This window comes from Bufo bufo, chromosome 7 (assembly GCF_905171765.1).
Source record: "Bufo bufo chromosome 7, aBufBuf1.1, whole genome shotgun sequence".
NCBI lineage: Eukaryota > Metazoa > Chordata > Amphibia > Anura > Bufonidae > Bufo > Bufo bufo.
The window spans coordinates 179,549,535-180,676,155 of NC_053395.1; the positions used below are offsets into that span (position 1 = coordinate 179,549,535).

The 1,126,621-nt window shown below is 43.9% G+C and overlaps 5 protein-coding genes across 6 annotated transcripts in view; 2 read left to right on the forward strand and 3 right to left on the reverse strand.

Annotated features, from left to right (window-relative positions):
* Positions 1-42,494: 42,494 nt before the first annotated feature.
* On the reverse strand, positions 42,495-77,408 carry LOC121008645 (RNA-binding protein 45-like). The gene is given in 11 exon segments (XM_040441317.1): positions 42,495-42,674; positions 42,677-42,704; positions 43,835-44,001; positions 52,448-52,493; positions 56,402-56,531; positions 60,889-61,052; positions 61,128-61,140; positions 65,528-65,638; positions 67,382-67,508; positions 68,511-68,633; positions 77,060-77,408. Coding segments are annotated over 11 exon segments (1,353 nt in total). The 5' UTR covers positions 77,339-77,408; the 3' UTR covers positions 42,495-42,509.
* A 34,850-nt stretch (positions 77,409-112,258) lies between these two features.
* On the reverse strand, positions 112,259-147,295 carry RBM45 (RNA binding motif protein 45). The gene is made up of 10 exons (XM_040441316.1): positions 146,943-147,295; positions 144,673-144,795; positions 143,020-143,146; positions 140,249-140,383; positions 138,140-138,319; positions 135,994-136,123; positions 132,052-132,148; positions 128,456-128,622; positions 119,799-120,006; positions 112,259-112,483 (listed from the first exon to the last, which is right to left on the reverse strand). The coding sequence occupies exons 1-9, from the start codon at positions 147,219-147,221 to the stop codon at positions 119,814-119,816; spliced, it is 1,431 nt and encodes a 476-aa protein (XP_040297250.1). The 5' UTR covers positions 147,222-147,295; the 3' UTR covers positions 112,259-112,483; positions 119,799-119,813.
* Positions 147,296-153,543: 6,248 nt separating this feature from the next.
* Positions 153,544-161,618, forward strand: LOC121008588 (cytochrome c, somatic B). The gene is made up of 3 exons (XM_040441222.1): positions 153,544-153,671; positions 159,986-160,162; positions 160,975-161,618. Exons 2-3 carry the CDS (start codon positions 159,994-159,996, stop codon positions 161,121-161,123), a joined length of 318 nt encoding a protein of 105 aa, XP_040297156.1. The 5' UTR covers positions 153,544-153,671; positions 159,986-159,993; the 3' UTR covers positions 161,124-161,618.
* An 85,336-nt stretch (positions 161,619-246,954) lies between these two features.
* On the forward strand, positions 246,955-924,742 carry PDE11A (phosphodiesterase 11A). The gene is made up of 20 exons (XM_040440759.1): positions 246,955-248,026; positions 422,110-422,268; positions 623,242-623,331; positions 624,850-624,990; positions 628,637-628,701; positions 656,243-656,375; positions 670,411-670,486; positions 680,930-680,997; positions 684,850-684,942; positions 702,739-702,789; positions 774,894-775,040; positions 775,162-775,269; positions 810,802-810,911; positions 816,914-817,004; positions 840,898-840,998; positions 876,141-876,218; positions 879,209-879,272; positions 881,215-881,289; positions 886,900-886,983; positions 923,010-924,742. The coding sequence occupies exons 1-20, from the start codon at positions 247,250-247,252 to the stop codon at positions 923,202-923,204; spliced, it is 2,706 nt and encodes a 901-aa protein (XP_040296693.1). The 5' UTR covers positions 246,955-247,249; the 3' UTR covers positions 923,205-924,742.
* Positions 924,743-1,053,802: 129,060 nt separating this feature from the next.
* AGPS (alkylglycerone phosphate synthase) overlaps positions 1,053,803-1,126,621 on the reverse strand; it is a 244,162-nt gene continuing 171,343 nt past the window's right edge. For both annotated transcript variants that reach the window (XM_040440072.1, XM_040440071.1), the window contains exons 12-20: positions 1,119,746-1,119,797; positions 1,116,258-1,116,334; positions 1,109,912-1,110,024; positions 1,098,159-1,098,228; positions 1,093,213-1,093,274; positions 1,090,566-1,090,655; positions 1,081,572-1,081,671; positions 1,080,684-1,080,741; positions 1,053,803-1,055,450 (exon numbers count right to left, since the gene is read on the reverse strand). In XM_040440072.1, the coding sequence (XP_040296006.1) occupies positions 1,055,329-1,055,450; positions 1,080,684-1,080,741; positions 1,081,572-1,081,671; positions 1,090,566-1,090,655; positions 1,093,213-1,093,274; positions 1,098,159-1,098,228; positions 1,109,912-1,110,024; positions 1,116,258-1,116,334; positions 1,119,746-1,119,797 (744 nt within the window). In that variant the 3' untranslated portion in view covers positions 1,053,803-1,055,328. The remainder of the gene's footprint in view (positions 1,055,451-1,080,683; positions 1,080,742-1,081,571; positions 1,081,672-1,090,565; positions 1,090,656-1,093,212; positions 1,093,275-1,098,158; positions 1,098,229-1,109,911; positions 1,110,025-1,116,257; positions 1,116,335-1,119,745; positions 1,119,798-1,126,621) is intronic.

Sequence of the window (1,126,621 nt, forward strand, 5' to 3'; positions counted from 1 at the left end):
CACAGTCATGTACCGTTACCTTCTAGATTATCTGGATTTTTTGTCCTCTTGGCCTTCCTTGAAGAATAAAAAATAGTCACAATGAGGGGAGAATGACATTCCTCCATAATTATGCCCCCTTAGTGCCACCACACAGTAGAATCCCTGCTTAGTGCCCCCACATAATAGAATGCCCCTTAGTGTCACCAGAGAAAAATCCTGCTTAGTGTCCTCACACAGTAGAATCCCCCCTTACAGCCACCAGAGTAGAATCCTCCTTAGTGCACCCAAAAATTAGAATCACCCTTAGTGCCCGCACACAGAAGAATCCCCCCTAATGCCTCCACACAACAGTACCACCAGAGAACCCCCCACAGAGTAGAATACCCCCTTACTGTCCACACAGCACAATGTCCCCTTAGTGCCTCCTTAGAATAGTGTTGCCCCTTTAACAGAATAAAAAATGAATACTCACCTAGTCCCGTTTCCGCAATAAATGGACCAAATCATCCTCGGGTTTGTGCTCCCTCCTGCTCAGCTCAGCAGGCACGATGATGTGATTGCATCAAGCCTGCCTGCTGAGGATAGCACAGGCCGGGAAATGGTGGAGGATTGACGTTACGCTTCCTGCTTCACATTGTATTCAACTCTATCTGCGTCCTCATGACACGGATACAGTTGAAATCAGGACATGCTACCCCCTCCTGGCACTGCAGGACAGCCGCTGAAATCCAGGACTGACTTGCTGGATCCGATGCGGTTGGGAGGTATGTCACAGGGCAACAAGATCGCTGATTTAATTAATAGCTAGAAATGAGCAGAAATAGTATATAATAAAAAAAAAAGACGTGTGCTTGATGCCCCCTTTATTTTTTAGAAATACGGTGTGTTTTGTGGTCATTGGAAAGTAGGGGGCTAAATACATGGTTATAGGACCTCCTGTCAGCAGGCACCTGCTATCCATACTGGGAACACACTGGGATTGGGTCATCTCTTCATATTAACATGGTGCCACCTGGTGACAGAAATATAGAAAGCAACTTACACAGTAAAGAGATTGTAGCGGGGGCAGAGCTTTTGGGGCCCTCTACCTGTAAATGACTTCATATAACACTGCATGATTGCCAGAATATATAGTATATACTAATGTTGAGCGTGAATATTCAAATCGCGAATTTTAATTGCAAATATCGCCACTTCGAGAATTCGCTAATATTTAGAATATAGTGCTATATATTTGTATTCGCGAATATTGTTGATCGCGAATATTCTAATCGTGAATTTCTCGCAAATATTGGCATTTAGCAACATCCCTAGCAACCAATAGGAAAATGTCCTACCCCTTAGTGTTGATCGCGAATATTCTAATCGCAAATTTTTAGCGCAAATATTCATTGCCGATTCTCGCTATCAAGAAAATAATGACTGGAGATCATGAATTCTCGAATTTGCAAATTTATGGCGAATATTCGGCCAAAAATTTGCAAAATATTACGAATTCGAATATTGACTATGCCGCTCATCACTAGTATATACATTGTCCTATATATTTATATGTATAGTGATATGGTTATATAGAATAGTAGGGTTATAAAACATATGTCCATCAAGTTCAACCAAGGAAAGACATGGTGGCCAAACTGGATGAACATTCAGAACAAGAACGCTACACATTGATGTACGCATTAATGTTATTCTGTTCTAAGAAAACATCTAGCCCTTTTCCAAGCTGTGATCCGTTCCTGCTGTGACCACGTCCTCAGGTAGACTATTCCACAGATTCACCGTTCTTATGGTGAAGAAGCCTTGTTGCCTCTGGACACTGAACCTTTTTTTCTCCAGGTGGACGGAGTGCACCCTTGAGGATATTTTACATGGAACAGCAGTTAATATTTTTGTATGGGCCTTTTAAATAGTTCTGTAGCTATAGTTTTTCCTTTCACAATGTCGTGTTGGGTGGACTGTGGTCCTCCAGGGTATAGGCACCCAGCTATAAATGCTGCTTTGCAGCCACCATTGGGTCAATTAGCGGCATAAATGCCTTCTAGCCAAGTGTTTCCTTGAATGAGATTATTGCCTCCAGAAACCTTTTCTCTGGATTCTAGGAAGGAAGGAACCCATTCATATTCATAATGTTCTTAGAAGGAGAGACCTCAGCTTGTAATGGGGGAGCTCGGAGAATGTCTAGAGTGTAACAATTCATGGATAATTATATGAAGCAACCGGATTCCCTTTTCCACAATAGATGTTTTCAGAAGGCATTGCAATACTTGTCTTGCAGGACAAGGCTCTACTTACATTGGATGCATGAGCCGGGAAATGCACCTAAAATATGTGTCAAACATGTCCATAAAGATCTACTGACCCAACGAATGCCAACATAGCTCCCATTTGTAAGATGGGTGGAAGATGGGTTTAGCTTAGGGGATCCCTTATCATGTACACCTCCACAACCTACACTCACCTAAAGAATTATTAGGAACACCTGTTCTATTTCTCATTAATGCAATTATCTAGTCAACCAATCACATGGCAGTTGCTTCAATGCATTTAGGGGTGTGGTCCTGGTCAAGACAATCTCCTGAACTCCAAACTGAATGTCAGAATGGGAAAGAAAGGTGATTTAAGCAATTTTGAGCGTGGCATGGTTGTTGGTGCCAGACGGGCCGGTCTGAGTATTTCACAATCTGCTCAGTTACTGGGATTTTCACGCACATCCATTTCTAGGGTTTACAAAGAATGGTGTGAAAAGGGAAAAACATCCAGTATGCGGCAGTCCTGTGGGCAAAAATGCCTTGTGGATGCTAGAGGTCAGAGGAGAATGGGCCGACTGATTCAAGCTGATAGAAGAGCAACGTTGACTGAAATAACCACTCGTTACAACCGAGGTATGCAGCAAAGCATTTGTGAAGCCACAACACGCACAACCTTGAGGCGGATGGGCTACAACAGCAGAAGACCCCACCGGGTACCACTCATCTCCACTACAAATAGGAAAAAGAGGCTACAATTTGCACGAGCTCACCAAAATTGGACTGTTGAAGACTGGAAAAATGTTGCCTGGTCTGATGAGTCTCGATTTCTGTTGAGACATTCAAATGGTAGAGTCCGAATTTGGCGTAAACAGAATGAGAACATGTATCCATCCTCTGATGGCTACTTCCAGCAGGATAATGCACCATGTCACAAAGCTTGAATCATTTCAAATTAGTTTCTTGAACATGTAAATGAGTTCACTGTACTAAAATGGCCCCCACAGTCACCAGATCTCAACCCAATAGAGCATCTTTGGGATGTGGTGGAACGGGAGCTTCGTGCCCTGGATGTGCATCCCTCAAATCTCCATCAACTGCAAGATGCTATCCTATCAATATGGGCCAACATTTCTAAAGAATGCTATCAGCACCTTGTTGAATCAATGCCACGTAGAATTAAGGCAGTTTTGAAGGCAAAAGGGGGTCCAACACCGTATTAGTATGGTGTTCCTAATAATTCTTTAGGTGAGTGTACATAATATCATCCCTATGGCTGCTGCATAGGAAGTATTTTCTTATACTGCTCACAGGGCTGTGAGGTAGTGGCCATGACTGGCAAGTCCCCTGCTGATCACATAGATTTTTCAGATTCATCGTTTTAGGTCAGAGCGTCCGAGGGGCAGGTTTCCTTCGTTCATGCCACAAGTAAAATCTTGATCTTCTAACACTTTGATCTACATTGTTGGTCACTGGTAAATATCCACCATTTCAATGCTGCATAATGAGCAGATCGCGTTAATACTTAGCATGATCTTTGACAAGTGAGGTCTGAACACGTCAAAAATACTAGGACCTGCCATTGAATATAATAAAAGAATCCACAGCAATCCAAACATATAATGCAATTAGTTCCCAATTGTATTGATTCAGTTCTATATTCAGGTAAGTATAAGATACAAATAATACGTAGTAGTCACTAAATTACAAAATCAGATATTTAGACCCCATCAGGACCTTCCTCGTGATCCAGGCAGCAGCATCCTTCTCACCATTTATGCCACAGACTGACCATTTAGGGAAGGTCCTGATGGGACAGAAACATCCAGGCCTGTGATTTATTGGCTACTATGTATTATTTGTATACACAACTGTATGAATAAAAGTATGAACTAATTGCACTAGACGTCTGGAGTGTCGTCGATTCCTTTGCTATAATAGTTACCATGATGACATTTGACAGATTGTGCCCATTAATAAAGACAAATTGGAAATGACCAAAATAATAATCTGTGGTATACAGAATTGTAATTAGAGGATGTATCACTGTCATGGGAACCAATAAAGCCTCTGAGATCATTTATCTTGTGTTAACGGAACCTAAAATATCTCTATTAGTATGTGAAATTGTAAGAATTTCCCAGTGTAGCCATTGCCATGTCCGTCGTTTAGCAAAGTTCTACAGAACCCGACCCTAGATCAGGGATCAGAAACCTTTGTCACTCCAGCTGCTGTGAAACTACAACTCCCAGCATGTGTAACACCCCAGAGTTGGGTTACTAAACGCTTTTACCCCGCTACTATCTGCTAAGAGCATTAACACGGTCATCTGATGTGATTTCGCTCATGTCATTCACAACTGTGCAGATAAAACCATTTTAAATGTGATATTTTCCTTGTAATGTTTCAGGTCTACCAGCAGGTGGCGGCATCGTTAGTAGGAATAGTTTTAATGTTATGGCCATTCAGAATGGAACGTTTCAGTTCTGTTCTGCCCCCCTGCTTAAGCGAAGTGGAGTTTCCCACATCCTGCAGCAAGGGAGGAAAAAACAGTTAGATCCAGTGTGTTCCAGCTCTCCCTGCATGGGGAAGGCTGCGTGTGTAGGAGCTCCGAGTTCTAGGGATCCAAGCCAGTCTCTTGTCTCGGCTGAGACAAAAGATCATCATTCCCAGTCTGAGCCCTTCAGCCTCAGCTGGTGGAAAGCAAGCAGCCACCTCCAGAACTCCAGGAAGAAACATACCCTGTGAGCACAACTGTGAGTACCGTCCAGAGACCACGAAAAGCCAAATTCCTCCTCAGTTAGTCAGTCCCCAATACAGCAGAAGATAGTAATCCCTGCCACATTGCAGAGCCACAAGCAGACGACTTATCCTGCAGAGAGCTCCAGGCACATGATAGAAGTGAAGAAAGATCCCTGCCACATATTGCCAATACCTGCTGGGACCCAAGACTATTTCTGTATCTCACTTGGATGTAAGCTGCATATAGTAAAGACAAGTTTGAACTTTATTCCAAGTCTGGATCTCAATTATTGCTGCAAATCCCTCAATTACTCCTACTAGCAGCACACAGATTTTATTGCAAGTGAGCCAGAATCCAGGAGTCCAGCCGTACCAAGGTAGGAGACACCGTTGACACTATTGCCACTATCACACAGAGACATTACACCACTCTGGCATTCCTAACCTGGTACATGAGTTGCATCACCTTAAAGGGCCCTGTGTTAGTACCCTGCGCACGCTGCAATTGGCGTCACAAACAAAAACCATAGACTATTAGGCCTCATGCACACAACCGTTTTTTTTTAAGGTCCGCAAAAACGGGGTCCGTAGGTCCGTGATCCGTGACCGTTTTTTCGTCCGTGGGTCTTCCTTGATTTTTGGAGGATCCACGGACATGAAAAAAAAGTTGTTTTGGTGTCCGCCTGGCCGTGCGGAGCCAAACGGATCTGTCCTGAATTACAATGCAAGTCAATGGGGACGGATCCGCTTGACGTTGACACAATATGGTGCAATTGCAAACGGATCCGTCCCCCATTGACTTTCAATGTAAAGTCAGGAGTCCCTTTTATACCATCGGATCAGAGTTTTCTCCAATCCGATGGTATATTTTAAATTGAAGCATCCCCATCACCATGGGAACGCCTCTATGTTAGAATATACCATTGGATTTGAGTTAGATCGTGAAACTCAGATCCGCCAGTATATTCTAACACAGAGGCGTTCCCATGGTGATGGGGACGCTTCAGGTTAGAATATACTAAAAGAACTGTGTACATGACTGCCCCCTGCCGCCTGGCAGGTGCTGCCAGGCAGCAGGGGGCAGACCCCCCCCTGTATTTAACTCATTGGTGGCCAGTGCGGCCCCCCCTCCCTCCCCTGTATTTAACTCATTGGTGGCCAGTGCGGCCGGCCCCCCCTCCCTCCCTTGTATTTAACACATTGGTGGCCAGTGCGGCCGGCCCCCCCTCCCTCCCTTGTATTTAACACATTAATGGCCAGTGCGGCCGGCCCCCCCTCCCTCCCTTGTATTTAACACATTGGTGGCCAGTGCGGCCGGCCCCCCCTCCCTCCCTTGTATTTAACACATTAATGGCCAGTGCGGCCGGCCCCCCCTCCCTCCCTTGTATTTAACACTTTGGTGGCCAGTGCGGCCGCCCCCCCTCCCTCCCTCCCTCCCTTGTATTTAACACATTGGTGGCCAGAGCGGCTGCCCCCCCCTCCCTCCCTCCCTTGTATTTAACACATTGGTGGCCAGTGCGGCCGGCCCCCCCTGCCCTTCCCTAATTAAAATGACCGACCCCCCATCATTGGTGGCAGCGGAGAGTTACGCTTGGAGTCCCAGTTTAATCGCTGGGGCTCTGATCGGTAACCATGGCAACCAGGACGCTACTGCAGTCCTGGTTGCCATGGTTACTTAGCAATTTTAGAAGCATTATACTTACCTTCGCTGTCTGTGACCGGCCGGGCGCTCCTCCTACTGGTAAGTGAAAGGTCTGTGCGGCGCATTGCTTATAGCACAGACCTGTCACTTACTAGTAGGAGGAGCGCCCGGCCGGTCACAGACATCGCAGCTCACAGGTAAGTATAATGCTTCTAAAAATTGCTAAGTAACCACGGCAACCAGGACTGCAGTAGCGTCCTAGTTGCCATGGTTACCGATCGGAGCCCCAGCGATTAAACTGGGACTCCGATCGGAACTCTCCGCTGCCACCAGTGATAGGGGGGAGATTTTAATTAGGAGGGGGAGGGAGGGGGGGCCCACTGGCCACCAATGAATGGACAGTAATACAGGGGAGGGAGGGGGGCCCACTGGCCACCAATGAATCTACAGTACTACAGGGGAGGGAGGGGGGGCCCACTGGCCACCAATGAATCTACAGTACTACAGGGGAGGGAGGGGGGCCCACTGGCCACCAATGAATTTAAAACTGGGGAGGGGGGGTGTGCCCCCTCCTGCTTGGCAGCACATGATCTCTTACAGGGGGCTATGATACGCACAATTAACCCCTCAGGTGCAGAACCTGAGGGGTTAATTGTGCGGATCACAGCCCCCTGTAAGAGATCGGGTGCTGCCAGGCAGCAGGGGGCAGTCATGTACACAGTTCAAAGTATATTCTAACTAGAAGCGTCCCCATCACTATGTCCTGGGTTATCCTGACTACAGCCTACCATTTTGCCTCTATACTGATGCAAGTAAGAAAGGTTTGGGAGCTGTACTATCTCAGACACAAGCTGGAACTGAGAGTCATCGCCTATGCCAGCAGATCTTTACTAAAGCCAGAGCGGAATGACCATAACTACAGCTCGTTCAAACTGGAGTTCTTAGCCTTGGTCTGGGCTGTAACTGAGAAATTCAAGTTCTACCTAGCTGCTACACCTTTCACGGTCTACACCAACAATAATCCGCTAGCTCACTTGAACACTGCACGTCTGGGAGCTCTAGAACAAAGATGGGCCTCTAGACTGGCGAACTTCAACTTTACCATTAAGTACCGAACGGGGAAATCTAATGACAATGCCGACGCTTTATCTAGGCTACCTGCCCAGAAAGAACCAATTTCTACTGATGATCAGTGGGAAGATGGGGAGATACCAATATTCTACTCCCGATTTGCCCGACAGGAGGCCCTACACACTAGGCGCCCGACCTCTAAAGTCACTTGTGTTCCACAGACCTGTGACCCCTCACCTCCAGTTGAGAAAGAGCTCTGGATTAAACTCCAATCAGAGAGCAGAGCCATTGGAGAACTGTTGGATTATTTTTACAGCGGGCGCATACCGGAGAGAATCCGACGGCGGAGAGCTGGCTCAGAGCTAGTTTGCCTCTGGCGACAACGGAAACTACTCTTGTTACAAAGAGACTTACTCCTCAGGAGAACACTTGATCCAGTCACCTGTGAGTGCCTCCACCGGATAGTGGTGCCTCGAAGAGATGCCAAAATGGTGATGGACATGTACCATAACCGGTCTGGTCACTTTGAAATCCAAAAAACGGAAGCCACCATCAGACGACATTTCTACTGGATTGGCATGAGAAGTGACATTGAAACCTGGTGTCGACAGTGTCCCACCTGTGCGGTAGCAAAAGGGGAAAGACATGATCAGCGAGCCCCCCTTCATCCAATAGTGAGTAAAGGTCCTCTTGAAATCGTGGCAATCGACCACGTGAAACTGGAGCCCAGCAGATCCGGATATGTCTATGCTATGACAATCATAGACCGCTATACCAAATTCGTTGTGGCTGTACCTGTAAAGGACTTAACTGCAAAAACTACAGCTGCTGCCATGTGGAAGAGCTTCATTCTGTCGTATGAGTGTCCTGACAAAATACTCACTGATCAGGGATCTGCATTCGAGTCTCAGTTATTCTATGAACTTTGTGCCCTGTACAACTACAAAAAACGGAAAACTACTGCCTACCACCCTCAGGGAAACGGACTGTGCGAAAAAACGATCAACATGCTCAAAGCTGTGCCGCATCACCAGAGGGCCGAATGGCCGTTACTCCTCCCTGAACTAGTGTACCTGTACAACAATACAACTCATTGCTCCCCTGGGTACACTCCATACTACCTCATGTTCGGAAGACATGGCCGTCTACCCGCAGATCTTGCCCTTGACGTCCCTGTACCGGACGTTGAACCACTCCTTCCCCAATCTGAGTGGGTCAAAGAGCATCAGAAGCGCCTGGAGGACACCAAAGAAATAGTGGACTCTAAAATAGAGAAGGCTCAACAAAAACAAAAACAGGACTTTGATATGCATGCACATGCTGAGCCCTTACAGCCTGGAGACCAGGTCTGGCTAAAAAAAACAATCACCCTGTAAGCAAACTGGATAGTCGCTGGGAGCGTGAGCCATATACAATAGTGGCCATCCCCTCATCAGTGTCACGGCGAACGTGCACTCAGACTAACAGATAAACCACCAACCAGGCTCTAGGCGAGAGGCAGGGGAAGGGTTACCTCCTAGCTAATCCCTGACCTCTCTCCCTGCGCTGCTCAGCCCACATGCAGACCTTGGTGGTAGGTATGATGTGTCCCCGTGCCTGGGCTGAAACACCCTAAATTCCCTGAGATGGTGAAGAGGGGAAATAGGAGCAGCCTGCTCGCACAGAACCTGGATGGGAGAGATGACACAAAACAACCAAACTTGAAACCACACTTATCTTTCTGAGCTGGAACAGACAACCTTCCTTCCTAACTTCCAAGACCAAAGTGATTCCTATAATCCGCTCAGAGCACTGGGATGGAGTGCTATTTAAACTAATGACCCCGCCCAGTGCACCTGATGAGAGGCGGATCCAGCACGGCTCCAAAACAAAACACTAAACTCGTGCTGCTATTCTGGCAGACCTCCGCACATAGTCAGAGCGGGCATGACAGTACCCCCCCCCCTCCTTCTACGGGTGACCTCCGGACACCCCGGACCAACCTTATCCGGATGGGACCTATGAAAAGCCCTCACCAGTCGGCTGGCGTTGACATCCAGCGCCGGAACCCACATCCTCTCCTCAGGGCCGTATCCCCTCCAGTGCACCAGGTACTGAAGGGAACCCCGAAGAATTATAAAGTCGAGAATCCTGGAGATCTTGAACTCCAAGTTTCCCTCGACTAGAACAGGAGGAGGAGGCAATGGCGATGGTTCCACCGGTTTCACGTATTTTTTTAGTAAAGACCTGTGGAACACATCATGGATCCTCCAAGTCTGCGGAAGATTTAGCCAAAACGCTACAGGATTGATCACCGCAGAAATTTTATACGGACCAATAAATCTTGGACCCAGTTTCCAAGATGGCACTCTCAATTTGATATTTTTCGTGGACAACCACACCAGATCACCCACACACAGATGCGGACCAGTCACACGTCTCCTGTCAGCCATTCGTTTATACCTCTCACCCATCTTCTCCAAATTCCCTTGAATCCTCCGCCAGATGGAGGATAAGGCAGAAGAGAATCTCTCCTCTTCTGGCATCCCAGAGGAACCAGTCCCAGAAAAGGTACCAAACTGAGGATGGAAACCGTATGCGCCAAAAAATGGCGACTTACCCGTGGACTCCTGCCTACGGTTATTTAATGCAAATTCTGCTAAGGACAAGAATGAGGACCAGTCCTCCTGATTCTCAGCCACAAAGCACCTAAAGTAGGTCTCCAGGTTTTGATTAGTATGCTCCGTCTGACCATTCGACTGCGGATGAAAAGCCGAAGAGAATGAAAGTTGAATGCCAAGCCGAGAGCAGAACGCCCTCCAAAACCTGGAGACAAACTGCGTGCCCCTATCAGAGACCATATCCGAAGGAATACCATGCAATCTCACAATATTATCCACAAAAATCTGCGCAAGAGTCTTAGCGTTAGTCAGACTAGTTAGTGATATAAAGTGAGCCATTTTACTGAAACGGTCAACTTCCACCAAAATCACTGTTCTCCCGGAGGAACTCGGCAGATCCGTAATAAAGTCCATAGACAAATGCGTCCAAGGACGAGACGGAATAGACAATGGAAGAAGTGAACCAGCCGGTCAAATATGAGCAACCTTTGACCGAGCGCAGGTTTCACAAGCTGTCACGTAATTCTCAATGCTCTTACGTAACCCTGGCCACCAGAACCTCCGGGACACTAGATCACAGGTGGACTTACCACCAGGATGTCCAGCAAGGACAGTATCGTGATGTTCCTTGAACACCTTGTATCGCAGGTCCTCAGGAACAAACAACCTCCCTGGGCTCCCAACACCTCCATCTCCAATTCAGGGTACAAAGCGGAGACCACCACCAGTGACACCATTCCTCAAAGGCCAACTTGATAGCCAACAACTCTCTATCTCCAACATCATAATTCCTCTCGGCGACCGAGAGCTTCTTGGAGAAAAAGGCACACAGGACCCACTTGCCAGGGGATGAATCCTGTGACAGCACCGCTCCAACCCCCACCTCTGATGCATCAACCTCCACTACAAATGGCTGACACACATCCGGCTGCACCAGAATGGGAGCAGACGGAAAACGCTCCTTAATAGCCGAAAAGGCCTGCAATGCCTCATCCGACCAGACAGAGACGTCGGCGCCCTTCTTGGTCATATCAGTGAGAGGTTTTACTATGGTAGAATAGTTTGAAATAAATTTTCTATAATAATTCGTAAACCCCAAGAACCGCATCAAGGCTTTCTGATTCTCTGGTCGGTCCCATTCCAGAACCACCCAAACCTTCTCGGGGTCCATACGAAAACCAGAATCAGAAAGCAGGTATCCCAAGAACGGAAGCTCCTGCACCGCAAACAAACATTTCTCCAATTTGGCATATAATTTATTCTCCCGAAGGATCGTCAAAACCTGTCTCACATGATCCTGATGGGTCTTCAGATCAGGAGAATAAATTAAAATGTCATCCAGGTAAACTACTACGAACCTCCTCCCCAAATGATGAAAAATGTCATTGACGAATCGCTGAAATACTGCTGGCGCGTTCGTCAACCCAAAAGGCATAACCAGGTTCTCAAAATGACCCTCGTGTGTATTGAAGGCCATTTTCCACTCATCCCCCTCCTTGATTCTGATCAGATTGTAGGCCCCTCTCAAATCCAACTTGGAGAACACCTTGGCTCCAACAATCTGATCAAAAAGATCAGAGATCAAAGGCAGGGGATATGGATCCCGGACTGTAATACGGTTCAATTCCCGGAAATCCAAACACGGTCTCAGTGATCCATCCTTTATCTTCACAAAGAACAAACCTACTGCCACTGGAGACTTAGATGGTCTAATAGGACCCTTTGGAAAACTCTCGGTGATATACTTTCGCATGACCTCTCTTTCGGGTTGAGAAAGGTTGTAAAGCCGAGACTTTGGCAACTTAGCCCCTGGGATGAGATTAACTGGACAATCATAGTCACGATGAGGGGGCAATTCCTGAGCCCCACCCTCCGCAAAATCTGAAAGATACTGAGGTAAATCCGTAATGGACACACCAGAGATAGATGTGCCAAAACAATTATCCGAACAAAACTCACTCCAACCAATGATTTGTCTCGCTTGCCAGTCTATAATTGGGTTATGTGAACAATGTGAGTAAGGCTCCTTTGAGAAAGAGGGGAAGAATCAATTGCAAAAACACGAATCTTGTTCTCTAAAGTGCAAGTACTTAGTCCTAGATTTTGAAGGAAAAGAAAGTCAATTAGGTTTACCCCAGCACCACAATCAATGAATACCTCAACAAAAACATTTCTTGACTCTAGCGCCACCATAGCTGTAAGGAGAAAACGGGAACTGCAGGGAGCTTGCATACCTGCCTGTTCCACCACACCATTCATGCTACCAAGTGTCAGGGAAGGTTTTTTTTTCTTTTTCTCTTCCACCTGCGGTTTAACATAAGGACAAGCAAAAATAAAATGACCACTCTTTCCACAATAGTAACATAGTTTGTGCAATTTCCTAAAGTCTCTACTATCAGAATGGCAAGAAACCTGACCCAATTGCATGGGTTCCTCCGCTACCCCCGAGTTACCTGTAACATCACCTGGGGAGGCAGTAGAAACGAAACCACTCACAGAAGGGATACCTTGCGCAGGGGGGGGCCCTACACCTCTCTCTGATACGTCTATCTAGCTGTACAGCTAAAGACATGGCGTTCTCCAAAGAGTCTGGGTATTCCTGAAAAGCAAGGGCATCCTTCAATCTTTCAGATAACCCTTGACAAAACTGACTACGTAAAGCGGGATCATTCCACTCTGATTCAGTAGCCCATCTCTTAAACTCAACACAGTAAGCCTCTGCAGTATGTTCCCCCTGAAACAAATTACGTAATCTCGACTCTGCTATCGAGACACGATCTGGGTCATCGTAGATTAATCCCAGAGCCTTAAAAAATTCCTCCACCGATCGGAGGGCCCGAGAACCAGGTGGCAGAGAAAAGGCCCAGGATTGCGTGTCCCCTTTAAGCAGAGAAATAATTATACCTATCCTCTGACTCTCATCACCTGACGACGATGGACGCAGCCGAAAGTACAATTTGCAGGACTCTCTAAAACGGATAAAGTCATCCGTACCCCCTGAAAATCGATCAGGAAGAGCCACTTTAGGCTCCACACAAATTTGACCTCCTCCTGATGCCAGAGCATTCTGACACTGTGCGTCCGAACCACGGAGCTCCGCAACCTCTAGGGATAGCCCCTGCATGCGGTCAACTAATGCTTTAATTGACGCCATCACAAAACCGCTGAGCAATGACAGTCAAAGTTATGGCCGGATTATAATGTCACGGCTGACGTGCACTCAGACTAACAGATAAACCACCAACCAGGCTCTAGGCGAGAGGCAGGGGAAGGGTCACCTCCTAGCTAATCCCTGACCTCTCTCCCTGCGCTGCTCAGCCCACATGCAGACCTTGGTGGTAGGTATGATGTGTCCCCGTGCCTGGGCTGAAACACCCTAAATTCCCTGAGATGGTGAAGAGGGGAAAAAGGAGCAGCCTGCTCGCACAGAACCTGGATGGGAGAGATGACACAAAACAACCAAACTTGAAACCACACTTATCTTTCTGAGCTGGAACAGACAACCTTCCTTCCTAGCTTCCAAGACCAAAGTGATTCCTATAATCCGCTCAGAGCACTGGGATGGAGTGCTATTTAAACTAATGACCCCACCCAGTGCACCTGATGAGAGGCGGATCCAGCACGGCTCCAAAACAAAACACTAAACTCGTGCTGCTATTCTGGCAGACCTCCGCACATAGTCCGAGCGGGGCATGACAATCAGAGGTCTACGAAATCCAAAGAGAGGATAAAGGTACTCAGCGAGTCCATCGTAACAGACTTAAGAAATGTCTACAGGAACCTGTTCAAGAGCAACCAAGAGAAGAGGATACATCACCTGAGCTGCCATTGTCTCCAGAAAGTGAGACTCCAACAGAGTTGCCTTCCATGCTTGACCCCCTTCAGTGGTTCTTTCAGCCTCTAATCCGAGTCCTGATGCCAGTTGCAGAGACCACTGCGCCTATGGAACCAAGTTCGTCGGCTGATCCTCCTTCACAAGGCCCAGACTCTATTTCAGCCCTCGGCGACTCTGGATTATCCTTGCGAAGATCCCAACGGACCAACAAGGGTGTGCCACCTGTCCGTTATCGGGAATTCTCAAAGTAAATATTTAGCTACAGAGACTACAGGAGCGAAGCCATAGACACATTTTGACTGGTAAGAAACATTGCCTACTATTTATTGTTGACATTTTGGCCTTTTTCATCTCACCTTTTTGTGCCTGGACTTAATGGACTCCATCTATCAGTCAAACCATACTTCATGTTGGATTACAAATTATTTTAGATTTTTGTGTTTTTTCCTACTTGATACAAGTTATGCAACGTTACAAGATTGAACCCAAAGAAAGGACTCAAACGTGTACCTGAGCTCTTTGTGACTTATACTGTTTAAATATTGCACTAATTTTGCTTACATGTTTACAGGTTGAGCAACGTTCAAGTACTTGTGCCCATTGTATGGACTCTTTTACAGATGCTGCAATGTGAATTTATGCACTGTTTGTGAAACTGCACTAACTTTTGCCTTTAGCCAGAGCAGTAGCACCTTACTTTTGTGTGTCTAGCTTAACAGCTCATGTTCTCTCCTCTCTTTATACGGACTGCCTTTATATGGACGCTTAATACTAATGGCCTACACCTGGAGTCATATATCCCGGGTACCCAGGGTAGGACCAAGTGGTAAGTCCTGGCAGGTCTAGTAACTACAAGGGTAACCCCGCTGCTTCGGGAATGGTTAGAAGTCATAGACCCCTCCTTCCCGCTTGTTTTATATGTTCAGGATTGCTCCCATCCTGGTGTGTCTTCCAGGAGTTCCATGGGATTACTAAGTCCTCCTCCTGTGACTGCCAGAAGCGCATGGAGATGCTAAATACCTCCCCTTCTGAGCCTTTGCCTAAGGTATGGGCCCTCAAGCCTTAGAGCCACAATTTAGCTACCCATAGTAGCCATAGTGATCGTGCTATAAGCCATATTTTTCAGACTTTGGTGCAGGAAAGGGAATACAGGATAACGCCACCCTTCCATATGCCAGTATTTTATTACACCATGGTGGGATTATGGAGTAAGGACACCCCCATGCTTTATTTGGTGTTTACAGAGCTCAGAACACTTCAAAGTGTTCTCACTTGATCACGGCATCTAAAGCATTTAATTACCGCGATCTGCATTTTTGCCGGTAACGGTAATTGGACGCAGGTCTCTGCTGTATGAAACAGCAGAGATCTGCCGGCCATGACGCCCGCTGCACGTGCAAGTGGGCGTCATGTTTACACATCGCACCAGCGCCGTACATGTACGGCGCTGGTAGCCTAAGGGTTAAAAAAAAGTGTGTAAAAATAATAAAAGACCATATCCTCACAGGACAGGGGATAACTATGTATAAGTTCAGTCGGGGCCCTACATCCCTCTAGGGTCCCTGAAATGAACAGAGCTTTGGAGGTTGAGTATGCACACTGCCGCTCTATTTATCTTCGGGGTGGGGGGGGGGGGGTACTGTTCCTCCTTATGGCGAGCACCTAGTAGGCATAAGGAGTCTTATAGGCCAGGCAATGTTTCTCTGGGAAAAAGATATGCAAATTAGCTCTTTTTCCAAAAAGAACTGAAAGTTGAGCCTCTGCTGCCACCAGATGTAAGGCAGCTATCCTAAAAGTCAATGGTCAACCTTTTAAACAGGCCTTGAGACATGACTTGGATAATACTTAAACCAGTACCTCATCTGCAGACAGCTGTTTCAGGGTGATTGCCCCTCATCCGTGCAGAGGAGAGAGTACTGGCTTAACTGGGTGAGAAATCTGTGTCAGGATTTGGGGGGGTACTATTTTCTTTTAAGGAGAGAACCGAATAGGCGCAAGGAGTCATATAGGCTGGGTAATGCTCCTCTGGGAAGAATATATATGCAAATTTGCTCTCTTTCCAAACAGAACAGAAAGCTGAGCCTCTAATGCCACCGGATTTAAGGTAACGATCCTATAAGTCACCAACCTTTCAAACAGGCCTTGAGACATAACAGCTAATAGTTCTAGCAGTTCAATGGAAGTAAATGGAGCAGCAGTGCAGATATAACCGGAATACTCCTTTAATTCTCACCTCCAGTCTGTATTGACAGGCCGCATCACTGACAGTCATATACTGTACAGGCCATGACCACTGTGGCCAATCACTGGTCTCAGCAGTCTCATATCGTACACCACTGAGACTATTAACGGGCTGCAGCAGTCATGCGGTGTATACAGTCATCACATGCCATATACACCTACGCCACTGCTGCCTGTAAAAGCAAACAGGTGCAGACCGGAACAGGATAGTGGCGAGTACAGTATATGTTCTTTTATTATTTTAATACATTTAGCAACTTTGGGGGGCAATTAGGTTTTAATACGTCAGCCAAGCATGTAATTGAGAGCAGGACCTCATTCGGGAGGAAAGAGCAGCTAGAGAGAATGTCACTCTCCCTGGAAGACCCAGCATCTCTACGGATTGCAGGGAGGGATGGCTTTTTCATGAAGATCACAAGATCCTCAGCATTCACCTGTAAGTTACTCTCAGGGTCCTATCTAATAAAAAAGGGAACATATAAAGTGGACAACTCCTTTTTATAAAACCTGCATATGAATTATTCTAGATATACTAGAAACCAACACTTAGTGGTGGGCTCTTGGGTTTCTTTACTAAAGTATGTATAGTGTCTGCATGTTCTTCATAGGTTCAAGTTTCTTCCAAGACTGATCCCATGATGTATGTGCAAGTCTGCACGTTCTTCATAGGTTCATGTTTCTTCTTAGGAACCAAGTAAGACTGATGATATATGTTCAAATCAATGTAGAGCAAAAATCTAGATTAAACCCTCTGTTACATTTTTTTTCCCATCTGTCAGTATTGAAAATGATACAAACCTGAGGTTCATCATGACCCATTGACCATGGACAACACTACAAGAACCGTGTTATTACCAGGGCAGCCCACTTATATCCTATCATTCAGCAGTGTTCTCATAGGATGATACTTCAGGCCATCGCTGTCTACATTTTAAGCTCCTTGGCTTACAAGTGATGTGACAAGATCTCTCCTTAGCTACATAACAGGGATATTTGTCATTTAAGGTACGATGACATTACTTACAAGCTACGAAACATGTCAGATTCCAGAGATTGAACTGTCTGATATCTGTACGATGGCAACGAGGCATGACCGGTAGAAGGCGTACGGACGTAGATGTAAATTCACTACCAATTTTATGAGACACGCTTCATTTATAATCTTGAATGAACTGTAGACAATCACATAGGGTATGATAACAGACAAATATGTATGAATAGCATTAAGGCCCAAAATGGGATAAGAACAGTACTCATCTTCAAGTCACCAGCCATATTAGGCAGTCATACTGGTTCAGAAATGTCTCTTCAATGTGTCTTCAGAGACAACCCTTCAAAATGTGGCAGGTACAGCAATCACCACGGGTCCCCACTCCAAACAGCGGATTTTGCAGAGGAAAGCCTCAGTCATTTCCCCTTGTACTATTACATGGTGGCTATGCAGAAGAATGCCCATCCATGTAATCTAAGAATTGCTTGGGTGTACCAAAACAGGAGCCACTTTGAGGACCTGTTCACATGAGACTGATATACAGTAGATTTTCTGCAGCATACTGAAAAAAAAAAAGGACCAAACTGTGTTTTTAAGCAGATGGCCCACTTACAAACCTCTGCCTATGCACCTCCATGGGCAAGTTCAAGTTTGTAATCTAGAATCAAAGCAGTCTAATTGGATATTGCACCCCTTTATCTACTCCCTGCTGCAGAAACTAATAGAATATAAGGAAAATAGAGCTAAAGTAACCGGTTATCTTAGGTAGGTAAATGCAAGCTACCTGTGTTTGTAGGGGAAACTTGCTAGTTCATAAATTAAGACCTGTGATTCCAGCAGCCTCTGCACTGCCTTCCTCAGGATGCAGTTTTTGAAGTCAGAATTTGATGCAGATTCTGTGCCAAAAAGGCATTACCTGTACATGTCTTTTGTTGTAGCAGTCGCAGACGTAAACCATGGCCTTCTAATGAAAACAAAAGGCAGATTCCGCAATGCTGCCGGCTCCTTTTTTGTACAGAATTTACTCTAAATTTCCTTTGTCAAAAGATGGCATGTTAACATACCCCAAAATTAGGAGTTGATCATAAAAGGAGAGAAAGAATAAACGGGCTTACGGGCAACTATAGGCCAGTAAGCCTGACATCAATAGTGGGGAAATTAATGGAAACCATACTTAAGGAGAGGATTGTGGAACATCTAAAATCCCATGGATTGAAAGATGAAAAACAGCATGGGTTTACTTCAGGGAGATCATGTCAAACTAATCTTATTGATTTTTTTGATTGGGTGACTAAAATAATAGATGGAGAAGGTGCAGTAGACATCGCTTATCTAGACTTTAGTAAGGCATTTGATACTGTCCCACATAGAAGGCTTATCAATAAATTGCAGTCTTTGGGCTTGGACTCCCATATTGTTGAATGGATTAGGCAGTGGCTGAGGGACAGGCAACAGAGGGTTGTAGTCAATGGAGTATATTCAGACCAAGGTCTTGTTACCAGTGGGGTACCTCAGGGATCTGTTCTGGGACCCATATTGTTTAATATCTTTATCAGCGAAATTGCAGAAGGCCTCGATGGTAAGGTGAGTCTTTTTGCTGATGACATAAAGATTTGTAACAGGGTTGATGTTCCTGGAGGGATACACCAAATGGAAAAGGATTTAGGAAAACTAGAGGATTGGTCAAAAATCTGGCAACTAAAATTTAATGTTGATAAGTGCAAGATAATGCACCTGGGGCGTAAAAACCCAAGAGCAGAATATAAAGTCAGTTATACAGTCCTAACCTCAGTATCTGAGGAAAGGGATTTAGGGATCATTATTTCAGAAGACTTAAAGGTAGGCAGACAATGTCACAGAGCAGCAGGAAATGCTAGCAGAATGCTTGGGTGTATAGGGAGAGGCATTACCAGTAGAAGGAGGAAGGTGCTCATGCCGCTCTACAGAGCACTAGTGAGACCTCATTTGGAGTATTGTGCTCAGTACTGGAGACCATATCTCCAGAAGGATATTGATACTTTGGAGAGAGTTCAGAGAAGAGCTACTAAACTAGTACATGGATTGCAGGATAAAACTTACCAGGAAAGATTAAAGGACCTTAACATGTATAGCTTGGAAGAAAGACGAGACAGAGGGGATATGATAGAAACTTTTAAATACATAAAGGGAATCAACAAGGTAAAAGAGGAGAGAATATTTAAAAGAAGAAAAACTGCTACAAGAGGACATAGTTTTAAATTAGAGGGGCAAAGGTTTAAAAGTAAAATAAGGAAGTATTACTTTACTGAGAGAGTAGTGGATGCATGGAATAGCCTACCTGCAGAAGTGGTAGCTGCAAATACAGTGAAGGAGTTTAAGCATGCATGGGATAGGCATAAGGCCATCCTTCATATAAGATAGGGCCAGGGGCTATCCATAGTATTCAGTATATTGGGCAGACTAGATGGGCCAAATGGTTCTTATCTGCCGACACATTCTATGTTTCTGACATGTTTTTTTGAATCCACTCCTGGTTCTGGATTCACAAACTGTCAAATAGTCCTCTCTTTAGGGTGATGCAGCAGTTCTTCCACCTTTTTTTAACCCCCCACCAGGACCTGGGAAGTACACTTACTGCTGCTTGATTACAGGTATGTGGGTCCCTGCATGTAAACCTCCTGCACAGATGGGGTCACATCTGCTGATACAGCCAATGACAGGCTCGGCAGTGTCGTGTCCCCATGTAGCTTGTGACCCAGCAGTGACATGCCGCTTAGGGACAAGTCACTGCTGAGGCCAGTCATTAGCTGCAGGTGCGCATATGATCTTGTCCAGGCAGGAAGATTACGCACGGGAACCAGAAGTGCGGCGAAAGCAGCCTGGAACTCTCATAGCTATAACAGAGATGCAGGGACCAAGTATATAAGTATGCACGTGTGTGTGTGTATATATGTGTATATATATATGTATATATATATATATATATCAAAGTGATTAATTTTCATTTGTCTTTGTTACATTTCGGTCTTTTTTGTGTTATGGTTCAAAGGCTGCTAATGAAGAAGTTACCCAGATCCAAAACGCATCTCATCCCTCAGTGGGTTTGTGATAAGGGGTAATTGAACTCTAGCTAATCCGTAAAATTGCTTCGTCTTACAGTTACAAACCAGAAATAAAAAGATTAAATATATCCATTATTTTTACATTGTTCATTAAATTTGAGTAAGATGTGAATGAGAGAAACAGAGAGATGTATGGGCAACTCTGCTCTCTCCATCTAAAATATAAAATAATTCATTAAAAGTCTATTATTTTGTTACCAAAATGTCGTTTTCAGACCCAGAAAAATGTGTTTGTCAGTTTATCAGCAGTTTTTTTTTTTCATGCTTTATTGAAAGTCTCCTTTTCTCGCTCAGATCATCGGGGGACACAGGACCGTGGGTATAGCTTGCTGCTGCCACTAGGAGGCGACACTAGGCTGAAAACTGTTAGCTCCTCCCCTGCAGGCTATACCCCCTCCAGCCTGGAGAGAGCATTTCAGTTTTTAGCTTAGTGTCGTAGGAGGCAGACCTCCCTGCTTAGCAGGGTGGCTCTTTTGGAAATTTTATTTTAATTTTTTATTTTATTAGGTTCATGGGGCACAGATTCGCATGGCGTCTCTGTCTCCCTAGGAGGCTAGCCGGTGTCGGTTATCCCACCGCCTTGCCCCCCCAAGAAGACAAGTGGACCAGGGCAGCCTCGCTCCCCTGCTTCCCACCAGCAATAGGGCCACCTACTCACCAGCCCTATCCTGCCCGGACCCCTGATGCCTTCTGCCAGCGGTCGTTGGGTGGCCCTGCTGGGACAACATCTAAGGGCGAAGTCCACAGAAGACAGGTATTACTCCCCTCTCTCCCTCCCTTAGCTCCTCACCCTTGTCTGCTGGGTAGCGATCTCCCTCCTGCGTCCTCAGATCCTCAGCGGCGGCGGTACGGCACTGCGGGGGTTAATGTCGGCAGCATCGCGGCTCTGCTACTACAAGGAGAGCGGTCAGATCTCTCCCTCTTCAGCGCTCTTCCTCCCCACTCCACTTCTTAAGTCTCCAGGCATCTCCTGAGGCAACATGTCTGGAGCTATATTAACCCCTTCCCGTCTCATGGCGGCTCCTAGCATGCTAGCGGGGGGCGTGGCTTTCTTCCCGGCCATTTCCTCACACGACTCGCGCGCGGGGCTATTTTCACGACCCGCGCGGGGGCGGAGCCTATTTTCCCACCACGGCACTCTGGAAGACCTCTCCAGCGCTCCCTTGCCACAAGGACACAGGACCTGGGACTTCTAATGGTAGGAGATCGCTTCCCCCTCCAGCATAGAGAAGCCACACAATGTCAGACCCAGCCAAGACCCCTCCCCAGGCACCCTGCAGGACCACTTATTATGCCTGCACTTCATGTTCTGTTAAATTATCTCGTGGCCAGTCACTCTCACTATGCTCTGCATGTCAGGCGGCCCCACAGAGCCATCCATCCATCCATCCATGTTGTCACAACCCACAGGAGTTCAAGACCCCTCTGGCTATGGAGAACCTGTCTGGGCAAGGTCCCTGTCCCGGGCAGTAGAAGACCTCTCCAAAGTCTCCCATTCCACCCTTTCATTACTGGGTCGTTTGGTAGAGAGATCACCCACAGTGCAGCCCTCACCTTCGCAAGGCGCACAAACTAGGAGCAGGCTTACTAGCAAGCGTCCCAGATCAGGTCGTCATTCCTCTTCTGATGCCTCTGCATCCCCTCCCCCTCCCGGTTCCCAGACGTCCTCCATTTTAGGTGACGCACTATCAGATGGTGAGATTGCGGATTCAGATACGGAGATGGACCGGGAGCAGTCTTTCCAGATTGAGTCTATGGTAGATAGTCTGATTTCAGCTATCCGGGACACTTTCCAAGTTCAGGAGGAACTCCCCTCCACCAGCCACCTAGTGTCGTTTTTGCATACAAAGCAGACCCCTAAGTCCTTCCCTGTACACGACGACTTTTCCGTCGTTATCGCAAAGGCTTGGGACCAGCCAGGTTTGCGCTTCATTGTCCCAAAGCGATTAGACTTGCTCTACCCTTTTGCAACTGATTGTGTGGAAAAATGGGCCTCACCTCCGAAGGTAGACCCACCGGTCGCTCGCCTCGCAAAGAACACAACTATTCCGGTGGCTGATGCTCCTCTCTGCAGGACCCAGTAGATCGGCGCATTGACTCGCTATCGAAGTCGCTCTTTGCAGCCAGTGGTTCAGCCTTACGCCCAATCTTCGCATCGGCATGGGTAGCCAAGGCGGTTTCGGAGTGGGCCCTCTGTTTGAACCAAGACCTTGCGACCAATCTTCCTCTGGCAGAACTCCAGTCCTTGGCGGTACAAATCTCGCAGGCAGGAAAGTACCTCTGCGAAGCGGCTCTGGATGCGGGGACGATGGTCGCCCGTTCCTCGGCTCTCGCGGTATCTATCCGCCGAGAACTGTGGCTTAAAGTCTGGTCGGCGGAATCATCCTCCAAACGTTCTCTTTCAAGACTTCCCTTTGCCGGGTATCGACTCTTTGGTACCCAGCTAGATGATATTATTTCAGAAGCAACAGGGGGAAAAAGCACCCATTTACTAGGGTCACATCTTCCAGTTATCAGTCCTTTCGTAGGTTTGCGGGCACTCATCCGGCGGCCCCACCTGCATCTAGGCCACTCAATCAGGACCAGCAAAAAGGCCCATCCTTCAAACCCCAGCCAGCATGGCGTCCGCGAGCGCAACAGCCTCGTTCCGCTCCCGGGAAACAGCCCTGAGCATGAAGGTGCGGCCCCACCCTTACAGGTGGGGGGGGGTGTCGTCTCCTTTTTCAGGAAATGTGGCAAACTCATACATCGGACGCTTGGGCACGAGAGGTAGTGACATCAGGATACAAGATAGAATTCAAATCTATCCCACCCAACCGTTTTTTCCTCTCCCAGCCGCCCAAAGATCCAGGTCGGGCAGCTGCTTTCTTCCAAGCAGTCCAGTCCCTTCTCATACGGGGCGTGATAATTCCGGTCCCCTTACACGAAAGATTAACGGTTTTCTATTCAAAACTTTTCGTAGTACCCAAAAAGAAAGGCGATGTTCGCCCAGTGCTGGACCTCAAGATAGTGAATTGCTTCCTCCACATTCAACGGTTCAAGATGGAGTCACTCCGCTCGTGATTGCCTCTTTGGTACAGGGGAAACTCATGGCATTGATAGACATCCAAGACGCCTACTTACACGTTCCCATCGCACCCGCTCATCAACGTTTTCTTCGTTTTGCCATTCATTCATGTCACTACCAGTTCGTCGCCCTCCCATTCGGCCTAGTGACAGCTCCGAGAGTGTTCACAAAGGTACTTGCCCCCCTCCTGGGTCTCCTGCGCTCCAGGGGCATCACTCTCCTCCCGTAATTAGACGATATCTTGATCAAAGCATCTACGGTCTCCCAATGCGAGGAGAGTCTTCAGATCACTTTGAGCACCCTGTCACGCTTCGGGTGGATAGTCAATCGGCGGAAATCCTGCTTATCTCCCACCACACAAATCAGGTTTCTGGGCATGATACTAGACTCAGGTGCAGCCGTGGTATGCCTGCCATTGGACAAGAGCTTGGACATTCAGAGATCTATACGCATATTACTCCAACGCCGCAATACGTCTATCCGCAATTGCATGCGGTGCTGGGCATGATGGTGGCCTCCTTCGAGGCCATTCCCTTTGCTCAATTTCACACGAGGTGTTTTCAATGAGCCATTTTGTCCTCTTGGGACAAATCCCCAGATTCTCTGGATCGCTGGATCCGGCTGTCCCTCCAAACACGTACAGCCCTCGGTTGGTGGACAGAGTCTGCGCATCTGTTGGCGGGTAAATCCTTCCTTCCAGTGATATGGACGATCATTACAACAGACGCCAGCCTTCGCGGTTGGGGCGGAGTTCTCGCCACACGGACGGTCCAGGGTGTTTGGTCTCTATCGGAGTCCAAACTTCCCATCAACATACTAAAACTCTGGGCCATTTATCTCTCCCTTGTCCATTGGACTCCACTTCTGCAGGGTCGTCCGATCAGGGTGCAGTCGGACAATGCCACAGCTGTGGCCTACATCAACCACCAAGGAGGGACTCGCAGCCTTCCGGTGATGCAGGAGTCTGCGAAGATTTTGCAGTGGGCGGAGTCCCATGTTCCGATGATTTCGGCAGTCTTCATCCCGGGAGTGGACAACTGGACGGCAGACTTTATCAGCCGGACAACAGTGGACCCGGGGGAGTGGTCCCTCCATCCGGAGGTGTTCGAGGCCATCTGTCTCAGGTGGGGACCTCCGGAAGTGGACTTGATGGCGTCCAGGTTCAATCACAAGCTCCTGTGCTTCCTCTCTCGCGCAAGAGATCCAACAGCACACGGCGTGGACGCTCTCGTGGCGCCTTGGGACAGCTTTGCGTTTCTTTACGTGTTCCCACCGTTACCACTTCTACCTCAGATCCTACGCAGAATCATGAAGGAAGGCATCAAGACGATCCTGATCGCCCCAGACTGGCCTCAACGAGCTTGGTACTCAGAACTCATTCTTCTGCTAGGAGATGCTCCGTGGCCTCTGCCAATCAGAACCGATCTACTCTCCCAGGGCCCAGTCTTCCATCAGAGTTTAGATACGCTACGTTTAACGGTGTGGCTGTTGAAACCTTTCTGTTGAAACGCAGAGGTTTTTCTGATGCGGTCATTCGAACCATGATTAGGGCCAGGAAACCTTCCTCTTCTAGGATTTACTACCGGACCTGGAAATCCTTCTTGCGTTTCTGCGAGGAACGAGCTCTTTCTCCCAGGTTTTCCCTTCCGACGGTTCTAGCGTTCCTTCAGTCAGGATTGGACCTGGGCATGGCTCTCAGTTCCCTCAAAGGGCAGGTCTCGGCCCTGTCCATTTCTTTCCAACGTACTCTAGCCGTCCTAGGTCCGGTCCAGACTTTCTTGCAAGGAGTAGCTCACACCGTTCCCCCATATCGGCCCCCATTACATTCTTGGGACCTGAACCTGGTTCTCGGTGCACTCCAGACAGCGCCGTTCGAACCTCTGAGTGAAGTTGCCGTCCGTCTACTTTCCTGGAAAGTGGCCTTTTTAGTGGCCATTACCTCTATTCGACGGGTTTCGGAACTGGCAGCTCTCTCCTACAAGGAACCCTTTTTGGTGTTGCACCAAGATAAGGTGGTTCTTCATCCAGTGCCATCTTTTTTACCAAAGGTTGTTTCTGCCTTTCACCTGAATGAGGACATTGTTTTGCCCTCAGGCTTCTCATCCTCGGGAGGTCTCCCTCCATCGTTTGGATGTAGTACGGGACTTGAAGATCTATCTGTTGGTGGTGGCCCCCTTTAGACGCACTGACGCTCTGTTCGTTATCTCGGAAGGCCCTCATAAAGGTTTGGCGGCTTCAAAGGTGACTATTGCTCGGTGCATTCGCTCGGCCATTGCCGAGGCCTATCGTTCCAGGGACAAGGTTCCTCCACCCGGGATCCCGGCTCACTCTACCAAAGCGGTCGGGGCTTCTTGGGCACACCTCCACCACGCTTCTGCATCTCAGTTGTGTAAAACAGCAACTTGGTCCTCTCTACACACCTTTGCTAAATTTTACCAGGTGCATTCATTGGCCTCGGCGGATGCTTCTCTTGGCCGCAGTTCAGTGACTTCCATAGAGAGTTGGTTTGGGAGAATTTTGTTTCCCTCCCTGGGGACTGCTTTAGGACGTCTCATGGTCCTGTGTCCCCCAATGATATGAGCGAGAAAATGAGATTTTTGTGAACTCACCTGTAAAATCTCTTTCTCGCTTGATTCATTGGGGGACACAGCACCCACCCACATATTGTTGTGAGGCAAGTGGGGTTCCTGTTTTGTCTGTTGGGACCATGTGTTTGGTTCGGTCTCCTGACAGTGTACAGTTTTCTGTTGATTTTTACTTTAATTTGGTCTTTCCTACTGCTGGAGCACAAACTGAAATGCTCTCTCCAGGCTTTTCAAGATGGGTGGTGACCATGGCGGCCATTTTGAACCCAACTTTTTTCAATAGGAAGAGGGTCATGTGATACATCAAACTTATTGGGAATTTCACACAAAAAACAATGGTGTGCTTGGTTTTAACGTAACTTTATTCTTTCATGAGTTATTTACAAGTTTCTCTTTGTTTACAGCCATTGACATGTCGCCGAGGTTAACACGTGAGGAGCGGATAGAAATTGTGTTAATGTCTGGTGAATGCAGTAACCGGGTCATTGCAGATTTCAATGCAAGACACCCTACGAGACCACCCATCTCCCATGCTACAGTTAGCAAACTGGTTCAGTGTTGGATTTGCCAAAATGTGGACGCATGAAATCTGTCTCTAATGAAGAAACATCAGTGGCTGTCCTAGCTTCATTCAGCAAGAGCACACAGCGTAGCACTCGCCACATGTCACTGGAGAGTGGCATTAGTCGAACATTCCTTCGGCGGATATTAGCTACTCACAAATGGCACCCTTACAAACTCCAGCTACTGCAGCATCTCAATGAGGATGACACAGATCGCTGCACTGAGTTTGCAGAATGGGCAAAACAAAAAATTTGGAACAGGACCCTCAGTTTACGCAGAAGATTTTGTTCAGTGATGAGGCAAACTTTTATGTGAATGATGAAGTTAACAAACAAAACCACCGCTATTGGTCTGACACTAATCCACATTGGATAGATCCCTCCAAGACTGTTGGAAGAAAAAAAATTGATGATATGGGGTACAAAGATAGTGGGGCCATTCTTCATCAATGGAAACCTTAAGGCCACTGGATATGCGAAATTGCTACATGATGTGTTTCCCTCTTTATGCACTGAAGCTGGCACGTTCGCTGAGTTTTTCCAGAAAGATAGTGAACCACCATATTATGGGTGTCAGGTCCAAGCATTCCTATATAAACAGTTTCCTGGAAAGTGGATTGGTCATCGTGGGCCAGTTGAATGGCCCCCAAGGTCTCCCGATTTGACCCCCTTAGACTTTTATCTTTGGGGTCATCTGAAGGCAATTGTCTATGCTGTGAAAATACGATATGTGCAGCACCTGAAACTACGGATACTGGAAGCCTGTGCTAGCATTTCTCCTGCGGTGTTGCTATCAGTGTGTGAAGAGTGGGAGAAGAGGGTTGCATTGACAATCCAACACAATGGGCAGCACATTGAACACATTTTATAAGTGGTCAGAAACGTGTAAATAACTCATGAAAGAATAAAGTTACGTTAAAACCAAGCACACCATTGTTTTTCGTGTGAAATTCCCAATAAGTTTGATGTGTCACATGACCCTCTTCCTATTGAAAAAACAAAAGTTGGATTCAAAATGGCCACCATGGTCACCACCCATCTTGAAAAGTTTCCCCCCCTCACATATACTAATGTGCCACAAACAGGAAGTTAATATCACCAACCATTCCCATTTTATTAAGGTGTATCCATATAAATGGCCCACCCTGTAGTGTCGCCTCCTAGTGGCAGCAGCAAGCTATACCCACGGTCCTGTGTCCCCCAATGAATCAAGCGAGAAATAGATTTTACAGGCGAGTTCACAAAAATCTCATTTTCTCATCAGGAATAACTTACTGGTAGTCAATAAGGATGGTTGTGCAGCACCAAATGCTCTAAACTTTGTTTTGTACCGTAATTCCCATTATGTGAGTCCTCAAGATCTATAAATCACTACCAGACATGTAGATGTGGTAGTGTAATAATAGATGGAGGAGGTGCAGTAGACATCGCTTATCTAGACTTTAGTAAGGCTTTTGATACTGTCCCACATAGAAGGCTTATCAATAAAGTGCAGTCATTGGGCTTGGACTCCCATATTGTTGAATGGATTAGGCAGTGGCTGAGGGACAGGCAACAGAGGGTTGTAGTCAATGGAGTATATTCAGACCAAGGTCTTGTTACCAGTGGGGTACCTCAGGGATCTGTTCTGGGACCCATATTGTTTAATATCTTTATCAGCGAAATTGCAGAAGGCCTCGATGGTAAGGTGTGTCTTTTTGCTGATGACACAAAGATTTGTAACAGGGTTGATATTCTTGGAGGGATACACCAAATGGAAAAGGACTTAGGAAAACTAGAGGAATGGTCAAAAATCTGGCAACTAAAATTTAATGTTGATAAGTGCAAGATAATGCACCTGGGACGTAAAAACCCAAGAGCAGAATATAAAATCAGTGATACAGTCCTAACCTCAGTATCTGAGGAAAGGGATTTAGGGATCATTATTTCAGAAGACTTAAAGGTAGGCAGACAATGTCACAGAGCAGCAGGAAATGCTAGCAGAATGCTTGGGTGTATAGGGAGAGGCATTACCAGTAGAAAGAGGGAGGTGCTCATGCTGCTCTACAGAGCACTAGTGAGACCTCATTTGGAGTATTGTGCTCAGTACTGGAGACCATATCTCCAGAAGGATATTGATACTTTGGAGAGAGTTCAGAGTAGAGCTACTAAACTAGTACATGGATTGCAGGATAAAACTTACCAGGAAAGATTAAAGGACCTTAACATGTATAGCTTGGAAGAAAGACGAGACAGAGGGGATATGATAGAAACTTTTAAATACATAAAGGGAATCAACAAGGTCAAAGAGGAAAGAATATTTAAAAGAACAAAACTGCTACAAGAGGACATAGTTTTAAATTAGAGGGGCAAAGGTTTAAAAGTAATATCAGGAAGTATTACTTTACTGAGAGAGTAGTGGATGCATGGAATAGCCTTCCTGCAGAAGTGGTAGCTGCAAATACAGTGGAGGAGTTTAAGCATGCATGGGATAGGCATAAGGCCATCCTTCATATAAGATAAAGCCAGGGGCTATTCATAGTACTCAGTATATTGGGCAGACTAGATGGGCCAAATGGTTCTTATCTGCCGACACATTCTATATTTCTATGTGGATTACATGTGTTTTTTCCACAATTTTTGCCGTATAATACCAGAAAATTTGACAAATCTCATGTAGACTTTCCTTTTTATTAGGTGCTGATAAAAAAAAAAAAAGCACCAGAAACACGATAAATAGTGCAGATTTATGTGCTTTTTGCGGTTTGTGTGTGAATTTCATGCATATTTTCTGTACAGGGTAGCTGCACACAGTGCAGATCTATAAGAGTGGATTTACTGATGTCTTTTCTGCATTTTTAGGTCCATGATTTTTTTTAAAATCTGTCTATCGGTAATTTCAGATGAGTGTGTCCACTGCGGAAAGCTCTCCATAACATAAGGCTGTCAGCATAATTCAGTAGATGCAAGGTCGGCCAGAGACACATCATTATAAATCATAATGCCATGCGGGCCCATGAAAGGTGCAATGTCCATAAAGAGAAATCATGCTCCCACACGGAGCCGTACTGAGAACGCTTGTCTCAAATTATTATTATAGGTTTTTATTCCTTAGTCGTTGTTGTCTTTGTGCCATACACATCCAATTTTTTTTGCTCCAGTTGAGAAAAAAAAAATGTGAATGTGTGTTGCCCTATTATGGTGTTTTTTACGGCTTTTTTTTGTAGAGCTCTACAGAGGAAGTGACATCAGATGGCGGTACATCCTTTATCAAAATGCATGTCTTGCAAAGTAAAAAAAAAAAATAAAAAAATTCAACCCCTTTAGATCTGGATGGGGGAAGGTTTTAATTTTTTTTAAAAAGCCATAAAAATATTATGAGTAAAAACAGGGATGAAAGAAAATCAGATAAAGCCCAAGTTACAATCTCAACACAATCTACAATATACCGGTACATATTTATTTTTTTAACTTAAGAGGAATTTCCCAATTGATTCTGTCCCGTCTTAGTCTTCTAGAACCAGAGTATACCACTTGAATTATCAATCCGGTTTATGAAATGAGAACACACACACGGTAATAAAAATACAAAACACTTTTCTTTTTTTTATTCGTTTCATATAGCATGTATGCACACACAAGAAAGGAAAAAAAAGCAGCTGCCTTCGCACTGTAGTTTGTGTTAAAGGAATTAAAATTCATCTTAAAGAGGACCTTTCACTAGATTAAAAAATCTAAACTAAGTACACAGACATGTAGAGCGGCGCACTTACTGTTATACATGTTCTTCTGGTATAGGCTCCGGTATCTTCATAGTTAGGCTCCACCCAGGGGAACCTGCCGGCCTCTCCTTCTCCCATGCTGTAGCGCTGGCCAATCGCAGCGCTCAGCTCATAGCCTGAGAGGTTTTTTTTTGCGATTGGCCAGCGCTACAGCCTGGGAGAAGGAGACGCCGGCAGGTTCCACTGGGTGGAGCCTAACTATGAAGATACCAGAGGCTATACCGGGCGAACGGAGCAGCGCCCAGGAATAATAGTAAGTGCAGGGGGGTCCCTGGGCGCCGCTCTCCATGTCTGTATACTTAGTTTAGATTTTTTAATCTAGTGAAAGGTCCTCTTTAAAACGTACAATATTAGATTTTCGGTCCGTGAACAAAATGCACAAATGCTTCCTAAACCAGTACATAAAAGCTGTCTCCTGTCACGTTTCAGTCAGTCAGGTGAGGGTCATGCCATAATTTAGTCTCTGTTCTGTAGAAAGAGCACAATACAATTATGAAAACAGTTATCTGCATAAAAGTCATTCAAAATCATCAACCAAGGACTACATACAATGACCGTCTGCAGGGGCACGAGCTGCCAGATAGAGGAGAATAGACGTTCTGCAAAGAGGAATTATTTTTTTCAAAATAACATGAAATCTGGGCATTAAAGAGAACCTGTCACCACTCCTGACATGCCTATTATAATAGCTTGTATTAATGAATTACTAGCAGTCTGCAGTAAGGGTACAGAGGGGAGGTAACCAGTCTGGGGGGTGTACCTCCACAGACTCTTTATCCAATCAGTGCTGCCATGTTCAGACTGTGCAGGGACACACCCCCAACTGGTTACCTCCCCTCTGTACCCTTACTGCAGACTGCTAGCAATTCATTCATAACTTCTAGTAGAAATAAGAAAGGAATGGCACTACATAGAGCCATAAGAATAGATGCTCCAGAGTTGTAATTACATGGGGAATGCATGAAGCTATTAAAACATACGTCAGGAGTGGTGACAGGTCCTCTTTAAAATGTACTCTTATTAGGTCGATCCTCTATTATCCCTCTTGGAATTGTATGAATTGATAACTGGGTGTAAGGCTAGGTCTACACAACGACATTCGTCGCGTGACATTTTGTTGCACCAATGTAGCGCGACAATTTTTGGAATGTCAGTCTATGGTGTCGCACTGCAACATGCTGCGACGCGACAGTCGCAGAAAATCCATTCGAGATGGATTTTTCTGCGACTGTCGCGTCGCAGTAGGTCGCATGTTGCAGTGCGACACTATAGACTGACATTCTAAAAATTGTCGCGCGACAAATGTTGCTGTGTAGTTGTGCCCTATCTGTCGTGCAACAAATGTCGTCGTGTAGACCTAGACTTACTGCTCTCCTCGTAACTAATCAGGGATGACTGTGTAAAGACCATGTAGGGACACGTTCTACTGACAAGGCAATAGTAATGCCTAGTCATCAATATGTTTATACATTTCTTGGAGGAATAAAAGGAGGATCATCATCATGAAAAATAGATGCTCCTGAACTGGGATTACAAGTATTTACATAGACCTGTCCTTTGTAGCAGAGTGCTAGTAGATGAATACATTGCGCCCGTGATCCTAGCCCGGTTACACCCCACAGCGCATGAGTGAGAATGAATCTCTCAGTAGTGCTGTGCTGAACGATTCATTCTCCCGCATGTGCTATAGTTTGTAACCAGGCGAAGTACGGTACGTGATCCTGGAAAAGCCAGGAGCATATAACTGGACTGGGAGCATAGCCACGGCACTGGTAAGAAGCTTTTAATAAGTACAAATGTAATTAAGGCTACTTTCACACCAGCATTTCGGTGTCACAAGCGGCCCCAAACGGATCGGTTTAGCCCCAATGCTTTCTGAATGGATGCGGATCTGTTCAGAATGCATCAGTTTGGCTCCATTCCGCCTCCATTCCGCTCTGGAGGCGGACACCAAAACGCTGCTTGCAGCGTTCGGGTGTCCGCCTGGCCGTGCGAAGCCAAACGGATCCGTCCTGACTTACAATGTAAGTCAATGGGGACGGATCCGTTTGACGTTGACACAGTATGGTGCAATTGCAAACTGATCCGTCCCCCATTGACTTTCAATGTAAAGTCAGGACGGATCCGTCTGACTAACAATTAGAATAGACTTTTTTTTTTTTTTACATAGAATGCAGACTGATCCGTTCTGAACGGATACCATCGTTTGCATTTATAGGTGCGGATCCGTCTGTGCAGATACCAGACGGATCCGCACCTAACGCAGGTGTGAAAGTAGCCCAAGGAGGTGGGATATGAAATAAACAAAAACCACATACTAAATAACCCCTTTATGTCTCTGAGCTGACCTTAGGACTGTGTCCATGTGAACATAGTTCTCTGAATTCCTTATATTCTATTTCTATGTGCATTCAACTTTTCATATTAACCCATTAGGAGCTGCTATCTAAGTATGTATTTTGCTGCAGTTTCTGTTTTTCAAAAAACTAAATTTGCTACCTCCTACCCATCAGTTCTTACAGAGCGGTCGCATCGATGACTTTAAAATGTGATTATGAGCCTCTTCCTAGCAATGATTGGTGCAGGGTCTGATTACTGGCGGCTTCTATTCAGACTTTCTCTGCTGTCACCTGGAAAAGGTTACCCTGCACCAAGCAGTCACACCTTCAGCGCACAGAGCAGTATGTCAGGAGAACGATGGAGTAGATGTGGGTGGAAAATGGGCTCATCACTCCACAGCTAAGAGGGGTTTTCTACGGAAACAGTCTCATAAAAGTCTGCGAAAAAGGCAGTCGGCTTTTAAGTAACAGGTATCTCCCGAATTCCCACAGAAATGAATGGAGCGGCCGCACGTATACCCGACTTGCCTTCCGTTCATTTTAGGGGGTACAGGGTGGTACCCCCACCAATTTAATAGTTTTCCCCCAACCTGGAATGCCCCTTTAAGTCTTGAATCTAACTCTTTAAAAAGGACCCAATGACTAGAGTTAAGACTTCTAATTCACAACCTGTTATCCAGGATGGTAACGGTACAATAATCCTCTTTGTATTCTGTCTGGTTGGGCAGAGGACTGAAAAATCATTCAAATGCCTGTAAAAGGAGGCAGTACTTCTTCTCCAGAACGGTCACGTTGGTTGGTCCCCTCCTGATGCGATTGACATCTCACAGGCCCGGCATGTAATCACCTCCGGCGTATGCACAGACGAAGCTAAGCCCAGTACAACTGACCTCACTGTGCATGCGCCAGACTCCATAGGAGGTGGCTTTTGATGACTTACCTGGAGGCTACTACTACTACTACGCCCGTTACCATCCTGGTAAGGAGGATGGTGGATGGTGGAGGACCCGTGTTTGTGCTGCACTCCTATTAGTGCAAAGACTATCAGAGAAACTGAGGTTAAACTGCAATTTTACCCAAAAAGCTAATCTCCTGCCATTCTTGATAATATCTGGGGGAACAGCCAGAAGGCTGCGCTATTTATGTACACAATGTGAGAAGTACATATCTCACGTATACTACTCTACAGGGGGGTGCAGAGTTTTACCCTTTAATAATTAGGAAAAAACATGAACGCAATAACCAATGCTGTGCGGTGATAACGCAGAGATCGCTCCTCGCACTCTGTCTGGCGAAGAAAAGCCAGATAATGATATCAAGTTTATGGACTGTAGTAGATAGGCACCATATGCAACCATTCCCTACATAATCATAATCCATACAATATGAGAATACAAATCTATGAGTTATGGGTTATACTTAACGCAATGTTTTACAGCTCTGGTAACAGAAATACCAGGTTCACATCACGTTTTTTGTCTTACGTTTAACATACATAAAAATGGCCTCTGTCAGCAGTTTTGTACCAGTGAAACTATCTGACCTGTTCCATGTGCACTTGGCAGCTGAAGGCGTCTGTGTTGGTCCCATGTTCATATGTGCCCACACTGCTGAGAAAAACGAGATTTTTTGTATAACTTACCAGTAAAATCTCTTTCTCGCTCTTTCCTTGGGGGACACAGAAGACCTTGGGTATAGCTCATCTCCATAGGAGGCGTGACACTAAGTGAAGACTGTTAAGCCCCTCCTCCACAGCTATACCCTCAGCCTGGAGAGAGAGACTGCCAGTTGCGTGTCCAAGTAGTGAGAAAAGGCAAAGTCCAACAAGGAACCCAACAAGCCAACATACCCAACGGGTAACAAAAACTCGGAAACCGTGTAGAGAAAAAACAATGAATGGGTGGGTGCTGTGTCCCCCAAGGAAAGAGCGAGAAAGAGATTTTACTGGTAAGTTATACAAAAATCTCGTTTTCTCGCCCAGGTTTCCTTGGGGGACACAGAAAGACCTTGGACGTTTCAAAAGCAGTCCAAAAGGGGAGGGACCACAGCTCCAAGGCGAAGCACCCGAAGGCATCAAGGAACCGCCGCCTGCAGACCCAGGCGGCCAAGGCAGCATCTTCCAAAGCCAGAGTAGAGTATGCACCCTGTAGAACTCGGAAAGGCGTGCAAGGAAGACCTGTGGCCGCCTTGCCCAAATGCATGGCCGAAGCCAATGCCTCCGGTCCCAGGAGGCACCGACCGCTGTGGTGAAATGACGGTGACACCAAAGGCAGAATCCTGCCCTCGGTGCGGTAACCTCAGCAATAGCCAATCTGATAAAGCGGAGGACAACCACCTGGAGTCCGTCAACCCTAAGCGCGGACCTCCAGGAAACCCAAGAGACCGAACGTCGACAAGAGTCGGAGATCTCCAAGTAAAAACGGCAAGGCCCAAACAACGTCCAAATCGGTGAAGTGTTGAAGCGAAAGGGAAACACCACCTTCAGAAGGAAGGAAGAAACGGGATGTAGAACAGCCCTGTCCTGGGAAAAGACAGAAGGCTCGGAACAAAAAAGGGGCCATTCAGGCACCCGTCAGAGACACGACTGATACGGAAACACAACCGTACAGGACAGACGGGGTAGAGAGAACTTCTGTAACGGTTCCAAGGACAAGATTGGAGCGCCGAGAGCTCAGTATGTAGTTCCCAGGGCGGTACCGAAGAACAGTACAGAGGAACCAAAGAGCCACTCCGAGTAAGAAGGTCTTGACAGGCCCAGAGGGCCAGGGAACGTTGGAAGAGGAAGAACAGCGCCGACACTTGACACCTCAAGTAAAGGAGTCCCAGTCCCAGGTCCAGGCCGGACTGGAAAAAAGACAGAACCATGGGGAGAGAAAGTCAGAGTGGGGAATGCACAGCTTCCCACAGAACCCCAGACAAAAAAAACCTAAGTCTTACGACAGATCCTGGACGAAACACAGCCAGGAGCGGACAGTAGCGAACCCGCTGGAGTTGCCTGGCAAGCGGGCGAAAACCCAATGTGATTAGGCGCAGACCAGTAAAACGGGCAGAAGGGTCGACAAAACTGGTCCCGTCGGCCCCCGAGCACGTTGTCCCGTAACCACCCGAGTGGGGGAGCAGAAGGACAGACTGAAAGGAACCAAAGGGTCCGCCCAGCATCCGCCAGATGCCAGGACAAGACAGGCTAAAGTCCATGCTGATGTAGCCACGTTCTACAGTCCCGGTGTGGGAGATCAAAGGACAATCTGGACCGAAAGGTAGTCCCCCCAAATTACCTAGAAGGTAAGTCTACAGCAGGACCATTGTCTTAGAATGGACCACGCAATCTGCACTCAGCGGGAGGACAGAACGCGGTAGACTCGGTAAATAGGCACAGCTAATACAGCCAGTGTGAACAAGGGAGACAGTACGAGGCCAAAAGGAACACCGGAACCATCCACATGAACAACCATGCTCTCCCCAGAGGGGAGGACAGTGAAGGAACAGCCTCTGAAGTCTGGCGGGGCAGAAGCCACATCGGAGTGATCTGTACCGAGCGGGAGCCAAACAGAGCCGGCGAGATAAGGTAGTCGAGACAGAGGCTGGCATAACACCCTCCAACCGAAAGGAGGAGTGGGCAACAGGGAAGCCATAGGACAGCTCAAAAGCAGAACCCTGCTACACTGTGAGATGCCCGGTTCACCGCCTCGCAGAAGGCGAATACCCTGAAGAACCCAAGGTGGAGGTCCTCCGGACCTGGGTAATCGAGCACCCAAGAGAATTTGGGTGACCTTCCCGAGAAGAGTGGCCCGCACCTGGTAGCAGATCAGACTGAAGCATAGAGGCGCCAAGAGGAAGGACTCATACCACACTGCATCCGAAGAGGAGGAAATTGCAGCAGGCAAGGGAACCGCAGTCCTGCCAGAGCCAACGAAGAATTCGAGGGGCTTTGCAGACAACAGCACTCTCGACCATGTGACCACTAGCGCAGGGAAGCAATGCCGCGGAAGGACGAATGGGCACGCATCTAGGAACCACGAACACTCCCTGGGATGAAGGGCCAACTAAATGAATGAGTACCACCCAGCTCGGTGCAGCAGAGAGAAAGTAGAGCCCGTCCGGGTCAGGTGGACAGAATGAACTCCTTAGAGACGAGTGCAAGGCTTGCGGCAAGCATCGTATCCCAAGAAAACAAAAGTATGCCGCAGGAAGCAGGTGAGGCATACGTACGAGCAGCCCCGTAAGCAGTGAGAAGGCCAACCCACCTACAGGAGGAGAAGGCATACACGGCCCAAACAACGCACAAGAACGTCCGCTCACTGCAAAAAGGTTACTTCAGCGAAAAAGGGGCTCGCCACAGAGTGCCACAGTATGTAGAGAATTGCAAAGTGCAACCTGAAAGGGAGTTATGCACAAGCCTAGTATAGCATGCGATGGAACGCAAGCAGTCCGCCCCAAAAGGGGGAACTTGTACCTGGCAAACTGCAGTCGGCAAGAGTGCAAAGGCCGGTCCCAAAAGGGAGTGATGCCTAAGGCTGTACCTACTTCAGAGAAGCAGGACATACCCTATAATCCAGCATGAACGCAGGAGGTCCACCTAGTAAAAGGGGAACATGCACAGGGTTATCCTAGCATTAAGTGAGTGTGCAATAATACACCCAACACTGAACTTAGCGAGAGTGCAACTACTCTGCCAATGAAGGGGGACATGTACAAGTTCAGCACAGCCATACAAGGACAGCCGTGAATCTCATGAGCGTGCCAAATTCTGCCCATGGAATGAGGGGTGGTCACGCACAAGGCCAGCCCCGTATCCAATGGAAGTGCAAGCATTCCACCCATGTTAGAAGGCCATGCTCATGGCCAGCAACGTATCCGGTGAGAGTGTAGCATGCCGCCCAGAAAAAAGGGGGGGTAATGCACATGGCCAGCATCTCATCCAGGGAGAGTGCGAGCCCCCAGCCATGTATGGGAGTCATACACATGGCCAGCAACGTACTGGCGAGAGACAAACACAGTCAGTGAGAATGTGTGTATGTCGCCTGAGGAAGGAAGGCATGCCCATGGCTGGCAGCGAATCCAGCGAGAGTGCGTACACCGCCCACGGAAGAGGGGTCATGCATATGGCCGACAGCGGATCCAGCGAGAGTGCGAGCCCCCAGCCATGTATGGGAGTCATACACATGGCCAGCAACGTACCTGCAAGAAAACAACCACAGACAGAGGGATGTATGTATGCTGTCTGAGGGAAGGAGGCATACCCAAGGCCGGCAGCGAATCCAATGAGAGTGCAGCATACCGCCTATGGAAGGGGGTCATGCCTATGGCCAGCAGCGAAACCAGTGAGAGTGCAGCATAGTAACATAGTACATAAGCACATCAGTGAGAGTGCAGCATTCCGCCTATGGAAGGGGGTCGTGCACATAGCCAGTACCGTATCCGGTGAGAGTGCAGTATTCCGCCTAAAAAGGGGGGTCATGCACATGATCGGCAACAGATCCAGTGAGAGTGCTGCGTTCCGCCCATGGAAGGGGGTCACGCACATGGCCGGCAGCAAATCCAGAGAGAGTGCAGCGTTCCGCCTATGGAAGGGGGTCATGCACATGGCCAGCACCGTATCCGGTGAAGGTGCAGTATTCCGCCTAAAAGGGGGTCATGCACATGGCCAGCCGGCAGCCAGGGACACATGGCAGGCACCATAACTGGAGAGATGATGAATGCTGCCTACGGAAGGGCCGCATACACTTGGCCAGCGCCGTATCCTGGAAGAGGGCAAGAAAACCGCCTAAAAGGGGAAATGCCCTAGCAGCGACCCAGGCTGGGAGCGCAACACCATGCCGCCTGTGGGAAGAGGGCATGCAGACATGCAGCACTACTGAGATGAGGCTGCAGCGTCCTGCGCAGCCCACAAGAAATCTGTTATTATTCATTATTATTAATATATATATATATATATATATATATATATATATATTTTTTTTTTTTAAAAACACAGCCTCTCTGAGGCTAAAGGGGGCCACCATATAGGGGCACAGATTGTCAAGAAAAAGGGGGGCCAACCATACAGGCCCATTGGGAGCCGGCCTGTACCCAAAGGGTTAACAGGGATCCGGCCTGGAGGGCGGCGCTGCGATCCCCTGGGGGCGGAGGAACCTCCCGGCGGGAAGAATTCGCGCCTGGAGAAGTTCCCGCCCCCTCCACCAGAGGCTGGAATTTTGCGGCCTAGTAGGCCGTGAAGCCGGGGCCTAAATTTTTTGCGGCACCCGGCTGACCGGGGCCGCACAGGAAATGTTAAGCCCCTCCTACCGGAGTGGACTGCTTGTACATACCGGCCGCGGGAGCCCACCCCGCGGACCGGAGAGTCAGGGGCCCGGGTGGAGCGCCGGAATGCGGCCCAGTAGGCCCGAAGCCTGGGCCAAAATTTGCGGCTCCCGGCCGACCGGAATTCGCCGGCCGGAATCGTTGGAGCATCGTGCTCAAGCCAAATGCCGGCCGCAGGAGTCCACCCCGCAGGCCAGAGCAGTCGGGGGCCGGGAAGGAGCGCCGGAGGTGCGGCCCAGCAGGCCGGGAAGGAGTTGCAAAATTTACGCCACTGCCGTCAGGAACGGGCCCCCGGCCCAGAGCAGCACATCGGTAAGGGGATGGGGGGACCCTGAGACCGGGTGCCTGTGCGGATGCGAGTGCAGCGTTCCCAGGAGAGACGCCGATAGGTGAAGGGAGGCGATGTGGCTGAACCTATTCGCAGCATTCTGCAGCTAGTGTGGGAGCTGCAATGTACTATGAAGGCCAGGAAGGGAGGGAGCATGGAGTATTGTCGCCCTGCGGCAGCCCAGGGGCCAGCCTAGGTCCAGCAGTGACAGAAGGGTCCAGAGGCCCAGTATGGGGGTCAGGCACGCAGGAGACCAGGGTGGGGGGGGTGGGGGACGTAGGGCTGGAGAAGCCACTCTCTCACCATAGTCTCTTCACCCTCGGTCCATTCCAGCAGGGTCGCCCCTTCAGCTACTGGCACCGTAGTGGCAGGACGCTGGAAGAGGACTTGGCGTGCGGCGACCCTTTGCGCTGGCGGGATGTAGGGGAGCTGGGCTGCCCTGATCCACCTTGCCTTCTGTGGGGGAGGCAGCAGTGCGGGTGACCGGCACTGGCGCAGCTCAACCCCGGGAGAAATAGAGAGGTCTAGTGCGACTCTGTTATCCCTGATGATCTGGAACAAAAAGAAAATAAAGTAAAAATCAAAATTTAAACAAGGAGAAAACAGGCCTGCAGAGCAGGGAGTGTCTTGCCTCCTTGGACACTAAGCAAAAACTGGCAGTCTCTCTCTCCAGGCTGAGGGTATAGCTGTGGAGGAGGGGCTTAACAGTCTTCACTTAGTGTCACGCCTCCTATGGAGATGAGCTATACCCAAGGTCTTCTGTGTCCCCCAAGGAAACTGGGCGAGAAAATAATGTTTTAATTCCTAAGAGGCTCTGCTCTCTCTGCACTTTGACAGGTCCAAGCGAGATGACGTTTCCACTGCCTGGCCCTGCCAAAGTACAGAGGGCGCAGCAGTTGCAGAGAGAGCAGAGCCTCTAGGTGTAATGACAACGCCCCCTTTGCTCCTAGAGGTTCATTTGCATATATTAAAACATCATTATCCTCAGCAATGCGGGCACATATGTACATGGGACCAACACAGATTCCTTCAGCTGCCAAGCGCACAGTAACAGGTCAGTCATAGGTACAGATCTGCTGACAGATGCCCTTTATAAACGGATGCCACTGTGGCATCCATCACCATAGAGCTCCACACGTTAGCATACACTTTTTTTTTTTTGCAGGGACTCTGCAGGATGAGAAGCATAGTGCACTGCGCTTTTGAATCCTTTTTTCCCCTCCCAATGTATACGTTAGACGTAGGGCATAAACATGATGTGAACCCAGCCCCAGTCATGTACTGGCGCTGATCACTACGGGCTTGCTTATGGTTAAACTACAGAGCGAGTAAAGCGACCCTGGTCCAGCATCTCTTATTGCATCTAATATCAAAAGTGGCTTTCCTTCCTCACTTTTTAGGTGCAAGTCAGGTATCCACTGTGATCTACACAGCAGTGTGTCCGTGGGTCACAAATAATTGGCACGCAGCTAAAACGGGGTCCCAAATGTAGGGTTGCATTAAGTATTGAACTTTTGATATCTAATCAACACTTTTACGGGATTTTGCTTTTACTGGATACTAGGCTACTGCGCAGCTTAGCGTCTCTTCTCATTGCCGCGCTCGGCTCATCAGCAGCACAGTGGAGTCCCTCCCTCTCCCCTGTGACAGCCGCCACTGCCACCAATTAAAACATTATGGGGAGGGTGCTCTGAAGCTGCCACTGCGCCACCAATGAAAAATAATTAACCCCTAAATGCAAGTGTATTATCAGGCTGCTGCTGCAGTTGCAGGCTGTATCATACAGCCAAGCACCTGCCCGCAATGACGGGGAACGGCAATCGAGATGAACCCAGTTATTTAAACCCCTCAGCAACATATATTTGCAATTAGGGGTTAATTATTTTCCACCCCTTTAGTACTTTGGCAGCTTCTGATCGGAGCCTCAGCAATAAAAAAAAAAAAAAAAAAAAGAAAGAAGAAAAGGTATACTCACCACCCTGAACACCCACCGTTCCTGCACCACTGCTCTCATCCTCCTGACAACACACTTTGTTTTCCTGACTAAAGCAGTGACATGCTCGTATACCACGGACGACTACTGCAGCCAATAACTGGCCTCTGCAGCCATACACCGCTGAAGCCAGCGATTGGCTCCAGCAGTCACATGCGGTATATGGACATGTCATTACTGCAACCAAGAACATATCATGGCTGCAGGAGGTGCAGAGGATCTAATACCCTTTCTGCCTTTTAAAAAAATATTTTAACTCTGACAATTTCTTTAAAGAAGCATGACATTTTTTTTATTCTCTCAACTGTTAAAAAGGTACATGATGTAAACTGTAGTGAAGGTAATCTTCTTACCAGTGACTGCATTTGTGAGTTATAACCTCCCTTCTAATCCTCAGCTGTGTCATGTGACCAACTCTGACTTTCCAAATAACACAGCATCTTCTGTGTGGACAGGAAGTCAGTTTCTCTATGTGTTCCTATGGAAGCCTCAATGTCAGTCTCATAGGAATGAATAGATAAACTGACTTCTGCTTCTGTGTTTTTCACATGACACAGTCGAGGATCAGAAGGAAGGTTATAACTCACAACTAGTGTCACTGGTAAGAAGATTACATCATGTACCTTTCTAATGGGCCAAGGAATACAGATTGTTGTGGGAGTGCTTCTTTAATGTAAAAAAAACTAAAAAGGGACAACTAATAAAAGATCAGCCCACCGAGCCACAATGAAACCTCTTTCAGAAGACCACCGCCTTATCAAGACTGGATTCCCTGTGACAGATTTTTAGTTCCATCATATATTATACATATTGATCATTTTCTCTTTGAAAAGACCACTCCCCGCCAGTAGTTCATGTTGCCCCATTCAAGTGAATGGGATGAGCAGTAATTACACTGCACTGCCGCCATCAGGGAGATATCGAAGAGGACCACTGCAGCGCCGCAAACCCCTTTAACAGCTGATGGAGGATAGGTCATAAATATTATGCCACTGCACAACCCCTTTAACTTTTCAGACTTGATAACAATGACTCTTGACTGGGAATTGGTTACTACGGAGAAAAGATACGGCTCCAGAACTGGCAATCTGAATTGGCACTTACCTGAAATGTCTAAATTCAGTATGTTCTTTGTCTCTTGTTGGACTCCTCCTTTGGAGAATCTGCTTGCATCACTTTCAGCTTCACGCTGTTCACCATCTTTCCATGTAGAACAGATATGGCATCGTTTGCACTGTACACTTCAGAATATCTAGCATACCCAACGTTTTTTCCCCGGAACAAGGTAAAACTTCTATGAGATTCCCAAAGCGACTGTAAGAGAGCGACAGGATTATTATTTCCATCATCAAATCTAGAGCAATAAAAGCACATACCATTATTATGCACGCTAGGAGTACAAACCAGAGCTGGCCTGAAACGCGTCACTTGTACGTCTTACTAGTACATTGAAGGGGTTTTCAGACTTAAGGTGCATTCATTTCAATGGGGCCGCAAAAGATGCCGACAGCACACTGTGTGCGGACCACATCCGTAGTTCCATCCCGTGGCACCGCAAAAAACAGATTGAACATGTCCTATTCTTCTCCGCAGCCACGGACAAGAATAGGCATTTCTATCACAGGGCCGGCCATGTGCAGACCGCAAAACACTTGCAGAGGTGTCAATGGACCCTTATACTGATGACCTGTCCTCAGGATAGGTCATCAGTATCTGATCGTTGTGTGCCCGACACCCGGGACACCCCGTCTATCAGCTGTTTAAGGAGACCCTAGGCCTGTGACGTCACGTTCATCGGTCATATGGCCGGGGCACGGCTCAGTCCCTCTCAAGTAAATGGGACTGAGCTGCGATACAAAGCACAGTTGCTATTTTATATGCGGCACTGTGAAGAGGAGTTGGCGCCACGGTCTTCTCAGACTGGTGGACCCCCGCCGATCAGATATGGATGACCCAGAGGATAGGTTATCGTATAAAAACGTTAGAAAACCCCTTTAAACAAAGCCTGCATCAGATGCTGGATTTTCACACAAGGAGAACTCCCACAACCAGCATTTAGAAGGCTCTTTATGGATGACAAACCGACCTAATTGTTCCCAAAGGCTTGCAACTGTAACCTACAGTCAGATAATACAGCTACAACCAGATTCTGCATCAACCTATAAACCAAAATACACAATAGTGTAGTATCTGCGTTTTATAACCATGATGTAGACCCAATCTTATCAGGCTACATAAGAAAAACGTGGAACGACATCTGTACGTAGAGGCCACTGTAAACCTTTCTCTCTATTTGCTGCCAGTTACTGCCCCAATGACCATCGCTGGAGTCCTACTACCTGAACTAGAATTCAGACCAGATGCAGAAGATGTCTGCAGAGAAGCAGCAGAGCACTAGTACCGGAGAGTCAGTAAAAGGCACCACTGTGGGCGGAGAGCCATACCAGAACACATCTTCCATCACATCCAAGCTTAACGGGTGAGGGTTGAACACAATGAACAGTCTCTCCCTGCAGTGGGCATCGGCGGGAGCCTTCTTTTTGTATCTGGGAAGGGAAGCATCTGTCTGAAGCTGAGAGGCAACAGGGGAGGCATAGGCTCGATCGTAGGCCTGCAGACAAAACAGAATCACTGTGAAAACCCTAGTGAATACTTCATCCATATCAAACAGAAAGGGGAAAAAAATAAATAAAAATAAACTGAAAAGAAGTTTCAAGCAATTTAACCCTACGGTTTTCTGCAATAGCGCTGCAGCATGCATGGAAACAGCTGAGGCACAAGCGTTTGTACATGTATGAGCAAGCAGGGGAATCTGTTTTATGTCTGGCCAAAATACCGGATTGCAAACAGAGCTGATGGATCCGACACCAATTTTAATTTTAACTGATCCAGTGCAAAATGGTAATTCTGCCAAAGGTTTTTTGGAGGTTTGTTTTTGCAACATTCATTCAATGCCGATAAAGACACGGCGACCTTATTCTGGGGGTCAGTACAATTACAGCGATACCAAATTTATATAGTTTTTATTTTGTGTGAACTGTAGTTTTTATTGGTACAAATTTTTGGGGTACATATGACTTTTTCATCACATTTATTCCATTTTTTGGGAGATAAGGTGACAAACAAATGGCGAATTGTGAATTTATTTATTCTTCCATTACGACATTCACTGTTTTGTCACTTTTTAAGCCCCCCTAGACAGGGTGGATTTGATTTAAATCACTAGTCAGTAAGGCTTGATTTAAATCATAGTTTTCTACATAAAGACTAATTCTTGCTGGTATAACTTATAATATGCAAGTAGGTGAAGATTTTTAGAATAACTTTTCATATTAGTTTGATTAGGTTGATTCTGCATTCATAGGTTTGTAGAAGTAAGGATTAAGGTCTTTTTCTCAACTCTGTTTTTTGCTGTGAAGAAGAGGCATGTGATCTCTGCTGAGTCAAATTCAGTTTTAAGAACTGCAAAAGTAAACCAAGCATCTGTGATAATATCTTGTAAGCAGAGAAACTGCCCAATAATCTCACAAAAACCTCTGGAAGAGCATGACATTGTGAACAGTGATGGCCAGTTCGCATTGTTCGCCCGCGAACACATGCGGGCTGCCATCTTTTTTCACAAGTCCGGCGATGCACAGGTAAGCCCTTACTTGTGCCTGTGCATGAGCCGGTCTGAAATCAAATGCGGTCACCGGGAGCAGGCAGTTCCGAGAACAGCCGCCGGGGGCCTTCGCGGGCAAAAAATGCGAACTGGCCATTACTGATTGTGAATGGATTAATGGGATTTATTTACTAAAAAAATTAAACATATACAGTAGGGCTGCACGATATGGGAATTTTGTGCGATTGCGATTAGGGCCCTAAAAATTGCGATAACGATATGCGATATTTTAAGGGAATTGTGGTAGAGGTCTATTTGCTTGGATTTTCCCATATGAGCCGCTGACGTGGGTGGGTATGACATAGTTATGGGGGATCTGTGGATGACGCTCTGTTATGGGGTGGATCTGTGGAGGACGCTCTGTTATGGGGTGGATCTGTGGAGGACGCGCTGTTATGGGGTGGATCTGTGGAGGACGCGCTGTTATAGGGTGGATCTGTGGAGGACGCGCTGTTATAGGGTGGATCTGTGGAGGACGCGCTGTTATGGGTGGATCTGTGGAGGACGCGCTGTTATGGGGTGGATCTGTGGAGGACGCGCTGTTATGGGGTGGATCTGTGGAGGACGCGCTGTTATGGGGTGGATCTGTGGAGGACGCGCTGTTATGGGGTGGATCTGTGGAGGACGCGCTGTTATGGGGTGGATCTGTGGAGGACGCGCTGTTATGGGGTGGATCTGTGGAGGACGCGCTGTTATGGGGTGGATCTGTGGAGGACGCGCTGTTATGGGGTGGATCTGTGGAGGACGCGCTGTTATGGGGTGGATCTGTGGAGGACGCGCTGTTATGGGGTGGATCTGTGGAGGACGCGCTGTTATGGGGTGGATCTGTGGAGGACGCGCTGTTATGGGGTGGATCTGTGGAGGACGCGCTGTTATGGGGTGGATCTGTGGAGGACGCCCTGTTATGGGGTGGATCTGTGGAGGACGCCCTGTTATGGGGTGGATCTGTGGAGGACGCGCTGTTATGGGGTGGATTTGTGGAGGACGCTGTTATGGGGTGGATCTGTGGAGGACGCTGTTATGGGGTGGATCTGTGGAGGACGCTGTTATGGGGTGGATCTGTGGAAGGCGCTGTTATGGGGTGGATCTGTGGAGGACGCTGTTATAGGGGATGTGTGCTATGACACATAGGGCCATGAGGGGGGCCAGCATAAGACATGTAGCATATCATGCTGGTCCCCCTCATGGCCCTATGTGCCCTAAACTGCGCACATAACTGGATTTGTGTGTAAAGTATTTTAAACCCAAGAGGCCGAACGTCGACAAGAGTCGGAGATCTCCAAGTAAAAACGGCAAGGCCCAAACAACGTCCACATCGGTGAAGTGTTGAAGCGAAAGGCAAACACCACCTTCAGAAGGAAGGAAGGAAGGAAGGAAGAAACGGGATGTAGAACAGCCCTGTCCTGGGAAAAGACAGAAGGCTCGGAACAAAAAGGGGTATTCAGGCACCCATCAGAGATACGACTGATACGGAAACACAACCGTACAGGACAGAAGGGGTAGAGAGAACTTCTGTAACGGCTCCAAGGACAAGATTGGAGCGCCGAGAGCTCAGTATGTAGTCCCCAGGGCGGTACCGAAGGACAGTACAGAGGAAGAACAGCGCCGACACTTGACACCTCAAGTAAAGGAGTCCCAGTCTCAGGTCCAGGCCGGACTGGAAAAAAAAAAAAACAGAACCATGGGGAGAGAAATTCAGAGTGGGGAATGCACAGCTTCCCACAGAACCCCAGACAAAAAAACCTAAGTCTTACGACAGGTCCTGGACGAAACACAGCCAGGAGCGGATAGTAGCGAACCCGCTGGAGTCGCCTGGCAAGCGGGCGAAAACCCAATGTGATCAGGCGCAGACCAGTAACACGGGCAGAAGGGTCAACAAAAACTGGTCCCGTCGGCCCTCGAGCAACGTTGCCCCGTATCCACCCGAGTGGGGGAGCAGAAGGACAGACGGAAAGGAACCAAAGGATCCGCCAGATGCCAGGACAAGACAGGCTAAAGTCCATGCTGATGTAGCCACGTTGTACAGTCCCGGTGTGGGAGATCAAAGGACAATCTGGATCGAAAGGTAGTCCCCCCAAGTTACCTAGAAGGTAAGTCTACAGCAGGACCATTGTCTTAGAATGGACCACGCAATCTGCACTCAGCGGGAGGACAGAACGCGGTAGACTCGGTAAATAGGCACACAGCTAATACAGCCAGTGTGAACAAGGGAGACAGTACGAGGCCAAAAGGAACACCGGAACCATCCACATGAACAACCATGCTCTCCCCAAAGGGGAGGACAGTGAAAGAACAGCCTCTGAAGTCTGGCGGGGCAGAAGCCACATCGGAGTGATCTGTACCGAGCGGAGGCCAAACAGAGCCGGCGAGATAAGGTAGTCGAGACAGAGGCCGGCATAACACCCTCCAACCGAAAGGAGGAGGAGTGGGCAACAGGGAAGCCATAGGACAGCTCAAAAGCAGAACCCCGCTACACTGTGAGACGCCCGGTTCACCGCATCGCAGAAGGCGAATACCCTGAAGAACCCAAGGCGGAGGTCCTCCGGACCTTGGTAATCGAGCACCCAAGAGAAGTTGGGTGACCTTCCCGAGAAGAGCTGCCCGAACCTGGTAGCAGATCAGACTGAAGGGTAGAGGCGCCAAGAGGAAGGACTCATACCACACTGCATCCGAAAAGGAGGAAATTGCAGCAGGCAAGGGAACCGCAGTCCTGACAGAGCCAACAAAGAATTTGAGGGGCGCTGCAGACAACAGCACTCTCGACCATGTGACCACTAGCGCAGGGAAGCAATGCCGCGGAAGGACGAATGGGCACGCATCTAGGATCCATGAACACTCCCTGGTATGAAAGGCCAACTAAATTAATGAGTACCACCCAGCTCAGTGCAGCAGAGAGCAATAGAGCCTGTCCGGGTCAGGTGGACAGAATGAACTCCTTAGAGACGAGTGCAAGGCTTGCGGCAAGCATTGAATCCCAAGAAAACAAAAGTATGCCGCAGGAAGCAGGTGAGGCATACGTACAAGCAGCCCCGTAAGCAGTGAGAAGGCCAACCCACCTACAGGAGGAGAAGGCATACACGGCCCAAACAACGCACAAGAACGTCCGCTCACTGCAAAAAGGTTACTCAGCGAAAAAGGGGCTCGCCACAGAGTGCCACAGCATGTACGGAATTGCAAAGTGCAACCTGAAAGGGAGTTATGCACAAGCCTAGTATAGCATGCGATGGAACGCAATCAGTCCGCCCCGAAAGGGGGGAAATTGTACCTGGCAAACTGCAGTCGGCAAGAGTGCAAAGGCCCGTCCCAAAAGGGAGTGATGCCTAAGGCCGTACCTACTTCAGAGAAGCAGGACATACCCTATAATCCAGCAGGAACGCAGGAGGGCCACCTAGTGAAAGGGGAACATGCACAGGGTTATCCTAGCATTAAGTGAGTGTGCAATAATACACCCAACACTGCACTCAGCGAGAGTGCAACTACTCTGCCAATGAAGGGGGACATGTACAAGTCCAGCACAGCCATACAAGGACAGCCGTGAATCTCATGAGCGTGACAAATTCTGCCCATGGAATGAGGGGTGGTCACGCACAAGGCCAGCACCGTATCCAATGGAAGTGCAAGCGTTCCACCCATGTTAGAGGGCCATTCTCATGGCCAGCAATGTATCCGGTGAGAGTGTAGCATGCCGCCCAGAAAAAGGGGGGGTAATGCACATGGCCAGCATCTCATCCAGGGAGAGTGCGAGCACCCCGCCATGTATGGGAGTCATACACATGGCCAGCAACGTACCGGCGAGAGACAAACACAGTCAGTGAGAATGTGTGTATGTCACCTGAGGAAGGAAGGCATGCCCCTGGTTGGCAGCGAATCCAGTGAGAGTGCGTACACCGCCCACGGAAGAGGGGTCATGCATATGGCCGACAGCGGATCCAGCGAGAGTGCAAGCACCCTGCCATGTATGGGGTACATGCACATGGCCAGCAACGTACCTGCGAGAAAACAACCACAGACAGAGGGATGTATGTATGCTGCCTGAGGGAAGGAGGCATATCCAAGGCCGGCAGCGAAACCAGTGAGAGTGCAGCATAGTAACATAGTACATAACATAGTACATAAGTACATCATAGCACATCAGTGAGAGTGCAGCATTCCGCCTAAGGAAGGGGGTCGTGCACATAGCCAGTACCGTATCCGGTGAGAGTGCAGTATTCCGCCTAAAAAGGGGGTCACGCACATGATCGGCAACAGATCCAGTAAGAGTGCAGCGTTCCGCCTAGAGAAGGGGGTCACGCACATGGCCGGTAGCGAATCCAGTGAGTGCTGCGTTCCGCCCATGGAAGGGGGTCACGCACATGGTCGGCAGCAAATCCAGAGAGAGTGCAGCGTTCCGCCTATGGAAGGGGGTCGTGCACATGGCCAGCACCGTATCCGGTGAAGGTGCAGTATTCCGCCTAAGAAGGGGGTCATGCACATGGCCAGCCGGCAGCCAGGGAGAGTGCAGTATCCCGCCTAGGAGGGGGGGGGGGGGGGGGTGCACATGCAGGCACCATAACTGGAGAGATGATGAATGCTGCCTATGGAAGGGTTAACAGGGATCCGGCCTGGAGGGCGGCGCTGCAATCCCCTGGGGGCGGAGGAACCCCCAGGAGGGAAGAATTCGCGCCGGGAGAAGTTCCCGCCCCCTCCACCAGAGGCCGGAATTTTGCGGCCTAGTAGGCCGCGAAGCCGGGGACTAAATTTGCGGCGCCCGGCCCTTATGTACCGCCGGGACCCGAGGCGGAATGCGCTTCAAACCGGCCGCGGGTGCCCACCCCACGGGCCGGTCGGAATTGCGGCCCAGCAGGCCGCGAAGCCTTGGACAAAATTTGCGAAGCCCCGCCGACCGGTACCGACGGGGCCTGCTGGGGCCTAGTCAAGCCCAATGCCGGCCGCGGGAGCCCACCCCGCCGGAAGAGTCAGGGGCCCGGAATGGCGGCTCGCCGGCCGCGGGAGCCCACCCCGCCGGAAGAGTCAGGGGCCCGGAATGGCGGCTCGCCGGCCGCGGGAGCCCACCCCGGCGGCCGGAAGAATCAGGGGCGCGGAATGGCGGCTTGCCGGCCGCGGGAGCCCACCCCGCCGGCCGGAAGAGTCAGGGCCCGGAATGGCGGCCTAGCAGGCCGCGGAGCCTGGGCTAAAATTTTTGCGGCGCCCGGCCGCGTCGGAATATTAATGCTGGCCGGAGGCGAGGCCTTACTCCACAGCCTCAGGCCTTGAGCAACCCTCCGGTAAGGAGATGGGGGGACCCAAAGACCGGGTGCCCGTGCGGATAGAGGAGCAGCTTCTGCAGCTAGCTGCATGTCCTATGGGGGGCCAAGAAAGGAAAGGGTGGGGAGGGCAGGAGCAGATTGTCGCTCCTGCGGCACCCCATGGGGGCCAAGCCTAGGGTCCAGCAGGGAAGGGTCCAGAGGCCCAGTATGGGGGTCAGGGCACGCAGAGAGACCAGGGATTGGGGGGACGTAGGCTGGAGAAGCTCTCTCTTACCAACAGCCCGTCTTCACCCTCGGATCCATTCCAGCAGGGTCGGCCTTTCAGGCTACTGGCACCCGTAGTGGCAGGACCGCAGGGAAGAGGGACTTTGGCGTGCGGGCGACCCCTTGCGCTGGCGGGATGTAGGGGAGCTAGGCTGCCTTCTGTGCGGGAGGAAGCAGTGCGGGTGACCGGCACTGCGCAGCTCAACCCCGGGAGAACAGAGAGGTCTAGTGCGTCTCTGTTGTCCCTGATGATCTGGAACAAAAAGAAACGAAAAAAAGTAAAAATCTAAAATTTAAACAAGAGAAAACAGCCCTGCAGAGCAGGGAGTGTCTTGCCTCCTTGGACACTAAGCAAAAAAACTGGCAGCCTCTCTCTCCAGGCTGAGGGTATAGCTGTGGAGGAGGGGCTTAACAGTCTTCACTTAGTGTCACGCCTCCTATGGAGATGAGCTATACCCAAGGTCTTCTGTGTCCTCCAAGGAAACTGGGCTAGAAAGATTGTTTCACACACTAGTAAAATACTTTACACACAAAGCCAGTTATGTGCGCGGGGCCCCTTCATATATAATCGCTGCATTTTCGGGTCGGCCAAATCGCCATATCGCATTTGCGATTATCGCGATTCGATTAATTTTTGCGATATATTGTGCAGCCCCTAGTATACAGCCTTATTCTACATGAATAAAAAACTAATCTTTATTTCATGATGGAATAACCTTTGGATGGTAATATATTTTCCTCAAAAAGCATTTTTATATAAAAAAAAAAAAAATCTGATTTAAATCTAAAAAAAAAAAAAAATCAGATTTTTTTTTTTTTTTAATCATTGATTTTTATCCACCCTGCCCTAGACCACATGACCATGTGATCTTCTGATCGCAATCTCCCATAAACGGCAAGGACTGTAAGTAGCTAGAAACCTACATCAGACAAGAACGGGACAACATCCCTCTCCCAAAACCCCAGCAATAGATCCTCACTTCCCAGATGGTCACAGACTGTTACAAGGGTTTTCCAAGTTTTTTCTTTACTAATGACCTATCCTCTGGATAGGTCATCAGTATCGGATATTGATGACCTTTCAAAAAATAAAAATAAAAACAATAATCAAATCTCTGAAAACCTCTTTAAAAAAGAGGGAACGCTGCACAATGGCAGACATGGCCCTGTCCCAACTTTTGAGATGCGTTGCTGCCATCAAGTTCTAAACGAATACAGTTTTTTTTAAATGTCACTTTCAATATTTGTGTATATTGTGAATAAAATATGGGTTTGAAATTTGCAAATCATTGTATTCTGTATTGATTCACATTTGTTTTACATTTTACAGTGTCCCTTTTTAGAAATAGTTTATACAGAAGGAAATTACACTAGAACCTCAGCTCCGGTGAATTCTCATGCAGTCGTGCTTCATTATGTAGTCATAATTGCACCACAGCAATGCTATGTACTGTAGTCATGATAGTGCCACCATGATAGCGTCATAGTGGCACTATCACGACTACACTACACAGCATAGTGGCACTATCACGACTACACTACACAGCATAGTGGCACTATCACGACTACACTACACAGCATAGTGGCACTATCACGACTACACTACACAGCATAGTGGCACTATCACGACTACACAGTATCATAGTGGCACTATCAGGACTACACTACATAATTTCGTAGTGGCATTATGCACTGTAGTCAAGATAGTGCCACTAATATGCTATATAATGTAGTCATTAAGGGATATAACAAATGTAATTTTAGTGAAAGCTTAATGTACAGGTTACAAGAATATCTGAGGTGTAAGAAGTTAGCCAGCGTGACAGAATTGGCAGCTACAAGGTCACGTTCAATGATGTAAAATAGATATGGCTTTATATACTTACAGAACCTGATGGTGGGTATTGTTGTGCAACCTGGGGACTGTAAAGTCTGTAAAATAAAATGAGAAAGGAGGAGAAAAGTTAAACTGCGATTCTTTAATTTATAAAACCAGATAAAATTCTGGCTGCCTGCAGCTGTCAGTAGGCGCACCTGCCGATTAGCCGTTTGAAGGGAAGGAGCGCACAGTTTGCACATGCTTTCTCTCTTCCTGCTCGCTGCTGTTTTGCCACAGACATAGCAGCAGCAACAGGAAGGAGACGGGAGACAGCACGTGCACACTACGTGTGCCTTCCCTTCATACAGCCGATCGGCAGGGGTGCCGTGTGTTGGACCCCCGCTGATCTGATATTGATGACCTATCCTGAGGATAGGTCATCAATATTAATACCCCGGAGAATCCATTTAATAGGTCTGATCTGTGTGTGTCTGACACCCAGAAATACAGCCGATCAGCTGTTTGAGAAAGCCCTGGCGCCACTGTGAGCATCACGGCTTCTTGCGGCTTCCATAGGCCAGTGACGTCACATTCATCAGTCACATGGCCTAGGCACAGCTCAGTCCAATTCAAGTAAACGGGCCATATCAAGCAAAGCCACTGTACAATGTACGGCGCCGTGCTTTGTTAGCTGCAAGAAGGCCACAGCACCCACAGGAGCGCTGATGCCTTTTCAAACAGCTAAATCGGTGAGGGTCTTTGTTGTCGGATCCCCACCAATCGGATACTGATGAGCTATCCTGAGGATAGGTCATCAGTTAAAAAGTCTTGGAAAACCCCTTTAAAAATCAGGAGTGGTAACTGGTTGGGATATATCAGTCAGACATGCAGCACATTTATTTATTAGCATCAAACTGTCCCCAGTGGGGCTCACAATCTAAGGTCGTATCAGTACGTCTTTGGAGTGTGGGAGGAAACCAAACACTGGGAGAACATACAAACTCCATGCAGATGTTGTCCTTGGTTGGCCTACATCAGGCATGCTCAACCTGCGGCCCTCCAGCTGTTGTAAAACTACAACTCCCACAATGCCCTGCTGTAGGCTGTTCAGGCAGGCTGGGAGTTGTAGTTTTGCAACAGCTGGAGGGCCGCAGGTTGAGCATGCCTGGCCTACATGATCTGAAACCCAACAGAAGTGCCCCAGATTCATGTGGGACTGATGACTGGGAAAACTGTCATTTTTTCCCAGGCATATATGAATAAAACCCCTTTAAAGGGAGTCTGTCACCTCCATATGGCCATATACAGTGCTTACATTGTCCTATAGCAGACCTATACATGAATGTAATGGTACCTTTGTCTTTTTCTTTACACTTGTAGAAGTTGGAAAATGAACTTTGATTCATATGCAAATGAGCAATCACAAGTGCCCAGGGGCGACATTCACTGTGTTGGTGCCCAGGCTGCTCTGCCTTTGTTCATTGTTTCCGCCCCCAGCCTGTGCATATGCCTGCCCTCCTATTCCCTTGCGTCATCCTAAGGTCCGATCGAGATCCCGCGCCTGCACACTGCCTCGCCGGGCCGGGGCATGCACACTACGATGCCCATTGTGGGCATGGCATCGCTTAACTACTGCGCGTGCGCCAGCGCAGTAATTAAAGTGTTGCCGTGCCAACAATCGCAGTGTGCATGCCCCAGCCCGGCAAGGCAGTGCGCAGAATCTCGACCGGACCAAAGGATGACGCAAGGGAATAGGAGAGCGGGCATAGGCTGGGGGCGGAAACAATGAACAAAGGCAGAGCAGCCTGGGCTCCAACACCGTGAACGCCGTCCCTGGGCACTTGTGATTGCTCATTTGCATATCAATCAAAGTTCATTTTCCAACTTCTGCAAGTGTAAAGAAAAAGACAAAGGTACCATTACATTCATGTATAGGTCTGCTATAGGACAATGTAAGCACTGTATATGGCCATATGGAGGTGACAGGCTCCCTTTAAAATGTAGGCTATGGAAAATATCACCCAGTATAAAGCAGAGAAAAGAGTCAAACAGGAACAGTACTCTGGCAGATTTATGTCAAAATCAGCAGCTAAGTGAAGGACATATGAACATGAGACCAACACAGACGCCTTCAGCTGCCAAGTGCACATGTAACGGTCGGCCAGTTTTATGCGGTCAAATCTGCCGACAGAGGTCCTTCAATTTTGCATTTAGGGAGAAAACGATGAATTGAGAAAAAAAAAAAAACTCAGTGCATGCATGTTAGCAGATTTTAAAAGTGACAATGTGCGCCAATATTTTTAAAGTATAACTGTCGTATTTTTTATTTTTTTGGGAGTATTGGATTGTGGTGATTAATATCTCCTTGGTGGCCCTATTTCAACTTTTCCCTGTGTACTCAATTACCCCTTAATTCCACAGTTTTGTTCCCTGTACTGCCTACTTTTACCTGTGCTTAAAATCAGGTTGCTAGGCATGGTCTGTCTATGTGTTGAAGGAGACGCAGAAGCAGGCTGCCTGCAAGGTCAGATTACAGACAGCCAGGGACTGTAAGTAAATGATTAAAGCCAGGTCCTCCCCAGCAGCTGATAACAGTGCCTGGGCTGTATGCACTTCTCCCTGTCCCTGCGCTTGGCAGACGCTCCCTCACTCAGCAGAGCTGGAGAAGGCAGAGTTGGATCAGCGCAGACCAGGGAAGGGAGATCTGCCGTCTGCTCAGTGTATAAATGAAAGCAACATGTGGTAAGAGGACCCCTTTGTGCTGCAGGAGATTAACCCTTTAGGGGGGGGGGGAGGGCTCTGGTTACTGACACTTTTGGGGGGCTATTGTTACTGGCTAGTGAGGGCAGGCGGGATTAGCCTCAGGGTGAGGGCAGTGGCGGCCATCTTAACTGAATAGTGAGATTGCAGTTTTATGCAGATTGGTTGCTAAGGGCTGAATCTTATTAAATATGGGGTAAGTCCGTCTAATAGTAACTGATTCTGGAATATCATGTTATTAGTAACTACATATATGAAAATTGAAATTAGGGTCTAAATGTGACAGTTATCCTTTAAAGGGTTTCTATCACTTCGTATGACATAATTAGCTGTCAGACACTAGCGATCTGCTAGTGTCTGCTCTGGCCAACCATCCTACTATAATCACTTGTGGGGCAGCGGTTTTGCTAAAAAACTAACTTTTATAAATATGCTAATGAGCCTCTAGGTGCTATGTGGGCGTCATTAGCACCTAGAGGCTCCGTCTACCTTCATACACAGCCGCCGCCCAGCGCGTTCCTCCAGCCCGCCCATGTCCTCCTCCGTGTGACGCAGCGGACGAGTTCTCGCGCATGCGCCCGTGCGCGGCTGTATTCGGCGCATTTGAGATCTCAGCTCGGAGCGGTCAGACATTCAATGCGCATGCGCCGAATACAGCCGCGCATGCGCATTGAATGTCTGACCGCTCCGAGCTGAGATCTCAAATGCGCCGAATACAGCCGCGCACGGCGCATGCGCGAGAACTCGTCCGCTGCGTCACACGGAGGAGGACATGGGCGGGCTGGAGGAACGCGCTGGGCGGCGGCTGTGTATGAAGGTAGACGGAGCCTCTAGGTGCTAATGACGCCCACATAGCACCTAGAGGCTCATTAGCATATTTATAAAAGTTAGTTTTTTAGCAAAACCGCTGCCCCACAAGTGATTATAGTAGGATGGTTGGCCAGAGCAGACACTAGCAGATCGCTAGTGTCTGACAGCTAATTATGTCATACGAAGTGATAGAAACCCTTTAAGCAAAGTAAGCCGACCAATAGGTGTGTAAAGTTTGACAAAAAAAAAGTGTCAGACACATCCAGAAAGCATGAACCAAAATGTACTACATAGGGTGAGCCACTGGGATAAATGTGGCGGATCTTTGGAATAAATAATAGACAGGATTAGTATGTTTGCCTCAGTGGGTGTAATATGGACCTTGCAATTGGTCACTGTCCCAACATGGCATAAAAAAAAAAAAAAAGTGCCAGTTCATTAATATACTCACTCTGTGCCATCGTCTCCATCATTAGGTAAGAGACGGCCAAGCCGATTTCCCGGAGGATATTCAAACCCATGGTGCTTGTATTTGCCATAAATTGAAGAGGAGATATTCGGATACTGCACCACAGCATGAGCTAAAAGAAAAAGACCAATGAATCAACAGAAAAAGTGCACTTCTAGTGCGGCTAGGATACTAGCATATCCCTTCAATGCAGTAACACTTATTTAAAAAGGGGTTGTCCAGAGTTATTTTTTTTGTTCTATGTTCCTAACTAGGCAAATGTAACAGCTTTCAATTAACTCACGTTCTCTCCAGTGGCTGGTTCTCAAATTTGACTGAGGGTCACATGACCTGCGATGTCAGCTTCTCTCCCTGCTCTGATAAAGTTCGTTTACAAGCCTGTAAACAAGAGGTCACTGTGCTGGCCACGCCCCCCTTCACTGCGGGCTGTCTGCTCTCTCCTAGGATTCTTAACCCCTTCAGCTGCACAGACTGGGTAGCTGCAGGAAGTGACAATTCTGGGCACAGGAGCTGACAGACTAGAGAGAGCATTGCACAAGAAGGTGGGGGGGGAAGATCCTTTGTGTATTAGCAGTGTCATTATACAGCTGGGACTTGTAGTCCTACACATACAACATGCTGCCAATTCTCCCAGCAGGCAGACATGTCACTCAGGGCAGCTCTTGTAGCCACTCCCTTAGCAGAGCAGGGGGAAGGGCAGAGATAGTTTTTATTGCATGTAACCAAAAGGCCAGAAAAGGAACCAGGGAAATATATAATTTTTTTTTTGCATAAAACTTGATTAGGCCTCTTTCACACTTGCGTTGTCCGGATCCGGCGTGTACTCCACTTGCCGGAATTACACACCGGATCCGGAAAAACGCAAGTGTACTGAAAGCATTTGAAGACGGAACCGTCTTCCAAATGCGTTCAGTGTTACTATGGCACCCAGGACGCTATTAAAGTCCTGGTTGCCATAGTAGGAGCGGGGAGCGGGGGAGCAGTATACTTACAGTCCGTGCGGCTCCCGGGGTGCTCCAGAATGACGTCAGAGCGCCCCATGCGCATGGATGACGTGATCCATGTGATCACATGATCCATGTGCTTGGGGCGCCCTGACGTCACTCTGGAGCGCCCGGGGAGCCGCACGGACGGTAAGTATACTGCTCCCCCGCTCCCCGCTACACTTTACCATGGCAACCAGGACTTTAGCGTCCCGGCAGCCATGGTAACCACTCTGAAAAAGCTAAATGTCGGCTCCGGCAATGCGCCGAAACGACGTTTAGCTTAAGGCCGGATCCGGATCAATGCCTTCAATGGGCATTAATTCCGGATCCGGCCTTGGCGGCAAGTGTTCCGGATTTTTGGCCGGAGCAAAAAGCGCAGCATGCTGCGGTATTTTTCTCCGGCCAAAAAACGTTCCGTTCCGGAACTGAAAACATCCTGATGCATCCTGAACGGATTTCTCTCCATTCAGAATGCATTAGGATAATCCTGATCAGGATTCTTCCGGCATAGAGCCCCGACGACGGAACTCTATGCCGGAAGACAAAGAACGCAAGTGTGGAAAGAGCCCTTAGCTTAGTTATATATTGCTTGCCCATCAGATTTTCAGTGCTATAGTTATATATTTTTTCTAACTCGGACAACCCCTTTAAGCAATTATTTTAGTGCACACTTTCATTGACATACCTCAGGACGTTTGTATTTCCGCACACTGAAAGCTTTGATTGAACTGCTCCGAGGCTGTGACACCCCACACTGCCACATGTGATGCTTACATGTGGTATATTGAGATGGATTATCAATGGCATGAGGACATTATCAGCCGGAAACAACTCTGCTGCAGTGTACTTACCCCGTGGCAATGGCACATATCTGCATGTGGTCCCTAGTGATCAGCTAGCGTTCATTCCCTGGTGGTTAGTGGCACAGAATGCATCTGGTCCCTGGTGGTAAATGGAACATTAAGCATCTGGTGCTGGAGATTAGTGGTACAGTCAGCGTCTGGTACCTGATGGTTAGTGCACAATCAATTACTGGTCGCTGGTGGTAAACTGAACAGTCAGCATCCAGTCCTCGGTGGTCAGCAGTACTGTCAATGCCCGCTACACCCAGAGTAGTAAAAATCAATATCTAGTTCGAGGTGGTCATTTGCTCAAAAAAGTCCTTGTACTGGGTGAGGAGCGATAGTCGTTAAATGTTCCCTGTTGGTGAGTGGTACAGAGAGCGTACCAGCGCCTTCTGGATTGTAGAACATTCATCATCCATCCCATGCTGTTCACACATGCAGTATATGGTGCCAGCATCCTATCTCTGATGGTCAGTGGTATAGTCATTGCAGGGTATCAGGTGGCCACTGGAATACATCTGGTCCTGGTAGTCAGCAGTATAGTCTGTAGCAGTTATCATCCAGAACCTGGTTCTTCACTTGTACCGTCCTTCACAATAAGTGAAGTAGTCAGTATCCGGTTCCCGGTCACGGCACAGTCATAGTCTGATCTTGCTTGGTCAATGGTATACAGGGAGTGCAGAATTATTAGGCAAGTTGTATTTTTGAGGATTAATTTTATTATTGAACAACAACCATGTTCTCAATGAACCCAAAAAACTCATTAATATCAAAGCTGAATATTTTTGGAAGTAGTTTTTAGTTTGTTTTTAGTTTTAGCTATTTTAGGGGGATATCCGTGTGTGCAGGTGACTATTACTGTGCATAATTATTAGGCAACTTAACAAAAAACAAATATATACCCATTTCAATTATTTATTTTTACCAGTGAAACCAATATAACATCTCAACATTCACAAATATACATTTCTGACATTCAAAAACAAAACAAAAACAAATCAGTGACCAATATAGCCACCTTTCTTTGCAAGGACACTCAAAAGCCTGCCATCCATGGATTCTGTCAGTGTTTTGATCTGTTCACCATCAACATTGCGTGCAGCAGCAACCACAGCCTCCCAGACACTGTTCAGAGAGGTGTACTGTTTTCCCTCCTTGTAAATCTCACATTTGATGATGGACCACAGGTTCTCAATGGGGTCAGATCAGGTAAAACAAGGAGGCCATGTCATTAGATTTTCTTCTTTTATACCCTTTCTTGCCAGCCACGCTGTGGAGTACTTGGACGCGTGTGATGGAGCATTGTCCTGCATGAAAATCATGTTTTTCTTGAAGGATGCAGACTTCTTCCTGTACCACTGCTTGAAGAAGGTGTCTTCCAGAAACTGGCAGTAGTTGAGCTTGACTCCATCCTCAACCCGAAAAGGCCCCACAAGCTCATCTTTGATGATACCAGCCCAAACCAGTACTCCACCTCCACCTTGCTGGCGTCTGAGTCGGACTGGAGCTCTCTGCCCTTTACCAATCCAGCCACGGGCCCATCCATCTGGCCCATCAAGACTCACTCTCATTTCATCAGTCCATAAAAACCTTAGAAAAATCAGTCTTGAGATATTTCTTGGCCCAGTCTTGACGTTTCAGCTTGTGTGTCTTGTTCAGTGGTGGTCGTCTTTCAGCCTTTCTTACCTTGGCCATGTCTCTGAGTATTGCACACCTTGTGCTTTTGGGCACTCCAGTGATGTTGCAGCTCTGAAATATGGCCAAACTGGTGGCAAGTGGCATCTTGGCAGCTGCACGCTTGACTTTTCTCAGTTCATAGGCAGTTATTTTGCGCCTTGGTTTTTCCACACGCTTCTTGCGACCCTGTTGACTATTTTGAATGAAACGCTTGATTGTTCGATGATCACGCTTCAGAAGCTTTGCAATTTTAAGAGTGCTGCATCCCTCTGCAAGAATATCTCACTATTTTTGACTTTTCTGAGCCTGTCAAGTCCTTTCTTTTGACCCATTTTGCCAAAGGAAAGGAAGTTGCCTAATAATTATGCACACCTAATATAGGGTGTTGATGTCATTAGACCACACCCCTTCTCATTACAGAGATGCACATCACCTAATATGCTTAATTGGTAGTAGGCTTTCGAGCCTATACAGCCTTGAGTAAGACAACATGCGTAAAGAGGATGATGTGGTCAAAATACTCATTTGCCTAATAATTCTGCACTCCCTGTAGTCAGCGTCTGACACTGAATGGTCAGTTGTACAGTCGGCATACGACTCCCGGAAGTCAATGGCACAGTCTACTTCTCTTTATCTGATGGTCCAGTTTCCGGTGGCAATCCCTTGTGCTCCAGTGGAGTATGTTTTAGGATCCCAATCCAATGAAAGGGGGTGGTTTGGATAATTCAAAATCTTGCAGTCTACTGAGAAATGTACCCTTCCAAAAAAATGATCCTACCCACTATCAGTTTCAGAGAGACGTCCAGTGGAGGGCCACTTGGCCCTGTCACTTGTTGTGTCAGCGGCACATAAACCCTGTGACCTAAAGTGCTACTACTACAGCCACATGAAAGTTGTATAGTTTCAACAGGTAGCATTTAAATGTAACATAAAGCCCAAAAAAAAAAAAAAAAGGCCTTACCAAATGTTGTATACATATCCCGCTGGACCTCACAAAACTCGAGTCCTGGAATAAGATCGAATAAACTGTACAGCTGATCCTGCACCAAGGGCACCCGCGACACAACGTTCAGTCGTTTGGACACACCTTCCTGGTTTCTTGCATCTGAAACCTTGTCATAGGCGGTAGGGATCGACCGATATAGATTTTTTAGGGCCGATACCGATAATTTGTGAACTTTCAGGCCGATAGCCGATAATTTATACCGATATTCTGGGAATTTTCATTTTTAAAAAAAAATTTAATTCCTACACAAATCTGCTGAAAATTAATGTTTATTGTTAACGTGTATTTTATTTTTTTTGTAAATCTTTCTTTTTCATTTATACTTAATATTTTGGTGTTTTGCTTTTTTACTTTTACCAACTTTTAGCCCCCTTAGGGACTAGAACCCTTGTCCTATTCACCCTGATAGATCTCAGGGTGAATAGGAGCTCACACTGTCCCTGCTGCTCTGTGCTTTGTGCACACAGCAGCATGGAGCTGACTATGGCAGCCAGGGCTTCAATAGCGTCCTGGCTGCCATGGTAACCGATCGGAGCACCAGGATTACACAGCTGGGGCTCCGATCGGAGGAGCAGGGGAGAGGGGATCCTGTGGCCACTGCCACCAATGATTAATACTGGGGCGGGCTTGGGTGGGGGGGCACGCACTGCGCCACCAATGTTTTTAATACTGGGATGGGGGTGGGGGGTGCACTGCGCCACCAATGAAGATAACTCTCATTAATTCATATACAGGAGGCAGGAGCTGGCTGCAGAATCACATAGCCGGCTCCCGACCTCTGAGCGGTAGCTGCGATCCGCGGCACCTGAGGGGTTAACTACCGCAGATCGCAGCTATTGCTCATAGAGGTCGGGAGCCAGCTATGTGATTCTGCAGCCAGCTCCCGCCTCCTGTATATGAATGAATGAGAGATTTCTCTTCATTGGTGGCGCAGTGGCCACAGCCCCGCCCCTCCTCTTGTCCTCCTTCCTCTCACTGCGGCAGCGGCACAGGGGGGAGGGAGACACTGCTGCCTTCTCCCCTGTGCTGCTGAGGGAACATGGAGAGCGCGGTCAGCAGCGCGATCTGTGTTCCCAATATGTTATCGGAATATCGGCAAAATAGATACAGATACCGATAACGTTCAAAATCCGGAATATCGGCCGATAATATCGGTAAAACCGATAATCGGTCGATCCCTAATAGACGGAGTAGTCATATTGTTCTTGAAAAGGAGAAGAAAAAAAAGAAGTCAGTATTTTTTTTTTATGCATCATGAAGATTTCACGCATTTGCTCATTTGACTAAAAACTAGCTGCAGCATCAAAGCACAAGCCGCGTGGAGATAACGGATGTCTGGCTGTAGTAAGTACTCCCTCATACACAGAAATGTATGATCGGGGCTCAACTGTATGCATTTAGCTGAATTCAAATTAAGAAAGATTTTAAAAAAATGGGTATTGTAACGTTTAGTCAGTGTGGAGGGCACTCATTACCTAGGATTGGATGGTTGTTTGTCAGTGTAAATAGTAGATTGATTTTATTTCATACTATTTACACTGACAACCAACCATCCAATCCTAGGTAATGAGTGCCCTCCACACTGACTAAACGTTACAATACCCATTTCATTTTGCGGCATTGCGCATGGAGTGAGCACCACCATTGTTTTCCAGGCAGGTGTAGCCACTTTCTCCTACACATCCAAAGATTTAAAAATGCAAAAGTCAATGGTGATAGCTGTTAAAGGGGCTGTCACTTCAGCAGATGGCATTTATTATGTAGAGAGTTAATAAAAGGTACTTCCTAATGTATTATTATCCATATTGCTTCCTTTACTGGCTGGTTTAATGTTTCCATCACATTATACACTGCTTGTTTCCATGGTTACGACCACCCTGTAATCCATCAGCATGGCCGTGCTTACACACTATTTAAAAAAAAAAAAAAAAAAACACACCAGCCTATATGAGCTCTCACGTTCCCAGTCACCGGTGAAGCCAGCAACTTTTTCCTATAGTATGCAAGCTCGAGCACCGCTGATGGATTGCAGGGCGGTCGTAACCATGGAAACAAACAGTGTATACCATATTTTTCACCCCATAAGAAGCACTTTTCCCCCCTTTAAATGGGGGGGGGGGGGAATGCTAGTGCGTCTTATGGGGTGAATACAGGGCAAAGACATTAAAATTGTGCGGCGTATTGATTATTCTCAGTACATCGCAGGCTGCGCGGCATAGGAACAGCAGCCTGCGATGTACCAGACATACCTGAAGAGAGAAGGAGAGCCTGGCCCCTGCAGCTCATGCTCGCTGATGCGGACCGGCCGCGGCGTGCGCTGGGGGATAGGGTGTATGGTAGCTGGTGTCCGGTGAGAGACCGGCCGGCCCTGTCTGGGGCTGGTTGATAGGGGACCGGCCAGCAGTGGGAACGTTGGTGGGAACGCATGAGCAGGCAGATTAGGGGCTGAGCTGCCTGCTCCTGTGTACGGAGGTATGGGGGCTGATGAGAGGCTGCTGGGGGGCTGATCTGAGGTCTGAATGGGGGTCTCATTTATATTGGGGCTCTTATCTGAGGTCTGATTGGGGGTCATACACTTTGGGGACTGAGCTGAGATTTTATTGGGGTCTTATTAACATTGGGGGGGGGGGGGTCTGATTGGGGCTGTCAGCTGAGGTCTGATTGCTGGTATGACCTTAGGTATAAATGAAAAATATTTTTTTCTTAATGTCCTCCTCTAAAACCTAGGTGCGTCTTATAGGGCGAAAAATACGGTAATTTGACGGAAAAAAATGTATCCAGCCAACAAAGAAAGCAATATGGACACAATACATTAGTAAGTGCCTTGTATTAACTTTCTCAATATGATTAATGCCACTTGAAGTGACACAACCCCTACTATTTAACCCCTTAAGGACTCAGCCCTATTTCACCTTAAAGGGCTTCTGTCACCCCAGTAAACTTTTTTTTTTTTTGGCTTCTTATAATCCCTATACTGTAATATATAAATACATAATGTTATTAGTCATTTTGGTTCAGTAGATAATGAATAAAACGTACTTTTATAATATGCAAATTAGCTGTCTACCAGCAAGTAGGACGGCTACTTGCTGGAAGCAGCCGCATCCTCCTATCATAAACACGCCCCCTCCGCATGTTGATTGACAGGACCAGCGAACACGATAGTCCTCTGGCTGGCCCTGTCTGCATTCAAAATCTGGTGCCTGCGCCGTACCTGTCTTCAGTTGGCGCAGGCGCACTGAGAGGAGGACGCTCGCTCGGCCGCTCCTTCCTCAAAGCGCCTGCGCCGGGTGTAGATGTGACGTTAAACAGCCAAACCAAACTCCATATTTATGGCCCTGATTCTTGTAGTTTACAGAAACACCCCATATGTGGTCGTAAACAGCTGTACGGGCACACGGCAGCTGTACGGGCACACGGCAGAAGGAAAGGAATGCCATACGGTTTTTGGAAGGCAGGTTTTGCTGGACTGTTATTTTGACACCATGTCCCATTTGAAGCCCCCCCTGATGCACCCCTAGAGTATAAACTCCAAAAAAGCGGCCCCATTTTAGAAACTACAGGATAGGGTGGCAGAATGTTGGTACTAGTTTAGGGTACATATGATTTTTGGTTGCTCTATATTACACTTTTTGTGAGGCAAGATAACAAGAAATAGCTGGTTTTATTTTTTGTTATTTACAACATTCATCTGACAGGTTAGATCATGTGATATTTTTATAGACCAGGTTGTCACGGATGCGGCGATACCTAATATGTATACTTGTTTTTGATTTATGCAAGTTTTATACCATAACAGCTTTTTTCAAACAAAAAAAAATTATGTTTTGGGGTCACCATATATATTTTATATCTTTTTTTCCCCCTATGTTTTACCTTTTTTTTTTTTTTTACTTTATTTGTGGAAAATGACGTTTTTGTTTATTTTTACTTGAAACGCAATTTTTTTTTGTGGAAAATTTTATTTTTTTTTCACTTTTTTTTTGTCCCACTTTGGGACTTGAACTTTGGGGGGTATATTCCTTTACAATGCATTCCAATACTTATGTATTTGCTGTATGAGTAATACTGTGTGTATTACTCATACAGCTTCCGGGGCCTGTGAGATCCAGGGGACTGGATCTCACAGGCACTTCACCGGAAGGCAGCGCGATGCCTTCCTTAGACATCGCGCTGCCTTCCATGCCATCGGGTCCCCCCCACAGCCGCATGGGGACCCGATGGCACCGCCGCCGCAACCGCAGGTGTTGTGATTTCAGCGGGCATCCTGTTCTGATTAATCCCCCGCGGCAATCGCGGTTTTAAACCCATGATGTACCGGTACGTCATGCGTCCCTAAGGGGTTGGGGGCTATGGAGACCTTTGGGGACATGTTTTACTGGAATTCATATATTTTTGGCTAAAAATCATTTCTGTTTTTATTAAAATATTCTAACCTTTCCATATGCTATATACTAGCCTTCCACTTTCACTCTGGCTCGATCACACAGTTGCATGCAGAATGATCGTGCCAGCCCATGAATATCAGATCTTGTACTGAACACTTGTGACCGCATGTGAGAGCAGCAATAACCATTATACTAACCAGTCTGACTGTAGGGGTACATGGGAACCGCAGGCTCTTTCTGCCGAGAGGAGCCATGGTAATCCTGAGATTCTGATGTTGATCCTTTGTTTCTGGGTTCGGCCAGGATTGCTTTGTAGCCTAAAAAGCAAATGAATATTTTAGTGTAAATGTGTATTGTGCAACCATATGTGGCCAAGTCCTCATTTCACACGACCACATGTATTTCGTGGTCTCCAAACGGATGATATCTGTGTTGCATCGTCCTGCACTGATGAATGGCAGGAAAAGTCTAAGGCCCCTTTCACACGGGCGAGAATTCCGTGCGGGTGCAATACACGAGGTGAACGCATTGCACCTGCACTGAATCTGGACAATCATTCACTTCAATGGGGCTGTGCAGATGAGCGGTGATTTTCACGCATCACTTGAAAATTGCAGCATGTTCTATCTTCATTCAGCAGGACCTGCACTGACGTCACGTGGTGAGCGCGATTACGTCAAAGGTTCTTCTGCAGATCCTGAAAGAAGAAGCAAGAAGACGATGCCGGCTGCGCGAACAAGTGGATGAGGAGAGTTAATTTTTTAGCCCCTCAATCCACATTTTAGTAAGCATTCTGTATTCAGAATGCTATTATTTTCCCTTATAACGATGTTATAAGGGAAAATAATAAAATCCATAGAACACCTAACCCAAACCAGAACTTCAGTGAAGAAGTCCGGGTCTGGGTACCACATTCAGTTTTTTCTCACGCGCGTGCAAAACGCATTGCACTCGCGCGGAAAAAAACTAACATCGGAACGCAATCGCAGTCAAAACTGACTGCAATTGCGTGCCTACTCGCGTGGTTTTCCCGCAATGGACACGCGACGCATCCGGAGTAAATCTGGAACGCCCGTGTGAAAGAGGCCTAAGGCTCCGTTCACACGTCCGCAAAATGTGTCCGCATCCTTTCCGCAATTTTGCGGAAAGGGTGCGGACCCATTCATTCTCTACGGGATCCGCACTTCCGCATCCGTGCTTCCGTTTCCGCAAAAAAAATAGAACATGTCCTATTCTTGTCCGCAATTGCGGACAAGAACAGGCATATTCTATTATGTCGGCAATGTGCGGTCCGCAAAATGCGGAACGCACATTGCCGCTTTCCGTGTTTTGCGGATCCGTGACTCCGTGTATCCGCAAAACACATTGCGGACGTGTGAATGGAGCCTAAGGCATATTGGTGCACCATAGACTTTTTTTTTACAGGGTGCGGGTGCCCACAGAGAGGACTCTGAATGCCACCTCTGGCACCCGTGCCATAGTTTTGCCACCACTGAGCTAAAGGATAGAACATGTGCTATTCTTGACTGCAATACGTGGACCCCAGACTCATTGAAGTAAAGGAGTACTTTTTTTGCAGATCAGCGATTTACAGACTGCAAAATGCATACGGTCGAGTGCATGACACCTTAGCCTAACTTAACACCAGGGCGGTGTGAAATGGTCCCACTAACCGAATAGACTGGCACCTGACCCGATCACCTCTCAGGTGATCAGGAATCCAGATCTGATTGTGTTATCTGCTGCCTCTCTTAAACAGCACATGGAGAGAAGACCGGGACCTCCGTTCTTGTTACTGGGTTGGTTTCAATGTTTGAACCCCCACCAATTTAAGTTACCCCCATCTAGATAACCTTGTATCACATCTGAAAGTCTGCATGTAGGTTTTATTCGCACATGACAAGTGGCTGTTCTCTAGCACTCAAATGTATTTGTGCCATTCCGCCTCCTATTGACCTTTCTGCTCATGTCTGATGCCGTCATATGAATCATTAACAATCAATAATTCAGCATCTTAATTATCTGCAGAAACCAGAATACAACCACAAACCCGCACTTACTTCTATCACAATTTTCAATTGCCAAGGCAGCATGAGAAGGCTTCTGGAAGCGTACGTAGGCCAAGCCTTTACTTTCCCCCGTGGACTTATTCTTAATAATTGTACAGTGTTCTACATTTCCATATTCCTGGTGAGAGAAGGAAGAACAGCCGAGTCAGACACCACGTAACAAAACACTACTGTCCAAGCGAATGTGTGGCTAAAAAAATATCATACGTGCTCATGCACACGGCTGTGCTCCTCCCGGGATACGCGCGTCATTTGTTGGCCGCATATCTGACCCAAACTCTCAGCATTGTAGTAACATATGATGCAGCGAGTTCCTATCTGACAGTACAATAGACCCATGGTCAGATAGGAACTCGCTGCATCATATGTTACTATTTCGGCAATAGGAGGGTTTTGTTTCCTGCACATCGAGGATGGCGATGTTCGTGGACCTCCTCGCCGCTCCAGCTAGCCATTGTTGTCTGGTGGTTCTAGTGCAGGGGTGGGCAACCTGTGACTACAACTCCTAGCTCACATACTTGTTCTGCTGTTCTCAAAACTCTCATAGAAATAAATGGAGCATGCTGGGATTTGTAGTGTCACAACATCTGGAGTGAAGCAGGTAGCCCACCCCTGTTCTAGTGCGTTTAGTCCAGTTTCACACCAGGGGTGTATGATGCAGTGAGTTTGGGCCTGCATATATACCTTAATAGGGTCATAAATTCATCTTCTAGAAGTCAGATCCTGCTTGTTGGCTGCCTGAAGAGCACAAAGGTGCGACTATTTCTCGCTGCAGATTTGGCTGGCTTATAGCACTATGGCATCTTGATTTTTGCACATATAGTACAAACAGAGCTTGGTGCCTCCGTTATAGCAATCTCCCACCTTGCTGAGCATTGAGGGCCTCCAAATCTTCTCGCCCGGCACAGACTGCTTTATAAATTGTGCCAGCAATGGGAACATAATTCAGGTGCAATTTATGGTAACCTGTCATCACAGTCCATCAGAAATCTGTTAACAGAATGCAGGCTACACTAAATGATGCCTGTACCCTGCGGACGGCTCCTTACACATCACATACAGGAATCCCCTTTACATTCTGGTCAAGCGTTTGTCAGATACAGCATCAATATTCTTGTACCTTAAACTTGCTCTTTATGTCTTCTTCCGTGTAAGATTTTGGGATCATGACAAAAATCCTTGTTAATAATCCATCCTCCACTTCTCTGTGACTTGTGGATCCTCGGGACTTAGCGATAAATACCTAAAATATATATATATATATATTTTTTTTTTTAACTGTGCAGAACTTCTTATATAAGGGTGCATTCAGACAACCGTATGTTTTGCGGACCGCACTTGGCCGGCCCTAAAATATACTGCTCAAAAAAATAAAAGGAACACAAAAATAACACATCCTAGATCAGAATTAATTTAATATTCTTCTGAAATACTTTGTTCTTTACATAGTTGAATGTGCTGACAACAAAATCACACAAAAATTAATAAATGGAAATCAAATTTTTCAACCCATGGAGGTCTGGATTTGGGGTCACACTCAAAATTAAAGTGGAAAAACACACTACAGGCTGATCCAACTTTGATGTAATGTCCTTAAAACAAGTCAAAATTAGGCTCAGTAGTGTGTGTGGCCTCCACGTGCCTGTATGACCTCCCTACAACGCCTGTGCATGCTCCTGATGAGGTGGCGGACGGTCTCCTGAGGGATCTCCTCCCAGACCTGGACTAAAGCATCTGCCAACTCCTGGACAGTCTGTGGTGCAACGTGACATTGGTGGATAGAGCGAGACATGATGTCCCAGATGTGCTCAATTGGATTCAGGTCTGGGGAACGGGCGGGCCAGTCCATAGCATCAATGCCTTCGTCTTGCAGGAACTGCTGACACACTCCAGCCACATGAGGTCTAGCATTGTCTTGCATTAGGAGGAACCCAGGGCCAACCGCACCAGCATATGGTCTCACAAGGGGTCTGAGGATCTCATCTTGGTACCTAATGGCAGTCAGGCTACCTCTGGCGAGCAAAGAAATGCCACCCACACCATTACTGACCCAATGCCAAACCGGTCATGCTGGAGGATGTTGCAGGCAGCAGAACGTTCTCCACGGCGTCTCCAGACTCTGTCACGTCTGTCACATGTGCTCAGTGTGAACCTGCTTTCATCTGTGAAGAGCACAGGGCGCCAGTGGCGAATTTGCCAATCTTGGTGTTCTCTCCGTCCTGCACGGTGTTGGGCTGTAAGCACAACCCCCACCTGTGGACGTCGGGCCCTCATATCACCCTCATGGAGTCTGTTTCTGACCGTTTGAGCAGACACATGCACATTTGTGGCCTGCTGGAGGTCATTTTGCAGGGCTATGGCAGTGCTCCTCCTGTTCCTCCTTGCACAAAGGCGGGGGTAGTTCTCCTGCTGGGTTGTTGCCCTCCTACGGCCTCCTCCACGTCTCCTGATGTACTGGCCTGTCTCCTGGTAGCGCCTCCATGCTCTGGACACTAAGCTGACAGACAGAGCAAACCTTCTTGCCACAGCTCGCATTGATGTGCCATCCTGGATAAGCTGCACTACCTGAGCCACTTGTGTGGGTTGTAGACTCCGTCTCATGCTACCACTAGAGTGAAAGCACCGCCAGCATTCAAAAGTGACCAAAACATCAGCCAGGAAGCATAGGAACGGAGAAGTGGCCTGTGGTCACCACCTGCAGAACCACTCCTTTATTGGGGGTGTCTTGCTAATTGCCTATAATTTCCACCTGTTGTCTATCCCATTTGCACAACAGCATGTGAAATTGATTGTCACTCAGTGCTGCTTCCTAAGTGGACAGTTTGATTTCACAGAAGTGTGATTGACTTGGAGTTACATTGTGTTGTTTAAGTGTTCCCTTTATTATTTTGAGCAGTGTAGAACTACCTATTCTTTCATGTCCACGATTGGATAGGTCATCAGTATCTGATGGGTGGGGGTCTGACACCCGGGACTCCCACCAATCAGCCACTTGAGAAGGCACAAGTGCTCCTGTGAGCGCCGCGGCCTTCTCTCAGCTCGCCAAGCACAGCGCCGTACATTGTATTGTGGCTGTGCCTGGTATCACAGCTCAGCCCCATTCACTTCTATAGGGCTGAGCTGCTCTAGGCCATGTGATCGATGAACGTGTCGTCACTGGCCTAGGAAAAGCAGAGAGAAGGCCGCGGCACTACTGGCAACACTGGTGCCTTCAAAAACAACTGATCGGTGGGGATCCCGGGTGTTGGATCCCAACTGATCAGATACTGATGACCTACCCAGGATAAGTCATCAGTTAGAAAGTCTTAGTAAAGCCCTTTAAGCCATAATCTTAACAGTTTGATTAGAAGTGAGCTATAATGAGTGTTTATGAGCCGTCAGGAGATCAGGCTTCACATGAGCCATCAGAGAACAGTATAAACATCTTGCTCATAAAGAATCTCAACGAGGTACAGAGAAAGGGGCTAAATATTTTAATAAAGACATTAATAAAGGGGTTGTCAACTCCTTGCCAAGTGATGGCCTATCCACAGTTAGACCATCACTATCTGATCAGTGGAGTACGGCACCCTGCCGATCGACTGCAGTAACTCTTGTGTCGGAAGCACGTAGCTCCGTCCTCTGTGCTGCGGATGGAGCCGATTACCGCAGTGCTGCTCCCAGTCACTTCAATGAGAGCAGTGCTGCAGTAACCAACTCTGCTCACTTAACGACAGACAAGCGCTACAGGGTGTCGGACCCCCACTGATCAGATAGTGATGGCCTAACCAGAGGATAGGCCATCACTTTTAATGGAGTGGACAACCCCATGTGACACATGTAGCCAATCACTAGCCTCAGTTGCGTACAGCGCAGGCTCACTGATGCGAGCGATTTACTGCAACAGACAAGTAGGCACATGGGCGCATCATTACTGCAAAACAGTAAGCAAAGAAGGGTAGTGCTGGAATGGCGGGGGCTTTAGCAGGTAAGCGTATGTGTTCTTCATTTTATGCCTGTCTGACCGCGGCCCCACTGACCCAAACTGATCCAATCAGTCCCTATCAGATCACGTCTAATGTTTATGGTGTGAGTAGAGTACAATAGACCCACAATCAGATGTGAACGGATTATCATAAATTCAGGGGCGGAACGGGAACTTAGTGGCCCTGGAAAAAATTAAAGTGGCCCCATGTTGTAGGCGGGTCCAAACTGACAGAAGGCATGGCTAGCAGAAGTAGGCGGAGCCAGAAATACCACAGTGAAGCACAAAATACTGCCCCTGCAGAACCAAATACACAGTGCAGCATAAAATACTGCCATAACACCACAATGAGGACAGCAATACAGTTGAGTTCAGGAGGGCACCTACTTAAAGGGAACCTGTTATCAACTTTATGCTGACCTCAGCAGCATAAAATAGTGACAGAAATGCTGATGTCAGCGGTGTGTCACTCATGAGCTGAAAGTAAGTGGTTGTCGAGAACCAGCATCACAATCATTGCAGACTGGGCCTGGAAAAGAGTCAGATCTACCTGAGAAGAGTCATGGTTATTGATAATCTCCTGCTCTCTCCCATCTGCTGATGATTGGCAGTTCTCTACTAGAGAAAAAGGGAGAAAACTAGGTAGAAGACTGTCAGTCATCAGCAGGGAGAGCAGGACTTTATGAATAACCAGGACTCTTCTCAGGTGGCCGTGACTCTTTTCCAGGCCCAGTCTGCAATGATTGTGATGTTGGTTCTCGGCAACCACTTATTTTTCACTTATAAATGACAGATTGCTGAAATCAACTCACCTGTCTCTACTTTATTCTGCCGTTAGTACGGGCAGCATAAAGGTGATGACAGGTTCCCTTTAATTAACCTTAAAGGGGTTGTCCAAGCTTTTTACTATTGATGTCCTATTCTCAGGATAGGTCATCAGTAACAGATCGGTGGGGGTCCGACACCCAGCACTGTGGCAGATCAGCTGTTTGAGGAGACGGCACGCGCAGTCTCCCTTCTCTTTTCATGAACAACTGATCGGAGGGGATTGGACCCCCTCCCTGATATTGATGACGTATCGTGAGAATAGGTCATCAATAGAAAAAGCCCGGACAACCGCCTTTAATTAAATGGTTTGTCTCATTTCAGCAAGTGGCATTTATCATGTAGAGAAAGTTAATACAAGGCATTTACTAATGTATTGTGATTGTCCATATTGTCTCCTTTGCTAGCTTCATTATTTTTCCCCCATCACATTATACACTGCTCGTTTCCATGGTTACAGACCACCCTACAATCCATCAGTGGTGGTCATGCTTGCACACTATAGGAAAAAGTGTCAGCCTCTCTGGTGGCTGGGACCGTGGGAGCCCACATAAGCTACAGCTTTGTCCTATATTGTGCAAGCACGGCCACCACTGATGGATTGCAGGGTGGTCTGTAACCATGGAAACAAGCAGTGTATAATGTGATGGAAAAATGCACCAAGCCAGCAAATGAAGCAATATGGACAATCACAATACATTAGTAAGTATCTTGTATTAAAGGGGTTCTGCACTTTGTTTAACCGCCTCAGCCCCCATAGCTTAAACCCCCTTAATGACCAGACCACTTTTTACACTTCTGCACTACACTACTTTCACCGTTTATTGCTCGGTCATGCAACTTACCACCCAAATGAATTTTACCTCCTTTTCTTCTCACTAATAGAGCTTTCATTTGGTGGTATTTCATTGCTGCTGACATTTTTACTTTTTTTTGTTATTAATCGAAATTGACTGAAATTTTCGCAAAAAAAAATGACATTTTTCACTTTCAGTTAAAATTTTTTTTAAAAACGACATCTATATATAAATTTTTCTCTAAATTTATTGTTCTACATGTCTTTGATTAAAAAAAATGGTTTGGGTAACACTTATAGCGCTTACAAACTATGGTACAAAAAATAGAATTTCTGCTTTTTGAAGCAGCTCTGACTTTCTGAGCACCTGTCATGTTTCCTGAGGTTCCACAATGCCCAGACAGTACAAACACCCCACAAATGACCCCATTTCAGAAAGTAGACACCCTAAGGTATTCGCTGATGGGCATAGTGAGTTCATAGAACTTTTTATTTTTTGTCACAAGTTAGCGGAAAATGATGATTTTTTTCCTTACAAAGTCTCATATTCCACTAACTTGTGACAAAAAATAAAAACTTCCATGAACTCACTATGCCCATCACGAAATACCTTGGGATGTCTTCTTTCCAAAATGGGGTCACTTGTGGGGTAGTTATACTGCCCTGGCAATTTAGGGGCCCTAATGCGTGAGAAGTAGTTTGAAATCAAAATGTGTAAAAAATGCCCTGTGAAATCCTAAAGGTGCTCTTTAGAATGTGGGCCCCTTTGCCCACCTAGGCTGCAAAAAAGTGTCACACATGTGGTATCACCGTACTCAGGAGAAGTTGGGCAATGTGTTTTGGGGTGTCATTTTACATATACCCATGCTGGGTGAGATAAATATCTAGGTCAAATGCCAACTTTGTATAAAAAAAAAAAATGGGAAAAGTTGTCTTTGGCCGAGATATTTCTCTCACCCAGCATGGGTATATGTAAAAATACACCCCAAAACACATTGCTTAATTTCTCCTGAGTACGGCGATACCACATGTGTGACACTTTTTTGCAGCTTAGGTGGGCAAAGGGGCCCAAATTCCAAAGAGCACTTTAAGGATTTCACAGGGCATTTTTTACACATTTTGATTTCAAACTACTTCTCATGCATTAGGGCCCCTAAAATGCCAGGGCAGTATAACTACCCCACAAGTTACCCCATTTTGGAAAGAAGACACCCCAAGGTATTTTGTGATGGGCATAGTGAGTTCATTGAAGTTTTTATTTTTTGTCACAAGTTAGTGGAATATGAGACTTTGTAAGAAAAAAAAAATCATCATTTTCCGCTAACTTGCGACAAAAAATAAAAAATGTTAGGAACTCGCCATGGCCCCTCACGGAATACCTTGGGGTGTCTTCTTTCCAAAATGGGGTCACTTGTGGGGTAGTTATACTGCCCTGGCATTTTAGGGGCCCTAATGCATGAGAAGTAGTTTGAAATCAAAATGTGTAAAAAATGCCCTGTGAAATCCTAAAGGTGCTCTTTGGAATGTGGGCCCCTTTGCCCACCTAGGCTGCAAAAAAAGTGTCACACATGTGGTATTACCGTACTCAGGAGAAGTTGGGGAATGTGTTTTGGGATGTCTTTTTACATATACCCATGCTGGGTGAGAGAAATCTCTCTCTAAAAGACAACTTTTCCCATTTTTTTTTTTATACAAAGTTGGCATTTGACCGAGATATTTATCTCACCCAGCATGGGTATATGTAAAAAGACACCCCAAAACACATTGCCCAACTTCTCCTGAGTACGGCGATACCAGATGTGTGACACTTTTTTGCAGCCTAGATGCGCAAAGGGGCTCAAATTCCGTTTAGGAGGGCATTTTTAGACATTTGGATCCCAGACTTCTTCTCACGCTTTAGGGCCCCTAAAATGCCAGGGCAGTATAAATACCCCACATGTGACCCCATTTTGGAAAGAACGCACCCCAAGGTATTCAATGAGGGGCATGGCGAGTTCATAGAAGATTTTTTATTTTTGGCACAAGTTAGCGGAAATTGATTTTTTTTTTTGTTTTTTCTCACAGTCTCCCTTTCCGCTAACTTGGGACAAAAAGTTCAATCTTTCATGGACTCAATATGCCCCTTAGCGAATACCTTGGGGTGTCTTCTTTCCGAAATGGGGTCACATGTGGGGTATTTATACTGCCCTGGCATTTTAGGGGCCCTAAAGCGTGAGAAGTCTGGAATATAAATGTCTAAAAAAATTTACGCATTTGGATTCCGTGAGGGGTATGGTGAGTTCACGTGAGATTTTATTTTTTGTCACAAGTTAGTGGAATATGAGACTTTGTAAGAAAAAACAAAAAAATCAATTTCCACTAACTTGTGCCAAAAAAATGTCTGAATGGAGCCTTACAGGGGGGTGATCAATGACAGGGGGGTGATCAGGGAGTCTATATGGGGTGATTACCACCCTGTCATTGATCACCCCCCTGTAAGGCTCCATTCAGACGTTTGTATGTGTTTTGCGGATCCGATCCATGAATCCGCAAAACTCATACGGACATCTGAATGGAGCCTTACAGGGGGGTGATCAATGATAGGAGGGTGATCAGGGAGTCTATATGGGGTGATCAGGGGTTAATAAGCGACAGGAGGGGGGGGGTGTAGTGTAGTGCTTGGTGCTACTTATTACTGAGCTACCTGTGTCCTCTGGTGGTCGATCCAAGCAAAAGGGACCACCAGAGGACCAGGTAGCAGGTATATTTGACGCTGTTATCAAAACAGCGTCTAATATACCCGTTAGGGGTTGAAAAATAAAAATCGCGTTCACAGGAAATCTCGCGTCTCGCGAGATGACGCGTATATGCGTCCAGGAGGAATGAATCGACCGCCGCCAGGACGCATCCCTGCGTTAGGCGGTCGGGAAGCAGTTAAACTGATTATCTATCCTCTGGGATAGACACCCGGGACCCCCGCCGATCAGCTGTTTGAGAAGGCAGCGGCCTTCTCACTGTTTACCGCTGGCCAAGTGACATCACGACTTGTATCAACTGGCCAAGGGAACGTAGCTTAGCCCCGCCCAGTGATACAAGTCGTGACGTCACTCGGCCAGCAGTAAACAGTGAGAAGGCCGCGGTGCTGCTGGAGCACTGCTGCCTTCTCAAACAGCTGATCGGCGGGGGTCCCAGGTGTCGGACCCCCGCCGATCAGAAGCTGATGATTTATCCAGAGTATAGATCATCAGTTTAAACAGAGTGCAGAACCCCTCCAATTTTCTCTCCACGATAAATGCCACTTGCTGAGGTGAGATAACCTAATGCTATTTACCTGCGTGGTGGCAGTGAGGAGGGCTCAGCCGGCCCCTCTGGATATCGGGCCACCTGGAAATTTCCCTGTAAGGCCTCCTGCACACGACCGTATGGTTTTGCGGTTTGTAAAAAACGGATCCACAAAAAATACGGATGACATCAGTGTGCATTCCGTATTTTGCGGAATGGAACAACTGGCCCCTAATAGAACAGTACTTTCCTTGTCCATAATGCGGACAATAATAGGACATGTTCTATGTTTGAACGGAACTATAAAAACGGAAGGCATACGGAGCACCTTCCGTTTTTTTTTGGGCGGATCCATTGAAATGAATGGGTCCATATATGGAACGCAAAAAAACAGCGGGAAAGGAGGCCTGAGGTCTATGGCCAGTCAGTTCCTATCAGATTGCAGGGCTAATGCTTATGATGAGGACAGTACAATAATGAACAGTTATGGACAGGAGAGCCACGGTCGGTGCAGCTGACACACGGACTGCGTTTCCTGGTCTGAACGCGGTCATGTGACTCAGTCCTTAGGAAACACCCGCGTTTTCTCACAACTCCCATAAAATGCACTGTAGAGATAAGTGTCTGCCTTCATTAAAGCAACTAAACCAATCAGAAAACTGGTTACATTTTGAAAACCTGTGCAAATAATTAAGCTGGAATCTGATTGGTTGGTGAAAGCAACTGCACGACAGCCTAAGGAGTTGTGGGCCAATCACACTGCAGCATAGAAAAGAAAGCAGCGATCTGATTGGCCGACACGATTCCCCACAACGTCTCGCACCTTGATAGGCTTGGTGTTGTCGCTGAGGCAGCGGCCGTGCATCTCCTCCATAGCCCGGCACGCCTGAGAAGATTTCGCGTACTTCACGAAGGCGATGCCTTGCGACTCCTTTGTGTGCCGGTCCTTCACCACCCAGATGTCCTGGATGTCTCCGAACCCCGAGAATTTCTCCCGGATCATATCCTCCGTCAGCGACTTGCTGACCACCAGGAACACTCGGCTGTTAGGGGGATCGTCCAGATTCCCGGCCGATGGGCGAAATCCACTGCTGTCCTCCATCTTTACCGTTACTGCGAGGTGCGAGCAGTCGACCGCAAACAGTGCACTCACTGCACTGACCAGCCGTTCGCTCGCTGTACGCAAAGCAGTAATCCCCGCCTCTTCCGGTGACGTCATCCTAGAGCCGTCTTTGCTGGAACAGCGACCCCTAGTCATTGGCAGGGGCACTGCAGGCTGCAGCATTCCTTGTACTATATGCTGAGTGTCCTCCATTGTGCTGCTGTGCATTGTCGTAAAGCTGCCAGCGGACATAAGAGGGAGATTTATCAAAACTGGTGTAAAGTAGAACTGTCTTAGTTGACCAATCAGATTCCACCTTTCATTTATCACAGCTCCTTTATAAAATGAAAGGTGGAATCTGATTGGTTGCTATGGACGACTAAGCCGGTTCTACTTTACACCAGTTTGGATAAATCTCCCCCACAGAATAGAGGGCACAGACTCCGACAGATTGGTGGGAAGAGTGCAGCACCATTCATTCCTTCTAAACGACATATACCACGTCAGATCATGACAATCCCCATGAAGGTGGAGCTCACATCACGTTTTGTGCCTCAGTTTGATGTATACGTTAGAAAAAAAAGGACACAAAAACGCAGCGCACCACGTTCTTGTATCCTGCAGAGTCCGGGGAAAAAAAGTATATGTTTTTTTTTTTTTTACAATGGTAACAAAAAGAATACATTTTTTTTAAATGTAACTCTATGGTGAACGGATGCCACTGTATGGCCTCTATCTAAGGAATCCGTTTAACGTATACGTTTTTTGTATACCTTAAAAGGAAAATGTGATGTGAACCCAATAGGGTCCATCAGGTGGATCCAGCACTCTGTTATTTCTGTTTTTCTGCTGCTATACAGAACAGAAAAACAGAAAACCTGACGGATGTGTGAACAGAGCCTAACAGAGCGCGACATTTTGTTACAGTTTACATGATTGCTCAGTCCCTGCAGCCTCCGGCTCTCCACTGGCTCAGGCCCGCCCAGCTCCCGCCCACCACTGACAGCGGCGGAGAGTGTGAGAGAGGAGACGCTGATTCTGTGGCCCCAAACCCCGCCCCCAGGCCGACTTCATTGCTGTCTGCGGCCCCAGACCCGGGACCCCCCGCCTCCGGCTCCACTGACAGGCCCGCCCAGCAGGCAGGGCGGCTGCTGGAGGAGCGGGCGGCAGTTTAGTGTCGTGGGTGTCGGCACGAGCAGGAGTCAGGAGGCAGAGCGGCACCAGGCAGGAAAAGGAAAAAGGTAATTTTTCATTTATTTTATTTTTAAATTAAAAAAGATTGAATTGGCCATTCAGGGGAACAGGAACAGGGAAGGAAGAGGCCAGGCCAGGCTGCGTTGCCCATGTGTGGACTGGCTGTCACGACCGTCACTGGCAATTTTACTTGCATCCCTGTTCTCTAAAGGGGCGGTTTTAGGGGGTGGTCCTAGGGGTGGGTAGGGGCGTGGCCAGGGGAGGGGGGGTGAGTTCCACCACCTTTTGGCCTCATGCACACGACCGTTGTGTGCATCCGTGGCCGTTTTCCGTTTTTTTTCGCGGACCCATTGACTTTCAATGGGTCCGTGGAAAAGTCGGAAAATGCACCGTTTTGCAGCCGCATCCGTGATCCGTGTTTCCTGTCCGTCAAAAAAATAGGACCTGTCCTATTTTTTGGACGGACAACGGTTCACGGACCCATTCAAGTCAATGGGTCCGTGAAAGAACACGGATGCACACAAGATTGGCATCCGCGTCCTTGATCCGTGGCCGTAGGTTACTTTCATACAGACGGATCCGAAGATCCGTCTGTATGAAAGCTTTTTCAGAGCTGAGTTTTCACTTCGTGAAAACTCAAATCCGACAGTATATTCTAACACAGAGGCGTTCCCATAGTGATGGGGACGCTTCTAGTTAGAATATACTGAGAAATGTGTACATGACTGCCCCCTGCTGCCTGGCAGCACCCGATCTCTTACAGGGGGCTGTGATCCGCACAATTAACCCCTCAGGTGCTGCACCTGAGGGGTTAATTGTGCATATCATAGCCCCCTATAAGAGATCAGGGGCTGCCAGGCAGCAGGGGGCAGACCCCCCTCCCTCCCCAGTTTTAATTTCATTGGTGGCCAGTGCGGTGTCAGATCCTATGGTATATTAACTCCTGACTTTACATTGAAAGTCAATGGGGGACGGATCCGTTTGCAATTGCACCATATTGTGTTAACGTCAAACGGATCCGTCCACATTGACTTGCATTGTAAGTCTGGATGGATCCGTTTGGCTCCACACGGCCAGGCGGACACCAAAACCACTTTTTTTTCATGTCCGTGGATCCTCCAAAAATCAAGGAAGACCCACGGACGAAAAAACGGTCACGGACCAACGGAACCCCGTTTTGCGGACCGTGAAAAAATACTGTCGTGTGCATGAGGCCTTAGTATGTGAAATTGTAAGAATTTCCCAGTGTAGCCGTTACCATGTCCGTCATGTAGCAAAGTTCTACAGAACCCGACCCTAGATCAGGGATCAGAAACCTTTGTCACTCCAGCTGCTGTGAAACTACAACTCCCAGCATGCACACTTACTTGGCTGTTCTTCTAACTCCCATAGAAGTGAAGGATTCTGGGAGTTGTAGTTTCTAAAAAGCTGGAGTGCCGGAGGCTGCTGTTCCCTGCCCTAGATGATCTTTTCCCATAAACATTGGGCAGTCGTGCTTAAACCATCGTCCATATGACATCTCCATCTGTTCCAGTGATGCAGGAACCATTTTAATAGTCGGACTAACTGGGAATGGAAAGTAATGTGTTTTATATGGAACTGTAAAGGCCCCTGTACACAGTGTATTGTCGGGCAAAGCTGATGCTTTTGATGGGACCAGCTAACAATCTAATGTGTATGGGGAGCTCGCATCTCTCTCCCAACAGATGATATCAGGGGCCAGAAGGATCCTCAGAATAGGTCATCGGTATCTGATCAGTGGGTGTCTGACACTCGGGACCTCTGTTGATCAGCTGTTTGAAGAGGCCATGGTGCTCCTATGAGGGCTGTGGCCACCTCACAGCTTACCAAGCATAACACCGTCCATTGGATAGCAGCTGTGCTTGGTACTGAATGGGGCTGAGCTGCGCCTAAGCCAAAGTGCCATCCACGCTGTGCCCCCCCCCCCCCCCACTAAAATGCCCCCCCAAGTGAGCCGCCGCAGTCGGGCACAGGGAGATGAGCGCTTCCATTGCGCTCATCTCCATAGTCATCTGCCTGTGCTGCAGCGGGGCAGGGGAGGGAGAGGCTTTACCCTTTCCCTTCCTCTGATAGGCTGCAGGCACTAAGCCGGCAGCCTATCAGAGGCCGGCGCAGGCGGCACGATGATGTCATCGTGCAGCCTGAGCCATACAGCGCGGGACACAGGCCAGAAGAGGCCTGCATCGCTGACATGCAGGTAAGTATAAGTGTTTTTTTTTTACAATAGTTTTACAGGCACATTAAGGGGGCTCTTGTTACCGGCACATTGGGGGGGCTTATTACTGGCACATTGGGGGGGCTTATTACTGGCACATAATGAGGGGGCTTATTACTGGCACATAATGAGGGGGCTTATTACTGGCACATGATGGGGGGCTTATTACTGGCACATGATGGGGGGCTTATTACTGGCACATGATGGGGGGCTTATTACTGGCACATGATGGGGGGCTTATTACTGGCACATGATGGGGGGCCATATTACTGGCACATGATGGGGGGGCTTATAACTGGCACATGATGGGGGGGCTTATAACTGGCACATGATGGGGGGGCTTATTACTGGCACATGATGGGGGGGCTTATTACTGGCACATGATAGGGGGGCTTATTACTGGCACATGATGGGGGGGCTTATTACTGGAACATTGGAGGGGCTCTTATTACTGGCACGTGATGGGGGGCTGGGCTCTTATTACTGGCACGTGATGGGGGGCTCTTGTTACTGGTACGTGATGGGGGGCACTTATTACTGGCATGTGATGGGGGGCACTTATTACTGGCACGTGATGGGAGGCACTTATTACTGGCACATTATTGGTGGGCACTATAGGGGCATCTACTGAGGCCACAAAGAAGGGGTATTTTATATGGGGGGCTCTGTACAGTAGCATTTTATACAGGGACACATTATGGTGGGTACTATGGGGAAGGGGGGAGAGGAGTACTATGGAATCATCTACGGGGGGCACTAAGAAGGGGTATTTTATACTGGCACATGATGGAGGGGCTTATTACTGGCACATGATGGGGGGGTTTATTACTGGCACATGATGGGGGGCTTATTACTGGCACATGATGGGGGGCTTATTACTGGCACATGATGGGGGGCTTATTACTGGCACATGATGGGGGCTTATTACTGGCACATGATGGGGGGCTTATTACTGGAACATTGGAGGGGCTCTTATTACTGGCACGTGATGGGGGCTGGGCTCTTATTACTGGCACATTGGGGGGCTCTTGTTACTGGCACGTGATGGGGGCTCTTGTTACTGGCACGTGATGGGGAGGCACTTATTACTGGCACGTGATGGGGCACTTATTACTGGCATGTTATTGGGGGCACTTATTACTGGCACGTTATTGGGGGCACTCATTACTGGCACGTTATTGAGGGCCCTTATTACTGGCACATTATTGGTGGGCACTATAGGGGCATCTACTGAGGCCACAAAGAAGGGGTATTTTATATGGGGGGCTCTGTACAGTAGCATTTTATACTGGGACTCATTATGGTGGGTACTATGGGGAAGGGGGGAGAGGAGTACTATGGAGTCATCTACGGGGGGCACTAAGAAGGGGTATTTTATACTTGCAAATTATGGGGGACACTGAGGGCATCTACTGGGGCACAATATATGGGGCATTTTATACTGGTGCATTATGGGGGCACTAGGAGGAAGGGGGGAGAGGAGCACTATGGGGGCATTTACTGGGGGCACTATATAGGGGTATTTTATACTGGCACATTATGGGGGACATTAGCTCAACTGGGGGCATTACAAGGGGGTATTTTTTGGACTGTCACATTATAAAGATAATTATTTCTACTGGGGGGGGGGGGGGCATTATGGTGGGCTTTATTACTCCCCCATGGTATGACCCCCTAGTAGCAGCACCAGCCTCTCCCTGCTCTGCTATTCCTCTGCCCCTTCTCCGAATCCTTATTATGAAATCTTTCTCATTAGGATAAAACACAACATCAGCTCCGCCGAGCCCCCGGCCAAAGTGTTGAAGTGGCGTCCGAGATCCCCAAGGGCCAAGCCAAGTAATTGTAAGTTTTCATGTGAAATATGTTTATGTTATACACATATAGCATACACTGTGCCCCACAATATATAGTTTACCTCTACACTGTGTCGTCTGTTCTATAAGCACCATTGTTCTGTGGCGGCGGACAGAAAATAATCTGGAAGTGCCCCTCCCGAGACCAGGCTCTGGATCCACCACTGGTCTGGACCGCTCACAGGAGTGTACATTTCTTCTAAACTGTAATCCGTATCCTCTGACCTGCAGAAATCAGCACTCGCTCGGTAACAACTAACAGGCAGTGCCTGTAGGCTGTAGCCTGGCCCTGTTACCGTAGCTAGCCGAGGGGTGTAAGGTGAAGGTACTAGTAGAGATGAGCGGCCGCTGAATCCTGATTTAAAGTTAAAGTTACTGCAGGATATGGATTACAGTTTAGAAATGTCAAATGTACACTCCTGTGAGAGGTGGGGAGGGAGATCTGTGGATGACACTGTCATGGGGTGGATCTGTGGATGACACATATAGCATAAGATGCTATATACGGTATGTGTCATCCACAGATCCCCCCCATAGCAGTGTCATCCACAGATCCCGCTACCTATAAAAGTGTCATCCACAGGCAACTAGGACATGTTGAAATCCGAGTGATTTTATTATTTTTTTTAAACCACAGACAGCAGGACTTTTCTTCCCTGTTGCGGTTTTAGGTATTGGGTAAAGTATCGCAGCATTTCTAAGCGTACTTGTGTAAATGTATCGTTGTTATAGCTGCCCCCCCTACTTTTGTCCTGGCCCCCAGTGTGCCCCCCCCTGCAAAATTTGAAAGCTAGAGACGGCACTGGTGCCATCACAGGGCTAGGAAGAAGCAGCAGGTCTCACCACAATGCTGAAGCCTCTTCAAACAACTGATCTGCGGTTATAACCTCTCTTCTGACCCTCAGCTGTGTCATGTAATTAACACTCTGACTCTCCAAATAACACAGCATCTTATGTGTGGACAGGAAGCCAGTTTCTCTATGTATTCCTATGGGAGACTCTATGTCAGTCTCCTAGGATTGAATAGAAAAGTAACTGATTTCCAACATGCACAGGACAGGAAGTCTGAGTGCTGGTCACATGACACAGCTGAGAATCAGAAGGGAGGTTATAACTCACAAATACAGCCACTGGTAAGAGGATTACCTTCACTACAGTTTACATCATGTACCTTTCTAACAGGTCAGGGAATAAAAATGTTTTGTAGGAGTGCTACTTTAAAGGGCTTTTCACACTAACAACATTTATCAACGAGTCACAGGATAAGTGATGAAGGTAAGATCACTTTTGGCACCACTAATGGGACCCCTATTAGTCCCTCATTCCTCCTCAGGACTGCGCTGATAGTAAGAAAATATTTTTGACCATTATGCAGCAGGAAACTTATGGCTGTGTTTGTAAAATTAGCATAGTAACTCTGCATGTGTTGACTTTGATAGAGATTTCATCCACTTGCTTGTCATTCATGCAGGCATAAAAATCATCGTTGTCAGCAGCACACCGCACAATGATGGAACTGTACATGCCTGAACTCTCACACTACAGATCGCTCAGTCACACACCCTGCCGGAGATTGCTCCATGTAAATGAAGCTGAAATACAGCTTGCTATATCACCGACCTGCTCGTGTAAAATGATCCATCACAGAGAAAACACATGAAATCCTTCATTTACTCATGACCACAATTTTTTAGCAAATCAAAGGCAAGAAATATATTTATTTAACTAAGAAATGCATAATATAGATGGGGGCTGTCTGGGTTCAAAAACCTTATTAAAATACTATTAAGACATTCTGATTTAACCACCTCCGGACCGCCTAACGCAGGATTGCGTTCCGGAGGTGGCAGCGCTGCGCAGAGTCACGCATATACGCGTCATCTCGCGAGACGCGAGATTTCGCTCCAAGCCGGCCCGCGCATGCGCATCGCGGGCCGGCAAAATTCAAAGAACAAGTTCGTCACCAGCCTGCCAGCAACGATCATTGGCTGGCAGGCTGGCGATTTTCAAAAAATCCAATCCAAAGTCATATAACAGATCATATTAGTAAATATGATCTGTTATATGGCTTGTCTGCTCCTGTGCTGGTCCTTTTCGTCGGTTGGATCCAGCACAGGAGCAGACTGAACTGTGAGTACACCAAACACTACACCTTAGCCCCAGATCACCCACCTGCACCCCAATTAACCCTTTGATCACCCCTTTGATCGCCCCTGTCAATCACTAGTGAAAGGAAAAAAAGTGATCAGTGTAAACTGTCACTTTTTTTTTTTCACTGGTATTGGCTGTTAGGTTTTAGGGATAGTTTAGGCCCCTTGGTTAGGTAGTTAGCGTCAGTTAGCGCCCACCCCACCGCACCGCAGTCACTTTTATTCGCTGTTTAGCGTATCGCTAATCAGCATTTGTACTTTTATAGTATCTGTAAGTGATCAAAACTGATCACGGTCAGATCTATAATAGTATTAGTGTCACCTTAGCTCGCCCTCCACCCAAAACGCAGTGTTTGCCCGATCAGGCCTGATCGGTCGCCCACACGTGCGTTCACCCACGCCCGCCCCACCGCAGTGACAAAAAATTATTATTTTTTGATCACTGCACATTCATTTTACACGCACTGCGGCGATAAAAAAATCAGTTTTGATATTTTTTATCAACCGCAGCAGCCTCCGGTACTTCGCTAGCCTCCCCTTTGTAAGACAGGTTTGCTTTTTTTCTTGGGTAGTCTCAGGGAATACCCCTAAATTTAGTAGTCCAAAATGTCAAACAGGGGGTATTCTTCTGAAGAGGCCTACAGGATTCTGACCCAGTCGGATGAGGAGTGGGAACCCTCATCTGACGAATCTAGCGGGTCAGAATATGAACCTGTGGAAAGCAGTGGCTCTCTGACCCAAAGTTCGGACGAGGAGGTGGAGGTCCCTGGCAGCACCAGGCGTACCCGGCCCCATGTCGCTAGACCACAGGTTACGCAGGATCCGCTTCAAGAGCAGCAGAGTGGGGCTGTCGCTGCCGGATCACGTGGTGAGGCATACACCAGCAGCGCAGCCCTTCCTGGACCTAGTACCAGCACTGCCGTACAACCTGGTGAAGTAGCGAGCACCAGAAGGGCAGTTGAAGCTGGTACGGTGGCACGTGCAATAGTTACCCCGTCGCAGCCACCGCAAAGACGGGCCCGTAGAGCCCCTAGAGTCCCTGAGGTGCTGGCAAATCCTGATTGGCAGTCACCAACTTCAGCCGCACCAGTAGTTCCCCCTTTCACCGCCCAGTCTGGAGTTCGGGTTGAGACGGCTCAAATCGGTTCGGCCCTGGGATTTTTTGAGCTGTTCTTGACTGCGGAGCTCTTGGACTTAGTCGTGGCAGAGACCAACCAGTATGCCACACAATTTATAACCGCTAACCCGGGAAGCTATTATGCCCAGCCTTTCCGGTGGAAACCAGTCCAAGTTTCCGAGCTTAAAATTTTTTTGGGCCTTCTCCTCAACATGGGCCTGACAAAAAAGCATGAATTGCGGTCATATTGGTCAACGCACCCAATTCATCACATGCCCATGTTCTCTGCTGCTATGTCCAGGACACGATTTGAGACCATCCTACGTTTTCTGCATTTTAGCGACAATACCACCTCCCGTCCCAGAGGCCACCCTGCTTTTGACCGGCTCCACAAAATTCGGCCCCTCATAGACCATTTCAACCTGAAATTTGCAGATTTGTATACCCCTGAGCAAAACATCTGCGTAGACGAGTCCCTAATACATTTTACCGGGCGCCTTGGCTTCAAACAATACATCCCAAGCAAGCGTGCCCGGTATGGGGTCAAATTGTATAAGCTCTGTGAAAGGGCCACAGGCTATACCCACAAATTTCGGATCTATGAGGGAAAAGATCAGACCCTGGAGCCGGTCGGTTGCCCTGACTACCTGGGGAGCAGTGGGAAGACAGTCTGGGACTTGGTGTCACCCTTATTCGGCAAGGGGTACCATCTTTATGTGGACAATTTCTACACAAGTGTGGCCCTCTTTAGGCATTTGTTTCTAGAACGGATTTGCGCCTGTGGCACCATGCGAACTAGTCGCGTGGGCTTCCCCCAACGGCTTGTAACCACCCGTCTTGCAAGGGGGCAGAGGGCTGCCTTGTGTAACGAAGAACTGCTCGCGGTGAAATGGAGAGACAAGCGTGACGTTTACATGCTCTCCTCCATTCACGCAGACACGACAATCCAAATTGAGCGAGCAACCCGTGTCATTGAAAAGCCCCTCTGTGTCCACGACTATAATGCGCTCATGGGAGGGGTGGACTTCAATGACCAGATGTTGTCTCCGTATTTAGTTTCCCGCAGAACCAGACGCTGGTATAAGAAGGTGTCTGTATATTTAATTCAATTGGCGCTCTACAATAGTTTTGTTCTCTACAGTAAGGCTGGGAGAACAGGATCCTTCCTCAAATTCCAGGAAGAGATCATCGAGAACCTCCTTTACCCAGGAGGTTCCGTGGCCCCATCCACCAGTGTAGTTAGCCGTCTACACGAGCGACATTTCCCCAGTGTCGTTCCTGGTACCTCAACCCAACCGTCACCCCGAAAAAGATGTCGTGTCTGTAGCAGGAGTGGAATAAGGCGTGACACCCGCTATTTCTGTCCTGACTGTGCTGACCACCCTGCCCTATGCTATGGAGAGTGTTTCCGGAAGTACCACACACAGGTACACTTAGCATAGGGATCACATCTCACCAGGACAGGCACACAGGGCTATTAGGGCCCATTCACTCACAGCTGCTGCAAACCTCTCCTTTCACCTGGGATAAAGTGCATAATGTACTTCGCCACATCTTTGGGCGATTTGCGCTTTGCACATTGTCCCATGGGGAAGGAGAGGTTTGTTCTATAAAAGGTAAAAAAAACTAAACAAAAAAAAAAATACCGGTAAGTAAAAAAGTTAAATGTTCAGTTAAAAAAGTTTAAAAAAAGTTTCTATGTTCTGTTCAACAGTTAATAAAGTTATTGCTTTGCGGCCTGGTTTTTTCTTTTTTGTTTTGTTTTTTTTTACCTTTCAGGTGGACCAACCGATCGACCAGCTGCAGCACTGATGTGCATTCGGACAGAAGCATTGCGCTGCTGTCAGATTACACGCAAGTCGGTGTATGCGGCGCTGCAAGACGAGATTTCTCCTCTGCAGTAAAAGATACGTTTGCCGAGGCATATGAGCTGAGGAGGTGGCGGTGTTCATATACTTTGGCAAACACTTTGTATATATAAAAAAAAAAATCCCGGCAATGATTTATTCATCCACATCGATTGATGTGAATGGAGAAATCTGGTTTGCCAGGGCATACGAGCTGAAGTGGGTATGGATGTTGGGCGGAGCTCCTATGTCCTGGCAGACGCCTTTCCCCTCCTTTTTCTTTTTTTGGCAGAGATTTTTTCATCCACATTGATCGATGCGAATGAAGAAATCTGTGCCGTTCATTTTTTTCTTTCAGCCCAGAGGCTGAACGGAAAAAAAAAATCTCATTACCCGTATGCTCAATATAAGGAGAATAGCAGAAACTCCTAATGCTGGGCACACATGTAATGATTGCGGAGACCCTCAAATGCCAGGGCAGTACAAACACCCCACAAATAACACCATTTTGGAAAGAAGACACCCCAAGGTATTCGCTGAGGGGCATATTGAGTCCATGAAAGATTGAAATTTTTGTCCCAAGTTAGCGGAAAGGGAGACTTTGTGAGAACAAAATCAAAAAAATCAATTTCCGCTAACTTGTGCCAAATTTTTTTTTTTTCAATGAACTCGCCATGCCCCTCATTGAATACCTTGGGGTGTCTTCTTTCCAAAATGGGGTCACATGTGGGGTATTTATACTGCCCTGGCATTTTAGGGGCCCCAAAGCGTGAGAAGAAGTCTGGTATCCAAATGTCTAAAAATGCCCTCCTAAAAGGAATTTGGGCACCTTTGCCCACCTAGGCTGCAAAAAAGTGTCACACATGTGGTATCTCCGTATTCAGCAGAAGTTGGGGAATATGTTTTGGGGTGTCATTTTACATATACCCATGCTGGGTGAGATAAATATCTTGGTCAAATGCCAACTTTGTATAAAAAAAATGGGAAAAGTTGTCTTTTGCCAAGATATTTCTCTCACCCAGCATGGGTATATGTAAAAAGACACCCCAAAACACATTCCCCACCTTCTCCTGAGTACGGAGATACCAGATGTGTGACACTTTTTTGCAGCCTAGGTGGGCAAAGGGGCCCACATTCCAAAGAGCACCTTTCGGATTTCACAGGTCATTTACCTACTTACCAGACATTAGGGCCCCTGGAAAATGCCAGAGCAGTATAACTACCCCACAAGTGACCCCATTTTGGAAAGAAGACACCCCAAGGTATTCCGTGAGGGGCATGGCAAGTTCCTAGAATTTTTTATTTTTTGTCACAAGTTAGTGGAAAATGATGATTTTTTTTTTTTATTTTTTTTTCATACAAAGTCTCATATTCCACTAACTTGTGACAAAAAATAAAAATTTCCATGAACTCACTATGCCCATCAGCGAATACCTTGGGGTGTCTTCTTTCCAAAATGGGGTCACTTGTGGGGTAGTTATACTGCCCTGGCATTCTAGGGGCCCAAATGTGTGGTAAGGAGTTTGAAATCAAATTCTGAAAAAAATGACCTGTCAAATCCGAAAGGTGCTCTTTGGAATATGGGCCCCTTTGCCCACCTAGGCTGCAAAAAAGTGTCACACATCTGGTATCTCCGTACTCAGGAGAAGGTGGGGAATGTGTTTTGGGGTGTCATTTTACATATACCCATGCTGGGTGAGAGAAATATCTTGGCAAAAGACAACTTTTCCCATTTTTTTATACAAAGTTGGCATTTGACCAAGATATTTATCTCACCCAGCATGGGTATATGTAAAAAGACACCCCAAAACACATTCCTCAACTTCTCCTGAGTACGGGGATACCAGATGTGTGACACTTTTTTGCAGCCTAGGTGGGCAAAGGGGCCCACATTCCAAAGAGCACCTTTTGGATTTCATAGGTCATTTTTTACTGAATTTGATTTCAAACTCCTTACCACACATTTGGGCCCCTAGAATGCCAGGGCAGTATAACTACCCCACAAGTGACCCCATTTTGGAAAGAAGAGACCCCAAGGTATTCGCTGATGGGCATAGTGAGTTCATGGAAGTTTTTATTTTTTGTCACAAGTTAGTGGAATATGAGACTTTGTATGGAAAAAAAAAAAAAAAAAAAATCATAATTTTTCACTAACTTGTGACAAAAAATAAAAAATTCTAGGAACTCGCCATGCCCCTCACGGAATACCTTGGGGTGTCTTCTTTCCAAAATGGGGTCACTTGTGGGGTAGTTATACTGCCCTGTCATTCTAGGGGCCCAAATGTGTGGTAAGGAGTTTGAAATCAAATTCTGAAAAAAATGACCTGTCAAATCCGAAAGGTGCTCTTTGGAATATGGGCCCCTTTGCCCACCTAGGCTGCAAAAAAGTGTCACACATCTGGTATCTCCGTACTCAGGAGAAGGTGGGGAATGTGTTTTGTGGTGTCATTTTATATATACCCATGCTGGGTGAGATAAATATCTTGGTGAAATGCCAACTTTGTATAAAAAAATGGGAAAAGTTGTCTTTTGCCAAGATATTTCTCTCACCCAGCATGGGTATATATAAAATGACACCCCAAAACACATTCCCCACCTTCTCCTGAGTACGGATATACCAGATGTGTGACACTTTTTTGCAGCCTAGGTGGGCAAAGGGGCCCATATTCCAAAGAGCACCTTTCGGATTTGACAGGTCATTTTTTTCAGAATTTGATTTCAAACTCCTTACCACACATTTGGGCCCCTAGAATGCCAGGGCAGTATAACTACCCCACAAGTGACCCCATTTTGGAAAGAAGAGACCCCAAGGTATTTCGTTATGGGCATAGTGAGTTCATAGAAGTTTTTATTTTTTGTCACAAGTTAGTGGAATATGAGACTTTGTAAGAAAAAAAAAAAAAAAAAAAAAATCATCATTTTCCGCTAACTTGTGACAAAAAATAAAAAGTTCTATGAACTCACTATGCCCATCAGCGAATACCTTAGGGTGTGTACTTTCCGAAATGGGGTCATTTGTGGGGTGTTTGTACTGTCTGGGCATTGCAGAACCTCAGGAAACATGACAGGTGCTCAGAAAGTCAGAGCTGCTTCAAAAAGCGGAAATTCACATTTTTGTACCATAGTTTGTAAACGCTATAACTTTTACCCAAACCATTTTTTTTTTACCCAAACATTTTTTTTTTATCAAAGACATGTAGAACTATAAATTTAGAGCAAAATTTCTATATGGATCTCGTTTTTTTTGCAAAATTTTACAACTGAAAGTGAAAAATGTCATTTTTTTGCAAAAAAATCGTTAAATTTCGATTAATAACAAAAAAAGTAAAAATGTCAGCAGCAATGAAATACCACCAAATGAAAGCTCTATTAGTGAGAAGAAAAGGAGGTAAAATTCATTTGGGTGGTAAGTTGCATGACCGAGCAATAAACGGTGAAAGTAGTGTAGGTCAGAAGTGTAAAAAGTGGCCTGGTCTTTCAGGGTGTTTAAGCACTGGGGGCTGAGGTGGTTAAAGGGGTTGTCAGATTTAACCCTTTGGCTACCGGAGGTTTTTTCGTTTTAATTTTTCTTCCCTATTTTCCGTGAGCCATAACTTTTTTATTTATTTTTGCAGTCACATAGTTGTATGAGGGCTTATTTTTTGCGGGACAAGTTTTAATTTCTAAAGCCACCATTAATTATGGCATAAAATGTTGTGGGAAGCGGTAAAGAAATTCCAAATGGGGTGGAATTGAAAAAAAAAAACAAAACAATCCCTCCACCATTTTACGGGTTTTGTTCCCACGGCGTTTTGTTTACGGCTCTTCATTCTATGGGTCAGTACGATTACCACGATACCCCATATCTATAGGTTCTTTATGTCTTAATAGTGTAAAAATAAATGTAAACTTTGAGAAATTTTATCATTATATTTTGACCCCCATAACTTTTTTATACTTATGTCTACTGAACTGTTTAGGGGCTCATTTTTATATTTTATTAGCTTATTACATTTTATTTTTTAAAATTTTGGTTTATCAGGAATTTATTATTAACTTATTTTGCTCACTTTTGCTCATTTCTTATCCTGGCCTGCCAAAATAAGAATTGCAGTTTTAATTCTGTTAGCCTACTCAGTAAGGCTACCTGTATTCAGCGCAACTACCTATGCCCGGATTGGACACACGGGGCATAGGTAGGAAGCGCTTCCGGGTTTTTGTGCATTTAGGTGCCGTGATCTCACTTGATCCCGGCATCTAAAGCATTTAATTACCGCGATCTGCATTATTGCCGGTCACGGTAATTGGACGCAGGTCTCTGCTGTTTGAAACAGCAGAGATCTGCCGGCCATGATGCCCGCTGCACGTGCGAGCGGGCGTCATGTTTAACCGCCTCCGGACCGCCTAACGCAGGATCGCGTTCCGCAGGCGGCTCACTCAGGCACAGTCACGCATCTATGCGTCATCTCGCGAGACGCAAGATTACGCTCGCAGCCGGCCTGCGCATGCGCATCACGGGCCGGCAAAAGTTAGAGGACAAGTTCGTCATCAGCCTGCCTGTCAATGATCGTCGCTGGCAGGCTGATGATTTTCAAAAACGAATCAGAAGCCATTTTAGGGCTCTTTCACACCTGCGTTCTTTTCTTCCGGCATAGAGTTCCGTCGTCGGGGCTCTATGCCGTAAGAATCCTGATCAGTTTTATCCTAATGCATTCTGAATGGAGTGAAATCCGTTCAGGATGCATCAGGATGTCTTCAGTTCCGGAACAGAACGTTTTTTGGCTGGAGAAAATACCGCAGCATGCTGCGCTTTTTGCTCCGGCCAAAAATCCGGAAGACTTGCCGCAAGGCCGGATCCGGAATTAATGCCCATTGAAAGGCATTGATACGGATCCGGCCTTAAGCTAAACGTCGTTTCGGCGCATTGCCGGAGCCGACATTTAGCATTTTCTGAATGGTTACCATGGCTGCCGGGACGCTAAAGTCCTGGCAGCCATGGTAAAGTGTAGCGGGGAGCGGGGGAGCAGCATACTTACCATCCGTGCGGCTCCCCGGGCGCTCCAGAGTGACGTCAGGGCGCCCCAAGCGCATGGATCACGTGATCGCATTGGACACGTCATCCATTCGCATGGGGCGCTCTGACGTCATTCTGGAGCGCCCCGGGAGCCGCACGGACTGTAAGTATACTGCTCCCCTGCTCCCCACTACTACTATGGCAGCCAGGACTTTAATAGCGTCCTGGCTGCCATAGTAACACTGAAAGCATTTTGAAGACGTTCCGTCTTCAAATGCTTTCAGTACACTTGCGTTTTTCCGGCTCCGGAGTGTAATTCCGGCATGTGGAGTACACGCCGGATCCGGACAACGCAAGTGTGAAAGAGCCCTAACACATTATATTTATAAAAATAATGTGTTAAATGGCTTCTCTGCTCCTCTGCTGGTCCTTTTCGTCGGTTGGTCCCAGCAGAGGAGCAGACATCACTGTAAGTACACAAGACACAACACTTAGCCCCAGATCACCCCCATCACCACAATTAACCCCTTGATCACCGCTGTCAATCACCGAGTGAAAGGGAAAAAAGTGATCAGTGTAAACTGTCACTTTTTTTCCCCACTAGTATTGACGGTTAGGTTTAGGATAGTTTAGGCCCCTTGGTTAGGTAGTTAGCGATCGTTTAGCGCCCACCGCAGTCACTGATTCGCTGATTAGCGTATCGCTAATCAGCATTTGTACTTTTATAGTATCTGTAAGTGATCAGAACTGATCACAGTCAGATCTATAATTGTATTAGTGTCACCTTAGCTCGCCCTCCACCCAAAACGCAGTGTTTGCCCGATCAGGCCTGATCGGTCGCCCACACGTGTGTTCACCCACGCCCGCCCCGCCGCAGTGACAAAAATTATTATTTTTTTGATTACTGCACAATCACTTTACAAGCGCTGCTGCGATAAAAAAAAAATCAGTTTTGATATTTTTTATCAATCGCAGCGGCTTCCGGTACTTCGCTAGCCTCCCCTTTGTAAGACAGGCTTGCTTTTTTTCTTGGGTAGTCTCAGGGAATACCCCCTAAATTTAGTTGACCAAATGTCAAACAGGGGGTATTCTTCTGAAGAGGCCTACAGGATTCTGACCCAGTCGGATGAGGAATGGGAACCCTCATCTGACGAATCCAGCTGGTCAGAATATGAACCTGTAGAAAGCAGTGGCAGTCTGACCCAAAGTTTGGACGAGGAGGTTGAGGTCCCTGATACCACCAGGCGCACCTGGCCCTGTGTTGCTAGACCACAGGTTGCGCAGGATCCGCTTCAAGGGCAGCAGAGTGGGGCTGGCGCTGTCGGATTACGTGGTGAGGCATACACCAGCAGCGCAGCCCATCCTGGACCTAGTACCAGCACTGCCGTACAACATGGTGAAGTGGCGAGCACCAGAAGGGCAGTTGAAGCTGGTACGGTGGCACGTGCAGTAGTTCCCCCGTCGCAGCCACCGCACAGACAGGCCCGTAGAGCCCCTAGAGTCCCTGAGGTGCTGGCAAACCCTGATTGGCAGCCCCCAACTTCAGCCGCACCAGTAGTTCCCCCTTTCACCCCCCAGTCTGGAGTTCGGGTTGAGACAGCTCAGATCGGTTCGGCACTGGGATTTTTTGAGCTGTTCTTGACTGCGGAGCTCTTGGACTTAGTCATGGCAAAAACAAATCGGTAGGCCACTCAATTTATAGCAGCCAACCCGGGAAGCTATTATGCCCAGTCTTTCCGGTGGAAACCCGAAAGTTTCCGAATTAAAAAAAATTCTGGGCCTTCTCCTCAACATGGGCCTAACCAAAAAGCATGAATTGCGGTCATATTGGTCCACAAACCCAATTCATCACATGCCCATGTTCTCTGCTGCCATGTCCAAGGCACGATTTGAGGCCATCCTGCGTTTCCTGCACTATAGCGACAACAACACCTCTCGTCCCAGATGCCACCCAGCTTTTGACCGGCTCCACAAAATTCGGCCCCTCATAGACCACCTTAACACCAAATTTGCAGATTTGTATACCCCTGAGCAAAACATCTGCGTAGACGAGTCCCTTATACATTTTACCAGACGCCTTGGCTTCAAACAATACATCCCAAGCAAGCGCGCCCGGTATGGGGTCAAATTGTATAAGCTCTGTGAAAGGGCCACAGGCTATACCCACAAATTTCGGATCTATGAGGGTAAAGATCAGACCCTGGAGCCGGTCGGTTGCCCTGACTACCTGGGGAGCAGTGGGAAGACAGTCTGGGACTTGGTGTCACCCTTATTTGGCAAGGGGTACCATCTTTATGTGGACAATTTTTACACAAGTGTGCCCCTCTTCAGGCATTTGTTCCTAGAACAGATTGGCTGCTGTGGCACCGCGCGACCTAGTCGCCGGGGCTTCCCCCAACAGCTCGTTACCACCCGTCTTGCAAGGGGGGAGAGGGCTGCCTTGTGTAACGAAGAACTGCTCGTGGTGAAATGGAGAGACAAGCGTGACGTTTACATGCTCTCCTCCATTCACGCAGACACGACAATACAAATAGAACGGGCAACCCGTGTCATTGAAAAGCCCCTCTCAGTCCACGACTATAATTTGCTCATGGGAGGGGTGGACTTCAATGACCAGATGTTGGCTCCCTATTTAGTTTCCCGACGCACCAGACGCTGGTATAAGAAGGTGTCTGTATATTTGATTCAATTGGCGATGTACAATAGTTTTGTTCTCTACAGTAAGGCTGGGAGAACAGGATCCTTCCTCAAATTTCAGGAAGAGATCATCGAGAACCTCCTGTATCCAGGAGGTTCCGTGGCCCCATCCACCAGTGTAGTTAGCCGTCTACACGAGCGACATTTCCTCAGTGTCGTTTCTGGTACCTCAACCCAAGCGCCACCCCGAAAAAGATGTCGTCTCTGTAGCAGGAGTGGAATAAGGCGTGACACCCGCTATTTCTGTTCTGACTGCCCTGACCACCCTGCCCTATGCTTAGGGGAGTGTTTCCGGAAGTACCACACACAGGTACACTTAGCATAGGGATTGCGTGACACAGGACAGGCATACAGGGGTCTTAGGGCCCTTTCACACAGAGCTGCTGCAAACTTCTCCTTTCACCTGGGACAAAGTGCATAATGTACTTTGCCACATCTCTGTGCGATTTGCGCTTTGCACATTGTCCCATGGGGAAGGAGAGGTTTGTCCTATAAAAAAGGTAAAAAAAACAAAACAAAAAATCACCGGTAAGTAAAAAAGTTAATGTTCTGTTCAAAAAGTTTATAAAAGTTAATGTTCCGTTCAAATGTTATTATAAAGTTAATGTTAATAAATTTATTGCGTTGCGGCCTGTTTTTTTTTTTACCTTCTAGGTGGACTAACCGATGAACCAGCTGCAGCACTGATGTGCATTCTGACAGAAGCATTGCGCTGCTGTCAGATTACACAAAAGTCGGTGTATGTGGCGCTGCAAGACGAGATTTCTCCTCTGGAGTAAAAGATACGTTTGCCGAGGCTTATGAGCTGAGGGGGCGGCGGTGTTTATATGCTTTGGCAAACACTTTGTATATATATATATATATATATATATATATATATAAAAAATAAAAAATCCCGGCAATGATTTATTCATCCACATCGATTGATGTGAATGGAGAAATCGGGTTTGCCAGGGCATATGAGCTAAGTGGGTTTGGATGTTGGGCGGAGCTCCTATGTCCTGGCAGACGCCTTTCCCCTCCTTTTTTTTTTGGGCAGAGATTTTTTCATCCACATTGATCGATGCGAATGAAGAAATCTGTGCCGTTCATTTTTTCTTTCAGCCCAGAGGCTGAACGGAAAAAAAATCTCATTACCCGTATGCTCAATATAAGGAGAATAGCAGAAACTCCTAATGCTGGCCATACATGTAATGATTGTGGAGACCCTCAAATGCCAGGGCAGTACAAACACCCCACAAATGACCCCATTTTGGAAAGAAGACACCCCAAGGTATTCGCTGAGGGGCATATTGAGTCCATGAAAGATTGGAATTTTTGTCCCAAGTTAGCGGAAAGGGAGACTTTGTGAGAAAAAAAAAATAATAATCAATTTCCGCTAACTTGTGCCAAAAAAAACAAACTTCTATGAACTCGCCATGCCCCTCATTGAATACCTTGGGGTGTCTTCTTTCCAAAATGGGGTCACATGTGGGGTATTTATACTGCCCTGGCATTTTAGGGGCCCTAAAGCATGAGAAGAAGTCTGGGATCCAAATGTCTAAAAATGCCCTCCTAAAAGGAATTTGGGCCCCTTTGCGCATCTAGGCTGCAAAAAGTTGTCACACATGTTGTATCGCTGTACTCAGGAGAAGTTGGGCAATGTGTTTTTGGGTGTCTTTTTACATATACCCTTGCTGGGTGAGAGAAGTATCTCTCTAAAATGACAACTTTGTATAACAAAATGGGAAAAGTTTACTTTTAGAGAGATATTTCTCTCACCCAGCATGGGTATATGTAAAAATACACCCCAAAACACATTGCCCTACTTCTCCTGAGTATGGCGATACCACATGTGTGACTTTTTTGCAGCCTAGGTGGGCAAAGGGGCCCAAATTCCAAAGAGCACCTTTAGGATTTCACAGGGCATTTTTTACACATTTTGATTTCAAACTACTTCTCACGCATTAGGGCCCCTAAAATGCCAGGGCAGTATAACTACCCCACAAGTGACCCCATTTTGGAAAGAAGACACCCCAAGGTATTACGTAATGGGCATAGTGAGTTCATGGAAGTTTTTTTTTTTTGTTACAAGTTAGTGGAATATGAGACTTTGTAAAAAAAAAAAAAAAAAAATTCATCATTTTCCGCTAACTTGTGCCAAAAAAAAAAAAATTCTAGGAACTCGCCATGCCCCTCACGGAATACCTTGGGGTGTCTTCTTTCCAAAATGGGGTCACTTGTGGGGTAGTTATACTGCCCTGGCATTTTAGGGGCCCTAAGACGTGAGAAGTAGTTTGAAATCAAAATGTGTAAAAAATGCCCTGTGAAATCCTTAAGGTGCTCTTTGGAATTTGGGCCCCTTTGCTCACCTAGGCTGCAAAAAAGTGTCACACATGTGGTATCGCTGTACTCAGGAGAAGTTGGGCAATGTGTTTTGGGGTGTCTTTTTACATATACCCATGCTGGGTGAGAGAAATATCTCTCTAAAAGACAACTTTTCCCATTTTTTTTATACAAAGTTGACATTTGACAGAGATATTTATCTCACCCAGCATGGGCATGTGTAAAAAGACACCCCAAAACACATTGCCCAACTTCTCCTAAGTACGGCGATACCACATGTGTGACACTTTTTTGCAGCCAAGGTGGGCAAAGGGGCCCAAATTCCAAAGAGCACCTTAAGGATTTCACAGGGCATTTTTTACACATTTTGATTTCAAACTACTTTTCACGCATTAGGGCCCCTAAAATGCCAGGGCAGTATAACTACCCCACAAGTGACCCCATTTTGGAAAGAAGACACCCCAAGGTATTACGTGATGGGCATAGTGAGTTCATGGAATTTTTAATTTTTTGTCACAAGTTAGTGGAATATGAGACTTTGTAAGAAAAAAATAAAAATAAATCATCATTTTCCGCTAACTTGTGACAAAAAATAAAAAGTTCTATGAACTCACTATGCCCACCAGCGAATACCTTAGGGTGTCTACTTTCCGAAATGGGGTCATTTGTGGGGTGTTTGTACTGTCTGGCTATTGTAGAACCTCAGGAAACATGACAGGTGCTCAGAAAGTCAGAGCTGCTTCAAAATGCAGAAATTCACATTTTTGTACCATAGTTTGTAAACGCTATAACTTTTACCCAAACCATTTTTATTTTACCCAAACATTTTTTTTTTTATCAAAGACATGTAGAACAATAAATTTAGAGAAAAATTTATATAGAAATGTATTTAAAAAAAAAAAAAATTTACAACTGAAAGTGAAAAATGTCATTTTTTTGCAAAAATTTCAGTAAATTTCGATTAATAACAAAAAAAGTAAAAATGTCAGCAGCAATGAAATACGACCAAATGAAAGCTCTAATAGTGAGAAGAAAAGGAGGTAAAATTCATTTGGGTGGTAAGTTGTATGACCGAGCAATAAACCGTGAAAGTAGTGTAGTGCAGAATTGTAAAAAGTGGTCTGGTCATTAAGGGGGTTTAAGCTAGGGGAGCTGAGGCGGTTAAACATCGCACCAGCGCCGTACATGTACGGCGCTGGTAGCCTAAGGGTTAAAAAAAATAAAAAAAAGTGTGTAAAAATAATAAAAGATCATATCCTCACAGGACAGGGGATAACTATGTATCAGTTCAGTCGGGGCCCTACATCCCTCTAGGGTCCATGAAATGAACAGAGCATTGGAGGTTGAGTATGCACATTTATCTCCACGGTGGGGTACTGTTCCTCCTTATGGCGAGCACCTAGTAGGCATAAGGAGTCTTATAGGCCAGGCAATGTTCCTCTGGGAAAAAGATACGCAAATTAGCTCTATTTCAAAAAAGAACAGAAAGTTGAGCCTCTGCTGCCACCAGATGTAAGGCAGCTATCCTAAAAGTCAATGGTCAACCTTTTAAACAGGCCTTGAGACATGACTTGGATAACAGCTAATAGTTCTAGCAGTTCAATGGAGGTAAATGGAGCAGCAGTGCAGATATAACCGGAATACTCCTTTAATTCTCACCTCCAGTCTGTATTGACAGGCCGCATCACTGACATATGTACAGGCCATGACCACTGTGGCCAATCACTGGTCTCAGCAGTCTCATATCGTACACCACTGAGACTATTAACGGGCTGCAGCAGTCATGCGGTGTATACAGTCATCACATGCCATCTACATCTACGCCACTGCTGCCTGTAAACGCAAACAGGTGCAGACCGGAACAGGATAGTGGCGAGTACAGTATATGTTCTTTTATTATTTTAATACATTTAGCAACTTTGGGGGGCAATTAGGTTTTAATACGTCAGCCAAGCATGTAATTGAGAGCAGGACCTCATTCGGGAGGAAAGAGCACCTAGAGAGAATGTCACTCTCCCTGGAAGACCCAGCATCTCTACGGATTGCAGGGAGGGGTGGCTTTTTCATGAAGATCACAAGATCCTCAGCATTCACCTGTAAGTTACTCTCAGGGTCCTATCTAATAAAAAAGGGAACATATAAAGTGGACAACTCCTTTTTATAAAACCTGCATATTAATTATTCTAGATATACTAGAAACCAACACTTAGTGGTGGGCTCTTGGGTTTCTTTACCAAAGTATGGATAGTGTCTGCATGTTCTTCATAGGTTCAAGTTTCTTCCAAGACTGATCCCATGATATATGTGCAAGTCTGCACGTTCTTCATAGGTTCATGTTTCTTCTTAGGAACCAAGTAAGACTGATGATATATGTTCAAATCAATGTAGAGCAAAAATCTAGATAAACCCTCTGTTCCATTTTTTTTCCATCTGTCAGTATTGAAAATGATACAAACCTGAGGTTCATCATGACCCATTGACCATGGACAACACTACAAGAACCGTGTTATTACCAGGGCAGCCCACTTATATCCTATCATTCAGCAGTGTTCTCATAGGATGATACTTCAGGCCATCGCTGTCTACATTTTAAGCTCTGTGGCTTACAAGTGATGTGACAAGATCTCTCCTTAGCTACACAACAGGGATATTTGTCATTTAAGGTACGATGACATTACTTACAAGCTACGAAACATGTCAGATTCCAGAGATTGAACTGTCTGATATCTGTACGATGGCAACGAGGCATGACCGGTAGAAGGCGTACGGACGTAGATGTAAATTCACTACCAATTTTATGAGACACTCTTCATTTATAATCTTGAATGAACTGTAGACAATCACATAGGGTATGATAACAGACAAATATGTATGAATAGCATTAAGGCCCAAAATGGGATAAGAACAGTACCCATCTTCAAGTCACCAGCCATATTAGGCAGTCATACTGGTTCAGAAATGTCTCTTCAATGTGTCTTCAGAGACAACCCTTCAAAATGTGGCACGTACAGCAATCACCACGGGTCCCCACTCCAAACAGCGGATTTTGCAGAGGAAAGCCTCAGTCATTTCCCCTTGTACTATTACATGGTGGCTATGCAGAAGAATGCCCATCCATGTAATCTAAGAATTGCTTGGGTGTACCAAAACAGGAGCCACTTTGAGGACATGTTCACATGAGACTGATATACAGTAGATTTTCTGCAGCATACTGAAAAAAAAAAAAACTTACCAAATAGTGTGTTTTTAACCCCTTAAGGACCCATGACGTACCGGTACGTCATGGGTTTAAAACGCGATCACGGCGAGGGTTAATCGGAACAGCGGGCATCCTGTCACAACGCCGGGGGGCATCCTGTCACAACGCCGGGGGACCCCCCCCCCCCATATCGGCGATTGCAGCAAACCGCAGGTCAATTCAGACCTGTGGTTTGCTGCGTTTCCGGTCCATTCGGGTCTCCGGTGACCCGATGAACCGGAAAAGGACTGTGATCGGTGCCACCAATCACAGTCCGAGCATTTGGGAGAGGCGGTGCTGGCCGTGGTGCTGATGGCTGCTGTCCAGGGTGCTGATTGGTGCTGGAGAGAGGCGGGAGATTCAAATTCCCGGTGCTCCTCTCTCCCCTCCTCTTCCTGTTTCAGCAGTTGCACCGTCCAGCACCGTCCTCACCAGGCTCCTGCGATCCCCCCGTCGGCACCCATCACCCTCCAGGTAGGTTAGGGTCAGTGAGGGAGAGGCACCATTAGGCAGGGATAGAAGGGGAAAAAAAAAACACTTTATCTAAATGTATTGTTTTCTAGCTTTGAGACCCTAGACCACTCCCTGCCACTTGCCCCCCCGCCCCGCTTAGTGTCTCCAAAGCCTGAGAGCCATACATATTGGGCATCGCCGCGTCCGTTAAAATCTTATCTATAAAAATAACATTTAACCCAACCCCCCTGGATGAACAGTGTAAAAAAAAAAAAAAGTGCAAAAAAAAGCCATTTTGGCACCCAACATCACAGAAAGTGCAATAGCGAGCGATCAATTAGTGGCAATAAAACCGCCATCTCATCCCACAAAAAATGAGCCCCTACATTATATAGTCGCCCAACAAAAGAAAAAAAACTGTAGCTCCCACGCTATGGAGATACTAAAATAATTTTTTTGGGTTCCTAAAATGATAATATAGTGTAAAATCTAAATAAATTTTAAAATGTAGACATATTAGGTATCGACGAGTCCGTAAGAATCTGCCCTATAAAAATAACATTTGACCAAACCCCTCGGATGAACAGCGTTAAAAATATAAAATAAAAACGGTGCCAAAACACCTATTTTTTTTGCAAAATTTCCATTTGAATCCTTTTTTTCCGGTAATAAAGCAAGGGTTAACAGCCAAACAAAACTAAATATTTATTGCCCCGATTCTGTAGTTTGCAGAAACACCCCATATGTGGTCGTAAATGGCTATATAGCCACACGGCAGGGCATAGAACGAAGGGAACGCCATATGGTTTCTGGAAGGCAGATTTTGATGGACTGGCTTATTTACACCATGTCCCATTAGAAGCCCCCCTGATGTAGCCTAGACTAGAAACTCCAAAAAAGTGACCCCCATCTAAGAAACTACACCCCTCAAGGTATTCAAAAGTTACTTTACAAACTTTATTAACCCTTTAGGTGTTCCACAAAACTAAATAGCAAATGTAGAAACAATTGTAGAATTAAAATTTTTTGTTACCTTGCCTCAAAAAAGTGTAATATAGAGCAACCAAAAATCATATTTACCCTAAAATAGTCCCAAAACAACAACCACCTTATCCCGTAGTTTCCTAGATGGGGTCACTTTTATGGAGTTTCTACTCTAGGGGTGCATCAGGGGGCTTGAAAGGGTACATGGTGTAAATAATCCAGTCCAGCAAAATCTGCCTTCCAAAAACCATATGGCGTTCCCCTTCTTCTATGTCCTGCCGTTTAGCCAAATAGTAGTTTACGACCACATATGGGGTGTTTCTGCAAACTACAGAAACAGGGCAATCCATATTGAGTTTTGTTAACCCATTTTTTCCAGTAATAAAGTAAGGGTTAAAATGGAAAATTTTCCAAAAAATAGAAATTCCAAAATTGTTTCTCCATCTGCCATTAACTCTTGTGGAACACCTAAAGGGTTAACAAAGTTTGTAAACCCAGTTTTGAATACCTTAAGGGGTGTACTTTCTTAGATGGAGTCGCTTTTTTGGAATTTCTATTCTAGGGGTGCAAGGGGACATGGTATAAACAAAACCAGTCCTGCAAAATCTGCCTTCCAAAACCCATATGGCGTTCCCCTCTTTCTATGTCCTCCTGTTTGGCCAAACAGTAGTTTAGGACTACATATGGGGTGTTTTTGCAAACTACAGAATCAGGGCAACCCATATTGAGTTTTGTTTGGCAGTTAATCCTTGCTTTGTTCCTGGAAAAAATGAATTATATTAGAAAATTTGCCCAAAAAAAAAAATCAAAATTCTTACATTTTATGTCCATTTGCCATGAAGTCTTGTGGAAGACCTAAAGGGTAAACAAAGTTTGTAAAATCAGATTTGAATACCTTGAGGGGTGTAGTTTCTAAAATGGGGTCATTTTTGGATGGTTTCTATTATGTAAGCCTCACAAAGTGACTTCAGACCTGAATTGGTCCATAAAAAGTGGGATTTGGAAATTTCTGAAAAATTTCAAAATTTGCTTCTGAACTTCTAAGCCTTGTAACATCCCCAAAAAATAAAATATCATTCCCAAAATGATACAAACATGAAGTAGACATATGGGGAATGTAAAGTCATCACAATTTTTGGAGGTATTACTATGTATTACAGAAGTAGAGAAACTGAAACTTTGAAATTCGCAAACTTTTGGTAAATTTGGTATTTTTTTTATGCAAAAAAATTAACTTTTTTGACCCAATTTTAGCAGTGTCATGAAGTACAATATGTGACGAAAAAAACATTCTCAGAACAGCCTGGGTAAGTAAAAGCGTTTTAAAGTTATCAGCACTTAAAGTGACACTGGTCAGATTTGCAAAAAATGGTCCTTAAGGTGAAATAGGGCTGAGTCCTTAAAGGGCTTCTGTCAGCCCACTAAACCGTTTTTTTTTTTTTTGTTTGTTTAATAATAACCCCTACACTGCGATCTCTGCATACATAAGTAAAATAATAATTTTCGTTCGGTAGAATTTGATAAAACGCTATTTTTATAATATGTAAATTACCTTGCTACCAGCAAGTAGGGCGGCTACTTGCTGGTAGCAGCCGCATCCTCCGATCCTAATGACGCCCCCTCCGCATTGTGATTGACAGGGCCAGGGAACGGAATCGTTCTCTGCTGGCCCTGCCTGTTTTTATTCAATATCTGGCGCCTGCGCCGCGGCCGTACCTATCTTCAATCTGCGCAGGCGCACTGAGAGGCGGCCACTCACTCGGCCGCTCCATCCTCAATGCGCCTGCGCCGATGACGTCACATCTACACCCGGCGCAGGCACATTGAGGAGCGAGCGGCCGAGTGAGTGGCCGCCTCTCAGTGCCCCTGCGCAGATTGAAGACAGGTACGGCCGAGGCGCAGGCGCCAGATATTGAATGAAAACAGGCAGGGCCAGCAGAGAACGATTCCGTTCCCTGGCCCTGTCAATCACAATGCGGAGGGGGCGTCATTAGGATCGGAGGATGCGGCTGCTACCAGCAAGTAGCCGCCCTACTTGCTGGTAGCAAGGTAATTTACATATTATAAAAATAGCGTTTTATCAAATTCTACTGAACGAAAATTATTATTTTACTTATGTATGCAGAGCTCGCAGTGTAGGGATTATTATTAAACAAAAAAAAACAAAGAAAGGTTTAGTGGGGTGACAGAAGCCCTTTAAGGGGTTAAGCAGATGGCCCACTTACAAACCTCTGCATATGCACCTCCATGGGCAAGTTTGTAATCTAGAATCAAAGCAGTCTAATTGGATTTTGCACCCCTTTATCTACTCCCTGCTTCGGAAACTAATAGAATATAAAAGGAAAATAGAGCTAAAGTAACCGGTTATCTTAGGTAGGTAAATGCAAGCTACCTGTGTTTGTAAGGGAAACTTGCTAGTTCGTATATTAAGACCTGTGATTCCAGGAGCCTCTGCACTGCCTTCCTCAGGATACAGACTTTGTAGTCAGAATTTGATGCAGATTCTGTGCCAAAAAGGCATTACCTTTACATGTCCTTTCTTGTAGCAGCCGCAGACGTAAACCATGGCCTCCTAATTAAAACGAGAGGCAGATTCCGCAATGCTGACGGCTCCTTTTTGGCACAGAATTTACTCTAAATTTCCTTTGTCAAAAGATGGCATGTTAACATACCCCAAAATCAGGAGTTGATCATAAAAGGAGAAAGGACATGTTTTTTTAAATCCAATTCTGGTTCTGGATTCACAAACTGTCAAATAGTCCTCTCTTTAGAGTGACGCAGCAGTTCTTCCTCCTTTTTTTTAACCCCCCCCACCTGGACCTGTGAAGTACACTTACTGCTGCTTGATTACAGGTATGTGGGTCCCTGCATGTAAACCTCCTGCACAGATGGGGTCACATGTGCTGATACAGCCAATGACAGGCTTGGCCGGGTCGTGTCCCCATGTAGCTTGTGACACAGCAGTGACATGCCGCTTAGGGACAAGTCACTGCTGAGGCCAGTCATTGGCTGCAGGTGCGCATATGATCGTGTCCAGGCAGGGAGATTACGCACGGGAACCAGAAGTGCGGTGAAAGCAGCCTGGAACTCTCAGAGCTATAACAGAGATGCAGGGACCAAGTATATAAGTGTGTGTGTGTGTGTGTGTGTGTGTGTGTGTGTGTGTGTGTGTGTGTGTGTGTATATGTATATATATATATATATATATATACACATATATACTGCTCAAAAAAATAAAGGGAACACAAAAATAACACATCCTAGATCTGAATTAATTAAATATTCTTCTGAAATACTTTGTTCTTTACATAGTTGAATGTGCTAAACAACAAAATCACACAAAAATAAATAAATGGAAATCAAATTTTTTAACCCATGGAGGTCTGGATTTGGAGTCACACTCAAAATTAAAGTGGAAAAACACACTACAGGCTGATCCAACTTTGATGTAATGTCCTTAAAACAAGTCAAAATGAGGCTCAGTAGTGTGTGTGGCCTCCACGTGCCTGTATGACCTCCCTACAACGCCTGTGCATGCTCCTGATGAGGTGGCGGACGGTATCCTGAGGGATCTCCTCCCAGACCTGGACTAAAGCATCTGCCAACTCCTGGACAGTCTGTGGTGCAACGTGACGTTGGTGGATAGAGCGAGACATGATGTCCCAGATGTGCTCAATTGGCTTCAGGTCTGGGGAACGGGCGGGCCAGTCCATAGCATCAATGCCTTTGTCTTGCAGGAACTGCCGACACACTCCAGCCACATGAGGTCTAGCATTGTCTTGCATTAGGAGGAACCCAGGGCCAACCGCACCAGCATATGGTCTCACAAGGGGTCTGAGGATCTCATCTCGGTACCTAATGGCAGTCAGGCTACCTCTGGCAAGCACATGGTGGGCTGTGCGGCCCTCCAAAGAAATGCCACCCCACACCATTACTGACCCAATGCCAAACCGGTCATGCTGGAGGATGTTGCAGGCAGCAGAACGTTCTCCACGGCGTCTCCAGACTCTGTCACATGTGCTCAGTGTGAATCTGCTTTCATCTGTGAAGAGCACAGGGCGCCAGTGGCAAATTTGCCAATCTTGGTGTTCTCAGGCAAATGCCAAACGTCCTGCACGGTGTTGGGCTGTAAACACAACCCCTACCTGTGGACGTCGGGCCCTCATATCACCCTCATGGAGTCTGTTTCTGACTGTTTGAGCAGACACATGCACATTTGTGGCCTGCTGGAGGTCATTTTGCAGGGCTCTGGCAGTGCTCCTCCTGTTCCTCCTTGCACAAAGGCGGAGGTAGCGGTCCTGCTGCTGGGTTGTTGCCCTCCTACGGCCTCCTCCACGTCTCCTGATGTACTGGCCTTTCTCCTGGTAGCGCCTCCATGCTCTGGACACTACGCTGACAGACACGGCAAACCTTCTTGCCACAGCTCGCATTGATGTGCCATCCTGGATAAGCTGCACTACCTGAGCCACTTGTGTGGGTTGTAGACTCCGTCTCATGCTACCACTAGAGTGAAAGCACCGCCAGCATTCAAAAGTGACCAAAACATCAGCCAGGAAGCATAGGAACTGAGAAGTGGTCTGTGGTGACCACCTGCAGAACCACTCCTTTATTGGGGGTGTCTTGCTAATTGCCAATAATTTCCACCTGTTGTCTATCCCATTTGCACAACAGCATGTGAAATTGATTGTCACTCAGTGTTGCTTCCTAAGTGGACAGTTTGATTTCACAGAAGTGTGATTGACTTGGAGTTACATTGTGTTGTTTAAGTGTTCCCTTTATTTTTTTTGAGCAGTGTGTGTGTGTATATATATATATATATATATATACATATATATACACACACATACATATCCCCAAGTGATTAATTTTCATTTGTCTTTTCTACATTTCGGTCTTTATTGTGTTATGGTTCAAAGGCTGCTAATGAAGAAGTTACCCAGATCCAAAACGCATCTCATCCCTCAGTGGGTTTGTGATAAGGGGTAATTGAACTCTAGCTAATCCGTAACATTGCTTCGTCTTACAGTTGCAAACCAGAAATAAAAAGATTAAATATATCCATTATTTTTACATTGTTCATTAAATTTGAGTAAGATGTGAATGAGAGAAACAGAGAGATGTATGGGCAACTCTGCTCTCTCCATCTAAAATATAAAAGAATTCATTACAAATCAAAATGATTTTGTTACCAAAATGTAGTTTTCAGACCCAGAAAATGTGTTTCTTGTCAGTTTATCAGCAGTTTTTCTTCTTTTCCATGCTTGATTGAAAGTCTCCTTTTCTCATCAGGAATAACTTACTGGTAGTCAATAAGGATGGTTGTGCAGCACCAAATGCTCCAAACTTTTTTTGTTTTGTACCGTAATTCCCATTATGCGAGTCCTCAAGATCCATAAATCACTACCAGACATGTAGATGTGGATTACATGTGTTTTTCCACAATTTTTGCAGTATAATACCAGAAAATTAGACAAATCTCATGTAGACTTTCCTTTTTATTAGGTGTGGCAATTGATATGAATTTCATGCATATTTTCTGTACATAAATCTGCACTGTCTGCAGCTACCTTAAGAGTGGATTCACTGATGTCTTTTCTGCATTTTGATATACACTAACCTAAAGAATTATTAGGAACACCTGTTCTATTTCTCATTAATGCAATTATCTAGTCAACCAATCACATGGCAGTTGTTTCAATGCATTTAGGGGGGTGGTCCTGGTCAAGACAATCTCCTGAACTCCAAACTGAATGTCAGAATGGGAAAGAAAGGTGATTTAAGCAATTTTGAGCATGGTTGTTGGTGCCAGACGGGCCAGTCTGAGTATTTCACAATCTGCTCAGTTAGTGGGATTTTCACGCACATCCATTTCTAGGGTTTACAAAGAATGGTGTGAAAAGGGAAAAACATCCAGTATGCGGCAGTCCTGTGAGCGAAAATGCCTTGTGGATGCTAGAGGTCAGAGGAGAATGGGCCGACTGATTCAAGCTGATAGAAGAGCAACGTTGACTGAAATAACCACTCGTTACAACCGAGGTATGCAGCAAAGCATTTGTGAAGCCACAACACGCACAACCTTGAGGCGGATGGGCTACAACAGCAGAAGACCCCACCGGGTACCACTCATCTCCACTACAAATAGGAAAAAGAGGCTACAATTTGCACGAGCTCACCAAAATTGGACTGTTGAAGACTGGAAAAATGTTGCCTGGTCTGATGAGTCTCGATTTCTGTTGAGACATTCAAATGGTAGAGTCCGAATTTGGCGTAAACAGAATGAGAACATGTATCCATCCTCTGATGGCTACTTCCAGCAGGATAATGCACCATGTCACAAAGCTCGAATCATTTCAAATTGGTTTCTTGAACATGACAATGAGTTCACTGTAGTAAAATGGCCCCCACAGTCACTAGATCTCAACCCAATATAGCATCTTTGGGATGTGGTGGAACGGGAGCTTCGTGCCCTGGATGTGCATCCCTCAAATCTCCATCAACTGCAAGATGCTATCCTATCAATATGGGCCAAAGAATGCCATCAGCACCTTGTTGAATCAATGCCACGTAGAATTAAGGCAGTTCTGAAGGCAAAAGGGGGTCCAACACCGTATTAGTATGGTGTTCCTAATAATTCTTTAGGTGAGTGTATATGATTTTTTTTTAAAAATCTATCGGTAATTTCAGATGAGTGTGTCCACTGCAGAAAGCTCTCCATAACATAATGCTGTTAGCATAATTCAGTAGATGCAAGGCCGGCCAGAGACACATCATTATAAATCATAATGCCATGCAGGCCCGTGAAAGGTGCAATGTCCATAAAGAGAAATCATGCTCCCACACGGAGCCGTACTGAGAACGCTCGTCTCAAATTACTATTGTAGGTTTTTATTCCTTAGTCGTTGGTGTCTTTGTGCCATACACATCCAATTTTTTTGCTCCAGTTGAGAAAAGAAAATGTGAATGTGTGTTGCCCTATTATGGTGTTTTTTACGGCTTTTCTTTGTAGAGCTCTACAGAGGAAGTGACATCAGATGGGGGTACATCCTTTTTCAAAATGCATGTTTTGCAAAGTAAAAAAAATAAATATATATATATATAATTCAACCCCTTTAGATCTGGATGGGGGAAGGTTTTAATTTTTTTTTAGCTCAGGACCGCCGTCCTGGCGGCGGCCCTGTTATTCCTCCTGGACGCGCCAAAACCAGCCACTGGAGAGAGCCTGAGTTAATTGGAAAGCTGTTACATTTGCCTAGTAAGGAACATAGAACAAAAAAATAACTGACAACCCCTTCAACCGCCTCCGGACCACCTAACGCAGGATTGCGTTCCGGAGGCGGTCGATTCATTCCTCCTGGACGCGCCGGCGCGTCATCTCGCGAGAGGCGAGATTTCCTGTGAACGCGCGCACACAGGCACCGAAGGTAAACGAGTGGATCTGCAGCCTGCCAGCGGCGATCGTTCGCTGGCAGGCTGTAGATGTGATTTTTTTTTTTTAACCCCTGAAGGGTACATTAGACGCTGTTTTGATAACAGCGTCTAATATACCTGCTACCTGGTCCTCTGGTGGTCCCTTTTGCTTGGATCGACCACCAGAGGACACAGGCAGCTCTGTAAAGTAGCACCAAACACCACTACACTCCCCCCCCCCCCCCCCGTCACTTATTAACCCCTGATCACCCCATAGACTCCCTGATCACCCCCTGTCAGGCTCCATTCAGACGTCCGTATGTGTTTTGCGGATCCACGGATCCGCAAAACACATACGGACATCTGAATGGAGCCTTACAGGGGGGTGATCAATGACAGGGGGGTGATCACCCCATATAGACTCCCTTATCACCCCCCTGTCATTGATCACCCCCCTGTAAGGCTCCATTCAGACGTCCGTATGTGTTTTGCGGATCCGCAAAACACGGACACCGCGGATCTGCAAAACACGGACACCGGCAATGTGCATTCCGCATTTTGCCAGAACTATATAGAATATGCCTTTTCTTGTCTGCAATTGCGGACAAGAAAAGGACATGTTCTATAGGCTCTACAAAAAACGCACTGTTCGCCCGTTCAGGCCTGATCTTGTGCGCACACTTGCGTTCAGTCCGCCCCACCGCAGTGACAGAAATTTTTTTTTCTGATCACTGCAAAAACACTGTAAAATCGCTGCGGAGCTATAAAAAGATCACTTTTGAGGGGCATGGCGAGTTCATAGAAGATTTTTTTTTTTGTCCCAAGTTAGTGGAATGTCAGACTTTGTAAGAAAAAACAGCAGAAATTGATAGATTTTTTTTTAGTTTTTTCTTACAATCAATTTCTGCTGTTTTTTCTTACAAAGTCTCACATTCCACTAACTTGGGACAAAAAAATAAAATCTCACATGAACTCACCATACCGCTCACGGAATCCAAATGCATAAAATTCTTTAGACATTTATATTCCAGACTTCTTCTCACGCTTTAGGGCCCCTAAAATGCCAGGGCAGTATAAATACCCCACATGTGACCCCATTTCAGAAAGAAGACACCCCAAGGTATTCGCTGAGGGGCATATTGAGTACATGAAAGATTTAACTTTTTGTCACAAGTTAGCGAAAAGGGAGACTGAGAAAAAAAAAAAAAAAAAAAAAAAAAAAAAAAAATCAATTTCCGCAAACTTGTGCAAAAAATAAATAAAAAAAACTTCTATGAACTCGCCATTCCCCTCACGGAATACCTTGGGGTGTCTTCTTTCCAAAATGGGGTCACATGTGGGGTATTTATACTGCCCTGGCATTTTAGGGGCCCTAAAACGTGAGAAGTCTGGAATCCAAATGTCTAAAAATGCCCTCCTAAAAGGAATTTGGGCCCCTTTGCCCACCTAGGCGGCAAAAAAGTGTCACATGTGGTATTGCCGTACTCAGGAGAAGTTGGGCAATGTGTTTTGGGGTGTCATTTTACATATACCCATGCTGGGTGAGAGAAATCTCTCTCTCAAATGACAACTTTGTATAAAAAAAAAAAAAAAAAAAAAAAAAGGGAAAAGTTGACTTTTAGAGAGATACACCCAGCATGGGTATATGTAAAAATACACCCCAAAACACATTGCCCTACATTCTTCTGAGTACGGCGATACCACATGTGTGACACTTTTTTGCAGCTTAGGTGCCCAAATTCTAAAGAGCACCTTTAGGATTTCACAGGGCATTTTTACTTCTCACGCTTTAGGTCCCCTAAAATGCCAGGGCAGTATAACTACCCCACAAGTGACCCCATTTTGGAAAGAAGACACCCCAAGGTATTTCGTGATGGGCATAGTGAGTTCATGGAAGTTTTTATTTTTTGTCACAAGTTAGTGGAATATGAGACTTTGTAAGAAAAAAAAAAAAAAAAAAAAAAAAAAAATATAATCATTTTCCGCTAACTTGTGACAAAAAATAAAAAAAACTTCTATGAACTCACTATGCCCATCAGCGAATACCTTAGGGTGTCTACTTTCCGAAATGGGGTCATTTGTGGGGTGTTCCTACTGTCTGGGCATTGTAGAACCTCAGGAAACATGACAGGTGCTCAGAAAGTCAGAGCTGCTTCAAAATGCGTAAATTCACATTTTTGTACCATTAAAAAGCCATAAAAATATCATGAGTAAAAACAGATGAAAGAAAATCAGATAAAGCCCAAGTTACAATCTCAACACAATCTACAATATACCGGTACATATTTATTTTTTAACTTAAGAGGAATTTCCCAATTGATTCTGTCCCGTCTTAGTCTTCTAGAATTATTAATCCGGTTTATGAAATGAGTACACACACGGTAAATAAAAATACAAAACACTTTTCTTTTCTTTTTTTTTTTATTCGTTGCATATAGCATGTATGCACACACAAGAAAGGGAAAAAAAGCAGCTGCCTTCGCACTGTAGTTTGTGTTAAAGGAATTAAAATTCATCTTAAAAACGTACAATATTAGATTTTCGGACCGTGAACAAAATGCACAAATGCTTCCTAAACCAGTACATAAAAGCTGTCTCCTGTCACGTTTCAGTCAGTCAGGTGAGGGTCATGTCATAATTTAGTCTCTGTTCTGTAGAAAGAGCACAATACAATTATGAAAACAGTTATCTGCATAAAAGTCATTCAAAATCATCAACCAAGGACTACATACAATGACCGTCTGCAGGGGCACGAGCTGCCAGATAGAGGAGAATAGACGTTCTGCAAAGAGGATTTATTTTACCAAATAACATGAAATCTGGGCATTAAAGAGAACCTGTCACCACTCCTGACATGCCTATTATAATAGCTTGAATTAATGAATTACTAGCAGTCTGCAGTAAGGGTACAGAGGGGAGGTAACCAGTCTGGGGGGTGTACCTCCACAGACTCTGTATCCAATCAGTGCTGCCATGTTCAGACTGTGCAGGGACACCCCCCCAACTGGTTACCTCCCCTCTGTACCCTTACTGCAGACTGCTGGCAATTCATTCATAACTTCTAGTAGAAATAAGAAAGGAATGGCACAACACAGAGCCATGGGAATAGATGCTCCAGAATTGTAATTACATGGGGAATGCATGAAGCTATAAAAACAGGCCTGTCAGGAGTGGTGAAAAGTACTCTTTAAAATGTACTCTTATTATGCCGATCCTCTATTATCCCTCTTGGAATTGTATGAATTGATAACTGGGTGTTACTGCTCTCCTCGTAACTAATCAGGGATGACTGTGTAAAGACCATGTAGGTACACGTTCTACTGACAAGACAACAGTAATGCATAGTCATCAATATGTTTATACATTTCTTGGAGGAATAAAGGAGGATCATCATCATGAAAAATAGATGCTCCTGAACTGGGATTACAAGTATTTACATAGACCTGTCCTTTGTAGCAGAGTGCTAGTAGATGAATACATTGTGCATGTGATCCTAGCCCGGTTACACCCCACAGCGCATGAGTGAGAATGAATCTCTCAGTAGTGCTGTGCTGAACGATTCATTCCCCCGCATGTGCTATAGTTTGTAACCAGGTGAGGTATGGTACATGATCCCGGAAAAGCCAGGAGCATATAACTGGACTGGGAGCATAGCCACGGCACTGGTAAGAAGCTTTTAATAAGTACAAATGTAATTAAGGCTACTTTCACACCAGCGTTTCGGTGTCCGCCTGTGAGATCCGTTTCAAGGCTCTCACAAGCGGCCCCAAACAGATCAGTTTAGCCCCAATGCATTCTAAATGGATGCGGATCCGTTCAGAATGCATCAGTTTGCCTCCGTTCAGCCTCCATTCCGCTCTGGAGGCGGACACCAAAATGCTGCTTGCAGCGTTTGTGTCCGCCTGGCCGTGCGAAGCCAAACGGATCCGTCCCGACTTACAATGCAAGTCAATGTGGACGGATCCGTTTGACGTTGACACAATATGGTGCAATTGCAAACGGATCCGTCCCCCATTGACTTTCAATGTAAAGTCAGGACGGATCCGTCTGACTAACAATTAGAATACTACTTTTTTTTTTTTTACGTAGAATGCAGACGGATCCGTTCTGAACGGATACCATCGTTTGCATTTATAGGTGCGGATCAGTCTGTGCAGATACCAGACGGATCCGCACCTAACGCAGGTGTGAAAGTAGCCCAAGGAGGTGGGATATGAAATAAACAAAAACCACATACTAAATAACCCCTTTATGTCTCTGAGCTGACCTTAGGACTGTGTCCATGTGAACATAGTTCTCTGAATTCCTTATATTCTATTTCTATGTGCATTCAACTTTTCATATTAACCCATTAGGAGCTGCTATCTAAGTATGTATTTTGCTGCAGTTTCTGTTTTTCAAAAAACTAAATTTGCTACCTCCTACCCATCAGTTCTTACAGAGCGGTCGCATCGATGACTTTAAAATGTGATTATGAGCCTCTTCCTAGCAATGATTGGCGCAGGGTCTGATTACTGGCGGCTTCTATTCGGACTTTCCCTGCTGTCACCTGGAAAAGGTTACCCTGCACCAAGCAGTCACACCTTCAGCGCACAGAGCAGTATGTCAGGAGAACGATGGAGTAGATGTGGGTGGAAAATGGGCTCATCACTCCACAGCTAAGAGGGGTTTTCTACGGAAACAGTCTCATAAAAAGTCTGCGAAAAAGGCAGTCGGGCATTTTAAGTAACAGGTATCTCCCGAATTCCCACAGAAATGAATGGAGCGGCCGCACGTATACCCGACTTGCTGCTCCGTTCATTTCAGGGGGTACAGGGTGGTACCCCCACCAATTTAATAGTTTTCCCCTAACCTGGAATGCCCCTTTAAGTCTTGAATCTACCTTTTTAAAAAGGACCCAATCACTAGAGTTAAGACTTCTAAATCACGACCTGTTATCCAGGATGGTAACGGTACAATAATCCTCTTTGTATTCTGTCTGGTTGGGCAGAGGACTGAAAAATCATTCAAATGCCTGTAAAAAAAGAGGCAGAACGTCTCCAGAACGGTCACGTTGGTTGGTCCCCTCCTGACGTGATTGACATCTCACAGGCCTGGCATGTAATCACCTCCGGCGTATGCACAGACAAAGCTAAGCCCAGTACAACTGACCTCACTGTGCATGCGCCAGACTCCATGAGAGGTGGCTTTTGAGGACTTACCTGGAGGCCAGGAGGTAACTAGCCAGTGCGACTATTTAGGAATGTGGCTTCGAACCTGTGACTCCTAACAAGTCATTTCAATACATTGGTCATGTTATGCCGAGTCTGTCAGAATATAGAAGGGCATCACTACGCCCGTTACCATCCTGGTAAGGAGGATGGTGGAGGACCCGTGTTTGTGCAGCACTCCTATTAGTGCAAAGAATATCAGAGAAACTGAGGTTAAACTGCAATTTTACCCAAAAAGCTAAATCTCCTGCCATTCTTGATAATATCTGGGGGAACAGCCAGAAGGCTGCGCTACTTATGTACACAATGTGAGAAGTACATATCTCACGTATACTACTCTACAGGGGGGTGCAGAGATTTACCCTTTAATAATAAAGAAAAAACATGAACGCAATAACCAATGCTGTGCGGTGATAACGCAGAGATCGCTCCTCGCACTCTGTCTGGCGAAGAAAAGCCAGATAATGATATCAAGTTTATGGACTGTAGTAGATCGGCACCATATGCAACCATTCCCTACATAATCATAATCCATACAATATGAGAATACAAATCTATGAGTTATGGGTTATACTTAACGCAATGTTTTACAGCTCTGGTAACAAATACCAGGTTCACATCACGTTTTTTGTCTTACGTTTAACATACATAAAAATGGCCTCTGTCAGCAGTTTTGTACCAGTGAAACTATCTGACCTGTTCCATGTGCACTTGGCAGCTGAAGGCGTCTGTGTTGGTCCCATGTTCATATGTGTCCACATTACTGAGAAAAATAATGTTTTAATTCCTAAGACCTAGAGGCTCTGCTCTCTCTGCACTTTGACAGGTCCAAGCGAGATGACGTTTCCACTGCCTGGCCCTGCCAAAGTACAGAGGGTGCAGCAGTTGCAGAGAGAGCAGAGCCTCTAGGTGTAACGGCAAAGCCCCCTTTGCTCCTAGAGGTTCATTTGCATATATTAAAACATCATTATCCTCAGTAATGCGGGCACATATGTACATGGGACCAACACAGATGCCTTCAGCTGCCAAGCGCACAGTAACAGGTCAGTCATAGGTACAGATCTGCTGACAGATGCCCTTTATAAACGGATGCCACTGTGTCATCCATCACCATAGAGCTCCACACGTTAGCATACACTTTTTTTTTTTTTGCAGGGACTCTGCAGGGTGGAGAAGCATAGTGCACTGCACTTTTGAATCCTTTTTCCCTCCCAATGTATATGTTAGACGTAGGGCATAAACACTTTATATGATTGTATCAGTAATCGCCATATACCCGCAGTCTGATTAGGATTTTTAAATGTTCTTAAATTTTCTGTGTGGCCAGAAATGGTTATAACTCTAAGTATTAAAAGGGGTTATCCGAGTTAATGGAAAAAAACAAAAAAAAAAAACACACACTCAAAACCCATCAGGATATACATATAATTTGGTTAAGATAGATTTCATCAAGTTAAAACCCATATGTCCACCTTTTCATGGTTCTGTCATTGCTTTGTTTACATGCTGAAGTACAAGGTGAGGGGGCGTGTAACAACAAAGCCTGAGCTCTGCCTCATGAATATTTCTGGGCGTGAACAATCTGACCTTCCCCTCACCCTGCTCTGCACTTTGCATAAAAAAAAAAAAAACCACCATCATCTCCTAGCTCACACTGGCAGAAGATCTTCCTGCACATTGCAGTTGGAGCTGCCTGCCGGATACGCCGATCAGTGTGACAACTGACAGCATTTGTAGATGGATCCGGGTGCGGCCCCGTCTACAAATGCATTGCAAGAACGGATCAGTCTATCCGCTTGTCATGCGGATGGACGGATCCCTCTGGCAGTCTTTTTCACACTTTTTATTGTCTGCGCATGGGCAGACCGGAAGGACGGATCCATCCTTCAGTTGTTTTGCAATGCCAGATCCGGCAGGCAGTTCCGTCGTCAGAACTGCTCGCCGGATCACTATGCTGCAAGTGTGAAAGTAGACTTAGTCCTGCGCCGGAGCTCCGCACCCGTCCCCATTATAGTCAATGGGGACGGAACGGCAGTCCAGCGGCACGGCCAAATAGCGGCAGGGGGCGGATCCGACAGGGTGAACAGCCTGTCTGATACGTCCTGCCACTAGTGTGAAAATACACTTGCGCTAGTGTGAAATGTACCATTAGCAGTATCTGTATCTAAGCAATATCTATATTATTCAAATATATATTCAATATAGATATTGCTTAGATAAATATATGTATTGGTGGCAGATATGGATTATGTATAGCTGAATCCAAAAACATGATTGACATTTATTTATTTTTTCCCAGGGGGTGTTCAATGTGTAATGTCTACTAGTGGGGGAGGGGGGGGGGGGGGGGGGAGGGCTGTAAGAACAGGGAACAGGGCTGTAAGAACGATCCATGTGTACAAACTGGCACCTCTAGCCCAGTGAGTGCAGGAGCGATAACATACCCTGCTGCTGGAGAAGGTCGTCTCGGCTCTGGTATGTACCACGCATGAGCGATCGCATACCATCGCCGAGGCAGTGTGAGGAGAGCTGGAGAGGGGCGGGCACCAGAGGCTCTGACGTCCCGTTTACAGAGCCTGGCCACTCCCTCAAGCGGGGAGAAGCCTGTAAACGAGACGTCAGCACCAGAGCCGGCTTGCTGACGTCAGGGGTCACATGACCCAGAATTAAACTGGCCAAACGGGGAAAGATAGCTTATAGAAGTGATTTAAAGAAACTTTCAGTGAACTAGAATAAGAGTAATTAGAATAAATTTATTTAAGTCGGATAACCCCTTTAATAAAATTGAGTATTATTTGAACTACAACTGACTATGGAGTTATAATTTGTTATTTTGAATTTGATCTATGTATCTTAATATTGGTTTCGCTAAAGGTGATACTGGATTGCTTACGCAGTGAGTATAGGGAAACCGTGTTGGTTTTTCATGATGTGAACCCAGCCCCAGTCATGTACTGGCGCTGATCGCTACGGGCTTGCTTATGGTTAAACTACAGAGCGAGTAAAGCGACCCTGGTCCAGCATCTCTTATTGCATCTAATATCAAAAGTGGCTTTCCTTCCTCACTTTTTAGGTGCAAGTCAGTATCCACTGTGATCTACACAGCAGTGTGTCCGAGGGTCACAATAATTGGCACGCAGCTAAAACGGGGTCCCAAATGTAGGGTTGCATTAAGTATTGAACTTTTGATATCTAATCAACACTTTTTCCCCTGGATCGTTACGAAAGCGGGATTTGCTTTTACTGGATACTAGGCTACTGCGCAGCTTAGCGTCTCTTCTCATTGCCGCGCTCGGCTCATCAGCAGCACAGTGGAGTCCCTCCCTCTCCCCTGTGACAGCCGCCACTGCCACCAATTAAAAACATTATGGGGAGGGTGCTCTGAAGCTGCCACTGCGCCACCAATGAAAATAATTAACCCCTAAATGCAAATGTATCAGGCTGCTGCAGCAGTTGCAGGCTGTATCATACAGCCAAGCACCTGCCCGCAATGACGGGGAATGGCAATCGAGATGAACCCAGTTATTTAACCCCTCAGCAACATATATTTGCAATTAGGGGTTAATTATTTTCCACCCCTTTAGTACTTTGGCAGCTTCTGATTGGAGCCTCAGCAATTAAAAAAAAAAAAAAAGAAAAGAAAAAAGAAAGAAGAAAAGGTATACTCACCACCCTGAACCACTGCTCTCATCCTCCTCCCAACACACTTTGTTTTCCTGACTAAAGCAGTGACATGCTCGTATACCACGCGCGACTACTGCAGCCAATCACTGGCCTCTGCAGCCATACAGCGCTGAAGCCAGCGATTGGCTCCAGCTGTCACATGCGGTTATATGGACATGTCATTACTGCAACCAAGAACATGTCATGGCCGCAGGAGGTGCAGAGGATCTAATACCCTTTCTGCCTTTAAACTTTGTCAATTTCTTCAAAGAAGCATGAAAAAAAATGTATTCTCTCAACTGTTAAAAAGGTACATGATGTAAACTGTAGTGAAGGTAATCTTACCAGTGACTGCATTTGTGAGTTATAACCTCCCTTCTAATCCTCAGCTGTGTCATGTGACCAACTCTGACTTTCCAAATAACACAGCATCTTCTGTGTGGACAGGAAGTCAGTTTCTCTATGTGTTCCTATGGAAGCCTCAATGTCAGTCTCATAGGAATGAATAGATAAACTGACTTCTGCTTCTGTGTTTTTCACAAGACACACAGCCGAGGATCAGAAGGAAGGTTATAACTCACAACTAGTGTCACTGGTAAGAAGATTACATCATGTACCTTTCTAATGGGCCAAGGAATACAGATTGTTGTGGGAGTGCTTCTTTAATGTAAAAAAAACTAAAAAGGGACAACTAATAAAAGATCAGCACACCGAGCCACAATGAAACCTCTTTCAGTCCTTATAAAAAGACTGGATTCCCTGTGACAGATTTTTAGTTCCATCATATATTATACATATTGATCATTTTCTCTTTGAAAAGACCACTCCCCGCCAGTAGTTCATGTTGCCCCATTCAAGTGAATGGGATGAGCAGTAATTACACTGCACTGCCGCCATCAGGGAGATATCGAAGAGGACACACTGCCAGCGCCGCAACCCCTTTAACAGCTGATTGGAGGATAGGTCATAAATATTATGCCACTGCACAACCCCTTTAACTTTTCAGACTTGATAACAATGACTCTTGACTGGGAATTGGTTACTACGGAGAAAAGATACGACTCCAGAACTGGCAATCTGAATTGGCACTTACCTGAAATGTCTAAATTCAGTATGTTCTTTGTCTCTTGTTGGACTCATCCTTTGGAGAATCTGCTTGCATCACTTTCAGCTTCACGCTGTTCACCATCTTTCCATGTAGAACAGATATGGCATCGTTTGCACTGTACACTTCAGAATATCTAGCATACCCAACGTTTTTCCCCGGAACAATGTAAACTTCTATGAGATTCCCAAAGCGACTGTAAGAGAGCGACAGGATTATTATTTCCATCATCAAATCTAGAGCAATAAAAGCACATACCATTATTATGCACGCTAGGAGTACAAACCAGAGCTGGCCTGAAACGCGTCACTTGTACGTCTTACTAGTACATTGAAGGGGTTTTCAGACTTTTAAGGTGCATTCATTTCAATGGGGCCACAAAAGATGCCGACAGCACACTGTGTGCGGACCATATCCGTAGTTCCATCCCGTGGCACCGCAAAAAAAGATTGAAGATGTCCTATTGTCCGCAGCCACGGACAAGAATAGGCATTTCTATCACAGGGCCGGCCATGTGCAGTCCGCAAAACACTTGCAGAGGTGTCAATGAACCCTTATACTGATGACCTGTCCTCAGGATAGGTCATCAGTATCTGATCGTTGTGGGCCCGACACCCGGGACACCCAGTCTATCAGCTGTTTAAGGAGACCCTAGGCCTGTGACGTCACGTTCATCGGTCATATGGCCGGGGCACGGCTCAGTCCCTCTCAAGTAAAATGGGACTGAGCTGCGATACAAAGCACAGTTGCTATTTTATATGCGGCACTGTGAAGAGGAGTTGGCGCCACGGTCTTCTCAGATTGGTGGACCCCCGCCGATCAGATATGGATGACCCAGAGGATAGGTTATCGTATAAAAACGTTAGAAAACGAGATTTTTGTATAACTTACCAGTAAAATCTCTTTCTCGCTCTTTCCTTGGGGGACACAGAAGACCTTGGGTATAGCTCATCTCCCTAGGAGGCGTGACACTAAGTGAAGACTGTTAAGCCCCTCCTCCACAGCTATACCCTCAGCCTGGAGAGAGAGACTGCCAGTTGCGTGTCCAAGTAGTGAGAAAAGGCAAAGTCCAAAAAATTGGAACCAACAAGCCAACTACCCTAAGGGGAAAACAAACTCGGAAACAGTCAGAGAAGAACAAAGAATGGGTGGGTGCTGTGTCCCCCAAGGAAAGAGCGAGAAAGAGATTTTACTGGTAAGTTATACAAAAATCTCGTTTTCTCGCCCAATTTCCTTGGGGGACACAGAAGACCTTGGGACGTTCAAAAGCAGTCCAAAGGGGGAGGGACCACAGCACCAAGGCGAAGCACCCGAAGGCATCAAAAAAACCCGCCGCCTGCAGACCAGGCGGCCCAAGGCAGCATACGCCGAAGCCCGCGTATGCACCCTGTAGAACTCGGTAAGGTGTGCAAGGAAGACCAGTGATCGCCTTGCACAAATGGATGGCCGAAGCCTAAAGCCTCCGGCCCAGGAAAAAACAGACGGCCCTGGCCAAATGAATGGTGACACCAAAAGCAGGACCCTGCCCTTGGTGCGGCAACCACAACAAGAGCCACTCTGAGAAAGCGGAAGAAAGCCACCCTGGAGGCCGTCAACCCTTTGCTCGGACCTCCTGGAAACATAAGAGACCGAACTCGACAAGAGTCGGAGATCTCCAAGTAAAAACTGCAAGGCCCAAACAACGTCCAAATCGGTGAAGTGTCCGTTCCCGGGGGGGGGGGGAAGGGGAGGACGACTGCCTCAATGAAATGAAGGACAAATACCACCTTCAGAAGGAAGGAAGAGACGGAATGGAGAACAATCCTGTCCTGGGGGAAGACAGAAGGCTCGGAACAAGAAGGGCCGCCACTCAGGCACCCGTCAGAGACACGATGGCTACAGAAAACCCAACCGTACAGGACAGAAGGAGTAGAGAGAACTTCTGTAACGGCTCCAAGGAAAAATTGGAGCGCCAAGAGCCCAGTATGTAGTTCCCAGGACGGTACCGGAGGGCAGTACAAAGGAACCCAAGAGCCGCTCCATGGAAGAAGTTCCTGACAGGCCCAGAGGGACGGGGAACGCTGAAAGAGGAAGGACAGGAATGACACTTGATACTTCAAGCAACAGAGTCCCAGCCCCAGGTCCAGGCCGGACTGGAGAAAGACAGAACCATGGAGAAAGGCAGAGTGGGGGAACGCCCAGCTTCCCACAGAACCCCAGGTAAAGCCCTAAGTCCTACCACAGATCCTGGACGAAAACTCGGCTAGAAGCGAACACTAGCGAGCCCACTAGAGTCGCCTGGGCAAGCGGGTGAAAACCCAATGATCAGGCGCGGACCAGTAACACGGGTAGAACAGTCGGTAGAACTGGTCCCGTCGGCCCCCGAGCAAGGTTGTCCCGTATCCCCCCAGAGTGGGGAAGCAGAAGGACAAACGGACAGGAACCGAAGGGTCTGCCCAGCAACCGCCAGGACAAGACAGGCTAAAGCCGAAGCCAATGTAGCCACCACAGGAAGACAGACTACAGTTCCGGTGTGGGAGATCAAAAGACAATCCTGACCAAATGGTAGTCCTCCCAAGTTACCGAGAAGGTGAATCCAAAGCCGAAACATTGCCTAGAATGGAAAAAACGCAATCTGCACCCAGCGGGAGGACAGAAAGCGGTAGACCCGGTAACTAGGCACACAGCTAGTACAGCCAGTGTGGACAAGGGAGACTGAAAAGGAACACCATAACCATCCAAATGAACAAACATGCTCTCCCCAGAGGGAAGGGCAGTGAAGGAACAGCCTCTGAAGCGTGGCCGGAACAGACGCCACATCGGAATGATCTGTACCGAGTGGGAGTCAAACAGAGCCGGCGAGAAAAGGCAGGCGAGACAGAGGCCGGTATAACACCCTCCAACAAAAAAAAGGGGGGGGTGGGCAACAGAGAGGCCATAGGACAGCTCAAAAGCAGAACACCGCTACACAGAGACGCCCGGTTCACCGCCACGCAGAAGGCGAATACCCTGAAGAACCCAAGGTGGAGGTCCCCCGGACCTGTATAAGCGAGCACCCAAGAGAAGTTGGGTGACCTCCCCAAGAAGAGCGCCCGAACCTGGTAGCAGATCAGACTGAAGCACCGAGGGCGCCAATCCGGAAAGAATCATACCACACTGCACCAGAATGATCTCCTTAGAGAATAGTGCAAGGCTTGCGGCAATCATCGTATCCCAAGAGAAAAAGAATGTCGCAGGAGGAAGGAGGCTACGTACGAGTAGCCCCGTAAGCAGTGAGAAGGCCAACCCACCTACAGGACGAGAAGGCATACACGGCCCAAACAACGCACAAGAACGTCCGCTCACTGCAAAAATATAACACCGCGAAGAGGGCCAGCCACAGAGTGCCACAGTATCTACGGGAGTGCAAACTGAAAGGAGTTATGCACAAGACTAATATGGAATGCGATGGAACGCAAACTGACCGCCCCGAAAGGGAGGAAATGTACCTGGCAAACTGCAGTGGGCAAGAATGCAAAGGCCTGCCCCAAAAAGGGGGAGATGCCCAAGGCCGGACCTACGTCAGAGAAGTAGGGCATACCATACTTCGCCCAGAAAGGCGCCATGCACATGGCCACACAGTATCCAGCGGAAACGCAGGAGGTCCACCTAGGGAAAAGGGGGACATGCATAGGGCTATCCTAGCATTAAGTGAGTGTGCGACAATTCACCCAACACCGAAATTTCGTGAGAGTGTAACTACTCCGCCAATGAAGGGGAACATGTGCAAGTCCAGTACAGCACATACAAGGACAGCCTTGAATCTTGTGAGCGTGCAAAATTCCACCCATGGAATTAGGGGTGGTCACGCCAAGGCCAGCACCGTATCCAAGGGGAGCGCAAGCGTTCCGCCCATGTTAGAGGCCATGCTCAAGGCCAGCAACGTATCTGGTGAGCGTAGTATGCCGCCCAGAAAAGGAAGGGGGGGGGGGAATCATGCACAAGGCCAGCATCGCATTCAGGGAGAATGCGAGCAGTCGGTGAGAATGTGTGTATGCCACCAGAAGGAGGCATGCCCATGGCCGGCAGCGAATCCAGTGAGAGTGCGTACACCGCCCACGGAAGGGGGGTCATGATGTGGCCGACGGTGGATCCAGAGAGAGTGCATGTATAGGGGTCATGCACATGGCCAACAATGTACAGGCGAGAGAACAACCACCGACCGAGGGAGTGTATGTATGCCGCCACCCGGGAAGGAGGCATGCCCAAGGCCGGTAGTGAATCCAATGAGAGTACATCATATCGCCTATGGAAGGTGGTCATGCACATGGCTGGCAGTGAATCCAGTGAGAGTGCCGAATGCCGTCCACAGAAGGGAGTCATGCCTATGGCAGGCAGCGAATCCAGAGAGAGTGCAGCGTTCCGCCTAAGGAAGGGGGTCGTGCACATGGCCAGCACCGTATCCGGTGAAAATGCAGTATTCCGCCTAAAAAAGGGGGGTCACGCACATGATCGGCAACGAATCCAGTGAGAGTGTAGCGTTCCGCCTATGGAAGGGGGGCACGCACATGGCCGGCAGCTAATCCAGTGAGAGTGCAGAGTTCCGCCTAAGGAAGGGGGTCGTGCACATGGCCAGCACCGTATCCGGTGAAAGTGCAGTATTCCGCCTAAAAAAGGGGGTCATGCACATGATCGGCAACGAATCCAGTGAGAGTGTAGCGTTCCGCCTATGGAAGGGGGGCACGCACATGGCCAGCAGCGAATCCAGTAAGAGTGCCGTGTTCCACCTATGTAAGGGGGTCGTGCACATGGCCAGCATTGTATCCGGAGAAACTGCAGTAGGCCGCCAAAGAAAGGGGGATCATGCACAAGGCCAACCCGCAGTTAGGGAGAGTGCAGTATCCCGCCCAGGAGGGGGGTCCTGCACATAGCAGGCACCATAACTGGAGAGGGTGACGAATGTTGCCTACAGAAAAAAGCATGCACCTTGACCAGCGCCGTAGCGCGGAGAGGGCAAAAAAAACCCCAGAAGGGGAAAAAAGAACCTGGCAGCGCCGCAGCCGGGGAGCGCGACACCATGCCGCCTATGGAAGGGGGGCATGTATACAGGCAGCACTCTGAGATGAGGCTGCAGCGTCCTGCGCAGCCCACAAGTCATATATATAATAAATATTTTTTTTTTTTTTTTTTTTTTTTTTTTTAAACACACAGCCTCACTGAGGCAGATGCCACCTACAGGGCACAGATCCACCCATACAGGCCTATCCTCTGTGGGCGGGGGAACCTCCAGGCGGGAAAAATTCGCGCCTGGAGAAGTTCCAGCCCCCTCCAACAGAGGCCTGAATTTTTGCGGCCTAGTAGGCCGTGAAGCTGGGGCCTAAATTTTTAGCGGCGCCCGGCGAACCGGGGCCGCACAGTATTTAAAGTAGCGTCCGGGCCTACGGAGCGGCACATACCGGCCGCGGGTGCCCACCCCGCGGGCCGGAAGAGCCGGGGCCTAAATTTTTAGCGGCGCCCGGCTGACCGGGGCCGCAAGTACCTAAAGTACCAGCCGGGCCTACGGAGCGGCACATACCGGCCGCGGGTGCCCACCCCGCGAGCCGGGGACCCGGATAGAGCGGGATCGTCTTGAAGTGGAACACAAGACTTCGGCGCCCGGCCGACCGGAAGGTTCCGACGGTCAGCCGGGGCTGTTGAAGCGCTCCTTTGCAGGCCGCGGTGCCCACCCAGGTGTCCGGAAGTCAGGACCCTGCACCCGGCAGCCATTTTACCCCTGGAGCGGGCCCTTGGCCTAGAACAGCGCTCCATATGATTTCACCCCTGCCGGCAGCTACAACCACCTTTCCCCTGGACCGGTGAGAGCAGGGAGGGTCAGTGGCAGCAAGGCGCGGGCCCTCTGGCCCTGAAGTAGTGGCCGGTAAGAGGGAGGGGGACCCTGAGACCGGGTCTGTGAGGGTGGGACGCCTGCATGACCCCTCCGTCAGGGGCAGCTAGGTGCGGACCTCCGCAGCTCCCTAGGCATTCCTCTTGTAGGAACAAGGGTGCCAATGTCCTGGAGGCCAGGAGAGAGGGAGCAGATGTCGACCTGCGGCAGCCCAGGGCCAGCCTAGGTCTAGCAGGGACAGAAGGGTCCATAGGCCCAGGTAAGGGTCAGGCACGCAGGAGACCGAGGGGGGAGGGGGGGGACGTAGGGCTGGAGAAGCCAATCTCTCACCATAGCCGTCTTCACCCTCGGTCCGTTCCAGCAGGGTCGCCCCTTCAGCTACTGGCACCGTAGTGGCAGGACGCCGGGGGAGGGACTTGGCGTGCGGGCGACCCTTGCGCTGGCGGGATGCAGGGGAGCTGGGCTGCCCTGGTCCACCTTGCCTTCTGTGGGGGAGGCAGCAGTGCGGGTGACCGGCACTGGCGCAGCTCAACCCCGGGAGAACAGAGAGGTCTAGTGCGTCTCTGTTATCCCTGATGATCTGGAACAAAAAGAAAATAAAAAAGTAAAAATCTAAAATTGAAACAAGGAGAAAGCAGCCCTGCAGAGCAGGGAGTGTCTTGCCTCCTTGGACACTAAGCAAAAACTGGCAGTCTCTCTCTCCAGGCTGAGGGTATAGCTGTGGAGGAGGGGCTTAACAGTCTTCACTTAGTGTCACGCCTCCTAGGGAGATGAGCTATACCCAAGGTCTTCTGTGTCCCCCAAGGAAATTGGGCGAGAAAACCCCTTTAAACAAAGCCTGCATCAGATGCTGGATTTTCACACAAGGAGAACTCCCACAACCAGCATTTAGAAGGCTCTTTATGGATGACAAACCGACCTAATTGTTCCCAAAGGCTTGCAACTGTAACCTACAGTCAGATAATACAGCTACAACCAGATTCTGCATCAACCTATAAACTAGGGCTGCACGATATGGGAATTTTGTGCGATTGCAATTAGGGCCCTAAAAATTGCGATAACGATGTGCGATGCAATATTTTAAAGGGAATTGTGCTAGAGGTCTATTTGCTTGGATTTTCCCATATGAGCCGCCGACACGGCTGGGGAGGACGCCGTGCTGTGGGGGATCTGTGGAGGGCGCCGTGCTGTGGGGGATCTGTGGAGGGCGCCGTGCTGTGGGGGATCTGTGGAGGGCGCCGTGCTGTGGGGGATCTGTGGAGGGCGCCGTGCTGTGGGGGATCTGTGGAGGGCGCCGTGCTGTGGGGGATCTGTGGAGGGCGCCGTGCTGTGGGGGATCTGTGGAGGGCGCCGTGCTGTGGGGGATCTGTGGAGGGCGCCGTGCTGTGGGGGATCTGTGGAGGGCGCCGTGCTGTGGGGGATCTGTGGAGGGCGCCGTGCTGTGGGGGATCTGTGGAGGGCGCCGTGCTGTGGGGGATCTGTGGAGGGCGCCGTGCTGTGGGGGATCTGTGGAGGGCGCCGTGCTGTGGGGGATCTGTGGAGGGCGCCGTGCTGTGGGGGATCTGTGGAGGGCGCCGTGCTGTGGGGGATCTGTGGAGGGCGCCGTGCTGTGGGGGATCTGTGGATGGCGCCGTGCTGTGGGGGATCTGTGGATGGCGCTGTGCTGTGGGGGATCTGTGGATGGCGCCGTGCTGTGGGGGATCTGTGGATGGCGCCGTGCTGTGGGGGATCTGTGGATGGCACTGTTATGGGGTGGATCTGTGGATGGCACTGTTATGGGGTGGATCTGTGGATGGCACTGTTATGGGGTGGATCTGTGGATGGCGCTGTTATGGGGTGGATCTGTGGAGGGCGCTGTTATGGGGTGGATCTGTGGAGGGCGCTGTTATGGGTTGGATCTGTGGAGGGCGCTGTTATGGGTTGGATCTGTGGAGGACACTGTTATAGGGGATGTGTGCTATGACACATAGGGCCATGAGGGGGGCCAGCATAAGACATGTAGCATATTATGCTGGTCCCCCTCATGGCCCTATGTGTCCTAAACTGCGCACATAACTGGATTTGTGTGTAAAGTATTTTACTAGTGTGTAAAACAAGCTCTCTCCTATTGATAACAGGTCCAGCTTCTGTACTCACTGTCACTATGAATGCACTGCAGCGAGCGGCAGCGAGGTGGCCGGCCGGCGCGTGACTGATGTCACTTAGTAACACTCCTCCCACTTCAGGAAGCAGAAGCGTTACTAAGTGACGTCAGTCAAGCGCCGGCCGCTCCGCTCGCTGCCGTTAGCTGCAGTGCATTGCATTCATCGTGAAAGTGAGTACAGAGGCTGGACCTGTTATCAAAAGGAGAGAGATTGTTTCACACACTAGTAAAATACTTTACACACAAGCCAGTTATGTGCGCGGGGCCCCTTCATATATAATCGCGGCATTTTCAGGTCAGCCAAATCGCCATATCGCATTTGCAGATTATCGCGATTCGATTATTTTTTCGATTTATCGTGCAGCCCTACTATAAACCAATACACAATAGTGTAGTATCTGCGTTTTATAACCGTGATGTAGACCCAATCTTAAAATCTTATCAGGCTACATAAGAAAAACGTGGAACGACATCTGTACGTAGAGGCCACTGTAAACCTTTCTCTCTATTTGCTGCCAGTTACTGCCCCAATGACCATCGCTGGAGTCCTACTACCTGAACTAGAATTCAGACCAGATGCAGAAGATGTCTGCAGAGAAGCAGCAGAACACTAGTACCGGAGAGTCAGTAAAAGGCACCACTGTGGGCGGAGAGCCATACCAGAACACATCTTCCATCACATCCAAGCTTAACGGGTGAGGGTTGAACACAATGAACAGTCTCTCCTTGCAGTGGGCATCAGCGGGAGCCTTCTTTTTGTATGTGGGAAGGGTAGCATCTGTCTGAAGCTGAGAGGCAACAGGGGAGGCATAGGCTCGATCGTAGGCCTGCAGACAAAACAGAATCACTGTGAAAACCCTAGTGAATACTTCATATCAAAACAAAGGAAAAAATAAATAAATAAATAATAATTAAAAGAAGCTTCAAGCAATTTAACCCTACGGTTTTCTGCAATAGCGCTGCAGCATGCATGGAAACAGCTGAGGCACAAGCGTTTGTACATGTATGAGCAAGCAGGGGAATCTGTAGACGAGGAAGCAATAAAGAGAGTGATACTTCTATGGTGCAGAAGGAACTAAGGCTAGCTTCACATCCGTGTTTGCTTTCCTGGTACTTTGATCCAAGTCAAAATAAGTATTGCTTCTGTTTTTAAGCCAATACATTTTCTATTGGCCCCAAATGACTTCAGGAGGCATCAGGAGCTATTTACAATTGCAGTATGCAGCAGTTTTATGTCTGGCCAAAATACCGGATTGCAAACAGAGCTGATGGATCCGACACCAATTTTAATTTTAACTGATCCAGTGCAAAATGGTATTTCTGCCAAAGGTTTTTTGGGGTTTGTTTTTGCAACATTCATTCAATGCCGATAAAGACACGGCGACCTTATTCTGGGGGTCAGTACAATTACAGCGATACCGAATTTACATAGTTTTTATTTTGTGTCAACTGTAGTTTTTATTGGTACAATTTTTGGGGTACATATGACTTTTTCATCACATTTATTCCATTTTTTGGGAGATAAGGTGACAAACAAATGGCGAATTGTGAATTTATTTATTCTTCCATTACGACATTCACTGTTTTTTCACTTTTTGAGCCCCCCTAGACAGGGTGGATTTGATTTAAATCACTAGTCAGTAAGGCTTGATTTAAATCATAGTTTTCTACATAAAGACTAATTCTTGCTGGATAACTTATAATATGCAAGTAGATGAAGATTTTTAGAATAACAACTTTTCATATTAAATAAATATGTAAGTCGGATGCACAGGGTGGTAGACACACCAAAAAAGGGTGCTCTCAGTCCTACAGCGGGACCGCGTGCAGCAAACTAATAACTAACAGGTGACCCAAAACATCTATCGGGGGTTCTACCTGATTACAGCGGAAAACAGCAAAGTTCCGATAGACAGCTGAGGCTCCTTCCACACGTGAGGAACCTCCAAAAACCGGTAAGACTGTTCCTAAACTTGTTTACCATCTTTCTAAGGGATCCCTCTCTGACTGAAAGCGGGACGCCGCTGAGTCACCTACGGTGTAAGACACCATTCACTATAAACTGCACTTTTGTCCTGTCAGGGTCCGTTTTTGATATATTGAACTGACACCTGCCTTACCTGGAACTTCATGATTTTTCCAGGACAGTGAATCTCTACTTTTTAGTCCACATATCTTAGGAGAATATATCATATTGCATTTTTACCTTCAATTTGCGGTTCTTACTTTTATCAAGACCAACACTTATATCTAAATTTTATTGGTCTATGTTATATTATATTTCACTTATATACATTGTTGCTTTTATACGAGGTCGTCTTCTATGTATTAATTCCATCTATTTACGTATTTCCATTTTGTATCTGAAGTGCAGCTTTTAGTCACAGATGCTATTCCATTACGATAGTGATTAAATGCGCACGTCAACTACAAACATACAGAATTTTATATGAAGTGTTGCCACATAATTTTACTGTCGCAAGTTTATATTGTAGAATATTTACTCTACTACATTTATTGTCCTTTTATCTAATAAACATTAGCAACTAAGTATCCTTAGGTGTGCCCAGTCATTTTCTTCATATTCAATAACTTTTCATATTAGTTTGATTCTGCATTCATAGGTTTGTAGAAGTTAGGATTAAGGTCTTTTTCTCAACTCTGTTTTTTGCTGTGAAGAAGAGGCATGTGATCTCTGCTGAGTCAAATTCAGTTTTAAGAACTGCAAAAGTAAACCAAGCATCTGTGATAATATCTTGTAGGCAGAGAAACTGCCCAATAATCTTACAAAAACCTCTGGAAGAGCATGACATTGTGAACAGTGATGGCCAGTTCGCATTGTTCGCCCGCGAACATATGCGGGCTGCCATCTTTTTTCACAAGTCCGGCGATGCACAGGTAAGCCCTTACTTGTGCCTGTGCATGAGCCGGTCTGAAATCAAATGCGGTCACCGGGAGCAGGCAGTTCCGAGAACAGCCGCCGGGGGCCTTCGCGGGCAAACAATGCGAACTGGCCATTACTGATTGTGAATGGATTAATGGGATTTATTTACTAAAAAAATTAAACATTTACAGCCTTATTCTACATGAAAAAACTAATCTTTATTTCATGATGGAATAACCTTTGGATGGTAATATATTTTCCTCAAAAAGCATTTTTATATTTAAAAAAAAATCCGATTTAAACCCCAAAAATCCGATTTTGGCCCCTAGACCACATGATCTTCTGATCGCATCTCCCATAAACTGCAAGGACTGTTAAGCAGCTAGAAACCTACATCAGACAATGGGACAACATTCCTCTCCCAAAACCCCAGCAATAGATCCTCACTTCCCAGATGGAAAACCCTTGTAACAGTCCGTGACCAAGTTTTTTCTTTACTAATGACCTATCCTCTGGATAGGTCATCAGTAGCTGATATTGATGACCTTTCCCAAAAAAATAAAAATCTCTGAAAACCTCTTTAAAAGAGGGAACGCTGCACAATGGCAGACATGGCCCTGTCCCAACTTTTGAGATGCGTTGCTGCCATCAAGTTCTAAACAAATATTTTTTTTTTTTTAAATGTCACTTTCAATATTTGTGTTGGGTGACCTATTGTGAATAAAATATGGGTTTGAAATTTGCAAATCATTGTATTCTGTATTGATTCACATTTGTTTTACATTTTACAATGTCCCTTTTTAGAAATAGTTTATACAGAAGGAAATTACACAGGAACCTCAGCTCCGGTGAATTCTCATGCAGTCGTGCTTCATAATGTAGTCATAATTGCACCACAGCAATGCTATGTACTGTAGTCATGATAGTGCCACCATGATAGAGTCATAGTGGCACTATCACGACTACACTACATAGCATAGTGGCACTATCACGACTACACTACATAATGGCACTATCACGACTACACTACATAGCATAGTGGCACTATCACGACTACACTACATAGCATAGTGGCACTATCACGACTACACAGTATCATAGTGGCACTATCACGACTACACAGTATCATAGTGGCACTATCACGACTACACTACATAATTTCGTAGTGGCATTATGCACTGTAGTCAAGATAGTGCCACTAATATGCTATATAATGTAGTCATTAAGGGATATAACAAATGTAATTTTAGTGAAAGCTTAATGTACAGGTTACAAGAATATCTGAGGTGTAAGAAGTTAGCCAGCGTGACAGAATTGGCAGCTACAAGGTCACGTTCAATGATGTAAAATAGATATGGCTTTATATACTTACAGAACCTGATGGTGGGTATTGTTGTGCAACCTGGGGACCCCAAACCATCGAGTTCACCTGTGCAGCCACCATGTTGGAGGCCATTTTTTTAAGAAGTCTGTAAAATAAAATGAGAAAGGAGGAGAAAAGTTAAACTGCGATTCTTTAATTTATAAAACCAGATAATATTCTGGCTGCCTGCAGCTGTCAGTAGGCGCACCTGCCGATCAGCCGTTTGAAGGGAAGGCGCGCACAGTTTGCACATGCTTTCTCTCTTCCTGCTCGCTGCTGTTTTGCCACAGACATAGCAGCAGCAAACAGGAAGAGAGACGGGAGACAGCACGTGCACACTACGTGCGCCTTCCCTTCATACAGCCGATCGGCAGGGGTGCCGTGTGTGTTAGACCCCCGCTGATCTGATATTGATGACCTATCCTGAGGATAGGTCATCAATATTAATACTAGGGGTGCACCGAAATGAAAATTCTGGTCCGAAACCGAAAATTCAGGATGCCCTTGACCGAAAACCGAAACCGCCTTTTTGCCCAAATACTTTTAAAATACTTTTTTTTTTAATGATTTTATTAATAATTCTTTTTCATGAATTTAATAAATCATATTATATAACATGGTGCTTCCTCATACACAAGTGATTGTACAAAACAACAGTGCAAGAAACAGTTGTAAAACCAACCTCAAACTGTAAACAGACGTAGCCTCAGGTCAAGAACAAATTTTTGCTGGGCTACACAATTTTTTTTTAAATGTAAATAAAATAACTACACACAACTTGGACTGCTTTCTATTTAAGTAAAAGTGGCAGGTTTCTTTTCAAGAACAAAAGTTGCTCAGCTTTCTCGCATGTTATGGGGGGGGATCTGTGGATGACGGACACTGTTATGGGGGGGATCTGTGGATGACGGACACTGTTATGGGGGGGGGGGATCTGTGGATGACGGACACTGTTATGGGGGGGGGATCTGTGGATGACGGACACTGTTATGGGGGGGGGATCTGTGGATGACGGACACTGTTATGGGGGGGGGGATCTGTGGATGACGGACACTGTTATGGGGGGGATCTGTGGATGACGGACACTGTTATGGGGGGGATCTGTGGATGACGGACACTGTTATGGGGGGGATCTGTGGATGACGGACACTGTTATGGGGGGGATCTGTGGATGACGGACACTGTTATGGGGGGGATCTGTGGATGACGGACACTGTTACGGGGAGGGGGGGGATCTGTGGATAACGGACACTGTTACGGGGAGGGGGGGATCTGTGGATGACGGACACTGTTACGGGGAGGGGGGGATCTGTGGATGACGGACACTGTTACGGGGGGGGGATCTGTGGATGACGGACACTGTTACGGGGGGGGGGGGGGGGATCTGTGGCTGGCACTGTTACAGGAGGGGATCTGCGGATGGCACTGTTATATATGTGCCATCCACAGACCCCCCAGCCCATAACAGTGCCATCCACAGAACCCCCCCAGCCCATTAACAGTGACATCCACAGACCCCCCCCAGCCCATTAACAGTGACATCCACAGACCCCCCCAGCCCATAACTGTGCCATCCACAGATCGCCCCCGCTCCCCCCCGCCAGTATACAAATATAAGATGTTATATTCATTTATTGGTTATTAAACATGCCCCCTCAGTCCTATTACTACCTTACATCCTAATCGCTTCTGTAGAATTCAGGCAGCCCAAGCCGGGCGGCCGGCGCGTCTCTCACTGACGTCACTTGCCTGCACCGCCGGCTTCATTCAGGCACATGACAAGAGTTACACTGCCGCCCGCCTGGCCTGCCTGAATTCTACAGATGCGATTAGGATGTAAGGTAGTAATAGGACTGAGGGGGCATGTTTAATAACCAATAAATGAATATGACATCTTATATTAGTATACCGGCGGGGCGGGGCTATCATATTTTCTGCCGATATGTACCAATATCGGCCGAAATGGATTAGGCCCATTTTCGGCCGCCGGAATTTCGGTGCACCCCTAATTAATACCCCGGAGAATCCATTTAATAGGTCTGATCTGTGTGTGTCTGACACAGAAATACAGCCGATCAGCTGTTTGAGAAAGCCCTGGCGCTACTGTGAGCATCACGGCTTCTTGCAGCTTCCATAGGCCAGTGACGTCACATTCAGTCACATGGCCTATGCACAGCTCAGTCCAATTCAAGTAAACGGGCCATACCAAGCAAAGCCACTGTGCAATGTACGGCGCCGTGCTTTGTTAGCTGCAAGAAGGCCACAGCACCCACAGGAGCGCTGATGCCTTTTTAAACAGCTAAATCGGTGAGGGTCTTGGGTGTCGGACCCCCACCAATCGGATACTGATGAGCTATCCTGAGGATAGGTCATCAGTTAAAAAGTCTTGGAAAACCCCTTTAAAAATCAGGAGTGGTAACTGGTTGGGATATATCAGTCGGACATACAGCACATTTATTTATTAGCATCAAACTGTCCCCAGTGGGGCTCACAATCTAAGGTCATATCAGTATGTCTTTGGAGTGTGGGAGGAAACCAAACACTGGGAGAACATACAAACTCCATGCAGATGTTGTCCTTGGTTGGCCTACATCAGGCATGCTCAACCTGCGGCCCTCCAGCTGTTGTAAAACTACAACTTCCACAATGCCCTGCTGTAGGCTGTTCAGGCAGGCTGGGAGTTGTAGTTTTGCAACAGCTGGAGGGCCGCAGGTTGAGCATGCCTGGCCTACATGATCTGAAACCCAACAGAAGTGCCCCAGATTCATGTGGGACTGATTACTGTCACCTCCATATGGCCATATACAGTGCTTACATTGTCCTATAGCAGACCTATACATGAATGTAATGGTACCTTTGTCTTTTTCTTTACACTTGTAGAAGTTGGAAAATGAACTGATTCATATGCAAATGAGCACTCGCAAGTGCCCAGGGGCGACATTCACTGTGTTGGTGCCCAGGCTGCTCTGCCTTTGTTCATTGTTTCCCCGCCCCAGCCTATGCATATGCCTGCTCTCCTATTCCCTTGCGTCATCCTAAGGTCCGATCGAGATCCCACGCCTGCACACTGCCTCGCCAGGCCGTGCACACTGTGATGCCCATTGTGGGCATGGCATCGCTTAACTACTGCGCGTGCGCCAGCACAGTAGTTAAAGTGTTGCCGTGCCAACAACGTGCATCGCAGTGTGCATACCCCGGCAAGGCAGTGCGCAGAATCTCGACCGGACTAAAGGATGACGCAAGGAAATAGGAGAGCGGGCATAGGCTGGGGCGGGGAAACAATGAACAAAGGCAGAGCAGCCTGGGCTCCAACACCGTGAACGCCGCCCCTGGGCACTTGTGATTGCTCATTTGCATATGAATTAAAGTTCATTTTCCAACTTCTACAAGTGTAAAGAAAAAGACAAAAGGTACCATTACATTCATGTATAGGTCTGCTATAGGACAATGTAAGCACTGTATATGGCCATATGGAGGTGACAGGCTCCCTTTAAAATGTAGGCTATGGAAAATATCACCCAGTATAAAGCAGAGAAAAGAGTCAAACAGGAACAGTACTCTGGCAGATTTATGTCAAAATCAGCAGCTAAGTGAAGGACATATGAACATGAGACCAACACAGACGCCTTCAGCTGCCAAGCGCACATGTAACGGTCGGCCAGTTTCATACGGTCAAATCTGCCGACAGAGGTCCTTTAATTTTGCATTTAGGGAGAAAAACTATGAATTGAGAAAAAAAAACTCAGTGCATGCATGTTTGACAAAAAAAGTGTCAGACACATCCAGAAAAGATGCACCAAAATGTATTACATAGGGTGAGCCTATGGAATAAATAATAGACAGGATTAGTATGTGTGCCTCAGTGGGTGTAATATGGACCTTGCAAATGGGCACTGTCCCAACATGGCATTAAAAAAATAAATAAAAGTGCCAGTTCATTAATATACTCACTCTGTGCCATCACCGCCATCATTTAGGTAAGAGACGCCAAGCCGATTTCCCGGAGGATATTCAAACCCATGGAGCTTGAATTTGGCATAAATTGCAGATGAGATATTCTGATACTGCACCACAGCATGAGCTAAAAGAAAAAGACCAATGAATCAACAGAAAAAGTGCACTTCTAGTGCGGCTAGGATACTAGCATATCCCTTCAATGCAGTAACACTTATTTAAAAAGGGGTTGTCAGTTATTTTTTTTGTTCTATGTTCCCAACTAGGCAAATGTAACAGCTTTCCAATTAACTCACGTTCTCTCCAGTGGCTGGTTTCTCAAATTTGACTGAGGGTCACATGACCTGCGATGTCAGCTTCTCTCCCTGCTCTGATAAAGTTCGTTTACAAGCCTGTAAACAAGAGGTCACTGTGCTGGCCACGCCCCCCTTCACTGCCGTTCTGTCTGCTCTCTCCTAGGATTCTTAACCCCTTCAGCTGCACAGACTGGGTAGCTGCAGGAAGTGACAATTCTGGGCACAGGAGCTGACAGACTAGAGAGAGCATTGCACAAGAAGGTAGGGGGAAGATCCTGTGTGTATTAGCAGTGTCATTATACAGCTGGGACTTGTAGTCCTACACATACAACATGCTGCCGATTCTCCTAGCAGGCAGACATGTCACTCAGGGCAGCTCTTGTAGCCACTCCCTTAGCAGAGCAGGGGGAAGGGCAGAGATAGTTTTTATTGCATGTAACCAAAGAGCCAGAAAAGAACCAGGGAAATATATAAAAAAAAAAATTGCATAAAACTTGCTTAGCTTAGTTATATATTGCTGCCCATCAGATTTTCAGTGCTATATATTTTTTTTTCATAACTCTGACAACCCCTTTAAGCAATATTTTAGTGCACACTTTCATTGACATACCTCAGGACGTTTGTATTTCCGCACACTGAAGCTTTGATTGAACTGCTCTGAGGCTGTGACACCCCACACTGCCACGTGTGATGCTTACATGTGGTATATTGAGATGGATTATCAATGGCATGAAGACATTATCAGCCGGAAACAACTCTGCTGCAGCGTACTTACCCCGTGGCAATGGCACATATCTGCATGTGGTCCCTAGTGATCAGCTAGCGTTCATTCCCTGGTGGTTAGTGGCACAGAATGCATCTGGTCCCTGGTGGTAAATGGAACATTAAGCATCTGGTGCCTGGAGATTAGTGGTACAGTCAGCGTCTGGTACCTGATGGTTAGTGGCACAATTACTGGTCGCTGGTGGTAAACTGAACAGTCAGCATCCAGTCCTCGGTGGTCAGCAGTACTGTCAATGCCCGCTACACCCAGAGTAGTAAAAATCAATATCTAGTTCGAGGTGGTCATTTGCTCAAAAAGTCCTTGGTACTGGGTGAGGAGCGATAGTCGTTAAATGTTCCCTGTTGGTGAGTGGTACAGAGAGCGTACCAGCGCCTTCTGGATTGTAGAACATTCATCATCCATCCCATGCTGTTCACACATGCAGTATATGGTGCCAGCATCCTATCTCTGATGGTCAGTGGTATAGTCATTGCAGGGTATCAGGTGGCCACTGGAATACATCTGGTCCTGGTAGTCAGCAGTATAGTCTGTAGCAGTTATCATCCAGAACCTGGTTCTTCACTTGTACCGTCCTTCACAATAAGTGTAGTAGTCAGTATCCGGTTCCCGGTCACGGCACAGTCATCGTCTGATCTTGCTTGGTCAATGGTATAGTCAGCGTCTGACACTGAATGGTCAGTGGTACAGTCGGCAAACGACTCCTGGAAGTCAATGGCACAGTCGACTTCTCTTTATCTGATGGTCCAGTTCTGGTCGATATCCCTTGTGCTCCAGTGGAGTATGTTTTATGATCCCAATCCAATGGAAGGAGTGGTTTGGATCATTCAAAATCTTGCAGTCTACTGAGAAATGTACCCTTCTTAAAAAATGATCCTACCCACTATCAGTTTCAGAGAGACGTCCAGCGCAGGGCCACTTGGCCCTGTCACTTGTTGTGGCAGCGGCACATAAACCCTGTGACCTAAAGTGCTACTACTACAGCCACATGAAAGTTGTATAGTTTCAACAGGTAGCATTTAAATGTAACATAAACCCAAAAAAAAAAAAAAAAAAAAGGCCTTACCAAATGTTGTATACATATCCCGCTGGACCTCACAAAACTCGAGTCCTGGAATAAGATCGAATAAACTGTACAGCTGATCCTGCACCAAGGGCACCCGCGACACAACGGTCAGTCGTTTGGACACACCTTCCTGGTTTCTTGCATCTGAAACCTTGTCATATGCGGAGTAGTCATATTGTTCTTGAAAAGGAGAAAAAAAAAAAAAAAAAAGTCTATTATTTTTTTTTTATGCTTTATGAAGATTTCACGCATTTGCTCATTTGACTGAAAACTAGCTGCAGCATCAAAGCACAAGCCGCGTGGAGATAACGGATGTCCGGCTGTAGTAAGTACTCCCTCATACACAGAAATGTATGATCGGGGCTCAACTGTATGCATTTAGCTGAATTCAAATTAAGAAAGATTTAAAAATGGGTATTGTAACGTTTAGTCAGTGTGGAGGGCACTCATTACCTAGGATTGGATGGTTGTTTGTCAGTGTAAATAGTAGATTGATTTTATTTCATACTATTTACACTGACAGCCAACCATCCAATCCTAGGTAATGAGTGCCCTCCACACTGACTAAACGTTACAATACCCATTTCATTTTGCGGCATGTCGCATGGAGTGAGCACCGCACCATTGTTTTCCAGGCAGGTGTAGCCACTTTCTCCTACACATCCAAAGATTTAAGAATGCAAAAGTGCATGGTGATAGCTGTTAAAGGGGCTGTCATTTCAGCAGATGGCATTTATTATGTAGAGAGTTAATAAAGGTACTTCCTAATGTATTATTATCCATATTGCTTCCTTTACTGGCTGGTTTAATGTTTCCATCACATTATACACTGCTTGTTACCATGGTTACGACCACCCTGTAATCCATCAGCATGGCCGTGCTTGCACACTATTTAAAAACAAAAAAAAAAAACACACCAGCCTATATGAGCTCTCACGTTCCCAGTCACCGGTGAAGCCGGCACTTTTTCCTATAGTATGCAAGCTCGAGCACCGCTGATGGATTGCAGGGCGGTCGTAACCATGGAAATAAACAGTGTATACCATATTTTTCACCCCATAAGAAGCCCTTTTCCCCCCTTTAAATGGGGGGGGGGGGGGAATGCTAGTGCGTCTTATGGGGTGAATACAGGGCAAAGACATTAAAATTGTGCGGCGTATTGATTATTCTCAGTACATCGCAGGCTGCGCGGCATAGGAACAGCAGCCTGCGATGTACCAGACATACCTGAAGAGAGAAGGAGAGCCTGGCCCCTGCAGCTCATGCTCGCTGATGCGGACCGGCCGTGGCATGCGCTGGGGGATAGGGTGTATGGTAGCTGGTGTCCGGTGATAGAGACCGGCCGGCCCTGTCTGGGGCTGGTTGATAGGGACCGGCCAGCAGTGGGAACGTTGGTGGGAACGCATGAGCAGGCAGATTAGGGGCTGAGCTGCCTGCTCCTGTGTACGGAGGTATGGGGGCTGATGAGAGGCTGCTGGGGGGCTGATCTGAGGTCTGAATGGGGGTCTCATTTATATTGGGGCTCTTATCTGAGGTCTGATTGGGGGGTCATACACTTTGGGGCCTGAGCTGAGATTTTATTGGGGTCTTATTAACATTGGGGGGTCTGATTGGGGCTGTCAGCTGAGGTCTGATTGCTGGTATGACCTTAGGTATAACGAAAAATATTTTTTTCTTAATGTCCTCCTCTAAAACCTAGGTGCGTCTTATAGGGCGAAAAATACGGTAATTTGATGAAAAAATTTTAGCCAGCCAACAAAGAAAGCAATATGGACACAATACATTAGTAAGTGCCTTGTATTAAATGTCTCTATATGATAAATGCCACTTGCTGAAGTGACACAACCCCTTTAAGTACTATTTGAAGGGCTATGGAGACCTTTGGGGATATGTTTTACTGGAATTCATATATTGTTGCTAAAAATCATTTCTGTAATGTGTTTTTATTAAAATATTCTAACCTTTCCATATGCTATATACTAGCCTTCCACTTTCACTCTGGTTTGATCACACAGTTGCATGCAGGATGATCGTGCCATCCCATGAATATCAGATCTTGTACTGAACTTGTGACCCACATGTGTGAGCAGCAATAACCATTATACTAACCAGTCTGACTGTAGGGGTACATGGGAACCGCAGGCTCGTGCAGTAGTGCTTCTTGCTGCCGAGAGGAGCCATGGTAATCCTGAGGTTCTGATGTTGATCCTTTGTTTCTGGGTTCGGCCAGGATTGCTTTGTAGCCTAAAAAGCAAATGAATATTTTAGTGTAAATGTGTATTGTGCAACCATATGTGGCCAAGTCCTCATTCACAGGACCACATGTATTTCGTGGTTTCCAAAACGGATGATATCTGTGTTGCATCGTCCTGCGCTGATGAATGGCAGGAAAAGTCTAAGGCCCCTTTCACACGGGCGAGAATTCCGTGCGGGTGCAATACGCAAGGTGAACGCATTGCACCTGCACTGAATCTGGACCTATTCACTTCAATGGGGCTGTGCAGATGAGCGGTGATTTTCACGCATCACTTGTGCGTTGCGTGAAAATTGCAGCATGCTCTATCTTCATTCAGCCGGATCTGCGCTGACGTCACCACGTGGTGAGCGTGATTACATCAAAGGTCCTTTTGCAGGTCCTGAAAGAAGAAGCAAGAAGACGATGCCGGCTGCGCGAACAAGTGGATGAGGTGAGGTGAGTACATTTTTTTACCCCTCAATCCCCATTTTAGTAAGCATTCTGTATTAAGGCTACTTTCACACTAGCGTTGGAGCGGATCCGTCTGATGTTTCATCAGACGGATCCGCTCCGATAATGCAGACGTTTGCATCCGTTCAGAACGGATCCGTCTGCATTATAACTTAGAAAATTTTCTAAGTCAGAAAGTAGCCTGAGCGGATCCATTCAGACTTTACATTGAAAGTCAATGGGGAACGGATCCGCTTGAAGATTGAGCCATATGGTGTCATCTTCAAGCGGATCCGTCCCCATTGACTTCCATTATAAGTCTGGACGGATCCGCTCGCCTCCGCACGGCCAGGCGGACACCCGAACGCTGCAAGCAGCGATCAGGTGTCCGCTCACTGAGCGGAGCGGAGGCTGAGCGCTGGCAGGCGGATGCATTCTCGGTGGATCCGCGTCCACTGAGAATGCATTAGGGCCAGACGGATGCGTTCGGGGCCGCTCGTGAGCCCCTTCAAACGGAGCGCACGAGCGGACACCCGAACGCTCGTGTGAAAGTAGCCTAAGAATGCTATTATTTTCCCTTATAACCATGTTATAAGGAAAAACTAATAAAATGAATAGAACACCTAACCCAAAGCAAAACTTCAGTGAAGAAGTCCGGGTCTGGGTACCACATTCAGTTTTTTTCTCAAGAGCGTGCAAAACGCATTGCACTCGCGCGGAAAAAAACTCAACATCGGAACGCAATCGCAGTCAAAACTGACTGCAATTGCGTGCCTACTCACGCGGTTTTCCCACAATGCACACGTGACGCATACGGATCAAATCCAGAACGCCCGTGTAAAAGAGGCCTAAGGCATATTGGTGCACCATAGCCTTTTTCCAGGGTGCGCCTGCCCACAGAGAGGACTCTGAATGCCACCTCCGGCACCCGTGCCATAGCTTCGCCACCACTGAGCTAAAGGATAGAACATGTGCTATTCTTCACCGCAATATGTGGACCACAGACTCATTGAAGTAAAGGAGTACGCACAAAAAATAAAAAAAATTTTTGGGCAGATCAGCGATTTACAGACCGCAAAATGCATACGGTCATGTACATGAAGCCTTAGCCTAAATTAACACCAGGCGGTGTGAAATGGTCCCACTAACCGAATAGACTGGCACCTGACCCGATCACCTCTCAGGTGATCAGGAATCCAGATCTGATTGTATTAGTCTCAATGTTTGAACCCCCACCAATTAAAAGGGAGTCTGTCATAAGCATTTCACGTTTGTAACCCTTTCCATAGCTTTCAAGCATGCTTACAGTTAATAAAAACGTTACCTTTAGCATCAATCCTGGACTTCTAAAACCGTCAAAAAACATCTTTGTAGCATATGCAAATGAGGGCTCGCAAGTGCCCAGGGGCGGCGTTACGCTCGTAGGTGCCCTAGCTCAGCCTTTTCTTTGCTTCCCTCCCGCCCATCCTTTCCCTCTGACCGCCTATCTACTAACTTGTTGTTTCGCCGAGATCCCGCGCACTCAGTCCGTACGGCATCACAGTAACTATTGCGCAGGCGCCAGCTAACGACGCGAAAACAACAAAGGAGGCGGTCCATCGGCGCATGCGCATTAATTACTGTGATGCCGTACAAGGAATGGGCATCGCAGTGCGCATGCGCCGGCCGATGGACTGAGTGCGCAGGCACGGGATCTCGGCGAAACAACAAGTTAGTAGATAGGCGGTCAGAGGGAAAGGATGGGCGGGGGGGAGCGACGATAAGGCTGAGCTAGCTGGGCACCTACGAGCGTAACGCCGCCCCTGGGCACTTGCGAGCCCTCATTTGCATATGCTACAAAGATGTTTTTTGACGGTTTTATAAGTCCAGGATTGATGCTAATGGTAATGTTTTTATTAACTGTAATTATGCTTGAAAGCTATGGGAAGGGTTATAAACGCAAAATGCTGATGACAGACTCCCTTTAAGTTACCCCCATCTAGATAACCTTGTATCACGTCTGAAAGTCTGCATGTAGGTTTTATTCGCACATGATAAGTGGCTGTTCTCTAGCACTCAAATGTATTTGTGCCATTCCGCCCCCTATTGATCTTTCTGCTCATGTCTGATGCCGTCATATGAATCATTAACAATCAATAATTCAGCATCTTAATTATCTGCAGAAACCAGAATACAACCACAAACCCGCACTTACTTCTATCACAATTTTCAATTGCCAAGGCAGCATGAGAAGGCTTCTGGAAGCGTACGTAGGCCAAGCCTTTACTTTCCCCCGTGGTCTTATTCTTAATAATTGAACAGTATTCTACATTTCCATATTCCTGGTGAGAGAAGGAAGAACAGCTGAGTCAGACACCACGTAACAAAACACTACTGTCCAAGCGAATGTGTGGCTAAAAAAAAAAATCATATGGGCTCATGCACACGGCTGTGCTCCTCCCGGGATACGCGCGTCATTTGTTGGCCGCATATCTGACCCAAACTCTCAGCATTGTAGTAACACATGATGTAGCGAGTTCCTATCGGTCAGTACAATAGACCCATGGTCAGATAGGAACTCGCTGCATCATATGTTACTATTAGGGCTGTTTCACACGAGCGAGTCCATTGCGGTAATCACGCTCCATGTGTGAGTGTGATCCTCCGCTCTGGACTTGCAGGAGCGCACAGCATTATCATGATTTATAATGCTGTGTGTCTCTGCTTGACCTTATTTCTACAGAATCATAGTGACAGCTTTAGGTCACTATGATTCTGTAGAAAAAAGGCCATGCAGAGACACACAGCATTATAAATCATGATAATGCTGTGCGCTCCTGCAAGTCCAGAGCGGAGGATCACACTCACACATGGAGCGTGATTCCCGCAATGGACTCGCTCGTGTGAAACAGCCCTTATGGTTTTCACACAAAGTCTGGAAAATGTCAGGAATATCAGGTCCGGAGGTTTACCAGAGTCGACCTTTCACATATGTAGATGTTACATGTCAGGCACGTTCTGATTACAAAAGAAATGTTCTGGCTGCCTAGACAAGTTGGGGGTGACCGATGCAGGAGGCTCGGCATGACGCAAAACATACATTGCGGCAATAGGAGTGTTTTGTTTCCTGCACATCGAGGATGGCGATGTTCGTGGACCTCCTCGCCGCTCCAGCTAGCCATTGTTGTCTGGTGGTTCTAGTGCAGGGGTGGGCAACCTGTGACTACAACTCCTAGCTCACATACTTGTTCTGCTGTTCTCAAAACTCTCATAGAAATAAATGGAGCATGCTGGGATTTGTAGTGTCACAACATCTGGAGTGCCGCAGGTAGCCCACCCCTGTTCTAGTGCGTTTAGTCCAGTTTCACACCAGGGGCGTATGATGCAGTAAGTTTGGGCCTGCATATATGAAAAGGGGGTTATGGTCTCAGACCCTAATAGGGTCATAAATTCATCTTCTAGACGTCACAATATAAAGTCAGATCCCGCTTGTTGGCTGCCTGAAGAGCACAAAGGTGCGACTATTTCGCGCTGCAGATTTGGCTGGCTTATAGCACTATGGCATCTTAGTACAAACAGAGCTTGGTGCCTCCGTTATAGCAATCTCCCACCTTGCTGAGCATTGAGGGGCCTCCAAATCTTCTCGCCCGGCACAGACTGCTTTATAAATTGTGCCAGCAATGGGAACATAATTCAGGTGCAATTTATGGTAACCTGTCATCACAGTCCGTCAGAAATCTGTTAACAGAATGCAGGCTACACTAAATGACGCCTGTACCCTGCGGACGGCTCCTTATACATCACATACAGGAATCCCCTTTACATTCTGGTCAAGCGTTTGTCAGATACAGCATCAATATTCTTGTACCTTAAACTTGCTCTTTATGTCTTCTTCCGTGTAAGATTTTGGGATCATGACAAAAATTCTTGTTAATTCTTCATCCTCCACTTCTCTGTGACTTGTGGATCCTCGAGACTGAGCGATAAATACCTAAAATATATGTTTGTTTTTTTTAAAAAGGTGCAGAAATTCTTATATAAAGGGTGCATTTAGACAACCGTATGTGTTTTGCGGACCACACATGGCCGGCTCTAAAATAGAACTACCTATTATTTCTTGTCCACGATTGGATAGGTCATCAGTATCTGATGGGTGGGGGTCCGACACCCGAGACTCCCACCAATCAGCCACTTGAGAAGGCACAAGTGCTCCGGTGAGCGCCGCGGCCTTCTCTCAGCGCCGTACATTGTATTGTGGCTGTGCCTGGTATAACAGCTCAGCCCCATTCACTTCTATAGGGCTGAGCTGCTCTAGGCCACGTGATCGATGAACTGGCCTAGGAAAAGCAGAGAGAAGGCCGCGGCACTACTGGCAACGCTGGTGCCTTAAAAAACAGCTGATCGGTGGGGATCCCGGGTGTTGGATCCCAACTGATCAGATACTGATGACCTACCCAGGATAAGTCATCAGTTAGAAAGTCTTACTAAAGCCCTTTAAGCCATAATCTTAACAGTTTGATTAGAAGTGAGCTATAATGAGTGTTTATGAGCCGTCAGGAGATCAGGCTTCACATGAGCCATCAGAGAACAGTATAAACATCTTGCTAATAAAGAATCTCAACGATGTACAGAGAAAGGGGCTAAATATTTTAATAAAGACATATTTGAAAAAGAAACTGGTTTCCCTCAAAATGAATAAAGTACACTAATAAAAAAAATTGCCCCACCCAAAGGTGTCCATAGCCTTTAAAGGGGTTGCCAACTCCTTTCCAAGTGATAGCATCACGATCCGATCACCCTGCATCTCTGCCGATCGACTGCAGTAACTCTTGTGTCGGAAGCACGTAGCTCCGTCCTCTGTGCTGCGGATGGAGCCGATTACCGCAGTGCTGCTCCCAGTCACTTCAATGAGAGCAGTGCTGCAGTAACCAACTCTGCTCACTTAACGACAGACAAGCGCTACAGGGTGTCGGACCCCCACTGATCAGATAGTGATGGCCTAACCAGAGGATAGGCCATCACTTTTAATGGAGTGGACAACCCCATGTGACACATGTAGCCAATCACTAGCCTCAGTTGCGTACAGCGCAGGCTCACTGATGCGAGCGATTTACTGCAACAGACAAGTAGGCACATGGGCGCATCATTACTGCAGCACAGTAAGCAAAGAAGGGTAGTGCTGGAATGGCGGGGGCTTTAGCAGGTAAGCGTAGGTGTTCTTCATTTTATGCCACTGACCCAAACTGATCCAATCAGTCCCTATCAGATCACGTCTAATGCGGATGGTGCGAGTAGAGTACAATAGACCCACAATCAGATGTGAACGGATTATCATAAATTCAGGGGTGGAATGGGAACTTAAAGTGGCCCTGGAAAAAATTTAAGTGGCCCCATGTTGTAGGCGGGTCCAAACTGACAGAAGGCATGGATAGCAGAAGTAGGCGGAGCCAGAAATACCGCAGTGAAGCACAAAATACTGCATGCAGGACTTTTGTCTCCGCTCCAAAATCATCTTCTGAGCGGAAACCTAACGGACCCCATTATAGTCTATGGGGGTCTATGAGGTCCGTAGGCTCCGTTCGGCTCAGTTATGTGCCAAATCCGTCCTTTCCGTTTTCCTGCTCCTATAACGGAGCAGGAGAATGGAAAGGCTGAACGCTGATGTGAACAAGGCCTAAGCGGGAAAGGAGGCCTGAGGTCTATGGCCAGTCCGCCCCCTCATAAATTACTATGACCCAGTCAGTTCCTATCAGATTGCAGGGCTAATGCTTATGATGAGGACAGTACAATAATGAACAGTTATGGACAGGAGAGCCACGGTCGGTGCAGCCGACACACGGACTGCGTTTCCTGGTCTGAACGCGGTCATGTGACTCAGTCCTTAGGAAACACCCGCGTTTTCTCACAACTCCCACAAAATGCACTGTAGAGATAAGTGTCTGCCTTCATTAAAGCAACTAAACCAATCAGAAAACTGGTTACATTATGAAAACCTGTGCAAATAATTAAGCTGGAATCTGATTGGTTGTTGAAAGCAACTGCACTACAGCCTAAGGCGTTGTCGGCCAATCACACTGCAGCATAGAAAAGAAAGCAGCGATCTGATTGGCCGACACGATTCCCCACAACGTCTCGCACCTTGATAGGCTTGGTGTTGTCGCTGAGGCAGCGGCCGTGCATCTCCTCCATAGCCCGGCACGCCTGAGAAGATTTCGCGTACTTAACGAAGGCGATGCCTTTCGACTCCTTTGTGTGCCGGTCCTTCACCACCCAGATGTCCTGGATGTCTCCGAACCCCGAGAATTTCTCCCGGATCATATCCTCCGTCAGCGACTTGCTGACCACCAGGAACACTCGGCTGTTAGGGGGATCGTCCAGATTCCCGGCCGATGGGCGAAATCCACTGCTGTCCTCCATCTTTACCGTTACTGCGAGCAGTCGACCGCAAACAGAGCACTGACCAGCCGTTAGCTATACGCAAAGCAGTAATCCCCGCCTCTTCCGGTGACGTCATCCTAGAGCCTGCTTTGCTGGAACAGCGACCCCTAGTCATTGGCAGGGGCACTGCAGGCTGCAGCATTGCTTGTACTATATGCTGAGTGTCCTCCATTGTGCTGCTGTGCATTGTCGTAAAGCTGCCAGCGGACATAAGAGGGAGATTTATCCAAACTGGTGTAAAGTAGAACGGTCTTAGTTGCCCATAGCAACCAATCAGATTCCACCTTTCATTTATCACAGCTCCTTTATAAAATGAAAGGTAGAATCTGATTGGTTGCTATGGGCGACTAATAGGGTTGCCACCCGTACGGGAATGACCCGGACAGTCCAAGTTTGCAATCCTGTGCCCGGGTACAAGCCTTTCTCAGACCCGGGCACAAGATCAGCTGTGAATGATGGCGATGAGCGCTTCCATTGTGGAAGCTCTCATCTCCATAGTCATCTGTATCACCGTCCTCAGGACAGCAATGTAGACGGCTGTGCTGCGGCAGGGGAGGGAGAGGCGTCTCCCTCCCCTGTTCCTCTGATAGGCTGCAGGCACAAGGCCCGCAGCCTATCAGAGGCCGGTGCAGGCGGCGCGATGACGTCATCACGCCGCCTGAGCCGTACAGCACGGTACACAGGCCGGGAAGAGGCCTGCATCGCATCGTTGGAGGTAAGTAAAAGTTTTTTACTTAAAGTTTTTTTTTTTTTTTTAGAGAAGAGAGGCACCTGAAATTGGCACATATGGGGGAAGGGGAGGAAAGAGGCACCTTAGGCTACTTTCACACTAGCGTTCGGGTGTCCGCTCGTGCGCACCGTTTGAAGGGGCTCACGAGCGGCCCCGAACGCATCCGTCTGGCCCCAATGCATTCTCAGTGGAGGCGGATCCACTGAGAATGCATCCGCCTGCCAGCGTTCAGCCTCCGCTCCGCTCAGTGAGCGGACACCTGAACGCTGCTTGCAGCGTTCGGGTGTCCGCCTGGCCGTGCGGAGGCGAGCGGATCCGTCCAGACTTACAATGTAAGTCAATGGGGACGGATCCGCTTCAAGATGACACTATATGGCTCAATCTTCAAGCGGATCCGTTCCCCATTGACTTTCAATGGAAAGTCTGAACGGATCCGCTCAGACAACTTTCACACTTAGAAAATTTTCTAAGTTTTAATGCAGACGCATCCGTTCTGAACGGATGCGAACGTCTGCATTATCGGAGCGGATCCGTCTGATGAAAATTCAGACGGATCCGCTCCGAACGCTAGTGTGAAAGTAGCCTTATACTGGCACATATGGGGAAGGGGGGGGGGAGGCACCTTATACTGGCACATATTGGGGGGGGATGAGGCACTTGAAACTCACATATGGGGGGAAGGGGGGGAAAGTGGCACCTTATACTGGCACATATTGGGAGGGAGAAATGAGGCACTTGATACTGGCACATATAAGGGAAGGGAGGAAGAGGCACCTTATACTGGCACATATTGGGGGGAGAAAAGAGGCACTTCTTACTGGCACATTATTTGGGGGCTTCTACTGAGGCCACAAAGAAGGGGTATTTTATATGGGGGGGCTCTGTGTGGTACTAGTATTATCAGGAGGTTTATCTGTTTCTGCAGTATAGTATTTGGGAGAACAGCGGCACAGTATTGGGGGTAGTAGGATGATTTGTCCAGAAGATGGGAGGATGATGGAAAAGTAGTAAACTAAGATTTTTTTTTTTTGTTGTTGTTGTCAAACTGCAGAGACGAAAAATGGCTGAAAAATGGTGGTCTGGTCTGAAGGAGAAGATGAGGAAAGAGAACATCTACATCAAAGGAGACGTCACTGGATGTAAGAGGCAGGGCCGTCTTTCCGAATGGGCACGCTGGGCAGTTGCCCGGGGGCCCCACTTGCCTGGGGGCCCGCCTGCCCAGTGAACCCACCAGTTGAATACTAATGAGCGCTTCCATTATGGAAGCGCTCATTAGAACCGAGAGACCAGGAAGTGGTGAACGCTCTGTACTCACCACTTCCTGGTCCTCGGCTGTCGGCTGTGCAGGGCTGCGCACAGCGTGAGGGCGCTCTGTGACCTCACGCTGTGCGCGCCAGTTCAGAGCACAGAGTCGACTGAGGAGAGGCAGGCGGCGTCCAGGAGCAGGAAAGGTAAGTGATTTTTTATTTTATAAGAAAATGTGGCTGCTGGGGGCATAAGGGGGCTAATGGAGAGGCATATGGGGGCTAATGGAGAGGCATATGGGGGGCTAATGGAGAGGCATATAATGGGGGGCTAATGGAGAGAGGCATATGGGGGGCTAATGGAGAGAGGCATATGGGGGGCTAATGGAGAGGCATATGGGGGCTAATGGAGAGGCATATGGGGGCTAATGAGGCATATGGGGGCTAATGGAGAGGCATATGGGGGCTAATGGAGAGGCATATGGGGGCTAATGGAGAGGCATATGGGGGCTAATGAGGCATATGGGGGCTAATGGAGAGGCATATGGGGGCTAATGAGGCATATGGGGGCTAATGGAGAGGCATATGGGGGCTAATGGAGAGGCATATGGGGGCTAATGAGGCATATGGGGGCTAATGGAGAGGCATATGGGGGCTAATGGAGAGGCATATGGGGGCTAATGGAGAGGCATATGGGGGCTAATGAGGCATATGGGGGCTAATGGAGAGGCATATGGGGGCTAATGGAGAGGCATATGGGGGCTAATGAGGCATATGGGGGCTAATGGAGAGGCATATGGGGGCTAATGGAGAGGCATATGGGGGCTAATGGAGAGGCATATGGGGGCTAATGGAGAGGCATATGGGGGCTAATGGAGAGGCATATGGGGGCTAATGGAGAGGCATATGGGGGCTAATGGAGAGGCATATGGGGGCTAATGGAGAGGCATATAATGGGGGGCTAATGGAGAGAGGCATATGGGGGGCTAATGGAGAGAGGCATATGGGGGGCTAATGGAGAGGCATATGGGGGCTAATGGAGAGGCATATGGGGGCTAATGGAGAGGCATATGGGGGCTAATGAGGCATATGGGGGCTAATGAGGCATATGGGGGCTAATGGAGAGGCATATGGGGGCTAATGGAGAGGCATATGGGGGCTAATGAGGCATATGGGGGCTAATGAGGCATATGGGGGCTAATGAGGCATATGGGGGCTAATGGAGAGGCATATGGGGGCTAATGAGGCATATGGGGGCTAATGGAGAGGCATATGGGGGCTAATGGAGAGGCATATGGGGGCTAATGGAGAGGCATATGGGGGCTAATGGAGAGGCATATGGGGGCTAATGGAGAGGCATATGGGGGCTAATGGAGAGGCATATGGGGGCTAATGGAGAGGCATATGGGGGCTAATGGAGAGGCATATGGGGGCTAATGGAGAGGCATATGGGGGCTAATGGAGAGGCATATGGGGGCTAATGGAGAGGCATATAATGGGGGGCTAATGGAGAGAGGCATATGGGGGGCTAATGGAGAGAGGCATATGGGGGGCTAATGGAGAGGCATATGGGGGCTAATGGAGAGGCATATGGGGGCTAATGGAGAGGCATATGGGGGCTAATGAGGCATATGGGGGCTAATGAGGCATATGGGGGCTAATGGAGAGGCATATGGGGGCTAATGGAGAGGCATATGGGGGCTAATGAGGCATATGGGGGCTAATGAGGCATATGGGGGCTAATGAGGCATATGGGGGCTAATGGAGAGGCATATGGGGGCTAATGAGGCATATGGGGGCTAATGGAGAGGCATATGGGGGCTAATGGAGAGGCATATGGGGGCTAATGGAGAGGCATATGGGGGCTAATGGAGAGGCATATGGGGGCTAATGGAGAGGCATATGGGGGCTAATGGAGAGGCATATGGGGGCTAATGATGAGAGGCATATGGGGGCTAATGATGAGAGGCATATGGGGGCTAATGATGAGAGGCAGCATATGGGGGCTAATGATGAGAGGCATATGGGGGCTAATGATGAGAGGCATATGGGGGCTAATGATGAGAGGCAGCATATGGGGGCTAATGATGAGAGGCAGCATATGGGGGCTAATGATGAGAGGCAGCATATGGGGGCTAATGATGAGAGGCAGCATATGGGGGCTAATGAGAGGCATAATAACACTGTCATCCACAGATGCCCCCATAACAGTGTGTCTTCCACAGATCCACCATAACAGTGCGCCTGCGCACTGACGAGAGACAGAAAGAAGGGGAAAGAATCCGCGGAAGCAAGCAGAGGACGGCACAGCAGACGATTGAACAGCTTCTTTTGTAAGTAAATAGTTTTATTATAAATGTATCCCTGCATACCGCAATTCTCTCATATTTTGTAATCTTATTTATATATACTTATTTTGTTTTTGCCCCCCCATTTTTGACTGTGGTATCTTTGTGCCCCCCCTATATATTATTCCTATATTAAACACTGATTTTGTTGAAAGTACCAATAAATATCGCCTTATTGATAATTTGCATTTTTATTCTAGTGCGTGATTGTGTAGACAGGGCCCCAGTGCACTGTATTGCCCGGGGGCCTATAATGCTCTTAAGATGGCACTGGTAAGAGGTATGGGGCGCTGTATTTCTGTAGTGACGGGATCAGGGGCGTAACGATCGTGGTGCGACAGCGACCAGGGGTGGAGGCGGGACATGGGCGTGGCTGGAGGCGGGACATCAGGTGGATCCAGCACTCTGTTATTTTTGTTTTTCTGCTGCTATGAACGGAGCCTAAGGCCTCTTTCAATACGGGCGTCATGGATTTGGGCCGGATAGGATGCGGGTGCGTCGCTGGAAAAACATTTTAATGCGCTTGAGAAAAATCGGCATGTTTGGTACCTGAACCCGGACTTCTTCACAGAAGTGCGGGTTTGGGTTAGGTGCTGGGTAGATTTTTTTTATTATTTTCCCTTATAACATGGTTATAAGGGAAAATAATAGCATTCTTAATACAGAATGCATAGTAAAATTATTTTTAGCCCTATTTTACTATGCATTCTGTATTAAGAATGCTATTATTTTCCCTTATACCCATGTTATAAGGGAAAATAATAATGATCGGGTCCCTATCCCGATCGTCACCTAGCAACCATGCGTGAAAATCGCACCGCATCCGCACTTGCTTGCGATTGCCTCCCACATCTATATCTTGCATTCTTATCTATTTTCTGCGACACATTGGTGAGTCGCGTGGGAACAGCAGCACACCACACCACTGTTTCCTATAGGTGCAGCCACTAACCCTTCTATATGATTATATAGGTGTCTGTGTCTTTTCTGTACAATGCGCCAAAAGCCTGAAAAAATACTTTTATTCAACTGGGTGCACTATGTAAACGATAGTCTTGAAGTGTGTCCCGCCCCTTAGTATTTGATTAATAGGAAGTCCAATTCCTTCACTGCTGGGCGCTAGAGCGTAGTATCGCGCATGTGCAGGCTCTCATGTGCGAGTGCCTTATCATTGAGCCTACCTCACAGCGGAGTGGAACAGTGCACAGGCGCTGGCACTGCAGGGACACAGCGCATGCGCAAGACTACGTTTGAGCATCCAGTGGTGAAGGAATTGGAATTCCTATCAAACGGAAAGGGTCGGGGCACACTTGACTTCAGACGAGAAAGCCGCTGCCCCCTTGACTTCAAGACACTTGTTTACATAGCGTGGCCAGTGGAATAAAAGTATTTTTTCAGACTTTTGGCGCATTGTACAGAAAATGCACAGACACCTTTACAAACACGCTACAGGCTGCAATAAGGTTCTGCTGGCGGTTTACTATGCATTTTCTAGGCGACAGGTTCCCTTTAACCTACAAGAGACATATGGAGCGTTGGAGCAGCAAGTGAGAGAAGTAGAATATTAACCCCCTGTGACAGGAGCTGCACAGGTTATATGTCGCCCCTCCTTACTCCATTGCAAGCTATATGACCAGATGCAGGCGTCATTTCCTGCACTACATGGCTCTGTGTGAACTATGCCTGACACGCAGGAAGAATTGAATGAATAAACCGGGTAACATTCCGCTGTTCTCCAGCTCTTGTGTCGGACGCGCTCACTGCCGTCTCCCAGAACACCTGCAGCACACTGACTCCAGTACGCCCCATCACAGAGTCTCATCTCAGGCGTCTTTTCTATGCACGGCAACGTTCAAAAAACGGCTCCGCCCACTAGGTTAATCTAGCCAATCACTGCGTCAGCAACGGAGTAGAGCCTCATGTCATTGGACAGTCGCCTCGTTCCAGGGTGGGGCGCACAACGAAACAGCCGCAGTGACGTCACCGGGGCGTGAGCTGATTGGCTAAGAACTGCTAGGATTCTGTGACAAGTCTTTCGGGTCACGCGTGACGTCACGTGGTCGTCGTGGGAGCCGCAGCAGCAGTAGTCACCCGCGGGCGCTGCCAGGTAGCTATAAAGTCGGGTGAGACGTGGTAGAGGGGAGTTCATAGAGAGTGAAGCATGAATGGTGGTGAGAGGAGGAGACGCATTCTATAGCAGGGAAGTATGGAGGCTGCTCCTCTGCATGGACTCATACGCTGTACTTATAGTTCGGATTTTCTTTTGCAGAAATGTTTTTAAAAAAAAATCCTAAATCCCCTTTATGTTGGCTATAAAATGTCCGCCCCCTGTCTGTGCAAAGCATAGTAACCCATACAGGTAGGGCTGCCACCTTTTCCAACCTAAAATACTGGCCAAGTTAAGCCACACCCCAAAGGGGGTGTTGTTGTGGGGCGTGGCCTAACACAGGGTGTTAAAGGGAGTCTGTCACCTACATAGCTGATTCTATAGCTCTGTGGAAGGCAGATCCATAATGCTGATGGTACCCGGGTTTATTTTTTCAGAGCCTCCAAAGTGCCAAAAACTAAGTTTTTAGGTAATGCAAATTACCTATTGCAAGTGCCCAGGGGGCGTAGAGCGCGCTGCAAGTGCCCAGGGGGCGTAGAGCGCGCTGCAAGTGCCCAGGGGGCGTAGAGCGCGCTGCAAGTGCCCAGGGGGCGTAGAGCGCGCTGCAAGTGCCCAGGGGGCGTAGAGCGCGCTGCAAGTGCCCAGGGGGCGGAGAGCGTGCTCGGAGCTCTGGCACAGCACGGCAGTGCGCGGCGAAAGGCCGCCGGACTAAAAGTACTGCATGTCCGACTTTTTAGTCCTGCGGCCTCTAACCGATTAGTTTTATTTAACTCCTACAGAACCCTGTGATTTTCTGTTTTAATTTTTCACTCCCTGTTTTCCTGGAGCCATCCCTTTTTTTTATTTTTCTGTTCACATAGGTTTTTTTTTTTGGGGGGGGGGGGGGGCGGGACAAGTTGTACTTTGTAATGGCACCATTTAATATTGCATACAGCAGGGATCAGCAACCTCCGACACTCCAGCTGCTCTGAAACCACAACTCCCAGCATGCTCCATTCACTTCTATGGGAGGTACAAGAACAGCCAAACAAGTGTGCATGCTGGGAGTTGTAGTTTCACAGCAACTGGAGTGCCGAAGGTTGCTGACCCCTGCCCTACAATGTAGTGCAGCGTTCCCTATGCTGTAAAACTGTCCTGTTGCCTTCATTCTCCAGGTCGGTACAGCGATACCACGTTTGTATAGTTTTTCTCGTGTTTTAATACTACAGAAAATTATATATTTTTTTCCATCGGCATATTCTGACCACATTACTTTTTTTATAGTTATGTCTATGGAGCTGTTTGGGGCAAATTTTTTCCAGGGCGATCTATATTTTTTTAAAATACTATTTTGAAATGTGTATGACTTTTTGATCACTTTTTATTCAATTTTTTTTGGGGTGAAGTGACAAAAAAATGGCTAATCAGTCATTTAGATTTTTTTTTTTCCCTCCGTTATGGCGTATAAATATTTTTAGATTTTAATAGCACAGGCATTTTGGTACGAGGGAATGCCTATGATGTTTATATTTTATTGTTTAATTTTATTTATGGAGAAAGGGGATGATTTGAATTTCTGTATTTTTTTTTTTTTCAAGTCACCCTAGATCAGTGATAGGCAAACTGCGGCTCTCCAGCTGTTGCAGAACTACAACTCCCAGCATGCAAAGACTGCCTACAGCAGGGCATGGTGGGAGTTGTAGTTTTGCAACAGCTGGAGAGCCGCAGTTTGCCTATCACTGCCCTAGATGACTAGAATGAGCACTCATTAGATTGCTTCTACAATAAGCTTTCTTTTGGAGCCCGGCCACCTGCAGGGCTGTGTATGAACTACGGCTCTAAAGACCCTGCTTTCCTCAGAGAGACCATTGCTTTCAGAGCGAACCAACAGCTTCCCCAATCACTGCGCAGGGGCCATGTTCAAGCCCCAGGTTTTCCACTCTGAAGAATTAAATGTCTGCGATCGGCGTTATCACTGAACTGACGTATTAGTTCCGGGTGTCTGCTGTTCAAAACAGCAGTAACCTGCGAGTGAGTGCCATTTTTAAAGACGGGACTTCCACCGTACAGGTATGTTGGAGGTCCAGAAAAGGTTAATGGCGTTGCGCTAATAATTGTGTACATCCACGGGAGCAATCGGAGTCTCGTTGTCGGCTTTCTGCTGCAGATTGTCTTATAAAATATGGATCTTGTTCAAAGACTACAGCTATCAGGGCAGGCTGGGAGTTGTAGTTTTGCAACAGCTGGAGGGCCGCAGGTTGGACATCCCTGAATGCCACTGTTATTCCACTCCTTTATTATTCCTTCTAGAAGTTATAAATTAATTGCTAGCAGTTTGCATTAAAGATGTTACTTGTGGGGGGGTCGCTGCACATTCTAACACTATATAATCATTGCGGTCAGTGTCAGACCGCGCAGAGACGCCCCAACTGCTAATAATTCACTTATAACTTCTAGCAGGAATAATAGAGGAATGGCACACAGAGCCACAAGAATAGATGTTCCAGAATTGTTATTACACGGGGAATGCAAGTAGTTACTAAAACAGGTCAGGAGCGGTGACGGGTCCTCTTTAATTAAAGCACATGTGTCTAGCACAAGGCCCGTGGCCCGCCGGTGAGGCCCGTAATATGTGTCAGTAGTTAGTGCCGCTCACTGCAATGGCAGAGCCCATACTTTTCTCCCACAGCCACATTCTAACGCTTGCGTTAGGACTTTCTGTGCGGGGCTCAAAGCGTGCGCCGCCTACCCCATATTGCCGCGCTGCTGGGTCCTCTTCCGGCTGAAAAAAGGAGAAGGAGGCAGCACCATCTTAGAACTGACTAAAGTTGGTATGCTGCTTCTTCTTGTGTACAGTGATAGCATGCTGGTATAACCCGGGCATCTCCTGTATATAATCATATATGTACAGCTGGTATAAGTTATACATCTTCTTGTATATAGTGATATGGAGCATGCTGGTATAACCCGGGCATCTCCTGTATATAATTATATATGCATATCAACAAAAAGAGAATCGGTACAAAATATTACCCAATAAAGTTAACTTTATTGGGTAATATTTTGTACCGATTCTCTTTTTGTTGATATGCATATTAAGGAGGTACACCCCTGCTAACACAAGGCTGTTTTGATCCAGTTGAAGAATATAATTATTTATGTACAGCTGGTATAAGTTATACATCTTCTTGTATACACTGCGTGCAGAATTATTAGGCAAATGAGTATTTTGACCACATCATCCTCTTTATGCATGTTGTCTTACTCCAAGCTGTATAGGCTCGAAAGCCTACTACCAATTAAGAATATTAGGTGATGTGCATCTCTGTAATGAGAAGGGGTGTGGTCTAATGACATCAACACCCTATATTAGGTGTGCATAATTATTAGGCAACTTCCTTTCCTTTGGCAAAATGGGTCAAAAGAAGGACTTGACAGGCTCAGAAAAGTCAAAAATAGTGAGATATCTTGCAGAGGGATGCAGCACTCTTAAAATTGCAAAGCTTCTGAAGCGTGATCATCGAACAATCAAGCGTTTCATTCAAAATAGTCAACAGGGTCGCAAGAAGCGTGTGGAAAAACCAAGGCGCAAAATAACTGCCCATGAACTGAGAAAAGTCAAGCGTGCAGCTGCCAAGATGCCACTTGCCACCAGTTTGGCCATATTTCAGAGCTGCAACATCACTGGAGTGCCCAAAAGCACAAGGTGTGCAATACTCAGAGACATGGCCAAGGTAAGAAAGGCTGAAAGACGACCACCACTGAACAAGACACACAAGCTGAAACGTCAAGACTGGGCCAAGAAATATCTCAAGACTGATTTTTCTAAGGTTTTATGGACTGATGAAATGAGAGTGAGTCTTGATGGGCCAGATGGATGGGCCCGTGGCTGGATTGGTAAAGGGCAGAGAGCTCCAGTCCGACTCAGACGCCAGCAAGGTGGAGGTGGAGTACTGGTTTGGGCTGTTATCATCAAAGATGAGCTTGTGGGGCCTTTTCGGGTTGAGGATGGAGTCAAGCTCAACTCCCAGTCCTACTGCCAGTTTCTGGAAGACACCTTCTTCAAGCAGTGGTACAGGAAGAAGTCTGCATCCTTCAAGAAAAACATGATTTTCATGCAGGACAATGCTCCATCACACGCGTCCAAGTACTCCACAGCGTGGCTGGCAAGAAAGGGTATAAAAGAAGAAAATCTAATGACATGGCCTCCTTGTTCACCTGATCTGAACCCCATTGAGAACCTGTGGTCCATCATCAAATGTGAGATTTACAAGGAGGGAAAACAGTACACCTCTCTGAACAGTGTCTGGGAGGCTGTGGTTGCTGCTGCACGCAATGTTGATGGTGAACAGATCAAAACACTGACAGAATCCATGGATGGCAGGCTTTTGAGTGTCCATGCAAAGAAAGGTGGCTATATTGGTCACTGATTTGTTTTTGTTTTTGAATGTCAGAAATGTATATTTGTGAATGTTGAGATGTTATATTGGTTTCACTGGTAAAAATAAATAATTGAAATGGGTATATATTTGTTTTTTGTTAAGTTGCCTAATAATTATGCACAGTAATAGTCACCTGCACACACAGATATCCCCCTAAAATAGCTAAAACTAAAAACAAACTAAAAACTACTTCCAAAAATATTCAGCTTTGATATTAATGAGTTTTTTGGGTTCTTTGAGAACATGGTTGTTGTTCAATAATAAAATTAATCCTCAAAAATACAACTTGCCTAATAATTCTGCACTCCCTGTATAGGGATATGGAGCATGCTGGTATAACCTGGGCATCTCCTGTATATAATTGTATAAGTTATACATCTTGTATATACAGTACAGGTGAAACTTGAAAAATGTGAATATCGCGCAAAGTTCATTTATTTCAGTAATGTAACTTAAAAGGTGAAACTAACATACAAGATAGACTCATTACATGCAAAGCGAGATATTTCAAGCCTTTTTTTGTTATAACTTGGATGATTATGGCTTACAGCTTATGAAACCCCAAAGTCACAATTTTGAGGCACCCTTTGCTCAGGGGGTATGGATTAATTGGCTGACTAGAGTGTGACACCTTGAGCCTAGAATATTGAACCTTTTCACAAAATTCTAATTTTAAGTTGCATTACTGAAATAAATTAACTTTTGGCTGATATTCTAATTTTTCGAGTTTCACCTGTAGGGATATGGACCATGCTGGTATAACTTGGGCATCTCCTGTATATAATTATATATGTACAGCTGGTATAAGTTATGAGTCTTCTTGTCAGGAAAAATGAGTTTGACACCCCTGCACGGGGCACACACGGTCATGTGAATGAGCCCTTATTCTGACACATGGCATACAGCTGTAAAGTTATGGCCACTTTTTCCAACCCAGTTGTGCATGTGAGCCAAAAAGTAGTGCAAGGGTTATTGAAACCTGCAGTAAATGGAGTGGTAAGTCATTTCTGCAAAAAAATGTTTTAATCCCAGAAAACGCTGTTAGGGCATGACTGCACAAAGCGGATGACATGTTAAGAAATCTCATCCACAGATTTGCAATGCAAAGGGTGAAATATGCAGCGACTCCGCAGTGGAAACTCCACCCTGTGTGAACGTGCCCCTAGGCCTGACCTGCCTGTGCTTCCGATGCTGCCCCGTTCCCGACCGCCTCAGCACTCGCAGCAGCTTGAATGGTATCTCACCGGTGTAGCATAGAATTCAAGCCGTTGAGGTCTGTGATTGGCCGCAGTTGTCACCTAAGCCTCTTCCTGGTTCTGCGGGGACTGGAAGCAGCTGGGGTCGGAGTGGCGGTAGGACCGCAGACAGTTCAGGGAACAGGGGAGAACCTCAGGAATTTTCAGCTCCAAGGCTGGAAACCTCCTTTAATTAGAGGCTGATCCACAAGATAGTGGATATCTATTACATCAGGTCCGGTGGGGGTCTTTCTGCTGGGAACACCACCGGTTGCAAGAGCACAGGGTACTGGGAGCCCAAAATCAATGGAGCGGCCGGTCAAGCATTCTTTATGGCACAGTTGGTGACAGGCTAGTACAGCACCCGGCTACTTCCTACAGAGTGAGGAATCGAGCGGCACTGCGCATACCCCACCAGTCGCTCCATTCATTTGGGGGGGAGGTGCTGTTCTCGTGGTAGGTGGGGTCCCAACAGCCGGACTTTCACCAGTTTACTTATATTCTGTGTATAGGGGATAACTTGATGTGTCTCGATTGCCCCTTTAATGTCCCATACATGCTGCATGTTGGTGATCCCTTTAATCTATATATAACCTACAGTGTATGTCTGTTATTTCTGATTATGCTGACCTTGTTAATTTTTTTTGTCCATTGACAGAATTCAATATGGGAGACGTAGAGAAAGGAAGGAAGATTTTTGTTATGAAGTGTGCGCAGTGCCACACCATAAATAAGGATGGGAAACACAAGACGGGACCAAACTTATGGGGACTGTTTGGTCGTAAAACTGGCCAGGCTCCAGGGTTCTCTTACACGGAAGCAAACAAAAGCAAAGGTGAGATACAAATGGAAGTACCTATTCACTGTCTTGTAATTGCAGGAGATTTTAGATCAAAGGGAAATTAAAGGGCGACTGTACTTTCACACAATTTCACTTTATAGAAAATGGTGTCGCTAGAAAATTTCTAAATCACTTAAAAAATATGCTGCATCCACCTGGGAAAAAAGCTGTAAAGCTATGGCCGCTAGGGGTCAGAGTAACCGAAAAAAGCGGTTCCTGTGCTTCAGTTGCCTGGGTCCCTTCTATAGGCGATATTTACATAGTCCCCAACACCCGTGTCCCTCCGGATTCCTGCACGGTCACCACTGCATCTCCCCGTCAAACGGATCAAAATATCCGGCCACGGGGGGAGCAGCCGATAGCAGGCCGCGATGGTAACCAGCCTCCCTAGTGTCACCTGCGGTGCTAGGGAGGCTGACGTCGTGTCCTGCTAGTGGTTGCTTCCCCTGTTGCCAGATGTTTTGATCCGCGTGACGGTTAGATCTAGTGGTGGCCGTGCAGGGTTCTGGAGGGACGCGGGTGCCGGGGACTGGGTAAGTATTGTCTGTAGGAGGGACCCGGGCATTGTGGGGGGTATTTGTACTATTGGATAAGCCCTTTAAGGGTCAGTGAGTTTTCATAAAACCTTTTGATATGAAATGGTGGGGGTCTGCGCGCTGAGATCCCCACGGATCCTTAGAACGAGTATCGCTCTCGCTGCAGAGGACGGAATCGGTACAGGCTCCTAGACTCTGTCCTGCAGCAAGGAGAGTGAGCACGATATGCAAGCCGCCTATCTATTCTTCTGTTCTTCTGTGTTCTCGCAGGCATTGTTTGGGGAGAAGAAACTCTTCTTGAATATCTGGCAAACCCAAAGAAGTTTATTCCAGGAACCAAGATGATTTTTGTTGGTATCAAAAGCAAAACCGATCGCTTAGATCTTATTGCATATTTAAAGAAAGCGACGTCGGAGTGATGAGCTTGGAGCAGTACACACTCATGGATCCTGTCATTGTGAACGTTCACTACTTGTCTGGAGAATGATAACGAGGAGCAGAATCATAGCTGGGTCTTGGGCTCACACAGCGAGGTGGTGCCACGTTGGTCTCAAGTCTTTTCTTTTAGAGATGGAAGGAGACCACATTGTGTGCATCTAGGATCAATGCTGTGTGACTTCAGGAATGTGTCATTGATAACCTATTTATGGAACTGTGATTTTATGTCAGATTTATATGGTAGTACGACTACAAAGCAAATCTGTTTTTATTGTGTGCTTTATTCATTCGCCGTTCCTTATGCAGCAGCAGAGATTCACTATTTAGACCCTGCCCAGTATTTAGTCCCTGTCCTGAAGATAGGCCATCACTAGCTGATTGGTAGGCGTCTGACACCCTGCACCTTTGGCAATGGCTCAAGTGCTGGAAGTAGTCAGCCCCGTCTGCTTAGTAGTGGACTGAGCTCGTCACTGCAGCGCTTCCAGCATTGGAGCTATGGCCAAACAGTTGATCTTCTGGGTGATGACCCCTGCTGACCAGCTAGCCATGGCCTATCCTGAGGATAGGCCATCATTTAATAAAAGGTTGACGCCCCCTTTAAAAGGGGTTGTTTGTCCATTGCTTATCATATTCATTGGTTAGAACAATGTTTGTCATTTACACGCTATTAAAGGGGTTTTCCGAGATATTTTTTACCAATGATCTATCCTCTGGATCCCAGCCGATCAGCTGTTTGAGAAGGCGCTGGTGCCGCTGCCTTCTCGCAGCTTTTCCTAGGCTGTGTGATGTCACGTTCAATCAGTCTCATGGCCTAGGCGCAGCTAAACTCATTGAAGTGAATGGGGCTGTGCAGCCATACGAAGCACAGCCGCTATCAAATGGGCGACGCTGTGCTTGGTGAGCCGAGAGAAGGCAGCAGTGCTGCTGCAAGCGCCAGTGTCTTCTCCGACAGCTGATCGGTGGGGGTCTTGGGTATCGGACCCCCACCGATCAGATCCTGATGACCTAGCCAGATGATGGCACCATCTGCTGTTAAAAATGTATAGCATTGTGCATGTCCGCTTAAGGAGTCGAACGCTGCTGGACGCATACTTATTCCTGTAGCCAGGTCTCTGATGATACTCGGTTCACCACAGAGCAGCTAGTAGAAGTAGTATCTGTCCTGGTTAGCAGGCAGGGACCAGTAGCGGTATAGGTGAATAGACTTTCTGCAAGGGGAATAAGATAGGACTGTATTGTCAGCTGCCAGAGGGGAAGGGGACTGATTCTGGCCGGAGCTCACCCCCAGCAGGGCAGATAAGAGAGATCACCAAGGGAGACACATGGAAGCAAAAAGACAAATATGTTACTAGCAGTTTTAATATTTGCAGCACAGATTTTAAAGTAGCCATTAACAGTCTTTCAGGACTATTGGTATGATTTATGAATCGTACATTTATTTAAATGATTTATGGGACAAGAATGGTTTTGCACTACATCTTATTTGAAAATAGTACATTTCTCTTTACATATTTTTGTAGTAAAAATAACCAGATCTTATATACTGACCAGTAGGGATTTCTAAAAATGACCTACAAACACAGGTTTTTGTTTTTTTGTAGTGGTGTTTTTAGACAGTTTCCTAGCATTTTGTTGATCCCTTGGTGTGGGTATGCGGTTTTCTCATACATTTCTCTATAGGGAAAAAAATATCTTTAAAAAAAAAAAAGTGTGAATAAACAACCCCACCCCAAAAAAAACGATAAAACATGAATTTTCTAGCTTTCAAGAAAAAATATAGTGTGGCATCACCTTAAAGGGGTTATGCAGTTTGATTACTAGTTACAATTGATACTAGTCGTCACTGGGCCTGCGGTAAACAGCGAGAAGGCCGCAGCGCTATTGCCAGCTCCGCTGTCTTCTCAAACAGCTGATTGGCAGGGGTCCCGGGTGTCGGACCCCCGCCGATCAGATGCTGATGATCTATCCAGAGGATAGATCATCAGTTTAAAAAAACTGCAGAACCCCTTTAAGGTGGCGTTCACATCACTGTTATTTTTTTCCTTTCTTTTGATCTGTCAGATTTCTTTTGAGCCATTTCTGTCAGAGATCTGTTATTTCAGATGGAAAAAAAAAAATCCTGCATTCAGGATCTGTTTTTATTTTATTTTTATTTATATACAGGATCTGTTCTTTTTCTTTTTTTTTCTGTTGTTCTAACAGATCAGAAGAAGAGAAACATTGCTGTGTTTTGAACTCCCCCAACTAGTTTAAAGGGGTTGTTTGGTTTCAGAGCTGAACCCAGACATAGCCCCTTCTTCCCCCAGGCAGTGCCTCTGAGTTGAGCATTGGAGCATTTCAAGCTCTGATGCTCTCCCTTGCCCTGCGCTGAATCGTGCAGGGAAAGGGCTTTTTTCTTTAGCAGATCGGGTGACGTACCAGGTCTCACCATGGGAATCCTATGCGGAGGCTCCCACCTAGCAGTGTTCCTGGTGACGTCACCGGCACTAATGGATGGGCTTTAGCGCTGCCCTAGCCTGTAAAAATATAAACAAAACAGCCCTTGTACTGCACAATGCAGGGCAAATGAGAGCATCAGAGCATGAAATGCTCCACTCAGAGGGGCTCCCTGGGTGAAGAAGGGGATATGTCTGGGTTCAGCTCTGTGTCCCATCCTGCTATGGATGTGGACCCATTGACTTGAATCCGCAAGAGACATGTCCTAACTTTTGCAGTACGGAGGCATATATTGGAAGCCCATGGAAACACTACGAAGCATTTCTGTGGGCTTTCAGGTTCGTGCCTCTGCACTGCAAAAGGTAAGACATGCCCTATCTTTTGCTGTATCTTGTGGATCGAGGACCCATTCAAGTCAATGGGTCTGCATCTGCAGCACGGAGTGCACACGGCCAGTACCCTCGCTTGCAGACCGCTATTTGGAGTCAATAAGGCAGAGCTGCAGTACCCCACACAACCTGTGGACAGGTGTGCTGTTTTCGGAAGAAAGCAGCCATGTTTTTCCAAACCTGGACGACTCCTTTAAAAAGTTAAAACCTCAAAATTGTGCCATTAAAAAAATGCAACTCTTCTTGCAAAAATAAATAAATACAACAATGTCAACAACAAAAACAATAAAAAGTGATCGCTTTCTGAATGCAACAATAAAAACATTAAAAAAAATTCCTGCATCCTTAACCACTTAAGGACCACAGGTTTATACCCCCCTAGTGACCAGGCCCTTTTTTACAAATCGGCACTTCACAAATTTAGCGGTTTATTGCTCGGTCATGCAACTTACCACCCAAATGAATTTTACCTCCTTTTCTTCTCACTAATAGAGCTTTCATTTAGTGGTATTTCATTGCTGCTGACATTTTTCCTTTTTTTGTTATTAATCGAAATTTAACGATTTTTTTTTTTATTTTTTTTTGCAAAAAAATGACATTTTTCACTTTCAGTTGTAAAATTTTGCAAAAAAAAACGACATCCATATATAAATTTTTCTCAAAATTTATTGTTCTACATGTCTTTTGATAAAAAAAAATGTTTGGGTAAAAAAAAATGGTTTGGGTAAAAGTTATAGCGTTTATAAACTATGGTACAAAAATGTGGATTTCCGCTTTTTGAAGCAGCTCTGACTTTCTGAGCACCTGTCATGTTTCCTGAGGTTCTACAATGGCCAGACAGTACAAACACCCCACAAATGACCCCATTTCGGAAAGTAGACACCCTAAGGTATTCGCTGATGGGCATAGTGAGTTCATAGAACTTTTTATTTTTTGTCAAAAGTTAGCGGAAAATGATGATTTATTTTTTTTTTCTTACAAAGTCTCATATTCCACTAACTTGTGACAAAAAATAAAAACTTCCATGAACTCACTATGCCCATCACGAAATACCTTGGGGTGTCTTCTTTCCAAAATGGGGTCACTTATGGGGTAGTTATAGGGGCCCAAATGCGTGCAAAGTAGTTTGAAATCAAAATCTGTAAAAAATGGCCGGTGAAATCCGAAAGGTGCTCTTTGGAATGTGGGCCCCTTTGCCCACCTTGGCTGCAAAAAAATGTCACACATCTGGTATCTCCGTACTCAGGAGAAGTTGGGCAATGTTTTTTGGGGTGTCATTTTACATATACCCATGCTGGGTGAGAGAAATATCTTGGCAAAGACAACTTTTCCCATTTTTTTTATACAAAGTTTGCATTTGACCAAGATATTTATCTCACCCAGCATGGGTATATGTAAAAAGACACCCCAAAACACATTCCTCAACTTCTCCTGAGTACGGAGATACCAGATGTGTGACACTTTTTTGCAGCCTAGGTGGGCAAAGGGGCCCAAATTCCTTTTAGGAGGGCATTTTTAGACATTTGGATACCAGCATTCTTCTTACGCTTTGGGGCCCCTAAAATGCCAGGGCAGTATAAATACCCCACATGTGACCCCATTTTGGAAAGAAGACACCCCAAGGTATTCAATGAGGGGCATGGCGAGTTCATAGAATTTTTTATTTTTTTGCCACAAGTTAGCGGAAATGGATTTTTATTTTTTTTAGTTTTTTTCTCACAAAGTCTCTCTTTCCGCTAACTTGGGACAAAAATTCCAATCTTTCATGGACTCAATATGCCCCTCAGCGAATACCTTGGGGTGTCTACTTTCCGAAATGGGGTCACATGTGGGGTATTTATACTGCCCTGGCATTTTAGGGGCCCTAAAGCGTGAGAAGAAGTCTGGAATATAAATGTCTTAAAATTTTTACACATTTGGATTCCGTGAGGGGTATGGTGAGATTTTATTTTTTGACACAAGTTAGTGGAATATGAGACTTTGTAAGAAAAAAAAATTTCCGCTAACTTGGGCCAAAAAAATGTCTGAATGGAGCCTTACAGGGGGGTGATCAATGACAGGGGGGTGATCAGGGAGTCTATATGGGGTGATCACCCCCCTGTCATTGATCACCCCCCTGTAAGGCTCCATTCAGACGTCCGTATGTGTTTTGCGGATCCGATCCATGTATCAGTGGATCCGTAAAAATCATACGGACGTCTGAATGGAGCCTTACAAGGGGGTGATCAATGACAGGGGGGTGATCAGGGAGTCTATATGGATTGATCAGGGGTGAATAAGGGGTTAATAAGTGACAGGGGGGGGGGGTGTAGTGTAGTGGTGTTTGGTGCTACATATTACTGAGCTACCTGTGTCCTCTGGTGGTCGATCCAAACAAAAGGGACCACCAGAGGACAGACGCTGTTATCAAAACAGCGTCTAATATACCTGTTAGGGGTTAAAAAAATTGCATCTCCAGCCTGCCAGCGAACGATCGCCGCTGGCAGGCTGGAGATCCAGTCGCTTACCTTCTGATCCTGTGAACGCGCGCGTTCACAGGAAATCTCTGCTCACGCGAGATGATGCCAATCGGCGTTAGCGTAGCCTGTGAGCGCCGCAGCAATGACGCCTTTCGGCGTTAGTGTTGCGGGAAGTGGTTTTAAAGGGGTTGTCTCACTTCAGCAAATAGCATTTATCATGTAGAGAAAGTTAATACAAGGCACTTACTAATGTATTGTGATTGTCCATATTCCTTTACTGCTTCACTTCACATTATACCCTGCTCGTTTCCTTGGTTACAACCACCCTGCAATCCAGCAGCGGCGGCCTATGTGTACTCCTGCGGTCTGGGCCACCAGAGAAGCCGGCACTTTTGTCAATAGTGTGCAAGCACGACCACCACTGATGGATTGCAGGGTGGTCGTAACCATGGAAACAAGCAGTGTATAACGTGATGGAAATATGAATCCAGCCAGCAAAGGAGGCAATATGGACAATACATACATTAGTAAGTGCCTTGTATTAACTTTCTCTACATGATAAATGCCATTTGCTGAAGTGACACAACCTCTTTAAGGCCAAAATAAGCCATGCCCTTAAGGGGTTATGTAATAAATAAACCTGCCCCCTCCGTCACTACTATAAGAAAGTGCTGAATTATTGAATGGTAATTAAGAAGAGCGGGCTGGTAATGGGGCAGGTGGGTGCAGTTCACTTGAAATGCAATAAACAGGCAATGTTAGATTTGTCATTGGTCTCATTATTAGGGGTAGCGTCTGAAATATTTATTATTATCCTGGACCTAGTAATATAAATGTCACAGGGACTAATGGTATTGTAAAAACCCCCACCAGCCTCTGTAGGTTGTGCAAAATAACTACAACATTTTAACTTGGAAACCGCTGCATTATTATTTGCTGAACTGTGTCCTTTATTGCAAAACCTAAATGTATAGTATTGATCAGCGAGACCAAACGCCTAGAATATCGATTGTCCGAGTAAATGTTTAAAGGGATATTCCCACCTGTCCACACTATATGCCTGATAGGTAAAAGGCCCACTTCTGGACCTGCACCTCTCTCCTTAAGGTCTCTTTCACACGGACGTGGCGGGAAAAGGTGCGGGTGCGTTGTGGGAACATGCGCGATTTTAAAACATTGTAATGCGTTTTGCACTCGCGTGAGAAAAAACGGCATGTTTGGTACCCAAACCCGAACTTCACAGAAGTTCGGGATTGGGTTAGGTGTTGTGTAGATTGTATTATTTTCCCTTATAACATGGTTATAAGGGAAAATAATAGCATTCTGAATACAGAATGCATAGAACAATAGCGCTGGAGGGGTTAAAAAAAAGAAATAAAAAATAATTAAACTCACCTTAATCCACTTGATCGCGCAGCCCGGCTTCTCTTCTGTCTTCTTTTTTGCTGTGTGCAGGAAAAGGACCTGTGGTGACGTCACTCCGGTCATCACATGATCCATCACCATGGTAAAAGATCATGTGATGACCCGATCGTCTCCTAGCAACCATGCGTGAAAATCGCACAGCAACCGCACTTGCTTGCGGATGCTTGCGATTTTCACGCAACCCCATTCATTTCTATGGGGGCCTGCGTTACTTGAAAAACGCACAAAGAGGAGCATGCTGCGATTTTCACGCAACGCACAAGTGATGCGTGAAAATCACCGCTCATGTGAACAGCCCCATAGAAATGAATGGGTCCGGATTCAGTGCGGGTGCAATGCGTTCAACTCACGCATCGCATCCGCGCGGAATACTCGCCCGTGTGAAAGGGGCCTAAGGCTTATTGCACACATTTGCGGATCTGCAATACACGGGCACCGTTCCGTGTGCATTCCGCATCATGGATGCGGACCCATTCACTTCAATGGGTCCGCAAATCCGGAGATGCGGAACGGAACCCTACAGAAGCACTACGGAGTGCTTCCGTGGGGTTCCGTTCCGCAAAAAGATAGGACATGTTCTATCTTTTTGCGGAACGGCCGGATCGCGGAACCATTAAAGTGAATGGGTCCACGATTCGCTGCGGCGGCCCCACGGTGGGTGTTCGTGCATTGCGGCCCGCAGCACAGCCACGGGGCGCGCGCGTTCGTGTGCAAAAGGCCTAATGGGGTTGTCTGACGTCAGCAAATGGCATTATGATGAAAGTTAATATAAAGCATTTACTAATGTATTGTGATTGTCCATATTGCCTCCTTTGCTGGCTGGATTCATTACTCACTGCTCGTATCCAGGGGTTACGAGCATACCCTGCAATCTAGCAGTGGTGGCCATGCTTGGAGACTAAAAAGATTCATTGAGTGGCTTAACCACCTCAGCCCCCAGTGCTTAAACACCCTGAAAGACCAGGCCACTTTTTACACTTCTGACCTACACTACTTTCACAGTTTATTGCTCGGTCATGCAACTTACCACCCAAATGAATTTTACCTCCTTTTCTTCTCACTAATAGAGCTTTCATTTGGTGGTATTTCATTGCTGCTGACATTTTTACTTTTTTTGTTATTAATCGAAATTTAACGATTTTTTTGCAAAAAAATGACATTTTTCACTTTCAGTTGTAAAATTTTGCAAAAAAAACGACATCCATATATAAATTTTGCTCTAAATTTATTGTTCTACATGTCTTTGATAAAAAAAAAATGTTTGGGTAAAAAAAAAAATGGTTTGGGTAAAAGTTATAGCGTTTACAAACTATGGTACAAAAATGTGAATTTCCGCTTTTTGAAGCAGCTCTGACTTTCTGAGCACCTGTCGTGTTTCCTGAGGTTCTACAATGCCCAGACAGTACAAACACCCCACAAATGACCCCATTTTGGAAAGTACACACCCTAAGGTATTCGCTGATGGGCATAGTGAGTTCATAGAACTTTTTATTTTTTGTCACAAGTTAGCGGAAAATGATGATTTTTTTTTTTTTTTTTTTTTTTCTTACAAAGTCTTATATTCCACTAACTTGTGACAAAAAATAAAAAGTTCTATGAACTCACTATGCCCATCAGCGAATACCTTGGGGTCTCTTCTTTCCAAAATGGGGTCACTTGTGGGGTAGTTATACTGCCCTGGCATTCTAGGGGCCCAAATGTGTGGTAAGGAGTTTGAAATCAAATTCTGTAAAAAATGACCTGTGAAATCCGAAAGGTGCTCTTTGGAATGTGGGCCCCTTTGCCCACCTAGGCTGCAAAAAAGTGTCACACATCTGGTATCTCCGTACTCAGGAGAAGGTGGGGAATGTGTTTTGGGGTGTCATTTTACATATACCCATGCTGGGTGAGAGAAATATCTTGGCAAAGACAACTTTTCCCATTTTTTTTATACAAAGTTTGCATTTGACCAAGATATTTATCTCACCCAGCATGGGTATATGTAAAAAGACACCCCAAAACACATTCCTCAACTTCTCCTGAGTACGGAGATACCAGATGTGTGACACTTTTTTGCAGCCTAGGTGGGCAAAGGGGCCCAAATTCCTTTTAGGAGGGTATTTTTAGACATTTGGATACCAGCATTCTTCTTACGCTTTGGGGCCCCTAAAATGCCAGGGCAGTATAAATACCCCACATGTGACCCCATTTTGGAAAGAAGACACCCCAAGGTATTCAATGAGGGGCATGGCGAGTTCATTGAAAAAAAAAAATTTTTGGCACAAGTTAGCGGAAATTGATTTTTTTTGATTTTGTTCTCACAAAGTCTCCCTTTCCGCTAACTTGGGACAAAAATTTCAATCTTTCATGGACTCAATATGCCCCTCAGCGAATACCTTGGGGTGTCTTCTTTCCAAAATGGTGTTATTTGTGGGGTGTTTGTACTGCCCTGGCATTTGAGGGTCTCCGCAATCATTACATGTATGCCCAGCATTAGGAGTTTCTGCTATTCTCCTTATATTGAGCATACGGGTAATGAGATTTTTTTTTTCCGTTCAGCCTCTGGGCTGAAAGAAAAAAATGAACGGCACAGATTTCTTCATTCGCATCGATCAATGTGGATGAAAAAATCTCTGCCAAAAAAAGAAAAAGGAGGGGAAAGGCGTCTGCCAGGACATAGGAGCTCCGCCCAACATCCATACCCACTTCAGCTCGTATGCCCTGGCAAACCAGATTTCTCCATTCACATCAATCGATGTAGATGAATAAATCATTGCCGGGATTTTTTTTTTTATATATACAAAGTGTTTGCCAAAGTATATGAACACCGCCACCTCCTCAGCTCATATGCCTCGGCAAACATATCTTTTACTGCAGAGGAGAAATCTCGTCTTGCAGCGCCGCATACACCGACTTGCGTGTAATCTGACAGCAGCGCAATGCTTCTGTCCGAATGCACATCAGTGCTGCAGCTGGTCGATCGGATGGTCCACCTGGAAGGTAAAAAAAACAAAACAAAAAAGAAAAAACCAGGCCGCAAAGCAATAACTTTATTAACTTTAGAACAGAACATATTAACTTTTTTTAACTTTTTTACTTACCGGTAATTTTTTATTTTTATTTTTTTTACCTTTATAGAACAAACCTCTCCTTCCCCATGGGACAATGTGCAAAGCGCAAATCGCCCAAAGATGTGGCGAAGTACGTTATGCACTTTATCCCAGGTGAAAGGAGAGGTTTGCAGCAGCTGTGAGAGAAAGGGCCCTAATAGCCCTGTGTGCCTGTCCTGGTGAGATGTGATCCCTATGCTAGGTGTACCTGTGTGTGGTACTTCCGGAAACACTCTCCTAAGCATAGGGCAGGGTGGTCCGGACAGTCAGGACAGAAATAGCGGGTGTCACGCCTTATTCCACTCCTGCTACAGACACGACATTTTTTTCGGGGTGGCGGTTGGGTTGAGGTACCAGCAACGACACTGGGGAAATGTCGCTCGTGTAGACGGCTAACTACACTGGTGGATGGGGCCTCCTGGGTAAAGGAGGTTCTCGATGATCTCTTCCTGGAATTTGAGGAAGGATCGTGTTCTCCCAGCCTTACTGTAGAGAACAAAACTATTGTAGAGCGCCAATTGAATTAAATATACAGACACCTTCTTATACCAGCGTCTGGTTCTGCGGGAAACTAAATAGGGAGCCAACATCTGGTCATTGAAGTCCACCCCTCCCATGAGCGCATTATAGTCGTGGACTGAGAGGGGCTTTTCAATGACACGGGTTGCCCTTTGAATTTGTATTGTCGTGTCTGCGTGAATGGAGGAGAGCATGTAAACGTCACGCTTGTCTCTCCATTTCACCGCGAGCAGTTCTTCGTTACACAAGGCAGCCCTCTCCCCCCTTGCAAGACGGGTGGTTACAAGCCGTTAGGGGAAGCCCACGCGACTAGTTCGCGCGGTGCCACAGGCGCAAATCCGTTCTAGAAACAAATGCCTAAAGAGGGCCACACTTGTGTAAAAATTGTCCACATAAAGATGGTACCCCTTGCCGAATAAGGGTGACACCAAGTCCCAGACTGTCTTCCCACTGCTCCCCAGGTAGTCAGGGCAACCGACCGGCTCCAGGGTCTGATCTTTTCCCTCATAGATCCGAAATTTGTGGGTATAGCCTGTGGCCCTTTCACAGAGCTTATACAATTTGACCCCATACCGGGCACGCTTGCTTGGGATGTATTGTTTGAAGCCAAGGCGCCCGGTAAAATGTATTAGGGACTCGTCTACGCAGATGTTTTGCTCAGGGGTATACAAATCTGCAAATTTCTGGTTGAAATGGTCTATGAGGGGCCGAATTTTGTGGAGCCGGTCAAAAGCTGGGTGGCCTCTGGGACGAGAGGTGCTGTTGTCGCTAAAGTGCAGGAAACGCAGGATGGCCTCAAATCGTGTCCTGGACATAGCAGCAGAGAACATGGGCATGTGATGAATTGGGTGCGTTGACCAATATGACCGCAATTCATGCTTTTTTGTCAGGCCCATGTTGAGGAGAAGGCCCAGAAAAATTTTAAGTTCGGAAACTTGGACTGGTTTCCACCGGAAAGGCTGGGCATAAAAGCTTCCCGGGTTTGCGGTTATAAATTGTGTGGCATATTGGTTGGTCTCTGCCACGACTAAGTCCAAGAGCTCCGCAGTCAAGAACAGCTCAAAAAATCCCAGGGCCGTACTGATCTGAGCCGTCTCAACCCGAACTCCAGACTGGGCGGTGAAAGGGGGAACTACTGGTGCGGCTGAAGTTGGTGACTGCCAATCAGGGTTTGCCAGCACCTCAGGGATTCTAGGGGCTCTACGGGCCTGTCTGTGCGGTGGCTGCGACGGGGTAACTAGTGCACGTGCCACCGTACCAGCTTCAACTGCCCTTCTGGTGCTCGCTACTTCACCATGTTGTACGGCAGTGCTGGTACTAGGTCCAGGAAGGGCTGCGCTGCTGGTGTATGCCTCACCACGTGATCCGGCAGCGCCAGCCCCACTCTGCTGCTCTTGAAGCGGATCCTGCATAACCTGTGGTCTAGCGACACGGGGCCGGGTACGCCTGGTGCTGCCAGGGACCTCAACCTCCTCGTCCGAACTTTGGGTCAGAGAGCCACTGCTTTCTACAGGTTCATATTCTGACCCGCTAGATTCGTCAGATGAGGGTTCCCACTCCTCATCCGACTGGGTCAGAATCCTGTAGGCCTCTTCAGAAGAATACCCCCTGTTTGACATTTGGACTACTAAATTTAGGGGTATTCCCTGAGACTACCCAAGAAAAAAAGCAAGCCTGTCTTACAAAGGGGAGGCTAGCGAAGTACCGGAGGCCGCTGTGGTTGATAAAAAAATATCAAAACTGATTTTTTTTTATCGCCGCAGAGCGTGTAAAGTGAATGTGCAGTGATCAAAAAATAATAATTTTTTGTCACTGCGGTGGGGCGGGCGTGGGTGAACGCACGTGTGGGCGACCGATCAGGCCTGATCGGGCAAACACTGCGTTTTGGGTGGAGGGCGAACTAAAGTGACACTAATACTATTATAGATCTGACCGTGATCAGTTTTGATCACTTATAGATACTATAAAAGTACAAATGCTGATTAGCGATACGCTAAACAGCGAATAAAAGTGACTGCGGTGCGGTGGGGTGGGCGCTAACTGACGCTAACTACCTAACCAAGGGGCCTAAACTATCCCTAAAACCTAACAGCCAATACTAGTGAAAAAAAAAAGTGTCAGTTTACACTGATCACTTTTTGTCTTTCACTAAGTGATTGACAGGGGGCGATCAATGCTATGCTGGACCGTCTGTTGGCTGATGTATTCTGGAGGGCTTTGTTGTACCCTCTCCAGCACTGGATCGGCCAGGTGTCTCCTGATAATGCCCTTGAGCTGGTCGACCTGGTGGAGCGCTATGAGGATACCAGGACTTTATAGGGGGGTTCTTTTGGGAGGGGGGCAGTCAAACCCCAGAAATCTCCACCCCAGACCCGACGACTGGTGCCAGCAAAATCCGCCCGGGATATACCCCCTACAGTCCTAGTTCCTATAGTCTGCTGGTGGTGGCAGGAGCCTGGCCACATAAGGGCTGACTATCCCCATCGGGGCGAACCCATGGCTACCGCCACTCCTTGTATGCCAGGAAGCTGTGTGCAACAGGTACCCCAGAGACTATAGACAATAGCCACCTGTGCCAGGTGGAAGTGGGAGACACTCTGGCAGTAGCTCAGCTGGACTCAGAGAGTCTGGTGTTCCTGGTAAAAGCTTCCCTGGTGCAGCTGGCCGAAAAGTCGGGGTTGTGTGCATCCATAGAGACCTAAAGGACTATCCCACTGCCCTCGTGTCCAGCAGGTGGACCCATGAGGTGGCTGTCGCCACCAATTTACATTATGAACTTATAATTGGGAGAGACATCCCGGCACTGTGACCTGATACGAAAGTTACCGATACCCTTGAGAGTGGTGTAACCCCAATAGAGTGGCCTTGCACAGGGGGGAGCCCAGGACCCTGGTAATCTAAGACCAAAGCGCCAGCGGTAGGGGTGGCTGCCACTTCGGGGGAAGAGGGGGAGACAACCCCGCTGCGTGTAATGGTGGGAGATGTGGAGGATTTGCCGGCGGGTCCTGAGTTGGCAGACCTCAACTTCTCTGGGGAAAATTTTGATACAGGACCGGGACCCAACACTATCTCAGGCCTGGGAAAATGTTGTAATAGTTGATGGTGAACCTCAACAACCAGGGGCCAAGTCGATGTTTCCCCGTTTTGTGGTTCATCAGAAGATGCTGTATCGGGTAAACCAACTACAGGGTGAGCATGTTGAACAGCTGGTGGTGCCCAAGGTTTATCACAAGCTCCTGTTCGAGCTAGCCCACCAACAAGTTCTTGGGGGACACCTGGGATGGCAGAAAATGCAGGACTGGATACTACAGCGGTTTTACTGGCCCAGTGTGTTCAGAGAGGTGGAAAAATATTGTAAGTCTGGCCCAGCCTGCCAGATAACTAGCATCCAGCCACATTTCTGTAGTCCCCTGGTACCTCTCCCGATTATCGAGGTTCCGTTCAAGTTAATCGCTATGGATCTTATAGGCCCAGTACCGGAGTCCGCTAGAGGGCACCAACACATCTTGGTCGTCCTAGACTTTGCCACGCGGTGCCCCTGCGACATACATCGGCCAAACTCATAGCTAAGGAGTTAATGGAGATGTTTTCCAGAGTGACCGACCAAGGGACCCCTTTTATGTCAAAGGTCATAAGGGAACTCTGTAAATTACTGCACATAAAAGAGCTACGGACGTCCGTTTATCATCCGCAAATGGACGGCCTGGTAGAAAGGTTTAATCAAACATTAAAAACCATGTTAAAAAGAGTGGTGTCTGAGGATGGGAGGGATTAGGACCTTCTTCTGTCCTATCTCATGTTAGCAGTGCGAGAGGTGCCCCAGGCTTCTACTAGGTTCTCTCCCTTTGAACTGCTATATTGTCGACATCCTCGTGTCACGGCGGGGAGTGGGGGAAACCCCCCACCGTGTGGTATCAAAGGGATAACGGGTATCTACTAGGCCAGGGAGCAGGTCACCTTCTAATGCGTCCCTAATTCTGACCCTGACTCCTAACCGTATGAGCCAACCCAGATGGTAGGAGGGCTCATACTCCGGAACCTCGGGGCCCTACTAACCCTCAGGAAATCCCTGGACTAGGAGCAGGGTAAGACGACCTGTTCCTCCCCAACACTGACGAACAGGAGTCTCCACCGGCCAAACTGCAAGGAGGGGAACACATACAGCTATAAGGAGATGGCAGGTAAGTGAAACCAGTAACACACCTGCCACAGACACACTGACTGGAACCCGTGCACAAGTGCTGGTGTCCACACCAACATTAAAAGGACACAGCACACACCACAACCACACAGGAACCCAGGACACCCATAGATGTAATAAAAGTCAGACACCATAAAAACATCTACTATCTTCTATGACCACAAGGGTGGCTCTCACTGGACAGATGGCATATGAAGACCAGGAGGATAACTCCAGCATACAACATGGCTGGAGTACCCCTCAGCTTCAGGCATCCAGCAGAGGCTAAATAGCCCAAGCAGCCACACCCACACACACATAAACCCAGTGTTAAAACACTAGGAAGGGAGTTAACCCTTCCAACACCAGACAAGGGGAGGAAGCCACCTAAAGGGGAAGAGCACACACAAGCATGGAAAGCTACACGTTGCCACAGGCAACAACATGCGTGGCAACCATGTCACAGCAATCACTCAAAAGGCAGAGACACTGCCACCGCATGCACACACAACAACACGTTGCCACGGGCAACTGTAAGTGTAGCAACAGTGTCACAGCGCACACCATAGGTTCCTGGCTAGGTGGCAGGGACCCTATGAAGTACTTGAAAAAGTTGGTGAGGTAAACTACAAGGTACACCAGCCAGGGCGGCGAAATCCGGAGCAGGTGTACCATGTGAATTTACTCAAACCTTGGAAAGATAGGGAGACCAGTACAGACAACAGCCCTCGGCCGGGTTTTCTAGGGGAAGAGGTTCCAGCCCCACGGTCTGATACAAGGGAAGCAGTTGCCACAGTCAAGATTGCTGACAGCCTTTTGTCTAAACACACTAAGGAGGCCAGGGAGGGCCATCGGGAGATGTTGCGGCATGGCGTGAACAGACGGGCGTGCAGCGGTCCTCCCCCCTCCCACAACGCCGACCCTGGCTCCTGCTCCTGCTATCGCTGCGGCATGGGCGCCGATTCCGACGCGCTGATGAACTTCCTGACCCGATGAGCCCGACCCCAGGTTGAGAGGCTGACCTTCCTGAGCGATGTGCCCGCCGGGTCTGCCATCTGTCCCGCTGTTGTGAAGCACTGCTGCCCTCTACGCGCTCCGCTGCCCTCTCCACTGAGTTGACTCCGGAGGCTGTATGGCCGGGGTCCTAACTGTCTCAGGCTGCCCTTCTGTGCCTGCTCCGGGCTGCTGAAGAGTGGAGGTCACATGTGGTGTCCGAAGATCCGAAGTAGCGGCGCGGCGTGAGTAAATGCCCCCCTGTGTATGCTGCATTGTGGTCTTTGGGAGTTCCGTTCGCCGGGCACTGTTTGTTGGGAGCGGGTGTCTGCGAGCCGTCTCCCGGGTTCTATCTGTCCTGCTGCCGGGTGGCCCTGAAGAGAAGGGGGTTGACCCCTTCACTATATGCTCCACTAGACGCCGCTTCACACGCCAGCAAGCCAGCTGTCTTTCTGATTTATTTGTGGGGTGGCCGCGACAGTTGCCAAGCTCAAAATAGTTTTTCTCGCTGGGCCCTATATCAGCCTTATACCCGTCATATATACCAGGCATATGTCAGCCACATCAGTGTACATCACCACAGCCCCTGGTTTGCCGCTGGACATCGCACGGCTTTGTGGAAAAAACTGCTATATATATACCTGCCATATATACCAGCCTTATATCAGCCATATCAGTGTACATCACCACAGCCCCTGTTTCGCCGCTGGACACTGCACCGTTTCGTGGTAAAAACCGCCCCAACTCCCCGCTGATCCCCTGAACCCACAAGCCCCAGAACTGGGACAATTCCATTCAGGAGTTTTCTGAGACTCAGGTGACTGGGGGGTACATTGGTAAGGTCCCTGATTCACTTAACCTCTTTGGGTGCTACAAGATATACACGGTTGTTTGTATAAGGAACATTAAGATCTGCGCATCACCTACTCTGAAACTACCGTGTAAGAGGCCGAAAAGGGAAGGGAACAAAGGGGGAAAGGGGGGGGGGGGGAAGGAAGGGGAAGAAAAAAAAAAAAAAAAAAAAAAAATTAAATGGCTCCAAAACCATCAAACAGAAAATCCATCGGTATCTCTCCACCCAAAGGGGGCGCTGTAAGGACGCAGCTTGATAAATACCTAAAATCCCCACCGCCATTACCTAAGACAAGGGGTAACCAGAAACAAACATCACAGATGGGGGATTATGAAGAGAATGAAAACCTTCCAAATAAGGTGGGAGATAACCGGGCAGCAGATGTAGATAACCAGATGAGTAATATTGATCATAAATTAGCAGGTATATTGGAAGCAGTTAAAACAACCAACCAATCATTAAGTACCCTGACGACAACGGTGGCAGCAGTGCAGACCGACATCGCGGTAATCCGGGACGATCTAAATAAAATGAGGCAGCGCGTTAAAGAGTACGAAACCCTGAATATAGAGCTGCAAAAAGAATCCAGACAGATTAAAAAAAGGATGGCAATAGTAGAGAATGATAATAAGGCACTGAAGGAAAAAATGGCCGATTTGGAGGACAGATCACGGAGAGACAATCTCAAATTAGTGGGTTTCCCAGAAGGAGCAGAAAAAGATGACCCTATAGGTTTCATACAAAAATGGCTGTTGGATAATATAATAACCTCAGGAGCAGCTCCAGGACCTACAGTGGAGAGAGCGCACCGTATCCCAACAAGAAAACCCCTACCAGGGCTAGCGCCAAGGCCCCTGTTTAATTAAAATGACCTCCTCAAGGGATCGGGATAATATCCTTAGGTGGAAGAGAGAAGCGCAAACTGTGAAATTTTACGATGCTAACATAGAGATATACCCGGACTTTTCGAAAGCTACGCAAGATAGAAGAAGAGAATATAAGGATGTTAAAAAGAGACTGATACAAGCCCAACTAAAATACTCCATGATGTATCCTGCGAAACTACAGGTCATCTACAAAGAAACCATTCAATTCTTCTCCAACCCATGTGATGCAGCAGATTGGATGGACTCTCAGGGCATTAAATAATCCGCTCATGGTCGCGGTGGGGGAGAGCCGGGGGGGTCGATGGTGGTGGGGGGGGATAGTCTATAGTTAGAGACCTATGAGCCGCAGTTTGCGTCTCGCAGGTCAGAATGGGATTGGGGTTTGGGGGGTTGGGGGAGGGGGCTTCTTTCCGCGGGGGACTGTCGTGGTGTTGAGGGTATGTCGCTGGTGGTTCCCCTGTCCCTCCGCTCAGTGCTGCCTTATTCTTTAAAATGTCTAGTATATTGCCATAAAAACATCCGCGGTTTTGCGGATAAAATTAAGAGGTGCGCAGTGTTTGATTTAGTTTCTAGACATTTACCAGCAATAGTGGTCCTGTTAGAAACACATCTTACAGATGAAAAAGTGGCAGCACTGGGCGGAAGGAGATGGGCCTCCCACGAATACCATTCCTGTCACTCTATATACTCCAGGGGAATCAGTGTGTATATTCATAGACAGGTAGATTATGACCCAATAGAACAGCTAATCGATCAAGAGGGCAGGTACATCTTTTTGCACTGTTATTGGCAGGGGCAAAGGAGAATTATAGCGTTTGTATACATCCCGCCCCCTTTTACAACTACTGTATTATGTAAATTGATGGATTATATTGCAGCACGAGAGGAGTGCCCGGTGCTGGTGATGGGCGATTTCAACTCGGTCATGGACATTAAAAAAGATAGGATTTCCACCATAACCAATTATGAATTAAATCTAGGACCAAGTACAGTGCTATCTAGAATCTGCACAGAGATGGCACTGGTTGATATATGGCGATCTCTCTACGGAAATAAGCAAGTATTTTCCTGTTTCAGTAACACATATAGGTACATGTCTCGGGCTGATCTGGCTCTCGCCAGCCCCGGGCTCATAAATAGGGTAAAAAAAATGAATTATGAATGTCATGGCATTTCGGACCATAGCCCGGTTTTGGTAATACTGGACAGTCCTAAGAAACCAAACCAAAATAGAATGTTTAAACTTAACCCCCACTGGATGACATTGATAGGGAATCTAGATAAGATTAATGAAGAAATAAAACTCTTTTGGAGGGATAATGTCAATTCAACACATATCCATATGGTTTGGGACTCGCTTAAGGCATACCTTCGGGGTATATATTCATACGAAATCAGGAAACAGAAAAACCTTTTTGCCCAAACTGAAAAAGAAATAGAAGGGAGGCTCAACCAGATAATGAATGAGATTATCCACGCAAATACCCCAGAAAAACAATTTCAACTTAAAAAAGCACAAGATGAATATAAACTATATCTACACAAAAAAGCACAGAACAAAATGTTTTTTTCAGGGTTGAGGAGTTTTAGCGAGTCCGGCAAGCCAAGCAGATTATTATCTATGATAGTAAAAAATCAAAGGGGAGGCTCCAATATCATTGGAATTAGGACAGAGGCAGGAAACACCCTAAGAGACCCGGATGACATCCTAAGGGAATTTACTAGGTACTTTACGACACTATATCAAGCCGGGTCTAAAAATCAGGGAGGAAAAATAGATCAATATCTGGATAACATTGATATCCCTGAATTCGACCAACAAGACATTGACTGGTTAAATAGACCTATACAACTGACTGAGCTACAGACTACGTTGCAATCTATCAAAGGCAACACATCCCCAGGGGTGGACGGTTTCCCATTTGAAGTATACCGGAAACATGAGGGAACTATTCTTCCCCAAATGTTGGAGGTACTAAATAAATCTTGGGCAATGGGTTCCCTACCCCCCTCATGGATGGAAGCCACCATCACATTGATCCCCAAAAAGGGGAAGGATCCGCTGTTAGCTGCCTCCTACCGCCCCATCTCTCTGTTGAATACAGACTATAAAATTCTTGCCAAACTGTTAGCCAACAGATTAAAAACTGTCATACATAAAGTCGTCCATGTAGACCAAACCGGGTTCATTCCCAAAAGAAACATACAGGATAATATAAGGCGGGCCTTCCTGAACATCCAGACGGGGGACGGGGGGGACTGCTCCATCCTGTCTTTGGATGCCGCTAAGGCCTTCGACAGGGTGGAGTGGCCCTTCCTTTGGAGAGTACTATCGCGGGTGAAGATGGGCGAATACTTCTCCAGATAGGTTTGCATTCTGTACCAAAACCCGGTATCTAGGGTCCGAATTAATGGTGAGTACTCTGCCCCTTTTCCCCTGAACCGAGGAACACGCCAGGGCTGCCCCCTCTCCCCCTTGCTCTTCTCTCTGTTCCTGGAGCCAATTACATGCAAAATTAGAACAGATGTGGAAATATCCGGCTTCGGGTGTGAGGGAGAAGCTGACAAAATTTGTTTATACAGTATGCGGACGACATGCTGCTCTTTTTGGGGAGGGGGTATATAGACTTGCCCAGGGTTATGGAAAGTCTGGATGAGTTTGGATCCCTATCTGGATATGATAAAAACTGGGAAAAATCCAAATTCCTTCCATTGAGACGCCCGGTTCTACGGGGCCACAATTTTCGGGTTAGTATACTGACCCCAGCAGACTCTCTATTGTACCTGGGTATCCAGATAGGGACCAAACTGGAACATTATTTGAAACTGAATATACTCCCAATAATAGATAAAGTCAGGGAAAAAATTAGAACATGGTTAAAACTCCCTCTGTCACAAATCAACCGAATAGCGCTTATTAAAATGACATTATTACCAATGTTACTATATGTTTTCAACGCTAGTCCAATTACGATAGAAGACAAGTTCTTCAACAAGTTAGAGATCCTCTTTAACGAACTGATATGGGGCCGCAAACGAGTAAGAATTAAGATTCAGTATCTGTATAAAGAAGAGGGTGGAATGTCCATCCCCTTTTTAAAAGGATATTACCTAGCTGCCCAACTGAGATGGTGTGTGAGGAATCGGAGGAATAAATGCATCTGCCTACTTTTCGGGGAGTATTGTAGACCATGGTCGGATCTTTTTCATATCCTTGAAACCGGTATTTTTAAGAAGAAAACAATAATAAACACGTTTTGTAGAATGCTTGGGTATATTTGGCAACAAATTAGAGACATGGCGGGCGTATCTGAAGCAGTTCAGTACACCCCATTGTGGGGGAACGCACACTTACCACAAGTTATGCAACTAGGCCACGCTGAATATTGGGAAAAATATGGGATATATTTAATTGCACAAGTTTTTCAGCAAGGACTGATTAGACCCTTAAATGAAATATTACCAGATATTACATTAGGATTTATGGATAAATTTCGATATGAACAATTACGTCACGCTATACATCACACGGAGAATAAGAATTATTTGAAGACAGTAAGGAACACTTTTTTAGATTTCTGTCAAGATATGACATTTAATACTTCCATATCACATATGTACGCTAAGTTAAAATATGAACACGCAAAAACGATCACATTTAGGGGTGAGGCCAAATGGGAAAGAGATTTACATAAAGGGGAATCGATTAGGTGGAATACTGTGTATAGAAATATTAAAAGATCGACCGTGTCACCCGCACATGCATGGATTCTTTTGAAAATCATACACCGCCTCTATTACACACCAGTATTACTGCATACCATTTATAAAGATAGGAAACAGAACTGCTATAAATGTAACAAAGACAGAGGAGATTATAAACATCTGTTGTGGGAATGTCCAGGGATAAATGAGTATTGGATAAAAATATTTCGGAAACTGCAGGACCACTCCCCTATGATGTACCAGGCATGCATTGATTATGCCATCCTGGGTACACTCCCAGAGACGGTCGAAAATAAAACTGAGCAGATACTGTGGTTTCGGGGCATCGCACTAGCCAAAATAATAATTGTGAAACATTGGGGCACCATGAAACACCCCAGTTTTCAGGAGTGGTTGGAGTGGATGAACAGGGTTAGGCAGTATGAATACATTCTAGCCCAAACAGCGGTGAAAAGGGCAGTCTGGCTGCGGATCTGGGGTAACTGGAAATAACGACAGCCGATGTAGATACGGCGGCTCTGGAAACAACGATAAAGATGTAGACACGGCAGCCCCGCGGAAAGAAAGAAAGAAAAAGGGGGGGGGGTAGAGGGAGGGATAGGGGGGGTGTATAAACAAAATGGAAACTCAGCATAGGATTAGATGAATGCACTAATGTATTCCTACTATATTGCTTTGTTATAATGAAATAGAAAGATTGTTATACACTACTTTTTTGGAAAATAAAAATATATTAAAAAAAAAAAAAAAAAAGGAGGCCAGGGAGTTCGTCATCCGGAACACGGACGTGTTCTCGGACCTCCCTGGACACACTTCTATCATCCAACATGACATTGTCACTGAGCCTCAGGCCAGAGTCCGGTTGAAACCATACCGAGTCTCGGCGACAAGCCATCTCGGAAGAAGTGCAGCTAATGCTACAACTAGATGTAATTGAGGAGTCCAAAAGCGAATGGGCCAGTCCAATAGTCTTGATTCCCAAGCCAGACGGGACGTTATGGTTCTGTAACGATTTCCTCAAACTAAATTAGATTTCCAAATTTGATGCGTATCCCATGCCTCGGGTGGATGAGCTTATTGAGAGGATAGGCCAAGCTCAGTATTTTTATGTTTTGGACCTTACCAAAGGGTACTGGCAGGTACCCTTAACGGAGGCTGCCAAAGAGAAAACTGCCTTCATCACACCAGATGGGCTGTATCAGTATAAGGTGTTACCCTTTGGTCTGCCCGGCGCCCCCGCCACCTTTCAATGGCTCATGGACATTGTGCTGCGTCCACACCGTCGGTACGCTTCGGCTTACCTGGACGATGTTGTCATCCACAGTACCCAAGGTACAGGCTGTAGTGGACTCCCTTCGAAAAGGCTGGACTAACAGCTAACCCAAAAAAATGTGCAATAGGGTTAGAGGAGACGAAATACCTGGGGTATGTTATTGGGTGCGGAGTCATCAAACCCCAAGTAAACAAAATAGAGGCGATACGGAATTGGCCCCGACCTGTCACTACTAGGCAAGTAAAGTCGTTCCTGGGAATGGTGGGATAATATATGAGGGGACGCAAGGCTCTTGAAGGGACGCAAGTCAGTGATGGTTCACTGGGATGATCAGGCGGAAAAGGCTTTCTCCACTTTGAAGTCGGCCCTGTGCGGGTCCCCGGTTTTGGCAACGCCTGACTTCAAAAGGGAGTTTATAGTACAGACCGATGACGCCGAAGTAGGCCTTGGTGCTGTACTGTCTCAGGAAGTCAACGGGGAGGAGCATCCCATTGTCTTCCTAAGCCATAAGCTTACCCCAGCCGAGACCAGGTACAGTATAGTGGACAGAGAGTGCCTGGCTATCAAGTGGGCACTAGAATCTCTCTGCTACTATTTGTTGGGGAGAAAGTTCTGCCTGGTTTCTGACCACTCCCCTCTCAAATGGATGAGCCAGGCCAAGGACAGAAATGCTTGATAAAGGCTACTGCGTAGCCGAAATGTCGTACTCTTTGTGTGTGCACTCTTGGTTCCCATTAAACAGTCACACCGGACATGCTGCTGTGAAGCTTATTTATTATCTACTACTATTCTTGGGACTGCTTTAGATCTGTGGTTCTACCGCGGCTGGTGCATTCCGGATGGGTCAAGAGGTCTGTTTGTGCTGCTCTGCAACTCTCTTTTATCGCAGAAATGCCCGGGTGGTCACCCGGTGGTTTCTCTCTTTACAGAACTTTAAGTTTTCGGTGGAACACAGGGCAGGCCGGTTACAGGGAAACGCGGATGCCCTGTCCCGGGTATACTGTCTAGTGTGTGTTTACCCCCTCAGGGTTGAACAAAGGGGGGAGGTATGTAGGAAGGTACAAGGGGTCATCATTGATGGTAGGTATGTGTCACCGAGGTTCATGGCCTCTGTGAAGTAAGATCCAGTATTTTCATGTGTCAGCGGCAGCTAATGCTGATTGACACTTTTGCTATTTAGTATGGCTGTAAATAGCTGATCCTGGACGGCTCTTATTGGGAGTAGTCAAAGTGCTGGGTGGGTTACTACTCCCCACGTTCCAGGCCGGGTTTTGACAGCACCTGGCTATCCTTAAAAAGGCAGCTGGGCACAGCAGCAGAGGACGCCCTGGGTTTTGTGATCTGAGCCCTGTGCTGGACTGAAAAGCTGAGACCCGTGTGTTGGGAGAGCAGGCTACCTAAAGCCTGCATTTAGACTGCTGGAGGCAGAACTGCAGAAAATGTGAAGTTTGTTATGCATAAACTTTCTACTTGGTGTGAACAAACACCAACCCTGCAAAGAGTGTTTTTTGTTTGACCTTATGTGTGAATAAACACAGACATTTGCGTTTCCATGAGGTGAGTGGGAACATTTCTCTAAGTGGTGAAGACGGCCGCACGAAGGCCATCTACTGTCTGGAACTGTTGTCCATTTTTGTAAACTTCCCTTGCCATCCATCCCCAAAGGTTCTCAATTGGATTTAGATCAGGGGAACACGCAGGATGGGCCAAAAGAGTGATGTTATTCTCCTGGAAGAAGTCCCTTGTCCTGCGGGCATTGTGTACTGTAGCGTTGTCCTGTTGAGAAACCCAGACGTTACCACACAGACGAGGGCCCTCAGTCATGAGGAATGCTCTCTGCAACATCTATAGCCAGCGGCCGTTTGACGCCCCTGCACTTCCTGAAGCTCCATTGTTCCACTGAAGGATAAAGCACCCCAGACCATTATGGCGCCCGCTCCACTGTGGCGCGTAGAAAACAGGTGGGATCTGCCTGTCATGCCAGTAATGTTGGAAACCATCAGGACCATCAAGGTTAAATTTTTTCTCATTAGAGAATAAAACTTTTTTCCACCTTTGAATGTCCCATGTTTGGTGCTCTCTTGCAAAGTCCAAACGAGCAGTTCTGTGGTGTTCAAGGAGACAAGTTCTTTGAAGACGTTTTTTGTTTTTGAAGCCCTTCAGTCTCAGATGCTGTCTGATGATTATAGGGCTGCAGTCAGCACCAGTAAGGGCCTAAATTTGGGTCGAGGATTGTCTAGTGTCTTGACGGACAGCCAATTTGATCCTCCTGCTCAGTGCTGATGAAATTTTTTTGGGTCTTCCACTTGACTTTTTTGTTTCATAACCCTCGGGATCATTTAAGAAATTCCAAATGACTGTCTTACTGCGTCCCACCTCAGCTGCGATGGCGCGCTGTGAGAGTTTTTTGCCTTTGCCATCACAACGTGTGACTACCTGACAGAAAATGACAATGAATCCACATCTTTGCACAGATTTGGCCTTTTAAAGGCATGTGGTCCTAAAATTTGGATCAGCTGAAAAACAGCCTGCTTCAGTTTAATCGTTATTTTCAATTAATTGAATGCTCAAAAAATGTTTTGTCTCACTCCCATTTCTTCTTGTTGCATGTTGAAGCTCTACTTGGAACCTTGTTAAGATCCAACAATGTAAAATATGATTTTTTGCCATTTTTCAAGTGGTCTTAAACTTTTGATCAGGACTATATATATATATATATATATATATATACATACAGCCAGGTCCATAAATATTGGGACATAGACACAATTCTAACATTTTTGCTCTATACACCACCACAATGGATTTGAAATGAAACGAACAAGATGTGCTTTAACTGCAGACAGTCAGCTTTAATTTGAGGGTATTTACATCCAAATCAGGTGAACGGTGTAGGAATTACAACAGTTTGCATATGTGCCTCCCACTTTTTAAGGGACAAAAAGTAATGGGACAATTGCCTTCTCAGCTGTTCCATGGCCAGGTGTGTGTTTATTCCCTCATTATCCCAATTACAATGAGCAGATAAAAAGTCCAAAGTTTATTTCAAGTGTGCTATTTGCATTTGGAATCTGTTGCTGTCAACTGTCAAGATGAGATCCAAAGAGCTGTCACTATCAGTGAAGCAAGCCATCATTAGGCTGAAAAAACAAAACAAACTCATCAGAGAGATAGCAAAAACATTAGGCATGGCCAAAACAACTGTTTGGAACATTCTTAAAAAGATGGGACTCAACGGTGAGCTCAGCAACACCAAAAGACCCGGAAGACCATGGTAAACAACTGTGGTGGGTGACCGAAGAATTCTTTCCCTGGTGAAGAAAACACCCTTTATAACAGTTGGCCAGATCAAAAACACTCTCCAGGAGGTAGGTGTATGTGTGACAAAGTCAACAATCAAGAGAAGACTTCACCAGAGTAAATACAGAGGGTTCACCACAAGATGTAAACCATTGGTGAGCCTCAAAAACAGGAAGGCCAGATTAGAGTTTGCCAAACAACATCTAAAAAAGCCTTCACAGTTCTGGAACAATATCCTATGGACAAATGAGACCAAGATCAACTTGTACCAGAGTGATGGGAAGATAAGAGTATGGAGAAGGAAAGGAACTGCTCATGATCCTAAGCATACCACCTCATCAGTGAAGCATGGTGGTGGTAGTGTCATGGCGTAGGCATGTATGGCTGCCAATGGAACTGGTTCTCTTGTATTTATTGATGATGTGACTGCTGACAAAAGCAACAGGAGGAATTCTGAAGTGTTTCGGGCAATATTATCTGCTCATATTCAGCCAAATGCTTCAGAACTCATTGGACGGCGCTTCACAGTGCAAATGGACAATGACCCAAAGCATAATGCAAAAGCAACCAAAGAGTTTTTTTAAGGGAAAGAAGTGGAATGTTATGCAATGGCCAAGTCAATCACCTGACCTGAATCTGATTGAGCATGCATTTCACTTGCTGAAGACAAAACTGAAAGGAAAATGCCCCAAGAACAAGCAGGAACTAAAGACAGTTGCAGTAGAGGCCTGGCAGAGCATCACCAGGGATGAAACCCAGCATCTGGTGATGTCTATGCGTTCCAGACTTCAGGCTGTAATTGACTGCAAAGGATTTGCAACCAAGTATTAAAAAGTGAAAGTTTGATTTATGACTATTATTCTGTCCCATTACTTTTGGTCCCTTAACAAGTGGAAGGCAAATATGCAAACTGTTGTAATTCCTACACCGTTCACCTGATTTGGATGTGAATACCCTCAAATTAAAGCTGACAGTGTGCAGTTAAAGCCCATCTTGTTCGTTTCATTTCAAATCCATTGTGGTGGTGTACAGAGCCAAAAATCTTAGAATTGTGTCTATGTCCCAATATTTATGGACCTGACTGTATATATATATATATATATATATATATATATATATATTTAATTCTATGCTGTGCCATAACCACAGATTTTACTTGGATTCTACTGTTCTATTGCCACTTAAGGGTCCATTCACACGTCTGCAAAATGGGTCCTGACTAGAGTTGAGCGAACACCTGGATGTTCGGGTTCGAGAAGTTCGGCCGAACTTCCCGGAAATGTTCGGGTTCGGGATCCGAACCCGACCCGAACTTCGTCCCGAACCCGAACCCCATTGAAGTCAATTGGGACCCGAACTTTTCGGCACTAAAAAGGCTGTAAAACAGCCCAGGAAAGAGCTAGAGGGCTGCAAAAGGCAGCAACATGTAGGTAAATCCCCTGCAAACAAATGTGGATAGGGAAATGAATAAAAATAAAATAAATTAAAATTAACCAATATCAATTGGAGAGAGGTCCCATAGCAGAGAATCTGGCTTCACGTCAGCAGAGAATCAGTCTCTTCATGCCATAGCAGAGAATCTGGCTTCACGTCACCCACCACTGTAACAGTCCATTGTCATATATTTAGACCCAGGCAGAGGAGAGAGGTCCTGTAACAGAGAATCTGGCTTCATGTCAGCAGAGAATCAGTCTGCATGTCCTAGCAGAGAATCATGCTTTACGTCACCCAACACTGGAACAGTCCATTGTCAGATATTTAGGCCCAGGCACCCAGGCAGAGGAGAGAGGTCCCGTAACAGAGAATCTGGCTTCATGTCAGCAGAGAATCAGTCTGCATGTCCTAGCAGAGAATCATGCTTTACGTCACCCAACACTAGAACAGTCCATTGTCAGATATTTAGGCCCAGGCACCCAGGCAGAGGAGAGAGGTCCCGTAACAGAGAATCTGGCTTCATGTCAGCAGAGAATCAGTCTGCATGTCATAGCAGAGAATCATGCTTTACGTCACCCAACACTGGAACAGTCCATTGTCAGATATTTAGGCCCAGGCACCCAGGCAGAGGAGAGAGGTCACGTAACAGAGAATCTGGCTTCATGTCAGCAGAGAATCAGTCTGCATGTCCTAGCAGAGAATCAGGCTTTACGTCACCCAACACTGGAACAGTCCATTGTCAGATATTTAGGCCCAGGCACCCAGGCAGAGGAGAGAGGTCCCGTAACAGAGAATCTGGCTTCATGTCAGCAGAGAATCAGTCTGCATGTCCTAGCAGAGAATCATGCTTTACGTCACCCAACACTGGAACAGTCCATTGTCAGATATTTAGGCCCAGGCACCCAGGCAGAGGAGAGAGGTCTCGTAACAGAGAATCTGGCTTCATGTCAGCAGAGAATCAGTCTGCATGTCCTAGCAGAGAATCATGCTTTACGTCACCCAACACTGGAACAGTCCATTGTCAGATATTTAGGCCCAGGCACCCAGGCAGAGGAGAGAGGTCCCGTAACAGAGAATCTGGCTTCATGTCAGCAGAGAATCAGTCTGCATGTCCTAGCAGAGAATCAGGCTTTACGTCACCCAACACTGGAACAGTCCATTGTCAGATATTTAGGCCCCGGCACCCAGGCAGAGGAGAGAGGTCCCGTAACAGAGAATCTGGCTTCATGTCAGCAGAGAATCAGTCTGCATGTCCTAGCAGAGAATCAGGCTTTACGTCACCCAACACTGGAACAGTCCATTGTCAGATATTTAGGCCCAGGCACCCAGGCAGAGGAGAGAGGTCCCGTAACAGAGAATCTGGCTTCATGTCAGCAGAGAATCAGTCTGCATGTCATAGCAGAGAATCAGGCTTTACGTCACCCAACACTGGAACAGTCCATTGTCAGATATTTAGGCCCAGGCACCCAGGCAGAGGAGAGAGGTCCCATAATAGAGATTCAGGCTTCATGTCAGCAGAGAATCAGTCTTCATGTCATAGCAGAGAATCAGGCTTCATGTCACCCACCACTGGAACAGGCCACTGTCAGATATTTTTAGGCCCCGGCACCCAGACAGAGGAGAGGTTCATTCAACTTTGGGTTGCCCCGCAATATAATGGTAAAATGAAAATAAAAATAGGATTGAATAAGGAAGTGCCCTGGAGTACAATAATATATTGTTAAGGGGAGGTAGTTAATGTCTAATCTGCACAAGGGATGGACAGGTCCTGTGGGATCCATGCCTGGTTCATTTTTATGAACGTCAGCTTGTCCACATTGGCTGTAGACAGGCCGCTGCGTTTGTCTGTAATGACGCCCCCTGCCGTGCTGAATACACGTTCAGACAAAACGCTGGCCGCCGGGCAGGCCAGCACCTCCAAGGCATAAAAGGCTAGCTCTGGCCACGTGGACAATTTGGAGACCCAGAAGTTGAATGGGGCCGAACCATCAGTCAGTACGTGGAGGGGTGTGCACAGGTACTGTTCCACCATGTTATTGAAATATTGCCTCCTGCTAACACGTTCCGTATCAGGTGGTGGTGCAGTTAGCTGTGGCGTGGTGACAAAACTTTTCCACATCTCTGCCATGCTAACCCTGCCCTCAGAGGAGCTGGCCGTGACACAGCTGCGTTGGCGACATCTTGCTCCTCCTCTGCCTTCGCCTTGGGCTTCCACTTGTTCCCCTGTGACATTTGGGAATGCTCTCAGTAGCGCGTCTACCAACGTGCGCTTGTACTCGCGCATCTTACTATCACGCTCCAGTGCATGAAGTAAGGTGGGCACATTGTCTTTGTACCGTGGATACAGCAGGGTGGCAACCCAGTAGTCCGCACACGTTAAAATGTGGGCAACTCTGCTGTCGTTGCGCAGGCACTGCAGCATGTAGTCGCTCATGTGTGCCAGGCAGGGCCGGGCCGACACAGAGGCTGGGGAGGCTCCAGCCTCTGGGCGCTCCAGCCTCAGGGCGCAGCAGGGGCCGGAGACCGGTCACTGACCGCCGGAGTCAAACACTTTAAGTCCCCCAGGCGGCAGGCCAGACAGTGGCGAGCCGGCGGCAGGCGAGCGCTTGCTGCCGCTTGAGTTGTGATGTGACAGCAGTGCGCCGCGCGAGTGCCGACTCGCCGAGTGCGGTACTTAAAAGACAGACATCATGCAAGCATCACAGCCAGTGATTCAAAGGACCCAGGAGGAACCCGGCGGCGGCAGCGGCAGGAGAACGGTGGGCGGGCCCAGAGCGTGAGCGTCACGCTGATGTCACACTGCGCCAGGCCACTGACTGAATTCTTCTCCCGACTCCTGCGCCTGCTGCCTTCTCCAAGTTCTCCCGCCTCAGCAGCCTGCCCACTGTGCCCAGCTGTCCTGGTGTGGACTGTAGTCTCAGAGTAGACTCAGTCCGTTGTACAGTACTCCACCACTTGTCTTGCCTCCAGACCCAGTAATAAAGTGCCCTGCCTCTGTATAACTTGTAAGTAGTAGGCGGCGCCAAAATCTCAGGGAGGGAGACAGTTTGAAAAATAAAAATGTGATTTTTACAGTGCCTGCTGGGAGGGGGGGGGGGGGGAATGGATGGATGGATGGATGCATATGAGGCATAAAAGCAAAGCTCTGCAGATGTGACTGTATTGGGTCAGTCAATCACTAAATGAACCCTGTTATGGGGAGAAACTGTGGATGACACTATTTGTCATACACAGACGGTCTGTGTATGACAAATAGTGTCATCCACAGTTTCTCCCCATAACAGGGTTCATTTAGTGATTGACTGACCCAATACAGTCACATCTGCAGAGCTTTGCTTTTATAGTAGTAGAATACAGTCACATTGCACGGGCGACGGGCCCTGCTGTCATTATGAAAGCAAATGCGACCCCACACCTCTTTTATTGGTGGTCAGTAAATGGGTCTGTGACAGACCCATTTACTGACCACCAATAAAAGAGGTGTGGGGTCGCATTTGCTTTCATAATAAAAGCAGGGCCCGTGCAATGTGACTGTATTCTACTACACCCCCCCGCTCACTGGATATAATCTTATTAACTATATAACCGGGCCCCGCTAGCGCTGTCATCATAAAAGCAGATACAGCACCACAGCCTCACCCCTTGTATTTGGGGGTCATTCCTACACGGACCCTGTTATGGGGGGGATTCCCCCAATAACAGTGTCATCCTCAGATCCCCCCAATAGCAGTGTCATCCACCACAGATCCCCCCATAACAGTGTCAACCACTACAGATCCCCCCATAGCAGTGTCCTCCACCACAGATCCCCCATAGCAGTGTCCTCCACCACAGATCCCCCATAGCAGTGTCATCCACCACAGATCCCCCATAGCAGTGTCATCCACCACAGATCCCCCATAGCAGTGTCATCCACCACAGATCCCCCATAGCAGTGTCATCCACCACAGATCCCCCATAGCAGTGTCATCCACCACAGATCCCCCATAGCAGTGTCATCCACCACAGATCCCCCATAGCAGTGTCATCCACACATCCTCCATAACAGTGTCATCGAAAGATCCCCCCATAATGGTGCCATCCACAGATCCCACATAACAGTGTTGTCATCCACAGACCTGCCCGATCTGGAGATCGCTCAGGGAGTCCCATCCTGTGGATGGGGGATACATTTTAAATAACAGGATAACCCCTTTAAAGTCATACAAGTCTGCATTTATTTTCATTTCCCTCCTCTGTGCCCCAATATAGTACAGCCCCCATATAGTACAGATTCCTTTTCTCTGTGTTGCCATGTTTAGTGGGCTTTATTACTGTGTGGGGCACTACGCATTGGGAGTTTGTACAGAGGTGGGGATGGTGCTGGAATCATGGAATGAGAAGCCTAAACTATTAGTTTTGCAGATTCTGCAGAGACGAGTGGTGGCCAGAAAAAGACTGATTCCAATCAAAGAAGACGTCGCCTTTGATTCACCCTTGAGTCGCCCTGTGAGTCAATATTTATGTACTTTTAATCACTTATGGTTTGCAGAATCTGTGTAGTGCTAGTATTTTCCACTATATTGTCATATTGGTTTTAATTTAGTTACAGTGTGGTGTTAGTATCCAGTCACTATGCGGGGGTCATTCCTGTTAGATTCTATATTTATATGGATCTAAAGAGGTTGTGCATTTGTTTACAGCTATAGTTAATTGGTACATAATCATTAAACTGCGCATACTTATGTGTGATTACAACACTAAGTATTTAGTAAAGACTCCACAAGTTGATGGGGGCAGGGGGAGGCGCACTTGGGAAGCTCAGCCTCTGTTGGTGGTGGACCTTGTCCCAGCCCTGGTGCCAGGCTGCCCAGAGGTAAGGACAAGCTGTCCTCTGTGGGAGGCGTATCGTCATCGTCCTGCGTTTCCCCCCAGCCACGCACCAGTGATGGGCCCGAGCTGCGTTGGGTGCCAGCCCGCTGTGAACCTGCTTCATCCTCATCCTCCTCCACCTCCTCCTCATCCTCGTCCTCCTCGTCCTCCAGTAGTGGGCCCTGTCTGGCCACATTTGTACCTGGCCTCTGCTGTTGCAAAAAACCTCCCTCTGAGTCACTTCGAAGAGACTGGCCTGAAAGTGCTAAAAATGACCCCTCTTCCTCCTCCTCCTCCTCCTCCAGGGCCACCTCCTCTTCCATCATCGCCCTAAGTGTTTTCTCAAGGAGACATAGAAGTGGTATTGTAACGCTGATACTGGCGTCATCGCCACTGGCCATGTTGGTGGAGTACTCGAAACAGCGCAACAGGGCACACAGGTCTCGCATGGAGGCCCAGTCATTGGTGGTGAAGTGGTGCTGTTCCGCAGTGCGACTGACCCGTGCGTGCTGCAGCTAAAACTCCACTATGGCCTGCTGCTGCTCGCACAGTCTGTCCAGCATGTGCAAGGTGGAGTTCCACCTGGTGGACACGTCGCATATGAGGCGGTGAGTGGGAAGGCCGAAGTTACGCTGTAGCGCAGACAGGCGAGCAGCAGCAGGATGTGAACGCCGGAAGCGCGAACAGACGGCCCGCACTTTATGCAGCAGCTCTGACATGTCGGGGTAGTTGTGAATGAACTTCTGCACCACCAAATTCAGCACATGCGCCAGGCAAGGGATGTGCGTCAAACCGGCTAGTCCCAGAGCTGCAACGAGATTTCGCCCATTATCGCACACCACCAGGCCGGGCTTGAGGCTCACCGGCAGCAACCACTCGTCGGTCTGTTGTTCTATACCCCCCCACAACTCCTGTGCGGTGTGGGGCCTGTCCCCCAAACATATGAGTTTCAGAACGGCCTGCTGACGTTTACCCCGGGCTGTGCTGAAGTTGGTGGTGAAGGTGTGTGGCTGACTGGATGAGCAGGTGGAAGAAGAGGAGGAGGAAGCTGAGTAGGAGGAGGAGGAGACAGGAGGCAAAGAATGTTGCCCTGCGATCCTTGGCGGCGGAAGGACGTGCGCCAAACAGCTCTCCGCCTGGGGCCCAGCCGCCACTACATTTACCCAGTGTGCAGTTAGGGAGATATAGCGTCCCTGGCCGTGCTTACTGGTCCACGTATCTGTGGTTAGGTGGACCTTGCCACAGATGGCGTTGCGCAGTGCACACTTGATTTTATCGGATACTTGATTGTGCAGGGAAGGCACGGCTCTCTTGGAGAAGTAGTGGCGGCTGGGAACAACATACTGTGGGACAGCAAGCGACATGAGCTGTTTGAAGCTGTCTGTGTCCACCAGCCTAAATGACAGCATTTCATAGGCCAGTAGTTTAGAAATGCTGGCATTCAGGGCCAGGGATCGAGGGTGGCTAGGTGGGAATTTACGCTTTCTCTCAAATGTTTGTGAGATGGAGAGCTGAACGCTGCCGTGTGACATGGTTGAGATGCTTGGTGACGCAGGTGGTGGTGTTGGTGGTACATCCCATGTTTGCTGGGCGGCAGGTGCCAACGTTCCTCCAGAGGCGGAGGAAGAGGCCGAGGCGGCGGCAGCAGCAGAAGAGGCCGAGGCGGCAGCAGCAGAAGAGGTAGCAGGGGGAGTCTGAGTGACTTCCTTGTTTTTAAGGTGTTTACTCCACTGCAGTTCATGCTTTGCATGCAGGTGCCTGGTCATGCAGGTTGTGCTAAGGTTCAGAACGTTAATGCCTCGCTTCAGGCTCTGATGGCACAGCGTGCAAACCACTCGGGTCTTGTCGTCAGCACATTGTTTGAAGAAGTGCCATGCCAGGGAACTCCTTGAAGCTGCCTTTGGGGTGCTCGGTCCCAGATGGCGGCGGTTAGTAGCAGGCGGAGTCTCTTGGCGGCGGGTGTTCTGCTTTTGCCCACTGCTCCCTCTTTGTCTTTTGCTACGCTGTTGGCTCGGTCTCACCACTGCCTCTTCCTCCGAACTGTGAAAGTCAGTGGCACGACCTTCATTCCATGTGGGGTCTAGGACCTCATCGTCCCCTGCATCGTCTTCCACCCAGTCTTGATCCCTGACCTCCTGTTCAGTCTGCACACTGCAGAAAGACGCAGCAGTTGGCACCTGTGTTTCGTCATCATCAGAGACGTGCTGAGGTGGTATTCCCATGTCCTCATCATCAGGAAACATAAGTGGTTGTGCGTTAGTGCATTCTATCTCTTCCACCCCTGGGGAAGGGCTAGGTGGATTCCCTTGGGAAACCCTGCCAGCAGAGTCTTCAAACAGCATAAGAGACTGCTGCATAACTTGAGGCTCAGACAGTTTCCCTGATATGCATGGGGGTGATGTGACAGACTGATGGGCTTGGTTTTCATGCGCCATCTGTGCGCTTTCTGCAGAAGACTGGGTGGGAGATAATGTGAACGTGCTGGATGCACTGTCGGCCACCCAATTGACTAATGCCTGTACCTGCTCAGGGCTTACCATCCTTAGAACGGCATTGGGCCCCACCAAATATCCCTGTAAATTCTGGCGGCTACTGGGACCTGAGGTAGTTGGTACACTAGGACGTGTGGCTGTGGCAGAACGGCCACTTCCTCTCTCAGCACCAGAGGGTCCACTAACACCACCACGACCATGTCCGCGTCCGCGTCCCTTACTAGATGTTTTCCTCATTGTTACCATTCACCACAATAAGAAAAATATTATTCGGGCCAATGTATTGAATTCAAAATCAGGCCTTTTTTTACAGACACCTAACACTAAGTCTATCTGGCTATCTATTTAGGTACCGTATTACACTAATACACGCACACCAGTAATGACAGATTTAGCTGAATACAAATTTGAGGCCTATTATTTAGGCGCTGGGTGACAGGTATACGTTTACGGACAGAATTAGACTTGGATCTGCACTGTAGCGTGTGTGTGAAGTTCTTGAGAATGACCCTATCAGCACCTTGAATCTAATCTACCCTTTTAGGGATAGATTTAAAGTAGGCCTGATACAGCAGAAACCACTAATTTTGAGAATTGCAAAATTGGGAATTGTTTTTCAACCCAGAACAAAAACTGTGCTTTGACGGACACTAAAAATGACTTGACCAGCTAAAACAGTACAGATTTGGATGAATATAAATGTCAGGCCTATTTTTTAGGCGCTGGGTGACAGGCTCAACTTGCCCCTGATGTAGTATATGGCCAAAAAATAACCACACTATTGATGGTTAAATGCACTTGGGTGACACAGGCTCAACTTGCCCCTGATGTAGTATATGGCCAAAAAATAACCACACTATTGATGGTTAAATGCACTTGATGAAAGCTTGACCCTGATGTAGGATATAGCAAAAAATAACCACACTATTGATGGTTAAATGTACTTGGTGGCAGCTTGTGCTGGCGCACCACAAACCACAAAATTGCCGCCGATCACCCCAGAAAAAAGTGACTGAAAAACACTCTGGGCAGCCTAAAAACACTGAGCAATTGATTAGCAGCAGTTCAATGATCCACAGCTGCAGATCGATCACAGAATGAAGTCTTTTGGAGGAGTTAATCTGCCTAATCTCGCCCTAACGTCGCAGCTGCAACCTCTCCCTACACTTGTATCAGCAGAGTGACGTGCAGCGCTACGTGACCCAAGCTTATATAGAGGCTGGGTCACATGCTGCACTGGCCAATCACAGCCATGCCAATAGTAGGCATGGCTGTGATGGCCTCTTGGGGCAAGTAGTATGATGCTTGTTGATTGGCTGCTTTGCAGCCTTTCAAAAAGCGCCAAGAAAGCGCCGAACACCGAACTCGAACCCAGACTTTTATGAAATTGTTCGGGTTTGGGTCCGTGTCACGGACACCCCAAAATTCGGTACAAACCCGAACTACCATCCCTAGTCCTGACCTTGCGGAACGGATCCGGACCTATTCATTTTGCAATGGGGCCGCACTTCCGCAAAATGCGGACCGCACATGGCCGGTGTCCGTGTTTTGCGGATCCACAATTTGAGGACTGCGGATGTGTGAATGGACCCTAAATCTGTATAAAACGAAGTTCTCTACATCACTATTCAATGACCGTGCAGACAGCCTGTGATGGGAAGTCAGAGTTTCTAAATGTGTTACTTGGCTTCCCTGGATTGTGTCACGATTCAACTATAATGTCAGTCCTCGCAATTCACAGATTTTCAGAACAATATGTTCCAGTGTGGATGGCGGGTGGGCATGTGTCATGGCACAATTTAAATTCTGCAAACACATGGCACATGCAAAGTACACAAAACATTGCTTCTATAACCTCACTCCTTGTCCTCTATCAGCAAACCATGTAAAAAAGCTGCAATATTCAGCAGCAATTGTTAGGACCCTTTCACAATGGCGAGATTTCTGCGTGGGTGTGATGCGTGAGGTGAACACATTGCACCCGCACTGAATCCGGACCCATTTATTTCTATGGGGCTGTGCACATGAGCAGTGATTTTCACGCATCACTTGTGCGTTGCGTGAAAATCGCAGCATGGGGTTGCATGAAAATCGCAAGCAAGTGCGGATGCGGTGCGATTTTCATGCACGGTTGCTAGGTGACGATCGGGATGGGGACCCGATCATTATTATTTTCCCTTATAACATGGTTATAAGGGAAAATAATAGCATTCTGAATACAGAATGCATAGTAAAATAGGGCTGGAGGGGTTAAAAAATATATATATATAATTTAACTCATCTTAATCCACTTGTTTGCGCAGCCGACATCTCTTCTGTCTTCATCGGTGAGGAAAAAGACCTTTGATGACGTCACTACGCTCATCACATGATCCATCACCATGGTGATGGATCATGTGAATGACCATGTAATGAGCGTAGTGACGTCATCAAAGGTCCTTTTCCTCACAGATAAAGACAGAAGAGATGCCGGCTGCGCAAACAAGTGGATTAAGGTGAGTTAAATTATATATATTTTTTTAACCCCTTCAGCCCTATTGTACTAAGCATTCTGTATTCGGAATGCTATTATTTTCCCTTATAACCATGTTATAAGGGGAAATAATACAATCTACACAACACCTAACCCAAACCTGAACTTCTGTGAAGAAGTTCGGGTCTGGGTACCACAGTCAGTTTTTTTATCATGCGCGTGCAAAACACATTGCACCCGCGCGATAAAAACTGAACAACAGAACGCAATCGCAGTTAAAACTGACTGCAATTGCGTACATACTCGTGCGGGTTTGGCGCTATGCACCGGGACGCATCCGGACCTAATCCGGACACGCTCGTGTGAAAGTGGCCTTACTGTGAAATGGGCATGGCAGAGGGGCAAAATAAAAGTCTAGAAATAATTCGGATGGTACACATGCTGCTCTATCCCCCTCGTCCACACCGGGCACATTTGTAGCAGGGTTCAAACGTTAGTTGTGTGCTTTTAATCTAGTTTTTGTTGCATTTACTTCTTTATTTTTATGTTTAAAAAAACAAGTAGAAGCACCAATAAAGAAGTAGAACAGGATGCCCCCCCCCCCCCCATTAACCAAAAATTATACTAGCGCTATACCAAACAATAGGGGGAGGTGGGGAATACAGTATGTAGGGTCCTTTTTTCGTGGAAGATAGAACTTTATAATAGAAGACCTTCAAGACAACTAGTATGTGAGCAAGTAAGGGTACTTTCACACTAGCGTTTTTCTTTTCCGGCATAGAGTTCCGTCATAGGGGCTCAATACAGGAAAAGAACTGATCAGTTTTATCCCCATGCATTCTGAATGGAGAGAAATCCGTTCAGGATGTCTTCAGTTCAGTCACTGAACGGCATGGTGCGGTATTATCTCCGTCCAAAATTCCGGTTCAGTTCCTGGAATGCCGGCATTAATTTACATTGAAATGAGGAGGTGGTGATGGTGAGTACAATAAAGGAATTCAAGAAGGGCCTGGATGTATTTCTGGAGTGTAATAATATTACAGGCTATAGCTACTAGAGAGGGGTCGTTGATCCAGGGGGTTATTCTGATTGCCTGATTGGAGTCGGGAAGGAATTTTTTATTCCCCTAAAGTGAGGAAAATTGGCTTCTACCTCACAGGGTTTTTTTGCCTTCCTCTGGATCAACTTGCAGGATAACAGGCCGAACTGGATGGACAAATGTCTTTTTTCGGCCTTATGTACTATGTTACTATGTATTACTGCTGGATCCGGCATTAGCAGACCGGTAAAAATGTGAAAAAAATATCTAACGGATCCATTTGTAAGGTGGATCCGCATTCGGATCCGTCTACAAATGCTGTCAGTTTGCATGCAGATTGCCTGATCCGGCAGGCAGTTCCGGCGACGGATCACTCTGCCGCAAGTGTGAAAGTAGCCTAACAAAGAGAATGTGGGAGGCATATACCTGTATTCCAAAGGGAAGCATACGAGAGAAGAAGAGAAAAATATACTGTAGATAGAACTCTACTGTCCGCTGCAGTATGAACCCAGATGGGAACATTATATGCATTCTGGTTGGGACCCTACACTACTATAAAAATAGCTTAATGGGGTTATCCCATGACTAATGTAAAAAATTAAAATCAGCTATCATATAATACACGGCAATCTCTTTCTAACAAAGCTTAGAACCAGCCCTGCACTCCACATGGATCCAGAGATCTCCCCTTTCATTGCTCTGCTAGATTTATATCAAGGGGAGTGTCCTTTCTGCTGCAGCTCTCTCCCTCTCACAGCTCAGGAGGCAGTTGAAGAATGAAAATGAGCATGCGCAGCCATCTCAGTGAGCCAGACAGGGAAATAAGGAAAAACAAAACAAACAGCAGGTGGCGCTATACAGATACATTTTATGGAATAGCTCAGTGGCTATGCTAAATTTGTAATTATATGCAACTACAATTGTATTCAGATTTAGGTTCTGGTTTAAAAACTGTAGAATATTTTTTTGTGGGACAACCCCTTTATTAGTCATTTTCCTGACACTTAAGACTAATGGAAGATTTATTTACGGCAATAATGTGTGACTCTTGTCCGGAGAGAGAGGTTGATGCCCAAATTACTTGTTGATGAAAAGGGGAAGTAATTAGTGTGAGCCCTGGAACTGCACAAAAAGGGGGTTCTTTGGTTGCACAATGAAATGTATTTTTGTCTGAACGGAGTACCCCAAACACTGCATATTTTTGCCTCACATATCTGTTTGTCTAGTCAGCAATTTCCTTCCACTCTTCTCAGCATCTTGGGTTAGGCTAATTTTACATCTGTGTTAAAGCTATCCAGCAGAAGAGTAGCCTGCCTGAGTTCACTGCATCCGGTTTAGCCGGATACTGCCGTTAACCCCAGGAACCCATTGACTATAATGGTATCCAGTCGGTTTGTGGCATAAGTGCAGGGATTCGGCTGGACAAAAAATATTGCAAGCATCGGTTTTGTCCTGGCGCTAATGCCAGAAACAGAACGGATTCCCACCGAGTCATATTATAGTCATAGGTCCTAACGGGCTATGCTGGATAAGATGAATTCCAGCAGGCTGTTCCTCTGGATAGTTTTAACGCGCAGTAGCCTTCCTATTTACATCATGGCAGGATGTTTCTCAGGGCTAGCTCCACCTGCCACACTATTCCCTTTGCAGTAATCACGCCCCTTACACCTCCCTTCTCCATTTTAGCTAGACGGAGCAAGCAAAGGTGAAGAAAACGGAAGTAAGCCAGGGTGCAGTTATGCTAAGAACAGGAAAGAGCTGACCTGAAGAACAGGTATATGGGGCAACAATGTGCAGTGTTGGGAGTAGTCTGGGCAAATAAAAATGGGACCGTGAACCCCTTTAAATGTGTCAATTGCAAAAGGGATGGAAATAAATTAATGGTAAATTTGTAAATCCCAGGGGGTAAGGTGAAATGTGAGTTTATAGGGTGGGCAGCACGGTGGCTCAGTGGTTAGCTGGGGTCCTGGGTTTGGATTCAACCAAGGAGAACATCTGCGTGGAGTTTGTATGTTCTCCCCATGTTTGCATGGGGGTTCTCTGGTTTCCTACTACACTCCAAAGACATACTGATAGGGAACTTAACCCTTTCATGACCAAGGGTCATTGATGCCCCAGTGTCCAGGTCAAATTTTATAAATCTGACATGCGTCACTTTATATGGTAATAGCTTTGGAACACTTTTATTTATCCAAGCCATTCTGAGATTGTTTTCTCGTGACACATTGTACTTCATGATAGTCCTAAATTTGAGTCAATATATTTTACCTTTATTTATGAAAAAATCCCAAATTTACCAAAAAGTTTGAAAAATTCGCACTTTTCAAAATTTCAATTTCTCTGCTTTTAAAACAGAAAGTGATTCCTCATAAAACATTTATTACTTAACATTTCCCATATGTCTACTTTATGTTGGCATCATTTTGGAAATGTAATTTTATTTTTTTAGGACGTTAGAAGGCTTAGAAGTTTAGAAGCATATCTTAAACTTTTTACGAAAATTTTTAAAACCCACTTTGTAAGGACCAGTTCAGATCTGAAGTCACTTTGTGGGGCTTACATAGTGGATACCCCCATAAACGACCCCATTGTAGAAACTACACCCCTCAAGTTACTCAAAACTGATTTTACAAACTTTGTTAACCCTTTAGGTGTTCCACAAGAATTAAAGGAAAATGGAGAATACATTTCTAAATTTTACTTTTTTGGCAGATTTTCCATTTTATTACATTTTTTTCTTTAACACATTGAGGGTTAACAGCCAAACAAAACTCAATATTTATTACCCTGATTCTGCGGTTTACAGAAACACCCCACATGTGGTTGTAAACTGATGTAAGGGCGCATGGCAGGGCGCAGAAGAAAAGGAGCGCCGTATGGTTTTTGGAAGGCAGATTTTGCTGGACTGGTTTTTAGATGCCATGTCCCATTTAAAGCCCCCCTGATGCACCCCTACAGTAGAAACTCCCAAAAAGTGACCCTATTTTGGAAAGTGGGGGATAAGGTGCCAGATTTATTGGTACTATTTTTGGGGGCATATGCCTTTTTGATCGCTTGGTGTTGCACTTTTTGTGATGCAGGGTGAAAAAAATTGCTTTTTGGCACTGTTTTTATATAAAAAAAATTACGGTGTTCACCTGAGGGGTTTGTGCTGTTCCTTTCATATTGAATTTCTGCACTGTATTATTTCTTGTTTTACCTATGTTGTTTAAGTCTATTGTTCTCTGCTGCCATCTGCTGGCCGGAATTTGTATGCTGCACGCCTCGTTCGTTGTCTATAAAGTTTTATCTCTGGGCGTGGTTTCGCAGCCTTGGGCCTGGTCACTTCCTGTAGCCTTTTTCAGTGCTGCATTCTTTGTGACTGGAGACACACACCTTGGCTTGTGAAGGCATCAGTTTTGACCAGCAGTTGCCTCAGCAGTTAGCCTCAGAAAAGACATCCACATGACAGCATCTACTGTATTCCATCACCGTATGTCACTGCTCTGGATCAAATAAACCCACGTTTGATTGCATCCTCATGTCTACGTCTGGATCCATCTAACCTGAGCATCTGCCGGTCCGGTCTGCTCCACCGCTTGGATACGAAGTTAGGACAGTCACAAAGTCATTATCAGTTACACCTTCATTCACCTTCATGTGGGGACAGAACAGTCAAAAACTGCCTTAAAGCCTTATACCTCAGTCAATATCCGTCTGAATGTCCAATGCCGGCTACAGGTTCCCTCAGAGCCCAGTGCCACACTCAGGAACCTCCCCTGCAACAGGCCCACTCCCAGCAAATCTGCCCGGCAACAGTGCACGTCCCATAAGCCTAAGGGGAAGCACGGCGTGTCCGCAGTAGATATACTCTCGCCTGGAAGTCCTCCACTACTCGCCAAGCCACTTTCTACATCCTATATTAACCCTTGCTCGCATGATATAAGAACTGTTCACGCACGCGGGGCCTCCCTTAAACCAAAACCCCGCAATTCACTAAAAGGACTTTGGGAAACTCATCGGGGTGCCTCATCTGAGCCGCACTGCAATTTTCAGCCCCCAATTCAAAAGTTTGATTTCTTAAAGAGACAGCGCACCTTAAATCAAAATGTCCGAAAAGGACCTTGTACAGTTCCCCAGCGATGAAACAAAGCAAATGCAACCTGATACTGATCATTATGAAGAGCTGGAGGTAGAAACCACACTTCCAGCAGACCAAGTCACGCGACCAAGGCGCTCTCTCAAACCAACTATAAAGATCACAGAAAACTATCACACCAGGAAAGATGAGCTATGTGACGACCTGGAAGATCTATGGGAGCGAGTTTCCTCCCTCATATCAGGACTCAAGTCCTCCTCAGGCGATGCCACCAGCTTACAAGTTACCGTCGTGCGGCTGAACGCAGCCCATGAAAGATACAAGAGACTGTCCACAAGGTATATAACCTTTCTAAAAGACTCTAATATTGAAGAAGCCCCGTCAGAATTGTGCAAGGCAGAATCAATAGACAGACAAAGAGACGCCATGATGCTGGATGCTAAAGATAAAGTGGAACTCCATATCTCTCATTTGCAAGAAACTAGATCACACAGATTGCATTCATCCAAACATTCCTCGCGGTCCTACAGATCATCATGCTCTAGAAGCTCCGCCCTGAGCGACAGATTACTAGAGGCCCGCATAAATGCAGAGCAATCCAAAGTGAGGCGTTCCTTCACCGAAAAAGAAGTCCTTGCGAGGGCAGAGGCACAGACGGTGGCCAAGAGGGCTGAAGCGGAGGTAGAAGCCAAGAGGACAGAAGCAGAGGCGGCGGCCAAGAGGGCTGAAGCGGAGGCAGAAGCCAAGAGGGCTGAAGCAGAAGCCAAGAGGGCAGAAGCGGAGGCGGCGGCCAAGAGGGCTGAAGCAGAGGCAGAAGCCAAGAGGGCTGAAGCGGAGGCAGAAGCCAAGGCTGAAGCAGAGGCGGCGGCCAAGAGGGCTGAAGCGGAGGCAGAAGCCAAGAGGGCTGAAGCGGAGGCAGAAGCCAAGAGGGCAGAAGCAGAGGCAGAAGCCAAGAGGGCAGAAGCAGAGGCTCGAATAAAGATCCTTGAATCAGAGAGGGAAGAGGAAATCGCATTAGCAAAAGTAAGACTACTTGAGCAAGCATTGAGCCAAGGCCTTGATTCAGTCTGCTTACCACCAGAGGAGATAGACGATCCAGCTGATCGCACCAGCGACTATGTACTGAAACAGTTACCTGCACCACCCCCAGTGTGCAGTACTGTCCAAGCCAACAACACCGAAACCTCCAAGTCAGCTCTACCCGCAGTGCCAGTGACACCCACAGCACCCGAGCAATCCAATAACAGTCGCCCAGACGCGCTCTCTCAAGGGCAGTTATTACAGCAAGATGGCTACCAGGTGTTTCCTGGCCTACGTCCACAGCTCAAGCAGCAGTCATCAGAATCGACAGAGGCTAGACCACAGCTCAACCCTGCAGCAACATCATTCTACCCGGAAGCATCTCACCCTTTCACGCCACGCAGCCTATACGCCCCAGGGGCATCACAAGTTGTCATGGCAACAAGCAGTGAGAAATCAGATATGTCTGAGTTTGCCAGGTTTATGGTGAGCAGAGAGCTAATTAACACCAGTCTCTCAAAATTTGATGACCATGCGGAGAGCTACAGAGCCTGGAAGGCAACCTTCAAAGCCGCCATCGCCAACCTCAACCTAACCGCAGAGCAGGAGCTCGACCTCTTGATCAACTGGCTGGGCCCAGGCTCCACAAATCGCATCAAGAGCCTTAGAACTGTCTATGTGGGACAAGCAGAAGCAGGTCTCGCTGCAGCCTGGCAGAGACTCGAACGCACCTTTGGCAGTGCAGAAGCAATAGAGAAGGCATTATTCAGGAGACTGCAGAACGTCCCCAAGATCAGTCTCAAGGATGTCCACAAGCTTCAGGATCTAAGTGATTTGCTCATGGAACTGGAGCTTGCCAAAAGAGACCCTCGTCTGTCCGGGCTGTGCTACCTAGATACAGCCCATGGGGTGAACCCAATTGTCGTGAAGTTACCATACAGTCTGCAAGAGAAGTGGGCGGCATCAGTCTCAAGGTACAAAAGAGTGCATGACGTCACTTTTCCCCCATTTATTCATTTCTGTAGGTTCATCGATGAACAGTCCCAGATGAGGAATGACCCCAGCCTCGACTTCCTGGAGTTCAATACTACAGCTTCAGTGACACCATCATCAAGGTATGAAAGTATTGTGCATAAACACAGAGACTTTAAGAGCAGCGTGAATGTTAGAAAGACTAACCTACCATCATCTGCAGTACCCACTGGTAGACAGTACACTACCTCATCAGGAGACAAGGCCTTCAATCGTGAATGTCCCATTCATAAAAAACCACACTCACTGAACAAATGCAGAGGATTTAGATCCAAAACCATACAGGAGCGCAAGAAAGTCCTCACCGAGCTTGGGGTATGTTTCAGGTGCTGCGCCTCATTGGAGCACATGGCTAAGGACTGTAAATCCATTATCAAGTGTGAGGAGTGTCATAGTGATAGACATGCCTCAGCTATGCACCCAACTACACTCACAAGGGACTCACCTGCTGCTGTCACCACCAGTCCTGCTCAAAGTCATGGCGGGGAGCCCCAGAACCACGCTAACACAGCCACTGCTGTTTCCTGCTCATGCTCGGACGTATGTGGGGAGGGCCAGAGTGAGAAATGTTGTGCCCGCATATGCCTAATCAAGGTCTACCCGGAGGGGCTACCAGAAAAGGCAGTAAAAATGTATGCCATCATTGACGACCAAAGCAACCGCTCCCTAGCAGGACCTAAATTCTTTGAAGCCTTTGGTATAAAGGGACCGTCAGAACCCTACATCTTAAACACCTGCTCGGGCCGCATAGAGACTAGCGGCAGGAGGGCACAAGGATTCATCGCTTGTTCCGTCAGTGGAAATACGGAAATACCTCTACCGACTCTGATCGAATGCGATCAAATACCCAACCATAGGGATGAGATTCCTACCCCGGAAGCTGCATTTCACCATCCACACCTAAGACACCTATCCAACGTTATCCCACCTATGGACAACAACGCTGAGATTCTACTCCTGCTTGGCAGAGACAATCTAAGGGTACACAAGGTGCGTCAACAGTGTAATGGTCCCGACTATGCACCATATGCCCAGAGACTGGACTTGGGATGGGTAGTCATAGGAAATGTATGCTTGGATCAACCAAAAATCCGCTCAATTAAAACGTACGTGCGTGGAGATGGACGCACAACTTGCATTAAGCCTTGCCCTCATCACTATGAGGTGAAAGAGAAGCCTCCAGACCTCATACAACCACCTGACGACATTCCTCCCTTTGCTGACAACTTGGGAAGATTAGTCTTTCACACAAGCAAGGACGATGATAAAGTAGCTTTGTCAGTAGAGGACAGAGAATTTATCAAGATAATGGACAATGAGTTCCTTAAAGACGAAACCAATCACTGGGTTTCTCCATTACCCTTCCGAGCTACCAGGGTAAGACTCCCGAACAATAGGGAACAAGCTCTGTCTAGATTCAACTCTCTTCAGCGTACAATGAACAGTAAGCCTGAGATGAGAGAACACATCATTGCCTTTATCAACAAAATATTCCGCAACAACCATGCAGAACCAGCTCCATCCTTAGGGAAGAACGACGAGTGCTGGTACTTGCCTTCATTTGGAGTGTATCACCCACGGAAACCTAATCAAATTAGGGTTGTTTTCGACTCAAGTGCCAAACATCAAGGTGTATCGCTTAATGATGTCCTTCTCACAGGTCCTAATCTGACGAATAACCTAGTTGGAGTGCTGATGAGGTTCAGAAAAGAGCTTGTTGCCATCACCGCCGACATTGAACAGATGTTCCACTGTTTCGTAGTCAGAGAGGACCACCGGAATTTCCTCAGGTTTCTGTGGTACAAGAATAATGACACCAACGCAGAGATGGCAGAATATCGTATGAGGGTACACGTATTTGGAAACAGCCCTTCACCTGCCGTGGCAACTTACGGCCTTCGGCGAACTGCATTAGAGGGAGAATCCGAGTACGGTAAAGACGCCAGAGACTTTGTAGAAAAGGACTTCTATGTAGACGATGGACTCAAATCACTACCGACTGAAGAAGCGGCTATCGATCTGCTCAAAAGGACTCAAAGTATGTTGTACCAAGCTAAACTTAGACTACACAAAATTGCTTCAAACAGCCTGGCCGTTATGAGGGCCTTCGAATCAGGCGATCATGCACCAGGATTCAAGGACATTAACTTGGGACTGGACAGTCCACCTTTGCAGAGGAGCTTGGGCCTCAGATGGGATCTCTCGGCTGACTCTTTCGGTTTTCAGATAAGTTGTGCAGACAAGCCATTCACAAAACGAGGCGTCCTATCAGTAGTAAACAGCCTATTTGATCCTCTGGGATTTGTAGCGCCCATCACCATACAAGGTAAATCTCTACTGAGACAGTTTTCTGAAACAGTCAAGGATTGGGATACCCCACTTCCCTCCGAGAAAGAGCAAAAATGGGAAGCCTGGAAGCGATCCTTGTGTGCCTTGGATGAGATCCATATCCCGAGATGCTATATTAAAACCTCACTTTCCTCTAGCATAAAGAAAGAACTCCACGTGTTCTCGGACGCCTCCACGGAGGCCATCGCAGCGGTTGCCTATCTGAAAGTCACAGAACCCAACAACCAAAATCACGTTGGATTCGTCTTTGGTCCAGAGTTTCTGCTTGGAGAGGCGGACGAATGTGTACAGGACGTTTTCAGCATCCAGGATCCGGATAATTATCCAGAAATCCGCGCTGAAGTTAGTGCATTAGTCACTGGAACAAAGAAAACCGCCAGCTTCGGTTGTCAGCGCTTTGAACGTTTCTCCAGTTAGATGAGACCCATCGAGAACGTCCCTGATGGGTGAACAGGACTGTATCTAGCTTCGCAGATCTTCTCCATTCCAAGTTGGAAAACAGGACTATCTATGTTTGCATTCTAACATGTTTTTCTTTTACAGGTTGTTTATATTTTATGGACATTTGTCATAGTGAAATCCCCTAAGTGAATTTCAGACGGGGAGTGTGCTGTTCCTTTCATATTGAATTTCTGCACTGTATTATTTCTTGTTTTACCTATGTTGTTTAAGTCTATTGTTCTCTGCTGCCATCTGCTGGCCGGAATTTGTATGCTGCACGCCTCGTTCGTTGTCTATAAAGTTTTATCTCTGGGCGTGGTTTCGCAGCCTTGGGCCTGGTCACTTCCTGTAGCCTTTTTTAGTGCTGCATTCTTTGTGGCTGGAGACACACACCTTGGCTTGTGAAGGCATCAGTTTTTGACCAGCAGTAGCCTCAGAAAAGACATCCACATGACAGCATCTACTGTATTCCATCACTGTATGTCACTGCTCTGGATCAAATAAACCCACGTTTGATTGCATCCTCATGTCTACGTCTGGATCCATCTAACCTGAGCATCTGCCAGTCCGGTCTGCTCCACTGCTTGGATACGAAGGTAGGACAGTCACAAAGTCATTATCAGTTACACCTTCATTCACCTTCATGTGGGGACAGAACAGGGTTAGGTCATGTGATATTTTTATCGAGCATGTTGTTACGGACACGCCAATACCTAATATGTACACTTTTTTTTTTTATTTCACTTTAGCACAATAATGGCATATTTTAAATAAAAAAATGATGTTTTAGTGAGCTATACTTTTTTATTTTTTGAGCGATTTTCTTATGTAGGGTCTCATTTTTTGTGGGATGAGGTGACGGTTTTATTGGTACCATTTTGTGGGACCTACGCTATTTTGATCGCTCGATGTTGCACTTTTTGTGGTGTAAAGTGACAAAAATGGCTTTTTGACACAGTTTTTATTTTTTATTTTCTATGGTGTTTATCGTACGGGGTCGATCATGTGATATATTTATAAAGACTGTCGTTACGGATGCGGTGATACCTAATATGTGTATTTTTTTTTTCTTTTTCATTTTTTATAGGAAAAGGCAATTAATTTTTTTAAATTACATTTTTATTTATTTATTTTTACTTTTATTATTTTCATTTTTTCTTATCAAGTCCCACTTGGATCTTGAAGATCCAGTGGGGCTGATGGCTGTACTATATTTTGCAATGCTTTTGCATTGCAAAGTACAATACTATCAAATGTCCTGTAGATGGCAACACCGAGCGCTTTTGCAAAGCGTCCAGTTGCCATGGCAACCATCGGGCGCTGCCATCACAGCGCGGCAGCCCCGATGGTTGAGAGAGGGAGCCCCCTCCCTCTATTAACCCCATGGATGCCGCCACCGCGGCATCTAAGGGGTTACAGCAGAGTGTCAGCATACAGCTGACACTCGCTGCTGATGTCGGCGGCTCAGGAATGGAGCCCCCGACATCAAATAAAGCAGGGGGACCGCATCGGGGGCAGAATGTACAGATAGGGGGCAGCGCTGTAAAGGGGGGGCATGACCAGCAGAAGGGGGCACATTTGGGGGTTGATGCATGCATGGAGGGACCGCATCAGGGATACAATACATGGATGGGGGGGCGGGGATCGCATCGGAGGCAGGGCTCACAGGAGGGGTGGGGGGGTTTGGAGGTGCACAGATCGGAGGGCAAAGATCGGGGGGCTTCATTACACATTACCTGATTTCAGGCTCTGAAATGCAGAGTGCAGATCAGAGCCTGAAACCGGCATTTTAACACTGCTGCGATCCGATTGGTTAGTCTGCACAGACTAACCAATCGGATCGATTGCCGGCAAGGGACCACTCTGATTGGTCCCTTGCCGGCATTACTAGACTGTATGCTGTCCCTGACAGCAGCAGGACAGGGGAAGAAGCTTTAATTCAAGCGCTTTGCAGCGCTTGGATTAAAGAACTGCCTGACGTCTATACACGTGCTAGCTACACGGGGTATGTGCAGCTATCACGTATATAGACGGATTGCGGTCAGGAAGGGGTTAAATAGGTTTTAGAGCCAGAGATTTCTGCTAATTAGATGGTTTGTAAAAGTTTTGGGATTCAAGGTCCACATACATTACTGTAACTAGGTGTCCTGTATTAGTGGCCACTCAACCAACATTTTAAAGTAGTTACTAGGTAACTAGAACAACCACTGCTACAAGATCTAATTATCAATGTAAATTAATTTAACTGTGTATACCATTAAAAACGTTTCTGGGACTTGAATATTCATGACCTATTGTTACGGATGGTGGATGTGGACCCACTAACTGGTTTGGCTTTGGGCAATTCCTAATGGCGTTATCCTGGCAGCCCTCGTGATTTTCACCCTTTAACCCCTATACAGGGATCTGGCCTTCGCTGCTGGGGACCCACCAGGCTGCTACTTCTTGGAATAGTCCCAGTGTGGTTGGCTGCTGACCCATGGGGGTTAGAGATATTGGTGTGAAGCACTTGTAGTCAGGAAACAGGGAAAACAGAGTTCATGTGAATCTGTGAAACTAATTCAAGGTCAGGGCAGGCAGAGAAGGGCCAGTACACAGGGGTGCACCACCAATGAGGCCAGATGAGGCAATTGCCTCAGGCAGCACCATGTAGGGGCAAAAGGGGGGCAGTGAAAGGGCCATGAACGCTTTCATTGTGGTAAAGGGGTTAGGTTAAGAAATTGACATTTGGGGGGATGCCATTTCAGTTTTCGCCTCAGGCAGCAGAAAGGCTAGGTGCACCCCTGCCTTTTCAGTACACAGGCAGTGGTCGGGTCAGGCAGCGGAGAGTCAGATTTGGTAGAAAATTGTAGTACCCCAGAGTGGGCACTACTATTCCAACATCCTGCTACTGTCTCTCTTTTTTTTTTTTTTTTTTTTGAAAAAGACATACAATTAGTACATAGACCAGTTCAAAACAGATCAATGTATATAGTATAACAATCATAAATATCCTTATAACCCCCCCCCCCCCCCCCCCCATTGGCTGTCGTTCCCCTCAATTCATTCAAATACAACAGACAATACATACATTAAAGATATCTACGTGGCCCTGCGTGCCACTCTCCGCCTCCTTTCAATATCCTCATAGATTTTAATTTGTTGAAGGTAAAGATCCCACTCCCTAGAAGAGGGCTGAGAGACAGAGCCCCAGTACTTCACCAATATAGCCTTCGCCACCATCAAACCTCTCATCCAAATCCGTCTAATCTGGGGGGGGACTTCCATTTCTGAGCCATAGTGACCAAAGATCACTATCAAGATCCCCGGGTTGTAGTTCATTGAGGATTCCTTTTGTAAAGCAAAGAAAACCTCATCCCAATATTTTCTTATCTTACTGCAACTCCAAAGCAAATGGACATAGTCCGCATTAACATATCCACATTTAGGGCAGCAACAGTCCTGGCCCCTATTTTGGGGGAATTTCCCTTGGATTTTGGGCGTGTAATACAACCTATGGAGGATCTTAAATTGAATTAGTCTATGTGCACTGGAGACTGTCGCCTTCCTCACGCTCCTATAGATAGTAGACCACTGCAAAGGAGGGCAATTCAACTCTTGCTCCCATTTGCTTGGGCTTTTAAAAGGCGTTACAGTTGCCAGTGCTATTCGGAGTTTAGTATATAGTCTAGATATTTTCACCTTCTCATCCTTCTGGGCGTCACAATAATCAAAAAAAATATTCTCTCGTGGAAAAATACGGCCCCTATTCCTAGAGGCTTCAAATACATGTTTCAAACGTGCATACATAAATATATCTAGTAGTGAATGTTGATTAAAACCGAATTCCAAAAGTGATTTAAACCGTCCTAAATAAAAAAGGTGAGACACCGTATAGATGCCCTTTCGTAACCAATAACCAAAATCTGTAATTTTGAGAAACTCCTCCAGCCCCCCGTTCCCCCACAGAGGGGTGAAGCCAAACGGACCGGAGACTTTAAGGATCTCCTTCAGCCTGTTCCATACCCTCTGTAGTGAGCAAGGGATCAGCAAGGACCTCCTCATTCCCATAATCCCAGTTTCCAAACATGCAAAAACATTCTCTATTGACCTGTCAGTGACTTTATTCAGGTATCGTGAAAGTAAACTCTCTTTCCAATAACAACAACGCTGGATCTGTGCACAAAAAAAATAACCTTGAAAAAAAGGTAGTGACAGCCCACCATCTACCTCCGACAACCATAGATATCTCTGCTTTATACGCACCCTCTTTCTGCCCCAGATTAGGTCATTAATCAAAATCTCCAATCTGTGGAAAAAGATATCATCAATCCAAATGGGGCAGGCACACACCGGGAATAAGACTATAGGAAGAATAATCATCTTAATCAATGCAATTCGATCTGTCTGTGCCAATGTCAGTTTCCGCCAAGCGCCAACTTTGGTCCTAACTTTATTCAACACTGGGGCCAGATTGAGCTCATAGAACCTATTTATAGGGACCCCGATCTTAACCCCCAAATAATCCAAAGAATCACTAGGGGTCAAGACACGGACTCGACTCCCCACATCTACAGCCTTCCGGTTCAGCGGGAGGAGCGATGACTTTGTCCAGTTGATCATATAACCTGATAGTTTACCATAATTCTCTATTACCTCTATGACATATGGAAGGATTTTCCATCCCTGATCCAGGAACAGAATCACATCGTCTGCATATAGACTTATTTTATCGCTCACTCCCGCCACCCCAAAGCCTTCTATACGCTTCTCCAAACGGATCCGACAAGCCAACGGTTCAATAAAAAGAGCGAAAAGGAGGGGAGACAGAGGACAACCCTGTCTCATCCCTCTCCACATCTCAACGGGAGATGAACTCACACCGTTGATATTAATACAAGCGACTGGCTGTTCATATAGCATTTGGGTCATTTCCAAAAATGAATTCCCAAGGCCAAAACAAGACATCGTAGCCCAAAGAAAAGGCCACTCCATCCTGTCAAACGCCTTTGCGGCATCTAATGACAGGATGGAGTGGTCCACACTGCTCCCAACAGACAGATTCAGATAGACCCTATATATGCTCGTCTGTATTTGGCGGCCCGGGATAAAGCCCGTCTGGTCAGGATGAACCAGACCGGCTATAACCCGCTTCAAGCGATTAGCCAAGATTTTTGCAAAGATCTTGTAGTCCGTATTTAAAAGCGATATGGGTCTATATGACCCCACATCGCATGGGTCCTTCTCCTTTTTCAAGACCAGAACAATCACCGCCTCTCTAAATGATGGTGGTAAAGAGCCAAGTGCACAGGATTCATTAAGGACTTGGAGTAAAATTGGCAGAAGAGATTTAGCATGATACCTATAGGTTTCAAACGGCAATCCATCTGGGCCGGGAGATGAACTATACTTTAAGAACGGGAGAGTCGATTGAAGTTCCTCCAAGAGGATGGGGGAGTCCAGCATCCCTCTCTCCTGGATAGATAGCTGAGGGAGCGCCAATTGTTGAAGGTATTGATCCATGTCGATATGTCTAAACGTAGACTCAGATTTATAGAGGGTAGTGTAGTATTTCACAAATTCCTCCCTAATCTCCTCTGCGGATCTCACCCCAATTCCCTGAGAATTTCTAATTTCTTTTATAATGGTAACCTCTCTCTGGTTGGCCACCAAACGAGCCAAGAACCTTCCGGTTTTACCAGATTCGCAGAAACGGTTCTGGCCCTGAAAAAGGAGCTCATGTTGTGCTTTTTTATATAAAAGTGTCTTAAGCTGAGAATTGACCTCCTTTAATTGGCTAATAAGTTGCTCCTCATGACGGTTAATCAGTGCGGCTCGCAAACTCCTTATTGAATCCGTCAAGTGTTTTTCCCTACGTCGCATTTCTGTTCTAAATCTATGGATTTTATTAAAATACAAACCCCTAATATGGGCCTTCAACGCGTCCCACACATAATGGATATGTGTTGAGCCTACGTTGAAGCCCCAGAATTCCTGGATATCCTGATCTACACGGGATTGCTCCCCTATCACCTCGAACCAATGCGAGTTCAGTTTAAAGGTTCTACCTGAAGTAGGAGCCTCCACAAACGAAATCAAGACTGGAGAGTGGTCCGAGATTCCATGAGGCTCGTACCTCATTCTCAGGATGCGACCGCATAGATCCCGGCTAGAAAATGCCAGGTCAATACGGGACATAGACCCGTATGACTGGCTGAAACATGAGAAAGTTTTTTTATTGCCATAGAGGTGTCGCCAGATATCGACCAGCGCCAGCTCCTGGCACACAGCAGTCAAGGGGGACCCACTGCGACCGCGCCCAGAGAATGAAGAAAACCGGTCCAACTCAGGGTCCAGTACCGCATTGAAGTCACCTGCCACCAATGAGGCACATTGATTTTTAGTAGATATATATTGAGCTAAATGTGATAGAACCGTTGATTTAAATGGGGGGGGGGGGGGGGGGGGGATATATATAAAAGCCAATATCACCTCCTGCCCTTTCCAAAGCCCATGAAGAAATATATATCCCCCCTCTTTATCGATGGAGCTATCTAGCGGTTGGAACTCTATCCCTCGATGAATGTATACACTGACACCTCTTGCATAAGAAGAGTAACAAGTGTGGTACTCCAAAGAGGCCCATTTCCTTTTCAGTGTATACATCCTATCTGCTGTCGCGTGGGTCTCAAGTGGTGCCACAATTGCCGGCAAATGACGGGTCACAAGGTCAAATACCACCGTCCTCTTTACTCTGTCTCCCAACCCTCTCACATTCCAGCATAAAATGTTACCAAGCATATCGTATGAGTAAAGGCATCCACAATCTCAGCGGAGAAGCAAGCATAACCACGTAACGGAGAACGGCAGCCAATCCCTCCCTAAATCCCCCTGCATGATTGACAGAGCATTTTACAATACCCATCAACCTCTCACCTTCCACCAAACCTCCCCCCCGCCACCTCCCCTCTCCCCCCCCCCACCTCCTCTTCATAGTATTTCATAAACCCCTAGAGTCCAACCATTGTGCCACCTCCTCATGTGTAGGAAAGAAGCGAACAATATCATTGTCTATCACTCTTAATTTTGCGGGGTATAACATTGAATACTTAATCTTAGCTGAAATCAATCTTTTCTTAACATCATAGAAGGACCTCCTTTTACTTTGCGTCTCTTGAGAGAAATCAGGGAATATTGATATCTGGTTATTGTTGAAGTATGTTTCTAGTACTTCTCTTTTGCGTCTAAGGACCCAATCCCGATCCTTTGAGCAGACGAATTTAGCTAATATTGCCCTAGGAGGGGCACCTGGAGGCGGTTTTTTAAAGGGGATCCTATGGGCCCTTTCCACACAGAACGTAGATGCATCGTAATCTGGCCCCAAGTTTTCTACCAACCACTTCTGAATAAATTTTGGCGAGTTATCCTGCTCAGCCCCTTCTGGGAACCCTACTAATCGCAGATTATACCTACGCGATCTATCCTCCAATTCTACCACTTTCCTTCTTAACCAGGTACGATCTTCGTCTACTTCTTTTAATTTGTTCTTTAATGCACCGTTTTCTACACTAACAGAGTTAACTGCAGTTTCCAGCTCCTTCACCTTTAGTCTCAGCTTCGTCATTTCATCTCTTATTATAGTGACGTCCCCCTGTACTACTGCAAGGGAGGAAGCCAGCTCTGCAACCGAGGTGCTGGTAGCATTTACAACTCCCAGTATATCCTGCAATTTTTTATTAATGCTCTCAAAGCCTTCACTATGGGAGGAGCTAGTCTTTAATAACCCCTGTTCTAACCGATCCGCATTATCCAATCCTGTCTCAGCCTGAGGAGCAGATCTCTGTACCCCTCCTCTAGTTTTAGGGGGTGGTGATTTCAAGAATTTATCAAGTCGAGCCTGCGGACTCCCCCCTAATCCACCTTTTGGGGAGGACAGTCCACCCGATTTACGGTATTTGGGCGGCATTTTTTATTTATTTATTTATTTATTTATTTATTTTTTTCCTTTCCCCTTTTTTTTTTTTTTTTTTTTTTTAGTTCAATATATTACGTCTATGAACACAATTCCCACATAAATATATACAGGGTATCACCCATTTATATTAGCCGGAACGCATAGGGACGAGGGGCAAGTACCGGTTAGATAGGCACATCAAAGAAAAAGAATAATTACTGAACTAGTATAAATACAAAAAATCCAGTATGTGTGCGATCCAACTGGTTACCCCCCCCCCCCCCCCCAAATAATGGGCTAAATAAAGTTGCCTGTAATTATATAATGGCCAATATATGAAGGCGAAGTAAGCCGCTAACAAACCAAAGTAAAGTTGCCGGCAGTTATATAACAGTTATATAGCAGACACAGATGTAACAGATGTAATACAGATGTCAATAAAGCAAACTCAGTCAATATCAAATAAAAAAAAACGATTATTGAGGGAAGGTTTTTAAGGGGTATATCCCATAAAGAATATGCTGCAGACACCAAACTTTAGCTTTTCAGCTTACACAAATGCGATATCTAATTGCCCCTAAAAGCTGAGTTTTTCAGGGAGGCCAGTCCATCCAGGTGGAAGCAGACAGTCTCCAAAAGGCTGAGAGTTGATAAAGATCTTCACGGAACTTTACTGATCGTCTGTGCCTTGCACAGTGAGAGGGACGGTTCCCCTGATATCACAGCCCCAGTCCCCAACAGCCACACAGCTAGCCGCCCCAGGGCCCGCAGCCGGCCCCCACAGACCGCCGGAGTCCCCAACAGGGACAGAGGAGTTGTTACAACGGGCTGAGAGCACCACGCCACCACCATCCGCCAACAGCCCAGGGGTCGACGCACTCCTCAGCACACGGTATGGGGGGACGGGACATCCAATTCATCCACAGGGCGTCTGGCACTGATCCCCACCTCACCCGCAAGGGCCACAGCCCAATCCACCTAATGGCTACCTGCACAAACAGCCAAGACCCCCCAAGCAGCAGGGCAACATGAAACACGCCACCGCAAGTCACAGCAAGGAACGGAGATCAGGCATCAAATATCGGGTTGGAGCGGGCGGTATACAGCGGGTGGGCGGTGGCGGCAATGAGTAATGTCCACATACAACAAGGAGCACGGTAGAGCATGAGCCACAGTCCTATGTATCAGGGTCTTACCACCGCCAACACGCGGCACTTCAGATGGAACATCGTGCCGCAAATCACAGCAGGCAGGCAGGATCAGGCAATCAGCTTGGTCTGGCGAGTCAGAGCGTGCAGCAAACGTCTAGAGCAGGCACCTGGAGCTCCCATCTGGGCTCGACTGGCCTAGCCTGGGGACGGCATTCCTTCAGGCCCACATCGGGGGGGTAAGCTAGGTAAGAGAGGCGAGGCGGAGAGAGGAGAGAGAGCGGAGACGGCAGCCGGAGGAGGAGCACGGCACGCCTACATCATGCCGTCATGTGCACTCTATGGTGCTACTGTCTCTAATGGCTAACCAATAATGTCATCTAAGTATTTATTCCAGGTCCTCTTATACTGTTTCTAATATTGCTATGTAATGGGTATTTATTATATTACATGCACTTTGCCTGGTTGTCCAGCAGGTGGCAGTTTATTTGGCAGAGAGAAATCTTCAGATAAAATGGAACTTACCATTCAATTCTCCCCCTTTTGGGCAGAAGTAGGCTAGTTCTGCTTCCTACCAAGGAAAGGGTTGCATGAAGCTACAGTATATTGAGTCAATAGTGAAGTTGAAGAAGAGAAGAGACAGGGTGCAGTGAGGGGAACGCCCATCGCCTGCAGAAGGAGTCTCCCAAGGGAAGCAGCTCATAGAGCACCATGACTCCTTGCAGTTTAGAGACTGAATATTACAAGGGGGTCAACGGCCAAAGGCACCTCACTCAAAGGTCCCAGAACTGTCTGAAGGTCCAGCTACCAGACCGAAGCCAGGGTTTAGCACAGCAAAGAAAGAGAAAGCAAGGTGTCCAAGTTTGCCTGCCAATTTGTCCCAAAACCTGCTGGAACCAAGAGAAAGGTCAAGTGTTGTCTGGATTCAAGTTTATTCAAATAAAGCTGTTGAACTTTATAAAGTCTGGACTCGGATTATTCTCCACCACCTCCTACTCTCCCCTTTATTGCTACGTAGCCTAACCCTGGGAGCGACGGTATCCAGGTAGTAGCACTGTGACCCTCCAAGCTAATAAGGCTGCATCACCACTCGGCATTCCTAAAAACCTGGGACACAATTGGCCCTGGGGGGCGGCACGTTGCACAAGCAAGCGGGCAGACAGAAAAGAATAGTTTGGTGCGTTTGGTGCGGATCAGTCATGGATCTGCACAGGCAGATCCGTTCAGATAATACAACCGTCTGCATCCATTCAGAATGGATCAGTTTGTATTATCTTTAACATAGCCAAGACGGATCCGTCTTGAACACCATTGAAAGTCAACGGAGGACGGATACGTTTTCTATTGTGCCAGATTGTGTCATAGAAAACGGAACCGTCCCCATTGACTTACATTGTGTGTCAAAACGGATCCGTTTGGATCAGTTTCGTTAGACGGACACCAAAACGCTGCAAGCAGCTTTTTGGTGTCCGCCTCCAAATCGGAACGGAGGCAAACTGATGCATTCTGAGTGGATCCTTTTCCATTCAGAATGCATTAGGACAAAACTGATCCGTTTTGGACCGCTTGTGAGAGCCCTGAACGGATCTCACAAACGGAAAGCCAAAATGCCAGTGTGAAAGTAGCCTTAGCTGGGAAACTAGCTAAAACAACCTAAAGGTCAGGCATTCTCCCACTGGGGAAGGTGCCTTAAATACCTTAAAGGGAACCTGTCATCACCTTTATGCTGCCCATACTAACAGCAGCATAAAGTAGAGACAGGTGAGTTGATTTCAGCGATCTGTCATTTATAAGTTAAAAGTAAGTGGTTGCCGAGAATTAACATCACAATCATTGTAGACTGGGCCTGGAAAAGAGTCACGGCTGTCCTGGTTATTCATAAAGTCCTGCCCTCCCTGCTGATGACTGACAGTCTTCTACCTAGTTTTCTCCCTTTCTCTCTAGGAGAGAACTGCCAATCATCAGCAGATGGTGAGAGAGCAGGAGATTATGAATAACCAGGACTCTTCTCAGGTAGATTTAACTCTTTTCAGGGCCTGAGCTGCAATGATTATGATGCTGGTTCACAGCAACCACTTACTTTTAGCTCATGAGTGACACACTGCTGAAATCAGCATTTTTTTCACTATTTTATGCTGCCCTCATCAAGGTCAGCATAAAGTTGATAACGGGTTCCCTTTAAGACAGCCAGCCATAGGCTGGGGAAGAATTAGGATGTGCAAGAGATGACTGTTTAAGAGGCGGTATATCCACACACCCTATGTGCAGGGAGATAAGACTAGTCAGCGAAGTGCAGGCTTCGGCCTGAAGAAGGAGAAGGAGGCCACCAAGGCCAGGCCGCTGTGGGTGAGGACAAGGAGGGGCAGCAGGGTTAGTAAGGCCGTGCCCCTTCAAGCATCTGATCTGCAGGGTTGCTGGGAGTCAGACCCCACCGATGTGATATTGATGTGTTTCTTTTACAGTGAAATGACAATAAAAGGACTCTTGTCTTGGTGACCTATCCTAAGGACTGGTCATCAATTTTTAAGCCACAGAAAACCCCTTTAAACATAGAGGGTCTTTTTGGTAGCAGTCTGGGATATCTACATTATATTTAATAGTCATGTTTCATTCATGTCTACTCAGGAAGGAATTCATATATTGATGTGTTTCCTTTTTCACCTTAAGTGCAATAAATTTGCCAGTGGGTGGCAAGATGGTGACAATGACTACGACGATATAACATCTGCATCCACAAAAACAAGGAAGCAGCAAAAGAACAGCTTGCGCTACCAACCTGCCAAGAAGCCTTTCTGGAGTAAACAATAACTGCCCACTCTTATAAGCGCAGAATACTAAGTAAAGATAACCTACAGATATCTTTCCTTTAAAGTGCGGATATTTTTCTTTAGTAGACATCATAAAGAAAATCCCAGATGCCATTGGCAATCACGTGACATTTGCTTCTCTATTAGATCTAAAGACATCTCGGAAATTGTGATAACTGACACGCCGATCTATCCATATCACCTTACTTTGAGGACCTATGCTAAGGGCTGGTCTATAAAACAAGTCAACTTTTGGAATATAAAATAGTTGACATCACACATCACATACTGTAAGGGGAAATAATATTTGTATCTTATAGATTATTTAGTTTTTAGTTTCTTTTTAGTAACTTTTAGTTTTCTTAATATGTATAGAAATGTCTATTTGTATAGAATGTATAGAAATCTGTGCTGTTCCATTCTCAAGTTGTTCTTATTTTCTTTCATTTTAAAGCTTTTCTGTCTGGTTCATCTTAAACCGAGTCTGCCAGCAGTTTTGACCCCTGAAAACCGCTGATAGGACTATGTAGGCGACATAGAGAGAAAGGCAAACATACCTGGTGCCATGGTCATGCAGGTTGCATGACAGAGAAACCAAAGGTTTAAAGAGGACCTGTCCCCTCTTCTGACATGTCTGTTTTAATATCTTCATGCATTCCCCTTTTAATATAAATTCTGGAGCATCTATTCTTATGTTGTACAATTCGTTTATTATCCATTCCTGCTAGAATTTATGAAGAAATTGCTAGCAGTTTGCAATAAAGATCCATATGGGTGCTACCAGCTGGGGGTATGTCCCTACACTGACACTGGCAGCACTGATTGGATACTGTCACACTGTACAGGGACACACTCCCAACTTGTAACACCCATTTGGACCTTCAAACTACTAGCAATTCATTCATTTCTAGCAATAAGTATAAAGGAATGGCACAACATTGAGTCATAAAAGAATAGATGCTCCACAATTGTTACTACATGGGGAATGCAAGTAGTTATTAAAACAGGCTTGATAGGAGAGGTTAGAGGTCCTCTTTATACCTTTTTTTTCCCTCCCAGTGCCATGATCACATCCAGGGCCGGCGTCATAACCCGGCTAACCCGGGCAAGTGCCATGGCCCAATGCTCCTGAGGGGGCCCACTGAGCTGCTGTGAGCACTTCCATCAATACAGATGGAAGCTCTCATTGCTGTAATTTCACTTACGCAATACCCCTTTGGTGGGCCATCTGAGTCACATGAGGCCGGCTGCTGCAGAGCCTCAGACACGCCCCCTCTACACAAGATGTGTTGCCTGAGGAGAGAGACCGGCAGGGCTGGAGCAGAAGTGTGAACACAGGTTGTCAGTGAGTCTGCACTGTGAAGGGCTGGAGCAGAAGTGTGAACACAGGTTGTCAGTGAGTCTGCACTGTGAAGGGCTGGAGCAGAAGTGTGAACACAGGTTGTCAGTGAGTCTGCACTGTGACTGTCTCTTCTCTGTGGGACAGGAGGGGGGGGGGACTCTTCGATCTGCTGCTGGATGCTGCTTCATTCTATTTAGTTGTTTTACTGTTTCATTAAGCAGTTTGCCTCCATGACACCTGTCCCCCCCATATCCTGTCCTATCTCATCCTCATGGAGCCCCTGCTGTCTCCTTTCCTCCCTCATGTATCCAGAGCTCCTGTTCCACCCTCCTATCTCCTATTGCTGCCCTGCACAGACCTCCTGCCACTACTTGTTGTCTGAATCCCCCTCAGAGCCCCTTCACCATACAGTTCCATTTAAAAAAAACATATACGTTAACGTATGCATATTTTACTGGACTCTGCAGGATACAAAAACGTGGAGTGCTGCACATTTGTATACAGTATGTCAAACTGATAGGAAAAACGTGATGTGAACCCACTGGGGGGGCGTACTAAAATTTGCTGTCGGGCCCTGTCAGTTCTATTTACATCACTGCACATCTCCTTCTCTCCTCCAGGCCCGGCCCAGGGTTGACATCATGACGTGTTTCTCACTGCTGCAGCGGGCCTGAGGAGAGAAGGAGCGCAGGGAGGTCATTATTCTGAATGAAGGGCCACTGTAGGGTCATTATACTGTGAGGGCCCTTTACACAGTATAATTACCCCCAGTGTCCCCCATTTAGTATAATGATCCCCAATGACCCTCCATTTAGTATAATGACCCCCAGTGCCCCCTCCATACAGTATTCCCCCAGTGTGGGGGCTACTAGGGGTCATTCTAATGGGGGGCGACTGGGGGTTATTATTCTGAATGGAGGGCCACTGTGGGGTCATTATACTGTGTGTGGGGCCACTGGGGGACATTATACAGTGTGGGGGGGGGCATTGGGGGTCATTATACTGTGTGAAGGGCCACTAGTGGTCATTATACTGTAAAGGGTCCACTGGGGGTCATTATACCGTGTGGGAGCCACAGGGGGACATGTAAATGTAAAAAAATGCCTCAAGGGCGCCCACTGGGATTTATCACCCAAGGGCCCACATGAAGCCAGAGTCGGCCCTGATCACATCCTCCAGGGGTCACAAACAGCTTCTCCCCTCTGCTCTGAGTGACAGCTGTAGCATCCAGTCATAACACTGCTGGAGCTGTCACTCAGAGCAGGTGAAGGGGTTGGAAAATTTTCAGTACAGAGAGCGCAGGGCAATGAACATGAAGAGACCACCTCCTGGGGACTTACAGTCATGGCTTCAGAGGAATAAAACTTCAATGTCACGGCTTGGTGTTGTTTGTTATGCATGAGTGTGCACTTCCCCTTTAAGGCTGTTTCCCTTCCCATTTCTGGTGTGTATGGGGTTAAGGTGTGTGCAAGTCAGATGGAGCTGGGTGTGGCCTCTTGGCTCTTATTGTTCTGAGTTGTGAGCCTGAGGTCAGATTGTCTTCAGTGTCTTGAGGAGCTGGTGCTATTCTATCTGCCCAGTCCTTGAGGGCCACCTTATGGGACATCACTGTCACCTGATGTCTTCTGATGTCACCCTTTTGTGTCTGTTGCTGTTACCCTACCTCACTTGTATGTTTGGTGTGGGTTTATGTTTGGGGTTTGTTGTTATGTCTGGTTTGGTCTTTCATTTCTGGTGTTTCAGGTCAGCATGGATGCCAGACATATCCTTTGTATGTCCTTACCTCCGGAAGGGGGTCCCTGGAGTTCCCCGGAGGGGGAACTACAAGCTCATTGGCCTGGTGCCGCCATGGTTCATGCCTCATTGTGGTCCAGGTTGTTTTTACTGGATTCTGTGTTTGGTGTTTGTGCTGGGTCCTGCCTGGTGTGTGTGTTTGGGCCTATGCGCATATCCAGGATCCAGTTTTAACGGCGTGGACGGCTTGAGTTCCTGTTGCAGCTGTGTCAGGTAGGTGTCCATGTTAGTCCTGTTGGCAGTGGTGTTTTCTGCCTCTGGACACTTTCCTGACGTGTCGTCCACTGCTGGCTGCTTTCTTCCCATTTGTTGCTAGGCCTGTTGGAGAGTCCGGTTCCTCCGTGTCTTGGAGGAATCGGTTGTCTCCACCTTCTGACACGATATTGCAGGGACCATTAGGGTCAGTAGGGCCCAGGTTCGAGAGTATGAGCCCCCTAGGGATAAGATTTAGGGATGCTTAGTTGGTTACCAGCTTTCTTTTCCTTGTTTCCAGGCTTAGCTGCTACCCTATAATCCCCACATTGTACGGTGGGGGGTTTCCCCCACTCCCCACCGTGACATTCAATTTATCTGTCGTACAGCCTACATGACCATTGCACCAGATATGCTTACACTGCTCTCCCTGCCTCCTATATAGTGCTGTCAGCAATTTTGAGGGGTCAAACCTGCTGACAGACTCCTTTTAAATGCTCGACAATCTATCTCTTATTAAAACCTAGAAAATTCATTGTTATGTACATTTATTAAAAAAAAAGGATATAACCGCACACTGATAGCACTAAATACAAAAGATATATATATATATATATATATATATATATATATATATACCCCAATACCCCATTTTGATATGATAAATTAATCTGTGGTTATTAGCAAATATATTATGATCAAAACACATCTGTGCCCGGCGACCACGGCAAGGTGATCTCAGTCCAGGTCATTAGTCAATAGGGTCTCCTCCTGTCCATTGTGTGTGTGTGTGTGGGGGGCTGCCAAAAAGCTGTAACAGTGGCTGCTGTGCGACGCTGTTCCCCTGCTTACCGCCCCGGTCGCCATTTTCAGCGGTGATCTGTGGCCGGTGCTTCCCATTCACTGCTGCAGTCTTGGGCTCTGTTTGTGTAGCTACTATTGTTCTGGGATCCACTCCACAGCTTCCTCTCAGCCCTGGCCACAGCATGCTTGCTGTTTGTTTCTTGCAGCACTTCCCTAAGGGCCGGCGTGCATCACTTCCTGGGCTTTATGGGTTAGATCATGTGACCTCGCTGACCAATCCTAGCCCTCCTGCACATATATAAGTGTCTCAGCCCCCTTCCCAGATGCCTCAGTGTCATGGTCCTTGTGTCCTGTTAAGTTCCTGATAACCACTTGTGTTCCTGTGTTCCTGACTTGTATTGTGTTCCTGGATTCTGCTACCCATCTGATCCCTGCCTGCTTTTCTTCACTCTCCTGTTTCCGACCCGGATTGCCTGACCTGGACCTGTGCCGCCTGCCCTGACCTTTTGCCTGTCTGACTACGCCTCTGCCTCATCCTTCGGTTCTGCACAGTTGTTCCTGGTAACGATCCCTCCTGCTGACATTGCTTGTACTTCTGATACCTTTCTCAGGTATCTCCTGGTCCACCTGGACCAGCTGCCTCGTGTGCCTATCCTCCCCAAGAGGTAGCGACCTGGTGTTCCCCTCAGGAAAGTCTATCCCCACTATCAGGGGTACTGTGAAGAATCGAGGGGTTCACGTAGACAACGCCGTTAGAGGAGGTAGGATACGTGGCACAGTGGGTTCACACCCGCTGGTTGGTGACAAATTTTTTTTTTTAATGTTTTGTAAATGCTGTTAAGCACAGCTCAGGCAAGATGGCCGCCCCCATAATAATGTTCAGCAAATAAAATAAAAAAAGCTACAATCAGAAAATAAAAACAGATTAGAAAAAAAGGAGATGTGTTACTATCTGGTTTTAACTAGCAGATACAATTTTTGGTGACACATTTCCTTTAAATGTACACAGAGGTAACAAGTAGCAACACAGTATATGTGCAGGTTCTGCTCTCCTGAATGTAGATGCCCACTGGCATAGAGACAGGTATCAAATAAATTAGATTCCCTCCTGGACTGAGGTCACCTTTCTGTGGTGGGTGGGCACAAATGTGCTTTGATCAACATATATTTGCTATATTTATCATATCAAAATAGGGTTTTAGTTTATAAGTAATTTATGTGTTTAGTTCTAGAGAGTGCTGTCATAGTCTGTTTTTTCTATAGTGGTGGCCGTACACATCCACTTGTTTATTTTTCATATTGTGCATAATGTTTTTTTATCCTTTTTATGTGTTTTTTGTCTGTTTGCACTTAAAATATCATGTGACTCTTTGTATACGAAGATATGAAATGTGAAACAAAATAGTCTCTTACAACATGACCACACATACTACTGCAATACAGTACCCACATAACAGTGCATAGGCTTCTGACTTCTCCCTCCTATTTTATCACTCTGGATCTGCCTGGGGAGCCGCCGCTTTCGTTATATCCATCGAAAGATATAGTCCGCTTGCATCAGGATACGTTCTGCTACTTTTTGATATAGAAAGCCCTGGAACACATGTAAAAAGTCTGCATAAAGCCAGTGATTTGAGTGTACTCAGAAAAATTTGTCAGCTATCCAGGGCACCATACATAGTCACAACCCTTCTGCTGTTTACGTCAGTCTTTGCCTCTTCGGAATATAATACTCCATGTGAGAGAACGGTATGGAAAAAATAGACTGAAGGATTTATGCAGTTATTATGGTAAGTAGTGAAAAATCAAACAAGCATTTCATATTGGTGACGCAAAAGGAGCGCTTCCTGCTCATTTATCTGGTTGTGACAGGTTAATTAAAACCTCTCTAATTGGTTCTATAATTCCTACAATTTCCTCAGCTCCACTTGTTGGTAGGGACAGCAGCTGTTTCATTATGTTCCTTTCGGTATACATCTGCAAGAGGAGTTTATGTGTGAAAATGTCGCTTCCTGCTTCCTAAGTGTCTCACAAAATGCATCTGATAACTCTGCAATTGTAATGCTGCACATAACATACCCAAACAGCAAGTAAAGTCTTACACAGCGAGCGAAGATTAATTTTACGGTAATATCCATGTGGCGCCTGGAGCCGACTTATTTTGCAGATTGTTTTTCTCTGAACTGAATAGGTCAATTTTATGTAAAGGAGTTGTCACAACATTACCACCCCTCATGTGAAGGGGGCTATCCCATGAAAAGTGTTACGATGTGATGAAATTGAATTTCAAATGACATACAGTCCTGATCAAAAGTTTAAGACCACTTGAAAAATGGCAAAAAATCATATTTAGCATGGCTGGATCTTAACAAGGATCCAAGTAGAGCTTCAACATGCAACAAGAAGAAATGGGAGTGAGACAAAACGATGTTTGAGCATTCAATTTAATGAAAACAACGAATAAACTGAAACAGGCTGTTTTTCAGCTGATCAAAAGTTTAGGACCACACCTCCAAAAAAAAACGAAACCCCCCCAAAACAGAAATCCATCTTCCAAACATGAACTCAGTAATGAGTAGCTCCGCCGTTATGGTTTATCACTTCCAAAATTCGTTTCGGCATGCTTGATGCAAGCGTTTCCATGAGGTGAGTGGGAACATTTCTCCAAGTGGTGAAGACGGCCGCACAAAGGCCATCTACTGTCTGGAACTGTTGTCCATTTTTGTAAACTTCCCTTGCCATCCATCCACAAAGGTTCTCAATTGGATTTAGATCAGGGGAACACGCAGGATGGGCCAAAAGAGTGATGTTATTCTCCTGGAAGAAGTCCCTTGTCCCCGCAGGGACTGTAGCGTTGTCCTGTTGAAAAACCCAGTCGTTACCACACAGACGAGGGCCCTCAGTCATGAGGAATGCTCTCTACAACATCTGGACATAGCCAGCGACCGTTTGACACCCCTGCACTTCATGAAGCTCCATTGTTCCACTGAAGGAAAAAGCACCCCAGACCATTATGGCGCCCCCTCCACTGTGGCGCGTAGAAAACATCTCAGGTGGGATCTGCTTGTCATGCCAGTAACGTTGGAAACCATCAGGACCATCAAGGTTAAAAAAAATTCTCATCAGAGAATAAAACTTTCTTCCACCTTTGAATGTCCCATGTTTGGTGCTCTCTTGCAAAGTCCAAACGAGCAGTTCTGTGGCGTTCAAGGAGATGAGGTCTTTGAAGACGTTTTTTGTTTTTGAAGCCCTTTAGTCTCAGATGCCGTCTGATGGTTATGGGGCTGCAGTCAGCACCAGTAAGGGCCTTAATTTGGGTCGAGGATCGTCCAGTGTCTTGACGGACAGCCAATTGGATCCTCCAGCTCAGTGCTGATGAAATTTTTTTGGGTCTTCCACTTGACTTTTTTGTTCCATAACCCTCAGGATCATTTAAGAAATTCCAAATGACTGTCTTACTGCGTCCCACCTCAGCAGCGATGGCGCGCTGTGAGAGACCCTGCTTATGCAGTTCAACATCCCGACCACGTTTAAAAAGGGAGAGTTTTTTTGGCTTTGCCATCACAACGTGTGACTACCTGACAGAAAATGACAATAAATCCACATCTTTGCACAGATTTGGCCTTTTAAAGGCATGTGGTCCTAAAATTTGGATCAGCTGAAAAACAGCCTGTTTCAGTTTAATCGTTATTTTCAATTAATTGAATGCTCAAAAAATGTTTTGTCTCACTCTCATTTCTTCTTGTTGCATGTTGAAGCTCTACTTGGAACCTTGTTAAGCTCCAACAATGTAAAATATGATTTTTTGCCATTTTTCAAGTGGTCTTAAACTTTTGATCAGGGCTGTATTATTGTACTTTGAAAATCATGGGAAAAAAGATACAAAACCTGAACCTGTAAAAGGAAGATGACTTACCTGCTTCTTGGCACTGGCTCCCGCTCCTTCTCCTCATGGTCTGTGTTGCTCCGCTGTGCTCCCTCGCTGTAAACATCCGGTTTGACATCGCCACAGCCAATCACTTGTCATCGGATCTCCTTACTTTGTGACAAATAGTCACATAACACAAGGGGATTCGGTCTCTGCCACGGCCAGCAAGTAATCTTCCCTTTACAGGTCTTGCCAAGAGGGGGGCGATTTGAGGTAACCCTCAAGACAGGTTCCCTTTAATTCATTTTGATTAGTGTGATATTCGATTACATTGTATCTGCTTACATAGTTACTATTATCTTGTCATTATTACAGTTTTTCAACTCATGACATAGAGCAGACAACAAATCTAAAGGCCATATTTATAGTCCCTTGAGACTATGACTATTTGGCCAGTGGCTGTACTTGATTTCGCTAATTTTCCTTGAACTTCCTTCCCACTAGGCTAGGGAGTCTCCATACCTCCTCACTGTGTGAAGGAAGGGAATCTGCTCTAAGTTCTTTAATATTCTGCTTGTGGTTGTCCCTTTTTTTTTCAGCCTGGAAGAAATTGGAGAGTGAGTTACATCCATATGGCATATAACTGGTGATTTGTATGGAATTAGAGCGTATTCTGTTTATATGATATATTATAGTAATTATGCATCACTTTTATATTTGATTTTTCAGAGCTAATCTCCTTGATATGTATTTTTCCAAAGACTGGCAGATAGACAGCCCTGGCTTCCTGAATGAGCTCTGCAATTCAATATGAGGAATGTTCTGTTGTTGTGGAATGAAATGCTGATACAGATCTTGTTGCCAATCGGTCTATTGGAACTAGAGGGTTGTTAGATTAAAACATTTGTTCCAATTAAAATGCCTTTCTCATCATGAAACCTTTGCCAGGACATGTCATGACAAACATGCTCAGAGCTGTCGTTGCAGTTTGTTTTGCTCTAACCCCAGCGGTACGGCCAAGATCTAAGAATTCTGTCTGTGGATCCTGCTGCCAACGCAGCCGTGTGCTTTACATGCCCTGGGCTCTCCTTTGAACCGCTTGGCATGTACTCTGGACAATTCTCACTAATGTAAGCTGCCTGACTGGTAGCATTTTGCAAGGAACAGGGGAAATTTAAAGGAAGAAAAATCTTAGTCAACAAATATGGGCTCACGGGAGCCACCACACCGCAACAAAACCATAAAGTGTGTTTGGAGTATGAAGTAGGACACTATGGGTATAGGGGGGCTTACAAATTATCCATGGCAGTGTACACCCCCTGCGTTCAGTTGTATTTAGCTAAACCAAATGTAGTAATTTAGCAAAATTTACTAAGTAGATGACAGCTCGTCCCTATAGGGGAAGATGCACGGAAATTCTGAGCTATGATCATAGCTATGATTAAAGGGTTTGTCTGGTAATTGATATCGATGACCTATCCCCTGGATAGGTCATCAATATCAGATTGGCAGGTGTATAACACTCAGGGTCCCCACCTATCAGCTGTTAGAAGTGTCTGGCGCTCCATGGCCTCTTCCTAGGCCATGTGACTTCACCGTACATTGGTCACATGGCCTGGTAGCAACCAGGCCACGTGACTAATATACGGTGATGTCACATTGCCTGTTTGCAGCTTAGCCCCATTGAAGTGAAGTACAGTGTGAGCACAGCTGTATCCTGTAACTGCTGATTGTCGTGACTCAGACCCCCATCGATGTGATAGTGATGACCTATCGTGAGGATAGGTCATCTATATATTCATCTGGATAACCCCTTTAAGACTCAGGAGTGAGTCAAAACGCGTCAGCATGGTACAATATTTATCCACTGTGTCCTGTATTGGTTTTTATACATTTCCTTAATAAAACATGGATTTTTATCAAGATGTTGGATCATCTTTTCCTGATTTACTAAAACTACCCTCAGATGGGTATGGCGTTCTGTGCAAGGAATCCAGTAGCAAGAGCTGAGTCCATGCAACGTAATGAGTCAGACACAGATCACGGAAGGTAGCGACCCAAAGAAGCTTACATGTGCACACTACGGAGAGTCAGATGGAGATAAGACAAGTAGAGGGACCTTGGCCCCCCAGGTATATATAGCGGACAGTTTCCCATTGTGTGACATATTTCATATTATTATATGCTAATTAGCCATTTTTGCTTTTTGATGGTTTCGAAGTTGAATACCACAAACAGTAACCATTGCAGGGCCTGTAGACAATGTCATCCTTTTTTCTCCGACCATCACACTGATTAACCATAATATAAAAACGAATAACAGGTTAACTGAATAATATGGGCTATCTTGTGACAACTTCAGTTGTCAAGGAGTGCTATATATCAGTCAGTACTTGAAGAGGATGAAAAATTGTACAAGGATCTCAGTCAAATTTTGATGGGTAGACGACTGGATCGGAGCAACTTCAAAGTGGAAAATCTGGATGGGTGTTCCAAGTATGCAGTGATTAGTAGTATCTACTAAAAGTTCTCCAAAAAAGAGCAGCCCATGAACCGACAACAGTGCCATGGATGTCTAAGGCTCTTTGGTATCTGTGAGGGAGAAAGGTTTGCCCATTTGGTCCAGTCCCATGGAAGATCTACTGTAGCATAAAGTGCAGAAAAAAAAAATTGCTCAGTATGAAAGAAAGGTGTCAGAACACACAAGGCATCAGAGCTTGCTGACCCCTGTATACCACTGAAGATGCCTACAATGGGCACATCCGCATCAGAACTGGACCATGAAGTGATGGAAGAAGGTGGCTTGGACTAACGAATCATGTGGACCTTTGGGTGGATCCTGGGGAAGAGATGGCACCAGGATGCACCATGGGAAGAAAGTAAGCCGGCAGAGGTAGCATGATGCTCTGAACAATATTCTGCTGGGAAACCTTGGGTCCTGACATTCATCTTCAGAGCTCATTTGGAGTCCATGCCTCAAAGGATCAGAGCTGTTTTGGCAGCATGAGGAGAGGTGGTTTTGATGTCATGACTGATCGTGGTACGTGGCATATAAATCTGATTTTTAGGCAGAGTTACACCTCATTGCCCTTTATTGATTCTATGGGTTCAATTCTATGCGTTCTTCACAGTGTAATATTGCTTCAGCTTTACTGCCTATCCTAACCAAGCTGGTCCCATCATACAGCAGGCATTAATATTGCTTGCCCTTCGCTTCAGTAATTCTTTATAGTCAAATGAGATGATGAATGGTGATGCATGCAACTAGCTCTCCGTTTAAAGCCGAAGAAAATCACTATCTCCAAAATTCACGCAGAATTCACATGTTTTGCTGTCAGGGATCACAGGAAATGTGACTCTACAGATAAATAGATCTCAATTAATGTAAGTCGCCAACTGAGTGCTTTAGAAATATTCCTAATCATTTAGAGTAATATATTACTCTTTACCAGCCCAAGGTATAATTTTAATGTATACCTGATAAATACTACAGTATATGTACTGTATAGAGGTATACATTTTCTCAAAAGGGAATTGGGGAATTAAATATTGATGACCTGATTTCTGGATAGGTCATCAACATCATCGGTGGAGACTAGCTCCCCCCCACCTCCCATCAGCTGTGTAAAGGGGCCCCAGCACTCAAAGGACTGCTGTGGCCTCTTTATACCATGCCAAAAACAGTGCCGTACATTGCATAGTGGCTGGGCTTGGTATTGCGGCTAAGTTTTAGTTACTTAATGGGAGTCTTTCACCTAATCTGAGCGTTTTAGACCACTCAGATCAGGTTATAGACTTTGACCCTCATTACAATCGTACCTATCTCTTCTGTGTCCCTCGTCCAGATCATGAAAATAACACTTTTTAAACTTATGCAAATGAGCTTCTGAAGGTGCCTAGGGGCGGCGTTACTGGGCGATGTGCCCATAAAAACACACCTCTAGCCGGCGGACGTCACGAGCGGCACCAGAGGACGGCGGGCTGGGAAAAGCTTTTCATATTGTGCATGCGCCGGCCAACTAAAGACAGCCGGCCGGCGCATGCGCAATATAAAAAGCTGTTTTTCTGGGCACATCGCCCAGTAGCGCCGCCCCTAGGCACCTTCAGAAGCTCATTTGCATAAGTTTTAAAAGTGTTATTTTCATGATCCGGACGAGGGACACAGAAGAGATAGGTTCGATTGTAATGAGGGTCAAAGAGTCTATAACCTGATCTGAGAGGTCTAAAACGCTCAGATTAGGTGAAAGACTCCCTTTAAATGGGACTGAGTTGCACAAAGGTCATATAATAGATAGACGTGACGTCAGAGCCTTAGGATGAGGCTGCAAGATTGAGCACTTCAGCCTCTTCCAACAGTTGATCAGTAGGGTTGCCAGGAGTCTGACCCACTTTCATCAGATGTTGATGATCTATCGTAAAGAAAGGCCGACGCTTTTTCCTACAATGGGCAAGCACGGGCCACCGCTGCTGGATTGCAGGGTGGTTGTAACCATGGAAACGAGCAGTGTATAATGTGATGGAAAAATGAATCCAGCCAGCAAAGGAGGCAATATGGACAATCACAATACATTAGTAAGTGGCTTGTATTAACTTTCTCTACATGATAAATGCTGTTTGCTGCAGTGAGACGACCCCTTTAACTAAGTCTGGGTTCACATCACCATTTTATCTTCCATTCTTCTGATCCATCAGAAAAAAATCAGACCCTGTATTTTAAGCATCCGTCTAAGATCCGTTTTTTAAGACAATAAAAAAGCCCTGCATACAGAATCCGTTTTTTTTTTTTATAGGATCCGCTTTTTTTTTTCCGTTCTTCTGACGGATCAGAAGAATGGAAAATGAAACGGTGATGTGAACACAACATTAGACAAATGGCGGTTCTAACCCCCCCCCCCCTCAATATTTGTGCTGCACACCCTAAAGGGACATATAACAAGGTCACACAGCATATGTTAAACTGTTAAAAGAAGAATCATCCCCATTAACGTGGTCTACACTTTGGCGCTGTATCTTCCACAGGATTATTATGCAGTGTATGTGCAGCAGATGAATGTTTATTCATTGATATTCATGGGATATGCTCTGAAAGAAGGGCTATTCTTATTTCCCTCTGGTAATTAATTCTCCAAGTTATTTTTGACTTCACGAAGTTGGCGCCTCTGCAGATGATTGCATTCCACCACTTTTGTGTCGTATGTCCAATTACTATTCTAATTATCGTTTTGCTCGCAGCGACTTTAGTACATTTATGAATTAAACCATTCGGCGAATACAAATGTTTACATCTGAATGTGGCAACACATAAAAAATTCAAGGTTTGCTGGGACACATATTTTTCCTAAAACACAATGAGAGCAACGGTAATTCTTGAAGACAGAATGAACTAATATGGTCCCAAGATATGCCATTTGTGTCAGACGTTATGGCCCACAGTCTGTGGTTGTTTTGTGGTTATCATTACTACAAGCGGCAGCTCTTGTAATGGAGGGAGGGACCGCTCTTTATCGGTTCACACTTTTCATGTCTTGTCTTTACGTTTGAGTAAATGTATTAATTATGGTTGCGATACAAAATCTATTACACATTTAACCCCTAGAGGACCCTGCTTTTTTTCGTTTTTTTTGCATTTTCATTTTTCACTTCTTCGCTTCCCAGAGCCATAACTTTTTTTATTTTTGCATTCCCATAGCCATATGAGGACTTGTTTTTGTGGGACAAGTTGTACTTCCTAATGGCACCATTTAATATTGCATATGATGTAGTGGGAGCTGGAAAACATTCTAGTTTTGTGGTTTTTTTTGGCGCTCCCCATGCAGTAAAATTGACCTGTTACCTTCATTCTCCAGGTCAGTATGATTACGACCCTTGTATAGTTTTTTTTATTTATTGCTAAAAAAAACAAAAAAAAACGTGAGGGATCATTTTTTGCGAGGCAATGTGCACTTTTCGAGTGTGTGAGTTTTTGATGACTTTTTATAGAATTTTTGTGGGGAGGTGAAAAAAAAGCCAAAGTGGCCATATTGAATTTTTTTCTGTTACGCCATTCACCTTATGGGGTACTGGTATATTTTAATAGTACAGGTGTTTTCGGATTAGGCGAAGCCTATGATTTTTTTTAAAAAATATTTCAATTTATTTTAATTTAGATTTTGGGGAAGGTTGGGTAATTTGAACTTTTATATTTTTTTATTTTCTTTAAAACTTTTTTTAGGTGACTATAACCAGCAATCATTAGATTGCCAATTGTACTCTGTGATGGGTATATATCTATCACAGAACACACCATTCATTGTATTCCAATACAGTGCTGCCACCTGCAGGCCTGTATTGGAATATACTAGTGATAGATATCGGAGCCTCAAGCAGGCTCCGGGCTATCGCTGTAATGTAACAGCTTCCCTGATCTCAGCCGGGAGAAGCTGTTACGGGTGTGGAAGTATGAGGCTCTTGCATCTTCACTGCTCAGGCGCCGTGGTCACATTTGACCACAGCATCTGGGGGATAAATGTCTGCGATCGGACCTATGGCAGAGGGAAGGTCTGGCCAGTCTTATTTATCATTTTCTACCCCAGTTTTTAGCGTACAAAATGGCTTAAGTCTACGCCATCAAGGGAGCATGTGCCTCTACATAACTTAGGGGCATCCACCGCCAGCCCAGGGGTATTAAGACCGGCGTATAATCTGCCAGCCTTAATAAATGACCCCAACAGTGTTGTGGTATTAATATCCAATGGCCAGCTGCCATAGAAATAATACCATACTTTAATACATAATAAAAAACATAAAATCACATTATCCGCAAATGTAGTCAATGTGGTTTTATGTTTTTTAGGCCTCATGCACACGACCGTTGTTTTATTCCGTGCCCGTTGCTCCGTTTTTCGTGATTTTCTGCGGACCCATTGACTTTCAATGGGTCGGTTGAAAACTCGGCTAATGCACCGTTTGTCATCCGCGTCCGTGATCCCCGGTTCCAGTCCGTCAAAAAAATATAACCTGTCCTATTTTTTTCACGGAAAACGGTTCGCGGACCCATTCAAGTCAATGGGACCGTGAAAAAACGCGGAGGCACACAAGATTGTCATCCGCGTCTGCGCGTCTGTTTTTTTCCTATCATTTGCATGGCAAACTTGACTTAGACTTTTTTTTACTTTCCTTTATGTCTGGTGATCCTCCAAAAATAAAGGAAGACACACAGAAACAAAAACGGAAACGGATCACGGAACAACGGAACCCCATTTTGCAGAACGGAACACAACAACGGTCGTGTGCATGAGGCCTTATTATGTATTAAAGTATGGTATTATTTTTATAGCAACTGGCCATTGGATATTTCTATTTCTATTTAGCAGCTAAGTGGTATAGGGGGCCAAGCTCTACTTTGGTGAGCGCTTGGATATATTGGGTATAGTGTTGTGGTATTGTTTAATCATTGCACAGCGCTATTGTCTTGAGGTATAATTAACATATTATTCTATTTAAAGATAAATGTGGGCTTCATACCTAAAAACACACGGTACACCAGGCTACTTTACATAAACCCACCTTATTCTTGCATTCTTGTTTTTCCACATTCCTTGTCAGTACAGAAAGCTAATAAAATTATGGCAGCACAACATTTCACATACAAACAATAGAACTGAGAAATGGGGATCATTCTAAATTAAAGTGGTGTTATACCCAAGGCCGGCGTCAGCACCCGGCATACTCGGGCAAGTGCCAGGTCCCACAGCTTCTGCGGGGGCCCACAGCACAGCTGCCAGAGGCCATAAGCAATGAGTGCTTTCATCAATACAGATAAAAGCGCTCATTGCTGGAGCGCAGGGAGCTGTAGTCCTGTCACTCACCGCTCAGATCCCAGCGCTCCTCCCCTCCTTCAGGCCGGCGGCGCACAGAATGGTGAGGCAGGAAGACTTCTCCCCGCTCCACCATTCAGCCTGCAGACACAGATCGTGCTGCCGGTCTGTGTGGGTGGAGCCTGCACTCCGGTAATCCGAATACGCTCCACCCACACAGTGCTGCAGAGCGATCTGTGCCTGCAGGGAAGAGAGGTATGTGAGCTTCAGCAACGGGACAAGGTGAGTAGTTACTGTGTTTTTTTTGTTTTTAATACAGTGGGGGCACAAAGGACTTTATTAATATGGAGGGGGCACAGAGGACTTTATTAATATGGAGGGGGCACAGAGGTCTTTATTACTATGGAGGGGCACAGAGGACTTTTTTTGCTATGGAGGGGGCACAGAGGGCTTTATCACTATGGAGGGGGCACAGAGGTCTTTATTACTATGGAGGGGGCACAGAGGGCATTACTAATGTGAAGGGGGCACAATGGGCATTTCTACTATGGAGGGGGCAAAGAGCCAGAGGGCATTATTACTGTGAAGGGGGCACAGTGGGCATTATTACTGTGAAGGGGCACAGTGGGCATTATTACTGTGAAGGGGGCACAATAGGGATTTCTACTATAAAGGGGGCACAATGGGGGTTATTACTATGAAGGGGACACAATGGGGGTTATTAATATGAAGGGGCACAATGGGGATTATTACTGTGAAGGAGGCACAATGGGGGTTATTACTGTGAAGGGGGCACAATGGGGATTATTACTGTGAAAGGGGCACAGATAGGGCATTACAACTGTGAAAGGGGCACAGATAGGGCATTACAACTGTGAAAGGGGCACAGAGAGGGCATAACTACTGTGAAGATTGTACAATGAGGGGAATACTACTATGAGGGAGGGGGTACAATTTTTGCAGAGAAAGGACACGCCCCGGGTTCCAAACATCGTAGGCACGACACTGAAGCAGGGAACTATTTGCTCCCCGCTCCACCATTGAGCTGCCAGCGCTCCACAGCAGCAGCAGCAGCATGATGTCCTCACACAGTCGTCCTGCTGATCTGTGTAGGAGGAGGAGCGGGGCAGGCTGGGAATCAGCCTCTGCTCCTCCTACACAGCAGCAAGATGTGTCACAGTATCCTGCTGCTGCTGATGGGAGCGCAGATCATGGGAGGAGCCAGGTGATTGAGGTAAGGGGTATTTGTTTGTTTTTTCACTTCCTGTAAAGGGGACACATCTGAGCATAACCACTGTGAAGGGGGCACTGGGCACATATCTTGGCATATCCACCGTAAGAGGGCACATATCTTGGCATATCTACTGTGAATGGGGGCACACATCTTGGCATAGCAACTGTGAGGGGGTACATAATTTGGAATACCTATTGTGAAGGGGGCACATATCTTGGCATATCTAATGTGAGGGGGTACATATCTTGGCATATCAACTGTGAGGGGGCACATATTTTGGGATATTTACTGTGAGTGGGCACATATCTTGGCATATCTCCTGTGAGGGGGGCACATATCTTGGCATATCTACTATGAAGGGGGCATATTTTGGCATATCTACTGTGAGGGGGCACATATCTGTGAGTAGACCTGAGGGACTGAAACACTGGGTAGAAAATAAAAGTAGGCATATATTTTTTCATCATTGAGTTAACTGAAATCGTGATTTTAGGTTTAATATTAATGTGCTATTAATATGCCTCAGTGGTACATTAGATGATTCCCTTGGGATACCAATAACTTCCACTAAACGTCTCCAAGGATTAGAGTTTGTGAGGGGCTGTATACTATTCTTGGTCATCCAACTGAAAAGAACATTGGAATATGAGATACCGTATGTTAGTGAGTTGCCTTCAGCCAATCAGGATTGCAGGGAGTATGCTCAGCGATGCTGATTGGCAGCTGGCAGCCTGGACTCTCTTTTTCTTTCCAATGCTCCTCCCATAAGTCACTTTCAGCTGGATGTCAGGCAACACACACAATGGCTCTGGGAACTGTTTAACAGGAACTCTTGGCATTTACTGGTTTAACTCATTAGCTCTTCAGATAGAATATTCATTTCTCCTGTCAACAATAGAATGTAGATTGTAATCTGATGTTTTTATCAATTTCTGGTAACAAACAAGAGGGCAACACAGTGACTTATTGTGTTAACCTTTTGTTATAATGTGGAAAAGCATACACCACTGAAATGAACCGATGGAGCTATAGCAGTTCTGTATTACTGCTTGAGAGCAAAGGCAACAAATTACTACTGGAGCCCTTGGGAAGAAGATTGCTTGTTGGATTCCTATGGTTAGAATGCAAAATTACTAGAGCCCCAAACACTATACACCACCAATCAGTTACCAGGGACAATTAATTTTCTGCAAAATTCCAACAGGATGATATCAAGCCTCTTTAGAGGAAAGAAGGTCAGAAGGAAGGAAGGAGTGGAGGAAAGGGAGGATGGAAAGAAAGAAGGAAAGAAAGGGCCAATGGAAGGAAGCAGTAGAAGAAAGGAAAAAAAGAAGGAATGAAACAAGGGAGGGAAAGAGTGGAGTGAAGGAAGGAGAAGATGGAAGGAAAAAAACTAATGAATGAGTGGAGGGAAGAAAGGAAGGAGTAGATGGAAGCAAAAAGAAAGGAAGAAAGAGGGAGGGAAAAACAGATGGGAAGGAGGAAGGAAAGAAGAAAGGAAGGAAAGAAAGTATAAGAAAAAGAAAGAAGAAAAAGAAAGAAAGAAAGAACAAAAAAAAAGAAAGAAAAATAAAAAAAAAAGAAGGAAATGAAGGAGAGACCGATGGACGTACCTGTCTGGGCTCCAGCGGTGCTATCCTCAGCCTCGGTATGGATACGGGAGAGACTCGCTGCGGAGCCACGCTCCCTGGTGACATGACAGCATCCTTGGCAACAATGCTCTGTTTCTCCCTGCAGATTGAGATAAGCAGTGGGCCGATTGCTCAGCTGCTCTATTACTGTGTGCTAGAGTCTCTGACTAATGGACTTATCAGGTTCTGAATCAGGGACTCTGTGCTTTATTTAAACCCCTTCCTGGCCATACACCAGTGCCATTGATAGTCTCTGACTCACTAAATGTTTTCCTGTTTCCTTGTTCCTGTGCTTATTGGGTGGCTCGTTCCTCTGACCCCAGCTTGTCTTCTGACCACTCTCTGTCTCTCGTTTGGTATTGCATTGTCCATCTGGTTCTAACCCCAGCTTATCTTCTGACTACTCTTTGTCTCTCATTTGGTACTACACAGTTTGTCTGGTTCTTCTGACCCATTTACGTACGACTCTGGTATTGTGATTGTCTGTCTTTGTTGTTTGTCCGTCTGTATTTAAATAGCGTAGAGACCATCGACCAGTTGCAGTCTAGCTATCTAGGGCTTGCACTGCAAGTAGGTAGGGAAAGCGGGCTGAGTTCTAGCCTTAAGGCTCACTGTCCTTGTCTGTCCCTACCTACAGTCGTAACAAATGGACAGCAGGGAGGAGTGGCAGGAAGGAAGGATAGAATGAAAGGAATGAGTGGATGGAAGTAAGGAAGGAGTAGATTGTAGGAAAAAAAGAAGAGAAGGAGTATAGGGAAGGATTGAAAGAAGGATTACATATCAATGCTATGATGTATTTATTATGTCAAACGCACAGTCCCTGTAATTATTTAATTTTTTATTATTATCTTATTAAAATAAACTGTTATGATGATACTCTCTGTATATGTTCATTCATAGTGACAGGACACATGTATGCCCAGGATTGTGTGTCATTGAGTCACAATTCTGGCAACCTGTAAAAGTCTTTATTGGCACTTTGTCTACTTCATATCATCTGTTAATCTAATTCTTCAGAGCAGAGGCAGATAACTATCCTGAGGACCCTGCTTTGTGACAGTGTAACAGATCAAATGATGGAATGCATACAACTCCTGAAATCTCCAATTAGGAATGGAAATAGATTGCCCCCCAGTCATGCAACATGTAGTGAGTTCTGTTCTGCTTAATGATAATGACATCAGGCAGAGGATAATTAGACTGGAAAATGGGTCAGGCACGTCTTGTATTATGCTCGCGTATCTAAATCAGTACATAGAGAAAATCATTTTTCTAATATTCTGTTGGGTTCTGTAAGGACAGTGTATGCCAATAAAAATAGCCCTTTAAATATACAAATAAGCAATTATCGTACTAACAATACAAACCATACGTTTCTCCAGAAATGATTGCTCCGTTGAAGAATGCTACAGTTTTAGCCCACATTCACTAAGGACATTTCTATGATGCAATATTGTACATAAATTACCAGCCAGAGTTTACATGGCAAACAATGTGGCATATTCATTTCTTTTCTTACTGTATTTTAATGAACTTTGTGCTTTTGAAGTCTTGCTGTGTTTGCTTTTTTCAATCCCCAATCAGACTTTCCCGTGATGTCAGCAGGGGTTCTGTGGATTTATTATTTTATTTTTTATTTTCTGTCATAGACATAGAATGTATTTAGTGAACTTTCTGAAATGTGATATCAGGAGCATTTATCACACCTTTAACTTTCTGTGCTCTATTGTGTCTCATTTGACGGCCCAAGACTACGAGTTGGGTCTAAGGGTAAATTCACACATTTCAGGCAGACATTTCTGCAATGTGAAAAATCAGTTGCACTTATCTGAATCAGATTGTTTCTGCTGCATGCCTATGGATTTCTGCAAGACCTACTCAGATGACTAGGACAGTGGCGGTTACATATGTAACAAAACTGCCTCTTATGAACCTAACAATATTTATTTATCCGTAAAAGTGTAACATGTAACAACACCATCATTGTTTGAGGCTGTCTTTAACTTGCTAACCCACTTAACAGCCCCATATCCTCCTGTTATTTGTACCTATGACACTGGTCCCATATTCATATGTGTCCGCATTGCTGAGAAAAATAAAGTTTTGATATATGAAAATGAGCCTCTAGGAGCAACGTGTCACGACCCATGGTCTTGGGCGTGACTCTGGATCCGCATGCAGTTGCCTGCGGTTTGGTTTTGTTGTCAACCACATGGTGAGGGCTGCTGGTATGTTGCCTCACGTGTGGTTGCCGCTGGCAACATGATTGGTACTTGGCAGTATAGCAGCCTGAGCTGTTGCTAGGCAGCTTACTGTCAAGTGCATGCGGTTACACCTGGTTGGGTGTGTGTGTATGTATGCACTTGGGAGCCGCATGCAGTTGCCCGCGGTCTGGGTGTTTTGTCAACCGCAGCTGGGGGCACTTAGTTGTATGCCTCAAGTGCGGTTGCCACGGACAACAGATATGCATGCGGTTGTCTTGGGCGACGTGTAGTTTTGTCTATGCACTTTGTCTGTTTGTTGTGCACAAGGTTATGTTTGTATGCACTGTGACACCTCCCTTCACTTGTGGTTGTCCGCGGCAACGTCTGGTGTTGTGTGCATGTGGTGGCAGTGTCTCGGCCTGCTGGCTGCTCCTCAGGACATGGTTGCCACGCATGCCGTTGCCGGCGGTAACAGGTGAGTGTGTTGGTGTGCGTTTCCCTTTAAGTGGCTGTCTTCCCTTCCCTGGTGTGAGAAGGGTTAATTCCCTTCTGTGTGTGAACACTGGGTGTGTCTGAGTATGGGTGTGGCTACTTTGGGCTATAAAGTCTTTCTGGAGACGAGAAGCTGAGGGGTACTCCAGCCTTGTTTGTAAGCTGGAGGCACCCTCCTGGTTTCTTATACCATCTGCCAGTGAGGGCCACCCTTGTGGTCATAAACCTATGTTAGACATTATTGTTCTCTTTATATTATATGTCTAGTGGTGTCTCTATAGTTTTGCAGCGTATGGTTCCTGGGTTCCTGTCTGATGTGTGGTGTGTGCTGTGTCCGTCTATGTTGTTGTGGACTGCAGCACTTGTGCACGGGTTCCAGGCTGTGTGTCTGTGGCAGGTAGGTGTGATACTAGTTTCAACTACCTGCCATTGCCATATGTCTGTATATGTTTCCCTTCTCCTTTATAGCTTGGCCAGTGAGACTCCTGTTGCTCCGTGTCTAGGAGGAACAGGTCGTCTTACCCTGCTCCTAGTCCAGGGCCACCCTGAGGGCTAGTAGGAATTACAGGTTCCAGTGTATGAGCCCTCCCACCATCAGGGTCCGCTCATATGGCTAGGAGACAGGTTTAGAATTAGGGATGTGATAGGAGGTGACCGGCTCCCTGATTCCTGTCCTGGCCTAACAGCTATACTTCAGAGAGACATCGCACGGCTGAGGGTTTCCCCCATCCTCAGCCGTGACACAATGGGGGCGTTGTAGTTAATCCTAGAGGCTCTGATCTCTCTGCAACAGCTGCGTCCTCTGCACTTAGATTAACAGGGCTGTTTGTGATCACATTTACACTGCCTGGCCCTGCCAATGAAAGTGCAGAGTGAGCAGCAGTTGCAGAGAGAGCAGAGCCTCTAGGAGTAATTACAACGCCCCCATTGCTTCAAGAGGCTCATTTGCATATATTAAAGCATAATTTTTCTCAGCAATGTGGCCACATTCGTACATAGGACCAACACAGATGTCTTCAGCTGCCAAGCGCACATGGAACCAGTGGTGGACCTAGCCTTTCTGCTGAGGCGAAAACTGAAACGGCACCCCCCCGCACGCCAATTTCTTAACCTAACCCCATTACCACAATGAAAGTGCTCATTGCTCATGGCGCTTCTGCTGTCCCCCTCTTGCCCCTTCCTGGTGCTGCCTGAGGCGATCGCCTCACCTGGCCTCATTGGTGGTGCGCCCCTGCATGGAACAGGTCAGCCAGTTTCATAGGTACAAAACTGCTGACAGATGGGCAGAAGGGCATTAACACATCAGAGTTGATCAGAATAAACAATTTCAACCAAAATGATTGTTTGCCGGGTTAAAAAAGAGTCACATTAGTCGACAAAAATCAATCAACACTTGCTCAACTCTCACCTATTGCTGTCTAATGTGTATGCCCACCTTTCGGGAATCAAAATGTTAGATACCCTTTGTGTAAATAAGGTAGACTGACCCTTTAGGCTATGGCCATATGGACAGGTTTCTGCATGCAGTTTTGGTAGCCAATATCAGGAGTGGCTCATAAAAGGAAATTAAGTATACAGGACAGATATTATTTATCCACTCTTTTTAATTCACTGGTTTTGGCTTCCAGAACTGCATCGGGAAACCTAACTGTGTGGTTGTTCCCTTCAAATAATGTTCAAACTGTCTTCGTCAGGACATCTCATATGTTGCTTTAAAAAAGAATGAAGGGGCAGTCTTGTCACAGATGTTCTTTGTCCGTGCTGGTTGAATGAAAAGAAAAAACAAAAAATCCATGTCAGAGCAATAAATTATTAACACAAACATGGTGGCCCACATTTATTAATCCTGTAGATGGTGTAAGCTTAGGCTCAGTTCACATCAGCGTCCAGCCTTTCCGTTCTTCTCCGTTCTTTTTGAAGCAGAGACAAAAGTAGTGCATGCAGGAGTAGTAGTGCATGCATTATAGTCTATAGGGTCTGTAGGCTCCATTCGGCTCAGTTATGTGCCGAATCCGTCCTTTCCATTCTTCTGCTCCTATAATGGAGCAGAAGAACGGAAAGGCTGAACACTGATGTGAACTCAGCCTTAGACCAGCTGTCTAGACCTTCCTCAGATTTATCACAGGGGTTCAGGCTGGATGATAAATCTGGTGCAGGGATAGACACTTTTCACTGACTCTATACCACCTATTGTTTGGCTTACTTTGAGACAGAATTTTACACCAGAATTATGGTACAATATTTTTCCACAAAATGACGCATCTTAGACCGCTCTCCTTCCCACCGCTACCAGCTACGTCTGCCCTAATTTTGAACATGTTGGAAAAAATATAGAAACTCTAGGTTCTAACGAATTGCTCCTAAATTGCACCAATTTGCTCCACTTTTTAGACAGATTTTGTGAGCAGAGACATGAGTAAATCGGCACCGGTGGATATTAAATATTACATTTTGTGGGTTGCTATGTAACAGGATGTTGCAGAACTGCTACCAGAAAGAAAAACAGGGTCTATTCAAATGTTCATGATTTTAGTGGATAATGCACCAAAATCCACATACAGTTGCAAGAAAAAGTATGTGAACCCTTGGGAATGATATGGATTTCTGCACAAATTGGTCATAAAATGTGATCTGATCTTCATCTAGGTCACAACAATAGACAATCACAGTCTGCTTAAACTAATAACACACAAAGAATTAAATGTTACCATGTTTTTATTGAACATACCATGTAAACATTCACAGTGCAGGTGGAAAAAGTATGTGAACCCTTGGATTTAATAACTGGTTGAACCTCCTTTGGCAGCAATAACTTCAACCAAACGTTTCCTGTAGTTGCAGATCAGACGTGCACAACGGTCAGGAGTAATTCTTGACCATTCCTCTTTACAGAACTCTTTCAGTTCAGCAATATTCTTGGGATGTCTGGTGTGAATCGCTTTCTTGAGGTCATGCCACAGCATCTCAATCGGGTTGAGGTCAGGACTCTGACTGGGCCACTCCAGAAGGCGTATTTTCTTCTGTTTAAGCCATTCTGTTGTTGATTTACTTCTATGCTTTGGGTCGTTGTCCTGTTGCAACACCCATCTTCTGTTGAACTTCAGCTGGTGGACAGATGGCCTTAAGTTCTCCTGCAAAATGTCTTGATAAACTTGGGAATTCATTTTTCCTTCGATGATAGCAATCTGTCCAGGCCCTGACACAGCAAAGCAGCCCCAAACCATGATGCCCCCACCACCATACTTCACAGTTGGGATGAGGTTTTGATGTTGGTGTGCTGTGCCTCTTTTTCTCCACACATAGTGTTGTGTGTTTCTTCAAACAACTCAACTTTGGTTTCATCTGTCCACAGAATATTTTGCCAGTATTGCTGTGGAACATCCAGGTGCTCTTGTGCAAACTGTAAACGTGCAGCAATGTGTTTTTTGGACAGCAGTGGCTTCCTCTGTGGTATCCTCCCATGAAATCCATTCTTGTTTAGTGTTTGACGTATCATAGATTCGCTAACAGGGATGTTAGCATATGCCAGAGACTTTTGTAAGTCTTTAGCTGACACTCTAGGATTCTTCTTCACCTCATTGAGCAGTCTGCGCTGTGCTCTTGCAGTCATCTTTACAGGATGGCCACTCCTAGGGAGATTAGCAGCAGTGCTGAACTTTCTCCATTTATAGACAATTTGTCTTACCGTGGACTGATGAACAGCAAGGCTTTTAGAGATACTTTTATAACCCTTTCCAGCTTTATGCAAGTCAACAATTCTTAAATCGTAGGTCTTCTGAGAGCTCTTTTGTGTGAAGCATCATTCACATCAGACAATGCTTCTTGTGAAAAGCAAACCCAGAACTGGTGTGTGTTTTTATAGGGCAGCTGTAACCAACACCTCCAATCTCATCTCATTGATTGGACTCCAGTTGGCTGACACCTCACTCCAATTAGCTCTTGGAAATGTCATTAGTCTAGGGGTTCACATACTTTTTCCACCTGCACTGTGAATGTTTACATGGTGTGTTCAATAAAAACATTTAATTATTTGTGTGTTATTAGTTTAAGGAGACTGTGATTGTCTATTGTTGTGACTTAGATGAAGATCAGATCACATTTCATGACCAATTTGTGCAGAAATCCATATAATTCCAAAGGGTTCACATACTTATTCTTGCAACTGTAAAACTTGCAAATATTCCCTACATGTGAATGGGGTTTCTCCTACAGAAAATTTCCCCTGCATGAATTTTTGTTTGCACGGTGTGGGGCAAAAACATGAGATCACTTAGCTACTTATTCCTGTTTACCTTACGTGGAAAAGCCATGGATTAGCCACACGCAGATTAGCCCCACTGAGGGGAGCTGCTCCTGGTACAGATCAGTGGCACCACACTGCACATCTGCTCCAAAAATCTGAGTGTGAGCCTTGAATTTCTGCCACGGGTCCTCTGGTAAATACATGTGGGATCTACAATATGCTAATCCAACCTGTGAGAACCCACTAGCCAGACCCTACAAGCCATCTCCTTCCTCTAGCCCAGTGGTCTGCAGCTGGTAGCTCTCCGAGTTCCATTCTCCTCTGACAACTGCAGGAGTCCTAATTTCCCCAAAATTAGAAAAGCTGCAGGTTGCAGACCATTGCTCTGCAGAGTTGCCAACCGTTTAGAAATTTCTGAACAGTCCTTAAAAACAGGCGACTTTTTTCCTGTGTCCATGAAAAAAAAATAGATGTGTCCGTGATTTTTTGGAGGCTGGTGGCACTAGATTATTTAGGTAGTAATTATCATCATTTTATAGCTCACAGTAAGGGTCCATTCAGACGTCCGTAAGTGTTTTGTGGTCCTCAAAACACATATACCGTCCGTGTGCGTTCCGCATTTTGTGGACTGCTCATTTCCGGCCCTATGATAGAAATGCCTATTCTTGTCCGACAAGAATGGGTCATGCTCTATCTTTTTTGAGGGGCCGCGGAAAGGAACTACGGATGCTGTCCGCATCTTTTGAGGCCCCATTGAAATGAATGGGTCCACATGGAACGGATGCGGACCCAAAACTACGGATGTGTGAATGTACCCTAAACGCTGGTAATGAGGTGTTTACTACTGAGCTATAGACATTGATTACTTAGAATCTTTATCATTCATTATGGTTTTCCAATTTGTCCGTACAAAATGTTGGCTGTCCGTGATTTTGGAATAAGTTGTCCATAAAAAAGAAACAATTCTGCCTGGCAACTGTGTTGTTCTGGTCCATCTGGTACATTGCTTACCAACCTACCCAGCATTCTTTTGGTACCTGTAAAAGACTCTTTGACCCACCAATTCCTTTCAGAACCATCATTTGACCTGTCAAGTCTTCATTCAGCAGACATCTGGGGTATTATGGTTTTTAGCATTTCGTAATTTAGTGTATCACACAGTCAATAGCATTAAATCCTCAATATCCTATGCATGAAGTCAAACTGTCCATAAATATATATTTTTTTAATGTCATCCCTGTCATTAGTATAAGACTTTTGCTCCGAAAAAAACTTCTAAACTCAACATACAAATCCTACATATAACAGTCATACTACAATAAAGATAGAAGAATGAAGATACAGGAGTCTGTAGTTCATACAAGCCTCCACTAGGTGGGGCTCTTAGGTTCCGGGCTGCCTATATGGCTCATGTTCTCCTGGTACTCGCACTGCATCAGCAGAAGGAGGCAGCAGCACAAGGGTTAAGGTTAACCCTTTGCTGCAGACACGCTCCACCCGGAGCTATTTGCATCACAGGGAGGTTCTATGACTGCTGGGTGACACCTACAGAAACAATCTGCTGCTCCAGTACATCTTTTGCAAAGCACAAGGAGAACACGTCTGGATTCCTTGGATTATGGATTGCTCTTGCACAATGCTTTATTATAGCAAATGCATTAAACAGGAGGATGCATGAGGAGGTCCTATGGAAATATTAGTTATATAAGATTGCAATCGTTGTGTAAGGGAATCCCCCAAGAAGACAGTGTGCAAGGAACTGGCTGAAAAGTAGCAGGTGCCTCAGGACCACAGACCTTCCACACAACATGCTTTTGCAAACTTGAATCCTACCTTATTGAGATTCCATTTGGCAAAGCCAAAGGAGGTGACATTGCAGAGATGTCAGAGCCAGAGCTGGACTTCTCCAAAGTGGAAAGTTTCTTGGACAGCCATCCAGATCTTTTTGAGGATTATCTCATTAGGAAAGGGAAGCACTCCTCGGTGGAGAAGTGGCTGAAGAGGAACCAGATGTCTAAAATCTCTTCTAACTCTAGTACTGAGGATAAGAGTAAGGAGTGTTGGGGTAACAGAGGAGATGGGTTGCAGAGGAGAGCATCTCAGAAGGAGCTGAGAAAAAGTTTTGCACGTTCTAAGGCCATTAATGTCAATAGGACCTATGATGAGCATGTCAACTCCAGAGCCCAAGAACCCTTGACCAGCATGAGGAGAAGAGCCTTGCTCAGGAAGGCCAGCTCCTTACCCCCCACCACTGCTCATATCCTCAGTGCTCTGCTGGAGTCCAGGGTCAACATCCCCCAATATCCATCCACTGCCATTGACTATAAGTACTACCTGAAGGAGCACAATGAGAGGGAGTTCTTCCTGGAATTAGTGAAGGACATATCTAATGAGCTTAACCTCGCCAGTCTTTGCTACAAGATCTTGATCTTTGTGTGCATCATGGTGGACGCTGACAGAAGTTCGCTCTTCTTGGTTGAAGGTTCAGCCAGCAAAAAGAGTTTGGTGTCCAAATTCTTTGATGTGCATGCAGGTACCACTCTATTGCCTTCCTGCAGAACAGACAACTCCAACGAGGTGCAGGTGCCCTGGGGAAAAGGTATCATAGGCTATGTGGCAGAACATGGAGAAACAGTCAATATCCCAGATGCTTACCAGGTAGGTGACTGGTGGGGTGTGGGGTTGAGTGGACATCATTTTCTGGAGTGGCTGCCTAGGAATCTCATTAAATGAGCTGTTCCATCTCTGTTGTATTAATTGACTGTCAAACCCTCTGAGTCCTCACCCAAGACTCCGGTGACATTTGATGACTCCAGCTTCTGCTGAAGCCCTTGGGGATTATAGCTGTCAATCACTCAATAGCATTTCATGGAAAATCTGTAGTATACAGCACTGCTCTCAGGCATATTCCTTCTTTGACAACTCCTGACAACTTTGGATCCCAACTATTGTATTCATGTGACAGTTGACCCTTAGGTGTTGATCTTCATCTTTTGTCTGTCCTGCTGTTTATCTCCATGGATACTGAAATCATAGTGTCTGTATATGTCTGACATAGTCTTAGTGTATATGGACTGCCAGTTACCGGCACCTGATCGCCATAATGCACTGGGAAATCTCAGACTGGCTGACAAAATTCCACAGAAGTGATGACAAAAAATCCTCTCATTATTTGACAGAGATCTGGCCCTCACATTGCCATATTTCCACAATACCTGAAGATGTTCTTATTATTAGTTTGCATTATAATTGTGCTATTATTTAGTTATTATATCAGTTTTGTATTATGCATGTGAACATCAAAGCATTGTGCACATTTCCATTACTTGTATTACACAATGTTAAAAAGGACCCGCCACCTCTCCTGACATGTCTGTGTTAGTGACTACTTGCATCCCCCATGAAACATCAATTCTGGAGCATCTCTTCTTATAACTGCATGTTGTGCGGTCCCTCTATTACTCCCTCTAGAAATTCATGAATAAATTGCCTTCTGGGTGCCTACATATCCCCCTGTCAAAGGGCTGAGTCCTTGCACAATCCTGCCACTGCTTGGACAGCGTCAGACTGTGCAGCAACACTCCCCCCCCCCCCCCCCCCAACTGGTAGCGCTCAGTTGTCAATTCACAAATTTCTACTTGGAATAATAGAGAAATATAATAAGAAAAGATGCTCCAGAATTGTCATTTCACATAGAGTACAATTATTTACTAAAACGGACATGTCAGGAGATGTGAAAGGTCCTCTTCGAAGAGCACTTAAAGGGGTTGTCTGGTCTGAGACAATGGGGGTATATTACTAGGATCTGCCCCCATTGTCTGATAGGTGTAGGCACCTATCTCCTAAACGGAGCCCCGAAAGTGGTGGAGGGCGCAATGCTCGTGCGCAGCCGCCCTCCATTCATTTCTATGAGGCCACCGAAAATAGCCAAGCCAGCGGGCCCATAGAAGTGAATGGGAGCGGTGGCAGGTCATGTGCGGTTTGCTCCCATTCACTTCTATGGGGAGAGCACTTGGTCGTGGACGGACTGGAGTCCTACAGCCACTACTTTGTGGGGCTCCATTCCAGATATAGGTGCGGGTCCCAGCAGATCAGACACTGGGGGCATATCATAGCGATATGCCCCCATTGTCTCAGATGAGACAACCCCTTTAAATAGTCGGAATGGTCATCAGTAAATAAATCCCCATATCTGTTTTAGGAACGTTGAATGAAAACCAGGCTGCCATTATCATTGCCAGGTTGGTTGTAATTCAGCTTTCCTAGAGACCTGAAGGGCAATTTTTATAGCTGTGCAAACATACGGTACATCCCTGCTGCTATATTGCTGCATAACAAGGCAGATCTGCCAATCAAGAGCCTGGGAAAGCAGTAGAACCCCTGTAGAAGCTATACTGGCTGCCATACTGGTATCCCCCAGCCATCCCATAAACAGATAGAAATGATCTATTCATCGCAGTATAGAAATTTTTAGAAAGGAGGAAGATTTTTATATTGACTGGCGATTTTTACTCCTTACTCCTTTAAGTCAGATTTTATCACTTTGTGGATGCTGCTGTTGGCTAAGCACGCTGAGCTGATAAGATGTCTCATCACCAATTCACTGACCCGTTGTGCTGCCTCGCGACTTCCAGTACATAGTGTAGAGGTTGCAGTGTAGCCACAAAGTATTTGCACCGTCTGCAGGCGATTTATAGAAGCATGCAATGCAGGTGACGCTTCTGCTGCAAATGTCCCGGCAAGTACGGAAAAGTGCAATTAAATCACTGGTGAAAAATTTCTTACATTTTGCTTTTTTCCTTCAATTTTTGCAACATAGAATTTACAATATTAGGCACGGAATGGATGCCGCCCGTGTGCGTTACGTAATTTGCAGAAAGGAACGGTTTGCCCATTGTAGAAATGCCTATTCTTGCCTGCAAAATGGACAAGAATAGGACATGTTCTATTTTTTTTTTGCGGGGCCATGGAACCGAGTGCTGTCCGCATCTTTTGCGGCCCCATTGAAATTGAAGGGGTCCGCATCCGAGCCGCATATTTTGTGTTGTCTGCATGAGGCCTTGGGGAGCATTCGCGCGACCGTATGTCGGCAAATCTCGGATCCACAAAATACGGATGCATCCCGTACTTCTCGCTGGCCCCATTGTCGAAATGACCATTCTTGTCTGCAGAATGGACAAAAATAGGACATGTTCTATAATTTGCAGCCCAGTCGCATGGATGCGGACAGGACATGGATGACATCTGAGTGCTGTCTGCATTTTTGAGGCCCCATAGATAGGAACAGATCCACGTGCAATCCACAAAAAAAATGCAGGTTGGGCAGACCAAAAATAGCGTTGTGTGAATGCACCATTAGTCAAAGCTGCCGGCATGGATCCTGTAAGGCAGCACACGGTGTCCATACCATTTTGTAATATGAACCAGAAGGCGCTCAGGGGCGTCTCTGTATGAAACTAGTACGATATTTCACGCAATGAGACCTGTCACATAAAAAAGATCGAAGGGACATGAAGGTACGATATGGTCCTCTAACATGCTATATCCGCTGTTAAAGGAAATATTAATTAATCTTTGGGATTAATATTAATAATTAATATTAATCAATAAGCGTAATCATCTATTGCTGACTTCTACCTGTTACTCTACCTTTTCCTGAACTGCGTGCGCTGGATTGCGACGGCTACAAAAGATTATAAGCTGTATTTGAATAATAAAGTATTTATTAAACCAATAACACGTCTACAGTCATGTATGCATTTATATTAATGGTTATATAAAAATATATATATACGATGAAAAGAGGGCAGCACTTCGGTCTTGTAATGAAAATAAGGTGGAATTTATTACACCCAAAAGCTTTTGGGTGTAATAAATTCCACCTTATTTTCATCACAAGACCGGAGTGCTGCCCTCTTTTCATCGTTTCTAGTTTACTGTTCCTGGTCCAGGAATTATTGTGGGACTAGCACCTGGCATACCTATAGAGTGCTGCTGTTTGTTTTTCTTTTCCTTATATATATATATATATATATATATATATAGACGCACACGGTAATACACTAACAGCACTATAATAAACCTAATTACACTAACACTATACAATCCCAACTATAATTCCATCCCGAAATCTAGCTAGACATACACTCACACATACACATAACCGCAGCCCCCTCCCATCTGGCTATAAACTTTCCTTACGGGATAAAAGGGGTTAATTATAATAAATACAGGGGTTAACAGGGCAATACAGGGGTAGCCGTGGGATACTGGGGTATGGGGATATGGAGGGTTAAACATCAGGGGTAAATGCAGGGGCCCAGTATTGAAGGGGGTTAATGGGCGTTGGTGGAATATGGCAAGGTAGGGGTAAATGATAATACAGGGGTGATATTGCAGGGAGTAGGGATATATATATATTGTAGGGGTTAATGCAGGGATAATATTGCAAGGAGTAGGGATATACAATGAAGGGGTTAATGCAGGGGTGATATTGCAGGGAGCAGGGATATATATTGTAGGAGTTAATGCAGGGGTAATATTGCAGGGAGTAGGGATATATATTGTAGGAGTACAAGGCAGGGTGATGCAGGGGTTAATATATATATATATATATATATATATATATACATACACAGTGGATATAAAAAGTCGACACACCCCTATTAAATTGTCAGGTTTCTGTGCTGTAAAAAAAATGAGACAAAGATAAATCATTTCAGAACTTTTTCCATCTTTAATGTGACCTATAAACTGTACCACTCAATTGTAAAATAAACTGAAATCTTTTAGGTGGAGGGAAGAAAACAAAAAAATAAATAAAATAATGTGGTTGCATAAGTGTGCACACCCTCTTATAACTGGGGATGTAGCTGTGTTCAGAATTAAGCAATCACATTCAAAATCATGTTAAATAGGAGTCAGCATACACCTGCCATCATATAAAGTGCCTCTGATTAACCCCAAATAAAGTTCAGCTGCTTTAGTTGGTCTTTCCTGAAATTTTCTTAGTCGCATCCCACAGCAAAAGCCCTGGTCCACAGAGAGCTTCCAAAGCATCAGAGGGATCTCATTGTTAAAAGGTATCAGTCAGGAGAAGGGTACAAAAGAATTTCCAAGGCATTAGATATACCATGGAACACAGTGAAGACAGTCATCATCAAGTGGAGAAAATAAGGCACAACAGTGACATTACCAAGAACTGGACGTCCCTCCAAAATTGATGAAAAGACGAGAAGAAAACTGGTCTGGGAGGCGACCAAGAGGCCTACAGCAACATTAAAGGAGCTGCAGGAATATCTGGCAAGTACTGGCTGAGTGGTACATGTGACAACAATCTCCCGTATTCTTCATATATCTGGCTATGGGGGTAGAGGGGCAAGATGAAAGCCTTTTCTTACAAAGAGAAACATCCACGGCAGGCTACATTTTGCAAAAACACATCTGAAGGCTCCCAAAAGCATGTGGGAAAAGGTGTTATGGTCTGATGAAACCAAGGTTGAACTTTTTGGCCATAATTCCAAAAGATGTTTGGCGCAAAAACAACACTGCACATCTCCAAAAGAACACCATACCCACAGTGAAGCATGGTGGTGGCAGCATCATGCCAAGGGGCTGTTTTTCTTCAGCTGGAACTGGGGCCTTAGTTAAGCTAGAGGGAATTTTGAACAGTTCCAAATACCAGTCAATATTGGCACAAAACCTTCAGGCTTCTACTAGAAAGCTGAACATGAAGAGGAACTTCATCTTTCAGTATGACAATGACCCAAAGCATACATCCAAATCAACCAAGGAATGGCTTCACCAGAAGAAGATTAAAGTTTTGGAATGGCCCAGCCAGAGCCCAGACCTGAATCAGATTGAAAATCTGTGGGGAGATCTGAAGAGGGCTGTGCACAGGAGATGCCCTCGCAATCTGACAGATGTGGAGTGTTTTTGCAAAGAAGAGTGGGCAAGTCAAAATGTGCCATGCTGATAGACTCCTACCCAAAAAGACTGAGTGCTGTAATAAAATCAAAAGGTGCTTCAACAAAGTATTAGTTTAAGGGTGTGCACACTTAGGCAACCATATTATTATTATTTTTTTTTTTCTTCCCTCTACCTAAAAGATTTCAGTTTGTTTTCAATTGAGTTGTACAGTTTATAGGTCACATTAAAGGTGGAAAAAGTTCTGAAATGATTTATCTTTGTCTCATTTTTATACATCACAGAAACATGACATTTTACCAGGGGTATATATATTGGTGGCAGTGGGAAAGGGTTAATAATAATGGGAGCAATACAGGGGTACTGGGGTTAATGATACTCAGCCAATGTTCATAGTCTCTGTTTCTGAAGGGGCTGCCTGGCTCAACTCATGTCCACTCTTCCATGTGTGAAGTCCTTCCTCTGTTTGTGGTGATGAGCCCAAGAGAGTGCACCTTTGTCCTGGCTTGGGCTAATATAAGCCCATAGCAGCCCACCTCCCCCTCCTCAACCTAAGGTGCAGGGATATGACATCATCTTGTGCGTGTGACGGAATGCATGCACTCAGACTGTAACAGATAACTGCCAATTGGCCCCCTGATGCTCACTCAGAATCTGTACAGACAAAAGTAGAACAGAATTCCTGTCCAATGTGTAAATGAGAGCACCCCCCAGATACACCATGGCAACACACACACCCATGTCATAAACAATCCCTAAACAGAAGGTGGGGGGAGAGGATAATAACTAGGCTGGTATATATATATATATATATATATATATATATATATATATTGTGGGGTTTCGCTTTGGTAGACAGAATTAGCGGACGCAGTATAGAGGCAACAACAAGTTCTTTGGATCAAACAGTTCAGTGTTTTATTCACACTTTAGGCAAGTGACAAAACAAGCAGTCATAAACATGCAAAAAGTCACCTTGTGGTGTTGGTGGTAATTCAAACCATGCAGCAATTCTGCCTCAAAGAGTCCTTGAGCATAGCAGCACCAACCTGTTTTCATGCCAAACCGGTAGCAAGCCTTTATCCAGACACAAGGCTCCCAGATCCCAACACAGAGACCTGGCTTCTGAGCCCAGCTGCCTATTTAAAGACAGCCAGGTGCTGCCAAAACCTGGACCGGCACTTAAAATCCGGTCCGGTATTTGACCTCACCTGGCTGTAAATCAGTCCAGCAGCACATGCTGGGAGGAAAATACCTGTTTTCCCAGACCAAACCTCTCACTGTGTCACAATATATATAAATATATATATATATATATATATATATATATACCCAATATATGTACTTCTCTCTACAATTTCCCTGTTGTCGAGAGCACGACAATAAAGTTTGAGGGATGTGTTATGCTGGGAAATATTTGCCTACTCAACCCTGCTTGTGACTGTTGTCAGTTCAGGATGAAATGAAGTCTAATTCTTACACTTAGATATCTAGACATCACCCATCACGACTGACACCTCTGACCTGCCCTTCAACGTAACCAAACATCTCCATCTACAGAATATACCGTCTTCTTCTCTCTGGATCTTGCTCTGGAACTTTCTTGGCTCCAGAATGAAGCTCTTTTATTTCTGCTGTCAGTGCTGATCTTCAGGCATCAGCCACTCCCAATGTCGTCTTTTCAGACTCTGGGATGGCTTCACCCTATCAGTCTCTAGGTCGATCCACGTAGCACCTCTTCCTTTCTGAGATACTGTCAACCGTTGAATGGCCTCCTTTCAGCAAGGGCACGAATTTCATCCGACACTTCTCCTTTTATCTTAATTAAAGAATCTATCGTTGAGGGAGTTCTCCCATAGACAAATACGTAGGTCTTTACAAGGCAGGTCAGAATTTCTTGAGTAAGTAGTGATGTCGCAATACCTAAGTTGGCTGCGGGAAGGGACACCGTCTAACTGTAACCGGCATCCAATCCATCCCTTACCATCTTCACTACTGCTAGGGTTGAATTGGCAAATACCTTAGGAAAGTTGGGGGACCTACCCCTAGGGGATCTACTCTTTTCCCCATTCACACAAAATACAGGTACATCCTATCCACACGCATACAACAAATTAATCCCCTCAACGCTAATTAAATTTAGTGTGTGTACCCATAGAGACTCATGCAACAAGGCATATCTCTACACCTCCAAAGACACAGGTAGGTCACAGACCCACTTGTCAATGTGAAACGACTATAGGATGCAAATGTGTGTACACCCATATTGTAACTCACCGCGGTATGTTGGGTGAGTTTCCCTGAATATAGGCTTTCACACATTTGCACCTAGTGTGTCTATGTGTACACAACCGACAAACATACAAATAAAAAGTAACACTTTCGGGGTCACAGGACAACATCAGAGTCAAGTCCTTGACCACTGACTCCATCAGTATATGACTTTCTGACTGGCCTTGTTGTAGTAACTTGGCCAGTCCTTTTGTCCGTTTGTTGATGAAAGTTCAATAACAGTCCAAGTTATGACCACCCGGGTACTAAGGACGATCACTGTGTGGATGGGCAGGTTGAAGAGCAAAGTCCCTTTGAGATGGTATCCAAAGCAGCCAGGACACAGCGGAGTCTTTTTCCACGGTATCTCGGAGACTCGGCTTCTCTCTGATTCTCTTTTTCACTGCTCTCAGGTGTATCTGGTCGGATATCTACTGTCTTAGCTGGGTGTAGTTGTGGTTCTTCTCTTCTGCTCCATTGTATCTATACCTAGTATGAAAGACAGTACCATACGCTCCTGGGGGAGTTCTCCCCTCTCGGTGCAATTAATTGCATGCCATCACCAGCACCAATACCCTTGCCCCAAGTGTAGAGAAAGGTATTGGGGTGACCATCATCTAATAGGACCCCTTGTTAACCCAACACTGGTGTCTAAACACCCAACCATCAGAGGATCACATCCTCTGTTTCCACATTCATCTGTACCAACAAGTAAAGATGGGCATTCTAATAGTTTAGGATATCCGAGGGGAGCTGTGAATGAAGTACCATCTTGTTCTTGATGGCACTGTATCCTTCTCTTACTCATGTGTACTCAGGCTGATTCCCCCCTGTTAACCTGTCTTGTGGAGGCCAGTAGAATCCATGGCATAGGTCATGCCTTGACTCTTCAGGACTCCAAAACACAAAAATACAGGCCACATTCTGCTGTCAATCACTCTGCATCCAATCTCAATTAGAGCTTTGTTACCTGTCCGGACCAGAAAGTAAGTGCACAGTGCAACATCACACTGAACCTTGTGCCAATGTTGCCTGTCCGCAACCCACTATTGTCCACAGTATAACACAGTCCTACCGAAAACCTTTAACAAAACTGCGCTAACCTGTCCAGATCTGATGGATTGGCTGCACAACATAATATTACACTGCACCTTGTACCAATGTTCTCTGTCTGCAAACCAACACCTTCCTCAGTCCACAGTATAACACAGTTCTACCCAAAGGAGACACAAGAATAAATCAAAAACAGCTGCGCCTGGACTCACAGAGGGGAATACAAACTATAAAAATCAGCAGGCGAAACACATTCGTAAACAAGGACTACCGCCAGCAACATAAAAAACATACAAACAGATAACAAAAACACATGACATGGACATACACGGGGAACAAATGGTGTAACAAATAGTACAGGGGTGTCAAATATTTCCTAGCCTAGATTGGCCGTTCTGACCCCACAGCGCCTGGTGAGGCGTATGCTACTGAGAGGTAACCCCTTTATGGCCAAGCTGACTAGACCCCACTGCACGATTTGTTACTTGGATCCTATTACTGGAATGGCAATTCCTTGCAATGTGTCCTTTGTTCCCACACCTGAAGCACATGACTTGGCTTCCTGTCCTGCGTGTTTTGTGTTTTCCTGATTCGCAGGGTTTCGCTATATGACCTAAGCCAGCACATGCAAAACATCTGATGTTTGCCCTGCATGGCTTAGGTCTGTCTACACTGCAGTCGTGCTCCCTTCTCCTGAACTGTTCCATCCTCAGAGATGCACTTTCCACAATATTTCTTTTTCCCAAAGTCATGGAACATTTTTTTGTTATCTAGACAGGCTCAAATTTTGGGAGATTCGACCTATCACAGATAGATCTCCCCCCTTTTTGCCCTGGATAGGGAAACATTTTTGGAGATTCTGGCCCTGACTTTAAGAAAAAAGAAAGGGCCGGCACCATTTTGGAAAATTTGTTGATGACGTGTTGCATGCCAGTCATCAGCTGGGACCTAGCAGCAACCTCGTCATTTAATTTGGCTACCATCACGTCAGTGGAGGCAGCCTTTCCTTGAAGGCCTTGATCTCAGCATACGACTGAGTCAACTGAGCCTCAATTTCCTCCTTTTGCCTCTGCAGTTCTACTAACTGTGACTCTATTCTAGCCACCTGCGTGTCTCGGTTAACCGTAGCTTGTACATTCTCTGCCAGTTGTGCCCATAATGCCGAATCGTGGGTCCATACAAGGCATATCCATAATACAGCAATGTGCATGAGACCTTGTTGGCGCTCAGAGACAGGCTAATGTTTCTAATCTCAGTTTTATGTGTGTGAATCGTGAACCTTCTACATAGATTTCATATTGTGTGATGTGCTCAATAAAATCATCAATTATTGAAAAACTTTGCAGCAGTGAAAAAAAAAGACTATATTGTAAGAGAACATTCCTACTTCTTCACTTCGGATATATTCACACCTGGCTGTCCCATTAATCTGAACGGAGCTTGCAGAAATCTATGCGTAGAGGCTAATAGGACAGAATTGATGTGGGAGTATGTAACTACTATGTTACTACGTATTTGCCGACTCTTGCGGGAATGTCCAGGAGGCACACGGAAAAAGGAAGGGACCTCTCAGACTCCCAGAAGAGCTACTAGATCTCCTTGGCATGGCATGATTTCTTCTGGAAAGCAGCCCTCCATATACTGGAACTATATTTGATGCCAAGATTCAGAGACATTTAGACACAGCCCTGGCCCCCAAATTACCTTGAGGGGGAAAAGTGCTGCCCAAAAAGCGGTGGGGAGGGTGCCACTTAAAGAGTCACTGTACTTTCACACCGTTTCACTTAATTTAATTCAGAATGATGTAAGTAGCAAATTTCTTAATCACTTCATTTAAAAAATATGCCTGCGTCCACCTAAAAAAAGCTGTAAATTCATGACCACTAGGGGTTTCGCTTCCACCTAATTTGTAGTTCACCGCCTGTTGTCAGGCAAGATCCGTCCCTGATAACAGAGACTCAGAAGACGGCTGAGAGGAAGTGGGGGCGTGTCAGAGCTAGCTGGGCTCTTGAGCCTGATAAAAGAACTGCTTCTACACAGCTTTTGAAGATTATCTGAATTTCCTGTGTGTCTGTAAGTGTGATTTATCCCTCCTTATCTGTTCTGTGAGCTCCGGAGCTGAAAACAATAATAATATGGGAATAATATGGCTGAAAGAGACATTAGGAAAGCCCAAAAAAGACCCATTCCTTCACAGTTATGATTGTACAAAGAAGCACAGCCGTTATGCAAACTTTTTTTGAACACTCAGGTATGCTTTAAAGAACAGGAATCTATCAAAATCTCATCAATACAATACAATACATGTTTGTGGAAGTGTATCATTGCATGAACAAGGAGATTTCTGAGGACCTCAGAAGAAGAGTTGTTGATGCTCATTAAACTGGAAAAGTTTGCAAAACAATCTATAATCCACAGACGGATTGTTTATACAATTGAAGAAAATTCATCATTACCCTCCTCAGGAGTGTTCGAGCAACAAAGGTCACGCCAAGAGTAAGGCTACTTTCACACTAGCGTTTTGGCTTTCCGTTTGTGAGATCCGTTCAGGGATCTCAAAAGAGGTCCAAAACGAATCAGTTTTGCCCTATGGCATTCTGAATGGAAAAGGATCCGCTCAGAATGCATCAGTTTGCCTCTGTTCAGTCCCCATTCTGCTCTGGAGGTGGACACCAAAACGCTGCCTGCAGGGCTTTGCTGTCCACTTGACGAAGCGGAGCCAAACGCATCCCTCCTGGCACACAATGTAAGTCAATGGGGATGTCACAATAGAAAACGGATCCGTCCACCATTGACTTTTAATAGTGTTCAAGACGGATCCGTCATGGCTATAGAAGACATGATACAACTAGATCGGTTCATGACGGATGCATGCGGTTGTATTATTGTAACGGAAGCGTTTTTGCAGATCCATGACGGCCTGTTTTACTGGATTTGGGCCAGAACGGCTTGTCATCATTGATGGAACAATGAATTCTGAATTATACCAGGAAAGTCTAAACACAGCTGCATGCTGCCTGTTACAGCTGGCGAAAAAAAACTGGCACAACACCCAGCAGGCATCGCTCGCAGGCGCTATTCTAATGAATAGGACCCATGTAAGATAATCGTTAGGTATTGTACAGTTGCCTCTGTAAATGTATTGCCCTGTGTGCATATGTGTCACCCCCACACCCAATATCAGGTGGGAGAAGCACTTTAATACTCCACTGTGTGACAGATATATAAAACCCACATTTCCAAGTGCATAAATTCACTACACAACTATAGCGTCGCCATGTGTGATATTTGAGGCAAATGTGGTTAATTTTACTATTCCCAAATTGTTTTGCTCCTTATATCTTCCATTTGACATATTAAGGATTCCCTCTAGATTGAGCTACCAGGCGTTCTTGGCTTTTGTACAAATCCACCTACTACTTTTGGCAGAATGAGACGTTTTATTTCATATTGTACAGCTCCCCCGTACATGAATAAACAGGATGATTTTTAGCAAAGTAAAAGCAATGTCACCCAAAACAGTTCTTGCCCTATGACTCCATCTGAACCCAGATGCAATGTTGGCGATAAGAGTTACAGTGGTTTATAACGCTTAATAATAACCAGTTGTCAAAATGATTGTTCATCACAATAAGATTTTCAATATATTTTTCATTAATCGGACTCGGGTGAGAATGCCTTACCAGTGGTATAGCCAAGTGTCCTCACACATCAGTATTGTAAATGGCACATGGTAGGAGGGGGGCGCTGTTACAGGTTTTGTATTGGCCAAAGTCTCATAGTTATTGAGACTGTTACTAGTGAAGATATTGCTTGGGCAGTTCACCGGCTACTGTCAGCACTGTAATATATCTGTATTACAATATTTTTCATTTTATAGGATGCACTTTTCCCCCTAAAAGTGTGTGGGGGAAAATGTCAGTGCATCTTATAAAGTGAATACGAGTGAGTGCTTACATCATGGAAGTGTTCTGTCATGGTTCACCTTGCTGGCGCTGTCCTGGCATGGCAGCAGCATCCGGTTGCCAGGAGAACCTAATCTATGATGCAGCCTTCTTAAGCATCAGAGCCTAGGGTCAATCAAGGAGCACGTTGGGGCTGCAGAGCCGGCGCCTGTGTGTGCAGGTGCTGATGAATTTCTTGTCTTGTCCCCAGGCTACCACTGCTGTTTCCTTGTGATATTGCTGAAGACTCCCCTGGCTTATGAATTTCTGGACTGGTTTTGTGACTACATTTTGGCATCTGGTGATTTGGTATTGTATTGACCTCCTGGTTCTTGACTTTTTGGCATGTTGGTTTTCTAGTTTGCTTCTGGCATTTTTGGTACTTCCTCGTCCATATAGTTTTTGACTCTTTTTCCATACTTCTACTCTCTGCCTGTTTGTCTGTTTGTTGTTTCCTGTAGCATAGGGACTGCTGTCCAGTTGTGAGGTCACTGCCTAGGGTGACCATGCAAGTAGGTAGCGATAAGTGGCTATGGAAAGTTTAAGGTTGCACTATCCCTGGTTGTGTGTGATGGGTGTCGCCTTATCCTAACACACTCACTAGTATGTTGGAGGCACGGGGAGCAGTGAGAGAAGTTCTGCTAGCCCTGGCTGTAATCACCGCTCCCTGGTCTTCTCCGGGCCCGTGCTGTACTGTCCTGACTGCATACAGCGCCAGGGCGTAGTACACACACTGTCACCTGACTGTGTGGCCCCGGAGAAGACCAGGGAGCGGTAAGTTCAGAAAGAGTGGCTGGATGTGCAGGGTGAGATCTGATATGGGGGTCTGATATGGGGGTCTGATCCTAGGTCTGATATGGGGGTCTGATATTGGGGTCTGCTCTGAGGTCTGATATGGGGATCTAATCTGAGGATCTTATATGGGGGTCTGATTTGAGGATCTGATATGGGGATCTGATCTGAGGTCTGATACGGAGGTCTGATCTGAGGTCTGATATTGGGGTCTGGTGAAATTTTTTTTTTTTTTTTTATGATTTCCCCCCTCTAAAGCCTAAATGCGTCTTATATTCCAGTGCTTCTTTTTAAACAAAAAATATGGTATATTATGATTTGTGTTATAGCAAACTGTAGTCTGGATAGCAGAAATTATAATTTTTTACATATACTTTTTTTCTGTGGTAAAGAGCCAGCAAATATCACTCAATGACAGTCATATGCTCAACGTGCTGTAGGTCAATGTCCTTCTCTCCTTATAGAAGTCATTGAAGCCCAAAGGCGATAATAGATCCAAAATACTCTGCACATGTTCCACTTGTATGATGTCTGTATTACAGATTATTTTTACTAGAAAAAAAGCATTAGAAGGATATATGTGTGCCCCTTTCAGGTCTCTTCCGAAACAGCACCACTATTGACCAGGTGCCATGTCAGACGTTTCCACACAGCCACATGCAAATGAATTGTGCCGTAATACAAAATTCTTGCTTTAAACTTTATACCCCTTAAAGAAGCCTTATTTAAATTTTCTTACTTCCTCTTCCCAAGGAAGAGGAAGTAAGGAGATTACAATCCTGTATTTCTAGATCTAGTTGATACTTTATTTCAGGTCATTGTGAAATTGCATAATTTATTCATAATTACATTTTTTATTTCTGATCTTTTGCATTCAGAAAAGTCTGTAGTCAGATGCTCGGAAACGCTCATGAACTTTGGTTAAAACAAACTAATCCGGGATTATTGTCATTGAGCTGGGAACAGAAAATTTCTGTGGGTCATGGATTAGTTAAAGGTGAAATAGTAAAAGCTTCTTAATTTCTCTAGAATTGTCTCATTCAATGTTTTTCAAGCAGTCGCAGAAGAGAATCCTGTAAATTTTTGAGGATTTCTTTTATCTCTACCTTGTTTGCAGAATTTAGAAAAAGGAGGTAGAATTCCAGCTGATTATTTCTGTTAGCCACAGATTTGTTATGTGTTTGCCTTAGCACATCCCTCAACATTGTAAATGCAGCACCAAAAGGAAAAGCTGTGGAATTATAGAAATATTTAAGGCTACTTTCACACTAGCGTTCGGAGCGGATCCGTCTGATGTTTCATCAGACGGATCCGCTCCTATAATGCAAACGCTTGCATCCGTTCAGAACGGATCCGTTTGCATAACAGTTTATTTCAGATCGTATTTTTCACTTCGGAAAACTCAGATCCGACAGTATATTCTAAACACAGAAGCGTTCCCATGGTGATGGGGACGCTTCAAGTTAGAATATACTGAGAACTGTGTACATGACTGCCCCCTGCTGCCTGGCAGGTGCTTCCAGGCAGCAGGGGGCAGACCCCCCCCCCCTCCTGTATTTAACTTATTGGTGGCCAGTGCGGCCCCCCCCTCCCTCCCCAGTATTAATTGTAAGCAGTGCGGCCCCCCTCCCTCTATATTCATCGGTGGCCAGTGCGGATATTAAATATGAGCAGTGCGGTCTCCCCCTCCCTCCCTCCCTCCCTCCCCAGTATTAAATATGAGCAGTGCGGTCTCCCCCTCCCTCCCTCCCCAGTATTAAATATGAGCAGTGCGGCCTCCCCCTCCCTCTATTCATTGGTGGCCAGTGCGGATTCAAAGTATTGTGATCAGTGCGGCCTCTCCTCTCGACCCCCCCTTCCCCCCCCCCCCCCCCCATCATTGGTGGCAGCGGAGAGTACCGATCGGAGACCCAGTTTAAATCGCTGGGGCTCCGATCGGTTACCATGGCAGCCAAGACGCTATTGCAGTCTTGGCTGCCATGGTTACTTAGCAACAAATAGCAGCATTATACTTACCTGAAGAGCTGCGATCTATGTGACCGGCCGGGAGCTCCTCCTACTGGTAAAGTGACAGGTCTGTGCGGCGCATTGCCTATAGACCTGTCACTTACCAGTAGGAGGAGCTCCCGGCCGGTCACATAGATCGCAGCTCTTCAGGTAAGTATAATGCTGCTATTTGTTGCTAAGTAACCATGGCAGCCAAGACTGCAATAGCGTCTTGGCTGCCATGGTAACCGATCGGAGCCCCAGCGATTTAAACTGGGACTCCGATCGGTACTCTACGCTGCCACCAATGATGGGGGGGGGGGGGGGCGAGGGGAGAGGCCGCACTGATCACAATACTTTGAATCCGCACTGGCCACCAATGAATAGAGGGAGGGGGAGACCGCACTGCTCATATTTAATACTGGGGAGGGAGGGAGGGGGAGACCACACTGCTCATATTTAATACTGGGGAGGGAGGGAGGGGGAGACCGCACTGCTCATATTTAATACTAGGGAGGGAGGGGGAGACCGCACTGCTCATATTTAATATCCGCACTGGCCACCGATGAATATAGAGGGAGGGGGGCCGCACTGCTTACAATTAATACTGGGGAGGGAGGGGGGGCCCCACTGGCCACCAATAAGTTAAATACAGGAGGGGGGGGGGGGTCTGCCCCCTGCTGCCTGGCAGCACCTGCCAGGCAGCAGGGGGCAGTCATGTACACAGTTCTCATTATATTCTAACTTGAAGCGTCCCCATCACCATGGGAACGCCTCTGTGTTAGAATATACTGTCGGATTTGAGTTTCACGATGTAACTCAAATCCGATGGTATATTCTAACATAGAGGCGTTCCCATGGTGATGGGGACGCTTCAAGTTAAAATATACCATCGGATTGGAGAAAACTCCGATCTGATGGTATAATCCTGACTTTACATTGAAAGTCAATGGGGGACGGATCCGTTTGAAATTGCACCATATTGTGTCAATGTCAAACGGATCCGTCCCCATTGACTTGCATTGTAAGTCTGGACGGATCCGTTTGGCTCCGCACGGCCAGGCGGACACGAAAACGCTGCAAGCTGCGTTCGGGTGTCCGCCTGCTGAGCGGAGCGGAGGCCAAACGGTGCCAAACTGATGCATTCTGAGCGGATCCGCATCCACTCAGAATGCATTGGGGCAGTACGGATCCGTTCGGGGCCGCTTGTGAGAGCCTTCAAACGGAACTCACAAGCGGAGCCCCGAACGCTAGTGTGAAAGTAGCCTAAAACATCCCCATTTTTTCAGTATCGAGTATAAGCATCATGTGCAGAAATCCACTTACGCGCCTTGGCATGCTATTAATGAGGTTATTAAATGGGTTCTCCAGGAATTAAAAAAATGAAAATACTTAAATATTATTTTATAATAAATATATTCACAAATATTATTTTATAATAAATATATTCACAAATACCTTTCATTAGTTATAATGTCTTTTTTTTGTCTATGGAGCAATCATTAGGAGAAATAAAATGGCCGCTGTCCTATCAGTACACACAAAACCTGTCCTAATCACACAGGAGGACAAGTTTCTTCACCACAATGAGCCTAAGAGCTGCCTCATCCTCCACTCTGCTCTGCTTGTCAGGAATCATTATACTGAATAAAGGTGAATCTCTGTGGGAATGGAGTAGATGATGAGACATGTGAGAAGGGTGAGGGGTGGCTAATGAGCAGCAGCACTTGTTTACAGTCTCCATTACCACATCCTTTCCTGTCCGTCCTCTCTGTACTTCATGTCTCCTCATGAACTAAATTCCCCAGAGATTCAGCTAAAGTTCTTATCATCTGTATTCAGGATCATAATCCCTGACAAGCAGAGCAGAGAGGAGGATGAGGCAGCTCTTTACCTCAGTGTTGTAAAGTAACTTGTCCTCATGTGTGATCAGAACAGGTTTTGTGTGAACTAATGGGACAGCGGCCATTTTGTTTCCCCTGATGATTGCTCCCCAGACAAAATGAGCCATTATAAATAATGAAAGGTATTTGAGAATATATTTCTAATAAAGAAATATTTAAGTATTTTTATTTTCTTAATTTCCAGCAAATCATCAAGATCAGTTGCTGGCAGTTCCCTTTGCAATTGCGGACCAATGGTGAAATGAAGACTAGAGTGGTCCGGCTCCGGTACATTCTATCACCCCACATCATAATCCCAGTAGTAGGACTGTTGTGATGTTCCCTTGTGAAGGCCTCTTCATGGCGTTGCCCACTTGACCAATCTCCGGCTATGATTGCATCCAAGACAAAAGCAGGACTCCTTGCCAAAGAAGATAGACCTTCACTCCAGCCTTCATTGCCATTTTGCTGTGCCCCATGATAGCGTTTGAGAGCAGTGGCATGTGGTCAATGGAATATTTGTAGCTATACATCTGGCCCATAGCCCAGTGTTGTGCAAACACCTTCCAATGGTTTGTGCAGACACTGCTTACTTCCCTAGGCTTGGGAAGTGAGGTCCAATTTCACTTGCAGTACAGAATGGATAATTCTTATAATCAGATAGTCCCTCAATTCAAGGATTCTGTCCCTCTCAGTTTGTGACAAATGGCAATAACTGGAACATCGATGAACAAGAGGCATTGCACAATCATCCCGCACGACTTGATCCAATTTTTGTGGTTTGATGTGGATAAAAACTTTGCTTGCAATCTTGCTTATATGTCCCTCCCACATGCCACAGATTGGAGCTAGGTGCTTGAAAATGTAATCATTAGCAGATCTTCATGATACTTGCTACTTCCTCCATTTGCATAACCTTACAGTTTGTCCTTTTTGGTGCTGTAATTTTAGTGTTAAGAAGTATATTATGATAATGTGCAGCAGTGTGTATTCTCTTTGCTTTATTACCCCCTTTAATGCTATTGCATGTCGAAGACCTTAAAATGCTGTAATTGCATTGATCTTTGGAAAATTAGCCATTAAAGGGGTTTTCTGGCCCATTTATATTGATGGACAATCCTCAGGGTAGGCCATCAGTATCTGGTGGGGGTCCATTATCGCTGATTAGCTGCTCCACAGTAGCTCTGGTGCCGGAAGTCAGTGCCAAAACTACAGCTCCATCTATTATGTGTATAGGACTGAAATGGTAACTGCAGCGCTGCCCCCACTAAAGTGAATTGGAGCGGTACTGCAGTTAACAGCTCCGTCCACTGCACAATAGAAGGAGCTGTGTAGTGGCTTCTGGTGTGTGAGGTGTCGGATCCCCATTGATCATATATTGATGGCATATCAAGAGATAAAAGGATAGTAATAAATGGATCGTAAAGCCCCTTTAATCCATCAATGACATCTTCTGTACATTGTGGGGATTCGCTCTGGTAGACGGGGTATGCGGACGCAGTACAGAGGCAAATTACCAGTTCTTAAATCAAACTTCCGTGTTTATTCACACATAAAGCAAAAACAAAACGTCACTTTGCAGTCTTGGTGTTAGTTCACACACAATGGAGAGTCCACATAGCAAAAATCACCTTGTTGGCAGTTCTGCCTCCAGCAGTCCATGGCAGGCTTTTAGGGGGCCCGTTTCCCTTACAGACAGGTCTCAGCCCTCCAGCACGGCACAAGCCTCAGAATCCAGCACACACACCTCCTGAGCTCCACTGTCAGACTGAGGTAATCCTCCTCACCTGGCAGTGCTGGCTGGTTTTTAGACCTGGCAAAACCCAGCCTGGAACATGGGGAGTGGTCACCCACCCAGCACTTTGACTACTCCCAGTAAGAGCCACCCCGGATCAGCTATACAGCCATACTAAGTATTAAGGTGTCAAACAGCAACTGCTGCTGACACATGAAAACCGGTTCTTACTCCACTTAGGCCAGAAACCTCGGTGACACATACCTATTATCCACAATGATTCCTTGTACCTTCTTACAACATGTATGGCAGATGTTGTCTCTTTAAAGATGGAACCCGCTCTGCCAATTTAACCCCTCAGATGCCATGGTCAAATGTGACCACGGCATCTGAGCACTGAAAACCTGCGGGAAACGTTCATTCCCTGTGGCAGGGCTCCAAAGAAAAATAGGGGGTAATTTACTATTATGAAATATGGCTAAATTCAGCGTATTTCAGGAGCAGATGGTGGCGCAAGGGTTACTTGTGCCACTATTTGCGAATTTGCCAGCGCTCACGCTAGGTCCAAAATTGTGGGCGTGGGCAGGAAAGGGGACGGGCTGGCAGGCCCGTCTCATTTACCATTTTCTACGCCTGTTTTAGGCATAGAAAATGGTCTAAATGTGAGACAGCAAGGAAGCTGTGTGTCACGGACGTTCCTGTGCCGGGTACCAGGAGATCAGAGAGACTGACAACTCGTGGGTTAAATTGACAAGTTCACTGTGAATCTTGTTTTGTCTGTGTTTTGGTGAATGCCACACCTCTTGCTTCAGTTGTTACTTGTTGGTAATTTACTTTTCCTATAAGTAGCCACTTCTCACTCTTGGAGGTGCGGTTTATAGATTTTCTTCCTGCCTTCTAACTAGCTGGTCGGTTGTACTCTGTGGTGCTTCTGGAGTTGCCAGTTTTCTACTTTCAGATAAGTCTTGTCTTTTCTTATTGTTTTGTGTTTGTTATATTCCCTGTTGTTTGTATATGGGCCTGAGACAGAGACTTCCATTCGTCCATTTGGAGAGGAATGGGTTGTCTCTGGTCCTAACCTTATTCCAGGGCCTTATAGGGATATAAGGGCCTAGGTATACAGCATATGAATATTCCTACCTTCAAGGTCTATTCATATGGATAGGTAGTTAGGGCCTGGATAAGAGTTGTTTAGGAGGAGACCTGTTCCTGTTCCAGTTACTGTTTTCCTTCCTTCCTGTGTTCAGTGTGGAGTTTTCCCCCACACTGATCGTGACATTATAAACCGCCAAATAACCGTCATTTTGTTGTCTGTATCAGCTCAGCCATGGTTGTTATCGCTGCACTGACCGGACAGCTACAGGGGCTGTCTCTGGAGATGGATGACCTCCGCACTCCCATCTCACAGATGCAGAGACCACTGTTGGCTGATCCTAGTAGTGGTTACCTGACCTGTCCTAAACCTAAAGTTGCTCTCCCGAATAGATTATCGGGGGCGGGGGGGAGTGATAATTTTATTCAGTTCAGGGAAGCATGCAAATGGTACTTTAAGCTGCGTCCACACTCATCTGGGGACGAGAGCCAGAGAGTGGGTGTGATTATTTCATTGCTTACAGGGGACGCCCAGTCTTGGGCTTTTTCTCTTCCGACCGGATCACAGTCTCTCCGATCAGTGGATGCATTTTTCTGAGCTTTAGGTCTCATCTATGATGACCCGGATTAAACCTCCCTGGCCGAGACTGATTTACGTGGCCTGCGTCAGGGAAAGCGTTCGGTGTAGATCTATTGTTCCAAATTTAGGAGGTGGGTACGGATACTGAGTGGAACGATATAGCTCTCCGTATCCAGTTTTGTCAGGGATTATTTGAGAGGCTGAAGGACGCTTTGGCCTTTCATTAGAATCCTGAGTCTTTGGAAGCCGCTATGTCTTTGGCTGTACGTATTGATAGACGCCTGAGAGAGAGATCTAAGGGCCCACTCTCTCAGGACGTTCTATTACATATCGTACCGTATTCCTTTGACTCTTTGGGTGAAGAGACTCCTGAGCTTATACCTGGGGATGAACCCATGCAATTAGGGGGAACGACTCCAGGATCTGCTTGCAAAAGTAGGAGTCGCAAGCATGGAGTATGTTTTTTCTGCGGCCAAAGGGGACATTTTGTCAATATATGTCCAAGCATTCAGCGGCAAAAAGAGAAACAAAAAGGGGTGTCTAAATCCCATCTGACTATTGGAGGTGTGAGTGGGGAGTCAGAGAATGTGCATTTGTCCTTTGCTGGTAGTACCCGATTTCTCATTACTGCCGAGGTGGCGCTAGAGTCAAAAACTGTGGCAATTAAAGTATTTATCGACATCGGGGCCAGGGTGAACCTGATTGATGCTCAGTTTGTCCGCATGCACGGGTTATCACCAAGTACATAAAAAAAAGACATTCCTGTATTTGCTATTGATTCTGCCCCTCTTACTCAGAGGTGCTTGTCGCAAGTTTTGCATGATATCAGATTAAGAGTGGGTGACTTTCATCAGGAAGTTATCTCATGTTTTGTCTTAGAAGGTCTCCCTGCACCTATGGTTCTGGGATTACCGTGGTTTGCCATGCATAATCCAACTATCGATTGGCAAGCAGATTCTGGATTGGGGGGACTATTGCATTGCTAATTGTCTCAATACATCCTTTTCTGTGGTTACTACTTAGGGCACTTTCACACTAGCGTTTCTCTTTTCCGGCTCCGAGTTCCGTCCTAGGGGCTCAAATCCGGAAAAGAACTGATCAGTTTTATCCTAATGCATTCTGAATGGAGAGTAATCCGTTCAGGATGCTTTAGGATGTCTTCAGTTCAGTCTTTTTGACTGATCAGGCTTTTCAGAAAAACATAGCATGTTGTATTTTTACCTCCGGCCAAAAATCCTGAACACTTTGACTGAACGCCGGATCCGGTCTTTTTCCCATTGACTTGCATTAACGCCGGATCCGGCGCTGTGTGTTCAGTCAAACCGGATCCGGCTTTTGCATGTTAAACCCGAAAAATGTGAAAAAAAAGTTAAAGTCCATAAATGGCGGATCCGTTTTTTCCAATGCATTTTTTCATTGTGAGCAAAATCCTGATCAGGATTCAAATGTAATCCGTTTTCACATGTTTTTCCGGATCCGGCGGGCAGTTCCGGTGTCGGAATTGAACGCCGGATTAAAACAACGGTAGTGTGAAAGTAGCCTAAGGCTGTACCTTCTTTTATATTTGAGTTTCCCGATGTGTTTTCTGAGAGTGGATGTCAGAATTTACCTTCCCATCGGAATTATGATTGCTCTGTCAATCTTATTCCCGGGGCTAAATTGCCTAAATCTAGGTTGTATAATCTTTCTGAATCTGAAAGGCAGGCCATGAGAGACTATATTACCGAGAGTTTGAAGAAAGGGCACATAAGACCTTCCAAGTCTCCAGTGGCTGCAGGGTTCTTTTTTGTAAAAAAAAAAAAATGGAGGTCTTCGGCCCTGTTTGGATTTTCATGAACTCAATCAGATTACTATCCGTGATCCTTACCATCTTCCATTGATTCCCGATTTGTTTAACCAGATTATTGGTGCCAAGGTGTTCTCCAAGTTGGATTTAAGGGGGGCATATAATCTGGTTAGGATTAAGGAAGGGGATGAATGGAAGACGGCTTTTAATACTCCTGAGGGGTACTTTGAGAACCTGGTCATGCCTTTTGGATTGCCCCGGCAGTCTTCCAACATTTTGTGAATGACATCTTTCATCACCTGGTGGGGAGGTTTGTGATCATGTATTTGGATGACATTCTTATTTATTCTCCTGACACGGAAACACATCAGAATCATGTGAGACAGGAGTTACAGATTCTAAGGGGTAATAAATTGTTTGCAAAATTAAAGAAATGTGTTTTTGTGGTACATGAGGTGCAGTTCTTGGGCTACCTGCTGTCATCTTTGGGTTTTCGAATGGATCCTGAGAAAGTCCGTGCTGTATTGGACTGGGATCGACCCGAAAATCTTAAGGCTCTTATGCGTTTTTTAGGATTCACCAACTATTACCGAAAATGTATTAAGAATTTTTCGACAATAGTAAAACCCTTAACGGACATGACTAAGAAAGGGACAGATGTCTCTGTATGGTCTGATTCGGCGTTGCAAGCCTTTTCTGCAATTAAGGAATGCTTCTCTTCTGCTCCCATATTGATGCAGCCAGATGTGTCACAACTGTTTATTGTGGAAGTGGACGCATCTGAGGTGGGGGTGGGAGCAGTTTTGTCACAGGGCCCATCACCTGGTAAATGGCGACCATGTGCATTTTTTCTCAAAAAAACTATCCCCCGCTGAGAAAAATTATGATGTGGGTAACAGAGAGTTGCTGGTCATTAAATTGGCTTTTGAGGAATGGCGTCATTGGTTGGAAGGGGCCATTCATCCGATCACGGTATTCACTGATCACAAAAATCTGGCTTATCTGGAGTCGGCGAAACGACTGAACCCAAGACAAGCCAGATGGGCCCTGTTTTTCACCAGATTCAATTTCACTGTCACCTATGGTCCTGGGATTAAGAATGTCAAGACGGACGCCTTGTCACGTAGTTTCCTTGGAGGTGGTGATTTTTAAAACCCAAGTCCCATACTGCCTAAAGGGATGGTGATATCCGCCCTTCACCCTGACCTTGAGGTGAAGGTGTTAGAGGCTCAGGGAGACGTACTGGACTCGTGTCCCTCTGGGAAACTTTTTGTGCCACCAGAATTGCGTCAAGGTGTTGGAGGAACATCATTGTACGGTTCTTACAGGACAGCCTGGAAGTAGGTCCACTGCCAACCTCATCTCTCGTAGATTCTGGTGGCCGGGGTGGAGTAAGTGTGTAAAGGACTATGTGTCAGCCTGTACTACTTGTGCACATGCCAAGGTGACACATACTCGAACTTCTGGATCTTTACTTCCATTACCCATTCCGTCCAGATCATGGTCTCATGTATCCATGGACTTTATCACTGATCTACCTAATTCTTCAGGAAAGACAGTTATTCTGGTGGTAGTTGATCTTTTTAGTAAAATGGTTCATTTTATTGCATTACCAGGCCTACCTAATGCTAAAACCCTTGCACAGGTATTTGTTGACAACATTGTGAAACTTCATGGCATTCCCTAAGAAGTGGTTTCAGATCATGGGACTCAGTTTGTTTCCAGATTCTGTCCTTTTCTTCGGCTTTTCATCCTCAGTCGAATGGACAGATGGAGCGCACTAATCAGAGTCTGGAGACTTACTTGAGATGTTTTGTATCTGAGAACCAGGAGGAGTGGTCTTCCTTTTTTCCTTTGGCAGAGTTTGAACTACAAATTGGCGTGGGTATGAAAAGCAGGAAGTGCTCAACCCCATATGCAGTGGCGCACTTGTGGTTTGCTGCTAATGGCAATCCCCAACAAAAATGCATACAATGGAGGATGCCCGCTGCGGACCACAGGTACCACAATAGACATCCTACACAGGATAGCAAATGTGTGGATGTGATAAACAATAAAACAAAATAACAATAACTGTTACAAAGACAGGTGCACTCTGTGGTCTTACTAAACTCTCATACTGATGTAAAATTGAGAGATTAGCCCGAGCACCACGCCAAGGTTTCTCAAGTAGCTCGGGACCTAACGCTAAACCTACCTGTGCCATATGGGCATTACTAGGAGCCAGTGGGCAAATTACAGGAGCGCAAGGTCCGACTCACAGCAAACTCCCAGTTACCTCCAGCATGCAGCCATGCTTACAATGGGAGGAGGGAGAGAGCTCTGAACCCCACCCAAGACTGGCAGAGATAGCCCAGGCCTCACATGTGCACCAGAATGTTGCCTGTAGATGGAAATAAAGGCACATTCAGACTAGGAGTTTTTATACCTCCAAACAATTCTATATATAAACTGCAAATTGGCATGGTAATGAAAAGCAGAGTTTGCCATAAACAATCGTAGTCAGGAGTCCACTGGTGAGTCAACGTTTTTTGGGGCCTATGGATTTCACCCACAGTTTGGCACATTTTCTGGTTCTAATAATTCTTATATCCCTGAGGAAGAACGTTTTTTGTCATCATTGTCATCGATATGGCGAAAAATTCAAAATAACTTGAAAAATAAACGTTTGGCTGACAGGAAACTTATGAATGGTCTGGACCTAAGTTTGGGTGATTCCATGTGGCGGTCCACAAGAAACATTAAGTTGAAGGTACCTTCCTGGAAGTTGGGTCCAAGGTTTATCGGCCCATATAAGATCACGGCCATTATTAATCCTGTAGTTTTTTGTCTTGAGCTTCCTCAGGCCCTGAAAATTCATAATGTGTTCCATAGGTCTTTGTTGAAAAAATATGTGGAACATTTACAGCCATCATCCTTGCCACCCGCTCTGGTCATGGTAAACGGTAATTTGGAATTCGAGATTGCGAAAATAGTTGACTCTCGAGTTCTCCGTAGATCCCTTCAATAGCTTGTCCACTGGAAAGGTTATGGAACGGAGTAGAGGATGTGGGAGCCGGAATCCGACGTTAATGGCAATTGTTTAGTGAATGCCTTTCATAGATCTCACCCACATAAGGTCAGTCCTGGGTGCCCGGAGGTCACCCGTAGATGGTGTGTGCTGTGACACTGTTGCTACACTTGCGGTTGCCCGCTATAGAGATGGCAGGTAAGTGTGTTACTGGTCTCGCTTACCTGCCATCTCTATAGCTGTATGTGTTCCCCTCTCCTTGCAGCCTGGCCTCAGATAGAGACTGCGGTTCCTCCATGACTGGGATGAACAGGTCGTCTCTTCCCTGCTCCTAAGTGAGGGATTACCAGGGCGACTTAGGGTTTCTAGGAATCCTGAGTATGAGTCGTCCTACCATCGGGGTCCGCTCATACAGTGAGGAGTCAGGGAGAGGATTAGGGACGCGGTAGGAGGTGACTTGCTCCCTTATTACTCCTTTTGGCCAGGCTGATCCCCCTTTACGCTCTGACACCGCACGGTGGGGGTTTTCCCCCACTCCCCGTCGTGACGGGGTTACTGTCAAGGACGTTCCCGTGGCAGGTACCAGGAGATCGGAGAGATTGGCAACTTGTGGGTTAAATTGACCAGTTCACTGTGGATCTTATTGTGTCTGTATTTTGGCGAATGCCACACCCCTTGCTTCAGGTGTTGCTTGTTGGTAATTTACTTTTCCCTTAAGTAGCTGCTTCTCACTCTTGGAGGTGCGGTTTATAGATTTTCTTCCTGCCTTCTAACTAGCTGGTCGGTTGTACTCTGTGGTGCTTCTGGAGTTGCCAGTTTTCTACTTTCAGATAAGTCTTGTCTTTTCTTATTGTTTTGTGTTTGTTATATTCCCTGTTGTTTGTATCTGGGCCTGAGACAGAGACTTCCATTCGTCCATCTGGGGAGGAATGGGTTGTCTCTGGTCCTAACCTTATTCCAGGGCCTTATAGGGATATAAGGGCCTAAGTATACAGCCTATAAATATTCCTACCTTCAAGTTCTATTCATATTGATAGGTAGTTAGGGCCTGGATTAGAGTTGTTTAGGAGGTGACCTGTTCCTTTCCTAGTTTCCAGGCCCAGTTACTGTTCCCCTTCCCTCCTGTGTTTAGTGTGGAGTTTTTCCCCCACACTGATTGTGACACTGTCTTACATTTAGAACTGGCACTAGATGCGCCGAAGTTATGGAGAAGCCTATGCCTGTTTATAACTTCGGCGGATCCTCCGTCACCTATGTGCCTTTATTAAGACCGGCGTCTAAAATGCCCGTCTTAATGAATGTGCCCCATAGTGAATTTCTCATACACTTCAATGCTAATTCATTGGAGTCTATGAGAGAAGCAATCTAATGATCGCATGTCCTGGCTACCTAGGGGAACTTTAAAAAAGTGTAAAAAAAAACAAGTTTCTAAAAATATAAAATACCGTAAATAAAAAATATATTTAAAAAAATCCAATCACCCCCCTTTCACCATATTAAAAATAAATAAACAAAAAATAAATATCATGGACATCACTGTGTCTCCGCTGTGTACTATTAAAATATAAAAATACTTATCCTATGTGGTGAATGGCGTAACGAAAAAAAAAGAATCAAAATGGTCGATTTGCCATTGTTTTTGTTGCTCCACCTCCCCCAAAAATTTAACAAAAAGTGATCAAAAAGTCATACACACACCCTAACACACAAAAAAAAAATTTGCCCTTACACAGCTACACAGCTCTGTAGACTTGAAAATAAAAAGTTCCGAATATGGAGATGAAAAAACTATACAAATGGGTTATGGCTGTAATTGGAAGGGCTTGGAGACTTTCCAAATGCACTGTATATATATCACTGTCCACTGGCGTAACTATAGGGGTCGCAGGCCCCTAAGCCAGGGGGCCCAGAGGGCCCCCCTTGCCAGTGGTACTGTACTTTTCCCTTTATAAGATGCAGTGCATAATATAAAGGGAATACTAGCGAGTGCTTCCATAATGGAAGCGCTCACTATTCTGCAGAGGAAGGGAGAGAGAAGCGCTGTGCGCGCTGTCCAGTACTTACCCCTTCTCCTGCTCACTCTTCTCAGGGACTGCTCTGCTGTGTCCTGGCTGCCTGCAGAATCAGGACTTACAGAGCGCACTCTGACCTGACGCTGCAGCCAGGAAAAGGAGAGTGGCGGCAGTAGAGGTAAGTTACTTTGTTATTTTACAGTCTGATATGGAGGTCTAATAAGGGGTCTGGAGAGGTCTAATGGGGGTCTGGAGTGGTATATGGGGGTCTGGAAGTCTGACTGGGGGTCAGGAGGTCTGACTGGGGGGTCTGGTGAGGTCTGATTGGGGGTCTGGAGAGGTCTGACTTGGGGTCTGGAGGTCTAATGGGGGTCTGATTGGGGGTCTGGAGGTCTAATGAGGGTCTGATTGGGGGCCTGGAGGTCTAATGGGGACCTGATTGGGGGTCTGGATGTCTGGTTGAGGGCCTGGAGGTCTAATGGGGGTCATATATGGGGGTCTGGAGGTCTAATGGGGGTCAGATATGGGGGTATGGAAGGCTAGTGGGAGTCTGGAGGTCTAATGGGGGTCTAGAGGTCTGATATGGGGGTCTGGAGGTCTAATAGGGGTCTGCAGGTCTAATAGGGGTCTGGAGATCTAATGGGGGTCTTATATGGGGGTCTGTAGGTCTAATAGGGGGTCTTATCTGAGGTCTGATATTGGGTCGGGGTCTTACATGGAGGTTTAATGGGGGTCTGTTCTGAGGTCTAAAACTGGGGTCTTATATGGGGTCTGACATAGTGGTCTAATGTTTTCCAAGTATGTCTTTAAAGGGGTTGTCCGTTTTTTTTTTTGTATGAGCGCTGCCTTCTCTGCTCTGTTTATCTGATCATCACTGCAAATGCTACGGCGAGCAGGTGAACAGAACAGAGAAAGCAGCTCTCATATGAGCGCTGCCCTCTCTTCAAATAGCTGATCGTCGGGGGTGCCGGAGGATCCCGGCTGATCTGATATTGATGACCTATTCTGAGGATAGGTCATCAGTAGTAAAAAGAGGACAACCCCTTTAACAGTAGGAATGGAGGGAAGGGGGGGGGGCATTTCAATATTTGCCTTGGGCAGCAGAAAAGCTAGGTGCACCAGCGCTGAGTGAAGGGGGGGGGGGGGGGGGGGTGCAGCACGCCAGACCTGCAGGGTATAGCGAAGTGAGGTCACGGTTAGGGGCAATCGAGGGTTGCTCACTGTATCGGAGAACCCTGGGCAGGCATGCGGCAGTGAAGGAGAGGTAGACACAGTTCCTCTGGGGCACACTCGGTATGTAGGGACCAGGCCTGATGGTGGATGAGGTGCCCTGGATGTTACAGGTATTTTGTGTGCCTGGGGCAAGGTCCCTTTTGGATTCGTGACGCCAGTGCCTGTAACGGTGGCACACCGATTTATAGTTGGAATAAGTGAGGTACACAGGTGGTATAGTGAACCAAACGTTGCTTTACTTAAACAGTCCAACTTTGTACATCAAGATAGTAATACAGTCCTTTAGATCACAAGCTTCACAAGCAGCCTTGTTTCACAAGATGGCCGGTATTGATCATGCAAGATACTCAGAGGATAAATCCACAACACACTCAGAATCAGGTTGTACCTTTCCTCAGAAATAGTGTACACTGTTCTTTTAGAACTCCTGTCTGGTTTCAATCCCAAGGCCCGGATGCCTAAATGGTGGCTTAAATCCTTGGTAAAATATATATCTTCCTCCCGTATAAATCCTTGCTTTGCTTTATAGTTCCTCTGCCTATTAATGTACTTATCTTGGCTGGAAATATCCTTACTTGACTCGTGAATGACTGCAAGTTTCTCCCAGGAGGTCCTGTCCTTCTACTGGGGTGTCTTCTGAGCTAACTAAGGCTCCCTTGATCTTCAGGCAGGCTAGGGTTCCTCACTAGCCTCCTGGTCATAGCTAGCAGCCAGGGCTATCAAGCTGCATGTCAGGAGGAGGCCCTCAGCATATCTCTGGCTGGTGCCTTCTCACTTCTGTCTCCACAGACTCCTGACTCTGAACTAACTCCTCCCTGTCTGGGTCTGAACATTTATACTAGGGGCTCCCTATCTCCCTCTAGTGTCTGGGATGTCTAACTACACCCAACTAGGCCTGCTAAGCATTTACACAGGGGAAACATTGCATATAAAAACACATTAGAAAATACATTGAATGCATAGTTAAATATAACATTTCTGTCCCTTGTGAGTAGAAGTAACACGCACACCAATTGACCCTTGTGTAGTGCCCACGCCTATCTAGTGGGACACTACAGGGGGGGCAAGCTGAACTCTTGCACCAGGAGCCATGAGCCTTTAGCTACGCCCCTGTCACTGTCACTTTGACATCACTACTGCTTTCTTGGCGTTAAAGGACTTGAAAGGGGTTGGATTTAGTCCTAGGAGACCCTAAAGTGTCATACATGACTTTTTATGGAAACTGGGGCACTTTTGATTTGGGTCAAATTTATTTCAGAACAAACTGAATATACCAAATCAAACCCAAATGGAATTTTGGAAAATTCACTCATTTCTAACCACAGATATGGCACTTGTTTTCTATAGGATGGGACACAGGGTGATGACTGCAATAGCTTTAGCCTAATTTAGAGCAGCACTCCACAACAGATATAAAGGAGTTTCATCCGGATTTTAAGAAGTGCCTGAGGAATATTTTGTCTTCTGCCCCTGAAATGGAATTAAAAATGATTATTTCACATGTCAGGGACATAATCCCCTCTCATTGTCTTTTGTCTCTTTCCTTTGGGTAACTGAGGACACAGTGAAATAATAACATGTCCATAAACCTTTATAGTCTGGTGAACTGCACTCTCTTGTGTAATTATTAGTGAATCTTTCATATTAAAACAACTATTCACATGTATTAAGTTATGGAAATTACATAGGATCATGCAGTGCGCTAGAAAAATGTGCTCTTATTACTGCTGCCTAGAGTATGATTTTTCTAAATAATAATTTGCAAGAAATTTATATTGACCTCGGGTCACATGGCAGTATTGCTTGTTAATTACTTGGTACTATTAAAATACAGAGATGAAGTCAACATCTTTATCAAAATGCTGTACCCTGTGAGGTTTATTGGTCTTCTTCTAAGAAACAAAGGGTTTGTCCTAGTTAGACAAGATCATCTCTGAAGACAACTGCCCTAGTTCCAGATCATGAAACCCCTAGCAATCAGGGGAAGTAGTGGCTGGCCAGACATTTTCCCCTGAAGTGGCCTACGGTAGCATTACAAATGAATGTAAATGACCAAGTTGTGTCCACCAGAGAAGGATCTGCTGTTTCTTAGCTCTTTCTCAGGCTGCCAAAATAGGACCTGAGCAGGGCCCTCTATACGACTTCCATATACCTCAAAAAGCCATAAGGATAGGGTTTTCTATATTGGACCAAGATAAAAATTTATATCTTTATCAGAATTTTGTGCACAGTAATGTTTATTGTTCTACTTCCAAAAAATGTAAAAGGTTTGTCTCAATTAGACAACATCATCTCTGAAGACAACTGCCCTAGCTTCAGATCATGAAACCCCTAGCAATCAGAAGTAGTGGCTGGCCAGACATTTTCCCCTGAAGTGGCCTATGATAGCATTACAAATAAATGTAAATGACCAAGTTATGACCACCAGAGAAGGATCTGTTGTTTCTTAGCTCTTTCTCAGGCTGCTCAAAATAGGACCTGAGCAGAGCCCTCTATACTTCCATAAGCCTCAAAAGGCCATACGGATAGGGGTTTCCATATTGAACCAACATAAAAATCAACATCTTTATCAGAATTTTGTGGAGAGTGAGGTTTATTGTTCTACTTCCAAAAATGTAAAAGGTTTGTCTCAATTAGACATCATCTCTGAAGACAACTTCCCTAGGTCTGGATCTTGAAACTCCGAGCAATCAGGAAGTGTAGTGGCCAGCCACACATTTCCCCCTTCAGTGGCAGATAGTAATATTACAAATGCATGGACGAAGATGTGTCCACTAGAAGAGGATCTGCTCTTTCATAGCTCTTTCTTGGGCTACTTAATAGGGAATCGGAACAAGGTCCTCTATATCTTCCATATCCCTCAAAGGGTCATAAGGACTGGAGTTCCAATGTTGAAAAAACACCTTTAATTCATATTTACACGTACAAATGAATTAAAAATTAAAATGGAAAAAAAGGTGTCGTGCTTTATTCAAGCACCATAAAATACAGAAACAGCTTTGTAGAAATCTGGTAAGAGTAGATCACTGGAAGGTATAATGTGTTAAAAGCATTCAGCAGCTTCTAGAGTATGTTGTACAAGACATAAGTCAAAGTAATGAGCCTTCCTGACCAAGTCGACTTGGCTGAGCTGCTAGACTCCTCTCTGCTTATCTGTTATTGGAGCACTGACTGTACACTTAAAGGGGTTATCCAATGACCCGCCAATGCCCAGGCCCCTGGTATACTTACCCCGCTCCCCAACACCTGCGTCACTCCAGATCCCTGCATGGCCGCTGCTGCATCTACCCGTAGCGCGGATCAATACATCCGGCGATGGGGGAAGCAGCCAATAGCAGGCCGCGAAGGGGACGAGCCTTCCTAGCGTCACCCGCTAGGGAGGTTCATCCCCATCGCTTTGATCGGCGAGACGTGGTTAAGCAGTGGTGGTCGTGCAGGGATCCGGAGCAACGCAGGTTCTGGGGAGCAGGTAAGTATAATGTTTACCAGGGGCCCAGGCATTGGGGGTGTCATTAGGGTCATTATAGGGGTTGGATAACGACTTTAAAATTGTTGGCTGGTCAATATAAAATTGGCAGGTTTGACCAACAACTTTGCTCTTCAGACTTCTACAAGCAAATAGTTATGTAAAACTGCATCACATATAATAAATGATAATCTGAATCACGGACCTGGTCAGATCTCAACCTCATAGTAAAATATTGGACTGTATAATTTATGGGGATGAGCGAAAGGTTACCCCCCAAAAATACAGCTTATTGTAAATGGGCTATTAAAGGGGTTGTCTCAACTCAGCAAGTGGAAAAACAAATCCAGCCAGCAAAGGAAGCAATATGGACAATCACAATACATTAGTTAGTGCCTCGTATTAACTTTATCTACATGATAAATGCCACTTGCTGAGGTGAGACAACCCCTTTTATCACTATAGTAATGACTTGAATTAGCTGTGTTACTTTTGAAAAGAAATACAAGGAACTTTTTTTTTATTTCTGCAATTTTGCTTCTTGTCCCATATAATTTCTCATGTATCATTACTGTGTAGGCTGAAGAGTGCAACTACCATTCCCACTTTGCAAGTGAACAAGACTTTTCCAATAATGGATAAGTGTTTTTTCCTGTAAACAATACAATACAATATTTTTGGAGGGATTGAATCTTAAGAATTCTAAGTGGTTTTCTTCCACTTCAGTAGCATAAATGCACCATGTTATGGATGAAGATTGGCTTGTATTGTGTACGACAGGCAGGATAAAAGGTATGAGTGACTTGATAAGCATAGCGCTTCACAGTCAACAGCCCTGCAAGACAAAAGCATTTTGTGATTGATTGCCATTTGAGAAGATTGTTGTATGCTTGTTTTGATTAAAGCATTAGGGTTGTTGACTCGCCTGCCGTTTTCATCTGCTACCTGCGAGCTGTACATTGCCTGCATAGTATTTTAACAAGAGAAGACCCAACAAGTTTAAAACAAACAGACTTAACGAGGCTGTGAACGATGTGCGCAGACAGGCGACAGATGTTCTTTTCAGATCATTGTTAAGAGCGCATAATACAGCACTTTAAAAATTAATAGGTAGGCATGGGATGATTTTGTCACTGTTGCTAATAATGATGCAGGTGTGGGATTTGTCATTTACGGATCTGTTTGATCATGAGTAAAATGGGAAAATGGCAATGAAGGTGTGCAAGAACATACTTAAAGAGTACCTCCAATTATAAAACAAGTTTCAATGAATTCATAGTGTATGTAAATATAAAAAAACTTTGCAATATATCTTACTAGCAGAAGGACCCGGCTTCGCACGGGTATACTTCATCTATTTCATTTAATGTTTGTGTGTGTCGTTAAAAGATATCGACAGTATCCTCTATAAAAGTTACATCTACAGTACCCAGCCCCTTTAACAGTGACCTCCACAGCGGTCTGCCCCCTTAACAGTAACATCCACAGTGGCCTCCCCATTAACAGTGACCTCCACAGCGGGCGTCCCTTTATTAGTGACCTCCACAGTACCCTGTCTCGTTAACAGTGATTTCCACAAAAACCCACCCCCTTAACGGTGACCTCCTCAGAGCTCCGTTCCCCTTAAATGTAACCTCCACAACACCCCGCCCCCCTTAACAGTGACCTCTACAGCACCCCGCTTCTTAACACTGACCGCCAGAGCGGACCATCCCCTTAACTGTGACCTCCACCGTTCCCTGCACAGAGACCTCCACAGCGCCTGCCCCCTTAACAGTGACCTCCACAGCATCCTACCCCCTTAACAGTGACCTCCACAGCAGCCTGCCTCTTTAACAGAGACCTCCACAGCAGCCGCCCCTTTATTAGTGACCTCCACAGTACCCCATCTCCTTAACAGTGATTTAAACAACACCCCATCCCCTTAACAGTGGCCTCTACAGCAATCTGCCCCATAACACTGACCTCCATAGCGGACTGTCCCCTTAACTGTGACCTCCACAGCAGCCTGCCCCTAGGGTGGCCAGAGGTCCGGTTTTAGCGCGGACAGTCTGTCTTTTAGATTCCCTGCCCTCCGTCCGGCGCAAGGCCTGGACTGACACAGGGATGTCCTTTTGAACAGCTCACTCTCAGACAGCAGCACTGTGCTGTCTGAGTGTGAGCTGCAGGGAGAAAGTCACCCTTCCTCCCACCCCTGCAGCTGACAGAAGTTGATTTTTACCTTAATTTCTTCAATTCCCGTCGGCTGCAGAGTGGGAGGGGGCGTGGCTTAGTGGGACCGTGGGCAGGGTTTTTAAGTCTGTCTTTTGAGGGTGGCCTGATTGACCACCCTACCTGCCCCTTACCTGTGACTTCCACAGCACTCCACTTCCTTAACAGTGTCATCCACAGCACCCTGCCCCTTTAAAGCTGACCTACAGCAGTGAAAAAAAATGGCTCGGTTCTTATGGAAATCTGGTTTAAAACTGTGTGTATGTGGAGACTAAGGGCCTGTGAGCTTCTATTTGCTGATAAGAGTCATGTGACCAGGCTTCTATTGGCTAATGCATTTTTTGGGAATATCTCAGGAACGGTACGTGCTAGAGAGCTGAGACCCTGTCTAAAACCTTCCCGGACATCTGATGTACTTATGTGCCAAATTTCGTGATTGTAAATGCGATGGTGCGGATTCCTTTAGTGGCCATACGTACTCACACACACACATACATACACTCAGCTTTATATATTAGATTAAAGAAAAAGACTTCTATCTGCAATTCTCTGGCTGCTTTGCTCTTTCCTGCTTTTAAAAGGCATCTGTCAGCAGTTTTGTACCTATGACACTGGATGACCTGTTACATGTGCACTTGGCAGCTGAAGACATCTGTGTTGGTCCCATGTTCATATGTGTCCGCATTGCTTAGAAAAATGATGTTTTAATATTTTCAAATCAGCCTCTAGGAGCAGCGGGGGCGTTGCCATTACACCTAGAGGATTTGCTCTCTTTGCGACTGCACTTTGATTGACAGGGTCAGTCAGTAAAAATGTCATCACGCTAGGTCGTGTCAAGTGGTGGAGAAAGTGCAGCAGTTGCAGAGAGAGCAGAGCCTCTCGGTGTTACAACTCCTAGAGGCTCATTTGCATATTAAAATAATTTTTCTCAGCAATGCAGACACATATGAACATGGGACCAACACAGATGCCTTCAGCTGCCAAGTGCACATGTAACTGGTCAGCCAGTTTTAAAGGTACAAATCTGCTGATAGATGCCCTTTAATATTGAGAGAGGAGGGGGGCTGCTGATTAAGACACACAAATGTAGTTCCTTAGCTCTGCTACACTTTTGACTCTACTATATGTTGTAAGATAGACCTCTACCACTGTTCAGAGTGAGGTAATAACGTACTAGCTGCCAGCAGCCTCCTCACCCCTCTTTATAGACTTTTGTGTGTGGATACAGAGAGGGATACTATTAGAGATAAGAGGCTGAGTGAAGGGAAAAAGAAAGAAATCAGCCTGAGAAGCCCAGGGAGAAGCATAGTTCTTTAATAAGATATATTACAAAAGTTGTTATATTCACCCGTACTATTCATTTCTGAAAATTTTGCTTAGAATTGGATGTACAATTTAAAGCAAAATAATACCTAAATTAGGTATATCTCTGGCTGGGAATAAAAAAATCTTTGTTGTACACTCCCTTTTTTATCACTACATTTCATGTCAGTATTAGAGCGGTACTTGGTAATTTGTATATAATGTTAGTTAGTGCAGCTGTATCTGTTATTTTCTATAGTTAGTAGGGTCAATTCATTTATTTACTGTTAACCACCTTTATCAACAAAAAGTCAAAAGGAGACTGATGTCTAAATGAAGCCCATTATTTTCATTGGTGACCTTTTTGAACTTTTTCTTTCATGGTGGATGTTCAACGTACATTTGGAGGTATTAGATTTTATTTTTTACAGTGGTACTATTTGGGAACACCCATTGATATTTAGACTGGCTGCCAACACCATGTCTTAAGCAGTGTACAGGCTGCTGAGTGATCACTCTAATTGCACCGTCTCAGGTTGACAAACTTTAGTTTCACAAACAGCATTTCAATACTTTTTGGTGGTGTTTTTGTGGCTTTTTTTTGCCTTATAATGCTGTGGCCAGAGGTTAGTTTAAAGAAGTTCTTCATTTTGGACAATATACTTATAAAAAAAAGTGTCCCCTGCTAAGAGCCTCAGCATTCAGCTTAAATCTTCAGGGAAATCAATTTTCCTGCAGCACCACCCCAGGAAAAATTAAGCATTACACAGTTCCTATTCATATCTGTGTCATGCAGGACAGCACTGGTCCTCCAGTGTGAGAGGCAGAGCAGCTGCTTTTCAATTTTGACAAAATATGAGGGTTTTGAACAGAGGACCCCTCAGAATTCCCTAATAGGGTATATGAAAATAGATTTTATAAGCTAGACAAACCCATTAAAGTCCAAAGTGAAATATGAAAAGATCTGCAGCATGTAAACAAGTTTTGTAGCATTTTTTTTGTGTTAAAAAAATAATAATTCCTATAAAAACTTGAGAGAAAATAAAAAACACAACAAATAGATAGAAGAGACCCTTAGCCCCACAGAAAGAGAGAACAGGTCCCTTCTAGTTGGCAACCACAAGCAAAATAGCTGCAAGAAAAGAAACCAGTGAACTTCCAAATTTGTTGTATTATAATAAATTATATTACATTCATTGATTGGTGCAAAATATGACTTACTACGTACGAGGTCAGAGAGTGCGTGTAGTAGGCTTTACGAGGGCACATGGAGTCACCTGTAGCTTTTTTTATGGTAGAATTTTTGTATGATCCCTAAACAAGGGCTTTAACCATGTTGTCTGCAATGCTTCAAATATTAAGATTTAGACTAGGGGCAAAATAATGAGAAGACATGACTCATGTTGGTATTTGTACTCTTCCAAACAGCAAAACTGTGCTCTTATTAGCAAAAACCTGGGTGTCACCCTTCCACCCTAAAAGTACAAATGATCCAATAGGATTGTGAAGTCGTTTAACAAAGAGTGATATATATATATATATATATATATCCTGATAGTATGCATCATTCTGGATGCAATTAGGATACTCTAGGCGGGAAAACCATGGAAAATGGCTTTCTTTCATACATGACATCCCCTCTGTAGCCATCTAGCTTTTATACCAAATATTGCAACCTAGGAATATCTAAGATGCCATATAGGAAGCCCTTTTATTCACCTCTGTACAAATCAAGGATTGTACTGTGCTGTAATATGGCCATCTATTCACACAGTCAGTGTTTGGTCAGTGATTTCCATCGGTGATTGTGCGCCAAAACCAGGTGTGGGTCAAACACACCGAACAGGTACAATTTTTCAATTTTGTGTAGGCTCCACTTCTGGTTTTGGCTGACAATCACTGGTGGAAACCACTGACCAAACACTTACTGTATGTGTGAATAAGGTCTTAGTTTGTGATATATTTGAATAATTTCATATGAGTATGGTAACATATATTTATAAACCGGAATATATCGTAATACTTATTTTTCTATCATGTAATCGTCCAGTGTCCTAGGAATTTGAATATCCTCTCTTTAAGGTAATATTTTCGATAGCGGATTACTTGTTAAGCATCTTTCATAACTCCAGATTATTCATAATGAGACTAAACATGCTCTTTGCCTCGGTTCTCAAGTTTTTCATTGCTTTGAGACGCACAATGCCTATTTTTAATATCATTCCTTCTCTTTGTACTGAGCCTTGATTAACATTCCCTGGAATAGATTGAAATGGCAGAATAAGGCCAAGAAAACAAGCAAAAAGAGGGTTACTTATATTTAGATTTTTTTTTTACTTCTAAAACTGGTGTTGTAGAACATTGTGTTACCGTACATGATAAATCTTACCTTTACTTTCTTACTATCAATCGAGTTATTGTTGGGGCGGCATTGATCGACCTTCAGAATGTCTTTTTTTATTTTGTAAGAGTATATTTATACTCTTGTAGTAAATGAATTCAGAAACCACCATTAGAGGGAGTCTATCAGCAGTTTTGAGCCCTTAGAACTGCTGACAAGACTCTATAGGTGACAGGGTGAGTGGTAGGCAGCTCCTTCCTTAAACACAGGGTCTAGTTGTCTCCTGATTGGACACTAGAGCTGTAACTCAGAGTAGAGGAAGGGCCAGAAAGCATTTAGTTTAGAGCCCGGGGCATTGAGCATGAAGGGACTGCCTCTTGGGCACTTGAAGGGAATGTAGTTGCAACTTCCAGGGGGTTGAAAACATTGGTTTCTCAGTCATGCAGTCTGCCTGACCATCTCTCTAGGTATATCTGCACCGACCACCCCATCACCTATAGGCCTCATGCACACGACCGTTGTTTTATTCCGTGTCCGTTGTTCCGTTTTTTGTGATTTTCTGCGGACCCATTGACTTTCAATGGGTCCGTTGAAAACTCGGCTAATGCACCGTTTGTCATCCGCGTCCGTGATCCGTGGTTCCAGTCCGTCAAAAAAAAATAACCTGTCCTATTTTTTCACGGAAAACGGTTCACGGACCCATTCAAGTCAATGGGACCGTGAAAAAACGCGGAGGCAAACAAGATTGTCATCCGCGTCCGCGTCTTTTTTCCTATCATTCGCATGGCAAACTTGACTTAGACTTTTTTTTACTTTCCTTCATGTCTGGTGATCCTCCAAAAATAAAGGAAGCCACACGGAAACAAAAACGGAAACGGATCACGGAACAACGGAACCCCATTTTGCGGAACGGAACACAACAACGGTCGTGTGCATGAAACCATAGAGTGCTGTCAGCAGTTTGAGAATTCAAAACTGATGACAGACTCCTTTCCTTCAAATTTAAAGAATGTCATTCAAAAAGAAATTGTTAACTCTAAAAATATTTAATCTTACAGCCTCCCTAATAATATTAAACCCTTTGTTGATTGTGTTTCAAGTTAAAAAGTTCACCACCTATGTTAGGCTACTTTCACATCTGCCTTTTCCTTTCCGGTTTTGAGATCTGGCAGAGGATCTCAAAACTGGACACAAAACCACTGCGAGCAGTTCATGTTGAAGCATTTACTACATTTGTTCCCTTCCTTGTTGTGATCCCTCTTGGCCAGTTCGCCGTTTGAGAACAGTGTCATAGCTATAAGGGTACAGAGGGTCCAGACTAGCCTCTTTAACATAAAGGTAATGTACAAGGTGTGGCTTGTCCCCAAGTACTCTGTGTAAATGGAGTGGTAGTGCCTATCTGTGACCATGACTCCATACACTGTTTATGGGACTGATGGATATAGATGAACACTGTATTTGGCTGGGCTGTCCCATAGATGCTCAGTACCGCTCCATTCATACATGTGATTCCAGGACCCTCAACCCCTACATTTACATACATGCATGCATATATCCTAAACAGTGTGAACTTATTCTATGTGATGGTTTGATGATTCATGGTACTAATTTTGCAGCAGGGTTTGGGATTTTCAAGCTACACCTCTAACCCTACATAATAATGGGTTTCTTCTTTCCATTTAGTGGTCAGCATATAAACCAATATAAGAGCCAATACCATGAATAACAATGCCCTGTGCCGCGTCTATATACAACAAACCTACAAGAAATGCACAGGCCAAATGAATACACTGTAAAAATTTTACGTTATTCATGAAATCCATAAAAGTATATGAAAAAACTGATGGAACTTTTACTACATAGATGCGGTGATACCAAAACATTCCCAAGTAAACCACAGATAAAATGTACCTCAAGAGCTCTTTTAGTAACTAATAAATGGCAGACAATAATCATTAGCCAGAGAAATAATATAAAATCAATAGCAGTGCTAAATAGGGAAGACATAAATATGCTGACTATATAATAATGTACAAATACCGACCAAGGTAGAGTAATGGCCATCCCAACGTACTTTTAACTCTCCAAGCTTCTTCTGGGGGGTAGCATCACTGCTTTATGCGCTAAATTTTATACCAAGATCAACTGATCATATTCAAAATACCAGATGAATAAAATCAATTATTTATATACCATTCTTGGTCCGTATGCTTGTGGTGGGTTCTGCAATGACAGACTCCTAAATTTCTGGAGTTAAAGGTCCAAACAGCTTTTATTTTCCATCCAACACAAAACAGTGGCTTGAAAGTTCATTAGTCACTCTTTACGCATCCATATGTGTGAGACATACAAAAATAAATCACATTGCCCATATGGGCGCTAACTATACATTAGGTTACATCATCTATGTACTTCAAATCCAAACACTGGGGGAGATCAGCGTTTGCACAGTCTACACAGGTAATACAATTTTCAGGCTTTTATCCCTACATTAAAGAGTCTAGCAGCTACACCTGGGTTCATCTGAGGCTAGGGAAAAGGGCTGTACTGGAAGGGAGGGAATGGCAGGTCCCTCTACCAACACCTAACCACCATTCCATAAAAATCCAGGTCCTTTAAACAAAAATGCCTCAGGAAACTAGCTCTATGAATATATTTCTGCATAACTTAAGGTGGTCATACACATTAGTCTAAAGTTCATCAAAACTGATGATTTCAACCAAAAACAATGCTTGAAATTGAACAACGAACAATTTTTACCAACCAATAAAAGACTGCCACTGTCTGAAAAGAAGTTGCCTGTCTTTAATATTTTCATCCGATAGTCAATTGAAAGTTATTTTGTTCAAAGAGAGATCATTAGTGGTTGAAAGATCTTTCTTTGAAGCAACGTTCCCAGGAAGATATTTAGTCCATTTCCCAGTGTCATTGAACACATATGGCCAGCTTGAACAAATGTAAGCTAATATAGACTGATATGTGTATGGCTGTGTCTGAGAAATGAATGTTCACCAGATGTTCATTTGTTCAATCATCAACCAATTTCTATCTAATGTGTATGGCCAACCTTAAGGCCCCCATACACATTCAATAGCAGCTATCTCTCCTAACTCCTTCCTGTTTTCCCCATACACATACATGTTCTGCTCGGCCAAATGTGTATTCTACGGGAGTTCTACGCTTTAGACAGTCCCTGCTTGTTAGAAAAGTCCTTTGACAATAGAATGTTCATATAGTATCTCCCTGCTGTGACCTTCAGTAGTCATCTGTAATCTGTGGGAAAATCTGACCATAAGCGTTCCATTTCTTTGCAGTACCACCACAGGGGAAATTAAACATCACATGATGTCCATTCATTTCAGTGAGCTGCATGTATAATTGAGAACAAGACAGGTCCTCCTGAGATACTGTTTGAAACCTTTCTTCACTCAGATGAAGAGATGAGTATCCTGAACAGAAGACCCCCTCTGTCAACTCAAATTTACCTCACAGATTATATGAAAATGGTTATCCTAAACTGGCCAACCCCTTTAACATACTTTGTAATACCTGTACTTTGAAGCACAGTCTTAGTATATTTTGTCATTTGCATCTATTTCTGTAGGACAAGAATCAAACTCATGTTGAACGTAAAGACATTTTTAGACAGTTGAACAAAGGAATTTGCAAAGGCAATGTCCACTATAAAATGTTATAGTTTAAATGGCAGCCATTTGGATTGATGGAGGTCTCAGTAGTGGTCAGAGCAGACCAGACCACTACTGAGACCTTTTTGTTCATCGCTTCTATAAGGTGCCAAGTTCCCCACCCCTATATCCCTATCAATATAACCTTCTGAGATGAAGAGAAAAAGGAGGTTTTCCCAAGAGAAATATTCTACAGTTTTCAAACCAGCACCTGGATCTGAATATCTTTGCAATTGAATGTAATAAAAAAATATATTATAGCTCCTGGGTTATTCAATAAAATCTGTTCAGTGCCACCTGCTGTTTGCTCTTTCTAATTTCTTTGTGCTGCTCATTAAGATGGAAGCGCATGCTCAGTTCCACCCTTTAACTGCTACCAGCTGCAGCAGAAAGGACATGTTCTCTGAGAAAGGACATGCCCCCTAAGCTGACAACTTGAAATAAATCTAGCAGAGCAATTGTAGCAATGAATGAAGAGATCTCTGGATCCATGTAAGGTACAGGGCTGGTTTTAGCTTTATTAGAAAGAGGTTTTCGTGTACTTTATGATGCTTGATTTTACATTATTCGTGGGATACCCCTTTTAATGATTATTCTTTTACGTATGTTTAATGTTCTCTTTTATGCTATGGGCTACGTCTATCCTATTTTCTCAACATACTGCAAGAGTAAACACCCTTGCAGTGTTTGTTAAAGGGTTTCCAACTCTTCTCTGCATTGTAGTAAAACAATTAGCTTTGGGCTAAATATGTAGATCTTCAAATAGACTCGACACACTTAATACTTGTTCTTATGAACATACTTGAATTCTAATGTTCTACAGGTTTCCCGTGATTCCATCTTAAAACAAGACCAAACTGAAGATGATGACTTGGGGGGCTAGAAAAACTTTAATGGTAAGATTGGGTGCCCCTTTAGTGTTTTGGACCTGCACCAAGTTTTGGCTGATAAAAATTACTGATCAAATGCTGACCATGTAAAGGTGGGCTTAAATGGATTTTCTTACAATTAAAAATGTATCACCAATTCCCATTATAAGTGACAAATGTTAGATCATAGAGACCCCACTACTAGGACCCCTGCTTATCATTAGTGTGAGAGTCCCAAATCCTATGTTCCTCCTCACCAGTTTTTATGTAGGGAGCAGTAGTCAAGCATATGTATTTCTGCACCATAATACTTTCTTGTATGTGAATTACCAAAACAGCTGAGCTATTTTACAAACTCCTCCTCACCAGTGATGCAGGTAAGGAGGAGTGGGTCTCTGTATAGTGATCCTCTATTCACTGTAGAGCTGCCAATAGGAAAAAAATTCTGCCTTGTTTGTCAGAAGACAAAGTAATAGGCAAAGAACTGGACTTGACCATGGCACTATCTCAAAGGACAATAGTGGAGGAAATGACCAATATTCATTTTTTTGTTGTATCTGTTACTCTCTTCAGAACCAGACCAGTCCTATCGTCAGACAGTATTACATAGATGTTGTAATATTGCATGAGGAAGGGAGTGGTGCAGTTCCGAAACGCATAACAGATACAGCAGTAAAGTAGATATTGGTTACTTCCACCTTTGTTTGTCTTTTGAGGTAGCGCCGTGGTAAAACCCTATTCTTTGCTTATTACTCTTCATTTCATTGCTGGTTTGGTGTTCTGCACATCAGTAGGGACAGTGTGCTTTAACTGGTGGACGCAGTGTTGCGCGCTATTGGTTGTTGTGCCCTAGGCAGGGCCGTCTTTTCGAATGGGCACGCTGGGCAGTTGCCCGGGGGCCCCACTTGCCTGGGGGCCCGCCTGCCCAGTGAACCCACCAGCCAACTTCCCAACCGTCCATTAGCAGCGTTGCCGGCAGGGCCGTCTTTACCAAGGGGCAAAAGGGGCAGCTGCCCTGGGCCCAGTTGCTCCTGGGGGGGCCCAAGGCAGCTGCCTCTTGAGCCCTGCTAGCTACTGCCCCGGGTGTCAGGCTGTCGGCTACACAGGCATCATGATCGTACTGTGTTAATGATCTTAATTCTAGGACCTTAATGAGTTTTGATCTAGGACCTTAATGACATCATTACCATGTGACCAGTAACCTAGCAATTACTGGTCACATGGCTATGAGGTCATCACAGGTCCTATCAGGAGTGTTGCAGAAGTTAACTGTGGAGCTTTTCTGTGTAAAGATTACATCAGAAAAAGGTGACATGGGGTTGTTATTTTAATATACTGTAAACTACTGTATAGTGGGGTGCTGTGTACTGTGTGGGGGGCTGTATACTGTGTGGGGGCCTGTATACTGTGTGGTGGGCTGTATATTGTGTGGTGGGCTATATATTGTGTAATGGGCTGTATATTGTGTGGTGGGCTGTATACTGTGTGTGGGGGGGGGGGGGGGGGGTGGCCTGTATACTGTGTGGTGGGCTGTATAGTGTGGGGGGCCTGAATAGTGTGGGGGGCCTGTATAGTGTGGGGGGGGGGGCTGTATAGTGGGGGGAGTGCTATACTGCTGTACTGTATAGTGTGGGGGGCTGTATACTGTGGGTGCGGTATAGTGTAGAGTGCTGTACTGTATAGTGTGGGGGGCTGTATCGTGTATAGTTTGGGGTGCTGTATACAGTGAGGTGCTGTATAGTGTGGGGGTCTATACTGCTCTACTATATACTGTGGGGTACTGTATAGTGTGGGGTGCTAAACTGCATACTGTGTGGTGCTGTATACTATAGGGTGCTATACTGCATACTGTGTGGTGCTGTATACTATAGGGTGCTATACTGCATACTGTGTGGTGCTGTATACTATAGGGTGCTATACTGCATACTGTGTGGTGCTGTATACTATAGGGTGCTATACTGCATACTGTGTGGTGCTGTATACTATAGGGTGCTATACTGCATACTGTGTGGTGCTGTATACTATAAGGTGCTATACTGCATACTGTGTGGTGCTGTATACTATAGGGTGCTATACTGCATACTGTGTGGTGCTGTATACTATAGGGTGCTATACTGCATACTGTGTGGTGCTGTATACTATAGGGTGCTATACTGCATACTGTGTGGTGCTGTATACTATAAGGTGCTATACTGCATACTGTGTGGTGCTGTATACTATAGGGTGCTATACTGCATACTGTGTGGTGCTGTATACTATAGGGTGCTATACTGCATACTGTGTGGTGCTGTATACTATAGGGTGCTATACTGCATACTGTGTGGTGCTGTATACTATAGGGTGCTATACTGCATACTGTGTGGTGCTGTATACTATAGGGTGCTATACTGCATACTGTGTGGTGCTGTATACTATAGGGTGCTATACTGCATACTGTGTGGTGCTGTATACTATAGGGTGCTATACTGCATACTGTGTGGTGCTGTATACTATAGGGTGCTATACTGCATACTGTGTGGTGCTGTATACTATAAGGTGCTATACTGCATACTGTGTGGTGCTGTATACTATAGGGTGCTATACTGCATACTGTGTGGTGCTGTATACTATAGGGTGCTATACTGCATACTGTGTGGTGCTGTATACTATAGGGTGCTATACTGCATACTTGGGGGTTTACATCCACTTTAATCATACAACTAAAAAAACGAAATAAATATAGATATATATATAAATGTACACACACTCTGGTGCTGGTGGGTAATGCTGGTGTGGGTACTGCTGGTGCTGGTGGGTATTAATGTTGGAGTGGCGTGTGTACTGCCTGGGTACTCTACATTGTGACATCACAAAAAAAAAAAATGTTTGGGTTTACATCCACTTTAAGTTATTAGTGCCCCTCAAGTTTTGACTGTAATATCTTATGTGTCCCCCTTATATAGCAATCTTAGAGTTGCCACTCGTTCGAGGAAGTGTAAAAAAGGTGAGGAAAAATAAAGTTTATTACGTGTTGGTGAAAATAACCTTTAGTGCAGAAATGAAACGTAATGTTTTGAGTGGAGCACAGAAGAGGAAAAAGGCTGCAGAGGAGAAAGAGAAAATGTGCAAACTTCCAAAACTAACATCTTGGCTCAATCCAGGTGCAACGTCAGCCAGTAGTTCTGCTCCTCCAGATGTAGCATCCACATCTACATGCACTCCAATTCCAGCAGAAATACCAATGGTATCATTACCTGATCCTACTGCTGGGGAAAATCCACAAGAGGAAATGCCCAATAAATATCGCCTTATTGATAATTTGCATTTTTATTCTAGTGCGTGATTGTGTAGACAGGGCCCCAGTGCACTGTATTGCCCGGGGGCCTATAATGCTCTTAAGATGGCACTGGCCCTAGGCATAACTACTACAGGTGAATAGCACTTTCCTTAATATGTACTTACTTTCCTTATGGTCCTGCCTATGACGCTCTTCTTCTGAGAATACTCCTTCTACAGGATTAAAAAAAAAGGACCTTATTATCAACTGCCAGAGGTGGAAGGAAACCGATTTTGTCCAAAACTATCCCCCAGTAGCACAAAATATCAGCACAAAAAAGCAGAGCACATTAATGCAAAAAAATGAAAAAGATACTATAAAACAGCTTTTAACCCTCTAAAACTTTATGATATATACAGTATGTACATCATATGTGTGCGGGGGATGAATAACATGTGTTCATGAGGTGAGGTTGCTTCATGCATGGCAAGTGCTAGCTGTGTTATACAATTCATACTCACCTGCAATGGTTGGGATCTCAGATAACTCTGATCCTGACCCATTAACTTCTCAGCGTCTGCAACATCCGAGCAGTTAGACAAACTAGGGAGCTCCATCTTTCTCCTGATATCCCCCGTGATGCAGTTCTGAGATGATGTGTCATGGAAGCCGGGGCCTAGAAAATGCCCCCAGGTTTGCCATCTTAGGGTAATGGTAAAAGCATGATGCATTGTAATACTAAAGGTATCACGGTTTCTAGCCCCCTAGAGGGACTAAAAAAGTAAAAAACTGATATAAAAAACCCACTAATTTTGAAAGTTAAAGAAAATACTTTTCCCAGGTCTGCCTTTTGCACATGGCTATTTTTTTTTTTTTTCCATAATAACCTGCAAATCAGATTTATTGCTATATATTATTGAAGCACTCTTTGTGGTCAAGTCCCCTACTGGGATTAATTAAAAAAATTAACAAAATGTTCAAAGCGTAAAAAAAACTAAAAAAAAAATACTTCCCTTACAAACTTCTGTGTTATGTGAAAAAAGGATACATAATTGATAGTGCTGCAAACTGAAAATATCCATAACATAAAACAAATGTGCTTTTTATCTTGCATTGTAAACACTGTAAAAGAAGAAAAGAAAAAGCAAAATAGATTTTTTTATCATTCTTTCTCAAGAAAAAAGAATAAAATTAAAGCAATAAGTCCTATGTACCCCAAATGATACCAATAAAAAGTGCAGAAATCATCCTACAAAAAACAAGCCGACAAACAGCTCCATTGATAGAAAAATAAAATGCTCAGAAGCAACAACACAAAAATAAATGATCTTTTTTCTAAAAACAAAAGTTTTTATTGTGCAGAAGTTGTAAAAAAAAGATATGCATTTGGTATCTGCATAATAGTATCCATTTACATAGCAAAGTTAACGTTAGTTATACTGCACAGTGAACGCTGTAGAGGAAAACCTTAAAAACAAATTGTGGAATTGCTGTTTTCATCCATTCTCCTGCATGCCATTAAAAAATATAACTTGTCCTGGGAAAACAAGCCCTCATATTGTAGATTGTAAGCTCTCGCGGGCAGGACCCTCCCTCCTTCTGTACCAGTTTGTAACTCAACTTGGTCATGCTTATTGCAGTTATTTTGCATTATGTATGTACACCCCTTTTTATATTTAATAATAAATAATACTAATACTAATAATACAGCTACGTCAACTCAAAAAAAATCAACAATTATGGCTCTTGCAATGCAGTAATGAACCAGAAAATTGTGTCCTGGGTACAAAATAGTTTTATCCCCAAGGGGTTAAAGGGTTATCTCATCTTCGATATTGATGGCATATCACTAGGATATGCCATCACTATCAAATAGGTGCGGATCCCGCAGAAATGAACAGAGAGCCTCTGTTCACCGCTATGGTAGTTCTGAAAATAGCCGAGTGCTGGCTTGGCTATTTCCAGCAGTCCCATAGTGGTGAATGGAGCAGTGTCTGCTCTTTTGCGGTGCTTTCTTCATTCACTGCTTTGAGACTTCCGAAAACAGCTGAGTGCGCTCGCTTGGCTATTTTCAAGACTACTATAGTCATGAATGGAGAGCATGTGACACATGTATGGTGTGCTGTCCTTCACACCTATCTGACATTGATGGCATATCCCAGTGATATGTCCTCAATGTTTCAGATGAACCAACCCTATTTAAGCTTTAGCATCAGTCCAAACAACCATCCAGAGCAATGTGAGTGTATCTGTTGCAGAATGACATCAAACATCTTTAAAATATTCTCATGAACAGTAGTTTTATTAATTTTTCTAACTGTTTCGCGACTGGAACGTAACTCACTGCACGTTAACAAGAACTAATTCTGTTCCTTGTTATATTAGATGTGACTTTCTGAGGACGTGAAGGGATGTGTTGAAAAAAAAATAAATGTAATCAATCTACTCTATATAGCCGTGATAAAATTATTACACAGTTTTTATGAGGTTATGCACCATTCGATGCTGTAATAATTGAATTGTGGATGGAAGTATGTGCCTCAAAAAATTATAGGCAATAAACAATTTAAACAACAATAGACCTGATTTATAGGTATAATTAAGTGTCTGCTTTGCATAAAACTACATTTATTGAGTTTTTGCAGTGATTGAATCCATCCAACATAGCTTAGCCATATAGATGTAATAATGTTTCCGTGATTAAGTAATTTCCAGAGCTGTAAAGAAATCTGAAGATAGTATTTCATTTTTAACATAATGTTATTGTGGAACGCGCTAGCTTGAAGATTAACACAGTTGATTTAGACCACTGCTGTTATTAAATCAGATGGGTCCCTGGGCAGATAATGTTGGCTCTGCGCATATATTAAGCATATGATCAGAAAGGTTATTTTCTGTGTTGCCAGTTAAGAAGAGAGAAACATTTTACTATTTGATATTCTTCTAATGTCAGTGCATCTCAATGACAGTTTATTTACTGAAGGTCACAAAAATCAGAGGACGATCTGTCTTTTGAAGGGTTGGTTTCTGAACACCAATCAATTAAACAAGCTTAGTGTGGACATCTTGAGATTTTTTTTAATAAAAACTCTAAAGAAGACAGCCCAACTCTTTCATGATCAAAAACTCTTAAAGAACATGTTATGATAAGAGAGCCCCTCTCCATTATTAGGGCTTATGGTGTAAGCTCGAGATCCCCTCTGTCAGCAAGAATAGAGATGTAAGAGACAGAGATGAGGAACCATTCGGAACCACCACTAGCATACTCTTTATCTGCTACCTATCTTCCTTTCCCACTCTGGTTAGTAGACCTAAGGTTACTCCTAGCCGTTCACCAGAGTCTGCTGCAAGGCAGGTTGGATTTGGCAGCTAGGGACCCGGGTTATTCTGCAGAGTCAGGTGGCATAAAGAGATGCAATCTCAAAGGTATCAGACCTATCAAATGTAAAGCAGTAGCAGGAGAGAAGTACAAGCAAGAGTCTAAGCCAGGAAAGTCAGTGGGAGCAAAATCAGTACACAAGGGGTTAATCCAGAGACAAGTCAAAGTCAGTTCACCAGGAGGTCTAAGCAGAGTTAAAAGTAGCATAATGACAAATTACAGAAACAGGAGCCAGGACACATGAATCACAGGCGAAAACAGGCCTGACTCGAATTCCTTTACCCAGCTCTTGGATTAGATGCTGAGCCATGGACCTGATTGGGCTGGCATCCAGACTGTCATGCCCTGCTCAGGCTATGTGCGGAGGTCTGCCAGGTTAGCAGCACGTGTGTAGCCTTTTGTTTTTGTTTTGGAGTTGAGCTATATCCGCCTCCCTTCAGGTGCACTGGGTGGGGTCGATGGTTTGAGTTTAAATTACGCCCACTCCCAGTGTCCTGTGCGGGTTATAGCTTCTGTCTGGCTCAGAGGAAGGAAGGAAGGATTTGCTGTTCCTGCTCAGTAAAAGATAAGTTGGTTTTGTTTATCTTGTGGTTGTCTGTCTAGGCTGTTAGAGAGACGCCTGCCCCCTCCAGGTCTGAGGGAGCAGGCTGCCTCTTTCCCCCTTTTCACCATCTTAGGGATTTTAGGGAATCTTCAGCCTAGGCATGAGGACACGTTTATTCCCACCTTCAGGGTCTGAGCGTGGGCATAGAAGTCTAGGGAGAGCTGGTAGGGATTTGTCAGGAGGTGACCTTATCCCCAGCTTGTTGCCTAGACACTTGTTTGTTTATTTTCTGTGTATCTTGTATCCTGTCTGCCGTGACATTATAACCCGCCAATACTTAAACTGCCATTTCTCAGCTGTTTTGAGATGGAGCCAATTGATGCGCTAGTTGATCGCATGCAGGGATTATCCCTAGAGGTTGCGGATCTGCGTAATTCGGTTACACGGTGTCAGAATGCTCTGGCATCAGGTGCAATAGGAGGAAGTCAAATTTATGGGGAGCCTAAAGTCGCTCTCCCTGATAGATTTGCAGGGGGTGTGGATGACTTTATCCGCTTTAAAGAGTCATGCAAGTTGTATTTTCAGCTGCGTCCATCTTCGTCTGATGATGAGAGTCAGAGGGTAGGGATAATCATTTCCCTGCTTAAAGGGGACGTGCAATCCTGGGCCTTTTATCTGCCTTCCGGTTCTCTGGCCCTCCGGTCGGTGGAAGAATTTTTTGAAGCCTTGGAATTAATTTATGATGATCCAGATCGTGTCGATGGCGGAATCTAAATTGCGTAATTTATTAGAAGGTGAACATACTGCAGAGGCTTACTGCGTTGAGTTTAGGAGATGGGCTACCGAGTCAGAGTGGAATGACCCCGCGTTACGTAGTCAGTTTTGTCAGGGGTTATCTGAGAGATTGAAAGATTCCCTTGCTTTTCACAAGTACCTGGATATATTGGAGAATGCTATGTCTTTGGCAGTTCGGTTAGATAGACGTATTAGAGAGAGGTGTAAGGTTCCCTCCGCGCAAGGGATCCCTTCTGTGAGTGGTTTCGTCTCACCTACTCCCCAGGGTGATATGACATGTAACTCTGGGGTAGGGGAGGAACCCATGCAGCTGGGTCAGGTATCTTTCCGTTCTGGTAGTAGGAACTTTAGGAGGTTGCATAAACGATGTTATTACTGTGGAAAAAGTGGTCATTTTATTTTTGCATGTTGATGAGAAAGAATCACAAAGAGGTTTACTTAAAGAAAAAAAAGGAAAAAAACATCCCTGACTCTTAGTAGTGTGAATGGGGTGGTGGAGCAAGCAGGCATGCAAGCTCCCTGTAATACTCGTTTTCTCCTTCCAGCTATGGTGGCACTAGACTCAAGATTTTTTTGTTGTTGAAGTATTCATTGACTGTGGTACTGGGGTAAACCTTATTGATTTTCTTTTTCTTCAAAATCTGGGTCTAAGTACTTGCACTTTAGAAAGAGAGATTCCGGTTTTCGCAATTGATTCTTCCCCTCTTTCTCAAAGGAGTCTCACTCATATTGCTCATGGTAGTCTGTTAAGGGTGGGTGATTCACATGTTGAGATCATGTCTTGTTTTGTCATGAAGGACTTGCCCGCTCCTATAGTCTTAGGGTTACCGTGGTTGACAAAACATAACCCAATTATAGATTGTCAAGCAAGACAGATCATTGATTGGAGTGAATTTTGTTCGCACAATTGTCTTGGCACATCTATCTCTGGTGTGTCTACTACGGCTTTACCTCAGTATCTCTCAGATTTTGCGGATGTCTTTTCGGAGGGTGGGGCTCAGGAATTGCCCCCTCATCGTGACTATGATTGTCCAGTTAATCTCATCCCAGGGGCTAAGTTGCCAAAGTCTCGGCTTTACAATCTTTCTCAACCTGAAAGAGAGGTCTTGCGGAAGTATATTGCCGAGAGTTTGGCAAAAGGTCCTATTAGGCCATCTAAGTCTCCGGTGGCAGTGGGCTTATTCTTTGTAAAGAAAAAGGATGGATCGCTGAGACCTTGTTTGGATTTCCGGGAATTGAACCGTATTACGGTCCGTGATCCGTATCCCCTTCCTTTGATCTCCGATCTTTTTGATCAGATTGTTGGAGCCAAGGTGTTCTCCAAGTTGGATTTAAGAGGGGCCTACAATCTGATCAGAATCAAGGAAGGGGATGAGTGGAAAACGGCCTTCAACACGCACGAGGGTCATTTCTAGAATCTGGTTATGCCTTTTGGGTTAACTAACGCGCCAGCAGTATTTCAGCAATTCGTCAATGACATTTTCCATCATTTTGTGGGGAGGTTCGTGGTAGTTTACTTGGATGACATTCTAATTTACTCTCCTGATCTGAAGACCCATCAGGATCACGTGAGACAGGTTTTGACGATCCTTCGGGAGAATAAATTATATGCCAAATTGGAGAAATGTGTGTTTTCTGTGCAGGAGCTTCCGTTTCTGGGATATCTGCTTTCTGACTCTGGTCTTCGTATGGACCCTGAAAAGGTCCGGGCGGTTCTGGAATGGGACCGACCGGAGAATCAGAAAGCTTTGATGCGGTTTTTGGGGTTTACTAATTATTATAGAAAATTTATCTTGAACTATTCTACCATTGTAAAACCTCTGACCGATATGACTAAGAAGGGCGCTGACGTCTCTGTCTGGTCGGATGAGGCATTGCAGGCCTTTTCGACTATTAAAGAATGTTTTGCGTCTGCTCCCATTCTGGTGCAGCCCGATGTGTCTCAGCCATTCGTGGTGGAGGTTGATGCATCAGAAGTGGGGGTTGGAGCAGTGCTGTCGCAGGGTTCATCTCCTGGCAAATGGGTTCCGTGTGCTTTTTTTCCCAAGAAGCTCTCGTTCACCGACAGGAATTATGATGTAGGAGATAGGGAATTGCTGGCCATCAAATTGGCCTTTGAGGAATGGCGTCACTGGCTGGAGGGGGCGTCTCATCCCGTTACAGTATATACGGATCATAAGAATTTGGCTTACCTGCAATCTGCCAAGCATCTGAATCCTAGACAGGCCAGATGGTCATTGTTCTTTACCAGGTTCAATTTTGTGGTTACTTTTCACCCGGGGGTTAAAAACGTCAAGGCAGATGCGTTGTCTCGCAGTTTTCCTGGGGGATGTGATTCAGAGGATCCTGCTCCGATTTTGGCTGATGGGGTGGTGGTCTCCGCTCTGTACCCCAAATTGGAGATGGAGGTGTTGGGAGCCCAGGATGGAGCTCCTGGTTCTTGTCCCCCAGGGAGGTTGTTTGTTCCTGATGGACTGCGATACAAGGTATTCAAGGAACATCACGATACTGTCCTTGCTGGACATCCTGGTGGTAAGTCTACCTTTGATCTTGTGTCCCGGAGGTTCTGGTGGCCCGGGTTACGTAAGAGTCTTGAGGATTACGTAGCAGCTTGTGAAACCTGTGCACGGTCAAAGGTTGCTCATACTCGACCTGCTGGTTCACTTCTTCCTTTGTCTATTCCGTCTCGTCCTTGGACGCACTTGTCTATGGACTTTATTACAGATCTGCCGAGTTCCTCTGGGAAAACAGTAATTTTAGTGGTTGTTGACCGTTTTAGTAAAATGGCTCACTTTGTATCGTTAGCCAGTCTGCCCAATGCCAAGACTCTTGCTCAGATTTTTGTTGATAATATTGTGAAATTGCATGGCATTCCCTCGGATGTGGTTTCTGATAGGGGCACGCAGTTTGTCTCCAAGTTTTGGAGGGCGTTCTGCTCTCGCCTTGGCATTCAACTTTCGTTCTCTTCGGCTTTTCATCCGCAGTCGAAATGGGCAGACAGAGCGTACTAATCAAAACCTGGAGACCTACTTTAGGTGCTTTGTGGGTGAGAATCAGGAGGACTGGTCCTCATTCTTGTCCCTAGCAGAGTTTGCTTTGAATAACCGTGGGCAGGAGTCCACGGGTAAGTCGCCATTTTTTGGCGCATACGGTTTTCATCCTCAGTTTGGTACCTTTTCTGGGACTAGTTCCTCTGGGATGCCAGAGGAGGAGAGATTTTCTTCTGCCTTGTCTTCTATCTGGCGGAGGATCCAAGTGAATTTGGAGAAGATGGGTGAGAGGTATAAGCGAATGGCTGACAAGAGACGTATGACTGGTCTGGACCTGTGTGTGGCTGATCTGGTGCAGTTATCTACTAAAAATATTAAACTGAGAGTACCATCTTGGAAACTGGGTCCAAGATTTATTGGACCTTACAAAATATCTGTGGTGGTCAATCCAGTAGCGTTTCGTCTGGATCTTCCGCAGACTTGGAGGATCCATGATGTGTTCCACAAGTCTTTACTGAAGAGATATGTGAAACCGGTGGAACCATCGCCATTGCCTCCTCCCCCTGTTGTGGTTGATGGAAATTTAGAGTTTAAGATCTCCAGGGTTCTCGACTCAAGAGTTCTTCGGGGTTCCCTTCAGTACCTGGTACACTGGAGGGCATACGGCCCTGAGGAGAGGATGTGGGTTCCGGCTGTGGATGTTAGTGCCAGCCGACTGGTGAGGGCTTTTCACAGATCCCACCCGGATAAAGTTGGGCCGGGGGTGTCCGGAGGTCATCCGTAGAAGATGGGGGGGGGGGGGGGGTACTGTCATGCCCTGCTCAGGCTATGTGCGGAGGTCTGCCAGGTTAGCAGCACGTGTGTAGCCTTTTGTTTTTGTTTTGGAGTTGAGCTATATCTGCCTCCCTTCAGGTTTACTGGGTGGGGTCGTTGGTTTGAGTTTAAATTACGCCCACTCCCAGTGTCCTGTGCGGGTTATAGCTTCTGTCTGGCTCAGAGGAAGGAAGGAAGTATTTGCTGTTCCTGCTCAGTAAAAGATAAGTTGGTTTTGTTTATCTTGTGGTTGTCTGTCTTGGCTGTTAGAGAGACGCCTGCCCCCTCCAGGTCTGAGGGAGCAGGCTGCCTCTTTCCCCCCTTTCACCATCTTAGGGATTTTATGGAATCTTCAGCCTAGGCACGAGGACGCGTTTATTCCCACCTTCAGGGTCTGAACGTGGGCATAGAAGTCTAGGGAGAGCTGGTAGGGATTTGCCAGGAGGTGACCTTATCCCCAGCTTCTTGCCTAGACACTTGTTTGTTTATTTTCTGTGTATCTTGTATCCTGTCCGCCGTGACACAGACTCACTGATAGGCAGACCAGCCAGATCTTATCTGGTCAGCATAGAAACCCCCCTAGAACAGCTGTTGACTGGAGTGTGGCTGGGTAAGTTCCTGACAAGATAGCTGACAACAAAGAACAATTATAATCACCGCAATGGCTTCCAAAAAAAGTTCAAAGGGATTGTCCAGTGGGATAAAATTTATAGTAAACTATTCAGAATGGTATAAAAAATAAAAGAATCAATACTCTCACCGACCCCCTTTCACTGCCATTTGGACACTTACCAAGTCCTCACTCTTCTCATCGCCCCTGGTTTCTTAGCCCTGTTGCCACCCTAGCTGCCCTGCCTTGATTAAGGGTTTTTGCAGGATGTTACAGGAGTAGATTCCAGAATGGGGTCATCCTTGTCCAGGTGGTTTCTCTGTGCAAGTCAGGTCAGCTAGGGTGACAACAGAGCTAACATCAGACGTGGCACCCACCCCTTGCTATCATCAATCCATGTGCCCCTATGTACACACTGATTGTTATACTTTTTTTTTCTGTTTTTGTACATTAGACACCTTTGTGTATTTGTGTAATTTTTGAAAATTGAAGGTTAAGATTTAATGCTGGTTTTAATTACGTGGCTATGATTGATTGAGTACTTTTACTTTGGTATGGGATAGTTGTGACAGCCCCTTCAAGTCTTATGCTGGATTTACATGGCCCGACCTGGCAGGCAATTATCAGGAAGGATCCATTCCTTCCCCATCACTGCCTGCTTGTCAGTGGAGGTGAAGAGCTGCATTTACATGCAAAAATCATCTCCTTTCTATGGCTACTGCCATTGCTCGTCCTCATACAGATTTATTCTTTCCAGAGCAGCAGCATGCTGTTTACACAGCACTATCTGCTGCCCAGAAATGACTTCATGTGCTGCATGAAAGATCATTTTACTCAATGAACAAGCATTTTGCTCGTTCATCGGGTGATCAGTGACACATTTACACAAGCCTGTTATCGGAAACGAGCATTCCTCATCAGCCCGACGTTTGAGCTCCCAAGCACCAGATGTGCCTGAATCTCTTTATTGCAAGACATCATACCAAATTCAATAAGGGTTATTGTGAAATTGTGAAGTTCTTCCTTAAAACTCTGTCTTCCAAGGATTTTTTTTTTAAACAGCTGGTTGAATACGTTAACTGGAATAATTTTCGCCACTTGAACAAAGACAATACAAGGATGATTCAGAACATTGCAGATTGCTGAGAGTATTGATATGGTTCATTCTAATGTGGAGATTCATGTTCTGCTTCGTTACTTGATTCTTTTTTGCAGAATATTTGTGACATTGAGATATGAGTTTGCCATCTTGTTTTTCCATTCTCTCATAACTGTCCTTGAACTGTCATCCCATATTGATTATCCATTAGACGGCCATAAATATTGGCCATGGTGGGTGTAGAAATCACTGGCTACGTATTAACAACAATATGCTGTTACAGGAAGCATCAGAATTAATTAGCCCATATATTGATGCCAATTTCTTGACCTTGCAGTGATGAATTGAATTTAGACTGCTCAATGAACAAAAAATTCACCTTTTCCTAGGTCAGGTTTTATTTCTGAACTCCCCAAAAAACAGCAAAACTGGATTCCAACAATATAGATCTTGAGGAGGATGGAAGGTTCTTGTGTTCTGTGGCAGGACACCTATTACTTTCATGAGGTGCTAAATGTCCCCTCTGTAGTAGCCAGTAGTGGGCTTTAAAGAAAATGTGGTGTCCAGTACAGCCTTAAGAAACGTAATTTTTATTTCATATTTAAAGGGGTTTTCCAAGACTTATATACTGATGACCTATCTTCTGGATAGGTCACCGGTATCTGATCAGTGGTGGTCCACCAATCAGCTGTTTGAGAAGGCATCGGTGTTCGCAATAGTCACCTTCTCACAGCTTTCCCTAGGCCAAGTGACGTCACATTCATCACATGTCCAAGGCACAGCTCAGGCTGAAAGAAGTGAATGGGGCTGAGCTACAATACCAAACATCCGCTATACAATGTACGGCGCTGTGTTTGGTGAGCTGAGAGAAGGCCCTGGCACTAATGCCTTCTCAGACAGCTGATGGGCGGGGGGTCCCGGGTGTTGGACCCCTACTAGTGTTGGGTGAGCATGCCCGGCCGAACACCAGTTCAGCTCAAGCATCGCTATTATCGGCCGAATATTGTGTGTGCTTGAGTGCGATGCTCGAGTCAGTGTATTTAAATCTAATATAGCCTCTATTTCTGAAAAGTTTCTGGTGGGATTCAAACTCACAACCTTCTACATTACAGCCAAGAATTTTACCACTACACTATACAGCTGCATGGCCAGTTACAAAAAATAAATAAAAAATTAGACTTCTGCTGTATAGGAATACTTACTAGTAGTTACCTGAAGCCTCCAGCCTATTAGAAGAGGATTTTGGACAAGCTTGAGATGGTGCAACATGTCCTCGGAGATACTAATCTAGCTATATTGACTCCTCTGCCTAGTTGCTCTACCTCCTTGATGCCAAAAAGGTAATTTATGATAAAATGCTTTATTTTACAAAATTCTGCACCTAACCTTAGATACATGGACCTCTTTAAAAAGCAATATGGCACATAGGGTAGGGACAGTGCAGTCCTGAACTCCAACCCCACCAGGGTCCGTACTTACTTGCACGGTCTGCCCTAAATGGTGGCCCACAACTTGGCAACGATCCCTGACTTGACTAAGTTCAGGGGCTTAAACCTAGTGGGGTAAAAGAGTAGTCAAACAGAAAGAGGTCTAAACCAGACAGGCAAAACTAGCACTGGATCAGAACCCAGACGCTAAGTAAAAATCAGACCTGAGTCCAAACCAGAGAGATACGTCAGAACCAACACAAGATACAAACACAGAGTCAAATATCAGATAGGCTCAGTGCTAGGAGATAATGTCAGAGGAATAATCGGCAGTCAGTAGCAAGGTCAGAGAGGCGAAGAAGACCAATCGCAGGCACCTGTTGTCAGAAGCTGGCAGTGTAAATCTCTCACTGACAGGAAGTATGTGACGCCGGCACTGAGCCTGATAGGCTGACCAGCCCGATTGTAAGCTGGGCTGGTTGCCTTGCCACAGCAAAGGAACGAGCCCGGCTGTTCTGCAACAGAGAGGCTGGGCTCACCACCGGAACACTAGAGTTGACACAACAGAGCTAATGTAACATCCACTGGTTGCAGTTTAGTAGCAAAAAAATTTACTGACAGGTTCCCTTTAAAGCTCACGGACTCCTGAATCTGTCTCATTTGAGCTATTCAGCTATTACAGTAGTTCAGGGTATTTTGTAGTGACAGATGCCCTTTATGAAGTAGCTGACACACAGGTTGACAAGGGTTTCACAATTTTTGGAAATCTATGTATATGTTATAACAAAAACCCATATATGAGTTTTTAATTTAAAATATTCAGAGCAACAATGGTTGTCTGCTGAGGCATTATTGCTTTAACTAGTCCCAAACTGGAAATTGATCAATTTCTACTTTTGACTAAAAAGCAGCATCAAAAATAAACTGCACCAAAACTGCAAAGTGCAAACTGCTACAAGTAAATGCAAACTGCGGCAAGTAAATGTCACTTTAAGAAAAAATAAATTCAGCTGCAAAATTACATTATCTCTTTTGTTCCAGCTTTGATTTCCGGGGATACTGTGTACAAGAGTTTTGAATTATGTTGCGCTGCTTTATTACTGTTTGCTCTTGGATCTCTGAGCTAGATAAAAACTTTGAAGATAATAAATGTCTTCATTTCAAGCTCTAATTGTGCTATGAAGGATAAGTTCTATAGCTCCTGGCGTGTTCTGTATACTGATTGTTCTGTTCATAATATATATATATATATATATATATATATATATATATATCTGGAGGTAGAGGGACTACAGTGATTCAGTCAACTACTACAATGTAATATTTCACCCCCCCATACACTTTTATAAAGCTTATGAAATATTGTTAGATAACATATGTGTGGGTTCATGTGCTGTGACCTCCACCAGTTACACAAAGGGACCCATGACATTCTAAGGAAACGTTATAATTTTATCGTTGCTCTCTGCCCTCTGAATAGCTCATACATACAGACATTTCTGAGCTGAAGGTTGACACTAAACATAAACTTATAAAGCCTCAAAGATTCTATCTTGTAAAACCTCAGGAACACATCAAATAGATTAAAGTACTTGACTGGATAACTGATATGTTAATCCGGTATATATACAGTGGGATGCGAAAGTTTGGGCAACCTTGTTGATCGTCATGATTTTCCTGTATAAATCGTTGGTTGTTACGATAAAAAATGTCAGTTAAATATATTATATAGGAGACACACACAGTGATATTTGAGAAGTGAAATGAAGTTTATTGGACTTACAGAAAGTGTGCTATAATTGTTTAAACAAAATTAGGCAGGTGCATAAATTTGGGCACCACAAAAAAGAAATGAAATCAATATTTAGTAGATGCTCCTTTTGCAGAAATTACAGCCTCTAACCGCTTCCTGTAGGTTCCAATGAGAGTCTGGATTCTGGTTGAAGGTATTTTGGACCATTCCTCTTTACAAAACATCTTTAGTTCATTCAGGTTTGATGGATTCCGAGCATGGACAGCATTCTTTAACTCACACCACAGATTTTCAATTATATTCAGGTCTGGGGACTGAGATGGCCATTCCAGAACGTTGTACTTGTTCCTCTGCATAAATGCCTTAGTGGATTTTGAGCAGTGTTTAGGGTCGTTGTCTTGTTGAAAGATCCAGCCCCGGCGCAGCTTCAGCTTTGTCACTGATTCCTGGACATTGGTCTCCAGAATCTGCTGATACTGAGTTGAATCCATGCGTCCCTCAGCTTTGACAAGATTCCCAGTCCCTGCACTGGCCACACAGCCCCAAAGCATGATGGAACCACCACCATATTTTACTGTAGGTAGCAGGTGTTTTTCTTGGAATGCTGTGTACTTTTTCCTCCATGCATAACGCCCCTTGTTATGGCCAAATAACTCAATTTTAGTTTCATCAGTCCACAGCACCTTATTCCAAAATGAAGCTGGCTTGTCCAAATGTGCTTTAGCCCACCTCAAGCGGCACTTTTTGTGCTGTGGGCGGAGAAAAGGCTTCCTCTGCATCACTCTCGCATACAGCATCTCCTTGTGTAAAGTGCGCCGAATGGTTGAACGATGCACAGTGACTCCATCTGCAGCAAGATGATGTTATAGGTCTTTGGTGCTGGTCTGTGGGTTGACTCTGACTGTTCTCACCATTCGTCGTTTCTGTCTATCCGAGATTTTTCTTGGTCTGCCACTTCGAGCCTTAACTTGAACTGAGCCTGTGGTCTTCCATTTCCTAAATATGTTCCTAACTGTGGAAACAGACAGCTGAAATCTCTGAGACAGCTTTCTGTATCCTTCCCCTAAACCATGATGGTGAACAATCTTTGTCTTTAGGTCATTTGAGAGTTGTTTTGAGACCCCCACATTGCTACTCTTCAGAGAAAATTAAAAGAGGAGGGAAACTTACAATTGACCCCCTTAAATACTCTTTCTCATAATTGGATTCACCTGTGTATGTAGGTCAGGGGTCACTGAGCTTACCAAGCCAATTTGAGTTCCAATAATTAGTACTAAAGGTTTTGGAATCAATAAAATGACAACAGTGCCCAAATTTATGCACCTGCCTAATTTTGTTTAAACAATTATAGCACACTTTCTGTAAATCCAATAAACTTCATTTCACTTCTCAAATATCACTGTGTGTGTCTCCTATATGATATATTTAACTGACATTTTTTATCATAACAACCAACGATTTATACAGGAAAATCATGACGATTAACAAGGTTGCCAAACTTTCGCATCCCACTGTATGTATATATATATATATATATATATATATACACAAATAAAATAAAGCATATTTCTCATCTTCTGAAATGTTATTCAGTCATGTTAAAAGGACACTTCTGTGGAGGTCCTGGCTTCTGCACTCGGCCAATCTGATATGTTTTGTTATGTTATAGAAGATGAAATTGTAGGAAATAACCCAGTAGTTAAGGTGCCAGTATAAACTTCAGTATTGTGACCACAGTTGGGGAGTTTTCCTAGTAATTTAATTTTAATTATCCCATAAGTTAGTTATTTGCCTCCTAAAATATGGTTGGATTGTAACTCTGGACATTCCTTATTGAATTTTGAAGACTGGTTTCTTAAATAGGTTTCATGCCCTGCTCAAGCTATGTGCGGAGGTCTGCTAGATTAGCAGCACGTGTCTAGTCTTTTGTTTTGTTTTGGAGTCAAACTAGATCCGCCTTCCTTCAGGTGCACTGGGTGGGGTCGTTGGTTTCAGTTTGAATCACACCCACTCCCAGTGTTCCTTGCGGGTTATAGTTTCTGTCAGGCTCTGTGGAAGTAAGGAAGGAAGGATTGGCTTTTCCTGCTCAGAAAAGATAAGTGTTTTTTCTGTTCTCTTGTGGTTTGCTTTCTAGGCTGTTAGAGAGACGCCTGCCCCTCCAGGTTCTGCCTCTATTCCCCTTTCACCATCTCAGGGATTCCCTTTCACCATCTCAGGGATTCTAGGGTATTTTCAGCCCAGGCATGAGGACACATTATTCCCACCTTAAGGGTCTGAATGTGGGCATAGCAGTATAGGGAGAGCTGGTAGGGATTTATCAGGAGGTGACCTTGATCCCTAGCTTCTCGCCTAGAAACTTGTTTGTTTGTTTTTCTATGTATTTGATATCCTGTCCACCGTGACATTAGGTTGTCCATGTGTTTAATACTGATGACCTATTCTCAGGATAGGTCATCGGTATCTGATCGGTGGGGGGTCTCGCTTTCGGCATCCCCACCAATCAGCTATTTGTAGAGACCGCAGCACTTCCTGAGTACCGCAGCCTCTTCCTGGGCCATTGATATCACTATCATCAGTTGAATTGGTCCTGAGATGCAATACCAAGCACAGCTGCTATACAATATATGGTGCTGTGCTTGGTAAGCTGCAAGGAGGCTACAGCCCTCACTGGAATGACGCAGCTTCGGTGGAGGTTCCAGGAGTCGGACCTCACCGATCAAACACTAATGACCTATCGTGAGGATAGATCATCAGTATTAAAGTCCTGGAGAAGCCCTTTAATGGTAAACTATTAAATGCATGGTCAGACACTGATTATTATGTGAGGATCATGTGGCCTCCAGAAATAGGAGACAAAATTGCACAGTACTTTCTTAATGCTTCTGCCACATTGTTCTAGAGATTGTGGTGATCATGGTAAGATAGAAAAATACAACTGGCTGATAGCTGACCTGATAGCTTAAAATCTGAGACAATTATAATGTTAAATTATTTTAAAATTCAACCGGTTGAGATGCCGTATGCTGCATGCTCAGATTACAAATTTATAAAAACCAGAAGCCAACAATCTCTGTCTACTCCCTTTGTGACTGCAGGGCTTCCGTACCCAATTCTGGAAATGACATTTTCCTTGTGCTACATATCTGCTATGAGCAAAAAGAACAGAATGGGAGACAATCCAAGGCTGAATCACCAGTTTCAGAGCCTAGAGAAATCTGTTGATACAATCTGTTCAGGTATTAGTTCTTGCAAACTCCGATGTAGTATGTAAATACAAAGTAGTATTGGGAAATGTTAATAGCATTCAAAGAAAAACATACTTTTATTTCCCCATGAGTTTTTCAGATTGACGTGACTTTCAACTCTTTCAGGACTGGTAAACGTAGCATGAACTATGACAGTACAGGCGACAGCAGTGGAAAGCTCCCTGCGGAGAAGAATTGCTTGCTCTTATACACAGCAACAGTGGGCAACTCTTATCCTCCAATTATGTAGTCAGGCTGTTAGTTTTCGCGTGGCAAGTATTTTAGAAGCAATTAGTTTGAAAAATAATTAAGTTCTGTATGCATGGAATTGTTGTTTTGTGAGCCGCTTCCAAACATTTGTGTTCTGCGGAATATTCCGGTAACAATGGAATTTGTTTTGACTTTCTTTTCACTAATGATGGAATTTTTGGAGGTCAGAGACAGAAAACCAATTAATTAAGATCTCATTCAAGACACTTTTTAAGGGTCTACTTTATGCAATGTTAATGTCAATAGGAAAATTTTAAATTTTCAATGAATGTAGGAGAATTTGTATATCAGTATTACATCAGTTTTGTCAATTCTCCTGATACCATGTTTAGTTCACTTTGAAAACAGTGTAGCAAAAATTATTTTTGTCTGCTCTTTCAACTACGTGCTTGGCTTCCATGATAGCTGACTTTGACAGAGTCTTTAGCTGAAGCCATAGACATAACAGTGAAACATTCCATGAATGATCTAAGTATATCTAAGGCTCAATTCAGAGGTGTAACGAGAAATGACTGGACCCCACAGGAAAAAATTTTATAGGATCCTTCCACCCCAGCAACTTCTTTGCAAGCCCCTCTTCTCATGCAACCCTCATTCCTGTGGCTAGTCAAGATGGTTCTCTCAGATGAGCTGCTCAGTCCATTTCCTACAGTGTCTCTGTTCAAGGGGCCCTGAAAAAAAATCTTTTAGTCCTTCTTTTGAGTTCGGCCCCCAAAACAGGCACTTCTCCTGCTTTCTCTATAGCTTCGTCCCTGGCGCAATTCACTCTACGTTTTCCAATGAGGAACCAAAAACAATAAGTTATCTGGACATAAACTGTACACCTGTACAGTAGCCAAAGCCTTCTGTGGGCCAGATTTATGCCAGAAGTGTATTTTTTTGGCATGTGTTGTCCCAGTTTGCATTTGGTTACTTTGAGTCTATTGAAAAACGTGAGAAACATGCAAAGTAAGACATTTATATGCTTAAAACTCTTTCAAGGGTATACCTAGACTAAGGGCATTCCACCATGATTCATTCCCCCATGCAGGAGCAAGAAGGCTAGATTCTTGTTAACTCCCCTTATCATTTTATCTTGGAAAGAAATGCAACATGACTCTCAATTAATTTTTTCCTTGTTTGTTAAGTAAAAATGTCTAAAAACAGGATATGGTATTAAAAAAAAAATACTCAATACTCATTTGTTAAATCGACTGCCCCTCCAGTGGTCCCCACTAGTCTGGCATCGATCATGTCATGTGCATAATTTTTTTGACTGCTGCAGCTAATTACTGGCCTCAGAGTGGATGCTTGCATGCACATCAGAAGGCCTTTGGGGCCGGTGGTTGGCTGCAGTGGTCATGAAGTCTCAACTTCATCACTTCTGGAGTGGTGGTACTAGAGCTGTGGGGGATTTAACAGCTAATGGGTAATTTTTATTTTATTTTAGACCATTTCCTGCTCTTGTTCAACTTTTTGTTAAAATACCAGAAAACGCCATTAAGGGGGCAGTGCCTGTTGAAAAAAATAAGCCCTGTGTAGGATCACATCACTCATTAAAAAGCACAATCATGCTAACTCAAGCCGGGTCAACCTTACCCATATGCAAAACCTTCGCAATTGTCTTCTTTGTAGCTAATATGTCTTATAACCTAATAACCCTTACGCTAAAATAGAAATGTTATAGTTCTTGTGGGACTACCGGGCAATAATTTAGCTTTTTCTTCCATTTGTATTAAGTGATCAGAAAATGATGTTTTTGTTGAAATTGGATATGATAAAAAGTTGCAGAACACAAACCTAGACAACAGGAACAACTAATTCCTGCTGATGACACCATTGCATATGGTGAAAAGTACAGAAGAAAGCCTGGAAACAGAACAAATTATTCCACCTAAGTTGTATGACATTCTAGCACGTCCCTTTTATTCTGGGATTTCTCTTTTCCCTTCTCCCCTGCTATCTGTGACTCATACACTACAGAGACTGGCAGGCAGCCAGTTGTCTCTGAAACTACAGAAGCATTCATGAAGCAGAGGATATAGGTACCCCTTGCAGCTGTAGAATTATTTCTAGCTGTAATTGTTGGATCCCGAGTAGAAACATTGATGGAAATCTCCTATGATCCATTGTCATCCTGACTAAATACATAGGAGATGCAATATTTTGCATAATATAGTTTACTTTTAAGTCATTTATGGTGTAGCTGGTAACCATAAGGTAAAAGTGCCAAAGACCCCAAAGTCGATACGTTGAAGGGGTTAGGCCTGTTTCACACTGCCATTAGAGCATTCTGGCAGGCTCTTCCGACATAAAATGCCAGGGATTTTATATTGATGGCCATCAGTGTCAGATTGGTGGGGTACTACTCCCAGCATCCTCGCTGATCAGCTGTTAGAATGTCACTTAGGCCTCTTCCTAGGCCATCAACGTTACCATACATCAGTCGCAGAAGTCAACACAGGCAGGTCGTTTTTCAATGCAGTTTACTCTAGGTTCTGTAACAGAAAAAAAAATATGACAATCAGCACTTTTGGGGATACACAAAACATTTTTCTGGAATGTTGAATCATGTCTGCGGAAGAGGGAATCACCTCCCTGTAGCAGGCAGATTTACTAAACATTCTCTTCCACTTTTCACCCTGAGTGAGTGAGCGGTCAACAAGGCAAGGTGAGTCCTGGTGTTTGGTAGATGCCTCCAAAGTCATGTTCTGTACTGGACAATCTGTATCCCTAAATGTTTATCCTGCATTAGCTCCAACATCAAAATTTTGGCTTATCAGAATCATTAATGACTGATACCACTATACAGTAATTACTAAATAACACCACCATACAGTGATTACTAAATAATACCACCATACAGTGATTACTAAATAATACCACCATACAGTGATTACTAAATAATACCACCATACAGTGATTACTAAATAATACCACCATACAGTGATTACTAAATAACACCACCATACAGTGATTACTAAATAACACCACCATACAGTGATTACTAAATAATACCACCATACAGTGATTACTAAATAATACCACCATACAGTAATTACTAAATAACACCACCATACAGTGATTACTAAATAACACCACCATACAGTGATTACTAAATAACACCACCATACAGTGATTACTAAATAACACCACCATACAGTGATTACTAAATAATACCACCATACAGTGATTACTAAATAATACCACCATACAGTGATTACTAAATAATACTACCATACAGTAATTACTAAATAAGACAACCATACGGTGATTACTAAATAATACCACCAAACAGTAATTACTAAATAATAACACCATGCAGTAATTAGTAAATAATACTACCATACAGTGATAACTAAATAATACAACCATACAGTGATTACTAAATAATACTACCATACAGTGATTACTAAATAATACAACCATACAGTGATTACTAAATAATACCACCATACAGTGATTACTAAATAATACCACCATACAGTGATTACTAAATAATAACACCATGCAGTAATTAGTAAATAATACTACCATACAGTGATAGCTAAATAAGACAACCATACAGTGATTACTAAATTATACCACCATGCAGTAATTACTAAATAATACTACCATACATTAATTACTAAATAAGACAACCATACAGTGATTACTAAATAATACCACCATGCAGTAATTAGTAAATAATACCACCATACAGTGATTACTAAATAATACTACCATACAGTGATTACTAAATAATACAACAATACAGTGATTACTAAATAATACCACCATACAGTGATTACTAAATAATACCATCATGCAGTAATTAGTAAATAATACTACCATACAGTGATAACTAAATAAGACAACCATACAGTAATTACTAAATAACACCACCATACAGTGATTACTAAATAACACCACCATACAGTGATTACTAAATAATACCACCATACAGTGATTACTAAATAATACCACCATACAGTAATTACTAAATAACACCACCATACAGTGATTACTAAATAACACCACCATACAGTGATTACTAAATAATACCACCATACAGTGATTACTAAATAATACCACCATACAGTGATTACTAAATAATACCACCATACAGTGATTACTAAATATTACCACCATACAGTGATTACTAAATAATACCACCATACAGTAATTACTAAATAACACCACCATACAGTGATTACTAAATAACACCACCATACAGTGATTACTAAATAATACCACCATACAGTGATTACTAAATAATACCACCATACAGTGATTACTAAATAATACCACCATACAGTGATTACTAAATAATACTACCATACAGTAATTACTAAATAAGACAACCATACGGTGATTACTAAATAATACCACCAAACAGTAATTACTAAATAATAACACCATGCAGTAATTAGTAAATAATACTACCATACAGTGATAACTAAATAATACAACCATACAGTGATTACTAAATAATACTACCATACAGTGATTACTAAATAATACAACCATACAGTGATTACTAAATAATACCACCATACAGTGATTACTAAATAATAACACCATGCAGTAATTAGTAAATAATACTACCATACAGTGATAACTAAATAAGACAACCATACAGTGATTACTAAATTATACCACCATGCAGTAATTACTAAATAATACTACCATACATTAATTACTAAATAAGACAACCATACAGTGATTACTAAATAATACCACCATGCAGTAATTAGTAAATAATACCACCATACAGTGATTACTAAATAATACTACCATACAGTGATTACTAAATAATACAACAATACAGTGATTACTAAATAATACCACCATACAGTGATTACTAAATAATACCATCATGCAGTAATTAGTAAATAATACTACCATACAGTGATAACTAAATAAGACAACCATACAGTGATTACTAAATAATACTAACATGCAGTAATTACTAAATAATACTACCATACAGTAATTACTAAATAAGACAACCATACAGTGATTACTAAATAATACCACCATGCAGTAATTAGTAAATAATACCACCATACAGTGATTACTAAATAATACTACCATACAGTGATTACTAAATAATACAACCATACAGTGATTACTAAATAATACCACCATACAGTGATTACTAAATAATACCATCATGCAGTAATTAGTAAATAATACTACCATACAGTGATAACTAAATAAGAAAACCATACAGTGATTACTAAATAATACCACCATGCAGTAATTACTAAATAATACCACAATACAGTGATTACTAACTAAGACAACCATACAGTGACCATAGAATAATGCCACTCCCATAGACTGACTACTTAATAATATCACGACTAAACCTCTAAGTTTCCACCCACCCATTCTTGCCCATAGTAGAAGGTATCTGCTGGCTACCATTGTTAGAAGGCGCAGTATTAGGAAAGAACCCACTTGCCCAGTCTAACTGTAAAGCTCCTCTCTGTGTGTCTTGTTCTGGGCAGTATGAGATTTGATTTAGCAGCAGGAGAGGAGGTGCACTGAATGGAGCCTGCCATGTAGACTAGGTAGGAGGACATTGAGTTTATCCCCTGAATACACTCAGACGCATCAGGTCTTTCAGTCCTCGGCTGGTAGTATCAGGTGGGAAAACATTCAGAAAATATTATACAGCTATTCTGACTTTCCAAGTAAGTACAGCAGCCTCATCAGGTCTAAGAGATCTATTCAATATAATCTATGCAGTTTGTACTGTAAAATCTGGTGACAGCTCCTCTTTAAAGAAGACCTGTCGCCTCCCCTGACATTTCTGTTTTAGTAACTGCTACTACCTTGTAGTAACAATTCTGGAGCATACTTTCTTATGACTCTGTGTTGTACTATTCCTTATTATTCCTTCTAGAAGTTATGAATGAGATGCCTGCAATTTGCAACGAAGGTCCAGATGGGTGTTACCAATTGGGGGTATGTCCCTGCACAGTCTGACACTGGAGCACCGATTGGATAGTGTCAGACTGTGCAGGGAAACACCCTCTACAGGTAACACCCATCTGGACCTTCACTGCAAACTGCTTTTAATTCATTTAAATATTCTAGCAGGAATATTTAAGGAATGACACATCACAAAGTCATAAGAATCGATGCTCAAGAATTATTTCTACATGGGGGATGCAAGTAGTTGCTAGAACAGACAGGTCAGGAGAGGAGACAGGTCCTCTTTAATCCCCTATGCAGATATTGTTATGTAATTATAGTTATTCATCTTTAGATATAGACATTATGTCGGACACCAGTGCATATAATAAATAATATTGTATTTCACACTCAGGGCACAATATTATATGTTTGTAGGCAGAGTATAGACTGCCACCGATGCAGTTAGTGCTTCATACTATGTAGTTATTGTCTGTGCAGAGGTAACTATCTGTATATGTCCCTGTATGGTGCTGTAGTCATATTGCTAGGAAGCCTGGCTCAGTGGGTTATTGTATTGCTTATGCTTCCACATAAAAGCAGAGTAATGCCAGCTAGAAGGCTTGGTGAAGTCAGCACTGGCTACTAAGTAACAGTTTAAATAATAGTCAGTAGCTGACTGATTAAAATATTACATGTCAGGATGGGTTACGGCGGAGTGTGAATGTAATTGCCCTGCTGCATTAGACAGGCGCTGCTGATGTGGAAGGATGACTCTCTCGCTGCTTGTTTTCAACTTGAGAAGCATTGCATCGGAGCGCGGTTCTGTGCTCTGGCGCAGGATGAGGACCACACTGGCAGTTGTCTACTAATTACTGTTTTATTAAGGCAGATCCTTACCTACATACTTCTAATGGTTGTAATACACATAGGAGGTGCAGCAATGCCTGGGGCGCACTTCCACTGTGTTTCTATTGGTGCCCTAGGTAATAAAGGTGATCCCTACTGATAGAGGGAATTTTACTTATTGGAAAATGGAGATTTATATCTATCTCCATATTCCATCCCTTTCTGTTCCTAGGCTGTTGTCTTCGTTTCCTATATAACTCGCTTATTCTGTGTATTATATACACCCCCTCCAATCCTTTACACACCCCAGGAGTAACCTACAACCCTCTGTCACGAGGGTGTCAAGAGCCACGTCTGACTCTGTTATACCCGGGGTCAGGAAGTCGCAGCGGGTGGCTGCGCGTTCTATGTATAAAGATAGTGCTGGTTTTTAATTGTAGCTTTCTGGGTTTGCCTTGCAACCCTTTTTGGCTCACTCAGGGATCCGTAGCTTCTTCTCCTCAGCTGTTTCTTGTCCAGCACTCCTAACCTCCTTATATTCCCCTCTCTCACTTCTCTGGTTGCCAGATATAGAGCTTCCTGCCTGGACTTCTATACTGACCCACTGGAGTGGTTGTTGTTCCAGAACGTTACCCTCCGGATCCCTGTTGGGCCTTTGTTGTCTGCTGTTGTCGCCCACCTGGGATTATATGTTGTGTCTGTATTGTCTGTCCTCTCCTTGGTGTTTTTCTTTAGTGTCAGTGGTGCGGACTAGTGATCCCACCGCCCCGTTCACTACATAGGGCTCATCTTAGGGAAAGCCAGGGTTTAGGCACGTGATCGGCGTACGGGTGAGGAACCCGTCTAGGGACGTCAGGGCAGTCAGGTGCCAGCCGCAAGGTGAGTCAGGGGTCACCACCTTTCCCTCTCCCTTGGACAGGGCCTTCCCATTTCCCTCAATTTGCGTGATGCCGGTCATTACACCCTCGCAGATACTTATATAGAAAAATTGCTTATTGATAACATAGAGGTGACAAAGCAATGAACATTACATGAAGATACAGGTACAAGACATTACATAGAGGACACCGACACACTGCTGCCTCCGTTCCTGCCCTCCCTGGATTCTAAGCAAATGTGGCTATGTGTATGTACAGTATATAAAGTATGTCCAGAGTCCACCAATATACCGTCTACTCTACTGGATCTACTCTTCTACCCAACTCACATCCAGTACCTGACCATTAGTACATGTACATATACTCATGCATATCTATATGTACACATATAAAGTCTACTGGGATATTATACTTATATACATACACACAAAGCACACATCTAATAGAACTTAGCCTGCTCCTGAAGTGCTGTTCATCTGGGGATTGCAGGAAGAGATAGAACCTCCCCAAGTTTCACATGGCCTATAGATTCCTGTTTCTCATCCCCCACCATCGACTCCACCCAATGACCACCCAAATATCTTCCCAATCTGTTGGCCAAGAGAATCTTGTCCAACTACTTTACCCCCACTTACAATGTGCCGTTCCTGCCTTTGATATGCTATCAAAGGTACACAATCACCAAATGGATTCTGGCCATACTCATACTCAATGGGTGAATACCACTGGATAGCAATATACACTATATCCAATTATTAGGCATATTTGTGTGGTCATCAGGCTGAGGTTCTGGCTGAGAGACATATTTTCCTGTAACACCTACCATACAATTATCAAATGTTTTTTGCACATCTATTCTGTAATGATTCCAGTAAAGGTTATATGATACATTTTCCATAGCAATGTGCTTTGCCCTTCTTCCCTATTTCGCCCTCATATTTGGTGACATGATTTGTATGGTTGTGATAAACCAAGGAAGGGAATGGAGACGAGCAAGGGGAATCTTCCAAGTTATTTTCTCCCTATTGATCCGTGGTCTTCTTGCCGGAGGTTTTCTTTTATGTCTTTTGATGTGAATTAAGCAAAACAAATGGAAGTAATAAAAAAAAAAAAAGCTAAAGAAAGTAAATTTCAAACACAGCAATAGCCGGTCAAGTTCTAAATGACAGGATGATGATGGCATTGGATTATTTTTGCAAATTGCTGTCGTTTTTACTATTTCTTTAAAGGATACATTTGAAACAAGAGATAAATTACGAGTCACACACAAAAGCCATTTCTACAACAGGCAGATGACGAGTTACAGGCACCCGATCTTTATCAATTATTGCCTTCCTCTCTATTATCTTTTGATTTTTACAGACCCATTAAAATGTCTTGTCCGTGAAGCATTACTTAGACCAGATACTATGAGGACATTGGGACATTTGCCTTGGAGCAAAACAGCTTTTTAAAGTGGCAATAAAGTTTTCTTTGTTTGCAATTTATTGTACATTATGTTATTATTGCTAGCCAAGTATTAACTAAAGACAGCAGCTCTGTCCACCTTTCTCTGTTTGTCTTTTTGACATTTTGTAGTAAGTGCCTAAAGGGGTTTTTCAGTTTGCATCAACATCCTTTATAATAATCATTCATGAAGGTAGCTGTAATTTTGTAATATATTTATTTTACCTTTATTGCTCCTATCTCCTGTTCTGGGCATGTCCATTCAGCTCTTTCTTACTTCCTGTGATGTCATGTCCATGGGCGTGTCAGTGATAGTGGAGTGTCTGTGTAACTATAATAAAAATCATAATCTTTATGGATATAGTTGCAACATAATCCACAGCGTTTTACAATCGGAGGGTTCATGTACAAACAAAATCATACATTTCATAGCAATAAACAAGTTAACAACTAAAGAAGGAATATTAATAGTGGATATTACAGATAAACGGCACGTAATAAATTAATTAGAAAATATCAGAAAGGAAATTAAATGTGCTTCTAAAATTACCTTTATTTCTATTTGGGGGTAACAGGGCAAAATAGTAACATAATCATAATAACCAATGGGGTTGTTACTGTCTGTGTCATCTAAATATGCTCATAGGGTTTATTTTACCCAAATAATTTTCTACACATCAGATATGTACACTAGTGTAGAGTTTTAACAGGGTTTTTGTCAGGCTTTAGGCATGGGGACAGGGTGCCTCCACCATCAGGGGGCTTCCCTGGGCAGAGATTACTTTTAGGGCCAAAATAGGGATAGATTTCATCTCTACCCTTAGCCTCAGCCTTGCCACCCCAGACACACCTATCAATACCTGTATCAGCCCTGTTAGGATATTTGCATTTATTTTGGTTTGTTAGGCGAGAGCCTTTTTGTCACAATGTTTTGGTTATTATGAGGCTATTTTGCCCTGTTACCCCCAAATCGAAATAAAAGTAATTTTAGAAACATGTTTCATTTCCTTTCTGATATTTTCAAGATAACAACTAATACAAGAGTAATGAGGGCCCTACTCGCAAGAGCTCACAATGTATGAGGAGATGGGGTGACTCAACAGGTAAAAAGTACTTGTTTTGTACAATATACCAGCCATTTTAACAAATTAGCGGAGTAGATATAAGGCTGCATGAGCCAGTTGCCAACCGATATCCGTAGTGCTCCTGTCACAGCTGTGTCATGGTCTGGTGGTTGTGGACCGTGACACTTTAGCCGTGCATGCTTGTTGCCGGTGACTACATGTAGTTTATAGCATGTTTACACACTTCCCCTTTAAGGTTGTCCCTTCCCATTCCGGTGGTTATGGGGTTAATTTGTGAGCAAGGTGGAGCTGGGTGTGGGCTCTTATTGTGCTTGGAGCCTGAGTTTTTGTGGGACTTTAGCTTCTTGTGGAGCTGGAGTTATGCTGCCATCCTGGACCTTACCATCTGTCCAGTTTGAGGGCCACCTTGTTGGACATAGATTGACATTCCTTATGTATCCTCCATTTTCCCTACCTTATCTGTGTTTAAGTTTGGTGTGGGTTTATGTTCAGGGTTTGGTGTACGTCTTGTTGTAGTTTCATGTCTGGTCTTTTGGTGTTGTTTGTTTAACATGTATGCAAGGCGTTTCCCTGTGTGTTGTGCCTCTGGTGAAGGGGCTCCTGGGTTCCTCGGAGGTGGAACTACATTGATCACCTGCCTGCGGAAGTGGGCTCCAGGGTTTCCCGGAGGGGGAACCACTAGTCAGTAGCAGTTGTTGTGGCAGGTAAGTGCTGTTGTTCCAGTGTGTGTTGTTTGCGCTGGGTGCTTTATTCTACATTCTGCTCCTTTCTTGTTGCTAGGCCTGCTGGAGACTCCAGTTCATCCGTGTCTTGGATGAACAGGTAGTCTTCTAGCCCTGACATTATAACCAGGGATCTCTAGGGTTAGTAGGGCCTACCATTAGGGTTTGCTCATACAGGGAGTGCAGAATTATTAGGCAAGTTGTATTTTTGAGGATTAATTTTATTATTGAACAACAACCATGTTCTCAATGAACCCAAAAAACTCATTAATATCAAAGCTGAATATTTTTGGAAGTAGTTTTTAGTTTGTTTTTAGTTTTAGCTATTTTAGGGGGATATCTGTGTGTGCAGGTGACTATTACTGTGCATAATTATTAGGCAACTTAATAAAAAACAAATATATTCCCATTTCAATTATTTATTTTTACCAGTGAAACCAATATAACATCTCAACATTCACAAATATACATTTCTGACATTCAAAAACAAAACAAAAACAAATCAGTGACCAATATAGCCACCTTTCTTTGCAAGGACTCTCAAAAGCCATGGATTCTGTCAGTGTTTTGATCTGTTCACCATCAACATTGCGTGCAGCAGCAACCACAGCCTCCCAGACACTGTTCAGAGAGGTGTACTGTTTTCCCTCCTTGTAAATCTCACATTTGATGATGGACCACAGGTTCTCAATGGGGTTCAGATCAGGTGAACAAGGAGGCCATGTCATTAGATTTTCTTCTTTTATACCCTTTTTTGCCAGCCACGCTATGGAGTACTTGGACGCGTGTGATGGAGCATTGTCCTGCATGAAAATCATGTTTTTCTTGAAGGATGCAGACTTCTTCCTGTACCACTGCTTGAAGAAGGTGTCTTCCAGAAACTGGCAGTAGGACTGGGAGTTGAGCTTGACTCCATCCTCAACCCGAAAAGGCCCCACAAGCTCATCTTTGATGATACCAGCCCAAACCAGTACTCCACCTCCACCTTGCTGGCGTCTGAGTCGGACTGGAGCTCTCTGCCCTTTACCAATCCAGCCACGGGCCCATCCATCTGGCCCATCAAGACTCACTCTCATTTCATCAGTCCATAAAACCTTAGAAAAATCAGTCTTGAGATATTTCTTGGCCCAGTCTGGACGTTTCAGCTTGTGTGTCTTGTTCAGTGGTTGTCGTCTTTCAGCCTTTCTTACCTTGGCCATGTCTCTGAGTATTGCACACCTTGTGCTTTTGGGCACTCCAGTGATGTTGCAGCTCTGAAATATGGCCAAACTGGTGGCAAGTGGCATCTTGGCAGCTGCACGCTTGACTTTTCTCAGTTCATGGGCAGTTATTTTGCGCCTTGGTTTTTCCACACGCTTCTTGCGACCCTGTTGACTATTTTGAATGAAACGCTTGATTGTTCGATGATCACGCTTCAGAAGCTTTGCAATTTTAAGAGTGCTGCATCCCTCTGCAAGATATCTCACTATTTTTGACTTTTCTGAGCCTGTCAAGTCCATCTTTTGACCCATTTTGCCAAAGGAAAGGAAGTTGCCTAATAATTATGCACACCTAATATCGGGTGTTGATGTCATTAGACCACACCCCTTCTCATTACAGAGATGCACATCACTTAATATGCTTAATTGGTAGTAGGCTTTCGAGCCTATACAGCTTGGAGTAAGACAACATGCATAAAGAGGATGATGTGGTCAAAATACTCATTTGCCTAATAATTCTGCACGCAGTGTACAGTTAGGTCAGGGCTAGGATTTAGGGATGTGTTAGAAGGCGACCTGCTCCCTTTAATCCTGTTTCCAGGCCTAGTGGCATATCTCGCCAACCTACATTGTACCCATGGAGTCCCCCCCCCCCACTTCCCACCGTGACAGCTTCTGAGTGTATAGGATGTGGTGGATAGTGTTTGATGATGGATCAGGTTCAGAAGAATGGTGTTGAAGGGTAGTGATTGGGGAAGAGTTAAAGGTGTTGTGTCACTTCAGCAAGTGGCATTTATCATGTAGAGAAAGTAATACACACCACCTACTAATGTATTGTGATTGTCCATATTGCTTCCTTTGCTGACTTGAGTCATTTTTCCATCACATTATACACTGCTCGCTTCCATGGTTATGACCACCCTGCAATCCATAAGCGGTGGCCACGCTTGCACACAATAGAAAAAATGCCAGCCTTTCTGGTGGCCGGGACCATGGGAGTTCACATAGGCTGGTGCTTTTTCCTGTAGTGTGTGTCATGGTCTTACCTGCTTGCTGCTCTCCTTCGTTTGACATGTGCTGGCGGCCATCTTGGTTTCTGGGTTTCTTGTAGCCTTCCACCCTGCGGCTCCTCCTTCCCCTGGGAGGAGCTGGATGCCTAGCTCATATATATAGGAGGTCTGTGGCTTCAGTTCCTTGCTTGGTCCTCCTGTGTTCACATGCTTCTAGACTGCTGCTGCTTCTGGTTCCTGATCCTGGTTTCGTCCGACTACCCTGCTGGTTCCTGATCCTGGCTTCGTCTGACTACCCTGCTGGTTCCTGATCCTGGCTTCGTCTGACTACCCTGCTGGTTCCTGATCCTGGCTTCGTCTGACTACCCTTCTGGTTCCTGACCCCTGGCTTCGCAAAGACTCTGCTTCGGTTTCGCCATCCGTTTGGACTTTTGCTTTACAGCTTTATTTTCAATAAAGCCTTCTTATTTTCACTTATCCCTTGTTGTACGTCTGGTTCATGGTTCCGTGACAGTGTGCTAGCACGGCCACCGTTGCTGGAACGCGGGGTGATCGTAACCATGGAAACAAGCAGTGTATAATGTAATGCAAAAATGAATCCAGCCAGCAATGGAAGCAACATGGACAATCACAATACATTAGTAAGTGGCTTGTATTAACTTTCTCTACATGATAAATGCTGTTTGCTGAAGTGACACAATCCCTTTAAGGCTGTATTACACCAAGAGACAATCGTACAATTTTTTTTTTATTATCAAGCGATAATTGTTATGCAGGATAGTTTCCAGCGATCGAACAATCATTTGATTCTCTCTGATCGTGATTATCGGTGATCGCACCCATAGCTGTACTTCTAATAAATCGCCTGCTGCTTGTTAACGATTGCACGGTAGGTGCAGTTTCAACTTATGGGTGTACCATAGGTGGGTTCCTGTAAATTAAATTTATTATCACAAGTTCCACCATTGACTACAGTAACTGCAATGCTAATCAGTGTTGTTCCATTATAGACATCTTAAAGCAATCCAAAGTAGACAAATAACAATGCCTTAATGTTGCAGTGTACAAGTCTAAAATGGTGGCCTTTTGTGTGTTGTATATGTAGGTGGTTATGTTGGTGGTACAGTAAGAAGAACAATAGGAGCTTAAACACATCTATTTGATGACACATACACTTTTCACACCTCCCAAGCCCACCATTATGAGCAATTATCCGACTGTGTTATATACTTAGAAAGTAAACAGCGATTTTGTTCCGGTCACATCTAACGACAATGGCAATGTGTAATATTACTAAATTTGATTGCTAACAACTCACAAACAATTCAATCGTCTATGGTCATCGCTACAAAATCTTGTGGTGTAATACAGGCTTTAGATTATTGGATGTGATAAAATTTGTTTTTAGGGAGACCCTAGAACTGTGGATGTTGTGAATTAACCTAACTGCGTGGGATAGGGCATTCCAGAGAACTGGTGCAGCTTGGGTGAAGTCATGAAAAAAGGAGTGTGAGGTTTAGAATGAATGGAGAGCAAGGGTAGGATGGTAGACAGAAATGAGGGAGGAGATGTAGAGGGGTGCAGCACTGTGAAGAGCTTTATGAGTGAGAACAAGCAGTTTAAATTGAATCCTATACGAATCCCAGGGGTGATGTCCCTGGATGAAGTGTATAGTTGAGTGTTGTCCACATGAGATGGTAGTGAAAACCAAATCTACTGATGTAGAGAATAAGGAGGAGAGGACCTAGGACTCAGTCCTGGATGACCCCAATAGTCAGAGGAAAAGGAAGGGAAGTAGGGTCAGAATGAATGACACACTGAATGAGCAGCCAGAGAGATCCAGGAGAGAGCAGTGTCTTTAAGGCCAATAGATTGAAGCATAGTGAGTATGAGATGTGGTCTACAGTTTCAAGTGCTGCAGAGAGTTCCAGAAGAATGACCAGAGAGTAGTTACCATTGTGTCTAGCTGTCGGGAGGTCATTTGCCATTTTGGTGAGGGCAGTTTCAGTAGAGTATTCAAACCATTGGCCGGCTCTCAAATACTCTGTATAGAATGTAATAACACTTTAAAAACAATTTAAAAACTATTCATATCATCTGAAAATGCTCAAAATTTTTCACAGTCTCAGTCCCTCTTATGTTTCCAAATGTGGAGCTCACACTAATTGGAACTGAGTCCAATTCATAAAGTGAGTGTATATATAGTAGTATAGTAATGCCACTTCAACTTATTCCGTGTTTGTCTCCTGTAGATCGCTAGGGCTTGCAGTCTCCACTCGAGCTGGTGCTGGCACGTTTGTTAGCTCATGCATGGTAAAGATCCCGGGACGCCAATCTCCACTACTTCATTACTTCACGGAATAGGTATTCAAAGATGTATATTTTCAATACCGCAATTTATTTATTGTATACCAGACGTGTTTCGGAACTCTAATAGTTCCTTCCTCAGTGGTAAAAGTGATATAAAATGAGGGACATATTGCTCCTTATATGGAGCCCATGTAAGAATAAAAACTTGGACAGGACTGTGAGTTTTCCTTTTCTTTCTATTCTTACATTGCGATATTGTTCATTTTCACCTTTCTTAGTTGTATATTCAAATACTCGCTGCCCTAACATTGAACATGATACGGCACTCTAATACTGCATACGTCGATGTCCTGCATCCTCCCACTGGTCCTCTAAGACCATCATTTATCACACTGCTGCTATTTTCTAAAAAAAATAATTATTTGATATTTTAATAGATATTCATTCTTTTATTCAATTTTTCTTTTTATTCCTATGTCTGTATACACTATTTGATTAGTGGTGTTATGTTTCGCTACGTATGCAGTATTAGAGTACCGTATCATGTTGAATGTTAGGGAGTAGAGTATTTGAATTTGCAACTAAGCGCCCTTGCACACGACCGTATGCCCTCCGAGACATACGGTCCGTGAGCGGGCCATATGTCCTGGAGTTGCATTGATTGTGCGCACGGGAGCTCACAGCATCATAGATTAGAATGATGCTGTGCACGTTGGGCCGCCCGCGGGGCTGTTGTCCTGTATTCATATGATCTTATGAGTGCAGGACAATAGCACTGGGGGCGGCCCGATGTGCACAGCATCATTGTAATCTTTGATGCTGTGTGCTCCTGTGCACACGATCAATGCCACTCCGGGACATATAGTCCGCTCGCGGCTCAGTGAAAATGAACAATATCGCAAAGTGCAAATAGAAAGAAAGAGAAAACTCAGTCCAGTCCAAGTTTTTGTTGTTACGTGGGCTCCATATAAGGAGCAATATGTCCCTCATTGTATATAACTTTTACCACTGAGGAAGGAACTATTACAGTTCTGAAACGCGTCTGGTATACAAGACGTAAATTGTGGTATTGGAAATATACATCTTTGAATACCTATTCCGTGAAGTAATGAAGTAGTGGAGATTGGTGTCCCGGGATCTTTACCACGCATGCGCTAACCAACGTGCCGGCACAAGCGAGAGCGGAGACTGCAAGCCCTAGCGATCTGCAGGAGACAGAGGGGAGCGAAGCAGGAGAAAACATAAAGTAAACTAGACACGCATCTACCTACCCAGCAGTGGCCACACGATAGAAGGGACCAACCGGGTATTGTTAAGCAGTGTGGAAGCGCAACAAACTTTATGCCGCTAGTTAAAAAGCCTTTCTCCCACCATTACAATTAATTATAATACGGTAACTTCAGGAAATTAGGCACGGAATAAGTTGAAGTGGCATTACTTATATTGTATATTAACTGAACATAAGAGGAATGAACTATATATACCGCACTTTATGAATTGGACTCAATTTCAATTAGTGGGGGCTCCACAATTGGAAACATAAGAGGGACTGAGACTGTAAAAAGTTTTGAGATCATAATTGAATTATGTGTGTGATTATAAGCATTTTCAGATGATATGAATTGTTTTTAAATTGTTTTTAAATTGTTATTAAATTCTATTCGGAGTACTTAAGAGCAGGTCAATGGTTTGAATATTTTTTAATTATAGCTAGTTGGTTATAGCAGGCCATGCACTATTCTGGTGGGCTCCCTACATCTGTTACGTATATTCTAGCAGTTTCAGTGGAGTGTAGAGTTCTGAAACCAGATAGTAGTGGATCAAGGAGAGAGTTAACAGAGAGGTAGTAGATGAGCCGAGACTAGACCAAGCACTTCAGGAGGTTGAGGGTGAAGAGGAGAATAGAGGCAGGTCTGTAGTTTGCTGTGCAGGATGGGTCAAGACAAAGTTTCTTTAGTAATGGGGCTGTGACTGAATGTTTGAAAAAGAAAGGGAAGATACCAGAAGATAGAGAGGTTAAATATTTTAGTTAGGTGAGTATTGACACCCGGAGAGAGAGAAATTGGAGGAGGTGTGAGTGAATAGGTTCAGTAGTGTATGTGGTGGGATGAGAAGAAGAGAGGAACCTGAAGACTTCTTCTGTGGCTGGGTCAAATATGGAAAGTGAACCAGATGAGATGCAGGGGGAAGGGGATTTATGATGTTTTCAGGCTGGGAACGAATTTCATGCCGAATGTTATCAATTTTCTCTTAAAAATAGGTGATCAAATATTCAGCACAGGGGTCTGTAATAGGCACCTGTAATTTTGGACTGAGGAGGGAGTGAAAAGTGCCAAAAAGTGCTCACTGCTCAGCATAAATTGGTAATGGAGTAAATCTTCTTGAGTATTAGCTATAAGCTAGCTGGGCATTGTTAGGTGTGTTGGGGCTGTAGCAGAAAAAGGAGAAGTGCATTATGGGTTTGGTTGGATACAGCAACAGGACAGGAAGTTCAAACGAAGAGTCAGGAGAAGCCAAATTGAGGGAAAAAAGCAGAAGGAAGATGTACATGAGGTAAACAACCACATGAGCTATAAAAAAAGCTGTTATCTTGGAAAACTCTTTAACCCCTTCTACCCCAGGCCATTTTTTGCAAATCTGGCATGTGTCACGTTATGTGGTAATAACTTTGGAATGCTTTTACTTATCCAAGCCATTCAGAGATTGTTTTCTCATGATGCGTACTTCAGGTTAGAGATAAATCAAAAAATTAAAAATTTACAGAAAATTTGGAAAAAATCACAATGAAATTTGAAATTATTTTCTTTTAATACAGATTAATAGTTATTAATCAACATTCCCCATATGTGTACTTTATGTTAGCATCATTTTGTATACAGTATTTATTTATTTTTTGGATGTTAAATGACTTTGAAATATAGATACAATTTAAGATTTTCCAGAAATTCTCTAAACCCAAATCAGTTTTGCGGGGGAAGGGGGGGGGGTTTGCATAATAGAAACTACATCCCTCAAGTTATTCAAAACTGATTAGACAAACTTTGTTAACCTTTTTGATGTTCCACAAGAATTAAGTAAAAATGGAGATGAAATTTCAAAATTCAGGTGCATTGTAAAGACCGCCTTATGCACCCCTAGAGTGGAAAACCCCAAAAAGTGATCCCATCCTTAAGTGATTCCCTTAAAGAATCTTTCCAGGTGTAGTGAGCACTTTTACCCCAAAGGTGTTTAATAGAATTAGGAAGCACTTGGCTGTGAAAATAAAAAAAAAATGCATTTTTTTAAAGAAAAAGTTGCTTTTAGCCCAAATTTTTCATTTTCACAAGGGGTAACAGGAGAAAATGCATTTTCCCCTGAATACGGCAACATCCCATATGTCACAAACTGATGTATGTGCACATGGCAGGGGTCAGAAGGGAAGGAGCACCAAAAATGAAATTTGTTTTTAATTGGCTTTAATCATTAGTGATTATGTGATTGTGAATACTGATAAAAATCATGTAATTGTGTACTTTGGTCCTTTTTGTTCAGCTTGTCATTTACACATAGGTACTACCCTCATAATTTGATAACTTGTATCTTGCAGTGCTTGCTTACATTGTTTTTTTAATTGTTACATCTATATCTCTGTTATAGGAACAGAATAACGAAAATAAGTGAGTTCCAGTTCCGTCATATGATGGATACAGTGCCCCACAGACTCCTATTGACTATATTGGGGTTTGTTGGGTTTCCATTATAGTGTCAGGTATTCTGCCACACAAAATAGTACATGCTACATGCTGTACTATTTAATCATAATTTTTTATGGATTATCTGAAACAAAGGCATTTACCTAGTCCCAGTGCCCAGGGTGCCATCCTCGCTACTTACAGTCTCCTGAAGTGTGACATCCCACATACGTCGCTGTAGCAATTCACTGGCCTCAGCGGTGACGTGTCCCCAAGCAGCATGTGAACACTGAGACCAGTGGATGACTGTTGTGGCACATGTGACGATTGACAGGACATCACATTTCCGGTCCATGTGGGGCCAGAAGCAGTGGGATCTGAACCTTGGGTGCTGGAAGGGCCAGTGACTGGGTAATTGCTTTTTTTAATTTATTTTTTTTATAAATTCTTTATTTAGGATTTTTCATTTTTCAATTAACAAAATCATGACAATCCATGAAGCAAATATTGAACATAGTTCACTGAATGAAGCAAAAATATAACAGATGACAATTGGCTAGGTAAATAAGCACAGTGCCCAATGGGGGCACCCCACAATCATATGTGGAGCAATTTGAAGAAACTGGATCACAGACAGACGTCTTAAGGAAAAGAAAGGAAAAGGATGAAAATAATAAAAAGAGAGGGAAGAGGGAGGGGGGGGAGGGAAAGGAGGGAAAGGGTAGTTAACAGCAACCTTCGCTCTCACGCGTTAGATAAGAGTGTTCTACATTCTGTGGAGTCGTGGAATTCCATCCAATGACTCCATGTTTTAGTGAACCCCTTCTCAGTGTGTCTCAATGCCGAGGTAAGATCTTCCATTCTCATGGACTCCTGGACTTTGTTGATCCACATGGTTACAGAGGGAACAGATGGTTGCCTCCATAGACATGGGATGCAAGCTCTTGCTGCATTTACCAAATGCCTTACCACAGATCTTTTATAGGTAGAGAGAGGAATCTCGCACTGATGGAGCAGGAAGAAAGCAGGCGTCTTAGGGAGGGTATATGAGGTGAATTTAGATGTAATCAACCACACCGAATCCCAGAAACCCGTAAGATGAGGACAGCTCCAGAATGTGTGTAGGATAGTGCCTCTCGCGGAGCCACATCGCCAACATAAAGGCGAGATTGTCGGGAAAATGGAGTTAAGTCTAATAGGGACCCTATACCAACAGGACATGAGTTTTGAATCCAGCTTCTTGGACATTGCTGGCAATAGACGTTTTGTGAATGCATGTATACAATCTTAATCTTTGTTCCGGGGAAAGCGTGATATCTAGATCAGCTTCCCACTGAGTGATATAGTTGGGAGGAGGTTGGTCGGGTGGAGTGAGTAGCAAGTTGTACATTCGAGAAAGTGTACGTCTTGTCACACCAGATTGGTCACAAAGAGACTCAAATTCTGTCTTGTCACGGACATATGTCGCTGCCGGTGCTTTTTTTTCTTTAGGCAGAGCATATTTGGGCACATATCTACAATTTCGGTGGGGGTTAGACAAGCTGTTTAATTAACCCCTTCCTGACGCAACATTTTTCCCCTTTTATTTCTTTTAGTTTTTTGCTCCCAGACTTCTTGAGCCATACCTTTTTTATTTTTCCATTCACATAGGCATATGAGAGCTTGTTTTTTGCAAGACAATTTTTACTTTCTAATACCATTATTGATTGCATGTGATGTAGTGGTTAGCTGGAAAAAAAATCCACATGGAATTGGAAAAAATGCAATTCCCCACTGTTTTATGGGTTTGGTTATTATGGCGTTCCCTATGCCGTGGTTCATGTGACACATTATCTTAATTCTGTGGGTCGGTGCAATTACGGAGATATCCCATTTAGGATACTTTCACATCTGTGTTTTTCTTTCAGGTTTTGGGATCCAGCACATGAAAGAAAACGCTTCAGTTTTGTCCCTATTCATTGTTAATGGGGACAAAACTAAACAAACCATAACGGAGTGCACCAGAATGCATTCTGTTCCAGTTTGTTGCATTTTGCTGTGGTTTTGAGATCCCCTGCTAGATCTCAAAACCATACAGCAAAAATGCATATGTGAAAGTAGCCTTATATCGTTTTTTTTGTGTTTTAATACCTTAAAAAAATAAAAATCTTCTGACTTCAATAACCTTTTTATATTTACATCTACAAAGCTGTGTGAAGGCTCCTTTTTTGCAGGGTGATCTGTATTTTTCATTAATACCATTTTGGGGTGTGTATAACTTTTTGATCACTTTTTATAAAAAATTTTGAGGACTTGAAACAACCCAAAAATGCTAACTAATTCAGATTGATTTTTTTCTGTTATTACATTCACCTTACAGGATAAATACTTTCATATTTTAATAGTTTGGGCATTTTGGGTTGTGAAGATACTAATGATGTTTATTATTTCTATTTTGAAAGTGATTTTTATATACATATTTCTTTTAGATTTTTAAAAACTTCTTTTTTACATTTATTATTTTTTACACTTATTAGTCTAAGCCTTATACTTGTATCGGTGACCAAACTTCACAAAAAACAATTCACATAGGGAAAGTAACCGACATTAAAACTTATCATTTAATATATGCATTAATAAAAGTATGATCCCAAAGTTTAAAAGTATCAATGTAGTACAAAAAGTATAGCCTTCCTCCACAACATGTAGCCTGCACCTACATTACTCAGGGACGCCTTTTTACCAGTGGGGTCACCCATAAGGAATACACCATTAGACATTTTATAAATTGCAAAACCAAAGGGGTTGTATATAAGGCCACCTGCGATTCTGGTCTTGAATACATTGGGAAGACCACTAGGGAACTGCAGAGGAGAGTTGGTGAACACCTAAGTGATCTTAGACATAGAAAAGACATCCCTTTGGCTAAACATATTGAAATGACGCATGGTGGAGATTTCTCTAAACTCAAATTAATGGGCATCGAGGTAGTGCAGCCACTCAAGAGAGGGGGAGACTGGGATAGAAAAATAGTTCAACTTGAAACTTGGTGGATTTTTGAATTAAAAACGGTTCATCCTAGGGGACTGAATGAGCAACTGTTATTCGGTTGTTTCCTCTAATGCATCCCCCCCCCCTTTTAGTCCCTTTCATCTAGGATATATACTGGAGTTTTCCCCGTGTCGGGACATCCTTGTTACAGCTGATATACCTTGATGAAGCTGGGCAATCACTGTCCTGTCTGGAGTAGGGAAGATAGGGACTGTGAGTGAGAGGGGTTTGAGGAAGGAGATTTAGGGTCATAGACCCAGTACCTTATCTATCCAACATTTATTTACTACTCCAACATACTCTGGTGCTCTCTAGTTGTTTTTCAGTGACATATCGTACATCGTGATATTTTTGTCACAGTCAGCATTCTCCCATGTATACCTGGCTGACTGTAGGTTACATGTTGTGGAGGAACGTTATACTTTTTGTACTACATTGATACTTTCAAACTTTGGGCTCATACTTTTATTAATGCATATGTTAAATGTTAAGTTTTAATATCAGTTACTTTCCCTATGTGAATTGTTTTTTATTTTATGTTCCCCTAGGGGAACAGCTCCCGCGATTTCGCCACACAGGAGCTGTTCAGAATCCGGGAGCACAACACTCCTGGTATTTGACAGCTCAGATGCTGTAGACACAATTAACCAATTGCAGTTGAGGGGTTAAAAGTCCATGATCAGCATTATCACCGACCATGGACTCTGCCAGTGGTTGTCTGTGTGTGTCTTGGGTAAAACAGCAGGCGCCAAGCTGCTATGGCGTCCGCTCAGCTCCTGAGTGGGAGCCATCTTTAAAGTCCCGGCTTCTGCCATACATGCACGGCAGATGTTGTCAAGGGGTGAAAGCTTCAAAAATAAAATAGAGCTTCTCCTGCGGAAGCTTTGTTTAACTTTTTATAGAATTTTACAGATAACCCCTATATAAATGAAAATGGTTCCATGGAAGGACTGTTGCTTGTGCATTGGGTGAATACATTTATCATTTTTGCCTGAAACCTTGGAGTGCTGTATATATAATATATGCACTGTGTGTTTCCAATATCGCATAAATCATCTCTTCTATAGAGTTCTGCAATAGATATTTGTCTGGTAAGGGCATCAATTATATTGAATGCATGGCTCACATATGTCTGTAACATTAAAAATTAACCATTTGGTCACTGTTACTTTTAGCTTCTCTTTCATTCCAATAGTTTACCATGTTCAATTCAATAATAGCAGAAATGAAGAGCTCGGAGAGACTTGTTTAGTTGCTGAAGGTGATATGTAAATTATTTATGATCCAGTTTCCCTGCTGTTGTGTAGCTGAACTTTCCATTAGTGCATGAACTGTAACAAGTACCTGACAAGGCTAACTGATAATTGTTTGAGTGTAATATTCATTAGTTTTCTGCGATCACCACCCCGCGGCTGCGAATCCCTGGGGTCAAGAAGTCCGCTGCACAGCCATTTCTTGGATAAATATAGGGGAATCAATGACTCTGGGTTTGTTTTACATTGTAAATTCTAAAATGTGTAGATCTGGAAACAGGTCCTGTAACTCTAAGCCTGGCCTTACACGAGATAACAGATGCTTGTTTGCCAGCTACTGTCTTTCCCATGGGATTATAAATCATATGAATGTACCATAAGATTACTTACACATCTCCAACTCTATAAATAATAATAAAACACGTGGACACAAATGTTTTTGGTGGAATAAATTAGGCCACGGCCGGCTTTATTAAAGATTAACTTAATCCAAAATTTAACTGTATCAATATATACCAATAACTTCATAAACAAATAATTAGACCAGCCATAAGCTCGGCCTAAACTTCAGACTTAACTCGTCCGCTCACTAATTCAGTGAGCGACTTTACACCCACCGGACCATGCCGGCTAACCAGGCGGCATGGGCCCCACCCCACCCATAACTATCTTAATTATAGCTTGCATGTCCAAATTGAAAATGTCCAAACCGATCTCTGACAAATGAATCTTGTCCGAAAAATAAAGGCCGGGCAAACCACATTCAAGGTCCACGTGTCGAAAAGAAAACCCCCAGATTAATGGCATAAAACGAGCCATAATTCTATTCAAACGTATCCTAATCTTAGCCAAATATTTAAAATTGGAACAGGATAACCAAAGTAAACGTGGAATCATCTCCGAAAAAACTAAACGGGCATCAGGGAACAATCGCTTAGCCCTTACCAGATTACGTTTCATACAAAAGGCCAACTCAATGGTACCAAATTTGCCCACATCATTGGCCCCCGCATGAAAAATTATTACATCAGGATCAGGGTATAAATCACACATTTCCAACAGTACATCCATCAAACCTTCCCAACGAAGACCCCTGACTCCATTCCAGTATATTCGAACCGTATATGTGGACCAAGATAGGTTATCACCGTACGATCTTTTTACAGCTCTGCGATGGGCCCAATATACGAAAGAATGGCAGACAATCCATACGGTGAGACCTGTGAAAACTATAATATAAAAATCATCAGATCACAGAAACATCAGGACGAACATACATTTTAAAACGATTAGACGACCATCTTCCAATCCGTTTAATCACTGACACACTCAAACCCGACCGAGCCGCCGCAGTGGCGGCTCCAATCCGGAAAGAATGCAACGTAATCCGGACACCATCTAAACCCAATTCCTTTAAACATTTTTTTAGCACGGACCTAAATTGATATTGCGGTAAAGGAGAAGCGTTTGCATGCACAAAGAAAGCATTACCACCGCTTGGTCTGCGAAGCCAATACTGAGAAATCATACTCACCGGACAAATACCACCCGACCCAACTCTGTTCACACAGATCCAGGTACCCTTACCTGACTGATCCATCTTTGACGTCGGAAGAAAGAACAAAACATAATTAACATGAACATGGACATGTTTCAAGGCCAAACCCAAACCTGCCTCACTATTTCTTGGAAACAACTCACTAATTCTAAAAGCACCAAAAAACATACAACAAAACGCGGTGGAAAATAGCAACTCTTCAAAACTATCAAAACAAACTAAAGAAGTAGCGTGACATAATGATCCTAACAGCGTGGGAGAAATAGGACATCTATTGTCAGGAGAACAATTACCACGTTTGTAACCTTTTAACATCTGCTTAATCAAGAAATAATCTAACAAAGAAGGAGAACCTAAAACCCGAAGAAAAAAGGAAACACCTGACAAAACCCTTAAAACGGTAGAGTAAGCCAGACCCTGCCTAAACAATGCCACACAAAATGCTAAAGCAGCAACCTCGCCACCACCATGAGAAGACCAACCTCTATCAGCTGTAAAACTGCACCACCTAAACCACGAACGGCTATAATCCGACCAGGTCGCCGGAGCCACAGAAGACTGTAAATAAGACATACCTAGGACCAAATCAGATTCCACAGGTACGCAGGGCACGATTCCCCTTTCAGATCGGTCCCTTCTGCCAACTGTCGGAATGTCTGAAACTGAAAACGGGAAAGCGAATCAGCAATTGAATTATCTATTCCAGGGATATGGCGAGCTTTCAACCAAATATTTAATCTTAAACAGAGAAGAACCAGATGACGTAACAATTTAACTACTAACGGACATTTTGATGATAAACAATTAACTGCAAATAAAACACCCTTATTGTCAGTATGCAGAATAATTCTCTTATTGGAAAAACAACTCCCCCATAAAACTAGCGAAACCACAACAGGAAACAGCTCTAACAAAACAATATTCTTAGTCCCCCCATTCAAAATCCAAACGGGATGCCATTCTGCTGCACACCAATGTCCGTTCCAATATGCACCAAAACCGCAAGAACCAGCAGCATCCGTAAACAAATCCATAGAAGAAGCTAAAACAAAATCTTCCTGCCAATACGACCTGCCATTATATAGCTGAAAGAATTCCAACCAAATCATAAAATCTTCTTTAACCTCCCTAGATAAACTAACATGAAAACCCGGGTTCCTCACCCCAGAAATCTTTGCAGACAATTGCCGACAAAACACCCGGCCCATCGGCATAATCCTACTGGCAAAAGCTAACATACCCAAAACCGACTGAATCTCCTTCACCTTAGCTGTACGCTTACTTAGCAATGAAGATAATGCCATACAGATTTTTGACACTTTTTGTGACGGAAGACAAAATTCGCCTTTCACAGAATCTATGACAATCCCCAAATATTCCAAACAATTAGTAGGGTGGTACACTGTCTTATCCTCGGCTAACGGAACACCAGACTCAGAACAAACTGCAAAAAAGGATTCCAAACTTTCTAAGCATGCTGAAGACTCCGCTGGACCAATGAACAGGAAATCGTCCAAATAGTGCGTCACTGCACCCCGCATACACCTGACTGCTACTACCCATTCAATAAACGAGGAAAAAACTTCAAAATAGAAACAAGACAAAGAACAACCCATTGGAATACATTTATCAAAATAAAATAAACCCTGAAAATGAAAACCAAGTGAGTTAAAACAAGAAGGATGTACAGGTAACAGGCGAAAGGCGGACTGAATGTCTGCCTTTCCCATCAAAGCACCTTTACCAAAACCACGTATCAGGTCTATTGCTGAATCCAATGTGGCATACTTGACCGAACACAATGCTTTATCAATCTCATCATTTAAGGATGCACCATAAGGAAATGATAAATGATGAATCAATCGAAAAGCATTGGGTTCTTTCTTTGGAACAACTCCTAATGGAGAAAGACGAAAATTGGCAAAAGGCGGAGAGGAAAAAGGACCAGCGATCCTGCCTAACTCCAGTTCCTTTGCCAATTTATCCCTCACAACCACAGGAAATTGGTCAACTGAAGACAAATTATTCACCCATTCACAACCAATGCCAGAAAACGATGGCAACTGAAAACCCAAAGCAAAACCGTCAAGTAGCAGCTCCGCCATCTTGCAATTTGGGTAACGTTGTAACCAAGGACGCATGGTCACCAGATTTACTGGCGTCCATGCTCTTTGCAATAAACTCTTTTGTGGATGACATAGTAGGCATGTTAGCTCTTTTATAACAGCGAACCATCGGGTGACTGCGCCCACAAAAGGCACATTCATGGCGATATTTACATGATGCCGGCCACCTACAATGCGCTTCATTGAAAGCAAAGCAGGTGCCCTTTTTTAACAATTGAGACTGCGGTACTGCAGAGGCTGACTGCTGTTTTGGGGCAGAATAAGATGAACGCTGCGGCAACAATAAATTAAGCCACAGCCCAACATCCTTTGTGCCCCACCGCATACTAGGATATACGGACAGCCTCTGTCTGAAATTTTCGTCATACACAAACCAACCTATCCCTCCAAAATTCTTATACGCCTCTAAAACATTATCTAAATGTTGAAAAAGGCCTGAACATTTTGCAGGAAATTTCTCACCCATCACGCTGCAAAAAATACAGTATGCCTGCAACCAATTATTAAAGGTACGAGGGATCGGGCGTCTCCTATCTTCTTCAGACTTATCCTCCCTTCTATCTAATTTAGCGACAAAATCTTTTGAAGCAGGTAACAACGACAATATATCCACAAATTCATTTCTCTATATCTTCTCTTTGACCGACATGGAGAGATGAAAGCCCAAAGGCGAAATATCACATGGCAACATTTCTTTATAACATGACTCTGACACTCCTCCACGTTTAGCCACCGCTGGAAGAGGGAGAGAGTCATCACTATCATAATCCCCTCCCGTCCCCCGACCGCTAAAACGCCAAGCATCAGAAAAATCGCCTGCCGTACCAGCCGGTTCAGGAGCAGGGGGGGGAAGAGGAGCAAAACTCTGTAAAGAAGAAAGTACAGAAGACAAGGACGCAATAACGGTGCCCAGTTCCCTGGGGAACTCACCACCCGCTGGAGCAGCACTCCGGACACCAGAAGAAGATGCGGATGCCTCTTGTCTCTGCTGCGTCACGCTTTCTAAGCACACACCGTCCTGCTGCTCAACGCCGGAGCGGAGCGGCAGAGACTGGTGCTGCACAGGCTGTGGCTCAAATCTGCGTCGTCTACGTCCATGTTGCCGCAAAGTATTTACAGGGGGCTCAAGCGGTGCTCTTCTCACAGCAGGACCTTCCTGGGAACCAAAATGCTGCAGGGCAGAAGCGGAACCAAAAAGCTGCTCCAAGTTTCCTGGGGACGCAGATTCAGAACGGACCTCAGCCTGTGATGTCATCCCCAAGCGGCCACTTCCGGTTTCTTCCACAGCAGCACTTCTCCTCTCTGATCTTCTCCGCTCCGGAACAGACATACAGGGTGAAGGAGAGAAACGGGTGCGCTGCCTCTTCTCTCTTCTTGAAGAGCGCAGCGCAGGCACCACAGGGAGATTTTCAGATAGGTCAGCCGCAGACACCGCCGGGACCGGGACATCGCCAGGATCGCACACCACTGCCGGAACAGCCGCAGATGAAGACCAGTCAGCTAAGCAGGATTCCAGCCAGGACGCCGTCTCTCCATCTCCCGCACGCCTCCGCAGCTCAGCAACGAAATCCTCCATCACCAGGTACGCAGACAGGCAGCACCTCCTCCAGACGCTGATGAGATGACAGCCTAACACTGCCAGCTACCGCTACTATATAGCCCTAACCAAGGGGGGCCCTGAAACTGTCCCACTAATGAACTAACTGTTGCTGGGCATCCCAGGCTACCCTGCCCAGCAACACTACCCCATAGGTCACTTAATGACCCAATAATTTACCTCTGCCCCAAACCCCCCAGCAACTAACTATACTTAGCTCACCTAGACACACTTTTAGGCGGGAAAATTTCCCGCCACAACTATACACAAGCTAATGGGATGATTATAATCCCATGCGGATCCCTCTATATAATTTCGGGATCCATACAATCCCTCCGTATATTTGCACACTCAAATGTGCATGCATGCTCAGTACTCCAGACCTGGGGGTATCTGCAGTGCTTGGTTTGTAATGCAATGTTATGTTATGTTTTGCCATGCTATGTTATATTTTCACCAGCTGATGAGGTAATGTTAGCATAGGGGTGGGGCTAGAACTACTTCCTGTCGTGGGGGAGTTTTAGCTAGGACAGTGACGAGTAAGGAAGCATGTCCAATTATTCCTGTTTCTAGGGCCATAGGGAACAGAGAACTAGCTCTGTGAGACCACTGTTCCAGAGATACTGAATGATCCAAAAACTATACATATCTATATATAGAGACCCTGCGGCAGGTGAAGGTTTACAGCTCAGACACCCATCACCTAGATTACTTCCAGGTCAGACCAACTCATAAAGACCTGCATTACACATTGGACACCTACAGTCACAAGTGCCAGCTTACAGCTGTTAGCCAGAAGTTCAGAGGAGAGACATCAGCAAGATAGCACACTATCTAGATACCATTATTTGCTACTTTGCCAGCCACCATACTTTATCATCTGGGGAGAAATATTGCACTGTGTACAACTACTGCTGCATGTACTACAACTCCTATTTTACACTAAGTAAAGAGAGACTTTTATTCTTCTACTTCTGGCCTGATTCCTTATACCACCTTTTCACTGCACTGATCCCCAGGGAGCAATGCCCCGAGGAAGTATACCGTGACACATCATCTCATCACGGTCACTACCACTCCCATCCTCTGCACTGCCTCCTCAGGGGCTTGCTGCACATGTGGGAAAAAAAATTCTGGGCCCACCAGAGGAAATGAGTATATAGGACCTGTGTACATTATGCACATGCAGAACATCTGTTTCAGAGGTGGCCAATGAATGCTAAGGACCCCTGTGCAAGAAAAATAATGGAGTAGATTTGCATTGATTGCACACATTTAACCCCTCAAATTCCATGGTCAAATGTGACCACGGCACCTGGGAGATTGCGCTCTCCCAGCCGTGCAGTGGCTCCCCCTAGCGGGTATCTGGGAGCTGGATGGTGTGTGCAGCAGCCTCAATCCTCCTGAATGATGCGAGGCTGCTGCATCTAAGTTCCTATGAAGACCCTAATGAGTGCTTGTTCAAGTTTCCTAGGGGAATATCATGGGCATTGCCACGTGCAAAAATTCCTGTTCTGTTAAAAACTATTTAAAATATTAAATATTTATGCCATACAGCGAATGGTTTAATGGGAAAAAAACAGACATCAAAATTGCAGATTCGCCCTTTTTTTGTCACTTTCCTACCACCAAAAAAAATTGAGTAAATAGTGATCAAAAAGTAGTACACACTCCAAAACTGTATCATAAAAACTACAGATTGTCCTGCAAAGAGTATGCCGTCTCACAGCTTCGTAGACATAAAAATAAAAAAGTTATGGGGTCTAAACATGGCCAAAGTTTTTTTTTTTGTATTAAACTAATTGTTATCACTGTAATTGCACTGACCCAGATAATGAAAGTAACAGCTCAGTTTTAACGCATAGGAAACGCTGTAAATACAAAACCCATAAAACTGTAGCGGAATTGTTTTCTTTTTTTTTATAATTCCACCCCATTTGAAATTTGCTTCCCGCTTTGCACTACATTGGCATTGGTGCCATTAGAAAGTACAACTTGTCCTGCAAAAAACAAGCCCTCATACGTCAATGTGAATGGTAAATGAAAAAAGGTTATTGCTCTGGGAAGGCTGGGAGTAAAAAAACTAATAAACTGAAAATGGCCTGGTCCTGAAGGGGTTAAAAATACATGTTATACAAAGTAACAGTGTGTTTTTTTTTAACAGAAACTGTTCTAGAAAGAAACTTTACAATAAACATCATCCGACAATCGCAACAGAAATTTAATAAGTGTAGTAAAAAGGAGACATCAGACCTTAGAAGATCAATGAACTCTCTTTCAAATATGTCCACACTACACCTTTGACTAATTACTGTAATATGTCTCATTTTATTGCCATCTGGACTTTTCAGAGACTGACCAATTCATCTATATTTACTTAAAGGGGATGTCTCACTTCAGCAAATAGCATTTATTATGTAGAGGAAGTTAACACAAACCACCCTACAATCCATAAGTGGTGGTCGTGCTTGCACACTATAGGAAAACGCGCTGGCCTATTTGGTGGCCGAGACTGTGGGAGCGCACATAGGCTGGTGCTTTTTTCCTATAGTTTGCAAGCACGGCCACCGCTGATGGACTGCAGGGTGGTTGTAACCATGGAAACGAGCAGTGTATAATGTGGTGAAAAAATTAATCAAGCCAGCAAAGGAAGCAATATGGATAATAACAATACATTTGTAAGTGCCTTGTATTTTCTCTACATAATAAATGCTATTTGCTGAAGTGAGACAACCCCTTTAACTGGCTACCATTTACACCACTTTCCTACATTAAATTGTCTACTTTAGCTAAATTCACCCCTTGGTGGTCCTCTATATTGTAGTTAAGCAGCTGTGTATTTCCCAAAAACTAAATTGGGTAAAATATTATGGGTTCTGCAACACAATACTAAGGGGCAATGTAAGATGCTTGCACTTATGATTCAAGATGGCACATGTGCAGCAATAGATCTGGAATTTAAGACACTTTTTGGTTCCTTAGGCAACCTCAGGACTGGCATACATTCACATTTCACATCAGTATTTTGCACCCAAAAATGGAACACATATTAAACAAATTTAGCACTTTTTACAAACCTTCTTAGAAACTCCCTTTTTTCTAGATACTTTTTAAAAATTGTTGAGGTAGGAGTGAAATGATATAAGACATACATTTTGCACATAACATGCACGTCACTTTTTGGATAACAATTTGTGGAAGACTTCTGGTTCACGGTCAGTATTTGATCAGTATTCTGCATCAGTATTTGCAAGCCAAAACCAAGAATGGAACTTACGGAGAAAAAGTGGAGAGGTGTTTACCTCTTCTGTACCTCTTCCTGGTTTTGGCTTATAAATACTGATGTAAAATAATGACGTGGGAAAGTGGTCTTGATCTCCTCCAGTGGATTTCTAAGAGCTGTATTTCCCTGAAGTTGGCCCTATATGATGCTGTATCGGTGCGTGACTACCAGTGATAGTAGGTGCCTGCTTATTTTGAATGAAACCGTGAACTACTAAAAAAAGAATAGTAAAGAAAAAAAAAATCATTAACTTTATTTTGAACCTGTTAAAATAATTTTTCCAAAGTGGAGGTAACAGTGGTGTAAGGATTGTGTTGCATATCCTATTGTGTAAACTGGGTCTCCTGATCTTTATTCGCCAGGTGAGGCACCCATTGGATGCATCGAAACAGTGATTGAGTGGCACGAGTGAATGGGTCAGCATCTGCAAACGCCGGCCACATGGCAATTTTCAGTCCGCAGCATGGGTACGGCAGGCACACGGTCATGTGCATGAGTCCTAAAAGTGGCAGCAACTTCTCCTGGCAGATCAGGGCTCACGGGGTCCCCATACTCCTATTAGGTGAGGTCTAAGAGGATGGTGCAGTTGATGTGCAATGCCAGTGGTGCCCTATGGGAATCACTTAGCAGGTCCTGTTATATAGTTCAGTTCAATAGTGGATTTAAAACTTACACAATCTGCAAGCATCTGCGCTGTTCCGCATCTAAGCAAAACCAGGCATTCTGTATAGAGCAGCACCTTTCAAAAATATATTGTCCTGCAGTATCATCTTGTCAGTGTAAAGGTAGATACTTGCAGAGATCAGGTTCTTGTAAGGTAAAGGGAGCTTTCCTCCAGTAATTACCTCTGATACGCAGGCAAATGTTTTTTCTATACACAAGGGTGATTCCTATCTGTGTGTTTTACAGCACATATCAGTTATCTCTGACGTACAAGAGCAGTTTTGCCAGCTGCTAAACTGGGCAAGACAGTGTTTTAGGCTGATTTGTTACTCTTTCCGATTTTTTTTATTTTTATTTTTTTTGCAGCGTCTTAACTTCTTTTTTTATTATAGTGCACTTGTCTTACTTACAGTAAACTGCTTTTACATTCTTTTCGAGTCAGGTTTTTTTTTTCCGCTTAGTTTGCACCAGAAGATTGATTACACGGTGGTAATTAGCAATGCATGATGAAATAATATGTTTTAAAGTCTAAGGCTCAATTCACACCTGAGCGTTCTGAAAGGAGCGCTCTGTATGCGCGATTGTACGGACGTTTACAAGCGCGCATACAGAGACAAGTGTGCACACAGTGTCGCGCGTTCCCGAAAGTCTATGTACGGGAACGCGCGACAAGCGCCCAAAAAAACGCTCCTGTACTTGTGTGAGCGTCGGGCGTTTTACAGCGCGATCGTACGCGCTGTAAAACGCCCAGGTGAGAACCATTCCCATAGGGAAGCATTGGTTTCTCCTTGTTGAGCGTTTTACAGCGCGTAGGAACGCGCTGTAAAACGCTCAGGTGTGAATTGAGCCTCAGGCCTCTTTCACATGAGCGTGTCCAGATAAGGTCCGGGTGCGTTGTGGCAAACCCGCGCGAGTAGGTACGCAATTGCAGTCAGTTTTGACTGCGATTGCGTTCCGTTGTTCAGTTTTTATCGCGCGGGTGCAATGCGTTTTGCACGCGCGTGATAAAAAACTGAAAGTGGTACCCAGACCCGAACTTCTTCACAGAAGTTCAGGTTTGGGTTCAAGGTTGTGTAGATTGTATTATTTTCCCTTATAACATGGTTATAAGGGAAAATAATAGCATTCTGAATACAGAATGCTAAGTAAAATAGGGCTGGAGGGGTTAAAAAAAACCATGGTGATGGATCATGTGATGGACCATGTGATGAACGCAGTGACATCATCAAAGGTCCTATTCCTCACAGATGAAGACAGAAGAGATGCCGGCTGCGCGAACAAGCGGATTAAGGTGAGTTAAATTATTTTAAAAACATTTTTAACCCCTCCATCCTTATTTTACTTAGCATTCTGTATTCAGAATGCTATTATTTTCCCTTATAACCATGTTATAAGGAAAAATAATAATGATCGGGTCCCCATCCCGATTGTCTCCTAGAACCGTGCGTGAAAATCGCACCACATCCGCACTTGCTTGTGGATGCTTGCGATTTTCACGCCGCCCCATTCACTTCTATGGGGCCTGCGTTGCGTGAAAAACGCACAAAATAGAGCATGCTGCGATTTTCACGCAACGCACAAGTGATGCGTGAAAATCACTGCTCATGTAAACAGCCCCATAGAAATGAATGGGTCCGGATTCATTGCGGATGCAATGCATTCAACTCACGCATCTCATCCGCGCGGAATACTCGCCTGTGTGAAAGGGGCCTAAAAGGCCCTTTATACAGTCCGAGGAACGGGCAGATAATCGCTAACAAGCGTTCAATAGGATCTCTCGTTAGTGATTATCTGGCGGTGTAAAGGTGCCGCCGATTACCCGATGAACCGGTAAAAAGCTTGTTGATCGGGTAATTGCATCTTTCATGCGGTCACCTAAATCATAGTTTGCAAACAATGATCTTGTAAGGGGACGAGCAATGGCATTAGTGATCACACCTCCCCATACTGTGGAGCAGATCGCTGCATGTTAATGCACTAACAAGCAGGTGATTGCTGGGAAGGAAAGCGTCTTTCCCAACAATTGCCTGCTAAATTGTCCATTGTAAAGGGACCTCTATGCTAAAGGGGCAGCCCACATCCCATATGCCCAGTGAGGTTAAATGGATGCCATAATTTCCCATTTGTAGACCTCTTAGCCAGAGGGCTATGTGTCATCATGCACTATATGGTCACATGTTAATATATGGACCCTTTCTTCTCACTTGAGAATTTTGAATACCGTATTTTTCGCCCCATAAGACGCACTTCCCCCCCCCAAAAGTAGGATGATGTATCAGCTGGAGGGGGAGGGAAGAGGGGCCGGTGTCATGTAAATGCGGTGGGGCCGGTGCGGTCACTGTACTCCGGCCCCACCGCTCACTCACTTTCTTTAATACCTAAACCTTTTATAATAATAGCATTCATTGAAGTTCCGATCCCCAGCCCCATCTGTACTACTTACTAAATGTCCTGTAGCAGGCAGAGCAGGGCGGGCGGCCGGCCGTAACTCACTGACGTGCCACGTGCCTGCGCCGCCTACTTCATTCATAAAGTAGGCGGCGCAAGCATGTGACGTCAGTGAGTTAAAGCCGGCCGCCCGCCCTGCTCTGCCTGCTACAGGACATTTAGTAAGTAGTACAGATGGGCCTGGGATCGGAACTTCAATGAAAGCTATTATTATAAAATGTTTAGGCAATAAAGCAGTGAGTGAGCGGTGGGGCCGGAGTACAGTGACCGCACCGGCCCCGCCGCATTTGCATGACACCGGCCCCTCCCACAGGTTTAGCTCCGGTATATTAGGGCATCTGTGGATGCCACTATTATGGGGTGGGGGATATCTGAATGGCACTGTTATGAGGGGGAGATCTGTGGATGGCACTGTTATGGGGGGGGGGGTGATCTGTGGATGCCACTATTATGGGGTGGGGGATATCTGGATGGCACTGTTATGAGGGGGAGATCTGTGGATCGCACTGTTATGGGGGGGGGGGGGGTGATCTGTGAATGCCACTATTATGGGGTGGGGGATATGTGGATGGCACTGTTATGTGGTGGGGGATCTGTGGGTAACACATATATAGCAGTGCCATCCACAGATCAACCCCCCATAACAGTGCCATCCACAGATCCCCCTCCATAACAGTGCCATCCACAGATCATCCCCCCGTAACAGTGCCATCCACAGATCACCCCCCATAACAGTGCCATCCACAGATCACCCCCCATATCAGTGCCATCCACAGATCACCCCCCCATAACAGTGCCATCCACAGATCACCCCCCATAACAGTGCCATCCAAAGATCCCCCCCATAACAGAGCCCCCCTCAGATCCCCCCCATAACAGTGCCATCCACAGATCCCCCATAACAGTGCCATCCACAGATCCCCCCATAACAGTGCCATCCACAGATCCCCCCATAACAGTGCCACCCACAAATCCCCCGATAACAGTGCCATCCACAGATCCCCCATAACAGTGCCATCCACAGATCCCCCCATAACAGTGCCATCCACAGATCCCCCATAACAGTGCCACCCACAAATCCCCCCATAACAGTGCCATCCACAGATCCCCCATAGTATTGTCATGCACAGACCACCATTAGTTCAAAACCCACCAAAAGCACACCTTTTGGTTTAAATTATTTTTTTCTTATTTTCCTCCTCAAAAACCTAGGTGCGTTTTATGCGCCGGTGCGTCTTATAGGGCGAAAAATACAGTATATATTTTTTGTGTCGACTTGGATAAACAGATTTTGCTGTCTGAAGCACGAGTTACCAGTATTTAATGCTGGAGATTGTTTGTACAAGTTATTCTAATTAAAAAAGTCAGTCAGATGACTAGCGAAGCATCTTCAATAGAGTTGAGCGAACACCTGGATGTTCGGGTTCGAGAAGTTCGGCCGAACTTCCCGGAAATGTTCGGGTTCGGGATCCGAACCCGAACCGAACTTCGTCCTGAACCCGAACCCCATTGAAGTCAATGGGGACCCGAACTTTTGGGCACTAAAAAGGCTGTAAAACAGCCCAGGAAAGAGCTAGAGGGCTGCAAAAGGCAGCAACATGTAGGTAAATCCCCTGCAAACAAATGTGGATAGGGAAATGAATTAAAATAAAAATAAAAAAAATAAAAATGACCCAATATCAATTGGACAGAGGTCCCATAGCAGAGAATCTGGCTTCACGTCAGCAGAGAATCAGTCTCTTCATGCCATAGCAAAGAATCTGGCTTCATGTCAGCAGAGAATCAGTCTCTTCATGCCATAGCAGAGAATCTGGCTTCATGTCACCCACCACTGGAACAGGCCATTTAGGCCCAGGCACCCAGGCAGAGGAGAGAGGTCCCGTAACAGAGAATCTGGCCTTATGTCAGCACAGAATCTGTCTTCATGTCATAGCAGAGAATCAGGCTTCACGTCACCCACCACTGGAACAGGCCACTGTCACACATTTAGGCCCAGGCACCCAGGCAGAGGAGAGAGGTCCCGTAACAGAGAATCTGGCCTTATGTCAGCGCAGAATTTGTCTTCATGTCATAGCAGAGAATCAGGCTTCACGTCACCCACCACTGGAACAGGCCACTGTCACACATTTAGGCCCAGGCACCCAGGCAGAGGAGAGAGGTCCCGTAACAGAGAATCTGGCCTTATGTCAGCACAGAATCTGTCTTCATGTCATAGCAGAGAATCAGGCTTCACGTCACCCACCACTGGAACAGGCCACTGTCACATATTTAGGCCCAGGCACCCAGGCAGAGGAGAGAGGTCCCGTAACAGAGAATCTGGCCTTATGTCAGCACAGAATCTGTCTTCATGTCATCGCAGAGAATCAGGGTTCACGTCACCCACCACTGGAACAGGCCACTGTCACATATTTAGGCCCAGGCACCCAGGCAGAGGAGAGAGGTCGCGTAACAGAGAATCTGGCTTCATGTCAGCACAGAATAAGTCTTCATGTCATAGCAGAGAATCAGGCTTCACGTCACCCACCACTGGAACAGGCCACTGTCACACATTTAGGCCCCATCACCCAGACAGAGGAGAGGTTCATTCAACTTTGGGTTGCCCCGCAATATAATGGTAAAATGAAATTAAAAATAGTATTGAATGAGGAAGTACCCTGGAGTAGAATAATATATTGTTAAGGGAAGGTAGTTAATATCTAATCTGCACAAGGGATGGACAGGTCCTGTGGGATCCATGCCTGGTTCATTTTTATGAACGTCAGCTTGTCCACATTGGCTGTAGACAGGCGGCTGCGTTTGTCTGTAATGACGCCCCCTGCCGTGCTGAATACACGTTCAGACAAAACGCTGGCCGTCGGGCAGGCCAGCACCTCCAAGGCATAAAAGGCTAGCTCTGGCCACGTGGACAATTTGGAGACCCAGAAGTTGAATGGGGCTGAACCATCAGTCAGTACGTGGAGGGGTGTGCACAGGTACTGTTCCACCATGTTAGTGAAATGTTGCCTCCTGCTAACACGTTCCGTATCAGGTGGTGGTGCAGTTAGCTGTGGCGTGTTGACAAAACTTTTCCACATCTCTGCCATGCTAACCCTGCCCTCAGAGGAGCTGGCCGTGACACAGCTGCGTTGGCGACCTCTTGCTCCTCCTCTGCCTTCGCCTTGGGCTTCCACTGGTTCCCCTGTGACATTTGGGAATGCTCTCAGTAGCGCGTCTACCAACGTGCGCTTGTACTCGCGCATCTTCCTATCACGCTCCAGTGTAGGAAGTAAGGTGGGCACATTGTCTTTGTACCGGGGATCCAGCAGGGTGGCAACCCAGTAGTCCGCACACGTTAAAATGTGGGCAACTCTGCTGTCGTTGCGCAGGCACTGCAGCATGTAGTCGCTCATGTGTGCCAGGCTGCCCAGAGGTAAGGACAAGCTGTCCTCTGTGGGAGGCGTATCGTCATCGTCCTGTGTTTCCCCCCAGCCACGCACCAGTGATGGGCCCGAGCTGCTTTGGGTGCCACCCCGCTGTGAACATGCTTCATCCTCATCCTCCTCCACCTCCTCCTCATCCTCGTCCTCCTCGTCCTCCAGTAGTGGGCCCTGTCTGGCCACATTTGTACCTGGCCTCTGGTGTTGCAAAAAACCTCCCTCTGAGTCACTTCGAAGAGACTGGCCTGAAAGTGCTAAAAATGACCCCTCTTCCTCCTCTTCCTCCTGGGCCACCTCCTCTTCCATCATCGCCCTAAGTGTTTTCTCAAGGAGACATAGAAGTGGTATTGTAATGCTGATAACGGCGTCATCGCCACTGGCCATGTTGGTGGAGTACTCGAAACAACGCAACAGGGCACACAGGTCTCGCATGGAGGCCCAGTCATTAGTGGTGAAGTGTGTCTGATCCACAGTGCGACTGACCCGTGCGTGCTGCAGCTGAAACTCCACTATGGCCTGCTGCTGCTCGCACAGTCTGTCCAGCATATGCAAGGTGGAGTTCCACCTGGTGGGTACGTCGCATATGAGGCGGTGAGCGGGAAGGCCGAAGTTACGCTGTAGCGCAGACAGGCGAGCAGCGGCAGGGTGTGAACGCCGGAAGCGCGAACAGACGGCCCGCACTTTATGCAGCAGCTCTGACATGTCGGGGTAGTTGCGAATGAACTTCTGCACCACCAAATTCAGCACATGCGCCAGGCAAGGGATGTGCGTCAAACCGGCTAGTCCCAGAGCTGCAACGAGATTTCGCCCATTATCGCACACCACCAGGCCGGGCTTGAGGCTCACCGGCAGCAACCACTCGTCGGTCTGTTGTTCTATACGATCCCAAAACTCCTGTGCGGTGTGGGGCCTGTCCCCCAAACATATGAGTTTCAGAATGGCCTGCTGACGTTTACCCCGGGCTGTGCTGAAGTTGGTGGTGAAGGTGTGTGGTTGACTGGATGAGCAGGTGGAAGAAGAGGAGGAGGAAGCTGAGTAGGAGGAGGAGGAGACAGGAGGCAAAGAATGTTGCCCTGCGATCCTTGGCGGCGGAAGGACGTGCGCCAAACAGCTCTCCGCCTGGGGCCCAGCCGCCACTACATTTACCCAGTGTGCAGTTAGGGAGAAATAGCGTCCCTGGCCGTGCTTACTGGTCCACGTATCTGTGGTTAGGTGGACCTTGCCACAGATGGCGTTGCGCAGTGCACACTTGATTTTATCGGACACTTGTTTGTGCAGGGAAGGCACGGCTCTCTTGGAGAAGTAGTGGCGGCTGGGAACAACATACTGTGGGACAGCAAGTGACATGAGCTGTTTGAAGCTGTGTGTGTCCACCAGCCTAAATGACAGCATTTCATAGGCCAGTAGTTTAGAAATGCTGGCATTCAGGGCCAGGGATCGAGGGTGGCTAGGTGGGAATTTACGCTTTCTCTCAAATGTTTGTGAGATGGAGAGCTGAACGCTGCCGTGTGACATGGTTGAGATGCTTGGTGACGCAGGTGGTGGTGTTGGTGGTACATCCCATGTTTGCTGGGCGGCAGGTGCCAACGTTCCTCCAGAGGCAGAGGAAGAGGCCGAGGCAGCGGCAGCAGCAGCAGAAGAGGCCGAGGCGGCGGCAGCAGCAGAAGAGGCCGAGGCGGCAGCAGCAGAAAAGGTAGCAGGGGGAGCCTGAGTGACTTCCTTGTTTTTAAGGTGTTTACTCCACTGCAGTTCATGCTTTGCATGCAGGTGCCTGGTCATGCAGGTTGTGCTAAGGTTCAGAACGTTAATGCCTCGCTTCAGGCTCTGATGGCACAGCGTGCAAACCACTCGGGTCTTGTCGTCAGCACATTGTTTGAAGAAGTGCCATGCCAGGGAACTCCTTGAAGCTGCCTTTGGGGTGCTCGGTCCCAGATGGCGGCGGTCAGTAGCAGGCGGAGTCTCTTGGCGGCGGGTGTTCTGATTTTGCCCACTGCTCCCTCTTTTCCTACGCTGTTGGCTCGGTCTCACCACTGCCTCTTCCTCCGAACTGTGAAAGTCAGTGGCACGACCTTCATTCCATGTGGGGTCTAGGACCTCATCGTCCCCTGCATCGTCTTCCACCCAGTCTTGATCCCTGACCTCCTGTTCAGTCTGCACACTGCAGAAAGACGCAGCAGTTGGCACCTGTGTTTCGTCATCATCAGAGACGTGCTGAGGTGGTATTCCCATGTCCTCATCATCAGGAAAAATAAGTGGTTGTGCGTTAGTGCATTCTATCTCTTCCACCTCTGGGGAAGGGCTAGGTGGATGCCCTTGGGAAACCCTGGCAGCAGAGTCTTCAAACAGCATAAGAGACTGCTGCATAACTTGAGGCTCAGACAGTTTCCCTGATATGCATGGGGGTGATGTGACAGACCGATGGGCTTGGTTTTCATGCGCCATCTGTGCGCTTTCTGCAGAAGACTGGGTGGGAGATAATGTGAACGTGCTGGATCCACTCTCGGCCACCCAATTGACTAATGCCTGTACCTGCTCAGGCCTTACCATCCTTAAAACGGCATTGGGCCCCACGAAATATCGCTGTAAATTCTGCTGGCTACTGGGACCTGAGGTAGTTGGTTCACTAGGACGTGTGACTGTGGCAGAACGGCCACGTCCTCTCCCAGCACCAGAGGGTCCACTAACACCACCACGACCATGTCCACGTCCGCGTCCTCGTCCCTTATTAGATGTTTTCCTCATTGTTCCCGTTCACCACAATTTTGAGAATGGCAAATTTGGGAATAGTTTTTCAACCCAGAACAAAAAGTGTGCTTTTACGGTCACTACAAATAACTTGACCAGCTAAAACTGTACAGATTTGGTTGAATAGAAATGTCAGGCCTGTTTTTTCTTTGCGCTGTGTGACAGGTATAGGTTTAATCACAGAATCAGACTTCTATCTGCACGGTAGCGTGTGTCTTAGGTTTTTCTGAATGACACTATCAGCACCTTCAATGTAAGATATCCTTTTTGGGATAGATTTCAAGTTGGCCTCATATACCAGAAACTAGTTATTTTGAGAATGGCAAATTTGGGAATAGTTTTTTAACCCAGAACAAAAAGTGTGCTTTTACGGTCACTACAAATAACTTGACCAGCTAAAACAGTACAGATTTGGTTGAATAGAAATGTCAGGCCTGTTTTTTTTTTTGCTCTATGTGACAGGTATAGGTTTAATCACAGAATTAGACTTCTATCTGCACGGTAGCGTGTGTCTTAGGTTTTTCTGAATGACACTATCAGCACCTTCAATGTAAGATATCCTTTTTGGGATAGATTTCAAGTAGGCCTCATATACCAGAAACTAGTTATTTTGAGAATGGCAAATTTGGGAATAGTTTTTCAACCCAGAACAAAAAGTCTGCTTTTACGGTCACTACAAATAACTTGACCAGCTAAAACAGTACAGATTTGGTTGAATAGAAATGTCAGGCCTGTTTTTTTTTGCGCTGTGTGACAGGTATAGGTTTAATCACAGAATCAGACTTCTATCTGCACGGTAGCGTGTGTCTTAGGTTTTTCTGAATGACACTATCAGCACCTTCAATGTAAGATATCCTTTTTGGGATAGATTTCAAGTAGGCCTCATATACCAGAAACTAGTTATTTTGAGAATGGCAAATTTGGGAATAGTTTTTCAACCCAGAACAAAAAGTCTGCTTTTACGGTCACTACAAATAACTTGACCAGCTAAAACTGTACAGATTTGGTTGAATAGAAATGTCAGGCCTGTTTTTTCTTTGCGCTGTGTGACAGGTATAGGTTTAATCACAGAATCAGACTTCTATCTGCACGGTAGCGTGTGTCTTAGGTTTTTCTGAATGACACTATCAGCACCTTCAATGTAAGATATCCTTTTTGGGATAGATTTCAAGTTGGCCTCATATACCAGAAACTAGTTATTTTGAGAATGGCAAATTTGGGAATAGTTTTTTAACCCAGAACAAAAAGTGTGCTTTTACGGTCACTACAAATAACTTGACCAGCTAAAACAGTACAGATTTGGTTGAATAGAAATGTCAGGCCTGTTTTTTTTTTGCTCTATGTGACAGGTATAGGTTTAATCACAGAATAAGACTTCTATCTGCACGGTAGCGTGTGTCTTAGGTTTTTCTGAATGACACTATCAGCACCTTCAATGTAAGATATCCTTTTTGGGATAGATTTCAAGTAGGCCTCATATACCAGAAACTAGTTATTTTGAGAATGGCAAATTTGGGAATAGTTTTTCAACCCAGAACAAAAAGTCTGCTTTTACGGTCACTACAAATAACTTGACCAGCTAAAACAGTACAGATTTGGTTGAATAGAAATGTCAGGCCTGTTTTTTTTTTTGCGCTATGTGACAGGTATAGGTTTAATCACAGAATTAGACTTCTATCTGCACGGTAGCGTGTGTCTTAGGTTTTTCTGAATGACACTATCAGCACCTTCAATGTAAGATATCCTTTTTGGGATAGATTTCAAGTAGGCCTCATATACCAGAAACTAGTTATTTTGAGAATGGCAAATTTGGGAATAGTTTTTCAACCCAGAACAAAAAGTCTGCTTTTACGGTGACTACAAAAACCTTGACCAGCTAAAACAGTACAGATTTGGTTGAATAGAAATGTCAGGCCTGGTTTTTTTTTGCGCTGTGTGACAGGTATAGGTTTAATCACAGAATCAGACTTCTATCTGCACGTTAGCGTGTGTGTTAGGTTTTTCTGAATGACACTATCAGCACCTTCAATGTAAGATATCCTTTTTGGGATAGATTTCAAGTAGGCCTCATATACCACAAACTAGTTATTTTGAGAATGGCAAATTTGGGAATAGTTTTTCAACCCAGAACAAAAAGTGTGCTTTTACGGTCACTACAAATAACTTGACCAGCTAAAACAGTACAGATTTGGTTGAATAGAAATGTCAGGCCTGTTTTTTTTTTGCGCTATGTGACAGGTATAGGTTTAATCACAGAATCAGACTTCTATCTGCACGGTAGCGTGTGTCTTAGGTTTTTCTGAATGACACTATCAGCACCTTCAATGTAAGATATCATTTTTGGGATAGATTTCAAGTAGGCCTCATATACCATAAACTAGTTATTTTGAGAATGGCAAATTTGGGAATAGTTTTTCAACCCAGAACAAAAAGTCTGCTTTTACGGTCACTACAAATAACTTGACCAGCTAAAACAGTACAGATTTGGTTGAATAGAAATGTCAGGCCTGTTTTTTTTTTGCGCTGTGTGACAGGTATAGGTTTAATCACAGAATCAGACTTCTATCTGCACGGTAGCGTGTGTCTTAGGTTTTTCTGAATGACACTATCAGCACCTTCAATGTAAGATATCCTTTTTGGGATAGTTTTCAAGTAGGCCTCATATACCAGAAACTAGTTATTTTGAGAATGGCAAATTTGGGAATAGTTTTTCAACATAGAACAAAAAGTCTGTTTTTACGGTCACTACAAATAACTTGACCAGCTAAAACAGTACAGATTTGGTTGAATAGAAATGTCAGGTCTATTTTTTAGGCGCTGGGTGACAGGCTCAGCCTGCACCAGATGTAGTATATGGCCAAAAAATAACCAGACTGTTGATTGCTAAATGCACTTCGGTGACACAGGCTCAGCCTGCAGCTGATGTAGTATATGGCCAAAAAATAACCAGACTGTTGATGGTTAAATGCACTTCGGTGACACAGGCTCAGCCTGCAGCTGATGTAGGATATAGCACAAAATAACCACACTATTGATGGTTAAATACACTTGGTGGCAGCTTGTGCTGGCGCACCACAAGCCACAAAATGGCCGCCGATCACCCCAGAAAAAAGTGATCTAAAAACGCTCTGGGCAGCCTCAAAAAAGTGAGCAAGTTGATATTAGCACTTCAATGATCCACAGCTGCAGATCGATCACAGAATGAAGTCTTTTGGAGGAGTTAATCTGCCTAATCTCGCCCTAACGTCGCAGCTGCAACCTCTCCCTATGCTTGAATCAGCAGAGTGACGTGCAGCGCTACGTGACCCAAGCTTATATAGAGGCTGGGTCACATGCTGCACTGGCCAATCACAGCCATGCCAATAGTAGGCAAGGCTGTGATGGCCTCTTGGGGCAAGTAGTATGACGCTTGTTGATTGGCTGCTTTGCAGCCTTTCAAAAAGCGCCAAGAAAGCGCCGAACACCGAACTCGAACCCGGACTTTTACAAAAATGTTCGGGTTCGGGTCCATGTCACGGACACCCCAAAATTCGGTACGAACCCGAACTATACAGTTCGGGTTCGCTCATCCCTAATCTTCAAGTAAAAATACAACAAAAGCGGTTGCTTTAACTTATTACTGCTGGTATACCATGTGCTGGTTCAGTGAGAACCTTCATAGGCATACAATTTTTGTTCTACACCATTATTGCCTGTTTGTCTTTTGCAGATTACTGATCTAGATGTGTATTTGTGCCATTTGGAGATTTCACTGAGTATAATCATAATGTATGACTATTATTGTAGTTGTGCTGTGTATTTTCCCAACTACCATTTTTGGTCAAAGTGGACAAATTTGTTTGTTTGTTCTTGTTCTTTGTATTTTGTCATGGCTGTGCATTGTGTCATTGAAGTCTTAATAAGTAGCATATAAACAAGATATTTCTAATGTTAACAGAATCACAGATATTGAATATGTTCTGATAAAATTCTGCACTTATGGCAGAGAATTTTACATTTTTTTCCCAGCTTTGTACAGGATCATTCAGAAGACTATAAGCTGCTGTTTATGGTAGCCTGTATTAGTGTCATAAATGGCATTATTAGGGTAAACATAGGGAATTGGAAATATAAAAAATAGTCATTTATGCTTTGAGAACTCCCGTTTATGAAATAATATTGTATTTAGTAGAACTTTTTGTTCAATTCCTCAATATAAAGCCTCATTTACACGTCAGTGTTTCACAGACGTGTGCTGTACGTGATCTCCACGGACAGCACACGTCCCCATTCATTTTAATGTGTGTATTCACACATCAGTATTTTAGCGCAGTCCGTGTTTTTAGCACGGATGCATGCTCTATTTTGTCCATGTTCATGGATCCATCACGCCCATTATAGTCTATGGGTCCGTGAAAACCACGGATGCAATCCGTGTTGCATCCGTGTTTCACAGATCATTAATAATTATTTTTCATCTGTTCAGTGTCAGTGAAACACGGATGCGACACGGACAGTAAAAAGCGGACACACGGACCCATCACAGATCCTTCACGAACAGCTTCATGGATGCATCACTGCCCTGGACGTGCGATTGAGGCTTAAAAGACAATAGCGCTTTATCATTAGGAATTATCTTGAATCATTAAAGTGGTTTTCTAGGATCCAGATATCAATGACCCATCCCATTCACGTCAATGGGAGCTGAGGTGCATTAACCCAACATAGACACTACACTTTGAATGATGTGCTTCTTGCTCCATTGAAAGTGCTAGTTCCAGTTCTGCAGAGAACAGCTGATCGGTAAGGATGTGGGGTGTTGGACGCTCACCGATCGAATATTAAGGACCTATCCTGCGGTTCAGCCATTATTCTGTCTCCAGATTTAACCCTATTAAGCTAGCTGACATTAGCGATGTGCTAATGTCAGCTAAACCTAACTAGCCTATTCCTACTTTTATCTATGCCCCCGTTATGCCAGAAATCAAACTTTTATAATATGCTAATTAGCCTCTAGGTGCAGGGGGGGGGCGTTGTTCCTGCTCCTAGAGGCTCCGTTCTCCCTAATTAACAGAGCCAGGCAGCACTCGCATCCGTCTGGGAGCGTCTTTCCCTCACCGGGCCTGCGCCGAATGCTGAACGGCGCGAGATTTCACCAGGGCACGGGGCTGGCAGACAGATGCGAGCGCTGCCTGGCCATGTCAATCAGGACTTGGAGGGAGGCGACAAAGGTGGAAGAACGGAGCCTCTAGGAGCAGGAACAATGCCCCCCCTGCTCCTAGAGGCTAATTAGCATATTATTAAAGTTTGATTTCTGGCATAACGGGGGCATAGATAAAAGTAGGAATAGGCTAGTTAGGTTTAGCTGACATTAGCACATCGCTAATGTCAGCTAGCTTAATAGGGTCAAATCTGTTGACAGAAACCCTTTAATATCAGTAATAAACCAATCAAGGACAACAAGTCTCATCATATCTTCATCACAGGGACTCCAATAATAAACTTATAATAAACTATATCACCCTGTCCGTATATATCTATTACCATATTATCACAAAAAACTACAATTATTGCAAATATACGAGGATGAGTCAGAATTTATCTGCACTCGGGCTGTAGAATTTATTTTAATCGAAAAGACAAATACATAATTTTTTGACCTAATCTCCCCAGTCACTGCTGTGAGAATTGAAAATGGTACATCAGTTCATTTGTGTCTGCTGTGTGAGAAAAAATGGCTGCCGCACTTGTGATTTGCAAAAAAGAAGACCAGTGTGCAGTAATTCGTCTTTTGTGGTCTGAGGGTGTACTTGGTGTCGATTTTTATCGAAGACTTTGGGGGTCATTTATTAAATAGAGATACGCATAATTTGGAATATTTCTAGTGAAGATTGTGGCGCAAAGGTCCTTTGCACCGCAATCTGCAACTTCTCCACGCTCACACAAGGTCTTAAAAAGGTGGCATGGTGTGGGCAGGGAAGGGGATGGGCTGGTAGGTCTTTCTCATTCATTTTTTTGCACGCCTGGTTTAGGCATAGAAGATGGTTTAAATGTAAGACAGCTAGGAAGCTGAGGTGGATCCGCCGAAGTTATGAAGAGGCCGGCGTCTCTTCATACCTCTGTCAGATCCACCACTGGCGCAGGGCCTTATTAAGATCAGCATAAGGCTGACCGCATATATTTTCTCCTTCAGATGCCGTGGTCAAATGTGACCACGGCATCAGAACAGTCCAGAAGCGGACGCCGCACGCTTCCGTTCCGGTAACAGCGTTCCCCGGCAGAGATCGGGGAGCCTGTTACATTGCTCTAATGCACCGAAGCCTCAAGTAGGCTTCAGAGTCTATTAGAAGAATATACCAATACAGGCCATTAGGTGGCAGCACTGTATTGTTATATAAAAAAATGAAGTGTTCAATGATGACTATATAGCCATCAATGAACACAATGGGCAACCTAATGATTGCCAGTTATTGTCACCCAGGGTAAGAAAAAAAGTAAGAAAAAAAAAGTAAAAAAATGTTTTTACAAGTATAAAAAAAATAAACGTTCAAATCACCCCCCTTTCCTTAAAATAAAAATACTTAACCAATAAAAAAAATAAACATCATGGGCATCGCCGCATGCAAAAATGCCCATACAATTAAAATAAAACAATATTATTGGCACACTGAAAATTACGTAATGGGAAAAAAATAAAAACAGCCAATTCGCCAATTTTTTTCACTTCAACTCCCCAATATTTTTTTTTATAAAAAGTGATCAAAAAGTCGCACACACATCAAATTGGTATCACTGAAATTACAGATCGTCCCGCAAAAATTTAGCCCTCACGCAGCCACGTATACATAACTACAAAAAAGTTATAGGGGTCAGAATATGGTTAAAAAAAAAATTCTCAAGGGTTTAAAAAAAAAATTCAGTATTAAAACGCAAGAAAATTATATAAGTGTCGTATCGTAGTAACTGTATTGACCTGGAGAATGAAGATAACAGGTAAATTTTACTGCATAGTGAACATTGTAAAGACAAACAAAAAAACATTGTTCAGAATTGCGTTTTTTACCAATTCTATCCCATTTAAAATTTTTCCCCGATTCCCACTACATTGTATGGAACCGTAAATGGCGCCATTAGAAAGTACAACTTGTCCCGCAAAAAATAAGCCCTCATAAGGCTATGTGAATGGAAAAATAAAAAAGTGAGGACTAAACTCAAAAATGGAAAATCGCAGGGTCTTCTAAGGGTTAAAACACCCACTAAAAATAACCCCAGCCAATAAGACAGTGTGGTGTAAACCCAGCAAAGTAACAATCAAAGCATGACAATATAAAGTAAATATACCGTAAGTTTCCAATATAGTAAATACAATATTAAATCATATTAGGACACCTCTACCCAGGGTAGATCACATGCGAATTAAAATCAACATACGTTTCGCACAATGCTTCTTCAAGGGGTGCTGGAAAGGTGTGCCTGGCAGATATCTATAAGCATATCATAGCTGCTGGTAATTACCTAAATAGTGTTGTGTATTCTAACAGGCACATGTTATAGAACAAGGACATCTTCTGACAACGCCCCCAGCGATGGAAATGGACACGGCGTATGCATGCCACAGTTCCCCTCCCATCTTGCCCTAGCAGCGGGGGAAGAGCCCCAATCCCAAAAATGCACACAGCACAACCAGCGCAGATATTTTGGAAATGGGATAGAAATAAGATATATTGCACAAATCCGTGACCACCCTTCCAATATTATTAAACCTTGTTAAATGTAATACGTAATATGTTACACGATCAGTATATGCCTAGATATCAATAAAGTCATCATTCTAGACAAATAACTAGTGTTGAGTAAATTGAAGCATCCGAAGTGGAATTTGATCCAAAGTTTAGGAAAAATTTGATTTGCCACAAATTTCCTTGCGCTTCATGGTAACAATGCGATATGACCCATAATGCCGTACAGGTAGCCAGTCTGCAGATGGCAGCCCTATAAAAGCCTTATTCCGCACGGTCTTAGGAAGAGACGCGACAAGCGCTTATGTACTAGAGACAGTGTTGCAGAAAATAGTTTAAAAAATAATATTGGATAGGGAGAGTGCAGGGACAGTGCAGGGAGATTGTAGGGAGATTTCTTTGAGACTGTAGGGATAGCATAGGAGACAGCAGGGAAGCTGCAGGATGAGTGTAATTGCTGTATCTTGTTGAACCGCTGCCACATGCTTACTTAATCTTTTATTTTACATATACACTCACCTAAAGAATTATTAGAAACATACTAATACGGTGTTGGACCCCCTTTTGCCTTCAGAACTGCCTTAATTCTACGTGGCATTGATTCAACAAGGTGCTGATAGCATTCTTTAGAAATGTTGGCGCATATTGATAGGATAGCATCTTGCAGTTGATGGAGATTTGAGGGATGCACATCCAGGGCACAAAGCTCCCGTTCCACCACATCCCGAAGATGCTCTATTGGGTTGAGATCTGGTGACTGTGGGGGCCATTTTAGTACAGTGAACTCATTGTCATGTTCAAGAAACCAATTTGAAATGATTCGAGCTTTGTGACATGGTGCATTATCCTGCTGGAAGTAGCCATCAGAGGATGGATACATGTTCTCATTCTGTTTACGCCAAATTCGGACTCTACCATTTGAATGTCTCAACAGAAATCGAGACTCATCACACCAGGCAACATTTTTCCAGTCTTCAACAGTCCAATTTTGGTGAGCTCGTGCAAATTGTAGCCTCTTTTTCCTATTTGTAGTGGAGATGAGTGGTACCCGGTGGGGTCTCCTGAAGTTGTAGCCCATCCGCCTCAAGGTTGTGCGTGTTGTGGCTTTACAAATGCTTTGCTGCATACCTCGGTTGTAACGAGTGGTTATTTCAGTCAACGTTGCTCTTCTATCAGCTTGAATCAGTCGGCCCATTCTCCTCTGACCTCTAGCATCCACAAGGCATTTTCGCCCACAGGACTGCCGCATACTGGATGTTTTTTCCTTTTCACACCATTCTTTGTAAACCCTAGAAATGGTTGTGCGTGAAAATCTCAGTAACTGAGCAGATTGTGAAATACTCAGACCGGCCCGTCTGGCACCAACAACCATACCACGCTCAAAATTGCTTAAATCACCTTTCTTTCCCATTCTGACATTCAGTTTGGAGTTCAGGAGATTGTCTTGACCAGGACCACACCGCTAAATGCATTGAAGCAACTGCCATGTGATTGGTTGACTAGATAATTGCATTAATGAGAAATAGAACAGGTGTTCCTAATAATTCTTTAGGTGAGTGTAGACTTAATGTGCATCAGACTCAGTAATAAAGGGTGGTCTAATGTATTGCCACGTTTATTTTGTTCAACTACTGCCACATTCTGATTTAATCTTATGCATCTTTAGCATTATTGATAGAGTTACTGTACACTATGGCCAACAGACAGCTGCTTGGCCCTCCAATGGAACGAGCAGTCTTAAAAATGTTGCTGTAGCTGGCACAAGTCGCAGCAGAAGAAGTGGGGTTGATAGCAGCAGCTGTACCAACAGACCAGAGCAGCCACTGTCATCCAGCGGTCGTGTTTTGACCAAGAACCTGGCTGTATTGGAATGGTTGACTCATTCTTCAATATCATCTCAAGTGACAACAAATACACACAGCCAGGGATCGGTGAGTTCCTCTGACACCACAATTAGTTGGCATGGCCCAGGAACTGCCTCTGTGACCTCACCTGTCCTGAACCTGTCTCTTGCTGTTGCTGCCCCTTCTGCTAGTCAATAATGATACCTGACGGCTCTGCTCAGTTTTTCAGCAAGGATGAGCTTTGTGAGCACAGTCAGCAGTTACAGGCCAGTACAGATTTGGAGGAGAGGTCTGCTGCTGACTCTTCTAGGTGTTCAATTACCGATGATGACAGTAGAGTGGGAGCACATGTTGTGAGAGGTCAGGCATGACAGGTGAGGGTGACACAAGTGACGACCAAACAGATGTAGATGATGATGTAGCCGATCGCACGTGAGAGCCAGGTGAAGAGGGGGTATCATCTTGATCAGGGGGCGAGAGGGTCAGTGTGCCTGTGAGACAGTAAGGTGGAAGCGTGCATGTGAGACAGCAGGGTGGAAGCAGTGGGAGATTTGCAGACAAACACAGGAGTGGTACACCGTCGGCTACTCTGGAGACTACCTGTGAGGAACACACTAGCAGTGCACAGGTTAATATAAGCAGCGGCAGGGAGGGATCATGCAGTGGTGGAGGGAAAATGCAATACTCGCCAGAGTGGGAATTTTTTTTCACCAAGTCACTGAGGGACATTAGCGTAGCGGTATGCAGGATGTGTGGAAAGAAGGTGAGGTGTGGCCAGGGTGCTAATGTTGGTTGATCCTGATGCTCCTCCTACTCCTCGTCAATTGTTTCAACAGCAATCGATCACAACAGTATGCGTGCGCTCATCCAACGGCGTAGTGGCTGAATGTGCACCTGGCCACTATTGTCCCTGTTACTGCCATTGCTGTTGGTCCGCATCCCCACTCTGTTATGGGGCCACTATTCTCCCTATTTTTCCGTGTTGAAATTTTTCCATTCATAAAAAAAAAGGGTCCTATATTTTAAGCATCCGTGAGGTCTCTTTCACACGGGCATGGTCATAGGACCATTAGGCCACTATTGTCATTGTTACTACCACTGCTCCTGCCTCCCTTCCCACTTTGTCATGGGGCCACTACTTGAATCTTTGGGCACTTCACGGTTAATTCCACAACGATAAATTAGACCTCACGCTAACAGTGACCTGTAATACTGACGCACAGTAAATCTACAGCTAACAGAAGGGATTAAAAAGCATGTGTTTGGACTGCCACAACATGCATTAAAAGAACCTTTTTTTCTCCACTTCTTTATTGATGCTGCCTCTGTTTCTTTATTTTGTTCCACTAAGGCGTCATTTGGACACAGCTTCTGCAGGGGCGCGCACAGGTTTTCTCTACTGAAGTGTGCTGTATGCTTTTTTTTTTTGTTTATCAAAAGGGATTAGCTATGAATCTTGGTGCCCTGCACAGTGATGTACACGGCGATAAATTACACCTGTAATACTGACGGCACAGTATCTACAGTACAGAATGCATTAACTATGAATGTGGGTGCACTAGAACGTAATGCACACGGCGATACACTCTCCCTTCATACTGAGATTGGATCACCAAGTGGGATGAATATGATTAGGCAGAATGGTCTGGGTATACCTGATTTATCGTGATTCGTGATAAATTAATTTGTAACAAATCTAATTTCTTGTTGAATTTTGCTGAATTGGCCGAATTAAATTTTTCTAAACTTCCCTCATCTCTACAAGTAACAATAGATTAAAGATAAATCACATCAAAATATGTCACAAGGGACAGTTCATAAATATGTGCGTGTAAATTCAAATAAATATAAATTCTTAAATCAATCTATATGTGTATATATGGTGAATAAAAAAAATCTGATAAATATCCAAATAAATGTGAGGCATGGGGTCTGATCTGTGGCTTGGGGGGTCTGATCTGTGGCATGGGGAGTCTGATCTGTCATAGAATAATCGTAGCAAAAACACTGGAGAGCGCCACTCCTAGACACAGATCCGGGGGTGATGGGGAATTAGAATAATTAATCCATAAGCTAAATGGACAGATGGCGGTGTATCAATTTATGATATAACAAATTGTTATGATCCAAAGATATATAAGTATTGTGAATAGAATGTGAATTTAAATATAAAGAAGAACAATAAGTCTCCACTACAATACTACAGGTGATCCCGGCCCGGGGGGAATATCTTTACCACAGGTGTTTTGAGCTTATCCTAGTGGTTTTCCCCCCCAATGAAGTGAGTGGAGACTTATTGTTCTTCTATATTTTATATTCAAATTCACATTCTATTCTATTCACAATACAACATCTTTGATTCATAACAATTTGTTATATCATAAATTGATACACCGCCATCTGTCAATTTAGCTTATGGATTAATTATTCTAATTCCCCATCACCCCCGGATCTGTGTCTAGGAGTGGTGCTCTCCAGTGTTTTTTGCTACGATTGTTCTATGACTGTCCAAAACGTGTTCCCTACACATGTAACCACTGAGCAGCCTACCCAGGTACGTTCCAATTTATTCCCATCCCCCCTCCCCCTCCCTTACCCTCCACTCCTAACCACACCCTTATTATATCTTTTATATACTTTTTTTTTTTTGTTGTTTTTAGGCTCCCAAGGGCCTCACAACATGCAATCCTCAGATTGCTAGTCCTCTTTGGCATTGGGAATAAAGCCACAGATAAACAGAAAATGTATTATATTCCAAAGCAGTGCTGCTACCTGCAGGCCTGCATTGGAATATACCTGTGAAAGGCCTGGTAGTCTCCAGCAGGCTTAGGCCTTTCCCCTGATCACTGTGTGGGGAAGCCGTTCCAGGCCTGGAGGAGTAGCGCTTCCGGGTTTTGCATTCTCAGATGCTTTGGTCACATTTGACCACGACATCTAATGGGTTAGTGTCACGCCCGTGTGCATGGTCGTGACTCCTTGGGAGCCGCATGCAGTTGCCCGTGGTCTGGGTGTTTTGTCAACCGCAGCTGGGGGCTGTTAGTAGTTTGCCTCAAGTGCGGTTGCCGCGGACAACAGGTGTTTGTTAGCAGTGTAGCAGCCTGAGCTGGTTGCTAGGCGTCTCACTGTTGATGCGTGCGGTTGCCTCTGGCTATGTGTGTGTGTATGTATGCACTTTCTATGTCTGGTGTGCACGAGGTTTAAGTATGTGTGCACTGTGATACTTCCCTTCACTTGTGGCTGTCCGTGGCAACGTGTGGTGTTGTGTACATGTGGTGGCAGTGTCCCGGCCTTCTGGCTGTTACCCAGGACATGGTTGCCACGCATGTCGTTGCCTGCGGTAACAGCTGCAGTGTGATAGTTGATTGTACACTTCTCCTTTAAGTGGCTTTTTCCCTTGCCTGGTGTAGGAAGAGTTAACTCCCTTGTTAGTGTGTGAACACTGGGTGTGTCTGTGTGTGGGTGTGGCCACTTGGGGCTATTTAGCTCCTGCTGGATGTCATCCTCTGAGGGGTACTTCAGCCATGGTTAGCGGATGTCATCCTCCTGGTTTATACCATCTGCCAGTGAGGGCCACCCTTGTGGTCATAAGTTTATGTTACATGATGTTATTTTATGTTTATGTGGTGTTTGTTATTATTGCACCTATGGATCTGGGTTCCGGTGTGTTTATGTGTGTGTGCTGTGTCCTTTTATGTTTGGTGTGGACATCAGCAGTTGAGCACGGGATCCAGTCAGTGTGTCTGTGGCAGGTAGGGGTGGAAGTCTTTCACTCTCCTGCCATATCCATAGGCTGTTGATGTTTCTCTTCCTTTGCAGCTTGGCCTGTTTAGACTCCTGTCCGTCCGTATCCAGGAGGAACAGGTTGTCTTACCCAGCTCCTAGCTCAGGGATCTGTCCAGGGAAGCGAGGTTCCTGAGTATGAGCCCTCCTACCATCAGGGTCGGCTCATACAGCTAGGAGTCAGGGTCAGATTAGGGATGCGCTAGGAGGTGACCTGCTCCCTAATTCTGTTGTCCTGGTCAAGCAGCTACCACTTACGTTTAACATCACACGGATTAGAGTTACCCCCACTCTAGTTCGTGACAGTTAGATATTTGCAATCAGCATTATCACTGATCGCAGACATTAGCCCTGTGTGTCTGCTGTATGAAACAGCAGAAACCCAGCGGAACTTGCTAATGGGCACCATTTTTAAAGAGCAGACTTCCACCGTACATGTGCGGTGGAGATCTGGAAAAGAGTTAAAGGGGTTGTCCCAAGATCAACACTTCTCACTTATCTACAGGATAAGTGATGTACTGATTGCTGGGGGTACAAACCCTGGGACCGTCACCAATCACGAAACAGAGACATAGTTGTAGAAATTTAGGAAAAAACATACTGTAGGTATAACTTTACTGCTGAGCCCTTTCATTTTTGGCTTCCATATGGCATGGCTGGCTTAGTATACATTTCTAGGATTCTATTTTAGACAGAAAACTGAGGGAGGGATCTTTCACAGCCAGTTGACTTACAGTCAGACACTGTTTTGCAAGAAGAAGGAGTCATGGGCATCAGGGCTCAAGAAGGGCTTCAGAGATACCACAGTTTATCAATTTGGTTTATAAATTTTTCTTAAAGTATTTTTTTTTACAGAAGGAATTCTTTGTCTATTTTTGAAAGTTGGAGTTCATTTAAGTGACTATGTAGGCTACAGAAGTAATAGCAGATGGTTCTTGTACAGACTCTACCCCGTGATCATATTGGAATTGCAATGGCATTGATAGAATTGTAACTCATTCATAATGAGTAAATGTAACAAGCATTGTGTTTATAAGATCAATGCTTTTGATTTACCATGTGTCCAGATTAATCCACTGCGCTTCTAAAACACTTGACGCAGGAAGAACTGTAATGATTACACTGCTTTTAGAAATGCCTCTTTGGTTATTGATCTGAATTGAACCCTAGTTAGATGCCGCTAGAAAGGGACTGCATTATTAAATATCATTTATCTTGTTTATCAGCTCTATTAGGGAAATGGCCAGATACTAGAAATGCAGCTTCTTGTCTATGCCGAGACCTCCTAACAAGCAAAGTAGCAGCAAACTTAGATCTTAAGAAACTAACTGGAATATGGTTTAAGAAATGACGTGTGGTAACAGCTTCGGATATTCTTATAATGTGTTCTTTCATAAACTTCATAGTTATTATTATTTTTATATAGCACAAATCTATTCTACAGAGCTTTGGCATAAAGAAAATAAAAGAAACAAAAATGTGATAAACTAAAACATGAGAGCCCCGAACACATGAAAATAAAAATGAAATGAGACGCAAGTTGACCATAAACACTTTTATATTAAACTGGTACACAGGCAATTGACCTAACCTCTGCATCTGCAGTTCTCTGTACATTTAAGGAGTGTTATTGCTTATGTTAATGGGTGGTGTTAAGGGGCAGACTGACCACAACGGCAAGATTCCCAGTGGGCTGATGCCCAGTGAGCTGCCCAAGCCCCCTGCACGGCTGCCGTCCATATATAGAATGCTCTGATGCACCTGGCTTTAATTAACTTTGTCAGTTACCTATGTATCCGGCCGGTGACTGCAGGTGCCCTGCTGTTTTCAACCGTATCATCGTCCTCAGGATGGCAACAAAGTTGAATACTGCAGGAGGGCACTTGAGCCCCTGGCCTGCCATTCCCTCCTTATAGGTTTTGGGCCACTAGTCCTGAACCCTATCTGGCAGTACAACAGTGCCCGCAGTTGCAAACTGATGACATCATCATGACTGCCTGCGCTAGGTGTCAGGCAATGTGATTAACTCATTGCGACCACCTATGCTGGGACACATGCACTGCGATGACATCATTGCAGCCTCCTACGCTGGTATGCAGGCTTCTCAGACAGCAGGACAGAAGGCGACTGCAGCCTGCATCACTGAAGACAGAATGAAATAGGAAGGTGAGTATTAGTGTTTCTCAAATCCTCAGCCCCCTCCTACAGAGACAACCGGAAGAGGCTTAAGAGCTGGAGGAAGGCAGTACGTGGCAGCTGGCACTGGCCACCACAGAGGGGCAGCTTCTGAGTAGGTATTTTGTGCTGCTTGGGCAGTATATTGTGCTGCACTTTGGTATTTGGTTCTGCTGGTGGGGTATATTGTGCTGCACTGTGATAGAACCAAATATCACGGCGCACCACAATTTACTGTCCCAGCAGAACCAAATACCACGATGCAGCACAAAATACTGCCCCTTAATGGGGCATGGGGAGAGGGGGGGGGGCGGATAAGACTTATTCCATTTAATTCTTAGGGTGCTCAGGCATTAGCTACAAAAAGTGCAAGTTCGGTTTACTGTGGATGTAGTGCATACTTGTGACTATGGTTGAGCTAGCTTGTGGTTATAATAATAGGAGAGGAGTCTATAGCATTTTAGGCAATCAATAAGTGCCCTATGTGGTGAAGTGCACGGTAGAGGTGTGGTGGGGGGTGTAGATCTCAGTCCACTACAGGTTCCCCTGACCCCAGGTGAGGCCAGCTGTAAATAATCACTGAGGGATAAATCAATCCTCAGTGTGTGAGAGGAGCGGAATTGAAAAGAAAGCCTGCTCTGTGTGGTCTCAGCCAGAGTTTTGGGGGGGCCAGCGACGCCTGAAGAAAGGAGGTGTCGCAGGTCAGAGTCGGGAGGACTGTTGGACCTTATTCCCCCAAGGTATTGCGTAGTCACCATCAGGAGAACTGGTGGACCGAGACCCCAATGGGTTGCATTGGTCACAGCTAGGATGGCAGGGTGAAGCCAAATACCACAGTGTGAACACTGACCTAGAGAGGAGTTAGGGAAAACCTCTGTATAGTGAGCGTCTCGCCAGGCAAGGATTTATGGTTTTGTGTTGATGTAACACATTGTAATGTGAAGCTGCGACTTCATTGTGCCAAGTGATGCCAAACTTGGAAGTGTGATGATCTGTGTGACAGATAAAGCACTGTTTTAGCTTGAAAACCCCTCTGGTTGTTGAGAAGACGGTCATTGCCGACCCCTGAGAGAGAGCGATCCCTTACACCTATTAGACTGCACAATGTTCGGGCTGGAAGAGTGCCGATCAACAATAAAAGCATATTTTTTGGCATAACCTATCCCATCCCCTAATCTAACTCTTCTCAATTCACTGCCCCTTCAACATCATTTTTCTGAACCTGATCCATCATCAGACATCCACACCCCATGCACTCAAATCCACTACAAATATCTGCTGGTGACTGGCTCGTGCAGTTTTACAGTTAATCTCCTATTTTAAAGAGGACCTTTCACCAGAGGAAAGCCTCTAAACTAACTATACAGAGGTGTAGAGCGGCGCCCAGGGATCCCCCTGCACTTACTGTTATCCCCGGGCGCCGCTCCGTTCGCCCGGTATAGCCTCCGGTATGTAAGTAGTTAGGCTCCACCCACTTGATCCTGCCGGCGTCTTCTTCTCCTATGCTGTAGCGCTGGCCAATCGCAGCGCTCAGCTCATAGCCTGGCTATGAGCTGACCGCTGCAATTGGCCAGTGCTACAGCATAGGAGAAGAAGACGCTGGCAGGATCAAGTGGGTGGAGCCTAACTACTTACATACCGGAGGCTATACCGGGCGAACGGAGCGGCGCCCGGGGATAACAGTAAGTGCAGGGGGATCCCTGGGCGCCGCTCTACACCTCTGTATAGTTAGTTTAGAGGCTTTCCTCTGGTGAAAGGTCCTCTTTAGGTTGGCTGGACCATTGTATAAAATAAGCACTTTTTACCTTTTGTGTCACCCCTACGTCCTCATAGATTGTAAGCTCTTGCGAGCAGGGCCCTCATTCCTCTAGTTTTAATTGTTGCATGTAATATGATTCTGTTTGTACATGAACCCCCTGATTGTAAAGCGCAGAATATGTTGGCGCTATATAAATAACAATTATTATTATAAGTACAGTTTCATAAATGAGTTTTATCAAGCTCCATATTTTAGCATTTACCAGTTGGACTTTTGCAGCAGCCTCCTGTGACATGTCGTGCCTCCTTTTTTTTTTTCAAAGTCTATTGCAAATCTAGCAAGAAAAGAGAAACTGTGCCTTGTAATGAACTACATTTGTCAGTCCGATGCTGTTAACAATCACGAGGCAACGAGTGTTTTTTTTTTTTTTTACAAGGAAAGCTCAGGTCAGGGAGACCAAGTGCAACTTGTCAGAATCTGGTGTGAAATATAACATTATTCAGTGCTCTCAAGTAGACATTCAGCTATTACTGTCTCATTTCTATGTAACTGATTATAACTTTGTAAAATTGTAAAATTATACAGAGTATATATATATATATATATATATATAGTTATAGGCAGGTGTGGAAAATTTTTTGAAAAGTAAAAATGTCTTAAAAAAAAAAAAAAATTTAAAACATACATACAGCCAATGTCAAATTTTTCCCAAACCTGTCTAAAAATGTTGCACAGTACTGTGTTTATATATACAGTACAGACCAAAAGTTTGGACACACCTTCTCACTCAAAGAGTTTTCTTTATTTTCATGACTATGAAAATTGTAGATTCACACTGAAGGCATCAAAACTATGAATTAACACATGTGGAATTATATACATAACAAACAAGTGTGAAACAACTGAAAATATGTCATATTCTAGGTTCTTCAAAGTAGCCACCTTTTGCTTTGATTACTGCTTTGCACACTCTTGGCATTCTCTTGAGGAGCTTCAAGAGGTAGTCCCCTGAAATGGTTTTCACTTCACAGGTGTGCCCTGTCAGGTTTAATAAGTGGGATTTCTTGCCTTATAAATGGGGTTGGGACCATCAGTTGCGTTGAGGAGAAGTCAGGTGGATACACAGCTGATAGTCCTACTGAATAGACTGTTAGAATTTGTATTATGGCAAGAAAAAAGCAGCTAAGTAAAGAAAAACGAGTGGCCATCATTACTTTAAGAAATGATGGTCAGTCAGTCAGCCGAAAAATTGGGAAAACTTTGAAAGTAAGGGCTATTTGACCATGAAGGAGAGTGATGGGGTGCTGCGCCAGATGACCTGGCCTCCACAGTCACCGGACCTGAACCCAATCGAGATGGTTTGGGGTGAGCTGGACTGCAGAGTGAAGGCAAAAGGGCCAACAAGTGCTAAGCATCTCTGGGAACTCCTTCAAGACTGTTGGAAGACCATTTCAGGGGACTACCTCTTGAAGCTCATCAAGAAAATGCCAAGAGTGGGCAAAGCAGTAATCAAAGCAAAAGGTGGCTACTTTGAAGAACCTAGAATATGACATATTTTCAGTTGTTTCACACTTGTTTGTTATGTATATAATTCCACATGTGTTAATTCATAGTTTTGATGCCTTCATAGTCATGAAAATAAAGAAAACTCTTTGAATGAGAAGGTGTGTCCAAACTTTTGGTCTGTACTGTATATATACTGTATATACACTCACCTAAAGAATCATTAGGAACACCTGTTCTATTTCTCATTAATGCAATTATCTAGTCAACCAATCACATGGCAGTTGCTTCAATGCATTTAGGGGTGTGGTCCTGGTCAAGACAATCTCCTGAACTCCAAACTGAATGTCAGAATGGGAAAGAAAGGTGATTTAAGCAATTTTGAGCGTGGCATGGTTGTTGGTGCCAGACGGGCCGGTCTGAGTATTTCACAATCTGCTCAGTTACTGGGATTTTCACGCACAACCATTTCTAGGGTTTACAAAGAATGGTGTGAAAAGTAAAAAACATCCAGTATGCGGCAGTCCTGTGGGCAAAAATGCCTTGTGGATGCTAGAGGTCAGAGGAGAATGGGCCGACTGATTCAAGCTGATAGAAGAGCAACGTTGACTGAAATAACCACTCGTTACAACCGAGGTATGCAGCAAAGCATTTGCAACACGCACAACCTTGAGGCGGATGGGCTACAACAGCAGAAGACCCCACCGGGTACCACTCATCTCCACTACAAATAGGAAAAAGAGGCTACAATTTGCACGAGCTCACCAAAATTGGACTGTTGAAGACTGGAAAAATGTTGCCTGGTCTGATGAGTCTCGATTTCTGTTGAGACATTCAACTGGTAGAGTCCGAATTTGGCATAAACAGAATGAGAACATGTACCCATCCTCTGATGGCTACTTCCAGCAGGATAATGCACCATGTCACAAAGCTCGAATCATTCCAAATTGGTTTCTTGAACATGACAATGAGTTCACTGTACTAAAATGGCCCCCACAGTCACCAGATCTCAACCCAATAGAGCATCTTTGGGATGTGGTGGAACGGGAGCTTCGTGCCCTGGATGTGCATCCCTCAAATCTCCATCAACTGCAAGATGCTATCCTATCAATATGGGCCAACATTTCTAAAGAATGCTATCAGCACCTTGTTGAATCAATGCCACGTATAATTAAGGCAGTTCTGAAGGCAAAAGGGGGTCCAACACCGTATTAGTATGGTGTTCCTAATAATTCTTTAGGTGAGTGTATACAGGGAGTGCAGAATTATTAGGCAAATGAGTATTTTGACCACATCATCCTCTTTATGCATGTTGTCTTATTCCAAGCTGTATAGGCTCGAAAGCCTACTACCAATTAAGCATATTAGGTGATGTGCATCTCTGTAATGAGAAGGGGTGTGGTCTAATGACATCAACACCCTATATTAGGTGTGCATAATTATTAGGCAACTTCCTTTCCTTTGGCAAAATGGGTCAAAAGAAGGACTTGACAGGCTCAGAAAAGTCAAAAATAGTGAGATATCTTGCAGAGGGATGCAGCACTCTTAAAATTGCAAAGCTTCTGAAGCATGATCATCGAACAATCAAGCGTTTCATTCAAAATAGTCAACAGGGTCGCAAGAAGCGTGTGGAAAAACCAAGGCGCAAAATAACTGCCCATGAACTGAGAAAAGTTAGAGCCTACAATAACCCAAAAACCGAACCTCACTCACCAACTTACTGCAACTTGTACAAAAAAAGAGCAAGGATTTAACAAGGTAAAAAAATATCATTTTATTTATTATAAATCACATGAACATTACAGGTGAGACTCAAAAGGGACAGAACATGGAGACTGGGCCACAAAAGGGCTCTGCAATGTGGAGAATCACAATGGGGGATAATGTGACCATATACAGCAGGTAACAGACAATAAACAGAAGCTGTGAACATTGGAGTAGTTGCGGGTGCAATTGCTGTCCCCTAGTGTTGAACAACTACCTAGCTCTTATTCACAGCGTCCAAGCAATGGATGCTGTAGGGTATAATTGGACGGTGCAATACTACTCATAAAGATGGCATATAACAATAACTGTAAGTCACTAGTCCCACCCTAATACAGATACAATGTTACCTACATAGACACATACATATAAAAGAAAACACTTATATGCCCTTAATAAAATTCACGTCTTACAAAAAGGACTTGAAGCTATTATACTCGTTTAACCCACTTGGAACCACTGTATCTAACACAGTAATCCACTTCGTTTCCTTCTGTAGTAACGCTTTCTTAGTGTCACCACCTCGCACCCCCAGCCTCACTCTGTCAATCCCTCTTACCCTCAGGACACTCGGATCACTATTGTGGCACTTAAGAAAATGCTGTGGAACAGATTGTAATTCATCCACGTCCTGGTCTTTACATTGTGAGGCTGTGCGGATTTTGCTGGCATGTTCCAATATCCGAGTTTTCAAGGCTCTTGTTGTCATGCCGATATAAATCAATCGGCACGGACAAGTTAGCCAGTATACGACTCTCTCAGTGGTGCAGGTTATATAATGAACGATCTTAAACTCCGCGTCCCCGGAGGCGTCATAGAAAGTGGTGGAACGTTCCATGTATGTACATGCAGCACATTTCCCACAAGCTCTCGAACCCCATGGGGGACCTTTGCCCCCAAAGATACCCTTGGGAATATCAGCTACATAATGACTCCTTGTCAACATGTCCTTCAGGGTTCTGGACTGAGAAAAGTCAAGCGTGCAGCTGCCAAGATGCCACTTGCCACCAGTTTGGCCATATTTCAGAGCTGCAACATCACTGGAGTGCCCAAAAGCACAAGGTGTGCAATACTCAGAGACATGGCCAAGGTAAGAAAGGCTGAAAGACGACCACCACTGAACAAGACACACAAGCTGAAACGTCAAGACTGGGCCAAGAAATATCTCAAGACTGATTTTTCTAAGGTTTTATGGACTGATGAAATGAGAGTGAGTCTTGATGGGCCAGATGGATGGGCCCGTGGCTGGATTGGTAAAGGGCAGAGAGCTCCAGTCCGACTCAGACGCCAGCAAGGTGGAGGTGGAGTACTGGTTTGGGCTGGTATCATCAAAGATGAGCTTGTGGGGCCTTTTCGGGTTGAGGATGGAGTCAAGCTCAACTCCCAGTCCTACTGCCAGTTTCTGGAAGACACCTTCTTCAAGCAGTGGTACAGGAAGAAGTCTGCATCCTTCAAGAAAAACATGATTTTCATGCAGGACAATGCTCCATCACACGCGTCCAAGTACTCCACAGCGTGGCTGGCAAGAAAGGGTATAAAAGAAGAAAATCTAATGACATGGCCTCCTTGTTCACCTGATCTGAACCCCATTGAGAACCTGTGGTCCATCATCAAATGTGAGATTTACAAGGAGGGAAAACAGTACACCTCTCTGAACAGTGTCTGGGAGGCTGTGGTTGCTGCTGCACGCAATGTTGATGGTGAACAGATCAAAACACTGACAGAATCCATGGATGGCAGGCTTTTGAGTGTCCTTGCAAAGAAAGGTGGCTATATTGGTCACTGATTTGTTTTTGTTTTGTTTTTGAATGTCAGAAATGTATATTTGTGAATGTTGAGATGTTATATTGGTTTCACTGGTAAAAATAAATAATTGAAATGGGTATATATTTGTTTTTTGTTAAGTTGCCTAATAATTATGCACAGTAATAGTCACCTGCACACACAGATATCCCCCTAAAATAGCTAAAACTAAAAACAAACTAAAAACTACTACAAAAATATTCAGCTTTGATATTAATGAGTTTTTTGGGTTCATTGAGAACATGGTTGTTGTTCAATAATAAAATTAATCCTCAAAAATACAACTTGCCTAATAATTCTGCACTCACTGTATATATATATATATATATATATATATATATATATATAGTAAGAAGGTACCTGGAGTCATCGTGGATGGAAAGTATGTGTCACCGAGGTTCCTGGCCTCGGTGAAGTAAGAGCCGGTATTTTATGTGTCAGCAGCAGCTATTGCTAATTGACACTGTGATATTTAACATGGCTGTCATAGCTGATCTGGGACGGCTCTTACTGGGTGTAGTCAAAGTGCTGGGTGGGTGACTACTCCCCATGTTCCAGGCTGGGTTTTGCCAGGCATAAAAACCATCCAGCACTGCCAGGTGTGGTGGATTTACCTCCCTCTGACCGTGGAGCTCAGGAGTCTGTGTGCTGTGAACTGAGGGCTGTGCTGGGATTTGATGTTTGAGCCAGGCTGGAGGACTCAGGCCCCTCTAAAGGTGAACAGGCCGCCTATGGATTTGATGAGGCTAGACTGCTAAGGCTACTTTCACACTCGCGTTTGGTGTGGATCCGTCATGCATCTGCACAGACAGATCCGCACCGATAATACAACCGCATGCATCCAATCAGAACGGATCTGTTTGTATTATCTTTAACATTGCCAAAACTGATCCATCTTGAACACCATTGAAAGTCAATGGGGTGCAGATCCGTTTTCTATTGTGCCATATTGTGTCAGTGAAAATGGATCCATCCCCATTGACTTACGCTGTGTGTCAGGACGGATCTGTTTGCCTCCGCATCGTCAGGCGGACATCGTCCGACTCCAGAGCGGAATGGAGGCAAAACGGAGGCAAACTGATGCATTCTGAGCGGATCCTTATCCATTCAGAATGCATTAGGGCAAAACTGATCCGTTTTGGACCGCTTGTGAGAGCCCTTAAACGGATCTCACAAACGGAAACCAAAATACCAGTGTGAAAGTAGCCATGGTGTGAATTAACACCCAGGAGAAAAGGTGACTTTTATTGCTTATGGACTTTCCTTGTGTGTGAACAAACACCAAGCCACCTGCGTTTTGTGATACACCTTATCTGCATTTTGTTATACACTAATGTGTGAATAAACAGCGCTGTTTGATTCAAGAACTGTGTACTCTGCCTCTATACTGCATCCGCTAGTCCTAACTACCAGAGCGAATCCCCACAATATATATTTTGACAACACAACATATAATGCAACAGCTCTCTGCGAACCAAATAAAGTACAAAAACATATTATAATGCTTATGCTATGCTAATAAATTATGTACAATGCTTGGCAAATACATTTTGTACAAAATTATTTGAGCCCGTCTGCCGCACGTCAAGGTGATCTCTGTAAGACGGGAACCTAACACTAAGTTCTACCTGTTAAGTGCCATGACAGTGACCATGAAATTCAGGGGCTGTAGGTTCCACATGCATGCTGGGTCCCCTTTGATTTTTATCATTTTTGGTGCCAAAATGGCCTCCATTGAATACAGGGGATGCAAGTACCAACATGAAGCCCCTGACACCAGGAGAGGTATGGCGTGGGTAGTTGACTCGGCATGCATGTTAGTACTTGCATCCCCTGTATTCAATGGAGGCCATTTTGGCATCAAAAATTATAAAAATCAAAGGGGACCCAGCATGCATGTGAAACTTACACCCCCTGAATTTCATGGTCACTGTCATGGCACTTAACAGGTAGAACTTAGTGTTAGGTTCCCGTCTTACAGAGATCACCTTGACGTGCGGCAGACGGGCTCAAATAATTTTGTACAAAATGTATTGGCCAAGCATCTCTACTTTATTAGCATAGCATAAGCATTATAATATGTTTTTGTACTTTATTTGGTTCGCAGAAAGCTGTTGCATTATATGTTGTGTTGTTTTATGTTTCCAGTCATAGCAGCTTGCACCTGCGCATTTGGATGGCATGTGCTGACCAACCCCTTTTGTGTTTCCAATATATATTTTGGCAGCACCTGTCTGTCCTTAAATAGGCAGCTGGGCTCAGAACCAGGTCTCTGTGTTAGGATCTGGGAGCCTTGTGTCTGGATGAAGGTTTGCTACCTGTTTGGCGTGAAAACAGGTTGGTGCTGCTATCAGCAAGGACATTTTGAGGCAGAATTGCCGCATGGTGTGAATTACCACCAACACCGCAAGGGGACTTTTTGTTTGAATATGACTGCTTGTTTTGTCACTTGCCTAAAGTTTGAATAAAACACTGAACTGTTTGATCCAAAGAACTTGTTGTTGCCTCTATACTGCGTCCGCTAATCCTGTCTACCAGAGCGAGTCCCCACAATATCCAAAGAAATAGATTGAGGCGGCACTGCAGAATGGTGAAAAATAGGTGAATCGCTTTATTCACCCAACTCGCAACGTTTCAATGTTTTTCCTTTATATATATATTGTGGGGATTTGCTCTGGTAGGCAGGGAAAGCAGAGCAGTATAGAGGCAACAAGTTTGTAAAGCAAACATTCAGTGTTTATTCACACATAAGGCAAAAACAAAATGACACTTTGTAGTCTTGGTGTCATTTCACACAATGTAAAGTCCACAGAACAAAAAAATCACCTTCTTGGCAGTTTTATCTCCAGCGGTCCACAGCAGGCTTTAGGGGGCCTGTTTCCCAGTGTGCGGTTCTCAGCCCTCCAGCACGGCACAAAGCCTCAGATCCCAAACACAGAGACTCAGCTGCTGAGCCCAGCTGCCTATTTAAAGGACAGCCAGGTGCTGCCAAAACCCGTACCGGCAATTAAACTCCGGTCCGGTATTTGACCTCACCTTGCGGAAAACCAGCCCAACCGCACATGTTGGGAGGAAAATACCTGCCTTCCCAGACAAAACTCATCGCTGTGTCACTATATATATATATATATATATATATATATACACTGCTCAAAAAAATAAAGGGAACACTTAAACAACACAATGTAACTCCAAGTCAATCACACTTCTGTGAAATCAAACTGTCCAATTAGGAAGCAACACTGAGTGACAATCAATTTCACATGCTGTTGTGCAAATGGGATAGACAACAGGTGGAAATTATAGGCAATTAGCAAGACACCCCCAATAAAGGAGTGGTTCTGCAGGTGGTGACCACAGATCACTTCTCAGTTCCTATGCTTCCTGGCTGATGTTTTGGTCACTTTTGAATGCTGGCGGTGCTTTCACTCTAGTGGTAGCATGAGACGGAGTCTACAACCCACACAAGTGGCTCAGGTAGTGCAGCTTATCCAGGATGGCACATCAATGCGAGCTGTGGCAGGAAGGTTTGCTGTGTCTGTCAGCGCAGTGTCCAGAGCATGGAGGCGCTACCAGGAGACAGGCCAGTACATCAGGAGAAGTGGAGGAGGCCATAGGAGGGCAACAACCCAGCAGCAGGACCGCCAGGAGTTGGCAGATGCTTTAGTCCAGGTCTGGGAAGAGATCCCTCAGGAGACCGTCCGCCACCTCATCAGGAGCATGCACAGGCGTTGTAGGGAGGTCATACAGGCACGTGGAGGCCACACACACTACTGAGCCTCATTTTGACTTGTTTTAAGGACATTACATCAAAGTTGGATCAGCCTGTAGTGTGTTTTTCCACTTTAATTTTGAGGGTGACTCCAAATCCAGACCTCCATGGGTTGAAAAATTTGATTTCCATTTTTTCATTTTTGTGTGATTTTGTTGTCAGCACATTCAACTATGTAAAGAACAAAGTATTTCAGAAGAATATTTAATTAATTCAGATCTAGGATGTGTTATTTTTGTGTTCCCTTTATTTTTTTTTAGCAGTGTATATATATACTGTATATATATATGTTATAGGCAAATGGCTATTTGCCGCATTTGTGTGAGGGGAGGCGGGGCTATACTGCTTATAAGCTGCAGCCTCCTCCTCACCTTACCGGCGGCTCGTTTCTGCCCCACCCTCCCAAGTCCCCTTTTATTCTAACTACTCAATGGGGTGGGCCCCTTTAGCCTACCCTCCGTACAGCAGTCTCGGCATACCCCTACTGCTTAACATAGTAGGTAGGTAGGTAGGCATACTCATCCTGAGCCGACCCGAATACAAATATATATATATTTTTTTTTTTTTGAGGAATTGTATTTGAGGCTATTTTTTACTTTGCGCACCTGCACCAAATTTCTGAAGATGGCACTTGGTTTTATTAAATTTCAAGCAAATGTGATGTTGTTTCACCACTGAATTATACATAAAAGTGTTCTAATCTGTAATTCCAACCAACTTTTCACTCTGTCTTTGAAAGTAGCTAAGCTCAAAAGTTGCAAAATGTCACCAAAAGTCACGATAAATTGCACAAAATGCTGCACGTGTATGCAACAAAACTGGCATATCAGATTTGATAAATGTCCCCCATTAGATTTACCGTTTTAGATTTACCAATGTTATCTGGAATCCTGCTAAGTAGATGCAATCAGTAGTCACTGAAAGCGAGAAAGATGCCCACCAAGATAACTTAGGCAACAGGGTGGTTTTGCTAGCGTCATTAGGGATAGATGGTTTAAAAGTAGGTAAGCCGGTGATGGGATACATGACACTAGAGGAGACTTTCTAAGGTCAGGGCTCTAAAAGAAAGCACTCCATGTGGTTATGCTGGATTCTTCAATATTGGCTCAACTGAGATTTAAGAATGTGCCTCCTAATGTGGGATTCAGGCATTTTAATTGTCCATTAGGTTGGTTCTTCAAGGTGAAGGATTAGATACTAGTTATATTTGTAAGTATAAGAATGCTTAAATAAAGGTTGCCCTTACACCTTGGATAACTGTTGGTCAAATGCTTGTTCTACCAATAGTTTTTCCTTTCAACCTCCTGTCCAATGGCAGGAAGGGACTAAGCCACTGCCAGATACCTCTTTTGCCAGCTTTCCCCCCATGATACATCAGAAATGTTGAAATACAACTGCAATATCTTTCTTAACCCAAACAACTGGCATTAGGAGAGAGACAGGACACCCCATACACATTAGTAGTCTCAGGCGACATTCATCTTATGTGTATGAGCATGTCAGCGAAGGTGATCCTCATAGCACCCAGTGGAAACCTGCGCGAACACAGGGAGAACATACAACTCCATGCAGATGTTGTCCTTGGTTAGATTTGAACCTAGGACACCAGCGCTGCAAGGCACCAATGCTAACCACTGAGCCATCGTGTGCCCATCATAGTTGATGAAGAAAATGTTCTCAGTTAGGGTTGAGCGAACCCGAACTGTAAAGTTCGGGTTCGTACCGAACTTTAAGATTTTTGGACCCCGGACCCAAACCCGAACATTTTCGTAAAAGTTTGGGTTCGGGTTCGGTGTTCGGCGCTTTCTTGGCGCTTTTTGAAAGGCTGCACAGCAGCCAATCAACAAGCGTCATACTACTTGCCCCAAGATGCCATCACAGCCATGCCTACTAATGGCATGGCTGTGATTGGCCAGAGCAGCATGTGACTCAGGCTCTATATAAGCTTGGGTCAGTAAGCGCTGCACGTCACTCTGCTGTTACAAGTGTAGGGAGAGGATGCTGCTGGACTTGTGATTTCAGGGAGAGCATAGGAGAGAATCTAACTCAGCGATCTACAGACAAATAGTTGTGTGGGTACAGGGCACTATCGTTTTACCCTGCCCTGAGCTCATTGACCAAACATACAAACTTTTAGAATTCTGTTAGTTAGGTCGGTGGCGGCGGCCATTTTATGCATGCTCAGTGCACCAGCACTGCATCTGAGCTTTTGGGACACTGCAAATCACCATTTTTTGGGGGCAAACTACAACATCTGGATTAGTCAGTGTGCAATTTAAGGTAGAAATAGACCCATAATTTTCTGGGGTTTGAAAAACACACTTTTTTTCTCCAAAAAACAGTATTTGCCAGATCTGCAAGTGTTAAATTCAAGTTAAATATATACAGCATTCATATTCTGTTAGCAAAAAAAGACTTTTTGGGCAATCTACAACATCTGTATTAGTCTGCAAGTGTTAAATTCAAGTTTAATATATACAGCATTCATATTCTGTTAGCAAAAAAAAAGACTTTTTGGGCAATCTACAACATCTGTATTAGTCAGTGTGCAATTTAAGCTAGAAATACACCCATCATTTTCTGGGGTTTGAAAAACACACTTTCCTCTCTCAAAAAAACAGTATTTGCAGATCTGCAAGTGTTAAATTCAAGTTAAATATATACAGCATTCATATTCTGTTAGCAAAAAAAGACTTTTTTGGCAATCTACATCTGTATTAGTCAGTGTGCAATTTAAGCTAGAAATACACCTATCGTTTTCTGGGGTTTGAAAAACACATTTTTTTTCAAAACAGTATTTGCTAGATCTGCAAGTGTTAAATTCAAGTTTAATATATACAGCATTCATATTCTGTTAGCAAAAAAAAGACTGTTTGGGCAATCTACAACATCTGTATTAGTCAGTGTGCAATTTAAGCTAGAAATACACCCATCATTTTCTGGGGTTTGAAAAACACACATTTTTTTTCTCAAAAAACAGTATTTGCCAGATCTGCAAGTGTTAAATTCAAGTTTAATATATACAACATTCATATTCTGTTAGCAAAAAAAGACTTTTTGGGCAATCTACAACATCTGTATTAGTCAGTGTGCAATTTAAGCTAGAAATACACCCATCATTTTCTGGGGTTTGAAAAAACACACTTTTCTTTTTCAAAAAACATAGGCGTGGTGATCACCATGAAGTCATGCACACCTGACCAGTCAATCTGTCCTGGAGGCTGCTTTTAAAGTCAGTATAAAACTGAGTCTGCTTATATAGCACTACCAGTAGCCATTTGGCTCCAGGAGAAGTATATAGTGGGCTCAGCATGCATGTTGGTACTTGCATCCCTGGATCCGATGAAAGCTGTAATGGCACCGGACGGGGTTAAAAGCAGAGTGTGCTTGGCGTGCATGCTGTACCTGCGCTCCCTGGACTTTGTGTGGCTATCATGGCCCATAAACAGGTAGGAACTAGTGTTAGGGACCACTCCATAGAGGCGACCTTGACGTGGTGAGTGGCTTATTACGCTTTGGCCAAAATGTACACCAATGCCTCATCCAGCATAGAGGCAGGGCAGAATGCTGGTTGCAGAGTGCTATTACATTTGTATTTTGCGTTTGTATATGTATTTCGCCATAGTGATGTGCACCTGCATACAGGGTTGTGCTGACTCAATCACCCACATTTTTTCTTAACAGTATTTGCCAGATCTGCAAGTGTTAAATTCAAGTTAAATATATACAGCATTCATATTCTGTTAGCAAAAAAATACTTTTTAGGCAATCTACAACATCTGTATTAGTCAGTGTGCAATGTAAGCTAGAAATACACCCATCATTTTCTGGGGTTTGAAAAACACACTTATTTGACAAAAAACACTATTTTCAGGCCTTGCAGCATCAGCACGTGTGAAATTACAGGCTTATATACTGCTGTCAAATTCAGTTGTTAAACAAACAGTCGTTTGGGCTCCAAAAATTTAGTTGGCAGCCTTTGATGCAGATGTCATTGTGAGATACACCCTAAATACATTTGGGTTACATTCAGAGATTTTAAATACCGCCATTTGGTGCACATATATTGAATTCAGGCCTACAGAGGTTCAGGCCCTGTGAGACACCACCTCTACATACAGGGGTTTGAATTAGGCATTTGAAATACAGCCATTTGAAATACAGCCATTTTGTGTAAAGATATATTTACTTCAGGCCTACAGAGGTTCAGGCCCTCTGAGATACTCCCTCTACATACAGAGGCTTGAATCAGGCATTTGAAATATAGCCATTTGAAATACAGCCTTTTTGTGCAAAGATATATTTACTTCAGGCCTTTACTGATTCAGGGCGTGTGTGATCCCCCCTATACATACAGGGGTTTGAATCAGGCATTTGAAATACAGAAATTTTAAATACCGCCTTTTTGTGCAAAGATATATTTACTTCAGGCCTACACTGATTCAGGGCGTTTGTGATCCCCACTATACATACAGGGGTTTGAATTAGGCATTTGAAATACAGTCATTTGAAATACAGCCATTTTGTGGAAAGATATATTTAATTCAGGCCTACAGAGGTTCAGGCCCTCTGAGAAACTCCCTCTACATACAGGGGTTTGAATCAGGCATTTGAAATACAACCATTTGATGCAAATAAATCTTGAATTCAGTCCTATACTGATTCAGGGCGTGTGTGATCCGTCCTATACATACAGGGGTTTGATTTAGCCATTTGAAATACAGCCATTTTGTGCAAAGAAATCTTTAATTGAGGCCTAGTCTGGTTCAGGCCGTGTGAGATACATCCTTTACATACTGTCATTCTTTTTTACTATTAATTAAACACCCATTTAGGGAAAGATCCTAAATTAAAAAAATATGAGGAGAGCGTCAAATAAGGGACGTGGCCCATCCCTTCCCTTCACAACCAAGTAGGGGACAAAATCAGGTGTGCACTGCGCAACGCCATCTGTGGCAAGGTGCACCTGACTACAAAGACGTGGACCAGTAAGCACGGTCAGGGCCGTTATATCTCAATAACAGCACACTGGGTAAATGCAGTGGCGGCTGGGCCTGAGGCGGATAGCAGTTTGGCGCATGTCCTTCCACCACCGAGGATTGCAGGGCGCTTCAGTTTGCCTCCTGTTGCTTCCTCCTCCTACTCCGCTTCCTCATCCTCTACCACCTCCTCATCCGGTCAGCGTAACACCTTCACCACCAACTTCAGCACAGCCAGGGGTAAACGACAGCAGGCAGTTTTAAAACGTATCTGTTTGGGGGACAAACCCCACACCGCGCAGGAGCTGTGGACGGGCCTTGAACAACAGACCGATGAGTGGTTTGTGCCAGTCAGCCCCAAGCCCAGCCTGGTGGTGTGCGATAATGGGCGAAATCTCGTAGCAGCTCTGGGACTAGCCGGTTTGACGCACATCCCTTGCCTGGCGCATGTGCTGAATTTGGTGGTGCAGAGATTCCTTAAAATTTACCCCGACATGTCAGAGCTGCTGCATAAAGTGCGGGCCGTCTGTGCGCACTTTCGGCGTTCTCACCCTGCTGCTGCTCGCCTGGCAGCGCTGCAGCGTAACTTCGGCCTTCCCGCTCACCGCCTCATATGCGACGTGCCCACAATGTGGAACTCCACCTTGCACATGCTGGCCAGACTGTGCGAGCAGAAGCAGGCGATAGTGGAGTTTCAGCTGCAGCACGCACGGGTGAGTCGCTCGGCGGAACAGAACCACTTCACCACCAATGACTGGGCCTCCATGCGAGACCTGTGTTCCTTGTTGCACTGTTTCGAGTACTCCACCAACATGGCCAGTGCCGATAACGCCGTTCTCAGCATTACTATCCCACTTCTATGCCTCCTTGAAAAAACGCTCATGGCGATGATGGAAGAGGATGTGGCACAGGAGGAGGAGGAGGAAGAGGGATCATTTCGTAGGGTTTCCGGCCAGTCATTCCCAAGTGGCTCCGAGGGTGGGTTCCTGCACCCACAAACCCAAGGTACACAATTGTCCTGCCAGGGCACAGTTCTGGAGGATGAGGAGGTGGAGGATGAGGAGGAGGAGATGGAGGAGGAGGAACCATGTTCACAGCAGAGTGGCACCCAGACCAGCTCATGGCCATCACTGGTGCATGGATGGGAGGATACAGGGGACATAGACGATACACCTCCCACAGAGGACAGCTTTTCGTTGCCTCTGGGCAGCCTTGCACACATGAGCGATTACATGCTGCAGTGTCTCCGCAACGAGCGCAGAGTTGCCCACATTCTAACTTGTGCTGATTACTGGGTGGCCACGCTGCTGGATCCCCGTTACAAGGAAAACGTACCGTCCTTAATTCCGTCACTGGAGCGTGATCGTAGGATGCGCGAGTACAAGCGCACGCTGGTAGACGCGCTGCTGGTGGCATTCCCACCTGACAGCTGGGGCACAGTGGAAGCACAAGGCGAAGGCAGAGGACGAGGAAGAGGTTGCCAACGCAGCTGGGCCACCGCCAGCACCTCAGAAGGCAGGGTTAGCATGGCCGACATGTGGAAAAGCTTTGTCAGCACGCCACAACAACCGGCCCCAACTGCTGATATGGAACGTCTTAGCAGGAGGCAGCATTTCACCAACATGGTGGAGCAGTATCTTCAACTTCTGGGTCTCCAAATTGGGCACATGGCCTGAGCTTGCCCTTTACGCCTTGGAGGTGCTGGCCTGCCCTGCAGCCAGTGTACTCTCTGAACGTGTGTTTAGCACGGCAGGAGGCGTTATTACAGACAAGCGCAGCCGCCTGTCCACAGCCAAAGTGGACAAGCTCACGTTCATTAAAATGAACCAGGCTTGGATCCCACAAGAATTGTCTGTACCTTGTGCAGAATAGACATTTATACCACCATCAAACATACATTCTTGTACTCAAGTCAAGTGCAATGATTCTTTGTTTTCGTTGTTTTTTATTTGTCACAATATTTTGGGGCTACCTACCACAATAAAAAAAAAAAAAAAAACATTGTTGGCTACCTCCTCCTCCTCCTCCATTGCTGCCTCCACCTACAACACCACATTCACCGCCTCCTCAACCTCCGACTCCATATCCACCTCCTTCTCTGAGTTGCAGGTTAATAATTTGTAATTTTTAGTTATTTTATTTTAAGTTGTCTCCCTATCCACATTTGTTTGCAGAGCAGTTGCCATGCTCTTAAGCACATTTTACTGCTTTTGACATCCCTCTAGCCTTTTCAAGGACTATTTTATAGCCATTTTAATGCAAAAAAGTGCCAATTTTAGTGCCCTAAATTAAAAAAATTCTTATTTTCAATTGTCGGGTGACATTTTACAATTTTTGGCGTATAAAAACCCCTGCTGAGCCTGGGTGACAGGGGCCTAAATCTCTCAAAATCCTCTGTTCTATTGCTGGGTGACATGAACCACCTTTTGCCGTGAATGAACCCCTGCTGTGCCTGGGTGACAGGGGCCTAAATCTCTCAAAATCCTCTGTTGTATTGCTGGGTGACAAGATCCCCCTTTTTCTGTGAATGAACCCCTGCTCTGCATTGCTGACAGGGAACTAAATTTACTGAAAACATCTGTTACTGATCAGAAGATGCGCGACTACAAGCGCACGCTGATGATAGCATTCCCACCTGACAGCGGGGGCACAGTGGAAGCACAAGGCGAAGGCAGAGGAGGAGGAAGAGGTCGCCAACGCAGCTGGGGCACCACCAGCACCTGAGAAGGCAGGGTTAGCATGGCCAAAATGTGCAAAAGCTTTGTCAGCCTTGGAGGTGCTGACCTGCCCTGCAGCCAGTGTATAGTGTGAACGTGTGTTTAGCATGGCAGAGAGCATTATCACAGGCCGCAGCCAATGTGGACAAGCTTACGTTTATTAAAATGAACCAGGCATGGATCCCACAGGACTTGTCCGTACCTTGTGCAGAATAGACATTTATACCAGCCTCAACCATCCATTCTTGTACTCAAGTGCACTTATTCATAGTTTTATTTTGTTATATGTCCCAATATTTTGGGGGATACCCCAATTTAAAAATAAAAAATACCACAAATCAGTGTTAGCTACCTATTCCTCCTTTACCGCTGCTTCCACCTATACCGCCACGTCAACCTACACCGCCACATCCACCCATCCACCGCCTCCTCAACCTCCTACTCCTAGATCCAGATTGTTATTTTAAATTTTTCAGTATTTTATGTTATTTTAAGTCATTTCCTTATCCACATTTGTTTGCAGAACAGTTGTCATGCTCTTAAGCACATTTTGATGCCTTTTGCAGCCCTCTAGCCCTTTCCAGGACTATTTTAGAGCCATTTTAGTGCCCAAAAGTTCGGGCCCCCATTGACTTCAATGGGGTTTGGGTTCGGGGTCAAGTTTGGGCCCCGAACCCAAACTTTTTTTTCAAGTTCGGCCGAACTCGTCGAACCCGAACATCCAGGTGTCCGCTCAACTCTATTCTCAGTCAGTAGTATGGAAAAAATGTAAAAAAAAATATTATTTCAGTTTATGCATAAACCATAACTCTCAAATACCCAACTGGGCAATCTCCAGAAGGAGGCATAGCAGAAATAATTTGTTGGGTGTTTGGGTACATGCTTGGGCACACTATAGGAAAAAGTGCTGAACTCTTTGGTGGCCAGGGACAGGGGGATCGCGATTAGGCACGAATTCACAGCAGCTCCCGTCCCTGCCACCTAGTATCCGTGCTGCAGCGGTGGCTGTAAGCCCTAGAAACAAGCAGTGTATAATGCGATAGAAAAATGAATCAAGGCTGCAAAGGAAGCCATATAGATAATAACAATATATTAGTAAGTGCCTTGTATTAACTTTTTCTGCATGACAACTCCTTTGAGGACTAGACGAGACAACCGAGTGCTTGACCGGTTGCAGCTGGCAGTCATTTTCTGCAGTGGGTGTTCACTTTTATGCAGAGAATCAATCTTGGATTGTGCCTTTTACGCAGGGTAGTAATCACCCAAATAATCTTTTGTTCCCAAACCAATCATTGCCCCTTGTAAACATGTCCAGGGATCGAATAACAAATGATAATTCACCTGTTTGACGCTGATCGCATTTTTTATGACGACATGTAAATCATTGTTTGTCAGTAGCACATCCCCTCATGTATACATGGTTGAGTTTGCGACAATAATGGAATCTGTTTAGGAGTAGGGGATCGTACAAATCATCATTAGAATGAAAAAAATCACATTATTTGCAACTTATAAAGGAAAGCTCTGAACGGCTAGCTATATCGTGGATTGGCACTCATTATGGTCAATTTACATAAAACTGTCAAAGGACCCATAAAAAGCGGACACCTGCGAAGTAGCGCTAGTTACATTGTTTTCTGGTTGCTTTCACTGCCCGTAACCAGGAATAATTGCTAAATGACTGTGCTAAACATTTCAGTGATTTAAGATTATACTGTAGTTGTAAGGGTGATATATTGGGGTATATTCTTATTTTTTAGAACATTGCATTTGTGGAAACTGGCAGATGCCAGTAATATTTCTAGGGCATGAATCCGGTGTGCACAGTTTTGGCTCCTACAGCTAAACATTGTATTACGTCAAAGAGGTAGCATAAAAAAGAGATTACAAGGCCGGTCTGATATCAGATTTGGGATTAACTAGATGCAACTGGGAAATTGAAAATTGTATGCAGCTCTTCAGAATACAAAAGCGTATGCAACTAAAAATAATTTCACTCATACCTTTCTTTTTAACTTGGTGCTTACTTCATACAGCTCCACTTTGTATTGAGCCATAATAGGGCTTCCATAATGGTCCACGAGGCCTCTACTGTACTTCCATTCAGGGGCGGGCTGGGATGGGGGGCAGGGAGGCAATTGTCCCCCAGGCCGCCCTAAAGCACGGTAAAAACGTCCGTTGTCTGAGTCTGAGCACCGGAGGACCAGGAAGCGGTGAAGGCTTTGTACTCACCGCTTCCTGGTCCTCGGCTGTCAGCTGTGCAGGCGCTCTGTGACATCACGCTGTGCGCAGCCTAGCACAGCCAACAGCAGATGCAGATCTCTTTGGAGGAGAGGAGCAGCAGGCCGGCAGCGTCCAGGAGCAGGAAAAGTTAATTTGTTTTAATTTTTTAAATTTTTAAGCTGATGGACACTGGGGGCTGGTGAGGGCACTGGGGGCTGATGAGAGGCAGTAGGGGGCAGATGAGAGGCACTGGGGGCAGATGAAAGGCACTGGGAGCAGATGAGAGGCACTGGGGGCTGATGGAGTGGCTGCTGTGGGCAGATGAGAGGCACTGGGAGCTGATGGAGTGGCTGCTGTGGGCAGATGAGAGGCACTGGGGCAGATGAGAGGCACTGGGGGCAGATGGAAAGGTTTCTGGGGGCTGAAGAGAGGCACTGGGGGCTGATGGAGAGGCTGCTGGGGGCTGAGAAGCTACTGGGGGCTGATGGAGAGGCTGCTGGGGGCTGATGAGAGGCATTGGGGGCAGATGGAGAGGCTGCTGGGGGCTGAGAAGCTGCTGGAGGCTGATGTAGAGGCTGCTGGGGGCTGATGAGAGGCACTGGGGGCAGATGAGAGGCACTGGGGGCTGATGAGAGGCATTGGGGGCTGATGGAGAGGCTGCTGGGGGATGATGAGAGGCATGGGGCTCTTATCTGAGGTCTGATTGGGGGTCATTCATATTGGGGTCTGATCTGAGGTCTTATTGGGGTCTTATTAACATTGGGGATCTTATTGAGGCTGTTAGCTGAGGTCTGATTAACATTGGGGGTCTGATTGGTTGTCTGACCCGAGGTATAATGAAAATATTTTTTTCTTATTGTCCCCCTCTAAAACCTAGGTGCGTCTTATGGGCGAAAAATACGGTACTTGCTTGCTCCTCCTCCCGATCTCCCCTGCCCCTTGTGTACGCCGCGCGCCGTGACATCACACGGAGGCACTGCAACGCTAGGGTGAGCCCAGGTCTCCTTCCTGAACTGCAGAGTGGTGCCTACTTCCAGCCCTGAGCCCAGCTGCCCAGAGCACTGATCCTGAGCCGCTGGAGTCTTCAGAACTATAAGTATTTACAGTAATTCACTGTAAGCTATATTATATATATTACTTGTTTTATGTGAGTAAGGGTGCTGGGTGGTTGGAGAAGGGGAGGGATGGAGAAGGGGGAGGGAGGGGTGGATGGAGGGGTTAGTAGTACAGTCGTGGCCAAAAGTTTTGAGAATGACACAAATATTAGTTTTCACAAAGTTTGCTGCTAAACTGCTTTTAGATCTTTGTTTCAGTTGTTTCTGTGATGTAGTGAAATATAATTACACGCACTTTATACGTTTCAAAGGCTTTTATCGACAATTACATGACTTTCATGCAAAGAGTCAGTATTTGCAGTGTTGGCCCTTCTTTTTCAGGACCTCTGCAATTCGACTGGCATGCTCTCAATCAACTTCTGGGCGAATTCCTGACTGATAGCAACCCATTCTTTCATAATCACTTCTTGGAGTTTGTCAGAATTAGTGGGTTTTTGTTTGTCCACCCGCCTCTTGAGGATTGACCACAAGTTCTCAATGGGATAAAGATCTGGGGAGTTTCCAGGCCATGGACCCAAAATGTCAACGTTTTGGTCCCCGAGCCACTTAGTTATCACTTTTGCCTTATGGCACGGTTCTCCATCGTGCTGGAAAATGCATTGTTCTTCACCAAACTGTTGTTGGATTGTTGGAAGAAGTTGCTGTTGGAGGGTGTTTTGGTACCATTCTTTATTCATGGCTGTGTTTTTGGGCAAAATTGTGAGTGAGCCCACTCCCTTGGATGAGAAGCAACCCCACACATGAATGGTCTCAGGATGCTTTACTGTTGGCATGACACAGGACTGATGGTAGCGCTCACCTTTTCTTCTCTGGACAAGCCTTTTTCCAGATGCCCCAAACAATCGGAAAGAGGCTTCATCTGAGAATATGACTTTGCCCCAGTCCTCAGCAGTCCATTCACCATATTTTCTGCAGAAGATCAATCTGTCCCTGATGGTTTTTTTGGAGAGAAGTGGCTTCTTTGCTGCCCTTCTTGACACCAGGCCATCTTCCAAAAGTCTTCGCCTCACTGTGCGTGCAGCTCACACCTGCCTGTTGCCATTCCTGAGCAAGCTCTGCACTGGTGGCACTCTGATCCCGCAGCTGAATCCTCTTTAGGAGACGATCCTGGCGCTTGCTGGACTTTCTTGGACGCCCTGAAGTCTTCTTAACAAGAATTGAACCTCTTTCCTTGAAGTTCTTGATGATCCTATAAATTGTTGATTGAGGTGCAATCTTAGTAGCCACAATATCCTTGCCTATGAAGCCATTTTTATGCAACGCAATGATGGCTGCACGTGTTTCTTTGCAGGTCACCATGGTAAACAATGGAAGAACAATGATTTCAAGCATCACCCTCCTTTTAACAGGTCAAGTCTGCCATTTTAACCCAATCAGCCTGACATAATGATCCCCAGCCTTGTGCTCCTCAACATTCTCACCTGAGTTAACAAGACGATTACTGAAATGATCTCAGCAGGTCCTTTAATGACAGCAATGAAATGCAGTGGAAAGGTTTTTTTGGGATTAAGTTAATTTTCATGGCAAAGAAGGACTATGCAATTCATCTGATCACTCTTCATAACATTCTGGAGTATATGCAAATTGCTATTATAAAAACTTAAGCAGCAACTTTTCCAATTTCCAATATTTATGTAATTCTCAAAACTTTTGGCCACGACTGTACATTTGTATATTTGTCTTGCTTTATAACATCAATATCCGTTATAAAACAAGGGAAAGGTGGGCGTGGATGGTGAGCTGATTCAGTGGTGCAGTGGGCCACTTGAGTGGATTTGCCCCCCAGGACTAAGGCTGCCAGCCCTCCCCTGCTTCCATTCACATCGGATATCACACAACGTCATATGGAAGCTTTTCTTTTGGATTCCATGAAGTACATGTTCCGCAACCCAGGAGGAGCAGAGTGGAGGATGGGAGTAATAGTGGCTCTGGCTGCAATAATTATTCACAGTGGCAATCCTCAAACTGATGCTCCCTAGGGCCAGAGCAGTGGTAGGAGGGAACATCCTTTCTTCCCTCGGGGCACACCCTGATGTTGGGGCTCCTGGCTGATGGCAGCTCGGGTGCCCTTGGTGTTATGAGTGGCATATGGGTGCAAAGCAGATGTAGGTGCTGTGGCCAGCGAATATTACTGAAGTCAGTAAGCAGGCTGATTGTAGAAAAAAAAAAAAAGTCTCTCTTTACAAAAGTGCAAAATGGGAGTTGTAGTACATCCAACAGTATTAAAACACAGTTCCAACAATTCATAGTGCAAATCTCCCCAGATAGCAATGTATGGATTTGAGCAAGGATGGGAATTATAGTATTCTTTCCTCTCTATTTCTTCAAAGTCTCTTTCTATGGCTCGCAATATTACTCTTGCAATGGTGACTGTAATTTCCAACTGATGGATACAGGGCTTAAGATATGCTGGCCAGACCAAGTCCAAGTATCAAGGGTATCTCCTCAATGTCCCTCCAACAGCAGGAACATCTATGGGCTTTGATCTGCAAATACTTCACTGTCTGACTCCAATGCTCAGCCATTCAGTCACCATTGTGGCTCTTTGCTTTATCTCTCTTTCATTCCTAGGTACTGTAGAAATGGTGAGGTATTTCACTCAGTAGATACTCCTCACGAAGAGGATTTTCTGGATCTTTGGTCCAGTCCTGTAAGAACTGGAGCTTGTGTGGCAGCTTCCTCTCTCTGCTAACTCTAGAACCACAATCAATAGCCTGAGCTAGGGGCGGATCCAGGATCCACACCTTAACTTTGTGCAGAGGATGTATCAGAGTTGGTTAACTCTGTCACTTCCATACATAACCATACTGGGAATACACATAGCATAAAATGACATCACATTAAACAGCCTTGATGTCAGTGAGGGCTGTTATAATATGGAAACTAAAAAATCAAATTGGCTCATGGAGCGGTCAAAGTGGCTGTACAGTAATGGTATACAGTGACTCTTTAATATGGTGCATGCTGAAATGTTACATGGTTCACAAGTATTCCTACAGCAAAAAAATAATCTCTGTGTACTGTAGGATGTGGGGCAAGGGACCTTAAATGTATTACTCTGCTATGTTGTAAATTGCATAATTACTGCAAAATCTCACTTTGGTCAGTAGATGGCAGCAAAGGATAAGATGATAAAAGTCTACATTGGAGCTGCCTATCAGAGGAATACTAATAACCTATTTAGTTTGCAAAGTTAGTAAATAGCTAATTTATGTGCTGTTTTGGACCCTTACAAGTGTGATAGCAAACTGAATATGCAGGTTTGACACTGCACTTAGCAAATTACTTATTGCATCACACTCTCCCTGTGTAAGAGGAGGACGTTCCTCTAGAAGCAGGAAGTGAGCAAACAGAGGCTGTGCTTGGTGCGGCTGGAAACCACAAGGGACCATCTCTGCTGAATCTGGAAGGGAATGGACCAGCTCACGGTGGAGACTGGCGACAGCACAAAGGGGAGGTTTGCAGCGACGATCTCAGGAATGTTGTTTCTGTAGGATCCAGTTCTGGAGTGGACCAGGAAATAAGAAAAAGCACCAAGAACCTGCTCAAGGAACTGTAAGGGCGGCTTTGCCGCGTCACATTGCACCACACTGTTGAAGTGGTATTTGGACATACAATAACTCTCCAAGTACAGTTACATTGCAGTGTACGGGCTGCAAGCTAATGCATAGCCCTAAGGGACTCATACGCTGACACCTTCCTATCTCACTGGCTGCTCATAGGGTGCTATATACTGTGAGCTGGAGTAAGGATTAAAGTTACAAGAGACAGACATCATTTCCCTGTGGATTACAAATAGTATTGCACAATACTTAGGGTGCACCCCAACGAGGAACTCGTCCAGGAACATACAAGTGCAGCTAGGCTGCTTAATGGACTTTGGGGAAAACATCACATTTACTGGTTTATTGTTAGATAGTGTTACATTTACTGTTGGTTTATTCTCTGTGTACCAATATTCTCAGCTTCTTGTTCACTACATTGTTCAGTAAACTCAACTGCTGGGAAAGAACCGTTGTCTGTGTCTGTGTGGCATTGTGTACCCTCTCTACCTGTGGGCCGAGCCCTCGGCTTTCTTTCAATACCTCCGTACAAAAACAGGCATACAGAAGCACAGTATGACCCCATAGATGCCAGAGGCTGTAAGACGCCCTAATACCTATTTCTGCATCAACCTGAGAGTTCTTTGGAATGAAAAATATGCTTACTAATGCTGCCGCACTGGACAATTTTCTTTGTAATTTATGGCAGTTTTGCACTAAGCCGCGTAGACTGTAATTGAAGTTTTGTACAGGATAACCTGGCTTTATCAGCTTATATGAAGTTTAATGAGGAGTAATAGCTGGGTGTACGACAAGCGCCGAGAGCTATACTGGAGTGCAGCATGTGTCACCACATAACTGCAAATGCGCAATTTAGAAGTCTGGAAAAAGATTGTCGATAGCCCCTGTAATATAATGGCGGCCATTAAACATTGCTAATGGACTTATATTTGCAGGTGTCAATGAATATTTTTTTAAGGCCTGGGTTGAATGAAAATCAGTAGTAACTTGAGCCATGTGATCGAAAAGGAGAATTTTATATCTTACCCATATACTTAATAGGGTTGTCTGGGAATATCTAACTTTTAACTGATGCCAGTATTGAAAGATTAAAAGATTCATAAATACCTGCTCCACAACGCTCTGTTCCTGCTGGCTCTTGTGTGTCTATCTTCCAGTCCGCAGCTTGTTTACTTCCTCTCGGTCATGCCCACCTGCTCAGCTGCAGTCAGTAACTGGCTTCAGCAGTGATGTATCCACAAGAGACGTGATACTGCTGAAGCCAGTTATTGGCTGCATTGGATCAGGTGACCGTGCTGGGGAGGAAGTAAGTAAGCCACAGACCGGAAGATAGACCCGTAGGAGCTTGTGCACAGGACTGGAGCAGGTAAGTATGATTCTCTCCATATCGGAGGCAGGCTGCAGGCATCAGTTAAAAGTTAGGTATTACTGGACAACCCCTTTAAAGTTGAATTACAGGCTCTCCTTCATTTTTCGCTAGAGATGAGCGAATCGAAGCTGACAAAGTGGAATTCAATCCGAATTTCAGGAAAAATTTGATTCACACCGAATCCGAATTTCCTCACGCTTCGTGGTAACGGATCACATTTTTTCCTAAAATGGTTGCTGCATGTGTGAGGACATGGAGCAAGGAACTCTTGGAAGGCGGGATAACCCATTATGCATGCCATGCATGCAGCCAATCAGCAGCCAGCCCTGTGATGTCACAGCCCTATAAATAACCTCAGCCATCTTGGATTCAGCCATTTTCCAGTGTACTTAGTGCAGGGAGAGATGTCAGCAGGCGCTAGGGACAGTGGTAGAAATGATGCAACACTTAAAAAGGTGAGCACAAAAAATTGACAACCTTCCATCTTTTTGTTTTAACTTACCCTTTTAAACTCTCAATACCCTATGAGCGCCTCCCCCTCTCTCGCCACACGTATGGCATCAGATCAGGAAGAGGAGGTATCAACGGTCGCCACCCAGCAGTCTGACAACAGTACCCAGATCAGCCCAAGGAGGGTGGTCCCCGCTGCCTACTCTGAGATCTCTAATGTCAGTGGTGGTGAAGGTGACGATCATGACATGTCGATGGATGTCCCGTGGGTGCCCACAAGAGAGGAAGAGGAGAGGAGTTTAGAGGGAGAGACGGAGCAGCAGATAGGGAGGAGGAGCAGGCATAACTTACAGTGCACAGGAGGCAAAAAGCAGACTGCTAATGTATCTGGAACGAGCCATCCACCATGCACGGTCACATCTGTTGCTCCCAGGACGCAGACACATGGCTCCGCAGTGTGGGCTTTTTTTAACGTGTCCGCTGCTGACAATAGTGTTGCCATCTGCAGCCTGTGCTGTCAAGTCGCGGTAAGCCCAACACTCACCTAGTGATGACCGACTTAAGAAGGCACCTGGCATCCCATCACCGAGCCCGGTGGGAGCAACACCGTCAGAACCCACAAAGCCACACTCCCGGCGCTCCACGTCCTGCCTCTTCTCCTTCTCCTCTCTCCTCCCATTTGTCCTTTACTTCACCTTCCACCGTGCCGTCGTCACATTAATCAGGCAAAAGGCAGGCTTCTGTGGCCCAAATGTTCGAATGAAAAAGATGATGACGCCGGATAACCCTCTTGCCCAACGGCTGACCCCTGGCTTGTCGGAACTGCTAGCCCGCCAACTACTGCCATATAAACTGGTGGACTCGGAGGCCTTTGGAACACCGGTGGACTCGGAGGCCTTTGGAACACCGCAATGGAAGGTCCAGTAAAAGTTTTCTTCCCCAGAAGGAAATATTTCTCCCAGAAGGGCATCCCAGAGCTATATGGCCACGTTCAGCGGCAAGTGAATGTATCTCTGGCACACAATGTCGGTGCCAAGATACATCTGACCACAGACACGTAATAACATGGGCAGGGAAGGTACATAACTTTTACTGCCCACTGGGTGAACCTTCTGACGGCCGTCAAGCATGCAACCCGTGGCACCCGTGTGGATTTGGTGTTACCTCCATGGATTGCATGCAGGCCTGCCTCCTCTTTTCCTCCTCCTACTCCATCCTCCATCTCCTCCTTGGCTGACTCCTCCTTTTCCACTGCTACCGCCTCTTGCGCTGCGCCCCCCAAGCTCCCCAGAACCTATTTGACGTGCCAGGTGAGACGTTGCCATGCTGTGCTGCGACTGTTGTGCCTGGAAGCCAAGAGCCATACTGGTCCTGCACTCCTTTTAGCTTTGCGGTCACAGGCCGATCAGTGGCTAACCCTGCTTAATTAAACAGTTAGTAAAGTGGTGTGCGACAACGGTGGCAATCTGCTGAGCGCGCTGAAACAATGACACATGTGCCGTGCATGGCACACGTCCTGAACTTAGTCGTGCAGCGATTCGTTGCCAAATAACCCGGGTCTAGGATGTCTTGCGGCAGGCCAAGAAAATCTCTGGACATTTTAAAAGATCTTACACGGCCATGGCTGGCCTTGCTGATGTTCAACAACGACACCACTTGCCCGTCAGACGTCTGATTTGTGACTGCCCAACGCGATGGAACTCCACCTTGTATATGCTTGGCAGGCTGCTCCAGCAGAAATGTGCAGTTAACAACTACCTGTACGAACTCTGCGGCAGGACAGGTTCTGGGGAGCTTGTTTTTTTTTCCACCGCGCCAGTGGCTGCTCATGCACGACGCATGCAGACTTCTGCGGCCATTTGATGAATTCACCAAACTGGTCAGTTGCAGCCAGGGCGCCATCAGTGACATCGTACCTTATGCCTTCTTTCTGGAGCGTGCATTGCGTTGTGTCATTGATCAAGCCATTTAGGAGCAGGAGCAGGAAGATGAGGAAGTCGCAATGCTGGATGAATTCCCAGGGGGACTACTCCATCTGAGACTGGTGCTGGGGCAGAGGAGGAGCAAGAAGAGCATGCTTCAAACTTTTCTGGGATCCCGGGTGTTGTCCATGGCTGGGGAGAGGAGAACGAGGATGACATTATCCTAGATGATGAGCAGGAGCCAGGCCACTCCACCCCTTTCAGTTTAGTGCAAATGGGGGCCTTCATGCTCCAGTGTTTGAAGAGGGACCCCCGTATAAAAAGCATAAAGGGCAATGTACTTAAACCCCCAATACAAACACAAAATGGCGGACATGTTACCAGCATCACAGAGGGCTGTCAGAATGCAGCACTTATAGGCCTTGCTTCGAGAAATGCTGCATTCTGCTTTTGCGGGCGCTGGCAGAGGAATTTCCACTCGCAGAGAAACAGTTGCGAGTACCAATCCAACAGCGCATGAAAGCCACCCTCCGGATCTAGCCTCAGGGAATGCCTAGACTGACAGGTGTCCGACTACATCGGGTCAACAGCCGATGTGGACGTTCTGAGAAGCGAGAAACGCCTGGGCTACTGGGTGTGCAGGCTTGACCTGTAGCCAGAGCTGGCTCAATTTGCCATGGAACTCTTGGCTTGCCCCTCGTCGTCCAGTGTCCTGTCTGAAGGGAGGTTCAGCGCAGCAGGGGGGATCGTGACCGATAAGCGCACTCGCCTAGCTCACGACAGTGTGGACTACCTCACATTTCTAAAAATGAATGAGGCATGGATCTCGGAGGAATTCAACACCTGTGACGACCACGTTTAATTGAAATTCCTCATGACAGCCCACAAATATCCGCCACCATCCAGAACAAATAATGGTCCCTGTCTTAGGTAAATACAGCGGTAGAAAAGGCCTTTTCTGTCTGTTGAATGCCTAATGTTTTGGGCCTCTGAGGAATTTAACACCTGTAATGACCTTGTGTTTTAACTATTATCATTAGGGGTTTTTTCAAGAGGGGGGATTTTGTTAGCCATGTTTTTAATCCAATTTTATATTTTGAGTTCTTTTAAACATATGTATTTGACCTCTATTTGTACTGGCCTTCAGTAAAATTTTTATCCATTGACCGTCTAATAGACCTCCGGCCACATACTTACTTGTTCTTTTATGTACGCTGAATGCATCATTTTTGGGACCTGTAGTACACTGGCCTGCTATAAAATTGATATCCAATATCCGTGTACTCTACCTCCAGCCACATAATTACTTGTTCTTTTATGTACGCTGAATGCATAATTTTTGGGGCCTGTAGTACACTGGCCTGCTGTAAAATGTATATCCAATGACCATGTAATCTACCTCCAGCCATATACTTACTTGTCTTTTCTGTACGGTGAATGAATAATTGTTGCGGCCTCAGAGGAATTCAACACCAGTGATGACCACGTGTTATCAAATTTCAACTATAATCATTCGTTTTTTTTAAACAGGGGGGATTTCGTTAGCCATGTTTTTAATCCAATTTTATATTTTTAGTTCTTTTAAACATATGTTTTTGACCTGTATTTGTACTGGCCTGCAGTAAAATTGATATCCATTGACCGTGTAATATACCTCCAGCCACATAATCACTTGATCTTTTCTGTCTGGTGAATACCTAAAGTTTGGGGCCTGTAGTCCAGTGGCCTACAGTAAAAATTTTATCCATTGACTGCATATTTTACCTCGAGCCACATAATCAGAATTTCTTTTATGTCAGGTGAATGCCTAAATTTGAAGGCCCGTACTACTGTGGCCTTAAATAAAATTTTATAGGCTCCAACAGGGCACATTTCAGAGAATTTCCCTTTAAGCTGCATAAAAATGTCCCCTGATTAAATAACATTTTTGTTAGTTTGTTAATTTTTGTCATTGGTCCCCCTCTAGTATGTCACTGTCCATGTTGTGGGACTATTTGCAAACTTCTACTAAGTATTTGGTGGCTGCAAATATGAGCTGAAGGTTTTTCAAGTTCGCCTGCCATTAAAGTGAATGGGGCCCGCCGCAAACTTGCGGTTCACAAACATTTAATCGCGTTTGCGCGATCGCGAACCGCCCCGGCCGATGTTCGTCCATCATTACCCAGAGACCGTTGAGGAGGACAGACAGCACTCAATGATGATGATGATGATGTAGCTGATCGCACTTGGGAGCCGGGTGAATTAGGGGCTTCATCATCATCAGCAGAAGAGGGTGGCAGCTTTCCCATGAGGCAGCGGTGGAGCCAGCAAGTCGCTAGCGTGGCTGGGAGTCAGCAGGGTGGCAGCAGGGGGAGGTCAGGAGCCAAACGTGCCCGGGGTAGAACACCCGCTTTGCAGGAGCCTACCTGCCCAAAAAGTAGTGGTGCAGGGGTTCATGGCGGTAGGAAGTCAGTGCGGCGTGTTGGGGGAAAAATCACCTACTCGGCGGTGTAGCAGTTTTTTGTTAGGCCGCCGGAGGAGGTGAAAATGGCCATTTGTAGAATCTGTGGGCAGAAGGTGAAGTGTAGCCAGGGTGCCACGGCACTGTGTCAACATATGCAGCGTCACCATAAAGTGGCCTGGAAGAACCGTGGCTCCGATGTGGTGGTCCAGCCTGCCGCATCAACCGCTGCATTATCCAGTGGCATGCATCCGATTTCAGGCAGTCAAGGCTCCACCACCTCAGCCGAAGGGAGCTGTTTGTCCTTCCCATCATCTGCTTGTCCTGATGCTCCTACTCCTCCTCCTACTCCTCTTCAGTCATTCCATCAGCAATTGATCACAGAAGCGATTGCCAAGAGACAACAGTATTTTTGCACTCATCCAACGGCACAGAAGCTGAATGTGCTCCTGGCCAAAATGCTGGTGCTGCGGTCCCTCCCTTTCCAAGTGGTGGACTCTGCACCTTTCAGAGAACTGATGGCATGTGCTGAGCCGAGGTGGAGAGTCCCAAGCTGTAATTTTTTTGTCAAAAAGGCAGTACCAGCCCTGCACGCATATGTAGAACAGAAGGTGGGCCAGTCCTTAAGTCTGTTGGTGTCTGCCAAAGTGCTTGGCAGCACCGACATGTGAAGCTATAACTACGGTCAGGGACAATACATGTCCTTTATGGCCCACTGGGTGAATGTGGTTCCTGCACAGCCACACCTGCAACTTGGCCAGGTGACGCCGCTTCCGCCTCCACGTTCTCACGCCGTTGGTCCTGCAACAATGTCCGTCTCTGCCGCCTCATCCTCCAGCGTGTCCTCAGCCTCCACTGCAGGGACAATTCACAGTGCCCCTCCAGCATACCACATGTGCAGGGCACGGAAGTCTCACGCTGTTCTGCACCTCGTTTGCCTGGACTAACGGAGTCACACAGGGGAGAAACTGCTCCGTGTCCTTCATCAAGAAATCGAATGCTGTCTTTCACTGCGACAACTCAAAATCGGAACCATGGTGACCGACAATGGGAAGAACATTGTGTCGGTGCTGCGTCAAGTAGAGCTGAGCCATGTGCCCTGCATGGCACACGTGTTCAATCTGGTTGTCAAGCAGTTCCTGAAGTCTTCCACCCATCTGCAAGACATCCTAAAAATGGCCAGGAAACTTTGCATGCACTTCAGCCACTCGTACACAGCAAAGCACACCCTCCTTGAGCTGCAGCGTCAGAACAGCATCCCCCAACATAGGCTCATATGCGACGTTTCCACCCATTGGAATTCCACCCTCCATATGCACCAACTATACGAACAGAGAAAGGCCATAAACAATTTATTGATGATCCAAGCAGACAGGAGTACTCCCCTGTGTAACTTTGATGTCTGCCAGTGGCAGTTTCATGCGTGACACCTGCCGCTTGCTCAGGCCCTTTGAGGAGGCCACATTATTTGTCAGTCGCCAGGACTATGGGATGAACAATGTGATTCCACTGCTTCATGTCCTGGAACAGATGCTGGTAAATCTGGCTGGTCAGGGGACTGGAGATGTGGCGCCTAGATCTCATGGGCACATGAGCCCTGTGGGGCTGAACTGGAGGAAGAGGACATTGGAGCACAAGCAATGTGTAGCGAAATGGGTGGTTTTTCTACACAGGTGACAGGAGAGGAGGAGCAGGAGCAGCCAGAGGAGCTACAGGACAATGAGGCAGAGGACCCAGACACACCGTGGCAGTATGCAGTGGAGATGGAGGCAGGAAGTCCCTCCAAGTCACTTGCATAAATGGCCCAATGCATGCTCACTTTCTTGCGTAGTGACAGCCGAATAGTCAGCATTCGGCAGAGGGATGACTTCTGGCTCTCCACCTTGTTGGACCCTCACTACAGGTCCAAATTGGGGGCTTTTTTTTACACCCGCTGAGAGGGAGGACAAACTGAACTACTATAGAGACATCCTATGTAGTCAGTTGGCCACTGCCTATATGTGCCATTGTCCATCCTCTCCCAGGTGTGACCGGGGCGCCCTCTGCGCTCACGTTCCTCTGTCATGGCTGCTGTGGCAGGGTGGGGGGTAGGAGCAGTTCCAGCTCCATCAGCAGCAACTTGAATCTAGAGTCGCTGATGAGTAGCTTTCTTTACCCGACTAGTGAAGATACTACCCACCGGCAGCAGCTAGACCTGGAGCAGGACCTGAACCAGCAGGTGGTGGCATACTTGGACATCACCCTGCCACCCCACATTGAAGATCCTTTGGACTACTGGGCAGCCAAACTGGATTTGTGGATGCAACTGACAGAGTTTGCCCTGGAAAAGCTGTCCTGCCCGGCCAGTAGTGTGGCATCAGAGCTGGTGTTTTGTGCGGCGGGGGCCATAGTTACCCCAAGAAAAACTCACCTGTCCACCCAAATTGTGGAGAAACTGACCTATGTCAAGATGAATCAGGCGTGGATCAGCCAGAATTTCCACCCACCAATGCCCGATGCATGGTGCCACACCAACTCTTTGACAAAAGAGACCGGTTTCTTTGGGCTACCTGCCTTAGCGACTATTCTGATGCTGTCACCCGTCTAATGCCACACATTTGATGCCAAGTGCTCCTTCTTTCACCCACCATCTTTAGCTGGTACTGGTATTGCCACCCACCTCCCTACTCTGTCATCGGGTCACTCGGTGGTCTCCTGATGTTGCTGCCATCTCCACACTATGTCACCTTGCCACTCTGTGGTCTCCTGATGCTGCTGCCACCTCCACACTGTCACCTTGCCACTCTGTGATCTCCAAATTGTGCTGCCACCTCCACACTATGTCACCTTGACACTCTATGGTCTCCTAATACTGCTGCCACCTCCACACTATGTCACCTTGCCACTCTGTGGTCTGTTGCTGCTGCCATCTCCACACTATGTTACCTTGCCACTCTGTGGTCTCCTGATGCTGCTGCCACCTCCACATTATGTCACCTTGCCAATCTCTGTGGTCCCCTGATGCTCCTGCCATCTCCACCTTATGTTACCTTGCCACTCTGTGGTCTCCTGATGCTGCTGCTGCCACCTCCACACTGTCATTGTACCACCCTGTGGCCTACTCCTGATGCTGCTGCTGCCGCCACCTCCACACTCTGTCATTGTGCCACTCTGTTGCTTCCTGATGCTGCTGCTGCCATCTCCACAATGTCATTGTGCCACTCTGTGGCCTCCTCCTGATGCTGCGACCTCCAGACTCTGTCATTGGACCACTCTGTGGTCTCCTCATGCTGCTTCCACCTCACCACTATGTCATAGGGCCACTCTGTGGACTTCTCATGCTGTTCCCACCCTCCCCACTTCATGACTGGGCCATTATTTTGCCTTTCGACCTGGCTGACATCTTCATTTATTTGACCCTTCTTCTGATCTGTAAGAAGGAAGGTAATATGAGACGCACAACGGATACTGTCTATGTAATAGCTGTAAGGCCTGCATTACATGGTCCCTATTTTGTATCAGAATTGGCTTATGATTTGGTAGCCAAAAGCAGGAGTGGGTACAAAACACAGAAGACATGCAAATATTTCATTCACATGTCATCTCTGCTTTGGATCTACTCCTGTTTTTTTGGGCATTAGCAATACTGATGGATTACTGACCAAATGCTGACCGAGTGAAGGCGGATGCTCCACAGACAGGATCCGTTTTTTGGGGGTTATTATTCTGACAAATCAGAGGAAGGACATCAACACAAACTTACTGCTGACACCCTCTCCACTCTGTCCGGGGGGCTCTACTTGTATAAGCGTTTAATAGAACAGGTTCTGTAGACTTCTATGTGGAATCAGCTGATGACAATGTAAAAGGAGTGCGCTTCTTCTTGACGCTAACATTGACCTGTAAGGCTGAGTTCACACTTGAGTTATTTGGTCAGTTTTCGCCCTGTGACTGCCCAAATAAGTGAAGTGTGCAGTGATTCTAAGATCGACGTCTGTCATCTGCATGTCATACTGACTCGCAGTATTGTTTCACTACCACACCGGACTCCCTATGCGTGTTACTGCAAGGCACAGGGTTCTACACCACTATAAAGGCTCTCTGCAGCCAGAAAATAGCAGTTTTTTAACGCGATTCGCCAAGAAAAAATTCGTATTGAAACAAATTTTTTAGAAAAATCTAATTTTTTTGAAATTTGCTCATCTCTATTTGTCACATTTGGGTCAGTATATGCCTGTCAGTTACTTAATAATCTTCTCTTGAACGCTGATGGTTTAATACTTTATGATTAAAGGGTTTCTGTCACCAGAATGAACCCTCTTAAACTGTCTGACATTAGCAATGTGCCAACTCTGCTATTTTTATGTTTATTGATGCCCCCCCTTACTGCACAATTTTTACTTTTGTAATATGCAAATTAGCCTCTAGAAGTGGGGGGGGGGGGGCGTTGATCCTGCTTCTAGAGCAGTGGTTCTTAACCTTGTTGGAGGTACTGAACCCCACCAGTTTCTTATGCGCATTCACCGAACCCTTCTTAATTGGAAAAATTAAATATGATTTTTTCAAATTCAAAACATAGGTATATATTTATACATAGGTGCACAAAGTGAATAAAACCATTAAAGAACAAAACCATTAAGAACAAAAAACAAAACCATTAAAACATGATTTTCACACAAAAGATTCATCGAATCTGGCTCTCCTCACCTTGAATTCAGCGAGCGTTGTGTTCTTGTATTTTCCTTCTCCATGCAGCTTAAGGAAGTGTTCTCTTAGTTTTGCCGGTGCTAGACTAGAATTGCTCAACTTGGCATTGTAAATCATACAGTTAGGACGCTGACTCCCATCACGTTCCGTTATACATGTGAATCCATATTGTACATATTCGTCCGACCACTTTCTTTTTTTGCTCGACATAGTTAGTATGAAGGGATAGGCCAAGCGATGTTGCGTGATCACCTGCAGCCAATGATGGACAAGCGGGGCGAGTCGGGTGTGTGTCTTGACCTCCAGGGCCGGACTGGGGATACAAAGCAGCCCTGGAAAAAAAATCTATGTCAGCCCCATAAGTCACTGCGCCTAATAAACTACTGCCCCCCCCCCCCCCTCTCCACTATCTAATACACTGCTGCCCCCTCCCCACCACCCCCAATACACTGCTGAACACCCTCCCACCCCCCTAATACACTGCTTATCCCCTCCCACCCGCTAATAAACTGCTGACCCCCCTCCCAACCTCCTAATACACTACTGACCCCCAGCCTCCCAGCCACCCCAATACACTGCTGACCCCCCAGTCCCTCAATACACTGCTGACCCCCTCCCAAAACAATCCCAGCCCCCCTAATACAATGATGACCCCCTTCCCAGCCCCCCTAATTCACTGCTGACCCCCCTCCTAGCCACCCCAATACACTGCTGACCCCCATCCTTGCCACCCCAATACACTGCTGACCCCCACCCTCCCAGCCCCCCCAATACACTGCTGGCCCCTCCAATACAATGCTGACCCCTTAAATACAATACACAATAGGTCCTCCAAGCCCCTTTACTCTTACCTGTAGTACAACAGGTCAGCTTAGCTCAGTGATGCCGTGTCTGTGTGCAGGAGGGACAGGATGCCGCCGCCGCCACCATGCTGTGCAGTCACTAGATCCGCCGCCGCGCAGCCGCCGGATATGACGTCATGTCGTCATATGCCGCTCACATCCGGCGGCTGGCGGAAGCAAAATCATTGCGCTCGCTCGGCTCTTCTGATCATGAGCCGCAGCGGGCGCGAAAGGAGTCTGAGTAACAGGAAATAAATATTCTCCTGTCTTGTGGCAGCCACCTATCAAAGGGGCCCCCAGGGCCGGCGGCCGAACCCGCAAGACTGACTCACCGAACCCCTGGGGTTCGATCGAACCCAGGTTAAGAACCACTGTTCTAGAGGCTCTGTTCTCCCACCTCATTCCACGCCCTGCCGTCCTTGATTGACAGTTAGACCAACCTATAAGAAAAACTCTAATTGGGTGTACAAAATACACTGGGGTCTAGTATAATATACTGGAACCAGCCAAAGAGGAAAAACCAATAACCCCATGGAAAAATGAGAGAACGCACATATAAAATATATGTAGTTTATTAAGACAAAATATAATAAATGTAGAATAACACGAAGGCACAAGGTAAAAGGGGGATGGGACGCCCAGTGTAACGGGACCGTGAACCCCCACCCTCACATATACCTGACTAACAGGGAAGAAGTGTCATAAAACACTAAGTGTGGAACCGCATATAAATGGGAGAACTGTAGATTCGCCCAGAGTGACATCTAAGCATATGTATTGCACACATGTAGAAGATCAATAAGGTCACACATAACAGACTTGCCCACCACTGGTAACATTAGTGGCCATCACGTAAATACAGACAGCCAAATCACATCACTGAATTCGGGTGGAACAAGAATGGTATGTGTAAGCAATGACACTACAATAACATACTAGCCATGTATAGACATAAATTACCCATGATATGCGGGAACACAATACAATAATACAGTATTGGCAAGCAAGAGGGGACATATTTCCCCTCTCAATCATACCACATAATTAAATAATTGAAAATTGATATATAGGAATGAGAAACAATCAATAAAAAATAAATGAAAATTTCTCACCCCCCCCCTATTCTTATTCCATATATAAATTGATATATTACATATACCAAATACAATTCATATAAGTGCAATACATATCACAATATCTAAACATAAAGTGTAAACTATAAATCCAGTCCACATGATAAAGATAAAAAATACATAAAAAATACAAAGATGAATACCGTGAGTGTAATAAGTGAAAACAACAAAGTGCTTAGTGCAATACGGCCCTGAGACCATAGCCACAGAGCATGTCCCTACAAAATTAATAAATGCTAGGTACATAATAAGTGCCATTACTCCAACTGCATCCTGTGGTCGCCAAATACTAACAAAAAAAGGATTATAAAGGAAAAAAGAGCAGCAGCCAAAAAACCCCACACACATGTGTGTAGGTATTGGGATGTTAATGGATATCCATTGCTCCAAAAGCAGTTTTTCTTCTCTGGGCCCGAGTCTCACATGTCTCCAGTAGGACCACACAAAATCGCTGCAGATTTAGATATACTATGGAAAAAAAATGACAACAATAAGTACATAATAAGGAGACAACCAACAATAAAAGTTAAAAAAACAGGATTTATAGAAAAGACTTGAAGCTAACTGTCTCATTTAAACCTCTAGGGAACTCGCTCTTGAGTAGAACAATCCATTTAGTCTCCAGCTGCAGGAGACGCTTCTTAATGTCACCTCCACGACAGCCCATGGAAACCCTATCAATACCCCTAACCTGTAAACCTCGGGGGTCACAATTATGTTTATCCCTAAAATGCAGGGCTATAGGTTGAAATTGGGTCAACTCATCATGTTCAGTGGTAGCTGCTTGGCGGATCTTATTTGCATGTTCAAATATCCTAACACGTAACTCCCTAGTGGTCATCCCTACATACAAGAGATTGCAAGGACATGTGATCAGGTATATCACAGATGCAGTTCTGCATGTGATATGATGTACAATATGGAAATCCTGTCGACCCTCAGAGTCCATGAATGTGGAGGTCCGAACCATATATCTACACACCTGACAGTTGTTACATGGGTAAGAGCCCCATTTAGGGCCCTTACTCCCAAAGATGTAGGATGGCGATGGGGATACATAGTGACTGTTGGTAAGCATATCACCCAGGTTTTTGGAACGTCGCCACGTAACCTGGGGATATTCTCGAAGTGTCGCCCGCAAATACCCACTGCGTATTAAAAGGCGTAATAAACCGACAGCTGGTATTATCGGTCTTTTGTCTATTACTGGCCAGGAGAAAGTCCCTATTTGTGGATTTGGCATGTGCATAACCCCTCTTGATGTCACATTGATTATATGCTCTATTCTGAAACCTCCTGGACAACTCCCCAGTCTGAGCCTCAAATCTCTGATCGCTTGAGCAGACACGTCGAAGGCGCAAGAATTGTCCCACCAGAATGGCCCTAACCATCTGTGGGTAACGTGAGGACTTGGCATGTAGGAGGGTGTTAGTGGAAGTCGGCTTCCTATATACAGTACAGACCAAAGGTTTGGACACACCTTCTCATTCAAAGAGTTTTCTTTATTTTCATGACTATGAAAATTGTAGATTCACACTGAAGGCATCAAAACTATGAATTAACACATGTGGAATTATATACATAACAAACAAGTGTGAAACAACTGAAAATATGTCATATTCTAGGTTCTTCAAAGTAGCCACCTTTTGCTTTGATTACTGCTTTGCTCACTCTTGGCATTCTCTTGATGAGCTTCAAGAGGTAGTCCCCTGAAATGGTTTTCACTTCACAGGTGTGCCCTGTCAGGTTTAATAAATGGGATTTCATACCTTATAAATGGAGTTGGGACCATCAGTGGCGTTGAGGAGAAGTCAGGTGGATACACAGCTGATAGTCCTACTGAATAGACTGTTAGAATTTGTATTATGGCAAGAAAAAAGCAGCTAAGTAAAGAAAAACGAGTGGCCATCATTACTTTAAGAAATGAAGGTCAGTCAGTCAGCCGAAAAATTGGGAAAACTTTGAAAGTAAGGGCTATTTGACCATGAAGGAGAGTGATGGGGTGCTGCGCCAGATGACCTGGCCTCCACAGTCACCGGACCTGAACCCAATCGAGATGTTTTGGGGTGAGCTGGACCGCAGAGTGAAGGCAAAAGGGCCAACAAGTGCTAAGCATCTCTGGGAACTCCTTCAAGACTGTTGGAAGACCATTTCAGGGGACTACCTCTTGAAGCTCATCAAGAGAATGCCAAGAGTGTGCAAAGCAGTAATCAAAGCAAAAGGTGGCTACTTTGAAGAACCTAGAATATGACATATTTTCAGTTGTTTCACACTTGTTTGTTATGTATATAATTCCACATGTGTTAATTCATAGTTTTGATGCCTTCATAGTCATGAAAATAAAGAAAACTCTTTGAATGAGAAGGTGTCTCCAAACTTTTGGTCTGTACTGTAGATCTGTGGAGACCCGACCGTCCCCCTCCCTGCTGATCAGAATATCAAGAAACTCCATCCTATCCTGACTGTAGTGCCATGTCATTCTGATGTTGAGGGTGTTGTCATTAAGTCGCTGGAGGAAGGTCAGAAGCTGCCCCTCTGTGCCCTTCCAGATGAACAGTACATCGTCGATATACCGCGACCACGAGACCACAGAGCCATAATCCGGGAGATTCTGGACTATCTCCCTCTCCCACAATCCGAGGAACAAATTAGCGTGCGAGGGCGCACAAGTCGCCCCCATCGCTGTTCCCCGGAGCTGTAGAAAGAGGCGCTCCTTAAATGTAAAGTAGTTGTGTTTCAAGATAAAGTCCAGAATCTCAATCACAAACACAATAATCTCTTGATCTATATTTTTCCATTTGCATAAAATATTGGCAGGCTCTGATCCCGTGGTCGTGGAATATCGACGTGTAGAGGGTCTCAACATCGCACATGACCAACCACATGTCCCCCTCCACCGACACCCCATTGAGTTTCCTCAATGCATCAGAAGTGTCCCTGACATAGGACGGTAGGGTCTCCACGCATCCCCTCAGATAAAAATCCACAAATCTACTCACACGTTCACAAAGACTCCCCACCCCACAATAGGGCGCGAGGGGGGGGGGGGGTTGTAACTGTTTGTGAACTTTAGGCAAAAGATACAGGGTAGGTGTCACCGGGTGGTCGACCACCAGACCCTCCTTAAGTCGTGGTGAGAGTATATTGTTGTCAACCCCAGAGTCTAAAATCTGATCCAGTTCAACCTTGACCCTGGTGGTGGGATTGCTGTCTAGTCGTTTGTAACATTCCTTGTCCCCTAACTGTCTAAATGCTTCTTTCTCATACATCTGTGCTGGCCAGATCACAACATTTCCCCCCTTGTCCGCGGGTTTAATAACCTTGTGCCTTCGTTTTATTCTACATTTATTATATTTTGTCTTAATAAACTACATATATTTTATATGTGCGTTCTCTCATTTTTCCATGGGGTTATTGGTTTTTCCTCTTTGGTTGGGTCCTTGAGTGACAGGCCAGCATTCGTCTTCTCAGGCTCTGTGTGCTGGGTAAGTCTTGCGCCTGCGCGGTGCTGTTTAACCAGCACACAGGGCTGGCAGGAGAAGACGAACGATGGCCTGTCAATCAATAAACATAAAAATAGCAGAGTTGGATTCTGTAGACATTAGCACATCTCTAATGTCAGACAGTTTAAGAGGGTAATTCTGGTGACAGAAACCCTTTAATAATTATTCTGTCCTTGCGGTAGAAGAAATCAGCCCTCTGCTCCCTGATTTTGTGCAAGGTCAAAAGCGGTGGTACTGACGTCGCCGCAGTGGTAATGGTCACATGGTTTTGCGGGTAAACTATACATTAACATTTATTTTGGACGTACTCTTTCTAGTCTCATACAATATAGAGTATGCCAGTATTACTTTGGCACCTTGACATTACATGGTATGGTTAGTTATAAACTGTATTAACATACACATTGTGGCGGATTTACTAAGACTGGTGTTTCATATGGCAGGCTTAGTAAAAAGTCAGCTGGAGTAAGAAAGGGCAAAGTTTTTTAAAGGGGCAGGCCTTTCAATAATTTTGGCACATCTAACTGTCTGTGCACCAGAAATTGAAGTATATGGCAGCTATGAGCTAGCGTACATTTCAGCTGTAATTTATCATGGTTTGTTATTCTGGTGTAAATTATAGTAAGGGCTCATTCGCATCACCATGCTGTGTTTTGCGGTCAGCAAATTGCGGATCTGCAAAGAACAGATGCTGCCCGTGTGCTTTCCACAATTTGTAAAACAGAACGGGCGGCCCGTTATAGAAATGCCTATTCTTGTCCGCAAAATGGACAAGAATAGGACTTGTTCAATTCTTTTTGCGGGGCTGCGGAACAGAACAACTGATGCGGATAGAACATGGTGTGCTGTCTGCATCTTTTGCGGCCCCGTTGAAATGAATGGGTCTGCACCCATTCCACAAAATTGTGGAATGGATGCGGACCCATTCATACGGTAGTGTGAATAAGCCCTAAATCTGTTGGGCTATGGAAAGCCACACCCATTTTTGAAATGTGTCAAGACATGTAAAAAAATCTAAAATTAGAGCAATTCATAAATGTGCCCCTATGTTTTATGTGCCACAACAGGATACATATTTTCTTTAAAAAAAAAATCCTAACCAGTTATCGTTGACAGAAATCAATTTAGAGTTAGGGGGCTAGATGTGAGATGCCGGCTGTAAAACAAGAGACTAATGAGAAACTAAGTTGTACGTGGAAATTTATCAGTCTGCAGAATATGTGAGATAAATGTATATCTCCCTAACTGCTAGCTTTTTGGGAGATGTTTTAAATTTTCTTCAAAAAGATAATGAACGGCTAATCTAATGATGATCAAATTTAGATTTAGAAATTAATGCATTTTGAAAAGTCTTGCCTGCAGAAAACTCGTGAGACTGAACACTGTAATTATCAAAGTGGGAATACAGAGTAAACTCCTCCACTTCTATGATGAATATCTTGTGTAGAGTATAATCTTAAAATACCAATAAAGGTAAAAAAAAAAAACATGTCTTAAAAAACGTGACCAAAAGTTCTTTGTGCAGTAAGACAATAGATAAAGGTAACATATTTACCTGTTTCTGCTGCAGAAGCCAGGCAAAGAAGAAGGAGAAGATGTAGACTGATAACTGTGATGGGCTTACCTGTTCTAGCTCCTGAGTGTCACGCGCTGGAGGCCCAAGCCAGACCACCGGGACGTCTTGCAAACAGGACACAGGCAGAAACAGACCAGGGACCAACAGAGTACTTTATTACACATGTAATAAAGAACATGACAGTAATATATGCAGGTTAGGCAAAAGTGGTAGCACTACCACAGAACCAAGTGCACCGGCAGACCAGAGGTAAAACCCAGATGGCAGAGAGCCAGTGAGCCCCGTTCTTAACAGAGACCCTGGTGGTGAGGATTAACTGGGCCGAGGGCTCACTGGTCGCACCTCCAAGAAGGTCCCGGTACACTTGGCCCCTACCTGCAAGAACCAGCGGAACAGAACTGGAACCCAAGCAAACACAGGACTTGGATCAGACAAGACAAATGGGAACCAGCACAGAAGCAGATGCCTGGACCCCATGCGGTACGGAAGCATGGCGGTCACAAGCAGAGCTGCACACAGACAAGAGATCCTCCCTCCGGAGAACCCAGGGGCCCTCTCACGAAGGCAGGACAAACACAGGAACAGAAGCAGTAAGACACTGCAGGACAGACAAGTACCAGACTTGATCAGAAGCAGTAGGCACTGCCAGGCTGGACAAAGGACAGGATCAGAAGCAGTTTAGCACTGCCAAGCTATCAAACGCAATTATAGCACTGCTAGGCTAAACATGGAACAGAGTGGATCCAGACAGAGAACAGTTACAGAAGAACAGGCAAGGCATGGACAAGGATAGCAACATCAACAACATCATAGGACAGGTACAGAAGAACAGACAAAGCAACAACAATAACACATTACCAGGCGTCACCACAAACAAGGGCAGATGGCAAAACCCCCTGGAGCAGCAGCAAGGTGCTACACTCAGCAAGGCCCAAGACAGACTGACCACAAGCCCCACAGCTCACAGATAGATATAGCTGCATAAGGAGGGCTCCTAACAAGCCACACCCAGGAACAAATCAGGGGAAGTTAACCCCATCAGAAACAGGAGTACCAGAACCATAGAATATACAATCACAAGTTTTAGTACACACCAGTCACAGAATGCTGCAGCCAACACTCCCGAACGACAACCAGCATACACAGGACAACTGTAGCTAGTACGAGGTTACAGGCAGCCAGCCTACACAGCAACGAGTAACAGAACCACACTGTGATACAAACAGACATGGATACTCAGGTCATGTTCACACACAAAGCCGCAGCCAGCACGCATCGCAGAACCAGCAAGCACGGGAACACCCACAGCCAGTACACAAAGTGAATGCAGCCAGCCTGCATGGAACCGGTGATAGGAACCACAGAGATGCAGACACGGCAAGTCACAACGCAGGCCAGAGTTCACATACAACACTGCACCCAGCATGCAGTCCCAAGCAACCAGTAAACACAGGTGTCAGCCTGCAGCCAGTACGCGAGAGAGCCTGCAGCCAGCCTACGCGGCACCAGAGACAGGAACTGCACAGGGATGCAGACACGGGGAGTACACACATTCAGGGGCATAGTTCACACAAGACACCGCAGCCAGCACGCAGTCCCAAGAAACCAGCATACACAGGTGTCAGCCTGCAGCCAGTACGCAAGAGGGCATGCAGCCAGACTACACGGCACAACTGTCACAGTGAACCGCACTGTGACACTGAGATCAGGCAGACAGGCAGGAGGAGGCTTGGCTTGACAGCCAATCAGTCAGATCTGTGCACTACTTAAAGGGGTTTTCCCACGTAAAATATTCTACAGCTTTCAAGCCAGCACCTGATCTGAATACTTTTGTAATTGCGTGTGATTGCAAATTTTGCATAGCCACTGAGTTATTCAATAAAATACATCTGTATTGTGCCACCTGCCATTAGGTTTTTTTCTTATTTATTTGACCTGCTCACTGAGATGGCCGCACATGCTCAGTTTCTTTCTTTAACTGTCTCCTGAGCTGTGATAGGGAGAGCTGAGACACACCCCCTTAGCTGCAGCAGAAAAGACCCTCCCCCTGAGCTGTCAGCTTGATATAAATCTAGCAGAGCAATGAATGGGGAGATCTCTGGATCTATGTGAGGTATCGGGCTGGTTCTAGCTTTATTGAAAATGTTTTGCCATGTACTATATTTTACTTTTTACATTAGTAATGGGATAACCCCTTCATATCATATCCTACAGTCCAGCAGCGGCATGCTTTACACCACTCCACCAGAAACTTGGCATTGTGTTTGGTAGTGTAGGGCATACATAAAGCTCCCAAAAACAGAAAAAACACTTTTAGGCTACCTTCTCAGCTGCGCTTTCCCTTTCCGCTATTGAGATCTGTCAGAGGATGTCAAAAGCAGGGGAAAACGCTTAAGTTTTGTCTCCATTCATTGTAATGGGGACAAAGCTGAACTAAATGAAATGTAATGCACTAGAATGCTTTCCATTCCGTTGGTTGCGTCCCCATCGCGGACAAAATAACGCTGCAAGCAGCGTTTTTCTGACCGTGATGTGGTGCGGAGCAAGACGTATCCGTCCTGACTCACAGTGTAAGTCAATGGAGATGGATACGTTTTCTCTGACACAAAAGAAAACGGATCCGCCCCCCATTGACTTACAATGGTTTTAGAGACGGATCCGTCTTGGCTATTTTAGAGATAATACAACCGGATCCATTCATAATGGATGCAGACAGTTGTATTATCATGACAGAAGTGTTTTTGCTGATCCATGATGGATCCAGCAAAAACGCTGGTGTAAAAGTAGCCTTAGTAGTCTGTTCACACCAACTGCTGCTAGGTCTGCTAGAGACAGGTCAAATCTCAAATAAAATGTCACAATGAAAAGAAAATCAGATCCGCACTGCTCCAGTGATGATAGTGACCTGAATTAAATCACACGTTTCACTTTCAAGAATTTTCTAAAGGACACAGTTCACATGATGATATCATTGTTCACCAATCCAGCTGGACAGCAGCAGATTTCATATAACGCTTCCTGATCCAGGCTTGCTCATTCAAATCCCTCATTAGGAGAAAAGCAAGACTTGTTTATGTCTGGAAAAACTGTTTATTAATTCCCATATACTTGCATTGAAGCTCTATACAAGTCTACGATACACAGAAATTGTAACAATGTTTCTGTTTAGGCTGTGCTTCTTCACTCTACCCCTCCCACTAGAAGGTTCTAGTTCAATCAGAAACTGTATATAAGGGGAGACCTTCGTTGTCTGCAGATAGGGACCAGTGCTTAATAGGAGAGACTCTGCCAGAATGCGTTAGTGACAAGAAGAACTTAGTGAGATTGGGATGCTGAGCAACAAACCCTGGGTTAACAGCCCGTTGACCAGAGCTCCAGCCGTATGAGTTAACCACAGACCCTGGGCCACTAGCCCAAGGCGAACGGCGGAGCCATTTGTTCCTTGTGGTAGCCTCGGTCCCTCTGAAGGCTACCACAGCAACAGTTGCATAGGAACATAGCACAACTTCCCTAGGCTGCAATGGTAATTCATTGCAGGCTATGGGACAAGTGATCTAATGATTGCATGTTCAGGTCCTCTAAGGGGACTTATAGAAAAATAAAGTTTTTAAAAGTATATAAAATGCTAAATATAAAAATTCACATCACCCTGTCCTCATAATAAAAAGACTTAAACAATAAAAAAGATCCTTTGCACCACTGCTTCCCAAAATGGGCAAACTATTAAATTATAAATGTTTGCATCCTGTACAGTGAACATGTTGCTTTTTTATCACTTCACTTCTCCCAAAAAATTGAATAGAAAGTGATCAAAAAGTCATACACATTCTAAGGCTACTTTCACACCTGCGTTTAGGTCGGATCCGTCTGGTATGTGCCCAGACAGATCCGCACCTATAATGCAAACGTTTAGATCCGTTCAGAACGGATCCGTTTGCATTACCATGAACAAAAAAAAAAAAAAAAAAAAATATTTTTTTTTTTTTTTGTGTTCATGATAATGCAAACGGATCCGTTTTGACTTTACATTGAAAGTCAATGGGAGACGGATCCGTTTGAAAATTGAGCCATACTGTGTCAACTTCAAACGGAACCGTCCCCATTGACTTACATTGTAAGTCTGGACGGATCCGTTTGCCTCCGCACGGCCAGGCGGACACCTGAACGCTGCAAGCTGCGTTCAGGTGTCCGCCTACTGAGCGGAGCGGAGGACAAACGGAGCCAGACTGATGCATTCTGAGCGGATCCGCATCCATTCAGAATGCATTAGGGCTGGACGGATCCGTTCGGGGCCGCTTGTGAGCCCCTTCAAACGGAACTCACAAGCGGAGCCCCGAACGCTAGTGTGAAAGTAGCCTAAAATGGTATCAATAAAAACTACAAGTCGCCGCACACAGCTCTGCAAATGTAACTACAAAAAATTATGGGAGTCAAAAAAATGTATTGTTTCCAAAGTTTTTATTTTTTTAAGCATTAGAACACAAGAAAAAATATATAAATGTGCCATTGTTGTAATTGTACTGACCCACAAAATGAAGGTAATAGGTTCGTTTTACCACATATGAAACACCGTAGAAACAGAACTCATGTAGAAACACTATGGTGGATTGCATTACTTTTCAATTTAACACCAGGTGGATTTTTTCCAGCTTTCCACTGCATCGTATGCAATATAAAATGTTGTTATTAGCAGATACAACTTATCTCACACAAAAAGAATACCTCATACAGCTTTGTGAACAGAAAAATACAAAAAGTTATGGCTCTTTGAATGCAGGGAGTAAAAAACAAAAACATAAAAATGGAAAATTGCCCTGTCCTTATAGGGGTTATGCCATGATTGATGAAAAAAAATGAGAATCAGACACAAAATAGTACATGACAATCTCTTTCTTACAACGCTAGAAACAGCCCTGTACCTTAAATAAATCCAGAGATCTCCCCATTCATTGCTCCAATTGCTCTGCTAGCTTCTCTTAAGGCTGGCAGCTCAGGGTTCATGTACTTTATGCTGTAGCCTTTTCCCTCTAACAGAAGATATGTCTAGTAGCAGTTGAAGATTTAAACTGAGCATGTGCAACCACCTCAGAAAGGTGGACAACAAAAAAAGAAAGCAGCAAACAACAGGTAGCGATGGAGATAAATTTTATTGAATAACTCAATGGCTATGCAAATTTTTTAATTACACGCAATTACAAAAGTATTCAGATCCAGGTGCTGGTTTGAAAAATGTGTAATATGTTTTGTGGCATAACCCTCTTAAAGGGTTTAGTGTTTTATTTTGAAACACTGTGGATGATAGTAATGGAATGCACATGGAAATATTAACCCCTTTAGGACCCTGCCATTTTTTTAACCTTAAGGACCAGGCCATTTTTTGCAAATCTGACATGTGTCACTTTATTTGGTGATAACTTTAAAACGTTTTTACTTATCCAAGCTATTCTGCGATTGTATTCTTGTCACATATTGTACTTCATGACAGTGGTAAATTTGAGTCAAAATACCATTTTATTTATAAAAAAATACCAAATTTACCAAAAATTTAAAAAAAATTACAATTTTAAAACTTTCAATTTCTCTGCTTTTAAAACAGATAGTAATACCTCCTAAAATTATTATTACTTTACATTTCTCATGTCTACTTCGTGTTTGGATCATGGTAAATTTAATTTTCTTTTTTTGGGACGTTAGAAGGCTTAGAAGTTTATGTTTACTCTGATTTTATTAATCTTTTAGAAAAGTCAGAGCAGAATATAAACACTAAGGGAACACGGAGGATCCTCAGTCAATAACAATCAAAAAACTGAAAAAACTATTTTCAAGGTTTACAAGAATGTAATATCAGTATTCAGGCATTAAGAGAACACGCGGAATCCTCTGCCAATAGCTACAAACTGGTAAACAAAGTGTTCAGCAATGTCAAAGCAGTATATGACCTTAAAGGATCTCACTGTATCCACTGCTAATAGCAATAAGGTGACATAAGAATCCATGAACCAATCACAATCTGAGTGAACCTGTAGAAAATAACGAAGAACAGACAGAATAGAAAAGAGAAAGAAAAAGAAACAGAGAGAAGGAAAGGAAAATGGGAGAGAGAAAAGAAGGGGAAGGGGAGAGACACTCCGAGTGTGACGCCCTGGTTAAGGCTTAGAAGTTTAGAAGCAAATCTTAAAATTTTTAAGAAAATTTCCAAAACCCAATTTTTTAAGACCAGTTCATGTCTAAAGTCACTTTGTGAGGCTTACATAATAGAAACTGCCGGGTCCATGCTGCTGATCGGGCGGGCGCAGCTCCTGCACCCGCCCGATCAGCCCGCCGTACATGTATGGCGTTTGGTCCTTAAGTCATGTCCACCAGCGTCGTACATGTACTGCGCGGGTCCTTAAGGGGTTAATCAGATGAACATAACGTTATGCCCTGTCCTTCCTTCTTTGCATCAGTATTTTTTTTATGTTATTTTATATCATTTCCATTAAAGATAAAAAAAATCTACAGGACCATTGAGATGTGTCCAAGCTACAACAAATCAATGAATGACACTGATGATTACGATGATGTGGGTGATAAAGCCTGTTATCTTTTTTAGGTTTTGCTTGTGAGCAGATTCCAAGATTTGTTGAGTAGATTAACTGTGTCATGAAAAGCATAATGAAAAAGAAGTGCCACCGATTCTGTCAGTGGAAACCTTGTAATTGGGCCTGTCATATATCTGTCAGATAGACATAAAATTACAGAGGCACATCAGTCCAATTAGTGATTCCTCAGTCCTGTCATTTTTGTCATATTTTGGATTGAATGTAGTAATTAGAATCATAAGCAGATTACAAACTTGGGGAGAAATTTACCAAGCCCCACACACCAGAATTCTGTCTTCGAAAACTACCAGACTAGGGCTTTGTGCTCTTTTGGGTATATTTGCTAAATCATTATGAGACATTTTGAATTTTTCTATGACCACTCTAGTTTTCAGAATTGGGTGTAAAGTGAAAATGGTTATCTTGTTGTGATGATTTAAACAGATTTATCAACTGAGACTTTTTAAATAGTTTAAAACAATTTCTCAAGCCTACTCCAGCAAAGAAGTGGAATAGGAAGTGGGACAACATCTCAAGACAGAAGTTTTAGACTCAAAAACACCAACAGAAGAAATAAAACAATGTCACACCTCAATATAAAATATACATGCATCTTTATTGTAACATGACTAAAAAGAGATTAAAAACCATTTATATGGTTTGGCTTATATCTGGTTTTTAATCTCTTTTTAAACATGTGTAGGTGCTAGGCCCCTTGTAGACGAGGTGGTGTCAAGGTAATGCTGAGTGGTTAACCCCTGCAATAGTAAACTTGGAGGATCTTGTGGCTGCTGTGCCTACCTGGCAGATACATCCACTGGAGACCATAAACAAGATCAAAGCAGAAATCACCAAGTTAAAAAATGGGAAGAACAGTGCACTGCACCGGAAACTTCTAATTTAATTTTTTTTTATTAAAATCAATAAAAGGACAAGCTATGTGTTTTAGCTGTGGTCCACCACCTTCCTCAGGCTTGACGGATCCAAATAGTTAAGCTGTATATATACACAACTTAGACCTTAAGTGAAAAATAAATAGTTTTATGTACAGTATAGTACAATATAATAGCCCATTAAATAGACTGACAATAAAATGAGTTATATAACTGGCAAGATATGACTTAACTAAATTTTTTTAAAAAGAACACAAAGTGAATATATAAATAATTACAGAGTATGGTAACAGACATTGAGAGAAAGGAAGTGACATCATCTTGGTTGCATAGTACCCAGAACACAATACTGGCTGAAATACAAAATATACAGAGAACATATTTAAATAGAAATCAGTGCACCCTTAGGACAGAAAATGAAACCAGAAACAGAGTGGTGCATGAGATAAGACAGAGTAAGGGCTCATTCACATGACCGTGGTTTGGTTTTGCATTTTTGTGGCTCGGGTGCGGACCCATTCCGTGGCCCCGCAAAAATTATAAGTCATGTCCTATTCTTGTCCATTTTGCGGACAAGAATAGGCATTTCTATAAAGGGCCGTCCATTCCATTCCGCAAATTGAAATTTGCAGACCGCAAAGCATGGCATGGTCGTGTGAACAAGCCCTAACAGAGCAGCCAGCAAGCAAGGTAAAGAGACTGCAATAAAGCTGTGGATTTTGGGGCCCACAGGTAAGTCATGTATAAATGACATGGAGTGATTCCAAGTGCTAAATAGCCAAGAAACCGAAACCTAAATAAAATAAGCAAAAACAATGATGAACCAAAAAAGTGATATCCCTAGCAAAAAATACATATATAGATGATAAATAATGTAAGCCCAAATACTGGGGAAGAGTAAATATACAGTAAATAATTATGGTATACATACATAAAACCCCAAAAGAGGGAACAAAGTAACAAAAAGAACATCAAAATAAAGGAAACAAAATTACAAAGATTCAAAGAAACATAACCAAAGAAACTTAATATAAAGTTTTCTATTTTTCTTTTTATGTTGGTTAAAAACACATGGGACCCCCACCAATCAGCAGTTTGAGAAGGCACCGGCGAACCTTTTCCTAGGCCAGTGATGACATGTTTATCTGTCATGTGACCTAGGAGCAGCTAAGCAACATAGAACTGAATGGGGCTGAGCACAATACAAACCACAGCCGCAATACAATGGACAGCGCTGTGATTGGTGAACGGTTAGAAGGTCAAGGCGCTCACAGGAGTGCTGGTGTCTTCTCAAACAGGTGTTTGACCCCCACCGATCAGATAATGATCTATGCTGAGGATTGGTCATGAGTATTTAAATCTTGGCGAACCCTCTTGGGTCATATCTCATCAGTGATACAGCTCTTTTTATTGTGAGCCTATTTATTGGCCTGTTATATTGTATGATACATATAGCTATTAATTACCCACTTCCGGTCTAAGTTGTATATATATGCAGCTTAACTATTTGGTTCAATCAAGGCTGAGGAAGGCAAAGAACACCACCAAAATGCGTAGCTTGCCCTTTTATTGGTTTAAAAAAATATTTTAACTAGAAGTTTCCAGTACAGCGCTCTGTTCTTTCCGTTGTTTTCCCTGGTGATCTCCACTATGGTTATGATGATTTTACAATAGGATTTTGTCTTTATTCCTAGATGGAGTTCCATTGTGATTATGACACAATAGTTTTTATTCCTTGGCAGTTTTCTATTCTGATGATGTAACAATAGTCTATTATTATTAAAGTAGATTTAGACAGGCAGATAATCAGGCAGATTGCGGGAACGAACGTTCCTTCGAATGCTTGTTCTCAACAATCTGCCCATCTAAAGGTGCAGCAGATCACTTGATGAATGGGCAAAATGCTTGTTCATCAGGTGAAACTGTAGTTTACGCAGGCGCCTAAATTATCGTTTCTGGGCAGCAGGTCGTGCGGTCTAAACATCGATCTACTGCCCAGAAATAATGCAGTTGTATGAGGGCAAACAATGCTACATTCTCATACTGTGGAGGTGATCACTGCATGTAAATGCAACGCTTCACCTCAACTGAATGAGCAGCCGACGGTGGGGAAGGAACGCCTCCTTCCCGATAATCTGCTGCTTGTCGGCCCGTCTAAATAGGTAGAATTCAATCCTCATGATGTTACAATAGTGTTTGTCTTTATAGTTCAGCTTTATTCCTTGGCTGCTTTTTATTTTGATGATGTCACCATAATTTTGTCTTCCTTATTATTTCATTGTGATGATGTCACAGCAGTGTTTGTCTTTATTCCTTGGATGCTTTTTGTTGTGATGTCACAATAGTTTTGTCTTCAGCTTTATCCCATTGTGATGATGTCACAGCAGTGTTTGTCTTTAATCCCTGCCTGCTTAGTACTGTGATGATGTCACAGCAGAGGTTGTCTTTATTCCTAGACGGTCTTCTGTTGTGATGATGTCACAATAGTCTTCATCTATATATCTTACTCGAGTTCTGTGGTGATGTCATAATCATGTTTGTCGCCATCTTTTGGCTGCATTGCATTGTGACTATGCCACAGCAAAAATTTCAAACACAGATGACTTTTTTGCAGATGATGACATCAGTCGGCTAAAACAATCTTTCATAGTTAAATTTCACCTGATCATCTGTTTTGATCAACTTTAGACTAACGTGTATGTGTCTTTTCTACTAGGGAAAGTTTCACTGTGATGATTTGGCAATGTTCTGTTATGTTGATGTTAGAGCAAGAGTTCTGGGATGATATCACAAGACGGTTTGTGTTAATTGCTAGGCTGATTTTTACTGTGATGATGTCACAATAGAGTTTCTTCCAGGCTGCTCACTGTAGTGATGATATTGCAGTAGTATTTGTCTTTATTTGTAAACAGTTTTTTTTTTTTTTTTGTGGTGATTTTTATTCCAGATGCATCCAACTCAGTGAGATACAATTCTGGTGCGTTTTTTTTTTAAATAATGGTGTATAAAGTGCATGCTTGCTTTATTAAAGGGGTTTTCCAGTGGTAAACTATTGCAGTCTATGATATAAGCAATCTAATGATCGCATGTTTAGAAATAAAGTTAAAAAAAGAAAAATGTATTAAAAATTAAAACCAACCCCCTTTCCTAATTTTACAAGTGAAAATAAGCAAAAGATATAAATATAAAAAGTATTTATCCATTATGTTGAACTCTGTAACAGAAAACAATGTTTATATGCTTGGATCTCTATTTTGTGGTTGGTTCACCTCCTAAAAAAATGTGACTAAAAAGCACTGCACCAATGTAGAGTAGGTACCCACTCATAGAGGCAAAGTGTATACTAATTCCTTGTGTACGCTATGTACACTAGTGCTTGGTATACTATTATTTATGCTGAGAAGTTACCTGAATTGTACTGAGAAGCAATAATAGATGAATGCATAGCATGGGGATATGCGATCCATGCTTTTTTCTTTTTTGTGAATAAAAAGTGATAAAAAAAAGTCATACAAATCCCAAAATGGTATCCGTAAAAACTACAGCTCGACCTGCAAAAAACAGCCCTTACACAGCTCCGTAGACAGAAATGTGAAAAGAGTTATGGGTCAGAATATGGCGATGCAAATATATTAGAATTTTTTTTTATAAAGCATTAAAACAGCAAGAACTATATCAATTTGAAATCAGTAAAATCATACTGACCCTCTGAATAAAGGTAACATTTTTTATTTTTTTTTAACCACCCAATGAATGCCATAAATACAAAAGCAATATAATTGTGGTAGAATTTTCTTTTTCCGTTTTTTCCAATAAATTTGAAATTACAACTTGTCCCCAAAATAATAAGCCCTCATATGGCTATGTGAAAGGAAAAGTAAAAACATTACTGCCATTGGTTAGAGGGGAGGAAAAAGCAAAATAAAAAAAAACGTCTTGAAAGGGTTAATACTCCTGCTTCCTTTTCTTACTTACAGGTACATTTCACAATTTAATGACAAGTAAATAAGAACATATGTACATTATATAAAATATACATTATGAATATGTGAATATTTTATTATTAGGTACATTATGTTAATTCTTCTTCTCTCTTGTAGGACAGAAGATTCAGTGATGAAATAGACAAACTCACTGGATATAAGACCAAGTCTCTGCTATGTATGCCGATACAGAACAGCGATGGGGAAATTATTGGGGTCGCACAAGCCATAAACAAGACCCCTGGAGGAGCACCGTTTACTGAGGATGACGAAAAAGTAGGATTGACTTTTCACAATTTGATTTTTTTTCTCACAAAGCTAGTATAAGTGCAAATTCTAACTATGTCAGATTTAGGTTTGTATAACATGCTGCCTGCAGATTGCGCTGCATTTTCAGAGTGACAGGACCTGTCAGAACCCCGGAAATGTCTGTTTTAGTAAATACTTATATTCTATAAATCTTTTCTCCGTAGCCTACATTGTGCCATTCCTCTTGTATGAATAAATTGATAACTGTGTGTTACCCTTTGGTAATGGGACCTGTCCCTGCACACTCTTACTCTGTCCAATCAGTACTGACAGTGAGACAAGGCGAGTGGTGACATCCAGTTGTCAATTTATTCATGTACTTTCAGGAGGAATCACAGGGGAACAGTACTGTGCAAGAGCTCTACAATTGTCATTTTCATGGGAAATATTTACTAACATGGAAGGAGAGCTGACTGGACAGCTATAATGCAGATTACATGCGTTTTTTCCTTGAGGATTCTCGTGTTCAAAACAACAGCATAATACTGTACCAGTAAAGTGAATAGGATTTGCCAAATCTCATGTACACTTTGTGTATTTTTATGTGCAGAAACTGACTTGCCGTGCGGATTTTAAAATCCACAGCATGTCAAAGAGTGGTTTTCCCGAGAGACTTCAATGTGGTTGTTTAAATAAAGTAAAAATCTGCACCAAAATCCGCACCAAAACCACAATAAATAGTGCAGATTTTTGTGCGTTTTTAGAGCAGTTTTGATGTAGATTTAATGTGGGTTTTCTACATACAAATCCACACTGTGTTCAGATAGCCTAAAGGGCTCTTTACATGGGCTGAGAATCCTCCAGATAATGGACAACTAGCGATCATAGGAACGCTCGTTAGCGATTATCGCACGTTCATCGGGTAATCATTCGTGCAGACACAAAACTTGTTCTTTGCCGGCAGCAGATCGTGCTGTGTAACCAGCTTCTGCCGCCGGCAAACAATGATTCTGTATGAGGATGAGCGATGGCATTAGTGATCGCTCCTCCCCATACTATGGAGGAGATCGCTGTGTGTAAACTGACAAGCAGGCGATTGCCGGGAAGGAACGCTTCCTTCTCGACAATCGCCTGCTGTTTCATCCCATCTAGAGGGACCTTAAGATATCCTCATTAATTATAAAGATGTGTAAAAGCTCTGGGTTAAAACAGGATAAATTGTCAGTTTTATCTCTGGATATATCCAAAGTTTCTGATAGCGTGGAGCGGTCTTATCTCTGGTCACATTTGGACTATTTACAGTATATATATTTGGATCAAGATATTATATAGGGATCCGGTGGCAAGCGTTAAAGGGACGAGGCAAGGTTGCCGCTGTCTCCGCTTCTTTTTGCAATTATAATGAAACTACTGGCAATAGCAATACGGCAAGATCAAAATATAAAAGTTTGAACGAGAGGAGGATAAGATTTCACTATACGCCGATGATGTATTATTATTTCTTAAAAACTCATTGCAGTCATTAGTGCTCGCCCTTTCTATCTTGGACGGATTTGCTACTTTTACAGAGTTGAAGATAAATAGAGAAAAATCAATTTGGATGCCCTTAGGTAAGCACTCCCCGAGCTCTTATGGATTTAAGTATTTTAGGTATTTTGGAATTAATATACCGTAAGTAGTGATGCTACTCATTATATTTCTCTGAATGTGTTCCTCTTTTGGCCGATATTTGCAGGAGTATAAGGGCTTGAATTAAAATGTCATTGGGGTTTGTGGATTTCATTAAGGCTACTTTCACATCTGTGTTTTTGCTGGATCCGCCATGGATCAGCAAAAACACTTCCGTCATGATAATAAACCGGCTGTATCTGTTATGAACGGATCCGGTTGCATTATCTCTAAAATAGCCAAGTCGGCACTAAAACCATTGTAAGTCATTAGTAAAAAAGAAAGAGGGTCCAGCTTCCAGATAACGTGGAATCTTTTTAATAATTCAGTACAATAAAAACCATAAGCAATCCAGGTCTACGCGTTTCGGATCCTACAGTATAGATCCTTACTCATGATTACTATTGTAAGTCAATATTTCTTTTGTGTCCGAGAAATCACATCCGTCCCCATTGACTTACATTGTGTTTCATGCTGGATCCATCTTGCTCCGCATCCCATGACGCACTCAAAAATGCTGCTTGCAGCTTTTTTCTGTCCGGCATGGGTAAGCAATGCATTCTGGCGCACTCCGTTCTGTTCAGTTCAGTTTTGTCCCAATTGACTGTGAATAGAGACAAAACTCAAGCGTTTTCCTTCTATGATGGATCTCAATACCGGAAAGTAAAAACGCTGATGAAAGTAAGCCATGAAAGTAGCCTAAGATGGTTTTGTTACCATGTCTCCTACATGTTCTTTCAGATTCTCCAGTTTGGGTCAATGATGGTGTATTCAAATCTATGGATGGGCTTTTAGGGTTGCTAATATGGAAGGGTAAACCAACGAGATTGAAATTGGTGCATCAGCAACTGGAACAAACATGGAGGTTTGAGTGTTTCCAATTTCAAGTTGTATTATCTGGCATCGCAGTTGAAATATTTGATATTTTGTAATGAATTATTCACTAATAGTAGGATAGAATTTTTGGTTAAAGACTTAGGGGCCCATTCGATACTGCATCTTTTAGAAGTTGGCTACTTTGGTAAACAACCTTTTCATCAATATTTAAGGTGGCCCATAAAATATGGAGTTGGGTGAGAAAGAGAGGTGGGATCGTTGGTTCCCTACCTATGGCACCTCTTTGGGACAACAATTTTTTAAAACTTAAATGTAACTCGGAGGTGAGAACATTTTGGAAAAAGAGAGGGCTGTTTTTCTTTCTCAATTATATAATAAATATAGATAATTAGTTACATTCCAAGACGTATAAAGATTGTTCGGACTTATGAGGTACAAAAGTTTTATTATATTCAATTATTTTATGTAATTATTGAAGTTAAAACTAATTTCAGGTTTTTGGTGCACTCCTCTCCTTTAGCCGAAGAAATTATCAAGAACAACTCTGTTAAGGGGGCTACTTCTAAGTTATATTAGACTTTGTCTAAGCGGGGTTGTACTCTAGTCTTCCCCTCCCTTAAGGGGAAATGATATAAGGATGGTTTTTTTTCTGAAGAGAAGTTGCAGAAGATTTGTAAGTTAACAGTAACATTTTTGCCAAATATTAATCATAAAATGACCCAGTTGAAAATTATGCATAAGCTTTATTTAACTCCTAAACGGTTGAAGGTAATGAAACTGAGGGACATGGACAACGGTCCTAATGCGATCAGGAAGGGGCAGACTGGATATACCTTATTTGCCGATGTCCTAAGCTTGTGAAGTATTGGCAAGAGATCTTGGATTATATACGGGCTAATTCTGGCATACAGATTCCAATAGGCATATTACATTGTATTATAGGAATTTAACAGGAATTAAGCAACGATATTATGATTTTTTATTTTTTTTGCAAGAGCAGCTATAGCTGAAGAATGGTTTTCTAATAATCACCAATCCTTTCTATGTGGAGAATTTTTATGTTGTACTGTATGGTAATGGAACTTAGATTGTATAAATTGGGAAATAGATATGAAGAATGTTACTATACAGGGGCGTAGCTAAAGGCTCATGGGCCCTGGTGCAGGAGTTCGGCTTGGCAAAAATGGAATCAGCGACCCCATGCCCGCCCACTTCCCGATGCCAAATTCTTGACCTTACCCTTTCTCTCCAGCTAGAGGTGTAACTTGATCAGCATGCACTTTCTATAATACCGGTGTCTTCTTATGGTGCACAAGGGTCTTTGGGCCCCCTCAGGCTTCTGGGCCCGGTAGCAATTCGATGGAGAGACAGAAGCTAGTCTAAGATAAGTTATAGGTTAAAGTGAAGGGGGGCATTGCACTCCCGGTGGCATAGGATCAGGAGGGATGGAGGGAGTTTATTAATTTAATATGTAAATATTTATAAACTATAGTTGTCTTTTTGAATTGATAAAATAAAAAAAGAGATATCCTCATATTTCAGGACGGGTGACATCTTACTAGCAGAGGGTTCTGCTGATAAACACCAAATAATCTGCAATTATTGTCAGAGCAATCTGCCTAACTATCCCTTTAAGTTCGCAGACAATACCTGCATTGTATATCAAATTGACGGTTTACAGGTCCTCATTATGCTTTCTTCCCATGCCTGGGGTCTTCTTGACACTCCTCCATAATAAAATCTCAGTGCAGGTTATTCTCATCATTCTTGCAGCGCATTTCAGCAAAAAAATTGAAACTCTGGGTCCATTAGTGGAGGGAATTGATTGGTGCTATTGATTCCTAAACGGCACAGGTAGCTTCATGGAGTGAGAACTTCTTGCTCTGGGGAATGGGCTACCATTTGTAATTTTCATGTTCAGTTTGAGAAAGGATTAGGAATTGCTACACAATGACCGAGGTGATTGAATGACTAAAGGTAATTGCCCTCGGCGGCACTCCCAGTGTATCTTATTAGCGCCCTGTTAGCTTGTGTAGACAGTGTCACCATTATATAGAAGTGTAATATTGATTCTGTAATGTCCGCTGCTAATAAGTTTGTCATATTTCAAAATGATCGAGTATATTTTGCCATACAGTATGTCTGAAGAATTAGGTTCGAGACATACATAGTCACTGGCAATGTATAGAGTACATCTGGAAAATACCGTATATGTGGAGGGTAGTATAATATAGGGGAAAGATGTCAGTTTCCCTAATGTGTAAATGTGTACTTTCATGAAATCCACAGCAATGTAGGGAGAATATAGTGAAATCATCACATCATATATTCTGCTGAAATGTATTGGATATATGCTGCTTTAATCTTAATTCCAAAATACATGTATATATAGGAAATAACCTATGGAATAATGACAAGGCTAGGGATACATTTACATACACTGTGATTTTTTGCAGAAAATAAATGGTCTTTCCAATGGAAATCTCTACAATTATTAAAGAGGTTCCCCAGACTTAAAGGGGTTTTCCAGGCTACAGATATTCATGACCTATCCTGATGGAAGGTAAACAATATCGGATTGGGGGAAGAGGGGGCAACACCCAGCACCCCTAAAATCAGCTTTTTTGGCTCCAAACCCTTGAGTAGCTTCCAGTGCCAGCATACTGATACTGAAGATCAGCTCCCATTCCCTTGAATGGGAGCTGAGATGCAGGACCCCCACATGGCCACTAAACAGTGTATGGAGCCTTCTGCCTCCATCATTGTATAGTTCTTGGCATTGCAGCAGCTTGAAACAGCTGATCGTGGAGGTGCAGAGTCTCAGACCCCCACTGATCTGATAATGGTGACCTATTCATCGGATTGGTCATCCATATCTGTAGCCAAGAGAATCCCTTTAAGTATAGCTATAGGTTTGGTCAGTGGTTGATTGGTGGGGGTCTGACCTTTTAAGGATTATTCCCATGTCAGCCGTTCATGGCTGAGATCACAAAACCCATCCTCATAGTGGCAAGAGTCAGCCAGGGTTACAGAAACACCCATGTGGACTGTGCTCTTTTTGTAAGCCCATAGAAGTAAAGGGGAGTGAGGGAAACAAAGTCCATCTACACAGTTAAGGGACAGTTTTCATTTTCGTTACGCATAGGAAAGAAAACTGCCATAGTTATGGTCAGGAGCCTCATTGGACTCATCTCACTCGCAGCGCTGGAACACCCTGCAAGGTTCCCCATGTCAGTACAATAAAAGTACTGACTGCCATGAGAGAAGTGACAGACCGCTGGAGTCATAGTGGGGCAGCATAGTAGACGTGACAGGTTCCCTTTAAGATTAAGCCATCAATATTAGTTGCCCTTTAAGCAAACGTATCTCTTCTAATCTTTTTTTTTTCTAAAGTTGCAGCCGCAGAAAATCCACAGCCTCCCTCCAGAGGCAAAATCTGCACCAAATAGTGGGAATTTTGCTGTGGATTTTGGTGAAGAAATGCTGCGGATTTGCTACAGAATTCACCCTTTTTGTAATTTTTATAACCAGAAAATCATAGGCATATGAGAAAGCTTGTCATTTGCTACACCATCCTTCCGTTTACTTTAGCAGGGATAATTCACATTATTGCACTGCAATATACCTCGCTAAAAATCACTGTGGACCCCTGGCCTTAAAGGGAATCTGTCACCCCAATTTTGGACTATTATCTACAGTGATACATTAGCACTAAGGAGTCCAGATCACTATTTTTTATTTTCCTACTGCCCCACTTTCCCCCACTATGAACACTCAAAGCTGCACTGAAATACACTGTCAGGACTGCTGCGTTGTTCTAACATATTTGAGAGGACTCCTCTGCGCATGCACAGCAGTCCTGACAATGCATTTCAGTGCAGTTCTAAAAGCAGGAGAATAGGGGGCAGTAGGAAAAAAAAACTAGTGATCTGGACTCCATAACTACAGTACTACTCATGTATTGACAGAATTTCTTTAAAAATAGACAAATGAATTCCTTTACAGAAGAGTTTAAAACTATTGTAACTATCTGCATTTGTTATGGATGGTATTGATGTATTGATTGTATTGATATTGTATTGTGGGTCTGTGAGGTGTCAGGCTTGTAAACATCTAAACAGTTCATAATGTGATTGTAGCAAAATAAAAGGATTGGATCCCCTGTAAAGAATTATGAAGTGAGAGCCCCCGATGGTGATACCACATTGTCTTGTATCCCTGACAACGCCTGACGTTTGTCAGACAGAATGTGAACACACCTCTAGTCATTTGTGATCATTTCACTGTGAAATATATGACAGCTATGCAGATTAGATGCTGCTGTATTGTTTTACTGAAACAAAAGGCTACTTTATGTTTTGAAATAATATTGGATAGACGCCTTCAGCTACGCGATGGTTTCATTTCTTATATCTTACTGTTACCCTTACTGCTTTTGATATGAAATGCATACATACAGTACAGATATAGCAGAGTGGAATCTGTCTTCTGACTGGGTCTGTTGTGCACCAGTTGAGTTCAATGAAACTGATTTACTCGATGTCCAAAGGAAAGCAGCGTAGAACACATTGCAGTTTTCTGATGGAACTTAAAGGGGTTGCGCAGTGGGTAAATATTGATGACCTACCCCTTGAGGGTTATTGCTAGTGTTGAGCGAAGCAAAGCATTCGAAGTGGAATTCGGTCCGAAGTTTAGGAAAACTTTGATTTGCAACTAATCCAAGTTTCCTCATGCTTCATGGTAACAAATTAGTTTTTTCTAAAATGGTGGCTGCACGTGTTACAAAGTGAAAGTAAGAAGCCCGGGAACGTGAGATCACCCATTATGCCGTGCAGACAGCCAATCAGCAGCTAGCTAGCCCCTCTGATGTCACAGCTAGGAAGAGTCCTATAAAACCTCATCCCATTGTCCTGTGAACTAAACATAGGGAGAAACGTGGCAAGCACTCATACACTAGGGACAGTGTTGCTGAAGACAATATAGAAGAATATTGGTAGAGTGCAGGGAGACTACATGGAGACTACAGGGAGACTACAGGGAGACTGCAGGGAGAGTGCAGGGAGACTGCAGGGAGAGTGCAGGGAGAGACATTGGTTATAATTGGCTGACGATGTAACCTCTGTGAAAAGGCGAGCATATCCCTTTCCTCATGCCCATCAATCAGACATATCCTACCGCAGCAAGAAAGGTAATAAGGATATATTAGTCAATAGGTACATTATTTTTGGATTGCTACAATATATTTGTCTTCCAATGGAGACAATGCATTTGCAAGCTCCATAGGTTTATGGCTAAACATCATCGACACTACGGATCAATAGACTGGAATATATAGGCAGATGGTCGCCTCATTTCCAAGGGTTCATCGCAGTTATTCACTGTATAAAGTTTTAGCAGATCGACTTCTGTTTTCTATAGTTTTATAATTTAACTCTTATTACCGGGCATGAAACGTGAGAAGCAAATCTGCATAAGGACAGTGTGTCGTTTCCAATCACAATAAATCTCAATGTACTACTGTCACAATATTATTCTGTTGGAAGCCGGAATAATCTAACCATCGCACTTTACTGCTTGGATCGTTTTCCTCCCCCAGAATTTTTATACAAACTGCCGAAATATTACATTAGTTGTGAATTGAAAATCATGTGCTTCACATCTCTCAGTCTCCGTCTCTTTCTCCCAGGAAGGAACAATCTGGCCTGCGGCAGGGAAATGTGACATACGGTAGTCGCTGAAGAGCTGAAGTTTAGGTTTTTATAGTTGTCACTTGCTACTATCTAAATCCTAAAAGAGTACAATCTGTAAGTCAAAAAGCATTTTTTCTGCTTTTTTTTTTAATGGCTGCTAGAAGTAATGAAGCTAAGTTAATACAAGCCATACCTGCTGCATTTATAATACAGTTGGAAAAACTTTTTTATAAAAAACCTTCTAAGTTTAAGAATACAATTTTTTTTTCAAAAACAGCATTTTTTCAGTGGCCTCCCTTGCAGCTTTGCTACTGCCTGGCCCTGTCAATCAAAGCAGCGAAGGAGGGTCTGGCCACAGAAAGGTACAGAGCTTGGGTAAGAGAGAGTGACGGTGACGCCATTGTTGCACCGGACACTTAATTTGTGTATCAGAAAAAAGTATCATAACTCCAGGGGCGTAGCTATAAGGGAAGCAGGGAAAGCAGCTGCTTTGGAGCCTGAACTCAGAAAGAGCCCACCCAGGAGGAGGACTAAAAAATTTTATTGTCAGGGCCCCTCAACAGTATTATACCATAAAACTATATACAGTGACACTGTAGGAAATGGACGGAGCAGCTTCCGGGCCTCGTCTGAGAGAACAATCTTTAATAGACACAGGAGTAGGGGTTGCATGGGAGACTGGGGTTACAAAGAAGTTGCTGGGGTGGGGGGGCATTCAAAAATTAGCTTGGGGGCCAAGTCATATGTAGTTACGCCGCTGCATAACTCGATTCATCGATTGCACCTGAGATGAGGATGCAAAAACTGCCCATGAGATGATCATTGTGCCCTACATTACAACCTAAGGGCTCATGCACATGACCATGTGCCGGCCGGGCCCCTATTGCGGTCCACAAACAGGGGGTCTGCAAAATATGGGCTTTGGTCTTTCTGGCACCGCATCACGGATGCGGATCCATTCACTTGAATGGGTCCGCAATCCGGGAAGTCGTTGCTGAACGGAGGCATAGAAGCACTACCGAGTAGTGCACTATATTTTTGTGGTGCAGACTGTCAGATCCGGATCTCTCGGTTGACCAAAGTTTTCTTTTCAAGAGGTTGTATGAGATTAAAAAAATGCCTGCTTTCTTCAGATAACAGTATCATTCTTATCTATGATATTGCAGCTTAGTCATATTCACCGGAGGAGTTGAGCCCATTCACTAGAGTGACATTTTGTCTGGAAGAAAGCAGCCATGTTTTTCTAATCTCATACAACCCCTTCGGCATTTGGAGCAGCGACTGCGTAGGCGCCATTACACTTCCAGGTAGAGGACAATTGCGCATTTACTGCTCCAAAGCTGAGTGTCACGGTCCCTTCCGTGAAAGATGTCAGGAGATCAAGGAGACTGGCGGAGCGTGGAGGAATCTAACAGTTTCTTTGATTACTCTTGATTCAGTGTTGTTGTTTATGATCAAACCCCTTGTTTCAGGTGTAGCTTAGTAGTTATTACTTTTACCCTATTTAGTCTTACCCCACCCTTCTGACTGTGTGGTAAGATAGCTTAATTTGGTTTTGGAAGAGCTGGTGTGTTGTCCTCTCTGGAGTTTCTGCTCGTCCATCTCACTACAGAAGTTATGTCGCGTTTGTTTGTGTTTTGTTTTCCCTTCCTTGTTGGTTGTTACTAGGCCTCAGGGAGACGCTTGTTTCTTCATCTGGGAAGGAACGGGTTGTCTCAGCCCTGCCTATATCCTTAGGGCTCTTAAGAGTCTCTAGGGTCCCAGGTTCCAGGGTATGGGCATTCCTACCATCAAGGGGTGCCCATATGGTTAGGAGTCAGGGCCAGGAGTAGGGTTCTCTAGGAGGTGACCTTTTCCTTTCCCTATCGTTAAGGCCTAGTGGCTTTCCCTTTCCCTCCTGGTTGTGGTGTTTCCTCCTATACCTCATCCGTGACACTGAGCCTCTGACCTTTCTCTGCTAATTGGAGCAGCAGCACAGGCAGGACATTGTCAGGGTTGGACTAAATGTCCGGGGTTTCTTCACCTGATCAAAAGATGAAGATGTTAGCCAATACAGCACAACAAAATATTCAGATACTTTGCTAATACAAATGATCAAAATGATCAAAGAATGCAGCAAACACATAGTGAGGAGTCTGGTGTATTCAAGGCGGGAGCACCCTTCCACCTGATCCCTGCCTCCCTCCACCATCCTCACAGTGATTGACAGTCTATTTTGTATGCACTTACCTCTGAGGGGGAGGGGGGTCAGGGGAAAGTGCTTTAGTTCCCAATAGAATTAAGGAGATTCTTAAGGCATATCTGAGTTTTCCAAAAATGTTTTCATAATGGACGTGCTTGTTTGTACAATCATAACTGTGAAGGAATAGCTTTTTAGGGGGGCTTCTGTAATGTCTTCTTCAGCTGCACAGCTAGATGCATTTCTCCCTGCCAGCACGGTACTGACATCTGTTCCCTTACTTCCCCCTTTTGGTTTTTAGCTCTGGAGCTCACAGAACAGATAAGGAGGGGGAAATCATACTTACAGACACACTGGAGGCTCCTATAATCTTTAGAAGCTGTGTAGAAGCAGTTCTGTTATCAGACTTATGATCTCAGCTACCTCTGACACGCACCTATTTCCAGTGTGTTCTGTGCCTCTGTTACTAGGTATGGATCTTGCCTGACAACAGACAGTGGACTGCAAATTACATGGAAATGAGACCCCTAGTGGCCTTTATTTCTTTTTCAGGTGAATGCAGGCATATTTTGTAAATTATGTGATTTAGAAATGTCTTATTTACAAACCGGATTCCAAAAAAGTTGGGACACTATACAAATTGTGAATAAAAACTGAATGCAATGATGTGGAGGTGCCAACTTCTAATATTTTATTCAGAATAGAACATAAATCACGGAACAAAAGTTTAAACTGAGAAAATGTACCATTTTAAGGGAAAAATATGTTGAATCAGAATTTCATGGTGTCAACAAATCCCCAAAAAGTTGGGACAAGGCCATTTTCACTACTGTGTGGCATCTCCCCTTCTTCTTACAACACTCAACAGACGTCTGGGAACCGAGGAGACCAGTTTCTCAAGTTTAGAAATAGGAATGCTCTCCCATTCTTGTCTAATACAGGCCTCTAACTGTTCAATCGTCTTGGGCCTTCTTTGTTGCACCTTCCTCTTTATGATGCGCCAAATGTTCTCTATAGGTGAAAGATCTGGACTGCAGACTGGCCATTTCAGTACCCGGATCCTTCTCCTACGCAGCCATGATGTTGTGATTGATGCAGAATGTGGTCTGGCATTATCTTGTTGAAAAATGCAGGGTCTTCCCTGAAAGAGATGACGTCTGGATGGGAGCATATGTTGTTCTAGAACCTAAATATATTTTTCTGCATTGATGGTGCCTTTCCAGACATGCAAGCTGCCCATGCCACACGCACTCATGCAACCCCATACCATCAGAGATGCAGGCTTCTGAACTGAGCGTTGATAACAACTTGGGTTGTCCTTGTCCTCTTTGGTCCGGATGACATGGCGTCCCAGATTTCCAAAAAGAACTTCAAATCGTGACTCGTCTGACCACAGAACAGTCTTCCATTTTGCCACACTCCATTTTAAATGATCCCTGGCCCAGGGAAAACGCCTGAGCTTGTGGATCTTGCTTAGAAATGGCTTCTTCTTTGCACTGTAGAGTTTCAGCTGGCAACGGCGGATGGCACGGTGGATTGTGTTCACTGACAATGGTTTCTGGAAGTATTCCTGAGCCCATTCTGTGATTTCCTTTACAGTAGCATTCCTGTTTGTGGTGCAGTGTCGTTTAAGGGCCCGGAGATCACGGGCATCCAGTATGGTTTTGCGGCCTTGACCCTTACGCACAGAGATTGTTCCAGATTCTCTGAATCTTCGGATGATGTTATGCACAGTTGATGATGATAGATGCAAAGTCTTTGCAATTTTTCGCTGGGTAACACCTTTCTGATATTGCTCCACTATCTTTCTGCACAACATTGTGGGAATTGGTGATCCTCTACCCATCTTGGCTTCTGAGAGACACTGCCACTCTGAGAAGCTCTTTTTATACCCAATCATGTTGCCAATAGACCTAATTCATGTTATTTGGTCTTCCAGCTCTTCGTTATGCTCAAATTTACTTTTTCCAGCCTCTTATTGCTACTTGTCCCAACTTTTTGGGGATTTGTTGACACCGTGAAAATTGGAATCAACGTATTTTTCCTTTAAAATGATACATTTACTCGGATTAAACGTTTGATCTGTCATCTACGTTCTATTACAAATAAAATATTGACATTTGCCATCTCCACATCATTGCATTCAGTTTTTATTCACAATTTGTTTAGTGTCCCAACTTTTTTGGAATCCGGTTTGTACACCATTCTCTATTAAATGAGAAAAATTGTGTTTTAATAAATGCAAATGAGCCTCTAAGAGCAACGGGGGCATTACTGTTACTCCTAGAAGTTTTATTGTGACACACCGTAGTTAAACCCAGCCTATAATTTAATATTTTTTTTGCATTTACACTTACGCAAATTATTATACCTCCAGATATTCTAAGAATAATGTTAATATAGCGCCACCTGCTGTTTCTATTGAACAACCCTTCTGTGCCCACCTCAGTAAGTGCGCAGAGTTGGACACACATGCTCTGTCTTATCACTTGATCACCTTTTCCACCTTTCTTCAGAATTAAAATAAATAAACATAGGCATCGTTCTTACTATTAAAATATAAAAATATTTATCCCATACAGTGAATGGTATAATAAAAAAAAATAATCAAAATACATTTTTTTTATCGCTTCACCTCCCCCTAAAAAATTGAATAAAAAGTTATCAAAAATGCCAAAATGGTATCAATAAAAACTTTAAAAAATGAGCTGTTATACTTATACCAAGACAGACATAATTATAAAAATGTTATGGGGGTCAGAATATGGTGATGAAAAGAAAAAAAAAAAAATTTCAAGGTTTTTTTCAGTAGTAAAACACACAAGAAAAGCTATATAAATATGGTATTGTTGTTAATCGTACTAAGCTGGAGAATGAAGGTAAAAGGTTTTACCATCATAAACAAAAACGTAAAAAATTTTTTTACCCAACTTCCCACTACATCCTATGCTATATTAAATGGTACAACTAGAAAATACAAGTTTTCCCACAAGAAAAAAATAATAATATAGCTAGGTGAATGGAAATGTTTTTTAAACGTTATGGCAGGTAGTAAAAAATTAAAACTCCTCCGGGGCTTAAAGGGTTAACATTAAATTCAGCAAATTAGTATTGTTTTGGTTACCTGGCAGACTAGGGACATGTAACCTGGGACAGGGTATACAGTAGCATGCCGTTTCTTCAGCTAAACACACAGACAAAATAGGCGATATAAGAAAGGTCAAGTAAATGTTGATGGAGAATCCAAGTAGAGGGAACCTTGAAAGGTCAACCTCATCAAAGACACTTTTTGTAAGTAAGACCTTTTAGTGGACGTATGCATTAATTTGCCATCAGTGCTCAGTATCCTTCATGCTATCTGCGAGGCAGTGAACGTTCTAGTCTTCAGCGAGACTCTGCTTTATTTCATTAACTGCTTGTCTAGATATGATAAGCTGAACACCACAGAGTAGTACTAGGTCATTCTGAGGAGAGTTTGGCAGGACTATGGGCTGGGGATGAAGAAGAAAAATATTTTGCTGTTGATATTTGCAGCTCGTTATAGTATATTCTGAGGTGATTGTATAACTTGTACTTTAGCTGGAGGCATCTCTAATACCTTATTGTATGGACCCATCAGAATGAGACATAAGCTTTCATTGCAATAAGCACAATATGTGGTTCTTGAATTCAAGATGGTATGCACCATAGCCCAAATTTATTGGATATATAACCACCAGAAAGACTAAGGCATCAGACCATGCTTATCTAGGTAGTACGATGCAAATCCAGCCAACCATTATATGACCTGTTCATTTCTAGGCTTATAAGCAATCCCTTATTAGTGTGCTTTATAGCCAAGGTCACTTACTTGGGCAGTCACAGGGCCAAAACTGACCAAATAACTCAAGTATGAACTCAGCCTTACAGGTCGATGTTAGTGCCAAGAAGAAGCGCACTCCTTTTACACCGTCATCAGCTGATTCCACATAGATGTCTACAGAACCTGTTCTATTAAACGCGTATACAAGTAGAGCCCCTCGGACAGAGTCACTGATTAATTTGCCCAAACAACAAATCCTGTCTGTGGAGCATACACCTTCACTTGGTCAGATTTTGCTCAATAATCTATGAGTATTGCTAATGCCAAAAAAAAACAGGAGTGGATGTAAAACAGAGATGACACGTGAATGGAATATTTACATGTCTTCTGTGTTTTGTACCCACTCCTGCTTTTGGCTACCAAATCATAAGCCAATTCTGATGGGACCATACAGGCCTTACAGCTGCTACACAGACAGGATCCGTTGTGCGTCTCATTTTTCCTTCCTTCTGACAGATCAGAAGAAAGGTCAAATAAATGATGATGTAATCCAGGCCGAAAACCAAAATAGTGGCCCAGTCATGAAGTGGGGATGGTGGGAACAACATGAGAAGTCCACAGAGTGGACCTATGACATAGTGGTTAGGTGGAAGCAGCATGAGGAGACCACACAGTGGCCCAATGACAGGGTCTGGATTTGGCAGCAGTATGAGGAGGCCAACGAGTAGCACAATGACAAAGTCTGGAGGTGGCGGCAGCATCAGGAGGTTGTCATTGTTTTCATGTACTTTTTGTATATATTGTTTATAATATATATTTTCCTCACACTTTCAGACGTCACACAATCTCACATGACGTCATTCGGTCCATACAGCAAAAGGAGTTTGTCACACATCATTTTTGCAAAAAAAAAAAAAACACTTTGAAAGAGTGCCACAACGACAGGGTCTGTAGATGGCAGCAGCATGAGGAGACCACAGAGTGGCAAGGTGACATAGTTTGCAGATGGTGGCAGCATCAGGAGGCCACAGAGTGGCAAGGTGACATAGTTTGGAGATGGAAGCAGCATGAGGAGACCACAGAGTGGCAAGGTGACATAGTGTGGAGATGGAGACCACAGAGTGGAAAGGTGACATAGTTTGGAGGTGGCAGCAGCATCAGGAGGCCACAGAGTGGCAAGGTGACATAGTGTGGAGATGGCAGCAGCAGGAGGAGGCCACAGATTGGCAAGGTGAAATAGTTTGGAGGTGGCGCAGCATCAGGAGGCCACAGAGTGGCAAGGTGACATAGTGTGGAGATGGCAGCAGCATCAGGAGGCCACAGAGTGGCAAGGTGACATAGTGTGGAGATGGCAGCAGCATGAGGAGGCCCCAGAGTGGCAAGGTGACATAGTTTGGAGGTGGCGGCAGCATCAGGAGGCTACAGAGTGGCAAGGTGACATAGTGTGGAGATGGCAGCAGCAGGATACCACAGAGTGGCAAGGTGACATAGTGACATGGTGACATGAGATGGCAGCAGCATGAGGAGACCACAGAGTGGCAAGGTAACATAATGTGGAGATGGCAGTAGCAGCAGCATCAGGAGACCACAAATTGACCGAGTAACAGAGTGGGGTGGTGGGTGGCAATACCAGTACCCGCTGACGAAGTTGGGTGCAAGAAGGAGCACTTGGCATCAGATGAGTGGCATCAGGCGGGTTGCAGCATCAAAGTAGTAGCTGAGGCAGGTAGTCAGAAGAAACCGGTCTCTTTTATCAAAGTGTTGGTGTGGCACCATGGATGATCTAGTCTGATGCATCAGGAATTGGTGGTTGGAAATCCTGGCTGATCCACGCCTGATTCATCTTGACAAAGGTCAGTCTTTCCACATTTTGGGTGGACAGGTGAGTTCTCCTTGGGGTAACTATGGCCCCCCTCGCACTAAACACCCGCTCTGATGCCACACTACTGGCAGGGCAGGACAGCTTTTCCAGGGCAAACTCTGCTAGTTGCAGTCACAAATCCAGTTTGGCTACCCATAAGTCCAGCGGATCTTCAATGTGGGGTGGCAGGGTGCTGTCCAAGTATGCCACCACCTGCTGGTTTAGGTCCTGCTCCAGGTCTACCTGCTGATACTGGTGAGTAGTTTCTTCACTATGCGGGTGAAGAAAGCTACTCATCAACGACTGTAGACTCAGGCTGCTGCTGATGGAGCGGGTACAGCTACTGCCACCCCGCCCCTCCCCAGCAGGCATGGCAGCGGAACGTGAGTGCAGAGGGCCCCCCGGTCAGACCTGTGAGAGGATGGACGATGGTGCAGATAGGCAGCGGCCAACTGACTTTTACCACATATAACTGCAGCACTGAACGCTGCATGAAATTTGTTTTTCAACCGAAATAAGTCACAAAAGATTTTACCGCATATAAATGCAGCGCTTAACGCTGAATACAATTTTTTTTTCCACTGAAATAATTCACAAAATATTTTAACGCATATACAGGTGAAACTCAAAAAATTTGAATATCGTGGAAAGTCCATTTATTTCAGTGATGCAACTTAAAAGGTGAAACTAACATATGAGATAGACTCATTACATGCAAAGTGAGATATTTCAAACCTTTATTTGTTAGAATTTGGATGTTTATGGCTTATAGCTTATGAAACCCTTTGCTTAGGGGGTATGGATTAATTAGCTGACTAGAGTGTGACACTTTGAGCCTAGAATATTGAACCTTTTCAAAAAATTCAAATTTTAAGCTGCATTAATGCAATTCCTTTTAATTTGCATTACTGAAATAAATAGACTTTTGCACGATATTCTAATTTTTCTGCTGACTCCCAGCCATGCTTTCAACACATATAACCGCTGCTGACGTGAACTGAGAATGCATTTTTCTTTTTGTACTGAAATACAAAATAAGGCTTCTTTCACACTCGCGTTGGGTGCGGATCCGTCATGGATCTGCACAAACGCTTCCGTTCAGATAATACAACCGCATGCATCCGTTCAGAATGGATCCGTTTGTATTATCTGTAACATAGCCAAAACTGATCCGTCTTGAACACCATTGAAAGTCAATGGGGGGCGGATCCGTTTTCTATTGTGCCATATTGTGTCAGTGACTCCTTTGCTTACATTGTGTGTCAGGACAGATCCGTTTGCCTCTGCATCGTCAGACGGACACCAAAACGCTGCAAGCAGAGCAGAATGGAGGCGGAACAGAGGCAAACTGATGCATTCTGAACAGATCTTATCCATTCAGAATGCATTAGGGCAAAAATGATCTTTTTTGGACCGCTTGTGAGAGCCCTGAAACGGATCTCACAAACGGAAACCAAAACGCCAGTGTGAAAGTAGCCTAACACATATAACAGCCGCACTGACTGACTGCTACAGCCGCTACTTACACAAACCCCTGCACCACTACTTCCCAGCCAGGTAGGCTCCCGACTTCCCACTGCTGCCACCCTGCTGACTCCCAGCCATGCTTTCAACACATATAATCGCCAACGTGAACTGAGAATATATTTTTCTTTTTGCACTGAAATAGGCCAGTAAACACTTTCAGCAGAAATAAATGCACCAGTGAAGTGCGTATATATTTTTCTTTCTGTACTGAAATAGGCCACTGAACGCTTTTGCCACAAATAAGTGCACCAGTGAAATGTGTATATACTTTTCTTTTTTTACTGTAATACGGCCCTATAAGCTTTCAACAGAAATAACTGCAGAATTGAACTGAGCATATACCGTATTTTTCGCCCCATAAGACGCACTTCCATCTTATGGGGCAAATGCGTCTTATGGGGCAAATGCTTCCATTTTACATCGCAGTCTGCGATGCTGCAGCATCGCAGCCTGCGATGTATGAGCGGGGAGAGAGGAGGGGCTGGAGTCCGGAACTTACACCGGGCCCCGCCGCTCACCGAAGTATTTCTAGACGGTAATCCTTAACCTGTTATTAAGTTTAACTAATGCTGCGCTCTCTCCTGTTCCCCTGTATCCGTACAGCACTTACTAACAAGCTTCCATAGCAGGCAGAGCGGACGGCGGCAGTAACGTCACTCACTGACGTTGCGCACCTGCTCCTCCCACTTTATGAATGAAGCAGGCGGAGCAGACGCGCGACTTCAGTGAGTGACGTAATGCTGCCAGCCGCTCTGCCTGCTGTGGAAGCTTGTTAGTAAGTTCTGTACTGATACAGTGGATACAAGGGAACAGGGGAGAGCGCAGCTTTAGTTAAACTTATTAACAGGTTAAGGATAACGGTCTAGAAATACTTCGGTGAGCAGAGGGCCAGTGTACTGGGGGAAACTGTTATGAGGGGGATCTGTGGATGACACATATATAGCAGTGTCATCCACAGATCCCCCCCCCCCCCCCATAACAGTGCCATCAACAGATCCCCCACCCCATAACAATGTCATCCACAGATTCCCTCACCCGATAGCAGTGCCATCCACAGATGCCCCTCCCCATAACAGTGCCATCCACAGATCACCCATAAACAGTGCCATCCACAGATCCCCCATAACAGTGCCATCCACAGATCCCCCATAACAGTGCCATCCACAGATCCCCCATAAACAGTGCCATCCACAGATCCCCCATAATAGTGCCATCCACAGATCCCCCATAAACAGTGCCATCCACAGATCCCCCATAACAGTGCCATCCACAGATCCCCCATAACAGTGCCATCCACAGATCCCCAACATGACAGTGCGTCATCCACAGATCACCCATAATAGTGTCATGCACAGACCACCATTTGTTTAAAACCCACCAAAAGCACACCTTTTGGTTTAAAAAAATGTTTTTCTTATTTTCCTCCTCAAAAACCTAGGTGCGTCTTATAGGCCGGTGCGTCTTATAGGGTGAAAAATACGGTATTTTTCTTGTTGGACTGAAATAGGCCACTACACGCTTTTACCAGAATTAACTGCAGAAATGCACTGAGAATATATTTTTCTTATTTTACTGAAATACGCCCCTATCCGCTTTCACCGGAAATAACTGCAACTGTGCAGTGCGCATATATTTGTCTTTTTTTACTGTAATACCCCCCTATATGCTTTGACCATAAATAACTGCAACAGTGCAGTACGTATATATTTTTCTTGTTGTACTATAATACGCCCGTGTACGCTTTCAACATAAATAACTGCAGAAGTGCAATGCATATGTATTTTTCTTGTCGTACTGAATAAGATACTAAGATATAAGCAACTAAAGTCTTTCCAACGTAGCACTTGCAGCCCAATAACAAATAGCTGGAATGACAGAGCTGTCTAATGACTATTTGGATCGCCAAATAATCTTTCCCTGCACTTGTAAATCGCTTTCCTATCCATGTCCCTAGCACCTTCTGATGTCTCTCCCTGCACTAAGATGCTGTGAAATGATTCCTACCTATCCTTTCCCTCCACTTATAAATCCTTTTTTCAGTTTTTTGTTAAACATAGAGGTTTTTCAATAGCTCTTTCTCTAGCGCCTTCACACGTCTGTCCCTGCACTCTGAACGCTGGAAAATGGCAGAAACTAAAATGGCTGCCGTATTTATAGGGCTGTGACATCACAGGGCTGGCTGGCTGCTGATTGGCTGCATGCAGGCATGTCAATCTGGGTGATCCCGCCTTCCCAGAGTTCCATGCCCCATGTCTTCACACATGTAACCTCCATTTTAGGAAAATTGTGATTCGTTACCACAAAGCGCGAGGAAATTCGCATTCGTTGCGAATCAAATTTTTCCTGAAATTCTAAACGAATTCCACTTCGTCAACTTCGATTTGCTCTAGTTACCAACAATCTGTTTTCTGTGGATATGCCAGGTGGCTATTGTCAGGGAAAATAGGATGGACAGATTTGGATATGTCCTGTGTGATTCCATTGTGTGAAAGATAAGCATTCCAGATGTGTCCGCTAGTCACTTATCTTTCCCTGCTGCATGGAATTAACATGCTCTCCCTTCCATGGCTAATGGCAGCATATATGTAATTATGATTGTTAACATAGAAAATTTTGAGCAGCAACCCTCCCCAATTTCACTGGTAAGTCTTCCTTTTTCTTCTGATAACCTTTTTATTGCTAAAACATTTGCAGCGTGACTGAATGTATTTCAGATGCAACATATTGCATTTAATGTTTCTACCAGCAGATGGTACCAGGTTAATGTAACACAACAAATATACTGTAGCCCATTGTTAAAAAAAGAATCTTTAAGGACTTCTTCACACAAATTTGCTTTTGCGTCTTCACCTTGCCTCATTGTTTTTTTTAGATGTGTGGATAGCAGGCGATTTAGAGGAGGAGATAGGAAAATTCGTGAAAACAATGGCATTACTTAATAAAAAATTGACAGAAACAAAAAATTTCACCAGTAGCCAAAAATGCACCTGTGTCTTGTGTGTCCTATTTCCTATAAACTTGCAGCTAATATCTGGAGTTTACATTTTTCTACAAAATAAAAAGCACCAAAAAAAGCCACTTAGGGCCTCTTCACACATTTGTGTGCTAAGAAAACAACTGTTGCATTTATTTCACTACAGAGAAGATGTCAAAACTCCAGAAAAAAAATCCCAAAAGCTTCACAAAAATTTCAGTAGCCAAAAACAGTTTGTATGTACTGTGTTTCATATTTCCCATAGACTTTCAGCTAACATCTGGAGCTGAAGTTTTTACAGCAAACAAAAAAGCTTCAAAAACATAGGTACAAAAAAAAGGCCAGAAAAACAACATAAAAAACTTATGTGTGAACCCAAACTTAATCACTTCCCGACCGCCCATTGACTATAAACATCCCGGGCAGTCAGGTTATCTCGGATCGGACAGCAGGGCACCCCAGAGAGAAGGCAGGGACCATTTCTAGCGCTTAGGGAGAGCTGTGTATACAGATCAGGAAGCGATGTGCTGCTTCCTGTCCCGGCCCGGACAGAGTGCAGGAGCTGCCAGGTCTTCAATAGACCTCGATCAGCCCTGCACTGAGGCTGTACAGCATAGTATTCTGCTGTACAGCCTCTTTGGGGGGTGTATTTCCACTGTAACTGGGGCTACTATGTCAGCCCCAGTTACAGTAGAGATCAATAGTTAAAAAAAAAAAAAGTTAAATGTCCCCAAGAGGTCTTGTATGACCTTATGGGGACACAAAGTGTAAAATGAGAAAAAAATAAAAAATTAAAATTGTTTTGGAAAAAAGTTTGCCCGTTATTTAAAAGTTTTTAAAAATAGAATAAAAAAATAAAATAGACATAGTTGGTATACCGCATCCGCAACGACTGGCTCTATAATAATATCATATGATCTACCCCATCAGATGAACGCCGTAAATAAATAAATAAATAAACATTGTGCCAAAACAGATTTTTTTTAGTTAGCTCACCTCCCAAAAAACATGTTAGGCCCCTTTCACACGGGCGAGAATTCCACGCGGGGGCAATGTGTGAGGTGATGCATTGCACCCGCACTGAATCCGGACCTATTCACTTCTTTGGGGCTGTGCACTTGAGCGGTGATTTTCACACATCACTTGTGCGTTGCGTGAAAATCGCAGCAAGCTCTATATTGTGCGTTTTTCACGCAACACAGGCCCCATTGAAGTGAATGGGGCTGCGTGAAAATCGATGGTTATAAGGGAAAATAATAGCATTCTTAATACAGAATGCTAAGTAAATAAGGGATGGAGGGGTTAAAAAATAAAAAAAAATTATTAAACTCACCTTATCCACTTGTTCGCGCAGCCCGGCATGTCTTCTTTCTTCTTCTTTGAGGACCTGGGAGGAAAAGGACCTTTGGTGACGTCACTACGCTCATCACATGGTCCATCACCATGGTGATGGACCATGTGATTGACCATGTGACGGACCATGTGATGAGCGCAGTGATGTCACCAAAGGTCCTTTTCCTCCCAGGTCTTTAAAGAAGAAGAAAGAAGACAAGCCGGGGTAGCAAATTGTGGGGGGATATTCTCCTGTTATCTTTTGTGAAAAAGAAAGTTTGGCCCTAAAGCACCATTTTCTTGTAAAACAAAAATCACACCCAAGTATTACAAATTCTATGAAACACCTGTTGAGTGAAGTACTCGCTACAACCCTTAAAAATTCCTTGGGTGGTGTAGTTTACAAAATGTGGTCACTTTTTGGGGGGGTTTCACTGTGGGGATACTTCAGAGCCTCTTCAAATGCAACATGGCGCCCAAAGACCATTCCAGCAAAATCTGCCCTCCAAAAAGCATATCGCGCTCCTTGCCTTCTGCGCCCTGTCGTGTGCCCAAACAGCGGTATACGACCACATATGGGGCGTTTCTGCAAAATTCGGAATCAAGGTAATAAATATTGAGGTTTGTTTTGTTGTTAACCCCTGATATGTTCCAGATTTTTTTTTATAAAAATGGGAAATCTGCAAAAAAGGTGAAATTTTACCTCTATTTTGCTTTAATTCCCAAGGAATACCTAAAGGCTTAACAACATTTCTAAAACCAGTTTTGAATAGCTTGAGGGGTGTCGCAAAGTGACTTCAGAACTGAACTGGTCCTTAAAAAAGTTGACTGCAAATTTTTAGGAAAATTGCTTCTAAAATTCTAAACCTTTAACGTCTTAAAAAATAAAAGTACATTACTAAAATCCTGCCAACATAAAGTTGACATATGGGCAATGTTAATTAATGAATATTTTATGAGCCATCACTATTTGTCTTAAAAGCAGAGAGATTCAAGTTTAGAAAACAGTGAAAATTTTTGCTAACTTTTGGATTTTTTTTTTTAATAAAGGTAAAACATATTGACTCGAATTTACCATTAACATGAAGTACAATGTGTCACGAGAAAACAATCTCAGAATGGCTTGGATAAGTGAACGTTTTCCAAAGTTATTACCACATAAAGTGACACATGTCAGATTAGCAAAATTAGGCCTGGTCAGTTAGGGGGTAAATGGTCCGGTCTGGAAGTGGTTAAGCAGAATTAACAGAGGTCATTTATGGATTTGTACTACAAATCTTTGTGCATGTGTAATAGAAAAAACCCTGGAAGAAGATCTTTCCATTTCCATTGTTTGTTATGGCTGTCAAATAGTATAGAATTATATCGTGCACTTGGTTTTATGATACTAATGAAGATTTGATTACAAATTCACCAAATTCTGTAAATACAGAGAGCTTTTAATTAAAGAGGTTTTACGGGCTTTTAATATTGATGATGACCTAGCTTCAGGATATGTCATGTATATCAGATTGGCAGGAGTCTGACACCCGGCACCCCTGCCGATCAGCTGTGCCGTCTCCCTTCTGTATTCCTGTCCGCTACTGCTTTGCCATAGACATACAGCAGCGGACAGGAAGACAGAAGGGAGACGGCATGTGCGCATTGTGCGCGCCGTCTCCTCAAACAGCTGGGCGGCAGGGGTCCCGGGTGTCGGATCCCCGCCGATATGATATTGATGACTAGTAATGAGCGAATTTCTTAAAGGGCTTCTGTCACCCCACTAAAGTGATATTTTTTTTTTGGGCTAGTTAAATTAGTTATATTGCGATATATGAAAATATAATGGTGTTACTTACTTTGATCCAGCAGTTTCTTCCAAAAACAAAGTTTTATAATATGTAAATTAGGTCTCTACCAGCAAGTAGGGCGGCTACTTGCTGGTAGCTGCTGCAGAAAACCGCCCCCTCGTCGTGTTGATTGACAGGGCCAGCCGGGATCTCCTCCTCCGGCTGGCCCTGTCGGCATTTCAAAAATCGCGCGCCTGTGTTCATTCGGCGCAGGCGCTCTGAGATGAGGAGGCTCGTCTCCTCAGAACTCCCTCAGTGCGCCTGCGCCGATGACATCACCGAAATAGAAGACGTCATCGGCGCAGGCGCACTGAGGGAGTTCTGAGGAGACGAGCCTCCTCATCTCAGAGCGCCTGCGCCGAATGAACACAGGCGCGCGATTTTTGAAATGCCGACAGGGCCAGCCGGAGGAGGAGATCCCGGCTGGCCCTGTCAATCAACACGACGAGGGGGTGGTTTTCTGCAGCAGCTACCAGCAAGTAGCCGCCCTACTTGCTGGTAGAGACCTAATTTACATATTATAAAACTTCGTTTTTGGAAGAAACTGCTGGATCAAAGTAAGTAACACCATTATATTTTCATATATCGCAATATAACTAATTTAACTTGCCCAAAAAAAAAAATCACTTTAGTGGGGTGACAGAAGCCCTTTAAAGGTTCGATTTGGCTGATCAGCCGAATTTTACAAAAAAATTTGCTTTGTGACAAATGACTTCATCATGAAGCGCATTTTATGTAAGTAGCGGCACCCGCTACTTACATAAAATGCGCTTCATGATGAAGTCATTTGTCACAAAGCGAATGATAGGGAGCTGCGATAGCGCCGCCCACGTGGTGACTTATTGCGTAATCTCGCGACGTAATCTATGATGTAATTTCGTGCCGCACGGGATTTCGGACGAGATCTTTAAACAAGATGAAGGATGGCGGCCCGTCGCGACCAAATGTAGGAGGTAAGCTTGAATTTTTTAGTTTTTTATACTATTTCAGGTTAACATGAGGAAGCACGAGGAAATACGGATTCTAGAGGAATAAAATGTATTCTGAAATTCGTATTAAATTCCACTTCGTGGGATTTGATTCGCTCATCTCCATTGATGACCTATCCTGAGGATAGGTCATCAATATTAAGAAGTCTGCAGAACCCCATTAACTTTTAATTATTATTATGATATCATAATTATCTTGAAAATGATATATATATTATACACATCAAGTAATGCTGATTAATAAATCATTTATCTACATAGATTTGAGATAGATATGAAATACATAGATAGATAGAGAGATAGATTGATAGATAAATAGACACAAACAGATATAAGACAGACAGATAGATGAGATAGATAGATATGTGTTATTTTGTGACAAAAGCCATTGAAATCCATTGAAAAAGTCAATTAACATTTTCTTGTCATTGTTTACTTAACGCGTTAACCATCAAGTTTTGCTCGGCTACATCTGTAGATAGATATGAGATACATACTGTATATAAATAGATAGATTGATACATACAAGAGATAGATAAATAGATAGATTATATAGATATGAGTTAGATAGATAACAGGTAGATAGATAGCTGACATCGATTAGTGTCTGTGACCTTAGTAAATGTGAGCCAAAGACACATTGGAAAATGAAGCCTCTCTGCTTTCTCAGAACACAGCGGATCTTCACATAATCTGTAACACCGAGGATAGAATAAGTCCCATGTACGAAAGCATAAAATATCTTTCCACAACAATGTCCCTTTATGTTCAGAGGAAATGTAATCGTATTGATCGCAGTGTGACGTTGCCCATATGCCATCAGATCAGGCCACGGATGCTGCCAAGTTGCTGGCTCTTTGTCAGGTTTGTCTATTCATGTGCGCGCACAGGAAAGGTCAGCCATTTTCAGCACAAGTCGATGAGATGTAATCACCATCTGTCTGCACTTAAAGTCACCGAGACTTGACCCAACATCAAACCAAATGTGTGCTCAAAAATGACACCTGGGACTGATAATGATAATCACAAAACAATACAAGATATCCACTGGTCTTTTTACTGGTTGATACTACTAGTATAACACCTCCAAACCAAATTCTTTACATGAGAATAAGACATAAAAATATATAAAACACATAATGAATGGGCTGAGCTGCAGGACCAGATGTAGTGTCATGTACTGGAGTGTGGGGACTTAGGCGCTTGTTGGTGGCTTATTCTAATGAAGAATCAATGTATTCTAATGTATCAATGTAAATCCTGGACAAGAAGAAGAAGAATGATATTCTCGCTGACAGATTACCATTGCTATCTGTTTTGAAAAACAAATAGTTAAAGAGGACCTGTAACCACAAAATGAGCTGAGCTGATATATAGTTTTGTGGGAAAATATTCCGTAAAACTTGTAATTTTTACAGTTATATCTTTGCTTTGTGAAACATTATTGGTACAGGAGGGAGGTGTTATCAGTGACTGCTAGTACTGTGTGTATATGTGTATATATCAATCTGCTCAGCTTCTTCTGCTCTATAACATAGTATTTTGAGAATACATTGCATTTTGTGGTGACAGGTCCTCTTTAAAGTAGCACTCCCACAACATTTTTATTCTCTAACCTGTTATAAAGATACATGATGTAATCTTTAGTGGAGGTAATCTTCTCACCAGTGACTGTATTTGTGAGTTATCCCCTCCCTTCTGATCCTCAGCTTTGTGATGTGACTAACCCTCTGATCTCCAACTCAACTGACACATGACAGAAAGTCAGTTATTTCTCTATTCATTGACATTGAGGCTTCTATAGGAATACACAGAGAAACTGACTTCCTGTCCATACATAAGATGCTGAGTTATTTGGAAAGTCTGAATGTTGGTCACATGACACAGCTGAGGATCAGAAGGGAGATTACATACTTAAAAGGAGTCCGTAGTTGCCAGTAGTCCCGACTTTGGCAGGACAATCCCATGAACTGGACCTCAAAAGGGGTGGAATTTATACCAACCTTAAAAACTGAGCCTTTTAGGTGCATTCCTGTGGTGGGGCCGAAACTTTCTGAATTTGATGATTTAAATGTTGGAATTATGATATTCTATCTTAAGATTTTAGCTTATTAAACTCTAACACCACTGGGTAAGTGACTTAAATTGTAATTTGATTTAAAAGAGTCTTCTTAGTTAAGCCCTAAATTAGTGTCACTAAGGAGAGTCTGTCTTCAGTCTAAGTCAGATGATGAGCAGTGATAGTTAGGGCACATGTACATGGTCAGGGACTGGGAAAGTGCCAAGAGTCAGGCTGAAAACCTCTGTATTTTACACACAGGTGTCTTCAGTGCTCAGTAAAATACTGAAGACAGATTCTCCTTAGCAACACTGTTAGAGCTTTGCCAAGAAGACTCTTTACACCCTGTTTTCTAGAAAAAAAGAAACATCTTTCCCTAATGAATTATATTGCAAAAATATTTAACATCCCTATTCCTACACCATATTAAAAATGAACTGAAATTAGTTACTTTTTAAAGGGAATCTGGCAACAGGAAATTCACTGATAAGCCAGGCACAATACCTTGTAGGACTAGCTCAGCTAAATGTAAGGACACCTTTCACTTAGCAATCCATTGCTTCATTCTGGAGAAAAAGGACCTTTAATCCATATGCAAATGAGCAGTTAAGTGCACCAAGGGTGGGCCCGAGCCACCCTGTGCACCCTTGCTCATTCTGCTTCCTCTACAAGCCCCTCCATTTCCTTGATTAACAGGGCCAGAATTCTACATTGTCATCAAAAACTCTATCACAATCTCACCACTTTCAGCTTGACTGACAGGTCCAGCTTTCCCAGAAGTTCTCTCACGTTCTTTTCTGTCACTGAGGCCATTGCCCGCAGCAGAGAAAGTTGCCATGCATGTGCCACCCCCTGTTGCCAACAAAGTGCGAGATGGATTTACAGTTGATTTGATTTGCTATGTTACTGCTATGAATGGCCATACAGAGTAAGCATGTTTCCACTTATTTTAATGTCACTCACTTTGGGTTGTTGGTGGTTGCTTATGCTAAAATCTTCTTATAGACTTGGTGTGCCTCACGATTAAAGGGGTTGTCCCATCTTGCAATTACTAAGGTGAGATGGGACTAAGCGCTGACCACCAGATGGACAGGAAACACCGAAGCCGGCTGATGCTCCACTGTTTTAGCAAATCCCGTTGCAGTGTATGGGAGCTATGGAATCACTGGAGCACTGGCCCACTTTACTATTTCCGGGCCACCTGGTGGTTTGTGCATATACATCTCACTTTAGTAATGGTGAGATCAGACAACCCCTTTAATATTCAGATTCATTGGCTTCTAGTGAATTCTGGTGTCATCTCGTGAATAATGGCTTCCTCCAGTTTAGAACATGGCATATTATTTGAAACATACTTGCTGAGACTACAATGAACAGCAAATACAACAGGGCCACAGGTCATACATTATCCTTGATCAGTGGGTGAAAGCCATTACAATATCAGTGGTTGATCAAGAGTTAGTGTCATTTATGTTCCTTATTTTTATTTACTGTATTCTTTTAACAGATGGCGATTTGTTCCCTATCCAGTACCAGCGTGGGTGACGCCCTTTAGAGAGTAGGAACCCATCCAAAATAATATCTCATTAGAGTCCTGGATTATGGCTAGGATGTACTTGTGAATTCCTGCTGTGAATTCTCTTATTTCATTACTTTGTCATGTTCTGCCATATATACTTGGTTTAGAGTCTTGGTAACTTTAAGGAGTTTTTAGTATACAATGCATGTCAAAGATGTAAAGAAATCCAAGAGGAATATTCCTGGTTTGTGAGACATCTCTGCACCCAAGTATGGATAAAACCCAGCAGCCATATCAACAAAGTGCCTTAAAGGGGTTTCTTCAAGATTTTGATACTGATGACCTAGTGATGTCCTCAGGATAGGTCATCAGTATCAGATCGGCAGCAGTCTGACACCCCGCACCCCCGCTGACCAGCTGTTTGAGGAGCTGTACTCTGCTCACAATTTACCAAGCACAGCGCCATCCATTGGATAGCGGCTATGCTTGGTATGCCAGCTCAGCCCCATTCACTTCAGTAGGTGAAGTTACCTGGGATCTTGAAGTCCTGATGTGTATTGGGAACCTGTATCTTGTCAGTGGTCATTATGTATGGACAGGTCTTACATTTTATCTGTTTGCATGGGAATGTTGCTGTTGTTGCAGAGGACAGTGAGCTTCTAACAAAGATGTTTAGAGGGTTGCTCGGAGACTACAGCCATTACTACAGAAAGATGACCTTTTGAAATCCATATTTCCATACCCCCCACTCCTGTGCTACAAATAGCCCCCTAATCTCAAGAACATCCTTGTCAGAAGCTCCCTGTCCTCTCCAACGTGCTGTTCCCATGCAAACAGACAAAATGTTAGACCTGCACCACGCAAAATGTGGTCTATTGGATTGTATGTACCAAATTTCCTACTGGAGGTCTCTTTGTTGGTGAAACGGGTCAAAGACTTAATAATAATAATCTTTATTTATATAGTGCCAACATATTCCACAGCGCTTTACAGTTCAGTGTTTCATGTACAAACAGTCATAAATAATATAGCAACATGTCAATAATTACAAAAAGAGGAATGAGGGCCCTGCCCGCAAGAGCTTACAATCTATGAGGAGATAGGGGTGACTCAAAAGTGCTTGTTTTGTACAATAGTCTAGCTATGTTGATAAAATAGGGGAACAGATATAAAGCTGCATGAGCCAGTCACCAGCTGATATCTGAAGTGCTTCTGGGTGCATGGGTGCGGTGGAGAGTTTGGTGGAGGATCAGGTTCAGGAAATTATAGATGGTCTATATATGGAGAGGAGTTAGATCAGGGGATGTGATAGGCCACCCTAAAATTATGTGTTTTGAAGGAGCGCCTAAAACTGTGTATATTGTGATTTAACCAAATTTTTGGGTGTATGGAATTCCAGAGATGAATTAAGTTGTAAGTCATTGGCTGAACGGAGAACACAGGTAGGGTGGTAGAACAAGAACTAACAAGAATTAACTTTCATTGCCAGACAATAAAAGAAGAAAGGAAAGATTTTCTTGTACCGACACACTTTTGCAGCCTTGACCACAACATCACAGAAATGAAATTATTGATATTAGGGACAATTCACAGGTCCACAAAATGGGTCCGCATCCGTTCCACAATTGCGGACAAGAAAAGGCATTTTCTATTAGCGTGCCGGCGATGTGCGGTCCACAAAACGCACATTGCCGGTGTCTGTGTTTTGTGGATCCGCAAAACACATACGGACGTATGAATGGACCCTTAAAAGATAATTTCTATTCTTAGAAGGACAGGAGAGTCTGGGAATACAAGCTTATGACAACCTTTGACAAACTCAGATCAGGAATGAATGAATCATGGATTTATGTCCTTCTACATCTCTTAAGGAATGTGCCCCTCAGACCTCTTGGGTTCATCACATCCATGGACTGGATATCAATTAGAGGACAGTAAAACTTTCCTTATCTGTAATCCTTATCTATAATTAGTACAACAATTTACTGCAACTCATATTGATCTGCTTAACATCACTTGTCCCATGTATCTCATTTTATTCCTATGTACTTTGGTGTATAAATGTGTCAATCTTTAGATACTGTCTTAGAGGACAATTGAGGAAGAGGCCCAAGTAGCCTTGAAAGCTTGCAATTGTGTTATCATCTTTTTAGTCATTAAAAGGTATAAACCACTAAGGATTCTCAATCTTTTTTTATCTTCTATTACTGTACGTTACAACAAGTTAATTTTGACCAGATTTCACATTTAAATGTACCTACTCTACCACATTAGCTTTTTTTGTCTTATATAATCATTATATTCTTTACTGTTTTCTCTTATTTTTTGTTTCTCTGCAATAAACAAAGTTACCACTTGACTAACGGTGGTTAGCATCTAATTATGGGTTAGGCATCTATCTCTATTTAGTACTATGAGTGCACAAGGGTGTACTTTATTAAATAGGCTGTGAGTTGAGAGCCTAGGACTCAGGAATACTCAGAGCAGCCCAGGTAATTAAAACATGAATATCCAAAATAGCAGGGCTTATTAACTAAGGAGTATCCAAATAACCACTTAAGAATATAGAAATATCTTCATTGGACACTCATATGATAAGCTAAAATCAGTCAAAATGTACAGTAGATATTTTCCATGTAGTCATTTTTAAAACTAGAAAAAATATAATTTTTGTATTATATAGATGTTAGATTTATGTCTGACTTCTATCCCTCTAGGCCTTCATATTGTGAGCCTATTTTTATGCTGTATTTGTAGTACATCTATTAGTAGAGGACACGGAGATAAACCAGGCTGTAATGGGTGACTTGCTTTATATGAATTATCTACGGAAAAGGGTCATTCGGTTGTCAGCGGGATCATTTATGCTGAAACAAATCTTAAAAACTGAATTGCAAAATCCAACATCCGTAAATTTATTTTATGACTATAAAGGTGACATTGAAAGTAAAATGCAATTGCACTTTTTTTCTTTTACGAATGACGTTGAGAAATAAGTGGGAATCTGCTTAGAACTACGGAAAAAATCATGCTATACATTCAGAGATTTCCAAATGGCTGAACACCGAGTTCCTGTTCCAGTGGATTAATTGTTTCACAGCCAGCAAAGATTACAACTGTAATGTTATTGTACTGCTTGCTAAAATAGCCTACAGCACAGCTACAAATACCATGATCCTCTATATATAAGTCTGTATTCAGGCAATAATAAATAGAGGGGATGGCGTCTATTTATTTGCCTCTTATTATGGGGTTAATTTAATCCCAGGAAACTATAATTACCACGCGGGTTAGTTTTAACATTCTTAGGACCAAAGAGATATTCAGCTTGAAAAAAAATTGTCTTTGCTCAATCTATACAGCTATGAAATCATGTAGGTTTTAACTTCAGCCATATGGAGAACTACAGGTAACACATTGCAATATTTGTATGTACTTTTATATCAATCATTTTTATATTCTATTCTAGGTTACAAGCACAGTCAGTTCACACTAGTATATCCATTAAAATCTGGTAAACTAGTAACTCCCATACTGATACGATTCTGTAAAGCACCCTTAAAGGGGCTGTCTCACCTCAGCCAAAGGCATTTATCATGTAGAGAAAGTTAATACAAGGCACTTACTAATGTATTGTTATTATCCTATTGCTTCCTTTGCTGGCTTGATTCATTTTTCCATCACATTATACACTGCTTGTATCTAGGGGTTACGACCACCCTGCAATCCATCAGAGGTGGACGCGCATGCACACTACAAGAAAAAATTCCGGCCTCTCTGGTGACCGGGACCGCAGGAGTGCGCATAGGACGGCACTTTTTTCTATAGTGTGCAAGCACGACCACCGCTGATGGATTGCAGGGTGGTTGAAACCATGGAAACGAACAGTGTATAATGTGATACATTAGTAAGTGTCTTGTAATAACTTTCTCTACATGATAAATGCCACTTGCTGAAGTGAGACAACCGCTTTAATGTTGAGGAAATGACTGTTATAATAATTATTGCTTTTATTATACTGTCTGTATTTTGGTGGAGTTGTAAGGGTTGGCTACGGATCAGCCTGTGCTGGGATGGTGGTTTAGGTTTAAAGAGGACCTTTCACCGATTCTTACCCTATGAACTAACTATACAGATATGTAGAGCGGCGCCCGGGGATCTCACTGCACTTACTATTATCCCCGGGCGCCGCTCCGTTCTCCCGTTATGCCCTCCGGTATCTCCGCTCACTAAGTTATAGTAGGCGGAGATACCAGTCCCTAAGTTATGGTAGGCGGAGTCTGCCCTAGCGCTGGCCAATCGCAGCGCAGAGCTCACAGCCTGGGAGGTTATTTTCTCCCAGGCTGTGAGCTCTGCAATGCGATTGGCCAGTGCTAGGGCAGACTCCGCCTACCATAACTTAGGGAACGGAGATACCGGAGGGCATAGCAGGAGAACGGAGCGGCGCCCGGGGATAATAGTAAGTGCAGAGAGATCCCCGGGCGCCGCTCCACTCCACATGTCTGTATACTTAGTTCATAGGGTAAGAATCGGTGAAAGGTCCTCTTTAAGTTTAGGAGGATGTGAAGCACAGATGTGAGTCACCTGCAGATGTCCATGGACACCAGGAATTAGTGATGAGTGGCAGGGGTCATCAAAAAAATGATTATAGAGCAATTTAGCTAATATAGTGCTATAATCTTTTTTTTCAATAGTTGAAATTTTTTTCCAATCTGAACTTTAGATGAGAAGAAAATTGCAACTATTAGACAAAGAAGATTATTGCACTATATTAGCTAAATTGCTCTATATTCGTTTTTTTTTATTTTTTATATTCGCTATGGTGGACTGTCAGGGGATGAAAGATCCCACACTTGGTTAAGACCCAAGATGCAGGGAATAGTCTCAGTCAATGGGCAGGGCAACTCCCAGAGGAACTTGTACCAGTGCTGGAAATACCTGCAGCAAAAGAGAGAAGTCATTGCAGGATTGTGTTACTGTGTATTACTGTGAATTGCAGGTCCCGGTGTTGATCGCCATTTTCTTGGAAGTTTGACCTGTTTTGAAATCCTTCAGAGACTCTCAGTAGGCTTCTGAATTGCCTCCCCAAGGGAAAGAATAATGGAATGCTTTGGGTTATATATATTTTGTGTTTCTGGCTTTCCGCAGGTTGGATTATGTTCCTGCAGTTGAGATGCTGAGGATGGCACTAGTTAAAGGGGTTGTCTGGTCTTTTCATATTGTTGACCTATCCTCAGGATAGGTCATCAATATTAGATGACCAGGGGTCTGGCTTGTGGCACCTTTACTGGTCAACTATTTGAAGAAAACGCAGAGCTCATACGAGCACTGTGTTCTCTTCAGACAGCTGATCAGCGTGAGTTATCAATATGAGAAAACCAGACAACCCCTTTAACTGGAATTTTTTTTAAGTCTCAAAAAACTTTTGGCTTTCATATTCAGCCATACCCTTACACTACTTAAGGTTTTTTCCACTGATTTTTTAAAAATTTTAATCAAACTCCTTCTACTCACCATCCTTGGATCTCTTCTGATGGATGTTTTATTGCAAGAAGACAGTTAACGAGACACTCCAAAAAAAAAAAAAAAGATCCCCCTTTATTTGTTAGTGAGCTGGTATACATAAGAGTTTTCTTAACATACTTAAAGGCTATGTACACTTTCGGGGGCAATTTTTTAATGATAGCATTTTACTCATTTTGGGCTAAATATTATTTTTTCAATTGGTCTTCATTAAAAATATTAATCTGTTTTGTCACAATGGGTTAACTGTTTGTCTAGCTGTGTGAATTGCACTTTCACTTTGTGCCAGTCATCTATCTCTAAATTACTAAATGGTCATAAACACTTATTTAAGCCACATTCTTATCAGTAAGATAAGAATTGAGCTATAATAAGTGTTTAGAAGGTTAGAGCTGCCTGACAGAACAGAGTAAAAATACAAAGCAGGCTAGCAGAGAATCTCAGTGCTGTACAGAGAAAAGAGTTCTACATTTTTAATAAAGACCAACTGAAAAAATTATTATTAGATCAAAATGAGTACAAAGCAATAATAAAAAAAATTGCCCCTAAAGGTGTCCATAGCCTTTAAATATTAGTTTATTGATGTACTCTCAGTCTCCGTTAGGGTGCATTCACATCACCGTTTAGCTTTCCGTTCTTCTGTTCCGTCAAAAGAAGAGAGAGAGAAAAAAAAAAAAAAACAGGATCCTGTAAAAAAACAGATCCTGTTGCATCAGTTAGGGCTCATTCACACATACGTGTGCTGCCCGTTGCCGTATTGCGGACCGCATTTTCGGATCCGTAATACACGGGCACCGTTCCATGTGCATTCCGCATCACGGATGCGGACCCATTCACTTCAATGGGTCCGCAAATCCGGAGATGCGGAACGGAAGCATGGAATGGAAACACTACGGAAGCACTACGGACTGCTTTCTGGGGTTCCGTTCCGTGCCTCTGCACCGCAAAAAGATAGAACTTGCTCTATCTTTTTGCGGAACAGACGAATCGCGGACCCATTCAAGTGAATGGGTCTGTGATCCCTATGCGACTGCCCCACGGACAGTGCCCGTGCATTGCGGACCACAATTTGTGGTCCACAGCACGGGCTTCACACGGTCGTGTGAACAAGCCCATATGCATAGAATTGCATAGGATCCGTTTTTTTACAGGATCCAGTAAAAAAACAGATCCAGTTGCATCAGTTGTCATAAGTTTGAGCCATTTCGGTCTGAGATCCGTTTTTTTAGATGGAAACAGAAGTACTGCATGCAGGACTTTTTTCCCTTCTAAAAACGGATCTCAGGTGGAAATGGCTTAAACAGATGACAACTGATGCAACAGGATCCGTTTTTTTACAGGATCCTGTTTTTTTCTCTCTCTCTCTCTTCTTCTGACAGATCAGAAGAACGGAAATCTAAACGGTGATGTGAATGCACCCTTACTTTGGGAATTAGGTGATGTGACCGTCGATAAGACTCACTGGATCGCTGCTGTGAGGACAGAAAGTCAGTTTCTCTGTTCAGGCCTGTGGGAACGTTGATGTCCGTCTCATAGGAATGAAAAGAGAAACTGACTTCCTCTCCACACAACAGTGATCCAGCAAGTCTCATCGGCTGTTGCATCCCCTAATTCCAAGGGTAATGTGATGATAATAACAATAATAATAAATCAATATATACGTTTATTAAATAAACCATATACTAACACATTTACAAATAAGGGGGGGGCAGACAATTTTTTTTAAATTGTCTTATTAATGGTCTGTACATAACTAACCCTCCTTACAGTGCTAGGACCATGTTTTTGGTGAATCTGAATCTATCTTTGCATGGCTTTGTATATATTGCATCTAGAAAGTGTTTTCCTGTGTTTTTCTCATCCCATCTGAAAATAAATGAATTGTGATTATTGGTAATGGGTATGTGTAGTCTGACCAAGGCAGCTACTGTATATTGGTCTCCTACCCGTACAGTAGGTCAACTACATCTCCCAGCTCCTGCCCAGTACACGCATAATTCTATGATTTCCCTTACCACCAAGAAGTAATAACTGGATTCTTAATTGCAGTATTCCCTGGTGCTGCTTTGCATTTAGTTCAGATACATGTTTGCATTGTAAAAATGGCAGGCATGCAGCATGCATGTGAACTAATTGCAGCGCAGTGTATGTATTTCACATGTGACCGGACTTACACGGCTACATCAGGTTCCCAGGTCGGGACGCCTTGCACTGTATTGCTCTCATTTTGCTTTTCTTTCCAGCTCTGATATACCCGACAAAGCAAGATTGCCGTATCCACTCTTCTTAAAGTGTTTTTGACACCACATTAAAGATATTGTAGATGAAAGCGTATGGCATAGAAGTTCCGTTAAAATACAGTAGTATATTGAATATGACAAACTGCAGCAGCTTCCGACAAAAAATTATAAATCTTTATGTAGAACCTACTCCCACCAGCATCTCTACCTGAAGTGTCTTCCATGGATTGGAACCATATGTTTTGTGTTCCCCTTTTGCTTCTATGTGTTTTTGATCTTTTTAATGTCACTTTGATCCGTTCTGTTATTTTCCATGAATATAATTATAAGCCATATTTCTAGTGGGAGACCCATGGGGCCACAGTATATTCAATAACAGAGACAAGATGGATAAAAAAGGAAAATGTTGATATCTGTTTTGCAGTTCATTGGTAAAATCCTGATGCGTGGCCTGGGGATCATTGCCCTCCCTAATTAGAGATGCAGGTTTTTTTCAAGAAGGAGTGGGGGAGGGGGCAACTTTTCAGACCATATTTCTGGCGCAGAAAAATAATGGGCACTTTCGAACGCCATTCAACCACTGAGTTCAGCAACTAATTTATATTACATATCTGCTATTATCTAATTTATCTGTTCAATAACTTTTGGTTTGTTTGCTATATTATGTTAAGGCCATGTTCACATCAACATCGAAGGCTCCGTTAGGGGTTTCCGTTGCAAATTCCTTTGGAAATGAGGGACAAAATATCAGAGCATGCTGTGCTATTTTGTCTAATAAAATGCTGGGTCTCATAATGTAACCCAACAGGATTTATTATGGCCAATGGGGTCACTTGGGCGCCATTCATGTTCATCCTGTGAGGTAACTGGCGCTTCCAATATTTTCATTGTTCTGCACCAACAATTGAGCAAAATGATGAAAATATATGATGCAGTGTGAATGCAATCTAAAACATTGAGTAAGTGTCTTGTGTATTGTGCACCCACAAACTCAAATGTATTTTATTGGGATTTTATGTGATAAACCAACACAAAGTAGCAAGTATCTGTAAAGTAAAAAGAAAATGATACATGGTTTTCAAAATTTTTAATAAATAAAAATCTGAAAAGTGTGGCTTACATTTGTATTCAGCCCCATATACTTTGATACCCTTAAATAAAATCCAATGTCACCAATCACCTTCAGAAGTCAGTTAATTAAGAAATAGAGTCCACCTGTGTGTAATTTATTCTCAGTATAAATTACATCTGTTCTGTGATGGCCTCACTGTTTAACCACCTCAGCCCCCAGTGCTTAAACACCCTGAAAGACCAGGCCACTTTTTACACTTCTGACCTACACTACTTTCACCGTTTATTGCTCGGTCATGCAACTTACCACCCAAATGAATTTTACCTCCTTTTCTTCTCACTAATAGAGCTTTCATTTGGTGGTATTTCATTGCTGCTGACATTTTTACTTTTTTTGTTATTAATCGAAATTTAACGATTTTTTTTGCAAAAAAATGACATTTTTCACTTTCAGTTGTAAAATTTTGCAAAAAAAACGACATCCATATATAAATTTTGCTCTAAATTTATAGTTCTACATGTCTTTGATAAAAAAAAAATGTTTGGGTAAAAAAAAAATGGTTTGGGTAAAAGTTATAGCGTTTACAAACTATGGTACAAAAATGTGAATTTCCGCTTTTTGAAGCAGCTCTGACTTTCTGAGCACCTGTCATGTTTCCTGAGGTTCTACAATGCCCAGACAGTACAAACACCCCACAAATGACCCCATTTCTGAAAGTACACACCCTAAGGTATTCGCTGATGGGCATAGTGAGTTCATAGAACTTTTTATTTTTTGTCACAAGTTAGCGGAAAATGATGATTTTTTTTTTTTTTTTTTTTTTCCTTACAAAGTCTCATATTCCACTAACTTGTGACAAAAAATAAAAACTTCTATGAACTCACTATGCCCATCAGCGAATACCTTGGGGTCTCTTCTTTCCAAAATGGGGTCACTTGTGGGGTAGTTATACTGCCCTGGCATTCTAGGGGCCCAAATGTGTGGTAAGGAGTTTGAAATCAAATTCTGTAAAAAATGACCTGTGAAATCCGAAAGGTGCTCTTTGGAATATGGGCCCCTTTGCCCACCTAGGCTGCAAAAAAGTGTCACACATCTGGTATCTCCGTACTCAGGAGAAGGTGGGGAATGTGTTTTGGGGTGTCATTTTATATATACCCATGCTGGGTGAGAGAAATATCTTGGCAAAAGACAACTTTTCCCATTTTTTTATACAAAGTTGTCATTTGACCAAGATATTTATCTCACCCAGCATGGGTATATGTAAAAAGACACCCCAAAACACATTCCTCAACTTCTCCTGAGTACGGGGATACCAGATGTGTGACACTTTTTTGCAGCCTAGGTGGGCAAAGGGGCCCATATTCCAAAGAGCACCTTTCGGATTTCACTCCTCATTTTTTCCTGAATTTGATTTCAAACTCCTTACCACACATTTGGGCCCCTAGAATACCAGGGCAGTATAACTACCCCACAAGTGACCCCATTTTGGAAAGAAGACACCCCAAGGTATTCCGTGAGGGGCATGGCGAGTTCCTAGAATTTTTTATTTTTTGTCACAAGTTAGTGGAAAATGATGATTTTTTTTTTTTTTTTTTTTTTTCATACAAAGTCTCATATTCCACAAACTTGTGACAAAAAATAAAAACTTCCATGAACTCACTATGCCCATCAGCGAATACCTTGGGGTCTCTTCTTTCCAAAATGGGGTCACTTGTGTGGTAGTTATACTGCCCTGGCATTCTAGGGGCCCAAATGTGTGGTAAGTAGGTAAATGACCTGTGAAATCCGAAAGGTGCTCTTTGGAATGTGGGCCCCTTTGCCCACCTAGGCTGCAAAAAAGTGTCACACATCTGGTATCCCCGTATTCAGGAGAAGTTGAGGAATGTGTTTTGGGGTGTCTTTTTACATATACCCATGCTGGGTGAGATAAATATCTTGGTCAAATGCCAACTTTGTATAAAAAAATGGGAAAAGTTGTCTTTTGCCAAGATATTTCTCTCACCCAGCATGGGTATATGTAAAATGACACCCCAAAACACATTCCCCAACTTCTCCCGATTACGGAGATACCAGATGTGTGACACTTTTTTGCAGCCGAGGTGGGCAAAGGGGCCCATATTCAAAAGAGCACCTTTCGGATTTCACAGGTCATTTTTTACAGAATTTGATTTCAAACTCCTTACCACACATTTGGGCCCCTAGAATGCCAGGGCAGTATAACTACCCCACAAGTGACCCCATTTTGGAAAGAAGAGACCCCAAGGTATTCGCTGATGGGCAAAGTGAGTTCATGGAAGTTTTTATTTTTTGTCACAAGTTAGTGGAATATGAGACTTTGTATGAAAAAAAAAAAAAAAAAAAAAATAAGCATTTTCCACTAACTTGTGACAAAAAATAAAAAATTCTAGGAACTCGCCATGCCCCTCACAGAATACCTTGGGGTGTCTTCTTTCCAAAATGGGGTCACTTGTGGGGTAGTTATACTGCCCTGGCATTTTCCAGGGGCCCTAATGTGTGGTAAGTAGGTAAATGACCTGTGAAATCCTAAAGGTGCTCTTTGGAATATGGGCCCCTTTGCCCACCTAGGCTGCAAAAAAGTGTCACACATGTGGTATCGCCGTATTCAGGAGAAGTTGGGGAATGTGTTTTGGGGTGTCATTTTACATATACCCATGCTGGGTGAGAGAAATATCTTGGCAAAAGACAACTTTTCCCATTTTTTTATACAAAGTTGGCATTTGACCAAGATATTTCTCTCACCCAGCATGGGTATATGTAAAATGACACCCCAAAACACATTCCCCAACTTCTCCTGAGTACGGCGATACCAGATGTGTGACACTTTTTTGCAGCCTAGATGCGCAAAGGTGCCCAAATTCCTTTTAGGAGGGCATTTTTAGACATTTGGATACCAGACTTCTTCTCACGCTTTGGGGCCCCTAGAATGCCAGGGCAGTATAAATACCCCACATGTGACCCCATTTTGGAAAGAAGACACCCCAAGGTATTCAATGAGGGGCATGGCGAGTTCATAGAAATTTTTTTTTTTTGGCACAAGTTAGCGGAAATTGATATTTTTAATTTTTTTCTCACAAAGTCTCCCGTTCCGCTAACTTGGGACAAAAATTTCAATCTTTCATGGACTCAATATGCCCCTCACGGAATACCTGGGGGTGTCTTCTTTCCGAAATGGGGTCACATGTGGGGTATTTATACTGCCCTGGCATTCTAGGGGCCCTAAAGCGTGAGAAGAAGTCTGGAATATAAATGTCTAAAAAATTTTACGCATTTGGATTCCGTGAGGGGTATGGTGAGTTCATGTGAGATTTTATTTTTTGACACAAGTTAGTGGAATATGAGACTTTGTAAGAAAAAAAAAATAAAATTCTGCTAACTTGGGCCAAAAAAATATCTGAATGGAGCCTTACAGAGGGGTGCTAAATGACAGGGGGGTGATAAATGACAGGGGGGTGATCAATGACAGGGGGGTGATCAATGACAGGGGGGTGATCAATGACAGGGGGGTGATCAATGACAGGGGGGTGATCAGGGAGTCTATATGGGGTGATAACCACAGTCATTGATCACGCCCGTGTAAGGCTTCATTCAGACGTCCGGATGCGTTTTGCGGATCCGATCCATCTATCAGTGCATCCGTAAAAATCATGCGGACATCTGAATGGAGCTTTACAGGGGGGTAATCAATGACAGGGGGGTGATCAGGGAGTCTATATGGGGTGATCACCACAGTCATTGATCATGCCCCTGTAAGGCTTCATTCAGACGTCCGGATGCGTTTTGCGGATCGGATCCATCTATCAGTGCATCCGTAAAAATCATGCGGACATCTGAATGGAGCTTTACAGGGGGGTAATCAATGACAGGGGGGTGATCAATGACAGGGGGGTGATCAGGGAGTCTATATGGGGTGATCACCACAGTCATTGATCATGCCCCTGTAAGGCTTCATTCAGACGTCCGGATGCGTTTTGCGGATCGGATCCATCTTTCAGTGCATCCGTAAAAATCATGCGGACATCTGAATGGAGCTTTACAGGGGGGTAATCAATGACAGGGGGGTGATCACCACAGTCATTGATCATGCCCCTGTAAGGCTTCATTCAGACGACCGGATGCGTTTTGCGGATCCGATCCATGTATCAGTGCATCCGTAAAAATCATGCGGACATCTGAATGGAGCTTTACAGGGGGTGATCAATGACAGGGGTGTAATCAATGACAGGGGGGTGATCAGGGAGTCTATATGGGGTGATAACCACAGTCATTGATCATGCCCCTGTAAGGCTTCATTCAGACGTCCGGATGCGTTTTGCGGATCCGATCCATCTATCAGTGCATCCGTAAAAATCATGCGGACATCTGAATGGAGCTTTACAGGGGGGTAATCAATGACAGGGGGGTAATCAATGACTGGGGGGTGATCAGGGAGTCTATATGGGGTGATCACCACAGTCATTGATCATGCCCCTGTAAGGCTTCATTCAGACGTCCGGATGCGTTTTGCGGATCCGATCCATCTATCAGTGCATCCGTAAAAATCATGCGGACATCTGAATGGAGCTTTACAGGGGGGTAATCAATGACAGGGGGGTAATCAATGACAGGGGGGTGATCAGGGAGTCTATATGGGGTGATCACCACAGTCATTGATCATGCCCCTGTAAGGCTTCATTCAGACGTCCGGATGCGTTTTGCGGATCCGATCCATCTATCAGTGGATCCGTAAAAATCATGCGGACGTCTGAATGGAGCTTTACAGGGGGTTGATCAATGACAGGGGGGTAATCAATGACAGGGGGGTGATCAGGGAGTCTATATGGGGTGATCAGGGGTGATTAGGGGTGATCAGGGGCTAATAAGGGGTTAATAAGTGATGGGGGGGGGGGGTAGTGTAGTGTAGTGGTGCTTGGTGCTACTTTACTGAGCTACCTGTGTCCTCTGGTGGTCGATCCAAACAAAGGGGACCACCAGAGGACCAGGTAGCAGGTATATTAGACGCTGTTATCAAAACAGCGTCTAATATACCTGTTAGGGGTTAAAAAAAACACATCTCCAGCCTGCCAGCGAACGATCGCCGCTGGCAGGCTGGAGATCAACTCTCTTACCTTCCGTTCCTGTGAGCGCGCGCGCCTGTGTGCGCGCGTTCACAGGAAATCTCGCGTCTCGCGAGATGACGCGTATATGCGTGACTGTGCGCAGAGCTGCCACCTCCGGAACGCGATCCTGCGTTAGGCGGTCCGGAGGTGGTTAATCCATCCAAAAATGGAAGAAGTACGGCACAACTGCAGACCTAAAGGAAAAATAACTGAAAATAATGCACACAATAGATGCAAACATTATATATAGACTAAGCCCTCATTCTGATATGATAAAACCTGAGTCTCTCAGCCAATATATTTTGATCAAAACACATCTGTGCCCGCCCACCAGCGCCAAGGTGGTCTCAGTCAGGCAGGTCCTACTCTAAACGTATCTATGCATTTGGGCATCTACATACAGGAGAGCAGACCCTGCACATATAGTGCACCAAGTAACCAATGAGAGGAGGAGCTGCAGACCTACCAAGACATGGCCGTCCACCTAAACTGACAGCCCAGGCAAGGAGAGCACAAATTAGAAAAGCAGCCATGAAGCCCATGGGCACTCTGGAGGACCTGCAGAGATTCACAGCTCAGGTGGCAGAATCCATCCACAGGAAAACTATTAGTTACTCCACAAATCTGGCCTTTGTGGAAGAGTGGCAAGAAGAACGCCATTGTTAAAAGCAAGTCTTAAGAAGTTCTGTTTGCAGTTTGCACAAGCCATGTAGGGGACATAGCAAACATGTGGAAGATGGTGCTCTGGACAGATGAGACCAAAGTTGAACTTTTTGGCCTAAATGCAAAACACTATGTGTGGCGGAAAATTACACTGCACATCACTGTGCACACAGTATCCCCAACATAAAACATGGTGGTGGCAGCATCTTGTTGTGAGGATTATTTTCTTTAGCAGGGGCAGGGAAACTTGTCAGAGTTGATGGAAAGATGGATAGAGCTAAATACAGGGCAATCCTGGAGGAAAACCTGTTAGAGGCTGAATACTTGAGACTTGGGCGGAGGTTCACCTACCAGCAATACAACGGCCTCAAACATACAGCCAAAGCTACAATGGAATGGTTTAGATCAAAGCATATTTATGTGTTAGAATGACCCAGTCAAACTCTAGACCTAAATCCCATTGAGAATCTGTGGCAAGACTTGAAAATTGCTGTTCACAAATGCTCTCCATCCAATCTGACTGAGATTGAGCTATATTTCAAAGAATGGGCAAAAACTTCAGCATTTGGTAGAGACATACCCCAAAAGACTTGCAGCAGTAATTGCAGTGAAAGGTGGTCCTACAAAGTATTGACTCAGGGGGCTGAATACAAATGCACAATGCATTTTCCAGATTTTATTTATTAAGAATTTTGTATCATTCTCCTTTCACTAAACATATACTTGCTACTTTGTGTTGGTCTATCACATAAAATCCCAATAAAATACATTTAAGTTTAAGTCTGATTGTAACATAAAAAAATGTGGAAAAGTTAAAGGGGTATAGAGCCTCAGTCAGTATGCTGACTATTTGACTATGTGGCTGTGCAAAGTCTGATCCTCCTGACATGCTGAAGGCATAGGTGAGAGAGAGAAGTTCTCTGTATAATTAGCACCCAGATGGGCAGGTGTTTTATGTTTTTGTTATGCTTTATGTGGATGTCCTGTATTGTGCTTTAGATGGAAAAATAAAGCACAATTTGGGCTTTTAACCCCTAAAGTCTGAGAGTCTGTCATTGGCACCACCAACTCAAGTACACAGATCCCATACATATATATATATATATATATATATATAGTGACGAATACCGTACCACCGTGCCCAGACTGACGCCGGACGTCAATTACGTAGAGCTCATGAGATACGGTATGGTCACTGGTTACCAAGGCGTGACGTTACGCCCTCCTGGAGGAGCGGGTAAGGTTAGTCTTGGTACAGTTTTCACAGACTCTTTCTGTCCACAAGGGCACAGAGAGGCAACAAGCTGAGAGCCTTTTCACTGCCCCCAGGATTATATAGGGTAAGAAACCATCTTACCCTATCAAGATCGAGATACAAGACAGCACAAGATTAAATTATATATTTAATCGCCTTAAGGGCTCACTAGACAATACACTATACACACAAGGAATATATACAGTGATCTGTGGTTACAAATACAGGTGGTATGGTACAAACAGGGTTAAGCAGAACAAAAGTCAGTTTACCAGATGGATGAGTCCTTTTGGGTTGTGATGAGTTCTTAGCTGTATTCACATGGAGGGCAGTGATGTGAGCAGGTTGCAGGTCCCTCTAAACACATGGCACGTTCTGACCCTCCATCAGAGAAAAGACATGCCCGCTTGCTGGCACAAGCCATTTAAACTGTAGCCGGCCCCTCCTCTTCCCACCTCTGGGAGGGTCCCCCCCTCCCTGCTGATCCTGGCAGCTTAATGACTAACAAAACCCTTTAGGGTTCATAGCTCCAGACCAGAAGGTCACAGGGAGATGGTTCTGAGACCAACAGACCCGCCTGGGTTCCAGCCACAAGTAGAGTCCAAGCATGGTACCGTTATTTGGTTTCTGTGGGGAGATATGCATATCTCCCTTCTCTGGCTTCCCACCGCCAGACTATGACCACGTGCCTGTTCGTCGTGGCCACAGAGACACAAATGTGTATCTGGTTTATGTATGTAATGCACGGGCGATTCATAATTCCATAAGTGAGAACTTATTTTGCATGTACACTGACCAAGGTGAATTAAATGAAAATCATGGCTGCCATTAAAAGATTATCCATATTCCTCATATATACAAACCGGATTCCAAAAAAGTTGGGACACTATACAAATCGTGAATAAAAACTGAATGCAATGATGTGGAGGTGCCAACTTCTAATATTTTATTCAGAATAGAACATAAATCACGGAACAAAAGTTTAAACTGAGAAAATGTACCATTTTAAGGGGAAAATATGTTGAATCAGAATTTCATGGTGTCAACAAATCCCCCAAAAGTTGGGACAAGGCCATTTTCACCACTGTGTGGCATCTCCCCTTCTTCTTACAACACTCAACAGACGTCTGGGGACCGAGGAGACCAGTTTCTCAAGTTTAGAAATAGGAATGCTCTCCCATTCTTGTCTAATACAGGCCTCTAACTGTTCAATCGTCTTGGGCCTTCTTTGTTGCACCTTCCTCTTTATGATGCGCCAAATGTTCTCTATAGGTGAAAGATCTGGACTGCAGACTGGCCATTTCAGTACCCGGATCCTTCTCCTACGCAGCCATGATGTTGTGATTGATGCAGAATGTGGTCTGGCATTATCTTGTTGAAAAATGCAGGGTCTTCCCTGAAAGAGATGACGTCTGGATGGGAGCATATGTTGTTCTAGAACCTGAATATATTTTTCTGCATTGATGGTGCCTTTCCAGACATGCAAGCTGCCCATGCCACACGCACTCATGCAACCCCATACCATCAGAGATGCAGGCTTCTGAACTGAGCGTTGATAACAACTTGGGTTGTCCTTGTCCTCTTTGGTCCGGATGACATGGCGTCCCAGATTTCCAAAAAGAACTTCGAATCGTGACTCGTCTGACCACAGAACAGTCTTCCATTTTGCCACACTCCATTTTAAATGATCCCTGGCCCAGTGAAAACACCTGAGCTTGTGGATCTTGCTTAGAAATGGCTTCTTCTTTGCACTATAGAGTTTCAGCTGGCAACGGCGGATGGCACGGTGGATTGTGTTCACTGACAATGGTTTCTGGAAGTATTCCTGAGCCCATTCTGTGATTTCCTTTACAGTAGCATTCCTGTTTGTGGTGCAGTGTCATTTAAGGGCCCGGAGATCACGGGCATCCAGTATGGTTTTACGGCCTTGACCCTTACGCACAGAGAATGTTCCAGATTCTCTGAATCTTCGGATGATGTTATGCACAGTTGATGATGATAGATGCAAAGTCTTTGCAATTTTTCGCTGGGTAACACCTTTCTGATATTGCTCCACTATCTTTCTGCGCAACATTGTGGGAATTGGTGATCCTCTACCCATCTTGGCTTCTGAGAGACACTGCCACTCTGAGAAGCTCTTTTTATACCCAATCATGTTGCCAATTGACCTAATTAGTGTTAATTGGTGTTCCAGCTCTTCGTTATGCTCAAATTTACTTTTTCCAGCCTCTTATTGCTACTTGTCCCAACTTTTTTGGGATTTGTTGACACCGTGAAAATTGGAATCAGCGTATTTTTCCTTTAAAATGATACATTTACTCGGATTAAACGTTTGATCTGTCATCTACGTTCTATTACAAATAAAATATTGACATTTGCCATCTCCACATCATTGCATTCAGTTTTTATTCACAATTTGTTTAGTGTCCCAACTTTTTTGGAATCCGGGTTGTATATATATATATTTTTATTTAATTTTTTTTTTACTTATGAAGATGTCACCGTATTGAAGGCACACACTTACTTTCTGTATTGTCTTTATAGTAGAAGCAATAAATGGTTAAAAGGATGAAGGAGAGAAAGTTAAAGAGAAATGTCTTAAACCATTATAGATGTCCTAAGTATTACAGTCTCCATGAAGTGGAGAAGAGACAAGGGAGTGACAAGTGAAACCATGGAGTGACAGATGAGATGGATATGGAGCTTACTCTGTGTGTGTGTAGTGTATAGTTTTGCTATCCTATAACACTCTACCAATCCAAAATATCTCTAACATTTACCACATACAATGTATTCAAAACATCTTCAGACCCCTTCACTTTTTCACTTTTTGTTATGTTGCGGCCTTGTGATTAAAAATAAAAATAAAAAATAAGTTATACCCCTTCCCCTCGGTAGGCATTCAGTACCCCAAAATGAGTAACTAGAAACATAATTTTAGAAATTTTTGTGAATTTATTAAAAAGGAAAAAGTCATATTTTGTATGGACACAGACCTTTTGCCATGAAACTTGAAATTTCACTCTGGGGGCCTCCCAATTCTTTTGATCACCAGTTATCTCTTTTTTTACTTTATAAATTAGGAAGGATATGTATGGAAGTGCTGCACTGTGGAGAGTTATGTGGGTGAGAATGTTTTCTAACTGTATTCTGTGGTGGATGTGCAACCAATGAAGTGACTGGCACAGGCCAGAGACATCGGTGTAAAAGGTGGACATATAGAGGAGCCTGGCTGCTCCATTTAGCACAGACTGAGGGGGGAGAGTTTAGTGAGAGGAAGACAGATTAGTAATGAGTTACAGTAGTCAAGACAAGAACAAATAATAGCAACAATAAGTTTTTTGGTTGTTTTCACTGAGAAAAGGGTGGATTCTGAAGATGTTATTGAGGTGCAGATGACAAAAATTCTCTAAAATCAGTTTTAGAAAAGAATGACATTTTGTGGAAGACGCGGACTGCGCCAATATAGACATCTAGTTAGAAGTCCAAGGTATGGGATATGGCAAAAACTGAGGCCGATGGCATAGAAAAGAAATCCATTTTAGAGAAGAATTACATTTTGGAGAAGGCACTAAACTGCGCCGCTGCAGACATCTGCCCAGAAGTCCAAAGGATGGTATTTGTAGGTGATGGCATAGAGAAGGAACAATTTCTGAGAAGAATTACATTCTGGGGAAAGTGTGGAACTGCGTCACAATGGATTCCTGGCAGAAAGTCTGACTGATGGGATATGGCAAAAATTGCGGCTGATGGCAAAAACTGCAGACTGTGATATGTCATTGTGGGCTCCTTGGCCCTCCTCCCGATTCCCTCCTCTGTATTTACCCCAAGTGCCACTGTCACCAAGGCTACCACTGCCCCTATCACCACCACTGTGGCTACATGTGCCACTACTACTACCAATACAACCAACACATCTATGCATTGGGTTTCCCGCCTCCACTTGAACCTTCTTCTCATGGCAGTCCAAACACTGACAGGAAGGCTATCTTCATCAGGAAGACTATTTGGAGTACCTTTCATAGAACATGGGTTTTGATGCCTGTTCTTGAAAAAAACAAAGCTGCCCCACTACAAGGGGGCAGTAAAGACTGAGATGATGCAACTGAAAGTCTTTTCTGGGGCTGCAAGTAGAAGGAGCAGGACGAATGCTCCTAGGAATGATGTCAGACTCACAGGTGACCTTAACACCATACTACTGTGACTGAAAAAAGGAGTAAGCCATCCAGTCCACAATCTCTTCCTCTTTGTCCTTAATAATAATAATGTGGTGCCTACAGGCAGCGGTGGAAAACTGTAGCCTAATGCTACTACTACTACTGGACAGATGACTGGTGCAGCTACTGCTGTTTTCACTGCTACAGCCAACTCTCAGATGATAAGGTATGGGTCTTTCATTTTTCACTTTTCCATTTTTCAGACACTTTATTATAAGGTCTATAAATGAAAAGTCAAAGGTTTGGTACACAAATTATTAAATGGTAGTAGCTAGATTGGAAGTGGTTTTTTTAAGACAGAGGTCCCCTTCTACAAACACACTGCACACTAGTATTGATAATTTACAGTGGTAATAAAGTACGTTAAATAAAACTGGTTTATAAATGCTTTTATTACAGCACAATGCATTCGCTAACAATCCACGGTAGCTTGACTTAATTCAGTGCGTTCAGTGCATTGGTATAGAAATGCTGTTATCAAAGCACAGTGCATCCATTAATAATGCATAGTAGCTTGCCGCTCAATGCGTTAACTGAAACTGGTATATAAATACTTTTATTTCAGCACAATGTGTTCATTAATAATCCACAGTTGCTTTATGCAATATGTTAACTAAAACTTGAGGTTTGTTTTTTTTTTAAACGCTGACCAGTTACAGAAAAAAAGTAAGGTTGTTGCAGGGTTTTGTTGATTTGATTGCAGAATTTGCAGTGAAACATAAACTTTTTACTTGCCAGTAGCAGTATAAGGCTACATGCACATGACCGTTCCGTTTTTTGCGGTCCGCAAACTGCGGATCCGCAAGAAACGGAAGCTGCCCGTGTGCCTTATGCAATTTGCAGAACGGAACAGGCGGCCCATTGTAGAAATGCCTATTTTTGTCCGCAAAACGGACAAGAATAGGACATGCTATATTTTATTTTTTTGCGGGGCCACGGAACGGAGCAAAGGATGCGGATAGCACACGGAGTGCTGTCCGCATCTTTTGCGGCCCCATTGAAGTGAATGGGTCCGCACCCGAAGCTGTAAAAACTGTGGCTCGGATGCGGACCCGAACTACAGTCGTGTGCATGAGGCCTAAAACACACAGCTCTGAGTGAACAGTCCTTCCCTCTCTATGGTTTCCCTGATAAAACTCTATCTAACTATGTCTTTGCCAAATGAATCACCAAAACTTCAGATTCTGTGAAATTCGTAACTAATCCAATTAGTTCAGAATTGATTTGCTCATCTAGTCGAAGACTTTTCGAAAGTATTGTATGTATTTATGTGGTAGAAGGGAAAAAAAGTTTTAGACTTTTATAGAATAATGTTGAAAACTATTTTAACTCTTTAGTCCAGTAATTGCATTAGGCACCTGTCAGCCAACCTTATAATAGTCCAAACAATAACTTGTCACACAGAAAAAGTGTAGCCTTCTGTGAACCATTACATATATCTGCCAGTTTTATCACGAGCTTCTTACGTTGTAAAATTGTTTTATTGGCTTTTTGGAATCTAGGTTAAGGTGAAAATATTTGGATTGTTCTCCTTAGCAACTTTGATTATTACAGATCTTAGAATTTTAACACTGAAAATATTCTGGGCAACCTATCATCAAATGCTCCCTGAAGATTGTATCAACCAAATGGAGAATTCCCTGCATTAGAAGCCATCTATTACCTAAATCCTAGAAATGTAGGGCAAAGATGCTCAAAATCTTTTATTCCTATTGATGGGAATTGATATGCTACTGTTTTTCTTCATAACTTTAACAAGGATGACTATAGACAATGAAGCCAAAGCTCCTGGCAGAAGGATCCCACATAACTTAAGGGTGTTGTCCCATTAAACACTTTCTACGTATTCCAAACCAGCACCTGATTCTGAATACCTTTACAATTGCATGTAATTAAACATTTTGTATAGCTACTGAGTTATTCAATAAAATGTATCTGTATAGCGCCACCTGCTGTTTGTTCTTTTCTTTCTTTGTCTGTCCACCTCAGTAACATTACTAAGGTGGTCAATTTAAGGGCAGCCATCCACATTCAATAGCTGTCAGCTGAACAATTGTTCTGTTGAGACCTGTCTCTCCCAACTCCCTCCCACTTCTCCCATACACATAGATGTCCAACTCAGGCCAAACGTGTATGTCTTTTCTATGGGAAGAGGGGAGGTCTCCTGGGAGAACAAAAGGATCGGGTGAAAATAATTACTTCAGTTGATCCTTCTCTCCCCCCAACTTCATATGTCACGGGAGAGTTGGGGCCTCACTACACACTTCAGCCTGTTCTCAGCGGGTTCGGTCAATACACTAATGTGTATGTTGGGGATCTTAAAGGGTATCTTTCACCTGGATCTACTATATCAAGCCAGCCATAACACCTGGTAGCGTTGACCTTGCTAAATAATCCTCCAATCCATTGCTGCATTTAGGAGAAATGTGTTTTTAAAAATATGCAAATTAGGGCTTAAATGCAGAAAGGATGGGCTCTATCCTTTCAGTGCACCTTAGCTCCTCAGCTCTACTTCCCTGGACATTCCCCGTTCCATTTGATTGACATGGCCAGATGTTCAGGGGGATGTGCCCAGGGAAGCATAGTGGAAAAGCTAGGGTAAACTGAATGACTTTGGCCCTGTCCTCGGTGCTCTCGTCTGCATATTTCTTATAAACACAGACTGGTCAAAGAAAGGTATTATTTTAATCACCAGGGTCAGCCCTACTAGGTATTGTGGCTGGTTTAACCCTAACAGGGTTGATCGTGCTAAAATGCAAGTTATAAAATCGGTTCCTATAGATCTATATTTTAATCTGGTTATCTCCACCTTCTCTATAGCATGTGCCGCATGCATTTTCATGGTGACAGTTTTGCTTTAATGATAGGTTTCTTACTGAAACCACTTGACTCGATATCTCCGTGAGTTACTGGGGGCAGCATCATTTCTTTACAGGTTGTGAACAGCTGGTATTGGAGCAAATTGCTAGTTGTATTATCTAGAACAGCAGTCTTGACTTGCCTGGATTATAGGATTGGCATTTGCATTTCTCATTCACATTGAACATTCTTAATGCTTATTGTGAGTGTAAGAGAGACCTTTCCCCATAAGCAGTTATGTTTTTGTAGAAGTTAAAAAAGTACTTAGAGGCATCATATGAAGCGGCACAATGTAATGGGATTAAGAAAAGAAAAATCTTATTTGAAAAGATGCCTTATAACTGAACACTGAAAAGCACACATCACGCCGCTCACCAAGACAGGTTCTTGTTTAATTCGATTTCTCTACTTAAGGGGGTATATGCAGGCTCGGACTGGCCCACAGGGGTACAGGGAAAACCCCCGGTGGGCCCCTAGTCCACCACCCCCTGTACAAATGACACATAGGACAGTAGAGAAACTGACCTACATATAGATAGGCAGAGTACAGCATCTCATCCAGCCTATGTTCATATCAAAAACTGAGTGGGTTATTTAACAGTTTATTACTATAGATGCATTGGATGGCTGAGATGACTTCTAGACAACTAGGCAAGCCAGCCAGTATCCTAATTTTTTAGGGGCCCCTTATAATTAATCACCTACTGTAGTAACGTCTTGCTGCTATCTGCTTCTGTGTGAACGGGTAATATTTTAATGTATCTGTATAGCGGGCCCCCAGAATGAATTTTACCGATGGGCCCTAAGCAACCCAGTCCAACACTGGGTATATGGATAACGTAAGTGGAATTGGCACATAACTGAAACCAACAGAGCAGAACAGATCCTTTTCACCATAATGGGGTCCATTCATTTGTCTGCTTTTTTAAGCAGAAAAAAGTCCTGCATGCAGGACTTTTTTGTCCTCTCTTTTTGGTGGAATTTGCGACTGAGGCCCTGAATGGAGAACTCACCCTAATTCACATCTTTGATTTTTCTGTTGTCCTGTTGTCCTGTTTTAAGGTCCGCAAAAATGGGGTCGGTAGGTCCGTGATCCGTGACCGTTTTTTCGTCCATGGGTCTTCCTTGATTTTTGGAGGATCCACGGACATGAAAAAAAAAGTCGTTTTGGTGTCCGCCTGGCCGTGCGGAGCCAAACGGATTCGTCCTGAATTACAATGCAAGTCAATGGGGACGGATCCGTTTAACGTTGACACAATATGGTGCAATTGCAAACGGATCCGTCCCCCATTGACTTTCAATGTAAAGTCAGGAGTCCCTATTATACCATAGGATCTGAGTTTTCTCCAATCCGATGGTATATTTTAACTTGAAGCGTCCCCATCACCATGGGAACGCCTCTATGTTAGAATATACCATCGGATTTGAGTTAGATCGTGAAAACTCATATCCGACAGTATATTCTAACACAGAGGCGTTCCCATAGTGATGGGGACGCTTAAAGTTAGAATATACTTTGAACTGTGTACATGACTGCCCCCTGCTGCCTGGCAGCACCCGATCTCTTACAGGGGGCTATGATACGCACAAATAACCCCTCAGGTCCTGAGGGGTTAATTGTGCGTATCATAGCCCCCTGTAAGAGATCATGTGCTGCCAGGCAGGAGGGGGCACACCCCCCTCCCTCCCCAGTTTTAAATTCATTGGTGGCCAGTGCGGCCCCCCCTCCCTCCGCTGTAGTACTGCAGATTCATTGGTGGCCAGTGGGCCCCCCCTCCCTCCCCTGTAGTACTGTAGATTCATTGGTGGCCAGTGGGGCCCCCCTTCCCTCCCCTGTAGTACTGTAGATTCATTGGTGGCCAGTGGGCCCCCCCTCCCTCCCCTGTAGTACTGTAGATTCATTGGTGGCCAGTGGGTCCCCCCTCCCTCCCCCTCCTAATTAAAATCTCCCCCCCTATCATTGGTGGCAGCGGAGAGTTCAGATCGGAGTCCCAGTTTAATCGCTGGTGCTCGATCGGTAACCATGGCAACCAGGACGCTACTGCAGTCCTGGTTGCCATGGTTACTTAGCAATTTTTAGAAGCATTATACTTACCTGCGAGCTGCGATGTCTGTGACCGGCCGGGCGCTCCTCCTACTGGTAAGTGAAAGGTCTGTGCAGCGCATTGCTTATAGCATCTGCGATCCGTCTGTGTGAAAGTAGCCTACGGCCACGGACGCGGATGCCAATCTTGTGTGCATCCGTGTTTTTTTCACAGACCCATTGACTTGAATGGGTCCGTGAACCATTGTCCGTCAAAAAAATAGGACAGGTCATATATTTTTGACGGACAGGAAACACGGATCACGGATGCGGCTGCAAAACGGTGCAGTCAATGGGTCCGTGAAAAAAAATGGAAAACGGAACAATGGCCGCGGATGCACACAACGGTTGTGTGTATGAGGCCAAATAAAAACATTGAAAAAAGTGATCCGTTTTAATCCCCATTTGTTTGAATGGGTTAGAGTGGATTCACGTGACGTTTTATGCCTTGACGTACACGTTAGAAAAAAAAAGGATACAAAAACACACCCACGTTAAACAGACAGGAGAAACGTGATGTGAACCCACCTTTATTTTTAGCATTGGTTGTGTCAGTTTTTGTCATTTTTCTCTATTCTGTCAGGTTTCAGTTACTTTTGACAGGGAAAAAAAGTCCTGTCCGTTGCGGTTATATTTCTGACAAAAATAATGAAAACATGACCTAAAGGAATTTTCTTCTTTTTTTTTTTGTGGTTGTGCAGTGTCAGAAATTGGTGACCTATCCTCAGGATTTTGATTTTATTGATTTTGGCAGAAAATGATGCAGGTCTTTCTTGTGACTTTAACCTATCTATGTAGGCAGCCTGTTATAGAGCAGGAGGAGCTGAGCAGATTGATATATTGTTTTATGGGAAATGATTCAGTAAAACTTCATCAGTTCTTTGTAACTGATGATCTATCCTCTGGATAGATCATCAGCATCTGATCTGCTGGGGTCCGACACCCAGGACCCCCACCAATCAACTGTTTGAGAAGGCAGCGGCGCTCCAAGAGCAATGCGGCCTTCTCTCTGGTACAGTGACGTCACAGCTAGTATCACTAGCCTGGGAGGTGCTAAGCTGTGTTCACTTGAATGGGGTTTAGCCCAGCCCAGGCCAGTGATACTAGTTATGACGTCACTGGGCCTTAGGGAAACAGGAGAAGGCCTCAGCACTCCTGGAGCGCCGCTGTCTTCTCAATCAGCTGATCGGTGGTGGTCCTAGGTGTTGGACCCCCATTGATCAGATACTGATGACCTATCCTTAGATCATCAATTAAAAAGGGCTGCAGACCCCTTTTAAATTTGAAGTCAAGGAGACGGTCCTATCAGTGATTGACAGTCTGCCCTCTATGACTGTGTATACAAAGAGAGCTGTCAATCACTGATAGGACTGCCTCCTTGACTTTAAAGCCCGTCAATTTCTGGTCTTTTGTATGTGTGGGGGGAGTGGAGCCTGGCCCACGAAGAGGGTAACTGATTTCTTGAGAAGAACCAGACGACCCACAGGATATGCCTTTAAAAAAGAACTGGTAAGTACTTACCTGGCACATCCTGCACCACCGCTCCTGTTCTGCCAGGTGGGCTCTGTTTACCCAGCTGCAGCAGTGACATCGACAACACGTGACCACTGCAGCCAATCACTGACCTCAGTGGTGCTCCAGAGATACCAGCGATTGGCTGCAGGTTTATGGGTTGTTTATGTGACTTTACCTATGCAGGTGGGTAAATAAAGCCCAGCTGGGAAAAAGGGAGGCAGGTAATGGGAGCCAGGTGAGTTGGCGTGGGGTCTGCCAGGTAAGTACTTATCAGTTCTCTGTTCTGATCCAGAGGGTTGTCCAGTTTTCTCGTGTAACCAGACAACCCATTTAGAAAGGGATAAGCGGGTGGCTTTTTTGGTGGGGATGGAAAAAGAATATGAAGCCCTTGATTCATTTTAAAATAACTCTAACATCATTAGGATACGTTCAGTGTGCTAAATATCCATTTATGATTTGGAACTTGATACTTACGCCGATTCACATTCTACATTTCTTTTATACATCTGATACTTATTGTCTTTTTTTATTGTACAAAATAAATTTGAATGTTATTGGAACGGCGTGGTAACATCATTTAAATGAAATATCTTCATAAATGGCTTTGAAATGTTTTAGAAGAGATTTAATTTGAAAGTCGTGTCCTTTCCTTGGACTAACCGTCAGAGTGTGTCCTTGTTACGAAAATGTTATTACAGATAGCGGGGAAATGAATTCCATGTTGAAATGAAACAGATCTCATTACAACTACATTAAAAGAAATTAGGTTAGGAGCTCATATTGTCGGCTCATTAAAGGACTGAAGATAATAAAAAGAAAGAATATACGCGGATAACTTTTTCCCATTGAGCGAGACAAACATTAAAGGGGTTGGCCACCCTAAGTATCGAAAATCCAAAGTGCCCCAGACAATAGCCAAAACCATGAAGTATTCATATCATGTGACATGTACCGGCTATATGTCATTTTTCTGACCTGTTCCCCATGGCACACCTCCCCGGTACAGTATACAGAGGTCACACATTACCAGTGTACACAGGTACCTTATAAACAGTATATAGTTGTATGTGTCCTACCTGTACACTGTGTATAGAGACACCCCCTTCCCTGTACACTGTGTATAATGATAATAATGAGATCCTCCGGTACAGAGGGTCACAGAGGGTACAGAGGGTCACACATCTCTATATACAGTGTACAATGGTGGGGGTCACATATCACAGCATACAGTATACAGAGAGTCACGCATCTCTATATACAGTATACAGTGGTGGGGGTCACATATCACTGCATACAGTATACAGACGGTCACGCATCTCTATATACAGTATGCAGTGGTGGGGGGGGGTTACATATCACAGCATACAGTATACAGAGGGTCACACATCTCTATATACAGTATACAGTGGTGGGGGGTCACATATCACTGCATACAGTATACAGAGGGTCACACATCTCTATATACAGTATACAGTGGTGGGGGGGTTACATATCACTGCATACAGTATACAGAGGGTCACACATCTCTATATACAGTATACAGTGGTGGGGGGGGGTTCACATATCACTGCATACAGTATACAGACGGTCACGCATCTCTATATACAGTATGCAGTGGTGGGGGGGTTCACATATCACTGCATACAGTATACAGAGGGTCACACATCTCTATATACAGTATACAGTGGTGGGGGTCACATATCACTGCATACAGTATACAGAGGGTCACACATCTCTATATACAGTATGCAGTGGTGGTGGGGGGGGTCACATATCACTGCATACAGTATACAGAGGGTCACACATCTCTATATACAGTATACAGTGGTGGGGGGGTCACATATCACTGCATACAGTATACAGAGGGTCACACATCTCTATATACAGTATACAGTGGAGGGGGGGGGGTCACATATCACTTCATACAGTATACAGACGGTCACACATCTCTATATACAGTATACAGTGGTGGAGGGGTTCACATATCACTGCATACAGTATACAGAGGGTCACACATCTCTATATACAGTGTACAGTGGTGGGGGGCACATATCACTGCATACAGTATACAGAGGGTCACACATCTCTATATACAGTATACAGTGGTGGGGGTCACATATCAATTCATACAGTATACAGAGGGTCACACATCTCTATATACAGTGTACAGTGGTGGGGGGCACATATCACTGCATACAGTATACAGAGGGTCACACATCTCTATATACAGTGTACAGTGGTGGGGGGCACATATCACTGCATACAGTATACAGAGGGTCACGCATCTCTATATACAGTGTACAGTGGTGGTGGTGGGGTCACACATCTCTATATACAGTATACAGTGGTGGGGGTCACATATCACTGCATACAGTATACAGAGGGTCACGCATCTCTATATACAGTGTACAGTGGTGGGGGGCACATATCACTGCATACAGTATACAGAGGGTCACGCATCTCTATATACAGTGTACAGTGGTGGTGGTGGGGTCACACATCTCTATATACAGTATACAGTGGTGGGGGTCACATATCACTGCATACAGTATACAGAGGGTCACACATCTCTATATACAGTATACAGTGGTGGGGGTCACATATCACTGCATACAGTATACAGAGGGTCACGCATCTCTATATACACTGTACAGTGGTGGGGGGCACATATCACTGCATACAGTATACAGAGGGTCACGCATCTCTATATACAGTATACAGAGGGTCACGCATCTCTATATACAGTATACAGAGGGTCACACATCTCTATATACAGTGTACAGTGGTGGGGGGCACATATCACTGCATGCAGTATACATGCTAACAAACTGGCCAACCCTTTGAGGGCAGTAACATTGCGCTGTGGCTAGGGGGACTTCTGATAGCCAGGTAAAGCATCCTCACGAATTGCATGGACGATCGGGGTAAGCATTTTTATTGGTATATTTCCAGGAGTTGAATATTGATGACCTAGGATCGGTCATCAGTATCTGATCAGAGGGGGACCGACTCCCGACACCCTCACTGATCAGCTGTTTGAAGAGGCTGCAGTGCTTCAGACTTCCTAAGCCAGTGATGTCACTTTCATCATTCATATGGTCAAGTAAATGGGCCTGAGCTACAATACCAAACACAGCCACTATACAGTGTACGGTGCTGTGCATGGTATACTGTGACCCGAGCACCACGGCCTCTTCAGGAACCATCAGGAGTCTGATCAAATATTAAAGGGATCTGTCAGCAGATTTGTACCTATGACACTGGCTGACCTGTTACATGTGCACTTGTCAGCTGAAGGCTCCTGTGTTGATTCCATGTTCATATGTGCCTGCATTGCTGAGAAAAATGATGTTTTAATATATGCAAATGATGCTCTACGAGCAATGGGGGCGTTGCCGTTACACCTAGAGTCTCTGCTCTCTCTGCAACTGCCATACTCTCTGCACTTTAATTGACAGTGGCAGGTGTGATGATGTTTTTACTGCCTGGCCCTGTCAAAGTGGAGAGGGCATGGCAATTGCAGAGCGGAGCCTCTAGGTGTAATGGTAACGCCCCCATTGCTCCTAGAGGCTCATTTGCATATATTAAAACTTAATGTTTCTCAGCAATGTGGGCACATGTGAACATGGGACCAACACAGATGTCTTCAGCTGACAAGCGCACATGTAACAGGTCAGCCAGTGTCATAGGTACAAATCTACTGACAGATGTGCTTTAATGACCTATCTTGAAGATAGGTAATTAATATTCTGCTTCCAGAAAACACTTTTGATTGCTGCAATAATAGAGGAGAATGGAGCACACTTGTATCCAGTGTTTCGAATTCCAATTTGCATATATTGGACTTGGATTGGGAGATTCTTAAATTTTATGCGCACTTAGGGTACTTTCACACTTGCGTTTTTCTTTTCCGGCATAGAGTTCCGTCCTAGGGGCTCAATACTGGAAAAGAACTGATCAGTTTTATCCCCATGCATTCTGAATGGAGAGCATTCCGTTCAGGATGCATCAGGATGTCTTCAGTTCAGTCTTTTTGACTGATCAGGCAAAAGATAAAACCGCAGCATGCTACGGTTTTATCTCCGGCCAAAAAAACTGAAGACTTGCCTGAATGCCGGATTCTGCATTTTTTCCATAGTAATGTATTAGTGCCGGATCCAGCATTCAAAATACCGGAATGCCGGATCCGTCCTTCCGGTTTGCGCATTCGCAGACCGGTAAAAATGTAAAAAAAAAATCGAAACTGATCCGTTTGTCCGTATGACAAACTAATCCATTCTTGCAATGCATTTGTAGGACGGGCCCCGAATGTCCTGCCTGCCTGTTAGATATAACTGTATTGCGGTCCTCAGGACAGAAATGCAATTGAATCTAATGCACTGCAAGAACTGAAGGACCTGTGATGACATCACAGGTCATGTGACCAGTTCTAAATGCGGTAGCTGAAAAGGACCTGGGATGATGTCACCATCATGTGACCAGTGCAGGAGAGGACGGCTCAGCAGTGAAGAGAAGCCCTGGGAAGAGGCTGAGGTGAGGTCTGCTACATGAGGAGAGGTAAGTGAAGGGAGAGGCAGAGCAATGCTGGGAGTTGTAGTTATTTAACTAGGACTGTATGTTAGGGCTGTAGGGAGGGAAGTTATTTCCATGGGACAGTGAGGTGGAGTGATGTTAATTACATGGTACTGAAATTTGGAAGTGGCTGGGGTAGGTTGATGTTATTTACATGGGACTGTATGTTGAGGGGTAATGTTATTTATATGGTACTGCATGTTGAAAGCAGCTGTGGGAGGGAGTAATATTATTTGCATTGGAATTTAATGTTACAGGGTAATGTTATTTACATGGGACTACATGTTGGAGGTGACTGGGGGGTGGGGGGATTTTATTTACATGGGACTGTATGTTGAAGGTGTCTGGGGGAGGGAGTGATGTTATTTATATGGGACTGAATATTGACGAGGTGATGTTATTTACATGGGACTGTATGTTGAAGGCGGCTGGGGAGGGGGTGATGTTATTTACATGGGACTGTATATTGGAGGGGGCAGGAGAGATGGTTTGATGTTATTTACATGGGACTGTATTTTAGAGGGGGCTGTAGATAGAGAGGGATGTTATTTACATGGGACTGTATATTGGAGGGGGCTGGAGAGATGGTATTTATATGGGACTCTATGGTGGAGGGAGGGAAATAGTGTTATTTACATGGGACTGTATAGCGGACTGTATTTACTAAACTGAGAAATATAACTACAGGGGGCACTGCAGGCGGCATTATAAATACTTGGGGCGCTTCAGGGTGAGCATTATTACAGTAGGGGTCGATATAAATATTGGGGGCACTGTGTGGGCATTATAACATTAGGGGCGATATAAATACTGGGGGCACTGTGTGGGTATTATAACATTAGGGGCGATATAAATACTGGGGGCACTGTGTGGGTATTATAAATCCAGGGGACATTTTAGGCGTTCTTATTACTACTGGGGGCTCTATAAGAGGGACTTATAGATCCGCCTTATTTCTACTAAGAGCACTATAAGGGTCCTTATTACTACTGGAGGTCTGTAGAGAGCTTTATTACCACCGGGGGAACAATAGGGGGGGCTTATTTCTACTGTGGGCTCTGTGAGGGTATTATTAATTCTGGAGGGCTCTTCTACTAATTGAGGCACTCTTGGGGGGGCGTTATGATGGTTGGGGGCACTGTAGGGGGCAGTATTACTAATGAGGGCACTCTTGGAGAGCACTATCACTGTTGGGGGCACTATTACTAATGAGAGCATTCTAGAAGGGAATTACTATTGGTAGGACTATGAGGAGTACTGTTACTATGGGGGGCACTTATTTTTCTGCAGGATAGTATTTGGGGGTACAGAAAAGTAAGGAAGCTAAGATGTCCATGTGTCACACTCTGCAGAGATGAGGCGGCTGAGAGAAGTGTCCGGACCGAAAGGAGAAGATGATAGAGAAGATCTACATCAGAGGAGACGTCACCTGGGAGGCCCTGGATGTGAGAGATACATGCTGCTGTATAGCTGTATAGCAAGTACAGTAAAATTTCTTCAGTGCTTTGCTGGGGGATGCAGTTGTTCAACTTAGAGACTTGGGCCATATGCATTGGTGCTTGGGCCCCGGACCTTTTGAGACCCTAGCAACGCCCCTGTCTCCCAGGGTCCGGCTACCGCCAAGCTCTCTCTACATACAAATGAATGGGAGCGCACCGCGCTTGAGCGATCACAGCTCCTATTCATTACTGTGGAACCGACGGAAATAGCCAAGCCAGCGCTCGGCTATTTTTGGCGGCCCCATAGAAAGGAACCGAGGGCGGCTGATGTCCCTGATGTCCCTATTCAATTTCTGGGACATTTAGGATTTTATTTTTGATCTGACATGTTTTATGTGGGAGATATACTTCTGAATGAACCGATGACTTTCTGTCAGAACAAACACTCTCATAATTAGTGGATGTACAAGTTTGTCCCATTATTTCATTAATAGAGTTTAATTAATTGAAAAGATCTACAATAAATCTGGAAGCAGATGGATCATTATGGAACCATCCTGGTCCCTGCTCCAGTGAGGATAATCATATATCTACAGTCTTTTTCATGACATTTACATGTGTTCTGTAAAGCTGGCCATACACAGTAGGAAGCTGTTGGCTGACAGTTCTCTCTCTCCCGATCCACCCATATTTAGCCTATGGGAACTATAAAAAAAAAGTGTAAAAAATGTATTGCAAAAATTAAAATCACCCCCCTTTCCCCAAAATGTAAATAAAAATACACATCATGGGCATCGCCGTGTGCGAAGACACCCATGCTTTTAAAATATAAAAATCTTTTTCTCATTCAGCCAATGGCGAAATGGAAAAAAAAATGGAAAAATGTCTGATTTGCCATTTTTTGGTCACTTCACCTCCTACAAAAAAATTAAATAAATTGTGATTAAAAAGTCATCCCAAAATGGTATCACTGAAAAGTACAGATCACCCCGCCAAAAATGAGCCTTCACATAGCTCCATACACATAACTACAAAAAAGTAAGATGGGTCTGAATATGGCTATGAAAATAAAATAAAAAGTTTTTTTTCAGTATTAAAACGCAAGAAAAACTATACATATTGCTGTAATCGCACTGACCTAGAGAATAAAAGTGACAGCATAGGAAATGGTGTAAAAAAAAAAAACAACGATAAAACTGTGGAGGAATGGTGTTTCTTTTTTTCTAATTCCACCCCATTTGGAATTTTCCCCGCTTCCCACCACATTTTATACAACCATATATGGTGCCATTAGAAAGTGCATCTTGTCCCACAAAAAACAAGCCCTCATACGGCTATGTAAATAAAATAAAAATTAAAAAGTTATGGCTTTGGGAGGGCTGGGAGTAAAAAATGAAAAAGAAAAAGATGGAACATTTCTTGGTCATTAAAGGGTTAATGAATAATGTATACCAATATACTGTAAAGTCCTTGTAGAAAATGCACCATTTCTGTTTATATGTAACAAACTCTATGAAATCTGTAGCAGAGTTACTGGCACAAAACTGGTAAAGAAATGAGATTTTTGCCCTCTTAACAGATTGTCCATACTAATTACGCTTTTTTAGGATTTTCAAAAAATATATTTTTTTAATTGAAATTATTTATTTATTTACATTCCATTTGATCCTTCACTTGCACAGGTTTCTCTTTTGTTTTTATGTTTTGATACATGATATATGTTTACATAAATAACAAAAATTTTACTTCTTTGAATAAATATATAAATAGAGAGGTTTGATCTATTATATGAAAAATCCACGGTTTAGTAAATCTACTGCAGTACGTGATGATTACAAAATGTGGTACAAAAAATTCTCCAGACTCTAGATGAACTATTCAGAATGTATGACGCAGGTCCATCATGTAAATGAAAGTTACGTTCACAACTTCACGTGTCTGTTCTAGCTTCTTTTGATAAATTCCCATTATGAAGAATGTGGAGAAGGCAGATGCACGTACCCTTGGCTCGCCATTATGTAGCGAACACTATGCATTCTTGCTGAGAGCTATGCAGAGCAGAAGGACATTGCTATAATATTTCATTTAGAATTTCCAGGTATCTGCAGTCTATAACCTCCAGAATAATATGAATAAGTTAGTCTACAAAGCATTCTGTGCCTGGGCAACACTAATAATGTCATATATGGAATTAGTGTCATTATAGTTTATGTAACATTTTGATGTTTGAGGCCAAAAAAAAGAAATTGAACTATAATAGACATGTATCTGCAAAATGAAAATCTAACTGCCAGGCAAAATTTTACTACAGAGAGCATCAACCCTAGAGGTATGGGCAGAATAGTGGTTAGTCTAATTTTTTTTAGGCGAGACCAACCAACCAAGCTTGTGCTGACGAGATCATTGAGCTCCACAGAGAAGAAATGTGGTGGATATTTATGTGTCCTCTATTATGTCAGGTCAATAGAAATATCTATGACTCTATTTTCATGTTGAGGGGTAACAAACCTAGGTGTCCAGCTCATAAGTACTGACTGCTTCCTATAGAGGTCTATGACCAGCCTGACAGTATTGTGGTTGTTGATGGTTGTCTACTCAAACCTGTGGGAAAAAAAAAACACAAAAAGGCACAAACACCTTACTGCACGCAAAAGTGTGCATATAGCCTTAAAGTGAATATCCACACTTTTGTCATTTAGGTCTAAAATTAAATGATAATTAAAAGGAGTCTGTCAGCCGTGCTGAACATTTTAAACTGCTTACTGCACTAGGTAGGGCCTGAGGAGATCATGAAAAACATACTTTTCGTGGAGATTTTTTTTTATCAAAGGTAGTGTGAATATGAACTTTTATTCTGCTAGGCTCTGCTCCTGCAAGTGCCCTGGAGGCAGAGGTTCACTGTGAAGTGTTCTCTGCATTGAGCTGCTTCACTTCTCCTCCCCCCTGCTTTGAGTGACAGCTGTAGTGGTCTCCTGGTTGGATGCTACAGCTGTCACTCAGAGCAGAGGGGAGGGGCTGTGAAACAGGTCAATGAAGAGGGCACTTCACAGTGAAGCTCTGCCTCCAGGGAACTTGCAGAAGCAGAATTGAAGAGCACACTACTTAGAATAATAAAGCAGTACAAAAGGTATGTTTTACTGCTGTCCCCAGCCCCTACCTAGTGTTATCAGACTGACAGGCTCCCTTTAAATTCCTAATATATCTTCATAGTGGTCAAAGTTCCTTTTTATGATATAAAGCTCTAAATGCCCTGCATAGACATTATAGAATTAAAATATAACATGTTTTCTGCCTGCAGTCACCACTAGAGGGAACACGGGAGCTTTATGCATACAGTACTGTGTTATCATTGAATATACACTGCTCAAAAAAATAAAGGGAACACTTAAACAACACAATGTAACTCCAAGTCAATCACACTTCTGTGAAATCAAACTGTCCACTTAAGAAGCAACACTGAGTGACAATCAATTTCACATGCTGATGTGCAAATGGGATAGACAACAGGTGGAAATTATAGGCAATTAGCAAGACACCCCCAATAAAGGAGTGGTTCTGCAGGTGGTGACCACAGACACTTCTCAGTTCCTGTGCTTCCTGGCTGATGTTTTGGTCACTTTTGAATGCTGCCGGTGCTTTCACTCTAGTGGTAGCATGAGACGGAGTCTACAACCCACACAAGTGGCTCAGGTAGTGCAGCTTATCCAGGATGGCACATCAATGCGAGCTGTGGCAAGAAGGTTTGCTGTGTCTGTCAGCGTAGTGTCCAGAGCATGGAGGCGCTACCAGGAGACAGGCCAGTACATCAGGAGACGTGGAGGAGGCCGTAGGAGGGCAACAACCCAGCAGCAGGACCGCTACCTCTGCCTTTGTGCAAGGAGGAACAGGAGGAGCACTGCCAGAGCCCTGCAAAATGACCTTCAGCAGGCCACAAATGTGCATGTGTCTGCTCAAACGGTCAGAAACAGACTCCATGAGGGTGATTTGAGGGCCCGACGTCCACAGGTGGGGGTTGTGCTTACAGCCCAACACCGTGCAGGACGTTTGGCATTTGCCAGAAAACACCAAGATTGGCAAATTCGCCACTGGCGCCCTGTGCTCTTCACAGATGAAAGCAGGTTCACACTGAGCACATGTGACAGCGTCTGGAGATGCCGTGGAGAACGTTCTGCTGCCTGCAACATCCTCCAGCATAACCGGTTTGGCATTGGGTCAGTAATGGTGTGGGGTGGCATTTCTTTGGAGGGCCACACAACCCTCCATGTGCTCGCCAGAGGTAGCCTGACTGCCATTAGGTACCGAGATGAGATCCTCAGACCCCTTGTGAGACCATATGCTGGTGCGGTTGGCCCTGGGTTCCTCCTAATGCAAGACAATGCTAGACCTCATGTGGCTGGAGTGTGTCAGCAGTTCCTGCAAGACGAAGGCATTGATGCTATGGACTGGCCCTCCCGTTCCCCAGACCTGAATCCAATTGAGCACATCTGAGACATCACGTCTCGCTCTATCCACCAACGTCACGTTGCACCACAGACTGTCCAGGAGTTGGCAGATGCTTTAGTCCAGGTCTGGGAGGAGATCCCTCAGGAGACCGTCCGCCACCTCATCAGGAGCATGCACAGGCGTTGTAGGGAGGTCATACAGGCACGTGGAGGCCACACACACTATTGAGCCTCATTTTGACTTGTTTTAAGGACATTACATCAAAGTTGGATCAGCCTGTAGTGTGTTTTTCCACTTTGATTTTGAGGGTGACTCCAAATCCAGACCTCCAAGGGTTAAAAAATTTGATTTCCATATTATTTTTTTTGTGTGATTTTGTTGTCAGCACATTCAACTATGTAAAGAACAAAGTATTTCAGAAGAATATTTAATTAATTCAGATCTAGGATGTGTTATTTTTGTGTTCCCTTTATTTTTTTGAGCAGTGTATATATATACGTAGCTGTTGTCTAAACTCCCTCTAGTGGGAGCTCTGTATCAGAAAACTAAAGTTCTGCTTAGTTAATTAAACAGCACAATATTTTAAACCTTTTAACCAGTAAATAAAAAAATACTCAATTTCATTGGGGCAACACGCAGTCTTCTGTTACATGACAGCTGTAATCTATATAAATTCGAGGGATTCGATGGTTCAGATTAACTAATTGCGGATCCGCAAAACACGGATACCGGCCGTGTGAATGTAGCCGGCCCTATGATAGAAATGCCTATTTTTGTCCGCGAATGCGGACAAGGATAGGACATACTCTATCTTTTTTGCGGGGCATCTTTTGCGGCCCCATTGAAATGAATGGGTCCGCACCCGTTCCAGAAAATTGCGGAGCCAAAAATACGGTCGTGTGAATGGCGCCTTACTCAAAAGTGGGTTAGCAGGAAGAGATGGGACTTAGGGGGTCATTTATGATGCTGAAAAAGGCTTAGTTGCGCCGCAATCTGCGACTTCTCCCCGTTCACGCCAGGTCTAAAAAAGGGGGCATGGCAGGCCGGTCTCATTTACCATTTTCTATGCCTGTTTCAGGCATAGAAAAAGGTCTAAATGTAAGACAGCTCAGAAGTTGTCTTAGATTTAGAACTGGCAGAGGATCCGCTGAAGTTATGAAGAGGCCAGCTTTGGGGTTTATTAAGACCAGCATCTAAAATGTGTCATGTGTGTGTGCACCACAATTCTGGTCTACAATTCTGTCACAAACTAAGCCAACCAGTAGTTGGAATAGAGATAGACAAAAGTGTCTGTCCCTGCACCAGATTTGGGGTCCATTCACACGTCCGCATAATAGGTCTGCATCCGTTTCGCAATTTTGTGGAACAGGTGCGGACCCATTCATTTTCAATGTGGCCGGAATGTGCTGTCTGCATCCGCATTTGCGGATTCGCACTTCTATTCCGAAAACAAATAGAACATGCCCTATTCTTGTCCGCAATTGTGGACAAGAAAAGGCATTTTCTATGAGAGTGCCGGCAATTTGCAGTCCGCAAAATGCGGAACGCACATTTCCAGTGTCCGTGTTTTTCGGATCCGCAAAACACATACGGATGTGTGAATGGACCCTTATCATACAGTCTGTGATAAATCTGATGTAGGTCTAGACAGTTAACACCATGAACAAGTTTAAGGCCCCTTTCACACAAGCGAGTCCCATGCATCAGACTTGCAGCTTGTGTCAGGGAGAGCACCTGTCTTGAACTCCAGAGCACTGCCAGGGTCGCATAGCATTACATTTATTTATCCGGATTGTAACCCTATAACATAATGCTGTCAGTGTTATCCAATACATTCCGGAACTGTAAAGACTTATCATCAATAAATATAAATCAATATAATGCTAAGCGACCCCGGCAGTGCTGGGAGGTCAGGACAGGTGCTGTCTGATACTCACGTTGCGAGTCCGGAGTGTGACACTCGATCATGTGAAAGGGGTCTAAGGCCTCTTTCAGACGGGCATTGCGGGAAAATGTGCGGGTGCGTTACGGGAACACCGGCGATTTTTCCGCGTGAGTGCAAAACATTGTAATGCGTTTTGCACTCGCGTGAGAAAAATTACGCATGTTTGGTACCCAAACCCGAACTTCTTCACAGAAGTTCGGGCTTGGGATCGGTGTTCTGTAGATTGTATTATTTTCCCTTATAACATGGTTATAAGGGAAAATAATAGCATTCTGAATACAGAATGCATAGTAAAATGGTGCTGGAGGGGTGAAAAAAAAATATTAAAAAATTTAACTCACCTTAGTCCACTTGCTCGCGCAGCCCGGCATCTCTTCTGTCTTCATCTTAGCTGTGTGCAGGAACAGGACGCGTGGTGACGTCACTCCAGTCATCACATGATCCATCACATGATCCATCACCATGGTAAAAGATCATGTGATGGATCATGTGATGACCGGAGTGACGTCACCACAGGTCCTGTTCAGCAAAGGAGACAGAAGGAGATGCCGGGCTGCGCGAGCAAGTGGACTAAGGTGAGTTAAATTTATTTTTTTTACCCCTCCAGCACCATTTTACTATGCATTCTGTATTCAGAATGCTATTATTTTCCCTTATAACCATGTTATAAGGGAAAATAATAATGATCGGGTCTCCATCCAGATCGTCTCCTAACAACCGTGCATGAAAATCGCACCGCATCCGCACTTGCTTGCGGATGCTTGCGATTTTCACGCAACCCCATTCACTTCTATGGGGCCTGCGTTGCGTGAAAAACGCTGAATATAGAGCATGCATAAGTGATGCGTGAAAATCACAGCTCATGTGAACAGCCCCATAGAAATGAATAGGTCGGTATTCAGTGCGGGTGCAATGCGTTCAACTAACGCATCGCATCCGCGCGGAATACTCGCCGTTGTGAAAGGGCTCTTTCACACTACAGTATGTCCATTTCAGTGTTTTGCGTTCCGTTTTTAACGGATCCGTTGTTCCGTTTTTTGGTTCCGTTGTGTTTCCGTTTCCGTTCCGTTGTTCCGTTCCGTTTTTCCGTATGGCATATACAGTATACAGTGATTACATTGGAAAAATTGGGCTGGCCATAACATTTTCAATAGATGGTTCAGAAAAAACTGAACGGAAACGGAACGGAAACGGAAGACATACGGATGCATTTCCGTATGTAATCCGTTTTTTTTGCGGACCCATTGACTTGAATGGAGCCATGGACCGTGATTTGCGGACAAACATAGGACATGTTCTATCTTTCCACGGAACAGAAAAACGGAAATATGGAAACGGAATGCATACGGAACACATTCCTTTTTTTGCGGACCCATTGAAATGAATGGTTCCGTATACGGACCGCAAAAAACGGACCGCAAAACGGAAAAAAAAAAACGGTAGTGTGAAAGAGGCCTAAGGGTGTATTAAACTGGCAGATTTTCTGGCAGATGATCGCTAACGAGCTTTCAGCATACAAGGTTTTTTGCTTGAAATCTGCAGCAGAAAAAAATGCACTAGATTTCTTTGCTAAAATGCTGCTGATTTAACGCAGATTTCACTCTTTGATTTGTAAAGCTGCAGCATAAATTGACACGCTACCGATTTAAAATCTGCACCATGGGTCCATTTTTTGCTGCAGTGTGTGGATAAGACTTGCTAAAATCTTATTCACTTTGCTGGTACTGTGCGCAGATTCCCATATTGAAAATCTTCAGCGGCAAATAGCGAACAGCGTATCAGTCGCATGTTTGTTGTAATGATGTACTGTTTATACAAAAAACTTTTTCAATACAAAGAGTGAAATCTGCATCTAACTAAATCCGCAACTATATGCCCCATTTAGTGCATTTTTTCTGTTGTGGAACTGCAGCAGAAAATCTGTAGCCTGGCAGTCACATGTGGACATAACCGTAGGGGGGTGTTTTTAGTTGCAGATTTCATTGCAGATAGGCTGCAGATCAGATTTCACTTTCTGCTTTGAAAATCTACAATGGAAATCCAAAGCATGCTTCTCAGACTACCTGATGCAGACAGTGCATTTGGTAGACACTTCCTCTTGCAGTGCCAGACAATCCAAGAGCATGGTTGGACAGGTAGGGAGTGCCTTGGGCTACCCATGCTCAGTGTGCATCAGATAGTCTGAGAAGTGGTGCGGCCATCTTGGCAGAAGAGGAGCCCGAGAATTACTGAATCTGCAATTAGAAATATGAAAAGCAGGTCGCCATATAAGTGTTCCCTAGTTAGTATGAATTTTTTTCTTAAAATGGAGCATCACTTTCATGCTTGTGGGAAGAATACCACATTTGTACCATTCCATGATACATATGCAATCCGAAAGAACCTCCATACACCTACATATGTCATTGAAAGCCACACAAGGATAAAGTAGGGCTAAGCTAAGGCCCCTTTCACACGGGCGAGATTTCCGCGCAGGTGCAATGCGTGAGGTGAACGCATTGTACCCGCACTGAATCCAGACCCATTCACTTCTATGGGGCTGTGCACACGAGCGGTGATTTTCATGCATCACTTTTGCGTTACGTGAAAATCGCAGCATGTTCTATATTGTGCATTTTTCACGCAACGCAGGCCCCATAGAAGTGAATGGGGCTGCGTGAAAATCGCAAGCATCCGCAAGCAAGATTTTCACGCACGGTTGCTAGGAGACGATCGGGATGGGGACCCGATCTTTATTATTTTCCCTTATAACATGGTTATAAGGGAAAATAATAGCATTCTAAATACAGAATGCATAGTACAATAGAGCTGGAGGGGTTAAATTTTTTTTAATAATAATTTAACTCACCTTAATCCACTTGTTCGCGCAGCCGCCATCTCTTCTGTCTTCTTCTTTGAGGAATAGGACCTTTGATGACGTCACGGCGCTCATCACATGGTCCATCACATGATCTTTTACCATGGTGATGGGTCATGTGACGGACCATGTGATGAGTGCAGTGACGTCATCAAAGGTCCTTTTCCTCAAAGAAGAAGACAGAAGAGATGGCGGCTGCGCAAACAAGTGGATTAAGGTGAGTTAAATTTTTATTTATTTTTTTAACCCCTCCAGCCCTTTTGTACTATGCATTCTGTATTCAGAATGCTATTATTTTGCCTTATAACCATGTTAAAAGGGGAAATAATACAAGCTACACAACCTTGAACCCAAACCTAAACTTCTGTGAAGAAGTTCGGGTCTGGGTACCACATTCAGTTTTTTATCACGCGCGTGCAAAACACATTTCACCCGCGCGATAAAAACTGAACAACGGAACGCAATCGCAGTCAAAACTGACTGCAATTGTGTAGCTACTCACGCGGGTTTGCCGCAATGCACCCGCAACGCATCCGGACCTTATCCGGACATGCTCATCTGCAAGGGGCCTGCAAGTCCGTAGTGCATGAGGTCTAAGTCTGCAGGCAAAATCACTCTCAGGATCAGTGAAGGTCCCAGAGATTGGACCCCCATGATCATATGGTGAAAGCATCTCCTGAAATGCCATTACTTTAAAAGATAGAAATACCCCTTTAATTGCTTGTGACTATTTGGCATCTGGTTTTATGTCAGTATGGTTGTGATGACTCATTTAGGCAATTAATAAATAAATGAGGATAATGCTTGTATGAATTATCTGCTTCAGGGAATAGTGTGCCTGAAAAAATGCTGGAAAGTATCTGACTGTGCAAAGGAATGAAATACTGTACAATGTACTTTTCAGCTGTGAGAACTTCATGGCTATTGCCATTAGAAAGCAAAAGAAAGTTAGACCAGCACCTCCAAACTATAAGAGGGGGTTCAGGCGCAAGCTACCATGGCTGCAATGTAAACGGCAACAAGAACTAGAAAAACATTCGAAAAACATTAAACTGCATCTTTGAAAACCTTGTGTCTGGCACCATGTTACTATCACCATTACTATGTATAAATATAAAACTCCTCGCTACCACCATTGAGATTTTTACCCCTTAAAGGATAACTGTCGTATTTTCATCAAAAAATCTATTTTAGCATATGTTACTGCTGCAGCATCATTATGCATAAAGCAATCTTTATTTTCTTCTCTTACCACTGTTTTCCTTGAGTTTTCCCCTTAGTTACGGCTGTTTTGAATCCTACAGTATGAGGATCTTCTCAAAATGGCTCCTCTGCCAGTTCTCTGAGGCCAAAACTGCATTCCCTCAGGTCACATACAAACTTGCTGTAGCCAGCAGCTTCCTGTCAGCCAATCCAGATTGGATTACTGAGAGACACACCTCCTCACTCTAAAGCCTAATGCAGGCATGTATCGTGAAGGACCGCCCCTCTGTCTTCCTAGCCGGAGAGAGACAAGCCATAGCAACGGACTTTTAAGGGAGCAGTGGAAAGGGACAGGAGACATTAATGAAAGCTGTTATTAGAAGGTAATTTCAGATCTTAGACAGATTAAGGCTACTTTCACACTCACGTTTGGTGCGGATCTGTCTTGTATCTGCACAGACGGATCCGCACCAATAATGCAAACGCTTCTATCCGTTAATAACGGATCCAATTGCTTTATTCATTCAAAAAAAAGTCTAAGTCAAAATGGCTCCATCTTGACTTACATTGAAAGTCAATGGGGGACGGATCCGTTTTCAATTGTACCATGTTGTGTCAAACGGATCCGTCTCCATTGACTTACATTGTAAGTCAGGACGGATCCGTTTGGCTCCGCATAGTCAGACGGTCACCAAAACGCTGCAAGCTGCTAAAACAGTGACCGTCTAAAAAACGCAACGGAGACCAAACGCAGCCAAATTGATGCATTCTGAACGGATCCTTATCCATTCAGAATGCATTGGGGCTGAACTGATCCGTTTTGGGCCGCTTGTCAGACCCCTGAAACGGATCTCACAAGCGGACCCAGAAACGCCAGTGTGAAAGTAGCCTTACTCAGGCCTAGCTCTAATAAACTAGCAAATTTTAAAAAAATGACAGTTATCCTTTAAAGTTATTGCAGAAGACCACCACAAAAAGGCATCTATAGGGTATACTGTCAGGAGGCACAGTAAAACAACTTGTATTTATTTTACTAGAGAGATGAAGGAAGAGCCATATAATTGCATTGGTAGTTGGTGCAAAAGTAAACGTAAGGCTAGGGCTGCAGGGCAACTTTGGCCATGATACATGGAGTGGAAAGACAATGGACAGATTTATACTTTTTCTCTTCTTTGCACCCAGCCCTGATTTTGGCTTTAAAACAATGCTGTAAAATATTGACAAAATCTGCATCCGTTCCGTGGTTCCTGCATTCTCAGGAACCAATTAACAGGCAATTATCAGAGACGAGCCAAACATTCCCGATAATTGCCTGATTGCTGCTGCAGTTTCTCCTCTCCATAGACACAGGGTGATCTTTGGCCTAGAGATTTTAATTTTGGGTGCTGGTCAAAAGATACGATCACCTGACAAACAAGTGTTGAGTGATGGCCTACATTGTTAAACAGACCAGTTGTTAGAGCCCCTGAGGAGCTGGTGCAGAGGATGGGAGTGGTAGTGGCTGATGAGATGGTGTGTCATTGTGTACTCCCTCAGGCCATTGCTCCCTGGGGACCAGAGCAGTGGAAATGTGGTTTGAATAATCAGGTCATAAGTAAAAGTATAAAAGTCTCTCTTTACTTTTAAAGAGAAAAATATAACATGTGGTAAATCCAGTAGTAGTAGGTACAAAGTGCAATTTCTGTCCCCAGATGAGGAGGCTTGTTGTCTAAGTAAGTGGCAATTAATGCACCTCAGATATGCTATTTTGTTGATATGTACTTCTGGCTAACTGGTATAAGCTGGCACTTGTGGGTTTAGGTGTCCACTGTGTAATGCAGGCTTGGAGTTAGTCGGGCCTGGATTTTATTTAGGTGATGGGTGTATGAACTGTATTCCCTCCCCTGCAGCAGGGTCTGTAAAGCTGTGACTTTCTGGTGACTCTGCTGTCTGGATCATGCTGTAGCTTTCCAGTTATCCTGATACTCATGCAGCAGTCTCTCTGGAGTAGTAGTCTAATGGGAGAATGGGTTCTCTTCATGGTCCCTAAGAACCTGGAAGTAGGAGCTCTTAGCTGTGCTTCCTTCCACTACACTGTCTAGCTTAGAACTCCCCTTCCTGGAAGCAAGCAGGACCAGCCCACTCCTGCCAAGAGGGGAGGAACAGGGTGGTTAACCCTGTCCCTGCCAACTATACCTTTACATGCAGGTGTACCTAAATTAACATTATATGCCATAATATAACAATTGCAGATACCCACAGGTCTGGGATACTGTACATTTGTTTCTACAAATGCTTATCTTTGATAATTCGCTTAATGACTAGTCCGTGTAAAAAGACCTTGAAGGGGTTGTCCCATGAAAAATATTATTCAGTTTTCAAACCAGGACATGGATGAGGAATCCTTTTGTAATTGTAAATGTAGTAGTAAATTAAAAATTTTGCATAGCTACTGAGCTATTCAATTAAATGTATCTGTATAGCGCCACCTGCTGTTTTTTTTTCTATTTCTTTGTCCTGCTCACTGAGATGGCCGCACATGCTCAGTTTCATTCTTCAACTCCCTCCTGAGCTGTGATAGGTAGAGCTGAGACACGCCCCCAGAGCTGCAGCAGAAAAGACACGCCCCCTAAGCTGCCAGCTTGATATACTGTAAATCTAGCAGAGCAATGAATGGGGAGATCTCTGGATCCATGTCAGGTACAGGGCTGGTTCTAGCTTTGTTAGAAAGATATTGTCATGTACTATATGATGTTCATTTTTTTACATTAGTCATTGGATAACCCATTTAAGACATTACTAGTCCATGATAATTTGATCTTACAGGTCCAAATAATGTATTAGTTGTACTGCCATGCACCAGCATTACTGGATTCGAAGTTCAAGTTGATAACTTGTCATAGTGTAGCCTGGATTTAATTATCATTTCATGTGTTGGGACATTTGTACATTCTGAAGTTTCCATCCAAATCAGGTAAATCATTACAATCATGGTGACAAAATGAATGATAAAATATGTTCAGCATTTAATATGTACAGCATGTCTGTGGCTAGTGTGACGTCGGAACAGCCTTTACAACCCTTCTGTCTTTATTTTCCTTAAATTGTCAGTTGGAGATGTTCTGACAGTGTTTCTTATCATCAAATCCATTTCCCTGTGGGAAAACATCATATATAGTGCCTATTAGAATACCTCCTGTGCGAAAAGTGCTGAGGTGGTAGCTTCAATAACGAGTTTAATCAACCTCGTGCCTTGTTAAGCAGTTTCACCAGGCAAGTTTTCTATCAGTCAGTAATTCTTGACTCTCTTGTTTTAGTCATCATAGTGTACTGTACATTTCCATCCAAAATGAAGAAAAAAGTAAATTTTTACATCTGAAAACAACATGCTTTTTGGATTTTTTGCAGTAAATATTCTTAGATTTTTTTTTTTTGTACTGTTACTCCCTATTGGCTCCCATAGGTTAAACCAAACCGAAGAACCACATTAAGTTGACTATATATTGAGTATTTTTTAGGCCTCTTTCACACGGGTGTCATGTTTTTGCCCGGATAAGATGCGGGTGCGTTGCGGGAAAATGCGCGATTTTTCAGTGCGAGTGCAAAACATTGTAATGCGTTTTGCACGCGCGTGAGAAAAATCGGCATGTTTGGTACCCAAACCCGAACTTCTTCACAGAAGTTCTGGTTTGGGTTAGGTGTTCTGTAGATTGTATTATTGTCCCTTATAACATGGTTATAAGGGAAAATAATAGCAATCTTAATACAGAATGCATAGTACAATAAGGCTGGAGGGGTTAAAAAAAAAAATTATAATAATTTAACTCACCTTAATCCACTTGATCGCGCAGCCCGGCTTCTCTTCTGTCTTCTTCTTTGCTGTGCAGAGGAATAGGACCTTTGATGACGTCACTGTGCTCATCACATGGTCCAATCACATGGTTCATCACCATGGTGAGGGACCATGTGATTGGACCATGTGATGTGACGTCACCACAGGTCCTTAGCCGGCAGCTCAACATTACAGAAGAAGACAGAGATCCACAACTACGCGATCAAGTGGACTCGGTGAGTTAATTTATTTTTATTTTTAACCCCTCCATCACTATTGTACTATGCATTCTGTATTCAGAATGCTATTATTTTCCCTTATAACCATGTTATAAGGGGAAATAATACAGATCGGGTCCCCAGCCCGATCGTCACCTAGCAACCATGCGTGAAAATCGCACCGCATCCGCACTTGCTTGCGGATGCTTGAGATTTTCACGCGGCCCTATTCACTTCTATGGGGCCTGCATTGCGTGAAAAACACAGAATATAGAGCATGCTGCGATTTTCACGCAACGCACAAGTGATGCGTGAAAATCACCACTCGTGTGCACAGCCCCATAGAAATGAATGGGTCACGATTCAGTGCAGGTGCAATGCGTTCAACTCACGCATTGCACCCGCGCGGAATACTCGCCCGTGTGAAAGAGGCCTTAGTGTCATGCAAATTGTCTGAAAAATCTGGTAAATCTATTATGCGGTATTAATGTTGCTTTGGCTCTATCTAGTGGCCCCTTCTGCAAATAGTTTCTAGCTAGTTAGCATTTGACATTAAAATTGTCCTATGGGAGCCAGTAAATTTTGCCTGTGACCCTGTGACCATCTTTCTCAAGATCAGTTTAAGTACAAAGCATCCTTTGTCATTCTCCTTATCCAGTCTAACGTGCCATCGCTGGTATGTTCAGAATGTAACTTAGTATTGCTTATGTATGTTCATGCTTATTGATATGATATGCTGTTCTAAGGCTGGGTTCACACTTGAGCGAATTTGATATGCGCGTTTAACGCGCGTTTTTGTCGCGCGTTTTTGTCCATGGTAAACGTGCGTATTACGCGCGTTTGTGTGATTGACAGCAGTGTCCTATGGCTGCAAACGCGCGACAAAACACCCCAAAGAAGCTCAAGAACTTGTTTGAGCGTAGGGCGTTTTTCAGCGAGTTCAAACGCGCTGTAAAACGCTCAAGTGAGAACCAGGGCCATAGGGAAGCATTGGTTTTCATGTGTTGAGCGTTTTACAGCGCGTTTGAACGCGCTGTAAAACGCTCAAGTGTGAACCCAGCCTAAATGTATCCTGTATTTCATGCTCAAGTTGTACTGTACTGTACTAATGCGTTAGCACACTGCCATGCGCTCATTCACTATAATAAGTGCATTCCTTTCATTCTGTTCTTACTTTCACCCTTTCCTTGCAATAAAAGTTCAAGTTTGATTTACTCCTGTGTGAGTGAATTGCTAGGAGGGAGATTAGCTGCCTGTTAGCTTATGCCTCACTCACACACAGAACACCTAGAATCCCCATAAAACACAAAACAAAAACAATCAACTGCAACAACATAACAAAAAAGTTATTATTTTGCCACTATTTTTGTAGGCATAGAGGTGATGTCCCCTTGCTGTTATTTCTCTGAGAAATCTTTCTTGTATATCTCTTTAGGCTACTTTCACACTCGCGTTTGGTGCGGATCCGTCATGGATCTGCAGAAACGCATCAGTTCAGATAATATAACAGCATGCATCCGTTCAGAACGGATCCGTTTGTATTATCTTTAACATAGCCAAAACGGATCCGTCTTGGACACCATTGAAAGTCAATGGGGGACAGATCCCTTTTGTATTGTGCCATATATATTGTGTCACAGAAAACTTTGTGATTTACATTGTGTGTCAGGACGGATCCGTTTGGCTCAGTTTTGTCAGACGGACACCAAAACGCTACACGTTTAGTGATTCCTTGTCAGCAGCGCCCACATTTTGAACTCTTTTCTCCTCTTGCTGCTCTCTGAAAAAAAACAACAACAACGTATTAATTTCCCCTAAAGTGATCCCTGATGGTCTAGGTCAGTGAAAGGGTTAATGATAATATCGCTAGTAGGATACAGCAGTGAAGGTTTTAATAATAACATCCCTGGTGGTTTCAGAAGATGGCCACAGAAGTTGGGAGATCTGTTCCTTGATGCAACAGTCAGCAAGTCCAGTTTCCCTTTCAAGCTCTGGTATATAATTCAATAAAAGATCATATCCCACTGTTGTCAAAAGATAATGTAACACCCCTTAGAGCCGACCTCTGGGGGGGGGCAGGGTGTGTCGTAAGGTAGTTCTCACTTTGATATGGCACAGTGCCTCCACCCAAATCATGCTTGAAGTTCTGTAGGGACGCAGGAGGGATTTCCACTTCTGCCATGGATCGACTTGGGAAACCCCTGCCCATCTCAAATACACACTCACTCCAGAGAAGGAGAAAACTGATCAACAGATTTATTAGGGAGAGAGTGAACAAAGATGAACAACGTCTGGGTAAGGTAAACAAAAAGGCAATAAACAGATTCGGCATAAGGGAGAACTCTAGTGGCGGGGCTGTACTAATGGTACCATATGCAGTAAGGCTAGCCAAACACTTAATAATGGCAGCCACACGCAATCTCTGGTGAAAGATAAGGCCAGCACACTCCTCCTAACTATCTACCCTTATCCCTCTGTAATAGAGGCTGCTGTCTAGAATTTAACACAGTCTGACCGTCAAGGCCCAGTTGCCATGGAACGTGGCGCACATTGATGCGTTGGTGCACTTACGTTGTCCTGACCGTGAACCAGCAGGGGTGGCAGAGCCCAGAAGCTTGGGTGGCTGAGGTATCATAGGGAAAAATCTCACACAGGGCTGGGCTCTCTCTCCTCTCACACACAGCTGCTGGACTCTCTCCTCTCACGCAGGGCTGGGCTCTCTCCTCTCACACACAGCTGGGCTCTCTCCTCTCACATAGGGCTGGGCTCTCTCCTCTCACACGGGGCTGGACTCTCTCCTCTCACGCAGGGCTGGGCTCTCTCTCCTCTCACACAGGGCTGGGCTCTCTCTCCTCTCACACAGGGCTGGGCTCTCTCTCTTCTCACACAGGGCTGGGCTCTCTCCTCTCACACGGGGCTGGACTCTCTCTTCTCACACAGGGCTGGGCTCTCTCTCCTCTCACACAGGGCTGGGCTCTCTCTCCTCTCACACAGGGCTGGGCTCTCTCCTCTCACACAGGGCTGGACTCTCTCCTCTCACACACAGCTGGACTCTCTCCTCTCACACAGGGCTGGGCTCTCTCCTCTCACACAGGGCTGGGCTCTCTCTCCTCTCATACAGGGCTGGACTCTCTCCTCTCACACAGGGCCGGGCTCTCTGTCCTCTCATACAGGGCTGGACTCTCTCCTCTCACACAGGGCTGGGCTCTCTCTCCTCTCACACAGGGCTGGGCTCTCTATCCTCTCACACAGGCTGTCTGGGCCATAGCTGCACCTCTCTTCTTTCTGCTCTAATGAAGGACCCCTCTTGTCACACAGTGACGGCAGGGGCTGTCTGCTAGTACACAAGATTCATTTCTTTCTAGGTGCAGCGTACTCAAGTTAGGTTTAGAAATGTTCCTGGGTGTTGTAGTGCAATAGACACTAACCTGAGACGGCTGACTCTCTGCAAGGGCAGGTGATGATGAGAAATGTTCGTGACGCCAGTGCCAATTAAACGGTGGCACGCCGTTTGCTGATAGCAGGAATAACTGAATTCAAACTTTAGTAGTCATCATTTAGGGACATTGACGGAAGCGCAGTTCCTTTGAAGACAGTTGATTTTCAATACAGTTGATGCAGGCAATATATATATATATAGCAAGGTGACTTTAGAGTGTTAAACACAGGACTTGCAGTACAGGCAGCTTGCACTCTATTCCTGACTGATCCTGGAACATAGAAACTCTTCTCCAAGGCCCAATGCCCTAGCTCTGGCGTATATCCTTGGTTTTATCTCTATCAAGTACCTCCTCTGTTGTCTTGAGTACCTCTTGCTTTTCTGGGCTTGCCCCTGTCTCTCTCTCAGCTTCCTCAGGCTCTAGAAACTTCTGAACTCCCTTCCTAGGCTAGGCCCTGCCTATTTATACTGCACTGGGAGCTCCCTCTGCTGACTGGAACAGGGATCACCTGCACAGGCCTAACTGGCTTAAAGGAAACACACATACAACCTAGCAGTGTCGGGTAACCTACCCGTATGCTGCACACCCCCAGACTTTGACGTGAGTAAGGCCTCGTACTCACACACCTTCCTGAACCGGCATAACATGGTGCATACCTTAAGCATTACATTACAAATACAATAAATAATTGTTTCACACAGAAAAACATAACATTGGTAACTTCATAAATAAGTGAAGCAAGGGAAAGGGGCGTCTTCTTGCTTCTTAGGCACGGCCGCTGACCTGGCACAGCGGACTTAGGGTGAACCAGGTTAGTCCATCTTTCTTTGGTGGCAGTATAATAACGGAACTACCCAGGAGTTTCCTGTGGATGTATCACAGGCAAGGGCTCACGTGGGGGAGTCCATTCTTGCGCACAAATGTCCAGCAAGGTATTACCAGTAGCAACTGTTTGGGAGGAGACACCACCAGAATAGTCAAAGTCCCCTAAACGGACTGGCGGGCGTCCCCTGGTCATCCGGGTAGACCTTCTCAATACAGGGGTCTCCTCTTCCCTTAGCAACGAGGTAGAAGAGAGAGGAGCAACAGGAGGGTCTCCATCAGTGAGATCTTGGTCAGGAACAATAGGAACAACTGGAACAACAGGAACAACTAGATCCACTAGAGGGGGAACTGGATCCGGGACATCTTGAACCAGCTCTTCTGGAGGTGAAGATACAGTAGGTGCCGGAGCAGGCACCAGCAAGTTCAACCATGGTGTCAGAAGCCAATGCATGGGATCAGCGTCATACCTTAGATTACTGACAGCCTGCATAGGATCCTCGGGCGGCATTGATAACTCTGACACAGGGGATTCAGATCCAGAACTCTCGGCACTAGGTTCTGGTGTCAGGCAGAGCTTTAACCGGTTTCGGTGTACAATTTGGGATCCCTTGCCTTCCCGGGTGATCTCATAAGTGTGAGTTCCAACATTTGGGATTGCAGTGACAACATAGGGACTTCGCTCCCATTTACTGTCCAGTTTACTGGTACGGCGGTTATTTTTTAACCATACCACAGCCCCTATTGTCAAGGGTTCTGCATGGGCTGCTTGATCATAGTCTTTCTGCTGTCGGTCCCTAGCATAGTCCATACGTTCCTGAACAATGGCTTTGGCTGTATTCAATCGCCTTTGATGCTCAGCAACCCAGTCGGTGTTAGGTAATGGGTTAATGCAATCAGGTACATGTATGTCCAATGAATGATCAGCAGGCAATGTCCCTTGGCGCCCAAACATCAAATAAAAAGGGGTATACCCAGTGGAACAATGGATGGTATGATTGTACGTGAACATGAGCTGTGGCAACAGATTAGGCCAATCTCCTCTGGTTTCAGGAGGCACGGCCCTCAGCATCTCTATCAAGGTCTGATTCATTTTTTCACATAATCCATTACCTTGAGGATGGTAGGCCGTTGTCCGGATCTTCTTACAGTTGTGTAAGCGGCACAGTTCATGGAACAGATGGGACTCAAAGGCAGGTCCTTGATCGGTGAGGATCTTTTCTGGACATCCGTAGGGCAGGAGGAAATGCTTCCAGAACAGTTCGGCTGTAGTCTTGGCTGTCTGGTCTCTCACAGGCACCGCTACAACAAACTTAGTGAAATGGTCAATAATAGTCATGGCATAAGCATACCCGGAGCGACTAGGCTCCAGTTTCACATGGTCGATGGCGACAAGTTCAAGAGGACGGGTACTTACAATGGGTCTCAGTGGTGCCCTCTGATCATGGTGCTCACTTCGTTTTAAGGCACAGGCTACACACTCCCGACACCACTTCTCAATGTCTTCTCTCATGCCCACCCAGTAAAACCGCTGGCGGATATTAGCCTCAGTCTTTTGGACCCCAAAGTGACCGGATTGATTGTGGTACATCTCCAACACCATACCTGCATCTCGTCGGGGTATGAGAATCTGGTGCACTCTTTCGTTGGACACTGGGTCTAGGCTTCTCCGTAGCAATAGGCCCTTTTGTATGAAGAGTTGATGGCGCTGTCTCCACAGTTTGATGAGCTCAGGATCTGCACTCTTACGCCGAATCCTCTCAGGGGCTCTGCCACCAGTAATGAAGTCCAACAACTCACCCAGCACTCTACTTTCAGACTGTAGTTTTACCCACCTTTCTTCTTTAGGTTCAGGCCTACTGGAGGGTGAAGGAACTGCAGCTCTGTCATTGGTAGCTCGAGCCTGATCCTGTTGAGCAAATTTGTTATAGAAGGCCGGCATCTCTACATCTTCCCAAGCATCTCTCACATCATCAGGAGCTGTCTCTGTGGGAAGCCTGGATAAAGCATCAGCATTATCATTAGTACGTCCAGCACGATATTTTACAGAGAAATCATAGTTGGCGAGGCGAGAGGCCCATCTCTGCTCCAAGGCCCCCAATTTAGCTGTATTTAGAGGCGCTAGAGGGTTATTGTCAGTGAATGCAATGAACGGGGTGGCGGCTAGATAATCTTTGAATTTCTCCGTCACTGCCCACACTAATGCCAGGAACTCTAGTTTGAAGGAACTATAATTCTGGTCATTTTTCTCAGCTCCTTTCAGGGAGCGGCTTGCATATGCTATCACTCTCTCTTTTCCCTCTTGGATTTGGGCTAACACAGCTCCCAGGCCTCGCTTGCTAGCATCGGTATAAAGATGGAAAGGCTTGCTATAATCTGGATAACCTAACACAGGAGGCTCGGTCAGTTTCTTTTTTAGCAATTGGAACGCAATCTCTCTTTCCTCATTCCACTCAATGGGCACAGGAGTTCTAGGACTTTTCTTGGGTTGCCCCCTCAAGAGTTCCTGGATAGGATCAGCTATTTGAGCAAAATGGGGGATAAACCGTCTATAGTAGCCTGCAAAACCAAGGAAACCCCTCACTTCCTTGACGGTAGTAGGAACCGGCCAATTACGGACAGCCGCTAACTTATCAGGGTCAGGTTGCACGCCCTCTCCGCTTACCACATGCCCCAGGTATCTTACTGCAGGTTTGAGCAGGTGACACTTGGATGGCTTTACCTTCAAGCCATATTTGATAAGGATTTCAAATACTTCTGCCAAATGTTTCAGATGGTCTTCATATGTTTTTGAGTACACAATGACGTCATCTAGATACAGCAGCACTGTTTCGAAGTTTTTGTGACCCAAACACCGCTCCATTAGTCTCTGGAAAGTCCCTGGGGCATTACATAGCCCGAACGGCATACAATTGAATTCGAACAGGCCCATGGGAGTGGTGAAAGCAGTCTTTTCCCTATCTGCAGGGGCCATGGGTACTTGCCAGTAGCCACTGGTCAAGTCCAAGGTGGAGAAATAGGCAGAGGAGCCCAGAGCAGTTAGTGACTCCTCAATGCGGGGCAGTGGGTATGCATCCTTGTGGGTTATTTGGTTAATTTTCCTATAATCCACACAGAAACGGATACCACCATCCTTTTTCTTTACAAGGACCAGGGGTGCAGCCCGCGGACTACGGCTGTCCCGGATTACATTAGAGTCTTTCATCTCTTGGATCATTTCTTTTACAGTCTGATATGAAGTAGGCGGTAAGGGTCTGTATCTCTCCTTGATAGGAGGGTGAGAGCCAGTAGGTATGGTGTGTTGTATGGCACTAACCTCTCCATAGTCAGTAGCATGCTTACTGAAGGCCTGGTGGTGCTCCTTGACAAGCTGTAGAATCCCTTCTTGTTGATGTTGGGGGGTAGTCTCGTCCCCTACATGGAGCTCTTCCCACCAGGGCACTTGTGGCTGGGTCACCGGCGAACATCCGCTGACTGCAGCTGGCGGCTTTTCTGTCACTGGAAGACGAATGATGTCTTGGAAGGACACCTGGGACAGCTGGGCAACACGGCAATGCTTAGTAAGCGCAACAGGATGATCACTCAGGTTAATCAGACGGACAGGTACTTTACCTTGGGAGACGTTCACCAGGCACTTGGCAGCTCTCACATAAGGGTAATCCTCCATCTGGATTGGTTCCACCAGGGCTGGATAATCTCGGCCTTGGACTCCCAGGACAGCACGACACCATAAAAGAGTTTGAGAATTAGGAGGCAAAGTCACAGGCTTAATATCACTAATCCTGGCAGTACAAATTTCTCCTTTCCCATTAGCAAACCTCTGCTGGGCACTTAACACAGTAATAGTCTTTTGAATCACCCTCTTGGATGCAGAGGAAGCAGTGGGCAAAGTCTGGTGTAATACGGCAAGTATTTCTGAATAACAGTTTTTGAAGACATTGGTGCCTAGAATGACAGGATGTCCTCCTCTGTCGCCGGCCTGTACTACTATCACGCCCTGTTGAGGCAAGGTTACTTCTCCCACCTGCAGGGTGGGTTCCCAGTATCCGTGAATCTTTACTGGTTTGCCATTGCTGGCGATAATCTCTACCCAGGATTCAGGCGGCTGGGTTAATTGGTCGGTGTCCCAGAATCTTTCAAAGGCGGGCAGCTGAATAGTAGTGACCTGAGACCCAGTGTCTAATAGGGCTTCAAAGGAGACCCCGTTGATCTCTATGTTGATTTTAGGATGGGATCCTACATACCGTGGCATCCAATTTGGATCCTTTGGACCTAGTGTTCTACCTCCCGAGGGGTGGTCCTCAGCCTCAGGGGTTGCCCGTTTAACTGCCAGCACGTGGATTCTGTGTGTCCCAGCTTTTTGCAGTATGTACACACGGGCCTCTTGCGACCTCTATTACGCCTCCCAGGATCCCTGGGGTGAGTCTCTTGGTATGGAGGTGGGAACGGCCTAGGAGGTGACAGGAACTCTTCTTCTGACATTTTTCCCATTCCTCTATTTTTCTGCACACTCTCTCTAGACTTTTAGTGAGGTGATTTACTTGCTCTGTCAGCATGGCGATAGTATCGGTAGCTGAAGCTTGAACAGCTTGACCGGCCTGAGCTTGGTTAGTGATAAGCGGTTTTGGCCTGCAGGCTGGTGATTCAGGTAGGGTGCTCAACTCCGGAGATACTGCTGACCTCAGAATTTTTATAGCCAGTTCTTTAAAGTCCAGAAAGGTACTGTTAGGGTGCTGGGCGGACAGCATCTTTTGTTGGGTCCTTATTTGCTCACTAGACACCCCGTTGATAAATTGTTCCCTCAGGGTCTGGTCCTGATTATCAGCCTCCTTGGGATCTATCTGGATTACAGCCCCTAAAGCCTCCTGAAGTGATAGGGCATAGTCACGGAGGGACTCACCGGGCTTCTGTTTCTTGCCAAAGAAGTGCATCTTTATCTCTGAGGCAGTCCTGGTTTCAAAAGTGGCCCTGAGGCGGGTGAATATCTGTTCTAGAGTACTCTGCTCAGTAGCAGGCCAGGATAATACCTCCCTGCGGGCAGCTCCCTCCAGTTGCGCTAGCAGGATTTCCATTTGCTGATCGGCATTTATGGGGTACAGTTTGAATAATGCCAGCAACTTTTCTTTAAAGTCTCTTAGGGTATGGGTCTCTCCTTTATAGCGGGGAAACCATGGGGCCCCGAAATAGTAAGGCATGGTAAAGGGCATCATGCTGGGGGCTATAGAATGATTAGGAGCCGCAAGCTCTCCCGGGGCCGGCTGCTCGGGAACTCCCGGTTCTGACATGTTAGCTTATTGCGATGTGGCCGCTGGTGACTAAAGGGGCCGGAACAATCCCCTTCCCTCCGGTTACAAGTTCTTACCGGTATCGCCGGGCTTGCGCAGGCCAAGTCTCGAGAGATTCCGCACGTCCTGAGTACGCGATGACGTAGAAGAAACCGGGCCGCGGCGGTGCGATGATGACGAGGGGCGGGATTTGCTGTGTCTTTGAAGGGATCCGCCCACGAAGGTCCTCAGCAGCGCGGGAAACTTTACTCCAGGCGGCCGGTGGCCATCTTTTAGCAAAATCCGCTGTCTATTCACTGACAGCAAGCAGGATGATAAAAAGTCCATAAAACCACACTCCGGTGTGGCGATTTCTTTCCTCTTGATAGCGCAACACTGCACAGCGCTTTTTGGAGGTTTTAGGGACACTTTTAGTATGTTTTTCAGTCCACAAAGTCCACTTTAATAAAACAGGCAATTTGTCACTTTGGTCACAGGGCAACTGTATAAGGCACAAAGTTCACGCTTCTTGCACTAGAAAGCGTGCGTATCCTGTTCGTGACGCCAAAAGAGAGGTGCAGCGTACTCAAGTTAGGTTTAGAAATGTTCCTGGGTGTTGTAGTGCAATAGACACTAACCTGAGACGGCTGACTCTCTGCAAGGGCAGGTGATGATGAGAAATGTTTGTGACGCCAGTGCCAATTAAACGGTGGCACGCCGTTTGCTGATAGCAGGAATAACTGAGGAACCTCGTGATGTTAAAACAGAATTCAAACTTTAGTAGTCATCATTTAGGGACATTGACGGAAGCGCAGTTCCTTTGAAGACAGTTGATTTTCAATACAGTTGATGCAGGCAATATATATATATATATATAGCAAGGTGACTTTAGAGTGTTAAACACAGGACTTGCAGTACAGGCAGCTTGCACTCTATTCCTGACTGATCCTGGAACATAGAAACTCTTCTCCAAGGCCCAATGCCCTAGCTCTGGCGTATATCCTTGGTTTTATCTCTATCAAGTACCTCCTCTGTTGTCTTGAGTACCTCTTGCTTTTCTGGGCTTGCCCCTGTCTCTCTCTCAGCTTCCTCAGGCTCTAGAAACTTCTGAACTCCCTTCCTAGGCTAGGCCCTGCCTATTTATACTGCACTGGGAGCTCCCTCTGCTGACTGGAACAGGGATCACCTGCACAGGCCTAACTGGCTTAAAGGGAAACACACATACAACCTAGCAGTGTCGGGTAACCTACCCGTATGCTGCACAGGGAGATCTCTCAGTCTCTCTGTATCTGTCAAATGCTTCTATCCCCAAGATGGCTGTAGTCCCTCCTGTTTTAACCTTCTCCCCAAATTCTCTGCTCAGCCAATCAGCTCCTCCCCCTTCTCTTTCTCCTACAGGCTGAAGCGGCAGAGAGGAGCAAGTGTTCATGGGATTTGTAGTCCTCTTCACCTGAGAAGAATGTCTGCAGGTGTGAGTCCCTGCCTGGAATGTACTGCAGACACACCCACTTTACATACTGCTTTCACTACAAGGGTTACAATAATAACATACCTACCAACTTTCTAAATGCACTAGGCCACGCCTCTAACTCCGCCTAAAACATAACTATGCACCTAATCCCAACCAGTCCTCTTAATGCCCCCACATAGTAATTATTCCCCCTTCATTCCACCGAACGGTATTTATGCCCACATTTTGCCCCCTCACGGAATTATACCCAGCTGTGCCCCCAGTAATATGCCGAGTTATATTCCCCTCATGGAATTATGCCCAGCTGTGGCCGCAGTAATATGCCCTGTTATGTGCCCCCAGTAATATGCCCTGTTATGTGCCCCCAGTAGTATGCCCTGTTATGTGCCCCCAGTAATATGCCCTGTTATGTGCCCCCAGTAGTATGCCCTGTTATGTGCCCCCAGTAATATGCCCTGTTATGTGCCCCCAGTAATATGCCCTGTTATGTGCCCCCAGTAGTATGCCCTGCTATGTGCCCCCAGTAGTATGTCCAGTTATGTGCCTCTCACAGAAAGTAAAAAAACATAAACACCACATACTTACCTTGTTCCTAGCAGCAGCAGCAGGACATCGGCTGCTCTAGTCTGTGGAGGAGGCGGAGCCGAGGCTGACTGCCGGCTGGCCCCCGGCCCCTGGCATAGACAAGACATTTGGAGAGCCGGTAGGGGGGAGGAATGATAAAGCAGGGAGCTGATGCTGGCTCTCTGCTTCATCATAATACACAGGCAACTGTCTCTGATTCTTATGGAAGCAGAGACAGCTGCCAGAAAGCGGAACATAGCTCCCCTGTACCGGGACAGCGGGACAGCCACAGCAATCTGGGACTGTCCCGCCGGATCCGGGACAGTTGGGAGGTATGTAATAATGTGGCATCAGATGACATACCAACAGATAAAATGTACAATAAAAGAAATATTAATACTTAGACCAATACTGAGACCAAAACGTGCATAAGGAGATTCCGAAAGTATTCCATCCAAGTGTGCTGTGGGATACTGTACTATACTGCCTAACACGCTTGGATGGAATACTGTTGGGCTCTCCTTATGCATTGTTTGGTGCAAGGATTTATTTATATGCTATAAATTAGATGTTTTACTGCTTTTGCACAAAAAAAAACTTTAAAAATCATTTGTTTTTGTTTCGCTATATTATGAGAGGCATAACTTTTCCATCTATGGAGCTGCGTGACATTTTTTTTTTGCAGGATAAAAGTTGGCATTTTCTTTGGTTTTCCATTTTGGAAGGCAGGATGAAAAAGACAGCAATTGTGCAGTCAAGGTGTTCACAGTGCCATTAAGTAACATAATCATTTTATAGCTCAGGTCGTTACATGCACAGGGATACTATCTAGTTTTTCTTTATATTTAGAAATAAAACAAAACAAGTTTACTGGCGCTCTTACTTAAAAATGTTGTGAGTATGCTACAAGGAAGTAAAAGAAGAATTCCTGCGCTTACTCTCTGACTGCACCTAAGTACCAGTGACTAGAAGCGGGGTTCTACCACGTCTGCTGTCCTCTAAGTTATAATTAGTATCTATATGTGACACCGTCCCACCTACCTGTACTTGTAGAGGAGAGTCCGCGATGTTGATGTGTAGGGGTGAATACTTGATAGTTGTACCAATCCTCCAGTCCGGTGGAAGCATTCAGGCTGTGTAGTTGGAAAACGTGCCCCGGCCGGCATCGACTTTTCCCATTCAAAAAAGCTTGCGCTGCAGATCAGAGCGCCAGTGATGTCACGCTAGCTTACAGCTACAGGAGCTGTTGTGGACCAAAAATCAGACGTGTCTCAAAAGGATTGCATTTCTTCCTCAGGGATAGGCTCCTCTTGCCTGCACTTCTCCTTAAAGGGGTTGTCCCATGAAAAATATTTGACAGTTTTCAAACCAGCACCTGGATCTAAATCCTTTTGTAAATGCATGTAATTAAAAATTTAGCATAGCCACTGAGTTATTCAATAAAACTTTTCTGTATAGCGCCACCTGCTGTTAGTTATTTTTCTTATTTCTTTGACCTGCTCACTGAGAAGGCTGCACATGTTCAGGTGTACTAGGGCTGATGGCACATTATAAAAAGATATTTCTGATTTGAAAAACCCACCCTAAAAGGATTCTTAAGGAGAAGCACAGGCAAGAGGAACCTATCCCTGAGGAAGAAACACAATCCTTTTCTTTATATTTGTTTTACATAATTTAGCATTTTTTAATTGGTAAAAAGTTTGTTTGTGTTTTTTGTTTTCAAATATCTTATTTAATCTTTTTCTAAATATTTTTTAGCCCCGCTAGGAGACTTGAACATGTATGAGCCTGATTATGCAATACACTTCAGTAATTCTGTATTGCAGTGTATTATGCCTTTCAGCATAGCTCTTGACAGGCTTCCTATTGTACTCTGATTTAATTTGGGTCCGAATAAATTCAACCATAATCGAATATGGTTTGTTAGAGTCAGAAGTTTTTGAAAAAAGTTCAGGTCAAACTTCCAAATTTTTGAATCGATTCACTCATCTCTAGTTTTGATCTTTGCAGAGCTATACTCCCCAGTCCCCAATTATACCACATACTTACACAAAATATTAATGACTTGATGACTAGGGTTGAGCGAAAGAAAAAAAGACAATGCAACAGCACCCTGTAAACCAGATAAAGTACAATAATGCCATAGTCACAAAAAATATTATAGTGCTAATGCTACGCTTATTTATAAAGTGAGATGCTTGGCAAATGCATTTTGTACAAAACCATTTGAGCCCGTCTACCGAACATCAAGGCAAACTCTGTAAGACGGGTCCTAACGCTAAATACTACCTGTTATGCGCCATAATGTCTGCCATAAAGTTCAGGAAGTGTTGGATCCACATGCCTTTTACCATTTTTGGTGCCATAATGGCCTCCATTACTTACAAGGGATGCAGGTACCAACATCCATGCCGAGCCCACTCTATATCTTTCCTTGTGCCAGACAGCTTCCAATGAATGTAGTGAGAGCAGCCATAGCTTTATACTGAAACTAATTAAAATCAGCCTATGGGGCAGACAGGCTAATCAGGAGTGCACGACTCGCCGGAGTGCCACACCTCCAGCGCTGTAAATCTGCAAAGAAAAGGGGGTTAGTCAGTACATCCCAATGCGCAGGTTGAGCGAACCCGTGGAGGGTTCGCCGTGTTCGGTCGAGCCTCAGATCAAAGTTTGGGTTCGGGAGCCGAACTTCACCCCGAACCCCATTTAAGTCAATGGGGACCCGAACTTCACTTTATTATTTTCCGTTATAACATGGTTATAACGGAAAATAATAGCATTCTTAAAACAGAATGCTAAATAAAATGTCTATTGAGGGGTTAAAAAAAAAAACTCACCACATCCACTTGATCGTCACCGCCGGTCCTGCTGAATGAAGATAGAAGGACCTTCTATCTTCATTCAGCAGGACCTGGGGTGACATCACCGCACTCACCACGTGGTGAACACGGTGACGTCGTCGCAGGTCCCAAAGAGACAGGTCCTGAAGAGAAGAAGATACCGGCTGCGCGATCAAGTGGATGAGGTGAGTTTTTTTTTTTTTTAAACCCCTCAATAGACATTTTATTTAGCATTCTGTTTTAAGAATGCTAATAAAATAATAAAATCACTTGAACACCGAACCCGAACTTCAGTGAAAAAGCCCGGGTTCGGGTCCGGGTACTCGAACTCGCAAAGTTCGGTACGTACCCAAACTTTGCAGTTCGGGTTCGCTCAACTCTATTGATGACCCGTGTCTTTCTGATTCTGTCTCAGGGAACCACATGTCTACTGTATGATGGCTTCCGATGCCTCCAACATGGGCAGGTTGATCTGGGCATCTGGATTTGAGGCTGTCACTATCGTCTTGAAGCCATTCAGTTTTACACACATTTAACCTCTATTAATGATAAAAAAATAAAACATATAGAACATCACTATAAATAGCTGATCTGTGGACGTCCTGCCGGAAAGATTCCCTATTCTTTGGGTCCAGTTTCTAGACCAAAAATGAGCACTGGATTTCAATTATCTTCTTAGGTTCCTATGTTTTAGATTGTTAGGGTAGACGGTGCAGAAATCTCAGAGAACAACAGTGTAGAGCCTCTCTATACCAAATGTAGTCTTGCATAGTGTAAAGCACTTTTACTGAAGATGCAATGCCCTTGGGGTCACGCCCGCTAGACATAATGTTCTCACAGAGTTGCAATGACGGTGATGTCCCTTGAAGTCCCTTTTGCTCTTTATTTCTATTCTCACTGAACAGTATATCTTCGACATGACTGAGAGGCATGGAAAGGGCCATTTCTCATCCACTACTACATAAGGCACAGACCTACACTGTATGACATTTACATTTTGCCTAATAAATACCAATTTTATACATTCATTTGTGTCCTTTTCACAGTTTTAATTTAAACACATTTTTTCTACCTACAGCCAGGTCCATAAATATTAGGACATCAACACAATTCTAAAATTTTTGGCTCTATACACCACCACAATGGATTTGAAATGAAACATACAAGATGTGCTTTAACTGCAGACTGTCAGCTTTAATTTTAGGGTATTTACATCCAAATCAGGTGAACGGTGCAGGAATTACAACAGTTTGCATATGTGCCTCCCACTTGTTAAGGGACCAAAAGTAATGGGACAATTGGCTTCTCAGCTGTTCCATGGCCAGGTGTGTGTTATTCCCTCATTATCCCAATTACAATGAGCAGATAAAAGGTCCAGAGTTCATTTTTAAGTGTGCTATTTGCATTTGGAATCTGTTGCTGTCAACTCTCAAAATAAGATCCAAAGAGCTGTCACTATCAGTAAAGCAAGCCATCATTAGGCTGAAAAAACAAAACAAACCCATCAGAGAGATAGCAAAAACATTAGGCGTGGCCAAAACAACTGTTTGGAACATTCTTAAAAAGAAGGAACGCATCAGTGAGCTCAGCAACACCAAAAGATCCGGAAGACCACGGAAAACAACTGTGGTGGATGACCAAAGAATTCTTTCCCTGGTGAAGAAAACACCCTTCACAACCATTGGCCAGATCAAGAACACTCTCCAGGAGGTAGGTGTATGTGTGTCAAAGTCAACAATCAAGAGAAGACTTCACCAGAGTGAATACAGAGGGTTCACCACAAGATGTAAACCATTGGTGAGCCTCAAAAACAGGAAGGCCACATTAGAGTTTGCCAAATGACATCTAAAAAAGCCTTCACAGTTCTGGAACAACATCCTATGGACAGATGAGACCAAGATCAACTTGTACCAGAGTGATGGAAGAGAAGAGTATGGAGCAGGAAAGGAACTGCTCATGATCCTAAGCATACCACCTCATCAGTGAAGCATGGTGGTGGTCATGTATGGCTGCCAATGGAACTGGTTCTTTTGTATTTATTGATGATGTGACTGCTGACAAAAGCAGCAGGATGAATTCTGAAATCTTTCTGGCAATATTATCTGCTCATATTCAGCCAAATGCTTCAGAACTCAATGGACGGTGCTTCACAGCGCAGATGGACAATGACCCAAAGCATACTGCAAAAGCAACCAAAGAGTTTTTTAAGGGAAAGAAGTGGAATGTTATGCAATGGCCAAGTCAATCACCTGACCTGAATTCGATTGAGCATGCATTTCACTTGCTGAAGACAAATCTGAAGGGAAAATGCCCCAAGAACAAGCAGGAATTGACGACAGTTGCAGTAGAGGCCTAGCAGAGCATCACCAGGGATGAAACCCAGTGTCTGGTGATGTCTATGCGTTCCAGACTTCAAGCTGTAATTGACTGCAAAGGATTTGCAACCAAGTATTAAAAAGTGAAAGTTTGATTTATGATTATTCTGTCCCATTACTTTTGGTCCCTTAACAAGTGGGATGCACATATGCAAACTGTTGTAATTCCTACACCGTTCACCTGATTTGGATGTAAATACCCTCAAATTAAAGCTGACAGTCTGCAGTTAAAGCTTGTTCATTTCATTTCAAATCCATTGTGGTGGCTTATATTGCCAAAATTTTCTAATTGTGTCAATGTCCTAATATTTATGGACCTGACTGTATATGATAGGCAGAAAACCAGTTCACTTTGTAAAATACATGCTATTTTACCCAAATTCTTGTTAGGGTAGGTTATAACAAGAGCACTCACAATGTTTTCATATAGAAATAGAGATTTATTACAGTCTTCTTGAAGGTCGTATTGGTTACAGATATGTGTCATGTCTACTACAGAGGATTTCATTCGGAGGTCCCCAGGCCTCTCTATGTCTTTCTTGCCTCTATCCATCATATATAAAAGTGCATTTTAGATACTTCTGTCTCTGCTTATATGGAAAAATCAAATATAGACTTAAAGGGTAATACTTCTGTTCAGTTTTTACAAAAGAAAAAGGAGAAGGACCTCCACTAGAAAGAATGACTAATAAATCGTTTGATGCATGTATCTTTACAGAGGAAGATGTTCTAAGTTTGCTGTCTAAGGTGAAGACAAATAAGTCACAGGGGCCTGATGAGATACACCCAAAATTATTAAAAGAGCTTAGTGGTGAGCTGGCAAAACCGTTAACAGATTTATTTAACCAATCATTAGTAACAGGAGTCGTCCCGGAAGATTGGAAATTGGCAAATGTCGTGCCCATTCACAAGAAAGGTAGTAGGGAGGAATCGAGCAACTATAGACCAGTGAGTCTGACATCAATAGTAGGCAAATTAATGGAAACCCTATTAAAGGATAGGATTGTGGAACATCTAAAATCCCATGGATTGCAAGATGAAAAACAGCATGGGTTTACTTCAGGGAGATCATGTCAAACAAATCTTATAGATTTTTTTGACTGGGTGAATAAAATAATAGACGGTGGAGGTGCAGTAGACATCGCATATCTAGATTTTAGTAAGGCTTTTGACACTGTCCCACATAGAAGACTTATCAATAAACTGCAGTCATTGAGCATGGACTCCCATATTGTTGAGTGGATTAGGCAGTGGCTGAGTGACAGACAACAGAGGGTTGTAGTCAATGGAGAACATTCAAAACAAGGTCATGTTACCAGTGGGGTTCCACAGGGATCTGTACTGGGACCGATTTTGTTTAATATCTTCATAAGTGATATTGCAAAAGGCCTCGCTGGTAAGGTTTGTCTTTTTGCTGATGACACAAAGATAGGTAACAGGGTTGATGTTCCTGGAGGGAAACGCCAAATGGAAAAGGATTTAGGAAAACTAGAAGAATGGTCAGAACTCTGGAAACTGAAATTTAATGTGGATAAGTGCAAGATAATGCACCTGGGGCGTAAAAACCCAAGGGCAGAATATAGAATATTTGACACAGTCCTGACCTCAGTATCTGAGGAAAGGGATTTAGGAGTAATTATTTCAGAAGACTTAAAGGTGGGAAGACAATGTAATAGAGCAGCACGAAATGCCAGCAGAATGCTTGGATGTATAGGGAGAGGTATAAGCAGTAGAAAGAGTGAAGTGCTTATGCCGCTGTACAGAACACTGGTGAGACCTCACTTGGAGTATTGTGCGCAGTACTGGAGGCCATATCTCCAGAAGGATATAGATACTCTAGAGAGAGTTCAGAGAAGAGCTACTAAACTAGTACATGGATTGCAGGATAAAACTTACCAGGAAAGGTTAAAAGGACCTTAATATGTATAGCTTGGAAGAAAGAAGAGACAGAGGGGATATGATAGAAACTTTTAAATACATAAAGGGAATCAACTCGGTAAAGGAAGAGAGCATATTTAAAAGAGGACACAGTTTTAAATTAGAGGGGCAAAGGTTTAAAAGTAATATAAGGAAGTATTACTTTACTGAGAGAGTAGTGGATGCATGGAATAGCCTTCCTGCAGAAGTGGTAGCTGCAAATACAGTGAAGGGGTTTAAGCATGCATGGGATAGGCATAAGGCCATCCTTCATATAAGATAGGGCCGGGGGCTATCCATAGTATTCAGTATATTGGGCAGACTAGATGGGCCAAATGGTTCTTATCTGCCGACACATTCTATGTTTCTATGTTTCTATGTAAGGGGTTGTCTCATCTTAGACATTGGTAGGATATTGCCAGGATATGCCACCAATGTCAGATAGGTAAGGGTTCCAGAAGTTGAACCCGCACATATATCCACAATGGAGAGTGTAACATGCATGTACGCCATACTCTTCATTAATTTCTAAGAAAGTTCTGAAAATAGCCGAGTGAAGGAGTTCGACTATTTCTGGAAGCCTCGTAGAAATGAATGGAGAGTGCACCATAAAAGTGCGGTCACCGCTCCATTCACTTCTATGGGGCTGCCGGAGATAGCAGAGCCAGGACTCAACAATTTTTGGCAATCCCACTGAAAAGAGTGGAGGGCGGCCACGCATGAGCAGCTGCTATCCCTTCACTTCGGGGGTCCCATTCTGGAGATAGACCCGCACAATTCTGACATTGGTGGCATATCTTAGACAACTCCTTTAACACACCCGTAGAGTACTTCCATCCGCTTTTATCTAAAAAATAGGTGGTATTGTCACGGCGGGGAGTGGGGGAAACCCCCACCGTGCGGTGTCAGAGGGTAAAGGGGATCAGCCTGGCCAAAAGGAGTAATAAGGGAGCAGGTCACCTCCTACCGCGTCCCTAATCCTCTCCCTGACTCCTCACTGTATGAGCGGACCCCGATGGTAGGACGACTCATACTCAGGATTCCTAGACAGTGCAGTTTCTAGGTAAAATTTCTCTCAGGGCGAGTGTCAAAAAAACTCCCCCCCCCCTCCTGTCAAAAAAACTCACCCCCCCTGTCAAAAAAACCCCCCCCCCCCCCACTTAAAACTGCTCGATGAAATAAGTGTCTCCCCGTTGTAAAAAATGTATAACCACATTGCACGGACGGTCACAGTGACGCACTGTCCCACAGACTCAGGCTCTCACTCACAGCAGGCTTCTTTTTCAGCACTGCTCCAGGCGGGCGGTAACAGGCAGGCAGTGCGGGCGGCGGTGCTCACCTCACTCACTGTACGTCATGCGGCACGTGACGTACAGCCGCCCGCAGAGCCTGCCTGTGGGGGGACATTATTTTTAATAAGGATCACTATGGACATTATTTAGAATGGAGGCTGCTGTGGGTGTCATTATAACTGTATAATGTCTGATAGGCCTAGTCCTGAGTTATATTACCCTGCCCTGTATAATAATGTACCCTGATACCCCTTAGTTATATTACCCCAGCGAGACGCGAGATTTCCTGTGAACGCGCACACACAGGCGCGCGCGCTCACAGGAACGGAAGGTAAGAGAGTTGATCTCCAGCCTGCCAGCGGCGATCGTTCGCTGGCAGGCTGGAGATGTGTTTTTTTTTAACCCCTAACAGGTATATTAGACGCTGTTTTGATAACAGCGTCTAATATACCTGCTACCTGGTCCTCTGGTGGTCCCCTTTGTTTGGATCGACCACCAGAGGACACAGGTAGCTCAGTAAAGTAGCACCAAGCACCACTACACTACACTACACCCCCCCCCGTCACTTATTAACCCCTTATTAGCCCCTGATCACCCCTGATCACCCCATATAGACTCCCTGATCACCCCCCTGTCATTGATTACCCCCCTGTAAAGCTCCATTCAGATGTCCGCATGATTTTTACGGATGCACTGATAGATGGATCGGATCCGCAAAACGCATACGGACGTCTGAATGAAGCCTTACAGGGCCGTGATCAATGACTGTGGTTATCACCCCATATAGACTCCCTGATCACCCCCCTGTCATTGATTACACCCCTGTCATTGATTAACCCCCTGTAAAGCTCCATTCAGATGTCCGCATGATTTTTACGGATCCACTGATAGATGGATCGGATCTGCAAAACACATACAGGCGTCTCCCTGGAGCCTTCCAGGGGGGGTGATCAATGACTGTGGTGATCACCCCATATAGACTCCCTGATCACCCCCCTGTCATTGATCACCACCCCTGTCATTGATCACCCCCCCTGTCATTGATCACCCCCCTGTAAGGCTCCATTCAGACATTTTTTTGGCCCAAGTTAGCGGAATTATTATTTTTTTTTCTTACAAAGTCTCATATTCCACTAACTTGTGTCAAAAAATAAAATCTCACATGAACTCACCATACCCCTCACGGAATCCAAATGCGTAAAATTTTTTAGACATTTATATTCCAGACTTCTTCTCACGCTTTAGGGCCCCTAGAATGCCAGGGCAGTATAAATACCCCACATGTGACCCCATTTCGGAAAGAAGACACCCCCAGGTATTCCGTGAGGGGCATATTGAGTCCATGAAAGATTGAAATTTTTGTCCCAAGTTAGCGGAACGGGAGACTTTGTGAGAAAAAAATTAAAAATATCAATTTCCGCTAACTTGTGCCAAAAAAAAATAATTTCTATGAACTCGCCATGCCCCTCATTGAATACCTTGGGGTGTCTTCTTTCCAAAATGGGGTCACATGTGGGGTATTTATACTGCCCTGGCATTCTAGGGGCCCCAAAGCGTGAGAAGAAGTCTGGTATCCAAATGTCTAAAAATGCCCTCCTAAAAGGACTTTGGGCACCTTTGCGCATCTAGGCTGCAGAAAAGTGTCACACATCTGGTATCGCCGTACTCAGGAGAAGTTGGGGAATGTGTTTTGGGGTGTCATTTTACATATACCCATGCTGGGTGAGAGAAATATCTTGGTCAAATGCCAACTTTGTATAAAAAAATGGGAAAAGTTGTCTTTTGCCAAGATATTTCTCTCACCCAGCAAGGGTATATGTAAAATGACACCCCAAAACACATTCCCCAACTTCTCCTGAATACGGCGATACCACATGTGTGACACTTTTTTGCAGCCTAGGTGGGCAAAGGGGCCCATATTCCAAAGAGCACCTTTAGGATTTCACAGGTCATTTACCTACTTACCACACATTAGGGCCCCTGGAAAATGCCAGGGCAGTATAACTACCCCACAAGTGACCCCATTTTGGAAAGAAGACACCCCAAGGTATTCCGTGAGGGGCAGGGCGAGTTCCTAGAATTTTTTATTTTTTGTCACAAGTTAGTGGAAAATGCTGATTTTTTATTTATTTTTTTCTTCATACAAAGTCTCATATTCCACTAACTTGTGACACAAAATGAAAACTTCCATGAACTCACTATGCCCATCAGCGAATACCTTGGCGTCTCTTCTTTCCAAAATGGGGTCACTTGTGGGGTAGTTATACTGCCCTGGCATTCTAGGGGCCCAAATGTGTGGTAAGGAGTTTGAAATCAAATTCTGTAAAAAATGACCAGTGAAATCCGAAAGGTGCTCTTTGGAATATGGGCCCCTTTGCCCACCTAGGCTGCAAAAAAGTGTCACACATCTGGTATCTCCGTACTCAGGAGAAGTTGGGGAATGTGTTTTGGGGTGTCATTTTACATATACCCATGCTGGGTGAGAGAAATATCTTGGCAAAAGACAACTTTTCCCATTTTTTTATACAAAGTTGGCATTTGACCAAGATATTTATCTCACCCAGCATGGGTATATGTAAAATGACACCCCAAAACACATTCCTCAACTTCTCCTGAATACAGAGATACCACATGTGTGACACTTTTTTGCAGCCTAGGTGGGCAAAGGGGCCCATATTCCAAAGAGCACCTTTCGGATTTCACAGGTAATTTTTTACAGAACTTGACCATATAGTGACCTGCTCGTTACCTCTACTACATATACTGTACTGCTCTCTACCTGTATTATATATACTGTACTGCTCTCTACCTGTACTACATATACTGTACTGCTCTCTACTTGTACTACATATACTGTACTTGTCGCGATAGGGAGTGGGGGAAACCCCCCACCGTGAGGTGTCAAAGTGTAAAAAGGGGATCAGCCTGGCCAAAAGGAGTAATAAGGGAGCAGGTCACCTCTTACAGTGTCCCTAATCCTCACCGTATGAGCAGACCCCGATGGTAGGACGACTCATACTCTGGATTCCTAGAGACCCTAAATCGCCCTGGTAATCCCTCACCAAGGAGCCGGGAAGAGACGACCTGTTCATCCCAGTCATGGAGGAAAAGGAGTCTCTATCTGAGGCCAGGCTGCAAGGAGAGGGGAACACATACAGCATATGGAGATAGCAGGTAAGCGAAACCCATAACACACTTACCTGCGACAGACACACTGACTGGAACCCGTGCACAAGTGCTGCTGTCCACACCAACATTAAAGGACACAGCACACATCACAAACCACACAGGAACCCAGGACACCCATAGCTGCAATAAACGTGAGACAGGGGAATGTCTAGCAATCATGCTGGACACCAAACATCACCAGCCATGTAACACCACACAAGACATACAACACCCTGAACATAACCCACGCAAACCAAAACATAAGAAGGAAAGGAGACAGCATAAGAACATCAACATCTATGACCACAAGGGTGGCCCTCACTGGACAGATGGAACACCCTGGACTGGAGCAGAGCTCCAGCACCAACGACAGCTGAAGTACCACTGACTCCAGCCAGGAAACCACAGAAGATAAAAGCCAAATGACCACACCCAGTCAGGGAGTTAACCCTTACAGCACCAGACAGAGGGAGGCTACAACCGTAAAGGGGAAGTGCACACACAAGCATGCCAAACCACACGTTACCACCGGCAATAGCATGCGTGGCAACAATGTCGCGGCAATCACCCAGAAGGCCGAGACACTGCCACCGCATGCTCTCACAGCAACACATTGCCACGGGCAACCGCAAGTGTGGCAACAGTGTCACAGCGCAAACCAAAGGCCATGACAGTACTGCTCTCTAGCTGTACTACATATACTGTACTGCTCTCTAGCTGTACTACATATACTGTACTGCTCTCTAGCTGTACTACATATACTGTACTGCTCTCTAGCTGTACTACATATACTGTACTGCTCTCTAGCTGTACTACATATACTTTACTTTTCTGCACTTGTACTTCATGTACAGTACTACTGTCTACCTGTATGACATGTACTGCTCTCTGCCTGTACTACATGCACTGAACTGTTCTGTACCTGTTTTATATTTACTGTACTCCTCTCTACCTGTTCTACATGTACTGTACTGCTCTCTGCCTTTACTACATGTACTGTACTGTTCTCTACCTGTACTAAATGTACTATACTGCTCTCTACCTGTACTGTACTTTTCTCCACTTGTACTACATGTACTGTACTGCTCTCTGCCTTTACTACATGTACTGTACTGTTCTCTACCTGTTCTACATGTACTATACTTCTCTCTACCTGTGCTACATGTACTGTACTGTTCTCTACCTGTACTATATGTACTATACTGCTCTCTACCTGTACTGTACTATTCTCCACTTGTACGACATGTACTGTACTACTGTACTGTTCTCTACCTGTACTACATGTACTGTACTGTTCTCTATCTGTACTACATGTACAGTACTGTTCTCTACCTGTACTACATGTACTGTACTGCTCTATACCTGTACTACATGTACTGTACTGTTCTCTACCTGTACTACATATTGTACTGCTCTGTACCTGTTCTATATGTACTGTACTGCTCTGTACCTGTGCTACATTTACTATACTGCTTTTTACCTGTATGGCGTACTGTACTGCTCTCTACCTGTACTGCATGTACTTTACTGCTCTCTACCTGTGCTACATGTACTGTACTGCTCTCTGCTTGCACTATAAGTAATGCTATTCTCATGACTTGTCCTCCTTTTAGTTAATTGCACTGTTCTTGACCTATAATACATATAGTACACTGCTCTACATCTGCTCTGCTTTATACCAGGGCTACAATACTTTTAAGAAAAAATGTGGGTGATTGAGTCAGCACAACCCTGTATGTAGGTGCACATCACTATGGCGAAATACATATACAAACGCAAAATACAAATGTGATAGCACTCTGCAACCAGCATTCTGCCCTGCCTCTATGCTGGATGAGGCATTGGTGTACATTTTGGCCAAAGCGTAATAAGCCACTCACCATGTCAAGGTCGCCTCTATGGAGTGGTCCCTAACACTAGTTCCTACCTGTTTATGGGCCATGACAGCCACACAAAGTCCAGGGAGCGCAGGTACAGCATGCACGCCAAGCACTGTCATGGTCTTACCTGCTTGCTGCTCTCCTTCGTTTGACATGTGCTGGCGGCCATCTTGGGTTCTGGGTTTCTTGTAGCCTTCCACCCTGCGGCTCCTCCTTCCCCTGGGAGGAGCTGGATGCCTAGCTCATATATATAGGAGGTCTGTGGCTTCAGTTCCTTGCTTGGTCCTCCTGTGTTCACATGCTTCTAGACTGCTGCTGCTTCTGGTTCCTGATCCTGGCTTCGTCTGACTACCCTGCTGGTTCCTGATCCTGGCTTCGTCTGACTACCCTGCTGGTTCCTGATCCTGGCTTCGTCTGACTACCCTGCTGGTTCCTGATCCTGGCTTCGTCTGACTACCCTGCTGGTTCCTGATCCTGGCTTCGTCTGACTACCCTTCTGGTTCCTGACCTCTGGCTTCGCAAAGACTCTGCTCGGTTTCACCATCCATTTGGACTTTTGCTTTACAGCTTTATTTTCAATAAAGCCTTCTTATTTTCACTTATCTCTTGTTGTACGTCTGGTTCATGGTTCCGTGACAAGCACACGCTGCTTTTAACCCCGTCCGGTGCCATTACAGCTTTCATCGGATCCAGGGATGCAAGTACCAACATGCATGCTGAGCCCACCATATACTTCTCCTGGAGCCAAATGGCTACTGTTATTACGCTTTGGCCAAGCGTTATTACGCTTTGGCCAAAATGTACACCAATGCCTCATCCAGCATAGAGGCAGGGCAGAATGCTGGTTGCAGAGTGCTATCACATTTGCTATCACATTTGTATTTTGCGTTTGTATATGTATTTCGCCATAGTGATGTGCACCTACATACAGGGTTGTGCTGACTCAATCACCCACATTTTTTCTTTGTAGTATATATTGGAGGCGTGGCGATCTCCATGCAGTCATGCACACCTGACCAGTTAGTCTGTCCTGGAGGCTGGTTTTAAAGTCAGTATAAAACTGAGTCTGCTTATATAGAACCTACCAGTAGCCATTTGGCTCCAGGAGAAGTATATGGTGGGCTCAGGATGCATGTTGGTACTTGCATCCCTGGATCCGATGAAAGCTGTAATGGCACCGGACGGGGTTAAAAGCAGAGTGTGCTTGGCGTGCATGCTGTACCTGCACTCCCTGGACTTTGTGTGGCTGTCATGGCCCATAAACAGGTAGGAACTAGTGTTAGGGACCACTCCATAGAGGCGACCTTGACGTGGTGAGTGGCTTATTACGCTTTGGCCAAAATGTACACCAATGCCTCACCCAGCATAGAGGCAGGGCAGAATGCTGGTTGCAGAGTGCTACAATATTTTTACTCTACTACTTTCTAGTTGTACTGTATGCACTGTACTGCTGTCTACTCCCTACTTGCTCTACATGTCCTGTACTCATCTCCACCTGTGTTACCTGTACTGTACTGCTCTAAACCTGTAATACATGCACTACCATCTACTTGTACTACATGCACTTTACTCCCCAGTGTCTATACTTATTCTACTATACTGCTTCATACCTGTGGTACATGTCGTGTACAGGGTTGTGCCAGGTGAGGGCAACTCCATTGTATTTTTCAGGTGCACAATGTGTAATGTACAGGACCATGAAGAAGCTCCCGTCCTGAATATAGAAAGTGATTTACGGCCTCCAGCAGCCCTTTCTGACCTTTTTACGTAAGGACTTGCTATATCTGTATTAGTTATCTGCTTGTTTCACTTCAATATTCATTGTTTAGTAGTTTAGACTCATACTTTGTCACTTTGGAACCAATTACCAGTTTCCCATGGAGCTATGGTCTAGTTACAATATTTTTAAAGTTACAGCACAAATGAATCATGTAACTTGAGGTGTAACTCTACAAAGATATGGAGAACATGTTTAACCACTCTCACAGCAAAATTTTTATTTTTTTAATACTTTTTGTATTTTATACTTTGTATATTCATCCTGCAGTTGATTTATCATAAATCTGAGGGATGCGGATTGAAGTTCTGTAAATTAAATCCTATATGGAACAAACTTTGTGTATTTTCTGCCTCTCTAGACGGAGAAAGGAAACAGATGTGATATGGTAAACAACGGTGCTGAATTATATTAGAAAATTCGAAAGTATTATGAAGTATTGCTATTTTAACCTAATGTATTTGTGGGAGAACATTGAAAAATGAATAACAGAACGAAACGACGTGTGTGGACTGGTAAAATCTGACTTGTGTGCAACGTCCTGCAGAATTACAGCATTTAAACTCAGTTTTTTTTTTTCCTGATACATTAGAGAAAAGCAGAGTTTCACTTTTAGTATGATGAGAACGTCGTAGGATAAGCCTTGGTATGGTATGTGTTATTAGGTAAGGTTATTTTTGGTAAATGGCAGATGAAAAGTACTGTATTTTTTGCTTTATAAGACACACTTTCTCCCTCAAAAGTGGGGGGAAATGGCAGTGTGTCTTATAAAGGGAATACTGATGAGCACTTCCATTATGGAAGCAGTCATTAGTATGCAGGAGGCGCAGGGAATGGTGACTGTAGCGCTGCTAGTGCTGGCTACACTCACTGCTTCCAGGTCTTCTTCCGGGCACCCACCGTACCGTGTCCTGAATATGTATAGCGTCAGCATGTAGTGTACATAGGCAAGCATTATAATCTGACGCTTTGTGACTTCAGTTTACAGTGTAGCGCAGGCATAAGAGCAAGGAGTTGTAAGTGCAGGAAGAGCACGCTGTACGGAGCAGGAGAAATAAGTTAATTTATGTATTTTATGTCTGATCTGATGTCACGGTCCCTCAGGTGACTGGTGTCAGGAGATCAGAGAGACTGGCTGAGCGTGGAGGAATCTAACTGCCTACTTGATTTCTCTTTATTCAGTGTTGAAAGGGTTAATGCCCACTTCCCTTTTCTCAGCTGTTGCTCAGTGGTCATCACTTCTACCCTTTATAGTCTGACCCTACCCTTCTGACTATGCGGTAGATAGCTTCATTTGGGTTTGGCTGAGCTGGTGCGAGGTCATCTCTGGTTTTCCTGTTCTTCCATCTCTATAGAAGCTAAGTGTCGCGTTTGTTTGTATTTTTTATATTCCCTGCTGTTGTATCTGGGCCTGAGACAGAGACTTCCATTCGTCCATCTGCGGAGAAATGGCTTGTCTCTGGTCCTAAACCTATTCCAGGGCCTTATAGGGAAATCAGGGCCTAGGTATCCTGCATATGAATATTCCTACCTTCAAAGTCTATTCATATTGATAGGCAGTCAGGGCCCGGATTAGGGTTGTCTAGGAGGTGACCTGTTTCTTCCCTAGTTTCCAGGCCCAAATACTGTTCCCTGTCCCTCCTGTGTTCCATGTGGAGTTCCCCCCCACACTGATCACAGGAGGGAAGGGGAACAATAACTGGGCCTGGAAACTATGAAAGAAACAGGTCACCTCCTAGACAACCCTTTTTTCAGATTTTCCACCTTTAAAGCCTAGGTGCGTCTTATAATCAGGTGTCTCTCATAAAGCAAAAAATACAGCATATGGAATGTGCACAGGAAACCTTTTTGCAGGACATCAGTATATGCAGGTTTTCTGCAATTGCAGTTGCGTTTTTGTTAGTGGTTGTTTGAAACATTATAATAGATAACCAGTGTGCATTGTGGTATCTTATTATTATTTTATTTATATGGTGGCAACATTGTGGCAGTGTTATACAGAGATTGTCATCACTCACATGGTAATTGCAGTCTAAATTCATCAGTATGTTTTTGGAGTGTGGATGGAAACCCTCACAAACATGGAGAGAACCTACAGTGCAAACTTCAAGCAGTTGGATTGGAACCTAAGCCCACAGGACTACAAGACAACAGTGCTAATAACTGAGACACAGGGCTGCCCATTTTTTCAGACCATGAAAATATGAGAAAGGGATATGTCATGTCACACATCTCATGGTTGCATGCACTGCCTTATGGCAGTTTTAGCGTGTTTGCAGTTGGATGTTTGTCCCTGCTATCTCCCTGTGGTCAGGCCATTTTATGCTGTAACTCCTTACATATTCCATTTAACCCTAGTTAAACATCATCTTTTCTCCTACTGTTTTTGCATAATTACAAGGATTCAGCCAGGAAGTAACCATCATCTGGATTCCTCCTATACGTGATGAAGTGGAGTTGATGCTGTTAAAAAGGGGAACTATATCCAGGGGTACTAGTGTTCAGTACATACAACCAAAGCCATATTGTCTCATGAGCCTCACACTTCAGCCTAGGTATAAAAAGCTGATAGGGACTCATGGCCACCAAAGTAACAGTATGATGTAGTATCCTCTGAAGTTTTTATGTCCTTGGGGGATATGAGCAAATTTCCTACAATTTGTTTCAGGTCCTATTTGTCCGAATCGGACAATACATTTTATTCAGGTAAGAACTAATTCTACTCGAGTCAAAAGTACTTTAAAGGAGTCATCTAAGATATTTTTTGACTGATGACCTATTCTCTGGATAGGTCATCAGTATCTGATAGGTAGGGGTCCAAGACCCGGGACCCCCGATGATCAGCTGTTTGAAAAGGCTCTTAGTAGCACCATGGCCTTCTCACAGCTTTGCTAAGGCAAAGTGACAACTCATCAGTCACAGGGCCTAGGCGCAGCTGAGCCCCATTGAAATGAAAGGTGATGGGCTGCAATACCAAGCATAGTCGCTATACAATGTACGGCACTGTGCTCAGCGAGCTAAGGGAAGGCCACGGGGCTACTGCAAGTGCCAGTGCCTTCTCAAACAGCAGATCTACAGGGGGCCTGGTTGTCAGACCCCCACCAATCAGATGCTGGTGATCTATCCAGATCTATCAAAATCTCGTAAAACCCCTTCAAATGCCTCTTTCAAAAAAAATTCTCCCAACTTGAAAATTCGAATCAGAAATTTTTGAAAAATTGGAGTTGAATTTTGATTCTAAGGAGTCGATTTGCTCATCTCTAGGCTACTGGCAGCTTTCCAAGTACGGCGCCATAGATCACAAAATAGCAGTGCCTGGTATTGCAGCTCAGCTCCATTGATAGTGCAGCCCTATACTGCAATATGTGAAGGGCAAAACATTTCCTCCCCCTCCCTTGTCACTCTCATTTCCTCCCCCCCTCCCTTGTCACTCTTATTGCCTCCCCCCTCCCTTGTCACTCTCATTGCCTCCCCCCCTCCCTTGTCACTCTCATTTCCTCCCCCCCTCCCTTGTCACTCTCATCCCCCCCCCCTCGCTTGTCACTCTCATTCCCCTCTTGTCACTCTCATTCCCCCCCTTGTCACTCTCATTTCCTCCCCCCCTCCCTTGTCACTCTCATTTCCTCCCCCCCTCCCTTGTCACTCTCATTCCCCCCTTGTCACTCTCATTCCCCCCCTTGTCACTCTCATTTCCTCCCCCCCTCCCTTGTCACTCTCATTCCCTCCCCCCTCCCTTGCCACTCTCATTCCCTCCCCCCCTCCCTTGTCACTCTCATTCCCTCCCCCCCCCCTTTGTCACTCTCATTCCTTCCCCCCCTTTGTCACTCTCATTCCTTCCCCCCCTTTGTCACTCTCATTCCCCCCCCCCTTGTCACTCTCATTTCTTCCCCCCCTCCCTTGTCACTCTCATTCCCCCCCTCCCTTGTCACTCTCATTCCCCCCTTGTCACTCTCATTCCCCCCCTTGTCACTCTCATTTCCTCCCCCCCTCCCTTGTCACTCTCATTCCCTCCCCCCTCCCTTGTCACTCTCATTCCCTCCCCCCCTCCCTTGTCACTCTCATTCCCTCCCCCCCTCCCTTGTCACTCTCATTCCCTCCCCCCCCTTTGTCACTCTAATTCCTTCCCCCCCTTTGTCACTCTCATTCCTTCCCCCCCTTTGTCACTCTCATTCCCCCCCCTTGTCACTCTCATTCCCTCCCCCCCCTCCCTTGTCACTCTCATTCCCTCCCCCCCTCCCTTGTCACTCTCATTCCCTCCCCCCCTCCCTTGTCACTCTCATTCCCTCCCCCCCTTGTCACTCTCATTCCCCCCCCCCCTTGTCACTCTCATTCCCCCCCCCTTGTCACTCTCATTCCTTTACCCCCTTGTCACTCTCATTCCCCCCCCTTGTCACTCTCATTCCTCCCTCCCCCTTGTCACTCTCATTCCTTCCCCCCCTTGTCACTCTCATTCCTTCCCCCCCTTGTCACTCTCATTCCTTTCCCCCCCTTTGTCACTCTCATTCCTTCCCCCCCCCCCCTTGTCACACTCATTCCCCCCCCCCCCCACCTCTAGTGTAGCATGGCCGGGCTCTGTTCGGTCCGCGGTACAGGAGCATTTGTTTCCTGTACCCGGCCGGACTGAAAGGAAGTGCACACTAAGTGAGCACTTCCTGTCATTCCGGTCGAGTACAGAAAACAAAAGCTCCTGTACCGCGGACCGAACAGAGCTCGGCCACGCTACATTAACAACAGCACAGAGCAGACACAGAGACAGCAGGCGCAGGCAGACTGCGCAGCACTGAGCCGGTGGCCGGAGATTCTTTAGAGCGGCAAGCGCTCAGCCTCAGCCACTCAGGCGGCGCAGCCCAAACTTATATAACCAACGTTTTAGTTTTTTTTTTAAACCGCAACGGGCGCCCCCTGCTAAATGGCGCCCTAGGCGACTGCCTAGGTCGCCTTACTGGTGGCGCCGGCCCTGAGTGTAGGTGTCAGTATATGCAGCAGGAAATACAACAGTGTACTGATATGTGAGGTGTGAGGTATAAATTACAGCTCGTACCTCACATATCAGTACACTGCTGTATATACTATATATCTTTACACACTGCATCTATTATACCTCATACCTCACATATCAGTACACTGCTGGGTATACAATATATCTCTGCACACTGCATCTATTATACCTCATACCTTACATATCAGTACACTGCTGTATATACTATATATCTGTACACACTGCATATATTATACCTCATACCTCACATACCATTACACTGCTGTTTATACTATATATCTGTACACACTGCATCTATTATACCTCACATACCATTACACTGCTGTATATACTATATATATGTACACACTACATCTATTATACCTTTTACCTCACCTATCAGTACAATGTTGTATATACTACATACCTGTGTCCACTTAATCTATTATACTGTATAATAGATGCAATATGTATATATATATATATATATATATATAACAATGGCAGTAAATATTGTATAATGTCATTATTACAAAAGCATTATAATTCATGGTCTATCTTTCTAAATATACTTGTCATGTTAGCAGCATTTATAGATCTTTCATCTTATAAATGTTTAATTTCTGCAGCATAATCCAATGAGATCAACTGAGCATAGGATTGAAGGACAAACTGGAGCGGAAAACTATGAAGCAGAAAACTTGTTCCAAATTCTGTATTTAGACTGAGACAGAAGTGCTATGTAGAAGCTGATGTGATTGTTCCTTTTATACACAGTCTATAACAGTGATGGCGAACCGTTTAGAGACCAAGTGTCCAAACTGCAACCCAAAACCCACTTATTTATCGCAAAGTGCCAACACTGCAATTTACCCTGAATACTACAGTCCAATATAATATATCTTTTATGTACTTTATCATTTATCTATGATAGCCTGCCTACATTCTGTGTGCTGCCTGTGCTGTTCATAGCGCGCCTACACTGATTAATGGCAGGAAAAGTGTTAGGCATACTGGCATGCCTTAGACTTTTTTCAGGGTGTGGGTGCCCACAGAGAGGGCTCTGAGTGCCGCCTCTGACACCCGTGCCATAGGTTCGCCACCACTGATCTATAATATATACTGCAATTAATAACACCCCTGTTACGACCAGAGGATGTGGATCCTCTGTGTCAGCTGATAGAGGACTGGGAATTAGTCCAATATTGCTGACTGCTGACTCTCAGAGACAGGACCCTGGTGTCTGCACTGGTTACCTTGAATGCAGCTACCTGCAGTAGTGTGAACAGAGTCCAACAAAGGCAGAATAAAGGAACAGATGGTCTTTACTGGCAGACAATATTCAAAAAGTCACTTGACAGATACAGGCAACACAAAGTTCAGAGCAATATAGCATGCAGATATAAGCAGTCTCATAGGCAGCGCAGGGTCTGGATCCAGGCAGACTTACAGGAGGAGATGGGCAGATGAGTAGTCAGGCTGTGCAGATATAAGAAGTCTCGTTGTCAGGCAGTGCAGATATAAGCAGTCTCATAGGCAGTGCAGGATCTGGATCCAGGCAGACTTACAGGAGGAGATGGGCAGATGAGTAGTCAGGCTGTGCAGATATAAGCAGTCTCGTTGTCAGGCAGTGCAGATATCTATAATCCAGGTGATCCAATAAACAGACAGCAGGCAGATGCGTGGTCAAACGAAGCAGAGGTCAGAATCCAGGAAATCCAATAAACAGACACAGATGAATGCTTCAGCGGGAGTCAAGAGGTACAACAACCACGCTTGGGCACTTCATGATGAGTGAAGCTGCCTTAAATACAAATAGTCCCGCCTCCGGGTGGGGATGGTAATCAGGAACCAGCTGCCTACTCCTATAAGAAAGGGATAGGTGCGCGCGCGCATGCTATAGCACATCAGATGACACCTGGCAAAGAGGACGGATGCGGCGGTATGCTGGCGGGCACCTGCGTCTCCTATAAGGTAAGCCAGTACTGGGACCCATAGTGCTGCAATGTGTAGACAGCGGTCTGCCACCCTGCAGTGGAGATGCAGATCCCATACTGACAGTACCCCCCCTCTTACGCCCCCTCCTCCACACGGCTGACCTGGAGAGGAATTTCTTCAGCAACAGAGGGGCATGAATATTCTCTGCAGATTCCCATGACCTTTCTTCAGGCCCGTAGCCCTTCCAGTCCACCAAATAGAAGGTCTTACCTCTGACAATCCTCCTGTCTAGAATGTCCTTAACTTCAAACTCATCATCCATAGTGACAGGAGGAGGGTTCTGTGAAGTGCCTTTGCAAAACCTGTTAAAGACAGCTGGCTTAAGTAACGAAACATGAAATGAGTTGGGAATCCGCAAGGTAGCAGGTAGTTTGAGCTTGTAGGCAACAGGATTAATTTTCTTGATCACAGAAAAAGGTCCCAAGAATCGCGGAGCCAGTTTGTAGGAGGGAAGTCTGAGACGGATATTCTTAGAAGAAAGCCATACCTTGTCTCCAATGGCAAACTGAGGAGGAGGTCTGCGCCTCTTATCCGCAGACCTTTTCATCTGGTCCGCTGCTCTCCGAAGCGATACTTTAGTGTCAGACCAGACCTGAGACAGCTGCTCCACACAGGAATCTGCCGCAGGAACTCCAGAAGAAGGCCGCACGGGAAGAGGAACACTTGGATGTCGTCCATAGACCACAAAAAATGGAGATTTACCTGTGGCTTGGTTGACTCTATTGTTATGAGCAAATTCCGCCCAGGGAAGAAGCTTCACCCAGTCATCCTGATGGGCATTGGTGAAATGTCGCAGGAAACTGACCAATATTTGGTTCATGCGTTCCACCTGGCCGTTAGATTGTGGATGATAGGCAGAAGAAAAGTCCAAAGAGACATTCAGAGACTTACATAAAGATCTCCAAAACCGGGAGGTGAATTGTACTCCTCTATCCGAGACGATATGGAGGGGAAATCCATGAAGGCGGAAGATATGTAAAATGAATAGTTCAGCCAGACGAGGAGCAGATGGCAGACCTGGAAGCGGAATAAAGTGCGACATCTTAGAAAAACGGTCAACGACAACCCAAATGACTGTACAGCCCTCTGAGACAGGTAAATCAGTTATGAAGTCCATACCAATATGCTGCCAGGGGACCTCAGGCACCGGAAGAGGCAATAATAAACCTGCAGGTTTCAGTCTGGGAGACTTATTCTGAGCACACAAGGTACAGGAAGCCACAAAGTCTACAATATCCGCGGTTATGGATGGCCACCAGTAATGTCTGGAGATGAGATTCAAGGTCCCCCGTTGACCTGGATGGCCAGCAATCTTGGATGAATGCCCCCACCATAAAACCTTCCTTCGTTTAGATTCCGGAACAAAGATCTTACCTGGGGGAACCTTGGACAGGTTAACTGGAGCCACTGGGACTACTTTAGTTGGTTCAATGATGAACTGGGGTTCGTCTTCTGAATCTGTGGTTTCAAAGGACCTCGAGAGAGCGTCCGCTTTGATATTTTTGTCAGCGGACCGAAAATGCAATTGAAAATTAAATCGGGCAAAGAAGAGAGACCAACGGGCCTGACGAGGATTAAGTCGTTGAGCTGTCTGCAAATAGGTGAGGTTCTTATGATCGGTGTAAATTATGACCGGTAGGCTAGAACCTTCTAGAAGATATCTCCATTCCTCTAGAGCCAACTTAATTGCTAGGAGTTCCCTGTCCCCAATAGAATAGTTTTTTTCGGCAGTGGAAAATGACTTAGAAAAAAAACCACAAGGAGACATACGACCTGAGGCATTCTTCTGTGACAGGACCGCCCCGGCTCCCACGGAGGATGCGTCCACCTCCAAGAAGAACTGTTTGTTGGGTTCTGGGCGTCTAAGGACTGGAGCTGAAGAAAAGGCTTGCTTGAGGGAGGAAAATGCCGTCTCTGCTTCAGGGGACCATTGTTTGGGATTGGCACCCTTCTTGGTCAGACCGGAAATAGGAGCTGTCAGGGTAGAAAAATTACGGATGAATTGACGATAATAATTGGCAAAACCCAAGAACCTTTGTATTGCCTTCAGGCCGGAGGGACGGGGCCAGTCGAGCACTGCTGCCACCTTTCCAGGATCCATTTTGAGACCAAGATCTGAGATGATGTACCCCAGGAAGGGCAGGGACGACTTTTCAAAGACACACTTTTCCAATTTAGCGTACAGACGATTCTCTCGTAAGCGTTGTAAGACCACCTGCACATGCCTGCGATGAGTTCTGATGTCACTGGAAAAAATAAGAATATCATCCAAATAGACAACAACACAAGAATAGAGGAGATCTCGAAAAATGTCATTGACAAACTCCTGGAAGACAGCAGGGGCATTACTGAGCCCGAAGGGCATCACGAGGTATTCATAGTGGCCATCCCTGGTATTAAAAGCTGTCTTCCATTCGTCACCCTCACGGATCCGTATTAAATTATATGCCCCCCGCAAGTCCAGCTTAGAGAAGATCCGAGCCCCACGGAGTCTATCAAATAATTCTGAAATTAACGGTAAAGGGTATTTATTCTTGATGGTGATCTTATTCAGACCACGGTAGTCTATGCAGGGGCGAAGAGACCCATCTTTCTTTTTCACAAAAAAGAATCCTGCCCCTGCAGGTGAGGAAGACTTCCTGATGAAACCCCTCTCAAGGTTCTCCTTAATGTAATCTGCCGTTGCCTGCGATTCAGCAGGAGACAGAGGATAAACACGACCCCGAGGAGGAGAAGTCCCAGGTAGTAAATCAATTGGGCAGTCATAGGGGCGATGGGGAGGTAGTGTCTCAGCCTCTTTTTTATCGAACACATCCGCAAAGGAATGATAGACCACCGGCAAGGCCTCCAGGTTTTTAGGGAGGGATATAGAGACCCTTCGTTGAATAGAACATAAGCACTTGCCTTGGCACAGCTGACCCCATTGAAGAACCTCTCCAGAGCTCCACTCGATTACTGGATTGTGCATCCTAAGCCAGGGCAACCCCAGCAAAAGAGAATGGGACAGTTCAGGGAGCACATATAGAGAAATCTTTTCAACATGTAACCACCCTACCTGCAGTTCCAACGGCTCAGTGATGAACCGGACTGGATCCGTCAGTACTTGTCCACTGACGGCAGTCACCAGCAGGGGATTTTTAAGCAGGCGTACAGGAATGTGGTATTGACTCACCATAGCTTGGTGTATGAAGTTCCCCGCAGACCCGGAATCTAAGGAAGCAGATATGGAGACCTTGGTGCCCCCAAGAACCAGAGTCACAGGAATTTGAAGAGTGGAACAGTTTTCGCCTAGGGCCGCCTCTCCCAAAGACCCTAAGCATTGGAGTTTCCCGACTTCTGGGGACAGTTTCGGACACGGTGACCCGGACCACCACAGTAGAGGCAGAGTCCAGAAGACATGCGAAGACGACGTTCCTCATCCGAGAGCCGAGTGGAATTCACCTGCATGGGTTCAGGATCCGAAAAGGAGGTGCGTAATGGAGGTTGAGACGTATTAGACTTAAACAGTTGTTGTGGAAGTCTTTTTTCTCGACGGGCCTCCCGAGCTCGCTCCGAAAACCGTATGTCGATTTTAATAGCCAGAGAGATCAGAGCCTCAAGGGAGGTAGGCACATCACGACCTGCAAGTTCATCCTTAATACGTCCAGACAAACCTTCCCAAAAGGCCGCCACCAAAGCCTCCTCATTCCACGAAACTTCAGACGCTAAGGTGCGGAACTGAATCGCATATTGGCCCACCGACCAGCTTCCTTGACGGACGTGCAGCAGAGAGGAGGCCGCAGAAGAAGCTCGACCTGGCTCCTCAAACACCCTCTTAAAAGAGTCCATAAATAGTGCCACATTATTGGTGATAGGACCAGATCTCTCCCATATTGGATTCGCCCAGGCCAGAGCCTCACCCTCGAGATGAGAGATAATAAACGCCACTTTAGCGCGGTCTGATTGAAAGTGATGAGGAAGCAGTTCAAAGTGAATTGTACACTGGTTAAGAAACCCACGACAGACTTTCGGGTTGCCGCTGTAACGGGGCGGAGCAGATAATCGTGGTCCGGAAACGCTTGGCTGTGCTGCAGCCGCAACAGGGACAGCAGAAGCAGTAGGAGCCTGTGCAGACTGTGCTGTAGAAAGGGAGTCCAGGCGAGCAGCTACATGCTGCAAGTAATTAATCACTTGTTTCTGGGTGGTACGCTGTTGTTCAAGTTCATGTAGTACTTCAGACATTCCTGGTTTAGAGCCAGCGGGATCCAAGGCCCAAGCGTACTGTTACGACCAGAGGATGTGGATCCTCTGTGTCAGCTGATAGAGGACTGGGAATTAGTCCAATATTGCTGACTGCTGACTCTCAGAGACAGGACCCTGGTGTCTGCACTGGTTACCTTGAATGCAGCTACCTGCAGTAGTGTGAACAGAGTCCAACAAAGGCAGAATAAAGGAACAGATGGTCTTTACTGGCAGACAATATTCAAAAAGTCACTTGACAGATACAGGCAACACAAAGTTCAGAGCAATATAGCATGCAGATATAAGCAGTCTCATAGGCAGCGCAGGGTCTGGATCCAGGCAGACTTACAGGAGGAGATGGGCAGATGAGTAGTCAGGCTGTGCAGATATAAGCAGTCTCGTTGTCAGGCAGTGCAGATATAAGCAGTCTCATAGGCAGTGCAGGATCTGGATCCAGGCAGACTTACAGGAGGAGATGGGCAGATGAGTAGTCAGGCTGTGCAGATATAAGCAGTCTCGTTGTCAGGCAGTGCAGATATCTATAATCCAGGTGATCCAATAAACAGACAGCAGGCAGATGCGTGGTCAAACGAAGCAGAGGTCAGAATCCAGGAAATCCAATAAACAGACACAGATGAATGCTTCAGCGGGAGTCAAGAGGTACAACAACCACGCTTGGGCACTTCATGATGAGTGAAGCTGCCTTAAATACAAATAGTCCCGCCTCCGGGTGGGGATGGTAATCAGGAACCAGCTGCCTACTCCTATAAGAAAGGGAGAGGTGCGCGCGCGCATGCTATAGCACATCAGATGACACCTGGCAAAGAGGACGGATGCGGCGGTATGCTGGCGGGCACCTGCGTCTCCTATAAGGTAAGCCAGTACTGGGACCCATAGTGCTGCAATGTGTAGACAGCGGTCTGCCACCCTGCAGTGGAGATGCAGATCCCATACTGACAACCCCCCAGCCAAAAACCATATATGACATCATTCATTGTAATTGTGGCAATTTTTATGTTTTTTGGGGGTAAGGACCATAAAAGCTTTTAATAAATTAGACATTTGAAGGTGACACATGAAATAAATCAATTCTATTAGTTTATTGATATTTATTAACCCTTTAACGACTAGACACTTTTTTGTGATTTTGTGTATGAGGTGCTTAACAGCCCAGTTTGTAATAATTTTTTTCAGATGTAGCGCTGTATTTGAAAAATCTTTTTAGAGATTTTCTTTTGTTTTATGGGTCGTGTGTACAAAGAGTTAATTTTTTTTTTCTAAATTATAGATCTTCATTTTTTTTAATGTTTTTAAAATTATTATGGGGTGGCTAGGATTTGTGTTGTGGTCCATGTTTTTTTATTTTATAATTTTTTAAAGTTATTATTGTATATTTTATTTAACATAATATGTCCCACATAAGGCTATAAAAGACATCGATCTGATGGATGTTTGCATTTTGATGACTTGTGACATCTGTGTTGCATCAGTTTTTTTGCCTATGCTCAATCGCAAAACAGACAAGAATCCACATATGGATGTGGACAGCACGGTTTTTGCGGACCCATTGAAATGAATGGCTCTGCATCTTATCTGCAAAAAATGCAGATCGGATACGGACCAAAATTACGGTCGTGTGAATGCACCCTAAGAGCCCCAGCTACAGGTGGTACCCAGTGATCACTTGATCCCTGGGTGCAATAGAGGGAGGTTACAGAAGGATTTATAACAAGGACTCATGGTAGAGCAGGTGCAGCGGGATAAGACTCAGCCATTCTGCCTCTCAATGCAAATGCAGGAGCTTCTATATCAGGAGCAGGCAAACTTAAAGATTAAAATTAATTTTTTTCAATTGGTCTTTATTAAAAAGAAGGAGCCCTTTTTTCTGTACATAGCTGAGATGCCCTAGTAGCAGCTTCTGGATTTTCTCTCTTTTCCAGTCAGTTAGGGAGCTGACGGACTCCTTATCTCTGCTCTCTGACATTATAAACACTCAGTATAGCTCAGATCTTATCCTACTGCTAACAATGTGGCTTAAATAAGTGTTTATGACCTCTTAGTAGTATAGAGATAAGAGTTATTAGATGACTGGCACAAAGTGAAAGTACCAGTTACACAGTTAGAAAAACAGTTAACCCTTTGTGATAGAATGGCTCAATATTTTTAATAAAGGCCAATTGAAAATATGATTTTTAGCCAAAAATTTGTAAGATGCAAAACAAAAATTGTATCCGAAGGTGTACATAGCCTTTGAAGAAGTGAAGATCTACTAGTGTAATTTGAGGGGAAATTGAATACCTCTTTGGTACCAAATTGTGACAGGACATGGAGGGAATGGTGTGAATATCTCCAGGGATGTTACTAAGTTCTTAAGACACTGTCCCTAGATATTATTCTTTTCAAGTAAATATAGAACTAATGAACATACAACAGAATATATCACTGATTAGACAGTGATAGGCAACATGCACAAGAAATACATCCAGTAACTCTCAAATGACATCTTCTTTGATTGTAGATGTTCTCCTTCTTCCTCTCCTTCTTCTTCTCCATTCTGCCCAGACCTCCATGATCCATTCTTCCAGCCATGACTCGGCCCTGCAGAGTCTGCTATCCATATGCCTTAGGTTCCTCTATTTTTTATTATCTTTCTCAGCACAAACTAATAATCCAGCTGCTACCCCGAATACTGTGCCTGCAGTGCTGCCCAGTTACCATAAATACAGTGCTCCAAAAACAATATTGCCATACAGATCCAATAGTTCTCTAAAAATATAACACATACTGTCCCCAGAAATAATGTTACCATGCAGATAATGCACTGAGAATAATAGTACAACACTGTGAAAGATAAAAATAACAGTTTTAAACAGATATTGCTCTTAGAACTAGTGGCTATATAGTGCCCACAAAATTATTTTACCAGTTATAGAAATTATATAGTACCAAGCAGAGTGCAGTACCAACAGTGTCCCCCAAAGCAGCTGTGATAAGAATAGCGCTGCCATAGTTCCCTCAACAATAGTTCCTGCACATAGTGGCCTTCAAAAAAGTTGTGTCAAAGCAGAGGTCACTGATAGTGCCTCCAACATCACTAGTTCCTTAAAGGGAACCTGTCATCAACTTTATGCTGCCCATACTAACAGCAGCATAAAGTAGAGACAGGTGAGGTCATTTAAAAGTTAAAAGTAAGTGATGGCCGAGAACCAACATCACAATCATTGCAGACTGGACCTGGAAAAGAGTCACGGCCACCTGAGAAGAGTCATGGTTATTTATAAATTCCTGCTCTCCCTGCCCACCTGCTGATGACTGACAGTCTTCTACCTAGTTTTCTCCCTTTCTCTGTAGGACAAAATTGCCAACCAGCAGCAGATGGGAGAGTGCAGGAGATTATGAATAACCATGACTCTTCTCATGTAGATTTGACTCTTTTCAAGGCCTGGGCTGCAATAATTATGATGATGGTTATCGGAAACCACTTACTTTTAGCTCATGAGTAACATACCGCTGAAATCAGCATTTCTGTCACTATTTTATGCTGCCCTCAGTGAGGTCAGCATAAAGTTGATGACAGGTTCCCTTTAAGAATGAAGACGCGCCAGTCCATACCTCCAAGGGATTCTCAAAAACTCGGGACCCATTGGTGATCCAGCTGTTTATCACAAATATCAACAGCCCCTGCTGTACACTTCCCGTAATAATAGCCTGCACTGAACTGCACTATATAGGCAAAAAATGTTTCTTAAGTCTATGGCAGAGATTGATCAATAAATTGAGAACTGCCCTTAACACTATCTAAAAAAAAGGGACGTGGTCAGGGCAGGTCTATCGACCCTGGAAGATTTATCATCATTTACACTAATTTTCCGGTAGCAAGGTGGGCCCCTAGTCTTCCACCCCCTGCACAAGTGGCACATAACACATTAGATTTACTGCACTACATACATATATTCAATGTACAGCACCTCAACCAGCTTATGTTCATATAAAAAACTTCTTAAATTATTTATTATATTTAAATGTATACGTACATTGGGCCCCCAAAATACATTTTACTGGTGCGCCCTAGGTATCCCAGTCCGACACTGGTCCCAATTGCGGACCCTCAATGATCAGATAAGGATGACCTTTCCAGAAGATAGGTCATCAGTTAAAAAAATCTCAGAAAACTTCTTTAATAAAATGGCATAATGAAACGGCTGGCTGTTTATGGTGGAAATTCCCTAGTATTCAGTGCATCCGACTTGAGATAGAGTTTTTCTTTTAAATGTTTCCTGTTTTATTTCTGGCCATTTACTAATCACATATATATTCCACAACTGACCATGTACTGTATGCTATCACGACGGAATATAAATAGTAGTCCAGCCCCACTCTCAAGTGATTGTTAGAAATAACAAGTGCACATCTGTGTTTTTGCACATTGCATTTTAGCTATCATTTTTCTAGGGATTCTGGAGTTGACTGCATAACGATTTCTGTAATTACTTGTGTGGGTAATGCCTAGCGGAGTATAGACAGACTGTAACATCACAAAAGTATTCTCTGGTTACTCTCTGACAGCTATCTGCTAGCAGTGTACAAACAAGAACGCTAACTTATTTCAGTGTGGTGGATGGAGGCGCGCAGAGTATTGCCGTGGGCGCAGGTAGCTTGAACTACTAATTAAGTTGAGAGATTACTGTGTTTCCTGCAGCTTTCTCATACCGAACAGCAACTACTTTGTCTCTCCTTGAGAATATACACAAAGCTAAGACTCTTCCACCTGGGAAGGTGGAACCATAGCTATGATTTTAAACACAAGTTAAAAATTCACTGTCTTTAATAATGTAATATGAGATTTCATATTTCATACTTGTGTCAACTTTTTGTGCATCCACCATCTTCTTTTTTTTAAATATATATATTCTTGATTCACAGTGTACAAAAAAATTTGAAGAACATACTGCAACATTATACAGGGAGTGCAGAATTATTAGGCAGGTTGTATTTTTGAGGATTAATTTTATTATTGAACAACAACCATGTTCTCAATGAACCCAAAAAACTCATTAATATCAAAGCTGAATATTTTTGGAAGTAGTTTTTAGTTTGTTTTTAGTTTTAGCTATTTTAGGGGGATATCTGTGTGTGCAGGTGACTATTACTGTGCATAATTATTAGGCAACTTAACAAAAAACAAATATATACCCATTTCAATTATTTATTTTTACCAGTGAAACCAATATAACATCTCAACATTCACAAATATACATTTCTGACATTCAAAAACAAAACAAAAACAAATCAGTAGCCAATATAGCCACCTTTCTTTGCAAGGACACTCAAAAACCTGCCATCCATGGATTCTGTCAGTGTTTTGATCTGTTCACCATCAACATTGCGTGCAGCAGCAACCACAGCCTCCCAGACACTGTTCAGAGAGGTGTACTGTTTTCCCTCCTTGTAAATCTCACATTTGATGATGGACCACAGGTTCTCAATGGGGTTCAGATCAGGTGAACAAGGAGGCCATGTCATTAGATTTTCTTCTTTTATACCCTTTCTTGCCAGCCACGCTGTGGAGTACTTGGACGCGTGTGATGGAGCATTGTCCTGCATGAAAATCATGTTTTTCTTGAAGGATGCAGACTTCTTCCTGTACCACTGCTTGAATAAGGTGTCTTCCAGAAACTGGCAGTAGGACTGGGAGTTGAGCTTGACTCCATCCTCAACCCGAAAAGGCCCCACAAGCTCATCTTTGATGATACCAGCCCAAACCAGTACTCCACCTCCACCTTGCTGGCGTCTGAGTCGGACTGGAGCTCTCTGCCCTTTACCAATCCATCCACAGGCCCATCCATCTGGCCCATCAAGACTCACTCTCATTTCATCAGTCCATAAAACCTTAGAAAAATCAGTCTTGAGATATTTCTTGGCCCAGTCTTGACGTTTCAGCTTGTGTGTCTTGTTCAGTGGTGGTCGTCTTTCAGCCTTTCTTACCTTGGCCATGTCTCTGAGTATTGCACACCTTGTGCTTTTGGGCACTCCAGTGATGTTGCAGCTCTGAAATATGGCCAAACTGGTGGCAAGTGGCATCTTGGCAGCTGCACGCTTGACTTTTCTCAGTTCATGGGCAGTTATTTTGCGCCTTGGTTTATCCACACGCTTCTTGCGACCCTGTGAACTATTTTGAATGAAACGCTTGATTGTTCGATGATCACGCTTCAGAAGCTTTGCAATTTTAAGAGTGCTGCATCCCTCTGCAAGATATCTCACTATTTTTGACTTTTCTGAGCCTGTCAAGTCCTTCTTTTGACCCATTTTGCCAAAGGAAAGGAAGTTGCCTAATAATTATGCACACCTAATATAGGGTGTTGATGTCATTAGACCACACCCCTTCTCATTACAGAGATGCACATCACCTAATATGCTTAATTGGTAGTAGGCTTTCGAGCCTATACAGCTTGGAGTAAGACAACATGCATAAAGAGGATGATGTGGTCAAAATACTCATTTGCCTAATAATTCTGCACGCAGTGTATAATCACAGACTGAACTTTCTTCTTATCTTTAACCCCCTATCCCTCCCAACAACCCCCATTTCCGCGGAGCCGCTGTTGTGTTTCTGAGTGTGACCTAATTCCAATTACCCCATGTCCGTAACCAGGTTGATTTCCTCCCTTCTGTCCCAGCAAGGCCAAGTTCATATTCCATTACCCTATCCATATACTCTTTCCATTCCTGGAAGGATGGGTATTTGCACGAGCCCCAATACTTCACTATTATAATCTTAGCGAGGGAGATCCCCCTAAGCCAAAGTAATTGCTCCTTTTTATGTTTATTAATCTCTGGAAGATTGTCAAGGATCGCATATTCTATACAAGCTTCATATTTCAGGGCGGAACTGTTCTGTATTTTACAGAATATTTTAAACCAGTAATCTTTTATACCTAAACATTCCCATAATAGATGTTTATAGTCCCCTCTATCCATGTGGCATTTGTAACACTTTAGTTCTTTATCTTTGTAAATAATGGAAATTAAAAGTGGTGTATAATATAGACTGTATATTATTTTGAGAAGAGTCCACATGTGGGCAAGAGAAACTGTGGATTTTTTTATATTCCTATAAACGGTGTCTGTCATTACATTGCAAATCTTTTTCCCATTTAACTTCACTTTTAAATGTGATAAGTTTTGTGTGTTCATGTTTTAACTTTGCATAGATATGTGATGTGACAGAACTGTTTAGTGTCGTTTCATAGCAAAAATCTAAAAAAGTGTTATGTGCTACTATTAAGTAGTTCTTATTTTTTGTATAATTTATAGCGTGTCGTAACTGTTCGTATCGAAATGTGTAGATGAATCCTAATGTAGTGTCCGGGAGGATTTCAGTTAATAGTCTTACCTGCCCCTTTTGAAAAACCGGTGAAATAAAAAATATCCCCTGTTTTTCCCAATATTCAACATCCAATAACTGTATAACATGCAGTAAGTTAGCGTTCCCACAGAGCGGGGTGAACTGAACCGCTTGGGATGGTCCAACAATGAACCTGACCTGTTTCCAGATTCCCCTGAGCATTTTACTAAACGGGCCTTCTAGTGCTCTCTTATCCGGGGTTCCAGTTTCGAGGATATGGAAAATGTCCTCCCGGGGTCTACAACGATCCTTGAAAATTAGCTGAACACAATCATTCTTCCGATTTCTTATACACCATCTCAATTGTGCGGCAATATAGTATCCTTTAAGAAAGGGGACAGATAATCCTCCTTCTTGTTCTTTATTATATAGATACTGTAATTTAATTCTAACCCTTTTGCGACCCCATATTAGCTCGTTAAGGCTCTCGAGTTTGTTAAAAAACATGTCTACAATCATTATTGGGCTTGCGTTCAGAACATATAATAACATTGGTAGTAGAGTCATTTTTATAAGAACTATACGATTAATTTGTGACAGGGGGAGTTTTAGCCACGTTCTAATTTTCTCCTTTACTTTATTTACCATTGGAGAGATGTTCAATTTCGTGTAGTGCTCCAACTTCGTCCCGAAGTGAATACCCAGGTACAGCAGAAAATCTGCTGGGTTTAATATACAGGGTGGGCCATTTATATGGATACACATTAATAAAATGGGAATGGTTGGTGATATTAACTTCCTGTTTGTGGCACATTAGTATATGTGAGGGGGGAAACTTTTCAAGATGGGTGGTGACCATGGCGGCCATTTTGAAGTCGGCTATTTTGAATCCAACTTTTGTTTTTTCAATAGGAAGAGGGTCATGTGACACATCAAACTTATTGGGAATTTCACAATGGTGTGCTTGGTTTTAACGTAACTTTATTCTTTCATGAGTTATTTACAAGTTTCTGACCACTTATAAAATGTGTTCAATGTGCTGCCCATTGTGTTGGATTGTCAATGCAACCCTCTTCTCCCACTCTTCACACACTGATAGCAACACCGCAGGAGAAATGCTAGCACAGGCTTCCAGTATCCGTAGTTTCAGGTGCTGCACATCTCGTATCTTCACAGCATAGACAATTGCCTTCAGATGACCCCAAAGATTAAAGTCTAAGGGGGTCAGATCGGGAGACATTGGGAGCCATTCAACTGGCCCACGATGACCAATCCACTTTCCAGGAAACTGTTCATCTAGGAATGCTCGGACATGACACCCATAATGTGGTGGTGCACCATCTTGCTGGAAAAACTCAGGGAACGTGCCAGCTTCAGTGCATAAAGAGGGGAACACATCATCATGTAGCAATTTCGCATATCCAGTGGCCTTGAGGTTTCCATTGATGAAGAATGGCCCCACTATTTTTGTACTCCATATACCACACCATACCATCAATTTTTTTGTTCCAACAGTCTTGGAGGGATCTATCCAATGTGGGTTAGTGTCAGACCAATAGCGGTGGTTTTGTTTGTTAACATAAAAGTTTGCCTCATCACTGAACAAAATCTTCTGCGTAAACTGAGGGTCCTGTTCCAATTTTTGTTTTGCCCATTCTGCAAATTCAGTGCGCCGATCTGGGTCATCCTTGTTGAGATGCTGCAGTAGCGGGAGTTTGTAAGGGTGCCATTTGTGAGTAGCTAATATCCGCCGAAGGGATGTTCGACTAATGCCACTCTCCAGTGACATGTGGCGAGTGCTACGCTGTGGGCTCTTGCTGAATGAAGCTAAGACAGCCACTGATATTTCTTCATTAGAGTCAGATTTCATGTGTCCACATTTTGGCAAATCCAACACTGAACCAGTTTCACGAAACTTAGCAAGCATTTTGCTAACTGTAGCATGAGAGATGGGTGGTCTCGTAGGGTGTCTTGCATTGAAATCTTCTGCAATGACCCGGTTACTGCGTTCACCAGACATCAACACAATTTCTATCCGCTGCTCACGTGTTAACCTCGGCGACATGTCAATGGCTGTAAACAAAGAGAAACTTGTAAATAACTCATGAAAGAATAAAGTTACGTTAAAACCAAGCACATCATTGTTTTTCGTGTGAAATTCCCAATAAGTTTGATGTGTCACATGACCCTCTTCCTATTGAAAAAACAAAAGTTGGATTCAAAATGTCCGACTTCAAAATGGCCGCCATGGTCACCACCCATCTTGAAAAGTTTCCCCCCTCACATATACTAATGTGCCACAAACAGGAAGTTAATATCACCAACCATTCCCATTTTATTAAGGTGTATCCATATAAATGGCCCACCCTGTACAAACCCTAAAATTATGGCCCGAAGGAACCGGACGTTTTAACGGAAGGAATTTAGATTTTTCCCAGTTTACTTCGTAGCCTGATAGATATCCAAAGTCATCTATATTTTCCATAAGCCTGGGTAAGGTGACATATCATTTCAGAAAAAGCAGAATGTCGTCCGCATATAGACTTATTTTATCAACATCTCCCTCACACCCAAAGCCTAATATTTCCTCATCTGCTCTGATTTTGCATGCAAGGGGTTCAAGAAACATCGAAAAGAGCAGAGGGGAAAGCGGGCATCCCTGACGTGTTCCTCGTGTTAGGGAGAGAGTCGGTGAGTATTCCCTGTTGATTCGAATTCTGGATACAGGGTTCCGGTATAAAATCTGAACCCATCCAGAGAAATAACTGCCCATTTTAATTCGGGTCATCATTTTCCAAAGAAAGGACCACTCCACCCTGTCGAAGGCTTTAGCTGCGTCCAAAGACAGGATGGAGCTGTCCTCCCCCTCTCCCACCTGTATATTCAGGAAGGTTCTCCTTATATTGTCCTGTATATTACTTTTAGGGATGAACCCAGTTAGGTCAGGGTGGATGATTTTATGTATTACGGTTTTTAATCTGTTGGCTAGGAGTTTAGCCAGGATTTTATCGTCTGTATTCAACAGAGAGATTGGACGGTATGATGTTGTTAATTGTGGATCCTTCCCCTTTTTAGGGATTAAAGTGATAATTGCATCCATCCAGGAAGGGGGCAGAGAGCCCGCCTTCCAGGATTGATTCAATACTTCCAGCAATCAAGGAAAAATCACTCCCTCATGGTTACGATATAGTTTGAACGGAAAACCGTCCGCCCCTGTGGATGTATTGCCCTTAATTGATCTCAACGTGGATTGTAACTCTGTCAGTTGAATCGGTCTATTCAACCATTCAGTATCTTGTTTATCAAGTTCAGGGATCACAATGTAAGGGCTCTTTCACACCTGCGTTCTTTTCTTCCGGCATAGAGTTCCGTCGTCGGGGCTCTATGCCGGAAGAATCCTGATCAGGATTATCCTAATGCATTCTGAATGGAGAGTAATCCGTTCAGGATGCATCAGGATGTCTTCAGTTCCGGTACGGAACGTTTGTTGGCCGGAGAAAATACTGCAGCATGCTGCGCTTTTTGCTCCGGCCAAAAATCCGGAACACTTGCCGCAAGGCCGGATCCGGAATTAATGCCCATTGGAAGGCATTGATCCGGATCCGGCCTTAAGCTAAACGTCGTTTCGGCGCATTGCCGGAGCCGACATTTAGCTTTTTCAGAGTGGTTACCATGGCTGCCGGGACGCTAAAGTCCTGACAGCCATGGTAAGTGTAGTGGGGAGCGGGGGAGCAGTGTACTTACCGTCCGTGCGGCTCCCCGGGCGCTCCAGAGTGACGTCAGGGCGCCCCAAGCGCATGGATCACGTGATCCATGTGATCACGTCATCCATGCGCATGGGGCGCTCTGACGTCATTCTGGAGCGCCCCGGGAGCCGCACGGACTGTAAGTATACTGTTCCCCCGCTCCCCACTACTACTATGGCAACCAGGACCTTAATAGCGTCCTGGGTGCCATAGTAACACTGAAAGCATTTGGAAGACGGTTCCGTCTTCAAATGCTTTCAGTACACTTGCGTTTTTCCGGATCCGGCAGGCACCTCCGGCAACGGAAGTGCATGCCGGATCCCAACAACGCAAGTGTGAAAGAGGCCTTATTAAGATATTAATCAATTTTCTCTCCAAGGTCTTCAGGCCCCGCCTGATATAACCCGGAGAAGTATGTGGTAAATTCCCCTAGGATATCATCAGGGTCTCGCAGAACCCTCCCTGAACCGGTCTTAATACTGTTGATTTTGTTACTCCCTCTTTGATTTTTTTATTAATATGGATAGTAGTCTACTTGGTCTTCCGGACTCGCTAAAGTTTCTCTGACCTAGAAAAAACATTTAATTTTGGGCTTTTTTATATAAATATTGTTTATATTCATCTCTAGCGTTTTTTAGTTGTTGTTGTGTTCTGAGGTGTTTACCTGAATGATCTCTAGTTCTAACTGAGTGATCTTTCCCTCTAAGTTTTTTTGTGTTTGCGCAAAAATATTCTTTTGTTTCTTAATTTGATAGGCATAAAAGCCTCGTAAATAGGCCTTTAGCGAGTCCCAGACCATATGGATGTGTGTAGAGTTGATGTTACTGGTCCAAAAGTGTTTAATCTCAGTGTTAATCAGATCTGTATCATCCATTAATGCTATCCAGTGGGGATTAAGCTTAAAACTCCTATTTACAGTTGCAAGAAAAAGTATGTGAACCCTTTGGAATTATATGGATTTCTGAACAAATTGGTCATAAAATGTGATCTAATCTTTATCTAAGTCACAACAATAGACAATCATAGTCTGCTTAAACTAATAACACACAAAGAATTAGATGTTACCATGTTTTTATTGAACACACCATGTAAAAATTCACAGTGCAGATGGAAAAAGTATGTGAACCCTTGGATTTAATAACTGGTTGAACCTCCTTTGGCAGCAATAACTTCAACCAAACGTTTCTTGTAGTTGCAGATCAGATGTGCACAACTGTCAGGAGTAATTCTTGACCATTCCTCTTTACAGAACTGTTTCAGTTCAGCAATATTCTTGGGATATCTGGTGTGAATCGCTTTCTTGAGGTCATGCCACAGCATCTCAATCGGGTTGAGTTTAGGACTCTGACTGGGCTACTCCAGAAGGCGTATTTTCTTCTGTTTAAGCCACTCTGTTGTTGATTTACTTCTATGCTTTGGGTCGTTGTCCTCTTGCAACACCCATCTTCTGTTGAGCTTCAGCTGGTGGACAGATGGCCTTAAGTTCTCCTGCAAAATGTCTTGATAAACTTGGGAATTCATTTTTCCTTTGATGATAGCAATCCGTCCAGGCCCTGACGCAGCAAAGCAGCCCGAAACCATGATGCCCCCACCACCATACTTCACAGTTGGGATGAGGTTTTGATGTTGGTGTGCCGTGCCTCTTTTTCTCCACACATAGTGTTGTGTGTTTCTTCCAAACAACTTAATTTTGGTTTCATCTGTCCACAGAATATTTTGCCAGTACTGCTGTGGAACATCCAGGTGCTCTTGTGCAAACTGTAAACGTGCAGCAATGTTTTTTTTGGACAGCAGTGGCTTCCTCTGTGGTATCCTCCCATGAAATCCATTCTTGTTTAGTGTTTTACGTATCGTAGATTCGCAAACAGAGACAAGTCTTTAGCTGACACTCTAGGATTCTTCTTCACCTCATTGAACAGTCTGTGCTGTGCTAATGCAGTCATCTTTACAGGACGGCCACTCCTAGGGAGAGTAGCAGCAGTGCTGAACTTTCTCCATTTATAGACAATTTGTCTTACCGTGGACTGATGAACAGCAAGGCTTTTGGAGATACTTTTATAACCGTTTCCAGCTTTATGCAAGTCAACAATTCTTAATCGTAGGTCTTCTGAGAGCTCTTTTGTGCGAAGCATCATTCACATCAGGAAATGCTTCTTGTGAAAAGCAAACCCAGAACTGGTGTGTGTTTTTTATAGGGCAGGGCAGCTGTAACCAACACCTCCAATCTCATCTCATTGATTGGACTCCAGTTGGCTGACACCTCACTCTAATTAGTTCTTGGAGATGTCATTAGTCTAGGGGTTCACATACTTTTTCCACCTGCACTGTGAATGTTTACATGGTGTGTTCAACAAAAACATGGTAACATTTAATTCTTTGTGTGTTATGAGTTTAAGCAGACTGTGATTGTCTATTGTTGTGATTTAGATGAAGATCAGATAACATTTTATGAACAATTTGTGCAGAAATCCATATAATTCCAAAGGGTTCTCATACTTTTTCTTGCAACTGTATATTAATTTTCTTCAAACAGTCAATTAATACCATAACCGGAGAAAGGTCAGAGATGCCGTGACTTTCATAATTCATTTTCTTAACCCTATCAATGAACCCGGCATTGGCGAGGGCCAGATCAACTTGAGACATAGACCTGTATGTGTTACTGAAGCACGAGAAAACACGTTTATCTCCATGCAAAAACCGCCATACATCAACTAATGTCATCTCTTTACATATTCTATAAAGTACAGTACTTGGTCTAGAATTTTGTTCATAGTTAGTGATTGCGGATATCCTATCTATTTTTACATCCATGACCGAGTGAAGTCACCCACATTCATCCCTTGTGGAGATAAAATCCATCAATCTTCCCAACACGGTGGATGAAAAGGATCGTGGGATGTAAATAAACGCAAGGATATTCCTTTGGCCCTGCCAGTAACAGTAAAGGAAGATATATCGACCCTCATGATCGATTAATTGTTCTATTGGGTCGTAATCCACCTGGTTATAAACGTACACACTAATACCCTGAGAGTATGTAGAAGGATAAGAATGATATTCATATGAGGCCTATTTCTTTCTACCAAATGCTACAACTTTTTCGTGTGATAGGTGTGTTTCTAACAAGGCCACTATTGCCGATAAGTGTCTAGAAACTAAATCAAAAACCGCACACCTTTTAAACTTGTCCACAAACCCGCGGATATTCCAAGTTAATATTCTTGACATATCCTTCCTTTATAACAACACTGGACAAGCAATAAGGGGTAAAAAAGGAGAACAATTCCCCAACAACTCCAGTGGCCCCTGCGGAAATGACCCTCCCCCCCAGATCCCCTTAACCCTTCCTTTCCCCCTGAACCGACCCCATCCACCCTGTCCCTCTGTGCTGGCCCATGAGCAAAAAAATAAAACTCATAGGTCTCTAACCTTAAGCCAGCCCTCCCCCCACACCATCATCACCCCCAGCTCCCCCTTTGTCAACACATCTCAACGTATATCCTATTAAATTCCCTTAGAGTCCATCCATTCTGATGCGTCAGTTGGATTGGAAAAGAATTGAACAGTGTCCTTATAGATAACGCGTAGTTTCGCTGGATACATCATGGAGTTTTTTATTTTAGTTTGTATCAATCTCTTCTTTACATCTTTATATTCTCTTCTTTCATCCTGCGTGATTTTAGAGAAATCAGGGTATATCTCAATATTATAGTCATTATATTTCACCATTTGTATCTCTCTTTTCTATCTAAGGATGCCATCCCGATCTTTTGAGGTTAACATCTTGATTAACAAAGGCCTTGGAGCCAACCCTAATGGTGGTTTCCACCATCCATGCATCCACCATCTTTAAAATTCTGTGATGTGTTCTAGGTTTTAATTGTTAGAAGTAACATGGCACTCCTCAGAAGAGGTGCTCCAGAAGGATCCCACTCCTCAAAAGAACAGAATAACTACTCTGCATTCAGAAGTTGCTTATGCATTTCTGGTGAATTTATTATGCCATCCAAAGAAAATGTTCTGTGGATGGTAAAATAAATTTACAAGAAATGTATCACCCATTTCTTGATTGTGAAGTACCTCTTTTAAACTTTTTGATTTGTTATAAATATTGGTTGGATTTAAAGGACCTTGAATACACATATAGGAGTAGAGATGAGTGAATTTCCTGAAATTCGTTTTGGGCCCGATTATTATAAATTGTTTGGCTTATTAGATTTGAGAACTGTTACAGCAGTAAATGTGGAACCACTGTGTCAACTAAAAGATTTGACTTTGGGCTAGACCCTTCAATCTCTGCATTGGGATCTGGAATAGTCTCTGTATGATTGACAGAGACACCGGTGCAGAGCACTGTGGGGGTCAGGCAAAACTGTAGTTAGGGACAGGCCAAGGTCAGGCAGAGTATGAGCAATCTGCTAAAGAGTGCAATGTCATGCCAGGCAGCAAAGGGTCAATACGGAGGTCAGACACAGGTCATGTCAGGCAGCAGAGGGTCAAAATCCAGAAAATAGGCAGAAGCCAGTACATAGGCAGACAAGTACAATACACCTCTGCAGGAACTAGTAAGCTAGTAAACCTATTGCTCAGACACTTTCTCACAGGGGAAGATGCCTTAAGTACCCCAAGGAGGCCAGCCATTGGCTGGTGAATACTAGGGTATTCGCACGCTGGCCCTTTAAGAGCCCTGCTGAACAAATAAATTCTACCTAAATCAGAAGTGCTCAGATTGCCCTGAAAAGTTGTGTGTGACACTCGGAGGTCTACTGGAACGGTATCCAATCCCTTTCAAGCTCTTGAATGCCAATACTGCATAAGTAATATCAAAATGACAATGACATATATGGCTATCGGTAAAAAGATGGTAGACGGTCATAAAAAACTGCCTGTTTAATACCACACTGCACTGTGAGTTTTTATTCTTACATTAAAACATGGTCTATCTTTTTTGGTGCCAGATGCCTTCTTATGTCTTCAGACTGTAAAATAGTGTCCACAATTTTGAGAGATTCATCTGAATTGAATCACAAAAGGTTAAAATTCAGCTGAAACATGAATTTTTTGTAAATACAACACAAATTTAGTTAATTCAGATTTGATTCAATTAGGTGGCTCTGTACCATCAACTGCTACCAACTATTCACTAGTTTTAGTGAATACATAATTTAACGATTTTGTGTATGTGGACAGCTATTCATAGGATTTGGTTAAAGACATAAACACATACAAACAGTAGACAGATACACAAACATTATAAAGCTTTCATAGTAGTGTCAGCCACATTCTGGTAGTTGCTCAAGGGGTAGATAGAGCTTCCAAGTTTTTTAGGAGAGATAAATGGCAAGGTTATCTTTAGTTTGGCTTCACCATAAGGTCATACAATACTTAGATTAATCTTGAACACATTGCTCAGAGAGAGGCAAGTGGTTCTGCAGCCCCCAGGCCTGGGGGTATCGGCAGATGCTTATTATGTATTATTGTGTAATATTGTGTATTTTCATATGTTTCGACTGTGTGTTACAGCAGAGGAGGTATGGTTGGCAGGACAGAGCTAACCACCATTTCTTCCCTCTTGGTAGGAGTGGGCTTGTCCTATTTTCTGCCAGGATGAGGCAGTTGCAGTTTAGACAGCAAAGGGAGAGGCACACGCTATAGCTCCAACTTCTAGGGACTGTCTCCAGTTCTCCTGTGAGATCATCACTCCAGAGAGATCATCAGAATCTAGTGCTTCAGTGAACCAAGCCAGCAGAGGGATTAAAGAAATTTCAGCTTTATAGACATTGCTGCAGGTGAGGCACTACAGCTCAGACACCACCCCCTAGAAAAAACACCAGGACAGACTATCATAAAGCGTGTATCACAGTGGACACCTATATCCACAAGTGCCTGATAGTATTATTAAATTGCCACACAACCAGCCACCATACGTCCTTATCTGGTGCCAAAAACTGCACTTTGTACTTAACATTGCTGGGTGGGATACAAGTTATGTCTTGCACTAAGTAAAGAGAAACTGTTATATTTTTATTTCTAGCCTCATTCTTCAAACTACCTTTTCACTGCACCAATCCAGGGAGCAATGGCCTGAGGGAGTACACCATGACACAACATCTCATCAGGGCCACTACCACTCCCATCCTCTGCACCACCTTCTCAAGGGCTCGCTGCAGTTCTTAGACAATCCCATACATTTACATCCATTCATTTTCTAAATGCAGTTTCCAGTTAGTGCCTTAAATTATCCCAAAACATTGCTCAGAACACCATGCTATGTAAAGGTATTGTAATACAATTCCCATGTAAAGCCAAAAGATACCCCTATATTGTTTGGCTACAAAATAATGCACAGGGAGTGCTATATATTGCAAGATAGTGAATTTGAATGCAAATTTAGTGCCATCAGTCCTCATACAGAGGAAATGTATCATTATGCTACACCAACTGGTGTAGAAAAGTGCAAAGCTATATTAGGAGAAACACACTTGAGATTTCACAATGGTGTGGCTGACTGAAACTAATGAGCAATGTCACAAAAGCTTACCTGACGGCAGTGGCGTACATAGAGAAGTAAGGGCCCCAAGTTTTCACCTCCAGTAGAAGAGGAGATAATCCCAACTAAGACTGGGCCCCCTCCTGCCCTGGGCCCCATAGCAGTCGCATGGTCTGCCGCTATGGTAGTTACGCCCCTGTCTGATGGAAAAGCAGTGGAGCTACTTAGACCATAAACTGGGAGATGTTCTGCTGAATGTATGTTTAATTTGGTAAATGCATGTACATGTCTACTTAGCGAATATGTGTACTGTATGTACAATACAGTAGTTGTGTATGTGTGCACAAAGGTAAGTTTTATATTGATACGTATGTAATTAGTAGGTATATCTGCTGATATGTAGCTATTGTGCATGTGAATGTATGCTTGCACATAGTATATGAACTCAATAAATACGTTTGTAGGCTACTGTGATCTGTTTTCCCGGTCCAGTCCTGGTTGGACACCTTTTCCCGCTTAGGTCCTGCTTCTAAGCGTGGTATAATTTGCGCATTTGAAGTAACACCAACAAGATTTTGTTAGACATTTTTCCATGAGGAGCATGTCTGATAAGACTTTACCAGATTCTAAATATCAGGGCGATCTATCAAATACTGCAGTTTTTATTTCTGATCAGAGGTATCCGATGGCCGCACTTGCCTCAAGGCGAGGTGCAGCATGCTGATTCTGGTCCATGCTGCTGAAAGACCAGACCCACAAAGCTATAAATCCAGAGGGAAGGAACCGCGCCACAGTCTTTGTTGCATTTAAGAGAATATGATTTTATTTAGATCATGAGGATTTCACAGGGAAAAGTAGCGACGTTTTGGACAAAGTCCTTCTTCAGTCTTGAATATCAACAGCAATAATAATGGCATAATTTAGTAAATGGGTGAAAAATTTAACTGCACAGTACAAATACTGTGAGAGGATGAATAAATGATTCACAGGTCTAAATGCAGGGGTGGACACAAGACCAAAACTTTGGCAATCATTGGAACACTAGTAATACATGGCTAGAACATACATGACATAAAATGCTGTCACATGAATGGTACAGTGTATTGTAAAGGTATACCAAGGCTATAAACCTGTAAAAACAATGAGGGTTCGAAATATCACTACTTTTCCTCTTGAAACCCTGAGGATCAGAATAAAACCATATTCAACAAAGTGCAAAGTGCAACAAAGACCATAGTGTGGCTTCATTTCTGATCAGAAAATGAAAGAACCATTAAATGACCTTTCAAGTTTTTATGTTAAACATATTTTTTTTAAATGTAACATCCCAGAGTGGTGTTACCACTCCTGCACCCTGCTACTGTCTTTAAGGGTCTAACCTCATGTGATCTTGTGTATTTATTTCAGGTCCTCCACACTGTGCATTTCTAATGTTATGTAACTGTTCATGTAATGTGTCTGGTTCACCAGCAGGTGGCAGCAAATATGGCAGAGCGATAGTTAGAGAGAATGGAACTTACCATTCCATTCTAACCCCCCTCTGTAGGAGAGTGAGCTAGTCCTACTTCCTGCAGGAAGGGTGGGGACCAGTTCCAGTTAGTTCTAGTTTATCCCTGCTAGGGGAAAGGTGTGCAGGGGCACATCTCTGCTGGACGTGCCCATGCCAGCCAGAGCACCCTAAGCTTTGCTGGCCATGGAGGCCAAAGCTTGAAGAATCAGAAGCCATAAGGAAAATTCCCTGGCATAACCTAGAGTCAGACAACAAAGTGAAGTGCAGCATACAGAAGAAGCTAAGTTATACAGCCAGCCTGTCAGTACAGCAGAGTCAGAGAGAAACAGATATAGCAGAGTGGAGTTTGCCTGCCAGTTTCATGCTAAAGCTTACTGGAACCATGACAAAGCCTGTAAACCATTTTGGAGAACGTTTATGCAAAGTAAAGCTGCAATTGAACTTCCACTCAAGTTCTGGACTCCAGTTAATCTTTTATCCCTCAATTATTCCCCCTATTTATTGCTTCAGAGCCAAAGCGTGGGGTCCAGTGGTATCCAGGTAGGAGCACCATGACACAATAAGAGACACTTTAGGTCGCAACATACCACTCGGCATTTCCTATACCTGGGACACGATATATATGGAGGGTCCTGGGGGAGGCCACCCGTTGTGAAAACTTTTGCTGATTTTTTTTTGTTTTTAAGTGCAGTTTTTACACTGTTCCCCAAGCTTCATATTAAGCTTCCTGTTCGGTAGAGATTGATCACTGCTCAAGACTAATCAGGCAGGATTATAATGAATGGTAACACCTCTGTTTTAAAACTGGAGGCAGATAACACAGGATTCACTGACATTAGGTGATAGACACAGCTTACAGCTCTTCCTCCTTCTCTCTGCACAGATTACTTTTGCACGTCATAGAGCATGCCCACAACCATCTTCCATAGAAATCAATGGGTCAGCTATACCACCTGCACCCCATTTATCACAGAAGCTCAGGATTGATGTGGCTGTGGATCCGTGGTAACATCATACAAACATGCCCTATTTTATCCATGATTATAGATCCCTCACGCACATCATAGTCTGTAAGTGGTCCGTGGTTTTCAAGGATCGTTGTTAGGAGATTTTTGCAAACCAATTTTAAGCCTAGCAGTGGAACCACTGACCATCTTGTCACAAATGTCATCAGGGAAGTGAACATGGGAAAGAGGCCTTACTTTGAGTCAGAATTATGGCACAGCTTTAGTGAAAATGGCACATTTTAGACTAGGCCCCTTTCCCGTTAATACCCACCCTTTCCTGTTTAAAAATGAGTAGAAATGCTGGTTGCGTGGAAATGTGTTCAATTAGTGCCAATTTTCTCCACTTTTTAGACATATTTTAGGCACAGACACGTTAGTAAATCTGGGCCAATGAGTCATTTTTTACAACATTTTCTGACATCCATGTGGCTGCCGTAAAGAGGAACAGTACGAGCAAAATGGCTCTCCCATAATCAAATACAGAAAACAGAATAAAAATATATAGGGGCACATTTATTAAGACCGGTGTTTTAGATGCCAGTCTTAATAAACCCCTAAGCTGGTGGTGGATCCGCTGGAGTTATGAAGAAGTGCCGGCCTCTTCATACCTTTGGCGGGTCCACCTCCTCTTCTAAATGTAAGATCGCTTAATAAGGCGTATTTCAGCTTAATAAAGGACCCCCATAATCTGTCAATGAAACAGATCTGTACACGTTCTGAATGTGACTTAGTAACTAAATAAAAGAAGACAACTACCAATGATTGACTGGATATTACATTATACATACATATTAAATGTAATATGGCACAACTTACCCTGAACCCCCACCAATCAGCTGTTTGAAGAGGAGTCGGCGCTCCATGCAAGCGCTGCCTCCTCTTCATTACCCTACTTGTCTCCCGTCTAGCGGCGGCGTAGTGTAATTACAAATGCTGACTCTATTCAAGTGATTGGAGCAAGTACTTGTAATTACACTGCGATTCCGAGATGACAGGCAGTGTAATGAAGAGGAAGCAGTGCTAGCATGGAGCGCCACCTCCTCTTCAAACAGCTTAGCGGCAGGGGATAGGTCATCAATATAAACAGGCTGTACAACCCCTTTAGCACTGTTTTTGCAAAATAGGAGAGAGTGGTGTAAATATGCGAAATGTTTCAAAATGTTTGTTCAAATAAGCTTAAAATGTCTCGAATCCCTACCTTTGAATCCAGAATTCTGAAGTGTAACAGATACAGTGGAGCTGTACATGTGGTCTCCAGTCACTATTTCTACAAGTCTGCTAGCTCACATTACAGTTGCCCTCTACTGACACACAATCACTTTGTAATTTAGCTCTTTTCCTAAATTTTTTATCTACTCAGCAGTGAGGAAAGATTTCAGTAAGTGCATGAAGCTGATAAACCACACAGCGCTTAATTCTAAATGAAAAAATTGAATTTAGACGGACATACATTCCCTAGAAGGTTAACTATGTCTTTGGACAAATGCTTTACTGAGAGATGTCATAGGTTTATGAGCTCAAGTAGACAAGTAACACTGCTCAGCTTCATACAGAGTAGCAGAGGATAGGAGTGATAGTAGCAAGAATGGTGGTTGTAGTCGGAACTTACCTTGATGCTCCCCTGGGCTGTGCAGTGATGGGAATGGTGCACCTTCTGGGGTGGTTCGGGGTGCACTTGAAGGTGATGAATTGTGAGGTGCAAGGCAGGGTCCTCTACTGAGTTGGAGGCACCTATTCAGTTCTTTACTGAAGATTCAAGTTCAGATACATCAGTAACAGCTCTCACATGCATGGACTGGCAGATGTTACACAAGTGCACTTTCCAAAGATCTTACAGGTTACATGGCTGCAAAAGTAGTTGATAGGCCAAGATGTCTCCTTAAAGGAGTTATCCCATCATAATGATCACTGTTAAATCTGTTAATGATTTGACAGTGATCATTTTTGTAAATATATTTGATTAACCAATTCCCACCGTTTAGGAGAAAATTCATCCCCACTTACCTCATTGTTGTCATTCGGTCTCCCCTGGTTAGGGCCACCGCTCTTCTCCGGAATCCTGGTGGCCGCACTTGCGCAGAAGACTCCTTCTTTTTTCCCGGCCGGGCCGCTTGCTGTCCTGAACGCGCACGCCGCCGCCGCGCATGCGCAATGGTGACTTCTTCCTGGCCAGAATAGTACAGAGCCGCAAACGCGCACGTCGGCTCTGTACTATACTGGCCAGGAATAAGTCACCATGGCGCATGTGCGGCGGCGTGCGCATTCAGTCCAGCGCGCGGCCCGGCCGGGAGAAGACTTCAGTCAAGATCAAGCCTGCCCCCAACCAGAATCCATGGAGTGAACAGCGCACTTGCAGCAGGTAAGTATGAAAATGCAAAGTGGGATAACCCCTTTAAAGCAATTCTTCTCACATTGCACTTTTCAAGCTGACTTTTGCACAACCATCCAGAAATAGGGGTGCAAAACTTTCTCTTGTATGATGCAACTGTGGGGAGGACCCAACACCTTTTGTACAGGTTGCTGTGCTTACAGTTAAAGTTATTACAGGTTTTCTGGGTGGGATGTAATATGGTGGGCATATCCGTATTCTGCTTTGTTTAAGCTCGTCCAGGTGGAAGATTTTACACTTCTGGACAATGTTGCTCTCGAGTCTATAAAGTACTTTCAGACAACTTATCTCCATAGAGCTTCTACTCACGCCTTCTTCTCAACATTGGAATGGTTTTCAAGTACAGTCATGGCCAAAAGTTTTGAGAATGACATAAATATTGGAAATTGGAAAAGTTGCTGCCTAAGTTTTTATAATAGCAATTTTCATATACTCCAGAATGTTATGAAGAGTGATCAGATGAATTGCATAGTCCTTCTTTGCCATGAAAATTTACTTAATCCCCAAAAAAACTTTCCACTGCATTTCATTGCTGTCATTAAAGGACCTGCTGAGATCATTTCAGTAATCGTCTTGTTAGCTCAGGTGAGAATGTTGACGAGCACAAGGCTGGAGATCATTATGTCAGGCTGATTGGGTTAAAATAGCAAACTTGACATGCTAAAAGGAGGGTGATGCTTGAAATCATTGTTCTTCCATTGTTAACCATGGTGACCTGCAAAGAAACGCGTGCAGCCATCATTGCGTTGCATAAAAATGGCTTCACAGGCAAGGATATTGTGGCTACTAAGATTGCACCTCAATCAACAATTTATAGGATCATCAAGAACTTCAAGGAAAGAGGTTCAATTCTTGTTAAGAAGGCTTCAGGGCGTCCAAGAAAGTCCAGCAAGAGCCAGGATCGTCTCCTAAAGAGGATTCAGCTGTGGGATCGGAGTGCCACCAGTGCAGAGCTTGCTCAGGAATGGCAGCAGGCAGGTGTGAGCGCATCTGCACGCACAGTGAGGCGAAGACTTTTGGAAGATGGCCTGGTATCAAGAAGGGCAGCAAAGAAGCCACTTCTCTCCAAAAAAGGGACAGATTGATCTTCTGCAGAAAGTATGGTGAATGGACTGCTGAGGACTGGGGCAAAGTCATATTCTCCGATGAAGCCTCTTTCAGATTGTTTGGGGCATCTGGAAAAAGGCTTGTCCGGAGAAGAAAAGGTGAGCGCTACCATCAGTCCTGTGTCATGCCAACAGTAAAGCATCCTGAGACCATTCATGTGTGGGGTTGCTTCTCATCCAAGGGAGTGGGCTCACTCACAACTTTGCCCAAAAACACAGCCATGAATAAAGAATGGTACCAAAACACCCTCCAACAGCAACTTCTTCCAACAATCCAACAACAGTTTGCTGAAGAACAATGCATTTTCCAGCACGATGGAGCACCGTGCCATAAGGCAAAAGTGATAACTAAGTGGCTCGGGGACCAAAACGTTGACATTTTGGGTCCATAGCCTGGAAACTCCCCAGATCTTAATCCCATTGAGAACTTGTGGTCAATCCTCAATAGGCGGGTGCACAAACAAAAACCCACTAATTCTGACAAACTCCAAGAAGTGATTATGAAAGAATGGGTTGCTATCAGTCAGGAATTGGCCCACAAGTTGATTGAGAGCATGCCCAGTCGGATTGCAGAGGTCCTGAAAAAGAAGGGCCAACACTGCAAATACTGACTCTTTGCATAAATGTCATGTAATTCTCAAAACTTTTGGCCATGACTGTATATAATTTAAGTATATATTCATGTTTGCCTTGTTCTGGCTGGCACCTAATCCAGGGTTGGCTTTACTTCAGCTCACTGTCTAGACATAGATTGACTCTAGACGGTTCTAACTCCTTCTTCCAGTAGGGAGAGGGAATAGCCACATCCAGTGGTAGATGTAGATACGGCTTTTCAACACCATGTGCATAAAAACATAGGAATACATTTTCCTCATAAAAAGTGCATTTCTAAATCCCTTTGCAGTGTACCAATGCATATACGGGATATATGGGATACTGCATATATACTTCACCATATATACATTACTGCCGCCAACTTGTCGTACATGTGCAGTACAGCACTGTGATTGCGTGTGACCAGTTGCTATATATACAGTCAGCTGTATTTTACTGCCATATTCAAGATCAGCCGTTTAACTCCTTAGGTGTCACGGTTCATAGCTGCAGCATCTAAGTGGTTAGAATTGCTGGACATCAATATAAAAAAAAACTATCACTTTATGCAGGTCAAATTAGAATTTTTTTATCCAACCAGATTTCTTCCAAAATGTCCAGATATTGAAAAATTCTACATTAGAATTAGTGGATGCCAGATCATTGGGATTTCCAAACATCATATACCATACATACAAATGTACCTTGTGTTATATACATGTCTGTTGAGTCCATCTTGAGGTTATTTTTTCTATCATTTCAAGGTCATACTGTAAGCCTGGTTATGTAAAAAAAAACTTCCCAAGTTTTTGTGCCATGTTTAAAAGTGGGAATCGGCCCTAAATAAAATAATATAATATAAAATCAAAATAAGGGAAGTGAAGTAATCTCGTTGAGAAATGTACAGGGGCCACAGGCACTGTACACAGCAGCATACAGGGGCCTTTCTCCTTCTGTACCAGTTTGTAACTCGTCTTGTTTATGATTAGTGCAATTGTCTGTATTATTTATGTATGAGGTATGGAATGTATGTATGAGGTACAGCGCTATGGAATGAATGGCGCTTTAATAATAAATAATAATAATAGGGAGCATAGGGAAAACATAATTGTGGGTATGTATTATTTGAAGGGAATGGAGAAAAATCTGGGCATGATCACCAGAAAATCCAAATAATCTATTCCCTTATTCAGTGAAACTTAATTGGCCATTTCTGGCCAGATATAGGGAGGATTCCAGCAGGTCCTCGATATAAAGACAAAGGTCAAATGAAGCAACCAAATGACAAACTTGCACTGAGGCCCAGCGGGTTCACAGAATTTAGTCAGTAAATCCACTGGGCCTCTATTTGGAGGATCCTTCTGTCCCAATTCCCCTTTATCGGGGACAAGCGGGTAAAAGTTGGCGCCCCCATAGCCTCACAGGACCAATATGGTAGCAGGGAGGAGGGGTTAAAACAGGAAGTGGTTTTGGTGTGCGTTCCACAGTGGAACACATGAACAGAAGACAGGGAGCCCACATAGGGTATTTAAGGAGGAGACATACATGTTAGGTGCGCATTCCTAATTCTTATGCTAACATAGTTATCTGGAAAGCCATTGTGCTGTGTTCCTATCTTTTAGTGATCTGTTAGTGGTGGATGCCATTGAGCATTGCTCCTTCCTTTTTAAGATTTATACACTTTTTGATATTGCCGCTACTTTTGTTACTCTGGTCCCTTAATGAACTGCTTGCTGTGAAGGTCGGGGAAATGCTTTGGGACTCACAGAAATAGCATTTGAAGGGCTACTGTAGAGGTGAGTGAGGGTTTAGCCACTGAGAGGTGGAATCGCCCCTTCCGGGCCAGGTGCTCTGCCTGTAGGCAGGGGTAGTACAAGGGGCATTATAGGGATAGGCGAAGCTGCTCCTGACACCAACCCTGACCTACTCCTCAGAGTGTCCACCCGGAATGGATTGGGATTATCATGCGACCCCACAGCATTAAGAATTATTACTGAACATGGTCATCGCTTAACCCACTTGATCAACAAGCAGTGAGTAAGAAGAATTGGCATAGTCAATAAACCTTGATCCCATCAGGTATACTGGTTTATCTCTACAGTATCCAGCATGTATCATATGAGGTGACTACCTTTGGAGCAAACAATTGTTATTGTATTTTTGTTTTGTATATGGGAGTTTATATTGTAGTTTTTACTACTTTCTATTAAAACTAAATTTTTAATGGGAGGATTTTTTCTATGGTGACTTTATCATGTACTCTGCTCTAATAATGAAAGCTGTTTGCTACCTTTTATCTGCTTCCTCCTGAATTTGAACCAAAAAGCTGAGGGAATTACCTGAAAGGGAGATGGCAGTGCTCAGCATTACCAGTAAGGACAATGTACATGCAGGAGGTGGGCGGAGCAGGAAGGCTGTGTGGTAAAGCTTCAGCCAATAGGTGAAGATCACTGAGTGATGTCAGAGAAGGGGTGTTTTTTTTATTTTTTTTATTTGCAACCTCTTCTGTACCCTACAGCTATTGTGGTATTTCCTTGGGTGTTTAGAACTTACAGTGCATAGAGAACCTTTAAAACTTGCATGTTAGAGAACAGAAGAAAATAATGGTGTATTAATTGACCTTAGTAGTTCCATTTTACCCATAAATATTTACCTGGAGTTTCACTTTTTTTTTTTTTATTAATATATTTTATTTTACAAATAGTAAATCTACAGTGTTCCATTTTGGTATCACAAAACAATAATACAGTAGTACATAGTATCATCATATACTAAGTTTCCCTCTTATTTTTTAACCCCCCCTTCCCTCCCTCCAACCCCCTTTTTTCCGCGGAGCTACTGTCTTTACGCCTAGTATTATCATTTCAAGTTACCCCATATCCGCATCCAAGTTGCCTTTTTTCCTGCTGTTTGGGCAAGGATGCATTCATATTGCTTAACCCTGTTCATCCGTTCCATCCACTCCTGAAAATTAGGGTATTCCGACGTGCCCCAATATTTAACAATTAATATTTTGGCCAGTGCAATACCCCGAAGCCAGAGTATCTGCTCAGTTTTATTTTTGTCTATCTCTGGGAATACACCCAGGATAACATAATTAATACAGGCCTCGTATTTCATGGGGGAACTATCCCGCAATTTCCAAAATATTTTAGTCCAATACTCTTTTATCCCTGGGCATTCCCAAAGTAGATGTATATAGTCTCCTCTATCTTTACTGCATTTATAACAGTTCTGTTTCCTATCGTTGTAAATAATATGTAAAAAGGCTGGTGTATAATAGAGACGGAGTATAATTTTCAAAAGAATCCATGCATGGGCAGGGGAGACCGTCGATCTTTTAATATTTCTGTACACAGCGTTCCACGGGATAGGTTCCCCATTCTGCAGGTCCTTTTCCCATTTAGCCTCACTTCTAAATATAATTGTTTTAGTATATTCATATTTTAATTTTGCATAAATGTGTGATGTGGAAGTGTTAAAAGCCATATCATAACAAAAATCTAAAAAGGTGTTCCTTACAATATTTAAATAATTCTTATTCTCCGTGTAGTGAATAGCGTGTCGTAATTGTTCATATCTAAATTTATCAATAAATCCTAATGTAATATTTGGTAGGATTTTATTTAAAGGCTTAAGCTGTCCTTCATGAAAAACTTGTGCAATAAGGCATATCCCATATTTTTCCCAATATTCAACATCACCCATTAACATAACTTGTGGTAAATGTGCATTCCCCCACAGTGGGGTGTACTGAACTGCCTGGGTTACTCCTACCATATATCTAAGTTGTTGCCAAATATACCCGAGCATCCTACCGAACGGGTTCATTATTATTTTCTTCTCCATGGTGCCAGTTTCGAGAATATGAAAGAGATCCTCCCAGGGTCTACAGTGCTCCCCATAAATAAGCCGAATGCATTTATTCTTTCGATTCCTCACACACCATCTCAATTGGGCAGCTATATAGTATCCCTTTAGAAAAGGGACAGAGAGTCCGCCCTCTTCTTTGTATAGATATTGTATCTTAATTCTAACTCGTTTGCGCCCCCATATTAGATCATTGAAGAGGGACTCTAGCTTATTGAAAAATTTGTCTTCTATCGTTATTGGGCTAGCATTAAATACATATAGTAACATTGGAAGCAGCGTCATTTTTATAAGTGCTATGCGATTAATTTGTGACAGGGGAAATTTAAGCCATGTTCTAATTTTTTCCTTAACTCTATATATTATTGGAAGTATGTTCAGTTTCGTATAATGTTCCAATTTGGTCCCTATCTGGATACCCAGATATAATAGAGAATCTGCTGGGGTCAGTATACTAACTCGGAGATTATGACCGGGCGGAACCGGACGTTTTAATGGGAGGAATTTTGATTTCTCCCAGTTTATCTCATATCCAGATAGGCACCCAAATTCATCCAGACTATCCATAACCCTGGGCAAATTCATATATCCTCTCCCCAGGAATAGTAACATGTCGTCCGCATAGAGACTAATTTTGTTGTCCTCTCCCTCACACCCAAAACCGGATATTTCCCCATCTGCTCGAATCTTACACGCCATTGGCTCCAGGAACAGCGAGAAGAGCAAGGGGGAAAGGGGACAGCCCTGGCGTGTTCCGCGTGTCAAGGGGCAGAGTATACGCCATTAATTCGGACCCTAGATACTGGATTTTGATACAAAATACGAACCCATTTGGAGAAGTATTCACCTATTTTAACTCGGGACATTACTCTCCAAAGGAAGGACCACTCCACCCTGTCGAAAGCCTTAGCGGCATCCAAGGACAGGATGGAGCAGTCCTCCCCATCCCCCATCTGAACATTCAGAAAGGCCCTCCTTACATTATCCTGTATATTCCTTTTCGGAATGAACCCGGTTTGGTCCGCGTGGACGACTTTGTGGATAACTGTTTTTAATCTGTTCGCTAGCAGTTTGGCCAAGATTTTATAATCTGTGTTCAACAGAGAGATGGGGCGATAAGATGTGACTGACAGCGGATCTTTCCCTTTTTTAGGAATTAATGTAATGGTTGCTTCCATCCATGAGGGGGGAAGGGAACCCATTATCCAAGATTGATTTAATACCTCCAACATTTGGGGAAAGATCATTCCCCCATGTTTTCGGTATATTTCGAATGGAAAGCCGTCCATCCCTGGGGAGGAATTGCCCTTAATGGTTTGCAAAGTGGTTTGTAACTCAATCAGTTGAATAGGTCTGTTCAGCCAATCAATATCTTGTTGATCAAATTCAGGGATCTTGATGTTATCTAAATATTGATCTATTTTTCCTCCCTGATCTTGGGGCCCAGCTTCATATAGCATCGAGAAATATCGGGAAAACTCCCTTAGGATATCGTCGGGGTCTCGTAGAATAGTTCCTGCCTCAGTCCTAATTCCGGTTATATTATTACTCCCCCTTTGATTCTCTACCATCATAGATACCAGTCTACTTGGTTTCCCGGACTCGCTAAAAGTTCTCAACCCCGAGAAGAACATTTTATTCTGCGCTTTTTTATATAGATATTGTTTATATTCATCTTGTATTTTTTTTAATTGATGTTGTTTTTCTGGGGTATTTACGCGGGTGATCTCTTTCATTGCCTGGCCAAGCAGGCCTTCTATTTCTTTTTGCGTTTCTGCGAAGGCATTTCTCTGTTTTCTAATTTTATATAAATCTGTACCTCGAAGGAATGCCTTAAGCGAGTCCCAGACCATATGGATATGGGTTGAGTTAACGTTATCGCTCCAAAAGAGCTTTATTTCTTCATTAATCTTGTCCAGGTCCTTTATTAATGTCATCCAATGAGGATTGAGTTTAAAAATTTTATTTTGATTTATTTTATTCTGGTTCTGCAGTATTACCATGACGGGGCTGTGATCAGAAACGCCATGACGTTCATAGTTCATTTTTTTAACCTTATTAATGAGCCCGGGGCTGGCGAGGGCCAGATCAACTCGCGACATGGACCTATATGTGTTACTAAAACATGAAAATGCTTGCTTATCTCCATAAAGAGACCGCCATATATCGACCAATGCCATTTCTTTACACATTCTGAAAAGTAAGGTACTTGAACCGGGACTCAATTCATAATTAATTATGGTAGAGGTCCGATCCTTTCTAGTGTCCATGACCGAGTTGAAATCGCCCATCACCAGCACCGGGCACTCCTCTCGTGCCGAGATATAATTCATCAGTCTACATAGTACCGTTGTCGTAAAGGGAGGTGGAATATATATAAAGGCAATAATTCTCCTTTGCCCCTGCCAATAACAGTGAAGAAAAATATACCGGCCCTCTTGGTCAATTAGCTGTTCTATTGGATCATAATCTACCTGTCTGTGCACATAAACACTAATTCCACGAGAGTATGTGGAATAGCAAGAATGATATTCGTGGGAGGCCCATCTCCTTCCGCCGAGCGCTGCCACTTTTTCACCTGTGAGGTGTGTTTCTAGCAAGGCCACTATTGCTGGTAAATGTCTAGAAACCAAATCAAACACTACACACCTCTTGATTTTATCCGCAAAGCCGCGGATATTCCAGGTCAATATTCTAGACATCACTTATATATTTTTTATTTATTTTTTATAATTGGTCCCCCCTACCTTTAAGGCAGCACTGGGCGGAAGGGCAGGGGTGCCCCCAACGATACACCCTCCATACCTCGACAGTTCTCCGCGGAAAAAAGCCCTCCCTCCCACCCTCCCAAAACCCCCACTCCCCTCATGACCTGCGAGTCGCAAACTGTGACTCATAGGTCTCTAACTATAGACTACCCCCCCTTCCCCCCCCCCGCCGTCGACCCCCCCCGGCTCCCCCTGGCAGCACCACGGGCAGATTACTCAATGCCCTTAGAGTCCAACCAATCAGCTGCCTCCTTTGGGTTAGAGAAAAATTGGACAGTTTCTTTACACTGCGTGCAGAATTATTAGGCAAATGAGTATTTTGACCACATCATCCTCTTTATGCTTGTTGTCTTACTCCAAGCTGTATAGGCTCGAAAGCCTACTACCAATTAAGCATATTAGGTGATGTGCATCTCTGTAATGAGAAGGGGTGTGGTCTAATGACATCAACACCCTATATCAGGTGTGCATAATTATTAGGCAACTTCCTTTCCTTTGGCAAAATGGGTCAAAAGAAGGACTTGACAGGCTCAGAAAAGTCAAAAATAGTGAGATATCTTGCAGAGGGATGCAGCACTCTTAAAATTGCAAAGCTTCTGAAGCGTGATCATCGAACAATCAAGCGTTTCATTCAAAATAGTCAACAGGGTCGCAAGAAGCGTGTGGAAAAACCAAGGCGCAAAATAACTGCCCATGAACTGAGAAAAGTCAAGCGTGCAGCTGCCAAGATGCCACTTGCCACCAGTTTGGCCATATTTCAGAGCTGCAACATCACTGGAGTGCCCAAAAGCACAAGGTGTGCATGGCCAAGGTAAGAAAGGCTGAAAGACGACCACCACTGAACAAGACACACAAGCTGAAACGTCAAGACTGGGCCAAGAAATATCTCAAGACTGATTTTTCTAAGGTTTTATGGACTGATGAAATGAGAGTGAGTCTTGATGGGCCAGATGGATGGGCCCGTGGCTGGATTGGTAAAGGGCAGAGAGCTCCAGTCCGACTCAGACGCCAGCAAGGTGGAGGTGGAGTACTGGTTTGGGCTGGTATCATCAAAGATGAGCTTGTGGGGCCTTTTCGGGTTGAGGATGGAGTCAAGCTCAACTCCCAGTCCTACTGCCAGTTTCTGGAAGACACCTTCTTCAAGCAGTGGTACAGGAAGAAGTCTGTATCCTTCAAGAAAAACATGATTTTCATGCAGGACAATGCTCCATCACACGCGTCCAAGTACTCCACAGCGTGGCTGGCAAGAAAGGGTATAAAAGAAGAAAATCTAATGACATGGCCTCCTTGTTCACCTGATCTGAACCCCATTGAGAACCTGTGGTCCATCATCAAATGTGAGATTTACAAGGAGGGAAAACAGTACACCTCTCTGAACAGTGTCTGAGAGGCTGTGGTTGCTGCTGCACGCAATGTTGATGGTGAACAGATCAAAACACTGACAGAATCCATGGATGGCAGGCTTTTAAGTGTCCTTGCAAAGAAAGGTGGCTATATTGGTCACTGATTTGTTTTTGTTTTGTTTTTGAATGTCAGAAATGTATATTTGTGAATGTTGAGATGTTATATTGGTTTCACTGGTAAAAATAAATAATTGAAATGGGTATATATTTGTTTTTTGTTAAGTTGCCTAATAATTATGCACAGTAATAGTCACCTGCACACACAGATATCCCCCTAAAATAGCTAAAAGTAAAAACTACTTCCAAAAATATTCAGCTTTGATATTAATGAGTTTTTTGGGTTCATTGAGAACATGGTTGTTGTTCAATAATAAAATTAATCCTCAAAAATACAACTTGCCTAATAATTTTGCACTCCCTGTATATATAACCCGTAATTTCGCAGGATACATCATAGAATATTTTAGTTGTGCTTGTATCAATCTCTTTTTTACATCCTTATATTCTCTCCTTTTATCTTGCGTAACTTTAGAGAAGTCCGGGTATATCTCTATATTGACGTCATTATATTTCACCGTTTGTATCTCTCTTTTCCATCTAAGGATATAGTCCCGATCTCTTGAGGAGGTCATTCTAATTAACAATGGCCTTGGTGCTGACCCTGGTGGAAGTTTTCTTGTTGGAATACGATGTGCTCTCTCCACTGTGGGTGTTGTAACCGCCTCTGCGGTTTTTACGTTGTTTGACAACCATTTTTGAATAAAGCCTGTGGGGTCATCTTTTTCTGCTCCTTCCGGGAAGCCCACTAATTTGAGATTATCTCTCCGGGATCTGTCTTCCAGGTCTGCCATTTTTTCCTTTAGTGCTTTATTATCACTTTCTACTGTTTCTAACCTTTTTTTAATCTGCCTAGATTCTTTTTGCAATTCTGTGGTTAGAGTTTCATACTCTTTGACACGTTGCCTCATTTTGTTTAGATCGTCTCGGATTAATGATATATCAGTCTGCACTGCTGCTACTGTAGTTGACAGTGTGCTTAATGATTGATTGGTTGTTCCGACTGCCTCCAGTATACCCGCTAATTTACGATCGATATTACTCATCTGGTTATCTGCTTCCGATACAGGGTTCTCTCTTGCCCTATTTACAAGGTTTTCTTTCTCTTCACAATCCTCCATTTGTAATGTTGGTTTCTGGTTACTCCTTGTTTTAGCTGATGGGGGTGGGGATTTAAGATATTTGTCTAACTGTGTCCTTGCAGTACCCCCTTTGGGTGAAGATGTTCCAATGGACTTTCTGTTAGATAATTTAGGGGCCATATTTATATATTTTTTATTTTTATTTTTTTCCCTTTTTCCCCCCTTTTTTTCCGTTTTCCTTTTTTTTCCTTCCCTTCCTTTTTCTTTCTTTTCTCACCTCTTTTTCTTCCTTGTACGGGACTACTTTGGAAGGTGATGCTATTATTAAGATCTGTGTGTTTCTAAATTGAATGTCGGAAATTTCCTGTAACACAGAGTGACAGTCAGAGAGTCTTACGTATCCTCGCTCTTCTTCTTCCTTCTTAAGTCCCGAATTTCCTGGGTTTTGAGGAGGCTCGTAGTGGGGTTCTCTTGATATCCTCGGCACGATCCACCTACGCCACTCAGCAGCACTCCCCCCCCGCCGACGTTGTTCAACGGCGTTCACCCGCTCACTGAGAGGTGGACTGCCACGGCTGCCTGGAGCTTACAGACTCAGGGGTCCTGAGCCCAAAAGGACAAGGAGACAGAGTTTAGCGTTTAAACAAGAACACAATGTCCAGCAAAACACAAAAAAAAAAGGCAGCAGGGGTATCGGCGTCTAAGTTGGAGTCTCAGGCGGAGCGTCTCAGGCAGAGCCACCGGCAGCAGGGGCATCGGTGTCTGGGTCAGCGTCTCAGGCGGAGCGGCAGAGCCCAGAATGACAGAGGGCAAATCCTAAGAAGCCCATCGGACATTAGCGGACTTAGACAGTGGATGTATCAGTGTCGGAGCAGCGTCTCAGGGGGCTCAGAAGCGGCATTGCCTGTGCTGCGTCCAGGGCAAGAGCCGGGGCCGGCGTTGGGGGGCGGGGAGGACCGCTGCACGCACGCTTCCTACGTCATGCCGCCGCGCCTCCTCACAGACTGGAGTTTCACTTTAAGTGTAATAGAAATTCTGTACATTGTAGGTAATATCAACGATTGGAAGCAGAGGGGTTAAATATACATTTATAAGTGGCCAAAATCTCAAAAAATGTGCAAAGTGTGGAAGGTGCTACTTATGCTTTTTTTTTGTATGCGTAGCTTCTATATAATTTAATGCAGGATGTACAAGAAAAAAAATCCATATAAATCCTTTAATTATACTTCATATTTGTAGAGGTATATAATAAAGGAAAACCATATAATCTTTAAATGGAAAAAATGTAGCTGGAACAAAAAGCTATGACAAGTTAAGGTCCCCTAAGCAGAAAATAAGCACTTTGGCAAGGCTTTGTTAGTAGAACATTAGAATTTGTAAGATTGCATGCTGTGATATTATAATGTCAGTGCTTAATATCTGTATCATTTACACTGTTATGATCCTGTAATTTTAGAGGTGAATATGCCGAGGGCTCAATGTAAGACAAGTGAACCCTTGCATTTGGGCATTACCAATTATTATCCAAAGACAGAGCATGGATACTGTATCTTGTCATTAGGGATGGTGGTGAATTAATTATCGATTCTCATCTATTTCTATAGGTTTTTTCATTATTTTATTATTTCAATTTGACTTGAAATGGGCCATTATAAAAAATTTAAGATGGTCTGCTGCCTCTCCTGAAATGTCTTCAGCAAATACTTGCATTTTAGATTCCTAAAATTATACCAGTCCTCTGTTTCACCCGCTGTAAGTGCATGAGCAGTGGCGTACAGTACATAGATAAGTAAGGGCCCCATAGCAAGGACCAAAACAGGCCCCCCACACAGGACAGGAGGGTTTCTGCCTAAACCCTTTTCAATGACCCTTGGGGCATTTTTCTACTGCTTCATTTGCTAAAAGTTGTTCCTTTAGAGGGTAGATTCCTGACCAAGTTTTCACCTCCAGTAGAAGAGGAGATGATCCCAACTAAAACTGGGCCCCCTCTTGCCCTGGGCCCCATAGCAGTGGCATGGTCTGCAGCTATAGTAGTTACGCCTCTGTGTATGATTAAACTGACATCTGTGTATTACTACTAGTGTTGATCAAGAATATTCGAATTGCAAATTTTTATCGCGAATATCGGCACTTCGAGAATTCGCAAAGATTTAGAATATAGTGATATATATTCGTAATTTCGATTTTTTTTAAATCAGTACACATGATCCCTCCCTGCTTCTAGCTTGTGGGCCAATGAGAAGGCTGCAATATCTTTGACTTTAGGAGTAGTGTGGATCGGAAATTTTCGTAATGTGAATTTTTAAATTGCTGATTTCCGCAATCAAGAAAATAATGACTGGAGATAACGAATTCTCGAATTTGTGAAAATATGGCGAATATTCCCCAAATATACCCAAATATTCGCAAAATATCACGAATTCGAATATTGCTCCTGCCGCTCATCACTAATTACTACTCCCTTTATCAATTAGGCATGTCCCTACACACACAACACTGGTTGTCAGATTGTGTTTGGATGTGCCCCTTTGATAAGGGAAATGGTGTACGTGATCATACATTTCCAGGAGGAATGTTCCAGATTTGTTATTTTATGGCGAATTAAAACAGATATGCCAGGATACCTGACAGGCCTCCTTTAATATACTGTTTTTGGAAGTACAGAATTTTTTTATTGTACAAAATAGCAGTAGTCCTTATTGGACACTTGTTTATTGTGAAGCAGCCTTATCCCGATCCCATGATTCAGTGTAGCGATGCTGAGACGTGCACCATATACCCAGAACGCGTGCTTTCTATTTTTTCCATTTTTACCACTGATGCCTCAGAATGTCAGGGTAACACCTAGCAACGTATATGACTTTTACGTTTTAGCTCTGTCAGTTCCAATGTTCAAGGTTTAGTGGTCATTCAAGAACATATCTAACGTCATTATTACATCTTGTAGTCACTTCATGAATGAAAAACAGAAAGCACGATTTTCATCATCGCGAAACAATAAATGACTCAGTTTATAACCTTCTTCGGCGCACTGAAAACAGTTTCCTGCTCCTTTGTATTATCTCTTTTGTTATGGCAACAGTTATTTGATTCGGAACTCTTGAAACTGTTCTCAAAGTCGCATGCTTCATAAAAGTCAAAGATAAGCCTCCAATGAGGAAATGCTCTACTTAGATCACTTATACTCTTGTTCTATTGCTAGAGAGATCTCTGTATTACAAGCCACAGACATTCACAATCTGTTAATAAATAATTGCATTATACTACATACACTACTCACAAAAAGTTAGGGATATTTGGCTTTTGGGTGAAATTTATGGAAAACATAAAAAGTTCAAGCTACAGTGATAATATATCGTGAAAATAGGGCATTTAACCCCTTATGGACCGGGTTCATTTTCACCTTAAGGACCAGGCCATTTTTTGCAAATCTGACCAGTGTTACTTTAAGTAACTTTAAAACGCTTTGACTTATCCAGGCCATTCTGAGATTGCTTTTTCGTCACATATTGTACTTCATGACACTGGTAAAATAGAGTCAAAAAAATTCATTTTTATTTATAAAAAAAATACCAAATTTGCCCAAAATTTGAAAAAATTAGCAAATTTCCAAGTTTCAATTTCTCTACTTCTATAATACATAGTAATACCTACAAAAATAGTTATTACTTTACATTCTCCATATGTCTACTTCATGTTTGGATCATTTTGGAAATTACATTTTATTTTTTGGGGATGTTACAAGGCTTAGAAGTTTAGAAGCAAATCTTGAAATTTTTCTGAAATTTTCAAAAACCCACTTTTCAAGGACCAGTTCAGGTCTGAAGTCACTTTGCGAGGCTTACATAATAGAAACCACCCAAAATGACCCCATTCTACACCACTCAAGGTATTCAAAACTGATTTTACAAACTTTGTTAACCCTTTAGGTGTTCCACAAGAATTAATGGAAAATAGAGATACAATTTCAAAATTTCACTTTTTTGGCAGATTTTCCATTTTAATAATTTTTTTCCAGTTACAAAGCAAGAGTTAACAGCCAAACAAAACTCAATATTTATGGCTCTGATTCTGTAGTTTACAGAAACACCCCATATGTGGTCGTAAACCGCTGTACGGGCACACGGCAGGGCGCAGAAGGAAAGGAATGCCATACGGTTTTTGGAAGGCAGATTTTGCTGGACTGGTTTTTTGACGACTCGTCCCATTTGAAGCCCCCCCGATGCACCCCTAGAGTAGAAACTCCAAAAAAAGTGACCCCATTTTAGAAACTAAGGGATAGGGTGGAAGTTTTGTTGGTACTTTTTTAGGGTACATATGATTTTTGGTTGCTCTATATTACACTTTTTGTGAGGCAAGGTAACAAGAAATAGCTGTTTTGGCACCGTTTTTATTTTTTGTTATTTACAACATTCATTTGACAGGTTATATCATGTGGTATTTTCATAGACCAGGTTGTCACCGACGCGGCGATACCTAATATTAATGGCTTTTTTTACACCGTTTTTATTTAAAAATTTTTACGGTATTCACCTGAGCGGTTAGGTCATGTGATATTTTTATAGAGCTGGTCGATACGGACGCGACGATACCTAATATGTATACTTTTTTTTATTTATGTAAGTTTTCCACAATGATTTTATTTTTGAAACAAAAAAAATTATGTTTCAGGCTGGGTTCAGACCTGAGCGTCTTTGATATGTGCGTTTAACGTGCGTTTTTGACGCGCGTTTTTGACGAGCGTTTTTTGCAATAGTAAACGCGCGTTTGACGCGCGTTTGTGTGATTGACTGCAATGTCCTATGGCCACAAACGCTCGTCAAAACGCCCCAAAGAAGCTCAAGTACTTGTTTGAGCGTAGGGCGTTTTACAGCGCGTTTTTCAGCGCTGTAAAACGCTCAAGTGAGAACCAGGGCCATAGGGAAGCATTGGTTTTCATGTGTTGAGCGTTTTACAGCGCGTTTGAACGCGCTGTAAAACGCTCAAGTGTGAACCCAGCCTCAGTGTTTTCATAGTCAGAGAGACATAGTTTTTTCAGTTTTTGGGCGATTATCTTGGGTAGGGTATGATTTTTGCGGGATGAGATGCCGGTTTGATTGGAACTATTTTGGGGTGCGTATGACTTTTTGATCGCTTGCTATTACACTTTTTGTGATGTAAGGTGACAAAAAATGGCTTTTTTTTACACCGTTTTTATTTTTATTTTTATTTTTTTACGGTAGTCACGTGAGGTGTTAGGTCATGTGATATTTTTATAGAGCCGGTCGATACGGACGCGGCGATACCTAATATGTATACTTTTTTTATTTATGTAAGTTTTACACAATAATATCATTTTTTAAACAAAAAAAAAATCATGTTTTAGTGTCTCCATATTCTGAAAGCCATAGTTTTTTCAGTTTTTAGGCGATTATCTTGGGTAGGGTCTCATTTTTTGCGGGATTAGATGACGGTTTGATTGGCATGATTTTGGGGTGCATATGACTTTTTGATCGCTTGCTATTACACTTTTTGTGATGTAAGGTGATAAAAAATGGTTTATTTAGCACAGTTTTTATTTTTTATTTTTTACAGTGTTCATCTGAGGGGTTAGGTCATGTGATAGTTTTAAAGAGCCGGTCGATATGAACGCGGCGATACCTAATATGTATACTTTTTTTATTTATGTAAGTTTTACACAATACCAGCTTTTTTTTTTAAATGATGTCTTAGTGTCTCCATATTTTGAGCCATAGCTCTTTATTTTTTGGGCGATTGTCTCAGGTAGGGGCTATTTTTTTGCGGGATTAGGTGACGGTTAGATTGTTACTATTTTGGTGGGCATACGCCTTTTTGATCGCTTGCTGTTGTACTTTTTGTGATGTAAGGTGACAAAAAGATTGTTTATTTAGCACGTTTTTTTTTAGGTTTTTTTTAAGGTGTTCATCTGAGGGGTTAGGTCATGTGATATGTTTATAGAGTCGGTCGATAAGGATGCAGCGATACCTAATATGCCAACTTTTTTTTTCGCCTATTTTTTTCCTTTTTTTTTCCTTTATTTGGGGAAAATGACGTTTTTGTTTATTTTTACTTGAAACTTTTAATTTTTTGGGGCGGAAAACTTTTTTTTTCACTTTATTTTTTGTCCTACTTTGGGACTTCAACTTTTGGGGGTCTAATCCTTTACAATGCATTCCAATACTTCTATATTGGAATGCATTGGCTGTATGAGTAATACAGTGAGTATTACTCATACAGCTTCCGGCCTGTGAGATCCAGGGGGCTGGATCTCACAGGCTCGTCACCGGAAGGCAGCGCGATGCCTTCCTTAGGGATCTCACTGCCTTCCATGCCATCGGGTCCCCCCTACAGCCCCACGGGGACCCGAATGCACCACCGCCGCAACATAAAAAGCCGCAAACCGCAGGTCTGAATTGAGCGATCGCCGACACGGGGGGGGGGGGGGGGGGGGTCACAGGACCCCCCTGGGCATTGAGCCAAAGTGCCTGCTCAATGATTTGAGCAGGCACCTTGTTCCGATCACCGCCTGCCGGGCGGCGGTGATCGGAAATACACATGACTTACCGGTACGTCATGTGTCCTCAAGTACCGGGACAACATGCCGTACCGGTACGTCATGTGTCCTGAAGAGGTTAAGTAGAAGCATGCAATGGGGATTTCCTCATTTCAAATAACTTATTGAAACATAAACCAACAACAGTGGTGGGTATACCCCACAAAAATTTCAATGTCTTAATAACTTGTCATGTGGCCTTGAGCATCAATTACAGCTTAACAAGGACGTCTCATGCTGTTCACAAGTCAACTTATTGTCTGCTGAGGCATGGCATCCCAGTCTTCTTGAAGGGTGGCGCTTAGGTCACTGAGGTTCTGGGGTACAAGCCTCTACACGACGACTCAGCTGATCCCATAGGTTTTCAATTTTTCAGGGGCTTCAAATACTCATACAGTATACCTTATGATACTAGTGATGTGGGAACAAAAGACCACTTGGATATTTTTTGGCACTGACCACAGTTCATAGTTACAGGGGGCAACAGCCAGCTGTGCAAAAACAGTCAGCTCCTGGCCCCATCCATAGCAACAGTGGAACACCCATCCATTTTGCATCATACGGGCGCAGTTAGGGACATTACAGAAATAAGATATTATAGTCTAAAGTACTATGTAGGCTTGTAACTTGCACACAGAACATAAATGTTGCTTTTGAACAGGAACAGTGTCTCACACGACTTATTTATAGTGGTTGACTATCTAAAAAGTAACACAATTTGGCTAGGGCTTCTAAACTTTTTAAAACTTGCTCAAAAAAGAGTGGGGCTTATCATAAAAAGGACTGGAGAGAGGGCATGGCCTATAATGTGCCGTTTTGCACTAAGGTTGTGCCACAAATCTGCCATAAAAACTTGTCTCAAAGTAAGGCCTCATGCACACGACCGTATTTTTTTGCGGTCCGCAAAACAAGGTTCCGTTTTCCCGTGATCCGTGACCGTTTTTTCGTCCGTGGGTCTTCCTTGATTTTTGGAGGATCCACGGACATGAAAAAAAAGTCGTTTTGGTGTCCGCCTGGCCGTGCGGAGCCAAACGGATCCGTCCTGAATTACAATGCAAGTCAATGGGGACGGATCCGTTTGACATTGACACAATATGGTGCAATTTCAAACGGATCCGTCCCCCATTGACTTTCAATGTAAAGTCAGGAGTTAATATACCATCGGATCAGAGTTTCTCCAATCCGATGGTATATTTTAACTTGAAGCTTCCCCATCACCATGGGAACACCACTATGTTAGAATATACTGTCGGATTTGAGTTACATCGTGAAACTCAAATCCGACAGTATATTCTAACACAGAGGCGTTCCCATGGTGATGGGGACGCTTCAGGTTAGAATATACTAAAAGAACTGTGTACATGACTGCCCCCTGCTGCCTGGCAGCACCTTCCAGGCAGCAGGGGGCAGCCCCCCCCCTGTAGTTAACACATTGGTGGCCAGTGTGGCCGGCCCCCCCCCCCCCCCCTCCCCTGTAGTTAACTCATTGGTGGCCAGTGGGCCCCCCCTCCCCTGTAGTTAACTCATTGGTGGCCAGTGCGGCCGGCCCCCCTCCCTCCCCTGTAGTTAACTCGTTGGTGGCCAGTGGGCCCCCCCCCCTCCCTCCCCTGTAGTTAACTCATTGGTGGCCAGTGGGCCCCCCCTCCCTCCCCTGTAGTTAACTCGTTGGTGGCCAGTGCCCCCCCCCCTCCCTCCCCTGTAGTTAACTCGTTGGTGGCCAGTGGGCCTTCTCCCCTCCCTCCCCCTCCTAATTAAAATCTCCCCCTATCATTGGTGGCAGCGGAGTGTACCGATCGGAGTCCCAGTTTAATCGCTGGGGCTCCGATCGGTAACCATGGCAACCAGGACGCTACTGCAGTCCCGGTTGCCATGGTTACTTAGCAATTTGTAGAACCATTATACTCACCTGCGAGCTGCGATCTCTGCGTCCGGCCGGGAGCTCCTCCTACTGGTAAGTGACAGGTCCGGCCGGGAGCTCCTCCTACTGGTAAGTGACAGCGCAGCGATTAAACTGGGACTCCGATCGGAACTCTCCACTGCCACCAATGATCGGGCAGGGGGGGTGAGAGAGGAGGCCGCACACTGGCCACCAATGATATTACAATAAAGGGAGGGGGGGCGACGGAGGCCGCACACTGGCCATCAATGATATTACAATAGAGGGAGGGAGGGGGGACCGGGGGAGACCGCACACTGGCCACCAATGATATTACAATAGAGGGAGGGAGGGGGGGCCGGGGGAGGCCACACACTGGCCACCAATGATATTACAATGGAGGGAGGGGGGGCCGGGGGGGGCCGCACACTGGCCACCAATGATATTACAATGGAGGGAGGGGGGGGCGCACACTGGCCACCAATGATATTCAAACTGGGGAGGGAGGGGGGTCTGCCCCCTGCTGCCTGGCAGCCCCTGATCTCTTACAGGGGGCAATGATATGCACAATTAACCCCTCAGGTGCGGCACCTGAAGGGTTAATTGTGCTGATCACAGCCCCCTGTAAAATATCGGGTGCTGCCAGGCAGCAGGGGGCAGTCATGTACACAGTTCGTAGTATATTCTAACTAAACGCGTCCCCATCACTATGGGAACGCCTCTGTGTTAGAATATACTGTCGGATCTGAGTTTCACAATGTAACTGAAATCCGATGGTATATTCTAACATAGAGGCGTTCCCATGGTGATGGGGACTCTTCAAGTTAAAATATACCATCGAATTGGAGAAAACTCCGATCATATGGTATATTAACTCCTGACTTTACATTGAAAGTCAATGGGGGACGGATCCGTTTGCAATTGCACCATATTGTGTCAACGTCAAACGGATCCGTCCACATTGACTTGCATTGTAAGTCAGGACGGATCCGTTTGGCTCTGCACGGCCAGGCGGACACCAAAACGACTTTTTTTTCATGTCCGTGGATCCTCCAAAAATCAAGGAAGACCCACGGACGAAAAAACGGTCACGGATCACGGAAAAACGGAACCCGTTTTTGCGGACCGCAAAAAAAAACGGTCGTGTGCATGAGGCCTAAGCCAACCAATAGTCAGACAAAACTGTCAATGCACTGCATTGCACCACATTTATTATCCAGCCTGAGCCACTGTAATAAATCTGGTGCAGTTCTAGACAGCTGGTTTACACCATTAATAGGCTTAGTAAACCTGGGCCAGTAGAGGGTATAGTAAAAAATGGTGTATCATCTCTAATCGAAAGTGATTTTTGGTAGAGATGCACCAAATTTTGCACAAATTATATCAATGCAGACTCATGCAGAAGTGACTTCAAAAATTCCCATCATGATAAATTCCTACCTGTGCCTAATGTAATATATTCTACGTATATATGAAATATTCAAATTGCTGTAAGACTAGCTATTACATTACCATCTCATTAAAAAGGGATGGCGAGAGGCCTAATATTTTTATTGCTTGGGGACCCCTATCAGTAATAACTATTTATGCACTCATAGGTTTTCTCATGCCTTATCTTCAAGTTTCACAATGTGGTAACTGTTTATGAAGAAACAAGGATCTTGTTGTTTTCTAGGCATCAGGGAATAATGTTTCTCTTTATGGCGGGTGCCTATGTGGCGTGAGGAGACTTAGGCCATACATGCGCCTCTGGAATTCTAGGAAGAAAGGGAAGCAAATGAGCTTGCAACAAGCTCTGCTTCTAATGCCACCAGATGTAAGGCAGCTATCCTATAAGGCAATGTTCGACCCTTTAGATGGCCTTGACTATGACTCAAATATTAAATAAACTAGCACCTCATCTGCAGACTAATGTTTTCATCAGTGCAAAGCAGAGAGCTTTCCATGCTTGAACAGTTTGTAACGATTATTTCAGGACGGTCGTATGTCTAAGACATGATATTGTGAGATTAAGACACTTTACTGCATCAACACATTGCAAATGTTACCCATATTTTTGGTAAAAGAATAATACTATAGACTATAGTATATAATAAAACTATAGGGAATGAAAGTAAAAAAAAAAGCGATGGAAGTGTTTGAAAATTCAGATTGAACCTTTTCTAATGAGCACGGGGAAGACATGTCACGCTGGAAAAAATTACAACTTCAAAGTCATCACGAGTCAAAGTTAGAGAATCGCTGTGGCAGAATCTGCCGGGGCTGAGAGGCACAGAACTGACAAAGGTGGACAAGACATACCGTATTTTTCGCTTTATAAGACACACTTTTTTCCCCCAAAAGTGGGGAGGAAATGGCTGTGCATCTTATAAAGCGAATACTAGTGAGCGCTTCCATTATGGAAGCGCTCACTAGTATGCTTTAGGTGCCAGGAGTAGGGAGTGAAGCGCTGCAAGAACTTGTAATACTCACCCTCCCTGTCTTCATTCCTGGGGCCAGCGCTGATGGGGGGTCTGACGAGAGCTTATTTGAGATCTGGTCTGAAATAAAGGGCTTATCGGAGGTCTGATGGGGGTCTCACATTGAGGGCTGATCTGAGGTCTGATAGGGGTCTGAAATAAAGAGCTTATCTGAAGGTCTGATGGGGGTTTGAAATAAAGGGCTGATCTGAGGTCTGATGTGGGTCTCACATTGAGTGCTTATATAAGGTCTGATGGGGGTCTGAAATAAAGGGCTGATATAAGGTCTGATGGGGGGTCGTTCTGACAAGGGCTGATTTGAGGTCTGGTCTGAAATAAAGGGCTTATCTGAGGTCTGATGGGGGTCTCACATTAAGGGGGCTGATCTGAGGTCTGATGGGGGTCTGAAATAAAGGGCTTATCTGAGGTCTGATGGGGATCTCACATTGAGTGCTGATATGAGGTCTGATGGGGGTCTGAAATAAAGGGCTGATATAACTTTTGATGGGGTCTGACATGGAGGGCTGATATGTGGGTCTGATGTGATGTCCTGATATATATGGGGGTCTGATCTGAGGATCTGATATGAAGTCTGATGAAAAATATTTTTTTCTTATTTTCCTCCTCTAAAACCTGGGGTGCGTCTTATCATCGGGTGTGTCTTATAAAGTGAAAAATACAGTATTTCACAAACCAACAGCAAAAAGTTGTCAGAACTTTCCTCTATAATAAAGAGATAGATAGATCCATATCAAGATAGATAGATAGATCCATATCAAGATAGATAGATAGATAGATAGATAGATAGATAGATAGATAGATAGATAGATAGATAGATTGATTTTATGTCCTCTATAAATTGACAGATACATTGCTGTGAAAAAGTATTTGCCCCCTTACAGATTTCTTTTGTTTTAGTACATTTGTCATACTTAAATATTTCAGAGTATCAAACAAATTTGAATATCAGACAAAGATAACTTAAGTCAATACAAAAAGCAGTTTTTAAATGATGATTTCATTTATGAAAGAGCTTGTCCGGGCTTTAAATATTGATGACCTATCCTCAGGATAGGTCATCAGTATCAGATCTGCGGGGGTCTGACACCCGGCACCCCCCGCTGATCAGCTGTATGAAGGGAAGGCGCTCCCAGAGCACATGTGCCGTCTCCATTCTCTCTTCCTGCTCTCTGCTGCTATGTCTATGGCGAGCAAGAAGGGATGGCACAGGTGCTCTGTGCGCGCCTTCCCTTCATACAGCTGATCAGCAGGTGTCCCGGGTGTCAGACCCCCGCCAATCTGATATTGATGACCTATCCTGAGGATAGGTCATCAATATTAAAAGCCCAGAGAACCCCTTTAAGGGAAACAAGCTATCCCAAACAATTTGGCCCTATGTGAAAAAGGTTTTGGAAAGCTGAGTTCAATTTAACTAGCCACACTGAAGACTGATTACTGCCACACCTGTAGAATCAAGAAATCTCTGAAATAGAACCTGTCTGACAACATGAAGTAGTCTAAAAAGCAACACATCATGCCCCAATCTGAAGAAATTAAAGAACAGTCATTGACATCTATCAGTCTGGAAAAGGTTACAAAGCCATTTCTAAGGCTTTGGGACTCCAGCGAACCACAGTGAGAGCTATTATCCACAAATGGAGAAAACACAGAACAGTAGTGAACCTTCTCAGGAGTGGCTGGCCTGCCAAAATTACTCCAAGAACGCATCGATGACCCAGAACAATATCTAAATCACTGCAGGCCTCACTTGCCTCTGGTAGGGTTCATGATTCAACAATATGAAAGAGACTGGGCAAAAATAGTATCCATAGGATAAAAAAACACCTTGATAATCCTCAAGAAGGGAAAGAATTCTGTGGACTAACGAGACAAAAGTGAAACTTTTAGAACGTGTGCATCCCATTACATCTGGCATATTTCAGAAAGAGAACATCATACCGGTGGTGGTGGAAGCATGATGGTCTGGGGCTGCTTTGCTGTTTCAGGACCTGGACCACTTGCTGTAATAGATGTGTCATACCGGTGACAGGTTTTAGAAGGTCTGAAAGATTATCTGCATATTAGTGATCTGACAGCCTCTTTTGGTTTTGGTTTCACTTTGTCTGTGTGTTGCTTGTAAGTCCACACCTCCTGTTCAGGTGTGGATCATGTGACCTTCACTTCCCCCTATTTAGTCTGACTCTACCCATCACTCCTTGCTCTGGATAGCTTCATTTGGTTTTTGGAAGAGTTGGAGTGTGGTTCATCCTGCTCATCCATCATCCATCATCCATCAGCCTCAGAAGTTAAGTGTTCCGTTTGTTGTATTTTGTATTCCCCCCACCTTTGTTGTTTACTAGGCCTCAGCGAGACGCTGGTTCCTTCACCAGGGAAGGAGCAGGTAGTCTCTGTCCTGTTATTAACATTAGGGCATCCGAGGGCCACCAGGGTTTTCTAGGTTCCTGTGTATGGGCATCTCTACCATCGAGAGGTGCCCATACGGATAGGAGTTAGGGCTAGGAGCAGGGTTTTATAGGTGGTGACCCTTTTCCTTCCCTAGCGGTGAGGCCTAATGTCTTTTCCCTTCCTTCTTGTTGTCTTTTGGTGTTCTCCCCTACTACATCCGTGACAAGATGGAACCATTAATTCTGCTCTCTACCAGAAAATCCTGAAGGAGAATGTTTGTCACCTTAAGCTCAAGTGTACTTAGGTTCTGCAGCAGGACAATGATCCGAAGCACACCAGCAAGTCCACCTCTGAATAGCTGGGTGGAAAAAAACTAAATTAAGGTTTTGGAGTGACCTAGTCAAAGTCTGGACTTAAATCAGATTGAGATGCTGTAGCACGATGTTAAGCAGGCCGTTCATGCTAAAAACCCCTCCAGTGTGGCTGAATTAAAACAATTTTGCTAAGAGTAGGCCAAAATTCCTCCACAGAGACGTGAAAGGCTCATTGCCAGTTATCGCAAACGCTTGATTGCAGTTGTTGCCGCCAAGGGTGACACAACCAGTTATTAGCTTTAGGGGGCAATTACTTTTTCACAAAGGGCCAGGTTGGTTCGGATAGCTTTTTTCCATTATTGAAATCATTATTTAACCCCTTAAGGACTTAGCCCTATTTCACCTTATGGACTTGGCCATTTTTTGCAAATCTGACCAGTGTCACTTTAAGTGCTGATAACTTTAAAACGCTTTGACTTATCCAGGCCATTCTGAGATTGTTTTTTCATCACATATTGTACTTCATGACACTGGTAAAATGAAGTAAAAAAAAAACTTTTTTATTTATAAAAAAATACCAAATTTACCAAAAATTTGTAAAAAATTGCAAATTTCCAAGTTTCAATTTCTCTACTTCTATAATACATAGTAATACCTCCAAAAATAGTTATTACTTTACATTCCCCATATGTCTACTTCATGTTTGAATCATTTTGGGAATGATATTTTTTTTTTTGGGGATGTTACAAGGCTTAGAAGTTTAGAAGCAAATCTTGACATTTTTCAGAAATTTTCAAAAACCCAATTTTTAGGGACCAGTTCAGGTCTGAAGTCACTTTGCGAGGCTTACATAATAGAAACCACCCAAAAATGACCCCATTCTATAAACTACACCCCCTCAAGGTATTCAAAACTGATTTTACAAACTTTGTTAACCCTTTAGGTGTTCCACAAGAATTAATAGAAAATAGAGATACAATTTAAAAAATTCCCTTTTTTGGCAGATTTTCCATATTTTTTTCCAGTTACAAAGCAAGGGTTAACAGCCAAACCAAACTCAATATTTATGGCCCTGATTCTGTAGTTTACAGAAACACCCCATATGTTGTCGTAAACTACTGTACGGGCACACGGCAGGGCGCAGAAGGAAAGGAATGCCATATGGTTTTTGGAAGGCAAATTTTGCTGGACTGGTTTTTTTGACACCATGTCCCATTTGAAGCCCCCCTGATCCACCCCTAGAGTAGAAACTCCATAAAAGTGACCCCATCTAAGAAACTACACCCCTCAAGGTATTTAAAACAGATTTTACAAACGTCGTTAACTCTTTAGGTGTTCCACAAGAGTTATTGGCAAATGGGGATGAAATTTCTGAATTACAATTTTTTGGCAAATTTTCCATTTTTCCCAGTAACAAAGCAAGGGTTAACAGTCAAACAAAACTCAATATTTATGGCCCTGATTCTGTAGTTTACAGAAACATTCCATATGCGGTCGTAAACAGCTGTACGGGCACACAGCAGGGCGCAGAAGGAAAGGAATCCCATACGGTTTTTGGAAGACAGATTTTGCTGGACTGGTTTTTTGACACCATGTCCCATTTGAAGCTCTCCTGATGCACTCCTAGAGTAGAAACTCCTAAAAAGTGGCCCCATTTTAGAAACTATGGGATAGGGTGGCAGTTTTTTTGGTACTAGTTTAGGGTACATATGATTTTTGGTTGCTCTATATTACACTTTTTGTGAGGCAAGGTAACAAGAAATAGCTGTTTTGGCACCGTTTTAATTTTTTGTTATTTACAACATTCATCTGACAGGTTAGATCATGTGATATTTTTATAGACCAGGTTGTCACGGATGCGGCGATACCTAATATGTATACTTTTTTTTTATTTATGTAAGTTTTACACAATGATTTCTTTTTTGAAACAAAAAAATCATGTTTTAGTGTTTCCATAGTCTGAGAGCCATAATTTTTTCAGTTTTTGGGCGATTACCTTGGGTAGGGTATGATTTTTGAGGGATGAGATGACTGTTTTATTGGCACTATTTTGGGGGTGCTTGTGACTTTTTGATCGCTTGCTATTACACTTTTTTGTGATGTAAGGTGACAAAAAATGGTTTATTTAGCACAGTTTTTATTTTTTATTTTTTACGGTGTTTATCTGAGGGGTTAGGTCATGTAATATTTTTATAGAGCCGGTCGATACGGATGCGGCGATACCTAATATGTATACTTTTTTTTAATGTAAGTTTTACACAATAATATCATTTTTGAAACAAAAAAAATTATGTTTTAGTGTCTCCATATTCTGAGCCATAGTTTTTTTTTTTTTTGGGCGATTGTCTCAGGTAGGGGTACTCAGTTTGATTGGTACTATTTTGGTGGGCAAGCGCCTTTTTGATCGCTTGCTGTTGTACTTTTTGTGATGTAAAGTGACAAAAAATGGTTTATTTAGCACAGGTTTTTTTTTTTTTTTACAGTGTTCATCTGAGGGGTTAGGTCATGTGATATGTTTATAGAGCCGGTCGATACGGACGCGGCGATACCTAATATGTATACTTTTTTTTTTCCCTATTTATTACCTTTTTAATTTTTTGGGGGGAAAAAATTAATTTTTTCAACTTTTTTTTTACTTTATTTTTTGTCCCACTTTGGGACTTCAACTTTTGGGGGTCTAATCCCTTTTACAATGCATTCCAATACAGAAGTATTGGAATGCATTGGCTGTATGAGTAATACTGTGTGTATTACTCATACAGCTTCCGGCCTGTGAGATCCAGGGGGCTGGATCTCACAGGCTCGTCACCGGAAGGCAGCGCGATGCCTTCCTTAGACATCGTGCTGCCTTCTATGCCATCGGGTCCCCCCTACAGCCGCATGGGGACCCGATGGCACCACCGCTGCAACCGCCGGATAAGGTAAAAGCCGCAAACCGCAGGTCTGAATGGACCTGCGGTTTGCGGCGATCGCCGACACAGGGGGGTGACATGGTTTCAGCGGACATCCTGTTGCGATTAACCCCCGCCGTGCCGCAATCGCTATTTAAACTTAGGACGTACCGGTACGCCCTGAGTCCTTAAGGACTCGGGAAACAGGGCTTACCGGTATACCCTAAGTCCTTAAGGGGTTAAGCGTCTGGGGGTAAAGAACAGAACTGGATCACACATCCACAATGCTATGCTTTGATCTAACTCGCTACTCAGTGCTATATTAAAGTGTACAGCCCCCCCATACTGCATGCTGTACAAGAGGCATTAGTGTACATTTTGATCAAAAGGCATAAGCCCACTCACCACGCCAAGTTTGCCTCTTTGAGTGGGACCTACTCTGAAAAAGGCGCAGCGACCATGCGGTGACGAGGCGGCACTGCCCTAGTAGGTGGCGGGACCCAGGGGTCAAACAGCACCTCTGCTGTCTCATTATGCCACCCATGGCACTGGGTCCCACCAACCCACCAGCACAGCGCCACAAAGACAAAGGCCACCACGCAGTACTGCACTATGTGAACAGTTGTCTAACACAACATGTCCATTACTATCAGAAGCTCCAGGTCAATGACCACTATATGCAGACCAATGTGATTAAAACCACCTGTGCCGAATGGGAGGAGTGCTGATACCAGTAATAAAGAAGAAAGATTCAAATAATTGTCTGGGGGTAAAGAACAGAACTGGATCGCACATCCACAATGCTATGCTTTGATCTAACTCGCTACTCAGCGCTATATTAAAGTGTATAGCTCCCCATACTGCATGCTGTACAAGAGGTCGCCTCTTTGAGTGGGACCTACTCTGAAAAAGGCGCAGCGACCATGCGGTGATGAGGCGGCACTGCCCTAGTAGGTGGCGGGACCCAGGGGTCAAACAGCACCTCTGCTGTCTGATTATGCCACCCATGGCACTGGGTCCCACCAACCCACCAGCACAGCGCCACAAAGACAAAGGCCTTAAGCTACCTGTGGTTTGTGTTGGGCTTGGCTCCACTAGCCTCGCCCGCTCGATATTTGCTGGAATAACCGTATACCAGCTCCAACCACCGTATGCTCATCCCTTTTTCCCCACTTTTTTGTTTTTTTTCCAATGCAGGCTCTATCATCAGCCTGACATTGTTTTTGTGCATCTCCCCTGATGAGTTTGCATTGAAGGAAACGTGACACGTCGGGAGTCTACCGCTATAGGGTGTACTAGGGATTCCGCCTGTTCTAGGGAAAGGTATCCGGACGGGGACGCTCCTTGCGGGGCAAGTACCTCGTATAGGTAGGTAGGGTGAATTAGCCCCCACCCCATCACCAGGGCTGACTAGGGACCTTTTGCTCCCGTTTCCTGCCTTGCTGAGGTCTTTATGATTGGAATAATCTCTGCTGGTAACACATATATGCAAATCCATTGCATGGGAGGCCGCATGCATTCAAGTGACTCCACCACCAACGTCTACAGCACCTGATGGGTGAGACCGTTCCTTTTTTGCTTGCTTTCCATCAGTGTTACCTATTTGTTTTTGTATGTCCTGGCCCTATTGGGCTGTCTTCATGTTAGTCTGTTTAGAGGCCCTCCAGGCCGACGCTTTATGTTAGTGCTTAATTCTTTTAGATATAGGAATAAATGCTAAGTTTTACCCCTTTGTCCCCTAGGGGATCAGTACATTTTTTCACTTATTATTGGGAGTAACCCGCCAAGTGCAATTCTTGACGTTATAGATTTGTTGCAAATCCTTTGCAGTCAATTACAGCCTGAAGTCTGGAACGCATAGACATCACCCCTGGATTTCATCCCTGGTGATGCTCTGCCAGGCCTCTACTGCAACTGTCTTCAGTTCCTGCTTGTTCTTGGGGCATTTTCCCTTCAGTTTTCAGCAAGTGAAATGCATGCTCAATCGGATTCAGGTCAGGTGATTGACTTGGCCATTGCATAACATTCCACTTCTTTCCCTTAAAAAAACTCTGGTTGCTTTTGCAGTATGCTTTGGATCATTGTCCATCTGCACTGTGAAGCGCCGTCCAATGAGTTCTGAAGCATTTGGCTGAATATGAGCAGATAATATGGTCCGAAACACTTCAGAATTCATCCTTCTGCTTTTGTCAGCAGTCACATCATCAATAAATACAAGAGAACCAGTTCCATTGGCAGCCATACATGCCCACTCCATGACACTACCACCACCATGCTTCACTGATTATGTGGTATGCTTAGGATCATGAGCAGTTCCTTTCCTTCTCCATACTCTTCTCTTCCCATCACTTTGGCACAAGTTGATCTTGGTCTCATCTGTCCATAGGATGTTTTTCTAGAACTGTGAAGGCTTTTTTAGATGTCGTTTGGCAAACTCTAATCTGGCCTTCCTGTTTTTGAGGCTCACCAATGGTTTACATCTTGTGGTGAACCATCTGTATTCACTCTGGTGAAGTCTTCTCCTGATTGTTGACTTTGACACACATACACCTACCTTCTGGAAAGTGTTCTTGATCTGGGCAACTGTTGTGAAGGGTGTTTTCTTCACCAGGGAAATAATTCTTTGGTCATCCACCACAGTTGTTTTCTGTGGTCTTCCGGATCTTTTGGTGTTGCTGAGCTCACCGGTGCGTTTCTTCTTTTAAAGAATGTTCCAAACAGTTGTTTTTGCCACGCCTAATGTTTTTGCTATCTCTTTGATGTTTTTTTTTTCCAGCCTAATGATGGCTTGCTTCACTGATAGTGACAGCTCTTTGGATCTCATCTTGAGAGTTGACAGCAACAGATTCCAAATGCAAATAGCACACTTGAAATAAACTCTGGACCTTTTATCTGCTCATTGTAATTGGGATAATGAGGGAATAATACACACCTGGCCATGGAACAGCTGAGAAGCCAATTGTCCCATTCCTTTTGGTACCTTAACAAGTGGGAGGCACATATGCAAAATGTTGTAATTCCTACACCGTTCACCTAATTTGGATGTAAATACCCTCAAATTAAAGCTGACAGTCTGCAGTTAAAGCACATCTTGTTTGTTTCATTTCAAATCCATTGTGGTGGTGTATAGAGCCAAAAATGTTAGAATTGTGTCGATGTCCCAATATTTATGAAGGGAAAATGCCCAAAGAACAAGCAGGAACTGAAGACAGTTGCAGTAGAGGCCTGGCAGAGCATCACCAGGGATGAAACCCAGCATCTGGTCATGTCTATGCGTTCCAGACTTCAGGCTGTAATTGACTGCAAAGGATTTGCAACCAAATATTAAAAAGTGAAAGTTTGATTTATGATTATTATTATGTCCCATTACTTTTGGTCCCTTAACAAGTGGGAGGCACATATGCAAACTGTTGTAATTCCTACACCGTTCACCTGATTTGGATGTAAATACCCTCAAAAGCTGACAGTCTGCAGTTAAAGCACATCTTGTTTGTTTCATTTCAAATCCATTGTGGTGGTGTATAGAGCCAAAAATGTTAGAATTGTGTTGATGTCCCAATATTTATGGACCTGACTGTACAACTGCACCACTGAACGGCAAATAATATATATTTTTTTGCCACTAATAGAAGCCAAAAACGGCTGTAATTTTCTCACTTCCCCACACAACCTCAAATAAGCCGTTTTTTCCCACTAATACAAGCCAAAAAATGCTTTAGAACATATAACTGCACTGCACAAGGGCAAATAAGACGTCAAAATTTTTCCTTGCTAATAAACCCTGTTAATGGCTGTATCAAACAGCACTTGCACCCCAATTATCAGAACGGTTTGCTGGAATTACAGAGCTGTATAATGACAATTTGGATCCCCAGTCAGTTCAGCAAGGTGTAATAGGATTGTTCTTATTACCCAGGCTTTAAACTCCCCTACTGAACCCTGTTCTGCTTCAGTACTGTGGAATGATTCCTCCCTATCCTTTCCCTGAACTTCTATTCAGCAAAATAAAAGTGTTAAAGTCTTTTCTATCACTGTCCCTAGCGCTTGCTGACGTCTCTCCCTGCACTAAGTACACTGGAAAATGGCTGAATCCAAGATGGCTGAGGCTATTTATAGGGCTGTGACATGACAGGGCTGGCTGGCTGCTGATTGGCTGCATGCATTGCATTGTGGGTGATCCCTCGTTCCCAGAGTTCTTTGCTCCATGTCCTAACACGTGCAGCAACCATTTTAGGACAAAATGCGATTGGTTACCACGAAGCATGAGGAAATTCGGATTCGGTGCAAATCTAATTTTTCCAGAAATTCGGATTTAATTCCACTTCATCAACTTCGATTCGCTCATCTCTACCTAACACCTTTTAGACTGATGGCAGTTCAAGGTCTGACATGTAACATCTGTGGCAGTATATGCTAATGAAGCATGCCGTCTATCTGTCTGTCTCTCCGTCTATCTATCTATCTAAAAGCAAATGATGAGGCTGCACTCCAGTACTCTACTGAAGTGCTGCCTCATAATTTGCTTTTGGATATTGTCTATGTATTTTTGCCTGAAGTCCAGGAGCGATTGCACCCATCTTCTCCACTGACTGTGCTGCTGCCATTCTTTGTTTGTTGTATCTATCTATCTATCTATCTATCTATCTATCTATCTATATGTGCAGCAGCTTGTGAGAACCCAGAGCAGAGGATAGGAGTGGGAGTGGCTCCTGTATTAGCACAGCTTATCACATTAGCAATCCTCACACCAATGCTCTCTGGGGCCAGTGCAGTGCAAAGAGGGGACACCAGTGGCGTAGCTATCAGGGAAGCAGGAGAAACAGCTGCTTTGGGGCCCGAGCTCAGAAGGGGCCCGGGAGCAGTCACTGTACTTCATCAAACCCGTGCCCCTGTCAGAACAGCTGACCTCTCCTGCACCAGGTCAAGAGTCCTGCACTTGCACCTCTGACCTGACATCAGTGACATTCCTCCGCCTCTCCTCAATTCTGATGATGGACAGTGACCAGCATCAGGACCGTCCTATGTGGGTGGAGCTAGAATAGCCCCGCCCCCTTTCCTACCCGCTATTCCTACAGCCTGAACCTTCCATGCCCAGCATGCTGAACATCAGTAGGATTGCCATCACTGCACCAGTGATGTGAGTGGCAGGGGAACTGGGGTTATATTCAGCTTTTCCAAACTCTGCACATGTGACATGCAGTACAGTAGGAAAGCTGGGTGAATTAGGAAATGCAGAGGCATTAGAGTATGGGGGAGAGGCACAGCAGGAAAGTTGGGTGTCTATATGTGTATTGTATATGTGTGCGTCCATGTATGTGGAGAGTGTGTGTATGAGTGCGTCTATGTATATGGTGAGCACATGTATGAGTGCATCTATGTATATGGTGAGCACATGTATGACTGCGTCCATGTATGTGGAGAGTGCGCGTATGACTGCATCAATGTACGTGGCGAGTGTGTATATGAGTGCATCTATGTATATGGTGAGCACATGTATGACTGCGTCCATGTATGTGGAGAGGGCGTGTATGACTGCGTCCATGTATGTGGAGAGTGCGTGTATGACTGCGTCCATGTATGTGGAGAGTGCGTGTATGACTGCGTCCATGTATGTGGAGAGTGCGTCCATGTACGTGGAGAGGGCGTGTATGACTGCGTCCATGTACGTGGAGAGTGCGTGTAGGACTGCGTCCATGGCTGCAGTATGAAAGGTACAGAGGATAAAATACTTGTGGGTACGTAGAGGGAAATCAGACATGTCTATTACAATTGCAGCGCAGGTTTTAAAGGGGTTAAGTTGAATATAAACTCCGTCAGCAACTGTAAATGTTAAAAAACTATAAAGTTGTGCTAAAAATTGTTAGGAGTTATACATGTTAACATGTTTACTGCCACCTGTAGGCTATATAGATATGACAGTTGTTAACCTTTGTCATATTGTTTGTGTCTGAATAAAGTTTGTTGAATTACCTCACATCGCCTCAGGAAACAAAAATGACAGGCAAATAAATAAATAAATACAGTAAATAAAAAGTCGCAAAATAGCCATATGAGAGGGGTTTGCACAGGAGGGGGTTTGTGAAGAAGTGTGTAAGTGTGTGTGGGGGGCCCTGTACAAAAATTTGCTGTGGGTCTTCGTCAGTTCTAGCTACGCCTCTGGGGGACACCCTTTCTTCCCTCGGGGCACACACTGGTTCTTAGGCTCCTGCTTGATGGTAGCTGGGGTGCCTGTGATGTTAGGTGTTTGGATGGGTGCAAGGCAGGGCATATAGAGTGCAAAGTGCTATGGTAGAAACATCTCCCTTTTCTGTAGTACAAAATGGGAGTTGTAGTACATCCAATTATAGCAAAACACAGTTTCAACTGTACACAGTGCAATCCTCTCCCAAACAGCAGTGTATGGCTTTAGGCAAGGAGGGGAATGATGGAGCTCTCGGTACACTATCTTGGTAAAGTCTCTTTCTCTGTAGAATCTATGGCAGGCAACTGTACTTTTGCAATTATACTTGTAATGCTCACTGCGGTGTACAGGTGGAATGATACGACTGGCTGGGTGTCTTAACTGTAATCCATCCAAGGCAGTCTGTATTGCCCTTACTTACTTGTCACTTGGGCCATGAAGATTTCTGAACCTTCTCTTTTCTCTCATTTCTTTCTTGCTGTAGATCTTGCAGCAAACACACAGAGATCTGTTAGACTCTGAATCCTGTGGCCTAAGTGACGTAACTAGAAGTGACTAGAGCCCACAGCAAAATTTTTGAATGGGGCGTCCCCTCCAGCAACCGTACAACCCTCACTCCTGCAGCTAGTCAAGATGGCTCTCTCAGACCAGGCCAGGCCCGCTCCTTCCATTTCTTACACATATATATTGTATATCATGTCACTGTATATACTGTTACTGTATTTAATACCATTGCCTAATACTGTTGATGGGGCCCAGAGAATACAATCTTTCAGTTCTCCTCCTGGACAGGCCCCTTCTAAGTACAGGGCCCCACAGCAGCCACTTTCACTCTAGCTACGCCCCTGCCCAAGGGAAAGGAGCACATGAACTTTGCTTCCTTCCTCTCTCTACTTCCTCCTCAGACTCCTAGAAAACTCTAGACCTATGAGTGGATCCAGCCACTATCTAGCAACCTCCTGAAAAGAGGTAAACCAGAGTTTGTTAACTCTATCACTACCATACAGAACTATACTGGGAGTATAAAGGGCATTAACAATAGAAGACATAACAGTGCATTACATTAAAGAAAAAACCATTTGCAGATACCACTGCTCTGGGGTACTGTAGACTTCTACCGATCTGTCGAAGAGTAGACAAACCTCACCAACTCTGAATGTTAGGCCCCTTTCACATGAGCGTGACGAATTAGGTCCGGATGCGTTCAGGGTGCGTTCAGTGCTTTTGCAAGCAAGTTCAGTCAGTTTTGTCTGTAATTGTGTTCATTTGTTCATTTTTTTCAGAGTGAGTGCAATGTGTTTTGATACGTGATAAAAAACTGAATGTTTACAAACAACATTTCCTAGCAACCATCAGTGAAAAACGCATTGCATCCGAACTTGATTCCGGATGCGATGCGTTTTTCACTAAAGCCCCATTCACCTCTGTGGGGCCAGGGCTGCGTGAAAAATGCAGAATATAGAACATGCTGGGATTTTCACGCAACACAGAACTGATGCGTGAAAAAATACGCTCATGTACACAGACCCATTGAAATGAATGGGTCAGGATTCAGTGCGGGTGCTATGCGTTCATGTCATGCATTGTACCCGCGCGGGAAAACTTGCTCGTGTGAAAGGGGCTTTATGAGCTAAGAAACAGCTCATAGAGATGCTGGTTCTGGTACAATTATTTTAATTCCAGGGCTGGCTTTATGTACTTCATTTGAATTTACGTCTGCAGGCAGGAGAGAGCGCCGCCTGAGGCAAGCTGCTCACATGGCCCTACTGATTATATACCCCTGTCCAAGATGCTTGGAACAACCCTAATTTTTGCATTTTCCATGAGCAATAAAATAATTGGTTCAAATGTGTCTGTAGCCATTAAGAGTTAGAGCCTGGTTAAACATCAAGATAAATCCAACAATGGCTGGATCATTTGGTTGCCTAATCCACTTGTGTTGAGTTTATGACGACACGTTCCTTGCACATATTCTGAAAAATTATGTAACAAAAGTTTGGGACAAATGGCAAATTGTTTTCCATTGTCTTAAATGTCTTCTGTGACGGAAGACATTTAAGACAATGGAAAACAATTTGTCAAACTTAGGTTGGCAAGGTTTGTCCTCTAGAAGTAGAAGCTGGCAGAAGAAATGCATGCAGTTTCTAAAAGGCATTTGGCTGATTAGGTCAAATCTATTTTTACGTCTTCATTGGCATTCAGGAAAGAATGAAAGTACTGTAGAAATACACAAGAGTACTGGCTGCTGGTGTGCATTCAGTTATGTTTTTGCCAAATATATAAAGCATCAGTCTCCTAGACAGTCCACTTTTAACCAACTAGTGACCACCCATACTAAGGGGTCTAAAAGAGGTTGTTCGGGCTTTTAATATTGGTGACCTATCCTCAGGATAGGTCACCAATATATCGGTGGGGGGCCAACACCCGGCACCCCCCCCCCCCTTGCCCTCCCAGCTGTATGAGGAGACGGCGCACGCAGTGTGCACTTGCCGTCTCCCTTCTTTCTGCTCTCTGATGTATGTCTATGGGACAGCAGCAGCGGAGAGGAAGAGAGAAGGGAGACGGCACGTACATACTGTGTGTGCCTGTCACGGATGATGTTGCAGATAGCTGGAAGTTATGAATAAACGTCCGACTGGCTTTATCCCAAGGAGCATATAGGTGACCCCTATAAAACCCTAAGAGCTCACCCTGACTGCTAAGCACATACAAGGGTCTCAAAGGTAGACGATTGTATGCCCTCGTACCTAGACTGTGTGACACCTGAAAACCCTATAATAGTGAGGGGACACGACAACCGGCTCCCTGCACTTCATACGGAGGGAGTCAGGGTCACCTAGAATCAAGCCAGCAAGGAAACACAATACATGAAAGGACTTATCTGAACAAGCCGCAGCAGAAGCCTCCACCAGTGAACACTTCAATCCAGGAAGTAGTATAAACCGCAAAGTGAGGCAGTATGGGAGGGAATATAAAGGAAAGAGGATAAGTCTAAATAGGTGACAACTGGGAGAAGAAAATGAGATGAGAAAGTGAAACCAAAACAAAGAACATCATGCAAGAGGTAGAGAAGGACGTCTGTCAGACCTTCTCACAGAAGTGGCAGTGAGAGTGCCATCTCCTCAACCAGCTGATAGGCAGGGGTTGCCAGGTGTCGGACCACTGCCGATCTGATATTGATGACCTATCCTGAAGATAGGCTTGACAAAGGCTGTATATCAGCCAAAACGTTGCTGCTATGTGTATTGTTGCTTTGAAGTCCCAATAAAAGACGATGATGTGAGATGCTGCTGACACCGTCTGCATTTATCCATATATTCTGGCCATTGGATCCAGGGCCATTGGTGAGGCTGTTGCATCTATAAGGATACATCAACAAGGACCGAGTGGTGCTGCTTCTACATTTTGTTTATTGCTATCCTGAAGATAGGTCATCAAAAGAAAAAGCCCAGACAACCCCTTTAAGCTGCAATGTCCTTTTTTTTAAATTGCAGCCTACTCTTAACTTAAGTATTGAATGGGCATCCTGTGCTGTCTAGAGCTGGTACTCAGCTTTCTAATAACAGCCAGGCTCCTGCTCTAATGGCTGGTGTGGCGAAACCAACCTCGCCACTGGGTGGTGGAGAAGCCTGGTTGCCAGCCTCTTGCCCCAGGATTATGGGCCCTCTCATCAGATTTTGTGTGGGAGTGTTTTACTGTATTGTACGTGTTTATTGGTTGTTTTTACAAAACCCTGTGGGTGGTACTAGTGCGTAACAATGTTATATAAGAACAATAAACACACAGCTCTGGCTGTCCACTGCTTTACCCTCAACACGGAGCCTCGTCTTGTTCTTGGGGGGATTCACTGTATGCTGTTAGAGACTGATTGCTAGGAGTGTAAGCCGCTTGGGTGCGTTTCCTATTCGTCTGCTAGCAGCTATTCGTGAGGTTCCGTTCGGGAGTAGGGAGCATTCCTTTGTATGCCGTTACAGCTGGATTTAAAGAAAACTCTGATCCCTGAAGTCAATACTAACCATGGCATGTAAATGGATTCAGACTGAGGGTGCTCCCTCCATCACCCCATCAGCTCCCTTGAAATGAGATCCTGGTGTGCCAATATTTTCTATGAAAGCTGGAGACCTAACAGTGGTTTCAGTTCTGCCATCTTCCAAAGCCTTTTAGGCCCTACCAGAGTTAGATTGTATTCTACACTGAATAACGATAATGACACTATGTAGAACACATTTTGATGTCCCCTGGTGTTTGGACTATATTGTCGCTTTTCTAGCCTCTGCCTAGCATACTATGAGAAAGCTCGGTTTGTCACCGGATATGAAGAAAAAGCCCTTGCAATGCACTATACAGATGGGCTGGAGGGGTGAAGAAAGGGCTTAGGTCCAGGTTAAGCTCTGAACCCGGACAACCCCTTTAACTATCATTCTTATCTACCAGATACTAACTTGTAAAAATGCTGGTAATTAATGGCTATACATGTTTCCATCTTTCCTATTGCGTTTGCCTGATGTGTAGTGGTATAATAACATTCCTGGTCACCCAGTGGTTTTAAAATGTACCTGACTACTTAGTGGTTACCTGTGTCCAGGTTCCATGCCTGGTTTTGTTGTCTGTAATATTTCACCAGCTATCAACATCTGGTGGTGCTCAGCATCTTTTCCTGAATCAGTGACCTAACTATTATTCTAGTACAAAACACCAATTTGTTTTAGAAAAGTAGTTGAAAAACACCAATTTCTGTGCACCATGGAACTAAAAAGCACTTTGGCCTATGCCTTCTAAATAAATCATCCTGCAGCATTTCCTTAGGTGACCAAGCTCTGAAAGCATCTTTTATTTTTTTACCATGTATGGGGTGCTTGTTTTCTTCAACAGGAAAGAAATCGGAAGAACAGTGTGAATACATTACTCTCTCAGTGTGTTTTCTCAACATTATGCTTTTATCATTCTCCAGGCTTATGGATTTTAAAAACAAAGATCTTAAAAGAAGACATGCAGAAAAAAATAATTTTCCCTTAAATGTACATGATTACTGTTTTTTATAACCCTGACACAGTGGGTGGGTTCTCGAAAATGAACATTTTCATATGTGAAATTCTATAATTTAGCATAACGTACAGTCAAATTTCACTTTTGGGTAACTCTTACCAATTCAATAGGGTATAATAAACACATAGTAACCACACTTTAATATGTAATATATCAGTAGGCAATAATACTCCTGCTGATGACCAGAAGGAGAACTAAGAAAAAATTTGATTCGTTATCCAATCTTCTCCACATGCCCAGTACAGCGTACTGTGCAGCACAAAGGGTGCCGGAAGATGTAGTGGTCATGTCATAAACACATCAGCAAGTGTTAAGTTTCCCTATAGCACCACCACAGGTGAACTGAAGCATTATACAGTCCTTAATATAATCAGTGAGTCCTCCAAATAGAGACACTCTTTGTTACCACAATCTATTAGTTGGTGGTGCAAGCCACTGTTACCAAATACAGAATTATCTAGCTAAAAAGACTCAAAACCAGTATTAGAAATGCATAGATCTTTATGGTAAGTATAAGGCTGGGTTCACACGGGCGTGTCCGGATTAGGTCCACGTTGATGGACCATGTGATTGGAGCATGTGATCTGACGTCACCACAGGTCCTAGCCGGTAGTTCATCATTAAAGAAGTAAAGAAGAGACCGGGAACTACGCGATCAAGAGGAGAAGGTGAGTTAATTTTTTTAGTTATTTTTAACCCTCAATTGATCACCTACTAAGCATTCTGTTTTCAGAATGCTATTATTTTCCCTTATAACCATGTTATAAGGGAAAATAATACAGTGAATAGACTGTCACCTAGCAACCATGCGTGAAAATCGCACCGCATCCGCACTTGCTTGCGGATGCTTGCGATTTTCACGCAACCCCATTCACTTCTACGGGGCCTGCATTGCGTGAAAAACGCAGAATATAGAGCATGCTGCGATTTTCACGCAACGCACAAGTGATGCGTGAAAATCACCGCTCATCTGAACAGCCCCATTGAAATGAATGGGTCGGGATTCAGTGCGGGTGCAATGTGTTCACCTACCGCATTGCACCCGCGCGGAAATCTCGCCCGTGTGAGCGCAGCCTAAGTTTGGCCAGATATGTCAGGTATCTTCTGCCATGGACATGGCTGCAAATCCATGTCAAATATACTGCAGACTATAATACAGTCCTGATCAAAAGTTTAAGGCCCCTTGCAGACGAGCGTGTCCGGATTAGGTCCGGATGCGTCCTGGTGCATTGCCGCAAACCCGCGCGAGTAGGTACGCAATTGCAGTCAGTTTTGACTGCGATTGCGTTCCGTTGTTCAGTTTTTATCGCGCGAGTGCAATGCGTTTTGCACGCGCGTGATAAAAAACTGAATGTGGTACCCAGACCCGAACTTCTTTACAGAAGTTCAGGTTTGGGTTCAAGGTTGTGTAGATTGTATTTCCCCTTATAACATGGTTATAAAGGAAAATAATAGCATTCTAAATACAGAATGCATAGTACAATAGGGCTGGAGGGGTTAAAAAATAAAAATAAAAAATTTAACTCACCTTAATCCACTTGTTCACGCAGCCGGCATCTCTTCTGTCTTCTTTTGTGAGGAATAGGACCTTTGATGACGTCACTGCGCTCATCACATGGTCCATCACATGATCTTTTACCAGGGTGATGGATCATGTGACGGACCATGTGATGAACGTAGTGACGTCATCAAAGGTCCTATTCCTCACAAAAGAAGACAGAAGAGATGTCGGCTGCGCGAACAAGTGGATTAAGGTGAGTTAAATAATTTTTTTTTTTTTTAACCTCTCCAGCCCTATTGTACTGTACTATGCATTCTGTATTCAGAATGCTATTATTTTCCCTTATAACCATGTTATAAGGGAAAATAATAATGATCGGGTCCCCATCCAGATCGTCACCTAGCAACCGTGCGTGAAAATCGCACCGCATCCGCAATTGCTTGCGGATGCTTGCGATTTTCACGCAACCCCATTCATTGCTATAGGGCCTGCGTTACGTGAAAAACGCACAAAGAGGAGCATGCTGCTATTTTCATGCAACGCACAAGTGATGCGTGAAAATCACTGCTCATGTGCACAGTCCCATAGAAATGAATGGGTCTGGATTCAGTGCGGGTGCAATGCGTTCACCTCACGCATTACACCCGCGCGGAAATCTCGTCCGTCTGAAAGGGGCCTAAGACTACTTGAAAAATGTCAAAAAATCATATTTTACATTGTTGGATCTTAACAAGGTTCCAAGTAGAGCTTCAACATGCAAAAAGAAGAAATGAGAGTGAGACAAAACATTTTTTGAGCATTCAATTAATTGAAAATAACGATTAGACTGAAACAGGCTGTTTTTCAGCTGATCCAAATTTTAGGACCACATGCCTTTAAAAGGCCAAATCTGTGCAAAGATGTGGATTCATTGTCATTTTCTGTCAGATAGTCACACGTTATGATGGCAAAGGCAAAAAAACTCCTCCTTTTTGAACGTGGTCGGGTTGTTGAACTGCATAAGCAGGGTCTCTCACAGCGCGCCATCGCTTCTGAGGTAGGACGCAGTAAGACAGTCATTTGGAATTTCTTAAATGATCCTGAGGGTTATGGAACAAAAAAGTCAAGTGGAAGACCCAAAAAAATGTCATCAGCACTGAGCCGGAGGATCCAATTGGCTGTCCGTCAAGACACTGGACGATCCTCGACCCAAATTAAGGCCCTTACTGGTGCTGACTGCAGCCCCATAACCATCAGACGGCATCTGAGACTGAAGGGCTTCAAAAACAAAAAACCTCTTCAAAGACCTCGTCTCCTTAAACGCCACAGAACTGCTTGTTTGGACTTTGCAAGAGAGCACCAAACATGGGACATTTAAAGGTGGAAGAAAGTTTTATTCTCTGATGAGAAAAAATTTAACCTTGATGGTCCTGATGGTTTCCAATGTTACTGGCATGACAAGCAGATCCCACCAGAGATGCTTTCTACGCGCCACAGTGGAGGGGGCACCATAATGGTCTGGGGTGCTTTTTCCTTCAGTGGAACAATGGAGCTTCAGGAAGTGCAGGGGCGTCAAATGGCCGCTGGCTATGTCCAGATGTTGTAGAGAGCATTCCTCATGACTGAGGGCCCTCGTCTGTGTGGTAACAACTGGGTTTTTTAACAGGACAACGCCACAGTACACAATGCCCGCAGGACAAGGGACTTCTTCCAGGAGAATAACATCACTCTTTTGGCCCATCCTGCGTGTTCCCCTGATCTAAATCCAATTGACAACCTTTGGGGATGGATGGCAAGGGAAGTTTACAAAAATGGACAACAGTTCCAGACAGTAGATGGCCTTCGTGCAGCCGTCTTCACCACTTGGAGAAATGTTTCCACTCACCTCATGGAAACGCTTGCATCAAGCATGCCGAAACAAATTTTGGAAGTGATAAACGATAACGGCGGAGCTACTCATTACTGAGTTCATGTTTGGAAGTTGGATTTCTGTTTTGGGGGGGTTTAGTTTATTTATTTTTTTGGAGGTGTGGTCCTAAACTTTTGATCAGCTGAAAAACTGCCTGTTTCAGTTTATTCGTTGTTTTCATTAAATTGAATGCTCAAAAAATGTTTTGTCTCACTCCCATTTCTTCTTGTTGCATGTTGAAGCTCTACTTGGAACCTTGTTAAGATCCAGCCATGCTAAATATGATTTTTTGCCATTTTTCAAGTGGTCTTAAACTTTTGATCAGGACTGTATCAGATTTTTTAAGTACTGTATATTCAGCACTCTGTTCCTTCAACACTTATTGCCTCTGCTTGGCTATCCAAGCGTGTGGAGTACAGATCCCATATACTTTCTATGAATTTGTTTTCTACAAGGTCAGACATCTGAGCAGAGGCAATGAAAGCTGATGGTACACAGTGCTCGGAGCAGCCCTTCTGCCCCTTTGTGTTTTTTTTTATTTTACAAAGGTTTATTTACTTTTTAAAGGTCAGAGGCCCATAATGATTCCTGTTCAATGACATACTGTAGGAAGTCGATCAGAGATTCTTTACTTGCATTTTCACTAGGCAATTATTGGGAGGCGTATGAACCACCGACCATTCTTACAATCATTCATTCAAACCCCTCCTCTCAGAATGTACATTCTTTGTTGGTAGCACATCCAATGGTCATTTTTATGTCTACATACTGTAAAAGATGGATCAATGACAATTGAGCATTTGCTCATTCCATGGCTGCTTTACGGGCATGTTTACCCCGGACAATGATTGGGAACAGATGTTTGTATGAACCCGAAGGACCTTAATCTTCTAAAGGAAAATTATACTATTTTTGGGAACCCCTACTAAATTCATCTTTCCAAATAAGTAATCTTCCAAAGTTTGGAAGTCTTGTTTTTCAGAACATGTAGATCTCTCCCACTAGCTGTGCTGAGCCACAAAATCACGAAAAGTATAAACACATTAAGAATTGTGCATCAGGGCGTTATCAAAATACTGTCACGGAAGGTGAGGGAAGGAAAGCAAACCTAACACAACTTACAGGTAACAAAACACCAGGCTAGGCCCCACAGCTAAGGAACAGGGAATGGTCACCACCTGACAAACCCTAAGCCTTTCCCTCACTGCTAACAACATGAACAAATCCCAATGGTAGAAGTGTTCATGCACTAGAACCTAATCCCTGCTGCAACTGAAACAGACCCGCAGCTAGGGAACAGGCGATAAGACAACCGGTTTCTTGCAAGAGATGAAGGAACCAGTGTCTTCCTAAGGCCTAGCCAGGAAATACAACAAAAGGGAAGAAAAGAGCACTTATCTCAAGACGGACTGGGAGCAGGAGATCCAACAAGAACCAGCAGAGAACTCCAGAAGAAACTATAAACCGCAAGGGCTATAGTGAGAGGCGGAGATAAATAGCATCACTAACTAACGAGTAGAACCTGCGAGGAGGTGGGACCCTGCCCAACAACACACCAAAGCAGTCTGTCAGGTAGGCTCACGTGCCGCAAGTCTGACAGACCTTCTCAGATCACTCACAGGGCAGGGCATGACAAATACATGCCAGCAGTGCATAATGTAAAGTAATAAACTGCAACAAAAAACAAATATAAACTCATAACTATGAGCATAAATATTCACTCCTTTGCTATGACTATATCATTGTTTTTCCAGTATTCCGTTCTCTACACTTTGCATTGTTTCTGTGTTTTTCATCTACCGTATATGTTCATCTATTGTCATAAATATCTTGTATATTGTACTGTAAATGTCATGAATGTCAAATACTGATCGGTATCTGTGGGGGTCAGAGAATTTCCATCATACAGCATCTGATGGAGCACACTGGATCACCCAAAGTCCATTAATCCAAGGGGCTAGCATTCAGTCCTTGTTAAACCAGTGAGGGTGATGGCAGTATTCTCCCAATGGCAACTGACTTGTTCCTGTTGATGAATTAATGCCTCATGACCTAGTTGTCATGTGCCTTGATCTTTGTGAAAAAAGGGCAAGTGTTTTGACTCAGTGCCCCTAGCGTTAAATCCCAAATAGTCTTACTATCTAGTCTTTGATACCCTAGTTTTCCCCTGCCAAAATTCATAACATCTTTGCACTATTTTCCTATGGGTCATCTCCACTTTTCTAAAGGATGATCTACATACAGTAACTCTTCTGCACTTTTCTGGTTTGCTCAATATGAAGCTTAAAAATATAAATTCATGTAGCGTAATTTATCACTTGAGAAAAGGGACCTTGGTAACATCTTGTGGCCCAATTTTTTTTCCTTTTCATTTTACCAGCCTCGGGGAGTTGTTCCCTTCGCTTGTAAACAACATCTGTGCTTTGAAATGTGCATCATTGTTTCACCACATTTTTCAGAACCCACATCCTGATGAAAATGACAGACATAAATAATAAAGAAAGTTAAACTTAAAGGCTGAAGTTGAAGTTGACAGATAAATTAAAAAGGAAGGGAGATGAGTCATGCAATCTCTCATATACTGCAGAGCACAAGGAGAAATGGGACGGCTACCTCACTTACCAAAAGTCAAGGTTCCTGTTATATAACTTTGAAACATCTTTCTACATCACACATTCAGTTTCATGAATAATATATACTGATGCTTAACAAATCAACACAAGAACACATAATAATATGCAGAGCACATATTCAGTGTTGGACTGGGGTGCCTAGGTCCCACCAGTAAAAATTTTTTTGAGGGCCTAAATATTCAAATATTACCTGCTCAAACAGCAGCAGACAAGGGTCCCTGCAGCGACTTTGAGTAGATGGGTCCCCCGGAAAAGAGGATATTGGTTGGTCTGCTTCCGTATCTAGAAGCCATCTCTGCCATCTGATGTATCTATGATATTACCACGCAACAAAAAAAAACTTTTCGTCTGCTACTGGGCAAAAACCATTTGTCCTATACTAAATCGAGTGTGCGGATTACAAATCCAAAGTCAGAATTGTTGTAATATGTCACGAAATTTTCCTATGCACAAGATAAGAATTAAGCACTTGGAAAGCATTGAATAATTTTGAAGAAAACGAGTTTTACTCCAACAATTACCTGATCTATATCAAAGTTTGTGTAGTAAACAGTGTATGAAAATGTAATGGAATAACAACATTTAAAAAAATCTAGTTTTTCTGTTCAAAAGTCTTACTTGAGCAAGGTCCAGTACTGTTAAAAGTGCTTCAGGCATCTGCTTTTGCGTTTGTGAACGGTCATATTTTCCCGTTGCAAAAAACAGCAGTAGTCCCCCATCATGTTGGGGTTCCAGCAGTCCTAATACCTGTTCTCCATTGTAGAAATATCTTTATGGAACCGCTCTCCATGTTCATTACTTACGTGTCCCAAATTGGGTGGAAAAAAGTCAAGATGGGAATGTAAGAAATGCACTTTCAATGACATTCAGCAGCCAAGTTGTTCATATGCTGTAAGCAGGTTGTCTACTAATTCAGCATAGTTTGCAGCTCGTCTGTTCCCAGAGAAGTTCTGCACTACTAACACAAATGCATCCCAAGCTGCAAGACGCACTCGATTTGTCAGATTCTTGCGCTGATCATAAGTATTGTATTTGCCACATATGTAGCAGAAATTGTCTGGGTCGTTAACACATTTGTGTTTATCCATCTTAAGTTTCAAAACTGATAGCACTATAACAGATCACTTTATCAAAATCTGTCCAGCTTGCCTTATATACTTACTGCTGACATCAGCCTGAGTGCGTCCGAACATGTCTGGACATGTCCATTGGAATATCTCCAATATAATGCATTAATAATATAACTGAATAGGCTTTGCATGTATAACTTAACCCTTTAAGGACCTCCACCGTACATGTACGGTGGAAGTCCGGTCCCCAAACATGGCGCCCGCTCGCACGTGCAGCGGGTGCCATAGCCGCCGGGTTTCTGCTATTTTAAATAGCAGAGACTCCGCGGCACATGTATGTGATCAGCCATAAGGCTGATCGCATACATTTTCCCTTTCAGATGCTGTGCTCAAATGTGACCATGGCATCTGTGCAGTCCGAAATCGGAAGTCGCGCACTTCCGCTCCGGTAACAGCGTTCCCTGGCTGAGATTGGGGAACCTGTTACATTGATCTAATAGGCTGAAGCCTCAAGCAGGCTTTGGTGCCTATTAGATGACTATACCAATACAGGCCACTAGGTGGCAGTATTGTATTGGTGAACACAATGAACACAATATGCAATCTAATGATTGCCAGTTATTGTCACCCAAGGTGACTTAAAAAAAAGTTTTAAAAAAAAGTTTTTGCAAATATAAAAAAATATTAATAAATAAAAGTTCAAATCACCCCCCTTTCCTTAAAAATACTTAAACAATAAAAAAACAACATGGGCATCGCCGCATGCGAAAATGCCCATACTATTAAAATATTAATATTAATGGAATACGGCAAATGGTGTAACAGGAAAAAATGAAAACAGCCAATTTGCCATTTTTTGTCACTTCAACTACCCAATCATTTTTTATAAAAAGTGATTAAAATGTTGCACACACTTCAAATTGGTATCACTGAAAAGAACAGATCGTCCCGCAAAAAATTAGCTCTCACACAGTCCCGTACACAACTACTGTACAAAAAGTTATAGGGGTCAGAATATGGTTATAAAAATAATTTTTAAAAAATTCTCAAAGGTTTTAATTTCTTTTTCCAGTATTTAAACACAAGAAAAATTATACAAGTGTGGTCCGTTGTAACCGTACTGACCTGGAGAAGGAAGATAACAGGTCAATTTTACTGCATAGTGTACAGTGTATGTTCTGTTCCAGTATCTTGCATTGTGTATTGGTATGCTCCTCTCTTCCCCATCCCATGTTTTCAGGTTCTAGTTAGTTTAGCATAGCCACTCCCTGTTTTCCCAGTGATGCCTTGCTCATAATGTGCTCAGCTTTCTGAGTAGCAGCATCCATTTTCTGAGCTAGGAGTTTATTGTTGGCATAATTAGTTTACCATCTGGATTACCCTGCAACATCTTGTAATACAATCTCCGGATTAAAAGGCTACTTGATTAACACCTGGGTGTCTGATGTGTAAGCTGTAAGTGGAGAAAGTCAAATTCAACAAGTCACTCCCGTGCGTATAGAGGTTGCTCTACACAGGTGCGTGATTGTATATAGCTGACTTTTGAAACGCCACAGTGTAAATAAAAGAAAATCAAAATTGCATTTTCACGCATCCTACTACATGTTATGCAACTGTAAATGGTGCCATTAGAAAGTACAACTTTTCCCTAAAAAAATAAGCCCTCATAAGGCTATGTGAATGGAAAAATAAAATAGTTAGGACTATGAAAAGGCGGGGAGTGAAAAACAAAAACGCAAAAATGGAAAATACCAGGGTCCTTAAGGGGTTGAAATCTAGACGTGTCAGTCAAATTCCGAGTTCATATTTGGAATCAGCGCGCTCATTTTAGTATACGGTAAATCACATGTGTTTCTCTCAGTAGCAAAATCATTGTTGCGCGGTGTAATAAACTGAGTAGTTTATTAATCTACCAATTTTTTATATGAACATAGACTGGTTGATATTTTGTATGCTGCCTATCTTTATGTAGTACAATCACTCTACTGTGTTATGTGCCACTTGTGCAAGGGGTAAACACACCAAACATTAGCGCCAAATACATGTATATATAAGCATGAAAGAGTTTTTATTTAACATACTTTATAAAAATAGCAGCAAGCAAGGGGGAAACCTTCAGTGAGGAAAAAACAACATATCACGACCGGCGTTCCGATCACATACGTGACGCAAAGGGAGGGAAAAGGAAGGCCCTGTCCAAGGGAGAGGGAAAGATGGTGACCCCTAACTCACCTTGAGGCTGGCACCTGACTGCCCTGACGTCCCTAGACGGGTTTCTCACCCGTACGCCGATCACATGCCTAAACCCTGGCTTTCCTTAAGATGAGCCCTACGTAGTGAATAGGGCAGTGGGAACACTAGTCCGCACCACTAACACTAAAGGGAAACACCAGGGAGAGGAAAGACAATACTGACAAAACATATAGTCCCAGGTGGGCGACAACAAACAACCAACAGGGATCCGGAGGGTAATGATCTGGTACGACAACCAGGGATAACAGAAACTCAGCTCCAGTGGGTCAGTATAGAAGTCCAGGCAGGAAGCTCTGAGGTTCTCAGGAAGATCCCAATCTAGAATTGCCTGGACTTTCCTAGGATCCATACAGAAACCTGAAGCAGATAATAGATATCCCAGGAACTGTATTTCTTGAACGGCGAAAACACACTTCTCAATTTTCGCATATAATTTATAACATGTACCTCGTGTGTCTTCAGATCAGACGAGTAAATTAAAATATCATCCAGGTATATCATCACAAACCTGCCGATAAGATGACTAAAAATGTCATTAACGAAATGTTGGAAGACAGCGGGAGCATTGGTCAGACCGAAAGGCATGACTAGATTTTCATAATGCCCCTCCGGGGTGTTAAAGGTTGTCTTCCACTCATCCCCTTCCTTGATACGAATCAGATTGTAGGCCCCCCTAAGATCAAGTTTGGAGAACCACTTAGCACCCGTAATCTGATTAAATAGGTCAGGAATGAGAGGAAGAGGGTATGGGTCTCGGATGGTTATCCGGTTTAGTTTGCGGCGACAGGTAAGTCCTGATAACTTTTGTTGTCTTATGTACTTACCTGTCGTTCGGCTGTGGCCCTGTCTAGTTGGTGGTCAGTTGCTGGGCTTCAGGAGACACCATTCATCCGTGGTGAAGGATGAATGGGTGGTCTCTGCCCTGTCTTCATGATTAGGGCAAAGCAGGGATTCCCAGGGTCCTAGGTCTGTGAGCATGAGCCCCCTTACCATCTGATGCGGCTCATGCGCTAGGAGTCTAGGGAGAACCTAGGGTTGCATAGGAGGTGACTTGCTCCCTGTTCCCTGCTACCTGGCTAGCAGCCACCGCAATTGCACAGCGGAGGGTTTCCCCCACGCCCCGCTGTGACATTTGGCCACGCTTGCTGTTGCCTGCGGCAACGTGTTGCTGTGTCTGCATGCGGGGGCAGTGTCACGGCCTTTGTGGTGTGTGCCGTGACATGGTTGCCTTGCATGTTGTTGCCTCCGTCAACGTGTATTTGTAATGGTGTTTTCCCTGCTTTGTTGTGCATGGGGTTAAGGTGTGTTTGGTAGGTGTGGTGGGTGTGACCTCAGGCCTCCTTATATGTTGGTGTGGTGGAGCGTGAGGTCAGTTAGTATTTTTTGTTGTCAGCTTGGTGTGGAGCTCTGCTCCTGGGCTGTTGTGATTATGTCTGTGTGAGCCACCATTATTTGTTATATTGTTTTCCCTTGCTTTCCCTCCTGCTTGCTTCTGTTAACCCTTCCCCACCTGTGGTGTATGTTGTTGTCACCGCCAGATCTCTGAGAAGTTCTGATAGACGTTCTTCAGTACCTTCTACATGATGTTCTTTTGTTTTGCTTTCGCTTTGACATCTCTTCTCCCTCTCCCAGCTGTCATCTATTAGCAGTGATTGCCTCCCTATATATCTTCTCCCATACTGCTTCACTTTGCGGTTTATACTACTTCCTGGATTGGGTTCACTGCTTGAAGTTGCTACTGCTGGTTCCTCAAAATAAGTCTATTTCTGTATTTGTTTTTTCCTGTTGGATTAATTCTAGGTGACCCTGACTCCCTCCGTATTGAGTGCAGGGAGCCGGTGGTCGTGTCCCCTCACTATTATAGGGTTTGCAGGTGTCACTCAGTCTAAGGTACGTGGACATGCAACTTTCTATCATTGAGATCTTTGCATGGGCTGAGCAGTGAGGGGGAGCTCTAAGGCATTAATAGGGCTCACCCTTTTGTTCCTTAGTTTGGGATCAAGTCAGTCAGATCTTTATTTGTTACTTATTGTTTCCTGCAACACCATCCGTGACATTTGTATGGTGTGGGCCTTGTTTGCTGATGTGTGTGCTCCTAATGGGGCTTGCTTTCCTGGAGGGGTTTAAGCAAACAGCTAGACTGTGAGTTTTCGGTCCATCTCGTCGGCGACAGGTAAGTCCTGATAACTTTTGTTGTCTTATGTACTTACCTGTCGTTCGGCTGTGGCCCTGTCTAGTTGGTGGTCAGTTGCTGGGCTTCAGGAGACACCATTCATCCGTGGTGAAGGATGAATGGGTGGTCTCTGCCCTGTCTTCATTATTAGGGCACAGCAGGGATTCCCAGGGTCCTAGGTCGGTGAGCATGAGCCCCCTTACCATCTGAGGCGGCTCATGCGCTAGGAGTCTAGGGAGAACCTAGGGTAAGCATAGGAGGTGACTTGGCCCCTGTTCCCTGCTACCTGGCTAGCAGCCCCCACGCTCCGCTGTGACACAACCCTAGAGGAGGCTGAGGGGTAAACACACAAAGGTATATAGATTGCAGAGAGAAGCCACACACAAGCAGGCCAATAAGCAGGCCAATAAGAAGCCAGGTGTTACTGGCGAAACGACATCGGGAGGAGGCGGCTGAGGGTTCCACACGCATTCTTGGGTAGTTATTTGCTTATCCTTTCCACACATAGGTCTGTTTATGCCTTACTTAGGATTTTTATGTCTGATGGCTTCTATTGTCTTACTGACTTGCTTGTGTGTGGCTTCTCTCTGCAATCTATATACCCTTGTGTGTTGACCCCTCTGCCTCCTCTAGGGTTGTTTTTTCCTCACTGAAGGTTCCCCCCTTCCTTGCTGCTGTTTTTATAAAGTATATTTTTATACATGTTAAATTAATGTATGTTAAATAAAGACTCTTTCATGTTTATATATACATGTGTTTGGTGCAAATTTTTTGTGTGTTTAGTACATTGAATTGTTTGGGCTGCTCTCAGCACTATATATTCATTATAACCCGGTGATCAAATCTAGTGGGTATTGTGCAAGGGGCCCACCTTGCTCAAGAGACCACTGGGGGATTCAATTGTACCACTGTGGGCCAGTCTGAGCCTGCACATACTGTAATAGAATCTCTAGTGCCCTCTCCCAATAGGTGAAATGGCTTACAGTAGGAAGCAACCTGGTACCCAGGAAGAACATGTAGAGATTGTGGAAGTTTCTAAGTCCTTCAGTGGATGAAGATTCTAACAAAGACTGGATTTTCCAAAGATTTTCAAAGCATGACCCATGAGATGTCAGCCTTAACTTCTCTTAAAGTGGCCATATACATTAGATGAACAAAAAAACATCTGATGAACGTTCATTTCGAAGACATGGGTGTTACAGTTGTTCAAGCTGGCCATACATGTTCAATGAAACCAGGAGATGGATGTAAGATCTTTCGTTCATGAACGCTTTCTTTAAACAAAAGATCTTTTGTTCGTCTTTTGGACAAAATTTTTTAACACAGGCCACTTCTTTTCAAATAATAATGGTCTATCACCAGTTGGCTAAAATGATTGTGTCACGGCTGAGGATGGGGGAAATCCTCAGCCGTGCGATGCCAGTTGATGTTTTGGCTGCTCGGCCAGGACAACAGGATTAGGGAGCAGGTCACCTCCTAAAGCGTCCCTAACCTGACCCTAACTCCTAGCTGCATGGGCCGACCTTTAAGGTAGGAGGACCCATGCTCCGGAACCTCGGATCCCTAACTCACCCTCCGACCGGTCCCTGGACTAGGAGTCAAGGTAAGACGGCCTGTTCCTACGGCCGGGACACTGCCACCACATGTACATAATACCACCTAAGGTTGCCACGGGTAACCACAGTGCGGGGAATGATGTCCGTGCGCACACAAACATAAAACACAGTGCACACCAGACATACAAACGTGCATCCACACACAACTCCCCGGGAACCGCACACAAGGCTGTTGTCCGCGGCAACCGCACCGAGGCCAACTACATAATGCCTCAGCTGCGGTTGACACAACAACCAAAACCGCGGGCAACTGTATGCGACTCCCAAGGAGTCACGACCATAACCGTGGCCGTGACACTCCCACCCCTCAAAGCCCCCCCACCAAAAAAAATACGTGAGGGACTCAGACAAGGGGATAGGAGAAGGGGACGTCCACTCTCAGTGCCGGTTCTAAAAAGGGGTCGCTGTCAGCTGCATCCTCTCCCGGCTCACACTAGCCAGTCCGACGAGGACTGCAGCCCGCACCAGCAACAAAGGGGAAAGAACCACTGAGAGATGGACGAAGGGACTCTCCACACACGTCCCCACTCCAGTCGCTGCCAGCAGACACCCCTAACCAGCACGCAGCTGGACTACTTACGGAGTGCTGCCAGCAAACGACCAGAGATGGGAACATGGAGAGGGACGAGGGATCCCCAACACAGACACGGAAGGTGAGGTGGCGGGGAATACGCCACCAACCGTGCCGTTAACGGAGAACCCCCAGGAACGCTCTCCCTCCGGAGAACGCGCATGCAGGCCACAAAGGTATGGCACTGCATGCTGCACCCTCTTTCGAAGGTATGCATACCGCATACCAGACACACACCACGTGTAGTAAAATCAGGGGGACGCCACACGAGGCAACGGTGAAGGGATGGCGGGGAAACGCCACTCACCGCGCCGTCAGAGGCGAAACCCCCAGAACGCTCTCCCTCCGAAGAGCGCGCATGTACCCCTTCCTCAGACGGCGGTACATGCTTCACCCTCTTTCGAGGGAATGCATACTCCCACCCCTCAAAGCCCCTCCCAACAACAAAAGGGGAAGGTTGGTGAGGCTTAGAAAACAATGGGAGGGGGGAGGGGAAAGACAAACAAAGGGGACACCAACACGGACAACGGTGAGCAAGGAATGGCGGGGAATGCCACTCACCGCGCCGTAAATGGTGAAAGCCCCATAACGCTCTCCCTCCGGAGAACGCGCATGCACCCCATCCGCAGATAGCGGTGCATGCTTTACCCTCTTTCGAGGGAAGACCATGTGAGGAGCCTTTGTGGTTCATACTGTCACGGCTGAGGATGGGGGAAATCCTCAGCCGTGCGATGCCAGTTGATGTTTTGGCTGCTCGGCCAGGACAACAGGATTAGGGAGCAGGTCACCTCCTAAAGCGTCCCTAACCTGACCCTAACTCCTAGCTGCATGGGCCGACCTTTAAGGTAGGAGGACCCATGCTCCGGAACCTTGGATCCCTAACTCACCCTCCGACCGGTCCCTGGACTAGGAGTCAAGGTAAGACGGCTTGTTCCTACTGTACACGGAGGAACAGGGGTCTCACTGGCCAAGCTGCAGGAAAAAGGGAAACACAAACAAACTTACGGATATGGCAGGTGAACTATCCGAGTTCCACCTACCTGCCACAGCCCTGCTGACTGGATCCCTGTGCAAACAGGAATCCAGATCCATAAGCTGCACTAAAACAAGATAGGACAGGAAAACATCAAATAGACATCACACATAAACTTAACATAAACTAAAATGTGACATATGGTTTATGAACCACAAGGGTGGCTCTCACAGGCAGTTGAAAAACACAGGAGGCTGCTATGAGCAAGCATGCTGAAGCAACCTCCTGAGCCCTGCCAAACACCAAGGCTATATAGGCCTAAGAGGCCACACCCAACAGTCAGACACACCCAGTGACATCACACACACTGGGAAGGGAGTTAACCCTTCCAGCACCAGGGAAGGGAAACACACACTTAAAGTAGAAGTGTCCAAAACACAAGACACACTGTATCTGTTGCCGCAAGCAACGACATGGGTGGCGCACGTGTCCAGGGAGTCAGCCCGAAGGCCGGGACACTGCCACCACATGTACATAATACCACCTAAGGTTGCCACGGGTAACCACAGTGCGGGGAATGATGTCCGTGCGCACACAAACATAAAACACAGTGCACACCAGACATACAAACGTGCATCCACACACAACTCCCCGGGAACCGCACACAAGGCTGTTGTCCGCGGCAACCGCACCGAGGCCAACTACATAATGCCTCAGCTGCGGTTGACACAACAACCAAAACCGCGGGCAACTGTATGCGACTCCCAAGGAGTCACGACCATAACCGTGGCCGTGACAGATTGTTCATGTTAAATTTTAACCGACACCAATTTGTTTTGGTAGAAATTGTCGATTTTGATAAACTTTAAACTAATGTGTATGTTCAGTGGGTATAATGAATGATATTAATAGTAAAGAAAAGATGAAGGTCATTTGGGTATACAGCAAATTTTGAAAGATATGGAAAGCTTAGTTGGATTTTAAATATGCTCCCCAAGTACTATAGGACATGGGGCATAACTTTTGGAGAGCAAAAAGCTATACCTTCTTTAGTAGTTATTGGATATATTCAGTTGTATGGGTTTATGCTGAAATACTTCTCCTGTTAGAAGTAGGAGTTTATTGATTAATAGTGTGAATGGTGTTTTTGCTTCAGAGAGCTTTTGAAGAAATGTAATTTCCTGTCTAAGGTTACATTCACATTTGCATACACATATCCATTTTTCTGTTCTATCATAAGTGCTAGATCCGTAGCATGACGCACAACAACAGCGTAGGATGGGCCACACATACTTTAATGTGAGCCGTCATGTTTTCATCATTTTACAGAATTTTGGAATCTCTGATGGAAGCTTCTAAAAGACCCTCCATTATAGAGCATGACTCTTTATTCCTCTATCTCACCAAAATAAATTATGTACAGTTTTTGCTGCTCATTGCTATGAGATTTTTTTAAATAGCCAAGTGCTAGCTTAACTTCTTTTGGAGGTCCCATAGCAGTGAATGGAGCAGTGGCCATACATGCGCATCTTGGTCTTCATTAACATTGGGGCTCCTTTCTTGAGATAAGAGCAGGTCCCTGAGGTGGGACCTGCATCGATCACACTTTTAAGGCATATCCCATCGACCTTTTGTACTGACTACAGCTGTATCCCATGTGCATTATCTAGTAGGTGTTCACGTACAGTACATAACTGCTAGAGATGAGCGAATCGAAGCTGACGAAGTGGAATTCGATCCGAATTTCAGGAAACATTTGATTCGCACTGAATGCAAATTTCCTCGCGCTTCGTGGTAACGAATTAAATTTTTTCCTAAAATGGCTGCTGCACGTGTGAGGACATGGAGAAAGGAACTCTGGGAAGGCGGGATTACTCATAATGCCATGCATGCAGCCAATCAGCAGCCAGCCAGCCCTGTGATGTCACAGCCCTATAAATAGCGCAGCCATCTTAGATTCTGCCATTTACCCGTGTACTTAGTGCAGCGAGAGACGTCTGCAGGCACTAGGGACAGTGATAGAAAAAACATCATTGTGCTAAAAAAGACTATTTACAAGTGCAGGGAAAGATTATTCAAGGTGTAGGGAAAGGATAGGGAGGAATCATTCCACAGCATTTATGTAGAACAGGGTTCAGTAGGGGAGGTTACAGCCTGGTTAATAGGAACAATCCTATTACACTTTGCTGCACTGACTGGGAATCAAAACTGCCAATATACAGTTCTGTAACTCCAGCAAACCATTCTTATTGGGGTGCAAGTGCTGATAGATACAGGCAATAACAGGGTTTATTACAAGGAAATATTTCTACGTCTTATGTGCCCTTGTGCGGTGCAGTTATCTGTTGTCAAGCCTTTTGTGGGGTGTTTTAGCATAAAAAGAAAAAATATATCTGCCGCTCAGCAGTGCAGCTATATCTTGTAAAGCCTTTTGTGACGTGTATTAGCGCAAAAAGAAAAAATATATTTGCCGGTCAGCGGTGCAGTTATTTCTGGTAAAGCCTTTTGTGATGTGTATTAGCGTAAAAAGAAAAAATAGATTTGCCGCTCAGGGGTGAAGTTATTTCTTGTGAAGCTTTTAGTGATGTGTATTAGCTCAAAAAGAAAAAATATATTTGCCGCTCAGCGGTGCAGTTATCTATTGTAAAGCCTTTTGTGGGGGGTTTTAGCGTAAAAAGAAAAAATATATTTTCTGCTCAGCGGTTCAGGTATTTCTTGTAAAGCCTTTAGTGACGTGTATTAACGCAAAAAGAAAAAATATATTTGCCGCTCAGCGGTGCAGTTATTTCTTGTAAAGCCTTTAGTGACGTGTATCAATGCAAAAAGAAAAAATATATTTTCCGCTCAGCGGTGCAGTTATTTCTTGTAAAGCCTTTTGTGATGTGTATTAGCGTAAAAAGAAAAAATATATTTGCCACTCAGTATTGCAGTTATCTGTTGTAAAGCCTTTTGTGGGGTGTTTTAGCATAAAAAGAAAAAATATATTTTCTGCTCAGTGGTGCAGTTATTTCTTGTAAAGCCTTTTGTGACGTGTATTAGCGTAAAAAAAATATATATATTTGCCGCTTAGCGGTGCAGTTTTCTGTTGTAAAGCCTTTTGTGGGGTGTTTTAGCATAAAAAGAAAATATATATTTGACGCTCAGCTGTGCAGTTATCTGTTGTAAAGCCTTTTGTGACGTATATTAGCGTAAAAAGAAAAAATATATTTGCCACTCAGTATTGCAGTTATCTGTTGTAAAGCCTTTTGTGGGGTGTTTTAGCATAAAAAGAAAAAATATATTTTCTGCTCAGTGGTGCAGTTATTTCTTGTAAAGCCTTTTGTGACGTGTATTAGCGTAAAAAAAATATATATATTTGCCGCTTAGCGGTGCAGTTTTCTGTTGTAAAGCCTTTTGTGGGGTGTTTTAGCATAAAAAGAAAATATATATTTGACGCTCAGCTGTGCAGTTATCTGTTGTAAAGCCTTTTGTGACGTATATTAGCGTAAAAAGAAAATATATATTTGCCGCTCAGCGGTGCAGTTATCTATTGTAAAGCCTTTTGCGGGGGGTTTTAGCGTAAAAAGAAAAAATATATTTGCTGCTCAGCGGTATAGTTATTTCTTGTAAAGCCTTTAGTGACGTGTATTAGTGCAAAAAGAAAAAATATATTTGCCACTCAGCGGTGCAGTTATCTGTTGTAAAGCCTTTTATGTGGTGTTTCAATTTCCTTTTTATTTATTTATTGGATCTAACAGTATGTCAGACAGAGAAGTGCTAGGCCCTGCACAGGGGAGTGGCAGAAGCCTAAATGTTTCTGGCGCAGGCACAGGTCGCATCAGAGTAAGGGGGCGTGGCAGCAGGGGTCGCAGCGAGAGGCCTGAGCTCCCGGTGTCATCTAGCGGTCGTGTCTTGACCAGCAACCCAGCGGTTCTGGAATGGTTGACTCGGTCATCCACTTCGTCCCAAGTGACATCAGACACCCCCAGCCAAGAGTCGGTGGGTTCCTTTAACACAACGCTTAGTTGGCATGGCCCGGGAGCAGGCCGTGTGCCCCCACCTGTCCTGAACCTTCTTCTGGCATTTTCAGTTCCCTCACCGTGAGAAGTATTATATGCCACAGGCTCGGTGTAACGGTCATGTCCACACACACACACAGGGGGAAGGATAGTGACCACTGCACTCCACCCTCACCCTTGGCCCTGCCTACTTGCCTCACGAGTCCTGATGACAGGGGACAACTGGACGACAGTCCCTTACTTACGATATGTGCAGGGAAGACAGACAAGACAAAATACGGAACATGAACGGACCGGGTCAGAACCAAGAGAGCTACGCAGTACAAAGGGTTAAGCAAAGAAAGGTCAGGAGAAGCCGGGGTCAAATACCAGGAGAGTAGAGAAGTACCAGAGGAGTCCGCAAAGAGTAGTCAAGTGGGAGCCGAGGTCCCAATACCAGGAGGGATGCGCAGTACAGGAGGAGCAGGCAAAGGATCGTCAGGGAACAGGATCAGGTGAGTATTCAGTAGTCCAACAAATAGCCAGGAACCTAGAATTAACAGGCAACCTGTGGCCAGCAGGCTGCCTGTATTTATAGTGGGGTCTGAGGGTCATGTGACGTGGCCAGCATCACATGACCGACAGACAGACAAGTCGAGCACCGAGTGATCAGCTCGGCGCTCAAGGCAGACCTAGGAGCAGGGAGCCTCCCAGCTAGCAAAGCCGCCCTGGGAACGAGGCCAAACACAGATCCTCGCTCCCGAAGCTAAGCAGCAGGTCTGCGGCTGATAGGAGACCGAGTGCGCCTTTGGCGCCCCGTGACACTCTGCTCCACTATTCAGCAAGGAAGAGCTACTAGAGGACAGTCAGCAGCTACTACCTAGCCAAGATCTGGAGGAGACATCCGCCGCTTCCTCCGCTAGGCGGGCAAGTAGTGATGAGGACAGTGGCGTGGTAGCTGGTGTTGTGAGCGGTCAGGCTCCTGACCCAGAGACGGTTGAGGAGGACATCAGTGACGTGCAGACAGCACTCGATGATGATGATGACGATGTTGTAGCTGATCGCACTTGGGAGCCTGGTGACGAAGGGGCTTTATCATCATTGGGAGAAGAGGGTGGCAGCTTGCCCGTGAGCCAGCAAGTTGTTAGCAAGGCCGGGAGTCAGCAGGGTGGCAACAGTGGGAGGTCGGTAGCCAAACGTGCCCGGGGTAGACCACCCACTTTGCAGGAACCTACCTGCCCGGGAAGTAGCGGTGCAAGAGTTCACGGAGGTAGTAGCAGTCATTCAGTGCGGAGTGTTGGGGGTAAAATCACTTACTCGGCAGTGTGGCAGTTTTTTTTAAAGGCGCCAGAGGAGGTGAACGTGGCCATATGTCAAATCTGTGGGCAGAAGGTGAACCGTGGCCAGTTGACACTACGGCCCTGCATCAACATATAAACATAAAGTGACCTGGGAGAACCATGGCTCCGATGTGGTGGTCCAGCCTGCCACAGCAAACGCTGCATCACCCAGTGGCACGCACCCAGGGCCGTTTGAAGGAATTTGGGGGCCCCAAGCAAAATAGACAAGGAGGCCCCCCCCCCCCTTCACGCCCTCCCCACCTTACGCACAGTGTGACCTCAAGTCTGGGGCCAGGCTGAGGCAGTGCGGGACAAATTCAATATACCCCCTCCCCTCTACCCTACCGTCAAACAGATATTTGGATGGACATAACATACATTGCTATGAAATATACAGTAGAATACAGCACCACATACCTGTTACATCCAGTGACATCTCCTGTGATATAGACTTTCCTCAACGTCTTCATTCGGAGATAGGACCGTCATGACACCTTCTTTCAGCCGCTTCTCGTCTCTGCAAAGTTTCGCAGAAAATGTTTTAGATTCCTCACTTTACTATCATCCTCAGATAACAGACGTCCCCTTCCCCCGTAGTGCCCATAAGTATAATGCTCTCTGTATAATTATAATATATAATGGCCCCCTCGGTATTATTATTATTATAATGACCACCTCTGTAGTATTATAGTAATAATTATGGCCCCCTTCAGCTCCTCCAGCATACAGTCCTGTGTAAGATACATCACTCCCCCTGCCTTCAGTCCTTCTTGCAAACAGTCCCATGTAAAATACATCACTCCCCCTGCCTTCCGCTCCTCCAACATACAGTCCCATGTAAAATACATCACTCTCCCTTCAGCTCCTCCAGCATATAGTCCCATGTAAGATACAACCCCCAGAGGATGCCATCTGCCCATCTCTGCTGTCCATATACCAGGCCTACCAGTATTACCCCTTCATATACCGCCTGGTCACCCCACACCTAACAGTCTGAGTCACTTGTCTCCCTGAGTGTTAGGTGGGGTGACCAGGCGGGCAGGTGGTATATCAAGGGGTAATGCTGGTAGACCTGGTATATGGACAGCAGAGATGGGCAGATGGCATCCTCTGGGCAGTACTGTCTCTCTGGTCATCCTTCACCAGCACCCTGACTGCCACGGTCCTGCTTGGCCCGGCTCTCATGGCACTTCACTGCCTGGTGCTCGGCTATCAGCACTGAGTGACTCAGTCACACTGCGACACTGACTGTCACTCAGTGCTGATAGCCGAGCACCAGGCAGTGAAGTGCCATAAGAGCCAGGCCAAGCAGGACCGTGGCAGTCAGGGTGCTGGTGAAGGATGACCAGAGAGACAGTACTGCCCAGAGGATGCCATCTGCCCATCTCTGCTGTCCATATACCAGGGTAGGCCTGGTATATAGACAGCAGAGATGGGAAGATGGCATCCCAGAGAGGCAGTACTGTCTCAGTGTCCCTGGTCATCCTTCACCAGCACCCTGACCGCAGTGCAGTGCCATGGTGCCATCTGCTTGGCAGCCTTGGCCTGGCTCTCATAGCACTGACTGGCACAGTGGCACTTCACTCATATTATCATATATTACCCCTAAAGCCTGCCTGCCCGCCCTCAGCCCATGCCAGCACAGTACATTAGTCACTACTGACCTAATTACACACTCAGGGGGTGGGACTTTGGGACTCTGGGACAGCAACACTGACTGTCACTCACTCTGTCTCAGGGTCGATTGAATCACTGTCTCTAGGCTGGACTACAGTCTACTAATGATTCAGCGACAGTGCAGCAGCCATCTTCTGCTTCTTCTTGCTCCGGCTCCTGGCTCTGCACTGTCTTTCCTGCCTGGAAGGTGGGCGGAGCCTATTGGGAACTGCCGTGCATGCCCCGCCTCCCCTCCTCACTCTGCTCTGCAGCCGGGCGCTGTGTGAAAAAAAACAAAACACAGCGTCGGCGATTTAACTTGTGCCAGCCCATCGAAGGAAGCAAAACAAGCATCGGCTCTGCTTGGGGGCTTGGGGCCCTGGGCCAGCTCGGGGCCCCAAGCAATTGCTTGTTTTGCCTGTCTGTTAGCGACTGGCCTGCACGCACCCGATTTCAGGCAATCAAGGCTCCACCACCTCAGCCGAAGGGAGCTGTCTGTCCTTCCCATCATCTGCTGGTCCTGATGCTCCTGCTCCTCGCCCTCCTGCTCCTCCTAGTCAGTCATTCCGTCAGCAATTGATCACCGACCCAATTGCCAAGAGACAACAGTATGCGTGCACTCATCCAACAGCGCAGAAGCTGAATGTGTTCCTGTCCAAGTTGTTGGTGCTGCAGTCCCTCCCTTTCCAAGTGGTGGACTCTGCACCTTTCAGAGAACTGATGGCTTGTGCGGAGCCGAGGTGGAGAGTCCCAAGCCATCATTTATTTGCCAAAAAGGCAGTACGAGCCCTGCATACGTATGTAGAACAGAAGGTGGGCCAGTCCTTGAGCCTGTTGGTGTCTGCCAAAGTGCATGACGTGTGGAGCTGTAACTACGGTCAGGGACAATACATGTCCTTTACGGCCCACTGGGTGAGCAACTTGGCCAGGTGACGCCGCTTTCGCCACCACGTTGCCTCGCCATTGGTCCAGAGACAGTATCCGCCTCTCCCTTCTCATCCTCCACCATGTCCTCAGCCACCACTGCAGGGACAATTCACAGTGCCCCTCCAGCATACCACATGTGCAGGGCACGGCGGTGTCACACGGTTCTGCACCTCGTTTGCTTGGGCGAACAGAGTCACACAGGGGAGGAACTGCTCCATGTCCTTCATCAAGAAATCGAATCCTGTCTTTCTTCGCAACAACTCAAAATCGGAACCATTGTGACCGACAACGGGAAGAACATTGTGTGTGCGCTGCATCAAGAAGTATTGCACACATGTTCAATCTGGTTGTCAAGCGGTTCCTGAACTCTTCCACCCATCTGCAAGATATCCTAAAAATGGCCAGGAAACTTTGCATGCACTTCAGCCACTCGTACACCGCAAAGCACACCATCCTCGAGCTGCAGTGGCAGAACGGCATCCCCCAACATAGGCTGATATGCGACGTTTCCACCAATTGGAATTCCACATCCCAGACACATCGTGGAGATGGAGGCAGGGAGTCCCTCCAAGTCACTTGCGCAAATGCCTGCTGCGTGCTCACTTGCTTGGGTAGTGACAGACGAATTGTCAGCATTCGGCAGAGGGATGACTTCTGGCTCTCCACCTTGTTGGACCCTCGATACCGGTCCAAAATGGGGGCCTGTTTTACACCCGCTGAGAGGGAGGACAAACTTAACTACTATAGAGACATCCTATGTAGTCAGTTGGCCGCTGCCTATCTGCGCCATTGTCCATCCTCTCGCAGGTCTGCCCGGGAGGTCCTCTGCGTTCACGTTCCACTGCCATGGCTGCTGGGGAGGGGTGGAGTGGCAGGAGCAGTACCAGCTCTATCAGCAGCAGCCTGAGTCTACAGTCGCTGATGAGCAGCTTTCCTCACCCACCTGGTCAAGAAACTACTCACCAGCAGCAGCATCTTGACCTGGAGCAGAACCTGAACCAGCAGGTGGTGGCATACTTGGAGTGCACCCTGCCAGCCGACATTGATGTCATAACACTAGATAGCCTCATAGCTAAGATTTTAGAATAAAGTTTAACATCTGTGTTAAGGAGAGAAATCGGTCTATAAGATCCCAAATAATATTACTGTTATCGCGGCCTCTGTCATTGTTTCTGGAAGGACTCCCTCTTTTATTAAATAAGAGAGTGTTCTACACAAATGGGGAAAAACAAACTCCCCATATTTACGATAGAACTCATACGGGAGTCCATCCAATCCGGGGGCAGAGTTACCTAAACAGGCTTTCATTGCATCTTTTATCTCCTGGGGAGACAAATCCATCTCCAAACGTTTCTTTTGCCCATCTGTAAGAACCGGAAGGGAAATAGAATCCAAGTATGAGTCAATCGCTGCCTCTGAGAGGGCACTCTCTGATTCATACAGTTTGCTAAAATATTTTATAAATACTTCTAATATTCCCTCCTCGTCTTCCACAGTAGTGCCATCAGAAATACGTATACTACAGATCTCTTTATTTAAATCCTGGCTTGCTATTACTCTAGCCAGCATCTTCCCAGGGCGACCTGCCTTTGAAAAATATTTTTGTCCTCTAAAGAACAGCTTCTGTTGTGCTTTATCCAGAAGGAAGTCAGAAAAAGCCTGACTTGTCCTCTGCATAATCTCTCTACCTTCCTCCGTTTTCCCCTTGCCAGCCGACATTGAAGATCCGCTGGACTACTGGGCAGCCAAACTGGATTTGTGGCCGCAATTGGCCGAGTTTGCCTTGGAAAAGCTGTCCTGCCCAGCCAGTAGTGTGGCATCAGAATGGGTGTTTAGTGTGGCGGGGGCCATAGTTACCCCAAGTAGAACTCACCTGTCCACCCAAAATGTGGAGAGACTGACCTTTGTCAAGATGAATCAGGCGTGGATCAGCCAGGATTTCCACCCACCAATTCCTGATGCATCAGCCTAGATCATCCATGGTGCTACACCAACACTTTGACAAAAGAGACCGGTTTCTTCTGGCTACCTGCATCAGCTACTATTCTGATGCTGCCACCTGCCTTATGCCACACATCTGATGCCAAGTGCTCCTTCTTTCACCCACCATCTTCAGCGGGTACTGGTATTGCCTCCTGATACTGCCGCCACCTCCAAAGTATGTCACCTTGCCACTCTGTGGCCTCCTGATGCTGCCGCCACCTCCACACTATGTCACCTAGACACCCTGTGGCCTCCTGATGCTGCCGCCACCACCACACTCTGTCATTGTGCCACTCTGTGGCCTCCTGATACTGCCGCCACCTACAGACTCTGTCATTGGGCCACTATGTGGTCTCCTCATGCTGCTTCCACCTCACCACTATGTCATAGGGCCACTTTATGGACTTCTCATGCTGTTCCCACCCTCCCCACTTTATGACTGGGCCACTATTTAGCCTTTTCGGCCTGGCTGACATCATCATTTATTTGACCCTTCTTTTGATCTGTCAGAAGGAAGGAAAAATGAGACGCACAACGGATCCTCTCTGTCTAGTAGATGTAAGGCCTGTATGGTCCCATCACAATTGTCTTATGATTTGGTAGCGAAAAGCAGGAGTGTGTACAAAACACAGAAGATGTGCAAATATTCCGTTCACGTATCATTTTTGTTTTGGATCCACTCCTGTTTTTTTGGGCATTAGCAATACTGATGGATTACTGACCAAATGCTGACCCAGTTGAGGCAGATGCTCCACAGACAGGATCTGTTTTTTGGGGGTTATTGTTCTGAGTTTCTGACAGATCAGAGGAAGGGCAAAATAATCAGTGACGTCAACACAAACCTACTGCTGACACCCTCTCCACTCTGTCGGGGGGCTCTACTTGTATAAGCGTTTTTAATAGAACAGGTTCTGTAGACATCTATGTGGAATCAGCTTACGACAGTGTAAAAGGAGTGCGCTTTTTCTTGTCACTAACATCGACCTGTAAGGCTGAGTTCATACTTAAGTTATTTGGTCAGTTTTGGCCCCGTGACTGCCCAAATAAGTGAAGTGATTCTAAGAGCTTAACTCGCACCTACTGTGTCCTTCTCCCATACCATGTAGATTGTAAGCCCTCACGGGCAGGGCCCTCTCTCCTTCTGTACCAGTTTGTAACTTGTCTAGTTTATGATTAGTGCAATTGTCTGTATTATGTATGTGCACCGCTTATCATATGTACAGCGCTATGGAATGAATGGCGCTTTAATAATAAATAATAATAATAATAATAATAAAGAGCGACACCTGTCATCTGCATGTCATACGGACTCACAGTATTATTTCACTACCAAAGCAGACTCCCTATGTGTGTTACTGGAAGGCACAGTGTTCTACACCACTATAAAGGCTCTCTGCAGCCAGCAAATAGCCGTTTTTTATTTAATTTGACGCGAATATATTCGGATCGAACCAAATTTTTCCCCAAAAAATTGGCGAACAGGCGAATCGAATTTTTGAAAAATTCGCTCACCTCTAGTTACTGCCTATGGATGTTACTAGAGATGGAAGTGTCACATGACGTTATATGATTATATTCACGTGAGAGATTTGTAGCAGAGATTTCTGTGACTGAAGAACTGTCAGTGTGACCCTCGTTGATCAAACACATCACATATCCTGTGTATAGCTGACAATCATCGAAATAAGGAAAAGATCAAACAGCAGGTGGTGCCCTACAGATACATTTTATTGAATAGCTCAGTTTAGTTACAAAATTTTTAATTATATCAAATAATTAATAAGTATTGACATCCAGGTACTGGTTTGAAATATGTAGAATATTTACATGGGACAAGCCCCCTAAGAGCAGATTTATCACAATTAGTTCTTGTGTTTGCCCCAATGTTCTGACATGTTCTAGCATGTATACAAGGAATGTAAGTTGTGATGCAGGGAACGTGAGTAGAATAAAATGCATTTTGTGAAATGCTATATTTGTATCAGACATATCTGTATAATCATTCAGTGCTATATGTTATCTTGTTTGTCTTTGATAGGTTATGCAGATGTACCTCCCATTCTGTGGTATTGCCATATCCAATGCACAACTTTTTTCTGCCTCAAGAAAAGAGTATGACAGGAGTAGGGTGAGTATCTAGCTAATAATAACAGCAAGGTGGATCTGGGGTAGCTCTAAAATGTTGTGGTATGGCACTTTTAATACCCAAATGGTCCAGGGACATGGGAAGATGATGATTTATTCAACATATCAAGAATTAAGCCATGGATTTATTTTTCAAGGGAATGTGTCCTATTGTTTGTATCAAGTCTTTATGTTAAACATTTTGTTTTAGAATTTTTGGTGATTCTGTTTTAATTTTCCATTTCTCTATTGACATGAAAAAATTTATTCTAAAATCATGCAGTTTTCGCACTGACCACTAAGCCTATGTCAAGACTTCCCGTTCTTTGAGAGCAGCCACATGGGCCATGGACACAATAGACTGGAGATGATGCTTTGTAACCTGTGCAAAGGTCAGAAGGGAATAGATAAGCTGTTGATATCACATATTGTGAATGTTGGATCTTGAGTTATTTATACAGAGATGATACCTGTCATTGTAATCCTGCCTGTGATAATAGGATGACTGCAGAATAGTTACAGAACAGAAAGTCTTGACTTATTTTAGGCCTAGTGGCCAGTGTGAGAACTGCACGATTTATAAATATATATATAGTGATATGGAAAATTAAAACAAAAATTGCTGAAAATTTAAAAAAAAGTAACATAAAAACATGATTTAAACAATAGGTCATTTTCTGATGACACATATCCCTTTAATGGGATATTCTGCTTTTCATCCCAGATATTACTGAACTGCTTTGGAATGAGTCTTATCATTTCACATATTCCACACCTCTTCTCAAGACTAAATAAATGCAATTATTTTACTCTATCCTCATAACTAAGAGCTGTATTAGGCAGATTATACAGGTAATTGTTGGGAGGGAAGCGTTTCTTCCTGGCAATCGCCTGCTCGTTAGTGGAGGAGACTGCTGATATTACATGCAACCATCTCCTCCACAGTATGAGGAGGAGTAATCACTAATGCCATCGCTCGTCCCCATACTGAATCATTATTTGCCGGCAGCAGAGCGTGATTAGACACCACGATCTGCCGCCGGAAAATTATTATTTTTAAACCTGTTGAAAGATTGGGATTGCCCCATGAACAAGTTTGCACGTTCATCGGGTAATCGGCGGCAGTATTACACTGCCAGATCATCGCTAACCAGTGTTCATATGAACATTCATTAGCGATGAGCTGGCTGACTATCTGCCAGTCTAATACACCCTTTAGTCTAATACACCCTCCATGCCTCTTATCACTTTTTATATTGACACTAAACAAAACAAAGGTCTTTAAAAAAAATTAAGTTTGCTGAAAGTTAAATGTCAAGTTAACGATGGCTACATCTGTATTTTGTATATGAATACAGCCAATGGGATATTGCTATGTTTAATACATTAGAAAATGTTAATTTATGGTGACATCCATTTCTGCAAAAAAAAAAAAAAAGACAATACACTGTGTAATTCATTTGCGTTAAGACCTTAATATTTTTCGATGGGCTTTGCTGAGACATTTCATCATGTCATGCAGGCTTTGCTGGAGGTGGTGAATGACCTGTTTGAAGAACAAACAGACCTGGAGAAAGTTGTCAAGAAAATTATGCATCGGGCTCAGACGTTGCTGAAGTGTGAGCGCTGCTCTGTGCTGCTTCTGGAGGACATTGAGTCACCAGTAAGTTGTCTTCCAAGCTTAAAATCATTCATAATTAATGCATCAAATGGATTACAGTTATGTGAAGCACTGCTATTGTACAAAACACGTACACGTCTGTACCTTTATAACCTATCGCACCCTTTTATCTATGTGCCCCTTCTAATCACTGGAACATTAGGAAAATCTGTTTTAACAAATGCACATGGTGCATACTCCAGTGATTTAAGAAAATCAGAAAATGACCTATTGTTTAAATCAAGCTTTTATGTTAAACATAATTTATTATCATTTTTGGTGATTTTTTTATTTTATTTGAATTGTCCTCATCTACATTTAAAAAAAAAATTCATAAAATCATGCAGTTTTCAGACTGGCCACTAAACCTAAAATATTTCAAGGCTTCCTGTTTTTTGAAAATAGCCACATGGGTCATAGACACAATCGACAGGAGGGGATCTCACTGACTTGTACAGGAGAGTTTTCTAGGCATGCCCTGTGACCTGTACAGAGGTCAGGGGGAGTAGATAAGCTGTGATATCACCTATTGTGAATGGTGGATCCTGTTTTATCTATACTGTATAACTATTTGGGGGATTTGAAGCTCCATCCTCTCTCTCTCTCTCTCTCTCTCTCTCTCTCTCTCTCTCTCTATATATATATATATATATATATATAAATATATCCATGAGGAAAATCTGGCAGCACTCCCTTCAGCAGTACCACAGGGTGCAAGCGGTGGTCCCTCGATTCAGGACGGAAGATAAAGAAGAAAATCCGCAGCACTCCTTGAAAAATAAAATGTGCTCTTTATTCACACATATCAAAAGTTGTCAACTTTTGATATGTGTGAATAAAGAGCACATTTTATTTTTCAAGGAGTGCTGCGGATTTTCTTCTTTATATATAAATATATATACTATATATATATATATATATATATATATATATATATATGGGCACAATATACCCCTGCACTGGCAGTGGATCTGCCAGAGGTGCCCGTCTGTTCATAACTTCGTCGGATCCTCCACCAGTTCTAAATGTAAGACAGCTTCCGTGCTGCCTTACAATTAGACCATTTTCCACGCCTGAAACAGGCGTAGAAAATGGTAAATGATACGGGCCCCCTTCCTTTATTTGTCAGGCATTTTGAACATTAATGTTACTGCCATGTGTCATCTCAGGCTTTGCTGTTTACTTATATTTTTCTAAAACCTGTTGTATAATCTTGCCATTTTTGGCATTAACCATTAATCTTATATGCATGGTTGTCTTAAAATACACCTTGGGATCCTACTCTCCAAAAGCAATGGGGCTGTCCGAGTTTGATTTATCTGCTTTTGGCGGTGACTACAACTGACTTCACCATCATTACTTATGGAAAGTGTAAAGAGTATTGCCAGTGTCATACACGAGTGTGGTCAGGATCTGCTTGCCTGCTCTCTTCCATTGGATGTATAGGCACATTTACCCAAGAAAAATATGCTTACCAATAGAATGGCAATCTTATTGATTGTTGTATCATGAAAAAATTAAGAATAAATTAGATTTAATTTTCCATGATTCCAACTGAAAAAAATAAGGCATGCTTCATTTGATGCCATGAGTACATTCCCCCTTTAAAAGTACTACTTCTAAAAGAGAATAGCTCTGTACATACAGCACCCAGTATGGCAGTACCTGGAGGCTGCATGGCTCTGTACTAGGGAGTCGTAGAGCCTCCATGTACGACTGTTCAGGCTCCGCACATACAGCTCTTCTCTCTGTGTGAATCCTAATTATAAGGAATTAAAAGATAGTTACATGAAATATTCATAGTTCTATATTAAATTCCATTGTATTAACATTTCAGACAAGAATCCCACATTGTAAAAAAAAAAAAAGACCAGTTTTCCATGTAAATCCCATCATATAATGCCACCTTCTCCTGGTTAATGGAATTTGTTAAATGTTTGTTATCTGGGTGTTTTGTTTTTTTTGTTTATTAGCACTATGTTTTTGAGTTACTTCTGATATTATTTGAAATGCAAGTAATAAAGTTGTACAGACGAGTAATAAGACAAGCTTGATATCACTAACTAAATGAAATTTGTGACATTTTGCTCTATCTTTTATTTAAATTTGGCATCATTATAATATGTGTACTGGTGCATTACACACTGGCATTTATTAATAAATTAGAAGAGAATTTTCAATTACAGGAGAAAGCTAATTGTGGATATGCCGAACATTATGACTTCAGTGTTGTTACTTGTTATTTTTAGAGATGGGGAGGAGTGTAATGTAGTTAGCTGAATGAACTACAGCATAAACAGTACAAACCAGAAAGGTACAGTATCCGTAAAAAAAATTAAAAAAATTAAAAAAATTAAAGGGGTTTTTTCGCTCTGACTTTTTTTTGCCTGTCCCCTGGAGCGCTGCTCCCATTCATCTCAGTAGTAGCAATGCTGTGGTTACCAGCTACATCCACTACACAATGGATGGAGCTGTGTAGCTCAAGTGCACTTCTGGCACAGCTGACTGGTGGGAACGCAGGCTGTTGCACCCATTCAACAGGGGCAGACTGGGAATTTAATGTGGCTCTGGAAAACAAACTAAAAGTGGCCCTGTTTTGTAGTCGGGTCCGAGTTGATGGAAGGCAGAGCCAGCAGTACCATATTGTGGCACATTATACCACCCCAACAGAGCCAAATACCACAAAATACTGCCAGCAGCACAAAATACATCCCCCAAAACTTCCACTGGCCGGCCGTGAGGAGGGCTCAATTGGCCCCTTGGGCATCGGCCCACCAGGAAATTTCCCTGTAAGGTCTATTGCCAATCCGCCCCTGCCCTTCAATATGATATTGATGACCTATTTTGAGGATAGGCAATCAAAATTAAAATCCCATAATATTCTTTAAAGCGGTTGAGACAATGGGGGCATATAATTAGGATATGACCCCTATTGTCTGATAGGTATGGGTCCCACCGCTGGGACCCACACCTATATCGAGAACAGAGTGGGCCCAAGTGATGGCTGGAGGACCTCGGTCTGGCCACCACCAAGCTCTCTCCCCATAGAAGTGAATGGGAGCGCACCAAGCATGACCGGCCACTGCTCCCATTCACTTCTAGCGCTCTGATATTTTTGGTGGCCCTATAGAAATGAATGGAGGGCGGCTGCACATGCGCAGTGCGCCCTACACCACTTTCGGGGCTCTGTTTTGGAGATAGGTATGGGTCCCAGCGGTTGGACCTGCACCTATCAGACAATGGGTGCATATCCTAGCGATATCCCTCCATTGTCTCAGATAAGACAACCCCTTTAATATTATAATTTAGAGTGGGTCGGACTGGTCCACCAGGGAACACACAGAACCTCATATTCTGACAGAACATTGGAACCCATTTGAAGCTGATTTAAAGCCAATCCCAACTGCTAGGGACAATAAATTATTAGAATTTGCTACATGATTAACATAAGGAGCAATGGAAGGGGCAAATGGGGAGTTGCTTAGTTGGTCATACGTGAGAGAGGAGGAATTCTAACAATATAAGATGCATACAGTAAAACTCAACATACAAGACCAATGCGGGATTATTGTCTTTTTTATAGTTGTTTGCTATCATTGTAGAAACAATAGATATTGAACAATAGTAATGATCATTTTGTTTCCTATAGGTGGTGAAATTTACCAAATCATTTGAGCTGCTTTCTCCTAAATGTAGTGCGGATGCTGAGAGCAGGTACGCCCCACTGCTTCTATGCCATGTGTGATAAGTGTTTTATACTAGTTTGCATTATCTGTAGATGGTGTGTACAATATAGGGGTTGTCCACCTTTTCTGTGCTTTTTTTCAGCCTCCCCTCCCCCCCGGAATGGCTGCACACATGGTGGTAAGCATGCTTACCTGATCCCTCAGCCAATGACTGGCCACAGTGGTGACATGTCATTGGGTCACATGAGACATGGGTGACATGGTTCCACCGCAGCCATTCATTGACTGCGGTTATCATATGACCCACATCAGACATGATGTTGATGTCAGTACACCTGGAACCGGCGGCACACACGGAGCATTGACGGAGCCGTAACCTATCAGCAGGGAGGTTTAGATAAGTTTGCTTACCATTACAGGTCTGGCCATGCTGGACCCATGCTGGGTGGTGTGAAAAAAACACAGAAAAGGTGGACAGCCCCTTTAGTCCAGGTTGCAAACACTGCTCTCCTTTTTATAGCAATTTCCCTCAAAGTCAATATGGCCCAAAGCCTAAATACCATTATCTACAAACAAAGTAAGGCTGCCCATCCACATGAGATAGACGTCAGACAGAATAAACATGCATGTACAGCTCATCCCAGAGTACCACCTGCTTTAGTAGATGAGCAGGATAAAGCTGGCTATTCACATAAGATGGAACTCATGCGTAAAGAGTAAGCCCAGGCAAAATGATCTAATATGTCATAGATGATCAATTTGGTGAAGTTTGGGATGTAAGACTACCACTAATTTTGAGCAGAAAAGGGCTGTATCTATTAGTACTGCCAATAGAGTTCTTTGACTGGAAATCTAACAACATTGTACTGTAGGAACACTAATTTATTGAATGGATTGTAACATAAATATCTGTGCAGTGCCAAAGGGACTTGTGGACTCTATGTAGCCCTTTTTATTTTTATATCATTGCTTATAAATAGAGATGAGCGAATTGATAGTAAATTACCGTATTTTTCGCTTTATAAGATGCACCTGATTATAAGACGCACCTAGGTTTTTGAGGAGGAAAATAAGAAAAAAAATATTTTGAACCAAAAGGTGTGCGTTTGGTGGATTTTAAACTAATGGTCTGGGGATGACACTGTTATGGGGCTCTGTGGATGACGCACTGTTATGGGGGATCTGTGGATGACACACTGTTATGGGGGGGGAAATCTGTGTATGATGCACTGTTATGGGGGGGATCTATGGATGATGCACTGTTATGGGGGATGTGTGGTGTGACACATAGGGCCATGAGGGGGGCCAGGATAAGATGCTATATGTGTGGATGACACACATATAGCATCTTATGCTGGTCCCCCTCATGGCCCTATGTTTCACAGCATTACAGTACTTTATTCTTTGTATGTAAAATCTTTAATCCTGAATCAATCGCTCTCCTTTTGATAAACTAGCACTGATATATCGCCATCCGCTATGCTTCACAGCGTGGCTGGTGATACATCAGTTACAGTGCGGGGAGGGAGCAGGGGCTGGAGCAACTCACAGCGGGGCCCGGTGCAGTCACTGTATTACACCGGGCCCCGCGCACAGAAGTCTCTTTGCATGTAAAATCTTTCATTATTCCTGAATCCATCGCTCTCCTATTGATAAACTAGCCTAATCGCCTGCATCAGTACTCACTATGAATGTAGCGTGCAGTCCGGCCTGCGTGTGACTGACGTCACGCTCCTCCCACTTCATTAATGAAGCAGGAGCAGGATGAAGTCATGTGCCGGAGGGACTGCACGCTACATTCATAGTGAGTACTGATGCAGGCGATTAGGCTAGTTTATCAATAGGAGAGTGATGGATTCAAGAATAATGAAAGATTTTACATACAAAGAGACTTCTGTGCGCGGGGCCCGGTGTAATACAGTGACTGCACCGGGCCCGCTGTGAGTTGCCTCCGGCGCCTCCTCCCTCCCGCGCACTGTAACTGATGTACCGTATCGCCGGCCACGCTGTGCAGCATAGCGGCCGGCGATATATCAGTGTCAGCCCTGTAAAAAAAAGTCAACCATCGTTTTATAAGACGCACTGTCATTTTCCCCCCTCTTTTGGGGGGAAAAAAGTGCGTCTTATAAAGCGAAAAATACGGTAATCAAATTCGACCCCTATTTTTTTAAAATTCATGTCAGATCCAAATGGCATTTTAATTCAGGCACATTTCTCAAAAATGGTATTAACCATTTTTCAGATCAGAAGGACAGGTGCAGAAGGAGGATCACATGACCCCAGGCAACGTGTGTGTATGCGCCCATGTAGGTATTGGCCTCCAAAAAAAAAACATTTTTGGATCATTTTTTGGTAAAAATATCCTATAGTGCAATTTGTTTTTAAAGAGACTGTTACCATCAGCAGCCATGCATTTACCCATTGCTATATATGTCATGCTGTCATATACAGGGGTGGGATTAAAATTTTTAACAACAGGTTCCCTACTCAACGGCGGACATGTTTACATATACATACACCATATATATGCAACACACATACACATAAATACACCCTATACATGGTACACATACATAAATGCACTATATATACACTACACACATATACCACCCAACTAAGGAGATACTGTAAACTATCAATGGCGCAAAAAGCAATGGAAGCGAACATCTCCGGATGCCCTGCCGCCGCCAGAGCACCGGATTAGGACTCAGCTGGTAACACGGTTCTCTGATCCAGTTGTAATTTTAACAACCAGATCTGGAAAACTGGAGGGAACTGGCTGAATCCCATGCTGTCTTGACTTGAAATGGGTTGCATACAAGTCCTAGGAGACCCCAGAGTGTCCTACTAAACTTTTCAGGCCAATCTTAACACTTTTGATTCAGCTGAAATTTATTTACACCCAAATCGAGTTTCCTGAATTTCAAGAAATTTGCTCATGACTACTTATAGAGTTTAGCTATTTCATCTCCTCCCAATTATCTATGACACATTGGAAAACCATTTTCCATTACTTTCCCTCTAAGGGCCCTGTTACATAGTCCGATTGTTCCCTTAGGTAAACATGACGCCGATCACCCGCTAAATTAAACACTCGTTTGGAATCAGATCATTGAGCGCGAGCACAAAATACAGTCATTTGTGGGCAGCACTTCTCCCCCATGTAAACAGGAATGTGCTGTAGATAATTAGGAAACTGTATAGTAAAGATCGTTCATCCCCATTGAGTGCTATGATTGCTGCATGTAAATGGCGAAAATGGCATACTGTTATCATCAAGTGGCGATTAATTTGGGGCAGAATATTCGTCTGTGTGAAAAGACCCATAGACAACAACTACTTCAAGAACTTTTTCATACTTTTCACTTAGTATTGTGTTGTACGTTTCATACACTGATGTTACCATTCTACATTATTAGTGTTGAGCGAATCGAAGTTAATGAAGTGGAACTCGATCCGAATTTCAGGAAAAGTGGTTCGCCACGAATCCAAATTTCCTGGCGCTTTGTGGTGACGAATACATTTTTCCTAAAATGGCAGTACAAAAAAAACATACTCACCTCATCCATTTAATCGCGGAGAGGCCATTGCGGCCATCTTCATTGACGAAAACACGCCAATTCTCACACGCGCAGACGTGTGATGTCACCATGTCATCACTCTGGGCAGGTGTGGGATGTCAGTAATGACGTCACCACGCCCGCCCAGCGTGATGACGTGGGGCCGTCATCACGTTGGCATGTGCGAGAACTGGCGCGTCAAGATGGCCGAGACGGCCTCTCCGCGATCAAATGGATGAGGTGAGTATGTATTTTTTTGTTTTAACCCCTGATTAAGCCCCTGATAGGCTGAATTTGACTCTAAGATGCCACAATAGAAACATAGAATGTGTCAGCAGATAAGAACCATTTGGCCCATATAGTCTTCCCAATATACTGAATACTATGAATAGCCCCTGGCCCTATCTTATATGAAGGATGGCCTTATGCCTATCCCATGCATGCTTAAACTCCTTCACTGTATTTGCAGCTACCACTTCTGCAGGAAGGCTATTCCATGCATCCACTACTCTCTCAGTAAAGTAAGACTTCCTGATATTACTTTTAAACCTTTGCCCCTCTAATTTAAAACTATGTCCTCTTGTAGCAGTTTTTCTTCTTTTAAATATTCTCTCCTCTTTTACCTTGTTGATTCCCTTTATGTATTTAAAAGTTTCTATCATATCCCCTCTGTCTCGTCTTTCTTCCAAGCTATACATGTTAAGGTCCTTTAATCTTTCCTGGTAAGTTTTATCCTGCAATCCATGTACTAGTTTAGTAGCTCTTCTCTGTACTCTCTCCAAAGTATCAATATCCTTCTGGAGATATGGTCTCCAGTACTGAGCACAATACTCCAAATGAAGTCTCACTAGTGCTGTGTAGAGCGGCATGAGCACCTCCCTCTTTCTACTGGTAATGCCTCTCCCTATACACCCAAGCATTCTGCTAAAATTTCCTGCTGCTCTATGAAATTGTCTGCCTACCTTTAAGTCTTCTTAAATAATGACCCCCTAAATCCCTTTCCTCAGATACTGAGGTTAGGACTGTATCACCGATTTTATATTCTGCTCTTGGGTTTTTACGCCCTAGGGGCATTATCTTGCACTTATCAATATTAAATTTTAGTTGCCAGATATTTTGACCATTCCTTTAGTTATCCTAAATCCTTTTCCCTCCAGGAACATCAACCCTGTTACAAATCTTTGTGTCATCAGCACAATGACACACCTCATCATCGAGGCCTTCGGCAATTTCGCTGATAAAGATATTAAACAATATGGGTCCCAGAACAGATCCCTGAGGTACCCCACTGGTAACAAGACCATGGTCTAAAAATACTTCATTGACTATAACCCTCTGTTGTTTGTCCTGGCTATTACCTTTCTTGTGAATGGGCACAACATTTGCTAATTTCCAATCTTTTGGGACGACTCCTGTTACCAGCTTTGGGTGTATCCCATCAGGCCCCTGTGATTTATTTGTATTAATTTTAGACAGCTGACTTAGAACCTCTTCCTCTGTAAAGACACATGCATCAAAAGATTCATTAGTCTTCCTCCCTAACTGAGGTCTTTTTCCTTCATTTTCCTTTGTAAAAACTGAACAGAAGTATTCATTGAGGCAGTCAGCTAGTTCTTTATCTTTTTCCATATACCTTCCTTCTTTTGTTTTTAGTTTCCTTTTTTCATTTATGTATCTGAAGAATGTCTTATCACCCTTTATCACTGACTGAGCTAATTTCTCTTCTGCCTGTGCTTTAGAAGCTCTTATAACTTGCTTGGCCTCTCTCTGCCTAATCTTATAAATTTCCCTGTTATCCTCGTTTTTTTTTTATAATTACTAAATGCCATCTTTTTGTTTTTAATGATTTTGGCCCCTTTTGCTGAGTACCACAGTGGTCTCTTCCTTTTTTTTGATTTTACTGACTAGCCTAATGCAATTATCTGTTACCTTCAATAGTGGCACTTTTAACTAGTCCCATTTCTCTTGGACTCCATTGAAACTGTTCTAATCTGATAGGGACTCATATACCTCTAATCTAATTTTAGAAAAGTCACTGTACTTATAGTAAACCACACTGACTGATGATCACTAGATCCCAACCTTTACCTACAGTAATATCAGATACCAAATTCCCATTTGTGAATACTAAATCTAAAATGGCCTCCTTCCGGGTTGGCTCCTCAACTACTTGCTGTAGAAATAATCCCAGTAGGGAATTTAGAATATCTGTACTCTTGGCAGAACTAGTTATTTTGGTTTTCCAATCAATGTTGAACGCAGCATTTGAGGGGTTAAATGACGAGGGCGGCGCGATCGCCATTCCATGCCATTGTGCCCACTCCATACAAGGGAATGCGATTCATTATAAAGTAATTCGTAATTCTAGTTGAAATTCTGCAAAGCAGCAAAATCAAATTTTTGCAAACTTCGCTCATCTCTATACATTATTTTTTTTCTCAGAGAAAAGGTGGTGGAACTTCCCCCCCCTCTTTTGGCCACGCCCTTACCCAACCCTAGGACCGCCCCCTACCCATCCCTAAGACCGCCCCCTACCCACCCCTAGGACCGCCCCCTTAAACCGCCCCTTTAGAGAACAGGGATGCAAGTAAAATTTGGGGGGGGGGTGCTATAAAAGTCCAGCCCAGCAAAGAAACCCCCCAGATGGGGATGGCACTGTTAATGGGGGATCTGTGGATGGCACTGTTAATGGGGGATCTGGGGATGGCACTGTTAATGGGGGATCTGGGGATGGCACTGTTATGGGGTGGAGGATCTGGGGATGGCATCCACAGATCCCCCATCCTATAACAGTGCCATCCACAGACCCCCCCATCCTATAACAGTGCCATCCACAGACCCCCCCACCCCATAACAGTGCCATCCACCGACCCCCCCACCCTATAACAGTGCCATCCACAGACCCCCCCATAACAGTGCCATCCACAGACCCCCCCCACCCCATAACAGTGCCTTCCACAGACCCCCCCACCCCATAACAGTGCCATCCACAGACCCCCCCCACCCCATAACAGTGCCATCCACAAACCCCCCCACCCCATAACAGTGCCATCCACAGACCCCCCTCCACCCCATAACAGTGCCATCCACAGACCCCCCCATCCTATAACAGTGCCATCCACAGACCCCCCCCCACCCCATAACAGTGCCATACACAGACCCCCCACCCCATAACAGTGCCATCCACAGACCCCCCCACCCCATAACAGTGCCATCCACAGACCCCCCCCCACAACAGTGCCATCCACAGACCCCCCCACCCCATAACAGTGCCATCCACCGACCCCCCCACCCTATAACAGTGCCATCCACAGACCCCCCCATAACAGTGCCATCCACAGACCCCCCCCACCCCATAACAGTGCCTTCCACAGACCCCCCCACCCCATAACAGTGCCATCCACAGACCCCCCCCACCCCATAACAGTGCCATCCACAAACCCCCCCCACCCCATAACAGTGCCATCCACAGACCCCCCTCCACCCCATAACAGTGCCATCCACAGACCCCCCCATCCTATAACAGTGCCATCCACAGACCCCCCCCCACCCCATAACAGTGCCATACACAGACCCCCCACCCCATAACAGTGCCATCCACAGACCCCCCCACCCCATAACAGTGCCATCCACAGACCCCCCCCCACAACAGTGCCATCCACAGACCCCCCCACCCCATAACAGTGTCACCCACAGACCCCCCATTGCCGCTCCAGTACAGTTATAAAATGTGTAATTAAATGAATAATGATTCATGCTGCCCCCTCTGTAGTATAACTTTCAATATATTGTACTCACAGGGCTACTGTTATCGTAATGCAGGCCGGCCGGGCAGACGAGCGGCAGCGTCACTGACTGACGTCACGTGCCTGCGCCGCCTACTTTATGAATGAAGTAGGCGGCGCAGGCACATGATGTCAGTCAGTGACGCTGCCGCTCATCTGCCCGGCCGGCCTGCATTACAATAACAGTAGCCCTGTGAGTACAATATATTGAAAGTTATACTACAGAGGGGGCAGCATGAATAATTATTCATTTAATTACACATTTTATAAGTCTCTACTGGAGCTGCGGGGCCGGAGCACAGTGAACGCACCGGCCCCCAGCTCCTCCTCCCAGTCCCTCCCCGCTGATACATTGCAGGCTGCGATGTCAAAAGGTGGCGGAACGCCGTTCCGGTGCGTTCCGCCAGAAAAAAAGCCCTGGTTTCAACAAATCCCAAACTTTTGGGATTTGTCCCATATGAATTGCTCAATTTTACAGTTCAAAAGAGAGAGAAGGAATCTTGTACCTAAAAGGGATTATTTTTAGTGTTGGGCGCAAATATTCGAATAGCGAATATCGGCACTTCGAGAATTTTCAAAAATTTAGAATATAGTGATATATGTTCGTAATTTCGAATATTCTAGATTTTTTTATCAGTAACCTCCCTTCTTGCTTGTGGGCCAATGAGAAGGCTGCAATGTCTTTGTCTGAGCTTAGCAACATCCCTAGCAACCAATAGGAAAGTTGCCTACCCCTTAATATATAAGAACCTCCCCAGCAGCCCTTGTATGCAGTATTTTGAAGATCTGAGAGAGACAGCAGTGTCATTGCTATGCTCTCTGCTTTCCTGTGTCATTACATTAGATAGTTAGTTAGTTAGTTAGTTAGTTAGTTAGCTTATATATATATATATATATATATATATATATATATATATATAAAAAATACAGATCGTTAGTGGGAGATAGTCAGTGTAGGTTAGATAGTGATATAGTGTAGCTGTAGATTTAGTTCTGCTGTCCATACATGCTACATACATAGTGCTGTGATGTCACAAGTTCACAACAATACTTAGTGCACCAATCACTAATAAGTAGTCAGACTTGTTAAAATTTGAAGTTGCACATATTGCGCCAAAATATTTGCATCATTAGTGCCGATTTCGCAATCGCGAATATATTAGAGCACTCTATCTGCATATAAAGCTATTGTAATGTTCTGCTGTGCCAACCATTTTCTCCACTCTCAGGAAACTTCTAGCAGCTTGAAAAATTTAGCTATAGTGACCCACGCCTGTATTTCGCGCGTATTATGCAAATATTACATTGCTGATTTTTGCGATCAAAGAAAATAATCTCGAATTCACGAATTCGCAAATATATGATGAATATTCAACCAAATATTGCCCCTTCCGCTCATCACTAATTATTTTTAGACCATTTTTTAATTAAAAATAAAATCAGACAGTGTCGTGTGTTATTAAACAGGCTGGTTGTTACGGCCTACCATCCATTTACCGTAGCCATATGTGTCACTTGTCACTTTGACATTACTAATGCTGTTGTGGCGTTAAAAAGCTTGAAAGGGGTTGGATACAGTTCTAGCAGACCTCAGAGTGTTATACATGACTTTTCAGGGCATTCAGGGCATTTTGATTCAGACGTACTTTATTCAAACTGAATCTAAGCTGATGCTCGGTTCAATCAAATCAAACCAAAGAGGAATTTTGGAAAATTCGTTCATCTCTACTTAGATCATTTTACAGTTATATTGCATGGATGGATCTGAGGTTCTTTCAAATAAAAGGCAATACCTGATCCATAATGTAGAATGTCAATATCAGTAGACAAACTAGAATATAAATAGGTGCATTTCATCACATGAACTGCATAGAAGATGAGATTGTGGCAGTACCAATGGAAGACCACAGCCCTTGGCTGATTTCAATTTTTTTTACTTTCTTCTATAAAGTTCTGCTTACCTGCAGCCACCACTAAGGGAAATGAGTTCCGTGGGAAAGATATAAATTTATATGCAGTGAGCTCCGCCTAGTGGTGGCCACAGGCAACCAGAACATTATCATTTCTCTTTAGAATACGAATGGAAGCAGGGAATTTGGAACTCAGTTTCAGAAAAAGGTGCATCCCAGGCAAACATATATTATGAATCAGTGCAGTGTCCTCCCGCGTTCGTTATTAAGTGACCACAACAATGAGTCTGCACTAAGAGGTATTTACCAGCAATCTATCAGGGATCATGACAATGCACACATCTTAGAGCAATGAATGTCATTATCATTCTGTCACCCTCAATGTAGACCCATTGTAAGTTTTCCTGTTTCTGAAGAGCGCTTCTCTGCTTTGTTTTTCTTCATGATACACAAAATGTGAGCTTTCATTGATTTCCATTACAAAACTGTAAAAAGCATATAAAATATTTATATGTTTTTGTTCTTAGACCGCTAAGTATTTCCAGAAAACATTGTACCCGGTATTCTGAAAGAAATGGGTTTATGTGAGATAAAATACAATTCCCAGCGTTTTCAGTTACAAAAACATTGGTTACAGTAGATTAAAGGAGTACAAAAAATAGAAAAGTAATAGATATTTGATTGACGGATGGATAGAGATAGACAGACAGACAAACAGATAGATATATGTAGATGACTAGCCCACCATTGTGGAAGAGTATCCTCTGATGGGCTAAGGCTCTGATACAATAATGGGTCCATAAGGTTCAGCGGTAGATAACTTAATTTGGAGCTGACTTTGGAGCTACTCCCTTGCTACTATGGTCGTTGTCTTGTAGAATCGGACACACAATAGATTGTGGGCTCTTAGGATAGTTTCCCCCAGTGGGTCCAAGGAATTCTAGTCAGACAGTGGCTTGAAGTATTATTTTAATTTCAGAATTGAAATAAGGAAAAGGTATTGAATGGCTCACTCGATATATAGTATGTACAATTTAACTTACAGTAATATCGAGTGCCTAAATCGGTATACCTAAATCTGGTGCCCCCAGATGCAATAACTGAAAAATAATAGAAAAATAATAATTTTGCCATTATTACCTTTTATCATTCTATTCATTTCAGAATTAAACATTTCACCCATAAGGTCAAGCCTACAGCCAATGCAATTTCCATAAACAAGCTTTAGCAGTTGATAGGATGGTACTGAGGAGATACAGTAGGTGGCCGATGCAATACTTTTTGCCTTAAAATAGAGGAATGCACAGTTCCTTCTAAAATAGCAGTCTTTATTAAAAAGGTTTTCTGAGATTTTTATACCGATGACCTATTCTCAGGATAGGTAATCAGTATCTGATCGGTGGGGGTCCAACACCCAGGACCCCCACTGATCAGCTGTTTAAGAATGCATCGGCACTCCAGTGAGCGCAGCGTCCTACTGTCAGCGCTGTGCCAGGTGTTGGACCCACACCGATCAGATACTGATGACCTGTCCCGAGTATGGCAAAAAAACATGGAAATAGAGATATCTAGAAAATCTGGCTTCTCTCAGTAAACATGTATGTACATAATCTTAAAGAACAAGTGCATATGACAAGCTATGTATGATTATAGATATCTAATTTATATATAACAAAACTATATTGATATCAGATCAGTTTTGAGATTCATCCTCTTAGGTGACCGACTCCCAAAAGTTAATATCCAAAATACCTAGTGGTGGAGGAAAAACCTCCTCCAAGCTCCTTATGTGCTACTTACTAAATTGGAGGACTGGAGGAAGTGCTCTCAGAGCATGACGATACCCTGGTACTTCCATTATAATGGCACCTAACAGAATAAGAAATATAATTTTTTTTGGGGTGTGTGCATTATTTGTCCAAAGATAAGAAACTTATTTACAATCAGACACAGCAATATATCCTGGCTCTATTATAGCCATGCCGGTTTTGGAGGGCCCTAAACAGTTAAACACAATGAAAAATGGAAAAATAAAAATGTTTGGTTCTTCGGACTTCACGGGCTGTGTAAAGTGATAAACCTGAAGCTGCTTTCAATTTCTGTTGGGTTGTTTATAAATCTTACGCACAGAAAAACTGCAGAACAAGAAATAGGTGAAAATGGTCAACTGTGGTTTTTACAAATGTTTCCCATGTGGTATCTACGGCTTGTTTGCTCCATTTGAACAGCAAAAGAAGTGATTTTTTTTAAAGAAGTATTTTGCTTTATTCCTCATAAATACAGTATCGCTATTATACCCGGGGCAGTAAATTCTGCCTGTTTATTGATTCTTACTGTTATTTTATTTTCCTTTTATGAGTAGAATTAACTCCAGTAGTAAATTAAAATGATGTTTGAACAAACATTGCAAAGACGAGGAGGTTTAGTATCAAGGTTGTACGTTACAATAGCTCTTCTACTCAAAATTTGACAGGTTGGAGCATTAAGATAACTCATGTCTGTAAAAGCGCCCCCCCCCCCCCCCCCCTCATACACATTACAGCAAAGTTGGCAAAACTCACAGATTTTCGGGACCATCCCAGTATCTTTATACTGTATGCATAGGGACCTGGTAACAGGTGGCAGCTAGGCCTGGAAACAGGGAAAAGGGAGCTGGAAACCAACTAAGCATCCCTAAATCCTATCCCTGACCTCCTGACTGTATGAGCCGCCCTCGATGGTAGGGGGGCTCATACTCTCGAACCTGGGCCCTACTGACCCTAACGGTCCCTGCAATATGGCATCAGAAGGTGGAGACAACCGATTATTCCATGACATAGAGGAACCAGAGTCTCCAACAGGCCTAGCAACAAAGGGGAAGAAAGCAGCCAGCAGTGGACGACATGACAGGTAAGTGTCCAGTGGCAGAAAACACCACTGCCAACAGGACCAACATGGACACCTACCTGACACAGCTGCAACAGGAACTCGAGCCATCCACGCCGCTACCACTGGATCCTGGAAATGTGCATAGTCCCAAATACACACACCAGGCAGGACCCAGCACAAACACCAAACACAGAATCCAGAAAAAGCAACCTAGACCACCATGAGGCATGAACCATGGGGGCACCAGGCCGATGAGCTTGTACTTCCCCCTCCGGGGAACTCCAGGGACCCCCTTCGGGAGGTAATGACATACAAAGGATATGTCTGGCATCCATGCTGACCTGAAACACCAAACAGGCCAGACATAAAAAACACAAAACCAGACATAACAACAATCCTCAAACATAAACCCACACCAAACCTGCAACAAGTGAGGTAGTGTAACAGCAACAGAAACAAAGGGGTGACATCAGAAGACATCAGGTGACCCATAAGGTGGCCCTCAAGGACTGGGCAGATGGAAAAGCATCAGCTCCTCAAGACACTGAAGACAATCTGACCTCAGTCTCACAACTCAGAACAATAAGAGCCAAGAGGCCACACCCAGCTCCACCTAGCACACACCTTAACCCCATACACACCAGAAATGGAAAGGGAAACAGCCTTAAAGGGGAAGTGCACACGCATGCATAACAAGCAACACATTGCCACCTGCAACCATCATGCGCGGCGAAAGTGTCACTGCAAACTACCACCAAGCCGTGACATTGGAATAAAGAAGAATGGTGAATTTCAATTCCTGATCCCATTGTTCTCCGAGGAGATAAGATACCAGCTGAGGTATCTGGCTTTGGATTATGTCCCTCTCACTATTTAGAACACATGCATTTTGAGCTGAGCCAAGTATGCATGTGTAATGGGGAGGGGGGTTAGCCTGAGCTTACATCTGCTATAAATAGTTGCTCCCACTCTAGACTCATGATTTCTCATTTGTTTAAATACGTATTATGTAATAATACTAATTTACCATGCGGCAGCTGATGTATGAGAAATGAGTGGTCAGCTGCATTTTTCACCAGTGATATCAGCTAATTGTTGCAGGTTTCAGCAGCCGGACATGTGGTGATCAGTTGCATCCTGAAAGCAGGTTAGAGGTAGACAATAGTATTAAATAATAATAATCAATAGCACATAGATAGTACCATGGCACTCGTAAGTTTATATTAGTAAAGAGCTTTTACTAGTGCATATAGTCACAGAAAGTCCGGACAAAAGTAAATGCGTAAATGCCAGAAATACTCATTACAAATGAACGTTTTGGTCATAAGGCCTTCATCAGCACAATGATTCTTAGTCCCCTTTCACATGAGCAAGTCCCATGCATGTGTTACATAGCAACATAAATCAATATAATGCTATTTGACCCCCGTCAGTGCTGGGAGGTCAGGACAGGAGCTCTCCCTGACACACGCTGCAAGTCCGACGTGTGGGACTTGCTTGTGTAAAAGGAGTCTTTAAAGCAGAATGACAACAGAAACTGTGGATGTCTGGGCATCCACAGCATCAGTTGCCTTTCTGCTTAAGACTCACTGTGCTGATGAAGGTCTTATGACCAAAACATCCATTTGTAATGAGTATTTCTGGCAATTACGCATCTACTTTTGCTCAGACTTTCAGAGACTATATGCACCAGAAATAGCTCTCTTTACTAATATAAACTTACAAGTGCCGTGGTACTATCTATATGATATTGTGAACGTTCCCATACCACTGGCACCATATTTTCTAAATGGAGTGCAGGTGTCAATGTATCATATAAATCGGACCTTTCACCTCTCCTGACATGCCTGTCTTAATAGCTTCATGCATTCCATATGTAATAACAATTCTGGAGCATCTATTCTTATGGCTCTATGTTGTGCCATTCCTTTATTCTTTCTACTAGAAGTTATGAATGAATTGCTAGCAGTCTGCAGCAAGGGTACAGAGGGGTGGTAACCAGTTGAGAGGGTGTACTTGCATGAACTCACTCTATTTAATAAGTTCTGCCATTTTTAGACTGTGCAGGTACACCCCCCCCCCCCCCCCCCCCCCCCCCCCCCAACTTGTTACCTCCACTCTGTACCCCTCTGGCAGAGGCCTCCCTTACAGATTCATATCTGCATAAATATTTCCCAATACTGATATTTATTCTTCTTAATTCTTTATATTTGCAAATTCATTCTAAAATAAAGCATTAGAATAAGTTACAGATTTTCGTTTGATCTTTTTTATTTATAAGTATAGTCTCTGGTTATCAGAAGAGCTATTGTGAAAGTTTTGGTTTGCACAGGGTTTATATGTTATTTTTTTGTACTTTATTTTTAGTGTCTTTTAACTATTTTTGTATATATTTCACCTAATATTTCCCCCAAGAGGTCATAACAGATATTTGGGGAATATTCTCTGTGCACTTTTCCACTATAACTTTGGCATTCTGTAATGAGTGGAGGCAGTGGTGTACACACAATCCATGGGGCCCCTGTGCGAAACTGATCCAGGGGCCCCCCGCCCCCCCAGTGTCCCCACCCAGTCACCCACCCTCAAGCCACACCCACACACAGCCCTACCAGTGACGTCTCCTTTGATGTAGATGTTCTCTTTCTTAATCTTCTCCATTCAGACCGGACCACCATGATGATTTCTTTTAGCCATCTCTCATCTCTGCAGAGTTTGACAGACAGACATCTTAGTTTCCTACCCCCATCAGACCCCCAGTCAGCCCCCATCAGACCTCAGATCAGCCCAGACCCCCAGTCAGCCCCCATCCGACCTCAAATCAGCCCAGAGACCCCCAGTCAGCCTCCATGAGACCTCAGATCAGCCCAAAGACCCCCAGTCAGCCCCATCAGAGCTCAGATCAGCCCAGACCCCCAGTCAGCCCCCATGAGACCTCAGATCAGCCCAAAGACCCCCAGTCAGCCCCATCAGACCTTAGATCAGCCCAGACCCCCAGTCAGCCCCCATCAGACCTCAGATCAGCCCAGACCCCCAGTCAGCCCCCATCAGACCTCAGATCAGCCCAAAGACCCCCAGTCAGTCCCATCAGACCTCAGATCAGCCCAGACCCCCAGTCAGCCCTTATCAGACCTCAGATCAGCCCAGACCCCCAGTCAGCCCCCATCAGACTTCAGATCAGCCCTGACCCCCAGTCAGCCCCCATCAGACCTCAGATCAGCCCAGACCCCCAGTCAGCCCCCATCAGACCTCAGATCAGCCCAGACCCCCAGTCAGCCCCCATCAGACCTCAGATCAGCCCAGACCCACAGTCAGCCCCCATCAGACCTCAGATCAGCCCAAAGACCCCCCCATCAGCCACCAGATCAATCATCAGCCGAAAGAGTCAAGACCCCCGGGCCTCAGATCAGCATCAGCCCAGGGCGAGCCCCAAAGACCCCAATCCCATCAATAAATTAGGGTCATGGTAGGCCAGGGCCCCTCAGGGGCCCAGGCCCAGCCTGAGGCGGGCTTTTCCTGCCAGGCAGCTCAAACTTTCCCCCCCCCGGTCATCTGCCAGGGGCCAGGGGGGCCCTCACTACTCCAACTGCAGTCAGTGCACTGTGCGGCTTTTCCTTACTTACCGGCTGCGGCGCTGCACTAGGGGGAAGTGAACTGTGATGTCTCCTAGTCCTCCGACGCCATCTCTCAGTCTCCCGTCTGGGTCCTGTCTGCTGCGTCTGTGTGAGTTCTCCCGCGAGACCTGCGGCAGGAGTTCACAGGTCTCGCGGGATTGACGTTGTGATCGCTCCTGCCCGGGCCCGGCGCTGACAGGCAGCTGAGTCACTCTGACCGCAAGAGTCAAGAGAGATTAGCGTACGCACACGCAGCTGCAGGGGCCAGGGGTCCGCAGGCGGCCGGGCCCCCTGGGGTGCCGGGCCCGGTCGCAACTGCGACCCCTGCGACCCCTATGTGTACGCCACTGAGTGGAGGGATCCTTACTAGAGTTGAGCGGACACCTGGATGTTCGGGTTCAACAGGTTCGGCCGAACTTTACAAAAAAGTTCGAGTTCGGGACCCGAACTTGACCCCGAACCCGAACCCCATTAAAGTCAATAGGGACCCGAACTTTTGAGCACTAAAATGGCTCTAAAAATGTCATGGAAAGGGCTAGAGGGCTGCAAATGGCATCAAAATGTGGTTAAGAACATGGCAAGTGCTCTGCAAACAAATGTGGATAGGGAAATAACTTTGAATAACATAAAATACGTAAAAATAAAAAAGAATGATCTTGATCTAGGAGGACGAGGTCCATATGGAGTAGGAGGTTGAGGATGCAGTGGAAGCGGCGGTGGAGGAGGTAGCCTACACTGCTCTTTGGTTTTAAAAGTATTTTTATTTTTTTTAATTAGGGTACACTCCAAAACATTGGGAAATATAACCTGTGATAACCCCCTCCAGTCGTGCTAAGCACACATTCAGACAATACACTGGCTGCAGGGCAGGCCAGCACCTCCAAGGCCATGTGCCCAATTTGGAGACCCAGAAGTTGCAGGGGGCAGACCCATCAGTCAGTTCGTGTAGGCGTGTGCACACTTACTGCCCCACCATGTCGCACGTCCCCGTGATGTTCACGATCCAATTGGATATCTGCTCTATCAACTTTCGATGTTCTTTTCTGCGCCTACCATGTTGATCATGGTTAGCGGTGAATCAGGGTTCCACGCCGGAGAGGGAGCATGAGAAAGAGAGACCACATCCAAGGGTGGTCAATGGATGAAATTTAATTGTGATCGAGCGGAAATGTGGGAGAAGCTATTAAAACTGAAGAATTGAAGGAAAGGAGGGGGCGCGCGGCAATTACCCACTCCCGACTCGGGGAGGTAGTCATGATAAATAACAATACAGGGCTCTTAAGATGCCCTGTCATTGGAATGATTAATAAAAAATTATAGGGAATGTCACTGGGGTATTTAGGATTTGGAAACGTTAGACAGGAGAGGCCCTGCTGCAGCTTTGTTGACTCTAGATAACTTCTGCCTGATCGCACGTCCCCGATCCATTTGAATATCTGAACTTTCGATGTTCTTTTCTGAGCCTACCATGTTGATCGCGGTTATCGGCGAATCAGGGTTCCACGCCGGAGAGGGAGTGTGAGAAAGGCATACCACATCCAAGGGAGGTCAATGGCTACAATGTGATCGAGCTGAAATGTGGGACAAGTTATTAAAGCGGAAGGATCAAATGAAAGGGCCAATTAAAGATGAATTTTACAAATTTAATTCCCTGTCACCTATGCAGAGCAGTGGTTTTTCATCGCCAGAAATGGGCTAATGTCACCCACCAATGGAACAAATGATTTTGAAAAATTTCGGTCTCTGTCACCTATGCAGAGCAGGGGTTTATTCACGGCAAAACTGATAAAATGTCACCCAAGAATGTAACAGAAAAATTTGTGAATTTTTTTTACCTGTCTACTAGGCATAGCAGTGGTATATCACAGCCAAAAATTTGTGAATTTCACCTGAAAATGTAACAGACAAATTAGTGAAATGTTTTTACCTGTCTACTAAGTACAGCCGGGGTATATCACACCCAAAAATTTGTGAATTTCACCCAAATATGTAACAGACAAATTAGTGAAATGACATAAAATAAAAAAACTTGATTTATGAGGTGGAGGTCCATATGGAGTAGGAGTTTGAGGAGGCGGTGGATTTAGCGGTGTAGGTGGAAGCGGCGGTGGAGGAGGATGAGGTAGCAGACAATGGTTTTTGGTTTTAATTATTATAATTTTTTTTTCAATTAGGGTACACTCCAAAAGAGTGTAAAATATCCAAAATACAACAATGAGCAATTGCGCTGTAATATAACAATGGGTGGTTAAGGCCGGTATACATGTCTGTTCTGCACAAGGTACGGACAAGTCCTGTGGGATCCATGCCTTGTTCATTTTAATGAACGTGAGCTTGTCCACATTGGCTGTGGACAGGCAGCTGCGCTTGTCTGTGATAACGCCCCCTGCTGTGCTAAACACACGTTCAGACAATACACTGGCTGCAGGGCAGGCCAGCACCTCCAAGGCGTAAAGGGCAAGCTCAGGCCATGTGCCAAATTTGGAGACCCAGAAGTTGAAGGGGGCAGACCCGTCATTCAGTACGTGTAGGAGTGTGCACACATACTGCTCCACCATGTTGGTGAAATGCTGCCTCCTGCTAAGACGTTCCATATCAGCTGGTGGTGCTGGTTGTTGTGGTGTGCTGATAAAGCTTTTCCACATTTCGGCCATGCTAACCCTGCCTTCTGAGGTGCTGGTGGTGCCCCAGCTGCATCGGTGACCTCTTCCTCATCCTCTGCCTTCGCCTTGTGCTTCCACTGTGCCCCCGCTGTCAGGTGGGAATGCCACCAGCAGCGCGTCTACCAGCTTGCGCTTGTACTCGCACATCTTACAATCACGCTCCAGTGACGGAATTAAGGACGATATGTTGTCCTTGTAACGGGGATTCAGCAGTGTGGCCACCCAGTAATCAGCACAAGTTAGAATGTGGGCAACTCGGCGGTCGTTGCGCAGGCACTGCAGCATGTAATCGCTCATGTGTGCCAGGCTGCCCAGAGGCAACAAAAAAGCTGTCCTCGGTGGGAGGTGTATCATCTGTGTCCTCTGTATCCCCCCAGCCACGCACCAGTGATGGCCATGAGCTGGTTTGGATGCCACCCTGCTGTGAACACGGTTCCTCCTACTCCATCTCATCCTCCACCTCGTCATCCTCCAGATCTGTGCCCTGGCTGGAAAATTGTGTACCTGGCGTTTGTGGGTGCAGGAACCCACCCTCAGAGCCACTTGTGAATGACTGGCCGGAAACCCTATGAAATGATCCCTCTTCCTCCTCCTCCTCCTCCTGTGCCACATCCTCTTCCATCATCGACAGCAGCGTTTTTTCAAGGAGGCATAGAAGGGGGATAGTAACGCTGAGAACGGCGTTATCGGCACTGGCCATGTTGGTGGAGTACTCAAAACAGCGCAAAAAGGAACACAGGTCTCGCATGGAGGCCCAGTCATTGGTGGTGAAGTGGTGCTATTCCACCGAGCGACTCCCCCGTGCGTGCTGCGGCTGAAACTCCGCTATCGCCTGCTGCTGCTCGCACAGTCTGGCCAACATGTGCAAGGTGGAGTTCCACCTTATGGGCACGTCGCATATGAGGCGGTGAGCGGGAAGGCCGAAGTTATGCTGCAGCGCTGACAGGCGAGCAGCAGCAGGGTGAGAATGCCGAAGGCGCGCATGGACGGACCACACTTTATGCAGAAGTTCTGACATATCGAGGTATTTTTTAAGGAACCTCTGCACCACCAAATTCAGCACATGCGCCAGGCAAGGGATGTGCATCAAACCGGCTAGTCCCAGAGCTGCTACGAGATTTCGCCCATTATCGCACACCACCAGGCCGGGCTTGAGGCTCACTGGTACAAACCACTCATCGGTCTGTTGTTCAAGGCCCGTCCACAGCTCCTGCGCGGTGTGGGGTTTGTCCCCTAAACAGGTTTTAAAACTGCCTGCTGTCGTTTACCCCTGGCTGTGCTGAAGTTGGTGGTGAAGGTGTTACGCTGACCGGATGAGGAGCCGGTAGAGGATGAGGAAGCGGAGTAGGAGGAGGAAGCAACAGGAGGCAAACTGAAGCGCCCTGCAATCATCGGTGGTGGAAGGACATGCGCCAAACTGCTATCCGCCTCAGGCCCACCCGCCACTGCATTTACCCCGTGTGCTGTTATGGAGATATAATGTCCCTGACTGTGCTTACTGGTTCACGTATCCGTAGTTAGGTGAACCTGGCCACAGATGGCATTGTGCAGTGCACACCTAATTTTGTCCCCCACTTGCTTGTGCAGGGAAGGGATTGCACGCCTGAAAAAGTAGTGGCGGCTGGGCACGACGTACTGTGGGACAGCCACCGCCATAAGGCTTTTAAAACTCTCAGTCTCCACCAGACGGAATGACAGCATTTCAAAGGACAGTAATTTTGAAATGCTGGCATTCAAGGCCAGGGATCGCAGGTGAGTAGCGGGGTACTTTCTCTTCCGCTCCAATGTTTGGGAGATGGAGAACTGAACGCTTTCGTGGGACATTGTGGAGATGCTTTGTCACCCGGGTGGTGGTGATGCTGGCAGATCCTCTGTTTGCGGGGTGGCAGGTGGCACTGTCACTCCAGAGGTGGAAGAAGAGGCTGAGACTGCAGCAGAATAGGAAGCATGAGGAGCCAGAGACCTTTCTTGGTTTTTGAGGTGTCTACTCCACTGTAGCTCGTGCTTTGCACTTAGATGCTTGGTCATGCAGGTTGTGCTAAGGTTGAGAACGTTTATGCTTCGCTTCAGGCTCTGATTGCACAGCGTACAAACCACTCGTGTCTTGTCGTCAGCACGTTGTCTGAAGAACTGCCATGCCAGGGAACTCCTTGGAGCTGGCTTTGGTGTGCTCGGTGTCTTGCTGCGGCGGGCAGTAGCAGGTCTACTGTCTAGGGGACGGCCACTCCGCTTTTGCACCCTGCTCCCTCTTCTGATGTGCTGGTGGCTCTGTGCGACCACTGCCTCTTCCTCCGAACTACACAGGTCACTTGCATGACCTTGATTCCATGTGGGGTCGAGGACCTCATCATCCTCCCCATCATCTTCCACCCAGTCTTCACACCTGCCCTCCTTGTCAGTCTGCACACTTTCGAAAGCCCCAGCAGTTGGCACCTGTGTTTCGTCATCATCCGAGACGTACATGGGAGGACCACCGCATCACTTATCTTTAAACATAAGTGGTTGGCCATCAGTGCATTCAATCTCTTCCACTTCTGGGGCAGGGCTAGGTGGATGGCCCTGGGAAACCCTGCTAGCAGAGTCAACGAAAAGCAGAAGAGACTGCTGCATGACTTGGGGCTCAGACTGCTTTGCTGATTTGCAAGGGGGTGAGGTGAAAGACTGATGGACATCGGCTGCAGGTGCCAACTCTGATCTTTCAGCAGGAGACTGGGTGGGAGACAATGTAAAGGAACTGGAGGCACTGTCAGCAACCCAATCTACTATCGCCTGTACTTGTTCTGGCCTCACCATTCGTAGAGCCGCATTAGGCCCGACCAAATACCGCTGAAGGTTCTGTCGCCTACTCGCACCTGAGGAAGATTTTTCACTTGTGCGTGTAGCTGGCACAGGTCGACCACGTCCTCTCCCTGCAACAGGAGCGCAACCAGCAGCACCACGACCGGGGCCACGTCCCTTATTTGACGCTCTCCTCATTTTTCTCAAATTAAGAATCTTGCCCAAAATGGGTGTTTTTTAATAGCAGAATAGAACAACAGTATCTAAAAGGTGTATCTCACAATGACAGATGCAGCAAAGGCTGCAAAATTAAGATTTTTGCCCTAAATAGTTTTTTTTTAATAGCAGAATAGAACAACAGTATCTAAAGGGTGTATTTTACAATGACAGATGCAGCAAATTTAGATTTTTGCTCAAAATAGTTTTTTTTTATAGCAGAATAGCACAGCAGTGTCTAAAGCGTGTATCTCACACTGACAGATGCAGACAAGGCCGCAAATTAAGTATTTTGCCCAAAAAGGATGTTTTTTGAATAACAGAATATGACAGCAGTATATAACGCTTGAATTTCACACTGACAGATGCAGACAAGGCCGCAAATTAATTATTTTGCCCAAAATGGGTGTTTTTTTAATACCAGAATAGCACAGCAGTATCTAAAGCGTGTATCTCACACTGACAGATGCAGACAAGGCCGCAAATTAGGTATTTTGCCCAAAATGGGTGTTTTTTTTATAACAGAATATGACAGCAGTATATAACGCTTGAATTTCACACGTACAGATGCAGCAAGGGCTGTAAAATTGAGTATTTTGCCCAAAATGAGTGTTTTTTAAAACCCAAAAAATTATTGCTGCATTTCTAGCTTAAATTGCACACTGACTACTGCGGCAGAGGCCCAAGATGGAGGGTATTGCCAAAAATTTGTGTTTTTTAAAATCCAGGAAATAATAGAAGTATTTCAAGCTTGTTTTTAACAATCACAGATGCAGCAAAGGCTGCAATATTAAGTAGTTTGCCAAAAATGGGTGTTTTTTTTAAATAACAGAATGTGACAGCAGTATATAACGCTTGAATTTCACACGTACAGATGCAGCAAGGACTGTAAAATTTTGTATTTTGCACAAAAAGGGTGTTTTTTAAAAACCCAGAAAATTATTGCTGTATTTTTAGCTTATAATGCACACTGACTAATGCGGCAGAGGCCCAAGATGGAGGGTATTGCCAAAAATGGGTGTTTTTTAAAACCCAGAAAATTATTGAATTATTTCAAGCTTGTTTTTAACAATCACTGATGCAGCAAAGGCTGCAATATTAAATACTTTGCCCAAAAAGATTTTTTTTTTTTATAACAGAATATGACAGCAGTATATATAACGCTTGAATTTCACACTGACAGATGCAGCAAGGGCTGTAAAATTGAGTATTTTGCCCAAAATGAGTGTTTTTTAAAACCCAAAAAATTATTGCTGCATTTCTAGCTTAAATTGCACACTGACTACTGCGGCAGAGGCCCAAGATGGAGGGTATTGCCAAAAATTTGTGTTTTTTAAAATCCAGGAAATAATAGAAGTATTTCAAGCTTGTTTTTAACAATCACAGATGCAGCAAAGGCTGCAATATTAAGTAGTTTGCCAAAAATGGGTGTTTTTTTTAAATAACAGAATGTGACAGCAGTATATAACGCTTGAATTTCACACGTACAGATGCAGCAAGGACTGTAAAATTTTGTATTTTGCACAAAAAGGGTGTTTTTTAAAAACCCAGAAAATTATTGCTGTATTTTTAGCTTATAATGCACACTGACTAATGCGGCAGAGGCCCAAGATGGAGGGTATTGCCAAAAATGGGTGTTTTTTAAAACCCAGAAAATTATTGAATTATTTCAAGCTTGTTTTTAACAATCACTGATGCAGCAAAGGCTGCAATATTAAATACTTTGCCCAAAAAGATTTTTTTTTTTATAACAGAATATGACAGCAGTATATATAACGCTTGAATTTCACACTGACAGATGCAGCAAGGGCTGTAAAATTGAGTATTTTGCCCAAAAAGGGTGTTTTTAAAAACCCAGAAAATTATTGCTGTATTTCTAGCTTAAATTGCACACTGACAAATGCTGCAGAGGCCCCAGATGTAGGATATTGCCAAAAATGGGTGTTTTTCTAAACCCAGATTATTATTGCAGTATTTCAAGCTTGGATTTGAATGTCACAAAAGCACATATGCAGTGCTGGTACACTGCGCTTTCATAAAATGGCCGCCGCCGCCCACCTACTTAACAGACGGATAAAAGTTATTTTTCTCTGTCACTGGGCTCAAGATAGGATAAAAAGATTCTGCACTGCTCCCACACAACTAAATCTAGGTAGATCGCTGAGTTAACAAGCACTTAAGATTAAAGATTCTTTCCTATTCTCTCCCTCACAGCAGCAGCATCCTCTCCCTACACTATATAGAGGCTGAGTCACATGCTGCACTGGCCAATCACAGCCATGCCATTAGTAGGCATGGCTGTGATGGCTTCTAATGGCACAGAGCTAAACGCTTGTTGATTGGCTGCTCTGCAGCCTTTCAAAAAGCGCCATAAAATAGCCGAACACCGAACCCAAACTTTTACTGAAATGTTTGGGTTCGGGTCCGGGGTCCAAAAACCCTAACGTTCAGTACGAACCCGAACGTTACAGTTTGGGTTCGCTCAACCCTAATCCTTACTGATCAATAAGTTATATCAGTCACATTTCCTATGTACTGTATTGCGACCGGTAAATCTTAGCTAGTAATCTTTCCTTGGGGTACGGCCAGACAGTCCAATTTACTAATGCAGTTTTGGAATCCAAATCAAGAGTGGATCATAAAGGAGAGAAAGTAGAAAGGACCATTACGGCTTTTTTTTTATTCATTCCTGGTTATGGCTCTCACAACTGCATCAAGAAACCTGACCATGTGATTATACCCTTACGTAACCTTTCAAACTGAATTATATGTGGTTTAGTAACCTGTTCATATCTTAATTAAGTATTTTGTACAAACAGTTTGATGTCCAAAAATTGTACCATCGACTGAAGTTCATTCTGCTCCTGGGTTTTGTAACACCACTCCGCAGTCAAAGCATTTGTCACAATACTACAAGACAGTTTGCTAGAATTTAGTCATGTTCTTTTTAGCACTTTAAGATGTCCAGACATTGTTATAAGCGTTTAAGCAAATGTGCAGCTGCCTACTCTTATTAATAATGCTGCTGAATACTGAAAATGAAGCTCAGAGGCAAAAAAAGGCACAAAAATCTCTGTGTTCTAGTTAGCTTATATTGTGCTTATGGATGTAGTTTAATAGCTTGCTCTATAACAACTCGGCATTGATGGTCAGATTGACACTCTAAATGGTAGTAAGATATATATATGAAATATTGTATTATGTTATACTGTGAATGACAGCTGTAAATTGGAAGCAGTAATAGGATCACTTTGAGATCCCACTGTCATTAATGTTCCCTCTAGGCAATACACTCTCTAAAGATAAACGTTAAAACACTCTAATGAGTTTAACAAGCCCAGTAGCAGTAGTACTTGGCCATGTGTGAAAAACTAAGTACACCCCATAAATCAGTAGCTTGTCGAACCACCTTTAGTAGTAACTACTTGAAGTTATAGTTTACTGTGTGACTTTGAGTCTCTCACATGTTCTGGAGGAATTTTGGCTTGGTGCTTCAGTTCCTCGTGGCACTCTTTTATGCACAGCTCTCTTGAGGTCTTACCACAGCTTTTCTATTGGATCAGGGCTGTCTTTAATATTGATTGGAACCTGGGCAAGAGGAAGAACACAAGTGCCGCTGCCGCATTCATGGATCCATACTTTATTAACTAAGTAGCAGGACATGTAGGGCATACATGGGGGATGTCCCTGCACTTACTATTATTTCTGGGCGCCACTCCGTAGCGCCGCTCTGGCCCCCTTTACATTCTTCCGAGCTGTATGCTAAGTAACAGCATCGGAACACCAGGGAGGAGACATCAGCTTTTCTTCCTGGGCGTTCCTTTTCCCTGGCTGTAGCGTTGTCCAACCACAGCGCAGAAAGTCACAGTCAGGGAGAAAGTGAGTTTTTTTTCTCCCTGGCTGTGACGTTCTGTGCTGCGAATGGACAGCGCTAAAGCCAATAAGAAGGAACGCCCACAGAGAAAAGCTGATGTCTCCTCCCTGGCGGGAGAATGTAATGGGGGCCACAGCGGCGCAACGGAGCGGCGCCTCGAAATAGTAGTAAGTGCAGGGAAATCCCCCATGTATGCAGGGCCGGCTCTATCTTAAGGCAGCCCAAGCGGCTGCTTGAGGGCGCAGAGAAGAGGGGGCGGCAAACAATTAACTTGCTAACTTACACTTGCCTGGCAGCCCGGCAATGGACATGAATCATGAGGGGCAGAAATGTGAAATGATGGGGGGAGGCAAGAAATGGACATGAATCATGAGGGGCAGAAATGTGAAATGATGGGTGGAGGCAAGAAATGGACATGAATCATGAGGGGCAGAAATGTGAAATGATGGGGGGGGGGGGGGGGGGGGCATTGCAACACCTTATTCCTTTTCAGCCATTCTCTTTTAGATTTGCTGGTGTGCTTGGGATCGCGTCCTGTTGCATGACCCAGTTTTGGCCAAGCTTTAGCTATTGGATAGATAACTTAACATTTCACTTTAGAATACTTTGAAATACAGAGGAGTTCATGGCCAAAGACTAGGTCCTGTGGATGTAAAACAAGCCCAAATAATCACCTCTCCTCTACCACCATGCTTGATAGTTGGTATGAGGTGTTTGTTTTTGCCATACATGGCATTCTGAATTATGGCCAAACATCTCCAGTTTAGTCTCATCTGACCAAAGAGCATTGTTCCAGAATTTTTGTGGTGTGTTCAGATGCAACTTAGCAAACTTAAACCACGCTGCCATGTTCTTTTTAGAAAGTAGAGGCTTGCACGATCTGACCTTGGGTTGAATTTGTTAGGACATCCACTCCTGGGAAAACTGAATCTTTTCCACTTGTGAATAACCTTTCTCACTGTAGAATAATGGTCTTCAAGTTGTTTAGAAATGGCCTTATAACCCTTCCCTGATTGATGGACAGCAACATTTGCTTTGGTAAGATTATTGCTGATATCTTTCCTCCTTGACGTTATTCTAGTAGACAACTGAATGCTCCAGACCAGCAAACCACCAAAACTTCTGATTTTATAGAGATGGTCACACTTGCTGATGATCAATTAATTAATTAGGGATATTTCATTAGCAGCACCTGGCTACGGCTTACCCTTTATATTCCTATGGAAAAGTAAGGGGGTAGCTATTTTTTTCTCACACAACTTCAGCATTTTCACTTAAGGCTTTATTATATTAAAAGATTTTGCAGGCGATTGTCAGAAAGGAAGCGTTCCTTCCCGGCAATTGCCTGCTAGTTGCGCTGCTATTACATGCAGCAATCTCCTCCACAGTAAAGGGAGAAGCGATCACTAATGCCACTGTTCGTCCCCATACAGACTTGTTGTTTGCTGTCAGCAGATTGTGATTAGACAGCACGATCTGACGCCGGCAACCAATTTTTAAGCCTGCTTAAAAATCTGGATTGTCTGATGAACAAGTGTTTGCTTATTCTTCGGGTAATCGGTGGCAGCATTACACTGCCAAATCATTGTTAGCACGTTTTTCTACAAATACTCGTTAACAATGATCTGGCCAACTATTGGCCAATGTAATACAGGCTTTAGCTTTTGTTAAATAAAAATTACACAGTTTATTTTGTCATGTTTTGTTCATTAGAGGTTGTATTTAGCTCATTTTAATACCTTCTAAGAACCAGATTTTTTTTATTATGTCCTATAACGTAAAAACCACAGAATTCAAAGAGGGTATGATTTGTTTTTCTCATGACTGCAGTTTCACAAAAACTACTGGGAGGTATATTTCATTTGATTTGTGCCATTTTTTATGTAAAAAAGTTGAAAAGTTTGCAAAAATCTGTGACTTTTTGTGATTTTTACACCTCTCCTCCCTCTTTTGAAAGGAGAGTGGAAAAGCAAGCATCTATGATTAATTAGGTGTACACCAAATTTATCAACTTGGAATTTTTAAAAGTTGCAGAAAAGGCGCAATCTTACTCCAGTAAGGGAGTGGCACAAAAAATGGGATATAGGCAAATATGTTATTTGTAAAGATGAACCCAATTTATAAAACAACGTGCAACATTTAATAAGTTTGGTACAAATTCTCTCTGTGCAGAACAGACTTCGAAAATTCTTTGTGATGTGAAATTACTAGCATTACATTTAGTAATATTCTGATTTTATATCTTGCTTGTTTAAATTACTTTTTATTGCAACTGGTTTCCTGATCCTATTTTTTCTCACACAGTTTTAAAGATAGCTTGGAGAAATCCTCATATTCCGACTGGTTAATAAATAACAGCATAGCTGAGTTAGTTGCTTCCACGGGTCTTCCAGTTAACATAAGCGATGCCTATCAAGACCCTCGCTTTGATGCAGAGGTAAGTCCAGTTCTTACCTTATTTCTATGGAGGTGAGACCTAAGGGAATCTTACACTGGGTGAAAACAGTATATGTACAGTATAGATCATCATTAGAGATGAGTGAAGTATTGGAAAATTTGTATAACTACTGGTGGAACAGGCACTCTATCACCCAAAATTGAAGATAGAAAGGTATTTTATTTCAAACAACGGTTAAAAATTCTTAAAATACATATATAAAAACTATACTTAAAACATTACGAGCTGGATGTATTCCAACAGACACCTCCCTAATCGGGGCTGTGTATGTGCACCTCTCCCCGTCATTGTACCCCTCAGATGTAGTTTTCATGTCTGATTGCAGCCTCTGACATTAATTTTTACAGTGAAAAATACAAAAAACAAATCATATTTACCTTATCTATTTGATCACGAAGAGCTGGCTACCTCCATCTTGATTGAAGATATAGCTCAAAATTTCGTGTGGCTCGTGATGAAGTCATCACGTCGGTCGGTGTGGTGACATCATACGTCACCGCACACAAGATTTCATGTAAGATCTTCAATGAAGATGGTGGCGGCTGGCTCTTTGTGCTCAAACGGATGAGGTAAGTATGATTTATTTATTTTTTTTACACCATTCAGGGAAAATCAAATCGTTACCACAAAGCACGAGGAAATTCGACTTCAGCGAACTGAATTTTCCCTGAAATTCGGATTGAAGTCCACTTTGTGGACTTCGATTAGCTCAACACTAATCATCATGTTAGGGTTTAAACTTTAGCTGGTTCTACCTAAGCTGTAAACTGTTGCAATCACTATTAGGGTTCATGCACATGAACATAGTGTGGCTTTTTTACAATCTCCAAGTGGTATAGAGCTGTAACATGGCACCTATACACCTACAGACAACTAAAGGGTCCTAACTCCATATGTCACTCATTTTATATTAAAAACATAATAATGGTATCATCCATTGGATGATGTATTATAGAACTAATCTAGTAACCTGCTGTTTACATTAAATATTAATAAGAGCCAAACACACTATAAAATACTTCTTCTACTATGTTTAAAGTAAGAATATTCATGACTGGTAAAGCATAAGTAATAGAAGAGTAACTAAAATTAATCTGTTGTGGCCACCACACTATATACTACCTCAGTCCTTTGTCTAGTTTGACTTTAGAATAGATAGCCTAAAAGACAGTATTAAACACATAGGTCTAGAAGACATCATGTTAATGGCTAACAATTGCTGATCTTGTGAGCAATTTGCCATTTGTGTAATGCTAGGTGTTGCTGTGTTAAGTCAGCACAACACCATCTGTTGGCAGAAGCAATATATATCCCTGAAACATAGACCTTTCAGTCCTTCAAGTGGGTTGACTTCAGTGAAAACCACAAAGCTACTTGAAGGGTTTTTTCAATGATCAATGTAAAAAAAAAAAAAAAATTAAAAAAAATAAAATAAAACAATGTAAAAAAATAATAAAATCAGACTGTAATGGTGCAGAACCCCAAGCAACCAGACAGAGGTTAAACAATAGTGGATTTATTAAATAAATGGCAGTACAGTCCAAACCAGTAAGCACATACAGGTAACCAAACCAAATAATAACCTGTGCAGGGAAACACCAAGGGGACAGCCAGTGACCAGGCCAAAGTTCTTATGCGCAGTATTATTCCGTGTAACGTGGTACCTAGGGATGAGACGTCAGGGTTTCCAGGGTCCGATCCAAGTTCATACACGAGACAAACTGTTCGGCAAAGATGAGGTATCCAGAGGCAGTCTCTAGAGATAAATCGAGGAAGGCAGGGGTCATGCACAGGTAAGTCTGGGAGAATATGAACTGCAACATACACCCGGGTTGTCAAAACAACAGTGGGCACTGACCAGCCAGGGAGATCACCTTTTAAGTACCTGCTAGCCAATCACAAAGTGCCATGTGTCTATTCCTCATAGGTCATATAATGATCCTAATCCCTGACACTTGTGCAGCCTAGACTGGTCCTTAGTCACTTAACCCATGCCTGCCCTCTAATCTACTAGAATTTACGTACAGGTATTTTCCCCGTCAGTGGCCGGCGTAGCAAATAAGATGCACGTACGTTCGGCCGAGTATACTTTTTGCGAACCTCCTCTCGAGAGTGCACACGGGCGCTTGAGCGGCCCAGAATCAATACACAATCGCATCGGCACAGACGCCGGAACGGAACCCACAGGTGATACCGGAGACAGGACTGGCCGCTGCATGCGGCCACCAGTCCGGTCAATCTGCCTCCGAGACCCCGACGGTCTTCCCCTCCGGCGACCATGCGGACGCACTACCGTGTCTGCCTGCAAAGGAGTCGGAACCGAAGACTCCCCAGGCACATGAGTGACCTGTCCCGCTACTCCAACGGAGTCCCCCTCAGGCCATGTGCCTTGTAGTAAAACGCATAGGGAGTCTGCTGTGGTAGTGAAATAATACTGTGAGTCCATATGACATGCAGATGACAGGCGTTGCTCTTAGAATCACTGCACACCATATGTCACTTTATGTGGTGATAACTTTTAAACGCTTTTACTTATCCAGGCCATTCTGAGATTGTTTTCCCGTCACATATTGTACTTCATGACAGTGGTAAATTTGAGTCAAAATATTTCATTTTTATTTATAAAACAAAAATACAAAATTTACCAAAAATTTTGAAACATTTTCAATTTTCTAAATTTCTATTTCTCTGCTTTGAAAACAGATGGTGATACCTCCTAAAATAGTTATTACTTTACATTTCCCATATGTCTACCTCATGTTTGGATCATTTTGTAAATTAAATTTTCTTTTTTTGGGACGTTAGAAGGCTTAGAAGTTTAGAAGCAAATCTTAAAATTTTTAAGAAAATGTTCAAACCCCAATTTTTAAGGACCATTTCAGGTCTGAGGTCACTTTGTCGGGCTTACATAATAGAAACCACCCATAAATGGGCCCATTTTAGAAACTACACCCCTCAAGGTATTCAAAACTGATTTTACTAACTTTGTTAACCCTTTAGGTGTTCCACAAGAATTCAAGGAAAATGTAGATGAAATTTCTGAATTACACTTTTTTTGGGCAGATTTTCTATTTTAATCCATTTTTTCCAGTAACAAAGCAAGGGTTAACAGCCAAACAAAACTCAACATTTATTGCCCTGATTCTGTAGTTTACAGAAACACCCCCTACCGTGTCTGCCTGCAAAGGAGTCGCAACCGAAGACTCCCCAGGCACATGAGTGACCTGTCCCGCTACTCCAACGGAGTCCCCCTCAGGCCGAGCCCCACGAGGACCCCTGGGGGACCCAGTGGATTGTAGAACAGGAGAGTATCTTATACAGACATTCTAAATCTAGAACCAGCCCTGTACCTCACATTGATCCAGTGCTCCCCCATTTTATTGCTCCAATTGCTAGATTTATTTTAATGAATTGGACAAGCAGTTGTAATAACACTGCGCTGCCTCTGCAAGCATGACAATGCGTTGGTAATTATGAAGATTAAATAGTACTTGGTCGAGTGCCGCTACTTCCTTAAGCTGATCAGCGGTAGTGTCGAGAGTCAGACCCCTGCTGTTCTAATATTGATGACCTATCCTGAGGATAAGTCATCAATATTAACCACTGCACAACCCCTTCAACCTTAAAATGTGATTTGTGGGAAGTCAGTTTATGAAAAGATTTGTTTATCTGTGCCTCTAGAAAAAATATCCAAATCTACAGTAATCAATGGCAAGAGGCAGATTGCAATACAGATATAATCATAACATTATTTAAAGGGGTTCTCCAGGAATAAAAAAAATATGAAAATACTTAAATATTATTTTATAATAAATATATTCACAAATACTTTTTATTACTTAGAATGGCTTGTTTTGTCTAGGGAGCAATCATTAGGAGAAATAAAATGGCCACCATCCTATTAGTACACACAAAACCTGTCCTAATCACATAGGAGGACAAGTTACTTCACCACAATGAGCCATAGTGCTGCCTCATCTTCTTCTCTGCTCTGCTTGTCAGGGATTATGATCCTAAATACAGGTGAATCTCTGTGTGAATAGAGAAGATGAAGAGACATGAGAGGAGGGTGAGGTGTGGCTAATGAGCAGCAGCACTTGTTTACAGTCTCCATTACTACAGCAACACATTACCACAGCCTGTCCTGTCTGTCCTCTCTGTACTTCATGTCTTCTCATGAACTAAATTCCCAAGAGATTCAGCTAAAGTTCTTATCATCTGTATTCAGGATCATAATCCCTGACAAGTAGAGCAGAGAGGAGGATGAGGCAGCACTTTACCTCAGTGTTGTAAAGTAACTTGTCCTCATGTGTGATCAGGACAGGTTTTGTGTGAACTAATGGGACAGTGGCCATTTTGGTTCCCCTGATGATTGCTCCCCAGACAAAATGAGCTATTTTAAATAATGAAAGGTATTTGAAACTATATTTATAATAAAGTAATTAGAGATGAGCGAATCGAATTTGATGAAGTGGAATTCGATCCGAATTTCAGGAAAAAATTCGATTCGCACCGAATCCGAATTTCCTCATGCTTCATGGTAACGAATTGCATTTTTTCCTAAAATGGCTGCTGCACGTGTGAGAACAGGTTCTGTTCTATGTGGAATCAGCTGACGACCGTGTAAAAGGAGTGCGCTTCTTCTTGTTACTAACATCGACCTGTAAGGCTGAGTTCATACTTGAGTTATTTGGTCAGTTTTGGCCCTGTGACTGCCCAAATAAGTGGTGTGCAGTGATTCTAAGAGCAACGCCTGTCATCTGCATGTCATATGGACTCACAGTATTATTTCACTACCACAGCAGACTCCCTATGCGTTTTACTACAAGGCACAGTATTCTACACCACTATAAAGGCTCTCTGCCGCCAGGAAATAGCTGTTTTAAACATGATTTGCCGCAAATAAATTCAGATCGAACCAAATTTTTTCCAAAAATTCTGCGAACCGGACAAATCAAATTTTTGAAAAATTCGCTCATCTCTAAAAGTAATATTTAAGTATTTTAATTTTCTTAATTCCCGGAGAACCCCTTTAAGGAAATTTTTACAAAGGTCTATAGGTGCAATTTTAAGAAAAATGAGAAAATGAATGTCAATGGTAATGACAGTTTGCCCAAAGGTAATGTCAGGAAGGGAAACCAGCATATGACATTTTCTAGAGCTGTAGATGCTACCCTTCAAGATATGCTAAGTTGGCCCATCAATTGTGAAGGAGTTAATTTGGCTGTCTCATCTCGGTATTACATACTGAGACAATATGTCTCTCTGGATAATTTTCACAAGGAAAGGAATAATGCTCAATTCATATGTCTTAAAGGGCAATAATTATTTTCAGGATTTGTCAGAAAAATGTTCAGTTTTTATCCTGGCCACGTTTACTACATGAGGTCAAATGAGTCTAACAACACTGATTCAATGAGAAAACTCACGTTCACAAGTGCTCATAATCCCATTCCTCGTCTCTCATTTTTTCCTGTACATTACGTTTTCATTTTATCTATCCACTGGCGGTCTATTAACCTAAGAAAGCTGCAAATACCACAGTATGGAATACAAATGGAGATGTTACTTTAAAGAGGCAAAGACAGTCTAACACATTGTTCCTGGACAGGATTAACCCCTTCAGGACCCTGCCATTTTTCACCTAAAGGACCAAGCCATGTATTGCAAATCTGACATATGTCACTTTATGTGGTGATAACTTTTAAACGCTTTTACTTATCCAGGCCATTCTGAGATTGTTTTCTCGTCACATATTGTACTTCATGACAGTGGTAAATTTGAGTCAAAATATTTCATTTTTATTTATAAAACAAAAATACAAAATTTACCAAAAATTTAGAAACATTTTCAATTTTCTAAATTTCTATTTCTCTGCTTTGAAAACAGATGGTGATACCTCCTAAAATAGTTATTACTTTACATTTCCCATATGTCTACCTCATGTTTGGATAATTTTGTAAATTAAATTTTCTTTTTTTGGGACGTTAGAAGGCTTAGAAGTTTAGAAGCAAATCTTAAAATTTTTAAGAAAATGTTCAAACCCCAATTTTTAAGGACCATTTCAGGTCTGAGGTCACTTTGTCGGGCTTACATAATAGAAACCACCCATAAATGGCCCCATTTTAGAAACTACACCCCTCAAGGTATTCAAAACTGATTTTACTAACTTTGTTAACCCTTTAGGTGTTCCACAAGAATTCAAGGAAAATGTAGATGAAATTTCTGAATTACACTTTTTTTGGGGAGATTTTCCATTTTAATCCATTTTTTCCAGTAACAAAGCAAGGGTTAACAGCCAAACAAAACTCAACATTTATTGCCCTGATTCTGTAGTTTACAGAAACACCCCCTATGTGGTCGTTAACTGCTGTACGGGCACACGGAAGGGCGCAGAAGGAAAGGAATGCCATATGATTTTTGGAGGGCAGATTTCACTGGGAAAATTTTAAGTTGCTATGTCACATTTGAAGACCTCCCTGATGCACCCCTAGAGAAGAAACTCCCAAAAAGTTACCTCATTTTGGAAACTAAGGGATAAGGTGGCAGTTTTGTTGGTACTATTTTAGGATACATATGATTTTTGGTAACAAAGGTAACAAAAAATAGCTGTTTTGGCACTTTTATTTTTTGTTTTTTACCATGTTCATCTGACAGGTTAGATAATGTGCTATTTTTATAGAGAAGGTTGTTATGGACAATACCAAATATGACAACTTTTTTGGTTGTTTGTTTCAGTTTTACATAATAAAACATTTTTGAAAAAAATTATTTTGTAGTGTCTCCATATTCTGAAAGCCATATATTTTATTTTTTGGGCGACTGTCTTGTGTAGGGGCTTATTTTTTCAGTATGAGATGATGGTTTGATTGGTACTATTTTAGGGTGCATATACATTTTTGATCGCTTGGTATTACACTTTTTGTGATGTGGGGTAACAAAAAATGGCTTTTTTTACACCGTTTTTATTTTTTTATGGTGTTCACCTGAGGTGTTAGATCATGTGATATTTTTATACAGCAGGTCGTTACTGACGTGGCAATACCTAATATGTATACTTTTTTATTTATTTAAGTTTTACACAATAAATGCATTTTTGAAACAAAAGAAATCATGTTTTAGTGTCTCCATATTCTGAGAGCCATAGTTTTTTTTTTTTTTTTTTGGGCGATTGTCTTAGGTAGGATCTCATTTTTTGCGGGATGAGATGACGGTTTGATTGGTACTATTTTGGGGTGCATATGACTTTTTGATCGCTTGGTATTACACTTTTTGTGATGTAAGGTGACAAAAAATGGCTTTTTTGACACAGTTTTTTTTTTTTTGGTGTTCACCTGAGGGGTTAGGTCATGTGATATTTTTATACAGCAGGTCGTTACGGACGTGGAAATACCTAATATGTCTACTTTTTTTAATTTATTAAAGTTTTACACAATAAAAGCATTTTTTAAACAAATAAAAATGTTTCATTGTCTACATTTTCTGAGAGCCATAGTTTTTTTATGGTTTTCATCTGAGGGGTTAGGTCATGTGATATTTTAATAGACCTGGTTGTACGGACACAGCAATAACTAATATGTCTACCTATTTTATTTTTTTCACTTTTAACACAATATAAGCATTTTTGAAACAAAAAAATCATGTTTTATTGTCTACATATTCTGAGAGCCATCGTTTTTTATATTTTTCTCCCTATTGTTTTTTGTAGGGGCTCATTCCTTTCGGGATGAGGTGAAGGTTTTATTGGTACTATTTTGGGGGGCATTCGCATTTTTGATCGCTTGATGTTGCACTTTTTATGATGTAAGGAGACAAAAAAAATTATTGTTTTAGCACAGTTTTTATTTTATTTTTTTCTACGGAGTTTAGGTGAGGGGGTGGATCATGTGATTTTTTTATAGAGCCAGTTGATACGGAAGCGGCAATACCCAATATGCCTGGTTTTCTTTTCTTTTTTTTTTTTATTTTACGTGTTTTATTTTGGGAAATTTTATTTATTTATTTTTACTTGAAACTTTATTTTTTTATTATGAAAATTATTTTTTTTACTTTTTTTTACTTTTTATTTTTGTCTGGGACTTCAACTTCTGGGGTCTGATCCTCTCAGCAATGTATTACAATACACCCTAAGGGCTGGATCTCACGGTCTTCCGTAGAAGGCAAGCCCTGATGCCTATGGAAGGGTTTTTCTATCCCTTCATGTAGGCTGCAGGCTGTTTGCTGGAAAGGGGGCATGTGTGCACATTCCCTATAGCTCTAAAGGGGCCAGCGTGCACTCACTCTAATCAAGCCTATGTCTGGCTACCTTGGGGTAATTAAGGTACCTTCCCCTGTGGGAGGGTGCTTGAGTAATAGGTTGTCTACTTGATAGTTCCCTGCAAAGGTGTACTGTACCCATTTGTCTGCCCATGCACTGACTTCTGCCCGTTTCCTGGATACTGACCCTTACCTGACTTGTGCCTGATCTCCGTATTAACGATTGCTGCCTGCCTTGTCCTCGAACTGTTTATCAGATTGCTCTTACTCGGCCTGCCCTTACCTTGGCCTGTCCCCGACTACAGTTTTTCCTGACCCCCTCGGTGCACTGCACCAGTTTCTCTTGATCCCCGTGGGTCAGTTGTCAATCAAACAGAGACCACTCCGCGAGGTAGCACCTGGTGGTTCCCCTGCAGCAAAGTCCAGATTCCTGTACAGGGCTTAAAGGATGAAAACCAGGGGATGGACAGGATAATGCTCTTAGGAGTCAAATCTGTTGGTTGACACAGTGGTTCCACACTCACATAAAAACAAACACCATAAGCTCCTTTGCTCTCCCTAGTGGTGGCTGCAGGTGAAAAACTATATGTATGCAATGCATTTTGAGCTCTGTACCAGCAAAATTAAACACAATTAATGATGTATAAGGGAGTCTATGAAGAGCTGCTGTTGCCTACTTAGATCCTAATTTCTCTGAAGAAAAAAAAAAACATTTATCACACATAAGTTGATAGTTTACATGAGAGAATTACCAAGTACTTCAGCAGTATATAAATATATATTGTATTCCTGCACAATTTCACTTTTCATAGATTGACTTTCTGTATGCACCTCTGCTTGTTGATGTCCCCAAGGACTGTAGCCAGGAAGCATTACTATGGCAGCAAGTGGACAGTTAACCTAATAGATAGCTTGACCTTCATTTTTACTTAGAGGGCACAACATAGAGGAATATTACAGAGTGAAATACAAACAGCTTATTTTAGCCAGATCGTAAAATATGTATCCGTTCACAAAATGAATAGTCAAGAAAAAACACTGTTCTTCAGACATGCCCCAAGAACTGTTTCGCCTTTAATAAGATGTCAGAGAAAATTATGTCAACGGTTGTATTTTAGATGTAAATCCCATTGCTAGCAAATACTCAAATACAGAGGAAGCCTGAAGTGACTTAAAAGTATGTCCATTGATATTTTTGGTAAAATTTTAAGAGGACCTTTCACCGATTATTACACTATGAACTAAGTATACAGACATGTAGAGCGGCGCCCGGGGATCTCACTGCACTTACTATTATCCCCGGGCGCCGCTCCGTTCTCCCGCTATACCCTCCGGTATCTCTGTTCCCTAAGTTATGGTAGGCGGAGTCTGCCCTTGTTTTTCTGTAGCGCTGGCCAATCGCATTGCAGAGCTCACAGCCTGGGAGAAAAGAACCTCCCAGGCTGTGAGCTCTGCGCTGCGATTGGCCAGCACTAGAGCAGAACAAGGGCAGACTCCGCCTACCATAACTTAGTGACTGGAATCTCTGCCTACTATAACTTAGTGAGCGGAGATACCGGAGGGCATAACGGGAGAACGGAGCGGCGCCCATGGATAATAGTAAGTGCAGTGAGATCCCCGGGCGCCGCTCTACATGTCTGTATAGTTAGTTCATAGTGTAATAATCGGTGAAAGGTCCTCTTTAACGTTTACTTATGTTGTTTTTCTTAGATAGGACTACTCTGGTAACTTTAGCATTCACTTAACAAAAGAATACTGCTGTGCATTGTATTTCTGACAAGGACAGTGATTTAAATACCATTTTTTAATCTGAATTAAATTACATTCTGATTAATTTCTTAGTATATTTTCATAGGGATCATAGCATAGTTTTCTGATACACGGCTACAAATTCCTTGCATACATTTAAAACAGAACATTTTGGCTGAGTGCAGCCACCACTAGAGGGAGCCTAGGAGCTTACTGCATACTATATTATAGTATGCATTAAAATCAATAATTACAGTATGCAGTATGTCCCTGAAAAAAGGCAATACTGTACAAGGTTAAAACATGAATAATCTTGTGAGTCCGAGACAGACTGTCAACTTACTGAAAGATCAGATTACAAACTCCCATAGAATTCTACACAGGGGGATAATAAATAACCATTAAGCCATATTGCAAAACATGGTATACCTTCTCACTTTACCATGACCACGTCCATCAGCAAATTCAGAAAAGTTTATTGATCTACCTAAAGCACAGGGATAATGCACTCAGTGATGTCCCAATACAGGGATAATGCTCACAGTGATGTCACACTACTAGGATAATGCATACAGTGATGTCTCAGTACAGGAAAAATGCACAGATTGATGTCACAGTACAGGGATAATGCTCACAGTGATGTAATAATGACATGATAATGTACATGGTAATGTCACAACACATGCAAAAGAGAGAAGGAACAGACTGAGACAGCGCCTCATGCAAAGTACCATTGGGGTATAGATAGAAATTAGTACAGGCAAGTATTGTGCTCATTTTCTGATGTTGTAAGAGTCACAACACCTTAATTAGCATGTCATTCAAGGCCAGTATCTCGGCTGGTGCACATAGCTGCAGCCTCAGCGTCTCCTTCTCCCATGCTGTAGCGCTGGCCAATCACAGCGCTCAGCTCATAGCCTGAAAGAGAAAAAAACTCTTAGGCTATGAGCTGAGCGCTGCGATTGGCCAGCGCTACAGCCTGGGAGAAGGAGACCCCGGCAGGTTCCACTGGGTGGAGCCTAACATATGAAGATACCGGAGCCTATACCTGGGGGAACGGAGCGGCGCCCAGGGATAATAGTAAGTGCAGGGAGATCCCTGGGCGCCGCTTTCCATGTCTGTATAGTTAGTTTATATTTTTTATTCTAGTGAAAGGTCCTCTTTAAGCTCAGCTGGCTATGGAGGCAGAAGCCTAAAGCCTCAGGAGCCAGGAGTAAACTTCCTGGGCTGAAGATAAGTCTGACTACAGAGAGAAGTGCAGCATAAAGAAGAATCAAAGTTACCAAGTCAGCTTGTCAGTACAGCAGAGTGAGAGAAGGATATAGCAGAGTTGAGTTTGCCTGCCAGTTTAATGCTGAAGCCTGCTGGAACCAAGACAAAGCCTGTAAGCTGTTGGAAGAAACGTTTAGGGTCCATTCACACGTCCGCACCCCAATAGAAATGCCTATTCATGTTCTATTTTTTTGCGGAGCAGCGCAACGGAAATGCGAATGCGGACAGCACACTGTGTGCTGTCCGCATCTTTTCCATCCCCATTGAAAATGAATGGGTCCGCACCCTTTCCGCATAATTTTGGAATGGATCTGGACCCAAAGTGCGGACATGTGAATGGACACTTATTCAAAGTAAAGCTGCTGTTGAACTTCATCTCAAGGTCTGGACTCAAGTTATTCTTTCCAATCTCTCAATTATTCCCCTTTTTATTGCTTCGGAGCCAAAGCCTGGGGTCCAGCAGTATCTAGGTAGGAGCACCGTGACACATAAAGAGACATTTAGGCCGCACTACACCACTCGGCATTCCTACTACACCTGGGATGCGTTATAGAGGGCCTTGGGGGGAGGCGCACGTTGCACAATGCAGAGATATTCTACTCAGTGATGACACAAAAAATGTCAGTATGGGCCTAACCATGTGCTAACAGCACAGCAAAAAAACATATAATCATGTCCCATGTAGATAAAATGCACACACGATGCACAGAAATGAAATAGTTATATCACAACACAGAAATAATGCAAAAAGTGATTTTGTAGAGAAGGAATAATGCACACAGCAGGAATTACCATTGGGATCCATAGTAAAACTTAGAACAGGGCCGCATTTGAAGTAAGTCAATGTACTTTGTTTGATTGGATTTTTATACATCATTGTATCTTTCCATATCTATTTATTTACAATAATCGTATACTCATAATAATCTATTTATATACATATTCATTATTCGTTATTTTATATATTTTTACTGGCAAACATTTATATCTTTGAGATAGTTTTTTATATTAATATATATTTTTTACTATTGGATTCCATCATTACCGTTAGATGCAATAGGGAGTTGCGCTGTAAGTGTTTGCTATCTGACGGCAGGTTACGATTTTAGGGGTTATGCATGATTATACGAGCCCCCAACACCTGTGACCTATTGCCATCCATTTTACTTGAATTCAGTTTTTCATGCGGGCCTACAGGAACTTCATTACTAAATGCATTACATGTTTGACTGGATAAGTGGGCTGTGCTTGTGTCCCGCTTGAACTCTTTTGAACACGTTGTGTTGTGTATAATTGTAAATTTTGAGGTCTGTGTCAGAAAAACTGAACTCTGCCCAATATTAAAAGGGCTTTGTATTAAATGTAAATGGGCACCACTCTACTCAGTCAACAAAGAAGGGGATAATAAATTGCATGCGTAATACCACAAACCTTCAAAAAGCAAAAAAACTATGTATAATGATTGTTATAACTTCACGTCTTTATTAAATGATGAGCACATTCAACAAGAAGACAGATGGCTCCCTTGAGTTCCATGGCAGCAGCAACAGCACCTGTTTCACTAGCATTTATGGTTATGGTGATGTGGAACGTGACATACTGTATTTTTGTGGACTTAATATGCAAAGTGACATTAGTTTGTATCCATTTGCAATCAAAGGTATCAATTTCAAATAAGGTTTTCCCTAAAATGGTGCTTTGTATACTGGGAAAAAATGTAAACTCAACAAGCCTACATAGTGATACAATACATTGATTTACACCCTGTATAACTACTGATTGTTATAATGTGCAGTACCACAGAGGGCTACTGAAAATGGGTTAATTTGCCGCTAAATGGGTTAATGTCCATTGTTAATGTTAATGAATTTTTTTTGTGAGGTCTGTTATCCAAAAGCTGAAAGGGGAACACTGTTTAGGTTTTGTACCCTACGCAGCCAGAGGAGGCTGGCCTTCCCCTTTGAAGCAAGTGAGTCAGGTTTAGTCAGGCTAAGTGAGAGGAAGCAGTTGCATGTGCCTGTGCAGGAGAGACCTACCATCACCCTCTGAGAGAGAAAAAGAAGTACAACATTTTTAGACTGTGTTGGACCAAAGTGAAGGACCGCTGGGAATTGTTGTAAATATCAGGACAGGGAAGAAAGGGTGCTCCCTCCATTCGTTGCACAACCCAGGGCGAGTCACCATCAAAGCCACTATCGCTCCTCCTATTCCTGCCTCCCCTGCGGGTGGCTGCAGATGCTATATATAAATAAAGGATCATATAATAACCATAGTAATAATAATGTAAAGAAGAAGAATTACAATTCCTGTAATCCAGAATCAGATGCTACAGTACATCTTGTGATCCGGGGGTGTCAGGGGTTACTCTGCAGTTGGGGAGCATTATGTGCAGGCAGAGCACAAAAGACCTAAGGACAGTTAGAAATGTGACTGCCAAAAACTGGAAAAATGTATTCTTTGTGAAAAAGGAAAAGTAGGCACCAGACTGCCTAAGACCCATGTAACACTGCCTCTTTCCCCACTCCCGTCTAATTGCATGCATTAGAGTTTCTGCACGAGTCTTATGGCGTAAGATAAGAGGCAGAAAATGAGTCACTACACAAAAGAATTGAGCGTAACGGCTTATACGGGCTGCATCTCAAAAGGTCTTGGATGTGACAACATAAAATGTTTGTATAAAGTGAAGATGAGAAGTGTGCTGTCTGCTAAAGTCTTCCTTTTTTGCATTGTGTCCTAGGCTGACCAGTTCTCCGGGTTTCATATCAGATCTGTGCTGTGTGTTCCCATATGGAATAGTAATCATCAGATAATTGGTAAGTGTTTGAGAGGAGAGGAGAATCTTATCCATCTTAATACTCAACGTGCATGGTAACGATTCTTTGTGATGAACTAATCAGTAGAGTATCCCACTTTCAGACAGTCATTTCATGTGTTAACAGATATTTTTGGTTTGCAAGGTTAAAGTGACCCTCTGTAAATAAAAGAATTCACATTAACTGGGGAACGAGCAGAACACTTACATGGTGACCTTCTTTTCATTTTTTTGGCTGCAGATCCGCTAATTCTTGGGCTCCTCTTCTGCCATCCAGAATGGTGGGTGGCATCACTTCCCAAACTATCTGATGCATACTGTGCATTGGTAGTCCAAGACACTTCCTACTTATTTAGCACTGTTCTTGCAATGGCCAGCACTGTTTACATGAGCAGTGCTGGTCAATCCAAGGTCAGCAGGAAGCGTTTTGGGCTACCAGATGCACAGTATGCATTTGGAAGTGTGCGAAGAGGTGAGACCATCTTAGGTGGCAGAGGAGGAGCTCATGAACTGATTTGCAGTACTCCACAGCAAATGGTTTGTTATGTAGTGTTATGTAATGTTATGCTCCATCATTCCTCCCCCCTGCCGACACTTCACACTGCTGGTCTTTGCACAGGGGTGTTAACCAGTTGGTGGGGTGTGCCTGCACAGACTTACTCTATCTAGTCAATGCTGCAATTGTCAGACTGTTCAGGGACACCGCCCCAACTGGTTACCACCCCTCTGTACCCTTACTGCAGACTGCTAGCAATTCATTCATAACTTCTAGTAGAAATAAGAAAGGACTGGCACAACATAGAGCCATAGCAATAGAGGCTCCAGAATTATTATTACACGGGGAATGCATGTAGTTATTAAAACAGGCATGTCAGGAGAGGTGACAGGTCCTCTTTAATATTTTTTTATTCATTAAAACCAGATACTGTCTTTTTTTTAATTTTTTTATCTGTGTTGATGGTAGTTTGTTTTATTCTATCTGTTATATGTATGGGTTACCATTTTGTCTGAGTTGCTAAAACATTCAGAGATATGCTCTCCAGCAACCCCGTGAACCATAGGGACCTGTAGTCTGGAGATATTCATTGACTTCTGTGTAAGAATGTTGTGGACTTGTACAGAGGTTATTCTGCAAGGAGGGGGAGGAGATGAGCTGTGATCATCACTTATTGTCAATGGTGGATCATGTGTTATCTATCTACAGAGGTGTTACCTGTCAATGTAATCCTACCTGGGAGGATAATTAGATGACTTCTGAAAAGGGAACAGGAAGTGTCATCCTCTTATGGAAACTGAATTTCAGGATTTTTAAATAAAAATAGTGGGAAACTGAAAGAAAAAAAAAAAATAATATAATATGTTTAGTGTAAAAACTTGATTTAAAGGCTTTGGGGACAATTGTTTTTTATTTTTGCATTGTGCTTATTTTGGACTTTGTTAAAATATGGAATTCTTTTTTTGTATACGTAGCTGACATGCTCTAGTAGCAGCTGTAAGGGATTGTCTACTCTTAGGCGGTCGCCATCACAGACTTCCTTATAGACCACAGGATTTAGGGGCCAAACTGTGCTTTATTGTGGCACGTCAGCAAAACAAACAAATAAATCATAAACATAAACCTCAGCCATCTGGCCCCTGACTACACAGTATAATCTACCTCTCTAGTGGGACCTGGGTCTACCACCCAGCTCCCCAAAACACAGCAGTGCTTACCTCATAGAGGGTTCCAGCTCCCACAGGCCTTGACGTAGCCTGTTCCTTCCTCAGACTGGGAGCCCTGATTGAGGATCTCAGCCCATCTTTATCCAAGCTCCTCAGCTGGCTACTAATTATCCTCATTACCACCCTAGCTGTTGCAGACAGTGGGAAAAAACTATTTTCCCAGCCGTTTGTATTCTCACCCAGCTTCCTCTTGGTGAGATACACCACTTGAATGGCCTTCCTATAGCCCTCTGGTAGCTCCACTGACATATATCCCCCCCTCCTGATAAAGGCCGTGGGACTTTTCACATTACTTAAGCCCCCTCCAGGGTCAAAGCTCCTAAGTTGGGAAACATCTGAGGTCACCCTTTCTTCAGCAATTGCAAACAGACATTTAGTAGTTAACTCTTTAGACTCAGTATGACTAATGCTGAGCTCTGATACCTGAGGGTCATCCCATACATACTCATACGTTGTGGCATCCACTACAACCTGTACCACCGCACTCTTCATGACTTCAACTTTGTTGTTACCACAGGCAATCTGGTCTACATTGCTTGCAACATCAGTGCCCGGGACACACATTACATCTGCACCCACCGGACCAAATTTTTCCATACCTTTCGGTGGCTTCCCTCTCAGCCTGGGACTGAGTGAGCTCTGCGAGGGTCTCCGCTTCTACATTCCACTCACGACCTGCAAGGGGCAACATTTCTACTAAACACCCTTCTCTATCATAGACGTCCTCCTTAACTGTGTTATACTTCAGGTTACTACCGACAACTGACACCTGTAAGGAATTTCCCACAACTATCTCTTGCTCCCGCACATGCTCCTCATATCCTCCCTCTGTGAGAACCACCTGATAGTCCGTATTATCCGCATAATTGTCCCACACATTTAACATTCTATCAGTCTCTGGGGCGGCTATAATGCTACCTCTTACCCGGGCTAGCATGGGATCTCTGACTTTCACCACCCCAAATCTAGCCTTGATCACAGGCTCTTTGGACGACACAGAGACCTTCTCCCATACAGGTTCCTGCGAGGGAGCAACCGCAACAGGCTTACCCGCCTGTTCAGACACTGCGTTTTTCCCAATGTCACACACTTCTGAGACACACTACCGAGTCACACACTACCGAGTTTCTCGCCTCTGTGATTTATCACTCACCGGCCCAGCCGGTTTCCACTGGGGTCGGCTCACTGTCACAAAATTATCAACAGGAACAGTCTTACCGCCTGACGTTGTGTATTCGGTAGTCTCGGGAGACAAAGATATTCCTAGGACATCTTTACTGAGTTCACCAGCCTTCTCTTGGTTCCTGGTATCCCGAACACCGGCAGACTCCTTACTGCAACCGTTGCCACCGGAAACAGCATGGCCTGGAGTCCAGACCTTTCCCGGACGGTTACTCCAGCCGCACCCTTTAGGACGCTGTGCACAGTCGCAGGGAAGATATAAGCTCCTGAGAACCGCACCGCTCTCCACCTCTTTGTCTTCCCGACGGTTGCCCTTGGCAACGACATACAGCCGCTTTTCCTCTGGAACTCCAGGCACACCACCGACTCCTTGGACTTTTACAAAGTATCCATTTATCGTCGAGGACCCTCTCTTCAGGGCCAACTCCAGTTGCGCCTCCAAAGCCTCTTGCTCTGCATCAAATCGCGCCATTTCACCTGGGGTACAACCCATCTGTTTGGCCAGTTTTTCCTGCCTTTTTTATCTCCCACGTCCGTAGGACGTATTCTTCCATGAGACCCATGGCAGCAGAGACCCAGTCCACTTTTGCTGGGCTACTGGCCCTTTAATTCACCACACACTTTTACTTGCAAACACAGTAGAAATGTCCAGCATATCCCTAGCACTTGCTCCACTGAACAAACAGGTGTCTCACTCTCTAGAGACAATTTCAGCATTCACAGTTTCTTTTACAGGGCTGCTAGCCCTTTAAATCCACACAGCACTATTCAGCAGTAGCTTCTCTTTCTGAGCTGTTGTTGCCCCAAGCAACCAATCTTTTAGCAACCCGCTGTTGTTGCTTTTACCCGCATCCTCCATCATATGTGAGGAAACGTCTACTCTTAGCGGTCTCCATCACAGACTTCCTTACAGACCACAGGATTTAGGGGCCAAACTGTGCTTATTGTGGTACCACCCTAGCTGCTGCAGACAGTGGGAAAAAACTATTTTCCCAGCCGTTCTTGTTCTCACCTAGCTTCCTCTGGGTGAGATACACCACTTGAATGGCCTTCCTATAGCCCTCTGGCAGCTCCACTGCCACACAGCCTGTGGATTTTCTGTCTTTTCCATCATTTGGGGAGCAGACGGGCTCCTTATCTCTGCCCTCTGACATTATAAACACTCATTATAGCTCAGTTCTTACCTTACTAATAAGAATATGGCTTAAATAAGTTTTTATGACCTCTGCTGCAGTCTGATGAAAGCACGGTAGTGCTGAAACGCGTCACTATGCAACTATAATATGTGACCAATAAACTATATCCTTGGTTGAAATTTCTGCGAAGTGCCGGTCTTCTCACTACATCGTTTGATTGGACGCCATTCCACGGACACGTGCACCGCTAATCTCGAAAAAGGTAGTGTCGTCCTGCTATTCACTATACTCTCAGTAGTTTAGAGATAAGGTTTATTAGATGACTGGTACAAAGTGAAAGTACTAGTCACACAGCTAGAAAAACAGGGTAATTGAAAGTTTTTTAGCCAAAAATAAGTAAAATGCAATCATAAACCAAAATTTGCTCCAAAGGCGTACATAGCCTTTAAGCATTAGGTTCTTTTCTTATGGCACATTCTCTTTACACTTGTAGTCTAGCTTATGCCAACAAGATAGCTATGTCATTGCATAGATACAGTATGTCATAGAATAGCATTTTATATATATATATATATATATATATATTTTAACAAGATTCCACGGCACTTCCAAAAATAGTATGAGTTTATTTCACCAGAAAAAACAGCAACGTTTCAATCCACTCAGTGGGATCTTTCTCAAGCAGTGATGATAACAGAAATGGTGCTCAAGTATAGGTATCTATACACACCCAAATGATAATTGGTTAACAAAAGCAATTAATACAAAAGCATAAATAAAAAGTGATACATCGTGAAAGTAAATGTACAAACATAATTAATAGTGCATATAAACATGATGCTGAAGCGTGTAAATCTCCAATCATCTAATACAATTATATAGTATAAAAATACAATCGATCATAAAGTGTACATATGTGAATCCACTTGTGATATCAATTAAAAATCAGTGTGCGATATAGGTAAAGTGTGTAAACACTAACCAGCATGAGGAAACCTCACAGCTTGAGCGTCTACCAAATCACATTGCGCATGTCCATAAAGACATTCGATCACATGACCAGCTGACATCAGCAAAAATGGGTCATGTGATCAAGCGTAAGAGGCGCAGTCCGCGCCAGCGTATCACGAAGGTCCCAGTGTGTCAAATGTCATCACTAGGCAACATCAAGAGACGCTCACTGACACGTGACCGGAGAGAACGTCACATGACAGCCTATGGCTCAAGAGCAATAGTGAAATAGCTCATAAGTAGGAAAACCTAAATCTTGTGTATACAGCTGCAATGTATCAGCTGCATGTATTTTACTACACTGACATGTACATAAGTTTTCAAGATATTCTAAAAAGTGCATATAATTGTAAGTTTTATATAGCTGGGTGTGCGTTGTATAACCCATTTTTAGAAGTAATCTGCGTTCGTATAATTAATAAGAGGAGGGATAAAAGCAAGTTAGATAAGCCATTAAAGCAATCTAGGTATCTCAACCCCCGTCTCTATTTTTCAGGCATCAGTATCAGACCTCTCGCCAGGGAGCTCGGATATATATAATGCCCATTAGAGTATAAATAAAACAAAAGAAGAGAAAAGGGGCAGAAACATCAAAAGACCAGTGAGTCTGATATAGTTACTACAGGATCACTGATCAGCTTAACCAAGGGGAGATCACACTGTATGTGCAGCATGGGCTCCTCAGGGAGAGATGTTCATCCCAAATTTTAGCAGGGGACCCACAGTACGTCAATAGTGGAGGACACCATGCAGGAAATAAAATAGATAAAGAAAATAAAATAAATCAATGGTGTGGCAATGTGAACATTGAGGTGTGTAGTGGTGGACTGTATGTCTGGGGTAAGCCGCACCTGGTTCCATGTGTGAACGATATCGTATGGCCGAGTTAGGGATACGATGTTTATTATGTTTAGGTAGAGCCCAGACGGGCAGGCTTTTGTTTTGCCATGCTGTGTATGAAGAGTGTCAAATAAATCACACTGTTCAGTGGTTATGAAGAAAATTCTGTGAGAATGACCCCCGAATAAGAGATGATCCCTACAATGGCTATCGGAAATTCACTTGCAGTCATACCTCCATCACATATATAAAAAGTACATACTTCAAAAACATGGGGCGATCACAAACACAGACCCACAAGTATTAATAGGATAATAATGTAAGATGTCAAACATAGAAAATACTGGAAAAACAAGTCTAGGTGGAATCATCTTGATAAGCTGTAGGTAATCCCATGCTGGTAGAGTTGATCACTCATATCCCTCTCGCCAACTGTCAATAAAAACAAAATAAGAGAAATAATTAGTAATTATGTAAGAGCACCAAATGATGAGGGAGAGAGATATTGATAGTCTTAATAAAGGAGAAAACATAAACAAAAAAATAACAAAAGGGAAAAGAAGGGAAAGAAGGGAAGTGGGGGGAAGCGGGGGGTTGGAATCTGGTCAATTATCATGCATTTTAAATCATTCTCTTTTTTACCACAATCAGTGAAATGTTTCGAAACAGGAAGGTCCATCCGTTTTTTCCGGATAGTGTATCTATGTTGGTTACATCTGGTTTTAAAATCTAGACACATTTCCCCCACGTATAATAAATTGCAAGAGCACCACAGCACATATACAACATAAGTGGAGTCACATGTCAAAAAGTGTCTAATTTTGCATTGTCTGGTAGTAGAAGGGTGGATAAAGACCTCTCCCTTATGTATATGGCGGCAATTAATGCATTTACGACAAGGGAAACAACCCATTTTTTTAGTACGTAAGAAACTTTGTACATTTTTCTTCTGTGAACCCACATCAGTGTGCACGACTTTGTCCTTCAAATTCTTAGGTCTTCTATATGAAAGTAAAGGGGAAATTTTAAATTCTTCAATGTTAGTGTAGCCGCTCTTGAGGACCGGCCAGTGTTTATTGATTATCTCTCTGATGTGATAGCTATCTTCAGTGTACGTGGTCACTAGTGGAATTCTACGGAGAATAGGTTTTTTATGTGTCTTGTTTAATAATTCAGCTCTATTTTGAGTCCGGGCGGTAGTCACATGTGAATCCAAAATGGTATCGGGAAACCCTCGTGTCTAAAAGGCCTTTTTAATTTTGTTTAGTGTACCGTTGAGTCATTGTTCATCACTAACGATACGCCTGGCACGTAGAAATTGGCTTAAAGGAAGTGATTTGACCGTGGCTCCGGGATGGACACTATTAAATCCCAAGAGTGTGTTTTTATCTGTAGGTTTGACATATACATAAGTGTCAAATTGTCCACCCCGTAATGTAACTTTTACATCCAAGAAGTTTATCTCTGTATTAGAGTAGCTCAAAGTAAATTTAATTTCATCTATTGTGTTAATAAAAGAGAAAAACAAAAGGAGTTGTTGTTCAGTACCAGTCCAGAGTACAAACACGTCATCTATGTATCGCCACCACCTCAGAATGTGTTCGAAGTGGGGCGATACATAGAAAAACGACTCTTTCAGAAATGCGACCGCCATGTTGGCGTACATGGGGGCCACATTGGACCCCATTGCGATCCCCTTCAATTGTAAGTAAAAACAATCTACAAACAGAAAATAATTAGAGGTTAATACAAGGTGTAAAAGTGTCAAGATAAAATCCTAGCAACCCACTGAAAACTCAGATCGCATAACAGACTTTTTTACAACATCCATGTCAAAATCATGTCTGATGGATGTATACAAACTAGTGATGTCAAAGGACAACAGAATAACATTATCTGGGACCTTAGTGTCATGTAGTTTCTTTAAAAAATCTGATGCAGCAAAAATGCAAAGGGCCTTGTCCAAAAATATAGAAATATTACTTAATAAAGATCCTGTTCCCGACACGATAGGTCTGCCCGGTGGGTTAATTAGATCTTTATGTATCTTAGGAAGTAAGTATAGCATAGATGTGTTAGGGTGTGAAACAGTAAGAAATTCCTTTAATTTATCATCATTGAAGCCCGCCTGGATACCATCGCATAAAACGCGGTTAAATTTTCGTTCAATATCCCATTTCGGATCCCCATGTAATCGCAAATAGACCGAGTTGTCATTAAGTTGTCAATGAGCTTCAGCAATATACTGAGATGTGTCCATGACGACAACAGCACCACCCTTGTCGGCTGGCTTGATGGTGATGTCATCTTCATGGGCAAGCTCATTCAGTGTACGTCATTCCAACAAAGACATGTTGGTATGGCGGAACCGTTTGTCAGATGTAGTTTTCAATAGATGTACATCACGTAATACAGACTCAACAAACAAATCGATGGCAGGTGAAGACACTGAGGGGGTAATTTCACTTTTGTTATACAAACCGGATTCCAAAAAAGTTGGGACACTATACAAATCGTGAATAAAAACTGAATGCAATGATGTGGAGGTGCCAACTTCTAATATTTTATTCAGAATAGAACATAAATCACGGAACAAAAGTTTCAACTGAGAAAATGTACCATTTTAAGGGAAAAATATGTTGAATCAGAATTTCATGGTGTCAACAAATCCCCAAAAAGTTGGGACAAGGCCATTTTCACCACTGTGTGGCATCTCCCCTTCTTCTTACAACACTCAACAGACGTCTGGGGACCGAGGAGACCAGTTTCTCAAGTTTAGAAATAGGAATGCTCTCCCATTCTTGTCTAATACAGGCCTCTAACTGTTCAATCGTCTTGGGCCTTCTTTGTTGCACCTTCCTCTATATTATGCGCCAAATGTTCTCTATAGGTGAAAGATCTGGACTGCAGACTGGCCATTTCAGTACCCGGATCCTTCTCCTACGCAGCCATGATGTTGTGATTGATGCAGAATGTGGTCTGGCATTATCTTGTTGAAAAATGCAGGGTCTTCCCTGAAAGAGATGACGTCTGGATGGGAGTATATGTTGTTCTAGAACCTGAATATATTTTTCTGCATTGATGGTGCCTTTCCAGACATGCAAGCTGCCCATGCCACACGCACTAATGCAACTCCATACCATCAGAGATTGCCATCTCCACATCTTGCATTCAGTTTTTATTCACAATTTGTTTAGAGTCCCAACTTTTTTGGAATCCGGTTTGTATAAACCATAGTCCGACAGACAAAGTTCAGAAGTCCTCAGATTCTCCTAACCCTTAGGGTGTATGGAAAACCAGGCCTTGAGCTTAAGTCTTCGAAAAAAATGGTGTAGGTCAGCATCTACCTGTAGCCAGTCAGTATATGTATTTGGAGAAAAGCTCAGGCCTTTTTCCAATATATTGAGTTGAGTAGAGGACAAAACATGTGAAGAAATATTAATTACCATGTTGGATTCCACTAGTTCTTCCTTCGTTGTGGTTTCTTGTTTTTGATTTTTTTTTTGTGCCCGTGTCTCCTGCGTCCACATTGTCTGGTTGGCTTCTTTGTATTAGAGTAGAGGGATCTTCTAAAAAAAGTTCAGTAGTTCCATGAACCTGCTCATCTGGTGTAGGTTTTCTAGATGCTGATTTCTTGTCAGTCCTGGCATCGAATGGATGAGAATGTGGATTGTTTAGTTTCCAATTGTAGACAGTCCCATTGTTGTAATCAGTAGTGTCGCGTTGCCATTTTGAACGCTTAGTATCCTGAATATCCTTTTTTATCTTGTCATAAAACGGTTTGGATTTAGATGTCAATTCCTGATATTCTTCCATGGATATAAGTGTAGTCAAGGTGGCTTCCAATGTAGTCTTTTTTATCTTGGGTTAATGTCAAGTCCCTTTGCAAAAATTCCATATTGAGTAATATCAGGTCAAGTGAGAATTTATTGGCAAAGAGTTCATATTTAGAACGGAAATCATTATCATGCATGTACATTGTTGGTTGCGCATGTGTGTGCATACCTCTCGGTATGCGTCGCTCTTTATAGTATTCACTAAGCGTAATAAGATGTAGCTCCAATGCAATAACACGTTTGGACACATATTCCAGATTTTTTGGGGTATCCAAGATAGTCGGTGTGGATAAAAAACATGCATCCCCTTTAAAAGCATTCAAGATTCTCTCAGCCTCATCACATGAATGTGAATAAATATCCGGTGAGAACGTTTTCCCAGTGGGGCAAGGATAACCACGTGTAGTCATATAAAAAAAACTAATGAAGAAAAGCGTGCCTGCTCCAATAGATCCAATAAATAGTATACAAAAAGTGGAAGTGCCGTGGAATCTTGTTTGTCTATGTAAGTAGGTTGGGTGGATCCCCCCACAGCCGCTGGCACCCAAAATATTTTTTTTCCTGTGCTTTTTTTTGCTGTGCTGCCCTTTTTGGTAATATATATATATATATATATATATATATATATATATATATATATATATATATAAACCAAACTGGATACTTGTCATCCCATGAATTTGTATTCAGCAGCCCACACTCTCTGTATATTTTCAGGTGTAGCACAAGTATTGAACAGACTGGATGGAAAGCCCTTTGATGATGCTGATCAAAGACTGTTTGAGGTGAGAAAGAACTAGGAGTAAGAAACATTTTTTTACCATGCTCTGTATATTAAACTGTAGAAATATTTGCACAGTCCATTGGCTGTGGAGGGAAACCCAGTGCATGAAAATATTTTATAAATTGTAAGATCATTGCGGTAAAACACATACAGGTCTTTAAAAAATAACAAGGAGCGCCAAAGCCATTACAGCAAAAACTGAATGTTAATAACCCACTGCTATCACCTCTTCTTGGCCATTTGTGAGTCAGACCTAATCTTTTCAACCTGGCACAGGTATCGTACATTGCTTAATTATGCCAGCAAACTGAAATCAAGAAGAAATCTTCTCTATTTTATTCATAAATTCATTCTGGGAAGAGGTCTAGGCTTCACCTACCTGCCAGAGAGCTCCATGACACAACAGAGGCTGGTAATTCCTACACTAGATAATTATACATGACAGTCTTTAGACTTCTCAAAGTTGTGTCAGAATGTTTATACTGCTCTGATAAACACTTCTCTATGAAAACAAGCAAGGATCTGTAATGAAGGAGATTCCCAACTTATTCCCACAGATCAAAAATTATTATGAGTTCGTTATTTGCACTGAGTTGAAGACAAGAGGGAAACAAATAATATATTTTTATTTATAAACAATCAGGGCAAAATAATATTAAAATATATAATTGGTGACAAAGAATAATGATCAAATAAGTTCAATCAATTCGAGAACTTAAAGAGGACCTTTCACTTGTATAAACTATGTGAACTGAGTATGCTGCCATATAGAGCGGCGCCCGGGGATCTCACTGCACTTACTATTATCTCCGGGCGCCGCTCCGTTCTCCCGTTATAGGCTCCGGTACCTTTGCTCCTTAAGTTATAGTAGGCGGGTCTTCCCTTGTCCTGTGGGCGTCTCCTTCTCCTAGGCTGCAGCGCTGGCCAATCGCAGCGCACAGCTCACAGCCTGGGAGGTTTTTTTCTCCCAGGCTGTGAGCTGTGCGGTGCGATTGGCCAGCGCTACAGCCTAGGAGAAGGAGACGCCCACAGGACAAGGGAAGACCCGCCTACTATAACTTAAGGAGCAAAGATACCGGAGCCTATAACGGGAGAACGGAGCGGCGCCCGGGGATAATAGTAAGTGCAGTGAGATCCCCGGGCGCCGCTCTATATGGCAGCATACTCAGTTCACATAGTTTATACAAGTGAAAGGTCCTCTTTAAGTAACTTGTAATATATATAAATACGACCAATAAAATAACTTTTTAAATGAAATGGGTATCTTATCAATAACTTATGGAATAAGGAAATAGCTCAAAATTGACACGTGACTTCTCCCAGCAAACAGATGTTCATAACTCAAAAGTTTAACAGCACATGGCAGAATTGTCTCCTCATGCACAAGTTTGGCTATAAGGCAATATTATATACAAAGTAAAGTTAAACTTCCACCACTTTCATGTAATATATATATATATATATATCCGACCAGATCATTGACTAGAAACTAAAATACGTTTTCTGGAGATTATACAAATGTATATATCAAATGTATATCTTTATCTCCCTAGATTTAAAAGCATAATTTGTACTGCAGTTGAAATTATCTCAAATCCATCTAGATCCTACAAGAACGATAAGGTCTATTCGAATATATACACATATGGCTAATGAATTGCCTAATATAAAGATAGAAACTTATACGATACCAGCAAATTAGAACTTAGTTGTCTGAAAGAAGTCAGCGGTCGTGGTTCCTAAACAAGGGATGGTCAGGTTCTATCTTCCTGCATGTAATTCCTTCCCCTCCAGTTCTTTTCCTCTGCCTTCTCTTTGATGGGATTCCCTTCTCTTTTATGTTTTTTTTGTTTTGTTTTGTTTTTGCTGGCTCCTGCTATCTTTTATCCCCCCCTGGAAAGTGGGCTTGGTCTGTTCTTTTACACGACTAATGATATCATAGTGCATGAATTTACTACGTATCTTTAATCACCATACTCACCACCACCACAAGGGGACACTATTGTTCTATGAAAAAGTTTGGGTAATTACACTTAATTCTAATATTTTCCAAAGATCTAACAGAAAGATAACCTTTGACTTAGGCTCTGGACAAAGCCCTAAATATGGGGAGAAGTGATATTAATGGCCACCCACTGTCAGACATATAGTCAGCTTTATAGATATATTACTTTAAGATAATCTACCAAATCACTTAACATTCCTTCTCCACATACCTTGAAAGTGAGATAATTAGTTCACACACTAGCTTTTTACATTTAACAAAAATACATTGAATATGCTACCTAATTCTATGTATTTAGAAATGATAAAAAAAACTGGTAAAAATACATATTAATACGTTTCCATGGGTACACTCAAACAACATATAATGAATATAGTTAAGATATGATAAAAGTACTTGTTTATATTCTACTTCCAATTAGTCAATAAAATAAGCATATAAATGTTGCATATAATATCATAATACAATTACATTATTGCAATTATGATCACTACAATGAATATTAAAGTTACATCATTTTCTATTCTGTGAGAAAAGAAAAAAAAATAACTTTAGAACACTGTGTCTTTTGTCTATTATCTTTTGTAAAGGCATGAAGGATTTTTATGGTGTCTGTCTGAAACCCCCCATAATTTACAACATGAGAATGTTTGTTAATATTCTTGACTCTTCTCTGTAAGACTTTGTCTACAAGAATAAAGTCACATTGACCTTCTCTCAAGCAGACAAAATGGCTACCATGATGTCCATATACCAATCTGTATAGCAAGATGCATAAGGCCTTTATAAGATTGACTCTTTTCTGCCCAATATTTCTCACAGTTGTGTATGAAAATGTCATGTAGTCAAAAACGTTGGTGTTTTTATAGATCTTTATGTATTGTGTTAATGTAGAAGAATTTATGCACCCCCATGAGAACAAATTTAACCCCCTTCCACCTACAGTGGCAGTTCAGTAAACATGTATCATCAATGAAAACTGTCAGTTTGCCATTTGGCCCCCAAAATTTGCTATACCCTTGCTATATACGTAGTTGCCAACAGTCCCAAATAGTCAGGGTCTGTCCCTAATTTTCAGAGACTATTCTGGCAAATTTGCACTGTCCGAGGTCTTAAATGGTTGGGGCGTATATAAGTGAGCATTTCCAAGTGGGCTTGAGAACATTCCTGGGGATGGGGCTTGAATCCCCTGAAATTACCAACTACAGTGTTGGTAACTGTGCATATCTGATCTGCAAGTAGAGTCCTGCTCTACTAAACCTTAAGGATTTATTGGGAATTGCCCTCAATGGCGCTACATGAAAGATGCAGACAAACGCCGATTTTACGTGCCATATGAAAGATGCGATCACCTTGTAAGCGAGTATTTTGTTTATTTGTCGGGTGATTGGCGGTACCTATATGTAGGCCAGTTATGGGGCACGAACTTTTGTACGAAAGTTCATTCCCAATTATTGGCTCGATCTTTGGCCAGTGTCAATGGAAACACTGATTATGTGGATAATTTGAAATTGCATTTCTGCTATAATTACTGTATTAATGTGTATAAATATGAGGTTCTTCTCAGTGCACATTTTGATCAAAATGTGTAAGCCTACCTACTACAACAAGGCAATCTCATGCAGGTAGGTCTCCACTCTAACCAGACTGGTTCTCTAATCAGCCTAGGTTTGGTAGATCAGTCCAAGTGTTAAGCTACACAGCCTCTTTAACAATCTAAACTGCTAATGGAAAATTTTTAAAAAGGCTAGTTCTATAGTTATTCTGTATAAATATAATATGTGATGTCTGAATTGGTCTGTAATCTAAATCGTATTCATTATTTTTTTACCTCTTGTGTTGGTTTAGGCTTTTGTTATATTTTGTGGCCTTGGAATTAACAACACCATAATGTACGATCAAGTAAAGAAGTCGTGGGCAAAGCAGTCAGTGGCTCTTGATGTGAGTAGACCTTTTTAAGTTTGTCTGTACAGTAAAAGTACTGTTTAGATTACTGGTGATACATTAGGCATTGTCAAAGGGGTTGTCTGCTTTGTCCAATGTCTAATTGTCTCCTGAAGGATCCACTGACAATTAGCTTAATAGGGTCCGTCCTGCTGCTGAGACCCCCTCGATCAAAAATAATCTGTCTGGAAACCTGGCAGTAAGTGTTATATTTTCCTGCAGTGCCACCACAGGGGAAATAAGGAATTACAGTTTTCCCATTAAAGTAAAGGGACTAGCTGTGTAATGCATGGGCATGACAGGCCCTCAAGAGTATAGCCAATTTGCTCTCAGGCGAATAAATGTGCCTCCTCTTTTGGAAGCACAGGGCATTGCAAAGTTTATGGATATCCCCAACACTGCCAAATGATTTATCTACTGGGATATTAAAGGCTAGGTAAACCTTTGGGGGCAATTTTTTTATTATTGCATTGTACTTATTTTAAGATGAAAAAAAATTCTTAGAGAGTATTACTCCAATTTATATTGCAAACCCATAGATTGCAGGGAAAGGGAGGCAAATTATCTGGAAAATGTGAACCTTCCAAAAATTTCACCTGAAGACCTAGCTCTCCTTAATGCGCCCATTACGGAGACAGAAATACAAAACACGATTGCCCAGCTTCCATGAGATAAAGCCCCAGGGCCTGACGGTTACCCAGGTGACTTTTACAAGGTTCTGAAAGTGCAGATATCACCTACTATGACTAGCATATGAAATGTGCTTTTGTAAGGGGAGAAATTAACACCCCAAATGAATATGGCACATATAAGATTGCTTCCGAAAGAGGGTAAACCTTCTGATAACCCAGCATCCTACCGCCTGATCTCACTTATCAACCAAGACCTGAAGATACTTTCCAAACGAATGGCTAACAGATTGGCTCGAGTTCTTCCGAGAATGATCAGCCCTATGCAAGTGGGTTTTGTAAAAGAGAAAATCGGCATTCAAAAATATACGCCGAGTCCTGGTGGCTCTTGATATAGTGGGTCTGAGGGGAAAGGGGACCACGGTGCCCTCCCTGGTCACTTTGGATGCTGAAAAAGCCTTTGATAGCATCCAACGAGAGTAGCTGGGGAGGGTGCTGGACAAGTTGGAGATAAGGGGGGCATTTGGATGTATTTAACACAACTTTATGCAACCCCACTGGCCAGGATAAGCGCACAGGGTTTCCTGTCTGACCCTTTCGCATTACATAGAGGTACCAGGCAGGGTTGTCCCTTATCACTTCTGCTGTTCAATCTGGCAATGGAGCCCCTGGTACACTTTTTGACCTCAAGAGGCAAATTTGAGGTCATTAAAGTAGGTAATGTTGAGCTGAAGGCAGTTTTTTTTGCAGATGACATTCTGTTATTTATGGAAAGGCCACGGGAAGAGCTGCAGGGGGTATTGAATAGTATGAAGGATTTTGGAAAGCTCTCAGGTTTCCGGATTAACATTGCTAAATGTGCACTTTTACAGTTACGGAAGGGGTCAGACAGGTCCAGTCTGGAAGATACACTGTATGACATACCAATAGCGAAGGGTAGTATAACCTATCTGGGGATTAAAGTGGGGGACAAGCCAGATTCCTTGTACTAACTTAACTATACTCCACTAATCTGCAAAATGCCGCAAGAATTGCGCAAATGGCAAAACCTACCCTTGTCACTCCTGGGAAGAGTACATCTAATCAAAATGATGAGCTTTTCCAGACTTTTGCACCCACTTCAGACGCTGCCTCTATTGATCAAACATGCAGACATAGCCAGGCTGCACAGTGACATGGTACATTTCCTATGGCAAGGCAGACACCCTAGAATAAGTATCGCAAAACTCATGGCTCTTAAAATCAAAGGAGGTGTGAACATGCCTAATATAAGGATATATAATTTAGCATGTTTGTTCAGACATATTACAGACTGGGTGCACCACACTAGTTTTCACTCAGATTATGTGCTGAAGGGGAACCTCTGCGCCCCTTGGGATCTTTGCACCCTGCTACACACAAGTTTGAAAAACCTGCCCACACATCTAAGAAATTCTGTATTGTTTCGGTACACATGGAAAACTTGGAAAGCACTTAGAAAAAGTTTTCACCTGTGCCATAAAATGTCGAAGCACCTACCTTTATGGGGACACCCAGAATTTGAACAAGGCAGAAGTAGTGTTTTGTTCAAGGAATGGAGACGAAAGGGAATATTAACAGCTCAGTAGCTGATGCATGACACAGAGAATAGATGTCTAACATATCAGGAAGTCAGGGACAAATACCCTTCCATAGTATACAATTTGCCCAAATCAAGAAATGTCTAACCAACTGTCACGGAACCATGAACCAGACGTACAACAAGAGATAAGTGAAAATAAGAAGGCTTTATTGAAAATAAAGCTGTAAAGCAAAAGTCCAAACGAATGGTGAAACCGAAGCAGAGTCTTTGAGAGGCCAGAGATCAGGAACCAGAAGGGTAGTCAGACGAAGCCAGGATCAGGAACCAGAAGCAGCAGCAGTCTTAGAAGCATGTGAACACAGGAGGACCAAGCAAGAAACTGAAGCCACAGACCTCCTATATATATGAGCTAGGCATCCAGCTCCTCCCAGTGGGAAGGAGGAGCCGCAGGGTGGAAGGCTACAAGAAACCCAGAAACCAAGATGGCCGCCAGCACATGTCAAACGAAGGAGAACAGCAAGAAGATAAGACCATGACAGTACCTCCCCCTCAAGGGCCCCTCCTCCGCGGAGCAAAAAACGGTTTCTGAGGGAAGCGTGCGTGGAAGGCTCGGAGCAAGGCAGGAGCATGGACATCTGCGGAGGGAACCCAGGAACGCTCCTCTGGACCATAACCACGCCAATGGACCAAAAACTGCACCCGACCGCGGACCAGGCGTGAGTCCAGGATATTGCTCACCTCATACTCCTCATGATTGCCCACTCGGACCGGACGAGGCCGAGGAACCGAGGAAGTGAAACGATTACACACCAGTGGCTTCAACAGGGAGACATGAAACACGTTAGAGATCCGCATGCCAGGAGGAAGCGCAAGGGCATAGGCTACCGGGTTTACCCTGCGAAGCACTCGGAAGGGACCAACAAAGCGAGGCGCCAGCTTGGGAGTGGGCACTCGAAGGTTGAGGTTGCGGGTGGACAACCATACACGGTCTCCGACCTGGTAGGAAGGAGCAGGCGCTCGTCTGCGATCAGCCTGGAGTCTCTGGCGCTGCGCAGAGGCCTCAAGGGACTTCTGGATCTGTACCCAAGAAGCACGTAGGACGGAAAGGTGATCCTCCACAGCCGGAATATCCTGGGGAGAGAATACCTCCGGTAACACGGCAGGTTGGAACCCATAATTGGCCATGAAGGGAGACGTCCCAGAGGAAGAGTTCACCGCCGTGTTCCTGGCAAACTCAGCCCAAGGCAGAAGGTCAACCCAATTGTCTTGGTGATCGGAGACATAGCAACGAAGGAATTGCTCCAAGGCCTGATTGGATCGTTCTGCGGCCCCATTGGACTGAGGGTGGTAGGCCGAGGAGAAGGAGAGATGAATCCCCAACTGGGAGCAAAAGGCGCGCCAGAACCTGGACACAAACTGACTCCCCCGATCTGACACAATCTCCTTGGGCAAACCGTGCAACCGGAAGACCTCCCTGGCAAAAATCGTGGCCAACTCTTGTGCAGAGGGTAACTTCTTGAGAGGAACACAGTGGCACATTTTGGAAAACCGATCCACAATCATGAGAATGACCGTATGGCCTCGGGATGCAGGGAGGTCCACAATGAAATCCATCCCCAGGTGTGACCATGGGCGCTCCCCGGTGGCTATGGGTTGCAGAAGGCCCAACGGAAGGTGCCGAGGGGACTTACTCTGGGCACAAACGGAGCATGCCGCTACATATGCGGCGATGTCGGAACGTAGGGAAGGCCACCAGAACAGACGTGAAACAGCCCAGGACAGCTGATTCTTTCCAGGATGCCCCGCGGTCTTGGAGTTATGGTAGGTTCGCAACAACCGAGTGCGCAACTCCTCAGGCACAAAACATCTGCCGTTGGGTCTCCCAGAGGGAGCACCAGATTGAGCCGCCAAAATCTGCTCACCCAGGGGAGAGGTCAGGCTGGTGCGAATGGCGGCCAGGATCTGATTCGGAGGTATGACCGAAGTCGGAATCGACTCCTCCCTGGACAGCTCGGAGTACTGCCGTGATAAGGCATCCGCCCTGATGTTCTTGGAACCGGGTAGGTAGGAGACCACGTAATTAAAACGTGACAAGAACAGAGCCCATCTGGCCTGACGTGGTGTCAATCTCTTGGCCTCAGAAAGGTAGGTCAGATTCTTATGGTCCGTCAGGATGAGAACCGGAACCACCGAACCCTCGAGCAAGTGCCTCCATTCTTTAAGGGCCTGCACGATGGCCAATAACTCCCTGTCACCAATCTGATAGTTGCACTCCGCGGAAGACAGTTTCCGGGAGTAAAACCCACAAGGAAGCAGAGGACCCTCTGGTGTTCTGCGCTGAGACAGAAGGGCGCCTACTCCCGTCTCAGACGCGTCCACCTCGAGGACAAAGGGCAACCCAGGGTTGGGATGCGACAGAATCGGAGCCGACACAAAAGCGGACTTTAGGGCCTCAAAAGCTCGGATGGCCTCGAGCGGCCAGACCTGGGAATTACTGCCCTTCCTGGTCAGATCCGTGAGAGGCTTGGCCAGCATGGAAAAGTCCCTGATGAACTTCCGATAATAATTGGCGAAGCCCAAAAAGCGCTGCAGGGAACGAAGACCACTGGGCTGGGGCCACTGTAAGACAGCCGAAACCTTCTCAGGATCCATGGAGAACCCCTCAGCGGAAATGATGTAACCTAAGAAGGTTACCTGGGATCGGTGAAATTCGCATTTCTCAAGCTTACCGAACAGCTTGTTCTCTCGTAACCGTTGCAACACTCGTCTGACATCCAGAATGTGGGCCTCCATGGATTCAGAATATACCAAGATGTCATCCAAATAGACCACCACACACTGCTGCAACAGGTCACGGAAAACATCGTTGATGAATTCCTGAAAGACTGCGGGCGCATTGCACAACCCAAAGGGCATAACCAAGGATTCATAATGACCGGTCCTGGTGTTAAACGCGGTCTTCCACTCATCGCCCGCCTTGATCCTTACCAGGTTATATGCCGCCCTCAGGTCGAGTTTGGTAAAGACCGTGGCCCCTTTAAGGCGATCGAACAGCTCGGAAATCAAGGGTATCGGGTAAGCGTTCTTGATCGTGATGCGATTGAGACCCCTGTAATCGATGCAAGGCCTCAACTCACCGCCCTTCTTTTTCACATAGAAAAATCCAGCCCCTGCCGGGGACGAGGATTTGCGAATGTGTCCGCGTGAAAGCGCCTCCCTCACGTACTCCTCCATGGCCTCATTCTCCGCTACCGACAGTGGATAGACTTTGCCACGAGGAGGAACGGCACCAGGTTGTAACTCTATGGCACAATCGTATGGGCGGTGCGGAGGTAGGGCAACCGCGCGCACCTTATCGAATACATCCCGGTACTCCTCGTATTCAGGAGGCAACAGAGAGTCCGAGGAAGTACACAGCAACTTGACAGACCCATGGATGCAACTAGCCCCACACTGCGGTGACCACGAGAGGATCTCGGCCGATCTCCAATCGAAAGTCGGATTATGCCTCTGGAGCCAGGGGTACCCCAAGACCACCGAGTAGTGTGGAGACGAAATAACCTGGAGACAGACCGACTCTTTGTGAACGGCACCAATGGCTATCCCCACTGGAAGGGTCTCATGAGTCACGTGTGACGACAGAAGGGGTCTGCCGTCTATCGCCTCAAGAGCCAGTGGGGAACCTCGAGCCTGCAGAGGAATGGAATTGGCGGCAGCGAACACACTATCAATGAACAAACCACCAGCACCAGAGTCCACCAACGCCTGGGTCGTCACCGAGCCCCCGACCCAGGAGAGGACAACAGTGATCAGTGGTTTGTCAACACGGGAAACCGGGGACGAGGAGACTCCACCCAAGATCTGCCCCCGACAGGATCTCAGGTACGAGCGTTTCCCGGACGGTTCGGACATGCCAACCGAAAATGCCCACCGAGACCACAGTACATGCATCGACCCTCGCGTCTCCGGAGTACCCTCTCCCCCTCGGACAGGCGAGCAAACCCCAGCTGCATGGGTTCACCCCCAGACAAGTCATCCCCAGGAGGCGTGGGAGGAGAGGGAGGAGAGGGAGGCACGGGTGGGACAGCAAACGTAGGCGCCAATCTGTTAGAAGACCTCCGCAGGCTCTCCTTAAAGGAAGGTCTCTCCCTGAGTCTGGTGTCAATCAAAATCAGGAAAGAAATAAGAGACTCAAGCTCCACTGGTAGGTCCTTAGCTACAACCTCATCCTTCAAGGCATCCGAGAGACCATGAGAGAAAGCAGCGACCAGAGCCTCATTATTCCAGCCCACCTCTGCTGCCAGGGTACGAAACTCAATGGCGTATTCAGCTACGGATCGTGAACCCTGTCTGATGGACATAAGGAGCTTCGCAGCAGAGGCAGCACGAGCCGGCACATCGAATACCTTCCGAAGAGAAGCAACAAAACCGGAAAACTCGGCAACCACCAGATTGTTGTTCTCCCATAAAGGGCTGGCCCAGGCCAAGGCCTTGTCCGAGAGCAGCGAGATCAAGAAGCCCACCTTTGATCTCTCAGTAGGAAAGGCATGTGGCAGCAACTCGAAATACACTGCGTGCAGAATTATTAGGCAAATGAGTATTTTGACCACATCATCCTCTTTATGCATGTTGTCTTACTCCAAGCTGTATAGGCTCGAAAGCCTACTACCAATTAAGCATATTAGGTGATGTGCATCTCTGTAATAAGAAGGGGTGTGGTCTAATGACATTAACACCCTATATTAGGTGTGCATAATTATTAGGCAACTTCCTTTCCTTTGGCAAAATGGGTCAAAAGAAGGACTTGACAGGCTCAGAAAAGTCAAAAATAGTGAGATATCTTGCAGAGGGATGCAGCACTCTTAAAATTGCAAAGTTTCTGAAGCGTGATCATCGAACAATCAAGCGTTTCATTCAAAATAGTCAACAGGGTCGCAAGAAGCGTGTGGAAAAACCAAGGCGCAAAATAACTGCCATGAACTGAGAAAAGTCAAGCGTGCAGCTGCCAAGATGCCACTTGCCACCAGTTTGGCCATATTTCAGAGCTGCAACATCACTGGAGTGCCCAAAAGCACAAGGTGTGCAATACTCAGAGACATGGCCAAGGTAAGAAAGGCTGAAAGACGACCACCACTGAACAAGACACACAAGCTGAAACGTCAAGACTGGGCCAAGAAATATCTCAAGACTGATTTTTCTAAGGTTTTATGGACTGATGAAATGAGAGTGAGTCTTGATGAACCAGATGGATGGGCCCGTGGCTGGATTGGTAAAGGGCAGAGAGCTCCAGTCCGACTCAGACGCCAGCAAGGTGGAGGTGGAGTACTGGTTTGGGCTGGTATCATCAAAGATGAGCTTGTGGGGCCTTTTCGGGTTGAGGATGGAGTCAAGCTCAACTCCCAGTCCTACTGCCAGGATCTGGAAGACACCTTCTTCAAGCAGTGGTACAGGAAGAAGTCTGCATCCTTCAAGAAAAACATGATTTTCATGCAGGACAATGCTCCATCACACGCGTCCAAGTACTCCACAGCGTGGCTGGCAAGAAAGGGTATAAAAGAAGAAAATCTAATGACATGGCCTCCTTGTTCACCTGATCTGAACCCCATTGAGAACCTGTGGTCCATCATCAAATGTGAGATTTACAAGGAGGGAAAACAGTACACCTCTCTGAACAGTGTCTGGGAGGCTGTGGTTGCTGCTGCACGCAATGTTGATGGTGAACAGATCAAAACACTGACAGAATCCATGGATGGCAGGCTTTTGAGTGTCCTTGCAAAGAAAGGTGGCTATATTGGTCACTGATTTGTTTTTGTTTTGTTTTTGAATGTCAGAAATGTATATTTGTGAATGTTGAGATGTTATATTGGTTTCACTGGTAAAAATAAATAATTGAAATGGGTATATATTTGTTTTTTGTTAAGTTGCCTAATAATTATGCACAGTAATAGTCACCTGCACACACAGATATCCCCCTAAAATAGCTAAAACTAAAAACAAACTAAAAACTACTTCCAAAAATATTCAGCTTTGATATTAATGAGTTTTTTGGGTTCATTGAGAACATGGTTGTTGTTCAATAATAAAATTAATCCTCAAAAATACAACTTGCCTAATAATTCTGCACTCCCTGTAAATGCCCACCTGGTTAAGGAAACCTCGGCACTGAGTTGGCTCTCCCCCAAAGCGCTGTGGAAGAGGGCCAGAACCGGTCATACCCCGAAACACCGCAGGCGCAACAACAGGTGTCGGGGTAGACTCTGGCGCAACAACCGGAGCGGCAGTAGGAGCGACAACCGGCCCATCGGCAACGGGAGCGAAATGAGCCGTGCGTTCAAGCAGGGTTTGCAACGCCACAGCGAACCGACCCAACAGGTGATCCTGCTGATCAAGTCTGGCAACCAGCATGGGTAGCGAGGATGGCCCTGTACCGTCAGAACTCATGGCTTGGTCCTAATGTCACGGAACCATGAACCAGACGTACAACAAGAGATAAGTGAAAATAAGAAGGCTTTATTGAAAATAAAGCTGTAAAGCAAAAGTCCAAACGAATGGTGAAACCGAAGCAGAGTCTTTGAGAGGCCAGAGATCAGGAACCAGAAGGGTAGTCAGACGAAGCCAGGATCAGGAACCAGAAGCAGCAGCAGTCTTAGAAGCATGTGAACACAGGAGGACCAAGCAAGGAACTGAAGCCACAGACCTCCTATATATATGAGCTAGGCATCCAGCTCCTCCCAGTGGGAAGGAGGAGCCACAGGGTGGAAGGCTACAAGAAACCCAGAAACCAAGATGGCCGCCAGCACATGTCAAACGAAGGAGAACAGCAAGAAGGTAAGACCATGACACCAACAGGCTATCTGACGTTACTAGGGAAGTAAATAAAAACAATTTTGATAAGATATTACTGAGGGGGACAGGCTCTCAGCCCATCTCTTTCCTATATTTCCAAATAAGAGAGGTGTTGGGCGATGGGTTGCCCCAGCAGATATTTAGGCCATGGGCTCGGATATTGGAGGATGGAGAGGAGGGGGATAAGATTTTGAAAGGATGGTGGGCCATGAGGACATCCATATTTGCCGAAACATGGAGAGACACTCATTTTAGGCTAATGCATAATGCCATTTACGCTTTTAATTTGCCACCGGCCCCCAGTAGACCCAATAGATTGACCAGCTGCCCAAAATATCTCACACCGCGTACAGACCTATATCACGGCCTCTGGACTTGCCCACAGATTTACTCCTTGTGGCAGCAAGGAGCGCAGACAGTCAAGGACATCTGGAGCCTTACCATTCCACTAAACCCTATGATATATTTATTTCACTATTGGGAAAAGACGGGAGTCGGGGGTCTTACAGAACAAAGACTGACGGCCCTTTTTCATGCTATCTGCATGGTGACCAAAAGATGCTTACTACAACATTGGTTGCAACTAGAGATGGCCTTGCGGTTCGCCCGGCGGTCGTTTTGCAGCAAACTTTGCTCGTACGCGGTTCGCCGAATGGGCGAACATATGGTGATGTCCGCCGGTGCCATATTCTTTTACATTGTGAAGAGCTTTGACCCATGACACATCCATAAGTTGGTACAGGACAGCCAATTGAAATGTTTCAGCACATGGACACACCCCCTACCTTATAAATAAACCTGATCTGGCCGCCATTTTACATTCAGTCTTTTGCCAGTGTAGGGAGAGGTTGCTGTGTGGAGCAGGGACAGACTATTAGGGACACCAAACGCTAGCTAATAGGGCCACAAAAGTCCTTTTAAGGACTGGTATAGGTGTGCTATCGATAGGTATGACTTACTGAGGGGTGTAATATACTTATAATATACTTTCTAACATAGAAAGTATATTATAGTGCATTTGTATTGTGCAGCAGTTGTGTGTGGTTCTGCTGCGATAATGCAGCCACACAGAGTGCTAAACGCTATTGGAACAAATAATTTCTACTGGTGTGATATACCAGTTGCCCCCCCCCCCCCCCCCCCAAAAAAAAACTGATTGAAGCAGGGGTGTTATATACCAATACTTTCTATATAGTGCATTTGGGTCATGCAGCATTTGTTTGCGGTTTAGCTGCGTTTCCTCAGCTACAGATAGTGACAAATGCCATTGGAACAAATAATTTCTACTGCCCCCCCCCCTCTTTTCTCTACAGTCAACCCCCCACCGTAATTGTTATGACTGTGTTATATGGAAAATTGTTTTCTTTTCTGTTCTGTCTCAATTCACATTCGAGACTCACCATGTGTTACATAATTTCTATGTGATTTTACTGGGCTAAATATGCCCACTAGCTCATGTCTGTTCACAATTATGTACATGAACTTTCTTTGCAATAAACATAGATTTGGTAAAAAAAATAATTGCTACTGGTGTGATATACCAGTTGCCCCCCAAAAAAACTGATTGAAGCAGGGGTGTGATATACCTATAATACACTTTCTATATAGTGCATTTAGGTAGTGCAGCATTTGTTTGTGGTTTTGCTGCGTTACCGCATCTACACAGAGTGACACACGCCATTGGAACAAATAATTTCTACTGGTGTGATATACCAGTTGCCCCCCAAAAAAGTGAAAAAATAAGTAGGCTACAGTAAAATTATTATTCAGTGACCGCATAATGTACCTCGAGCCACATAATCACAATTTCTTTTTCGTCAGGTGAATGCCTAATTTTTAAGGCCCGTACCCCTGTGGCCTAAAATAAAAAAAATTCTAGGCTCCAACAGGGCACATTTCAGAGAATTTCCCTTTAAGACGCATAAAAATGTCCCCTGATTAAGATACATATTTTTTGTTGTAATTTTTGTCATTGATCCCCCTCTGGTATGTCACTGTCCATGTTGTGGGACTATTTGTACACTTCTACTAAGTATTTGGTGGCTGCAAATATGAGCTGAAGGTTTTTCAGGTTCGCCTGCCATTAAAGTGAATGGGCCCCGCCATGAACTTGCGGTTCGCAAACATTTGATCACGTTCGCGTGATTGCATTCACGAACCGCCCCGGCCGATGTTCATCTATCACTAGTTGCAACCCTCGATCCCCTTTAGAGAAAATATCCTAGATAATCTGAAAGTTTTACTGGCATTGGAATGTAGAGAGGCACAGAGGTGTAAAGAAGGAAAAGTAGGAAAGTTTTTTAAAAGATGGCGTGGTTTTCTGGTGCAACTTCTCTCAGACTGAGAAATAGAAAATATAGTGAGACCTTTCACACTTACACAATGGTACCTGAGAGAACAACAGTTGTAATATCACACCATTATTAGTTGGACAAATATATTATAAGAGCAACTCTCGCTGAATCTGGATAGATCATGGAGGATGCTTATGGTTTTGGGTCTGGCAGGATGTCTTTTATGTTTTGGGTGTTAATGTTTGTTTGGAGTGGGGGTAAGGCGAAAGGGGGTTAAAAAAGTGGGAAACAGAAGGCAAAAGATCACTCGCATAAATTCAAGTGCTAAGGAAGCTGTAACTGTATATTTTGAGATGTGTGGAAAAGTGACAATAGTGTAATTTTCAACTATGTTGGTTAATGTGATCTTATTGTCAACATGTATGCCTGTACTTTCCCAAAATAAAAATTTATTTGAAAAAATATATATAAAAATTTCAAAAAATATAGAGCCTTTTTTTCTGTACAGAGCTGAGATGCCTGTGGATTTTCTGTCCTTTCTGTCATCTGAGGAGCAGACAGACTCCTTATCTCTGCTCATTATAGCTCAGTTCTTATCTTACTGATAAGAATGTGGCTTAAAGGGGTTCTGCAGTTTTTTAAACTAATGATCTATCCTCTAGATAGATCATCAGCATCTTATCAGCGGGGGTCCGACACCCGGGACCCCTGCCGATCAGCTGTTTGAGAAGGCAGTGGCACTGGCAGTAGTGCCGCGGCCTTCTCGCTGTTTACCGCAGGACCAGTGATGTCACAACTAGTATCAATGGCCAGGGCGGAGCTAAACTCCATTCAAGTGAACAGAGCTTAGCCCGGCCCAGGCCATTGATACTAGTCATGACGTCGCTGGGCCTGTGGTAAACAGCGAGAAGGCCGCAGTCAGATGCTGATGATCTATCCAGAGGATAGACCATCAGTTTAAAAAAAACTGCAGAATCCCTTTGAATAAGTGTTTATGACCTCTCAGTAGACATAAAGTTTATTAGATGACTGTCACAAAGTGAAAGTACCAGTCACACAAAATAGTTAACCCTTTGTGACAGAATGGCTCAATATTTTTAATAAAGGCCTAATGAAAATATTATTTTTAGCCCAAAATGAGTAAAATGCAATCATAAACAAAAATTGCCTCTGAAGATGTAAAGGACCACATCTGTACATGTATGGGATGTAAAGGAGTTTTCCAGTGCAAACAATGGTGGCTCAGAGTTACTTAAAAACATGTAAAAAAAATGTACAGTAACCTCACTGACCCCTCTCCATTGCTATTCTTACACTGCTGCTCTCTATTTCCTGCTCCCATCTTCACACACAGAATATACTTGGCCCATTTACTGGCCACAATAGTGTCCCGCCTTAGCCAGTGATTGGCCTAGCAGACATTTCCTGTGTGACCATACTGGAGCAGGAAGTAGACAGCAGTATGACCCGGGTAGTATCAGAACTGCAATGTGCCCACTACTCTGCCCTCCGGGTACCAAAGAGCATGTGGCTCCTCCCACTCCCAGTTTCAATGCGACTCTGATGATGTGTCGTGCTCCCTACCCCTCCTGCTCCAGGACACAAGTGGGAAACAGCATGCGGCATGACGCGGGGAACGGCATTCAGGTGAGTTTTTTACCAGCTGCTTTACCATAGTGGGGGGGGGGCGCATTACCATGGCTATTATAGGGGCATTAAAGGGGGCACTATAGGGACATTACTGGACAGGGGAGGGACATTACTAGGGGCGCTTTAAGGATATTACTGGTGGCAAAGGCGGCATTACTGGGGGAACTATAGGGACATTACTTCAACTGGGACAACTTCAAGATGCATTGTTAGCATGTCATGTCTCATGTATGGATTTTAATAAAAAAAAGAGTTGTCTGAGATAATTAAAAATGTGAGACAAGCCCCAAATTGTCTAAATTAAAAAAATAATCATTCTCTGCACCACTGATCTGATTGTCCTGCTACTGCTTGTTTACAAACTGCGCTGGTGACATACTGGTAAACGGCATTTGACCGCTGCAGCCAATCAAGTTAGACAGCTGAGGGAAGTGGTTGGCTGCTGCAGTCACATGCCATATAGCAGCACATCACCGCTGCAGTTTGTAAACAAGCAGCAGCAGGAGAATCAGACTAAAGGAACAGAGAAGAGTGCTGGAGAAAGAGGTGAGTATAATGGGATTTTAGGCAATTGTGGGGCTTGTCCAAGATTTTGAATTAGCTCATACAACCCCTTTAATGTCGCAGTCACTGACCCATAGGGCAGTAGTTAGTGATGGTTATTAGGGAAACATCATAAAAAGTAGCTGCCCTATGTGCAAATATTGAGGTCCAATACGATTATAGCCTCCAAAATGTGAAGTGAGAACTGTTCCTCCCAGTGTCCTACCTGCCTGTTACCCAGGAATTATTGTTCGGTATGATCCTACACATATGAATGGTTTCATAATATCTTGTTATGACAAGCGGGTGAGAACCCACCGCCCCAAAGGTCCAACTCTCTCTGAGGGCGATATCTGAGCACACCCCTCGTTCTTCACATGATACCTCTTATGGTGAGGAGAGACTTTCCAGAGGGGAGAACCTGGTGCTACCTCAGGGGGGAATTGGAACATGAGACAATCAAAGCAAGAGTGTGAACCCACTAGACTGACCTCCAGGTGACACAATACACCCAGTGGATGCTGGGAGGCCAGAGGCTGAACAGACAAAAGCGTAGTCTATGACGGCAAAAGTCAGGGCAGGTGACAGTCAGGCAAAGTCCGTAAACATAGATCAGGGTCAGGGCAGGCGGCAATCAGGCAAAGTCCGTAATATGTAATTCAAAGTCTGGTATACAGAATGACAAGAACCAACAGAACACCTCAAACAGAAAATTAGAAAAGCTAGGAAACTAAGTTGCTCAGGCACCTTCCTTTGGGAGGAGGCGCCTTTAAATACCTCCCACAGGCCAGCCATAGGCTGGGGAAGATGGGAGGCGTGCGCATGCTGCCTCACATAAAGAAGAGAGACTCGCCTGCACACACCCTAAATACACACAAGGAACTCTGAGCCAGAGTGCAAGCTCAGCTCAGAGCCAGGAGGGAGATGCTGGTGGCAGCAGTGCAGACCACAGCTAAGAACCCCGCTGCCCGTGCCTGTCAGAAGGAGTCAGGGAGCCTTGCGTTCATACCTGCATGTGGGGACAGAATCGCAGGCACGGGATGCTGGGTTAACACTTGTCATGTAAATTAATTATCTTATAATACATTTTCACAAGCTATAGTTTATCCCAGTGTGTCCTGAGGGATTACATTGGTCTGGAAAGCTATCTAATAAAGGGTGATTACTCTTTCAGCGCCCAATTGTCTGATATCGCATTAAAGTTTGCTCTCTTTTGCTCCAGGCAACCACTAAAAGGCACAGTTTCTGTTGCTAAACTGAATTTATAGAACAGGCACCTAGAAAAGAAGTAATTATCTGGATTTTACAAAGTGACTTTTAACTTTACAGAACATGCTTTAAAAACGATGACAGGTGATCATTATAAAAATGTTTTTCTTGAAATAAGATCTAATTCCCTGACTTCACCCTAATAACCCTATTAGGTAAGAATAAGAAAGCGTCTTTCTGTATGTGTATCTAAATGACCATTAGTGACTTTCTGCACAGGGAAGAGATATTGGAAGGTGCTGTTCATCCTTTTGAACTCCTGTGACGGAACTCCTATATGAACATCAATGATGGGAGTAATATTTGACCTCTGGATTCAAGATGAACCTTCACTCACGAGCAAAATAACATAAAATATAAAGACAGGTGAAAGATTCCCATGTCCATAAGTACTACAATAGTAGAAAACCGGGAATTGTAGAATTAATCCAAGGAACATGGGAGGAGGTGGCTATATCTAGTATCATAAGGGTACTTTCACACTAGCGTTTTTCTTTTCCGGTGTTGAGTTCCATCACAGGAGCTCAATACCAGGAAAAAAACTGATGCATGGAGAGCATTCCGTTCAGTATGCATCTGAATGCATCAGTTCAGTCCCTCTTACATTTTTTGGCCGGAGAAAATACTGCAGCATGCTGCAGTTTACTCTCCGGCCAAAAATCCTGAACACTTGCCGGAATGCCGGATCCGGCATTAATTTCCACTGAAATGTATTAGTGCCGGATCCAGCATTAAGAGTTCCTGCAAAACGGATAAGGTGTTCCAGTCTGCGCATGCGCAGACCTTTAAAAATGCAATAAAAAAAAATAAAACTAATCAGTTTTTCCGGATGACACCGGAGAACCGGATCCGGTATTTCAATGCATTTGTCAGACGGATCCGCATCTGGATCCGTCTGACAAATGTCATCCGTTTGCATCAGGATTGCCGGAATCCTCTGCCACAAGTGTGAAAGTACCCTAAGCCACTTTGCTACAGTATGAGGCCCTGTAAATTGTATAAATGCTCCTGCCCAAAATCAATAAGTAATTACATGAACAAAACAATAGCTGAATCCCTAGGTGTATTAAATTTACTGGCGTCTAGAGAACAAACAAAAAACCCTAAATTTCCTATCAAATTTAACGTGACCCTCAAGTCCAAACCTAAAATTTTTACCAGATGTGTAATCATCTCCCATGCTGCCCCTGTTCCTCCATCCTCATCACCCCTCAGATTCTTTTCAAGTTAGTCACTATCAGACTTCCATATAGAGCAAGAAAAATATGCTCTCTACCTCCAATGCTGTTGGATGAATCAGCACTATCTCCATCTGTGAGTAGTGTAGGGCATTGTCATGTACAGTAAAACTAGGTGGTGAAGGTGCTGCTGAAACGTGTGTTGAGGTTGAGGTTGTTCTGAGATGTATACATATTATGGGTATGTGATATATCTTTTTAAAGATTTCATGCCAATATTCCTGAATGGTTTTATTTGGTGTTTCCATTTATCTGTTACCATACAGCATCCTCCAGTCGGGTTTCTGTTTCCCAGAAACCTCTATTAGTTGGTAGGTTCCCTACTGTGCTTATTTTTGCATGGTTTATATATTTTGTGTTCATATATTTATACACCACTTAGTAATTATTTTTGATCACACTATTTATATTTTACAACTTTCTATAACTGTTTTTAATACACATCTGGACTTTTGTTACTTTATTTACCCACATGATTTGTCATAGATGTACTAAATTATTTCTCCAGGCTGACGCCTAATTCTCTCTTAGGTGAAATTAATTTTTAAGGATTTTATTACTTATATGTATCAATAAGTAATTTTGTATTTTTCTTCATATTTTGGGTTGTAACAACTCTTTTTTTTCTGTGTATTGGTCTTTAAAGATCAATTGAGTTAGCCTGTAACTCAGGTAATATTTGTACTCCAATGGAGTTTATTGTGATTTTTTTACCCCTGTATATGTTTACCTTATTGGTTTTCAACCTGTAGGTACTCTTTAAGGAGCACACATCATTCCACCAATGGGACAAACATCAGCCTTAAAAGAATCAGGGCTTGCCTTGGTCAATAACTGCTCTTAAAATGGTTGTCAGGTTTATAAAATATAATCGGTATGGTAGTGGAGAAAGGTTTTCAGTTTGGAAGTCCTCCTCAACTGCTTTTACCTGAGACCCTGAATGACCGTAGATGTCAATGTTTCATAGTAAAACAGCAACTGTGCAGCAGTTCTTCTGCCAAACATAGGGGGTTCCTCTGCAAAGAACAGTTGATCGTTTATCCCAAAAGGGATGAACCCAAAAATCAGCTGATCTCCAGTGGACCTGCCCTCTTAGAAAAGGTTGGTCAAACCAGTCAACCTACTTACCTTTTATTAGTTCACAGTCACAGAAAATCCAACCATGCTTCATGGGTGCATCTTCTGGCCAATCTAAGAGAGATCTTGTTCCTTTTATCACAGTTTCTGAGTAGAACAGTGCTTTACACCCCCTCTTGTCAGCCATTACCCAGGGGGGCAAATTGTGCAATGTGAACTGTACTATTAAAATAGTGTTGCTTTGACATATATTTTAAAGATGGAAAGGACTGCACTTGTGTGTCTGCACAACAATTTGAGGCAAAATTAAGGGACATTTTCATTTCATTTCATAGTAATTCCCATAAACAGGTGTCAAAACATTTGATTTCATAATAAGGTACCATACATGAAAATTGCAAAATAAACACAAAGCACAGACTTTATGTAAAATTTGTGCAAATATATTCTAAAAACGTCAGTTTATCGGTATTTCAGGGGTAGTTACAAGGATGGGGCTTACATTTCCAGCATTATGTTGGCAACCATTCTTACAGGATGTATGAATTTGAAATATTACAAAATGCATCACGTAATTGGTGTATCTCTTTGTAGCTAAAACTCATTAAAGAGGCAGAAATTATTGTTGGCCAGTTAAAAAATAAGATCATAGTAATTGTATTTTTTTTTCTGATTTCTTTTTACAGGTTCTTTCTTATCATGCAACTTGTTCAAAAGCTGAAGTTGATAAATTTAAGGTAAGGTTTACATGTTCAGCTTCTGCATCGTATATTGTACAAACATTAGTTTGTTCAAGTTACTTTTCCTGCAAAGGATAAGTTTTTAACATGTCAAACGATTTGGATTGCCCGATGATCAATCGTTTGCTCATTCATTGGGCAATCAGCCACAGTATTACACTGCCAGATGATCGCTAACGAGTGTTCATGCGAATGCTAGTTAGCAATTCTCTGCCGAAAATTGGGTGCAATACAGGATGAAACATTTGAGGGATATCATTTTCTATAGATAATATCTGGACAGCTTTCATACATGGTAGAGTAGAACGTCCCCAAGATGTGGGATTTGGGGCTGGCTATGCAGAAGGCTAGGGGTTCCAGCACATTTGAGTTGGCCTTGCTAGGCTGTGTTGCACTCACTTCTTTATCCTAGCTAATACATTATATGGGGCAGGTGTTTGAAATGGGGTCCACTGGTACAGTAAGTAGAGTTGGCCGTACACTTTAGATAGTTGTCAGACCCCATGACTTTACAAGGATATGCTCAGCTTTGCCAAGCAAGTATGTGTTCTGGGTGGGGAGAGAGGATAGAGCCAATTCAAGAAACTTTTGACGCTGGCTTATGTCCTCTGAGGTCAAAAATATAGGGTATATTGAAATCCAACAGCCTTATCCTTGTTTCACCCAACATCTGCCATTTGGGGGAAGTCCAGACAACACTATGCACACAGGATACTTGGTTGGTTCCTCTAAAATTGCTGGGTTTAGCAAATATTATCTAATGTGTATGGCCAGCTTATCACTTGATCCCAGTGGTCAGTAAACAATAGATTATAAGGCTGTAATATAAAATATTTTATAATATAATATAATTATAATCTGTCACTACTTTTTGACCGGGTGAGTCAATAGGGCTTTGCAGCACCCACTCCAGAGTTACTGACAGGGTGAGCCACCATTTTCCTTCACTAGTAAACAATAGATACCAGTACTGTATATTGTAAATTTTGTCAGTTTTTTTGTGACCTGTGCTGGAGATCTTTAATTATCAGTAAAAAGGTCTGTACCACCTAAAGGGGTTTTCCAGCTTTTTCTATGTTCTTAAATTCTCCCCCTGCCCCTCCACCACGGTTGAGTCAAGTGGCTTCTTCGGTCCCACATATAAACTTTCAGAACTGATGGGGTGATGTGTACCACAATGAGGATGGTCACTGGGCGATGTGCCACTTGGCAGTCATTAGATGCAGCAGCATGTGACCCCCATCTGTGCGCATCGAAGAGAGCAGTGGAGCCGAAAACAAGCAGCGGGAAGCAGGTAAGTGTGCTTGACTCTACAGGCTTGCAGGATGAAGAGTTTAAAAACTTGTAAAAAGATGGAAAACCCCTTTAAAGATGTACATCTGTTTTTCCACAGTTCAACTACGTGTTTTACATTCCAATCAGATTTTTTTAGAACACCATTTTCTCCTATGGACAATAAAAGGAGTAACCTATGGGCATAGCAGTCATTCGTTACAATGGTAAACAATGTCATTGTTTGAACAGATATCATCTGCTAGTGGAATTCCCTCCAGATTAATATGTCAGGTGTGAATGTAACTCTAACATTTCATGTACTTTTTGTTTTACGTGGAGACTTACTGTCAATGTAATGGCAAAAATCTTTTTCTAGGGAATACAAATGACAATACATACTTCTTGTAACTTTATGAAGTTTCTGTTCTGTTTCTCTTCCCTTTTTACTTTTCTTTTTTGTCCCTTTCTTGAAGTATTCATGAAAAAACCAGTGCAATTTTAACCCATCTAAGATTGCATCTAGTTATCTCAATGCTTTCGGCTTATCTGCAGGCAATTCTTATTCCCTACTGCTCCATCGGCAAATGGAGAGCCCTGAATAATATTATTCAGTTTTCCTGATGTATGACAGTTTTACTAGATTTAAGAAGAATGCAAAAAAGGCAGTGATTCTTTGTGGGAAAATTTGCTACCAAGGGAAAGAGAAGTAAAGTTGTGAGAAGCTGAAATATGCAATAGAAAAAGAAACATCACACTTTTCATTTAAGTGGAATGCAATTTTTATAATAATATTGTCATTATAATAATCACAATAATTATAAATAAACACATGCACAGAAATACACTTTAGGAGAGTCCATCAACCATAAAAGTGTGTCTATGTCTTTGGAGCAATTATTATAGAATTCTATGATAAAAATATTGTGCACAAAGTGTCCATCATTTTCTTCCATTTTATCGATGTATCTTAATATGACTGCGGATAATATTCACATACATGCTTTAGGAAGGGGCATCAATAAGAAGTTTTACTTATGCCCTGCTAGCTACTATTATATAGTACAAGCCCCAACCCTGAAATATACCGTATTTTCTGCACTATAAGACGCACCAGACCATAAGATGAACCCCAGGTTTAGATTACAGAAAATGAGATAATTTCTACTTATTAAAGCTCCCCTAGTGGTTGTACTACATATACGCAGGTATACACTATACATGGCACTACGTATAAACAAATATACACTATACATGGCACTAAATATACACAGGTACACACTATATATTGCACTACATATACACAGGAACAGGTCTGCTGTCCTTAGAGGAGAAGGGCCAGCTCATGATGCCAGTGATCTCAGGGCAGGAGGAGGATGGGGCTGCCGCTGTAGGGAGTCAGAATGATGAGGAATATCCACCTCCTCCTCAGGGTGCTGGGCACATCAATAGCAGCAGTAAGAAACGTCAGTTCAACAGGCAGCCAGTCATGTATGTATGTATGTGCTCATAGGAGGTACAGGCTTCCCCAGTCAAGACATGGTGTATACATTATTATACAAGCTCTGCCTTTCACTATGTGATAACTAAAAGACAGAAGAGGCGCTGCAGACATCTCCGTTCCTCCAACTCTCTCCCTTGGCTCTCACGCCAGCTTCTCTTCAGCTTTCTTTGCTGCCCAGCTCTCTGTGTAACAAGTCCCTGTAGCAAACAAAAGAGAAGAGGCGCTGGACAGCTCCATCCTTCCAGCTCTCTCCCTCAGCCCTCACCACTGCTGCCCCACATCTCTTTCTGCTGCTTCTCTCTCCCCTGGCTCCACTGCCACATGCGACCTCTGATGAGAACATAGCGTGTGATGAATAGTGTGCACACCATGTTGTCTAGTGGGAACTTCTACTAAGTTGCGGACTATAAGACGCAGGTACTTTTTAGCAAGATTTTTTTCTTGCTAAAAAGGTGCGTCTTATAGTCTGAAAAATACAGTAATGGCCTTTATCTCACCACAAATAATTCAACACTGCATTACGGCTTCATAGAAAAGATATATGTAATAATGCCATATTTGAAACAAAATCAAACACCTATAATAAAAGTAGAAAAAAATAAATAGCTTAATCTATATACATTACATATATAGGAAACCTTTTGTTACCCTTGCCTCACTCTGTCAATTTAACTCTTAGAGCCAGATTTATCATAAATCCCCTGATTTCAGTTGAGGCGCATGGGCTGTCGGATGCTGTGCCTGATTTATGACAAGGCGTTCACCTTGGGGATCCTACCAAGTGGTAGATGGTGAACAGTTTGGCTGGGTGCAAGGCAGGGCGGCATATAACCTCTCCACAAACAGCAAAGCCTTTTACAATGACCGAGCTTTACCTTTGCTAGCATGGACAGTCCTTTGTGATTATAGACAGTCTGGGAATATACCTTTTCTCTCCGACTTACCAGGTGGTGACCTTTACCCTTTCCCTAGTTTCCAGGCCTAGTACCTTTCCCCCCTCCCTCCTGTGTTTGGTGTGGAGTGTATTCCCCGCACCGCACCGTGACAGTTTCACTGTCTAGCAGGGTAAATCAACATATCTGCCTACCCAAATGCATAGTGCTTCTTGTAAAACTTGGTGGAGGAGGGATAATGATAGCTGGCTTTTTTCAGGGTTTCCAGTGAGGGGAATGTTGATGTAAGAACTTACTAAGACATTTTAGACAATTATCACTTCCACCTTTGTTGCAATAGTTTGAGGAAGGCCCTATTCAGTTCCAACATGACTGTGCTCCAGTGCACAAAGTATGGTCTATAAAGGACATAGACCCAGATGTACTGATCATAAAGATGGTATAAGCTTAGACCGGCTGTGTAGACCTGCACCAGATTTATCACAGGAGCTCCAGCTGGATGATAAATCTGGTGCAGGGATAGACACTTTTCTCTGATTCTATACCAGCTCTTGGTTTTACACCAGAATTGCTCCAAAATATGGGTGGAAAATGCATCCCTTAGGTCACACCCTTCCCCATAAAGCTCTGCTCACTTTCCTGTAAGTCCCATGCCTTCATCAAGCATGTTAGAAAAAATTGTAGATAATAAATGCACCATATTGTGCAACTTTTTTAGACAGCTCTGGTGCAGACACATTATTACATCTGGGAAATGGTTTATTGTTAAAGAACTTGAATGACCTGTATAGAGCCTAGACTTCAGTCCCCAGCTAACACCCTTAGGATGAACTTGAATGCCAGTAGAGACTGTATACATGTATTGCGAATGTCAGGAAGGGTTGAATACAAAAAAAAAAAAAAACTTGTCCTTCTACAGCAGTCAACACAAATGATAAGACCTACTATATAGATAGATAATCCATTGTCAGTGTACTGCTGCCATAGGGGTGATCCTCATGATAATACTAGGTGTAGATTGGGATAACAGTAGATATAATATAACAAAAACAAAGACAGGCGCACTCTGCGGTCTTACTAAGCCCTCAAACTGGTGTTAAAATTGAGAGATTAGCCAACATGTCCTACGTGTGGACATGTCTGAGCCCGAGCACCGCGCCAAGGTTTCTCAAGTAGCTCGGGACCTAACTCTAAACCTACCTGGGCCGTATGGGCAATACCAGGAACCAGTGGGCGAATTACAGGAGCGCAAGGTCCGACTCAAAGCAATCTCCCAGTAACCTCCAGCATGTGACCATGCATACAATGGGAGGAGGCAGAGAGCTCTGAGCCCCACCCAAGACTGGCTGATATAGCCCGGGCCTCACATATGCACCAGAATGCTGCCTGTAGACGGAAATAAAGGCACATTCAGACTAGGAGTTTCTACACCTCCAAAAAATTCAAAATACAAACTACAAATTGGCGTGGTATTAAAAAGCAGGAAGTGCTCAACCCCATATGCAGTGGTGCATCTATACCGGAGGGCAGATCCTGCACTTGTGGTCCGCTGCTAATGGCAATCCCCAGCAAAAATGCATACCCAGGATAGCAAATGTGTGGATGTGATACACAGTATATATAATATAACAAAAACAAAGACAGGTGCACTCTGTGGTCTTACTAAGCCCTCAAACTGGTGTTAAAATTTAGAGATTAGCCAACATGTCCTACGTGAGGACATGTCTGAGCCCGAGCACCGCGCCAAGGTTTCTCAAGTAGCTCGGGTGAGTGCACCTGTCTTTGTTTTTGTTATATTATATATACTGTTTATCACATCCACACATTTGCTATCCTGTGTAGGATGTCCATTGTGGTACTTGTGGTCCGCTGCAGGCATCCTCCATTGTATGCATTTTTGCTGGGGATTGCCATTAGCAGCGGACAACAAGTGCAGGATCTGCCCTCCGGTATAGATGCACCACTGCATATGGGGTTGAGCACTGTTTTAATACCACGCCAATTTATAGTTGGGATAACAGTAGGACAGCTCTCTTATTCTCTTGATAGGCCTAGATAATGATGCCTACTGAGGAACTTTGCATTAATTAGTGTAGTATATGATGCTCTAAGGGTACTTTCACATTAGCATTATTCTTCTCCGGTATTGAAATCTGGTATAGGGTCTCATTACCGGAAAAAAATGCATCAGTTTTGTCCTAATGCATTCTGAATGGAAAGCAATCTGTTCAGTATGCAACAGGATGTCTTCAGTTCCTTCCCTTGTGCGGAACAATACCACACTGGCTGGCACTAATTTCCATACCGATGTATTAATGCCAAGTGTTCCGTAAATTGACGCATCGCTGGGTTTCCTGGTCTGCACATGTGCCGGGACATAGGAGGAGCTATTATTATTTTTTGATCTTTAAATACCGGATCGTTATTCCGGATGATACCGGATTAGACAGACGATATTTCACCGGATCCGTCTAACGGATCTGGAAAAAAAGGCTTTCCGTTTGTACACGGCTTGCCGTATCCGGCAGGCAGTTATGTTGCCGGAACTGCCTGCTGGAATCAAAAAATGCTAGTGTGAAAGTACCCTTAATCAGTCCATACATGGAATCTCTCTCTGGTTGCAGTCATGGTCTGACTGAGAGAGTTAAGTCAGGCTCTTTTCCATGCTCAAAGTTCAATCAAAGAGGAAGTTAAAGAGCCAGGACAGGAAGTAGAATACATGGAGTGACTTCAATAAATCAGATCCAAAAAACCATCCACCCGTTTTTCATAATGCATAGAATATAAAACATTTTGATGGAAGTGTACCTTTAAAGTGATTAAAATGGAGAAGATATTTGTTTTCTGATGCCAGTTTATTCCGATGTCATCTAACCACATAAAAAAAGACAATGATGTTACTAGTAAATACTTTATAGAGTTAAAAATATCTCAGTTTTTGCACTGGGAGGATAGGATGAGATGTTCTCTCATTTTTTTTCAGATCTGCTTCAGTCTAATGTCGCTCGTTAATGTTTAAGGCTTTCACCTCCACTGCTCGGTCACATTGGCTGCTTGCCTGCGTGGGTGAAATAAGCTCCCAGAGGAAGAGCTCATTAGGTAGTCTCAGTCCCCTCTATAGCACAGGCATTAGGAGTGACGTAGTCCCTGCTTCTACATACAACTGCTGTCAGGCTTCTGCATACCTCTGGTGTCAGTGCATGAGCTTCTATAGATTATAGGTTATTCTTGAATTGAACGTTACACGTCCTTTGTAGAATTTTATTGTTAAGAAAATTAGATGGTTTTTGTTAGCATTTGAAAGCTCTTAAAGAATATCTGTAAAAAAAAAAAAAATCTGAACTATGTAAGCGTTCATTTCTTCATACAATTAACTGTGGCGTACAGAGAAAATGGGGACCCTAAAGCAAAGATAAAAAGAGCCCCCATATTGTCATCCAGAAGCAAAGGTGTTTATTTCCCCCTCCATTGCATTTCAGGACCGTTTCTTACCCCCTTGTTTGCTAAGAAAGCATCTAGAGAGGGAAGTCCTGCCTCCTGGTAGCAAATGGCATTAAAGAGGACCTATCACCTCTCATGACATGTCTGTTGTAGTAACTACTTGCATTCACCATGAGATGACAATTCTGGAGCATCTATTCTTATGCCTATATCTTGTGCCATTGTTTTATTATTCCTGCTTGAAGTTATGAATGAGTTGCTAGCAGCTTGCAGTAAAGGTACAGATGGGGGGACAGCTTTTGTACTGCTAGCAGGTTGTAGTAAAGGTACAGATGGGTGTTATCAGTTGGGGGGTGTCAGACACATCCGCTACTGTTAACACCCAGCAGTACCTTTACTGTAAAGGAATGGCACAACCTAGAATAGATGCTCCACAATTGGTATTACATGGGGGATGCAAGTAGTTACTAAAACTGACATGTCAGGAGAGGGGACAGGTCCTCTTTAAATCAATAGTGCTGGGCCCTCTCCCTCCAAGGGCCACATAAGAACCACATGGTCTGCCTCTATGGGTTATACGCCCTTGGTAATAACACTGTGCTCCTTCAGAATTTAAGAGTGTAAATTAATCAGGGATTTCTTTGCTCCTAAATAACATTTCCTAAAATAAGGCTTCACGGAACAATAGCAAAGCGATAAAATGTCACATAAAACAGTGATTGATTCCATTTATATTTTTAGAAACCTATTTTCTAAAAGAGTCATCCAGATTTCCTATACAATGGTCCCTCAAGTTACATTATTAATTGGTTCCAGAACGACCATTGTATGGTGAAACCATTGTAACTTGAGTAATCGGTTCTAAAGCCCCAAAATGTCATCCAGGATAAGAGAAAATGAAGATTTAAGAAAAATAAGCAGATAACTAAGACAGACAAAACAAGTCCTTACATGTAACAGTCAGGAATAGCTGATAACTAGCAACTAATCCAGCTATTTTACCAGAGAAGGGCCCTTGATTGGTTGGATCTGAGTCTGACATTGTATGTTGAGTCTAGTTTCAACTTACGATGGGTCAGAAAAGACCATTGTATATTGAGAATATTGTATCCTGAGGCCATTGTATCTTAGGGATCACTGTATAAGCAAGCTGAGTGAAAATTCCTGCAGGAGCTGAATTGTATGGGTTGCTACCCAGCAAATAAATATTACACCCCCTGAGTTGTGATAGGGAGAAAGCTGCAGTAGAAAGGGCATGCCTCCTCAGAAAGGTCCTAACCCCTGAGCTGCCAGGCTGAAGAAAATTTAGCAGAGCAACGAATGGAGGGTAGGTCTCTGGATTCATGTGGGTATAAGTGCTGGTTCCAGCTTTGTTAGAGATGGTCATGTACAATATGATGGCGGATTTTCATCTTTTACATCAATCATGGCATCACCCCTTTAAAGAAGGATTATTTTCCATAAAATCCGCATGAGTATTGTTTGCCTGGATCAAGATTCCATTATAATAGTTTGAACTTGATGGATAAATGTCTTTCTTCAGCCCTTTGTTTTATATACAACTACTCACAAAAAGTTAGGAATATTTGGCTTGTGGGTGAAATTTCAGGATGAACCTAAAATTCCCTCTAAGCTTTACAGGTGAACTTAATGTGACCTTCTCAAAACTTTTGTAAGCACATGTCCAACTGTTCAATGTTTCAGTACTTTTTGCACAACTTGCTGTTCTCTAACAAGGAGCTTAACGGCAAAATTCACAACAGGTGTTGGATACATGAATCACCCAATACATTTCCTGGTTCAGTTAGAATTCCTCCTCATCATGCTGTTCACATTTTGACATCATGAGACCAAGACGACACCTAACAATCGATCAACAGTACCTTGCCATTGCAAGGCTTCAAGCAGGATGTTCAGACGGAAGTGGCCACTGAGCTTAGTGTGTCACAAAGTGTCATCAGCAGGTTGCAAAAGAAATACAGAGAGACTGGAAGAGTCACAGAAAGGCATAGAAGTGGACGTCCTTTGGCCACATCCCACACTAATGACCTCTTAATTGTGAATAATGCACTGCGGAACTGGATGATGAATGCCACACAACTCCAGGCACATTTAAGGGAGGTGAAAGTGACCCAAGTGTCACGTCAGACCATTCGAAACCATTTACATCAGCGTGGTCTGTTTGCTGGATGACCTGCAAGGGTACATGACCACACTTCCAGGCACAGGCGTCATCGTCTTGCGTGGGCCAGGGAGCATCTACACTGGACGAGGAACCGGTGGGCCTCAGTGCTGTTCACTGATGAAAATCAATTCAAGCTGAGTAGAAATGGTGGCCGCCAATGATGTTGGAGATGTCAAGGAGAGCGCTATGCGTCAGCCACTGTTTGCCTTTGATGGTGGTGGTGTTACAGTGTGGGCAGGTGTGTCTAACTGTCCTACACTTTGTGAATGGTACAGTGACAGGCCCAAAATACTTGAATAACATCATTTATCCAGTCATTGTGCCTCTGCATGAACAACACAGGCCTAATTTCATCATCATGGACGACAATGTGCCAGCTCATCGAGGTCACATCATTAGGGAATGGAGACTGGGGGACCTCAAATGGAGTGGTCTGCACTTTCTCCAGACCTGAATCCCATTGAAAATCTATGGGATCAGCTGAGTTACTGTGTAGAGACTTGTAACTCTCTACCCCAGAACCTTAATAACCTGAGGGCTGCCCTTCAAGAAGAGTGGGATGCCATGTTTCAGCAGACAATAAGTCGACCTGTGAACAGCATGAGACGTCGTTGTCAAGCTGTAATTGATGCTCAAGGCCACATGACAAGTTGTTGAGACAGTAACATTTTGTGGGGGTATACCCACCACTGGTGTTGGCTTTTGTTTCAATAAATTGTTTGAGATGAGTAAATCACCATTGCTGCTTCTACTTAAATGCCCTACTTTCATGACGCAATATTATATATATACATATATATATATTAGAATGAATTGCATTGCATGTGTGAACTGCTTTTGCAAATACTCAACTCCGGAAGGCACATAGCGCATTACTCTGGGCAACTTCACATGTTATAGGGTCAGCGATCAGGTGACGCACGTCTCAGGCGGTGTGCTGTAAAGGGTTGTGTGTTGCCACGGCAACAAAATGCTGCTAGGATACCTTATTACATGACCTGTCATTTGCAAAATGGGAAGCTTCGGTATGATTCTTCTCAATTTTTAATCTGTTTACTTAAAAATGAATAATCGCCACCCAATGATCCGCTTGTAAATTGGAAGAGATAATGAGCAATGTCCGCGTGTCGTACTGTCACTGCACGGATAAGAAAAGTCAGCAAATGTAAAATGTGTAAGCGTAAACTGCTGGCAACGAATGCGAGGCTACTAACAGTAACATGATCACTAGTGTCACACGATTAACGTAAAATAACACCACAGCGTCTGGAGACCGGGAAGAGGCATAGTCAACCTGCAAAGCTCAACAATTGTTTTACATTAGGGTGGGTTCACAGCTGCGTTCTGGATTCCGTTATGGCTTTCCTTATAACATCGAAACATGGAAAATAATCCATAAGACGGAAGGACGGATCCGTTATACTGCCCAATGACTTGTATTATGATAGAAGTCTATGGGAATCATAACGGATCGGTCCCGTTTCCGTTATATAGAACAGAGAAAAAAGTCCTGTCGACAGGACTTTGTTTTCCGTCTTGCATAACGGGAATCAGACGGATCCATTATGATTCCCATAGACTTCTATGAAGACAGATCAAAACGGAATGCCTCTTAAAGGCAGTGGCGTACCGCCAATATAGGCAGACCACGCCATTGCTATGGGTCCCACACACTGTGGCGCAGCGGGCCCGTGGCACTTGCCTTTGACTTTGATCGGCGGCACGCCCCCCTCCCCCCGCCCGTCTTGTATTAACCTGCCTCACTGCATGAACTTGATTCTCCCGGCTAGGCTGCGGGCGTGTTCTCTTTTCACACTGGCCAATCAGCACAAGTCAGCAGCACAAAGAGGCAGCTGCTGATTGGCCAGTGTTTGCAGGCATTCATTCTCTGACCTGAGTGAGTGAACCCTGCACCGAGCCCAGCCCCAGACTAAAGGCCTGCCCGCCTGCCCGACCGCTCCTGACCGGACACAGAGTCCTGGACGGTGGTCACTGTCTATTGATTGGTTGGTGTGCTGTAGTTGGTTTGTTGTTGTGTATGGGAACGGGAAGGGATAGATTAATGCAGCATTGCCTGCCACTGCCAGGCAGCAAGAGAACTCATAGGGAGGGGGGGCTCATAGATGACAGTCTGCTTTCCTCCTACTCTGTCCTGTATGAGCCTCCCCCCCTGAGTCCTCTATAGGCCCCCCATCCCCTAATGCTCCCCAAAATGCCCAGGGCCAGGGGGGAGAGGAGTAGAAGGAAAGCACACTGTCCTGAGCATTTTGGGGGGGGGGGATTAAGGGTTTGGGGGGCTCATAGAGGACAGTCTGCTTTCCTCCTACTCTGTCCTGTATGAGCCCCCCCTGAATCCTCTATTAGCCCCCCTAATGCCCCCATTACCCCAAAATGCCCAGGGCGGGAGGAGTAGGAGGAAAGCACACTGTTCTGAGTCTCCCCCCCCCCAGTCCTCTATGGGTGAGCATCCCAACCCCTAATGCCCCCATTACTCTAAAATGTCCGGGGGGGGGGAGTAGGGGGAAAGCACACTGTCCTCTATGAGCCTCCACCCCCCCTTCCTGAGTCCTCTATGAGCCCCCCAACCCCTGATGCCCCCCAAAATGCCCAGGGGGAGAGGAGTAGAAGGAAAGCACACTGGCCTGAGCATTTTGGGGGGCATTAAGGGTTGGGGGCTCATAGAGCACATTGTGCTCTCCTACTCCTTCCTTACGGGCATTTTGGGGGGCATTAGTGATTCTTTAATGGGGGTGTGGCATGGGAGGAGTCAGTACAGGAGGTGGGACGGGCCAGGGGTGGGTAGTGGTCAGGGTTAGGGGGCCCAATTCAGATTCTTGCTATGGGGCCCAGTGATTTCTATGTACGCCCCTGCTTAAAGGCTTCCGTTTTGACTTCCGTCTTATGGATTCCGTTATTTTCCATTATAACCATGTTATAACGGAAAGCCATAACGGAATCCAGAACGCAGATGTGAACTCATCCTTTCTTCTATTGGACATGACATAGTGTTCCTATAACAGATTCCGCAACAGTGCCAGTCATAGAGCTCCCATTACAATGCCACCAAGAACAGCAAGACTAAGAGCGGTTCTGTTACGGCTTTCTGCAGATTTAGAAACACAAAGTCGTCAAATGAAGTGCATTTTTACATAAATATGTTATCGCAAATACTGCAAAAAAAAAACACCTAAAATGTACTTTCTTCTATACCAGGGGTGCACAACCTTTTTTGTTGTGAGGGCCACATTGTCACATTGCTCTATGTCAAGGGGCCGGGGAAAAAAAAAGTTGATCGGTGCTCGTTTGCTTCGGCCTATTACACAGGTTGATGCAAAGTGAATAGGGAGGAATGATCACTACCACAGTCATTCCTCCGTTATTCAGTTCTATTGATTATCGGTAGCATATTCCTGCTTACACAGGGAGATGTGCTGCCGATAATCATGAATCTTTCATCCTAATAAAATATACAAATCAGCCGACAAAAGAATAATTGCTTATTTATCGGTTGATCGGCGGTACGATTATACAGACCAGATATCAAGAATGAGCGTTCCTATGAACACATGTTCCCAGTAATTGACCAAATATCGTGCCGTGCAATAGAAGCTTAACGGGATTTCCCGGTAAAAAATTATTTTTAAACAAATTGCAGCATGGCCTGTGAAACTAAAGATTTATACTTACCTGTTCCAGTTCTCTGTGCTGCCCCCAGTGTATCCATCTTCCGATCCCCATGCTGTTTACATCTGGTTGACTATGGACATGGTCACATGCACCACTCCAGCCAATGATTGGCTTCAGCAGTGATGTGGCCACAAGCAGCACGTCACCGCTGAAGCCAGTCATTATTGAGAGGAAGATGGAGACAGCGGGGGCGGAGTAGAGCAGGAAAGTATGAATCTTCTTTTTCAGGGCCCAAAGCCCTTTAAGTGGTGGCATTCCCTTCCATTCTGCCTCCTATTCATAAATCGGCGCTTTGTTTGACTGCAGAAGACGCCGCTCTCTGGTTATTATAGCCTCCTTACAAGCGGGAAGGGCGCTTATTGGTTAACCCTTTAAGTCGACAGGACTTTTTTCCATCCAAAATAACGGAAACTATTATTTTTGGCCATAGAACTGTATTATAATGGATCAAAACCGAAAGCCTCTAAAGCAGGGGTCAGCAACCTTCGGCACTCCAGATGGGGTGAAACTATAACTCCATTCATTTCTATGGGAGTTCTGAAAACAGCTAAGCAATTGTACATGCTGGGAGTCGTAGTTTCAACACAGCTGGAGTGCCGAAGGTTGCTGATCACTGCTCTAAAGGTTTCCGTTTTGAATTTCATCTCACGATTCCGTTATTTTCAGTTATAAGCATGTTATAGCGGAAAGCTTTAACAGAATTGAAAACGCCAATGTGAACCTCCTCCCCCCCCCTTATTCTTTAAAGATGCAAACTGGCACACAACTAAATCATTAAAATTCGTTCCCTATTTTGTTTCAGTCATTTTGTTATATAATATATGGTTATTAATAATAATGTATAGTTTCACATAAATGCAGTGATGATTTAAAACAGTTCTGGTTGGTGTTGTATATATGTATGTGTATATATATATATATATATATATATATATACACACACACACACAGTATATATATGTATATATTATATATATATATATATATATATATATATATATAAAAATATATATATATATTAGCATTTTTTTACTTATTTTTTTTAAAGATATTTCTGCCACATATGTCCCCCAAGAGGTCATAAAAAGATCTTTTGGGGGACACTAACACTATTTGTTTATTTTGCACTTTATATATTTTTTATTTTATTTAGATTTTATTAACTTTTAATTTAGTATTGCTAAAAAAAATATAATTTTATTACTTATTTAAAATATATTTTGCTACATATGTCCTCCCAAGAGGTCTTTAACACCAACTTTTTTAATTTTGTACTTTTTATTTTTTTATTTTATTTGTATTTTATTATATTTTTTATTTTATTATTTTTTCTATTTAAAAAAAAACTTTTTTTTTTAAATATATGTTTGCCACACAGTTTATCCCGCAAGAAGTCCCTGAAAGACCTTTGGGGACATTGAGACTTTTTTTTTTGTTTTGCATTATTTCCACTCCAAAGAAGCCCCAGTTACAGAGGAGCCAGAGGCTTTGTGCACAGGCAGAGCTGATCAGGGTCTACTGACCCTGCAGCTCTGCTGCGCTCTGCATCCGAGACACCCAGTGATCACGTGATCACTGGGTATAAACTGCATAGTGCTCACCTATCTGTCGGATCTGTGCTGCCGCTAGTGCACGCGTGCCCCCACACTACCGCTCCTGACCCATTGACTATAATAGGGGCGGGCTGGAGTTCCGGCGGCAGCATGGCAAACATGCCGAGAGGCAGCCGGAATAAAACTACGACATGGGTGGTCCATTGAAAGATAAGGATCCTTTCGTTCTTGGGAAGATAAGGTGCTGCCTGAGGAGCCTGGCAATGACTTTCTCCCCCTTCTATTGAGAACACATGCATACTTGGCAGAGTAGGCCTGTGTGTCGAGAGTAATAGCTGTCAAATGAACAAGCATTTGGCCAACACCCATGTTATGTCTATAGCCGGCCTACGTCTGCTTACAGATACCTCGATTTAATACAGCTACCATTGTTTGTCTTCTCTTGTGTGTAATAGATTGGTCTCTCAAGATAGAATAAAAGTTTGTTCCTGGTTAAGCTGGAAATATAAGTGTATGGAAAACTGGTAATTGGTTCTGAAACCCCCAAATTGTCAACTCTAAATAAGAAAAATAGAGGTTAAAGAAAAATAAGCAGATGAATAATATAGTTAAAGCAGGTAAGCTGTAAATCACTATCTATGTTGAGGACATGATCTTCTACAGCATACACAGTGTAGGAGATTTATCAGAACTGGTGAAAACAAAAACTGGCTTCAGTTGCCCGTAGCAACCAATCAGATTCTATCTTTCATTTTCCATGGAGCTCTGAAAACTGAAAGCTGGAATCTGATTGGTTGCTATGAGCAGCTAAGCCAATTTTCCTTTTCACCATTTTTGATAAATCTCCCAAAGTGTACTGGAAAACAATTGAGCCGTTCTCACTACCAGCTCATACTGGTACATGTAGAGAGGAGTACAGGACTGTACTGTAGAGAGGCGCTACTAGACAGCCAGTCAGTGCATGCACTTCATTAATAGAATTGATTTATCAGTGAAATGCCCGTGATGGTTGGTTGGATCTTTCATCCTATTACTTGTTTCGCACTGTCTATAGCATTGTATTTAGTTTAAAGCTACAATGGAGCAAGAAAGACCATTGTATGTCAAAAGATAACCCGAGGCAACTGTAATTACTGTGCCTTAATTTATAAACTGAGAGTAACTTAACTCTTTTTATATTGTGTTGATTTAGTGTTATATAATACTCTTTTTTACTCATGTTTACAGCTGTATTCAGAAATCTTGTGACCAGAGAGCAGGACATTGTGGGTGCTGGGGAGAAGGGAGTAAAGGCCCCTTTGCATGAGCCAACTACTGGGACAATTATTGGGAAGGAGCACCCAAATGCATCATTTCTCATTTCTCATCATTTCTCAGTTGCCCAGAAACAATGAATCTATATGGAGACGATTTATCACTGTAGTGATCGTTTATTACCATACAGTAGAGGGGATTGCTACATGTAAATGCAGCTTTCACCTCCTCCGATGAGCAGACAGTTATCAGAAATTAAGAGTTCAACTTCACGGCAATCTTGTCACGCCCTGTAGTGCCCAAGGATCACAGTGGGGTTGCAGTGTGGCGGTGCTAGTACAGAAATGAATGAGGTCACAGCATCACTCGCACATAATCTGCTGGGACCCCAGAATCGCAAAAAAAAAATCCTGTGGTGGTTAGGAGTCACCATAGCGGCGCACACAAACCATAACAGTTTGTTTCCGATAATTGCCTGGTCAGTTGGCTATATAGAGAGGCCTTAAAGGGTACTTTATAAAAAAAAGGTTGCATAATGGCTGTTATTCTTTGTACAATCATAACTGTGAAGGAACAGGTGTTTTTTTGGCCTTTCCCAAAGTTCTTCTGCCATATTATCCCCTGTTTCAGCTGCACAGCTAGATGCATTTCTCTCACAAGCAGTGTGTGTCTCCCTTATTTAAAGTCTGCCAGCACTGTACTTCTGTGACACCCATTCCCTTACTTCCCACTATGTTTGTTTTTAGCTCCAGGGCTCACAGAACAGAATAGGAGGGGGAGATCACACTTACAGACACACAAGAGGCTCCTATAATCATGAAATGATGCATAGAAACATTTATTTTGTCAGTCTCAGAAGCTCAGTCATTTTTTGAGTCTCTGTTACTAGGGTTGGATCTTGCCTGACCACAGGCAGTTGACTGCAAATTAGGTGGCCATGACTTTGCAGCTATTTTTCAGCTGGATGCAGGCATACTATTTAAAGTGAAATTTGCTAGTTACACAGTTCTCTATGAAATGGAATTCTATGAAGGTACAGTGACTCTTTAAGGTACAGTGACACTGTCAAAAACCTCTGGTGGTACCTTAGGTCTCTGAGAATAAAAGCTTTGGACAATGTTAAAATAAAAAAGGTTGATCCTTATCTCCCTTGACATCTGGAGGGAGAATCAGGAGGCCTCCAAACCCAATAGATAGTCACTCACACTCGATCCAGCCAAAATCATTATGTTCACCTGATAATAATCCAGTGTGTATGGCCAGCTTTAGGCTATTAGCTGTCTGTACACAGGACATTCCTCAACTGCTTTAATTATCTTTATGCAAACAAGAACACAAGCCCTACTTTGAAATTTCAACTGTAATTAGTGTTCTAGATCTTATGCAAAGTGATGATTATTGTTCATGTGTAGAATGTTAACCTAATTGTGCAACTAAGAGTGGTGCAAGGCATATCAATATTTAATGACCCTAATGCATTATGTATTGCCATGCGATATCTTCCCATTTGTAGGGCAGACATCACACAGGAGGATTGTGAAACACAAAATAATGAATCACCTACTTTCGAAAAATGTTTGACTTCAGAACCTTGTGTTTGGAACGTAGTCCCTTATGGCTGATATCTCCAATAATGTGAAAAATAACCCCCTGTAATCAAGCTGATGCGTATTAAAAGTAAATATTTCAGTGAGAAGCAGCTTCCAACTAAAATCTTACCCGGTAATACAAACCGGATTCCAAAAAAGTTGGGACACTAAACAAATTGTGAATAAAAACTGAATGCAATTGTGTGGAGATGGCAAATGTCAATATTTTATTTGTAATAGAACGTAGATGACAGATCAAACGTTTAATCCGAGTAAATGTATCATTTTAAAGAAAAAATACGTTGATTACAATTTTCACGGTGTCAACAAATCCCCAAAAAGTTGGGACAAGTAGCAATAAGAGGCTGGAAAAAGTAAATTTGAGCATAACGAACAGCTGGAAGACCAATTAACACTAATTAGGTCAATTGGCAACATGATTGGGTATAAAAAGAGCTTCTCAGAGTGGCAGTGTCTCTCAGAAGCCAAGATGGGTAGAGGATCACCAATTCCCACAATGTTGCGCAGAAAGATAGTGGAGCAATATCAGAAAGGTGTTACCCAGCGAAAAATTGCAAAGACTTTGCATCTATCATCATCAACTGTGCATAACATCATCCGAAGATTCTGAGAATCTGGAACAATCTCTGTGCGTAAGGGTCAAGGCCGTAAAACCATACTGGATGCCCGTGATCTCCGGGCCCTTAAACGACACTGCACCACAAACAGGAATGCTACTGTAAAGGAAATCACAGAATGGGCTCAGGAATACTTCCAGAAACCATTGTCAGTGAACACAATCCACTGAAACTCTACAGTGCAAAGAAGAAGCCATTTCTAAGCAAGATCCACAAGCTCAGGCGTTTTCACTGGGCCAGGGATCATTTAAAATGGAGTGTGGCAAAATGGAAGACTGTTCTGTGATCAGACGAGTCACGATTCAAAGTTCTTTTTGGAAATCTGGGACGCCATGTCATCCGGACCAAAGAGGACAAGGACAACCCAAGTTGTTATCAACGCTCAGTTCAGAAGCCTGCATCTCTGATGGTATGGGGTTGCATGAGTGCGTGTGGCATGGGCAGCTTGCATGTCTGGAAAGGCACCATCAATGCAGAAAAATATATTCAGGTTCTAGAACAACATATGCTCCCATCCAGACGTCATCTCTTTCAGGGAAGACCCTGCATTTTTCAACAAGATAATGCCAGACCACATTCTGCATCAATCACAACATCATGGCTGCGTAGGAGAAGGATCCGGGTACTGAAATGGCCAGTCTGCAGTCCAGATCTTTCACCTATAGAGAACATTTGGCGCATCATAAAGAGGAAGGTGCAGCAAAGAAGGCCCAAGACGATTGAACAGTTAGAGGCCTGTATTAGACAAGAATGGGAGAGCATTCCTATTTCTAAACTTGAGAAAACGGTCTCCTCGGTCCCCAGATGTCTGTTGAGTGTTGTAAGAAGAAGGGGAGATGCCACACAGTGGTGAAAATGGCCTTGTCCCAACTTTTTGGGGATTTGTTGACACCATGAAATTCTGATTCAACATATTTTTCCCTTAAAATGGTACATTTTCTCAGTTTAAACTTTTGTTCCATGATTTATGTTCTATTCTGAATAAAATATTAGAAGTTGGCACCTCCACATCATTGCATTCAGTTTTTATTCACGATTTGTATAGTGTCCCAACTTTTTTGGAATCCGGTTTGTATTTAAATAAATAAAAATACTAAATTAATAATAATAAATATTCAAATTTATTTGAAATAATGCTATTGGCAAACAAATGTAACATGAAGACATCAGGATGTAAGAAGAACAGTACCCCAATATGCTACCAGACTGGGAATCTCCACATCTTTGGTTGTAATGCAACTATCTCTGTATACATAGTCATACAGGGAAGGGTGTCATTCATAGATAAGACCACCTACTGAACTCCAGTTCTAAGCTCTTAATTTAGCTGAGATTTAGATAAAAAAAAAGTCCAAGTTATATCAATCAGCTCAGCTCCACCTGCTCTATAATATGCAGTTTGTAGATACATAGCATGTTCATTATTATATATTCATTATAAAATTGAACTAAGGAATTCTCTGCTTTTGACACTCCCTACGTTGTTTAAGAGGTCCCTTGTCAAAAAGCTGATAATAAAGTGTCCCCTTGCTAGGACCCCCAGCAATCAGCTATAATCTGTGGTAAAACATATATACGTGTTCAGTTTCCCTGCAGCGCCATCACAGGGGACATTAAGTATTATAGATTGTCCATTCAGTCAATGGGTAGTGTGAGAAATGCAGTAAATAGCAGGATTGTGACTCAAATGTTTGGGCTCGTAGGAAAATCTAACCCTGCCCCAAATAATCCTTAGACCACCTGTCCGTCATACCGGCAGCCCTCACCATAAACCTAACCCTAACACACAACCACTTTAAAAGTTTTACTGCCGACAAAAACACAGTTCTTTCTTAAAAGATACTTTTCACCAGTTGTTAGCTGAGTTGGCTTTTGATTTTTCTTGACTGTCTTTCCGGGTTGTATTTCAAAGCAGTGTCAGTTTAGTAAAGCTTATTTCGGTTCACTGTCATTCATCTGCTCTCAACCTGTGTCTTATACTGCAGCAAACCCATGAGAAGGTAGAGGATGGTAGTGGTAGTAGCAAAAATGGTGATTGTGGTTACTCATTCTCACATTCTCCTGGATTGTGCTGTGATGGAAAGGATGCACCTTTTCTTATCTTCAGGGTACACCTTGGTTTTGGGTATTCTCCTGCCTGGTTTTAGTTGGGGTGGCCTTGGGGGTAATAAATTGTGAGCTGCAAAGCAGGCTCCCTGGTAGTTGCTGGTGTTGGAGCAATGTGTTGATGCAGGCCATACACAAGTTAACAGCAGAATGGTTCTTCATCTGGTATATTAGTCATTAAGCATGCATGGACTGGCAGTTCCTACTGTACAATATCCACACTTCTCACAGGTTACAAGGCTGCAGTAGTAGTTAACAGGCCAAGATGTCTATTTAAAGCAGTTCTCCTCACACTCCACCTATTTGGCTGACTTTGGCACAAGCAGTCATAAATAGAAGTGCACAATACTCTTCCTACTATGCAACCACAGGGCGGCCCTCCAGCATTACAGATTAAGTTCTGCACCTTTTGTAGGTTGCTATACTCACAGTTAACTCTTACCACTCACAGAAAAATGCATAGACATAAAATAAAGCACACAGGTAACCCCTTTTAGCAAGAAACAACTGCAGTAACAGTTGGACACTGCAATACCATCTTCCATCCACTTCCATATCTGCCATCCTCATTTGGTTCCTGTCATTTATCAGTGAGTTATTCCAGTACAGTTCTGTCTGTCACTGTTGCTACGTGCTTCATATATGAAAGAAGATGCACTTATCAAATGAAGCTTAATGTCTAAACAAGTAGCCCCAGGTGCAATCAAAACCAACAAACACTACAATCCAAAGATAAGCAACCTGCTTCCAAAATTCATTAAAAATAAAAAAATGTATTAATTCACATATATTTCAAAAATAAATAAATATATATATATATATCAGGTATATGCGAGGGCCTACAGGTGAGCTGACCCTGTAAAATATTATATGCGAGGGCCTGCAGGTGAGCTGACCCTCTAAAAGATTGTAGGTGAGGGCCTGCAGGTGAGCTGACCCTGTGAAAGATTGTAGGCGAGGGCCTGCAGGTGAGCTGACCCTCTAAAAAATTATGTGCGAGGGCCTACCGGTGAGCTGACCCTGTAAAACATTATATGCGAGGGCCTGCAGGTGAGCTGATCCTGTAAAACATTATATGCGAGGGCCTGCAGGTGAGCTGATCCTGTAAAACATTATATGTGAGGGCATTATATGTGACGAATAAGCATGTTGATATGATGGAAGAGGAGGAGGATGAGAAAAGGAAGATTCAACCATATACCCTTTTTTGTGGTGGAAGTAGTGCATGGGAATACAGTGTATTCAGTACATTATAAACTACACATTTAAAGTGCCTTTATGTTCATCAGCTTTCCTCTGGTGGAGTCGAGAAGTCAGGGTCAATCCAGGCCTTGTTCATTTTTATAAGAGTAAACCTGTCAGCATTTCCAGTTGACAGGCGGATACGCTTATCTGTTATAATGCCACCAGCAGCACTAAATACCCACCTAGACAAAACGCTGGCGGCAGGGCAGGCCAACACCTCCAAGTAATAGAGCACCAGTTCGTGCCACGTGTCCAGCTTGGACATCCAGTAGTTGTAAGGCACTGAGGGATCATTGAGGACGCTGACACGGTCTGCAATGTACTCCTTCACCATCCAAAATGGTTCCCTCCTTGTGACAGTAGGCCGCGCATCAGGGTGAGGGTGCAGGTGGGGTGTCATGAAACTGTCCCAGACTTTGGAGAGTGTTGCCCTGCCTCTGTTGGAACTGCTGTGTGTTCCCCTTGTCTCCCCTCCTCAGTTGCCCAAGGAACTGTGGACTCTGCTGCCAGCGTTGTCAGATGGAAATTTTTGGAGCAATTTTTCAACAAGGACCTTCTGGTATTGCACCGTTTTGCTCGTCCTCTCCACCAGAGGAATGAGAGATGAGAAGTTCTCTTTGTAGCGGGGGTCGAGAAGGGTGAACAACCAGTAATCCGTGTTGTCTAAAATGCGTAGAACGCGTGGGTCGCGGGAAAGGCAGCCTAACATGAAGTCAGTCATGAGTGCCTGTCACGGAACCATGAACCAGACGTACAACAAGAGATAAGTGAAAATAAGAAGGCTTTATTGAAAATAAAGCTGTAAAGCAAAAGTCCAAACGGATGGTGAAACCGAGCAGAGTCTTTGCGAAGCCAGAGGTCAGGAACCAGAAGGGTAGTCAGACGAAGCCAGGATCAGGAACCAGCAGGGTAGTCAGACGAAGCCAGGATCAGGAACCAGCGGGGTAGTCAGACGAAGCCAGGATCAGGAACCAGCAGGGTAGTCAGACGAAGCCAGGATCAGGAACCAGAAGCAGCAGCAGTCTTAGAAGCATGTGAACACAAGAGGACCAAGCAAGGAACTGAAGCCACAGACCTCCTATATATATGAGCTAGGCATCCAGCTCCTCCCAGGGGAAGGAGGAGCCGCAGGGTGGAAGGCTACAAGAAACCCAGAAACCAAGATGGCCGCCAGCACATGTCAAACGAAGGAGAGCAGCAAGCAGGTAAGACCATGACAGTACCTCCCCCTCAAGGGCCCCTCCTCCGCGGAGCACAAAATGGTTTCTGAGGGAAGCGTGCGTGGAAGGCTCGGAGCAAGGCAGGAGCATGGACATCTGCGGAGGGAACCCAGGAACGCTCCTCTGGACCATAACCACGCCAATGGACCAAAAACTGCAACCGACCGCGGACCAGGCGTGAGTCCAGGATATTGCTCACCTCATATTCCTCACGATTGCCCACTTGGACCGGACGAGGCCGAGGAACCGAGGAAGTGAAACGATTACACACCAGTGGCTTCAACAGGGAGACATGAAACACGTTGGAGATCCGCATGCCAGGAGGAAGCGCAAGGGCATAGGCTACCGGGTTTACCCTACGAAGCACTCGGAAGGGACCAACAAAGCGAGGCGCCAGCTTGGGAGTGGGCACTCGAAGGTTGAGGTTGCGGGTGGACAACCATACACGGTCTCCGACCTGGTAGGAAGGAGCAGGCGCTCGTCTGCGATCAGCCTGGAGTCTCTGGCGCTGCGCAGAGACCTCAAGGGACTTCTGGATCTGTACCCAAGAAGCACGTAGGACGGAAAGGTGATCCTCCACAGCCGGAATATCCTGGGGAGAGAATACCTCCGGTAACACGGCAGGTTGGAACCCATAATTGGCCATGAAGGGAGACGTCCCAGAGGAAGAGTTCACCGCCGTGTTCCTGGCAAACTCAGCCCAAGGCAGGAGGTCAACCCAATTGTCTTGGTGATCGGAGACATAGCAACGAAGGAATTGCTCCAAGGCCTGATTGGATCGTTCTGCGGCCCCATTGGACTGAGGGTGGTAGGCCGAGGAGAAGGAGAGATGAATCCCCAACTGGGAGCAAAAGGCGCGCCAGAACCTGGACACAAACTGACTCCCACGATCCGACACAATCTCCTTAGGCAAACCGTGCAACCGGAAGACCTCCCTGGCAAAAATCGTGGCCAACTCTTGTGCAGAGGGTAACTTCTTGAGAGGAACACAGTGGCACATTTTGGAAAACCGATCCACAATCATGAGAATGACCGTCTGGCCTCGGGATGCAGGGAGGTCCACAATGAAATCCATCCCCAGGTGTGACCATGGGCGCTCCCCGGTGGCTATGGGTTGCAGAAGGCCCAACGGAAGGTGCCGAGGGGACTTACTCTGGGCACAAACGGAGCATGCCGCTACATATGCGGCGATGTCGGAACGTAGGGAAGGCCACCAGAACAGACGTGAAACAGCCCAGGACAGCTGATTCTTTCCAGGATGCCCCGCGGTCTTGGAGTTATGGTAGGTTCGCAACAACCGAGTGCGCAACTCCTCAGGCACAAAACATCTGCCGTTGGGTCTCCCAGAGGGAGCACCAGATTGAGCCGCCAAAATCTGCTCACCCAGGGGAGAGGTCAGGCTGGTGCGAATGGCGGCCAGGATCTGATTCGGAGGTATGACCGAAGTCGGAATCGACTCCTCCCTGGACAGCTCGGAGTACTGCCGTGATAAGGCATCCGCCCTGATGTTCTTGGAACCGGGTAGGTAGGAGACCACGTAATTAAAACGTGACAAGAACAGAGCCCATCTGGCCTGACGTGGTGTCAATCTCTTGGCCTCAGAAAGGTAGGTCAGATTCTTGTGGTCCGTCAGGATGAGAACCGGAACCACCGAACCCTCGAGCAAGTGCCTCCATTCTTTAAGGGCCTGCACGATGGCCAATAACTCCCTGTCACCAATCTGATAGTTGCACTCCGCGGAAGACAGTTTCCGGGAGTAAAACCCACAAGGAAGCAGAGGACCCTCTGGTGTTCTACGCTGAGACAGAAGGGCGCCTACTCCCGTCTCAGACGCGTCCACCTCGAGGACAAAGGGCAACCCAGGGTTGGGATGCGACAGAATCGGAGCCGACACAAAGGCGGACTTTAGGGCCTCAAAAGCTCGGATGGCCTCGAGCGGCCAGACCTGGGAATTACTGCCCTTCCTGGTCAGATCCGTGAGAGGCTTGGCCAGCATGGAAAAGTCCCTGATGAACTTCCGATAATAATTGGCGAAGCCCAAAAAGCGCTGCAGGGAACGAAGACCACTGGGCTGGGGCCACTGTAAGACAGCCGAAACCTTCTCAGGATCCATGGAGAACCCCTCAGCGGAAATGATGTAACCTAAGAAGGTTACCTGGGATCGGTGAAATTCGCATTTCTCAAGCTTACCGAACAGCTTGTTCTCTCGTAACCGTTGCAACACTCGTCTGACATCCAGAATGTGGGCCTCCATGGATTCAGAATATACCAAGATGTCATCCAAATAGACTACCACACACTGCTGCAACAGGTCACGGAAAACATCGTTGATGAATTCCTGAAAGACTGCGGGCGCATTGCACAACCTAAAGGGCATAACCAAGGATTCGTAATGACCGGTCCTGGTGTTAAACGCGGTCTTCCACTCATCGCCCGCCTTGATCCTTACCAGGTTATATGCCGCCCTCAGGTCGAGTTTGGTAAAGACCGTGGCCCCTTTAAGGCGATCGAACAGCTCGGAAATCAAGGGTATCGGGTAAGCGTTCTTGATCGTGATGCGATTGAGACCCCTGTAATCGATGCAAGGCCTCAACTCACCGCCCTTCTTTTTCACAAAGAAAAATCCAGCCCCTGCCGGGGACGAAGATTTGCGAATGTGTCCGCGTGAAAGCGCCTCCCTCACGTACTCCTCCATGGCCTCATTCTCCGCTACCGACAGTGGATAGACTTTGCCACGAGGAGGAACGGCACCAGATTGTAACTCTATGGCACAATCGTATGGGCGGTGCGGAGGTAGGGCAACCGCGCGCACCTTATCGAATACATCCCGGTACTCCTCGTATTCAGGAGGCAACAGAGAGTCCGAGGAAGTACACAGCAACTTGACAGACCCATGGATGCAACTAGCCCCACACTGCGGTGACCACGAGAGGATCTCGACCGATCTCCAATCGAAAGTCGGATTATGCTTCTGGAGCCAGGGGTACCCCAAGACCACCGAGTAGTGTGGAGGCGAAATAACCTGGAGGCAGACCGACTCTCTGTGAACGGCACCAATGGCTATCCCCACTGGAAGGGTCTCATGAGTCACGTGTGGCGGCAGAAGGGGTCTGCCGTCTATCGCCTCAAGAGCCAGTGGGGAACCTCGAGCCTGCAGAGGAATGGAATTGGCGGCAGCGAACACACTATCAATGAACAAACCACCAGCACCAGAGTCCACCAACGCCTGGGTCGTCACCGAGCCCCCGACCCAGGAGAGGACAACAGTGATCAGTGGTTTGTCAACACGGGAAACCGGGGACGAGGAGACTCCACCCAAGATCTGCCCCCGACAGGATCTCAGGGTACGAGCGTTTCCCGGACGGTTCGGACATGCCAACCGAAAATGCCCACCGAGACCACAGTACATGCATCGGCCCTCGCGTCTCCGGAGTGCCCTCTCCCCCTCGGACAGGCGAGCAAACCCCAGCTGCATGGGTTCACCCCCAGACAAGTCATCCCCAGGAGGCGTGGGAGGAGAGGGAGGCACGGGTGGGACAGCAAACGTAGGCACCAATCTGTTAGAAGACCTCCGCAGGTTCTCCTTAAAGGAAGGTCTCTCCCTGAGTCTGGTGTCAATCAAAATCAGGAAAGAAATAAGAGACTCGAGCTCAACTGGTAGGTCCTTAGCTGCAACCTCATCCTTCAAGGCATCCGAGAGACCATGAGAGAAAGCAGCGACCAGAGCCTCATTATTCCAGCCCACCGCTGCTGCCAGGGTACGAAACTCAATGGCGTATTCAGCTACGGATCGTGAACCCTGTCTGATGGACATAAGGAGCTTCGCAGCAGAGGCAGCACGAGCCGGCACATCGAATACCTTCCGAAGAGAAGCAACAAAACCGGAAAACTCGGCAACCACCGGATTGTTGTTCTCCCATAAAGGGCTGGCCCAGGCCAAGGCCTTGTCCGAGAGCAGCGAGATCAAGAAGCCCACCTTTGATCTCTCAGTAGGAAAGGCATGTGGCAGCAACTCGAAATAAATGCCCACCTGGTTAAGGAAACCTCGGCACTGAGTTGGCTCTCCCCCAAAGCGCTGTGGAAGAGGGGCAGAACCGGTCATACCCCGAAACACCGCAGGCGCAACAACAGGTGTCGGGGTAGACTCTGGCGCAACAACCGGAGCGGCAGTAGGAGCGAGCCCAGGAGCGACAACCGACCCATCGGCAACGGAAGCGAAATGAGCCGTGCGTTCAAGCAGGGTTTGCAACGCCACAGCGAACCGACCCAACAGGTGATCCTGCTGATCAAGTCTGGCAACCAGCGTGGGTAGCAAGGATGGCCCTGTACCGTCAGAATTCATGGCTTGGTCCTAATGTCACGGAACCATGAACCAGACGTACAACAAGAGATAAGTGAAAATAAGAAGGCTTTATTGAAAATAAAGCTGTAAAGCAAAAGTCCAAACGGATGGTGAAACCGAGCAGAGTCTTTGCGAAGCCAGAGGTCAGGAACCAGAAGGGTAGTCAGACTAAGCCAGGATTAGGAACCAGCAGGGTAGTCAGACGAAGCCAGGATCAGGAACCAGCGGGGTAGTCAGACGAAGCCAGGATCAGGAACCAGCAGGGTAGTCAGACGAAGCCAGGATCAGGAACCAGAAGCAGCAGCAGTCTTAGAAGCATGTGAACACAAGAGGACCAAGCAAGGAACTGAAGCCACAGACCTCCTATATATATGAGCTAGGCATCCAGCTCCTCCCAGGGGAAGGAGGAGCCGCAGGGTGGAAGGCTACAAGAAACCCAGAAACCAAGATGGCCGCCAGCACATGTCAAACGAAGGAGAGCAGCAAGCAGGTAAGACCATGACAGTGCCAGAGTACCAACAGGCAAGACTTCGCTGTCGTCATCAGGAGGATGACTCTCAATCTCCTCATCCTCTTCCCCCTCTTCTGCCCACCCACGCAGAACAGATGGAATTAAACTTCCGAGGGTACTACCCTCTGTAGCGGAGGCAACCGTCTCCTGCTCCTCCTCCTCCTCTTCATCGTCCAATTCGCACTGAGAAGACGAACTGAGGGTGGTCTGGCTATCACCCTGTGTAATGTCTTCCCCCATTTCCACCTCTTCCACATGCAAAGCGTCGTCCTTAATTGTGAGCAGCGAGCGTTTGAGTAGACACAGAAGTGGGATGGTTACGCTGATAATAGCGTTTTTGCCGCTCAGCATCTGTGTTGATTCCTCAAAGTTTCTTAAAACCTCACAGAGGTCAGACATCCATGCCCACTCCTCGCTTGTGAATAGTGGAAGCTGACTGGAAAGGTGACGACCATGTTGCAACTGGTATTCCATTACTGCCCTCTGCTGCTCACAAAGCCTGCCCAACATGTGGAGTGTCAAGTTCCAGCGTGGGCTCACGTCGCACAACAGCCAGTGAGCAGGCAACTTCCAGCGCTGCTGCAGCGTTGACAGATCGGCTGAAGCTGTCGATGACTTGCGGAAATGTGCACACACGCGGCGCACCTTTACCAGTAGCTCAGGCAAATTGGGGTAGGTTTTGAGAAACCGCTGAACCACTAAGTTTAAGACGTGGGCTAGGCATGGGATGTGTGTGAGCTTCCCGAGCTCCAAAGCTGCCACCAAGTTACGGCCATTATCAGACACAACCATGCCTGGTTCTAGGTTTAGTGGCGAGAGCCACAGCTCAGTCTGGTCTCTTATCCCCTGCCACAGCTCTGTGGCGGTGTGCTGTTTGTCCCCTAAGCATATCAGCTTCAGCACGGCCTGTTGCTCTTTCCCACTGCAGTGCTACACTGCTTCCAGCTACAAGCTGATGGCTGACTGGTGCTGCACATGGATAATTCAGAGGTGGAAGTGGAGGAGGTGTCACGGCTTAGGATGGGGGAAATCCTCAGCTGTGTGGAGCCCGGTGATGTTATGGCTGCTTGGCCATGTAGACAGGATTAGGGAGCAGGTCACCTCCTAAAGGCATCCCTAACCTGACCCTGACTCCTAGCTACATGAGCCAACCTTGATGGTAGGAGTGCTCATGCTCCGGAACCTAGAAGTCCCTGCTAGCCCTCAAGATGGCCCTAAACTAGGAGCTGAGTAAGACAACCCACTCCTCCTAGACACGGAGGAGCAGGAGTCTCAACGGCCAAGCTGCTGGAAAAGGGGAGACATAAACAGCTCTATGGATATGGCAGGTGAACAAAGAGTTCCACCTACCTGCCACAGCCTTGCTGACTGGATCCCTGTGTAAGCAGGGTGCAGATCACAAACGCATCCCCACACAGGGACCCAGATCCATAGCTGCACAAAATCACATGTAAAACATCAAACGGACATCACACATAACTAGAAATAAACTTAATGAGACATTATGGTTATGACCACAGGGGTGGCTCTTACTGGCAGGTAGTACAGACAGGAGGCTACTTTCAGCTAAGCATGGCTGAAGCAACCTGCAGACCTGCAACAGCAGTGAGGCTTTATAGGCCAAGAAGCCACACCCCACAGTCGGACACACCCAGTGAGACACACACACACACTGGGAAGGGAGTTAACCCTTCCAGCACCAAAGAAGGGAAACACACATATAAAGGAAAAGTGTCCAAACAACACATACACTGTGGCTGTTGCCGCAGGCAACGACATGGGTGGCACTCATGTCCAGGGAGTCAGCCCGAAGGCTGGGACACTGCCACCACATGTACAACAACGACCAAACGTTGCCACGGGCAACCACAATGAGGGGAAGATGTACGTGCACACCAGACATAACACAGAGTGTACACAGACATACCAAAGTGCATTCATACTCGCACACAACTCCTAGGAAACCGCACACATAGCTGTTGTCCGCGGCAACCGCACCTGAGGCCAACTACATTATGCCTCAAGCTGCGGTTGACACTACAACCCAAAACCGCGGGCAACAGTATGCGGCTCCCAAGGAGTCACGGCCAAAACCGTGGCCGTGACAGGAGGAGGCAGAGGAGGAGAAGTGGGGGTTGGAGCCACTAACATAGGTGCTGGCGGAAACCCTGATCGACGTAGGGCCCGCAATCCTTGGCGTTGGTAGCACCTGTGCCATCCCAGGGTACGACTCGCTCCTGGCCTCCACAACGTTCACCCAGTGTGCCGTCATGGAAATGTAGCATCCCTGGCAGAATGCACTTGTCCATGTGTCCGTGGTTAAGTGGACTTTTCCAGTAACTGCGTTGGTCAGGGCACGTGTGATGTTACAGGACACATGTTGGTGTAAGGCTGGCACGGCACACCTTGAAAAATATTGGCGGCTGGGAACTGCGTAACCCGACATCAGGCTGCGGAAGGCCTTAGTGTCCACAAGCCTAAATAGCAAAATTTCCAGGGCCAATAATTTGGAAAGCTGCACATTTAGTGCTATGGCCTGTGGGTGGGTGGCTGGGTATTTGTGCTTGGGTTCAAAGGCCTGGGGTAAGGACATTTGGATGCTGTGCTGGGACACGGAAGTGGATGTGGTTGCTGATGGTGCTTGCGAAGGTCCAGGTGCAGGGCGAGAGGCATCTGGGCCTGCGCCTTCGACAGGGGGTTGGCCAGAACGTAACACAGGGGAATAGGAGGTAGTGGTGTGACCCGCGGACACTGATTGTGGACCCAGGCATTCAGCCCACTTATTACAGTGTTTGGATGCCATGTGGCGGATCATGCTGGTGGTGGTGAGGTTGCTAGTGTTCATGCCCCAGCTCATACTGGTACAAACAGGTTGCAAACTACTATTCTTTTGTCGTCCGCACTTTCCTCAAAAAAGCGCCATACTGTGGAACACCTACCCCTTGGCAAAGGAGTTTTTCACAAGGGGGTGATCCGTGGAATAGTAGCGTGCCTGTTTAGTGTGGCCCTCCTTCTCCCTTTTTCCACCCCACTGCCTCTTCCAGCCTGTTGCAGTGCTGCAGATCCACCCCCCTCTGTACTGCTGTACTCGCTCGGCTTTCCACCTTCCCAGGTTGGGTCAGTGACTTCATCGTCCACCACCCCCTCTTCCACTTCCTCACTCTGCTCATCCTCCTGTCTTGTTGAACTAACCACAACCTCAGTGATTGACAACTGTGTCTCATCCTCTTCATCAACTTCTTGAGACAGTAATTGCCATTGACTTATTGGCAACTGTGTCTCATCATCATCCACCTCATTAAACAGTAATTGCCGTTCCCCACCATCATCTTCTTGTAACTGTGGATGTTCAAGAGTTTGGGAATCAGGGCACAAGATCTGTCCCTCTTAAAGTGTGCTTGGCGAGAGGGCCAAATCAAGGAATGGCGCTGAAAAGAGCTCCTCGGAATATCTGAGTGTGGGATCACTTGTTTGCCCAGACTCTCCATGGTGGGAGGAAGGAGGATCAGGGTGAGGATTGTGTTGAGCAGACTCTTGGCTACTGAGACTGGACTTGGTGGAAGACAGGGTGGTGCTTAACCGACTGGAAGCATTGTCTGCTGCAATCCAACCGACCACCTGGTCTCACTGGTCTGACTTCAAGAGTGGTGTCCTGCGCCGCCCTGCAAACTGGGACACGAAGCTAGGTATCGTAGATGATTGTTTTTCTTGTGCCCTGGTAGCAGGCATAGTTTCACTGCGCCCAGGGCCACGGCCTCTGCGTGCATCATCAGCATCATGGCCACTTTCCCGTCCCTTACTGCTCGCCTTCTTCATATTAAATGTTATATATGCTTGAAAGTATGTCACACGTACAGTAGCGTAGGATTTGGAAGTGTATGCGCAAACAAATTTAAAAAGGTATTTGGGATGTGGAAACGTCACACAGGAGATATCCCGCAGATAATTTCAATGCTGTCACCAGCGGCTAATAAAAAATTACAGGAAATGTCACAGGTATTTGGGATGAGGAAACGTTATACAGGAGAGGTACCACCAGTAATGTAACTGTCCGCAGCATCTACGGAAAAAGTACACTGGATGTTACAGATATTTTTGGGATTCGCACATGTTACACTGGAGATGTGGCACTGGTAATGTCACTGTCAGAAGCGGACACCATCTACTAAAAAAAGTACACTGGATGTCACAGATAAATTTTTTAAGCGCACACGTTACACTGCAGATGTGGCACTGGTAATGTCACTGTCAGAAGCGGACACTGTCTATTGAAAATTTTTCTCAGCAATGCAGGCACATATGAACATGGGACCAAAACAGATTCCTTCAGCTACCAAGCGCACATGTAACAGGTCAGCCAGTTTCATGGGTACAAATCTGCTGACAGATGCCCTTTAAATAACTAAACAATTTTGCAAGCACCCTGGGGTGGGGTACTGCACATACCCTGGTCCCGGCACAGTTTCACTGCTTCCCGGCTCCACTCAACACAGAAAATAAAACTGCTGAGCCAATCGCTGGTGTTACATTTCTGTTTTGAGAAGATCCATGAAGTAGACACCAGCAAGGGACCAAGAAGTAAGAGCAGTAAGGGTTAATTCGGTGAGTATGACATCCTTTATTTTGTATTCCATTCTGAGTTGTTGTTTTTTTCCGATTTAGCATGCCAAACAACCATTGTAATATGTCTATATTAGTATACATGTGCATGTGATCCTATGGCAACACATTCTGTAGCTGGGTTTGATAAATCAGATTTCCAGATCTGCAGCTTGTAAAACAATAACAGGCCAATAAAGCAAGTAAGAAAAGAAAAACAAGGTATTTCAAGGACAAATGCTGATTACTGAATTAATCTGCTAGAGCGGAACGAGAACAGTGAAATTTATAGTCTTGCTGACCTGTGCACCAGTCTTCAGAATCCATGCCCACTCACTGCACAGCACTGACAACTGTGCTATTGAATTTTCAGGATTGTATTGTATTATGTTGAGTTATATCATTCAGCATACTCAGCCTGTTAACAACCTAACAGAATGATGAAAAATAAGGTACAGTAAAAATCCACTGTTAAAGGGTTATTTGAGACCCAGTGTGTCCCACAAACCCACCTTAATTATGCATAACACGCTTTTTGGAGAAAGTTTGTAATATGCTTACTGTTCAAAATTTGCATGGATCGGCCTTCCAGGAACCCGGTCATGTAATGTACCTGATCTAAAATACTGTACCAACTTCCGCCATCATTGCACCATTTACCAGGTTTATGACCTGGGCTATGGATGGGACATCACTCCCACTGTCTAGTCTAGGGGTCAGAAGCATCCCTCTCTCAGGTGCATGTGCACATGAGGTGGATTCAGAAGTTAGCGCATGCATCGGGGAAAGGAATAGTTATGGTCTTGTACAGCAGAATTGACGTCCTGACCATAGTCTAGGCTGGAAACCTGCTAAAGGACGTGATGTCAGTGGAAGCAGAATTTTCAGAAGATGAGGTTCCCAGGATCTGATCCACTCAACTTCAAAATGATAAGTATATTGCAAACTTTCCCCTAAAGGCTAGCTATGTGAAATTAAGGTGGGTAGAGTCCTTTGTGGTAATGTCAGAGTATATGGTTGATACTACAGGGTACAATATAAAGCTGTAAAATTATGCCATGCATTAAATATACATTAATGATTGCTGCATTATAAGATAAGGTGTCTTTAAGGGTCCATTCACACGTCCGCAAGTGTTTTGCGGTCCGCAAATTGCGGATCCGCAAAACACGGACACCAGCCTTGTGCGTTCCACATTTTGCGGACCGCACATGGCCGGCACTTTATGCCTTTTCTTGTCTGTGTCTGCGGACAAGAATAGGACATGTTCTATTTTTTTGCGGAACGGAAGTGCGAATGCGGGTCCATTCACACGCAGACGTGTGAATGGACCCTCAGGCTGCATTCACACGAAAGATAAAAACAGCCGTGTGCCGGCCACTTTTACCAGCCGTCACATGGCCATTTTCACAACTATTGCAGTCTATGGGGTATTCACACCAGTTTTTTTAATGGCCCATGAATACTGTCCAAAAATTCCTATTTTGGGCTATTTTCAAGGCCAAACGGACCACACTGAAATCAATGGGACCGTTTTTAATGGCTGTGTAGACTGAAGGGTACTCAGTTTATCTGTTTTTAACTGCCATAAGACATGTAAAAATAAATTATATATATACAGTACAGACCAAAAGTTTGGACACACCTTCTCATTCAAAGAGTTTTCTTTATTTTCATGACTATGAAGGCATCAAAACTATGAATTAACACATGTGGAATTATATACATAACAAACAAGTGTGAAACAACTGAAAATATGTCATATTCTAGGTTCTTCAAAGTAGCCACCTTTTGCTTTGATTACTGCTTTGCACACTCTTGGCATTCTCTTGATGAGCTTCAAGAGGTAGTCCCCTGAAATGGTCTTCCAACAGTCTTGAAGGCGTTCCCAGAGATGCTTAGCACTTGTTGGCCCTTTTGCCTTCACTCTGCGGTCCAGCTCACCCCAAACCATCTCAATTGGGTTCAGGTCCGGTGACTGTGGAGGCCAGGTCATCTGGCGCAGCACCACATCACTCTCCTTCATGGTCAAATAGCCCTTACTTTCAAAGTTTTCCCAATTTTTCGGCTGACTGACTGACCATCATTTCTTAAAGTAATGATGGTCACTCGTTTTTCTTTACTTAGCTGCTTTTTTCTTGCCATAATACAAATTCTAACAGTCTATTCAGTAGGACTATCAGCTGTGTATCCACCTGACTTCTCCTCAACGCAACTGATGGTCCCAACCCCATTTATAAGGCAAGAAATCCCACTTATTAAACCTGACAGGGCACACCTGTGAAGTGAAAACCATTTCAGGGGACTACCTCTTGAAGCTCATCAAGAGAATGCCAAGAGTGTGCAAAGCAGTAATCAAAGCAAAAGGTGGCTACTTTGAAGAACCTAGAATATGACATATTTTCAGTTGTTTCACACTTGTTTGTTATGAATATAATTCCACATGTGTTAATTCATAGTTTTGATGCCTTCAGTGTGAATCTACAATTTTCATAGTCATGAAAATAAAGAAAACTCTTTGAATGAGAAGGTGTGTCCAAACCTTTGGTCTGTACTGTATGTGTATATATATATATATATATATATATATATAGAAGAAAAATGGCGGCACTGGCTATAGACGGATAAAATTGGGTGCACGTTACTAGGGAATCTACTTCTTACCCCACAAATAAATCCAGAAAATGGACGTCACTCCAGTCAGATGAAAAAAATGTGATTCCTTTATTCAACCATCCGGTGCAACGTTTCGGCTCTAAATGAGCCTTTTTCAAGCCTGAAAAAGGCTCATTTAGAGCCGAAACGTTGCACCGGATGGTTGAATAAAGGAATCACATTTTTTTCATCTGACTGGAGTGCCGTCCATTTTCTGGATTTATATATATATATATATATATATATATATATAAACAGAGGCACATTATTTAAAATATGGGCATTACTGAGGGACAGTTTTTATCCCAGGGGCCTTTACATGTCCAGGGGGCTTTATATATACTGAAGACACCATGGGGAGGACAATATATATACTGTATTGAGGGCAAATTTTTGGACCGAAAATGGATGCAGAAGACAAGCAACTGTCTTTATGAGCACAATAAATTCTGGTGATTTCTTGCCGTGGTTTGTCTTTTTATTTTGATGTGGATAGGAGAATTCCTCCTCTGAAGCACCAACATGTATATGGTGAGTGCTCCACTATACTTTTGAAAATAGACATGTAAGGAGAGGTTACAGGTCCTGTTTAAGTCGTACAAAGTGAAATCAAGCTGTTTTGTAGCTGGGTGTTCATTGAAATAAACCGTACTATTTTCATTATACATATGCAGCAGAGTTGAATTTGTCAGTCAAAATAAGGGCACATGATGATATACTGTATCCTACTATGTTTCCATCAGCTGTTACAGCCCTCAGCTATTATTTGACATTTGTTACAGCTCAGAAATATGTGGCAATTTGGTTAAACACACATGTAAACATGTACATCAGTTTATTTACTAATCATTAAAGGGATTTTCCTCTATGAAAAAAAATCCTGGAAATTGTCAAATTGACACTCCAGGAAGAAAAGTACCTGAGCGCTCTCTAGTGGTCTTTAATGTAACTGCATTTTCATTTGTGCAAAGCATTTTATACTTGAAAATTTTGCAGAATGCTTCAAGCCCTTCCTGTTCTCCAAGGAAGGAGCAACATATTATTTGGAATCAACATACAGAATTGAGCTGAAAACCTGTGGGGCCCATAAGCTACTTTCACACCAGCGTTGTTAGAATCCGGCAGGCAGTTCCGTTGCCGGAACTGCCTGCCACATCCAGCAAACAGTATGCGAACTGATAACCTTTTTTCCCGGATCCGTCTCATCCGGAATAACAGATGCGGTATTTACATATTTTCAAAGATCAAAAGCGAAACCTGCTCCTCCTATATCCCTGCGCATGCGCAGACCGGAAAACTGGATCCGGCTACGCGAAAATTTCCGGAGCACTTGGTACCGGATCTGGCATTAATACATTTCTATGATCTCTATGATCCGGCAAGTGCGGTATTGTTCCGCGATTTTGGCCAGAAAAAATACTGCAGCAGGCTGCAGTATTTTGTCCGTTCAAATACTGTACAAGGGACGGAACGGAAGACATCCTGATGCATACTGAACGGATTGCTTTCCATTCAGTATGCATTAGAAAAAACGGATGCGTTTTTTTCTGATATTGAGACCCTTTACCAGATTTCAATACCGGAAAAGAATAACGCTAGTGTGCAAGTACCCTATTAGATGTATGCATTTTCTTGTGCTTAAGCCTGTGCAACTATTTCCCTGACTATTTACTCCAAATACGCCAATTTTTGTGGTTTAGTGTGGATTGTCTTCATTTCCAGAGATGTGTCTGGTTATGGGATCTATGTGTATTTGTGGAGCCATTTAAAATGTTATACACACTGCATAACATGGACCTATTTCACATTTCCAAATATTGTATGGTTCCAGAGTGATATGCTCAGAAGATTTTGTAGAATTCTTAACAGTTATCTCTTAACAGATTTGCTAGAGCATAGTCTTCCAGCATTGTACTTTATCGCCCTCTGGTGTGAATTCCAAGAAATACAAGAACATTTTCATCCTAGAAGAAGGGTTCTGATTATTTTTGTGTGCCATGGACCTCTCTGGCTCTCTGAAGATACCTATAAACTGCTTAGCAGAAAATATAAAATCTAACAGCACATATAATAACTGCTGTATATCACATTGCGTGCAAGACACACATAAGCACAGAACGCCGATGGAATCCAATATCCTATTAGCAGGGGCAGATTGGGAACTTAAAGTGGCCCTGGAAAAAATACTAAAAGTGGCCTCGTTTTGTAGTCTGGTCCAAATTGATGGCAGGACCAACACAAGTAGGTGGGGCCGTATTGCGACACATTATACCACCCCGAAAGAGCCAAATACCACAGTTCCTCACAAAATACTGCCCCAATCAGCACAAAATACATGCCCAAACACTTACACTGGCCAGCCGGGAGGAGGGCTCAGGCAGCCCCTTGGCCATCGGTCCACCAAGATATTTCCCTGTAAGGTCTATGGCCAATCCGCCTCTGCCTATTAGTTAGAATGCAGAGAAAGAAAATGAGCAATTTCCAAAAGAGTCTTAGAAAAATGAAAATTAGAATCTCATTGATTGCTATGCGAATCTTCTTTTTCTTTACACAAATTTTGGTAAATCCCATCATTGTCCTTAATTTACTTTGTTGTTAGGACACATTTGGTGCTTAGAATCGTAAGCCATTTAGAGGCGTTAAATGTTACGTGGGACTAAATTGTCATTTTGCTAATAACAATGTGAAATTGCTGTATGCTAATAAGGTAGGAATTTATTAATTAAAAGGGGTTTCCAAGCTTATGAACATACCTATATACACTGTGTGCATAATTATCAGACAAGTTGTATTTTTGAGGATTAATTGACCGACCAACTGCAGTTGGTCGGTCAATCCAAAATGTTAATAAACCTCAAACATGAATATTCAAAGGGGTTTTGCCATCACAGACAATGGGGGCATATCGCTAGGATATGTCCCAATTGTCTTATAGGTGCAGGTCCTGCACCTATATCGAGAACGGAGCCCCGCAAGTGAAGGAGGGTGCACTGCGCATGCTGTGTATCCTTTTTTTTTTATAACGTATATATAAAACTGAGTCATAAAACGTGATGTGACCCCACCCTAAATGACAAAAGAAAATGTTCGCTTCTCATTTGTTTATTTTCATCTTCTAAAGTGAGAATAATAAACAAACCACTCAAAATTTACACATAACAATTTCTGAGATTTCACCAAAAAAATCAATGACCAATATAGCCCCCCTTATTTTCAATAACAGTCATAAGCGTTCCATCCATGGAGTCTGTCAGTTTCTTAATGTTGAGGATCAACTTTTTGTGCAGCAGCAACCACAGCCTCCCAGACACTGTTCAGAGAGGTGCACTGTTTTCCTTCACCGTAAATCTCCCGTTTAAGGCCATATGTCCCGGAGCGGCATACATCGCGCGCACGGGAGCGCACACCATCATAGGTTACTATGATACAGTGTGCATCGGGCCGCCTGCGGGTGTACTGTCCTGCACTCATATGATCAATTGAGTTTAACTCAGGGGAGTAAGGGGGCCATGTCATTATTCTTTCATCTTTAAGGTCTTTTCTGGCTAGCTATGCAGTGGAGTACTTCGATGCAGGCTATGAAGCATTGTCCTACATAAAAATCATGGTTTTCTTGAAAGATACTGACTTTTTCCTGTACCACTTCTTGAAGAAAGGTTTGAGAGTTGATTTTGAGTCCATCTTCAACACGAAAAGGTCCGACTAGCTCATCTTTAATAATACCAGCCTATAGCAGTAGCCCACCTCCACCTTGCTGCTGTCTCAGTCGATGTGGAGCTCTGCACCCATTACTGATCCAGCCACAGGCTTATCCATCTGGTCCATCAAGAATCAATCTCATCTCATCAATCTGAAAAACCTTTGAAAAATCTGTCTTCAGATATTTTTTGGCCCAGTCTTGACAATTCAACTTATGTGTTTTGTTCAATGGTGGTCGGGTTTCAGGCTTGCTTACCTTGGTCATGTCTCTGAGCACGGAACACCTTGTACTTCTGGGCACTCCAGAGAGGTTGCAGTTCTGGAATATGACAGCACTGGAGAATAATGGGTTCCTGGTCACTTTGATTTTAATTCTTCTCAACAAGTATTTTTTTTTTCTTGACTATTTGCAAAACATTTGATGGTTCTGTCAAGAGTGCTGCATCCCTCTTATACAGATGCATATAAATTATATGGTCAAAATACTCAATTGCCTAATAACTGTACACATAGTGTATGTCTGACTTCTCTCAAGATGATGCCATAATAGCTCAGAACTAGTTATTTTTCATTTTCATCATCTTGCCCAGCTGTGTGCTGCACCTTTGCTTTGATGACGCCAGGGCATTCTGTGGGTGGGATTAACATGTAAAGAGCTACAGTTCCCATGATACCTCTATATTCAGCTGCTCCATTGCAATGTGTAAGGTTGCTGTATTGGCAAACACAACACAGATCTTCTATAAACACATTGCTCTGATCTGCTTTTCTGTTCCTAACTGACTCTGTACTACCTGCTGCCCAGCATGTGAAACAGATCACTCCAGAGAAAGGAAAGCAAAAGGGAGAGCAAAGAGCAATGGAGAGAAGACGCGCGTGATGTATAAGATAACCACATGTTCAAAGTACGGGACTTTACACAAGCAGAAGGTAAACAGCAGGAGCATGTTCATGTCATGGCATAAACAGCAGGAGCATGGTAATGTCATGGCATAAACAGCAGGAGCATGGTAATGTCATGGCATAAACAGCAGGAGCATGGTAATGTCATGGCATAAAGAGCAGGAGCATGGTAATGTCATGGCATAAACAGCAGGAGCATGGTCATGTCATGGTATAAACAGCAGGAGCATGGTAATGTCATGGCATAAACAGCAGGAGCATGTTCATGTCATGGCATAAAGAGCAGGAGCATGGTAATGTCATGGCATAAACAGCAGGAGCATGATAATGTCATGGTATAAACAGCAGGAGTATGGTCATGTCATGGTATAAACAGCAGGAGCATGGTCATGTCATGGCATAAACAGCAGGAGCATGGTCATGTCATGGTATAAACAGCAGGAGCATGGTCATGTCATGGTATAAACAGCAGGAGCATGGTAATGTCATGGCATAAACAGCAGGAGCATGGTAATGTCATGGCATAAAGAGCAGGAGCATGGTAATGCCATGGCATAAACAGCAGGAGCATGTTCATGTCATGGCATAAAGAGCAGGAGCATGGTAATGTCATGGCATAAACAGCAGGAGCATGGTAATGTCATGGTATAAACAGCAGGAGCATGGTAATGTCATGGCATAAACAGCAGGAGCATGTTCATGTCATGGCATAAAGAGCAGGAGCATGGTAATGTCATGGCATAAACAGCAGGAGCATGGTCATGTCATGATATAAACAGCAGGAGCATGGTCATGTCATGGTATAAACAGCAGGAGCATGGTAATGTCATGGTATAAACAGCAGGAGCATGGTAATGTCATGGTATAAACAGCAGGAGCATGGTAATGTCATGGCATAAAGAGCAGGAGCATGGTCATGTCATGGTATAAACAGCAGGAGCATGGTAATGTCATGGCATAAACAGCAGGAGCATGTTCATGTCATGGCATAAACAGCAGGAGCATGGTAATGTCATGGTATAAACAGCAGGAGCATGGTAATGTCATGGTATAAACAGCAAATAACACACAATAAACATGAACGTCTTTATATAATCTTCACCAGATATGTATAAACAATTGGTGGATCCATTGTAAGAATGCCTATTCTTCTCCGCAAAACGGACAAAATGGACAAGAATAGGAAATCTTCTATCTTTTTTGCGGGACTATAGAACGGACATACTGATGTGGACAGCAGAAATTAATGGGTCCTCATACAATATGCAAAAAATTCGGATCGGATGCGGACCAAAAATACGGTCGTGTGAATGGGGCCTAAATTTGGTGCATGAAATACCTATGGATTTTTCAGTCTAAAGTCTAATCTTATGTATTGCAAAGGCTCCGTCCATTTGTATGCCACCAGGGGACTGGCAGAAAGTTGCAATAAAAAAATCTGGCCAAAAATATGTATCCACCCACAAAATATTTGGCTGCCCAATAGTAAATACAAATTGTCGGGCAGGGCGCTAACCACCTTGAAAATGGTGCAGATTTGTCATAGATTTGTCGCAGATATCTACTGCACCAACAAAACAGCCAAAATCACTTCACTTTTTTGGAGCAGCACACTTGATACATCCCCCCCCCCCCCCACCCCCGTAAATTTACACTGTCTGTCAGGCATGAGTAGTAAAATCTGCCCCATTGCATCAGTTTTACCTGGAGTGTTCCATTTATTAACTACCCAAGATATACTGGGGAAAATGAGCCTCAATATGACATTGTATTTCCCATGACAATTCCTGTAACAATTCTGGAGCATCTGTTGTTAGAAACCTGTGGAGTACCATTCCTATGTTATTCCTAAAAATGCATGAGTAAATTTACAACTGAGTGTTAGGACTGCTACTTTCCAAACAGCACTGACAGTGCCAGACTATGGAGACATACCCCATTTGACAAGGGAAACGGTAACACCCAGTTGCCAATGCATTCATACATTTCTAGGAGGAACATCGGAGGAATGGTACAATGTACAGCTCTAAGAAATTATGCTCCGGAATTTCCTATTTCATGTGTAATACAAGGACTTACTAAAACAGTCAGGAGTGGTGACAGGTCTTCTTTAAAGTACAGATTTACTGTTCTGCTTCTGTAATAGTGAGTGGCACCCAGTGAACAGCATTAAAGGGATTTTTAGAGACTTTTACACTGATGACTTATCCTCTAGATAGGTCATCAGTATCTAATCAGTGGGGAATCAACACCCAGGACCCCCGCCGATTAGTTGTTTGAGAAGGCACTGGCCTTGTTGCACCTAAGCCTAGGCCAAGAGACATCACTTTCATTGGTCACGTGGCCCAGCCCTATTGAAGTGAATGGGACTGAGCACGATACCAAGCACAGCCGCTATACAATGTATGGCGCTGTGCCTGGTGCTCTGAGAGAAGGCTGCAATCGCCAGTGTCTTCTCAAACAGCTGATTGGCCCCGACCGATTAGAAGCTGATGACTTATCCATAGGATAGGTGAGGTGAGTATGATTTATTTTTTATTTTTACCGCCACTTTAGGGAAAACTGATTCGTTACCATGAAGCATGAGAAAATTCGGCTTTGCGGCGAATCAAGTTTTCCCAGGAATTTGGATCAAAGCCCACTTCGGATACTTTGATACACTCAACACTAATGATGACCAGTCATTCTTATAAGATACCACCAGCCACCGCCATCTTCAGCATGGACCTAGATCTACTTTACATACAGATTATGAGCTGCTGATCTGATCTCGTAATAAATATTTTTCAGTCTATGAAAATAGGGCGAGCTTATGGCACAACGAAAGCTCAAGATGACTTATATAGGAAGAAAGCATTAGTAACAATTTCACTTATATTGTTGTGTTACTGTACGGTAAACCATGCTCTTGCATCGAAGTGAAGAACATTTATGTCAGCACAGTAGGGCTTTGACTCTGCTTAAATAGGTGAAGTATGGAAACCCGCACTTGAACAAAAAATGACTCATGTGCTGCTAATGTTGGAGCAGAAGCGGAATAGCATTCTCTTCGAAGGCACACCGCTGTTTTAGTGGGAATTTCACATTTCATTACAATTGCAGCATCTAAACAAGCACTTGCTCCGGGGCTGCCGAATGTTACAAGAACACAAGAAAATTGAAAACTGCGAGTTCAGAGAACACGGTGCGAGGCGAAATGAATCATTACTTACATCCCTTTTGTCTTGCATTTGGTTGACTCTGGAGGTTTAAAGCCGTATACTGTGACCCTACAAGCCTTTAAGAAAATGCTCGGCCCCTGATTACATGTGTACATGGCTCTAATCAGACACATTACAACATTAAACATGAACACTACGGTGTGCATTATTGTAAGTCCATAAGGCCATATACCTATGACAAACTCTAGGCCCACGGGCTGTCAGGTCTTTTTATGTGGCCCATGCTAGGTTGTGGAAAGACATGGAAATGCCGCCAGGAATAGCGAATGGCTATACCCAGCAGTGGTCCCATTAAACATCAGGGCTGCAATGGAGCCTTCTATGCATGACGTTACAACATCACGGAGAGAGGGAAGGGGCGAAGCGCTGGAGATTCCCGCCTGCCCTCTGAGCTGTGTAACTGGCGAAGTGACGTGCCGGTCCTCTGTCCTGTATATCCCTGGTGAAGACGTGATCTGGAGTTTGTTGAATTTTAGTTTTTTTCATGTACATTTCCCTCTCTGGTAGTAACCCCTGCTGTTTCTCCTGTGGATGAAATTCTGCTCCATCCATGGGTGTACATAGAAATCACTGGGTCCTATATATGTTACCCTCCCCAACAGCAAAACATTTAATATATAAAGCTGAGTTTATGTATGTGTGTGCGCAGGGGCGTAACTAGAGTTCTATGGGCCCCAGGGCAAACTTTGAATTGGGGCCCCCGCCGCGAGCCTCCGCCACCAGCCCCCCCTGTCATCCTCTGCCCCTACCCATACCCTCCCCCCCTCTGTATGAAGCCATACATTTAAAAAAAATAATACTCTAGTCACTAGAGTATTTTTTATTTATTTTTGAATGTATGGCACACACTGGCTTCATATGAGGGATGAAGGGGGGATGAATGATGATCAGTGGTGCCGTGCGGCAGTGTGTCTGAATTCAGAAAGGGGGGCCCGCGCCGGCCATATGAGGGCAGCCAGGGGCAGCAAATAATGAGGGGGCAAAATGAAAATGAAATACTCTGTGGGCAAAAAATGTAAAATATATAGAGGGAATGGGGGCAAAATGAAATATAGTGAGACTCTTACTATATTTCATGTTGCCCCCGCCCACTCCCTCTATATATTTCGATTTTTGCCCACAGAGTATTTGATTTTCATTTGCCCCCGGGCTCCTCATTATTTGCTGCCCCCGGCTGCCCTATTATGGCCGGCGCGGGCCCTTCTGAATTCAGACACACTGCCTCACGGCACCACTGATCATCATTCATGTCCCCCCTCCGTATGAAGCCGGACGCAGGTGTGTGGCATTTTTTACATAAAAAAAAAAAGACTTCCTACTCTTGTCTTGTTAGTTCTACTCTCTTCTTGAATTCTTCACTTGAAGGCTGAGGCGGCCGGCGGGCTCGTCATTCCGAATCCTGGCTGCTGTGATCCCGCGAGACCCGCCACGGAGGTCACGGGTCTCGCGCTGACAAGTAAGCGCAGCGCAGCCACACAAAATATAGGCAGGCCGCCGCACTTAATAAAAAACTACTTGCGGGGCCCGCTTTACTCCATCTCTTCTGGGGGGCTCTATGGGCCCCCCTGACTTAGGGGCCCGGTCGCAATTGCGACCGCTGCGACCCCTATAGCTACGCCACTGTGTGTGTGTATATATGTCTGTCCACTAAAGGAATCTGCACCGTCGGATCTACAATCACAAAATTTGGCACACAGGTACATCAGGTGTCCGGAAAGGTTTTAGACCAGGTCTCAGTTCTCTAGCACGTACCTTTCCTGAGATATTCCCCAAAAAATTATTAGCCAATAGAATCCTGGTCACATGACCCTTATCAGCCAATAGAAGCTCGCAGGCCCTTAGTCTCAACATACACACAGTTTTACACCAGGTTTCCATAACAACCTAGCCATTTTTCTTCACTGCTGTAGGTCAGCTTTAAAGGGGCAGGGCACTGTGGATGACACTGTTAAGGGAGCAGAGTGCTGTGGAGGTCACAGTTCAGGGGCAGGTAGGGTGGCCATTCAGGCCACCCTCAAAAGACGGACAGGCCATGCCCCCTCCCACTCCGCAGCCAATGGGGATTGAAAAAATGAAGTTAAAAATCAACATCTGTCAGCTGCAGGGGTGGGAGAGAGGGTGACTTTCTCCCTGCAGCTCACACTCAGACAGCACAGTGCTGCTGTCTGAGAGTGAGATGTTCAAAAGGACATCCCTGTGTCGGTCCCGGCCCTGCGCCGGATGGAGGACAGGAAGTCTGAAAGACGGAAATGTCTGCCCTAAAACCGGACCTCTGGCCACCCTAGGGGCAGGCTGCTGTGAAGGTCACAGTTAAGGGGACGGTCCACTATAGAGGTCACTGTTAAGGGGCAGATTGTTGTAGAGGCCACTGTTAAGGGAGTGGGGTATTGTGGAAGTCACTGTTAAGGAGACGAGGTACTGTGGAGGTCACTAATAAAGGGGCGGCTGTGCAGGTCACATTTTAAGGGAACGGAGCTCTGTGGAGGTGAATGTTAAGGGGGCGGGATATTGTGGAAATCACTGTTAAGGAGACAGTGGAGGTCACTAATAAAGGGGCAGCCTCTGTGGAGGTAACTGTTGAAGGGGCGCTGTGAAGGTCACTGTTAAGGGAGGAGGTGACTGTGGAGGCCACTATTAAAGGGGCAGCGGGGTACTGTGAGGTCACTGTTAAGGGAGCGGGGTACTGTGGCAGTTACTGTTAAAGGGGCAGTCGCTGTGGAGGTCTCTGTTAAGGGGGCCGGGAAAGGTGGAGGTCACAGTTATGGGGACTATAAACTATGGTTGGTGTTAAGGGTCAGGTGCTGTAGAGGTCACTGTTAAGGGGGCGGGCCCCTTTGGAGGTCACTGTTAAGGGGGGGGGGGGGTGCTGTGGAACTCCCTGTTAAAGGGGCAGGCTGCTGTGAAGGTCAAAGTTAAGGGGGTGGGCTGCTGTGGAGGTCCCATTTTAAGGAGACGGGGCACTATGGGGGGGTCAGTGTTAAAGGGGTGGGGGGCTGTGGAGGTCCCTGTTAAGGGGGTGGGGTACTGTAGATGTCACTGTTCTAGTGGATACTGTCGATATGTTTTAATGACACACACAAACATTAAATAAAATAGATTAAATATACCCGTGCGAAGCCGGGTTCTTCAGCTAGTACCATTATAAAGCTCAAAATACTTCTGAGCAGCATCTGATACCAACGTACATTGCCAAATTACCTCCCCAACTTCACCATATAAATACATTGCAGCACAAAATATCTCCCCAACAGCTCCAAAATACCCAGCATTATTGTCCTTTGATAACCCCTTCCCTCACTGGCAGCAGCATTGTCCCCATTTAAATGTCTCACCTCTCTTTGGGATTTGCAGGGCAGGAGCAGTGAGTCTAGAGTTGGAGGGAAAGAGCCTTCTGGTAGAAGGTAGAATGGAGTGGGTAAAAGAAGTTGTGATATCACAGGTCACATGTTGCCAACGGTCAAATAGTAAGAGGTATAATAGATGTAGTGTGTACAAAGTTATAGTATGAGGTATAAATTAGCGCTTGTACTTATCAATACACTGCTGTATATACTATATGTCTTAACACACTGCATCTATTATACATAAGTGGCACATAACACAGTAGACTTACTGTACTACAAACATATATTCAATGTGCAGCACCTCAACCGGCCTATGTTCATATAAAAAAAAACTTGTTCAATTTATTTATTATATTTAAATGTATCCGTACTGTGTGCCCCCAAAATAAATTTTACTGGTGGGCCCTAGGTACCCCAGTCCGACCTCACATATTAGTATACTGCTGTATATACTATATATCTGTAGCCACTGCATCTATTATACATTGTACCTCATATATCAGTTCGCTGCTGTATAATATATATATATATATATATATATATATATATGTTATAATGTAAGGGATCGCTCTCTCACAGGGGGTCGGCACAATGACAGACTTCTCATCAAACAGGGGATTTTCAAGCTAAAACACTGCTTTATTTGTAACACATCACATCACACTTCCAAGTTTAGCATCACTCGGCACCATATATGTGGTGGTCAGTTATTCATTATGGCCACTGTGAGGTAAATCAGGTTGTAACTGTCTGCTATTATATATGAGAGATATAAGTAAAAACAGGGAATGGGTGGCAAATGAAGAGAGAAGGGCAGCACCTCCCTTTAACACTCCATTCTCGTCTCAATCAAGAGCTTATCTTGCAGTTCTTCTCCTTGCTGTTGGAGGTTCACGGACCTGTGATGATGTCATCACAGGTCCTGGCAGATGCACCTTTCTAACCTGGGAACTACACCATTCTCTGTGCAGTTCCTTTACTAGATGTACAGGATTTGTGACAACATCATCACAGATCCTTTTGTTTTCTCCACTGATGATAGGGATTCTAGACTGGGGCTGGACAGGAACCTATATTTCATGTAATTAGGGGACGGGGCCTTTGGTTCACTGAGGGCTACGTTTCCCTATGGGCCGCATAGCAGCTGCGAGGTCTCCTTCTATTGGAGTCCATCTACTCCTGCATTCAGTGATGGACAAACTCAATAGCTAGTAATCTCATAGTGAAGGACACAGGCATCTTTAATTCATCGCTACTTCTAAATTCATAGAAGTATATAGCTATATCTCATTCTAGACAATGGAGAAGCAAATAGTTATATTAGTGAAATGGCTAGAGCTGCATGTGAAGTACAGTTTCCAATGCAAGGGAGGAAGGGGTTAACAAGAAATGATAGCAGGAAACTCATGGGAGATGCAGGAGCTTGATGAACTGCTGCCTACTCACAGATAGTGAAGATAAGAGATGGGTAAAAAAAAGCTAAAAAACAGTGAAAATTACACTTTAGAGACATGGGTTTTGCACTGGTAAAATGATGGTGTGCATTACCCCAGATTTTTTTTTTTCTTGATTCGTGAATAACCCCTTTTATTCTACAGGTCTTTAGGATTGGGGCACTGTCCATTATTTATGTTTCTATGGTTTACCATTTTTACATAAGATATTTGTATTGAAAAAAATATATTGTTTCTTTCTTTTTTTGACTTTTTTTTTTTTTATAAAGTAGTTGACCACTATATACAGCATTACTAGATGCACATGTACTGGGAACAACATATGCATACAGCTAGTAACATGCAATATTGAACCATCGGAGCAGATGTCCGATGGTTTAAGGCTACTTTCACATCTGCGTTTTCCTTTCCGGTTTTGAAATCTGGCAGAGGATCTCAAAACGCTTCCGTTTGGTCCCCATTAATTTTCAATGGGGACAAAACTGAACAAACCAGAACAGAGAGCACCAGAATGTATTCCGTTCTGTTTGGTGCGTTCCCATGCTGGACACAAAACCACTGCAAGCAGCGTTTTTGTGTGCGGCATGGGAAACTCAACAAAAACCATGTAAGTCAATGGTGCCGGATCAGGTCTTTTTGTACCAATTGACTTGGTATTAGTGCCAGATCCAGTATGTTCATTTTCTATATAATACAATCGGATCCGTTCTGAACGGAAGCAGCCGGTTGTATTATTCAAACGCATGCGTTTTGCTGTGGTTTCGAGATCCCCTGTCGGATCTCACAACCGGACAGCAATAACGCATATGTGAAAGTTGCCTAATATGCCTAATTTTTGTCTACTTGCAGGTCTGCTTGGCTGCTTCCCGGTGCTGCACTCCCAAAATTGTCATGGGTCATGTGACCAGTCCTATCCATTGGCGACCTCCACTCACTCACATAGGAAACAGATTGGGCATTTGCTGATTCAACTGTTTGTCCCAGTGTAAGTGAATGGATGCCATTGATGGACGGACTGGTCTCATGGCCTTCCATCAGTGGCCATTTTAGTAGCTCAGCACTGGGAAGCAGGTAAGCAGACCTGACGTAAACATAAATAAAGTTTTATTGAACCATTTCCCATAAAAGTATGGGATGTATCAGTCTGCTCAGCATCTCCTGCTCATGGTGCCTGCAGATTGCACTGCATTTTCATGGTTTCAGGTTCTCCTTCATCATTAAAATATTCACAGCACTCCAACACATTTCATGCAATTAGTTCTTGACTTTATTGTGAAGATGCAAACATCCAAAGAACGATCCAATTGTATATACAGTAGATATAAAAAGTCTACACAGCTATGTCAGGTTTCTGTGATGTAAACAAAATGAGACAAAGATAAATAATTTTGCCACCTTTAATGTGACCTATAAACTGTACCACTCAATTGAAAAACAAGCTAAAATCTTTTAGAAGGAAGTAAAAATGTCAAAATAAAATAATATGGTTCCATAAGTGTGCACACCCGTAAACTAATACTTTGTTGAAGCACCTTTTGATTTTATTACAGCACTCAGTCTTTTTCGGCATGGCACATTTTATCAGCATGGCACATTTTGACTTGGCAAGATTTGCCCACTCTTCTTTGAAAAAAAAAAAACATTTTTACAGGGGTGTGTAGACTTTGTATATCCACTGTATATATATATATAATAAGTTCTGAAAATGCCACAAAATATATTAAACAGACATTTTAGTGGCTGTAGGTACATTAGGCGGTCACTGGATGAAAATTTTACTGTAGGCCACTGGAGTACAGGCCAAAAATTAGGCATTCCTCTGACAGAAAAGGCATTTTATGCCGCTGTATATACATTCTTTGTTCTGGGTAGTGGCAGATATTTGTGGGCTGGCATGAGGAAATTCAATTGCACATGGTCGTCACAGGTGTTGAATTTCTCCGAGAGATAGGCGAGTGCACTTATCAGTCACGATCCCCCCTGCTTCGCTGAACGTCCTTTCGGACAGGACACTCGACGAGGGCCAAGTCAAGAGTTCAATTCCAAATTGTGCCAGCTCTAGCCACAGGTCAAGCCTGCACACTCAGTAGTCCAGGGGTTCCTCGCTTCTCAGAGAGTCCACATCAGCCATTAAACCGATGTAGTTGGACACCTGTCGGCCTAGGTGTTCCCTGAGGCTGGATCCGGAGAGCGTCTGTCAATGGGTTGGCTGCAAGAATAATCTCATATCCGAAGTGACCAACACATCTTCAAATCGCCCTCTTCTTGCAGGCGCGGTAGGATTGGTACCCGCACCTGTTTCGCTGTGGGTGGAAATTCCTCTGCCAGCACCCGCAACAGCAGAATGCAGCATCTCTCGCAGCAAGGCCTGGAAATGCTGCCTTCTGCCAGCCCTCTATGATGCTGGTAGCATGTCCGCCATTTTGTGTTTGTACCGGGGATCTAAGTACGCTGCCACCCCGTACTGGTCCTTCCCCTTTATGCTTTTTATATGGGGGTCCCTCTTCAAACACTGGAGCATGAAGGCCCCCATTTGCACTAAATTGGAAGTGGTGGAGCGCCCTGGCTCCTGCTCATCGCCCAGGAGAATATCGTCCTCGGTCTCCTCCCCTCAGCCACGGACAACACCAGGGATCCCCGAAATGTTAAAAGTCTCCCTTTAAAGCCTGCTCTTCTTGCTCCTCCTCTTCCTCCAGCCACCATCCTCCTCTGACTCCTCTTCAGACTCCTTCTGACTTGTCTCAGATGGAGTAGCCCCCCCTGGGAATTAATTCAGCATTGCGACTTCCTCATCTTCCAGCTCCTGCTCCTCGACGGCTTGATCAATGACACGACGCAATGCACGCTCCAGAAAGAAGGTGTAAGGTACAATGTCACTGATGGCGCCCTGGCTGTGATTGACCAGTTTGGTGATCTCATCGAATGGCTGCAGAAGTCTGCATACATCGCACATGAGTAGCCACTGGCGCGGTGAAAAGAAACCAAGCTCCCCAGAACCTGTCCTGCTGCAGAGTTCGTACAGGTAGTCGTTAACGTCACATTGCTGCTGGAGCAGCCTATCAAGCATATACAAGGTGGAGTTCCAGCGAGTCAGTTTTGTCACAAATCAGACGTCTGACGGGCAAGTGGTGTCGCCGCTGAACGTCAGCAAGGCGAGCCATGGCTGTGTAAGATCTTCTAAAATGCCCAAAGATTTTCCTGGCCTGCCGCAAGACGTCCTGGACCCCGGGGTATTTGGCAAACGAATCGCTGTACGACTAAGTTCAGGACATGTGTCATTTTGCCCTGTTTCAGTGCGCTCAGCAGATTGGCACCGTTGTCGCACACCACTTTACCAACTGTCAAATTGAGCAAGGTTAGCCACTGATCAGCCTGGGACCGCAGAGCTGAAAGGAGTGCAGGACCGGTGTGTATCTTGGCTTCCAGGCACAGCATGGCAACATCTCACCTGGGACGTCGAATAGGTTCTGGGGAGCTTGGAAGACGCAGCGGAAGAGGCAGTAGCCGTGGGAAAGGAGGAGTCAGACCCTTAATCAGTATCCACACGAGAGCCACGGGTTACATGCTTGAAGTGCAGCACGCCAGACCTGCAGGGTATAGCAACAGTGAGGTCACGGTATGGCACTGCTACGACAAACTTGGTGAAGTGATCAATAATAGTCATGGCATAAGTATACCCTGAGCGACTCGACTCCAGCTTCACATGGTCAATAGCAACAAGTTCTAAAGGAGTTTTACTTACGATAGGATGGAGAGGCGCCCTCTGGTCATGGCGTTCAGTTCGCCCCACAGCACAGGCAGTGCATTCTCGGCACCATTTCTCGATATCTTCTCTCATCCCAATCCAATAGAATCTTCTGCGAATGGTAGCCTCAGTCTTCTGCACACCGACGTGGTAGGAGAATTTGGTACACTCTATCACAGGACACTGGATCCAGGCTCCTTCTGAGCAACAGGCCTCTTTGAAGGAATAGTTGGTGGCGATGTCTCCACAGTCTCGCTAGTTCTGGGTCTGCACTCTTCCTGCGGATTCTCTCAGGGATTTTTCCACTGGTAAGGAAGTCGAGCAGTTCACCGAGGACTCTACTTTCGGACTGGAGCTTAATCCACCTTTCTTGATCGCCTCTGGACTCAGGACCATCTGATGAGGGAGGATCAGCAGCAGGGAGATCCTCAGTACGGATATTATCCTGCTGGGCAAATTTATTGTAGAACGCTGGCATTTCCACTTCTTCCCAGGCATCTTTTGGTTCATCTGGGGCCTCTGTAGTGGGAAGCCGCGACAGAGCATCAGCGTTATCGTTGGAGCGGCCTGCCCGGTATTTCACAGTAAAGTCATAGTTGGCAAGGCGGGAGGCCCATCTTTGCTCCAGTGCCCCTAATTTGGCTGTATTCAGATGCGCCAGGGGATTATTGTCCGTGAAGGCAACAAATGGTGTGGCAGCGAGATAGTCTTTGAACTTTTCGGTCACAGCCCACACTAAGGCAAGAAACTCCAGCTTGAAAGAACTGTAGTTCTGGTCGTTCTTTTCAGCTCCCTTCAGGGATCTGCTGGCGTAGGCAATTACCCTTTCTTTGTTATCTTGCACTTGAGCCAACACGGCCCCCAGGCCTCTTTTGCTGGCATCTGTGTAGAGGTGGAATGGCTTCTGATAATCTGGGTAACCCAGAACAGGGGGTTCAGTCAACTTCTTCTTTAGGAGTTGAAAGGCAATTTCCCGTTCTTCGTTCCATTCAACAGGAATAGGAGTTTTTGGGCTCTTCTTTGGATGCCCCCTCAGGAGTTCCTGGATGGGATCTGCAATTTGTGCGAAATGCGGGATGAAACGCCTGTAATACCCTGCAAAACGGAGAAAGCTTCTCACCTCTTTCACGGTCGTAGGAGTAGGCCAGTTGCGGACAGCAGCAAGTTCATCAGGATCAGGCTGTACTCCTTCGGCACTGACAACGTGCCCGAGGTATTTGACCGCTGGTTTCAGCAGGTGGCACTTGGATGGCTTGATTTTGAGGCCATATTTAGTAAGAACTTGGAACACCTCACCCAGGTGTTCTAGGTGGTCCTCATACGTCTTGGAGTATATGATAACGTCCTCCAGGTATAATAGAACAGTCTCAAAATTCCTATGGCCTAAACAACGTTCCATCAGCCTCTGGAATGTTCCTGGAGCGTTACACAGTCCAAACGGCATATACCATAGGTGTAGTGAAAGCAGTCTTTTCTCGATCTTCTGGGGCCATGGGTACTTGCCAGTACCCACTGGTTAAGTCCAAGGTAGAGAAATAGGCTGATGACCCCAGGTCAGTCAAGGATTCTTCAATGCGTGGCAATGGATATGCATCTTTGTGGGTGATTTGATTAATTTTTCTGTAATCCACGCAGAACCTTATGCTGCCATCTTATTTTCGGACAAGAACTAGGGGCGCAGCCCAGGGACTATGACTGTCCCGGATTATATTAGAGTCTTTCATCTCTTGTATCATTTCTTTCACAGACTGATAGGTAGTAGGTGGTATGGGTCTGTATCTCTCCTTAATAGGAGGATGAGAGCCAGTGGGTATGGTGTGTTTGATTACACTGACCTCTCCGTAGTCCGTGGAGTGTTTGCTGAAAGCCTGGTGGTGCTCCTTCACCAGCTTCAGGACTCCCTCTATTTGCTCTTTTGGGGTGGATTCGCTCCCCACATGTAGTTCTTCCCACCAGGATGTCGTAGGGAGGCTGCTGCTCTGTGTGGTCTGGAACGCCTCCATGGCAGGCAGACGGATCACATCCTGGAAAGACTCTTGAAAAAGCTGAGCAACGGAGCAGTGTTTAAGGAGAGTAACGGGATGATCACCAAAGTTAATTAAACGGACAGGCACTTTACCTTGAGACACGGTCACTAGGCTCTTGGCTGTCCGTATGAAGGGAATATTTTCAATGGGAATAGGTTCCACTAGGGCTTGATAGTCCTGGCCCTGGATCCCTAACACAGCACGGCACCAAAGGATGATCTGGGAATTTGGAGGCAGAATTACCGGCCGGTTATCCCGGATCCGGACAGTACAGATTTCTCCTTTTTTGTTGGCGAACCTTTGTTGAGCACACAGCACACTAATAGTCTTTTGAATAACTCTTCTGGAAGCAGGTGATGCTGAAGATATAGTTTGATTTAATGCTGCCACTACATCTGTGACTGGAGCTTGGGTGGCCTGACTGACTCCCGCAGGCCCCACATTAACAGCCTTTGGCTGACAAGCCTGAGGTTCAGGGAAGGCTGCTGGCCCTGGAGCAGAGTTCTGGCCTAGTATGCTGATGGCCAATTCCTTAAAATCCAAAAATGTACAGTGGGGGTGTTGAGCTGACAACATCCGTAGCTGGCCCTTTAAATGCTCGGTACTTATGCCCGCAACGAACTGCTCTCTAAGAGTCTGGTCCTGGTCCTCAGCTTCTTTGGGATCCACTTGGACTACAGCTCTCAGTGTCTCTTGTAAGGACAGGGCAAAATCGCGGAGCGACTCTCCAGGCTGCTGCTTTCTACTGAAGAAACGCATTTTAACTTCTGACACCGTTCTGGCCTCAAATGTGGTGCCCAAGCTATCAAAGATCTGTTCCAAGCTACTCTTCTCAGAGCGGGGCCACGACATGACTTCCCTGCGGGCGGCCCCTTCTAACTGAGCTAAGAGGATCTCCATTTGCTGTTCAGCAGTTATGGGATAAAGCCGGAACAAGGCCAGTATCTGCTCCCTAAAGTCCTTTAACTTGTGGGCTTCCCCTGAATAACGGGGGAACCAGGGGACCCCAAAATAATACGGCATGGTTAACGGCATCAGGCTTGGCGGTGCCGCGGCGGCAGGGGCCCTAGAGTCGGCTGGGGGTACTTCAGAAGGCACGACTGGGGCCGCCTGCCGATTTCCTCAGTTGCGGACATGGCGTTAATATGTGGGTATGGCCCTTTAAATGTAGCGGAGCGGACCGGAGCGGCAATGGTAATAACTTTTCTAAGTAAAGTCTTTGGTCACTAAAGGGATCCTTTCCGGTGCCCTGGCAGGGGTCGGGGATGTTCCGGTAAGGTAATCGGAAGAGCCGGCAAAAGTTTAAAGTCTGTACTTACTCCGGTGATGCTCGCTCCAGATCTCGCGAGATGCGTGGCTACGTGCGTTGAGCGTCCTGCGTACAGCGTCAGCAGGTGGGTGCGGCCTCTCGTAGCTCCGGGACTCAGGTAGGCGGCACCTTTTCTTCCAGACAGGGCGGCGTTCTTCCTCCTTGTTCTTTTTCGCGCCAAAGTCCTCTTTTTTTCGCGCCAAACGGTTCCACAAGGCGCACTTGTAATCCAACTCAGGTTAAGTGGGCAAAATCGCTGTCGATTCACTGACAGCAAGCGATGGCTTACGCAAACGGCAAACAGTCCAGACAGTAAAATCTTCACACCGCAAATTATTACAGTTCACTTTGGCCCAGCAATTTTCAATAAAGCAATTAGGGCTTGGTCACTTTAAGGCATATAATAGCACACAGTTTTTATATCCGCAATGGCGCAGGAATGATCGGATCCTGTTCGTGACGCCAATTTATGCAGCACGCCAGACCTGCAGGGTATAGCGACAGTGAGGTCACGGTATGGGCAATCGAGGGTTACTCACTTTTCTGAGGAGAACCCTGGGCAGGCATGCGGCAGTGAATGAGAGGCAGACACTAGTTCCTCTGGGGCACACTCTGTAGATAGGGACCAGGCCTGATGGTATGTGAGGTGCCCTGGATGTTGTAGGTGTTTTGAGTGCCTTAGGTAAGGTCCCTTTAAGGTTCGTGACGCCAGTGCCTGTAACGGTGGCACACTGATTTATAGGAGTAGTAAATGAGTACACAGTTGGTTTACTTGGTGGAAAAACAGTCCAACTTTGTACAGACAGTTACAGCTGATAAAGATGATGCAGTCCCTTGAACAATACTCCACAAGCAGGTTTTCTTTCAATAATGGCAGGTATTAATCATGCAAGATACTTGGAGGGCAAACAGTTAATGCTTTGCAGTGCAGTGCTGCTCTATCCCCTTCAGCTATTCTAGCTGGCTGGATCCCAATGCCTAATTGCTGGCTTTAATCCTTGGTATATAAATCCTTCCTCCAGTATAGACCCTTGCTCTTTACTTTATAGTACTTCTGCCCGTCAGGTTACTTATCTGAACTTGTATTATCCTTGCTTGGTAGGGAAGCTGCAGGTTTCTCCCAGGAGGTTCTGTCCTACTACTGGGGTATCTCCACTGAGCTATTCCTAGCCTCAGGAGCTTCAGGTTGACTAAGTGACTCCTCTAGTCCCCTGGAATACACTAACTCTCCCCTGTCTGGGCCTTCCTATATATAACTAGGGCTCTCTAGCTCCCTCTAATGCCTGGGAGGCTAAACTGCACCCTGACAGGCCTGACACCCAGATAACACAGGGAAATACAACACATGACAGTAAATGCAATAAACACATTAACCCTTGTGTAGTGCCCACCTTTACCTAGTGGGACACTACAGAAGGCCGTCAGAAGGTTTACCCAGTGGGCAGTAAAAGTTATGTACCTTCCCTGCCCTTGTTTGCTAGACAACGTGTCTGTGGTCAGATGTCCATTGACACATCATCATCGTCACCTTCACCACAACTGACATTTGAGATCTCGGAGTAGGCAGCAACAGCGGGGACCTCCCTCCTTGGGCTGATCTGGGTACTGTCGTCAGACCGCTGGGTGGCGGTCATTGCTACCCCCTCTTCCTCATCCGATGTAAAGAATGGCTGTGCATCAGTAAGGTCTGGGAACGGATGGGAAAATAATTCCTCTGACTCGAGTGGAGGGGCTATGGTGGTGGTGGTGGTGAATTTGGGGGTGCACACAGCAGAGAGTGAGGAGGGTGCAGATATAGAGGATGAGGAGGGTGCAAAAGCAGAAGGCTGAGTGAGCCACTCAACTAACTCTGGTGCACCCTTTGAAGTAATCACACGCGCCTTCTCCAACTTCCCACTTAGGCTCCGGCCTGGTGCACCTGCCCAACCCCTACCACCCCTGCGGAACGGCCTGCCTATTCCTCTGCCTATAATTTTCAAAAAAAAACTGTGCCTAAGTCTCTAGAGAAGAGCAGTATTTGTGGAAGCAGGCATATCGCAGGCCTCAATCAATATTTGGTGGAAACAGGTATATCTAACCCCTTAATTAGCATTTTGTGGAAGCAGGTATATCGCAGGCCTCAATCAATATTTGGTGGAAGCAGGCATATCAAACCCCTTAATCATTATTTTGTGGAAGCAGGTATATCGCAGGCCTCAATCAATATTTGGTAGAAACAGGTATATTGAACCCCTTAATCAGTATTTTGTGGAAGCAGGTATATCGCAGCCCTCAATCAATATTTTGTGGAAGCAGGTACAGTTGCAAGAAAAAGTATGTGAACCCTTTGGAATGATATGGATTTCTGCACAAATTGGTCATGAAATGTGATCTGATCTTCATCTAAGTCACAACAATAGACAATCACAGTCTGCTTAAACTAATAACACACAAAGAATTAAATGTTACCATGTTTTTATTGAACACACCGTGTAAATATTCACAGTGCAGGTGGAAAAAGTATGTGAACCCTTGAATTTAATAACTGGTTGAACCTCCTTTGGCAGCAATAACTTCAACCAAACGTTTCCTGTAGTTGCAGATCAGACGTGCACAACGGTCAGGAGTAATTCTTGACCATTCCTCTTTACAGAACTGTTTCAGTTCAGAAATATTCTTGGGATGTCTGGTGTGAATCGCTTTCTTGAGGTCATGCCACAGCATCTCAATCGGGTTGAGGTCAGGACTCTGACTGGGCCACTCCAGAAGGTGTATTTTATTATGTTTAAGCCATTCTGTTGTTGATTTACTTCTATGCTTTGGGTCATTGTCCTGTTGCAACACCTATCTTCTGTTGAACTTCATCTGGTGGACAGATGGCCTTAAGTTCTCCTGCAAAATGTCTTGATAAACTTGGGAATTCATTTTTCCTTCGATGATAGCAATCAGTCCAGGCCCTGACGCAGCAAAGCAGCCCCAAACCATGATGCCCCCACCACCATACTTCACAGTTGGGATGAGGTTTTGATGTTGGTGTGCTGTGCCTCTTATTCTCCACACATAGTGTTTGTGTGTTTCTTCCAAACAACTCAACTTGGGTTTCATCTGTCCACAGAATATTTTGCCAGTACTGCTGTGGAACATCCAGGTGCTCTAGTGCAAACTGTAAACGTGCAGCAATGTTTTTTTTGGACAGCAGTGGCTTCCTCTGTGGTATCCTCCCATGAAATCCATTCTTGTTTAGTGTTTTACGTATCGTAGATTCGCTAACAGGGATGTTAGCATATGCCAGAGGCTTTTGTAAGTCTTTAGCTGACACTCTAGGATTCTTCTTCACCTCATTGAGCAGTCTGCGCTGTGCTCTTGCAGTCATCTTTACAGGACGGCCACTCCTAGGGAGAGTAGCAGCAGTGCTGAACTTTCTCCATTTATAGACAATTTGTCTTACCGTGGACTGATGAACAGCAAGGCTTTTGGAGATACTTTTATAACCCTTTCCAGCTTTATGCAAGTCAACAATTCTTAAATCATAGGTCTTCTGAGAACTCTTTTGTGCGAAACATCATTCACATCAGGCAATGCTTCTTGTGAAAAGCAAACCCAGAACTGGTGTGTATTTTTTATAGGGCAGGGCAGCTGTAACCAACACCTCCAATCTCATCTTATTGATTGGACTCCAGTTGGCTGACACCTCACTCCAATTAGCTCTTGGAGATGTCTAGGGGTTCACATACTTTTTCCACCTGCACTGTGAATGTTTACATGGTGTGTTCAATAAAAACATGGTAACATTTAGTTATTTGTGTTTTATTAGTTTAAGGAGACTGTGATTGTCTACACTGCGTGCAGAATTATTAGGCAAATGAGTATTTTGACCACATCATCCTCTTTATGCATGTTGTCTTACTCCAAGCTGTATAGGCTCGAAAGCCTACTACCAATTAAGCATATTAGGTGAGGTGCATCTCTGTAATGAGAAGGGGTGTGGTCTAATGACATCAACACCCTATATTAGGTGTGCATAATTATTAGGCAACTTCCTTTCCTTTGGCAAAATGGGTCAAAAGAAGGACTTGACAGGCTCAGAAAAGTCAAAAATAGTGAGATATATTGCAGAGGGATGCAGCACTCTTAAAATTGCAAAGCTTCTGAAGCGTGATCATCGAACAATCAAGTGTTTCATTCAAAATAGTCAACAGGGTCGCAAGAAGCGTGTGGAAAAACCAAGGCGCAAAATAACTGCCCATGAACTGAGAAAAGTCAAGCGTGCAGCTGCCAAGATGCCACTTGCCACCAGTTTGGCCATATTTCAGAGCTGCAACATCACTGGAGTGCCCAAAAGCACAAGGTGTGCAATACTCAGAGACATGGCCAAGGTAAGAAAGGCTGAAAGACGACCACCACTGAACAAGACACACAAGCTGAAACGTCAAGACTGGGCCAAGAAATATCTCAAGACTGATTTTTCTAAGGTTTTATGGACTGATGAAATGAGAGTGAGTCTTGATGGGCCAGATGGATGGGCCCGTGGCTGGATTGGTAAAGGGCAGAGAGCTCCAGTCCGACTCAGACGCCAGCAAGGTGGAGGTGGAGTACTGGTTTGGGCTGGTATCATCAAAGATGAGCTTGTGGGGCCTTTTCGGGTTGAGGATGGAGTCAAGCTCAACTCCCAGTCCTACTGCCAGTTTCTGGAAGACACCTTCTTCAAGCAGTGGTACAGGAAGAAGTCTGCATCCTTCAAGAAAAACATGATTTTCATGCAGGACAATGCTCCATCACACGCGTCCAAGTACTCCACAGCGTGGCTGGCAAGAAAGGGTATAAAAGAAGAAAATCTAATGACATGGCCTCCTTGTTCACCTGATCTGAACCCCATTGAGAACCTGTGGTCCATCATCAAATGTGAGATTTACAAGGAGGGAAAACAGTACACCTCTCTGAACAGTGTCTGGGAGGCTGTGGTTGCTGCTGCACGCAATGTTGATGGTGAACAGATCAAAACACTGACAGAATCCATGGATGGCAGGCTTTTGAGTGTCCTTGCAAAGAAAGGTGGCTATATTGGTCACTGATTTGTTTTTGTTTTGTTTTTGAATGTCAGAAATGTATATTTGTGAATGTTGAGATGTTATATTGGTTTACCTGGTAAAAATAAATAATTGAAATGGGTATATATTTGTTTTTTGTTAAGTTGCCTAATAATTATGTACAGTAATAGTCACCTGCACACACAGATATCCCCCTAAAATAGCTAAAACTAAAAACAAACTAAAAACTACTTCCAAAAATATTCAGCTTTGATATTAATGAGTTTTTTGGGTTCATTGAGAACATGGTTGTTGTTCAATAATAAAATTAATCCTCAAAAATACAACTTGCCTAATAATTCTGCACTCCCTGTATTGTTGTGACTTAGATGAAGATCAGATCACATTTTATGACCAATTTGTGCAGAAATCCATATAATTCCAAAGGGTTCACATACTTTTTCTTGCAACTGTATATCAAACCCCTTAATCAGTATTTTGTGGAAGCAGGTATATCGCAGGCCTCAATCAGTATTTAGTGGAAACAGGTATATCGGACCCCTCAATCAATATTTGGTGGAAGCAGGTATATTGCAGGCCTCAATCAATATTTGGTAGAAACAGGTATATCGCACCCCTCAATCAATATTTGGTAGAAACAGGAATATCAAACCCCTTAATCAGTATTTTGTGGAAGCAGGTATATCGCAGCCCTCAATCAGTATTTTGTGGAAGCAGGTATATCAAACCTCTTAATCAATATTTGGTGGAAACAGGTATACCAAACCCCTTAATCAGTATTTTGTGGAAACAGGTATATCGCAGGCCTCAATCAATATTTGGTGGAAGCAGGTATATCAAACCACTTAATCAGTATTTTGTGGAAGCAGGCATATCACACTCCTCAATCAATATTTGGTGGAAGCAGGTATATCAAACCCCGTAATCAGTATTTTGTGAAAGCATGTATATCGCAGCCATCAATCAATATTTGGTGGAAGCAGGTATATCAAACCCCTTAATCAGTATTTTGTGGATGCAGGTATATCGCACCCCTCAATCAATATTTGGTGGAAGCAGGTATATTGAACCCCTTAATCAGTATTTTGTGGAAGCAGGTATATCACACCCCTCAATTATTTTTTTTGCCATAACAGTTATATCACACCACCCTGTTTATTTGAGGCAACAGGTATGTCGCAGCCCTCAATCAGTATTTTGTGGAATAAGGTATATCACACCCCTCAATCAATTTTTTGGGGGGCAACAGGTATATCATACCCATTGCAATTAATTGTTCCAATAGCGTATGTTCATCTATATAGCTGCGGTATCGCAGCAGAACCGCACACAACTGCTGCACAATACAAATGCACTATAATATACTTTCTATGTTAGAAAGTATATTATAAGTATATCACACCCCTCAGTAGATCACACCTATAGATAGCACACCTATACCAGTCCTTTAAAGGACTTTTGTGGCCCTATTAGCTAGCGTTTGGTGTCCCTAACAGCCTGTCCCTGCTCCACAAAGCAACCTCTCCCTACACTGGCAAAACACAGAGTGTAAAATGGCTGCCAGATCGGGTTATTTGATAGGGTGGGGTTGTGTCCATGTGCTGAAACATCTATGTTGGCTGTCCTGTCCCACCTGATGGATGTGTCATGGGTCAAAGTTCAGCGCAATGCAAAAAAATATGGCGCCGGCGGACATCGCCATTTGTTCGCATGTTCGGAGAACGCGCAATGTTCGCCGCGAAACGACTGCCGGGCGAACCGCAAGGCCATCTCTATTTGTGACTATTAATAAGCTTACAGTATTTGCATATCTGATATTTATCAAATTTGTTATATTAAATTTGCATATCTGGTATTCTTATATCAAATTGCAAATCACATGGGAAAACCCCTGTTCTATGTGATGCAGAAATCAATACTGAAGATAAAAGTGATATGTTATATATATGTACTTATTACCTGTGGCCAAGATGGTGTCTCCGCGCTGTGCCTTGGTGGGTCCGGCATCTGTGGACCTATACGTCGCATGCGCCTCCCTATACAGCGTAAAAAGTGGGATAAAGGCTGAAAACTGGGTGTACACTGAAGTAGAGGAAGGGAAAAATATGTAGATAATAAAATTGTCCTTGACACAGTGGCTCAGTGGTTAGCACTGGTGCCTTGCATCGCTGGCGTCCTAGGTTTGAATCTGACCATGGACAACATCTACATGGAGTTTGTATGTTCTCCCCATGTTCTTGTGGGTTTCCTCCGGGTTCTCCAGTTTCCTCCTACACTCTGAAGACATACTGATAGGGAACATAGATTGTGAACTCCACTGGGGACAGTTGGATGCTAATGTCTGTAAAGCGCTGCAAAAAATTGTTGCGCTATGTAAGTACATAAAATAAATAAATAGTTATCCCTAATGAGTATCATCATGATGTAACTAAAAGGTCCCTAATAGCACAGGGAGAGGTAAGGGGTGAGACAGAAAGGAAAGAGAAAGAAACAGAATTAGGAAACACATCCTTTTGTGTACTGTACCTCATGCAGCCGCTCATCATCCTAAACCTCCATCCATAGACTCGTTCTTATAAATTGATTGTGTCTATTAACGGGAGAATCAGGCATTTTTTATTTTCACACAATCTATGCCTGTCAGTTATCATATATATTTAATACGATCCTGTCATGTCAGTAAGGGTGGGTTCACATTTGCGTTCTGGATTCTGTTATGGCTTTCCGTTATAACATGGTTATAGCGGAAAATAATGGAATCCATAAGAGGAAAATCAAAACGGAAGCCTTTTAGAGGCATTCCATTTTGATCCATCTTAATAGAAGTCTATGAGAATCATAACGGATCCGTCTAGTTCTTGTTTTGCAAGACGGAAAACAAAGTCCTGTCAACAGGACTTTTTTCTCCGTTCTGCGTAATGGAAACGGAACGGATCCGTTATGATTTCCATAGACTTCTATTAAGATGGAATGCCTTTTAAAGGGAACCTGTCACCGGGATTTTGGGTATAGAGCTGAGGACATGGGTTGCTAGATGCACTAGCACATCCGCAATTCCCAGTCCCCATAGCTCTGTGTGCTTTTATTGTGTAAAAAACACTGATTTAATACATATGCAAATTACCATAAAAGAGTTACATCTTGCTTGTGTGACCAGAGAAGAGTCATATTTTCAAGCTCTGACTCATCTCAGGTTAATTTGCATATGTATCAAATCAGTTTTTTTACACAATAGAAGTACACAGAGCTATGGGGACTGGGTATTGCGGATGTGCTAGCGGCCATCTAGCAACCCATGTCCTCAGCTCTATACCCCAAATCCCGGTGACAGGCTCCCTTTAAAGGCTTCCATTTTGCATTCCGTCATATTACACGTCTATGGACAGCATAACGGATCCGTCCTTCCGTGTTATGGAATCCGTTATTTTAACAATGTTATAACTGAAAGCCATAACGGAATCCAGAACTCAGATGTGAACCCACCCTTATATGGCCTGTAAGCCTGTAATCTCATCAGTACTGTCTATAATTTGTAGACCTGACAGCTACACCTCTCTACGTTTTTTATGTATTCAGCATGACAGATTTATTTCTACAAAAGGATATCGAGGTAGAGCTCTCCCGCCTTCTGTTGTTTGGTTTGCTGTGACATTTTATTTGTACAAAGCAAATTTGATGAGAAGCGATGATACAAATATTATATTTTATTGCTGGCATCTTGGCATATGTAGATGTGCTTCCCTGAATACAGAGAAACCTTTGATTGATATCTCTTTGGCATGTTCGCAGGTAATTTTGCTCGACAAACATCTGTTATTTCTGTTCTTTGTGCTATACAGTGAGATGTGAGTGAAAAATAATACAATTGATCCACCACAGGGTGACATTCTTGCTCTATGAAAGAATCAGGAACAAAGAAGAGCTAATCGAGGGTTTATTATTGTTATTATTAATAAAAGCAGAATGGAACAACATAATATGAGCTTTAATATCTTCATGGAGGTACCGGCAGCAGTGCATACACGACTGGAAAGTAAATAAAGAAGAAGTTGTCTCACTTCAAACGTTATAATATGCCCCCAATGTCAGATAGGTACTGGTCCCACTTCTAGAACAGAGCCCCCAAACTGAAGGAGGCCGCACCACACATGAGTGGCTGCCCGCTATTCATTTCTATGGGAGTGCCGAAAATAGGAGAGCAGGGCTCGGCTATTTTGGGAAGTCTCATAGAGATTGCACTGCTCAAGCTTGACCAACGCTCCCTACACTTTTGATAGAGCGGGATACTCTCTCTTGGGAGTGCTGAAAATAAGCGAGCAGCGCGCTCATCTATTTTCGAAAGTCCCATGGAAATGAATAGAGATCACACTGTGCAAGCGTGACCATTGTTCTCTACACTTTAATAGAAGGGGATCCTTTGTTCAGTGGGGTAACTAGAAATCACTGGGCCCCACAGCAAATTTTTGAATGGACACCCCCCTCCTCTAGCAACTTTTTCCCAAATCCCCACTCCTGTGCAACCCCCACTCCTGAGGCTAGTCAAGATCGCACTCTCAGATGAGGTCTGGCAATAAAATCTTTTAGCCCTCCTCCTAGGCGGACCCCTTCTGAGTTTGGGCCCCAAAGCAGCCACTTCCCCTACTTCCCCTATAGCTAATCCCCTGTCTTGAAGATCGGTTACAAAGCTTCTCTCTGAAGGACCTTTCCTGTCTTAAATTACACAGACAGCCCACTGATTGGAATGGCCACAATTTAATGCTTGATTTCCCCTGTGGTGGCGCTACAGAGAAATCAAACTGCTAGATTTCCTATGGAACTCTCTGCCTGAGGAGGTGGTGATGTGAGTTCACTAAAAGAGTTCAAGAGGAGCCTGGATGTATTTCTGGAGTGTAATAATATTACAGGCTATAGCTACTAGAGAGGGATCGTTGATCCAGGGAGTTATTCTGATTGCCTGATTGGAGTCCGGAAGGAATTTTCAAGGGACAATTCAATTTACAAGCGGTCATAAACTGATCAGTTTTGCCCAAATGCATTCTGAATAGAAAAGGATCCGCTCAGAATGCATCAGTTTGCCTCCAATCAGTCTCCATTCCGCTCTGGAGGCGGACACCAAAACGCTGCCAAACGGATTCGTCCTGGCACACAATGTAAGTCAATGGGGACGGATCCGTTTTCTCTGACACAATCTGGGACAATAGAAAACGTATACATCCCCCTTTGACTTTCAATGGTGTTCAAGACGGATCCATCATGGCTATAGAAGACATAATACAACCGGATCCGTTCATGACGGATGCATGCAGTTGTATTATTGTAATGAAAGCGTTTTTGCTGATCCATGACGGATCCGCAAAAAACTCTAGTGTGAAAGTAGCCTTAAAGGGGTATTCTCATGACGCCGTTTAATACTTACCTGCTCCTGGCTCACTGTCCACTTCGTGGTTTCGGCACTCGGCAGGGGGCGGGCTCCATCTTGATTGATGTCTTCTCCCGGCCGCGCCGCGCGCTGTACTGAACGTGCACGCGCCCTGGTGACTTCTTCCTGGCAAGTATACTATACTGGCCAGGAAGAAATCACCATAGCGCATGCATGGTCTCGGCGTGCGCGTTCAGTACAGGGCGCGGCCGGCCGGGAGAAGATAAGAAGTCGTCTGCGCATGCGCGGCCACCGCGATTCCTGAGAAGAGCGGTGGCCGTAACCAGGGGAGACCGAAGACAACAGTCAGGTAAGTATAGGTTTATTTTCTTCTAAGGGGTGGGAATTTGTTATTTAAATATATTTAGAAAAATGATCACTGTTAAATCATTAACAGATTTATACAGATGATAATACCTCTTTAAATGTAAAATGTAATAGTGTTCATTAAAGCATATGCTCATTTTCAGAATGCTTTGATTTAACATTCTAGTTTTTATCTTGCACAATTTTTTCAAATTTATGTAAAGAAATAGCAGTGCTGAACAAGACGGTGAAGCACCACAAAGTCCTTACTGCTGTTTATCATTTTCACTGCTAGCTTACATTATAATTTGAACTTCACATCCATTAACAAGGCAATCAGTATTGCAAAAGTAAGATCAGACCTTTGTTGACCTCTGTTTAGAGTTTTTGCAGCTAATAACCAAAACTTAGAGCTAAAAGGAAATCACATTTGGTTACATTTGCATATTTCATTTTAGCACCTTTACATCGATGTGACCCAAGTACCCTGTTGTTCTCTATGAATGTACAATTCGGAAAATTCTGTTAGTTTTGACTAGGATAAGACTCAGTTTAGACCTTTCCTATGGATTCTATTTGTGGTTTTGAGTCAAATCCATTGTACCATGGATCCAAACATCAGCAGACAGACCCCAGTGCCGAACTACTCTTTCCGTCAAGTAATGAAACTTGCAATGAAAAGTTTAAATGTAGATGTGAAGCCTTTTGTAGATTACAATCATTCCTGAGTAAAAGTTTTGGCACCCCTGGTCAAAATTACCATTACTGTGAACAGTTAAGTTGAGGATGAAATGATCCCCAAAAGGCATAAAGTTTCAACATTTTAAGCAATATTGTGTATCCTTTTGGTTTTGTACAATTTTAGAATGAAAAAAGGAGTACCTTGCACAAGTATGGGAACCCAAGGAGATTTGAGCGCTCACACACTTTGACTGAGGTCTCAAACCTTAAATAGCCTGTTTTGGGGTTAAGACTTGTTTACTATCATTATTAGGAAAGGCCAGGTGATGCATTTCAAAGCTTTATAAATACCCAGACTCCTCTAATCTTGTCCAAAAAAATAGCAGCCATGGGTTCTTCTAAGCAGCTGTCTAACACTCTGAAAATGAAAATGGTTGAGGCCCAAAAAGCAGGAGAATGCTATAGGAAGATGGCAAAGCGTTTACAGGTTGCCATTTCCTCAGTTTGAAATGTAATTAAGAAATGGCAGTTAACAGGAACAGTGGAGGTCAAGAGAAGGTCTGGAAGACCAAGAAAAATTTCAGAGATAGCTGCTTGTAGGATTGCTAGAAATGCAAATAAGAACCCTTGCTTGACTGCAAAAGACATTCAGGAAGATATAGCACACTCAGTAGCACAAATATGGCCTTCATGGAAAAGTCATCAGAAGAAATCCTCTCCTGCATCCTCATCACAAAATTCAGCACCAGAAGTTTTCAAGAGAACATCTAAACAAGCCTAATGCATTTTTGGAAACAAGTCCTGTGGGCTAATGAGGTTAAAATATAACTTTTGGGCCACAATGAACAAAGATATGATTGGAGTAAAAAGGGGATAGAATTTCATGAAAAGAACACTTCTCCAAGCTTTTGGTAGATCAATCATGCTTTGGGATTGTTCTTTCATTGAATGCAGAGGGAAGAAAGGATTCAATGAAAAAGTCCGAAACACACCTCAAAATCCACAATACACTACCTCAAAAGTCGCAAGCTGAAGGTTTTACCATGGCCTTCACAGTTCCCTAATCTTAACATCTTGCACGCAAGATGTCCCAGGAATCTCTTAGAACTAGAAGACTTTTGCAAAGAAGAATGGATGAAAATCCCTCTTAAAAGAATTGAAAGACTCTTGGCTGGCTAGAAAAAGCATTTCCAAGCTGTCATACTTGCCTTAGGGTGTGCTACTAGGTACCAATCATGCAGGATTCCTAAAGATTTGCTTTGGGCCCTTTTCCTTTTTTTGTTATTTTGAAAATGTAAAAGATAGAAAAAAGTTGTTTTTGCTTAAAATGCAAAGAGAATGTGTCAACTTTAACTTTATGCTTTTTGGAGATCATTTTATCTTCAACTTGCTGAACTGTTCACAGTAACAGTAATTTTGACCAGGGGTACCCAAACTTTTGCGTGCCACTGTATGTCAATGTCAATTTGATATTACTAATCCTATCTTGGCGGTATAGAGCTTGAAAGGGGTTGGATACAGTGCTAGGAAACCTCAAAGTGTCATACATGACTTTTTTAGGGCAACTGGCGCACTTTCCATTCAGAGTGAATTTATTGAGACCAAATAAGATCTGACTGCCGGTTCGACCAAATTTTGGGAAATTCCTCCTAGTAGATCCTCTGGTTGAGGATCTTTATCCAGACAGTACAGGAATGCATAGCTAGCTTGTTGGGTCTTTTTTGAGTCTGAGTGATATTATCATGCAAAATAAGTTTTGACTAATTACAAGAATTTGGAGCAGTAGTAGGTATGTCTGACTCTGTAATGCCATAAGTATTCCTAATCAACTATCCCTTGCCATAATCACTTTAGTTACTGTGTATAGCAACAATAGAGCAAGAGCTTACCATCAGGGACAATGCAAAATTTTATTTTTATGACTTTTGCTTTAGTTATAATTTTCTGCATCAACGGTGTTATCTATAGAATGTGCTTTGTAATATTGGACACCACTGCAAAGCAGTACAAAGTACGTTTGAGTAAAGTATTCTTAACTTCCCCATTTCCAACAATTTTCTGGTCTGATACTAACAATCTGTAAGGAAAAATCCCTCTCTATTCCTGTCCTTTTGGACCATTGGTTAAAAATATTGTCATTAATAGTTGAAATTCCTAGATCAGCAGTCTCTCTGTAATTTATCAGCTTTCTGATAAAAGCGACAACAAGAACATCATTATCCACTGACACAGAACGGCAAGATATCATTCTTCCATTCTTGCATTGTCTATTGATGTCTCATAAATCTGTTTATAGTTCTGTGTGCTCGATGCAGTGATAATTTATATGAATAGATTGCACATTCTGCTTTCTAGAATTCATTATGGAAAGCCAACATTTTACTCTGCTGTACGCTTCAGTCGCAACAGTCACATCGATTGCTTGAGGACTCTCACTGATATGCAAACACATAATTGATACAGTATATGCAGTGAGCCCACGTGGGAGGTGGAGAGGGGTATGGGAGTGGTAGTTGTGACTCTGCCTGGTGCTAGGTGCGGGGCCCTTGATGTTAGGTAGATGGATGCAAGGCAAGGCTCCCTGGTGGTGCAGGCAGTTCAATGGTGACAGCAGTAATAGTGTTAAATGTATGGCAATAAGGAGGCTAGTGTAAGGTAACAAGTTCAAAACACTTTATGTATGTGATCTTGGCAAATAACACTTGGGAGGATAAGTTCAGTCACTCCGGGGTACACACACAATCTTTCCAAGGCTGTATATGGGACAACAGGCTGTATAGTCTCTCTCTATTAAATCTAGACAACTTCCCAAATTCACCATGCAAGTTCACAATATGTACTACAGTTCCCAAAGAGGGGTGTAGATCCTCCAACTTGTAGCTAACCCATTGTAAAACCATGGTGGGTGCTGAACGCAATTAACCCTTTCTACAAGCAGCAAAGTCCATAGCCATAAATGAGCATTATCTTTGCTATCACGCACAGCCTTATGGGCCTTCCATATTCCATATTCTTTGCTTCCATATCTCAGATGTCTGGCACTTGTCCTCAGGATGTAGGGATGAAGAAACGTTTGTAGCAGACCTCACAGTACACAGACCTTCTAACACTTCAGCTGCCAAGGCCAGACTCTCTGGCTGATGCAATCAGAGTGCACAACTCCTCCATCAGAGGGGGTAGATTCAGTTAACCTCCTGAGTAGTGAACAATAACTAGCCTAGTTTACGCATATTCAGCTCTTGGAATCACATTCAGAGCATGGGATGTACATTAACCCAGAATAGCAAGTGGTAACCCTTTGTAGTGGTACTCTGGGTTACTGCATATATATAATACTATGCTAATACAGTCCATGCTTGTATATAATTTGAAGTCAGAACTGTAAGTAAAAATGTTAGCTTTATTGACGTTGAAATAAAATAGTTCAAATTGCAAATTAGAAATGAAAAAAAAAACAAATAAAAAACTCAGGGCCATAATTATCTGGGTCCTGAAAGGGGTTGTTCAGCTTTTTTATTTTTCTGCTTTTTTTTAGCTTTCGACCCAACTTATGTACCAGTGGAAAACCATACTTATCTGTTCTCCACCATCTGTTCTGGCTCCTTGGTTCCCTTCACTGGCCTTCTCTTCCCTGTTTTTAAACCTCCATAGTCAACAGGTCAGGTGCAACACTGGAGCCAATGACTGGCCTCAGTGGTGGTATGTCACCAAGCAGCACATCACTGCTGGGTCATGTTCCACTTGGAGCACATCATCACTGAGGCCAGTTGTTGGTTACAGTAGTACATGTGACCATGTCCATCCAGAATGTACAAACGAGGACCAGAAGGCCAGTGAAGGGAGCCAGGGAGATGGAACAGAGAGACAGTGAGCAGGTGCATATATTTTTTATCCACCGGTACAGTTGTCAGATGTTGAAAATGTAAAAAAGAGGCGAAAAGCTGGACAAAAAAAAAAAAACAAGGCCTGGTATCTACATAGAAAATGTATGTTTAGCCAACAGATTGTCGAGAAAATATCCAGCGTCTTCTGTTTGGGTTCTTAGATTTTTCCATATCAAGGTCATCATTTCTGTGATTTGTAAACATGGGATCAGTTAGCCTCTGTGGCCATTTGCTGTGAACTTTATCCTGCTTGTCCCCTATAGCTTGGTACTGTTCATTTAAAGAAATAGTTTTTTAATAAAAGTTAATCTCAACATGACTTGGATGAAGATGTGAATTTGGATACTATAATGAACCTTGCATGTTAATACTGTAGATAGTTTGTCTACCAAACAGACCTAGAAACACGATATCCCGAAAAAAAGCTAATGAAAAGCAATTGAAGGTGTCGGCTTAAAGGGGTTTTCCGGGCTTTTTCTATTGATGACCTATCCTTAGGAGACGGCTATTTGAGGAGACGGCACACACAGTGCGGACGTGCCATCTCCCGTCTCTCTTCCCATTTACTGCTGCTGTCCCATAGTCAAACAGCTGATCGGTGGGGGTGCCAGGTGTTGGACCCCCGCTGATCACATATTGATGACCGATCCTCATGGCTCTTTGCCATGAGGTGCCATGTTGAGCTTCCAGGACCAGTATGAGAGAGTGTGAGCGCGATAACACCAAATTTCACACACCTGCACGACCTTGTAACACTAACAAGTCATATGACAGCGGGAAGGGTAAATGGATAATTGTGCATACTTTCCCCATTTTCACTTAGGGGTGTACTCACTTTTGTTGCCAGCGGTTTAGACATTAATGGCTGTGTGTTGTTATTTTGAGGGGACACCAAATTTACACTGTTATACAAGCTGTACACTGACTACTGTACATTGTATCAAAGTGTCAGATCTTCAGTGTTGTCCTATGAAAAGATATAATAAAATATTTCAAAAATGTGACGGGTGTATTCACTTTTGTGAGATACAGTATATATATACATACAGTACAGACCAAAAGTTTGGACACACCTTCTCATTCAAAGAGTTTTCTTTATTTTCACTATGAAAATTGTAGATTCACACTGAAGGCATCAAAACTATGAATTAACACATGTGGAATTATATACATAACAAACAAGTGTGAAACAACTGAAAATATGTCATATTCTAGGTTCTTCAAAGTACAAAGTATTTCTTTTGCTTTGATTACTGCTTTTCACACTCTTGGCATTCTCTTGATGAGCTTCAAGAGGTAGTCCCCTGAAATGGTTTTCACTTCACAGGTGTGCCCTGTCAGGTTTAATAAGTGGGATTTCTTGCCTTATAAATGGGGTTGGGACCATCAGTGGCGTTGAGGAGAAGTCAGGTGGATACACAGCTGATAGTCCTACTGAATAGACTGTTAGAATTTGTATTATGGCAAGAAAAAAGCAGCTAAGTAAAGAAAAACGAGTGGCCATCATTACTTTAAGAAATGAAGGTCAGTCAGTCAGCCGAAAAATTGGAAAAACTTTGAAAGTAAGGGCTATTTGACCATGAAGGAGAGTGATGGGGTGCTGCGCCAGATGACCTGGCCTTCACAGTCACCGGACCTGAACCCAATCGAGATGGTTTGGGGTGAGCTGGACCACAGAGTGAAGGCAAAAGGGCCAACAAGTGCTAAGCATCTCTGGGAACTCCTTCAAGACTGTTGGAAGACCATTTCAGGGGACTACCTCTTGAAGCTCATCAAGAGAATGCCAAGAGTGTGCAAAGCAGTAATCAAAGCAAAAGGTGGCTACTTTGAAGAACCTAGAATATGACATATTTTCAGTTGTTTCACACTTGTTTGTTATGTATATAATTCCACATGTGTTAATTCATAGTTTTGATGCCTTCATAGTCATGAAAATAAAAAAAACTCTTTGAATGAGAAGGTGTGTCCAAACTTTTGGTCTGTACTGTATATATATATATATATATATATATATATATATATATATATACACTGTATATAATTAGTTATAAAAATTGTACTTTATATTTGTCTGGAGGTGGGGCCCAATACTGAGTTGTGCCTGGAGAATAATTATATAATCCCAGTCCAACACTGAGCAGAGAATATGGTGCTTCAACATATCATTATCTTATATATGTTTTTCTATGCAGTATAAATTAATAATATATATATATATTTATATATATATAACATATTTTTTGCTCTAGCCCTGAAATATTGAAATATTTTTTGGAAACATTGGTTGCCTAGATCAAAATAGCATTCACAGAAAATACACAAAATGAAAATTAAATGGACATAACAGCGAAATATAGTTAAATATAACTGTGTTCTCTATCATTCAAGGCAGCCAACATCCCTTTGGTGTCAGAACTTTCTATCGATGACATCCATTTTGATGACTTCTCCTTGGACGTCGATGAGATGATTACGGCAGCGCTGAGAATGTTTATGGAACTGGGGATGGTCCAGAAGTTTAAAATTGATTATGAGGTAAACATCTGCTGTGCGACCTCTTCTGTGTAACATGTTTTTTTTTTGTACACTACTAATGAGATCTTCCCCCACACACAGCAGTAACGACACCGTTCCTCCTGCCCCTTCTGTTTTTTAGACCTTGTGCAGGTGGCTTCTGACAGTAAGGAAGAATTATCGAATGGTTCTCTATCACAATTGGCGGCATGCCTTCAACGTGTGCCAGCTGATGTTTGCCATGTTAACTGTAAGTACGGCAGACCTGAATTATTGTCTTGTGGCCGCTCATTTTTGTAGTCATAAATTATTGTGACTGATGAAGAACATTAACCCTGAAAATTCGACATTAAACTTTTATAAACTGGAACTGAAGGCAGTACTTTATTGTTTCTGGTGGGACTGTTTTAGCCAACTTCAATATGTTTTCTAGAGGGAACAGGTATGAAAAAAACATATTCGATCTTTGTGTATGCACATAATGAACATGAGAAGAATTCAAATGTTCATTAAAGTAAAAGTCGGTCTGTTTTCCGAAACAAAATTCTGTACTTAAAGGGGTTTTCCGGGATTTAATATTGATGACCTATCCTCAGATTGGCGGGGGTCTGACACCTGACACCCCTACCTATCAGCTCCGTGTGAGCACAGCCTTCCCTTCATTGTTTACCTGCTCGCAATCGGCATTGCAGCGGTAAGCAGTTGTAACTACAAGAAGCCGTGTATAGGAACAAGCCGTCCCATTGAAGTGAATGGGCCGGCTTGTAATTACACCTACTCACTGCTGCAATGTTGACAGCGAGCAGGTAAACAATGAAGGGAAGGCTGGGCTCGCACGGAGCGAGGCCTTCTCCTCATACAGCTGATCGGTGGGGGTTCTGGGTGTCGGACACCCGCAGATCTGATATTGATGACCTATCCTGAGGATAGGTCATCAATATTAAAATCCCAGAAAAAACATTAAAAGGGAATCTGACACGTCATTTTCACCTATATAACTAGCCGCATTGCCCCACAGAAGACTGCAAACACATTCCAAACATACGGTATCTGTGCGCACTTTGTGTCTTTAATCCGTGTCCAGAAAAAGGGAAAACAGCTCCCAAGTGCCCGGCTGGGCAGGGTTTGCTGTTCCAAGTACCCAAAGCAAATTAGACTTAAAGGGGTTATCCCATGAATAATGTAAAAAAAATTAAATCAGACATCATATATCTCAGCATTGCAGAAGGAAAATAACAATCTAGGTGAATGAGGGCAGTTTATTGTTAATAATAATATTAATATTAAACACATTGAGAATTGGCTTTAAAGGGATTTTTTTCGGGGGGAGGGGGGTCCTAATTCTAACTTATACTATGGGACCCCGTTATTTTTAGTATGGTCCTGGTCCAAGTAATTTCATTTGTTATTAATTGTCTTTTCTTTTCCATGATCATTACATCTTCATATATATAAGGTACAGGACACTTCAAATTATCCAAGAGACTGCATGATGAAAGCAGAAAACAGGATGCAGGAGGGAGCGTGCTGGAATTTATCAGTGTCAGGTCCGGCCCGATGGATGATAACTCCATGGAGCATTTATTTAGTCTCAGTTCTTTCTTAGGATGTCACTCCCAGCTGCAGAAGTGACATCCATCAGCATCACCAGGTCTTATTGAGACTCTATTTTAGATTTCCATCAGTTATCTCCACTCCCAACTAAGCTGTAAACTCTCAGTGGCTGCATTTCCTCTTAGGTTCTAGATGTCTATTCAATAAGGTCCCAAAATAATCTTTTTTCCAGTTTTTCCTAACGTCTCTTCTGAAACATCCATGTGTAGTTTAGCCCTTACTGTAGGATCTAAATATAATGTTCGATAGAGAACATTTTAAAATGTGGAAATTATTATAGGGATACATAATGCCCCTTTGTAGTAGCAATTCCCTCTGTACCCCATTCACAGTAGTAATACCCATTGTACCCCATTCATAGTAGTAATGTTCATTGTACCCTTTCATAGTATTAATGCCCTCTGTGCCCCCTTTGTAGTTCTAATGCTCTCTGTGCCTCCTTAACAGTAGTACCCATTGTTCCCCCTTCATAGTAGTCATGCTCTCTGGGCCCCTTTGTGGGTGGTAGTAATGCCCCCTGGGCCCACTTTGTAGTAGTATTGCCCTTTGTGCCCCCTTTATAGTAGTAATGCCTATTGTGCCCCCTTCATAGAAGTAAAGCCTTCTGTGCCACCTCTGTGTTAATAAAACAAAAATAAAACAGTAACTACTCACCTTGTCCTGTTCCAGCTCTCCCCTGCAGACACATCGCTCTGCGGCACTGTGTGGGAGGAGCACAGGCAGATTCCCAGGCTGCAGGCTTCTCCCACACATCATTCAGCGCAGGAGAGATGGAGCGCAGGGAGCTGGACAGTCAGTGAGTGACAGGACCGCAGCTTCCCGGCGCTGCAGCAATCTGTATTGATGGAAGCACTCATTGCTTCTTACACCCCCCTTGGCACGCCACTGGGTTGGAATAAAATAAAAAAGAATTAAAAGTTTGGATTGAAACTGACAACTCCAACTGTGAGAAGCTGCAGTACTAACACTAAGCCACTATAGCTGGATGTACTGTATATAGGAAGGTGGCAAGTGTTTTTGACACTTAAAGGGAACCTGTCACCGGGATTTTGTGTATAGAGCTGAGGACATGGGTTGCTAGATGGCCGCTAGCACATCCGATCTTTGACGCAGCACGTCCAAGTCTGTTTTATTTATTTATTTCATTTTAAACATTACTTGTTTAATTTACTAAAATCTACATACCCCACTATATAATTATTTACATATACAAAGCTGATACCTTTCACACATCCCCACACTCTTAACTCATATTTACTGGTTTCCTTCTTTACTCTTCATCCCCATTTAAACATGTGCTCCATGGACAATGCTACTAAGGCCTCATGCACACCACCGTTCTGTTTTTTGCGGTCCGCAAACCCGTGGATCCGCAAAAAACGGAAGCCGCCAGTGTGCCTTCCGCACTTTGCGGAACGGAACGGACAGCCCATTGTAGAAATGCCTATTCTTGTCCGCAAAACGGACAAGAATAGTACATGTTACATTTTTTTTGCGGGGCTACGGAACGGAGCAAGGGATGCGGACAGCACACGGAGTGCTGTCCGCATCTTTTGCGGCCCCATTGAAGTGAATGGGTCCGCATCTGAGCCGCAAAAGCTGCGGCTCGGATGCGGACCAAAACAACGTTCGTGTGCATGAGCCCTAAGTGTGTGTCCTGTGCAATGTATGCGTGCCTTAAAAAGCCTTTTGAGGGTGAATACATTTGCAGTAGATGCAATCATGTTGCATATTTGGAAGCCCAGATCTTGGATCTAAATAAGCAGCTTGAAACACTTAGGGGCCTTGCAGACCTGGAGAGAGGCTTAGACCTCACTGTGCAGGCGCTGACTGGGGTCAGTGAAATAGAGGTGGGAGAAGGAGGGCAAGATCAGGACTATCAGATCAGCAGTTGGGTTAATGTAGGAAGAAGGGGTAGAGGGAAAAGTGCCAGGGAGGCTAGTTCTGAGCAGGAACGCCCTAATAAATATGCCTGTTTGGCTGATATTAGGGATGAAAGCCCAGGGCCAGCAACACTGCAGCAGGGTGTTTCTACGAGCAACTAGGAAGATGACTGCTGCAGGAAGGATGGGAAAAGGAGTGCAGCAAAGGTTAGACAGATGCTGGTGGTAGGGGACTCTATTATTAGGCGGACAGACAGGGTCATCTGTCGCCGAGACGGTGAATGCCGAACAGTGTGTTGTCTGCTAGGTGCTCGGGTTCGGTATATTGCGGATCGGATTGACAGTTTGCTGGGTGGGGTTTGGGAATAGTGATGGACGAACATCGGACGGGATGATTCGCGAACGTGAATGCGCGTTCGCAATCAAATGTTCGCGAACCACGCATTCGTATTGCGCCTATTGACTTTAATAGCAGGCGAACCTGAAAAAACTTCAGGTCATATTTGCAGCCACCAAATACAAACTATGAGTGCACAAATAGTCCCACAACATGGACAGTGATAATTGGCAAAAATTTCCACAAAAAATATGCATTTTAATCAGGGGCCATTTTTATGCGTCTTAAAGGGAAACTCTCAAAAATCTTATTTCCTATCTGTTTGATGTATGCAAATGTGCAGCACTCCACGTTTTTTTATCCTGCAGAGTCCATTAAAAAATGCATACGTTAACGTAATTTTTTTTTTCTACCATGGAACTGTATGGTGAACGGACGCCACTGTACGGCATCAGTCTGAGGCATCTGTTATTGCATACATTTTTGGTATGCATTAAATGGATGGCAAAAATAGGATGTGAACCCAGCCCTAGTGTCAGAATAATAAGCACCAGTACACAGCGGAGCAGCGTGGCGGAGAGGGGAGGGCCGCCATGTACTGACAGAGCGCTACTTGGTCCTGGTGGTCAGGGATGAGGACTGTGTTTCCCAAGGATCATTTTCTACTGGGAAATACAGGGCACAGTATAATACACTAGAATCTATATAATATAAAGATATTAGCCCTACCCCTGAATGATAATACAATTAGGTGATCATTTATTATATAGAATTACGTCTATGTTAGGCATATTTCTGACACAGATTGTGGTGCAAAGGTCCTTAGCACCGCAATCTGCATATTTTTCCAGCTCATGCCAGGTCTAAAAAAGGATGGCGTGGGCAGGGAAAGGGATACAGTTATGGCCATCCAGATATTGGATACCACCGCCATACATTGACCGGATAACACCTCTGTACAGTGACCGAATAACACTGCCATACCGTGAATGGATAAAAAAGTGGGGGCACAGTACAGGGAATGACTAGGGGCACTGCACAGGGTGTGGTAAGAGGGCACAATGCAGGGTATAAGGGGGCCCAGTAAGGAGTCAGGGACACAGTACGGGGTGGGGGGCACAGTCACATGACCCTGTGACATTAGAAGGTCCTTATGGTGAATGTGGTTCATACGCCACCATAATGAGAGGCAGAGGAGTGAGACAGGGGTGTGATTATGTGGCTAGAGATAAAAAATGTAACTGCCAAAAATTTGGCAATAGGCATTCACCTGACAGCAAAGAACTTTGGATTCTGTGGCTGGAGGTACATTAGGCGGTCACAGGATAAATATGTAACTGTCGGCCAGTACAGGCCCCAAAAATTAGGCAATAGGAATTCACCTGATGGCAAAGAACTTTGGATTCGGTAGCTGGAGGTACATTAGGCGGTCACAGGATAAATATGTAACTGTCGGCCAGTACAGGCCCCAAAAATTAGCCAATAGGCATTTACTTGACAGCAGAGAACTTTGGATTCTGTGGCTGGAGGTACATTAGGCAGTCACATGATAAATATGTAACTGTTGGCCAGTACAGGCACCAAAAATTAGGCAATAGGAATTCACCTGATGGCAAAGAACTTTGGATTCGGTAGCTGGAGGTACATTAGGCGGTCACAGGATAAATATGTAACTGTCGGCCAGTACAGGCCCCAAAAATTAGCCAATAGGCATTCACCTGACAGCACAGAACTTTGGATTCTGTGGCTGGAGGTACATTAGGCGGTCACAGGATAAAAATGTAACTTTAGGCCAGTACAGGCCCCAAAAATTAGCCAATAGGCATTCACCTGACAGCACAGAACTTTGGATTCTGTGGCTGGAGGTGCATTAGGTGGTCACAGGATAAATATGTAACTGTTGGCCAGTACAGGCCCCAAAAATTGGGCATTCACCTGACATAAAAGGCCTTTTATGCCGCTGTATATACATAAGACAAGGACCATTCTTTGTTCTGGGTGGTGGCAGATATGTGTGGGCTGGCATGAGGAAATTCAATTACACGTGGTCATCACAGGTGTGGAATTCCTCCGAGATCCATGCCTTATTTATTTTAAAAAATGTGAGGTAGTCCACACTATCGTGAGATAGGTGAGTGCACTTATCGGTCACGATTCCCCCTGCTGCGCTGAACGTCCTTTCGGACAGGACACTCGACGAGGGGCAAGCCAAGAGTTCAATGGCAAATTGTGCCAGCTCTGACCACAGGTCAAGCCTGCACACCCAGTAGTCAAGGGGTTCCTCGCTTCTCAGAGCATCCACATCAGCCGTTAACCCGATGTAGTTGGACACCTGTCGGTCTAGGTGTTCCCTGAGGCTGGCTGCGGAGGGCGGCTGTCGATGAGTTGGCTGCAAGAATGATCTCATATCCAAAGTGACCAACACATCTTTAAACTGCCCTCTTTTTGCAGGCTCGGTAGGATTGGTACCCGCACCTGTTTCGCGCTGTGGGTGGAAATTCCTCTGCCAGTGCCTGCAACAGCAGAATACAGCATCTCTCGCAGCAAGGCCTGGAAATGCTGCATTCTGACAGCCCTCTGTGATGCTGGTAACATGTCCGCCATTTTGTGTTTTTACCAGGGGTCTAAATACGTTTCCACCCAGTATAGGTCCTTGACCTTCATGCTTTTTATACGGGGGTCCCTCTTCAAACACTGGAGCATTAAGGCCGCCATTTGCACTAAATTGGAAGCCGTGGAGCGTCCTGGCTCCTGCTCATCACCCAGGAGAATGTCGTCCTCGGTCTCCTCCCCCCAGTCACGGACAACACCACGGATCCCCGAAAAGTTTAAAGCCTGCCACAGAAAAAAAAACAAGCTCCCAAGAACCTGTCCTGCCACAGAGTTCGTACAGGTAGTCGTTAACGGCATGTTTCTGCTGAAGCAGCCTATCAAGCATATACAAGGTGGAGTTCCAGCGTGTCGGGCACTCACAAATCAGACGTCTGATGGGCAAGTGGTGTCGCCGCTGATCGTCAGCAAGGAGAGCCATGGCCGTGTAAGATCTTCTAAAATGGCCTGCCGCAAGGCGTCCTGGACCCCGGGGTATTTGGCAACGAATCGCTGCACGACTAAGTTCAGGACGTGTGCCATGCACGGCACGTGTGTCATTTTGCCCTGTTTCAGCGCGCTCAGCAGATTGGCACTGTTGTCGCACACAACTTTACCAACTGTCAAATTTAGCGGGGTTAGCCATTGATCGGCCTGTGACCGCAGAGCTGAAAAAAGTGCAGGACCGGTGTGGCTCTTGGCTTCCAGGCACAAAGCCACAGCACAGCATGGCAACGTCTCACCTGGCACGTCGAATAGGTTCTGGGGAGCTTGGGGGGCACAGCGGAAGAGGCGGTAGCAGTGGAAAAGGAGGAGTCAGCCAAGGAGGAGACAGAGGATGGAGTAGGAGGAGGAGAAGAAGAGGCAGGCCTGAATGCAATCCTTGGCGGTAACACCATATCCACACGGGTGCCACGGGTTACATGCTTGACGGCCGTCAGAAGGTTCACCCAGTGGGCAGTAAAAGTTATGTACCTTCCCTGCCCAAACACGGGGGAAATGTCTGTGGTCAGATGTATCTTGGCACCGACACTGTGTGCCAGAGATATATTAACTTGCCGCTGAACGTGACCATATAGCTCTGGGATGCCCTTCCGGGAGAAATATTTCCTTCCGGGGACCTTCCATTGCGGTGTGCCAATGGCCACAAATTTTCTAAAGGCCTTCGAGTCCACCAATTTATATGGCAGTAGTTTCCGGGCTAGCAGTTCCGACAAGCCAGCGGTTATCATATTTTTACGCTTGAACATTTAGGCCACGGAAGCCTGCCTTGTGCCAGATGAACGCAACGATGGCACGGTGGAAGGTGGAGTGAAGGACAAAAAGGGAGGAGAGAGTAGAAGAAGAGGCAGGACGTGGAGCGCCGGGAGTGTGGCTTTGTGGGTTCTGACGGCGTTGCTCCCACTGGGCTCGGTGATGGGAGGCCAGGTGCCTTCTTAAGGCGGTTGTCCCTAGGTAAGTGCTGGGCTTCCCGTGACTTATGCGTTGACAGCACAGGCTGCAGATGACAACAATATTATCAGCAGCTGACACGTTAAAAAAAGCCCACACTGTGGAGCCATGGGCTGGCATCCTGGGACCGTGCATGGTGGATGGCTCGCTCCAGATACATTAGCAGTCTGCTTTTTGCCTCCTGTGCACTGCGAGTTCTGCCTGCTTCTCCTCCTTCTCCTCCCTATCTGCTGCTCGGTCTCTCCCTCTGAGCTCCCTTCCTCTTCCTCTCTTGTGGGCATCAACACGTCATCATCGTCACCTTCACCACCACTGACATTAGAGATCTCAGAGTAGGCAGCAACAGCGGGGACCACCCTCCGTGGGCTGACCTGGGTACTGTCGTCAGACCGCTTGCTACCTCCTCTTTCTCATCCGATGCCAAGAATGGCTGCGCATCGGTAAGGTCTGGGAATGGATGGGAAAATAATTCCTCTGACTCGAGTGGAGGGGCTATGGTGGTGGTGGTGATGGTGTCTTTGGGGGTGCACACAGCAGAGAGTGAGGAGGGTGCAGATACAGAGGATGAGGAGGGTGCAAAAGCGGAAGGCTGTGTGAGCCACTCAACCAACTCTGGTGCGCCCTTTGAAGTTATCGCACTCGCCTTCTCCAACTTCCCACTTAGGCTCCGGCCTGGTGCACCTGCCCGACCCCTACCATCCCTGCGGAATGGTCTGACTCTTCCTCTGCCTGTCATTTTCTAAATGACCTTCTGCCTAAGTCCATAGAGAAGAGCAGTATTTGTGGAAGAAGGTATATCGCAGCCCTCAATCAGTATTTGGTGGAAAAAGGTATATAGCAATAGCACCCCTCAATCAGTATTTTGTGGAAGAAGGTATATGGCACCCCTCAATCAGTATTCGTGGAAGCAGGTGTATCGCAGCCCTCAATCAGTATTTGATGGAAGAAGGTATATAGCAATAGCACCCCTCAATCAGTATTTAGTGGAAGAAGGTATATGGCACCCCTCAATCAGTATTTGGCAGAAACAGGTATATAGCACCCCTCAATCAGTATTTGGTGGAAACAGGTATATGGCACCCCTCAATCAGTATCAGTATTTGGTGGAAGAAGGTATATAGAAATAGCACCCCTCAATAAGTATTTTGTGGAAGAAGGTATATAGCACCCCTCAATCAGTATTTGGCGGAAACTGGTATATAGCACCCCTCAATAAGTATTTGGCAGAAACAGGTATATGGCACCCCTCAATCAGTATTTTGTGGAAGCAGGTATATAGCACCTCTCAATCAGTATTTGGTGGAAACAGGTATATGGCACCCCTCAATCAGTATTTTGTCGAAGCAGGTGTATTGCAGCCCTCAATCAGTATTTGGTGGAAGAAGGTATATAGCAATAGCACCCCTCAATTAGTATTTAATGGCAGAAGGTATATGGCACCCCTTAATCAGTATTTTGTGGAAGCAGGTATATAGCACCCTTCAATCAGTATTTGGCGGAAACTGGTATATAGCACCCCTCAATAAGTATTTTGTGGAAGAAGGTATATAGCACCCCTCAATCAGTATTTGGCAGAAACAGGTGTATAGCACCCCTCAATCAGGATTTTGTGGAAGAAGGTATATCGCAGCCCTCAAGCAGTTTTTTTTGGGGCAACAGGTATATCACACCCGTTGCAATTAGTTACTCCAATAGCATTTGTCCCTCTATCTAGCTGCAGTGTCGCAGCAGAACCGCACACAATTGCTGCACAATACAAATACACTATAATATAATTTCTATGTTAGAAAGTATATTATAAGTATATCACACCCCTCTATATCACACCTATCGATAGCACACCTATACCAGTACTATCACACCTATCGATAGCACACCTATACCAGTCCTTAAAAGGACTTTTGTGGCCCTATTAGCTAGCGTTTGGTGTCTCTAACAGTCTGTCCCTGCTCCAAAATGCAACCTCTCCCTACACTGGCAAAACACATAATGTAAAATGGCTGCCAGATCGTGTTCTGTTATATGGTTGGGGGTCCATGTGCTAAAAACGTCTCAATTGGCTGTCCTGTCCCACCTGATGGATGCGTCATGGGTCAAAGTTCGGCACTATGCAAAAAAATATTGCGCATGCGAATATCTCCATATGTTCGCATGTTTGGCAAATCGATAACGAGCCGCGAAACGACCGCCGGGCGAACCGCAAGGCCATCTCTACTGGGAAAGACCCGGCAGTCATGGTACACATTGGCACCAATGACAAAGTCAGGGGGAGATAGAAGGTCCTTAAAAATGATTTTAGGGAACTAGGAGAGAAGCTCAAGTCCAGGACCTCCTAAGTAGTTTTTTCAGAAATACTACCAGTGCCACGAGCGTCACCAGAGAGAAAACGGGAGCTTAGGGAGTTAAATAAGTGGCTCAGAAGCTGGTGCAGGAAGGAAGGATTTAGATTCATGGAGAACTGGGCCGACTTCTCTGTCGGTTACAGGCTCTACAGTAGGGATGGGCTGCACCTTAATGGGGAGGGTGCAACTGCTCTGGGGAAAAAATAGACGTCTGGAGGAGCTTTTAAACTAGGATCTGGGGGAGGGTGGGGGATCATACTAATAAGGGGGTAGATAGTGTAGATAGAGAGTGGGATATAGAAGGGGACAGTGGGGATTTAGTGGGGACTAGGGTTAGCGAGGGAAGTAGGGAGAAGACTGGGCAGAATTATACACTGATGAAAAATAGAACTGCAGGTAACAAGAACCTGTTACATACAAACATCAACCAAGGTAACCCAAAAATCTCGGATATTCACTTTATAGGTAATAGTAATTAAAAATGTATTTTCACAAATGCCAGAAGTCTAGCCAGCAAAATGGGGGAGCTGGAAGCTATGGTACTAGAAGAACACATAGATGTAGTTGGTGTGGCTGAGACATGGTTGGATTCTTTGCGTGACTGGGCTGTAAATGTTAAGGGTTTTACACTATTTAGGAAAGATAGGGTCAATAGAAAAGGAGGTGGCGTGTGCCTGTATGTGAGGAGTTATCTGAAGACAAGTGTGAAAGAGGCAATTGTGGGGGAGGATGGTTAGGATGTAGAAACCTTATGGGTTATGGGTGGAAGTTTAAAGGGATATAAACACTGACAAAAGAATACTTGGTGTAATCTATAGATCCCCTAACATCACAGAGATAGAAGCGCAACTGTATAACCAAATAGAGCGGGCTGCACAGGCTGTTACAGTGGTCATAATGGGAGATTTTAACTTCCCAGACATTGACTGGGGTCATGGTTCTGCCTCAACCGCAAAGGGGAGAAGATTCCTCAATTTGCTGCAGGGCCAGTTTGTAGAAGCTCTGTCTAATGATGCAGAGCTTTTTGGAAATGCTACTGTTCGAGAAACACTAGGTAATAGTGACCACAATATACCGTAATTATATCCCCCCTAAACTATAAGAAGCAAACTCTGTCAGGCAGAGCAAAGACACAACATTTCAAAAAGGCTAATTTCCCTGGGTTGAGGGCAGCATTTCAGGGCATAGACTGGGAGCAGCTACTGTCACATAATAATACTGAGGATAAATGGGAGAGCTTTAAATCCACATTGAGTAATTGCAATACAAAATGTATTCCTTCAGGTAACAAGTATAAACAGCTAAAATTAAATCCCCCATGGCTTACAGGTACTGTAAAAAGGGCAATAAAAGACAAAAAAAGGGCATTTAAAAAATGCAAATCTGAGGGGTCAGCTGGAGCGTTTGAAGATTACAAAGGGCTTAACGAAATCTGTAAAAAGGAGATAAAATTTGCAAAAATACAAAACGAACAGCAGGTAGCAAAAGAGAGCAAAACAAATCCCCAAAAATTCTTTAAATATATAAATGCTAAAAAACCTAGGTCTGAGCAGGTAGGTTCCCTAAATAATGGTAAAGGGGCGTTAGTCACTGAAGATAAGGAAAAGGTAGAGTTAGGCTACTTTCACACTCGCGTTTTGTGTGGATCCGTCTTGTATCTGCACAGATGGATACACTCGAATAATGCAAACGCTTGTATCCGTTAATAACAGAACCATTTGCATTATTCATTTAAAAAAAAGTCTAAGTCAAAACGGATCTGTCTTGACTTACATTGAAAGTCAATGGGGGATGGATCCGTTTTCAATTGCACCATATTGTGTCAGTGAAAAATGTCCCCATTGATATACATTGTAAGTCTAGACGGATCCGTTAGGCTCCGCATAGTCAGACGGTCACCAAAACGCTGCAAGCTGCGTTTTAGTGACCGTCTAAAAAACGTAACGGAGACCAAACGCAGCCAAAGTGATGCATTCTGAACGGATCCTTACCCATTCAGAATGCATTGGGGCTTAACTGATCCGTTTTGGGCCGCTTGTGAGAGCCCTGAATCGGATCTCACAAGCGGACCCAGAAACGCCAGTGTGAAAGTAGCCTTACTAAATGTTTTTTTTTAGCTCTGTATATACAAAAGAAAAGAAAGGAGCTGATATCTGTGGTGCTGGGGCTGTTAGTACATCCAGTAATATACTCAATTGGCTAAATGTAGATATGGTCCAAGACAAGTTAAATAGGGTAAATGTGAACAAGGCTCCGGGTCCAGATGGATTACACCCAAGAGTGTTTAACCCCTTAAGGACCGGGCAAATTTGTTTGCAAATCTGTCACTTTATGTGTGAATAACTTTAAAATGCTTTTACTTATCTATCTATTCTGAGATATAAAAAAATACCAAATTTATAAAAATTTGGAAAAATTAGCAAATTTCCAAGTTTCAATTTCTCTACTTCTATAATACATAGTAGTACCTCCATAAATAGTTATTAATTTACATTCCCATATGTCTACTTCATGTTTGGATCATTTTGGGAATGCCATTTTATTTTTTGGGGACGTTACAAGGCTTAGAAGTTTAGAAGCAAATCTTGAAATTTTTCAGAAATTTTCCAAAACTCACTTTTTAAGGACCAGTTCAGGTCTGAAGTCACTTTGTGAGGCTTACATAATAGAAACCACCCAAAAATGACCCCATTTTAGAAACTAAACCCCTCAAGGTATTCAAAACTGATTTCACAAACTTTGTTCCACAAGAGTTATTGGCAAATGGAGATGAAATTTCAGAATAAAATTTTTTTGCCAAATTTTCCATTTTAATTAATTTTTTCCAGTAACAAGGCAAGGGTTACCAGCCAAACAAAACTCAATATTTATTGCCCTGATTCTGTAGTTTATAGAAACACCCCATATGTGGTCATAAACTACTGTACGGGCACACGACAGGGCGCAGAAGGAAATGAACACCATATGGTTTCTGGAAGGCAAAATTTGCTGGACTGGTTTATTTACACCATGTCCCATTTGAAGCCCCCATGATGCACCCCTAGAGTAGAAACTCCAAAAAAGTTACCCCATTTTGGAAACTACGGGATAAGGTGGCAGTTTTGTTGGGACCTTTTTTTAGGGTACATATGATTTTTGGCTGCTCTATATTACATTTTTGTGAGGCAAGGTTACAAAAAAAGTAAATTCTGAAATCTCATCTCCATTTGCCAATAACTCTTGTGGAACACCAAAAGGGTTAACAAAGTTTGTAAAATCAGTTTTGAATACCTTGAGGGGTGTAGTTTCTTAGATGGGGTCACTTTTATGGAGTTTCTACTCTAGGGGTGCATCAGTGGGGCTTCAAATGGGACATGGTGTCAAAAAACCAGTCCAGCAAAATCTGCCTTCCAAAAACCGTATGTGCGCCCTGCTGTTTGGCCATACAGCATTTTACGACCACATATGGGGTGTTTCTGTAAACTACAGAATCAGGGCAATAAATATAGAGTTTTGTTTGACTGTTAACCCTTGCTTTGTTAATGGAAAAAATGGAAAATTTGGCAAAAAATGCTGTTTTGGCATCGTTTTTATTTTTATTTTTTGGACTGTGTTCTTCTGAGGGGTTAGGTCATGTGGTATTTTTATAGTTCAGGTTCTTACGGATGCGGTGATACCTAATATGTATACTTTTTTTTTTTTTTTACAAAATAAAATCTTTATTTATATTTTTTTCTGGGCGATTGTCTGTGGCCAAATAGAATTAAAATTGCGGAAGGGGATTATAAATTTAGTACTTCATTGAAGTGTGGTACTCCCTAAAGCAACCATTAATGCAGAGGCCTGGATGATCCGGGCACGTGTCACACTGAGTGGTGGTGTCCTTCCGTATCCCCCTCCTGTGACACACTCTGCACTTTCTTTTGGGACCGTTCCTTCTTTCCAGTATGGGGGACCACACCTGGAAAGTGTTGGCCAGGGACAATCTGGGCGCCTCCAGTTCCCGAGGTACTCCGGCCTGCTCTTTCCCGGTCAGAAAAGATCAGGGCCTTGAGGACTGCCTCATAGAACTGGAGGAATTTCCCTGTGTTGCCAGCGCTCTGGGACAGCACAAAAGAGTTGTATAAGGCAACCTGTACCAAGAAGACCGCAACTTTTTTGTACCATGCCCAGGTTTTTCTCATGGCGTTATATGGCTTGAGGACTTGATCAGAGAGATCAACTCCTCCCATATACCGATTGTAGTCCACGATACAATCAGGCTTGAGGACCGTTGCCGCGGTACCTCGCACAGGGACGGGGGTGATGCCGTTACCGTGAATTGTGGACAGTACAAGGACATCCCTCTTGTCCTTATATCTGACCAGCAACAGGTTTCCACTGGTAAGGGCATGGGTCTCACCCCTGGGGATAGGTACCTGGAGGGGGTAAGTAGGGAGGCCGCGTTGATTTTTCCGCACGGTCCCACAAGCAGACGTGGATCTGGAGGCGAGGGACTGGGACAAGGGGATACTAGTATAAAAGTTATCCACGTACAGGTGGTAACCCTTATCTAGCAGTGGATGCATAAGGTCCCACACAAGTTTCCCGCTAACACCCTGAGGTACTCTCACAAAGTTTGTACAGCCATACCTCGCCCGCTTAGAGGGAACATACTGGCGGAAAATAAGTCTCCCCTTGAAAGCAATGAGAGACTCATCAACAGCGACCTCCCTTCCAGGTACATAGGCCTCCAAAAATTTGGCCCTGAAGTGAGCCATGACCGGCCTGATTTTGTACAGGCGGTCATAGGCAGGATCACCTCGGGGGGACGACGACATGCTGCATTATCTGCATAATGCAGGCATTTCCGAATGGCCTCAAAACAGGAACGTGTCATGGCCATACAGTAGAGTGGGGACTGGTAGAGGACGTCACCTCTCCAGTACTGCCTGACACTGGGTTTTTTGACTAGGCCCATGTGCAGCACGAGGCCCCAAAACATCCTCATCTCGGCTGTACTGACCGGAGTCCAGCCACCGGACCTAGCCAAAAAGGAGCCCGGGTGTTGAGCAATGAACTGTTTGGCGAACAAGTTCGTTTGCTCCACCATCAGATTCACAAAGTGGTCACTGAAAAAAAAACTAAAAAAGTTCTATTCTGTAAAGCCCACTGTGCAAATCTGGATTCCTGGTTGGCCAACAAAGTCAGGAATCACGGGCTCAAAATCCTCTGGGGTACACCAGACAAGTTCAACGGTAGGGAACTCAGGTGGACTTATCTGGTGGGCTGGAAAACTAGTGCGAGCCCCAGGGCTGTTCATACTAGTGTGGGCCACAGGGTCCCTGGCACGGGGGTCCCCTGGCTCCGCCTGGCGGCGTCTCCACCTCCTTGGCGGCTCATCATCACTAGATGATGAGGAGGACGCGGATGACAAGAGGAAAGTGGGGTCATCCTCGTCCTCACTTGGGCTCTCGGAGTCGGAGACAAGCAGGGCGTATGCCTCCTCGGCTGAGAATGTTAAACTAACTGGTCTATAACTACCTGTGAAGGACCTTGATCCTTTTTTGAATATGGGCACCACGTTTGCCTTGCGCCAATCACTTGGCACTGTACCAGTAAACCATTGGCTTTCCATGGACAAGTGTGTGTTATTCCCTCAATATCCCAATTATAATGAGCAGATAAAAGGTCCAGAGTTCATTTCAAGTGTGGCCAAAACAACTGTTTAGAACATTCTTAAAAAGAAGGAACGCACCGGTGAGCTCAGCAACACCAAAAGACCCGGAAGACCACGAAAAACAACTGTGGTGGATGACCGAAGAATTCTTTCCCTGGTGAAGAAAACACCCTTCACAACAGTTGGCCAGATCAAGAACACTCTCCAGGAGGTAGGTGTATGTGTGTCAAAGTCAACAATCAAGAGAAGACTTTACCAGTGTGAATACAGAGGGTTTACCACAAGATGTAAACCATTGGTGAGCCTCAAAAACAGGAAGGCCAGATTAGAGTTTGCCAAACGACATCTAAAAAAGCCTTCACAGATCTGGAACAACATCCTATGGACAGATGAGACCAAGATCAACTTGTACCAGAGTGATGGGAAGAGAAGAGTATGGAGAAGGAAAGGAACTGTTCATGATCCTAAGCATACCACCTCATCAGTGAAGCATGGTGGTGTTAGTGTCATGGCGTGGGCATGTATGGCTGCCAATGGAACTGGTTCTCTTGTATTTATTGATAATGTGACTGCTAACAAAAGCAGCAGGATGAATTCTGAAGTGTTTCAGGCAATATTATCTGCTCATGTTCAGCCAAATGCTTCAGAACTCATTGGACGGCGCTTCACAGTGCAGATGGACAATGACCCAAAGCATACTGCAAAAGCAACCAAAGAGTTTTTTAAAGGGGTTATCCCACTTTAGACAATGGGGGCATACCGCTAGGATATGCCCCCATTGTCTGATAGGTGCGGGTCCCACCACTGGGACCCGCACCTACAAGGAGAATGGAGCGGAGAAACTTGAGAGGGGAGGGAATACGCATGCGCAGCTGCCCTCCAATAATTTCTATGGAGCCGCCGAAAATAGCCGAGCGCTGGCTCGGCTATTTCCGTCGGCCCCATAGAAATGAATGGGAGCAGTGGCGGCGCATGCGCGGTGCGCTCCCATTCACTTCAATGGGAGAGGCTGGGAGCTGCGCCTGGTAGTGGATGGACCCTGGGAAACCCGGGGTCCTCCAGCCACAACTCTCCCCGTTCTCCTTGTAGGTGCGGGTCCCAGAGGTGGGACCCGCACTTATCAGACAATGGGGGCATATCCTAGCGATATGCCCCCATTGTCTAAGATGGGATAACCCCTTTAAGGGAAAGAAGTGTAATGTTCTGCAATGGCCAAGTCAATCACCTGACCTGAATCCGATTGAGCATGCATTTCACTTGCTGAAGACAAAACTGAAGGGAAAATGTCCCAAGAACAAGCAGGAACTGAAGACAGTTGCAGTAGAGGTTATTGTTGGTTTGTGGTGGTTCACCGCACTGTTGTGTTTGGATTGGGTGCTACAACTGATATAGACACACCCTGTCTATATAAAAGAGTCAATCTAGAATATAATATAGTTGTGCACGCCTCATCTGGAATAATACAGCTTTCGCATATGTAATATGTTGATTAATATTTAATCGAGTAATGACACTGTATATAATCTTAAAAACATTCAGGGGTACTTGTTTTTGGTTTACCCCTGAATGTTTTTAAGATTATATACAGTGTCATTACTCGGTTAAATATTAATCAACATATTACATATGCGAAAGCTGTATTATTCCAGATGAGGTGTGCACAACTATATTGTATTCTACAGTTGCAGTAGAGGCCTGGCAGAGCATCACCAGGGATGAAACCCAGCGTCTGGTGATGTCTATGCGTTCCAGACTTCAGGCTGTAATTGACTGCAAAGAATTTGCAACCAAGTATTAAAGAGTGAAAGTTTGATTTATAATTATTATTCTGTCCCATTACTTTTGGTCCCTTAACAAGTGGGAGGCACATATGCAAACTGTTGTAATTCCTGCACCGTTCACCTGATTTGGATGTAAATACCCTCAAATTAAAGCTGACAGTCTGCAGTTAAAGCACATCTTGTTTGTTTCTTGTCAAATCCATTGTGGTGGTGTATAGAGCCACAAATGTTAGAATTGTGTCGATGTCCCAATATTTATAGACCTGACTGTATATACAGTAGAAGAGTTCCCCAACGCGAATCTTTTTCACTAAAGAGCAGCTGTGGGTTATACCTTATAACAGGGATCAGCAACCTCCGGCACTCCAGCTGTTCTGAAACTACAACTCACAGAATCCTCCTTTCACTTCTATGGGAGTTTCAAGAACAGCTAAGTAAGGGCTGTTTCACAAGAGCGAGTCCATTGCGGGAATCAGGCTCCGTGTGTGAGTGTGATCATCCGCTCTGGACTTGCAGGAGCGCACGGCATTATCATGATTTATAATGCTATGTGTCTCTGCTTGACCTTATTTCTACAGAATCATACTGACAGCTTTATGTCACTATGATTCTGTGGAAAAAAGGCCATGCAGAGACACATAGCATTATAAATCATGATAATGCCGTGCGCTCCTGCAAGTCCAGAGCGGAGGATCACACTCACACACGGAGCCTGATTCCCTCAATGGACTCGCTCTTGTGAAACAGCCCTAAGTGTGCATGCTGGGAGTTGTAGTTTCACAGCAGCCGGAGTGCCAAAGGTTGCTGATCACCGTCTTATAACAATACTACCAATATTCTCACTACCAAATAAAATTTTATCCCTTTACCAACCTAGTATACCTAATTGATTGTTTGGCGCCACCTTTGTTCCCTCTTTTATTGAGAAAACAAGGGTCTCTGATTCTTTTATACTATAGTCACATTTAGGGAAGCACCTTTGCTAAAGAACATCTTGGCACCAAGCAGATTGCTCTCTACCAGGTGAAAAACCAATTCCAATCACCATCTACACTGCGTGCAGAATTATCAGGCAAATGAGTATTTTGACCACATCATCCTCTTTATGCATGTTGTCTTACTCCAAGCTGTATAGGCTCGAAAGCCTACTACCAATTAAGCATATTAGGTGATGTGCATCTCTGTAATGAGAAGGGGTGTGGTCTAATGACATCAACACCCGATATTAGGTGTGCAGAATTATTAGGCAACTTCCTTTCCTTTGGCAAAATGGGTCAAAAGATGGACTTGACAGGCTCAGAAAAGTCAAAAATAGTGAGATATCTTGCAGAGGGATGCAGCACTCTTAAAATTGCAAAGCTTCTGAAGCGTGATCATCGAACAATCAAGCGTTTCATTCAAAATAGTCAACAGGGTCGCAAGAAGCGTGTGGAAAAACCAAGGCGCAAAATAACTGCCCATGAACTGAGAAAAGTCAAGCGTGCAGCTGCCAAGATGCCACTTGCCACCAGTTTGGCCATATTTCAGAGCTGCAACATCACTGGAGTGCCCAAAAGCACAAGGTGTGCAATACTCAGAGACATGGCCAAGGTAAGAAAGGCTGAAAGACGACAACCACTGAACAAGACACACAAGCTGAAACGTCAAGACTGGGCCAAGAAATATCTCAAGACTGATTTTTCTAAGGTTTTATGGACTGATGAAATGAGAGTGAGTCTTGATGGGCCAGATGGATGGGCCCGTGGCTGGATTGGTAAAGGGCAGAGAGCTCCAGTCCGACTCAGACGCCAGCAAGGTGGAGGTGGAGTACTGGTTTGGGCTGGTATCATCAAAGATGAGCTTGTGGGGCCTTTTCGGGTTGAGGATGGAGTCAAGCTCAACTCCCAGTCCTACTGCCAGTTTCTGGAAGACACCTTCTTCAAGCAGTGGTACAGGAAGAAGTCTGCATCCTTCAAGAAAAACATGATTTTCATGCAGGACAATGCTCCATCACACGCGTCCAAGTACTCCACAGCGTGGCTGGCAAAAAAGGGTATAAAAGAAGAAAATCTAATGACATGGCCTCCTTGTTCACCTGATCTGAACCCCATTGAGAACCTGTGGTCCATCATCAAATGTGAGATTTACAAGGAGGGAAAACAGTACACCTCTCTGAACAGTGTCTGGGAGGCTGTGGTTGCTGCTGCACGCAATGTTGATGGTGAACAGATCAAAACACTGACAGAATCCATGGATGGCAGGCTTTTGAGTGTCCTTGCAAAGAAAGGCTATATTGGTCACTGATTTGTTTTTGTTTTGTTTTTGAATGTCAGAAATGTATATTTGTGAATGTTGAGATGTTATATTGGTTTCACTGGTAAAAATAAATAATTGAAATGGGAATATATTTGTTTTTTGTTAAGTTGCCTAATAATTATGCACAGTAATAGTCACCTGCACACACAGATATCCCCCTAAAATAGCTAAAACTAAAAACAAACTAAAAACTACTTCCAAAAATATTCAGCTTTGATATTAATGAGTTTTTTGGGTTCATTGAGAACATGGTTGTTGTTCAATAATAAAATTAATCCTCAAAAATACAACTTGCCTAATAATTCTGCACTCCCTGTATGTGTTCGTCTGTTGTGGGTTACTTTCGTTGTGGAACTCCTAGATGTTACATAAATTCTGCCACCTTCCCAATCATGTCATTTGTCAACTGAATAAACAAAGATTCAAAATAAAATCAGCCTATCCACCAATGGTGGATTATAATAGAGCAATTAGCTCCTGAGGGTCCCATGGCTGTCCAAAATGCCCATCAATATTTCTGGGCACTGCCTACAGTATGAATACAGTGTTTGGGTACAAGAGTCAATGGCTCCGGTCCCCACCATTCACCCTCATAGGCTTCAGACCACTAAGCCTGAAGCCTAAGAGGCAGTAGAGAGGTGGAAGTGACCATGATGATGTGATTGTGACTGCCTGTGCCAGTACGCAAGAAGCACAATGACGTCATCGCACTGCCTGCTCCGGGTTCCTGCCAACTCATCGCAAACATGGAGCTGAAGTTAGTTTTCTATTTTTTTTTATAACACCCACTGAGGGCACATAATTACCGGGGACGTATTATAACAACTACTGGGGGTACTGTGGGGGCACTATTATTAGTTGGCAAATATGGACAGCACTACTACTAACATGGCCACTCTTGGGGAGCATTACCACTGTAGGGTACATTATTAATAATGAAGCAATTCTGGAAGAAATGTACTATTGATGGGACCTATTGGAGCACTATTACTATGGGGGGCTATCTATATGGCACTGTTATCTCTACAATATAGTATTTGGGGACATTGGGGAGCTCAGTATTGGGAGTAGCAGCAGGATAACACTGTTGGGGCACTAGGTGGAGGATGATAGAAAAGCGAGGACCCTAAGATATCTGTGTGGTAATCCTTGCAGAGACGAGACGTGGCTGAAAGATGTCGTCATGGCAGTCTGCTCCTAATGGAGAAGATAAGAAAAGAGAACATCTACATCAGAGGAGACATCACTGGATCTAATAGCTATTAGTGCAATATTCTCCTGTATCTTTGATGGCACTCAATATCCATCTTAACATGTCTTTAGCACTAGGGCTGGGGATAAACTGTGCAGTGTAGTTTTTTTTTTTTTTTTTTACTCATAGGGGCCTAAGCTTGAGGAACAGCTCAGGGCCTTCAGCACATTTAATCTGCACATGATATCCACTACGCAGTCTGTCCAGACATGTTTCTGTCCACCATTAGTCTGATCTCAACCTGTTACTATAATTCCCTTTGAACAGATCTCCCTGGGACATCTAAATAAGACTGGGTTCACTTTTGGACAGTTAGAGGGTAAACTATTGGACAGTTAAACTAGATTTCAGAGTGTCTCTGTTCTGGCACATGGAAGTGGGTCCCAATTGGGGGACCTTCCTATATAACTTTCGAATGACTTTATAAAGCAATATGGACAGGAGTCTTTGTCCTGAGACACTCTCTTTGTGAATATGCCGGACTCATAAACTATAAATCCAGTGATTGTTTCACCGCTCTCAGTAGCCAAAGAGCAAATATTTTGTGCCATTTTGGCTTTTAAGAGTATGTAGCTTTACTATCCTTATTTTTTATAAAGATAATTGTCCTCCTCAGAATTTATGGTTCACATTTGGCCTCCATAAAAAGACATCCTAGATTTTTTTTTTAAAACCTACATAATACTTGGGAATAGAATAATTAAAGTGGTAAATGTAACTGGGATTAGGGATTTATGTGTAGTAAGAGTCACAGAAGCTTTACCGTCCTGTAATTTGTCTGCAGTGATCCAGACAACAAAGTCCTCTGAGCATACATGTTGGCCAAAAAGCCAGCTAAGGAATAGTCTCATGCATAACCTCATACATAAGAAATAAAGAAACATCTGTTTGGGAGATGAATTATTCTTCATGAATTGTTGTCTTCCCCTGGTTTACAGTTTATTGTGTCCTAGTATCTGCTGATTTACTAGAATCTGCTGTAGAACTGACAAGTAGAGATAGCCGAGATGTGCAGAGGGCATAAAATATCTATGCAGCCATCATAAAATATTAATCCCCATGGCTCGTTCTTGGGACCACTGAATAACAGAGTCGCTGACTCAGCCTGGCATGCACAACCATCATTTGACAGGTGTAAAAACAATTTGACATGGGAGGGAGACTAACGCATCAGGGCGTAATTACACATGTCTGCCTCCTTTTCCGCCCTCGCCTCTCACGTCAGGACCAGAGCTTGCAAGGAGACTGTAAAACTTACAATGCTCTGGAGGAGTTTGCATTGATTCTTTCATTGCTAAGTAGTTGTGCAGCCCGTTCACACTTCATGAGTGCTTTGGCAGCTTGACAAATGATTGTCATTACAGACGAGCAAATTTCATATTTAGAAATTCGTTCACGCTTCGTTTGGTGGTAAAAGCAGAATTGCGTTATGAATTCCGTTACCCCGGACCATAACGCAATTCTATGACGGAATGCATAACGGAATGCCTTTAGAGGCATTCCGTTATTCATTCAGTCATAATAGAAGTCTATGGCCTGCAAAACGGATACGTCCCGTTTCCATTATGCAGGGGAGTCCTCTCCTGCATAACGGAAACAGGAAGGATCCGTTATGCAGGCCATAGACTTCTATTATGACGGAATGAATATTGGAATGCCTCCAAAGGTATTCCGTTATGCATTCCGTCATAGAATTCTATTATGGTCCGGGGTAACGGAATTCATAACGCAATTCTGCTTTTACCACCAAACGAAGCGTGAACAAATTTCATAACATGAAATTCGCTCATCTCTAATTGTCATGTTAAAACTTTCAGGGATCATATATGAGAAATATGGAAGCTGTTTAATTTTATTACAGGACCATAAGTACAAAAAGTAATATTTAGGGCTAATGCACACGACCGTATGCCCTCCGAGACATACAGTCTGTGAGCGGGCCATATGTCCCGGAGCAGCATACATCGTGCGGCCGGGAGCGCACAGCATCATAGGTTACTATGATGCTGTGCGCATCGGGCCGCCCACGGGTCTATTGTCCCACAGTCATATGATATTACGAGTGAGGGACAATAGCCCCGTGGGCGGCCCGATGCGCACAGCATCATAGTAACCTATGATGTTGTGCGCTCCCGTGCGCATGATGTATGCCACTCCGGGACATATGGCCTGCTCACAGACCGTATGTCTCGGAGGGCATACGGTCGTGTGCATGAGCCCTTACAAGGCTGGGTAAGTACTGAAAGCAAATTATTGACCTCTACATCCATATTTTGCATAACTTGGATTAATATGACAGTAAGCTAACCTACGGATTGATTTACATGAGCGTATAATTACGCTCTATATCAGGGGCGGACTGGCCATAGACCTTACAGGGAAATTTCTCGGTGGGCCAATGCCCAAGCCCTCTTCTCTACCCCTGGCCGGGTACATAGTGAGCTCTTAGCAGTAATTAACACTGTTAGGGCTCATGCACACGATGGTATGTATTTTGCGGTCCGCAAAAAAAGGGATCCGCAAAAAATACGGATCAAGACTATGTGCAGTCTGTATTTTGCATAACGGAACGGCTGGCCTCTAATAGAACAGTACTTTCCTTGTTCGTAATGCGGACAATAAGGGCTCATGCACAAGAACGTAGTTTCTTTCTGTGTCCCTTCCATTTTGTTTGCAGACCATATGCAGAACCATTCATTTCAATGGGTCCCCCAAAATAACGGAAGGTACTCCGTGTGCATTCCATTTCCGTATGTCTGTGCATTCCATTGTATGTGTGCATTCCCAGGGCCGTCTTTAATATTGATTGGACCCTGGGCAAAAATTTACTTGGGCCCCCTGGATCCTGCCTTCCCACACCTTAGCAGGCAATCACGCCCTCCACCACAACACACACATAAAAAATCCACACACCTGGTAGAGTCCAGTGAATGACTGCAAATACTGTTACAGTGCACGCCATAGTGTTACAGTGCACCCCAGCACCCCACAGTATGCAGTATAGCACCCTATAGTATACAGCACCACACAGTATACAGTATAGCACCCCACACTATACAGTACCCCACAGTATATAGTAGAGCAGTATAGCAGCCCACAGTATACAGCACCCCACAGTATACAACACCTCACAGTATACAGTAGAGCAGTATAGCAGCCCACAGTATACAGCACCCCACAGTATACAACACCTCACAGTATACAACACCTCACTGTATACAGCACCCCAAAATATACACGATACAGCCCCCCACACTATACAGTACAGCAGTATAGCACTCCACACTATACCGCACCCACAGTATACAGACCCCCACAGTATACAGGCCCCCACAGTATACAGCCCCCCACACAGTATACAGGCCCCCACACAGTATACAGCCCCACACACAGTATACAGGCCCCCACACTATACAGGCCCCCCCCACAGTATACAGCCCCCCACACAGTATACAGCCCCCACACAGTATACAGCCCCCCACACAGTATACAGCCCACCACACAGTATAAGCCCCCCACAGTATACAGGCCCCCATACAGTATACAGCCTCCCCCACACAGTATACAGCCCCCCCCCCACACAGTATACAGCCCACCACACAGTATACAGCCCCCCCACACAGTATACAGCCCACCACACAGTATACAGCCCCCCACACAGTGTAAGGCCCCCACACAGTATACAGCCCACCACACAGTATAAGCCCCCCCCCCACAGAATACAGGCCCCCACACAGTATACAGCCCCCCCACACAGTATACAGCCCAGCACACAGTATACAGCCCACCACACAGTATAAGGCCCCTACACAGTATACAGGCCCCCACATAGTATGCAGCCCCCCACAGTATACAGGCCCCCCACAGTATACAGCCCACCACAGTATATAGCCCAGCACACAGTATACAGTCCCACACAGTATACAGCCCCCCACAGTATACAGGCCCCACACAGTATACAGCCCCACACAGTATACAGCCCACCACACAGTATACAGCCCCACACAGTATACAGCCCCGCACAGTATACAGCCCCACACAGTATACAGTCCCACACAATATACAGCCCCCCACAGTATACAGGCCCCCACACAGTATACAGCACCCCACTATACAGTAGTTTACAGTATATTAACATAACAGCCCCTGTCACCTTTTTCTGATGTAATCTTAACACAAAAAAGCTCCACAGTTAATTCCTGCTTGGACCTGTGATGACCTCATAGCCATGTGACCAATAATTGCTAGGTTACTGGTCACATGGTGATGATGTCATTAAGGTCCTTGATCACAACTTTAACACAGTACGATGCCTGTGTAGCTGACAGCTTGACACCCGGGGCAGTGGCTAGCAGGGCTCAAGAGGCAGCTGCCTTGGGCCCCCCAGGAGCAACTGGGCCCGGGGCAGCTGCCCCTTTTGCCCCTTGGTAAAGACGGCCCTGTGCATTCCATTTCCTTTCCGCAAAAAAACAGAACATGTCCTATTCTTGTCCGCATTACGGACAAGGATAGTACTGTACTATTAGGGGCCAGCTGTTCCGTTCCGCAAAATACGGAATGCACACGGATCTCATCCGTATTTTTTGCGGATCCGGTTTTTGCGGAACACAAAATTCATATTGTCGTGTGCATGAGCCCTAATAGGACATGTTCTATTTTTTTGCGGGATGGAAATACGGACATAGGGAAACGGAATGCACACGGAGTAACTTCCGTTTTTTTTGCGGACCTATTAAAATGAATGGTTCTGCATACGGTCCGCAAAAAAAAACGGAACGGACATGGAAAGAAAATACGTTTGTGTGCATGAGCCCTAAGAATCAGAAATTCATGTACCCCAGCAGTGACCGCACATGCCCTCTGTATTCAACTGCTGTTGCCCGCATCTCAGCTCCTAAGCCCCCTGCTCCAAATCTTAATCAGAGACCACTGGAAGAGGACAGAGAAATGGAATCTATTGATGGCCACAGCAGGTCAGCTTTTGGGGCAATATATTGCACTGCTCTGTGATATATAGTTCTCCTGGGACGGTATTTTGTGCTATGCTACTGCTGACCCCACCTATTTGTGTTGCCCAGCTTTCTGTCAATTTGGACCCCCCCCCCCCTCCTTCCTACAAGATGCAGCCCCTTCTATTTTTTTATTTTTTTCCAGGACCACTTTAAAGAGGACCTTTCACCACTCCTGACAGGCCTGTTTTAATAGCTTCATGCATTCCCCATGTAATAACAATTCTGGAACATCTGTTCTTATGGCTCTATTTGTGCCATTCCTTTATTATTTCTACTAAATTGCTATTAGCCTTCAGTAAGGATACAGAGGGGAGGTAACCAGTTGGAGGTGTGTACCTGCACAGTCTGACTATCCAATCAGTGCTGCCATTGTCAGACTGTGCAGGTACACCCCCCTCCCCAACTGGTAACACCCCTCTGTACCCTTACTGCAGACTGCTAGCAATTCATTCATAACTTCTAGTACGAATAATAAGTGAATGGCACAACATGGAGCCATAAGAATAGATGTTCCAGAATTGTTATTACATGGGGAATGCATGAAGCTATTAAAACAGGAATATCAGGAGCGGTGACAGGTCCTCTTTAAGTTTCCAGTCCATCCCTGCTCCATATGAAGTTTGTATACTGAGTGCCAAAAACTGAAAAAGTTCTCCAGTTGTGAGATCCTGTCCTAATTATTGGTGCTTAATATGATGATGCAGAGCTGTACTATGTGAAGAAAGCCCTCTGTTGGGTTTTAAAAGCTTTTCCAGGAAAATACATTCTTTAGGATAGGTCATTTGTATGTGATCAGTGTGGGTCTAACCACCAATGAACAGAAATAAAGGGGTTCCTCTAGTGTACATAAAGACTGTACACGTGGCTGCTCCTGGTACTGCACTCACTTAAATAGGTGCTGCATTCTGCCTTTACTAGAAGTTCTGCAGTTTTGACCCCACTTTAAAGGGGTGGTTATCAATATCTGCTCAGTGGGGGTTCAACTCTCAGCACCTCCACCAATCAGCTGTTTGAAGAAGCCATGGCACTCTATTGAGGGCTGCCGCTTCCTAGGCCAGTGACGTCATGTTCATTGGTAATATGTCTTGGTTACTTCTCAGTACCTTTAAAGTGAAGGGGCCTGGGCTTCAATACTAAACACAGCCACTATATTATATACAGTGCTGTGCTTGGTTAGCTGCGAGGAGGCCACGGCCTCTTTAAACAGCGGATTGGCTGGGGTGCAGGTGTCGTATTCCCACTGATCAGATACTGATGACCTGTCCTGAGGATAGGACATCAATATAACAGTCTCAGCAAACCACTTTAATGTCCTCTCCTTAGGATAGGTCATCAGTGTATCTTCCTGAAAAATTTCTGTAGAAGTATGAAATTAGTTGCGGCTTCACCAGGGTAAGGAACCTCAACTTTTGGCGTCCATGACTTTGGGACGGAGCAAATAAATAGCTTGTTGTCCAGTTAGCATGCACTTTTATAGGAAATTAGAGACATCAGTACAATAAACATATTTTACCTGAATGATATATCATCTACTCAATTTCAAGAAACTCAGGGAAGAATCCTGAGGAAAATTTGGATATTGCCAGAGTGGAAGCTAGAATAAGAATGAGTTCTAATTCACAAGTGAAGGATCTTAAAGTGAGTTATGAAGGTCATTCTCGTCTGCAGAAATGAATAGCGTGATATGGTGATAACCTACTTTTATGCATTATGCCATAGGTAAGGAAAGGCTTTAATTATCCTTTTTTATTCCCTTAGATTTGAATACATAAAGGGGATAAGCCGAGAAAATTCTGAGAGAAAAGCTGTTATTTTGCTCTGTAGCTTAATGATATAAGAAAACATATTTATTCTCTATGGTGGATGCTAATGAACACGTGTCAGAAGTGTAGCTGCAAAACGCTGATTTATGCCTCGTCCTTATCTTTCCCTCTTTTAATGATTATTGTTCCGGTTTTAGAGTTTAAACATTTTTCACTCTTCTTTAACTTTGGTGTATGTGTATTCACTTAGTTCTAGAAACTGCAGTTCTTTCATGGCACCCAACATTATAGTAAAGTAGTAACAGAGTCAATCTGGCCTATTAAAGTACCTGAGATCCTGCTGTGGACTCTGGCTCTGCACAATAATGGGAGTCAAATACAAAAGGGCCCCTCAGGATCAAGCAGGAAACAACCTCAGGTGACTTTGAAGCCAACCACTTCTCACTAGGCGCTAATTCTTATGTGCTGATTCACAAACTAGCCGTAATAAAAGAGTTGTCCAGCTTTAGGACAGTGGAGTAAGGCAGGCCCCCCCGAGTGAGCCCTGCCCCATTTCCAAAGCTGAAAGGAGTCTCGGCTCTTGTCTATGGAGTCACGGTTCTGCCCCTTCCACTTTTGGTGACTGCTCTCAGCTGTGTTGTAAGGAGTCCCTGCTAATTTCTATGAAGTTCCAGATGGAGGTTGGCCGCACATGCGCAGCTGTTCACTTCGGGGGACCCGTCTGGAGATAGGTGTAGATCTCCCCTCTGGGACCCGCTCCAAGAGATATGCCATCGATATCCCAGATAGAGATGGCCTTGTGGTGCGCCCGGCGGTCGTTTCGCGACGAACTTTGCGTGTTCGCGATTCGCCAAACATGCGAACATATGGAGATATTCGCGCCCGCCATATTTTTTTACATTGTGAAGAACTTTGACCCATGACACATCCATCAGGTGGTACAGGACAGCCAATTGAGACATTTCGGTACATGGACATATCCCCTATCTTTTAAATAAACCTGTTCTGGCCGCCATCTTACATTCAGTGTTTTGCCAGTGTAGGGAGAGGTTGCTGTGTGGAGCAGGGACAGGCTGTTAGGGACACCAAACGCTAGCTAATAGGGGCACAAAAGTCCTTTTAAAGACTGGTATAGATGTGCTATCGATAGGTGTGATACACAGAGGGGTGCGATATAATTATAATATACTTTTATAATGAGTCAAAAACACATATATATATATATATATATAGTGATCACCTGGAAGTCAGGGGCCTAAGGGCTAGGGGCTTACTAGGGCCATTTTTATATAGGGTAAGGTTCCGGGCGGGGTCGCTCTTATCAGGGCGGGTGGTCTGTGGTTAGGCTATCAGGGCCAAAATAGCACCCCCCTGTAGAGCAATATCAGGGACAGTTCTTTGCCCACCCTGTCCTTCAATACCACATCATCATCTAGCCCAGGGATAGATGTTTTTTGCTTTCCCTCCGGGATTCATGGATGTGCACTGGAACCCCCCGGATTGTGGTAGGACGTATGGTTTCTGATTTGGTGCCGCCGAGCACCTGATTAAGTGCCGCCGAGCACTTGTTATTGCCTACCACATCTATGCTTTTTGCTTAACTTTAATAATTTAATTTATTTTCATTTTGAGGGATATCTTTTCCATTCACACGTCCGCAAAATGGGTCCGCATCTGTTCCGCAATTTTGCGGAACGGGTGCAGACCCATTCATTTTGGGGCCGGAATTTGCGGATCCGCACTTCCGCATCTGTGCTTCCGTTTCCGCAAAAAAATAGAACATGTCCTATTCTTATCCGCAATTGCAGACAAGATTGGGCATTTTCTATTATAGTGCCGGCGATGTGTAGTCCGCAAATTGTGGAATGCACATTGCCGGTGTCCGTGTTTTGCGTATCCGCAAAACACTTACGGACGTGTGAATGGACCCTCATAGTAACATTAATAAAGGTTACCTTTTATCTTTATGTATATTCTAATGGATTGCCTTCCTTGTACAATGTTATAATATACTTTCCATGTTAGAAAGTATATTATAGTGCATTTGTATTGTGCGGCAGTTGTGTGCGGTTCTGCTGCGATACTGCAGGTATATAGAGGGACAAGTGTTATTGGAACAAATAATTTCTACTGGTGTGATATACCAGTCGCCCCCAAAAAAATCTGATTGAAGCGGGGTGTTATATACCAATATACTTTTTTTATAGTGCATTTGGTTACTGTATAGTGCATTTGCGCATGCACATACGCGAAAATTATATTGCCGATATTTAGCATTTAAAAAAATTATGAATGGAGATCGCAAATTCGAATAATACAACTAGTATGTCACTGTCCATGTTGTGGGACTATTTGTGCACTTCTAGTAATTACAATATTTCTTGGCTGGAAATATGAGCTGAAGGTATTTCAGGTTCGGCTGCCATTAAAATGAATGGGACCCGCCACGAACTTGCGGTTCGCAAACATTTGATCGTGTTTGCGCGATTCCGTTCGCGAAACGTCCCGGCAGATGCTCGTCCATCACTAATCCCAGATGGGAATACTAAATTCAAACTGATAAGAATTTAGCTCTGGTGAGTGTTTATGAGCTGTTAGGAAAGTACAGAAAAGGGCTACAGGTCTAGCTGTCAGAGCAGCTCTCCCATGGATTCACTGAAAAGGTGGAAGCAATAGTCTGCCGCACTCCGTACCTGCTCCCCGTCTACATCGCAGCAGTGAGCAGGTTTAACTACAAGCTGTTCTATTTACTTCTATTGGACGGCTCGTTCCTATACACCTGAATACTATTGAGAATGGGACGGCTTATAATTACACCTGCTCACCGCTGCTATGTCGACGCTGAGCAGGTAAACACTGAATGGAAGGCTGGCCTCACACAGAGCATGGCCTCCTCTTCAACCAGCTGATTGGCAGGGGTGTTGGGTGTCGGACCCCTGCCGATCTGATATTGATGACCTATCCTCAGGCTAGGTCATTAATATTAAAATCCCTGGAAAACTTATTTAATAAACACTAAGTGAAAAAAGATTATTAGCCCAAAATAAGTAGAGCGCAATAACAAAAAAATGATGTTGTGTGTCTGAGGTAGATGATGAGCACTGACTATAGACTAGGTATCATTGAGCACCCGAAAGAGGATGGCCCTTTGTAATCTTTGTAATATCTAGGTCTATGGCATTTTATGTTTTATGGCTGCCATACATTTTCACTACATGGTTCATGTTTTGTCTTGTATCTCCAAGCGTTTCCTATGGTAATGTCCCACTTTATCACACTTGCTGAGTGTTAGCGATCTGTTTGCCTCCTCTTCTGATCTCCAGGGCTTGTAACAAGAGCTGACATCTATCAGCGCTCTTTGTGCAGGTGCTGCGCGATGAGATTTATTACAATCAATATACGGCCTCCCAATAGACTTTAACTAAACTGTTGATCCCAATGAATGTATTGTGTTTGCAGCCGCATATTTTAAGAAGCAGCTTAGCTTTCATACAGTATGATATCGGTTCTGTACAAGCTGGAAGCCGCTTCTCTTATTCCTTTTTAGCAGATATAGGCAACTGTGTCACTGGTACATTGCAGGCTCGCCAACCGTACAGAAATTTCTGGACAGCCTGTAAAAATAAGCAACTTTTTTTCCTGTCTGTGATATTTTTTTTTTGACTGTTGGTCCTTGAGTGGGTTATTTTGGTGGTAATTATCATCATGTTACATCTCACAGTAAATGCTGTTAATGAGTTCTTATCAGTATATGGAGCTATAGACGTGTATTACTTATAATCTTTATCATTCATTATGGTTTTCCAATTTGTCAGTAGAAAATGTTGGCTGTCCGTGAGTTTTGGATAACACTAGCGTTTTGGCTTTCCGTTTGTGAGATCCGTTCAGGGCTCTCACAAGCGGTCCAAAACGGATCAGTTTTGCCCTAATGCATTCTGAATGGATAAGGATCCGCTCAGAATGCATCAGTTTGCCTCTGTTCAGCCTCCATTCCGCTCTGGAGGCGAACACCAAAACGTTGCCTGCAGAATATTGCTGTCCGCCCGACGAAACTGAGCCAAACGGATACGTCCTGGCACACAATGTAAGTCAATGGGGACGGATCAGTTTTCTCGGACAAAATATGGCGCAGTAGAAAACTGATCCGTCCCCCGTTGACTTTCAATGGTGTTCAAGACGGATTCGTCATGGCTATAGAAGACATAATACAACCGGATCCGTTCATGAAGGATGCATGCGGTTGTATTATTGTAACGGAAGCGTTTTTGCAGATCCGTGACGGATCCGCAAAATATGCTAATGTGAAAGTAGACTAAGTTGTGGTTGGCAACCTAGATACATTGGGTTGCGGCAGTGGATTTAAAAGGTTTTCCAAGACCTTAATTCTGATGACCTATCATCAGTATCTGATCGGTGAGGATCTGACAACCGGGACCCGGATCAGCTGTTTGAGAAGGCGCTTACTAAGCACAGCCCTGTACATTGTATAGAGGCTGTGCTTGGCATCGCACTCAGCCCTATTCAATCACTTCTGAGAGAAAGCCGCTGTGCTACTGTGAGTGCTGGTGTCTTCTCAAACAGCTGATTGGTGGGGATCCCAATCAGATGATCAGGGGTGCCAATCCTTAAGAAATGCATTTTGCATGTATTTATGTTTTAGTTTTTTTTTTTATATTCGTCTATGTGCATATCTGTGACTTTGGACTCGCCCCTTCTTTGATAAAATCCTGTGTGGTCGTGTTGCAACCTGAAAGCAACTGGCAGCATGATATTTGCAATCTTAAAGCAGTTGCCCAGGATTTTATTATTGATGACCTATCCTCAGGACAGACCATCAATATCTGATTGGTGGAGAATGGCTATTTCAGAGTAGCTCCGGCGACCTGGAAGTTGGCACCAGCTCCATCCATTGCGCAGTGCATGGAGCTGATAACTGCAGCACTGCTCCCATTCATTTCAATAGGAGCAGCACTGCAGTTGTCCGCTCCATCCACTACATAATGACTCCCAGCACCAGAGCTACAAGGAAACAGCTCATCATTGAGAGTTGAGAGATCAGATATCCATGGCCTATCCTGAAGCTAGACCATCAAACTCCTGGATAACCTCTTTAATGTCGTGTGCCCCAAGTCTCTGTGTAGCCCTAGCCTTATTGACACCTCATTCATGCAGGCTTCTCCACCTCGTGCTGCAGTCAAATGATACTGAGCTATAGTACAAGGCACAGCCACCCATACAGATGAGCCACCTTCCCTGTATAAATGATAAAGGGTGTGCAGCACCCGCTGCAGCGGTCTGTCTATAGGAAACATGCTGGAAAAAGTTATACCCTACACAGTATTATGCCTAGTGTGGAACCTGAGGGGTTAGCGCTTGACACAAGGATTCTTACTTTAGTAATTCTTACTCCTAGTGTCATGTAGGGAATTTAACACCACGATCACTAATTTGTATTTTCCTTCTATTCCGTGTTCCCCGGTTGTCGGGGATTAAAGCTGAGCCGAAATACACTGCTCAAAAAAATAAAGGGAACACTTAAACAACACAATGTAACTCCAAGTCAATCACACTTCTGTGAAATCTAACTGTCCACTTAGGAAGCAACACTGAGTGACAATCAATTTCACATGCTGTTGTGCAAATGGGATAGACAACCGGTGGAAATTTTAGGCAATTAGCAAGACACCCCCAATAAAGGAGTGGTTCTGCAGGTGGTGACCACAGACCACTTCTCAGTTCCTATGCTTCCTGGCTGATGTTTTGGTCACTTTTGAATGCTGGCGGTGCTTTCACTCTAGTGGTAGTAAGAGACGGAGTCTACAACCCACACAAGTGGCTCAGGTAGTGCAGCTTATCCAGGATGGCACATCAATGCGAGCTGTGGCAAGAAGGTTTGCTGTATCTGTCAGCGTAGTGTCCAGAGCATGGAGGCGCTACCAGGAGACAGGCCAGTACATCAGGAGACGTGGAGGAGGCCATAGGAGGGCAACAACCCAGCAGCAGGACCGCTACCTCCGCCTTTGTGCAAGGAGGAACAGGAGGAGCACTGCCAGAGCCCTGCAAAATGACCTCCATGTGCTCGCCAGAGGTAGCCTGACTGCCATTAGGTACCGAGATGAGATCCTCAGACCCCTTGTGAGACCATATGCTGGTGCGGTTGGCCCTGGGTTCCTCCTAATGCAAGACAATGCTAGACCTCATGTGGCTGGAGTGTGTCAGCAGTTCCTGCAAGATGAAGGCATTGATGCTATGGACTGGCCCGCCCGTTCCCCAGACCTGAATCCAATTGAGCACATCTGGGACATCATGTCTCGCTCTATCCACCAACGTCACGTTGCACCACAGACTGTCCAGGAGTTGGCAGATGCTTTAGTCCAGGTCTGGGAGGAGATCCCTCAGGAGACCGTCCGCCACCTCATTAGGAGCATGCACAGGCGTTGTAGGGAGGTCATACAGGCACGTGGAGGCCACACACACTACTGAGCCTCATTTTGACTTGTTTTAAGGACATTACATCAAAGTTGGATCAGCCTGTAGTGTGTTTTTCCACTTTAATTTTGAGTGTGACTCTAAATCCAGACCTCCATGGGTTGAAAAATTTGATTTCCATTTTTTTATTTTTGTGTGATTTTGTTATCAGCACATTCAACTATGTAAAGTAAAGTATTTCAGAAGAATATTAAATTAATTCAGATCTAGGATGTGTTATTTTTGTGTTCCCTATTTTTTTGAGCAGTGTATATTGTCAGGACTGCTGTGCATGTGCAGTAGTCCTCTCCATTAGGTTAGTGCAGCCCAGCAGTCCTCACTGTGTATTTCAGTGCAGCTTTGAGCGTTAACAGTGGGAGAACAGGGGCAGTAGTAAAATAAAAAATATTGATCTGGACTCCTTATGTGCAGCACTACTCATGTACTACTGCAGATAATCGTGCAGAATCGCAGTGACAGATAGAACAGGACATCAGATAGAAGACAAATACTGTGATGATAAAATACTACTGCTATATAGCATTAAAAGGGTTGTCCGATAGTTGAAGAAATTAAACTAGATGCAGGAAATATTCGAACATAAAAAAAGCAAGCCTACGGTTATCTTCACAGATGTGGCAAAGATATCGGCAGGCTGTTCCAGCAGAGATCTCTGGATCCGGCATATCCATAAAGTGCCGCATGCCCACTGGACCACATTGATTATAATAGGATCTGGCACTCCCTGGCAAAAATGGCAGGATTCGGCTGGACAAAAAACGGTGCTTGAACAATTGTCTGGCCAAATCCTGGTATTTATGCCGGAGGGTGGCCGAATCCCATTACAGCCAATGGGGTCTGGTGGGCACACAGCACTATCTGACTATTCTGAACCCTGGGAACACTAGCAGACTATTCTCTGCCGGAACAGCCTGCCGACAGCTTTGCTGCAAGTGGGAAGTTAGCCTTACTCTACTACCTGTGGTCCCCATGGGTTTATGTTTATTTTCCCCTGTCGATGACATGCCGTACATACTATCCTCACTGCCAGTGATTGGCTGCACGTGCCGCTACAGCACACCATCACTCCAGAAAAAAGTGCCGCAGAGCCTCAGCACAGCAGTGACGGGGGAGTGGAGTAAGGATCGCTGTTTTATTTAATAAGATTTCCTGCAGCTCGTTTCATTTCTTCCACTCATGGACAACACCTTTAAATTATTTAACAGTATACACCTGTTCTGTGACTATAATTATGTGAATAAAAACTTTACCGGGAATAAGAAAAAAGAGACATTTCTTGAGATTTCTCAACTTTTCTGCATTCAAGAGTTACCATGATTTATTTGTTATCTGCAGACAGCGGGATTCCAGGAAATTTTGACCGAAACGGAGATCCTGGCCGTGCTTGTGGGGTGCCTGTGTCATGATCTTGACCACAGAGGAACCAATAATGCCTTCCAGGCCAAGTAAGTTCATCCTTTCTTATGCTGTGCAGAATTTAATTAGCAAACCCTTGCATTCTATTCACTAAAGTGTGGATTTATTTATAGGAATATTCATTTTTGTGCTCCGTGAGCAGAGCCGTCTACTGCTGTGTGAAGACATTATGGGAAATGATCTTCTTGCTTTAATTGCGGGATTATTGTCATTTCACGCTGTCAGCTGTATTTTGTCTTGCATAAGTAGGCCTTGCAAATTCAAGGGCTCATTTCACAGACGCACTGATGTCACGAATGCTACTGTTACTTTTCATTATAAAATTTATGTAAACTCTCCCTAGAAGGAAGAAAAGTGTCTCTAGTACCACCCATAGATAGTTGCCCTGTAAGTCAATGTCCGACCCGCTACAAAGCCCTCACACATGATGAGGGATATCAGCCAAACCAGCGCCACCCATCTAAAGGCAGCACTGTTTCTGAGTTTTTGCTCTTCATCAGTTCAGAGTAGGGTTAGCTAGGTGACATGCCTTAGAGGAGTTCTTGGAAGGTTCTCTTTGTAGAAGTCCAACTGGTGCATGAAGCATTGCTTGTAAGATTCCCTATATCAGCCATCTCTGCAAACAAAACCAGTACCTTTCAAGAGGTGTTGTCCCACAAAAACCAGAACCTGGATCTGAATGCTTTTGTAATTGCATGCAATTAAAAATTTAGCATCGCCACTGAGTTACTAAATGAAATCTATATAGCGCTACCTGCTATTTGTTATTTTTCCAATTTCTGTGTCCACCTCACTGAGGTGGACACACATGCTCAGTTCCATCCTTCAACTGCAACCAGCTGCAACAAAAAGGACATGACCCCTGAGAAGGGACACGCCCTCTGAGCTGCCAGCTTGAAATAAATCTAGCAGAGCAAACAGAGCAAGGAATGGGGGGGGGGGAATCTCTGGATCCACGTGAGGTACAGGGCTGGTTCTCGCTTTGATAGAAATAGGTTGTCATGTACTGTATTATGTCTGATTTTCCTTTTTTACATTAAGCATGAGAAGAGCCCTTTAACTATTGTCCAGCTGGCAATTCATTCATAAGGTTATAGAAGGAATACCAGAGGAATCGGTGTCATAAGAATAGTTGCTGTACAATTATTAAATGGAGAATTAAAGTAGTTACTAAAACTAGTTTGTCAGGAGAGGTCCTCTTTAAATTCAGTCTAATCGATACGACTGGTATAACCGTTTTCAAAAGAAAACGCCATGATGCAACTTAGTTGTCACTTGAAAAAATAGTGTACCTACCAGGGAGGCAGGAGATTGAGTAGTCTATGGTGGGAAAATGATCCAATACTGAACTGATTCCCATGCATCCCATGACCATGTCATAGCAGCTACCTTCAGTCACCACAAGGGGGCTCTCACTGCAATCATAATTATGCAGCTAGCTACCGTGTAGTTTGAAGGGGTTCTCTTGACCTGTACCTAAAAAGCCTTATTCAGATAACTTGTGGAGAGAAGACACTTTGAGCAGAACTTACCCCTGCATCACTCCGCAGATCCTGTGATCCTGCCTGTGACTGCCAGACTGGCTGCAGGCTATTCCTCTGATGTCAGGACCGGATGGGCTTCTCTTTATTCCTGTCCATCTGCATAATGTAGATGTAGCTAAACAGAAAGAAGGAGGAGCACTTCCAGTTGCAAGATCTGAGCAAGAGCTCGCAGCCAGTCAGGGGATCACGTGATTCCAGCCAGTAAGTGCCCGTAGTAACCAAACTGGTTTCTGCTTTCATTTACCATAGGCAACTACTCCACTTCTCCTTTGCAGCAGTCTTGCTAAATCTCTACCATTTTGCATTAGCTAATCATTTTTTACCAGAATTTTCCTTTGCTATTTTTGGTCCCCTTATCCCCCTGAAAAAATTTAATAGTGATCAAAAAATTGAGCATACCCTAAAAATGGTATCAATAAAAACAACAGTTCATCCTGCAAAATACAAGGCCTCGTACAGCTCTATAGATGGAAATATAAAAAAGTTATGGCTGGCAGAAAATGGCGGTCAAGAAAATCTTTATTTTTTCAAAGGTTTTTATTTTTTGAAAAGTAGGAAAACAAAATAAAAACTACAGAAACTTGGTATCGCTGTAATTGTATTTAACAGCAAAATAAGGTGATCATGTCTTTTTAGCTCACACCGAGTATCATGAAAACAAAACCCCAAAAACCTTGGCGGAATTGCCACTTCCAATACAGACTATAGTAAGATAAACAGTGCCATTAAAAAATACTTGTCCCCAAAAAGCAAGCCCCTATACGGCTATGTGAACAGAAAATGAAAAAAAAGATGGCTTAGAAGATGGGGAAGGAAAAAATAAATTGAAAAAATAAAACAAGGCCATGTCCCAAAAGGGTTAAGATCATGGTGGAAATATCAATCATGACACATATAGACCCAAACAGACAGAACGGATTGTGGAGTATTTTGTGGGAAGGCCTGGTCATCTTGCCACGAGGGTCATCCTCCTGACTCCCTGACCATATTACAGCTGCCATGCTGATTAAATATCAGGACGGTGCAGTTTTTCAGGACGCCCTCCAGGGAGACTTAGTCTATTTGTTTCCAAGTATAATCTCTTAGACTCATTTCTGGAGAATGAAAAGCCATCTTGTCATCATAGGCCAGGATCCAGAAGTGCAATAGTAAGGAACATAAATCTCTTGTGACAGTCCAATCCTATTCTCCACCCCCTCACAACAATTCTCCATTTCATAATTACATTTCTTAGTTCTTCCGCTGCCACATTTTAACCATTTGTGCCGTCAACCCTTGACCCAGTTATTGTCTACCCTGCTGTATTATTACAAAGTTTGGCTAGAATCTCAGCATTGCCCAACCACCATCACGTGAGGAGGAGACCAGAACATGACAAATGATCATCCACAAGCACATCACAGGAAACCTATTAAAAGAAGAAATTGTAGGTGCTTGTCCTCCCTATTCCTTTCTTTCTAATCTTTTTGCCATTTAAAGCATTTATTATATGGCCTATTAGAGAACATTGCACTAATAAAGGCATCCCAGCACTAAACCCACTCCAATACCCAAAACCTACAGTAGTGTTCAAAGTAATTCTTAGCTCAGAAGCAAACCACTGGAAATAGTGAACATAATGGATGCCCAGTCATTTCATAGGGTGCTCTGAAACAAGTCATGAACATCTACAGGCAGGGGCAGACAGGCGATAGACCCTACAGGGAGATTTCCCTGTCGGCCAATGCCCAGAGGACCGCCTAAGCCCTCCTCATGGCCACTGGCCAAGTATATAGCGATCTGATGCTCTCATTTAGTTATCTGATGCTCGCATTTATTAAAGGGAACCTGTCATCAACTTTATGCTGACCGTACTGAGGGCAGTATAAAGTAGTGACAGAAATACTTTAAATGGCCCTCAGTGAGGTCAGCATAAAGTTGATGAGAGGTTCCCTTTAATGAAGAAACATCAGGTTCTTATGCATTTCACATTTTCAACATAGAAACATATTAGAAAATGTATACTACCATTTTATGTCTACTGTTTCTAAGCAGACTTATGTGTCTCCATGGTTACAGACTACAAACAAAGTCTGTGTAGTCTGGCCCTGCAGTCATTCTCCCTCTCATCTGTTCTCTGAAGCCGTCCATACACGAGAGGATTGCCGTTCCTTCAGCTGACAGCTACTTGGCCGAGCATGCATATGTAGTGAATGGGGGGAGAGGAGAAAGCTGTTGCCAGACTCCTCAGACTCTTCTGGCAGCAGCTTATCACCTGAGAACAAAAGGATCGGGAAGTTGAAATCCTACATTGATCCTTATCTCCTCTGACATTAGACATTGCAGGAGGTCACCAAGGTCAGACTGGCCACCAGAGTACCAGAGGATCCTCCTGTGGGCCCAAGCTCTAAACAAATAACCAACTCCTTATAAAACACGGCCCTTATGGTCTAGCAAAGGATAATTTGGAGCTCTTCATGAAGCCATTAACCATCAGATATCCTTTTAAATCCTGAATATGCAAGGATAAAAAAATTACTTTAATGTGAACATATACAGTACAGACCAAAAGTTTGGACACACCTTCTCATTCAAAGAGTTTTCTTTATTTTCATGACTATGAAAATTGTAGATTCACACTGAAGGCATCAAAACTATGAATTAACACATGTGGAATTATATACATAACAAACAAGTGTGAAACAACTGAAAATATGTCATATTCTAGGTTCTTCAAAGTAGCCACCTTTTGCTTTGATTACTGCTTTGCACACTCTTGGCATTCTCTTGATGAGCTTCAAGAGGTAGTCCCCTGAAATGGTTTTCACTTCACAGGTGTGCCCTCTCAGGTTTCATAAGTGGGATTTCTTGCCTTATAAATGGGGTTGGGACCATCAGTTGCGTTGAGGAGAAGTCAGGTGGATACACAGCTGATAGTCCTACTGAATAGACTGTTAGAATTTGTATTATGGCAAGAAAAAAGCAGCTAAGTAAAGAAAAACAAGTGGCCATCATTACTTTAAGAAATTAAGGTCAGTCAGTCAGCCGAAAACTTTGAAAGTAAGGGCTATTTGACCATGAAGGAGAGTGATGGGGTGCTGCGCCAGATGACCTGGCCTCCACAGACACCGGACCTGAACCCAATCGAGATGGTTTGGGGTGAGCTAGACCGCAGAGTGAAGGCAAAAGGGCCAACAAGTGCTAAGCATCTCTGTGAACTCCTTCAAGATTGTTGGAAGACCATTTCAGGGGACTACCTCTTGAAGCTCATCAAGAGAATGCCAAGAGTGTGCAAAGCAGTAATCAAAGCAAAAGGTGGCTACTTTGAAGAACCTAGAATATGACATATTTTCAGTTGTTTCACACTTGTTTGTTATGTATATAATTCCACATGTGTTAATTCATAGTTTTGATGCCTTCATAGTCATGAAAATAAAGAAAACTCTTTGAATGAGAAGGTGTGTCCAAACTTTTGGTCTGTACTGTACATATGTCCTGCATTCACAGAGCATAGGCCCTCAGAATCTTTTCCTCTGGTGGGCCCGCTGGAGGCCCCATACACATTAGATGCTCCTCCGAACTGGCTGAAATCAGCAGGTTTACCCAACAGAGATCTAATATGTATGGCCGACTTAAAAGGGGATTCCGAGATTTGTTTTACTGGTCATCAGTATGTGATTGGTGGGTGGTCCAACACCTGGGACTCCCGCTGATCAGCTGTTTGAGAAGGCACCAGCACTCCTGTGAGCACCGCTACCTTCTCACAGCTCACCAAGCTCAACGCAGTACATTGTATAGTGGTTGTGCTTTGTATTGCACTCAGCCCCATTCACTTGAATGGGGCTGAGCTGCTCCTGAGCCACGTGACACATGAACGCGTCGTCACTGGTCTAGAAAAAGCAGAGAGAAGGCAGCAGCGCTGATCGTCGGGGATCCCGGGTGTCGGGACCCCACAGATCAGATACTGATGACCTATCCAGAGGATAGGTCATCAGCATAAAAATCTCGGAAAGCCCCTTTAAGTCTAGTTATGTTTGCAAGAGCTAAGGCACATATTACAGAAGGTATGGCTACAGGATCAGGCTACAAAGAGATTTTGTAGTTGGTACCTATGGAGACACATAGGTCTGGCATTGGAGCTGCAGACACAAAACGGCAGAATATTTATTTGCTTTTTTTTTTTTGTGTTGTTTAAAATTCATCTGCTTCGTCTGCAGTATAAAAATATTGCTAATTACCGGTCTTGTAATGAACATCCACATTATAAATGGAGAGTGCAGATGACATTGTTATCTACTGGAATGCAATTTCTTCTTGTGCAGCACATTGTACCTATATTCAGGCATGTTAATGTCATGGTTCTGGTCTAGTATTCTTCTCTCTGCAACACGGAGTCATCGCTGTCACTCCTGCGGCTCATCTAGATTGATGAAATCGGTGGGATCCTGACTTTGCATGACATAGTGACAAGTGTCATTGTGCTGATATTCTCTCTTTCCTGCTTTCAGAAGTGGCTCGGCTCTGTCTCAGCTCTACGGAACGTCGGCCACCTTGGAGCATCATCACTTTAACCACGCTGTCATGATTCTTCAGAGCCAGGTACACAGATAATTGGGAAGTTGGGACACGTTTCATAGAAATAAACTGTAAGTCGTATTTGCCCCACTCTTGAACTTGTGAACCAGCCGGCATTCAGGGATCTGTCATTACATTTCTGGTAATATGGTGTCCGAAAACGATCACACTATTATTTTGGTCAAATTCCCTTAAAACGCGTCTCAGATTTGTGGGGATCCAGCAGATGGCACTTCTGTATGTCCCAAGAACACAACGGTCTGAACCCCATAGTATAGATCTAGTGGTAGCACATGCACGTTTATATTCCACTAAAGGAATCTGAATGACAGAAGTCTCTATCTAGTAAAGTAGATGGACAGTGCTTTTGGCATTTCTGGGGCCCCAAGCAAATTTATGTCTGGCGACCCCCATTGCGCCCCAAACTCCACACCCGTGCACTGGTAACCTCTGCCCATCGTTCCACCAAGCCCCACCCTGTTGATCCGCTAAGCCCCACTCTCAGCTTAGTAGTATGGCTGGGCACATCTGTTACAGAAAGGGCCCCTCTTGGCCCTTGTACAGTGGAAACGGCTGCACAGGCAGTAATGGTATGTCTGCCCCTTTAGTAATTATTTTTCCCCACCCAACCTCTTGTGGCCAGCAGAGGGCCTCCCAAGCACTTTTGTGGTTTCTTTGGAGCTGATCCAGCTGGTGGGGAGTCTTAATGGCGGCTAAGACAAGTTATGTTTCTAGATTTTTTAAATGGTCATACATTGACTTTCTGAGTAGCCACCTACAGGTGGCACTATAGGTTTCTGCCAGTAGTTCAAACTGCAAGGTGTGTGGTCTCCAAAGCTTATGTATTCCTACGGAAAGTGGCCATGTGTGTTTGGTGTCTCCCCAATCCAACTGCTATACCATGCTGGCACCAAAGTGAGTTTTCTGGATAGCAAAATACTAAGGCTTCCCAGGCGCAGACACCTTGGATAGCAGTTCTGTTTATAATGAGGGATTTTGTACAAATGAACTGTCTGATGGTTTACATTCGTTTTGGCGTTTGCCCAAATAAAGAATTTTTTCACCCCAGAATTTTAACCGCTCGGATATCTTGTCAGTTCTATAGGCCTGCACATGCAGAGGATGACCTACAGGCAGCATTATCATGATCAGCTCAGTGATGCACATCAAGACATTTTAGATATTACAGGCAATCTTATCAGGGTTCATTCTTTACACTGATGACCCGATGGATCATGACGTGCAATCATGTGAGACAACAGTAAAGTTAAGGCAACATGTCTCACTTGTTTTGAATTTTTATAAGTAGATTTTTTTATATATAAAAAAATAAATAAAGTTATTGAACTGATTTTTACTTTTTTATTAGTCTCCCTAGGGGGCTTGAACCTGTGATCGCTTGTACAATGCACTGCTTCTGTATTGCAGTGTATGGTGATTTCACCGGAACCCTATGATTAGGAGCAGTCTGATGGTAGGTGTAAGAACCGATAGGCCCCCGGGATTGCAAGACAGATGGAAACCCCTCCCTCTAATTGCTTAGATGTTGTCTCTATTTAATGTGGCATCTTCAGGGTTAAACGGCTGCGTTATTTCTAATCCCAATCACCGCAGGCTGATGTAAGATGTATTGAACAGTCGACCCTGTCATGTACGGAGTGGGCTCAGACCCCGGGCATGGCTCCATACACATCATCTGACATTATGACGTACATGTATGTCAAATGTCGGGAAGGGGTTAACTTGACTCTTGACGCGTTAAATAAACAGTTGCATCAAACTTTAAATTGACACTTAACCCAACAAAAGCCATTGAAAGTTTGCTGGAACTGTTTATTTAGGCTGGTTCCACATCTCCATTTACCTGATCCGGCAGCTGTTCTGGCATAGCTGGATACTGCCATTGGCTATAATGGGATCTGGCAGGCATCCGGCCGATTTCTGGCATGAGCGCCGTGTTTCGGCTGGACAGTTATTTTACTCACTTGCATGCAACTGAGTAAAATAAAAAAAGAAATCTATTACATAAAAAGGTGTTAAAAAACATCAATTACAAGTTACCGATGTATAAAGGAAATTCTTTCCACTTTATATATGCTGTTAGAGATGAGCGAATTTCATATTTTGAAATTCATTCACGCATTTTTGTTTGGTGGTAAAAGCAGAATTGCGTTATGGATTCCGTTACCACGGATGATAACGCAATTCTATGACGGAATGCATAACGGAACGCCTTTAGAGGCATTCCGTTATTCATTCCATCATAATAGAAGTCTATGGGCTACAAAACGGATCCGTCCCGTTACCGTTATGCTGGAGAGGACTCCCCTGCATAACGGAAACGAGACGGATCCGTTTTGCAGCCCATAGACTTCTATTATGACGGAATGAATAACTAAAAGCGTTCCGTCATAGAATTGCGTTATGATCCGTGGTAACAGAATCCATAACGCAATTCTGCTTTTACCACCAAACAATGCGTGAATGAATTTCAAAATATGAAATTCGCTCATCTCTATATGCTGTGATTAAGAACCTGTAGATCAAAATACGTAAGCGATGATGGGTTTTTAACCAGGGGCGTACACAGATCTCATAATTCCCCATAGTATGGGTCCCCTCTGCACCATCACTTCCCCAGTACACGTGTGTAAAACTCTCCCAGGCAGCCCGGAGCGCAAAGTGCACCGCCACAGATTTCTGATGAAGTTACCATCTTTTTTTATTAAGTGGAAGAAATTTTCATTGTGAAATTGTAATAATAAAAAAAATAGTCGCCCTCGGCCTTACCCACGTTATCAGATTTCTAAGCTGGAAAAAGTGGAATAGGCGCTTCATAAATAGGAAACTACAACTCCCAGCATGCTCCATTCACTTCTATAGGAGTCCTAAGAACGGCCAAGCAAGTGTGCATACTGGGAATTGTAGTTTCACAACAGCTGGAGTGTCGGAGGTTGCTGACCCCTGATCTAAACCCTGTACAAATGCTCTTCTTCTCTGGTCCACTAGGTGGCAGTAAAGCATCTTGTATTTCTGTTTTCAATACCTAAGATAAGTACATTTGGCAACTTATCTGATAATGACCTGCACTGTAGTCTGACACATGTTCACATTGATTCCTGCAGTCCTCTTTATTTTATTTTTAAAATTTAATAGTGTTCTTGATATATACTGGCCTGTCAGACATTAAAGTGGAATTCTGGTGAAAGCACACTACTGCTCCATTTATCTCTATGGGACTCTCCGAGATAGCCAGGTATAGAGTTCCTCTATCTCCAGCAGTCCCATACAAGGCTATGTCTTGGGGCCCCCTATTAAGCCCCACTCTCAGCCTGAGCACTTCTTCTACTGCTCTACCTCCACCCAGGTCCTTGTCCAGCAGTATGCCATTGCCTGCCACTGCTGTGGTTGGTTTTTCATCCAATCTTTTGTCGACACCATGGGGTCCCCTGATCTCTGGGGTCCCAGAGATTTGAATGGAGCAATGGTGCTCATGCTCCACCATCTCTACACTCAAACAGGGTACACCAAACCCGTGTCCTAATGATCAGTGGGGATCCCATTGCATACCCCCCAACATTTTGGACATTCAATGAGGGGCATTTATGGTTCATTGTGTGAAAGATCCATTTTCCCTGCATATCTGTGCACTTCAGTCATTTTCTCTTACAAAAATGATCTGAATATAGAAATTTCTAAAATTCTAATTTCAGCAGATAATGAAATAAAATACAAGGCGGCTCTAATATACAGAGAGGAACCAGACAAACTCTTTCTGAATCAATATTGCAAATGTAATAATGAAAATCTATACCTCAGATCAAAAAGAGGGACATTTATGGAGCAAAGAGGGACAGAGGGACTAGGGTCAAAAAGAGGGACACTTGGCAGGTCTGCCATTGGGTGATCTAATGGATAGGGGATAACCCTCTAGAATATCCCTTTAAGAGATGGCTGCTTCTGATTAACAAAGTTTCTAAAGTATAAAAGGTAATAATCACAAGAGAGGAAACTTGGATTCCTCATTATTTGTGCAGACATATTCATCAGAGCTATATGGCAGTAATAATCCTTCCATAGTCTGTGAGTCCTGATTATCCCGGCCACACAGGATGATTGACAGCTCTTCCTGTATCAGTGTGCATACACAGAAGGGGTGGTCAGGACTCTTACTATCTCTCCTAGGAGTCCTGCCATGATTTGCTTTGCTTCTCATAAAAATCCTACCCCAAGTACTACAAACCTATAGATCACAGAGCTCAGCTTCTCTTCCTCTATCAAATCCTGCTCCTAGATAGGGTACCAGACATTAACACCTGAGACTTTATGGGATATCCAAAAATGTCTGGTAGTCAAGGTAGCCTGCACTAGGTGCAGGGGTCAGGGAGTGTTGGCTATGTACATTTCGCAACAGTTTTTTTAAATTTCCATAGACCTCAATGGAGAAAGCCATAGCCATGAGGCCACCTCAATATTTTGTCTCCCTCAGTATCCGTCAGCCACCAATATTCTCCCAACCAGCAGTCATTTATGTCATAGATATCTCAAGCGGACAAACCCCCTTCATCACCACATTTAAACTACTATTTAAGTTTTACATGCAGTTTTCCTATTTGGACACTAGATGGCAGTGTTTAAACACTAAAAGATGCTATTATCTACATGCTGCTGCCCTTGCCTTAGTTGTACACTAGATGGCAGTGCAGATTGAATAATAAAACAAAAGCAGTAAAACACGCCAACATCCGGTACAGTGTAATGATGGATGATTTAGTCTACGTAGAATATATTTATGAAAAAATCTGTGAAATATATTTACTTTGCAGATTATTTACCCATGAAATAAGGTCGTAGTTTTAGTGGCATTACATAGAAAACCTTAATAGGCATTGTATATATTTAATATATCCATGTAATTTTCTACATAAATAAATACCCAACGATAATGCATAGGACCATATTGTGGTAGGATCCAGGAGTCATCGGTATAAATATATATATATATATCCTTACAGAATCAGTTTGGTATTTTTATGAATATTACATAATATCCGTCAATCATTCTAGTTTATTTAATGAGTATTATAAAAAAAAAAATAAGACATTAACACATAATCAAGTGTACGACTGTATGACCTGCCATTATAACAGCGATTTCTATACTTCTATACTCTGTTGTGTCAGTAAGGTCCCCGGCACTTGACATGTTATAGAATCCAGTTTCATCATTGTAATATGTAGCAGAAAAACCCGGATTACCCCAATAGCCAGAATGCCTCAATTAGAAGGAATGTAATATTCACCCCCTAATTGAGACTGATTCTGGGTGTATCACCTTTTCTCATTGGCCAGTTAATGAATGAATCAGTTTATTTATCTTCTGCACTTATTTAGCACTGACATATTGTGCAGCGTTTTACAGACATTAGCATCAACTAATGGGGCTCAAAATCTAAGTTCATTATTTTTCATTCATTTATATTCATCCAAAAATGGAAATGAATTCTTGTGCATTGACTTTCTAGTGGGTTTATGGTGGTGCCAATCTGAACACACAGCTGCAGTGTAAAGCATGGGGTAAACTAAAAGTTAGATTCCAAACTATTTCAAGCCAGGATGCTGTCACTGATCATCACTGTACGTTAATGGAGCAGAGCCAAAAAGCAGTCAGCACTGAAGGTAATAAATACCCTTTATACCACCACAAGGTGCTGCAGAGGTTCCTGCTCTCATCCTCCCATCATTGAAATAGTTATTTTATATCCATTATGTGAGATACAGCCTTAAAGGGGTTGTCTGGTTTCCTATATTGATGACCTATTATTAGGAAACCAGAAAAACCCTTTAAAGAAGGGTTTGTTCCTTATCATTGTATTATTATGTACATAATTAAAGGGATTATCCAACCTCTATAATGACTCCCCAAATGCCTGGGGGGCCCCTCACACAGATTGTACTTACCTCACTCCCCGACACCCACGTCTCTTCTGATGCCGCCACGGCCGCCACTGCATCTCCCCGTCGCAGCCTGCTATTGGCTGACCTCTCCTGAAATACCTGTTTTAGTAACGACTTCATTCCCCAAGTAATGGCAATTCTGGAGAATCTGTTCTTATAATGTATCATCCCTCTATTATTCCAGCTGGAAGTTTGAATCTACAACGGGGTGATACCAGTTGGGGTGTTTCTCTGCACGGTCTGATACTGGCAGCAATAATTGGACAGTGTCAATTAACACCCAGTTGTTCATTGTTCATTCATATACTTCAAGCAGGAATAATAGAGGAATGGCACAACATAAAGTCATAAGAACGGATGCTCCGGAATTCTTATTTCATGCAGCATACAATTATTTATTAAAACAGACATGTCAGGAGAGGGAACAGGTCCTGCTTAAGTCAGTGGGAGTCCAATTCTCTGTACCTTTGTCCCCTTCATTGTTTACCTGGTTGATTGTCTGTATAAGTGATTGTGTCTGAAACTGCAGGGTAATATGAGCTCCTCGTATAGCCCCTCAACTGAGTAGATCAGTGGGGGGGTCCTGAAAATGGTCCCTTGCTGCCTTACCAAAGACTGGCCCATCAGTAAGACAGTCCTGGTTTTACCATATGCTGCCAGCAGAGGGCACTCACAGTACAGTGCAGGAGAGAGTCAGCATGGGAGCCTGGAGAAGTAATAGTGTCTATGGGACCACGGGGGCAAAGTATGGCAACCTGAGCGCTGTGGGCACTTTGTGCATTATGCATATGGGCAAAGTGTGAACCTTTACACGCTGTGCATTATTTATTAGAGTATTGTATAGATCAGGGATCAGCAACCTTCGGCACTCCAGCTGCTGTGAAACTACAACTCCCAGCATGCAAACATGTTTGGCTGTTCTTCTAACTCCCACAGCAGTGAAAGAAGCCTTCTGGGAGTTGTAGTTTCTGAACAGCTGGAGCGGCGGAGGTTGCTGATCCCTGGGGCTGTATGGCTATTAATTTAGCAGCGGCAAGGCACTTTGTTTTACATAGGAAAGCATATTTTTAATATAAAGGTAAAGCCTTTTAGTACGATGCTCGGTTTTAAAGAGGGCGGCATATGGCATTGCAGTTTGGGTATGTGGAACTACTAGCTAGTATTCTAGCAATGGCTGCATAGAAAAGCTTATAGAAAGTCCTTATATTGTGAGGTCGGCTGCGCTCATCCCCTACATAAGGACCTATAGATAATTTGTGAAATGACCCAGAGAGGTTACAGACCCCGATAGCCGGTGATCTGCTCCAGCGTCAGAGGACGTTTCTTTCTACGTCTCATGGATCTAGTTGTACACAATAGTGGACAATACAATGGTGGGTGAAGGACACACAGGATGTAAAAGGATCACAATCTGGGCAAAATGTAAAAACTGTTAATGAAAAGGTCTGAGAGATACTAAATAATAAATAAATACCCCAATTGGGCGTATAATACAATGACCCGACCAAAACCGTGAACAAAATACTAGAGCCAGATACAGTACATACGTTTAAAGTGCAAGGTGCAAAATACAATGTACATGGATAATATGATGAATGGCATAGTAAATAAATAATAGCATAAATAGTGATCCAAAAGCCCCGACGCACGTTTTTACATTTTGCCCAGATTGTGATCCTTTTACATCCTGTGTGTCCGTCATCCACCATTGTATTGTCCACTATTGTTTTTTTTATCGGATTTTCTTTTCTGGTACTGTAATAAAGTTTATATCCATTGCCAGTTGTGCCAGGCCTCTTTCTCTTTTTGGTGTTTACATGTGCACTTGGCAGCTGAAGGCGCCTGTGTTGCTCCCATGTTCATATGTGTCTGCACTATTATGTGCAAATGAGCCTCTAGGAGCAACAGGGACGTTGTCGTTGCACCTACAGGCTCTGCTCTCTCTGCAACCCCCGCACCCTCTGGACTTTGACTGACAGGGCTGGGCTTTCAGATGTTTACACTGGCTGATCCTGTCAATCAAAAGTCGAAAGGGCATGGTAGTTGCAGAGAGAGCGGAGCCTCTAGGGGTAGTGGCAACGCCTCCATTTCTCTTATAGGCTCTTTACATATAATAAAACATCCTTTTGCTCAGCAATGCGAGCACATATGAACATGGGACCATTACAGATGTCTTCAGCTGCCAAGTGCACATGTAACAGGTCAGCCAGTGTCATAGGTACAAATCTGCTGACAGATGGGCTTTAAATACAGTAAGTAGTGGGATTTTCCCTAGTAGAATGGGTTCAAGAACAATTTGGCAAAACCTAAATATAAGAAGGGGGGGGACCTTCAAGAATACTGGTTATTACTGAAAAAAGTCTATATTGGGGAAAGCTACAACGCTTCTACTGTAAACATAGCTCTATCTTCGGATACGGCCACATGTTCAGGTTTTCTGATACAGTTTTGGAAGCCAAAAAGCAGGATTGAGTTCAAAAAAAGAGGAGAAGTTGTATCTGTCCTTTATACTTTCTCTGTTAATATAATCCACCCCTGATTTTGCCTTCTAAAACTGCATCAGAAAACCTGAACGCATGGCCGTACCTTTAAGACAAACATAATGTTAAAGAATTGAAAACTACGGACAAACCAGAAGAGCCGCTCGTCATTTCCTGACATCAATCTAGTTCAAAGAGCATTGACTACTAAATGCCACAAGGGGGCGGCATTTTAAAGAAGCTGAGTCTTGGAGTGCTTCGAGAGCCTCCATTGTTTGCAGCACCGCGTTATACTATTCCGGTATTTATCCACAGAAGCTTTATGCTCTTTATTTGTAGACTTCTTATTACGTCCTAAATATTTCACCGCCTACACATCGCATGCTGTTTAATCACGGGAGGAAATCTTTTGTTTCCAAATCTCAGCTTTAGACCCGTAAACATTCAGTTTATGCAAAACCGCTTCAGGGAATCAAATGGCTGAGAGTTGTTTAGTGCAAATGTTCCAATTGATTTAAACCAGCGACGCCGCCACCACGGGCTGATAAAAGTAGGAATTTACATAGATAGCAGTGGGAGCCATGCATCACGCAAATAAGAAGCTAATAGGACAATACATTAGTCTATTGGGATGCGGTGTTAAACCGACACTTAAAGAAATGATGTGTTTTATGGCTGATCGGATATGTATTCCCAGTATGAGGAGCTGCCTTCCTAATGAAGTGTCAGCTCTGGACTGGTGTCAGCAACTGGGCCAGAGCCAAAGCCCAGGAAGCAGCCAGGGACCTACAAGCTGGATGGAAAGCCTAATGTTCTACAGCAACGGCTGCCATGGGGCTGGCGTATGGGGAGCAAGACCGCCACAGGTGCATGCTGGGAGATTGTGTCACCATTTATGTTTTAAATAAAACTTTCAAAAAGTTATATACAGTGGTAATGATAGTATCTGCTGACAGGTCTTATTATATTGTATCAGCCACCAGTATATATTGTATGAGCAGTCAATGTATATTATATCATCCATCTGTATATATTGTATGAGCCACCAGTATATATTGTATGAGCAGTCAATGTATATTATATCATCCATCTGTATATATTGTATGAGCCACCAGTATATATTGTATGAGCCATCTGGATATATTGTATCAGCCACCAGTATATATTGTATCAGCCACCTGTATCAGCCAACAGTATATAGTCTATCAGCCGCCTGTATATATTTTATGAGCCACCAGTATATATTGTATGAGCCACCTGTTTATATTGTATGAGCCGTCAATGTATATTGTGTCAGCCACCTGTATATATTGTATCCTCCACCTGTATATATTGTATGAGCCGCCAATACATACTGTATCAGCCACCGGTTTATGGTGTTATAGCTCTTCTAAATGGTGCTTTACACAGAAGTGTTGAAGCTCCTGGGTCTATCATGTGCCATTTATATGATTCATGTGGCCTTTGGACCTCCTTAGGCACCAGGATCTGGGTGCCAGCGATATCTCAGCACCCCCTGTAGTTATGCCCCTCTTGCTGCAGATGAGTTTGCTTATGATCTGCAACTCTTTTTATAAACTATGACATTTTGGAGTCAGAATATTCTGCTCTCTATATTGTCATTATAGTGTTAGGCTGCATTCACATTGGTGTTTCTTATTTTCATAGTTTTTCTCCTTGAGGGCCCTTACATACATAAATCTACTCTGGTGTTTGTTTGTTTGTTGTTTTTTTTGGGGGGAACGCTAGGAGGAGAAAAAGGCTCATGTGCCCCGTGTTTTTACTTTTCCAAGAATTTTTAGCTAACAGCAAAAAGTGCACCAAAAAACGCAGTTGCAGAAAAATTACAGAGAAAACCTATGTGTGAAAGCAGCCTTATAGGGGCAGAACAACAAAAATAACTGAATCACTAACATGACGGACATAAATGACGGACCCATGGGCTACTCTGGAGTCCGTTCAGTTTCCGTCATGCAACCTGGCATTTGAGGAGACAACATCAGCATGCTGTGCTACTTTGTCCCACATTTTTGATATGGCTTAGGGCTCATGCACACGACCGTATGTATTTTGCGGTCCACAAAACACGGATCCGCCCAAAAAAACGGATTACAGCCGTGTGACATCCATATTGCATCCATTTTTTTTGCGGATCTATTGTACCAATGCCAATAGATTTCCATTTCCATTTTTTGGCAGACCTATTGAAGTGAATGGTTCTGCATACGGACCTGTAAAAAAAACGGGACAGAAACGGGGAAAAAAATACATGATCCCTTAAAGTGTGGCTTTTCTTTGCCGGGACAGACAATGACTGGATACATGGAAGGCAATATTTTAACAAACTAGTTTAAGGGTTTTTGTATTTTTCACCATAGAACCCCTCATTGGAGTATGGAATTTTGTGCCAAGACTGCACGCGGCTTTTATTGTGGATAGCCTTTGTTTTTCTATAGATTTTTTTTGGGCCGCACGGCTTGTACAGGTGGAGAACATAGTTTTAATATGATTTACCTGTCCAAGCTGTGTAGCTGAAAATCACATTACAAAACCAAAGCAATTCGCAATAAAAACCACATGCAATTCTGGCTGCTCGGCAGCACAGCAAAGACGAAGACATGTGCGGGCACCAATGAGAGCAGGTGAGGCGATCGCCTCAGGCAGCACCAGGTAGGGGCAGGAGGGAGGCAGCAGAAGGGCCATGGGCAATGAGAGGTTTCATTGTGGCAATGGGATTAGGTTAAGAAATTGGCATTGTGGGGGGGTGCTGGGCTAGGTGCACCCCTGGCGGCACCCCAACAGGATTCTAGGAACCATGTGTTCAGGCAAGGAGGTGCAGGTTTAGATGATCAGCACCATGCACAGATACCTAGCAATACTAATGTACATATCCACACATAGTATTTTGATGTGCAGATAGAAGCTCATACACTCACAGCCATTATTAAAAAAAAACACATTGAGAGGTAAATATCTTCTTGTATTCCCATGGAGGTAGATCAGTTCACCAGCAGGATTTAAATAATACATGATAACAGAAGACCTGCAGCAGAAGGTTTTTCCACATTTTAAAGGAGATTTATATATTGCAGCAGGCTCAGAACAGGACGCTGTAAACCACTTTTCCTTATGTTGTAAAGGGTGATTCTGAACCCAAAAGTCTTGTTTGCTATCATATTTCTCATTCATAGCACCAACATATCGGGCAACACTGTGTAATGAGCGACACAAATTGCGCTTAAAACAGTGAGATGCTTCCCAGCGCTCGTGATTCCTGTAGGAGAGAATTTTTTTTGTGACTTTGAGGAAAGAGCGTTATTCTAAAAATAACCGGGTCATATCTAACAACGCATCCATGAGCCCAGCAAGTATTCACACCGCGGCCGGGATTGATGAGAGCGATGATGATCTGTGTACAGCGATGAGCAATATGGTGGCAAAAAAGAATGAAACAAATCCAAAAATATTTTATATGTAGTCCATTTATTTTAACCCTTTCTCACTCTGTACTATAATGTATGACGATGATGGGCCGTGCCTTTACATTGCAAGGATGGTGCAGGCGCCAGGAGCTAAGACTGCGCCGTCAGCAATGGGTGTTAGTTGTAAAATACAGGTGACAACTAGAGATGAGCGAATTTCAGGTTATGAAATTTGTTCACGCTTTGTTTACTGGTAAAAGGTGAATTGCGTTAATGGATTCCGTTACCACGGACCATAGCACAATTCTATGACGGAATGCATAAAGGAATGCCTTTAGAGGCATTCCGTTATTTATTCCGTCATAATAGAAGTCTATGGGCTGCAAAACGGATCTGTCCCGTTTCTGTTATGCTGGAGAGGACTTCCATGCATAATGGAAAAAGGGACGGATCCGTTTTGCCGCCCATAGACTTCTATTATGACGGAATAAAAACGGAATGCCTCTAAAGGCATTCCATTATACATTGCATCATAGAATTGCGTCCGTGGTAGCGGAATCCATAACGCAATTCAGCTTATACAATTCAGCTTATACCAGTAAACAAAGCGTGAACAAATTTCAAAATATGAAATTCGCTCATCTCTAGTGACAACCTGCTGCAACGGCCAGGTTTTGCACTAACCCCAGTCATGGCAATTGAACCCCTTAGATGCCCTAGTCAATAACGACTGCAGCATCTAAGCAGTAAGAAGAAGGAGGGGGCTTACCCTATCAGCACCTCTACACTGCGGTCATTGGGTGCGCATGGGTTTCTATGGCAACCGAAACTCCTAACAAAGACCCCCAAATCTGCTATCTTCCAACTTCTATTTGACCCTACTAGAGGTAGATCCTAATTGGATGCTTGCCAGTTTTCACTGACTGGCATAATGCACTGTAATACCGAAGTATTATAGTGTTTTATAGAAGTGATTACCGGTCCATGGTCAAGTCCTACATTCAGACTAAAAAGATATTTAAGAAAAGATCACTTAAGGTTTTTGCAAGAAAAAAACTATTAAACAACTAACTTTCCCATAAAAATCCCTTTTTATGCAAAAAAAAAGTAAAAACAAAAAAGGATGCATATTTGCTGTAGCTGCCTCTGTAATAACCCAAACTGTAAAATGTTTTTTTATTTATATTTTTTATGAAGCCTCCCACAAAATGCCTTCTTTACATCCATCTAAGTCGTGTATTCTGGCAGGCTATTCCGGCAGAGAACAGCCTGCCAGAATTCCCCGGATCCGGCGCTGCCGGATGCAAACAATAAGCCCGCTGGCACCATTAAGCAAAAATGCAGAGAATCGGCCGGACACAAACCGCTGTACACTGCAGTTTGTGTCCAGCTGATTCCCGGCATGCTCTGCTGGTTCAGGCGGCCGGATCTCCGTGCCGCAGATGTGAAACTAGCCTAATGTGTATGGCAAATGTGAGGTCCTTAAAGATGCTGCCCAATCTGTACAGGCCCCATAAACAATAAAAAATAAACATAGTTTGTATCATATGGAATCGTATTGACCCACAGAATAAAGGTAAAACACCATAAAAATGCAATTGCATTTATTCCAATTCCAGTCCATTTATATTTTTTTCTAGCTCCCCAATATACACTGCTCAAAAAAATAAAGGGAACACTTAAACAACACAATGTAACTCCAAGTCAATCACACTTCTGTGAAATCAAACTGTCCACTTAGGAAGCAACACTGAGTGACAATCAATTTCACATGCTGTTGTGCAAATGGCATAGACAACAGGTGGAAATTATAGGCAATTAGCAAGACACCCCCAATAAAGGAGTGGTTCTGCAGGTGGTGACCACAGACCACTTCTCAGTTCCTATGTTCCTGGCTGATGTTTTGGTCACTTTTGAATGCTGCCGGTGCTTTCACTCTAGTGGTAGCATGAGACGGAGTCTACAACCCACACAAGTGGCTCAGGTAGTGCAGCTTATCCAGGATGGCACATCAATGCGAGCTGTGGCAAGAAGGTTTGCTGTGTCTGTCAGCGTAGTGTCCAGAGCATGGAGGCGCTACCAGGAGACAGGCCAGTACATCAGGAGACGTGGAGGAGGCCGTAGGAGGGCAACAACCCAGCAGCAGGACCGCTACCTCCGCCTTTGTGCAAGGAGGAACAGGAGGAGCACTGCCAGAGCCCTGCAAAATGACCTCCAGCAGGCCACAAATGTGTCTGCTCAAACGGTCAGAAACAGACTCCATGAGGGTGATATGAGGGCCCGACATCCACAGGTGGGGGTTGTGCTTACAGCCCAACACCGTGCAGGACGTTTGGCATTTGCCAGAGAACACCAAGATTGGCAAATTCGCCACTGGCGCCCTGTGCTCTTCACAGATGAAAGCAGGTTCACACTGAGCACATGTGACAGACGTGACAGAGTCTGGAGACGCTGTGGAGAACGTTCTGCTGCCTGCAACATCCTCCAGCATGACCGGTTTGGCATTGGGTCAGTAATGGTGTGGGGTGGCATTTCTTTGGAGGGCCGCACAGCCCTCCATGTGCTCGCCAGAGGTAGCCTGACTGCCATTAGGTACCGAGATGAGATCCTCAGACCCCTTGTGAGACCATATTTTGGGGCGGTTGGCCCTGGGTTCCTCCTAATGCAAGACAATGCTAGACCTCATGTGGCTGGAGTGTGTCAGCAGTTCCTGCAAGACGAAGGCATTGATGCTATGGACTTGCCCGCCCGTTCCCCAGACCTGAATCCAATTGAGCACATCTGGGACATCATGTCTCGCTCTATCCACCAACGTCACGTTGTACCACAGACTGTCCAGGAGTTGGCAGATGCTTTAGTCCAGGTCTGGGAGGAGATCCCTCAGGAGACCGTCCACCACCTCATCAGGAGCATGCACAGGCGTTGTAGGGAGGTCATACAGGCACGTGGAGGCCACACACACTACTGAACCTCATTTTGACTTGTTTTAAGGACATTACATCAAAGTTGGATCAGCCTGTAGTGTGTTTTTCCACTTTAATTTTGAGTGTGACTCCAAATCCAGACCTCCATGGGTTAAAAAATTTGATTTCCATTTTTTAATTTTTGTGTGATTTTGTTGTCAGCACATTCAACTATGTAAAGAACAAAGTATTTCAGAAGAATATTTAATTAATTCAGATCTAGGATGTGTTATTTTTGTGTTCCCTTTATTTTTTTGAGCAGTGTATTATATGCGGCAAAGAACAAAAACAGAAAAACATCGCCAAGCGCCACCTAGAGTAGTAATGGTAGCAGATAACAGGTGTTCTTTCACCTTATGATTGTGTCATCAGCTATTGTAGCATCATCTAGGATCCATCTCAGGTGGTTCCTGGAAGCTTGGAAATGATACGAGTATTGTGGGCTTATGGAAAGTTCAGATAAAAAAAACTCCAGAAACTTGCGCTTGCCAAATCCAATGTAGAAAGGAAACTTTAAAGGGTTCCGAAGGCCACAATACTCGTGTCAATACATCCTATGGATTATTAAATGGTGTTATAAAAAATCTAATTTGTCCCACAAAAAACAAGCCCTCATACAGATATGTGGACAGAAAAATAGAAAAGCAGTGGTTTTTGGAAGGCAGGGAGTAAAAAACAAAAAGATGACAATTGTTTACAATGAGAAGGGGTTAAAAAGTGTTTTTATTGCACAAAAGAAGTAAAACATAAAAAATATATAAATATGGTATCAATGTAATCGTTGACCCCCAGAATAACATTAACAGTGTAAAAACATTAACAGTGTAACACTGTAAAATCAAAAACCCCAAAAATGATGGCAAAAAATGCTTTTTTTTCTAAAACCAACCACACACCCCCCCCCCAAAAAAAATTTAAAATTAAAAAAAATTAGACGTATCAGAAAATGGTGCCCTTAAGAATACAACTCTGATGGCTCTTCTAATGTGAAGCATTGTTGCATCGTATTGTATGCCAAAACTGGCAGCATTCTTAAGGGGTTAATGAATATTTAATTCTCGATGTGCAAACATTGGCGCCTAGCTTCGTGATTGTTTTGCTCTGCCAGTATTTTCTAGATGATTTTGTCATTGTGCAGTTCCCTGTTCCCAATGTGAAGACAACTTAAAGTCATTTTTTGGAGGAAGGAAATGAGTAGTGTAAGCCCACTGATCTCTACATCGTGCCAGCCCCCCCTCCCCAGATCCGCAGTGACTACAGATCATTGGCTTTGTGTTGGCTGCAAACCGGACCCTAGCACTCATTAGCATTAATAAAAATTAATGGGGTTGCAAGAACATTTGATAATAACCGAACTCTTAATGTTACTTGAGAATTAAAAATAGCAAAGAGGGGGAAAAAAAATCTGGAATTGACATTGACCGTGGCATCTGTGTTTCACTGCAGATTGGCAGCGGCGGTGGTGGATTTCTGCATGGAAATTCTAATTGTTTTGCTCAACTCCTTCCAGCAGCAGCACAGAGGCAGAACTCCATCCAGAATATATTCAGAATATTTAAATTTTATCAGCATCCTTTATTCGGCCTTTGAGATTCTGAACAGAATTAGTTACGATGTGCGCCAATAGCTAATCTAGTGAAACGGAAGCTTCTGGGGCAAGTTAAATGTATAGTTCTTCGTCTGCTTCAGCTTGATTTTAGACTCTAAAACCAGGCTGTAAACTAAGAGAAGGGTTAAATAATAAACTCCACCAAGGCAATGTCCTGATAATGGACATAATAAATATGTAATACATACTATATAAACAAAAGTTCTGGGGGCACCTACACATTCCCCCTAAAGGAGCTTTTATGACATTCAATTCTAAATCTGTAGGCATTAATAGGGAGCTGATTCCCCCTTTCCAGCTTCCACTCTTCTGGGAAGGCTTTCTACAAGATTTTGGAGTGTGTCTGTGAAAAGTTTTGCCCATTCATCCAGAAGAGCATTTGTGAGGTCAGGCAGTGATGTTGGATGAGAGGGCCTGGCTCGTTATCACCGATGTAGTTCATCCCAAAGGTTTTTAATGGGGTTAAGGCCAGGACTCAAGTCAAGTTCTTCCACATCAAATTCACCTAACCAAACCTTTATGCACTAGGGCAGTCATGTTGGGACAGAAAATGTCCTTTCGCAAATTGTTCCAAGGAGCTTAGGCCAACCCCTGAAAAACAACATCATGGAATTATCACTGCTCCATCAAACTTTACAGTTGGCACAATGCAGTCAGGCAGGCAACGTTCTCCTGGCATTTGCCAAACCCAGACTTGTCCATCAGTCCTCCTGATAGAGATTCATCATTCCACAAAAGATGTTTCCACTGTTCCAAAATCCAGTGGTGACATGCTTCACACCTCTCCATCCAATGTTTAGCATTGTGCTTGGTGATATGAGGTTTGCATGCAGCTGCTCAGCCTTGGAAACCCATACCACGAAGCTCAGTCACAGCACACTTTTTGTCTTGATGTTAATGACAGAGGAGGTTTGGACTCTGCAGTTACCAAGTCAGCAGAGCGTTGGTGACTTTTATGCACCAGGCTCCTCAGCACTCGGGGACCCAGCTCTGTAACTTCACGTGGTTTAATGGCCACATTTCTGTGGTTCCTGTCACTTTGCAGTAATACCACTCACTGTTGATCGTGGCTGTGTTTCCTTCCACATTGCAATAATACCACTCACAGGTGACCGTGGAATGTCTAGGAAGGAAGAAATTTCATAAACTGACTGAGAATGGTGGCATCCTATTACAGGAGCATGCTGGAATTCATTGAGCTTTTTAGAATAAGCCATTATTTCACAAATGTCTGTAGAGCTAGACTGCATGGCTAGGGGCTGGAATTTATACACCTGTGGCAATGGCACTGAATGAAACACCTAAGTTTAATTATTAAGAGGTGTTTCCCAATACTTTTCTCCATATAAAATACTACAGTGTACCTGGCGCATTTCTGGAGTATAATGTTGCATTACATTTTATTTATGATATCTTGACTGCCCGGTGCTACAAGGTGGGGGTGGCTTAGCAGAAAGAGGCATAACTTAAAATGCAACAATGTGCGCCAATATTGAGCCAAAATTAAAGTTACACAAAAGTATCCAGACATGCACCAAATTTATCATCACATGAGCCACTGTCACAAATTTGGCGCATCTTTAGGCGGTCTACATTTTAAACAGAATTAGTTGATTTGTACCTTTTATGTTTCAGATCTCTCCTGACAAAGAGCACCTTGATCGGCGTGAGGAGGCTTACAGGCCATACATGCTCCTCTGGAATTCTGGGAAGAAAGGGATGTAAATGAGTTCTTAGTAAGCTCTGCCTCTGATGCCACCAGATGTAAAGCATCTATCCTATAAGTCAGTGTTTGCCCCTCTAAATAGGCCTTGACACATGACTTGGATAATAAAGAAGCCAGCCCCTCATCTGCAGACAGAGAGTACTGGCTTAACAGCTGTCTGCAGATGAGGTGCTGGCTTATTTAATATCCGAGTCATGTCTCAAGGCCTATTTAAAGGGTCGAACATTGAGGATAGCTACCTTACATCTGGTAAAAAAAAAAAAAAAACATTTGGAGCTGCATTTGGAGATACCTGCCACTAGGCCTATTTATTTAATTCGAAACCTCTTAGACATTATTGATAATATAGGAGTTTGGCCCCGAGAATAATTTCTTCTGGTGGGCCCAAGGAACCCCTTTCCCACACTGGTGCAACATACCTGGAACCGTGTCAGCTGGATGTAGACTGGAGTGGTTCCATTTAGTGGCATCAAACAGAAATTTTTGAAATGGTGAAGAATGGAGACACCTTTTTGATAACCGGGATCAAAGATGTCAAGAATAAATCAATGTTTACCCTGGTGATCTGTGGCATTTCTACTGCTACAATTACACCGGTTTACTAAAAGGGTAGCACTGGCATACAGAGTTATCCCATTAAGTCTGGTTAATTTTGTACAGCTACCAGTGGATTCCACAAATTTAAATGCATATAATCTGAGAGGGAGATAATGATTAGGTTATCTTACATTTAACAGATACTGTGTAACTGAGAAATGAACTGTGATATAGGTAGAATATTCTAAACATTTGGGTATTATCATATATCGTATAACATTTATCATATATAATGATAGGTAGATGGTTAGCAGTTGCATCGAGTGATAATAACCTGTTTTTCTAGCAGTACATTACATTTCAATGTTCTTTTTTGGGTTCAGTATCGATACATATTTTTCAGCAGGACCAGAACAAAAGAGCCATGTATTGAAACATTATTACATGGCATCCACCACCAGGTGGCGCAGTAGTCAAAGCAGAAAGCTAGCCTTGCCTGTTCAGAGGGTGTGAAATCATTGGCAGTAGGAACGTATTGCATAGAATAAGGCAGATTCATGAATACCCAGTATCATTCTGTATGATTTACAGTCCTGTTGCTGACTTGCACACATTTATGTCTTACTTAGTCCTCTTTTCTATACCTGTTCTATAAGGACCTCCCTTTATTACCTATGGTACCTTGTAATATGCAGATTGATACCTGAATTTGGGGTATTTTTACTTTCCCCTATCAGTTGTGTAACATTTGCACTGACTGGACTGGATATCTCCTAGTGCATTTCTATGTTGCTGGTCTTTTTCCTGCAAGATACAATTTTCTCTATGGCTTTTAGACATTTTCTGGGGTGAACGGGATTGAGAGCTTGGTTTATTGATGCAGCAATGACTCCTATCAATGTAGCCTTGAGGTTCATTAGGAGCTAGTGATGGTTCAGTGGTCATACTGGTTGCTGATGCAGTGTGGTAATAATGGATGATTCACTAAGTGAAGGGGTTGCAAAGTTCCTACACCTACAACGTACTGTACGTAACCTGGGAAAAAAAGGCTGAGAGCTGACATGGTTGTTATCTGAAGTTCATACATGTACAGACATGGTAAAGCTGAATTTGTAACTTAGCTTTTTGCAGCCACGTTATCTGTGCATTTTGATAAAGTAATGTCGTCCTATGTACAACCACAAATAAAACATTCTGATATCAGAAGATGTTGTATTATAGGACAAACCACACCTGTTAATCTATCGATATTATATTTGTCTATCTGAAAGATAGATTCTACCGATTCAGAATTCATCCCTAACGTTTCAAATAAAAATCAGATTCTAATCAATCCAAATTTTTTAGATTAATTTTGGACGAATTACAGTGAGGCCTCTGGAAAAAACACATATAACGCAGTCTACCTTCAAAAGGGAAAGTAAAAGGAACGTGCAACCTAGTGATCCTTCCATAAGGTAAAAGAAAACTGAATGTCTCATACCAGCTGAACAGAGAGAATTAGTTTAGCTGCCTGAGAGGCCTTGGTTGGGGTTGAGGGAAATGTACATTTTTTTCCTTATGGCGATCGCTGAGTACACGTGAGGAGTATTGTAACATAGTTTAGTAACATAGTTTATAAGGCTGAAAAAAGACATCTGTCCACCCAGTTCGGCCTGTTATCCTGCAAGTTGATCCTGAGGAAAGTAATAAAACCCCTGTGAGGTAGAAGCCAATTTTCCCCACTTTAGGGGGAAGAAATTCCTTCCTGACTCCAATTAGGCAATCATTGTAGTCCAGGCAATGTTCCTCTGGGAAAAATATATGCAAATGAGCACATCTTTCTCTTATTCAGTAAAATTGATTCAGACCTGAAACAAATTTCAAGAAATTCACTTACATATCTATCTGTCTGTCTATCTATCTACAGGTATCTCTATTTTATCTATTTATTTATCTATCTATATTATCTATCTATCTATCTATCTATCTATCTATCTATCTATCTACAGGTATCTATCTATATTATATCTGTCTATATGATCTATCTATCTATCTACCTATCATCTACCCTTCAGCTATACTATTGCCAACCTAACAGTGATCAAAATGACAAGTAGAGTGACATTGGAAGCTTAAAAAATGAATAATAATAATAATAATAAATTCAATCACGTGTTTACACTATTCAGCAGGGTCTTACCTATGACATGCCATATGGCAGCTATCTTCATCTGAATATCTACAGTACATGGCAGATCTCGTTACCTCAGGGGCAGTACAGACCTGTCCCAGACAGATAGATACAGAAAGAAAAATTGCATACAGTATGATGGTAGAGGTGTGCGTGTATGTTAAGTATAGGTGCTCGGACATTACGAAATAGGGTCACCCCCAGGAGAATGATGAAGTACTTAATGGCTTCATGGTTTGATAAGGTGCTGAATGGTTTGGTGTATCTATATAGTTAAAGTATGGACATGACAGGTATACCTTTGATACAGTTAAATACTGTATATACATAAAATGTGTCGGCAACTTAATATGACAGTTAAAAGAAATGTAACATAATAACTTAAAAGGACGCTTCTATCAAATTTTTCTAAACTCCTATATAGATGGGTAATCCATTGTCAGTTTACTGCTGCTGTGAGGGGAACATGTTCTACAAGGTGATCCTCACTATAAGAGGTGTAGAATTGGCATAACAGTATGATATCTCAATTGTTCCTTTGGTAGGCCTAGAGCTTGGCAGAAGAGCGATGTATTTATCAGTGTCATTTATGATGCTTTAATTGAGTCACACATCCCCTTTTCGTCTCTGGTCGCAGTGATGGTTAGACTGGGAAAGCCAAGCGAGGCTATGTGCTGTGCTAAAAGTCCAAACAAAGAGGAGGTTAAAGAGCCAGGACAGGAAGAAGAATACATGGAGTGACCTGTAAAAATTATATCCAAGTTGCCATTCACCCGTTTTATTTATTAATTTTTTTAATTAACCTGAATAAGCACATATAGGATGTTAATATGTGATTTACAAGATTGTGAAAGTGTCCTTTTAATGGAGATTTAGGACATGAGGTTGTAGCTTGTCCACTGTTCTCCCTGTATGGACACTGTACTGTTTATTATTAGTGTGACAGAGGCACTGCGATAAACTCTTCATGCAGCTTTTTGTCAAAATACAAAACTTGTGACACCCTGCCTGCAAATGAGAGTAGATATATGCATAGGTTGTTATTAGCATTTTTCAAAACTGTTGCATTTTTTCAAAGTGTTCTTTTTTGGTGGGTTTTTGCTGGAAAAATGCCAGCTCCAGAAGTTGCAAAAGTTGCAATTTTATATATTTTTTTTGCTACTGGTGTTTTGTTATTATTGTATTTTTTCTGTCTCTGGCTTTTTTTTTAAATGGCACTTTTTAGGCCTTTTTTTCCAATGCCTAAAAAAAAAATCCACACATCTGTTTTGAAAAAAAAAAAACACTAAAAAGTGCCACGAAAATACATGTGACATGGAAAAGTTTGCTTGCAGTTGTTTTAGTGGTTAAAAAAAAAACACCAGAGAAAATTTGTGTGTTAAGGAGGCATAAAGGTACTAGAGTTTCACACACAGCATTTTTTTTTGGGGGGGGGGGGGGGGGGAGAAACGCTACTGCCGTTTTTTGATGCAGTTTTTCAGCCAAAGTCAGGAGTAGTGGATTTAAATAGAATGAGAAATATAATGAAAAGACTTACTACATTTTTGTTGTTGTAGTGTAACACACCCCAGAGTGGGGTTGTTGTGTCTGCTAACATTAATGTCATCTGTGCATTTTATTCCAGGTCCTCCACACTGTGCATTCCTAATCTGTTTGCAACTGTTATGTTCAAATGTAATGTGCCTGGTTCACCAGCAGGTGGCAGCAAAAACGACAGAGCTGTACTTAGCTAGAATAGAACCTTCCATTCCATTCTAACCCCCCTCTGTGGAGGAGTGGGCGAGTCCCACTTCCTGCAGGAAGGGTTGAGATGAGAGTTAGTTAGTTCCAGAGTTGCAATGGGCGCCTCCACCTAGGGCCCTCTATGTAATGTGACCCAGGTATAGGAATGCCAAGTGGTATAGTGCGGCCTAAAATGTCCCTTTATGTGTGTCACGGTGCTCCTACCTGGATACGGCTGGACCCCAGACTTAGGCTCTGAAGCAATAAATAGGGGGAATAATTTAAGGTATTGAAGAAAGAATCGAGTCCAGACCTTATATAAAGTTGAACAGCAGCTTTACTTCAATAAATGATCATCCAAGACAATCTTCAAGCTTTATCTTGGTCCCAGCAGGCTTTAACATTAAAACTTGGCAGGCAAACTCGTCACTACTACACTTGTTTCTCTCGGGCTCTGCTGTATTGACAGGCTGACTGTATAACTCAGACTCTTCTGTCTGCTGCACCTTCTCTCTGTAGTCTGTCTCTTAAGTTATGCCAGGGAACTATACTCCTGGCTCCTGAGGCTTTATGCTTTGGCCTCCATGGCCAGCAGAGCTGAGGGTGCTCTGGCTGGCTTGGGCGCGTCCAACACAGACGTGCCCCTGCACACCTGTCCCCTAGCAGTGTATAAGCTAGACTAACTAGAAACTGGTCCCCACCCTTCATGCAGGAAGTGGGACTAGCCCACTTCTCCACAGAGGGGGGTTAGAATGGAATGGAAAGTTCCATTCTATCTAAGAAAGCTCTGCCGTGTTTGCTGCCACCTGCTGGTGAACCAGGCACATTACATTTGAACATAACAGTTGCAAACAGATTAGGAATGCACATTGTGGAGGACCTGGAATAAAATGCATAGCAGACACAGATAGAAGCCGGGTGCAGGAGTGGTAACACCACTCTGGGGTGTTACAGTAGATTTGCCCATCTAATTCGGTTTTTATATACCAGTTTTCCAGCGTTACTGTTGATTGAACCTTGAACCTCCTTGTATGGAGAAACAGGAAGTGACAAGTGTCATTTGTCTCCAAAAAGTGTTTTTCACTTCAACCATCGAGCCGTCCCAACACTTGCCTGACAAATTAGTTTCCATTTTGCTAGGACTATAGCATTAACTGCTGTAATACTATAGCCCTGAGCAAGGACATGAGACTGAAGGCGAATTTTTTATTTTTTACCTGGTTAAAATTGCTTTTTTTAAGTAGTAATAAGCGAGCTCATCTTGTCGTTCAGTAATATTCTTGCCTGTATCGTTAGTTATTTATTTTTTGTAGCTTTTGTGTTGCAGGGGCACAACATATTTGCCAACTTGTCCTCCCAGCAGTACAGCGACCTCATGCAGCTTCTGAAGCAGTCTATTCTCGCCACGGACATCACACTTCATTTCGAGTATGTATACATACACTTTGTTTTTTTTTTTAAATCTTTGTTTATTTTTCCTAATAAATATATATATATATATAGAGAGAGAGAGAGATTATAGGGTATATGTACTGTATATATATATATACGTATATAATATATATTAGAGAGAGAATTATGGGAAATATACAAATCTATTCTATATATATATATATCTACTTACTATCGATTTACTATCTATCTATCTATCTCATATCTACAGTATCTATCTATCTATCTATCTATCTATCTATCTATCTATCTATCTATCTATCTATATCTTCTATCTATCTATCTCATATCTACAGTATCTATCTATCTATCTATCTCATATCTATCTATCTATCTATCTCATATCTATCTATCTATCTATCTATCTATCTATCTATCTATCTATCTATCATCTATCTATCTATCTATCTATCTCATATCTATCTATCTATCTATCTATCTATCTATCTCATATCTATCTATCTATCTATCTATCTATCTATCTATCTCATATCTATTTATCTATCCTTCCTATTTGTAAGTTCCTTCTTAAAATCCCTGGAATGAGGTATTCTCATCAGAAGATGGCGCTGCTGAGCAGGCTTTGATTGGTCTTATATGAGTAAAAACCTAGCTGCCTTGGTTCTAAAAATGACTTTTATCAAATCTAGCATGCTTAGTATATTCAGAAACAGAAAATAGGATATCTACTGGCATAGACTTCTTGAGCGCTGTCTACACTGAAAAAGAGAAGACAGGAGCAGCACAGACCATTCCAGCCTTCTCTCCAGGCTCTACCGCTGTCTGCTACAGCTAGGCACCCTACCAGCTTCACAGCAGCATGCAGAGTGCCTAGCTATAGGAGGCAGGGTTTTAACAGCTATAATTTGCCATGTAAGGGTTCGTGCACACACCCGTAGTTTTGGTCCGCAATGGTCCACATCTGCACGTCCTTTCCGGAGTCCACCGCAAATAAAATAGAACATGTCCTATTCTTGTCCATTTTGCGGACAGGGATAGGACAGTTCTACAGGAGTTAATAAAAAAAAATGGCGGCATGCACCAGCTCTAAAAGTGACTGCTCCTGAGCAGTTTCCTTGGAAGGTGTTCGGTAAGGCTACTTTCACAATAGCGTTCGGGGCTCCGCTTGTGAGCTCCGTTTGAAGGGGCTCACAAGCAGCCCCGAACGCAGCCGTCCAGCCCTAATGCATTCTGAGTGGACGCGGATCCGCTCAGAATGCATCAGTCTGGCAGCGTTCAGCCTCTGCTCAACAAGCGGACACCTGAACGCTGCTTGCAGCGTTCAGGTGTCCGCCTGGCCGTGCGGAGGCAAACGGATCTGTCCAGACTTACAATGTAAGTCAATGGGGACGGATCCGTTTGAAGATGACACAATATGGCTCAATCTTCAAACGGATCCGTCCCCCATTGACTTTCAATGTAAAGTCTGGACGGATCCGTTCAGGCTACTTTCACACTTAGAATTTTTTTTAAACTATAATGCCGACGGATCCGTTCTGAACGGATCCCAAGTCTGCATTATAGGAGCGGATCCGTCTGGGCAGACATCAGACGGACCCGCTCTGAACGGTAGTGTGAAAGTAGCCTAAGCTGAACCCTGGTTAAGACGAGAATAGGTGTATACCTTCACAGTATTGTGTGCTTGACATTGTATTTGTGCATTTGTTCAGATTCCCTGTATCTCTTACTGCGTAATTAAATCAGCAAAACTTAGAGTTCCAGTCACCAGAAAATTCAATGCAGTCTGCAGGCAGCATGATATAGAACTGCAGGATCTGTGCTATAATGTATACATTTACAGTATATCTCTGCTATTTCTAACTTAAAGCGTCTGTCTCACTTCAGCAAATGGCATTTATCATGTAGAGAAAGTTAATACAAGACATTTACTAATGTATTGTCCATATTGTCTCCTTTGCTGGCTGGATTAATTTTTCTATCACATTATGCACTTCTTGTATCTACAGTGAGGAACAGAAGTATTGGAACACCCTGTGATTTTGCAAGTTTTCCCACTTAGAAATTATGGAGGGGTCTGAAATTCACATTGTTGGTGCATTCCCACTCTGAGGGACAGAATTGAAAAAAAAAACATTTCAGGAAATCACATTGTATGATTTTTGAACACATGAGAAACAGCAAGAATTCTGGCTCTCAAAGACCTGTTACTGTGCCTTTAAAAAGTCCACCTCTACTCCACTCATTAATCTAACTTAGTAGCACCTGTCTGAGCTCTTTAAAGACACCTGTCCACCCCACATTCAGTCAGATGCCAACTACAATGAACCTCCACAGGGCTGGAAAGGGCTATGGGGCAATTGCCAAGCAGCTTGGTGAAAATAGATCAACTGTTGGAGCAATTGTTAGAAAATGAAAGAGGCTAAAGACGACAGTCAGTCTCCCTTGGACTGGAGCTCCATGCAAGATCTCACCTCGTGGGGTATCACTGAGGATATGAAAGGTGAGTAGAGATGAGCGAACTTCTGTTTTAAGTTCGGCGTCTAAAGTTCGGCTTCCGGTTAGCGGAGGATCCCGATATGGATTCCGAATTCCGTTGTGGTCCGTGGTAGCGGAATCAATAATGGTCATTATTGATTCCGCTACCACAGACCACAACGGAATTCGGAATCCATATCGGGATCCTCCGCTAACCGGAAGCCGAACTTTAGACGCCGAACTTAAAACAGAAGTTCGCTCATCTCTGAAGGTGAGGAATCAGCCCAGAACTACAAGGGAGGAGCTGGTCAATGACATGAAGAGCTGGGACCACAGTTTCAAAGGTCACTGTCGGTAGAACACTACGCCGTCATGGTTTCAAATCATGCATTGCACGGAAGGTTCCCCTGCTCAAGTCATCACATGTCCAGGCCCGTCTGAAGTTTGCCAATGACCATCTGGATGATCCAGAGGAGGCATGGGAGAAGGTCATGTGGTCAGATGAGAACAAAGTAGAAATTTTTGGTCTAAACTTCACTTGTCGTGTTTGGAGGAAAAAGGATGAGTTGCATCCGAAGAACACCATCCCTACTGTGAAGCATGGGGGTGGTAACATCATGCTTTGGGGGTGCTTTTCTGCGAAGAGGACAGGATGACTGCACTGTACTAAGGAGAGTATGAATGGGGCCATTTATTGTGAGATTTTGAGCAACAACCTCCTTCTCTCATTCAGAGCATTGAAGATGGGTCGTGGCTGGGTCTTCCAACATGACAACGACCCGAAGCACATAGCCATGATAACCAAGGAGTGGCTCCGTAAGAAGCATATCAAGGTTCTGGAGTGCCCTAGCCAGTTTCAAGACCTAAATCCAATAGAACATCTTTGGAGGGAGCTGAAACTCCGTGATGCTCAGCGACAGCCCCGAAACCTGACAGATCTAGAGGAGATCTGTGTGGAGGAGTGGGCCAAAATCCCTGTTGCAGTGTGTGCAAACCTGGTCAAGAACTACAGGAAACGTTTGACCTCTGTAATTGCAAACAAAGGTTTCTGTACCAAATATTAACACTGATTTTCTCAGGTGTTCAAATAGTTATGTTCAGCAGTGCAAGACAAATACATTCTTTAAAAATCATACAATGTGATTTCCAGATTTTTTTTTTTTATTCTGTCTCTCGGAGTCGGAATGCACCTACAATGTGAATTTCAGACCCCTCCATGATTTCTAAGTGGGAGAACTCGCAAAATCGCAGGGTGTTCAAATACTTCTGTTCCTCACTGTATGATTATGACCACCTTGTAATCCAGCAGTGGTGGCTGGGACCGTGGAAGCGTGCATATTTCATGTTCGATTTCACCCCTTTACCGGAGTAAGATGGTGACAATTTTTACAACTGTTTAAAAAACTTGCAGTTAATAAATGTGGCCGACCACATCCACTTTCCCACCCACTTTTCAACTGAATTGAGTGGTGTACAAATGCAAAAAAGTTGCAATTTTTCTGCACAAAGCCCTTTTTGACAACTTTTTTAAGCCAGAATTCTGGAGTTCAGGGCGCAATAAATCTCCCAGACGGTTTTTGTTTTTTGTTTTTCAGTTATCCATAGCATTTTTGAAAATGAGAGAAGTGATTTGATCGTTCTTTGGATGCACATGGCAGCAGTGGCTTGCATTACCTGCATAAGCAAGGTCCATAATGTCCATTTTTCAGGACGGAGTAGTTCTATCGAATCTGTCTTCTATCTAAAACAAAAATCAAAATTCTACTAGATTTCTGCAACCATATAACAAAGCAGTATGGGAGGGACACAATTAGAGATAAGATATTATGCCACATGAACATCTCTACTGAGCAGATACAGTCTAGCGGAATCTCTACATTTTATTTTGGGTTTGACTGGAGAAGAAAATAACCCTCAGACCGTGCAGAGTCTGCCCCCTGCCTATGCTTGTCCTCATGTCAATGAGCGTTCTTGGTCACCTACACAACCCATCTGCAAACACTACTGCATATCTTAGTAACGAGCATTGACCAGGTCAATATCCAGTTGTGACCAGAGCTGTGGTCTGCAACTTGCAGCACTCCAGCTCTTACGAGACTACAATGTCCAGCATTTCCTGACATGTCTACGCTGGGAGTTGCATTTTCACAACAGCTAGGGCTCCACAGGTGGCAGACCACAGATTACGAGACTCATGGCGAATAGAGTAAAGCATCTTCCTGCATTTTACTTGATGGTGCGTACCAGTGACTCTGCTGAAAATGTAGGCACTAGTTAATGCGAGATCTACATGCTTCCCTCAGCTTACCATTTATCCTCCTCTGAGGCTCTTAATGTCCTCGTCATGCCATGAATCCGAATGAGAGAAATTAATTTTGTTTTGTGCTTATGACTTTGAATCCTATTAGCGGCATTTGTAATATGCATTTCTGTCACATTGCCGTTTCCCCCCCACACACAGCCTAAGCCTCTTTTATTCTCTGCCAGAGATCTTTGTATTAGGCAAAGTAATGAAGAAAGAAAAAAAGCTAAAAATTCAGTCTGAAAATTGCAGCGATTTGCTATGTGCTGAGACAGCCTGTTTGTCGTCTGAGCAGTTTTTACATTACACACATGGATTATGCCAATGTCAAATCATCATTCAGTCGTTCGGTCGGAGCAAGATTTTTCATTTCTGTTAAATGTTCCCAGATATATCCACATACACCTAAAGAACGATACACAAATAGGTTTGTTCTGGAGGGAAAAAAACCTGAAATAGATTATAATTCTGCTCTTCGGCTCAAGGTTGCTGTTTTATTGGTGTTTTATGTTTGCTTTATTCAGTGACCAGTATGTTTTAAGGTCAATAGATTTCGATTTTCTTTCTTAAAGCAGCATAAAACCTAAAGAACAAAGCTTATAAAAGTGTAGAGTATAAAAAAGAGCTACTAATATCATTACCGCATGTGCTTGTAAATGCCTCTGAGGGATCTCCGACCTGGAAAGATGTGGCATTCGGGTGACTGGGGAGGGCAGCTACTTTTCTGGACTTCCTGTAAGAATCTCTTTGAGGACCACTACAGTCTGATAATGTCCAGAATCAAATGAATGGGGCGGCACCGCTAATGTCCGTATGGTGATAGATGGCTTTTCACATACCCTTGTCCTTCAAAGTTTTTTGCAGGCATTGAATTGATCCCAAACTTGCCGCAGGGAGGTGACAGGCACCGCCTACTTTTTACAAAAAGAGCCAAAATGGATCATTCGGGCAGCAGCCATGGGACCCCTGGGTCTAAATGAAAGGAATGACCTAAGTGCATTCGTATAATTTAAAGGTGTATATGTATCCATTACTTATTCATTGGTTTGTTTTTAATGGAAGGAAATAGCGTCGTAGGTTGTCTTGACAACCAGGTGTAGTGACACTTAAAAGTGAGCGCGGATCGGCGCACTGATCTGATGCAAGAGCGAAACGGCGTCGCCACTTTGCGGTCTGTGTGAAGGTGAAGTCCGCCCCAGCCCTATTTTATCCGTACCATCGTGTAAGAATAAAGAAGTTTTGCTACTACAGTGGTGAGTGCCGCCCTCTTTTCTTTATCTACTCTACGAAGATTGTATGTACTTCTAACGTTGGGTTGTGCACCACGAATGCTGTTTGAAGGACAAGGGTATGTGAAAAGCCATCTGTCACCGTATGGACATTAGCGGTGCCGCCCCATTCATTTATTTATTTATTTAATGCACTTATATAGCGCTACTATATTCCACAGCGCTTTACAGACATTAGCATCCAACTGTCCCCAATGGGGCTCACAAGCTAAGTTCTCTATCAGTATGTCTTTGGAGTGTGGGAGGAAACCAGAGTACCCGGAGGGAACCCATGCAAACACGGGGAGAACATACAAACTCCATGCAGATGTTGCCCTTGGTCGGATTCGAACCCAGGACCCCAGCGCTGCAGTGCTAACCACTGAGCCACTGTGCTGCCCATATTCATTTGACTCTATTTGGACATTACCACATATGAACTTATAGGGGCTGAGCACGCTTTAATTTTGGTCGTTGAGTGTAACAAGATGGCATCTGAAGATACGATACTATGTCTAAACAAGGGCAGAGAAGACGCGGATGCCTTCTTCACAGAATGTAATCAGAAGGATACTTTGCAATCATTAAGTACAAAAGCCCTGGAGGCCATAGTTACACACCTGGCAGATAAGGAGGTCCGTTTGTTCTGGACCGTTAATTCACTTAGGTCATATAAAGAGAGCAAAAGGGTCCCAAGGGGGCTCCGTATTTACAAAGATCTGATGCAATATGAAGACGACCCTACCTTTGTTACTGAATAGAAAACCTACATGCAAGTTTTTCAATGCAGATTTTAAAACTAGTTCTACAGAGAGAAGAACTACAATACACTAGGATTAATGAGGAATTAAAAAAAGCAAAAGAAGAACTACGTACAAGACTAACGGAGAGTCAGTTGCAAGCATTTGATAAAAAAATAAATAGAAAGTTGGTGATAACACAGACAGAGATTAAAGATAGGAAGAAAGATTAATTCCTTAGGGACAAGTGTGATTACGACACGGGAAGAGTGTTTGATTGAAACAAGAAAAAAACATGGAAAAAACGCCAACAGCTAAAAGTGAAAAGTGATTATTGGACACGGACTCTGACTCAAGTGTTTCAGATGACCCTAATGATCCAAATGAACAGATACAGAGAAAAGACCCTTTAGGAATAAGACCAGAAGAGGTGGAAGGAGGAGAAAGAAACACAATCAGGAAATCAGTTTGCAAAAAGAAACAAGTCTCGTGGAGACAATAAACCCATTTATTGTGAATGAAGTTAAAGAAAATTTGACTGTTAATCTCACGGGATATGAGCTGCCGCCTAGCTGTGTCACCGTCCTTAATAAAGGACTGGGATACAGTTTGGTTGAACAGTTTGATCCAGTGAATTTCAAAGTGGACTTATATAAATCGATACGCAAGCTGAACCTGCATAAGATATTTAATGATATACCGACACAACAGCGCCCAAAAAAACAAGGGGATATCCCAGCGGATGTCAATTATTTAGGTTTCAACATCTCAGAAAAATATGATGAGATCGAGGTCTCCTGTTTGGAGTTTCTTTCAGATATAGATTTGCAGGAGGAGGTAACAGAGGGCTCGCATTTTGATAGGTTTGAGGGAGGGATTAAGTCGTCATATTGTCCCCCCTTGCCCGCTGGTAGTTGCATTGATATATTTTATAAACGCGTATTGAGGGAGGCGAGAGCTCTGATATAGCCGAAAACACAGGAGAATATTACTAAAGAAGAAAAGGTGGCATTACACTGGTTAAGTACAGATAGAGAGGTCGTTGTGAAACCAGCAGACAAGGGGGGAAATGTAGTTTTGATGACTAAGGAGTATTATTTGCAGGAATCCAGTAGACAACTCAGAGATAGTACAGTGTATGAAAAACTTTCTGGTGACCCTACAGCAGCCATACAATCACAGCTGAAGAAGATGTTACAAAAATATATTGTTTTAGATTTCCTCTCTAGCAACATGATTGACAAACTTGTGCCATTGTTCCCCAGGAAACCATCGTGGTACTTTGTACCCAACATTCACAAGTCGCTGACCCGGCCCCGGGCCGCCCGATTGTGGCGGGGATTGGGTCGGTGACGGAACTGCTTTCTAAGTACATTGCCCCTACTTATCTAAGCGAAACCAATGAATTCCTGCTGGCGCTGAGGGATTTTCAGTGGCAGGAGGGATTCAGATTGGTGTCACTGGATGTTGAAAGACTATACACCCGCATACCACGCACAGCCGGTGTTAGAGCAGTCATGGATATATTGGCCAATACGAATAAAAGTGGTCTCTATCGCCAGTTCATTGAAGACGGCTTGAATTTTGTTCTCACTAATAATGTGTTCAAGTTTGGAGAACAATGGTATAAACAAGTGCATGGTACGGCGATGGGCACACCTGTATCGTGCACATTTGCCAATATTTATTTGGCTATTTTTGAAGAAAAGTTTGTTTTCTCCACAAAAAATCCCTACCTGCGATATATGCAACTCTTCCTACACTACGTGGATGATGTCTTCTTGGTGTGGTCAGGTACAGAGCATCAATGTAGCAATGTGATGCCAGGACTCACCACTAGAGGACGCTTACGATCTTGGTGTATACAGATTCATTATGGAGTTCACTGGCAATTTTAAAGGAGTTTTCTGGGAATTTTTTCACTATTTACTTATGCCCACCTAGTATGTGTGACCTAATGAAAGACTCATACCTCCTTTCCAGTTCTGTGGCCTGGCTCCTATTTTGCCATCTTTCGGTCTTCAACTTGTTTACTTCTGGCTAGGGTATGGACATAATCACCTGCAATGACTGTCTTCAGCGTTGAAGTGCCCCAAAGTGGTGAATATTGGATATGTTGTTACCATATATAAAGCTGTGATGTACATAACCTAGCTGTAGTGAACTGCATTATCGTACCAGAGTGTACGTACATCCAGCTGCTATGGGACCCGTGAGAAGATGATAGGTCCAATGACCTTTATACTGGGCTATGTGAACCTGCACAGGGCTCCACCCTTTAACCCATAACAACAGTAAAGTTTGAAAACAAATGAAAGCAAACCGTTCAGAAATTTATGCCACCCATTTCTCCTATGTGCCATGAGAAGAGGGTGAGGGGCAACAGTCTCTGGAATCTCCGGTCCTAGCATGTGAGTAATCCTGCCCTACAATGGATATGATGAAACATTACCAAGTGTCCTCAGTTAGGGTTTTGCCGTGGGTTTCCCTTTATGTCTGTCCCTAAGGGTACTTTCACACTAGAGTTAGAGGAATTAGGCAGGCAGTTCCGTTGCAGGAACTACCTGCCGGATCCAGAAATCCGTGTGCAAAGGGATACATTTGTTTCCGGATCTGGATTGGTTTGAAAAATGCATTGAAATACCGGATCCGTCTCTCCATTGTAATCCAGAAAAACGGATCCGGTATTTATTGTTTTCACATTTTTAAAGGTCTGCGCATGTGCAGACCGGAATACCGGATCCGGCATTAATACATTTTAATGGAAAATAATGCCGGACCCGGCATTCTGGCAAGTGTCCTGGAATTTTGACCGGAGAAAATACTGCAGCATGCTGGGGTATTTTTTCCCGCAAAATACTGTAAAAGTGACTAAACAAAAGACATCCTGATGCATACTGAACGGAATGCTTTCTATTGAGCCCCTAGGACATAACTCAATACTGGAAAACTTTAACGCTAGTGTGAAAGTACCCTAACATGGGGGAACGTTTGTGAGTGATTTGGTTTTTCCAGAATTAAACATTATGGGCTCTTGACCAACGTTTATAGCCATGGTATCCTTTATTTGAGTTAATAGCATGCATTTAAGGAGCACTTAGAACTTGGGTATGTTTTTTAGAAGGCCAGAACTTCCTTAGGACTGCTTTAACTTACTAAATGGCTGTGGGCGTTGTGCGCCCATGGGCCTTTGCATACTGCCTTACCCTAATATACCCAGTCCTCTCTTGCTCTGGTGGAGGGATAGACAAGCTGTCCCTTGGTGACATCTCATGTGGCCTATCTTATTACAATTTATTAAAAGGATACATCGTAGCTATTATATCAGTTACTGCCATGTACTTTCATATATTATATTATACATTATATACATATAATGCGTCATCCCAGTATTGCTTTGACATAAATTCTGGTAACACCCTACTTGTACCAGACAACCTTGTTGATTAAGATCTCCTTTAGCCATCAATCTGTAATACTGTATATACATTAAAGGGTAACTTCACTAACTTTTCAAAAAACTTTTGATATGTCATAGAGACATACCAAAAGTTTAGATTGGTGAGGGTGTGAGCCCTGAAACTCCCAATAATCCCTACAAAAAGGGCAAAGAAGCTCTCTCTCCTCATAGAAGTCTATGGGCCAGACTCGATTCTGTCCTCAGTAGAGAGAACACTCTATGCACACGCTTCTCCCCCTTGTTCTAGGGACTGTGGGGGTCTAAATGCTCAGATCTCCCACTGATCTAAACTTTTGATATGTCTATGACCTATCAACATTTTTTAAAAAGATAGTTTAGATCGGTAAGGATCTGAGCGCTAAGACCCCCAATAATCCCTAGAACAAGGGGAGAGAAGCTCTTCCCGCCTTGCTGCACGAGAAGGGCTTCATAGAAGTCTATGGGCCAGACTCGATTCTGTCCTCAGCAGAGAGAAGAGCGATTGCTGTATGCACGAACTTCTTCCCCTCGTTCTAGGGATCAGTGGGGGTCTCAGCGCTCAGAAGCCCACCGATCTAAACTTTTGATATGACATGAAAACTTTTTTGAAAAGTCAGTGACCCTTTAAGTAACTTCTCTTTTTACCTGATCTCAAAGGTTGTTTTTCCAGTTCAATTTCGCCTAAAATAGCATGTTTATTTCACTTCTGCTTAAATTACAGTTCTCGCTGCCATTAATATCACATGTCATGATGACTTAATTCAAGTCATTTGGTATCAATCATAAAACGTTTAAATAGATTTGATAGATCACAGGAGTCCCTGAGCATTAAACACATGAAGCCAAGAAGGATGCTGAATGTAACGAATGCGGGGAGAATTCCAGTGGATATAACCACCGTCTGACAGAGATCTCTTAGGATGAATTTGCTATTTGGAAAATGAATCATATAGTGCTCTAAGTAATATTACTGTATAGATTCCATTGAAAAAATGACTATTTTCTTTACTATATGTTATATATCAATACTATGTTAAAGTGATTGTTGATGAAGAGCTATAGTACTTACATGTTGGGAAATTAATCAAAAGTAGTAATTCATATGAATGTATTTTCCCCTCTGTGGACTGCACTATCCACAAAGAAAGGTAAAGATGGCATCCTTTACTAACAGCAGGGTGTAGCATTTGAGATGGGGTAGCATTTGGGCATATATGCATTTTCACATTTAAAATTTAGAAAAGTTTTGCCTTAGACAGTAAAAAGACACAAGGCACCCCTCAGACCCCTCTGGCAAAATGTCTTAAAGGGAACCTGTCACCATGAAAAGGCAAAATAATCCACAGGCAGCATGTTATAGAGCAGGAGAAGCTGAGCATATTGAGATATAGTCTTATGGGAAAAGATTCTGTAAAACTTGCATTTTATTCATTTCAATTTCTGCTTATTCTGAGCTTTGAAGTCCAGGAGGCGGTCCTATCAGTGATTGACAGCCTTCCTTCTATGACTGTGTATATAGAGAGCTGTCAGTCACTTATAGGACCGCCTCCTGGACTCCAAAGCCCAGAATGAGCAGGAATTAAAATAAATAAAATGCAAGTTTTTCCGAATCTTTTCCCATAAAGCTATATCTCAATCTGCTCAGCTCCTCTTGCTCTATAACATGCTGTCTTCAGTTCACTGTGACAGGTTGCCTTTGATAATGGTAGTTAAATAAAAGAAAGAATTTTAACCAAATAACCTCAAGTATATTTTGAGATGCACAAAGAAGAAAAGATGTATCATACTGAGTGATGTAGACACAATTAATGGAAATAATGTCAGGTTAGCCACTACTATATGTGGGCCTTGAAGGGGTTGGCCAATGGTGCACATGACCTCACCCATGCAAAAGTTGACATTCAGGGACTGGGAGTTTAGTGAAGATATCCTGGGACCCAAGGAGCCAGGACAGAGTGACGGAAATCAGGTGAGTATGGATTTCTCCTTGGCTGGGGGACAAATAAAAAAAATAACTACATAGGATAGTAATTACTAGATTGTGTAAGAGTTCAACCACCAGAAAGGAGGATCCCCGTTCCCCCTAGCTGTAGCTAGAAGGAGTTTGAATGTGGTGGTGGTCGAGCATGTGCTTTTATGCTCGATGCATAGTCTGTAGCACTGACAAAAATAGCTGAGGTCTAGAGGAATGGGGGAGAAGGGTCACCCCCCATTCTGGCGATCATTGGAGGGTCTCATCAGTTACATCCTCACCAATCTAGCCATTATCACCTATCCAGTTGTTCTGACCTGGATACTTCTTTAGTTGTATCCCTTGAGACCATCAAAGGACCACGCATATCATTCAGCCAGGGCAGGATCAAGGGCTAGGCACAGACACACATGACAATTATTACATGGGTGTGTGACGGGTATTTTCTCCTTTCTCATATTGTCATGAATGTTACTTCACCTAACAAATAATGTTGCTCCTTATGGTATTGATGATGAACATATAAATTAGATGTGTTTATAACCCTTCTAGTCCTATGACTGAGATCCATATACAGTAGTTGCACCCACGGTGTATGTGATCCAGTTAGGTTCCTGACATCTTTTTCTTGAAACTGGACTCACAGAATAGTTAGCTAGTGCTACCATTTTACAAGTGGTTTCTCTACCACTTAGTCAAAGAGTTGCCTGGGCTTCCTGGAAATGCACAGGCCTGTTTTTTTTTACCTTTTTTCTTACCTCTGTGGACCATTTTGTGGTAACCTTAAAAAACATAGGCAGAAATGTTTTTTGTTTTTTTTACTGATAGTAGCATCATGAGGCTCACCTCCACATGACATTCAATAAGAATACCCATAGAGGCACATTACTTTCCTCGGCGTAGGCGTAAAATATTTGGTATGTAATGTTGTGTACCTGCTATACACATTGCAGCATGTTCACACGTTCCTCAGAGTAGCAGAGCGGCAGTGAATATTTTCCAGGCTGCCTTCGGATACATTATTGTTCATCTTTACTTTGCGCCTTAGTGAGACAGGAGCACACATTGTGATCAGGCACAATGCCCATTAGACAGATGGGCATGAGCTCAGGCAGCCAGCAGCCCATTTATGTCTGAATGTTAAGGGCAAGATTCCCAGCTACATGAATCCTAATGGCTCCCCATTGTGTTTACAAGCCTATGGTTCAGGAAAAATGCCATCGCTAAAATCCCTTCCAAGTCTTGTTAACTGTTTAAGGAGGAATATAAATTTCATAGCTTCAGGGAAGAGGTTAGCTGCAATGATATTATAACATACCATGATGCTGGTATAGAGATACGCTTCTGCCAATTGTGATCCTCTAACAAAGTCAGAAGTTGTGTTTGTGAAAAGATAAATTGATGTGCCTAATAAATTGATGGAGGTCACTGGATCATATTGTGATAGTATTAGCAAAAGAAAGTCTAAAAATAATTTACCCTGGCCCTTATTCATTAAAAAGAAATTTGTGCGCACTCAACTCCACCTTAATTACATATAACTAAGGGTGCATTGGCCATAGACCCTACAGGGAAATTTCCTGGGAGGTCTTTGCCCAGGAGGCAACCCAAGCTTTTCCACAGCTGATGGCTGTGTACATGACGATCTGATGCTCTCAGCATTAATTAATGCCAGGAGCATCAGATACTTATGCAGTTGGCTGGCGGGCGCAGGTGCCTGCCTGAATTCAACTATATCACTATCCTTGGGACAGGGATACAGTTGAATACTACAGTGGGGGCGGCAGTATATTGCGCTTAACTTTTGGTTCTGCTGAGGCGGTATGGTGTGCTGCGCTACAGTATTTCTGTTGTCCCTGCCTACGTATGTTGGCTCTGCCTTCTGTAAATTTGGACCTGCCTACAACATGGAGCCACTTTTAGTTTTTTTTCCAGGACCACTTTATGTTCCCAGTCCACATAATTTGCCTGTAGAAGAAAGTTTATAATATACTTACCGTCACGTAATATAAGGGTCACGCATGTGATGCTCTTCTTCTGAGAATCCTGCTTCTGCCGATGCCACATCCTTTACCAGGCTTCTGGCCCCGGCTAAGGAATAGATGTCACTTCTGCTGTGGATGGGTACAGAAGTACTCCTCTCATTGGCGCATGGGCAAACGAGGTGGATTCAGGAGTTTGTGATTTGGCCAGGGAGAGGAACATGTCTGGCCCTGTCCACAGCGGAAGTAATGTCTCGTCCATAGCCCATAACGGAAAGGATGTGATGTCAGCAGAGGCAGGATTTTCAGAAGAGAAGAGTCATAACTTTAGGCTGGTAAGTATATTACAAGCTTTCTTGTACAGGCAAGTTATATGTAATTTAAGGGGTTGTGCAGTGGCATACTATTGATGACCTATCCTCAGGAGAGGTCTTCAATATCAGATTGGCGGGATCCGACTCCCAGCACCTCTGCCGAGCAGCTGTTCGAAAGGGTCACAGTTCTCATGCATCTCGCGAATCATCACTTCAAGTAATATCGTATTTTGAACAATATAACGTGTATTGTAGGTTAAAATACTAGGAAAACCCTCTTGCCTGACAAGATGGTATGGACTGGGGCAGGAGAATAATAGAACGGATAGTCCAATAGGCTACCGTATGATTGACTGACTGCCTCATTTTCTACCCTCCAACTGGCCTATTCTTTAGCTGCATTACGGTACATGTACTGTTGGGAATTTCTATTTTAAGGGGTTATCCCATGACTAATGTAAAAAATGAAAATCAGACATCATATATAGTACATGACAATCTCTTTCTAACAAAGCTAGAACCAGCCCTGTACCTCACATGGATCCAGAGATCTCCCCACAATCATTGCTCTGATAGATTTATATCAAGCTGGAAGCTCAAGGGGAGGGTCTTTTCTGCTGCAGCTCAGGGGAGTGGCACAGCAGATGGCGCTATACAGATACATATTATTGAATAACTCAGTGGCTATGCTAAATCTTTTATTCCATGCAATAACAAAAAGTATTCAGATCCAGGTGCTGGTTTGAAAACTGGAAAATATTTTTCATGGCACAACCTCTTTAAAGTGTATCTTCTTTAGCCTGTGTACATGGAAAATGTAATCAACTACAACATTCAAATACAAATTGAAGCAAAGGGTAAATCAATTCTTTGAGATTGTACTATCTTTCTGACAGTCAAAAGTAATGCAGTCAAGAGGGAGCTGCAGCTCTAGAGAAGTCGCTGGAAGTGAGAAAGATTTCATCGTAGTATCTCCTGCTACAGAATATCCTGTACCTATAAGAACTCTATAAACTAGGTGTACTAGACTTACGGTATGTTTTTGTACATGATATGAAGCAAAGAGGTTCCAATGTCATTTTGGACATAATATAACTAATAGTTGAGATTTACTATATGCAGTGGCGTACATAGAGAAGTAAGGGCCCCATAGCTAGGATCAAACCAGGCCCCCCACACTGGACAGAAGGGATTCCACCTAAACCCCTTTCAGTGACCCTTGGGACATTTTTTCCACTGCCTCATTTGCTAAATGTTGTTTCTTTAGAGGGTAGAGTCCTGACCAAGTTTTCCAACAGAAAAGCCGCAGATAATGAGTACCAACATGTATACCTGCGTTGTATAAGTGATGCCTAGGTCAGCATATCAGGATCAGGTATAAGAAACAGGACTCTTGGCTTGTCTGTTTTAGTACATACTTGTATTCCTAATGAAGTACCAATTATGGATCAACTTGCCTCAAAGCTCTGTGTTGTGCTGTTTCTCAGTTATTCCTCCTAGAAATAATGGGCCAACTAGACCATTCTCTTTTTCAAAGGAACTTAGAGGGAGATTTATCAGAAGTAGTGTAAAGGTAAACTGGCTTAGTTGCCCCTAGCAACTCAAATCAGATTTCACCTTTTATTTTCAGAGCTTCTTTTGGAAAATGAAAGGTGGAATCTGATTGTTTGCTATGGTCAACTAAACCAGTTTTCCTTTTGTTATCGAACCTTTATCAGGTTCCACAGATTATTATGTGAAATCCAAATTAGTAGAAAGTTACCGAGCTTGGATCGGAGAATAATTTGAGACACAAACAGTATGTGTCCAACCAGGTCATTCCACTTTAATGAAGCAGTGTATAAGATTATATAATACCTACATATAAGGTGTCGGATACAAGACAACCTTCATAAACCATACACATATTTCACATTTACATTGATTGGTACACCAGTTTTGATAAACCTTCCCCTAAATGTTTATAATTTGTATAGCCAGGAGCAAAGAAAAGAGAGAGAAACCATTACGGAAATTTTTAAATAGGTTAGGCTACTTTCACACTAGTGTTTTTACTGGATCCGGCAGGGCTCAGCAAAAACGCTTCTGTTACTGATAATACAACCGTCTGCATCCGTTAACACTGCCAAGACAGATCCGTCATGAACACCATTGTAAGTCAATGGGGGACGGATCCTTTTTCTATTGTGCCAGAGAAAACGGATCCATCCAATTGACTTTCATTGTGGGTCATGACGGATCCGTCTTGCTCCGCATCCCATGACTGAAAGAAAACTGCAGCATGCTGTGGTCTGCTCTCCGGTATGGGAACGCAACCAAACAGAACGGAATGCATTTTGGAGCATTCCGTTCAGTTATGGGGACAAAACGGAAGCGTTTTTCTCCGGTAGTGAGACCCTATGATGGATCTCAATTTCTGGAAAATAGAAACGCTAGTGTGAAAGTAGCCTTAAGGGTTTAAGTAAGGTTCAGGAGGAAGGTATTTATAATAAGAAACTGAATGTGAGAAGAAGGGGGCACTTGTGGGAAGATTGGGAGCAATGTCAGAAAAGAGGTCTGTCCATGAGCAGCACTCCACAACATTAGTGATGAGTGATCTGCATGGGCCTCACCAATCACAAGAACAGGGCTCCTGTGTCCCCCATTTCAGTGATGAGCAGGGTGCACCCAGGGCCGTCTTTAGTATTGATAGTACCCTGGGCAAGAATTTACTTGGGCCCCCTGGATCCCACCTTCCCACACCGTAGCATGCATTGCTGAGGCGTGAAACGGCCGTCGCCACGATCCTTGTTGCCTGTGCTATGCCAAGTCCGCAACAAAATAGTTGGATGTCTGCAATAATGATGTCTGAATAAAGAAACTAAATTTTTGGTGAGTGCCGGCCACATTTGTTTTCTCCTTCGTGACATAAGTTGTTGTAATTTGGAGGCAGAGCACCATCTGTAGTGAGGAATCAGAGTTTTTTTTGTGTCTTGGGAGAAAGTTTTGGGCAGTGCCACCCTGTTGTGCTCTTTAGAAAATTTCTTAATTCTTAATTCAGACATTAGTGCCGGCCACACCACAGATCATCCAACGCCACCCCCCAACCCCCCCTCCTCCCCAGGTATGAAGCCGGTGTGTGCATTATCCATTCTTTCTTTCTGAATTCAGAGTTACTTCCGGCCGCACCACAGATCCCCCAATCATCGCCCCCTTCCCCCTGGAGGTGAAGCCGGTGTGTGCATACATCGACCAAAAAAAAACCTACTTAACTACCGCTAACTACTTCTTCCGCTCCGTACTTGCGGGCTGCCCAGGCGTGAGTTAGTTGCACTACCCAGTTGGCACGTGCTCCTACGAGACCCGCCGCGGGAGTTCACAGGTCTCGCGGGATTGCGCAACAAACTCACACCTGGGCAGCCCGCAAGTACTGAGCGTAAGAAGTAGTTAGAGGTAGTTAAGTAGGTTTGCTGACGTTGAGCACAGCCGCACTTAACGTATAGGAAGGGCCCCCCTGCTGGTCGCGCAGTGGCCAGCAGGGCTCAAGAGGCAGCTGCCTTGGGCCCCCCAGGAGCAACTGGGCCCAGGCCAGCTCCCCCTTTTGCCCCACGTTAAAGACAGCCCTGGGTGCACCACCAATGAGGCCAGGTGAGGCGATCGCCTCAGGCAGCACCAGGTAGGAGCAAGAGAGGGGCAGGCAAAGGGCCATGGGCTGAAGAGAAGGGGTTAGGTTAAGAAATTGGCATTGGGAAGGGGGGGGGGGCGCCGTTTCAGTTTTCGCGTCAAGCAGCAGAAAGGCTAGGTGCATCCCTGGTGATGAGCGAATCACTTTATACAAATCAAATCATTCCAATTTGTACTTTTTAGAGAGGGTCCCCACAGCTCCGGATGCTCTCTTTGCCAGCAGATTAACATGGTTTCACATCTCCTGCGGCCTTGGTAATCTCGAGCGTGTGGCGAGTATGAGGGCCTGAGCGATGATATCAAAACGAACCCACATGAAAGAATTGTCATCCGTGTTCTGTCCGCATCCGTGCAGCCGGGTCGCAAATGATAGAACCTGTCCTATTCTTGTACATTTTGCTGACAAGAGTAGGCCTTTTTTTTTTTTACAGTAGCCCTACCCTCAAGTTGCGGGACACATCCATATTTTGAGGATCCACGAATTGCGGACTGCAGAATAGATACGGTCGTTTGCAGGAGGCCTAAGAGTGAAAAGTGCTGAGCGACTTCTTTACTTCAAGGCTGCAAATCAATCATTAAATCGCGCCATCATAATCAGATTCTTTTCATTTAAAAACTAGAAACTAAAGCCTCACGGAAAATCTATGTTTTTACAGGTAGGGCATTATGCAAGCTAAGACTTCTAGAACCATTGCTTGTTTACATGGCTAGACATAGGACACAGGAGACATACTTTTGCGCCACCGTATTAGTCATTTTCGTATGAAGTGAGACTGTTCAGGGGCTGCTTGCAATTTGGTACAAATGAGCCATGCTCATTTTAAATGTCAGAGGCTGCCAGATGGGCTTGACAAATGTGATCCTTGCACAGGTTCACTGGCTGTAGTGTAAACCAATTCAGAGAGGAGAATAGCTGTTCAGGAACCCTTAAAGTATCGCAGCGCCTTAAAAGCATCCGCGTCGTCCAGACCATAGCCTTATTATTTCATATCTAGATGGAGTCTGCATCGGGATCATACATACATGTTGAATTACACGGTTCTTCTTTGTTAGAGGTGAACAAGCAGGAATGAATTCCCTTTGAAGGCGGCAGCCTGGAATAATAGACTTTCTGAGATTTGGTCAGCCCTGACTGTTTTTGCATGCAGTGTTTTTGTAGTTTATTTCGTTTACAGCTTAAGGTCTCATGCACACGACCGTATTTTCTTTCCTTGTTCGTTACGTCTTTTTTTGCTGATAGGATGGGGACCCATTCATTTCAATGGGTCCGCAAAAAATGCGGACAGCACACCATGTGCTGTCCGCATCAGTATGTCCGTTCCGTTGCCCCGCACACAAAAAATAGGGCATGTCCTATTTTTTCTAGTTTGCGGACAAGAATAGGCATTATTACAATGGATCCGCAAAAATAACGGATCCGCAAAAAAAACGGATGTCATCCGGGTTTTTTTCGCGGATCCGCAATTTCCGGACCGCAAAACACATACGGTCGTGTGCATGAGGTGTAGTGGACAGAATCAGTTTAATTTGGTAATAAATATAAAAGTAAAACCATATGAATAGCAATAGTTATATGTAAAATGTGGAACACAACATAAAGGCACCATGCATATGACTGTACTATGGATCTGTATCTATAACATGGCCTATATTGTATCTCTAAAGCCTCATTCACACGTCAATGTTCCACGTTCGTGTGCCGTACGTGTTCTCCATGGACAGCAGACGTCCCCATTCATGTATTCACACATCAGTTTTTTACCACCGTCCGTGGGTCCATGTAGCACGGATGGGTCTATGGGTCCGTGAAAACCACAGATGCAACACGGATTCCATCCGTGTATCACGGATCATTAGGAAGAGATGCTTTGAAAATTATTTTTCAGCTGTACAGTGTCAGTGAAACACGGACAGCAAAAAACGGATACATAGACCGAACATGGATCCATCACGGACATCTTCACAGAGGCATCACTGACCACCTTTTCATGGATTTAAGCACGGACGTGTGATCGAGGCTTTAATTTGCACAGAGGGTCCATATAAGGGCCCATTCAGACGGCCGTACTGTGCGAAATGGCTGCAGACCCGTTCATTTCAACGGGGCCGCAACGTGGTTCAGTTCCGCGGCTCCGCAGAAAAGGATAGAGCATTTCCTATTCTTGCCCACAATCATGGACAAGAATAGGCATTTTCTATTATGGTTGCGGCCATGTGTGGTCCGCAAATTGTGGAATGCACACGGCCGGTATCCATGTTTTGCGGATCCGCGCCCTAAGTGTGTGAAAAAAATCTGAGTATACTTCCTCAAATGCAATTTGAGATATTTTCCTTTGCAAACATTGGGGGAGATATATCAAGCAGGTGTAAAGTAGAACTGGCTTAGTTACCCATAGCAACCAATCAGATTCCACCTTTCATTTTCCAAAGGAGCTGTGAAAAATGAAAGGTGGAATCTGATTGGTTGCAATGTGCAACTAAGGCCGAATGCACACGGCCGTGAGCGGTCCGTGGTATCCCGGCCTGGCATCCTGCTGAAAGCAGGAGTGCACGGCATCATTGGTTGCTATGACGCCGTGCGCTTCATGCCGCCGCTGCACTACAGTAATACACTCTTATAGATCATACCAGTGTATTACTGTAGTGCAGCAGCGGCATGAAGCGCACAGGGCGTCATAGCAACCAATGACGCCGTGCGCTCCTGCTCTCAGCAGGATGCCAGGCCGGGATACCACGGACCACTCACGGCCGTGTTCCACAGCCGTGTGCATTCCGCCTAAGCCAGTTCTACTTTACACCAGTTTGATAAATCTCCCCCTTTGTTTTTAGACAGAATTCGCAAAGATTATGGGTACTGGGGCAGTGCACGGATGACTTTGCCTTGGCCACTGGTAGAAAATCCCCAGAAATTTTAGTTTTACAATAAAATCAATGTACTGTAGGGAAAAGCGGATATCCAAAATGCATAGGAGTAATTTTTGTAATACATTTTACGTTTTTAAACTTGATGGAACAAAGGACATATTTTGATCAGAGACGAGTGCTGGAGCTACAACGTCTGTGGATATTGTTAGAGAGTGACTCACACCATACGGATCCATACAGGTCCATGAATACAGCTTTGCAATGTACATGACCCTTATGTATAATAGTTTTGAACATCTGCTTCTATGATTTTGATTTCTGTTACAGACAACCCTCTATAAAGGATTGTGTTACTCAAGGGGATTTCCTTGATTGGTGACCCCCTCTATTGCTGAAAAACAATTGCCAATGTTTCACAGTTCCCAGTCCAAGTCTACTTCCTACTCTCACTAAAAGGCTACATGCACACGACCGTGCCGTTTTTTGCGGTCCGCAAACAGCGGATCCGCAAAAAACGGAAGCCGCCCGTGTGCCTTCCGCAATTTGCGGAACGGAACGGGTGGCCATTGATATAACTGCCTATTCTTGTCCGTTTTGCGGACAAGAATAGGACATGTTATATTTTTTTTGCGGGGCCGCGGAACGGAGCAACGGATGCGGACAGCACTCGGAGTGCTGTCCGCATCTTTTGCGGCACCATTGAAGTGAATGGGTCTGCATCCGAGCCGCCAAAACGGCGGCTCGGATGCGGACCCAAACAACGGCCGTGTGCATGAGGCCAAAAGTGGAGACCCCCTCACTTAACTGATTGGTCATTTTTTGTGTGTTGAGATGGTCCAGGAAGTAGAGACCAGCAAGGGACTGGGAGTACTGGAATAGGAGTGGCAGGAGATCAGCTAGGATAACATTATTTTACACCATGCATAGCCTTTAAAAAAAATTGAAACATCCGGACAACTCCTTTAAAGGGAACCTGTCACCGGGATTTTGGGTATAGAGCTGAGGACATGGGTTGCTAGATGGCCGCTAGCACATCCACAACACCCAGTCCCCATAGCTCTGTGTGCTTTTATTGTGGAAAAAAAACTATTTGATGCATATGCAAATTACCCTGAGATGAGTCCTGTACGTGAGATGAGTCCAGCGTACAGGACTCATCTCAGGGTAATTTGCATATGGATCAAATAGTTTTTTTTTACACAATAAAAGCACACAGAGCTATGGGGACTGGGTATTGCGGATGTGCTAGCGGCTATCTAGCAACCCATGTCCTCAGCTCTATACACAAAATCCCGGTGATAGGTTCCTTTAAGGGCTAGTTCACATCACCAATATTTTTCCATTCTTCAAATCCGTCAGAAGAACAGGAAAATAAAGGGAAAAAAATGATCCTGTAAAAAAAAAATGTTATGCACATTTGGCATTTGTTTGAGCCATTTCCCTCAGAAATCCGTTATTTTAGATGGAAAAAAAAAGTCCTGCATGCAGGATGTTATGTGAACTCGCCTTAAGGCCTCATGCACATTTTTTGCGGCTCGGATGCGGACCCATTCACTTCAATGGGAACGCAAAAGATGCTGTCCGCACCCGTTGCTCCGTTCCCTTGAGAGAACGGGGCAACTATGGTGACGGTTTCTGTTAGCGACAGCATTTTTAATATTTTTTTAGCATTTTTTTTATATTTGTCTTTTTTATTATTATTATTTTTTACTGATATATTTCACGTGACCGCCGGGACTAACAGAGGAAGCGGCACCGCCGCTTTCTGCTTCCTCCCCCCTGCGCTCGTGCAGCGATGTCCTCCTGCCGACACAGGAGAAAACAGAAGCGGTAATAAACCACTCCTGTCTTCTCCTCAGGGTCCCTGCTGCGTCTGTCAGCCGGGACCCGAACTGCTCCTGCTAGATTGCAGGAGCAGGAGCTTTAATCCCAGCGCTGATTAGTGTGTATATATGTGCTAGCTGCACGGGGCATGTGCAAATAGCACGTATATAGCCGTATAGCAGTCGGGAAGGGGTTAATAAAGATATAGGCAGTGGCGTAACTAGAGTTCTATGGGCCCCAGGGCAAACTTTGAATTGGGCCCCCCCCCCCCGAGCCCCCGCCCACTATAAGTTTGAATGCGTTGTAGTAGAATATTAAATAGAAGAGAAAAATTCTGGCAGCATCAGCGGAGGGTACTCTACATGTAAAGGTACTCAGTTAAAATGTAAAAAACTCTCTCACTGTATATATTTTATTTTGTCCCCTTCTGTATATATTCCATTTTGTCCCCTGTATATATTTCATTTTTTGCCCCCTCTGTGTATATATATCATTTTGCACACTGTATAAATTCAATTTTTCTCCCCTCTCTCACTGTATATATTCAATTTTTTGCCCCCACTGTATATATTCCATTTTACCCTCTCTGTATATATTCCATTTTACCCCCTCTATATATATTCCATTTTGCCCCCTCGGTATATATATATCTATTTTGCCCCCTCTGAATATATTCCATTTTGCCCCCCCGCATATATTCCATTTTGCCCCCTGTATATATATATATATATCCATTTTGCCCCCTCTTTATATATATTCCATTTTGCCCCATATATATTCCATTTTGCCCCGTATACAGTGGGATGCGAAAGTTTGGGCAACCTTGTTAATCGTCATGATTTTCCTGTATAAATCGTTGGTTGTTACGATAAAAAAATGTCAGTTAAATATATCATATAGGAGACACACACAGTGATATTTGAGAAGTGAAATGAAGTTTATTGGATTTACAGAAAGTGTGCTATAATTGTTTAAACAAAATTAGGCAGGTGCATAAATTTGGGCACCACAAAAAAAAAATGAAATCAATATTTAGTAGATCCTCGTTTTGCAGAAATTACAGCCTCTAAACGCTTCCTGTAGGTTCCAATGAGAGTCTGGATTCTGGTTGAAGGTATTTTGGACCATTCCTCTTTGCAAAACATCTTTAGTTCATTCAGGTTTGATGGCTTCCGAGCATGGACAGCTCTCTTTAAGTCACACCACAGATTTCCAATTATATTCAGGTCTGGGGACTGAGATGGCCATTCCAGAACGTTGTACTTGTTCCTCTGCATAAATGCCTTAGTGGATTTTGAGCAGTGTTTAGGGTCGTTGTCTTGTTGAAAGATCCAGCCCCGGCGCAGCTTCAGCTTTGTCACTGATTCCTGGACATTGGTCTCCAGAATCTGCTGATACTGAGTGGAATCCATGCGTCCCTCAACTTTGACAAGATTCCCAGTCCCTGCACTGGCCACACAGCCCCACAGCATGATGGAACCACCACCATATTGTACTGTAGGTAGCAGGTGTTTTTCTTGGAATGCAGTGTTCTTTTTCCTCCATGCATAACGCCCCTTGTTATGGCCAAATAACTCAATTTTAGTTTTATCAGTCCACAGCACCTTATTCCAAAATGAAGCTGGCTTGTCCAAATGTGCTTTAGCCCACCTCAAGCGGCACCTTTTGTGCTGTGGGCGGAGAAAAGGCTTCCTCTGCATCACTCTCACATACAGCATCTCCTTGTGTAAAGTGCGCCGAATGGTTGAACGATGCACAGTGACTCCATCTGCAGCAAGATGATGTTGTAGGTCTTTGGTGCTGGTCTGTGGGTTGACTCTGACTGTTCTCACCATTCGTTGCTTCTGTCTATCCGAGATTTTTCTTGGTCTGCCACTTCGAGCCTTAACTTGAACTGAGCCTGTGGTCTTCCATTTCCTAAATATGTTCCTAACTGTGGAAACAGACAGCTGAAATCTCTGAGACAGCTTTCTGTATCCTTCCCCTAAACCATGATGGTGAACAATCTTTGTCTTCAGGTCATTTGAGAGTTGTTTTGAGACCCCCATGTTGCTACTCTTCAGAGAAAATTAAAAGAGGAGGGAAACTTACAATTGACCCCCTTAAATACTCTTTCTCATAATTGGATTCACCTGTGTATGTAGGTCAGGGGTCACTGAGCTTACCAAGCCAATTTGAGTTCCAATAATTAGTTCTAAAGGTTTTGGAATCAATAAAACGACAACAGTGCCCAAATTTATGCACCTGCCTAATTTTGTTTAAACAATTATAGCACACTTTCTGTAAATCCAATAAACTTCATTTCACTTCTCAAATATCACTGTGTGTGTCTCCTATATGATATATTTAACTGACATTTTTTATCGTAACAACCAATGATTTATACAGGAAAATCATGACGATTAACAAGGTTGCCCAAACTTTCGCATCCCACTGTATATTCCATTTTGCCCCCGTATATATATATTCCCTTTTGCCCCTCTGTATATATTTCATTTTTTGCCCCCTCTGTATATATTTCATTTTTTGCCCCCTCTGTATATATTTCATTTTTTGCCCCCTCTGTATATATTCCATTTTGCCCCCCCGCATATATTCCATTTTGCCCCCCCGCATATATTCCATTTTGCCCCCTGTATATATATATCCATTTTGCCACCTCTTTATATATATTCCATTTTGCCCCGTATATATTCCATTTTGTCCCCGTATATATATATTCCATTTTGTCCCCGTATATATATATTCCATTTTGCCCCGTATATATATTCCCTTTTGCCCCTCTGTATATATTTCATTTTTTGCCCCCTCTGTATATATTTCATTTTTTGCCCCCTCTGTATATATTTCATTTGTTTCCCCCTCTGTATATATATTACATTTTGCACCCTCTGTATACATATCCATTTTGCCCCCTCTGTATATATTCCATTTTGCCCGCACTGTATATATATATCAATTTTGCCCCCTCTTTATATATATTCCATTTTGCCCCCTCTTTATATATATTCCATTTTGCCCCCTCTGTATATATATTCATTTTGCCCCCTCTGTATATATATTCATTTTGCCCCCTCTGTATATATATTCATTTTGCCCCCTGTATATATATTCAATTTTTTGCCCACTGTATATATTTCATTTATTGCCCCCTCTGTATATATTCCATTTTTTGCCCCCTCTGTATATATTCCATTTTTTGCCCCCTCTGTATATATTTCATTTTTTGCCCCTATATATTTCATGATTTTGCCCCCAGGGCCGGGCCCCTCAGTATGAAGGATTTGCTGTGCCCCGCCCTCATATGGCCAGCGGGGTACGGCGGTGAGCTGTCGACCATTAAGTTTATCAAGTGCGGGGGCGGCATGACACTGTGCCGCACTGCTAGGTGCCCCCCATGAGTATGAAGCCGGCAGTGACCCTGTGCACATTACACATACAAAAAAAAAATACTTACCTTACTCTGCTCCGCTCCGGACTTCAGTTGACGCCATCTTGTTCTCACGCAATCCCCTTCACATCCGGTGTGTGCAGCGTCATCCCGTCAACCCGCGTGATCCTGTGAGGCCCAGCGCTGAGGTCACGGGTCTCGAAGGATCATTAGAGCAAAAAAGTGTCTGGTGCGGCGCAGCGCCGGAGAGAGTATGGGGGTGGTAAAGGTTGGGTAACACTACACAGTGCTGCGCCACCGGCCAGGCACAGAGGGCCCCGACTGGCCATTAAAAGCAGACTTGCAGCAAGTTGCGGGGCTGCGGGCCCCCCCGCCGGTCGCGGTCGCACCCTTTGCGGCTGCGATCGTTACGCCACTGGATTTAGGTACACAAAGTCTTGAGTGCTATTGTGCTTAAAATTCACTATATAGGTACATTGCTGACTTGAGTACATTAACGGCGAGGTGGCTCCAACTCTCACAACAACCTCAACAACTGATGGGGGTGATGCAGAGAGTCACCCCACTGATCTAATATCAATAGCCTGTTCTGAGGATACGCCTTCAGTACTAGAAAGCTGGGTAACCCCATACATACGAGAACTGTTGACCTGACCCTCAACACCAACAACTTACATGTTAAGGCCAACTGAACATGTATGCTACTTCTATGGTGAGAAAGTGTGGCACCAGAATATGATCCATGTGTCTCACAAGGTGGAGGAACATTATGTCCAATCCCTGTTTGAAAAATCACGGAAAATAATGCACTAGAACAATAGATGCAAACATTATATATAGACTAAGCCCACACTCTGATAAAATCTGAGACTCTCAGCCACAGATCCAAACACATCTGTGCCATCTACCAGCGCCAAGGTGGTCTCAGTCAGGCAGATCCTACTCTAAACCTACTTATGCCATTTGGGCATCTACATTCAGGAGAGCAGACCCTGCACATATAGTGTGTTGGTCCTAGTCACCACAGGTGCATCAAGCAACCAATGAGAGGAGGAGCACGCACACCTATATGTGCCACCTAATCAAAGTTGCATGTGGAATAGGCGGGGCAAAAGTGCACAAAAATGCTACTTCCAGAATAGAAGCACATTCACACCTGAAGGTGCCACTTCTTTAAGACTAATCAAAAAATCACAGAATAAAATACACAACATCCTGCACAATATGATAATGAATATTCGGATGTGCATGGTTACATTTATAAAATCACGGAAAAATATGCACTAAAACAATAGATGCAAACATAATACATGGACTAAGCGCACACTCTGATAAAATCTGAGACTCTCAGCCAATATATTTTGATCAAAACACATCTGTGCCTGCCTACCAGCGTCAAGGTGGTCTCAGTCAGGCAGGTCCTACTCTAAACCTACTTATGCCATATGGGCATCTACGTTCAGGAGAGCAGACTCTGCACATATAGTGTGCTGCTCCTAGTCACCTCTGTGTGGACCAAGCAACCTATGACAGGAGGAGCAAGCACAGCTATTTGTGCCACCTAATCAATGTCGCCTGTGAGATAGGCAGGGCAAAAGTGCACAAAAATGCTACTCCCAAAATAGAAGTGCATTCACATCGGTATAAGTCCCCTCCTTCAAGACTAATATTTTTTTTTTCCAATCCCTGTTTTCCCTGGTGGCAGATGTTGGGATATGGTCTACTGGTCCACCTAACATCTAATTCTTGGGGGATGTGAGAGATATGTATAGGCATGGAGAAGACTGTTCCTTTAGGTCTGTCTTAGGCTTTTTAAAATGTGTATCAGAAGATTCACAAATTGTTGGTTTGTGCATTTCTGTTTTCCTAGCAGTAATTAATCTGCTGCTCCATTATGGGCTGAGAACAATCTAACCTATGTATGAATACGCTATTGTGCCAAGTTAGTTTAGCTTAAAGCCGTAGCCATACATTTACTGATGTTACTGCTAATGTCGTCATTATGCTCAGTTGATTAATTCTGTGTATAAACCATAATTAATGTTCTGTCCATATTATATGAAAACCACCTATGTATACCACACTTGGAACTTGTCCCAGAAATATTTATTTTGTCAGATGTTCATGTTTCCAGTCACGCTGGATTTTCACGATGAATGCCAGTGGCGTTCAATACAAAATAGGAAGAAGAGGTAGACTCCACAGACAATCAAGGTGCTACAAAAAGTCATGCTCCTTACGTCTGTGCTGTACTCCTACCATAAAATAATGCTTCATTCTATAATATCCATTTTTGTTACATGCTATCTACAAATGTAGTGGTCTATTCACACTTGCATTCATGGGGTCTGTTGAGGTTTTAACCGCAACAACAGCACATAGTATATTTCTATAATTGTTTCCATCAGAGCCATAGCCAAAAGCTCATGGACCCTAAAAAAAAGTGCAGCTTGGGTGAAAACCAGCTACAAAAAACCCGAAATATCTCCCTGTATGTAATCTATATATCTGAGTAAGGGCTCATGCAGACATATCAATTACAGTGTTAGGAGAGTGGGTATATGGTTTTCCTGAATTCATAACCTGAATTGTCACATATATTTATACCTTGTGCCCACCTGGTTGCATTAATAAATTAAATGGGTTGTCTGGGCTACAGATATGGATGAGCTATCCTCAGGATATGGTCATCAATATCAGATCAGTGGGGTTCGACACCCAGGACCAAGACTGATCAGCTGTTTTTCAAGCAGCCGGAACACCAGCAACTATACAGTGTATGGAGATGGGAGCAGAAGGTTCTGTACACTGTGTCGTTTCTGGTGCCAGCATACCACAGCTTAGCTGCCATTCTCTTGAAAGTGAGCTGAGCTGCAGTACCCTAGCCAGCCACTAGGCAGTGTAGGGAGCTGTCTCCTTCCAGCTCAGTACACTGTATAGTTTCCAGCATCACAGCTGCGGGGTGTCGGATCCCTACCGATCTGATATTGATGACCTAGCCTGGAGGACCAGACAACCCCTTTAACACTTTACCAAGTTACCAGGTATGGAGTGCTGTCTGTCTTCTGTTGGAGTAAAGACTCCTATAGTTACTCAGCCTTCTTGCCACCGTGTAGCACCCTCTTCAGCTCCAGGCACTGTCTTACTGAGTCCTCATGCTAATCAACACAATGTCCTAACACTGAACAGTGTTACAGTGCAGTGTAACTCAGGGAAGAAGAGGACCTGGTCTGGAAGAGAGGAGGAATATATGGAGGAGTTATTGTTTAACCAGGCCCATGTAGTTTCACCTAGTGGAAACTTCACAGACCATTGTTACTACATTAACTCCATTGACAGACAAGATAGAAGGAGACCCTCTTGTTTTATTGATGGTTGCAGCTGCAACTGCTGAGACCCCTATAGCTATGCCACTGATTTCCTTAAAAATACTGAAAACCCCCATTAAAGTCAGTAGGTTCCTTCAGGATTCTCCAGTCTTGTCCAAAAGTAGGTGCAGTATACAGTAGCTGGCATTGCTCTGTTATAAACAGCCATAATGCTAGTGTGAACTCAGCCTTTAATGCATCACATTAAAATATATTTCAAAGGCCTGTAGTAGGTATAGTAAGTCACGTCTTGGGCCTGACGAGTATGGACCTAACATGTACGAACAGTCCAGCGCCCAGCCAAAGCGCTCAGCCAAACTAGAAATGGATAGCAGGAAAAGAAGCAGATAAGAAATAGAGGGAAACACAGTGCACAATAGAATGAATGTCTCCATTACCACCATGTCTATAGGTCTTTAGCCAGTGGAAAAAGCTGGGTTTATCCATCAGTACAATATACAGGCGAAACTCGAAAAATTAGAATATCATGCAAAAGTTCATTTATTTCAGTAATGCAACTTAAAAGGTGAAACTGACATATGAGATAGACTCATTACATGCAAAGCGAGATATTTCAAGCCTTTATTTGTTATAATTTGGATGATTATGGCTTACAGCTTATGAAACCCCAAAGTCACAATGTTGAGGTACCCTTTGCTCAGGGGGTATGGATTAATTAGCCGACTAGAGTGTGACACTTTGAGCCTAGAATATTGAACCTTTTCACAATATTTAAATTTTAGGTTGCATTAATGCAATTCCATTTAAGTTGCATTACTGAAATAAATGAACTTTTGCATGATATTCTAATTTTTCGAGTTTCACCTGTAATTTAGCGGCCAGCCTCACCCCAAAGAAAGAAGTCACAAGAAAGTCCACAAGATGTTCCAGACACAGGTCCCTTTTTTAAATTTGGAAATTTCATCAAGTGTATGTGCTTTTAAATTCATCTTTTCTTGTATAAAGGGAATCTCATCCTATCCTATTTTTTTTTTAATTCTCTTCCAAACTTAAGATACATAAAATGTTTTATTATTATATTAGTATGGTAAGTACATTTCAAGCTGAACACAACTAGGTAGATTTGGCTATAGAGGAATATCGACACATTGATAAGTCCCACCAGTTTTATCAAATCCAGCTTGGCTGAAACAGTTTCTTTTTAATTATACAACTTGCGATTGTAAATCATTAGTTTTAAACCAGCACTTGCAATTAACATCTCCATACGTCATTCTGTGCCCTTTTCTTGCTATTATTAGAATAGCAAATTATCACCAATGGAATACCCCGAACCAGGTGATATAAAAGTGCAAATGACAAATTACCTTTGCTTTGGAAAAGTTCAGATAATTGATTTTGTAAAATAGCAACCACAAAACTTCAAATGAGTCCATCTAAGCGCCTTGTGTTGTGATTAATGAAATGTAAAACGCTATGGGTGAGATTTACTATGGTGGAAATTTTTACTTTACTCAGTTAAAACTAGAGAAACATTTACTGCACTTTTGAAACCACTCCTAAACATTTCCAAAATGTTGTAATAATTAAAGGGGTTATCCAATTTCATAAACAGCCCCCCCCCCCCCCCATGTGCCAGGCCCCTCACAGGTAATATACTTGCGCCGCTCCTGGTCCCAGTACTGTCGCTGCGTCTTCTCCCGGTGTCGGGGCAGAGCAGGCGGGGACAGGGACGAGCCTCCCTAGCATCGCAGGTGACATGGGGGGGCTGTTTCTGAAATTGGATAACTCTTTAAGTTATATATGTTACCCTATATAAATACACTGCTCAAAAAAATAAAGGGAACACTTAAACAACACAATGTAACTCCAAGTCAATCACACTTCTGTGAAATCAAACTGTCCACTTAGGAAGCAACACTGAGTGACAATCAATTTCACATGCTGTTGTGCAAATGGGATAGACAACAGGTGGAAATTATAGGCAATTAGCAAGACACCCCCAATAAAGGAGTGGTTCTGCAGGTGGTGACCACAGACCACTTCTCAGTTCCTATGCTTCCTTTCTGATGTTTTGGTCACTTTTGAATGCTGGCTGTGCTTTCACTCTAGTGGTAGCATGAGACGGAGTCTAAAACCCACACAAGTGGCTCAGGAAATGCAGCTTATCCAGGATGGCACATCAATGCGAGCTGTGGCAAGAAGGTTTGCTGTGTCTGTCAGCGTAGTGTCCAGATCATGGAGGCGCTACCAGGAGACAGGCCAGTACATTTAGGAGACGTGGAGGAGGCCGTAGGAGGGCAACAACCCAGCAGCAAGACCGCTACCTCCGCCTTTGTGCAAGGAGGAACAGGAGGAGCACTGCCAGAGCCCTGCAAAATGACCTCCAGCAGGCCACAAATGTGCATGTGTCTGCTCAAACGGTCAGAAACAGACTCCATGAGGGTGATATGAGGGCCCGACATCCACAGGTGGGGGTTGTGCTTACAGCCCAACACCGTGCAGGACGTTTGGCATTTGCCAGAGAACACCAAGATTGGCAAATTCGCCACTGGCGCCCTGTGCTCTTCACAGATGAAAGCAGGTTCACACTGAGCACATGTGACAGACGTGACAGAGTCTTGAGACGCCGTGGAGAACGTTCTGCTGCCTGCAACATCCTCCAGCATGACCAGTTTGGCATTGGGTCAGTAATGGTGTGGGGTGGCATTTCTTTGGAGGGCCGCACAGCCCTCCATGTGCTCGCCAGAGATAGCCTGACTGCCATTAGGTACCGAGATGAGATCCTCAGACCCCTTGTGAGACCATATGCTGGTGCGGTTGGCCCTGGGTTCCTCCTAATGCAAGACAATGCTAGACCTCATGTGGCTGGAGTGTGTCAGCAGTTCCTGCAAGACGAAGGGATTGATGCTATGGACTGGCCCGTCTGTTCCCCAGACCTGAATCGAATTGAGCACATCTGGGACATCATGTCTCGCTCTATCCACCAACGTCACGTTGCACCACAGACTGTCCAGGAGTTGGCAGATGCTTTAGTCCAGGTCTGGGAGGAGATCCCTCAGGAGACCGTCCGCCACCTCATCAGGAGCATGCACAGGCGTTGTAGGGAGGTCATACAGGCACGTGGAGGCCACACACACTACTGAGCCTCATTTTGACTTGTTTTAAGGACATTATACCAAAGTTGGATCAGCCTGTAGTGTGTTTTTCCACTTTAATTTTGAGTGTGACTCCAAATCCAGACCTCCATGGGTTGAAAAATTTGATTTCCATTTTTAAATTTTTGTGTGATTTTGTTGTCAGCACATTCAACTATGTAAAGAACAAAGTATTTCAGAAGAATATTTAATTAATTCAGATCTAGGATGTGTTATTTTTGTGTTCCCTTTATTTTTTTGAGCAGTGTATATAAATGAATAAATAAATAAAATTACACTGTGTATATCTTTTTCCCTGCATAGACTTGGCAGAGATAAATCATAAAATTCTTGACACCTGCAGTCGCCACTAGAGGGAGCTTGGCAGGTTACTGCATACTGCCTATACAATGCATGCAATGATAAAACAATATGCAGTCAGCTCCTAAACTAAGATACCGTATTTTTAAACGTTAAAGAGCTTGGCCGCTTAATGTATATTTACTAATGTATTGGAAATGGGAATTTACAACCACAACACTACTACCATCCTGATAATTGCGATCAGTGGAGGGTCATGTGACATAACTCATCTATCAACAACTTCCATGGAAACACATGGTGCCTGTACTAGTTTCTTGGACATCCAGGACCTGCCAAAGCTCTGATGAAAGTGTTCAGTCTTACCATCAACACGAGTTCATGCAGTGCATATTACATGGTACCCCTTATCATCTCTAACAGACCAGACAAAGTTTTCCATATCTTTCACAATAAATCTTTTTTTGACTGTATCCACTAAGGCTTTACTTTAAAGGGAACCTGTCACCTCTACTATCCTTCACTTGCTGAGGGCAGTATAGCATATTACCAGTCCTGCTGATTTCAGTGGGCTGTCAGTTCTGGGCTAGTACCGTATGTAGTACTTTTGTCCTACTGACAGGTCGAACCTCCCTGTCCTCAGCCTGTACACATCCAGACGGGGTCATGTGTGCTGCTGCAGCCAATCACAGGTGATGTGCTGCTTAAGATCACGTCACCGATGAGGCCAGTGTTTGGCTGTAGTGGCACAGGTGATAGTTCTCCAGAAACAGGATGTTTCTGAGAAAGTTTGGCAACAGCCAATATGGCTGCCATTACAATTCGCTCAAGGCTTTTCTCCCAATCCTGAATGACAAATCGTTTTAGCAGAGGTGTAGCGAGGGGTTCATCATGAATCGGAGGGGCAAAAAACCTATCCATCGCGTGGGTTGGACACAACTCTCAACCCAGGTAACACCACACCAAAAATAGTGCCACAAAGACAGCATTCCTGGAAACAATAGTGCCCACACAAATTATAGTACTAGTTACACAGTGCCCCATATTAGGCCCCAGACAGTTATAGTGCACCACACAGTAAAATTACCATCTTTCATATGCCACAGTGTAATAGTCATCTTCTCAGTGTCCGCAAAGTAATAATGCCGACTGCTCTGCCCATTACATAATATTCATGCCCCTACGTTTCCTCTAAACAGTAATAATGAACTTTGTCCCATCTTTGCATGGCTACTGTCCAGCCGTAGGTGTGGTGACGTCATTGCGCCACCTATGCTGGGATGCTGACGTCCTGTGCATATTGTGGAAGTCCTCTGGGCCCTAAATGGAGAACGTTAGAGCAGGGAGCCGATGACTCTATTCTCTACCACAGGCTTCAACTGTATCAGCATCCTGAGGACACCAGTACACTTGGGGGCCACTTCACCCCTGATGGCCACCATTATGCAAGTGGGCGCTAGGTTTCCATCCCCAAGACCACCACTAGCTATGCCTCTGCTTACCTCCTATTCCAGACCTGCTGTAGATATAGAAGGATTTGCCAATTAGGATTCTAGGAAAGCCAAGTAACAACCCTTGTAGATGCTTTTGATTCACATTGGTTGTAACCCCATTCTTTCCTTTTTATATAGGAGGTGATTTGGGGGATTATGCTTTCCTAATTTCACTGAACCTTCCTTGATGTCTCACTTCCAGTATTTGACATACATTAATATAGATTTATTGCAATATGATTTAATGTAGTAAGATACCACAAATCTGCTTCACGCTAGGTTATGAGAAAGTTAGTTTTTCACAAAGTTGTCTTTTACTGCCCTGTAATGACCATTAACCAATGTAAAAGTCTATTCTAAGGCATTCTTTTATGTGGTTCTTGTTCTGGCATATTCGATTCTTCTAGCAATGCATGAGTTAACCATTTTACAATTTTCAAAAGAAGAATGACAATTTATTTTCTTGTCCACGGGGAGAACGGTGTGTTACATTAAAGCCAAAATCTGATCCATCTTGATAAATTGTCATGATAACATTGTCAGGTGCAAGTGGCAAACAAATCTCGTAACATCACATCCTATAACAATTTCTATTTTTACATCTCTGATCCCATTAACCTGCCCGTGTTCTGTATTTTTCAGGAGACGAAATGAGTTTTTCGAACTGGTCAGTAAAGGGGAATACAACTGGAATGTTAAAGACCACAGAATCATATTCAGGTGAGTAAGAAGCGGCACTGTATATGAGTTATATTTTCATCTTCCCATAGTTGACATCATTTTTTCTATCTTTATTTTTTAGAAGTAAGATATTTCAGGTCATACTGACTAAATAAATATAAAGAACAGGAAATACACAAAAACTTCATCAAGGGAACCAAAAATCTTAAATTAGATCCCAAATTTATTATATACTTTGACCTAGTCAGAATTTCAACTTGGCATTTACCATGTTTTCCTATAGGATGATATGGTTTCGGACAATTTACCAACTGGCTGAATTCATCTCCAGTCAATAATATAGTAATACCGTACTGTGTTGTAAACCACTCTGGTTGGCATGTACATACGTAGGTGGCATTGGTATCAGTGATCTCTGTCTGTAGATAGTGCTGTAGAATATGTTGGTGCTATATCAATAATGGGACTGAAACTCCTCATAGGTCCAAAGAATGTTGTCCCAGTAAGTTTACCATGATGGGAATTTTAAAAGTTAGTTTAGCAGGAGTCTGTGTTGCTGTAATTTGCATGAAATATATAAAATGTCATACATTGGCCCAGGTTTACTAAACGTAAGGATGGGATAAGCATACGGTAGATAGCAGTGTAGACCTGCATCAGATTTATCACAGTAACTCAGTCTGGAGGATAAATGTGGAAACATTTCTATACCGACTATTGGTTGACACTTTAAAGGGGTTATCCGACCCCTGAAATGCCCCCCCCCCCCCCCCCATATACCCAGGCCCCTCACAAACAAATTACTTACCTGGGACCCGCGTCATTTCTGGTCCCCGCACGTCCACCCCTGCGCGGATGAAAATATCCTGTGTCAAGGGAGGGAAGGGGGTTGACCAATAGCAGGCGGCGACGGGGACGAGCCTTCTGGCGCATGGGGAGTAGCAGCGGTGGCCGTGCGGGGACCAGGAGCAACATGGGTGTCGGGGAGAGAGGTAAGTACATTGTGTGTGAAGGGCCCGGGCATATGGGGGGGCATTTTAGGGGATCGGATAACCCCTTTAAGACAGAATTGTGGTGCAATTTTGGTGCAAAATGGCACATCTTAGGCCATGCCCCCTTTCCCATGAAGTTCCACCCTCTTTCCACTAAACCATCTTTATTGTAGAGCATGTCGGAAAAATGTGTAGAAACCCTAGATGTGCCAAATTGCTACAATTTGCAACATTTTTTTAGACAGATTTTTGGTGCAAACACTTTAGTACATGTGAGCCTGTGTTTAATCAATTTGGTGCATCTTTAAAGGAGTTATCCAGTAATTATTATTAAATACCTATCCTCAGAATAGGTCATCAGCATCAGATCAGCTGTTAGAAGAGGCTGGTGCTCGGCGAGCGATGTAGCCTCTTCCTAAGCCACCGTACATCAGTCACATGGCTTAGTTGCATTGAAGTGAATGGGGCTGAGTTGCAATACCAAGCACAGCCGCTATATGATGTACGACGCTGTCCTTGAAAAGCTGCCGGTAGACTGCATCGCTCACCAGAGCTCCAAAGCTCCCTGTAACAGCTGATCAGTGGGGGTGCCAGCACTACCGCCAATCTGATAATGATGACCTATCCTGAGGTTACTGGAAAGTCTAACGCTTCTGCCTTAAGATGTTTCTTTCTATGCCACACATTTTTTGGAGTGGGATTGCAACAATTTGTGCTATTTTTTTTATAAAGTCACAGTTGATAAATATGGTTTAAATCAGCTCGACACACATATCAGCTAACCATGGTTACATTCCCACCCACTTTTTAAAACTGGAGTGAGTGGTGTAAAAATGCAATGTTTTGCAAAATATTTGCACAATTAAAGTATTGGCATAGGCACAAAGGGGTGGTTCACCTGATTAATACGCTGTCTTTCTTTTGATCCAGTACTGCGTTCCAAAGTTATGATACTTTGTCTTCAAATGCAAATTAGGCCTTTGGAGCAATGAAAGCATCACCAATGCGCTCGTTGCACCCAATCTCCACTCATTTCTGGGACCAGACCCTGGCTGCTTTAAATAACAGGTCCAGGATATGGCAAAGCTTGGCAGTGGTTGGTCACAGAAAGGAGTGGAGCTTGGGTGCAACAAGAGCCATGGTGACACCCTCATTTCACCAAAGGCCTAATTTGCATATTAAGAAGAAGTATCAGAACTCAGGAACTGAGCCTTAGATCAACAAAAGAAAAACAATGTTTTCAGATGAAATACAACTATGTGTCTATGCAAATGGCTGGATAAGGGGGTCGTTTGTGACAGATTCTATTTAAGACCAAAAAGTTGGAAGACCCTATTTTTGTGACTTTCTAAACCAGAATTCTAGTGTTTAGGGCTTGATAAATTTGCCCCTAATACCCTAAGGGGGAGATTTATTAAGTTCGGCCTTGTGTATGCCAGGCTTAATTTGTCCTGCACTGGTGTGAGATGCGCCACAATTATTAAGAGGTGCGTGCTTCGTAATAATTGTGGCATGTGTCTGCTATGCACCAGAATTAAAATCTACTCCATCCAGGAGCTAAAGTCGATTTCTAGTGCAATGTGCATCAGTTTTTTGGCACACATGTTGTCAGGCTTCGGAGGTCCTGTCCACGGTTCGCCTTCTCCCACTGCCACCGGCCCACTGTGTCGGGGAAAGCTTAAAAGCCGACAATTTTTCTAGGAAAATGTTCAAGTCTTTTATGCCAGAAAATTGGCATAGAGCCACATTAAATAAATCGCCTCCCTCTCTTCCCCCCGAAATGTTGCTGCTGTTAGCAAGAGCCTGTCACAAAGGTATTTCCCAATTCTTGGTTCACTATTTGCAAGTAGGTATCATTCCCACTCTCTGAGGCCAAAAACACTGCATATTATGCTGCTATGTATTCAAGACAATGAATGTATTTCTGCTTTATGTGAGGTTCCTTTCAAATACTAAAATTCACTTCAATAAAGCCAGCCTTGGTAGGTAAGAGACGCTAGCGTAGTATGTTTGCTTTGATCTTTCCCTCTCTTTCAGATCAATGCTGATGACAGCATGTGACCTTGGAGCTGCAACCAAACCATGGGAGATCTCAAGACAGGCAAGTGTTGATTTATTGCTGGGCAAGGGAGGAACATGCTGATGGGACAATATTACAAGGGCTCCAATGACTTACAAAACACCACAATAAAAAATATAACCCTTGTGGTTCTGTTCACCATAAGGATGGAGGACTCTATAGATTTACAGTAATAGTTCTTTGTCCCCTTGCAAGGTAACTGAACATAAGTTTTGCTTCTTTGACACTTTTGCATGTTCTGCCACATCTCCCAATTCTACACTTTCATCTACACATTACTAAGCAAGAAGACAAAGGATATGGATCTGGTGACGAATGTGCTATTTATTCCTGTCAGCATGGGGAGACGTCATGCTTATGTTCCTCTTACATATTTGGATTGGAACATAATGCTCCTATTGATGAACAGGACGGTATAGTCTGGTCTGTATGAAAGAATAAGACTAGTGTATGGAGTGGAAAACCATTATGGCTTGATCGCCAAATGAGATCTATGGGGGGTGGTCATCTGCCATTCATTACCATAATAAAAGCCCAAGCTCCTATACCATTCTATTTGGTTGATCACAGTCACAACCAAAATCTTAATACAAGCCATTTTCCACCATATACCAGGTATAAGGGTGTAATTACTACCTGCAGTTATGGTTCAGATATGGAACCACTTACAGTACAGTCCTAATTTTATAACAGAATATTTATTTATTTTTTAAACGTAACAATTATGTCAAAATTATTGTTGGAATGGTGATACATTTATACAATGTTACCTTTGCTCTTGAAATGGAGCAGATTTATTAAGACCGGCATCTGAAACATCTTAATAAACCCCTGCGCTGGCGGTGGATCCGCCCGAGTTATGGCGTCGGCCTCCTCATAACTTTGGCGGATCCAGCACCAGTTCTAAATGTGAGACAGCCTCCTTGCCACGCCATGCCCACTTATTTGCGCTTTGAGTCCTACGGGAGAAAAGCGCTTTACAAATGTTTCGTTGTTGTTGTATTTAGACCTGGCGTGAGCTGTTGCGCCACTATATGCACCTGAGATATGCCTAGTATATGCCTAGGTTCATAAACGACCCCCATTGTTACCATGAATATATGTGATATAAACCCACCATCATCTAACACTTTTAAAGGGGTTTTCCGAGACTTTGTAACTGATGACTTATCCTAGTCATCAGTATCTGATCAGTGAGGGGTCCAACACCTGGAAACCCCTGATCAGCTGTTTCAGAAGGCAGCGGCTCACCTGTGAGCGCCGCGGCCTTCTCTCTGCTTTTCCTAGGCCAGTGACGACACGTTCATGTGTCACGTAGCCTAGACGCAGCTCAGCCCCATTCAGGTAGACAACCAGTTTAAATTCAGTTGCTAACATAAATCAGATTGGTGAATGGCATAGACACGACATCATCTCTTCTAATGGCTTTCCTCTGTTAATTTTGGGAATGACTCAGAAAGTAAAAATGTATTAGTGTGTGTGTGTTTGTGAAGTGGATTTGGGTTTGTAAAACGATATCGTCCTGGTGTACTTCTCTTTCTTGAGAAATCATGATGAGGAATGCAAAGCAAATAGGATGCTGTAATCTTTTCAGCTATCATCCACCCCATCTTTCAGACAGCTTGTATTCCTCCACTATGGAGCTACCGCAGGCACCGTCACACACTGACATTGATAAATCCGTTTCTGCATAGTTTTTAAATTTCAGGGCTTTCCATTCATTCAGTCAAATGTCTTTCTCGACCATCACATCCTGAGGGTAATATGAATGAATACAAAGAATACTGATTAGCATCAATAGCGGGAGCTGGCAGAATCAGAATTCAGCCATGCAGATTTGCTGCGGAAGGTTTTTACACAAGGAACAAAGACTGGTGAATAGTTCTAGTAGAGAAATGGTCTATCGGAAAGGTTCAAAACAATACTGAGCTATGGTCTATAATCTCATCTGTTGTACTTTTAGGTGGCCGAATTAGTGACCAGTGAATTCTTTGAGCAAGGAGACCGAGAACGATCAGAGCTCAAACTGACTCCTTCAGTAAGTCTTGTATGGAAGCTGATATGTGTCTGCTTATGTAATACAACTTAAAGGAAATGTATCATCAGAAAATGACCTGTTGTTTAATTTAGGCCTCATGCACACGACCGTTGTGTGCATCCGTGGCCGTTGTGCCGTTTTCCGTTTTTTTTTTCGCGGACCCATTGACTTTCAATGGGTCCGTGGAAAAATCGGAAAATGCACCGTTTTGCAGCCGAGACCGTGATCCGTGTATCCTGTCCGTCAAAAAAATATCACCTGTCCTATTTTTTTGACGGACAACGGTTCACGGACCCATTCAAGTCAATGGGTCCGTGAAAGAACACGGATGCACACAAGATTGGCATCCGTGTCCGTGATCCGTGGCCGTAGGTTACTTTCGTGATCCGTCTGCATAAAAGCTTTTTCAGAGCTGAGTTTTCACTTCGTGAAAACTCAGATCCGACAGTATATTCGAACACAGAGGCGTTCCCATGGTGATGGGGACGCTTCTGGTTAGAATATACTAAAAGAACTGTGTACATGACTGCCCCCTGCTGCCTGGCAGGTGCTGCCAGGCAGCAGGGGGCAGGCCCCCCCCCCCCCTGTAGTTAACACATTGGTGGCCAATGCGGCCGCCCCCCCCCCCTCCCCTGTAGTTAACTCATTGGTGGCCAGTGGGCCCCCCTCCCTCCCCTGTAGTTAACTCTTTGTTGTCCAGTGCGGCCGGCCCCCCCTCCCTCCCCTGTAGTTAACTCGTTGGTGGCCAGTGGGCCCCCCCTCCCTCCCCTGTAGTTAACTTTGTTGTCCAGTGCGGCCGGCCCCCCCTCCCTCCCCTGTAGTTAACTCATTGGTGGCCAGTGGGCCCTCCCCCCTCCCTCCCCCTCCTAATTAAAATCTCCCCCCCCTATCATTGGTGGCAGCGGAGAGTACTGCAGTCCCAGTTGCCATGGTTACTTAGCAATTTGTAGAAGCATTATACTTACCTGCGAGGCTGCGATGTCTGTGTCCGGCCGGGAGCTCCTCCTACTGGTAAGTGACAAATCATTAAGCAATGCGCCGCACAGACCTGTCACTTACCAGTAGGAGGAGCTCCCGGCCGGAAGCAGACATCGCAGCTCGTAGGTAAGTATGATGCTTCTACAAATTGCTAAGTAACCATGGCAACCGGGACTGCAGTAGCGTCCTGGTTGCCATGGTTACCGATCGGAGCCCCAGCAATTAAACTGGGACTCCGATCGGTACTCTCCGCTGCCACCAATGATAGGGGGGGAGATTTTAATTAGGAGGGGGAGGGAGGGCCCACTGGCCACCAACGAGTTAACTACAGGGGAGGGAGGAGGGCCCACTGGCCACCAACGAGTTAATTACAGGGGAGGGGGGGGGGGGCGGCCGCACTGGACAACAAAGAGTTAACTACAGGGGAGGGAGGGGGGCCCACTGGCCACCAACGAGTTAACTACAGGGGAGGGGGGGCCAACTGGCCACCAATGAGTTAACTACAGGGGAGGGAGGGGGGTCGGCCGCACTGGACAACAAAGAGTTAACTATAGGGGGGGAGGGGGGGCCGGCCGCACTGGCCACCAATGAGTTAAAAACAGGGGGGGGGTCTGCCCCCTGCTGCCTGGCAGCACCTGCCAGGCAGCAGGGGGCAGTCATGTACACAGTTATTTTAGTATATTCTAACCTGAAGCGTCCCCATCACCATGGGAACGCCTCTGTGTTAGAATATACTGTCGGATTTGAGTTTCACGATGTAACTCAAATCCGATGGTATATTCTAACATAGAGGCGTTCCCATGGTGATGGGGACGCTTCAAGTTAAAATATACCATCGGATTGGAGAAAACTCCGATCCGATGGTATAAAAGGGACTCCTGACTTTACATTGAAAGTCAATGGGGGACGGATCCGTTTGCAATTGCACCATATTGTGTTAACGTGAAACGGATCCGTCCCCATTGACTTGCATTGTAATTCAGGACGGATCCGTTTGGCTCCGCATGGCCAGGCGGACACCAAAACGACTTTTTTTTCATGTCCGTGGATCCTCCAAAAATCAAGGAAGACCCACGGACGAAAAAACGGTCACGGATCACGGACCTACGGACCCCGTTTTTGCGGACCGTAAAAAAAAACGGTCGTGTGCATGAGGCCTTATGTGATGGTATTTTTAATTATGTGATGTAAATTATGTGATGTAAATTATGTGATGGTATCTATATTTAAATAAAAAACATAAAATCCTGCAGTTTTCGCACTGGTCACTAATAATAATTATAGGCGCCACTTCTTGGTCTGTACAGATCACTTTACTGCTTACCTGTCATTCTAATCCTGCCTGTAATGATATCACCTCTGTGTACAGATAAGACAGGATCCACCATTCACAATAGGTGATTGTCAAAGCTTATCTCTTCTTTTCTTGTACAATGACCTCTGCACAGGTCACATGCCTAGAAAACTCTCCCATAGAAGTCAATGAGGTCCCCTCCTGACCATTGTGTCTATGGCCCATCTGGCTGCCGTAAAGCAACATGTGGCTGCCGACCAGCTCAGGCAAGATGGCCGCCCCCATAATCATGTTCAGAAAATAGAATAATAAATCTGCAATCAGAAAATAAAAAGAGATTGGAAAAAAAAAAAAAGAATTGTGTTACTATTTGGTTTTGACTGGCAGAAAAAAATGTTGGTGACGCATTTCCTTTAAGATGACATTCACATTGCAAGGAGGCAGAATTAGAATATGAAGCCAGCTATAAAACGCTTTATAGTAGTTGAAGCTTATACAGAGCTCCTGTGTCCCATTCCCCTTCACATCTAAATAGCAGAACCTCTCATGGCCGGCGCTAAGAGGATTTATCCATATTCAGTCCCCATAGACATCAATAGGAGCTGCATACCACTGGCACCTTCTATAGGGACTGAGTACAAATCGGCCCAAATTCTGCTATGTGGGAAGTCGAATTTGAGAATCTATTAAAATTTGAAAATAATTTAATAGCTAGAAGTACGTGTTAAGATTTTTACAGCAAATGTGGCTTTAGAGTACAAGAGAAATGAAGACAAAGCAGTGTCAGGCAGCATAGCGTAAAATTGCTGTAATTTAGTTAAATGGATGTAGGTGCTGTGCAACAATAGCACAACTTAAAGGCCTTATCTAGAATCTGCTCTGTACCTCACATGGATCCAGAGATCTCCCCATTCATTGATCCAATTGCTCTGCCAGATTTATTTCAAGCTGGCAGTTCAGTGAGTGTGTCCTTTCTCCTGGTGGCGTGTCCTTTCTGCTGCAGCTCTGTCCCTGTCACAGCTTCTAACAGAAGACAGGGCTAATGGCTGTTAAAGGATGCAACGCAACATATACAACCACCTGATTGAGATGGACAGAGAAATAAGAAAAAGAGCAAACAGCAGGTGGCGCTATACAGATAGATTTAATGGAATCACTCAGTGGTTAAACTACATTTTTATTTCAAAATACAAACTACAAATTGGCGTGGTATTAAAAAGCAGGGAGTGCTCAACCTCATATGCAGTGGTGCATCTATACCGGGGGGGGGGCAGATCCTGCACTTGTGGTCCGATAATGGCAATACCCAGCAAAAATGAATACAATGGAGGATGCCTGCAGAGGACCACAAGTACCACAATGGACATCCTACACAGGATAGCAAATGTGTGGATGTGATAAACAGTAAAAATAATATAACAAAAACAAAGACAGGTGCACTCTGCTCCAAGACCGCAGAGAACACCTGTCTTTGTTTTTGTTATATTACATTTTTAATTCCCTGCAATTACGAAAGTATTGAGATCCTGGAGTTGGTTTGAAAAAGGTAAAATATTTTTCTTGGGACAACCCCTTTAAAGAAAAAACTTTTTGGGGGCAGCATGGGGGTTAAGTGGTTGGCACCGTTGCCTTGTAGCACTGTTGTGCTGGATTTGAATCTGACCAAGGGCAACATCTTTATGGAGCTTGTATGTTCTCCCCATATTTGGGTTTCTTCCAGATACTCAGTTTACTCCCGCAATTCAAAAATATACATAGGTTAATAGGTTAATTCAGAATTTATTTATGTTTGTTACCACGCAGTTTACAATTTGCACAAACTGGTCACTCCTATTCCTCTATTTAGTAATGTGCACCTCTTAGGTATACAATCATGTTGTGTATCAATATACCTAAATATATACCAACATCACCGCTGTTCCCACTTAGACTGTTCTCCTGTTTGCTTGGTGGTGTAGTAGTGCTGTTCCTCCAATCCTGGGGAATTCACAGCTTGTGAGGGGTTTTCTTGGATATTTAATCTGAATTTGTTGATCCCAGAAGGACTAAACAGCCAGGTGGAACTATTTGCGTTTGAGTAAAAAAAGAGTCAAACAGTCAGATAAAGAAAGGGGTTAAATGGAGAAGGATCTTGCATACATGGAGAGAAGATAATAGAGGACCGACAAGGCATTGCCGTATCCCTGACGAAGGAAAGCGTCTCAGCAGTAGATAGTGAGCCTGGGGACAGGGACTGATGTGAGTGTCAACACTCCCTATACAGCGCTGCAGAATATAAAATATTTATGCGCTATATAATTGAAACAAATTCATATTAATTAACATTTTTAACCCCATAACACATGACATTATATATACTATATATTACATGTGACTTTATTGACTAGTTAAATTGAGGGAAATTCAAGAACTCTGCATTCTTAGGACCTCTAATGCAGATTACTCAATTTCACATGCATTGATTACTCCATTTCACCCTTAGCTGAGGAAGGGTCTGTCTCTGGAGGTAAAGTTGTGCCACAAAAAATTATTCTAGTAATATTCTAGTTTTCAAACCAGCACCTGGATCTGAATACTTTTGTAATTGCATGTAATTAAAAATTTAGCATAGCCACTGAGTTATTCAATAAAATGTATCTGTATAGCGCCAACTGCAGTTTGTTCTTTTTCTTATTTTTTTGACCTGCTCACTGAGATGGCCGCACATGCTCAGTTTTATCCTTCAACTGCCTCCTGAGCTGTGATAGGTAGAGCTGAGACACACCCCCAGAGCTGCAGCAGAAAAGACACTCCCATTGAACTTGATATAAATCTAGCAGAGCAATGAATAAGGAGATCTCTGGATCCATGTGAGGTACAGGGCTGGTTCTAGCTTTGTTAGAAAGAGATTGTCATGTACTAAATGATGTCTGATTTTCATTTTTTACATTAGTCGTGGGATAACCCCTTTGGGTTAAATAAAATAATAAAGGTAGTGAATATTTGCTACAGTATTTGATGGACATAGCATTGCTCTCTTTTACTATAGGATTAAGTGAATGTCCAATTTTTAACGCCATGTCTTTTTTAGATTCAATATTGAGCTGTGCTGATATATTAACAAATTAATCTTTATAGCATTAAGTACTATGTTACAAAGCTTCAAATCCCCCTTACAGCCATAGAGTTTACCAATAATATACAGGCTGCCTGCAGCTACCACTAGGGGGAGCTTAGAAGCTTACCGCATACTGGGCTTATTATGACATTCAGAATATAAAGAATATCCAGTAAACATATAAAAGAAAGTCTATAAATCTGACTTTCTATAGCTGACTTTTTGTTTTTGTCTTTTTCAGGCTATTTTCGACCGTAACAGAAAAGACGAGCTTCCTAGGTTGCAATTAGAATGGATTGACAATATTTGTTTGCCTTTGTATGAGGTAAGTAAATATTAAAGTTTGACTCTCACAGGTGCGTTCCATTTTCTGCTCTGTAATAAGAGCAGAAAAAGGAAAATAACTGAAGTGCCGAATCCAGAACTGAGACGAATTACCCCAGACGGACCCTACTGACTATAGTGGCGTCTGTCAGGTTTCTATTCGGGAGTCTTGCATTTTGTTGGACAAAAGAGTGGAGCATACTGCCCTATATTGTTTTGTACTTTTGACAGAATCTCTGATGAAGGCCCCTCCACATATACTGTACACCCGTCAATCTCAAAACATACTGTTATAGTATGGTGTTCAGAATAAGCTGCCATGTGTGTAGTGATAGCACTATATCTGACCGCTATATGATAGATATGTGTCATTTTTATAATTTTTTCCCTATGGATGCTACATCTCTAATTCTCAGTTGTTTCTGAGCTGGTGGTTGGAAACTAGATGCAATGATGTCTGCCCATAGACTAAACATAGAGACAGAACTTTCTGTTTCCTAACTCTCTCTCTTACACATTTAGAAGCAACTTACATGACATAATGGAGATGTACTGTGCAGTAGCGATGTGAATAAAGTACCTGGAATGAGATATATCACTTAGTTTTAGCTGCTAAGTCATGCCAGCTTCCCTATGCCTACTGTGCTACTGACTGATCCTTCATGGACCCTCTCCTTAGACTTCTATGGGATGATATAATCTGATACTTCAGTGAGCAGGCAGCCCTCCTTGGTCACTCAAGATGGATTTATCACAGAATTCAGAAAGACATTTTAGGAAAGGGGGGAAGAAGTGCTAACTGAATTTTTTTTTCTTAAGATACATTGCAAAGTTTCTTATATTCGCGTATACTATTGAGTTTTGCAAAATTGAAAAGATAGCATTTAAATAGCAGTGTCCATAAAATAGTTTCGAACATATAGCCATATCCATTCTTGTAGTTACTACTGCATGCCAGGCTGAGAATTATCCATAGAAATATGCAGCTCACAGTAGCCCTCTAATACAACACTCATATTTCTTCTATGGAATTTTGATATGAGCAGCCAATCGGCAACCTCTAAAGTGTAGCCTCTAAAATGTACGCAGTCAGAGATCAGCACTGAACACTGTCAGTAATCCAACACTGTCTCAGCAAAGCAGTTGCACCTGCTTATCATTGGGTTGGGGAGCCAAAAAATCTGAAAAGAGGTCCATGAGGTACATATATTTCCTGACCACATTGTGGTCACCCTGGGTATAAGCAATTATTTCTAAGATAGTGTACAAATTACGATAAAAACAATAGGATATAAATAGAACTTTCTTTTTTTTTTAACTTGAATAAATGAATATACTGAATTTGCATCCAGCACGTGGATCAATATTTAATATTAGTATCAACAATTATTTTATTCTCGTAGGCTAGTTTCACACCTGCATTCAGAAGATCCAGCAGGCAATCAGCGGTATTTGTGTGGCCAATTCTCAGCATATTTGCCAGGTTTCGGACGGATCTTTGCCGTTCCCCTTTATAGTTCATGGGGCTGAATGGCATTCATGTAGCTTCCGGCAATGCCGGATCTAGAAAGATTCGGCAGACAGTTCCCTGGTGGAACAGCGTGCCAGACTCCCGAACGTTAGTGTGAAACTAGCCTTACCAGAAAATATCCTTAAAGGGGTTATCCTGGAAAGGATAATGATGACTTGTTCTCAGGATAGGTCACCTTTATCACATCAGCGGGGGTCTAAGTCCCAGCATCCCCGCCGATCAGCTGTTTCAGGGAGCTGCTGTGCTAACAGAAGCTCCGGTGAACCATGCAGCCTCCCGGCAGCTTTCCATAAACATCATATAGTGGCTGTGCTTGGTATTGCAGCTCAGCCTCATTGAGTTGAAAGGGACTGAGCTGCAGCTAGGCCGTGTGACCGATGTACGGTGATGTCACTGTCCTAGAAAGAGGCTGCAGCGTTCAAGGCCTCCTCTAACAGCTGATCCGCGTGGGTCCCCCCCCCCCCCCCCCCCCCCCCCACATATCTGATACTAATGACCTATCCTGAAGATAAGTCATAAATATCTTTTCCTGGATAACCCATTTAGGTGTACATTCTATGTTATGACGCATTTTTAATCCCTGATTTCTACACATTCCAACAGAAAATAAAATGGTATGCCTCTATGTGAAATCAGAGGCTCATTGGTAGGATATAAACTTCTGTGAAAGCCCTAAATCAGCATGAGCTCTTAGCTCTTAACTCTTAGGATAGCCACACAAGATCTCCCTGTATGGATAGATCTGGCCACTCCACAGCATGGAGAAAGGACGAAACAGGGCTGGACTCCCTCTCTACAAGGGCTCCTTGCCGGCAACATGAGTTGCCTTTGTTGTACTAGATAGATAGATAGATAGATAGATAGATAGATAGATAGATAGATAGATAGATAGATAGAAGAAATGAAAGAAGTAAAGCTATATAATGGAAATTTTTAAATTAAAGTAACCATAAGTACTATTGAATTCAAGATGTTCATAGACGTTAGAGTCACAATGAAAATCTATCACAATGTACTAAGAAGTCAGTCGATCACAATTAAACATGTCTTGTTTTTTATTTTTGTCCATTAGCAGCCTACAGTAAATGTAGAAAATGTTTTTGCTGGTTGCTGAGAGGGCAAAGCATAGGTCAGAGCATCTAGGAGATCAGCAATGCCCACATTCTGAGATGAGGCAAGTTTGAGCGCAAAAACCTCTCCTCTGTCAACTCCTACCAGGATTTCCTAAGGGAATGTATTGATGTCAGCGACTCCTCTCCTCTGCAGTCTCTACACCATGCTATGCTGCTATTAGCGTGATGCTCAACTAAAGGGAAAACACAGCAGCAGACCTTGAAGTCAGTGTTGTTAATGCCTTCAGGGAAATTGGAACGCTGATGTCACATTATCAAGCTGTGTAATTCTCCTACTTAGAAAGTGAGAGTTTTTGGTGCTTTTTCATTATAGGAAGTGCATATTTATTATACATTAAAATGCAGCAACAGTTTATCTTATTTCTATTGAGTGGATACTATTTTCTGATTTAATAGTTAATGTGCCTTGTATATTATATTTCAGAAGTGAACAACTGATTATTTTATATTTGTTGTTAAAGGGCATGAGCAACTAAGACCTGTCCAGTTTTGTTACAATATACACTGCGTGCAGAATTATTAGGCAAATGAGTATTTTGACCACATCATCCTCTTTATGCATGTTGTCTTACTCCAAGCTGTATAGGCTCGAAAGCCTACTACCAATTAAGCATATTAGGTGATGTGCATCTCTGTAAGGAGAAGGGGTGTGGTCTAATGACATCAACACCCTATATTAGGTGTGCATAATTATTAGGCAACTTCCTTTCCTTTGGCAAAATGGGTCAAAAGAAGGACTTGACAGGCTCAGAAAAGTCAAAAATAGTGAGATATCTTGCAGAGGGATGCAGCACTCTTAAAATTGCAAAGCTTCTGAAGCGTGATCATCGAACAATCAAGCGTTTCATTCAAAATAGTCAACAGGGTCGCAAGAAGCGTGTGGAAAAACCAAGGCGCAAAATAACTGCCCATGAACTGAGAAAAGTCAAGCGTGCAGCTGCCAAGATGCCACTTGCCACCAGTTTGGCCATATTTCAGAGCTGCAGCATCACTGGAGTGCCCAAAAGCACAAGGTGTGCAATACTCAGAGACATGGCCAAGGTAAGAAAGGCTGAAAGACGACCACCACTGAACAAGACACACAAGCTGAAACGTCAAGACTGGGCCAAGAAATATCTCAAGACTGATTTTTCTAAGGTTTTATGGACTGATGAAATGAGAGTGAGTCTTGATGGGCCAGATGGATGGGCCCGTGTCTGGATTGGTAAAGGGCAGAGAGCTCCAGTCCGACTCAGATGCCAGCAAGGTGGAGGTGGAGTACTGGTTTGGGCTGGTATCATCAAAGATGAGCTTGTGGGGCCTTTTCGGGTTGAGGATGGAGTCAAGCTCAACTCCCAGTCCTACTGCCAGTTTCTGGAAGACACCTTCTTCAAGCAGTGGTACAGGAAGAAGTCTGCATTCTTCAAGAAAAACATGATTTTCATGCAGGACAATGCTCCATCACACGCGTCCAAGTACTCCACAGCGTGGCTGGCAAGAAAGGGTATAAAAGAAGAAAATCTAATGACATGGCCTCCTTGTTCACCTGATTTGAACCCCATTGAGAACCTGTGGTCCATCATCAAATGTGAGATTTACAAGGAGGGAAAACAGTACACCTCTCTGAACAGTGTCTGGGAGGCTGTGGTTGCTGCTGCACGCAATGTTGATGGTGAACAGATCAAAACACTGACAGAATCCATGGATGGCAGGCTTTTGAGTGTCCTTGCAAAGAAAGGTGGCTATATTGGTCACTGATTTGTTTTTGTTTTGTTTTTGAATGTCAGAAATGTATATTTGTGAATGTTGAGATGTTATATTGGTTTCACTGGTAAAAATAAATAATTGAAATGGGTATATATTTGTTTTTTGTTAAGTTGCCTAATAATTATGCACAGTAATAGTCACCTGCACACACAGATATCCCCCTAAAATAGCTAAAACTAAAAACAAACTAAAAACTACTTCCAAAAATATTCAGCTTTGATATTAATGAGTTTTTTGGGTTCATTGAGAACATGGTTGTTGTTCAATAATAAAATTAATCCTCAAAAATACAACTTGCCTAATAATTCTGCACTCCCTGTATAGAAGCTAGAGCAACTCTGTAGATCAGGGATCAGCAACGTTTTCCAGCTGCTGTGAAACTACAACTCCCAGCATGCACACTTACAGGGCTGTTTTTGTAACTCCCATAGAAATGAAAGAAGGACTCTGAGAGTTAGGCCTCTTTCACATGGGCGAGTTTCCGCGCGGGTGCAATGCGTGAGGTGAACGCATTGCACCCGCACTAAATCCGGACCCATTCATTTTTTATGGGGCTGTGCACATGAGCGGTGATTTTCATCGCAGCATGCTCTATATTGTTCGATTTTCACGCAACACAGGCCCCATAGAAGTGAATGGGGCTGCGTGAAAATCGCAAGCATCTGCAAGCAAGTGCAAGCAAGCAAGTGCGGATGCGGTGCGATTTTCACGCATGGTTGCTAGGAGATGATCGGGATGGGGACCCGATCATTATTATTTTCCCTTATAACATGGTTATAAGGGAAAATAATAGCACTCTTAATACAGAATGCTAAGTAAATTAGGGATGGAGGGGTTAAAAAATAAAAATTTAAAATTAAACTCACCTTATCCACTTGTTCGCGCAGCCCGGCTCGTCTTCTTTCTTCTTCTTTGATGACCTGGGAGGAAAAGGACCTTTGGTGACGTCACTGTGCTCACCACATGGTCCATCACGTGATCCATCACCATGTGATTGACCATGTGATGAGCGCAGTGACATCACCAAAGGTCCTTTTCTTCCGAGGTCATCAAAGAAGAAGAAAGAAAAGAAGTGGATGAGGTGAGTTTAATAATTTTTTATTTATTTTTAACCCCTCCATCCCTATTTTGCTAAGCATTCTGTATTAAGAATGCTATTATTTTCCCTTATAACCATGTTATAAGGAGAAATAATAAAATCTACACAACACCTAACCCAATCCCGAATTTCTGTGAAGAAGTCCAGGTTCGGGTTTGGGTACCAAACATGCCGATTTTTCTCACACACGTGCAAAACGCATTAATACACTTTGCACTCGCGTGAAAAAATCACACATTTTCCCGCGACGCACCCGCATCCTATCCGGCCCTCACACACCACGCCCGTGTGAAAGAGGCCTTAAAGTTTCAGAACAGTTGGAGTGCCGGTTGCTGATCCCCGATATAATCTCATTGTTAAAATTCCTTGCAAAATGGCAGAACCAGGCTGTTTTTTAAACCCCTTCTACCCCGGGCCAGTTTTCGCGCTCCTGCCCAGACCATTTTTTGCAAATCTGACATGTGACACTTTATGTGGTAATAACTTTGGAACGCTTTTACTTATTCGAGTCATTCTGAGATTGTTTTCTCCTGACACATTGTACTTCATGACAGTCATAAATTTGAGTGAATATATTTCACCTTTATTTATGAAAAAATCCCAAATTTACCCAAAATTTCTAAATTTTAAAAATTTCTATTTCTGTGCTTTTAAAACAGAAAGTGATACATCATTAAATATTTATATGTCTACTTTATGTTGGCATCATTTTGTGAATGTCATTTAATTTTTTTAGACGTTAGAAGGTTTAGAATTTTAGAAGCAATAGTTAAAATTCTTAAGAAAATTTACAAAACCCACTTTTTAAGGACCAGTTTAGGTCTGAAGTCACTTTCTGGGGCTTACAGAGTAGAAACTCCCCATAAATGACCCCATTGTAGAAATTACATCCCTCAAGTTATTCAAAACTGATTTTACAAACTTTGTTACCCTTTAGGTATTTCACAAGAATTAAAGGAAAATGGAGATGAAATTTCAAAATTTCACTTTTTTGGCAGATTTTCCATTTTAATAATTTTTTTCTTTAACACATCAAGGGTTAACAGCTAAACAAAACTTAATATTTATTACCCTGATTATGCAGTTTACAGAAACACCCCATTTGTGATTGTAAACTGCTGTATGGGAACAGGGCAGGGCACAGAAGAAAAGGAGCGCCGTATGGTTTTTGGAAGGCAGATTTTGCTGGACTGGTTTTTAGACACCATGTCCCATTTGAAGCCCCCCTGAGGCACCCTTATAGTAGAAACTCCCAAAAAGTCACCCCATTTTGGAAAATACGGGATTAGGTGACAGTTTTATTAGTACTATTTTGGGGTAAATATGATTTTTAATCTTTTATGTTCATCTGACAGGTTAGATCATGTGCTGTCTTTATAGAGCAGGTTGTTACGGACGCGATAAAATCAAATATGTCTACTTTCTTTGTTTGTTTCAGTTTTACATAATAAAGAATTTTTTTTAAAAAAAATTATGCTTTTGTGTCTCCATTTTCTGAACGCCATATTTTTTTTATTTTTCTGCCGATCGTCTTGTGCGGGGGCAAATTTTTTGCAAGAAGAGTTGATGTTTTTATTGGTACCATTTTTGGGTACATATGATTTTTTGATTATTCATTATTACACTTTATGGGGAAAGGTGACCAAAAAATTGGTTGTTTTGGCACAGTTTTTATTTATTAATTTTTACAGCTTTCACCTGAGGGGTTAGGTCATGTGATATTTTTATATAGCAGGTCGTTATGAACGTGGCAATACCTAACGTGTATACTTTTTCTTTTTTTTTAAAGTTTATTTAATAGCATTTTTAAAACCAAAAAATGATGTTTTAGTGTCCCCATAGTCTGAGAGCCGTAGCTTTTTTATTGTTTGGCTGATTGTCTTAGGTAGGAGGTGACGGTTTGATTGGTACTATTTTGGTGGGAAAAAAATGGCTGTTTTTTTGCACAGTTTTTTTGGCACAGTTTTTTTTTTTTTTTACGGTGTTCATCTGAGGGGTTAGGTCATGTGATATTTTTATAGAGCTGATTGTTACGGACTGCGATACCTAATATGCAAACTTTTTTTTATTGATTTCACTTTAACACAATCATTTTTGAAACAAAAAAATTAATGTTTTAGTGTCTCCATATTCTGAAAGCTATATTTAATTTTTTGGGCTCATTTTTTCCGGGATGAGGTTACGGTTTGATTGGTACTATTTTGGGGGCATATGCCTTTTTGATCGCTTGGTATTGCACTTTTTGTGATGTAAGGCGACAAAAATAGCTTTTTTTTACGCAGTTTTTATAAAAAATGTTAGTGTATTTATTGGACGGGGTGGATCATGTGATATATTTATAGAGCCAATTGTTATGGATGCGGCAATACCTAATATGTGTGTTTTTTCTTTCTTTCCTGTTTTTTTTATTATAAAATCAGGGGAAAGAGGCTTTTTTTTTCTTTTTTTTTTACTTAAAACTATTATTTTTTATTAAAAACACATTTTTTTCTGTCCCACTCTGGGACTTCAACTTTTGAGGGTCTGATCCCCATCTGTGTTGTAATGCATTGCCTGTTAGTGTATTACACTGAGTAATACACTAACAGGTTGCCTAGGAGACGCAGCCTGGGGCTGGATCTCCTCGGCACCCGTAGAAGGCAGGTCCCGATGCCTTGCAAGGCATTGGGCAGCCTGTGCATGGCATTGGGCTGTCTTCTCACCCATCAGGTCCCCGCACAGTAGCCCGGGGACCTGATAGGCTCCCTCACCCGCCGCAAATACTTCCTATGCCGCGGTCAGCGCTGACCGCGGCATAAAAGGGGTTAATCCTCCGGGATCGGCTTTTACAGCAAGGAAGGGGTTCAAGTTTTACATGTGTCGGTAAAGGGTAAAGGGCCTCTGTCAGTAGTTTTGATCCTGCAAAACTGCCAACCATACTAGGTAGAAGCTGAGGAGAGCGTTACCAAGATACCTTTTGTGGAGCTTTTATTATCAGGAGTAGTATGCATAAGATCTTGTATTCCGCTGGGTTCTTCTCCTGCAAATGTCCAGGAGATGGACCTGACTGTAAAGTTCTCCCTGCCCTTTACATTGAGCTGTTTCACAGGCTCAAAGCAGAGGGGAAGGGCTATGAAGAAGCTCAGTGCAGAGGGCAGTTCACAGTGAAGCAATGGAAATTGCAAGAGCAGAATCTGGCAAAATCAGACTTCTTATTCACACTACTCCTGATATAAAAACTTCAGAAAAGGTAAGCCTGTACTGCTCTCCCCAGCCCCAACATTGCTGGCAGGCTTCCTGTAAGAGTGTAAGGGATGTTGACTAATTAAATACTCACAAGAGACATTAATATGTATCAAGATTGCTATGGAACATCCCAGAGTTTTTTTAACGCATTTGTGGACTCATCCTCCAGTAAACTTATGAGAATCAGGTGTACATGTAAAGAAGCATACTAGTTTTAAATGCAAGCTCTTAGGCTAGTATTATCCTTTTCTTATCTACCAGATTCCTATTACCGTTAAAATATAGCCTTTATTACTCCACACACTAAGATCTATCTCAATTAAAAACTCGGCTGGCTATCGCTCTTGCTCACAACTAATATTTCTACTGGTGCAACGGACAGAGATTGCAGTGATGTGCGCACCCACCTGCGATCACTGGTATGCAGTTACTGTGATTCTTACTGCATTATTTAATAGTGAGAGCATTTGCCAGCCATTAAAAATATTTAAACATGCCCCCCATCATGTTTAGCCAGCTACCTGGCGTCATCAGGGGTCTGGACAATGATACAGGCGAGGGCTGGGATTATATAAACTCTGTTTGGAGGCTCGTCACAATTGAGCCAATCATGCTCGCATCAGAGTACCTCCCCTCATGCAATACAATCTAATACAAGTAATCTACCTTGGTTATTTATTTGTAAAGAAGCATAGTCCCACCCACGCCATGCATCATCCAACATAGAGACATCCTTGCTTCCAAGGAACTGCTAACCTGGTTCTTCAAAGGCCCAAGTGCATGTGAAAACTCATACTTCATCCTTTATACCTTCCAATCCATAAAATAAAATCTTATTGCACTGTGCACAAACATAGGTGCAATAATAAGAAGTCTTGAATCTATTATTTCTGTGCCTAGAATAATTGTAAACTGCTGCAAATTAATGCCATCTTCAATACTATCACTATAGTGGGTGAATATGGGTTAAAGGTCCACATATACAGGGAGTGCAGAATTATTAGGCAAGTTGTATTTTTGAGGATTAATTTTATTATTGAACAACAACCATGTTCTCAATGAACCCAAAAAACTCATTAATATCAAAACTGAATATTTTTGGAAGTAGTTTTTAGTTTGTTTTTAGTTTTAGCTATTTTAGGGGGATATCTGTGTGTGCAGGTGACTATTACTGTGCATAATTATTAGGCAACTTAACAAAAAACAAATATATACCCATTTCAATTATTTATTTTTACCAGTGAAACCAATATAACATCTCAACATTCACAAATATACATTTCTGACATTCAAAAACAAAACAAAACAAATCAGTGACCAATATAGCCACCTTTCTTCGCAAGGACACTCAAAAGCCTGCCATTCATGGATTCTGTCAGTGTTTTCATCTGTTCACCATCAACATTGCGTGCAGCAGCAACCACAGCCTCCCAGACACTGTTCAGAGAGGTGTACTGTTTTCCCTCCTTGTAAATCTCACATTTGATGATGGACCAAAGGTTCTCAATGGGGTTCAGATCAGGTGAACAAGGAGGCCATGTCATTAGATTTTCTTCTTTTATACCCTTTCTTGCCAGCCACGCTGTGGAGTACTTGGACGCGTGTGATGGAGCATTGTCCTGCATGAAAATCATGTTTTTCTTGAAGGATGCAGACTTCTTCCTGTACCACTGCTTGAAGAAGGTGTCTTCCAGAAACTGGCAGTAGGACTGGGAGTTGAGCTTGACTCCATCCTCAACCCGAAAAGGCCCCACAAACTCATCTTTGATGATACCAGCCCAAACCAGTACTCCACCTCCACCTTGCTGGCGTCTGAGTCGGACTGGAGCTCTCTGCCCTTTACCAATCCAGCCACGGGCCCATCCATCTGGCCCATCAAGACTCACTCTCATTTCATCAGTCCATAAAACCTTAGAAAAATCAGTCTTGAGATATTTCTTGGCCCAGTCTTGACGTTTCAGCTTGTGTGTCTTGTTCAGTGGTGGTCGTCTTTCAGCCTTTCTTACCTTGACCATGTCTCTGAGTATTGCACACCTTGTGCTTTTGGGCACTCCAGTGATGTTGCAGCTCTGAAATATGGCCAAACTGGTGGCAAGTGGCATCTTGGCAGCTGCACGCTTGACTTTTCTCAGTTCATGGGCAGTTATTTTGCACCTTGGTTTTTCCACACGCTTCTTGCGACCCTGTTGACTATTTTGAATGAAACGCTTGATTGTTCGATGATCACGCTTCAGAAGCTTTGCAATTTTAAGAGTGCTGCATCCCTCTGCAAGATATCTCACTATTTTTGACTTTTCTGAGCCTGTCAAGTCCTTTTTTTGACCCATTTTGCCAAAGGAAAGGAAGTTGCCTAATAATTCTGCACACCTAATATAGGGTGTTGATGTCATTAGACCACACCTCTTCTCATTACAGAGATGCACATCACCTAATATGCTTAATTGGTAGTAGGCTTTCGAGCCTATACAGCTTGGAGTAAGACAACATGCATAAAGAGGATGATGTGGTCAAAATACTCATTTGCCTAATAATTCTGCACGCAGTGTATAAAATACAAAAAGGGAGACAGGAGTGCCACATGTGCGGTGTCAGTGAGTAAGATAATAGTGTGAAAAGTGAATATTGCTTACCAAATAGTGTTGTGGAGAGCCACAACTCCTGTAGAATGCCTGGCTGGTTATTTAGTCTCCCGACCAGCGTGCGGCGGTTCCCGGCTGCAGCCGCGGTCCTCTGTGGTGCTCCAAGAGTGAAACGTGTAGACTACTGGCAAATAAAGAATACCTTTTACCATCCACATCGTCCTGATGTGCCCTTGATTCCAGTTCGGCAGCGCCTCCTGCGATCCAATTCTATTTCTTAAATAGTTATTTTAAAGGTCCACATGCCACATATTGAGACAGCAGTACAAAAAAAAACAGGAAATGAGGTGCATATTTGTGGGACACATCAGTATTGTGTATACAGCCGAGTGCTTACATGGTTCATTTAAAGACCAGCACAATGCAACAGCATTCTGAAAACATTGAATATATGACATAATTCTATATCTAATATATAAAGCTGAGTGAATGTGTGTGTGTATGTTCGCTAAAGGAATCCGCACCGTCGCATTTGCAATAACGAAATTTGGTACACATGTACATCACGTGTCCAGGAGAGTTTTAGACCGGGTCTCAGCTCTCTAGGACGTACCGTTCCTTAGATATTCCCAAAAAATGCATTAGCCAATAGAAGCCTGGTCACATGACCCTTATCAGCCAATAGAAGCTCGCAGGCCGTTAGCCTCCACATACACAGTTTTACTCCAGGTTTCCATAACAATCCAGCCATTTTTCTTCACTGCTGTAGGAGAGCTTTAAAGGAAATCTGTTACAAGGATAATCGCTATTGAAATAAAGCCATGGCCTAATAGCACTTATTACCTTATTTCAAGATGTGCCTTTGTTCCAGCAATAGATGTTTTTATCCTCAGAAAATCCAGTTTATTTGGTATGCAAATAAGCCAGTAAGGTGCCCAGAGGGGCGTCACTCTTGCAGGAAAGAGGCCAAACATGCCCCTGCCACAATGTGCCCACCCTCAAAAGACTTTAAACCCCGCCCCAGCTCCCACTAAGCCACGCCCCTTATCTGGTTAGGTCACGCCTCTCCCACTCCTGAGCCGATGGGGATTGAAAAAAATGAAGGTAAAAATCAACTTCTCTCAGCTCCAGGGGTGGGAGGGAGGGTGACTTTCTCCCTGCAGCTTACACTCAGACAGCATAAAACTGCTGTCTTAGAGTGAGCTGTTCAAAAGGACACACCCCCAATCCAGTAAAGGTCACTGTTAAGGGGGCGGGCCCCTGTGGAGGTCACAGTCAAGGGGGTGGTATGCTGTGTAAGTCACTGTTAAAGGGGAAGGCTACTGTAAAGCTCAAAGTTAAGGGGGTGGATTGCTGTGGAGGTCCAATTTTAAGGGACGGGGCACTGTGGGGGGTTCAGTGTTAAGGGGCGGGGTGCTGTAGATGTCACTGTTATAGTGGATAGTGTTGATATCTTTTAACGACACACACAAACATTAAATTAAATCGATTAAATATACCCGAGCGAAGCCGGGTCCTTCAGCTAGTTCACTATATAAATTTGAGGTACTTGGTTAATATATTTTGAGCAATTCATGTCCATCCACCATGACAAAGTGACCTCTTTCAGATGGGACCCTACTCTCTTTTTGTGCCAACCGGTCTTAAATGAATTTAGGGAGAGCAGACTAGAGCCATAAAGTGCACTAATTAAAATTAGTCTGTGGGATAGAAGGATTTTTTAAGGAGTTTAAGACCAAGATGAGGCAGCCACACCTCCTAATGTATATGGCAAAAGCAAAACACAAAGTAAGTAAGCACATCCTGTAAAATTAAAATACAAAGATAAACACAATGCAATTGAATAGATGACCTAATGCTATATTCACTATGAATACAAGGTACTGTAATTAGCCAACATACTTTGATCAAAATCATTTGTGTCCATCTACCACGGCAAGGTGACCTCTTTCAGATGGAACCCTACTCTATAATGACTCCTCTCTTTGTGCCAACTGGCCTCAAATGAATTCAGGGAGAGTAGGCACCAGCTATGGTTCATTTAAAGGACAGTCTGATGAAGGTCAGAAGACCAAAAATGTTCACCTTTAGCTTGGGTTGTCCTGCACATCAATAAAAATAACTTTAAATGGGATTGGAGAGTGCTGAGTGATTTTTACTACAGTAAGTGACAAGTGGCACAATGTGAAATATATTTTGTATGGCTCTGGACCATGTTGCTTTATAAACCTATGCCAAAAGAATTCTCCGTCCATCATGGTTGCAAATCCATTTTCCATAAAGAAAACAATACTGTTCCTGAGAGCAAGAAATATTTTATGACGCATATACTTATTGTGGTGATATGCATTTATATAGTCCCAGAACTCCTTGTTGACTCCACTTTATTATAAGCTCATACATATTACAGTGTTCCTCCACCTTCCAATGGATAGCATAAAAATAGAGGTAGGAACCACATTGAAAAATGATGGAATCTCTGATGACATCAACCATTTGGAACAAGGAGAGAGAGATATATTAGATGAGGGCCTGTTGTTTACTGCACTCTCAACTATTGTACCTTTCCCATGAATATAGTCCAGTGTGACAGGGAAAGGTGGATATGATTTCTGCAATGAAAATGACACAAACTGAGATGCACACAGCAGAGATAAAATGAATAACAATTCAGACAAGTTAAGATGGAAAAGACAGCAAAGAAAACAGACTGGAAGACACATTGAAAAGATGATGAATGGACGACTCTATTGCCTTTCTATTTTCAGGAAAGATAAATAGCAAAATATACTGCATCAGAAAGGAAGTAAAAACAATGATGGATGAAGCACTTCAGCTTCAAAGGAGACTTAAACATATTAGAATCCTGTGGCAATCCTGGATATGGCCAGGTAAAGCAGGAAAGAGCCGCTCTGGATACGAGATTAATACCACTGGAAAAGAATCCTTAAGAGCTTTTACTAAGAGAGGAGCAGGACATTGATTACTGCTCAATATAAATGCTCGGTTGAATAGGTTCTGTCAGCTTGGATTTGAAGACATAATACTTAAAACATAAGATTGCTCGTGAAATGTAGATGCTGTTTCTGGACACATTATTTGGCAATTGATCCTGGTCGCATTTAACTGGAGCAAAATTAGCAAACATGCAAGAGGTTAACAACAAAAAACTGTTTTCTAGGAAATAATGATGTGACATTGAAGGGACACTCTGCACGAAATGTATCTACTGTGCTGTGCTTGAGGGGGTGGGGCATGACACAGAGATTGTCTGTGTGGAATGGAAATGTTACTTCAAGGAAAGCCACCGAAATCAGTTTCCATTATGTAAGACTGTCAGTTTAACAGAAGTGTTGGAGAAGGAGTAGATGGATAGTGGGCCTTGTTTAGTTAAGATGAGACTTTAGATTAAGATTTACATCTGGTCTACAGAAAGTCGTAAAGGGTTTGTCAGTAGGAATAAAATGATGTTAAAGAAGGGTCAGAAAGAGTTGAAAAAAGAATAACTCAAGTCACCGATCCCTCACTGCTACAGTTCCAATGCCTACCAGGTATCCGCAGATCTCCACTTCCTGGCTATGGCTTGACACACAGGAAATGTCAGGAGATACCTGCTTAGCCAATCACTGGCTACAGCAGTGACCGATTTCAGCCAGTGATTAGCTAAACAGGTACCTCCAGGCATTTCCTGTTAGTCAAGCCAGGACCAGAAAGCATAGACCAGTGGGCACCTGGTAAGCATTGAAACCGTAGCAGTGGGGGATCAGTGAGGTGAGTAATGCCTATTTTACTGTATCCATTCTGTCCCCTTTATAAATTTGTGATACAGGACAACCCCCTTAATCACACTACTATAAATTATGAAAGTAGGAATTGCATAGAAATCTAGACAAATTTAGTACAAATCAAATAAATTCGTTCAAAAACCTTCAGGAAATATGGTCTGGTCTACTAACGTATACCACCCTAATACTTTACCTGTGTTCTAGGATCACACTAGGATGTTATCAGGTATTTTACAATATACCACATTATCAGACATAGGAAAGGCTCAAGAGCAGCAATGCACTCCACCCAACTATATCCATTAAACACAGGAGTGGTGGCCATGGCTCTCCCCATTAGACAGTGTTAGAGGGCAGCAAAGTAAGTCGCCGCATTTTAACACATATTAACACATATTTTTGGTCCGCATCCGACCTGCATTTTGTGTGGGTCAGATGAGGACCCATTCACTTCAATGGTGCCGCAAAAGATATGGACAGCACACAATGGGCTGTTAGCTTCCGTATGTCCGTTCCATGGCACCAGCTAAAAAATAGAACATGTGCTATTCTTGTCCATTTAGTGGACAAGGATAGGACTGTTCTATTGAGGGCAGGACGCTTCATTCTGCTAAATTGTATGGCCGGTATCTGTATTTAGCGAATCTGCAATTTGCGGACAGCAAAACAGGCTACAGTCATGTGCATGAGGCCTAAGCTTGGGAGATCTTAATTTTTTATACAGTCCTGATCAAAAGTTTAAGACCACTTGAAAAATTGCAAAAAATCATATTTTACATGGTTGGATATACATGCCTTTAAAAGGCCAAATCTGTGCAAAGATGTGGATTCATTGTCATTATCTGTCAGGTAGTCACACGTTGTGATGGCAAAGGCAAAAAAACTGCATAAGCAGGGTCTCTCACAGCGCGCCATCGCTGCTGAGGTGGGACGCAGTAAGACAGTCATTTGGAATTTCTTAAATGATCCTGAGGGTTATGGAACAAAAAAGTCAAGTGGAAGACCCAAACAAATTTCATCAGCACTGAGCCATAGGATCCAATTGGCTGTCCGTCAAGACACTGGACGATCTTCAACCTAAATTAAGGCCCTTACTGGTGTTGACTGCAGCCCCATAACCATCAGACGGCATCTGAGACTGAAGGGCTTCAAAAACAAAAAACGTCTTCAAAGACCTCGTCTCCTTGAACGCCACAGAACTGCTCGTTTGGACTTTGCAAGAGAACACCAAACATTCAAAGGTGGAAGAAATTTTTATTCTCTGATGAGAAAAAATTTAACCTTGACGGTCCGGATGGTTTCCAACGTTACTGGCATGACAAGCAGATCCCATCTGAGATGTTTTCTACGCGCCACAGTGGAGGGGGCGCCATAATGGTCTGGGGTGCTTTTTCCTTCAGTGGAACAATGGAGCTTCAGGAAGTGCAGGGGCGTCAAACGGCCGCTAGCTATGTCCAGATGTTGCAGAGAGCATTCCTCATGACTGAGGGCCCTCGTCTGTGTGGTAACGGCTGGGTTTTTCAACAGGACAACGCTGCAGTACACAATGCCCGCAGGACAAGGGACTTCTTCCAGGAGAATAATATCACTCTTTTGGCCCATCCTACATGTTCCCCTGATCTAAATCCAATTGAGAACCTTTGGGGATGGATGGCAAGGGAAGTTTACAAAAATGGACAACAGTTCCAGACAGTAGATGGCCTTCGTGCGGCCGTCTTCACCACTTGGAGAAATGTTCCCACTCACCTCATGGAAACGCTTCCATCAAGCATGCCGAAACGAATTTTGGAAGTGATAAACAATAACGGCTGAGCTACTCATTACTGAGTTCATGTTTGGAAGTTGGATTTCTGTTTTGGGGGGGTTTCGTTTTTTTTTGGAGTTGTGGTCCTAAACCTTGATCAGCTGAAAAACAGCCTGTTTCAGTTTATTCGTTGTTTTCATTAAATTGAATGCTCAAAAAATGTTTTGTCTCACTCCCATTTCTTCTTGTTGCATGTTGAAGCTCTACTTGGAACCTTGTTGAGATCCAGCCATGCTAAATATGATTTTTTTGCCATTTTTCAAATCGTCTTAATCAGAACTGTACTTCACCTTAACAGATATGTAATGATATATCAGTTTTTGTCTTTGATGCATCTGAAACTATAAATGGCCTCAAAGGTAAGTCAACTGGGTTTCTTCAAAAGCCTAGTGCTGATTGTTGGATCTATTTTATAGCTTCCACAACAGGTAATTGGCTAATTCTAATTTACAGTATAACTGTATAGTCACTTTTTCCCCCATTGTGATCTGGTTACTTCCTTTGAATTTCACTTTCCATGGAGGGGTTCAGTTACTTTTCCTCCTACGGCCAATTAAAGGGGTTTTCCGGGATTCCTATGGTTTTTAACAAGTAAGCTCATGTAGTTACTTACCTCATGTACATCTCATGCTTTTTTCAATTTGAACTCTCCAGACCTGTTTTCACCATGTAAACCACTCTGGGTTCTATATTTCCTGTATGTAGCCCTTTTTTTTGCTCACCTTTCTCTGCCACAGCTCCAGTCCCGCCTCTAACAACCGCCAGCTAGTTTCTAGCTCCTCCCACTCAGCAAGTTACATAGACACACCCCTATTACTGCCCCGCCCATGGACATACCATCCCAAGACGTATGAAAGAGTTGCATAAACATGGTCATGTGACCACAGCTCAGAACAAAAGATAGGAGCAATAAAGGTATAAAAAAAAATACATAAAACAATGACCATTACCTTCCTAAATGATTATTTCAAAGGATTTTGATGCAAATTGGAAAACCCCTTTAAACTTTGTGCGCCTACAATATATTCCTTCTTGTCGACCCTGATACCGCTATCTCCAATGTACTGTTTTATCCAATTCAATACTATGAATGTCCATTCAATAATTAATTAGCGGTTTACAACATTTCCTTCACTGCCTCGCGTTTCATTGCAGAAGTTATGGCACCTCTCATTTTGTATGCTTAGTGCGTCGGCTGACTGCTTAAATCAAACTAGTTTTATTGTGGAATAAAGTTCAGGAGGAGGCCAATACATTTCTGGGCACGACTTGTTAAAACAGCAGGACTGTGAATTAAAACGCTGCAGATTCCTGCCTGGGACACGCACTATGGAAGTTTAATCTTTCCATAATATATGTATGGAGTCCGTCAGACCCTTGAGTGCCATGCAGACTAATTCATCAGCTAAAACACAGCCAGTTTTGCAGTTATAGAGGTATCGCTCAATCCTCAATATAGATGTTTTACTGAATGAGAATTTATATATACATATGGATTAATTATTTTGCAAGGTTTGACCTAGAATATATGGGCTTGTTTACTAGATATATCCATTTGCGTAGCATCTTGCCATGCTTCTTCCATAACTTCTTCTCATGTCATTTGTACCTACGGTAATATTCATAATCCTTCCACAATACATCTCTTTAATGCTTTCCTGTACTGTATTGAGCTTAGTTGTCAAAAGCTTTTATCATCATAATCCTCAGTTATACCATATATGATTTCACGTCTTACCTAATATATTAAAGGAATTATGTTATGCCCATTGCAAGTTCTGAGTCTGTGGTTCATGACACATGGATTTTCACCTCCCCTCGTGTCCTTCTGTAGGGCATAAAAGGTTTTCCTGAGGTGTTCCTTTAATGAGCTTTCAGTGATGTCATCAAGCTATATGGTATGACATTATTATAGTCAAAACATTTGTAAACAATGAGAGAACTTACAATCACTTAAAGTGTAACAGTCATTCCAGTTTTTTTTATGTGTAGGGACAGAGAATGTGTTTTTGTATTGTGTATTGTTAGGGAAATAAGTTAATTATAATTGAAAAAATATATGCAAAGTCTTTATGGGTTGTTTAGGAGAATCCACCTTCAGCCTATAACTGTACGATGCTAAGGCTTCTCTGCCTGCCCCTTGTCTCCCTGCCCCAGCCTTTGCCTCCTTACCCAAACCCTGCGTCCCTAAATTTGTAACAGAACTTACTAAGACTACTACAACCAGGGATGTAGCTATAGTGAAAGCAGGGGAAGCAGCTGCTACAGAGCCTGAACTCAGTAGAAGCCCTCCCAGGAGGAGGACTAAAAGATTTTATTGTCAGGGCCCCTTCAACAGTATTACACAATGACATTATATACAGTCACTATATATAGTAAGAAGCTGCCAGGCCTGGTCTGAGAGAGCAATCTTGACTAGTCACAGGAGTGGGGGCTGCATGGAAGGAGGGGGTTGTGAAGAAGTTTCTGGGTGGGAGAGATGGTGGCCCATGCAAAAATTTGCTAGGGCAGGGAGATCAGAGACAGGCTGGGAAGCCTCTACTCTACATCATACAGTTATTTTCAGAGTCTTCAGCATTCAGTAGATACTGAAGAAGGATTTTCCTTGGCAACCCTAAGAGGATTGCTAAGGGGAGACTTCACATACAGCTTTCTAACAAAACATTTAAAACATATTTTCCTAATAAAGTGTATTACAAAAACATATTGCTGCACAAGGGATCTAATCATGAAACCTACCATAGGATGCATAAATGTACCCAGAGCAAAGCATTGAACGGAGCATCTACAACAATTCAATAACATAAGGTTGAAACCTAAAACATAACGAATTAATTTGCTTACAAAACCCAAATTTTAGACCAAATATCTGAACCGCATCATGTAGTTTCAACAATTTTAAGTATTTTTTATCAGTTTTGGAATGTGACTTTATACTGTGAGTCTCTAGTTATAAATTCTTAGAAGTATATAAAAACTATTTTTCCTGATGAGACATTTCTTTGATTTTATTTGCATTGAGTTTGTAGACATCCAGGTACAAACCGGATTCCAAAAAAGTTGGGACACTATACAAATCGTGAATAAAAACTGAATGCAATGATGTGGAGGTGCCAACTTCTAATATTTTATTCAGAATCACAGAACAAAAGTTTAAACTGAGAAAATGTACCATTTTAAGGGAAAAATATGTTGAATTAGAATTTCATGATGTCAACAAATCCCCAAAAAGTTGGGACAAGGCCATTTTCACCACTGTGTGGCATCTCCCCTTCTTCTTACAACACTCAACAGACGTCTGGGGACCGAGGAGACCAGTTTCTCAAGTTTAGAAATAGGAATGCTCTCCCATTCTTGTCTAATACAGGCCTCTAACTGTTCAATCGTCTTGGGCCTTCTTTGTTGCACCTTCCTCTTTATGATGCGCCAAATGTTCTCTATAGATGAAAGATCTGGACTGCAGACTGGCCATTTCAGTACCCAGATCCTTCTCCTACGCAGCCATGATGTTGTGATTGATGCAGAATGTGGTCTGGCATTATCTTGTTGAAAAATGCAGGGTCTTCCCTGAAAGAGATGATGTCTGGATGGGAGCATATGTTGTTCTAGAACCTGAATATATTTTTCTGCATTGATGGTGCCTTTCCAGACATGCAAGCTGCCCATGCCACACGCACTCATGCAACCCCATACCATCAGAGATGCAGGCTTCTGAACTGAGCGTTGATAACAACTTGGGTTGTCCTTGTCCTCTTTGGTCCGGATGAAATGGCGTCCCAGATTTCCAAAAAGAACTTTGAATCGTGACTCGTCTGACCACAGAACAGTCTTCCATTTTGCCACACTCCATTTTAAATGATCCCTGGCCCAGTGAAAACACCTGAGCTTGTGGATCTTGCTTAGAAATGGCTTCTTCTTTGCACTGTAGAGTTTCAGCTGGCAACGGCGGATGGCACGTGGATTGTGTTCGCTGACAATGATTTCTGGAAGTATTCCTGAGCCCATTCTGTGATTTCCTTTACAGTAGCATTCCTGTTTGTGGTGCAGTGTCGTTTAAGGGCCCGGAGATCACGGGCATCCAGTATGGTTTTACGGCCTTGACCCTTACGCACAGAGATTGTTCCAGATTCTCTGAATCTTCGGATGATGTTATGCACAGTTGATGATGATAGATGCAAAGTCTTTGCAATTTTTCGCTGGGTAACACCTTTCTGATATTGCTCCACTATCTTTCTGCGCAACATTGTGGGAATTGGTGATCCTCTACCCATCTTGGCTTCTGAGAGACACTGCCACTCTGATAAGCTCTTTTTATACTCAATCATGTTGCCAATTGACCTAATTAGTGTTAATTGGTCTTCCAGCTCTTCGTTATGCTCAAATTTACTTTTTCCAGCCTCTTATTGCTACTTGTCCCAAGTTTTTTGGGATTTGTTGACACCGTGAAAATTGGAATCAACGTATTTTTCCTTTAAAATGATACATTTACTCGGATTAAACGTTTGATCTGTCATCTACATTCTATTACAAATAAAATATTGACATTTGCCATCTCCACATCATTGCATTCAGTTTTTATTCACAATTTGTTTAGTGTCCCAACTTTTTTGGAATCCGGTTTGTATTATGTGGATGATATTTCACCGATTAAAGCTTCTCTCCAGTCTTTTTGGAGATGCCCTTTGTTTTGCCTTGCTGCCCTTTGACATATGAACCACAGAGACAAGACAAAAAAAAACATAGGTCATTTATAAAATCTGGCACGCCATTTGTGTGGCACACCACTGTTGCATGTGAGATGTTGTTCAAAATTTTGAGACTTTTTGTAAGCTGTGCCTTCCCAGACCACTTTCAAAAGTGGAATGAGAAGTTGGCCACGTTTTGCGAGTAAATCACTTTTCAGTAACATGTATGACGTACCACTTTTTTAAATGTCACAAACAAAGTCACATCCAGTTGCAACTCTACGCCAGGTAACCACCTGGCATACTTTCACTCAAATAAAAGTTATAACTTTGCACTTGGGCAGAGTTTATAAAAATCATGCTGCATGTTCATAAATTTGGCACAGGAGAGCACAGCAAGTCCATTTATTAAAAATAACTTTGAATATACCTACAATGATACATTTCTCCCCATATTGTTTAAGTTGTAGCAAAAAGTTGCCATAAAGTTAGTCACTGAAAATACCAAGAAGTTATTCCATTAAGATTTCTTCCTTATGAGCTTGGAGAACTTGACAGAGCTCATTCCAGAGGTAATTATCATTACTGTGGTTCGTTACAATGCCCCATAGTTTAATGATGATTTTGTTCTTTTTTAAAAGTTCAAGGAAATTGTTTCCATATTTGAGGGAAAAAATTCTGAAAAGTTGAGGAACATTTTGATACTGTATGAGACTCAGTGTGTTATTTCCATGTGGATCAGATGAAAAAGAAAGCAACAGAGAACATATTAATCCACACTGTGTTTATGAGAAAATGTGTGTCTTTTACACTAGTTGCCATTCTTGCCAACAGTTGTCAAATATACATCTAAAAGGGTTATCTGAGAATGAGCAATTTTTTTAAAAATGTGCTCATTTTAAAAAAAATAACACATTTTGTGACATATTTTACTTAATTTATTGAAATGCTATTCTGATCTCTACTACTCTAGAGCCACAGTAGGTCCACACAATCACTTGCGGATGTCAGCTGTATTATACAGCTAGCACCCTACTCTCACTGCCAGGATTGGAGACTCCAGTTCGGGCAATCAAAAAAATAAAAAACTATACCTAATCGGTATATCAGTATGGCCACATTCGGGAACGCCCCATACAATAAAGTTAGCACATTATCCTTTACAATGAACATAGTGATAAAACCTCAACATGGTACCAAAGAAACCACAAGTTGTCCCACAAAAAAAAGCCGTCACGCAGACCTATTTATTGAAAAAATTTGAATGCTACAAATCATTTAATGCAGTGACACAAAAATTAATTATTTTAAATAAATTAAAAAAAAATCATTGTGCAAAATTAAAAAAACGTTTTAAAAATATATTTGTTTTATCTTCATAATTGTACTGATGCACAGAATAAAGCTACTATTTACACCTCTCTTTGAACGCTATAAAAGCGGAAATTATGTGGTTTTGTACATTTTCACCCAAAAATATTAACAAAAGTTAAACACTACATTATAGGAAACCACAACACATTATAATTTAAATATACAAATCATCCTGCTAAGAGCAAGCCATAATATGGCTATATAAATGGAGGAGTAAAGAAGGCATGACTTTTGAAATATGGAGTTGAAAAAAAAAAAAAGCCTGTGTCCAGATATAGTGTCACGAGGGTATCGAGAACCACGCCTGACTCCGTTATACCCGGGGTCAGGAAGTCGCAGTGGTTGGCTGCACGCTCTATTTAAGATAGGGCTGTTTTCCTTATGGTAGCTTTCCTGGTTTGCTTTGCAAACCCTTTTGGCTCACTCAGGGATCCGTAGCTCCTTCTCCTCAGCTGTTGCTTGTCCAGCACTCCCAGACCTCCTTATATTCCCCTCTCACACTTCTCTGGTTGCCAGAGATAGAGCTTCCTGCCTGGACATCTATTCTGACCTTCTGGAGCTGTGTTGCTGCGTTCTCTGGTAGTTGGTCCAGAACGCTACCCTCCGGATCCCTGTTGGACCTTTTTGGTCTATTGTGGTCGCCCACCTGGGTTTATGTGTTTGTCTGTTTTGTCTGTCCTCTCCCTGGTGTTTCCCTCTTAGTGATAGTGGTACGGACTAGCGATCCCACGCGCCCGTTCACTATCTAGGGCTCATATTAGGGAAAGCCAGGGTTTAGGCACGTGATCGCCGCATGGGTGAGGAACCCGTCTAGGGACGTCAGGGCAGTTAGGTGCCAGCCGCAAGGTGAGTTAGGGGTCACCACCTTTCCCTCTCCCTTGGGCAGGGCTTTCCCTGTTTTCTTCCCTGTGCGTGACGTCGGCTATATCCTTAAAAAAAGGTTTTCCAAAATTTTAGTACTGATGACCTATTCTCTGCCTTTGTGGGGCTGAGCTGCTCCTCGGCCACGTGACAGATAAACGTGTCATGACTGCCCTAGGAAAAGCTGCGAGAAGACCGCAGCGCTCACAGGAGCTGTGGGGGGCCTGGGTATCGGACCCGTTCTGATCAGATACTGATGACCTATACAGAGGATAGGGCATCAGTATTAAAGTCTCGATAAACCCCTTTAAAGGCTGTGTACACCTTCGGAGGCAATTTTTGTTTATGATTGCATTTTATTCATTTTTGGCTAAAAATCATATTTTCAATTGACCTTTATTAAAAATATTGAACCATTCTGTCACAAAGGGTTAATTGTTTTTTTCTAACTGTGTGACTGGTACTACTAAACTGCTGAGAGGTCATAAACACTTATTTAAGTCACATTCTTATCAGTAAGATAAGAACTGAGCTATGAGTGTTTATAATGTCAGAGAGCAGAGATAATTAGCCTGTCTGCTCCCCAAATGATGAAAAAGACAGAAAATCCACAGGCTGCTACTTACAGCATCTCAGCTATGTACAGAAAAATGGATTCCATATTTTTTTCAGACTAAATAAAAAAAAAAATTGACCAATTGAAAAAATGATTTTTAGATCATAATGAGTACAATGCAATAATAAAAAAAAAATGCCCCCAAAGGTGTACATAGCCTTTAACCACTTAAGGACCACAGGTTTATACCCCCCTAGTGACCAGGCCCTTTTTACAAATCGGCACTTCACAACTTTAACGGTTTATTGCTCGGTCATGCAACTTGGCACCCAAATGAATTTTACCTTCTTTTCTTCTCACAAATACAGCTTTCTTTTGGTGGTATTTGATTGCTGCTGAGATTTTTCGTTTTTCTGATATTAATAAAAATAGACCACAATTTTCTCAAAAAAAGTGTATTTTTAATTTTTTCTGGTAAAATTGTTCAAATATAATTACATTTCTATACAAGTTTTTGTCAGAATTTATTGTGCTACATGTCTTTGATAAAAAAAAAATCCAATAAGTGTATATTTATTGGTTTGCGCAAAAGTTATAGCGTTTACAAACTATGGTACAAAAATGTGAATTTCCGCATTTTGAAGCAGCTCTGACTTTCTGAGCACCTGTCAAGTTTCTTGAGGTGCTAGAATGCCAGGATAGTATAAATACCCCCCAAATGACCCCATTTTAGAAAGAAGACACCCCAAAGTATTCACTGAGGGGCATGGTGAGTTCATGTATGATTTGTTTCCATTTCTGCTAACTTTTGGCAAAAAAAATAAAAATCTCCCACGGACTCACTATGCCCTTCAGTGAATACCTTGGGGTGTCTACTTTCCGAAATGGGGTCATTTGTGGGGTGTGTTTACTGTTCTGGCATTTTGGGCGGGGCTAAACTGTGAGCAACCCTGTAAAGCCTAAAGGTACTCGTTGGACTTTCGGCCCCTTTACGCACCTAGGCTGCAAAAAAGTGTCACACGTGGTATCGCCGTACTCAGGAGAAGTAGGGCAATGTGTTTAGGGGTGTATTTTTACATATACCCATGCTGGGTGAGAGAAATATCTCTGTAAATTGACAACTTTGTATAAAAAAAATTAAAAAGTTGTAATTTACAGAGATATTTCTCACACACAGTATGGGTATATGTAAAAATACACCCCAAAACACATTGCCCTACTTCTTCTGATTACGGCGATACCACATGTGGGACACTTTTTTGTAGCCTAGGTGCGCAAAGGGGCCCAAATTCCAATAAGTACCTTTAGGATTTCACAGGGCATTTTTACGCATTTGGATTCCAAACTACTTCTCACGCTTTAGGGCCCCTAAAATGTCAGGGCAGTATAAATACCCCATAAGTGACCCCATTTTGGAAAGAAGACACCCCAAGGTGAGGGGCATGGCGAGTTCATAGAAGTTTTTTTTTTTGGCACAAGTTAGCGGAAAATGATTTTATTTATTTTTTCCTTACAAAGTCTCATATTCCACTAACTTGTAACAAAAAATAAAAATTTACATGAACTCGCCATGCCCCTCACAGAATACCTTGGGGTGTCTTATTTCCAAAATGGGGTCACTTGTGGCATTTTAGGGGCCCTAAAGCGTGAGAAGAAGTCTGGAATCCAAATGTCTAAAAATGCCCTCCTAAAAGGTACTCATTGGAATTTGGGCCCCTTTGCGCACCTAGGCTGCAAAAAAGTGTCACACATGTGGTATCGCCGTACTCAGGAGAAGTAGGGCAATGTGTTTTGGGGTGTCTTTTTACACATACCCATCCTGTGTGTGAGAAATATCTCTGTAAATGACAACTTTTTCCATTTTTTTATACAAAGTTGTCAATTTACAGAGATATTTCTCTCACCCAGCATGGGTATATGTAAAAATACACCCCAAAACACATTGCCCTACTTCTCCTGAGTACGGCGATACCACATGTGTGACACTTTTTTGCAGCCAAGATGCGCAAAGGGGCCCAAATTCCAATGAGTACCTTTAGGATTTCACAGGGCATTTTTACGCATTTGGATTCCGTGAGGGGTATGGTGAGTTCATGTAAGATTTTATTTTTTGGCACAAGTTAGTGGAATATGAGACTTTGTAAGAAAAAAAAAAAAACAACAAAAAAAAAATTTCCGATAACTTGTGGCAAAAAAAACCTCGCCATGCCCCTCAAAAGTTATCTTTATAGCGCCGCAGCGATTTTACAGTGTTTTTGCAGTGATCAGAAAAAAATATTTCTGTCACTGCGGTGGGGCGGACTGAACGCAAGTGTGCGCACAAGATCAGGCCTGATCGGGCGAACACTGCGTTTTTTGTAGAGCCTAAGTCGACCCTAATGTACTGATATAGATCTGATTGCGATCAGTCTTGATCACTTACAGATACTATATAGTACTAGTGCTGATTAGCGACAGCGATGACGCTAATCAGCGACTAATCAGTGACTGCGGTGCGGTGGGCTGGGCGCTAAGTACCTAACAAGTAGCTAACTAACTGGCGGTGATAAGGAACCCTTAGGCCCCATTCACACGTCCGCAATTCTGTTCCGCATTTTGCGGAACGGAATTGCGGACCCATTCATTTCTATGGGGACAGACTTTGTCCCGCTCAGATCCGGAATTGCGGATCTGCACTTCCGGGTCCGCACTTCCGTTCCGCAAAAATATAGAACATGTCCTATTCTTGTCCGCAATTGCGGACAAGAAAAGGCATTTTCTATATAGTTCTGACAATGTGCGGATCCGCAAAATGCGGAAAGCACTTTGCCAGTGTCCGCATTTTGCGGATCCGTGGATCCGCAAAACACATACGGTCGTCTGAATGGAGCCTTACAGGGGGGTGATCAATGACAGGGGGGTGATCATGGAGTCTATATTGGGTGATCAGGGGTTAATAAGGGGTTAATAAGTGACAGGGGGGGGTGTAGTGTAGTGCTTGGTGCTACTTACAGAGCTGCCTTTGTCCTCTGGTGGTCGATCCAAGCAAAAGGGACCACCAGAGGAGCAGGTAGCAGGTATATCAGACGCTGTTAACAAAACAGCATCTAATATACCTTTCTGATGTGATTATTTTAACATCTACAGCCTGCCAGCGAATGATCATCGCTGGCAGGCTGTAGTTTAACTTCTCAGCTGTGCGTCGCTGTGAACACGAAATCTTGGGTCTCACGAGATGACGCCAATAGGCGTCATTGAGACCTGGGAGAGCCGTCGCACTGACGCCTTTCGGCGTTAGTGTGACGGCAGGAGGTTAAGGGGTTAAAATCGAATAATTTGTGATATGATGGATAAGGCTGTGGATCCGCACCACAAATTACATTCCATATGGATATACCCTTAATCTGGAACAAAGCATATATGTCAGTTCATCAAATTGAGCTGGAATTCTGGCGCATTTGTGTACAAAAGTCAAATATTCCTCCACAGAAATCAGGAAAGAGCATAATAGTCTATGCTGGCTGCATGGAAACATTCAATTTTTTTTGAATGGTCACAAGTTGAGGATATATAGGAGAATGACAGGTTGAACGATTCTTTAATTAGTACCAAAGCTTCATCCAAGTACAGGGCACAATCACTGTAAAATTATATGCATAGGCCAACTCAACCTAATAAAAGTAGTGACAATGCAAAAGACTTTTTGATTAAACTGCAGTTATGCCACATGACTGTTATGCATGTGTGAGAGCGGAGGTCAGTGACTGACTGAGCATTGACATGAACGATGGATGTGACATTATCACTTCTGGTCCTGAAAAACTTTTCCTTTGCTTTATAAGGGCGGGTTCACATTAGCGTTAGAAATTCCGTTATAGTGTTCTGTTATATCAGGGTTATAACGGAATATAATGGAATTTTAGGACGGAATCAAAAACTGAACCCTTCAAGAGGCTTTCCATTTTGCTCCGCCCTAATACATTTCTATGGGCAGAAATAATGATGCATGATGGAAAAAAAGTCCTGTCCCACAGAATGTTCTGATTTTGGATTCTGAATTTCTTTCCTCCTAATATGAACTACTTTTGTCTTGGAGTTTGTATGTACTTCTGCTTGAAGGGACTCTGTCACCTCCAAAATCTGTTTTATAGAAATCACAATGTGGAGTAGAGACTCCAAATATAATCATACCTTTCTTGTCCTCTAATACTTAGAATTTTTTTTTATTTTTTATTTTTATGCCAATGAGATTTTCAGTGGACCATGTGCTGGGCCATTCCATTCAGTGCACCTGGCTTTACCTGAGTCAATGCTACCAGCTTTGAAATCTCAGGGAATATCAATCAATGAAGAAGGGGATTACTGCCTGAACGATGGTGCACGGTGCACCAAAAACCTAATTTGCACAAAAGTTAAAAGAAGCATTTCTTAGGACCAGAGACCCAGATTTTTACAAGAGAGGTTTAGCTATGTTTTGGAACACCTACCCTACATGATGGTATGCTTGCCTTGAAACCGATTTTGGAAGTGACACTCTATTAGTACTGTTTACTGTGAAATGTTCATATACTAGATGAATTGCATTAAATTTCACATTGTCAGCAGCTTGCCCTATCATTGATTCAAGGCCAGTGCTCTGTCGAACTGTTAATGGGTCACCTAATTTACCCCAGGCTAAAGGACATTTATTATACTCACATCCAAAAGTTCTAAGTTAGCATGACATAACCATTACTAGACTAAGCGATCAACGTGTCTGTCTGCCAACTACTGCAGGGTGGTCAATTCTTTAGTAAAGCATGCCAATGGTAACTGGCAAAGTAGGGCAGAAATCAGTCACAGAATGCAATCATATTAAAGTTTTCAGATTAGCAATAAGGACACTTCCCCACGTGTGTAATTTGTTAAGCAGCCTTTTTGTTCTATTACTTTCTACGTAATGTCTCATCCACCTAAATTCAGTTAATAGCAATGAGCAAGGTTGGGAAGACATGTAATGTAAATGTATAAAGTTGTGATTTTACTAATGGATCATATGACGAATTGTACTGTAAAAATCTCTCAATACCGTGACAATACATAGGGCATGCCATTAAAAAGACGAATGATACATCAATATGCGTGCCACTCAACAAATAGCAAAACGGAATGTAAAACCGCGGGCATAGAATGAGGTATTCGAGAAAGGCGATTGGACCAAGCTCAAATAAACTTAAATGGCTTTAGAAGTAAACTGTAGGATTAATTGAGATCCCAGGCAGGTGCTAGAAACATAATTCAGTAAATGATCAAGAACATGCCAAGGAAGAGAAAAATGTGTTGCTTTCAGATAATTTCCCAGAAGCTTCATAAAAGAAAATTGATTACAGAAATTTAATAAGTGCAGCGGAGTTAGAGATGTAGTAATCAAATGAGTTTTTAATTAGATTTCAGGTACAAAAAAGGGGTCATTCTAATTTGTGTTCTTGGTTTAGAAAAAAAAAATGTTATCTGGTTATACGTTCCTCTTCAAGGGGTTTCAATTGGGTTGTTCAATTATAACAGGCTGGGTTGTATGACAATTATCACTTTAATGAAAAGATTTGACCTTGGGCAGGTGGAGAGCAGAATTTATGGACGTTGTAGTCTTTGTGGTCTTGTTGAGCATATAAGCATGTAGTTGGTGTACTATAGATATTTAAACAAGTATTACAATGATTTTCACCTGAATTTTCTTATAGTTTATTTGAGGGAAAATTGGTTGGTAGTTGTTGTAGTTAAAAGGGTTCTCTGAGACCGTGAGAAAGTGATAAACAATTATGTCACGAGCGATCCAGGTCCAGTGTTGAGCTCTCCTCCCCACCACTTCAAGTCTCCGCTGGACCAGAAGTGTGATGTGCCCTTTATATGCACGTCAACCACTGCTAGCCAATCAATGGCCTCAATAGTGACTTGTACAGGACCAGCACGAGGCTAAGGTCAACACTGAGGCCATTGATTGGCCAGCAGTGGTGAAATGCATGTAGATGGCATGTCAAACTTCTGGTCCAGCGGTGATTGGAAGTGGCAGACATGGGAGCTCGACCCTGGCCCACTGACCCTGGCTTTTAAGTCTTGGAGAACCCTTTTTAAAGGGGTTTTTTAGGACTGTAATATTGATGACCTATCAACTATGTGAACAGGCAGGCTGGTGTGCTCAGGAAAACAGGCACCAAAACACAGCTTTCTACACTTGGTAGTGGGCATGAATAGTCCAGCAGTAATTCTCCCATTTAAGCAAATATCTGCATTGCAGTACCATTCAAAGTGGATTTAGAGCTCTGAATCAGAAAGACAGTGCTCCAACCGCTATAAAGTAATTTTCAGACATTAATGAGCAGAAAATGTTGGAATTGTAAACACACATAATCAGGGACCGCTCTCTTATCTCATTATTATTTTACTTGTTTGTTATTTCCACAGTTGTAAAGTGATACACAATATTTGGCAATATGTAAATAAAAATGATTATTCTTATTACGATGGTGTAAAAGCCTAAGTCCAAGCAGAAAGCAGGAGATAATTATCCTAAAGCTCATCTAATCTGTTGGTTTTCTCCATGTCATTGCTCTCAAACTAAGATTTATCACAGTGGATGAGGCTGGAGGATAATCTCATCTCAGTCTATATGACCTCTTGACTGGCTTACTGTGTGCAAAAATTTGGCACACAAACCGCGCCCACTGTACGAGTGGTACAATACATATATGACCTTTTTTGGCACAATTATGCCAGAGCCTGCCGCCCCCCGCCCCCCCCCGTCCACTTTTTTAGGCCTGGCATAACTGGGGAGAAGTCGCACAATGCAATGCAAAGGACCTTTGTGCCGCAATCTGCGCCAGAAATACACCAAATTTAGGCGTATTTCAGTTTAATAAATGACCCCATACTTTCCAGTGTGTCTCCTGAACAGGTATGAGTTCAGTAATGGACAGTATTCTAATTATCTTATAGTTCCCCAGAGGGTGATTAACATATTCAAAGAGAGAACAGATTTTTACCTTTTCTCTTTTGCACAGTTAACCTAAAATGACTAGTTTTATAGAATATGAGGCCCTGGTCAGCAAGTAAATCATGGCCCTCCACAGTTTGTAATTTTAGCTAACATGATACTGACATACGACCAAGACAGTACCAAGATAATACTGCTATATACAGCCAACATAATATTGTCATACTGCTATATAATTCCAAGATAATACTACTATATACATATGACATAATACTGTCATACCACCATATAGTGCCAAGATTATACTACTATATACAGCCAACATAATACTGTCATAGCCCCATATAGTGCCAAGATAATACTACTATATACATATGACATAATACTGTCATACCACCATATAGTGCCAAGATTATACTACTATATACAGCCAACATAATACTGTCATAGCCCCATATAGTGCCAAGATAATACTACTATATACATATGACATAATACTGTCATACCACCATATAGTGCCAAGATTATACTACTATATACAGCCAACATAATACTGTCATAGCCCCATATAGTGCCAAGATAATACTACTATATACATATGACATAATACTATCATACCACCATATGGTGCCAAGATTATACTACTATATACAGCCAACATAATACTGTCATAGCCCCATATAGTGCCAAGATAATACTACTATATACATATGACATAATACTATCATACCACCATATGGTGCCAAGATTATACTACTATATACAGCCAACATAATACTGTCATAGCCCCATATAGTGCCAAGATAATACTACTATATACATATGACATAATACTGTCATACCACCATATAGTGCCAAGATTATACTACTATATACAGCCAACATAATACTGTCATAGCCCCATATAGTGCCAAGATAATACTACTATATACATATGACATAATACTATCATACCACCATATGGTGCCAAGATTATACTACTATATACAGCCAACATAATACTGTCATAGCCCAATATAGTGCCAAGATAATACTACTATATACAGTTGATGTAATACTGTCATACCACTATATAAGGCCAAGATAATACTGCTATATACAGCCCATATAATGCTGTTATAGCACTATATAATGCCAAGATTATACAGCTGACATAATACTGTCATAGCACCGTATACATGTAGTGCCAAGATAATACTACTGTACTATATAGAGCTGATGTAATACTGTCATACCACCACTGTCTGCAATTTGTTTCAGTTTTTTTTTTTGGCCAAATCACACCTCTAAAATTTCTGCCCTACAGCAAGTTGCAGACAAGTCGCACAAAAGACGCGCGACACATGTCAAACCGTAGCCTCAGTCTTAAGGCTCATGCGCACAACCGTGCCATGTTTTGCAGTCCGCCAATTGCGGACCCACAAAACCCAGTTGCTGTCCGTGTGCATTCTGCAATTCGCAGAACAGAAGGGGCCACCCATTATAGAAATGCCTATTCTTTTCTGCAAAACGGACAAGAATAAGACATGTTCTATTTTTTTTCAGGGCAATGGAACGGAGCAACGGATGCGGACAACACATAGAGTATTGTCCGCATCTTTTGCGGCCCCATTGAAGTAAATGGTTCAGCATCCGAGCCTTTAAAAAATGCGGCTCGGATGCAGACCCAAACAACGGTCGCGTGCATGAGCCCTTACAGTGAGCCTTGACCATGAAGGATGCCTTGTTATTCTGCTTTAGATAAAGTGCATGCTGGAAGAGGTTGTGGCACTTGTGGCATCTCTACATTTCATGATTTTTAGTGATTTTGGCTAGCATCAGTTTTCCGCTGTGCTGGTATTTAATGACAATTTATCAAGTCATTACTCCACCATTAATTAGGCAGTAATATGTTATTGAATGAACAGTAAAAATTCCATCTGGTAAGATGAATGAGTGCTATTTCAGAGCATGGCGAAGATCTAAGCTTTTACATCAGAAACACTATGCGATTTTATAATAAAAGAAATTATTTCAGATGTTTAGGATTTCAGGGAAATTTAAAAAAGGATATTTAAAGGACCATTATGGTGAAATATAATGTCATTTGTAGAACAGTCCTTACTTGATAGTCCTTACTTCTGATCTTGAAGGCCTTTAACTTATAAAAGTAAAGTAAACCAACTTGAATTTTTTAACATTGGATGAAATAATCAAGAATGAAATACTGTAGAAGTGGAGGTCTCAAGGGAGAAGCCTGTTTTCGATGGGACATGTTTAGCTAGATCAGGGGTCGCCAACCCCCAGCACTCCAGGTTTTGTGAAACTCCAACTCACAGCATGCACAGTTGCTCAGCTGTTCTTGGAACTTCCACAAAAGTGAATTGAGCATACTGGGAGTTGTAGTTTCACAACAGCTGGAGTGCCGGAGGTAGCTGATCCCTGAGCTAGACAAAAGGATTTCACATTTAAAACTAGGGGGGGGGGGGGGGGGTCTCAAGTGTGTACAACAGTTTTCTGGGCTACAAAAGTGGCAAAGTTAGGCACAAACACTGTTTTAAACCAAAATGTGTGACTCTTTTGTTTACGTCACCCTCCCTACTTTAGAAAAGTGGTTTAACCCCTGACCTGCTATTTTTTCAGTTTTTGCCTCTCCATGCTTAAGCAGCCGTAACTTTGTTTTATCATTGACATAGCTGTACAAGGCCTAGTTTTATGCGGGAGAAATTGCATTTTTTGCTGCTGTTTGAGAGTGCATATAAATAACTTCGGAATTTTAAAAACTTTTTTTGCATTACAAGTATGGAATAAACATTTTGTTCAAATAGTTTTTTATTTTATTGTTTACATTGTACACATTTCACACTGAATAACCTGTTAAATGAGCTGTTCAGGATATTTCGGTCATGTGGATACCTAATAAGTGTAGTTTTTTGCTTTCAAATATAGTACATATAGTACACTTTATGAAACATAATCGCTTATTTATTGCTATTTCCAACGTTTTTTTTTTTTTTTCTTATAAAAAGGGAATCTGTCATAAGGAGTACAGATGATATTTTTTATTTTCCTACTGCCCCCTGTTCCCCCACTGTCAGCACTCAGACCTGCGCTGAAATACACACTCAGGACTGCTGTGCTGTTCTAACATAATGAGGAGGACTCCTGCGCATGCACAGCAGACCTGACAATGTATTTCAACTGAGCTCTGAGTGATGACAGCAGGGAAATGGGGGCAGTAGGAAAATAAAAAATTATGATCTGGACGCATTATCTGCCGTACTAAAGGTAAAAGATTACCTTTAAATCTTTTATTTCATGTTTTTTTTATTAATCCCATCAAGGAATTACTGTTTTACAATCCCCGTTAATCATGGACGGTCACCGACTGTAGCAATCAAAGGGTTAACAGTTAGGATTGGAGCTATCTTCTACTGTTAAAATAGCCTCAGCGATAAGTGACAGGAGACGGAGATGAAGACAGTACATAGTACAATGCAGATCGCTGAAAGGATGTTAGGAAATCACCAGGGGGCTGAGTAATGACCTCAGTAATCAGACTTTTTCATTTTAACATCGTAACTGCTGAAAGTGCTCATTGTGGATAGGGACCAATTCCAAGTTTACTTGTAACTCATTTTATACCTTTGCTGTTATCTGTAGTTCTACATAGAAGCAAAAATAAAGTTTCATAGTTATCCTAAGGGTACTTTCACACTAGCGTTATTCTTTTCCGACATTGAGTTTCGTCCTAGGGGCTCAATACTGGAAAAGAACTGATCAGTTTTATCCTAATGCATTCTGAATGGAGAGCAATCCGTTCAGGACGCATCAGGATGTCTTCAGTTCAGTCTTTTTGCCTTTTCAGGACGGAGATAATACTGTAGCATGCTGCAGTTTTATCTCCGTCCAAAATTCCGGAACACTTGCCGGAATGCCGGATCCGGCATTTTTTCCCATTGAAATGCTTTAATGCCGGATCCGGCCCCGAGTGTTCCGGTAAAACTGATCCGGCATTGCGGTCTGCGCATGCTCAGACCGCAAAAATGTTTAAAAAAAAAAAGGTGTTTTTCCAGATGACACCGGAGAGACGGATCCGTCATTTCAATGCATTTGTCATACGGATCCGTCTCACAAATGCCATCAGTTTGCATACGTTTTGACGGATCCGGCGGGATCGGGTGACGGAACTGCCTACAGGAATCCTCTGCCGCAATTGTGAAAGTACCCTAAATGGGAATTTCCATCTTAGGCAATTTGTCTTCTCTGGCAGGCTGTTCCGGCACAGAATGCCGGGAATCGGCAGGAAAAAAACTGTGGTTGTTGCCCGGCCGATTACGGGCATATTTGCGAGATGTCTGCCGGACCCCATTATAGTCAATGGGGTCTTGCAGGCAGGCAGCAGTATCCAGCAACGCCAGTTCTGGAGAACTCCGGCAGGCCTGTTCTCTGCCTGAACAGCCTGCCAGAGAACTTTGCTATAGATGTGAAACTGGCCTTAGACGTTGATGGCCTAGCTGACCTCTAGACCAGTACTTCTGTCCGGAATGGAGTCCCCTGACTGAATGGATAGGTTTCACGTGCATCTATCACACATTTATGGCACATCCTATAGATGTCTAAGATGGGAATACCACTTGAACTGACTGCACACTTGATGTTTTTACTTATTTTTATTGCTTATCACATATAACTTTTTTCTGTTTTTCTATACTTTTCAGACTCTTGTAAAAATGAATGGAAAACTGAAGCCTATGCTGGATTCCGTAATCACAAATCGTTCCAAATGGGAGGAACTGCACCAGAACAGACTGGTGTCACAGGGAAACACCTCATCCACCACCACCACCACCACCACCTTCCCCACTCCTGCTTCCTCACCTCAGCCAGTGATGGAGTGTCTCCTGAAGACTTAATCCTGCAAGAGAACCACTGCTACATGTGAGAGCTACATTAAAAGGCTGTCATAAGCTTAGCTGTTTAATTAAGTTACTGCAGCCATGCTTTTATAGCTGGAGAGCTAATGCAATGGTCATGACTTGGCTTCTGCCTAGAAGCTCAGTGGATTGAAGACAGAAGGGACTGTGGTAATAGTGAAGCGATATACTGAGGAGCCTCTTGGAAATCTTGCTTTTTGAGACGACAAATGGCACTCATTCAAGCTTTGCAAAAATTGAGCTGTTGCTGCATTGTGGATGGGACACCGGTAGACTTCAACCTAAGTTTAATCCATGCAGCGCAGTGACTCCAATGCACAACGTACTCATTCATCACTAAGCTAAAGCAGACAATGAATATTGTATATTTTTTTGTATGCACCTCCCATAATTACACAGTGCCTGCCTGATGTGTTTTCTTTTTACCTTGCACTTGCATTATTTTAGAAACATGCTTCTCGTAGGTCCACATTGCTAATTTTATGCTCCTCCTCAAAAAATGAATGGGAAACTCCGATGGCAGCTTATTTCCTCATTGCCCAAAGACGAAACAAACTATGCAGATAAATTCTATTATTTCAAACAAATTAGCTATTTTTTATTTGCTTTATTTTATGGTTGTGCTAAAAAAATGTTTAACTATAAAGTAGAATTATATGACAATTTTACCCCATGTACAATATGATTTTAACGTCAAGTATTTTCAGTCTTCTAATCTGTTAGACTACGTTCAGTCGCGACTGTTACTTGTCAGCTTTACAGATGATAATGGGTCAGAGTAGCTTCAAACAAAACTTTGTCTACCTCCTTTTCATTGTTGGCTATGCTTTTTTTTTAACTTTAGTTTAAAATCAGTGTTGCCCTGTCAGTAGTAGGTTAAGCATCACACCAATATATGGCCATAAATCAGCGAACCCAACATAGCATAGGTCAGAGTGGTCAAACACATTAAGGTCTACAGTAGGTAACGCCGGCCACCCTTCATTACCAATACATTGATTGTTTCAGTAGCCACAGTTGTCTCTATTTCAAGTTGGAAATTCATGTAATTCCATTCAATGGTAAAGCACAGAATCTCATAAAATCCAACCCCATAATTTATTGTAAAATATATACTTTTATCGTAGCCCTACCTTCAACCAACCCTTACCAAAGAAGACTTTGTAGTAACATATTTTATCCTAGTAAAATGCATTATATTTATAGCCAAGTATTTTAGATATAGGAAGGGTTGAACCCTTATGTTTAAGGGTGAAATTCTATATTGAAAATGGCCTTGTTGGGTCATGAACATAATCTCCACTGTATCCAATCTATCCATTTTGAATAGGGCTGACCTAAAATATCAGACTGTTTCTGAAAGATATAGCAGCCCCTATTTCCTAATCTCAGACAACCCCTTTAAGTAAGTGGGCCATTAAATGCAGTGTGTACAGGAATTTTTGGTACAAAAGTTATTTTCCAATACGTTGCCTGGATGGTTCTAATTGCAGCGAGTCCCAAAGTGAAGTGGATCCTTATTCACAAAAACAGTACATGCAAAGAGAGGGGCCGCGCAAAAATCCAAATCAATAGAACTGATGTGCGTCTTCCACCAGCTTTCAGCAAGCACACACTAGCTTCGTTAGGCTTTTATTACAATTAACATCCTGTGAGATTATAGAGAAAACACGCACATAGTGAAGCACTGCAACAACCAGCCGCTTTTCCTCTCGATGTTATACTCACAAGCGTGTAAGCAGAATATGCGCCTCAAAAGAAAGCCAACCAGTAGGTCCTCTGCACAGTTGTTCTTGTTGTGCCTCCTACAGGTGATAGATATTTCTCCCATAGTGAAACTCCGTATTTTTTAAATCATAAATATGGTTTATTATACTCACATTCCAATATAATAAAATGCGCAATAATAAAATCAACACAGATCAATAGTCCTGTCCGACCCGGGTTTCGCTCCAAATGGCTTCGTCAGGGGCGTGGCTTCCAAGTATTCCCACAATTCTTAAAACCCCACATTCACTCCACCCACTATTCTCAATACTTAAATAGAAACTCCTACTCCATTTCCTTCAATACAATCGGATGCATCTTAATTCTTCAGGATAAAAGGGATCGAGGTATTCAAATTTAAATACATTTAAAAAAAATAGGAATTTTTGGGACTTCTGCAATACTGATAATAAGAATGGTAAAAAATAAAAAATAAATAAAAGTTTCTGTTTTGGGTCGTGGACTGAACCTGCCCATTGCTGTGTTCTCCAACCTCAAATGTTAACAAAATGAATAGATTCTGCCCACCTATTGATTATTGGTACTATGGAATCAATGGCCATTTCAGGCTTTCCTCTTTAGGAGAACCTGATCTGATCGATTTTAAACATGATATAACTTTTTTACTTCCCCCTTGTTAGATGAAGCACAACAACCATGGGATAGGACAGAATCCGAAAAAAGAATAAAATTAACCTAGATTGCTCATAATCATGTTAATCCCATGAGTTTGTAATGATGTATATACAATGCTCTTGATAAAGATAAATTGGTAGCTAGGATTGCTAGGGAATTCCACCAATGTCTGGCCACTGTTACCCTTATTGATTGCTAGAATAAAGTCCCATACCACCTAGTCCTCCTGTAGGCTTCTCTTGGCTTTCTACAGGTAGCCTAATGGGTTGCTATTAAAATCAATGGCTATACATGCAGCTGCCCAAAAAAAATGGCAAGTGAAGGCACCAGGAGACTAGATAGCACAGTTTTTTCTTTATTTTAACAATCAGTGGGTGTGATAGAAGCCAGACCCCTGCCTGTCAGACAATGATGGCATATTGAGCCAATCCCAATCGCCTTGCACGTCTAGTGATTTATTGTCACATACACAAGCGACAACACTTATTAAAGGGAATCGTTCACCAGGAAACTCACCCAGCGGAATACATGCATTGATTACGGGACAGTATGTTGGATCCAACTCCACTAGAAAGAGAGTTAGGACTTAGAAGAGGTATAAACAACGTACCTAGACTGTGCACCTGTAGGACCAGTTAAATTATTTAAGATGCTCTTTTTCTTTCATTCTATGTCGCATTATTTTCGCAGTTGAGGAGCACTGGATGCAACACATTAATCAATATGGCATGGTTCTTGTATGTCTTGATTATGTTTTTTATACTATGTAAATATGTTTATACATAAAACATATATATTAGCATTACGCATTTTTATGAATGTGTCTCTACACTGTTGTCATCCACCATATTATTATTACCCATAGGTTATCACAAGAAACAAGCACTGGTCAAAACACGGATCAAACTGCCAGTGTCTCTAACTTCCCAGTGCCAGTGTTTATTTCTATTGTTGGGTGAAATTCTTTTACTTTGTTACTGTTGTGCACAGTACTGTATATTGTATAAGTTACAATGTGTCACCATGGAGTATTTCAATTCCAAGAGAAATGTATGACATTCATATTTGTTTCAAGGTGTGACCACCAAATGCCCGCTGTCTGCATAGTTTTACCACTTTATATACAGGCTCATCTGCTTTCCCGATTATTGTGATCTCTGGATCTTGCACTGAGATGGTGACAACTAGAAAAAAAAAATGACTGAAGAAACTAGCCCATGACATACAGCAGAAGACAAAGAGAAGGTTGTCAAGCTTACCATTCAGCTCAGGTACACATTCGTGTGTGTGAAAAGGAATCTTATGTCTGCCATTTTTTAACATTAGAAACACTAGAGATATGTTCCTATTTGCAATCTGCACTATTTGTATGGACATTCATGAGGTAGTTCCTAATAAAGCCACTTTTAGCAATCACAAGAGGTTTTCAACTGCAGCCAGCAGTGCCTACTAGGTTAGAAAATCAGTTTATAGAGTTGTGTGATTTGAGTCACCTTGCATTTCAAGTATGAAATATACTTTTTCTAAAATTGGTACCTTTTGGTCAGGCTCCTCTAAGTTGTATGTGTATATGTGACGGCAGTCATTTTATTGTGCTAGACATGAAAGTGATTTGTGTGCCTTAGTGTTGTTATTGAATGAGCAAGCTTCATGAGATGAGAACTCATCATGGCAAACTAACAAAGCATGCATAGCATATAACCACAAACAAGTCTATGTCTTCCCTCAGATAGCCCCAACAAACTGACTGTCTGCCATTGTCCCTCAACAGAGTCCTTTCCAGGCTGTTTAGAACCCTGTCCACCCCACCGTCCATGATGTTTTTCTTTACCTTTGTCCATTTCCTCCACAGAGCCCCGACACTGTGTCCCCCTTTCCTCTCCCCACAGAGTTCTTCCACCTATTGTCCCCCTCTCTTCTGTCTGGTTTTTCTCCAATTCTTTCCATCCCTCTATTGTATTTTCAAATTCCTCTCACCCCTGGTGCCCCTCTTATACCTGCCACTTTCTGTGCCCCCAACCAAATTATCCTCCAAAGGAGGACTTCTGCACCCTCAGAGCCCTTTCCAATGTGTGTCCCCTTGTCTAACTGCAGACAAGGCTATAGGTTATCTGTTTTAAAGGGATTCTGCAAGAATAAAGAAGTGGCGTTGGCAAACTTCCCCTTTCCCCCACTTGGCCAAACCTGTAAAGTGAAGTTTAGTTACCTGCTTGCCGGGCCTGGCTCCATACTCCTTCTCCTTCCAGCCTGTGATACTTGACTAGGCTCCCTCACTGAAGACATTAGGTCTGACGCTACCTGCAACCAGTCACTGGTCACAGTGGTGATCAGATCCCTTTGCAACGATTTGTTATGACATAAGGGTATCCGGTCACCACCATGGCCACTGATTGGCTGCAGGCAGCATCAAAAAGGATGTTTTCAGTGAGGGAGCCCAGTGGAGAATCGCAGGTCGGGAGGAGGAGCCAGCAACGGGAAGCAGGTAAGTAAGCTTCTCTTTACAGCTTCGGCCAAGGAAGAGGGGGTTGCCAATGATAGAATCTTCAAGTGTTTCCTTTTATGAATACAATAATACAGGGGATGAAAACAGGGGTAAGGGGGTTGTAAACAGAAATGTGTCCATTTCACTGTCTCTGCATTGTGTATAGGCTATAAGTGAAGCTGCTCTTTCTTCCTCATTCCCAGCAAAGAGTCACAGCATAATCAGCTGCTCATAACTAAACTCTTTCCTGTTAAGCTGATGAATCTCCCTTCATGTCAGTCAAAGCCTGCCATGCTAAGTAAGTCAGGTATCACAATGTGAGGTTTCCAATCATAAAAAATGCTATCTAAACTATAAAAAAACTGATTTCTATTTTATTTTCTTTGCAATCCCAATAAATAAGCTTTCTCCTCATATCAATATTCAATTGATGTTTTCCTTGGCTTTTAATTATACTACATCTTAAAAACAGAAAAAGAGTGTGAGGAACATATTCAATGGCGTTCAACAAAGTTGCTGTTCCTGTACAAAATCATGACATAATTTACTAATATCCTAAAAAAGATGATCATTAGAAATTGGTGACACCTAATATATCTAGTCTTGTCAAGTAACCTTCCACACCAGGCATCATTCTTAAAAACATATGTTAAAAAAAAAAAGAAGAAAACATATGGCCAGCGCTCAAATTGGTTACCTCTGCTGTGTATGCACACTCGTTACTTTTATGATTTCACTAATATTAGGAGTGTATGTTGAAATATTCTGTAGAAATAGCAACAAGAACAGGATAAGTGAGAACTTCATCAGCTACAGTACGTTTGCTATGGGTGCTCAATGTTCACAGGTTAGTAGTGTTGCACTGGAATGTGACGGTACTCCTTATGTGAATGCAGCTTGAGTTCTGTTTTTGCGGGTTCATTTGGTTTATTAAGACCCTTCAAGTCTGAGTTCGAATGTATGTTCTATTCTGCATGTTGGACATTGCAAGTTCTAGTTCTATAGTTATATCGTTGTACACCTTGATTATGATTATACACGTGTGTGCACTTCTATTCTGCACACACGCACACATAAAATGCATATCTCATCGCTATCTAACATGCACCTTCTCTTCCCAACATAATCTAACTTGTGGTCACGGTCTATATTACAATCTTTGGCTATTATTGTGCCACTAAGTTTGTATCTTTTTTAAATTTTCCACCTCTATTTATGTTATATTGTACTTTGTTAAATTCTGTCTTGTTTTTTAACAGCATGTTTTGAAGATGACATTTATGGCTCGGTTTTTTGTTATTTTTCTCATGGAAATAATAAAAAAATCACTTTATTTCACTTGGTCTTATAATTATACAGTTACGACATATTTAAAGGTTTTTAATCTGTCAGCATGATTCTGGACTTTTATCTGCTGTACTACGATGCAGTCACAGAGGAAATGATGCTTTACACAGACCCCAATGAAATCAGTTAGGGAGGTGCGGGGACCAGGCTAGACCAAACAGCAGAGTCAAAACAGAGTAAACCCTCAAGTGCTTATACCTGGACTTGTAGACATTGGCTTCATGCATGCCTTCTGCTGATAAGCCATAACCTCATGCCCACCTACAACCATTATTGAAACCACATTGGGGCTAGTAGACACATCCCATACATTACTGTAAATGTTCAAAAATGGCCAGTATAGGGGTCTGGAAACTGTTTTGTAGTGGTCAAACACAAAGTCTACAGCAATGAGTCTACATCTAAGGATAAACCATTAGGGTTGTTGTGGTTCAATTGGTTGTTTAGGTGGACATACCTATGGTTAGACTGGCCAACCAGAGTACCAGAGTATCCTCCTGTTGGCCCAATCTCTGAGGCCATAGTGGGCCCCAAAGGTCTAGGAGAAAAAAAAACAATTGGAGATAATAAATTGCCACTAGGGACTATTTCTTCAATTCAGAACCTGAGGCTTGGGCCTCAAGAATAATTTCCTCTGATAGGCCCAAGAATCCCCAGTCGGAACATGGCCATACCTGTTCCTAGCTATTTACATAGCTGGGAAAATGAATACTTGAACACTTAGACACTTCTGGCCACCATCTGATTTCCACACTCAGAAGGGCAGCTGTGAAAAGAAATACCTCCATACACCTATGGAGAAGTATCCAATACAGGGCCGGATGAATAGTCATGCACCGAATATTGGTGACCTCATTCAACTGCTTTTACATGTAATCTCCCAATTGAACTTCCTATTGGTACATTAGTTTATAATGCCCACTAGTAAAATCTTGCCCATACTCCCGACGAAGCAATATGTGTAATGCGCTTCGAGGTGGCCGAGACTAGCATAGGTTTAATAAGTTATTTTTACATTTGGTGACAATAGACTAGTGAATGAGATAGAGTTCGGCCCTTGGAATGGCTTTTAACAATACACATTGGCTTCATACATACCCTCTGCCAATCAGCCCATCTACCACCATTATTGAAAACACATTGGGGTTAGTAGATACTTCCCATACATTACTGCAGATGTTGAAAAGATAGTATATGGGCCTGGCACCTGTTTTGTAGTGGTTAAGCACAAGGTATACAGCAATAAGTCTACATCTATGGTGTGTAAACCACTGGGGGTGCTTAATTTAGTTCTTTATGTGGACATACCTATGGTTGGACTGGCCAAAAAGAGTACTAGAGTATAGTGTCCACTAGGATCTATTTCTTCGAGTCAAAACCTATTAGGCTTTATAGATGATATAGGGCTTGGACCTCAAATACAATTTCCACTGGTTAGTCTAAGGATCTCCAGTCCAACACTAGACATACCTTTTCTTGGCTATTTACATAGCTGAGAACTGAAATCAACTACATGTTAGTGTTTATATGTAGGTTCATCTTATTCAGCATCTTAAAATGCCCAAAATCAAAATTATTTTTATGTGCTCCTACAATGCATATATATGCCCCCAAACCTGTTTTCATGTCTGTGCTTTCTTTCCCCCTGTCTGGGCATCAGACTTTTCTGGCAGATCTGTTTACATTCCTAGTTGCCTGTTTACATAGCTGTATACAGTGATGACTCACAGGCTGGCCGGGCCCCCCCCCCCCCCCATCACTGATCTGATCAGTCTGCAAGAGCTCTGCCCACTACACCTCCTGTGGCCATTTTACTACACCCATACATGAATCCTGCTAGTCTATTCTCTATTTCTCACTCAGTTTCTAAATCACATCACTGACAGTCCACAGGCTCTTCCCCACCATCAGCACAGTTGGATAAACAGCTTGAATCAGCAAGCACATCAAATCACATGTGTATCTAATCCTATCATTTATGATACAGCCTGCAGTGCCTGATACATAGTCTGTATGTGCGATACTGCCTGCTGAGCTGTGTATCTAATCCCATCTTGTACTATACTGTCTGGTGTGTATCTAAGCTGATCATGTCAGATACTATCTGGTGTGCCTGTGTATCTAAATTTATCGTCTGCGATTCCTGGGCCGATCATGCTAATTTTCATGAGCCCAATAACCAAAATTGGGCCCCCTGGCCCCTGTATCATTCACAGTGCCTCCCATAACAGTGACATTCAAAGTACCATCCACAGTGCCCCCATGTAACATCCACAGGGCCCTCCAAGTGCCATCTAAAGTGCCCCCCCCCAAGTGCCATCCACAGTGCCTCCCCAGTGACATGCACAGCATAGTGACAGTATTAGTCAGCCAAGTACAGGCTTCACACAGAAGCCTGTACACTGAATTGACAGCTAGCGGTCCCGCCGCAAGCACACTAGCATTTAACCTAGTGCCCTTGCTTTGGGAAAGAAGATGGCTAGCCCAGCAATCTTCCTCTTGCAGGAGGCAGTGACATCAGTGGTGACGTGATTCGAACGGAAGCCCTGAAAACCCGTCAGGAGTGGTCACATGACAGTGAAGAGTCAATCAGAACTGGCTGCAGTGTGGAAGGTTACTTAGTTACATAGTTAATACGGTTGAAAAAATACATAAGTCCATCAAATTCAACCAAGGGATAGGTAGGGACGCGAATCCCAGAAGGAAGTGAGACTCAGATTTCTACACGTTTTCATAAGCATTAATGTCATTTACTTTTAAGAATTAATCTAAACCCTTTTAAAAACTGCCCACTGTTTCTGCTGTGACCACGTCCTGAGGAAGTCTATTCCACAGATTCACAGTTCTTACCGTAAAGAAGCTTTGACACTTCTGGAGACTGAACTTTTTCTTCTCCAGTCGGAGGCAGTGCCCCCTTGTCTTTTGAGGGAGTTTTACATTGAACAGCTTATCACCATATTTGTTGTATGGCCCATTTATATATTTGTATAGGTTAATCATGTCCCCCTTTAGACATCTCTTCTCAAGACTACATAAATTTATTTCTTTTAATCTTTCTTCATAACTAAGACCCTCTATGCCCCCTCAGTTTAGTCGCTCTCCTTTGTACTTTTTCCAGTTCCAAAGCATCCTTTTTATGGACTGGTGCCCAGAATTGAACTGCATATTCCAGATGAGGCTGCACCAATGCTTTGTAAAGTGGTAATATTACATCCCTGCCCCGCGAGTCCATGCCTCATTTAATGCATGATAATATCCTGGTAGCCTTAGAAGCAGCTGATTGACATTGTATGCTGTTATTTAATCTACAATCTACACCCAAATCCTTCTCTATTAAGTGACTCTCCCAGTGTTACCTCCCATAGGAGGTAATATGATGCATGGAGATTATTACTACTGTAGGAAGGCGCAAGGGTCTGTCATTGACAGAAGGTATGTGTCACTGAGGTTCCTGGCCTCGGTGAAGTAAGAGCCAGTATTTTGAGGTGTCAGCGGCAGCTAATGCTGATTGACACTTTGCTATTTTAGTATGACTATATAGCTGATCCGGGACGTCTCTTACTGGGAGTCGTCAAAATGATGGGTGGGTGACTACTCCCCATGTTCCAGGCCGGGTCTTCACTGGCCTATAAAAAACCCAGCCAGCAGTGTCAGCTGTGAGTGATTACCTCTCTCTGACAGAGGTGCTCTGGGAATCGCTGGTGTGGGAACTGAGCCCTGTGCTGGGCTGAAAAGCTGAGACCTGTGTGTTGGGAGAGCAGGCCACCTAAAGACTGCATTTTGACTGCTGGAGGCAGAACCGCCGACAAGGTAAAGTTTTTTGTTATGCGCAAACTTTCTACTTGGTGTGAACAAACACCAACCTTTCAAAGAGTGTTTTTTGTTTGACCTTATGTGTGAATAAACATGGGCATTTGAATTAAGAACTTGTACTTTGCTTCTGTGCTGCACCCGCTTATCCCAACTACCAGAGCGAATCCCCACACTACCAAGATGCATAACTTTACATTTATCCACATTGAACCTCATTTGCCAAGTTGATGCTCAATCACTCAGTGTTCAAGTCAGCTTGTATTTTATGGACATCTTCCATAGACTGCACAGTACTACATAGATTAGTGTCATCTGCAAAAATAGAAATGGTGCTATTAATTCTGTTCTCAATATCATTAATAAATAAATTAAATAATAGGTAATAGGTAAGTATGAAACCACCAGTCTTCCTTCCACAGGTTAGATTTATCCCCCAAAACTTAGGTTTGCCCGGAGATCCCCTTTAAGGTTTTTAATAATATCTACAATATGCACACAGTATTTTGGTTGGGCAAACAAAAACAGGAAATAAATGGCCAGGTATCACTTGATTTCTGTCCAAAAAATGTCTCTGCGCAGTCTGACAATTTCTACAGGACTTTAGAAGTTTCCTGTGGCCAAGGCAGGTGTGACAGCCAGCTTTGCCTAGAAGAAGAAAAACCTGTGTTCTGAAATCACACAAACTAAGGAATCCAGGTAAATTCATCTTTTGGGAATGTAACTTTAATATAATTTGTACCCAAACTGAACTTCTGCTTTCAACTGAAAACTCCCTTTAAAAGATTACTGTGCAATTTGACTGGTCCAACTTTCTGTGCCAACATCAACCTGGAGTTTGTACGTTTATTCATTGATTTGGTTTTGGGAACTAACTGCATTCCATCTGTCTCTGCAAAATGTTACGTTTTCAAGCCAGTTCAGAGCAGGGAAAATATAGGGGAATATGGAGCAGAAAGTGCTGGACCCGTTCTCTCCATATGCCCAGCTTTCTGCAATACTTCAAATTTGTACTGGCATAAGTAATGGAGTAAAGTGAAATGATCATGGTGACACTGTGGGATAAAATATTTAGATTTGTGTTCAGATTTACTGCTGACTGGCGGGTAAACGGCTGAATGTATGTGCAAAAGAATGAGTTTTTCCCTTTCGATTGTTAATTAACGAATGAATGATTCAAACAAGGGGTGGGTTTGAATATGTAGATAAATGCCAGTGTGGGGGATGATGCCAGAGGCCAAGGCTATGGTAACAGATGGAATATTACTCTGGAGTTCAATGCTCTAAATGTAAGAGCGACACAGTGGAAGTTAAGCGACTTCTATTGTATTGCTATGTTTCTCCATCTGATCTATCTATCTATAGGACAACACATTATCATCAGTCTCATGGAGAGCACACCGATCGCCAGCGTAATAGCTTTGGAATATATGTAGCTGCCTATAAAATTGACAAATGTGTGTACTTTTTATGAGTTTAACATCAGAGATTTGACATGAACTTCTACAACATAGTCAAAACTCAGTAAACACTGTTAGTTCAGCATGTATTAACCCCTTCCCCCACTGCATGCTAATCCCTGTAGTTTAACCCCGAGATTCTGATCGCTCCATGAAGGGTTACCTTTGTCTCCCCATTACCAACCCCGGCATTGCAATCACCACAGAAAAGCGCCAAAAGCAAATTATTTGGCAAAGGACCCCAGGTATTTTCCTAAGATAGTACCTGTTAGGCAGGGGTGCACCTCCAATGAGGCAAGGTGAGGAGATTGCCTCATGTGGTACCAGGTAGCGGCAAGTGGGGGGCAGCAGAAGGGCTGTCATCATGGCCGTCTGGTCTGTATGGAGAAGATAAGGAAAAAGGACGTCTACATCAGAGGAGACGTCATTGGATGTAAGAGGTATGTGGCACTGTATTACCCTGTATGTTTTGTAGTGTTGTATGTAACGTTTTCCAGGTATGTCTTTAACAGTAGGGCTGGAGGGAATTGGTTAGTTTAAGAATTTAGCATAGGGGGCGCTGTTTCAGTTTTCACCTCAGGCAACAGAAAGGTTAGGTGCATCCCTGCTGTTAGGTTATACCTTAGGTACGCCCTAACTGCTGCCTGTGCATTGGAACTAAAGGATAACCCAATGTATTGAAAATGAATACTCGGATACTTCAGCCTGCCATCTGAAGTCCACGCTCAGAAGAGCAGCCATGAAGGGAAATATCTCCATACACCTATGTAGACATCGAGGTACCTCTCTTCACGGCTACCCTTCGGAGCGTGGGCTTCAGATGGCCGGAGGAAGTATCCAATACGGGGCTGGATGAATGGTTATGCGATGAATATCTGTGACCTTACTCAACACCTTTATTACAATCAAGCTAAATCTGAGACATGTAGGCTCTACAGCAGGTGAGTTTCTTGTTATGTGAGGACACATGCAGTGAGGTATGGGGTGTTTGGACTTCATAGGTCTCAACAGGAATGATTTACAGGTTATGATATAATCACTCATATTCCTATGTAGAGCCATGCTGTCTTTAGGCCTCCTGCTGTGAGTGGAGCCTCAATGTCTGGACCCTTCATGACTTTGAATGGGATTGCGTGATTTGCATGTATGAGGAGCTGTGCATACCTATTAAATGTTTCAGACGGTGTTGCCATCTAATTGATTGCATCAGATTCTAATTGGGTCACAGTATTTATTCAACTATACAGTAACACAGAACTTGTGGAGCAGAAGGTGCCTCCATTACCATATACTGTACATAAGACCAACTAAAATGATAAGCAGTCTATTTGTCACAGGGGGTGAGTTGATAGTGATGTTCAGGAAGTAATTATCATGAGACTATACATGTGATAATTGACATATTCATGTACTGGTTGTCCCTATCAGTGGCATGTTACTACTGATCGCTATTATACCACATTTTAGTGATGTCTGCAGGCCTGCTATTGTGTTAGATCCTATTTCTGCCCATATGTTTTTAATTATTATTAAATATAAAAGATATTTTTATGGGGAATGCTTGTTTTTTCTTGATAGTAATTCTAGATCTTTTGAGTAATAGGTATGTTACCGATGTAGGCGAGTTAAACTTGACTCTGATAACACATGGCACAGTGTTATCTTGGTTATCTTGTGACAAAAGCCATTGAAATACATTAAAAAGTTAGATATTGTCACGGGGTGTCATCACGGGTATAAAGATAGAGCGGAGGTGCACCCCTTGAGCTGCCACCCGGTCCCCTGTCCCTGCCTACTTGCACCACCTGCCCTAGGTGATGGGGCGCAACTGGGCGACAGTCCCTGAGTAAGTGCAAGCAGAGAGATAAAAACAGCAGGGAAGCAGACAGCCAAGGAGAGGTAGCACTCGAGCGGAAAGAGAGGTGGAACAAGCAAGGTATAACCAAAAACGGAAGGGCGAGGCGGGTCAACTAGCCGGGAGGTCACGTCAGTACGAGGGAAGAGGCAAAGACAAAATCCAAAAGCAAGCCTAGATCAAAATCCGAGAGGTAGTGTCAAGGTTCAGGGAGCAGGCAGAAGAGGTGTCAGGAAGCAGATCAAGGGTCAAATCCAAAGGTAAGCTAAATAACAATAATAATAAGGGACCAAAATCACAGGCAACCTTTAGCCAGCAGGTTGCCTGTATTTATAGTGGGGGTGAGGGTCATGTGACGTGGCCAGCGTCACATGACCGACAGACAGGCAAGTCGAGCACCGAGTGATCAGCTCGGCGCTCAAGGCAGACCTAGGAGCAGGGAGCCTCCCAGCTAGCAAAGCTGCCCTGGGAACGAGGCCGAACACAGATCCTTGCTCCCGAAGCTAAGCAGCAGGTCTGCGGCTGATGGGAGACAGAGTGCGCCTTCGGCGCCCCGTTACAGATATCTTTTTCTTGCCATTCTTTTCTTAACGCGTTAACCATCAAGTTTAGCCCGGCTGCATCTGTATATGAAGGAAGAGGACATTGTAGAATCCTATCCAGTGAACGTCTGACCCTTTAACAGGCCTTGCAACATAAGTTTAGATATAAGCAAAAAAGCTGAATATTCACCCATTCACAGACAGCTGTTTTGGAGTCTTTGCTCCTCGTCAGTGCAGTATTGCCCGGCCTACAACATTCCTTATACTAACTTGGAGGTCTCCACAAGAGAAAACTTTATACCCAGAGCTTTGCATTGAACTAACAAGGGGCAAAACCCCTGAAACTTTTTTCTTATTGATAAGATTTTGGATTTGGCTTATATCCATAGTCATGTTTTGAGACCTGTTAATAGGTCAGACATTGACTAAAAGGATCACTATCCAGGAGGTGGCACCAGCTTTTTTCCTCTTTGATAAGAGATTTACGGTCTTTAATTTATGAGAAATCAAAGCCAGACCAAACCCTATTTCTATAGTAGCTATAAATTGTTCTGCTCAATGTCAATAAGTAATTAATATGTCATTTAAGTGTGATTGTAATATCAATTAAATGGGAACCAATTAAAAGTTATTTAAGGCCTGTAGGGGGTTCATTGCAAATCAAGAAAGCCATCTATCAGGACGTGCTCAGCAATAATTAACTGAAAATATATAGGTTTGTGACGGAATATGATTACTAATTTAGTAACTAATCAGTTAATGCTTAAGATGAGAAATTAATCTTATCATTAACTTAATTAGGTCCTTTAAAATATAGAAACATGGAGGGCAGGTACTTTATTTACATCACTGTCGTAAAAGACGTAGCAGCTTTTCTTTTCTTTACTGCATCTTAATTCCAGTGCCCAAAAAATCTTAGCTGAGCTATTTCTTCTTTAAGAGACTCGTTGACTGATTTTACAGATGCAGCCTATCTTATGACAATACTTGATCACATATTTCATGTAAGTAAAAGCCCAATAAGCCGTAACTTTAAGACCACTCAAAGGTAAAAGATTAGGCAGCAAATAAATGGTTAGTATTTGAAATTGGGTGCCCAAGGCTACTGATGTGCAAACAATCCATGAAGAATCCATTTTCAACTTACAGGACTTAAGGTGTACCTACCTACACTTTTAGATGTCTTTTCAGAAAAAAAAAAAAGCTGCTATATGTGTGTACATGAGAAATAGTACAATTTCTGACCATTTTTCTTTTACTTGTATATGGCATTTTATGCAAATTTCCCCTCTGCAGGCTCATCTCAAATTATGAGTTCTGACCCAGTGGGTGGAGACTAGCTGCTATGATGTCTCCCATCTAGGATAAAAAAAGGAAAGGCTAATTGTGCAGGAACGCTTAAAATTGCTGGCAGATTCAGGGCTGCTCACCTTATGCTGTTGTGCAGAGGGCACAACAGCCTATTGCGCTTGTGTGGAGCCAGACTAGCGGCTGCACTCTGTTCCTCTGGTATCCGATCTGAAAGTATGACTGGAAATAGTGGAGAAAGACCAGAACTGTTTGCGACACTGCTGGAAAAGCACGACTCCAGAGAAGTGAAGGGAGTTGAGAAACTTTAGTGCTTAAAAGCAAGACACTGTAAAAAAAATATACCTTAGGCTACTTTCACACTAACGTTTTGCTGGATCTGGCAGGGTCTAGCAAAAACGCTTCCGTTACTGATAATACAACCATCTGCATCCGTTATGAACAGATCCAATTGTATTATCTTTAACATAGGTAAGACGGATCCGTCATGAACTCCATTGAAAGTCAATGGGGGACGGATCCGTTTTCTATTGTGTCAGATTGTGTCAGAGAAAACAGATCCGTCCACATTGACTTGCATTGTGGGTCTTGCTCGGCATCCCATGATAGAAAGCAAACTGCAGCATGCTGCGGTTTGCTCTCCGGTATGAGAACGCAACCAAATGGAACGGAATGCATTTTTGGAGCACTCCATTCTGTTCAGTTATGTTTTGTCCCCATTGACAATGAATGGGGACAAAACAGAAGCATTTTTACAGGGGTTACTCACTAGTATATGAAATTATATTTTGCACTATTACCGGTACTTCCCTACTTATTCAAAAATATATATTTCTGCATTATTTATCTGATATCTGAAATAGTGGACTAATTGTTTAATATTTCTATTAACTTTAAATTTCTGCTGGTTTTATTTTTTTATTTCTCTCTCTCTCTCTTTATATATATATATATATATATATATATATATATATATCTCCCCCGTATTTTTTCGGATTATAAGACTCACTTTTCCCCCCCAAAAGTGGAGGATAAGTGCAGTATATCATATAGTCTGAATGCTAATGACCGCTTCCATTATGGAAGGAGTCATCAGCATGCGGGAGGCGAGGGCAGTGCTGCAATGACTGTACTTACCCTCCCTGGTCTTCTTTCAGGACCGTACAGCGTCAGGATGCAGCGCACTATGAGCTGATACTGTGCTCTGTCAGGTCACAGTACACAGTGGGACCCGGAAGAAATAATTCAGAAAACCCTGAGTCCTGGATCTGCAGTGCTGTCCAGAGCAAGTGAGGTAAGTTAATTTTTTTTGTAATGTCTGATCTCAGGTCTGATGGGGGCTGGGGGGAGGGTCTGATGGGGAGCTGATGGGGGCTGGAGGTTCCGATCTAAGTCTGATTAGGTCTGATCTGAGTCTAATGGGGGCTGGGGAGGTCTGATCTGAGACTGAAGTAGGATGGGGCAGTCTGATGGAGATCTTATCTGAGGCTGATGTAGACTGGGGATTCTGATGGGAGGCTGATCTGAGGCTGATGGAGGTTGGGGGGTCTGATCTGAGGCTGATGGAGCTTGGGGGTCTGATCTGAGGTGTGATGAGGAATCGGGGCCTGATTTGGGGATCTGATGAGAATTTCTGAGGTCTGATGAAGAATGAGGATCTGATTTGGGGGTTTGTTCTGAGGTCTGATGTAAAATATTAGTTCTTATTTTCCTCCTCCAAATCCTATTTTTTTTTACCCTTTATCAATGTATTCAAGCAATGTATATTTTATACTGTGTTTTAGACACATAGGTTTGGTTTCTCTATATTGTAGGGAAGGGTGGGGGAGTTTCATATGCCCACCCACCGTGGAGCTTTGCTCATTGCCACCAAAATGCATCTTTAAAATGCAGCTTCTTTGCATCCTTTTCACATGGTGCATTCTGCCTGACAAAGGGATCTATTCGATCTCAATACACATTGCTTTTCAACACCAATAAAGTTTCTGTCACGGGGCGCCGCCGACGCACTGACTCTCCGCAGCGCCGTCGGCACCCTGCCGCTGTACAGGACCGAGGACGCGTGCAACGTCCTCGTCTCCTGGGTGATGGGGGGCGGGACGGACCCGGCCGCGCACGTCTATTCAGCGTGGCCGGCATCCTCGGTTCCCCCAGCAACCTGATGAAGCCTGAGCACCGAGCACATGACCCTTGCTACTCAGTATTTAAACAGGCAGCCTGCTTGCCACAGGTTGCCTGTTATTTAGGTTCTGCTGTGATTTTGCATACCTGGCATACTTACCCTCTGTGTATCTCCTGACGATCCTCTGCCTGCTCCTTCTGTACTGCGCTGCTCTCCTGGTATTCAGACACCGGCGATCTGACGATCCTCTGCTGACTCCTTTGGTACTTCACGACGCTCCTGGTATTTATGACCCCGGCTTCTCCTGACTATTCTTTGCTCCATTTGTACTTCGTTGCTCTCCTGGTATTGACTCGGTTCGTTCACTCTCTGTTGTTTGTCTGGTCTGTCCTCCCAGCACTTATACCAAGCTAGGGATTGCCGTCCAGTTGTCCCCTGTAATTAGGACTTGCGAGGCATGTAGGCAGGGCCAGGGGTGAGGGTGGAGCGCAGTGCTCACTATCCTCCCCCCTGTGTGTGTGTGTGTACATGACCGTTACAGAATGACAGGCCCTACCAAACCACTGTATCATGAATCCTCTGGTGACCCTGACAGATCACATTTCTAACCTGACGCAGATGGTGCAGGAGCTATGGGAGAAACTCCATTATTCAATTGTAAATCACTCAATTGTAAACTTTATTTCCGTTTGCGCCCCTTGTACTCCGACTTTGAGAGTCAATGCGTGGGCATTGTCATTTCCCGATTACAGGGTGATCCCCAGGAGTGGGCGTTCTCCTTACCAGCTGACGCCAGTTGTTTAGCATCTGTAGAGGGTTTTTTTCAGGCCCTGGGTACCCTGTATGATGAACCAGACAGGGCACTGGTAGCCTAGACCGCTCTTAAGGCACTGGTTCAGGGCGATCAATCTGCGGAAGAGTATTGCACCCAATTTAGAAGGTGGTGTGTTCCCTCAGGGTGGAATGAACCAGCCCTTAAGAGTCAGTTCAGGTCTGGTCTGTCTGATAACCTGAAAGACCTTCTAGTGAGTTATCAACATCCAGAGACTCTAGAGGAGATGATGACCCTAGTTGTTCGACTCGACCAACGGGTTAAAGAGAGACGACAGGAACGACAGTTCTTTTCTCAGGTGGTGGTCCAGCCTGAGGTCTGTCCTAGGAATGAAGCAGAGGTCTCTTCCAAAGAACCCATGCAGGTCGGCATGACCAGAGGGGATCTGCGCCGCAGACGTGGAGTGTGTTTTTACTGCGGAGATCCTGACCATTGGATGAACCAGTGTCCTAAGAAGATCCTCTCCATTAAATCTCCCAAGGCAAGGCAACCTAAAGACCAGGTACACCCTGATATTAGAAAATGTAAACTTTTAGTACCTATAACGATATCTCTGGGTGTAAATAAGTGGTCGGGTAAGGCCTTTATTGACTCTGGCTCAGCGGCCAGCTTTATTGATTGTATGCTATAAGACTGGGAATTCCAATTTTTGTTTTACCTACGCCTATCCACATCATGGCTCCTGACGCCACTCCCATGGTGGCTGGTACGGTGAGGTTGTGTACCTCAGAGATTTCTTTAACTGTGGGTGTGTGTCACTCTGAGAAATGCTCCCTGTTAATCCTGGAGAACTTACCGGTCTAGGTGGTACTGGGGTTGCCTTGGCTCCAATTACACAACCCCACTATAGATTGGACCAGAGGGGAGTTGGTGAAATGGGGACCTAAGTGTGACTCGTGCTTGTCTGTGGTACAGGTTGGGGTCTCAGTAGAATCTGATACATTGCCCCTTATTCTCATCATCGACCCCGGAGGCTCTACCACCCCATAGACCTTATGATTGCGCCATGGAATTGGTAGAGGGTGCCAGGTTTCCTAAGGGGCGTATTTATAATTTTTCTAAGCCCGAACGCAAGGCTATGGAGGATTATATTAAAGAAAGCCTCAGTGAGGGGCACATTAGACCCTCTGTCTCTCCGATGGGGGTGGGGTTTTTCTTTGTTAAGAAGAAGTATGGTGGTCTCAGACCTTGCATCGATTACCGGAAATTAAATAAGATCACTATCCGGAATAGATAATCCCTCCCATTGATTCCGGATTTATTTAACCAGGTACTGGGGGCGACCTGGTTTTCTAAAATTGACCTGAAAGGGGCATTTAACCTTATCCGAATCAAGGAGGGAGATGAATGGAAGACAGCGTTCAATACTCCGGCTGGACACTTTGAATATCTGGTTATGCCTTTTGGACTCAGAAATGCCCCAGCTGTGTTCCAAAACTTCATGAAAGATATTCTCAGGGAGTTCTTGGGTAAATTTGTCATTGTCTACCTTGACGACATTTTGATTTTTCCCCTGATTTCGAATCTCATGTGTTTCATGTTAGGCAAGTGTTGGAGGTTTTGAGGGAAAATCAGTTATCCGCTAAGCAAGAGAAATGTGTCTTTGGCATACAGGAGATACTATTTCTAGGTCATGTTCTGACTCCTCACGCCTTCAAAATGGATCCTAGTAAGGTACTAGCAATTAAGGAATGGGTAAGGCCTTCATCCTTAAAGGCCTTACAAAGTTTCCTAGGGTTTGCCAATTACTACCGTAAATTCATAAAGAATTTTTCGGTAATTGCTAGACCGTTGACCAACCTCACTAAGAAAGGGGCGAATTTGGAGGATTGGTCTACTGAGGCTGTAACTTCATTTGAAACCCTAAAGAAGGCATTTAGTAACGCTCCCATTCTGATCCAGCCAGATCAGGAGAAACCTTTTATTGTGGAGGTGGATGCGTCCGAGGACGGGGCAGGAGTGGTCCTCTCACAAGATCCCGCTAGCCTTATTAACCTGAGACCTTGTGCCTTCTTTTCCAGAAAATTTCCCCCACCGAGAGAAACTATGACATAGGGAATCAGGAATTGCTTGCCATTAAATGGGCGTTTGAGGAGTGGAGGCATTTTCTGGAAGGGGCAAAACATAAGAACCTAAAGTTTCTCGAGTATGCTAAGAGGTTGAATCCCCGTCAGGCCAGATGGGCATTGTTTTTTTACTCGTTTTGATTTCTCCATTACTTTCAGGCCAAGAAGTAGAAACGTGAAGGCTGACGCATTGTCTCGGAGCTTCCGTGCGTTTCAGCCTACAGAGGCACCACCTGAATCAATTCTACCAGCTAATATCTTCGTAGCAGCCTTGACCCAGGATATCACGGCTCTTATTAAAGCTGAACAACATCTGGCCCGGCACCCACCACAACAGATAAGTTGTTTGTTCCCGTACAGTTTTGTCTCCGACTGTTGGGTGAGTGTCATGATTCTGCCTTTTGTGGACATCCTGGTATAGAGGGTACTAAGGAGCTGGTTTCTAGATCATATTGGTGGCCCACTCTAGCTAGGGACGTCAAGTCCTATGTGTCAGCCTGCGAGGTTTGTGCTAGGTCTAAGACACCTAGGACTCGCCCTGCTGGTGACCTACGACCCTGGTCCCATATCTCGATGGACTTTATCACTGACCTGCTGCCTGCGGAAGGTAAGACTGTAGTTTGGGTAGTGGTCGATAGCTTTAGCAAGATGGTTCATTTTATTCCAGTCTAAACTCCCGAATGCTAAAATCCTGTTTGTGAAACAGATTGTACGTTTATATGGTATTCCGGAGAATATTGTATCTGACAGGGGTGTGCAGTTTGTGTCCAAGTTTTGAATAACCATGTTAATTCTTCTGCTGGTGTCTCCCCGTTCTTTTGCAACTATGGTTTCCATCCTCGTTTTCATTCTGGGTCATTCGTCTCCTCCTCTAACCCAGCGGATAAGGTCTCCTCGGAACTGTGCACAGTTTGGGCTCGGGTTCAATCGAACCTAGAAAAGGCTCAAAATACTCAGAAAGTCAAGGCCAATAGGAGACGTTCTAAGGGGGTGAACTTTCAGGTTGGGGATAAGGTGTGGTTGTCCTCCAAGAATCTCTCGCTCAAGGTAGCTTCTAGAAAACTTGCTCCTCGTTTTATAGGGCCGTATAAAATTACGGAAGTGATTACCCCGGTATCGTTTAGGTTGGAGCTGCCCGAGTCGTTCCACATTCATGATGTGTTTTATAAATCCCTACTTAAAAAATATATTAAACTTAAAATATATTAAACCTGTTGTACCATTGCAAGCCGTGCCTCCGCCGGTTCTTGTTAATGATTCTGTGGAGTATGTGGTGTCTAAGATTGTGGATGTCAGGAGAGTGCGCAATTCTTTACAGTACCTGGTCAACTGGAAGGGCTATGGACCAGAGGAAAGGTCTTGGGTACCAGCTAGGGAGGTTCATGCCCTTAGACTGGTTAGAAAATTCCATGCTGACCATCCTGGGAAGCTATCGCCTGAAGTCTTGGGTCCGGTGGCCCCGCATTAGGGGAGGGGTACTGTCACGGGGCGGCGCCGAAGTACTGACTCTCCGCAGCACCGACGGTGCCCACCTCTGTATAGGAGCGAGGACGCGTGCAGCATCCTCGTCTCCTAGGTGATGGGGGGCGGGACAGACCCAGCCGCGCACGTCTTCTTAGCGTGGCCGTCATCCTCGGTTTCCCCAGCAACCTGATGAAGCCTGAGCACCGAGCTGGGCACTCAGCCATGAACAGCAGGGCGAGTCATGTGACGCTGGCCACGTCACATGACCCCTGCTACTCAGTATTTAAACAGGCAGCCTGCTGGCCACAGGTTGCCTGTTATTTAGGTTCTGCTGTGATTTTGCATACCTGGCATACTTACCCTCTCTGTTTATCTCCTGACGATCCTCTGCTGACTCCTTTGGTACTTCACGACACTCCTGGTATTTATGACCCCGGCTTCTCCTGACTATGCTTGCTCCATTTGTACTTCGTTGCTCTCCTGGTATTGACTCGGTCCGTTCACTCTGTTGTTTGTCTGGTCTGTCCTCCCAGCACTTATTCCAACCTAGGGATTGCCGTCCAGTTGTCCCTTGACATTAGGACTTACGAGGCATGTAGGCAGGGCCAGGGGTGAGGATGGAGCGCAGTGGTCACTATCCTCCCCCCTGTGTGTGTGTGTGTGTGTGTACGCGACCGTTACAGTTTCCCAACTTTCCGTCACTTTTACTATTAGATTCTGAACCGTGTTTGTGTCTCTCATGCTCACTCTGAAGCTCACTGCTCCTCCCCTTTCCATAGACTTCTATGGACAGCTGTAATTTGATCCTTCAGTGAGCTGACAGTCCGTCAAGCTGGATTTAGTAGAGCATTTACAGTAAATTTAAAATAGAGGTAAGAGAGGAATATATAAGTAAGGACAGAGGCATTTCTCTCAGTTTCCTATATTCTCCAGTACTATTGATTTATAAAAAGTGTGAAAAGTTAGTGACCAATTAAAGGATCTACTGATAATGCCTTGGTGCCAGATACTACTGGACACCATCAGAGGTATTGTGGAGTCCATGTCTTTATGGTCAGAGCTGTTTTGAAAGAATGACAGTGGCCTAGATAATATCAGGCACGTGTTGTTAGAGTTATGGGTGTATATTCCACTTAGCATTCACTTTTTGTGTATACTTCACAATTCCATGCACTTTACCACACTTCAGTATCACTGTTTATCTTGAGCCCCCTGGTTCATATCCTTTACTTAAAGGGGTTGTTGGGTTTAGAAAAAATCGAATACCTTATTATTGAATACTTGCTGCCACAGATTACAACCGATATTTGAGGGTCTCAGCAGTGGGATATCATGTGACCATCTTATCCTTGAGGGACTCTTTTAGCAAAAAGGGATTATACAAAGTTGACAACTGGGTAAGCTTTCCCAGATATATTGTGATTCTTATGGAAACATAGCAATAAAATAGATTGAGCGGGAGGATGTAACTGCAAACCAGTGCAGTCATTATGGATCGGTAGAAAATTGGGAGAAAATTCCTATGGAGTGTTGATCATGAGGTCTAGAGCCATAAGGAACAGTAAGCTGCTCATCTGTACAGACTACTCTAGGGATGACATATGCCCATAGGTAATTACCCATATATCAATGCAGTGTGACATACAGGGATCATCCCCCAGCCTATGCGCTCTCTTGCTCAGCCCAGAAGACGCAATGACGTCACTGCATTCTGCCTGCTACTGGGGAGAGCATTATGTGTTATGCTCCGTTCATCAGGGGAATGGCTCTAGGTGACCATTACTTTTTCATTACATTAAATAAGCACTCCCACAAAAAAAATTATTCTCTGACCTGTTAGAAAAGTTCACGATTCTGTCAAGTATTCTGCTAGCTTATCCCGATATTGTATTGAGTTTGTCTAATGAGGAATTGAAATCCTTAGCCAAAATCGAGCTTATGTAAGGGTGAACAAATCTGTATAGCTGGCCACATCCAGGCATAGACTAAGTAGAGGTGTGAACGTACACGATGTCTACACTACTCGTCTCTCATAGACTTTTCATTTAGCCTTCACCCACATGTAGCTGCTGCCAAGTGCCCCTTTTATGCAGGCAGAGGTCTCCATTCTCTGATATTTATAACACATCTTGTAAAAAATTCATAAATGCCTAGGAAAACCCCTCCTAATCTCAAACTGTACATCTCTATTAAGCATCTACATAATGAGCATTACGAAGATATAGTTTAAAAAAAAACAGCATACAAAGGAACAGCAGGGATGCAAATAAATATTAATGTCACTGGTATTCCAAAATTCTGAGCGTGCATAAATCTTCAGTGCATGCCGAATACAGCAGCACCTTTCCATAAGAGTCACTGGTGTGTCAGACAGCTGGTATTTTGCAGCAGAGCTATAAACATAGCCACGTATCAGAACCTCTCTGTCAAGAAGAGAAATATCTGTGAAAAAGGGCAAGTGGTTTACGTAGCACTTGAGTGATTTGGTTGTGGAGGGATCAGAATCCGTGGACAGAGATGAATGTTGTCACTGCAGTGTTATAGGTAATGAGCTGCATAGACATTTATAACCCTCTGCTAATCCCACAGGATCCAAATATGGCACAGAAACCGATGCAAAGAACGTTTCCAGTGCTAGACACAGCGTGATGCACCCGCCACACAGCATCGTGGTTAATATACAAGACCTTAGGAAAGAACAACATAAACTTAAAGCCAAACTCTACCGGCTTCATGTAGCTTTTAACTTATCAGATTAGTCTTTACTGTATAATTATATATGTGCAGCAGTTACAAATCTAACGTTGTGATAGAACTACAAGTCCCAATACATTCTGTTACTCCAAGTTAGGTAGAAAGGGCAAATCCGCATTAAACAGCACATAATAGATAGCAATCTCATCTAACTTACATGCTTAGGAGGTATGTACAGTATATACAAGAAACACAATAAAATGATTTTTGTAAATCAATGATTTTTTTTATTAAATGTCAATAGAAAATAATAACATATACAGACTTACCATAACTCCCAACTTTTTTTTAAATCAAAGGAGGGACAATATCATCAGCGCACATAGTTAGCCACAGCAAACATTTTCTTTTACACTAAGCCATGCCTTTAACTCCACCTAATCTATACATGACCAATCCCACCCAGCCCCCTTTGTGCCCCCACACAGTAGTTATTCCTCCTTAGTGTCCCCACATAGTAGTTATGTCCCCTTAGTGCCCCCCAAAGGAGTTATATCCCCTTAGTCACCCCACACAGTAGCTATACCCCTTAGTAACCCCACAAAGTAGAATGTCCCCTTAGTGGCCTCAAACAGCAGATATGTTCCCTTAGTGCCCCCACACAGTAGAATGTCCTATTAGTGCTGACACAGCAGAATGCCTCTGTACTGGCCCCATCACAATAGTGCTGCTCCCGCAACCACCCTTACCTTAATGATGCCTCAGCACCTCTCTTAGAATAGTGCCTCCATTACAATAGTGTAGCCCCTGTACTGTTAAAGAAGCACTCCTAGAAATTTTGTTATTCTCTGGCCCATCCGAAAGGTACATGATGTAAACAGTAGTGCAAGTAATCTTCTTACTGGTGACTGTATTTTTGTGAGTTAAAATCTCCCTTCTGATCCTCAGCTGTGCCATATGACCAACACCCTGCCTCTCCAACTGACACAGGACAGAAAGACAGTTTCTCTATTCACCCCTATGAGACTGACATTGATGCTTCTATAGGAATACATACTTCCTGTCCACACATAAGATGAGGTGTCAGTTGGAGACAATCACAGAGATGTCAGTCAGCACTCTGTCTTGAATGGCAAGGTGCACGTGTCCAGGGATGGCGTCCCTGTTAGGGAAATATCCCTTCACCTATGATTGTTGGAATCCAAATTAAAAAGGGATTTGATTCGAGCGCTCGGGAAACTGACGCAAACATTGGATGCATGTGGATCAGATTTCTCTTTAATTCAAAGACAAGCTCACAATAATATAGGCTTGAAACAGAAAAAAAAAAACATCACATGACAAACACGACATTTGCGGTTACAAGATATAAATAATAGGACCATATGTATGTTTCCATTCCTCTCTCTCTCCCCCCCCCCCCGCACTTCCTCAGGCACAGACTATATTATCTGCTTGAGAGGAAACTGTGGAGATGGGTGAGGGGTGTGTGGGTGCGATCAACACAGATAGACTGACTTTTTGACCTTATTGTTAGCTTTATTATTATTATCTGTCTATTTAACCCTGTAAGCTCCATTTAGGACCTGACCTAAATATCCCATATACACAAGATGGAGGACATGTTCATACAAAATGGATTCTCATCCCTCACAGTCCCATAGTGTAATCTTTGAGAAAAGACGCGTTTCAGCTCAGGCACAAGCCCTTTTCAAACATGCATGTTTGAAGAAGGCTCGTGCCTGAGCCGAAACACGTCACATTAATCTGCATCCATGTGACAATAAAAGAAATAAGCTATACTACTTACTGAGTGCAGGTCTTTTCTCAAAGTGTCAGTTGGAGAGTCAGAGTGTTGTTCACATGACTCAGCTGAGGATCAGAATCGTGTACCTTTCTAACAGGTCAGAGAATATTTTTTTTTGTTGGAGTGCTTATTTAATGTAATGAAAAAGTAATGGTCACCTAGAGCCATTCCCCTGATGAACGGAGCATAACACATCATGCTCTCCCCATTAGCAGGCAGAATGCAGTAACGTCATTGCGTCTTCTGGGCTGAGCAAGAGAGTGCACAGGCTAGGGGGATGATCGCTGCCCTGTGCATTCTTTTGCTCATCCCATCAGGCATGATGATGTCAATTTTTATTGGACGGGCTGCTGGTAAGAGCACCAGCCAGGGAATGGTGGATCAGGAAGCTAATGGATCTCTGCTTCATCATTGCATTCAACTGTATGGGTGTCTTCAGGATTGAAGCAGGACATGCCACCGAAATATCGGACAGTCTCCCTGGATCCAAACAGTTGGTAGGTATTATACTTAGAAATAAAGAAGTTGCAGCTGACTGAATGTAAGGAGGCAAAAATGAAAACATTTTTCTTCTTCTGTAAAGCAAACCTGTCACCTTTGTGACACAATGAGGGGTTTTGTCTGGGAAGGCAGGTACATGTGTGGCTGGGCTGGTTTCCAGCCAGGTGAGGTAAAATACCGGACCGGAGTTTAAGTGCCGGTTCGAGTTTTGACAGCACCTGGCTGTCCTTAAATAGGCAGCTGGGCTCAGCAGCTGCGCCTCTGTGTTGGGATTTGAGGTTTTGTGCCAGACTGGAGGGCTGAGACCCATGTGCAGGGGGAACAGGCCCCCTAAAGTCTGCTGTGGACTACTGGAGGCCGAACTGCCAACAAGGTGACTTGTGTAATATGAACTTTCCATTTGTGTGAATTAACACCAAAGACTGCAAAGTGACATGTTGTTTTGTGCAACTGCCGCAAGTGTGAATAAACACTGAAGTTTGAGTTAAGAACTTGCATTTTGCCTCTGTACTGCGTCCGCTTACCCTGTCTACCAGAGCGAAACCCCACATCCTATACATACAATGCAATTTGCGGGCAGCATGAAATAGAGCAGGAGTAGATGAGCAGATTGATATATAGTTTTATGGGAAAAGATTCAGTAGACTTGTTTTTCATTCATTTAAATCCCCAATCTTTTGAAGCTTAAGAGTCCGGTGGGTGGTCCTACTTAATGAATGGCAGCCTTCTGTTTATAAGTGTGCTTACAGAGCTAGTTGTCAGTCACTGATAGAACCACCCACTGGACTCCTGAGCCCAGAATGAGCAGGGTTTCAAAGGAATAAATGACTGGTTTTAAAAAATGGGAGTATCGCTGAAGTTACCAACTCTGACACAATAAACGGAGCTGTGTAGTTCTGCCACCAACTTCTAGGGCCAGAGCTAGAATGTAACACAGGTGAAACTCGAAAAATTAGAATATCGTGCAAAAGTTCATTTATTTCAGTAATGCAACTGAATAATAAGATATCCAAAAACTACAAACTGACTATGACACTCTGAGTGTTTGGGCATCAACTTACCAAATTAGGTTCAATGTGGATAAATGTTAAATTATCCATCTGGGTAGTAATAATCTCTGTGCATCATATGTCCTAGGGGAAGTACCACTGGGAGAGTCACTTGTAGAAAAGGATTTTGGTGTCCTTGTAGGTCATAGATTAAATAACAGCATACAATGTCAATCAGCTGCTTCTAAGACTAGCTGGATATTGTCATGGATTAAATGCATGGACTCAGTTCTGGGCAACATTCCATAGAACGGATGCCCTGGAGATGGAAAAAGTACAAAGGAGGGCAACTAAACAGATTATGGGCATGGAGGGAGGAAAGATTAAAATAATTACATTTATTTAGTCTTGAGAAGAGACGTCTAAGGGGGGACATGATTAATACAAAAAATACGGTAAAAAACAGGTCCATGTAAAAATGCACTCAAAAGACAAGGGGGCACTGCCTCAGACTGGAGAAGAGAAACTTCTGTCTCCAGAAGCGTCAAAGCTTCATTACGATAAGAACTGTGAATCTGTGGAATAGATGTCACGGTGGGGAGTGGGGGGAAACTCCCCACTGCACACCGAAGGTAAATGGGAATAGAAATTAGGCCAGGACACCCGGAAAAGGGAGCAAGTAACCTCCTAAAGCATCCCTAATCCTCGCCCTGACTCCTATCCATATGAGTGGACCCAGATGGTAGGAGGGCTCATACACAGGAACCTCGGCCCTACTAACCCTAAAGATCCCTGAAATAGTGACAGGACTGAGGTGACCTGTTCTTCCAAGACACGGGTGAACAGGAGTCTCCCACCAGCCTAGATACAATGAAAGGGGAAGACAAAACAAACTGTCATGTTCCAGAGCGGGTTCACCCACAGGGAGTGCAGAATTATTAGGCAAGTTGTATTTTTGAGGATTAATTTTATTATTGAACAACAACCATGTTCTCAATGAACCCAAAAAACTCATTAATATCAAAGCTGAATATTTTTGGAAGTAGTTTTTAGTTTGTTTTTAGTTTTAGCTATTTTAGGGGGATATCTGTGTGTGCAGGTGACTATTACTGTGCATAATTATTAGGCAACTTAACAAAAAACAAATATATACCCATTTCAATTATTTATTTTTACCAGTGAAACCAATATAACATCTCAACATTCACAAATATACATTTCTGACATTCAAAAACAAAAACAAATCAGTGACCAATATAGCCACCTTTCTTTGCAAGGACACTCAAAAGCCTGCCATCCATGGATTCTGTCAGTGTTTTGATCTGTTCACCATCAACATTGCGTGCAGCAGCAACCACAGCCTCCCAGACACTGTTCAGAGAGGTGTACTGTTTTCCCTCCTTGTAAATCTCACATTTGATGATGGACCACAGGTTCTCAATGGGGTTCAGATCAGGTGAACAAGGAGGCTATGTCATTAGATTTTCTTCTTTTATACCCTTTCTTGCCAGCCACGCTGTGGAGTACTTGGACGCGTGTGATGGAGCATTGTCCTGCATGAAAATCATGTTTTTCTTGAAGGATGCAGACTTCTTCCTGTACCACTGCTTAAAGGAGGTGTCTTCCAGAAACTGGCAGTAGGACTGGGAGTTGAGCTTGACTCCATCCTCAACCCGAAAAGGCCCCACAAGCTCATCTTTGATGATACCAGCCCAAACCAGTACTCCACCTCCACCTTGCTGGCGTCTGAGTCGGACTGGAGCTCTCTGCCCTTTACCAATCCAGCCACGGGCCCATCCATCTGGCCCATCAAGACTCACTCTCATTTCATCAGTCCATAAAAGTCTTGAGATATTTCTTGGCCCAGTCTTGACCTTTCAGCTTGTGTGTCTTGTTCAGTGGTGGTCGTCTTTCAGCCTTTCTTACCTTGGCCATGTCTCTGAGTATTGCACACCTTGTGCTTTTGGGCACTCCAGTGATGTTGCAGCTCTGAAATATGGCCAAACTGGTGGCAAGTGGCATCTTGGCAGCTGCACGCTTGACTTTTCTCAGTTCATGGGCAGTTATTTTGCGCCTTGGTTTTTCCACACGCTTCTTGCGACCCTGTTGACTATTTTGAATGAAACGCTTGATTGTTCGATGATCACGCTTCACAAGCTTTGCAATTTTAAGAGTGCTGCATCCCTCTGCAAGATATCTCACTATTTTTGACTTTTCTGAGCCTGTCAAGTCCTTCTTTTGACCCATTTTGCCAAAGGAAAGGAAGTTGCCTAATAATTATGCACACCTAATATAGGGTGTTGATGTCATTAGACCACACCCCTTCTCATTACAGAGATGCACATCACCTAATATGCTTAATTGGTAGTAGGCTTTCGAGCCTATACAGCTTGGAGTAAGACAACATGCATAAAGAGGATGATGTGGTCAAAATACTCATTTGCCTAATAATTCTGCACTCCCTGTATAACCCCTAGAACATTCCACAACGAAAGGAATCCCCAAAACATGCACATATAAAGAGAAGACAGTGATAAGCAAAACTGGTTTGGCAGGTAAGAACTCAGTGGCAAATAATATGTGCATGTTATATATACAGTGTATATATATATATATATATATATATATATATATATATATATAAAACATGCTTAATAAAACAGGTTATTAAGCACTGGATGTTATTAGTTAAGGCACAAGAATGATATGGGATCGCTCAGTAGATGTGATCCTATTTAAACCAGTGTAATATATATATATATATATATATATATATATATATATATACTCAATGTGATATATAATGTAATAATAATATGATATATATACACTCACCTAAAGAGTTATTAGGAACACCATACTAATACGGTGTTGGACCCCCTTTTGCCTTCAGAACTGCCTTAATTCTACGTGGCATTGATTCAACAAGGTGCTGATAACATTCTTTAGAAATGTTGGCCCATATTGATAGGATAGCATCTTGCAGTTGATGGAGATTTGAGGGATGCACATCCAGGGCACGAAGCTCCCGTTCCACCACATTCCAAAGATGCTCTGTTGGGTTGAGATCTGGTGACTGTGGGGGACATTTTGCTACAGTGAACTCATTGTCATGTTCAAGAAACCAATTTGAAATGATTTGAGCTTTGTGACATGGTGCATTATCCTGCTGGAAGTAGCCATCAGAGGATGGATACATGTTCTCATTCTGTTTACGCCAAATTCGGACTCTACCATTTGAATGTCTCAACAGAAATCGAGACTCATCAGACCAGGCAACACCAGGCCAGTCGCCTGACGTTTTTGCGGAGCAACTTATAAAAAGATGCCTGGATCCGATTAATCTCTCCACCTCCTTTGTTGTTGAAAGAGCACATAGAATACCTACCAGACCCTTACCACCGGGAGCTCCGATGCGTCCCTTCATATTGAGAGTTCTGAATTATCGGGACCGTGATACTATCCTGGCAGCGGCCCGTCAGCTTCAGGACATCAAATTTGAAAACTCCAGGATCTCGTTTTACCCGGACTTTTGGACTCGGAGGTCCAAAAATTGCACAGCCAATTTACCACGGTGAGGGCTCGACTGAGGGAGAAGGGCCTCCGGTATGCTATGTTGTATCCAGCTCGCTTAGGGATCCAGGATGGGGTTTCTGTTAAATTCTTCACTACCTTGGAGGATGCCTCGGACTGGCTGGACGGGAGAGGCTGAGTATCCATCACCCCTCGGGGGTTTCTTACCTTTGTGCACCTTACGGATGTCCAAGTTATCTGCGGGAGCTGAAGTTGGCCTGAACGTCTTCACTCACTGTGGACCATTCTGTTCCCAGAGTTCAAATTGGGGACTGTCTAGTTAGTTAGCCGGGACTCTCCGATTTTGCAAGAAATTGCTAGCCTTAAGTTTGGGATGGTAGGCTCAGATAGGTTTGGGTGGTCTGGGCAGGGGGGGGGGGGGGTATGCTTAACATTGCTATTGTTATGGGTTACTAAATGTGATTTATGTCTGTCGTCTGTCTTGTGGTATGTGTGGGTGAGCGAATGGCCTGGATGTCCTGTAACTTTTGCGTCTTATGTGGTTGGCTCTATAACATGATGGCAACCTGTACATTTATCTCCTGGAACGTCAGGGGGCTTAATGACAAAGTGAAAAGATCTCTTGTATTCAATTACCTGAATAAATTTTCCCCTGATTTGGTTTTATTGCAGGAAACTCACTTGAGAGGTCAAAAGCTGTTGGCATTGAAGCATCCATGGGTGGGATCATCATTTCACGCTGTATATAGTAATTACGCTAGGGGAGTCTCTGTCCTGGTATCTAAGTCCATCCCTTTTCAGCTGCATTCCGTGCAGACTGATTTGTCTGGGCGTTATGTTATTATATATGCTGCTATACGGGGAAGAGATTACATAGTAGTGGACGTATACGTCCCCCCTCCTTTTCAGTGAGGAGTACTAGATGACATCATGGGGAAGGTATCGACTTTGCCGACTGATCCACTGATTATGATAGGTGACTATAATGCGGTGTTGGATCCGATTTCGGATAGGCTTCGTCCCCAGGCCTCGCATAATAGGTCACTGGTCAATTGGGCTGATGCGCATGCTCTGACTGAAGGATGGAGATTTCTTCACCCAAGTGACCGTCAATATTCCTGTCACTCGGCTTCTTTTGATACCTTGTCCCGCATAGACTTGGTGTTTGTTAATAGAGAGTTATGGCCGTGGCTGTCTAAGGTGGAATACCTCCCACGGGGTATCTCTGATCATGCCCCGTTACTAGTGATCTTGGCTATGCCACTGGCACCCCCGGATAGGCAGTGGCGTCTCAATGCTAGATGGCTCAAGGTTTTACCTGTGGCTTGCGTGGCACTGGAGGGGGCGACAGAGTATTGGGCTTCTAATGAGGGGTCAGCCAATGCGGCTGTTGAATGGGAGGCCTTTAAGGCGGTGCTGCGTGGCACATTTATACATGCCATTGCCTCGCATAGTAAAGAACTAGGACTAAAATAGGGAAGAGATTGCTAACAGGGAGGATGAGTATACGCGAAGCCCTAGCCAGGAGACCCGGGGGCGTGGGAGGAGGCCCAGAGGAGATATTATCTTCATTTGTTGGAATATACGCAGAAGAAGCTATTGTATCAGAAACAAGTGGTATTCTCGGAAGGGGACAAAAATGGGAGGATGTTGGCTTATTTAGCAAAAACAGAAAATCCCCAGACAGTGGTCTCCCTTATTACTAATACGGAGGGTGTTCAGTTTTCCCAACCAGGAGATATTTGCACTCAGTTTGCCGGTTATTATTCGGACCTATATACCTCCAAAACACCTTATACAGCTAGTGATATTCAGGGTTTTTTGAAAAGCATTCAGCTTACGTCACTTTCCCTTGCAGATAGATCTTTTATGGACGCTCCCATTGAGGTAGGGGAAGTCAGGGCAGCGATAGAAAGCATGATGGTGGGGAAGTCTCCTGGTCCGGATGGTTTTCCGGCAGAATGGTACAAAGCAGATATAGACAAGCAAAGCGTGCGGTTGCTGAAACTCTTAAACTAGGCCTTTGAGTCCAATAGTTTGCCCCCGTCATTCATGGAGGCGACTATTGTGGTAATCCACAAACCTGGGAACCTCCGGATCAGTGCAGCTCCTATAGACCAATCTCCCTTTTGAATGTGGATGCGAAAATCCTAGCCAAACTTCTTGCTAGACGTCTCAGGGATGTAATTTTGTCCATGGTTGATCCCGATCAGTCTGGTTTTATGCCGGGTAAGACCACTGATATTATTCTTAGAACACTATTTACTAATTTACAGGTCTCACATGATAACGCTGGGAACCCGAGCGATTGCTTCTCTCGATAATGAGAAGGCTTTTGATTCGGTTGAGTCGAACTTTATATGGGAAATGTTGCGCTGTCTGGGCTTCCCTCAGTCTTTCATAAGGTGGGTATAATTACTATACCGGGCCCCTATGGCAAGAGTTAGGGTTAATGGGTATCTGTCGCGCCCCTTTGGTTTACATAGAGGTACTAGGCAGGGGTGTCCTCTATCACCTATGTTATTTGCCCTGGTTATGGGGCCCCTTACTCAGCTAGTTAATGGGTCGGGACTCATTGAGTGGTGGTCTATAGCGGGAATACAGGAAAAGATTTCGCTCTACGCTGATGATCTGCTAGTGTATCTGGCAGATACTGGTCCCTCCTTGGAAGCTCTTCTGGATACCATAGATGGCTTTGGGAAATATTCGGGCCTTAGGGTTAATTGGAGTAAATCTAGCCTTTGCTTGGTAGATGAGATGGATCCTGCAGACATAACGCCCATCTCACATTTGAAGGTAGTGAATTATTCTGTTTACTTGGGGATTAAGGTACACAGGGATCACAGGCAGTTCTATAGGCTCAATGTAGTCGCCACTATGGAGTATATTACTCATAAACTCGAAGCTTGGGGAAATTTACCGCTGACATTGATAGGTAGAGCAAATATGATAAAAATGGCTGTGCTACTGAAGCTTCTATATCTTTACAGAGCAGCTCCTATAAAGATCCCCCATATCCACTTCGGCTCCTTAGATAAGATTTTTTCCACTTTTTTGTGGAAACATCAGTCCCCTCGCATTGCTAGAAAGTCTTTGAAAGCTTCATATAATCAGGGGGGGTTGAGACTACCAGACATGTATTTGTACTAAATCGCTGCCCAATTGGTGTATGCCTCCTGGTGGATCAGGGCAGATGCTAATAACCCGGCAGTGGTATTAGAGGCGGCTTTGGTGGGCTCCTTTGAGGCACTGGCCAACTTAGTATATCGGGGGGGGGAGCAACTTCAGTCCTGCATTACACTGAATCAATGGCTGCAGTGGTGCTGGCTTGGAAGCAGTTTGTGGTGACGCACACTGAGAGTGAGGGATGTGATACTTGGTCCCCGAACATACCATTGTGGCGTAATAAGCAGCTGCAAGAACTGCTTCACTTATCTGATTATGAATTTTGGCCCCAGAGGGGTGTTAAATACCTCACTCAATTGTATGTGGATGGGGTATTCTGTTCATTTGACAGCCTTCGTAGTGAATACAATTTGCCCCGTACGTTTTTCTATCGGTACCTCCAGCTGAGGCACGCCTGTGAGGCCCAATTTAAATCCTTATCCTTGTCTTTGAAATGTGGCCCCGTTGAATCTGTGGCCCGGGTGAAACAACCTTATAAACCTATTTCATCATTCTATGTTGAAATTATGAAATTGCAGGATTCACCGCTCTGTCGCTTCTTTCGAGCGTTGGAGGGTTGATATCCTGGATCTGGAGGTGTTTCACCTGGAGGAACTGAGCTCTGTCTGGAGGAACACGGTAATAAGCGCTCTGGATCAACTTATTCAACTTAAGTGGGTACACAGGGTTTATCTCACTCCAGTGCGTCTGCATCATATGCGTAGGCTCCCAGACCCCTCCTGTACCAGGTGTGGAGAGCCGAGAGGATCCTTGCATCATATGGTATGGACTTGCCCTGTTGTGCGGAAGTTCTAGAGTGAAATTTGTGATTTTATCTCCTCAAAGCTGGGACTCCCGGGGATACTCTCTCCTATAGTGTGCCTATTAGGTTTAGTGTCAGAAATAGATCCTACTAAATATGGAGGGAAGTTGCTCCATTTACTTATGTTTTATGGGAGGAAAACAATCCTTTTGCATTGGAAACCACCAAAGACCCCTACCCTTGGTTCTTGGATCCAACTGATAAACGCTGACCTGCAGATGTACAAACTCACTTTTGCAGCAAGGGGGAATCCTGACAGATTCGATCAGATTTGGGGACCTTGGTTATGTACGCAGGGCAGGGCACTATTTGAGCTTAGGTGCCAGGTTCTGGGACGCCTGGTTGTATGAGGGTGTGTGTGAATGGTTGTTGGGTCCTGTACTCGTAAATATGCCATGATGTAATATGGGACTGCTCATTTGTTTAGCAACATTTTGTCATTGACTTATTCTGAGATACTTCTTGTATGAGTGCGGATCTTCAGACTTGTTGTGTGGCTGTCTTCGTTTCTGTATCCCTATTGGGATTTGGAGAAGTTTTGTAAAGTTAAAATGCTTTCTATAAATAAACACTATAAAAATATATATATTTTTTTTAAAAGAGCTTAGATCAGTGGTGGTGAGCCAATGGCACGAGTGCCAGAGGCGGCACTCAGAGCCCTCTCTGTGGGCACCCGCACCCTAGAAAAAGTCTATGGTGTACCATTATGCCTTAGACTTTTCCTGCCATTCATCAGCGCAGGGCGCACTATGAACGGCACGGGCAGCGCACTGAATGTAGGCAGGCTATTATAACTAAATGATAAAGTACATGGAAGATATACTATATCGGACTGTAGTATTCAGGTTAAATTGCCGTGTTGGTACTTTTGCGATAATTATGGGGGTTTTGGGTTACAGTTTGGGCACTCAGTCTGCAAAAGGTTCGCCATCACTGGACTAGATGATTTCTTAAAAGTAAATTAAATTAATGCTTGTGCAGATGTGAAAATGTGTAGAAATCTGGGTCTCACTCCTCTTTTAACCACTTAAGGACCACAGGTTTATACCCCCCTAAAGACCAGGCCCTTTTTTACAAATCGGCACTACACTACTTTCACCGTTTATTGCTCGGTCATGCAACTTACCACCCAAATGAATTTTACCTCCTTTTCTTCTCACTAATAGAGCTTTCATTTGGTGGTATTTCATTGCTGCTGACATTTTTACTTTTTTTGTTATTAATCGAAATTTAACGATTTTTTTGCAAAAAAATGACATTTTTCACTTTCAGTTGTAAAATTTTGCAAAAAAAACGAGATCCATATAGAAATTTTGCTCTAAATTTATAGTTCTACATGTCTTTGATAAAAAAAAAAATGTTTGGGTAAAAAAAAAAATGGTTTGGGTTAAAGTTATAGCGTTTACAAACTATGGTACAAAAATGTGAATTTCCGCTTTTTGAAGCAGCTCTGACTTTCTGAGCACCTGTCATGTTTCCTGAGGTTCTACAATGCCCAGACAGTACAAACACCCCACAAATGACCCCATTTCGGAAAGTACACACCCTAAGGTATTCGCTGATGGGCATAGTGAGTTCATAGAACTTTTTATTTTTTGTCACAAGTTAGCGGAAAATGATGATTTTTTTTTTTTTTCTTACAAAGTCTCATATTCCACTAACTTGTGACAAAAAATAAAAACTTCTATGAACTCACTATGCCCATCACGAAATACCTTGGGGTCTCTTCTTTCCAAAATGGGGTCACTTGTGGGGTAGTTATACTGCCCTGGCATTCTAGGGGCCCAAATGTGTGGTAAGGAGTTTGAAATCAAATTCTGTAAAAAATGACCTGTGAAATCCGAAAGGTGCTCTTTGGAATATGGGCCCCTTTGCCCACCTAGGCTGCAAAAAAGTGTCACACATCTGGTATCTCTGTATTCAGGAGAAGTTGAGGAATGTGTTTTGGGGTGTCTTTTTACATATACCCATGCTGGGTGAGATAAATATCTTGGTCAAATGCCAACTTTGTATAAAAAAATGGGAAAAGTTGTCTTTTGCCAAGATATTTCTCTCACCCAGCATGGGTATATGTGAAATGACACCCCAAAACACATTCCCCACCTTCTCCTGAGTACGGCAATACCAGATGTGTGACACTTTTTTGCAGCCTAGGTGGGCAAAGGGGCCCATATTCCAAAGAGCACCTTTCGGATTTCACAGGTCATTTTTTACAGAATTTGATTTCAAACTCCTTACCACACATTTGGGCCCCTAGAATGCCAGGGCAGTATAACTACCCCACAAGTGACCCCATTTTGGAAAGAAGACACCCCAAGGTATTCCGTGAGGGGCATGGCAAGTTCCTAGAATTTTTTATTTTTTGTCACAAGTTAGTGGAAAATGATGATTTTTTTTTTGATTTTTTTTTCATACAAAGTCTCATATTCCACTAACTTGTGACAAAAAATAAAAACTTCCATGAACTCACTATGCCCATCAGCGAATACCTTGGGGTCTCTTCTTTCCAAAATGGGGTCACTTGTGGGGTAGTTATACTGCCCTGGCATTCTAGGGGCCCGAATGTGTGGTAAGGAGTTTGAAATCAAATTCTGTAAAAAATGACCTGTGAAATCCGAAAGGTGCTCTTTGGAATATGGGCCCCTTTGCCCACCTAGGCTGCAAAAAAGTGTCACACATCTGGTATCTCTGTATTCAGGAGAAGTTGAGGAATGTGTTTTGGGGTGTCTTTTTACATATACCCATGCTGGGTGAGATAAATATCTTGGTCAAATGCCAACTTTGTATAAAAAAAATGGGAAAAGTTGTCTTTTGCCAAGATATTTCTCTCACCCAGCAGGGGTATATGTAAAATGACACCCCAAAACACATTCCCCACCTTCTCCTGAGTACGGGGATACCAGATGTGTGACACTTTTTTGCAGCCTAGGTGGGCAAAGGGGCCCATATTCCAAAGAGCACCTTTCGGATTTCACAGGTCATTTTTTACAGAATTTGATTTCAAACTCCTTACCACACATTTGGGCCCCTAGAATGCCAGGGCAGTATAACTACCCCACAAGTGACCCCATTTTGGAAAGAAGAGACCCCAAGGTATTCGCTGATGGGCATAGTGAGTTCATGGAAGTTTTTATTTTTTGTCACAAGTTAGTGGAATATGAGACTTTGTATGAAAAAAAAAAAAAATCATCATTTTCCACTAACTTGTGACAAAAAATAAAAAATTCTAGGAACTTGCCATGCCCCTCACGGAATACCTTGGGGTGTCTTCTTTCCAAAATGGGGTCACTTGTGGGGTAGTTATACTGCCCTGGCATTTTCCAGGGGCCCTAATGTGTGGTAAGTAGGTAAATGACCTGTGAAATCCTAAAGGTGCTCTTTGGAATATGGGCCCCTTTGCCCACCTAGGCTGCAAAAAAGTGTCACACATGTGGTATCGCCGTATTCAGGAGAAGTTGGGGAATGTGTTTTGGGGTGTCATTTTACATATACCCTTGCTGGGTGAGAGAAATATCTTGGCAAAAGACAACTTTTCCCATTTTTTTATACAAAGTTGGCATTTGACCAAGATATTTCTCTCACCCAGCATGGGTCTATGTAAAATGACACCCCAAAACACATTCCCCAACTTCTCCTGAGTACGGCGATACCAGATGTGTGACACTTTTTTGCAGCCTAGATGCGCAAAGGTGCCCAAATTCCTTTTAGGAGGGCATTTTTAGACATTTGGATACCAGACTTCTTCTCACGCTTTGGGGCCCCTAGAATGCCAGGGCAGTATAAATACCCCACATGTGACCCCATTTTGGAAAGAAGACACCCCAAGGTATTCAATGAGGGGCATGGCGAGTTCATAGAAATTTTTTTTTTTTGGCACAAGTTAGCGGAAATTGATATTTTTAATTTTTTTCTCACAAAGTCTCCCGTTCCGCTAACTTGGGACAAAAATTTCAATCTTTCATGGACTCAATATGCCCCTCACGGAATACCTGGGGGTGTCTTCTTTCCGAAATGGGGTCACATGTGGGGTATTTATACTGCCCTGGCATTCTAGGGGCCCTAAAGCGTGAGAAGAAGTCTGGAATATAAATGTCTAAAAAATTTTACGCATTTGGTTTCTGTGAGGGGTATGGTGAGTTCATGTGAGATTTTATTTTTTGACACAAGTTAGTGGAATATGAGACTTTGTAAGAAAAAAAAATAAATAATTCCGCTAACTTGGGCCAAAAAAATGTCTGAATGGAGCCTTACAGGGGGGTGATCAATGACAGGGGGGTGATCAATGACAGGGGGGGTGATCAATGACAGGGGGGTGATCAATGACAGGGGGGGTGATCAATGACAGGGGGTTAATCAATGACAGGGGGGTGATCAATGACAGGGGGGTGATCAGGGAGTCTATATGGGGTGATAACCACAGTCATTGATCACGCCCGTGTAAGGCTTCATTCAGACGTCCGTATGCGTTTTGCGGATCCGATCCATCTATCAGTGCATCCGTAAAAATCATGCGGACATCTGAATGGAGCTTTACAGGGGGGTAATCAATGACAGGGGGGTGATCAGGGAGTCTATATGGGGTGATCACCACAGTCATTGATCATGCCCCTGTAAGGCTTCATTCAGACGTCCGGATGCGTTTTGCGTATCCGATCCATCTATCAGTGGATCCGTAAAAATCATGCGGACGTCTGAATGGAGCTTTACAGGGGGGTAATCAATGACAGGGGGGTAATCAATGACAGGGGGGTGATCAGGGAGTCTATATGGGGTGATCACCACAGTCATTGATCATGCCCCTGTAAGGCTTCATTCAGACGTCCGGATGCGTTTTGCGGATCCGATCCATCTATCAGTGGATCCGTAAAAATCATGCGGACGTCTGAATGGAGCTTTACAGGGGGGTAATCAATGACAGGGGGGTGATCAGGGAGTCTATATGGGGTGATCACCACAGTCATTGATCACGCCCCTGTAAGGCTTCATTCAGACGTCTGGATGCGTTTTGCGGATCCGATCCATCTATCAGTGGATCCGTAAAAATCATGCGGACGTCTGAATGGAGCTTTACAGGGGGGTAATCAATGACAGGGGGGTGATCAGGGAGTCTATATGGGGTGATCACCACAGTCATTGATCACGCCCCTGTAAGGCTTCATTCAGACGTCCGGATGCGTTTTGCGGATCCGATCCATCTATCAGTGCATCCGTAAAAATCATGCGGACATCTGAATGGAGCTTTACAGGGGGGTAATCAATGACAGGGGGGTGATCACCACAGTCATTGATCATGCCCCTGTAAGGCTTCATTCAGACGTCCGGATGCGTTTTGCGGATCCGATCCATCTATCAGTGCATCCGTAAAAATCATGCGGACATCTGAATGGAGCTTTACAGGGGGGTGATCAGGGAGTCTATATGGGGTGATCATCACAGTCATTGATCATGCCCCTGTAAGGCTTCATTCAGACGTCCGGATGCGTTTTGCGGATCCGATCCATCTATCAGTGCATCCGTAAAAATCATGCGGACGTCTGAATGGAGCTTTACAGGGGGGTAATCAATGACAGGGGGGTAATCAATGACAGGGGGGTGATCAGGGAGTCTATATGGGGTGATCACCACAGTCATTGATCACGCCCCTGTAAGGCTTCATTCAGACGTCCGGATGCGTTTTGCGGATCCGATCCATCTATCAGTGGATCCGTAAAAATCATGCGGACGTCTGAATGGAGCTTTACAGGGGGGTAATCAATGACAGGGGGGTAATCAATGACAGGGGGGTGATCAGGGAGTCTATATGGGGTGATCAGGGGCTAATAAGGGGTTAATAAGTGACGGGGGGGGTGTAGTGTAGTGTAGTGGTGCTTGGTGCAACATATTTACTGAGCTACCTGTGTCCTCTGGTGGTCGATCCAAACAAAGGGGACCACCAGAGGACCAGGTAGCAGGTATATTAGACGCTGTTATCAAAACAGCGTCTAATATACCTGTTAGGGGTTAAAAAAAACACATCTCCAGCCTGCCAGCGAACGATCGCCGCTGGCAGGCTGGAGATCAACTCTCTTACCTTCTGTTCCTGTGAGCGCGCGCGCCTGTGTGCGCGCGTTCACAGGAAATCTCGGCTCACGCGAGATGACGCCTATTGGCGTTAGCGTAGCCTGGGGGAGCCGCCGCAATGACGCCTTTCGGCGTTAGCGTGGCGGCAAGCGGTTAATAAAATTCACATCCCACCTATCCCTTGGTTGAACTTGATGGACTTGTGCCTTTTTTCAACCGTATTAACTATGTAACTAAGACCATTTACACTGAGCTTGCGCTTGAATTTCATTGCTTAACTTGATGTTCTTATGGGGTATTCTGATCTCCGTATCAGAAAAATTGACCTCTGACCATTATAAAGATATATTAGGAAATTAATATGAACATAATTTTGTACCCAAAAACATTTTAGGTTAAAAGGAGGACATTCACTTTTACCAGTAAACTTCCATAATATGAAAAAATCTAACGATGATACAGTGCAAATTTATGAAATTAGCCTATTTGCCCTTGAACTACGTAACATGTTATGGTTTGAGTATACGTGTCAATGAATCAAATTAAAGCATCTACTTTTGTTTTACCTTCATCCTCTTCCCATTGTCTTTAAATGTAGCGTAACCTAATAAAACAGAGGTCAGGGAAAAGGACTTTTCTGCCAGAAATCCACTCCATATCCTAATTGTCATTCACTGATGAAAAACATAATACGGTATAAATCTACTGTAAATCACTGTCACGTATGTGCTCTGATAAACATTCTCATTTTCATGAGATTGCTGTGAATATCCATTAATGCTGTAAATATTAATGATACATTAGGCTAACACAATTATATGTTTGAGGTCCCGAGCTCTTCTCACTTCCGTACAAAATCCAGGTGGAATGATATGAAATATGCCATGCATCATTAATCGGAGCAGAAACAGTACAAAGCAATCTAAATTACACATACTCAGGTTATTAAGCACTGGATGTTATTAGTTAAGGCACAAGAATGATATGGGATCGCTCAGTAGATGTGATCCTATTTAAACCAGTGTAATATATATATATATATATATATATATATATATATATATACTCAATGTGATATATAATGTAATACTAATATGATATATATATAGATATATATATACACACACTGCTCAAAAAAATAAAGGGAACACTTAAACAACACAATGTAACTCCAAGTCAATCACACTTCTGTGAAATCAAACTGTCCACTTAGGAAGCAACACTGAGTGACAATCAATTTCACATGCTGTTGTGCAAATGGGATAGACAACAGGTGGAAATTATAGGCAATTAGCAAGACACCCCCAATAAAGGAGTGGTTCTGCAGGTGGTGACTACAGACCACTTCTCAGTTCCTATGCTTCCTGGCTGATGTTTTGGTCACTTTTGAATGCTGGCGGTGCTTTCACTCTAGTGGTAGCATGAGACGGAGTCTACAACCCACACAAGTGGCTCAGGTAGTGCAGCTTATCCAGGATGGCACATCAATGCGAGTTGTGGCAAGAAGGTTTGCTGTGTCTGTTAGCGTAGTGTCCAGAGCATGGAGGCGCTACCAGGAGACAGGCCAGTACATCAAGAGACGTGGAGGAGGACGTAGGAGGGCAACAACCCATTTTTGTGTTCCCTTTATTTTTTGAGCAGTGTATATATATATATATACACAAAAGAAAAAACCACCAGCAGCACCATCCAGGAAAGTAGAAAAAGAAAAATTGGACTGCACTCAAGCTTGAGAAAGGCTTATGTATGAGCCGAAACGTCGCTCTATGCCACTTCATGGGTGAATAAAGTTTCTTCACTGACTATTTGGAAAGTCTACAGGAGTGCAGTCCAATTTTTCTTTATATATATATATATATATATATATATATATATATACATCTACACCATATGTTTTTGGACTATAAGACACACCTGACTATAAGACGCTCCCAGGATTAGACAGCAGAAAATAAAAAAATTATATTTTCTACATAAAATAACTAGCGTAGAGGGGATTAATAGTTTTGATCGGCTCCTGTTAACCTTAGTATGTTATCTGCTGACCACTGTAACAAACTGCAATGATGCATGTGATATCCAAGTAAATGTGTCTCCTATCATTGCTGTAGTGTCCAGCCATGCTTGTTTTGCTAGATGACTTTTTAGGCATTTTTTTTTACTCTCCATAACTATGACGTTATACAAATACATGCATGAACATTATACACAAACAGCTTTGCAGTGCGCATGTTATACACACACAAACACTGCAGTGCAGTAGGCACATAATACACACACACAGCTCTGCTGCATACACACAGACACATAAGGCCACTTTCACACTAGCGGCAGCCTTCTCCGGCATGTTTGCCGTGTGCCTCCGGAACTTCGGCCCGCCCCCATTATAGCCAATAGGGCCGGAGCAGACCTCCTGCTGCACGCGTGCACTAGTGGCAGCACAGATCTGGCAGGGAGAAAGCTGCTGCTAGTGCGAAAGTAGCCTTACTGCCACACACATGCAGCAGTTCAGTATGCAAATTAAACACACACAGCTCTGCTGCATACACACAGTATGGATACTATACATGCACACACGCATACATGTCTAATAAAATATAAATATATAATAAAAAAGACCCCATTCTAATTTCAACCTTAATAAAAACAACCCTTACTCTAATCCCAAGACATAAGAAACCACGCAGAACATGTAGAAAAAAGTCCAACAGTCCCCCCAAAACACAACACTTATATAACTGCTACTTTTCACCAGTACCTTCTCCACCCCCTGGTTTGGCCCCACCCACTCTGTGACGTCATCAAGGGTCCTTCAACTGCAATTACTGGGAGTTTTCATCTGCTTTTAGTGTAGCTCAATATCTTCCTCCATGGTTCAGCCTCCTCTCCTGCCTGCATGGATCATACAGATCGGTGTCAGGCAGGGAGGGAGAAGTGTGCAAAATATTTAGCAAGATTTTTATAGTTTATTTAGCTAAAAAGTGCTTTTTATACTCCAATATCTATAGATAGATAGATACATAGGTAGATAATAGTGTTGAGAGAATTCATCCGGACGAAGTAAAATTTGATCAGAATTTTGGGAAAATTCGATTCGCCGTGAAGCCGAATTTCCTTGTGCTTCTTGGTAGCGAATCAATTCTCCCTGAATCGCGGTAAAAGAAAAATCATACTTACTTCATCCGTTTGAGGGAGAAGAGCTGTCCGCCGCCATCTTGAATAAAGATCTCGCATGAAACCCCATGCGCGGTGACATCATCACGGGCTGCATGAGATTTCACGCTAGATCTTCAATCAAGCAAATTATTTTGTAAAATTCAGTGAAGTAGCTGAATCGAATTTTTGAATGCTTCACTAGTAGATAGATAGATACCAAATATTATATTATATTGTTCTGCATTCATAGTATTATAATAATGTTACTATATATTATAGTTACAGTATTAGACAAATGCAATATTGCCCCACTGCCAGTTTTAGTAATTACAGTACTTACCTGTTCTATAAAGTAACATTTATTTTCTCACAACTCCGCACTGTGCCATCCCTAAGTTATTCCTCCTGGAAAAGTATGACTTAGGGCTCTTTCACACTTGCATTGTTCTTTTCCGGCATAGAGTTCAGTCGTCGGGGCTCTATGCTGGAAGAATCCTGATCAGTTTTATCCCAATGCATTCTGAATGGAGAGAAATCCGTTCAGGATGCATCAGGATGTCTTCAGTTCAGGACCGGAAAGTTTTTTGGCCGGAGAAAATACTGCAGCATGCTCCACTTTTTGCTCTGGCCAAAAATCCTGAACACTTGCCGCAAGGCCGGATCCGGAATTAATGCCCATTGAAAGGCATTAATCCGGATCCGGCCTTAAGCTAAACGTCGTTTCGGCGCATTACCGGATCCGACGTTTAGCTTTTTCTGAATGGTTACCATGGCTGCCGGGACGCTAAAGTCCTGTTTGCCATGGTAAAGTGTAGTGGGGAGCGGGGAAGCAGTGTACTTACCGTCCGTGCGGCTCCCGGGGCGCTTCAGAGTGACGTCAGGGCGCCCCACGAGCATGGATGACGTGATCGCCTGGATCACGTCATCCATGCGCATGGGGCGCTCTGACGTAATTCTGGAGCGCCCCGGGAGCCGCACGGACGGTAAGTATACTGCTCCCCCGCTCCCCACTACTACTACTACGGCAGCCAGGACTTTAATAGCGTCCTGGCTGCCATAGTAACACTGAACACATTTTGAAGACGGGCACCTCCGGCAAATGGAGTACACGACGGATCCGGACAACGCAAGTGTGAAAGAGGCCTTAAAAAATCAACTGGGCAGTACATTATACTTGTCAACGGGGTGTGTCTCTACAAAGTCTGACACTACCGCCACTGGTTGGCCTGCCACAGCAAATTCTATTTGTGTGTGGATGCATATCACCATTCCTTTAACCACTTCCAGACTGCCCATAGACTATAAATATCTGGGTGGGCTGTACTTAAAAGGGTTGTGTCACTTCAGCAAATGGCATTTACCATGAAGGGAAAGTTAATACAAGGCACTTACTAATATATTTTGATTGTCCATTTTGCCTGATTTGCTGTTAGCGTTATCTAATTTTTGTCCGGTTGCCTTTCAGCATGTTTGCTGTGATGCGGCAGGACCTCCGGCCTGCCCCCATTAAAGTGAATAGGGCTGGAGCAGACTTCTGGCGGCACAGTGGGCTAGCGTTAGCACAGATCCGGCAGGCTGTTCCCCCGGATCCGGCATGCTGCTGCAAGTGTGAAAGTAGCCTTAGTTACACGGGGTGGGAACCCTACTCCAAGCACACAAAGCGGAGTGCAACAAGGTTACTATAACACTATCCTCAGGATAGATCATCAATATCAGATCGGCGAGGGTCCGACACCAGTCACCCCTGCTGACCAGCTGTACGGGGAGACAGTGCGTGCTCTCTACCTTCTCTCTTCCTGCCCTCTATTTACGTCTCCCCGTACAGCTGATCAGCGGGGGTGCCGGGTATTGAAGACCTATCCTGAGGATAGGTCATCAATATTAAAAAACCCGGACAACCCCTTTAAATGGAGTAGACAGCAAGTGCTATCTGCAGCCTGGTGCATATGGACTATTTGGAATCTTTCCCAGGCATCAGTACCCATGGCATTAAGGGCTCATGCACACGACCGTTGCCTGTTTTTCAGTCGGCAAATTGCAGAACCATAAAGCATAAATACCTGCTGTGTGCATTTTGCGAAACGGAATGTCCGTCCCATAATAGAACTGTCCTATTCTTTTCCGTAATACGGTCAATAATGGGACATACGTATACGGAATGCACATGGAGTAAATTCTGTTTTTTATGCGGACCTAATCAAGTAAATGGATCCAGATATGGGCCGCAAAAAAAGGCACAGAAACGGAAAAAAAATATGTTTGTGTACATTAGCCCTAAGGGTAAAGACAAAGAGGACGCCAGAGAACTAGGGCAGTTACCCCTTTTAAAATGGCCATGATTTCGCAATGAATAAACTAATAAAAAAATTATCATCTTAATGAGATAGCTGCGGCCTAGCAGGGACAAGGTGAGATCAACCCACTAGTTTATCTTAGATTTAATTTTTTGAATCCAGAGAAAAAAAAGTAGTCTGGTTTGAAGCTGTTTGGGAGCTGCACTTATACAAGCAGCCAAACAATGCAAGTTTGTGAGCGTTCGCGTGTTTGATTTGAAGTGTGTGTTTGTATTAAGTTTGTGACTTTAGATTAGGTGACTTGAGATTCAGGGACTTTAGGAGGAGACTACAGTAAGTTACATTCTTATCACTGCACTGTATTGTATTTTTTCTCTTTTCTTGCATTATCCCCATTTAGTATGTGTTCCATTATTGACAGCGCAGTCCAGTGCACATCTTGTCTAATGTATGTAGTCCTGAAACAGCCATTTGAGGGTGCATATATTTGTTCAAAATGTGAGCAAATTGCCCGTTTGGAATCACACATCGAGTATCTAACCGGGCGAGTTTCAACACCGAGAAGTGTTGACAATTTGGAAAAGAGTTTGCTGCTCACTGAGCAAGCACTCTGTGGGGTAGATGCGGAGAAAGGTGGTAGCGAGGAGGCTCAGGAAAGTGAGGTAGCTAGCTAGGTATCAGTTAGAAAGCGGGTTAGAGGGAAGAGTGCCAGGGGGGCTAGCCCGGATCTGACACACCCCAACAAGTTTGCAAGGTTGGCAGATGAGGGGGATGTCAGTTCAGGGAGATCACTGCTGCAGCCGGACACTTCCTCTGCCAGTCAGGGCAATGTCAGCTCCAGTAAGCAGGGGACCAGGAGAGCAGGGCAGGCCAGACAGGTGCTGGTAGTGGGAGACTCAGTTATTAAGGGTACAGATAGGGCGATCTATCACAAAGACCGGGATTGTCGAATGGTGTGTTGTCTTCCTGGCGCTCGAGTTCGACACATCGCGAATCGGGTTGACAGATTACTGGGAGGGGCTGAAGAAGATCCAGCAGTCATGGTCCATATCGGAATTTAGGGATTTAGGTCACAAGCTTCGGGCAAGGACCTCAGAGGTAGTGTTTTCTAAAATACTACCTGTACCACGAGCCACACAAAAAAGGAAGCGGGAGATTAGGGAGGTTAACAAGTGGCTCAAGAACTGGTAAAGGAAGGATGGGTTTGGGTTCCTGGAGAACTGGGCCGACTTCTCTGTCGGCTACAGGCTCTATCGTAGGGATGGGCTGCACCTCAATATGGAAGGGGCAGCTGTGTTGAGGGAGAAGATGGATAGAAGAAGGAGTGTTTAAACTAGGGACTGGGGGGGGGAGGGTAATTACATTATAGGAGGGGGAGATAGTGCAGATAGAGACCGGGGGCAAGGTAATGGGACTGGGGAGGATGCGAAGGAGGGACTAGAACAGTTCAAAAAGAAAGGTGTATAGTAAAAAATATACATAAACATCTTAATTGTATGTATACTAATGCCAGAATCCTGACTAATAAAACTGGGGAACTGGAATTAGTGATGTGTGAGGAGGACTATGACAGAGTGGGAATAACTGAGACATGGCTGGATGATAGCTATGACTGGGCAGTTAATGTACAAGGTTACAGTCTGTTTAGAAAGGATCGCCAAAACCGGAGAGGGGGAGGGGTCTGCCTTTATGTAAAGTCCTGTTTAAAGCCCAGTCCGAGAAGATATAAGTGAGGGACATGAACATGTGGAGTCACTGTGGGTTGAAATACATGGAGGCAAAAACAATAATAAAATACTAATAGGAGTTTATCATAAACCACCTAGTATACCAGAGTCCACAGAAAATCTACTACTAAACGAGATAGATGAGGCGGGAGGTCATTATTATGGGGGACTTCAACTACCCAGATATAGACTGGGAAACTGAAACTGAAACCTGTACATCTCATAAAGGAAACAGGTTCTTGGCAATAACCAAAGACAATTACCTTTCCCAACTGGTTCAGGACCCGACTAGAAGGATGGCCATACTAGATTTAGTATTAACCAATAGACCTGACAGAACAACATATGTGCAGGTTGGGGGACACCTGGGAAATAGTGACCATAAAGTAATAACCTTCCAATTGTCATTCAAAAGAGTGTTTCTTCAGGGAGGAACAAAAATACCATACTTCAAAAAAGCTAAATTTAGTCAACTAAGAGAAGCCATAGGCCTATCTAACTGGGACGAAGTCCTGAAAATTTAAAATACAGCCACAAAATGGGATATTTTTAAAAGCATCCTAAAATCTAATTGTGAGAATAATAGGAATAAAAGTTAAGGAACAAGAAAAAACCAATGTGGATAAATAGAAATGTAAAGAAAGTAATAAATGACAAAAGGAAAGCATTTAAATCACTAAAACAGGAGGGTAGCAAGGAAGCACTGAAAAACTATAAGGAAAAAAATTCAATATTTAAAAAACAAATAAAAGCAACCAAACTAGAGACCGATTAATTGCCAAAGAGAGCAAAACTAACCCTAAAATGTTCTTCAATTATATAAATGGCAAAAAGTATAAATCGGAAGGTGTCGGCCCTCTACAGAGTAATGAGGGGGGAGTTGCAGAGAGCGATGAGGAGAAAAATCAAAGCTATTAAATATTTTTTTCTCCACTGTATTCACTAAGGAAAATAAACTGTCAGATAATATGCAGAATGTAAAAGTAAATTCCCCATTAAAAGTGCCCTGTCTGACCAAGGAAGAAGTACAGGGGCGTCTTAAAAAGATTAAAATAGACAAATCGCCAGAACCAGATGGCATACACCCCCGTATCCTAAGAGAATTAAGTAATGTCATAGCCAGACCCTTATTTCTGATATTTAAGGACTCTATACTGACAGGGAGTGTTCCACAGAATTGGCGCATAGCCAATGTGGTGCCAATATTCAAAAAGGATCCAAAAACAGAGCCCAGAAACTATAGGCCTATAAGTTTAACATCTGTCGTGGGTAAACTGTTTGAAGGTTTTCTAAGAGATGCTATCTTGGAGTACCTCAATGAAAATAAGCAAATAACGCCATATCAGTATGGCTTCATGAGGGATCGGTCATGTCAAACTAATTTAATCAGTTTCTCTGAGGAGGTAAGTTCTAGACTTGACAGCGGCGAATCAATGGACTTTTCCAAAGCATTTGACACTGTACCGCATAAAAGGTTAGTATATAAAATGAGAATGCTTGGACTGAGAGAAAATGTCTGTATGTGGGTAAGTAACTGGCTCAGTAATAGAAAACAGAGGGTGGTTATTAATGGTACACACTCAGATTGGGTAACTGTCACTAGTGGGGTACCTCAGGAGTCAGTATTGGGACCTATTCTCTTTAATATATTTATTAATGATCTTGTAGAAGGCTTGCACAGTAGAATATACATTTTTGCAGGTGACACTAAACTGTGTAAAGTAATTAACACGGAAGAGGACAGTATACTGCTACAGATAGATCTGGATAGATTGGAGTCTTGGGCAGAGAAGTGGAAGATGAGGTTTAACACTGACAAATGTAAGGTTATGCAGATGGCAAGGAATAATGCAAGTCACCAGTACATATAAAATGGTAAAACACTGGGTAACACTGACATGGAAAAGGATCTAGGAATTTTGGTGAACAGCAAACTAAGCTGTAGAAACCAGTGTCAGGCAGCTTCTGCCAAGGCCAATAAGATAATGGGTTGCATCAAAAGGGGCATAGATGCCCGTGATGAGAATATAGTCCTACCACTTTACAAATCATTAGTCTGACCACACATGGAGTACTGTGTACAGTTCTGGGCTCCTGTGAACAAGGCAGACATAGCGGAGCTGGAGAGGGTTCAGAGGAGGGCAACTAAAATAATAACTGGAATGGGGCAACTACAGTACCCTGAAATATCAAAATTAGGGTTATTCACTTTAGAAAAAAGATCTAATAACTAATCTAATAACTATATATATAAATATATCAGGGGTCAGTACAGAGATCTCTCCCATCATCTATATACCCCAGGACTGTGACTATGATGAGGGGACAACCTCTGTGTCTGGAGGAAAGAAGGTTTGTACACAAACATAGAAGAGGATTCTTTACGGTAAGAGCAGTGAGACTATGGAACTCTCTGCCTGAGGAAGTGGTGATGGTGAGTTAAATAAAAGAGTTCAAGAGGGGCCTGGATGTATTTCTGAAGTGTAATAATATTACAGGCTATAGCTACTAGAGAGGGGTTATTGATCCAGGGAGTTATTCTGATTGCCTGATTGGAGTCGGGAAGGAATTTTTTTCCCCTTAAGTGGGGAAAATTGGCTTTTACCTCACAGGTTTTTTTTTTCTCCTTCCTCTGGTTCAACTTGCAGGATAACAGGCCGAACTGGATGGACAAATGTCTGTTTTTGGCCTTATAAACTATGTTACTATGAGTAACAGAGGTATAATTAAGAGCAGTAGTTTCAAGCTGTATAAATCTCCAAATATGTAAAGCACAAGGATGCTATACATCAACCTCAATCCCTGGCCCACTTCAATCCATTGATCCAATTAGCCAAAACACTTCCGATTTCACTGTTGGAGTACATCTAGTTTATAGGGGTTTTGATACTGATGACTACAGATGAGCGAATCGACATCGGATGAAACATCCGAAGTCGATTCGCATAAAACATTGTTCTAATACTGTACGGAGCAGGAGCTCCGTACAGTATTAGAATGTATTGGCTCCGATGAACCGAAGTTATTGCTGACTTAGCATAATAACTTCAGAAGTTGATTTATACTGTAAAAAAACATTTCCCGAACTCGGGTTCGGTTACAAGGTACCACTTGGAACCGAACCCGAGTTCGGGAAATGTTTTTTGTACAGTATAAATTAATTTCGCAAAGTAATAACTATGGATCATTGGAGCCAATACATTCTAATACTGTACAGAGCTCCTGCTCCATACAGTATTAGAACAAAGTTTTATGCGAATCGACTTCGGATGTTTCATCCGATGTCCATTCGCTCATCTGTAGTCATCAGTATCAAAACCCCTATAAACCAGATGTACTCCTACAGTGAAATCGGAAGTGTTTTGGCTAATTGGATCAACGGATTGAAGTGGGTACAGTATTGAAACAAAGTTTTATGCGAATCGACTTCGGATGTTTCATCCGAACTCTATTTGCTCATCCCAACTGATGACCTACTGATGGCGAATCAAATTTTTCCTGAAATTCAGATTGGTCAATTCGTTTGACTTCGATTCGCTCAACACTAATAATTACCACCCAAAAAATCAGGCTAAATAAAATCACGGATACACAGGAAAAAAGTTGCCTATTTGTATGGACTGTCCAGACATTTCTGGACGGTTGCCAACCCTGCACCTTACCCAACATTAAGCCTCATTCACACGTCCATGTGAACTGTGTGGGTCTTAGAGGAATGGCCTCCCTCTCCCTCTGCTGCTGTCCCTACTGTTCAGCAGTGGACTCCTGAAGGCTCACCCACTCACAAAAATTGTCTTGGGATCTGCAGACATAAATATAATCCACATAAGAATTATTACACAATCTATAAAAAAAGATTAATTAATTCAACACTTAGGGATGGAATCCCCTGTTAGGAGCTGTTGATAGTCTGGATCTTGCTGCAGCATGGAGGGAGAGGAACCACTTTTCTCTGCTTCTTTGTACAGTTTATGGTCCCGAACACTATTCCACCTGATGCATAGATCTTTTTTCTGAAATGCTATCCGAAAAAGCATGTACGTATGGACAACTCTTTTGGGATCCGTAAAGGATCTAAAGGCTCAGATTTTATAGGTACAGAAATTACAACCATACCCTACTAACCCAGTACCTCCAGCCATGTGGAAGCATATAATGTCTGCATTGTTACTATTCACATATGCAATACAGTGATGTCATCTGAGCCACATAGTGTCACCATGCCACACTGATTCCTGCAGAGTATAAAGTTACACATTATACAATGCTAGTGACAGCATATACTCACCAATAACCTCCTGCTCCACTTGTGAGTGATGGTGCCAGTCCGGGTACAAGGCCACAAAGATTTCTGTCCAGGATTGATGACGCCGGGCATTATTCTTGTACCCGGATCTCTCCTTGTTCTGTAAAAGGGGGCACTCTTTCACCTGGAAAACATCATTAAAAGGTCACTTCTATAAGTTCTTTGTATGAAAACACAACTTGCATGTTTTGGCATAAGTGCCACAAAGGCAAATTTGCTTGCCAAAAATATGGCAAAATTACAAATTTATGCAGCTCCATTTTAACTTTACTTGTACAATCCTGATCCACAACATGGCTTGAGGGGCTACATTGGTAATACAGCAAAATCTAGTACCACTAAACCACTAAATCTGTGGGAGGCAGAAAGGGGCAGTGACAGCTGTTTGAAAACTGGAGTGTCCCCTGATATGTGTCTCAATAAGCCAACTTGTCACTATGTTATACACTTAGGAGGAGGCAGGAGACACAGAATTAGACTCAGGCAAAAGACTGGACAGCAGGATGGCCAAGGAATACTACAGTGTACATGGTGCTAGTCCTCTCACTCATGGGCTGGAATCAGAAGTCAGTTTGATGTTCATTTCCTCCTTTTGGGTTTCCTCCTCCTTCATCTTTTCTTGGGTTTCTTTTTTTTCTACTTCGCCCAGAGATCTCTTCTTCCTCAGTCTGTCTCTTCGTGCCAGTTGTTTGAAGATCAGATTTACATAGAAACAGAAACATAGAATGTGTCAGCAGATAAGAACTATTTGGCCCATCTAGTCTGCCCAATATACTTTACAATGTATATATACTATACTGTTCTTCTAAATTGCAGGGATCATTATGTACAATATTTCATTACATTTCTTAATAAACTTAAACATAACAACTATTCTAAAAAGTTTACCCAGAATACCAGATAGGAACCTATGGGTGATATATGCCATAATGCTGTCAGAGGGATCTGTCACAGGTATATATTGGGAAATCCTTTCAACATATATCTCCGATATACACTGCAACCATAGTGTGAATGCGCTCTTAGACTAACTCCACTTATACTCAAAATTGTGTTTTGCTCCTCCTCTCCCTCTATTCCCTAAGGCCTCTTGCACACGAACGTGCCCGTGCTGCGGCCGGCAAATTGCGGTCTGCACTGCACGGGCACCGATCGTAGACCAGCTGCATGCGGATTGCGACCCCATTCACTTGAATGGGGTCCGCGATCCGTCCGTTCCGCAAAAAGATAGGACAAGTTCCGTGGTTCCATTCCATTCCGCACCGCATCTCCGGATTTGCGGACACATTCAAGTGAATGGGTCCGCATCCGTGATGCAAAATGCACATGGCCGGTGTCCCGTGTATTGCGGACCCGCCGTATGCGGGCCGCAAGATGGCCACGGGGGAAACATGGTGCCTAACTATGTCATCCACTACCTCAGCTTCTTCATCCCACAGTCTTATAAAATCTGCAGCAAAAGAGCATATTGATCATATATAATAACATACGTGGAGCGATTGTCAAGTTACCATCAGTAGATATAAAGTTATTGTATCGAGAACTTGAAATCACTCTATCTGTATAGTCTTGCATTCTGTGGTTTCGTTCAAGCTTTCTGTTATTTTATGAAGAAGAAATACCAGAAAGCCCAAGAGAGCCCTGTTTCAAAAAGTATCATTCACACCATTGCCATGATGATATCATTACTGTATCAAGAGGAACCATGACACTATTGTTCAAGGGTCTAACTTAATTACAGCTGTAATGCATCATTTGTAAATGATAACTTACCCCCTCGCCCCACCTCCACTCTTGCCTCCTGAAAAGGCTCCCAGTTGATGAGCACTGCAGAGAAACCAGAAAACAGAGGTGGATGAACATAAGGAGATGACAAGGGAGGTTATTATATAGTAAGTGACTCCAGGAGAGGATCTGCTACGTGATAGACCAGCTCTCCATGTATATTTCACAGGAGCTTCCATCACATATGTAATGAGGTGTCATATTCTGTACGTCCTACAACTTGCACCAGACAGAGGGGGGTAGCATGTACCGACAATATCATCTAAATTTACTGCTGTACCAAAGATACCAGTCTGTAACCATTTATGAGAATCAGATTGGGGAGTTGTTAAGTATGTTCCTTCAGCTCTGCGTTATACACAAGATCATTCACCATCTCCATCTCCTTCTGTCAAAGACTAGACCAATACCGGTTGACGAGTATCTGTGCTAATATGTTTTATTGATATCAAACTGAGACTGCAGGGAAAAAACATAACTCACACACACAATACAGTCGCGACTTACTTAAACTATAACAAAAAAAAAGTCAAACTACAGGACATGAATTGGAGATGATGGGAGCGGCCACAGCTTTTATTTCTCTAACCAATTTAAATTTTTTAGATGCAAATGGCCCACCCTGAAGGCTTCAGTGATGTTTTTCATTTCCAGTCTATCTATTGCTGTGTTGGACGATAACAAAACACTGTCCAACAGCGAGAATATAGGATCCAACATTAGTACCTTTGGTCATAGTACTCACAGTTCATGCGCCAGCAATCTCTGGGGCTGAGCAGGGAGGCACTCCCTGAAGTTGGGGCTCCTGCCTGGTGGCAGTTAGTGTGGCCCTGATGGTAGATGTTTGGCAGGGTGCAAGGCAAGAGTACAGATGTAGGGGCTCGCGAATGGTGGACTCAATAACCAAGCACGTTATTTCAATAAATAAAGCATCTTAACTGAAGTTGATGATAGGGATTGTAGTACAAATCAAGGCAAGGCACAATTTCAAAGTACAGTCCTGATCAAAAGTTTAAGACCACTTGAAAAATGGCAAAAAATCATATTTTACATTGTTGGATCTTAACAAGGTTCCAAGTAGAGCTTCAACATGCAACAAGAAGAAATGAGAGTGAGACAAAACATTTTTTGAGCATTCAATTATTTGAAAATAATGATTAAACTGAAACAGGCTGTTTTTCAGCTGATCCAAATTTTAGGACCACATGCCTTTAAAAGGCCAAATCTGTGCAAAGATGTGGATTCATTGTCATTTTCTGTCAGGTAGTCACACTTGTGATGGCAAAGGCAAAAAAACTCTCCCTTTTTTAACATGGTCGGGTTGTTGAAGTGCATAAGCAGGGTCTCTCACAGCGCACCTTCGCTGCTGAGGTGGGACGCAGTAAGACAGTCATTTGGAATTTCTTAAATGACCCTGAGGGTTATGGAACAAAAAAGTCAAGTGGAAGACCCAAAAAAATTTCATCAGCACTGAGCCGGAGGATCCAATTGGCTGTCCGTCAAGACACTGGACAATCCTCGACCCAAATTAAGGCCCTTACTGGTGCTGTCTGCAGCCCCATAACCATCAGACGGCATCTGAGACTAAAGGGCTTCAAAAACAAAAAACATCTTCAAAGACCTCGTCTCCTTGAACGCCACAGAAATGCTCGTTTGGACTTTGCAAGAGAGCACCAAACATGGGACATTCAAAGGTGGAAGAAAGTTTTATTCTCTGATGAGAAAAAATTTAACCTTGATGGTCCTGATGGTTTCCAACGTTACTGGCATGGCAAGCAGATCCCACCTGAGATGTTTTCTACGCGCCACAGTGGAGGGGGCGCCATAATGGTCTAGGGTGCTTTTTCCTTTAGTGGAACAATGGAGCTTCAGGAAGTGCAGGGGCGTCAAACGGCCGCTGGCTATGTCCAGATGTTGCAGAGAGCATTCCTCATGACTGAGGGCCCTCGTCTGTGTGATAACGACTGGGTTTTTCAACAGGACAACGCTACAATACACAATGCTCGCAGGACAAGGGACTTCCAGGAGAATAACATCACTCTTTTGGCCCATCCTGCGTGTTCCCCTGATCTAAATCCAATTGAGAACCTTTGGGGATGGATGGCAAGGGAAGAGTACAAAAATTGACAACAGTTCCAGACAGTAGATGGCCTTCGCGCGGCCGTCTTCACCACTTGGAGAAATGTTCCCACTCACATCATGGAAACTAATTTTGGAAGTGATAAACAATAACGGCGAAGCTACTCATTACTGAGTTCATGTTTGGAAGTTGGATTTCTGTTTTGGGGGGTTTATTTTTTTTTTTAAGGTGTTTATTAGTTGTTTTCATTAAATTGAATGCTCAAAAAATGTTTTGTCTCACTCCCATTTCTTCTTGTTGCATGTTGAAGCTCTACTTGGAACCTTGCTAAGATCCAGCCATGCTAAATATGATTTTTTGCCATTTTTCAAGTGGTCTTAAACTTTTGATCAGGACTGTATATCACAATGCAATATTCTCTCCATAGCAGCGTATGGACAGTCACAATGATGAAGACTGTGGTACCTTTTCACTCTGTCGCTCTAAAGTCTCTGTCTCAGAACCACAGGCATGCAGGAAGGTTCTTGTTATGTGCTTCTAAAGTTACAGGACTGGGGAGCGCAGAAACATTAGATGTGGGTGGCCACTCCGTCTAAAGGTGTGAGGGATGCTTTAGCAATATTCTTTTCCACAGCAATAAGGTCTTTCTGCCATAAACATGCACAATACCTCGCTGTTTGAGTCCAATGCACAGCTTTTTGGGTTCTAGACCGTCTAATCTCCGTCTACCTGGAGTACTCTGATAGCTAAGTTTCTTCAGCTGTTGACGTCTCAGAAATGAAAATTCTCTGAACTTGAGCTTAGCTCTGAGGAGCTTGCACATGTAGGCCCCTCTGTTCCTCAGCTAGAATACTCTAATCAGGCGGCAGACCCAGGCCCATCACCCTGAAAAGACACAATGAGCTAAGGTGTTAATCCTTGTCCATACTGTGCCATTAAGTACACAAACAAATCACAAATTTTACTCAATAATATGACATTACAGCAATTAACCTTTTGCAGTAGTCCCTCTGGGGTACTGCAGATGAAAGAGCACTCTCCACCCAATTCTGTAGATTCAACAGAAAAATATCCAAAACAATTGAATTTAAATGTTCCCCATCATCCAACAAGAGGTCACAGTTATCCCCTTTAAGCATCCTACATTCACCAGGACGAGGAGAGAGTGCAGCGAACTGTTACTTGTATATAGGTGCATAGGTTGGTGACCAGGCGACCAGAGGTAGCTCACCATAACCTTTTGTGAAATAGTGTCCAAAGCTTTGTGAAAGCTTTGAGCTTTTACATAGACACTTTAATAGCTACTACTCTGTATGATATAGACAGATATAATATATTGTGAAGTCATATCATATTTCCCATGAAGTTACATATTCACATAATTTGCATTGTCAGTTAGCAAAATAAAACTTCAATTATCTTTAAAGGGGTTTCCAAGTTAGTTAAAAATCTCGTACAAGCCCCCCTGAATGACTTAAAATAGAAAATGATACCATGCTTCTTTCTCTAGCACATTCCCTGTGCCACATTTTCATTCCTCCTGCCGCTGCTTGTTTACAGGGAGGTACACAGCACCAGAATGCTACAGCCACTTGCTGTATACCTGCACATCACTGCTGCAGTCTGTAAATAAGTAGCGGCAGGAGGACCAGAAACGTGGCACAGGGAATGGTGCTGGAGAAAAAAGTATAGCATTATATTCTTTTACAACATTTTGGGGCTTGTCCGAGATTTTTAAGGGTACGGCCACGCGTTCAGTTTTCATGAAGTCAGGAGTGGATCTTATAATGTGAAAAAATATAAAGGACAGATACGACTTTTTTTTAAATTCAGTCCTAGTTCTAGCTTCAAAAACTGCATCAGGAAATAAACTTGTGGCTGTACCCTAAATATCTCGGATAACCGCTTTAACCCTTCAGGGCCAGGCTGCTTTCCGTTTTTTTGTCTTTGTTTTTTACTCGTATTCTTCCCAAAGCCGCTATTTTCATTCATATCGTCATTTGAGGGATTGTGTTTTGAAGGACAAGTTGTAATTTCTAATAGCGCCATTTACTATTGCATACAATGTAGTGGGAAGTTTAGAAAAAAAAATTAAATTGAGTGGAATTATTTAAAAAAAAAAAAATAATAAAAACAATTCCCCCACAGTTTTTTTTTTTTTTACAGTGTTTCTTATGCGGTACAATTACAACCATACCACATTTATACAGTGTTTCATGCATTTTAATACAAAAAAAAAGGAAAAAATTTAGAAGAAACAAATTTTTTCATTGCATTGTCATATTAAGACCCCCAACTTTTTTATTTTTATGTCTACGGAGCAGTGTAAGGGTGGGTTCACACTAGCATTAGGGATTCCGTTATGGCTTTCCGTTATAACATGGTTATAACAGAAAATAACGGAATGCCCAGACAGAATGCTTGCTCGTTTGGTTTCTGTCCTAATAGAAGTCTATGGGAAAGCCTAACAGATTCGTCTGGGTCCTGTTATGCAAGACTGAAAACAAAGTCCTGTCGACAGGACTTTGTTTTCTGTCTTGCATAACGGGAACCAGACGGATCCGTTTTGATTCCCATAGACTTCTATTAGGACGGAGGGCAAACGGAATACCTTTTAAAGGCGTCCGTTTTGCATTCCGTCATAATACAAGTCTATGGGCAGAAGAACGGATCCGTCCTTCCGTCTTAAGGATTCCGTTATTTTCCGTTATAACTATGTTATAACGGAAAGCTATAACGGAATTCCTAACGCTAGTTGTGAACCCACCCTTAAGGCTCATTTTATTTATACCATTTTTGAGTGTGTATGACTTTTTGATAAATTTGTATACAATTTTTTGGGGGGAGGTGAAGTGACAAAAAAAAGGCAAATCTGAGATTCTGATGCTTTTTCCATTATGCCTTTCGCCATACGGGATAAATATTTTTATATTTTAATAGTATGGAGGTTTTTTGCATGCAGCGATGCTTATGATGTTTATTTTTATTGTTTATATTTATTTTTATTTCAATTTTAGGGAAAGGGGTGATTTGAAATTTTATATTTTTTATATGTATTTTTAAAATTTTCTTTTTTTTTACCCTTTTTAATAGTTTCCCTAGGGAACTTGAACAAGCAATCATTAGATTGCTTCCGTCATAGACTCCAATGTATTAGCATTGGAGTCTTTGAGCATTCACTAGGTTCCTATGGAGCCCTGCCACAGGCAGGGTCTTCATAGGAACCTATCTGTGGCAGCCTTGGATCATTTAGGAGGGCCGAGGCTGCCGCTCACACTATCTGTCTCCCCGATCCTCGCTAAGGGGGAGCCTGTGCACATCTGGGAGTGCCCCCTCCAGGTCTTTGAGGGGTTAAATGTGTGCGATTGACGTTATTGTCGATCACATACATTAGCCCCAGGTGTTTAAGACAGCGGAAACCCAGCGACTATGGCGCCAACTGCGTTTGCGAGCGGATGCCTGGCGGTCATGAAACGGCTAAGCAATTTTTTTGTATAATTACTGACCAGTTATTTCAATCAGAACAGAAAGGAACTTTTTTATTTCCTTGCCACACAATACAAAGTTCACAACTACTTTTTTTTTATAAAGGTGCATTAATCAAATGACTGTGTGAACAGATAAGTCTGAGGACTGTCACTTGAGGATTTACAGAAGTGCTCCAGAAGAGGCAGAGATCCAGCATGTAAAAGTAGAGTAATTGAAAGTGGTTCCTGCCAAAGAAGTAAATGACAAATAACCATGGGATCTGTCAGATACAAAAACATCTTGATGAAATGTACAGTACTACCGCAGATCACACTGGCATTATACTACTGAACTGTATCTTATCCAGTATTATCTCATTTCACATTCTTAGAGTCATACATTGGTGTGAACAGCAAAGGGAACTATCTCCATGTCTGATGCCTCCGGGGGGGGGGGGGTTACAAGATTAGAAAAACATGGCTGCTGTCTTCTGGAAATTGCACCATACTTGTCCATCAGCTGTGCCAGGTAATGCAGATTGGTCTCATGCACCTGAATGGGGCTGAGCTGCAATATCAGACACAACAAGAGTGGAGCTGGTTTCTGAAGAGAGAAGCAATGTTTGTTTTTCTAATCAAATACAACTTTTGAACATCTGTCTCTGTGAAATGTCCTTATATCACTAAACTATAGGAAGTTATAAAGAGTTAATTGATGGTCTTTGGCCATTGAAACTGCTGAAACTGCTATACTTTGTGTATGCTATTGAGAATACATACCAGTTTCAGAGAGCTACTCAAATTTACGACCCCCCACCAGTCTTGTTCCAATGCTTTCTGCTGTCATTCTTGACACACAGGAAATGACTGCTTAGCCAATTACTGTCCAGAGGGATGATCTGCCTCAGCCAGTGATTGGCTGAGCAGTCATTTCCTGTGTGTAGAGACCAGCGAGGGATCGGGAAGTATCATAAGGGGAGAGATGGGGGGTCGGTAAGGTGAGTATGACTTATGTTATGATTTTACATTATCTCAGCCTTTTAAAATGATTTTATATTTCAAGCAACTATCTTAATGTCATAAATTGCCTCTGTATGGTGCTTTATACAAAGAAATTCTGAAAAACCATTGTAAGGTGATACAGAAAAACATGCAACTTTTTATTTTTCTGTAATAGGTGCTGTATTACAGGTCCGTATAGTCAGAACTGTAATATGGCAATGTGCATGAGGCCTTATCTCTCTACTCTCTTTACATTCTAGTTGTTGTGAAACTACAACTCCTAGCATGCAAAATTGGCAGTTCTTGTAACTTCCATAGAAGTGAATGAAGTATGCTGGGAGTTGTAGTTTCACAACAGCTGTAGTGCTCCTGGTTGCTGAACCCAGTCCACCACCCTGTGTATGTGCAATGACCCCATGAGAAGCCAGAGTAGAGGATAGGAGCAGTAGTGGCCCTGATGAAGTTTTGTGTCATGGTGCATTCCCTCAGGCCATTGCTCTCTAGGGGTAGTTGCTGTAGAAATAAACGTAATAAAGTCTTTTTTTTTACTACTGTAAGTGCAATGTAGAACTGGAAATATATACAGTAGCAACAGGCTTTAATGCAATTTTTCAGCAAGAAATGTGGAGGCAGGTAAGATGGCTGCAATTCTGCACTTAGATGATACTGGCCTAGTGGTTGTTTGGTGATGGGTGGCTTGACTGTAGTCCCTCACCTTACGGCAATATCTGTAGATGCTGATATAGCAGTTCACTCTGCAGTCTGGAATCCTCTTCACTTGAGGGCAATTAGAGTTGTCCTCTCTGGAGAATTTGGTACCAGGAGCAGGAGCTCTGCAGGTTGCTTCCTCTCCTCTCTGTCTCTGGACAGGAACTCACCCTCCTGGCAGGAAGTAGGACCAGCCCACTCCTACCAAGAGGGGAGGAACAGGATAGTTAGACTTGCTTCTTGCAACCAGGTCCTGCACTGGAACAAATGGCCATTATATAACACATATAAAATATATAACACTATAATACAAAACCAATAACAATTGTAGTACCTGCAGGTTTGGGGTACTATATATGCAACCATTATGTTGTGGAACTACAAGTCTCATAATAACTGCCTGGATATAGCTGGGAAAAGAACAATCTCTACAAGTTCAGCGCTGTTGTTCCAGATCAAAAACAAATATTTCTCAGCGGAGAATTTTACATAAGAAAATAGAAGCAGTGTATACTCCATCCATCCTCCCCCGCCATTCTCACGCGGCTAATGTAAGACTCCTCTAGCTGAGCTCGACCAAACCAACAATATCTTCTCAAGTGCCAGACAATATGGTATCCAAAACTCCCAGCTCTACTGTTCTGTGTCTCCATTGCCCACAACATCAATCTTAATTTACAGTCTGTCATTTCTTCAGTGTCTGTTATTTGTACCGTGCCGCAGAAAATGTTGATTCAACAGCAGGCCAGAGGCAAGATGATTGCCAAAGTAAAACAAAAATTAAAAAAGGGGGGAGACTAACAAAACTGGAAAGAAAGTCAAAGTTTTGCAATAAAAAAAGATATAGGAAAGCTATTCATCAAAAAGTCCCTGAAGCAAAGTTGATTCTGTGTTATAAACTTCTGCAGCCAAATCTAATTGCAAAAATATGTTTAAATAGCAGAAAATGTATCCAACCGATAGACACTGGGATATTACGAGGATTATTAACCATTGCAGTAACTAATATTGGATTTATAAGCAACGAGCTCTTAGGCCTCCTGCACACGGACGTGTGCTGCCCGTTGCCGTATTGCGGACCACATTTGCGGATCCGCAATACATGGGCACCGTTCCGCGTGCATTCCGCATCACGGATGCGGACCCATTCACTTCAAATACGGAGATGCGGAATGGTGCGGAACAGAAGCACGGAACGGAACCCTACGGAAGCTCTACGGAGTGCTTCCGTGGGGTTTCGTCCCGTACTTCCGTTCCGCAAAAAGATAGAACATGTCCTATCTTTTCGTTGACAAATGAAAGTGAATGGGTCCGCTGCGGCAGCCCCATGGTCGGTATTCGTGAATTGCGGCCCGCAGCACGGCCACAGGGCGCACACGTTCGTATGCAGGAGGCCTTAGGCTGCTGCTATTTGTGACAAGAAAGTTAGGAACCATAAGGTTACCTGCACGCACATGCGGGTAGACTTGCAGAAATTCCACACAAATTTCCGTGTGGATTTATGTGCGTTTCTGCACCAAATCTGCATCAAAATCCACTTGTTACTAGCGGATTCTGTTACATATTTAATGCAGTTTTGCAGCAGATCTCAACTTTCCATTGAAAAGGGTGAATTTGGCACTAAAAATATCATAAACAACTGATTTGCTGCAGATTTTACATAAGATCTGTACAAATTTCCGTGTGGATTTATGTGCATTTCTGCAACATATACGCACCAAAAAATGCAATATCTAATTGTTGATTTTGGTGCGGATTAGATGCGGATTTGCCGCAGATCTCACCCTTCATTGGAAAAGGGTGAAATCCGCAGTGAAAACCGCTAACACAAGTGACATGCTGCAGATAAGGAAACAATCTGCAAAGTGTACATGAGATTTGTGTTATCTCTTTTTCCGCATGGACATGACCGCTGTTTTGGTCCATATCTGAGACACATTTTTTGCGTCTCAGATGTGAATCCATTCACTTCAATGGAGCTGCAAAAGATGCGGATAGTACTCCGTGTGCAGTCCGCATCTGTTGCTCTGTTCTGTGGCCCTGCAAAAAAAAATAGAACCTGTCCTATTCTTGTCCATTTTTCGGACAAGAATAGGCATTTCTATGATGGGCTGCCCGTTTCATTCTGCAAACTGCGGAACGTAAAACACGGCACGGTCATGTGCATGTAGCCTTATGCTGCGGCTTTTCTGCACAAGAATCCGTGCATAAACCACAATCCGTGCATATCTACTGAATTAGGCCTCATGCACACGGCCGTTGTTTTGGTCCGCATCCAAGCCACAGTTTTTGCGGCTCGGATGCGGACCCATTCACTTCAATGGGGCCGCAAAAGATGCGGACAGCACGCAGTGTGCTGTCTGCATCCGTTGCCCCGTTCCGTGGCCCCGCAAAAAAAATATAACCTGTCCTATTCTTGTTTGTTTTGCAGACAAGAATAGACAGTTATATCAATGGCTGTCCGTGCCATTCCGCAAATTGTGGAACGCACACGGACGCCATCCGTGTTTTGCGGATCCGCAATTTGCGGACCGCAAAACACACAACGGTCGTGTGCATGTAGCCTTATACTGACATAATGCTGTCAGTATAATTCAGTAGATACAGGTCATGCAGAGGCACACAGCATTATAAATCAGTATAATGCCATGCGCTCCTGAGAAACAAGCTTAAAACAACAAGATAAAAAAAAAAAAGGATCCTGTGAAAAAACAGATCCTGTGCATCCATTATGCACATTTAGCATCCGTTTTATCCATCTGCATTTGAGATCCGTTTTTTTAGGCGGGGAAAAAAAAAGTCCTGCATGCAGTACTTTTTTTCCATCTAAAAAAACGGATTTCATACGGAACTGGCTAAAACGGATGCAAAATATGCATAATGGATGCATACAGGATCCGTTTTTTTTTTCTTTTCTTCTGGTGGATCAGAAAAAAGGAAAATGCAACAACGATGTGAATCCAGCGTTATAGGACCAGCATAGCTTGCTGTGCTACACTGTGTAACTCCCATTCACTGCTCTAGGAGTTATGGAAACAGTAAAGCAGCAGCTGCTTACTGCCATTATTCACAGCTCAGACCAAGATAGGACTACCGCTTTAAAGTTAGTGCCGAATGGTGTGCATATATATATATATATGTAGGGTATGGTATATATATATCTAGTATGTGTGTGATCCACTGTATATGCACCACGTCTGACTCATTTCCTCCTGATCCTTTGTTGCAGTCTAACTTTAATTTGCATTGAGATGATTAATGGTAGACTCCGATTGTATAAAATGCATGTGAAGGAAGCTTTCCATTATCATGACCAGTGAGAAAGTTACTCTTTAATTACAGTCAATCTGACAATTAATCATGCATCAAGAGGTATCCAGAGAACGTTCACCTCCGGTTTTTCAGTCCTAGGCATCATATTTTCATACATTCACCTGTGAATCATAAAGCATAGCTGCGGTAATATTTGCAGGCAGTATATTAATGACAACATATATTATTCTTGTATATGATAATGCGTATATATTGATAAGACGATCACAAGGTCACACTGTCACTATACATTAGGACAAGAGACAGTTACATTTCCGCCCTTGTGATTTTTAACGTTAACGTGGCTCATTTTTCACAGGTATAATAAAACAAGGACCCATAGGAGAGACCCCGCGCATGAAATCTCCCCGCATTACAGCTCGGATGTAGCAATATCTAAAACAACTCCGGAGATGTTTATTAATTCTGGAAGTGATTAAGATCACTATGTAAAGTGCATTTATTGCCCTCATACCTGGGAGGAAATGATTTTGTGTGATGAAGCAATCTCCATTAAAATGGAGCTGTTAACGAGGAGGCAATAATATCAATGGGGCGCATTAAAGCGAAGCTCTGGTTTGGTTAACATGTACTATATTATATTGTTGGATTGTATTTTGAGCAATTACCTATTATGGTGATTTTTGGGACTGTTCCTTTTAAAAATAGGAATAAGGATGCATGCACATTTGCTCTGAGCTAGTAGGGCACTTTTAGTACAGAGCCGTATAGCCTCTGTGCACCTCCATACAAGCTACATCAGACCCCGGAGTCTGATGAATGCCTCTCTATGATATAAGACTTATGTACCTCTATGGAAGCGCTATTAGGGCTCTGTACAAACCAGAGCCATAATACATCCAAGTGCATGGGCCCTAAGGCTGCAGAAAAGACAATATGTCCTTTGCTTCCCTATAGACATTGTCAATGGAATAGAGGGACAATTTACAGCGGGCTCTGCTCTGTTAAACGGTGAAGGTCCGACCTCCTGGACATCTGGCAAAAAAATAAATGAAGCAGTTGTGGTGCTCTTGATCCAACTTCGATGGCCTATCCAAAGGATCCTATGTCCTGGAGATAGCTAACAGGCTGTTGCAATGCTCATTGGTGTCTGCTGGATCATAACAGAGAATTGACTTTGCCCTATACTTGGCATCAGTCTCATACTTTATGGCTATGTACTGTATGTCAGCTACTTACATGTATTTGTGGCTCAGGGTTGCTTTATCCATAGGGGAAATGGTGCAGCTGCACCAGGCTACTCTACAGTACAGGCTTTTCAATTTTTTATTTTTATGCATTATACGCATAGTCATAACCTCACCCAACCTTGTTACTCGCATCTGGAGAAATCGAAGGGTAGCACTCTGGGTTTTAGCCCATTCATGAAATCTTTGCACTGGGCCCACCAACAGGGGCAGACTAGGGACTTAAAGTGGCCTTGGAAAAAAAAAAAAATTGGGCCCAATGTGGTAGTTGAGTGGTCCAAATTGATAGAAGGTGGAGCAACACAAGTAAATAGGGCCAATACAAGTTGGCAGGGTCTGTAATACCATAGTGCAGCACAGGATACCATCCCAAATAAACAAATATCAAAATGCAGCACAAAGTACCTCCGCAAAAGCTGTCCCTCTGTGGTGGCCACAAATAGCTGTTACATTCTGTAGTCCTCCTCCTCCAACTGTCTGCAATTAAAATATGGAGCAGGGAGCCACAACACCAAGCCAGCCCTATCTTCAGCCTCTGCATGGTCTTCCAATAATATTGACCCCTATTGTGCCCCCAGTCAGTGACTGTGATGAGGGCTCGGGTGGACCTATGGGCATCTGCCCACTGGGCAAATTCCCTGTAGGGTCTATGGCCAGTCCGTCCCTGCCAGCAATGTGTTAAGATGGCCTTGGTAAAGGTGCGCGTAAGAAGTATTTCTCAGTGTTCCTAAATCAAGTACCCCTATTGAAACAAATGACATCAAAGTACCCTCAAGGCTATGCTCATACACTATGCTATCAATTAGCACAGCATGAGCAAGCACCCCCAAAAATATGGCCTGTCCCCCCTCCCCATGGGTACATGTACATTAATTGCAGCAAACTTTAAAGGGATATTCCAGTTGTGTGACGTTATCCCCTAACCCCAGATTGGTGGGGATCCTACAACTGCAACCCCAGCTGATCACAAGAACCATGACCCCATACCTTGTGGAAACCCTGAAATTAATGGGGCGGCAAGTCGGGCATGTGCACAGCCACTCCATTCATTTCTATGGGGGTTTCAGTTATAGCTGAGTACCGCCAGTGGTAGAAAAATCGTGTGCAACCTGCAACATAAAACCCGACGTGTCTGGAATTGGATTTTTTGCAACTGTCTCGTCTTAGCATGTCGCATATCACATTGCGACACCATTGACAAACATTACATACAATGTCACACTGCAGTCCTTGGGTGCAACAGTTGTCACGCAACCAAGATCACTATATAGCCAAACCCTTAAACTTAAGATCATTGGACTTACTAATATAGTCTTATATGGACTTACTAATATAGTAATTTGTTGAAATTCTGTGACATTTTCTATATTTCAATATGCCCCCAAGATTACCAAGTCTTTTGTGCCGTCCACACAGAGGTCCTGTCCATAGAATGACTGCTGATGGAGGGTCGTGTGACCAGGCAAATCACCTCAACGTGATGTCTCCTTAATTCATATACACTGCACCTGACATCTGCATTGGCAGGTGCAGTGTATTAGAATGGAGGAGGCCAAATCATGTGTCTAGTCACATGACCCTCCACCTGCGGCCATTTTATGGACAGGACCTCTATGCAGATAGCACCGAAGATTTGCCTCACAAAGGGGCATAGCTAATGAAATATAATAAACAGCACAGAATATTGACAAAGCTATATTAGTAAGTACCATATAATCATTTTACTGTATGTCCAAGATATGGGAGGGATGTATGGAGTGGGCTCACAGGGTGATCCCGCTCCATATGCAGCAGGTGCCGGCCCTTTCTCTCCTTGATTGACAGGGCCAGCCGATATGACTATGCAGGAACCTGGTCCTGTTAGTCAAGAAGGAGAGGCAGGGACTGGGAAAGGAAGCAGGGGGAGCAAGGTGCACGGAGTATTTTGGGGCCGTCCTCAGTGCACTTAAAGGGTTTCTGTCACCCCACAAAACTCTTTTTTTTTTTTTTTGGATAGTTAGATTCCTTATAGGGCGATATAGGAGAATATAATAGTCTTACTTACTTTCATGCGGCCGATTCTTTAGAAAACGAAGTTTTATAATATGTAAATGAGGGCTCTACCAGCAAGTAGGGCGTCTACTTGCTGGTAGCTGCTGCAGAAATCCGCCCCCTCGCCGTGTTGATTGACAGGGCCAGCCGTGATCTCCTCCTCCGGCCGGCCCTGTCAGTATTTCAAAAATCGCGCGCCTCTGGTCATTCGGCGCAGGCGCTCTGAGATGAGGAGGCTCGTCTCCTCAGCACTCCCTCAGTGCGCCTGCGCCGATGACATCACCGAAAGAGAAGACGTCATCGGCGCAGGCGCACTGAGGGAGTGCTGAGGAGACGAGCCTCCTCATCTCAGAGCGCCTGCGCCGAATGACCAGAGGCGCGCAATTTTTGAAATACTGACAGGGCCGGCCGGAGGAGGAGATCACGGCTGGCCCTGTCAATCAACACGGCGAGGGGGCGGATTTCTGCAGCAGCTACCAGCAAGTAGACGCCCTACTTGCTGGTAGAGCCCTCATTTACATATTATAAAACTTCGTTTTCTAAAGAATCGGCCGCATGAAAGTAAGTAAGACCATTATATTCTCCTATATCGCGCTATAAGGAATCTAACTATCCCCAAAAAAATATATGAGTTTTGTGGGGTGACAGAAACCCTTTAACTGCTCTTTTTTTATTGTTATTATTTATTATTAAAGTGCCATTCATTCCATGGCGCTGTACATATGAAAAGGGGTGCACATACATAATACGAAACATAAACATGAACAAGACAAGTTACAAACTGGCACAGAAGGAGAGAGGACCCTGTCCATGAGGGCTTACAATCTACAAGGGAGAAGGACACAGTAGGTGAGGGTAAAGCTGGTCATTGTAGTAAAGTGGCAGCAGGGTCACTGTAGGTTGTAGGGTTGATATGTTGGAATAGAGAGTTCCAGAGTATAGGGGATGCAATGGAGAAATCTTGGAGGCGATTGTGGGAAGAGGTGATAAGTGGACAGTAGAGAAGGAGTATGAACAGAAGAAAAAGTTCCAGCATCCAGGATAAAATGTTGCCAACTTCTTTATTAAACTTCGGTTGCATTCCAATTAAACAGACATGATCTCCCTCCACCGCTCGGTTAACATGTTTCGAACCAACCTGGTTCTTACTCATAACCATGGTTATAAGTTATGAGTAAGAACCAGGTTGGTTCGAAACATGTTAACCGAGCGGTGGAGGGAGATCATGTCTGTTTAATTGCAAAGAAAAAAAGGGGGTCAGTCAGCACATCCCAATGCGCAGGTGCACGTTGCTATGGCTGAAAACACAACATAGAGCAAAACATACGATGCAAACCAAATAAAGTACAAAAATGCATTATAATTGCTAATGCTATGTTTATAAATTAGAGATGATTGGCAAATACATTTTGTACAAAATTATTTGAGTCCGTCTGCCATTCCCTGGATATAATGGAGGCCATTTTGGCACCAAAGATGATAAAAATTAAAGTAGGCCCAGCATGCATGTGTAACCTGCACTCTCTGAATTGTATGGTAGCCGTCATGGCACATAACAGGTAGTTGTCACGGCTGAGGATGGGGAAAACCCTCAGCCGTGCGATGCCATGAGATGTTAGTGGCTGCTCGGCCAGGACCACAGAATTAGGGAGCAGGTCACCTCCTAATGCATCCCTAATCTGACCCTGACTCCTAGCTGCATGAGCCGACCTTGAAGGTAGGAGGGCTCATGCTCAGGAACCTCGGATCCCTACTCGCCCTCCGCCGATCCCTGTACTAGGAGCTGGGTAGACCACCTGTTCCTCCTGGGAACGGAGAAACAGGAGTCTAAACTGGCCGGGCTGCAAGGGGAACAGAAACAGACATATGGCAATGGCAGGTAAGTGCAACTAGTACCACACCTACCTGCCACAGACACAGAGCCTGGAACCCAAGTATAAGTGCTGCTGTCCACAACAACACAAGAGACAGAGCACACACCACACAGGAAGCCAGGAAACCATACGCTGCAATAAACAAGCATAACACAAACACATCTTCATAACATCGTGTATCACAATTTGCTTATGACCACAAGGGTGGCCCTCACTGGCAGGTGGTATAAGGGACCAGGAGAGTGCCTCCAGCTTACAAACAAGGCTGGAGTACCCCTCAGACATCAGGTCTCAACTGAGGCTTTATAGCCCATGTAGCCATACCCACACAGACACACCCAGTGTTCACACACAGAAAAAGGAATTAACCCTTCTCCCACCAGGGAAGGGAGAACAGCCACATACAGGGGAAGTGAACAAATAACTAAAACCCTGTGCACATCAGACATACAAAAGACACACCTAATAAAGATAGGTTGCCAGGTGCAACCGCATGCACATTGCAGCAAGCTGCCCAGCACCAGCTCAGGCTGCTAAACTGCCACATACATAATGTTGCCAGCGGCAATCACAGGTGAGGCAACATACTACAGCCCTCAACCTGTGATTGACAACAAGACAAGACCGCAGGCAACTGCATGCGGTTCCAGAAGTCACGGCCATGAACATGGTCGTGACAGTAGTATTTAGTGCTAGGTTCCCGTCTTACAGAGATCGCCTTGACGTGTGGCAGACGGGCTCAAATAATTTGCCAAGCCTCTCTAATTTATAAGCATAGCATTAGCAATTATTATGCATTTTTGTACTTTATTTGGTTTGCAGAGAGCTGTTGCATCGTATGTTTTGTTCTATGTCTGTTTAATTGTAAGCGAAGTTTAATAAAGAAGTTGGCAACCTTTTATCCTGGATGCTGAAACTTTTTCTTCTGTTCATACGCCAAGGACCGGTCCAGTCTGTTCCGTGCAGAGGGACTTCATGGTGAGCTGGAATATTTTTCTTTATTTGAGTAGAGAAGGAGGCCTTGTGAGGATCGGAGATTATGTGTAGGGATGTATCGGGAAAGTAGCTCAGAGATGTACGGGAGGACAATTTGTGGAAGGCCTTATATGTATTTGTTAGTATTTTAAACTGCATTCACTGGGCATTGGGGAGGCAGTGAAGGGATTGGCAGAGGGGAGAGGCAAAAAAGTAATGGGGAAAGTTGGATTAGTCGGGCAGCCGAGTTGAGGATAGATTGGAGGCATGCGAGGGTGCTAGATGGAAGGCCACAGAAGAGAATGTCACAATAGAGAGAGAAGATGAGGACATGTACAAACATTTTTGCAGAGTCCTGGTTGAGGAATGAGCAGATTCGAGAGATATTTTTGAGTTGAAGACGGCAGGTGGTGGAATGGGCTTGATTGTGCGGTTTGAAGAACAGAGCAGAATCAAAGGTTACTCCAAGGCAGCAGACTTGGTTGACCAGGGAGAGTGTACAGCCAATGACCATGATAGATTGGTCTGTTGGGAAGGTTGAGTGAGATGGGGGAAAGATGATAAGTTCTATTTTATCCATGTTTAGTTTTAGAAAAGCGAAAGGACAAGAAGGAGGATATAGAAGATAGGCATTATGGCATTATGGATAGTACGGTGGTGATATCTAGAAAGAGAGGTAAATTTGTATGTCATCAGCATAAAAGTGATACATAAATCCATGGCACTCTAGGAGATGTCCCCGTTCTAGGACAGAGCCTTGAGGGACACCAACACAGAGGGAATGAGACGAGGAGGTGGTGTGCAAGACACTAAATGTCCGGTCTACAAGGATTTTATTTCATTCTTCAGAAATAATAACACAAGTAGGACGCGTTTCGGCTATGAATTAGTTGATGAATGTCAGGACGTGTCCTACTTGTGTTATTATTTCTGAAGAATGAAATAAAATCCTTGAAGAATCTGAGATACGCTGCTCTGAGATGGGAGTTTTTCCATATTCAGTGACTATAGTGTCCTATCGCAGCGGAATTGGGGCTGAGTGCTGCGCTACATCTACCTTTAAATGTCCGGTCTGTGAGGTATGATGTGATCAAGGAGAAAGCCAAGACCATAATGCCAAGAGATGAGAGAGATTTTAACAGAAGGGAGTGGACGACGGTGTCAAAGGATGAGGATAGTGTAATGTTGTTTGGCTTTGGGAGTTAGCAGGTCATTAGTGACTTTTTGCCAGTCTCAGTCGAGTGGAGGGGTCAAAGGCAGGTTTGTATCCAGTCAAAGAGGGAGCAAGAATAGAGGTGGGAGGACAGTTCAAAGTGGACATATTTGATCGCTTGCTGTTGTACTTTTTGTGATGTAAGGTGACAAAAAAATGGTTTATTTAGCACAGTTTTTATTTTTTACGGTGTTCATCTGAGGGGTTAGGTCATGTTATATGTTTATAGAGCCGGTCGATACAGATGCGGCGATACCTAATATGTATACTTTTTTTCCCCCTATTTTTTACCAAATTTTTTTCACTTTATTTGGGGAAAATTAAGTTTTTGTTTATTGTTACTTGAAACTTTAAATTTTTTGGGGGGAAAACTTTTTTTTTTAACTTTTTTTTTTAACTTTTTTTTTCACTTTATTTTTTGTCCCACTTTGGGACTTTTGGGGGTCTAATCCTTTACAATGCATTCCAATACTTCTGTATTGGAATGCATTGGCTGTATGAGTAATACTGAGTGTATTACTCATACAGCTTCCGGCCTGTGAGATCCAGGGGGCTGGATCTCACAGGCTCTTCACCGGAAGGCAGCGCGATGCCTTCCTTAGACATCACGCTGCCTTCCATGCCATTGGGTCCCCCCCACAGCCGCATGGGGACCCAATGGCACCGCCCGCCGCCGCAACCGCAGGTAAAAGCCGCAAACCTCAGGTCTAAATTGACCTGCGGTTTGCGGCGATCGCCGATACGGGGGGGGGGGGGGTCACATGACCCCCCCGGCGTTGTGACAGGATGCCCGCTGAATGATTTCAGCGGGCATCCTGTTCCTATTAACCCCCGCTGCGCCATAATGTACTTTTAAACTTAGGACGTACCGGTACGTCCTGAGTCCTTAAGGACTCGGCAAACATGGCGTACCGGTACCTCCTAAGTCCTTAAGGGGTTAAGTAGCTTTGAGGCATATGGGAGAAGTGATATGGGGCAATAGCTAGACAAAGAAGACATGTCAAGGGAAAGCTTTTTGAAGATGGGTGTAATGGTAGCATGTTTGAAACAGGAGTGAAAGACACAAGTTCTTATTGATAGGTTGAAGAGATGAGTTAGGGCAGGGATAAACTCTGTGGCGAGGTTGGGGATAAGGTGGGATGGGATCTGGTCAAGTGCACAGGTGGTAAGATGTGATCTGGAGAGTAGGGTGGAAAGGTTTTCCTCTGTAATGGTGGAGAAGCAGGTTTTGGGGAAGATGTGTGGGGACTGTAGGCTGAATATTTCTCTGATTTTGTCAATCTTTTGCTTGAAGTTTGTGACAAAGTCCTTAGCTGAGATGAGGGGTGAGGGTGGGGGCGCTGGGGGATAGAGAAAAAAAAGGGTTAAAGAGCTGTTTAGGGTTGTGAGACAAGGAGGATATGCGAGGTGTGTAGGCCTGTTCTGCTGCAGTGAGCAGTGACTTGAAATTGAGGAGGGATTGTTTGGATGTGGTAAAGCAACAGATCACTAAGTAAAAGGTATTACATCCAGTTGAGCTAACCCTATATGGCATCGTGTATGACAACCACTACTAGGGGGGGGCTAACTGTATATGAGTTTGTATAGGACATGTTGAATTTTATATGAGTTAGATGCAATGAGTTCCCCATAGTAATACCACAGGCAGCCACTATGACAGTGTCCCGGCAAGGAGGGAGCATTTCAGTGGTAAGCCCCTGTGGTAGGGGCCTCTGTGGTAGGTACACCCCTGGTCACCTACAAATCACTTTCTGTTTTTCACGGAAACCTATGACTTCTTGCATAAAAGACAGGAAACATGCCAGTGTTGCCTTCAACAGCCAATCAGATCGCATTTTCAAGCTTGCTGTGGAAAAATAAAAGCTGAAATCTGATTGGTTGCTATAAGTGCAGAGGTTTTCTGCTCGAGGCTTAAAGTATATAAATAAGTAAAAAAATAAAATAGTAATAACCTTAATAGCAAATGCGGCAAATTAAATGAACTTCTCCGTTGCCTACCTACTGTAAGCCTGCAATGCAGTATAGTAAAAGCTGAAGTTTGGATAAATCATGAACAGAGAAGGTGAAAACTTTCACAACTGGCATTTAAGAGGAAATATTCATAAAAGATTTCTCAAATTTATTAAAGGTGTCTCGTTTTCACAAACTGATTACTGTGTAAATCTCCAAATTAACCAATTTCCCAGAAACGTGCATGTAAAAATCAATAAACACCAATATTAATGATTCCTAAGAAGGACTGTTAAAGCTGATATACACCCGCCGTCTGAGAGAAATGACTCCACTATTTATAATATCCATTTTATATCTTTTCTGAGTTCCACCTTTTGTCTCCAACAAAGTCATTACACAGAACAATCATGATCCGCCGCATGTGGTAAATGCACAGTCATTCCGCTTTAGTGCTGCTATATTGGTTAACAACCTGCCTCTTACTAGTCATGGACTCATTTAAATGTCAATAAAATGGCACATCTGTTTTACAGCGTTTGGTTTCCAGAGGACACTGGATGTGGCATCTTGTTAATTTTTACCTGTGGTCCATCACTTGTTCGCTAAGTGGCCTGTACAATGTTAAATCTAAACGTCGGGGGTCCAAGCAGGGAAATTATAAGATTTTTTTTATTTTTATCAATTTATCAAAACTGGTGAAAAGGAAAACTGACTTAGTTACCCATAGCAACCAGTCAGACTTCACCTTTCATTTTTCAGAGCTCCTTTGGAATCTGATTGGTTGCTATGGGTAACTAAGCCAGTTTTCCTTTCCTGAATTTTCCTAAGTTCTGCCTGGAGTGTTCCTTTAAAGTCATGTCTTTTTGAATAATTAAACATTTTCCCCATACATTGGGGCAGATTTACTAAGCCTGAAGATACGGTATATTAATGTCACAGCATGGACTCTTCTACTCAGGATATCCCTGTCTGAGCTAGAGGGTCCATCCACTGCAACCACCAGCTTGCCCTTTGGTAGACCTGTCCACACTGTACATTACATTACTGTCTTTCATCTGGATGACTAGCAGATACTTCTAAAGCTTCCCATGGCAATAACAGCTGGGGGTTTCAGGTGGTGGACCACCCTACAGTAAGTATAAGATGAGGTTGTTATGTTGAGACAGCCCAACCGGCAAATGCACAGAAACACTGGCATAATATAACGGCAGACTTTGCTGTGGATTTCACCCTTCACGTAACACGTTAAAAGGAGTGAAATCTGCAGTTAACATCTGCTAAATTAAAACTGGCACCATGGGGCAATTTACTTGTATATGCGGAAAATGTCTGCAGCGTGTACAGTCGTGGCAAAAAGTTTTGAGAATGACACAAATATTAGTTTTCACACAGTTTGCTGCTAAACTGCTTTTAGATCTTTGTTTCAGTTGTTTCTGTGATGTAGTGAAATATAATCACACGCACTTCATACGTTTCAAAGGCTTTTATCGACAATTACATGACATTTATGCAAAGAGTCAGTATTTGCAGTGTTGGCCCTTCTTTTTCAGGACCTCTGCAATTCGACTGGGCATGCTCTCAATCAACTTCTGGGCCAATTCCTGACTGATAGCAACCCATTCTTTCATAATAACTTCTTGGAGTTTGTCAGAATTAGTGGGTTTTTGTTTGTCCACCCGCCTCTTGAGGATTGACCACAAGTTCTCAATGGGATTAAGATCTGGGGAGTTTCCAGGCCATGGACCCAAAATGTCAATGTTTTGGTCCCCGAGCCACTTAGTTATCACTTTTGCCTTATGGCACGGTGCTCCATCGTGCTGGAAAATGCATTGTTCTTCACCAAACTGTTGTTGGATTGTTGGAAGAAGTTGCTGTTGGAGGGTGTTTTGGTACCATTCTTTATTCATGGCTGTGTTTTTGGGCAAAATTGTGACTGAGCCCACTCCCTTGGATGAGAAGCAACCCCAGACATGAATGGACTCAGGATGCTTTACTGTTGGCATGACACAGGACTGATGTTAGCGCTCACCTTTTCTTCTCCGGACAAGCCTTTTTCCAGATACCCCAAACAATCGGAAAGAGGCTTCATCGGAGAATATGACTTTGCCCCAGTCCTCAGCAGTCCATTCACCATACTTTCTGCAGAAGATCAATCTGTCTCTGATGTTTTTTTTTGAGAGAAGTTGCTTCTTTGCTGCCCTTCTTGACACTAGGCCATCTTCCAAAAGTCTTCGCCTCACTGTGCGTGCAGATGCGCTCACACCTGCCTGCTGCCATTACTGAGCAAGCTTTGCACTGGTGGCACTCCGATCCCGCAGCTGAATCCTCTTTAGAAGACGATCCTGGCGCTTGCTGGACTTTCTTGGACGCCCTGAAGCCTTCTTAACAAGAATTGAACCTCTTTCCTTAAAGTTCTTGATGATCCTATAAATTGTTGATTGAGGTGCAATCTTAGTAGCCACAATATCCTTGCCTGTGAAGCCATTTTTATGCAACGCAATGATGGCTGCACGCGTTTCTTTGCAGGTCACCATGGTTAACAATGGAAGAACAATGATTTCAAGCATCACCCTCCTTTTAACATGCCAAGTCTACCATATTAACCCAATCAGCCTGACATAATGATCTCCAGCCTTGTGCTCGTCAACATTCTCACCTGAGTTAACAAGACGATTACTGAAATGATCTCAGCAGGTCCTTTAATGACAGCAATGAAATGCAGTGGAAAGTTTTTTTGGGGATTAAGTTAATTTTCATGGCAAAGAAGGACTATGCAATTCATCTGATCACTCTTCATAACATTCTGGAGTATATGCAAATTGCTATTATAAAAACTTAAGCAGCAACTTTTCCAATTTCCTATATTTATGTAATTCTCAAAACTTTTGGCCACGACTGTAGATGTGATTTGTTAAAGGGGTTCTCTTGGACTAGGAACCTTTTTTCATATGACCAGGCAGGGTGCAGCGGTTAAAAAAAAGATTCACCCATCACCAAAGTTCTAGATCCGGTGCCGAGCTCCCTTGTTCTCCAATTACCGTCCCCACTGGACCGTAAGTGTGATATGCCACCTACATGCATGTCACCGCTTCTGGCCAAACAATGTCCTCAGCAGTGGCAACGGTCAGGTGCTGGGCCAGCGCACATCAACACTGAGGCTACTGACTGGCTGTCAGTGGTGAAGTTTGTGTAGATGGCACATAACGCTTTGGTCTAGCAGGGACCATAACCAGAGGAGAAGACAACCCGGCACTGGAACGAGTATAATTCGCAAATGTTATATATGTAACTGTGTTGGACAAAACTTTCTTCTTACTGACTTGAGTCTACAAATCCTATAATTTATATGATAATCTTTAAGTAAAGAATGTAGAGACTGATTTTAGGAATGTAATTCCTGGTGGCAGCTGTTTATAGAATCTCTGTGTTGCATCTCACATATGGTAACAATGTCAGTCATGTACCCCATGCCGAGGCAGTAACATGCGCAACTTCCATTTAGGACCCATTCACACGAACTTATTTTCTGGTTTCGCATCCGATCCGCATTCTTTGCAGATTGGATGCGAACCCATTAATTTCAATGGGCCCACTAAAAATGCTTACAGCACACCGTATGGTGTCCACATCCGTATGTCCATTCCACAGCCCCACACAAAAGATAGAACATGTACTACTCTTGTCCATTTTGCGGACAAGAATAGACATTGTTACAATGGGTCTGCAAAAAAAAAAGGATGCAACACGGATGTCACACAGAAGTCATCCATGTTTTTAGCGGATAGCAAAACACATACAGTCGTGTAATCCAGTCATGTAAAAACAAGTCTCTTTAACCCGTAGAGGACCCACACCGTACATGTACGGCACAGCTGGACGGGACTTAAGGACTAGCGCCGTACATGTACGGCGCAAGGTCCACTGGGTTCTGGGGCAGGATCGCGGGGGAACTGGAGCCCGGTGGCTGCTCTTACCGGCACATCGCCGGGCCGGGAGCAGCATTGAGATGCAGGGGGGTCTGGGGGGGTCATGTGGAGGTGACCGATGCTGAACTAGTCAGCTTCAGTCTCCTCTGAGGTCAGGCAGGGGACTCCAGTGTTTAGCATCCCCTGCCAGCGCTGCGATTGGCTGGAACAACGATCCAGCCAATGGCAGTGCTAGAGCAGCAGAGGGAACCGGAAAAATCCCTCTGCATGCAGCCATTCTAGCTGGAGACTGCATGCAGAGTGGACCTGTGCCCCTCTGTGCTGTATGTGCTGGGACTTGTGATTCACCACCACTGCTTTTACTGGTACCTGTAAAGAAGAAGAAAGAAGAACATCTGTAACATCTGCTGCAGTGATTTATTTATTTATTTTGCAGCAGCAGAAGTTCCAGATCCCTAATCCACCCCCCCCTTTCCAAGCCCTAATCCCTGTCCCTAACTGCCAGAGGTACTGTGGCTTGCGGCACAGTGTTCAAAAATCAGAGAGGCCACCACTGAGAATGGGTGAAAGCAGGGCTCTCCTCCATGAGAACATGCTGGCGGTTAAGTACAAGGACAAGGGGGATACAAGGGTGTGCTTTCCAAAATGGGGTCACTTCTTGAGGTTTTTAATTTCTGGGCACCTTAGGAATCTTTTAAATGCGACATGGCACCTAAAATCCATGTCTGCTAATTCAGGCCTACCAGCAATATCCATATTTTGCTGTTTGCCTGCTGTGCGCCCATACAGCAGGCTACAAGTACATATCGGGTGTTTCCTGAATGTGGAAAAATGGGGAACCCATACTGGAGTGCATTTTCTCCTTTAACCCCTTGTGAAAGTAAAAAATTGGGGCCTGCTAGTAATTTTTCATTTTCACAAATGTGTGCTTTGAAATCCTTTAACAAGTGTTTCTGCCTCCTGTGAGACACCTGTCTGTTGAAAAGTGCCCTTTCCACTACTTGTACGGGGTGCTCTTTCCAAAATGGGGTCGCTTCTTGGGGTTTTTAATTTCTGGGGACCTCAGGAATTTTTAAAATGTGACATGGCACCTAAAATCCATGTTTGCCAATTCAGGTCAGCAAAATCCATATTTTGCTGTTTGACTCTAGAGCCCTGCTGTGCGCCCATACATAATTTTTTAATTGGGGTTTTGCCGTATTTGGGGGGAAATGGGGAACAAAATGTGGGGTGCATTTTGTCCTGTTACCCTTTGGGAAAGTGAAAAATGTGGGTGTAAAGCAACTTTTTATATATAAAAATGCAATTTTTCATTTTCACTGCCAAGTGTTTTGTAATACTAGGAAACACCTTTAAGGTCAAAGTGCTCACTACACACCTTGAAAGATTTCTTGAGGGGTGTAGTTTCCAAAATGGGGTCACTTTTGGGGGGTTTCCACTGGAGGGCCACCTCAGGGGGTCTTCATATGCGACATAGCTCCCAATTACCATTCCAGCTAAATCAGCTCTCCTAAAGCCATATGGTGCTCTGAAGCCTGCTGTGCGCCCATACATCAGTTTTTGAGCACATATGGGATGTTTCTGTAAACTCCAGAATCAGGGTAATAGATTTTGAGCTGTTAACCCTTGATGTGTTGCAGGAAAAATGTATTAAAATTTTAAATCTGCTAAAAAATTTGACAATTCATTCCCATTTTCCTTTAATTCTCGTGTTTAGAAGGGTTAACAAAGTTTGTAAAATCAGTTTTGAATAGCTTGAGGGGTGCAGTTTCTAAAATGGGGTGATTTATGGGTGGTTTCTAATATGTAAGCCCCACAAAGTGACATAACTGAACTGGTCCTTAAAAAATTGGGATTTGCTTCTAACGTCGCAAAAAAATAAAATGTCCTTTTCAAAATGATTCAAACATGAAGTGGACATATGGGGAATGTAAAGTAATAACTATTTTTGGAGATATTACTATCTATTATAAAAGTAGAGAAATTGAAATTTGCACATTTTACCACATTTTTTGTAAATTTGGTATTTTATTTATAAATAAAAATGACATATTTTGACTCAAATTTACCACTGTCATGAAGTACAATATGTGACGAGAAAACAGTCTCAGAATGGATTGGATAAGTAAAAGCGTTTTAAAGTTATCACCACATAAAGTGACACATGTCAGATTTGCTAAAAATGGCCTGGTCCTTAAGGGGAAAAATGGCAGGGTCGTGAAGGGGTTAACACCTTAGTCACCAGCCTGTTTTGGGCCTTATTGACTAAGTGTTTTTTTTTTTTCCTTTTTTCATCATCGCGTTCCAAGAGCTATAACTTTTTTATTTTTCCGTCTATATAGCTGTATGAGGGCTTGTTTTTTGCAGGAAAAGTTGTAGCTTTTAATTAAGCCATTTTGGGGTACACAGAACTTTCTGATTAACTTTTATTAACTCTTTCTGGGAAGGAGATGGGAAAAACAGCAATTCTGCCACAGCGTTTTTTACGTTATAAATTTTAAGGCGTTAAATTTTTGGTATAAATCACATAATATCTTTATTCTTTGGGTCAGTACAATTACAGTGATACCAAATACATAATAGTTTTTTTTTTACGTTTTACAACTTTTTTTTTGCAATAAAACCCCTTTTTTTTAAAGGAAAAACATTTTTTTTCATAGCTGATTCCCAAGACCCATAACTTTTTTATTTTTCTTTCTATGAAGTTGTGAGGGCTTGATTTATGTGGAACGACTTGTATTTTTCATTGGTATCATTTTGTGATAAAAGACGCTTTTTGATCGCTTGTTATTATGTACGTTTTTTGGTGGCAACTAAGAATAAATTAGCAATTCTGTCATTTAAAAAAAATAATTTTTTTATGGCGTTCACCATAAGGGATAATTTACGTGACATTTATGTAGTCTGGGTCGTTACGCATGCGGCAATACCATACAATGTTTTTCATTGAAAAGCGTAATTTTTTTAATGGAATTTTTTAAATTTAATAAATGTGTTTTTTTACCACTTAATAGTCCAACTAGGGGACTATAACAGACAGTATTTTGATTGCTTTTAAAATGCAATGCACTATCCCTATCCCTGCTGCAAATTACTCAAGGCTGGTCAGGGGCCTACATGAGACCCCAGCCAGCCTTCACACACATTGGCACCCCGCAATCACATTTGCGGGGTGCTGATGGGAGACAGCACTTTACATGCAGCGGGCGACATTGTCCGCGGCATGTAAAGTGTTAAATAGCCGGAATCGGCACTCCTGCTGGTCTGGGCTGTTAGAGCAGGGCCGCGGCTCTCATGTGAGAGCCGGGCCCCCCACTCCCTGCTGCATGGGGGACCCGTGCAGCGCTTAGACTGGGCCAATGTAAAAAAGCCGTGGCCCAGCCTAAGGCCCCTTAGTGACCGCTGTAAAAACACGTATGGGTGGCCACTAAGGGGTTAAAGGAAATGTTTAATCAGAAAATGACTTTCCTTTAACTTGTCAGCTACGGTACCTACAATACAGGGGTATACACTGAACCAGAGCTTTCATTACAAAAGGTCTCCAGTGAATACCAGCCATGGATTCTGATGCAGCACACGAGTTTACTTTGACGTATTTGCTGTAGTTTTCCCTTATGAGTTTGTCTGAGATACGTTTTTTAATCATTGTCCTCTATTCCAAAATATTCTTCTCTGCTTCAGTACCACAGCCCAATGTAAATTTCCTGCAGGCTTCTGGGTGGCACTCGCTCTTTCCAGTCAATTATTTATATACTTGTCACTAGGTTTGTTGTAACTGCCAAATTAACGTCTTGATGTGAGAAGTGTTTAGCATGATCTAAGTGTGAAATACTGTAATAGGATACGAAATAAACTGAAATTCCTCCGAGATTAATTTAACCCCTTCCAACAACATAGCAGAGAGTAATTCCTGCATTTCTATCAAGTAGGCACCAAAGCTGTGCCCGCCCTGTAGTCAATTGGATATTAGGTATCACCACACTCATAACAACCTGTACAATAAAGTTATGATGTTTATTCAACTAAATGGTGAGTGGTGCAAAAAAGGCCAAAGCAGAGTCTGTGTCCTTGCTTTGCTAATTGGAGCAGCTATATGACTGGCCCTGTCAGCCCCCACAGGTGAAAAAGCCCACCTGATGAGAACAATTGATTCATTGGAATCTATACGCTCATCTCTAATATAAATTCATATGCACATTAGCTTATATATTCGAAAATGTTACTAAAAATCTAGTACGTGCCCCACAGTATAACAAGGCATCAAATAACTGTACAAGGAGTGTTCAATACGTTATCTACCCCAGCATGTTCTGTCAGTGTAAGGGCTCTTTCACACTTGCGTTATTGTCTTCCGGCATAGAGTTCCGTCGTCGGGGCTCTATGCCGGAAGAATCCTGATCAGGATTATCCTAATGCATTCTGAATGGAGAGAAATCCGTTCAGGATGCATCAGGATGTCTTCAGTTCCGGAACGGAACGTTTGTTGGCCGGAGAAAATACCGCAGCATGCTGCGCTTTTTGCTCCGGCCAAAAATCCGGAACACTTGCCGCAAGGCCGGATCCGGAATTAATGCCCATTGGAAGGCATTGATCCGGATCCGGCCTTAAGCTAAACGTCGTTTCGGCGCATTGCCGGAGCCGACATTTAGCTTTTTCAGAGTGGTTACCATGGCTGCCGGGACGCTAAAGTCCTGGCAGCCATGGTAAAGTGTAGTGGGGAGCGGGGAGCAGTATACTTACCGTCCGTGCGGCTCCCCGGGCGCTCCAGAGTGACGTCAGGGTGCCCCAAGCGCATGGATCATGTGATCGCATGGATCACGTCATCCATGCGCATGGGGCGCTCTGACGTCATTCTGGAGCGCCCCGAGAGCCGCACGGACTGTAAGTATACCGCTCCCCCGCTCCCCACTACTACTATGGCAACCAGGACTTTAATAGCGTCCTGGGTGCCATAGTAACACTGAAAGCATTTGGAAGACGGTTCCGTCTTCAAATGCTTTCAGTACACTTGCGTTTTTCCGGATCCGGCGGGCACCTCCGGCAACGGAAGTGCATGCCGGATCCCAACAACGCAAGTGTGAAAGAGGCCTTAGGGTACTTTCACACTAGCGTTTTTTTCTTTTCCGGCATAGAGTTCCGTCACAGGGGCTCTATACCGGAAAAGAACTGATCAGGCATATCCCCATGCATTCTGAATAGAGAGCAATCCGTTCAGGATGCATCAGGATGTCTTCTGTTCAGTCATTTTGACTGATCAGGCAAAAGATAAAACCGTAGCATCTCCGGCGAAAAAAACTGAAGACTTGCCGGAATGCTGGATACAGCATTTTTCCCCATAGGAATGTATTAGTGTCGGATCCGGCATTCAAAATACCGGAATGCCGGATCCGTCCTTCCGGTCTGCGCATGCGTAGACCAGGAAAAATGTGAAAAAAGATACAAGACAGATCCGTCTGTCCGCATGACAAGCGGAGAGAGGGATCCGTTCTTGCAATGCATTTGTGAGATGGATCCGCATCCGCATGCATCTCACAAATGCTTTCAGTCACATCTAGATCGGCGGATCTGGTGGGCAGTTCCGACGACGGAACTGCCCGCCGGATCCCACTGCCGCAAGTGTGAAAATAGCCTTAGAGAGCTGAGCTTGTCTGTGCACATTGAGACATTTCTGGGCATGCAACACACACAGTAGCAGTTCAGTCTAATGAAAGCACTGGAAGTTACAGGATGGCAAGTTCAGTACAGTGTAGGTCTACAAAGAAAATGAGGGATTTGGAGCTTTGTTCTGTGAATAAATTCCCTACAAAGAAAGAAAACCAAAGAAATCCATGAAAGGATGATTACTGTATATGGTGATGATGCACCTTCCTACTACCAAGTAAAGTTTTGGGCCAAGCAGTTTAAATGGGGTAGGGAATCAATTGAAGATGACCCCCCATTCACATCTTCAATGTGCCGTAAAGTGGAGGCCATGATTTTGGAAGATCGTCGGGTCAAAGTGTTATAGCTCTTTAATTAGGCATTGCAGTTGGCACAGTTTCTAGTATCATTCATGATGTTTTGATGATGTCAAAGGTCAGTTTCCGGTGGGTGTCATGAATGTTGACGCCTAAGCAAAAAAACTTGTTACCAGCAATTTAGGCAAGAGAATTTAGACATGCTTACAGAAAATCCAGGAGACTTCTATTCTCAAATTATTATGGGTGATGAAACATGGGTCCACCACCACCGCCGTCTTGACACATATTGCCCTGGTGGCCTAAATAAAGATTATGCATTTGCTTAATACAGATCTGCATAAATTGTTTTGTTGAAAGGTTGTATTATCCTAACTCTATTTATTTTATTTTTAGGTCCTCATAGACCTCAGTTCTGCCATCCATTATCCTCTGAACTCTCTATTCCTCAACTTCACCTCTGCCACCGCATCATTGGATATTCCAATGTTGTTCTTATCGTCCACATCGGGTTTTGTATTGTCTCCAGCCGTTCCTGTAGTTGTTCCCTTGTATGTGTTCCACAATGTTTCTCTAAATGTCAGACCAGCTGCAATGTTTTCTTTATATATATGTGTGACCTTTCCAGTACTGTATACCTGGCGTTTCACTAGTGGGCAACCATAGCATATTGGCCCCTGTACGTATCTTTTGCTGGGGATGATGCCCCAGTAACTGGTTTCCCTTTTTTTGCCCTTATGTCAAGTGTTAAGTACCTTGCCTTTTCCTTTTCCAATATGGCGCCGCAGGACGCTCCATGCTCAAAGCGCATGCGCGCATTCAACTACGAGCCGTCGCTATGACGTGGGAGTCATATGATTTAACCACGCCCCCGTATATCTCCTACACGGCATTACTGGGCACCTATTGTTGCATGCGCGCACCTAATTACAAGTTGCCTACATGTCCACGCCCTCCTTATCTCTCGGGCACTCTATTACTAGGGCGTCAGCTCATGACGCGATTAAATTAGGCGTCAGCTCATGACGCGATTAAATTAGGCGTCAGCTCATGACGCGATTAAATTAGCCAATGGCGCGACGTTTGCACTTTAACCACGCCCACATATTTTTAAAGCGCGCGCTATAAAATGCGACTGAGCCGCATTCAATTTACACCACGCCATGTCCACGATAATCCAGGCTTAAGGTATAGTTCCTTTGCATCTAACTTTGTGATTTTCTTTGTTTTTGACTTGCATCGCGCATGGTACTGGCTCTCTCTGTTTGCAGCTGGCATTTGTAATATCATCACTTCTATTCATATGTTGTGGTGTGCTCATTAGTAGCCTCGGTAGCTGTAATGAGCCGTTTCCATATTAATAGCTATTATAGACTAGTCTTGTGGAACACTTAGGGGTTATCCCTATTTGTTATTTGCTTCTTGTCCCCTCTTTTTGTTTTCAACCTACGTACCTTATGTGTTCTGGTCCTTTTATCTGGTCCTTTTATCTGGTCTGTTACTTACCTTCACCTTTGGTCCTGTGTATGTTTTTCCCGTCTATTTACTTTCCTCTGATGATGTATCATCCCTATGATGAATTTTTCGTGTTGGATTTTTTTATATGAGATGATTATGTATTGTGACACGGAATGAATTTTTGATTATATAAAATTTTTCTTGCATTTATAGCTTGATAAAGGGCACCGTATCAGGGCCTGAAACGTTGCATTAGCCATAAATGCTTTTGTGTGTACTACTGTACGAATAAAGCCTAAATAGCAACTTCATCCGGTGTGCTGTCTCCGCCATCTTTTGTGGAAACATGGGTCCACCACCATGATCTTGAGACCAAACAAGAGTCTATGCAATGATACAGAATTACTAGAATTCATGCCACACAAGACAACAATTACTGGGGACACCTATGCTTCAACAATGAAAGCATTACATGAGGCAAAGAGAATTTATGACTGGTTTCTAATATGTAAGCTCCCCAAAGTGACTTCAGAACTGAATTGGTCCTCAAAAAAGTAGATTTTGGAAATTCTCTTTAAAAATGCCCAAAATTGCTTCTAAAATTCGAAACTTTCTAACGTCCCAAAAAAAAAAAATAACATTACCATTTTATGAGGTATCACTATCTGTCTTAAAAGCAGAGAGATTCAAATTTTGAAAATATTTTTCAAAATTTTCTGTAAATTTAGATTTTTTTTATTAATTAAGATATTTTCGACTCAAATTTACCATTAACATGACATACAATGTGTAACAAAAGCAATTTCAGAATGGATTGGATAAGTAAAAGCATTCCAAAGTTATTACCACATAAAGTGACACATGTCAGACTTGCAACTTTAGGCTTGGTTAACTTAGGAAGGTGGAAAATTGCCTTGTCTGGAAGTGGTTAAAGAGGACCTGTATGTTCTCCTGACATTTCTGTTGTGGTAACAACTTGCATCTCCCATCTACTAACAATTCTGGAGCATCTGTTCTTATGACTCTGTGTTGTATCACTCCTTTAGGCCTTATTAACACAATGAGTGTTCGGTCAGTGATTTCCATCAGTGATTGTGAGCCAAAACCGGGTGCGGCTCTAAACACAGGACAGGTTTAGATCTTTCCTTATACCTTATGTCAGTGTAGCCTCCAATCCTGGTTCTGGCTCACAATTACTGATGGAAATGACTAATCAAAACACTGACGTGTTAATTAGGCCTTATTGTTCCTGCTAGAATTTATGAATTACTATCAGTTTGCAATGAAGGTTCAGATGGGTGTTACCAGTTGGAAACACCCATATGGTCCTTCAATGCAAACTACTAGTAATTCATTCATTACTACTAGCAGGAATAATAAAGGAATGACACATCAGAGAGTCATGAGTAGATGATTCAGAATTATTACAAGGGAGATGCAAGTAGTTGCTAAAACAGACATGTCAGGAGAGGTTACACCGGTCCTCTTTAAAGGGACATTGCAAAAACATTGCAGACATGCCTGTTAGGTGAGATTCACGCCTTTGGGATTTCCAACCTATTAGGATAACAGGGGTCTATTGACTTCAGGTTTGCAGTACAGGTTGACCAATGCCAGTCACTTTCTGGCCCTTGTACATGGGCTGATGAGTTCAGTGCCTGCTCGTCATCATCGTTGGTGCATTAGCATAAACAATCTCTACTGTGATCGCTCATCCCAATACATTGTCTTCCGTATATCCCTGTTTACATGGGGCGATGTTTTTTTTTTTTTTTACTGCCACAATTAAGATGAAATCCTCCAACGAACAAGATTTACACCTTTACATGCGCCAATAATTGGGAATTAGTTTTTATATGAATGTTCATTCTAGATAATTGCCCGATACTCAACCTGCGTAAAGGGCCCAAGGAGTAGGTTTAGGTGGAGCACAGACAAACTTAGGGTAGGTGCACACTTGCATTTATCTGATCCGGCGGTAAATGGTAGTATCCGGCTAGGCCTGGTCCGATGAACGTAAGTGTGAACCGACCCTCATATATACAGCACAATTTGTGACACAATTATATATATACTTTTTTTTTTCATAGAAAAAAAATCCTAGAGCTCCAATATGTTTTCCCTCCAGTTCCCCTTGAGAAATGATTAGCCACCATTCCCCATCCCTCCATACATTGCCGGCACCTCTCCAGCTGCAGAGAAGGTAATAGGGGCAGATTTAAATAAACACACACTTTTCTCAGGTCATTGCTCACTAACTTACTGCACCTCACTGACAGCTCTGGCTTCTTAATTTGCCTGTTACTTTTTAATTGACCAGATTAATTATATCCACCTTGCCATTTGTCAGGGAGGTCACTACTCCTTCTCACTGCCTTAATAAACTAATTCAGTTATTGTTTTTGTAATTAAGGATGTGAGTTACAGGTCACACTTTTAAATCAGCTTGGTGTACGATAAATTCACTTTTTATTAAGCAAGAAATGCCTGATACAGCTTCGTATATTCAAAACTGGGTTTTAAAGCAACAGAATCTAAAATAAAATATACATGAAGACTAAAGAGCTGGAGAACATTGCGCTGTCAGGCAGCTTGCTGCACTGGGAACCTTCTTGGTGTACAATAAATTAACTTTTTGTTAGGCAAGAAATGCCTGATATAACTTAATATATTCAAAATTGGATTTTAAAGCAACATAATCTAAAAAATATATACATAAAGAGCTGGAAAACATTGCACGGGGAGGCAGCTTGCTGCATTGGGAACTTTCTTCAATTGCAGTGTGAGACCAGGGAAGATAAGCATTAGGACCCCCATAAACTCTTCGGCCGTCAGTCTGTGTGTAGGGAGCTCCTGACTCTCCCTCAAAAAAAGATGTCAGGAGAGAGAAGGATCAGTGGAAGTGAATATTTTCGCCTGATCCTTTAATTCTACCGGGAGGTAAACCGCCGCCAGAGGTGTCTGACAGCGACTTTCTAACCTCTTCCCATTGAATACACATTCGATAGGGCTGAACTAATTGGTCAGTTCAATTCGGGTCTGAACAAATTTGACCCAAATCGAAAATTTTCCAATTGCCCTGAAAGCCTGTGGATGACAGTCTGGGTTCTCCTAGGACTGTACGCAGCTCATTTCAAGCTCCCTAACGCCAAGACAGCATTAGTAATCTTAAAGTGACAGCAACATATATGGCTATGAGTAAATGCAAGGCTGCTGGTGGTAACAAACAGCCTCTATAGAAAAGAAACTGGATTTTTTTACATTTAAAATTTAATGGTCCGAAAAATGTTTACTTTTTGGCAGCAAATACCTGCTGTTGGGCATATACAACCCTCTCCCCTTCCCTGGGGTGATGTGATCCTCCTTCATGTTTCCAGTCTTCAGATTTGAAAAAAAAAAATACCCAAATCGAACTGCCAAAAATTTGGATTGGACACAAATTTTTGGAAAATTGTGGTCCAACTTGATTAGTTTAGAATTGACCCACTCATCTCTATTCCTTACCTTCTCTGGCATCCATCTGAGATCTGGTAAAGATAATGCAAACAATTCGTTATTGCCTGAATGATAACAAAAATATGAAATTATAATATCACATGGTAATAACAATACTAAAGCACAAAGCAAAATATAAAGCTAGAAACAAAAATTTGTGTTTGTAGTTGCATTTTGGGAAATGCCATCCAAATCAACCTGATATTACAAAATAATAGAACAACTATAATTTAATAGGGATATAATTCAAAAAGGTATTTCACATTATCTCCAGGTGCAGAAGTCCTCAAGGATTTGACCAACACAATCCACTGTTACAGCTGAACACATATTTTTCCTTATTACCAGCCAGCAAGGGAACTCTATAGCTTGTGAGGCAACCTGGAGATGATTAGTATGGACTACTTGACAGATCCATGTGAATTAGGGATATTGAATCTACCTATAGAATGCAGCAAAACTAATATTATTCTGTATATGAACATGCTGTGGACGTACATAGACATGTTTTATATCTATTGTCACCCTTATATGTAATGAAATGACTAAGACCTTTTTACTCGGTCAGACGGATGAAATATAGCCATAACAATCTTATATTTGTTTTAAACATACTGGAACGTACTTACAAGATATATGAATAGATTTCATTTTCTTTGTAATATACTTTATTATCGTTGCATAAAACCATGTGGTCTAGTTGAACAGCTATGTAACGATAGAGCTTCTTGGTGGTCGTCTGAATCACCCTCACTTTAAGTTTCATTCGATAAAAAAAAGTTCAAAAGGACAAAAAGTTCTGAAAAAAAGTTCAAGTTTTATGAAGAAACAAATAATACACTGGCATGAGGAGCAATCTTGAAAATAAATTAAAGGAGTTGTTAACCCAGCGGTCGGTGCCTGCACTGCTGCCCCTACTCGCGGGCACCGGCGCGGGGCTTCCTCTTTCCCTCATGCTGCTGTGCATTGCGCTGACATTGCGCTCCCTCTTTCCCTCATGCGGGCAGCATGTAGTTTAACTGTTGTATCTGTGCTCCGTGCCGTAGCTTTCTTCCTGCCTAGAGTCATGTACTGTTTGTTAGGGCGTGCATGGGCATGTCTCTCCTCCAATGGGAGGCAGCACGTACACGCCTATGGCTGGGTTGCAGGATGTATTTAAAGGTGCTTCCTGCCCCAGGAAGGCGCCTGAGCAATCTTGGTCACTAGCCAGTCGAGTTCCTTGTGCGAAGGTGTTGTGTAGTTTCTCCTTTACTGTGTACCAGACCCTGCTTCTCAATTCAACGGACTTTGTTTGGTTGCCTTCTGCCTCTCACCTTGGACTTTGATTACGGACTTTGCTTGGTCGCTGCCTCCCCTGACTTCCTGACTACGTCTTTCCCCTAGGTGCTTTGCATCGGTATCTCTGACACTATGGTCAGCTGCCACTGACTCAGGGACTGCTCTGGAGTGGTACCTGGTGACTACCCTTAGGCCCCTTTCACACGGGCGAGTATTCCGCGCGGGTGCGATGCGTGAGTTGAACGCATTGCACCCGCACTAAATCCTGACCTATTAATTTCTATGGGGCTGTGCACACGAGCGGTGATTTTCACGCATCACTTGTGCGTTGCTCCTCTTTGTGCGTTTTTCACGTAACGCAGGCCCCATAGAAATTAATGGGGTTGCGTGAAAATCACAAGCATCCGCAAGCAAGTGCGGATGCGGTGCGATTTTCACGCACGGTTGCTAGGTGACGATCGGGATGGGGACCCGATCATTATTATTTCCCCTTATAACATGGTTATAAGGGAAAATAATAGCATTCTGAATACAGAACGCATAGAACAATAGGGCTGGAGGGGTTAAAAAAATATATAAATAATTTAACTCACCTTAATCCACTTGTTCGCGCAGCCGCCATCTCTTCTGTCTTCATCTGTGAGCAATAGGACCTTTGATGACATCACTACGCTCATCACATGATCCATCACCATGGTGATGGATCATGTGATAGACCATGTGATGAACGCAGTGACATCATCAAAGGTCCTATTGCTTACAGATGAAGACAGAAGAGAAGCCAGGCTGCGCGAACAAGTGGATTAAGGTGAGTTAAATTTTATTTTATTTTTTTAACTCCTCCAGCGCTATTGTACTATGCATTCTGTATTCAGAATGCTATTATTTTCCCTTATAACCATGTTATAAGGGTAAATAATACAATCTACACTACAACTAACCCAAACCTGAACTTCTGTAAAGAAGTTCGGGTCTGGGTACCACAGTCGGTTTTTTATCACGCGCGTGCAAAACACACTGCACCCGCGCGATAAAAACTGAACAACAGAACGCAATCGCAGTCAAAACTGACTGCAATTGCGTTCCTACTCGCACGGGTTTGCCACAATACACCGGGACGCATCCGGACCTAATCCGGACACGCCCGTGTGAAAGAGGCCTAATGGCCTAAGCCTATCCTCACCATCAGAGGCTCTAGTCCAGGGTATACCCGGTCAGTGGCGCAGTGGGTCCATACCTGCTTGCATAACAGGAGTTGTCTGAGATTTTGATACTGATGACCTATCCTCAGGATAGGTAGTCAATATCAGATCGTCAGGGGCTGCAGCATTCTGGTGAGCGCAGTGGCCTAATCATAGGCCAGTGATTTTACGTTCATCGGTCACATGGTCAATTGAATAGGGCTGAGCTGCAATACCAAGCACAATTGCTATCCAATGGACGGCGCTGTACTTGGTAAGCTGCGAGGAGGCTGCGGTGCTCACTGGTGCCGCGTGGCCTCCTTAAACAGCTGATCAACAGTCATGGTGGACCCCCGGCAATCTAATATTGATGACCTCTCCTGACCTAATCAGGCTGGTGCATTCATTTGCACCAGCCTGATTACAAAGACCGATGCATACTTTGAATGTGGAAGGTATGATTGATACCATAGTTGTCCCTCCATCATTCTGTTCTATTCATTATTGGCAGGACATCCCTGATTACACAGGGAGATGTGCTGCCGATAATTGGACATCTTTCATCCTGCCAACAAGTGTTTGCTCGTTCATCGGCTGATCAATTATACGGGCCAATTATCGTGTACAAGCGTTTGTATGGACACTTACTCCCAATAATTGGCCCAAAATCATGTGGTCTAATAGGGCCTTCAGGTATATGAAGATAGAAGGGACCAGAGATCAAACCTATTAAGGAGACTTTGCCGTAAATATTAGATGGAGGTCACTTTCCCATTCACTATATAACACTTGATTTCAGAGGAGGTAAAATAAATTTATTCTGTTTATTTGACAACCTTTGTATATTATAAAAATCCAACTGTATGTTTTTTTTTTATTCATTTGAGGTTTTTTTTAACCTTTAAATGTTACATGCTGTTAGTGGTAATCCACACAAGCAAAATCAGTGGAAGCTAGGAGCCAGGTCAGGGTTGGTGAAGTTGTCTAACGTTTCCTACATAAACATGATCGTCCTGAGATGGCCTCAATCCATGAGTTGAGTTTGGTGGTTCTATGAACCATCCTGTAAAGCTACCACAGGATACTAAAAGCCTGTACACAAATCTTATTACTGTAACAGCGGCTGCTGTACGCTGCTGTTCCCCCGCTTACCGCCATGGTCCTGGGCGCCGTGCTCAGCGGTGATCCTTCCGTCCACAGCTGCAGTCCTGGGCTCTGTCTCTGTACGTGCTTTGGTGCTGAGGATTCCGCTCCACAGGTTCCACTCAGCCCTGGCCACAGCATGCTTGCTGCTGGTTTCTTGTTACACTGTCCTAGGGGAGGCGGGCATCACTCCCTGGGCTGCATAGGTTGGGTCATGTGACCTCGCTGACCAACCCAGGCTCTCCTGCAGCCCCCTTCCCAGATGCCTCGGTGTCAAGGTCCTTGTGTTTGCTAAGCTCCTGATACTCATGTGTGCTCCTGACTTATACCTTGTTCCTGGATTCTGCTACTCGTCTGTTCCCTGTCTGCTTGCCTTGACTCTCCTGTTGCCGACCTGGATTGCCTGACCTGTTCCTGTGCCGCCTGCGCTGACCTTTTGCCTGTCTGACTACGCCTCTGCCTCATCCTTCGGTCCTGTGCTGTTCCTCCTGTTAACGACCCTGCCTGCCTGACTACTCTTGTACTTCTGGTACCTATTCAGGTACCTCCTGGTCCGCCTGGTCCAGCTGCCTCGTGTGCCTATCCTTCTCATGAGGTAGCGACCTGGTGTTCCCCTCGGGAAAGTCTATCCCCACCATCAGGGGTACTGTGAAGAATCGAGGGGTACACTCAGACAACGCCCTTAGAGGAGGTGGGACACATAGCACAGTGGGTTCACACCTGCTGGTTCGTGACAATTACCTGAAACATTTGGATGACAGGACATTAAATTCCATCCCTGATTAAGGAACGTTGCTTTTAGACTAAAGATTTATTAACTTTGCAATTTATCGCGACAACGTCCTTGATATGATGTAGAGTTAGGGCCGAACAGATTAATTGCTTCTTTTCATTAGCATCCTTGAAGACTTTCTATGAACTGTTTGTGATGCAATCTGCAAAGATGAACTTTTTATAGAAATCAGGTTGCACACATAAAGAAATGAATAACGTTAGCCATTAGGTCATTATTACAGTTTTCCTGAATATACAACATAGTAAGGTGAAGATATTTTACTCTCTTTTTTTATTTTAGTAAATTGGGAAATTATATTAAAAGGGTTCTCCCATCTCATATATAACTAGGATATGCCCCCAATGTGTGGGTTCCACCTCTGGGACTCGCACCTATCTTTATAACAGAGCCTCCAAAGTGAAGGATGGTGAACAGTGTATGCACGGCCTCCCTCCATTCATTTCTATTGTAGTGCTGATCGCTGTCACAGCTATTTATGTCAGCCCCATAGAAGTGAATGGAGCGGCGGCCGCGCTTGCACCGTGTGCTTCCCATTCATTTCAGTGGGACTTCAGAAAATAGCCGAGCGGGCTGCTTGGCTATTTTCAGCTCTCCCATAGAAATGAGTGGAGTGTATCCGTGTATGTGCGGTGTGCCCTCCTTCACTTAGCAGGCTCTGTTCTATACATAGGTGCAGGTCCCACCTCTGGCTATATGACCCCAATGTATGAGACAGGACAACCCATTTAAGGCCTCATGCAGATGACCATATTTTGGATCTGTGTTGTAATATAGATCAGTAATATGGTGCCTTTAGACATCTATGGACTTCCGTAGAGAGTTTTTATCAATATAAAGCTGCTGTATGAGAAAATGTATTGTGGCATGCTCCACAATATTACGTATTTTGAAGGTATTTTCCACTGCTGCTTGGCCATTGATGCTTTATTGTTAAAATGCATCAATAATTACATTAATGGCATATCAATAGGCTCATTGTTTGATCTATAAATTCAGAGTCCCCAAGGATCAGCAAATGAAAGAGGCCATACCACTTGCCGCTCAATCCCATACAATTGCATAGGAAAAGATGCTGTACCATACACAGCCGCTCATATAGACAAGCTGCTGTGTCTATGTAAACTTTACTGTGCTGATCAGGAGTTCGGGTCTTCACCAGTTAAACATTGATAATCTATCATAAGGTTTGGCCTATCATTTCATGCTATATGGTACTCTGACAGATGACATACAGTACAGACCAAAAGTTTGAACACACCTTGTCATTCAAAGAGTTTTCTTTATTTTCATGACTATGAAGGCATCAAAACTATGAATTAACACATGTGGAATTATATACATAACAAACAAGTGTGAAACAACTGAAAATATGTCATATTCTAGGTTCTTCAAAGTAGCCACCTTTTGCTTTGATTACTGCTTTGCACAGTCTTGGCATTCTCTTGATGAGCTTCAAGAGGTAGTCCCCTGAAATGGTCTTCCAACAGTCTTGAAGGAGTTCCCAGAGATGCTTAGCACTTGTTGGCCATTTTGCCTTCACTCTGCGGTCCAGCTCACCCCAAACCATCTCGATTGGGTTCAGGTCCGGTGACTGTGGAGGCCAGGTCATCTGGCGCAGCACCCCATCACTCTCCTTCATGGTCAAATAGCCCTTACTTTCAAAGTTTTCCCAATTTTTCGGCTGACTGACTGACCTTCATTTCTTAAAGTAATGATGGCCACTCGTTTTTCTTTACTTAGCTGCTTTTTTCTTGCCATAATACAAATTCTAACAGTCTATTCAGTAGGACTATCAGCTGTGTATCCACCTGACTTCTCCTCAACGCAACTGATGGTCCCAACCCCATTTATAAGGCAAGAAATCCCACTTATTAAACCTGACAGGGCACACCTGTGAAGTGAAAACCATTTCAGGGGACTACCTCTTGAAGCTCATCAAGAGAATGCCAAGAGTGTGCAAAGTAGTAATCAAAGCAAAAGGTGGCTACTTTGAAGAACCTAGAATATGACATATTTTCAGTTGTTTCACACTTGTTTGTTATGTATATAATTCCACATGTGTTAATTCATAGTTTTGATGCCTTCATAGTCATGAAAATAAAGAAAACTCTTTGAATGAGAAGGTGTGTCCAAACTTTTGGTCTGTACTGTATGTCTAACATAGAAAAGGAGAATACCTTTGTAATATGACAACTGATAAAGCATGGAATCTATGGAAAACAACAGAAAACAACCTCTGTGTGCTTTAGTGTCTAAGGCAGGATGCTGAATCTCCTTAAAGAGGCCAGTCCTACATAGAGACTTACTGGAAGTACTCCAGGGTATGGACACTTATTGGCAATGCTCCATGGAAATGTATATGCAAAGAGGTATCTCCCAAGAAAGACAACCATCTCACTTATTAATTTCCCATGGAGCATTGCCATTAAGTCTTCATCCCCTGGAGTAACTCCAGTAAGTCTCAAAACAGTACTCTTTAAGGAGATTCAGCACCTTGCCTAAGCCAATTTCAAGCAATCACACTGAGCCAGAATACTGCTCCGTACTGATGAGGGGCAAGCACCCTGAAACAGCTGTATATGGATGGATATCTGGCCTGGCACTGTTCCCTTGTAAAATCCCAAGGCTTGTTGGAAACTTGGATCTTGACTTGACTCATAGGGGGCCACTACCAAGAGGTGGCGCTGGTGAGATGGTTCTCTTTCTTGGGAGATACTTCTTTGCATGTGTCTTAGTGTGAAATCAGAGGCATACGGCAGTACAGCAGGGTATTAAGCACCTCAATAGGTGACCTATTATGGCTCAGTACAACGCAGAGTTGTAATACAGCTATGTGCCTGAGGCCTATCCAAAAGCTGCTTATACATTTGGTAGAAATATGAATTATGACAACATATTTGTTAATACCGTAGATATATACGTTTCTACCTAAGATACAATGAGGCATGAGCTTCTCTATAGGAACCTTGCAGCACTTATTGTACAGTGTTCGATTGCCTTTTAGAAGGCAGTTGATGGACTCTCTTGTCTTGAGGTTCTATTAAGACTTCTGAGAAGAGTTCGGTGGCAAAGCATAAAACAAATGAGACCGCACTGGCAACTTATCAAGACATGACAGTCCTTCTGGTCAGTAACACAAGGGATGGCAGCTGGATTTATTACAGAACATACTGTAAGCTCTAGTAAATAGAAGGGCTGTACTTGTCGAGAGGAAAAAATATAGAAGAGTTTTCTACCACTGAAGATATCTAAAGTTTAATGATCTGGATATTTCAAATTTGTAATTACTTGACTACTAAAGTGAAGTTACACCTTTGGTTCAACTTACTCGGGAATTTGTGAGCAATATATATTAGAGGGAATAACTTATTATTTTTTTTTCCCATGTACTTGAACAAACCATGGAGACATCACTGCATGCAAAACTCTGAATGTCTAGTATTAGTCCTTATACATATCTGCGTATGGAGGGATGTGTCATTCTTCTTAGCGGCTGATTGTGTTGCAGGAGGAGTACTCGATTCTACAGTGCCAGTATACCATTTTATAACTTTACTAGAAGATGCTATAATGGGCATTTGGTAAAACCATATATTTAAGAGGCGCTAAAGTTGCCTGCAACTGTAGACCATCTTATAGCAATTGTCTCTCACCCAATAGAAAGAAATCAAACAAGGCAACTGCCACACAACTTTTTCCCAGTCACTGCTTCTTCTTAGTAGGAAATACTGTGTGACTCAAGTTGTCATAACTCAAGCCACGTATTAAACTGCATTGTGCACGTTGAGTAATATTAATAATTACAGAGTAACAATTTTTCCATTATGACAAGAATCAGCTTTTTATATAGGGAAATCTCAGTATTATGAAAGAAGTAAAATGGGGTCGAGAGAACATGGCCGCATAAACCAGACAAATATCAGGAAAATAAAAGCATAAAGATTTATGGTTTGACCTTCAAATAATCAATTACCACGGAGAAAAGAGAGGGGGATGATACTAGAGCACTGATAGAAGGGCATGAAAGAGAGGGCATGCTTCACAGAGAATGCCCACTAAGCTTAGAGTTTGCAGCTTCACATGCAGCCTTTTCGGAAATATCAGGACTTGAGAATTAAAAGAAAAAACGAACTATTAACAAATCAGCCAACAACATACAGAAACTTGAACATTTCAATCTCTGTTCTGTACAGTCCAGCTCTCAGGTACAGGTCATTTGAGAGAGAACTGCTATATGCACAAAACAGAAATAAATTATTTGCTCACACAAAGAAAAACAACCTTCACATGTAACGCCCTTAGGTAGGGCCAGACACGGACAGCTCGCCCTAACCTAGAATCCAGCCCGCTTTCCTTACCTACTTGCAGTGCAAGCCCTAAATTGCAAGACTGCAACTGGTCGACAGTCCCTTCGCAACTGAAGTGCAGAGACAGACAAACACCTAGAGACAGAGTCGTATGCAAATGAGTCAGAACCAGGAGAACAATGCAGTACAAAAACGAGAGACAGAGAGTGGTCAAGAGATGAGCCGAGGTCAGAACCAGACAGGATGCATAGTACAAATCACGAGAGAAATAGAGTGGTCAAAGTATGAGCCAAGCCAAATACAAGCAATCCAAATCAGCACAGGTACAAGAACCAGGAACCTAGCTAGTGAGCACTGGTGTATGGCCAGGAAGGGGTTTAAATAGAATCACCAACTGATAGGCCCATTAGTCAGAAACTCTAGCACACAGTAATAGAGCAGCTGAACAATCAACCCACTGCTAATCTCAATATGCAGGGAGAAACAGAGCATAGCATCCTATTGGTAAGGATACTGTCATGTCACCAGGGGGTGCATCTCTCCCGGCACGGTCGCACCGAGGATAAGGATTGCGCCGCTGGAGCCCGGACAGGTAAGTTTATGACAGCACATGTGGGAGTTTTTTCTGATCAGTGCAATGCAAGACTTTAACACAGGAAGCATGATCCACATCAATCAATGGACCAGGAACGGGCTCAACAGGACACTTGGATGGTCTAGTAAAGTCTGGCAGATACTTGGGACCCAATCTGCATATGACAGAGTTTTTTTTTTTTACTTATTTCAGTAAGGTACGCAGTGCTACTGGAGAATAGTAGCTATCAGTTTGGAAAGGTCTTTTCCTAAAATACATTATTGTAGGAATGGTTCATAGCAATAAAAACTGTTGACTGGTTCCCTTTAATATATTTGCGATAGAGCACAGATCCCCTGGCCCTCAAACTTGTAACAATACAGAATCTTGCCGCAACAGCTGGTTGTCTGCTATGTACCATATGTATCAGTATACCCCCTAGTGTCCATAATATAATGAAACGTAGCTAGTAAATATTTTTAAAAGGGTGGCCCACATTTGACAAAAAAAAAATTATTGCTCCAGTTTAAGCCAAAAAGTAGAATTAGGCAACTTTATATGTTTTTATTAACAAATTCCTGTTTTGTGTATATTGATTGACAGCAGACCTACTGTATATGTCTCCATGGTCGCAGACTACAAACAAACCTTTTGCAGTCTGATCCTGCAGCTTTACCATCTTCCATCTGTCTTATATGTCTTGCTGACTTACCGAATGCACATTAGCATGAAGTGGGGGAATGATATTTGCAACATTGGTTCAAGATACAGTAATAGGTTGAACTCAATAGACTTTCTTACGTCTTATGAACTATGTAAGTATAATTACTGACTGTACTTCACTACTTTTACCTTTCTTTTTGCTTGCTTTCCTTCATACTAGGGTATTCTAGCATTTACTATTGATGCCTATCCTCAGGATAGATCATCAACACCTGATTGGTGGAGAGCCAACACCCCACACCCCTGCTGATCCTATTTTCCTAGTAGCTCAGGTGCCAGAAGTTGATGTGGGAATTACCTAGCTCTGCCTGTTGTGTGGGGAGCAGAGCTGGTTACTGCAGCACTAATCTGATCCACTACACAATGGACACACCTAGTGTATGCAGTTCTGGTGCTGGACCAATTCGGGAACAGCTGATTGGTGGGAGTGCAAGCTGTTGGACCCCTGCAGATCAGATTTTGATGGCTTAGGCCCGCAATTTGCACGAACACCGACCGTGGGGCAGCTGCAGCGGATCGCGAACCTATTCCCTTTAATGGGTCCGCGATCCGCCTGTTCCGCAAAAAGATAGGACATGTTCTATCTTTTTGCGGAACGGATGTACGGGACGAAACCCCACGGAAGCTCTCCGTAGTGCTTCCGTAGGGTTCAGTTCCGTGCTTCCGTTCCGCACCATTCCACATCTCCGGATTTGCGGACCCATTGAAGTGAATGGGTCCGCATCCGTGATGCGGAATGCCCACGGAACGGCGCCTGTGTATTGCGGATCCGCAAATGCAGTCCGCAATACGGCAACGGGCAGCACACGTTCATGTGCAGGAGGCCTTATCCTGAGGATAGGCCATCAGTAATAAAAAAATTGTAGCCCTTTAATGGACATACACTATGGGGGTCATTTACTTAAGCTAAAATACGCCTAAATTAGGCGTATCTCAGACGCAGATGGCGGCGCAACGGTTATTTGTGCTTCTATCTGCGACTTCGCCCCGCTCACGCCAGTTCTAAAACTTTGTGTGTGGCACGGGAAGGGGACGGGCCGTCAGACCCGTCTCATTGTCCATTTTTTACGCCTGTTTTAGGCGCAGAAAATGGTCTAAATCTAAATGTGCCCCTATGTCTATTTGCAATTTAACAGCTATATTACTATATAATATAATCTAGGGATTCTTCTATGGTATAGAAACATAATTCACGGAATCGATTTATATAAGACTAATACAGTGAAATATAATCCCACATTGTTGTTAATTTTTTTTCCTTTTTTGGTTATATATATATATATTTATTTATCTTAAAGAAAAAAATCCAAACCTAGCACCTCTCTAGACAAAACATATTATTTATTAGTGGTAGCGCTTTACTTCCCACATGTTAAACTAAAAGGCTCTTAAATGATCCCCATCAATCAGTGGTTGCACAAGTGGCAATGAGTCAGGCAAGGCAAAGATAGTTCCCCCATCATGTGTAGTTAGCTCCATGTAAACGGCTTATATTTATCACACTCTATTTGTACAGGTGCTGGGAGTTTGCAATGCACATGTTCTGCGGGTAACCAGCTTATGCCGAGCAGAAACATCTGACTGCGTGGCCTTTGTATAGCGCAATAAATATTACCTTATGAGCAGTGATAATGTACATATAATGTGTGTACATGAGAGAACAAACGACACATATTATGGGAGGAATGAGGTCAATTAACATGTGCTTCTTAATTGCTTTCGCCTGGATGACTATTAATTAACAAATGTTTTTGAACATTTTTCTAATTGCCTCATAGTGTTGGCTTTACATAGCTCATCGGACAATTATGTCAGTAATTGAAAAAGAAACCTATTTCATTTTCAGTAAATTTAGACAATGATAAAACAGGAATATGTAAATGACATATTGGATACATTAATAATATTCAGATCCATGTAGTAAACATTTAGTTACATAGGATTGATAACACCTCAAAAAGCACTTAGTTATTTTTATTTTACATGTATTGCTATCTCAATGCCAGTATTCTAGAAGTGTAATTTCTTACATCCTAATTCAGCTGCATCCATACATTTTTTACTTTCTTAAAATTTTTAACTTTCTACTCATTATGGGAACCTGGTCATGTCATCTCAAATCTGACCACCAGCGCAGAGCTTCCACTAGCCTGTAGATAGCAGTGGTCAGTCCCCCAACAGTCTTTCAATGTGAACTACAGGATGACTTCATCACAAATCAAAGCCCTCCTGGCAGCTCTCAGTCCCCTCCCCACCCTCCATGTTCCTCTGTATATCCCTGTATTCTGTTGAAGATATATTGTCTCCCCTATCTAAAGGACCAGGAGTGCAGATATACAGTGATTAGCTTCAGTTATATAAACCTCCTGACTCACTCTCCCTGTACTATCTGTATGTGCTGACTCTCCAGTGTAGTTCTATGAGATGTAGCTTCATAATGGTCTCCCTGCCTCCTGCATGTAAGAGCTAACAGGGGAGAGAGAGAGAGAGAGGGCAGAAGAGCTCAAGCTGCATCACATAAGAAAACATGGAGACCTTGCAGTGTGAGGGGCAGCAGCTCCATGTCACTGGTCTGTTACTTTCTACCTTCACACAGCACTCAAAGCAGTGCAATGGGGTAAGACTTTTCTCCTCTGTTTTTGCAAAGCCAGGCATGACAGGAAATGTAGGATTCATTAGGAAAACCACATGGTTTTTTCTCTGAGGGGAGAAGGAATAAAGATGGCAGACAATCCACAAATGGCACATCAACTAAAACAGTATACCCAAGTCATACTCAAGAAACTCTATCTTATACATTAATAATGGCCTGTCCTGCACTATATAGGCAAAGAAAAATAATCCCGGAGTGCTTCTTTAAGCACATTAACATGTACTCTTGGTGTGCTACTCCAAGTGAGATACTAAAGATTAATTTATTTTAGTAGGTGGATGGTCAGCCACAAGTTCCACAGTGTTCTTTATGCTCATTTAACAGGGATGCAAAGCATTCGTCATAGGCAGGTTATACTGGGATGATGGTAAGTGGTGCACCCCCTCTATTAGATGTCCAATGAGGCCTTTGGAAAGTATTCTCCAAAAGAACAACCTTGCCATGGATCTAAGGATCTGTAGGCTTTGCATGTGCCCAGGGCCGTTTCTGCCATGAGGTGAGATGAGAATCTCGCCTCAGGTGTCAGTTTTCTGTATTTCTGAGGGGGTGGCATCCACACAGCAGTTACACACTGCTGGTTGATGCCGCCATTGTTCCCTTTAAGCTGTGCATTCAGCCTGGCCCCCCCCCCTTGGATTCCTTTTGCTCCTCCCCTCCTTCAGGCCGGCGGCGTTCTGAATGGTGAAGCAGGGAGACTACTCCCTGGCTCCACCATTCGGATTGTGCTGCCGGCATGTGTGGCTGAAGCCTACAGCCCGGGAATCTGCATAAGCTCCGCCCACACAGTCCTGCACAGCGATCTGTGTCTCCAAGGGAGAGAGGACTTCAGGAACGGGACAAGGTGAATAGGCTGTGTTTTGTTTTTAAACAAAGAGAGTGCACAGATGGCATTTCTACTACAAAGCGGGCACAGAAGAGAGGGCATTAATACTACAAAGGGGGCACAGTGGGCATTACTACTATAAGGGGGCACAGTGGGCATTACTACTACAAAGGGGGACACAGAGGGCATTACTACTACAAAGCGGGAACAGTGGGCATTACTACCATAAGATCAGCAAAGTGGGCATTACTACCATAAGGGGGGCACAGGGGGCATTACTACTACAAAGGGGGCACAGAGGGCATTACTACTGTAAAGGGGCACAGAGGGCCTTACTACTACAAAAGGGGCACAGAGGGCATTACTACTATAAAAGCGCACAGAGGGAATTACTACTATAGAAACATAGACTGTGTCGGCAGATAAGAACCATTTGGCCCATCTAGTCCGCCCAATATACTGAATACTATGGATAGCCCCTGGCCCTATCTTATATGAAGGATGGCCTTATGCCTATCCCATGCATGCTTAAACTCCTTCACTGTATTTGCAGCTACCACTTCTGCAGGAAGGCTATTCCATGCATCCACTACTCTCTCAGTAAAGTAATACTTCCTGATATTACTTTTGAACCTTTGCCCCTCTAATTTAAAACTATGTCCTCTTGTAGCAGTTTTTCTTCTTTTAAATATTCTCTCCTCTTTTAACTTGTTGATTCCCTTTATGTATTTAAATGTTTCTATCATATCCCCTCTGTCTCGTCTTTCTTCCAAGCTATACATGTTAAGGTCCTTTAATCTTTCCTGGTAAGTTTTATCCTGCAATCCATGTACCAGTTTAGTAGCTCTTCTCTGAACTCTCTCCAAAGGATCAATATCCTTCTGGAGATATGGTCTCCAGTACTGAGCACAATACTCCAAATGAGGTCTCACTAGTGCTCTGTAGAGCGGCATGAACACCTCCCTCTTTCTGCTGGTAATGCCTCTCCCTATACACCCAAGCATTCTGCTAGCATTTCCTGCTGCTCTATGACATTGTCTGCCTACCTTTAAGTCTTCTGAAATAATGATCCCTAAATCCCTTTCCTCAGATACTGAGGTTAGGACTGTTTCACTGATTTTATATTCTGACCTTGGGTTTTTACGCCCCAGGTGCATTATCTTGCACTTATCAACATTAAATTTTAGTTGCCAGATTTTTGACCATTCCTCTAGTTTTCCTAAATCCTTTTCCATTTGGTGTATCCCTCCAAGAATATCAACCCTGTTACAAATCTTTGTGTCATCAGCAAAAAGACACACCTTACCATCGAGGCCTTCGGCAATTTCGCTGATAAAGATATTAAACAATATGAGTCCCAGAACAGATCCCTGAGGTACCCCACTGGTAACAAGACCTTGGTCTGAATATACTCCATTGACTACAACCCTCTGTTGCCTGTCCCTCAGCCACTGCCTAATCCATTCAACAATATGGGAGTCCAAGCCCAAAGACTGCAATTTATTGATAAGACTTCTATGTGGGACAGTATCAAAAGCCTAACTAAAGTCTAGATAAGCGATGTCTACTGCACCTCCTCCATCTATTATTTTAGTCACCCAATCAAAAAAATCAATAAGATTAGTTTGACATGATCTCCCTGAAGTAAACCCATGCTGTTTTTAATCTTTCAATCCATGGGATTTTAGATGTTCCACAATCCTCTCCTTAAGTATGGTTTCCATTAATTTCCCCACTATTGATGTCAGGCTTACTGGCCTATAGTTGCCGGATTCCTCCCTACTACCTTTCTTGTGAATGGGCACAACATTTGCTAATTTCCAATCTTCTGGGATGACTCCTGTTGCCAGTGATTGGTTAAATAAATCTGTTAATGGTTTTGCTAGTTCACAGCTGAGCTCTTTTAATAGCTTTGGGTGTATCCCATCAGGCCCCTGTGACTTATTTGTATTAATTTTAGACAGCTGACTTAGAACCTCTTCCTCTGTAAAGACACATGCATCAAAATATTCATTAGTCTTCTTTCCTAACTGAGGTTCTTTCCCTTCATTTTCCTTTGTAAAAACTGAACAGAAGTATTCATTGAGGCAGTCAGCTAGTTCTTTATCTTCTTCCATACACCTTCCTTCTTTTGTTTTTAATTTGGTAATTCCTTGTTTTAGTTTCCCTTTTTTCATTTATGTAGCTAATTTCTCTTCTGCCTGTGCTTTAGAAGCTCTTATAGCTTGTTTGGCCTCTCTCTGCCTAATCTTATAAATTTGCCTTTCATCCTTGTTTTGTTTTATAATTTCTAAATGCTATCTCTTTCTTTTGGTCTCTTCCTTTTTTTTGCTTTTACTGACAAGCCTTTAATTTTCTGTTGCCTTCAATAGTGCCACTTTTAAGTAGTCCCATTTCTCCTGGACTTCAATGAAACTGTTCCAATCTGATAGGGACTCGTATACCACTAATCTAATTTTAGAAAAGTCAGTTTTTCTAAAATCTAAAACTTTTGTTTTTGTGTGGTGTGACTCAGTCACTGTACTTGAAGTAAACCACACTGACTGGTGATCACTAGATCCCAAGCTTTCCCCTACAGTAATATCATATACCAAATTCCCATTTGTGAATACTAAATCTAAAATGGCCTCCTTCCGGGTTGGCTCCTCAACTACTTGCTGTAGAGATAATCCCAGTAGGGAATTTAGAATATCTGTACTCCTGGCAGAACTAGCAATTTTGGTTTTCCAGTTTACATCTGGAAGATTGAAGTCTCCCATAATGATAACTTCCCCCTCAATGTCATTTTAGCTATTTCCTCAACTAGTAGATCATCTAATTCTTTGACTTGGCTAGGTGGTCTATATATCACACCTACACGAGTTACCTTATGATTATCAAGCTGCAAGGTAACCCAAACTGACTCTAAATTGTTCCTGCTAACTTGTATCAAATTAGATTTTATGCTATCTTTCACATACAGGGCCACCCCTCCTCCTTCTTGCCTTCTCTGTCTTTCCTGTATACAGAGAACCCTGGTATTGATATATCCCAGTCATTACTCCCCTTGAACCACGTTTCAGTAACAGCCACTACATCTATATTCTCAGATGCCATTATAGCCTCAAGTTCATTGATCTTATTCCCTAAACTGCGAGCATTTGTAGACAAGAATCTGAGCTTGTAATTTCTTAACCTTTGTGCTACCAGCATCTTCTGGCATTGTTCCGGGGGGCAGTTGGACTCCTGGATTATCACTCTTTTGCCCCCCTTTCCTAGTTTAAATGCTCCTTAGCAAATACTTGGAACTGTTCACCGAGGACATTTTTTCCCTTGAGAGAAAGATGCAAACCATCTTTCTTGTACAGTTCTTTTCCATTCCAACAAGAGCTAACATGAGACACAAAGCCAAACCCTTGGTTCAGACACCATTCACCAAGCCATACATTGAATTCCTTAATGCACATCTTCCTGTCATGCTGAAGGTGCATCTTCCTGTCATGCTAAAGGTTATGCACAGGCAAAACTGCAGAGAATGAAACAGTTGATGCAACCTCCCGTATATCCTTTCCAATTGTGTGAAAAGCTTCTTTCACCTTTGAAACCTCATTGCAAGCCAGATCGTTTGTCCCAAGATGGACAATAACATCCACTTCCCTTTCCTGCTTTGCTTGCCTAACAATATTAAGGATCCGTCGTCTATCCCTGCTAGCGGTAGCACCAGGGAGACATCTCACAACACCATTCTCCTCAAACTTCACACCTCCTATGATGGAATCGCCCACCAACAGCTGCTTACTATCAATCCTCCCCTTCTCCTTTTTGTCTTTGGCTGCAGTCTTACATACTTTAGGCATGGGAGATGATTGTTTCTCACCCACTGTGCTTGAGCCATCCTCCATGTTGCTCTTGAACTCTGAAAGTGCTGCAAATGGATTATAGAGAGCCACAGTCTGTGGGACATGTCTTCTATCCACAACTCTCAGTCTACCAGAGCCTACAGTAACCCATCTTCCATTTCTAGGGTGCCTCTGTGGCAGTGGCATTGCAATGTTCTCAGCCTGAGTTTGTTTAATGGTTAATTTACAAATCTCATATTTCAAAAAGGTTATTTCCTGCTGCATTATGGAGAGCTGTCTACAGATAAGACAGTATCCAAACCTCTGAAGAGTGGAACCTGAAATAAAAGCACAACAATTCCTGCACAGAACCAGGTCTGCCATTTTAAAGAGGGGAAAGATTTTAAACAAACAAATCTTACTTTTTGAGATTGTATCCACCTCCAGATTACCTCCTGAGTATCTCCAATGCACTTATAAATCAGCACTTGGAATAGCAGCCTTGGAAAAGCAGCAAGCTATAATTAGCAAGCTAATACTATGTTGCTATATATACACACACTCCCACAAAGGCTCCTCCCCCAACAGCAAATTAACACCTTACTCGCCTATGCTCATTTTCAATCAGACAATAGAGATACCGTGTCTAACAAATTCCTTACCTCTTTTAAAACACAGTGTCTGAGTATCCACCAGAAACACCACTGAAGTTCTGCTACAGTGGAAACTCTGAGTTAGACTAAGTTAGTCTCCTGAATATCTCAGATGCACTTGTAAATCAGCACTTGGTATAGCAGCCTTGGAAAAGCAGCAAGCTATAAAGGGGACACAGAAGGCATTACTACTATAAAGGGGACACAGAGGGCTTTACTACTGTGAAGGGGGACAATAGGCATTATTACTATGAAGAGGGCACAATGGGCATTTCTACTGTGAAGGGGGCCCAGAATGCATTACTAATGTGAAGCGGGCACAAAGAGGGCATAACTACTGTGAGGGGGCATAACTATTATTGGGGCACAGAGTGGGCATTACTACTGTAAAGGGGGGAACAATAGGCATTACTACTGTGAAGGCAGCACAATGGGCATTACTACTGTGAAGGGGGCACAGAGAGGGGATAACTACTGTGAGGGGGCACAAAGAAGGTATTACCACTGTGAACGGGGCACAGATGTGTCTGTCCCTGTGTGTGTGTCACCATCACCATGCCCATCACACAGCTACTTCAAGACGTTCTGTGCGGAACAAGAAGAAGGAAGAGGTGGCAGCGCCGCCAGCATGGAGTCCTGTGGGAGAGGCACAGGGAGGCACACTAAGGACGTAGGTAACACTACCACATGATTTACACTAGTGTTATCTGTGGTTTTACATAGGACTGCAGGTAACACTACTGCATTTTCTGTACTCAGATAACCATCACTGTTATCTGTGCTGTTACATAGGACTGCAGGTAACATCTACAGTCAGGTCCATAAATATTGGGACATCGACGCAATTCTAACATTTTTGGCTCTATACACCACCACAATAGATTTGAAATGAAACTAACAAGATGTGCTTTAACTGCAGACTGTCAGCTTTTATTTGAGGGTATTTACATCCAAATCAGGTGAACGGTGTAGGAATTACAACAGTTTGCATATGTGCCTCCCACTTGTTAAGGGACCAAAAGTAATGGGACAATTGGCTTCTCAGCTGTTCCATGGCCAGGTGTGTGTCATTCCCTCATTATCCCAATTACAACGAGCAGATAAAAGGTCCAGAGTTAATTTCAAGTGTGCTATTTGCATTTGGATCCTGTTGCTGTCAACTCTCATGATAAGATCCAAAGAGCTGTCACCATCAGTGAAGCAAGCCATCATTAGGCTGAAAAACCAAAGCAAACCCATCAGAGAGATCGCAAAAACATTAGGCGTGGCCAAAACAACTGCTTGGAACATTCTTAAAAAGAATGAACGCATCGGTGAGCTCAGCAACACCAAAAGAAAACCACGGAAAATAACTGTGGTGGATGACCGAACAATTCTTTCCCTGGTGAAGAAAACACCCTTCGCAACAGTTGGCCAGATCAAGAACACACTCCAGGAGGTAGGTGTATGTGTGTCAACGTCAACAATCAAGAGAAGACTTCACCAGAGTGAATACAAAGGGTTCACCACAAGATGTAAACCATTGGTGAGCCTCAAAAACAGGAAGGCCAGATTAGAGTTTGCCAAACGACATCTAAAAAAGCCTTCACAGTTCTGGAACAACATCCTATGGACAAATGAGACCAAGATCGACTTGGACCAGAGTGATGGGAAGAGAAGAGTATGGAGAAGGAAAGGAACTGCTCATGATCCTAAGCATACCACCTCATCAGTGAAGCATGGTGGTGGTAGTGTCATGGCGTGGGCATGTATGGCTGCCAATGGACTAGTTCTCTTGTATTTATTGATGATGTGACTGCTGACAAAAGCAGCAGGATGAATTCTGAAGTGTTTTGGGCAATATTATCTGCTCATATTCAGCCAAATGCTTCAGAACTCATTGGACGGCGCTTTACAGTGCAGATGGACAATGACCCAAAGCATACTGCAAAAGCAACAAAAGAGTTTTTTAAGGGAAAAAAGTGGAATGTTATGCAATGGCCAAGTCAATCACCTGACCTGAATCTGATTGAGCATGCATTTCACTTGCTGAAGACAAAACTGAAGGGAAAATGCCCCAAGAACAAGCAGGAACTGAAGACAGTTGCAGGGATGAAACAAGGGATGAAACCCAGCGTCCGGTGATGACTATGCGTTCCAAACTTCAGGCTGTAATTGACTGCAAAGGATTTGCAACCAAGTATTACAAAGTGAAAGTTTAATTTATGATTATTATTCTGTCCCATTACTTTTGGTCCCTTAACAAGTGGGAGGCACATATGCAAACTGTTGTAATTCCTGCACCGTTCACCTGATTTGGATGTAAATACCCTCCAATTAAAGCTGACAGTCTGCAGTTAAAACACATCTTGTTTGTTTCATTTCAAATCCATTATGGTGGTGTATAGAGCCAAAAATGTTAGAATTGTGTCGGTGTCCCAATATTTATGGACCTGGCTGTACTATAGTACCTGTACTCAGAGATTTATCACTGTGTTATCTGTGGTGTTACATAGGACTGCAGGTGATATCAATACCATTATCTGTACTTGTATGTACCAGAGATCTGGCAGAACAGTCTCGGAGTTCGTGGCTACTTGGCTTTCATACAATTTTTTTATGGGAGGGGGGTGCCATTTAAATGTTTGCCTCAGGCAGCAGAAGAGCTAGAATCAGCCCTACATGTGCCACCATATGGTACCTCCATGAGACATCATATTCACCCCAAGAGGAAAAGCTTTTAGAGGAGAAAACTTCCAAAATAAGGCATGAAATTGAGCACTTTAATTTTGTGGACCCCACCAAACATCTCTTCATATCACAGTTTCTTGGACCACTGTCCACGCAAGGGGGAGGATAGGTTTTGCGTAAAGGAAGATGGCACACTGGGGCTTCAGATGGGGGCGTTCCCTTGAGTTGGTGCGTTGAATGACATCTAGCTCATACTGCTCTGTTGCTGTAACATGACTTGCTGAAGTCTTCGAGGTTATAGCTCAGTGGTTAGCACTGGAGCCTTGCCGCACTGGGGTCCTAGGTTCAAATCTAACCAGCATCTGCATGGAGTTTGTATGTTCTCCCTATGTTTGCATGGGTTTTCTCCCACACTCCAAAGACATACTGATAGGAAAATTAGATTGTAAGCTCCACTGGGGACAGCGAGCAATGATAATATCTGTAATATCATAAGGCGCTGCAGAATATGTCAGCGCTGTGTAAGTAAAATAAAAAAGGCATTATTTTTAATAGGACCCTGTGGTTCTCACTGTTAATGGAGACACTCCAATCAAACTTATAATGGGAGCAGCCTGGTCACAGCCCTATTTTTCCCCCATAAAAAATTAACTCTAGAACATCTCTGCCGTTCCCATTATTTGTCATGGAAATAGAGTAGATTGAAAATGGGCGTTATTATCATTAGGGTGTGTCCATACACTGTCTGACACTGTTAGGGTTTGGCCACAGGGCACAGCTTTGTTGAGGATGAGACATGGCCGAGTACTGAGCGGATGGAAAAAACGCATTGGGATCAAGTTAACTAATTAGAACAGAATAGTTCATTCGATGTTGTTAATGGCCACGCGACAATTGCAAAACTGAACCGCCATTGTACGGCTGCTCAATACTCAGCCACAAGGTGGGCGCAGCGCAACCGCAGCACTGCTGCTCTGTATGATGTACCCAGTGTCAGACAGGGTAGGGATTGACCCTACCAACAAGCGTAACAGTCACCCCTAACTGTTTGGCTATATTCACAGTAGCGTTTGGAATCTGGTAGTGTGACTGGCTGAGGATCAGGCTACCGGAGCTCATCGTACCTGGAAATGCGTATACCGCTGGATCCCCATTTACTATAATGGTATCTGGCAGTGATCCGGCCAGGTTTCGGCTGGACAAAAACCATTGCATACAACAGCCTTTGTTTCTGCCGACAGCCAGTATTTGTGCTGGAGAAGGCACCTGGATCAGTATGCCGCAGATATGAACCCAGCCTTGATTTATTCATACATTTCCATGATGAATAACAGGGGGATGGCACATTATAAAATTGAAAATACTTTGCAGTAGATCTTCAGAATCTTCCATTAAATTCCAGTAGAAACGGTCTCTAAAGTTGTCCTCCTTTACATTAGGCCTAATCAAGGCATGGGATCACTGCTTCGTAGACTCAGCACTATTTTCTAGAAGTCCTAGGATTTCTTATCTATTACTCTAAACCATTCATTAACATGTTCCTGAAGCAAAGTGCAAGTGACTGCATCTTTAAATAATTAAATCCATCTAAACATTAGTGTTCCATGTAAGTTATTGCTGTTTAAGGGACTCTGTCTGTGTTGGTCTGGGGTGCATGGCAACTCTGCCATAATTATTCTTTGGTATGGTTTGTATATTTGAATTAGGTTTGATGAATTCTGGTTGTGGGAAATCCATGTGGTGTAATGTGTTAATAACATGGGGCTGTTTTGTAGAAGGTTTAGGTCTGGAGTTACGTTTTATCATCATTTGTGCTTCTTGTATTACAGAAACACAGGATCTGGCATTAGACCAGAACAAGTTCATCAAACGATTCCATCATTTTCATGATTCAAATTAAGTATTTTTTTGTCCTGTTCAAAATGATGTTTACATTAGGGTGAGGAGTCCTCTGGTTCTAAAAGGCACTGGAGTGAATGATGATGACCAGTGAGTATATTGGATATAAGAGTCCAACATTTCTAGAGCAAAGGGGTATAAAATACAGTAGGAATCATGCAGGATTTATCACAATTGCAACATCTGACACCTCAAATACATGGGCTCATTCACACGACCGCACCGTGTTTTGCGGTCCTCAAATTACGGATCAACAAAACACAGATGCCACCCGTGTGCGCTTTGCAATTTGCGGAACGAAATGGGAAGCCCTTTATAGAAATGCCTATTCTTGACCGCAAAATTGCAGAACGGATGCGAGCCCATTCATATGGTCGTCTGAATTATTCTGAGCCTTTCCATAGAGCTGCAGCGTAATGTACTGCCTTACTTTATCATTAAAGTGTTCTCCCTTCTGTACAATGCCTTCTGGAAATAAGGACCAACTATGGATCGGGTGATTGCCATGGATCTGGCAGCTGAAGCTGTGCTGGGCACACATTGGAATTATATTACAATTAATTCTTTGTAGGCAATGATTTAATCAAATATGTCGCTGTACGAAGAAAGAGAATTTTTCTTACTGGGACTGGATGCCAGAAACAACTAAAACAGGGGAGGTACTCAGGGTGGCAGGAAAAATAGCAAAAGAAGAGAGATGCTGTCAGAAGGCTACTACTTTTACAAGCAGATGTGTAACTTATGGCCCCTAGGTCCTGCTTAAGAGCCACCGACTGTCATGCAACATTTATTTCATTGATATTCTCTTATGTGGTCCTCGTCCTACATCGGGCCCTAGTACATATACAACCCTTGCAGCCCGCTATATTAAGGCCCCATTTAACCCAGCAACTGGGGGCAGAAGACTGATGCACAAGCAGGTTCAATATTCATCAATATTTATGGCATGGCTTATCTTCATATTAAAGTGTTGCACGACTAGAAGTATCACAGACATTTGGTGAAACATCTGTCCATCTACAACCTATCGTAAGAAGGCTTTCCTTTACCTGGGGCAAAGAGTCAGTTCACTGCTTTAGCCTTGTATTTAAATACCCTGGCCAAGGCAATGTGGCTTATTGGCACCCTCTGGCACACAGACACATGCCCAGCCAGCCCATCCTTCACATACTCTTAGGACTGATCTTCAATATACCCAATAAGACCTTCACACTTGGTATTATCTGATGACTTTTTTTTTGCTACAGTAAATCTTCTAACGTTATCCATCATATATATATCTCCCTGTCATGTGTGCATGTTTTATCTTTCATTTTCCTCTATACAAAATCAATCAATATAAAAAATAAAAATAAATTCTGCATTAAAATGTTTCTCCAATGCATCTCCTTGGGGTCTTCAAAAGTTTCATGAGTTTCCAGTTCAAGGCTTTATGTAAACGACAGTATTTTGGGTCCTGTTCCATTTGCGGACCCATTCATCTCTATGGGGTTGCAGACAAATGTGGACAGCACCTGGATGTCATCCGTGTGCTGTCCAAACCCTGCAGACCACAAAAGGCAGGCTGAGGGAGCAAAGAGGGAGACGTTTAATGAGATGGACATCTACAACTGCTGGCCTGTGGATGAGATTAATAGGTATGAGGACAGAGATGGTTTTGACAGAGGAAGCAATGGCACGATTAATTTCTGATTTAATCTGTTATTGTAACATAAAAGCCGCACACAATAACAGATCAGTCTACCTGCAGTAAATAATAACCCTCTTAGAGGCTTACGGGCTCCTGTGGTCCTTAATGTCACTAAAATCCTGTGATGCATCTAATAGTCTAACTGTGCACAGCCAGCATACATTACACTTTATAATGGATGTTATGTGGAAAAGCTCAATTTATCATTTTCTTTCTCCATACTCTTAGAGCTTACCTAAAGGAGTTTCGTTCAAAGCCTGATCCACAGAACACCATTTCTACACTGGCTCATACAATGGAGGAGAGGATAAATCTGTAAGGATTTGCCTTTACCGTCACCTGATAACACCCACTCAGCTGCACATTGTGAGATGAGATTTGGGGATTTAGGAGGCCTCTAATCACCTAAGCTAACACTTCCTCCTTACTCACGGACAGGTCTGCTATAAGCTATGGATACCTACACAATGCCCTTAAAGGGGATATGTCATGAAATTATTTTTCTGCCAGTTAAACCAGATAACAACACATATACAGTTTGCAGACTTTTTAAATTCTATTTCCTGAACGTGATTATGGAGACGGTCATCTTGCCTGAGATATTGTTAACAGCATTTACAGAAATGCTTTACAGCAGCCACCATAGGCACAGACACAATGGTCAGGAGGGGACCTCATTGACTTCTATCGCAGTTTTCTAGGCAGGCTCTGTGACCTGTGCAGAGGTCAGGAGGAGGTAGATAAGCTGTGATATCACCTATTGTGACTGGTAGATCTTGTGTTTATATCTGTCATTGGCCGTTGGACAAGATTATACCTACTTACCACACTGCCACTTTGGAAAGCACTTAGAGGTAGTAGGGCGATTGACTGGTCCTCCCTCAGTGCTCCTTAGGGACACTGGACCGTAACTGTGGTGTTCACCTTATTTTTTATTTATTTGGCTCAGACCTGGAATAGGCAGGATAGCAACAGGGCTCCTTGTTACCATTCCCTAACAGGGCTTTTCCAGGGACTGTTAATAGGGATAGGTTCCGGACAGGGCTGCTCTTATCAGGGCGATGACTCCGTATTAGGAGGCTTCAGGGCATAATAGATCTGACAGGGCTTACTAGGGATAGGAAACGTGCCTTGTATCATCCGAAGCCCTCCCTCCTATCATCGCTCTCCCATCATTGGCATCTATCCCTCTAGATCGGTATCTACTGCCCATACGAATTATCAGCATATCGGTAAGACTGTTCCATTTATTCTATGTATGGTGCATTTTTGTCTTTTTTTTGATAATATTTATTAAAAGCTAAGTTTTACTTTTCTCAACCCCCCAACCCCCTTTTTCTTTGTATTGTCATTGTAATCCTGCCTTAACTGCAGTAAAGTGATCTGTACAGACTAAGAAGTGGCACCTCTTATTAGGCTCACTGGCCAGTGCGAAAACTGCAGGTTTAGTCCTTTGTAGCCAATGAGGTACATGTACGTCATTGGTCTTTAAGGGGTTAAGGTTATGGACATCTTTGTCATTCAGACCACCTAAAATACAGTTTGCAACATTTAAGCTTTTATCATATCCATCCATCCATCATGTCCATCCCAATAATGCCTGCTGGATTTGAGGTATGTGCATCCAGAATGCTGCTGTCTTCACTAGCTCTCATCTAAAAACCTTTATTTTGCACTTGGCACTGGATGTCCAGTGGGGTGCACTTAGGTATTGACAGTGCAGGGGCAATTAAACATTTATTTATTTATTTACTTTTTTAAACACAAAAATTCAGATCTTTTGCAAGATCTCTTTAATGGGAGGAGCAAGGAAACATTTTCTCCCTGCATCGGCCAATCCGGTACCTCACCTTTCCACTTACATTGACTGCTGTGATGATATCATCACACCAGTCAGCATGAGGCTGTAAACTTCATGGCTGGGTATGAGTAGAGCAGCACTGTTCTTCACGTAGGAAAGAGGATAGGTACATATTGTACATTTCTCCTTATTTATTGGGGGAGGGGGCACCCCTAAATATGGCACAGATTTACATTCATAATTTACTTTCTATATGGTACAATTTAGTATGGGACACTATGGTACCTTATGTTTGTTGTAATTTATTGTATGACACTGTCTTATGATGCTATTATCTGTGGGGATCTTTAAAGGAGGCACTATGCATATGAAACTCTTAATTATGGAGCACTATCTGTATGGTGCTATTAACTGTAAGGCACTTTGGAGGCTACTATGTGTATGGTGCTATTTAGTGTAAGCCACTGTTTTTGCTGCAGTATTTCAGGACACTGGATGGCCCTTATAAGGGGGCAGCCAGAGTTAGTCTTTATGTAGCTTCTGGAGTTGTGCTGGGAAAGCAGACATGAGTCATAGCTTGAAGAAGTTGCCATAACGGTCTGGGCCAGATAGATAAGACTGGGGAAATTAAGGACTACAATTAGAGAAGATGTCACCAGTGAGTCAATGGATCTATTTATCTGCCTTTGACTGCATCTGATTAGCATTTTATTAATTTGTCTAGTCTGATTAAGGTATCGTTCAGTAACTGTATAATTCCATTATTCAGAGATAGAATGGTAGTGGTATTTAGTCACTGTATTTATTACTTGCGTTTATGGCAGATTTATGCATACAGATTCCAGATTATGGCACAACAGTCTGTCCTGTATTCCCCAACACATGACTCTTTGGGAACAAAGCTCACAACACTGAACGCCAGGACCTAACGTGGGCCATTTACATTTATAAAGCATGCCACCAAACAGAATGAGCTGTATATATGAATCTGCTCATGTACTAGTAAAGCTTCACTCCAGGACTGTCATCTAGTACAGGCCCCTGAGGGATCCCCTCTCCCATCTGTTGACAGACGCTGATAATGAAGAGTGATTTTGGCTCCCTACCCCTGCAGTCTGCCATGGGTGCCTTCCTTTCTCCCTACACCGATACACTGCCTGTGTGATTCACCCTCTCCCCCAGCAGACTACTACCTTTTCTACTCTCTGACACAGAGCAATCTGTCTTCCATGAAGACATGGATGCTTTCCTCCCTCTCCAAACTCTGATCTACTGTGTAGAGCCGCCTCCCCTTTCCTTCTGGTATTTTAAATACTTGACTACTGTGAGTAGAGGGAGGGGAGGGGCAGAGCAGAGACTGGACAGAGCTAGGAGCAGTTTGCGGCTCATTACTTCTGGTCCGACAGGAACTAGAACTAGTGGAGATGGGAATCTCAATGCTGGAATGGAGGGGCTGTGAAAATGTCAGTTTTCTTATTTTATATAAGAGGAAAGGTGTAAATAACATTTAAATAGAATTTATTTTATGATGTCCTTTAACAGAAATGGAACTAGTTTGTCTAGAGTCACATAAGAAGGGACTTTCATAGTAAAGACCTTTTACAAAATTGCCCTACTGTATTGTGTCACAACAGCTCCAATGAACTGAATACTCTAGATACGTAATTCTTGTCCCTGCTCCCTCTGCTGATTCACGGCATCATACACAGCATGCTGAATTAATTAGTATTCACTTATCCATTAATACTGGATTTCTGCAGGCCAACTGCTGAGCAAGATGATATAATTAGTATTTGTTTTACTAATGTTTCTGGTTTAATTTCAGATGAATGCAAACAAGAGGTTTACACAATATCGAGTTTGGCAAGTATTTTATAACAATCTTTTATCATTCAAACTGTCATATGTATTAGAAGACTAACATTGTCACAGAGACACAGCGAGTCAAATGTTTCTGCAGGGGCTGTAACTCTAGGCACACTGGCACCAGTCCAAACCGTGTGCTCTTGTCTATTCCCAGAAAATAGTTCATAGAGCCTTGAAGACTGAAACACTTGACCAGTGCGCAACAAGACCTGATAGCCATTTAATGTCCTTTTAGTGTCTGCATATTCTGAAGCACTGGGCAGAGTGGGCAGTGGTGCTCACAAACTCCTTGCCATAAATTGTAGTGGTCATGCTGATTGTATCAATGTGACAGTAAAGGGAAATCGTAACACACTGCAAATATTGAGGGGGTCATTTATTATACTTAAATACGCCTATATTAGGCATATTTCAGAGGCAGATGGCGGTGCAATGGTCGTGCTGCAATTTGCGATTTTTCCCCGTTCACACCAGGTCTAAATAGTGGGGCGTGGTGTGGGTGAGGAAGGGGATGGTCCGGTAGGCCCATCTCATTTACCATTTTCAACACCTGTTTTAGGCGTAGAAAATGGTCTAAATTTAAGACAGCAAGGAAACTGGTGTAGATTTAGAACTGGCGCTGGATGCGCCGAAGTTATAAAGGGGACGGCGCCTCTTCATAACTTCAGGATCCTCTGCCAGCTGTGGGACTTTATAAAAGACCGGCGTCTAAAACGTCAGTCTTAATAAATGTGCCCCTGATTTCTGTGGCTTCACAAAAAGTAATCCTCCTCTACATTTATGTGTTCCCAAGACCCTATCTATTTTCACACTGAACTGTAATTTTTGCACCAATCTGCAGGTGTAGACTCTGATCTAGAGGAGGGAAACTAATCATAGGACCTTTGTTATTCATCTCTATAACTATGCCACATTTACTCATAACTGGACAAGTTATACATAGGAAAGGATTTAGAGGTATGGGGATTTCTGTTTTAAAAGGTACAGCCACTCGGTCAGGTTTTGGGGCCAAAATCAAGAGTCGATCATAAAAGGAGAGAAAGTATAAAGGAGAAATATGGCCTCCACTTTTTAATTCCATAACTACATGCAGAAACCTAACATGTGGTCATAACCTAAAGGGGTTAACCTACCACACCGCATCAGCATACTACATGGACTTCTCGGTAGCAAGTTTCAGTCTCGCTCCGACACATTTTTATGATTCACTTTGAGGTCGATTTTTAAACCTAAATCTTTAACCCGTATAAGCTTCTATAGTGGTTGAATTCTTAAGATTTCGAGATTTCTATTTTATTTTTAAAAATTGCTGACAAATAATGAATTTTGAGTTTACAGAGAACCCATCACCACAAAATGCGGTGCACTCAGCAGGCAGCATGTTATAGAGCAGGAGGAGCTGAACAGATTGATATGTAGTTTTATGGGAAATCGTGTAATTTATATGTCTGCTATTTCTGATCCCAGTTGTGCACGGGGGAGGTGTTATCAATAATTAATAGCATTTTCTGTGTGTATACAGTCACAGTCAATACATTAGTAAGTGCCTTGTATAAACTTTGTCTACATGATAAATGCCATTTACTGAAGTGAGACAACCCCTTTAAGTTCACAAAGAGCAGAGATTTAAATGTATAATTTTTATTGAATATTTCCCATAGAACTAAAAGTCAATCTGCTCAGCTCCACCTGCTCTATAACATGCTGCCTGTAGATTGCACTGCATTTTATGGTGACAGGTTCACTCGAAAGAATTACCTTAACAGGGTTGTCCAGTAGTTATTAAAAAAATTCTAATAGCAGGGAATGTGGTAAAAAAAAAAATACTACAAAGGGGAGAAAATTCCTCAACTGCAGGAGCACTTTATGGGCCAGTTTGTAGAAGACTCCACTAGGGATGATGCTCTGTTGGATCTGGTAAGATCTACTAATGCAGAGCTTGTTGGGGGTGTCACTGTCTGGAAAATCCTTGGTAACAGTGACCACAATATAATTATATTTCCCTGAACTATATAAGGCAAACTCTGGAAGGGCAAAAACACAATTTTAAAAAGGCCAATTTCCCAGTTCAGGACAGCTTTTCAGGGCATAGACTGGGTAAATATGAACAAGGCTCCAGGAACTCTGTTCAGTTATTGCTGTGCCCCTGTTCATCATTTTTAGAGATTATGTAGGGGCTGGTACAGTGCCAAGCGATTGGCGCAAGGCAAAAGTAGTGGTCATATTCAAAAAGGGCTCTAGGCCTTCCCCAGGTAATTATAGACTGGTAAGTTTAATTTCCGTTGTGGAAAAAACATTTGAAGGAATTTTAATGGACTATATACAGGAGTACATGAGCATAAATAATATCATACTTAATATCCAGCACAGGTTAACCAAGTACAGAAATTGTCAGACTAACCTGATTTGTTCAAAGGAGGGGGTCAGGAGAAGCCTGGACAAGGGGGCAGCAGTGGATAAAGTGTTCTTGGACTTTGCAAAGGCATTTGATGACCCTCATAGATGTTTAATAGGTAAATAAGGTCTATATGTTTAGAAAGTATAGCTTGTAATTGGATTAAAAAGTGGCTGAAGGACTGTGTCCAGAGAGTTGTGGTCAATGATTGCTATTCTGAATGGTCCCCGATCAATTCAAGGATCAGTGCTGGGTCCGCCATTATCTAATTTAGTTTTTAATGATATAGAGGATTGGATTAATAGCATTGTTTCTATTTTTGCAGGTTACACAAAGCTATGTAGTACTGTGCAGTCTATGGAAGATGTCCATAAACTGTAAGCTCTGAGTGTTTGGGCATCCACTTGGCAACTGAGATTCAGCGTCGATAAATTTAAAGTTATGCATCTGGTTACTAATAATTTACATGCATACATCCAAGGGGGTAATACTGAGAGGAGAAGCACCTGGGTGTACTTTTATATCATAGACTAAATAACAGTTGCCATGTCAATCAGCTGCTTCTAAGGCTAGTAGGAAATTGTGATGTATTAAACAAGGCCTGGACAGGGATGTTACATAGTTACATAGTTAATACGGTTGAAACAAGACATAAGTCCATCAAGTTCAACCAAGGGATAGGTGGGGGCGCAAATCCCAGAAGGATGCAATATTACCACTTTGCAAAGTTTTGGTGCGGCCTCATCTGGAATATGCAGATCAGTTCTGGGCTCCAGTCCATAGAAAGGACGCCCTGGAGATGGAAAAAGTACAAAGGAGAGCAACTAAACTGATGATGGAAATGGAGGGTCTTTGTTATTAGGATAGAGTAAAATAATTACATTTATTTAGTTTTGAAGAGGCATCTAAAGGAGGATATGATTAACTTGTATAGATATAGTACACTGCTCAAAAAAATAAAGGGAACACAAAAATAACACATCCTAGATATGAGTTAATTAAATATTCTTCTGAAATACTTTGTTCTTTACATAGTTGAATGTGCTGACAACAAAATCACACAAAAATAAAAAAATGGAAATCAAATTTTTCAACCCATGGAGGTCTGGATTTGGAGTCACACTCAAAATTAAAGTGGAGAAACACACTACAGGCTGATCCAACTTTGATGTAATGTCCTTAAAACAAGTCAAAATGAGGCTCAGTAGTGTGTGTGGCCTCCACGTGCCTGTATGACCTCCCTACAACGCCTGTGCATGCTCCTGATGAGGTGGCGGACGGTCTCCTGAGGGATCTCCTCCCAGACCTGGACTAAAGCATCTGCCAACTCCTGGACAGTCTGTGGTGCAACGTGACGTTGGTGGATAGAGCGAGACATGATGTCCCAGATGTGCTCAATTGGATTCAGGTCTGGGGAACGGGCGGGCCAGTCCATAGCATCAATGCCTTCGTCTTGCAGGAACTGCTGACACACTCCAGCCACATGAGGTCTAGCATTGTCTTGCATTAGGAGGAACCCAGGGCCAACCGCACCAGCATATGGTCTCACAAGGGGTCTGAGGATCTCATCTCGGTACCTAATGGCAGTCAGGCTACCTCTGGCGAGCACATGGAGGGCTGTGCGGCCCTCCAAAGAAATGCCACCCCACACCATTACTGACCCAATGCCAAACCGGTCATGCTGGAGGATGTTGCAGGCAGCAGAACGTTCTCCACGACGTCTCCAGACTCTGTCACGTCTGTCACATGTGCTCAGTGTGAACCTGCTTTCATCTGTGAAGAGCACAGGGCGCCAGTGGCGAATTTGCCAATCTTGGTGTTCTCTGGCAAATGCCAAACGTCCTTCACGGCCTCCTCCACGTCTCCTGATGTACTGGCCTGTCTCCTGGTAGCGCATCCATGCTCTGGACACTACGCTGACAGACACAGCAAACCTTCTTGCCACAGCTTGCATTGATGTGCCATCCTGGATAAGCTGCACTACCTGAGCCACTTGTGTGGGTTGTAGACTCCGTCTCATGCTACCACTAGAGTGAAAGCACCGCCAGCATTCAAAAGTGACCAAAACATCAGCCAGGAAGCATAGGAACTGAGAAGTGGTCTGTGGTCACCACCTGCAGAACCACTCCTTTATTGGGGGTGTCTTGCTAATTGCCTATAATTTCCACCTGTTGTCTATCCCATTTGCACAACAGCATGTGAAATTGATTGTCACTCAGTGTTGCTTCCTAAGTGGACAGTTTGATTTCACAGAAGTGTGATTGACTTGGAGTTACATTGTGTTGTTTAAGTGTTCCGTTAATTTTTTTGAGCAGTGTATATAAATGGGCTGTACAAGAAATATGGTGAAAAGCTGTTTCATAGAAAACTCCCACAAAAGACAAGTGGACTGCCTTAGTTTGGAGAAGAAACAGTTCGGTCTCCAGAGGTGGCAAGGCTTCGTTACCATAAAAGCTGTGAATCTGTGGCAGTCTATCTATGGATGTGGTCACTGCAGCAATGGTAGACAGTTTTAAAACAGGCATAGATGAATTCTTAGAATAAAATAACACAAATGCTTATGAAAATAGGAAAAATTCTGGCCCTTTCACTCCCCTTCCCTGAATTCACATCCTCTCCCATTCCCTGGTTGAACTTGTGTGTTTTTTCTACTGTACTATGTAACGGTGTATACTCGCTTGGTGATCTCCTGGTGTTCCAGCAGTCCCTCTGGTCTGTAATGTTTTCTGTAGTGATGATGTACTGCACATTTAGGCGATCACTGTTTTTGTGCCATACATGCAGGAGTCACCACTGAGGCCTGTGATTGGCTGTTGCGGTCACGTGTGCATCTACAAAATGTCAACACTGCAGGAAACTAAACAGACAAGCAGGGACCACTGGTGCTGCCGTAAATCCATTAGGCGAGTATGTTATTGATTTTATTACATTTTATTCCATTCCTTGCATTTAGTATATATTTTTTTTTAAATCCTGGACAATCCCTTTGAGAGCTTTTTGATATGCAGCGCTTTACAGACATTATTATTGCTTGCTGTCTCTCACAGAGCCTACAATCTAAGTTCCCAATCAGTATGTCTTTGGAGTGCGGGAGGAAACCATAGTACCCGGAGAAAACCTGCACAAACATGTGGAGACCATACAAACTCCATGCAGATGTTTTCCTTGGGCATATGTGAACCAAGGACCCCAGCGCTGCAAGGCACCAGTGGTAATCACATGGTCTGGAACAATTTAGGGCCGATTCACACAACTTGCGCTCAGTTTGGGAAACACAGCCCGTGCGTTGTCCACATCTCCCGGACTGACCTCGGGTCCCCTGATCCGAATTCACTGCATCACAGTGATTTATGATACAGTCCAATCCCACCTGATCGCGGCTCTATTGTACTGTGCTCATGTAATTTTCATACTGATATCTCATGTTTTATTTTTTCTGTAAAGTCAAAGTCTGAAATACCAATCTGTAAAAGTATGGCCTCCATGTAGTCCTTCATTAAGTCATATATTTTTACCATGACCTCTATAGAAAACAGCAAGTACGTGTGGTACTAATTAAGGTCATCAGCAACATGGCAAAAAAGGTACGTTTCAGTCTGTGAACAAATGTGCTGTCACAGATGAAGGGTCTGGGGTGACCTTTTCCCAATGGAAACATATGTAAGGAGCTGTGATCAGAACACAGGGCTCTTAGAGTTCCTGTTTATACAACATGACCTGTGATATTTACTACTCAAGGTGAATTGTGTCCTACAGGCATACTCCTGATGGTCAGCCACACAGCACTGCATATATGGATAGCATTGAAGTCTGTTCGAGGTTGTCTGAACATAACCGAGCTTTAAAATGCGTCATACATGTACAGTCTGCCCTTCTTCTTAGGCTACTTTCACACTCGCGTTTGGTGCGGATCCGTCATGGATCTGCACAGACGGATCCGTTCAGATAATACAACCGTCTGCATCCGTTCAGAATAGATCAGTTTGTATTATCTTTAACGGAGTTTCGTCAGACGGACACTCCAAAGCGGAATGGAGACGGAACGGAGGCAAACTGATGCATTCTGAGCGGATACTTTTCCATTCAGAATGCATTAGGGCAAAACTGATCCGTTTTGGACCGCGTGTGAGAGCCCTGAACGGATCTCGCAAACGGAAAGCCAAAACGAGAGTGTAAAAGTAGCCTAACAAATATTGTAAGAATTGGAGTGCCCCTGACATTAAGGCCGTATGCATTGCATGACAAATTGCTCCCTGCCTCTTGTATATGTAATTTATATGCTTAGAGATAGTTGTACAGTATTTATGTAATAAAAATGTATTCACGTTTGTAACATACTTTACTTCAATTCCTCACTATTACAAAATCTCTTTCTTTCAATACTAATAGAGATATACTAATGGGGACAAATGCACCCACTGTACAGTCCCTGAAGCATCAACCATGGAAAGGGGTGGGACTGCCAAAAATGCACTTTGTGCTTCTGTGGAATCGCAGCTTATATGACATATTCGCCAGTGCTTCTAATTGACTGGAAAGGATCAGATGATCGTCATGGCTTCTTTGGAGCATTTCTTCAAATATGGTGCAACAACATAAATGGACAATTTTCAGCTGAGATGATGCATCCAAGTAATTGATTGGAGGAGAGATTTCCACAAACATTTTTCTAGATAAACATATTTTTTTGTTTTGTTTATGTAGTATATGCTTGAGGGAGTGGCACCTTCAAGTGTGAATGCGCTCCTATTTTATCTTGGGAGTAGCATTCCTCTGCACTTTTGCCCTTCCTATCCAATAGACCGCCTTGATTAGGTGGTACATATAGGTGCGCTCGCTCCTCCTGCCATTGGTTGCTTGATGCACATGGAGGTGACTAGGAGCAGCACACCATATGTGCGGGGTCTGTGCCCCTGAACATAGAAGCCCAATGGCTTAGGAAGGTTTAGCGTAGGACCCGCCTGACCCGAGACCACCTTGGAGCTTGGTAGGCGGGCACAGATGTGTTTTGATCAAAATATATTGGCTAAGTGTCTCAGATTTTATAAGGACTTTGTCCATATATAATGCTTGCATCTATTTTATTAAGTGCATTATTACCTTATTTCTGTGATTTCAAACATTTTTCTAGAGTCCAGTATTTTAGATTAAAGGGGTTATCCCATGATTAATGTAAACGTTTAAAATCAGACATATAATCCATGACAACCTTTTTCTAACAAAGCTAAAACCACAACCTCACATGGATACAGAATTCTCCTCATTCATTGCACTGCTACTGTATTTTTCGCCCCATAAGACGCATTTATTTCCCCCAAAAATGCCCCTGCGTCTTATGGGGCAAATACTAATGAAGTGCTTCTATTATGGAAGCGCTTCATTAGTACCGGAGGACCGGGAAGGCTCTGTACTCACCACTTCCTGGTCCTCGGCTGCGCACAGTGTGAAGGCGCGCTGTGACCTCACGCTGTGTACACCAGTTCACAGCACAGCAGACGGAGGAGGAGGAGGAAGACAGAGCGCAGGCGGTGAGGAGTAGTGGCGTCTGGGGCAGGAGAGGCAAGTGATTTCTTTATTTTATTCCATATGAGGCTGAAATATTACTTCTGGGGGCAGGTGAGAAAAAATGGGGGCTGAAATATCACTGCTGAGGGCTGGTGAGAGGCAATGGGGGCTGATTTTAGGCTGCTGGGGGCTGGTGAGAGGCAATGGGGGGCTCAAATAACACTGCTGGGGGCTGGTGAGAGACACTGGGGGCTGATATAAGGCTCAGGGCTGTGGAGTCGGAGTCGGAGGCAATTTTGGGTACCTGGAGTCAGAGTCGGCAAAAAATGAACCGACTCTGACTCCTACTAGATTTAAATTGGAATAAATAAAAAAAAAAGCAAGTTTAAATGTCCCAATTCACCAAAAGTTATAATTAATTACCGTATTTTTCTTTTTTTCCTCCTCAAAAACCTAGGTGCATCTTATGGGGGGGTGCTGCCCATAAGACGCACCTAGGTTTTTGAGGAGGAAAAAAATAAAAAAAAAATATTGAACCAAAAGGTGTGCTTTTGGTGGGTTTTGAACTAATGGTGGTCTGTGGATGACACTATTATGGAGGATCTGTGTATGGCACTGTTATGGGGGGGATCTGTGTATGGCACTGTTATGGGGGCATCTGTGGATGGCACTGTTATGGGGGCATCTGTGGATGGCACTGTTATGGGGGCATCTGTGGATGGCACTGTTATGGGGGCATCTGTGGATGGCACTGTTATGGGGGCATCTGTGGATGGCACTGTTATGGGGGCATCTGTGGATGGCACTGTTATGGGGGCATCTGTGGATGGCACTGTTATGGGGGCATCTGTGGATGGCACTGTTATGGGGGCATCTGTGGATGGCACTGTTATGGGGGCATCTGTGGGTGGCACTGTTATGGGGGCATCTGTGGGTGGCACTGTTATGGGGGCATCTGTGGGTGGCACTGTTATGGGGGCATCTGTGGGTGGCACTGTTATGGGGGCATCTGTGGGTGGCACTGTTATGGGGAATCATTGTGGGGGCATCTGTGGATGACACATATATAGCATCTTATCTTATGTGTCATCCACAGATCCCCCCATAACAGTGTCCCTGTGTAGTGAATGGGGGCCGGCATCTGTTTCTGTAATGGCAGCGGTGCCCGGTGCTTGCTTCATTCATAAAGTGGGCTGAGCAGGTGCGTGACGTAGAGAGCTACGCTACGAGCACCCACCCGGCATCCTGACTGCCAAGAAGTTAGTAGTAAGTAGTACAGCGCTAGATTGAAGATGATTGGAATACTTTAACAATACCCACAAGTTAGATATGATTACCGTATACTACAGAGAGCGGGGCCCGGTGTAGTAGAATACAGTCACTGCAACGGGCCCCGCTGCCATTACAGAAACAGATGCCAGCCCCTCCTCCCTCTCAGCCTATTCACCGGACGGTCACAGCATTCGCCCCCATAAGACGCACTGCTATTTTCCCCCCACTTTTGCAAAAAAATACGGTACTTCTCTACTGTAAGAATAAAGGCCATTGCATGCAGTGCGTCACGTTACCGCAAAACGAACACGTTAAGTGACCATGAAGAAGCATGCTTTTCATATGCTTCACTATATGGCACGCAACGCACAGTTAAGGAGCAGCAATACTTATACTTTCCATTGTGTTGTGTTCCGCTGTTACAGGGAACGCAACGCCCACGGTTAACCTCGCCTCTCACTGATAACTGATCAAGTAAATATGTTTTTTCCAGGACTAGAGACACTTGTATAAGTGAAGGGAATGGATAGTCAATAGTTCAAGACTGAAGCTGTAAACCATTTGAAAAACTGCTGTCATTCAGCTAAGGCTATAAAAACTTGTAAACTCAGATTGTTAGCTTAAACTTTAAACATGACTATGGGATTCTACTAGGGAAATCATGTTTTACAATAAATGCCCCTTCCTGGATCCTCCCACTGCCCGATCTTCAGCAGAAGATCAGCACACAAAGGAGAAGGCAGCAGCTTCCTAGCCAGTAGTTCTCTGGTAATGACATGTATGTTGCCTTTCTTTCCTTCAAGGAATGTATAAAATACATTCGCATATTAAATACAGAGGAGTCGGATTCGGGGAGTCGGAAGTACCAAAAACGGAGGAGTCGGAGTCGAACCATTTATCTACCGACTCCACAGCCCTGATAAGGCTACTGGGGGCTATGAGGCATTGGGCTCTTATCTGAAGTCTGATTGGGGGCTATGAGGCATTGGGCTCTTATCTGAAGTCTGATTGGGGGCTATGAGGCATTGGGCTCTTATCTGAGGTCTGATTGGGAGTGTGAGCTGAGGTCCTATTAACATTGGGGGTCTGACCTGAGGTGTAATGAAACTTTTTTTTTTCTTATTGTTCTCCTCTAAAACCTAGGTGCATCTTATAGGGCGAAAAATATGGTAGATTTATTTTAGGCTGGCAGCTCAGGGGCTTGTCCTTTCTGCTGCAATTCTTCCCCCCACCTCACAGCTCAGGGGAGCATGTCCTTCCTTCTGCAGTTATCTACCTATCACAGGTCAGGCGGACATGTCCTTTCTTCTGCATCTCTCTCCCTATAGCGGTAACAGTGCATACAGCTGGTGGCAGTTGAAAGATGGAACTGAACATGTGCGACCGCCTCTGTGATGTTATCGAGGTGGACAGAGAAATATGTATATATAAAAAAAAATATAAAGCAAAAAGCAGCTGACCCTATAGAAATACATTTTATTGAATAACAGTGGTATAAGACATTCTTTAATGACATGCCATTAGAAATGTAATCAGACACAGGTGCTGGTTTTAAAAAAAAAATGCAGATTTTTTATTTTTTTGTAACAACCCCTTTAATAGTTCATAATTCTGCAATGTAACAGAATTGTGAATCAAAATACAAAGTGTGTGTTTAAAAAAAAAAAAAAAAAGGTCCAAATGGCATGACTCCACTTACAGGTTCTATTTCTGCAACCTAAACTGTTGTGGGATATTACCCACCAATGTTCGTATATACGTGGGTATAATGAATCATAAAATGCTCTTTTATGGTATGAAGCCTTTTAGGACTATGCAGTGATAGATGTGCTCAATTTGAAGTAACGTTGCTTGAATACATGGTAATTATTGTAAACTGGGATTGCAGCATTTACATAATGATGCAGAGTTAAACTCCTCTGGTGCACTGGGAGGCCTTGCTTATAATAAACTCTTCATCTATATATATATATATATGTTTTTTTTTTTTTAAATGGTGTCATATACCTGCTCTATTGTTAGGTGACGCACTGGGGTTGGAGTCTGTATTCTGGGTGCATAAATTCTGAATTTACCACTTCAAGCCTAAGCCCATATGTCAGGAGAAAATAAATTATTCCTCCATCTAGAATCATTTCTTGTCCATTGAGAAGATCTAGATATCACGGAACTTGCCTATCCAAGTATTTGGGCCAATACAATGTAAAGTGACTGGTCATGATCTAAAAAAAGGGATGCCCAACCACCGGCCCTCCAGCTGTGGCAGAGCTACACCCCTCAGACTGCCTGGGCTGCCTACACCTATTAGGGCATGCTGGGAGTTGAAGTTTGCAACAGCTGGAGGGTCGCAGGTTGAGCATTCCTGCTATAGGGGATAAACACAAGCTACTTATTTTCCTCAGATTTTCTTGTAGGGCCCCACAAAAAAAAAAAACTTAGTATGGCCCCTCTGACCACCAATTTTCCAGAATCAAACATTCCCAGGTGACATGAAACATTACCATTTTTTATTAAGGAGATATTTTAATTCAAAGAATTGCAATAAAAAAGGTCCCAGATTATCAGACTGGTGGAATTGATGCTTCAAAAATAGGGCACTCATTCTGAACACCATATTTCTTTATGCATTTACACCAGACAACTGCCATAAAGACATGGATAAATCTCCTGCTTCACATATTACAAAGCCGTCTGCCTGTAGCTGCCTCTAGGGGGAGCTTAGTGCATAGGAGTTAATACAGTTACCATCATCTGCATTGGAAGCTGGAATTATCTGTTTGCACTGGGCTTTCCCCTACTGGCAACTTCACAGAAACGTGTTGCTTTCACATTGGAAACACAAGGAGTTCAGTGTTGGGCCCCTTGGCCCCAAGGGTCATTTTACTACAGAAGACAGCATGTGCCATACACTGGAACAGGTTTTCTTAAAGTGAACGTTCACCTTTAAACCATGTCGATTTTAGGTTTAGCATTTGCAAGGCTTTGTTTTTCTGATAAAGTTCTCCAAAACTTCTTCATCTGGAGTTACCCCATGAGTAATGTAAAGCATATAAAGTAAATGACAATCTCTTTCTAACAAACCAGCCCTGTACCTCACGTGGATCCAGAGATCTCCCCATTCATTGCTGCAATTGCTCTGCTAGATTTATTTCAAGCTGGCAGTTCAGGGGGTGTGCACTCGCTCAGGGGGTGTGCACTCGCTCAGGAGGTGTGCACTCGCTCAGGCGGTGTGCACTCGCTCAGGGGGTGTGCCCTCGCTCAGGGGGTGTGCCCTTGCTCAGGTGGTGTGCACTCTCTTAGGAGGTGTGTCCTTTCTGCTGTACCTGGTGGCAGTTGAAGTATGGAACTGAGCATGAATGTCAACCTCCGTGAGCTAGAAAGAGAAATTAGGGAAAAAAAGGGGCAAACAGCAGGTGGCGCTATACAGATAGATTTCATTGAATAACTCAGTGGCTATATTTAATTTTTAATTACATGCAATTACAAAAGTATTCACATCCAGGAGCTGGTTTAAAAACGTAGAATGTTCTCTTTCGGAGAGCCCCTTTAAACTTCAAGTCAATGCAGAAGATCTGGAGCACTGTACAAGCATAATGGAGCTCAGAACACGATAAGGTAAATTTCACTCAGCGATTTTAGTCCAGGAACGAGGGACCACATTTTCCACCCGACCTTGGCTGGTTGGACTATAACTCACTGCATCATAGTGATTTACTGATTTATTTAGTGAGATATTTTATGTAAATTCATCTTACCAGCCTTTTGGACCCATTTAAGATTGTAAAGAAACAGAACAATATTAACATTTTATGTTGTGTTTTTGCCTAGATTTCTTTCCCTTTAAAATTCTAAAATACTTTTGTATAAATTGTCTGATAACCCGATGATGGAGAAAAGTAATTTCACTGCATATGTATTCCATATTTTCTTCCCTTAGTTCGGTCTAGAACCTGAAAGGATGCACACTGGTCATATTGCGGTGACCTGCACACACATTACAATTACCTTCGTTTGCGGAAAACGAGAATTGAGAAACCCCAAAAAAAAAAGTCTCCTGCATGCAACCAAATGTAAGCTGTAATTTTCCAGCTGGAGAAATCCTGGCTAATGATATTTGCTATAAAATGTTTCACTTGAAATGATGCGAGATGACATCACTGATCTCTATGTCCTCGTTCGTATAATACAATTGCAACAAACTGCCTACTGCTAAAAACCTAGCGTTCTATACTATGTACCTAAAAAATAAAAAACCGAAACAGCAAGATGAATAAGTCTCGGCTATAAAACCTTTTACCCTCCATGAATCTACCAATAAAATAAAAAGACAGCAAGGCCGTTTGGGTGAAAGCATTAATTTTATGTCAAATTCTGTAGTGAACATACAGTATGAAGATGTTAGCGTCTCTGTACAAAAAAATAACAACGTATTATGGCTAAGTCAGGATTTTAACCAGCTCGCTGCTCGAAGTGCTGCAGTAGTGAGAGAGTTAAAGAGCAGAATCCGCCCCTTACAGCAGAACTCCGAGGGGCCCATAGAACGAACGTGATGGAAAGGAGATCTCAGCAGCCAAATTGGAGTGATATGAGTGAGAAGACATATGTTCCAGTTTTATTTGCCATCTGAAAAAAATATATATGCAAAAGCTGCTTAAATATTTAAACGTAACAGCAAAAGATCCTAAAAAAAAAACCTAAAAAAACTCAGAAGACACAGGGAGAGCTTTCGTGAAGCTTGATGGTGTTAATGCGGTTTTCTTCCCAGGAGACGGGCTCCTAGGAGGCAGGGAGAACAGCTGTTTCTGCAGACACTTCTAAGCATTAGACTTGGTCTCTCGATAGGGATGCTTTTGCACAGAGCAGCTGCCACCCTCCGACAAGGAGATGAGGACCAGCCGCTTTGTGCATCCTATCTGCAGATTGTTATGAAAAGCCTTTATCACTAAGTAGGTAGTACAGAAGGCGGCCTATTTGCCAGCGAGGGTATTGTACAGGGAAGGGTACGTGCTCTCATTTTGGTTTCTGAAAATAGCCAACCTATTTCCTTCCACCTGTCTCGCAACGTTCTGTTCCTGATAATTCCCCTTTTATTTATGCAAAAAATTTTTTTTTTATAAATCAATAGCCAATAAAAGGGTTTTTTTTCACAACATTCATGGTCGCCGAATAATACTCCGCAGCCATGAAAACAGCGCCACCATGAGAGCGATACAGGACTGGACATTATATCTTCTGGACTTTAGACACTGCCTGTGAGTATTCATATAGTTGGGTTGATTATTTAGTACTTAGGAAGCACAAGTGATTTCCGTATTGCCGCAGCTGATACAGAACCTCTTACTTGCGAACTATGTGCTATTAAAGAAAAAAAAAATTGCCCGTGCGTGGCAAAACGTATTCAGATAAATCTGTGTCTTGCTTGACTGGCTTAAGAAATTGCCATTTGCTTTAAACGGCAGCATGCTACGCACTTCTGGCTGGCTGAGACAAAGTGAATTTTCAAGCCCTGACAACCGAGGGCACGCTAATGTAACATATGTCTGGAGGGTCAAGAGCAGTCGGCAAAAAGTGCAGCTGTCCCCCCCCCCCCCCCCAACCCCCCTTCCCCTCCCTAACACAGATTGCCAAGTCCAATTCTTAGCAAGACTCTTCCTAAACACTGGGTCTGACAAAAAGGACATTTGATCAACGCGAGGAATTTGTTTTCCTCTCACTTCGTCGTAGGTTTCATTCGGGCTTCCGCCTCCTTGGACAGCGCTGGTTCGGCGGGATCTCTGGGCAGTATTACAACATTTTGACGTAAAGACAGAATTACAGATAGAGCTTTTTCTTCTTTTTTTTTTTTCTCTTTTCTTTTTTTTTTTCTTATAAAAGGTTTCGGTTTCCAAAGATATTGTTGGGATCGACAAAATTCTTGACAGATTGCAGCATTCCAATTCCGACTTGTGAAATGCTGTCCTTCAGCCACCGCTTTCGCAACTTGCCCACTAAAAAGACAGAAAGGGATGGACACACAAAAAAAAAAAAAAGGGGGAAAAAAATTTAATAAATAAAAATAAATGCTTTGGTATACATTCATGATACAAGAAGCCAATCAATCTTATGACCATGAATGAATAAACACGGGGTGATAAATGCTTTTATTCAGAAACGAGAAATGTTTTCCTTTATTTGATTTATTGAGCCCACCAGACTATCAAGCTCATTAAGTTCGGTGTATTCCCAAAGGAAGGCTGCATTCAGCATCGCCTGCTTTCTCTGCAAAATGTAGATGAGGCTTAGGCGGGGATTATGGGTTGCTTAGCAAATAATGAAATGGTAACCACATTTATTTCCTAAGAACTAAAATCTTAATCTAATGATCTGTTTAAAAAAAACAACAACAAAAAACACACAGAGAAAGTCAAATCCCAGTCGTAAAGTAAACTCTCCAGTGTATTCTGGACATTTCAGACAGGCAACAGAATACACGGTTGAAATTACATTTGGACGAAACCCTCAGTAAACACTTACAGGTGAAACTCAAAAAATTAGAATATCGTGCAAAAGTCCATTTATTTCAGTAATGCAAATTAAAAGGAATTGCATTAATGCAGCTTAAAATTAGAATTTGGTGAAAAGGTTCAATATTCTCGGCTCAAAGTGTCACACTCTAGTCGGCTAATTAATCCATACCCCCTGAGCAAAGGGTACCTGAGATTGAGACTTTGGGGTTTCATAAGCTGTAAGCCATAATCATCCAAATTATAACAAATAAAGGCTTGAGATATCTCGCTTTGCATGTAATGAGTCTCTCATATGTCAGTTTCACCTTTTAAGTTGCATTACTGAAATCAATGAACTTTGCACGATATCCAAATTTTTCGAGTTTCACCTGTATAAAGCTAAAATTAAATAAAAAAATAAAAATAAAGACTGAGCAAAAAAATTAGGAACTTTCGAAAATTAGTCTGTAAAGCAGATAAAAAATAATTCTATTTCTATATCTTTTTCATTTTAATGACATTTTGAGCCTTACATTTTATGGCATGTCTTTGGTTTTTACAGGAACCATCACGAATATGACCGATCCATTTTTTATCAGATCCGGATGATTGACTTATGGGTAAATTTAGATTCCCCTTCCTTCTTTTGTTTTAAATCGCAAAGAAAGACTAGTTAGGTCTTGGCTTCATTTTAGGTTTAATTGACCAAGTTACAGTTTTTCTCATGTACTAATAACCGTTTACTACTAACCTATCCCTTTCTTACAAGGGAATCTATCTGAAATGCGGCATTTTTGACATTAAAGGGGTGATCTCACTACAGCAAATGGCATTTATCATGTAGTCACTTACTAATGTACTGTGATTGTCCGTATTGCCTCCTTTGCTGGCTGGATTCATTTGTCAATCACATTATACGCTGGTCGTTTCCATGGCTACGACCACCCAGCAATCCAGCAGAGGCGGTCGTGCTTGTACACTACAGGGAAAAATGTCAGCCTATCCAAGCTCCAGAGGCCAGCGCTGATGGATTACAGGGTGGTGGTAACCATGGAAATGAGAAGTGTATAGTGTGATGGAGAAATGAATCCAGCCAGCAAAGGAGGCAATATGGACAATCACAATACATTAGTAAGTGCCTTGTATTAACTTCCTCTACATGATAAATGCCATTTGCTGAAGTGAGACAACCCCTTTAAAAATAGCACTGCAGACTGCATTATTCCTGCACTTACTGGAACATCTGCCAGAAAAGGGGTAAAGACTACTGGAGTCATTTATCAAACTGGTGTAAAGTAGAACTGCCTTAGTTGCCCACAGCAACCAATCAGATTTCACCTTTCATTTTCGAAAGGAGCTGTGAAAAATGAAAGGAGGAATCTGATTGGTTGCTATGGGCAACTAAGCCAGTTCTACTTTACACCAGTTTGATAAATGACCCCCTATATCTGGCAAGAAGATTTCTCATCAAAACTCCATTATTTAGGTTCAAGGAGTAAAGTTTACATTAAGACATTTCAGCTTTTCACACAGCGAAAAAGAAAGGAAGGGTTCCGAAGAGTCCATTTCATAAAACTAAAGGGGCACATTCATTACACCAGCATTCTGGCTCAAACGTCATATCTACTAAGAATCTTAGACCCTTTTTGCGCCTTACAGGGCATGTGGGCGTAGCTAAGCGGAGACTAAGGCGTGGCTTAAGTTGTGACACAATACGCCAACACTGCTCCACAATTTTATAATAAAATTCTGGCCTAAAATAACCCGACTAACAATGGGGTAGGCAATGCATTTACTTATTTGTGGGGGCGACTAAGTGGCTTCATTAGCTTTAATGGGAACCTAAACCCTCATTCAAAGCACGGACGGTACAGAGTAGGGATCGACCGATATTGATTTTTTAGGGCCGATACCGATACCGATAATTTGTCAACTTTCAGGCCGATAGCCGATAATTTATACCGATATTCTGGGTATTTTTATTTTTGAGAAAAAAAATAATTTTCCTACACAAATCTGCTGAAAATTAATGTTTATTGTTAACGTGTATTATTATTTTATTTTTTTTGTAAATCTTTTTCATTTATACTTAATATTTTGGTGGTTTTTTTTTTATAAAACTTTTAGCCCCCTTAGGGACTAGAACCCTTGTCCCATTCACCCTGATAGATCTCTATCAGGGTGAATAGGATCTCACACTGTCCCTGCTGCCCTGTCCTTTGTGCACACAGCAGCAGGGCTTCAATAGTGTCCTGGCTGCCATGGTAACCGATCGGAGCCCCAGGATTACACTGCTGGGGCTCCGATCGGAGGAGCAGGGGAGAGGGGATCCTGTGGCCACTGCCACCAATGAGTAATACTGGGTGGGGGGTGGGGGCGCACTGGGCCACCAATGTTTTTACTATTGGGATGGGGGTGGGGGGCGCACTGCGCCACCAATGATTAATACCAGGGGGCTTGAGGGGGGGGGCGCACTGCGCCACCAATGAAGATACCTCTCTTTCATATACAGGAGGCGGGAGCTGGCTGCAGAGTCACATAGCCGGCTCCCGACCTCTGAGCGGTAGCTGCGATCCGCGGCACCTAAGGGGTTAACTACCGCGGACCGCAGCTGCCGCTGATAGAGGTCGGGAGCCGGCTATGTGATTCTGCAGCCAGCTCCCGCCTCCTGTATATGAATTAATGAAAGACTCATCTTCATTGGTGGCGCAGCGGCCACAGCCCCTCCCCTCCTCTTGTCTCCTCTCCTGCCATTGGCGGCAGCAGCATCACAGGGGGAGGAGACACTGCTTCCTTCTCCCCTGTGCTGCGGAGGGAACACGGAGAGCGCTGTCAGCAGCGCGTTCTGTGTTCCCAATACGTTATCGGAATATTGGCAAAATAGATGCCGATAACGTTCAAAATCCTCAATATCGGCCGATAATATCGGCCAATTCCTAGTACAGAGCGCTCTGCACCTTTGGCTTGCATTGACTCTAGTACAGATTCTATATAACTTTCTGTGGATCTGTACCTTGCATGCTGCAAAAGAAGCCAATGCAAGCCGTTCCGTGCTTTGAGCAAAGGTTTAGGTGCCCTTTAATTGCACTACTAGTATTGGCATATATTTTGTATTTCACATTCCATAATATTAATGACCGTTATTCTAACACTAACGAGAAAAAACAGCTCTTCAAATAATATATATTTATACCCCTCCTCCCCAAAAAAGAAAAAAAGAAAAGTATTGTCAAGGCAGAAATATTATATATATATATATATATATATATATATATTATATATCCACACACACACACACACACACACACAGAGTTACTCATGGATTTCTTGCAAGCTAAAGCCATTGTCCTACACATCAGTTAAAGTGATGGAAAGCTATCTTTTCAGGAAAGTAAAATTCATGTGGTCCTTGTGCTCTATTCTCAAGCCATCAACCTGTCATCAGTGTAACAAACGATACGACCGCACAGTAACTTTTCAAGGAGTGTTTGTTTAGGACAATAGGCACAAGTACCAGCTACTAATTTTTTCAGTCTTTTTTACTTTTCTACAGTGCCATTTATTAGCTGTCTTTACCTGGAATATGAACATTAAGTACAAAGTTTAATACAACAAACTAGAGTTTCCAATAAACACATTTTCTGGAAAACTTCCACGGTGATTCTTTTTGCAACTTAAATAAAATTCATGTTTAATATTGGGCCAAAGGAATGAAGCTATAGGAGGTGCAGTGGTAGCAAAGACCCAAAGGCCCCTCTACCTGATTTGTGTGGGGGTTCAGTTCCCCCAATTAAATGCAGCGGCAGTGGACTGGGGCGTACAAAGATCTCATAGGGCCCCAATAGCAAAATTTTGTATGGGCCTCCCAAATTAGAGTTTAAAATTTTTTTGGTTTATTTTTTTTTTTTTTTATGAAAAATATATGATGATTTTTAAGTGGAACAATTTTTTAAATTAAAAAAACATGCCTGCCTCACCCACTTTGTGCTGCTTCAGTGCAACAGGTGCTTCATAAATATGGTGCTCATGCTGAATACTATATCTCTCAGTGCATTTACACCACAAAACTGGCATAAATACACTGATACTTACAGCTCTAAAGCCTTACTTCCCTTCACATAGTACGGTATATTATAAAATCAGCTGTCTGTCGCCACCACTTCAGGTAGCTCAGTTCATAGAAATGTATACAGTTACCACAGCACTTCCCACAGTCTTCTAAAGCTTATTCTCCCTCCCACCAAATCTATTACAAAACTGGCTGCCTTCAGCCACCACTGGGGGGAGCTCAGTGCATAAAAACATATACAATGATCACTGCACTCAAAGGAAGCTGTAGACTATGTACTTGGATCCCCCTAGTGGCAGCTGCAGGAAAATGCTATGAATCTATGTTGGGCCGCCCCTTGGGCCCACTGCAGTCACGTGGTCTGCCTCCATGGTAGGTACCCCACTGGTAGTGGATAGGGATAACTTAACTTGGTATAACCTGTTTAAGGATAACATTGCAACAGGTTGATGGTGATGCCTGTAAAGGTTGGATATGCAGAAATATTTCCTATATAGCAGTACGATAATACATTATATAATTTTTTTTTAAAGCATGCAGATATAATAACTACTAGCAAACATATAGAATTAAATGTCTCTACGTGATTTCAACAATTACATTTAGATAGTTTGATAACCCAGAATGTCACCCGTTCTATGATATATATATATATATATAGCGAGAGAGAGAGCAAAAAAATGGGTATATAGTAGCACTCCAAAGAAAAAGCCCAGGTGCAAATCCTGATTCCTTTGGACAAAAATCCACAGTAAATAGAATAATATGAAGGCAGCACTTGGGTATAGTGAAAAAGTGGATCCTTTTATTTCACCACACTGCAGCGCTCCAACTGCTCAATGCAGTCTTTGTCAAGCTTGACAAAGACTTCACTGAGCAGTTGAAACGTTGGAGTGTGGTGAAATAAAAGGATCCACTTTTTCACTATACCCAAGTGCTGCCTTCATATACACTGCTCAAAAAAATAAAGGGAACACTTAAACAACACAATGTAACTCCAAGTCAATCACACTTCTGTGAAATCAAACTGTCCACTTAGGAAGCAACACTGAGTGACAATCAATTTCACATGCTGTTGTGCAAATGGGATAGACAACAGGTGGAATTTATAGGCAATTAGCAAGACACCCCCAATAAAGGAGAGGCTCTGCAGGTGGTGACCACAGACCACTTCTCAGTTCCTATGCTTCCTGGCTGATGTTTTGGTCACTTTTGAATGCTGGCGGTGCTTTCACTCTAGTGGTAGCATGAGACGGAGTCTACAACCCACAAAAGTGGCTCAGGTAGTGCAGCTTATCCAGGATGGCACATCAATGCGAGCTGTGGCAAGAAGGTTTGCTGTGTCTGTCAGCGTAGTGTCCAGAGCATGGAGGCGCTACCAGGAGACAGGCCAGTACATCAGGAGACGTGGAGGAGGCCGTAGGAGGGCAACAACCCAGCAGCAGGACCGCTACCTCCGCCTTTGTGCAAGGAGGAACAGGAGGAACACTGCCAGAGCCCTGCAAAATGACCTCCAGCAGGCCACAAATGTGCATGTGTCTGCTCAAACGGTCAGAAACAGACTCCATGAGGGTGATATGAGGGCCCGACGTCCACAGGTGGGGGTTGTGCTTACAGCCGAACACCGTGCAGGATGTTTGGCATTTGCAGATTGGAAAATTCGCCACTGGCGCCCTGTGCTCTTCACAGATGAAAGCAGGTTCACACTGAGCACATGTGACAGACGTGACAGAGTCTGGAGACGCGGTGGAGAACGTTCTGCTGCCTGCAACATCCTCCAGCATGACCGGTTTGGCATTGGGTCAGTAATGGTGTGGGGTGGCATTTCTTTGGAGGGCCGCACAGCCCTCCATGTGCTCGCCAGAGGTAGCCTGACTGCCATTAGGTACCGAGATGAGATCCTCAGACCCCTTGTGAGACCATATGCTGGTGCGGTTGGCCCTGGGTTCCTCCTAATGCAAGACAATGCTAGGCCTCATGTGGCTGGAGTGTGTCAGCAGTTCCTGCAAGACGAAGGCATTGATGCTATGGACTGGCCCGCCCGTTCCCCAGACCTGAAACCAATTGAGCACATCTGGGGCATTATGTCTCGCTCTATCCACCAACGTCACGTTGCACCACAGACTGTCCAGGAGTTGGCAGATGCTTTAGTCCAGGTCTGGGAGGAGATCCCTCAGGAGACCGTCCGCCACCTCATCAGGAGCATGCACAGGCGTTGTAGGGAGGTCATACAGGCATGTGGAGGCCACACACACTACTGAGCCTCATTTTGACTTGTTTTAAGGACATTACATCAAAGTTGGATCAGCCTGTAGTGTGTTTTTCCACTTTAATTTTGAGTGTGACTCCAAATCCAGACCTCCATGGGTTGAAAAATTTGATTTCCATTTTTTTATTTTTGTGTGATTTTGTTGTCAGCACATTCAACTATGTAAAGAACAAAGTATTTCAGAAGAATATTTAATTAATTCAGATCTAGGATGTGTTATTTTTGTGTTCCCTTTATTTATGCTGGGTGGGTGACTAATGCCCATGTTCCAGGCCGAGTTTTGCCAGGCATAAAAACCAGCCAGCATTGCCAGGTGGAGAGGATTACTTCCGTCTGACAGTGGAGCTCAGGAAGTCTGTGTGCTGTGATCTGAGGGCTGTGTTGGGATCTGCGGCTTGAGCCCTGTGAGGGCCAACAGGCCGCCTAACGCCTGCCTGTGGACTTGACAAGGCAGAATTTCCAACAGGGTGTGAAGTAACACCCAGGAGAAAAGGTGACTGTTTTGTATATTAACTTTTCATGTGTGTGAAAGATCACCAAGCAACTTGTGTTTTTGTTTTGTTTTCACGTGTGAATAAACACTGATGTTTTGAACCAAGAACTTGTACTTTGCCTCTGTGCTGCGTCCGCTAATCCTAACTACCAGAGCGAATCCCCACATTTGGTGGAGGATGCAGGCAAGCGCAGTGAGACTGACGTGAAAGCCGATATATATTTTTGGTTTGCATTTTTGGGCACGGTTTTATGTCGTACATCAAACCAGCGATATTACAACCCGTACCCCACAACAAAATGGAGGCTGTTGTAAAGGCCCTCGTGGAAGCTAATCTACAGCCGCGAGAGACCAACCTGGCCCAATGGGAGGCTAATAAGCAGCAGCAAGAGACCAACCAGTTGCTGCTACAACACGTGATGGCTTTGCAGACAGCAGGAGAAACCCCAAGCGTCCACGATGCCTGGAAAGCAGTCCGTGCAGCGATCCCTAAGATCACACCCGCAGAAAACATCGAAACCTACCTGGCGATGTACGAGAAAGTGGCCACTAGGGAAAAGCTGCCCCAAGACCAGTGGGCTGAGGTCATCGCTCCTTTCCTGGCATCAGAGTCCCAGCGTGTATATTTCAACTTGCCGGACGATCAAGCAGCCGACAACCCGAAGGTAAAGGGTGAGATTTTGGCAAGACTGGGGGTAAATGTGTTGGTCCGGGCCCAGTGGGTACATCAGTGGGGGGTTTAAGCCGGCTGAGCCCGCGAGACCCCAGTTTTAGGACTTACTCCACCTTTTGCAAAAGTGGCTACAGCCTGATGTGCTTAGTCCCACAGCTATGCTGGATAGACTATAGGCCGACATATTCTGGAGGGCGCTGCCACCACCTCTCCAGCTCTGGATCAGCCAGGTGTCTCCTGGAAATGGTGGACCTGGTGGGACGCTATGAGGCCACTAAGAATCTTAAGGGGCGTTCTTTTGGGAGGGGGGCAGGTAAACCCCAGAACTCACTACCCCAGGCCTAACGGTATGAGCTGGTAAAAACCCACCTGTGAGGTTCCCACTATGGGCCGGACCCAGGTAATCTGCTGGCGGTGTCAGGAACCTGGTCATATAAGGGCTGAGTGTCCCCATCGGTTTGAGCCCATGGACACTAATTGTGGTTACAGTCAGTCACTGTATGCTATGAAACTGTGTGCCACAGGTACCCCAGAGGCTCTAAACCACTTGTGCCAGGTGGAAGTGGGAGACACTCAAGCTGAGGCGCTGCTGGACTCAGGGAGCTTGGTGACCCTAGTGCGGTCCGCTGAGTATACTGGCTGGAAAGTTGGGGTGATGTGCATTCACGGAGACTTAAAAGACTACCCCACAGTGCTGGTGACTTTAACCACGGTAGGCAGGTGGACCCACGAAGTGGCAGTCGCTACAAACTTGAACTACGAAGTCATAATAGGAAGAGACTTTCTGAGTTTCCCGGCACTATGGCCGGTTGTGAGAGTGACTGGTACCCCTGAGTCAGGGGTGAGCCCAAGAGATTGGCCTTGTTTAGGATGATGACCAGAACCCTGGGAACCTGAGGCCGAAGGGCCAGTAGTAGGGGTGACCGCCAACTCGGTGGAAGAGGGGGAGACAACCCTGCGTAGGGTAATGGTGGGAGACGTGGGGAAATTGCCACCGGGACCTGAGTTGGCAGACCACAACGTCTCCGGGGAGAATTTCGTTACAGCCCAAAGCCGAGACCCAACCCTATCCCGGGCTTGGGAGAATTTGGTAATAGTTGATGGGGTACCCCAACAACCTGGGGCCGAGTCGATGTTAACCTGTTTTGTGGTCACCCAGAATATGCTATATCGGGTAAACTAGCTGTGGGATGAACCCATTGAACAGTTGGTGGTGCCCCGGGCTTATCGAAAACTCGTGTTAGAGTTAGCCCACCAACATGTTCTCAGGGGGCCATCTTGGAATGCAGAAGACACAGGACCAGATACTACAACGGTTTTACTGGCCCAGTGTGTTTAGAGGTGGATGACTTTGGCAGGTTGGGCAAGACTTGTAAAACAACTAGCCCCCAGCACCTGTTCCGCAGTCCCTTAGTGCCTCATCCAATTATCGAGACTCCATTTGAAATAATCGCTATGGATCTCATAGGCCCAGTACCGAAGCCCGCTAGAGGGCAACATATCTTGGTAGTCCTAGACTACGCCCCTCGGTAGCCGGAGGCGGTGCCACTGCGACATACATCGGCCAAACTCATAGCAAAGGAGTTAATGGAGATGTTCTCCAGAGTGGGGCTACCTAAAGAGGTTCTGACTGACTAGGGGACCCCTTTTATATCAAAGGTCATGCGGGAACTCTAAGTTGCTGAACATCAAGCAGATACGGAAGTCCATCTATCACCCGCAAACTGACGACCTAGTACAAAGGTTTGATAAAACGTTAAAAACCATGTAAAAACGAGTAGTGTCTAAGGATAGGAAGGACTGGGACCTCCTTCTGCCCTATCTTATGTTTGCAGTGCGAGAAGTGCCCCAGGCCTCTACTGGGTTCTCGCCCTTGGAACTTCTATATGGCAGACATCCACATGGTCTGTTGGATATAGCCATATAAAAGCCTTATTGAATATGTTACCCAGATGCAGGAATGTATGAAAACCGTGTTGCCGCTGGTAAAGGAACATATGGAGGCAGCTCAGCGAGCTCAAAGTCAGGTGTATAAATCGGCAGGCTCGGGTCCGGATCTTTAACTCGGGAGATCGGGTTTGGTTCTGGTACCGACAGTGGACAGTAAGTTACTGGCTAGGTGGCAGGGACCCTACGAGGTACTCAAAAAGGTTGGAGAAGTAAACTACAAGGTACACCAGCCAGGGCGGCAGAAGCCGGAGCAGGTGTACCATGTGAATTTGCTCAAACCTTAAAAAGATAGGGAGACCAGTACTGACGATAGCCCGCGGCCGAGTTTTCTAGGAGAAGAGGTTCCAGCCCCTCAGTCTGATGTAAGGGAAGCGGTTGCCACAGTGAAGATTGCAGACAGCCTCTCCTCTAAACAGACTCAGGAGGCCAGGAAGTTAGTCAGCAGGAACACAGACGTGTTCTCAGACCTCCCTGGACGCACTTCCATAATCCAGCATGACATTGTCACTGAGCCTCAGGCCAAAATCCGGTTGAAACCATACCGGGTACCTGAGGCTCGGCGACAAGCCATCTTGGAGGAAGTGCAGCTGATCCTGCAACTAGACGTCATTGAGGAGTTCAAAAGTGAGTGGGCAAGTCTTAAAACCAAAGCCGGATGGGTCGTTACGATTCTGTAACGATTTCCGGAAACTAAACGAAATCTCCAAGTTCGATGCGTATCCGATGCCCAGGGTAGACGAGCTGATTGAGAGGTTAGGACAAGCCCGGTATTTTTCTGTTTTTGGACCTCACCAAAGGGTACTGGCAGGTACTCCTAATGGACGCTGCCAAAGAGAAAACGGCTTTCATTACACCGGAGGGGCTATACCAGTATAAGGTGCTGCCCTTTGGTCTGCATGGCGCCCCCGCCACTTTCCAAAGGCTAATGGACATTGTGCTGCGACCACATCGTCGGTACACTTCGGTTTACCTGGACGATATTGTCATCCACAGTACCGTCTGGGAAAATCACCTGCCCAAAGTGCAGGCTGTAGTAGAGTCCCTTCGAAAAGCTGGACTAACCGCTAACCCAAAAAAATGCGCTATAGGGTTAGAGGAGACAAAATACCTGGAGTAGGTCATTGGGCACTGAGTGATCAAACCCCAAGTAAACAAAATAAAGGCGATAAGAAATTAGCCCCGACCCGTCACCACTAAACAAGTAAAGTCATTCCTAGGAATGATGGGCTATTACATGAGATTTATTCCCCACTTTGCTACTGCAGCCGCGCCATTGACAGGGTTATTGAAGGGATGCAAGTCAGTGATGGTTCACTGGAATGACCGGGCAGAAGAGGCTTTCTCCGCTTTTAAGTCGGCCCTGTGTGGGTCCCCGGTTTTGGCTACGCCAGACTTCAAGCGAGAATTCATAGTACAGATGGACGCCTCCGAAGTAGGCCTCGGTGCTGTACTGTTTCAGGAAGTCAACGGGGAGGAGAATCCCGTTGTCTTCCTAAACCGCAAGCTCACCCCAGCCGAGACCAGGTACAGTATAGTGGAGAGAGAGTGCCTGGCTATCAAGTGGGCACTCGAGACTCTCTGCTATTATTTGATGGGGAGAACATTCCGCCTGGTGACTGACCACTCCCCTCTCAAGTGGATGAGCCAGGCCAAAGAGAAATGCCCAAGTCACCAGGTGGTTCCTGTCCTTACAAAACTAAGTCCTCCGTAAAACACAGGGCAGGCTGGTTGCAGGGAAACGCGGATGCCCTGTCCCGAGTATACTGTATGGCATGTGTTCACCCCCTCAGGGTTGAACAATGGGGGGAGGTATAGAAGAAGGTACAAGGAATCATCATGGATGATAGGTACATGTCACCGAGGTTCCTGGCCTCGGTGGAGTAAGAGCAGTTTTTTGTGTCAGCAGCAGTTGCTGTTTGACACCTTGATATAATAGCTAATAGTAAAATTCAAAGATCTATTTAAATAGAAAAAAGGAAGCAGGACTGGTGGCTAAAGTCTGCATTGAGAACTGAAAATACAAACTTTCTGAATGACCTTCGTATCTATCTAACATCTTTGTAACATCTACCTATCTAATATCTTCTATGTGGCTATCGAACATCTAACACCAGTCTCATATTTATCAAGCCTTCCAGCCACCCTTCCTTTCAGTATAGAGATGAACGCTGATAAATCTATTATTTATTGGGCTCATTGTTACCCGCACTGGTCACAGTATGTTTTAATGTTAATCTTCCATTTAATAAATGAGTCTGTACATGGTTTCCAGTTCTCAGAGGCTGAATTATTATAGGTAGATAAAAGGCAGAACATAATCTGCCTGCTTTTCTCTTACTGCTGTCTATAATATAGCTGCGGGGGGATATGTCCTGTGGTTATAGATGCAATTGTCCTGAAAATACTTCAAACAACTGCACAAACAAGATGGAGTACATCAGAGTCGCAGCGGGGTGTCCGGCAGCCAACGCTCCTGCCTGCTCATCCACCTCAGGAAATACAGCAATTCCACAAGGGAAGCAACCAACTTGCCAGCAGCCACCAAACGGCCATTGCATATTTAATGAAGTCGCTCGCCAAGTGCTGGAAAACAGAAGGTGCTTGGAGTGCATCATTAGTTCTGTCAGAGTGATAATTTACACATCTATCTTGTCAAATTTTCTATGGTTTACACTTTTACTAGAATAAATGTAATGTGCATTTGATTAGCAGAGTGGAAACAAAGAAGGGGGAAGAAGGGAAAGAAGCTGAAATTTCCCTGGATCGTGATAGATATATATGGGATATAGGTAGAGCTATTGTCTCTGGATTGTGGCACGTCTAATGGAATGTGGACAGAAAGACCGCAATTAACAGGGGAGCAGAAAGACAATCCGGCTCATGTATTATACAAGACACTCAGCCATAATTAAAAGGCATTTATCTGCAGAATATAAGGGTTTGTATTTCAGGCAGCGGAGAGGCTTCAGTGTATATTCACACCTGGTGTTTTGCTGTGCACTTCATCAATTTTTGCAGAATTTTGTGTTTGTGTGTGTGTATATATATATATACACACACACAAAAATTGCTAGAATTTAAAATATTTATACACACACACGTATCTATCTATCTGGAAAACCTAGGATTCCTGAGACTGTACATGATAAATATATCACTCTAGAGCTGAGAAACTCCAAAAAATAAAAATAAAATGACCTGTGTGTAAATGACAATAGCAGCTCTTCATATAAGCAACCGAAATACTGTACACGTGAATGGGGTTGCTTCTGAAGAAAGCACATGGATTTATGCAGGCTCCAGTCACATGAGGTGGACAGAAGCAGAAATGTCTAAAACATGCTGCTTATGAAGTGTGTGACTGTACCCTCAAAGCGATCCAGACACCCCACTACCTCTGACCACAGAAATTCCAAGTAGCTGAAGGTGGTCCTTAAGGACCGAAACGTCCGGCTCTAATATGGAAAGTGGTCACACAGTATTTAATTTCCTATAAACTGGACCATGAACCTCTAGTTGTGAAAATTACTAAATAAAATCACCTTTAAATTGAAAAGAATATCCTGTGTGCCACATATTTATACTATTGTACCCTCAAAGAGGACCTTTCACGTTTTATTTTTTGTTAAACTAAATATCTTCAAAAGCAGGGCACGCTCCACTGATGCTGCAATAATTATATATATATTTTTTTTTTAAACCACCCCTTGTCTGCCCCGCTGTGCCCCCGTTCTGTTTTTGTGCCCTGTATACTAATAGAAAGCATCGGTACAGAGAGGAGGAGACGCCAGCGTCTCTCAGTGGGGCATCTTCTTCTCACTGGCTGTGGCACATTCCAATCGCAGTGGGTCACGACACAGTCAGGGTGAAGGTGAGCTGTATTTTTTTTCCTGGCTGTGACGTGGTCCGCGCCACAGCCAGGAAGAAGGAGACGCCCCTTGAGAAGCGTTGGCATCTCCTCCTGCCTGTACTGATGCTATTAGCATACAGGGCACGGAAACCGAACTGGGGGCACAGCGGTGCAGCCAAGGGGCGTTTGAAAAAAAATAAAGTTATAGCCACATCAGCAGAGCGGACCCCGCTTGTAAAGGTAGGTACTTAAAGCAAAAAAAATAAAAAATGTGAAAGGTCCTCTTTAAAGACTTCAGACCTTAGCTTAACTAGTCATATAAAGCACTAGTAACCATAACTAGTTCTCTAAGTGTTTAGTTGATCGTGTAATAAATGAATATAAAATTTAAGAGGTTGTCCGAGTTGTATCAAAACTCTGGCAACCCCTGTAAATGGTCTAAAATAACAAATGAATGTATACTCACTCGTCTTCTCCTCTGCTTCTTTCTGCGCTGTGCTCCAGTTCTCACCGCTGCTCTTGTTTTTCTGGTTGCAGTGGTGAAGTCCTTTGCACACAGGCCTCAGCACATACGTTCCATGCATAGCGGAGGACAGCGAACGGCTGCAGAGGTTACTTTAGTGGAACATCACTGCTGCAGCCAAGAAGATGATGTCCGCAGCAGGAAGACCGGAGCACAGCGCTCAAAGAAACAGCAGAAAAAAAAACTGCTGAAAATCTATTAATTTGTTATTTTAGGCTATTTATAGGGTTTTCCCGAGTATTTATAGAACTCAGACAATCCCTTTAAATAACAGCAAGATCTGCTATTACTGAAGATTTCTCAAAAACAAGCAGGCAACATGTGTAAAAGGTGGTTAAAAAAATTATGTAATTTGCCTATTTCAGAAAATAATGCATCAATATTATTTAATAAAAAAGTATTACGGTAAATGGAAAATGAGCAAAAAGTAGTCAAATACTTAACTTCATATCCGCGTTATATGTTGCCACAAAAAAAATTACATGTAAATATGTCTTATATGTGCAACAAGTACAGTAGCGTCCTCATGAGAAGAGGCATTAAACTAGTCACAGGCCCTTCCGCTTAAAAAAAATAGGATCAGCCTTGAAATGTAGAAGAACATCTACACGTTATGCACAAATGCAGTTTGTAACTATGCTCATGAAAAAAAACAAAAAAACAAAAAAAAAAACTACGTTCTCATTTTCTCATTTTTGTCTCTGGTAACCAAAAACTGATCAAAGTAACCTCACAAAGGCAGGATGGACTATTAACTAGCAAATACACAGCTTGAGCCAAGAAACTGGTTCGTTTTAATCATGAGCATGGACAACAGTAATAAATACAAATTACTGATACATTCATTCATCTTCATTCAGTTCTTGGGGCAAAAATCACTGGAGGACACCGGGCCATTACTTTTATTTGGAGCCTATTCATTATCAGACCCATTGATTACATGCCAATGATTATAGGTCTTGGAGATCAACTGTAACAATCCGTGCCCGGGTCAAAGGCTACGTATCGGCACACGACCCCTCCACCACAGATATTTCTTTATTTCACTATGAGACAACACTAACAAGCTGGAAATCCAGCTGATGCATTACACAAGTAACTAAAAACTCCCATGAAAGCTTTGCAGTGAATAATACACATTTTATTATTTATTTTTTTTTTCTAAATAAAATATTTGGGATTTTTCTGGCACAGCAAGGGAATTGTGCAACAAAGAAAATTCCTGTCGCTGACTAATAACCCCATTGTTAGAGGGGATGTGTAGCCATTAAATTTTTTTTTTTTTTTTTTAAAAGGCTATGCATTGGGTAAAAAAATAAAGCAAGACATACTCACCTTACAAATCCCTGCTGCTCCCTGATCCCTTCATCGGTCTCCGTTTCCTGGTTCCTCTCGACGCACAGAAAATGAATGGTCAGCCAATCACTGCTGTGGTCACAGTTAGAGAGGAGTAAAGCATTTAAAAATTCAATTCGGCAGCTTCTCCGAATTTTACAAAAAAATTTGCTTTGCGACAAATGACTTCATAAAGCGCATTGCTTTGTAAGAAGTGGGTGCAATGACAGGGATGGGCGATTGCGCCGCTCCCAGTCATTGTAGCCCTTAGATGCCGCATTCATAGCCGATTGGGGCATCTAACAGAGTGTAACATTTTTTTTTTACAATTGACATTTTTTTTTTTACTTACCTCATCCATTTGCTCACGACTGGCCGGCCACCATCTTGATTGAAGATCTAGCGCAAAATCTCATGCGGCCCAAGGTGATGTCACTGTACACGGGATTTAGTGTGAGATCTGCAATCAAGATGGCAGCGGCCTCTCCGTTGTGAGAAAATGGCTGAGGTAAGTATGATTTTTTTTTTTTTACCGCCATTCACGGAAAATAGATTCGCTACCACGAAGCATGAGGAAATTCAGCTTTGCGGCAAATAACATTTTTATTGGACTTCGATTCACTCAACACTAGTCACAATAACTGGCTAAGCAGTCATTTCCTGCATGTCAAGAGGGAAGCAGAGAAAGATGGGGGAGCGGGAGGCACCAGAACAGGAGTGGAGGGGGCATCAGTAAGGACAGTGTGACTTTTTTAGAAATTTTTGTGACTTTGTTTAATTACAATATAAAAAATAAATAAATAAGAAAATCCACTGCTTCTACTTTTCTAGAGAAAAACAAAAACACAAATGTCTAAATAATTTAAAGGGCAAAAAACACCCACTTTAAAAAAACAAAAATTTTTTTTTTTTTTTAAAGTGATACAATTTATATTGTGTCCAATATTAACAGACACAACAGTTTCCTTCCCCTCTTACTCTTTGAAAAACAGAGCAGACGATTCAGTACATTTATCACCAGCAATGATGACCTTTATGTTTTGATTACTACAGTTTACTGCCTACTTGATTAACTGGAAATTACACCAGTGGAGTAGTTCCTAATGACACAATTGCTATGAAGGCTTTTCAAGAGTTTAAGAGAAGATTTTAACTTAGGGCGGGGGAGTCTTCTTGGAATACGTCAGGAGACATCGGCCACCAATTGTGATGAAATTCTAACTGCGCCGACACCACTTGAACTGAGCACAGAAATATTACTTTCCTGATTTGTTAGTCACCGCTGTTGCTGTTTTATTCTCTTTATCAGCAAAGTCCAGAGCAAACCTTCAAAGGATTCTACAGTTACGAGGTCAGCCTGGAGAGCATTCCTATATGGTAGACGCTCATTGATCATGTAAAGAAACTGAGCTGTTAGAGCACTGAGACAATACGTAGACTAATTATATATATATATATATTTTTTTTTTTGTTTCTGATAAAATTTGGAGGTCAGATACAAGGTCTGAAAGATTGGGGGTCTGATTGTGGGGGGGGGGGTTTGATATGAGATTGATAAAGTTTTTGGTTCTGATTGGAGGGTCTGAACTGAGGTCTGATGACGATTGGGGGTGTGATCTGAGGTCTGATGAAAAATTTTTTTTTTTCCGATTTTCCTCCTCTAAAACCTATGTGCGTCTTATAATCAGGTGTGTCTTATAAAGTAAAATACATAAAATACAATATTACTATATATATATATATATATATATATATATATATATATATATATATATATAGTATTTTTTAAATTAATTTTTTACAGAAAAATGGGGCAGATTTAGTATGGCAAATGAGCAAATATTCTAGCTGCACCAAAAACTGGTGTACATGCAATGGGCCAGATGTGTCAGACACTTTGGGTCGAATTTAACAAGCCCTATGCTTCACTATTTGGTCTTCAAAAAAGTGGCAAATTAGGGCTCGTGACTTTTTGAGTCGACTTTCGTATAATTTGTGTGACTTTTTGCATTTTTACGTAATTCGCTCCAGTTTAGAAAAGTAGGTGGTTAGCTATGTTAATGAGTTTCACTCCAGATTTATGACTGGGACTCTTATTTTATTTTTTATTTTTTAAAGTCACACACCCAAAAAAAAATATGCCCAAACTGATTCCAGTAGGGGTGGTGGTGCACAAAACTGAAAGTAGCATTTCTAGACAGAAATTTAACAAACAAATGGGGGAAATGATCATGTGTGGTGGCTTTGATGTCAGTTTTAAGTCTATCTTTGCTTTGTGAGGTTTGCGCCAAATTTCTGCAATAGCACACAGTAATATTTTTGGCACAAGTGCAATGTGACTTTTTTTTAAATGAGACTTTTATAATGTGAAACCCTGACTTACTTTTCACTCCACTTCTAAAAGTGTTGCGGATCACCAAATGTCGCAAAAACATGCACCAAATGTTGCACCCGGGCATCACTTGAGATCTTTACACCACAAAACTGGTGTAGCAGACATGATAAATGGCCTCCAAAGTGTCTGGCAGTGGCTTACTCCCTTCTCCCCACTTGCATGTATGGGGGAGGCCAGGAGGAATAAAGGCCGACCATTTGGCCAGCAGTAATCTAAAGTCTCTGGCCAACTTTAAAGTTCTAGCTCAGTATAAGGGCTGTGTCTTATAACAAGTCACACAAATCCTCGCTCAACGTACTAAGACGACTGCAGTAGGCTGAAGGCTTCTCGTAATAACAAGCGATGGGAAGTGGAGTTAAACAGCATTTATACTTCCTCATGGCCTCAAGTCTTAGACTACATCTGTTTTCTTTAATACACAAAACCAGAGTTAAAATAGCTCCATTTATCACGGCATGATTGTAGGCAGACAAACCAGCCTGTCTGCTTCTAGATAGTGAAAGCAACTGTTATTAATCACAATTACAGGACCTACAGTACAAGAGAAATAGCATCAATATTTGCCCCCCTCCTCCTTTATTTTTGCCGAAACTCCAAAGCTTGGCCAAGAATGCCAGGCCACGTCCTGAAGGTCAGCAAATAGAGATGATTTCATTGCCTTAATTCAGAGCAGCAAGTTCATGTGCCACATGTTAAAACAAATCCCAATTTTCATTACCTTCTGTGCATGAGACAAAGCTGCAAGTCTTTAAGAAGACCGGTCTGGTTTGAGTTATGCCCAAGCGCAGCTTCTGCGGAAAGTTTAGAAACTATCCTCAAGTAAGGAAATTCCAGATCTTCTTATTAGGAAGGTGTAAGTATAATGTGCCCCATATCATAAGGAGCTCTCAAGGGGGGTCACTCATGGGAAACGTTCCCCTTTTCTCAAATGTTGCACAACCCGAAACCTTATAGCCAAGAAGCTGGGCATGCAGGGCAGAAGAGTTCTATATTGTCTACTCTGACCAAAAGGGTAGAAGCTGACAATAGATAAAACCCTCTAACTTTAGGCCAGCCATGGCAGAAAAAGTAATCTAATCTGGCCTACTTCTAATACAGCTGAAACTGTGAATTGATCAAAGATTCAACTTATGTCCTGAAAACGATATTTTAGCTTAGGCGACTTTAACTTTAGCGTTTCTATTATGGGTCATAGGGTCTCCATACCGGAAAAACGTTTCCGTTTTGCCCCCATTCATTGTCAATAGAGAGAAAACGAAACTGAACAGAACGCAGTGCTCCTAAATGCATTCCGTTCTCAGTCCTGGGATGCGGAGCAAAACGGATGACCCACAATGCAAGTCAATAGGGACGATCCGTTTTCTCTGACACAATAGAAAACTGATCCGTCCCCCATTGACTTTCAATGGAGTTCATGATGGATCTGTCTTGGTTATGTTACAGATAATACAACCGGATCCGTTCTGAATGGATGCAGACAGTTCTATTACCAGTAACGGAAGCGTTTTTGCTGAACCCTGCCGGATCCAGTAAAAACGCTAGTGTGAAAGTAGCCTAACATGAAAAGGAAGTTTGGAATGAGGAAGGGGGTAATCTTTAAAACTGAAAGCTGAGCTTTTGCAGGGGGTTTGTTTAAATCTTGCAGGTGGTTCTGTAACCCAGACATCTGTGTTGACCTCTACCTCTTCTTCAGACATCACACATTCTCACCCTGAAATATAGCACAGTATACAGCCAGGCCTTACCCTGCCAATTGAAGACAGGTGGTACATAGTTACATAGTTAATAAAAGTCCATCAAGTTCAACCAAGGGATGGGTGGGATGCATGACGTAGAGAGGAGAGGTGCGTCAATAGGTGAAAAATGGCTGACAGACCCCCTTTGAAGAGGACCTGTCACCAATCCTGATGTGACAGTTTTAGTAAATATTTCTATTCCCTGTTAGATAACAATTGTGAAATATCTTTCATTACCCCGTGCTGTGCCATTCCACTGTCATTCCACCTAGAAATGTAGCAATAAATTGATAGATGGGTGTCACATTCCCCTTCTCAATGGGATATAATCTCTACACAGTCTGAGGCTACTTTTATACCAGCGTTTTCACTGGATCGGCAGGGTTCAGCAAAAACGCTTCAGTTAGGCCCCTTTCACACGGGCGAGTATTCCGCGCGGATGCGATGCGTGAGGTGAACGCATTGCACCCACACTGAATACGGACCCATTCATTTCTATGGGGCTCTTCACATGAGCGGTGATTGTCACGCATCACTTGTGCGTTGCGTGAAAATCGCAGCATGCTCTATATTCTGCTTTTTCACGCAACGCAGGCCCCATAGAAGTGAATGGGGTTGCGTGAAAATCGCAAGCATCCGCAAGCAAGTGCGGATGCGGTGCGATTTTCACGCATGGTTGCTAGGTGACAGTCTATTCACTGTATTATTTTCCCTTATAACATGGTTATAAGGGAAAATAATAGCTTCTGAATACAGAATGCATAGTAGGTGATCAATTGAGGGTTAAAAAAAAATAAAAAAAATTAACTCACCTTCTCCTCTTGTTCGCGTAGTTCCCGGTCTCTTCTTTACTTCTCGAAAGATGAACTATCGGCTAAAGGACCTGTGGTGACGTCAGATCACATACTACAATCACATGGTCCATCACCACGGTGATGGACCATGTGATTGGAGCATGTGATCTGACGTCACCAAAGGTCCTTTAGCCCACAGCTCATCATTAAAGAAGAGACCGGGAACTACGCGAACAAGAGGAGAAGGGGAGTTAATTTTTTATTTTTATTTTTTTAACCCTCAATTGATCACCTACTAAGCATCCTGTATTCAGAATGCTATTATTTTCCCTTATAACCATGTTATAAGGGAAAATAATAAAATCTACACAACACCTAACCCAAGCCCGAACTTCTGTGAAGAAGTTCGGGTTTGGGTACCAAACATGCGTGATTTTTCTCACGCGAGTGCAAAACGCATTACAATGTTTTGCACTCGCGAAAAAATCGCGGGTGTTCCCGCAACGCACCCGCACATTTTCCCGCCACGCCCGTGTGAAAGAGGCCTTACTGATAACACAACCATCTGCATCCGTTATGAACAGAACAGGTTGTATTATCCTTAACACTGCCAAGATGTTTTCTATTGTGTCAGAGTTAAACGGATCCGTCCCCATTGACTTGCTCCGCATCCCATGATGGAATGCTGCGGTTTGCCCTCCGGTATGAGAACGGAACTGAATGCTTTTTGGAGCACTCCGTTCTGTTCAGTTACGTTTTGTCCCCATTGATAATGAATGGGGACAAAACGGAAGCGTTTTTTTCCCGGTATTGAGATCCTATGATGTATCTCAATACCGGAAAACAGAAACGCTAGTGTGAAAGTAGCCTGATACCGCCAGCACTGATTGGACAGTGTCAGATTACAAAGGGAAACGCTCCACTGACATGGGGGAATGGCAACATACAGTTTTCTATTTAGTCACAATGGCCTCAGGATACAATATTTTCTACATACAGTGGTCTTTTCTGACCCATCGTAAGTTGAAACTAGATCCAGCATAAAATGTCTCAGACTCAGATCCAACCAATCAAGGTCGCTTCTCTGGTAAAATAGCTGGATCAGTTACCAGGTAATCCCGACGGTTACATGTAAGGACTTGCTTTGTCTGTCTTAGTTATCTGCTTATTTTTATTAAATCTTCATTTTCTCTCATCTTGGATGACATTTTGGGGCTTTGGAACAGATTACTCAAATTACAATGGTTTCAACATACAATGGTCGTCCTGGAACAAATTAATATTGCAATTTGAGGGACCGCTGTATATCGAGGAGAAACTGCACAATGCAGATTTCTACAAAAAGACAAGTCAGATGAGCTGATTGGTCCACGACAAGTAGATCTCTTTACAATAACTTTTATTACCAGGGCTAGTGTTCTATGGGCCCCTAAAAGTTGAAGCATTGGGGGAAGCTTCAGAGGCTGATCTGACTGCAAGACTCAGACAGTATCAATCCATTCTTGAGGACAGAAGAGTTCAGTGCCAAACCTCCCGCGTGCTGCTGCTCAACAATAATGGAAAACCGCCATCTACTAAAGCAGCGCACTAGTTCTTACGCGACTACAAAGCCAACCAGTTAAAGAAGTTTCCTGGGACTTAGATACTGGTGACCTATCCCTAAGGGCAGGTGTGGGGTCCAAAACTTGGCACCCCCACCAATCAGTTGTCTCCATGAGTTGCAGGCACAACCACAGGTTCTGGCAAGGACATACTGCCGCTCCGCTCTCGTTCCTTTGGAAGGGCGGATAGCCGCAGTACTCCAGCACGGCTACAACACAATGAATTGAGTCTTTTACTTCTGGCGTCGCCAGAACATTTAACCAGGGTACGGGGTGTCAAGACGCCCACTGATCAGATATTTATGACCTATCCTGAGGGTATGCTATCACAATCTACGTCCCGGAAAACCCTTTTATACTTTGAAAGGGTTTTCAAGTCTTATAATGTGATGGTACATTGCTGGGATATTACGATCGGTGGGAGTCCAACCTCTAGGACCCCCATCTATTCTGAGAGCAATGAGATCGTAGCACTAGTTACTTTATAAGATGGGAATGGCCTATTCCTTGACGTGTGATCAGGAGGGATCCTTGCAGTCGGGCCTGTGTCGGTACAAACTGCTGTGCCTGGTAGTGCTCGGAATTTATTAATTTTTTCCTTTGGGGTGGGAGGGGCAGGTCTAAGGGTTCGAACCACAAGTGACCATATAGCGACAGCCCATTGTTGATCATGTATATTGTCCCACAAAACCCAATGGCACAACCATGTACTACCAGAAGGATTTACATTTATTTTGTTGAACAAAACTGAAAAATAGGACCCCAAAAGGTGCCCATTTACTTGGAATTTAACAGATTATTATTAATTATTATTATTATTATTATTATTATTATATCTGGCAAAAACAATCATCGAATAATTGATGCAAGATCAATTATAGAAAGACAAAACTTTACCGCCAATGGGGATCTACAATCATGCAGCAATGAAAGTATGAACGTGGGAGGCGTCCATTAATGCGATGCGACCTGCAGAAGACGCAACTGACATTTTTTTCCTTACAATAACTTTTTAGATGGTTATTGGCAGGTGTTCAGTTACGCATTTGAAATCCATACAAGTATTTCTGTGCCACTAAAAATTCCTAGACTATCCGTTGCCGGATAAAAAGCAGCATTACCGCTGTCACCTAAACGTCATTCTAGAACCCAATCCGGAAATGTGTGGCGACTACAGCCCAGGAGAACATCTGGATTAAATGGATGTATCAGAAAGAAAATAAACCACCGCATGTTGTTAACGTGACAAAACCTGCGCGCGGACCGTATGATCAATGTCTTATTGTTTTTGTAACGGCTGAGTTAACTAAACCAAACACTTCGGTCGGGGTCATTTACAAACTTCTCCTGAATGATACAGGCTGCCATTCCACAGACCGTGTTCTAGTTCCATTGTTCATCTGGATCTGGTTAAAGTGACATTCACGTGTCACCTATCATGTATAGTTTACTAGAGATTAAAAAATAATCATTAGACACACTACATCACTGGAAGATATTTGACTTTACAAGACTAAGATGGATAGATGCCAATTGAAACTTGCCACAATGAGCTGTGTACCAACTACTACAGGTTGCAGACAGAATATAAGGGTCTAACCTTACAGGGTTTTCTTGGATATTAACATTGATGGCCTATCCTCAGGATAAGCCGTCAATATCGGATTGGTGGTGGTCCAACACCCCGCCTGATCAGCAGTTTCCCAAGTAGCTCCAGCGCTGGAACTACACAGCTCCGTCCATTGTGTAGTGGACTGAGCTGGTAACTGCAGTGCTGCTTCTACTGAAATGAGTGGGAGCAGTGCTGCTGTTAGTACACAACGGATGGAGGTGTGTAGTTCTGGTGCCGGAGCTACTTGGGAAACAGCTGATCAGTGGGGGTGTGGGGATAGGCCATTACTATTAAAATCCTGGAAAACCCCTTTAAAGGAAATCAGTCACCAGGTTTATAAAGTCCTATCTAAAGACAGTATAAAGAAGTAGCAGATACCCTGAGTTTAGCTTTGGTTCTCTTGTCAATATGCAGTAGTTTCCATAAAATCACAATTCATGAGTTGCAGCGTGTGCCGAGAGCTGTGTGAGCCAGGAGACCTCTCGGCGGTGTCACCCAACGCTGACTGACTGCTTTCTCTCTATGCACAGTAATAGGGAGAAAAGTCTCAGAGGGCAAGAACGCCAACTTCAGTTCGTGGCGCTACCTCCAGAATGCAGTCCGGTTACAGGAGATCCTTTTATTGGTTAATTTGCAACATGTTTTGTGTCCAGATAGGACCCTTTGTCATTAACATAAATCTGAAAATAATTTATGTCTGTCAAAGAGTCTGAACAAAACCCGAAACGCGTGGCTAATTAACTAATAAAAGTATCTCCTGTAACCGGACTGCATTCTGGAGCTAGTGTCACAAACTGAAGTCTCTGTTTCTTTCCTCTAAACCTTTGCTTTTATCCAGCATTCGGCCTAGTGGGGTTCATGACCGGCACCTTCACACGTGTTTCAGCAGGTTGTTGTGCCCTCAGCATGACACGTCCAGGTAAGCGCCGTACTAGCTGGCTTCGTCCTCCTATATTGTGCGGTCTTTCCCATGTGGGCTCTCCCTCTCTTGTTGGAGCATAATATGGAGAAAGGAAGAACTTTTCCTTCCCGTGGCATCCACTTCGGGTACTGCACCTCAAACGTCAGTAAAAAAAAACTGTGTCTACGTCCAGCATACAGGATTTACTGAACTTTGGGGAATAAAAACCCATGAAATTCAGACATAGCCGTATATGGATAAAAATAACAAATAGGCAGATAGCTCTCAAATCCCCTGCAGCACTGATGGTTCTCTAGTTCTTCACCAGTCTTGCTGGTGACCTGCCATTCATACCAACATCACGCTGTTATATCCAATATCTATCCGTGTAAAAGGGATGATTGTCCTTTCGGGGGAGGGGGATTTATCGTCAGCCCCTTAAAGGAGGTCACCATAAAATTTTAAAAAAATATATATTTTGTTGTCCAGAAAACATATCTCCAAGATAAATGTACTTTTACAACAGTAACTCACCTCCATGGTGATGTGAAAGACTCCCACCATTAGCAAGAATCTCTTCCCTAGCGGCAAACTGAAAGCGTGAAATTGAACAATGTTAACAGGATTATCATAGGGCGGAATTCATACATCACTGCACACATATCCGTTCCTATGGAGAATATATAACTAACATTATATGAAACTTAATTATGGACAATTCCTTAAAGGGGTTTTCTGAGAGTTTTTTTTTTTCTTACTGATGACCTATCCTCTGGATAGGTTATCAGTATCTGATCGGTGGTCCGAAACCCGGGACCCCCACTGATTATCTGTTTGAGAAGGCATCAGTGCTACTGAGAGCGCCGCGGCCGTCTCTCTGCTCACCAAGCACAGCGCCATAAATTGTACACATGAATCGGGCTCAGCTGCACCTAGGTCACGTGACTGATGAATGTGACATCACATGACCTAGGGAAAGCTGAGAGATGGCCGCAGTGCTACTGTGAGTGCCAGTGCCTTCTCAAACAGCTGATCTCTCGGGTCTCGGGAACCCCATAGATCAGATACTGATGACCTATCCAGAGGATAGTTCATCAGTAAAAAAAAAATATATACTCTCGGAAAACCCGTTTAAAGGGGGATGTCCAATGTTGGAAAAATATGGTTGCTTTCTTCCAAAAACAGCCCCACACTTGTCCATGAGTTGCGCCTGGTTATGCAGCTCAGCGCCATTGGGGCAGAGAGTCAATGCCACATACAACCAGTGGACGGGGTGGCGTTGTCTTTGAGAGAAAGCAGCCATGTTTCTCTGTCCCCGGACAAACCCTTTGCTATGCATCTATCTAGTTAGTTGGCGTCGCATGTTTGCAAGATTGGCGCAGTACATCATAAATTTACCATATCACCAGCGCAGTATATTACCTCGATTTCATCATAGACATGAATAGGGTCACTTAGGCCTCTGTAATTAAAGGCAAAGTAGAAATATACACAGGCGCCAGCATCGTAGGTCTGCGTCACTCTAAAAGGGATGAGAAGTAAGATTTAGTGAATGTTGATCACACCAGACATTTAGGAAATTAATTATTACACCACAGCCGCTACTAAAGGAGCATCGTGTAATGAAGGTTGGCAGCGACCTTGGCGTACTGTATGCAAACTTGGTTAACGAAGAAAAAGCCAAGACGTGGCCAAGATTATACAGTATATATCAATCCATTCATATTCTATAGCGGAGATTCCCAACCTTTCCTTTATGGGCAAGTCCCTGATTTTTTTTTTCCCCTCATGGATTTTTCCTCATGGGGGAACCCTTAAAGGGGTTGCCCAGATTTAGAGAAACATGACTTCTGTGTTCAAGAAACGGCTCCACAGCTGTTCGTGGGTGGTGTGTGGTACTGCAGTGTAGCCACGTTCATTTCAATGCTGCAATACCAGGTACAGCCCATGGTCAGGTGTGGTGCAGTTTCTGAAAATGAAAACAGCTATCTTCTTTCTGGTTGAGGACAACCCCTTTAAATAGGGTTTTCCAGTCCTGTGCACTTATTTTATTTTATTTCAAGCCCAGTCTGCCGTACCCGCCCTGAAAAAAAAACAAAAAAAAAAAACAGTCCTTACCTCTTCTTCGCCGCTCCATTCTATCTCCCTTCTGCAGTCTTCTGGTCTCCGTCCCGTAAAGTCCTGGCCGGACGAAATGATGTGCACTGCTGCAGACAATGACGTGTCCCCAAGCAGCATGTCACTGCTGGGTCATCATTGAGGCCAGTCACTGGCTGCTGCGGTGCACATGACCCCATCAGTCCAGAAGTTTATCGGATGGGGCCTGGAAACACTCAGAAGGGAGCCAAGGAGCCGGAGTGGAAGGGAACAGGTAAGTATAATTTTTTCAAAAGGTACAACGGACAGAGTTTGAAATGTATAAAAATGCCCAAAGCTGGAAAAGCCTGTAGATCAATGTTGGTAGACCTACTAAGTTGGTGGGATGGGATGACTGGCTACAGTGTTTGGAAGCTTTCAGGCTAGAGGTATGGTGTAGTCATGAGGTTGGTACGATATCTGGCTTTGTTACAACAAAAAGCTCGATGTCGGCGCTATGTTCTAGCTGAGCTTTGCCTGCCCCCTCTGCAGGATCCTACAGTAAAAGGGCCGTACTGCTGCATTAAACATAAACTAGTGTAAAAACAAGAAAGAAAAAATCTGGTCCAGGCATAAATTTACAGCAATTTCCAATAAGATGCAGCAGGTGTGCGCGCAGGGCACCCGCACCATAAGCACAGCAATAAATAAGGACCCTGGTTCTACATTTGCTGTTTTTGTTGAACAGCATCAGAGGTCGGGGGTTATATAGGATTGTCTAAATACAGAAAAGCAGCTTAGTTTAGTCCACCTAGTGTCAGCACAGTGATCAGTACCCTTCATATAAACATATGGGAGATTTACAAGAGAGGACATATATAGTCTATCCTGACAAAGTCCGCTGACTGCACATCCAGAGAATAGTTGTATAGAAATATAGTCATCGAGCCTCATATGTAATGCATGCGCACATTTCCCACGTCTACCTTGATCTAAGCGCAGTTTTAAAGGTGTATTCTGCTTTCTAGTAAAGATGTAAGTGCATAAAGGAGCCCATAAACACTGCGGCTGAACTGGTGTGAACCGCATGTGAATTATCGCTAATAGCCACAGGTTTGGACACTGGTGCATGCCTATAAATAAAAAAATACAACGGTATCCATCATGAGATCAGCATGCTGATTGACCGGGGTGTCTCATGACGGATCAAAGAAGATGAAGATAATTTTTTTGGGCTGGAATACCGTATTTTTCGGACTATAAGACGGACCTAGGATTTGGAGGAGGAAAATAGAGAAAATATTTTTCATCAGATCTCAGATCAGATGCCCGAATCAGACCCCCATTCTTCGTCAGACCTCAGATCAGACCCCCACTCTTCATCAGAGCACAGATCAGACCCCCACTCTTCATCAGACCTCAGATCAGACTTCCAAATCAGACCCCCAAGCTGATGAAGTTTTAATATATGCAAATGAGAATCTATGAGCAATGGGGGCATTGCTACACCTAGAGGCTCTGCTCTCTCTGCAACTTCCATGCCCTCTGCACTATTATTAACAGGGCCAGGCAGTGAAAACATCATCACATGGCCTGGCCTGCCAAAGTGGATAGGAAACTGCAGTTGCAGAGAGAGCAGAGCCTCTAGGTGTAATGGTAACGCCCCCTTTGCTCCTAGAGGCTCATTTTCCTATATTACAACTTCATTTTTCTCAGTAATGCGGGCACATATGTACATGAGACCATTACAGACGTCTTCATCTGCCAAGTGCACATGTAACAGATCAGCCAGTGTCATAGGTACAAACCTGCTGACAGACGCCCTTTAATGTGTATGGGGGCCTTTCCGCAAAATGTTCAGACTACAGGAAGCTGGATTACTGGAAATTTACAGCATACAATTAAACGCACTAAAAAAAAACAAGCTAAAGTGGTGCATTCCTAACTCGGACTATGTAGCCAGCTATGAAAAATACTTCCTTACTAACCTATATTTACTTCTCAAATATGAATCCGAGTTAATCAGCCTCAATAGAATCCTATATTCTATGACCCCTTCACCGGCCAAAAATATCAAAGGGCACATTGTGAGCCCTGACTGCTCTGTATATCGGGTACACAGATATACACAGGAATAAAGGATTCAGTATGTCCCTCGCTTGTGGAATCCACTGAGCTGAAAATGAATGGCTGAGCCGCCACGTAGCTCTCGATGAAAGATTGAATGGTCCGGCAGCTATTAAATTCCAGCTGTTAAAACATATTCATAGATGTGAAAGAGCAGAAGTCACACACCGTACTCGGGCAGCATATGCCCAGTCTGCACGACAGGCTATCTGATCAGCTCTTATCTGGGAGGTGAAAAAGTGTATCACAAGAGCTCACGCTCCAATCTGAGCAAAAAGGGAAAAAATAAATAAATAAAAGTATCTCGTAATACAGGGAGTCATGGACCCACAGATTAAGGTTTGGGCTACACAATGACTTTGGCTGTGTGACATTAAAGGGGTTGTTCATCTTTGGGAATGTAGGGGGCACTGTAGATCCCTGTGGCTGGACCCGCGGAGGGATGCATACTTACCAGCTTACCTTCTGAAGGTTATCAGTGGACTGCATTATTAAAAAAAAAAAAAAAAAAAAAAAAAAAAAAACATTCCCGGGAGTTTCCCAACCAGAGAGAGATCAGTTTGCACAAAAAAAAATTAAGCCATTTCCAGTTAAAACATTCCCTTGAAAATAGATGAATTTTTCGTTTCTTTGCCCTTTATGGATAGAATTTGATTATGGCTGTGGGCTCCCAAGAGCCGGATTCTGAGATTGGAGGAGGTACCATTCTCTGCCTATTGAAATCAATAGACACAAGTATGAAGACAGTCCTCGACAAGAGATGTGCGTGAAGCTGGGGGGTCTCTCCTCTAAAAACAGACCTCCTTACATTGGGTCCATTTGTCGAATGATCAAAAAAGGGTAAATAATAAAGCACTGAATAAGACTCCACTGAAACGGGAGGAGTATGGCGGTGACTGGACGTACCGCAGCATGCAGTTTACATTAATGCCACATAAAAGTATATGGAGTTTGTAGGTCTGGAGAAACGTCACTGCTAAATAGAACGGCTTATTTAGGCTCTACCAGCCCCGGCGGTGTAATGCAGAATATATAATAAACCATTTATTAAAAATGTACACACTCCAAGGAACACTGCAGAGGAAAAACAGCCAGACAGAACTGGAGAGTCATTTGGGAAATATCTTGGGGTTCAATATAACATTTTCTAGGAAGGAAATAGATGATCTCTTTATTGGTGCTATCCACAGCTAATTGTGGCCAAAAGTGGGTTGCAAGGGAATGAGAAGTATAAAGGAAGGACTTCGACTTCGCGTCCCTGCTGGATCCACTTCTGCCTTTGGCTCAAAAAACTGCGACAAAAAAAGCGGACCCTGACAGCGGCCTTAGGCTGTTTTCTGTCCAGATGCGATGCATGCAGTGAACACGTAGCACCCGGACTGAATCCTGACCCACTCATTTCAATGCGTCAGAGTACACGATGAGCGTTGTTTTTCAGGCATCTTTGCGTTCAGGAAAAATCCCAGCATGTTCTAGATTGTGCGTTTTCACACAGTTCTGGCTCCACAAAAGTGAATGGGGCCTGTGTGAAAAAGGGAAGGCATCCGGATGCAATGCGTTTTTCAGTGATGGTTGCTGGGAGATGTAGATTGATATTATTCAGCTTTTCTACAAGCACGTGACCGGATTCTACAATCTGGACGGAAAAGCGCACTCACTGAACGCAAGCGCCGAAAAAACTGATTGAGCACAGTGGCTCAGTGGTTAGCACTGGTGCCTTGCAGCGCTGGGGGTCCTAGGCATGAATCCGACCATGGACAAACAGCTGCATGCAGTTTGTATGTTCTCCCTGTGTTTGCGAGGGTCTCCTCCGGGTTCTCCGGTTTTCTTCCCAAATTTACACCACCTTCCTTGCTGGCGTAGATTTAAGACATTTTCTCCGGCAAAACTGGCGTAGAGAATGAATGAATGAGCCGGGCCTGCCCACCCTCTTTTCTCGATCTGTCGGAAAAGGGGCGTGAGTGGGGAAAAGCCAATTTGCGGCAAAATCTGCGCCAGTTCATAAATGAGCAACTAGGTCTTTACATTTGAAGTATAAACCAGGGAAATCTTCCAACATGTACCTCCGACAAAAGGATGCCCTGAATCCCACTGTATAGGCATACAGTGGACAGCACGGTGGCTCAGGGGTTAGCACTGCAGCGCTGGGGTCCTGGGTTCGAATCTGACCAAGGACAACATCTGCATGGAGTTTGTATGTTCTCCCCGTGTTTGTGTGGGTTTCCTCCGGGTTCTCCGGTCTCTTCCCACACTCCAAAGACAGACTGATAGGGAACTTACATTGTGCTAATGTTTGAGCAGAAGTTTTCAAGATGTAAAAAAGTATAAATGAAGGGCTAACAGGTACAGCCACACACAGGTCCATGGTGGATGCGCCACAGCAGAAAGATCTGCACCAAAAGTGTGAATTCCGTTTTAAAAATGATCAAGGATAAGCTGCGTGTCTGCTTTAGGGCTCATGCACATGACCGTATGTATTTTGCGGTCGGCAAAAAATACAGATGACGTCCGTGTGCATTCCGTATTTTGCGGAACAGAACAGCTGGCCCCTAATAGAACAGTCCTATCCTTGTCCGTAATGCAGACAATAATGGGAAATGCTCTATTTTTTGGCGGGAACGGACATACGGAAACGGAATGCACATGGAGTAACTTCCGTTTTTTTGCGGACCCAATTGAAATGAATGGTTCCACATACGGTCTGCAAAAATAACGGACACTGAATGAAAAGACATTCGTGTGCATGAGCCCTTACGCTTCGTGCTCTGCATTGCAAAGGGGAAAAATCTGAGGCAGAAATACGCAACCTAAAATGACATGCTACAGATTTGGAATCCACACCGCGTGTCAAGTTATGTGCTCAAATTGTCGCAGTGCGTGGATAAGACTTTTTAAAGTGGTTTTCGGAAACATTCTATACGGATGACCTGTCCTCTGGATAGGTCATCAGTTTCTGATCGGCGAGGGTCCAAAACCCAACACCCCCTCTGATCAGCAGTAGTGCAGAGGCCTTGTATTAGCTCACCATGGACAGCGCCGCTGTGCTCGGTATTGCAGCTCAGCCCCATTCACTTCAATGGGGCCGAGCTGCGCCTACGTCATGTGACCAATGAGCGTGGCGTCACATGGGCTCGGCTAAGCAGCGAGAAGGCCATGCCGCTACTGCCTTCTCAAACAGCTGATTAACTGGGGTCCCAGGTGTCAGACCCCCACCGATCAGATACTGATGACCTATCCGGAAAACCCCTTTAAAATCTCACCCACTTCACTGCTACTGTAAGGCTCCATTCACACGTCCGTGGTGTGTTGCGGACCCGCAAATTGCGGATCCGCAACACACCCGCCCGGCACCCCTATAGAAATGCCTATTCTTGTCCGCAAGCTGCGGACAAGAATAGGACATGTTCTATCTTTTGCGGAGCTGCGGACCTGAAGATCGGGGCCGCGCTCCGCAAATGCGGATGCTGACAGCACACTGTGTGCTGTCCGCATCCATTCCGTCCCCATGGAAAACGAATGGGTCCGCAGCCGTTCTACAAAATTGCGGAACGGATGCGGACCCATTTGCGGACGTGTGAATGGAGTCTTAATGCTATGAATTCCCTACCTGCAATTCCACTGCAGAAAGTCTGCATCATTCGCACTACGTGTGGTCATACCCCCATACTTCTCCTTAATGCTGATCCATTCCTTTGGCTGAAAAAAAAAAAAATGCAGTGCTGTTTTTCTCCCCAAAAAACTCTCCGTGTAAAACCACCCACATACGACATTACAGCACGAGCTTCGGGCCGGAATGCCTTTCAGGAAGAGAGCCGGGGAGTATTCCCGAATCGGCTTCTGTTTTAGTTGTGTGTGGCCTTTCTGAAGGCATAAAGTTTACATAAGAGCCATTTACGGTAGAGGGACAATGCCGAGATTTACACCTCTCCATGCTGCCCAGAGAAGAGATAATGAACCCCGGCCGCCCCATAAACATGGGAAGACAAAGCAGAGAATATGTTTGACATTTTTTTGTGCTGAGGAATTTGGTTTACAGCCCAGGTCTTGTTTTTGTTAGCATTGCAGCCTGAAGATATATGCCCTGCAATTACCCCGACTAGAGGGAATAGATAATAAAGACACATTTGCAACGCACCACCAAGAAAGTTTTAAGGGCATTTCCTCAGATGTCGAGGCTTTTAAGAGATCTGTTATTCATCTTTTTACCACATCCTTCAATTATTTTCTTTAGCTCTAAATAAAATCTACAATTCTGTTTACAGCTTTGGAGGGTTTTAACGGCCAAACAGCTAACAATTTAATTTAGCTCGTTCCAGTAAAAATAACATGTCAGTGAGAGATAAAAATGTTACGTTGTTGGTATAAAACAGAAAATAAAACTTCCTATAGTTTTTTCTTCCAGTGTGCCATTCCAATTCGAAACCCATAAAGCACCGGTCGTAGGAATTAACGCGCGCACAATAATGCTTTACTTTTTTATTAGGTTCGCCAAAGAGGAGTTTTTTGCGTTCCAAAATGCTTGGCCATGAAATGTTGCAGTGAACTTGCAGTTTCCAGTTCATGATTTTCTTTTTTTAAACTTTTATTTTAAAGTTAAACAGTATGGGTCCGCTCCCCTGACACTTCTCACCAAATAATTTGCGTCCCCAATCTTTTCTTACTACTCTGCATTGACCTTCCTGGGTAACATATGAATACACTGAAAACTGGGTGTTACTATTCTCCCCTCGTCAGTGCACAGTCGCATTCTGTGTGGCGACACACCCTGTTGACAAGAGAAATGGTAACATCCAGTTTGTTCTTATTTTTTCCAAGGGGAATAACAGAGGAACAACAGAATTTTGAGTTTAAAGGAAAAAAAAAAGGTCCAGCATAGTTATTCCATAAGGTATGCAAGTATTTATCAAGACAGATAAGTCAAGAGAGCGGACTGATCCGGTTTACAAATGTGTTATACCCTGCTGGCTAATAATTCTCTGCTTAAAGGGAATCAGTCCGCTCCAAAACACCCCTCTAACTACAGTAAGGGGAGTCTAGTGTAAATGACGATGGGTCCGATTATGTCATTTGTATCTGCATACTCACTTGCATTCCGCAAACCGGCAATAAAATACATTGAGAATACCCCTGGCGTCCTCCCCATTACGCGCGCATGCTCTGGCGTCCTCCCCATTACGCGCGCACGCTCTGGCGTCCTCCCAATTACGCGCGCACGCTCTGGCGTCCTCCCCATTACGCGCGCACACTCTGGCGTCCTCCCCATTACGCGCGCACACTCTGGCGTCCTCCCCATTACGCGGGCACGCTCTGGCGTCCTCCCCATTACGCGGGCACGCTCTGGCGTCCTCCCCATTACGCGGGTACGCTCTGGCGTCCTCCCCATTACGCGGGCACGCTCTGGCATCCTCCCCATTACGCGGGCACGCTCTGGCGTCCTCCCCATTACGCGGGCACGCTCTGGCGTCCTCCCCATTACGCGGGTACGCTCTGGCGTCCTCCCCATTACGCGGGTACGCTCTGGCGTCCTCCCCATTACGCGGGCACGCTCTGGCGTCCTCCCCATTACGCGTGCACGCTCTGGCGTCCTCCCCATTACGCGTGCACGCTCTGGCGTCCTCTCAATGCATTTTACTGCCAGTTTGCAGGAGCACAGTGTAGGAATGCCAAGGAGTACGGAGATAAAAATGACATAATCAACCCAGCATCATTTACATTATACACCCCTGACTATAGTTAAATGGGTGTTTCATGGCTCACAGATTCCCTATAAAGGTACGGGCACGTGGCCCAGCACAGCCGTGCCGCAGTTGCTGCCTGGTGATATTGCAGTACAGTTCCACATGGCCATAGAAGCCACAGCAGGCTCAAGTTAACGAACTAGGACCAGATTGTTTAGTCTGTCTTCAAGGTCAATGGCCATGCATTTTTAAGGGTGCCGCACAGCCATTAACAATGAAAACCAACTAAACAATGTGGTTAGTTTGATCCCACATATTAAATATATGTTAACTCAAACAAAAATCAGCAGTGTATTCTTCCCTCTCCACTGAGCACACATGCATGCTCAGCCAAGGTGGGTATGCATGTGTATGGGGGGGGGGGGAGGATGTTGGACGGAATAGCTGTCAGATAGCCATCCTGCAGTCAGGCATGGAGGCTGCACATGTAAAGGAGGTATTACAGATAAGGACATAGCATGACAAGTACACGTACCTGCAAGTGGAAAACGGAGGGAACTGCACGCCCCTTTCTTTGCACTCTCGGACAATCCTCTCCTTAACATTCCGGCAGAGATCCAGCACTCTTCATTTAAGAAATGAATATTCCACATTTAGTTTACAATTGACTTACATACACCTTGAGCATCATTTACTCAACATTTCCAAAATGTCCGCTTGCTATCAGTGAATAAAAAAATATTCAACGGCTGAAAATCTGTTCAAGGGAAACAGATTCATGTTTCATTAAACTGTCTCAAGAGCTCTACCTTGTAATGAGAAGCTCATAAGCGCCTGCAAGGCTCCTCTCAAAGGGTACGGCGGCACATGCAGGTTTTCTGATGCAGTTTTTGAAGCCAAAATCAGAAGTGGATTGAAAAAAAAGGAAAGAAAGTATTAAGGACAAATAGGTCATCCGTTTTTTTTTTTTGTTTTTTTTTATCCACTCCAGGTTTGGGCTTCAAAAGCGGCATCAGAAAACCCAAACGTATGGTTGTACCCAAACTCAAGATAGGCCTCATTGTCATGTCAGTGAATTATGGACATGTGTTGTCCGTGTTCCTCATGGACAGGACACGTTTTGCATTGAATTTAATGTGTTTAGTTAGTAGAAAAATAAGGGAGATGTGCACTACTTTGATGCAGCTAAACGCGCCCATTGAAGTCTATGGGTCCGTGAAAACCACTGACAACACACTAACCACTGATAGGAGACGCTCTGAAAATCCTCCTTTAAGCCTAGCAGTACCAGTACATCTCGGATATGGATGACGCATGGAAAATTAAAAAAACGGACATACGGACTAAACATGGATATTTACACAAAATGCTGACTGTCTTCACAGACGTCATCATTCACACGACCGCACACGGCAGCCCTATGACAGAAATACTTATTCTTGTTGGCGATGGCACACAAGAATAGGACATACTCTATCTTTTCTTAAATGAACGGGTCCGCACCCGTTCCAGAAATACGGTCGCGTGAATGGACGCTAAAGCTTACTATTAATTATACAATTTTCCAATGTACTTTCCTTGCAGTCACTCGCTGTTCACTTCCAGTGGAATAAAATATGTCCTTTAAGAAATGTGGCTCCGCTGCTGCTAATGTCAATATCCATCATATCTAGGGTCAGGGACGGACTGGGAGCTTAAAGTGGTCCTAGGAATAATCCTAAAAGTGGCCCCATGTTGTAGGCGGGGCCAAATTGACAGAAGGCGGGGCAACACTGCTAGGCAAAGCCAACACAACTATGTGGGGACAACAGCAGCAGGCGGGGCCGGCAATACCATAGAGCAGCACAAAATACCGCCCCTGCAGAACCAAATACCACAGTGCAGCACAAACTACTGCCGCCCCTACTGTAGTATTCAACTTTCTCACTGTCCTGAGGAAGGCAATACAGAGGAATTCAGCAGGGCACCTGCGTCCACCGGCCAGGTATATAAGTACTTGATACCCCTACCATTAATTAGATTGTTATGTACAAAGCAGACGGCCATGAGGAGGACTCTGGTGGTCCCCTGGGCATTGGCCCACCTGGAAATTTCCCTGCAGAGTCTACGGCCTGTCTGTCCCCGTCTACAGTAAATCTGTGCGCTTATTTTGCAATTAGCGCTGAATTTGTACTTTTGGGCTCCGACTGCATGCGAATAATTGGCAGGCTAGGCCTGTACTTGATATTTGAAGCGACAGCAAGAACAGGTGAGGCCTGACATGCACAGGTGAGTCCAGGCAATGTAATCCACAATGAGATCCCACAGCCCGCACCCTGTCATTTCCAAATAACAAACTCAGTTTTGTGTTATTGACAAACCCAAGTCTGCTACATCCACAGGCCAGCTATTGTAACACAGGGAGCATGGCTTTCATACCACATATCATTGATATCACTATGATAAAAAGGTAAATTAAAGGGATTCTCCAGGATTTTAATAAGCACAGTTCGTTCTTCTAACCTGTGCAAGAAGGATCATTAGTCCTTACCCGCTGTTCCTCGCTCCACTCACACAGGCTGCAGGATCTTCCGCGCGGTTCCCGACCGGATGGGTGCACTTATTTTCCTGTTGTTCAGCTGCATTTACCATTATGCAGCTGAACAGGAATAAAAAAGTGTAAACATCCAGTTTGGACCCAGGAGGAATAGCCTGCAGCCTGTGTGAGTGCAGCGGGGATGGTGGCATCGGCAGAGCGAGGGACGGGTAAGTGTTAACCTAAGGCCTCATATGCACAGGGCTGTTTTGGTCCGCACCCGAGCCGCCGTTTTGGCGGCTTGGATCCGGACCCATTCACTTTAATGGGGCTGCAAAAGATGCGGACAGCACTCCGTGTGCTGTCCGCATCCGTTGCTCCGCTAAAAAAAATATAACATGTCCTATTCTTGTCCGCGCTTTGCGGACAAGAATAGGCATTTACATTAAAGGCTGTCCGTGCCGTTCCACAAATTGCGGAACGCGCACAGACGCGATCTGCGGACTGCAAAACACACCACAGTCGTGTGCATGTGGCCTAACAATGTTTTTTCCACAGATTAGAAGAAATAACAGCTTTTAATAGAAGCCCAAAGAATCCCTTCAAAGTAGATGAATACAAATCCCTGAGTCACTGAGAATGTGACTGGTGCTGCTGCCGCTCTTACCTGTCCCATGGAACAGAAGTCTCAAACGACTCGCCGATCAGATAATAATCCATGCCGAGGTCCTGCAGAACATAATCACACTGGATATTAAAAACACATCCACTATAAAGAATAAAGAATGCATTTCATATAAAGGGCGGCAGAAGAGACCATGAGGTTGAGGTAACTACACTTTGCACATTTTTTGACTTGTCTTTTACCTGCTAACGTGATTCACCAACCCAGACAGAGCTATTGGTGAAACTTGCGTCGGGTATGGTGGGTGAACTCTACTCCCTGCCCTAGGTTTTGTCTGGCTTTAAGGGCACTTTCACACTAGCGTTATTCTTTTCCAGCATAGAGTTCCGTCCTAGGGGCTCTATACCGGAAAAGAACTGATCAGTATTATCCCCATGCATTCTGAATTGAGAGCAATCCGTTCAGGATGCATCAGGATGTCTTCAGCCTTTTTGCCTTTTCAGGACGGAGATAATACAGTAGCATGCTGCGGTTTTATCTCCGTCCAAAATTCTGGAACACTTGCCGGATCCGGCATTTTTTCCCATTGACATGCATTAAAAGGGAACCTGTCACTGGGATTTTGTGTATACAGTAGAGCGGAGGACATGGGTTGCTAGATGGCCGCTAGCACATCTGCAATACCCAGTCCCCATAGCTCTGTGTTCTTCTATACACAAAATCCCGGTGACAGGTTCCCTTTAATGCCAGATCCGGGCCCGAGTGTTCCGGCAAAACGGATCCGTTTTTGTGGTCTGCGCATGCTCAGACCGCAAAAAATGTGAAAAAAATAAATGCCTGATCCGTTTTTTCCGGATGACACCGGAGAGACGGATCCGGCATTTCAATGCATTTGTCAGACGGTTACGGATCCTGATCCGTCTGACAAATGCTATCAGTTTGCATACGCTTTGACGGATCCGGCAGGCAGTTCTGGCGACGGAACTGCCTGCCGGAATCCTTTGCCTCAAGTATAAAAGTACCCTTAGGTAGACAGATAGATAGAAGATATAGATTAGACAGACAGAGAGTGTAAATACTCTTGCACTTCACTTTTTACTTGCATCTATTTAATTACTGCTTTGAATTATTATGTTTTATCCAAATCCCATAATCACATTTTTATGTTACTCGGTATTTTCCTGTTCACCCATCATCTTTGTGTCTTTCTACTGTTCTTTTTATTGGATTGTAAATGGATGATTTTGTATCTCTATCTAATGTGGTCCGCGGCTCCTCTTCTATGTTGGCGCAGTGTACTACATACATGACCTGTACACGGATTGCCTTCTGCTCAGGCTCCTTTACGGTTGGCGATTGTACTGCCATCATGGAGTGGTTTTAAACGAACACATCTAATCATCACCACCTTGATTCTAAGAGTATTACTATTAGTTTTAAACGCTTGTGTGCTACGATTTTGGCTCAGATACCCAATATTAAAGGGGCTGTGAGGTGCAAAGGTATTAATGACCTACCCTCAGGATAGGTCATCAATATCAGATCGGCGGGGGCCCGACTCCCACCAATCAGCTGTTTGAAGGGGTAGGGGCGCTCGTGTGAAATGACCTGTGCGCGGCCTCCTCCCATTCACTTGGAGACAATGTCATTACACTGCACCACGCACCTCTACAAGTGAGAAAACGCCCAGGTAATTCTGAAGCAGAAGAAGTGCTGACACCAACGTCCCTACCCCTTCAAACAGTTGAACGGCAGGGGGTGCCCACTGATCCGATATTGATGACCTATCCTGAGGATAGGTTATCAATATCTTTCCACTGCACAAGAGAGATACCTTGCATGTAGACTCTCTAACCTACAGCCATCATCCTCCCCTACCAGACTTATCCTGCCCAGCACCAATCCGATGGAGCTCTCTGCCAGGTGACTATAGAGCAGTTCACAAAAACCTATTTTTTCAAGGATCCTCATGTCAAACAATGTTAGTACAGCCGCTTCTCCTGCCCAAATACCAACCCTTTAAGAGCAGGTTTAAGGTCATGTGCAATACGCCGTCTCCCTGTCTCATTGGCAGAGAACAGACCATATGACTAGACCTGGGAAATGTCTCCAGAATAAGGCCTCATGCACACGACCGTATTTTGTTTCCGTTCCGTTTTTTTTTGCGGATAGGCTGCGGACCCATTCATTTCAATGGGTCCGCAAAAAACGCGGACAGCACACAGTGTGCTGTCCGCATCAGTATGTCCGTTCCGTTGCTCCGCAAAAAAAATAGTGCATGTCCTATTTTTTTCTAGTTTGCGGACAAGGATAGGCATTATTACAATGGATCTGCAAAAAAAAACGGATCCACAAGAAAAAACGGATGCTATACGGAATGTCATCCTTTTTTTTTGCGGATCCGCAATTTGCAGACCGCAAAACACATACGGTCGTGTGCATGTAGCCTTAGCCACATGGTCCGCTCTCGATCAGTCAGACTGAGTGGGGGTTCTGTCTGGCATACTATGTGCAGCTGCTCCTGGCACCAGACAGGAGGCACCGTATGCACTTCCCTACCATGAAGACCTGGTGATCCCAGAGGCAGATGAAACACCGAGTGCCAGAGATGGTTAAAAAAAAAAAAAAATTAGCTGGGCATATTATTGGCACCTTTATGTTCAAGGGAAACGGTCACCTCCAAAACTGGTTTCAAACTAAGCATGCCGCCACGTAGGGCAGGTGCCTGAAAACCCATTCCGCTAATCCTGATAAAAGGAGTTTTTATTTTTTATCTTAAGCAAATTTGCAGAGCTGCTCTGTTCGGCGCCCCTATCTTCCCCTGTGCTACCAACTCTAAGAAATCTCAGGAACTGGAAAACAATAGGGGGAGCGAGTTATGGCGGAGCAATGCTCCACCCTTGGTGTACAGAAAGCCTTATTCATATAAAAGGTAAAAAGAAGGATTTCTCAGTATTTCCACAAGAAAGGCATGGTTTGTTCAGAGGCTCCTACCCCGGCCGTATGCTTGCTTTGAAACCGATTTTGGAGATGACCGCCTCCCCATACCGCGCATGACCGACCACCGCTCCCATTCACTTCTATGGACCTGACAGACATAGCCGAGCCAGCTCTGCTATTTTCGGCGGCCCCACAGAATTGAGTGAAGGGAAGCAGCGCATGCGCAGTGCTCCCTCCCCCACTTTCAGGGCTGTGCTTAGGAGATATGTGGGTCCCTAGCGATATGCCCCCATTGTCTCAGATGAGACCAGCCCTTTAGGTAAGCCATAGTACAGCTCTTGTATAAGGCTCAGCACATACACAGTGTGGGGGTGTCTCTCCTAGACAATCAGTCTCCACAGTAATGAAGTCACTGACCAAGGAAGCAAAAACTGGAAAACCCATCATGAGATATGGTAAAATGCTCTCTCTTATACTTAATGAGTACAGGTCAATATCTAAGGAAAAAACGTTTCATTGGAAACCCTTTTAACGCCAGACTAGCACAGATACTAGGTCACTGGTTAACACCGAATTATTCTTAATCCACTACTGTAAGTGCAAGTGGCTGCTGCACTCGACGTGAACCTACCTTCACACTGTAGGCTATTACGGCCAGGAGGCTTTTGGCCTATTTCATAATTCTCATTTATTTTTTATTTAGGTCATGGGTAGGTTTAATGTGTCCCTGAATGTAAAGTGTTATTAAATATCGCAGTTCAATCTCAAAAATGGAGGTTATTACTATGACTAACCTAAACAATGTGTGAGTGTAAGTGTATCCATAAGGCTCCATTCACTTGACAGAAGCCAAAAAGTGTCGTCATTCTGGCCTCCGTCAGTATACTTCAAAAAGAAAATAGGTATACAATAGTGTAGGAAACGACACTATTCCATACAAAAGTATACAGTAAATCTTACTGACTAATATAGCGCTGACATATTCCATGGCGCTTTACAGACATTAGCATCAAGCTGCCCCCAATGGGGCTCACAATCTAGTTTCCCTATCACTATGTCTATGGAATGTGGGAGGAAACCGGAGAACCCGGAGGAAACCCACGCAAACACGGAGAGAACATACAAACTCCATGCAGATGTTTTCCTTGGTCGGATTTGAAGCCAGGACCCCAGTGCTGACCACTGAGCCACCAGGTTATCCCACTGTATGTCGGCATCCTTTTGTCGGCGGTACATGTTGGAAGCTTTCCCTGGTTTATCCTTCAAATGTAAAGACCTAGGTGCTCATTTATGAACTGGCGCAGACTGTGGCATGGCGTGCTGGAGGAAGCGCCAAACTTATGTAGCGGCCTGCGCCTCCACATAACTTTGGCGCTTCCTCCAGCAGCACAAACAGACTTCAGACTGGCGTGGAATACGCCAGTCTTAATAAATGAGCCCCACAGCGTGATGTGAACAGGCCCTAAGATACATGAAGTAGACCACAATTCGCAGTGAAACTGCGAGCGACTTCAATGCTTCCCTCTAGGTCAGTGTTTCCCAACCAGCGTGCCTCCAGCTGTTGCAAAACTACACCTCCCAGCATGCCCGCGCAGCCAAAGGCTGTCCGCGCATGCTGGGAGTTGTAGTTTTGCAACAGCTGGAGGCACGCTGGTTGGGAAACACTGCTCTAGGTCATCGTGGCGCGTTCAGTGTTCTCATTTGTAGTCACATACAGAGTCAGGTGAGGAGACATTAATAAATTGTGCATTAAACCTCTTGGAATGGCTTACTCATTGGATAAGTACCAAATAATGCACTGACTCAATTGAACACTCGCCTATCAATGGCGGAAACATCTGCACACCCTGAACTAATATGCCTTTCTTTGATTTCTATGGGAAGAGAGAAAGCTGGAAAAGAAAATGACAGCATCTGCTAAAGACAAAGCAGTGTAGCAAATCTTAAAGGGATCCTTTATAAAGCTCTCAATATTCCTTAGGGTCAGAATATGTCAATATCCACACTGGTGATCAGACAAAGAGGGGAGGAAAATAGATGCGACCTACCCGAAGGTAAGCGATGACGAATGTCAGCATGTAACCTCTCTGCCCATTATCTTCGCCTGCTGCCAGACCTCTGCAATTGTAAAGATGGTCAATGATTAACTGGGTATTTATGCACAATCGTTACACGTTGCAGTCAAACTATTTCAATGGGGGGGGAAATACACAAACACATTTACAAAGCTGGAAACAATGATGTCCGACTTAAGGCACTCCGGGCCATTAATACAATGTAACAATATATTTCGGTGGAATTCGAAAGACTTTCCTTTTGATCACAACCCCTGATAATTTATCATGCTTCTGCCGTAAATGAATGTTTTGAACCTCCATGCCAAGGAAGAGGTCCGTTTTATCCGGGATAACCACTTTAAAAAAAAAAAAAAAAAAAAAAAAAAAAAACTTTTTGGGATAGATGTTTTCTTTGGCCATAAGTCAGTATTTTGTAACCCATGCATATTACATACTCCAGTACACATTTCTGGATCCAAAGACAACATATGGCGTTACAAAATGGCAATACAATGTCCATCAAAAGAGATATATATATATATATATATATATACATACACACACACACACATACATATACACACACACACACACAGTATCTCACAAGTGAGTACACCCCTCACATTTATGAAAAATATTTATTATATCTTTTCCTGGGACAACACTGAAGATCTGACACGTTGATGCAATGTACAGTAGTCAGTGTACGGCTTGTATAACAGTGTACATTTGCTGTGCCCTCAAAATAACTCAACGCACAGCCATGAATGTCTAAACCTCTGGCAACAAAAGGGAGTACACCCCTAAGTGAAAATGGCCAATTTGTGCCCAAATGTGACTATTTTGTGCGGCCACCATTATTTTTCAAGCATTGCCCTAACTCTCTTGGGCATGGAGTTCACTAGAGCTTCACAGGTTGCCACTGGAATCCTCTTCCACTCCTCCATGACGACATCACAGAGCTGGTGGATGTTAGAGACCTTGCGCTCCTCCACCTTTCATTTGAGGATGCCCCACAGATGTTCAATAGGGTTTAGGTCTGGAGACATGCTTGGCCAGTCCAGCACCTTTATCCTCAGTTTCTTTAGCAAGGCAGTGGTCATCTTGGAGGTGTGTTTGGGTCGTTATGTTGTAATACTGCCCTGCTGCCCAGTTTACGAAGGGAGGAGATCATGCTCTGCTTCAGTATGTCACAGTACATGTTGGCATTCATGGTTCCCTCAAAGAATTGTAGCTCCCCACAGCCGGCAGCACTCATGAGGCCCCAAACCATGACACTGCCACCACCATGCTTGACTGTAGGCAGGACACACTTGTCTTTGTACTCCTCACCTGGATGCCACCACACACGCTTGACACCATCTGAACCAAACAAGTTTATCTTGGTCTCATCAGACCACAGACAAGGTTCCAGTAATCCATGTCCTTAGTCTGCTTGTCTTAGCAAACAGTTTGTGGGCTTTCATCTTTAGAAGAGGCTTCATTCTGGGGCAACAGCCATGCAGACCAATTTGATGCAGTGTGCGGCGTATGGTTCGAGCACTGACAGGCTGACTCCCCCCCCCCAAACCTCTGTATGGTCTTGGCCACCGTGCTGCAGCTCAGTTTCAGGGTGTTGGCAATCTTCTTATAGCCTAGACCAGGGTACTCAACTGGCGGACCGCGGTTATCAGCTGTCCAGACCCCTGCTAAGCGGGGAGTGGTCCGCCCTGGGTGCCGTAGTCCAGACGCAATGAGCGCTTACATCAATACAGATGCTGGAGCGCAGGGAGCTGCGGTCCTGTCACTCACCACTCAGCTCCCCGCGCTCCTCCCCTCTCTCAGGCCTGCGGCACACAGAATGGTGAAGCAGGGAGACTTCTCCCCGCTCCACTATTCAGCCTGCAGGCACAGATCACGCTGCAGGTCTATGTGGGTGAAGCCTGCCGTTCGGGAATCTGCATAAGTCCGCCCACACAGTGCTGCAGAGCGATCTGTGTCTGCAGGGGAGAGAGGACTGTGAGCTTCAGGAACGGGACAAGGCGAGTAGTTACGGTGTTGTTGTTTTTTGTTTTTTTTTTAACAAAGAGGGGGCCCAATAGACATTTCTACTCTTGAGGGGACACAATGAGCATTGCAAATGTACAGGGGGCACAATGGGCATTTCTACTATGGAGGGGGCACAATGATCATTGCTAATGTGAAGGGGGCACAATTGGCATTTCTACTATTGAGGGGGCACAGAGGGCATTACTGTGAATGGGGCACAATGGGCATTATTTCTATCAAGGGGCACAATGGGCATTACTACTATTAAGAGACATTATTACTGGGGATTATTACTATGGAGGGGGCACAATGGGGATTATTACTATGAAGGGGGGTCAATGGGGATTATTACTATGAAGTGGGCACAATGGGGATTATTACTATGAAGGGGGCACAATGGGGATTATTACTATGAAGGGGGCACAATGGGGATTATTACTATGAAGGGGGCACAATGGGGATTATTACTATGAAGGGGGCACAATGGGGATTATTACTGTGAAGAGGGCACAATGGGGATTATTACTGTGAAGTGGGCACAATGGGGATTATTACTGTGAAGGGGGCACAATGGGGATTATTACTGTGAAGGGGGCACAATGGGGATTATTACTGTGAAGTGGGCACAATGGGGATTATTACTGTGAAGTGGGCACAATGGGGATTATTACTGTGAAGGGGGCACAATGGGGATTATTACTGTGAAGGGGGCACAATGGGGATTATTACTGTGAAGGGGGCACAATGGGGATTATTACTGTGAAGGGGGCACAATGGGGATTATTACTGTGAAGGGGGCACAATGGGGATTATTACTGTGAAGGGGGCACAATGGGGATTATTACTGTGAAGGGGACACAAAGAGGGCATTACAGCTGTGAAGGGGCACAGACAGGGCATTACTACAAGTAAAGGGGCACAGAGAGGGCATTACTACTGTGAGGAGGCACTTGGGGTATTCATACTCTGTCGGGAGGAACTAAGGAGGCATCGCAATGTGTCAGGGGCACTAAGGTGCATCATAATGTGTAGGGGCACCAAGGGATCACCCTGTTGTGAGGGTGCACTTAGGGGTATCATACTCTGTGGAGCACTAAAGGGATATCATTCTGTCTGAGGGGCATCATTTTTAGGGGGCACTGAAAGGACATTCTTACTGTTTGGTTGGCAGAAAGATTTGGTGGGCTTGGAGGTGTGGATTATTGTAAAAAATAAATAAGGTAGCGCTACACACCAATGGTGTTGTCCCTCCTTATATATTTTCTCGGCCCTTCATCCTACAGGAGACTCAGGTATGTGGACCTTTACAAAAAGTACTTGAGTACCCCTGGTCTAGACCATCTTTATGTAGAGCAACAATTTTTTTTTCTTTCAGATCCTCAGAGAGTTCTTTGCCATGTTGACCTTCCAGTGACCAATATGAGAGCGTGTGAGAGCGATAACACCAAATTTTACACACCTGCTCCCCATTCACACCTGAGACCTTGTAACTAATGAGTCACATGACACCGGGGATGGAAAATGGCTAATTAGGCACAGTTTGGCCATTTTCACTTAGGGGTGTACTCCCTTTTGTTGCCAGCGGTTTAGACAGTAATTGCTGTGTGTTGAGTTATTTTGAGGGCACAGCAAATGTACACTGTTATACAAGCTGTACACTGACTACTGTACATTGTATCAACGTGTCAGATCTTCAGTGTTGTCCCAGGAAAAGATATAATAAATATTTACAAAAATGTGAGGGGTGTATTCTTTTGTGAGATAGTGTGTGTGTGTGTGTGTATATATATATATATATTTATATTTATATATTAGTGTAGGTACACAAATTTTCCCCCTAAAACACACGATCTCCCGAATATTGGGACGCTACTCATTTTCATGCACACGGGATAAAATAGTGATAGTTGCACATAAATATTAGGCTGGGGCTAACAGCGACTTTGGTTTCAGCAATCAAAAGATTGCTGTGTAGGAATACAGGGGGAGATATATCAAAATGGTGTAAAGTAGAACTGGATTAGAAGCCCATAGCAACCAATCAGATTCCACCTTTCATTTTTCACAGCTCCTTTGGAAAATGAAAGGCGGAATCTGATTGGCTGCTATGGGCAACTAAGCCAGTTTTACTTTACACCAGTTTGATAAATCTCCCCCCACAGTCTCTAAACATAATTGAACTGAACAGGGTTGCAGCACGGCTCGCAGGTTGCCGCAACCACAGAACGGCAAATGCCTTTAAAGAGGTTTTCCAATAAGCAATAGTTAATCCTCTCTACACAACATGTGATAAATTCATCAGTAAGGCTACTTTCACACTTGCGTTAGGTGCGGATCCGTCTTGTATCTGCACAGACGGATCCGCACCTATAATGCAAACGCTTGTATCCGTTCAGAACGGATCCGTTTGCATTATTCTGTAAAAAAAAAAAGTCCAAGTCAAAACGGATCCGTCCTGACTTACATTGAAAGTCAATGGGGGACGGATCCGTTTTCAACTGCACCATATTTTTCCGTCCCCATCGACTTACATTGTAAGTCAGGACAGATCCGTTCGGCTCCGCATCGCCAGGCGGACACCGAAACGCTGCAAGCAGCGTTTTGGTGTCCGCATCCAGAGCGGTAATGGAGGCGGAACGGAGCCAAACTGATGCATTCTGAACGGACCCTTATCCATTCAGAATGCATTGGGGATGAACTGATCCATTTTGAACCGTTTGTGAGATCCCTCAAACGGATCTCACAATTGGAATTCAAAATGCCAGTGTGAAAGTAGCCTAAGACACCAACTGGCCACGAGAAAGAGGGTCCCTGAGTCCCCCTGTGTTAAGGGAGGGGGGGGTGCGCAGTCCCATAGAGGTCTTTAGCAGTCCCATAGAGGTCTTTAGCAGTCCCATAGAAGTAAATAGAGTGTTGATCAGAATGGGTCCCAGTTATCAGACCCCCAGTGACGACACCTTTATCACCCATCCTTTGGGATAGGCAATACATGTTTATGGGGAAAGCCCTTTAATATAATCTAACGCTTCTAATCATTTTATTTAATTTAAAAAAAAATATCTTTTAGGAGAAAGGTTTCTGTAAATTTAAAAACGATTTTTCTGAATCACTTGGTCTTATTTGTTACAAGCAGAACCATCAGAAATTAAAGTCTTGGTGCCATCGTGAGCAGATCATACCACTGACAACAGCCATTGCTGCTCTAACCGTGCAAAATACAGCTGCAGGTCCTATAAGCCACTTGTCCACTGAATGGCACCAGCTTCACCCTACTCGCCTGTACTCTGTTTCAGTACCAGGTGGCTTGTTTTCCACTGTGGATATGGTACACCCCCCCACCCCCCCAACATAGCTGGTAGCTAGAGATGAGCGAATTTCCGCTTATGAAATTTTTTTTGCGATTTGTTTACTGGTAAAAGGTGAATTGCGTTATGGATTCCGTTACCACGAACCATAACGCAATTCTATGATGGAATGCATAACGGAATTCCTTTAGAGGCATTCTGTTATTCATTCCGTCATAATGGAAGTCTATGGGCTGCAAAACGGATCCGTCTCGTTTCCGTTATGCAGGTGAGGAGCAGGTAACAGAGGTGGGACCAGCATGTGCTAGGGATATGCCACAGACCCCTTTAAAACCAATCACAGTGCAGCTTTCTTTTCTCACAGTGCTCTCCAAAAATTTAAGCGGTGCTGTGATTGGTTGCGGTGGGCAACAATTTTTTATTTTATTTTTTAGACACTTTTCATAAAGAGGCCCCAATAACTGATACGTTTCAAGCTCACCTCATGACCACATATACGTAAAATGGCATGGCGAGCCCCACGACAATGAATGTCTGTATCCAAAAAACACATCATGAACCCTACTTTTTATATTTTGTTATTTCAGGAGTCCAGAATATGTGAAATGTAATTGAAATAAGCTGGTACATGGCTGACCTAGAATGCGGTGCGATCATGTGAAAGAAATATATATGTATTAAAATAAAAAAAAAGATAATTATCCTAATTACTTTGGAAATGAGTGCGGCCTCTCCGTGATTGATCTCATGTATAATTGCCTTCCCGCCGTGCAGACTTTCACCCTTCGTGACACAAAATGATTTCATGATGTACAAGTGGCTACACATGAAGGATGGGAAGAACCATGGATCGGTGTCAGTGAGCACAGATCCATCAAGTTTCTTCTTCCTCGTCCCCTAATGATGGGCCAATGTAGGAAAGTAAAATTAAGCATGGGCTCGGGCCGAAACACCATCAGGGCCTGAATGGAGCCTCAAATTCGGATACTCAATGGGAAATTGGGGAGGGAAGGGGGGGGGGGGTTAAGAAAAAAACAGGCTGAGCAAATGCCATTTTATTTGCTGTGCTTTCCATCGATCAGCCATGCAATCCATCAAGGAAGACGGACAGAAAACTCCCCGTCATTACTCAGCCTGTTACCAGAGTGAAATGTTTTCTGTCCCTTTGTAGCAGCACAAAACAATTAGTGACAGGGGGGTGGGCAAGTGACTATTTATCAAATCTTCTTGATTGCGCCGTTTCCTTTTTAAAACATAGGAGTCTAAGCTGTAGTGGACAAAAAAAAAAAAAAGAATTAAATATTAACTTTCCTCCGTTCTTATCCACAAGGAAAAAGAAAAAAAAAATATCAATCAATAGACAAGACTGTCCCCTAAACCGATACACACTGCATTCAGAAAGTTGATAAATAGCTACAAGGAGGACACTTACAAGACACCTAGACACTTAGATATATAAAAACATACTGAAGACACATTTAGTTACTAGAAAGCTCCCTGCCTTACAGTAGGGCTGTGTACACAAGACGGCGGGGCTGTTCCAACTGGTGATTGAAAAAAATTATAATTGGCATAATTAAAGAAAAAAAATGAATGAAATTTCCACTATATTAAAGGAGCTGGCTTAAATTTTCAGAAACTTAAGTAAGGGTTCATGCACACGCTGGCGTGTACGGTAAACGCGGTCCCTGTGCTGTCCACATCTCGCGGACAGTACATGCTGGCGTGTTCGGTAAACGCGGTCCCTGTGCTGTCCACATCTCGCGGACAGTACACGCTGGCGTGTTCGGTAAACGCTGTCCCTGTGCTGTCCACATCTCGCGGACAGTACACGCTGGCGTGTTCGGTAAACGCGGTCCCTGTGCTGTCCACATCTCGCGGACAGTACACGCTGGCGTGTTCGGTAAACGCTGTCCCTGTGCTGTCCACATCTCGCGGACAGTACACGCTGGCGTGTTCGGTAAACGCGGTCCCTGTGCTGTCCACATCTCGCGGACAGTACACGCTGGCGTGTTCGGTAAACGCTGTCCCTGTGCTGTCCACATCTCGCGGACAGCACACGCTGGCGTGTTCGGTAAACGCGGTCCCTGTGCTGTCCACATCTCGCGGACTGACGGCAGCTGCTCTGACCCAAACTGACGGCATGATACTGATTTAGGATGTAGCGACGAGTTCGTCCTATCTGTCCGTAGGTCTGTTGTACTGTACTAACATCATCACGTGAGTACAGTACAACAGACCCGCGGACAGATAGGAACTCACTGCACCATAAATCAGTAAAATGCAGTGAGTTTGGGTCGGAGGAGACAGGGCTGACACAGGCTGTGTTCATATGGATTAGTTATTTTATACATATTATTAAGTAACGCCAACGCAATCTTAACTTTCCTTCACTGTGACAGATCCTGTCCCTGCCCTCTGCGAGGGGTTTGCAATCTAATTTTTTTATCGTGCGCACACGCTAAGGCCATCTCCATAGGAAGCCATTTTACCTGCAAGCATGTTTTTGGACACTCGTGCAACGATGGGGAGAATGTGCAATGTACACGCTCCACTGATTCCCCTTGGTAGCTCATCCCATCTACCGGAGCTACACACAGGTGTGTGTGTGTGTGTGTGTGTGTGTGTGTGTGTGTGTGTATATATATTTTTATTATTATTATTTATTTAGAACATATATATATATACACACACACACACATATACACACACACACAAACATCATCTACATTTTATGCAGAAAATAGAAATACTACAAAAATACAGTGTAATAAATATCACACTAGGAAAATATAACAAAAAATGAGGAAAAAATAAGAAAGTGTAATATAAGTGGAAATGTCAGCAAAAAATATTCACTCCCTATCCGTAATCCCAGCAACCCTGTTGATTGGGGACTATACTACGTGAGCAGGCTTAGCTAGTGACAATTAATATTCATTAGGCATTGCACGGAGTGCTCATTGCCAGCCTCAGCTGTACTCTCCACGGGGAAGGGGAGCTATATTTATGATATTGGGGGCGATCCCCTCATAGGCAGAAGAGACCAGGAGGTCACAGCAGACCAATGAAATTATTTGCCCCACAGCAATGTCTCCCTTGAACGCTTTTACCTCTGATCTCATGGTGTTGATTAATGAAGCAATGGTGTCACAAGACCGACACACCAGAGCGACAAGAGAGTGAGAGCGCTCACCCTTGTAACGCTGGATGCCACACAGGACAAATGAATGTGCGTTTAATACATTTGCAAAGCATGGGCTAGAAATCATGCCCTGAGCGTCAAAAATGCTTAATAGCACACAATATGCATATTCTCAGATTTAAAGCACTTAATACAAACTGTACTGCTGCTTCCGACACGGAGGTCATTACAATGCTCAATAGGAGCTCCACATACATTATTGAAGGCACATTTTCCTTTGCTACAGGAGTTCAGTTGGGTAATGCACTGCGTGCGAGAAATACCATGGGGTGATTAATGCGGATTCTATTGGACATAAATCTTTTCATGTGTAACTATAAGCTTGGTAGGGAACGTCTTATATTGCCTTGTCCACATTAGCGGTGCTCATCATACGTACCTGCTGTACACCTAGTCCCTGCATTCTGCTTATGGAACATTTTAAAGGGATTCTCTGACGAAAAATATTCTAAAGTTTTCAAACCAGAACCTGGATCTGAATACTTTAGTAATTTCATGTAATTAAAAATAGCCACTGAGTTATTCAATAAAATGTATGGGATTGGCGCCACATGCCGTTTGTTCCTTTTCTTATTTCTTTGTCCGGCTCACCGAGACGGTCGCACATGCTCAGTTTCATCCTTCAACTGCCTCCAGAGCTGTGATAGGGAGAGCATGGACACGCCCCCTGAGCTGTGATAGGGAGAGCATGGACACGCCCCCTGAGCTGTGATAGGGAGAGCATGGACACGCCCCCTGAGCTGTGATAGGGAGAGCATTGACACGCCCCCTGAGCTGTGATAGGGAGAGCATTGACACGCCCCCTGAGCTGTGATAGGGAGAGCATTGACACGCCCCCTGAGCTGCATCAGAAAAGACACTCCCCTTGAGCCATCAGCTTGATATAAATCTAGCAGAGCGGGGAGATCTGTGGATCCATGTGAGGTACAGGGCTGGTTCTGGTTTTGTTAGAAAGATTGGCAAGTACTATAGGATGTCCGATTTTCATTTTTTACAATAATCATGGGATGACCCCTTTAAGGATATGGATAGCTGTCAGGTGATGTAAAGACAGTCTCATAACTCACAACATCAAATAAAACAAAGCACAACATAAAGCTAAACCTGATCTTTATATGTATATATGAGTGCCAGTACACGGTGCGGTCCAGCTACGGGATCCGCATGCTCATGCCGCATACGACTAATTACTAGGCCACAACTGTACTTGTAGCCTGGCAAATACCAGAAATCTGCATGAGGATCCCATGGCCAGTCCAGACAGTGTACGGACACCCTAGTATAGTATAATTCATATTTGTATAAATAACATTTTAATGACTATATAGAGATGGATGGGGCAAAAGAGACATAACTTCCTGCAAAAGTGGTCCGCTACAGATCCCTTTAACCCGTTCCCGACGGCCTTACGCATATATACATCATCGGCAGTCACAACTTTAAGTATGTCGCCATAGCCGCCGGGTGCCTGCTGTTTAAAATGCTGACCATGGACTTTTGACCCTTCAGATGCCTTGGTCAAATGTGACCACGTGATGCGGAGGAGCAAAAACCCGGAAGCGCGCGGTTACGGGTGTGTTCCAACTCCCTCTGGCGGAGACTGGGGGAGCCGGAGTGTGTGTGCAGCAACCCCTGTCCTCCTGTGTGACAGGAGGCTGCTGCACATTAGTTCCTATAGAGCCCCTGCCTGTGTATGGTATCTTCTCAATGCACTGTAGACAGGGGCTGATAATCTGATGATAGCAGTGCGCGTTTTGCTGAAAGGTGCTGTACAGGATTAAGAAAAAGATCTGCTTTCTTTTAGAAGCAATGCCACGAGTCCCCATAGGTTGAGTCTGGTTGTGCAGCTCAGCTCTATTGGAGTCAATACTAGAAAAGCGGACAACCCCTTTAAGTGGTCCTGCAATCTCCTACAGCTTAAAAAAGGAAATGTTTCCAAAAATTTAAAATATTAAGTGGTTCCAAAATTGAATTTTACTTTCATTGGGGTTGTGTGGGATTTTAATATTAATGACCGATCCTCAGGACAGGCTATCAATTAGAGATGGGCAAATGGATTCGTACAAATCAAATTTGTTCATCAGCGAGACTGAGCAGTGAGGGCTGGGCCGCTGCTTAAGAGGCTCCCCTCTTCCCTTTAAAGGGGTCCTCTCACTTCAGAAAGTGCCATTTATCATGCAGAGAAAGTTAATACAAGCCACTTCCTAATGTATTGTGATTGTTATCTTATTGCTGGCTTGATTTATTTTTCCATCACATGCGACCACCCTGCAATCCATCAGCGGTGGTCGTGCTTGCATACTATAGGAAAAAGTGCAAGCCTCTCTGGAGGCTGGGACAGTGGGGGCTCACATAGGTTGGTGCTTTTGTCTATAGTGTGCAAGCACGGCAACCACCTGCTGGATTGCAGGGTGGTCACAACCATGGAAAACAAGAATTATATAATGTAATGGAAAAATGAATCCAGCCAGCAAAGGAAGCCATATGGATAATCACAATACATTAGTAAGTGGCTTGTATTAACTTTGTCTACATAACGAGTGCCATTTGCTGAAGTGACACAACCCCTTTAATTGACAGGACCGGACATCTCGCGCCTGCAAAGCTGCTCTGAGTAGAGACGCATGCACAGTGGCTCTGGTGCTCCTACCAAAGCAGCACAGATGCTGACTGTGCAGACCCAAAAGTGTAGCAGTGACTCGCTCATCTCCATATTAGATCATTGGGGGTCCAACTCTCGGCGTCCCCACCGATCAGCTGCTTGAAGAGGACACAGTGCTTCATGCGAGCACTGCAGCTTCTTCAGCATTTACAATGCTCCACAACAAAAAAAAGCACACAGTATATATAGTAGCAGCTGTGTGGGTACTACAGTGTAGTCCTATTCACTTAAAGGGTCCTATGCTGTAATACCGAGCACAGTGGCTACGGTATATACAGTATACGGAGCACTGTAAACAACATAGGGCAGCAGCGCTATCCGAAGTATATGCCATCAATACTAAAATCCCAGGCAACCTCACTAAAAACTTGACAAAAAGGACTTTTGGGACCTCTACAAAAATGGTGACGGCACAGGTTTACAGGAAGCATTAACAAGGCGAAGCAGTCCCTACTATACTACAAAAATAAAAAGAAGAGGTCACTCAAAATATTATAGGTAGACATAATATATAATAAAAAATAATAAATCTGCGGATACCCACCCAAACTTTGCCGCTATGTCATACACTTGTTTCTCGTGTTGCAGGACTTTCTCACGATCACCTTCAAACAACAAAGTTGCAACACAAAGATGATTCGGATCAAAGCCTTTAAACTGTAAAACAAAAAGGGCAAAAAAAATCATTTAGTCATTTTAGAACCACATAACGGATCAAAACCCAATACTGAACCTATACTATATTATACTATACTGGGACCTGGCAAAAGGGTGCACAGTGGAAAATAACATTCAGCCCTATTGTTGTTGTCAAAAACAACGTAACCCTGACAGATCCTACTCTATCCGTACGGCCTCATTCACAAGACCGTATTTTTGGTCCGAGTCTGATCGCACAAGGGCCATTTAATTTCTATGGGACCGCAAAAAGTGAGGACAGCACGCGGATGTGGCGCAAATATAAGAACATGTCCTACTCTCGTCTGTTTGCGGACAAGAATACGCATTTTGACGATGGGGCCTGCGAAAGTGCGGGATGCACATGGCCGGTGTCCGCATTTTGGTTTGTGGACCGCAGAACGGATACAGCTGTGCGAAGGTAGACTGAGGGTTCATGACCCACCAAAAAGGTTGGTACAAGTACAGGTACATGGCCTCTAAATGATGTCCTCTTTGAATAACCGTTATCCCATCACTTCCACCACAATCTATATGCAGCGCCACCACCAAATAGATGAAAATAAATTCTATCGGTCTGAATGTACCGCGTATTTCCCAGCGTATGCTTTCCAATGAGTACCCCGGCATTCTACTAGTGATCAGAGGAGGCTTTCTTTTATTCACCTATTCCTGCAAAATATCATAAAGGATCATTTACACAAATCTTTGGCCACAGTTTTGGTCCCTTCTGGATCTTGGTCACGCTCTTGTCTGAAGCCTTAGAAGCATACCGTATCTAATGCTTGAGACAAGAGCGTGACCAAGATCCAGAAGGGACCAAAACTGTAGGTCCAGTAGTTTGGAAACACGTTTTTCCCAATGTTTTGTCCAAGGTCTTTGTAAGACAGAAACGTTGGCCAGAAATGTAGGCGAGACTTATTTCTTACGATCTGCTGCTGGAATAAGTGAAGAATAGGGATGCGCGAAACCGAACTTTACAGGTTTGGGTGGTGTAGGAAATCCGTTATGTATTCCATCCTAATGGAATTCAAAACAGAAGCCTTTAACAGGCATTCCGTTTAGATCCGTCATAATAGAAGTCTATGGCCAAGCATAACGGATCCGTCTAGTTTCAGTTATGCAGGACTTTGTAAAGTTCAGGTTCACTCATCCCTAGTGAAGAACACTTCATTTGATTGCTATTATGGAGTGCAGTGGTTTTCTCTACAATATTTATGGAACTACCCGACCAGTGGGCACCTAAATACTCAGTGGAAGACTGACACAAGTATGGCACACAGTGCCATACATCACCCCTAGACTCCCATTGTAAAACATCACGTACTGGTACATGGACAGTATACTTTTTTTTACTTTGTCAATCTATATAGGAAAGTTTAGCAGACTAGGTTTTCCTATACAGTGGACAAAAAAGCACTTGGACATGATGGGGGCCAAAAGGGCACTCTTCTGGCCTGTTGGGTGAACGGAGTCCTATGGTATGGCCATTAAAGGGGTTATCCCACAGAGTAGGTGATAAATGTATGGTTGCTGGGTGTCGGACAGCTGAGACCCCCACAATCATTAGAACAGGGTTGCCGAGCAGCCAGTTGGGAGGCATTTGAATGGAGCAGGGGTCACCCATGCACCCTCTGCTTCTCTATTCAGTGTCTTTGGGACTGACTTGGCTATCTGTTAGTCCCATAGACACTGAATGGAGCTGCAGGGGACACACAAGACCACCGTTAAAATGCCTCCACACCCCCACTCTAGCAATAGGCAGGGGGTACCAGCAGCTGGAAATGTGGTGGATAGGTGACAAATGTTTGTTGTGTGACAAGCCCGCTATCTTCAGTGGCTGCTGTTGCACCTGCTGACTGGTGTCCTATCTCCTGTTAGAGGTGCCATGCAAAGGTATATGTTGCCTGCCAATTAAAACATCCCCCAATCTCTCTGACCAAAGCATCAGGTGGTCACAGCATCGTCTCCTGAGACACATGATGCACAAGAACTCGGCACCTTAAATTGCAAATCGGCCAAGTTACCACTTCTCTAGGAACCCGATGCCCCATGGCTCCTAGAGAAGTGACGTACAATATCGTTGAGGGTGACCTGGACCAGTGTGTAGAAGTGGGGTTCACTCTGAAAGCAGCGTCTTGTATACATTTAACCCGATCACAGAAAACCCTAGAAGAATCAGTGAAAGTACCGCCGAGCACCAGGAGCGTTCCTGCGCTGTCTGCCAAGAAATAAACATGCAGATCTGCTCCCAAGACTAACATTTCTCTAGCCGTACTTTCTAGAAACTGCTGCAGAAAGCCATAAAGTGGAAGAGCACAGGGCTGTGATTAAATCATAAGACGGGGAACATATTTCAGTACTTAAATATTTCAACACATCCGAAAGAAAACCTAATCCTTTATCTTAAAAAAATCCCTAATTAATTGAGTCCATTAAACAAAAATTAAACGATCTTTAAATCCTTTTTGTTGCGATTTGTAACATGTTCCGTCCTGGAAAATGTGAAAGGAGTTTTCAGGGAGTTTGATATTAATGGCCTATCCTCAGGACAGGTCGACAATATCTGACTGGTGGGAGTTTGGCACCCGGCACTCCTGCCGATCAGCTGTTGTGGCTCTCCGGTGAGTGTAGCAGCCTCCTCACAGCGCCGTACATTGCTTAGTGGCTGTGCTTGGTACTGCAGCCCGGGCCTACGGAGCTGCAAATAGGCCATGTGACAAATGAACATGACGGCCTAGGAAGAGGCTGTTACAGTGGGGATGCTGGGTGTTGGACCCCCTACGCTCAGATACTGATGACCGCAGTCTACGGCACTCCAGCTGTTGTGAAACTACAACTCCCAGCACGCTCCAGTCTCTTCTATGAATGTTCTGAGAACAAACAAGTAAGTGTGCATGCTGGGAGTCATAGTTTAACCACAGCAGGAGTGCCGAAGGTTGACGATTTCTGTGATAGACCAGCAATATTGAACTCCAGGAAAATGGTGGACGCTCCATTTGATACAACCAAATACTTACAGGTGAAACTTGAAAAATTAGAATATCGTGCAAAGGTTATTTAAGTAATCCAACTTAAAAGGTGAAACTAACATATGAGATAGACTCATTACATGCAAAGCGAGATATTTCAAGCCTTTTTTTGTTATAATTTGGATGATTATGGCTTACAGCTTTTGAAACCCCAAAGTCACAATGTTGAGGTACCCTTTGCTCAGGGGGTATGGATTCATTCGCTGACTAGAGTGTGACACTTTCAGCCTAGAATATTGAACCTTTTCACAAAATTCTAATTTTAAGCTGCATTAATGCAATTTCTTTTAATTTGCATTACTGAAATAAATGGACTTTTGCACGATATTCTAATTTTTCGAGTTTCACCTGTATAAAAACTGCAGCAGCAATGCTATGATGCCAAATTTTGGGGGAATGTGTTAGGCAGGCCATACACATTAGATAAAATCCAGCCAGGCCTGCCTACTTCAGCAGAATTGGCCTATGGCAATTAGAATGTGGGCTTTTTTTCAAAGAAATCAATAGCAGATATCTGAAGCTGAAACTTTGATTAAGGCCTCATGCACACGACCGTTGTGTGCATCCGTGGCCGTTGTGCCGTTTTCCCTTTTTTTTCGGGGACCCATTGACTTTCAATGGGTCCGTGGAAAAATCGGAAAATGCACCGTTTTGCAGCCGAGACCGTGATCCGTGTATCCTGTCCGTCAAAAAAATATGACCTGTCCTATTTTTTTGACGGACAACGGTTCACGGACCCATTCAAGTCAATGGGTCCGTGAAAGAACACGGATGCACACAAGATTGGCATCCGTGTCCGTGACCTGTGGCCGTAGGTTACTTTTTATACAGACGGATCCGAAGATCCGTCTGCATAAAAGCTTTTTCATAGCGGAGTTTTCACTTCGTGAAAACTCAGAACCGACAGTATATTCTAACACAGAGGCGTTCCCATGGTGATGGGGACGCTTCAGGTTAGAATATAGTAAAAGAACTGTGTACATGACTGCCCCCTGCTGCCTGGCAGGTGCTGCCAGGCAGCAGGGGGCAGCCCCCCCCTGTAGTTAACACATTGGTGGCCAGTGCGGCCGCCCCCCCCCCCCCCCCCCTCCCTCCCTTGTAGTTAACTCATTGGTGGCCAGTGGGCCCCCCTCCCTCCCCTGTAGTTAACTCGTTGGTGGCCAGTGCGGCCAGCCCCCCTCCCTCCCCTGTAGTTAACTCGTTGATGGCCAGTGGGCCCTCTCCCCTCCCTCCCCCTCCTAATTAAAATCTCCCCCCCTATCATTGGTGGCAGCGGAGAGTACCGATCGGAGTCCCAGTTTAATCGCTGGGGCTCCGATCGGTAACCATGGCAATCAGGACGCTACTGCTGTCCCGGTTGCCATGGTTACTTAGCAATTTGTAGAACCATTATACTTACCTGCGAGCTGCGATCTCTGCGTCCGGCCGGGAGCTCCTCCTACTGGTAAGTGACAGGTCATTAAGCAATGCGCCGCACAGACCTGTCACTTACCAGTAGGAGGAGCTCCCGGCCGGACGCAGAGATCACAGCTCGCAGGTAAGTATAATGGTTCTACAAATTGCTAAGTAACCATGGCAACCGGGACAGCAGTAGCGTCCTGGTTGTTATGGTTACCGATCGGAGCCCCAGCGATTAAACTGGGACTCCGATCGGTACTCTCCGCTGCCACCAATGATAGGGGGGGGGGGGGGGGAGATTTTAATTAGGAGGGGGAGGGAGAGGGCCCACTGGCCACCAACGAGTTAACTACAGGGGAGGGGGGCCCACTGGCCACCAACGAGTTAACTACAGGAGAGGGAGGGGGGCCCACTGGCCACCAATGAGTTAACTACAGGGGGGGGGGGGGGGGGCGCACTGGCCACCAATGAGTTAACTACAGGGGGGGGGGGCTGCCCCCTGCTGCCTGGCAGCACCTGCCAGGCAGCAGGGGGCAGTCATGTACACAGTTATTTTAGTATATTCTAACCTGAAGTGTCCCCATCACCATGTGCCCGCATCCACATTTCCTGTCCGCGGGCCCGAAAAAAAAAAAAAGCACATGTCCTATTCTTGTCTGCAACAAGAATAGGCATTTCTATTGGGATCCGCAAAACACTGCAGACGCGTGAATGGACCCTAAATTGGGGGGGTGGGGGGGGGGGGGGTTTCGCCCCATAACAGTGGCATAAAAAAAAGTCACTAATTATGGTGCACGTCCTAATTTGAGACTTTTAGAGGTTCTCAACACTGTGTCGAGAAAAGGGAGTGGTTTGGTGGGAGGTCCCAGAGGTGCCCGCAAAGTCCCAGAGGGTGCACTGCGCATGTGCGGCCACCCTCCATTGATTCCTATGGGAGCGCCAAAAGTAGCTGAGCGACACGCTGAATGGGAGGCGCTCCGCACAAGCGTGCCCACCGCTCCATTTACTTCTATTGGGCTGATGGAAATAGCAGACCCAGCGCTCAGCTATTCTCAGCGTTCACATAGGAATGAATAGAGGATGGCCACGTATGCGCCTCTGGGAATTTGTGGGCTCCCTTTTAAAGTATAGGTGGGGGTCCTAGAGGTAGGATCCTAGTGATATGCCCCCAATGAGAGCTGAGATGCAATACCACATGAGGCTCAAAAAACTACTTTTAAAACAAAACAAAAAAAACGCAATTTCTAATTTCAGGCGATGCTTTTAATGAAAATAATACTGCAGCACATGAACTACGGCTTTGGGCAGGTTCACTTAGTCAACCCAAGTCTGCTAAATCTCCAAGCTGTGATTTTCCAGTAGGCGGAAGAGAGACGCAAGCATGCTAAGGATCACCACTCTCCTTAAAGGGAACATGCTGCACAATACTAGATGATGGGTTTGGACCTAAATAAGTCCCCTTTTACCCACAAATTCATCCCGTATGCAGTAAACAGCGAGAGCAGAAAGCTGCTGCTGGGCGCGTCCACTCTTCACATTACTTTGGTGGAAATATTACTCTACATGTCAGTCTTTACATTTAATGGGACGCCTTTATGGGCTCAGCGGGATAATAAATGCTCCGAATTCACTGATCAGTCACGGGTAGTTTAATGCCACTAGAATCTAGGAGCAGTATGCGCCCCATGTACATGCTACTTGAAATTTTGCAAAAAGCCAAGTTGGCGTCATGAACAAAAAAAATTAAAAATGTTTCAAACACACAAACACACAAAACTGTACCTTTGTGATGTAGAATTTTTTTAACCCATCCAAAAATGAAGTAAAAATTGAGGCCACCTGAGGTTTAAGAGCATGCCCTGTAAAATAAAAATACATACATGCACCAATAAATCAAATATAAATGGGTAAGCGGCTGCGATGAACGTTCAATGAGATACGCTAAACTGGTGTCATATAGAGGGAAATGCGATCTGGCCGTTTCGTTCTCAGCCTGGGATGCCGCACTGAAGTGGGTCCCTGGCCAGGCTGACAATGAAAGGGTTAAAAGGTAGAAGCGGCTTCTTGCAATAGCCATGCCAACTAAGATCTCAATCACTCATGGTGGGAAACAAAAAACAGACGTCCATACGACATAAAACATCCTATAGGCCAGAAGAGCTCCGACATAAAGCTGTAGGAGTCGTGTAAACAGACATAAAGAAGGCTTTGGCAGCAGTTCCTCGAGTTTGCCCTTATACGTGTATGTAAAATACTAACCGGTGGGAAGATGGTGATGTATACTCCTAACTACACAACAAGATCAGGTATATTAACCACTTCATTGCTGAAGAGGCAATTGCAAAGTGTGAAAGCGGTGGTGAAGATTTGCTACCTAAATTGATCTGCTGTGGACCCTCAAAATCGATGGATTTGTCCTAAAGCATGTGGGTGACGTTATGCCCCATGCCAAGTCCCACTCTCCTCCAATTCCGGGCCCCGCGGGCCTGGATGTGGGATGTGCCGTCTACATACGCGTCACTGCTGCTGACCAATCAATGGCCTCAGCAGTCATGTGCCGTACCGGAACACACCACCACTGAGGCCACTGATTCGCCTGCAGCAGTGGTCAGCATGTAGATGGCATCTCACACTTCCAGCCTAGCAGGTACTGGAAACAGAGGGGCTCAGCACTTTTTAATACCCCGCCAAGCCATATAAACAGAGGTTCCTGCTATCGGAGAACCCCTTTAAAAAGGAGTTGTCTGGTATAGAAAAAAAAACCTCATCTATTAGGCAGAGCACAGAGCAGCTACATCTCCTGACCTAGAGAATTCGGCACATTCATGCAGCTCTTATGGTAAGGGACTTCTCTACTTTTGACCCTTAAAGGGATTTGGTCTATGGAAAGCATTTATCACCCATCTACAGGACAGCTGATACAAATTAGCGCTGCAGAACATTTTGGTGCTATATAAAGATTATAAGTACTGCTACATGGCGTGATAGTGGTTTGTTTTGGCAAAGATGGTGGCCTCGGGTCTCCAAAGAAATGTCTAGTGCCGACATATGTTTTTAAACCTATCCAGCATTCTTGTTGGAGATTCAGGAAGTCTGCAATTGATATGTCCAGGCAAGCAAATCCCTAAATTTCCTTAGCAACTTTGAGCTGTTCCCCTATGAATTTGTATTGAAGAGCTCCTCAACCGGTCATGTTAAAGGTGGATGAAGAAGCACTCCTTAAGGTGGATTTACACGTCCAGATAATCAGAAAGATTATCGGGAATGAACCTTCCTGTGACTGTTCATTCCTGACAATTTCTGGGCAGCAGATCATGCAGTCTAAACAGGGATCTGCTGCCCAGAAACAATGTAGCTGTATGAGGACAAGCGGTCACAATAGCAATACCTCGTCCTCGTACCCTGGAGGTGGTCCCTGCATCCCCACCGAACGAGCAGCCAACTGTCGGGAAGGAACTCTTGCTTCAAGACAATCTGCTGCTCCTCGCCCTGTCTAAATCCACCTGTAGACTTTCAAGAATTGACGTATAATTTATTGCCGGTGCATTACCAGATGCGACTTTTCAGCAAAGAACCTTCCTCATGCTAAGGGGTGCTTTTTTTGGATGTCGCATCTAGGGCGAGTTTGACCAAACCTCCATTGGCAAGCACTCGCATTTCTATTTTTTCTCATGTTTTCCTTGGGGTGCTGTTCTCCCTAGCAGCATGTTGTAGAGCAGGAGGGGCTGGGTAATGATGGCAACAAAATCCCTAGATTTTGTTAGTGACTTTCAGCTGTTACTCTAAAGTCAGCCATGTTTTACAGGCTAGGGTAGGGCTAAAGCCCATCCATTAGTGCCGGTGACGTCACCAGGAACACTGCTAGGTGGGAGCCTCCTCCTAGCAATGTAAGGTTGTAGATAAAAAAAAAAGCCCTTGCCGTGCTCCATACAGCGCAGGGCAAGGGAGAGCATCGGAGCATGACATTTTCCAATGCTCAACTCAGAGGGGCTGCCAGGGGGGAGAAGGGGCTATGACCCCTTTAAGGATTGTTCAGTTAACAGATCTCTCCCCCTACTCCCTCATGCACTTGCTTTGCCAAATGTTTGTGTCTCTTTAATAGGGAGAAAGCCACTGCCGGTGGCTAATCTCCTGGGAGAACAAAAGGGATTGGGACGAAAATGTTCTTTTTGCCCGATCCTTCTCTCACCCCTAACATCATCTGTTGGGGATAGTTGGCAGCTCCCCACTGCGGCCCTAAGTATCTACAGAGCTCCTTGACTTTTCTTAAAGGGCACCTGTCGCATTAAACATGGTGTCTCAGCTGCAGGTAGCATGTTATAGAGCAGGAGGAGCTGAGCAGACTGATGGCAGCAAAATCCCCAGATTTCCTTAGTGACTTTCAGCTGTTCCGCTAAGAATTTACATTGTAGAACAACTTGTCTTAAAAAGGGAAAGTTCCACCTGGTTGCCATGGTTTTTAAGGACTGCTTTGCTTTTTCTACGATTGCATTTTACTCATTTTGGGCTAAAACTAGTTTTTTTTTCAATTGTTCTTTATTAAAAATGTTTAGCCATTTCTGAGATACAAGGGTTAAAAATCAGTCTGTTTGCATTCTGCCACAGTCTGTTTTCTTTGATTCCTGTTATCTGGTGGCTCATGTTTAGCTCTCATCTCTGATCTCCTGACCTCATAAACACTGGTAATAGCTAAATTCTTCTCAAACTGATTAGAATATGGCTTAAATAGGTGCTTATCAGGTGAGGAGATCAGAGAAGAGATACACATGAGCTGTCAGATGACAGGATACAAAGAAAACAGACTGTGACAGCTTGCAAACAGACTGATTTTTAACCCTTGTAGCTCAGAAATGGCTAAACATTTTTAATAAATAAAATGCAACAAAAAAAATTGCCCTGAAGGTGTCCACAGCTTTTAACACCACTATCCAATATCCATCCTTCTATACAGATAGCATTTATGCTGACAAGTCGGTGCTCTCCTATACGTTAGGTGCTTTATTTCCCTGAAGTCCATTTGTCTTCTCAATCAAATACAGTACAGAGACTGTTCACTAATTAAGGTTTAGTCCCTAACTGAGGCCGTCAGGTAACTGGACGGCATATTAACAAGACATTCCGAGGGTTAAAATAATTACATATTGATTTGTATTGATTGTTAACCAAGTCTGCTACTCTGAGGATATAATCTGGTGGCCGCGTTAATGGACACATGAGCACTTTACAGAGTCACATCAGCACGAGTGGTTATCTATACTAAGCAAACTCACCAAACTGAAACTGTGCATTGTCCATAAGGCGGATTGAGGCAGGAGCACATCTCTGCAAGAGAAAAAGGGGGAAATAAAAGGTCAACCATATTCAAGAGGGGAAAAATATTATAACCGAGGTCCATAAATTTGGATGGTAAGAAAACACAGGCATTTTGCATTTGCATTTTCACGTTACAGCAAAAGTCCTATACGCTCAACCCTCAATACTGAACACACTAGGGCAGATTTATTAACATTGCCTAAAATAAACCCAGAGAAGACGGGTAGACGATGGGCACAGATTTGTGACTCAGCATGAAAAACTAACTACTTTTGTCATTTACTTTACAAAAATGCTCTAGTCGCGACACCTTTCCTTTACTTCAAAATAATGGTGCCCTCTGGTGTTCAAACTGTATAGTAATGTGCACATCTTGGTATGGAGCTGAATGAGCAGGACACACATACTCAGTTCCAACTTGCTACAAGTTCGATCCTGTTAGAAATTGTGACAGTTACAGAAAGAGAGGTGCAGCAGAAATAACACATACCCTGAGCTGTGATAGGGAGAAAGCTGCAGAAAAAAAAAGGACACGCCCATTGAGAAAGGATATGTCCCCAGAGCTTTGATAGGGAGAGTGCTGCAGAAGAAAGGACACACCCGTTGAGAAAGGACACTCTTCCTGAGTTGTGATAGAGAGAGAGAGATATGCAGAAGAAAGGACACACTCCCTGAGCTGGCAGCCTGAAGAAAATCTGGAAAAGCAATTGAAGCACAGATCTGTGGATCCATGTGAGGTACAGGGCCGGCTCTAGCTTTGTTAGAAAAAGATTGTAATGTACTAAATTATATTAGATTTTCTTTCCCCCCCCCCCAATTAATTATTGGATAACCCTTTCAAGAATCCCTGCACTGGAATTAGCAAGATCTCAAGTGGACTACTCTACTGGACTGGTGGAGATAGAAGTGGACAAGTGTACAGAGGAGAGCAGCAATGTGCATGCGGGTCCACCACACCAATCAAACTGAGGAACATGGACCCCCGTTCTCGTGAATGCCAGGGGTCCAAGCAGTCAGACCACCGACAATCAGACACTTATCCCCCTAGTCTGTGAACAGTTGTTTTATTGGGACAACCCCTGTAAAGAATACAAACTTCCCTCTACTAAACAAATGCAATCTGAAAAGATTTGGGCTTGCGAATAAAAAAAAAGCTAAGAAAAAAAACAATATGCATGTAAAAAAAATTAAAATAAATACTGCGACAGTTGAGCTTTGGCCACAGGTACCTGTAAAAGGAGTTGAGTTAGAAATTAACTTTTACTCAATTTATAATCCTTTTCCTACAATAAGGCTAGGGCTACACTGCAGCATGTGTTGAGCGACATCCATATTGCAGGTCATATTTTGTAATGATAGTCTATGGTGTCGCACTGTGATATGCGACCATACTGCGATAGTCGCATACAAATCCATCTTGTCGTGTCGCAGTACCAATGTGACCCATGTTGCAGAGTAGTTGCACCTTATATGTCGCGCAACATATGTAGCAGTGTAGTAACACACGCGACACACGTCATCGTGGAGCCCTAACCTTAAAGAAAGATATGTCATCTTAAAAAAAAAAACGTGTAGAAAGCAACAACCGGGGCGTTGAAACGAGAAATGCAATCCCGACTCCATCTGATAAGTGGGCTGCATGCCGTCAGTAAATGAAAACACACAGGTCAGTGGTCCGCTGCGAATCGCTGCATAATTCACCTCTGTGGTTATCAGCCCGCATAGACATTACATAAGTAGGGCAGACGTCAGCACGAGACCGTAGTGATACAGATATGGATTTTGCTCTTTATCATTATTTCCTCTGTTACAGCAGATATATAAAACAATAAAAATATGCGCGCTCTCATGACAACGTCCATAAATAGAGCCGACGAAATTAGCGATTTGGTCATATTACAAATTAATCTGCCATAGAAAATGAATCAAGGTAAAGTTAAGAGCATTTTCCAAATGAGAAACAATGGCGATGAATGCCTTCATCACCCAATTATCATTTTCCCTGTACCGACGTGCAGATGATTTCTACACGGGACCCAGACAGGTTTATTTAAAAAAAAAAAAAAAAAAAAGATAAAATCAACTGTGGATTTTTTTTTTTTTTTTAGACGTTCTCCGCCTTTAAAATGGGATCTTTTGAAATGATTCACTTGAATTGTACTATATTTTAGTGCAATTTCCACAATTAGAATTCTGCAACAAATGTGCCGTGTGTGAACATATCGCTGTAGTGAATTCCCTTTACAGGAAGATATTTTTAAAATACAAAAAACTCTGTTGCCCCTAGCAACTAATCACAACGCAGCTTTCATTTTTCAAGAGCAGAATAAGAAATGAAAGCAGCAGAGTGATTAGTTAGTTATTTTGGTCAACAAAGGCTTATATTAAAGGGGTTTTCTAGGCTACAGATATTGAGAACATAGATATTGATCATTTTCAAACCAGCCCCTGGATCTGAATACTTTTGCATGAAATTAAAAATGCTATATAGCCACTGAGTTATTCCATAAAATATACCTGTGTAGCGCCCCCTTAAGTTTGTTATTTTTCTTATTTTTCCGTTCGTCATACTGAGGTGGTCGCACATGCTTAGTTCCATTCCTTCAACTGACTCCTGAGCTGTGATAGGGAGAGAGCTGCACCAGGAAGGACACGCCCCCTGAGCTGCCACCTTGATATCAATCTAGCAGAAGTAGAACAATGATTGGGGAGAGCTCTGGATCCATGTGAGGTACAGGGCAGGTTCTAGGTTTGTTAGATAGAGAGTTATATACTGTGAGAGGTCAGATTTAGATTATAATTTTTTACATTAAAAGGGGTACTCCGGGAATTAAGAAAATGAAAATACTTAAATATTACTTTATTATAAATATATTCTCAAATACCTATCATTATTTATAATGGCTTGTTTCATCTGGGGAGCAATCCTCAGGGGAAACAAAATGGCTGCTGTCCCATTAGTTCACACAAAACCTGTCCTGATCATACATAAGGACAATTTTCTTTACAACACTGAGGTAAAGTGCTGCCTCCTACTTGTCAGGGATTATGATCCTGAATACAGATGATAAGAACTTTAGCTGAATCTCTGGGGAATTTAGTTCATGAGGAGACATGAAGTACAGAGAGGACGGACAGGACAGACTGTGGTAATGGAGACTGTAAACAAGTGCTGCTGCTCATTAGCCACCCCTCACCCTCCTCTCATGTCTCCTCATCTTCTCCATTCCCACAGAGATTCCCCTGTATTCAGGATCATAATTCCTGACAAGCAGAGCAGAGAGGAGGATGAGGCAGCAATATGGCTCATTGTGGTGAAGTAACCTGTCCTCCTGTGTGATCAGGACAGGTTTTGTGTGTACTGATAGGACGGCGGCCATTTTATTTCTCCTAATGATTGCTCCCCAGACAAAACAAGTCATTCTAAGTAATGAAAGGTATTTGTGAATATAATATTTAAGTATTTTCATTTTTTTTGTTCCTGGAAAACCCCTTTAATCATGGGATTTAATATCAGATCTCTTGGGGTCAGAGCCTTACATTGATCAGCTATTTTGGGCTGCCGTGGTGCTGGAGGCAGACGGCGCCATATATGGTGTAGTGGCCATGCTGGGGTACTGCAGCTAAACTGCCATTCAAGTCACACCGGCGCTGGAAACTACAGAGTTTATGAAGCCTTCTGCGTCCGATGGGGGGGATGGGGAAGGGGGGAGAATCAGACGATTATTTGGGGTGGGGGGGAAGGGGGGGGAATCATATCTCTACTGATCTGATAGAGGATAGGTTATCCATATCTGGTGCACGGAGTTGTCTTCTTCTGTCAAATGGATCAAAAGGTCTCAATGAAAAACGGTCTTTGTTGCTCCAAGCAACCTATCACAATGCAGCAAATAAAAGCAGAGTTGTGCCAATTTCCCATTTAGACAGTTTCATAAATCCCCCCCTCCCCCAATTTCCACATCACGGCGCCCATATGGGTCATCACTTCGTTTTCAGAAGGAGAAGTCTGTCAAGCCATGTAATACAGGAGTGGGGATTGTGTTTCTGCAAAACTGGGCTGTTTGGGAAACTGAGCGGGAGCTGGAAGGGTATATCTGCAAGGAACGGACATGCCACAGACTGTCCGCTGTGCAATCGCGGGCAGAAAACCCTGTAGTGGCAGCAAAGTGCATGAGATTTCCAGGGCACATAATAAGTCCACAAACAATGTCAATTGATGCTGAAGCTTTCCTCCATGGACTTCATCCTCTACAATGTATAGGGTGAAATCTGCAGCAAGTCCAGAGTACAATCCCTCAGAAGTCTGCATGTAACTCCCGTGCCGTGTACCATGTTGAGCGCCAGCCAACCGGTGAATCTAGGTTCAATATTTTTTGCTTTCTTCCCTTTAGAATGAACTGTTTTTCAAGAATGGTATAATTACACAGAGTAAGGCTACATGCACACGACCAAATTACAAAAAAAAATAAAAAAAATGATGAAATCTGTATGTCATTCTTTTGGCGGATCCATTGTATCAATGCCTAAAACATACAAGAATAGGACATTTCCTATTTTTGCGGGGCTACGGAACGGACATACTGATGCATATTTTTTTCCGGACCCATTGAAATGAATGGGTCCGCATCCTAAAAAAAAAAAAAAAATGGAACGGACACGGAAACAAAATATGTTCGTGTGCATGTAGCCTAAGAGTATTATTGAATATCAAACCACGAAAAGCAGCAAAACCAGCGCCACAATGACTCCTCAAAAGGGGCAAACTAAGGCTGGGTTCACATCGCCGTTTCATTTTTCCTGGTCTTCTAATCCGCCAGAAGAGCAAAAAAAAAAAAAAAAAAAGAGATCCTGTATTTTAGGCATCCGTTACGCATATTTTGCATCTGTTTTATGCATGCGGGACTTTTTTCTTTTTTCCATTTAAAATAACTGATTTCAGACGGAAATGGCTAAAACGGAGGCAACATGTGCACAACAGATGCCTAAAATACAGGATTCGAAGCCAGCCTAAGTATGACCTTTCCTGAGATGTATAAATACTTTCCACAGATCCAACGACAGGCCGCGTATAAAGTTCTCCCCTAAACAGAAACCAATAGATGAAACTGTGTAACGAGCCGCGCGGTTTCGAACGGTAGAACGTCTGATCAGAAGTCAGGAAACCATCACTCAAAGATGGATGTGGGATCACATCTGTTTCACTAACATTTACTTGCAAGTAATGACAAACTCAACCCAAACTAATATATACCACAGGCCCCGATGTACAAACACAGGAAGGAAAGTTAATGTCACTGGTGATGGATAGGCCTGCTGGACGTGCGCTGCTTTTTAAGTGCCACCAAACCAAACCAGGTAGTCACAGAATCAGAGCTGGTCATTGTGAGCTTTGATTCCGTGACCCATAACACTGCCCGGGTTCCTGTAATTATATAAGCCATGTAGCTGGAAAGAAGGAAGCGAGGCCATCTAATAAATCAACCGCTCTCCTCGACTCGGGAAACGTAACCCTACAAACACACAGACCTCCAGACAACAAACAGAGAAATGGTGTTCCATTAATTTTTGTAGCCAGGGAGTCCAGAACTGACACAGACACGATGAACCTGGAATTCGTAGCTCATTAGCAAGGACCTTGATAAACTATGAGAAGCACTGGGGCCAATACTGGTACATGGGGAGAAGTATCTTCTGGATTCTAGAACTCACTGATGAAGGAGGCTTCAGAAACAAGGACAAGAAAAAGAAGGAAATAAGAAGAAAAAGAAAATATATAAAATCAAAAAGGCACCAAGCTGAATTTAAACATTATTATTTTTTTATTAATCAGATCCAAGACCCTAAAAAGGGTTGTCCCATCTGGACATTGACGACATATCCACAGGATATGCCATAAAAACGCAATAAGTGCAGGTTGTGCCTCTATAACCCGCACCTATCTCACAAACAGGCTCCATATGCATTTCCATGCTTTCTTTTTATTATTATTATAATAAAAAAAAAAAAAAAAAAATCCCATAAAAATAAATGCAGTCCCACATGTGCGGCAACCTCTCCATGCATAGCGAGGTGAGATGGGGCCCTCCTTACCATTGGGAGGAACCCCGCATTTCAGAGTGAGACTAATTATCTAATAGTAGAGAAAAGCAAGAAGCCTCCCAATGAAAAGCATTGAAACCCTTCTCAGTAGGGCTGTGTGATGAAATGAATTAATTTGATTAACTCGCTTTTTTCAACCTGACCATGTCCATTTTTTCAATATCATGACCGATTTTTTTCCTTCTGGAGCACCGATTCAACGCAGCACGTGGGGGTCTCTCTGCTGGCTGGGAAGAGCGGCACATGCTGCACCGGTACAGCGCTTCAGACCACAGTCTCCTCCTCTCTCCCTCTTAGTGGACGTGGGCAACACTATCCTCAGTGACCGAGGCTCAGCTACTGTTAGGGTCCCCTGGCCTGGAGCCATCACAGGGGAGATAGAGATGGAGCAGCGGGAGAGCTGTGGGCAGGAGCTGGGACGTTGAGAGAGCACACGGCAGCTGAGAACCAGGGCATCTAATGTATATATAGAGAGGGAGGGCATCTAATGTATATAGAGAGAGGGAGGGCATCTAATGTATATAGAGAGAGAGGGAGGGCATCTAATGTATATAGAGAGAGAGGGAGGGCATCTAATGTATATAGAGAGAGAGGGAGGGCATCTAATGTATATAGAGAGAGAGGGAGGGCATCTAATGTATATAGAGAGAGAGGGAGGGCATCTAATGTATATAGAGAGAGAGGGAGGGCATCTAATGTATATATAGAGAGAGAGGGAGGGCATCTAATTATAT

What these genes read in the sequence shown, in the direction of transcription:
- RBM45 (XM_040441316.1), bottom strand. Translation starts at nt 147,221, where the DNA reads ATGGAGGACAGCAGTGGATTTCGCCCATCGGCCGGGAATCTGGACGAT. An exon ending in GGATATGTATACAACATTTG is followed by an intron (nt 136,124 to 138,139) that starts GTAAGGCCTTTT and finishes TTTTTCTTTTAG; the next exon opens with CTCATGCTGTGGTGCAGTAT. An exon ending in GATGGCGGTGATGGCACAGA is followed by an intron (nt 132,149 to 135,993) that starts GTGAGTATATTA and finishes TTTATTTTACAG; the next exon opens with ACTTCTTAAAAAAATGGCCT.
- LOC121008588 (XM_040441222.1), top strand. Translation starts at nt 159,994, where the DNA reads ATGGGAGACGTAGAGAAAGGAAGGAAGATTTTTGTTATGAAGTGTGCG. An exon ending in GGAAGCAAACAAAAGCAAAG is followed by an intron (nt 160,163 to 160,974) that starts GTGAGATACAAA and finishes GTGTTCTCGCAG; the next exon opens with GCATTGTTTGGGGAGAAGAA.
- PDE11A (XM_040440759.1), top strand. Translation starts at nt 247,250, where the DNA reads ATGTCAGAGCCAGAGCTGGACTTCTCCAAAGTGGAAAGTTTCTTGGAC. An exon ending in TGATGTTTGCCATGTTAACT is followed by an intron (nt 775,270 to 810,801) that starts GTAAGTACGGCA and finishes TGTTATCTGCAG; the next exon opens with ACAGCGGGATTCCAGGAAAT. An exon ending in TTTGTTTGCCTTTGTATGAG is followed by an intron (nt 886,984 to 923,009) that starts GTAAGTAAATAT and finishes TATACTTTTCAG; the next exon opens with ACTCTTGTAAAAATGAATGG.